The sequence below is a fragment of the Semicossyphus pulcher genome, unplaced genomic scaffold (genome assembly GCF_022749685.1).
Source record: "Semicossyphus pulcher isolate SPU_LCO1_2020_fin unplaced genomic scaffold, fSemPul1.0.p SCAF_7, whole genome shotgun sequence".
Taxonomy (NCBI): Eukaryota; Metazoa; Chordata; class Actinopteri; order Labriformes; family Labridae; genus Semicossyphus; species Semicossyphus pulcher.
The window spans coordinates 24,463,124-25,589,054 of record NW_027211748.1 but is presented as its reverse complement, the minus strand read 5'-3'; the positions used below and the strand labels follow the sequence as shown (position 1 = coordinate 25,589,054).

General features: G+C 41.5%; 6 protein-coding genes across 10 annotated transcripts; 3 read left to right on the top strand and 3 right to left on the bottom strand.

Moving 5' to 3' along the window:
* Positions 1-213,975: 213,975 nt before the first annotated feature.
* brinp2 (bone morphogenetic protein/retinoic acid inducible neural-specific 2) lies at positions 213,976-453,936 on the bottom strand. The gene is made up of 9 exons (XM_069685311.1): positions 453,273-453,936; positions 351,876-352,328; positions 307,384-307,574; positions 301,956-302,137; positions 289,216-289,321; positions 267,289-267,525; positions 226,915-227,137; positions 217,004-217,310; positions 213,976-215,861 (listed from the first exon to the last, which is right to left on the bottom strand). The coding sequence occupies exons 2-9, from the start codon at positions 352,259-352,261 to the stop codon at positions 215,040-215,042; spliced, it is 2,454 nt and encodes an 817-aa protein (XP_069541412.1). The 5' UTR covers positions 352,262-352,328; positions 453,273-453,936; the 3' UTR covers positions 213,976-215,039.
* A 37,572-nt stretch (positions 453,937-491,508) lies between these two features.
* On the top strand, positions 491,509-931,694 carry astn1 (astrotactin 1). Of its 2 annotated transcripts, none has more exons than XM_069684331.1 (24): positions 491,509-491,862; positions 565,383-565,564; positions 581,507-581,757; positions 582,142-582,284; positions 588,595-588,744; positions 602,857-603,006; positions 604,618-604,764; positions 609,013-609,180; positions 622,998-623,082; positions 628,396-628,470; positions 632,765-632,902; positions 645,918-646,068; positions 671,058-671,224; positions 674,992-675,186; positions 690,310-690,437; positions 729,725-729,829; positions 737,694-737,882; positions 868,452-868,729; positions 870,949-871,082; positions 873,032-873,183; positions 906,472-906,607; positions 910,442-910,542; positions 912,214-912,397; positions 928,717-931,694. In XM_069684331.1, exons 1-24 carry the CDS (start codon positions 491,556-491,558, stop codon positions 928,952-928,954), a joined length of 3,954 nt encoding a protein of 1,317 aa, XP_069540432.1. In that variant the 5' UTR covers positions 491,509-491,555; the 3' UTR covers positions 928,955-931,694. The 2 variants fall into 2 exon arrangements, with proteins under 2 accessions (XP_069540432.1, XP_069540431.1); XM_069684330.1 differs by having other exon boundaries at positions 604,615-604,764.
* Positions 931,695-934,985: 3,291 nt separating this feature from the next.
* On the bottom strand, positions 934,986-1,027,013 carry pappa2 (pappalysin 2). Its single transcript, XM_069684860.1, has 27 exons — positions 1,026,038-1,027,013; positions 1,019,284-1,019,516; positions 1,017,507-1,017,734; positions 1,016,767-1,017,365; positions 1,006,877-1,007,025; positions 1,001,482-1,001,621; positions 1,001,008-1,001,161; positions 999,315-999,507; positions 998,269-998,402; positions 994,220-994,402; positions 992,154-992,457; positions 984,657-984,785; positions 984,490-984,575; positions 978,747-978,943; positions 976,089-976,202; positions 973,216-973,351; positions 972,926-973,100; positions 970,698-970,763; positions 970,514-970,610; positions 968,373-968,550; positions 964,976-965,189; positions 961,875-962,043; positions 960,753-960,885; positions 957,285-957,406; positions 951,367-951,438; positions 939,349-939,447; positions 934,986-935,138 (listed from the first exon to the last, which is right to left on the bottom strand). The coding sequence occupies exons 1-27, from the start codon at positions 1,027,011-1,027,013 to the stop codon at positions 934,986-934,988; spliced, it is 5,433 nt and encodes a 1,810-aa protein (XP_069540961.1).
* Positions 1,027,014-1,036,154: 9,141 nt separating this feature from the next.
* Positions 1,036,155-1,056,058, top strand: cop1 (COP1 E3 ubiquitin ligase). Of its 2 annotated transcripts, none has more exons than XM_069684605.1 (20): positions 1,036,155-1,036,814; positions 1,036,918-1,036,977; positions 1,038,164-1,038,261; positions 1,038,619-1,038,683; positions 1,038,804-1,038,905; positions 1,043,565-1,043,633; positions 1,043,813-1,043,872; positions 1,044,052-1,044,131; positions 1,046,326-1,046,389; positions 1,046,836-1,046,950; positions 1,048,124-1,048,259; positions 1,048,421-1,048,564; positions 1,049,987-1,050,095; positions 1,050,169-1,050,250; positions 1,050,347-1,050,463; positions 1,051,207-1,051,324; positions 1,051,663-1,051,787; positions 1,052,681-1,052,841; positions 1,053,056-1,053,100; positions 1,054,939-1,056,058. In XM_069684605.1, exons 1-20 carry the CDS (start codon positions 1,036,468-1,036,470, stop codon positions 1,054,954-1,054,956), a joined length of 2,115 nt encoding a protein of 704 aa, XP_069540706.1. In that variant the 5' UTR covers positions 1,036,155-1,036,467; the 3' UTR covers positions 1,054,957-1,056,058. The 2 variants fall into 2 exon arrangements, with proteins under 2 accessions (XP_069540706.1, XP_069540705.1); XM_069684604.1 differs by having other exon boundaries at positions 1,038,786-1,038,905.
* A 1,409-nt stretch (positions 1,056,059-1,057,467) lies between these two features.
* xrn1 (5'-3' exoribonuclease 1) lies at positions 1,057,468-1,082,124 on the top strand. Of its 3 annotated transcripts, none has more exons than XM_069685116.1 (41): positions 1,057,468-1,057,653; positions 1,059,289-1,059,521; positions 1,060,177-1,060,274; positions 1,061,618-1,061,727; positions 1,061,850-1,061,960; positions 1,062,053-1,062,138; positions 1,062,261-1,062,348; positions 1,062,521-1,062,689; positions 1,063,468-1,063,535; positions 1,063,812-1,063,949; positions 1,064,068-1,064,237; positions 1,064,863-1,064,952; positions 1,065,127-1,065,283; positions 1,065,483-1,065,602; positions 1,065,695-1,065,864; positions 1,066,289-1,066,406; positions 1,066,721-1,066,819; positions 1,067,199-1,067,302; positions 1,067,497-1,067,631; positions 1,067,898-1,068,060; positions 1,069,076-1,069,189; positions 1,069,395-1,069,493; positions 1,069,674-1,069,789; positions 1,070,499-1,070,645; positions 1,070,741-1,070,830; positions 1,070,936-1,071,071; positions 1,071,214-1,071,270; positions 1,072,206-1,072,338; positions 1,072,506-1,072,575; positions 1,072,777-1,072,972; positions 1,073,095-1,073,172; positions 1,073,282-1,073,365; positions 1,074,485-1,074,529; positions 1,074,802-1,074,882; positions 1,075,018-1,075,155; positions 1,075,252-1,075,375; positions 1,075,482-1,075,642; positions 1,075,727-1,075,840; positions 1,077,333-1,077,438; positions 1,077,643-1,077,845; positions 1,078,781-1,082,124. In XM_069685116.1, exons 1-41 carry the CDS (start codon positions 1,057,579-1,057,581, stop codon positions 1,079,138-1,079,140), a joined length of 5,154 nt encoding a protein of 1,717 aa, XP_069541217.1. In that variant the 5' UTR covers positions 1,057,468-1,057,578; the 3' UTR covers positions 1,079,141-1,082,124. The 3 variants fall into 3 exon arrangements, with proteins under 3 accessions (XP_069541217.1, XP_069541218.1, XP_069541216.1); XM_069685117.1 differs by having other exon boundaries at positions 1,075,479-1,075,642; positions 1,077,643-1,077,824; XM_069685115.1 differs by having other exon boundaries at positions 1,075,479-1,075,642.
* A 2,491-nt stretch (positions 1,082,125-1,084,615) lies between these two features.
* col15a1b (collagen, type XV, alpha 1b) lies at positions 1,084,616-1,120,753 on the bottom strand. The gene is made up of 44 exons (XM_069684774.1): positions 1,120,357-1,120,753; positions 1,113,499-1,113,686; positions 1,113,051-1,113,260; positions 1,111,950-1,112,102; positions 1,108,719-1,108,793; positions 1,107,708-1,107,806; positions 1,105,853-1,105,970; positions 1,105,362-1,105,402; positions 1,105,071-1,105,244; positions 1,104,941-1,104,967; positions 1,104,797-1,104,859; positions 1,104,622-1,104,699; positions 1,104,419-1,104,481; positions 1,104,181-1,104,333; positions 1,102,723-1,102,884; positions 1,100,321-1,100,374; positions 1,099,927-1,099,962; positions 1,099,682-1,099,819; positions 1,099,081-1,099,140; positions 1,098,961-1,098,996; positions 1,098,792-1,098,833; positions 1,098,440-1,098,502; positions 1,098,110-1,098,145; positions 1,097,493-1,097,576; positions 1,096,788-1,096,853; positions 1,096,477-1,096,512; positions 1,096,063-1,096,125; positions 1,095,830-1,095,919; positions 1,094,770-1,094,805; positions 1,094,608-1,094,661; positions 1,094,411-1,094,467; positions 1,092,316-1,092,375; positions 1,092,004-1,092,048; positions 1,089,635-1,089,716; positions 1,089,525-1,089,550; positions 1,089,111-1,089,209; positions 1,088,818-1,088,962; positions 1,088,644-1,088,708; positions 1,088,352-1,088,483; positions 1,088,030-1,088,128; positions 1,087,752-1,087,826; positions 1,087,442-1,087,639; positions 1,087,225-1,087,340; positions 1,084,616-1,085,487 (listed from the first exon to the last, which is right to left on the bottom strand). The coding sequence occupies exons 1-44, from the start codon at positions 1,120,751-1,120,753 to the stop codon at positions 1,085,265-1,085,267; spliced, it is 4,317 nt and encodes a 1,438-aa protein (XP_069540875.1). The 3' UTR covers positions 1,084,616-1,085,264.
* Between the last annotated feature and the right edge of the window lie 5,178 nt (positions 1,120,754-1,125,931).

Here is a 1,125,931-nt window from a genome sequence, read left to right as displayed (position 1 = left end):
TACAATGAAGAAAACTGCAGAGAACTATTTGAACTTAAAGGCTATAAAGATTGCAAACATGGTTAGCCCTGACTCCTCTGTACTTTTACATAAATAATGCATATGTGTTTTGTTTTGAGGGCACCAAAAGAGACTACAGTGTGCATTTTGTTGTGCAACCTTGCATTATGAAATGATTAATAAATTAACCTTGAGTTTGGTCTGAGAGGTGTGTGATGCTTGTAGCTGCCATCGTAGCCTGCAGCAGACTTGTGACTCCACACCCCACATGTTTGTCATTTTCAAACTTGCATTCTTCAGGTGACATTGCTTGAGGTTTTTTATCAAACTGCACCCTGCATAGACACAAAAGACACAGTACTTTTTGCAGTACTGCTCCCCAAAACCAAACACTAAAATTGGAGTTCCCCTTTAATCTTGACTGCTGACTGACCGAAAGAAGTCGGAATGTGTTGCAAGCATTGATGTGTGCTTATTTCTCTCTGTGCTAATACCCTAAAATAATTTTCAAGCTCAGTTTAATGCACCGTCTGCCTTCCTGTTGTAACTATTTCTGCTACTGACATCATTTCCAACCTGGGGATTCAGTCATTCCAGGCAGGATGTGGATGTGTGCTGGTGCACTCTGCTGTGTTCTTGGCACAAGAGGACCAAACGTGACCCTGCTCTGACCCACATAGTGACGAAGCAGTGCTGTAGCTCGATTTAGAGTAGGCAGACAAGGGCCGGTCTGGACGGAGAGTCGGCTCCAATTAGCATGCCACAGATAAACCCGTCTAGCACAACCCCGTGGAGTCGTCCACACTGAGTCTGTTTCAGGTCACTGTAAGGGAAGCAGAAACCAAAAACAAATCATGACAATTATGAAGTAACATGAGAGGAGATGGGAAACCTTTTTTTTTAGGAAAGGGGGAAGAGTATTTTTGTGCTGATGATAATGTTTGTAACCATGGCAACAAGTTTCCAAACTATAAAAGGCCCCAGTCCCTGGCACATTAACTTCATGCTGCGAAATTGAACACACAGTAACGTTTTCAATTGGCCACATGGACTTTAAACAAACAAAAGGAACCTTTGCATTCAGTGCAACGGCCATTTTTGAATCATTTGAAATGAAGCATGTTTGCTAGCTTACAGTCCTTCTTGTGAGAACGTTGCTCCATGGTGTTTAAACCTGCACAGCATAATGTTACAAGTATCCCCATCCATCCAAAGTCCCTGAGGCCTACTTCATTTCAAACAGAACAAAAAGCATGGATGGACGGATGATTAAACTTCACACAGCAATCTGCAAACCCATCGGCTATCCTGTGTCCATGATGTCGCCCCTGCTGGGGACGGCCCATATTTTATGGCTTCTTGTGTAGCCAGCAGATATCTACATAACTGACATCTGATATCCAGGCCTCTAACATATACACTTCCACTAACAGCATTCTTACTTGACTTGCCTGCTTGCTTGCATGTACCCATTATCACCTGTAGTCACTAACTAGCACACAATATAAAGAAGGTTGACAGAAGCGTAGGAAAATAACTGCTTGAGGCCTGTTTTAAATTTTAAACAGTTGTTTTTGTTGCACGGTGAAGGCTGTGTTTGGAAGGACTGGAACCAGTGAACAGTGAAATGATATGTGCTCTCTATGCACTTACTCTGCTCTGCTGTTCCCCTCAAAGCACCCCAGGCTGGAGAGACACCAGACACACCTAGAAAGAGTCGCTCAGAAGAAGAGAAGCTCACTGCACACAGTATCTGGCCCTCTCTGCTTCTGTTTCGGCATCACATTTCTCTCTCCCATCTCTTTCACCTTTTAATGTACACTGAGCCGTGGATGGCTGCAGGTTATTCTTCACTGTACAATCTGCAGCTCCCTGCATCTGTCCCAGAAGGCACACCCTTATTCTCGAATATACACCAAACCATGAAAACTTTGCTCTGGGCAAAATTCCAAGCAATCTGAAATGTATTTATAATGGTTTGTGTCTCAGCTGAAGCCGGCCTCTTCTCCAGAGAGAGAGACAGAGAGAGAGAGAGAGAGATATGTCACTTGGGTTTTTACAGCATCTCTTTGGCAGCTCTAACCTAAACATAAAGCCAAAAATACAACTCACTGTTTCTGCCCCGTTGTCGACCAGCTCCTCCACTGAGCATACTTTAGAGCAGAAGGCATGCTGTTAAGAGGGTGAAGGTTGCATTTATTCATCTAGCTGATATTGTATATCTATATGTCTATTTCTATATCGTATAAGTTGAATATAACAAGTGTAAGATGCACAAAAAAAGTCACACCACAATCCAGCGACACATCCCCTCAGACATAAACGTTTGTCTTTGACGGACCAGAAGCTTCACCAAGCAACACTTTCATCATCCTGCTGAAATGTGTAGCTTCAAATGATTTCTAGTTAGCTAGCAAGGATGTTGGAGGCAAACCGCAAATGCAGGCATTCTGGGTAAAAAAGAAAGATGTGCTAAGTTGGTGCGTCAGTGATCTCATTTAAGTCCCATCCTAATGTTACTTTCATCAGTTAAAAGATTATTATTCATTATTTTACAAGCTGCTCCCGGGTTGAGAATTTTGATCTTCACCAGCAGCTTGACTTCAGGACAGGCCGTTTCAGCTGCTCGGCGCACACGTTTGGTCCTGACTGATCATAACATCTATGGGATGGTTTGCCACTAAAGTTTGCGCAGACATTCAGGAACCCCAGAGGAGGAATCATAAATAAAGTGTTGACTCTCCGAGTGTTATATGGCATCACCTCTGAGTAAATCGTCTCTTCTACATTCAAATAAAGAAATAATCTTTTAAACTGCACTCACTCACTTACTTTGTTTTGTGGCCAAGTACCTATAAACTAATTACTAAGCCAGCAGCCATTTAGTGCTCACATCAAATGTTATCATTGACACGCTAAACATTGACTCCTATCTTTCCGGGATTTTCTTTGCTCCTGTCTAACGTTGTTCCTGCACCGACCCTCCTGTTCTTGACTGCTTAACTTCCACGAGCGAGAGCACCTTGTGTGTGATTTCTTAGTCACGACATGACTCGCTTTTGGAGCCGAGCTGTTCAGAACCTGAGTAAGTAAACACAACGCCCCATTTTTTTGGTCCAGTTTCATTCTCAGCCGGGAGAGAAATGTTTTGCCGGGGCCGTGCAGAAAGACTCATCTCAACACTCTCGGCTCACAGAACAAAGATTAATCATGTCTGTTTTAAAAAGAATTGACTCTGCGTTCTATTCCACTTATTTTTCATTACAGCTGAGGATATGGGAGCCCATTCCCTATTAGTACTGCAATCATAGACCCCGGTCCCGGTAAACAAATGATAAGGATCCTAAATTAGTGAGACGCACACACACGCATACACACACCCTGGAAGTGGATGTAGTGGAGATGTTTAATCAGCTGTCTCTCTGCAGGCTTTCTGCTCTGTGGTTAGTTCGGCCTCTGAGGTTCAGTATGTAGATGAATTACAGTGTATTACACTATATCATATAATGATGAAACCTTTTGCACTGACAATTATACTGCTGTAATTAACTTAAATAGTAAAACAAGACAAATACGGTTAGATTATTATTTTCTTAACAGGATAAGTGTTCATTATTCTTCATAACTGACTGGTTTGATCTGCTCGCTTGTTAAAAGTCTGGATAAGGACATTAACCTACAGCATATTCCTTGCCTTTCGCAGAGATCCTCCAGCTGCTGTGTTTAAAGCACACGCCGTCACTCATCATACGGCTCAGGGCAAAGCCTGCGTCAGAAGAGGAGCAGAGTGAGAAGGCATCTATTACCCACAAACCTCAGCTGTAGCTCTTGGGCGGGCCTTTATTCCCATTACTAGGGATTTAAAATAAGTTCAACGTTTAAACCTAAGGCTAAATTTGTTTCAGGTTTGATTTATGATTTCTTTTATGGTCTGTAATTTGTCAGGTCTGAATCAAACAACCAATCAGGGTTAGCTTTCCACGTAACGAGCCAATCACAGTGACTCTCTACAAACTAGCGTCATCCGGCTTCCAGGATGCTCACAGAGGTTGTGTCAGTCAGGAGCTATGGCAACTTGCGGTAAATTTCCTGTACCTCCTTTGCCAACAACAGCATGAACTGCTAAGGAAGCAGAAAGAAGGAAGGAGGAAAAAGCTACAAAGAGAGCCCGAAATAAAAAGAGGCATCAGACGAGCGGGAGTGTAAGCGATGCTGGGCTGCTCGGTTCCTTCTTGACAGGTAACGGTAGCTCTCACGGTAACAGCTAACTGTAGCACTAAGCTCAAACACCTAAAAAGGTGGTCCACAACAAGAATCATAACTATAATGATAACTTTAGAAGTATTTGCAGCAATAAAGAGTACTTTTTGGAATAAACAGCATCTCTCTCCTCTCTCTCTCTCCTTGCCTCGGTGCTGCAGAAAGACGCACTGCACGAAAGCGGCTGTGCGGCACACAACAGTTGCAAAATGTGCGTGCATGTTTGGTGTAGCGGAGTGATACAGATAGGCAGAATGTTTTTTACACGGGAATGTTGCTTACTGACACTTTAAGGTGCTCACTTCACCAAAAATGTAAACCTGTAAAAAATCATGGAATTACTTGGCTGTGGAATAATAAAAAATAGACCCCTTACTCCTCCTGCCAGACATCGGTCACAACACACATTCAACAACTTTGACTGCTTTCAGACAAAGTTATTGCCTAATAACTTTTGAATGTGTCCTCTGTGGGACGGTTGTTTTTGCTTACACTGCTCCCTCTCTTCATTCTCTTCATGTTCTTCTCAAAACCAATAATACTTTTTGTTGTTCCTGTGTTCAACAGTTTTGCTCAGTGATTCCAAGCTGCCTCTTATACTCACAGACCAAACGCCAGAATGCACACACACACATACAGGTTTACACATAAGTGTATGCCATAACACTGCACTTCACTTAATTAGAACCATAACCAAAGAAGAAAGCTGCGAGGCTTTCATAATAACGAAATCACATAATGTTATCTGTAACACTAATGCTTTATAAACCGTGGGGGATCCTGCCCAGCAGTACACTTACTACTTTTACTCCTGCCAACTTAGATATTAAAGCCTTAAGCAGTGCAGACTTTATTGCCAGTATCAGCTGAGTTTATCCTCATGCTAAGTGTGTTGTTACCCTGTTTAAGTCCTTACTCCATTTGTCACTTATGTTAATGTGCTGTTTCCATCCATCCATTATCTTCTGCTTATCCGGGGCCGGGTCGCGGTGGCCTACGCCACTCAGTAAGGTGACCCAGGCGTCCCTCTCCCCAGCAACATTTTCCAGTTCCTCCTGGGAGATTCCGAGGCAGGGTCTCCTCCCAGTTGGACGTGCCCGGAAAACCTCCAAAGGGAGGCATCTAGTGTCATGTCTGCGCACTCGGTTAAGTTTTCTTTTGTTTTTTCCTCCTGTGTCTTGTCTGGTATTTCCTGTTTTATTTTGAAATCACTCACCCCTGTCTCTGTTTCAGGTCTGTGTCCTGCCCCTCCCCCGTCGTGTGCTCACCTGCTCCTGATTGTGCTCTCCCCAGCTGTGTCTCATCACCCTCATCACCTCATGTATTTAACCCCCTGTCTTCCCTTGTCTCGTTGCCAGTTCGTTTGTACCCTTGTGTCGCGTTCCAGCACTCTGTTCCTAGCTCTCGTTTTTTACTTCTGATTCGGACCCTGTTTTGTCTTCGAGTGGTTCCTTTTTGGAAACCTCTGCCTGATTCTGACTGCTCTTTTTATGACCCGAACCTAGCTAGGCATTAAAACCGTTCTGAATTCTGACCACTGGTTTGAGTTTGCTTTTGAGTCCTTCCTTTTGGTCCCCGGTTCATGACACCCAGGAGGCATCCTAACCAGATGCCTGAACCACCTCAACTGGCTCCTTTCGACGCGAAGGAGAAGCGGCTCTACTCCGAGCTCCCCCCGGATCTCCGAGCTCCTGACCCTCTCTCTAAGGCTGAGCCCGTACACCCTCCGAAGGAAACTCATTTTGGCTGCTTGTATCCGCGATACCATTCTTTCGGTCACTACCCAAAGCTTGTGACCATAGGTGAGGGTTGGAACGTAGATCGACTGGTAAACAGAAAGCTTTGCTTTCAGGCTCAGCTCCTTCTTCCCCCGATGGTCCGGTACAACGCCCGCATTACTGCTGATGCTGCACCGATTCGCACGATCCATTTTACCCTCACTCGTGAACAAGACCTCAAGATACTTAAACTCCTTTGCTTGAGTTTCCAGCAGAGAACGTGCAACCGACACGGTTGTGGGTAACTGCTGTGTTTTACATCCCAACTGAAAGCTGTTTTTTAGGTATTAAGGGATTGCATGAAATGTACAGCCGTACTAAATCATCCTCCCAGTGTGTTCTCTGCTCTATTTTAAGATTATAGTCATTGAAATTTCCAGATCTTCGCTCGTCTGGCTGTCTCCTTTATAAACATACAAAAGGCTGTCTGTCTGGCATCTGGATCATGTTTTCTTTTTCTCTGCTGCACGTGTCAGATCCAGTAGACAATAAGTGAACTTTAAATAAATGTTTCAGTACCTGTCCCTGTGCCTTCTGCTCTGAAACACATGCTGTGATGCTGCCGACTGCAGTCCTGCCACAAGAGATCTTCTTTGCAACAGTGAAGCTGGGAAGCATGTTTCTGAGCGAGTGTGCTAATGAAGCGGTAAAGTTGTTGTTCTTTAAAGCATATGTGCAGATTTAATAATGTTGTTGCTGTTTTTTATTCGTTCTGCATTCGGGGGAAATCAAACGGCCTTCATCCTGTTACTGTAAAGTTTCTGTCAAAGGCAGCGCCACGTTTCACTGTAAGCTACCTTCCAGTCATTCTTCACAGTCTGAACTGTCTGCCAGAAGGAAATGCTCTGTTTTATCGTTTCTCCCCTTACACAATTCAGTTTGATGCATCATCCAACCTTATGTCACAGAAATAAAAAGTCATAATGGTTAGGGAGCAGGGAGAGCGAGAGACAGGGAGTGATACGAGTGAATGAGGCATACAGACAGCCTTCATGCTTGAACTTATGCAGAGCTTCGGTTGGCTATAAATCATGTTGTGTGGCCGGCCTCCGAGATCTGACGGCAAGCAGACCACAACGACATGTTCGATGAATGGATGAAAAGTGTATTGAATTATAATCTTAAACACCACCTTTAAATCTAACTCCAAACACTGTGGTCTTGTGATGTGTTTGATCATCACTTAGCACACAAAATAGTTTCCCTGGTGAAGTTTAAAGTTACTGCTGTTGCCTCACAGCTAGAAGGTCACTGGTTCAAACCCTGGTTTGGGCAAAGTGGGCCTTTCTCTGTGGAGTTTGCATGTTCTCCTTGTGCACGCGTGGGTTCCCTCCGGGGTCTCTGGCTTCCTCCCACAGTCCAAAGCCATGCTTGTTAGGTTAATTGGTGGCTATAAATTGCCCATATGTGTGAGTGTGAAAGGTTGTCTGTCTCTGTGTGTCAGCCCTATGACTGACAGGCGACCAGTCCAGGGTGTACCCCGCCTTTTCGCCCAATGACAGCTGTGATAGGCTCCAGCCCCCCGCGACCCTGAACAGGATAAACGGTACAGACAATGGATGGATGGACTTTTGATAGATTCTTAGTCACTCACTATGTAGTTTGTTCACTTTTTTCTACGCTAAGTGATTCCATCACTTTAAGGTCATTACAACAGTTCGCACATTACTGTTCACACGGCCACAATGTCTCAGTCTGTCTTCATTTCGGTAGCATGCGCTCATTCTGCTGCTAGTTCAGACTGTCAGCGGTCACGCTGCTTGAACAATGAGATAAAGTGAGTTGATGAGTGACCTTTAGAGTCGCTGGTAGGCAGGTTACACTCACCAGACAGACATGTGGTGTCCGTCTGAACATCTAACTTCTTCTGCGTGAGAGAATATTTCTCAAAAAGTTTTCCATTCCCTAAAACGTAAGTTCGATTTTCTTGATGATGTGAGAGTAAAAAAAAAGGAGAGAGCCTTCTTCAGCTGTGAAAATCTTTTAGATAGCACTGAGCAACGCTTTCTGTACTCCAACACAACAAACGGCACTTCTCCCTCTTCGTCTTCGTCTTCTCTCACTCCTCTCTCCTTCTTCCTGCAACAACTACGGTCTCGTGCAAGATTTCAGCGCGAGATTTCAGCGCGAGACTTCAGCGTGAGCGAGACTTGGTTACAGACAACAACAGAGAGAATAAGGTAAAGTAGCATGGCTGCCACAGCGTTGTCAGACACTTATTATAATGATCTGAGCCTGTCAGCAGCAAAAAAAAGCGCTTTTAGTAGCTGTATATTGGCGTATGTGCGGTGCCCTGTTAAGTTACATTGTACCTCATTTGGCGGCCGCCGGCCGGTGCTCCCTCCCTGAGTACTGGATCGATTTCAATAATTGTTGTCTCCACTAGTCACTTATCCTTTAATTCTGCTTCCTTTGACTTGTTTTAAGGACAGAATGTGTTTTATTACTTTTCGTTTTATGCTCATGTCTTTATCCTGCAGCATTTTGAGATTTTCTTCAAATGTAAAGTACGCACTTTAAATTTGATTACATTATTTTTTATCAGGGATGCACCGATACCGATACCAGTATCGGGTATTGGGCGGTACTGGAGCTTAAGTACTCGTACTCGTAAAACTACGACAAGTAACGCAGCCGAATACCACTTTACAGCTTGACGTTAGCCTCCCGTAAGTTAAGCAGGAAGGCGGAGAAGAAGCACTTTTCACAAAAAAGCGTAGTCCTCACAGACAGCACTGCTATGTCTACTCCCGGCCGAAATGAAGCTGTGTAACATTAACATTAAGGCAAACTAACTTATATATTCATGGGCGCACACACGATAATAAGAGTCGGTCGGTCGTAGCTGCAGTAAACAAGTCCAGGCATGTCTCCCTCGCTGCCGTGTTTCGGGGGGATGCGCTGTGTAGTGCTGCGTTCAGGTGCGCTCAGAAATGGGAGTGTTCATCACGTGACGTTTTTTACACGATATGTGGTATGTTGTGTTATACTGAAATCCACTGCATGTGTTACAGGTTTCTCCAAAGTAAAATGTGTGGCAGTGTCATGTTTAAGTAAAACAAAGTTGAGTGTTAAAATGTCAGCAACATCATTCTGTCGATTTACTTTGTTACAGTCAGAAAGTGAGGAACGTCTGATGACAATGAAACATGCTTTTAAAGTCATTATTAGAACTGTAATGATATTATTAAATACTCATATTGGTACTCGGAACTGTCAAGTACCCAAATGTAAGTACTTGTACTTGAATCGGTGCATCCCTAATTTTTATTATTATTATTATTACTATAAAACACTGATTTCTGACAAATAAAACAAGCCCAATGACGCTCATGTGTACTTATCTATACTGATGAAGCCACAGCATGTCTTTTTTTGGAATACAGTAAATGAAATAATCAATTAAAAGTTTTTGTTTATGTCAGAACTGTCATTGGAGTTCAGATATTTTCTGTGAAGCCTTTAGCTCAGGAGAATTTTCAGAAATGTCCCAATTTGTCTCAAGTCTTCGCGCCCCTGATAGAAGAAGTTTGGCTAGTTTTTGTTGAAGCTGTCATGTCGATGTGTCTGCTCTGGCGCTGTGCCCAGCCTCTCTGAAGATCAGCCCGCATCCAGGCTAGAATTCCTCAGTCACTTCTATTGAACAGGGCTGTGATACTAATAGGGCTGTCATTGAAAGCTGCATAGGCTTTCTGTCTGGAGCAGAGGTCCCTGCAGGCCCTGCCACTGCAAATCATATCTGCTCCGCGAGTGTGTTTCTGTGCAGGGAGTGCTATCCTCAGTGTGAAATCAGCTGCAGAATGTGAGATATCTCACCATGTAGCGACTAAAAGCCGATGTATGCACACAGCCTATAATAAGTTTGATGTGAGAAACGCTCTGTTCTCACTTGTTATCACTGACTGACATTATCGCATCCACGCTGCCGAAAGCAATTCAGTGCAGGCAGGTAAAAGGCAGGTTGGATTGGCTGGCAGTTGGATACAACATGTTGTCATGTGAAAAGAAAGATTTATTTATATAAACGTATTTCACACAGATCATAGGAGTAAGTTCAGCATAAGGAAGCCATGGATGTGTGACTCTACACGGAGCATGCTCACAGTCTGTGCTCCGCTGCTGACTTTTATAATCTTTTCCACAGGGGTAAAAACATCTCCAACAACGCTTCGGATTCCATTTAATTGTATATGCAGTGAGATTTTTCATGCTTTTTTTTATCATTTAGTTCATGAACTGTGAGCATTTTAAACTCATCCTATGCTCAACTGGGAAAAGTTTTAATTTGCCTGAAAACTACAAAGCCTTGAATTTCTTTTAAACGCTGTGATGGATCCTAAGCATTTTCTGTACCACCTTACTGTTGGGGATCAAGCTGGAAGGAAAAGAGGATTTTATTGACCCAGGAGAAGAGAAAACTATTCACAAAACAAAAGACACCAACCAAACAGAACCTCTAACTCATTCATTCTCTATTGTAAGTACAAGCCAGCAGAGGGTTCTGATACTGGAGGGTATGACTTGAATTCTGCAGAGGAAGAATAAGATTTCCTCTTCAGCAACCAAAGTGAGCATCAAGTGAAACATGCTTTGTGACAGGGCAGGTCACTGTTGGGGTCACAAGAACAAACACTGATCACTAAACTTCAAATGCAGCAACACAGCAGATTTATCTGTTGAATACTTACAATCAACCAAACAGGTGTTGACTGTCACAGTGCATCTGTCTGTGCATAAAGTTCAGGGCAGAGGTGGCAAAAGTCCACACATTGTATACTTAAGTAAAAGTACAGGTGTAAAAAAAAGACTTTGGTAAAAGTAGAAGTACTGATTCAAGTCTTTTACTCAAGTAAAAGTAAGAAAGTACACGCTCTTACCAACCACTTCTGTGCAAAGCTAAATAAACCTCACAATAATAATAATAATAATAATAATAATAATTCAAAGACAATTAAACTGAAATATTCTAGCTTAAAATCAAATAAAACTATATACTGCCAATAATGAACATTAACTTTGTTCTAGAGTTGAACTTCAGCGATACACGACACCTCTTTTTTTAACTGGGCAAAACAAAAAAAGTCCTCGGCACACGAGGACAGTTTTCCTCGTTTATTATCACTGGACACTGTCTGGTTTTAAAGCCAAATTTCAGACAGAATAATAAAGACTGGACCGAACTGAGGTCCCAAATGAGCACCTGGTTCACTTTTTACAGCTTTGAAGTCAGTCTCGATGTTGGGAAGGCAGCATGCAGAGAGCAAAATAAAAATATCCCATAATTCACCTCACATGCATTAAAACTAAAGTAACGAGCCTGTTTTGAGAACGTAAGGAGTCGAAAGTGCAGATTCTTGTGTTCAGATGTAAAAAGTTGTCAGAAAAATGATACTCAAGTACAGTAAATTAAGTATTTGTACTTCGTTACTTCCACTTCTGCATAAGGGCCAACATGAACTAAATCAAGATAAAATTACCTTCAATACAAAACCCCTAAATCCCACAAAGCCTCCTATAATATACAGAAAAAAATGTTTGTAAGAGAAGGAAAATTTATTACATTTATTTAAACAGGTAAATCAGTCAGGATTTTTTTTAGACCAAACACATATTAAAGTATTTCAGACTGCTGACATGTGCCTCAGACAGACTGCCTTTATTTTCAACATTTAGTGCAAATGTACGAGTTTACCTGTGATCACAGCAGGTTTGGATTGTGATTGTGTATAAGAATCAGAACAAAACAAATCCAAACATAATTGGTGGTGTTGTTCTCAGTGTTGCCAAATGGGGGCAGCAGAGCTCCACAGTATGTCACCCCTCCTCTCTCTGTTTTGGCCCTTATCAGGGGCAGTGTGACATTAAGGGAAGCAGTTAAAGGTTAAATACTTTTCTCAAGGGTGCTCTACACAGTCCCTCACCATACGGCAAAATCCTCCCACAAGAAGCTGCAACCTGCAGCTCACAGATCGCCATTTTACAGCGCCCATTACGGCTGGACTGCTGAAATTCAGCTTTAGGGCTGTATGCTAATCACCTGGCTCAGACTCCTCTGCAATTATTTTGCCAGTGATGCTGAATGTAGGAAGATATGATGGTTTTTGGGGGGAAGGATCAAGGAAATTTAAGGCTTAGAAAGCACAGCATGACTGTCAGTTTCTCAGCATACTTCCTCCTGTGCACCATTACAGCGACGTCTTTCCATTCCACTGCTGTGTAACAAAAACTCACATCACTGTAAGTAAACACAGACATGAAATGCACAGGATCTTACAGCCTACACATCTATACGCTGTGTGAATGAGCCTGGCTGGCAAATTTGAAGACGTTCTCATCCGTAAAAACATTGATTCTCTAAGCGACTGGGAAATATCTCCAACATGTTTAATCTTAGTCAAAATCACAAGTTCTTTCCGCTGTTGTCGCTGTATTCAGACATTTCGTTAAAAGTTGCGCGCACCAGAAAAGTTCTTCCCACCACAAGGTTTACCCGGCCACAAAGACCATTTGAGGAACTTGGGAAACTTGTGTTTGAGTTTTAAATTGAGAGACCAGGGACCACGTTTAGCTCCAGTATAAAAATTCAGGCTGCTTTAAATGTCTTTAAGAGGTACATTCTGAAGGTTTAGGGACTTACGGGGCAACGTTTGCAGAGCTGACTGTCGCTGAATGATCAAACATAGATCCTGCTGCTGCCACAAATTATGCACAGTTTTATCACTAAATAGAGAATAATGGGGTAAGCGCTAGTGAATAAAGAGAGCAGGCGTCTGAGGGAGCAGAGTGCTTCAACATTGGAAGTAAAACTTTATTCATGTCTCCATTACATTCATTCTTTACATTTAACTGTAACACCAGAGTGGCACACAGCAATTCTTAGAAACGCGTTTGTTGTTTTCTTTTGCATCTCCATTTCCAACATCAAGTTTTAAAGTGATCTCATCCTAATCAGTCATCCATCTCACGCTTGTCTGAAAGGGCATTTACATTTCTGTATGAAACGAACAGCTGTCTACACAGACCATGTGACCGCATGTGTGTTAATCTCTTAAACATAACTGAGTGTAATTTCATGTATTTTCTTCCGTTTTACACACAAAATTACACTATAAAAAATACCTATTGCACTTCATTTGACCCTAAGTTTTGAGTGAAAGGTACCTAAATTTAACAACCATGACTAAAATAAATTAGGTAAATTCTACTCAACATCACAACTTGTAACGCTCACACCTGCGGGCAATTTAGAGTCACCAATCAACCTAACGAGCATGTCTTTGGACTGTGAGAGGAAGCTGGAGTACGCAGAGGGAACCCACGCATGCACGGGGAGAACATGCAAACTCAAGCCCACTTCGTCAGCTCCGGGATTCGAACTAGGAACCTTCTAGTTGTGAGGCAACAGCGCTAACCACTGCACCAACGTGCAGCCTTTTTGGAATTCAAGATCCTCAAATAATAATAAATTTACATCAACAACATTAGCCTGCTCGTGTTAATTTACTTTAATATTCAGGAAAGTCAGCCAGTGTAACCGCCAAGAGAGGGCTACACATTTAAATGTCTACTACAAACGCCGACTACACATCGTCTGGTATATCTGACTAATAAATAAATAAACACTTTCATTCATTCTATGATACACACGGTACGGTTACGACATCAACGTGTCTTTTATGATTTGGATAACTGGTCATTTTAGCAATGAAAGGGTGACGAAGGTGATGATTGTAGCTGCATTTCCCCAAATCATTTCCCAGCTGTCAACGCAAAGACATCATGTCGACGCATTTTATTTTTCAGACAAAAATCGTAAACACTGCGCTTTATCGGCTGTGTGATGTTAACAAGAAGGTTCAGAGACGGCGGAGAGAACAGAGGTACAGAGAAGGGAGCAGTGTTAAACATTCTCCACAGAAGAATAAAGATTTAGACCGAGCATGCTCAGCACTGCTCACTTATCATTTTAGCCGCGCTTTATACATATGAGATGCGACTTGAAAATTGACGTTAATATGTGTGTGAATGTTGTGACTGACGCAGTTTGATTCTGGTCAAAGCAAAAGTAGAAAAACGCTTTATATGTTCAGTCTATTTACCATTTAATGAGATTGGTGAGAGGCTGAGCTGAACCCACTGGCAGACTCACACTCGGTCGATGTGCCCGTTGTTAGCTAGCTTACAGCTATACAGTTGGTAAAGAGATGCTTTAACACAGTCAGTCTTGGCTTGTATCTACCCAACCACCCACAACCTGTGTTAAAAAAGGAAGATCAATAAAGGATCATCTTATCTTATCTTACCTCATCTTATCTTACATTGATGTACAGTAAAAATACGCACTCACTCTGGATGAGACACAATCTCATTTCAGATTTGTCTGAAGAAACCACAGACGTCTGTAAAGTACTAACTGCGAATGAACTCTGACTGACTGCATTGGGACTTTTATAATATTCCGCTGGGCGGCTGGGACACGAGTGTTAACTTTTACACGTGGCGACTGGCTGTCGGGGGTGAAGCAGCTCGTTATTCTAGGCGTGTTACAGAGGCAGCGCGAAGGCTGCCAGGCTAACTGAGCTGCCACACTTACTGATACCAGCTGTTGGGCCTACAAGCATGCACTGATGCTCTCTCTCTCTCTCTGTCTGTAGTCTCCCTCAGATGCTCTCATTAAGGAACAGAAAAAAGCCCACTGACAGCAGGAGCAGCCAACCTTTCTTCTACTTTAAACTAGGGTGTCAATTGGGTAAGGCCAGAGACATGCCTTGCCTTACATTACCCTGAACAAGTTAAATTTGAACCTGAACTTTTGATTGTTATAATGAAGAGAGCAAAGACTTTAGAAGCCATATGTCATATCAGAGGAAAACTTGGCACCGATTCTTCATTTAAAATGAAGAGGCGGCTCTAATAATTTATCATACTGACCCAATATCACATCCTGTCAGTCATCAATCATCCCTCCACTTACATCCATGGTTGTTACTGGTTGTTACTTCACATGTGCTGTCATATATACATGACAGCTTTTTCTGTCATCATAAAACTTTCCATTAAACTTTTCCAATCCTCTCTGCTCATTTTGGAGACATGAGTCCGGACCTCTTTGTTGCCCCACAAAGTCGGTGGTCGGTGATCCATTTTTGTGCTCTGCCAAGGGACGCCAGATTCAAAGAGAAGGAGTGTTATCTTCCTAAAAGGCTAGCTAGCTATGAAGTTAGACCAGTGACAAAGCTGTTAGTTGACTTAAACTCTTAAATCTGGAGTTGTCTGCTGAAATAACTCTAGCTAGTTAGCTGTTGGCTTCTTCAAGAAAACTGATTATGCTAACAGATATGCTTACATGATGGGCTGCACTGGCTGTGGCTCAGTGGTCGAGTCGGTCGTCTTTCAATCGGATGGTCGGAGGTTCGATCCCCAGCTCCCTCAGGCTACATGTGGAAGTGTCCTTGGGCAAGAAACTGAACCCCAAATTGCTCCCAGTGACATAGCCAACGGGTATGAATGTGATAACTGATTGACAGTTATGCACTTCACGTAGCAGCCTCTGCCATCAGTGAATGAATGTGTATGTGAATCGGTGAATGTGACATGTAGTTTAAAAGCAGCTTTGAGTGGTCGCTGTTACGTGCCGTAGTTTTGTGTTGTGTTTCCTGTGTGTGTCTCTCTCCTGTGTGCTCCTCAGGTGCTGCTCTCCCTTCACTGCAGGTGATTAAGCTCACCTGTTTCACGTTCAGCAATCAGGCAGGAGTATAAAGAGCAGCAGAGAGGGGACAGCCAGTGCCAGTGGGCCATTCGGCTGTGTGTGTGTGACAGACGTCTTCGTGTCCTTCAGTGGAAGGAGGGCGTTTCTTCGAGGTCTTCGTGTTTATTGTTATTTGCAGTTTTTGGTTTACAGTGTTTTGACTTATAGAGCAGCTTCTCTTTTGTTTCGAAGAAGCTCGCTTTGTTTCCTTTTTGCTTTAGTTTGTTAATAAATTCCTTCAACTTTGTCTATGCTTTGTTCATCCCTTCTTTTTCCTGGGTTTTTAATTTATCGTTACTCCGCTCATCCCCTAGCCCATTCAGGGGAACGTTACATCGCAAAGACTAGAGAAGCGCTACATAAGGACAGTCAGGCTGAATAAAATAAGTTGATTATCAGGCCAATCAATCCTGGATAATTCACCATGTGCACATTAGCCTAAGTCTCCTCCCTGAAGGCCCAATCTGGGTCTTTACGTAGACTTAAACTTTTTTGTAATCTCCTTCCACATTTTTTTAAAGATTTTTTTTTTGGGCTTTTGCCAAAAATAGGACAGCTGAAGATAGACAGGAAATGTTGGGAGTAAAGAGTGGGTGATGACATGCACCAAATGAACGGCAGACTGGGAGTCGAACCTGTGACCAGTGCGACGAGGACTACAGCCTTTGTACATGGGGCGCCCGCTCCACCAACTCAGCTAAACCAGCGTCCGCTTTTTCAGATTTTCTCACAAATGTGGCTCCTAAATTTTGCCTAAATTATTCTGAGTTGCTCCGTAATGTCTGGGTATTATGGGTACTCCACTCTTCAAGTTGTTAAGTTGGTTCTTTGTGTGGCCTCTAGACTAGATGACACTTAGAGTGAGACTGAAAAAAAATCTCACACATACAAACCTTTTCTCCCACTGTAGCTGCATTTTGTCCATTTTCCTTTGGGCAAAGTAAGTCCTGCTGTTCTTCACTTCAGCTGAAAGGGAAACACTCAAAACAGACGTGTCTGATTACAGTGAGCACAGTTCATTTGACAGAGCAGCGTTTTAAAACAAGAGAAGAGATGAAGAAAATGACAATCAGAGGTGCGAGATGAAGACGGGCGGTAATAGATCACGCACATTAGGTGAAGAAGAAAAGGTGAAAAGAGTTGCTGATTAAGAGAATAAGAAAGTAGAGGAAGAGAATAAGCAGAGACAGGAGACAGAAAAAGACTGGAAACAACCCACACATGCTGGTGGTGAATCGTGTCGGAGAAGAAGGGCGCGCTCTGCCTTCTATCTGCTCTGAGGGGGAGGCAGTATGTGTGCAGTTTTGTCTCCTTTTGCAGCATATGTGGGTACACACACACACATATATTTACTGTACGTGTGTGTGTGTGTGTGTGTGTGTGTGTGTGTGTGTGTGCGTGTGCGTGTGCTGAATACGTATTTAAATCTTGTAGTTGACTGCAGGCACAGTTCCTTCCCTGCCCCCCTGTCCTGGGTCGCAGGTTTTAGTATAAAATGCAGAGTTCCTCACAGGCCCAGCAGGAGATACATTTGTCAATAGGAAATTTTGCAAATGTGAAAAGGTGATGGAGAAAACAACGGCCCGTTTAGCCGGGGCTTAGGCAGAGGTAATCTAAGTGACTTGCAGTCTGACATGGAAGGCGTCAGTAACTCGGAGTGAACGAAATAAAAAGACATGCAAGACTAAGACCAGCTGTGAATCTCTGTGAAGCACCAGGGAGGTGTTGTGATGGACCTCAGTGTTAATGACATATTAGGCTGATATGTAAATCACCTGAACTCAACTTTGCATGCACATCAACAGTGATGAAAAATGTGATTCTCTTTGAGTTTGCACATGGCTGTGGCAAAACACCTCAATAGAGCCCCCGGCAAATTTTCAGAAATTCAGCCCCCTGTCGTTGCTCTCACTTACACACACAACATTTGGTAGGACTGGAGCCATAGTGAAATCCAACAGGAAGTAAGCCATTTTGACTTTGACTAGTGTTTTTCTTTACATTGACAGGGCTCCTACTTGAACAAACTCCTAATAGGGGCTTCATCCGATCCACTTCAAACTTTTGTTGCTGCCCTGATCGCACGCAGAATTTCCACATTTTGACACCAAGGAGGAAGTTGTTGTAACTCTCTTACACAATGTTCAATCTGGCAGAGTCCAGGTCTGAACCAATTGCGTATCGATCAATGACTGTATATATAGATAGACGACGCGTCTCCATCTGCTCTCATTGTACAAAAGTGATGCCAAAATAGCCCTCGTTTTAGCCGCTGCCATCTTGTGATGGTGATGTCATTTGGAGCCAGAGTCTGCGCAGTAGAGATCGGCGGGTGGCGCCACCGTTGCCACTTCCGCTAATCAAAACACACACTTAACTTACAGAAAAAACAGCAAGGATCCCGCACGCCGGCGTGTTTAACAGCAGAACAGCTTCTCCGTGTTGGTCTGAGGTTAACGTTCACAGGTATGGAAACTTGACTGGGTGCAGTGACTGTTTTAGCTACTTTTCCTCTCGCTCAAAATGTTTTTGCTTCACTTTTAGGGAGCTGTCACGTCGTCCATCCTTTTATACAGTCTATGGTCTGAACACTTCTACATGCCAATTTTCTGTTAAAGTAATTGCGCCCCCTGCTGGCACGGGAAACTGCTTTTGAACCTTTTCTGTTAAAGGGCCGCGGCTGACCCCAAAGTGCACGAAGGTGCAAGGGCACGTTCAGTGCCTCTTGCAGCTTTGTGTATTTGTGAATGTCATTAAGATTTGTCTTTGTCGTCAGATGTAATTTAGTCTAAATGTTTGATCAGAGTAAAACACAGCAGGAAATCAGGAGTGTGTGTGCTAGTAACAATTTACAGAGAAGCGTCACCCAAAACTACAAAGATGGCTGCACCTTCTTGAAAGCTCTCAGGTGTGCTCCATATCGCACCTTTCCAGATCAGACCTCGGTGGTCCTGTTCTGTCACCGCTCTCAGCTGTAGGTTGGCTGCTGCCTTCACCCCCAGCTGTCTTGGTGAGGAGAGACAGATACAGAGAGCGAGGTTGGAGCTTAGGAAAAGCTGCTTGTTTGTTGACGGCTGTTCCATCTACAAGACAATGTTTGTGCTCGTAATGCGTGTGCAAATACATGTTTTTTTGAGAGGATACAAAACCTTACAGCCCAAAACACACACATAATCTCTCACGTAGTATTTCCATTGTCTCATTTTAGGATAAGGACTGAGGTCTTGTGTTGTTATGTTGTTATAACAAACCAACAACTTAACTTTCCATCTTACAATCCAATAATAAATGAGGTTATAATAATGAAACACATCTTTTCAGTATGAAATTTACCTCGAGTGTTTACACTAGCTATGTGCGGTTGTAGTCGGCTACAGTTATATAGTTATACAGAGGTTAAGTGAAACGTCTTTTCCAGAAGCAAGAGAACCTCATTCAACATTTGAAATGCTATGCTAATGCTAACTAAAACTAAAGTGTTTCAAGATGGTGAAGGGAAAAGAAAAGCAGGCATAAAACCTCAATCAGGTGCTGCTGAGATTTGTGTGGTCCCGCTCACCTTGTCTCACTTCATCATCAGTGGAAATGTTCAGTTTAACGTGAGTACTAAGAGTAATAAGTGGACTTATTTTAAAAAGGCTGCAGAGTTTACTCCTGTTATTGATGCAGCTCCATCTCTAAAGTCTAAGGGACTATTTCTCTTTCTTTAAAGATTATTTTTAGGTCTCTTTATGCCATTATTTATAGAGAGGACATTGGAAAGTGCCGGAAACGGAAAGAGAGAATGGGGGATGACACGCCGCAAAGGGCCGTGGTCGGGAGTTGAGCCCAGGGCCGCCACATCGAGCACCGTAGCCTCTGTACATGGGCCGATGATGTAGCCGCTGAAAACTTTTCCGATCAATAAAAACATTAATGTTTTACAAACAACAAATGATTGTTTTCTTTATTAAAGGGGATCACTGACACCTTCAGGGTGAAACACGAGCCCTGTGCTATATTAAGACCTCCTCACTGTACATTATCGCCCATGTAACAGCCCCCTTGCAGTACACTGTCTCTTAGTTCTCAGCAAATTATATACCTGTCACTAACACACTGCCTATCTCAAACGAACACTTATTGCTACACATGGAGCCCTATAACCCAAAAATTGCTCAACAGACAAGACAGGCATAGTAATTATTTTAGATTTTTTTTCCGAACACTGTGGAAATTTGTGCATGTTTTTCTTCCTAGAAATTCCTGTCGTAGTAGCTAACACCGTACTGATCATAAAGCATCACAGCCCATTTGCTGAAAATCTCTGATCTGATCATGTCCAAGCATCATAATTATCCATATGCACACAAAACCCAACAATATGAAAGAAGCACATGGCCAAAAGCCTCTGCACAGAGCCCACACAGTTAAAGATAGAGATCTGACGAGACACTGGATTTTTATTGACTGTTATTTCCCAAAGGCCATCATTAATTGTGCACTATTCAGCTACAACAGTGCACAGTGACATACAACAAAACACATCTCTTTTCTATCAGAGCCATGATATAAATATAACATATTAATACTTAGGAAAGTCATAGGACCCTCTTTAGACAGGAGAAGGCGCACAGTCTAAAGCGCACAGTGCTAAGTGATTTAGGGCGTGTCCGACCCACTTTTGCTAGTTATACGGCGCACAACCCGAGGCGCAAGGTGCCAAGAGGTTGTCTTAAGTACCTGGATTATTCATTGCCGTGTTTTCGGCATAACATGACTCAAACCAATCAGAGTGTCAGCTCTCATTCCCATAATATGCCCCTGCCGATTAAACCATATACACTGTTTTTGAAGTCCATCAGCATCACTATCTTTGCCAAATGCATCATAAAAAACACAGAAATCTGTTCTCTCTCCTCATCACACCTCATCATGTTGCTTCGCTATATAATATTTTGTCTGCTATATTTTTATTTGTTCATAGTATTCATGTAATTTTGCATGCAATATAGGTCCACCCACCAGCAGACAAAAAATTCGAACCCGCAGCAACAAGTCAAAAGTAGCCCTATTCCGAGGGAAATCTGCGAACCTGGCAACCCTGTGCAGAATGGAGCACTTCTTTGGCAAACATACCAATCTGTGCTGGCCGCAACCAAACGTACACTTGGGACAGGTGTCACACACTTATGTTTCCCTTAACAAATGGAAATTAATTGAAAATAAATGGGAAATAACAGGAGACAGATGAGCTGAAGGGTTGTGAGGACATATTTTCTACTGTATACTGGGGGGCACAGATTGGTATTTTCCCAGTATTGGGGGGGAACCAACACCCCCTTGAGAGTGGGTGGTTTCGCCCATGTTGAGAGGCATCATTATACTTTATACTTACACTTTCCCAGCCTCCTAAACCAGTTGCTATTGGTAGCTATATTTAATAAAGCTCAAAATTAAACTCAGTGAAGCGGCTCCTTGTGTGTGGCACGGCAACCACGGAAACAACCGTCTCATGGATTTGTACGCAACACAGGCGTAAAGCAACGGCCTGTAGCGGCTGCATAGCGCCCCTTTGCGTTCCATTGCTCACTGACTCTACGGATGTATTGACAACTTACAAACTCCCATATGTTGAACTCTTCCATAACTAACTGTTTTGCTTCATGTAGTTCTTGCAAAAAGTTTATGCCAAGATGATAAATAACTGAAATATGGACCAAATCTTCCAGGGACAGTAACGTCAAAGTCTGTGAGGGCAGGAAGGTTATGTGTGTCTTTATTTAATAAATGATTTAAATTAAATATAAGGGAAGTAGATCTGTTATAGATCTGTTTATTTTTGGCTCACTCTATCTGATGTCTGCAGTCTTTAACTTATTTAACCTGATTCTCAATCGTTCAGCGACACTGCACAACAGCTGAAACTGAGTGACCAGTTGTTAAGAAAAATATAAATTAGTATTTTATAAGACTACATTTTGTTTCATGGACTTACACTGGGGCTTTCTTCTACAGAGCTTCACATGAGCTTTTTCTTTTCTTTAATTAAAATATTCATAATCAACTGTTATTTCAAAGCCTTTCATTTCCCCCTGAAAATAAATAAAAGCACACTTCACATTTATATTGTTGTGTGAATGATTTTGTCATGATGTCAGTGTTTGTGTTTGCTGTAGACACTGAGCTCTAACCGGGCTCTCACGTGAAGTCCTTTCCCTTCAGCTTCAATGTGGTCAAACTTAATTAACTTGAAAGCAAATGGAAGACAAAGTCATTAAAAGAACACGTCCAAAGCAGTTAAATCCCCTGGTCTTCTAGGCATGTTTGAAGTGGATGGAAATGTTTGGGAGGCAGTGTCTGCAGCAATAAGACTCTGGGAGCGATGCATACTCGAGAGCTGAATAAGAATTGTGTTGGCACTCCAGATATCGTTTGAAAAGCCTTGCTTCTCTTGTTTTCCACAAAATAAAGCACACTCATTTTTGACATGATGAGTCCGCTGCCTTCTGCCGTGCACCCCCTGCATCAGTCCAGACTGCAACCTTAGTTGCATATTTCAGAGGGCAATTAATTTTGGATTAACAAGAGCCTAGTGGGAATGTCTCACCCTGAGGCCAGTCCTTGGCTTACACTCTGTGTGTTTTAAAAAGGGTTATGCAAACCTGAACCACTGCTACATAATCCAGGGTGAAGCAAAGCGAGAACAATGGGGTTGATGAAATGCAGCTTTCTGGCTGCTATCAAACCAGGGTCATTGTGCTGATCTGGTATGCCGAAGCTTTTAATGAAATGCCTTAAAAGTTAGCATTTTTTATATATTCAGTTCTCTCATGCAACTTTTACTGCAGTTATGACACAACACAGTTAATTGTGTTCATGTGAAGTGATACTTTTGCTGTGCAATTATACTGTTAAAAATGAGTCAACAAATCAACAGTGTTTGTTCTGTGCTAATCTGCATTAACCAAGTTCAGTTTTCTGTGTTTATCAATTGGGTCACTTACTTACGGATGCGAGTGTGAGTGCCCGTGCGAGCACGTATAAGAAGGTTGGCTGCAGTTTCCTCAACGGCTGACCGTGTCGTTAGGGATGAGGACTTTCTGAAAGTTACATATAGCACCTTTAAAGTCGAGGTGAAATAAAAATGTCATTTTAATCCTTTTAGATCACATCCCCGGTAATATTGTGCATCTATTTGACAAAATAGGGCAAAAAAAATACTGAAAACCCATTTCTTCGTGTTCTCATATCAAAATCAGATCATTTTTTCTTCCGGTAAAACTAAATTTCACGTGTGCTTACGTAAGTTAGCACCAAACAATTTCAACCAATCGATCTGCAACATTTAGCCGCAGAGCACCAAGAACGCTCGGTCAGTTAGCTACTGCGCTGTGGAGAACGTCTGTCTACGCCCACTTCTCAACGATCAAATCAAATCCCTCTAATGATATGTCCCGCCTGCACGTCCTGTTTCACTCGGAAATACGTCACGATACGGAAGCTAGATACTCTCGAAATGCCGTCTCAGCTCAGCTTTAACTCTTATAAATACACCTGGAAAACAAAGTGCGAACAGGGCTGATGACAGCCATGAGACTGAAGCAAACAGCAGACTTGTGGGCCTTAATAACAGAACATTAGGTTAAAAGACACTATTTGAGTTGAATAGAACTTGAAGTCATCTGGATTTTCATCTCTGTGAGCATCACCTTTTAAAGGTCAGTTTCCTTTGATCTATTTAATATAAAGATATTAATAAGTGCAGCTTTGAAGACATCACCAAGACTTTATTGTCCGTCAACATTCAAGTTTTATTATTATCCAGCGGCACAATAATATTTTCATCTGGTAATGTGGAGGAATAATTGCTTCTAATAAAGTGGATAAATGGTAATTGTTGCCTCTGAATCTGCATTTGCTAAAAGGCTGCTGCACTGTGGAGCTTTGATCAATACCAATTGCTGCGCTGGCACATTGATTGATACTGTCGTAAATATTTAATCCACAATGGGACACTCAGCTTTACATCCTTTATCTCTTTTATGTCTGTTCTCCAAAAGAGGTACGCATTCTCGGGTTATGGCTCTTCTACTTCCATTCTGTCCATTTGGGATGATTGGTTAAGAAATAAAAGTCACTACATTTACCATCACCCCATTCTCAGTGTCAACGGCTGTAATGCTACGGGCCATAAATGTGGAACACTCATAGCTCTCTTCTCTTTTCACCAAACGCCTCAACCTCGTGTTTCTCTGGTCGACTCAGGAATTCAAGAATCTGGGTTCAATATAATCGCAGACATTAATGAAATCATGCAGCATGCACAAATTAAGGTGTGGTGAAAGATGGATGGCAGACAGGGAAGTGGTTGGTGAGGTCACTACTCAACTGGAGGGCCTGGATTGATGCCTGCTGGCAGGCAATGTTAACACCATCTATCAAACCAAACAAAAAACCTGCATGTCAGTTTCCAGTTAAACAAAAAGGTGAGGACCCAGAAGCAGACTTATACGGATTTAATTAAACAAAAAGGCAAAAAAGCACAAACAGAATCCAAACTCCAACAAAAGACAAAAAAAGGAAAATCAAAAGACGGAGCAAAAAACTTAAAAACTAAACCGGGAAAAAGGTAATCCAAGGGAACATGAGGAGCAACGAGGAAATCAGGGGAGGCACAAAGATAATCCAGAAAAAGGTCAGGGACATAGACTCACACACGGTGGACGACAATGAACTGGCCACGAGACAGGGGAGCACAGAGACTAAATAAACTTAGGAGGTGAGGCTAATCAGACACAGGTGAGACAATAAAGGGGCAGGTGAAAACAATCAGGGCAGGGCACATAATCAAACAAGCGGGAAACACAAAGGCAGGAAGTGGACCAACACGAGAGACAAGGTGACCAAGTAAAACAGGAAATGATCTAACCAAAAAGACACAAGTGAAATACTTAACAAGACTTAATTGTGACCCGAACATGGAATACACTAAACACAAAACTAAACAATGAGAACTCATGACGGGGAGACAAAGTGACAAGGTAAAACAAGAAATAATAACTGAACACCGAAATACAAGACAAAAACATAACTAAACTAGAATGACTCATGACACTGCAGGCAAATAAAAAAGGTACAAAATGGCAAACACATGCTCCTTACATTGTGTTAGAGCTACTCTTTATTTACATCTACAACTACTATGCATGTTGATTCTTTGAGGAAAGTCAAAGGAAAAACAGCTTTTAGATGGAGTCACCATTTAGTAAGCCTCATTAAAAAGGTGTCATTGTTGTAAAAGTGCTACAGTGTCCAAAGTTGCACTAACAACTGTGTGAGGCTGTAGGAGCAGTTATTGTAATGATAACGTCGGCATGCCCACAGTAACATGTGTAACGTGTTACAGTAACATGTTGATATTTGGCCAGTATGTTTACCACCTGTCATGAGTCATTCTAGTTTAGTTATGTTGTTGTTTTGTATTTTGGTGTTTTGATATTTCCTGTTTTCCTCGGTCACTTTGTCTCTTGTTGTCATGTTGGTCTGGTTTAGTTGTGCTTTTCATTTAGAGAATTTCCTGTTTTACTTTGTAGTCCTGTCAGTCCTGCGTTTGGTTCTTAGTGTTTCCTGTTTTATTTTGTAGTTCTCGCCCCTTGTACGTCATGTCCAGTTTTACTTCCCTCCTTTGTTCTGTTTCCCGCCTTTCAGATTGTGTGCCCTGCCCTCATTGTGTTCACCTGTGTTAATTAGTCTCACCTGTCCTTGATTACCCTGTGTGTATTTAGTCTCTGTGTTCCTACCCTTCTGTGCCAGTTCATTTGAGTCTTTGTCCGTGACCAGCCAGTGTCCTTGTTCCTCATGTTTCCTGTGTGGATTTCCATCTTGGCTTTTTGTGTTTCTCCCTCGTTTTTGATTCCTGGATTCTTACCAAGTAAGCCTTTTGTTTTTGCCTTGTTTTCTTGTTTTATTTAAATATTTATCAAAGTCTGCATCTGGGTCCTCAACCTTATTGTTTCTACTGAAACCTTGACACCACCAGGCTTTGGGAGCAACTGAATACAAGTAACACCGTTACGTAATTAAGATACAAAAAAAGGCAACTGTATTCTGTTAATGTTAGAGACAAAAAAGAGATAATTAGATTACAGATACATTTATTAAAAACGGGATTACTAGAAGGATTGCGATTTTAAAACACACTTAAAAATAAAGACAATCTAATATCAAAGACGCTCAACATCTGGCATCTCATTTATAAACCATCCGTCTGACCGTCTCTGATGACACCACGCACCTGTGCGCACAAGTTACGACACTTTACGACACACAAATCTAACAACACAACTCCTCAAAGTTGCCATCAGTCTCTGGTTGCCGTGGCCTGTGGTGAAAAAAATGCTTTCACTGGGTGGAAAATTTGCCATTGTTTTGTCTTCAAAGGATAAAATGAGAGCAATATCGCAGCACAGTGCAAGTTATGCCTTCCGGCTAAGAAAATGCTGTCATTATCCAAGGACTCGACATCTGATTTTTAAGAAACCTTTACAGGTGAGACCAACCGCAAATAGTTTAGCTCTGGTGATGGCCACGGCTGGGATGGTGAGGGTAAAAACACAAGCCCCAGACTGGAATACATTTATGGAAGTTTACTTTAAGACCTACCCTGTTTGCAGAGGATAGCTGGTACTTCTAATGTTGCAGCAGGGATGAATGGAAAAGGATGTTGCCACTGGTCTAGAAGATGTGTGTGTATTTCAGTAGTAGGTGAAAACTCGATAATAGTTGGGGAATAACATGAGTTGTTAGAATTAATTAAATGGAGAACAAGAATGTCTACACTAAGTTTAACGCCAACCCATCAAAAAGGTGCTGATTTATTTCAGTAGGGACCAAAATATTGGCCGACTGACCGCCAGTCACTGTTTCTCTAACAGCCCAGCAGCTAGTGTGGCTAAACAGTCATTGCATAGGTATCGTTATAGAGAGCCATACACATCGTTGCAACAGTTTTGGCCCTGAGCTACACTGCAGCACTGCTTCAGAGGGATATAAGTTTTTTGAGAAACTTGAGGAACTCTCTTGCAGAGCTTATAATATTAGCTAAAGGCAATATTTCATGTGTTATTTGTTACAAACGGGGATGGATTGATTGTTGATAAAGAGGCAGGGGGATTCAGGCGCACCTGTTCTCAACTAACAGCTCGCCTTATTATCAGTGTCTCGCAACTCCTGTTAGAGGAGCTGCTGGACTGAGGCCATGTGCCAGAGCTGCTACACATGCCTGAAAGACTGTTCACTGGTGGATTCCTAAAAGGGGGGCAATAGCTCCACTGCCTGCGGCGTCACTTAAATTGTAAGTTATTTTTTTTCTGTATTAGTGCTAAAAAAACACAACTAGAATACGTATTCTTTGAGTTTGACATAGAGCAGGGACTCCCAACCCCTGGTCTGCGGACCGGTACCGGGCCTTAGGTTGTTTAGTACCGGGCCGCAAAACCCATTAGGTGTCTGTGACTCCAATCATCCGGAGTCAGAACCGTCGCGTGGGCTGTGTTAAGTGTGCAACCACACAGGGCCTCGTGCCTCTAAAGACACTTCAAAAGTCGCCCAATTCAGCTGGAAAAAGCGCAGACCTGGCAACCCTGGCTTCTCATCCCATGAAACTTTGATCATGAAGCCTGGTGCCCCTCTAAAGCTCCGTGTTTATCAGTGAAATATATGAACTACACAGCATATGGGCATATGGCAGCCTTTGCAGACGAAGTTCATACTTTAACTGTGCGCAGAAATACGGACGGATCGCGACGTTATTGATTCAGGTATGAGCATCAAAACACACAGGTCTGCGTCATATCTGCTCCTCTCCTGACGTCTGTCTCCTCCCCGCGCGGCATGATAACTGAAACTATGCGTGCACCTCCGGCTCATCTCAGTCACAGCGTGTGAAGACGTATTTTATGCTTTATAAAGAGTTATCACAGAAATACGTGACTGATTGCAACGCTATTAAGTCAGGGGCAGGGCCTGAGAAACACACAGATCAGTGTCCTCACTGCGCTGCATGATTATAAACTGCTCACTGCTGGATCACATTATAAATTCAGATAAACTGCTAGGATCACACTTTGGATCATCTGTCTCTGACCCGCGCCGTCCCTCTCGTGGACTCGTCCCCTAGATGCAGTCTCCTCGCTGAATAATCACAGACACAATCTGTCTTTGTTTGCGTGCGTGTGCGTTATGCACATGCATGTCGAACCCCCCCGGTCCTTTAAATATATTACTGCTGCTGTCTGGTCCGTGTAGTCAAAAAGGTTGGGGATCCCTTACATAGAGGACCGATGTTTTTGAAACACTTACTTTAAAATTGCATTGTCATTTCATCACATCTTACACTGCATAACTGATAAGAGTTTAAATTGTATTAAGCCTGCTCTATACTTATCTCTAGGTCCACTGGGTTTCCAGCGTTGGGCTCATAACTCAATAACATACTCCCTGTAGAGTGTGTCTGATGCTACTTTTGGATAATTCGGTCATTAAATTTTACAAAGCAACAAAAAGATTTGAAATCAAACAAGTTGTTTTTGTAATCCAAACAGGCAGCGCACACTTTTTCACCTCTTGTGTCTGAAAACATCTCTCTTCTGTAACAGAGTCCTCCGTCAGCCTCCGTCAGCCTCCGTCAGCCTCCTGGAAATAAATCAAAAGAGAGTGAGATCCGACTTTTTCCTCAGTTTTAAAATTGACTTAGATTCTGCAAACACCATTTGTTCTTGTTAAGGCGCTCGAGTACAACATGACCACAGGTGGACTTGCCTCGTGTTGCTTTGAAGACTTTGGGCAGGTCAACGTGTGGGCTGGAGATGAGTCCACGAACGCACTCACAGATAGGTTTTCTTTTTCGCAGCGTTCCAGTCGACTTGTTCTATTGATCGATTCTGTTGTGTTTGTGGAGAGGTCACAAAGTTCACCTCTCCTTAGATAGGCTACAAGGAAGATGAGGTGTTTTTGTTGTTCATAAACCGCAATGTTCAGTAAGTCTATCTTTAACTTCAGCTTCAGTTTATTTAAAATATACATCACACAAAGACTGCAGTATTTACAGGTTACATTATCACATCAGACACACAACTATAAAACTGGATATTGTACGGACTCCTTGCTGCCATGTGCAGACCTGACAGAGGTGTTGCAGTAGTTGGATGCTATAGAAGGATTCCAGCAACTGAGATTTGATGCAATAAATGTTATGTTACATAAATGATAGAGGGCAGTTTGCGATGTTTTTGATACTCACCCAAAAGAAAAAGAGATGGATCGAAATATTTTTCCAAACTGTGACGGTACTACTCTGAGAGATTGCCCAGAATTTATGATCCATTGAAAAGTTCACAACCACTGATCCGTCCGGCCGGACCAACATGCAACATTTGAGTTTGCAGGCAATTAAATTATTCCGTCATTATGTGCGATACGTTTCCCTCCTGCCCTGACTTTTCCTAAATACCTGTCCTGCACATGCCTGCTTTGGCACAATGATAGGAAAACTGTTTTGCGTTTCGTTGTTGTTTTTCACCCTCAACAACCCCCTATAGTCGCTGAGTGACGTTGTTGAGTGTCGGTACTTTCATCCGCAGGAGGAGAACAGACGCATTTGCGTAGTGGCCTGATAAGGGCACCGAGACAACGGCTCGGACATCGAAACTAATTATGCAAACAAGCACTTATAATCGCTCACGTGGATTTAGCACAATAGAAGTAAATAATTGTAGGCGGTCTTATTATTTAAGAAAGGCTTTATCTTTAACTCCGGTGACATGGAGATTATTCTGTGAGAAAATGACAAGCCGACACTGCAGACAAAGTGACGTGACGCGTCTGATTCTGTGCCAGAACTGGAGCTAGAACCGGAGCCTGAGTGTGACCCGGTCCCGTCTGCTGAGACACCCCGAGCTCCAAACACCAAGACGCGCAGATCCTCTTCTTTTGAAGAGAACGGGTTACGGGAGGGCGCGAGATGACACCGTGCCAACAGAGCAAACTGTTGGCGGTGCACACAGTGCAGGTAGGCTGCCTGCGCAGGCTTCTCACTGAGATGCACTCAAAACAGCGTAATTATTACAAAGTAATTATTGTCATCGGTTTGGATATTGCTTGAAGTCTTGAGCTGTCTGCAGCTCCACCATGACATTGATGTTGACTAGATTTATGTTAGCTGCAGGGAAAGAGGCCCGAATGTTTATGTAGTGGCATTCAAATCCAACTCTGCAAAAAACGCAAGCCATTGTTGGCATGACATGTCTTTTATCAAAAGAAAGCATCCAAACTGAAAAACTTTACAAATTGGCAAAGCTTATGCACAGGACAGGAGTGATTAACTGTACAGAACGTCATTCAAATTGATATCGCTGCAGGTGCCCGCACGGAGCACGAGGGATATTAATAGAACGTTCCCTCTCCAGCCACAGCCTGCTCGCCCTGCCCTGCACTTGTCTTACCCCCTAACTACAGAACAGAGGGCTGTGAGATTCTTCAATCATTACTTCATCAGCATAAATGGACTACAGCATTTTGTTCTACAACCCTATCTCGCAGAATGACAAAATAATTAACCTTAAAGTACCAAGAAGTTGGGTTTCAGCTGTGATGGATGTGAGACAGTTTGGGTACATTTAGAACACATTTCTCTAAATTCAGCGTACCTGTGGGACTGTTTAAAAACTTCAACTGCTTGGGTCTCTTTCTTATAGCTCATTATCTGTAGTTTAATCAGTACTGACAACAATTATGGCCACTGTTCTTGATTGTATTTTGAGTAATTTGAGCAAATTAACAGTATTTTGTCTCTACACATTTCCTGTGTAAAATCCACAGTCTGCGCCTTCTGTGAGCTACAGCGTGTTGTTTCTGTTCTTGATGTTTTCTAATACAAATAAAAACCTTCTCTGCTGATTCTGCTTTCAACCCGCTACGTCTTGTTTGGCAAAAAACGGCCTTGAGCACTTTTGAGCTACAGAGACAAACTTGTGGGAGTGACTGGAGTTCGAGAGAAAAACTTTATATAGAGATTTTTTTTTTATACTTTCCAAACTTGTAAATGTCAGAAAGAAATAGAAAGTAAGAATGAAACTTGTTTTGTGCAGAAGATTGTATTGCTGATGCGTTCAGTATGCAGTCGAGGTAAAGAAGCAGAGCAAAAGTCAGAGATGTGTGAAGAGGAAAAGCCCCCCTTAATTCTTAGACTATATACTGGGCCGTCACGGAAGGGTTCTTTGTATGGATGGGAGTCCGTCAGGGCACCTCTCTTAGGGAGACACAGATATCCGTATTTTGCAACCACTCGCTGTGCTCTTTGGCTTGAGACAGCAGCCTGCCTGCTTTGGGTAAATTCACTGTTTGTTTCGACAGTCATGAACAATAAAAAGAGGATACAAGAGGAGTCCCTGAGGGGAAACTATGTGCATACATACCTGTACACTCAAACACTCTACAATCTGCCATCACACAGCTTTCTCGACTGCATCAATCATATTATTTATCAAAGAAGATGCAAGCTGAGGCCAAAGGTCTGACCTGAGAATGTGACTCACAGCACTCACTCACAATCCAGCCCAAGGTGATCCTTTAGTAACAGTTCTCAAAATGTAAGATGTAGCTCATTATGTAGTGGCATGCGGGGTCGGGAGGGTTACCCCTCGATTCCACAGGATCCGTCTCCGGCACGTTCCGTGTGCGCCGCGACCTCCGGAGTCGATCGCGCCCATTCAAGTCAACGATCGTGATTCCACAGCACGAGCCGCGGTCCGTCTCCGGCTAAAGATACGTGCCGGGTCCATTTTCGCCTTCATCTGAGCGTTGAATTTGTTTCTTTTTCTTTGGATTTTCACTTCTTTTTGAAGTTGTATCTGTAGTCATCCATCTTTTCTTTGTTTGTTCAGCCATAGTAGATTACTGTTTACTCGCAACATGTGCAGAGACCGGAAAAGCAGCCGCTTAGCTCCGCCTATCCTCTCTGGCAGACCAACCACTGCTGGGTGATGGAAAACACGTCACTTTGGACACCCAGTCCATTATAATACTATATACTGCAAATGCAAAGGCTTTCATCAGTGGGCCATAGGCTCAATCACCATTGTGTTGCCTCATTCGGTGATAGATTTTCATTTATTTACAAAAATAAAAATAACGTGTTCTCAGCAGCGCGAAAGAAGAAACATTTGGCAGAGAGGCGTCCCTGTCTGTTTGTTAAATAGTCAAAATCTGACACAAGCATTTGTAGGGTTTTACTCTGGATGGTATTTTGAGGCAGGGTGGAAAAATGATGCTGCATTTTACTCTTAAAAAAAAAAGTTTGGCGTGCTGCCTTAACTGGGCATTTGTGGAAATATGGGCCACCTGGAAAGGACAAGATAAGTGGAGCTGCTTACATGTCAGCATGTCTGTCTCATCATTTTTGCCGCTTGTGCCACAGCTATTTTGATGACAGGCAACCCAAATACCATCCACACAAAGCATGGCTAAACCTAGTCATTACTGTATATAGTACATCTTACAATGTAAGATTATATTTGTTGACCTTCAGTGGGGGATTCATATTATCTTAGAGTAAATACTACGATGGTACAGGAATACATTAATCATAGAGGAGGTCAAAACTCCAGCACCTGTAGTTTATGGAAAAACTTTATTGAAAAAGTTTCGCCCTCCGGCTCGTGACCTCCACCAGGGTCATCATTAAACACAGTTTGAAGCTTTATAATGAAGCATAAACTCAAGCAGGAAGACTGTGTTCATGCTTATCCATTCATTCATTGCCTTTGTCTCTCTTCCTGCTCCTCTGATCAGCTGATCAAAAGCGTTTGCTCTTTCAGTATTAACAAACTGGATTGTGCCACAACCTTAATCAGTACATCTCATACAGTGTCTGGGCTGAGCTCTTCAGAAGTCGACTCCTCATCACATCCTGCATCCTTTCTTTACCACCATCGCCAGTGTCTCGACTCCACAGGGGGGGATCCTATCGGCCGAACTACCCCTTTAATAACAGACGCCTTGATCGCCACAGACTTTGTACATTTCTAACCTTTGCACTTATACAAATAAATAATTGTTCACTCACAATGAAGTGATTCAAGTTTATTCCCCTGCTCAACACTGTCTCATATTAGACTTACCGGCAGTGAACACTGACAAATATTTTCAACTGGGCCGGACTTTTGTTTTCTGTGACTATTGACTGCTGGTGTAAACATGGGTAATGAGTCCTCAATCAATCAATCAAATTGTATTTGTATAGTGCCAAAAAGTTATCTCAAGACACTTCACAAAAAGAGCAGGTCTACACCATATTCTTTGTTATTTTATTAAGAGAGAGACCCAACACTAATCACCACGAGCAGTACTTTTGTACATTTGGCCCAGTGGCAGAAAAATGTCCTTTTAACAGGCAGAAACGTCGAGCTGAACCAGGCTCATGTTGAACGGCCGTACAGACTTATGGTTACGATGTCAATGATATCATTTTTTTCCCACTTCATGATTGGATTGATTGTGGCTCGTGAAGCTGCTTTTAGTTTCCGTCTGTTCTGTTACTAGATAAAGCATGGTGTTTTTTTTTTTTTTTAAAGGGATTTCCTGCAACTGTTTTTCTCTTCCTTCTTTCGCAGAAAGCTGTGATTCTTTTGGATTAGTGTCTAATCTACGGTAATTGCAGGCTTTCAAGGTCTTAAATTGACGATTGTACAAACTGATTTTCAAACACAATTAGAACTCTTCAAATCTCAGTATATAGATCCCTGTGCAAACAAAATCTTCTTTCATTCAGGGGCTTGGTTCATCTATAGAACAGAAAGCTGGTTGGGATCCTGCTGTGAAGAGGACTGAGGAAGGAGCTTTTTGAGGAGGGGAAGGAAATCAAGAGTCCGGCTTGTTTAAAGTCTGATTAGACGGGATTGTGCTCAGGTGTGAGCCCTTTAACCACCACTGCAGAAGAGCCCTGGGCTCCATGGGCAACAACTGTTTGTCTGCATAGAAATCTGGGTTTCTGGTTTTGACCATGAAGGCAATATGTACTTTAGTCTGCAGTGTGTCTGTGCAGTGTGACGTCAGCTCTGTCAACTTTGAATCAGGTACCAAAGCTCTGACTTCAGGGAGCAATAATGCTCATTTTTCCACTCACAAACTGATATTTTTCCGAACCCACTTGAATAGAATAAACATTAATAATTATGTGTTGGATGAAAGACAGAGCCCTCAATGCACCCACTTTGTGTAAGTTTGTTTTGTATTTGAGTGTTCAGTTATTATTTCTTGTTTTACCTTGTCACTTTGTCTCTTGTAGTCTTGGGTTCTTATTGTTTAGTTTGTATATTGTGTTCCTGTCTTGGTTTAGTCTGGTTTAGTTGTGCATTTCATTAGGAGAATTTCCTGTTTTACTTTGTAGTCCTGTCAGTCCTGAGTTTGGTTCCTAGTGTTTCCTGTTTTATTTTGTAGTTCTTGCCCCTTGTATGTCATGTCTAGTTTTACTTCCTTCCTTTGTTCTGTTTCCCGCCTTTCAGATTGTGTGCCCTGCCCTCATTGTGTTCACCTGTGTAAATTAGTCTCACCTGTCCCTGATTACCCTGTGTGTATTTAGTCTCTGTGTTCCTACCCTTCTGTGCCAGTTCATGTCCGTGATCTGTCGTCCTTCCTCCTGTGAATTTGTTCCTTGTGTTTCTACCCTGGATTATCTTCGTGCCTCCCCTGACTCTCTGGATTTGTTTGTACGTTTTTTTGTTCCCCCTTTTGATTTTCCTTTTTTGTCTTTTGTTGGATTTTAGATTTTGTTTTTTCATTTTAGCTTTGTTAATTAAATCATAATATCATCAAGTCTGCACCTGGGTCCTCCACCTTTTTGTGAACCATCAAACCGTGACAGTTTTGGCCTTGAAATGAGGGGTGCTCAGTAACATTGTTGGCACGTTGCTATCTTGAAGCTGCAAAATACAAATGTATATCCAGCTTTTTGAAAGGCACATTATCCAGTTAGTAAGATGCATCTAAATAATCAATAATATTAAGGCCAAGAAAGAGAAGCCTGACCATATAGGCATCAGAGGGTCATACACTGGAGACGTCCCTTCTGACCTGCAGCAGTGAAAGTGAGAGCAGTGAACACACATAATAATTCTCGATCACACACACTTGCGCTCAGTCAGAGTTCCAATCGGTGGCTGCTGGCTACCTGTGGATTACTTAATCCTTAAAGTCCCTTTGAATCAAATCACTCAATGTTCCTGCTGGCAGATTAGTCACACACACACACACACACACACACACACACACTGATAGAACAATCATTGATTAGAGCGTTGGAACCACATACAAAACAGGTGCAGTTTGAAATCCAAGCAGCGGGCTTCATCAGCTGTGAAGGTCAGCTTCAGGTCTTTTCTATCTCTCTCTCCTGCACACTGATTGGCTGTCTGCTACCTAAAGTTACTAACATGAAGTCACTTTGAAAGACTGGTTGACGGACAGATTTGACATTTTCATATTTTACTTTCACGACAGATCAGTGTATCTTTTTGTTTTCATGTAGAAAGTGATTTGATTCTCTGAAAGCTACACTCCATGCTACATGGTAATCACGCTGACACAGCAAGAAGGCTCGGAGCCTGCTGTTCTTCCTGAGAGGGGAGCCCTGTTGTCTGTCTGCAGTATCAGGCTGCAGATGTTCACGCTCGGCAGTGGCCAATGTTAACCCTCTGAGGCTCTTAGGACATTATTGTCCATTTTTTGCAAGTTTTTTTTGTCGTCTGGCCACCATTTTGCCTGTGTTAATGCACATGGCACAATTTTTTGTAACAACATTTTGGAAGTATGGAATTTTGGAATTCAAATATACATTTTTCTATAGACCAATAGAACACTGTGATATAAATTTACTACCCTATTTGGACGTTATGGACAAAAATGTCCACTTACAAGAACTGCTATGAAAATAGTACAGATTAATATTTTTTTTCCGCTTTTTGGGTTAAATCTTTTGATCAACTTCAGTCCTGATCAAAACTATCAAATATTGAATAATTATCAGGATTTTAACCCTTTAATTGCCAGTTTGAAAACATGAAAATCATATTTCTTGTGAAATAACACACAAAAAATGAGCTATTTTCCATATAACAAATGTTGGGTGGCTGGGGCATTTTTTTTTTATCAGTCTTGGATATGTCAAGGATTAACCAAAATATTGACTTTGATGCATTATTAGTTTTTGTGTAGCATCAGATTTAAAATTTACTACCCTATTTAGACATTATGGACAAAAATGTCCACTTACAAGAACTGCTATAAAAATAGTACAGATTAATATTTTTTTTCTGCTTTTTGGGTTAAATCTTTTGATCAACTTCAGTCCTGATCAAAACTATCAAATATTGAATAATTATCAGGATTTTAACCCTTTAAATGCCAGTTTGAAAAATGAAAATCATATTTCTTGTGAAATAACACACAAAAAATGGGCTATTTTCCATATAACAAATGTTGGGTGGCTGGGGCATTTTTGTTTAATCGGTCTTGGATATGTCAAGGATTAACCAAAATATTGACGTTGATGCATTATTAGTTTTTGTGTAGCATCAGATTTAAAATTTACTACCCTATTTAAAAGTTAAGGACAAAAATGTCCCATTAACTCCCATTCAAACCACATTTTTTTTTATCTCAAAGCCATTGCTGATTATAATCATGCATTCTGTAATGTTAGGGTTTCATTTTTGAGAAAAATAGTAAAATCTGTCATTTTTACTGTTCACCTCTAAAATCAGCCATTTACTCATTATAGGCCTATGCACACAATTCTTGTTATTTCTTGGTGATAAAACCTATGTAAAATACTGCAGTAATACTATTTCCGCTTTTTTTCCACGTTTCCACATTTTTTTATCTCAAAGCCATTGCTTTTTAAAAAAAGCAATGGCTTTGAGATAAAAAAATGTGGTTTGAATGGGAGTTAATGGGACATTTTTATGTCCTTAACTTTTAAATAGGGTAGTAAATTTTAAATCTGATGCTACACAAAAACTAATAATGCATCAAAGTCAATATTTTGGTTAATCCTTGACATATCCAAGACTGATTAAACAAAAATGCCCCAGCCACCCAACATTTGTTATATGGAAAATAGCCCATTTTTTGTGTGTTATTTCACAAGAAATATGATTTTCATTTTTCAAACTGGCATTTAAAGGGTTAAAATCCTGATAATTATTCAATATTTGATAGTTTTGATCAGGACTGAAGTTGATCAAAAGATTTAACCCAAAAAGCAGAAAAAAAATATTAATCTGTACTATTTTTATAGCAGTTCTTGTAAGTGGACATTTTTGTCCATAATGTCTAAATAGGGTAGTAAATTTTAAATCTGATGCTACACAAAAACTAATAATGCATCAAAGTCAATATTTTGGTTAATCCTTGACATATCCAAGACTGATAAAAAAAAAATGCCCCAGCCACCCAACATTTGTTATATGGAAAATAGCTAATTTTTTTGCTTTTTTTCATAAATAATAACAGTGATATCGAGTAATCAAACAGGCATTTAAAGGGTTAAAAACTTCTCAAAATTATTGAATGTTTAGTTTTGAGAAGGACTGAAGTTGTTTGAGAGATTTATGCAGAAAAAAGTAGAAAAAATATATTAATCTGTATTTTTTATGTAGTTTTATGGGAGGTGGACATTTTTGTCCTTAACAACCAATTAGGATGGGAATTAAGACGAAGTCGGAGGGTTAATGTGTAAGTCATGGTGGGTGGACGGCAGCCAATAGCAACAGAATCCACAGCCACAAACCATGGAGTATCATCAATAGCTTGCACCCCTTTGTGCTTTATTTGCGTGAACAAATGAACAAGTTCCACAACAAACTGCACACTTTTGTTACCTAGCTCAGACATCCACTGGTGTCATCATCAGCCGTGTCTTTCTATTAAAGCCACTGAAAACAAAAGCCTTCTATAAACAAAGGCTCTAATGTCATAATTGTAAGCATCTAAAAAGTCTAAAAATCTTTATCAAGAAGGAAATGTTTCTGTGATCTTTCCCGATATTGGACTTGATTTTGTTGTTCAGATCATTTTCACATAATCAATTCGGGGATCAAATCGCACGGCAGCTATTTACACCTAGCATTACCGTCGTAGGCACGCCAAGCACTGATGGCTGCAGGTGTTATAGTGTCAAATGTCTTTTTCACCTATGGAAGTAAAGTGTTGATGCTCTATTTTTGCCAGTGGGTGCTGTCAATCAAAACATGATCTGCCGTATCCACACACTCTTAAGAAATAGTTGAAAAGGCAAAATTAGCTGTTTTTTTATCTGTTATGAACTTTGATTTTTACTCAGATTCGAGTGGATGCTTAATGAGACCCAACTTTGACACCAAACGTGGTTTTAAAGCCACATTTCTGGAGGTTTAAGTGTAATGTTACATAGAAACTATCACACTGAAATCATCGTGGGAATATGATATGGAACATAAGAAATACTGTCCGGCTCCACATTAACTTGTCATTCTTTACGGAGCAGCAGGAATCATGAGATTGAGACTGAATATGTTTAAGTCCGTTTTTTTTATAGCACATTGCGGTCACACGGTTCTGTCGGTAGCAGGCCTACTACCGAGCCAGGATAACAGCTGTTGCCGCTGTTTCTGTCGGCCTACTGGCTCACAGGGAGGTTCGGAAAAGCGAATATGAGCATGTTTTTAGAAAAAAAAAGTAACACGGCTGCAGCTGCAAAAGAGAGAGAAGCGGCGTGGGAAGAAAGTGCTGCTCGAGTAAATGCGCAAGTTTAAACCGGTCTATTTATTTAATACTTAATCACGACCGGAAGCTAAAATGTATATTAATTTAGAAGCAATCCAGTGGGAGAAAAACATACATGGAAGCAGTTAAAAATAAAATACCTCACTTCAATCATATTTTTAATATATTCAGTGGCTGTTTTAATGTGCATTAGCTTTATCCCTAACATGATGCTGACTTCACATACATTATAATTTATGTAGATTAAACTGAATGTGTTAGTTTAAAAAAAAAAAAAAAAATCCAATAACTTACGGCGTACAGATTTGTCTTTTGATTTTTTTTAATCATAATTATAAAAGACTTTTGCAAAGGGGTCATTTCAGGGTTAACAAACCTGGGGTTTTCACTAAACCCGCTTTCTGAAACGGACCCCTGGTTTGCACACGCATAAAAAATCCAGCCAGAAGCGCCATAACAAGTACGACACATTGACACACGTTCAGACAAATCTGTGTTGAATCAGACGCGTGGTGTTTTCTGATTGGGTTAGGTAATAAAGAGGGCAGGACATGATAAACACCCATGTAAGTGCTGAAAACAAGTATATTATTATTATTTTAATTGTGGTGAAAAACGGGACATTTTAGTGTTTTACAAATATTTGCAAGGACTCAAAACTGGGACAATCCCTGACAAACGGGTGACGTCGAGGGTGCTGCTAAAATTTGTTTCCTATAATATTTAGCAATATTTTTTTCATGATGTTTGGAGATGTATCATTAAGATATTTGTAATATATGGATTATAAAACGACTCAGTATTCGGTTTCAATCCTGGTAAAAAGTCTTATGCAATTACAGTGTGGATGATAATATGATGTTTGCATGGAACATAAGTGACCTTTGTGATTCTTACACAGCAGTCTGAGTAAATGAACCACAGGGGTCACATAATAAGCGGCAGCCAGCAGTTTCAGTTAATGGTGTAACAGTGAGCTGTAGAGAGTCCTCCTACAGCCTCTGAATGTGGTCTCGTCTTATCATCAGCAGTGTGAGCAGCAGGTTTATTTAACAATGAAATACGAGAATGAATATCTGTGAGAGAGAAAAAAAACCACTCACAATCTTTCCTTCTCTGCTCCTCGTGTTTTAATCACATCTCCTTCTGCAGCGTGATGCATCCCCGAGAACTATTTTTTCACGTCATTAAATATTCATGGCTTAAAATAAACATCTTCAGGTATTATTTATAACAAGTTTAAAACTCAGGACTATCTGGGCGTGCTTTGATCACATCTGAATGACAGAAACAAAACAACCCATCACCAGATTCTGATGCTGAAAATCCTGATTCGTGTTTGAAAGCATCACGTTCCTCTAACATACATTTAAACATTTACATACATTTATTTTATGTTTCATCCTCCTGGTCACCAGTGGTGGTGCATAGCAACGACTATGATCCAACTCATGCATGCGCAAGTCAAGTATCTCAAATCAACAAACTCGCGTGATCTGGGATAACAAGGGGTGTATGTATACTTAGTCAAGTCAAGTCACCTTTATTGTCATTCATCGACATACAAGGTATCCAGCTGAATTAAATGTTGTTTCTCACAGACTAGAGGCTAAAAATAGAGCGAATAACAAGACAATGGACCGGTGCGTTGTATACGACTGTGAATATAAATTATAGTAATGGATATAGTAGTAACAGTAGTATAAATTAGCATTGGTGACAAAATAGGTAAAAACATAGTGTTAGTGCAGGGCGGTCAGTTGAAGTGTTTGTTGGAAGGCACAGCAGTGATAATGGTCCAGTGTAACAGTGCGGACAGACTGTAGGTGACTAATTCGTCTACACTAGCGTCCGCCCAGCCTCGCTGGTCACTTATTGAGGTGAATTGAATCAGAAGGTTTATTTACTAAATAATTTAATCTATTTCTTACTAAATAACTATCGCTTTCTTTAAAGCATAATAATTAATTAACATAATTAGGTAAAAATGAGGTAAAAAAGCTGTTAGAAATTGGCGCCGCTTACCTGTTGTGCGTCGCGCAGCGTGCTTTAAGCAGCAAATCATCCGCTTGCAAAACTAATTTTCACTCAGTTCGTGTTCAGTGCGTACGCACCGTTAAGTGTTGAGTGTGTGTCCACAGTACATTATGTGTGTGTGTGTGTGTGTGTGTGTGTGTCTTCCTTAATGCCTGGAATTGCTGGCACAGCCCCCACCTTCAGGGTGGGGAGTCAAGCCCTTTGCACTTTCCAGGAAGTTTAGCCGGCGCGTTGTACGCAGCGGGGTCGGGGCTGTGAGCCACACTTTCCAGGGAGTGCAAACTTTAGCTCCAAAGTTGGTTTACGTTCATTGATTTAGAGGACACGTTTCCACTTCCCTATATCTCTACATCACAGGCAGTACCTGCACTTCCTGCTCAAAGGCACTCAAAAGGCCTCAGTTTAAAGTTCTCCTGTACATTCTTTTACTATCCCCAGTATGCAACAGTTTGCAATTACTCCTGTACTTAGATGATTGGCTGATTGCTGATTGGCTGGGGCATTCTAAGTCACGTGACAAGCCTTGGCCTTGCTGTGAATTAAGCCACTCACAGTGAGTGGAGGCAAATCTCCAGCTTCTCCCCCTTTAGAATGAGCCTTTTTCTCCAGTTTCCAGCCTCAGGACCATACACCTACTGGGGCCACAGATTTTATCTCCCACTAGAAACCACCCTCAGGAGAGTGGAGACTCCATGCAGAAGCAGTAGAAGAAATATGGCGCAAATACAGCACAGCAGAGGTGTACCTGTTTGCCTGAAGAGCCCTCGGCACACTGTCCTCTTTGGTTCCCCTTGATGGAGGCAGCTGAGGGACCTTATCTGGCATCCGATATGGTGCCTCAGGGGCCAGTTCCACTCCTAAGCTCATGCGATCAGTCAGTTATCCAAACAATTCTCATCATGGATTGCTGCTGCACATGGGGCTCACAGAGTGGTGGGTGAGAATTCCTGTGTGCAGACTGGTTTGTTTTAATTGGACAAGAACTGCACTGGTTAACTATAATGATTAAATTAATCCCCGCCTCCAGTAGTCAACATGTACTTGGGCAAGACGCTGAACTCCACAAAGGCATCGCCATCAGTGTGTGAATGTGATTGGTTGGATCCTGGGCAGAAGTTGGCACAACCTTTGGGGGGACGTAGTGTAAAAAAGTTGTTTGAGTGGTCATAAGACTAGAAAGAAGCCATGTAAGTGCAGCCCATTCACCATGTTTTAATGAAGATGGATTGTACAGTTTTAGTGTAGCAGTCTATGAGAACATGACCCTACTTTATCGTAGATTTATCACCTCAGTAAACTCTTCCTAATGAGTGTATTGTCTCACTTGCTAGTTTCCAGTCTTCTTCAATACATCATGATCATTTTATGATTATTAAAGAATAGAGTGAAATTATCAAGAAGAGGCTTTAAGGCCCTTCTGTAATTGTAACTAATGTTATGGTACTGCAATTTGCATTTTATGCTGCAGCTCAAATCAATTCATAAAAACATGATCATGAGGAAGAACATAATAATCAATATCAATAGAATCAAAGGGTCATCTTTGCAGTTTGCAAAAAAGGAAGTTTTCTGCAACTTTGCACATTTGAGATTCCATTAAATGTTAACCAAAGGTCAGGCTGGGGACCCATCGGCTACAGTCTGACGACGATTTAGCCTCTGCGGGCAATGGTGAACGTGTCTTTAGCGTTAAAACGACTTCCAGACAAACCTCACTTTCTGCACGCAGCATTTTACAGTCCAGTTAGCAACTTGAGAAGCGAGCGTGTGTTCAGATGATCAAAAATGAAGCGAATTGGTCAATATTACTTGGGCTACACACAGCCTACAGATTCTCCATTTCTATGTAGAGTCTGTAAATAGAAATTAAGCAAAGGCTAATAGAGGAGCTGGTTTAGCTACAGTTACTCTAAGGTTCCATTAAACAAGAAAGAATATTACATGTTGGAGTTATTACGTATTTATGTGACAGTCCACCCTTCCAGCTGCCATGTGATGGATGTCCTGACTGTGTTGGAGCTTCACAGAAAGGATATCCATTTGGTTTCGCTCATTTCCATGATATGTCCATCTGCTCAGCACATCACGTTTCTGTCTTCAGTGTTATTCCTCAACTTTCTTTCCAGCATTCTTTCAAACAACTTTTCGTGACCCGATTGCTCCCTTCCTGCTGTGGTGCTATGCTCTGTTGCCCGCTGAAACAACTATCTGCGCATTGGCTTGACGTAAAGGCAAAGTGGGGAATAATGGAAGAGTGTCGGGGGGAAAAGGAGAGCATGGACACCTGTGGTACTGGAGCAGGGAGACATGCTGAAATGTTGGCTGTAGAGCATTTGGCCTTTTTGTTGTTTACTTTGTTTGATTGTCAACTGCTGTAATTAACCATACGCTAATTGTGATGCATGAATTAGAGACCAGAAGCCAAGTCATCATTAATTCATGGGGTAACTGGCAAAAAGTCCTGGATCCTAACTCATCCGAGTATCGAGATGAGTTATTCTCATTTAATCAAAGAAAATAGGATTTTAGGTTGTTAAGTTGTTGCAGTATGTCGTGTTAAATGCACAGTTTGTAGCATGTAATTACAACTGCAATGTTTTATGTAGTCTTCCGCTTGAACAGCTGTCAGATTTTGCATTTTTGGCAACATTGCAAAACTCATGCTCGTGCTAAGGAGGGTTGTTTCAAGTGTTAAAAAGATTCCTCGTTTCAGATAACTGATGTAGCAGGTCAGTCGGGTCAATTTGCTTTAGCAGGAACTGAGTCAAGACCTTTTATTATTATTATTATTTTTCTGATTTCAAGTTCAAGACTTTTACTTAAAGGAGAAGTTTGCTATTTTTAAATCTGGGCCCTACTTTTTACAAATTTGTATGTTGAAATGACTCATAGGAACAAAAACTTTTGGAGTCAGTCCAGTAGATGTCCCCCGCTGTAGCAGCGATACGGCCGCAATGGCTGCAACATAATCCAGGGCGACTGCACCCGATCAAAGTACGTCCACTGAAAGTGCTTGTTCTTGCCGCTGACAGGCTCAGATTGTTACACCAGGTGTCCAACAACATTAAGGGAATGATCCCTACAAAGATCGTCCTTTTTTTTAAAGTCTAAGATCCTTTTAGTGTAACCAAAAAACAGAAGTCTTGCTCAAGGAGAAGTCTCGCTGTAAAATCTCGCAGGTGGTGAGATGTTACCTGAACAGGACAGAAAGAGCGTGAGTCAGAGTTGGAGAGAGGATTTGTTTAGGTAGAGGACTGCAGGAATGTATTTCAAAAGCCATGGCTGGATATTTACCTGATTTCTACAATGAAGATGAGGCCTTTGGATACGATGGTCAGGGATGATACCTCGGAAACTACACAAGTCTGTTTCATGAGGATCTTTCATGTGCCCAAAATAAACTGGAGGAGACGGGCAAGACCACAGGGACCAAACGGGCAACTATCTATCGAGTTAGTAGACCTAACATATTTACATGCATCTTATTTCTTTACCTTGAAATGTCACTATTTCTGGTTACACAAAAAGATTTTGCTCTTTAAAAAAAGGACGATCTTTGTTGGGATCATTCCCGTGATGTTGTCGGACACCTGGAGTAACAATCTGAGCCTGTCAGGGGCAAAAACAAGCACTGCTAGTGGACGTACTTTGATCGGGCGCAGTTGCCCTGGATTATGTTGCAGCCATTGCTTGCGGCGGAGGCTATCTACTGGACCGTTTTTGTTCCTATGAGTCATTTCGACACCCAAATTTGTACAATTAAGGCCCAAGTTTAAAAATACCGACCTTGGCTTAAACTGCCACTGCTCATACCGCCGCCCCTGACTCCCACCTGTGACCGTTTTTTCTTTATTTGATCATTTATTTTCTCAATCTTTTTTCAATCTGATCCAAACGCACACAAGAGTACATTTGACCACACTCGACTACATCATTAATTTCAATCACAGCAGCAATTACCCCATGCTGCTCTGTACCATAGCTTACAAGCTAAAATAATCTCTGCATCATAAATAAATGTCCACATGATGTCGAGAAATTACACACTCACTTGAATTTGTACAAATACGTGTGTTCTTGCCTGTAGATGTTATTTTCACTCGATGCGTTTGGGTGCAATTAGGCTCTGGATGAGATTTCCTCATTGGCCCGGGGAGCGTGCACGGTCGAAAGGCTGGCAGGGTAACATTCACACAGCTCCTGCACTTCACTTTAGAGGAGCAACTGGCTCTTAACTGACATAGTCATTTTCCCTATGAGCTGTCTCAGCCACTGCAAACAGGGAAAGGTTGGTCATGGCAGTGTTTCACAGCACTGATCAATCTGGCAAAGATGGAATATAACTTACTGGCGAGCATTATTCCATTCTGCTGAACAGTTTGATACTCTGATTGAGATTTGGTCAGACTTCATTTCAAAGTTTGCTGCTGAGAACTTCGATATGGAGACTTTTACAACAAGCTTTCAGAGGGTTAGGAAGTTATTTGGCTATGTGGAACTAAAGTTCATCCCAGAGGCCTGTTGTATCTGGATACAGATGGACGGACATGAGGCACACTGTGGATTAATATTCTCCTTTCGAAAACAGACAGAAAAGTATTTTCCTTTTATCTAACTTGAACCAAATTATCCCACAAATTTAAATTTCTATTATTGAGCAGCATGATGAAAAAAACAAGCGACTCTGGGGAGAACTGAGGGGTAACTGGCAAAAAGTCCTGGATACAAACTCATCCGAGTATCGAAATTAGTTATTCTCATTTAATTAATAAAAATAGGATTTTAGGTTGTGAAGCTGTTGCAGTATGTCGTGTTAAATGCACAGTTTGTAGCATATAATTACAACTGCAATGTTTTATGTAGTCTTCCGCTTGAGCAGCTGTCAAATTAAGCATTTTTGGCAACATTGCAAAACTCATGCTCGTGTTAAGGAGGGTTGTTTCAAGCGTTAAAAAGATTCCTCGTTTCAGATTTAGCAATTGATGTAGCAGATCAGGTCAGTCAGGTCAATTTGCTTTAGCAGGAACTGAGTTGAGACCAATGACTGTATATATAGATGGACAACGCGCCTCCATCTGCTCCAATTGTATGAAATTGATGCCAAAATAGCCCCTGCGATAGGCGCTGCCATCTTGCGATGGTGACGTCATACGGAGCCAGAGTCTGCGCAGTAGAGATCGGCGAGTGAAGCAGCCGTAGCCACTTGCGCTAACTAAAACACACACTTAACTTACCGAAAAAAACGCAAGGATCCCGCACGCCGGCATGTTTAACAGCAGAATAGCTTCTCTGTGTTGGTCCTTTCCACTCGCGGATCGTCCTCCACTCTGCTCACCCAGAACTGATTGGCTGCAGGAGCCATATTTGTCAACAGAGCTGTCAATCATCATTTTGACAGCATCAAATAACTAATTAAAAATAAACGTGTCAGAAAAATGAACACTTGGACGTAAATCAGCATGATAAGAACTAACTATAATGACAGAAACCATGTTTGAGAAAAATTTATTGGGCGTGTATTTTGATTTTATAGTTTGACTCATGTCCAATCTGTTAACATGGAGGAGGCGGGCTTTATGACCTATACTGCAGCCAGTCAGCAGGGGGCGATAGAGAGGTTTTGGCTTCACTTTTAGGGAGCTGTCATGGCGTCCATCTTTTTATACAGTCTATGGTCAAGACCTTTTAATATTTCTGACTTTCAAGTACAAGACTTTTACTGAAAGGAGAAGTTTGCTATTTTTAAACCTGGGCCCTATATATATTTTTTTTTTTTTTATAAATTTGGGTGTCGAAATGACTCATAGGAACAAAAACGTATCTTCATTTATCATCCTGAGAGAAGAGTAGTGACGGGGAGAAAGCAAACAACGTGATCATATTTTATTGGAAAATAATGCAATTACACAGCACTGTGAGTCCAATCAGAAGAACATCACACTTCTTATCTTTTCAGGAGATTGTTGCACAAATTAACATCAACATTGCATTTTATTTCATTGTTAATTTAAAGCTCTTAAGCATGATGCAACATGATGTGGGACATGAGATAAAAATAATTGAAAAGATGTTCAAGACAACCTTTATGCTGCTTCAGTTATTCACTGTTAGTCACTATTTATCATGCTATACCGCAGTAATGATAATTAGGCGTTTGCTGCACCATGCCTAAAGCAATTATGAATGAATCAGCCCCACTAGAACATGAATAATGTTACATTTTTATTTCTGTGGCACTTCCTCCTCCTGACCTGTTGTGAAAATATGCTAGATAAAGATATGAAGTGAAATCGGCTGTGGCAGCAGAGCTTCAGGGTGTCTGTTAGTGACTCAGACAGCTGGCACTGCAGTCATCCAGAAATGTTGTTAACCACAGCTTTGTTACAATGCTGTGTGTTCACCGTGTGCGTACAACCGTAGCATGTTAGAGGAGGTACAGCGGTATAAGGAGAAGACCGCAATGAATTCTAATCAGGGCAAATTAAAGTCTGTCCACACGAACACCTCCAACCTGGATGAGAAATGAGCCGAATTTCTGTCCTTCCTACAAGGGAGGGCAAACTGCTGCTTCATTGTTTACTTGGGTTTAATCCTTACATACTTTTAGTATCAATTTGTGACTAACAAGACGTACGCAACATTTAAATCCTTTATTATGAAGTGAATGTACGAAACTTATGCAACTACTCTTCCTCCTCTCGCAACAAGGGAAAATGTAATTCCCTTGTTCCTGAAGAAGAAAATTGATGGAGAAAAAGAGACTGATAGTAACACCGATGGATATTCTATTTGTTGCCTGTCATTGTCATAATATTCACACTTGGTCTCTGCTTTTTGATTCTTATGTTGCACTTTCATTTGTAGTGTAAAAATTCCTTTTCCACATCACCTCTGGTCACATATCGAGATCGATGCCAGAGCTGAGCCAAGTGTATCTTTACATGTACATATCAGCGAAAGTGTAAATAGGTTTGGCACCAGTTCCAGTCTGAATTCTCCTCCCTGTGTTCAGACTTTAATTCTCTCTTCATCATTAGCTAAAACTGTGTACATGACATTCAGGAAACGGCTTCTTATTTTTACCCGTCACTATGACAAATGTATCAGGCGGTCATATCAGCTATCAAGGTTCATTCTGTGGTACCAGGCGGAGATGATGTTGGCTGGTTAAAGAGCTCTCTACAGCCAAAGATAATTTATGAGGGATGACACCTCATCGGGTAGCAGCACTGAGTGTTATTTTTGTTCTGTCACAGTTCTGCTCCACTGCTCTCTAGTTTTCCACTCACCCCACTCCGCCTGTTGGCAACTCCCACCTCATCAGCCAGCTCTGCTCTTCTGTGCACGCAGCTGCTTTCCATCTCCAATCAAGCTCGTAAGACTCTCCTGCTCCATCACTAATTTAAAGGGGCCATATCTTTTAATTGGATATTCTCGTATTTTGCTTGGGTTTCACTTTTGGGTGTTTATTGTTCACAGTGAAAAAGTGAAGACTGCATAATTCTGTTTTTCCAGAAATACATTTTTAAAAAGGGTCGTTCAGAACAGCTGCAGGTTTTTTACGTAGAACTTTGCTTTCGGTGAAATCGACCAATCGTCATTCACCGTCATTCACCTCAGGCTGCCTTCTTGCTCTAGCTTGCAGTCAAGTCGTTGTCAAGATTTCAACCTCATGGCGATTATGGCTCGTCCATATAAGGCCGAATAACCGATCCTAGAGCAGCCATGTTTTCTACAACTTTGGAGTGACAGTGCAGTGTGGCCCCTCCCCCTTCTGGGATGGCACATGTGGGGGAGGGTCTATGCGGTCGCTCCAAATACTTACAGCCGATCCCGGCTAAGGTCTGACCTTTGAATGGCAAAACGGCTTGTTCGTTTAAGGAGGAAGGAGAGGCTCTGAAAAATTATTAAATTAAAATATGAATACAATTTTTTAAAACAAAACAAACCAATGTGATTCAAAAGCACATTAGAATGATAGTAAATTGACTGCATAGCCAAAATATGTCCCCTTTAATCAAAACCATTACTGTGACTGTCTGACAGAGCATGGCATCAAAATCATACAGTCTACGGTCCATTGTAAACCATGAATAATAATATATGCAGACGACATCTCACTTTATCTACTGAACCCAAAAGTGTCCTGACAAAAATCCATTAATCTTTTTGATCATCAACTGATCAATAATGTCAGCAGCCCCATTGCTTTTCTGTCTTGCCCAAGGCACCATGGGTGTTAATATTTCCCCCAAGCTGTTAAAGCTCTCACCATAAGACTTAAAGAGGGGGTATTATGATGTTTACATTTTAAGACATACAATGTTACAATGTTGGATGTCTAGACTAAACGTGGGTGAAGTTTCAAATCTGTAGGTAAAAGTATGTTGGAGTAATCCCCAGGCTTCTCAGCTCAGTCTGCAGGCTGCTGTGAACGCCAGGTGTCACACAGTTTTTTCTACACACTGCACTTTGTGACATCACAAAGTGCAGCCTCTGCAGACTTCGGAGCGCTGACCAGTCAGAAGAAAGCGGGCTCGTAGGGGCGGGGTTTCTTAAAGGGACAGAGCTGGCTGAGTTGTTTCATGCAGAGGCTGTATGAGGGCCTGCACAGAGCACCAGTGTGAGAAAAAGGATGAGTTTTTTTTTTAACTCTAACTATTTCCATGCTGGTGTCATAAACATGCCTTTTTTGTAGATCCAAAATGCAGAACACAGAGACTGTGAAACAGTTGTAAAGGGTTAAATGCAGCAACGGTTAGACTGGTTATGTGAGTAGAAGGCTGAGTGAGGGAGAGGTTGATTTGATCCTGGAGCACAGCAGAAATCAGGTTAGCAGCAGGGTACACGGGAGGAAACAATAACAAGAGCACAAGAACTAGCTGGCCTTAATATTTGTACCACAGGTAGACTGAGTGATCAGGCGATGAATGCATACGAACTGCAAGCTGATCGCATGATGACAGGCAGGTGAGCAGGCTGATGCAGTCAGCATGTGGTGATTAGTGGAACCTGTGAGGAGCACGGAGGATTGCCATGCCCAGAAACAAACATTAGATAAACCAGAGAAAGAGAAAACACGAAATACGAGGTAAGGGAACACAGGGGGAGGAGCAAAAACGTTGTAGTCAAGGCCGTGGCCATGACAACTAGCCAATAACATGTTTACATTGTGCAACATTGTGCAATACTCACAAGCTACCAGTAGCTCACAGCCTGGATTTTAGTAGCTCGCCAAGATGTTCACAGACTCTGTACAAAATGCACCTTGAAAGTCTCTTCCCACTTCAATTCAATCAAATGCACAGATGTCCCACCCCCTCCAATACAAAGTAACAGGCTAGGCCAATCAGCTGTCAATAAAAAACGGCAATGCTCCTTGAAAGTTTGTCAACATCTGAACAGAACCAATCACAGCAATGTTGCAGCAACCTCCATCGACAGGTTCGGGTCACTTATGCTGTACGCTAGTTGAGCTAAAGTGAGGAGTTCGGTGCTGTTAGCCTGTTTAGCCACATTTATGATGGAGGTGGCCATGCCAAGAAAAAGCAGAAAACATACTATCTCCACGGGCGAGTGGGAAAGCTTTTATTCACAGATGTGAAGGACATGCGTGTGTGCCTCGTCTGTGGTACCAACGTTTCAGTCGACAACAGAATCAGCAACTACAGCGGTTTAATGTGATCGGACATAAACACTGGGAACATTTTGCGTCCCTTACATTCACAAACACTGTAGGACCATGCACAAACACCTTATTTATTATACAGTTTGACTGCCTGAGGTTATCTCTCACTTTGACGTTGGCGATTCAGGCACTGCACATCTACGTTGTTTATTTTGACTCTCTTATTGCTTTCCATGTTTTACAGCTGCCCATAAATTCCATCCTTCAGCGCACTTAAGTAAGGGCTAATGTATAGTGAGCAGGTTGTTAAAGTGTAATGGCACCCTGACAGGTTGAGGACCCTGACGTGAAGCAGAGGGGTCTTGTCGCACCCTTAAAGGGGCTTCATTTCACTATAAACACCTGATACATTATTTCACTTATAACATGGCTGCTTACTAAAAAAAATCAGTGAACTCAAACTAATTTTTGACTTGGAAATGATTTAAAATAATAATTTTTCAACGGCTGAAACTGCTTCTGGTAACTGTAAACTCTGCGCACACGGAACACGCCAGAGACTGATCCTGTGAAATTTGAGGGTTACACATGGGTCTGTATGTGACTGACTGAGTGAGTGAGTGAGTTGCGACATCACAAAGGCGGATCATGGAGCATATTAGACCTCCACTGACATGACTCTCTGTCTATACGGCTCTGGATACTTTGTTCGGGGAGTAGGAGGGGCTGCTCCTCGGCTGCTCGTCCGCCGTCCTCACCTACGTCCGGAGCGCGCACCTGCTTTCAAACACGTTGTCATCGGCCTCATAAGGACAGTCCTTGTAACACATTGACCTGATGTGGTCAGCCATGTACTAGGTTTTGACCTAGTCTTGTTTTCTCACAGATGGACCAACGTTAACTCTGCTTTCTGCAGATTAATGTGATCAGAGTTTGTCCTCCAGAGTCTATGATGGTAAGTAGTCTTCTGACCCCCCAAAGTAATTTTACAATACCTGTCACATTCACCCTTTCACACTCACATTCAAACACTGATGACAAAGGCTGAAGTGCCAATGTCCAGTCAGGATCTATGGACACTCATAATTTGGGGTTCAGTTCCTTGCCCAAGGAAAAATGCTGTTAAAATGTTGTGTAATAAAATGATGTTACTAAGGCAACAAAATTGCCTCAAGTAGTCTAAGTTGGTTTAACTAGTCTAATGACTTTACTGTAAGACAATAGAGTGGTTAAGTAAGAAGCCATGAGCCCATCACCATGAAAAGCAAACAATTGCAGATCTGCTCCTGAACAACTCTCTCTCACTCCAGTGAAGCTGTTGCTGTGGTAACACAACTCTGGCTTCCTCATTAAAGCTCACTGTTCAGTCTGATAATGGATCTTGCCTTCCTCGCACCTCAATTAACAAGCTTCTGCACAGCACGAATAATTGGCCCCAATATAAGGTTCAATTACTTCCTCAAATTACTTGCTTTAATTACTTAGTTGAAATTCAATCACTTTTTAGATTAAACTCATTTTGAGCAGCAGTATCAACACCATTAATATTATTAAGCAACACTGGGGGATTGTGTGTGGCTCTCTAGCCTGCAAATAACCAAATAATTAGCAGGTAATGTGTGAGTGCTGAATACCATTTCCCCCATCCAGTTGGGTTTTAGGAAGATTTCTTAATGCCATCGGGCAGACATAAAAAATGATTGCAGAGCGTGTTGAACATTTCTGATAACTGGTCTAAAATTGTAGTTAAATGCCCTCAGAGGACAAAGTCCTCAAGGAAAACTGTCCCGGATAAAGAATTCAAAGTTTAATCTAAAAGGCAACTGGACTGGAAGTTTTTGAGGTGTATTTTGGATTAAAGCCATGAGCTCAATGACTAAGAACTAAGAAACAGTGGGATCCATCCTTTCCCCAGACTCATGCTCACCAGGTAGATTTGGTACCTGAACCTAAACAAAACGTGACTGTTTCACTACGTTATCCACGTGTCCACGAAATATTACAAGACAAATCCCTTGAATTGTTTCATCTCTTTAACGACAGCCACTCACATGGTCTGTGACATCTTCAGTGGATGTCTCAAATCAAAGGGCGCATTCACACCTAAAGTCTGTTTGTATGACCCGAATCAAAGACCAAATTGTTATGATGTCGCTTTTTGCCTCGAGTTTGGTTTATGTTCACACGGCAGCTTTTACAGCGGACCAAAAGTTGTGATGTGCGAGGAAACTGCTCTCTGATTGGTCAAAATGTCCCTCCCTGAAGTAAGCACACTGATCAATCACACTTAACATGATCACGGACTTTAATGTTTTGTTGTCGGAGTTTTTTACTTTTAACCGACATTGTTCCACAGATCGATCAGTTCCACTCTCCTTTAGTTTCTCACTGAACAATTTGAACACCTCCGTGTTCTCATTTCAACAAGCATTTGTGAAATTGTTTAGTCAGCCCATATTTCTATTTCCTCGTTGTTCCCTCACGTCTGTCCTCTTCTCATCTCACTGTCTGTCTCTGCAAATGTCAGCACCCGTGAACTGCAATGCACAGTTTCATGGTTTGTTTCCTGTATTTGGTCCAACTTTAAGTCCATTTACCTTCTCATCAGAATCAAACCAGACTGTCGTTCGTTTGGAAACGGACCGAGACCCGTCTTTTCTAGCGGACCATGGTCCGGTTGTTTGGTCCGTACCAGAGTTTCATTCTGGCGTTCACACCACATAAACGATCCGCACCGAGGGGACAAACGCTCCAGGGTTCGCTTCAATGGGACTAAACAAGGCTGGTGTGAACCCGCCCAAAGTTGCTGTCAAACGTTTCATGTAAAGTAGTGGTTAAAACCCCATACAAAAAGAGGCTGTTTCTCAGCCTATCTTAGCAAACATACCAGAAGAAAGGATTCACCTGTAACATTTTGTATTTGGTGTTCTGGTTGTATTGTGCCTGTTCAGACAGCTTTACTAAAACCTGTGTGCACCCAGTGTCACTCTCGCCTCATACAATAACCAGAGTCGCTACAGAAGAGTGCTGTGCAGAAGCATCAACTTTTGTTGGTCAACAAATTGGACAGTAACTCAGAACAGTTGTTTCCCCTGCCTCTGATGGTTATACTAAACTAAGCCGACTTCATTCTGACTCCATCACACATGGGAATGATATCACTGTTCTCCTCTTCTTCCCTGAAAAAAAAAAAAATGCTAATTTCTCTGAACTACTCATTAAAACTTTGATTAAAATCACCATGTGTATGTATTTTAATGTTAATTTCAGGGCCTCAGTAATTGTTAGCCAAGTTCACCGTCTTGTTTTGGCACGTTAGCATGCTAACATCAAAAACCGATCACAGAACTTAGGCTGATAGCAGTGTCCTCAGTTCTGTCAGAATTGGGCATATTTAAGTGGATAATGGCAGTGAGGAAATTTAACAGCAGTTCACACAATATGAGGCTTAATGGCCACACGGAGAACATACTTTGTGAAATGTAAAACATGAGTAAAACGACACAAACAAGTCAAACCTTCCTTTATTTTTCTGTGTGTACATCAGTCTGTTCCTTGAATGAGCTGGAAAGAAGTTTCTCTTGGTGTTACCTTGATATAATTTATGTCACCTTCACAGACATCCTTGTATATGAAGAAACTCCTTGAGCACAGTCAGTCCTCTGAAGTACATTGAAGTCATTCCAAAGCAGATGATTAAAACATGCTCCTCCTGTCTGCAGACTGCTGCTGCATGCAGGAGGTCGCCTTCCAAGCACTATCATGTGAGCAATTTCCATTTTATGTCCTGCTGTGACACAAACGGGAATTACTGTGACCTCCCACATTGATTGGCTGGGACATAATTTCCCGGCGTCCCATAATTAGAATTGGAGTTAATCCCTCTCTGTCTCGTCCCGGCTGCGGTCTTTCCTTGCGAGAGCTGACCTCTGTCAAAGATAAGAAGCACACCTTCCTTGTCTTGCTCTCGTCTCTCTCTTCACACGGACACGTCTGAGCTTGGCTGATAAACCTTGCTTTTGAGGAGCCTTTTTTAGAACCTCGCCATCCAATTCCTACTGACGGGTTGTCTCTCAGTCAATCAGCAGCCAATTAAGAAGAGCTCCAGCTGGTTTTCTCTGCTCCCCTGCCGTCCTCATCGTCTATCTCCCTCTGTGAATATCTTGTCTGAACTTTCTTGTTCACTTGTGGCTGTTGACGACGCTGAACGAAAGGTCTTGAAACACTGAATTTGTAAAAGGATGAAAAAACTTGGTACAAGATGAAAAAAATGTGCAGGCTGGAGCTTTTGTTTTTCTTTTAAAGTATCGTGTGCCTGAAGAACTGAGCCTTCACTGGTGTGATCCACAGAATGTGTCAGGCTGTGAGTCCGTGCTATGCCCAAGTACACAGCAATTTGTACCATTAACTAGTCTCATTAATCTTTGTAGAAAATCAACTGTTAGCCAACAAGCAAACACAAATAAAAGTAATAATCTCGAAGATTTTCACGTATATAAATGTCTGTTCAGTCACTATCGCTCTATGAGGTAACACAGTGGTGAGTGAGCCTACAGCCCACTGATAAACTGTATAAAGAAACGGGAGTTTCACACATTCAACACATTTCATGCATAAGATATTTTGATCAAAATCAAACCAGGATATTTGAGTGAAAACAGAAGTATAGATGTCGGGCCGTGTCACGACTCGACTTGATCAGAAAAGGTCACACATGTAAACGCTGGCTGTTTGAGATGGTGCTCAGTGAATGAGCAAAAGCTGCTGCAGAAGGGATGAACTCCAGATTGTTTTGAAATGTGTCGAGTGTTTTGGTAATTTAAAAAATCTGGCATTAAGTTTCAAGTTTAAATCCATCTTTCTGCTTGAGCTGCAGCACTTTGTCTTTAATCATACTGAAATGTGAGCTTTTCCACCAGCTTAAATAGACTTCATCCCGTTATTATTCCTTGTTAAGTCAGTTTAAATGATGGATGATATCATGCAACATTGATATTAAAAAACAAACTTCAGACAAAAGAGCAGCAGATACGCGTCTGCTTTTTGTTGCTCATAGTTTTGAAACGGCAACACGTCCTCCCTGGCTTCAGACGTCTGTTTATTCCTGATTATTCTCTATTGTCTCTCCAGTCTGGTTCATCATTACTAAGACACAACACTATACTTAATAAACTATGTGATGTAACAGCACTAAGTAGAACATGATCCAAGATTAAGAGTCCTTTACAAGGAAGGACCTGTCTCATTAGTTGTGTACCAGTAACTACCACCATGAGCAGCACTTATGAACATTTAGCAACAGTGGCAAGTGTTCTGGTTTCCATTTGTCCGCCATTGTGATGTCGCAATTCTCTCTCTCTACAGCTCTGAAAGTACCATCACTCACTCACTCACTCACTCACCCAGTCAGTAACTCAGTCAGTCACATATAGGCCCGTGTGTAGGGCTGAGCCCGGCGGTCAACCAAAAAAGGAATTACGTTAGCAGGAAGAAGAAGAAGAATATATTTTTGAGTTTTGTTTGTCAAAGTCTTTTCTCTCATGACCATTGTTGTTACATTTGTATTGTTCAAACCACAGTTTGTCAAAACTAAATATTGTCTAAAAAGGAGAAATGCTGAACAGAATAATAAAATCCTCCTGCCGACAAGCAGCCAAGCCGAATGCTTTTTATTGTTGTCTCCTCTCCTAAGTACCTGTCTCTTGATGGAGCTGTCAAACTGGGGACCACGTGTGATTTGGACACACAAAGCTCAGCTGCGGCTGTCTCTGGCTCAGTTTACCTCGTGCTGGATGTTTGGATTTAAATGAAAAACCACCTCTTGGCTGCAACAACTAAACTGTTGCTTCAGCTGCAGGAGAGACCAACTTGTCAGCATGGCATCGCTGAATGGGGAAGGACGCTGACAGTTTGAAGCAGACATCTGCTTCCAGCAGTGTTTGCTAAGTTCTGTTTGTGTATTAAAGTGTGAAACCACATTAAAAGCTTCTAATACTCCAGTTAACCTGATCATCTTGGACATGGCAATGAGGTGGAGGATTTTAGTTTTCAACATGAGACACAGTCGACTTTGTGATTTTTACCTACATTTGTGCAGGATAATGTGTTTGTTTGGATGTGCGCTTGAGTACGCAGACCTATGTCTGTTAATGTGTTACAACAGAGCCATTAAGAGGATGGTGCAGCATACTGTGGAGGTGAGATTAAGATGATGTAGAAACACTAAATATAGAGCGGATCCCTGTGGCACATATAGGCACTATGTAATCATCATTCTCAAGCTAGGTTTAGCATCGCAGTGGAGCTCGTTCTGGGGTCTGGTCTGAGGATCAGGTGACTGAAACGATGGGAACTCACTGAGGGCAACGAGGAGTGACAGGATGGGGAATGGCAGGTGATTCAGTGACTGGCAGGTTAAATGGACAGGAGACAATGAGAAAATTAGGACCAGCTGTGCTCCCTTTGGCCCTGCTGCAGTGCTGCTTTTTATGGAGCAGTAAGGGAGGTGAGACATGTTTAAATAGGGTGCAGCAGAATAGGTGGCAGTTATGATGCTGACTCTCTTGTCTGAATATCAAACGGCAGGTAGAGGAGAAACTGTGATGAACTTTCATCTTTTTTTATCTTTAAAGTGGGTCCAGAGACAGCCAAGAACATTTTCCATTTGTGGTCTTCCACAAAAGGTTTTGGCTCCAGATACGTCTGTCTGTAAGTTAGTTCATCTGCTTTCATAACCACTGCTAGATTGATTCCCTTGAATTTTTGTGCAGATATTCTTTGCCCATAGAGGATGAATCCACAGTGACTCAGGGATCCTCTTATCATATCTACAGTGCCACCATGATGTTCACTTATATGGGTCAAGGTGAAATCTCTACATAATGGTCCAATTGACTTTGTCAACAGATATCCAAACTCCCGAGAGGTTTAATCACACATTATGACTATAGCGATTTCCTTTTCCTCTGTTGTTAGGTCGCTCCGAACATAGAAATGTAGAATCTGTAGGCAGGGACGTGGATTTAAGGGACTGCAAGTGTTCTGGTTTCCGTTCGTACTACTCTTGTAGCCCGAGTAATATTGACCAATCACGTTTCAGCAGGCTGCAGCGTATGCAGGAAAAAAGGTCCGTGTGGAGAGCAAAAGCAGGCGGAACATAATGATTTATCTTCTTATTAATCTCTATAAACAGACATCTGCATGCTAACAGCCAACAATCCGTTCTAGATCTAAAATTCAACTAGAGATAAATTCCCCTCACACTGTGTCACGAAATCCGGTTTGCGTTCAGATTTCCCGACTTCCACGAATGCACCTCCGTTCAACGAACGTGCATTTTAAAAGTAGTTTTCTTTCTTCTCCTCTTGAAGACAGACCTGACAAAGCTTCATTTTAACGTTTTACAAATCTGCATCATGATGTTGAAATTTCGGCAAAAGTAAGACCTGTTTATTAAAGTCAATCACTAGAAAAACAGGTTATTTTTCTGTAAACAATGCAGCACGCGGAACACGCCCTGCATGTTCACCATTGTCCCCAGAGGCTACATCATCGTCAGACTATCACCGATGGGATCTGTGATAGCGTTGTTCCTAACCGCAACAATTATCGGATGAATTGCTGAGAAATTTACAATTCAAAGATTTCTGCTACAGCTTCCCCTCCAAGGTGCATGAAGTTCAGAAGAGGTCAAAACCTCGGCAACACGAGACAGCTTTAGTGTCAGACCAACTTGTTTTGTTGCCTTCATACTCGATGACACTTCACAGTCTTACCTGTAATTGCATGTGGGTCGTTGGGTCGCTGTGGGTTGTTGCTCTTTAAAACAAAAAAAAAGAGGCTTTTAGTTGCTCTCTGTTATTTCACAAATCATTGTGAACAGGGCCAGCATGATGTCCGTTTAAAGCATGTGTCTGTGTGTGTGTGTGTGTGTGCGTGTGTGTGCGCGCTGTGCAGCCGCATTAACCAGCGTGTCAGATGTTGCTCCCAGCTGAGTGAGGATTTAGAGGCAGCTTAATGAACATTGTAATTTCGCTCCCTGCCCTGTCAGCGCTGCACTTCTTTTTACTGTCAGAGTGACGGTGCGGCTTCACGGTTCTTTCTAAACTTTTAATCTCAGTTTTTATGAGCGCAGACATCCCTCTTATCCCTGACCTAATATGCTAAACCATTGATTTTCCTCTATTCATCCCCTGAATAATGGATAGTCCACCCTCTATTAAAGGTACATACTGTACCCAGACAGACTCCTTATTTCTTAACAAGAATAAAGGCTCTTCAAGTAAGTCTTGTCAAGTAATAAAGGCATAATCTGGCAACAATATAACATACACGCTTAATTAAATATGTCCTGATTAACGATTTGAGGCTTATTGTTGAGGTTTAATGTGTGGGTTGTTTCATAGATTTGTAAACCCCTCACGGGAAAGAAGATAAAAAGAGAAAATCCAATAGAACGACTTGTTCTTTCAACAAAAACAGGCTCCGTTTGGCTGCAGAACGTCCTGACATCAACAATGACAAACCTCAGTGGGTACGTCTAATGCCTCTACCTCATCTCCTCGGATAATACTGATGACACACGTTCCACTTTACAGCAATAGTGAATCTGATGCAGCTGGGACTGCGGCTTCATAACCCTGAGATGACGTTTTCCCCCCTCATGAAACTTACTGAGAGAACTGAGGATTTAGGCGTGCTGTACTTTCAGCTCTGAATTATACTCAGCCGGGATGACGTGCACAAGGTTTCACAGAGCAAACACCCAATTACTGCTTCTTGTTAAACAATCAATTCTATTATTTAAACTAAAAGATATTTAAGACTTATATAAGGCGAATGATACCACTGGCATACTCGAAGGACATGTTCCAAACGTTTTGTTTTTGTTACTCTGCCGATGTTCGCGGGTCTGGTGGACCAACCACATTAAATCAATACAGCCATACCTGTAGAAATACTGAACCGGTGTTTACTTTACTTTGGGCGGCTGTGGCTCAGTGGTAGAGTCGGTCGTCTTTCTATCGGAAGGTCAGAGGTTCGATCCCAAGCTCCCTCATGTCGAATTGTCCTAGGGCAAGACACTGAACCCCAAATTGCTCCCGGTGGCATAGCCAACGGTGTGTGAATGTGATTGACAGTTGGCCTCTGCCATCAGTGTGTGAATGAGTGTGTGAATGTGACATGTAGTGTAAAAAGCAACTTTGAGTGGTCTCAAAGACTAGAAAAGTGCTATATAAGTACAGTCCATTTACCATTTATCTTAATAAAATGTAAAGTAATTGTCATGAGTTTCTAGTTTAGTTCTGGTTTTGTCTTGTATTTTGGTGTTTAGTTATTATTTCTTGTTTTACCTTGTCACTTTGTCCCTTGTCATGAGTTTTCATCGTTTAGTTTTGTAGTTAGTTTATTCTGTGTTCTTGTCAGTATTTGGTCTTGTTAAGTATTTCACTTGTGTCTTTTTGATTAGGTCATTTCCTATTTTACTTTGTCACCTTGTCTCTCGTGTTGGTCTACTTCCTGCCTTTGTGTTTCCCGCTTGTTTGATTCTGTGCCCTGCCCTGATTGTTTTCACCTGCCCCTTGATTGTCTCACCTGTGACTAATTAGCCTCACCTCCTAAGTTTATTTAGTCTTTGTGCTCCCCTGTCTTGTGGCCTGTTCATTGTCGTCCCTCTCTGGAGTTTTGTCTTTGTCCATGATGGATATTCTTCGTGCTCCACTGACCCCTTGTGTCCCTTGGATTACCTGTTCCTGGTTTTGTTGTAAGGTTTTTGCTCCGCCTTTTGATTTTCCTTTTTGTCTTTTGTTGGAGTTAGATTGTGTTTGTGCATTTTTGCCTTTTATTTAATTAAAACCGTTATCGAGGCCTGCTTCTGGGTACTCACCTTTTTGTTTAAACCAAAACCCTGGCAGTAATATAGACATCATATATGGTTCTAATTTGCCTTTTACCTCCTTAGATCCTATTTAGCAATACATCTTATTTACTGACAACATGACAACATATAATAGTAATAATTCTAATGTAGATATGGAAGGAAAAAAAAAGTTTGAAAATATATAAATTAAACGTTCTTCATCACAATAGATTTTAACTTAATTTGAAGTTGAACACATTCTTCAGTCAGTCAGTCTACACAATCAGATCCATGCCAATCTACTCTGTGGATTTTCTTTGGATCTAAAAACTAAGTATGCACATAAAATGGGGTTTTTAAGAAAAACACGACTTCCCTCAAAACTAGTGAAATCCAGAATGATTTTTTTGGATGGCATTCAGGATGAAACTTTTAAAAGAAGGGCCGTGTTGGCCCTGGTTGAATCCTTGGGGGGTGGCTGATTCCTTGGGCTAGAAGACCATTCAATTTCACTCTTTTTTGACATCCATATTTCTCCCCTTGCTGGCTGCTGATGGTCCAGTCCCAAGGCTGGTTCTTTGGCTGGCTTCTGAGGAGCTTTTTTCTCAGGGCTGGTCCCGTGGTTGGTTAGTTGCTTACAAGCTGGTACAGTAGCGGGTCCTGTGGCTTGCTGTTGACGGGTGGGTCCTAGGGCTGGATGATGGTCAATCCCTTCTTCTTCAAACTCACTGCCAGACTCTGAATCGATAGAAATGTGATCCTCATATATGGGAAACTCTTCCTCTTCATCAGCATCCAAAGCTTTCCTGTCTTCTAACATTATTATAAGGCCTATTTGTAGCTGAGATGACGAGGAGTCGCAGAAGATACTGACGGAGCATAGCATGGTACCAGAAAGGGGGCGGAGATTAGCGTGTCGACCTGGGTTTTGTGTTGTAGCCGAGGCAATAATTACCCGGGTCTACTGCAGAGCCATTTGACCCGGGTCTGAATGCCGATTGTAACCTTTCCCACTAAGCAAAAAAGCCGGGTGTAAGTGGGTTTTTTGCCCAGCGGCTTATGAAACATTACTTTGGGAGTGTCACATGTCTCCAGTAAACAACAACGATAGCATGATTAAGCCACTGGTTGTCTGAACCTTTACAGTGTTAGCTAGCATTAATTCTCCTTTTACATTTCCTGCTTTGCTTCTAGTCATGGGCTCATAAGGTAACAACGCACACTGTGCAGCTGTGGCTCAGAGCTTGAATGAGTTACCCTTCAAACGGAAGATTGGTGGTTGCCGAACCCCAAAGGCATCTATTACAGTGTATGAATGAGTGTATGATAAGCTGATTAGTGTGCATATCGTATCATGTATGAATGAGTATGTTACAGTAGTTACACAGTTACAATACTGTCTGTTATAAAGGTTATTGAGTAAGCTTGGCTGCTAATCTTCCATCATGAGAGCAATGTTTGTTAGCAAGTGAACAAAAGCTTCTTTCCTCTAATTCGTCGTCTCGTATCGTTATATTGGCTCCCTAAAACATGAGCGACATCATCACCACCACAGTTCCTTATTTTCACCTCCACAAGAAAACAGGACGCTCCTGTCTTCACTTCAAACAGTCAACTGACATAATGTAAATCTGTGCTTTTCAGGTGTGAATGACGTGCGTGTAGTCCTGATTGGATCCTTCATCCGTGTTATCACAGTATATATCTCTGTTTTTAGACTGGCAGAATAACCATCCTGCTCTAAAGATGAAAATACTTGATGGCTTAACAACATTCAGTTGCTCATTGTGCGAGCTCTTTTCCTGTTTTTTGGACATTTTATAACTCTGTGTTTTTATTGATTATAGAGTGTAGTGCCTGCGGCCCGTATCTGTTGTTCCTCTGCTTAATAAATTTGGACCGATGGAAAGCACTTAAAAAAGACGGAACAAAATAGGCAGAAATAAAACAAAGTAGTTGGCTGGCAGTGTTCAATTTTTTCCTTTGGCAGACTCGACCATGTTTTACTTTTGTGAGGCCGTTGCTGTTCTTTCCCCCGCATCCATGTTATTGTTCCTGTTCTTGCACAACAGACACCGAATCGATTCTCCATCCACTTATACAATTTACACTGAAATTAAATTCTCCAGCAGTTCGGCTGGATTATTACTCCCCTGCTGTCTGTCTCCCACTCATGAACATTTATCTCCAGCCTTTCTCTCTTCCGGTCTTTCATCTCTGTCTTCCCTGCCCTCCTTTCCTTGTATTTCCATCAGATAGAGGATATGAACTGTTTAATTTGACTAATAAATCAGTCAACAAAAAGACACTCAAACTGAGAAGTCACATCTTAGAGCAGTGTGCTTTAGGCTGAGTCATAAACGCTGCAGCAGGTGGCAGTGTCATCTTCCTTTTTTCAACACAATATCTAAAGGTGAACTTTGAAAGGCCAGGTAAGAGATAAACCTTAAACAGTATTTAATGGAGTGTTATTATCTGTATCATCATCTGGATACACATGTAGCAGGTCAATGACCAGATTTTTAACCCTAAACTTGTGTTCAAAGCATGGCCTACTATAACCTTCATGTCAACATAGCAGATGGGGGTAAGCTAAAGGGAAAGGGACTGATGGGTGACTGTGAGGGAGTGTCAGTGATTGTGGGGTTAGAGCGGGAGGGCAGGTTCCCTGAGAAATGTCTCAGATTAAATGCATCTCTTTAATACATGTTCAAGCAAAAACAGGATGCAAGGTGTCAGAAGCCACCCGGGCCTGAAGTTTAAAATGATTTTAACCAGAGATCTTTTAATCAGGTCCTGCCGCTGTCTCTGTGCGGCGTTACTGTGAATCTACACCGACGCTGCAGCGTCAGACGAACGTGTGCGACACGTAAGCGTCACGGCAGCATCTACTTTGCAATCTACACCCACTGCAGCAAAGATGAGTCTCAAATTTAGCCAGTGGTAGTGCGATTCCTGGCCACAAATAGGGTCAGCAGTGACGGCGATGTGTGCAGTCTGCCGGAAACAGTAGAAGACAACTTTGCAACCGACTTGAGGACTTATTTCTTAATTGTGTATAAATTCTGTGTTTATGTAGGATGTTGAATCAAATGAGAATGAATTAGTAGGATTGGTTTACCCAGATGTTGAGGAAATGTACATAATCATTGCTCTAATTAATCTCGCCTGCTCATCTAGCCGATCAATAACTTCAGAAGGAAACTGAAATCGAAGTTAGCCATAAGAGATCACATGGATTCCTTGGTTGTGGGCGTATATTTACATAGCAGTCAATGGCTTTTTACACTCCACTGACGTGCAGCAGCGCGGGGAAATATACCTGACGCGTAAAATGCAGAAAATTACTCACGTGTTACGCCCACCTCCTGCGCAGCGTACGCGGCTGCTGGAGATTGCAGCATTGAATAACATTGGAGCGGTTCTGTCCCAGCACACGCGTGTCAAAAATACACTTCAAATATGTTGCCTGTGTTGATTCCCCTTTACTGTCTTTTGTGAACACTCATGTATGTAAGTGTGCCTGTATGAGTTCTGCATGAGGTGCTATAAGTCTGTTCTTGGTAAACTAATTTTGATCCACCTTTCACCTGAAGACAGAGAAGAAGAAGAAGAAAGAAGAAAAGGAAGAGAAAGAAGAAAGACTAGTGGTAGAGCTCTGATATGTATTCTCTGAGCAGATGGTGCATTGCCTCTTCTGCTTGTGTGTCTCCCTTACATCACAGAGATGTGTGTGCATGTGTAAATTGTCCCGAGTTGAACGAAAGTTCATGGTGGATCCCTTTATTAACCCAAAGTTGGTTACAGATGTTGGTGCGGCTTGTATGCCCTCTTTGTGAGGCCTCTCGGCTCCGTGGCCTTGATAGGTGCCGAGACAATCAGTTTACTGTCTCACAGATGCAGGTATCTTCCCTTGTTCCTCTCACAAAAGTGTCACAGAGTTTATCTATCAGGAGGCGGTGATGTATTCTGATGCTCATGTCAATAGAAAGTTCCCAGACTTCCAACACAAGTTACTCTTTAAAGGTGCCACAAGCAACACTATCTTAGTATGTCTAATTACCTGTAATGACGTCTGATTACTTACTGACAGAAGAGTGATAATCATGTTGAGAGCAATCCTTGTGTTTTAATTTGAAGTGTAAATTGTATCTTTTTAAATGCAAGAGAAAATGTCACCTGCAGTACAAGCAGGTAAAGTGTGAACACATATGTGATAAGGATTTCTTCATTTACGCTGCAGCTTAGAGATTTCTCCATGTGCAGGTGTCTCAGTACGCCTGTGTTTCATGCGCATACGGTTGGAAAATGTCCTTCAGTCATCATTAGTTGTAACTGTAACACCTCTGTCAACCACTCTGTCCCTATACGAACCCTGTAGATTGATACAATGTGTAGTTACGACGAGACCCAGGCGACCTTTACTCATCCCTTTGATGAATGCATCTGCTTCCTCTCGTGGTGACCTCGACAGTAACACAGGTGCTACTTGCGACACATCATTAGACTATTTGGTCTCCTTGAGCAAAGGAAGGAGCTGACTAAAGAACCAATTACAGCAAGTGGAGAGTTGTGATGGGTTTTTTTGTCACAGTGAATGTGTACTGAGGGAGACAGAAGGGAATATAATTTGGTGAGAAAACTACAGAGGTACAGAAGACATGTGAAGAGTGATGATTCATCCAGCTACGGTGTCCAATTAAAACCAAGGTGCTTGCTGTCCGTGGCATTTTGTGTTCACCGTGTACTGACAACGTTTCTGGTATTTTTCATCAAAAACAGGTCACATCAGTGAAAACTGGCTGCAGAAAAGAAAAAGCTGCAGAACCCCGTTTTAAAGTTTCAGCAGCGCTCTCATCAGCACCTCTTGGTGTTGCTGAAAGATGGCCGTGCTTTCATCACTCACAACTGTCTCCCAGACGATTTTCAAAGCATGAAAGGTACAGTTTTAAATCTTACATTAACAGTAGTTCAATATTTTATGTCCACCTTCCTCTTTATTAGCTCTGCGGTCTTTGCTGTTATGTTTTTATCTGTTAACTGAACGACATGAAGTTACATTACTGTTTTTCATCCTCACTTAAAGCTTGTGTTGTGAATGATCACATGATTACAGATTGTTTGTGTGCTCTCTCTTGCAACAGCAGATACTTTTGGTAAGAAACCAAACACAGACCAGAATCTAAATTTGTACACAGTGTATTATTATTAAAACCTTTTAAATCTAAGTTATTGTCAAGTCAAGCTTGTGGTAATCTCTATTTACAGATTCTACATTTCTATGTGAATCTGTAGGCAGGGGCGTTGATGTCCGGGAAGACAAGTGTTCTGTTTGAACTACGCTTGTAGTCCAAGTAATATTGACCAATCACGTATCAGCAGGCTGCGGCGTATGCAGGAAAAACAGTCCAAGGAGAGCAAAAGTAGGCAGAACGTAATCCGCCATAATGCCATCCCGGCTCCCATCAGCGTCATCTGACGGTGATTTAGCTTCTCATTAATCTCTATAAACAGACATTTATTTTATTTTTATTTATTGTATTTTATTTAAAAGGGGCCATGTACAGTTTAAAACATAAATGTCACCATTTTATGCACCGTACCAGATTATAGCTTTAAGCTAATTCGCATCTGTAGTCCCTTGGCAGGTCAACACAAAAGGAAAAACCGGACAAAAACAAACAGTACAGAGTAAAGTATACAACAAAGTTACATGAGAAAGAACACACCAAAAATGCAAAGCTACACACAGAGTAGCACATCCTAAATGCATGCTTGTGCATGGGTTATTAGTACAGACGAGCAATTATTCAATAATGTTGTTACCCTCAGTATTAGGATTACACCATCGCTGAAGTGTGTGTGGTTGACTTTAATCACATCCTTCCAAATTGAACTTTGAGGAAGTTTCAGTAATATGAACTAAGACCAAAGTAACACAACAAGAGAAACTGTCATTGGCTGTGCAAAAGGATGTGTACTTTCAGAACGTAAGCATACATTCAATGCACATTTTTATAAGTAAACAAGGGAATAGAAATCATGGTTTAGGTGGAACCAATTGCATTTTTTGTTCTCTCCATTCTTGATCTTTCTGGTGCTTTTTTTTAATATGTGTTGTCATAAGCAAAGCAGAACACAATGTAACCGTGTCCTACAGGCTATGAGAACAAACGTTGACATTCTGCTGGTGCTGTAAAATAAGATACATCATACTGGGCCAATGATTACATATAAAGCGTATACACCTCCTGTTTGAAATGCTTATATAACAGCACCTTCTGTTGCATTTGTCACATTATTAATTCCTCTTGTTGGCATTGTGTTTCCTTTTCCTTCCTGTTGCTTTGGATAAACATTAAATTGGCTCTAGACATCCTGTAGGCTGCATTTTTCACAACGGGCCAACATTATGAGAATGGCAACTTGCTCCTCACAGACACGTCAACCATTAAGCTTCAAGAACAGAGACAAAACATATATTGATCATTAAAATCACAGCACAATGTGATCAGCAAAAATAAGCAAAGATCCCTCAGTCTACATGTCGAAGTTTCCTACGGCAAGACACTGAACCCCAAATTGCTCCTGGAGGCATAGCCATCGGTGTGTGAATGTGATTGACAGTTGGGCACTTTGGGTAGCAGCTTCTGCTATCGGTGTATGAATGTGTGTGTGAAAGGGTGAATGTGACATGTAAAAGCACTTGTGTCGTAAGACTAGAAAAGCTCTATATAATTACGGTCCATGTATGCAGACGTCTCTGGGAAGAGCAGAGTGTGAGAAGGCAAAGTCTAGCTCAGTTGAACGGGGCATTAAACAGACTTTACCATAACAGGCCCTCAACGCAAACTGTCTGTTAGCTGATGTGTGAACAGACTGGTTGATGACGTTGTATAGCATGTAGCCACTTGTACCCTTTTTGCTTGCATGCATTCTGTTTTCCACTCTGTTGATATTGAAGCTATCATGACAACGGCCATTGTCCAAAGTAAAGTTGGGGTAACTACAACTGTGCGTACCCGCTGGAGCACTGCTGCGAACTGCAAAGTAGCAAGCAGCTGGCATGAGCAGCATCAGTATCAGCCGTTTCAACTGTTCATTGAAGGCTGGATTATTAACCAAATGTATGAAGTACAGTGCAAGTAAGTCAGCATTGGTAGTCAGTTGTTCACAATAAACAGCACTAAAGCACAATATCAACTCAGGCAGCCTGTGGCCCTGTCTCGTTACCGTGGATCCAGGTCTAGTTTTTTTATTTTACATTGTGTCCACGTGGTGCAAATACCTAAATGCACACAACCAACATAGACGGATTATCGCATGGGCAAATAGGGCACATGCCCAGGGCCCTGAGCCAATGGGGGGCCCAGGGCTTTAATTAACCCTTCCTTCTAAGCTTAATTCTTTAAGGACTCAAACAGAAGACCTGTGGTCAGAGTAACAATTTAAAGTACTGAAGGATATGTGTCACATTGAAATGGAAAGAAAGCTACTAGCAGCCCGTTGCAACACAGCCCAAATAGTTGATTTTAACACAAGTCCCGCCTCTGACAAGGCAAATAGCTAATCCTAGTTTAGGATTTTGGGGTGGCACTTGGGATAGCCAATCAGATTTCAGGGGGGCCCAGGCCACCCCTCTGGATCTGCCCCTGGGGACCTGGATGCTAATGCAGCGCTGGTAGCCCATGCTATTGTGCGACCAAATGTTTGTACTTGGTGAGGGTACATGCAGTGCGCGTGTACTACGCCTATTTGCGTTTGAATGGGGCCCAGGGTGAGTTTGTGCCCAGGGCCCGTCATCGTGATAATCCGTCCATGTACACAAAGAATTTTGGGCAGAAACGTTACTGAGGAAAAATCCCTGTATCTCTTATCCGTCTCATCTTACCTGTTTGCACAGGCAAAAATCAGCCTGTACTGTATATCATTTAGTACCGGCATTATGGTGCTTCAAAAAGTAACACTTGGTTATCAGAGTTCATACTGTAATCCCTTACAGTACACAACTAACCAGAAGTGCTCACTTATGCATTGCCATCCCTTAGATTGCTGATTTATGTTCTCTACAGCATGAAACAGGAGAGCATCTTTGTTAGGTGTAGATTTCTGTTGGCACAGTCAGAACAGCGATGACCTTAACTTTCATGATACAAAAGAAGTGCAGAATAGAATAGAAAAGAAAATAGAAAAACTGTATAACACTATGTACATAAATTAGTTCCCTTTCTGCTGGAAGTGCGTATGAATAGCTAATAGCTGCTGACCTTACATCCATTGTACACTGATCCAACATCTGCTCCTTCCTTCACCAGCTCCACACGTCTACACCTGAAGGTCTTATGATGAATAATTGAATCACATCAGTGCATCCACTTCTTAATGGCCGCTGATACAGAACAGCCTTTCTTTGTAAGCACGGACCTGATTGGAAGTAGAATTGATGTCATTGTGCGTGTAACAAAGGGTACTCATTGTGCACCTGCTCACAGAATATGACCTCAGAGCATGAAGGAAAATATGCATGTTTTTCTGTTTTCAGTGGAAATGTTTTACCATATATAATCTGGAACAATGACACACAGTTCATCCAACCCGAAGGTCGAGACAAGTCATCAGCTATTGTAAGCTCGTCAGACATTTCTCCCACGGACGCAGCAGAAAGTGATGTTGGAGAAGTGAAGCTGTTCTATCTGTGAGAGGTAAAGGAGGAGTTTCCTTGGCTGCATCTTCACCACCCACAAAAAGAAGAAAATGTTCTCCTCCGCTGCCAGGAAAGCGTTGGAAGAATTTTTGGAATCCGGCTCAGGTTATTAAAGTACACACGTAGGTGAACAGTGTGTTGTGCAGAGCTGCTTAAAATATCAGGTACAGGGTTTAATGCTCCGTGCAGGCTGGAGCTGCAGCTATATTTAGGGAGGCAAGTACTGCACTTTAATGTTCACTCAATTTTTATTAAATATAATGCAAGTTTACATATTGTTTGTTGCACCAGCTAATCATGCTGCTCACACTGTTTATTCATCAAGGTTGTGTAAAGCAATTACAAGGAGACAGTCAGTGCAACAGTTACACCTGCATGCTTGTGAGAACATCCACAGGAAAGAAATAACGCAAACAATATGGAGAAGAGTGTAACAATTGTCTAAATGTGAAACAGTAATTAGGACTATTTGGAATCAGTGCATTTACTTTTGTGTCATTACAGCATCTTTCTTTGTTAGAGAGGCCAGTATAGTGCTCAGTGGTTCTCTCAGTGTAAGGTACACAATGAAAAGGCCTGATTCCTCTCACACACACTAAGCTCGGTCACTGTGAGCATGTTAGCATGCTGATATGAGCTTCCCTGTGAGCTGCAGAGTAAAACTACATACTACACTGCTGTGCAGTGAAAACCAGGATTCATCCGTGAAGAGAACACCTCTCCAAAGTGCTAGACGCCATCGAATGTGAGCATTTGCCCACTCAAGTCGGTTACGACGACAAACTGCAGTCAGGTCGAGACCCCGATGACGACGACGAGCATGCAGATGAGCATCCCAGAGACGGTGTCTGACAGTTTGTGCGGAAATTCTTTGGTTATGCAAACCGATTGTTGCAGCAGCTGTCTGGGTGGCCGGTCTCAGACGATCTTGGAGGTGAAGATGCTGGATGTGGTGGTCCTGGGCTGGTGTGGTTACATGTGGTCTGCGGTTGTGAGGCCGTTTGGATGTACTGCCAAATTCTCTGAAATGCCTTTGGAGACGGCTTATGGTAGAGAAATGAACATTTAATTCACGGGCAATGGCTCTGGTGGACATTCCTGCAGTCAGCATGCCAATTGCACACTCCCTCAAAGCTTGCAACATCTGTGGCATTGTGCTGTGAGATAAAACTGCACATTTAAGAGTGGCCTTCTATTGTGGCCAGCCTAAGGCACACCCGTGCAATAATCATGCTTTCTAATCAGCATCTTGATATGCCACACCTGTGAGGTGGATGGATTATCTCGGCAAAGGAGAAGTGCTCACTAACACAGATTTAGAGAAATTTGTGAACAATATTTGAGAGAAATCGGCCTTTTGTGTACATAGAAAAAGTCTCAGATCTTTGAGTTCAGCTCATGAAAAATGGGAGCAAAAACAAAAGTGTTGCGTTTATATTTTTGTTCAGTGTAGATTCTAAAATTATGCTAAATGTGCAGCATGCAATTCCATCAGCATTAAAATGCCAATTCAACTTTGCCATAAACTTTTCAGAGAAGTTGCTGGAGCGTTTTCACCACCATTTATTATCACTTGTAATGTATTCAAGCTGTGAGCGCATGTTCCATTTCTTTTGTGCTTTCCATTGTGGGAGTACAGTGTAGATTAAAAAAAAAATCAATTGTTTTTCTTGTATATACACTGACTGTTGAGTGTACTCGTCACTATTCCACTGTAGATTCACCAGAAACATATTCAAGCCCTGCTGATAAGTGTTGGGAATTACGGCTCTTTGAAGGGAGCTGGAGGAACGGAGCCACAAGATCCGAGGTGAGAGTGGGTCGGACTTGCGAACATGCCTGCAGTTGTCCCGTGTCAACGCGCATATTTAAAATTCTGCGCTTTTAAAATTTAAAAGGAAACAGCAGAATAATGTCATGTAATGATAAATCAACGTCATTGATTTGCCAGTAATTTATTATGCAACTCCATATGATTACAGATATGTCAACAAAAACAACAACAAACTTGGCGGAAGGTTATAATGTCGCTCACCATCTGCACTATGTTGTGGTGACATGATTCTGCAGCATGTGACCTACTACAGCGGAGTTGCACTTGGGAAAAGCTGTCTGTGGTAATTCAACATAAAGGGGAGTGGATGAGGGAAATTTGGGCACTTAAAAAAAGAACGACTCGGTTCCTGTCGTTCGCACCAAAGAATCGGATCGTTTGCGAACATCACAGCACTACTGCTTATATTCTGAGTGTGGTATTTAGACACAGATATAGTCCCCCTCCCAACCAGCCACTTCCTCTAATGCAATAATGGTTCCATCCCTTCTTTTGAATCTTTTTGGTTACTCTAAGGGAACAACACAGCAAACAGTCCAGTGCCACATATCGTCTACCTTCAGGGACGAGTCCAACAGTCCGTTTGTAACCTTTTTTTTCATGCTGCCTTTTTCAACTCATTTCAGTGTTTGTTGCTCAGTCCAGAGAGTCACCTGCCAGCTTCCACTCTCCTACTGATGACACGAATCCTGTCCTCCCTGGACATTATCAGTGTCACCATGAGAGCTCTAATGATTTGTAATAATTATGCCAGAGCTCCGCAAATGATATGTTGTCCAGAACAAAGATGGACAGCAGTGTTTTATCTCCAGCATGACATCCCTGTATAATCCACCTGTTGTTTTGAGTTAGTCCGGACATCACAGAGTAATCGCACTTCATATTTTATTTAAAACTATCTTTTAACCCTGCTGAAACTATTATTATGAATGCAGAGTGTCATAATATTATTAGACTGTTAGGCAGATCCGTCTGGTCCCGCCTCCATTCAGACAGAATACCATCTGCCCTGGCTCACAGCTGTTTATCTAACATGTTGCAGACAGGGGGCCAATTCTATGTACAAGTAAAAGTGTTGACTACAAAGTCATGCAACGCCAAATGTCCGTGTGTTCTGTTAAGTTAGAAGCCATTTGAATTAAATGTTTGATGTAGCAAAGCTTGTTAGGGCTTTGTCATAGGATTCGTTTCTCCGATCTGTTAAAGCAGTGGTTCTCAAAGTGGGGTCCTAGGACCCCTGGGGCTCTGCAAAACGTAGCCTGGGGGTCCACGAAATAATTATAATACATTTACAATAAATTATAAACTGTGCTGTATCATTAAAAACTGCATGTCTACAGATGAGGATCATTTGCGCCAATGAAGCAAGCATATTGTGTCCATTACTCCCACCCACGTTAGCTTTGGACCAGTTGAAAGTAGGGATGCACGATATTATTGGCACGTTATCGGTATCGGCTGATATTGGCTTAAAAATTAACTATCGGATATCGGCCAACAAGCTGATATCCGCCGATATAATTAACTGATAAAATAATGGGCTGTTGCATACTTGATTAAATGCCCGACCTCGGCACAATGTCCCCTGCACGAAGGAGACCTGCTCGGGGCAGCGTGATGACGTCACGTGCGTCTACCTGCAGCATGAGAGAGTTAGAAGCCAAAATGTCCGTGGTGTGGAAGTTTTTCAAAGTGTCCGAAATAGACAGCAAAACTGTTGTTTGCAATGACTGCTCAGCTTCGGTGATGTGAGGAGGAGCCAAGGCAAAGTCTTTCAACACTACAAACTTGATTAACCATCTCAAGACCCGTCACCCCGACTGTTGTAACACATGTGATAAGAGTATCACCATTATACTGTACGCTAATTCCAATACAGAAGAGAGTTGATGATCTCTGCAATTAGGTGTGCCGGAAAAATATATCGGTATCGGTATCGGTAATCGTCTAAATGAGTTGTAAAATATCTGCATATCGGATATCGGCAAAAAATCCAATATCATGCATCCCTAATTGAAAGTGATCTGATTGTGACACATGAATCACTCAACTCACTCAGGTCGCAGCGAAGCGTTTCTGCGGCTGTCTGCTGCTGTTCATCTTCAGAACTTCTAAAGATCAATAACTTGAAAAGTATAAATGCTGTCAAGTTGACTCCACAAGCAGTTTGAATAAAATGAGCCTCTGTTTTAAAGCATATAAGTGGTATTAACATGATTCAAATGGAAATGTTTTTCTGTTTATCACTATGAAACAGGTCTGAAGTATTTAGGATAGATTATGAGGGGGTCCTTGGACAATGTCCTCCCCTGTAAGGGGTCCCTGGCCTGAAAAAGTTTGAGAACTGTGTTAAAGTATCCAGAGGAGTTTTGGTCTGTGCTTTGGTGACACCTGGAAAGTGACCTGAGCGGTTCCTGACTTACTGATCTTTTAGAGTTGGTCTGGTGATGTCAGGCTTGGTTCATGATGAATTACACGGGGGAATACATATTGCAGGTTAGGGACTGTCTGAAAATTACTAGTTAGGGCTGGCTCAGCCTTGGACCAGCCCACAGTAATGCTGCTATAGGTTTAGACTGCCGGGGGGATCTGACACACAATGCTCCTGTATCTCTACTATATCTGTATATTTATGTTATCTGTATGCATGTATGTCCCATTAATTCATGTCAGTAACTTTATATCTTCGCGGGAGTTTTTGAGCTCCATTGTCTCGTAGGTCCTGTGGATCATAGCGGCAGACCACCTACTGCCATGGACCTACTTGATTCCAACTGCTACAACTATTAGTCTACTATCAGTCATTCTTATATTATCATTTTTACACTTATTAAAGATATTTCTATTTTTATTTGTTGCTGTGTGTACAGCCCCGTCTGTCTGTCTGTAAATGGACTGTATACACTGTTATACAGTACAGCGATTTTCTAGTCTTCTGCTTTTACACTACATCACATTCACCCTTTCACACATGGCTAAGACTTAAGACTCCAATCAGATATCATATTAATCATACCCGATGGCTATGCCCCCGGGAGCAATTTGGCGTCAGTGTCTTGCCCAAGGACACTTGTGACTGTAGCAGTCAGGGATTGAACCCCCAACCTTCCAATTGAGAGATGACCGACTGTACCACTGAGCCGCAGCCGCCCCCTCTGCCTGTCTGTCTGTCTCCATCTCTTTCGTTCTGTCTCTCCCTCTATCCCACTTTCTAGGCCCCCATCCAGTCACGGCAGATGACACGTTCAGCATGAGTCTGGTTCTGCTCAAGGTTTCTGCCTGCTAAAAGGAGTTTTTTCCTCGTCACTGATGCGAGTTACTGCGCACGGTGGATTCATGCTGGGTCATGTTGTGTAGTCCTGCTCATTTTGTAAAGCATACTGTGATAACTTTGGTTATGATTTGGCGCTATAAAAACTGTTGCTGAATGAGACATATTATGTAGATGTATGTATGTAGTGAGAAAAACAGAGCCCTCTTTAAAAAGCAAGACGCTTCATACAACACATTTATTTAAATTAATTTAAATATTACAAGGGCATGCTTAATCGAATATAAATAATATAATCAATAATAACACACAGTATGTCCAACATTGTGTGTTTTTTTCCTCTTGATGTTCTGCTCATAGTGCATGATTAATATAACGTAGCACACCTTCAGCCTGAGCTGAGAAAATGAGAGTAAAAAATTAATTGGAGACTCGAGATGTTTGGTAGGCATCGATGTGAGTCTGTATCCATGTGTCCATTCTGTAAAACACTGGCAACATGTCCAGATGCAGCCTGCTCCTGGCACAGTGTCGGGCTAATGTTTGGGGTCGATGTTGAGTTATAAAAAAACGTGATAAAACACGATGAACAGCAGGATTATCACGGCAGCTGCCAACAGGTAGTTCAGACTCCGCCTGCATACAAGGAGACAAACAATGTGTATTAATGTCACTGAACATTTCTGATGCTTCCAGGTTTCATGGGTATGATGGAGCCTTCCCAGCCTCTAAATCCTGCCGCAGCGGAAACATATCATGTATTTGTGTGTGTGCCTTATGATGAACAACGATGAAAGATGTTGGAGTGATGTGTTAGGCAGCATTCTCCAGGAGTAAAAATAAGACTAAAAATGAGGGAATATAGCAGTGGCGGCTGGCCAATAGTAGAGTAGGCGGCTGTGGCTCAGTGGTAGTGGTCGGTCGTCCTTCAATCGGAAGGTCGGAGGTTCGATCCCCAGCTCCGTCAGGCTACATGTCGAAGTGTCCTTGGGCAAGACACTGAACCCCAAATTGCTCCCGGTGGCATAGCCAACGGGTATGAATGTGATATCTGATTGACAGTTGGGCACTTTACATAGCAGCCTCTGCCATCAGTGTGTGAATGGGTGAATGTGATATGTAGTGTAAAAGCAGCTTTGAGTGGTCGCAAAGACTAGAAAAGCGCTATATAAGTACAGTCCATTTACCAATAGAGGGCGCTAGGGCGCTGCCCTCACTAGTGGAGAGTGTGTTTTTCTATTTTTATTTATTTTAAAAAAAAAAACTAATATTAACAAAATTATTTATTTAAATATGTAATATATATATATGTATGTATACAAAAAATATATACATTAATTAATGTTCATTGGAAATGTGGGAAACAAGCGTTAGGCTACTCGTCTCTGCTTTAGGGGTGCTGGAAAAAGCACCCCTAAAGCAGAGACGCCAATCAGGGACTGTTGCTGGGTCAAGATATGCGCACATCAACGTGAATTTGGCCCATCAGCGTCGTAGAAAATAATGGTCGTGGTTGAAGTCTGATCAGTCTGTGAGTGATGGAAATGACAATGATAGACGCTGACAACGCAAACAACTCTCTTCTTCAAAATCGTTTGAGAGGAGAAGTTTAAGTGAAAAATTACGGATTAAAGAAACTGGACCGGATCAGCCAGATATTAAAATCAACCAACAAGCGAGTGAAAAAGGTAAAACCTATACCAGAGGTCCGTTTTTTTTTTTTTTGGAATTAATATTAACACTTTTTCACAAAGCACTGGTATCCTGTAGTTTGTGTCAAATCGTAGTGGGATGGTTGTTAAAAACTGAGTATGGCACAGCACAGCCCCACCTCGAATATTTTTCACCAGCCGCCACTGGAATATAGAGTTGCACAGACTTGGAGAATCTATGCAGAGTCGCCCTGGTGCAGTTCTCCGGGCTTAACGTAGTACAACACCTCCCTGAGACATAATGACTGCATGTTGGCTTCTCCTTGATTTGCCACCCAACCTCTACAGAACAAGAGAGTTTGAGAGCTCAGAGCACACTTCAGTTCCACCGTAAGGCACCCGACCGATTCCTTTTGTGAGATACTAATTCTGGAGGTCACCTCCAGCCTTCAACAGGTGAGTAACAATCTCCTGATATGTTTGGATTACATATGTAATGTACCGTACTCTGGATACAGCGAGGGAAAGGACTCTCCTCTGTTTCATCTACCCATTTTTCTTCTCCACATTCTGTTCTTTTTATGATGCTATTTACCTAATGAAATCCTGCTACCTCAGTTTTCTTAAGATGATTAAGTGAATACTTTAATACATTTAATATAAAAACTCATATTATACAGTATTTAAAATCATACGTGGGGTAAATTTTGACCTGAAAACAAACTGTGGAGGTGTCCAATTCCTCCTCCAATTTCTGATCTGATTTATGTCTGTCTTGGCTACTCCTAAAAGTCCTAAAAAAGGACTAAAAGAAAAAAAGCTTTAGAGACAAAGTAAAAAAGTTCAGACTTCAGCACTTTTTTATCACAGTGATTTAAAAGGCAGCTGAACTCATTAATGTCTCTAGTGATTGTCTGCTCTTCCGCTCCACCTAAAGTCTCAATCAAAAAGATGGATAGAAATATTATCAGATTGTAGATGATGAAGACGGAGTTATCAGTGAGTAATAGGCTACACACTCATCCTCACATCTATCCCCTGTGGTCGCTTCTGGTTTAACAAATGAACAACCCCAAAATATTGTCATCCTATGAATATTAATGTCACAAAAAAAAACACCTCCCAATTATACGTTTTCAGGGTGTAGATTATTAAATGGAGTCAGCAGCAGGTGAGAGTTACTCAGAGACAGTTAATTAACAACCTCCCAGAAGCTCAGCCAGCACACGCCAGCGACTGTTCGGACAGTCAGCTGAATGAAGAATCTATGAAGTGTGTTCATGCTCTGTCTGCTGCTTGATTTATAATACATAAATTCACAACAAGAACAGATACCAATGTTATTGTACGACTGTGTTTATTCTACTGTGGCATCAACAGCAGTCATGTGAGCCTACTTGTTACTTACATATACAAAACACAAATAATTGATCAAATATTCTTCTAATTAAATCAAATGTATATTCTGTGTTAATTGTTTGTGAAGGTTCCTTTAACTTAGTCCAGATGCCTTTTTGGATTAACTGTTGTAGAAAGTGATTTCAACATTAGCAGAGGATGATCAGACGTGACACCGTCTGTAATAACCTGATGGATATCTTTATAACCTTCACTCTGCTTTTCTTCTGCAACAATTTAATTTACTGTATAATTTGGCTGTGAAAATCAGTGAAGAGTTTTACAAAACATAAAAGTTAGAGCAGCATTAAAAAACACAACAATAAAATTAAGAGTAGTTTATCACAATTCTGAAGGATAAGGACATTTACACACAAAAAAAAGAACAAAGTATGAGCCTAGTACCAGGTCTGGGGTCCTCTCTGTCTGGTGTCGCTATGGCAGAGGGGACAATGACTCAGCGCGTTGCGTCTCCCGCTGGATGTCCAGTATCTACAGAGCAGCAACACTAAGTTCTCCATCTGGTGATGTATCTCTTCTGGCAACAAAAAATCAGATTTTAGTAAAAAACAAAATAACTCAAAAGGAGAACGAATTTTGTAGATCATTATGCTTCAATAAAGATTGTTTGTCCCCATTTACCCAGACTCTGTCGCTGCTCCAGCTCTCCACCCACATCATTTGAGTTATCTGCAGAGGGGGCATAATCTCGAAGCTGGCGGTTCACATACGGGGGCAGCGGCGCCACAGGGGGCTGGAAGATAAACCAGAAGGGTCATTAGATGATTTACAGTATAAAAGAGCAAAGACAAACATTGTGAACTTGTGAATTGCTAATAATTTTACTATAAGACCTGAAAACATCCATCCATCCATTATCTATACCGCTTATCCTGTTCAGGGTCGCGGGGGGGCTGGAGCCTATCCTAGCTGTCATTGGGCGAAGGGCGGGGTACACCCTGGACTGGTCGCCGGTCAATCACAGGGCTGACACACAGAGACAGACAACCTTTCACGCCCACACCTATGGGCAATTTAGAGTCACCAATTAATCTTACAAGCATGTCTTTGGACTGTGGGAGGAAGCCGGAGACCCCGGAGGGAACCCACACATGCACGAGGAGAACATGCAAACTCCACACAGAAAGGCCCACCTTGCCTAACCGTGGTTTGAACCGGTGACCTTCTAGCCGTGAGGCAACAGCGCTACCTGAAAACATAAACTATAATAATAAAATACTTTTCGATTGAGCGGGTCACTTACATGTGTCAATGCGTAGGTCCGATCACCATACACCACAACTCCATTCAAACCAAGCGGGTTTGTCTCGCACTGCACCTGGGAAGGAGTTCATAATAATCAGAGGGCAGCATACATTACTTTCACTCTAATAACTTTTATTCCATTAACTTACATTTAATGGTTAAATATTAAATCTGCCATTTTAGAGCTCTATGTGTGTGCGTGTGAAGTGAAAGTTAATTTAGCATGCTAACATGAAAACATGCTAAGCCAAAACATGAAGGCCAAAAGGGAGCGGGAGATATACTCACTGGAGTAGACAACTCCTCCGCTTGTATCGGTCGAACCTGGTTGTGAAACAGCATCTCAGTGTTACTTTATATTTCAGAAGTTTGTTCTCTGACATTTACATTAAACATTTACCCCCTTAAAATCTACCTGTCTCAGTAACAGGCCTATAAACTGTAACTTCACAATAACATGAGTGAGAGAGAGAGAGAGAGAGACCCAAAATCCTAACAGAAAACCAAACCAGTAAGAGGTTTGTGCATGTTGGTACAAAACTACTCTATGACTGCTGACATGAAAACTAGGCTTTCAAGTAATACAGCCAGATTAGCTTAGCATTGCTCACGTCGGCCAGGTAAGAATCCATAACGTCCGTTCGACAAGAGAACAACTTTATGACAGTCTCTAATCCACTTCCCCATTACAAACACACTCGTAAGCAGTAGCCAGGCGGGAAAAACCAGCTGCTCAGGACTTATAAAAATAGATTCATAAAACAGATGAATACAGCTATAGCCGCTTAGGCTAACATTATGCACGTGCTAACAGGCTAGCTGGTGGACATTACAAAGAATCACAACTTTGGAGCTGGTAAGTAGGCTATAGGTATAAACACTTAGATAACACCATAATCTTACCATGTCAGTGGCTGTAGAAACTATGTAGTTATTATCTAGCCACAGGCTTTTCGGCCTTTTAGCTTCAAGAAAGCTATCCGAACTTTAATAACTTGCCGGACACGGTTGCTGCCTTCTCACCTGACGTAATGATTATTTTTCATTCTCATGATACACTGTGTGACTTAGAGCATCCTTGCGTCATCACGCTTGCCGACATTTTGTCTTGCTTCCTTTGTTTGTTCCCTGTTTGCTCTGAATCTAACTTTAGATGTTTTACATCTTGTTTTTCAGTGTAAATAAATGATCTTTGTGTTGAATCAGGTAAGGAATTAATAATAACATCACTGATTGGCATTGATTTTATTGGCAGCATCAAGTGTTACAGTCAGCATTAATGTGCTGTCGGTTCTTCCTAAGCTGTAAGACCATGTTTGCAGCTACCTCTATGTGTAAGGGGGGGTATTTCTAACAACAGTAACGTTGTTGCTTGTTCTTTGAGAGCTCCTCTAGACAGCCAAGCTGTTCCTATCAAATCTAATAGTGTAGTTATTCTTTAAGTGTTAAAGTTTTATTTCAAGCACACCTCATGACATTTTTAAACCCCTCGTGTGTCTGTCAATGAACTCTACAATCTGCCAATTATTCTTACTGAACTTGGTCTTACTGCACTGAAAGTAATTGCCTTGTAATTGTGGAGTATTATATCCTGTTTCATATTTTATCTACTCAGTATATTTCAATCTGTTTAATCATGTTGTTTTTATCTCCTCTTGGATGCTTGTATTTGCGTTGAGCACATTGAGCTGACTTTGTGTATGAAATGTGCTATATAAATAAAGTTGCCCTGCCTTACAGTAGTGAAGACTTTCAGCTTACCTTGGCTGTTGAGCAACATTCAGCATGTCCTCTTGTTTTAAAGTGATTGGACGCAGAGCAGCGTAGAAAATATGTCCAACAATCCACATGTGGTTGAATTTGGTCCGTGGACATAAAAGTGACAAGGACGTCCACCGTTTCTTCATCTTTCTGAGTTGTCTTGGGCTAAGAAATGTTACTCTTAATGTCTTTTAGCACTCTTTGTGATCAGGTCTTGTGGTCTCCCTTAGCAAAGCTAGTATTCACTACAGTCCATTATACTCTCCTGTTTGTTCAATAGAGTCAGCTTTTCAACTTTGAGTCCTTGTTGCCTCATCTTATGTCAGTATCTGCTCAGACAGTCCTTTGGCATCCAGTCCAGGTTCATGATGATAGAAGAAGATTGAGTCAAATACAGCTCCGTCGACTCTCAAAAAAACTACAATATCCACATTTTTAGTCCATTCCCTTTGGTCCAAACTCTGTAAGAAATGAAGACAATTTGAATTAGAAGTGAGTGAGAGTAAAAAATTATGTTGTAACTCAAGCTGAACTTAGAGAAGTGACTGTCTGTTTTTGACGCCCTGACCAGGTCGTTAAGCCATGCAAATCCAGACTTGTCACACACACACCCAACTTCCTCCTGAGCGCCACAAAAAATAGATGCCACTAGTCACATTTCAGTCTGCTGGATGTGAACCTGGCTTCAATCATCCACATTTTCTGTACAGAATCTCCAGTGACATGGCCTCTTAGTATAACTATGTGTTAGTGTAGGTCAGATGTGTAAGAATTACATCACTTTGAGTCACACAGAATTATTCTACAATATAATGTAGCATCAAGACAAATAAATACTGCTTTATCAATGACAGATATTTATTTACTTTATTTATTTTGACAGATTTATATACTTAGAATGTAAAATAAATGTAAATCATTTACCTCAGATAAATTCCATTGATTGTCAGTGTCTGCTGCCTTGCCCTTCAACGTAGTTTTCGAAATCAATGATCACACCCGAGCTTATGCTCGGTGAGGTGCATTAAACTAGTTAAACCAGTCAAGCCCGCCTTTGCTATGTCTGTCAAACCACTTTGTAAACATTCTGTTTTTACAGGTGCTATATAAATAAAGTTTTTATTATTATTATTATTATTTGTTTTCAGCATTCAGAGGGACTTTGTGGAATACGTGTTATAATTTGATCCAAACTTCCAAGTCATCATTGAACCCTTTAGTAAAGCTGATCACATGCTAAGCAATCAGCTATGTTGTAAGCAACCAACTGTACAATAATTTATTAGTTTAGGGGACAGGAACCAACTTGTGTGTTTTAGTGGTCGAGTCATCTGTCAACATCCTCCTCCCTCTTTTCAATAACTCTGCAGTATGACGGTGTGACAGTGAGTTTATTGTCTGCTTGACATTTTGGAGTTGTAATACATATTTTCTCTGCTATCTTCCCTCATATCACCCTCTTTTGTCTACAATGACAGAACTTACATTCCTCCCATTGCACGACACCCAAGTCAAGCATAGCATGTTGTTTAATCTGATCTTTGGTGTCATGCTACATCAACATCCTCTGTGGAAGAGAGCCGCAGACCGTCCCAGTTGTTGGTATGGGAATGTGAAAAGTAGTTCCAGTGGGAGGTTCAAAAAAGGCAGCTCAGCCAGTTATAAGTAAGTCAAGTCTTCATAAGTCATTGAAATAAATAGGACTCAATTTTGTGTCCATGTGATGAATGTAAGTCTGATGTTTAATCACAGTCGGCCCCTTTAGCTGCTAAATGCTACGTCATGTTCACCAGCTGCTAACTTTGGTTTACTCGACATGTTACCCATAAAAATAAAACCTATTGACTTGACCCTGTTTTTAATAAGTAAGATTTTTCCTTGCATTTTGTCAACAACTGGGCCCCTCCTCCTGGGCTCTTGGTCACCAGAAGCTCACTGTCACTCTCTCGTGCGAGAACAGGCCCACCCCGCCTAGCTAACGCCGATCATCAGCGCTACCATGCTAACAGCTGGTTACCTTTGCTCTAGCATGCGGACCGCCGGTTAGCTTTGCGCTAGCATGCTAACTGCCAGTTAGCTTGCTCTACCCGGTTTGAGGCACCTACCTGTCCAACAGAAAGAAGACCAACTCTGCATCACTCTGGGGCCCAGCTGCTAATTTGAACCACTCCCACACTCACCTGTACGCTGTGATTGGCTCAGGGAACAACAACAGCGCCCCTCCTGAAAACGTCCCGTGCAAAGCAAAACAACAGAATAGATGCAGAGGGAAGGGTCTGCACACACACTCACCAACACACATGTATAGAGGCCCATAAGTGATGATTTAGATTATATTTGTAAAAGGGTCTGCTGTTCTGCTCTCTCAATAAAAAAAGTGGTGAAAGTCACACTTTCACAAGAATAAATCTCTGCTACATTTTTATTTTAGTGGTGAAACACATTTCGAAGTAACTCATTTGTGAGACTCTCCTTTGGTTCTGATTTAGTTTTGTAATTCATTTGTGTTTCATTGTTCAGATAATTTCCTGTTTTATGTTGTCGCATTGTCTCCTGTGAACTTCCACTTCCTGCCTTTGTGTGTATCCCACTTGTTTGATTATGTGCCCTGCCCTTATTGTCTCACCTGTGTCTGATTAGCCTCACCTCCTAGTCAGGCGTCATCTTTTGTCCTGACTCTTTGTCGTTTGTCTTCTGTGTAGCTCTGATACCCTTCGTCAAGCTTTTCTCCTGTGGATTTGATTCCCCTCTCCTCGTGGCTCTTTGTGTTCTCTCCCTTTCGTTGGATTCATTATCTGAACTCTCATGTTTTTGGTTGGATTTTCCGTTGGAGCTTGAGTTGGATTTTGTTTCCCTGGACTTTTTGAAGCTTTTGTTTGTTGCCCTTTTCTGTTGAAATAAATATTTCAAGGTCTGCACCTGGGTCCTCTTCCCTTTTTGTTTTATCTTGAACCTTGTGACACCCACGTCAGAATTACTCAACCCAGTCCCACAGTGTGCCATCACTTTACACAGACTCAGTGTTTCCGTATTATTAGTGGAAATCAAATTGCATTTGTATAACGCCAAATCATAACCAAAGTTATCTCAAGACACTTTACAGAAAGAGCAGGTCTAGACCGTCGACTGGAAATATTGATGATAGAAATCTTCAGTAATATGTATTACTCATTATTGTAAGTTTGGTAAAGCTCATGAAGTATGTAATATGGTGGTCAAGGTTATTGTGAAACATTGTGCTTAATGGGGGATGTTTCCAAATTATTTTTTACTTAATAATTAACGCTGCAGGTGCTTCCGTGCAAGAGGTCAGAGGTGAAGTCAGAATCCAGTCAGTGTCCTATGTTCTTATCAACCCTTTTACTTAGACAGGTCATGTTATTGAGACATTGGCTCACTCTCTCAGGAGAGACCTGAGAGGTGAACTATGAAGTGAGAGTGATGGGTGAGTGAGTTTTCAGTGCCATGCAGCTGCTCTCTTTACCTTTGCTACACCAAACCTGCACTGGAGGAGGGTTTGTTTACAGTTTCAAATGTATGTGGCCTGTCCCTTTTTACACAATGACCACTGACAGGTCGGGTGAAAAACTTTGATTTTCTCATTACAATGGCCCCTCAGTGGTCGGGTGAAGTGAACAATTTGAGCTAGTGATAGAAACAGCACAATCTGTATGCATGCATCTTTGAAAACCTCCATGCATTAGGTAATGTAAAAAACGACAGAGTCAAATCCCACTTTTATGGGAGCATGCAAAGAGCCTGAGGAAGAAAGTCTGGGCCCTGAGAAAGTTGAACAAGACCAGGGCAAAACCTAGCATGTGGCTGACTGATCAGGTGACTCTTATTGATCTTTGACAGCAATATTAACATCTCTTCCTGTAGTAAAAGTCACAGGCATGCAGACTAAAATAGGTCAACACTTCTTGTATGCTTTTTCAAAGTAAAAGCCCGATCTGGAATTCTGACTTCCCTCCTTTGTACACAATGCTTTTATTTTAAAGTGTTATTTTTTAAACTTTATTTGGCTCTGAAAGTACTGTGAGTCAGTCACATACACACCCATGTGTAGGGCTGACCCAGGCATTCAGCCAAAAATACTTCATGAGACCAATTATCTGACAAACTGGCTTTAGCCTCCTGAGAACCGAGCTTTTGTTTGGTATGCATTTTTAATTTTCTGTAGAGACCGACTGTAACACATTTCGGTCAGGGTCACGGCCATCTTGAATGTACACCGATCAGTGTAATTTGCTTTTGTGACCACAGGGTGGTGGACAAAGTGTCCATGAATGAGACCACAGAATTAAATATTATGGTGCTGTGAAGCCAAATGTAATGTCCCCGTATGAGGACACAGGGTCTCAGGAAGTTAAAGTATAGACATTCCATTCAAACATTGCTGATTGTTAATGTGGACAAGAAGAATTAAGAGTTATTCTACCTAAAGTGAAGCTTCTCTGATTGAAAGACTGCTTGAAATGACAGACAACATTTGTCTTTTAAAAAAGGAGCTCTTTGCTTGTATTGCAACCACATCACATTAATTATTAACAGTCCGGCTGCTCTGTGGTGGAGATTGCAGGCCAGTAGAATATCATGTTGCCTGATGAGGTGTGGAGCTGTGACACATGCTCCTCTTAGCCTGACAAGAGACTAATTTGAATCTCCAAAGGGAAGTAAGCACATGGAAATAAACCACTTGGTTTGCATGTAGGAGAATACAATGCTTTCCTGTTTCCAGAGCACCTGTTCAAACAAGTGTGTTAGATTACTTTAAAGGGGGCTGCCAGTAATTTAGTATCACACTTACAAAGCAGAGAACAACAATATGTGGTCAAACTCAAAAAAGCTTAATCCTGCACCCATAATGCAACTCAATGGCTCTACTGAAAAGAGAGCGTAGAATCCAGACTAAAACTGTCCGTACGGAACAAACCCGGAAATGTTGTGCGCCAAAAATAATTCAGATTTATAAAACTGTGCGCACGCACGTCCTGCACCTGTTTCATTTTATAAATCACAATCCACCTGGAAAATGTGCATGAGTGAATGAGCCTCCTATTCCGCCCTCTCCACGCCCACACTAGACCATAAATGGTCAATGCAAAAATACAAATGAGCCGGCTGATCTGTTTACGGCGAATCACGGAAACAACCGAGAGGAAGACGAACTTGAACTGCAGCTTTGAACGGCATCAAAAATCATTAAAAACAAAAGTGTGTGGACATTTGGCTAAATTGAAATGCACTACAGGGTGTGTAGAAACATCAAGAATGTATATGAACTGTCGATACAGGTAGGATAGGAGTGACAGAGAAATCACATCATTTAAGTTATTGATTGGATATTTTTTGTCAACAATCTTAGTGAGGATCATTGTCTCATGTTCCCCTTGTTTCCCCTTTCTCTCTCTCTCTCTCTCTGTGTTCATCAGGAGCTGGCCGTGGATCCACACACCTTGCTGCCAATCAAGCCTGCACACCTGCCACTCATCTGCAATCAAGCCACCAACGCACTCTGCGAGATAAAAGCCTTCAGTCTTCCTCTCCTTACCAGATCATCCGTGTACCTTGTGTGGTGCACAGCTCAGGCTCCTCTTCAAAGACTTGTTTAAATTGAATTGCATGTTATTTACGCTGCCTCTCCTTGTGTCAAGATCTCTATACCTGCAGCGCCCAGCTCCAGGACCTCCACCTCTGCGACCCCGGGCAGCCCCTGACTCTGGATGTTCTTGAATCTCTCACCCAACAACTGTGCCCTTGCATCCACGGACCTCCTCATTCACACCAGCAAAAATCACCTTTCAAGAAAAGACCCTGTAAGAATAAACTGTTCAACCTTCACTCTGAGACTTGTGTCTGTCAGTCAATCTGCATTCGTTATACCAATCTATGGATTGTGAGCACATAAAAAAGCTAGTTTGCGGTGCACTTTGGGTAATAACTGAGGAGAGCCAAATTAATTTGTCACATCCGGTTGGTGTCTCTTTTTTATGTTCAGAAAATGACCTCCTTTGTTCTATTATGGTCATGATTTCAGACACAAATCAGTTTCTCTGATGATTGATTGATAGAAAAGTCTGTCGATCTTTGAAACTGCCGAAAGCATTTCAGCAATAAGGTCATTTGATTTCATGGAAAGTTAATGAACTGGAAATGATCTCACACTGCGGCCGTGTGGAAACTCTGGCAAGACTTCAGAGCATCTTTTTGTCCTCCTGTAACTCCTAAAATTTATGGTCATTCACACAGACTGCTCAGTACAAAAATAAGTGCTGAGGAGGAAGGAGACAAGAATTAACTCGGAGCAATTTGTCTTATCAATTCACGACGGTAATTATGAGAGTGGAATCATTTATGAAACAGTGTTAGACCTCAAGAAAATACAGACAATAAGGTCACGAACAGACCAGGACAGGGGTAGGGAACCTGCTGGGGAGGCTCTTTTGCCCCTCTCCAGTGGCACCCTGTGGCTTTGTCATTTATCATTGTTGTAGCAAAATGTTTTTACATTCTCTGACTGTAAAAAGGTTACAAATGTGTTGTGCACAGTTATAGACTGACCTTCGCATCCGCTCACCTCTGCTTTCCAAGACCCTCCGTCCTTTAAATGTGGACATTACATGTTGGGTTTGCTCCGTCTTATCTTTCATTCTGCCTTACTAAAACCTGCTGTTCTCATTCATTGGCATTTTTTGTGACATCTAGCAAAAGCACTATACACTAATCCATGCAGAAGTTTGGCAGGGTACAAAAGTAATCATTAAATACGTGTTACAACAAGACTAGGTCAAAACCTAGTATGTGGCTGACCGCATTAGGTCAATGAAGTTTAAGATATCATCTCATCACTCCTCAGATTTCTGCATGTAACACAAGTGATGAGGTCGGAGCCTCGACGGCAAACACAAGCTGTGTTCTGCTGCTGCAATAAACATTAAAACAAGTTGTCTGACTGATCTGGTGATGATGCATCACGATCGCACCTCAACAGTACATCATATACAACCTCAAGTAAAATACAAATCCCTGCATGATCATAGGCGGCCTGTGAAATATGTAGGAAACGGCTGGCCTCAAGCGGGATGAATATGAGTGACTGTCGAAGAGTTCAAACCGTTTTTCTCTCACAATAACCTGAAGATATTTACATCCCTCCGTCAAACACACACACACAGTTAGAAATGTTCTTGTTCTTCGTCTCACTGTAGTTTTCTCTGTGTTTGGAATAAAAACAAAATGAATGCTGCTCAGATATTAATCAGATGACGTCCAACGATCAACCACAGAAACATCCTTCTGAAGCACATGGACAGGGCCGACTTTCGAGACGCTCATATTCCAACATTAACAGCAATTATATTTAACTATACTGACTCTCTCTCTCTGCCAACATTTTAAATGCATCTTACATCAGCTATAAACCCTTTTACTCCAGAGAGGTAATTAATTTCATATATATTTTTTACGAGGGACGGGAACATAATCAGAATATGCACATCTTTTTTGGATGCCCCTCGCTGTATAATTTGCTGCTCCAGGGAGCTGAATCCACCTGCTGGATACTCCTCACGCACTGATGTGATTTGTCAAGCTGAGATTTGTGAGCTGTTACACGTACATGAATAATAAATGAATAAATAAATGTTTTCTTTCGGCTTGACATCATTCGAGAACAGCTGAAAAATAAGGGCAGTATAGTACCTGCTGAATCAATGCTCAGGTTAGAGTGGACAAAGCCCTTATACCTCCACTCTGTATGTGTGTGTATGTCTGTGTAAGATGTTAAACTCCACAACAACTTGGTTTCTGATCTTATGTATTCTTATTATTTATTATTATAACAATAAAGAGAATAAAAAAATGACTTAGATGATCTTAGAACTAAAAGTTTAAGGTTGCTCCAGTAAATCGCTTTAGCCAGTGGTTGCAGGACGGGCTGTAACTGCATCTTTTAGACCAAACGCACCCGATCAAAGTACGTCCACTGACAGGCTCGGATTATTACAATTGTCTGACAACATGACAGAAAGTTACGTTACAGAAAATGTTTCAACCAGAAACAGATGTTAGCTACATCACCAGACGGCTTGACGAAACCTGTAGTTTTACCTCACCGAACACTGCTTGCTGCTCTGCTGCTGCCTTTACCAGATCATTTGTTTATGTTACTGAGTTGTATCCAAGCTAACTCTTTAAAACAGCAAAGGTCCACAACAATAAAAGCAAATGAACCAATAGGGGTTGTTTGCGGCCTGAAGACCATTAAAGTTACGCCCCCCGCTACAAGTTTCTGTTACAAGAAAAGCCCGCTTCTTTCTTAAAGGTGTATGACCCTCCGAGGGCATTGTGTAAAACACAGAATTTACATAAAGAAATAAGAGTTTAATTAGTTATTGATGATCAAAACAACCTGTGATTTAAAATTTTTTAATTAGTATACTTGCCGTATACTTACATTGACATTCGCCAGGATCCTTGCATTAATGATTTCACCCAGCTCTTCCCTCAATGCCCGAGCCAACCGGATCGGGCAAAAGGAGCTGACACCAGCCTAACCCTCCTTCGGTTTGAAAACAACTTTAAACTCCCCTGGCTGGTCCCCGTCCATCCTCATCATCTTTGAATTTCCCAGCTGCTTCCTCCCTTCACCTCACGCCTGGGACAAATTGCTTTCTTTTCCTTTTTTCCCCCCCCTACTGCTTTGCCAATTCCCTCCACCTTCATTATCATTCTCCATGGTAGATGCAACAAAACGTGTGTGTTTTATTCGTTAATAGTCAGAAACGGCCGAACTTGAAGCAAACTCAGCGTTCTCTCAATCGTCCCTCCACACTGCCAGCCTGCTGCTCCGCCTTCCCGCTTTGAAATCTCGCGCGGTTTTGTGTTTTGATCAACTTCAAAGAAGGGTGCGTTTCTTGTAACAGGGGGCAAATCGACATGTGGACTGTAGCAGGCAGGGATCGAACCACCAACATTTCATTTGAGAGACGACCGACTCTACCACTGAGCCACAGTCGCCCCTACTGCTGCAGCAGTTTTGGTATCTATAACTTGTTCAGACCCAAAAACTAAAAAGAATTAGGGTCCAGGTATAAAAATACCAGAATTCCCAACTGATCCACTGTGACGTTACATTTTTATCCTAACAGAATTAAAGAAATGATTACTGATAATGTGAAATAAGAGGTGAATAGACAAAATGAAAATGTTGTCTAACACAACTTTGACATTTTGGCGTATTGGCAACATGTGCTCCAATTCATCTTCCCCTGGTGATAAAAAAAAATCAATTAAAAGAGCTTTAAGCAACCAAAGACACAGCAGGAAGAATATTATCTTCCTGTGGAGATTCTGTCAAGAGAATTAATGCTCACCGCAATCTTAATGAGTCGCAGGCTGTTACAGAAACAACCAAAGGGCAACGAGATTATCTGCACAGCTGCATCAACCCTTTGTGATGTTGAGGAACAGTTGGAGACCAACTCCTGATAACCTCCGCTTTTAACTGATGCTGTATGTAGGAGTTGTGTTTGTGTCCTATACTGACTGATAAAAGAAAGTGACCCTCAGCTGCCTGGCTCTGATAACTTGTTCTGGGTTTTCATGGTTCCATCCAGTCCTTCTTCCCTTCATCGTTTTCCCTTTCATCATCTTTTCATCATACCACTTTTTTCCCTCTCTTTCCTTTTTTGCTTTTCCTCGCTCTGGACTCTGCAGGCGCTCAGTAAGAGCCAGTGCACACAAACTGTGGGAGTTATCCCTTTTACTCCCATCTCGACAGACAGAAGTAAGGACAGGCACCATTTGGCAAGTTGGTTACCATTTTTTCTTCAAAGAGCAGCGCTAAGGGGAAAAGGGATTCTTCCTCCAATAAGGAGTTAAAACTCAGAGGCAAGATGGAGCGTTATTGTATCAGTCAAGTCCCCTGGTTATGTTAGTCTTTGCTTCTTCCTTTCAGTTCCTTGCCTGCTTTATTCTTTTGTATTAAAGCAGCTGAGTGCACATTCAACTATCTCCCTCTTAATGATATGGGGGTTTATTTTGTATCTAATAGCTGAGTTTGAAGCGTAAACTATGAGCATTTATCTATCAAACAATGAGGTTTCTTTCCATCAGGGGATCTTCTCAGCCCGTGAGAACAGTTGTGTGATGTGTGCCGTGACTCAGGAGGAGCTTTGGAGATCATTTCATCAGGGTTAGCTCATCCTGGGCTCAGAGACTCGAGCGAGAGGTAAAAATAAGAGTGTGAGTTACAAGAATTTGGAGTTTAGGCTTCTAGCAGGTAGAGACTGTCCACATCGACCTGGGCAACAGGTTATTACGACCAATATGTGTGTTTAAAGTGAGACAGTGGTTCCTTGTCCTCCAAAGCCAGGTGCTGCTTCACTCAGCAGCCTCTGATAGGTTCTTTGTGGCTCGTTGGAGGGCTCGTCCTTGAACGTCCATACTCTTCTGGAGCCTGAAGAAGATAATTAGACTGCAGCGACATTATATATGTTAGGAAAAAGTACAATGTAAGTTTATTTCTGGTTATTTAGTCGAATGCTCAAACTCCACACAAAACACCCACAATGCCATTCGGTAGCCGCCGGTAGCCTCAGTTTTAAGATATACTTTATACATTAAGATAGATCCGGTCAAATGAAGATGAAAATAACGGTAAAATAAGGTTTGTGCCGCCAACTGTGAGACGATGTTACACGAGGGAATCCGTGTGTGCAACACGAAAATCTGCCACGCTCTGCCATTACTGACCGCATCATGGTCAAAGGGGGTCAAATTCTGTCATCGGGATTCAAGCACTCTTCTGCCCCCGAGCGTCTACAGTTATCAAGTGCATCCCCCCCTTTACTGCCGCCGCATTACTGTGGTAATGCAGCAGCAATCCTGACAAATGAAGGTAAACACATCTGTATGGAAATGGCTACAAAACCTCTGAACCCAACCTCTGCTGGGAGTACCTGGGTACGCCAGCCACGTTGTTCTGTCCTGCGTGCCTCAGGCTTTTGGGTTCGTATCCTTTACCAACGGCAGCCTCCCAAGGTACCGTCAGCTCCATGAGGAACAAGGACTTCAACGAGAGTTTTTTCTAATCTAATATCCAGAAAAATAAAGTCAAATTGGGGGTATAGGAAAAAACAACCTACTGCTAATTATAGCTGTATTTATCACTGGCTGACACTAAGTGTGTGATCAGATGTGAGTGCTTCTCTTTCACAGAGTTTTCCTGAATGGATAACCACCGTTTTATATTAGATTTGTGAACAAACTCTTGACCCAAACAAGCAAAGAATGTGAAGACAAAGGAGGGGAAGTGCTGCAGGCTCTTTATAGTAATCACATACAACCACTCTTTGGATATTTTGGGTTCTCTGGGCTTAATTCATCTGTGAAGGGGTCATTGCATGGGTGAAAAAATGTAGTCATTCCAAAATGAAAAAAATAACCATCCAAGGCACGCTGTAGGATTTATGTAGGATCAAAAAGCCTTTATTTGTACATGGCAAAATATACTTTAAACCAGCTTAGGTCTTCATCAGGGCTGAAGTTGCATTTCTACAGTTTTGATTGAGTTCATTTTTTCACCCATGCAGTGACCCCCTCACAGACAAATCAAGCAATGAATGTGTTTTGCTAATATGTTTTCTCTGTTCAGCCTCATGTCACCTCTCTGGGGATATGTTAACACGGCTGTTGTAAAAATGTTGATATTTGTAGCCGAGAATCGACTAAATCTATAAATGTAAATGAACACAGCTGCAGTTTGTCAGACTCACATACAGATCTGAGGAGGGGTTAGGTTAAAGCATGAATATTTGATCGCCTAATGTTGTTATCTCCACAGAATCACCGCTGATTGAATCAGTTTTGGTAAAATCTTTAAACTTTTTCGATTAGACCATTTTTAATTTAAACCGATGAAGAATAATGAAACGCCCCCGGCTGCATCAGTAAGAGCGAACTGGTCTGAAGCTGCTGTGAGCCGTTTAAAGTCAGGAGCAAACACGGAGAGGGAAACTGAAAGGAAGTTATGTTAAAATATGTTAAGCTGCAAATCTATAGTAAGTATAACTCTGGTCCAGGACCCTGTTTTATGCTCAACTAATTGAGGCTGTCAGGCTGTTTTAAGGCATAAACTCTCCTTGGACAGTTGAAACCATGATATCATTCATATGACTGGCTAAGTGATTGTAAAAATATGAGGCAGGTATGTTGGACCCCCCCCACCCCCGTCAATGGTCTTAGAGTACTTGTTGGAGCGCTGTGGCTCAGGGGTAGAGTCGGTCGTCTCTCAATCAGAAGGTTGGTGGTTCGATCCCTGACTGCTACAGTCACATGTCGAAGTGTCCTTGGGCAAGACACTGAACCCCAAATGGCTCCTGGTGGCATAACCATCTGGTATGAATGTGCATAGATCTGATTGGAAATTGCCACTTACCAGACTCCACTCAAATTCCACAGGATCCGTCTCCGGCTCGTTCCTTCGGAGTCGATCGTGCCCATTCAAGTCAATGCTCGTGATTCCACAGCACGCGCCGCGGTCCGTCTTTTGACGGAGGCCCCTTCAAGCACCCGTCAAGCTGAACAGACCAGATCGCTCCAAACACGAAAAGACACACAAAAACATCTGGTCATTTCAAAATAAAACACCATGTACAGACCGGTACAGACTCCTGTTTTTTTCCGTTTTCATAACAACAAGACACTGAAATCTTGAAAAACACTTTTAATTAGGTAGTGTACTCCATGATGGTAGAAGCACAAAAATCATGGAATGATCTCCAAATGAGCAGATAATCAACCTCGGACATTGATGTTATCGCGTGATCTCGCGAATCCAGCTGTCAGGGTCAGCGCTCCACTGCACTGCGGATCAGACACGTTTCCTGTGGGCGAGGGCTCGCGCCGTCTGATCGACCAGAACGGTGCAGACGGAACGCGTCGGACACAGATCATGTGGGATCCAGGCGTTAGGCCTTTGCCATCAGTGTGTGAATGTGTGTGTGAATAGATGAATGTGGCGTGTAGTGCAGCTTTGAGTGGTCGCAAGACAAGAAAAGCGCTATATAAGTACAGTCCAATTACCATTTATAATGGATGCCTGATTTCCCCACTGGAAGTGAAACAGACTTTAAAATGATAATCGCGAGCCTGCTGTGAAAATTAAACCCCGACTAGCACTCCATAACAAGGAGCTTCCATCAACAATGAACATTTGTTGTCTATTTACAGTTTACCCAAATTTAATGCAGCATTTAGTCACATATGTTCCGGCTCAATTGTTCTGATCAGTCAGATTCTTTCTGTTAGTGCAAGTCTGCTCATCAGGATCTCATTTAATCACTTTCATACACATGCACATGTCGATGGCTGTGCTTTCTGGAGCCATGTCGGTTTCAGTGCCTTGCCCAAGGACCTGTTAGGTTATACTTTGCATAAGTTGGTGAGTCTTTTGGTCAAAGGGATGCAGGGGATGAGTCCTGGGTCCGGGGAGTGGAGCAGAGCGAGGGCAGGGGGAAAAGCCAGGTGAATCCAGAGGTCCAAGTGGTCCAGGTGAAATCCAGTGAGTTCAGGATCGGAGGCAGGAGTTAGGCCGAGCACCGCTGCAGGCAAAGGAGAACAGGTTTGAGTGAAGCTTTCCAAAAACATGGGCAAGTGAAGTTGAAGCCCAGTATTTGAGTTGATGTTGTTGATGGTTTGCAGTCGCCCAACCCCTGCACACCTGATCCCACTCCTGCAATCAAACACACACAGACAGAGAGAGAGAGCCTACTTGCTTGTAAGAGGTAGAGGGCATGACACTCTGAGCCACAGTCATCATTTAATCCCGACTCATGTCGAACAGGGTGGTTGTGATCTGGATAATATAGATGCCAGAATACAAAGAGCAGGCCCTGTTCAATTCTTGGAGGTCATGACAAGTTTAACAACTATGAAGTGAGACAGCAAAAGAACTCCAGCAGGCTTTTGTCCCTCGCTGCTGCCACCTACCTGTTTGTCACCGCACCTGCAGGTGTTACACTGGTAACAGAGTTATTGAAGTTATACTAGTGTTGGGCACGACAGTTCTTTTCAGTGTACCGAATCAACGTTTGGTTCAGCCTGCTATTGAACTTCCTCCAGCCAACTCACAAGCAGTCAGGACACGGTGACAGCTTTCTAGAAACTTAAGGGGGGTTAATTTATTTGTAAGCAGCGCAGATTATTTTCACTGCAATAATAATCCACGTAGATTAAAAAAGTAAAACTAAACTGCCCAATTTGGAAATATTATTTAAGTTTGTTCACCTTAAAGATTGGTTCAATGGAGCTAAACATTCGCAAATGACACAACACTGAGCAAAACTGTTGCATTTGATGAATCCCTCCTGCTACCTACAGAACAAGGCTGGTGTATAGAAATAACTACACCTGCATTACGTCTTTTGTTAGACAAACATGGCAATGCACTACCTTTTTTACACGGCTTTATTCCCTGGATTGAAAGGGGTACTACAGTGTGTTTACCAGACAGCATCTACCCTTATGTTATTTCTTACATGGCATTTGTATCTGATGATAAGAAGATTAGAGTCCAGCCTTATCTTCACGTCTGTCCATCTTCCTCTTTTCCTCTGACTTTATCTGCCTTCCTCCCTCTCAATCTGTGGTTCCCACAAATGTGGATGGAAGAGGAGGATCCAGATCTGAAAGGCCAGATGGGAAGGAGAAAACGCGGAATTCTCACGGGGAATTCGAATGAGCATCAGGGATTTGCTCCTTTGTACAAACTCAAATATTTTCACACTGACACAGATGGAAGAGGCTCTGTAAACACACACTTAATCTGGGTAAGACACACACCCACACGTACACAGAAGCTTATTTTGGATAGTTCACAAGCCCTTTGCATTGTTGCTTTTACGCCAACATGAGAGGCAGCTATCTGTGAAAGCTGCTAGCTAGCCCTGTAGTGCTGTGGAGGCTGTTTGATGGTGCGAAGAGAGAGAGTGCTGAAATTAAAAGGGCAAAGACAGACTGAGGAGAGGGCCTTGTTTGGGTAATAAGTCACAATGTCTTATCCACTAGAGTAGGGTGACCATATTTTCAACCCTCCAAATAGGGACACTTTGATTTTACTGCAAACCCACATGTATGAGCTCATGGTACAATCGGATATTTCATCAGTGCACCTTTCAACACCATTTAAAGTGCCTCAGCAAATGAAAAAGTCTCCCAAGATCAATTGAAACTTTAGGCCTATTTGAAAAGTGTAACACCAGTAAACACAAAACAAACTGTAGGAAGGGATGTGGATTTAAGGGCTGGCAAGTGTTCTGGTTTACGTTTGTAGTGCGCTTGTAGTCCGAGTAATATTGACCAATCACGTATCAGCAGGCTGCAACATATGCAGGAAAAACAGTCTGTGTGGAGAGCAAAAGCAGGAGGAGAGACGAAATGAGGAAATAAGAGACATGAGAAGTCCTTTCCTCTGAAGCGCAGCGTGAAGCGACGTCCATTTGTGATGACGCCGTCAGCTGACCACCACTGGATCAGCTGTCAGTCAGCTTCAACAGCTGTTTGTGTTTGTTAACATGTTCTCTGTATTCATTCTAATGAAACACGGTAACTGTTTTCTCTCTAGATCCTGTTACATGTTTAACAGACACCTGCGTTGCTTAGAACCACGCACCTTTTTCATTTGCACAGGTAATGATTTTGTTTAGGCTATTCATTTTGTGTATTTGTAATTGCTGATAATCTGATTGCAAAATCATCATTTTGTAAACATTAATACTTTTATGGAGTCATATAGACTACGGAAGTTATTGATCCATCTAATCTTTCAGGTACAATCACGTTACACTGATCGAACCCGACGCTCGTTTATCATCAGCCTCACATGTGACTGAAAGGAAACAAAGTGTTTCTTGCTGACAGAAACTCTCCTGCTCTCTCTGACTTTAATTAATTCATAATAAAGTTAACAGGTAAACTCTTTTTTAAATGAAATTTAATAGAAATTAATTTATTTTTTGCCTCTTTGATGTTCAGACCAGCAATTAACAGATTTTAAGTTAGATAGTGACTCAAAAAACAGATCAAATATACTTTCTGTTTTGTTTAAGTTGTGCTCAATATTTCGTTCTGAGCGATCACAGGTAGTCAAATACCGACTCTTTATACCGACGTTGTGTAAAGCCGGTTTCAAGGCGCGGTTTTAAGTTCCGCTTCTTCCTTTCTCCGGTATGAATCTCCCGTGATGTTGTGAAGTTTCACATCAGTCCGATCTGCAGCAGCGATCAATCAATAACTGATATCTATAATAACGGAGGCGTGTCGGCCAGTAAAAGACTTCCGTGGCGGCGGCCCTCGTTTATCCTCACTTATCGCTCCTCAGAATTCCCTCCTCGCTCCTCCGAGCTTGAGATGGTCCTCAATATGGCGGGTCCGGAACTACTTCCTGTTCGAGCGAGGAGCGAGGAAATAATAATAGTAATAGACTTGAGAAAGGCAGCCTCTATCTTCCAAACACAGTCACAAAACAAGATGGCAATGCCGAAAATGCCAGACTCAAGGCTCTGAAGGGGGGTTCACAGAGCAATAGGTGATGCCACAGTCGTGCTTCTTCTTTTATACTTTGTTGTTGGATAAAGTTGGTTCCCAGTTCTTGCCGTGCAACTGTTCTTAGAATTATGAAAAAGTTCCTTTGCTTCAGAGAATGCAGATGAAACGCTTCCTATTTATCCTGCAATTCATTACAGCTCCACTGCATCTAGACACACGCGCACACACACGCACGCAACACCTGAGTGCCAAGGACTCTTTATCCTACCCACTCTGTTGAGTCAAAAGGCAGAAAGCAGGCTTTCATTGTGCTGAACGTAAACAAGTACAAGGCCTTTTCTCCAGTGTATGTGAGTTCAAACATTGGCTAAAGGCAATTACCCCTCTGAGTTCAGCAGCAGACAGTGTTTCTCACACTCTCTGAAGGTTCGGCCGATTGAATTATAAAGGCCTCTAAGGGAGTGCCACATGCCACTGCTTATCTTTTAGCCACACACACGCACACACACACAAACACACCACACAGTGAGGAGTCCTTTATCACTCAAATAAGTTGGAGCCCTAAAATGGTTTCTGTCTTCCAGAGGCCTCATTGTTGATGTTGCTGTGACTCAGACCACATTAATGTCGTGCTCTCCGTTGATGTCAGCACTGGTGAGAGGGAAACATGGCAGACTTTTAGTGAAAGAGGGCTGCTGTACTAGATGCAGTTCTGGAGCCCAGGAATATTGATGTCAATGGCTGCACTGACATGAATGGCTCTGTCTTCCCTGCACTCCCCTAACATCCAGGCCAGTGTTTTATTTTCCACCATATCACTTCTGCTCCGCCACCTGACTCCGTAATTCCTACTTGTTGGGCCTATTTCTGTGGGATAGGATTGTGTCTCTGAAGTGTGACATTCACTAGTCAGTGCAGAGTCTTACAATGTGTTCTTAATGATTCATTTAATTTGCTAGCGACTAACAACTGACTTACTAAAGACGTACACACATTGCAATGATAAGGAACACCATGACGAACACATCAGTCATATATAAACTGCAATTATGTATTCGACATGCTTGACAAACAAATATTGGAACTGACCACTAAAGAACAGAATGCTGCAACATGCTCGGCTTCTGCAATGCTGTCGGTGGACTGTGAAGGAGCTGGACAGAGCCTTGGTGCCACAAAGTAAGGAAGAAAATCTTTCGGAAAAACCACATTTGTCATGTAAGGGATCATGCTGGATGAGGTGTTTATCAGGAATTTGTGCACAATGTAGATGAAAGAACCCTCGGATGTGCACCTTAAAGGGCATTATCCCATTATCCCATTGTTCCCCTAAGGAACACCAATTAAAAACAAAAAAGACCAACAATTTCCCTGCTAACCATTATCATCCCACCATCCCATTACCATGAGTTACCTCGTTGTTATTAGATGTTTGCTTGTTAACGACTTGCATGAATTGTAACACCAGGGTGTTGACTGCATCCCTGTTGCTATTGTTACTCATTTTAAATACAGGCTGATATTTAATGAGAGCATACATTCACAACGACGAGCAGACACCACTGCTGCTGCTGCACCAGCCACAGCATTTAGTCTTGGCTCCACCAACACTGGTACATTTGGTGGCTTTGGCACGACTACAACAACTGCTACTGCAACCTTTAGCTTTCACAGGAAGTAAAAATTACATATACATTCCTAAGGAATTTATCGGCAACCTGCAACAAATCAGAATTGCATATTCATCCAGGGAATGACATAAGCAATATCTTTTTTTTTAACCAATAATTACTAATAAAGCTAATGAAACGCTTTGGTTATATTCTCTTTCCACCGGGTATTGCGATTCAACTTTCCACACATGACATGTTTATATGCTGCAGGTTGGTAAAAAGAAAGAGTGACTATTTGTTGCACACCAAATGGTCCAAATCCACCTTTTACTTGACACTGTCAGACACTGGGTTAGGGTTATGATTTGAGCAGACAGCTATGTGTCAGTGCCAAGACTTACCCACGCACATGATGTGTGGGAAAAATCCTGGCGAACGCATGGTTAGAATAGAATAATGTTTTTATGTGTTTGTAAAAAGGGTTGCTCAGGGGTTCTGTGCAGATCTGCGAAGGTGTTTCCGTGTTACCCCGGCTGTAATGCTGCCAATGGATAAGACCTTCACAAAACGTTGTCTGACTACCAATGTGTGCAGCTTTGGTGAGGCAAAGTGCACTGCCATCAACTTTAAAACAAATGGCTTATTGTGGTAGGCCATAAAACATTTAAAGAATTCAGAAGTCATTCAACATAAATCTTGTATTCCTGCCTTTCTCCTCAATTCTTTCTCTCTTTTCATCAACTGTAAATCACTCTTTATCTTTTTAAACTTAGAGTACCCCCACATCGACCCCCCCATACCCACAATCATGTTGATTTCACTCCACTTTATTTATATATAAAATTCATATCAATATAATTCAGATAATTTCTCCTATACCTAGTCCTTATTACTTTGCCCTGGCTAAACCAAACATAGCCTTGTTATGTGCGGCGCTCAAAGCTTTCATCGTCAATAAACTCCTCCATCATTGTGCCCATCTTTGGCGTCCGATTGACGGCAGCCGTTCCAGACACCTCACCATCTCTCTGACCCAGTCCAGGCGCGAGCAGCCGAATGACAGACGCTGAGATCGGAATCATCAAGGCAAGATCCATCCGACCGTCCCACCTTCAGTCATATCTGAGTGGACAGTTGCTCGACTGAGGCACTGAGGCACGCTCTCAGCCAGCGAAACATCCGGTTCCACTGTTCCGACAATAAAGCAAAACTTTTTCTACTATACAGAGCAGCAAAACACCACTCTCCCAGCAAAACACCACTCTCCCTCCTCGCAGAGCACTTCCAGGATCTCAGCAGCGGGGCTGCAGCAGCGCTGATGACATCACGACGCATCCCATTACGGAACGTCGTGGAAGTGGTTACCATAGGTTGCACATAATGCATAGCGTCACCCCGTCCATTAACGGGATTGGTTCCTTAGGGTTGTGACGTCTCAAACCTGCCCATCTGAAAACGTGTTGTTCAGCCTGTCCTTGGTACACTGCAGTTTAAAAGCAGACAGGCCCAGCCATGGAGATGATCCTGATGATGTCCCTGATATGTCTTGTAGCACATGAAGAACACCACATGGAGATGTTTACAAGCTTAAACACTTGATTTTCACTGGAGGGACTCTTTAAATACAGATACATCAGAGAGCAAACCCTGCTGTCAGGTAGACATGATTGACCCATAGACCTTGTGGCCCGGATCCTGATGATGAAGTAAAGAAGTCTGTCTAAAATAAAAGCAGTCATATTGAGCACAGATTACCTATAGCGCAACCCGACAATACTCTCCTGGTTTGGTCTGCTGAGAATTTGTTTCTGCAATGATTTCATTATCTACCTCCCTCTTTTCTCCGTTGATGGCAGTCTGCCCTTTTCCCTGTGAAATTCAAACTGCCTACACATGCACAAGGGATTCACAGGGACTTACAGTGTTTTGTTATGATGGAGCCAAATGAGATGCTATGCATTTGTTGTTGATCGCTAAAAAGGCACCTGAGGACACGACAAGTTAGACTCTTTGCACTTTTCTGCATTGGATCAATGGAAATGGAATTCTTTCAATGGGGTGGTAGAAAAAATAAGGACCAGCCGTAATCAACTGCGATTACGAAGTTTAACGAGGAGGTCACATGACAGAATGTCAGGGTCCTAGTCTGTCTTTCCTGTGTTTCCCTATGTTTCCCCCCCCCTTGTGTGCCTGTATGTTCTCTCTTTGTGTGTCAGTAGGAGCTGGGCGTGGCCTTGCTGACATCATTCTGAGAACAAGCCTGCACACCTGCCGCTCATCAGCTAATCAAGCCACCTACACTCTGCTCTGCATAAAAGCCCGGTTGAGACAGTCATTCCTCGCCAGTTCGTCCGTTCACCACATGTGGTATTCGACCAGGCTGCTCTTTGAAAGCTTTTTGACCGTTTATTTGTCATATTGACTCTGTGTTTTTTGTGCTTTGATCCACCTTCTCCTGCCGTCTCCGCACCCAGCTCCTGTCGTCAAGCCACTCTGGTCTGCCTTGCCCTACTCAACTTCAGCCTTTCAGTTTGGAATAAATTACCTTTTGTCAACCTGCATTTGCAGTGTGTTTTGCCATTTGTACGTGGGTCCAACCTTTTGGTTACATTACAACACAGAAAGCCAATAACGTCGGTATGCAGCTCAAGACTACAAGTTTGAAAGAGACAAAAAGGTTGTGTGAATAACGTGAAATAACAAAATGTTTGCAGATATAAAAAGAAATTCATGACCAAAACCTGCAGCAACCAAGGCTTCAGCAGAAGAACATGTAAAACAAAACAAAACAGATAGTAATGCTGATAACATGGAAGATGTTTTATAAAGACGGTGGCACTTAGATCAAAACCAAACTTATAGAAAGTTCTAAAACTTTAGAAGTCTTATTTGGCCTGTCTCTTCCTTTCATCTGCCTCTACTGTCATCATTTAATCAGGAGTCATCGTGTCTTGTTTTAGAAGACGTGTGAAGATCTGACCTCAACAAAGTGCTTTGGTAGCTCGCCTGTACCAAGTACTAATGCTGGACTTTACTGCAGCTGCTGAGCTTGGATTCCATCTTAGGCTCTTTGCTTTATGTCTTCTGAAAAAGAGACCTCATTACATGTTTTGATAGAGCTACCCCCAGCTGTTCCTTTGCTATAACCCCTTTGATCAACATATAAAGTGAAGCCTTAAGCAGCAGCACTCAAAGCTTTAGTCAGGCTACATTTAGTCTCTAACTTTACTTCCTTATATTGGGGAAGTTGGAGGCGTGTAAGGAGATATTAGAATATTCAAGAATAGCCTGGGGGCGACACCACCTGAGAACACACTAAAATTGGCATATTTGATTTTCAGCAGCCCTTCTTTTCAGAGGAGATCTGCCGAGAGGGAGGAAATTCACTTAGAAATAATAAAATGTCAAGAGTTTGAATTTAAATAACAGTCCTTTTCATTATCTGTAAAAGTTTTAATTTCTCTTGGAGGACTTTGCTTAAAGGCGAGGAAGAAAGCTAATATATATTATACTCACAACGAATGCAAAATGAACATTACTCTTCTTTCTCTGGCGCTCAAGTTACTTATTTAATCATCTTCAGGGCAGTGTGATTAGAAGGTATAGGTTACTGAGAATTTATGGGTATGAAACATAGAACAATGATCTTTCCCTCTTTTTAATTAGAGATATGTTTGCACCAACCTGCTAGAAGAGTCTGCGAACAATACATGTGATAGGATGTTGAGTAAAGGTGAACTACATACGTGTTTTGTTTCCACACAAAAATGACATAATGGTTAACGACATTCAAGAAGCTAAAGAATGTGTTAAAGCAGCACGTATCAATATTGTTGTATAAACAGTGGATAAAATAAACTTGTGCTGAAGTTGAGCAACCCGACCCGACACATGGAGGGTTCAGACACCTGGTCGGGCTGTGGGCTTTGGTTGGCTAGTGTTATGAGCCTTCTCTACACTACCTGCCCAACACCAGATGTGGTGTCTTGACTGTGATTGAAGCTGCTGTGACAGTGTATTTACCCGTTCCATCCATCCATCCATCCATCCATCCATCCATCATCCAGCCATCCATCCATTCCATCCATCCATCCATCATCCATCCATTCCATCCATCCATTCATCATCCATCCATCCATCATTCCATCCATCCATCCATCATTCATCATCCATCCATCCATCATTCCATCCATCCATCCATCATTCATCATCCATCCATCCAGCCAGCCAGCCAGCCAGCCAGCCATCCATCCATCCATCCATCCATCTATTCCATCCATCCCATCCATCGATTGATCCATCCATCCATCCAGCCAGCCAGCCAGCCATCCAACCATCCATCTATTCCATCGATTCATCATCCAGCCATCCATCTGTCCAGCCAACCATCCACCCATTCATCATCCATCCATCCATCCAGCCAAGCACATCCACAAGTAACAATAGACACGGTCGGACATTGTAGGAAATAAAAATATACACAAAGAATACCATAAATAATACAATAGATGAGGCAATAGCTTCAACTAAACAATGGACACTCACCTCTCCCACAAGGGAATTTTACAAAAGGGGAGAGGGGAGGGGGGCAAAAAGAATTTGAAACAAAAACCAAAGAAGAAGAAGGATATACCACAGTACCAAATGGAGGGCTGTGGTACTCTCTTTCACACACTCAACACCAGGTATATTTTGTGTAATTATAACAGCAACTGTGAAGATACAGGATATTCACGCCCCTGTTACATAAAGACTACTACTCACCAAAATAAGAGCGGGCCCAGCTCCTCTCCTGTCTATGCTGTTTGTTTGCAAACTTTCTGTTGGATAAATATTCCACTAGGAAATGCAGTTTTCTATATTGACAGGATTTCTTTTGCCTGTGCGCCAGTAATCTCTAAGGGCCACTGGTGGCCTTTTGTTTTAAGCTTGTTTAATTCTAGTTATGGACCAAGAGTCACAACAAACAATTCTTTCATTTACACATTTATTTTCCAGGCTGAACCGGAGCCCGACAGGCCGATCCAACTGGAGAGAGGCCAGGAGCTCAACAGTGAAGAACAACTCTGCCGACATAAGGTGTAAACTTCTAATTGGATGAGGCATCATGCACTGAATGTGCTCATTTCTGCTCACCACCTAATATTTTAGCTCCACTCTCTTAAGGGCCAGAAATAAGGTGTGTTCTGTGTTATTTTTTATGACAATAACAATCACTTGATCACACTTTGATTTAAATTGGTAAATGTTTTTACAATCTTTTCTATACTTTAATAAAAGACAGAAACTTTGGATGAATTAAATTGATTACTACCACACTGTGAGTGCTGGTCATATTATAGAGTAATTATATAACATGAAGAGGGTGTTGCATCATGCGTTGTGTATAGCCTTAATGTTGGACATCAATGTTTTCATTCTGTCCGATGCTGTGGTTAAGTTATGGTCTAGTTGTTCACCGTGAGTCCTTATGAAAATGGGCCCATCAAGATTAGTTGTGTGTGTGTGTGCGTGATTTTTGCATTTACATACTGGGATCAAAAACGAGCTGTGACAATATTTGTCATACGGGAAAAAAAAGCGTTAAACTTTTGTCGCCACTCAGTGTGTTTTTATGTGTGTAATTATTTGATTAAAATAGATTTGTTAAAATCAAACAGAATATTCACAATGTTTTCTTTGTTGTGTTTGCAAACAGACCTAATAAACTCTTTGGGCCTTCTGTCTGTGTGAAGGGAGTTTTCTTCATCAAAGCCCCTTCAGTAAAACTCCACACCGAGTTTGTGTGAACTTGCATGGGCATCATCCATCCATCCGTTTATACATCATACTGCTCCTTCATCACTATGAATACACACTGCAGGTTATTTGGACTTCTCACAAACACCAACCTGCTGCACCAAACGTGGATAAATCCGCCTCTGAATCCACAGAAAGAGTAGAGACATGAAATGTTGTGATGGAGTAGTACATTGGTGTGAAACGCTGCCGTTTATTGGAATCGGCCCTGGGAAAGTTGTACAATGTGCCAGCTAATGAAGTGTGATACTGCTGATGTTATTGCATTAAAATGCAGACATGGTGCAAAACATCCCAAATCCTTTGCCCTGGCTTTCTCTTGACTTTATTGGTATTGACAGCTGCAAGGAGCTGAAGAGCCGATAACATTTTCAACAGAAGTGTTGCAGGACATTACTAAACAAGAAATGACCAGTTGAAGCGCCAAAAGAGCTGCTGCATATTATCTGAATGCTTGTTTTTATAGCATGCATCCTCAGCAAACCTCAAGAACAAAGCTGCAGGTCGAAGTCTGTTTTTGATGGCACACATTTGACCGAAGTCTCTCTGCATCATTTAAGTGTGAGATACACTGGCATGACCCGGCTCAGAAGTCACAACAAAGAAGTGAGACCACATCATGCCAAAGAGTTTAACAAATCTTTATTAATTCAAATCAAACCAAATTGGACCAAATTAAATATCCAACATAAAAGATTTATTTTATTTAACAGATTAAATCAAATTAGGCCAAATTAGATATTTACAATATGAGGGGTGGAAGTCAGCAGTCAGTAGTGTATGATGTGCATGAGTGGAGAATGTGGACAAGTGTTGTATAATGCAAACAAAACAAAAGGTATACTTAAACCAACAGGTGGGCTGAGTTACTCTGATTAGTTACCTGCAAAGGCACACCTCCAGGATGACACAGAAAGCACATGACGACACAGGGGCATCAAACCATGCAGCTCAACTCTGCTGCCTTGGCCTAAAGTGAAGAGCCACAGTAGAGCTTGGGTGAGATTTGTCCATCAGTTTCTCCTTGAATACATCAGTGAGTTTAAGACTCTTCTGCAGACCATAATGAGGAGGTTAGTGTGCCGCTAAGTATGTAAGTCACTAAGTATGGATTCTGTAAAAAGTGAGGTCAAGATATTGTTTGTGGAATGAAGAACTTCTGCCTTGTAGCGTTGTACACTCTTTGCTATTCCAGCTCCTTCAACTGATCCATGACTCTGGACACAGCAGGCTCTGTGAGAAGCCAGCGTGTGGCACAGACCTGTGATCGTCAAGCCTTCTGTTCACAGTTTGTTTCAGCAGAACACACACTGTCATTCAGGGCTGTCATCAAAACAGAGAACCAATTATACGTTTTTCTGACAAGGTACGGCAGAAAAACGGATGTGTGATTGGAGGCAGAGCTTACGGCTCACAGCAGCTCAGTTTAGCCACTTCCTCCAACCTCTGTAAAATAGTATTGAGGTACTTTTGTGGGGATGGAGGCTGTATTTGCTATCAACAACATCTGCGCCACTCCTCCTTTACTATAATGTGTTGCTATAGTACACCATGAATTATTTGCCTTAAGATAAATCTCAGAAAACCTTTTTTCTGCACTAGAATCCGAGAGCAGACAGAACGTGTCAATGGTGTATGATATGGTTTGCATACTTAAAGGTCCATCTTGCAGTAAGTCTGCCCTGGTTTTATTCTCTGCACAGGGCTTCTTAAAATCAGAGACTAAACTTTGTTGACTCCTGCTAGCTTTAGTATTTAAAGCTTTAATTATTTATCAAGTTGCTATAATTCATCTGAACCTCAGTGTTGATGGTAACGTGTTACAAAGTAATCCATTAGAGTACTCAGATTACTTTTTATTGTAAGTCAAGTCATCCGTTATGTCATCCGTTATTTTCATCAAAAGTAATCCGTCATTCCCCTTACCCGTTTGTCGCCACAAAAACAGAAAAAACAGAAAAGGTAGCTGCGTACCAACACAAGGTAAACACAGCTGTGTCAGTGCGCATGCGTTGCTAGCTAACTCAGCGAGCGAGGCGGCAGAGAGGACAGCGTTTACTCAGTGGAAATATTCCCATTATTTTTGGGTGAAAGGGACAAGCACTACATCGCAGTGAAATGTAAGTTGTGTCTGTGCTCGTCAGCTGTGAAGAACTCTACTTCTGAAGTAGCATCTGCAGCTACTGTGTGCAGCTCTGCAACAGGAGCCCGTGTTGTGTTGTTATCATGGAAACAGCTGTGCCTAATACTGTATGCCTCTGTCCAGTTCACTGTCAGAGTTTTGGCATAATAAAGAGCTGTAAAGGTTATACTGCGTCTGTCATTCCTGTTATTACAGATCATGGGCCGTAAACTCGGCTGCAATGATGGTAGTGTCGATACATCCAAAGGTAGACGTACAGCAGGCTACACGCCGTCCCGATAATATAAAACACGTGTGGATCGCAAAGGGGTCATTTTTAGATATTGCGCAAAATGCGTTAGGAGGTAACACAGTAATGTGATAAGTTATTTTTCAATGCCAGTAATCTTGTAATGTAACAAGTTACTTTTAAAAGTAATGTTACCCAACACTACGAAACCTACAGTCACGGTTTTTGTAGGCTGTTGACTATCCAGTTGAATTAAGGTGCAATAAAAATCAAAGGTTCAGAAACTGAAATAAACTCTCTTTCAAACTTAAAAAATAAAATAAAATAATTGAAGTAATTAAAACATTAAAGGCCAAACTAACAAGGAGTTTGAAGGACAAACAATGGAGATCCGACCCTTGTCTGGCTGCACAAAGGTCAGCTGAACTGGCTGCTGATGTCCCCTAATCACTGAACACAGTCAAGCCACAGCCACATGAGAGCACATTCACTGAGAAATAATCTTAACTCTCTTCAAGAAAAAAGGTATGCCAAAAAAGTAACTAGATTTGTTAAAAGATGCTTTTCTGCAAACAAAAAAAAAAGATAAAAGAGGTCTTAAAAAACACCGTATTTAATGAGAAAGTGGTGGTGCAGTACAGTGAACGCTGCTCTGTCACAGTCACATGGTTACCCTTGAAGGGAGGGTAAAGATATCACCAAAAAGTCACTGGATTTGTTGCTAGACGTGTGAGAAAAAATGGCGCTGAATGGCGTTTTAAAACTTGCTAAATCTAACGAGACGGTCACTAAGTTGGTAAATGTTTCCAGGCCTTGTGTTTTTTTTGGCAGCCTGGTCTCCATCGGATCTGTACGTCCTGTCCTGTCTGCTATTTGTCCTCAGTCTCACTTGTTTCCTGTCTGAACATTTGTAATAGAAAGCTGGAGTCATGAAGTCATACAGTACATCTTATCACATCCAAAGTGTTTTATTCTTTGTCTCAAAGAGTCTGAGTAATGACTCGTGTTTATGTGTGAAACAACTCCCAGTCTCTCACAGGCCTCCATATGAACCCTGCGGTTGGCTTTCTCCGCTTGGGTTTTGTTTGCCATCACGCCTCCTACTGGTCTTTGCATCTCTGCAGCAGCCTGCAGAGTGTAAATTATAATTATCACCTCACAGTCCACACATACCAACACAAACCCAGAGGTGCAGTGCATCTGAGGTTTTCTCAGACAAGTGTGTGAACACACTCCTGAAACAAAGGTTTAAAAATACTTCTGTGTTTCACAGTTTTTTTGCCCTTGACATGCACGATATATATATTTGAGGACAGAATGCAGCAATGCAAAATGTCTTTAGCTCTAACTTTTCCATACTTTATTAAACTAGAGCACAACTTCCAGTGTAAAGTTTTATTACTTACTGAACTCTTAAAGCTCCAGAGGCAGCAGCGTGTCCTGACCTTGTGTTCTTCACTACCATGAAGCTATATACTGTACATTTTTGGGGGATGTTTTATGTAAAGATGTACTTTAAGGCTGGATATAGTGTGGAGTTATTCAGGCTGAGCATAACGTTGTTGCTACCTCGCTATATCTAGGTGTGGTGCCCTAAATATGTACAAACGAATGCTTTTTTTAAATTTTGTCTGCTGGAGGAAGACAATACAGGAACATGACCTCCACCTACAATTAACTCTTTACATGGTACCTGAGGTAAGAAAACTGTGTTCAAGCATTTACCAAGCTGATGAGTCCACCAGAATTATAACAACAACAATGAGCAAATAAAAATTCATCTGAATTTAAAAGGCATAAAGTTCATCATGGCAGATGATAAATAATACCCTCCAAAGCTGCCGACAGGACACAGGTGGAGAGGGCAGCATGTGCTGAACACCACTGTTTAAAGACCTTTATCATGTCAGTGTGAATGATTGATAGTGTTCACATGAAAACAAAGTACGTTTAAATTTTGCACGTGTCTTTTTTGCACTCTTAGACACAAACAGGATCTTCCAGGTGTTCATGGGTTTTAAAATAAACTTTACTCAACATCTAAAAATACAGAAACAGAAGCACATCAGCTCAGCGTGGCTGCAGATTGCCGGACAACTCGGTCTACTGAATAACACATGTGCTCCACTCTTACTCACTCTACCAAAAAAAAGTCTGCTTACACTGTTATTCACACAGTTAATATAATAGCAGGCCACAGGGGGGTTACAGTACTGACTTCCCATCTAGCAAAACGCGGCAAGTGCGGCACTTCAAAGAGTATCAGTCAAGTTGCAAAACTTCAACATAACTTTTTTATTTGCATTATTAGTGGTCCGTTTTTCTCACACACTCATTATACATCTGTGTCGCTATGTTTAAACATCACTTTTTTTCTCAGCAGGAAATACAGAAACACATCACATCGGCTGTGACCACCCCACCTTGTGGTTGCTGGTTTGCTGTCTGTGTTTCAGATGCCAGTGGGTGTGGTCGCGTCATCACGATTGGGAACACCCGGACCCGGTGTCCCCCATTAGGCCACGCTCCGTAATCTTGTGTTGTTTCATATTTCCACACAACACCCCACACCGCATAACCTCACTCAAGCACACACACTAGCACCACTGACTTCTCACACTTCATAATGTTGGTTAATTTTATCATTTTGTGTTTAGTTACAATAAAGTAATTATTGTTTTGAAGTAACCCCTTGTTTCCTCCCGTCCTTGTCATCGGTTCGGAGCCGGCCATGACATGGACATCTCGGCCTGCTGAATGATGCATGCATCCCAAAGACCCCTAATCGGCCCAAAGTGCCACTACCTTTAAGAACAAATAAACCTTTCTTTGTACATAATTGTCAATCATTATCTACAAGTCCCTCCCTGACTTCCTGTTTATAAAGGAAACACTTCAATATGTAGAACCCTGCTAGCATTTTCATTTGAAGTTTAAGAGTGTGCAGCGGGATCAGTTGTAATTATTCACCACAATATGCTGCATCAGTTAATTTAGTAAGGAAGGCAGGTTGGGGAGCAGGGAGTAGCGGAGAGTCCAATTGTTCTAGCTGGGCCCCTTGTCAATCTTCCCTGCCACGGATATCCCTTCCATAGTGCAGACACACATGCACAGAGAAAAGAAATTACATTAAGCATTCAATATTCACTCCCTGTTCACCTTCCACCTCCCGCTCTCTCCTCGTGCCTGTTTCATCCTCTCGCTCTGTCTCGTCTCTGTCTCACCTCCTCCGCAGCAGTGGGATGAGGTGTTGTGCCCCTACAAGCCATTTTGATGGAGCATGAAGTAACTGCGAGTCGGGCTCAGCAGCAATTGGTTACAAATTGAAGGGGAAGCGATGGGCGGCTCAAGGTCGCCTGGGAGGATCATTTCAGAATGTCGTTTCATTGTTGATCCGGTAATGAGAGAAGGGACCTGGATTACAGCGCTGAATGAATGCTCCCCACCCGGCCACCGTTCACAGCTCAATCATCGCTCTGACTTCACGCTCTAACCGCTGCACCTCTGCTGCTCCAGCGCTCATCACTCATTTCTAGCACTTCTGTGCTCACACTTTTTAGTGTCAGGAAGCAAAACGAAAATGACTGCTCCGAAAACATTTAGAACTAGTTATGAATATATAAGCTGTCAAACATGTCTTTTATTAAAACAGTCGGTTTACATTTTATTATTGAGGTACATTTACAAAAGAAGCACATTTTAACATATTATTAGTTTATGGGTATTTATTTACTCTTAATGTACAGACACACAAAGTGACATACTACACACACATTTTTTCTTGTGGCTCTGTTTTTCTCTCCTCTTCCCCGTCCTCTCTGTGTTACCTTTTTCCTCAGTGTGTGTGGCAGTTGCGTGGCTTATTCACTCTGCTCTTGAGCTGCAGCAGAGGCACACCTGTTCTCAAGCTTCCAGACTGGTCAAGACTCCACCACTCTGGCGGATAACTCCGTCTCGTTCGGTAGTGCTGACGCATGTACTTTTTGCCTCTAGAGTTCTTTAGTGTTTTTGCCAGTCTGTGTTTTCTTCCTGCTACCTTTAGCTTTAGCTTTAGCTTTAGCTTTTCGCCTAGCAATTGCTGTATCTAACAGCTTTTTTCTTTCGTGTTTTTTCAGTGTGTGTACCCTGCTGCCACGTCAGAATCTGAATCACCTGCCCTCTTGCCTCACCGCCTTCAGTGGTCAGCCCGCCTCCAGCCACCACCACCTGGCTCATTTTGGTTTTGCCCTTTTTTGGACTTTTTGTTGGATCATTTTTTGCCTGCACTAATAATTAAACACCTTTTAAACTGCTTTCCCTTGTCGGTCTCCAGCTCCTGTGGTCCTAGCACTAGACCAACATTAACAATATATATACATTATTTAATAAACACAACAACACTTATAGACAGGAGACAACAGACGACAGTGCTGAAGACTAAACAAAAAGACAAAAGCACAAAAAGTACTCGAGAGCGCAGTACCTGATGTCTTATTAATGACTGATCAATATCTGCCTGTTGTCGATTGCTTTCACGTCTATTATGATAAAAAGAGAGATGAACAACATCAGCACCGTCACAGTGAACAGACTCAAAGATCAAAGTCTCAGAACTTTGAGCAACTTACAGACGTGTCCACTCGAGTGGACATCATGCAACCCTGTCACACATGAATAATGACCACCTCAATGAGCACTTTTTTGTTTTTTAGATTTTAATGCATAAACTAAAGTTTTCAATCGATGAAGTACGAAAGCAGTGAAAAACAACGTTGAACCTTGTTGAACATTAAACACCTCAGCCTTTCCCCTATTGAATCAGATGGTATCTGCACTGTCCTGTAGGCCTGTCTATCATGCTACGCTCATTTTATGTTAAGCATGTGAAGTAAAATGGATTGTTTGTTTGGATTATCGTGATCGCGGTGCTAATTTCCGTTAGCGACTAAAACACCAGATCTTTTTTTCACCAGGAAATACTTGATGACATGTTCTGATGTCAGCTAGCCGGTAGCACAGGTTTGAGTTTCAGCCACCAGGCTCCCAGAGCTGTCACATTCGCAATCGAGTCCTGCAAGCGATATAAGATTGCAGCCTTGAGGCACTTTCTAAGCAACTGACAGATGACAGAAAAGTATGACACTTGAATATTACAATCTTTTAATTTCAATATATTGCAATGTTGCAACAGAGTTGTAATAATTCTGCCTTGTACTGGCAGTGTAAAAGGAGCTTGAGACACGTCACCATGAACCCTGCATCAGCTAAAAAAGGAGGAATAAAACTGGGGTTAAATGCGTCAGCTCGAGGCCTACCGGTGATCATATGAGAGCAAGTGCTGTCCTGTATTGTCAATAAAAACACCTGGAAAATTATTTCTCAAAAAGAGTGTATTCTTCCCCTGTCCCCTTTTAGTCTTTTGCATGTAAATCCAAGAAACGTTTCCTCAGCTGCATCCCAACTGTTCTGTGCACAGAATTAAACAATTCACGCAGAAAGCTTTCCTCTCCTGTGTATGCGTAAATTGATAGAAAGATAAACCAAGTGGCAACTTTACAGCTGCTACTTGGCTTTTCTGAGGGTTCTAGTAAATTAGGCTTAGTGCTGCAGTCCAGTACAAAGTGCCTAGTTAATGTGTTGTATGGCACTGGAGAAACATATTGGCAGAAATCTTTGTTCATCATTTTGGACATAAATTGTACAGACACAAAGATACGGCTGTGCTGAATTAGGGACTCTGGCTTTTTCACAGTCACACAAGAAAAGAAACTCATGCTTGTACCAATGAAATATTAAGGAAATAGGATAACGTGAGAAGTTACCTAAAGTTCAAATTCTTGCATGCATCCTTAGACAAGATTTTACAGGAAAACTACATCCGAAATGTGTCGCAGTGTTTCATGAACTAGCCTTGGTGGACATCATGTGACTTCTGGGAGAGGTGAGGAGGAAAAAAAGGGCTGTCGGAAAGGTTCCAAATGCCAAGGATGGGGGAACATCGATGACATGTGTCGGACTAAAAGCTGAACGAAAAACCTTTTTGCCTCTGAAGAGGATTCCACTCACAAAGTGTTTTAGCCCTCTGTCACTGTGCTGCTGACAGGGCAGCAGGTACTTCAATGTAAAAAAAAAAACCCAACTTGACTCAGTCTAGTTATCTTGTTGCTTTGACTTAGTTACGTTATGTCAACGTAAAGTCTATTACACTTAAATAAAGTAGTTGGTACAACATGCAGTTTGTTGATTCAACTTCCCGTGTCAAATAATTTGGTGTTGTTTATACATGAACAAGTTTTTATGCCCTTTTCTCGTAACAGTATGCAAGAAAGAAGTGGAAAACTTAGTCAGTACAGTAATACATGCAATAATTTAAAGACACATAAACTGTGATGCATGAAGAGAAGAGGCCCCCTGATGCACTTCGAGCACTCTACTTCTGATTTGTGTTGCACCTGAGAAGTATGCATCAGCTTCAGGCGCATGAGGAAATGGATCACCTGAGTACAGATGGTCGTCTTTGACAGCTGTGATTCTGAATCTCCTGACTGCACAGCTAATTTACCCGTGAGTACTAACAAGGAAGCCTTGATTCCCATGAGAACAATTTGAATTTAGGTCCCTCTGATTAGAAATTGCATAATTTCGTCACACAATTGATCATCTAACCGATGCTGATCGATCCAAAAAGCCCTTATTGGTCTTCATAATGATCCTGTGGATTGGACAAAATGGTACAGCACATGCATAACAGCAACGATTAGTGGTTCATTTTGTCAACTACAAGAAATATTTTTTTTCCATCACAAAAAAAAAATAGACTCAACAGTGACACACTCTTCACTGAACTGGTCAAGGACATAGCATGAACTGAGGTTGAGTACATACACTACAGGTTCCCCTTTGTTGCATGTCATCCCCTCTCCATCTCCACCCATTTCCTGTCTACTTTAAGACACCTACACATTCCCATAAAAATGTTGATCTACCATGTCCGCTGCTGCTGGAATTACATGGTTGAAAACATTCGACACATTGTTCTGTATAATATAATCTGCCTAGGGACCACCAAGCTGGCTACTTATTTAAAAGGATGGTATTTGAACAAAAGCCATGTTGCTAGCATTAACAGCTAACGCTACTTTAAACTGGCCTTAACTCCTTCCAGCTAAAGGCAATTAACTGTTAAAGCTTCATAATTTTTCTGTCTAACTATGGACGAGTAACAGGTGGAAACAGAGGGAGACATTCTCATCTCTTACAGTTAAAAGTATATTCTAGCATCTCTGCACAACTCATATGCACTTGTTGATGTTGCTGCTGTAACAGATGGATGTTGGAGCGGCCGCATTAGCATTCCTGCTAACAACCTGCGCAGTCATCCACGGATTTTAGGGGACACAGCTCCACAGAGCATTTGTGTGAAACCAAGGAGAAGAAGGACAAGAAGCCTGATAGGAACTGCCTGCTGAGCAGCACTTAATGCAGTTCCACTAGCTGGAGCTTCCTGCTGTGCACACACACACACACACACACACACACACACACACACACACACACACACACACACACACAAAAGCCATACATCTTTGAATGCACACTGTAGCTGGTGAGCTTAACCCAACTCTGACAGGTGTGTGTTTCAAGGTGCGTGTTTGTTTGCAAGTGTGTGTCAAAAAGGGATTACACTGTCTGGACAGAACGGTCTTTGTATGCAATGAAAGAGTTGTTAGGAATGAAAAAAGTACTTCATGCTTCAGTTTGTCATTGTGCTCGACAGAGGAAGCGAGAAGTGCTACAAAAAATAAAAAATATAGGTTTTTCTCTCACTGGAACTTAGACTGAAGAGCGAACTGATCAGTCAGCATCTTTATTGACCAGCTGGACCTACACTGCAGGTTCAGGCATCGCATGCAGGGAAAGGTTCTAGAGTAGTAGTTTCACATTGTTGTATTTCCTGTCCATATAGCCGTGAGCACAACATTCATTTCATCACAGGGCTGTGAGAAAGCTGTCTTTCCTTTAGGCCAGCTGCTAAAAAATGCATCTAGATTATTGGGTCAGCGGGGGTTCAGTGTGTTTGGCAGAGCGTAACAGCCTGGTTTGGTCAGATGTAAGTGCTGCAATTACTCTGGTAATGATTTGTCATTCTCATTTACTTCTTAACTACCGTCACAAGCTGAAATTATATTTGAATTTCAAAGAAAATCTTAAGCTGAAGGAGCTGAAATTTGGTTGTAACTTATCCCTTGCATGTCTCCTTAATTCCCTGCCGACTGCAGGAATTATGGGATGGCAGGTACACAGCAGCGAGCCGGCTACCCCTTAAAGTTTCCCGACAGGCACTTCTTAGGCTGGCTCATCCAGAGGTGTGTGTGCTGGCTTATCGATCTTTCCCAGGCTTTGAGGAAGAAAGAGGGAAGGAGAAGAAGCGGAAGATTCAAGCTGTGCTGCCACAACAGCAGAGAGAGCCGCCATGAAAGAGGAAGAGGAAGACCAAAAGCTGAAGACACAGAGGCAGAGGCAGAGTGGAAAGAGACAAACACACCTGAACTCACCTTTCCTTTCATCGCTCTCTCCTGGGTTGTGCCTTCCGGCTAGCTAACGTGTTTCACAGAGAAACCTTAACTTGACCAAAAATCCTCTTTAAACAGATCTCTTGTGTTTAATTACCGTGTTAGTTACGATAAACTTGATTGTAATAATGATTAAATAAAGTATGTTTTGAAACACTGTTCACATTGTTATACCAAAATATACACACTAACACTTTGCCTGGTAACACCTACAGGCCTAATCCTACCATTCGTGTTAACCAACCTGGTGTGAACCTAAAGCATACACTCCACTCCAGTCCGGAGGGCAAACATACAATCTTTATGAGTTGAGACGCCGCTGAGACTGTCAAAGCCCGCGCAAGCTAACAGGCAAGTACACCCCCCAAAAAACCACCTCGATACATAGAGTGACTTTCGGCCAGTTCCCGGAGCTGGATCCCAGTAGAGCGCCTTTTGATATGAGGTGGAACCGGAATCTTCAAAGTGTAATTTTCCATTGAAAAAAATGTGCAAGAACTGCTAAAGTCAGCATGTTCCAAGGCCTTCTTGAAAACTTTTCAACCCCATGCTGAATTTTAGAAATCCCACAGAAAAGAGGAAGCTCACAGTGCAGCCGCAAAGTTCTGCTGATGAAAAAAAGATGGTCAGAAACTTGAACATCCGTTCAACACTACTGAAAAAGTTGTGTGATGAGAGTGAACTTTGCAATCACTCTTTAAGAACCTGTTGTTGGCGTACATTTTACATTAGTTAATAAGGAATAAATGGAAGGTATTCTATTGAACATTAAAGCACACCATCCCTCACATCATCTGCAGCTCTCTGTTAGACCCTTTGAAGTTACATCTGCTAACAAACACCGAACGCGTATGGGAGCTGATCGGCTTCTTTTTTCCCACGTGTAGAAGGAAAGAAACATCTGGATGCACCCGGACACACAGCGAGACACACAGGTGCATGTGCACAATTAACAGATGGCTAATTACAGACGGACGGACAATCAAGTCGACTCACACGCACACACACACCTGTTCTGGGGCTACACATTTTTACAAACATTATTTAAAGGATTATATAGCACTCTAAACTGTGTTTCTATTGGATTAATAAAACACTGTGCAGACAATCATTTATAAGATATTTAAAGTTTTATGTCGTGCTTACAGCGTGCCAAACTGTGTGCTGTCCGTGTTATGAATTCACCAGCTGAGACAGAGAAGGGACACTTTCCCACCATTGCACATGTGTGGGTTCAAAAGAGCAGCTGGCCGCAGCGTATGTCAGGTGGGGAGCACGTGTGTGTCCACACACTCCTCCGGCCAAAAACAAGAGACACAGACTGTAGTGCAACACAAGTGACCAATCTCTAGTGAGCAAAAATGGGAAATGAAAAAAATAGATGTAGTGCTTTTAGTCAAATGCTAACGCTAGCATGCTAACATTTATGGGATTATTAATAGATTCATTTGGTCATAAACAGAAGTGTAGGAAGTTTGACTATCTTACAACAATTCACCTTGACATACATGTGTGCACCATGACAATCCATCTGATGGATGTCGAGACATTTTAGTCAAAATCAATAATGCAAACCTGATGGTGGCGTTCAGGGATCATCAGTTGTATACACCTTGTATTTATATATGTACCCCTCGTATTTTTATTATTTTTTAAAGATTATTTTTCTGGCTTTTTGCCTTTTATTAAACAGGACAGATGAAGTGAGACAGGAAATGTAGGGAGTAGAGAGTGGGGGATGACATGCATCACATGGATCGGCAGATCGGGAGTCGAGCCTGCGATCAGTGCAACGAAGACTGTAGCCTCTGTATATGGAGCACCTGCTCTACCAACTGATCTGAACCAGCCTCATATTTTTATTTATCTATAGATTATTATTTTTATTTTTTTATACTGTATTCACTACTTGCTATTTTGTCTTCATACTGCTGTAACACCTGAATTTCCCCGCTGAAGACCAATAAAGGATTATCATATCTTATCTCATTAGCAAAGTCATTGTGAATCTCTGTTTCATAATTTCTGCCAATTAATCCCCTTACCACTCCTGTTATTTTCGCCTAAAACGCCTCGAAATAGCATTAAGAAAGTAAATAAAGGTCTGTTTTTGAACCATTTGGAGTGTATGCATGGTGTAGGGCTTATTTAAAAGGTAAGACTGAATTTCTTCCTCAAGCAGCCAGTAACACTGTCAGTGCTACTGGCATTGAGTTATTTAATTTGGAACTCCACAGAAATTTGATATTTTTATTTTCGCCTGAATTTTTCCGTGCAAAAAAAGCCTGCAGAGGATTACACTGTGAGGTATGATCTGGAAAACACAATGGGGCTCTAGCAAAAGTTATAAACTTGTCTCAGCCCAAAGTAAATAAGAATAACACAAAATAAACTTTTTACTTAACTTGGTAACATGTCATTATAATAGCCCCTCACTAGCCCCCCTCCTCTGCATGCAAATTCACAGGCGTCAGAGCGAGCACAAAGCACGACGGCACGTCACAGGACGAGCACTTTACCGGTGTCTTTGCATGACACTGCCTGCACTTTAGCAGACAATACGCATTCGTCACTCAAACTAAGGCTTATTTATGTATAAATATATAGTAATATAAGTATGTGTAACTTATACAATATAATCATTACTTTGAGGGGTCTGCAGTCCAAAACAATGGGTATAAGACGGGTGTCCTGCATGACCACTTTACCCTTTACGCTCCCCCCTCCTTGGCTTGCATCCACAGTTACCCAGACACATCATATATTGCCGTGTTCTGAATTTCATTGGATTTCAGCTGACGGCAATCAAACTTTGTTCGGTTGCTATAGGCCGGCTCTGCCTTCAGTCAAAGAGGGACAGGCACCTTCCTTCAACGCCGGCACTCGTTGGCTATTGTAGGCTGAGAATCAGTAATGGAAGCTCCTATTGATTCAAATGAGACCTCTAAAGAACGCTAAGAAGCTCGCCTCCACATTGATACCGGAACGGAGCGGTAATTCAAAGGGAATATGAAGTTATTACAGTAAATACACGGGGAAATGCGGCATTTCTGACGGCAGATGTGGAACGACGAACAGTGATCCGTGGATACTGATTGATGGAATAATGCTTTTGGACTAAATACTTTACTGGATTATATCATCTGGACCTTTGGCAATGTACCAGGAGTGAATTTATGAAAATAATATGCATCAGTGGAATACAGTGAGCCATCATCGGTGAGTTACGTCAATTTTATAAAAGTTTGTTTATGTATTGTTGGCGTTGATTGCACCCGCTGTGGTGATTGTATCTTCTAATGGTTTCTCTCAATAGAATCTTGAGAATCGTAGCTTTCCAACGAGGTGACACATGAGTGACAACATAAAGTTATCGTCGTAGCTTCTGGGCAAATGTTGCAGTGATCGCCATGACGGCCCGCCGGTGGGCCGTATGGGTTTATGAAAGTCAGTAAACTTGGTCCAATGTGGACCATGACACATTCTGTTAATTGCAGTCTATTCTGTTTTCAGTCTTGACCACCGTGGTGAACCAACCGACTCTTATGCTTAAATAAATCTCTTTGAAGACTCTGTCTTTGTAAATTCAGCAAACTGTAGATGCATAGACTATTTACTCACTGTTTGGTTACATACTGTTGTTCACTTTACATTTGCAACTAGATATAATCAACTTTCTTATCAATATAACTGTGTACTAAAGACCCATATGTCATACTGTTACACTGGGTGGCATATTGCTTCAGTACTGTGAGCAGAACCAGTGTTGTGTCTTTTAAAGCCTTTGTGACTGAAACTTTCGATATCTGAACGACGTTTATGTGTTCAAACTGCTTGGCTAGTTTGGCAGCTCAAAGATAGAAACTACACTGCTCATTGTAATGAAGGAATGTGTCATCCAGTGCATAACTGTGGCTTTTCTATGTTTGATACGATTTTAGATGATGAAAGAATCCTGACAGAGAGGCATGTGCTATTTGTCAGGAAAGAAAATAGCTTTAGCTTGTGGACTCCTCGTGCGTAATGAGTGAACTGGCAGAGCTCTCACAGGTCGGTTGGTGGACAGATAGTTAAGCCATACAGGCCTGCTTTAGGGGTGTTGAATTGCAGGAGCGTCCTGTTAGCTCAGAGTGTGCACCCCACTGACTAAAGCTGAGCCCTTATCGCAGCAGCTCCGGCTGGATGCATAGACTGTATAAATAATGGACGTAGCCACCGTGACATCCCCCGTTGGTTTCTTGACTGTGTAAATATGGCCGCCGCCATGTTGACCAAGTGGACACTTGAGGTACTGCAGGGTTTTGCATTTCCGCATCGGCTTTATTTTTCAACACCGGAGGTTGCCGCTTGGTTGGATGTCATCCCCTCTTTCTTCCCTAATAAAGGCCCAAATGTTAATATTATATTATTACAAATCCTTTTTTTCCTGAGTTCTACAATCTGTTCTTCACGGGGCTGGTGCTCTGGCAGATAGATGATGGGTCAGCCAGTTGTTGGTTTGGCCCATAGGCATCTATTAACACGATAACAACAAGACATTTTAGAATCCATATGCATATTCAGCCTTTTCTTAAATGCCATGACCCGGTGTAATGAAATTAAAGTGCGTATCATACATTTTAAAGTTATGAGTGTGTTCACTTCACGGTGCTCAATGGGTTTATTAAATGGTCACATAGTAGCCATGATGTATTGAACTGTTGGAGCCCTGAAGCTGCAGCTCTCCTTCTTTCACTGCGACTTTACCAAAGAAGTTGAAAGAAAAGTTTGCAGCAATTATTTGTCCGTGTCGTAGCGGCAGCTCTCATCTCCGCCTCCAGTTATAGGCAGAGCCGAGTGAAGCTCCGGCTGCTGCCCGCTGCTGAAACTTCTGATTTAGATGTTGAGACCGAGAGGAGACGCGGGGTGAGGATGGGAACGAGAGAGACAAAAACGCACCAAACTCGGTCAAAGAGACAAAAAAAGATGCCCTGAGAGTTTTGCTCTTCCCTCTAACTGGTGTGAAAAAGATAATGGAAATGAAAAAGTAGCCTGCTGAATGATGATAGAAGCTTAAAACCGGTTTGCAGCATATCTGGTCGGCACTGATGGCACTGTTTCTGCTTTGCTTGTGAAATTAGGGAGGAGCTCTTATAATCTGGCTATTCAATACCTTCGTGTTTTAATAAGCTTAGAGTTGCCTTTATTCTCATCCTTCTTAAACCCCCTCACTGACAGCTCCACGCTCGCATCATACGCAGGGAGGACGAGAGCAAACGTGGTTTTTCTTTCTTGCCTTTCATTTCCTGATGCATTTCTATTTCAATCTATTAGAACACACATTTCTGCCTGCTGTTGTGACAGATACTGGCACAGTTATTAATTTACATTTCATTGTAATACAATTTTCTGCTCTGATTGGTGAAAAGTAGAGACGGGATTGTTAGGAATCAGGGGGTGGATTTTGTGACAGTCTGTTGGGAAGACAACAACCTGTCCAATGAACGGACGCAAAACCCGAAACTCTTATGAACCAGTGCAGTATATAAACACAGAAGTTATTTTGTGACCTGTGTGGAGTTTTTACTTGCAGAAAGCAAGAATAAGTGTTAACAGATGAATGTAATGTTGTGTGTTATTGTGACCTTACAATGTGTTTCTGAGGGAAGTATAACCAGCTAAGTATGTTCGGCGCGTTCCATCTGCGCCGCGGTTGTGGTCCGGCAGACGGCGCGAGCCCTCGCCCACGCGAAGCGTGTCTGATCTGCAGCGCAGCGGAGCGCTGGCCCAAGCAGCTGGATTAGCGAGATCACAAGATCGCGCGAGAATTGCGAAATCACGCGATAACATCAATGTTAAACAGAGCAACACACGAACAACAGTTCAGTTTGCAGTTTTGTGCTTCTACCATGGCTTTTTCAAGATTTCAATGTGTTGTTGTTATGAAAAAATGGTGGTCCATGGTGTCTTATTTTAAAATGACCGGATGCTGTATGCTGTTTTCGTGTGTGACTTCCTGTTTGGAACGATCTGCTCTGTTCAGCTTGACGAGTGGTTGAAGCGGCCTCTGTCAAAAATAGACCCGGCGCGTATCTTTAGCGGAGCAGAGCGGAGAGACGCTTTTTGGGACGGAGACGGACCGCGGCGCGTGCTGTGGAAACACGAGCATTGACTTGAATGGTCGCAATCGACTCCGGAGGTTGCGGCGCACACAGAAGGCGCCGGAGACGGATCCTGTGGAATTTGATGGTAACAGTTGCCTGACTTGCTAGTTGAGCAGAGAAACCCTGTCTAAAACAGTCAGTGGGGGTGGTTTGACACATAGTTCAAATTCAGAATAAAGTCCATTTCCACAGAACTCCATCAGTTTGCTACCTAGTCGTTAGTCATGTGTAGCTCTGCATCTCTTATTATAGGTACATTCTCCTGATCAATATTTCCCTGACGCTCACTTAAAGTAAAAGTTGTTCCAGATCTGCCAAATTGGTGCCATTTCAAAGCTCTTATTTCGTCTCCAAGGGGAGAAATAGTCCACATGTCAAAGTGTCCTTGGGCAAGACGCTGAACCCCAAATTGCTATGAATGTAGAAAGATCCTGATTGGAGATCAGCATAGTAGCCTTTGCCATCAGTGTGTGAATGTGTGTGTGTGAAAGGGTGAATGTGACATGTAGTTTAAAAGCGCTTTGAGTGTTCAGAAGACTGTAAGAGCCATATAAGTACAGTCCATTTACCATTCATGGGAAGACATGCCCCCCCACTGTGCCCTACAGGCCTGTAAAACAAAAGGAGCACAAACATCTTTATTTTCTTAAAAGATTATCTTCCATTGATCTGTTATTTCCCCCAGTAACTTCTTATGGATCTATTTAGAGTCAGAGAGATTAAGAGTCTGTCAGGAAGAAACACTTTTTTAATCACAATAAGTCACACGTGAGGCCGATGATCCCTGAGGGTCGCTTTGACCGTTTCTTACATCACTTTTATTTTCTCTGAAATATTGTGACTTCCACATAATCTCGAGGATCAAAAGAAATCATAACCGTACTGTGGGTGATTAAATGACGATCACGATAAACACTACAGCTTTGACACTTTTAGTCAGCTAATCCAGCTGGGATCATCTGCTGCCGTCATCAGAAACAGCTTCGAATCAAGTGATGCTTCACAATAAAAGCACCTCTCGTGTCTGTAAAATCACATTTTCTCTGAGAGGACACAGACGTCCTTTACCTTTTGGAAAATCACATCAAGTGATTTCTGGTTCTGCGGGTCGGAGGGACCCATGAGAGGGAGACTTGTATACAGTTTAAGAGAATTGGACACCGTGTCTCTAACTGTCCTGTTGTTACAGATCCACTCCCTCATGCTCTTTAATTACCCTGCTCCTGCCAATCATCTCGCCCAAACTATCCTGCCTATCTGCTCATCTGCCTTCAATCCCTCTTGTAGACACTCCAATGCATTGCCACCCACTCCCTGACAGATTGTCATGTGTGTTCACCTAGCTTTCCAGCGACCTGTGACTCAGATTTGTTTGCCTGACATGCCTTTGTTTCAACTGAACAGTTTCCTAAAGTGGTTTTCTTTCATGCTGCCAGTCTGTCTGCTGGTTCTAGTCTGTCATTATCAACAGCCACGTCCTGCTCTCCAGGCTGCTGCTGTGAGAATCAAGTTGGTGCACCGCTGTGAAACTTCCCACAGTAAAACTAAACTTTTTTCACACTGAAAAGCTACAGCTGGAAAGCTATAGGCTGTAAGGCAATAGGGCCACTGAGTACATTTTTTGCAGATGGAAAGACTTCGAGCATCGTTTCTGCATTTGTGACAAAGAATGGCGTCATGTTTGGCACAAACTTTAAACCACAGGATTATGTTCGCAGCGATGTGATGGAGATAAGAGGGACTTCAAACTCTGCTCAGACTGCTTGCCCACCAGCTAACGAGGCCTAATGGCTAGTTATCAGTAGCTGTAATAAATTGGTGTCTTTGTTTGCACAGCTGATACATTCAGAAATTCTTTCCGTGTGTTGTAATGTTGGTATCAAGTTTTGGGAGATGCTACAAGTGAGGAAGGGAGTGATACATACGTACAGAGCTAGTGGACCTATAACCAGAGGTTTTCTCTCCTCTAGCTTCTGAGCCACCATCTCTGCTCCACAGTGCAGCCTCAAACCTCCACGTTATCCAACAGCTAGTGTTACTTTACTCTTAAATCCAGCATTCGCTGTACTTCTATAGCAAACTTTTTATCCAGGCTGTCAAGCTACAGTCCAAGACGGTCTGTGAGCTGAGATGTTTGAGAAATGGAGACTAAATACGCGGCCTTGTCCTGCACACAGCGGTGATGAATCATCATGTTTCCATGGAGCGACCTGCTGGTCATTTAGCCCAGTGGGAGAAATGAGTGAGTCATCAGACAAGGAACTGACAAGGAAAGAGCCACTGAATGGATGTCACCTTGGCCTCCAATAAGACTTCTTTACCTTTTAAAATACACGTTTCACCAAACTGCGTCATGACAGTCTGGTCTGCCTGTTGTGCGGACCCCTAAGGAGACACTAAGTGGGAGAAGGGCACTTAGATTAAAACTAAGAAAGTAAGAGGATATTTGTGAATTCTACTGATAGAAAATTGCATTGCAATTGAAATAAATTATATTAGTTTTTATGTTTTGTTTTTATGTTTTATTAATGAATTCTCTGTAACCTGTTAAATTTCCTTACAGCTCCCAGAAGAATTGCATTTGGGTTTCTTTCCACACAATCCTCCTCAGTACATTTATTCCAAGTGTTATTTATTTCCTTGGCAAGTTTCACATTAACAAAGAAAATTGGTTTAGTTTGTGCTTTTCTAATAATATTATTTAACATATTGTTTTTATATTATTTTTGTTTTTCTCTAATGATTTATTATAATGATCATTCTTACGTACCCTCACAATATTAGTTAATTTGTTTTTATAGTTCTTATACTTTAACTCTGCTTCTTTACTTTTGTATTTTATAACTTGCCTCTATAGTGTATTCTTTTTTTTTACGGGCATTTTGTAATCCCTTGGTCGACCTGTGGTTATCTGAATATTTGTTTGGGTTAATACATTGTTTCAGTGGGCAGTTGTTGTCATATAAAGTTATGAATATATCTAAAAATAAATCATGAGCTTTATTGACATCAGCTTCTTCTCTAACTTCCTTCCAAGTATAATTCATTAAATCATTTCTACATGCAGATATGGATTCTTCATTTCTCACTCTTTGCATTTCCTGTTCCTTCTGTAATTACATTTATGAATCACAAAGACTGACAGGTGGTTGCTCATATCATTAATTCATATTTCCATGTTGTTTGTGAAAAACATTATCGATCAATGTGGCACAGTTATTCTTGTTGGTTTGGTGATGGTTGGAAAAAGTCTCAAACTAAACATTGCTTCAATAAAGTCGTCTGTCATTTTATGTTTGTGGGTTTAAACACATCTACTATCAGTGTATATATATAAATACCATTATATCATCAATAATTACTGACATGCTTTCCACAACCTTACAAGTGAGACCTTTATCAACAAAGAGAGCTACACCCCCTCCACATCTGCTCTCTCTGTTAACACATTTAAGTTCGTATCCCTGTAAATCAAAATCAGTGTTTCTGATACAGCTATGATATTAAATCGTGTGTTAAACTGGCCGAGATAATCTTTTATACTCTGAAAATGTGTGTATAGACTTCTGCAGTTGAAGTAAATGATAGATATATACCGTATTCATCTCTGATATTATTAAATTGATGTTCTGTGTAGAAGCAACAATTGGTGTTTAGTCATTATTGTAATGGTTACATATCGGATCTACGCCCTGTTCAAATTATAGCATATTTTAGTCAAAGCATCCAGTGTTGTGATAGTGACATGATAATGGCAAAAACAAATGCAATAAAAATGTTATAATGACATTAAAAATAATACAGTGATGGTTTTTAATCTTTGGGCCATTGTGCCAAATATGGAGTCTCTGAAAACTGCTCAGAATATTGCTGGTGAGGTGTGTCACGGGGTTGATGGCTGGTTAGTCAACTATTTTAAGAACAAGTCTTCACATTGTCAGCAGCCCCAGTCAGTCCCTAAATATTGTTTAAATGAGTAAAAGAAAAAGTCTTTCCTTCCTTCCCCCAGCATGTGCCCTGTTGTAGTTTCTGACAGAGTGCTTCTTCCAGGTCACACAAGCTCTAATGTAGAGCAGTACTATATTGTCCTCCCCTGCACCTGCCTCCTTTCCGCATCCTGCCAGGAGGATGAGGCAGCTGGGCTGTTTCAAAACGTACAGGACAATAATCCGACATTCTCCTGGATCCATACTCTTCACTTATGTTTTACCATCTAATAAATCTGGGTTGGTTTTTTTTACAGTGGTTTTGTTCTTTGTTGGTTTTGATGTAGTACACAACATCTGCCCATTCAGGGAGAGAGACCCTTTCTCTTTTGCTTTGTTTATATTTGTGTTGCAGAATGTGCCCTATTGTTTAAACTACATGAAATGCGTTCATATTCTGTATTTATATAGGACATTGCAGTCTTGCTGCTGCTGCCTGCAGGCATAGCCATTAATTCAGTGTCTGTTTGATTTATGGCTGATCTCAGCTTCATAAAAAGTTTCCATACAGTTAGACACTTTGTGATTGTTATTGATTAACTTACATTGATTGTGAAGCAAATTGGGCTTTTCAAAGCCTTTAGAATATCCTGCTTCTTCTGCGCTCTTTCCGCTGATGACTGACACAGTGAGAGCTGTTTCCAGAAGTTCCTCCACTGCAGCCGGAAATGTGGGAGCAGGTTTTGAAGAGTAGCCCGGCCTTTTCACCAATCTGATGCTGTTATTTATTAGCCTAAAAAAACAAACTTGTTTCCCGGGGAATCAATCCTTTTCTGCCACGAGGGGCTGCTGTGTTAGTTTGGCATGTATCATGGATTGTTAGCTGTTAGCCTGCAGATGTAAGAAGCTAAATCATCGTCAGATAGCCGCTGACGGGAGCCGGGACGTCATTATGGCAGATTACATTCCGCCTGCTTTTGCTCTCCACACAGACTGTTTTTCCTGCATACGCTGCAGCCTGCTGATACGTGATTGGTCAATATTACTCGGACTACAAGCGGACTACAGACAGACTTGCCATCCCGGAACTCCATGTCCCCGCCTACAGATTCTACATTTCTATGTAAACAGGGCAGGCCCGTTCACCTAGCAGCCTGCAGGCTGGGAACAACAATATTTAATTTTTCTCTGGTCCGCTAGAGGCTTCCTGCTAATCACCTGGTGGGTCTGCAATACGATAAATATTACTAAGGTAGTAAACATCCAGTGTTTGTCACACATAGACTTTCAATGGTTTGCCTATTAAGATATATTAATGGCCGACCAAGTATATTTGTTGACCCATTTTAGCATTTGATACAAACATTTTTTACCCGGGAAGAAGCCAGCCGTGATCAATTAATTATTCCACGCTCTTTGCTCGCTCTGCCCCTCAGCCTCCTGTTCATTATGACAGACACACACACACACACACACACACACACACGCACACGCACGCTCTGGTCTCATAACGGCGGGGACACACCAGACGAGGAAGCGCTGCGCAACGAAAATGGCTCGCGAGCCGGAGCACTTCCGTTCACACCAGACGCGCATTTCTCCGCGCCGGTCGACAAGCGCCTCTGCTCCTCAGCTGTCGTTTACTCACATTTGAGGCTGTTTTTTCATCATGCTCTCTCTCTCTGTTTGCGTGTGTGTTTTGACACCCCACCCCCTATAGCCAGCGGAGGTGTGCGCCGCGGCGCGTCTGGTGTGAACAACACAATCGGTTAATATGGGCGCCGAATGGAAACTGGCTCCGCTTCTCGGCGCTGCCGAGTCCGGTGTGTCCCCGGCGTAACGGCTCTCCTGTATGTGTAAGGACCTCTCGCTGTTGTTGCAGCTTGTTGCATCTGATGTAGTTTGGTAATGTTGGTTTCGCTTGATTTCATTACGCCACGTAATTATCAACGAATCTCCACATGCAGTTGCACCTCTGCTACACCTGTTTCCAAACTGCAGGGACATAAAGTTTGCATGCATGACCATTTAAAGCAAATCAAGTGCAAAGCACCAGAGAGCTGGGACGGTCATGTTTAACGAAAATGTGATACAATCGCACAGAAATGATCTCTTAAAAATAGTTTTCCAACAAACGTCTGCGTCTCTCTGCAGCTGAGGTAAATCATGGCCCCTGTCAGCTTCCTAAAATTTCAGCAATTGCAAAACATTGGCTTCACTTCCTTACTCTCTGATTGGCTCGTATTGTCCCCAGCATTTTATTCAAATATAAAATTGAATCCTTCCTCAGAGGACTCATCACTGTCTCCCTCAGGTTATGTGCGGGAAACATATCTTACAACCTTTACTTTAATTTTGCAATAATGAAAAGGCCAACTAATGCATGGTTTTGCATAGATAACATTGTCAGCCGGTTAGGCAGCGAGAAAATTGACTTTAGTCTGGACGTTCCTGGTGCTTAAATGCCCGGTGGTGCTGGAAATCGCTCTTAACGGTGATGTATTTTTAGAACACAAAAGGTTCACGTCCTGTAAAATGTTTTAATCAAAGCAAATGTAACGCAGAGTGCAGTGCTAGAAGACTACAGACCAAGAAAGAGGGCCTTAATATGCAACAGAATCACCTCAAATCTTTAAGAGAAGCAAAAGTGAAAATGATGAACGAGTAAGGGCCACGTTTTTTACATGTACAAGCTTCTTAACGCATTTTATAGTAAGGAGTAATGTGGCATTCCAGTTCAGGAGGTGTGTCTTACAAGCTTTATAAAATACTTCTATACTCTTCGTATAGTATTTTCTGTGGAGGCTTCTTCCCAGGTTTTTTAGAGGGTATGATTTTCTCTTGTGTCACAGAGGTTGTCTGGTTAAGTACAAAGCAGTGAGCTAACTCACACCTCTGTAAAAAGAGCCTGACTACAAGGCTTTACTGGATAGTTTCAACACTGACAGGATTTTGCACCAGATACATATTAAAGATAAATATACATATAAATATAAATGTTAACAGGGTGCACAATTTCACCACTGTTACCAGCCTAAGGAGTCTGATTGGTTGATGGTCAAGAAGAGGACACCAATCAGTGATGAGGCTGAGCACCATTGTTATGCCCAGCTCGCTGAAGAGCATAACAAAGAAGGGAGGTCCACACAGTAACAGCGCTTAAATAAACAAATGGTTTATTAATGTTAAATCAACAAATGAAAACTAACGGTTAAGACAGCTACTAGCTAACCTTCAATAAATGTAGGAAGGAACCAAAGCTAACAAACACAATCAAAACCAAGCAAAAAACTAAGGTGGGTGCCTCAAAGGCACCCGCCTTCCAGGAGGGCCATCTTGGATTCCCCAAGCTTTTATGGGCCACAGCAGGTGAGATCAATCCCTCGTCGAGGTGGGAGGAGCCAGACAATCAGGGAGACTGCAAGGAGAAAGCAGTGGCAGAAAAACAGACACAGACTGACCCAAAGCCTGTGGCCGTCACACCATCTCACCCTTAAAGAGCTCGGCCAGCTCATCATTTAGCGCGCAGCATCCGACGGAGATCAGCTCCCCTCTGTGCCTCTCTGAAGATTTTGCTGTAGTTGGCTTATTGAATCTTTGTTCACCTTCTGAGGCTGTCACTGGACTCGGCAGGTATTAGTTTAGTTTTAGGATTGCACACAATCACTTTAGGATTGTCAGAGACACTCGCTTTGGTTTGGTTTGGTTAGTTCTGCTATGCTCGATTGTTTTTTTACTGTAGTGTAGAGTCCTCTCTTTATTGGTTTCAGCAGCAGCCACAGGCCCTTTTCAGTTCTATTTTGCCTCACTTTTTGTTAAAAAATCAGACTTCATTTTAATGAATAACTTTGTTTAACCAAAAACACTTAGATTAAAAACACAGCAATTAGCAATGAATGTTTGGTTACAGTCTGACTGCTCATGTTGTAGCACAGAAACATTGTCTGAATAACAAGAATGAATACGCTGCAGTGGTAAGAGAAACTAAACAGTATTTGAAACTAGAGCTAATTTACACCATAAGAACAGGGAAAACAATCAGAGCCACTCTGTGCACAAGTTACTTTTCAAGCTGGTGCACAGTCGCGAGTGTTTGTCTGACATAATGGAAATTCTGTCCAGAATATTAAATTCACTCAGTGGAAGGAAAACTGTGATTACGAGGGAACAGCTTCTCTTCATTGTCACCTGAATTTACTTTACATTCAAGGTGATTGAAGTGTTTCACAACAGAGGCACACTGCTTTGTTACATTAGAGGAAAAAATGTGCTCAGGGGTGGGAAGTAATGAAGTACACATACTGCACTGTAGATTTTTCAGGTATCTGTACTTTACTGGAGTATTTATTTTTCTGACAACTTTTTACATTTTTGCTCCCGACATTTGAACACAAGAATCTGTACTTTCGACTCCTTACGTTCTCAAAACAGGCTCGTTACTTTAGTTTTAATGCATGTGAGGGGAATTTTGGGTTATTTTTATTTTGCTCTCTGCACGCTGCCTTCCCTACTGATTTCTAAGCTGTAAAAAATGATCCAGGTGCTCATTTGGGACCTCAGTTCGGTTCAGTCTTTATTATTCTGTCTGAAATTTGGCTAGCAGCAAAACCAGAAAGTGTCCAGTGATAATGAACGAAGAAAACCATCCTAGTGTGCTAAAATATGTCAGTCTTTATGGCATCCTGAAATAAGATCAAAAAGACTAATTTAAAGCAATGTAGTTCAGTATCCATGCAGAGGACACATATTATTACTTAAAACTGTGGTACTTCTTTTAAATCAGTTATGAAACCTGACAATCATCTCTGAAAATGTCCTTGTTTTCTTTATTAACAAAGACATCCAGGAAAATTCACAATGACACGGTTGAGTTCTAAAATCTGTTTTGGAACAGCCACCTTTAAATATTTTGTTCCTGTTGCATGTCAACAAGGCATAAAGCATGAAATAATAGTTTTCCCACACGGACTGTTTTCCACCAGACTGTTCCGCTCTTTCAAGTCACCGAGCAGGTAAAGTTGTTTGCATCCTCACAGAACTAACAAATTTAAAATTAAAATAAGGCAACGAACCACAAAATAAATGCAAAGAATCTACAATTATAAGTGGAGAAATCTCAGTGTTTAAAACTCTGCACTGTTTGATGAGTTGTCTGGGTTTCAGTTTGTAGAACGTCTTCCACCTTCTGTATTTTACAGAGAAGAGAACAAACCTGTGATATCTGCTCGTGTTGCCCCATGACGCACTCATCTCAGAGAGTGCAGAGAGGAGGTTTAACCAGCTGAGACTCAGCAGAGTAACCGGGCCGTGTGTGTCCCGCTGCTGACTGCATGTTAGCTGGGATCAACATTTGTGTTGTTCGCCTTCATGAGGAGAAGCAGAAGAAAAGATTCAGTCGTTTTCCGATAGTTTCAGTGTGGATGGAGACCTTTACAAAATAACCTGAAAACTCACTTTTTTTTAGCCAGACTTTGTCAAGGCAGCGGCACCAACCCCGCATACTGTAATTCCTTTCATACAAGCTGGAGCACATTCAACCAGTATTAGACCCATCCATCAGCAGTGTTGGGGTTAACACGTTACCAAGTATATGGGCATATGACAGCCTGTGGAGACGTTTATACTTTAACTGTGTGCAGAAATACGGACGGATCGCAACATTATTGATTCAGGTATGAGCATCAAAACACACACAGGTATGCGTCATATCTGCTCATGATAACTGATAAACTACGCGCAGTGAAGACACTGATCTGTGTGTTTCTCAGGCTCTGCCCCTGACTCAATAGGGCCGTGATCGGCCCCGTATTTCCGTGAAAACTCTTTATAAAGCATAAAATACGTCTTCACACGCTGTGACTGAGATGAGGAGGTGATCCATGCATGCCCTGCAGACAGACGTCAGGAGAGGAGCAGATATGACGCAGACCTGTGTGTGTTTTTCTGCTCATACCTGAATCAATAGTGTCGCGATCCGACCGTATTTTTGCGCACAGTTGAAGTATAAACTTCGTCTCCACAGGCTGTCATATGCCCGTATGCTGTGTGGTTCATATATTTCACTGATAAACGCAGAGCTTTAGAGGGGCATCAGGCCTCATGATCAAAGTTTCATGGGATGCGAAGCCAGGGTTGCCAGGTCTGCGCTTTTTCCAGCTGAATTGGGCGACTTTTGAAGTGTCTTTAGAGGCGCGAGGCCCTGTGTGGTTGCACACTTCACACAGCCCACGCGACAGTTCTGACGCCACATATGTTTGGAATGTCACAGACACCTTTCGCAGCCCGGTACTAAACGACGTACGGTCCCGGTACCGGTCTGCGGACCGGGGTTTGGGTACCCGCGTCCTAGATAGCATTACTTTGCAGTTCATAAAGAAGTCTACAGCTGGGCTTCCTTTGCTTTTACTGCTCATTTCTACCTTCCACCAGCATCCTGTCTGTTGGCATGCTGCCCCTGTCTATTTGTCTATTGAAGCTTCTAACCATAAAGCCAAGAGAGAAGCAAAAACAAAGCAAAACATGACTTTCCATATACACAGAACTGAAAAACATCTCTCATACTCGGGGCATTGTTTGTTACGAGTGTGACTATAAACCCCGTTTACTGATATTGTATTTTAAAACATGGCCTAATAAATCCGAATGTATAAATCTCTTTGACTCCGTGTGAACAGACTCTTTAAACGGAAGGCAGCACAGCTACAGATTTAAACAATGTGCTTTCAGGAGAACTTGATTATTTCGAGGGGACTACATTCTGCTGCAGCCTTCAATCTTCCTCTCCTCTAACCTTTTTTCAATCTGCATCCATTTCTTTTTTCTGTTTCCATCTCTTGTAATACTCTCACCTAGTAGCCCTGCCAGCGGTGTGCATCACAATGCCACTGTTTACTTTGCTCTCAGAGCTCCAAGATTGCTTTGGCTATTTGCTCCTCTGGATGAGCTCAGTGTGTCGGCCAAGGGCTTTGATAGGCTGACGGGAAGCTGCAGCCTTTCGTTGGGGAGCTAGTTAACCTGCGGCGCCCCGGCATCTGCTCTTGTTTTGCTTCAACCCGACCTTTTGTCTGTGTCGGCCTTGTACGGCTCTCACTCAGCTCACTCAACTGTTTCTCTGAGACTGCACAAATGAGAAAATACCAATTGTCAGCAAATATCAATTTACTCTCCCCATTCTGCACATGTCTCAGAGGAAATTTACACCAGAATAATTGACTGTGGTTTATGGGTGTCTGAGCACGGAAGCAGAACAGAGCTGTGGAGAATAGATTGGCTGAAACTATGACAATAAGACCCCGGCTGCAGGGAGAGAAGATATTCTTCCTTTCTATACGGAAATCTTAATCGCGCAGCAACCTCGAGACATTAAAGGAAACAATAGTCAGTGAGAACATTAGCAGCAGGTGGAAGTGACTCATCTCTTGCTTTCTGGTAGACTCCTCTCTCCTCTCTTATTATCAGCTCCTCCCATGTCTCCTTACTGAGGTTAAAGTTCAGCTGCTGCAGTTTTCCATTCAGTCTACTCTGATAGAAGGAGGCAACACATGCTGCTCTATGAAAGGATGTGATCTCGCCAAATGTTCCCTTTTAGTTTGCCCTTGGTCGGACCTGACTGACGAGCTCACATACATCAACGCTCACACAGACACTCCACAAAGACTCCATGCAGGTCTGCTTGTAGTGCACTTGTGTTACTTTGACTTTGTTCACGGTGTATGCGAGGCATTCTTCAGTGCGAATGTCAAAGTGACCTTTTCGTTCACTCCTTGAGAAACAGACAGAATCTTTCATCTCAAAAAGATCTAGCCCTTCTTTGTAACTTTTGAAACTTGATGTATCTTTCTGTCCAGGCTAACAACTTGTTTGACCTCCAGAATACGACTGGGCAGAGAGGGCACGGATATTTAATGAAGAACTGCAGTTCTAAGAAGAAAAAAGGATGACACTCACGGCTGGCAAAGTTGAGATTGAGGGAGCGTAAAGGTTAAGGTCTCCATGTAACTTAACAGCTCAGTACGCCATGTAATCTCCCCTTCAGTACAAGCTATATCTACCTTTATGGATGAACTCAGACTGCAAGAACAAGTCATGTCCCTGTGTTAAGCAATAGTAGTAGTTATAATAATAGTAGTAGTAGTTATGGTTGAGCTAGACTTTCTCTTTTCCCACATTATAAGAGGGTTGTAAAGGATCCTTACTAATCTTGTATTACCCATCATTTTAATTTTCATTCTGTACTTTTAAATCACATCAATTGAAATAACATCAAATATAAATGAGAAGAAACTTTGATTTAGCATTTGTACGATTTTAAAGAGTAACAAAGAAAGAAAAGGTGCTACACACACATAGGCCCGAAATACAGACATGCACAAACAGGATTCAATAGACATGCACTAATGGAGAGATGTCAGAGTGAGGGGCTGCACATGGACATGCACCACCTCAACAGTGCCCAGGAAATCACACAGCACCTCTCCAGCTACCAGCCACAATTTCCATGCTTGATCTGTACCGGGACTTGAACCGGCCACCCTCTGGTTCCCAAGCCAAGTCCCTACGGACTGAGCTACTGTCTACCCCAAGAGGGATTACTACATGGGTAAAGTAGGCACATGCCCAGGGCCTTGAGCCAATGGGAGGCCCTTGGTCATAAGAAGGAATATATTTTTTTTATGTGTGAAGTATTTTTGTTTTGAAAGTTATTTTGACAATGTTGACAATGACGAAGTTTTTATTAAACTCCATACCGCCCGCGTTAGCGCCCACGGGCGTGTTGTTCTTAAAATGAGGCGTGGTCAGGCAAACGGGTGGTGCGTTGCTATCTTGAGGACGCAGAAAGTGACTGCTCCATAGACCAACAAAAACCTGGTCTAAAGTCTGTGGCACAGTCTGCCTCTGCTATTTAGAGGGCACATTATGGGCATGCGTGAGTTTCTGCTTGCTACACACACAGAGAGGCACAGCAGGGCTTATGACGATAAGGAAAAAGCAGCATATTTGCAGATATCATGAAAAAACGTTTATTTCCCTCGTCTCCTTAAATCATGATACAGCTTTTGTTTTGTTACATATCTGGTGAGAAGTGCCGTAAGACGTGGACAAGCTCACAGCTACCCCACACACACCTGGGCGCAGTGGAAAGAAAGTTCAATATACTGGTCGGGGTCCGGTTCTTAAAGGGAATGAGAGCTGACACTCTGATTGGGTTGATTCATGTTATGCTGAAAACACGCCTATGAATAATCCAGGGACTTCAGCCAACCTCTTTGCGCCCTGCGCCCGGTTCTGCCCAGATTGTGTGCCATGTAACTAGCAAAAGTGGGTTGGACACACCCTAAATCACTTAGCACCATGCGCTTTAGACTGTGTGCCGTGTAAATAGGGCCCAAAGTGTTAAAAAAGTTAAAAGTAGGTCCTCTGTGGGGAGAGAAAAAACTGCTGAAGTAGCTGCCAGAGCAGCGAAGCAGTTAAAACTGGGGGCGACCATCCCTCCATGTTGAAATGGTGAAGTAATTCTTGTGCTGAACTTTTGGCAGGTTGTCAGATCTCACCTGGATCATTTAATGTTAATAAATTATAGAACTTTCTCTTACTTTGATGTGCAGGACTTTGAGCTTCACTGTAACAAAGGAAACTCCCTTCAAGCCCCCTGTGTTGTAACCCCGCACAGAGTGACCTTGTGTGTGTGTGTAGCATTTACAATTCTAAAGGTTGTCAAATATGAAAAGGAAGTGTGACTCCGAGGAACTCAACAAAAAAATCTGGGTTAAAAAAAAAAACCCCGAGAACTTAAGGGGGAAGTGTTGACGCCTTGACAAGAGCTGAGGAACACACTTTCTGCTCCCACAGACCACAATACGTCCCACTCATGTTTATCCACGGGGAACAGGCTGATACACTCAGACAACACTTCAGAGATGGCAGTGTGTGTGTGTGTGCGTGTGTGTGTGTGCGTGTGTGTGTGCGTGTCCCATGTTGACACGTTTAAAAATATTCATGGCAAGTCAAGTTATTCCGGAGATGTGCAGTGCTTAAGGGGTTCAAGAACACATCTGCAGATGCAAAAACAGCAAAACAGACATACATACAGAAGAATATACTGTATATAATTATATATATGAAATACCTTTGGGCTCTTCCAGGAGTGCAGGCATCCACAGACTGAGGTAGACAAATGTGTAAGATGCCTGGGGCCTTCTCATGAGTACAGCATGAGGTCAGTATCATGCATGAAGGCTGTGAGTTCTTGCCCAGACCGACTCAGCCTGTCAGATTTCACGCTCTCCTCTTGTCCGTCTGTGGTCTCAGCAGGGACCTGCGCTCCAGTGGACATGGTTGTGGGGTCTGTTTGTAAAGATGTATTTTTGCATTTTGTGAAATTCATATTGGGTTTGTTTTCTGCATTATTCATTGTTTATATTTACCCATTCTTTTCTACTGAAACATATGTCCATATATACGACTAACTAGCTTTAGCCTATGGTTTGTAAAAGGCGTAATGCTAACAGCATAGTATTTTATAAATATAACAGAGGAGCATTATTAAACTGTCACGCAAAAGCAAAATAGTCATATTGAACATTTCTGCAAATTTAGTTTCCCCTTCTATTTCATTTTGTAGCAACTACAGTGTGTTGGATGTTTTTATCTTTCTGCTTAACCTCAAACTAAAAGTAAAGGTTAGAGAACGATCGTGGGCATGATTAGATTCTAGACCCTCCACACCCTCACTTGCTGCTTTGCATGAAAAAGGCCAAACTCCTTCTCGCGGTATCATCCAACACTGTAGTGAACATAAATGGAGAGGCACGCTGTGTTCCCCAAACAGCACCTTCAAAAGACTTTGTTTGAACTTCCAAGACTCGTGGCTGTTGATAGCTCCATAAATTGCGCATCATTTGCACCCTCTCTCCGTCTCAGGGTCCGATTCACAAAGCAAATTGCACTGATGATGTCCAAGCGCAAACATGTCCATAAAGCTCAGCAGATCTGTGCAGTTTGCTCTTATTTTGTGTCTGATTGTGAAGAGAAGCTGTCTGCACCTCCGCTCTCTGCTGCGTGGCGCTGCTGTCATGAGTCATTCTAGTTTAGTTATGTTGTTGTTTTGTATTTTAGTGTTTGGTATTATTTCCTGCTTTCCTCTGTCACTTTGTCTCTTGTTGTCATGAGTCCTTATTGTTTAGTTCGTATATTGTGTTCCTGTCTTGGTTTAGTCTGGTTTAGTTGTGCTTTTTATTTGGAGAATTTCCTGTTTTACTTTGTAGTCCTGTCAGTCCTGCGTTTGGTTTCTAGTGTTTCCTGTTTTATTTTGTATTTCTTGCCACTTGTATGTCATGTCTTGTTTTACTTCCCTCCTTTGTTCTGTTTCCCGCCTTTCAGATTGTGTGCCCTGCCCTCATTGTGTTCACCTGTGTTAATTAGTCTCACCTGTCCCTGATTACCCTGTGTGTAATTAGTCTCTGTGTTCCTACCCTTCTGTGCCAGTTCATTTGAGTCTTTGTCCGTGACCATCCAGTGTCCTTGTTACTCATTTTTCCTGTGTGGATTTCCATCTTGGCTTTTTGTGTTTCTCCCTCGTTTTTGTTTGCTGGATTCTTACCAAGTAAGCCTTTTGTTTTAGCCTTGTTTTGTATTTTGTTTTATTTAAATATGTCATTGTCTGCATCTGGGTCCTCTCTACTTTTTGTTTCATCATAACCGTGACACTCTAATTGCTATTGATCACTTCCATCACTTAAGTTTCCTCACTCTGTAATTCCATGGACAGCGCGAGCTCTGCCCAACATGTTTTTTTGCCCCTCCTTCTTGCCAATTGCAACATGATGACCTTCTTTTATGATGAACAACGGAGGGTTAGGCTTAGGGTTCACCTGCTACCGCTCTCTTTGAAATCTACCCCATAGTAGCCACAGCCATTCTATGGTGCCATAAATAGTCTTTGCCTTGTTTTGTATCTTGTTTTTCTAAGTCTGCTTCTGGGTCCTCAACCTTCTTGTTTCTACTGAAACTGTGAGAGCTGCGCTCTCAGGCATTAGGTGAGCGCACACTGACGGATCTCAACTCCATGCACAGATCGATGATGAATAGGGAGAGGAGGGGGCAGGTCTTTAACAGTTTATTGTGAAGTCCAGACTCGACATGTTTTTACTAGTTTAGCCATTCGAACAGAGCTTTATTTTTTAAGCGAGCAGCAGCTTAACAGCAGCTCGTCCAGATAATAATCCCTGTCCTGTGTAATGGCTCCAGAGTGTGCCGGAGTTGAGCCTCGCACAGCCCCGGGCCGATTGGTCTCCTGATTATAATAATAATAATAATGACAAAGTATTATTAACAGATTGTTTTTACAGACAAATACATTTTTTGATCACACAAAAGGTTGAACTGTCGTCATGATCACTGAAAACTCAGAGCGTGACAACCCTTATAATTCAGCGCTGCAGTTACCGCCAGCTCTCTGCAGGCTGTATATTTTCACTCTATCTGCGTGGTGCTGTTAGCACAGGCGTTTGTGAATTAGGTGCTTTTTGCCACAAAGCAAAAGCATAGAAAGTGGCCAAATTTGCCCTGAATGTCTGCATGATGACTCAAACGGCAAACGGCACCGGAGCACCGAGACGCTGTTTGCTCTGCAGCGCACTTTAGGGTGCATTCAACCCTCTGCGTGTGCTTGCAGAATGAGTCGTTTGCACAGGTTTTGCAGGCACAAAGAGCCTCACAATCCTTTAGTGAATTCCCCCCTGAGTTTTTTTGCTTCACGATAAACGGAGAGGTGCTGAGAAACTGTTTCGCTGGGTTTTAATTTTAATCTTTAACTTCAGTACGGCCGAGCAACTTAACAGCAGCTGGTTTTTGGTTCTCCAATTGAAAAACACTTTATTTTCAGGTCACATTTCATGACTTATTTCTTTGTCTACACCAGAGCTGTTTTTCTACTTTTTTTTAACAAAGTTTGGAGGTGCAGCCATTCATCCGAGTTAACCTTGGGGAAGAAAAGACAGCATGCCACAGGTGTCAGTATTCTGTAATATAGATGTTTGAAGAACAGAGCAGCAGGCCGTGACACCGCCGCAGTAGGTTTGTGTGGAGACCCAAGGGCAACAACAGCCCACCGTGCTTTGATAAAGCGTTTCAATCAATTGGTGAGGAGGCCTTTGATGTTGCCCCAGGTCTGCGTGTGCGTGCGTGTGTGTTGTGTTGGTCAGGACTCAGAGCAGTGAAGGAGTGTATAGCTGACATTTTGTGGCTGTAACAAAGGATGAACAGATATGTTTTTCTCTTTTTATAGAGGTGAACATGATCACATAGAGCACGCTCAAAGTTGAAATGTTGAAGTGTCCATAGCAGCAGTCCAAAAAGAAAATGCTTATATTTCTGGATGCTGCGAGTTAACAATTTCTGGAGGTAAAACATGAGTACTCTGTGGAAGCCGCTGTGAAATGAAGCCCCCGCACATGGTTGCCTGCCACCACCAACCGAGCCCCCAGACAATACTTTTCAGTAGGTTCAATTTATTGGTCCATTTAAGGGATTTCTCAGCAATTAGAAAAAATATTACCAAGCTAATGCTTTAATGACAGGCTTGAGGACGGAGAGAAAGACAGGTTTGTGATATCCATCAACCACATTACAGCCAAGATAAGTAAACACACTGAACCGTAAAACAAACTTTACAGAAACTTAAGGAGGATGAAACTTAGGGCGCTTTCACACCTAAAGTCCGTTCGTTTGACCCGAATCAAAGACCAAATTGTTACAGTGCTGCATTTTGCCTCGAGTTTGGTTTGTGTTCACACGGCAGCTTTAACCAGCGGACCAAAAGTTTTGATGCGCGAGGAAACTGCTTTCTGATTGGTCAGAATTTCCACGTTGGTAAACTCCCTGAAGTAAACAGAGGGAGAGCGCACTCCTCAATCACACTCAACATGATCACAGACTTTAATGTTTTGTTGTCTGAGGTTTTTTTTACTTTAACTGGTATTGTTCCACAGTTCAATCAATTCCACTCTCCTTTACTTTTTTCACTCAACAGTGTGAAGACATTAGTGTTCTTGTGCGTTTCTTCAAGCATCTGGTCAGCCCATATTTCTGTTTCCTCGTTGCTCCCTCACGTCTGTCCTCAACTCATCTTGCTGGCTGTCTCTGCAAGTGTAAGCACCTGTTAACAGCCCTCAATGCAGTTTCTTGGTTTGCTTCCTATATTAGGTGCTTTAAAGGTATAATAAGTTGAATTTTCTTAGAAAAATAAAATATAGACTTTTACAATATAATATTAATCATCACTTATGGGCCTCTATACATGTGTGTTGGTGAGTGTGTGTGCAGACCCTTCCCTCCATATCTATTCTGTTGTTTTGCTTTGCACGGGCCTTTTTTAGGACAGGCACTGTTGTGGTTCCCTGAGCCAATCACAGCGTGTAGGTGAGTGTGGGAGTGGTTCAAATTAGCAACTGGGAAAGAGTGATGCAGAGTTGGCCTTCTTTCTGTTGGACAGGTAGGTGCCTCAAACCGGGTAGGACAAGCCAGCGGTTAGCATGCTAGTGCAATGGTAACCATGATGCTGTGAGTGTTAGCTCGGCGGGGTGGGCGTGTTCTCACATGAGAGAGTGAGAGTGAGCTTCTGGTGATGAAGAGCCCAGGAGGAGGAGGGGCCAAGTTTGAATGTGTTGTTGACAAACTGTAAGGAAAAATCCTCCTTATTATACCTTTTTAAGTCCGTTTACGTTCTTACTACGTACTTTTTGCTACATTATCCATCCTGACATTGTGTTCATGTAAGCTATGTGTTTGTTATTTTCTGGTTGATTAAAGAAACATTTAAATTCAAAGATTAGTTGCTGTAAGTGAATTTACAACACGTCAATGAATTTGCTGTCTGTTGCTTCCGACACATTTTTTCTGTCTGCCATTTTTCTTGCCGTGGCATTAGAGAATGTTAGATCTTTTTTACAAAGCTATTTCAAAGCTTCAATTGGAACTGTTGTTTTTTCAACCTCGGTTAACATCTGTCATCGAGCACAGCACCAGACCTTATGAATCAGTGAACACATGGGCAGTGATTCAGAAGTCTTTTACCATGCTAACTTGGAGCATAGGGCCGATACGATACAAGTCTCAGCCAACAGAACAGGGTGGTTAGAGCTGAGGCAAAGATCTGCCTTGTTTTTAAGGTCAGTGGTCAGTACACATACTTTATTATTTCTTTTCTGTTCCATTGATTTGCACTGTGGGAAGTAGATTGTGGAACAGAGCGGGGGTGACCTGAGAATGAAAGCTGTGGTGTGATTTGATCTTAAGCCAGTGGGGAGACTCAAGCATCCAGAGCCAGTCAGCTATTTCAGTGCACTCAAGCTGACATGTTAAATATTGTCTCCAACGGGGAGCGGGGGATTGTGTTTGGGAATCAGCCTTCTCATTGTAATTGCTAACAACCACATGGACAAAATCAACTGGAGCGATTGCACCGATTGCACTTTGAACCTCTGTTCATGTCGGTGCAATTACCGGAAGCCGCAACCAAATCATCCGTCTTCCCCAGAGGAATCAAAGCATAATGTAGCATGGCACATTATGTAATGCCAGGTCAAATACTCGGAAATAATTACTGCCCAACTTATATTTTGCTAATGAACACAGCAGCATTTCGGGGTTTCTGCAGTTTGTGGTATAATGGCGCTCCGACAGGGGAGCAGATAATTAACAAGTCTGTAAATGAGCAAAGTTTTAACTTTGTAATGACTTTGATTTTATTCTGCTCCATTAAACAATAACGCCAACAGAGTTTTTCCAAAAACAACTAATGCTGTCTTCATGATTTAAGACATATCTTATTGACATGCATGTATTTATTTTTCTCTCAACATGAATCCTGAGAACAAGAACAATGTGCAGCGCTAATACATTAGATTACCATGAGCCAAGCAGTGAGACTTGAAAGCCTGGACCGCACCAAAGATTGTTTTGTATCGGAAAGAAAACATTTCTGGCTCTGCAAACATGCATTTATTCCGCAAGAGGAAGGTTGTATGGGAGGAAATATCCGTTTAACAGCCAAATGAGCTATCACTGGCAGCTACAATCATGTTGCACCAGCCTGGGCCTGCTGTGAGCCATCAGGGAAAACATATATTCAACCTGGAAGCCACAGAAGGAAAAAGAATGATAAAATCAGTGGAAAAATACAGGTTGGTGCTTCACTTGTTGGCCTATGTTGTGCTGAGGGGTTTGCTTCTCCAAAATAACTTTAGATCTTTTAATGAGTATTTCTCACTTTCTTTCTCTCTCACTGTTAGCATATTGTGTCTCGCGTTGTCAAAAAGGTGCAGCACATTTACATGGTTTCCTTTGCAGCATATATTTTCCACAAGTTGACCCTCTAGTTTCTATAAGGGCCTTCAAATGTGAAAAAGAAAATCCCTTTTTAATTGCTGGTTTAGGCAGCGGAGGTGCTCGCTGAACCAAAGCCACTAAAAGAGCTTTAATAGTCTGCATTTACGTCCCCATAACATCTGGTATGAGGACAAGAAGAAACAGATCTTGATACAAAGTGTAAATGCAACACAGTTTGTGCCCTTATAATGGTAACGTATAACTGCGACTATGACTCATGACTAACTAAAAGATGGATGACTACAGATACAACTTCAAAAATAAGTGAAAATCCAAAGAAAAAGAAACAAACTCGACGCTCAGATGAAGGCAAACAGTCTAAAAAGGAAAGCGACCGTCAGCCAGGAAAATCAAGAGTTACAACCGGAGCCAACCGTGGACGTCACACATGCAACACTGTCTGGATATCTGGAAGTGTGCTCCCGCAATTGACGCTTATCGCCATAAGTGCCGCCAAACAGAACAAAACTGAGATCTTCAAGATTAACACTTTAAGACCCCTTAATTGAAGTCAATCACGAGAAAATCTTTTTCTTTTTTCAGGTTCATACCGCTGAAGTAGCTTCTGTGCAGCTTCTGTGTAACGATTTACAGTGAAACTGAGACTCACCAGAAACGGGTGAACGGCGCTCCCCCGAGGGTTGGAATGAACCAAGAAATGACAGCGTTTATTTCACAGATAAATCTGGAGAGGAGAATTTTGCTTAACTTGGGTTTTGAAGACGCGTTTGCTAACTGGACTGTTAACAAAGCAGCGCACAGAAAAGGAAGTCATTCATTGCCAAGACTGAAATACCAGGAAGTAAGCCATCCTTCCCAGAGGCATTGTTGTCAGGCAACAGCCGATAGGTTCCTAAATTGCTAGAAGACTAAAGTGCAACATATCTAAGGACATTTAAGTCACAAACTATACGATTTTGCAAAGACTTGGTTTCTTCCAGGTGTGGTTTGCAGTGCTTTGCATTATCTGCAGTGGTCTCACCAGGATGAAGTCATCCTAGAAACACCACCTGCGGAATAGTTAGGTTTCATCATAGGACTTCTTCTTGTGTAAACCACACATGCACTGGCCAACTTTGCCATAGATCAGATGTCACTTTACTCACTGTTCCTTTTCAAACACTAGCCAGATGAGGTGTCTTTGTGACTGATTCTTCTGCTGTTCTTTGCTTACTCAAAATGATTGACAGCCTGTGTCGGAGTGACAGAGATTGATGAGATAAGAGAGTGAAACTAGAAAGAACCACAAACACAAACTGCTAGTGAAGCCACCATGACACCCGCTGTCTGCTCTGATCATTATTCAAACACTGTCGCAGCTCAGGTTTGCTCCGGCTTAGAAAAAGTACAGGTAACTGAAAACCCTTTTTAGGACTCAAATAAAAGCTCGGCCTTTTGTGCATGAACAAATGTGTTTGTAATGTTGAAAAAGGGCTTTGAAACTCATTTCCTCTCCGACACCGCCTCCACTTCTCCTGCTGACAAGTGGCACTAAAAGTGGATTACATTTCCAGACCGCGGACCGTAATCAGAGAGGACACTGCCAATAGAGCCAAGGCTGGCCAATTGACCAACAGGCAGTGGCCTTTTTCATCATCCATTTAAAGATCAATATGAAGGACCTCAAGCTCATCAGCTCAACTTTACTGAGGACAGGATGAAATAGAACTGAATAGCTGTGGCCACAGGAGAATGAAACAGTAGCAAGGGTTAGAAGAAAACCTGAGAATAATAAAAGTTTTTTCTCTCTTGGGTCAGGTACAAGGAGGGAATAGATTGGAGTGCTTCCAGAGAGCGGCTAAGATTTTATTATGAATCTCAGGGGAGCCAAAGGAAGAATAAAGTCCACTCCTAAGGGAAGGAAACAAAGACAGTTAAATTTGAAAGAAAAATAGAGGAAGGTACCGATTTACGGAGCGGAGGAAAAATCTGATCACTTGGAAAAAGAAAAATTTGCAGAAGCCAAAAGTTTTTCGTGGCTGGATACAACCAGATGTTATTTTAAGCCAACCTTTTAAACATACTTCTCTGTTGGCCACGGATGTTTTCACTTTAAGGAAGCTTTTTCTTTCTTTTTCAGGACACGCAGACCGAACATGTCATGCTTTGTAGAGAGGCTATTAAAACTGCGGGGACCGGCTGAACACCAAAACATTAAAAAGCGAGTGACCCTTTCATGGATGATAGAAAACGGTTCAAAGTGGAGCGATTTAGAAAAGTGTTTGTGCTCTTTCCTTTACTCCACACGGTGATATATTTTAACTCTCCTGAACTCATTTCATCTTATTATCATGTTGTTGCAGACATTTTTTTCTGCCACTTTGTCAGGATTAAAATATTTTCACATGAAAGACAGACATGACTGAAAATACACCTTCAGACTTAGATGATGAACATCACAGAGGCTCCGCAGGGGTGTTTGAGTTCGTATGTTGAGGTGATGCTGAGAAAGGATCTGAGCTGTTCTCGGGCTCTGTTCCTGACACGTCCCTCCCCCTTCTGCTCCCCCGATGAAACCCTTCATCTCTCGGCATGACTGCAGGAAGCGCTGCTCTCTTCAAACAGCCACAGATATGTAGGTGATGCGAAAATCTGTTTTTAGTTTTTCTCTGTGAGAAAAGTTGTATTTTTTTAATTAAAAAATGACCACATTTGTATGCTTACCTGAACATTGTGAATCTCCAGTGAATTCAGTTGTTTTCAGCCCATTAAATGGCTCGTATCAGTTGTCATGTGGAGCATAGGTATGAGGTACAGTTGTAAGGTCACTCTCTGCCTCCTAGCAGCTCAGTGGGCCTCGTCTTATTGGTTACTTGGAGCATATTTACAGAGAAAATCTGCATCAGGAAGTTGTGGTGGATCAATGGCTCGAATGTTATCTGAGCTCAAATGTCAAAGTTGTTATATTTAACTTCTTTCTATTGTAGTTTCTGGGAACCACCATATTTTATATGTATTTATTAGTACCATGTGCGATATCATATTTTCTTAATAACTCATGTGCAATGGAAGCTCTTACTTTGCAATCACTGTCAATACTTGTTACGTTTCCCTTTTAGCAGAAACAATAACGCTGACAACCAACAAAGAAAGAACTCAGGGTGGACGTGAGTCAGTCAAAGAAAAAAGGTTTATTCACAATATTTAAATGAAGGTAAACAACAAACGTAGGTTTGAAAAATGTGGGAGAAGGAGGAACTGTGGGGGTTGTGCCAAACGGAATAAACAAAGTACAACAAAATAGGGCCTAGCTCAACTCTATCTGTGAGGAAAGAAAAACGAAAACAAAAGGCCTGACTACCTTATCTACAAAGTGTCTGAATATAATAAAAGTACAACAGTGGCAACAACCCATAACCTGGTGTAGTAACAATTTCCTGCTAAGTGTGTGAATGTAAAGGGTACCCCAGCCTTACCTCAGCTCTACCTCCCCACCACAAACCATCTTAGACAGCCAAGCAACATAGGGGAGAACGAAGCAAAAGAGAGGCTTTTAAAATGGTGCCCTCCGTCTCTGATTGGCTAATTGGCTGGAGTGTGAGCCAATCCACAGCTCTTCTGGAGCTCACAGGTGGCAGCCAATCTTCCACTTCTCACCTGCAGGACAAAGGGAGAAGAGAGCAAGAGAGAGAGAGAGAGAGAGACACCTGCACACACAACTCTATACATGTAACAATACTGCTGTCAATTTACCACCACTATTACTTCCTGCCTATGACTATTGTAATATAGTTTTTTCTGTTAAGCACCATCTCTTTTGCATTAACCCATACATGTTATATTTTCACTTATATTTGAGTTAGAATTTTGAATTATTTGTATTGGGCTGTATTTTATGGAGCTATCTGGCACATCAGCAGAATTCTTGCAGTAGTAATAACAACAATAAAAGGCTGTTTAATTGTCTCAGCAGGCCTGTGTCCACATAGCATATTGTTTATCTGGCAGCGTAAGAATGAAGTGAGTAAAAACTACGACCGCCTTTTTGTTCTTTTATACATTAGTTTAATGAGTCCTCACTGTCCCCACTCAATCTGAAAGCTGTAGAGCACAGAGTGGGTGTGTGCACGACATGATCTATTGGAGACAACAGTACAGTCATCATCACCTGATCCAAGAGCTGTTGTTAGATGGAGCTTTGTCTCGCCAGAACAAGCGTCTCCTCCACTTTCTTGGTTACCTGGCTAACGAGTCCCGCTGCATTTGGTGGGTTGCCTCGGTGAGAAACGGTGAGAAACTTCAGTTTCTTTCTGAAAAGTTCATCGATTTCCAACTAGAAGCACTTTTGAGTGGGCGCACAAAAACACACAAAAAGGCAGAGGACTGTGCAGGGCGCTGCAGGTGGTCGCGTGCTGCCACATTCACATTCACCTTTCACACACAACTGAAAACAGACGCATGTGCTGAGTAAAAAAACAAAACCTTAACTTCAACTAGTGGCTGAAAACTAAAGCTTTTCCCCTCATGCCCCCTTCTCTGATGTCGCTGTGGCACAGATTAAACTGACTGAACTCTAAGTAGACATACGTATATGCATGTGCTCTACCTCAGATAATGGCATCAGGTAGAGTAACATCATGTCCTGTCCACTCATCCTAACAAAGGGAACTAATGTTCCTGAGGGCTCTGCAGGTACATGTATGTCTGAGCCACTAAAACACTGTAAAATACAGAACTCTCAGTCATAACCAGCACTTGAATAAGACGCCATGTCTGAATGAGTCACCCTCAGATTGCTCAAATAAAGGTCAATCACAGGAAATAAATACCATTTCCTCTACCTGCACTAGAATGGTCCTCATAAATTCGGCACAGCACCAGTGTAGTTGGTTCCCTTATAAACAGCATGGTCCGGACATGCTCTGATTTGTTCAGAATTTCCCCCTGGGGATCAATAAAGGATTATCTTATCTTGTCAATTGACCCTTCACTAAGCCCCTCCCTTGAAGGGCCAATCCTACGTTAGCAACCGTAACTAGGCATGGGAGGCCTGTCAAGCTTTCAGATGTCATACAGTGTGCATATGGATTCTGCAAGTCCGACAGCAGATTTCCTCAAAGTCTAGAGGGGGGTGTCATGTTTTTAGCTTTTCCTGAGCCAGAAACCTCGAGAGAGGAGGACATGGATTATATATTGTGGAAGACTACACTCGCAGTTTAATCCATTGGATATGAACAAAAACGTCTTTAGTTGCTCCAAGGTAAGATGCTTACTGACTTGGCTAGGTTAGCAAACAAAGATGGTTAATTATAAGTTAATCCAGATCCAGTGTATGGATCAAGCCTACGATATGTGAGCAATATCCTGACACGCTTTAAACAAAATTAAAAAGTGGGATCATTTAGTTTTGCTAGCAGTGAGCTAAAACATTTAGATAATGAAAGTTATGGTGAGTCATTACTAAACATTAGCTTAAAATAAAACTCTCCAACCTTTTTTCATCTGAGAGCTACTTTGATAAAATTATCAATCACATCGCTGTTATTATTGGTGGCGCCCCGTGTTGATTCTGTTGTCGACTGAAACGTTGGTACCACAGATGAAGCACACACGCTTGTCCTTCACTTTCATGAATCAAATCTTCAAAACTTGCTTTCCCACTCGCCCGTGCAAATAGTATGTTTTCTGCTTTTTCTTGGCGTGGCCACCTTCAGTGTCCGTCATAACTCTTGCTGAACAGGCTAACGGCACCGAACTCCTCACTTTAGCTCAACTAGCGTATAAGTGACCCGACCTGTCGATGGAGGTTGCTGCAACATTGCTGTGATTGGTTAGGTTCAGACGTTGACAGACTTGCCAGGAGCATTGCCGTTTATTATTGTCAGCTGATTGGCCTATCCTATTATTTTGTATTGGAGGGGGCGGGACATTTGATTGAATTGAAGTGGGAAGAGGCTTTCAAGGTGCATTTACTGTCGTCTGTTTTTTTGTACAGAGTCTGTGAACATCTTGGCGAGCTACCAAAATCCAGGCCGTGGGCTACCGTTAGCTCGCGTGTTACCTGTTGGAGACCCCTGATATTGACTTACCCCGCTGTGCAAGAACAGTGTTGTTCCTGTACATGATTGTCCTTGACATGTATTGTAAAGACGTGGGGTGCCTAACACTGATATCTAACGCTGTGCTCACATCACAACACTGTTTTTTTGCAGCTTTACTGAAAACGTCCACCTTTTCCTCTAAAGTTGTGCCCTCATGTCTGTAAATAATAGGAAATCAAGGATGAACCTTTTCCACAGCTGTTTTCAGACATGATTGCGTATTAATGTAGTAAAAAATGTAACCTGTAAGTTGCTCTTTAAAAGGAAAGGAAGGGATACGACTTCCTCAACTGGAGACCTTTAACTTAAAATATGGAGGAAGTGTTGATTAGAAAAAAGCTTCAAAATCTGGGAATGAAATCAGGATCAGAACTGGACAGCATATAATCTGCAATTTGCACATTTGTCTCGGATCATTCAGACACTGATTTAGGAGTTTGTGCACATGGCCAATTGTAATCCTCCAGAGAAGAGGTGGAGCATGTCAGTGGGTGTTTATGTGCGTGTGTTTTGGGTGTGTGACTGAGTGACTAAACGAACCTGCCTAAGTGATTGAGGTGTTTGTATCTGACGTGTGTCACGGTGCAAGATGTTCCTCCTGCAGACAGAGGAATATTGAAAGCCGATGTCGGATCAATGGGCAGGATGACCCTCGACGCGCTCCGTCTGCACAAACAGCAGCCAAGGTTAAAATGCTGCTGGAGATTTTCCGTTACTTCTGTGCGTTTGAACCTTTAAACACGGTCACGGCTGATTTTCCTTATTTACCATTTTCTGTCAATATATTGTGGGACAGACCATTCATCCATAACTGAACCTGTCACTGTTCAAAATATGGTATCAGAAGCGAGGTCATCGCGTGGCGCAGTGAGCAGGAGCCGGGTAACAACCCCGCAGGGACGTTCCACACTGGTGTGGTGTCTTTGAGCAACACCATGAAGCATTTATCATATTTTAGCATGAAGCATCTGAGGCCACATTTTTTCTGTACTGCTCCTTACTGCCTGTGCAATAATTGAAGTAGCAACCATACATGATGCTAGTAACGTACATGGCTGGTTTAGATCCAGATTATATATCAGGTTACAGCATTTGTCAGGATCAACAGCTCATTGACGTCTAGCTGATTAGCTTATTCGCTTTCAAACCTGTATCAATACATGATGCTCAGACGGAGGATTGGTGCATGATGTAACATAAGTACTTAATCTCCTCTTAATCAATTCCACTTACTTCTGCTTGCGCCGCTCACTGTAGGAAGAATCCATGAATTAAAGATGATGTTTTGAGATATTTGAAGGTTGTGTATAAATTACAGCTCTGTTTAGGTTTCTACTCATTGTAAAGAATTTTTCATATCTGACAGTAGAAAGAAAACAGAGTGAAGGTTGAATTATTTATTGGTCAGATGGTCTGTAACAGGACTCCAAGTTTGCTGTGTGTCTGCAGATGTGTCAACAGGCGTCTGTCTACGAACACATAAGCTACTACAATAACTTTACAAGGTGTGCTATTGTATTTCTCTGTTTGTAGCTTGCTGCGCTGCCTTCTACTGGTGAAAATTAAAGATACAATTTCAAACATTAAAATGATGTGATCTCGAGCGCCTCCCACTGGCGATAATCGGTAATTTCAGAAGCACTCTTCCCAATTTGACGTCTTCGGCTGGCTCCCTTTGTTACGGTTCCAACGCTTAAGTTTCCTCGCTGACTGTTTGCCTTCATCTGAGCGTCCAATTTGTTTCTTTTTCTTCGGATTTTCACTTATTTTGAAGTTGTATCTGTAGTCATCGATCTTTTCTATGTTTGTTCAGCCATAGTAGATTACTGTTTACTCGCAATGCTTACAGAAACTGGAATTGCAGCCGCTTAGCTCCGCCTACCCTCTCTGGCAGACCAACCACTGCTGGCTGATGGAAAACGCGTCACTTACTGGGCAATTGTCTAATTTCCATACCCAATTTTACGCTCTTGATATAGCCTGCCTATCATTTGTTTTTTTAAGCTAAATAAATGCAGACAATATTTGACCGTCATTTCACCCATTTGTCCGGAGCATTGAAAGCTTCCAGGACACGTGGACTGGCACAGAGTTATTTCTTACGGAAACCCTGCTGATTAGGCCTAAGTATTTTATTTTTTTGGTCCCCACAGTGTCAGCTTGCCCTCGGACAGATCTAGTTGAGTACCCCTGAATGAGAGGAATGTGATTGTTGATTTTGTTGCTGAAGAAAAAGTGCAAGCATAACAAACATGCAATCATTGTGTTTAATATTTCATAACAACATTTCATTTAAGCAGAATAAAACTTCAATAAAGAGCTGGCAGAAAAGATACGCAATTATTGCACGAGAAGCAACAGTGTGAAATTATTTTTCCTTCTTTTCTTTTTTTACGTCTAAGAAGACAAAAAGGAGTGAGAGGGTGAAGCTGTAGAAGTAGAAAGAATCAACCCAGAAATACTTTATTTTAGGTTTTAGACTGAAGTTTCTTTTCAGAAGCCAACTTCTGCCTCAAACTTTTCTGTGGAAAATACAGAATTAAACCTCAATTTTATATTTTTAAATCTAATTCTCAACCAGTAATCCAGGGCAGGTAAAAAAGAAAAAGCCTTTTCCTGACAGGAACTGCTTCCAAACTACTCAGAGCAAACAGATGGGCAACAAAAGACTCATTTTTCATTTCAATTCAAAGTGACAATGCGATTGACAGAACAGACACAACCTGTATTTTAACACGTACATGAAGGAAAGAAGTGGAATTAACTGCAAATCTTGAAATTGTCAGATAGGTGAGCGTGCTGGCAGCAGTTTCATCCATTCAGCCGTGCTATCTGGCTATCTGTTAGCGCCAGGTTTAACTCCCATCTCAGAGGCTTATACATTTGTCAGCTGCAAACCTGCCGCCAGCTCTTTGCTCTTCAATCAATCAGCATTTGGCACTCAATAGAGCGGAGCACTTTGCTCTTTTTCTCTCCAGCTATAAACCTGGGTTACGCTCTGGAGATGAAGAAACGGGCAGAAAAGAATGAGAGAGGCAGAGAGAGGAGCAGAGGAGAAGAAACAGAAGGAGGGAGGGGAGGAAAGAGGGGTGGAGGAGACAAATCGGAGGAGAAGATGGAAGCACAAAAGGAGGATTTTCATGGATTTGGATTTGATCACAAAGAGAGGTAGAGAGCAAGCGATGTCGAGAATATGAATACAGTTTTCCAAAATAAACAGACGATGCGCCCTGATCAAATCTGAATTTCAGTGATATTTTTCTCTATATATTTTCCTCATTAATCTGTTACCTTATTAATCAGTTTGTAACACAACACCTTGATCATGACGCACCTCTTCTCCTTGTACAAAAGTGAAGCCAAAATGCCCCCATCAGCAGGCGCCGCCATCTTGCACAGAGTCTGCGCAGTAGAGATCGGCTGTCGGTGCCGCGGTATTTACATCAAGCCCCTTCAGCTCCCCGAAACGAACATTTAACCTGCTGAACAAACGGCAAGAATCCCTCACATCGTCACAGTCTACAGCAGAGCAGCTTCTTGTGTTGGTCTGAAGATATTTACAGTTACAGAAAGTTCCATGACTGTAGAGTTAGTGTTAGTTATGTCCATTGACTACCACCATTCAACGCCGCAAGAGCCGGATTTGTCAACAGAGCTGTCAATCATGGCGCAACACCACAGTATCAAATACCTAATTAAAACTTCTCAGAGAAAAACAGGAGAAACACTTGGACATAAATCAGTATAAGAACTAACTATGACAGAAACCATATTTAAGAAGGAATTATTTGATGTCCCATCTGTTGACATGGAGGAGGCGGGCTTTATGACCTATACTGCAGCCAGTCAGCAGGGGGCGATACAGATAATTTGGCTTTCTTTTTAGGGAGCTGCCATGTCGTCCGTCTTATATACAGTCTATGGTCCACACACAGGCATTACACACATACCCTCTAGGTTAAGCAGCTGAAACCTAAATATATATATATATATATGTATATATATATATATATTCCAGGCCCAAGCGACCCAGCCGGGGTTGATGAGGCCCAGACTTACGTCCATGTCGCAACCACCCACGGATCTGCCCTCTTTATCCAGTTCCATCTGCTACCTCTTTCTGCGGCTTCGCTCACGGAATGAATAGCCCTCTTTTTTTCTGCAGCTGAGATGCCCACTTGGTTGAGGACTTTGCTGAATGAGCGTCCTGCAAAGCCTCTACAGCCCACCTCTATGGGCTCATAGTGTGCCTTCCAGCCCCCATTCTGACACTCTTCCACCAGTTCCTGGTGTTTTGCCCGCTTCTCCTCGTGGGCCTCTTCCATGCGCTCTTCCCATGGCACTGTGAGCTCCAGCATGATCATCGCCTCATCGGTGATGATCATGTCTGGACGAGGTGATGTTGTTGTGATGTGCTGTGGGAACTTTAGCTGCTTTCCCAAGTCAACGTTCAGCTGCCAGTCAGAGGCCGTGTAGAGGATGCCTGTCCTTGTTTTTGGTTGTGGACGGGTGGTTCTCCGGCTTTGATGAAGGCGATGGTTTTCTTCCCGGAAACAGCCTTAAGCACTTAGTCATTGGGCTAGCGATGGCATCCTTCCCCAAAGGCTTTTGGGCAGCTGCTGAGAAGATGCTCCAGGGATCCTCTTCCAGAGCAGAGCGGGCAGGAAGATGTGTTGCTCTTCCCCCAGGTGTGAAGGTTGGCTGGGTTGGACTCGATGGAAGTGTGCCTGCATGATGTTTGACCAGGTAATCCTGCGCTGCTCGACCCTCTCCCATCTCATCCTCTTAGCCCCACTGTTCTGACATTATATGGACACTGCAAAAAGTCCATTTGCTTGTGAAGGTTCAACATGAATAAAAATGTGCTTCACTGCCATGATTGTATTTGGTTTCATGATTTAACGGGGTTAGGGTGGGGTGGGGGGTACACAGTTCTTCAATCTGCATGAATCAAGCCATGCCTATTTACCATGGTGGCCAACAGGGAGTCACAGTGTGTGATGAATTGTCTGAGGATGCGGTATGAAGTGGCTGTTCTGGGATTTGACCTCTTCGGATAGATAAGTCTATGTAGGCAAGAAGATGAGCGCATGTGTGATGGTGGAAATGAAACATTTATGCAAATGAGTCATCTTCCCCAGCGGGATGAGCGTGGCCACTTCAGCCCCAAGTGAATAATAGCGTCATAACTCCGTTCTGCGTTCCCACATTTCCATATTTATTTATTTTAATCAGACTTCATCTGTATTCAGGACAATTTAGATCCTGCTAACCAGGACTTATGTGACTTACCTTTAACTCTCTAAAAACTCTGTTATGTGCTGTTTGCAAATATCTCCCTAATCAACTTTTGTCACGGGAATAAATGTAGAAAAAAAACCAGTACAAGTGAAAGTGATGCATTTGTCCCCAGGGGGGCGGGAGCCGAGTTGTCATTGGGTCAGAGGCGGGGTACACCCTGGACTGATACATTTCTTTGTATCTCTGTGCAGATGCCATTTGCCAGATCTGTTTGTCTATTGGATACAGAAATTGTATACTGACGACATCATGATAAGCATCTGTGATGAGTCAGATCTTCCTGCATCCTCTCTGTAAACCTTAGACATGTGACAGATCAGTAATCTTGTTGGATGTATCAATAAGCTGTTTAGGGAGCACCAGTATAATAAATTAACCTTATCTCTAAAAGAAACATACCACACCACCGACCCTAACTCCAGTGAGGGAGATAAACATGGACTGAAGCATGATGGGATCTGCCCTCTCTGCTCATTGTTCTTCACTGTAACCGCGCTCGCAGCATCCTATTATAAATGTACACAACTCAGGTCGTTTACCTCTATCATTTTCCCTGCTTGAGTGTCCTTCAGGAATATACTGCATCGCACCAGCAGCCACATGTCTCTGTAATGTACTGACCCTGGCTGGCTGACAGGGAACGCAAAATGAAAACATATTTTCATGGATAAACATCACAGGAGCGGATAAATACATTCAGCTGAGGTTACTGTTTTTCTGGCACTCAGAAAACTCGCTACATATATCTAGTTTTTTTTTTATATAAACAGAGTCATAGCCAAGTATCTCCTCGCTACGCTCCTTTAATTATGGCAACATGAATAAATAAGAGTAAGTTAGAGCCATATACCTGTTGCTGTTCCACTGTTGAAACTGATTGTATAATAACCTTGTTTGCACCTGAAAGCTTCTGTCATGATTCATCACTGTTAAGTATTTGATTTATTGAAGTTATCTTTTCCTGTTTTATTTTGTCGTTTACCCCTCATGTATGTTGTTGTACTTCCTGCCCCACTTTAATCATTTTCAGCCGTTCCTGATTACCCTCACCTTTTAAATCTTTGTCTTCTCCTTTGTCTTTTGTCAAACCTTCAGCCCTTGTTCCTTTGGCTGTTGTTTAAATATACTTAAAGTCGAGGTGAAATAAAAAATGTCATTTTAATCCTTTTAGATCACATCCCCGGTAATATTGTGCATCTATTTGACAATATAGGCAAAAAAATACAGAAAATCCATTTCTTCGTCTTCTTCCGGTAAAACTAAATTTCACGCGTGCTTACGTAAGTTAGCACCAAACAATTTCAACCAATCAATCTGCAACATTTAGTCGCAGAGCACCAAGAACGCTCGGTCAGTTAGCTAGCTACTGCGCTGTGGAGAACGTCTGTCTACGCCCACTTCTCAGCGATCAAATCAAATCCCTCTAATGATATGTCCCGCCTGCACGTCCTGTTTCACTCGGAAATACGTCACGATACGGAAGCTAGATACTCTCGAAATGCCGTTTCAGCTCGACTTTAAGTCTGCTATTGGGACCTCTCCCTTTGTATTAAAACCGTAAACTTTATCTTCTGTCTTTGGTTAAATCCCGGGTGCACAACACTTGATTTTAAAGTACCTTCACATATTTTACTTCCTATTTCATATTTTCCATTCTCTGCATTACACTAACACACTGATTACTAAAGGTGGTAGCACTGCCTTACTTAAAGATGGGGTATTATGCTGTTTCATATTTTAAGACACATACAATGTTGCAATGTTGGATGTTCAGACTAAACGTGGGCAAAGTTTCAGATCTGTAGGTAAAAGTATGTTGGAGTAATCCCCTGTTAAAAAAGTCTGCAGGCCGCTGTGAACGCTTGCTTTCAGACAGACTTCTACAGACGCTTCACTTTGTGATGTCACAACGTGGAGGAACTCTATATTTGGGCTTCTGCCTGAGACACAGCAGAACTTTGGTTGTGATGGAAAGACATCAGTCTTTACTTTTCCTTTTTTTAACTGTAAATTATGCTACGGTGTTCCACAGGTATCACAGAGTGAAATATGAAGCTTGAAATTAGCCCCCTTTAAATCATTGTTTCTCATAAATTGCAAATAAAATCACAAATCCTACTGAGCCCAGCATGTCCACATAAGTTTGTGAATATGGTACAGGTTTTAATCAGTAAAATGTCCACATTTCAATTAATGCAGATATTCACTGCTATGGATTAACCAACTCAAGCAAGTAGCCAGCTAACTGATTCCCAAACCTTATGGAAAGGTTCTAAAACAGCATGATTTAAAAAAAATTTGGTGTAAGGTATGTATAAACTATGTATAAAGATGTGAATGTTATTATAGATTTTTATTTTATAGGACAGCTGAAGAGAGACAGGAAGTGTGGGGAGTAGACAGTGACAATGACACGCGCCAAATGATCGGCAGACCGGGAGTCGAACCTGCGATCAGTGTATTGAGCTAAACCAGCGCCCTGTGACTGTCATTAGCTTGATGGCACTGTCAGCGTTGCGTTATAGTATTTAAAAGAGAAACGGGGCCCTCCTTGCGTTAAGACTTGTTAAACAGCCCAGCAGATTTGACTTTAAATTCGACCTGGTGACACACTCATCTGAAATGCAATGTTGAGGCCAGCGGAGTCTGCCAACCTTCCTGGCAATATCCTCTCTTGTTTATGGTAATTTTAATTTTGCCTCAAAATGAATTTAGTAATAAATAATTGTTTTTAAAATGCTGCACCATTTACATGACAAATTATCATAAAATAGCTGCAGAGGGCAGGACATTCTTTGACCTTTTGTGTATTTATTTCAGCCAAAGTCTGCCAAACTGTCCAACCAGACTAAACTCTGTGCACCATGGGGAGCAGACTGTAAGCAGGTACTGTCATGGGCTAGAAAATCGTGTTGATTACCCAAGAAAACTGTTATGATTCCAGTTTTTACTCAGAAAGTACCTCCGTGTAGATCCTGCTGCCTGCACACTGTGCAGCAGTCGAGGTCGTCACCTCTGTCAGTGCACAAGTAAATATTCTCTCCTCCAAGAAACCAAACGAAAAGGAAAAGTTTTCAAAGAGTGCAAGTACATCTGTTTTGTGCACGGCCTTGATTTTTGTCAGCCTGAACTTTTTCATAAAATAAGATATGATATGGAAACTGCTGTTGTGTGTGTGTGTGGTGCACAATGCCAGAAAGTCGCTCTTCTATTTTCTTCTTCTTTCCTTTCTTCTTTTCCTTCATGCAGTTTCACACAGAATATTAAGTTGTTCTGAGACTGGGTGGCTTGGTTCAGTGTGCGCAACAAACTATAAAAGGCAAGTTCAAAATAGCGAATTAATAAGAAACACAAACAGACTGCTTCAGATGTGAAGCAGAAGGAGAATTAGAAGAGGAGGCCATTTTTGTCAGTTGTGTTAAGTATTAAAATATATAACCTTTCATTTAGACAAGTTCCTTTCTTTGACCCTCTTTAAATTTGTCCTTCCCTGTTTGTGTGTACGGGCGAAGGAACTTGATGTTGAGATACTGTATGTAATGGAGTCATTTATATTCATTCATATCACATAGTTCCAGTTGTATAACAGTAGTAGTTGCCACTTACAATTAGGCTTCAGGGTGTTCAGATGTTTGAAGATTATTTATCCTGCATAGATATCATGCAAAAAATGGCAATGTTAGGAAATACATGTTGATTAGTGTGTACACAAAACTACTTGTACTTTTGCAATGCGTAAGAAAAGCAGAGCAACCTTTACTCTGTTCCTGTTGTTTGAAAATGTCTATACTGCCAGGTACAATAGCATCAAAGCCTTTATTAAAACATATTAATCGTTTAAAATGAAGGTTAAAAAAGGTAAAAACATTGTAACTAACACTGTTCCATCACCTGTGCGATGAATAAATTACAACAGGAAATCTTATTTCAGAGAGCAGGTGTAACATCCTCTGGCCACACACGTGTTCAGATCTCAACTGTGGATTTCTCGTCTCCATACTTAGAGGCTGTGTGCAGACTGTGTGCAGACTGTGTGTTATGTCCCTGTGCTCCCTCACACACAAATCATAGATTAAACCTTCCCTGAACTCTCATGTACACACTGGTGTGATGTGACTTGTGTCTGCGTACAGCTTTGATTTTCTATCCGACCAGTAAGAATAAATTCCAAGAAATATCAGTTTGGCTATTGAATTTTTTAAATTCAAAAGCCTTGCATCAAAATCCATCCATCCGCTGCCTCCTGCTTTTCCAGGACCAGGTCATGTTACAGCAGGCTAAGCAAGTTAATCCAGACATCGCTCATCACAACCACATTTACCAGATCCTTCTTGGGAATCCCAAGGCGTTTATGGGCCAGATGATGGCCTCCGGACTCTGGGTCAACGCTGGGCTGTCCTATCAGGAGGATGTTCCCCGAAAAACCTTAATAGAAAGGCACCAGGGAGGTATCCTAATCCATCACCTGAACCACCTCAGCAGACTACATTCGATGCAGAGGAAGCGGTTGTACTCTGGGCTTCCACTGGATGTCCAAGCTCCTTATCCTGTCTCTAAGACTGCGACATCCACCCCATGTAGGGGAATCACTTGGCTGCTGTGATCTCATACTTTTGGCCATTTTCCAAAGCTCATGACACGAGGTGAGGATGGAAACGTAGGTCATAAATCGAAAGGTTTACCTACTGGCTCAGCTTCGTCGTTACTATGAGGGTCTGGTACAAGCGCATTACGCTGCACCAATCCACATGTCGCAATCCCTGGATTCATTTTAACCCTCACTGGCGAACATGATACCAAGATAGTTAATCTCCTTCCTTTGAGGCAGAAAGTCACTAACCACATGGATTGAGTGATCCACAGTTTTACATTATAGAACCAGGACTTGGAGAGATTTAAGTCCTGGCAAGTTCACTTTTTCAGTTTGTGCGTTGTTTGCTTCGCCCTTGCCATCACCGAGAGGAGTTGTACGGTCTTATGGCCAGAGGGACAAAAGAGTTGCTGAGTCTGTCTGTGGAGCAGGACTGGGACAGCAGTCTGCCGCTGAACGCGCTCCTCTGCCTGGTGAATGTGCTGTGCAGAGGGTGGTGGACGTTGTCCAGGATGGATAACATGTTAGGCTTCACTTGTGAAGTGCGGAGCCCCAGAGTGGCCATGGAATAAAATAAATAAATAAAACATTTTTGTACTTTGAAATGCTATTTTGAGCGCACGAGGTAGTAAATCGTGGCCTCGTTTTAACACTTCATTCCCTCCTTTTGATTAATTGTCTTAGATTCTGGAAACTGCAGCTTCGCTCTCATCCTGACGGAGCTCAGCTCAGTCACACAGGCAACAGATGATGAGCTGGATGGGGAGGGGGCTCATCTCACCAGTTTATTGTGAAGTCATTAAGACGTTACTTTTACTGTTAATACCAGGGGTTAAATCAGTTCGGGGCTGTCCAAGGCTTAACCCCGGCACATACTGGCACACTTTCACCACGAGACGGTCTGGACCGTTACGCACGACGCAGAAGAGTGTCTGTATGAGGAGCTGTTTTTGCTAACTCACTCCGAGGAGGAAGCTTTGTTATAAACTAGGGCTGTCAAAGATACGGCTGAGGAGTTTGTGACACTCCAATGTGTCCACAATATTACGCACGGGCTGCCCACACACTGAGGTCTGCTGGTGGAGCCGAGGAGCGGTGCTCAAACGCTTCTTTCAATTATGCACGCAGTGTGTCCAGTTCATGGCTCAGAAAGGAAAGCCAGTGGCAGAGTTGGATGAGCCAGACAGAGTTACAGGTCTTGCTTTATTAGTGAACATTTGAATGTGTTGAATGCTTACATCTCAGAGCACTACGACAGCGTTCGTGCTTTCCAAATTTAATTGGTTCTGTGGGAGACGCAGCTGTCCCAGCACGACAACCTGTCCACTTCCCCTGTGTAATATCTTTACCTGTGGATTACCAAAGTATGGACACGTACAAGAGCACGCTGTCAGGGCTCAGACGTAACTTTAAAACACGATTTACTGTCTTCACTCAGCTGGAGAGGGATTACACGAGCGTGCCAGAAGAACTCCGGATGGAGCTGATCAAACTGCGGTGTAGCCACGTTAAAGGAAGAATCTACGTCTGATCGCTTGACATGATCTTATGTGCTCTTTTTTTTTTTTGTTTCATGGCCACTCCGGGCCCCCGTAGCAAAGCAGTTTGCTAATACAGCTCAAACCAGTGCAATGCATATTTTTCATTCGTTTGTGGGAAATATTCTGTTTAACAACTTTAACTGAAATGTTTGCTTATGGGAGTTTTTTCTCATGTTTGGAAGAGGTACATCCAAAATGGCTTCCTATTTATCCATCAATAGTTTCATAGTTAGAATATTCCCACATTTAATTTCCTAATAAGAACAAGGTTCACGTTTCTACACTGAAGCGACCTGTTCATACAACTCGATCAGTCGTCAGTATAAACACTCCTTCTTCTTGTGACAGATAAAGTCCAACAAATGTAACTTAACCGCAGATAATTTATTCTGCAGCCACATGTAGCTAAGTGGCCGCCTCGGGCTCAGCGCTCGCAGCTGCTGACCGATAAAGCGTTTCCAAATTAAGTCAAATATCTTCACTCGTGGAACCAGTTTCATCTTCACACACACTCGAGCGGCCGAGAAAGAAGACTCGTCATTTGCGAGATAAGAAAAAATCGAGTGCTTCTCATGTTTTTATTCATCAAGTATTGGGGCTTTAACTGGTCTGTTGCCCACGTTCAGCTTTTCTTTTAACTGGCTTCATCCAGTAGCTTCTGATAGCAATATCTGTACAGTGATTTGAAGCCCCACTTTAATCTTCCCGCAGCCCACCTTTGGGTCCTGACCCGTGCTTTGAAAAACAGTAGTACACATGCATAATAGCGTGCCTGAGGCTCGGCTGTGACCCACATACCCCCTACCAAGGTAAGCCAAGCAGGTAATTAAAGTATTTGAGCGCTATTCAGGCTCTGCGTCTGCCCGCTCGGGGAGGGATGTCACTGTAATTGAGGTTTTACAAATTGTTTCGTTTGGAATGAATCCCCTGGTCAAAACAGCTAATTTAGAAATTGTTTAAATAAAGACCTACTCGATGAAATGGGCGGCATGGGAGCGGGAGGATGTGCTCGTGTATTTGCTTGTTTTGCACCAATAAATGACAACTCACTTTGTTTGACTTTGTCAGCCCTGACGCACGGAAATGGACGACACAAAGAGGGAGAAGGAGGCTACAGGGGAGCGAAACTAGTTACGTCCTGCTTCAAAAAGTACTGAAAAGAATTCTTCCCCCCAGGATTTTCATTTAATCCATTAAATGACATGAAAGAATATGATTAAAAAGGGCTTTAATGGGAAGTGGCACATTATTCGGTCCGATCAAATTCCTGTGAGAGGTTGGAGTGAAATGACAAAAAAAAGCTCAGGGCCCTTATGGACCGCTTTACGATTCACAACCACACCCCGTGTTTTCCCAGGCTGATGAGCGATGTGTCGGGTTATTATACAATTTAAAGGATATTGTGAATTCATTGTATTAAAAGGCATCCTCAATCTAGCCTGAACAACTCTACCGAGTGGCTCGTGTATTTGATGCTTCTCGAAGCGTTGCCCACATTTCTAAAAGCTGCTTTGTATCAGCGTCAGTCGTCCCTGCAGGGAGCGAGCAACAGAAGGAGAACGCAATTACCCAAATGTGTATACTCGCGCTGGCTAACCAGAGCAGCATATATTACACTAACATGTGGCGGAGCAGGATCACCCTGAACTGAGGGTGTGAGCCGCATGCATCATGTATGCCTCCTGAGATGTAACAGTTTACTATTGTTATTCAGTCCTATTTGCTGTGAGCCCAACGTGAGTCACACCTCTCCCATGCGTGTGAGTGTAGATCCGGGGGGTATTGCTCAAGTAATCTTTCTCCCATTGTGCCTCCATAACGACTCGGCGGCTGCCTATTCCCAAAGATTACGTCCATCATGCTTCATTCACAACCCTATCGCTGTGCACACACATGGTAGTAGGGTACATGTACATTCAGGTTCTCCTGAAACAGAGGAAGTGCACAACACAATCTCGAGCAAAGGAGCAAGATGAGTGAAGCTTGCAGTTTTTAAAGCTACAGCTGGATCAGGAAGACGATCAATCAGTGGCGGCTGGCCAATAGAGGGCGCTAGGGAAAGCGTGTTTTTAATTTAATTTATTTTATTTAAAAAAACTAATATTAACAAAATTACTTATTCAAATATGTTAAATATATATACATACAAAAATATATATACATGAATTAATGTTCATTGGAAATGTGGGAAACTAGCGTTAGGCTACTCGTCTCTGCTTTAGGGGCGCTGGAACGAGTAGCCAATCAGGGACTGTTGCTAGGGCAAGATACGCGCATATCAACGTGAATTCAGCCAATCAGCGTCGCAGAAAGTGATTACTGCCCTTCGGGGTCATTCCGGTTAGTCTCGGTGGTTGAACTCTGATCAGTCTGTGAGTGATGGAAATGACAATGATGGACGCTGACACCGCAAACAACTCTGTACGCTCTCTTCTTCAAAATCCGTTCGAGATGAGACGTTTAAGTGAAAAATTATGGATTAAAGAAACTGGACCGGATCAGCCAGATATTAAAATCAACCAACAAGCGAGTGAAAAGGGTAAAACCTGCACCAGAGGATTTTCTCAGAACTGGAACACCAGAAAGGCTTGGCTAGCTGGATGTAGCCGTATAAATGCACTATTTTGCTTCCTGTGTTTACTTCTTAAAACTGCTGGCACGGATACAGCATGGACTTGTTAAAAACTGAGTATGGCACAGCACAGCCCCACCTAGAATATTTTTCACCAGCCGCCACAGCTATCAATGTAGCTAAACCAAATATATGTTCTTTCTTATTCCATGTATCCATCTTCTTTGTTGAAACCTGGCATTTGCTTTACCAAGTAACGGCACTGCACTCACTTAGCTGCACATACTCAGGTGTATTATGCAGTCACTGTGGCCTCTAGCCTCAAGCAGAGATGGGAAGCGGGCTACAGAGGTCTGGTAATCACAGTTCTTTCAAACTCCAAACACTTAGATTACTTTCATTTCAGACTTGTAGTCCTGAGCCCCGACAGAAGCTTCCCGCACTGATGTGGAGTCAAGTCATCAGACTTCACACGGCTCCCTGTGGAACAACAAAAGGCTTTGAAGAACTTTATTCAAATATGCTGTTGTACTCGTCAGAGCTGAAAACAGACTTTATGTAAAATATGTGTCATTGGAGGATTAACTTTAATCTAACAAACCCAATCAAATGTTTAAAGTATTCTAACAATGACATTCTCTGCGCATACTGACAAGCCGACAGAGGCTGATAATTTAATTTCTTTTCTGCTACGTATAAGGCATTTTCACTACAGTAAAACAAGAACCTTTAGAGGACCTCTTCACCGAAGAAACCAGTGACTTACAGAGCAGCCCCAGTCATGTTTTAAGACATATAAAATGCTCTGCTTGAAATAATAAATTGTGTCTGATTTAATTACCTTGTTAAAATCCTCCCAGGGCATCTCCTCCTTCTCCCTCATCAAAAAACAAAACACGTCTCTGCCATCGTTTAGCGGCAACTTGTTGAAACTCAGCTAGCTTGAAATGTAGTAATTAGTAGTAGTAACGTCAGTGATGAGTTTGCAAAAATGACGATGACGGTTACAGCTGGCTCGCGTGATGGCACAGCTTGATGGCATGACACAGATTAGAAGTGAGCTGAACTAGTTAGTAAAGTTGCATGAAACTAAAATCGTACTTTTTAATCAATATCAATCTAATAAAAAAAAAGATCAATCCCTGAGGCATACAGACGTCAGGCCTGTAGGGTGCCAAAGGTTAAAATAAAAATGACCTTAAACCGCAGCACACAAACTGAGACACACAAATACCCAACTTTCACATCGATCAGCTGCTTTATGCTGAAGGTGGGCAGGAGCAGGGACGCTGGAAGCAGGCAAAAGGTACATAATAGAGTAGCTGTCGAGTGTGAGATGTGTGTGACTGCGTGTGCATACAGTTGATCAGGAAGCGAAAGTGTAAACAGTTTAGGCTATTTGTCAGATGCTTTCAATTGTTTACAATAGCACAAAGTTCATCATACATTCATTTTGCTCTCAGATTGCACCAGGTTCATGCATTTTACACAGCACCCCCTCCCAGAAAATAGCTCCAACGCCCCTGGATAGGAGGAGAGCTGACGCAAACATGGAGCTACTATTTTTATGGAAGAAGAAAGAGGGACGGGGGAATTGTTTGATCAAAACAAAGTGACAACAGGAGGGAGAAAGAGAGAATTGAGAGCTTGTGAGCAAGAAATATTAAGGTACAGAGTGACTGCGGGAACGTGACACTGTGTAGTTACAAAAGAAAGCGAGGACACAAGAAAGTAAAGGTTCATAATGACATCTTAAAAGATTTTTTGTTGCTGCCAACAGCTAAAAGGGCTATTGGCAGCAAGGTGGAGGAAGTAGGCTTGTGGCAAGAGCTGGAAAAGGTAGCAAGATACTGAGTGAAATATAGGACAATAGGACAATATTTCATAACAGGAATGTGATGTAGCAAAGAACACACAAATAAAGGAGCGAAGACTGGATAAGAGAGGGGACGTTTGAGAGAGAAGCACAGACAGAAGCAGAGAGAAAGAAGAGTTCACACTTACATCTAAAGCTCATTTTTACAAGCATCAGTATCATTAAGGTCAGAGGTATTCATAAAGAGCTGGGTCTTTAGCTTCTTCTTAAAGGTGAAAGGGACTCTGCGGACCGCACGGAGTTTGGTAGCTCGTTCCACCACCTGGGGGACGACTGAGGAGAAGAGTCTAGTTAGAGACTTAGGGCCCTGTTGTGGTGGGAGTACCAGGCGCCTTTCATTGACAGGAGGGAGTGTAGACCTGGATGAGCGCGTTCAGGTAGGTAGGAGCCGTTTTTGTTGCTGTTTTGTAAGCGAGCAACAGGGTTTTGAATTTGATGCAAGCGGCGACTTGGAGCCAGAGGAGGGATATGAGCAGTGGAGTGACGTGTGCCCTTTTGGGTTGATTGAAGACCAGTTGCTCTGCAGAGGTTTGAATGTGCATGCAGGAAGGCCTGCCAGTCAGGAGCTGCAGTAATCAATGCGTGATATCACGAGAGCCTGTAGCAGCAGTTGTGTTGCATGCTCTGACAGGTAGGCAGAATATGCAGCCACCCCTCCCCACCTCTAAATACTGAATACATACTATATGGAAGCACGGTTTATAGATACATCCAAACAATTTAAAGGCATTAAGGATTTTTTTTCATGGATTAAAAAATTGTGAATTTTAATTTAGATCAACAAGGATGACATTTCGGCTTGAATAACTGCGAGGATAAGAACTGTAAGACTGCACTGCATGTAACTTTCAACAAATGTCAAGCTTGGTAACAGTGATCATGACATTTCCTGACTCCAGCCAGTGGTTGTAAATGTATTTATGGACTCCTCCGTAGTTCACTCTTACAAACAGCAGGACGGATGTAAAGACACTGCTCTGTGTGCAGCAGATGATGTGTTATCATTCCTAGTGTGAACACTAGGTGGAAAGCTTTCTATGTGGTTTCCATGTGGCATCATGTGAAACGCTGCATGAATGAAGCAGTGGGAAACCGGAGGAGAGGAGGTTTACTGTGTCAGGCGAGGGGATGAGAGCGCAAGGTAATGATTATTTGATATTCCTTCTTGGCTCACACACTTACACAAACTGTCTCCCCTTCTCCATCTTTTCAGCTTCTATCATTCCTCCCCATGGGGATCTCGTTGTCAATTCCTCCCCACACTCATAATTGCTTTGCTGGCCTCTCCATGTAATGGCCCCATACTGAGTAATCCTGAGCACCGGGCCTGTGCTCTGCCTATGACTAAAGATTACCTTATTGATTCCTCCCTCTCTCATCTTCCTTCTCTCTGACTCTCGGTCTCATTTCTCCACTTTTTCATGCCCAGCAGTAATTTCCTCACTGTTTCCTACCACTGGGTTCACATGACCCCATGCAGTGCAAAGCAGGGCCCCTGTGGGCAATTCGCTCCCGCCTGGTGGTCGATGCTTCGCTTCTCCTTCAGCATGGCTTACTCAATCTTCTAAAGATTTCTGCCTCTGTGAAGAGGTAGAGCCGGGGCATTAATGCAGAATCTAAGAACCTATGCAGACTGCACGATTCAACGTAGGAGGCGAAACAGACAAGAAAAGGTTGGGATAATGAGATGACACATTTGTTTAGATATAGAAGGCCATTACAGCACTTAAGAGCGAGGAATAATAAAGCTACAAGAGCGAGGTGTTGCACACTTGGTATGAGATTGACAGCTAGACTGTGGCAGAGCTGAGGACCCTTGACTCTGAGGTCGTGGTGAGGATCGTAGGTGGCTTTAAGATGCGCTGCCTACTCCTGCTCCCCTCGCAGAATCCGCCGGACGCTGCCTCGTTCAGAAACCCATTTCACAGTCAGTTTAACAACCCACTCCGACAGGAAATATTCATACACTCATTCCTTTACACCACAATCTCTGCCTGGGAAATTGAAGCTCAGATTCTGGGGAATGGAGTTCATATTTCTTTTGTTTATTGTGGAGAGAGTCGGAGAGAAAAGTCATAAAAATGACAATATCATGTTCTCGGTGTGAGCGCGTGTGGAACAATATCTGTTTTCTGTTCTGGGCCAGCGGTAATCCAACAGGCGATTCTTTCATTTTCCATTTTACTGTGCGGCCGTAAAAGGCTCAGTATATTACATGCAATGCTGAGCAAAGGGCCGCAAATAACACAAGTTATGAATCTGAAAATGTGAAATCCAAAAAGGGTCCTCACAGGGACAATAATATTCAGAGACAGCTCATGCACTCGGAGCTGGAATGAACCGGGACAGTTAACCATAATAAAAGGGAAATTGATCAAAATGAAAAAGGGTTACGGCGGCTGATAAAAGAAAGTGTTTCATTCATTTGGACTGGGGGCCATTTGTGCAGCGACTTACACAGCCATAACTTAAGATTCATCTACTGAACGTGATCATTTAGTGCAGGTTTTTCTTCCTCTTTTTTTCTATGAATAAAATAAAGCTGCGTGTGAAATAAAAATCTCCCATCCTGGTTTTATCGTATTGTGTGGGCTGCCTTATAACTTACACTCTTTTCATTATTTTCCCTATAAAAGCGAGACTTTATAGCAGAGATGCTTTATGTTTCTATTGACGGGTTAGATCGCCTCTACATTTGCTTTGAGTTTTTCACCATTAAAACAGACAAGCAAAAGTTATGTCTAATTTACCTTTTAATGCCGTTGTAAAAACGCCCTGAAATCCAGAATAGTTTCACCCTTTTGCATTTACAATAAAACGGTGTACGCAGAGAGCGATGCGGCACCCTTCTGCAGAAGAAGTGGCCGTCGATGATGGATGAATGTAATAAAACACAATGAATGGTGGCGTTGACATTTTTGTGGTGTCTTGATGAGAAAGTGGCAACCAGTTAAACACAAAAGAAAAGATAAGTGGAATTCCCCAAAAGAAAGACTTATGATTTATGCTGCAAAGGGACTAAAGGCACAAAGGGAAGCCTGTGACAACGAGCAGTCAGTCGCTACACCGCACGATACATCCAACAGACCCTTTTTAACACCAAGCCTTCTGCTCCACTCATTCTTTTTCTGCCATGGTTCCCGCCAAACCCTTCACCTGACACCTACGGTGGCCCTGAGAGCTCAACACACAAACACATTAATAAAACATCTTCATAGATTTGACAACACATGCCGAGCATTTAGAAAACGTGCTGAAAATGCAGACAAACAAACATATAGAACAGCACAGCCAAATCGAACAAGACAACCAAAAGTTTATTTTAAAGTAATAATCTGGAAGATTTTCATGTAAATAAATGTCTGTTAAGTCTCTATCTATCAAAGAATGAGGTAACACAATGGTGACTGAGCCTATGGCCCACTGATGAAAGCCTTTGCATTTGCAGTATATATAGTAGAATTATGGATTGGGTGTCGGTGGCGTCATTCACGGAAAAAATCACAAGCACTTAGTGACGCATTTTCTATCACCCAGCAGAGGGTAGGTGGAGCTAAGCATCTGCTTTTCTGGGGCCGATACTACGAAGCGAGTTCAACATACACAGCGTCTCTTTTCCTGATCTGGCTTCACTTAACCTGACAAAGGAGCATGCGCTAAACGGTCACACGACGCTGGTTATCAACTAGCTGAGTTAACCCGGGGTTTCTATGAGCATGTTACACATAAAAGCGTCGTCATTTGGAGCAAATGACCGATCTAAACACAGGTCTGCCGTCAGCTGATCGGCATATAGTAGCCTACAAACTAAGAGCAGAGATTTTAGAAAGATATGAAGAAATTACACATAAACCAGACTAAAATATTTGTAAAGTTAAAGACTTTATAGTTTTAACCAGTCTGTTATAGATAGATCAGTAAAGCACGATGAATATCTTTCATGAACATATTTTTAAAAAATCATATGGTAAGCGGAAGTGTTTACCGCTCTCTCTCTCTCTCTCTCCCTCCTCCCTTTCATCTTCTTATAGAGCTCCTAAATCGAGACACCTGATTGGTCAGCGGGGGGGGTGTAGTTCAGGTTGATCTCTTACCTCAGACATAACCTGCTCCAGAGCAGGTGTTGCGAGTAAACAGTAATCTGCTATGGCTGAACAAACAAAGAAAAGATGGCTGACTACAGATACAACTTCAAAATTAAGTGTGCTCCTGCAATTACCGTTTATCACCATAGGTGCTGCCAAAGAGAACAAAACTGAAATCTTTGAGCTTATAACTTTAACTGTAAACATTTGATAGTTTTTGAATATTCTCATTTTTTGAAGATTTTCTGGGGTTTTTTTGGCCTATATCGTCAAATAGATGCACAATATTACCGGGGATGTGATCTAAAAGGATTAAAATTCAAACAGGAGTATCCTATCAACAATCTCTAGCAGCCAGTTTGCAGCTGCTCATGCATTGTTCCCACATTTTATAGCGGACATGGTGCAACATAATGACATCATCACAAACACACATGATCATGCAAAAAAGAGAAGCCTACGCTTTTTGTTGCATTACAAACTAATCTATGAGCCGCCGGGGTTGGAGCTTCAAGAAATCATTATTGACTCTTCATCCATGCATTCACACCGACCTCCTACCTACGTTTCTGCGGTGCAATAAGAGCTTCACACTATGTTTGCCTTTGCCTCTAAATGAGAAGGTGCATGGCCCCAAGATGTCCTTGTCTCATTAATGTCCACAGAGGCTAAATTGTAAGCTGCTGGTGTGGCAGTCAAGCTCAACAAGTAAGGGTCGGAGCTCCTGTGTGTGTGTACAGACAGTATGTCTACTGTCTCCACTGGATGTGATCATATTCTCTCACAAACACTTCTCATACCCACTTCACCCTCTCCTGCAGTGTTTGCATTGTGATAGCAACGTGGGTGGGGGTTATCTGTCAAGTCGTGCTGTTATACCCGCTTTCCTATACTTTTGAAAAATGGCAAAAATAAGTCGAGACAGCTTGCAAATTGCAGATAACAGAGGAGAGGGCAGCTGCTTTCATCGCAGCTGGAGCCGCTTCTCAGATAACTGCAGGGATACTTTCAAAAAAAGTGGGGTGAGATACTTCTGGCTGTGCAATTACTGTGTGCAACATGAAAACTGTATTGCACTTGAATGGGTCTTCAGTGTGGTCCCTGTGTCTATGATGATCACTGGTAATATTTTATTGGCCTTTTATTTGTATTATGGTATGGTGCTTTGCATCTTGATCACCTGAATGAAACCCCCCTCTTCATGGTCTTGCAGTGTAATATCATCACATATGATTCTGAAGTATCTGTAGGTTTATTTTCATGACAGTGGAGTTAAAGTGCTACAGATTTCATTCAGCTCCACTACATCAAACAAGGACATACTTTACTTTTTATCGCACTGTATTTGACAGGTTAATACCCTAAAGCACATTTATCCTGATTTTGTTTTACATTTACTTCAGTTGGATTTAGAAACTGTATAACATAAAACAATTGGTACTTGTACAATAAGGAGAGGAACTGAGTTCTTCTCCCACCACTCCTCTAGCTGAAGCTAATGCACTTTAATTCAACAACGATGAAGCTGTGGTGTGAGCAGCCCTGGTGTGTCAAAATTATCCTCAACCCTCCATGACTCTGAACGGTTACTCACCTCCTTCCCATCTCTATCTGCAACTGGTTTGAGGAAAGGGCCTTTCCCAGCTGTCATAGGGGCGAGAGGCTGCGTATACACCGGTCATCGGACAATCACAGGGCTGAGACATAGAGACGGACAACCTGTCACATTAACACCTGTGGACAATTTAGAGTTCCAATTAACCTAACAAGCTATGCTGTGTCCGAAACCGCATACTAATGTACTGCCTACTACATACTCAAACAGTATGTACTGCATACTGCCTACTAACCTGACTATTAGGTTAATCGTTTACCTATGTCCGGTCTGATCTCCGGTCCATCTCCGCCATAGTAGAAGCGTAATAGCCGCAATGCATTTTGGGGCGGTTGAGTACAACCAGTGAGCTCCCGTCTCGTACTCAAACATCCGGGCCGATCTAGTATACATCCGGGCATTTCTCGCACACACAAAATTGCCTACTATGAGATGGGAACGCATGACATACTCAATTTTACGTCACGGTTAGTATGATTAGTATGATAGTATGCGGTTTCAGACACACCGCATGTCTTTGGATTGTGGGAGGAAGCCGGAGTACCTGGAGGTAACCCACGCATGCACAGGGAGAACATACAAACTCCACAGAGAAACCACTAACCGGGATTCCAATCGGAATAGCTGTGAGGCGTCAGCGCTAACCACTGCACCACTGTGCAGCAGCTCTATCCCATCTTACCTTACCTATATGTTTATCACATTCAATAGTTATTAAATACTCATAAACTCAATTATAAGAAGGCATTTATCTATTAATGCTTGTTCTCATTTGTTAGTAAGGATTGTCCTCAAGAGGATGGTGCCAAAACATTCACTTTATCTAATGTGGTTCATCTGCAGCATAATACATCCCATTTAAATAAAGAATATATTAAAATCACTGAGAGGCTTATTTCTGTGAAATAACTCCTCCAATGAAGAATAAGATGTGTCCGCTACATATTTACAAAGAGCAATGAACAGTGATGCTCAGATAAGGACACCATGCAATATATAGGGACAGAAATGTGGGTAGCTGTGAAACAATCTAGCAAAGAAGCAGTGTATTGACATCAAAGCAGTGCATCCACTCCATCCGCAAAAAATAAGCAACCTTGAAAAATGTTCCCAGCCCACCACATTTCAGAGTTTGAAATACAGACACAAACAGACTTTCAAGGTTGACTAATAGAGGCAGCTGTGTCAGTCTGATGATATAAAAAATACAAGAGGCGGCAAAAGATGTTTTTCTTCTATTTATTTATTGTTCTGTGTGTCCCCTATGTAACGTTATAAAACATTTGTCTTCAACTCGTATTTAGAACAAAACAGGACGGATCAATGAAACCTTGAAACTGGCAAACTGCATCTCAGAGGTTTCATGGTACATTTTTATTCTAGTCCCAATTTTCAGCCAGCTTCCATCCTGTGCTGACAAACAACAATATGTAGGGTAGCACTCAAAGCTAACAGCGATGTCAGATAGAGAGCAGCAGAGTCGACCCGCAACAACAAAAAGTACCACAGACTTTGAGCAAACACAGACGAGGAGGCAGACAACCAAAGCCAGCCGATGCACGAGACCCCGACAAACAGCCACGCATAAAGAGTGGTCTTGGTACCATGACGGTAACATATGTCTAAAACTACAGCATCATTTTAAATAGTTCAAGAAGAGTGAGGAAAAATTTCTCAGAAACTGTAGCACTCAAAGTATCCCTATATCATCACGGCACACCAAACAACAGAGGCAGCAGGCTCCAACCAATGACTGTATATAGATGGACAACGCGTCTCCATCTGCTCCCATTGTACGAAATTGATGCCAAAATAGCCCCTGTGATAGGCGCTGCCATCTTGCGATGGTGACGTCATACGGAGCCAGAGTCTACGCAGTAGAGATCGGCGAGTGAAGCGGCCGTAGCTACTTCCGCTAACCCAAACACACACTTAACTTACCGAAAAAACAGCAAGGATCCCGCACGCCGGCTTGTTTAACAGCAGAACAGCTCCTCTGTGTTGGTCTGAGGTTAACGTTCACAGATATGTAAACTTCAATAACTGTAGTGATTGTTTTAGTTACGTTTCCTCTTGCCGTTCGTCCTCCGCTCTGCTCACCCGGAACAGATCGGCTGCAGGAGCCGAATTTGTCAACAGAGCTGTCAATCATCATTTTGACAATAAAAGCCAGCATCTCAAACTGAGTTAAAAGCCAAAGAGAAAAAATGTGTTTTAAGAGAGGATTTAAAAACAGGAAGCAAGTCGACCTGCCTAATGTGCAAGGGCAACTCATTCCAGAGTTTTGGGTCAGCAACTGAAAAAGGCTCGGTCCCCTCTCGACGTCCTCTTCGTCTTTGGGACGACTAACAATAACTGATCTGCTGACCTGAGGGAGCGTGAGGGAGCATACGGCCGAAGCAGGTCAGACAGATACTGAGGGGCAAGACCATGAAAACATTTAAAAACAAAGAGAAGAATTTTAATATCAATCCGAAAACGAACCGGGAGCCAATGAATAGATGCTAAAACCGGAGTGATCTGCTCTCGTTTTTTGGTACCAGTTAAAAGTCGAGCAGCAGCATTTTGAACCAGCTGTAGTCGAGTGAGTGACTTCTGGCTAAGACCAACATAAAGTGCATTGCAGTAATCTAAACAAGCTGTGATAAAAGCATGGATTAAAATCTCGAAGCGATGAGGCTTTAGGTACATTTGCCTCTGTTATTGCACTGATCCAAAAAAGAGACACTCATTAATCTGAGGTCCACTTTAATAATTGATTCATATATTTGTGTGGTGGAGTTATGTCTGTTTGCTGAAAAATTCCAAACCTTGAGACGTCCAGATGATTTTTATCAAATGTTTTTTCTACTTGTAAAATCCCAAGAAAGGTTTAAAGCTTGTATCCACAGCGTGTGTGGTTTCTGTACGAACAGTGAAATTGACAGAGGTTGGACGTGTATCTGCTCACAGAAACACTGCGTGGAACTTTTATTGACAACTTTTAATCTTTTCGAGCTAGATAGCTACATCATATTACTTTGTAGCTCAACAGGAGGGGCTGAATCTATTGTGGCCACTTTTTCACACTGCACACGTACGCTGAAGGAATAATATGTATGCATTATAGCATGAAGCAGAAGTCCTTTCTGCTTATGTATGTGTATATAAATGCAGATTGGAAAATCACACACATGTAAGTACCTCATCTCAATTTACTTTATGAATATCCATTGAGATGATGTGAGTGGAAAAGTTGTCAAGTTCCTGGGAGCTCAAATATTGTCGGACCACATGGGGCAATCCTAGAAGATAACGGAGTCCATCATCTCCCCGCGGTAATGAATAATATATACGTTTTCCTCTTGTGTGCCTTTGCACCTTCTTTTTTATGTAGACATCAATAGTCGTTTCACATGTTTCAACTCACAGAGGGAGAATGAGCCAGAGGAAACCTTCCCATCGTATTTCTGTCTTTTGAAATGTCCGGTAAACCCAGTCAAGAAAAAAATAAAGCAGAATTTATAGTTAGATGGTGCTTATAGCATACATGTGGGATGACTGTTACTTTGAAGGCTCATTATAATTGCCTCCTTTTAAGCCACCCTGCTAACCTTCCGCTCACAGCCATCATTGCGCCCTATTACGATGAATAAAAGAACACAAACATGACGATAGCATGGCCCTACAATGGTTTCCTTTTCAGTAATGAGACAAGTGAATGTAGTATAGCAAAGAATGTCAACATGGTAACATCGGCTTACAGTCAGTGTGTATGCAGTGTGTGTGTGTGAGTGGAGACAAGCGCACGATCCGGTGACAAACACACGATACAAAACAATGCAAGATGCAAGTCCGTCTGCAGGCTGGGTGAGAGAGTGAGAAGATCTGCTTTGTAGCCTCCTGAGCCCAGCCTGCTCAGGTGTGTGCTGCATCCCTGAGAAGGTCTCAGCTCCTAACACAATCACCCGAAACAAAGGAAAACACAGCAAGCAAAGAGGAGGGACACAACAGGTGGAAAGGCCAACTCTGAGGCCGTCACAATGGATGCAAGTTTAAAAGAGTGAAACTTACTCTTGAAACTGACGACAGAAGAGAATCACTTTTGGAGTTTGCAGAAAAGGCAGTCGGGGGTTGTGTGGTGACATCACAGAGTAAAGCTTCTTGTCTCACAAATTATCCAGGACAAACACGGGCTGCAGAGTGCATTTCAGATCCAATCACTCAGGCCACATATGGAGGTGGTCTGGGACGCTATTGTCCACATTCGTCTGGCAGTGTGTACGCACGTGTCCTGGGCCACACTGAAGGACCCTCCCCTTAACTGACGTCATGTTACAACCAAAAATTTTGACAACCAGACAGCAACTGAAGATAACGAAACATTATGGATTCTCGCTGACTGAGTGCAAAGGAGACTCGCTGCCTCTTTTCTTGTTTGGGCTGAAGAGTCAGTGCAGCGAAAACTGGACAACTGGTACCACAACCGCGCTGTTTATGAGGGGATTTCATGGGAATATGGCGAACAATGGCTAAGAGCGTTCATGGCAACAGTGCCAATGCAAATTAAGCATTTAAAAACCGCGTACAGAAAGACGAAAGACTCAACAGGTCCGGTTTAAAAAGGTTAACTTATCCCTTTCATGACAAATTGGACTGCATTTTTGGAGGCCAACCCGCTTTCTGTGTCGCTGGGATGGAAGTCCTGGACTCTGAGCTCGATGGCAATGAAGATGAGCCTCTTCAGAACACACGGTAGATGCCACTGCAGAGCCAGCAGCCAGGGAGAGGGTCCAAATGCCAGCTGAAACACAGAGCGACGACGGCGAGAGTGACCGTATGTACCTCGTAACTTAAGGGTAGAATGGCCCATTGCAGAATATAAATCTGCATTATAAGTGGGGCAAAGTTCTTTAACCTCTAAATACAGTCTTATAGAAGTAGTAAGTCGCATAAAGTTGCAATAGACAGGAAAGATACATGTTATTAGGAGGTTACGAAACTGTATTGTAATTTTCAACCTGCTGAAGCTGCATGTAATATCTTCTTCTTCTTCTTGTGTTTGTAGATTTTACAGCACCAGATATTCCTTCAGCTTCTTCATCATCCTCCCAAGCTTCTTCGTCTGCATCATCCTCTTCTGTGCTGCCACGAGCAACACTGATGAGGAGGTACTGCAGATGCAATCCATCGCATCTCTTGCACCCTGCATGACTTCTCCCCCCCAGCATGCACATTACCCCCTGGTATCAGCCTATGCCACCACCACAGTTGGTCCACCCAGTCCTTCCTCAACACACACAATTCAACACACCACCCTACTCCCACCTCTAGTGAAACACCTTGAAAAGTTTGTGCTTATACAGACATTTTCTCTCTTTCTTTTAAGACATTAAAATACCGTGTGCACAACATTTTGTCCCTTCACCATTTTAAAGTGTTTTTTAAGTAAAAGATTGTTTACTTGTGGATGTGCACTACGCCATCGATTTTTAAAATGTGTTTCTTTGTTACCTGTTCTTATAATTTCACAACCTTTAATTCTTTAATTATACCTGCACTACCTCGTGTGTCAAATCTGACTGTTACATAACAGTTAATTTGCTTGTAAAAGAACTAGTCTCAAATTGTGTGCTTTTAATAAAATATCTTAAACCTTTAAACCCCTGAATGCACATTTTTGCGAGGGTTATACTTGAGAGAACCACTTACATGATAGTAAGGACTCAATAGATTCACATGTTCTTCAATTTAACTTAAAGCGCACAGCTTTTTGTAAAAGAAAATCTCTTCCCAACACATGATGGTGTCAGGAGGTTACTATTAGTGGGCCCATTAGCAAAAAGGTATTACTTCAGTGAAGCTAAAATCTACCTTTTAGCTTTCCCGTGCGTGGTTATCAAAGAATTATGTACTTCCTGCAATGCGCACACTCGTGATGGCAAAGACAATCTAGCAACCGAGGAGGGCAAACAAAGTATTAAATGAACTGGGCTAATGAGATAATCAGGGTCTGGTGTGTAATGAGGACAGGTGCTGGTAATCAAGAGACCAGGAGACGCATTAAGGCAGGAACGCAGTGACTTTGTATTCCTCCTTTTTTTAAATCCTTTTCCTTTTCTCAGAACCGGACTCGTGTTTACGAAATCTGTCACGCTCTCTTGCGGCCGACATCGTTTCCCCTTCTCCTTCGTCCCTGCAGTGAGCAGCGAGATGGAGCATGCACTACGTAACAACGCTATATCGGGAATGAGAAAAAAAAGTGTGTAATGGAATTGATGAACAGGAATTTCATTTCAGAATCATTGTCTTGATTCAGTCTTACAAATATTCTATAAATAAAAAAAATGCAGGATGCAAAGCCGGGGTTGCCAGACCCGCGGTTTTCCCCTGGAATTGGGCTACGTGTTTCTGGGACCCTGCGCGAGGCCCTGTGCGGCTGTACACTTGGCACAGCCCATGCGAGACTTCTGCTATTTTTACAACTGAATCTAATTCTCTTGAAAAACACAATGTTTCTGATTAAAGTGAAGCTTTTTGCTCATTTATAACACTTAAATAAAAGCTAATATGTGTTTAAGTGTTACCTTTATATTTTGACCCAAACAAAGATTGCAAACAGAAGTTTTCAGTAGGTATCATTTCTGTTTCTACTTTACCTGTTTTTGTTTTTTAAATGCTATTTTTCCAATCTCTGTAGCATCATGTGGTTTCTGTTCTTCTATGAATATATTGTATTTTATTAAAGAACGATCTGAATGTTAGAAAACAACGGAACCAGAACGGAAAGTTACCAAACAGACACTCTCCACATCATCTCGCAACTTTCTTCTTCGAAGCAACATCAAGCTTGGAGATTGATTCCACACATTCTTCATCCCAACAGCCCCCAATGTTCCCTGCAGCAAAATGCAGTCAGCAGGCAGCACACTGAGAAGACTGATCATCAGACAAAACCTCACTGAAGGCAACGTGCTCCAGCTGACAGCACTCTCCCCTCAGGAGGCTGCACCCTGAGAACAGCCTGCTCCACTCAATCACAGTTACTTCTGTCCCTCGCAGAATCTCAGTCGTCTGCTTTAGTCAGTAACATGTTACTTCAATTTACTGAACCTGGTAACTTTGACATTATAGAAATCAGTTCACTTCATACAAACAGAGACTGTTCTGTAGTTGTAAATCATATTACTCCGAGCAAGGAAATCCCTGTTCTGTTATTCACCAAGTATGTTTAACTTGTGTATTATTCCCATATGAGCACTGTGGCATAGTGCGTATTTAGACTGCTAATGTAGAGAAGCACTGAGTGGGCCGTGCATGGCGCCTAGCCAAGCAGAACTGTTGCTGGACCAAGTAGGAGGCTAATTAACTTAAGAAGTGTACACTTCTGCAGACTGCAGTCTGAGTGCAGACATGAAAATAAACTAGTACAAAAGAATCATTTGAACTACTTTAGTAGTGGCTTGCTAAAAGTGTTGACACTGAAGAACACGCTAGTATAATGGTGTATACAAGAACTAGTTAGTACTCTGAACATGACATTTGGCTCCAAACTGGCTGCTGGTTTTCATTGACAGTTATTGTCACCCCTGATTAGAAAACGGCAGAAAAGCGCTCTTATAATCATCAAAGTCGTGTCGTTATTATTCATGAGTCATGATCAATCAAACGTGCTTGTTCTGTGCACGTTTGTAGCCCGGTAAGTTCTGTTCTCTGTAGGTAACTTCTCTCTTCATTTAAATTTGACTCTGACTTAAAGTTGCGCATAATCAGAGGCGTTGGTGTCACCTCAGCTAACGTAGACACTGAACTTTTTTCAGGCAAATATTGGACAAACAATGTGACTTGCTGGTTCAGCCATGTTTGGTTTTGTGTTAGCTTGTGTTCCTGTCATGGTGTAGTTAGTTATGTATTTCTTTGTTTAGGTCTTTGGTTTGGTTTTAATGTTTCCTGTTTTCCTGTATTTTTTATTTTTCGCCCCATGTATGTCTTGTAATGTGTGTTTTCCCGCTTGTTTGATTGTGTGCCCTGCCCTTATTGTTTTCACCTGCTCCCTTGATTGTCTCACCTGTGCCCGATAAGTCTCACCTCCTCAGTGTATTTTGTCATTGGGTGTGTCCAAAACCGCATACTAACGTACGGCCTACTACATACTCAAACAGTATGTACTGCATACTGCCTATTGACCTGACGATTAGTATGCCACGACAAGCGGCCGCCTCCATCGCCGCCATAGTAGAATCTGAATAACCGCAATGCATTTTGGGGAGGTTGAGTACAACCAGTGAGCTCCCATCTCATACTCAAACATCTGCACCGATCTAGTATACATCCGGGCTTTTCTCGCATACACAAAATGGCATACTATGATATCGGACTACATACTCAATTTTACATCACGGTTAGTATGATTAGTATGATTAGTAGGATTAGTATGCGGTTTCGGACACTGCCTTTGTCTTCCCATGTCTCTGTGCTAGTTCGTCTTTGGTCCTGATACTTTAGTTCCTGGTGTTTGCAGTTTGGTTTTTCCTAGTGGCTGTTTCATGTCAGACTTTTGTTTCGCTGGACTCAGAACAGTAAGATTTTGTTTTTGCCTTGTTTTGAATACATAAATTCATTGTCTGCATCTGGGTCCTCTACCTTTTAGTTTTAAGCTCATCCTGACAGGTTTGTTGTTACTGACTGTCCAAGAAGTCCAGCTTTTTTTCCGTGAGAGACATTCTGATTTTGTTTTATTTATGGCAGGATTGTTGTCGGCTTTTTACCTGCTAAGAAGACATTGGGCAATAATGATGAAGGTTGGGTCTTTTAAGCTACCCGGTTGGTGCTGTTCACCTGCCACACGCTCTCTGAAGATGTGGGTGAGAAGGCAGCGAGTTGGCTACGTTCCACTCGCTCTTGAGCTTCTTTAGCCAAATGAAAAATATCTCCAGTCAGCTATACCATGAAATAATAGTGTTTAACTAGCTGATTCGCCAGCTAACGAATTGGCCACTGGCACAGACATAGTAGCTTTGATAACCCCTCACAGCTTTCCAGCACCACCCTGATCCTTTATGAAAGTTGTTTACAAGGTAGATCCTATATGAGTTGCCTTTTGGCCATATACAAAGTTGGTAAAACTTGTACCATGCAGTTGTGCAACAAAGAGATGTTATGATTGGATCCTGTACGTCTTTAACATGTCCACCTGCAGAGTGAGGGAGCGTGTTTTCACAAGGACTCGTAGTAACTGTGTAGTGTTGAATCAGAGAACGTTGCTGCAAAATACAGAGGCTTTGTTTGCTGAGAATTTGATCCTTCTTCTTCTCTCGCATGACTTAAACCTGCTGAATTCTAAATTCTCAAACAGTACATTCATATAGCTCTCCTGATTTTAGACAGTTTAATAAATAATTGTGAACACACAAGTCTCTCCCAAAGACAGAAACGAGAGAGCCAAAAATCTGTAGCCGCACCAGTAAACAAACCCTGCAGCTGCTTCACTGGCAATTAATGGGGAACAGACTTTGTGGATAAAGTGGAGCCTTGTGTGTCCTCTGTTTTTTTTAAGTTCTATCTTGAAGAAGAAAGTTGTTCACAGGCATAGAGATTGATCAAGCCAGAATGACGTTGCGCTTCATGTATAATGCATCATGTGATCAACGCAGGAGAAGTGTCTGTTGACTTAGACGTGGGCTGTTTATTTTCTGTTTGCTTCTCTGAGAGCTCTAAATTGACCAGCTAATGACTGTAGACAAAGATGTGATAACACAGTGAGCACAACCCTCCTCCCTCCTCTCGGTTCAGTTAAATCATATTAAAGGAATGAACCTTTGCCTCACGCTGAGCTCTCACCTTGAAATTGATTGCAGAGACGGCTTTAAGAATATCAATTGAAAGTATCCCCAGGAGAATGAATCCGTCCAACCTGCTGTGATTTCTTTTACTGGTCACTTTAAGTATTGGCCATTAAACGGCACAATAAGGGCTATTACTGAAGAATTTTCCCTTTCACGTCAGGCTGTTAATGGCTGATCAAAGACTGTACATGCATGGCTAGGTCCCCAGGCGCACACACACGAGTGTGTATTATTTATTTGTACTTATGAAGGCCTCAAAAGGCAGAGCTTAGCGAAAGCTCACTGAATAGGACGTGCTTATGTTTTCGCTGTAGTCCTTTTACCACCGTAAAATTTTTTCCCGGCTAAAAAACGCCAGGTGCTCTTCTGAGAACCCCCACCTGCGGAGGCCCAGTGTTTTCAGTCGCGACACGTTGCCTTCATCTGGTTGCTATGATATGGAAAACCTACTGACATTAAGATGCTGTCACAAAGTAGAGAAGCTCTAGATGAAAGGGTACGGGGGAAGCGTGAAGGGGGAGTGGGAGGAGACAGATCTGGTGCAGGCAGGAGAGAAGGACCCAAGCGCAGACGATCTTCGGCAGGAGGGTGCAGTTTATAGTGCAATAGTTGATGTAGGTTGGCTGGCAGGTCCAGAACTCAAATGACAGAGCGGGGAAGGTCAGGACAATGATGGGCTGCTTAGAGAACAGAGAACTGTGTGTAGATGGGGTAAAGTAGGCTGTAGACTGAGACTGCCGAGGAGCAGCACAGAACGCTACTGGAGGTCTTTTTTACCTGTGGCCATCAGACTGTAACTCCTCCCTGTTCAGCAGGAGGAACAATGGAGCATTAAGGGTATTTATATTTCATCACGTGCAATTGGTCTCTTTTGCATTTAAGCCATTTTCACTTTGTATTTTACATTTCAGGGAAAATGTTTTTAAAACCCCCTGCTCCTGGACAAATGCCAGGAAAAAGGGCAAATACGCCAGGAATAAAAGGGAAGTGCGCTTGACTCTGAGAAGAAAAGAAAAGAAAAGGATCATTCTTACTAGACTTTGAAGAAAGAAAAAAGTGTACTGTCAGCTATGCAGGTCCATGCCCGCCTATGCTAACAAGTGAGTCAAATAAAGTAGCTGATCAGATGGAGGACGATGTTACAGCAAGTAGCCTTCCTTACAGAATGCCATTTAATTGTGAGCCCAAAATAACGTTATCCAGTCACCGACAGAAACTCAGTTCACATCGACAGTAAAAACTAAAAACTTGTCTTGTCCAGAGAACCATCCAGCAGGGCTTTGGGGCTGAATTTGTCATTTAAAAGACCCTTGTCTTTAGCTCCTTCTGCTCATGGAGGTTTGTTTCTGCATGCTATCCACAACATTGCGGCTGCATCGCTTCCTGATTTCTCAATCTAAGGAGCGGGCGGAGGGTCATAATAATAGAACACACGTGCGTTAATCGAGCGTTAAAATAATTAGTGGCATTAAAGGGAATGTGCGTTAACGCATTATTAATGTGTTAACTTTGACAGCCCTAATAATAATATAATTTATTACAAGCTAAAACAGACAAGGTTGAAACCAATTTAAAAAGACTAAGAGAAACTTAAAAGGTCCTTAAATGAATAAAATGTCCCAGCTTTTAAAGAGTCTTGTCTCCGTTCCGTCTTTGGCTCTTGTGCGCCGTTTCCAATTCCCTGCAGTCTCGTGACGTCTCCAACTGGCGGAGAGGGTAAAAGCAATCAGTCTCAGATCTCAATGTCTTTCAGCAACAAGCATTAATTATCCCACAAACAGAAAGAGTCGAGCCAAACCTGGAAATGAACAAAACACACTGCAAATAAACTCAACCTTTAACAAGAAACAAATGAAAACAAACATGCAAAGTCAGGCTCTTTCCTACGATTGTGCAATATTGCTGCTTGTGTGTAAACGTTAGATTGATATCTGCCTCCACCCGTTAAAATGTTTAAATCCAATATGAAGCGGGACTTAACTGGAGGAGGGGGGATGCCCACATTCACCCCTCCGCTTTTCCAACAACGAGTGTCCCTCTTTCCTCTCAGACCGTTGGTCGTCCTTCGTGCTCGGTCCAGTCTCTGTCTCGGCCTGGTCGTAGGCTGGCGTCTTCCCTGTAGTTCAGGCAGCCTCTCGATGCCAACACTGCCGTCGTGGCATCTGTGAGCTCTGCCTCTCTGCTGGACTGCACCCGCGCACACCTGCCCTGCACCCTGATAATCAGCTATGGGAGAGAGGGCGGACAGCCCTGCAGAGCTTCGGTGTACTTCCAGGTTACAGAGGCAGTCCAGACTTGAGCAGACAGGTTCATGTTGAGGCCAAAGCAGGATTTTGTTGAATGGCAGCGAGGTGCAGTGAATGTTGGTCTTTTGAATGTAGCGTCAAACCAGGATGATCTTCACTAAAACTGATGGCAACTCTGTCTCGTCAGTTAAACAAAATCGACAACAATAATTAGCACTAAATGATTCAACAAAACCAAAAAGGCCGTGTAAAGCTAAGTTGTCACCAGTCACCCGAAAACAGACCACTTCGCGGGTGTGGCTGAGAAGGGCACCTGCATTCCTTCAGTTTCCAAAATCTTTAAATCATCAACAAGTGGCTTTAAAATAGGACCACATATGTCTTTAAGCCCTTGAATGAAAGAGGGCAACAAGATGAATGTTCATTAATACAGAATTAAGTTTTGGTGGAATATTTCTAAAAATAAAATTTAAAAAGTTTGTGTACTCCCTTTTTTGAGTCTATGGCCCAAGCTTGCTAGGACGAGTCTGGCTAGAAGAGATACACCTAAGATTAAAGTAATTTAAAAACAGACACAAACAACAGGTACGGAGATAAAAAGAGGTGCCGCCCACAAAGACTGAGTGTAACATGTACAAACAGGGAAAACAACATTACAACAGATAAACATGAGAAGGTGTTTGAAAAGGAGCGGGCACCCTAAAAGGTACTCAAGCAACAGTCCACGTTAAAGCCAATGCTGTCCCACGATTCTTCCGTCCACAGTCTGTCCCCAAAGGTGGATAATCACACCTGTAAAATACAAGAATGGGCAGCTATAGGTATACTACAAAGCAGGATTTGCAGTTATCGTGGTAACTTCAGGGTTAACTCTGAGTTTTTAGTACTACGAAGGTGGTTCACTTCTTACCAGGGTAGAACACCATGGTAACTTATGCTGAACACCTAATTTGACGGGCAACCCTCAGTAGGAGTGTCGTCCTGTGAAGGAGGGCCCCCTCTTGTCTAACAGATATCATTTTTCTTTCTGTTGGCTGCTGGCAAAGCCTTCATTGTACATCATAGTTTATACCTATATTATCCATCAACAGAGACTGACATCAGCACTGAAGCCTTATTCAGCTTGTACCTGTGAGAGTTAAGTGTACCTTCCGCCTTGAATGATGTTTTTATATTTGTTCTTTTGACACCACCGGAGTTGCATCTAAAATGAGGCTCAAAATGTCACACGCTATGAGAATACATGTGCGCACATGTAATACGTTTCACTGAAGTGAATATGTTAGTGTGATTTCAATCAGATCTATTGTGCACTAATGATAGAGCACAGTTAAACCTTAACTTAACATTCACACAGTCGGCGATTTTTTGCTAGCACTCCTTCCTGCAATTTGCAGCTGCAACTGTGTTGCTTTGAGCCTGAATTGTGGATTTAACAATACAATAGAAATTGAACTGTAGGTGGTCTTGTTATGTAGGAAAGGCTAAAAAATGCAACTGATGCATCTTGCTTCTGAGCCAGAGCTGGAGCTAGAGCTCCTCACCGCAAAAAGGGGTCGACTTACCGAGTTATAACCAGCGTCCTGTGATTGCCTTTGTTAGGTGAAGTGGATGTGTGCTGGACTTAGCAACAAAAGCAAGAAGAAACCTTCCACATATCCAAGGTGTTGCTGAACTCTGCAGAAGTTTTGTGTCCATATTCTGCGGACCGGGAATTAATCCTGTCAAGGGATGCTTTATCTCCAACACTGTAAGTTCAGGAGCAATAAATCATCTTTCCTTATTCAAAGAGAATTTAGGTAGTATTCCTATGAGTTTTTACTTTATCACACAAAACTTGACACAGAAAACAAGTAGCCTAACAAGTAAGAACAGACGGTCAGCAGACGGATTTCACTGGTCAGTCCGTGCTCCAACCCTCAACTACACTAACAAGCTTTGGTGATTGGCTAAACGAAAGAGATGACAGAGCACAACCAGAACATGCTGAAGGGGTACACTGGTTATAGAACATGGGTAGAAAGAAAAACACATTGGTTAATTAACATAGTATAGTCATTAGGCATTTTGAAGGCCGGTAAGGGGTGATGTCATCCACCTTGCTAGCAGAATTACGATAAGTTACTTATTGAGGTCTGACCAGCTACTATATTTATACATGTATATATATATCTTTAAGACCACTTGGATGTGCTTCAAAACAATGTGAGCATGATAATAGAGACATGTGCCTATCTTTCTCTTTCGTCAGTCCCACCCCCACATGTTCTATATGAGTGCGTGCGCTCAGCTGAGAGGTGTGTCCTGCCAAGCAGATAAAGACAAACTTCAGTGTTTGACAAATATATGTGAAATTATAAATGACAAAACATATGAACAATTGCACTGATTGCATAGACAGAGGAGATCTTCATTGGACAGACTACTCTACCCTCATAAACATAGGCTTAATAAATGAACCATAATAGACTATTGTTAGGTTGTAGAAATTATAGCATGCTTGCCTTCACTGCATTTGTACATACACCTATGGCTCTAGAATGAGGTAACCTGTAGAATAGGTGTGATGGTTTGAATTATTAGTCCCATGTTACGATGGATTAATACATAAGAGAGTTTAAGCCAGGTTACTCAGATGGATCATACTAAAGAGCACAAATATTCATAAAGGTTCTTAGGCCTCCGTTTAGAGTGTGAGAAACTGCTGACTGAGAATCACCTAGATAAGTTCAAGGCTGCGAAGTGAAAAACAAACTCCATATAAGGAGTTCCAGTATCTCCCAGAAAGTAACAGTTAGGCCGCATCCCGCAGCATCCCATTCCCCTGATTGGATAGATGGAGTGGCAGGGGGCATGGAATTGTCCCTCCACCAACGACAAGGGAGCGGAAGTCTAAACCGTCGCTTCCCTCCATCAGTTTTAACCAATGATTGAAGCTTAGTTGCTAAGGCTAATTTGAATCACATGCAGTATATAACTTACAAACGTATTAGGAAAGGTTATCCTTTTTTGGGGCGGCTGAGTGCAGATAACTGCGTGCAGACTGCAGTGAGCCAAACAGAAAAAGGTCCTTGTACAAGCATCAATTTTCTCAGCAATTTCAATAAATAGATGTGTTTATTGTACTGAATCGTGGTAGTCCTTTCCTCAAATTTTGAACACGTGACACTATCTCTAATAACATATAACAATTTTACAGCAGAGCCATGTCCAGGTATTTCAAACACAACAAAACAGGCAATTTTTTCAAAGTAACATGACGGCAGCAAATAATGAGAGAGACAGAAGTTTGTGTTTTGTGTATTAATGTCATGCAGGGATTGTGCCCACTTTACAGATTGCAGGGATGTTCGTGCCACACAGTCATAGTACAGTAGCAACAAATAATACTCTAACAGGGTATGGAACTTGAACTATGCAACGTATCCAGTTGTATTTCATGTTTGTTGGCTCCAAGCAAAGTATGGAGCAGCCCCAAGGAAAACCTTGCCTTGGACGCCCTGTGGTGTGAAGCCTGGTCTGTGTAAAACAGCTTTGGTACATTTTGCCCGGAAACCTTCAAAGACGAAAAAACAGTTTATTGGAGAAAACTCAACTCGAGCGTGTGTGTGTGTGTGTGTGTGTGTGTGCGGCCCAGAGCAAATGTTTGCATTTCATTACTTGTAACTCAATCAGCTTAAAGTTAACTTAAACGGTTTGTATTTATTTATTATTGCACTTTAATTTAATTCTAGTTTCTATTGGTGGTGTTGATGTCTTCATTTATTCACAGAAGTGTTTCAAACAGTAAATAACAAAGCTCCTTCCACTGACGCAGCAGAACTAGAACCGACTACTTGATATGCGTCCTACTCCCTATGGTGTATGTAATTTCAGCTTTTGTGGAGTGCCCCACCTGTCTGTCTTCATCCATCTATTCGCTCCCTACTTCTCTCCAACTTAAATGTCCCCCATCTGTTCTGCTGTGCACCAGCTCTGTGACCCCTTGTTGTATTGCCTTGTAATATTGTTTCTTCTTTGTCTTTTTCATTTGAGATTCAGGAGTTTCTTTTGTAAACACCAAGGCAACATGGTTGAAGTTTCAAGTAGTGTTTCAAAGACACAAAAGGTTGCGATGTCAGGTTTTCTGTTACCGTGAATGTAGCACTGATGTTTATTATAAAAACCTCTCCTAAAAGAAATGACAACTAATTAACTGCTTATATTAAAGCAGGAACAATAGTCACAGGTCCTTTGTTGTGTAGCATCCTCTACAGTCCAACATCGAGGTTACAACTGGCCTTGTCTTTTTTTCAACCCTAATCATTTTGGGTCTGTGCGAGGCGCAACCATAACCATAGCATAGCCATCAGTGTGTAGATGTGTGTGTGAAAGGGTAAATGTGTGAAAGCCCTTTAAGTGAAAGGAAGAATAGAAAGGCTGTCATAAACCACAGGAGTTGAGGGAAACTGGACCCAAATGCAGGCACAGAGAGCAGGCAAGCAGGTGGATGCCAAAATAAAACAGATATTTCAAGACAACAAATATAGAAACGTACAGAGTCCAGGTGTGAGAGGGACAGGAAATCAAAGTTCCAGGAACAAAAACAGAACAAACCGGCTGTAATCCAACAGCAGGGAAAACACACATAATGACCTGGTAAAGAACAAAGAAGAATAGCTGGCTATGTGCTGCTGAGCTGATCAAGGAAATGTGCAACAGGAGTGAGGGAAGGAGAGTCCGAGCTGGTGAAAAGGTAAGACTTATGAGGGCAATCAAACTGGAGGGAAACAAAAAAATACTGGAATACCGTTTAAAACAACAGACAAGAGAATCAACCTCATTGTAAATAATGAAATTACAAGCTATGGTGGTGTTTCACAAAAATCTATCTCTTTGTCGAGACCAGGGTATTTTGTTGCTTTTAGTTGTACAATCAAAAGTCTTGTGTTGAAGGGGCTGTATGTAACATTCATAAAATCCTTATTCCAAGTAACGGTTGGCCGTTGAGTCAGCTGCAGTTAACCTTCTTTTACACGCTCGCACGCATGAACGAGAGGTTTTGCCGAAGACACACGAAACTGAGCGTGCTCAATCTTGGAACTCACCGGCTCGGTTTACTTTTCACTGACAATTTGTGTTTATTGACCGACATCATGTCGTCCAAAATCAACACTGTCTGTCATAATACCTAAGTTAGTATCACGTTAGCTAGTAAAGTTATTTGTCAAGCTAGTATTTTGGTTGTCATAATGTTAGCGAGAATGCTAATGTTAGCCAACTAGCTCTAATATGGCTACACTGAATGGATCTGGCATTGTGCTTCGTAACCAAACGGCAAATTACTCAATTACCAGCCAGATCAGCCCCGGGAGCCTGCGTGAGTTAGCTGATGTTATCCACACGACGGTATTTTGCTATATTGCCTAACTATCAAATCGTCTGCGATAGCAAACAAGCTAACGTTTGCTTTTTTGCTAACGGTAGCTGTTTGCCAGCTTACAGCCAGCTGGCTAACCTTAGCCTAGGCAGATAATGCAACGATATTGGCTAATAGAAAACAAAAGGTAGTTGTACACATTTGCTTTGTTCTGCTACACTTACTGTTGGCCAAAATAAACACCGTTTGTCATGTTAGCTGGCAAAGTTATTTGTCAAGTCAGATAACTGACATACACACTCAGATAGTGTTTTGGTAGTCGTAGCGTTAGCGAGCATGCTAAGGTTAGCCAACTAGCTCTAACATTACACTGCATGACTCTGGCAATGTGTTTCGTAACCAAACGGCAAATTACGCCGGGGAACCAGCAAATCATCACAAGCATTAGCGAACATTAGCCAGGCAGGGCAGGTCGGCTGGAGAGAGCTGGGATGAAGCACTTGTCCTGTGAGAGAAAAATTGCTGCACCCAGTGAGAGAACGCTGCACGCAGGTTTTGTTTCTATTACAACACTAAGTTTTACTTACTACAGAGCTAACAACAAGCTTACAACGTGTAGCGAGAAAGTCAGTTGTGGATCTGTTTCGATCCCCAAAAGCAATCCAAGGTCTCTCCGTGATTCGAATGCCCTGCCGATGTTGACTCTAGTTTTCCCCCTGTCTTCGGTCACATTCCTCTACCCCAACCACATATTCAAGATCTTATTGACACACTCTGTGGATACAGCTGTTTCTCAATTTTGGATCAGAGAAAAACCTATCTTTCAGACTTCTTTGCAGAGGGTCCCAACACATGATGGCGTTTATCAGTCCTTGGGGATTCGATGAGTGGGTGCACATCCCTTTCGGACTTTCCAATGCCCCAGCTGCAATTCAGAAGAGCATGGAAGAAATGTTTAACTCCTTCCCATACTTAGATGCTGTTCATTGCTATTTTAAGACCAATGACTGTATATATAGATGGACGAAATTAATGCTGCCATCTTGCAGTAGTGACGTCTTTTGGAGCCAGAGTTGCAAGGATCCCGCACACAGGTGTATTTTACAGGAGAACAGCTTCTTTGTGTTGGTGTGAAGCAAACATTTACATATATGGGAACTTCAATGACTGTAGTGATTGTTTTAGGTACGTTTCCTCTCGCCCGCTCCTCCACTCTGCTAATCCAGAACAGATCGGCTGCAGGAGCCGTATTTTTCAACAGAGCTGTCAGTCATCATTTAACATCAAATAACTAATTAAAAATAAACTTGTCAGAAAAATTTGAACTTGGACATAAATCTGCATGATAATAACTAACTATAATGACAGAAACCATGTTTGAGAAAAATGTATTTGACGTGTATTTTGATTTTATAGTTTGACTCATGTCCCATCTGTTAACATGGAGGAGGCGGGCTTTATGACCTATACTGCAGCCAGTCAGCAGGGGGCGCTTGATATGTTTTGGCTTCACTTTTGGGGAGCTGTCATGTCGTCCATCTTTTTATACAGTCTATGTTAAAGACATTTGAAAATCATGCTGAGGTATTGAGACTCGTCCTGAGGGCCCTACAAAACCACAGTGTAAAGCTCAGGCCAGCCAAGAGCGAGCTCTTTCGGAAAGAGGTCCGGTATGTGGGAAGGCTGGTCTCTGCTGATGGAGTCTGAATTGACGTATCATACAAGACTTCTCTAGGTAAGTAAAGTAAGGGAGAATAAGAAAGGAGCATGGTGTGTCTGTCACCTTCTGTGTGCACATATGTCATATGACGTATAGAATGATATTAGTTTATTTCTCATTGATATGAATTAAAAGCGATAATGCATAAGTGATACATTAATAGAGAGGCATCATTTATTTGACAGATGGTTGCCTGCCTAAAAATAGGTATGATAGTACCGTACAATGCATCAGTCACCAGGAATAGCACTGGGTACATGCATCCTTCTCCTTCTGTCTGTGACACCTCCAGGAAACAGTGATCCTGTGTGTGATTGTGAGCCAAGAGAAAACCCACTGAATCACACTCTGCTGAAAAAACTGACGGAATAACTGCACTATAGTTTTATGTCTCTGTTTCTCCCTTCTCTTTCTTTGACCTTCAAAAAATATTATTTGGGAAATGCTGATAGAGGAATAGGTGCTGTAGGTATTTGGGTAAACAAGCTTTGAATGACTTCGGAGAGGCAATGAATTTTGAAGCAGGCTTCAAAGAGTGAAGTCTGGGATTTTTTTAAGGCAGCCGTCAGACTTTTTTGAGGATGCCCAAAGATTTTATTTGGTGTTTCTGCGTCTGCAGAATATTGACAGCAGTCTCTGCCAGCAGTTGTTTTCAGTGCCAGTTTAAATCTATACACGACCAAAGAAAGCCTTTCAGAAATACATGAAAGCCATTTCAGTTATTTCCATATGCAGCAGCAAGGGACAGAATTACATGTTTAAGGAACTTTTGGGAATTATTTTTGACAGTTTAAACTTGTTTAAAAAGAGAGACCACACTGTAATTATGAATGTGGCTATTTTTACCTGGAATTGTTTAACACTGTAGACCCTAGTAAAATTTAAGAAAGCTGCAGTTCCCCTCACTTCAATAAGTAATTTCAGCTCAATCCAAATCAATCAAATTCAATCAATCAAATTTTTTTTGTATAGCGCCAAATCATAAACAAAGTTATCTCAAGACACTTTACAAAAAGAGCAGGTCTAGACCGACTCTTTGTTATGTTATTTAAAGAGAGGCCCAACATGAATCACCATGAGTAGCACTAGACTCATGTTGAACAGCCGTCTGCCTCGACTGGATGGGCCGAAAATGGGATAGAAGGAGATGCAGGATAGAGACAGGCAACAACAACAACAGGTAATACATACTTATGGTTACAATGCCAATAATAGTGGTACACTAGTGTGAAAATCAGCAAAAAATAAATTACCGAGAGAAGCAGAGTAATGATGAAGGCTGAGGTAATCGTAATTGTAACAGTTGAAGTCAACAGGTCTACTATTAGCATTAGCAGCAACAATAATGATACAATGGGGGAGACTGATGTTAGTAGTTGTTGCAGTCGAGCAGGTCCACAGCAGCAGGTGGTCTGCAGCAACGATCCCCAGGAACCTACAAGACAAGGGAGCACAAGAACTCCCGGGAAGATATATGGTTAGTAATGTTAATGGGACCAGAAGATACCGAGTTAATGAGCTGCATTAATATGACAGAGAGAGAGAGAGAGTGGGATAGAGAGAGAGAGAGAGAGAGAGAGAGAGAGAGAGTAAGAATAAAATGCAAGTCTAACAACGATCCTTCACTGGATAATGGTAGGCCTTCAAAATAAGAGACAAATGTCCCAAACCTGCCCACACAGCAAACTTTTAAAACAAACAACAATAATGCAGTGATAGTGTCTTTTGCAATGTGGGGGGGAGTATATTTAAAGAAGGACTTGGAGATAGAAATTCACTGCACGTACAGTGAAGTCACTTCAAATAAACAATATCAGACTAATCGTTAACTATCATTACTTCCTACACACACACACACACACACACACTCACAGGGTGCACAGGATTATGCTGCTAGAAGTAGAATTTACGAATCACTGGCTGAAAAATGTATTTTCACTAGCTGTAGTTTTGTTCACTTTTCTCCTAAGCTTAGTCAGAACATTGCTCATATGCACTCCAGTGGGCTCCAAAAAACAACAGTAAGCATGACTGAATCACAAGCTACTGACGAAGTCAATGATGAAGAGGATTTAGTGCAGTCAGTCATCTTTAAAAATGAAGGGTTAGGGTTTTATAAAAGCAATAGAGAATAAAAAGTACAGAGATGAAGTCATCAAAGCTGAACTCCTGTAACAACTCCGTAACTTTTACTGAGGGTATGTTCAGGTGTCTGTGTTGTCAAGCAGTTTCTTAAAAGCAGTAGTGAAGTAGTTAATGGCGTTACAAAATGAGTATGAACAATAAAATATGTTTTGTTGCTTTACATCTTGTGTTTAGTAATTCACACATCAGCTAACCTTATCGTCAACGGCTTAGGCACCTGGATGTATTTGTCTCAGTTGGATTGTGGGTAATGTAGGAGACAGGTTTGTCTTTGTCTTGCCAATTGGCTATTGTGTGATGTATTTAGGCCACACCTGCCAGGACTTTGTTCATGAGGCGTTGAAAAGTGGCAGGTGCGTTTCGAAGGCCGAAGGGCATAACGGTGTACTGTAAGTAATGATTAAAAGTAATGAAAGTGGAAATCTCAGACGCACGAGGAGTTAGAGAGACTTGCCAATAACCCTTTAACAAGTCAAGCTTTGTTACAAACTTTGCCGAACCAACCCCGTCGACACAGTCCTCCATTGAGGCAGAGGATACGAGTCGGCTTCTGTTACGCAATTTACTTTTCTAAAGTTTTATCTGCTTTGGGCATGAGCAGGCACGAAGTCCACACACTGGAACTGGGAATAGCTAACCCGTTATCCAGCAGATATGTGACCTCCTGCTGCAGGAGAGGCCAACAAAATAAACAAAAGAAACTATTTTCTTTTACAGCACTTGCTAACCCTAAATAAAACAAATGAAACCAAAATACAGTCTCTAAAACTACCTCCCTACCTTAAACAAAAACAGGAGAACAAGATGATTCAAAAGAAAATGGCAGTTCACTCTTACTGCTCCACTCTAGCTTGAGGAATCTGGGTGTAATGAAAAACATAATAGCACAATTAATTATCTAACAAGTTGGGGAACACCGAGATGAGACGTTCTGCTGCTGTCTGGGAGGGCAACGGCCTTTTTGAAAGTCGAGTAGGATGCAGTCAACCAATCCCGCTGCTCTCGACACTCTCCAAACCTCAGCCATTCAGAACGCTCCACCGGCTACAAACACAGATGCACAAAACAACAGAGCACACACTCGCACACAAATTCAGTCTCCACAACAAAAGAATTTCGGCGATAGATATTTACTTAACAGACATTTATTTACATTAAAATCTTCGCGATTAGGTAGACGTATGAGGTAGCATGAAATTTAAGAAGAGTGAAGCGTAAACTGTGCAATATTTACTGATCAATTTATAAAATGTGACAATAAAACAGTATCTGACTGATATTTAAATAGAGGAGAGACGAGTAGTTGGTGAGCCGGCATAATACTGAATAGTTTGACGGGCTGTGGTGTGACAGGCAGCAGGGAGATGGGAGACCTTGAAGTCTGTAAAAAAAAAAAGAGCATTGAACCGTGTCAGACACACTGAGGGGGGTCAGAGGCTGAAACAGACACAGAAAGGTCGTGCCAAGGATCACTTTTCCCACCTCAGATCTCTGAGTTGTCAGCACATCAAAAAAAAGGAGTTCATATTGCTTTCAGCTTGCTTTTATTTTCTTCCTCTCAGAACTTTTTACCATCTGACCCTGACTTTTAAACATTAACTGAAAGATCCACTACAAGGGGAACAGTTATTCTTTCTCTCTGCTGTTTTGTCTCTTGAGTTTCACTTAATAAGAACAGAAAAGACCGAAGGTGATGAAGATAGGGTGGTGTGATTTTATTAATTGTTTGGCTTGCTTCTTTTGCTGGATTGCTGGGCTATTCCTCACATAGTATTGATTGATTGATTGATTGCTGTATTAGGTCCCCCCAGCAGTCTAAGCTTATAGCAGCACAGCTATGGGTTGGTCCAAGCCTGAGCAGCCCTAACCATACGCTTAAAAAAGGAAACTTATAAGTCTACTCTTAAAAGTAGAGAGGGCGTCTGCCTCCTGGACTCTGACTGGAAGATGATTCCAAAGGAGAGGGCCTGATAATTGAAGCCTCTACCTCCCATACTACTCTTATACCCCTTTCCCACCAAAATCAGCGCATTGACGCAGGCTTTTCAGACCCGGGAAGACCCGCTTATAAATGTCGATTGTCTCTTTTCCCATTGCCAGTGAAGTATACTCCTTTTGGTTTCGCACTGGAAACAGGGTTAGTAAACAGTGAAGATGTTACTGTGGTTAGTTCTTTATTGTATCTATTACTCATTCAGTCTGTTTATCAAACTCGGCGCCGACAAATTTGGGACAATGTTGCTGACAACAAGCGCTGCTTGGACGGTGACGGGTGGAATTTGTAGCTGAGATGACAAGGAGTCGCAGAAGTTACCGACCAGAAAGGGGAGGGAGATTAGCGTGTCGTCATTGGTTTTGTGTTCCCATCAATGCCGATTGTGACCTTTCCCACTGTGCAAAAAAGCCAGGTGTTAGTGGGTGTTAGTGGGTTTTTTGACCAGTGGGAAAGCGGCTTCAGAGACTTTAGGTACCACAAGCAGGCCTGCATTCTTCAAGCAGTGTTTTAGAGAAGTAAAAGGACACTAGAAACTAATAATTATGACAGTATCTGACCATGAAGAGCTTAGGAGAGAGGAGATTGTATTGTGTATTTCAATTCTGCCTTCTTTTTAAAGTATGACGTTCCCCAAAAAACACCCTTGCTACACAGTAACGTGCTATAGCTGGGTAAAACATTTTCATATCCAAAAACACACACACACATTGAGACACACAGCATGCCCGTGCTCGTCAGAAGGCAAGTGGCAGTACAAAGAGCCCTATGAAACAAAGCAGTGACTTCCACGCTCGCTCTGGGGCTACATTTGTGACCTTGGATGAGCTCTCAGATGCATTTCTTTGCTTTAAGAAAAGCACTCGCACACTGGGCTCTTTTCTTCTCCCCTCTGCTGTCTCCTCACTCTTTGAATCACAAAGCACTGCCCTGATTGTTGAATATGCTTTCACACATCACTGATTTCGCCTTAGTCTAAGCTCTGTCACAGTCCTCTCTTCGCCTCTCTTTCCCCCTCCTTTGCTTCTTTCTCTAACTCACCAGTCGCACTTTGTGTGTCTCGAGCCATGAACACAGGTCAGTTTTTAAGACGGGTAGAAACTGAGGTTTATCTTACATAATTTGAAAATTAACTCTCAAAACAGAAGTAAAAATGTGCTTACATTTAAAACAAGGCAGCCCATTTCATTAGGTTTTGACAACTTTCTTTGTCTTGACTGAATGAGATCCTTTAGATTTAAGTACATTTATAATACTGGGGCTCCATTTGAATAGCTTTTTGTACCACCCGATGGAATGAACAGGGTGAGCTGCTTAATTTTTAGCACATTTGATAAATATCCCCTCCATGTCACGAGATCACTCACTTTAAAGCACTCTAGTTTCTCTGCTAGTTCATCATGAGAGAGCAGGGAAAAAGGAAAAAAAAGTCACTCTTAAATGCTTTTCAAAGATGAGGTCACCCATTCAGGGAGGAAGTGTAACATAAATCCACCTAAACTGCTCTTTACGGATCTTTTGAAGCTGTCACACAAACCTTTGTGGGATAAATTCATGCTATTTTCATGACTCACAGGTGTCTAAAGACTGCTTTTATACATAATCTTATTGTTTTCTCAAAGGCGCAGTGCTACACCAGTTTATCACAATGCAATGTGGACTGCACTTGCCGCTGTACATCACAATATTGTGTCCCTGCAAGTAAAGCTAATAAAGTATGCTTATGTTTCATACTTTATGGCAGTCATGATATCTCTGTGTATAGGACTTCAATCATTCCTGTCATCTGGGATTCTCTTCATATCGAGAAAGTCTGGCAAAGAAAGGATCCAGTTTCCTTGAGTCAAAAGTCTTGCTTTTATGTTCTCGATGCGCTCTATATGAAGGACAGTCATTCTTCTACTTCAATGGATGTTAGCAGTAAAAATATGGCCTGAACTTTTTACATTTAATATTTAAAAGAATGACGCAATGTCAAAAAGCCTTTTTAATATTGCATAACATTTTAACCTTTAACGTCAGTATTTGTTTACATTTCTCTTGTTACATGTTGCTTCTTGCTGACACATTCTGCTTCTCTTTATAAAAACATGCCAAGTGATAATCTCGAAGATTTCAGTTTCGTTCTCTTTGGCGGCACCTATGGCGATAAACGGTAATTGCAGGAGCACAATTTCCCAGATATCCAGACAGTGCTGCATGTGTGACATCCACGGTTGGCTCCGGTTGTAACTCTTGATTTTCCTCGCTTACGGTTGCTTTCCTTTTCAGACTGTTTGCTTCATCTGAGCGTCCAATTTGTTTCTTTTTCTTTGGATTTTCACTTATTTTTGAAGTTGTATCTGTAGCCATCCATCTTTTCTTTGTTTGTTCAGCCATAGTAGATTACTGTTTAACTGCAACACTTGCAGAGACCGTAAAAGCAGCCGCTTAGCTCCGCCTACCCTCTCTGGCAGTACAACCACTGCTGGGTGATCACTAAGTGGGCGCCGCTTTGGATGTTTTCCACGAAAGCTGCCACAGACACCCAGTCTGTAATACTGCAAATGCAAAGGCTTTCATCAGGGGGCCATAGGCTCAATCACCATTGTGTTACCTCATTTGGTGATAGATAGTGTCTTAACAGGCATTTATTTACATGAAAATTTTCAACATTATTACTTTAATTATATTATATTATATTCATTAATGTATTCATTTAGCTTCTTCTTTTAATACAATATATCAAAATGTAGTTCCAAAGAAGTACAAAAGTACATTATGAATGTGACTTTATTTATTCTCTGACTTTTTTTCCTGCATTTTCAGTTTCCACTTCGACCCTGACCTCAAAAAATGAATACATTGCTTGAATATGAGGACAGCTTGATGAAGCTATTTCAACTTTCAGTGTATGCATGAGGAGTTTTCCCATCAACAGCAGGACTCTGGCCACACTGCTGATTGCTGACCAGAAATATCTGTGGTGGACCAGCCAACCATGGGCCAGCCAATTCCCTGCTGGTGACCTTCAGCATGCAGCTGATGCGCTCCTCACTAGGTTGTCTTTTTTGAGGTCTCCAAGGTTGTTTGTGTTGCTGATAAATCCTTTCATATCAAAAGTTTGATGTATGTATCATTTTCTTAATAATGAACAATCAGCACAGAGACACCATATTGTGCTCAGTGACAAACCCACAAAGTTAAGGACAATGTAAATTGAGCAGGTCATTATAATGACAGTGGGCGGCTTTAAATAGCAGATTATTACATGGCTGTGGTAAGTACTATATTCTGATTGGTTAATTACGACATTCTGAGGTCTGTTTCTCGATAACAGACCGTTGCTATGAAGAACAAACCGTTGCTACGGCTACAGCTCTAATCATACAATCCAGAGCACTTACTCTAATCATATCAATCCGCCGTAAGAAGTCCCGTAAATCTGACGTTGATCTGTTTAGAGGGAAAAAAGAAAAGAGACAAAAACAGCAAAGAGAAAGCAATAAAGGTTAAAATATGAAAGAAATTAAATGTCAACAGACTGACAGTGACGAGACAGAAAACCTCAATTAGGTACTGCGCAGATTCCCGTTGACCATCAATTGAAATGTTCAGTTTAATGTGAGTAATAACAGCTACCTTAGCTCATTTTAAGAAGGCTACAGAGGTTACCATTGCACTGGATGCAGCTCTCACTGTGAGTGTAACAGACTTGTCTTGACTCTGAGTTCCATTCTGCTTTCACAAACCACTCACTCTACATTATCCCTTACATAAAACCCAGACAGGATGAGCAGGACCCCGCCAATGCCCCACTTATACACAGCTAATTACTAAAGAAAATAATAGTTTGACAGAAAAAAATTGACTTGAAGATGATTTTTTTGATTTAAAAAGTATTATAGTTTTACCACAAAAAAAAAAGATTCTACAATTGGTACTGCTTCCATGGCAACAGTAAACTCTGGAACCTTCTTCAATCACACTATTTCAGACACAGGGCGTTTTGCAGGCTGTAAATTGCGAGGCGCACTGCACTGCCTTTTTTGACGAAGCCTAAGGTTAACAAAAGACCACCTCGTTTGTTGAACGGAGGTCAGATCGATCATTTCTGATGCATTCGAGGAAGTCAGGAAATCTGAACGCTGAACGGCTTTCGTAATACAGCGTCAAGGGAATTTATCTCAAGTAGAATTTTTGCTGCAGACGTCTGTTTGAAGAGATTAATAAGACGGTAAATCATTGTCAGAAGACGCTGAGGGGAGCCGGGATGTCATTATGGCACATTGCGTTCCGCCTGCGTTTGCTCTCCACACAGACTGTTTTTCCTGTATACACTGCAGCCTGATATGTGATTGGTCAGTATTACTCGGACTACAAGTGTAGTACCAGCACACATGCCGTCCCGGAAATCCACGTCCCTGCCTGTAAATAGAGATTAGGTGCTATATAAATAACAATTGGTTGATTGATTGATTGCCTCATCACTGTCAGTCGTTTTTTTTAGCACAGTATGATGTATTGGTTTTTCTGAGCTGTTTCTTTTTTCTTTGTTGCCACGGGGACAACTGCCTCTTAGAGACATTTTAATTAACAGGCTGACCTTGAATAACACTTCTTTCTGTGGAATTAAATAATTCGACTAAGTCCTCTAGAGTCTGTGATAAGAACTGCCTCCATAGAATGTGGTAATTGACCAATCAGAATTGAGTATTCCACAAAGCTATGTAACAAAGATTAATCATCTGGACATGTAGTGACAATGTTAATGAACAATATGTCGTACCAAAAGATACCCATGTCCTTTATGGATACGTTCCAAATGATTAAAGAGATGAACAAACATATGTCTAGGAGTTTCTATAATGGTTAAGCATGTTAATGTAGATTTTAAATAAAAATGGTGAGCAGTACCTCCTTACTTACTCAGCTCAATATTCCCAACGTTTGCGACATTACAACAATCCTCCCTGACATTTCCTCTGTTTGACCTCCATGGACTGGATGCCCACAGGGAACACGTACAAGCACTGAGTTCAGAAGGAGCTGACCCAGAAAGAGATTCCATCTGGTTCACATCAGGGCCTCTGTGACTCCCTGGCTTAGAAATCAAGCTCCTACACCTCATATGAACCCTGTGTGGTGAGGGTGCTGAGGGAAATGTTGCTACCCATGCTAGCTCAATGAGCAAATGGAAGATCCTTTCCCCTAATTAGCTTCCTAAGGGTTAGCTTTGTTCGTATATAAACGTGTATTAACACTTGTGTATCAAAGTGTACAGTGGTCTGGGAAAATAATCATCTGGTTAAGGTATAGTTTAATCATTTGGATCTCATCTGTTGCTCACCAACATGACACTAGAAAGATTACATTCATGTTATTCTAAAGTAGTCCATGAAATCCTAAATCTACAACACCAAAAAATCCCATGTCCAAGTCTAAATCTTTGTGTTTTGTCCTTATGGTGACAGCGTTATCACTCATCAATCTTTATTTATATAGCAAGACGGAGATTCAGCTTTATTTGTTCACTAAAATGGGAACTACAGCACCCATCGTGATAAACTTAGGTTCTATGTTGCTCTCCGTCATCAGCCGTTTCTGAATATACCATCCTTTTAATCGTGTGCCGTTACGTTCAAAAGTTATTGATGTGAAAAGTCTGAATATTACGGCTACGCCTGTCAAGCTTTCGTACCCGCATGTACATACTATGGCATTTTCAAATATAACAATGAGAGAGGTTACAAGGGAAATAATAGCAAATTTGTGGTCCCAAATATCAGAGAGAAGTCACAGAAAGGACGACAATACATCCAGAATATTTGTCAGTGGAGTGTTGAGAACGAAGAGGTCATAAAAATCAAGGCAAAACTCGTCGGTCCCAATGCAAGCGTCAGGCACTCCACGTCTTGACAATTCATGTTAAGGACAATCATAAACAGGAATGTGTTAGTTTTATTTTAAATTGTTTTATTTTTAGCTCATGTTTAGTCATGACTACATATAACCTTCGTTAGTTTTAGCCCATTGCTAGCAAAACAAAATTATCCCACTATTTCATTTTGTTTGAAGCGCGTCGGGATATTCTCGCATATCATGGGCTTGATCCGTACACTGGATCTGGATTAACTTATAATTAATATTCAGCCGTCTTTGTTAGCTAACCTTTCCAAGTTAGTTAGCGTCTTGCCTTGGAGCAAACAAAGGAGTTTTTGTTGATCTTCGATGGATTAAGCTGTGAGTGAAGTCTTCCAGCAACGGAATCTGCTGTCTGATTTGCAGATTCAATATGCATCTGAAAGCTTTACAGGCCTCCCGCGCCTAGTTACGGTTGCTAACGTAGGATTGGACAGCGGCCGTTAAAGGGAGGGGCTTAGCAAAGGGTCAATTGAAGACAAATGTAAAAGTCAACTTGCTAGTCGTTTTGAATTTGTCCGCCAAATAATAATATCATGACTTAAGTCTGTCAAAGTCATCTCTGTTTTCAGGCCTGACATGCTTTAATATACTAAAATAATCAGGTTGTTTATCGACTTGTTATTAAGAGTGATCATGTTTCATAAATAATGTGCGAACCAAATGTACTTTGTGATGACTGCATGTGGTTTGTAAAGAAATGTGTCACAATCCCTGTGGTCTTCATGTGATATCTCTGTGGCCTACATATCTGTGACATACAGTTTATGTTCAAGGAAACACAAGTGAGCTCTGGTGTAGCTACTGAGCGCATGTGGGCGAGTTTCTGCTGCTGAGCTGTGATTCTTAATACAAGTATACATCCAGCTTTACGCATTAGGCAGCCATGTTGCTGCATCTCCAGGTGATGGCCAGTTCAGGTTAATAATACTTAATTCATTGATGCTCCGTTAAAAAGCTTTCAACATTCAGCACTCAATTCAAAAAAATTCTGTGATCACCATCTTTTCTTCACGTGTACAGTATGTCGGTGGATTGCAATGAATTCTGTCAATGTTCGTGCGCCACGGCGATACATCCTGTTACTTTGATACAGGCCTTCTATCACCAGCGCTTGCACCATCAAACACTGGGCAAACATCCTGTAATGGCGCAAACTTACATCTTGTACATGCTTAAATTTCCTCAGAGACACCTCAAAGATTCGCGGGCCTTTTGTTCCGAGCTTCAAAATAAACCATACCCATTAACAGCCGTCTTGTTTCTGGTCCTCTCCGCTCCATGTAGAATAGCCTGAAGCAGATTGCAGAGATCAAGTCGGGTCGCCACGCACTCCTCTGCTTTATATTTCATTATTTTCAAGACAGCTAGAGCAGGCCTCCTCTCCTCTCCGTGTCCTCGGGGTACGATGATGGTGAGTGAATTCCCTGTGCACACCCTTCTGCTTGCTCCCTTGTTTCTGAGTGCTCAGTATTGCTATTCAGCGTCTCGGTATTGTCCGCATCTTTTCTCCCTTTTAGTCAGAATTGTGTTCCTCCTTCACTCTTCCTCCCTCGCATATTTCAATCTCACATCTTTGTCTTCTATTACTTCTTTTCTGTCGAACCAATTTCTTGTCTGATGTTTTTTTTCTATAACCATGCCTCTCAAATCTTTTATCTCATCTAAGTTTTCTTTCCTCTTGCAGCTGTCTCATCTGTACAGAAAGGCATTAGCGACGGGCCTTTCAGATTTTGTTGATAAGTTTCGTGAGTTTTGCTGCTTGGGAAATTAACATACTGTACTCTACTCCACGCAAAGAAAAGTTTTATCAATACTTTGCAACCAGTTCTGTTAAATGCAGCGCTCATCGGACAGAATTCAGTCAAAAGGCTGATTGACTGTCATGCTTTATATGTGTACAGAACCTGCACTGGACTTTTGTCTGTATTGAATGTTGTGACGGGAAACTGAATCTGTAAACAGAACGATAAAACACGAGTGAACTCATTTTCCAACCTTACTGGGCACAGTCTAAAGCACATGGCGCTAAGAGATTTAGGGCGTGTCTAAACACTGTAAAAGAGAATTTTATTAACATATGATTGGCATTTGTGAGGGGCAATGGTCAGTAAAAATGCAGGAGAAAGTATAAACTTAATATAAAATGTGCTGAATTCAGGAAAGAGGTAATATAAGCTTCATGTAAGCATATAATATCCCCAAAATATGCAATGGATATGTCACGAGTTATTCTAGTTTAGTTATGTTTTTGATTTGTATTTTGGTGTTCAGATATTGTTTGCTGTTGTCTCTTGTCATGACTTCTCATCGTTTAGTTTTGTAGTTAGTTTATTCTGTGTTCTTGTCAGTATTTAGTCTTGCTAAGTATTTCACTTGTGTCCTTTTGGTTAGATCATTTCCTGTTTTACTTTGTCACCTTGTCTCTCGTGTTGATCCACTTCCTGCCTTTGTGTTTCCCGCTTGTTTGATTGTGTGCCCTGCCCTGATTGTTTTCACCTGCCCTTGATTGTCTCACCTGTGTCTGATTAGCCTCACCTCCTAAGTTTATTTAGTCTCTGTGCTCCCCTGTCTCTGTGCTGGTTCACTGTCTTTGTCGTGTTTCCTGTGGACTTTTGTCGCTCTTTCTCGTGATGGATTTACCTGTTTCCTTGTTGCTCCCGTGTGTTTTGCTCATGTTGAACATTTGTTATGATCAAGCCTTCCAGAACAGTTTAAGAAGTTTGTTATCCAATGAACATGTTGTATCTTAAGGTTGCAATAGTACTGAATGTTCCTTTGTTGCCAATTTCTTGCTGATTATTCTGTTACAGCGATATGCAAACAAGCTCACATATATCCATGTACCTTATAACACAGAAAACTCAGGGAAATGAAGCTTTCAACTGGGCAATAAAAATAAAATATATTAATAATATCAAATAGTTTTCAACACCTTAGAAACTGGAGGTTGTGAAGTGTGTTTCTGCAGGCTTCGACCGTTTTAGGTATCTGAATGCACATTTGTCAGTGAAGGCTCGCTCCTGCAGCACGACGTGCGTGTGTGCGCGTGTGCTGACAGCCGTGACGCTGATGAGTAGAGGTGCTGAAGAAATGACTGGGGTGAATGTTCGCCCCCACATGCTGATCTCGTCCACTTGATGAACAATTATCATTCATTACTGCTAGCTGTCAGCCTCTATAACTCTCTCTCCCCTGCCTTTGCTAACACTCTGTTTCCTCACCTTCTGTCTCTCTCCTACTCTCACGCTTTTCCTCGATGTCCTTCAGCGATCGGCATGGAGCTGTCATTCTGTCAGCCCTCCATCAGACTATCGATTCACCGATCTCTGCCCGACCACGGACTAATGCTTGCATGCCAATTTCTCTCTGTTTTCTCCCACACTTTCCTTCCCCACAGTTCCCCCCTCTCTCTCTCTCTGGCTTGTTCTTTAGCTCTAAGTAGTTTTGGCAGTTGGGTAAATAATCCATTCTAAACTTTATTTCACCGTGACAAGAAATATTGCTCTTTTAGACTGAGGCAAAACGTGGGGTGCCAGCGGTGTTTAGGAAGATAAAGGTGGGCAGTGTGGGGATGCAGATACTCAGAAGTGATCTCCTCGGGGCTCAGGGAAAACAGTGGCTGATATTCAGACTGAAAGGCCATTTAGTTCCCACTCATTATTCACTCTGACACTGACTTTATGCTTGCCATTTTCAGTAGGGTAGCTTGTTGGCACTGATCCGTTAATATGCAAACACTCTGACATTGTTTTCCTTCAACACTGAGGCTGCTAGCTAACGTACAGTTAGCATAACTTGAGCAAGTTTCACAGAGAGAGGCAGTCGATATTCTAATAACCTGTGCATACTTGTAAACAAGAGGATTGAGTACAACAGTCAGCTTACGTAAGAAGCCTATAATTGTACCTTAAGAGCTGAACTGTTACCTAGTGATGAGGATCTGGTTAAATGGGGATATGAGGGACTTGTCTTGCCTTTAAAGCCCTTCAGACAATAATAAAGGAACATGCTAATTGGAAACCTGTAGCTTCACACAAGTTAAGCCAACAATCGATACTTTTGTATAGTAGTAGTATAGTATACTTTTACTATGATACTATTTTTTCACATAGTAAATAATTTAAACTTCACCTGAATGTCAACAATGTTGATGCAAGTAAAAGGGTCGATATCGTCCTGCAGGAATGTTCAAAAGTTATATTTACATTCTCTGAAACATATTATCGAGAACCAAAACGCATGAAATAAAAGCTGGACAAAAAAATCTTTAAAACCAAAAAAAACTATCATACTCACCAGACATAGAATAAGTAGATGGCAGTCCTGCCTTTAGTTGATTTCTAGTCCTCTGCTCAATTGTTGCCGTCTTCAAATCTGTCTGTATTCCTTCTTACTGAAAGTTAATGAGGTACGACCACATAAACATCTAAAGGGATTTTGCATCCAGAACTTTCAGAGACAGCTAGAACTTGTTCCTCTCCATCCCAAACAGCTGGCCACGCTCCCTTACACCTTTGATCTGAGGCGACAGATAACCTGACCAGAGTTAGCAGGGGATCACCACTTATAAGATTCATCCTCTGGGGATTATGACTGACTGCACAGAATTCAGTGGCAACCATATCCATAGTATATCTTCGTTATTCACTCAACCTTCAAGCTGCTATACGGTGCTTTAATTTTTTTTGTCAATTCTGGAGGTCCCTGTAGACACATTTTGATCTGTGCAACTGTTTTGGAAACGAGTGGAAAAATACGTTAATCGACTTTCTTTTCTACGCAGCTGTTTGCAAAGCGATATTTTTTTGTGGCTACGTACGATTGGTTATTATGACGGCAAAACACTCACTCACTCACTCACTCACTCTTGTAGCTGATGGTTTTGTTTGGTTTTGTAGGCCATATAGAGGCATCGGTATTAAATTGAGTCTGTTGCATCGGTGGTTAAAATCTGTTCACATTAGCATACGCATGCTGATGTGAAGCAGAAAAAGCAACAGATTGGATATCTTATGTGAAATAAAAAACATGATGCGGAGTTGTTGTGCAGTAAACTGCACCGTCTGCAGGATTGTTGAAGATGTGTAAGATCAAGACAGAAACATCCCTTCCAGCTCGACATATATAATTAGATATATGCATGTAGTGTTGTGCTCAGAGCCATGGATTTTAATAACATGCTGGATGCTTTTTCAAAGACACTGGGGAGGATAAAATATCTTATATATATAGAACTGAGCTGCTGTGTATTTTTGGCTGGTTTTCTTGAAGGAGCTTGAAAGGCTTTGTGATCAATCTTTCCTGATCAATAGAAGCGTTTCAGTGTGACTTAGTGGCCGCCGCTAATTCAAGGTTAACAGAAATGATGGACTGGTGTCCTTGGATGGCTCGGGTCGGCCGTCTCCCCTGTTTTCCTCTAAACTCTAAAATACGGCACGTTTAAAATCAATTCTAACGTAGACAAAATTGGACATGTTGTTTGTCTTTGTGAAAAAATGATGAGGTGCTTAAAATAGGCGAGCTCAATGGTCATTTTGAGGATGCAATTATTTTGTTTTTGTTGCATTGTGTGGTGTTTCTGTTTATCCAGTCAAACACTGTTTAGCAGACACGCTCCAATTTTCTCTTTCCTCAAGATTTAGTGTTTCGTTTTATTACAACAAAGTAAAGCAGCCGATCACTTCATATCAGCTCTCATCATTTGACATAAGAACATTTACAACCTCTTTCAGACACTGAGCACTTCAAATGGTGGTGTATTAGAGAGCTGATTGACATATCAGATGGTTAATTCACTGAACTTGAACATGAAGCAGGTCCAAATAGGAGCAGTGCTCTTTTCTGCTCTGTGAACTGATTTGCCTTTTCAGTTAGCTTACATTGTTATCAGCCCTCTTGACAGATTTGTGTGAGTTGAATGCCTGTGAGTCGACCATTTGTCAGATTTAGAACTCCCCACTTACACGTTATAGGTCAGGGGTTCTTAAGCATTTCAGCAAAACACAAAATGTATCATCTTGCCCTTATCCAGACTCAAACAGTCACATGGGGTCTCGTCTCATGGGGGTCCAGCAGAAACTGAACCCTTCCCATAGATTAAAAAATAATGCTCTTTTTTTTTTCAGCAACTGGTTGCTTTTAAGAATGCTCGCACAGAAATGTATTTGGATTGTACACTCTGCACTATTGCACAAAAGAATATGAATGAAAGCACTGTAGAGACCATAAAAAAAAAAATCAAAGACGATATACTGTTTAATGTAGCATATGTTTATGTGTTGTTAAAGTTGTAATCTCAAAGATCTCAGTTTGTTCTCTTTGGTGTCCACGGTTGGCTCCGACGGTCGCTTTCCTTTTTAGACTGTTTGCTTCATCTGAGCGTCGAGTTTGTTTCTTTTTCTTTGGATTTTCACTTATTTTTGAAGTTGTATCTGTAGTCATCCATCTTTTCTTTGTTTGTTCAGCCATAGTAGATTACTGTTTACCTGCAACGCTTGCAGGGACCCGAAGAGCAGCCGCTTAGCTCCGACTACCCTCTCTGGCAGACCAACCACTGCTGATGGTGATGGAAGACGCGTCGCTACACTGCGGTTCCGCCTCAGCGCTGTAACGAAGCTCCGCCGTCATCCAGCCTTTGCCATTTTACATTGGACCAAGCGATGCCAGCTGAAGCTGTTCCTGTGTGTGTTTTTACATAGCGTTATGGTGTTGCAGAAGCAAAACGTGTGCAATGTGTAAACAAGCAGCGCATGCTTCAAATACACACACGCCGTTGTTCCGCCCTGCCAGCTCCGCTGTTTAAACAGACACTGTTTCGCCTCTGTTACTACCTCCGGTGGCTCAGAGGCAGAACAATTTTGCCCCACCATTCTGCCTCTGTGCGTTCTACATAGAAGACGGAACGTAACAGATGCGTAATAATCTTGCCTTGAACTGGCAGTATATGAGGGGCTAATAACTTTTTGCCACAAAGTCACCCCAGACACCCAGTCTGTAATTCTGCAAAGGCTTTCATCAGTGGGCCACAGGCTCAGTCACCAGTGTTACCTCATTCGAGGATAGATAGAGACTTAACAGACATTAAAATGAAAATCTTTGAGATTATTACTTTAAGGTTTTCCCCACCATATCAAACAATGCTATCCTTCATATTTATATGTTGGATTGTAGAACTATAGCTGTGGGTCCATCTGTTTATTTACATGGGCTATAACTGCTTTTCAACATTGCACAGATTGTTGATATGCTACGTGTTCAGAGTTATGTCTGGCCCCTACAATTCTAGGAGACATAACTGTAAATTATTTTCAATTTGACAATGTTCAAGTTCACATCTGAAGGGGAAAAAATGAATTAAGCACGCTTCCATCCAGCACTGTTATGCTAATAATAAAACTTGTGGTTATCAAGATGAACAGCTGATGGAGCAAATTCTCCATTTGGGAGCCATTGCATCACTGAAGAGGAGGACTCATATTATTAATACTCTTATATTATTAGTTATATTATTACAGGAGCACCAGTAACACCTGGAACAATTGAAAACATGCAGAGGCTGTTTAACACTTTGAAACACCCAGAACAGCATGATCTGTACCAGCTGAATCCTTAAAGGAAATGATGGGCTGATACTTAAAGTACGGTACATGAAATGTAAGAAATAGTGGAAAATGAAAATTCAGAATTTCTCAAAATGCAATTAAGAGGAAATCTTGGAATTGCTTGTTTCTCCGGCCAATATTCAAAAGCCTTAAGATTTAAATTATCAACGCCATGAGGGGGAAGAACTGAACCCATACATTTTTAAAGCTATAAGCACTGATTGGTACACTAAGCATATTTCCCCCCCAGCAATAACTGGTATGAAAGGAGCTACGAGCTAAGGGATGCTGTTGTAGATCCTCCATCACTGTCTGGGTCTGTTTGCCTGTGAATGGTGGCAGCGTTCCCTCCGCTCTGCCTAACAGGATAAACTGTCCTGTTCTGGTGTATGCCGTCCTTTTCTGTTCAGGCTCTCGCTCAAATGACAGGATTGCTATCACAGGGGACAGCTACTTCCGCTGGGGAATATTTGCATGTCAGCCAGCCTGTCTGCTTCTTTCTCTGTCTCAATTTGTCATCCTTTCATTGTCTTATTTTCCTGTTTTCAGCTTCCCTCTTATATTCTACCTAACACACTATTTCTGTCACTCATACTCCGCATGGTGGATGAAAACATTGGATCATCTGCGAGGAACAAAAAGGGCCACCTGCATAAAAAATGGGTAGTCTCAAAGGAAAGCAGAGAGACCAAATGTTGTCTACTATACATAGACATACTTAATCTTTCCCCTCGGCTGAGGCAGCAGTTCATCACATTCACACGGCAGCAAATTTCTACTGACGTCATGCTCAGAGTTGCTCAAAATCTGTTGTAATGTTTAACTTATTAGTTTAGTTTGATAACAGCTAACTTTGCTGTTAGCCAGTGAATACCTTCAGCTAAGAATGGATGCCTTTCCTGTCACAATTTGTAACACAATTAGGGCCTGATCAGACAGGACGCGTTTTAGCAGCTGGGGCCTCTTTTATCATTGCTTTCAATGAGAGGGACGCTTTTTGCGCCCTGCTTTTGTGTTGCCGAGCGCCTCGCGTTTTTGAGGAAACACTCTGAGCGCCTCCAGTTGACAAAACTTCAACTCAAAGCAGAAAAGCGCCTGACGTCATTGGCGTTTTTTTCTGACTGTCCAATCGGATGAAAGGAGAGAGGCGGGCATTCTTTCAGTGTACAATATAACGGTTAAGTTAATGACAGCTAATGATTCAGTGGTGGCCTTAACAACAGTAGAAAAATAATGCGCAGCTTCAACAAAAAAGGCAGTGCAGTGTGCCTCGCGTTTTACAGCCTGCTAAATGAGCTGTCTGATCGGGCCTTTAAACAGTAGTGTTAGCTAGAAAGTGCTTGAATGCTAACATTAGCTGTTTGGCCAAAGGTCCATATCCATCAATTGAGAAATGTAAAAACTTGTCAGATTTACTTTGGTAATATTTTCTCCAAACGTTAACAACATTAAAAAAGCATTTGAGCTTCACACACTGTGATGTCAGAGGAAAACGGCCACAATGGAAATATTCCAAAGTGAATTCCAAAGAATCTTTGTAGACCGGGGATATTCAACTACAACAGTGTTACAACCCGGCTCAGTAGGGAAGGGAGGAACATAAAAACCAAGATGTAAGAAGGTTAACAGGTGTTTTAATTTGTAAGAGGATATTAACAAACCAAAATACACCAAAGGGAGGATTCTATATAAAAACAAGAGCCAAAGAGATACTTAAAACAAGACTACTACAACAAAGGCAAAACTGCGGTACAATATCTTAACCACAAATCACTCCTGAACTTAATAATCGAAACATAAGACTTTAACAAAAGGTACGCCAGAGGCTGAATAAGACTAAGCAAAGTTGTCACTTAAAATCTATTTGTATCACAACATGAACAAAGCAGCTGAGCACAGACAGAGTGGCGGTCTGGTCACATCAAATCCCAGCACGCCAACTGGGGAACTAGCTGTCCTCTTAAAGATGTCCGCTGAAATTGAGGCCTCTGATTGGCTGGTCCAGCCGCCAATCGCTCCAACCAGGAAGCTCCAACCTGGCAGTCAAAGAGGAGGGGAGCAAGAGCACACACAACAAAACACAATAATGGCAGCAGCCGTAACAAACAGTAAGTTGGCCACATACGATAATCACAGGGGTTCACAGGCCACACAGAATATTTCTCAATAAATGGCTTCTAATAGCTCCTGCATTTACAGTATAATGTTTATAGATTTCAATAATAAAGGAATAAACTAGTCATGCAATTTCCCTTTTTGACTGAATTATAAATAAAGAATAAATATCTGGGTTTATTACTTGAAAAGAAAGATCAGTAGTTTTCTTAAATCAAGGTAGCTTATTGAGGGCCAGAGAAAATTTTAAAAGGGCCGTATCTGGCCCGCGGGCCGCCAGTTGAATAGGCCCGGTGTAGATTAACAGATTTCAAGTGCTGTTTGCTTCTTTCAGGTTATCTTACACAGGATACCTGCATCTTCTGGAGCTTTGAGCACGACATTATGTTACCAGAAGTTCCAATACAGGCCACAGCACCAACGTTTAATAGCCCAGTGCCAATACAGGGAGAAAAATAATTGCAATCTGTTTTTGCCATTTGCCATTTATTTTTAAACCACAACTATGTATCAGAACATGTATTCTACAGAGTCTGAGTATGTGGGGAGTTTAACCAAGGAGTTTGGTAGTAAATCGCTGTCGTAAAACCAAACTTATTCTTTTTTCCATTTGTGTACTTTATTTAGAGTGTAATTTAGTCATGGCTTGCATAAGTACCAAGCTATGAATAGAAAGAACAAGTTTGTAAAAGAGAAACAGCCACATGTGTACATGCCATCATGGAGACACATCCCCCACGCTCCCCCATCGCTGGTGAGAAAGGTCAGTCTGTTGACGCCAGGAGCCTGGCCAGAAGCTAGCAGCTGAGATACTGTGCTGACCTCCTGCAAGACGGCCCAAACCAGCTGCTCAGAGACCAGCTGAGACCGGTCCTGACGCAGCTGTGCAACACAGTCCATGTCAACATTGTACTTACAATCCCCAGTGATGTCTGCGAGAAGGAGCATGCCTGCTCATTACTGCTCGGTCTGTGGCCTGTCACACCTCTGGGGATGGAGAAAGGTCTCCTCAAGGAAAAAAAAGCATGCTCGTCTTCAGAAGTCACACTTCAATGTCCGCCCTTTAACCTGCTACTGTAAAAGCCAACACCTGTGTTAAGTCTCCTGACAGACACTGGTAGGCTGTGGGTGCATGAACTACAGCATTTCTGTGTAAAAACTACATTCCTTAAACAGGCTCTTCCTCTACTCTTCTCCCTGTGCTCAGGTCAAACTTCAAATCAGTTATTGCTAAAACTGTAGTTTTATAATCTCAAGGATAGACAAAAGTGTCAGGTAGCAAAGTGACGATCTTTAAAACTAACAGGATGTAGATACAGACAGCTTACTACTTGAGAGCTGTAAATAATAAGATATAGATCCTTCTCTCTGCTGTCCTCACTTGGCCCTTTTTCTTTGCATTAACCATGCATTGATTTCATCAAACTCAGTCTGCGATTGATCCAAACAAGTTGGTGAATCTATCGACACTTCCAGACACCTTCTGTAACACTTTGATTTTGCTTGATATGCAGTAAAGGATCCCTCAGTCTCCTAAAGAACTGTAAGCACCCTGATCCTTGGATTACAAGTCCCAGGGCACTGACAGACCAAAAATACAACGCTAAATCACAGTGTTTCTGCTGCACAAAGAACCCTGACCCTCACGTAAGCTGTTTGAATTTGTTCTACAGCTTTTGTTTTAGCAGTGACACAGTGTTTAAAGTGTAAATATTTCTAATTAAAAGCTCATACTATCACTTTAATTGCATAGTCATAACATAATTTAAAAAACCAGCTGGAGTAAAGACTAACTAAAGAGGCTGTCAGGACAAATAAGTTCAGACAAAACATTTTAAGGTTGAGGTAGCGTTTGTACCCTTTGTAAGTTATTGCCTGTCAAATGCACAATATGTATCAGCCTCTAAGTCACCACTTCAAAGATAGTGTTACAACAAAAGCTTGCTTATATTAATGACCATGTTTTAGGTCGAATGCTGCCATGGCAGGAAAACACTTTTCTTAAGAGGACGACGTCGCCCTGCTGGAGAAGTTATGGATTAAAAACCAAGAGGAGGCTGAAGAGGAAGATTCTGTGGTTTTATGAGCCTTTGCTGCGTGTCATCCCCATTCTCTCTTCCTCCATTTCCAGAACTATCCACTGTCCTCTCTCTAAATAAAGGCATAAAAACATATTTATTACTTTTCCGAAGCCAAAAACTCGAGAGGAGAGATGTTGGACATGGATTCAATATTGTGGAAGAAAGTCAACTGGTCAGTCAATCTTGTCTGGCCTTCGCTACCACCACCGATGATATCGGCACAGCCTTTATTTTACCACTTCTAGGTTTGTGCCTTTGTTGTGTGGCAAACTTTTATTGGGCTTTCCTGTTGGCCCTTTAGGAGATCCAGTTTGTGGATCAAGGCCACGACATGCGAGCAATATCCTGACGCGCTGTAAACAAAATGAAAAAGTGGGATAAAACTTATTAGATAATGAAAGTTATAGGGAGTCATAACTAAACATTAGCTTAAAACAAAACAATATATTGACTTACCCTGCTGTGCAAGAACAGTGTTGTCCCTGTATATGATTGTCCTGAACATGAATTGTCAGGACGTGGGGTGCATGATGCCTGCATTGGGACCGTTGAGCTTTTGCCTCCATTTTTATGTCCTCTTCATTCTCAACACTCTGCTGTGTAGCGTGTAGTCCTTTCTGTCGAAGAACCTTAGAACATCTCTCACTGTTATAGTTGAAAACGACATAACATTTAGCTTGACAGGTGTAGCAACAGTAACCAAGGGGGGCGGTACTTAGCGAAGGGTCAATTGGTTTAGAGTTTTACGTTATATTCAGTACAGCTGCACTTGTTCCAACTGGAAGAAACTTTACAAGACGTAGCTGTTGTTAACAGCATGTTAGTGCGGTAGCTGCCCTTCCTTTTGGTTAGTCGAGCTGAATTTTTGTTGCCTCTTCACATCAAAACTGTCAAAACAGCAAAACTAATGATGCATTTGGTTCGTTGTTTTTCCTTCCAGTGAACAGTGAAGTGAGCTAACATTAGCTGACTGGTCAAGCAGCTAAATCAAGATATAATTGTGGGGAGCAGAGGTGAAACACTGCAAGGCTGCAATCCATTTTTCAAATCATTTCTAAATTGCTTTTGTATTAATTAATACAAATTGTAATACATTTTATTAGACAAGTGTTTTAATTTTTAGTTAATCTTATTTTCACCATGGAGAAAAGGTTGTCCAACTTTTCTCCTCAGAGTTGATAGATGAACACTGGTGGTGTTGGAACATTTTCAGAGTTGTAGGTTAAAAACTACAGAGGAGAGCCCCCCCAAAAAAAGGCATGTTGATATGATTTATTGCACCGTGGTTTGTTTAATAGAAAGCAGGATGTTAGGACACGTACACTGTCAGAGCAAACGAGCAATTTTTCACTGCGGTTTCCTTCAAAATGCTGACAACTTAAAAAAATCTGCAGCAGCACGAGTGAATTTGTAATGTGACCTTGTCTACTCTCGGTTGGAGGTAATGAACAAGTTTGCAAAGAGAGTCTTGTAAAGCAATAAAAGGAAATTTTTTTTTTTTGAACTCAGATTCGTCAGCCATAATACCACTGTTGATGCAGTTATAATCATCCACCTTATGACAGCATCCGTTTGCATTTCTCAGTCAAGGTCAAACAAGCTTTAACTTTTTCCTTTCCACTGACTGTCTCCCCCTCACAGGCTGCAATCATGAATCATTTCTCTGGACACATTCGTAATAATGTAATTTGAAAGTAATTTCAACCCCCCAAATATACCCTGTTATTGATGATTATGTCAAGTGACCTACAGGTACACACACACACACACACACCCCTGCCAGTTGATTTCACCAATTCTACCTCATTAATTCAAACAGTCTGACTTTCTAAACATCATAAATCACTGCAAGACCAGCAGCCCAACCCCTCTCACCTTCTCTCTCCCACCCACTTTCTCTCACCCTTATCCCTCTCCATCTCTCCCCTCATGTCATCCATTCCCTCTTCAGTCACTCTCTCATTTTCTCTCTCTTTGCCTTGCATCTTTGTGAGGCCCAAAAGTTTGTAGCATGCAGTCTAAATAGTGCTCTGATGGATTGGCTGTCTTCCACAGGCCTGAAGATTAGCCCAAGGGCAAACCAACTCCTGTTTCCTGGGTGCCACGCTGAAGATGAATAACTGTTTATTAACCCGATGCAGAGTGACTCCTTCCCCACCTCATTATGTGGTAGGGGGAAAAAAAGAGCTTGGCCATGTGACACTGCGTCTCCCTGCTTCCCTGTCTCAGCCACTCTTCCTGTCTCTCTCTCCAATTCTCTGGCAGACAAACCAGCGGCCTGATGTAATGTGACAGTGTGTGTTTGGTTCTTGTTTGCCCCCTGACAACGCAGGAAATTGGCTTTTCATCTTGCAAAAAACACAGCAGACCGTATGTTAGAGGACATTCATCTTATTACGAGGGGTCGAGGGTAATTGGAAGTTTATGCATCCGTTTAATGGCAGTGTACTATGGAGGGCTGAATTTACCAACGCTCTGTGGCATGTTTTAGTCAGAGATGCGACGCCTTCCAACAGAAACATTTGCTGTACGAACAACTGATCATTTTAGTTTGAAGTCATTTGAGCAAGTGTTAACTTTCTCTCTGTTGCTATTGTATTAAAGGATGACTAATATTGTATTTAAGGGGTTTTATTATGTATTCTGATGGATTTATTAAGTTTAGTTTTGGAAATTTCTCTGTCCAAAAAGGTAGCAGTAAAGAAAGGGGTATGAGTTAGCCGTCTTATATATCTTAGCGTATAATGTACACCGCGCTAACAAAACAGTCCTGCAAAAATACTTCTTTCATGAAACTGTTTAAGAAATGAGAGTATTTGTTTAAGCAAGGCAGACCTAAAAAAAATCAAAAGTTTGAAATGATGGGGAAGCTTTTAAGTTACCTAAATGCATTTGCTTGCATTTTCTTTTGCATGAGAAAAAATTTGCAGTGAATTTATTGGCAAACGTGACTTTTCACGTCTTCCCACACATCTGTGCCTGAACCAACCCAAATGGGGAGGCTTGTTTGCGATATCACTTATTATAAACACAGTCTTCACCCTCGCATGTTATTGTGTATCTCTGCATGAACACGACAGTGATGGTTAGTTTGCCCTTTAAATACTGGTGACTGAAGGGGGCTTTAGTGATGGTTAAACATACTTTTCCTGTTGTTACTTGATGCATTGATGTACTTTACCATGTTTCAGAGTTTATGTGTTTCACATTTTTACCAGGTTACATGACACACATCCCCTCAGGGTGAGACCTGTGGCCAATTTAGGATTTTTTTTCATCCATGTGAATTTGACACTCAGTAAACTAAACTGCATGCTAGACATGCCACTGATTTGATTGGATTTAACAATGAGTATTTAACTGCATTAACTCAATATTCTAATGAAAAGTTGTCTATATCAATACCTCCTCCACCTGCGCTGTATTGTCTTTGCACTTCTGGAGCCGTGTCTGGCTTTAGTTCTCACATGGTGGGGAGAAAGAAAGTCTGTTTTCTTATATCAATCAATATGTTGTCACACAGCACACGTGTCATAAAAGTGAGGTTTGAAAGCAACTGAAACAAAGAAAAAGGATCCAAAATAGATAAACCACTTTGTTTTTACTTAAGCAAGCTGAGCACAGAACAACTGCTGAAAATGATATACAAGGTTTACTGACTTTCAGTGACAGATTAGTGAAGTAAATGAAGAATCATATCAAGTTGCAGCACTAAGAGTACCACCACTGCCCGGGAGAAACCTAGAAACTCCGGTTGCCATGGTAAATGGCAGTTGACATTGGACCCACATGTAAAAAATAACAAAAATTCTGCGTCATTGACCTGAGACTAAACCAAACCATTAAAACCATTGAAAACCCTTTAAGTACTGGTGTGCACTGTGAATAGTGACTCAAATTTCACAACACCAAATCAAAAAAGGAACTGCAGAATGTGACTGGCATTTACATGGAAAAGCTACATTACCATGTAATTTCTTGAGAATGTGTCCGTTGTTCTGTCTTGGTAGAAATATTGAAATCGCCAGGAAATCAAACACAGAAACTAAATGTGCTTCTTATCTTAACATTGACTCTCCATATAAGGCATGAGTTTGTTTTGTTATAAACATTTTTTTGGTCTTTGCACTCGGTTATCTAAAAAGCAATGTGCACTTGTCCACACCTGGGGTTAGATGGAGCGTTATTTACAGCGCTTTATCTGCAGACTTTTTGTCACCACATCTGAAGATTTCTTTCAGATTTTCAGTTCAAAAAAATAACTCAACATTTAAGATATTTTGCCATTCAGTTTGTCGATGTGTTCACCGTCTTTTGGTATAGACACACCACCAAGGACAGAACATCACTAACCGGATTCTCACTCTGGTGTTAAGCATAGATACAAGTTTTCAAATGCCAGATAAAATGGAAGGCAGGGATTAAAAAGAAATATTCAAAGACAGTAATAGGGTTCAGGATTATCAAATTTTAAACTGTTAAGCATAACATAACAACTCATTCACCACATATATAATATTTTCCCATTTCCCTTCCCATGAGATTGTTCTGTAGCCAAAGAGGATAGGGTTAGAAAAGGCGAAATCCTCCTCCGTTATCTCACTTTTGAAGACCCCTTTCGAGTTCCTCTCTAAATATCAAAATTGCCGTTATTTGTTTGCAAGACGAAGGTCTCAGGTACACCTCATCACGTGGACTCTGTTAGGTCCTAAATCACAAATCCTGTCGGTGTAAGAGTCACTCAGCTTCATCCAGTTGTACAGTTCGGCAAAGCAGGGCAGTAATAGCAAAAGTAAGCCTCCGGGCTATTACACCAGAGCCTCTGAAAGAATCCAAGTATCGGCTGTTCTCCAAAAAGTTCAAAACAGGACTCCATGGTTTGTCAAAGGGCTCTGGTAGCAATTTATAATAAAAATGTGACACCAGAAAACTAGCGAAGACTGACTGTTAAAAAGCCCAGCAGTCAGCCTTTAGAATTGGTGTCTATTATTCCTAACGATCTCCCTGCTAAGTCTCGGGCTGTCCCTGAAGCTGTGACTTTACTTCCTATGTATAGCTTCACTCCAGCACCTGACTTGTGTGTGAAGTTAGCTAGCTGCACAGCTGGGCAAGCTCAGGTTCAGGAGAGGCATTGGGAAGCTTGGAGTTGAAGATCTGCAGCGAGTCCTTGATGCGTGCCACCTCTCCGGCTGACAGCTTGAGCCGATGGCGGAGCAGACAAGAGAACAGGTCAAGTGGCTGCGGTGCTGGAGGAGACAACCGGTTAATCCGGTCCCTCATCTCCAGCAACATCAGAAAGGCAGCGTCCTGCGTACCCTGTGTATACGGGTAGTCAAGCTGGAGAATCAGATCCTTGATGCCCTCGGGGTCAAAGTGCATGCTGTATCCAAACACTTTCAGGGTGTTGATCTTCATGTATCCCATGTTGGATGTCTGGTCATCAAGGTCCAATGGTTCATAGAAGAGAGTTTCATTCACTGTTGGATCATCTGTGACAATGCGGCTTCTCAGGTAGATGTGCACTGTTTCAAAGAAGGACTTCCACTGGTTACCCAGAGACAGCGTCCAGTTGTAACACTGCGCCGTTACGACAGCGTCCAGTCGAGTTCTCTCCCAGTCAGGGAAGTCAGGCTGGTTCACTGGCATGAACCAGCTCTCAGAGTGACTTCCTCCAAAAGGATTCACATATATCGCAGGCACAGGCTCCAGTGTTGAATTCTTAGTCAAGCATATCTGGAAAGAAATGCCCATCAGCATGTGGATCAGATTCGACTTATTTTTGTTACTTTTGAGTGTCAGTAACATCCTCTTCCTCCAGGCAGGGTTAAACCAACTTCCCAGGCGGACATCGTTGCTGATGTAGATGGCATGGACCTCTATTCTGCTGTCCAGTCGCTGAAGCAGGTACTTTACCTGTAGAGAGATTGATAAACTATTAGATCACCTTCAGCCTTACAGATTGTAATATATAGAATATAATTATAGAATTGTAAAAATGGGCGACAAAAACTAAACAAAAAGAAGGTGGCTTCAGCTGCCTCCCAGCTGTGGGAACGTTCCCTGGGGACTACAGACTTTTGATGGAACCCAGGGGGGGATTCATAAAGAATAGTTGAGTGACAGCTGGTGGCAGCATCACTTGCCAATGCTTCTGCGCCATATCAAGGCACAATTCCCAAAGGACATTGTGCTACTGACATTTCAGGGCAAACATACCCATAAAGTTTTGCAACTTTGTGGAAATTGGCCCTTCTTATGTGTGTGACTATGGAGAAGAGCTGACCGCAGCTCTGCTCTCTGGTCAAGAGTCTATCTATCCCCAGTTAGATGGTAAGGGGAAGGAAGGGGCAGTTCTTTTTCAGTTTATTGTTAAGCCTAGAATCAACCGATATGATGCCGGATTCCCCGTCTTTAACACAGTTTTCTTCCTTGCTGCTGTGACACTGTACTTCCCCGTTGTGGGACAAATAAAGGATTATCTTATCTTATCAATAAATGGTCATCAAGATAAAATTACAATGTCATCCAATCTGTGAACAGACTGAACTCCACACATCTTGAAAAGGTGTTCCAGCTGCAGTCAAGCTGCTAATATACATGTGGCTACTGTTGGCAACAAATGTAACTATACATAAAAACTCCTGCAGTAACAAAGCAATGAGACACTATTGGACCTGCAGTGCAGTCAGGGTGAAGTTCATCCTTTGTGGTGGCTTTAAGAGCAGGATGGGTCTTTTTTTGGTTTGTTTTTTATCTGCACAGGTTCAGCGGTTTTCTCTTAAATTTGTCAATTAGTTTCTTTCACCACAGAAAAAGTCACTGTTCAGGTGGTGGTGCATTCAGCCTTGTAGGACTGAACTTGCTGCATTTGGGAGAGCGGCTGAGCTGTAAGAGGTTTGACTATATGTTACTATGTTGCTGGGTCAAAGGCCATCCTTCTGTGGTGTCGAGGTGAACAACGCCACGGTTAAAGACAACACACAGAAACACATTCGAAGAGAGACAAAACCTAATGAACAGAATCAATGGAAAACACATAACAAGCTCTGAAAAACCTCAGCATCGGGCATGTCCAAGTCTAAGTTCAGATAGTGGTCAAGGGACGCGGCGATGCTCGGCCGGCAGGAACCCAAATGAAGAAGGTTGCCGTGGTGACAGGCTCCGCAGCGGGTTGCATTGTCAGTGGCACAGGAGAAACAGGAGGTGGAGGAGGTACCCACGATGCAGGGAATAGCTCCCTGACAAGTGGGCTGCTCCACAGGGCAGATACAGCTCTTCACCTCTTCAGAGAAGGAGCCCAGAACTCCATGGTCATTACAGTAGAGCAGAGACTGAGCCCTGCTCAACCAGAACCCAACGGGCCTGCAGGAGGGAGAAAAAAAACACACAAGAATGGAGTCATGTATACAGTACTGTACAATGTACTCAGGGTCTCCTGTACAATGTACTCAGGGTCTCTACTTAAGTTACTAAAATCTGTAGGTAAAGGATAGGTTTACTTCCCTTACATCCTTATATCTGTCAGTCTGTCTTAAAATAATTGACGTGTTTTTCTTGCTAAAATGAGTCTCCCTGCTCCTACCTGCCATGAAGAAACCCCCATCTATTAACTACTCCAATGTAATGGAGACAAAATCCTCAATATGTGCTTAAATGTGTTCTTAACTTAATCTCTAGTTAAATTGAGACTTAACAACTTTGGGCTAATCAAAACAATCTTCCAGTCATTAGTAGTTTTCCTCCACCCTTTAAATAAAAACCATTTAACTTTTAGAGGTTTTCAAGTAATGTGCTCCGTTTTATTTGTGCTGGTATTAAGATTAAGTAGACCAATTTAATCTTCATTGAAGACCACAAAATGGTTGAATACAATGAATCAATATGCCACCAAGAATTATGTTGAGAAATTATTTTTTTTAACATCTTGACATTTCGTCAACAGTTCACGATAAATTCATGGAACAACTCATAGAAAACAACAAAACTACAGGACTACAAAGCTTCATATCTTGGGTTGATATAGATCTGATTTACCCTAAAACATGTATAAAAGTCAAGTGGTCTAAAATCAGACAAATCGCAAGGAATTATTACAACTTTGAACTCATCAACTGTTTCAACAGCATAACATAGAAGTGGTCATCAAAAAAGTTCACATCCGCAACATGCTAGAGCAGTGCCTTTGTATACCTGCGGGAGGAGATGAACTATTTCTCCAAGACAGGTTCATCAGTGTCTGTTGATATTACAATAGCTGTCCCTGTTCTGTACATCTGTCCATACAAAGTCGCTGTGTGAGAAACACACAACATTTCTGTCAGGTTAGCCTGTCATCATGGAGTGGAATGGCAACCTTGTCACTTCTGGCAACAATGACAAACTGCCGTGCTTGGGACGACCGATGACCGATGCACACCAACGGCGGCTGATGGGTCTGCTGATGGGACCTCAAGGATCCGTCATCAGTGCAGGATGCAACACATCATGTGCAGAGACCGACGCAAATTGTGTTATTTTGCGATTTACACAATTATTGCGTCAGAAAACAACACATCTTTATTTAGAGTTTAGATATTATTATTACTGAATATTTACTATTACTGACATTTATATATGATTTTAGTGCATAAAAAAAGAATATATATATATTTATATGTATAACTGTCTGGTTGCAGTGCAGGTCATAAAGTCTGCCTAAAAGCGCACTAAAGGGATTTTTAATATTTTGAAAAAGGTGACCAGAAGTACCTCAAATACACAAGAGTAGGCCTACAGAACAGGAGAAAATATTATTTATTTTCCATCACTGAGTTTAGAAATGCCATGAAGTTACCCCATGCTAGCTAGTCACACGGGTGGCTCTGCTGTATCTCTTGCAATAACCAAGGTTGTGACTGTCTCTAATTTTTGTTTTGTAGGTATCAAATCTTCAAAGGACTCACTCACTCATTCCTGGTTTTACTCATTGTTTTTAAACCATACTATTACCAATGTGTATTTTTTGAGTGGTGATGCCCTCACCTATTTTACATCCCCTGTGCTCCTCCTACTCCCTTATGATCCCTTTAACAAAAAGAGATGAGATATCTATTCATTTCCTCCATGTACACATCTAGATAGGCAGAATGAACAGCTGGTGACAACACGAACTTATTAACTTCAAATATACTGTACATCACTATCATCTCATTCCAGGTAAGCACCAACACCACTACCTGCTAATTACTGCTTACATATCAGTGAAATAATTCTAGATTTTCACAGACTTCTTTGACGGCCTGTGAGAACAATAAACTACACAGCAAGCTGTATAATTTGTAGGATATATAAATGAAAAAAACACAAAACAACACAAACAAGGCTGAGAGGTCCAGGGAGTGAGTCAACTAGGGTGACACCAAGCATACAGCTAGCAGCACCTACCTGTCACTCAAGCGACCAAGCCCTTACATAATTTATAATATAATATATGTAATTTAAATATTAATTCCCCTACAGTACAGAAATAAGCTTTACAGACCAAAACAGATTTTGTACCAGAATGTAAACATAAGTAACTCTGCCGAAGAGTTGGGCATGGATGCAGCCTAAAGTGACAACTCAAGGACTTGTAGTTCTTGGCAAGTCCACCTTGGCTTTGTCAGTACTGGAGGTTGCCGCTTGGCATTCATTTGACACCTTTTCAGTGAAAAAGGACAGGTGTTTGGTATGACAGTGGAGATGAAAGCGCAGACATTCATAAATTACCATCCGCTCTGGTGCTGAAGCAGTAGCAACAAGTTCAGACCGAAAATTGGCTCTGCGGAGATTCTATCCCCAGGCTAAGTTCAGGAAATCACACACAACATTGCCCAAATGCTCCAGCAGTTCCTCCCCCTCAGGCATATTTAAATAGACAAAAATGAATGATGATAAAACAAATGGATTTGTGCGGAAAAAATAGGGAGCTTTTGCAGCTGAGCAGCCACTAACGACTTGTTGTTGCTGTTACAAAGTGGGTTAAGACTCTAAGAGTGAAAGGTGTAAGACAGAGAGAGAGCAAGGCTACACTAAGGTGAGTGAGGGAGAGAAATACAGACAGAAAGCATGTGGGGGGGTGGGGGGTGGGGGGTGAAGTCAGGGGTAGGGGGAAAGGACTGTCAGGGAAATTAAAGTCCTCTGTAAACAAGTGCCGAGCTGTCAGGCAGGGAGAGGACTTGATTACAGCATGCTACAAGACCACGTACCTTCGACCACAAAGGCCCCAACCACTGGTAAGTAGACCCTTCATCCCTCTCACACTTTCTCTTTTTTTCTCTCTTTGTCTCCCTCCTGTCATCACATCTCTTCTGTCTCCTACAACTTCTCCTGTCTGTCAAATGCTCCGCGGCTGTCCACATCTCTCTCACTCAGCTTCCCTCCCTCTCTTAAAATGTCGTTTTTCTCTTTGGCACAGCAACAAATCTGCCACATTATGACAGCTGAGTGAAGCTCGGGGGGTATTTTCCTCAGAAGTTAACCACAGGTGTAGAATTCGCTCTGCCAAAGGGAGTCCAGTAAGCCTGTCAAATTATTACTAGATGGTTTTACCCACAGTGCTTTGTTGATACTGCAGCAGCAGTATGTGTTAATCAGTAGATGTGTTTCCAAACACCTGCACATTTGTGCAATAAAAGCCCAGTATTCCTCTTCCACAATTCAGTGCCAACGAAGGTAGCAGTGTTCTACAAACAAGTGCTCCAAACTTAAGTCCATGCCCTCTAGGATGACGTGATCGTTACAGTTTTAACTCTATTAAGAGCCTAAATCCACTGGCCAGTCAGGCAAACAGATTATTTTAATGTCACGATGCCGATCGTTGATCGGAAAAGTCATAATATATCTAAGTTCTAGGTGAACACGAGTGTCCTCTCCAGTCTCCCTTCATCATAAATGATGAACGTCCCCATCTTGTGACTGGAGTTTCATAAAATGACATCACGTACACTACTGTGTGTATTTAAACTGTGTTACTTGAGTTAGATCGTCACTGTTAATAAGTATTTATTTGTTGTAATACTTAGTGTAGTAATGTAGGCTGTAATGTCGTAGTTAACTTAGCCTTACTTAGGGGATAAAAATGATAATATTATCGAGTATTTCCTTACATAAGCTCAGTGTAACCAGTTGTTTTAGATCCAAACATTTTCTTTACATTTACTTTTCGTGAGAAGCTTTTGTTTAGTGCTCACTTGTGCAATGATTTTTACCGCATTTTAAAGGAGATGCAACATGAAAATCGCGATTGCTGGTTTAGGTACACCAGTTGGTTCGAAAACCCAGACGAAAGACAACACATGGTTCCATAGTATACCACTTTCAGGCAGTCTGAAGCCACAGAGCTCTTCTTTTACCCTCCTTTGTTCATGAAAGTATATAAGTCACCTGCTTTAATCATATTCAGCCTTATAGGGGCGGGTCTCTTGAGTGACAGGTGGATACTGCTGGCTGTCTGCTGGACATCAACACGGACACGCAGTCACTGAACTTTACTCCGCCGGTTTTTGTTGTTGCTGCCTCTTTCGGGACTCATCATGTAAATATCAGACATGATCTGTCCCTCTGTGTGATTTATGAAACTCTCTGGCTGTCCAAGAAGTCTTTGCTCCAGCTTTTCTACTTCTCCTTAGTTCTCCTAAGTTCTCTATAGCTTAGCTTAGGGGCGGCTGTGGCTCAATGGTAGAGTCGGTCGTCTTTCAATCAGAAGGTTGGAGGTTCGTTCCCCACCCCCTGTCATGTCGAAGTGTCCTTGGGCAAGACACTGAACCCCAAATGGCTCCCGGTGGCCTAGCCATAAATGTGATAACTGATTGAGAGTTGGGCACTTTAGGTAGCAGCCTCTGCCATCAGTGTGTGAGAGTAAATGTGACATGTAGCAGCTTTGAGTGGTCGCAAAGACTAGAAAAGCGCTATATAAGTACAGTCCATTTACCATTTAGCATCTCTGATTCTGTCTGTCTGCCTGCCTGTCTGTGTGTGTTTGCACGTGGCTGCTTTTCTCTTTTGAGATTAGCAAGAAGCAAAAAGCATGAAGTGTTTTATCGGATGAGTGTATACATGTGTTATTCCAGAGCTGAAATGGACTAACAAATCTTTTGGGGGTTTTTTTTCAGTTTTTGGGAGGACAGTCTGTACTTATTTTGTCAATGACAAATTGAAAAGCTGGATGTCACGGAGAGGGGGGGGAGATGCCCGATTATATCTGGTTAAGGGTTTGAACAGCTTCTTCTGGAGGGAATACATAGTGTCATACTCTGGTTGTAAACACAAAATGTACCTGAATTGAGTGTGTATTAAATTAAATAATTGTGCTGGAGAAATCAAGACACATTTCACTTAAGGCTACGGAGTTTAACTGACTTTGATTTAAGAAACCACAGCTGGCATCCTGTCACAGACCTGCAATTAACATTCACTTGTTATTCCTTTATTTGAAGAGAGGACAGTGGATAGACCCGGAAACTGGGGAAGAGAGAGTGGGGATGACACACAGCAAAAGGCCGAGGGCGGGAATTGTACCCGGGGCCGTTGCATTGAGGATTATAGCCTCTGTATATGGTCGGCGATTTAACCACTAGGCCAAACCGGCACCCTAACATTCACCTTTTTATTAACAATAACTAGTCTTTTCTTCCTGAAACCATAGCTCGGTTATCAGGCATGTAGACTGAAGAAACGTGGATTATGGCTCTTAAAAAAGTTAAAGTTTTACCAAAATGAACTATAAGTTCTTTGACATGGTGATTGATTTCCGCAGGAAGACACCCCAGACTGCACCGGTGAACATCCAGGGATTGGACATTGAGAGGGTGGAGACCTACAAATATCTGGGTCTTCACCTCAATAACAAATTGGACTGGTCACACAACACGGTAGTCCTGTACAAGAAAGGCCAAAGTCGTCTGCACCTGCTGAGGCGACTAAGGTCCTTTGGGTTGTACAGGACTCTGTAACGGACAAGCTACGGCACTGTGGTGGCGTCTGCAGTCTTCTATGCAGTGGTCTGCTGGGGAGGAGGGAGCACAGAGAGGGACAGGAAGAGACTGAACAAACTGGTGAGGAGGGCCTGTTCTGACCTGGACTGTCCTCTAGACTCCATAGAGGAGGTGGGTGAGAGGAGGATGTTATCAAAACCATCTATCATCTATCATGGACAACCCCTCTCTCCCCCCTGCATGAGACTGTGGGGGCTATAGGGCCATCAGACAGGACGCTTTTAGCAGCTGGGGGGGCTTTTTTGTCATTGTTTTCAATGAGAGGGATGCTTTTTGCGCGTTTTTGAGGAAACCCTCCGAGCGCCTTGAGTTGAAAAAACTTCAACTCAAAGCAGAAAATCACCCAACGTCATGGGTGTTTTGTCTCCAATCCAATTGGATGAAAGGAGAGGCGAGCCTTCTGTCAGTTTACAATGTAACAGTTAGCTAATGACAGCTAATGATTAAGCGGTTGCCTTAACAACAGTAGGGGGAAAAAAAGCCGCCCCCAGCTGCTAAAACGCGCTCTGTCTGATCGGGTGTTTACTTTCACAAAAAGGCAGTGCGGTGCGCCTCGCGTTTTACAGCCTGCAAAGCGCATTCTGTCTGATCCGGCCCTTAAGCAGCTCCTTTAGCAGCAGAATGAGACACCCACCTTGCAAGAAGGAGCGCTACCGCAGGTCCTTCATACCCACTGCTGTCAGACTTTAAAACACCTCATTATAGTGCAATAGCTGTACTGTAACTATCATAAACATTTACACTGATTATACATATATTCCTTTCCATACATAGTTCATCATGCTGTGCAATAATTTTGTGCAATTTAAAAAAATGAAAGTTTCTGTGCAGAAAAATAACTCCTGAATATCTTTCGAGAAGGAAAAATGTGCACATAGTCTGAGTTGTGTTTTAATTATTTTGTTACCGTTATTTATACTGCCATATTTTTTAATCTTTTTATTACCACCTACTTTTATATTACTTGAGTACTATATTTAATTTGCCTGATTTGTGAGCTGCTGTAACGAGTTAATTTTTTTTTCCTTTTTGGAATCAATAAAGCTTATCTTACACTAACAGGTTTGAAAAAACTTTCCATAAATTCATAAAAAAAGTTTTTAAGCTTTGCTGAGGTCAAAAAGTGAAAAAGAGGGGCGGTGGAAGTGAGGATGCAATAAAAGCTGACGGACGAGATTTTCCTGATACACCTTGACTTTGTCTATTTCTGCTTCCTCTGCTGCAGACAAAGCATCATATCATGCTGCGGATCACTTTCACACGGCTCCACTTCACCAGAGAGACCAAGAAACAAAGAATTAAAGGGCCGGGTTGTTGTCGGGGTGTGTGTGAGGCCAATATCTGTGGCTCAAGTCTAGATGGAAGCCATTGTTAGATGCCAACCTTCTCTCTACCATCAGAGCAGCTGATAAAAACCCCACAGGGGTTTTTATCAGCTGCTCATAAAACATCCACACACAAGCACAAAATAAATGGCATGATGTGGCAGAGATACTGATGCCCGAATGATTATGTGATCTTGTCTTGAATAAAGACTGTTCATTTTGCAGAATAAAAAAACAACAACCCAAACTGCTGTAACCAGTGAAATTGGTATCATTGTCTCAAAATGATACTGGGATCTCTGATGCAGCAAAATGACCAAAACCAGGTCAGACGGCACAACGAATACCAGCAGTCACATAGGCAAAATTAAGTTTATCGCTTTATTTTAAGGTAAAACTGATCATGAGCAAACCAGTATTGTTGTTAATTATCCTGCATTACCTGAAAGCACACAAGTTGAGTACGAGAATCTGAGTTTAAAGTTAATCAGAAGGTGGATCTGTGATTTGTGAACAGTTTAGTTTGCCAAATCTGGGCTTTTGTTTAAAACTTAACATAACTTTGTTCAGTGAAAAAATACAATCCTGCTGGTACCGGACTTTTCCTAAAAGTGTCAGTTTTTTCATTTAAAATTATTTTTATATAAATTACATAAAAGACAAAGACAATATGATCATTTTTTTTACCTATTTCAGCCATAAACGTTTATATTGACCGCACAGAACTTCCGCGCTATTCTATTGTTTATCTCTCTTGCGGTAAAAGTTGCATCTTGGTTGCTTAGCAACTATCACTCTCACAGTTAAATTGACGTCATCGGTCCCTGGCTGGGACTCCTCTTCAAGGAGTGCATCAGCAGCAACACAGGCTGAGGAAGTTAGGATGTTAAAATAATATGTTTTATAATCAAATATTATACTTTTTAATTGTCATTTTTGTTGTTATGAGTTTTGATGAATGAATGATTTACAAATACAGGTCTTAATATATGTAATAATTAATGTTTGTAATAATTATGATATGAATGTTGAGAAATATATAATTAACCTTGTTAAATGTACATTTTGGTTTTATTTTATTTATTTTTTTAATCCTAACACAGTAAATCTATGAATCTCTTGTTGTGTATTTATCATGAGAGAGTTTGAAATCTAGTGGTCAGAATGACCGCTTACGGCAGTTCTAGTTGTGAAGAAATTCTAGCACTTTCTTGTTAAAGCCTGTTCAGTCTTCTGCTTGTGTTTCTTGTAAGGATGTCAAAAGTATCCATACAGTGTTCACTTTTTTACATATTTAAGTGTGGAAAAGAACAAAGGCTTTAAAAATACACGTCTACAATCAGATTTTCAAGCCAAACTTGCCCTCAGCAAAAGAGAGGGAGCAGTGGTGGTGGAGCGACTCAGGAAAGGAGCGAGAGAATCGTTTTCCAGAACAACATTCAAATTGCTAAAAAAAAAAATAGATGTTTCTGTGTTGGAACAGAGCAGACTGCCTGTGCCTGTCTGAATAATGTATGTAGATCTGTTTTAATCCCTAAGAGAGGGATCAATAGTAGACACTAGATCTGTTAGGCTGCAACCATAGTACAGCTTTCAGTCAAGGCTGGAGTCCTTTACAGTATCTAAACAGAATTTGCTTATGTTAAAGGGGCTTTTAAATGGATATTGGGTTTCACATTTTTGGGTGTTTATTGTTCACAGTGAAAAAGTGAAAACTGCATAATTCCGTGTTCCGTTCAGAACAGCTGTAGGTTTCTATGTAGAACCTTGCTATCGCTGAAATCGACCAATCGTCATTCACCATCATTCACCTCAGGCTGCCTTCTTGCTCTGGCTTGTAGTCAAGTCGTCAAGATTTTAACTTACCATTCCGATGCCTCCTGGTGATTCTGGCTTGTACATATAAGGCCAAATAACCGATCCTAGAGCAGCCATGTTTTCTACAACTTTGGAGTGATTCCAAATACTGTCAACTGCCAATCGTGGCTAAGGTCTGACCTTTGAATGGCAAAACGGCTTGTAGGTTTCAGGAGGAAGAAGAGGCTCCGAAAAATAATTAAATTATAATATGTATACAATTTTTAAAATGAAGCAAACTTTACCAACGTGCTTCAAAAACACATTAGAATGATAGAAGATTGATTGCATAGCTAAAATATGTCCCCTTTAAATGTTTACTATTATTTATTCTGCATGCAGTTGTTGTCGCACATTATCAACACTCTGAGTCTGACTCATTCAGGTATGCATGCAGGGTATCGCAGTAGTTTTGCTCCTTCTCTGCCATAATGACCAACAGTTTTACACAGCATGACATATTTTAACTGCTGAATCTGTTGATAGCAGAGAGATCCCAGAGCAGCAACATTTTAAGTCATAATTCTACAAGTACGTGTTTTGGATGGGATCTGCTTAAAGGTAGCAGTATTGCACGCCTATGGCATGTTTCAAAAAGCTGAGTTCTTTCCAGGCAAATAGCTCTGGGTTTTCTGACTGTGCCCGTCTTGAGGCGGACTGTTAAAGAGCCAACACCTGTAAGGAATCAGCGTGATTCAGCAGCCAAAACTCTTAGTCATGACAAAGTAGGCTTTCTTTCTTTATTTTGTTTAGTGCGTCTCAGTGGCTTACCTCTCTCGGGGCAGACTGATGCGAGGTTGTTTTGGGCAGCGTTTGCTCAGGGTGAATAGTTTCCTGATGATCTTCTGGGCTTTGCTCTGGACCAGGGCGGTGCTGGACTCCAGCTGGGCGTAGCGCTTCTGGAGGGACATATCAGCCGACCAGAACTTGGCAACCATGGACACATTCAAGAACCGGTCGGTGGGCAAGCGCTTCAGGAAGGCTTTGAATTCATCTGTAGGGAGTTCAACAGAGAAGAGAGACATTGGAACAAAATTAGACCCTCTCAGGTAATTTTTATGTCAACGAAACCCCTTTGGAGCACCGGAAACCTTTGCATCACAATCTGTTTTATCCCTCGTGGCAATAATGACCGAGGAGCTGTGGGAGTTTCATGTGTCATTAGAAAACAAAAAAAGCTGTTATGTTCTAATGAATTACTATTACAGAGTAAACACCTGTGCTTCAGTCTGCAGTTATACTCATTCACCTCACCATTAGACACTCATTTTATTCACAGCAGCATCATTTGCAACGTTGTTATTTAGAAACACTAGTTATCTGACGATTGACAGCACGATGGCACAAACAGATGGGCATTTTCATTTGTGTTGTAATTTCTTTCTTTAAGGCTGAACAAGAGCAAGAGAAAAATCCATAATCACAGGCTGAATGGACCAATAAAAGCATGTGGTCTAATGGTGAGAGCCTCTCTGCCAACTCTGTAATGCTACCCTCTAAAATGCAAATGCCTAAAAACAGTTATGGATGCAATTCCAAGCAAATTCAACAGCTGTCACATTACGTTTGTGTCAAAGCAAAGCATGCAAGAAGCAACATAACTGTCTGATTTCAGCAGTTAGAGGACCATCATTTCACACAAACAGAACACGACCTCTGGCAGCTCCAGCAGCATGTCAGTCAAAACCACTAAAGCCTCTCAATCTGCTTTATTGGTAATGGCAGTAAGCACAAACAAGAATGTAAGAGTCAAAGTATTAGTGCAACACAAATAATTGGTCACTGTTATGTGAAATTAACACTCTAGACAAGTGGTTCCCAACCTTTTTTTCCTCGGAGCCCCCCTGCTTGTGTCTAAGAAAGGCTGAGCCTCCCTAGCCCACACACACTTGTTCGCAGAGGTGTGGCCTACAAAGTAGCTACTAAATTTGAATGAGGACCAAAAAATGTTTTAACAGCTGAACAGACTTTTGATTATCAAGTAAGTGCTTTTTTAATGATTTTATTTAACGTGCAAATCTAATCTTGACAATCTCAGTGCAGACAAAGCCTCGTGCTGCACCGGGTGTGCAAGCGGCGAGCCGACACGTAACAGGAAACGGAAAATAACCGATCTTCTCATCACTACAGTCCATTGTTCTACTTTAGTCGTCAGTAGTGAGTTTGCAAAAATTACGATGACGGCTACAGCTGGCTCGCACATCACCTTAGTGGTTGCCATAGGTTGCACATAATGATATGCAGAGCATCACCGTGTTCATTAACAGGATTGGCTCCTTAGGTTCGTGACGTCTCAAACCTGCCAATCTGAAAACGTGTTGTTCAGCCTGTCCTTGGTACACTGCAGTTTAAAAGCAGACAGGCCCAGCCATGGAGATGACTGCTCATGTTGCCCCTGATATGTCTTGTAGCACATGAAGAACACCACATGGAGATGTTTACAAGGTTAAACACTTGATTTTCACTGGAGGGGGGTCTTTAACAGACATATAAACGTTAGACAAAATTATCAGTGTTGAAATATAGGACCTTTAAAGTCACTCTACTGAGAGCACTGAGAGCATCTTGTAAATGCTGTTTCGCGTATCCTGCACTTTAAACAAGAAAGGCACCTTTAAGAGTTACCACAGCTTTAGCTTAGGGGCAAAACTCCTTTGGTTTTAAAAGTAACAATGTGACAGTAGTGACCTACGAAGAAGAGTACCTCTTCTTATTGAGACTCGGACATCTCCAATCAAATGATACTATGTGTGTGTGTGTGTGTGTGTGTGTCTGTAATTTCCAAAACATTACTGTTGGAGTAAATTACACTGAGAATAATGTCGGCACAGAGGACAAGGCATGTTGACTGTGTTGGGTTTGCTAAGAACTGGCGAACCTGTGCTGAGATCTTTGCAGTTCCATTATGAACCAGTGGGCAAATATTATGCCACCATGATGCCTGTGGGAAAACTGAACGTATGATTACTTTTTCTCCCAAATCCAGCTAAGTGAGACCTCCTAGGATTGTTCTAAATCTGCCGGAGAATCATATTCCCATGTGCTGTTGTTGGCAGGGAGACAACGAGAAAATCTGCAGCCAAGCCGACCTGAGCTGAGCGCAACTGATGAGACTCGAGCCTATTACAGTGCTCAGTGATCCCCGATGACACAACGGTCTGTCTCTCTATCTCTACGTCCCTCTCTCTGCGTATGTCTGCCTCTTTCCATTGGTGTGATCTTTCTCTGGACTATCAAGTCGAGATTGTCTCAGTCTCTCTCTTGAGGTTTCTGTCTCTGCTTGCTCCTGTCGCTTTCGCATTTCTTGTTATTCCCAGCTCCCTCTTCGCTGCCTGTAGCCTCTCCTTTTCTTCCTCTCTGTACATGAGGCTAGATTATAAGGGCAAAATTGACAGTTTACACCATGGTCTGGATTAAGACTCAATTTCTAATGGCTGCATCAATTAATTCATTTGACAACAATAAGGGACATTTCTTTAAATCTATTTGGGGAATGTGACTTTTCTGACGGGTAAGCAGCTGAAGAAAGAGAACCTGAGAAGTGAAGTATCTCACTTAAAATCATAAAGTACAAAAGGGCAAGAATGCAAGAGAGGAGCTGTAATAGTTTGTGCTGTTTCTAATGCTGAATGATAGTAATTATTTCTGGAGAAACACCAGTGTGATCTACAAAATTTGTCACAACCATTAGTTGTTTTAATGCCTTGTGAATTTAGATTGAAAATAATTTTTCCTTCCGGACAGTGAAGTAGACATGTACAAAAAGATAGACAGCTGTCAGCGGCAGACTGACCACACACACACCTAACAGCTGAATGTTTGACACACTGTTATTATAATTACAGTTTTATTTTTATTGATTTGCTTTTTGTTCTATGAAACTTTAAATTCAGATTTTTCTGCTCCGTTAGATTGAAAATATTACCGTCTGCAGAGAACTGGTGATAACTGAGAGACTGCTTGGCTCTAATTGGTCGTTGTGTTTCAGGAGCGTTGTATTCTTGCTAATGCCATTAGGAGCAGTAGGAGGAGCCAGAGGAACATGATTTTCTTTACAGATTATCTCTCTCATGTACTACTGCATGTTTAAAGTGACAGTTTGAGCAAATATGACAAAAAGTTAGTTTCAATAATGTTACCTACTACAGCTTATGTATTCAAAGTAAAAGTACAAGTAAATGATGTTAATGAAAAAGAAAGTGGTCAGAATTTCAAGAGTTATTAAATTATTTCTTTACTGTAAACCTTCAAAACTGGATTCACTTGAAGAAAAACAACTTAAGATCCCATTTTTGGGATAATTTTTGGATGCTATTTATGCACTCTGGGCCCCTTACTTACATTCAGAACACGTCTTCATCATGTACAATTATTTCAGGTCTGTACCTAACATTTGATGCACAGCTGCTATTATGAAACATTTAATGATTAGAGTTTGAGAAAAAGTTAAATGAATTTCTGTTTACATACGTTTATTGTAATATTACAAAGGGTTTTCATAAAATCACACATTTTCAGATACATTAATGAGATGTGGTGTCTGCTGTTTACCTCTCATCATCTGCTGCTGCTGCTGGTCTCTCTCTCTACGTCTGTCTGTCTGACTGTCTGACTCACAGACTTGCATAAAAGCACGATGTGTGATCACACAATTATGGCGCGCTAATTAAACAATAGCACCGTCTATCATGATGAAGAGTTTAGAATCTTATTAGTCAACCTTTTTGGAGAAGTTACTTCAGGGTCTTCTTATTCTAAGGTAAAGTCAAAATGCCCAAAATAGAATAAATAAATAAATACTTGTGTTGGGGGGCGGGGACGTAGCGAGTGGTTAAGCGAGAGAGAGCGATCGGGAAAGTGCAGGCGAAGTGATGCTGCACTTGGCGGAGCGGAGGAAAAGGAGCAGGGAAGTTAGCAATCCTTTTCTTCTTCTTCGAGGTTTTTACACCAGTCAGCGTCCATGATGTTGCAATACTGCCACCATCAGTGTTTAAGCTCTCAGTTTCTGTTCATTTAAAGCCACATTTTCAGTTAAAAATCTGCACTCATTAGACCAACAAATGTCTCCTGATTGACGAAGTAACGAGTAACGGAGATTGTTCGGGGAAATGTATCGTAGTAAAAGAAGTTGTGAGAAAGTTAAAAACTCAAGTAAAGTACAGATACTCCGAGAAAATACTTCAGTACTGTAACAAAGTACTATTACTTCTTTAAATTATACCACTTTTCCCTCGGACCTTCAGGGATGAAACCTCGGACACTACACAGGCTGTGTAAGGATGTCCCCAGTTGTCATAGACCGTACTGCAGCTACGGTGGAAGCTACCTACTGGACCGATTCCAAAACTTTTTGTTCCTATGAGTCATTTCGACACACATTTGTACAAATAGGGCCCAGGTTTAAAAATACCGAACTTCTCCTTTAAGCCATCTAACTCATTTATTAATAGACTTAGCCCATTAGAATATAACATGTGATGTCTGTTTCAAAGCTGCAGTACGTTTTTTGCCTCAGCACAGAGACAGGAAGTGAGTGTCACTATGACCATTAGCAAGGGAGATCAATGCCTCCACAACCCTCAGCTCACTCTCCTTCACTCTGTCCTGCATCTTTCTTCATCTCTTTTCCTCTTTCTCTCCATCGGTGATTAACTCACACATAGAGAGGCATACACATTAACTTCAACACTCCCTTAGCATTCTCCAGTGCGAGCCTCTCCCTCTCTCTCTCATCACACACTCTCAGTAAGAATCATTAGCACTGCCATCACGCTGGAGAAATTTGTCTGTCTGTTTTCCTCCTTTTTCTTGACATTTATGACTCCATGTCCAAAATTTATGGACAATTTGGCTCACTCAAAATCTATCAGATAAAGAGGCCGGGGGGGTTGTTTTCCATAATGGGTGACCGCGCGGCCCCGAAATCTCCGTCTCTGCGCTGAGTTAGTGATTCACGACATCATCAAGCAGAGACGACAGCTAAGTGACTGGCTGGCTGAGGCCTGTTCATTTAACTCCCTACAAGGACATGGGATATTAAAAAGTCAGAGGCAGGATTTGCAGGAGTCAAACTGCCATATGCAATGCAATGTAGTGGAGAGTGAAGTCCATCAAACTCAAAGGCTTCACAGCTTTTGATTTTGGACCAGTTAGAAGGATGGCTCCAGGGACGACTGAGCCGCGTTAAGGAGGTCAAACTCCTTATAAAATAAAATCCTACTTTTGGATCGATTGTCAGGAGAATTAATCTTAAAGACTTTTGTGATCCTGTAACTTTACAAAATGACATGATTATGCAGAAAAGACCAAGCCTTCTTCGACTTCCGTCGGACCAAGAAAGAAGCAATTCTTCGCCTTATGTTAGTCGCGTGTGTTTGACCGTAAGATTATCTGTGTTTATTCGCCAAAATATTTGCCCAGACGCCATTGTAACTGAGTTCATAAAATCATCCAGAGGTGCACATAGCTCTATAATTTCCCCGCCTTGCTTAGAGATTATGTCTGTTGAACACTTCCTGTTTTTAATGAGGTTTTCGACAGCTCAGGCTCAGCTCCACTGGATGCAAGGACCAGACTGAAACCACCTGTGTTCTGTGCCAGCTTCTGAAGACCATCCATCTGTCTCTGGTGAGTGGTGGTTTCATTGCAATGGATGGAAATGATGAGTAACATCATCATGACACAGATTTGTCCTCAAGATTAGACATGAAAATAACTTCTTGTTTCAAACAATCGTTTCTAATGCAACCCCAGGACATCAGGAGAAAAATTTGGTTCAAAGTTAACTGGCTCAGGAGGCATCGCTTTTTTGTCTTTCCTTTCAACTTTGTAAGTAATAAGGCCGCAAAAATATGGATTTGCTTTTGGTCTAAAGAGGGCTTAAAGTACTACAGCACGGAGCTGGATTTCCGGCGTATGACTATTTTATTTTTTAAAAAGTCCACATGGGATTTGTTTTTGACGTGGTTTAACCAATCATCTTCAGCAAAGCAATGGGGTAGCTCCACCTACCAATGGTACGAGGTCAGCCAACAAGCGCTAGCCAATCAGAGGCAGATTGTCAAGAAATGTGTGGTGTGGTAGCCCAGCAACCCGGCTCTTAAAAAAACATGGAAGCAAAGTTTAAAACCTGGCACAGGTACAGCTCTTGGTGCCACAAACTACTTACTTTACAACAGCAGCTGGAGTGCTGATGCCAGTCACAAAGCTTCAGTCCGTGCACTCTGTCATACAAGTACGTTACCTGGAACGACAGCTGCCAAAGCGCCTTCAATGACTGACCGTGTTTCAGCCAAAAAACTGGCGCACGTTCATAGCAGAACATGATTTGTCATTCACAAAGGCGCAGCCACTGGCCGATCTGTGTAAAAATCTATCTGAAGATAAAACAAATTCAAACATTCAAATCAGCATGTCATGGCCTTGCATGGCGTTAATGCCTTGAAAAGGAGTGGCTTGGAACAGCTGCAGGACTTTGTTTACAACCCAAAAAGAATGAGACAATAAGGGAGAGTGGCCATCATTAAGTTATCAGTTCTTTAAAGACATAAATGCTACTGTTTTTACTTTTAATCATAATTTATTTTCCTTTTTTTTATTCAGTTTTAGAAGGAAGCACTTGGCTGCCACCATTCACATGCATAATGCAATTTGACCCCCTGCAGTGGGTGCTGTCATCTTTCGCACTTGGAGCCAGTGCTGCAGTATTTAAGTACTCCCCCTTCTGCTACCCAAAACACACAATCAACCTACGGATAAAATGTCAAAGATCGCTCAGGTGGGCTCAGGCTGCAGCAGAACAGCTTCTTGTGTTGGTCTGAAGCAGATATTCATGAATATGTAAAGTTCAATGACTGTAGCGTGTAGTTATGTTTCCTCTTGCCGTTCCTTCCTTGCTCTGCTAATCCGGATCAGATCAGCTGCCGGAGTCGTATTGGTCGACAGAGCTGTCACACATGAAGTTACATCCCATTTTTATAGGATCAAATAACTAATTAAAACTAAACCTATCAGAAAAATGAACACTTGGATGTAAATCAGCATGATAAGAACTAACTATAATGACAGAAACCATGTTTGAGAAAAATGTATTTGACGTGTATTTTGATTTTATAGTTTGACTCATGTCCCATCTGTTAACATGGAGGAGGCGGGCTCTATGACATATACTGCGGCCAGTCAGCAGGGGGCGATAGAGAGGGTTTGCTTCACTTTAAGGGAGCTGTCATGTCGTCCAACGTTTTATACAGACTTGGTCTGAACACCCCTTTAGGAACAATGAAGGAACTGAAGGAGCAATTCAGGTGAAGTAAATGTATTGATTGTTTACCATTTCCAACCAAAGTGTTTTTTTAAAGCATTGTTCTGCCCTGATTGTTAGATTGCTAACCTCTCCAGACTGTACCCCACCTCTTGCCCAACGCGTCAGCTGCGATTGGCTGCAGACCCCGCGCGACTGTCTAAAGAAAGCATGATTAGAGCCGATGGATAGATGCATTGTCTAAACCCTATAACCACATATTTAGTATAGTTATAATGACAATGAAGGTTCTGTTTTCAGGACGTAAGAAACAGTCATTTAAATTACTGCAACCTTTTTAGCAGGAGGTTAAAGACTGATCAAAGACCTCAGTAAAGCTTTGACCCCTCTGGTTTAACTATGGGCAAATATAAAAAGGTATGGGAGGTGATAAAGATTAAATAAAGGACTCTATAAATTCAAGAAAACATGCTGCTTTCATTCTGCCGCCTGCTCAGTTTTGTCCTCTGGTATTCTGACACCGCTTTTGCTTCTTGTAATTAAGTTCACCTTCCTTTGTGGGGATAATGTAAATCTTGTTTCAAGTGTACATATGTTGTGCTTCGCCTGATGTTTATACTTCGGCGAACTGAATTTTATCACAGAGTTCATTTCATTGATTCTCAAGGTTTAGTAGCTGTACATGTTTTCTCTCAGCCTGACAATCCTGTTACAAAAACCTTTGAATCAAACCTCATTTCCTTTTGCAGTTTCACATCTATGTTAGTGTTTTTATGTTGTGTATAATTAAAATGTTCTGTCAAAAACACGCACATGAATCAGTCCTAACCCTTGCATATACTTCCCATCAGAGTGTCTCTGTCACAGCGTGAATTAGAATTGATGGGTTTACATCTGCCTGTCACATGTAGCCGTGAACACCAGTGTCTCTTCCCTCTAAAGACGATTCCTTTCCGTGCAGTGCCCCTGTCTGTCAGTTACATCTTCGGGAGGATCCTCTCATTAAATCCCACATGATTCCTCGCAACAACAACTTCAATAATCCTCCTTCTTCCTCTGTGCCTCTAATTCCGTTGCAAACATGACAGACAATAAGGTTGGAGTTGGGATGTCTTCAGGCGAACGCAGCACCGCTCCAACTCTTTTTCGGCGCCGACGCCGGCTGGGAGAGACGGAGCGGAAAACAGAGGGTCCAGAGCTGTCGAGTAAGCTGCTATCTTCATCACTTCAAAGTGTCTGTAGCACATTAAAGGCGCCATCCATCACACAGCGCCGACACTGCGCACACAATAGTTAGCAGGGAGGATTATATGCGGCAGTCCCTGTAGATCGTCTGTATTAAAAAGTACTTTTTGAAGTAAGATGATTGATTGACCTCTTTGAGCACTGTCTCAAAACTTTCACGTACCTGTGACATAAATCCTTTAAGTTAATGCGATATATATGGTAATGAAAATATAGCACCGAAACACTCGGGGGTCCACGGAAATGATCACAGTTAAAAGAGGGAACAGGTGTTACTGCAGGGCACTTAAATCTGATTACTCATGAACCCTGTGGACGTGAACAGCCTGTGTAGACGAGTGTTAATGTTATGTAGAGTGATCTACGAAGCGGTGCATTGTTCCATATTTGCATCTGTAAATCGTGCCAAGAAGGATCTGGTAGAAAAAGGGGGAAAAACAGACAACTCATCTTTTTTCATTCATTCATTAGAGTGAGTGATTCATAACGATACCCTTTAATTACATTTGCCTCTTAATAAAGTAAGCTTTTTGTTTTCAGATTAGCCTTTAATCCTCTAAAGACTCGCAGCTTTTCCTGACACATCTTCCGTAATTAGTCGAAATCCTTCAAGAGGACAGGAGGGCTGTCTGTACTTGACATGAGCTGAACTCCGAAATTCATCAGCAACTATACAAGAAACTATTTCTTTCTTACAGATTAATTAAAGCCTCATTTATCTCTGCAGATAAAACTGAAGGCCCGTAGCTGGGTTGACTTTTATTTGTCAGACTGACGCACCTAGCGATAAGATGTATAATAATACACACATGTAGTTGCTCATATAATACAGGGAGTGACGTCTGTTGTAATATATTAAAATTAGATTTTTTGTTTTGACACACAAAACTCACATTTAGATTTTCATTGCATTTCAAATCCCAGCTGTTACAGTGTACAAACTTTTTAGCCTCTCCATCGCAGCAGCGCTGCCTCCAAAAACTGACCTGACTGACTTTTTTTCAGTCAGAGATCAAGTGCTGACCTGAATCTGAGCGTCGTATTTTTAGAACACGATGCTCCAAATGGAAAATATGGTCCGCGCATTAATGGGAGTTGATCGAGCAGTGGGAGGAAAAGTTCAGGCTCTCCACAGCGCGGCATATGAAGGAAAGATGTCTAACTTGCCTGCAGTCATATTGAGGCTTACATCACATAGCATATCCGCTATATTTGGTCTTTTATTTCACGAACAGAATTGTGTTTGCATAACATTGTGGAAAAAAACATGGTAAACTATTCAAGTAGTCACTGGGAAACATTAAGCCCCTTTCCTCCTGATATTTTATAGACAAATTCAGATCATTCAGGTCCTGAAAATGTGCAGGATTCCCTGTCACACACGCACCACACAGCGGGGGATTGTCAGTGTCAGACACGCCCCCTCACAGCTCCAAATACTTGGTTTGGTTGAGGAGAGGAGGGTGCCAGGGTGGAGGCTGTAGGAGGAGAAACCTTCTGTATTGTTGTCTGTGTCTGGGTTAATATCATTATGTATAAAGATGTATCCTCAATACAAACGCAGAAGTAAAAACATAATATGGGCAGGTGAGGCGAGCAGTGAAGTATAAAGCAGCAGAAAGTCCACTCAACGTGAACACCGTCTTCGACACGCCCACTGTGTTTACACTTTTACACTTTTTACATGCATGTTTACACATGCATCCCTCTGGACAATGTGGGGAAGTTATCAGGCGTGCCGTGCACATGTGAAAGAAGCTTTAGAGGACTATGATGCTACAAAAGGTTGCAAAATAATGTTTGTGCTCCAGTCTATTCCGTTTAAGTTTAGCTGCTCTTAGAAGCTTTTCATTCAGCTGATCAGTGCTGGCGGACGCTTTTTCTGACATTTATAGGTCAAGCACAGAAATAACATCTCCTGTCTTAAAACCTGTATTTATAACTTAGAAATAAGCTTTAACACATAATAATACATATTGCTTTTTGCATGTTGTCCTTTTCTCCCTGTGCACAAAATCTTTCACTCAATCTCGACATAAAAATGTAATCTACAAGTCCAAATGCCCAAAGTTCAAGTGCCGTGAGTTACTGGCGTTTAAAGTAAAACTCAAGTTGATTTTTTTATTTTGTGCCCTAAGCCTTCTGTGACTCCACAGTGCTGCACAAAATCTGATAAATGGCCTTGACAAAGTCACAAGAGTCATCGTTGGTTGAGGCCGAAGGCTGCAAGTTTGAATTTGGTGAAAAACCCGGGGGTGCAAGTTAAAAGAAGCAATCTTACCAGACCTCTGCTGCCCATTTCTCATCTCTGTTTGAGGCTAGTGGCTTGAGGCTAGGTTAACAGCTACCGGCATTCAATACCTGAATCAAAGCTAACAAAGATGGTGAATTACAAGCTACACCATGGTTATGGATAAGTATATACTTCCTGTCTTCTCAGCAGCTCTTTTTTCCTCTCCAAAAATATAATAATGAAGATTATATGAACCTGAAACCACTCGATTGTTCGGTTGCTAATAGCAGAAAGTTGCATTGGCTGGAACACTCACCAACACCAGATGCCGCCTGTCAGGCCGTAAAGGAACACATTTCTGCTTCTTTCTGAGTAATAAAGACATCTTCTCTTGGTTGCCGTCCTGCTGCGTCAGTCCCCCTCACAAGCCAGCAGGACAACATGTACTAACAGCTCTCATTCAGATTCTTCACTAAGCTCCAGCTTTCACTGGAATACAAATAGACCAGATGACAGCCCAATTCCCTCCATGTCAGCCATCGCTCCGGGGGAGGTCTGGCTTTCTAAACTGAGGAATTTTACCTTTGTTCTACTGAAACCCACAGAATTCAACACGCTTTGCACTGGCATCAACTGAATGACACTGCTGCGTGCCTCAGTAAGGCCTTACATGCTATCACACACACAAATCTGAACATATGTGACAGATTTACACGAACACTTCCCCATCGCCTAAGTGAGAAATGGCGATCATTTCTGTTGGGGAAACCAATATGTGCGTGTCAGCGAAGTAATACTATCAGGGTGTGTGCTTATTGGACTCTAGTGGGTGATTGGAACATGCAAAATGAAAAAAAAAAAGCTGCCGTGCCTTCAGCCTCCACCAAGTCATAAAGAAGATCAATCTCACCTAGAAGCACCATTTTGCTTCTCGTTCAAGGTTGGCGAGGAGACATTAAAGCCTCGTTCTGGCGTATATGGCGGAGAGGCTGAGAAGTATTTCACAGAGAGGATGACACCAGCCAGCAGGACGTCTTTGTGAGCTTAGAATTCACCAGCAGGCCGGCTATTGCACATCACCATTCACACACAGTAAATCACACACAGCTATTCTTCCAAAGAACTCAGAGGTGTTATTATTCTGGTCCCTGTGAAGTGTCAGTAGGTTGATGCTGCTAACACATTGAACATGACGCTCAACACAAGCATCCAAGACAATTCAGAATAGAATAAAAACCGAGCCTGGCAGCCTGTGTGTCTACACTGACTGCGAGGCCTATTTCACAATCTTAACTTGATTACGTAAATCTGTGTAGTGTCCAAGATCATTAGAGTCAGTGCCAGTAAGTGTGGGAATCTGTGTGGGTTTGCCATTCTACTGAGTACATCAGTGTATGTATGCTGGAGTCAAGAACAATTAAGATTTAACACCTATTCCAATTGTTTCCACTTGTTGAGTGATAGAGAAAAATGTGACTTTTGTTCTTTATACTGTATTGCATCACCAATTGCAAATGTGCAGCATGCAGCCTCTCTGTGCTGTGAAAAGGGGACTATGATTAATTGGGTTTATCAGGATCAGAAGACCAAGTTAGAGCACAGCATCGCTGGGACTTTTTACCGTGTGTATCACTCCGCCTCAGCCAGGTGTTCTGAATACTGTTAATTACATTACAGCAGACTGGGTATGTCTACATTAATACCTACAGATAAATGCACATGATAAAAAAACAGCTGATCTGTGGTAACCTGAAGACACATGCTGTGTCCCAATCCTCCTGTTTGCGTCACCGCTCCTGTCGCCTAGCAACAGGTAGCTAGCGGGCTAACTAACGTCGAGTATTATTTTAAAGATAATTGTTTCAAGGGCCCTTTCGTTTTTTTATCAACCTTTGTAACAGTAGCTATTTGATTGAGTGAAACCAAAAACGTTTATATTTAACTTCTATTCCTTGGCCGCGTAAAAGTCCGCCATTTCATTTGAAATGGTGCGCAATGCATCTCAGGATACGTCCGGGAAATGTATGACGCATTTGACGGCTGCATCCGAAGGAGCCTTCGAATTGGGACAGCCTTCGATGCGCTTCTGTGACGCAATCGGCCTTCGAATACGGCCTCCAAAGGCTGCAGCCCCCGGATTGGGACACAGCTATAGTGTGCAGGAGACTGTTTGGGTTGCTTGGCAACGAATGTCCAGTTTCAGTTAAGTTGTGGAACTAGTTAAGTTGGTGGAGCAAGAAGTAATCTGTTGTTGATTGTTAGTTGTTACTACTATTTGCCGCTTGCATAACTGTTGTATAATAGCAATATCACACTCGAGGTTGTGATGTTGTACTGAATATCCGAATACAGCCGTGATGATATTCAGTGTAACATCACAACCCCGGGTGTGATATTGCTTAATTAAAAGTATAGGGTGTAAGGAAAGATCTTGTAAAATCTGTTAACTATTAGAAAACCTTGTTAAAAAAAACACACAGCGCATTTGGCTGTTTAAAGCATTTCTTAAGACTGTGGAAGTGCAGCAGATCACATTTTGATTGACATCTCAGTGGCTTGATTGACATCTCCCTGAGCAGCATGATATTTTTGAGCTGCCTGATTCAGCATCAAATGGAATGGTAAATGGACCGTACTTATATAGCGCTTTTCTCAGTGCTTTTACACCACATGTCACATTCACCCATTCCTGGCAAAGGCCAATCTCCCATCGGATCTATACCCATTCATACCCGATGGCTTTGCCTCCGGGAGCATTTTGGGGTGCGGTGTCTTGCCCAAGGACACTTCGACATGTGACTGTAGCAGTCAGGGATCGAACCACCAACCTCCCAATTGGGAGACTCTACCATTGAGCCACAGCCGCCCCAGAATCAGAGAACCATCGAGTTCTGCCATCTGAAAAAATCTCAACTCGTCACAGTCTATGTGGATCCTCTTTGTTGTCCATCACTTTGGTCATCATGAGTTCAACTCGACTGAATGGATTGCATAGTTAGCAGTTAGCATATGCATGCAACGTTAGCTGAGATGTCCATATTTGTTCTTAAATGATGGCTCTGTAGTGTTTGCATTGTTACAGAGCTCAACTCAGTCCTCTGACATCAACAACCGCCAACAACAATAGATCATCAACCGCCTGCAGCACAAAATAACGTCTACACGCAGCACCTACAGAGGTCAATAATCGCACAGCACTCCGGTGAGGTTTAAAGAGCTGTAAAGCTGGAGTCATGGACTAATGTTATAATTGCTTTGAAGAATAATTTTCTTTATTCTGCAATAACCACACCCATTTAAATTTGGATTGAAACTAATTTCAGATTTTTGTTAGCTCATTATTATGTAAATAAAACCCTTGATTCCATAGTTAGACATTATTGTGGATTTGGGTTTCCAGTGGCTTTAAAGGACAATACTGAACAAAGTAAAAAATGCAAATGGCTGTATTATAATTCATCTCTATATTAAAAGTTAATATTCCCCGGGTTCAACAGTGCTCAAACTGAATATGAATAGATTTAATTTAAAGTTTGTTGGTTTAGTGAGACTCAGTCCTTCCATGGGCGCAGAGACCAGGTTTAAGGATGAGGGGAGATGAATTATGAATTCAGATTCACTTTAGTCTAGAATAATGGCTTAATGTTAAAGTGCAGGAATCACTCTGGCCTTGCACAGTTGTCCCTCTGACCATAGTGACAGGAAGAGGGTTCCAGATGTTCCCAAACTCAGCAACCTGAACTAAAGCTAAACTTCAATATTTGGAACATGAAGTCATTTACATGTAAACGAGTCTTCTTCATAACCCATATAGCTTTCAGTGAACCTAAGGACGGCCATAGCCTACTTCTCCCTCCCCTACATGGTCTTGTTTTATCCAGGTCGTATTTGGCGCAGACTAGCCGAAACAAACACCTTAGGGTTGCGCTGTGCCTGAAGCATAGGTGTCCGAAGATGAACTACCTCCCTGGCTCCAGCTGAGAGGTCAGAGATGGATAATGGATTGAGGTGAACACAGAGGGTGGGTTGGGGGGGGTCGTTTATATCCAACCAGTTATTTTCAATCTGCTTCATCCTAAGGGGAAAAACCTTTCAGTAATTTTTCTTGTATTCCCTGTTTATCTGTGGAGGCCTGATAGATCACATATGCTCTTTTCAGCAGTGTTCTGTCTGGGTTACTCACATTTGGGAGCTGTCCGGGAAACCTGGGCCTCCCGTGGTCATCTGCTGCCCAGTAAAACCACAGCTTCCCCTCTGCTGGGCACTGAGCCGCTCCAGTGGAGCAGCTGGAGGTTGTTCAAGGACATTTGAACTGCAGCTGCTTAAAAACAGGTTACTGGTTCACTTCCCCTGCTATCCACCGTGATGGAGATATTGTCTGATGATGTGACACTGCAGCGCATTATTGCCCGCAGACTGTAGGGTGTCACTGTGGGGAAATAATTGGAGGGAATTTGGGTGAAGGATATGGGGAATCACTTTCAGGCGGCACTGATGTGTTTTCATTCGTCTACTGAGCTACATAAATGTCACTGCTTTACTGCAGAAGACACATTTATGAAAGAGACTTCTTGTAAGTATGGGAGGTTGACACCTTTGATGCAAACTGTATAAGTAGCTGAGAAAGGAAAGAATCGGCATGCTCAGGAAAAACTGAGTAATTATAATTGCTAAACTGTTCTTTTCACAGGTGAACTACAAGCTGCGATGTGCTTTAAGCAGACGAGGTGTATTCAGCAATCAGCTGTTTGACTTCTCCACCTGTGTAAGCCTTCTACCTTCTACTTTACAACACAGAGACAGAGAAAGACCAGTGTTCTTTTTATTTGTTACTTAATTCATCTTCTGTTTAACTTTTTGTCTGCTTCTGAAGGGTTTGTATGTTTTCTTCGGTCTTTTAATCTTCCATCCTAATAACCTAACACACACTCTTCAGACAGGGATACAACCATCGTCGCTAATTAACAGTTTTTACTGAATTCATTGTGCATCAGTGAATCACAATTATGTTGTTGCTTTGTTCACCCAGGGGAGTATTTGTCTTTACCTTCTTTTCAGCTGTAAGCAGGTTCCAGTCATCAGCATGTGAGAAAGCCTGCAGCAGCCTCCCCATTATTAATAAAGGATAAACGGAGGACAGATGCATAATGGCAAACCTCTACTTAACCGGTGCAAGGCGTCGTTCCTTAGCATGCACACCTCATACATTAATGGGGGACCATTCCGGGGTCTGATGGCTGAGCCTAATAAGGGGGCATTAACCTTGAGTACTCCCAAGGTCTCAGATGGCAAAAGGAACCCAGATGGGCCAGCGGTGCGTTTGTGTGCAGGCAGATGGGTTTTAACGGTGCACCCGCTCAGGCTGCAAACAACCCCAAGTTATAGCAATGTACTGTTTATGTTTTTACACCTTTGCTATTATCAACGGGTCGCTTTGTGTGTGAAGGTTATGAAGACACATGCAGAAAACAGAAGAAAGAGAGCTTCGAGCGCGGCTGTGGAGTCACTTGCCGATGACGTCAACCCTAAGGCAACAACCTCGTCAGAACTAAACCTTAAAATATGTGATGGTGAAGTTTAGTTAAGTAAAAATATCACATCGTGTTTCAACTGCTGTTTTCACAGTGTAGCTTTATGTGCAGTTAGTCATGTCATGCCTTTTTCCCTCGTTTGTGTTTCAAGTGTTCTCTGAAGCAGCGTCTCAGATTTTGTTTTTCAATCCTTGGCAGCGTTCACCTTGTGCTTCTTACAAGCTGTGCTTTTAAATCTCTGCTCCTTTGAACACAGGCGGTGAAATCCGGCTCTAGCATCTCACATAAGATGCCTTTTTTTATGAACTTTTATCTGTTGCTTGATAATAAGAACTCTACTAAATGTAGTGCTCCTGACTCCACAGGCATCCAGAGTACCCCCCACAGTTAAGAGTTTGAAGTAACAAACGCACTTTTGCACACAGTTTGCCTCCATGGATACTAACACAACACATGCATGCACTAAAATCAGCCTCCAGGTGTCATCAATCATCCTCTCTACCCTTGATGGTCAATGATATGACGATTGAATTGTTGATATCCCGGATGTGCAAATGCAATCCGGTCCATGCTCTGCTGAGATGCCACATTTAGCCCCTATTTATTGATCAAAGTACCTTTTATTTTCTGCAGCGCCAGCCTTGAGGCTGCCTAGCAGACAGTGTCTTATGGCAAGCGTGTCAGCAATTACAGGTGAAAACGTCTGTGCACAATGAAAAGCTTGTAGTGAGCTATAAATCTTTGTTCTCTTAGTACAGAAGCAGAAAAGAAGTGTTTCAGCTTCTCCAGCGCGACGTATGAGATGTTTAGGGCCCAGGGCAAAGTAAAGGTGGGAGGTGTTTGTGAGCGGCTCAGACCGCACTGAGCTCTCTGCACCGGAGAGATGGGAATGACTTTGTTCCCTGTGGGGGCTGCAGGGTCGGGGGGAGGAGAGACAGATTAAAAGAGATTGGCTCTGAGGAGGAGAGGGAAAGAGAGCGCTGTAAGGGATTTGGCAAACGTAAGCACTGGTCACTTAGAAGCTAAACTCACGCTGAAGAACTGAAATAGACTTTTCCTCCCTCCTCCAACGCTTAACCTTTAACACAGAGGGAAATAATTAAAAATCCCACTGAATAGCCCATTGTGAATTTATGAATAGCAAATTTGGTCCCAATTATCTCCCACCAATAAGATGTCAGTGCTGAGGTGAGTAATGAGGGGTTATAAATATCTGATGTCATGCAGTGTGAAATAAAAGGTGATCATCTCTTCATAATGACTTGTGTCTCCTAACTAACCTGACTGGCTGATGTAAACAGATATAAACTGTTATATGATGATCAGCGGCTTCATTACTGAAATCACAGCTTCCTAAACGACTGAGGCGCTAATTGTTCCAGCTGACTTTATAATGGGGTTGGCTCATGATGGAAAATACAAGAGATGTAAATGTCTTGTTGGAGAGTCAGCCTCCTTTGTTAAAGTTTACAGACTGTGTTGCTGACTGGAGCAGCTGCCCCTCCAAAATCTGTGCAATCCGACATGAACTGCGTATTAGATGCTCTCTGGTGTGAGACGATAAGATGAACAAAGCAAGTCAACACGAACAGCAGACGCTCACATGAAGTTATCGCAGTTTAACGGTAGATTTCATTTGCAAAAGATTCACATATTTCACGGCTCCTTCATATTTGATCGACTTAGTTGCACACATGAAGGAACATGTAATAGACCAAACCAGTTCAACAACGGTGGCACACAGCTTCCGTCACTTCCAAGCACTATTAAACTTAATGGGAAACCTTTATGCTCCCAAATGAAAGCTCTAAATCACAGTGGAGCCTCCATTCAGCAAACCTAGCCTTGTGAGCTATATCCAGGGGCTAAGCACAGTATAGCTAACAGACTGCCCACTTTTTAGCCCACTGTCAAAGCAATAGATATTAGACTGTATCAGGCTAAATTAACTATTAAATATATCAACCCGAGAGCAGTTATTGTCACTCTTGCTGGTACACAAACTCCACATGGTATTACTGAAAGATATAATATTGAAGATTTTGATTTAAATAAATGTCTGTTAAGTCGCTATCTATCGCCGAATGAGGTAACACAATGGTGATTGAGCCTACGGTCCACTGATGAAAGCCTTTGCATTTGTAGTATTACAGTCTGGGTGTCTGTGGCAACATTTGTGGAAAAAAGATCTCAAGCAGCGCCCAGTTAGTGACGCGTTTTCCATCAGCCAGCAGTGGTTGGTCTGCCAGAGAGGGTAGGCGGAGCTAAGCGGCTGCTTTTCCGCTCTCTGCAAGTGTTGCAAGTAAACAGTAATCTACTATGGCTGAACAAACAAAGAAAAGATGGATGACTACAGATACAACTTCAACAAGAAGTGAAAATCCAAAGAAAAAGAAACAAATTGGACGCTCAGATGAAGCAAACAGTCTGAAAAGGAAAGCGACTGTCAGCCAGGAAAAAGAAGAGTTACAACCGGAGCCAACCGTACATGTCTGGTTATGTGGGAAGTGTGCTGCCGCAATTGCCTTTTGCCGCCATAAGGTGCCATCAAATAGAATGAAACTGAGATCTTCGAGATGATCAATTTAGGAGCCTTGTTGAGGGGCTCAGCATGTTGTTGCACCCAAAATAGCATAAACTAGTTACCTTAATGTAAGCGAGATGCAGACAGATTCTGACACCTCTTGACGTTAACTCAAGCAAAATAAGTATAATGCAGTTGTATGCGCTGCCCCTGACAGTGCAGCTTACAGTTTGACCGTACAGGATATTCTGTGTAGACATATCACTTCTCTACCTGAGTGTCACATTTAGAAAAAGAGATATTCATGTGATGGATGAAACTTGTCACAGCCTCAGAGTTGAACAGAAAAGAAGCACTTCAGGAGATGAATGAACTCGCCCAAAGTTGATTTGAGACATTAATAGCTGTCAGGTTTCACTCCTCAGATCAAATGTGACAACAGATCTGGAAAGCTGCACACATTTTGACTGCTTGATTTTAAAATTGAATATGAGTGGGTCGTCCTTTAATTGGAAGATCAGCGGTTTGATCCCGAGCTACTGTGGTTTTCGTGCCAAAGTATCCTTGGGCAAGATACTGAACCCCAAAGTGTTCAGTGCCTTGAGTGGTCAGAAGTGCAGTCCATTTACCATCTGAACGTTTTTGAGTTCATGGATGAAATCTGATTGTTCTCTTTTATAGTTAAATAGATGATGTCGCAGGGTATGCTGGGAAATAGCTACCTTGTAATTGACAAGTCAGCACCCTGGTGGTCTCTCAGTTAGGACAGAGATATAACAATATGTACTGTTGTCCAAATATGGTCACTTCTGGTACCAAAAAACAAGAACTCAAGGCTGCAAAAGAGGGTTTACAAAGCACTCGGTGACATCACGGTGGCTATTTCCAATTCTTTTAGACAATTGCACTGCCGTGTTTCTACAGAAGCCCAGAACGGACCTTTTTTAAGAGTTTGCAGCAACTTTAAGATTTCCTACCTGCTTTGTCAGGTTGGGGGAGCAGTTCTACGACCTCACCGCTAGATAGCGCTAAATCCTACACTGTTACTTTAAGAGCTCTTTGCTTGTCAAACACCCAGCGGCTCAAGGTCACCATTTGTCTGTGTGTTTGATTTGTAAAAATGAAGTACTTTTCAAACTAAGTTTTACTCATGTACAGCCACAGCCATGTCTACACAAACTGCAACTTAAAAGTAGTTTGTTAAGGAGACAACTTCAACAATGAGTCATTACATTTCCCACTCAGGTCAGACATAGGGCTTCTAGTATGTATTATTAGCTCGATCTGAGCCGGTGTCTGTGCATAAAGGACAACTACTTTAAAAATGACCATAGGTGCATGTCCTGCTGTCTGACTCTCAAACTCTCCCCCTCATAAAAGTTCATTCCAGAGAGGATGAACTTTACGAGCCCTGAGAGGAGAGAGAAAAAGCTGTCTTTAGCTGTAGAGGCTCGTTAATGAGCAGCTCATTAACTGGAAGGCCTGTCCGCCTGCTCGCATGCAGCTGTGACTCACACTAACACACACATGCACACAGATGCGTTGGTACTTAGGCACACACACTCACACGCACGCACATGCTGTGATGACATTTGATAGGTGTGTGTCTGTGTTCTAATTGAGTCTCCAGAGAGTCGTGTTGGCACCGAAAGCTTTGGTCCAGCCAGCCCGGCCAGCAGATGGAAACACATGACAGCAACAAAGAGAGGTACAACTCACTCTTTACACCGTGTTGGCCAAAATATTCAATGACTCAGCCAATCACGCATTCAACTGGTAACTATTCTGTGTTTATCTTGACAATTGTTCAAACTAATTTGAATTTAAGCTTTTTTAAATGTTACACCGTGTCCTAACAGCATGCAAGCGTCAGACATCACGTTGCAACGGACACTCGCTGTCCACACTGCATCTGTCAGATGTACACTTCCATTAAGTCATGTAAACAACCCTCATCGCGATCAGATGATTTTTTTTTTTTGTTTCATTTCACATTTCATTTTTAATTTTTAATTTACTTTAACAGATGAACAGAAACTGTGGCTTGCACTGTGGGATAAGTGAAAGGATAAAACTTCTTTAATGTAAAAATGAAAAGCAAAAAAATTATTATTCGTTGTTAATGAAAATCTTATTTAATTATTACCTAAGAATTTAACCACTAATTCACTTAAAGCTGCTTTGTTTTTGGTCACATGACTCACACACTCTTGTTACATTCTGCTGTAAGAAGGCTGATTCTCTCATAGCAATATCACATGAGAGGGAGTGATGTTGGACTGAATATGATCGCGGCTGTGATTCGGTCGTAGGCACGAGGCCGCGGATAACAGCCATACAAGCTGCAAATAGTTGTAAACATTAAAAATCCACAACCGATTACTTTTTGCTCCACCAACTCAACTAGTTCTGGACGTTTGTTGCCAAGTAACCCAAACTCTCTCCTGCACTCTGTAGCTGTGTCCCAATCCACGGGCTGCAGTCTTTGAAGGAGGTGGTCCACTGGGGATGCTCCATTCATAGCCTGCGTAGACCGTTAAAGCTGAAGTGAAGTGAGACGGTCTAGTCTACCCTTGTGTCACCAAATGCCGCTCCTGTCGCCTAGCAACAGGTAGCTAGCTGGGTTAACTAGCTAGCATAACTAACGTTGTGTAAGCTAACCTATTATCTTAAAGATAATTTGTTTTAAGGGCCCTTTCGTTTTCTTGAACATGTGCAACACTAGCTATTGGAAACTTTTACATTTTAAAGTGTATTCCTCGGCCATTTAAAAGTCCGCCATCTCGTTTGAATTTCCGCGCAATGCATCTCAGGATACGGTGGGCCGCGAAGGATGCACCTGATGGATCCTTCGCGGCCGGGGTAACGGAGGACGCATTTATCGGCCTTCAAGTACAGCCTTCGAAGGCTGCAGCCCCTGGATTGGGACACAGCTTGTGTCTGCAGGTTACCACAGATCAGCTCTTTTTTTTATCGTGCATTTATCTGTAGGTTAGAATTTATCATCAGCCAATGAAATAAGACTCTGCTGTGTGATTCAGAGGTACCAGCTTGATCAATGTAGACATACACGGTCTGCTGTAATGTTAATTAACAGTATTCAGAACACCTGGCTGAGGTGGAGTGATACACAGAGTGAAAAGTCCCAGTGATGTTTTTCTCTATATCTTCACTCATGGAATGCCTCTTGTCCAATCAGATTACTTGGTCGGAAATAACTGCAATAATGCAATATATATTAATAACATATAAACTCTATAATTTCTGATGATGTTGGTGCCAAAAAATAACAGTAAAGCTCCATCACCTGTGTATGCACTCCCTCATATATCTGCTTTACTACATCCTTAATTTGCCCTCTCAGTGTCCCAAGGCAACAGAACTCAGGTACACAAAATAACCTCTGGTGGGCTTTAATCTCTGGCTCTCTGCCTGGTTGAGGTATTCATGCTCTGGTGTTGCAGATTTCATCAAATTCACATCATCGCAAGTCACCAGACCCAGACGTTACCTGGTGGATGATGTGTCCCCCATAGCACCTCTATACCATCCTCTTAGTTACACTTCATGGAGGTCGTCTCCAGGAAGTGCAGCGTGTAGCGATAAGAGAGTGTTCATTACACCGACCGACCCCCCGGGGAAGCATGGCACCTCCTCCTTCTTCACTTATCTCTATCTTCAGGTAAAGAGGGAGTTTGTCCCTCAAGACTCAGGGAGGAGTAGAGGTTAGGGATCAAGCGTAAAAATGTAGAGGCAGTGTGTGTGTGTGTGTATTTCAATGTTTGTGAGAGTGTGAGAATCCTACAGCAAAGACTCTCCTCTGATCCCCTGCTGTGACAAACTCCCTCCGGCTGCTTTAAAAGAGCCGGAGCTTGATTTAAGACAACTTGTGAAGGTACAGCTCCCTTACAAAATCTTTAACAAGGAAAAATCTGAGCTACTAAAAAATTAGGGGAGTAACGGTGTATTTGTCCTGAACCGTCATGGTACAGACGTCACGGTTCTGTGCATGCAGTCTTACAAAGAACACGTCTGAGTGGGGGAAAAATGCAGTCACACATGGCAGTATAGACGCTCCAATCCAGGTGGCAGTCTAGTCCAAATGTTTGCCAACGGCCATTAAAATACAGAAGAAGAAGAAGGAGACACAACAAAACACAAGAAGAAGAAGAAGAAGAACATCAACTAAGGCAAGTTCAGTTGACAGACAGGAGCTAGCTGTGTGGGGAAATTTCGGGTTCCCAGTGGACTACAACAGCGATGGAGTGCGAGTGGTTGAGAGGACGGTGGGTTGACACGGCGGAAACACGTCGAACATGCTATCAAATATTAGACGCCATCACCCAGATGTGCCAATCACCGGAGCTGAGCAAAAGAAAACAGGTAAAAACTTCTCCCTGCTGCTTTTGAAAAGCTTCAGATGTGAAAACATACAGGGCCAAAGACATTACCAAAGCTATTGGCATTGTGCCTTTAAAGTGGTAATATTGAAGTTCTCAGTTTGGTTCTATTTGGCATCTGAGATAACCAGACGTTTACGGTTGACTCCATTTGTCACGGTTGTAACTCTTGATTTTCCTCGCTGACGGTCGTTTTCCTTTTCAGACTGTTTGCTTCATCTGAGCGTCGAGTTTGTTTCTTTTTCTTTGGATTTTCACTTCTTGTTGAAGTTGTATCTGTAGTCATCCATCTTTTCTTTGTTTGTTCAGCCATAGTAGATTACTGTTTACTCGCAACACTTGCAGAGAGCGGAAAAGCAGCCGCTTAGCTCCGCCTACCCTCTCTGGCAGACCAACCACTGCTGGCTGATGGAAAACGCGTCACTAACTGGGCGCTGCTTGTGATTTCTTCTTCTGAAAGTCGGCACAGACACCCAGTCTGTAATACTGCAAATGTAAAGGCTTTCATCAGTGGGCCATAGGGTCAATCACCATTGTGTTACCTCATTCAGCGATAGATAGTGACTTTTACAGACATTTATTTAAATAAAAGTCTTCGAGATTATTACTTTAATAGATACCAAATGTTCTCACAGACTCACAAGTTATTCACAAATGTGATAGTTTGCTCCTGAAGAACAGATTTTATTTTGTCTTATATTTTACATTGTATTTATTTTATATTTCGCATCAGGAGATGTTTTTCACTCCTGTAAGGCGTTTTATTTTGCATCAGCCCGAGGCTGAAGAATTCAAACACTCCCTTGTTGTTATTTATTTAGTGATATTTTCAAGAGATGCTTTTCAGTTTGACTGATTTAACTTTTTAGTTTGACATCAGCCAATATAAAAATATGCAACAAACTGTCACTCGCACTACTGCCTGTTCAAAATAAATGAAAAGAAACCAAGAATTATGTATGTGGGACTTTTTGTGGCTTTTTTCCTGTTGTACCGAACTCGTACCAAACCATGGCTTCTGTGCACCTTACAACCCTATGAGAAATAAATAAATCATCTCCTTTGTTTGATTATTTTTCCTGTTTCTAGCCATTTCCTTGTCTTACTTTTTTATTCCTCACTAGCATTTAATCATGATCAAATGATAATAACTTTCTTTGTATAACACCTTTCATGCAGCCCAAAGTGCTTGACAAAACAAGATCAGATAAAACTCTCAAAAACAATTAAAACAGTAATAAAATACCGGAAATCCCCTTATAGTGGGCGGGGCCTTTTTTTTTACCTCAGGCGCACAGGGTATATGAAGCAGGCTTATGTTAAAGACAGGCCGTGATTTCTAATTCCCTCTGTACATGTGGTCATATGTGATTATGAAGCCTCATTGTTCTGTGAGCCGCTCTGTTTGCGCTGTTTTTTCCAGCACCTGATTCTTTTCGCATCAATGTTAAAGCTCTAAGCTAGATCTAAAATTCAAGTTGAGATAAATTCCCTGACGCTGTGTCACGAAAGCCATTCAGCGTTTAGATTTCCAGACTTCCTCGAATGCATCAGATCGATCCGTCCTCCGTTCAACAAACGAGCATTTTAAAAGTTTTCTTCTCCTCGTGAGGACAGACCTGACAAAGCTTCATTTTGACTTTTTACTAATCTGAATCATGATGTTGAGATTTCAGCAAAGGTGAGACCCGTTAATTAAAGTCAGTTAAAGACAAAAGTTTTTTTTTTCTGTAAACAACGCAGCACGCAGAGCAGAAAGTCTTTATCGCTAACTGCTCCGGTTAGATTGCACCCGCAGTGACCAACACAGTACACGAACACTTAGATGAGTAATCCACAACAAAGTGTTGATTTGTTAAAAGTAACATGACTGTATGATTATTGGCTCATATTTGTAAAAAAAAATGGATCAAATTCATCACTCATAAATAATTTAAAAACACATTTATAAATGTTTTGATTTTTTTTTCCCATCTGTGTTTGGGGCCGGCCTTTATTTGTTCTTGCCGACCACGCCCCCTGCTATTTATACAGAGCCTTTTATTCGACTTCCGGCTGTTCTTTGAGACTTTACGGTTATACTATTAAATGAGAAAAAAAAAATAGCAATAGAAAACAACCTTACACCACAGAAACAGTTTGATAAAAACAAAGATATTATGAATAATACAGCAGGGTTAACCGTGAATAAAAGCCAGATTAAAATGATGGGTTTTAAATTGTAACTTTGCTGTCCTTAGATCCAGGGGGAGGGCGTTCCACAATTTAAGGCCTTAAATGAGAGCCGGGGGCGCTGGTTTCGCTCATCTTGGATCCATTTGGTGCATGCCTTCCCCCACCTCTCTACTCCCCACATTTCCAGTGTCTCTTCAGCTGTCCTTTACTGTGTAATAAAGACAAAAAGCCAAAAGAATAATCTAAAAAAAAAACCTGAGAGCTTATTGCTTCAGGCTCCTCAAACAGGAGTTTCTCCTCTCTCTTCTCAACGCCTCTCCTTTGCTGATTTACCCTCCTCCCCTCCCTCTCCTGTCCTCCCCTCTGCCCTCACCTCATCTGTTCTCCCCTCCTCTCCCATAATCTCTTCTCTTTCACTCGCTTGCTTTCATGTCCTCCCTTCCTCACCTTCCTCTCCTCTCTCTCTACTTTGATTTACCCTTCTTCCCTCCTCCACCTCATTTTTTCTCTCCCCTACACATGTTGAGGGATTAATAGGTACCAGGTTATGCCTTGCAGAGCCACGGCGTCACCGCCTCTCACCCGAAACGACGTCCCAAGATGAACTGCCGCCAACAGCCTATTTGTCAGCTTGTGGCTCGTGCCCTTGGGCTATTTATAGGCTGTTTGTGGTAGAAGTAAGGAAGGGAATATTGAGTGCCACTGATGAGGAGCACAATTTCTTTAAGGCTTTTTTTTTTGCTTCTGTCCCATTCACTCCGCCGCAGGCCTTTTTGTTTCTATCAAAAGTCAAACTGTACCTTTCTATGTCTGGATGTGTCCTGCAGTATCTCTTACTCTCTGTCTTAATGTTAAATCCTTTAAAAAGCCACCCTCTGCCCTCCCTCCCACCAAAAACCTCCTCCACAGACATCTGTGCTGGTTTGCCAGCGCCAGCGGTCAAGTCTTCTGAGACACAGAGACGACGAAAGTGGCTGCCCACTCCTTCTGTCTCCTCTCCTTCTCCTTTTCCTAAGCCTCCTCAGAGTCTCTAGAGTCCTCATTCGTATTTTATTTAATAAAGAGTTTTAATCAGCTGGGAGTCAAGAAATCTGTAGTGGCATCGTGGACAGGTGAGAGATTTAATACAGGTAGATACAATCTCTGACCTCATAAGTCTGAAAGAGACAAATATGAAATAAGGTCTTTGGAGATTAAACTTAGTATGAGTTCACTCTGATTAGATATCTGCCCAGTCTTTACCAAAGAAGCTTCGAGCGAATATAATCTATTTTTGTACCTTTTCCATCAGATTTGAACGTTAACAATGTCCATTTCAAATATGTAGTAAAATTAGGCCAACTCCCTCATGGCCTCTTTTTCTTTTTTTTTGTTGGTCAAAGGATAAATGCGGTGTTCATTAAAGCACAAATGTACATTAGAGAAATAAATAACTTGAAAATTACACAGAACACCTAGCCATGGGAAAAAATAAATAAATCAATGAATAGCAAACATTTAGCTCAGCCGACCTAAACATACAACTACATCTTTTACATTTTAATTTGGCAGATTAGCACAGAAAATGAGTATTTACTGAAAAGGAACAAGTATTATGCTGATCTGGAGAAAATGGTGCACAAAATTTAGTTTTTAGTTTTATCAAAATAGTTTTCAACAAAGTTTTCCAACATCCACTGTAGCTTTTTACCACCTCATACCATTGTCTAACATTGCATCGTATTTACTTTCTGCTGGGTAAATGTTCAGATCAATTCTTAAATCCACGTCATTCTTGAAGATTTCTGGTTCATTCTCTTGGGTGCCCCCTAATGGCGATATACAGCAATTGCGGGAGGACACTTCCCAATTTAATCAGACGTCTACGGTTGACTCCATTTGTTCCAGTTGTAACTCTTGATTTTCCTTGCTTACGGTCGCTTTCCTTTTCAGACTGTTTGCCTTCATCTGAGCGTCAAATTTGTTTCTTTTTCTTTGGATTTTCAATTATTTTTGAAGTTGTATCTGTAGTCATCCATCTTTTCTTTGTTTGTTCAGCCATAGTAGATTACTGTTTACTTGCAACACTTGCAGAGAGCGGAAAAGCAGCCGCTTAGCTCCACCTACCCTCTCTGGCAGACCAACCACTGCTGGCTGATGGAAAACGCGTCACTAACTGGCGCCGCTTGTGATTTTTTCCGTTAAAGTCGCCACAGACACCCAGTCTGTAATACTGCAAATGTAAAGGCTTTCATCAGTGGGCCATAGGCTCAATCACCATTGTGTTGCCTCATTTGGCGATAGATAGAGACTTAACAGACATTTATTTAAATGAAAATCTTCGAGATTATTACTTTAAAGCAAACATGTAAATAAACATATTTGTTTTAGAGATGTTATTGTTATTGAAAAAAGATACAACTTTATGAATGTCTTGTATTTAACTTTCTGAGTAGCATAATGGTTAAATTGTAAATGAACGGCACTGACAGCGTTTCGAGTCTTCCAGCCACTCGCGCTTTTATACTTCATGTCACATTCACACACTGATGGCAAAGGCCTCAGTGCCAATTCCAGATCAGGATCTATGGGCATCCATACACCCAGAGCTGGGCCTTCGGGAGCAATCAGGAAGCAGTCAGAAATCGTACCCCCAACCCAACGATTGAGAGATGACCGACTCTACCACTGAGCCACAGACATATCTCTATGCTATTCTGCTGTCTGGTAACCTCTGTGTGTGTGTGTGTGTGTGTGTGTCTCACTCCACATACTTAATTGTTATTATTACATGGACCAGGCCCTTAATTTAATGCTTTTACCACTCGACTCTCCAACAGTGTCCAGCAGCTGAGTATAATTTGCAGGATTTGCTGTGAAGCAAAAGTAGAGACAAAGGAACCAAAAAGCTTCTGAACGAGCTTTGGACCGATGTCAAACTCATGCAGTGTGATTATTGTGGAACTGAAGTTAAGTTTGTTGCACAATACACAAAACGGACGTCAGCATCAGCAGAAAAAACACAGTTTAAAAGATCTGATGAGGTGTGTGTGCGTTACAACAATGAGCAGTACAAAATAACAGGACAAACATTCTGCAATTACGTTCTCCTCAAATATGCTGGTTTTATACTTGCCTAATTAGCTGTGGCCTAATTAGCTGTGGCAGATAAACAGTGGAGCATCTGGATTTTAGACACTTAAAGAGACGTGTAAGCAACCGCACGTGTAAAACTGGCTGTTTGAAGCAAGAAAAGCAAAGGGTTCATCCTATAGAGAGGATCAGTCTGCACACGACGTGATGTGGCAATGTCCTATAGTTTTAAGACTTTGACATCTGTAGGGTAAGCAACAACAAAAGAAGTCCTGCTCTGAAGGACGAGAATGCACAGAATGAGATACTAATTATAATTATGTCTAGCATCATCAAAAGTTCTCACAAAAAGTACTAAAAAGTTGCGATACAAGTTGAGATGTTCTGAGTCGGTTTTCTGTGTAACACATTACACATCCACTTTGACCGGGACAAACGCTCTAATAAAGCCATCTATTGGCTGAGTTTGTCTTCTGACATCACTTGCAGTCGATTTCTGTGTCAAGAAGATTATTATTACTGGTGGCACAGTGGCGTTGTATCCTTTTTACTGTGTTGGATTAAAGCGAGTGTAGGCTGTGTGCCGGAGTATTTGTATTAACATATCTGCTTATAACCATTGGCAGCAACTTTTAAAAGAAAATGACTTCTTGTGCCGTTAAAGTGTTCCTCTTACAGTCTGACTGCTTTACAAATACAATTTATTATATATCTATGTAAAACCATAGACTGTATAAAAAAGATGGCCGACATGACAGCTCCCTAGAAGTGAAGCTTAAACATCTCTATCGGCCCCTGCTGACTGGCTGCAGTATAGGTCATGAAGCCCGCCTCCTCCATGTTAACAGATGGGACATGAGTCAAACTATAAAATCAAAATACACGTCAAATACATTTTTTTCAAACATGGTTTCTATCATTATAGTTAGTTATTATCATGCTGATTAACGTCCAAGAGTTAATTTTTCTGACAAGCTTATTTTTAATTAGTTATTTGATGCTGTCAAAATTATGATTGACAGCTCTGTTGACAAATACGGCTCCTGCAGCCGATCTGTTCTGGATTAGCAGAGTGGAGGAGGAACGGCGAGAGGAGACGTAACTAAAACAATCACTACAGTCATTGAAGTTTCCATATCTGTGAACATTAACCTCAGACCAACACAGGAAGCTGTTCTGCTGTTAAACACGCTGACGTGAGGGATCTGTGTTTTGGTTAGTAATAGTGGCTACAGTGGCCCCACCCGCCAATCTCTACTGTGCAACTCTGGCACCAAATGACGTCACCATCGCAAGAAGCTATTTTGGCTTCAATTTCGTACAATGACAGCAGATGGAGACGCGTCATCCATCTCTATACACAGTCATTGTGTAAAACACACAAAACTGAAACTTAAATGGAAGCAAATACAGACATTTCACAACATTCAATTGTGTTTCATTCCAGTCGTATATGATTCATACTACACATTCTTATTACATTCTGTATAATACATTAATTGTGAGTAGAAGGATCAATAGGTCAACAATGTCAACTAATTTGGTCGCAAAATGGGGTATCAGCCCACAGTCAACGACAGCTAAACGTGGGACAAGAGAAAACTCTAAGTTTAAAACTATGATGTGCAGCAAACAGTAGCTGGTTATACAAACTTTTTTGGTTACATTTCCCCTTAACAAATGACTACACTTTGATGATGAGGCCTGCTCTAATAATGCCAAGACCCTGAAAGTTAAATTATGTTACCATTCAATACGCCTCCTGACTTTTACTGTAAAAAGCTTTTCACTCCGGTGTTTTGACCCTTTCAGTCAGTAAGAAACAGAATTCCTTTGTGATCTCTGACGTGCTCCTCTGCTCGCAGAAACCTGGCAACAGAAGACGCCTAAATCTTTAACCACTCAGGATACTCTGGACGACATCGTGATGGGATGAGGGCGACCTCACTGAGGCTTCATGAAATCCATTAGAGGGGAATTAATGTTGGACATGTGTGTGGGAGTGTTTCTCTGTGTTTGCTGATGCACGTATGGGACCTGAGGCTTTATTAGCTAATACAAGTATCATGGCAGAGTTGTGGTTCTAAGGCTAATAATGTTAATCGTAATTATCAGACCTGAAAACCCTGATTAAAACTATGTTTGGAGAGAAAAGGTAAACATGTGAGCTACATGTGCGGCCGAAGGAGCCATTGATAAGACACAGAACTTCCATTTGACCTCTGATAACAACTGATGGAAGGAGCTTTCATCGACAGGCTGGATCTTTGCAACATGCCTCTGTCCTTTCTCATCCGAGATGATTTTGAATGATCTTATATTTATCACAAAGAGAAGCCCCTTAGACGCCTTGTTACAGAACTCTTCCTAACCTAATCAGCGGTTATCAGGCACTTTATCCTACACAAAGCAAAAGTCTTTGTCCAGGACAAAACCCAGACAACAATGTCTTAACTGGAAAAATATGTAAAACGCCAAGTTACAGCGGCAGTGATTTCTCCCATGTTCTATGATTTCTACAATACCTGTGCACTGAAAATTTGTTGTGCTATATTTTTGTATTTAAATGGCTTAGCTGGACCATTCTGCATTTGTTTAGCTTGAGCTGTCTCAAGCTGTGTCCCAATCCAGGGGCTGCAGCCTTCGAAGGCCGTGCTTGAAGGTTGATTGCGTCACAGAAGCGCGTCGTGACACAAGGGTAGACCAGACCGTCTCATTTCAGTTCGTCTTTAACGGTCTACGCAGGCTGTGAATGGAGCATCCTCCGTGGACTGCCTCCTTCGTAGGCTGCAGCCCGTGGATTGGGACACAGCTTCAGTGTTGCGAATGTGTTGATGTTTACATTCACCGGAGCCGGCCACAGTTATTTAACACCATTATCACTCAACAAAACTCGTTGTGGTCTACAAGGTAACCAGGACACTCTTTGTTTGAACAGGAAAAAACAAGCAAGCACCAACGCTGATTTCTTCAGTAAAGTTTGAGCAGGAGATTATGGTTGACATGTTGGGACGGCACCTTCTGCTTCTCACTGCGCTCCTGCTCACCCTATCAGGCTTTGTTTCTGCTGGCTGTACAGTCCTCCTTACATAACAGCTCCTTTATACACTTCAGGATGCTCTCGTAACTTTGAATTAGTACATCGTCCAAATAAAATGACATCCCTGCCCATTCTTACTGCCAGCTTTAATTATGAGAAAAGCACATAATTAACATAGCTTGGCTCTTTGTTCAAAGCCAGCATCTGAAGGCTTTTAAATACAGAAACAGAACCAGCTTCCCACTGAGTTACTGGAGGAAGATATCATTAACAGACTTTAACAGGCCCTGATATTCATTGTACTATTCCACTCTTGAGTTTCCTTTTTGTCCTTTAGATTAGCTGTGATTCATCGATGCAGATCTCCTTGTCTGTCTGCACTCAAAGAGCCGTCTGCTTTCCAAGATCCTCACTTTATGTTTTTAAGTCAAATGAATGAATAACAAATAATGAGCTCAATATTTGTTTTATTTCAAGCATGAATTGACAGATGTCGTCTCTGTAATCTAAATAGTATATCCAGATAAATAAACCTCTCAGGGAAAGATCATTCTGAACCATGAATTCAAAACAATGGCATGTTGTTGAGGCTCCCTGGACTGCAGTTAAACCCTTAAACCAGAATGTATGAGCCCATTCTCATGTTTCCTTCACTCATAACGAGAAACGATGCTGACAACAACTGTAACACATGTCAGAAGAAAGATTAAGGTTGGGGCGCCTACTGTAAAACAAGAAAGAAGTACGGACAGACAAATGGAGGGCAAGAGAGAGAAAAGACAAATGAAAGAAATAAAGAAGAAGCAAAGAAAAGACAGAATTTTTAACTGGGACTAAAATAATCCCTCCTTTTGTTGTTCTGACAAATCCAGGAAGTGCTACATCTACACCAGCAGACAGGGTGCTTTTTGACGGACAGAAAGGCGGCAATGGGCAGATATTCAAAGCAGCAGGGTCCTGATAGCGTTAAGAGGAATCCACGCCAGGACTATTTGTAGGTTGCACGCAGTATCAAACAGATTGTTGGTGGCTTGCAGGGATGCTTTTAAATTAACATAATGGAGGAAGAGAGACAATTAGACAACTGCAGAACAAAGCAGAACAGACAAGGTGAAGAAACCATGAGAGGATGTGTACGGAGAGAGAGAGAGAGAGAGAGAGAGAGAGGGAGAGAGAGAGAGAGAGAGAGAGAGAGAGAGAGAGTACACATTTATGATCAGGATTTCTGGCATTCTGATAGTTATAGTGATACAGGAGTTACAATTCAATATATCGCGATTTATTGAGATATCATAGGCACAGTGATATATCACATCCACTATGACTTTTTGTTTCATAGGCCAGAGTTTATAGTGTTCACTCAAGCAATAAATGCTCACTGGTTCCTTGGATTCCAACAATGTTATGTAACAGTTGGAGGTTAAATAAACACAAAATAAATCACTGCCACAAATCTTTGTATAGAGATTTTCATTTAAATAAATGTCTGTTAAAGGAGAAGTTTGGTATTTTACACAAAATGATCTTTGTAGGGATAATTTCCGTTATGTTGTCGGACACCTGGATTAACAATCTGAGCCTGTCAGTGGTAAAAACAAGCACTTTTAGTGGATGTACTTTGATCGGGTGCAATTGCCCTATAGTGGATGTTGCAGCCTACGGCGGAGGCTATCTACTGGACCGATTCCAAACGTTTTTGTTCCTATGAGTCATTTCAACACCCAAATTTGTCAAACTAGGGCCCAGGTTTAAAAATACCAAACGTCAACTTTAAGTCACTATCTATTGCCGAATGAGGTAACACAACGGTGATTGAGCCCACTGATGAAAGCCGTTGCATGTTTACAGTATTACGGACTGGCTGTCTGGTGCGGTAAAATGGTAATCGACTATGGCTGAACAAACAAAGAAAAGGTCGATGACTACATAGCGATCCATAGCTTTAAGAACAAATAGGAGGCCTCTCGGCTAATGTGTCAATCAAAACGTGTTCTGCCAAGCCTCCACGGTCTTTAAACTTTGATCTCATAAATGCATTTTTACTATTTCTAGAAATATTTCCAGGCTGTAGTGGTATATCGGCCCCCCATTTGACCAACACGAACCGTTCACAGCAGAAGATGAAAGTCTCCCTTTAAAAAAAATGACTCTTCCTCCTTCCTGGCTCTGTCGCTCTCTCAGCGGGGGGTTAACACTGCCTCCTACCCACCCTCAGAGCGGGGAATTGAATCTCAATTACCACAGAAGCTCCGCCTTATGTTTCATGTATGAGTCACCTCATTAGTGAGGTCAGTTCCAACCTCACTCCTCACTCTCTGCTACATGTGTGGTGGCTGAGAACTCACATTGCTCACGTCAGCTCCCTCACATCAGCTGAGGTCATATCCCAGAGATACAGTTTAATGGTTTGGTTGTTGGGTGAAACATGCTATTGGTATGCTAATTCTAACCCTTAATTAGCATCCCTTAGCACAGGCCACTGGACTGTTGCTGATCCATTGTGATGCCTCAATGGGCACTTCTTTACTGCTGCGAGTGTAAAGTGAGAAATATTTAGGGCAGTGATTCTTGCTGCTAGAGCTCAATACTGTTGTTTTTATTATTTTCTGTCACAAGTATTAGCGCAGCAACAAAAAAAAAACACTTGGCAGGTGGGTTGCAAATTCCATTCACTAGTCAGGCACATTAAATCAGTCCCTCCAGGCATTTTCTCTGATTGTTGCGGCCAAAATTGCCAGATTTCGTGGCAGCTTTTTAAAAAAAGTTGCACAAAAATTTGCGATGCTTTGAGCTTTTTTTTTTTGTCCGACAAATTAAACCTCCACTGTGAGCGACTGTGATGAATGCTCTAATAAGGCCATCTATTGGCTGAGCGAGCTGTTTGCAAGTGTTTCAAAAAAGGCTCGACTTTTATTCAAACTGCTTCCATCGTTTTTAATCTCTCTGTTCATCTGCACCTGGTCTTCTTTACTGATCTCACGTTGGTAAAGAAACCTCAATATGTTTGTTTCGCTTATATAAGCCAGTCCATGTCTTCACTGAAGGTCAGAGATCAGCATGGTGAGCATCAGCATGGTGACCACAATGTTGCTTTGTGTGAGTTAAAAAAGGAACCTCATCCACTGATACTTGCAGCTCCTCTAGTTGTGATTTTATTGCTTTATTAGGGTGAACATCTGTATTTTATTTGTAGTCAGTCCTACAAATTGACTACAGCACAAATTATACTGCAGATAAAATAAAGTTTGCCTCAGTAGAAGTGAGCGGGCTCAGAGACACTGAAAGAAAGAATAACACGTTGTAGGTTTTGGTCTTCTTGTGTTAAAGTGATAACCTCGAAGATTTATTTTTATGTAAATAAATGTTTGTTAAGTCACTATCTATCTCTGAATGAGGTAACACAATGGTGACTGAGCCTATGGCCCACTAATGAAAGCCTTTGCATTTGCAGTATTACAGACTGGGTGGAAAAAAATCACAAGCGGCGCCCAGTTAGTGGCGCGTTTTCCATCAGCCAGCAGTGGTTGGTCTGCCAAAGAGGGTAGGCAGAGCTAAGTGGCTCCTTTTCCTGTCTCTGCAGGTGTTGCGAGTAAAGAGTAATCTAATATGGCTGAACAAACAAAGAAAAGATGGATGACTACAGATACAACTTCAACAATAAGTGGAAATCCAAAGAAAAAGAAACAAACTCGACGCTCAGATGAAGGCAAACAGTCTAAAGAGTAAAGCGACCGTCAGTGAGAAAATCAAGAGTTACAACCATAACATAGGAAGCCAACCGTAGATGTCGATGTTGCCGTTTATCGCCATAAGGTGCCGCCAAATAGAATGAAACTGAGATCTTCTAGACGATGAATTTCAGAGCCTTGCTGAGGGGCTCAGCATGTTGTTACATCCGACATAGCATGAACTATTTACCTTAATGTGAGCGAGATGCAGTCAGATTCAGACTCTCCTGTCGTTAACTGAGGCAAAATAAGTATCTTTAGAAATGCCAACAAGGCCTGAACATACAAAGAAAAGGTCGATGACTACAGATACAACTTCAACAATAAGTGAAAATCCAAAGAAAAAGAAACAAGTTGGATCCTCAGATGAAGGCAAACAGTCTAAAGAGGAAAGCGACCGTCAGCCAGGAAAATCAGGAGTTACAACCGGAGCCAACCGTGGACGTCACACATGCAGCACTGTCTGGATATCTTGGAAGTGTGCCCCCGCAATCTATTTATTAACTATTACACCTAAAGTTTGTTGAAGTACATTTTTGAGTGACTTTCCAAGAAGCTGAGTTAAAATGTAAACCTCACACGGCATACAGGATCATATCCAGACCAATGATAAAAAGTGTGCTCCCTTTACTTGAAGTCTGTGACAACAGAAATAAAAACAACAGCACTGTGTTTGGAATGTTATTTCCTCCTCACTGGATAGACCCAGGTATTAGGAAGTCTGCTGCTCAGCCCTGAAGCTGGCTGTGTTTTCCAATTTCACGAACCCAAAGGTGTGATGTTCCAGACACAACTTATTCACACCTTCGCAGGACATCTTGCCTCCCCAACCGCACCGGAGATCTCTCACACAGCTAAAGCAAAGAAAAACCTCCCAGCAGAGAGCTCCTGTCATTTGTATGTATGTGTGTGTGCAGCTAGCTATCAAGCTAGCTTTGGATCTTCAGCTGAGGAAATGGTGAGTGGCTGAGGTTTGAGGGCATTCTTCTCCTCTTTCCTCTCACACACAATAATTTAGCCTGTTCCTTGTCCTCCTTCTGTCTCTCTCTGTCACACACACACACACACACACAAAACAATCTCTCTCCCACACACTCACACACAATCCTCGCAGTTGTTTTCCCCTCGCCACAATAAATTTATCAGGCCATCCCAGCAGACGAGATTCAGCCCAAGTTTCTGGGCACCCCCAGAAGCTAGACACCACTGTGACCGAGTGTGCGTGTGTGTGTGTGTGTGTGTGTGTGTGTGTGTGTGTGTGTGAAAAGAGAGGAAGAGATAGTAAGACCGAGGGAGGGGACACTCTGAAAGTCAAACAATATTTGCGATTATCTTCCTCTCATATGCATTCATTTTTCATCTCAGCTCGCCTTGTGTGAGTCTGGGTAAGTGTGTGACTGTGTAAGTGGATTGTGTGCGCTCCTTAAAATTAGATAAAAATTGGATAATCCCCTAAAAACACGCCCGCGGGTGTACAGTATCTGTCTGTCCTCAACCATGATATTTTTAGCTCATTGAAACGCATGAACCTCTGAAAGTACTGAAGGCCTCGTTTTTTATGACAAACAGCTCAAAGTTAAGCTCCTGACAAAAACCATAACGTCAGCGGAACAAGAAAGGCCTGGAAATAACACGTCCCCGTCTCTTCTCTCAATACACCGTCAGTGCGTCTTTTTAAAGATTTAACATGCAGCAAAAAGGCAACTTTGCAAAGTCAGGTGCTGTCAAAGAGGGGCTAAGTGAATGCACAGCGATGCTGTTTACCTCTGTTATGTCACTCACTAAGCATTTCTCCTAATACATGGCGGCGCACACACCTGAACTCAGCAGGGAAACACCCACAAAGGTAAAGCGAAAGCTGCCAGAAACCTGCCTCCAATTAAATCCCGCCTACGCCTTCCAAGTCATTAAGGAGTGAGCTGGTGATGTGTGGAGATGTAGCAAAAGACGCCCGAACTGTTCTGCATCACTGCTGCCATTACATCACACACCTGTGTCTCACTCTCTGTGATGAATGGTGTCGATAAAGCTGTCTGGCTCGGTGGAAATCGATTTATCAAAAGTGAGACTGACTTTACACCTGATGGGGCCTCAGTGTGATGAAATACAACTTTTACACTACCGGCTCTAAACTTTGTCCCACATCGAGTCCAATAATTCTGCTCTTTCAAAAAGTGAGCCGAAGAATGATTACAGGCTGAGTTTCACTTGTTAATAATGTCGTCAAAAGTTGTGTGTTTTTAGAGAATGAGGAAGTTGAGACAATATTAAAATTAACTTTAGTTTAACATCCACTTTCAGAAACTGCTGTGAAGTTATATTTCACATGAGGAGAAAAAGCCTCCGCACAGTTTCAACATAATCCAAATAATGTATCCTGACATCATTACTCTCAGCCTGAAAAAAGTATCTGTCTATATCCCACCGCTGCTTAAATCACTACAGCGCCTCTTCCTTTATTATATTATTATTATAAATGTACTACAGTAAAGCAAGCATTGTTGCTACAACTGCAGAAGATGGCCAGTCACTGTCCCAACCTCTATGTTCATGTTCTTTCTTTAATCACTTGTTTCCTTTGACTTAGCTTTGGTGTGCTGATGGTTCAGTTGCTAATGAGAAGCTCAGGCCTGTGCTAGCCAAGAGCAACCAAAGTTGCAGGCTGTAAAAACAGAATTATTTGTATAAAAAGAAGATACCACTTCTTCCATGATTATGTGTAAAACAAGAAATCACATGATTTCCCTCTTGAAATGTTGAATTAATTAAAATGAGGGTTTCACGGCTTCACCTTTCTTGGTCTCATATGACAAGTAGTTTGTGATGGCTAATGTTAGCAAGCTAAACTTATACCCCTTTCCTTCCAAAATTAGCGCGTTTACGCAGGTTTTTCAGACCCGGGAAGACCCGCCTATAGATGCCGATTGTCTCTTTTCCCATCGCCAATGAAGTATACTCCTGTCGGCCTCTTTTCTGCTGAATCACCGTCTGACGTCACAAACGCGCCCGAGACAGGGTTAGTAAACAGTGAAGATGTTACTGTGGTTAGGTCTCTATTGTATCTATTACTCATTCAGTCTGTTTATCAAACTCGGCGCTGACAAATTTGGAACGATGTTCGAGTGCTGCTCGGACGGAGACGGGCTGCATATGTAGCTGAGATGACGAGGAGTCGCAGAAGTTACCGACGGAGCATAGCAGTGCGGCAGAAAGGGGGCGGGGATTAGTGTGTCGACACAGGTTTTGTTTCCATAAACGCCTATCGGAGCCGAGGCGATAATTACCCGGGTCTGAATGCCGATTGTAACCTTCCCTACTAAGCAAAAAAGCCGGATGTTAGCAGGTTTTTTGACCGGTGGGAAAGAAGGTTAAATGTGTCTTTATAGACAGCAGCCTACTGAGTTCACCAAGTCTATGACTCCACTTGTGTTTAAGCGTTTACCATTCATTGTCCCATCATTGTAACCTGAGGCCACAGTTCAGCAAAGCGACATGGCCTTGATTAGAAAGTTGCAGGTGTTGTGAGCCGAGAGATACCGTATTCAGTTCCTTTCTCATTCTGATCTTGTGTGACACAAACACGCCTAAACTCTGATCCAGACACAGTCAGTTAAAAGTGTGGCACTGCTCTGAACAACAGCCCTGCAAGAGTTTTCTCCCATAAAACACACAACAGTCTCAGTCACTATAAAACATGAAAAATATAGCATACTAAAGTTTTTAGATGCTCATATATCAGGCTTTTATATAATGTGTCTTTATGCAGAAGCTCAGAAACAAATGATCTGTAATCCTGTTGTGTTACAGCCCATCATCACTGACTGCTCTCTATTTGTCAGTTAATATCACAAGTGATTGCGAACACAGCTAGAGCAGCACTTCACAGGTACACGCTGTAAAAGCAGAGTGTTATTGAGAATGAACTGCATCCAGCTCGGAGCTATAAATCATCACCATCCCACCTGCTGCATCTGTAGCTGAACAATCTTATACAACATGGTCCCTGTCCAGCTGTCCACTGCTCTGCTCTCGTATCTAACGGTAACACAGTCGGGATAATAACCCTAGCCATTTAATCCGCTATTTTATTGTCTGAACCTCAAGTAAAAACAACTAATGAAAAACTCCTGCGTTTCAAATTTCAGTAAATTACTGATAAAAAGGTCGAGTTGACCCTTTAAGTTTTTCAAGGCATTAAAAAACAATCTACTAACATGTTATAGTTAAAGTAGGGCTGCATGGTGGTGGAGTGGTTAGAGCTGTCGCCTCACAGCAAGAAGGTTCCTAGTTCAAATCCTGATTCAGTCATAGGGGGCCTTTCTGTGTGGACCTTGTATGTTCTCCCTGCGCATTCAGGGGGGAATTCACTAAGAATGAATTGCGACTGCTGATAGCTCCATAAATCTGCTCCGTGTCAGGGTCCGATTCACAAAGCAAATTGCACTGATGATATTCAAGCGCAAACATGCCCATAAAGTTCTGCAGAAGCTGTCTGCACCTCCGCTCTCTGCTGTGCGCTGCTGCGCTCTCAGGCATTAGTTTTGCACAGATCGACGGTGAGCAGGGAGAGGAGGGGGCAGCTCTTTTAACAGTTTATTGTGAAGTCCAGACTCGACAGGTGTTTACAAGCTGTCTGTAACGTAGCTTCATGTTTTTAAACGGGCACGCAACAGCAGCTCGTCCTTATAATATATCCCCGTCCTAACGTCTCCAAACATGTGGACGGAGTGTGCCCGTGTGCCGGGGTCGAGGCTGGGTCTTTTTATGTCATATGTACAGGATTAGCAGGCGCAAAAGCCGTGCGACCCTTTAGTGATTCCCCCCTTAGTGTTCCCTCCAGGTACTCTGCACAGTCCAAAGACATGCTCGATGGGTTAATTAAAGACTGTAAAACTCGCCAACCCAGCGAGTTTCACATCAGCCATTTAAGCCCGTACCTGACTCCACGAACTCCTGGTTGAAGCTGCTCCAAGCCTCTTTGCTCTTCTCCAGGTTCTCCTCCATGACCTTGATGTCAGCGAAGGGACAGTTGCATTCCGGGAAGCGGGGCGAGCACCTGCACCAGCAGTCATTGCTGCGGCAGAGCAGCTCGCCCTCCGAGTTGCACGCCACATAGCTCAGGGCTGCCTCCACGAAACGCCCACGCAGGAACTCTGGCAGGACATCTTGCAAGCCTGGGAGGAAAAGAAACACATGAGAGGTATTTCTTCATTTTTAGAATAAAGTGTTTTTATAAGCTGCTTCAAAGCACTTCTGTGTGTTAACTTGGCTGAGAATAGAAATGTTAAGAGTGTGGAGCTGGAGGTTAAGCCTTTTGTACATAAAGTGAGGAGCTTTTTAAAACATTGAAGAATGTTGCAAAAGGAAATTCTGAGCAGAGCTTTTCTTACAGGGTTAGAAAGACTGTTTTCAACGCCCGGATGTGTTGAACAAGAGTTGTAAAAAAGCAACGAGTGTCACAGCTATAGCAGCTTGGAATTGCAGCTGTGTGTGGATATAGTTTTAATAATAATAATAATAATAATACAAATAATACCTTTATTTATATAGCACCTTTAAAAACAGAATGTTTACAAAGTGCTTTGCTTTACAAAACTCAAGAAGAACTCGAGTCAAACACCAAAGGTCAACAAGGATAAATGCAAGTAAAAGAATAAAAGTGACAAAACAGGAACAAAGGCAGTCGAGCAAAAAGCAATGCAAAGTAAGAGATAAATGAAGAAATAAAAGCAATGAAAGACCATAAAAGGTTATATAAAACACATTAAAAATAAAAATACAAATAAAAAGAAGACATCACATCAGAGGAATGGAGATAAAAAAAAAGGTTGGGATCAATGAAATGAATAAGAGACAAATAAGTAAGTTAAAAAGTAGATAAATAAATAAAATAAAAGCCATACATGATGGTAGGAATAGGAACAGATGAATGCATAAAAAGCATTTTCAAGTGAAAGTGTAAAAGTGAGTTTTAAGAAGTGATTTAAAAGAAGTCACTGAATCTGCACGCCTTATCTCCTCAGGCAGGACGTTCCAAACCAACGACCAGAAGGCCCCCACCTGAGGATGTAAGGGCGCGAGATGGCTCCTAACGAGCTTTTTAAGTGATCAGTAAAATCTTCTAAAACGGACAGGGAGCCGGGTGAAGGGAGGCAGGGATAGGAGTGATGTGATGCCGTGTGTTAAAACCAGTAAGAAGCCTGGCTGCTGCATTCTGGACCAGTTGGAGGCGAGAGGGAGATTCATGACTGACACCGGAAAGGAGTGAGTTGCAGTAGTCGAGTCGAGAGAAGATCAGTGCGTGAGGGACTTTTTCCAGGTCGGCGTGTGACAGAATAGATTTGAGTTTGGAAATAGATCTTAACTGAATGAAACAGGACTGTACGACTTTCTTAATGTGTTGTTGGAATGTGGAGTCTGAAGTTTCTCGCAGTGGGTGGATATTTGATATTTTTTTAGAAGGGATCTTTGACAATATGCATCTGAATGATCCTTTTTAACATTTTTAAACTTTAATATGAAATACATTCAGTCTTTGCAACTGCATACATCAGAAGCCGATCTATCAAAATACTCATGTACAGTACAAACTGTGTGCTGATAAAACTGACACTAATAACACGCCTCATCATGGCTGAGACCAACAGCTTATCGCCGCGCTCCCTCCACTGTGAAGGCTGATCTCTGGCTGCTTGGTAAAGAGACCTCAGCCTTGTATGTGTGTGTGGATTTGATCACGGGGGCAAGAATAGGCTGTTTTCTCCAGACAGCTCGGCTCGTATCGTTGTCAGTGGCAGCTGTAGGTGCAAATACAACAAGTTTCGAAGCCTGCCCCGGGGGCATATTTGAGTAGTTTTGGGAGATACCCTTAGAACTGTCAACTAGTCTGCAGCCGCGATAAACAACCTGCTGTTCCAACCTGCCATGTGCAGGTTGTTCCCCATCTGCAGCTTTCACTATTTGTTCTTCACGCTGTGTTGATGCTCAAATCATCAGGTTTTTTTGCGTTAAACAATGTGTACAGATTCTATTAAACTGAAGCCACCTTTTTGTTTAGAAGCATAATGTAACCTTAAAGTGACAGAGAAATGTTGGGGCCTGATTGTCATGATCATGCATGTTTAGTGGGCAAAGAGAAATGCAAAGAAACATTGTTTCTCTGCTTTGCACCTCAGTAAAGTTCTTCCCAGTGAAAATGTTTTCGCCTGTGCACCTTTCATTTAAAGTCACGCAGAGTTTCAGGTGAATGAAGGTGTGTTCAGACAGATTGCTATTCTATACTACTTGAGTAGGTTTACTTTTCAGATATGTTTATATTTATCTACACTACCAGTCAAAAGTTTGGACACACTTTCCCATTCACTTGTATGAGAAAATGTGTCCAAACTTTTGACTGGTAGTGTTTATGTTTATATTTTAGATTAATAGAGTTGAGGTTATTATTTATTATTGCTGTTAGAATTAATGGATGTATATGTTCCTTCTTCTGTTCCTTATTTTTTTAGTGTGTTTATTTTCTCCTGTGCTGTTTTCGCTTGATAACTGTTGGTAAAATTCTCAGAGCCTGTGTAACCATCTTTAAGGTGAAAGTGAATTATCAGAATGAAGAACTTATAATCTGTGCGAAAACACACATCAAGTCGAATGTTTGAAATCAATGTGCTTTATGCTAAAAAATGATTTGTTTTACTGATTTTTTAAAATTCACTCTGACGTCTGGTCAGAAATAACCGTGTCACGAGTCAGACGTTTTCCAGACAATAGCAGGGTTTTTTTTTACACAAGCAGAAACCAGACAAGACTGAAACTTGACATTTAATGGCTGAAAGGTCAGTTTTCGATGACACGGTTAAAAATAATCAGAGAATAGACGTAATATAAAAAAATGGGAGTTTCTGTGCATCTGTGAGCCCGCATCATCATCATCATTATCAGGTTTTTGTATCCAGATTTTAGACGCGCATAGAATTTAAATTGTCAGTGTTTAGAAAGGCCCAGGCCTCGTCTGGCCCTTGGTCTGAGACCTTTTCTGACATGACATAACCTGCTACTGTAACGCCACAATTTCCCCCAAAACTGTTTGGGATCAGTAAAGTACATCTATCTATCTATGGATACATGGAGCTCTTTTTTAGACACTTGTACCTGGTTTGAAAGCTGACTAGAGTTGATTACTCTAAAAAAAGCTGAGAGACCTGTGAGATGGGAGGTGCGACTCTTTTACTAACTTGAGTTAGTGTGAGTCACTCAGTCAGCTACCCAGAGCTTGAATCCCCCAGCGGCCCAGGCGCTCATAGAGCATGTGCTCTAGAGACTTCCATCAACTTCCGGTTTAGCACTCTGCTAACATTAATGGAGATTAAATTGAAGTGTGCAGCTCCTCTAAACCTTTCTGATAGTAAAGCGAGTAATTTCAGGGGGTTTGTGACGCTCGTTTTCCCATGATTGTGTGCGGAAAAAGCCGTGTTTGGGAGAGCGAGTACTAGGTGAGTGAGTGGTTCAGTGAGTGATTCGCGTGACTCGAGTCAGATCTTCAGCTCAGGGCAGGGAGCGAGCTGCGGGGGAGCCGGACTGTGGGAGTGAGTACCGAGTTGAAACAAAGTGGTCGTTTTTCTCACAGGGCTCGGCTTATACGGTGGTCTCGCCTCACATTTGTAGTTGCAAGTAGGAGGAGTGAGTCAGCGAACGAGTCAGTGGAGAGGAGGACTCATGACTCAGCACAAAGAGTCGTTCATTTTGAACGATTGACTCGTGACTCGCACATCACTGCTGTGAAAAGCCAACAACAATCGTGACCTCCATGAACAGGACGAGCCGGTGGCACCGAGCAAACAACAGAGCAGCTGATTTCCATTTAGCTGCTTTGGTTTCAAGCCTGGCTCCCTGTCATGGCACACTTGAATAGAACAGAGCCATTATTACAATTATAGGTAACACCTGCATTATTTTTTCCTCTGCCAGCTCAAAATTGTCTGCTGTGAAAAAGGCAAACTGGCAAGTTTTCATAATTACAGGTGGCACTGACCTGAAAAATGGCGCCCTTGAATCAGTATAACTCCACAGGTTTTTGGCAAATGGAATCAAACAATGTACAAACTCTCTCTGCAGTCAGAGCGGTAACATGTTAAAGCATGCAGTTTAATCTGAGAGCTGGTTTCACATACTTGAAAGTTATATATAATCTTAAGAGTTTTAACGTACGTATTTAGGATCCAATCACAGGCAACAAGCCCAAGCTGTGGGAGCTATCCGTCTTCATCGCCTTTCACAGCGGGGTAGCATCGCTGTTTCAATTTGCTTTCATTATTGAAATGATATTAAAAATACAGCGACATGCTAATTATGCCAAAGTTTCCTGACTGCTCGGTCTATTAAAGAGAATCAAAAGCTGATGTAAGATGTTAAAAGTGCACCGTCATCTGTGAGAAGCCAGCAGGCAGCTTTCAGAAGGCCCGCTGTGTGCTGTTCACGCTGCTTCTCTGTATCTGTCTGTCTCCCTGCTGCCCGTCTGTCTGTCTAATAATCAGCAATTTGTTATGTCAGAAGCTTCCTCTATCCCCACTTCACAATCTCACTCTGGATGATTTTCAACAGTCAAGTCAATCCCGCTGTGCCCCGGTATGAATATGCATGTCTCTTCTTTGGTATTTACTCTTTCAATGGCTTGGAAAGAGATGTAATTAGTCACAATTCTCCTCTCCAATGCTCTGGCAGGTGTTTCTTTCGCGCGTGTGTGTGCGTGTTTACTGGTTGCAAACCTGGCAGGGGTTTCTTCAGTTTGGGAGACAGCTAAATAACACTCTTCCCATCACAGGCACTATCCCAATTGCTCTGTCTCTTTCACCGCTCCAGTCTTTCTACCTTTTTCTGTCTCTCCGTTAAAATCTTTCTGTCACATTCAGTAGACGTGATAATTTCCCCGTGGACTCCTCTGAGCTTCTAAGGACTCCTTTTTTGCTGCACAGTGGTGGCAGCAGCGGTGGTAGTAGCCTTGGTATTAAAAGTCAGCTCATTCTGTTTTGACATTTCATGCACTTAACATTTACAATCTCAGCGTGATCACATTCAGCGGCTCAGTCTGTTATTTTTCTCCTACTGAGCGCCGCCTAAAATATTTCCTTTTTGAATAAAACCTTTCCAAAGATGACATAACGCGCTTTATTTATATCAAAAACTTTAACCAGTGGAATAGTTTATCTTCTGATAGTTTAAATGTTTTGCATGTACTCTCTTATTGTTGCCAGACACGGTTAACCTAATAACAATGTTTAAGCTCGACAACTAACTGTGCAGCAGTAATGCAATGAATGGGGCGACACCTAGCTAGTTCACGGCAGACAACTCGAGCCGCACTGATTTAATAATTGATATGCGTCACTTCCACAGTCGCCTGACAAACATGTCCTCCCAGTTGGCGGTCTATTTGAGCTGCAAGATTTCCGCTCTCTCCCTCTGCTCTGTCGTCGCCACCGCTGCCCTGCACCAGCACTGGGCTCTTAGTTTTAGCCCCACCACCACCCCAGCATCCACCTGCAGGCTCTGAATAGGGGGTTTAAGATATTACGTCATCACTCCTCAATTTCTGCATGTGAAATAAATCTGCGAGGAGCAATGTTTTACCAGTATAGTGTCATTTCTTATGTGGTTACCAGCTCAGCCTCCCAGTGCGACTTTAGTTTTTAACCATTACTAATCAGTAAGTTCTGTTTTTGCATACAGGCTTTCACCAACTACCGTTAAACTTCAGATAAACACTGCTGAGTCTCTTCTATCACCGAGTGTGGCTGCTCATTTGACAAATGAACACGGGTTTCATTTAGAACCCCTTGTACATTGATCGTTTTTTACGCCATACGTAACGTTTACTGGTCGCCGTGGTGGCACGGAGAAAACAGTAGGACAGTAGACCTGAATGCTCTAAGGGGTCAAGTTTGCAGAACAGACGCGAGGATGCGAGCACAGGAGCTCAGAGTCTCTGTCAGACGATCAGGATGAAGAATAAGGACGTTTACATCACAGTGAGTGACAGGAGGGTCGGGAAGGACTTTATATTTGCTAATAAGGTTTGAAATAATGATGATACCTAACGTGTTTTCCCCATCTCTCTGCATTGTATGCATTAAACATCAAACAAAACATATACTAGACAGCTTCACAGACCTTCACAAGTCAGCGGTCTCTCTCTCTCTCTCTCTCTCAGTGCAGCAGGTAGAGTGTGAAGCGCTGTCACGCAGAGCACGATCAAATTAGTGATTTGCAATTGATATGTTCTTACCAAAATCTTAAAGTTTTCCCTGTACAGTGCACTGCGTTCCTGTCAATGGTGGTGCTCCTGTAGTGAAAACTACTGTATGCAATGAGCCTATTTCTTTTTGTATGCATCTGTATGTGCAATTTGTCCTATCTGTGGTCCTCCTACCACTTGCATTATCGTCCATCGACCACAAGGCATCACGACTCTAAATCGGGTTTATTTTTCACCTTTGAACCTGCAGCGACTCCCGCAGCACACACACAGCTTGTTGAGCTAGTTTTAGTGTATTCATGGAAAAGGTCACATGATCCACGGAATGCAGAAGTGTTGAAAACAGGCTGCGTGAACCGGTCAGGACCGAGATGTTTGACTGGTTTTAGCCAGCAATAGCAACCTGAAGCTGTGTGGAGAAGGATGAAGGAGAGAAATGGGCAGGCTGCCACAGTAAGGTCAGTGTAGTCAGCCTTTAGATCACATGATGCGGTACGAGGCCTTCAGAGGAGAAACAACAGACCTAACTTTTAAGTCAGTACATGTGAACTTGCTCTGTAGTCCTAGCTCTCTTATACTCTGACAGAAATATCTAAGCACAGGGCCAACTGTTCAAATGTTTCCCAAAGGCTTTCTCCCACAGCCTGTGGCTTCCATCAGCAGATGACACAATTCAGGAAGTCGACTTTGTTCTATAAATGTTCATCATACTTTTCTATACTATCTCAGCACTGTTTGCTACCTAGCCACAAGTATCTGCTGCAGCCACAGGATGCTAGAACACCTGACAGCATTAATGTCAGATACTATAGTCTATTCTATCTGTTCTGTTTGTCCAAAACAAGCTGATAGATTTTTATTCAGAACATTAAAAGCGGGAAAATGAGGACAGTTTATTCAACGAGGCCGTCAGACAGAGAGCGACATTTGTTGGTCACCGCTCCTCTTCTCACCTTGCCGCGTTTCACCTTTGACACACATTTCTATCGCGGCAGCGCATTAGCATTCAGCAAAACGCTCGCCTTGTTCATCATGCGACTCGCATCTGCTGCTCCGAAACCAATAAAAACACACCCTTCAAATGTCACACCGTGCGTCTGTGGTGAATATGAACCCTTATTCAGCATTTCATATAATTTGAAGCTACACAAGCCCCAAAGATGCCATTAAGCCTGTATGAATGTATCTGAGGTGGGAATGATAAGGCAGCTTACTAAGGTTAAAAGAGGCCTGCAGCGTGTCTCTTTCTGAATCGTCAGATAAACATAAACTGTGAAAGAGGGATTAGCTGAAAAGGAGTCACATCCTTGAACATTTGCATGGAAGCTAAAAGGAAAGTATTTTCACCCAGCAAGCAATTAAGTGAGCACATCACTGGTGAAAGTTATCTGCAGTATATATATGAGCTTTACAAGATCTTATAGAATCCTGTAAACAGTCGTTTCATCTATATTCATATTTTATATGAATTTAAAATATTTAACAAATTGGATAGAGGTGGGTTTAACTTGACAGCAGTTTCACTTTTCTTCTTGTTTGTTAAAAGCTTTTTCCAGATTAAGGGTACAACATGGAGTTTTGTTTTTTACCAATAGATAGCGGCCAACACTCACACACCGAACGCGAATAGACGCAAATCTGTGGTGAAATTCCATGCAAAGGCAATGCAATGACGCGAGTAGATGCGGCACAAATTAGTAGAAAAAACTTCCTCTGCAAATTTGGGATCGATGACTACAGATACAACTTGGAAAATAAGTGAAAATCCAAAGAAAAAGAAACAAACTCGACGCTCAGATGAAGGCAAACAGTCTAAAAAGGAAAGCGACCGTCAGCGAGGAAAATCAAGAGTTACAACCGGAGCCAACCGTGGACTTCACACACGCAGCACTGTCTGGATATCTGGGAAGTGTGCTCCTGCAATTATTGTTTATCGCCATAGGTGCAGCCAAAGAGAACGAACTGAGATCTTTGAGATCACCACTTTAAGCGGATGCTTATAAATCTCCATTCTGACTCTAACAAAAAATGCTATACATAGACAGGCGAGCAGATGAAGGTGAAGAAAACATTTGCTTTAAGTCACTTATTTTTATGCTCCCAGGTTAGTACCTTGTTTTGTATTCAGCTTGATTTTGAATTTAATTATAATTCATTTCAAACAAGTGTAATTTTATTAATTACATACTGGTCTGTGGAGTGACTGTTGAGACAATCATTTTATTACTTAATGAATGAATCAATTATAAATCCTCCATGCTTTAACACTTCTGATCGCAGAAGCGGTACAAAGTCAGTAATTAACTTGGTGATCGTTGAAAGCAGAAATTATTGGTAATCAGTCAGAGTGGACAAACTTATGCAAGCAAAGGACAATGGACAGGTAGGCAAGAAAGTGCTTGTATTTCTAATATACACTGCTCCTAGACGGTTCAGGTTTCAAACAAGACTTCGACCGGATGATGCTTTAAGGTAAAAACTGTGAGTGTTTCATCAAATGTCGTGGCCTCGGCATCTTGGCAAATTTCCCAGAAAGTCGCAGCCTAATGACGCGACTGGTGGTACTGATGACTACAGCGGGAACACACTGAGGAAAACTACAGGTATCTGGGAAAAAATGGAAAAAATAGCAAAAATGTGCAAAATAACTATCATGAGACACACTGTGAATGTTACAAAGTTTAATTAAATACAGATATAAAGCCAAGTAAGGAAGAGGTGTCAGACTTTGGACCAAGAAAGTTCAATTAGTCTGCTGATGATAAAAAAGATATAAGAGATAATGGATGAAAAGCTTGGGAATAAATTAGCTTCATCTGTCTTATTTTAACTCATTTTTGTATCACTGTCGTCAGCCAAAAACATAAATTATAAGTGCTTTTTAATTTCCAAGCGTCTGTTTCCTTCCAGTCTCCACCATGAATTCCTGGGAAAAACAAACCTTTGGTTGACTCCATCTAATAGGGGCTTTTTAGGGTCATTACCCACAAGGCTTTGCTTCCGTCCAGCCCCGGATTTAGATCACCCCAGTAGACCAGAAATAACAGACCCATGGTTCCCTCGCTTTTCTATCTCCCAATCTCCTGCAGAGAGCACACTTTCCATTTTGGGCAATTTAAAGCTCTTAAGCCTCCCTCCACGATCGCCACCCCTCTGTTATCAGTGTGTGTCCGAGAGGGCGTGTGTTCTCTCCAAGCCTTTTTTTTCTGGCGAGTGCTTGTTCACTACACTGAAATGCACTCTTGGCTGTAGAGGGAATGGTGTTGGTTACCTTGGACTGTGCTTCAGGCTTTGGCAGCGACCCAGCTCTGGTACACAGTACAGTGCAAGGGATGGCCCAGATGTTGCTGTGTGACAGACTCTTCCTTTATTTTTGTGTATCTTTCTGCAAGCCTGTCTTTTTTTTCATACTTTTTTGTCTGTCTGACGGCAGCTTGAATTTTCCCTTGCGATAGTTTGGTGTTTTTAGGTGTGAAATGCAGGGCAGTAAGGCTGGAAATAGATAAGGCCTGCTTGGAGCTGAGTGAATGAGATACTGTAGGCATTTAAGTTAAAAGGGCAAAATGCCTACAAGTACTTTTTCAAAGGATGCAGTTTCATGTGGCGCTCTCGCTTTACCTCTCTATATCTCTCCTCCTCTTTTTACCACCTTTACATTTGAGGCTGCCATTTATAGCCGTGATGTCAGAGAGGACACCGATAAGGATTTGGCAAACGATTTATGTGAGCTGTTATACAGTGACAGGTGGTGCGCTGAGAATTTGTTTCAGTGGCTGCCCAGAGTCAGACCTGAGCAGAGGGAGGCACCCTGACAGACCTCTCAGCCCGCAGGAGTTTACAAGGTTCTGTCCCTCGGCCCCGCTCCCGCAATTGATGGAATTCCAGCAGAGCTCAAAAGGTGGGGTTGGGGTGCTGCGGGTGAGGATCTGTTAGAGGTTTTCCTGGAGTCACTCTGAAAGGCCGCTGAGCAGCTGTCAGGAGGCAATGGTTTCATTTCTGACTTCAAAGCAGGACTGCAGACTCATTCTTGTGCTCGCATTATGAGATCCTTGCAGCAAATACTCTAAGAACCGGCCTTACCTGAGTGATATGTTGGAAGTTAGATTATTTATTGTGTCCCAGAGACATCGAAGGTTTGCTGGTTGTTAAAGAAGAACTATGAGCAAACATACTGTCTTTTTTTTCCAGGTTGGAGAGGGTTCATTTTCCTTGTGTTATGGTCAAGGTCATCAGTTCTCAGGGCGACTGCAGAGGTTTTCCATGGAATCATTACGCCCCACACAGAGGCTTAGTATTCAAGCAACAATATGAGTTGTCAAAGTGAACATACACTGAGGACATTATGATTAAAATAAGTAGATCATAAATTACGTACAAGGACTATGTGAAGCCTTGAGCAAGTCCATATGAAGAGGCCTTTTCACTAAGGAGACGTGAGAGGGTGCTTATGAGTCAGTGGACAAATTCAAGGATGCTTGTATAGTTGGAGCTTTCCAGGTGATTGCAGAAATAAAATAAAGAGGAAGGGGGGGGGCAAGGTTATGTCTAACTTATCAAGTGGTAGTGGTCCTTGCTAAGGTTCTTTGAAGGTAAAATCCTGGATACAAATAAACTCACTGCCTTCCCCTTTCTGGCATCGGTTCTGTGTTGCTGGAGACCCTGACAGTACTCTTAACGGTCCCAGAGGAGGACTAAAGTGTCAGTTTTTAACCTGCCAGAACAGGAGGGGGGCCAAGATCTTGTAAAGTGGGTTTTGTTCTTTCAAAGCTGTTTGGCTTAGCTTGATATCTGTGGCAGGTCTTTTTATCCATGGAGTGTCCCTGGGAATTGATCCATCTGGGACAGTCCTGTATGTAAATATTTTTAAGTCTAGTAGTCTAGTGCCGATGCAGGAAGTATTGTGCCCTTTATATAGATAAATGGATAGCAAGGGGGGGCGGAGGTTCCTAGAAATGGGAATGTAGCCAATCCGACAGAGTCTAGACAGAGCTCTGGAACATTCACCTTTCTTTTCACCATTTTCAAGATGTTTCCCTTACAAAGTTTATAGTCACCTGGCCCTAACCAAACATGTCTACCCAGTCTACCAATAACTGTTCGCCTACTGTGGCCTAAGTGGCAATCTCCAATCAGATCTATACCCATATCCAAAGGCTATGCCACCGGGAGCAATTTTGGGCTCAGTGTCTGACTGCAGCAGTCAGGGATCGAACCACCAACCTTCCCATTGAGAGACGACCAACTCTACCGCTGAGCCACAGCCTCCTCCCACAATCCAAAGACATGCTCTTTAGGTTCAGTGGTGAGTCGTTGTTGTGTCTGTGTCAGCACTGTGATTGACCTGTGCCTCTCGTGCCTCTCGCCGTATTACCTACCACCACCCGTGATCCCTAACGAGGTATAGGCGATATAGATAATGGATGAATGGATGGATGTGCTTGTGTGGGATTTTTACTGTTCTATTGTCCTATTCAAAATGAAAACATTTAGAGGATAAATACTGCGTGCCTTATCTTCAGCTAAAAGCCTACAGGACCTGTTCAACATAACTGGCCATAACAAATCCAAGGCTCAGAACAAAAAGCAGATTCTACAGTTCCAGTTGTCTGACAGAAAACAGGCTCGATGATAAAATAGCACACAGCTCCGGGTAGTGAGACTGAGGCTGTATGTTATCTGTACATCCAGAGGCACATTTATGCAGAATTTACACTTCAGTTTTTATGCTGACTGGTGTTTTTTAATTTAGTGTTTTACTTATTTTGTTGAAACTGAATCCCAGTGTCCTCTTGTACACACAACAGCAACTGACCCACTGTCAACCTGTGGGGGTATGGGGATAAAAACAAATGCCCTGTGCAGAGAAGGCTGTTCTTTAGAATCAGTAGCTTAAACTAAACTTTTATAACAGTTGAATAAAGCACAATAAATTAATGAGCGAACGGTCCATGCCTGTAAGGCTAGTATGATTTATTTTGTTTAGATTTAACTACAAAAAATGTGATGCTTCATCTGTCTGTTTATTATATATCCTGGGCAGCCCCCAGCTGAAAATGGGCTACATCTGAGAGTTAATACAACACAAGCAACGATCAAGACAGGAGGGAACGAAGTCACGAAGAGCCAACAAACAGTTTCAAGTGCGATCGCACACTGGTGCCAACAGGCAGTGTACAGGCAGTTTTATTTTTATTTTTTTAAATAATAATAATGATCATCATCAGCAACATCAACAAGATCAGTATAGTCATCATCATGAAAATCCTAGTCAGCATGAACAACATCCTCGATGTCATCATCATCAGTAGCATCATCATCATTAGGGTCAGAGGTGTTCATAAAGAGCTGGGTCTTTAGCTTCTTCTTAAAGGTGAAAGGGACTCTGTGGACCGAATGGAGTTTGGTAGCTCGTTCCACCACCGGGGGACGACTGAGGAGAAGAGTCTAGTTAGAGACTTAGGGCCCTGTTGTGATGGGAGTACCAGGCGCCTTTCATTGGCAGAGCGTAGTGAGTGGGACGGAGTGTAGACCTGGATGAGGGCGTTCAGGTAGGCAGGAGCCGTTTGTGTTGCTGTTTTGTGAGCGAGCAACAGGGTTTGAATTTGATGCGAGTGGCGACTGGGAGCCAGTGGAGGGATATGAGCAGTGGAGTGACATGTGCCGTTTTGGGTTGATTGAAGGCCATAAACGCTGCTGCGTTCTGGATCATCTGCAGAGGTTTGAATGTGCATGCAGGAAGGCCTGCCAGTCGGGAGCTGCAGTAATCAATGCGTGATATCACGAGAGCCTGTAGCAGCAGTTGTGTTGCATGCTCTGACAGGTAGGGTCTGATCTTCCTGATGTTGTACAGGGCATCGACATGACCGAGCGATCGAGGCCACATGAACCTTAAAGGTTAGCTGGTCGTCAATTGTGACACCCAAGTTCTGTGCAGACGTAGTGGGTATGAGTTCAGTTTGTCCAAGCTGGTTATTGATCTGTGGTTGCATAGAGGGACTGGCTGGGATGACAAGGATAAGTTGAGCCAGAGGTGGCGTTCCTTCATTCATTTAGAGATATCGGCAAGGCATGACGAGATATGTGCAGTTCAGGGTCTAATGTTCATAATACTGAGCATCCAAAAGAACAAGAAATTAGTTTCAATCCAAATTTGAAATAATGTCTTTTAAGATTCGGTACATTTTCCTGATATCGAGTTTTAATTGAATATTTATTACGAAAATTAAGCACTTCATTCTGCAAACCAATCATAGCAACAGTCACGCAGCATCTGTCGTGCGATTTGATGGCAGTTCTGACTGCTGACCGTGGGTTTTTCTGCCGTCAGCTGCTGGCGTTCAGGGCAGAGCACTGATGACTTATTTTCTGCAGGCTGCTTATTGTCACATGTGCTGTTGCTGCGTGCAGAGCCAGAGAGATGTCAATCAAAATGAGCGAGATATCAATCAAAACCAGGGAGGTGTCAATCAAAATGTGATGTGTCATGCCTACAGTCTTGGTCTAAACCGTTCACTGAGCAGTGTATCTAGGTTTTCTAATAGTTGAATGCCTAAAGACACGTTCAACTTTCATCATATACCCATTTTACTATTTCAAGCTAAATTTCTACAGGCTTTGAGCTTCTCTGTTTAATGACTTACTTCGTAAATGTCGACAATATTACAATCATTTAGAAAAGACAGATGTTGGTCAACCTTTGCGTAGTGTTCTATGCTGGGCCTCGACTTTAACGGATGATTCAGGGGCCTGAGGGAGCTGCTTATTCCTAACATGAATGACACCAGGTCCAAGTAAGCCTTCTGTCTGAGTAATAAATATGTTCGTGCTAGAATCGGGGATGACTCATATGTAGGGCACAGATACAGCGTTCCCTGAATGTGTATATCTGAGCAACAGTCCCACGCTCGCCTTAAGGTGGAGTTTGTTACCTACAACTCTTCCACCTTTTTAAAGAAGTCCTCTTGGTTTTCCGAGGGGGCATTGTGGTGGGAGTGGGGCTGCTTTCACTGGTTTGCGAGTGAAGATTATGTAAACTTAAAGCTGATGCACTGGTTTCTGTATTTTATGTCCCTGTCTCTCCCCACGCGGTCCCGTGTGCCTGTTCTGGACTTGTTGTTCCTGGACTCTCGATGTGTTGTTGATGCACTCAGATGTAACCATGCCACCCACACTCGAGCACGCACTCACGCATACTTATACACTGTAGAGCTGCACAACTTAGAAATGAAGAGGTTTGATTTTGAAGGCAAAAAGAAGAAAAAGAAAACATTCAGTAAATAATAAAGATTTTTGAAAGCATTGCCGTGAGTAAAGGCTCGAGTCAGGCTGATTTTTTGCATTAGTGTTGAGAGGGGGGTAGCCACTGTTGGCACCTATGCAGTGGTCTTCATTTTACAGAGGCACATATGCACACATAAATACGCACGCACGCACACACACGCAATCAGAGCCAGGGATCAGACAGAGAGAGGAGTGCAGCGTGGAGGCATTTGGGAAATAGGAAACACAAAGAGATTTCTTTCTGCTTGCAGAGAGGATGTACAGCAGCTCAGAGTGATGTAACACTTTTCTGTCCTTTCACTCTGATACGTTTTTTTCCTCATGTTTTTCGGCAGTGCAGAGGCTCAAACAAAAATAGGGTGTGTTAGTCTCCTTTGGTACAGGGAGGTTTTTTTCTGTTTGACCATAACAGAGATGTGGACTTGAGACTTGGTGACTTGGACTCAAGCAAGTCTCGAGTCACTGTTTTGATGACTTACAATTGACTTGACAAAATATAAATGACTTGAGACTTGACTTGACTTGAGGCATGATGACTCACATGTTAAATATAAAATGATAAAATTGAGTGTTGTCAAGTTTCTGTCTAATTATCAAGTATGTACGCAGCGCAAACTGGGAATCATGATTGGACGACGCAAAAAGCTCCCCGGTATGTGATTGTCATGATTGGATGACTGGCTGTCAGTCAAACTACTCGCTATGGCTACACGCAACATCAAAGCCCCCAAAGAGAAGCCTCATCAGTCGTACTCGTTACTATGGTTACTACTCAATACGGTCTCAGAGCAGACCATCATCATGGCTGCGTCTGTGCCAAGATAATACAGATACAATTCATTGTCATACTTTTTGAACAGGTTATATAAATTGGCCAATAATATCATTATTAGACGGGCTGCTAATACCTTGTCTTTTCTCCTTATAAAGACCGGATACTACAGGTAAGAGTGCTGGATCTTGGCTAAACAAAAAGTGACTTGACTCCGGACTTGACTTGCCTTAACTAAGGACTCGACATGTCTTGACTTGACATAACCTGTGACTCGACTTGACTTGACTTGCCCAAGAAAACATGACTCGAGACTTGCTTGAGACTTGAGCAAAGATGACTTGGTCACAACACTGGACCATAAACACAGGATTTGAGATTCCTAAATTACTATACTATTAGCACTACTTCTCGTCAACAATATCTGGTTATACAATCACTTTTATTGGCACACGGGGGGAAAACCATAGAGTATAAAAAGATGGACGACATGACAGCTCCCTAAAAGTGAAGCCAAGCCCTCTCTATCGCCCCCTGCTGACTGGCTGCAGTATAGGTCATAAAGTCTGCCTCCTCCATGTTAACAGATGGGACATGAGTCAAACTATAAAATCAAAATACACGTCAAATACATTTTTCTCAAACATGGTTTCTGTCATTATAGTTAGTTCTTATCATGCTGATTTATGTACAAGTGTTTATTTTTCTGACAAGTTTAGTTCAAATTAGTTAATTGATACTGTAAAAAGGATGATTGACAGCTCTGTTGACCAATACGGCTCCTGCAGAACATTAACCTCAGACCAACACAAAGAAGCTGTTCTGCTGTTAAACGCGCCGACGTGTGGCATCTTTGCTGGTTTTCTTTCGGTAATTTAACTGTGTTTTGGTTAGGAACACACACTGAAATTAAACGAAACTGTCTCTGGCTCCAAACGACGTCACCATTGCAAGATGGCAGCGCCTATCACAGGGGCTATTTTGTCATCAATTCCGTACAATGAGAGCAGATAGAGACTCGTTGTCCATCTTTATACAGTCATTGTGGAAAACTCACAAATGTTTTGGCCCTCAGCTTCATCTTCTCAACATAATTTGGCCCGAGGGGAAAACTAATGGGAACCGTGGTTTACATTCTTGATTGAAATGTATCAGCACTACAGCTGAACACACACAGAGAAGTAAAGAAAGAGAAAACATGGAATCAAGAAATATGTTCATATGGGATTCACCTCAACAAGCTGCAACCCTTCTCAGGCTTTGTGTGTTTTTTTGAGGAAAGAAATTAGCCAGCAGCTGCATGAAGCCAGAACACTTAATGGAGTGGTTTTCAGCTGCAAGGATGTTGTCTGTAAAGTGATTCATATTATATGGCGCTGTTAAGACACACGGCCCCTAAAAACCGACTGTGTTTCGTACTGCAGAAGCTATGAACCACTTGTATGACTTAATGTATGATTTGGCTGGCAGAATAAGAGTTTTGGAACCCGAGTTAAAACCCCATCAGGCTAATTGGTTTGATTATGTTAAGAATAACCCAGTAGATATAAATATCCATATCCATGGTTTACCCTGGCACATTGCTGTAGATGCACTTTCTTTAATTCCATTACAAACTCAACATACAACAAACAGAATATACATTACACCATTAGTAAATAGAAGGACAATGCAAGTCTGCAGTGAAGGCCCTTTGATTCCTTGCCCCGTGCACTATCTGGTAAGACATGGAAAGAGGACGAGCTCCATTATTAACACACAATTATCTGAGCAGACAATAAATGTGAGTGCATTTAAGTAATTAAATTTCAGGAAAAACACACTTACAACCTACAACCGCAACATGATGCACCCACATATAAAACTTCTCTAGGGCTGGACGTGACGAATGACGTGTCTGGACTCTTTCTTGTATTAAAAACACAGATAATGATGATTTCTAACCCACTGTGAAACTTTGAAGACCATTGAAATCAATTTCCTTAACCAGCGTCTTCCTCTCAGTGGGGCCTACAATAACACACTATTATTATCAGCCAATTTGAACCACACTGGTTATTCGACATGAGAGACGTCTGTATCTGTGCACTTTCTGTGCTCCTTCATTGGGTGGGGCGTTTCTGAACTTCAGAATGTGATGAGAGTTGTTTTGTGTTTGTTTTTGTCTTTGTAAATTATAGCAATGCTCTGATGACACGTGATTGACAGCTGTGGTATTAATATTGCCTTATTGTTTTGGGTCCTCTTTAACAACTTCTGACAATTTCTTCTCTTTACTCTGTGGTAAAAGTTTTTGTCAATAAAATCTGTCCAAAACCAAAGCAGCCTGGATCTTGTCTTTTATGGTAATCTTAACGGTCTCCATTGTGCTAAAATAAAGTCGCATGCAAGCTGCTATCTCTCCCAACCTGTCGTTGTGGCAGCTTGGAGCCCAAAGCTTCGATATGTGATGCCTGAGGTAGCCCTCTAGCTGTCCTCTACCTGATTATTTTGATGTGCTTTTGAAGGTGGCGGTGTGTGGTGACGGATGGGTCTGACTCTTGTTTTAAATATTTTGTCAATGAAGACTTCTTTTAAGAAGTTCACTCCTTTTTCTCAGACCTCAGTTTCGTTCTCTTTGGCGGTACCTATGGCGATAAACAGTAATTGCAGGAGAACACGTTTCCTGGCTGATGGTCACAGTCTTTTTAGACTGTTTGTCTTCATCTGAGCGTCCAATTTGTTTCTTTTTCTTTGGATTTTCACTTATTGTTGAAGTTGTATCTGCAGTCATCGATCTTTTCTTTGTTTGTTCAGCCATAGTAGATTACTGTTTACTCGCAACACTTGCAGATACTGGAAAAGCAGCCGCTTAGCTCCGCCTACCCTCTCTGGCAGACCAACCACTGCTGGCTGATGGAAAACGCGTCACTAACTGGGCGCCGCTTGTGATTTCGCCACAGACACCCAGTCTGTAATACTGCAAATGAAAAGGCTTTCATCAGTGGGCTCAATCACCATTGTGTTACCTCATTCGGCGAGAGATAGTGACTTAACAGACATTTATTTGAATGAAAATCATCTTTATTTTTAAGAATACTTTAGTTACGTAAAGTACACAAATCAGTGCTTTTTTAAACACAAGCCATGTTCCCTTTTTTTTGTGCGTAAATATTACTAAACTGTCTCACAGCATTAACCAGGTGTTGGTTATTGTTGCAGGTCTGAAAACTGAGCAAGCTCTACTTCGAAAGTCTTACCTGATGTCGCAAACTGCAACACTGCAGGTGAACCTCAGTCTTTATATTTAACAGACAAAGCTGCTGTTCTTGATGACATGCATGGGCACCTCCTTTATGAATAGATAGTATTCATTAGGCTGAAAGTAACGACTTTGTAAGTGGCCAATCCGACTTGGAAATCTAGTAGGAGCAATCGTTCAAGAAAAACTGTGATTTTAGAAAAGTACACAACACGAGGTCCATTATCTGTCGTTTGGTGGGCATGTAGTGTAAAGTAGGTTTTTAGAGCTTTTATTACTAAAAACATCTGCCCTCTGCTGTGATGATGGGAGATGTTACACTAAACCAAACAGTAAAACCAAAGTCAAACGAAAAGCGTCAACCACAAACGCTCCATAGAGCTGAGGGGACCTGCAGAGTCGGCTGATGATTCTCTGTGGGTTTGTCTCTATGAGTGACACCTGCCGTTATGCAGGGACATTTTTGAGGCATTGCTTTTATGAATGTTTATTCGTCACTTTATTAGTGAAAGATACCAGAGATAGATCTCAGGTCAGTGAGTATGTTCTGTGTGTATTCATACCTGAAGATATGTGTCGAGTAACCGACAGCCAATCTTTTTTGTACTTTGTTGAGGCCACACTGCAGCCAGATCGCATGCTGATAATACTCATCATTTCAGAAACACAGGACACACTGTCTGCCTTCCAACAAAGACTATTGCCCATGGCCTTACAGGAAAGAGAAAAGAAAATTACACTTCGGCTTCGGAGACGTCTGAAGTGCCCACTCTGAAGCAATGGCTCATCGAAATGTGTGATGCCTTACACTTGGGATTAGGTGCAGTCTCAAGAAGGCACTCAAATACCAAGAAAGTTTAGACCTTCTTTGTCTCCTTTTTGGACGAGGTTACAGATCAGTGCCGCTGACTATTTCTGACATGATAGCTCCTAGAAGAAAGGCCGAGGCCTGGTGGTGGAGGAGGATAATGGTGTTTTTATAGTCTGCTCTTTTCTTTATGCTCTTTTAATCTTGTTGTCCATTAGACGTCTGCCTGCGAGCCTGCGTCGCTACAGTTTATATGCTAAAAAATGTTCAAGAAAGTTGTGATCATCCTTTCAGTACAGTAGAAGCAGAGGGAGAATCTGCTACTGAATTATTAACACTGAAATGAGACAATGCACAGAAGTAATCTGTTTTTCTTGTTGCTCTCAGAGAGAAATGGGAATGAGGTTGTTAGCGTGAACCGAAAACTAAAAGCAAAGAATCTCCAAGAAAAATACCCCGTGAGCTGTCGACTGTTTGACTGTCAAGTGACCTGATGTCAAAGTATATTTAGAGAACAATGTAAAATCAGAGCTGGACCACAATTACGTTGGTGTATGCCGGTGGAAACATGAGAATATATCTGATGCTAACAAGTAGAAAAAGGAGGGGAAATAACGAGCCGGCTGGGTTTCTGCCTGCTCCAGTGTGGCAGCTACTTCGGTCGTTAGACTCATTACTGAACTTCACAAAAACAAGTTCACCAGAGGTCATCTGAGGAGAGACACTTGTTTGTGACTCCGACTCTGACGAATTCCATCTCCTAGGTGTCTGCATCTCTGTGTGCATGCAAAATAACGATTACCCTCAACTGGGGGTTCGTCATTGATCATCTTTCCCATGAAAGCAGCAGGGCAGGTGCTATATTATTCAGCAGAAGTTCATTAAACATTTAAGCTGGTGGAAAACTCCGTCAAACAAGCACAAGTTCAGTTATATAACATCATTTAAGCATCTTATGTGGGGAACAGGATTTCCCACAGCACAAAGGGGTTTCACATGATGTAACCAACACACATAATTCTTCCCGGTGAAGCTCAGACGTCTATTTACTGCAGAGGGACTCGATGGGTTCTTGTCAGAGAGCATCATTGCAGCGAGGAAGCCAACGCTGTGTCGATCTGTTACAGGTTACAGCTCAGTCTTTGAGAATCACTGACAACAGCTGTGTTAGCACGGAAGTAGTGTTCCCTGGGACCTCTATAACTTGTCTTAATAGCGGGTAGAAGCTGCGATCTTAATCCTGCATGAGACATGCATGGCAGCAAGTGGTGAGGTAAGTTGTCATTACCTTTAAACAAGTTAGAAAGTTATCGCTTACTAAGAGCAACATAAGTGGTGAATGTTTTGCTGAGCACCAATCTCAGATCCCATCGGCTATCGTCCGAGACGATACAGCTTCAGGGGACAAAGGTGAACATGTCGGGCGTGTCCGGTTTAGGCAGCGATAAATGCCTTCTAGCAAAGACTTCCTTTACCATGTGCTGCATTGTTTACAGTCCAGTTAGCAGCTTGAGAAGTGACCGTGTGTTCAGATCAAAAGTGAAGAAAAGAAATGACTGCACAATAAATGCAGCCACTTCTTGGTTCATTGAATCCCCCGGAGGAGTGCCCGTTCATCTGTTTCTGGTGAGTCTTAGTTTCACTGTAAATAGTAAGTAACACAGAGGCTTCACTCCGCAGCATGAACCTGAAAAAGAGTTCCAGTTCCGGTTCCAGTTTGTAGAAGCAGAGCGCTCTTTCATACTTCATACTCAGAAATAAATAAGTCTTCATTTGTGAAATAAAGAAATAAACTGGCAGATGGGCGCTGATAATGTTAATGCTTCTAACTACAGTGTGATACTGTGGCACTGGCTTATGTGCCACAGACTAAATACAGAAGGTAGAGTACAGCAGTACAGTCAGGACTGCTGCGGAGATTTTACACTGCACAGTAAACTAGAGTGGGTTGCAGCAGTTCTTTGCTTTTTTTTGCAGCATGATTAAATGTAAAAGTGAAGTTTTATATCCCCCAGCATCTCCCACTTAAATCATTTGCTGATAATTGGTGGAAGTATGTGCGTCTATGGGATTGCCACTTTACTTGACTTGTGTACCGAGTGTTCCAGGTGTAGCTGGGGGGTGGGGTGGGGGGGTTGGGGTCAGCGTGGCCAGACACAGCCCATCTACAGCCGGGTAAGAAAACAGATTCCCCATGAGACCGAGAGCCAGTCAGGCAGAACAGACGTATAAACTACTGCAGCGTAAAGTAAAGGGTCATCCCGGCCAACTACTACACACAGGAGGTGAGAGGCTTGGCAGGGTGGTGGATGGAGGTGGTGGCAGTATGTGTGTTCAAGTGTGTGTGTGTGTGAGTAAAATACCAACCCCTTCAGAGGAGCTTTTCTCGGGGCTGTGACTCTGTGTGTGTGCGCATGAATTTAAGATGAACACACACGAGAGAATCTATATGTTTTTCTGTGTGTGTGTGTGTGTGTGCGTGTGTGTGCGTGTGTGTGTGTGTGTTATCCAGCCTTACCCTTCAGGTGGATCTTATTTTCCGGGCTGTGCACCAACACCGAGCTAACTGAATCCAAACTGTCGTAGTTGCTGCAGCCGAGAGGTCCCGTCCTTGTTTCTGTTACCTAGGAAACAGAGGAAAAGGACAGATATATATATAAAATATATGGTTTTTTTATGATGCCACATTAGCAGTGAATGACACAGATGTTTGTTCCCTTTTCTAGCAGTCAGGTACGCAGCTTATGGCAGGCGCGGCATATGGAGGAAGCCGGGGGAGTGGAGGTGGCTGAGCCCTTTGACAGCGGAGACAACTATCGCCATCTTTTGCTTCACTCCCACACCTGCAGCCACAGCTGGCTGCAATGTGCCGGCTGTTGGGTGGAGAACAGTGCAAGGGAGGTAGTGAGATAGGAGACGTGGAAGTGAAAGTAAGTGCAGGTGTTTGTGAAAGAGGGTTTAAACTTTGGAACAGCGGGAACAGAGAAGGTTGCATGACGGCTCATTCAGACTGGAAGCGTGGCGGCTGCGTGGCGTGACGGCTCCGGCTCGTGCCACCAAGGTCTTTACACAGGCTGCATGTTGGCTGTGTGTCGGCTGCGGCTTCAGCTGGGCTGATTATTTATTTTTTACCAACATAAAGTAATGTGGCCTGCGGGAGACATATGACTGCGTTTTTATTTCAAAGAAAATTAAGCAGGAGCCGCGATAAGGAGCCTGTGAGTGACTTTATCGAATAACTTCCTGGAAAAGTTACAAATAAGGTTTAAGTACTTTACTCTCCATGCCTGTGACTTTTACCACAGGAAGAGATGTCAATATTGCTGTCAGAGATCAATAGGACTCATCACACTTCATTTTCACCGTGTATTTTGGGCGAGAACCGCACGCGGCTTGCGATAAAAGGAGGTGAGCCTGAGCAGCGCAAGAGTGACACACGCGACTCACGCCGGCAGTGTTAACACTCTAACTTGTTTTCATGCATTTAAAATGAAAATGAAGACGTCCCGCTGCGTGCTCTAATAGAGCTCTCACTTGTTACATGTGCACGTTTGAGAGCAACTTGACATGCAGGAGCATCAGATATTAAAGATGTGTTTATGATTTTCATTGTAGCAACATTTTAATCGAAGCAGTCTTTCTATCAGTCCTTAATAATGGTATATAATGTACAGACATGCTGCTGCTTCCACTCTCAAAACAGAACACTCTGTCACTCTGCTCTTTGATTCATAACCAGAGATCCCTTTTTATCTGTAAAGCCCTAGGCCTTAGCCCTTAGTAATTATGATACCAAAAAAGGCAACTGTATTCTGTTACAGTGACTGGAAAAAAAGAGGTAATTAGATTAAAGATACATAGCAGGATTACAATTTTAAAATGAAGACGATATAATACCAAAGATGCTCTCTAACATCCGGCGTCTCATTTCTAAACCGTCTGTCTCCGATAATACCATGCACCTGCACGCGCACGTTACGACACACAAGTCTGACAACACCTCAGAGTTGCCAGGAGCAACATGGCAGCACAGTGCAAGTTATGGCTTCATTATGGCGTCATTGTCCAAGGACTCGTAATTTAAAGAAACATTTACAGGTAAGACCAACCGCTAACGTTAGTTACACAGAATTCCAGTTAAAGATGTTAGCTAACCTGTGGTCTTCTACTGCTACTGAAAAAAAGTTTGTGACTTAACTTTTTGCGTCCTTGCAAATAAGAGAAACGTCAACGATTTTCGAGGTTTTAATAAAAGTTTGAATAAATATTTTGCTGAGTAACTATGATCAGTAATAGAGAGAACAGCAAGCACTGCACACTATGCTTTATCTCTTCTTTAAAACAATAACAATGTAAAGTGGCTGCGGCCCTGCTTCCTCCCTCTTGCTTTACATTGTGTGTCATGCATCCTGTGGGGACTTGGACTGAAGTCAGGGACATTGTGTTTGGCTCAGAGTGAAACAAACCAACAAATAAAACTATTCCAGAAGACATTCCTGCCCCGGGGTTGATGTCATGTAGTTTGTGGTGTTTAAATAATTCATCTTGGACTGTGCGCCACGTGAACTGAGCATCTACTGAAATATTAAACATTTGAAAATCAAGGCGGCCTATAAGATGGAGTCTCATGATAAATGAAAAATACCAGATCAACATTATGATTTCAGCCGATATTGAGGTACATAATAATATATATTCAATTCATTATTAATGAGCACACAGTGAACCTGGGGCCGCTATTGCTCAGGGCACCAGGGCCTCAAGATACAAGCATCATCTGACGCCTCTATCAGCAGCATGACATCATCGGTCTCTGCCTTCCAGACCTTTCCAAATGACTGCTGAAAAATAAACTGCATCTCTCTAACAGCTGGATGTGCGACTGACTGTTTAAACATACATCTTATATATGATTCAGCATTCTAAATATCATGAACTGCAATTTCACTTAAACATAAGACTGGATCACTGAGGAATGAAGTCAAATTTCTATGGAGACGCAGAATAACAACAAACAGACAATAACAATCTCTCTTTGACTCTCTTTGCTGCGTCATATCTTTAAAAATGTAACATTTCTGTATTTTGTAAACAATGTTGTGTTTTTGTAACATAATCACCCACTCCCTCTCATACGCCCAAGCTCTGCCATTCTGTTTTAACTTGCAGTCATATTTGTGTCTCAGGAGGAACAAACTGATCTGTTTTCTCTTACAAGAACAAATAAATCCAAGTTTCTCTCTGAGCCGAAGTGATGTCCCTGAAGTTTCTGCCATCAAGGTCAATGAAATATTTATCGTAGCACAAACATCTGACCTGGATATTAGTGGATCTAAGATGCACGTCATAGAAAATATGACACATAAACAATATTCTGCTCGGCATGCTGTGTGCGATGCTCTGAGGAGATAAGAGTGTCTAATTGGGGGAAAGAAGAAGAACAGAAGAGAAGAAAACAGGGAGATTAGAGTCAAAAAGATAAATGGCAAAGAAAGAAAGACAGAAAGCATTAAGAAAGAATGAGCAAGGACACAACAAATAAGTAATTTCCACAGCGAGTGTTCGAGATAGGTCAATTAGAAGAGAAGATGGATTTGAAGCCATCACCAGCTTAATCGTGCAATTTGGTAAATTACGCAGCCTGTGTGAGTTTTCTGTCTCTTGTTCCTCACATCTTTACACTCTTTTATCAAAATAAAAGGAGCCTTCAAGGCTACAAAAGATGCGCGTCTCAAACATCTCTGAAGTATCTTGTAGAAGATAGATGTCGCTGAGATGTAGCTAAAGATCAGAAGGAGAAACAGGCCAGAAGCAGCGCCGTTTGGGTTGTTGTCAGCCCCCCGTTCATATTAGATTCATCCTCTAAGAGTGTGTTCAGACTGAGCCAAAAATGTTTTTAACAGGCAGCATGTTGTCTTTAAAGTAGGTGCAGGTGGTTGCTAGCAGGTGCTTGTTCACTTTGCAGATTAAAGCAAAGACACATCAGCATGAGCTCAACTGTTTCAAATGTAACTGTGAGGATTTTTAACTGGTTGAGAGTCTTCATTAAAACCGATGTCTCTTTGTGACCTGCAAAAGCAAAGCAGACGCTCAGCTAGAAGATTGATTATTTCTTTTGTAGTTATTTTAATGTCTCTAACCAAGAGCCAATTCAATGAAGAGACGCAAACTGAGTTTCACTGTGAGTTCTTCATCAGCCAGTTAAAAAGGATTTTTCTTGAGAGAATACTACACACTCATGTACAGGGCGGGATCAGCAAACAGATAAGAAGTACAGATTTTGTCCACAGGGGGCGCCAAAACCCACCCCAAATTAAACAAACAAAGAAAAGATGGATGAATAAAGACATAACTTCAAAAATAAGTGAAAATCCAAAGAAAGAGAAACAAACTCGGCGCTCAGATGAAGCAAACAGTCTAAAAAGGAAAGCGACCGTCAGCCAGGAAAATGAAGAGTTACAACCGGAGCCAACTGTGGACGTCACACATGCAGCACTGTCTGGATATCTGCAATTGTCTTTTATCACCATAGGGTGGCGCCAAATACAACAAAACTGAAAACTTCAAGATTATTACTTTAATTTTTTTTTAAAAAGCTCATCTTGAAGTTGTATTATTCCACCTCATAAACATACAGAGACAAGAAGATAAGTTTGAGTCACAGTTGAGTCACAGCTCTCTGATCCATATCAATGTGGTTTGCTTAATAATTGTCCCGAATAATGCTTTGCATTAAAACCTATTGATGAAAAAATGTTGTGACATATTTCTCCATGTAAAAACATGGATCCATTCATGCATTATCTACACCGTTTATCCTGTTCAGGGTCGCGGGGGGCTGGAGCCTATCCCAGCTGTCATTGGGCGAAGGGCGGGGGTACACCCTGGACTGGTTGCCAGTCAATGACAGGGCTGACACACAGAGACCGACAACCTTTCGCACTCATACCCACACCTATAGGCAATTTTAGAGTCACCAATTAACCTTACCAGCATGCATTCATTTAGTCACCCCCCACTCTCTACTCCCCACATTTCCTGTCTCTCTTCAGCTGTTCTATCAAATTAAGGCAGAAAGTCCAAAATATCTTAAAAAAAAAAAAAAAGTATCACAAAGGTAAGGGGAGTCACTACTGATCACTTTAGTTAATGACACCATACCTCAATGATTGTGAAATAATGGCATTGTTTTCCAACTGTATGAGGTCACAGTTACAGTTAGTAAGAAGGGTAGATTATTCTGCAGAAATACAGTAGTTTTAGGGGCTTTGATAGTGTGAAAACTTTTATTTAAGCGGACCGACATTGTTAATCTCCACGAAAGATAAGAATATAAAAACTTTCCCCCACAGTTTGTAACTCAAAGGAAACTGTGGATGTGTTCGAAAGACAAAAATCCATGTATTGTAAGCGTATTTTTCAGTTGTTACAAACATCATAATTTATATCACAGCAGCACTTTATTTTATCTGTTTGTTGGCAGAAAGCATGAAAGCTTTACTGCTGTGTTACACTTAGAACACACTGTGCTTGTTTGTAACTCAAGTGAAGAACTTCAATGATAATCCACCTGAGAGCTGCCACCCCCGCCGCTACCTTTTGTTAAAACTCCCAAGAGCCCTCGACTGAGTGGATCATTCAACCTGGACCACTTTGTCTTTAATGTTTATTCAACAACGTGCATTATGCAAACACAGCAGAGCATGCGAGCGTTTTCTTATAAGCCTAAAAGCTTTTTTGACATTCTCATATCAAGTTATGTAATCATCACATGTCCAACAGCGATTTGTGCAGAGGGGTTCTTTAAAAGGTTGGTCCACATGTGATTTCTTTGCATAATAAAAAAAGACATGAGTAACCAGTGTAAAAAGCTACCCTCTCGTTTAATGTGTCGGCCCCACTTTGTTGGGTACACCTGTGCTCTAATGAAACACATGACAAGTGTTCAGCCATAAGGTCTTCTGCTATGATGCCTGTCACTTACCGGGGTTGTTGACAGAGGTGCTCATTCAAAATCGATCAATCATTTATTATTTACACAGCTGGTCTAGACTGTACTCTTTAGAATATTATTCAAAGAGACAATACATTGATCCAGCAATGAGCAAGCACTTAGAATTACTGACGAGGAAAAGTTATTTTAAACAGGGAAAAACTGATTGGTGGAAAACCATAGACTGTATGAAAAAACGGACGACACATCTCCACCACCACTCTTGGTACTTAATTAAAGCCAAAATACCCAATAGGTGGGCGCTGCCATCTTGCGCTGGTGATGTTATTTGGAGCCAGAGACTGCGCAGTAGAGCTCGGCGGGTGGAGCCACGGTAACGATGTCCCGCTCCTTCCACTAACCCAAACACACATTAACTTACCATAAAAAAAAACGCACGTCAGCATATTTAACAGCAGAACAGCTTCTCTGTGTCAGTCTGAAGCAGATGTTCACAGATATGGAAAGTTCAATGACTGCAGCGTAAGTATTAGTTACATCTCCTCTCGCCATTCCTCCACTACTTCGCTAATCTGGAACAGATCGGCTGCAGGAGCCGGATTTGTCAACAGAGCTGTCAATCATGGGGTCACGCCCCCTTATTATAGCATCACTAAAATGAGCACTTGGACATAAATCAGAATGATAAGAACTGTGTGTTTTGATTTTATAGTTTGACTCATGTCCCATCTGTTAACATGGAGGAGGCGGGCTTTATGACCTGTACTGCAGCCAGTCAGCAGGGGGCGATAGAGAGGGTTTGGCTTCTCTTTTAGAGAGCTGTCATGTCGTCCAGCTTTTTTACACTTTATGTGGAAAACCATCTGCTATGATCAGCAGTGCAATTAAATCATATGCATTACATAACAGGAACCACCTTCTGGATGCTGCAGAAAACCACCTTTAACTGTGACCTCAGTAATAAACACATTTCTGACCATGTGAACAAAACCTGATCACATAACTGAGATGTATTAAATTGCAACAAAGGCTTCAGGTGTGCAGTGGACTGAAACAACTGAAAAGCAACGTGTGAATTCAAAGCCTGCATATTAATTTGTTAGAGCTCAAAACTCAAAAATATGCTCCTTCTTTCTCTCTCACACACACACACACACACACACACACACACACACACACACACACACACACACACACACACACACACACACACACACACACACACACACACACACACACACACACACACACACACACACACAGTAGTTTATTTTGACTCAGTTCCAAATACACCATGTTGCTGCTGTAAATACTGACTAGCACAAATGAGTATTGATCTGCAGCTGAAAATAGTCCCCAATACATGTTTGCTCCTGTTTGACTAACATGCTCATTGCCACAGTGGCACATGTTTTAAGTCATTTCCTGTGCCTCCCTTTTATCTTTAGTCAGAAAACATGGGTGGAAGGGAAAGTGTAAAGTATTGATTGACAGACTAGCACAAAGAGCAAAGATGACTTGGTCACAACACTGCTGTGTGGACACGGGGCCTAAGTGAGCAGGCTGCATGTGGACATACACCCCAAGCAGTTTCTCGAAGATACCTCGACAGTGCCTGGGAAAGGAATTAGCACCTCTTCAGCTACCAGCTTGATCTGTACCTGGACTTGAACCACCCTCTGGTCCTTACAGACTGAGCTACCATCTACCGCCCTACATGAGCAAGTATAGGAGATTAAAGTAACAGCAAAGGTGTGAATGTTGGTACAAATAAAGCTTTTTACCTGATCTTTCTATGACTTTATATTGTTTACTTGTCAATAAAACATATTCACTGTACAAAATGTTTTTACTACAACATGTTGTGGTTTTATAGAAGAGTAAATGTGTGAATTTTGTCTCTCAACAAAAGCAGCACTGTGGTACAATATACTCTGCCTCTCTCCTTCCCAAACAGCAGCTTTCACACAGCTGTTACAGGGGCTCTTTATACTGTGTGAAAAGTAAAAACTGTTTTCTAAACTGGATGCGTGATTGAGGTTCCTCCACTTCGTCGCTGGAGATAAAGATAATGTATTTCCCTCCCACCTCTTCTGGCTGCCGCAGCGACACGCAGCCCAGAGGCGTTCATGGACACAGGTCAAGTACGTCCCACTCAGCGTCGCTTCCTCTCCCGTGATGAGCTGATCTGGCAGAACACGGCGTGGCAGGTGGCTTGCCTACCAGAGATCCTCATTTAGCAGAAAGATGTAAAGGACGCTCTTGTCTGAGTAGAAGTAGATGTGTGTTTGTGTGTGTGGGCGGATGTGCAAAATCACTGGCTGTTTGCTAAAGGACAGAACTATTTACCTGTCAGTCAGTCATCAAAGAGAGAAGCCGCTTTAATCCGGTCCAAATGTGCAGTTGAAGTTGTTTTTAATTAGTTTTGTCTGAATAAGGTATAAAACTTTTTTTAATGAAAAGAATTGAAATAAAAATAAAGGTGTACATGAATGATTGTAAAACACATACGTCTAAATCTATATGCACAGACCACAAAGCAGCTTCTTTTAAAGCATGAAGGAGAACAAAATCTGTTCTGTTGCATTCCATCATTAATATGCAAATTCATGCAGCTCCATGTCCCACTATCTAATTAGATCATTTAGTCATTAGAGGAAACTGTGGTGTGAAAAGTCTGAAGCTCAGATTCCTCCTGAGTTATTGAGATAAATGACGTCAATTCACTCAGACACAGAAGTTAGGATTGAATGAGTTCAAACCCCTAAAAGGACGTAATTTTCACACTTATTTGACATTTTAAATATATTTAGTTGTAATAATTATAAGCATGCTGAGGTTTTGTGGGCATCTTCGACTGGTTGGACACGCGGAGGTGACCCAGAATATTCTGGGGGGATTATTCTGTGTATCCCTCCCCAACTAAAGATACAGAGTCAAACTTTTAAGTATTTTCTTCAGCTTTAAGTATTTATGTTTGATTAGCATCAATCAAAGCTACAGTTTGTAAGTAAAATGTATAAGGCCCCATGTCCATATAGCGCCCTTTTCTGGCAGAAAAGCGCTGGCAGGGCGCTGGGCCCAAATAGGCTTTTTGGTTTCTATTGTGATATTGTTTGTTTGTCATATCGTACAGCTCCGGGGAGACAGAAACGGCCTGAACAAGTCGCTCCTCCATGTTTGGTGGTAACTAGGGTGTCGAGTGGCGCCCCATCTGATTGGTTGCCTGAAAAAAAATGGCGGTGACGACACCAGCGCCTTTCTGAAAAGTTACGAGATTTTCAACTCGATACCCTCGGCGCGGCCGCTGAGCGCTCTGAAAAAGCTTTTTCTCTAGGTGGCCGCATACGCTCTGTCCTCATTGGGAACATCTGAAAAAAGATGCTGGCGCTCAGAAAAGGGCGCTAGTGCATGTCATCCCCCACTCTCTACTCCCCACATTTCCTGTCAATCTTCAGCTGTCCTATAAATAAAGGCAAAAGCCAAAAAAAAAATCTTTAGAAAAGGGCGCTATGTGGACACGGGGCCTAATATGTCTGCATTTTTACTACCGTTTCAGCTGGATGTTTATCAGCCTCACACCATTTTTAATCAAATGTTTTCCTCCTTAACAGAAATGCTAATCCAATGATTTATCTCCTATCTGTCCACATATCTGCAGAAGAGCCCTCAACTCAAAGAGAGGATGTCTCTGCAGATACAGTTTCAATCATCAGGATGATTTTACAGAAATATGAGGACCTTTTCTGATTCATAACTGAATCCAAATTTGTATTAAATAAAGATTATTTTGAAGTAAAAATTCAATAAACATCTTAAAAGGTTTGTTTTCCTGCCTTTGGGCCTTTAGATAAAGATTCTGTAGTGACTCTTCAGGGTTACTCATATCATTTTGGTTGGTTGGTTTAAATTATAGAGGAAGCTCTGCAGACAACAAAACTACTTAAACATGCTGAATTCCTGATGCTCGCTAAACTGAAAATGTGTTCCGGATTGCAGACGTGTTTTGGCTGAAATGTTTCCACCTGACAGCAGCAGCATCTGATTTGTAATTTGGGTCGGTTTCCTCTCAGAGTCTCTGGAGCTCTCTCTGTGATAACTCTGTTTCTTTCTTCGCTGGCATGCCATCCCTCTGGGGCAGCTTCACTTCCCCGCCTTATGTTATGCTGTTGCATCTGGCTCTTTCCGATTTAAAGTTACTTTTACTAAAGCTTTCCCCCGTCAACAAAGTGCTCGAAATGTATGAGGTGGGCGGACGGGACGACTTCCTGCGCTTTAAAGGAGTTTGGGAGAGTCATTGGTGCGTCCTTGCTGCTGACAGCTGCTGTTACTCAGACTGAGAGCGGCCATTGTGGAAAGCTCCCATCATGCATTCTAAAACTACTCCTGCTTTTTTCTCCACTTTCTGAGAGAAACAAGCAGAAATGGTGACTTTGCAGAGTAGCATCTGGAGGTTTATTTTCTTCTATTTTTCACAAAAAAATATAAACAAACCAAATCAGGAGCAGCAGTGCTTGATTTTCAAACAGCATTTTCATTTGGAGAGAGCACTTTCAGCTGCCTGCAGGAGCCTTTTTCTTTTTCTTATTTTTATTATATGTCTTATTTGTATAGGGACATAAATATAGCACGGACCAATATAAAAAACACAGCATTTAGATTGCTATTCCTGTCCCTAAATGAGTTAGAATAAACAAGAGTAAACAAAAACTGCAAAACACACAATATATGATACAGCAGAGTTCCCAAGAAACGTAATGAAAAGATTTAGATCTACTGATCCCTAAAACCAATTCAACTTGAGTTTAAAATGATCTTTGTCATGACCCACTTTAAGCCTGTGTGTAAGTTGAACTGAGCCTGTATGTAAGTTGAACTTAGGACTGATTGTTGAAGATGCTGTTTGTGACCAAGAGGTTGCAAATTAATATGAACAGATCATTGATCGCTTCAAACTAAATTTAGCTCCCCAAAGTCTGTTTGCAATTTTGCTCGCCATTTTCAAACGTCCCTCTGACTTTAAGACTGCAGAGGTTTGCCTGGTGGTTTGTAATGGCTTATCTCTAAGTAAACTAGGACATGAACGCCCTCATCCAGGTCTACACTCCGTCGCGCCCACTACGCTCTGCCAATGAAAGGCGCCTGGTACTCCCATCACAACAGGGCCCTAAGTCGCTAACTAGACTCTTCTCCTCAGTCGTCCCCTGGTGGTGGAACGAGCTACCAAACTCCCTTCGGTCCGCAGAGTCCCTTTGACCTTTAAGAAGAAGCTAAAGACCCAGCTCTTTATGAACACCTCTGACCTTAATGATATTGATGCTATTGATGATGACGACATCGAGGATGTAGTTTATGCTGACTAGGATTTTCATGATAATGACTATACTGATCTTGTTGATGTTGCTGATGATGAGAAAAAATACACGCCCTACACACTGCCTGTTGGCACCAGTGTCCGATCGCTTGAAGCTGTTTGTTGGCACTTACTGACTTCGTCCCATCGTTGCTTGTGTTGTATTAACTCTCAGATGGACGTCGCTTTGGACAAAAGCGTCTGCTAAATGAAATTGTAACATTGTATATACAGTCATTACACAGAAGCGTATCAAACAGACTTCAGCTCAGAATGTATTCATATGTAGGAGATAATGTGTTTCTGCGTCCTTACGTCGTGGCTCTAATGAGATGCAACATTAGCCTGCTTCAGTGCGCATGACAACTCAACAAAAAGAAAAACCTTTGTAGGGTTGTGAAGATTTCATGACATTTGTACAGAGAAGCTGTGAAAAATGATGGAAAATCTGTGTGGTGAAACGTTGGCGTGGACTATAGGGATATATTCATGTTAGACTGAACTCTTAGCAACCTGTTCATAAATATGTTGATAAGCTGTGAGTGTGCAGAGGTTATCTGTGTTGCCTTTTCTTTCTTCACTGCAGCAAACTTTGTCTCCATGCTCAGATTCCCTGCAGCTTAAATCTTAGGAAAATGTTGTGCAACAAACTTTAGTTTGAGTCATTAAAATTCAATTTCTTGTTCTCACACTAATCAAACTTTTCAGTCTAGGTAAAAGCAATTTGCGCTGAGTCCAGGAGGGCTTTGTGTTCTCTGTTTCTCATATATACGACTATTCAAGGCTTTGTGGGGGGAGAAAAACATTTCCAAGCAATCAAGTGCTCCACGGTCGCTTTCAAAGTGTCTCTTGGCAACAGGAACGGTCAGTCTTACCTCTGAATGCCGTGCGTGTGCCTCGTGCATCATGCCGTGCGCCAATGAACCGCCGTATGTAAGGTGCACACAAAGTTGACACTTAGCAATTACTCATTTTAGTTACATTTGCTGTTTAAGTTGAAGCTTGAAAGCACAGTCCGCCCACCCACACACCTGCTGTCATCGCATGAAAGCCAACAGATCTGTTCCCATTTTATAAATGCATCGCTTGGTTATGCTTTGCTTTCACTTGTCAAGGGGGAGAAATAAAAGGATTTAAACAAGGTAAAGCCAGGCGGAGGAGGTAATAGGATTTATTTTTCAGCGTTCTTTGAGTACATTTCCCAACTCCTCTTTGCAATCAACCACGAAAAAAGCTGCTAAAAACCTGATGGAGGGTTTTTGAGACAAGTGACAATCAACCAACTGAAGGTGAGTCAAGTGTGCAGGTAAATAAAAAGTAGTAAAGAACAAGCTTCTGCGCGGTAAAAAGCCACTTTAACTACAGTCAGAGCTACTTAAACTAAATCAAACAGCTTTTTAGTGAAGTGATGGTAATTGCTGTGTGTTTAAAGTAGTACACAAACACATGGGAAAGCAAACACCAGTGTGTAACCCAGTCCAGATGGCTTACAGTAGAGTACAGTATGCATAAATAGACTTCTCCCTCTGGGACTTTAGAGGAACTTGACATTTGCCATGCTTTAGTGCCTCTGTGGGCCACAGTACATACACTGTGCTTCTAATGCAGCCTGCCATTTTTAAAATACGACCTTGCAAGCTCTCTCGTCTTTTGGCGAGCCTTTGAGGAATGATGCACCTTGAAAATAATCTTTTAAAAAGATTGTTTGTGCGCATACCTTTAGAGCAAGCGGGACTATTTGTTATAGGTGCAGGACGGAGTAATACATCCCAAAGGTACAGCTTTATAGGAGCGTTAATGTGTGCGTGTCTGCCCTGATGGGTGGTTGTTTGTGGCTCTGGAGAACTGCAAACACAGGTCTACATAAAGCAAAGAAACATGTGCATTTGCATGGCTGCTATGTTGAATAGAGATCAGGAAACGTGCTTCACTAGCTGCATGTGTAAAGTACCTTGATAGCAGAAGTGGCGATCTGGAGGTGGTGCAGTCGCCTTAGGGTGCTTTCTCGATCTGTGAAGTAGGAAGCGGCCAGCTGATGGAGCAGCTCCAGAGACACCACCGAGCTGTTGCTGTTACCCTCCGACTTCTTATTCAGCCTCTGCTTGTCCAGGAAAATAGTCAAAGACTCCTCGCCTGTGGATGAAGAAAAGAAGTCAGTATTATTTCAGTCCTGTTCTACATGACTGATTTACAGGGAACTGAAAAAAGGACTACAATTCTTTTTGAATCTGATTGCATAAAGTATTGAATCTTCTCCTTTATGTAGACACAAAGGCAGCGTTACACAGGGGTCACTTCTATTATGAAATTCCATCATGTCAGAGCAACACGGTGATGTTATCGGAGGAATTCTGCTTCTGTGATGACATTTGTTTGGCAGGTCTTCACTGTCTCGCTGTGGTTGTCTGGTGCTCTGATGCAGACAGAAAGTATTTCCTTTTGCTTCCTGTCATCAAACAATTATGTCATAAAAACGATGAACACTGAAGTCCCATCAAAAAAACAACCAGCTGTATGTTGCCGTGTCATCTGATGGTAGGCTATTTTATATCACACTTGTCACTTTGTTCTTATGCTGGTGTATTTAAATAATATGGATCTATAAGAGCAAAGAGTCTTTCTTTCAGTCTGTCTTCTGTTCTCCAACCTCCCACCAACTAAATTATCCAATATACGGTGTTGAATTGGTAAGTGTCAAAGCAGCATTTGGAAGTGGAGAGCTACACATTAAATTACTAATCTGGAATAATGTATTCATGTAAATAAATGTCTGTTAAGTCTCTGTCTATCACCGAATGAGGCAACACAATGGTGATTGAGCCTATGGCCCACTGATCAAAGCCTTTGCATTTGCAGTATTACAGACTGGGTGTCTGTGGCGACTTTCACAGCCCAGTTAGTGACGCGTTCTCCATCATCCAGCAATGGTTGGTCTGCCAGAGAGGGTAGGTGGAGCTAAGCGGCTGCTCTCTGCAAGTGTTGCGAGTAAGCAGTAATCTACTATGGCTGAACAAACAAAGAAAAGATGGATGACTACATAAGTGAAAATCCAAAGAAAAAGAAACAAACTCGACGAGCCAACCGTGGACGTCACACATGCGACACTTTCTGGATATCTGGGAAGTGTGCTCCTGCAGTTACTGTTTATCGCCATAGGTGCCGAGTTAGTATTTCAAGCTAATTGTTGAAGAGATAGCACTTTATAATTTGACTAATATAAGCCACATATAGATGCAAGCTAATGCTAATGAAGTATTGCGAATGTCAGCTCCCCATAGAGCAACTTTCACATTAACATTTTTAAGACATCAAAAAAAAATGTCAGTGTAAACAGGAACTCAATATTCATAGAAACTTTTAAATGTCAGGCATGCTAACGTTAGCTTTAAGTCCTAGCTACCGCATCAGCAAGATGTAGAATGTTGCACTATTCTGTATCAGTTAGCCAACACGTAGTTAGCTTAAAGTTTGAGAGTCAAATCCTAAAACACAGTCATGGAGGAGGTAGGCTTTTGTTGAGGAGTATTTTTTGATTGACCCACACTATATGTTGAGGAAATCTGCCTCTCTCACAACGTGTTTTGCTAAGCATATATTTAGCCTAAATCAGACAGAACTTCAGGTCTCAAACAAAGAACTCCATGATTACAGGATATTATTATCAAAGTATGAGCCAAGAAACTTAAGATGTTGAGTCATAAAGAAAACTTATATTATAATATAATATAACTAATATATACTAATATTTCAAATAAGGCGGTTTACAAACAAAGTTTAGCCTTCTTCTACAGCATTAGTTACAAGTTGTGACATTTTTGTAGACTTAAGACTTCCAACAGCAGACATATAATGTTGTGTCGGGGTAACAATATTAAATCAGTATAGTCAGGAAATGTACTTCAGTCAAGATGACTTCACCGACAGCACTGAGTATTTACTCATGACAGAAGCAGACTTTTAAAGTGCTGCTCTTTGTTGAAAACTGCACTTTAACTTTATTTTTTTCATGATGAAGCGGCTGCCTGAATCTGGTCCAAACCTTCAGCCACAACAGATCAATACAGACAAATTACTGTAGGACACTAGACTATTAGACATATTAAGGGGGGACCTTTTGGAAGGCTTGCGCTGCTCATAATAATTAAAAGAGCACATTTCACAGATGAGAGGAACAGGGGCCACCTGAGGATGGAGGGTTGTTGTAGCGACTTTGGTGCTCCTACTTCCAGCAGCTGTCTCGGTACAGAATCTCCTCCTAGATTCATCAATCAATAGTGGGCTGTCAAAACTTTCCTGACTGAAAATTACTTTTCAAACATTTGCAGTGGATGAGGTTATTGTTAACGAGACTATTTTTATCTTTTTATTACAGGAAAATGAAGGGGTAACACTAATGCCCCGCTTTGCCACAGGCCTGTGTCTGTGGCATGCACACCACTTTTCATGAACAATCCCACATTGAATTTTACAAAGGCAAAATCTGTCACTATATATAAATATATACAGTACTGTGCAAAAGTGTTGAAAAAATGCTGGAAACTAAAATGCCAAATATTGATTTGATTTAGATTTCTCTTCTGGTCATTCACTGAATTTTGTTAATTGATGAAAATAAACTATTAATACTTCCATTTTTGAAAGCATTCTTAGTTTACAGCATGTTTTCACACCTGCCTAAAACTTTTGCACACTACTGCATATATATAAACTATATATAAATATATTTAAACTATCCAGAAAAACTCTGTAAATCATATCCCTCCACTGGCTCCCAGTCGCCGCTCACATCAAATTCAAACCCTGCTGCTCGCTTACAAAACAGCAACAAAAACGGCTCCTGCCTTCCTGAACGCCCTCATCCAGGTCTACACTCCCTCCCGCCCACTGCACTCTGCCAATGAAAGGCGCCTGGTACTCCCATCACAACAGGGCCCAGAGTCTCTAACTAGACTCTTCTCCTCAGGAGTCCCCCGGTGGTGGAACGAGCTACCAAACTCCATTCGTCCCTTTCCACACACCCAGCTCTTTCATGAACACCTCCACACATAATGATGCTATTGATGATGATGATATTGACGGCATTGTTTTTGATGTTGTTAAATTTAAAAAGAAGAAAAGAAAAATAAATCTACTTCTATCCACCCTGTGCATTGCCTGTCGGAAGTGTTGGCAGACTGGGCTTCTTTTGATTACCTTGGGCTGTGGAAAACAGCGTTGGGCTGGTCGATGAATTTTGGGCTGCTTTGGGTTTTTGAACACCAAACAAGCTGTGATTTTACGGTCAGATTTCGTGGTTTCCACTCACTCATTGTTGTCCCATTTGATTGACATGAGTTGTATTCAATCCTATGAATAAAGGAGGACCTATTTCCTTTGACATCATTATCATGGACAATGTTAAATTTGAAATCAGAAATATCAATTTAAGTCACATTTTATCATGAATCAATGCCTAAATAAGGCCTTATGATGCATTTAATGTCATATTCATTGATGTATATTTTTTATTTATTATGTTTTTATGGGCAGTTTCATTCCTCCATAATCCTACAGTTTTTAAATAGGTTGGATTTTAATGTCACATTTCATGGCGGTATATCACTTTATTGTGGTTTCGCCACGCCACCAGACGCCACCAAGACGCCAGTTTGGGTATTTGGTTGTCTGACTGCACTCTTTGTGGGTTGCGAAAGCATATTTATCTAACATTTTATCTTTGGTTATTTGATGCAGATGAAGCTTTGTATGCTTATGATCTGCTTTTACGTATGCAATGGTTTTACGGTTTTACACAGGTTTCTAGCGAGGTTTATGAGTTGGGCTGGTTTTGGGTTGTAATTGGGCTGGAAACTGTCAGTCTGATCTGGCAACACTGCCTGTCGGTGCCTTTGTCTGATCGCACTTAAAGCTGTTTGTTGGCACTTACTGACTTCCCCTCCTGTCTTGATCCTTGCTTGTGCCGCATTAACTCTCAGATTTACGCCACTTTCGACAAAAGCATCTGCTACTTGAAATTGTAACATTGTAAACTCCTGATCATCTGTTATAAAAGGCCTAATGTATGGGCTAACAAACGAGTGACCTCGAATAACCAATGAAAAAAGCAAACCCTGTAAGTATAACCTATTAATACAAAGTATGACCGGCCATTAAGACATTTAATTTCCTTCAACACAGCTAACATTTGTACAAAAACATACTTCAGAGCACAATTTAAAGCTGTCTGGGGAGACAGCTATTAAAGGAAAGACAAAGAGATGAAAACAGTAGAACAAAAGAGAAACAGAGTGTGGATGTGCGCACTCGCTCAGCCTCGCTCTAATCAGCATGCAGAAGGGCTCAGCCTATTTAGTTGAGGATGTTAATTACATATAGACTCTAACTATCAGTCTGCCGCCGAATTCATCTCTGCTCTGTCTCCCACGCTAATGCTCCAGTGTATACATCCAGTGATAAGTGGAGCCGAAAGTAACACGCAGACACAGTGGAAGCAAACATCACTTAAATATCAGAGGGGCTGTTGTGAGACAGGAAACAGACTCTGTCTTCTGAACAGTGCTTGAATGGGAGGTAGCTGTGTCCTGTTTGGAAGATTTATGGGCAGCGTCAGTTTCAAATGATAGTGTTTTGTCATAATTTAAAGTCCATTATATCTCTTAGAAGTCAGAAAATATCCCTTATTCGCTGTGTACTGCAGGGTGTGCAGATCTGAGATCCTCAGCCTTCTAAATCTCCCTGACTCTGATGAACAGTTGCTTCGATGCTGAGGTTTTTTATACTCACTATCAATTTTCTAACGCTCCCTTTTTTAAAAAAAAACTTCTTATATATCTGTGCTGTTATGATATGACCAGGATCAGCAGTGTATCAATATCATGAGGTCATCGCACCAAACATAACGCCGGCCCCGGTCTCGTTTTGCGAGGCGCACGCGATCGATACTGCTGGCGATTCTGTTTTGTGAGTTACTTCTCCCCCCGGAGATTGAGGTTAAAAAGAAATCCAATAAGAAGACATATATATGCTGAGAAATGGGTCAATTTAATCCCCTTTCTGCTTTGTAAGGCTCTTGCTGCTGCATGTAAAGTTCATCAGAGGGAAGATGAGTGGAAAATTACTGAGGAAAACAACCTCAGCTGAAGGCAGCAGGTGCAAGGTGTGGTATCGCTGCTATCGCTGCCTTTCACTTACACAGAAAGAACCAGCAGCTTCACAGAGCCTACACTTCTGCAGTGCTTCTAACATAAGCTTTAACCCAGTGTATTTCATTATGAAATCCTCTGAGACCTAAAACGAGCAGCTAATCTATTTTTAGCGAGCCCCGACACTTCCTAACCCGAGAATAAAAGGCGAGTGTGTCACCTGCAGTCCTCTCTTACCTCCCAGGGTAGCAGAAACCAGGAAGTGGGTCCCGTACTTCTTGATGAGGTTTTCGTTGATTTGCTGCAGGGTCGGCCGTCGCCCCAGTAACCGCAGGTTGCGTAGGAACTCTGGCGCTAAGGGCAGCGGAGCTTTGAGGAAATCTCTCTTCTCTGTTGCCAAGCTGTTCACCTTCCAGTGGCTGAACTCCCTGAAAATCATGAATACATTAAAAAGGTGAATACACACTTCAGCTCTGGTTTATGGGAGAGGAGAGCACAAGATTCCATGTAACATTCACACATGAAAGTGGCTGCTGAGAGGCTTCAGTGAGCAGGGTTAAAAAGGAGGTTATAGCTGCTACATGTACATCAAGTAATAAATAAAATCAGCGGGTCAAATAAAGACACTTAAATACACTTTGTGCTACACATCACATGTCTGATCGTAATCTCTACACACACAGATATCTGCCTGGGGCTGACAGACAGTGGTGCAGTGGTTAGCCATGTGTCGTCTCAAAGCTAAAAGGTTCCTGGTTTGAATCCTGGTTCGGACAAAGTGGACCTTTCTGTGTGGAGTATGCATGTTCTCCCCGTGCATGCGTGGGTTCCCTCCCACAGTCCAAACACATGCTCGTTAGGTTCATTGCTGACTCTAAACTGCCCGTAGTTGAGAGCGTGAAAGGTCGTCTGTCTCTGTGTGTCAGCCCTGTGATTGACTGCCGATCAGTCCAGGGTGTACCCCGCCTCTCGCCCAACGACAGCTGTTGAGATAATGATACATGAGTGATGAGAATCTGGTTTCCTTAAGCTTTCTGGTTTACGCCTTACTGTTATCCAATCACAATCTCAGTCTCAGTGGGCATTGGTTGTGTGCAGGAAAAATCCAGTCTAGCTTTTTATTCTTTTTTACAAACGGTTATCTGTTTGCAGATAACAATTCTGTCATTGATGTAGTTACCAAGTCCATTGTTGCATCTTGACTGGACAGAATAACAGTGTCTGTCAATAGCAGACGGACTTTGACGAGATTTTTCATTTGGCCTTTCACTCCTTCAGCCGTCAAAGAAAAGTCTCAAAGCCTTGGCTCTGTTTGAGCCATGAATCCCTTTTTCTCGTGTTAGAAAGCAATTTAAAAGTATTTTTCAAATCAAATCAAACCAAGTCACATATGGATGCAAGTCCAGGAAAGGCTACCTGTAACCAGTCTTGTTTATCACATTTATTTCAATGATTAGCAAAAACTACTGTGGTGCTGATTTATTGAAGTTAAACTATTGACGTTACAGAGCACTGTACGCCAAAACAACACAGAAACAGTTTCTTTCCCCAGGCTGTCACTCTGATGAACAGCTAACTCCAGCCACAGTGTCAGGGACAATAAATGTGTAATAACCTAATCAAGTGTACATGTGAGTTATACAACATCAACTGTGCATGAGAAATACCATGTCATTGATTAATTCACCCTCTTATCATGTGTATTATCAGTACATCAAAGGACAATCTACATTCTCTGTAAATACTGTAAATACTACAACAAAATGTATGAATAATTTGTCAAATACATTTGTACCCATAGGTCTGTATAAAGTTGTTTAAGATATAGTTTTTTGTGTCTGTGTTGTCTATCCTGTCCTTGTTTTTAAGTTTAGTATGTCTGTTTAGTAAGCGTGTCTGTACCAGCAATATGGTCATTTGGAGCTAGAGTCTGCGCAGTAGAGATCGGCGGGTGGCGCCGGCACCGTAGCCACTTCCGCTAACCAAAACACACATTTAACTTACAGAAAACACAGCAAGGATCCCGCACGCCGGCGTGTTTAACAGCAGAACAGCTTCTCTGTGTTGGTCTGAGGTTAACGTTCACAGGTATGGAAACTTCAATGACTGTAGTGATTGTTTTAGTTACGTCTCCTCTCGCCGTTCGTCCTCCACTCTGCTAATCCGGAACTGATTGGCTGCAGGAGCCATATTTGTCAACAGAGCTGTCAATCATCCTTTGACAGCATCAAATAACACTTGAAAAATTTACGATTGGACATAAATCAGCACGATTGATGAAAAATGTATTTGGCGTGTATTTAGATTTTATAGTTTGACTCATGTCCCATCTGTTAACATGGAGGAGGCGGGCTCTATGACCTATACTGCAGCCAGTCAGCAGGGGGCGCTCGCAATGTTTAAGCTTCACTGTTAGGGAGCTGTCATGTCGTCCATCTATATATACAGCCTTTGGTCTGTGCTGTGGTATGTGCCCACATACTTGGCCAATCAAGCTGATTCTGATCATGAGCCGTTGTCTATCGGAGTTGAATATGACACTCAAATTAGAATTGAGTGCTGGCGGATGCTTGTGATATAATTATCAATATTTATATTTATATCTGTCACTGTCATGAAACATGATCATCAAACTGCTGCAATAGACTCATGTTTAAGCTTTTTAAAGTTGCACTGAACAATATTACATATGAAGAAAGGACACTTGAACATTCTGCAGGTCGGCCACAAGAGGTCATTTATAATAAATAAATACATTTTATCAACAGATTGTTTCATGTATGTGGATGGATTATATGTAAGGATATTAGGGTCCACCTGCACATTTTTATGTTTATGAAACCACAATATATTTAGAGAAACTTGGTTTATGTCTGTGTTGATCAGATTTGTCTGTTATATTTTTACTTTTCTAATTGGGTCACGTCATTCTAAAGTTTGGGAATGGCTGAAAAAGTGTTTGGGACTATTTTAGTCGCAGGTTGAGTTCGCTTCCATATAGTTTTGGCAGCAACATAGTTTATGTTTTTGACAACATCTTCAGAGCCCACATTCATGCTAAGAGAGGAACTTGTCACCCAGTGCAACAGACTGTGCAACATTGATATGTTTTTAATATTTGTTGACAAGAATGGAAAAATAAGATACATCAGGCTTCGGATACACACACCACTTGTTTGTATCCGCCAGCCCTGTCCCGCCTTTTCCTCTGAGGAGCGTCTGTGACCTGACTGTTCCCGGTCACTGTGGAGCTGAGTGACATTTAAATTACTGGACTTGTAGTGCGCCCTGTTCCCCCAGCTGTCCGGACAAATGCCGGGGAGTCGCAAAGACTTTATTTCAGTGCCTCTCCTCAACCGAACACAGTGACAGGGAGAAAAGGCACGTCTGGAAAATTCATCCATTTCAAGTAGCTGATAATCATTTCATTTCTTCCGTCCTGCCGCAGCGGAACCCCGAGGTATGTGAAGATTATGCAAATGGCAGAAGAAAAGTACAGATCCACCTCATCTGCATACATTTACTGGCAAAACAAGAGGCGCTGAATATTAGCACATTATGTATGCATTCTCTCTCTCAACAAAATACTAGCTGTGACACACAATTTCCCATTAGGACTCTCCCTCATACACACACACCCTCTGAGGAACATACACAGAGGGAGGTACATATACTGTATCACTGTCTGAGAGGCCCACTGCCGGCTCTTACACTGCCCTTCTGCGGTCAATAGTTTACTATTACCGACTACATGATACTGTAATTATGCTGTTGACAGCATTGTGAATACAGTCGATACATACAATCGGCCAATTATAATACACAACAAATATGCACAGGGTCATTCAGATGGTACCACAGTGAAGACAGCAATAGGCTGTAATTAGTTTGTAGTTGCTGCGTTGCATATTAGTCTTCAAAGGGAGCTCAGTTTGTAACCGTTTAGAATAAACCATGACAAAGCTCTCCTCTGAAGGAATGGCCCCCTGGAGCATACGGTCAAACTCGTGCTTCATTAGGAGGTTCATTCCAACATAATGCACCAATTAATGTCTGTAGCCTGGCCACAGTCGCAGAGCAATTTGTACAAGCTATCATTAACTCAGGCCACAATGAATGCAGGGCAACTGAGAGAAACAGAGTGTCAGGGCACAGCGTGGAGCGGCGAGTAGGATGTGTGGAAAAAATACAAAAAGCAACCTTTGCTTCCTCTCTCTGTCCGCGTCTCTGTTTGTAGCCACTAGCTCATTCGTATCATCTCGCACACCGTCTATTCAAATGGAAAAGTGTTGAACACAACCAGTTCCAGAAGGAGTACACACATATAGTTTTCCTTTACACGTTAAAATAAACATCCTGCTTTAAAAATGTTAATTAAATAAAAGTACAGAAATATTACCGGTTAAAGTATATTGTGTTAAATTATAGTGCGGCGGCACATTTGTCAGGGCAATAACTATTTACCCAAGGCACTAAGCAAAACTGGAATTTTAACCTAGATTAAAATACTTAGGGAAAGCACACTTTTGTAGTACATATAATTTGGAATGGATATATGCTACTGAAATATTTTGCATTTCATTTCAAAAAACTAAAATTTGAAACAAAAAGGCTGACACCATGCAGAGCAGACCTGTCCGTCCATCTAAATGGCCATTTTTTCAATGTATTAACAGATTATATAGTGACAGTGTTACGGCTGTATGTGCTTCCTCTTCTGTTCGTCCCTTCTCCCCTTCTGTTCTCAACTCTGCAGGTGAACCTAATTGCAACGTGGTGCACCTGGCCTTGGATCAGCAGCACTGACACCAAGAGAGGCTTCTGGAGTGGGGACTGCTGTCAGACTGGGATTCTGTGTTGTGTTGTGTTCTAGTTGCTTTTTACTTCAGCTAATGATTCGGTTGTTAGTATTGTCTTAAATAAATCCCTTGGTTTTGACTTTTTTCAGGTGTTTCCTGTGAGTTTATTGGGTCAATTGCGGATAGTTGTTAACCCACAGGGCCGCCTTAGGGTGGGGCGTAACAGACAGAATAAATTAATATAAAGCCCTTAAGTTGAGCTGAAACGGCATTTCGAGAGTATCTAGCTTCCGTATCTTGACATATTTCCGAGTGAAACAGGACGTGCAGGCAGGACACATCATTAGAGGGATTTGATTTGATCGTTGAGAAGTGGGCGTAGACAGACGTTCTCCACAGCGCAGTAGCTAGCTAACTGACCGAGCGTTCTTGGTGCTCTGCGGCTAAATGTTGCAGATTGATTGGTTGAAATTGTTTGGTGCAAACTTACGTAAGCATGCATGTATTTTTTTTTGGCCTATATTGTCAAATAGATGCACAATATTATCTGGGATGTGATCTAAAAGGATTAAAATTACATTTTTCATTTCACCTCGACTTTAACTCCCGCTAACACCAAGCTTTTTTGCTTAGTGGGAAAGGCTACAAACACTACATTCAGCATTCAGACCCGGGTCAAATCATAAAACCCACGTCGACACGCTAATCTCCTGCCCCTTTCTCTGTCGGTAACTTCTGCGACTCCTCGTCATCCCAGCTACAAATTCAGCCCGTCTCTGTCCGAGCAGCGCTCGAACATCGTTCCAAATTTGTCGCCACTGAGTTTGATAAATAGACTGAATAATAATTTGATAAATAGACTGAATAATAGATACGATAAAGACCTAACCACCGTAACACCTTCACTGTTTACTAACCCTAACGCAGCAGAAGAGAGGCCGATAGGAGTATACTTCACTGGCAATGGGAAAAGAGACAATTGGCAACTATAAGCGGGTCATCCCGGGTCTGAAAAACCATGTAACATAACGTATTTAACACTGGAAAAGTTGGCCCTGCGAGCCTGAACAGGATAAGCGGTATAGATAATGGGATGGATGGACTGAAAAAGTCGACATATATGGCCTTTAAAACGAACATATACTTCGTGATCCAACCCTGATGCTCCTTTTTTAGTCACCTTTCAGTGTCTCATCATTAAGTGCTTCAACATAATGTAGTCATCTTGAAGGTGGCGCTGAGGACAAAGATCAGTATGATATGAATAACTTCTGAACACCCACTCCTTACATTATTTCTGTGATGTTTTTCAGAGACACCTTCTGTAGCTACACTTTAATGCTCTTTCCTCCTGCCTGCATGTACAATATAGCCTTTTATTACTCTCACTCCAAGATGCTCTTTCTATGTCGGAAGATTAGTCGGTTCATCATTTCTTACTTTTCACTGGATGAGCACCGTGCTCTGTGTTCTCACTACTTTATCCTTCAGCCCTGATTCATGCTGACTGCTGCGAGTATACTGTATACCTGCTTGCTTTTCAAACAGCAGGAACGTTCTTACAATTCAATGCAAGGGCTTTGCAACAAATACCTCCTTTGTGAAGCTTATGTGGTGCATTTGTCAAAGGGAAGGGAAGGGAAGTTGTGCAACACATTTAGGCCTATACAAGTTAATCCAGGGATTATTGCACTTTTATCGTATTGAGATTAATTTCAAAAAAGGGGTCGTGAATCTCCACATATGAGAGGAAGAAGTAGTCTGACTTTTGGTCCCTTGTATAGTCTAAATAATAATAATAATACATTTTATTTATATAGCGCTTTGAAAGGTACTCAAAGGCACTTTACATAAAAGAAAGAACCGAAGCAACAACAGCAAATACATTAAATACATTAAGAACATATTTAAACAGGTGGGTTTTGAGTGCCGTTTAAAAGGAAGGAAGAGAGGGAGAGGTTCTGAGGTGTTGGGGGAGAGAGTTCCAGAGGGAGGGGGCAGCAGTGGAAAAGGCTCTGTCCCCCCAGGTCCGGTATCTGGTTTCGGGTGAGAGGGGTGAGGAGGTTGGCATCAGTCGATCTCAGGTTGCGGGTGGGGGTGTATTGGAGAAGGAGGTCGGTGAGGTAGGAGGGGGCAAGATTGTGAAGGGCCTTGTAGGTGATTAGTAGGATTTTGAATTGTATACGAAATTTGATGGGAAGCCAGTGGAGGTGTTGTAGGACAGGGGTGATGTGGTCTGTGGTGCGACAGTGGGTGAGCAGACGGGCGGCAGAGTTTTGGATGTCCTGGAGTTTATTAAGGCTTGTGGAGGAATTGTCTAAAAACACCTCCCGTTATGCAGCTCGATAATATCTCTTGCAAAAACCCTAAATGCTAAATTCAAAACCCAAACACTGATTGATATCCTCAAACCTCAGAAACCCACCACTTCCTCTCGTCAGACAGAGACTACTTACATCCCCAGTGGTGTTAGCAGGAACACCATTTATAGCAACATGAAGCTAAGAATGGAAATCTTTAAGATAAACATGGGACATTTCCTTTAAAGCTATAAACCCTTTTTATCCTGACAGCACAACCTTCAGGAGCAGGATGACATCTGTGGAGACGACAGTTAATGTAAATGCCATCCAGAAGAAGACTTCTGTTACTGCGTAGTGAGTAACAAACGGTGCATAGATGCATCTCCTGCAACACTTGATGTGCTCTTTTAAATGTTTTAGACGTACTGTTGGCTTGCGTTGTCGTCAATGGACGATTTCTCCTTTTAAAAAGCGTCTTACTTCAGCACATTGAGTTATGAAATGGCACATTATTCTCACTAACTGCCCTACTTCTCGTCTAGAAATTAGTGGCCAAAAGTCAAAGTCACCCAGTGACAGGTCTAATTTGGTTTCTACAAAAACACCAATCGAGCAGCATGAGAAATCAGACCAAAAAAAAGCACATGAAAGCATCCTGAGAGGACATTTATTGGCTTTAACAACTTTAAATGAAACAAAATGGCCAAAGTCATTTCAACTACGGTGCTTAGACCAAATTTAGCTATTCCAATTCCTGCAGCACTAACATGACGAATATCCCAAAGCAAAGGTCAATCTCATTTGAATGCAGCAAACTATAACAATTAGTCTGCAGCTATCACATGCATCAGCAGGCATTAGTTTTAGCTTAGTATTTAGTCCAGCGAGTCACAGGATGGCGGCCAGCAGTTGCACGCTGATTAACTGAAGCTGATTTAGACTGATGTGTTTTCTGAGCCGCTCCACAGTGACTGAGCACGGCGAAGGAGGGCTGACGGCGACGGGCCGAAAAAGCAAAGAAGAGCAGGGCATCATTTACTTTCCTCCTCGCTTCGCTCTCTAAGAGTTAACGGAGAGACTGGTGGCTGACTATTTGGCTAATGATGATAGATGGTGTTAATTAAAAGGTTTTAGCACAGCACTGATTGCACCTGCAGCTCGGGCACTTGGTTTCGCTGAAGCAGAGGGTATTTTTTCCTCTAAAAAGAGATAAAAAAAAGAAAGTAAAAGTCTGCCTATGCAGAATTTTCCCTTGGATGTTTCTTTTGGCAGCATGTAATAAGATAACACCTGGATGTTATTAGCTGTCAGAAAAAGAGAGAGCAAAGGAAGGCTCTCGGGGTGGATGTATTTGCCAAACACTTCACATCATCTCAGCAGGAGGGAGAGAGAATCCTCTTATCTCGCTATGGAGGAGTGAATGAAAATGTTTTACTGGATGTTTTGATCTCAACTTGTGCCAAAAAATGTTTGTTTCATCAAAGTTTTCTCATGTTCAAAACGAAGAACTTAATTTAATTCATCACTCATACTCGTAGACTCGTATGAACACACGCTTAAGGCGAATTCTGCGTCATCAAACGCAAAAGAAACACGAGTGAAGTTGGGAAAGTTCCTGGCATAATAATACTGTTTTTGTTTGATCTGTTAATCACACTCATGCTGTATTGTTCTCATTATGTGGCAACACAATTTAACAACAAGCCAACTCCAATAGTTGGTTAGGTGTGCCTTTAAATAAGATGCCTTTGATGATGCATTTATGAATCAAGAGTGAAATTGTAGAAAAACAAAATTATCAACAGTTCAATTGTGAAATGAAAAGGTCGCAATGGCTTACTGCATCATACTACATACATTTTAAACAACCAAAAATGTCTTTATTTGGACTATACATTTCTATTCAATAATAATAATGCACTTGCACTTTACATAAACCTAGTTCTCACAACAGCGTATATTCTGTTCTATACAACAGTTAGTTCTGACCAAGTAATCTGATTGGACAAGAGGCATTCCACGAATGGCGACACAGAGAACATCAGTGGGACTTTTCACTCTGTGTATCCCTCCGCCTCAGCCAGATGTTCTGAATACTGTTAATTAGCATTACAGCAGACCGTGTATGTTTACATTGATCAGGCTGGTACCTCTGAATCACACAGCAGACTCTTATTGCACTGGCTGCTTTATAAATGAAAACAAACAAGATAAAAAAGAGCTGATCTGTGGTGACCTGTAGAGAATGTTTGGGTTGCTTGGCAACAACAGTCCCGTTTCAGTTCAGTTGTGGAACTAGTTCAGTTGGTGGAGCAAAAGCCTGTTGTTGATTGACACTGTTTACTGCTATTTGCCGCTTGTTTAACTGTTGTATAAATTGTGATTATCTGCGGCCTTGTGCCTACAACCTCATCACAGCCATGATGATATTCAGTACATCACTCCCTCTCATGTGATATTGCTTAATTAGCTAGTGTAGCCTCACACACATTACATCTCAGCAACAACAACATTTGTGCAACAAAGTTCACAAAGCTCACAAATATCAACACATATTATTAGACTATGTGTGCAACACGACATAGAATCTTACCGATGATGCTTTAACAAGCTTAAATGAAAGGATGGCAACAGATGATAGCCTGCTCCTCGGTCTGCATTAGGAGAAAATGGCTGCCTTCGTGTAAACTACTTCCTGTTTAGAGTAACTTCTTGCTCTAACAAAACCACCACTAGGAGGTGTTCAAGCACTTCTTAACAGACTAAAAAGCTTGAGGCAGGACACATGCTTCATAAACTATTTTCATACAACAGTCCACATGTCCTGTCCTGATTTTAGGAACACTAAAGGGCAAACTGAACACACAAGTGAGATTTCCCCTTTTTCTTATGTAACTTACAGATGTCTGACTATTAACACACAAAGCAACATGAGCATTCATTTACAGTCCTGTTTCTGTCCACCTGTAAAGTTAAAGGCCTGCAGCTACTCTTTTTGACCTGTTTTTGGTCTCTACCATTTCATGAGTGAGTTATCGGTCTTTTTGTCTCTTCCGCTAAACGCTACACTGCTTTAGCTCTTTAAGGGCTTCAAATGATAATCCTCTGTGGTTCATAATCAAACCACATTGTTTTAAAGGGCCAGTAAGCCTATGTACAACCTCAGTTATATCATGCTATTATGGGGAGCTAATGCCATTGTGGTAGGAAATAAATGCAATTTTGCTCTGTGCCTTTGGAGGACGCTATTTGCTTCCCCAATGGGCCCTGGAAAACCTCCGCCAGACTACATAAAACACGGCATCTGGCGGAGGCCAGGGAGCTCGCTAAACTACACTTCCTCAATCTAGGACGCCGCCTCTGATGTCGTTCGTTTCTCGCTGGGCCGTTCCTTTCTGGGAGGGGCGCAATGCATGCTGGGCATTTTAGGAATGTAGAATGGGCGAAACCACGAGCTGTTTGTACAACTTACTCCACAGCTATGGCGCCAATTTCAAATATTATTGCTGCTATCGATTACAGAGAACACCAGCTTTGACTGACGGTGGCTTTTTCCAGGGGAGAATTGCCCCCTTTTAAAAATTGAATGAATAAAATCCTTATCCTGTGTGGCTGTTGATACTTTTATTTACAGCCCCCCTCTGTTCCTTTTGCATCAAAGATTAAATAGATTTTTCAGACTCATCCTGAAGTCAGAGTTTCATACATAAATTGATCAACTGGGGTTTGGGACGCCTAGGTAGCCCTGCCTAGGTGTTTTTCCTGGGTAGCTAAGTGGTGAGTGTTTGGATGGTATTGTTTGGCTCTAATTTATTTATTGGTCCCTCATCCGCCACCTCCTGATGTAACAACAGGGTTGAACGAGTTTTGAATGGAGGCTTTCGGTTCTGCCCTCGATACCGTGAACCCTTTTTTAGATTAAGTAATCATGTTGGCCTATCTGGAACACTTTGTGTGTCTACAGTCTACACTCCTCCAAACCCTATGAGGGAACCTGTGAGGTACCCCAAGGATCAATTTTAGGACCATTGGTTTTTTCTTTGTACATGCAATCCGTGGGCCTCTCTTTCCACAGACACTCAGCTGTACTCTAATGTCTCTTGACTCAATTTCTAACTGTATTTTACATAAAACAGACTGGATGTCACATTTTTTTATAATTAAACCAAGATAAAACAGAAGAATTGATCACTTGGTCTGTGGCCCAGAGGCCTCGAACTAAATAAACCAGGACTAAACTCAAACCAATCTAGGATGCATTTTTGATTCCCATTTTAATTTCAAGGCTCACGCAAGAAAAAAATATAATTTTATCACATGAAGAAAATCTCCAAAGTGAAGCCGTTTCACTTTCCGAGCAACAAAGAGATGCATGCCTGTCTCTCTAGCAGGCGAGACTTTTGTAACTTCTTCCTTTGTAGTCTACAGAAAAAGATAATATATAAAATGTATTCAAAATTCTGAATAAGACCAAAAGTAGAGCACACATTGGGCACTTTTTAAAGTCTTTGCACTAGTTTCCTGTTATTTTTTGTATTCTTTTGAGACGTTTTCTTACTTTGTTTCTGAGTTAAAATCATCGATTGAGCAGTCCTCTACAGCTGCATATTATGGTGTGTTCACTTGGCCAACTTTGCCCCGCATATTTTCATTTCACTTTGTAAATTACGCATTCTGAATGATAATCATTTCACTGTGACACACAACAGATGGTTTTGCTTTATTACGCATCCATACAACCATGGAAAGAGCATTCATACAAGTCAGGATCAAGGTGGCAACAGAGAAGCCATTAAACTATCTTCCAGCAACTTCCTTCTCATCTCAAAACTCCCCCAGGCTACCGAAGACTTCTCGGTTTTTAAATTGCAGTTATTTTGATCATTGTTTAGTTTAGGAGACCTAACTTATCTGAGATCAGTAGAAAAGTTGTTAAGACAGAGAGATCTGTAACAAAATTGGGAGACAAAGACAGAGAGAGAAAGAAGTTGAAAGACAAGAGAGAACAGCAGGTTCACTTCAGCGTGTGCACTTCTGAACTCTACCTCTGAGTTCATCACAAACCTTTTTTTTCCCGAGCTGTGAGTCATGATGAGAGGTTTGTGGTGTTCAAAGTGAACAGAGCTGAAACTTTATAATGAGCCGTTTCACCTGCATCAGGTACAGTCTCGCCAATTAATAAGAGGTGACCCACATACTATTTTGGACTGTTTTTAAAGTCGCAGGTTGGTGGAGTGCACCACCCCCCATTTTCTCCATGAAATCAGAGCTTCACCGCGCAAAAAGCAATCCTCCATGGAAATGAGCCTCCCATGAGAGGGAGGGTGGATTTGTTCTTACCAATAAAGTCAAAGTGTTTTATTATGCTCAGGGGAGCCGGTTCCTGCAGCTGACAGGATACACTAAATAAAATAATTATGAAGTTAATAGGACACAAGTGCAGGTAATTAAAGCTGAGTAACAAACTGATACAAAAGCCTGCTAGGTTTTATTCTCTCATTTTATCTGAGCGTTTTTTCCCCAACTGAAACCCACAACCTGTGTTGTTCGCTCCTGGTTTCATTTCCAAAAGTATTCACTACTTTGTCTTACCATTTAATTTCAGTGTAGCTGCTCGCTGATTAAGACTTTGCAGCTGTAGGTACTTGATGTTCACTGTGCTGGATTACACAACTGACATGAGTTTCAAGTGTATGCTAATTGATTTACATGCCGTACTAAAAAACAATGAAAAGCATTCGCTGCCTGGAAGGGTAGAGGAAATAATTAAAAAACTGCATAGCATATCCAAAAACACTCAGCAAAGTTTAATTTGTCATTAAAGAGCTAAAACCTATAAACACAACCAGTAAAGAGCTTTAACTGAGAGACACTGCGGAGGCTCTGCTGCCATGGAAAGTGTTCTTTATTGGTTAACGGGGGACCGGTTTGTCCTGGTGGGGGACCTACGTTCTTAAACCCTCGCCTCTTCTTACAGCTACGTTTTAGCAGGTTATAATCATTTTGTTTCCCAAAGCAACAGCTAAATTCACAAGCAAATTGATCTCAATAAAAAGCCAGATGGATGGCATTTGGTGATCCTGTTATAATTTATTTGTGCATGAATGTTGGATGTGATGAGTCACAGTGTACAGGGACACACGGCCATGAAGAGTCACCCTGCTGGGACATGGAGAAGGTCTGCCATTTGCTGCTCAAATGCAGTTTATAGGAAACACAACCATTCGTGTGTTGATGGTTTCACAACTTTCTCTGTTGGTGTTAAACTAAGCACTTCTTTGGTGGTAGAGTGCATGGCCTATTTGGCTATACTTCACATCTATCACATCCGATTACACATGAACACTGCTTGGTACCTTACTGGTCATGTTCTGAAGCACAGGGCCATTGACCAAGCTGTCCTATATGATGAGTTTCGGTGTGAGCACGAGCTCTTTTTAAAATTTGATGTTGCTAAATCTTTCAAAGAATCTGATAACACCGCAGAGCAGAAGCCCCTTATGGCTGGGATTTTCGATAAACAGTAATTGCAGGAGCACACTTCCCAGATATCCAGACAGTGTTGCATGTGTGACGTCCACGGTTGGCTCCGGTTGTAACTCTTGATTTTCCTCGCTGACGGTCGCTTTCCTTTTCAGACTGTTTGACTTCATCTGAGCGTCAAATTTGTTTCTCTTTCTTTGGATTTTCACTTATTTTTGAAGTTGTATCTGTTGTCATCCATCTTTTCTTTGTTTGTTCAGCCATAGTAGATTACTGTTTACTCACAACACTTGCAGAGACCGGAAAAGCAGCCGCTTAGCTCCGCCTACCCTCTCTGGCAGACCAACCACTGCTGGGTGATGGAAAACGCGTCACTAACTGGGCACCGCTTGTGATTTTTTCCGCAAAAGTCGCCACAGACACCCAGTCTGTAATACTGCAAATGCAAAGGCTTTCATCAGTGGGCCACAGGCTCAGTCACCATTGTGTTGCCTCATTCGGCGAGAGATAGTGACTTTTACAGACATGTATTTACATGAAAATCTTCAAGATTATATAATTATAGATTATATATAAGTTGTAGGAGTTGGTTTAAGTGCCGAAATGTGAAATGAAATGTGAATTTGGTGATGAAAACATTTGGAATCTTACCATTAGAACAGACGTACCCATTACTTTGAGGAGGGTTTCATCCATCAGTCAGTCTGGAGCTCACATATTTGTGAAAATGGTCCCTGAACCTCTTTGTTGCCACATCACATTTGTCAAACTGTCTTGTCAAACATTCAACCAAAGCTTATTATTCCCAAATGGTCTAAATAAATGACGCTCTGCTGCTCTGTCTCACGTCTCAGCTCAAGAGCTGAATGAGAAAGTCCTTTCTCTTGTCCTGGGATCTGAGTTCATTAAAACTCCCTTCTGTCTTGTGGGAGCCCACTAGAAATAGACCCTCCACCCAGCCTGCAGGGTGGAAGCCAGTGCATGATTTTTAATGATGTCTGAGTTCCTCCCACCAGAGTCATTATACATCTCCTGAAAGGAATTAAACTGGGAGCTGACTGCAAGGGACCCAAAGAGGTGGTCACATCCAGGCAGCTAATGGGAGCCGGGACACACGGGGAAAGCTCAGGATTATTTGTAGGCAAAGTTATACATCACTGCAACAGATTTATGACCTACTGAATAATATTTTAACGTAAAGTTTGTTGTCTAACTTTTAAGTATGCAGCAGTCCTGGTTTGGAGTTTACAGTATGGAGGGGAAGTCAAACCAATTTAATATGTGGAAATGCTAAATGTGCACGCTGTGTCCTAAATCTGTAGCAGACATCACCTGCCTACTTACGAGGCTGGCGTATCTAGGTTGAGTGTCTCTGTCAGCTATTTTTAAAATTCGTCATGCTTCAGCTGAATCTCGTTGGCTTATAAGACACCACACTTTATTTAATATAGCCAACGACACTGCTGAGATGTGACATGATTGCAGCATATTGGAGAAGCCAAATTTAGTTCTTTAGGTGCAATATATATGGTGCCTGAACATTTAATGATAAGGTTATATCTGTGCATTTAAGAAGAACATTTTTTTCAACTATAAATATCTGACAGATACAGTTATTTATTTGGTTAGCATTTAAACTGTGTGCAATGTTACAATGGAAAATAAACCATCCAACAACAACGAAGTTCAAATCAGCTCCACAAGGACCTGCTGCAACATTCAAAGCTGTATTATAGACACTTGTATTATTCTTTTTGGAGGTCTGTGATTGTAATTGAAGATAATTTGGCACTGATTAAGGATTATTAGTGACGATTCAATTATTAGACTTGCAATTACTTGATTCCAATAACTGCTAAAATTGCACAACTTAGAGATTTTCCAACGTGCAACAATGACTTTACAGGCAAACATTCAACTCAGAACAAATTATGTTCCTCGCTCTCATAGCGGCTGTAAATGATATGTTGCATGTAAAACGATGTGACGCTGTGAATCCACCAATAAATAATATCTATATCAGCAGCCGGCGTTCCCTTTATGAAGTTTTATACTGAGTTTGAATGCATCGTTTAGCTGTCCACACTTTTACTGTTTTGTTTCACACTTTCTTCTCCCTAAGCAACATTTTAGGAAGCAGCTGTTTCTCAGTGAAAAGCTCTGATAAACCCACTGTGCCCTCCCTGCTCAGCACGAAACACACACTGTTAGAGACTAACTGGTGAATATAGTGGCACATTTAGCAGCTAAAATGCAGCACCTTTTGCTCAGTAGTTGGTAGAGATCAATGACTGTGAGCTCTCAATCAATCTGTTTACAGCATCAAATAAACCATGTTTATTTGGCGTGCATTTTTTAGTTGATTTTATAGTTTGATTCATGTCCCATCTGTTAACATGGAGGAGGCGGGCTTTATGACCTATACTGCAGCTAGTCAGCAGGGGGCGATAGAAGTGTTTGGCTTCACTTTTAGGGAGCTGTCATGTCGGCCATCTTTTTATACAGTCTGTATGGTAGAGACAAAAAAAACAAAGCTAAAACAGAGTCAATAATGAACTTACATACACCCGGTTCAAAGAAAGTAATGTTGCTCTGTTGCTGCTGCCCAGCTTTAGTCAGATTAATCTGTTCTGCTAAAAGGTCCACAGAGTTCATTTGTTGTTCTTCAATTCATTTTTAACAATTTATTTCCCTAAGTCCCTCAGTGAAACATTTTAAGAGCCGTCCAAGGACTGCACCACAGAGAAGTATTTCTTGGAATATATTTTTAATAAAGTTTTCATCCTTTGAAAGTATATGAAAGACCTTTTGAGAATAGAATACAATGCACTTCTATTGTGTTTCCAGCACACAATGGAGATAAAACACAATATAGATTATAAAATACATATCATTCTCAGAATCAATATATGACCCAAGGCAAATGGATATCCAGAACGTTCATATATTCTTTCTCCTTGAAAAGTTTCATTTAAAGATAAGTACGGCAACAATAGTGGAAGACTCTTATAACAGCTGAGAAGCTTTCATTCCTGACACACCGTGCATGCTAAACATGGTATTGACTCAATAGCATCAAGCCTATGCCAGTGTTCCTTTCTGAGCACTTTGCAGAGGAGGACTTAAAAAACACAAAGTTAACCCCGAGGATTCGTGACGTGCTCTGGATCTTTTCGCCAACCTACCTGCCTTCCTGTGTTAGACTCATTCTGCAGGAATCACAGCGCCGAACGCCTCACTTTCCCTGTTCACTTTCTCTCAGCTATTTTAAAGGCCGTGTTGTAGCCAGTCTCCGTGTTTGTGTGTTTGAGTGTTTGAGTCCTATTTCCGAAAAAGTAGGTTTTGGATTTTTTAATATTTGTATCTACTCCTCTCGTCCCCAAAGGGAGATGAGATGCATCACTTCAGCTTCAGATAACCCTCTCTGCATTAAAATGAACTCACTTCATATGAGAATACTTCATTTTGATTGTTTCTCAGGCCGCGTAATTGTTCTGAAAGAAAGTAAGATTAAATATCGTGGGTGTCTTTGACATAAAAAAGTGCCCTGCTGATGTTAATGTGTTGAGATACGCTCCGTCTGTCTTTGTAAGATACTTCTGCGACTTTCCAGTATTACTTTTCTGAAAAGGCAGAGCTATACGGGCAGCTGCATTATTCATAACTCCTACTGCAAGAAGGAAATTACTTATTGATGTGCACAGGTATCCCCAAATCACACGGTGAGAAAGTTTCTAAAGTTCTTAAAGGTGTGCTGATAGAATTTATGCTATACAGTGTGGTTATATAGAACTCAGACACATGTATGTCCACATGCGCATCTTTACTTAAAAGTATTTAAAGTTTCCTTTCCCATGTGTGCCAATCGTACAACAACAGCATTAAGAATGCACCGCTTAAATACTCACCGTTACATATTTGACAAGCAGCACTCAGCTTTGTCTTTCCCCCCTCATTGTTGTCTCAAACTGCTTTATACTGAAGTGTCTGCAGAAAGGCTGCAAAGCAAACCTTCTGTGTCTGTATCGGTTTATTTCAAAAGATTATTTATATTCAGACTTACATGTGTGTGGAAAGGACTCACTCATCCATACTGCTTTATTGTCTGTGTTCAGGTGTCTTCTGCCACCTATTCTCATCAGGCATGCTGCATGCGCGTAGGTTAAACTGCTCTCAATACATAACACCTAACACTCTAATTTTTAGCTCCAGCTCTAGGCCTTAGACTTTTTGTTTTTAGAATCACAAAGGTTTCAACTTCTCATGTTGTCTTTTGTAGCGGAAGCTATTTTGTTTTAAAATAAGCCAAAGGAAGACGCTTAATTTGTTTCAGAAACACGGATGAAAGACCCTCTGAATGAGAGATTGTATTGAGTGGCACAAACTGGTGGAACAGAGGCGAGAGAGGAAGAATGAATGTTTAAAAACAACTTGGCAGGGCTGGCCCATGGCATAGGCAGTATAGGAAAATGCTAAAGGCACATCCATCCATAGGATCCATCCCCCTCCCCCCGCTCGTTAGAGAAGGGGCGACTTATCTGATCTACGCCACTTGACCAGCCATGACCCGAGCTTATAGCTATCTACTCATTTCATCAACATGTCAAGAAGACCTAAACTCTCTGGTGCCCAGGAAAGATAAGAAGAAAAGAGGAGGAGGAGGAGGAGGAAAAATGGGCCACAGACAGTAATATAGTTTTTGTGTGCAATTATACTTAATAGATTATAATTATGTTATGTCCTACCTTATTTATATTGTACTTATAAATCACTTTATGTCACTTGTTTGGCACCAAGTTGGTCAGGGCCTGCTCTGCAAATTGGCTACTGTACATGCAACAGCAGGAGGTCTAGCTGCATGAAGTTTACAAAAACCTACTAAACTATCTGCTCCTCTGTTTTTGTTTGGTACATCTGAATCACTTGGAATCCTGCAGCTTGTACTTTGGTGCACAGAGCAAAAAGCAATCACTTGGATTACTTGGATACTGAAGTATCTGAATATTTCTATTTCAAGGGGATTAACCAGGATCTAACCAGGAGAGGATTTCTATCAGATAAACAGGCGTACATCCCCAGTGGATATCTTGAGTGTTACTACTTCAAGTCTGTTCAGCTGCAAGTGTGATTGATGCTCTATTCTTATCTCAGAAGGAAAATGTGATGTTGGATTTCTTGTAAACTGTAACAATTGGGTGTCTTTGTGGATGGGGTGACTGTTACTACTCATGTCTTTTCAGAGTGCATTAATCTTTAATATCTAGATATACTTAATAATGTATCATTAACAACACTACTATTTTCACTGTATGTGCCTCTCCTCCTCTGGTCCATCATCTATAGGTCACTTGATGTACTCTTTATTCCCTTTTAAACACACAGAAAATCAAAATGATTCCGTCTGCAGACAAAAGCCAAACAGAGACATGTCTCTATTTCTTGTATTATAATGGGGACAATTCAAACCAAGTGAGACCAGGTATTGCTAGAGGCACCAGAGGATCGTCCTGACCTCCACCACCACCAATTCCCAACCTGCACTCAGTGAATAGAGACAGAACCTCAGAATTATAATTCAAATTGACTCTAGCTAAATGAATAGACAGAGCCCACAAGCATACAAATGCATGTTATTCCACTTCCTATACTGTATTGCCCTGGAGACATTTCCCTGAGACTCTGCAGAAACAAAAATAATTCATTTGTTTGTTTGTTTTTGTTTTTCCAGCTGGGATGAAGTAATTGAGTCAGTACGTGTTAAAACACAGATCCAGTGGCAGTTATTATCACAGCGAGCTGTCGACTTTGTCCTGGTGTGATGCTAGCACTTTCATGTAACACATACAGACATGTGCACACATGTGGGCATGCGGGCCAATTACAATCCAATTCTGGCGCACTATTTAGTGGCGTAGATTGACTGTTTCCCCTGGTACACAGTTTTCTGAGGAATATTGCAGCTTTTAAAACCTAATGATGGCACTACTGACAATAACAGCTCCCTTGTCATCAGAGGCAATCACTCTTATATCAGGATTTTTCCACTTTAAAAGTGAATTAAGGCTCCACTACTCATTATTTTATGTCAACAAAGTGCTGCTTGCAATGAGGAGCCAAGGGAACATGACCAATAAGCAACTCTGCAGCTGTAAACAGCTTGTTAGTCTCTCTTTGCTAATGGTTTGGGTCAAAGATCACAACTACTGTCTTGGCAGAATGAACTATCAACCAGACAGTTGGACGATGTGAAGACAGCTGGACGAGAGTATATAGCTGCGTCCAAACCCAGGGGCTGCAGCCTTCAAAGGTCGTATTTGAAGGCTGATTGCGTCACAGAAGCGCATCAAAGTCTGTCCCAATTCAAAGGCTCCTTCAGATGCGGCTGACAAATGCCTCCCCCTTTTCCACGGCTGCGAAGGATGCACCCGATGGATCCGATGGTCCCACCGTATCCTGAGATGCATTGTGCGGGAATTCAAACGAAATGGTGGACTTTTAAACGGTCGAGGTATACACTTTGAAATGCAAAAGTTTTTGTTGTAAGCTGTTGTTATGTTAGCTAGTTAGCCCGCTAGCTACCTGTTGCTAGGCGACAGGAGCGGCGTTTGGTGACCCTACGGTCTACGCAGGCTATGAATGGAGCATCCTCCGTGGGCCGCCTCCTTCGAAGGCTGCAGCCCGATAAGTGGGACATAGCTTATATTAGACTTCCATTAGCCAGGTGACCTGAATGCATTTTTGTTGCTAGCAAAAGTGAAAGTTAGCTAACTGTGATTAGTCATTTGATTTTTGGACTTACAGTTATTGCTGTCATACAACAGTGTAGATGGAAACATGTAAAGAAGGCTCGTCTTTTTGAGGCAGCAATTATGATATAACAAGTTACCTCATCTTTCATCAAGGACACTCAGATCTACAGCGCTGTCTGGCTGTCCCAAGGTCAAGGTTGAAGCTCAGGGGTGACCGAGCCTTTTCAGTTGCAGCTCCAAAGCTCTGGAACGCTCTGCCTCCACATGCCCGGCTGTCCCCCACTCTGCCTGTTTTTAAATCAAAGCTCAAAACGCACTTTTATCCTTGGCTTCTGGCTCTGCATGAGGGTTACCTTTTTATTATTTTTCCTTTCCTACTGATCTTACTGCTTTTTACTGTTTTATTGTCCGGTTGTCTTTAAATTGGTCTTAGTGTTTATTGTGTTGTTTTTATGGCTTTTATGTTTGATTAAACAGCACTTTGGTCAACGTGTGCTTTATGGATTTGGAGACGAAAAAAAGAGCAAAAGCAGAGTTCTACTGTTTCCTCCCCTCTGATTTTTACTCTGCTTGTTGTTCTGTTTTTGTCTCCACCAACTCCTGAGGAAAACTTTGAGCCGATTAGAGGCTACAAGCAAATTCTCTCGGATTACCTCAGATTATTTGATCCACTATAAAAAAATGACACTTTAATAGCACTGTACAATAAGACTACACTTACAAAGGATTAGCACATGGACCTAATCTCATCTTTTCACACATTTGTGGCCCTACATTTCGTTCACTTGTTGGTGAGAGTTCTTGGTGTTGTATTCAGCCTGATAGGAAGTTTTGCAAGCACTATGACAAAAAGTATGTCCACGCCTCTGCAATTTCTATGATATAAACAGCATCAGTTGTTCTGTTCGATCTGTGATAGTTGATAATCTCCTGAAAAATGCAGCAAACAATTCTTCCCTTTTCACGTGAAACCAAACTGAAAAGGCTCCATGATAACAAGCTACATTTATTCTGCATAAACAGTCACACACAGCACATTTACATGGCACACATTACCAACATGCACAGGGGAAACTTAACTACCAACTGTAGTGTGTTTCCACAATGACCACTATAGTAGTTATTTCTAATTAGGTGGTGAAATGGGCAACACAAATATGCCCAGAACCCAAAATACAATAATTGTATGTAACTTACATATCTTGTTAAACAAATTGATCGTACTGGATTACCTCACATCAACCCTGATCACATGTCAAAAGCATCCGTATTTGTTTTGTCCTTATGTAGCATTTTATGGGATTACATTATCATCCTCTTTGCATGCAGCCATCGCTCTGCAGCTCTAGTGGACCAAACTGTGCCAGAAAATGCACCTTGCAGTGTCCTAGAAGCCTTAAAAAGTCTGTGCCGTGGCAGTTTGCTCGTTTCCATTATTCGCCAGTTCCCAGCGTGCTAAACATTAGGCTTCCTGCCAAACAACACAATGTGGTAGAACTAACTGGTTCTTCGCACAACCTGGCCACCGTCTGCTCTTATCCATATGGTCAATTTGTCTTCCGCTCTCACACTGAAGGAAAAAAACAAACAGGCGCACACTCTCAAATAGACACACTTAGCTCGTCCTCTTCCATTTTGCAGACACAATTCCCTTCCTCCCTGTCTTTTCTCTCCCTCAGTCCTTTGCTTCCCCCACTTAGCTCCCCATCTCTCTCGCCCAGGTAACATTTGAACACACGCTTAGCCTCTCAGTTGCCTCTATGTTGCGCTGTTTGCAAACCCTTTTGTCTGCTGTTTCAAAATCAGTTGCTAAGTAAGCCTTTTGGCTTCTGCAATCTCCACCGGAGAGTTTATTCCACCCAGAGATTTGTGAGTGGATCATAGGAGTGAAAGATAAGCCTGAGCAGAGCAAACCTCATGCAGCAAAACCATGATTTCAGCAGTAAGTTGAGGCCATATATGAAAGGGAAACGGGATATTTTCTAAACAGTTTAAGCGTAGTGTGGTTGTTTCCAGAGGGGAAAGGACAATTTCACATTTACAGACTCGTTGTGTAGCTGCATCCCTGTCTAATCGTATTAAATTTCTCATCATAATTTGTTCTCCTTGGCATACTTGCCAAATATTGCAGTGAAATTTAATGGATGATGTAAAAACGTTTGTACCCGGAATCAAGTCTTTATATATTTTGCTCTTTGCCAGATCGTGAGTCATCCTGCCGCAAGAAACATCAGGGAGCAAAAAGATGTCAACCTGCTTATGTAAGGCTGCTAAAATAAATCAGATGCCAACAAAGATGGCAACAATGTGAAATACCCAACAGGGGTATGTCTTTGAGTTTCACACAGTATGGTTTGGTTACATCAATCACACTGTCACAATCCTGAACTGAAGACTGCAATATTTGACGTCCTTTTTTGGAAAGGAAGCAGCAAGAAAAGGGCTGCTTAACCAAACTGTGTATTTGTTGGCCATGGCAGACTCATTACCAGATACATGTACTGTCGGGTTTTCTAAATGTGTGTAAGCGAGGGGAATTTGGAAAATGCTGCTGGATTGGAGACAGAAATGAAGACGGATGAAAGGCAGCCAAATTGAAACTGGCAACTGCCCATGTAAAAAGATAACTTTAGTGGTAATGATGTGCATAGACTCGACACGTACTGATCTCCACCTCCAACCAAGAAGCAGCACACAGAACAGATCAGTCTGCTTGGACTGTTCCTGGAACCAGATCAACACATGCCTACTCATATGGACAGCTCTGAAAGCTTCTTACTGTGGTTTCATACTGCAGAGATGAGGAGCTAGTTCTGCTCCAAAAGTTAGCCTCATTTTAATGTGCTGTGTTTATAATTGGTCCGTTTTTTGGCATTCAGTAAACTTCTAAAGCAACCCGGTCAATGGAAACAACACAGCAGGAGACAACTTAATTTACTCTAATAAATTACTCAAGACAAAACAAATCACGTCTTCAGCTCGAGTGTGCAGTGACACTGGCTCTGGATGGTGGGGCCGAATGCCGTCTTCACTCTGCCTTCCCAAAAATGTTTTTACCCATGTTTTTTTACCAAGCTGACATTCTAAGTTGTGAAGACATGCTGTTGTTTTAACGCAATAGAAGCAGAGGAGTTGTGAATATCGCCTTCTGACGCCTGGATCCATTCCGTCTGCGCCGCGGTTCTGGTCCATCAGACGGCCCTCGCCCTCGCCCACAGGAAGCGTGTCTGATCCGCGCTGGCCCAAACAGCTGGATTCGTGAGATAACTAAATGTTGCGAAATCACGCAATAACATCAAAGTTAAAAACAGCACCACACAAACAACAGTTCAGTTTGCACCTCCGAGGTTGATTATCTGCTCATTTGGAGATCATTCCATGATATTTGTGCTTCTACCATGGCTGAGTACACTACTTAAGTAAAATTGTTCTTTTTTCAAGATTTCAGTGTGTTGTTGTTATGAAAACAGAAAAAAAACGGGAGTCTGTACCAGTCTGTACATGGTGTTTTATTTTGCTGTTTTCGTGAGTGACTTCCTGTTTGGAACGATCTGCTCTGTTCAGCTTGACGCGTGCTTGGAGCGGCCTCCGTCAAAAATCGACCCGGCGAGCTACATGTTAGCTTTGCAGTAGAACTGTATGCACACAATGTAGCCACAGTATGCTAGGCCAAAACTTAGCAAACATTAGATTCCTCACTTGCTGTAATCATGTGCTCTAGCATTATATCAATGTATTTAAAAGTGTTTACAGCTGTTGTGTACGGCTCTTCTGACTCTATTCTTGTTTTTCTTCTTCAGTGAAGGTGGCTGATTGATCGCTCGGCGCATCGAGAGCCTTATTGCACAAATAATACACACACTCCAGTGGTGTGTATTACAGGACACAGCTAGTATAATCATTTACCAAAGCCACATTCCGTCTCTGAACTGATTGCATAAACCAGGCGTCATATTAGTCCCATAAATAATGTAGCAGTCCTCTCTGATACCAAAATACTGTATGTCCAGCGGCAAAGGTTTGAAATGTATAAATCAGATAAATGGATCGTAGCATAAGTTAAATTGGTAAGACTCATTACTCCACCTCAGCTCTGCCTCTCGGCCTCCGTCCATCTACATATTTCCTCATTTCTCACAATTTAAAATTCATAAGGGATTCAGAAGCCGCCCTCTGGCTCCAACTACCTTCCCAAGCCCTGACGCCCACCGCCCGGTGCCAGTCACTAATCAGCAGGCTCCTTATTCAGCCAGTTAGCTGCAGTGATCCTCTGCCGCCTGCTGCTACTGTCCTGCCAACATTTCACCATCACAAAGTTCTCGAAGTGTTTTTAGACCTGTAAGAGTTGAAGAGTTTTTGACCTGAGGCTGTTACACCAAGGGGTACGCCTCGAAGGGATGTCTGATCAAGTGTGATCACACAAAAATGCCCTCAGGTTCAACTCGAAACACGGGTTGCTTATAATTGCATATAGCGAGATCTAGAGTTCACAGCAGATGTGATGAAGGTTGAATGACGATGATTGTTCAGTATTGGACCGATCATTTATGCTTCCACAGTACAGTGTAGTCTTCTTAAACGACAAATGCACACTGTTGCAAGGTGCTGCTGCATTCTAACATGCATTAAAAAGTGATGCTCATGGATGGATAAATACAGCACATTCTCAAACAACAGCCGGTAGTCAAAAAAAAGCCGGCTCTCTATAAATAGCAGGGGAAAAAAGTTTTTAAGAAGTCACTGCGGGTGCCACCTTACCGGAGCGGTTAGCGATAAACGACTTCCAGTCAAGACTTTCTGTTCCGCATGCTGCGTTGTTTTCAGATAATAAACAGTTTTTTCGTCCTACCTTTGCCGAAATTTTAACATCATGATGCAGATTAGAAAAAAGTCAGTTTGCTCGTTTGTTGAACGGCGGTCGGATCGATCTGATGCATTCGAGGATGTCAGGAAATCTGAACTTTGGAGGGAATTTATCTCAAGTTGAATTTTAGATCTGGCTTGGAGCTTTAACGAGGAGCCGAAAAGAATCATATGACCACATGTGCAGAGGGAATTAGAAATAACGGCCTGTCTCTAACATAACCCTGCTTCGTATAAAAGCCTGGTACCCTCTGCAGCCGAGGTAAATAAAGGCCCCGCCCACTATTAGAGACTATTTACTGTAGAATACATTCCATATCTGTAGTCTCCCTTCATGGACATAAATCCATATGAGAAAATGTCTTGAAATAACATATAGTTTGCTGAATTACACTATAGATTACAGTATGTATACATGGTTTAAATAATTGATATGTATGATCACTCGTGTAAAGCTGCAGATAATGTGTGTTTTAAATCCATAGAGCTCAGTCCAGCATAGCAGCTTAATAAACCCCATCATAAACAATTTATATTAACAACAACAACAGCAGTTGTATTAAGAGGGAGTTATTATCGTAAACAATGCTTCAAATATAAACTCAATCATAAAATTAATGTAGCCTATTGAGTAATTTAAAATACTGTATAATGAGTACCATCCAACATTGTTTGACATTATGTGAAATAGCCTAAATAAAAAACTCCATGAAAGTAGTAATTAAGTTGAGATATCCTTCATTACACAGTTGTTGATACGATAATAAATCCACCTTCACTTTCCATGCGTTGTGCATGATCACAATTAAAGCCTGGAGAAATAATCACTGTTGCATAACATTGGGAGGACATGCGTTTCTGCAGAGATTGCACGTGTGTGTGTGTGTGTGTGTGTGTGTGTGTCTCTCAAAATATCTCCAACTGAGCGTCATCTTCTGGCAGCCGCTCACAGGTGAGGACGCCTCCGGAGCTCTCCTTGGTATCAGCAGAGGTAGGAGTCATTTCAAAGTTAGGAAAGTCGATTAAATGCTTTTAGTCCTACAAGAAGCACCAAAAATGTGTCACCTGGGCCGTTAGGAGTAATTTCCTTGTCTGAGTTTCTTGATGAATCTATGTCATAAGAGAAGATCGTTATAGGGAACAGCGTCTCCTTGGAGCAGGAAGAACAACAATCCTTTGGGCATATGAGCAACAGATTTGCCAAAATCTGTTAGAAAAGAAGAACTCCTGTTATAGACTCTACAACAGAAAGCCTGATTGGACATAAATGTGAGCCACTCTCTGAAAGACTTCCTCTGATTGGTTGAGTCTTTGAACTCAGCAGCTCTCCCGCTCTATGTGTCGGTTAGGCTGAGAAGCAGGGAGAGGCCATGGGGAGGAAAGTTGATGGTGTGCCGCTGTTTGTAAGGGACGATCGGGGCGGAGACGTGTTTTATTCAGAGAACTAATCTATTGATGATGAAAAAACAGACAAATATGGCCCGGAATTCCATCCCATCAGTGCGGTATCTTTAACGGAAAGCTCTTTTTGATGCCTTATTGTCTGTGTGTAGCTCCTAGTTCTTTTCCTCCACGTCTCTTTCTCTCCCTCACACACACACACACACACACACACACACACACACAGACACAGTATGGGACTGAGGGTTTAAATCATAGACTGTATAAAAAGATGGACGACATGGCAGCTCCCTAAAAGTGAAGTTAAACCCTCTCTATCGCCCCCTGCTGACTGGCTGCAGTATAGGTCATAAAGCCCGCCTCCTCCATGTTAACAGATGGGACATGAGTCAAACTATAAAATCAAAATACACATCAAATACATTTTTCTTAAACATGGTTTCTGTCATTATAGTTAGTTCTTATCATGCTGATTTACATCCAAGTGTTCATTTTTCTGACAAGTTTATTTTTAATTAGTTATTTGATGCTGTCAAAATGATGATTGACAGCTCTGTTGACAAATATGGCTCCTGCAGCCAATCTGTTCCGGGATATAACAAAAAAAAATCACTGCAGTCATTGAAGTACCTATCACGGGGGCTATTTTAGCATCAATTTTGCACAGTGGGAGCAGATGGAGACGCGTCGTCTATCTACATATAGCCATTGGTTCAAATGTGTGTAGAAATGTGTGTGTGATTGTTCTCGAAGGGACAGGAAGGAACATTTCACACTGTGTCCTACTGGAACTCTTTACATCAGAACTCGGAAATGTAGTTTCAGCCTCTCTCTTTCTCTCGCTCTCACTCACTCATTCAATTTGTGCAGCTTCTTGTTCGTCAGCATGAAGTCTAATGCGGGCGCATGGTGTGTTTGCAAAGTAGGGTTGTTTGTTTCTTTCTAATTTTCAAAGTTCGGTTTTTGCTCCCAAAACTCGAAACAGAAATAAATCAGTTACAATGAAACAAAGTGGGAAGTGAAGCGAGATTTTTCACATTTAAATGCAGTTGCTGTTTTGTAGGGGAAGCATTCACTTATATATGTTAATTTAACTGCACACTCAGCCTGAGAGAGACTCCACTCAAGTGCTCTGGACTTGTCATCCAGATCTAATTTATAAACACTGCTTTGTTTCTAGCAATTATCAGCTAGTGAATTTTGCCCCGTGTCATCCTGCAACCTGTACAATCTAACGCAATCCAACACAACAGCCAAGCACACACACCTTTTGTTAATATCGTCAGATATAAGTTCAATACCATGTTTCTTTTCTTACGTCAGTTTAAAGTCATATAGCAAAAAACGGAAAGATGCAGTTGAATTACAAACACCTTGAAGTTATTCTTAGGTGCAGCACTCCATAGTTAACCATGGATTGAATTTGTATATGTTTGGCACCAGAAGTGATCATATTTGGATAAAACACTCGGTTACAAATTGCGTCACAAACACAGGAGTAAAAAAAACGACAATCATAACATTAAACCAGAAGCTTCTAAAGGCAGTCAAAAGATTCAGCAGATCGGATTGATCGTGGAAGATGATTCCAGAGGATGGGGGCTAAAACAGTGCATGCAGTAGAACATTGTTAATTGTTGGAAGCACATGTCCTTAAACGCCACTTCAAAGCGTTATCTGGAAAAGTGTGCTTCAGTGTAATGTGTGATAAGACTGCAAGTGTGAGTATTGGGACATATTCTATGTAGAAGGCCCTGTTAGGCTTAGATGGTGCATGAGGACATGAAGTTTGCTTCTAAGAAGAGGAGGCTGCTTCTTTAAGTGTACAGATGGAGAAGGTCTTCAGGAAGGAGGGGGCCGGGTTGTGGAGTGTTTTGGGAGGGATGACAGGTGGGCTCGGAAATGAATTGATGGAGGACAAGGAGCGAGTGGGCAGGAAAGCAGCAAAGTTCCAGATACACTGAGGCTCATGAAGGATGTTTTAAATATTCAATAGAATTCTTTGAAAACTTAAACTCAAGGAATTTCAGTGAGGACTTCAACCATCAGTGTTTTCTTGATTTTAATTGGATGGAAACCAAATAGAAAGGGACACAGATTCACATGTACAGACATCCGCCCACGCTCTGCTCTCTGTGTCTCTCAGCCTCTCTTTCAAAAACATTTTCTTTTGACAGATTCAGCTTTGCATTGCATATTTAATGACCAAGCCTCATTTTTCATGGCTCGATAGCTCACATTAAAGCTTCATATTGAATCTCGCTTGTAGAGAGCCTTGTATCAATTTGTAGGTATTCACTTTGTAAGGACGCGGCCTCTTTTATGTTCACCAGCGGCCATAACAGACTCTTTATTTCACACGGCCACTGCCCTGTTCACTTTAAAACAGGTAATAATACATCATTCATTACGTCTCTCTCCCTGAGCGTCACAGGTTAATTAATTTCACTCGTCCCTGATGTAGCTCTAATTTTTAGTTGAATTCAAAAGCTGATGGACATGAAGCGTTATTTCCTGTGGACGATCAGGGAGGTCAGTTGATGATGTTCTTGTCATTTACATCAGTATAAAATCAAAGCAGTAGGCACAGGAAGTCCACATCTGTGCTTTTTTTGCTCAAAGAATCATTTAGTGCGAGGGTCTCCATCTTTTTTTCTTTTCATCTGAGAGCTACTTTGAAAAAATGAGCTACTTGCATCACATCGCTGTAATTGCTGGTGGCGCCCCGTGTTGATTCTTCTGTCGACTGAAACGTTGGTACCACAGATGAGGCACACACACTTGTCCTTCACATTCATGAATAAAAACTAGCTTTCCCACTTGCCCGTGCAAATAGTATGTTTTCTGCTTTTTCTTGCCGTGGCCACCTTCAGTGTCCGTCATAAATCTGGATAAACGGGCTAACAGCACCAAACTCCTCACTTTAGCTCAACTACTAACTACTACTTCTAACTGACCCGACCTGTCGATGGAGGTTGCTGCAACATTGCTGCGATCGGTTCGGTTCAGACGTTTGCAAACTTGCCAGGAGCATTGCCGTTTTTTATTGACAGCTGATTGGCCTATCCTTTTATTTTGTATTGGAGGGGGTGGGACATCTGTGCATTTGATTGAATTTAAGTGGGAAGAGGCTTTCAAGGTGCATTTATTGTCGTCTGTGAACCTCTTGGCGAGCTACTAAAATGCAGCTCACGAGCTACCTGTTGGAGACCAGTCCAAGGTGTAACCCCGCCACTCGCCCAATGACAGCTGGGATAGGCTCCAGCCGCCCTGCGACCCTGAACAGGATAAGCGGTGTAGATAATGGATGGATGGATGAAACACATCATTTATCCTCAGAGCTGGATTTGCAGAGAGGCAGTTAGGGTGGAATATATAATACAGTATACAATATTAATACGTTTGTAACTTGCCAGATACATTAATGAACAATATGTCTTCATAATGTTACTAGAAAACATTAATTCTTACTGCATTACAGTAACAAAGCTCTGCTAACCTGCAGTTTACGGAATATATCATAACTTGTAATCAATGGTGTTTAGCTAAACCATGTTTATAGTCTCCTGCTGCAGGATAATAAAGGATCAGCCGAGTGATACACGTTCCCTGAAAAGACCAGTCGTTGCGTCTTTGTTGTCTAAAAGCTTTTAAAAACACATCAGTGAGGCAATGGGTGACATGTTCTTCTTAACCATGAACTCTCCACTGCTGAAAGTAGTGCCAAACACATCCTCTTTGTGCCTTTTTAAAAACATAACCGCATTAGAAAGATAATACGAGAACGATCCTGAGTGTCACAGACGGCAAGGTCAGGAAGTATGAAGAGACGGACTCACACAGTTCTGGTTTTGGTCGCTCCAAAATGTTTGTTATCCTTAAAAAGCAGGAAAGAATTCCCAAAATGTCACACAGTTTCTTTAACTTTAACAACGCACAGGGAGCCAACTCTTCTTCTTGGAAAAATGGAAAGAAGATGATATGAGCTACTTGTTTGATGCCAGGTGACAGGTAACATACAGCATGTAGAAACACATATGCAGAACACAATCATAATGAATGTTTAATATACAAGCACAGTATCAAAGATACAGTCGGCCCTGTTCTGTTAGATTCATGTATGCATGTTTGTCTCTCAGTGTGACACTGTGTGACACTCTCTTCCTCCACGTCTCTGTGTGTGTTTGAGCCCAGAGTGTGTTGAAGACCAGTGGTCGTGTGCACAGCAGTGTGCTCTTCTTATGTTTCATCCCTTTATAAAATATAGAAGTTAACATATCAAACAGACTGCAAAGGCCCTCTGTGATTGTGTATGTGTGTGTGGCAGGGCAGTGTGTGACCCACATTTGTCTTTGGTCCATTCGTACACACACACACACACACACACACACCTATACAAACACACAGCTTGCCCAACAAGCAACTGTTGCCTCCTGCCTGCTTCCATCACAGAGCCACAGGCCTGTTTCTGCCCCGCTGGTCTGTCCACGCTAAGCTGTCTGTGTCTCTGATGTTGTGGACCACAGAGGAAGTCCGCAGTCCAAGCCCCCCTCCCCCCCATTCATCCTCCACCCACATCCTGTGTCTCATCAGCAGCCAATCTTTGTCTGGTCCTCCATGAGGCAGGAGATAAAATTAGGCAGGGCCCCTGTCTCTATACGAAGTGCTCCACACGTCTTCTTTGTCCTTTCGGACGGATGTAAATAGAAAAGAGTACGATTATTCCCTGCAGTGTTGTGTTCTTTCACATTCTAATCCAGCCGAATGAGGCTCTGCACTTTTATCCTGGAGTTTGAGGCGATGTAATATGTGAGGGGATAAACTGCTGGGAGAGATTGGCTGAGGTATTTTTTAGACTGACGAAGATTGGATGGAGTGTCAAACATGAAATTAATTAGACTCTTTCTGTAAAGTGATAATCTTCATGTAAATAAATGTCTGTTAAGTCTCTATCTATCGCTGAATGAGGTTACACAATGGTGATTGAGCCTATGGCCCACTGATCAAAGTCTGTACATTTGCAGTAGAAAAAAATTACAAGCAGCGCCGAGTTAGTGACGCGTTCTCCATCAGCCAGCAGTGGTTGGTCTGCCAGAGAGGGTAGGCGGAGCTAAGCGGCTGCTTTTCCGCTCTCTGCAAGTGTTGCGAGTAAACAGTAATCTACTATGGCTGAACAAACAAAGAAAAGATGGATGACTACAGATACAACTTCAAAAATATGTGAAAATCCAAAGAAAAAGAAACAAACTCGACGCTCAGATGAAGCAAACAGTCTGGAAAGGGAAGCGACCGTCAGCCAGGAAAATCAAGAGTTACAACCGGAGTCAACCGTGGACGTCACACATGCGACACTCTGTCTGGATATCTTGGAAGTGTGCTCCCACAAAGATGCCGCCGAAGAGAACGAAACTGAGATCTAGGAGATTACAACTTTAAGGCTCTTAAATTAAATACACTTAATGCTTTGAAATGAACATTCTCTGTTCCAGCCTTATGATACACACCAATTCAACACCAGCTTCCTCCATATCCCACCTCCGTCGAACACAAGCCATTGGCCCTTAAACCAATAAAACACTGTAGTGATGTGCTGAGAAGCCAATCAAGGCAAGTGACAATGCTTATCTATAGAGAAGCAGAGATTTTTAGCCACTGTATTCTGTACTGGAATAAAACATTAAATGAGCTCTTCTGTAACAGTCACAGCTGCAGTGCGCTTTTTAAGTATTAAGCAGAAAAGCAGATTATGAAAACCAAGTCACAACAATATTTTTATTGTGTGAGGGAACAACGGCTGTAAATATACATCCGGCCTTAGTGTGGAATTTAAAGGATACGGTTTTAATAAACATGTTTTTATAGAATCCCTCTGCTTTGGGATAAAAGAAGCAGTGAGATTAAATAGCAAAGCGGAGCTGTTGGATGGAAAGCGCGTGCTTCTCTCACAACACTGTCTCTGGTTATAATCAAAGCTCAGAGCAACAAGCTAGACAACAGTATTGTTAATGTGTAAGAAGAAGCCTCAGTGCCTTCAGCCTCATCCTTATATATAACCAGCATCCAGCGATCACTGAAGGTGAGTTTCAAGTCTTTTCTCTTAACTGTGAGGAACTTTCATTCTGTGTCGACCATGGCACCGCTGTGCACAAAGCAGTACGTCTTATCTCTGTGCTGATTTTGTCCTGAAGACGTAAGACGAGTATTCTGTAGTAAAAAATCGCCCATAAACCGTATCACTCACTACACTACACCCGTGTACACTGCCAGTTCAAGGCGGGATTATTACGTCTTTGTTACCTTCCGGCGGAATGGTGGGATGAAGTCGTTTCGCCTCTGAGCCGGCATCGGAGGTAGTAACACAGGCGAAACAGAGGTGAAACAACGTCTGTGTAAACAGCAGAGCCAACAGGGCGGAACAGCGCCGTGTGTTTGAGTATTTTTTCTAGCACGCGCTGTTTGTTTGCACCTAACGCACATTTTGCTTCCACTTGCTTGGTCCAACGTAAAATGGCAAAAGGGTTACTGCGAATCTAGGCTGTGATAAATCTAAACAAAGGCTGTTTCTGCAGCGTTCCGACAGTGACCTGGTGGCAGCCAGAAGAAATTACAATATGGGGGTCTGTCGGTTTAGCTCAGTCAGGAGAGCAGGCGACCCCGAAGTCCTCGAAGCATCGTCCGTGGGTTTGACTCCGACTCGTTGCCCTTTGATGCATGTCATTCCCACTCTCCCTTCCCTATACTTCCTGTCACTCTTCACTTTCCTATTGAATAAAGGCAAAAAAAACAATCTAGGAAATATAAATTCCTTTTGCTGATAGTGTGGTTTTCTTCTGTTGGTCATGTCGACGCATGAGCATTAAATTCAGTCTGTTTTATAACCAGCTAAAAACTCCTCGAAGGAGCTTTAAGCTAACAGAGTCAAGTCTTAAAATGACATCACTACCTGTCCATTTACAGATTTCAGCGTGTTTGAGGCTGTAGCTGCTGATGTAACCTGTTCGATGATGAGATTAAAGGATTTAATGGATTAGGGTTAGAGCAGGAAAATGTGGCTAACATGTATCCTCATCCACATTACCCCTTGTTAAAAGCTAATGAGAGCAGCCGATTCTGCTGTTGCTCCAGAGAAAAGCCCGGCGGCACTTATTTTCTTTAATGATAATCAGATAATCAGCATCAGTGAGGTCACAGGAGCACAATTAGAAACACGAGAGGAGGCATTTTTCCATGCGGCGGAGTCGCAGTTTCCTCCTGTGTGTGACTTCATCGTGTCCCGCTCTAATCTAACTGCGGTGCTGCCTTTTTTTCCTGTGAGAAGCTGGAAAAAAAGATCAAGCACGTAGAATTGTAATTATGATCTAATTACAACATTATGAGTTTGATCTGGACTGTCAGACCCCTAATTCATCCAGCCATTGTTGTATCATGTACACTATCTCCATTATCACTAATCGCATTTTGGGAAATGTTCACAAAATGATGTTTCTCATTACTCCACTTAGAATTACACTGATTAGCATTTCAATTACTGTGCAGATGATGTTCAATATTTCATACTGTAAGTCGCAGGCAAGGTTATTTTTAAAGGGTAATTTGAGGATGATGAATATGCTGAAATTTGAAGGAAAACTAAGTTTAAATGTGTCCTTAAAAACGAATATGGCATCCAGAGCCGGAGCTGTACAAAGTGTTGTCTCCAGTTTTCATCCGGTGGAAAAGTAGTCATTTCATTCAGCTTGGCAGCGTTTCCTTGAAGCCCATGTTGTCAGGCCCCCGCTGGCCTTGTTTCTCTGCCACTGTCATTGTTTTCATACAAATTGGGGGGGAAGTGTGCCAGTGATCTTGAGGAATACTTTGAGTAGGAAGCGTCGGCTGAAATGTACAAGTGCTTTATTCTTGTGTGTAGCAGGGGGATGCAGCAATCAAATCAAGGCAAAAAAAATAAAACAAGCCCGGGAATACAGGAACGCATTTACAAAGTACACACAGAGACACCGGCGGATCTCTGCGAGCGAGGCGGAGAGATGAGAGGACACAACGGGACACTGTTACATATGACTGGGTCCTGACTTTTTCATATCTGAAATGAAGGCTCCTGCAGAACTCATTAAGTGATGAGTGAATTCATTCAGCCTCCCGACTGACAGAGCAATATTTGAACTCGTTCCTTGGTAACAGGGAAAAACATCCTATGTAAGGGCCTCTCAACGAAGATTTATACGAGCGTTGACCTGAAAGCTCCGGAGTCAAGTTTTAGCAGCTAAAGAAATACTTGTTTCAATCTTGAGTAACAGAAAGAATCCCTGATGGGATGCAAAGAGTGGTCTCCAGTGTCAAACATCTTCCCTTACATGTGTGAAAGGGTTGTAACCAAGTCATACCCTCCCGTTCCCGTCCTCTCTGTGCTACCTCAAGTCTCTGGGAGGGGGCCTCTCCTGTGGAAGCATCTTGTATTTTGGGTCTGGGAGTCTGACGCCCTCTATTCTTTTAAGAGTAGGCTTACAACATTCCTCTTGATAAAGCTTATACAGTAGTTAGGGCTGACTCAGGCTTGGACTAGCCCCCAGTGCTGCTGCTATAGACTTAGGCCCAGATCAGACAGAGCGTGTTTTAGCAGCTGGGCGGCTGCTTTTGCGTTGCTGAGCGCCTCGGTTTTTTCCGCTCTGTGCATCTCACGTTTTTGGGGAAACGCTCTGAGCGCCTCGAGGAAAAAATGCCAACTCAAAGCAGAAAAGCGCCCGACGTCATTTCCGTTTTTTCTCATTGTCCAATCGGATGAATGGAGAGGCGGGCCCTCTGTCAGTTAACGGTTAGGTTGATGGCTAACGATGCGGTGGTTGCCTTTACAACAGAAAGAAAAAGGCGCAGCGAGCTCTCTTCTCCTGCGACGACCTGCTGATGTAGTGAACATGCTTGACTAACACGACTACAATTGTTATTAATATTAGCAATTCTTGTATTATAGCTTCTGTAATAGTGTATCAGTCATAATTCTATTGCTACTATTATTGCCATTGCTATTATAAGTGTCTATTGTCACCATAGCTGTCTGTCTGTCTCTCTTTCGGTCACTCTATCTTCTCACAGCCGGTCGTGGCAGATGGCTGTTAGAAATACTGAGGTCATGAGCTGTGCGTGGGGCAAGTGTTACTATCTGCTAAGAAACAGGCATGCCCCTGTAGTCAGTCACTGTTAGGAGGTGTCAGGGCACACAACGATGACATCACTTGGCCATTATTGATTCACATTTAATAAAAAGCATGTTATCAACACCAGGCAAAGGAAAATTAGCAGTCTTGTCTTATACTGTTGAAGTTTCTGTAAGTCAAGCTGCATTACATGAATTAAAGACGTTGGACTGCAGATGGATGCCACATTCTGGAAGGTACAGGAGAGCTCACACAGAATGACGGGAAGGAAAAATCACCTGCATCTAAATGTCTAGCTGTGTTTTCTGCTTGTGTGAAGCAGCTCTATAACAGTCTGATATCTAGTCCATCTACCACCTGCCTGAATAAATGTGAATGCAGCATATAATGGGACGTCTGCAATCTTTCAAAATATTGCATGTAATCTGTAACACCGGTGTTGTCACAAGTCTATTAGCCAGGGGGAACATTTCCTCTCTGTGGCATCCCTGGTAGGAATTTGCTTATTTTATGTAAATGTCTTTAAGCTGTTTTCAACAGAAATTGCCCCTCAGCAGCTTAGACATTACGCCTCTGAGTGTTGCATTCAATGACACTGGTAATGTCTGGTTATTTAGTGGCTTCATCAACGACAGCGAGTGGCAACAAATTCAGTAAACAGGATGCAGCATTCCATTATCTTGCTATAATTTTGTCAATTGCTCGTTCCACTTCTTTGTGCTTCTGTGCAATTTGCTATTTATGTGGAAATAGTTGTTTTGGAGACAAAATTATTCCCCACATTCTTGCTTCTGCCACAAGACCAGCAAAGGGGACATGAGGGGCCTTATTTACACGATCTAAGGCGCGCGGGCTAAAGTGCATTGCGCTAAGTGATTTAGCCTCGTGGGGGCCTCGAGCAAGAATGTCCCTGAGGTGAAGCGGGTGCGTGTGGAGGCGGCGGTGAGCTTGTCAGTGTCACTTCTGGCATCACTAGATCGGCACCATACCAAAAGCAGCATCATGATGTAAGGAGACGAGGGAAACAAGAGCTCGCCGCCTCACAGCCCTCTGTCCCTTCATCTCACCGTGTCTGCAAATGCACTGATACTTTCATGTGAGGAGGAGCGTGGCTGTGTGTCCCCGTGTAAGTAACAAGCAGAGGAATGCGTGTTGTGAACTCGCCCATGTAAGCCCATCGTATTAATGTGCCCTTTAAATAGCAGGGACAGACTGCGCCATAGACTTTAGACTTTAGACCTGGTTTTTGGTGGTCTAAACTATTTATTGATTTTAATTTTTTTTTCTAAGCATTATTTAAAATATGATGATCCGTGTCATTATATCTTCTTGTAGTCTTGGAGTAGTTTAGTTGACAGTGTCACGGTTTCGGTTTAAACAAAAAAGGTGAGGACCCAGATGCAGACTGAAATAATGGATTTAATAAACAAAAGGCAAAAATGCAAAAACAAAATCTAAACTCCAACAAAAGACAAAAAGGAAAATCAAAAGGCAAAAGACATAACCTATGTCATGAGCCAATCTAGTTTAGTTATGTTTTTGTCTTGTATTTCAGTATTCAGTTATCATTTCTTGTTTTACCTTGTCTCTTTGTCTCCCTGTCATGAGTTCTTATTGTTTAATTTTGTATTTAATATACTGTGTTCTTGTCTTGATTTAGTCTTGTTTAGTTATGTAATTCATTTGTCTTTTATTGTCTAGAGATTTTCTGCATGAGTTCTATCACAGTCCTGAGTTTGGTTTTTAGTGTTTCCTGTTTTATTTTGTAGTTCTTGCCCTATGTATGTTTTGTCTTGTTTTACTTCCTGCCTTTGTGTGTTTTCCCGCCTGTTGGATTCTGTGCCCTGCCCTGATTGTTTTCACCTGCTCCCTTGATTGTCTCACCTGTGTCTGATCAGCCTCACCTCCTAAGTTTATTTAGTCTTTGTGCTCCCCTGTCTCGTGGCCTGTTCATTGTCATCCATCGTGCGTGAGTCTATGTCTTCCATCGTGTGTTAGTCTTTGTCCATGACCTTACTCTAGATTGTCTTCGTGCCGTGATTTCCTCGTGTCTCTTGGATTACCTGTTCCTGGTTTTGTTTGAGTTTATTGCTGTGCCTTTTGATTTTCCTTTTTGTCTTTTGTTGGAGTTAGATTTTGTTTGATTTTTGCCTTTTGTTTATTAAATCCATTATTTCAGTCTGCATCTGGGTCCTCACCTTTTTGTTTAACTCGTAACCGTGACAGACAGAGAGTGAGGACTCTCCCTGCCTTATGAAGGAATTATGAATTCACAAACAAATTATTATTGTTTCATCACTGCCTGAAAAGAAGAAATTACTTTAATATACGAACTGCAATCTCTGTGTCTTTATCTCCACCTCAGTAACTTGTATTTGTAGCAGTGAAGTTATTTTATCCAGTAATTATAATGGATGAATGTAACTTTTGATACCGCACGCTTTGATGGGTTGTTTTCATTTCAAATGTCCCACTGTAACCAAAGATATTTGGGCAGCAATATTAATATGTATAATACTTAAACGAGCTGCACTCCCCCGGGGAGAGAGAGAGAGAGAGAGAGAGAGTGCATGCATGGACAGTGCGGCTGCAGCACAAAAAGTGGTCACTTGAGCGTGAGACATGTTATTACAAGTTATGAACTGCGGACTGGAGTCCTTGTTTACAGTGACAGTGAGTCTCATATGCACGACTCCTCCGCAGGTTGAAAGTGCAACAGTTACGCGTATCCTATATTCATTTTTGGACAAAATTATTGTTTGGGCCAATTCAGTCATTTCTGGTAGGGACGTGTCCCTATCATCCCTACACAATTCTACACCCTCGCTCTATGGAGGAGTCAATTTATGCGTCCTCAAGTTAGCAATGCGCCTGACCACACCTCATTTTAAGACCATGGGCGCTAACGTGGGCGGGCGCAAGATCACTTGCTTTTTACACATCGTGGGCGCTGGGTGTGAAAATAACAACTGCGTCGGATGGAAAACAGCAATGGCACTTTAAAGGGTGCCGTGACCCATTACACTTGGTGTACAACAGGGCCCAAGGTTCATCCCAACATGATAAGTCGCGTTTGGCCTGTGGAGGGAGAAAATATCATAACGCTACAACAGGAGAAATTCAGCCAAAGCTCTGTGACAGAAGTAAAATGGTCCATGTTGATGCTTCCTTGTATATAAACCGACATAAGCGCTAGGAGCACCACTGGGTCATTTGGGATCTTAACCTTCTGTGAACCTGCCATGTCCATGATATTTTTTTTACCCTTTGTTGGTTGGTTGGTTGGTTGGTGTCTTTTCTGTCTTCTTGTTTGGTCGAGAACATTGGACGCTGGGCTGGCTGTTTTTAAATTAAAGTTTCTACAGAATTTTGGGTGGTTTGCTTCCCACATGGACACCGATTTGCAAAGTCTCAGACTGTTTAGCTGGATGACATTGACTCTGCAGTAAGAATTTGTTAGCCTGTTATTGGTAACATTCGGAAGTGACAGTTACTAAGAGCGCTGATATCATAACAGGGGGATAAAGTCAGTCAATTCAAGGACAATCAAGGCTTTGTCTATCCCGTATAAAAGCACACACATACATCAGACATTAGAGGTCAGTTTCTACATCAGATGGGGTCTCCAAAAAACTAGTCTTGAGCAATAAGCTCTTGTGAGTGAACTGCATGTCGTCTTCTGTACTGGGCCGAAGAATAAACTTAGAAAGTGTTTGTCAGAAACTAAAAAAAAGAAAAGGTTATGAGAAGACAGAAACCCATCAGGAGAAGTTTTTCATGTTTTCTACTCGCTGATAACCAAAAAATGTCCCGAAGCTAAGAGCAGAGTCTTATGACAATCTGTCCCACTTCTGTCACAAAACCCTCTCCTGTCATTTCACACTATACTTCCCCTTCATCTGTAAGTGATGCTGTCATTTCCATTTCATTCAAGTTAAGGCAGAGTGAGACAGAAAGGAAGAGAAGACAGCAGAGTTTGTGAAGGAAAACGTCTTCAAGTTTGGGAGCGAATAGACACGACACATAGACGGAACGGGTCAGCTACAAGACCTCAAAGTGCTTTTAGATGTGACATTTCTAACCTCCTGCCGTCCAAGTGACCAGAGCAGCAGCAGAGACAGAGTCAGGCACCAGCTGGGAGAGAAAAAATGACTGTATAACTGCGAACCAGGCCATCACAGATCTTCACATGCTCCGCTGACGTTCCTGAATAAAAGCGGCTGAACAAAAGACAGACAGTGAGAGGAAGTGAAGCGAGCGCGTGTGTGATTCACTTCAAAATGCTTATTGTACATCTTTTGAAACACAGACTCAGTCAAGTTCTGCAACGGTCAAAGAACAGAAAAACGCCAAAGATAATTACAACATATAATTTCCAAGCAAGTCTACGTTCCTGACAGTACAAACGGCCGCGCGACTTTCAAGGCTACGAGCTGAGAGAGACTATTTTTAAAGAGCTGACAAAGGGAGGAAATGAAAGTAAAGAATCATACAGAGATATTCCAAGTCCAGGAAATGGAAATCCAAATTGCAGCCTCAGCGGAGGCAGTTTATATCCATCACATTTGGTATTAAATTTGGAGTAACGATAATGGTGACAGAGACGGCCATGAACTCCGGACCTGGCACGGGACAGCACTGCATTATTTATAGAGCACAAAGATTCTGGACACTGAAACCTCCGGCTTTGGCACTCGCTCCTCTCCAGCAGGGAAAATATTTGGGCCAGAAGGGAGCTTCTTGTTTCCAACACAAGACAACATCCAACTAAAGTGTACAATTAGTTAACTGCTTTACATGTCTCTGCTGGACACCAGAAATGATGTCAGTGATTGAAACAGATGCTGAATATTTAAGCAATATCACACGAGATGGACTGCTGTTGCAACATCTCACATCTGTCCAACAGCACAGCAACACACCCTCATTGTTAACCTCGTAAGCTTTTCTATTCCTCCAGTTCATTCGTGCCGTCCTTATGCGCGACCCTCCACCTCCCCATCACCTCATCAGCCAATGCCTCCACCACCAGTGCCCACCGGGGAATGTATCGTGCCTCTGCTCAGGGCAGACGCCCTTTGATCACCGTATCTCCCTGTAGAGTCCAAGAGCCAAAGACTTCATCATTATTGTATGACAAATATTTATCCTTCCATCTTTTACTCGTCTCTCCTGATTGAACTAAATATCAGCACTGCTGTGATTAAGTCACAAGGCTTCCTCCCACAGTGCAAAGACATGCTCGTTAGGTTTCAGAGGTGACTCGAAGTTGCCCGTAGGTGCGAGTGTGAGCGTGACATGTTGTCCGTCTCTGTGTGTCAGCCCTGTGATTGTCTCCCAACCTGTCCAGGGTGTAACCTCGCCTCTCGCCTAATGACAGCTGGGTTCGGCTCCAGCCCCCTGCGACCCATAACAGGTTAAGCGATAATAATAATAATAATAATAATAATAATGGAATCACAGTCTATTTAAATTATAATCATGCGGCCTCTGTTGCTAAAATAACAGGTTAGTCAGTTTCAGTCTGATTTATTCGTCTTTCCTGATTTCAAAGATTGCACGTTGCAGCTGTGATTCCACCCTTTGATTACAATTCTTCCAAAGCTGACTTTGTATTAAAAATTGAAATATGAAAATATTTTTTTGTCTGTTTTATGAGTTTGGAGTTATGAGCAGTCGGACAGACAGAGCCGTATAACATCTTTAGATGAAGTCGCTTGAGTAAAGTGAAGCTGAATGTAAGGACAGTCATGTTTTTATGACTATCATAAATATCTGCTTTTATACAACAAGTTGTAACACTTGATCATAAACCATCAGCCTGCACTACATCCTCCCTGTAAGTCAGAACAGAAAGAATCAGCAAAAAGTCCCAGGACAGAATCACCAACCTCTACCAGCTTCACCCTTTATTCTGAGCCTCAATATTAACAACAGCTCCTCTGTTATCTATTCACACATTATACTGGATATATTTTAAGTCCTGACTTTAATCATCCAGACAAAATTATTTTTCAATTCCCTCTGATTCCGTTTTAGTCCACCGCTGAACACATTCTGTTCAGATTGACAAGGACGTCTCAAATCACAGCAGCAGCACGCGTTACTGTTGCACCTGAAATAAAGACATGAAATCAGTCCAAACTGCTGATTTCCAATAAATGAATGAAATATCCGAAGCGTTCAGCAGGCAGTTAGGAGGAAAGAACAGTTTGAAAGTTGGTTGAAAGCGTTTAAAATGAGAAGAAGGAAGCTGCTGTTGTCTCACAGCTCTCTAATCCAGCTTTACACAAATCATAAGACTGCGGCTTCAATTGGATTTCTTCCCATCCGGTGAATTTTAATACAGCAGAGCTGTGTTTTGACAATAATGCGTGTTTGGAATAAAAGTGATACAGAATATCTTTTCATTACATGCTCTCACACACAGACAGGAGGGGCTTGATTGAATTCTAGTGTCAGTGCTGCATGATGAGAGAATATGATTTATACAGAGGCAAAAAGAAAAGATACATATCATCATATTGACTTCTACTGTTTGTTTCCCTGCATTTATATCATTATTATTCCATTTCATTTGAGCACAGGACATGGTGATATTTATCCCTCTGAGATATTTTCTTTAAAACTTTGAACTTTTCTGTTCAACCTAGAAAAGTCAAACTGAAACATTTTTGCCTTTAGGTTTGCCTGGAACTTCCTTCTTTATATTTTTCATCGATTCATATATATATATAGATATAACACTAATCAGGCAAATACAGACACTACAGCATGGAGATGAGACAACAATATACAGTTACTGCAGGCCAAAAACATCTTTAAAGAAAAGACTAATTTTGACACTTTAGAGCTGTGTTGGCTTTGCAATTTTGCAGTGTCTGTTAGAGCCGGGAAGACATCACCAATCATCACACAAAGCAAAGGTGTTTTATTAAGAAAAGATTTACTGGAAAAAAACAAGTCTTAATCGATTGTGCAGCTTAACAAATACTGTCTTCAATTTACAGTCAAATGACGAACCCAAAAAGTGGCTGACACCATTGGAAATACTCAAGCAGCAACTTGCAAAAAACTGCAGTTCCTCGAGTGGCCACTTGAGGCTCCAGAAAAGAAGATATAACATTACAGCAGGTGGGAAAATGCCCATTTTTACAGCAGAAATAAACACGTTTACAGCCTGGGACAAAAAACGGGTTTGTTATAAATAGCTAATTTACTGTTCAAGATAACTGTACGGGGGGGGAATTTTTTTTAGAACACACCTGTTTTGATTATATTAAGCCTTAAATTAAAGGGGCCGGCTCACTTGATTGACAGGTGGATCCTGCTGGCTGTCTACTAGACGTTAACACAGACACACAGACACTGAACTGAACTTCACCTGTTTGTGTTGTTGGAGTATTCTGTATTTTTTTCATTTAAAGTTTGGACACATAATCTGTCTCTCTCTCTCTGTGGGATTTATGGAACTTTATGGCCGTGCAAGAAGTCTGAGCTCCAGCTTTTCAGTGAGTTAAATGCCAGTGTTATTGTATTGATATATTTTTAGCACTAAGTAGCAGGTATACTTTGCTCACTATAGCTGGCTTGTTAGCCTGATCAGTGTTTAATCGGCGGACAGTATATAGGAGTCAGGAGTTGTTGGCTTTTCCCCGGAGAGATTACGGCAGACTGTAGTGATGAGAAGGTTATTTTACGCTATCTCACTGGGCGAGCAAGAAACAAGGCTGCTGCTTCTTCAGTCTTATTCACAAGCTAATGAATCAGACACAGACACAGACTGTTTAGCTTTGTTAACTTGCCAACCCCTCACTCCTCTCCAGCTCCACCCTCTCAACAAAATATGCTCACTTCAGGCTACAGGAAACCAACATGGCAGAGGCCATATTTACGCAGTCGAGACACCAATGGGTGATGTCATGGTGGCTCCGTCTATTATTTATACAGTCAATAGAATCCGACTAATGGATTAGCACAGAATTTAGTGCATACATTCATGGTTTTCAGATCAGGTGTATTCATAACTTTAGTGATCTCCTGACCTTTACTTTAGTGTCACCACGAGGTTCACGGTAACACTGAGAGTGCAGTATGGCTGTAACTCTTCTTTTTCTTTCTGAATGTCTGTAACAGTGTGTTATAGTTTTTTAACTTCATAGTTGCAGTGTGTAGGTACAAGGTTAGCTTCTAGAGCTACTAGTGTGTACGAATACTCATCAATATCCCTCTAAGGAGCTCAGAGGGTGTTGAGTTCATCATTCACACAGAACTTCTTTAGTGCCATCTAAGGACCACAGATTACATTAAAAAAATACTGTAACATGATTAACTACGGTACCCAAGATACTTCCATCCATCCATCAATCCATTATCTATACCGCTTATCCTGTGCAGGGTCGCGGGGATCTGGAGCCTATCCCAGCTGTCATTGGGCGAGAGGCGGGGTTACACCCTGGCCCGATCGCCAGTCAATCACACGGCTGACACGTAGAGACAGACAACGTTTCCCGCTCACATTCACACCAAACAGACAATTTAGAGTCACCAATGAACCTAACGAGTATGTCTTAGGACTGTGGGAGAAGCCGGAGTACCCGGGGGGAAGCCACGCATGCACGGGGGAGGACATGCAAACTCCACACAGAAGCTGTGAGGCGACTAACCACTGCACCACCATGCAGCCCCAAAAGAAACTCGATTCAACTAGCACCAGTATGTGGTAAATCCTCATGCACAGATACAAGCTAAGTTTACAACATGACATGCTTTGGTTCCCTTCTATATTTTCAAAGTGCAGGAGCCCCTCTGAGGTCATGAGCTGAAAAGGTCGGGAAGCTCTACTTAAGCAGGAAGGCAGGTAGTCTGAGATATAAGAGAGAACTCAGCCACCATCCTTCAACCTGTTGAACTATTGAATCCTGCCACACACTGTTTCTTTCTCTCTGACACACATACAAACGCAGAGTCGCCTCCTCTCACCTGTAAATCTTGTATCTGGTAGAAAATCCCTGCTGGAACCTCTCTCTGAACTCGGTGTACTCCGGACATCTGTGGAACGGGCCCTTCTCCGACAGCAGCCAGTCCAGCTGCCCTCCGCTCTGCCTCGTGTTGAAGCCCCACGCCGAGGAGCTGGACGGGGACGAGGAGGAGGACGACGAGGACGTTAATGAGGGGGACGACAGGGAACCGTGGAGCGCCTTCCCACCGTGTCCCCCACCGCCCACTTGTTCAGCTCGGGCGGGCCATGGCAGCCATAGCAACACCCACGGTAAACATAAGAGCATGAAGGAGGACGCCGACCATCTAGCAACGCCGGAGGAGCCATGGGAGCAGCTCTCTTTTCTCATTGGCCAAGGAGTCGCCATGGTCCTGGTGGTGATGTACTAGGGCACCTAGCACCGGCATTTCTTCTGACAGTCACCTCCCGCTGGCCTGAACAAGAGACACAGAAACATTCAGCTTTAATTTCATGATTGGAGGTTTGAAACACATTTTTATCATATGAAAGAATTCCTCATTTTGCTGTCGCTGACATCTCTGCCCACATGTTGTAATTACAGTCCAAAAAATGACTGAGCAGCATAATGTCCCCCAAAACCATCAGTCATTGCAGTGTGACTGTTTCCATCTTGTCTGCTGTGAATGTGCACATGAAAGGAATTCTCTGCATGTCAGAGACGCACATAATTATTGTTATTAAACCATGAAAATTTAATAAATCAGAGGGGCCTTGCCTTCATCCCCCCAAAGACATTTTGTTCTATTAAAAACCATATTTCACTGATGAGGGCACTGCTCCTCCATTCCTGCTTGTCACTTCTGATGCTTGACTAAACCCAGTTTGACTTTCATGCATTTTCTCGTACATAAAACTAAATATAAACATGTCTCCGTGTTAGCCAGTGTTAGCATCTATCGTCCCCAGCTACATGCACATCGGGTTCAGCACTACTGCAGTCCAGCGTGTGGTCAGAACGCACCATGTCGCTCCCTGACTCATACAGGTCAATACTGTCTCAGCCGAACAGCTACAACAGATGCTGCACCTTCTGTGTGATCACATTGAATCTGCTCAGGCTTCCTGTAATACAATCTGTGTTGTTATATTCAGTGGATTTGGGTGTTGTAATCTACCTTTGTGCTGCATTCACTGTCTCTTACACTGCACAGTTAGTGTTATAGATTTCCCACAATCCCTTTACACAACCTTCAGACAATGAACACGGGCTAAATCCATGTGATGTAGCCGCAGCTGAGATACATGACAGCAAACCTCAGTATTCAATTTTCCATTTACAGTAACATCAACAAGTGAAAGCACATGCATGATTGATTCCTTGCTGCTACTGGCCAGACGGTCACTCATTAATCTGTGCAGGTGGACGGTCAGTGGTGACACAAACATACCCTTGCATACAAATAAGTTCTCACTGGGGCTTTTTAAATGTGCTTGTTTTTATGCAAATGAAGGTGAAATAAATTGCAACCGACCCTGCAGTATACTGACACAGAATGACTTCATAATCGACTGTAAACTGTACGTGCTAAATGATTTCTTGTCTGCCAGGAAGGGACAGGACGGCTGATTTGAAGCTGCTGTATTCACAATGTTTTTTAACATCAGAGGTGGAAAGGGACTCTGCAAAAGGGAATATATTTAGATGCAAATTCAAGTCACGTTCAAGTTCAAGAGTATTTTTTTTGTTTGAAGAAAAAGGAAGAAAAAAAAAAAGATTGAGTGCATGCCTGAAACTTCACAAAACATAGTAGTTGAAAGCAGAGAACGAGCAATAACACCAATTAGACATTTTCAATCAAGAGAAATATTTTGATGGATAACATGATAATAATATCAAGAAGAACTCCCAAGGCACCTCCTTCATCTCCCTCATTAAAAATTCCAGAATCTACATAGGCCCCGCCCACTACGCAAATTTCCATCCGCACCCTCCGTCCCAAAACAAAACACGTCTCTGCCATCGTTTAGTGGCAACTTGTTGAAACATAGCTAGCTTGAAATGTAGTAATTAGTAGTGGTAACGTTAACGTTAGTAGTCAGTAGTGAGTTTGCAGCAATTACGATGAAGTGGTTGCCATAGGTTACACATAATGACATGCGTAGCGTCACCCCGTCCATTAATGGGATTGGCTCCTTAGGTTTGTGACGTCTCAAACCTGCCAATCTGAAAACGTGTTGTTCAGCCTGTCCTTGGTGCACTGCAGTTTAAAAGCAGACAGGCCCAGCCATGGAGATGACTGCTGATGTTGTCCCTGATATGTCTTGTAGCACATGAAGAACACCACATGGAGATGTTTACAAGGTTAAACACTGCTGGAGGGGGTTCTTTAAGCCTGTTTATACGTTTGTTTTCTGCTTTTGAAACTTTGGGGCAACGAGTTATGATCATCTGACATTACGGTTTGCAGTGTTGTTATCTCGAGATAATGTGATGAATAAGTCTCAAGAAAACGACCTGAAATGACTCGTTATCGCAGGAGAGACTTCACATAAAGTTAAGTTAAAATGAAAAAGTTAAAAGGTACAATTTGTGTAGATAATAGGTAAAAAGTAATTAAATATTTATGTAAAATGAGGTTTCAGATTTTTAAATTATCCAAAAGGTAAAAGATGATTTAAGAATTATATTGAACAAATATTAGAAATGACCCAGCACTGTAAGAACTTCTGTTGAAGAGGTGCTGAAGTGATAATAGCTCAGTCAAAATGTAATTATATTCGTTTAAGCTTTCAGGATGATTGAAAGGTACTTGGAGGAGCACTTGTAATACATGATGTGTTGAATGTGTGAAGTGGCAGCAGCACAGCGACATGTCTGACTGCTGTCAGGGTTTTTTTTATGCTTGTGTGTTTGGACAAGTATGTCATCACCCACCTCCAGATCAGGGTGTTAGAGGAAAACACACCCAACACATCAGCCCACTGCAGCTCATGTGTGAATTCATATCGTCTCACACCGAACTCATGCTTCAACCTGCCCGCATGCAGTCCGTACACACGAACACACGCTTCATTAACACTTTATTTTAGGTGACTCTTTATGGTGCCCTTTGGAGAAGTAGAAGCGCGCTCTTCATTTCACTATTAATGACTTGCAGGGCTGCTGGGTGGAGCCTTCGGGGAGAATCAGCATCACAGAGCGGATATGTAAAGTAGCGGAGAAGATGCTTTAAGTGGATTGGGATCTTAAGTATTCCCAGTTTGTCTTACAAACAAATTAGAGAATTAATTTCAGGTGGATAAATGCAGGCTCAGACATGAAAACCACAATACTCAGGGTGCTGCATTTTTAATTTTCGCTCCCCGCACCGAGAGATTACCGCAGTTTGAAAAGGCAATTAGCAAAGTCATGTGTCAAACGAATGTATTTATGCAACCAAGAGAGGGAAGAGAGTTTGATGAATGGAGTGTTTTGCTGATGCTGTTTCTTATTCTGTGTGGCCCAAAGGTAGAGCTGGTGCAAATTAAAAATGTGCCGCGTGGTGGGTGCCTAATTTCTCTTTTTCTTATGTCATGTACTGAGGAATAAGACAGCAGTACATTAAGTGTTTTTCGATATGCTGATTATAACAGGTTTCCTGTGATACTGAAAAAGAGCGTTTACAGGTTAAAAAATTTAAACCAGAGATGGTTTTAAAAGAAGCACAGAGAGATATCTCCTGTAGCCATGTCACATTGGTTTAGTCACTGCCCCGCTCCTTTTAGGGGTCCAAATAAGTCCAAATAACTGTACAGGGAGGACTGACTGTTAGGAGCAATTCTTTTGACCAGCAGTCATCATAGTAAAGACTGGAACAGTTTTTCAGACGCCACCTATCTTTCGATCATCCTGACACTAAAATAACATGTTTCAGTCAGGAGATAATAAGACGTCCTTCTGTCTCAGTAACAAACTCTCCCATCATCTGGCCATACAGGTTTCTCCTCTGTCGTGAGATATGGGGCCACTTTCACAAAGTTAGACTCCGACTACGGGCTGGAACAAAGTAATAGTCAGCCTTCAGAAAGGCACCAAAATGTATTTATTGCACTTAACTGTTTTTTTCCCCCAGTTTTTGACTGATCTTTGGAATCTTAAAAAAATATGGTGTCTGTGCCAAACGCTGAGCTCCCTTCACTCCAGCAGAAAACTTGTAGTAACAAGGAAATTTAACAAAATCAAAGCTTGTAGAACAAAAGGGTGGCTGATTTTCACAATGGAAACTTAATTGTAAATTAGAGTGTAGAATAGACTAGAGAGAATAGATTTTTAGGCTTGGAATAAATCGATTTAAACCATCCTAAAAGTTCAGAGCAGTCAATAACATCTTTGTGAAACTACTCCCTTTTTCTGTTGATGTTTAGTTCTTACTGCTGCCAGAAATCTAACTGAAACCATGAATCAAAAGTAAAAGAGAAACTTTATTTACTTAAAGATGTAATCTTTAACTTCTCAGTTTTGTTCTCTCTGGCGGCACCTCATGGCCATAAACGGTAATTGCGGGAGCACACGTCCCAGATATCCAGACAGTGTTGCATGTGTGACGTTCACGGTTGGCTCCGGTTGTAACTCTTGATTTTCCTTGCTGACGGTCACTTTCCTTGTCAGACTGTTTGCTTCATCTGAGCGTCCAATTTGTTTCTTCATCTTAGGATTTTCACTTATTGTTGAAGTTGTATCTGTAGTCATCCATCTTTTCTTTGTTTGTTCAGCCATAGTAGATTACTGTTTACTCGCAACACTTGCAGAGTGCAGAAAAGCAGCCGCTTAGCTCCGCCTACCCTCTCTGGCAGACCAACCACTGCTGGCTGATGGAAAACGCGTCACTAACTGGGTGCCGCTTGTGATTTTTTCCATGAAAGTCGCCACAGACACCCAGTCTGTAATACTGCAAATACAAAGGCTTTCATCAGTGGGCCACAGGCTCAGTCACCATTGTGTTACCTCATTTGGCGATACTTAGTGACTTAACAGACCTTTATTTAAATGAAAATACAAGGATACTTTGAAATGTAGACTGGAGGAGCTGGGGATCGAACTGTAGACCTTCCGATTGAAGGGTGACCCACTGTACCTCTGAGAGTACTTATGGAATAGATAGAATTATTGAAACCCTTTTGCCATGTGTGAGAAAAGCTCATTATCAATTAGTCCACATGCGTTTCCACATTCACTAATGAATCGTAATGTTTTCTGATCTGCCTCAACTTCAGGCATCGGAGGCCTAAAGTAGAAAAGTAGGGAGACAGCAGTGATGTCATTTGTTTTCAGGCATTTATATAAGAACTGAAATGAGACTAGATGTCCTGTACCTCCGAGAATGACTCAAACAATACATGAAGATTCTGCCAAGAGCAAGGGCTCCTTACAGGAAGAAGAAGAAAGGAAAGAGAGGAACAATGGAAAAGACGGAACAATGCAGCCAGAGAGGACGACGAGAGAAGTCTGAAGGAAAGTGACGTGCAAAGAGGAGGAAGTGGGAGAGGAAGGGAATGACAGGATGTAAAATGAGAGAGAAAAAGGATCTATAGGAGAAATGAAAAGAGGAATCTTCTTTTTCTTCTCTTCTGCACCCTGACTCCCTTCTTTCTCTATCTAACTCACTAGCATCCAAACAGTGTCTGTCTCAGCTCACACATGTTAGAAGTGATGTTGATTTAGAGAAAAAACAATCCTGCGATGGTTCCCGCTCGGTGGAGCTGTGAGATTTGCCTTTCAAATTAAGTTCTGCAACTTCTTAAAAAGCCACCTCTCGCCGAAGTAAGCGATCTCTATAACTGCCAGCCCTCCTTCTCCTCCGCTGCCCTCCTCGGAGACTCTCCCGCTAATTATAAAATGCATAAAACATGCCGCGAATGCCAGCGAGACAATAGAGGGAAATGTGAATTTTTAGCCCTGACATTTAATGTTCGCCCTGCATTATTCACACACCCTATGCCTATTTACCCTGCTCTCTCCCAACTTGGGGGAGCAGGAGGTAAAGTGAAAAAAGGCACGAACATCTCGGATCCATATTGGAGAGAAGTGGAAGGAGGAGGAGGGCCGGGGGGGGGATGAGGGCATGCAGGTGGAATGGAAAAATCGACCACGTGTCGCTCTTAAATAACATCTCGGAGACGACGGCGGAGTCAAGGGTGAGCCGCAGCGTATGTTTATTGGATTTTTTCCGTCGCCTTAGCGAGCAACGAGTGACTTGTCGTACCGTGTTTGCACAAAAAGGGGAAGGCACGAGGGGAAAGGAGGGAAGTGTGAGAGGTGGGGAAAGCTGGGAGCGGAGACGGAAAGACAAGGAGGGAGTAAACGAAGACAGACAGACTATCTGTCGAGCTGTGGAGTAGCACGCATGAAATAATGTACGATGGACAAAAGGGACTAGTTTCTAGAGAGATCCAATGGTATACATGCCCATTCATCCTTTCCAGTATTAGATTTATCTCACAGAAAAAGCTGGAAAATGCAGTTTCAAAGATGCTAACATATATTTGTTGTTGCCAAATCTGTTGCTCATGTATAGGCTCCTACTGGATGTAACAGGCCTGTAAACCTTCCCCCAAACGTCGTCATAGATGCACATCAAAGATGCACTTAATATGTGAAACATTTGTGGATTTAATTGTAAGATATTAAAAGTATATTTTATGGTTGGGTATCCAGATTTGCACATTTTGAGATATCTTACAATAGAATTAAAGATCTTGTTATTTTGCAGATATTGTCCGCGTCTTTGCCGAATAAAAACTCACCACATTAAAATGCACCTTTTTTTTGTGCATGTATTCCAGCACCAGCCGAGTCGCTCCTGCAAGAACTCGTTCCTTAAACCTCCCACCCAGCCGCAGAGTGACCGAGCTAAAGGCTAATGTGTGAGCGGTTTGACCTCTTGACTCGTTTAAGCAATCCGTGCTCTAGTTTGGACGACGAGGAATTATGTGGAGAGGCCGGTGTCCGAGCTTTTCTCTTCTCTTACAGCCCCCCATTTTTCTCTGCAGCAGAGAGCGTGAACCCGGAGCAGAATGCATCAGCTCACTGTCTGTGTACTGCAGTTAGCGCAGCTGGGAATCCTTATTAAATCTGACACACATATGCATTCCGTGTCCATTTGTAGGCGCAGATATGTGTGTGTGCGTTTTTGTGTGCGCGTGCTGCCGAGCACCTGGCCGGGCTCTTGGCAAACATTAGAGCCGGGGGAGGTCCATCAGCATTAGAGGCCAGCTGTATTCCTCAACCCCAGCAGCTCACTACTCACCTCTCAGCATTTATGCGAGTCAGCAGCAATCGCCGGCCAGCTGCACACCTGCTCTAACCCCCCTGTAATTCAGGCTCCCCGCACACTGAGGCTCGGGTGGATGTAGGAAGGAGGAGGGAGGGGCTGCATGTGACAGAGAGAAGGAGCGAGAGCTGGAGGACAGCTGGAGTAGAAGGATTGATGCTGACAGAACGGGATGACAGCCAAAGAGAGACAAACAGGGAGGTTAAGAGAGAGAGGCAGAAGGATAGACAGAAGAATCCAGAGGAAGAGACAAAGGAGAGGAGAGGAGAATGGCAGAGACAGAGAGGAGATCAGATCTACATTTAGATGTGAGCTCCGCTTGGGCAAAGAACAAACACTGGCTTGAGGGAACAAAGCGGGTGCCAGATTTCTCTGCTTGGATCTTTGGTTAAAAGGTCCATTTTCTGAAGTGGATGACGGACTGTACAAGAGAGCTTTCAGTGTGTTTGTTCGACTTCAGGTGTCTTATATATTTCATTTGGAGTTTTTTTACATACAACATACTGTACATGTGAATCAATTGACTTACATAATCATAACAGAAGCAGCTGGAAAACATGACTTTCCCAACATTAAGTCAACATTAAGTCTGCACAGTGGTGCATGTTCTCCCTCCCACAGTCCAAAGACATGCTCGTCAGGTTAATTGGTGACTCTAAATTGCCCGTAGGTGTGAGTCTGAGTATGAAAGGTTGTCTGTCTCTATATGTCAGCTCTGTGATTGACTGGCGACCAGTCCAGGGTGTAAACCCGCCTTTCGCCCAATGACAGCTGGGATAGGCTCCAGCCCCCCTGCGACCCTGAGCAGGATAAGCGGTATAGATAATGGATTGCAAGAATTCAGACAGCTTAGCGAGGCAATACATTCAGTAGTATGAATAGATACCGTTTACTGATTAAAGGTATCCTGTGGATTTTGCTCTTTATTATGTTTCATTTCCATCTGCTTAAAAATCTCTCTTCAGGCAGTTGCAGAAAAGGAAACCTGCTTAATGAACCTGCATGTTCTGCATGCAATTGTGTCCTTCCAGTGGAATATTGCATAATACCTGGTTATGACCGGCGGCTGACCCGTCTGCAAGACAGTTTCACACCGCTAAACTACAGAATTATACAAAATGACATCACATGACATAAAACTTCCTGAAAAGGCCAAATGTAGCGATCTCACGTTGCATTATTACGATCTGAATTTATTGGGCCTTCTTCCTTGAGCTTTGAGCACTAAACTTCAGATTGGAGCTCCAAACATGAGTCAATAAAGCATTCAGCCGATGAAGCCGAGACGATATTATTGGACAACAGTTATAAAATAAACTAATACAAACGCTGTCTGTTTGTTTCTGTCGGGCGAATTGAGATAATTAAACGCATCACTGTGAGCTCTTTTAACATTCGCTAGATTAAATGATTAACCATGACCCAGAGCACTTATTGATTAAAAATAGGTGTGGTTACAGTCCTACTAACGATTGATCTCTTAAATGTTATTGTGCCGCCTGAACATGTTAAACTACAAAATAAAGAACGACAAAATAAACAGACTTTCAGGGGACCATTACATTTAAAAATCACTTTATGCGCACCACAAAGGTGAGCCACAATCAACATATATAGATTAGGCAAACCTGTGTGTATGTGTGTGTGCACCCTTTCAGGAAGGGCTATAGATATATAGGGCTTATTGTCTGCCTGCTGTGCCTCCTATTCGCTCACAGCTGCAGAGAGCAGTACCATCAGCTATCATATTAAGCAATCTAATCAACTCTGCACTGAGTGATGTTTGCTAACTGATTCTGCAAAGCTTGTTTAATAATTTTCTTTTGTGAAATGCCAATATGACTCTGAAGGATCCGCTGAATTAATAGAATAATATCTTGTGCTCTGGAATATTTGTTCAAACAAGCCTGATGACTAAAATGATTGAAAGCAGTAACACGATCTGTCAGAGTGAGGAGATATTTTCACTATAAATATTCAGAAATAAAAACTGACAAGTTATGATGGAGCTCCAAATCCATCCACGTCTTCCTACACACTGCAGGCAAACACAGACGCACTTGGCCTGATGAAATGGCACTCAGAGTCTCTTTAGAGAACTCTGCAATCTGGCTTCAAATTAAGCCACTTCAACTCATCTTCAGCGTGTTCCTTTCTGTGGCTGATGATGACTTTCCAAAGCTGCTTATTGACACACACAAAAAAAGGAAAACTTTCTGATTAAATCGGGATCCTCATACTCGTGAGCTAACTCCTACATGTAATGGTAAATATTTCACGAGGCCTTGTTTACAACCTGCGGAGGCGATTAAGAAGCGTCAGCTCTACCTCGAGCTGCGCACAAAAACACACAAGACTTGTTAACCACCCAGGGAAAGAAGAATGATTAAGGATAAAGAAAGTGTACGCCAATTAAATTGTGTGACTGGATTAATCAGCCGAGGACAGGAGACCGAGGCATGAAAGGGCATCTGATTAAAATGGAAAAAGAGAAACATGTAATTGGCTTTTTCTCAGACTCACAGCGCCTACAGGCTGAATCTGTTCTTGAACAGGCAGGAAACCAACCCCCTCACTAAAACACACGCACATTCACCCACACACATACGAACAGACACACAAATGGCTGGATTACAAGGCAGCAGAGCCAGCAATAATGTCAGCATAATGCCGATAATGTCGGGAGACACACTCTGATGGGCTGTGGTTGGAAACTGGAACCTCCAACAAATTATATGCTGTGCTGGCTGTGTGTGTGTGTGTGTGTGTGTATGTGCGTTGCCACGCAGCACATATTACATCCTTGTGTGTTACCGTGTGTGTTGTGCGAGTCTTATCAGTGGGTTCTCTGGCCATCTCCAACTAGACAAACAGCCATATGGTCAATTAAGGCCCATCAATACCTCTGTTAACATCTTTACCAGCTGATAATTAAGAGAACAACAGGCTGTCAGCAGCAGCAGCACGCTCTGCTGAAAGTCATATCTCCGCACAGGCCCCTCACAGGCCCCGCCCCGCTGCCTGCTGCTCAGTGTGCAAAAGGAATAAAAAGGCTGTTTTGGTAAGACCTTGCTCAAATAAAGTGTTACAACACATTACAGGTCATTGTCTGTTCACTATTAGCATGCTACAGCTATTGAAATATGCCCTCTAAATGTATGAACAATATGTTGGATAATTTATTTCTAAGAAAACTTTATTTTTTGTTTACAATGTCAGCAAAATAATGAAAGTTTAAAATAGTATCATCATCCTTTAGAATGAAACATATTAGAATAAGAGTGGAGTGTTTTAGTACTTGCAAAAGTTTAAGAGGACTTAGGTAAGGCCCGCGAGCCGATCTCGCCAGGCGTTAGGGTGGCTGTGGCTCTGTGGGAGAGTCTCTCAAGGTTGGTGGTTCGATAGAAGTCACATGTTAAAGTCTCCTTGGGCAAGACACTGAACCCCGAATTGCTCCCGGTGGCATAGCCATCGGGTATGAATGGGCATAGATCTGATTGGAGATTGGCACTGAGGCCTTTGCCATCAGTGTGAATGAGTGTGTGAACAGTTAGTGTAAGAGCAGCTTTTAGTGGTCAGAAGAATAGAAAAGTAAAGTCCATTCCATTCACCATTCACCATTTATTAGTGCAACTAGATCTGCTAATAAAAGGATAAGACACTGACACATGGACTGTGACTTTGACACTGTGGAATTCTTTAACATCTTCTCTTGGCTCTTTTTTGTCTTTAACAAGAACCGGAAGAAACCGACATAGATGAGCTTATAATCCTTTTCCTATCATTAGCAGCAATGCTGTTTCCACGATGTACAGTATATCACACATTATAAAGCAAGGCACTGGTCACAGTCTTTTCTAAGAATGTCCTAATATTTTCTAGACTGTATTTAAAGATTTATGTCCATATGTTTCTCGAGTATGTTAAAACCGCTTTTTTTACAAAGCACTTGTAATGTTTTCTAATTTTAGACGAACCACGATGTGATTCAGCGGACACCCGCTGAAAGCAGCCATATGTCAGAACAGCTTGAGTGCCACATCACTAGAGGTAGGAACACTGAACAGTATGAGCATGTCAGTAACTTACATATAACAGCCTTATTCGTTAATCCTCTGGAACTTTGTGGACAGGTGCTGAAGTAAAGCTTCAGTAATACAAACAGTGATGAGAAACTGGCTGCGAGCTTAAACATTCAAACATCTGATTCTGATCAGTTATGTGACAAATCATTGGCCTCTAAGGTGCGTTTAGGTTTTGTGTAAAGTACGTGCTTTTTTAAGATTTCAGTGTGATGTAATGAAAATGGAAAAACGGGAGTCTGTACCAGTCTCTACATTGTGTTTTATTTTTGAAATGACCGGATGCTGTATGCTGTTTTCATGTGTGACTTCCTGTTTGGAACGATCTGCTCTGTTCAGCTCGACGCGTGCTTGAAGCGGCCTCCGTCATGAATAGACCCGGCGCGTATCTTTAGCGGAGCACAGCGAAGAGTAGCTTCTGAGAGCGCGGCGCAAGCTGTGGAATCACGAGCATTGACTTGAAGTGGGCGCAATCGACTCCGGTGGGTGCGGCGCACAAGGAACGCGCCGGAGACGGATCCTGTGGAATTTGAGGGTCAGATTTCCATCTTATTGACGTTTCTATATTTGTTACATGGATACATAACAATGAAAGAAACAGCTTTTCTCCTGACTGTAGTTTATCAAATGGAGCATTTCATGACAGGCAATTATGAATCTTATTGACAGAGGCGGCTTCAACCACAGGTGCTTTCCCCGTGAATGTTTAACGTATACAGGCAGATGATTTCTGTTACCGTCATCAAAGCCGTTTCATTTTGTCTTTTGAAATCTTCCTTTGAAATGTTATATTCTGCACGAATGAATGCATTTCATTGATATGCATGAAACCTGTCAATGGTTTAATTGTTGGTTAGAGTTACAGCAGATGGTGCTTGCAGTTTAATTGCGGATGCAAATGTATCCTTTTGGAATAAGCTACGTTATAACTTTCTACAAAATATTATAATTCTCTATATTTAGGCTCAAACATTTACAAAAAGTTTAAGATAAGGATTCAGTAATTAGGTAGGGTAATTAGAGAAGATTCTTCTCCATGAAGCCCAACATGTATAACAATCCATCCCTATCTCTCAATCAGCACTAACTCCCTCCTCCTGCATCAAAACATCTCTTCTCCCCCCTCCCTCCTTCAACTCTCTCCATCTATGGGTCTGATAATAACACAAGCTGCTCAATACTGAGTCAAGCAGCCCCATAAAGTCCCAATATGCATACTGCAACATCTCCTTTATTAGTTGCTTGCTAGTTTAATCCCTTCCAAATAGGTCCTCACAGAATCAGCTTGGCTACGGCTGATTTTCTGCCAACTGCAGCAAAAAAGCAAATTCTGGTAATTGAAAGGACTGTGGGGGATGGGGAACTCAATTACATAGCACCCTACAGACATATAGGCACATATGAAGCTATGTTTGGAATATACATGGCATTCACTTATGCTAATATACCTGTTTGCATGAACAATCTGCTCTAAAGTGAAGGTAATGATGCCAAGTGGTCACTCAGGAAGCATTCTAGAAACCATTTAAGGAGGGATCCCAGGGGAAATTTCCAGGAGATTGAGATCGAAAAACTTATAAAGTAGCACAATGGTTGGCTGGCAAGTCCTGAAAACATAAGCAAGAAATACAATAATCCTTGAATCTGATTATAAAGTTATCTGATAGCTTGTTAGCCTAGCGTAACACAGCTAAAGGGACCAAATCTGAAGAGTCGGTGGAAACCAAAACCAAAGGAAAGTGCGCATTTGTTATCTTACCAGACACTGGTCTTGACATGCTATGTTGCTAAAATAAAAGCATGTTTTTAGCTTCATTCACTGCCCCTATGAATGACCAAGAATCTACGAATATTGCTTTAAAAGGTACCTTTTTGGGCATTATTTTAAGTAATAATATCTTGCCAGCCCTTCTTGCATTATGTAAACACTTCATCATGCCAAATGTAAGCTAGCAAAGTTGGTCCGCTACTTCTAAGTTAGCTGAAAAAGGCAGCATCCAAATCTTAGCTGCCTGCAAAGGGTCCTTTTCTTAACCTTGATCCCAGTGCACGAGCTTACAGAGGACGACTTATCAAGAAAAGATCAAATGTCATGACACAGCTGCTAATTACTGAACAACCAAATGCTAATGCTAAATATAATCAGTGTTGTCTGCATCCACTTAACAGACAGTGAGCTCAGACACTATGTTAACAAGCTCTTAGTGGAGCGGTCTACAGCTGAGTAAAATCTTTACATACACAAACAGTTGGCTGATAATTGAACCATCTTCAGGCCCCTTGTGGCCCATAAGATGTTTACCAGTCCAGCCACGTAGGCTAATGGGGCAGCCATGCAATTAGCAGTGGCCCAAATGTAGCTCTAATGATTACGGCTTTGACCGAAAAAAACACTAACTAGCCACAATGTCATTGTGATAATGACGAGATGGCGTACGATGTGCCAGAAAGCTGATTCCTCACATTTTCAGTGCCGTTAGTAAAAGCCACATTGTTAACCAAACACATCCATTAATGAGCTTATGCTCGCTTTTGTGGACACAGATGTTTGAGCGACTGAATACACAGATTCTAGATGTACAGTGGTGCTCCTTTAATAAATGAATCACAGTACGACATAGGGATGACAGTGGAATTTTTTATATAGATGTATTTGCTGAGTGATTTCTGCGATTGCTTTTGTTATGCGGCGCTGATAGATAATGGTTTATTTAATGTCAGTTTGAAGGTTGATTTGAGTTTGATTGATTTTGGATGGGCTTCAAAATACTATTAATATTGATTCCCTTGCATCTTGATGGTCTCACTCTAATAATGTTTGAACTGCCTCTGATACCGTCAGTCATTGCAAGCCGCAGTGGCCACAGCGTTGACTGGCAGTGTCCATTAACCTGCCACTATATATATAGTCACTTCTGCCAGCTGCCAATACTGTTAAGTTGACGGTTACGACCATTAATGACTAGAATTAGCCATAGCCCTGGGCCCATCTCTTTTTAAAGGAAATCCATCAACACACAAACAGCTAGTCGTTTACTGCTGGACAGGGTCACTTACAGCTCAGAAGCTTCCGGACAGTCGGACGCACGCGAAGCTTGTGATTTAAGGCCTTCTATTTCAATCACTGTGCTTGCTTTATTTGTTGGGCCTCCCACAGCACTGTTCATTAACACATCCATACAGCTATTCATAAATCAGTACCAATGTTGTAATGGGACTATTAGCCCAGTTAGCACCACTGACTGGGTATCCTGGTTCATGTCAAAGGAATAATCTAAAGGAACAGTTGGCTCTTAATTGAGCTGGCTTAAGCACTAATGGCCTATCAGATCATTGCCAGGCAGGCCATATGTGGGCTAATGGGCCAACCATGGTTTTAAAAACGAGTCCAGTGATAGAGGTGTTTAACGCTCCCACTTGCCAGATTTCTCTGATGCATATAGATAAACGTGGAAACACAGGTGGACCGATTGTGATTCAAAACACGTTCTCAGTGCTGCATCACCTTATCTAAATTTTTATAGAGAGCAATCATTTTGGGCTGCTGTGACCAGACGCTGGACGCATGCTCGGAGTGATGTGAATGAGAATGAGGGGCTAAAAATGAAGGGGGATTTGCAGGGTTCAAGGGAACGTGACTCTCAACCGGAAAGTTTGGCTTATCGCGGTCATATCCAGTCATGGAATGTGTATGTAGGTCAAGTACCGTACCTAAGAACAAGTTTAAGGTACTTGTGATTGCATATTTTCATTTTCTGCTCATTTTTTTAACAGACTCAATCTCGCGGACTTTGATGAAACCCGTGCCTATACACTAGCTCAGGGGTCTCTAACCTTCTTTCATCTGAGAGCTACTTTGACAAAAGTGGTCAAAAGCTTCTTGCATTACATCGCTGTAATTGCTGGTGGCACCCCGTGTTGATTCTGTTGTTGACTGAAACGTTGGTACCACAGATGAGGCACACACACTGAATAAAAACTTGCTTTCCCACTCGCCCGTGCATTGGCGTGGCCTTCAGTGTCCATCATAAATCTGGCTAAACAGGCTAACAGCACCGAACCTCACGCAACTGAAGTATAACTGACCCAACCTTTTCGAGGTTGCTGCAACATAGCTGTGATTGGTTCAGACGTTGACAAACTTGCCAGGAGCATCACTGTTTTTTATTGACAGCTGATCGGCCTATCCTATTATTTTGTATTGGAGGGGGTGGGACATCTGTGCATTTGATTGATTTGAAGTGGGAAGAGGCTTTCAAGGTGCATTTTGTACAGAGTCTGTGAACATCTTGGCGAGCTCCTTAAATCCAGGCCAGCTCATGAGCTACCTCTAGCTCTACCAGAAGGTTGACATGGTTGGCTTTAAGTGGTTTGCCATGACAAAAGACAACCTGTTTTAGCATTTTGCACAAATAATTCCGTTGCGTCTGACCAAAATGGAAACTTTTATACCATTAAAAAGTCATTTTTGCTTTGCTACACTTTACATTTCAGCTGCATTTAGACGCTTTTTATTTTCACTTCAGAAATTTACTTGTTGCTTTTATTTGCTGCTGGAACACGAGCCGACATCTTCTTACATATAATAGATCTGTTTTTAAATGAGCCTGACTTAATGGTGTTTGGTCACATTTGCGCTGACAAAGGCTATGCCATCCCTTTTAAGGCCATTTCACAAGGTAAGTAATGGTCGCCCGAAAGTCATTCATCTTCAATAAGTGGTGAGCAGGCAGGTGGAGAGCCACAGGCCGTCTGGCAGCCACAGAGGCGAGCGAGTTCGTTCTGAAACTGTCATGTTTATGCTCATTCAGCGCTCGCCCACACAGCTGCTCAGCCAGAGTTTAATCATTCAGAAGTTTCTTTGCTTGACCTATGGAATGATGCGCAATAACGGAGAAAGTTAATAACATATAATGTCACCGTTTAGCCGCGCTGTCTCTTTTCATAATTACATAAGCCTAATTGTATAAGTATCTTGGTTATGGCAGGAGTTAAAGAGCACTGCAAAGCAAGCATGGAAGACACAGTGAGTCACATCAAAATTAGATAACCTTATAAGTAATTAAAAGCATGCTTGAGTTAATTCCTCTGGTCATTTATTTAAAGGTACACGTTTTATGTAAAGGTAAAACAACCAGTGTACTGAAAGTGTAGACAATTGATAATGATCCTCTCACTTAAGCAAAAAAAAAAAAGGCTAATTACCCGTTTTTGAAAAGGAGTTACATCAGACTAGAGGAAGAACACAGAACAAGGTATAAATTTCATACAAAGTGGGCAGTGTGCTTCTTCTCAGAGTACCACTCACAGTGCAGAGTGTCGGCATTCACAGTATCTGGCTGCTCACTACCTGATAAGGATGCATGAACAATGCCCACCTCATTAAATGCTGGTTAGGATTTTCTGAGGAGTGCAAAAATACAAGTGGATTATGGTGTGAATAGACAAAAGGAGGTGTCCCGAGGCTGACATCAACATCAAAGTGCTGGAAAGCCAAATGAATGCCGCTGCGACACTCAATCACAGAACTAGTGCGCTATTCTGAAAAGAACTCTGATTTATGCACCTTCATCTCAGAAGCCTGCATTAATACGACACCGGCCTCACAATACCTGCATTAAAGGGATAGGTTGGGTTTTTTGAGGTACTTATAAATACTAAGTGTACTATACACACAGGCATGTGCACAGATAGGACCCATAGACTGTATAAAAAGATGGATGATATGACAGCTCCCTAAAAGTGAAGCCAAACCCTCTCTATCGCCCCCTGCTGACTGGCTGCAGTATGGATCATAAAGCCCGCCTCCTCCATGTTAACAGATGGGACATGAGTCAAACTATAAAATGAAAATACACGCCAGATGATTTTTTCTCAAACATGGTTTCTGTCATTATAGTTAGTTCTTATCATCCTGATTTACGTCCAAGTGTTAATTTTTCTGACAAGTTTACTTTTAATTAGTTATTTGATGCTGTCAAAAAGATGATTGACAGCTCTGTTGACGGCTCCTGCAGCCGATCAGTTCTGGATTAGCAGAGTGGAGGACGAACGGTGAGAGGAAACGTAACTAAAACAATCACTACTGTCATTAAAGTTTCCATACCTCTGAACGTTAGATTAAGTTAGTTAAGTCTGTGTAAGTGGCTACGGCAGCGTCACCCGCAGTCTCTGGCTCTAAATGACAAATCCAAAAACCCAAGGGGGGCTTGAGCCCCTGCCCTTCAGCCTCAAGAGTCGAAAAGTGCTCTTAATTAAAAACATATAAAAAATATTTAAAAAATCAATCAATTAATTCAACGTGTCTTGACTTGATGAAAAGCACACATCACTCCAGCCCCACCCCAGTTCGGCTACAGTGAAACACTTACTTTTTATGTTAACCATTAAAAAAACGATGAAGTAGGTCAGTAGGACTTGGCTGCAATTTCCTCATTATTAGCCCTGTAGTCCGACTCGCTAGCAATCAAGCTAATCTAGTTTTCATTAAAATGACGTTTTCTCCGTCATGCAGGGCAACTTACATATATGCAATTACTTTCTAAAGCAGGTAGTTACATTCTGCACGGTCTTAATAATTCTTTCTGTTTCTGTTGTAGACAAGGTGAAACAATCTGTAGAGCAGGAACCATTCCACGTTTAGGAAGTGTACATACTGGAAAGGTGTGATCTGTTTGAATGCCATTAAAGTGCATCCTTCCTAACTGTCTTTCTCAAAGAGACCACTGATCTAATGAGACTGAATGTGTCTTAACAACTGAACATTTATGAAAACATGTGAAATCTGTGGTTTCCTCGTGGAATAATGTGGTTCAGTAGAAGTGAAGTGCCCTTTTTTTGCTTGTGCCCCATCACGTGCACGGCCCTGTATACACTCTAGATAACAGTCAGCACGGCCCCTGTTAGGAGAACCGGGCCAGAGTTCCTACACAGAAGCTAGCACAGAAACGTGTTCTGCAAAGAAACAATAGCTGTAAGAAAATTAACATTTAACATATTATATACAGTAGTAAAAACATATCAATGCAAGTACTTAAAACATGTACTTTAAACAGTCATGACTGCTTCATAAAACAAAAGGTGCTAAAAAGAGATAAGAAACAGTAACTGAAAGGAAACAACAGAAGTGCCGTAGCTCATGGTAAGTTCTGAGATCAGCCAGATGCTAAGTTGCCGCACAAGCACACATATGGACACAGAAAGTTAGTGCCCGTGTTGCTGAGAAGCTGCCGCGAACATCTGTGCAAAAGCAGGAGGCAAACATTTGTTTAGCAATCTGTTGGAAAACTTTGGTGTTAGGAGCTGTTCTGGGATCCAATCGTGCACGTCGACCTAAGTTAGGAGACCTGGCAGTTTCCAACCTGCGGCAAGTGTCAGCTGCTTTGCCAAATGAACACTAGTTTCACACCAATTTTACCAGCAGTCTGCATGGCTCTACAGCTGGGATACTGCTTAGCATCTTCATCCCTCCTTGCCTCACAGTAAAACACAAGGAAGAATCCTGTCTCTGACTGCAGTCAGTGTCTTCTTTCTCAAACAGTTTCTGTGCCCAGACAGAATCCGATGTACTCTTACTAAGCGCGTGGGGCCGGACCAGTCACCATCGGTAAACATCACATTCTGCTTTCATTACTTTGGTATTTTGTGAAGACATTTCTTATTTGTTTTTCGTCTAGTTTCATGAGGCCAGACAAATGGATGTTCTTTTCATTTTACTCCTATGGGGCCGCACATAGCATCCTTTCCCCTTCTTCTATTTCTTTTATCATTAAAAAAAAACAGGTTTGAAGTTGGATCTTGATACATCTCTTTGTTCCGAACACTCCATCCTCTCAAATAACCTCTATATCTGAGGGCTTTTGATAAACAGTGAAGCACCTGCTGCATAATTCAGAGGATCTAAAACTTCTTCTGTTCTGGACCAAAATGAAAAATATAATCCCCTCCCATGGGTCCCAAGCAGGCTCATTATTCATCGCCACTTGTGTCATGCTGAAACCCCAGCAGAGGTAGCTGTGAAATATTGTAGGTCCCGGCACATAGTTTAAGAAAGAAAGGGGTGCTGTCGAGTGTGTGTGCGGGCTGCGTGTTCTGCTTCTTTTAATTCGGTGTGGGCTGTGCCAGTCACCAAGGGATGCATTGTGCCATTGCTTCATTATCATGTGGAATGAGTGTGACAGGGCAGGAGTGCTATGACCTGTCATCATAGAAAAATGCACATCATTTTATCTGTATTGCTTCTGCTGGCGATTTGTAATCAAGGCTAATTTCAAGGCCATCGTCTCTTCTCGGCAGCAGGCCGCACATGTTGACACGTGTGTCACTCACGCTTTACCCCGCGCACCTCGGCCTTAATGCAATCAGCTGGTGTTTGCGTGATGGGGCCCCGAGATAAAAAATTACAACCTTGGACCGTTATCAGAGAAAATAATCTAAAAGAATTTCTCGGGGGAGCTCGTGTTTCTATTTGAACCTTATTAAAACCGTGCAAATTGAATCTAGTCAGCCACAAGCAGTGGAATTTGAATTTCTGAGATTAGCATTTTGGTGAATCAATAGAAGAAGCAACTCAGGGCCTTTTACAGGCTGGATTAATCTGTATAAGATTCATCAGAGTTGCCCCCAGGGACAGAAGCAGCACCAGCCTCCCTCCTTCCTGTCTGTGTTTTCTATAAGTGAGAGAGACAGTCTTGGCCCACAGTGAAAGAGAAGGAATGATTGAAGGCTTATTTCCCCTTTCAACATCATCCACAGTTACCTGCCTCCATTACAGGAGCGTATTAGCAGTTTATAGTCAGTTCATTGAAATGTGTTTAAGAAGTCCCTTCATCTGTAACAGATGTACTGCAGCCTCCTGGGTCTCAGTGGGTATGTACACACACACACACACGCACACACACACAGGGAGTTTATCCCACAGATAGATTAAAAGCTTTTTCTTAATGATCTCTTCCCCTGGGATTCCTATAGAAAACCATTTAGTTAGCAGCACTGCTCCTCGATAAAGTCAGAAGAGGTCTTGTAATTGCTTCACCAGGCCACAGTGGCAACGCTTCAATTTGCCGAACAGAAACTGCAGCAGCAGCAGCAGCGTCGTAAAGACAGCACATCATGCACCTGTGCTGTATTTAACCTCCACTAGAACAGCGGCGCTCGCTTTAACCTCCCTGCTCAGAAATCTCATGAATCTAATCAGGTCGTTCAAACGCACAACTGTCAGTCAAGAGTTTCCCTGGTGTCAGTAAGCACAGAAATAAGGTGACTACACGTGTTAGGTCATTGTTAACAATGTCAGCCATGACAGGCATGTGTAATAACCCAGCTTCGGCCTCGTGATCCTCCCCAGGCTTGATTAGCCACACAGGTCTTTATCAGTACTTGCAGACAATCATTTTTATCCTCGTGTGATCTTCACCTGGAGGGAAATCTACAGTAAACCATTTAGCAGCATTGTTCTGTTCTTCAAGCATGGTAAGATAAACACTGCGGTCTTTAAGGGCCTTGCTGTGGAGTCTCAGCTACAGCAAACCCCCCAGGAGCCCCCAATTATCAGGGGATGAGCGTTACACAGTGCTAAGAAAGAGTTAAAGAGCAGCTCCAGTCATGTTATAAGACGTATAAAATGCTCTGCTTGAAATAATTAATTGTGTCTGATATATATTAAATACATTTAATTACCTTGTATAAATCCTCCCAAGGCACCTCCTCCTTCTCCCTCATTAAAAATACCAGAATCTACATAGGCTCCGCCCATCATGCAAATTTCCAGCCGGACCCTCCGTCGCGAAAACAAAACACGTCTCTGCCATCGTTTAGTGGCAACTTGTTGAAACATAGCTAGCTTGAAATGTAGTAATTAGCAGTAGTAACGTTAACGTTGGTAGTCAGTAGTGAGTCAGTAGCAAAAATTACGATGATGGCTACAGCTGGCTCGCGCATCGCCGAAGTGGTTGCCATAGGTTACACATAATGATATGCATAGCGTCGCCCCGTGCATTAACGGGATTGGCTCCTTCGGTTTGTGTCATCTCAAACCTGCCAATCTGAAAACGTGTTGTTCAGCCTGTCCTTGGTACACTGCAGTTTAAAAGCAGACAGACCCAGCCATGGAGATGACTGCTGATGTTGTCCCTGATATGTCTTGTAGCACATGAAGAACACCACGTGGAGATGTTTACATGGTAAATGGACACACCCATTCACACACTGATGGCAAATGCCAATCTCCAGTCGGATCTATCTCCATGGCTACGCCTTTGGGAGCAATTCGGGGTTCAGTGTCTTGCCCACTTCCACATGTGACTGTAGCAGTCAGGGATCGAACCCCCATCCTTCCGATTGAGAGACGACCGACTCTACCACTGAGCCACAGCCACCCCAAGGTTAAACACTTGATTTTCACTGGAGGGGGGCTTTAATGTATGGAGCAAATGCACGATTGAAAGCAGGATAAACTCCTGTCAAACAGCAATGGCCTCTGGTCATTATCACACATCTTAACTGAACAGGCAGCTAGCAAACATGTCCTAGAGCTGGTGCAGTGAAGAAGACCCTATAAGCCCGGGGTCTTCTTTGTTGGCACTGTATTATTTGACACGGTAATGCCGGGCAACAAGGACACATTGTCCGGCTAAACTGATTTATTCTTATTAAAGGAAATATTGCAGCAAACAGTCCTTATTCTAAAAGTCAGTCTCAAGTGGGCAGTCTTCGCTGCAGGTCTAACTCTCCTATCTCAGTAACAGTGTGTTGCTTTAAACATAAATGCTGCTTAAAGGTCGAGTCGTTACAAAAAACCTCTCTATAAAAACGAGGCCTCCTGAGCATTAAACTGTGAGCCCATAATGCTATAAATACAGTATATTATTATCATCTATACACTATTCTCTCATGAATTTGCTGTGTTTTATTGTTGCTGTACAATATGTGCATTACTAAAGTGCTGATGCCCAGGAGGATGCTCTGGTCTTTACTGTTTGCTGTGATTAGGGCGTAAGACAGATGCAGCACCAAAGCGTTCATAATAACAAGCACAGAACATCCTTAAGGGTATAACTCGTACATGTATGTAGGCTGCCAAGAACGATGCCTGCTTTTACAGAGTGAACATATACAAGAGTAATAAACAGATTACATCACTTAATAGCCCCCTGCTTTCTGTTAGAATAGAATAGAAAAGGACTAAGTAAAGCATGGAGTGATGCTTTGTGGGAATTATCAGCATGTGAAAACCACGCTTGGTTCAGACGACATGCTGTTTAAAGTCGCTGACTGCCTTCTGATTGGATTATAATGTTCTTTACGCGCTCAGTAACAAGCTTATCTGCTCATGATACCTTATAAGCAAACGGCTACAGACGTGACCCTGCCAAAGTATAACTGGTGTAAAGAGGATAAATGTTCGTGGAAACTCTCAGAACTGTGTGGAGCCGAACAGAAGTTCCCGATATTATCCAAATATTTCTTGAATGAGAGGTCAATCCCTTCCCCTCTCTCAAACAGGCCTCACATGTTCATGAGAGATGGATCACTGTTTTTACAGTTCACTGTAAACGTATGACTTTCAGAGCAGTTTATCCTTTGTATTTATAATAAAGTCACACGTCTACCTTCACTGTAGCCTGCGGTTGCTCTGACAGAACTGCATTATTCTGACTAGAGCCGGTTAAAGACACATTTCAGCATTCTCTTCTGAGATCTGCACCAAAGTTCAAGGGACAGCTTTCATAGCAGCCTAAATGAACCAAGCTAACTTGTTGAGCATGAAAGCACCCTGGTATATGGAAACCATAAAAACTGGTTATAAACACCGTTTCCAGTTAAGTGATTTCTTCCGTGTCCTTCACTTGTGACACATTAAGACCCACTGAACCATTTCTCTAACGAGCAAGCAAGCGTAAAACTCAGTGAAGTCTTAAAACAAGCGCAGCATGAAGGTTAAACCGTATATTCCATACCACTGTGTGGATAAAAACGCCTCATTTCTAAACAACCTTGCACGTCTGTGTGGCTTCTGTCCCCTAATTTCACCACTCATGTGCACGCAATGTCGTTGCTTCGGATTGTCTCTGGGAACTTTTAATGTGATGGCACCCCGGAGACATAATGACACCCAGGGTGTTCTTTACTGTGATTACACGGTGTGATGACGGCGACAAGGTTACACACAAGAAGACTGAACCAAAGTGTCATCAAGAGCAAGAGGTTCAATCATTTTACCCCAGCCTGGGGGCAGTCTGATTTAGGATAACACAGTTTCAGGCAGCTACAAGTTGTTTTAGAGACGTAGTTTGCAATAAACTCAACAACTTTAAACACTCGGAACTAATTTCCACATACCCACAATGCATGAGTGCACTCTTTCATCCTCTCGTATGTATGAGATTTAGTTTCAGAGCAAGCGGAATGATGCGTGGGTGACGGCTAAAGGTTAACAGATGGGATCAATAACATTACATCTGCTGACTTATCTCCAAACAGCTCCAAGCGCTATTTTAAAAATCACTCACAACACGCTAAAAGGCCGACACTCATTGACTTTCTACTTGTATGTAGGTGAGTGTACATGCATGTGTGTGTGTATGCATTTTTAATTGGTGTGGCCTGTCCTTTGAGAGTTCCCCACCACTTCTCAAACAATTAGTTTAATGGAGCATTACTCCGGTATCTGGGTTAGCGAAGTCAATACATCGACATCCTGCAGACATAAAGTGTCAGTGCAGCCACTCATGTGTCGTGGGAAGTCTGACACACAATTTAAATTACAAAGTGCCCACACAAAGTGCACTCTGGTTAAGCAAAATCCACTATTAGAGATAGTGTGATTCCCCGGGAGCTGGGATGTTTGCTCCAGCGATTTATGCGGCATGTAGACAAATTGAAAAAGCAATATTGTAATGTTGCAACACATGCAGGTGACCTAAATACACAAAACTACATGTTATAATGCACAGCCGATTTTGGCCCAGATTCCCCCCTTCCGACAACCGTGAGCATAGTCCCGATTTTTGGAAGATGATCTCTCCAGATGTTCCTGTGCTGTGAGGGATGTTAAGAGTGATTTTACTTCCCCCGATCTGCTCGGAAGAACATCGTGGCCGCACCGATTTCAAATCGTAAATATTAAACATGTTCAATATTTACGATCCGTTATCCTGTTGTGTGGGGGGAACCCTGATGACAGCCGAGCACGCAGTCTGTCACATGGAACGAAACAATAGCCAATTGGGAAGCAAGCTGACTGAAGAAGGAAGCACGACAACCGCAGCCATGGCGACAAAAGCAAACGGGGAGCATAAAGTAACATGTACAGCCCGTGTTCACGCCGTCTCCACCACTTCATCCACAGTTTGTGCTTTTTTCTTCCTGAATTTTCAGTAAAATCTCCAAAAGCAATCACTGTCAATTCTTACGCCCGTCGTCCGCCATGTTTGTTTACTCCAAAGTCTCCTTTTACCGCAAGAGTTTTGTGAGATTTCCAGCTGTGAGAGTCGAACTCTGGTTGTTGGTGAATGGAATCTGCTAGTGTGTGGTGTGCTGTATAATCGTTGCTCTCCAGACACAACAGGAACAAAACTGTTAAATTTATTATATATCGTCATGTGTCATTTGAAAATCTTTTAGTGTGGGCCACATATACATTTAAAAACATATACAAGCTTTAAATTACTTTTTATTTGCTCAACTTAGGCTGTTTTACAAATGTAGCCGAGCATCTAATCAGTGGAATGATGGCAGCTCTTTCTCTGCTTCATTCAAGAAAAATCCAATCTTTACATTGACACCATTAAATTGCAATTTTAGCTCTCCATTATTCAACATGAATGGATTTCGTTGCTGAAAGGATACAAATTACACAAACATATCTCTCTCATCTCTGTGACGAAGCTCTTCTTTACTACCTAACAGTTTAATTTATTCAGCTTCTTTTTCTGCTTCATTTGTTGTTCTTTTTGTGTATTTCAGGTATCAAAGTGTTTTTGCATTCTGAACGCATCCAAACCCAACTAATTAACCCCTTGTGTACTTTGTATCAGAGATTACAATCAAACACGGCACCGAATGGCAGAATTTCACACACATCAGTGGCACATGGAAGTGTTGTTTGTCAAGTCCTCCTCCAACCACCTTCTTACTTCCTGTGTACAGATATAGACATTTTAACATGCTTTTTAGCAAGCTTTAGAATTCTTGGTGGTAAGAATTATTATTCACTTTGGTCGAAGCATGGCTTGCTCTTGCCCGTTGCTTCCACTCTTTATGCTAAGCTAGGCTTAATATGTCCTACTGCATGACTCACATCATTGACTCACAGCCATGTGAGTGGTGTATTTAAAGGAAGCCAATGAGAGTGTTGCACCTAAATGGTGAAGTATTTATTTTAAAAACTAGGAACTCTTATTTAATTCAAACCAACCTAAGTGCTCTGGTTGGAGGGTAACTGAGACACATGATAAGTGAAGAAAAAAACTCCTGCATCTGGCATAAAAATCTTGGAAGCCAGGTCCATATGAAAGCAACTGTTAGGGAGACAGGAAAACAAAAAATCCTGGATAATTTAACTTACAAGAAAAAAAAACTAACTGTTGCAAAATTTAATATTATCATAAATAAAGTTAAATTATAAGCTCATTAAGTAACTTAAGTTATAAAAGCAGAGCTCTCTCATCCAGGGTCCACAGTAACTACAATAAATCTACATAAAACTATCCACATCTACTTTTCAGACTTCCTTTTCTAATCACTGAAAATGAACTACGTCATTTTCTCAAATGTGTGCATTGCAAATATTTCTCAGTCTGAATGCTCTTCACGTTTCCAGTTGTCAGAGACTGTAGCCAAAGGCAATCTGAGATACTGTCAACACAAGACATCTGTGAAAAGCACCTCATCTAACCTTTTTCTATTGACACCAGAAATGAGAGCTCACTGCTCCACAGTATTCACGTCATGTCTCAGCAGAATCACAGGCAGAGTTTGGAGGTTCACGGTTTTCTCCTGAACTCAAAGCTAACACTAAAAAGAGAGGAGAAAAAAGGGCATTTAGATTCCCTTTAATCTCGCCTCTCGCATTTTTGATCTTGTTCCTAAAAGCACTTTAGAAACTGACATGTAAGCAAGTTTTGCTTCGCCCATTTAGCCTGGCTGCCTCGCCTCTTTGATGCACATAGCTGAGGTGCGCACTCACATGAAGCTATTGTATTCCTCTATGGGATCAATGTACAGCCACCAATGTTGCTGCTGCTGCAGATGGTAATGTCTCTCTCTCTCCCTCTAAATCACTGTATATAATGTAAAGACTAATTGGTGCTTATAAGTAAGTAAAGTGGATTGAAAGATTTAGAACCCACATGATTTGAAAGATGCATTGTATCCCACACCTAAAGGCTGATTTAATCCTTATTGTCAGAATAGTTGTAAATCTAAACATGTATCCAATTTGGAACAAACAAATGACCAGTATGAAGCTAACTTCCACCCAAATTTAAAGTTTACAAAAACAAATGTTGCACTTTGTTTACAGGATGTGTAAATTAGCAACTGTTTTGTACTATGTTCACTACAGCAATTTGTGTCACAAAGCTGGCTCTCTTTTAACCTGGCTAGGTCACCATGGAAACTTACTCTGCCCTTCTAATCTTCTAACCTGGTCGGGACCAGGTTATGTTTAGAGTTTCAGCTTTAATTCGGCTTTAAAGTGCCTTCCTTTTACCAATTCTTTTCTGGGCGCCATTCCACGGTGGCAATATATATATTCGGAGGGAGGGAGAACGTCGCTAAAGCACAGTTCAGATCAATGAATCGCAACGCAACAAAGCAGTTTCAGAATGTTGCAGAGAAAGTTGCAGCGTTGTGAACTGGTTAGTTGCAGAGCGTCTGAAGCCGTTGCGTGGAGTTGCAAAAGATTTGACTTGGCAAATGAAGTTTAAGAACTGAATGACGTAGCTATTTCACTTCAGCCAATCAGGAAACTGATTATAAATTGGCGTAGGCACCCTGTCTCTGGCGCTGCAGTAGCCAAAGACGACTCCAGATCTTCTCTTTCCAAACTCTCTGTCTTCACCTTTTATTAATCAATGTTACAGTTGTGTTACAATTAACGTTATAGTAATAACGCAGAAGTAGTGGGGTATGTCAGTGCGTCGTTGCTATGGAGACAGTCAGCTGCGCTGCATTGCTTTGATGTGAACAGCCCAGTTTTGGAACATTTACGATCAGATGTCAAGCGAATCGTTCACCTGAACTGGCCTTAAAAAGTTGTGGAGCCGTAACATCTCGTTACAAATGCCACAGAACTCATCAGTACAGCTGCAGCAGAGCAAACTGTATCACGCCTCTGGGTGTTTTTAAAAGCAGGCTAAAGACATATCTTTTTGATCAGGCTTTTAACTTGACTTTAACAATAGTCTTATGTCTGGTATCTTTTAATAATCTTTTATTATTTTATGATATTCTCATTTCCTGTTTTATCATCTACTGCTGTCAATTTCAGTGTTTATCTACTGTCTGTTTGCTCTTTTGTGAAGCACTGTGGGCTGCATGTTTTATGTATGAAAGCTGCTATATAAATAAAGAAGCTGGGAATCTGTGGTAGGCGATTGTTTTGGGGGTTTTTTTGTGCAGAAGAAGAAGAAGAGTCACTTTGATGTGAGGGCTCGTAGAGCCTGAAGCATAAAGCCTGGGTTAACCACCTTTGTGATACATGTATCTCTAACCGGGGTGTCAGGCTTTGCTGAGGCAGCTTAAGCAAAGTGAACTTGGTTTATGGTACAGCCCTCAGGTGGCCAATAAATAAAGACATGCAGGTTTAAAATGGCATTTGGTATTTGGCAACACATTTTAATAATTACAAAAAGAGTTTTCCTCAAAATTACTCGTGTCTACCACTTTAGGGAGCAAACATCTTTAGTGGCGACTGTGTCTACTGTCTACTGTGCCCCAAATTAACATATGGAGAGCAACGGGTTTGTTAGTTTATGGAACAGCTAAGAGAATTTATCATGCCATGTTTTTTTTTAATTAAAAGAAGAATGTTGTCTTGGCATTCTAATGTTGCATTGTAAAAGAAATCCATGCAGACTTTGCAAGTCCGGTGCATGTGAGGAAAATTACCCATGAGTCCCTTGTATTTCTCTGGGCCCTGTGTTCGGTAAAGTAGCTCAAACAGCATGGATGTAAAATACTTTTTATAGGAGCAAAACAAAATGCAAATACATGACATGGCAGTTGCCAAATACATGCCTGCCTTAAACAGAAGCACCAATAGGAAGTCTGACTGGGGGTGGTGCGTTCAAAGTCTGGTGGGATCGTGTTTTCACAAGCTACGTTATTGACAAATCAAACTGTTACACCTACAATAGAAATGTTATATCTTCTTGTTCTTTCATTTACCGCTCTATAACCTTTAAAAATCTTGTAGGATTTGGTGCCATTTGATATATCTGCTGACATTATGTGTTGTAATCTTGTAAGACCTCCTGAGATTCCAATCACAACAACAATGGGTGTCAGACAGGCTCTCTGTGCTGCGAGTGCTGGGTGATAACTGCAGTCTGTGTAATCCTCCACACACCACAGGACAGTTCAGGACCCTGTGGATGGCTGTAAACATCAAACATGTTTGATATTCTCGGTGTGCTCCAGGAATTGATTGTTGTGTTTAAGATTGAATCTGGACTGTAAACGTCTCAGAAATGTCGGGGCTTTAGCGGCTATCATCTGCTTGTTGACTGAGGTGTGGCTGCTCCTCTCAGTCTCAGTCTGCTGCCTGCAGAAAAGTGCAGGATATGTGTCTTTATGTTGTGAAAAAGGCTGAACTTTAAAGGCACTTTGCATTGCCACTTTCTCAGTAGACCTATATTGTTGTTTTTTCTCAGATTTTGGATATTCATTACGTAATTATAGAGCAGTTTGCTTACTTTCTGGAAATCATAATTCCCTAGGCCTTGATTACATTTAATATTTCCCTCTGCAGCATCAAAGGTGGTAAAATGATGCTATAATGTTCTCTGTCTCTGCTTTTGTACCCTTTGTCCATCACATTTCTTTATTCATATTTCGTTTTTTAACCTTTGAGAGCAGCAGCACAACAAGGTCAGGCCACTTTTGCACCAAGCGCATTATTACCAAACGACCTTTGTATCTCTTGATCATGGGTTCGCCTCAATGATGAAGCCCATTTGTCAAACACATTTCTGCTCTGTGCCTGATTTGATTCTTGCCGGGAACAACAGGAAAAAGTCTGACCTGAAAGTGCTGAAAAATCTTTTATGGGTCACAAAAGATGGAATTGGTGTAATTTAACCTCGATAGATTTATAGCTTAGAGGAAGAAAGTTTCCTCTGTTCGTAGGAGGAAAATAAGGTTTTGATATTAGAGGTACCAAAGTGTGTTGTAGTGTACGCACACAGGGTCTCAGTAAACTGAACATGAGTTACAGTTTGTTTAGTTCTGTCCTAATCATTGAAGGGGCCATAACTTTTAATTGGATATTCTTATATTTTCACGGGTTTTGGGTGTTTCTTGTTCACAGTGAAAAAGTGCAAACTGCACTGCCTTGTTTTTTCAAAGTTACATTTTGAAATTGTCCGTTCAGAACAGCGGCAGTTTTCTACGTAGAACCTTGTTTACGCTAAAATCAACCAATAATCATCATTCACCTCAGGCTGCCTTCTTGCACTAGCTTGTCAATTTCAAGTTACCATTCTGATACCTCCTGGCGATTCTGGCTCGAACATATAAGGCCAAACAACCGATCCTAGAGCGGCCATGTTTTCTACAAATTTGGAGCGACCTTTAGAGTGGGATCGCACACATGTGGGAGGAGCTATGCGGTCACTCCAAATACTGTCAGCCAATCGAGGTTAAGGTCTAACCTTTGAATGGCAAAACGGCTTGTTTGTTTCAGGAGGAAGGAGAGGCTCCGAAAAACTAATTAAAATATGTCTACAATTTCTAAAATGAAACAAACTCTACCAACGTGATTCAAAAACATGTTAGAATAATAGAAAATTTATTGCAGAGCTAAAATGTGTCCCCTTTAAAAAAATGTCCAATGTCAGTGATGAAGTTTGATGCTCGATGGTAGAATCGGTTGTGGTCTGCAACTGATGATTCTACAGCTGTATTTGCAGCTTTGTGAGGCACTACTTTGGTACAGTGCTTGAACTAAATACTAATTAGCATGCTAGGGTGATTGCAACGACAATGCTTAAAAGCTTTTTAAGAATGGATGCCAATAATATTCATTGCCGTAAATAACATTGCTAGTTATCATTATACGAAAGTATAGCTCAAACAAAAGTCACTGGTTTCTGAACAGATATATTTAAAACTAAAGTTTTGGACTCAATGAACTTATGACCTGATGATGGCACACGTTCAAAAGTGAGGAGAGAAGTGGAAGTTATTAGGATTCAACACCTCAAATCCATCAATGAGTTTACAATATTGATTGCATTCCATCCATGGCTAAAACGTTTGCTAGGCTGCTTGTGGCCATGCTAATGTTGACTTTTTTTAATGTCTAAATCTGTGAATAAGCTGTCAAATTTCTGAGACAGACGCCTTGAAGAGTTAACTCGGCTACAAGCCTAATGATGTTCACAAACTTCTCAAACACTCAGTTTAATTAGCAGAAAGGTGCTATGTTATTATGCTAATTTTATCTCTTAGCATTTCGTGAACCAGCAGCAAATTTAATGAACTCATAGATGCTCCTCTGATCACCTACATGGAGATGTGGATTGTGCGAATAGATTGAAATGATGAAGAGTTCAAAGGATCCAATTTTAAATGCAACACACTTAGTCCAAGGTCTTATTGAGTTAACACTAATAAGCTCATTTTCTTTCAGTCGTATCCTGTCAAACTCTGACAGCAAAGTGTTGAATTACACCGCATGCATGGCTAATGTAAGGAAAGATGAGCGAAAGATGAAAAACGCAGCAGATATTGGAATATTTCTTAAGACCTATAGAGAAAGATGTAAAGCCTGAAAAGATCTACTCATAAATAATGAGAGGAAAATGGCTCGGTCTGATGCGCGTCTGAAAACCACCCACCCTGCCATCATCACCTTCACGCTAGTTTTATCCACTTGCATTTAGGAACGTGGAGGCTCACTAATAGAGTAGTCTCTTTAGCATGAGCAGTCCATACCAGGCTTACATCGTCCCGCCTCTATTTTATCTATCAATAACACGTGTCGGCTTTTCTTCTGGGGATCCACTATGTGGATAGATATAACAATACTCTCTGTACGTGGTGCTTTGAATTAATTGCACACAGACTAGCATGCATGGCTCGCCTGATTCCGACAGTGAACATCTGAAGCTGGAAATGTTTCTTTAGGGAAGTCATTTATTTCTTTGGTCTGTGAGTTCCTCGATACTTCCTGTCAGGGCTGCAGGAGTCTTTGCTGGGTTTGGGTGTGTGCGGCAGAGAGTTTTGAAAAACCTCTTTTCTTCTCAGTATCATTGAAAAGGAAAGTATTGCGTGGCTGCTCGTGGGGACTTATCAGAAATCAGTGAGAGGCTGTTTTTCTGCATCGCAGACAAGAGGAAGGGAGACATTGATCACTTTAACTATTCCCAGGCCTCAGATTTAAGCAGCTTTAAGAGGTGCTGTTTTTGTCATAGCTGCTTGTTTCCCACCATGCAAACATCCAAACTTCTCCCCAGGCTCTTTAGAATTGCCAAAGCCATTTGACGAATCATTTTCTCCAAGCGATATGGTTGTAAAGTGGCTGTGTGCATGGGCTTTCATTCCACTCTAATAACAACCAAGCGGAGCTGATCTGAGCTGAGATGAGACGAGGAAATAGATCGGGCCACGCGGAGCCCGGTGATGGCCTCACAGAAAATGTCTGCGGTAGTGAAGAGGGGAACACGACTGAGTCAAATCAGGTCAGTTATGTGTAATGAACAAAAATCACGAGAACGTGCCAGCTCAGTTGTGGAGCTTGTAACTGTATCTACTGCTCACACGGTCAATGTGTCTTACTCGATAGCACATAGTGGACAACAAAGAGACATTTTCCCATGTTTTGGGGGATTTCAAATTAACACGCAGAAGCGTTTGCCCTCATTAAAAGAGGTTCATATTTTTATTCTTAACTTGTCCTTTTTTGTCTGTAAGGTTTGCTAGCTTCCAAAGTTTACTGCTAGAACATGGATTCTTTGTATGTTTACATTTATAAGATGTAAATATAATAGACAAGGCGACCAGACCTGCTCCCATTTTAGAGAATAAACAAATTATGTTGAGAAAAGCTCTTTAAAGTTACCAGGGCTGATTATATAGACCTCAAAAATATTTCCAATATCGGACCTACATTTTACATTAAAAAAAAATGTAGACACTGCAAACTGCCTTTAGATTATTTTCACTGAATAAAATCAACAAATTTAATATGTACTAACTAGAGGTCTTCACAGGTCCACCACAACCCAAGGACCCGGGACCTGTACGGGTTTGGGTCCACGTTTTATGGGGGCAGATGGTTCCAGGTCGGGACTTGCTCCATAAACCTGGATTCTGGGTCTGTTCAACATTATGTGTAATACCTGAGTGGATCTGGGATTACCTGGCCGTGATTAGAAAGCGTTGGTCATGATGAAAGAGGAAGTGCAAGCAGCTTTGGCCACAAGGTGGCACCAATGACCCGGCCGAGCGAGTGCTCCAGCTGCTTTTCCTCAGGAGGTGAAGGGTCAGATCACAGGTCAGACTCGGACAACACGGATGATAGCAAACTAGAATTGCTAACGTAAGCAGCCGTGGCAAAGCTTTCAAATAATACAAAGATCCCGTTCAGTTCTGGGTTGTACATTTCCGGGTCTCTTTGGGTTCGAGCACAACATTTTGGACCATTTTTTTTCAGCTTTCTGCATTCTACACTGCATTCGTTTTATTTGCAGTTCAGATAGAAATTTCACGAGTCTCTGGTTTGACTCGGTGTCTGTCTATGTGCTGTCTATGGCATACCAGTACTCTGTAGTTACCTTTATCAGGACTTTCAAAGGGTTTTAATTTCCAACATAGCAGGAGTTACCTTATTTAAAGGTAAAGGAGAGGACGTAAAGTAAGCTACAGCTAGCTACAGCTATCATACAAGCTAGCCTCTACTTGCTTTAGCAAAAACACACTGCTCTGTAGTGACCACCAGTCAGTTCTGCTTCATAGTTTTCATGGATTTGGTTGATTTATGTCTAAGAGAATTTTCTCAAAGAAAATGTGAATGTGAGAAGTTTAATCTTTAATCTTTTGTAGAGGTTGAATCTCTTTATCTGGTTCCTGGATGAGGCACATTGTTTTTGCCCTTTACTTTAAACTTTAAACCAAGCTAATAGCCTATACACGAGTGCTGCCTGAAAACAAACATCAAAACACCATTTAATCTTGTGTTTCTCTGAAAAGAAGTTTTTCCCATGATGCCGGAGCAACAATAAAGTTCAGCCTTTCAATTCACTGAACAAACGGACCCTAAAAAAGTGAGATGAGAGACTGCTAGTGCAACTCGTCCATCAGTGTTTGACTTTGGCGACCTTCTCCTGTCAGAGCCTTTTGTGAATGTATAAGCTGTGTTTGTGTATCTTTTTTTTTTGCCAGTAAATTGTGTTCTGCCTCAAGGAACCAGGACAAGTACAAAGAAATCCTTTTTCAGAAGCAAAAGCTCGAACAGCGTCTCTACATAAGCACTCAAAATGCCTTGAACTGCTCTGGAACGTTTGATAAATTTGTGCTAATGCATCGGAGGAGTGTGCTGCAGCACAAGAGTAACGATTTCTCTCACCCTCTCAGCTTTCTTTCCTTCAACTTAAGTGGAAGTCTCTCCCAAACTTTACCCTGGTCCACTTCTTCTGCCCTTTGCTCTGCTATCTCTTTCTCCCCTGATTCTCTCCCATTCGCTCTTTTTGACATCCATGCTAACCACACAATAGTCAGCTGGATACAGGGAAGACACTGCCTTCTGCCTTCCCTCACTTCAATTCCAACACCTGGGGATGAACCTCTTAGGGTGGACAGATCGATAGAGAGCTTTCTTGGCATTTTGCCTCGAAAGGTAGAGAAAGCACAGGTGTGTTAGAAGAAGGTTAGAAGGTTAGCGGTTTGGAGACAAAAGCTGCTTTTTGAAAATGTTTTATCTCAAACTCTAGAGGGACTGAAAGGAAAAGTTGCCTTTGGATTTCATGGAACATAGAAATTCATTTTGTTCAGAACATACAGCACTTGACCTGGTAAGAGGTGAGTGCAAAGTAAATGGAAATGCGAACAGAGAAGATTTGGTAGAAGGAATCAAGAGCAGCAGCAATTTTCTGTCTTTATTTCAAAGCACAGATGTTGTCTTTCAAGGTTATCCATCAATGTTGTTGAACTGGGAAAGCATTAAAAGACGGAAAAGGGAGCACTTCACCTCGTTTTCTGCTCTGCATACGGGTTCTAAGCTCCTCAAGTCTTACAAACTGAAAGCATTTTTCAGTCGAGGAGCATTTAATCTACAAAGCAAGGTGGGTCCTATTTATATATGTAGTGGTGCTGAGAGCCTGTGAATTCCCTTAACCGGCTTCTTAATTGTGCCCATTTTATTCTAATGTCTCTCCAGTATCTCCCTCGCTTGTTTGTCTTCCACGTTTGTTAAAGATCGCAAAACACCGGGGGACTTTGCTCATTGGTGGTTAAGCAAATGGTAACTGAAAATAGCACATGTAGAACCGTGAATGTAGCGCAGAACCTATATCTGGATATTTGGAGCAACGTGCAGCAAAATCATCTCAAGCTAAAGGTCAAGGTTTATAACACTCAGGTCAAACGGTGACACATGAGCCAGTTCCAGGAAAGGAAAAAGAAACAATATTGGCACCTGGCAATTATTAGATAACTGATAGATGCACCTTCCCAATGCTTACAGTGTCTACTGTGTGTTCGCTTGTATTCTCAAAGTACTTCTTCCACCTGGAATAAGATTTAAGGGGCAAGCTGTTCTGAAAGGCCTTTAAAGAATGACACAGTTATGTTTGTATTTCTGCTTTTTACACATGTATGATCAGTATGATCAGTCACAAATCTCAACGAACCCCTACCCTTTCTTCTGCCTGTTTGTGGATGAAGAAACACAAGGGGAGTGGGCAGGACAGGGTGTCGTCATGTAGTATACAAGCTCAGTCAGTCCGCCTGAGGCCCTCTTTTGGCATGAATGCCGTCTGGCTCACACCGGCACACTCAGCATACACCTGTGGTGCACCAAGTCTGAAGCGGAGACTGCACACCGCTGGCAGTAGAGATCCTCTTCGTGGTGGTAGCTGGTATTATATCCTGCAGATACAGCTCGAAACTTCAGCTGTGAGACTTTAGTTCACCACGAAAACATTATCCACACAAACACAAACGATTCAAAGAAGATTGGTAAGAAATAGAGCTGCAGACGGCCTTCAGACTTGCATAAGATCAGAATGGAAGCAGTTCTGTGCCTTCTGGCATTCATGCAGCAACTTGAAAAGCTACCACGGCTCTTTCCATGTGGCCCGAAACAGCTGGTTGTTCCGTCAGCTGACGATTACATGGTTGCTGCTGCTGCTGTCTGACAGATTACACTCACCAGCTTCACCGCCTTTAACAATACTTGTTGAAAAGTGCACTGAAATAGAGTAAACCAGTAACAACACAGCACAGAAAAGATCAGAGTTTAAACTACTGAAATTCTCACACGTTGTGGGAAATGACACATGATTTTGCCTCTGAGGCCTGTAGATGACACAAGTTAGTGGTTCCAGGGTACTCAGGGAGTTGGTAACACACTTTTGAGGTGAGCTGGATTGTCAGAAAAGCTCTATTTCCTACATGGTTGTACTGTTTTCCAGTTTTCATCCGCAGTCAGTGGGCAGCTAGTTCATTTTATGTGTACAACACAAAGAGGAAAATTCAATAGCAGTCTAAAAGTCTCAAAACGCCACTGGTTTGAAAATTATTTCTGCCCATTTTGTCCAGGACAGTTATCTTATAGCAGTTTATGTAACTCATACTCATACTCATAATTTAGTGTTCAAGGTAGAACCGCAGGAAATGCTGCTTTTTTGTGGAGGTTTCTCTTGAGAAAGAATCAATTCTACCTGAGACTCTGTGAGACTTTTACCTGGTTAGATAAAGAAAAGAAAAGTAGTTCCCGCTGTTTATCAATGTTACATGAGGCATGGTACATTCACAACTTATTTTGGATTCATACAGCACAAATGCCTTTTAGATGTTTCAGGGCTTTGGCATGCACTATTTCCAGCTTTGTCAAAATGTGGTGTGAAATAATTATGAGCCGGCGGGTTTGGTGCTGAACTTCGAGGGGGTGTGGGTGCAGAGCAGCACTGTCATGCCAACCACCGGCCCTGAGGGGAACAGAGACAAAGGAGGCCATACAGGGGAACACACCGGCTAAGCGAGAGAGCGGGTTTAAAAACATTCAGCCCTAATGAACTTTGCAGTGAAAGCATCTTCTATGATGTTTACACAACATAAACCAAACTAGCATGTCTTACAGACTTGACAAGAGGTAATTATTTAAATTAGCGCCAGGGGACTTTAAGGTGAAAACATTGAGCTTTTTTTGGCCACAGTCACTTCTTTCAGTGTAGGCCCGGCTCTGTGAAGCTGGAGGCAAAGTGCCCCTGGCAACGCTGCCATGCCAACTCCAATCATGGGTCCTGCTTCGCTACAAAACAGCTGAATCCCCCGGGAGGATGAAGCCGACAGCTAACGAGAAACAAACACCTCTCTGTTCTTGATGCTCAATGAGAGTCGGCCTCGGATAGAGACAGGGTCACAGTGAAAGAGAGCGAGATGACTGAGATAACACCGTGGGGAAGAAGAGCGAGCAAACAAATACAGAGCTTAATCTGCTAGCTGCTGCCTCTAAAAAAGCAGTGGAGCATGGATATGGCTAGCCAACTGTAGCTGTAGTTGTTTGCTGCATCGTATTTTATTTTGGCAAAAGACAAAGGTGTCTGCTGTAGTGTGTATGTGAGATGATTGTGTGTGAAATAGGCTGTAAACAAGGTGTTTTTCCACATGGTCTCTTTCAAAGTCAGACAGGAGCTTTAGGAACCTGTGGACAGGCAGTGATGAAAAAAGTAATTAAACTGATCATTTTGTTTAAAGCTGCACTATTCATTATTCTTATATAGACAAAGGATGAAGTTAATTAATGTCATTTGAAATGTGCAAGAGACAAATCACAGCAAATTAACCCTCAAGCAGCAGCAGGGGAGTGTTTTAGTGGATCAAAACTATGCAACAGTTCACTTCCTGTCCAGCAACAAGTGCATGGTGGAGATTAAAAAGAAGATTGAATATTGCACTTTAATGCATCAACTCAATAAATCTTCACTGTGATATGAAAATGCCCATTAAAAACGCAGCAAAAGACGGCATGAGACGCGACGGACAAGAGACCTGGTTAACTGGCCAACTATAAGGTAGGTAGTCGTGTAAGACAATTGGTAAAAAGGCAACTCAATGCTTCACTCTCTGACTGTGGTGAAATGCAGCCCTGCCCCTTTACTATGGATATATTTAGCAGATGCATATGGTAATGCAAATCAATGGTACAATATATTTTTGCAAGTACACACTTGCAGCAAAAAATCCCCTGCAGCCCAAAATGTTTTTCCCCATGTAGGTCATTGTTATAAAAGACACACGTTAAACTATCACCGTAAATTTCAATCAAGACCAATAATTTCACTTTTTGTTATTAATTTTTAATCCATTGAGGTTTTATAGGTTTATCACCCCAATGTAAACCCTTTGGAAGTAGCAGGGCACCAAAGTACAGAAGCCCTTAGTGGACACGCATCCGTACTTTTAATTTACCAGTTATTTCTGGTTGTTTTCTCGAGATCTCTGCTTATGTATCTCATTATCTTGAGAAAACAAAGCTGGTTTTCAATGATAATGGATTCATTCGGCCCATTATCTCGTGATAACGGGATCATTTTCCGGCGATTTAGAAAACTAAACAACTGGTCGCGGCGATATTACAGACCAGGACATGCCATGCTGCAATCGCCCAAACTAATGAGGTAAGTTAAGCCTGTTTCTATGTTCATTTGGTGCTTTTACAACTCTGGGGTTATGATCATCTGACGTTATGGTGATAACGCGATAAATAAAGTCTTGATCTCAAGAAAACGACCAGAAATAACTCGGGTAAAACGGAGTAAATAAAAAGTATGGACGCATGTCCGCTCAGGGCTTCCGTACCAAAAGATCAATTGGCGTGTGCAATCTTTGAGTCTATTTGTTAGATCCCTTTTTTTTTTTTACAGTAATTATATCTGAGTGACATCACACCAATTTAAAGTGAGTGCAATGCAGATCAGGTCTGGTGGAAAGACACAATGCTCATGTGATAAATGGGCACCATCTTGGACTCAGTTCTTTAAATACATCATGCGTGGCCTACATAAGTGCCCTGCAGAAACACAACAGCAATTAGTGCTTAGCTTTGGACTTCAAAGACAAATCTCCAAGATAATCAAATCAATCCAAAAATAGTGAGCCGTAATCAGAGGTGATTAGGAAAAGCTTTACTCTACAAAAAGCTTTATTTTTACCTCAGCACCCTCGTCCTCTAACTTGATGACTTCTCAGTTTGCTACGTATCTAACAAACCAGCCGCCTTAAAAGGCAGAAAACTGTTCTCCACAAATGAAAAGGTTAACTAACTGAACAATAATGGCTGCAGTGATTACTGAACTGGCCTTTAATGAAAGGTTTTACTCCCCGGCGCTGCTCCGCAGTACAGAGAGTGTGATTGCTTTCCTCCACAGTTAGACATGGATGTTAGGGAAGAAGAATCGTCTCGCTCCCTCTTCTGTGGCTCAGGCCCCGTTTAATGTGGCCCCACGGGGTAGAAGTTTGAAATTAATTTCCTAAATTTGAGAAATGTGTAAGAAATGTGTCAGACGATAATGGAGGCGGCGGCTGTGTCCCGTCTCTGCCGTATCTGTCAGTTGCCGCGCTCTCGCTTCCTCTCTTTGTATTCCTCTTTTCCCTTCTCATCTCTCGTTCCTGTCTGAGTCTGGCCATCTTTCTCATTCCCTCTCCCTCACGGTACTCGCTTCCCCCCTCGCCTTCTGAATCTATATCCACAGGCATTTGCAGAAACTTCTTTCAGCTTTATAGCAATGGAGGAGCAACATCATTTTCAGGATCCTTTTCAGCCTTCATCTTTCTGCCTATCTACCGCCATGAAAAAAAATGTGAGCGGAAGGGAGAGAGCTCTGCTGAGGACATTTAATATGCCGCCTACATGCTTAAATGGGCTGAACACGAGTCCATGACTCGGATCTTTATGCAGCTTAATGTAATAACTATGTCTTAACCTTCCAACCTCGCTATTTCAGCTGCAGTGAGCTAACTTGTGTGATGGGTTATAGTACAGCCTGAAGGCTGTGTGTGAACCTGTGAGGGGTTAAAAGGGTTATCCATTTTAGTATCGCTAAAAGGCAAAGACTGATTCTTCTATCCTGGTAGTCAGGATCTGACAGTTATGCTTTTTGACAGATAAGTGAGCTAAACTGAGCACATATCATAGCCAGAGTTGTAGTAGTATTTGTAAGTGCATGAAGGTTTTTAGTTCAACATTTGGGTGGTTGAATCTCCACAAAACGGGGCCGAGAAACAAGAGATCGCAGTTCGGGAGGCATCTTTCACCATCAGTCAACTCTGGTTTCTCTGAACCACGACGCCCACAGTTATTTCAGATTGCTTTAAGCAAACATTTTCGTTGAACATTCTTTGGCGCCTTTGCCTGTCTGGTTCATTTGTGATAGTCAGTCATACTTATAGGACCAAACAACCGCAGGTGGGCAACCTGAAAAGGAGGTTTCAGCCCCAAACATGCTCTGATATGGTTCCTCTGTTCCAACCACAGCAGGAGTGGTAATCTACATCAGCTGTTCAGACAAGTTAGTAAGCACTCTTTGTAAAGGAAGTTCATTTGGTAACGACGCCCATGTAAGCATGTGAGTGTGGGGATTTTCCCTGATCCCCAACAGCCAGTTAAAAAGAGTTCAAACGCTGTGTGTTGAGCTTCTATTATATGATAAACAAATGTATTTTCACACTGTTTTTACCCGCCGTCATGACTCATAAAATGAGGCTGAGTTACAGTTTCCAGTAATAATCTTCACAATCAGTTATTTGTGTGGCTCTTTGTGTCACCCGAGTACAGAGAAAGGTTCAGTAAAGAGCTGCATGACCTGCTGTCAGTCACTTTCTCCCCCACGTGGGTGCTGATGATGTGATGAAGATGCTGGATGACAGTCGCCACAACTGTCCAACCAATGAGTTACCTCCCAGTCTGCATGGCTTCATCGTTACTCTGCTTGATCAGATTGTAAAGAGCCCGGGCGAACACAAGGACAAAAAGACAACAATGTTCTGTTGGAATCTTTCCATAAACTTTAAGCAGCACCAAAGAGGATAAAATACAGATAGTGTGCCCATTTTAAAGGTTCATTGGGTTATTTTTGGAGAGCACTTTGTACTTCCTGTTTCCTATTCAAAGACTGTTTGGAACCGCAGAAGAAAAAGAGAAATGTTCCATTCACAGCCGTTTATAAAGTACTTTGAATTTTCACATATCAATGTCTAAAACAGACCACGTCATTTTTACTGTTGGAGTAAAAATATCAATATCAATCATTTTCTTTCCTTTTTCTTCAGAGAAAGATCAGAGAGTAAAAATGAAGTCAAGACAAACATGTTGTCACCTTCTGCATCAGTATCTCCATTTCATATCTATATTGACACATACAAAAGAAGCTTGCTTATTATTTTTCTTTTGTAATTCCAATCAGATTTTGTAACAGAATAATAATTACACAACTTTATTTGCTCGAGTTGGAGTTAAAGCACTAAAATATAACCTTAAGATTCCCTCCAGTGAAAATCCAGTGTTTAACCTTGTACATGTCTACATGTGGTGTTCTTCATGTGCTACAAGACATATCAGGGACAACATGAACAGCCATCTCCATGGCTGGGCCTGTCTGCTTTTAAACTGCAGTGTACCAAGGACAGGCTGAACAACACATTTTCAGATTGCCAGGTTTGAGACGACACAAACCTAAGGAGCCAATCTCGTTAATGGACGGGGTGACGCTGTGCATATCATGTGTAACCTATGGCAACCACTTTGGCGATGCGGGAGCCAGCTGTAACCGCCATTGTAATTCTTGCAAACCCACCACTGACTACTAACGTTAACATTACTACTACTGATAACTAGATTTCAAGCTAGCTAAGTTTCAACAAGTTGCCACTAAACGATGGCAGAGACGTGTTTTGTTTTCGGCTGTAATTTTAAGACTTTGAGAGCCTATAACTAGATGCTAACATAATGTTATAATTTCTGCCAGCGGATTCTGTTGTCTAATTTTGACAAATTATATATACAGAAGTTGTGACAAACACCACATCTGAGAGGCCAACAGCAAAATCCTTCCATCTGACTGCTCCCACTGCAGGTGTGAAGACAAGCCTCAGTGCACGATACTTTAAAATGCCCCAATCTGTTGAGGACCACAGATTTTGAAATAACTTATTTTATTAGCTATTATTTGTTTGTGTAAATAGAAAGTAAAATAGAACAAAGCATTTGTTTTGGGGTTTTTACCAGAACACCATTTTACAGTCTCAGAATGGGTCTCTTGTTTTGTAACAGGTGTGCTCTCAAACACAATGGAACAACAGGAACGGCACAGAGCTTTGGATTAGGACCAGCTAATTTTTGGATCGCTGCTGCGGCTCGTATGAATTGTTCTCACACACACCAGGTAAGAACATGCAGCGGTGTTGTTGTTCTGAGTTGCAGCCTTGAAGTCGTTCTTTAATTGTAATGCATTTTAAAGTTGCTGAGCAATGATGCGTATTGTCTTTCAAGCTTCTGGAATACAATGTGTGTTTACTGAGTAATCCTAAAGTCATTTTAGAATAACATGAATGAAACAAAAAGCAATGCTTGCCCACACATGTTCTAAATATTGATGTGTTATTATCAGTTATTTGCTCAAACAGCTCTATGGAGATATTCTTGTAATAATCATTGAAAAACTGCTGTCCACATCCCAAAGCTAAAGAAAATGTATTAGCTATTTATATGTATACATTTTATGTATTTATGTGGGAAAGCAAACAAGAGCCATACAGTAGAAACATATTAATTATGTCAAATTTATATGCTGGTTCAGGCAGGAAAAGACTACAGTGCACATATGCCCTGCAAGCAAAAACGCAGGGTCTAAACTTTCACAGCTAATGGTCCATCTTGGAACACACTCACACTGTATCCAGCTCCCATAATGCACCAATGCCCAGGCCCTGTCGGGGACCAGCTGTCCAATTCAGAGTGCTGTATCTGTATACAATCCCATTATATTTCCATGCTACTTAAGCTGATATGAAAATGTGTTTTGAAAAAGGCAGTGAATAATTTAGGTGGCCCTTAGCAGAGCAGCAGAATTATTAAATTGGATAGTTATTTTCAGTGAAGATGGGCATCAGCAGTATAACCCGGCTCATCAGGGAGCGTTTTCAGCGCGGGAGTGCTGACAAAGCTTCCGCCCAAAATAGCTCATGACTTGCAAGTTAGGCCGGACGTGAGCGGAGATGATTTTAGGATAACATGATGTGACTCTCTGTCTGTCTCTGGTTTCAGACAGATGTGGGCCTGTGCGGCCTGATGAGATATTATATGTCACATTGGACTTTAGAAAGACATTTGACTTGAATTTTGATGCTATCAGTTTTAAGTTTGTTGTTGTTTTTTTAAGATGATTTTTTTGGCTTTTGCCTTTATTAGATAGGATAGCTGAAGATAGACAGGAAATGTTGGGAGGAGAGAGTGGAGGATGACATCCCCCAAATGAGGGGCAGACCAGGAGTCGAATTTGCGATCAATGCGACGAGGACTATAGCCTGTACATGGGGTGCCCCAGTTTGTTATCTTTGGTGTGGTTCTTACATGTCTTTTTGGAGGTTGACGTAGTCACCCTGATGCCAGCCATTGGGTTGTTAACAACCACATTTGGTTGAAAGGGTGGATACACATTAGCTGTGTCCCAATCCACGGGCTGCAGCCTTCAAAAGGAGGCGGTCCACGGAGGACGCTCCATTCATAGCCTGCATAGACCATTAAAGCCGAACTGAAATGAGACGGTCTGGTCTACCCTTGTGTCACCAAACGCCGCTCCTGTCGCCTAGCAACAGGTAGCTAGCAGGCTAACTAGCTAGCATAACAAACATCACGTAAGTTAACCTATTATTTTAAAGATAATTTGTTTCAAGGGCCCTTTCGTTTTCTTAAACATGTGTGACACTAGCTATTCGATTGAGTTACATTGACATTTTAAAGTTTATTCCTCGGCCGTTTGAAAGTCTGCCATCTCGTTTGAATTGCCGCGCAATGCATGTTGGGATACGGTGGGCCGCGTAGGATGCACTGATGATCCTTTGCAGCCAGGGTAACGGAGGATGCATTTGTTGGCCGCATCTGAAGGAGCATTTGAATTGGGACGGCCTTCGACGCAAACAAAGACACTACGTTCACTTCTTCTACATTCTGGTTTGTTACTGCTTTGATGTGGACGGCCATTGAGGAAATAGACTAAATTACTTACAGTCTTACAGTAAAACCACATCTGATCTTCTTCTTAAAAATGTGTAAAAGACTACATTTAACCCTATTACACCACCAACACTTCCACCAGCCTTAGCGGCCATGCGTCAACCATTCACAGCCATATTACACATCAAATCTGCTGCTCATAGAGACTTAGATGTACTTTTTCCTGCATCTGGATCTTTTTGTGTTGGGGAAGATTATGACATTGGCTTGTAATTCAGGGAAATTGTGTACAGGCCAATATCACAGATTTCTCAGAGGACAGAGTTACTGAAATACAATGGAAAAAGATGAAAAACAGTTAGCAGTACAGGCTGTGACTAGAATTAATGAAGTGACTTGTGGTTTATTTAAAGGTATAATAAGTAGGATTTTCCTAGAAAATAAAATATAGACTTTTACAAATATAATATAATATAAATCATCACTTACGGGCCCTCTATACATGTGTGTTGGTGAGTGTGTGTGCAGACCCTTCCCTCTGCATCTATTCTATAGGTGAGTGTGGGAGTGATTCAAATTAGCAACTGGGCCCCATTCAGACCGGCAAACATGGCGAAAGAGTGGTGCAGAGTTGGCCTTCTTTCTGTTGGACAGGTAGGTGCCTCAAACCAGGTAGGACAAGCTAACCGGCAGCTAGCATGCTGGCGCAAAGGTAACCGGCGGTTAGCATGCTAGTGCAAAAGGTAACAGTTATGCTGTCGGTGTTAGCTCGGCGGGGTGGATGTGTTTTCGCACGAGAGAGTGAGCTTCTGGTGACGAAGACACCAGGAGGAGGAGGGGCCCAGTTTGAATGTGTTGTTGACAAAATGCAAGGAAAGATCCTACTTATTACACCTTTAAAGTTAATTTTATGTTATTCTTTACTTGTTAAAGCAACAGACAATTGCTTCAGCTTATGGTTTCCTATTGAATAACAGTTTGTGTCAGGATCCCTGTTTGTCATGGTGTTAAGTGTTCAGCCAAACATTTCTGCCCCATCATATCTTATTAATAGTGTGTTAAAGTGTTTGGAGACAGGAGTTAAAATGTTTGGTACTCTTTATTACTTTGTGTCCTCTCTGGACCTTGTGATGTGTTCCCACCCACATTATTTTGTTTTAAGATGTGGACGCTGCACGTACTTTGTTTTTCTTAAGGAGAGAATTTATTGTCCTACAAAATAGGAATCAACCGGGAGAGGTTTCATGTCACAATACCAGCTTTGATCCTGCCTCACACGCCCATTTAGCGGTATACAGGCTCCAGCAGGAGGCTGCAGCAGAATTGGATGTCAGGGGGAAATAAACAAACTAAGCCCGTCATATGTACTCAGGGTGGTGCTCAAACTGTAGGGTTGATAGGTCCCCTGTTATCCATCCGTCCTGCATTATACAGCAGCAGCTGCAGCTGCAGCCTTTCTTCCCCAACAGCCTCTGTGACAGTTTACTCGCAGGTATTTGGATTCCTTTCGCTTCAGGCAGCACATTAGCTCTGACACTGAACTTACTTGTTTGGAGTTGAGAGGTGTCAGACTGGAAAACTTCATGGCGCATTATAAATTTATGCTTCAGTTAATAATGAATTCATTTTGTGTTTTAAACCAAAACATCCCCATCTGTTGAGGCACATGCAGACTATGGTTCATAGACGAGATGTCCTCTTCCTTTTCTATATTTACATATCTTTATTACATATTTTTCTAACACAGGAGCCCCCTCTCTTTGTAAATAACTGTTGTAAATGTCAGAGGCCCGCTCTATCAGCTAACTTTTCCAAACACTTCTTAAGCCTTTCTTGGCTTAAAGGGCAACCACATCAAATCAAACTGGAAACGGGGGTAAAGTTTGCTTTATTGCTTTGTGCCTTGTAGGCAAGAAAAAACTCAATGAAAAACAGCCCAATGGGGAAAAACTGCATAAGAAACATAAGACCAACATTTCCTCAAGACGTTAACTCTCATGACGCCAATTTAATGCATTGATTGTCTTTGTGCTGCTCTATTATCATGGAAAGTGCAGGGGAAGCATGAAGGCTGTAGCTATGTAACATTAGACGTATTGATCATGGTGGAAAAAAGGCTTGAGTTTATGTATCATCTCCTGTTTGCTTGCTGTGCACTGCAGGGCAGTATGTACGGTTATTTAGCCTTCGACAGAACCGACAGAAAGAAGGAGGAAGCAGAAGAAATGTCAGAGAGTTCAAGTCTCAATACAAACAATGCCTTTTTGCTTTTGCTACAAGTCAATATACTGTAGTTTGGTGTCTTTGTGGTAGTCATTGAACAATTATGCTGAGTAACTTCTCCTACTTAACAAGCTTTTACCCTACAGCTTTGCTAAAGGAAACAAGGATGACAAGGATGTCTGAGGTTCTGACTGGAGTTTGCGACCTGCATCCCACATGTTCTATGACACAGAGTCTTGGTTGGGTTATGGACCACCGAACATATGAGAGTCAGGAAATGGACCCCAATTATTAGTGTAAAAAGTCTTGCACAGACAACTCCCACCAGGAACAACCCACATGTGCTCAGCTAATAACTGTTTTTTCTCTCAGTGTTAAGCGCTTCGTCACGGACATGTACTTTCATGATCGCCATTGCAGCCGCCAACCTCAAAACAATAAGCATTACCGTAGGCTGCCAGCTACCGCTTCCTGCCCACCTCCTCCATGTTAACAGATGGGACATGAGTCAAACTATAAAAGCCAAATACACACCAAATACATTTTTCTCAAACATGGTTTCTGTCATTATAGTTAGTTCTTATCATGCTGATTTACGTCCAAGTGTTCATCTTTCTGACAAGTTTATTTTTAATTAGTTATTTGATGCTGTCAAAATGATGATTGACAGCTCTGTTGACAAATACGGCTCCTGCAGCAAATCAGTTCCGGGTGAGCAGAGTGGAGGACGATCCGCGAGTGGAAACGTAACTAAGACAATCACTACAGTCATTGAAGTTTCCATATCTGTGAACGTTAACCTCAGACCGACACAAAGAAGCTGTTAAAAAACACCGGTGAGTTGTTTTTTTGCTAAGTTAAGTGTGTGTTTTGGTTAGCGGAAGTGGTTACAGTAGAGGCCGCCGATCTACACTGCGCAGACTCTGGCTTCACCATCGCAAGATGGCTGCTCCTATCACAGGGGCTTGTTTGGCATCACTTTCATACAATGGGAGCAGATGGAGACGTGTCGTCCATCTATATATACAGTCATTGGTGCATATACAGTGTGGACATTTTTTACATGTCAAACTGCTACTATTGCTTCAGCATACAATAGATCAAGTGATTTTCAGCTTCTCTACAGCTGGGTGGTTATTTCATTTTAATGATGACACTTTATCTCTTAAAAGGCTCAAATGGCAGCAGATAGATCCAGCTTTACATTATTAAAAGGTTCACCTTCATACTTAGCTGGCCTATTGTAAGGAGTCAGTTTATTACCGCTGTTGTCGTTATATATCGTGTGAGGTGACAAGTGTGCACGAATAAATCAAAGCAGTCCTGTGTCCATAACTCTTTATGCAGCATCCCAGTGTTTCCTCGCACTTTTTCTTCTCTTGATTTTGCCAAGAACGATAAATTGGCCCGAACACAGCCAGTCAGTGTTGTTTTAATAAGAGATGATGTATTAGAAGCGTGTTTGGGCCTAAAAGAAACACGCTGCGACTACAGAATGTGTTTGAGAAGATATCAAACCATCTTTTCTCTCGTCTTGGCTCGCGCGCTTCCAGGCAGTATTTCTCTGCCACGAATAATGCACTGATGTGCAGAATACACACCGCTGCACACTGAAAGCAGCGTGGGAGTGTGTAGGTGCATTATAAAGCTGTCTCATCTCCGTCCTTATCTTAAACGCTGTTCTGAAAGGTGCTTTTTACATTTAGCCTCCAGGTGTTATCTCACATTTCTCGGCCTCATCTTAAAGGCAGATGCGCACACTGATGTATTCACTCACACACACACACACACACACAGACACATCTCAAGTTAAAACACAGCATATAGACACATCTTATATCTGACAGGCAGACCGTGCATAAGCCACAGCATCTCTGCATACTTGGGCTCTCAGGGTGCATCATGGGAAATATGATAGATGGCAGCGGTCACAATCCATGACGGGAAATATGATAGATGACGGCAATGACGGCGGCCACGCCTTTTTGGTTTTTGCCCGGGAACGGCACAAAAAAGTACGATGATGAATGATTTGACTTCATGAAGGTTGATGAGGCCCTACAGTCAAAATGATACACAGGACAAATAGCTCACAGGTGTAAATATACTTTACTTTTGCATCGTTAAAAATGTATAAAATTAAAGGTATAAATATTTTAAAAAATAAGGATTTTGGTCTAGTTTACTTCAGTGGTTTCTAAGATACAAACCTGGCTGTAATTTATTATTATCTATGTGTATGTACGTATATACTTGAAGATTGATACATTTGCAAGGATCCCTGTTAATAACAAAAACTATTCAGATTCTTTTTTTGGCTTTTGCCTTTATTTATAGGACAGCTTATGAGACACAGGTGAAACAGAATCTCCTCATGGCAAAGTCAAACTAGCTCATTCATGATTTATACAGTCTATGGCTAATAACCGCTAGCTACACTGAGGAGATAAGCCTAGCTTCATAGCTGTAGCTGGCTGTTTCATGTGCCCCGCCCATAGTCCACAGCCATAGGCTTCACCTTGTTCACGCTCCGCCTTTTTGCAGGCCTCTGGATTAGCCGGCTCTGGCATTTCCAATATGGCGACCCCCAGCGCTGGCGCAATTCGGGCTCCAAAACGCTTCTTCAGAAACCAGTGGGTGAAGTCACTGGAACTGCGTCCATTATTTATACAGTCTATGTTGCTTACGTACTAACCTGGCTGTAATGTTGCAGTAGCTATACAGCAGTAACTATGTATATTCTTGCATAAAAATACATTTGCATGATCACAGAAAAGGTCATTGTCACTTTAAATGGCGAAAATGATTGAAAAGCAAAGTAAAAGGGGAAAAGTGACAACAGAAAATGACATCAAAAGCTGTAGAGGCACAGAAGGTTTCTGCACGGTGAAATAGCACTGAGTATTTCAAGCACAAAGAGGTTAGTCATTGCCGCCTGTCCTCCCCTAAAGAAGCAGATTCTCATCCATTCTGCCCACCTTCTGTAAACAGGCCATCTTGTACTAAAAACACATGGCAAAGTTTGCTCCCGGCCACAACTGACCGATACTAAACAAAAAAACACTCTGCGAAACAACGAGCATGTTCTTCCATGTTTGATACTTTCTGTTCACACTCGATCTGTTCGGCCTGCACACACTCCCTCCCACACATAGCCTCATGTGTATACCATCAACCCTCAAAACAAACCATAAAGTAAATGTCACACACAGTCAGAAACATGCTTACACATCTCCTCCCCCCCTCCCACTTCCCCCCACCCTCTGATTTATTCATGGGGGCTGATTAGGCTGCAGGGCCAATAAGCCGGTTGCATCATTGTGCGGGTAAATTGCTGTTAGTCGGAGCTGCTTGCTAGATTTACAGCTCCTTAATGGGGCGAAATTGGAGGAGCGATGGTTGGTTTAATTAAAGAAGCTGAAAGAGCTGAGCAGCAGCTTCCAGAGCAGTGATGTGTGCATGCAGGGCGGGGTGACTGATGAAGGTTTGGTAGGTGTATGTTTACATGTGTTTACCATTATTTATTCAAGGAACCTGTGCTGAGCTCTTGGCTTCTGTTTTCCAGCGTCCCTTTATCAGAGTCAGACAGAGCCACATACCCCCACCTGCCAGGACAACATGGTGCACCACTGAGCCTTAGCTAGAGACATGAAACGGGCAAAAACACCATGTTCAAACTGCAAATCCTAAACATGTTTTCAATTCTATCTCTTGGTCATCATTCTATCAATGTTCCAATCGGTAATGACCACTTTGTATCCACAGAGTAAATTTACGGGCTCGTACTGATTTTTTTTTGGCCACTTGGGGGCAGCAGAGACCACTTGTGGATGCACCTTTTACATATGATTACTTCTACAGTTAATATGGTGAACAAGTTAGCAAAAATTGCTTGTTTACTCATTAAACTGTTACAGAGCAACATTTATTTTGATCATCACTATTGCATATCATATTATCTGTAAACCTGGTGAATTCAAGTCTAATATCTGCTCTCTTTTCGCTCTGGTTTTGGTTCATCCACTATTTCTGTCTAAAGCACGGTGCTCAGCAGGTAGTGTAGTGTTGCTTCCAAGCTTTGTCCTGTACATGCTAAAAGCTGCAGTAGGTAAGCTAGAGAAGAGAGCGGACTTTGCTTCAAAATTTTAAAAATTACAACCTCCAGGTCCCTGCCCCTCTCTCTCTGCGGCGCTCAGTCCTGCCTCCAATGCCCTCCCCGCAGAGGAGACTATCATGCGCGCGCAGGCTAGTAAACTAAGCAAATGAAGGAGCCAGATACAATATGTAAAAACGTAAAATGACAACCCCAGTAGTTGTATTACACCAACACCAATCTGCAAAATCAAACCATCTGCAAAACCACCAGCACTTAGTTTGCGAACAGAGACTGAAAAAAACAGCGCCAACTAAGCAGTAACAAACTGATGTTGAGAACATTTAGCCCTGAGAGCACAGGGACACAGAACTATCAGGAGAAAGTACGAAACAGTAACACTGTCTGGGCAAAGATATTTTCAGCCACACCGCCATGAAACAACGCTGAACAGTAGCCGCATTGAGAACAAGCTAACGTTAGCCCAACAGCAACACCAACGTAACACAACGTCACAGTAACCGCAGACATCTTAGCAATGTGAAACAAACACAGAAGAAATTAAGCTGGGGTAATTACCTGTCGAGCAGAACTGTCTAAGTCAGCATCGCTTTTTAATCCTTTTAGGTCCCGTAGCTCTCTCCCCCTCGGAAATGCTGCTCCAATTTTTACTCGTTTCATTTCTGTCTCGGTCCAACTCTTTCTTTTTAGCTTACTTTTCCTCACTTCTCTTCTTCGGTGTAACGGTCTTTGTAGTGTAAGCTATAGTTGACAATGGAGGGATGGGCAGTTTTATCATTTCTGGTGGTTGTTTTTAAGCCTTTGTGGACACAAACCAGTTGAAGCTGCGCACACTGAAGAAATTGAGCTTGACCATGTGAGCATGCGCGGAGGACTGGTGCTGCGCAGCGTGTGATTGACAGCAGCCTGAGAGACTGCTCGGCTCTGATTGGTTGTTGTGTTTCGGGAGTGTTGGATTCTTACAAATGCCATTAGGAGCAGTAGGAGAAGCCAGAGGAACATGATTTTTTGCAGATTATCTCTCTCATGTACTAATGCATGTTTAAAGTGACAGTCTAAGCAAATATGACAAAAGGTTAGTTTTAATAATGTTACCTACTACAGCTTAAAGTGGTGGCTTTTAACAAAAAATCTCATCCTACTTTCTTTCACAGTCATATATATCACTCACTTTAAATCTTTGCCCTGGAAAATGTAAACAAAGGCAGCATGCAGTTTATCACTGACACCTACCGCCCCCGCCAGCGGTTTCAGGCATTAAAAATAAATATATATAAATATTCAATCTTGTCGCTGATGGTCTGGTTTGCTTTTTTAGGTCATACAGAGTCATCATAATAAATTTCAGTCAGTTTCATAACCATGACATTATGAGACATTATGGAGCAGCCAGAAAGCTCAACAATGAACTGAAACCCATTATAAAGTTCAGTAAAGCTGAGGGGAGCTGCAGATTCAGGTGATTCTCTTGAGTGAGCCCTCCCACAATGTCATATTTAAATTAATATTGTTATTTTACTTTTCAGCGTTTATTGTTTTATCATTAATGTTAGGGTCTCTGTGTTCATGATAAGCACTATATCGTTGCAGTTTATTCATGAATTGTGCAAATAAGTTTAGCATTTTATCTTTGTTGTTTTCACTTTGCCTTTTGATACATTTTAGTAATGAAAATATAGATTATTATAAATTCTAATTACCACTCAAAGGGCTCAAGTACTTCATGTCTGTGTAACTTTTGTGTAGAACTGTATCTAGAAATAACACCTGCACAATTAGCTACTGTAAATAATAAAATAACTTTAAAGAGGACTGGAGGCAACCAAAACATGACAAAATGGAGGTAAAAGCTCGACACAGGTGCCGGGTTAGATCAGAAATTGTTTGATATTCAACTTGGATTTTTCTGACCTGATATAATAAGACAAAAGCATGTCAAGCATGTGTTTAGATTTGGCATTTCCCTGCCCTCTAGCCATACAATATCTGAAGCTGTAACATACATTTTCTGAAGTGCAGCTTTGAAGAAGGGGATCTAGACCAAAACACTGACTCACTGATCGAGACTGAATACGTCCCTGATTGCTCGTGATCGATTGTTAAACAAACCCAACCCAGCTCATCAAGAGGCATTATTTGTGCGCATGTGTCTTAAGAGTCAAGTATCCCTCTACTCATGCAGCATTCACTCAAATCAAAGTTGAATTGTGTATCTCACGTGTGTCTCTAATTAAACCCAGCTATTATATAAGTCCCCAGAGACAAACTATTCTGCTTTTATTTTCCAGGAAGTTTCTGGAGCCCTCCTGCCGTGCGTCTCCCGAGGAAAGCAGAGGGCGAGGGCACCCTGAGGAGCGGCTCAGCTGCTCGCTGCTGCCTTTTAAAGACAATGAGCTGGGGCAATGGCAGCACAAGAAGCTAAGTCGTATACCAGGCACATGTGAGTTTAATATAATTGATATTTCTTACATTTGAACAGATATTACAGCAGTGAAGAAACCACACAAACAGTCCGATCACTCTTCTGAGTCCTGCTCATATATGGAAAAATATTACTTTTGCCCTTTAGAGGCAGCTCACCTAAATAAACATTTTTTTCTGTACTAAATGGTTCATGCAAATGAGTTGTATTTGAATGTAGGGCTTCCAGCTGTGAGTCAGAAGTTGCCCCACATCCCAGTCAAACCAGCACGGTCGCTGTCACTGTCTCTGAGGAGTTGTGGCATTATTCATCACAGGCTGTGTCTCTGCTGAACAGATTAAAAAGGAAACTGGTTCAAATTTTCATATCACACCTCAGCTTGTGATGCTGCTGGTGAAGGTTTATTTACATGAGGAATAAAGGGAGGGAATTGGCACATTTTCAGCATTCATAATAGATACTTAAATATTTAGTTAAAACCTATAAATGTGAATAAACCTCATATCCATGTGGTCAAACCATTGAGGCTTGGAGAGGTATTTATAATTTGTAACATTTGCTACAAACACTAATGGAACTTGCAGCCACTTTCTACTGCAAATTGCACTACAAGCAGGTTTGCACCGTAGAGAAGAGGCCGTTCTTTTGATCCCATAACAGCAGCTAAAAGTTGTGTCCTCTGTGAAAACTATTCTTCCCTTTTCCCAAAAAGCTTCTGAAAGCCGGAGTCTGAATCGGATTCCGCTTTAACAGCTGCCACGGGTCCATTTTCCAGCAGCATCACAGCCCGTCCTCTCTGTTACAGGTTTTTAGATGGATATCACTGCAGAGGAGGTGAAACAATGGGATCCCTTTGCCGGTTATGTTGGTCATATCTAATGGACTTTAAAGAACAGACTGATCAGTCCGGACAGGGGATAGAGAATTCAACCTCTGTGCAAATACAGTTTCAATGGGCCCCCTTCCACTATAATGTAATTTTCATGCATGTATCTGTAACTCAATGTTATCTACAAATGTGTTGGATCCATTATTATGTATTTATCCATCCATTATCTATACCGCTTATCCTGTTCAGGGTCACAGGGGGGCTGGAGCCTATCCCAGATGTCTCTGGGCAAGAGTCGTGGTACACCCTGGACAGATCGCCTGTCAATCACAGGGCTGACACACAGAGACAGACAAACTTTCACGCTCACATTCACACCTGCTGCCAATTTAGAGTCACCAGTTAACCTAACAAGCATGTGTTTGGACTGTGGGAGGAGGCCGGGGTACCTGAAAGGAACCCACACATGCACAGGGAGAACATGACAAGACTCGTTAGGTTCATTGGTGACTCTAAATTGACCATAGTGTGTAAGGTTGTCTGTCTCTGTGTGTCAGCCCTGTGATTGACTGGCGACCAGTCCAGGGTGTACCCCGCCTTTCGCCCAATGACAGCTAGGGTAGGCTCCAGCCCCCCCGCGACCCTAAACAGGATAAGCGGTATAGATAATAGATGGATGGATAGTTTCTATATTTGCTTGCATGCATTTTTCTTCTTTCAGCCATACATTAAACTTAATTCCTGGCTTTTCAAAGGCCCTCTCCATGTGTTTACATATTACCTGGTCAGTTTGCCTGTCCCCTTCCCTTATACACACAAATAAATATTTTTTTTGTTTCCTTTTTTTATATAAACATTTTTTTTTGTATAAATCCCATTGAGCAAAGACAGATTAATAACTTTTGAAAGCATACAGTCCCTTTTTGCTCCCTGTTAGTTTTTCCTCAGTAACGTCATTGATTATTAATGCCATGAAACTAATACTTCTCTCTGATACTGCTGGGAAGCAAACAGAAAAGAGAAATCCTGTCACAAAAATAATTCTTTGGCCACCTCTTCTACTTTTTCAATCAGAACATTTTCTATTCAGTAGATAAAATAACCACGGGCACAGGAGACGAAGAGAACACAATACCCTAAAAGTTTCATCCCTTTTAAAGCATCTGCTGCATTATCATTAAAAGAGAAGTGAAAAACCAGCCGGTCTAATCTGGTAGTGTTTCTGTCGCAGGTGGATGAAAGCCAGTCCCCTTACATTTTCAGTCTTGATTTCCAAATGGATCTGCATTTATTTTGTGTTTCTTTGTGAGGTTACCAAAGAGATGATTTATTAGTCTGACACGCAGCCTGTCTGGTTTCGGACTAAACACAGCTTCCTGAACACACCTCCTTTATCTTTCCCTGCTTAGAGCCCTGAAATTGCAATCGGAGAGACACAGGCACAGACACACCCACAGCGGTAAAAGCTAAGGCGCAGAGCATTGTACAATAATTCATATTTCATCTCTTATTCATTAACTTACTCAACCTCAGACTCAGAACCTCATCGCCCCGGTTTGCCACGCTTCGTGTGTGGCTGTTTTTCTTCTGGCCCAGTGCATCTGTGAGTAAATGTGTGTGTGTGTGTGTGTGTGTGTGAGTGCGTCTGCTTCATAGGAAACAAAAAGGCCAGCTCGTGTGCATTATCCTCCCTTGATAGAAAGGGAAAACATGAACCCATTAAGGCTTGGGGGCTTATCTATTAGCCGGGAACAATCTCTGTGACCTTTCTGTCTTTGCTAATTTCACACAATGGCCTGACCTTTAAGCAAGTCTGTCGCAGACATGTGGCTAGTTAAGAATCTTTGCCGCAACAATGCCGCTTTATCCTGCCCGCCGACGACAAAGAGGCTGTAATTACCTCCTCTATTATTACTGAGTCTCTTGCCTTTCCTTTTCTTTGCTTGTTGGAATTTGCTATTAAAATGATTCATCTTCCACTTATTGTGATTCAAAATCCATGCCCATTTGTAAATAATCTATATTGAGCTCTACGCTGATGAATAATCATGCTTCAAACTCAATTTCAGCTCAATAGAAGCGTTGCATTTTTGATCAGCATCAAAGGACTATGCTGAAAGGCAAGGGGGTTGCGGAGAGTTGGCTCTTCAGCAATCAAACGTAAAAGTGTTTGTTCTTCTTCAGTGGAAAAAGTGCTAAGATCTTCTGCTTAAGTAAATGATCAAAACAAGTCACAGAACAGATGTTTTATCGGCTAAATGTAGGCTGCTTAAAGTATCACAAGTCAATCTCAATCTGTAGAAAAAATACTGAGATGAGATGTTATTATTTATTACATTGATAGACTGATAAATGAATAGTGCAGCATTAGAAATATTACATAAACACTTTGTTTCCTAGAGTAGGATGAGACACCAGACGTCAGTCTGAATATTTTAAGAAGCTGGTTAGCTTAGCTTAGCCACCAGCAAACCTACCAGCACAATTCACGCTCAAAAATTAACACATTTTATGTTGTTTATTTAATATGAGCAAGAACCTAAGTGTAAAAACAACAACTTTTAGTTCTACCAGATACAACAAGTATCGAAGAACGAGCTTTAGACCTGCTGGAAGGACAACGTTGTTGCCACTGGACGGAACTAAGCTAGCTTCTTCTCCATTTTCCAGTCTAAGCTAAGCTAACATGCTGCATGAATGAGGCTTCACATTTACAGTACATACACGATATTGGTATCAATCTTCTCATCTAACTCTTGGCAAGAAAGCAAATAAGGCAACTTGCTGCTGTGATTAACTGCATGTAGTGGCATTTTATGGTTGTAGCTTTTCCAGATGAAGCCAAAAGGTGTTGCTATTCTAACTAACTAACACACTACATACTTTATAAACAGTTCTTAAGTTTAATCCACTGGTTCCAAACTGTATAAAAAGATGGACGACATGACAGTTCCCTAAAAGTGAAGCCAAACCCTCTGTATCGCCCCCTGCTGACTGGCTGCTGTATAGGTCATAAAGCCCGCCTCCTCCATGTTAACAGATGGGACATGAGTCAAACTATAAAAGCCAAACACACGTCAAATACATTTTTCTCAAACATAGTTTCTGTCATTATAGTTAGTTCTTATCATGCTGATTTATGTCCAAGTGTTCATTTTCTGACAAGTTTATTTTAATGAGTTATTTGATGCTGTAAAAAGGATGATTGACAGCTCTGTTGACAAATACGGCTCCTGCAGCCAATCAGAAGAGTAGAAGAGGAACGACAAAAGGAAACGTAACTAAAACAATCACTACATTCATTGGTTCCAAACGTAGGCATAGAGCCTGGAAAGACAAATCTTTGGGGAGTTTGAAATGATAACTAAAATATTAACCTGTAAAATGACTATTATAAGTTGTAGCAGCAGCAGAGCCATTGTTCCACCACTGCTGTTTTTCTGTCTTCAGTATTCGAGGTGTTTGTGAAATGTTAAGCTTAATGCTTAAAGTTTTTTTCTTCCAATTTGTGGCCTTACAGAGAGTTTGTTCAAGCATGTCTGCACGCTGCATTTGTCCCCTTCACTTTTCCCCACAATCATGGTCATTTGATTTCCCTCAGCGCCTTCTTTAGAGCAACAGAATAGAGGCTTAAGGATGAGCATAAACTGAGCCCCTTTTCCTTCATGGCTTCATTTAATTGACTAATCTGCTGTGCCCTGCCCATGAGCGCAGTAAGCCAGTTGTCGACTCAAAGAGGCCCCTCACTTCAGATAAATGAAGGAAAAAACATCCAAGACTAGAGCCGGATTTTGCCCTAACCAGAGAGAGAGAGAGAGAGACGAGACTCGTGAATTCTATTAAGATGTATGAGGAGACAGTTGCCAAAGCCATTTAATCGCGCTTCCGTTCTGCTTAATCCCAGCCTGGCAGATGTGCCTTTAGGTGAGGCAGGACAGGGAGATGATGAGTCATGTAGCCAGCCAGAGGAGAACGCTGGGAAAACAAAACAAACAGAAAAACACACATATGCTCCCCTTGTATATGAAAAACCATAACTTAGGTACCAGGAGTATGAGAGCACGTCAAAGGATTCTCTCTTTCTGCTGGTGTGAAATGTGCGCGCGTCACAAAGGTTGCATAAGGGGCTTTTGGATATGGCAGATCCTAAATTTAGCTGCTGAACCTTTCTGTCACCTCTCCGTCTTTCTCTACCTCACTTTGACTCCCTTTTTTTATCGGCCTGTTTGTCTTCTCTGCCTCACTTATCATAACGCGGGGTGGATAAACTGTGCCGTGGATTGTCAGGAGAGGGAATGGATGTAGCCAAGAATTAGCATGGCAGGCAAAATCGGTGAGCACAGAAGAGGCCGCACACCTGTGGTCACCCGTGTTTAACACGTGTTTAACATTTTGTTACAGTGCAAATGGGAAATGTTTTAAACAGCACACAGCTTTTTTTCTGTGTCACACCTTATGTTGTCCATATTGATACCGACAGGAACTAAAGCTGCAGGGCTGAAATATCCGTGCAAACATATTCTCTGCTGTCACCTCCTCTGAGCCTTCCTAACATTACACCACATTCACCCCTGTGTCAAAGCTGCTGAAAACACTCATGTAAGATGTAATAACACTTGTCAGACTGTGTGGCATTTCTGCTTTTTTTGTCATATAGATGTCAGGTCATGCAGGCTGCAGATTTATCACTTATGTATGTGGCTGCCTTCACCAGGGTGCAGGATTTAATTAACTGAAGGCTTCCATACAGTGTTAAGCATGTTCGCATGACAGATACTGAATGTCACTGACACGTTTTTAAATTATAGATATATTTATAATCTTGCAGTAGAATATTCTGTTGATCAACTCATGGATTAATTCATGAATTTTCCCAGCGTTACACCTTTTGCACGCCTCGCTGTCTGTGTAAAAGTCTCAGAGGCAGAATGGTGAGGGGAAGTCGTTCTGCAGCTGAGCATCAGAGGGACTAACAGAGGTGTATCAGTGATGAAATGGCGTCTGGGTAAACAGCGGAGGCAAGGGGATGTGTATGTGAAGCTTGTTTGTATACGCGCCTCTTTTGCTTCTGCAGCACCGAGGCGCTGTTTAAAATCACACACTGGGACAGCAATGTTACGCTGTTGTGTGGTTCAGTGTTAAAGTGGTAATCGCTAAGATCTCAGTTTCGTTCTCTTTGGCGGCACCTGTGGTGATAAACGGTAATTGCGGGAGCACACTTCCCAGATATCCAGACAGTGTTGCATGTTTCCCTTTTAGACTGTTTGCTTCATCTGAGCGTCGAGTTTGTTTCTTTTTCTTTGGATTTTCATCTGTCGTCATCCATCTTTTCTTTGTTTGTTCAGCCGGAGTAGATTACTGTTACTCGGAACACTTGCAGAGACCAGAAAAGCAGCCGCTTAGCTCCGCCTACCCTCTCTGGCAGATCAACCACTGCTGGCTGATGGAAAACGCGTCACTAACTGGGCGCCGCTTGTGATTTTTTCCCGCGAAAGTCGCCCACCCTGTAATTCTGCAAATGCAAAAGCGTGTGTTACCTCATTCGGCGATAGATAGAGACTTAACAGACATTTATTTGCATGAAAATCATCAAGGCACAGCACTGTTGCTGAATCTCTGTGTAAAAAGGAATAAAAACAACGTCTCTACCTGTACACTAAAACAAGGAAATGAAACAAAACAATACATTTAGTTGTATGAACAAAAAATAATTCACCTGGCATACATCAGACTAAAGGAGCATTATAACGCAGCTTTACTCTATAAACATAAGCTATTCATAGTGTCCTTAGTTACTTGAACATGATCCTTCCTGACATCAGACGACTGCAAACAGGCTCAGTGAGTGCCGCCTACATGGACTAAAAGTGATCGCTGTAACTACGGCTCAGTTGCGCTCAGCCAGTCTTCTGTTAAACACAGAGAATCAGACGGAGCAGCGTGGGTGTGTCATTGTCACTGTCAATAAGCTCTTGTTATTAATACATAACAGCCAGCCGTCGCCTTTGTGAATTAGTAAGGACGTGGGCGGTTTAAAAGCGAGTTAGCAAGTTTTTTTTTTCTTTCCCCTCCACACTGCATCCTTACGCCTCGGGGACGGTGACAGTGATATATTTGAGAAAAACTATAGGTTAAAAGTAAACAAGCTACGTGCAATTACAAAGTAGTTTCCAAAGAGTTATTTAGAGCTCAATGCAAAACCAATTCTGGACAGTAAAAATGATAAACACCGCTATGACATATGTTGCAACAAAGCTCCCAGTTTGTGTGTAAGCCTTCACACTGAGGAGGCTCTTCATTACTTATTGGTGACAACGGCATCACAAGATACGCCACTATCATATCTACTACTGTCAACACACGCCGGCATTTCCAGAAAAGCAGTAATTTAATCACATTTACATGTACGTTTACATTATCTTCTGTTGTCACATATTCCGTCTTGAGGTGTGTCTGCTGAATGCTGCAGGTAAATGATATGACAGCACAAGACACAGCTGGTGTGTTGAGCTTAAAGTTTCACTAATATGTCCACAATTATAATGGGGAAAATAGGAATTATCGGACGACACAGGAAATAACTTTCGAGCTGATAAAGCTAATAAGTCTACATAGCGATTATGAATCAAATAAATATTGAAGTGTCTTTATATTGAAACTTCTCCGTAAAGCTGCACGTCACATGACCAATGGATTAAATAGCTGTGTGTAATGTGAGACTTTGAGTTCTCAACAGAACATTTTAGCATCTTTTATCTCATTGTTTTGGTTTTAAGGGTGGAACATTTTTTATTTAACTTCGTGTGCACCAATTTTGGTTCCAACAACAGCAGCCGGCTGTTTTAAGCATGAAGCTTATCGTCTGTACTCTACCTTCTCAGCACCAAACGCCACACTGACAGTTAACAACTAGCTGGCGAACGTAGTAAGCTAGCAGCAAAAGAGCCAGACATTTTTCTGGTGGAAACACAACTACAAACAAATGCTAAACTCTTCAGTTTGTGCTAAAGGTGTAAAGACCCCCTCCAGTGAAAATCAAGCATTTAACCTTGTAAACATCTCCATGTGGTGTTCTTCATGTGCTACAAGACATATCAGGGACAACATCAGCAGTCATCTCCATGGCTGGGCCTGTCTGCTTTTAAACTGCAGTGTACCAAGGACAGGCTGAACAACACGTTTTCAGATTGGCAGGTTTGAGACGTCACAAACCTAAGGAGCCAATCCCGTTAATGGACAGGGTGATGCTCTGCATATCATTATGTGCAACCTATGGCAACCACTTCAGCGATGCGCGAGCCAGCTGTAACCGTCATCATGATTTTTGCAAAGTCACTACTGACGTTACTACTACTAATTACTACATTTAAAGCTAGCTGAGCTTCAATAAGTCGCCACTAAATGATGGCAGAGGTGTGTTTTGTTGTCGCGACAGAGGGGGCGGTTGGAAATGTGCATAGTGGGCTATCTATGTAGATTCATTAATTTTTAATGAGGGAGAAGGAGGAGATGCGTTTAAGTAATTAAACGTATTATGCAGAAAAAACATATCAGACACAATGTATTAATTCAAGCAGAGCATTTTATATGTCTTAAAACATGCCTGGAGCTGCTCTTTAGCACATTAGCCATATTACCCATTTGTGTGTGAGGGCCCTCTGCATTCAATATTAAGTATTAGTCCAGTATTTGTTGTAAAATGGTAGTCTGGCATATCAATGAATGTCTATTCATTTGATGGCTGATACAGAAAAACACCCCGAGGATTGTCTAAAAAATGATTCCCTGCAAACACATTTTTAGTTGAAACAGACTCCAATTCAACAATTGGGAGCCTTTATTAAAAATGTGATGGATCATCGTGTTGGAAACTGTTTGACCTGCTAGGATTACGACAAGTCTTTAAAACAAATGTGTAAACCTTCTGAGAGACGGATAATAAAAAAAACGAGGAGTCAGGGAGAATCACAGAGAAATATTAATTCTCCCAACGTGTCGGTCCAGACTTCTCTTCTCCTTTGATGTTTGTGTTTTATCTGATCACTCTGTCTTTCTTATTGGTCTTTAATGCGCCAAACATCATTTATGAAAGGTTAAAAGGTGTATTGATTTTCCCTATGTTAGTTATAGCATGAAAATCGCTTTGACAGTTGCTGGTGTGCAAATTCACTTGTAAACAAGGTTTACTTTGATATTTTGTCTCTTCTGCAAGTTCATCTTCAAAGATACACAGAGATATATTTTAGACCTTCAAGCTTTTAGAAATAATTTAGCACGAATAAAACATATAAAACACATTCCTTCAAGGCATGAGGCCGGAATCAGCAAGGTGTCGATAAGGTCAGAAAGGTCAAATCGATTTTGTATCAAAAGTTAGACTCCAGCCTGACGCCTGCAAGGTGCCAGTTGAATCACTGCAGGGTAGTTAACTGGTCTTTCACCATTAGCTTTGAAATGCTATCAAGGCAATAGAGGTCACTAATAAAACACAGCTACACATCCAGGGGTCAATGCAACACTCTAGTCTAAAGGTCAATTCATATTTGACCCGTGGCTTTTGAATATTAGCATTTTGTAACATGTCCGAGTTTTCTCTGGCAAAAGATGAGTTCACAAATTATCCTGCAGCCTAAGGGCCCGATCAGACAGAGCGTGTTTTAGCAGCTGGGGGCGGCTCTTTAGTCATTGTTTTCAGTGAGATGGATGCTTTTTGCACGCTGCTTTTGCTTTGCAGAGCGCCTCGCGTTTTTCCGCTCTGTGCGCCTTGCGTTTTTGAGGAAGCGCTCTGAGCGCCTCAAGTTGAAAAAACTTGAACTCAAAGCAGAAAAGCACCCGATGTCATTTGCTCATTGTCCAATCGGATAAAAGGAGAGACGGGCCTTTTGTCAGTTTACAATACAACGGCTAAGTTAATGACAGCTATGATTCGATGGTTGACTTAACAACAGTAGAAAAAAAGGGGCAGCAAGCTGCTCTTTTTTTTTACCATAGGCTTCAACAAAAAAGGCAGTGCGGTGCACCTCGAGTTTTACAGCCTGCAAAACGCGTTCTGTCTGATCGGGCCCTTATGGATGTATGTTTTGAAATACAGAGTTGCAGCCGATGCACCAAGTGTATTTAGCCGTAAGCTAGCAAGGTAGCGTTCCCCTGTGTTTTGTGTGATTCAGCTCGTGATAGAACTCAGCATCATGTCCAAGTATTTCTATTTCCCTTAAGTCTCTCTTTGTCTCTGTGGTTGGAGTAAATGTATGAACAACATCTATTCACAAATCATCATCACAGACACTTTGTTTTTAGAGTGTTAAAAAAAATGGGGTTAGCTTTCCCTGTAACTAGCCAATCACAGCAACTCTGTACAAACTAGCTTCATCCAGCTTCCACGTGACTTGCGTCAGCAGCGCGCGCGCAGAGGTTGTGTCAGTCAGGAGCTATGACAACTTGCGGTACATTTCCTGTACCTCCTGTGCCGACAACGGCATGAACTGCTAAAGAAGCAAAAAGAAGGAAGAGCTTGGAGGAGAAAAAAGCTACAAAAAAAAGCCCTAAATAAAAAAAGGGATGAGACGAGTATAAGGGAGAGGCTGCTCTGTTCCTTCTTGACAGGTAACGGTAGCTCTTTCGGGAACAGCTAACGGGGGCATTAAGCTCCAACACCTCGAGGTAAAAAGGTGGTCCACACCAAAACTCATAACTGTAATGATTTTAGTTGTATTTGAACATTTTGCAGCAATAACGAGTACTTTTTAGAATAAACAGCATCTCTCTCTCTCTCCTTGCCTCGGTGCTGCAGAGAGACGCGCCGCACAACGGTTGCGTTCATGTTTGGTGTAGCAGAGTGATGCAGAGAGGCAGAATGTTTTTAACATGGGAATGTTCATGTTGCTTACTGCCACTTTAAAGTAACATCCAGTGGCATAAATAATGTTTAAATCGTCAGTCAACATTTTGAAACTCAAACTTTCTCTAAAAATATCAGGACAAAGGTCCAGACAATTAACTTTAAAGCCTTTAAACCTTTGGACAAGTTTAATTATTGAGCATTTTTGTCTGATTCTAGATGCTACAAGCTTTCACAGAGTGTATTTGCTATCTGTCTCTGCTCATTGTCTTTTGTATATTCTTCGGTTTAAATCGGTCCTGTTTAAGCGGGGAGAGTAATGATTGGATTGTGTCTGCTAAAATACAAACAAATTATCCAATTTATCAGTCTGTGATATTGTTTTGTTAGACGATAAATAGCATTACTTTTTCAGTGTGTGTTCATGATGTTGCAATTTTATTTGTTATTGCCTCAGTGTCATCATGATTAGAGCCTTCAGACAGCCGTAATCTTTGTTGTATTATTAGTATATACAATTCAACAGAACAACAACACTCTGATATAACAGATGCTACTTTACTTTTTTAGACACATCAGCAAAAAAAAAAGCCAGAGAAAGAAAAACAGACAAAGTTCTCTGCACCTTCCCAGGACTTGGGATTTAGAGTGTATCAGAGTATCTATAAGGTGCCTGGCAGCAGTCAGTGCACATCTCCCTCAGACCGAGGAAGGGCATCTAATCGGTGGAGGATTTCCATACCTGCCTGCCGCCTCCGGTAATCTGAAGTACATCACACGTCTGGCCCAGCTTTATTTCAAGAGTCTAGAAAATAGATAAGCAAGTGACAGAGATGGAGATAACACTAATCCCAGAGCGGAGCCGGGTTGAAAGGAGTGGCCACTGCACACACCAAGGTAATGAAGGGCCCGGGGGCCACAGCAAAGCCTGACTGAAATAGTAGGAGAGAGAGAGAGAGAGAGAGGGTTGGGGGGATTTGGCGGGGAGGGAGATAAAAAAAAAAGAAAGGGGGATGAAAGAGAAAGTAAAAGGATGACAGATGAAGAAGCAGCATTAGAGAGAAAAGGGAAGGCAAATAGAAAGGGAGTGTAAGAGGGCTGAAGGAGAGGAAGGAAGAGCAGATAATGAATGTGTCCAAGAGAAGCGTAAGCCTGTCTACTCAAGACGTGTGTGTGGACGGAGCCCAGGAAAGGAGCTGGCACTTCTCCAGCAACCAGCCCAATTCCATGCTTGGTCCATTCCCGGGACTTGAACCGGCCACCCTCCGGTTCCCAAGCCAAGTCTCTACAGACTGAGCTACCATCTACAATGCCATCTAATAAATGCGTGTTTTGGTTAGCGGAAGTGGCTACGGTTGCTCCATCCACCGATCTCTACTGCGCAGCCCTGGCTCCAAATGACGTCACCATCGCAAGATGGCAGCGCCTATCAGGGGGGCTATTTTGGCATAATTTTTGTACAATGGGAGCAGATTGAGTCGTCCATCTTTATTTACAGTCATTGGTTAAAAAGCATCGCCGAACTGAGAGGAAGTCCAGTTTTATAGAGATTGGCCATCATGTGACACATTAAACATTGCACTGGCTATGTTGGTTGGAGCAGCTTTAATGCGTCAGAGAGATTGTGCTCCTGGTTAAAGGAAAACAAGGTTGAATGAAAAAATGAATAAGTGAAGGCATTAAATGAATACAATGAGATTCACACTTTGCCTAAAGATAATTTATACAATAATAGGGGTTGAACACCAAGAAAACAAAGCCTGAGTTAATTGCTCAAAGCACAGACAAAGCAGTGAGCATATTTTTCTATTACATTTTAATATCCCTGCAACGTATGTCATGATAATAAAATCCACTTAGACCCAAACACAATTTCATACTAGGTGAGAACATTTCACTTTCCAATTACCAGATCAGTGTAGATAAGCAGGGATTATAATGAGCTTGTTTTTCAGAGGGGGCTTCGAAATGATATAGAAAACACAATTCAGTGGTTGACTGTATTATTGCAGCGGCACTACAGTCTCCTCCACACACCATACTGTGCAGCGCAGCCCCAGTCACAGCAGTCTGGCTGAGATGACAAGGACAAGGAATGACAAATGTGTTGAGAGCGACATCTCTGTGACAGACCTGAATAAAATGTTTGACTAAAGTGTCAAATATTTGCTCTCCTTGAACCGCCTGACGTGCTCTTGATCTATCGCACCAGACAGACAGTGAACACGACACCCCAGAAGAAAGATAATAGAAATCAAGCTCTGGTGTTCTTTTATTTTTTTTTACCATCCGTCTCCCTGTGACCTGGGAACAGCAGTGAATTCTTTGAGTCATACCACAATGAAGGAAATGTTACTTGTTCTCCCTCTGATAATCTCCATCTGTGATAATTGAAGTCAGTTTTCTTTCATGGCAAGTCTGCAACAGAAAGAAAGCCCATTATTGGACTTTCCCGAACTTTCACACCCTCTCCACCACGATGAATCAATTTAAAGAAATCCCCACTTTCAATCATGCATCTGTATGCACACGTAGCCACCAAGACTGTTGTTTGACACAAACCAGCTGTCATGCATTCACCTCCTCATCCACACTCAACATCTGCTGCAGGGAGAGCTCATCTCTCCGTTCTGTCTCCAGGGAACAAAAACTTTTTTTTTTTTTTTTTTGGTTGCTGCAAAACAGAACCAGGGTCGTATCTATATCACCTCCCTCCTGCATTATTACACCACCAAAGTTATCTTGTGTCTGCTTCCTGTTTCACTCTTCATTTATTTCGGGCATTTTAACTCATTAAACTCAACCATCTGCTGCAGAAAGCAAACTTACTATATAGAACATTTGCAGGTAGGATACAACAACGATTGAAAACACTCCAAACAGAGCCTGACGCATGCTGGATTTTTCTTCACTGCACTCGATATTAAAGTGATAATCTCTTAGCTATCTATTGATGAATGAGGTAACACAATGGCGATTGAGCCTATGGTCCACTGATGAAAGCCTTTGCATTTGCAGTATTACAGACTGGGTGTCTGTGGCAACTACTGCGGAAAACATGACAAGCGGCGCCCAGTTATTGACGTGTCTCCATCAGCCAGCAGTGGTTGGTCTGCCAGAGAGGGTAGGCGGAGCTAAACTGCTGCTTTTCTGGTATCTGCAAGTGTTGTAAGTAAACAGTAATCTACTATGGCTGAACAAACAAAGAAAAGATGGATGACTACAGATACAACTTCAAAAATAAGTGAAAATCCAAAGAAAAAGAAACAAACTCGACGCTCAGATGAAGGCAAACAGTCTGAAAAGGAAAGCGGAAAAAGCGGAAGAGAGTTACTGCAGGAAACTGCAGTTTATCTGATTACCATGTGACCTTTCCTTACAGCGCCCCCACCAGGCCAATAACAGGGTAATTTCAACATATAAATTGTGCCAGGATTTATCACCGCCCTCAGAAAGATGCATACTATCATGTGGGGGATGATGTCATTGAAATTAATAAAATAACAAAAACGTAACAACGCACAACGACTCACAGAAACACAGATTACTGAACGTGATTGTCTCTGTGTAACTGTGCAACCACATCCAGCACTCAGCACCGTCCGCAGCATCACTAATACGATGAATCCATCAGTTGTCACACATTATTTATGATGCCCTAACAATATCGCATAACCACATACATCACAACTCATTTATTAATTAGAGCTGAATGGCTGATGTCACAGTGATGGAGAACAGGGTGGGACGGGAACAATTAATGTGTGGTGGTGTCCGTGGAGCTGTCAGCCATCACACATCGATGCAGCTTCACAGCTCCATCAGTGCAGTGGCTCCAATCAAAAGGTAAGAAGCATCACAGTCAGACTATCTCTCTCTATTGACTCTCAACAAAAAGGTAAAATGATTTCTTTTATGCGTTTTATAAGCTGAGGTGTTCGGTGCAGCAGTAACATTGTATTTTATTAAAGCAGTGAAACTGGAACTAATGCAATTGCTACATCTGTCGGAGTAAAGACGACACCTGCTCATAGTAAGTGAACGCAGAAATTCTCCACAGCTGTCCTGATCCTGCTCATGCCCGGTGTAATTTTCCGTTTCCGTATTTTTTCCACTTCGACTCTACCTGACAGCTGACACGGCCCTGCAGGTATCACTTCATGACCCTGGGACAAAGCCAAACCCCTGAATATGTATTAAAAAAGCTGTCAAAAATGCCACCGAATCTTTTTGTGCATAGCTGAAAAGTTGACTTTTTTGGAGCTACAAGGACTCGGCTGGATATTCATGTAATATTTATGGGTGAAGGCAGAATAGAGGGAGAGATTCACAGAGGTGTCAGCAGCTAAGCGGCCTGTTGCATGAGCCTGTATGTACACACATGAAAGCACAAGTTGATAGCTCAATTATCAAGCCAAGCTCACTTCCAACTGTCTTGCCGTCAGCGTCATCAGAGCGCGAAAATGCACAAAAAGATGGGAGAAAAAGGGCATTTTTAATGAAACATGTCGGGAGAATAAAGCCTCACCTTTTTAACCTTTTTATACGCCGCAGGAAAAAATAAGAGTTAATTAAAATAAGTTTGAGTGTGAAGATGTTCAGGGTTCCCCGTCTGCCTGGAAAGTGTGTCATGTCTGCTGCATCAGCCCAAATCCAAAGGGAGCTTTTTTTTCCCATTTCTCTTCTACTCTCTCAATCCTCCAATTTTCCAAGAACATCAGAACGTTAATCTCATTACCTTGTGGGTTTGTATGCGTGTGTGAAAATTCGTTCGGGCTTGTGCATGTTCCTGCTTAAGACTGCATTTGTTTGTGTGCGTGTGTGCACGTGCAAGCACAGACGGATGAGCATGACGGCGCCTGTGTTTGTGCGTGTGCCAAAGTCAGCGTGCTTTAATACAATATTCAAACGCTCCCTTGGTGCTTTTACATCAGGGAAACATTAAAAGCTCCTCTCTAACTGCTTCTCCCTGCTACACCAACTGTTCCGGCTTACACAGGCTGAGAACTGGGCTTAATGATCAGGCGGGAAGAGATTTCCTTCAGATTCCCTTCAGAACTGCCAAGTGAACTCAGAATCCCAGCATCGTATTCTGAGACTCTTCCCTCCCACAGGGCTTGATATTTAATGCATAGGTGCAGGGCCGGGCAGTGCGTGATGGACGGGAGGGAGAGCGGAAAGTGATGTGCGGCTGGCAGAATGCAAAGCCGTCAAAACAGACACAAGTCTGCGAGACACATCCCATGCTGAGAGAGATGGAGGGAGAAAGTTTTGAGGGCGAAGAAAGAGCGGCGAGGAGTGCAAAGGCGACTCAAAATGGGAGACGGGGAGAGAAAGAGTAAAGAGAAAGGAATTATTGAACCAGCTTCTCCCCAGGTTGTTCCTGTTAAAGATGACAGGTAAGACATGACGTCAAAACCTTTTGTTCTTGATGGTGTCGGTCAAATACACTCTGATACAGAAGGTGGCAGTACACACCTTTAAAAATGTGTAAACTAAAGTTTTTGTGTACATTTTGAAAATCAACATATTTTATGTCTGCATCTGTGGGCCATCATGACAATAGTAAGCATAATAATAAGTTAATTCCACGTAGAGGCTTAATTATCTCTGCAAGGGGGTGAAAAAAGCTGCATACGTTGGTATCTGCAATCAGGCAACATGAGCTGGAAATTATCTGCATATCAGATATCTGAAAAATATAGATATACAGATACCTTCTGTGAGATGGAAACTTGATGCAGGGCCAACTTGATGCAGGTTTATTATGATATGAACTATAAAGTTACCTCCATTTATCATGGAGACATTTGGATTATCAGATGACTCATTGTAAACAAGAATTTTTAGAATTCATTTTATCCAAATCCTTAAAATCAGACTCAAACATAAAACAGATCAAATCATCAACAGTTTCCTGTTAGTTCATCATGACATGGATTTGACTATAAACGTCAGGGCTTCCTGGTTAGTGTTTTATCACAGTAAACTCAATGTGTATAGGTTTTGGGTTGTTAGTTAGACAATAGAAGTGATCCTAGAAATGACAAAATATTAGTCTAGAAAATAGAAAATTATAGGCAGACTATTTCCTGTGGTTTCTGTGATAAGGTAATATCTAGTTCTTACATCTGATCCAAATCTGGCTTGAAAAAGTCTTTAATGAAAAAGTTCATCATGGGATGGATTTGTCCTAAAGGATTAGTCACACCAGAAAGTGGCACAATGAAGTCCTGTGTCTGTTTGCAGAACAAGAAGTACCAGCTGTAGTTAGTGAACTTATCTAGTTAGCAAGCTAACCGCTATTTGGTTAGCCAGATAGAAAAATGCAGGTTACAACTGCTCTCTGGGCTAGCTGGCTTGCTAACTTGTCGCTAACAAGGATTTAGTTTTAGAATTAATTTTTGTTCGGAATACCTGAAAAAAAACAGCTACTTAGAAAAAGTGGACTGTGCCACATGCTAATAAGCCTTACCATAGCTTCTCTATTTTTGACTTTGAAATCTCTTTACTCTCAATCATAGACTGTATAAAAAGATGGATGACATGACAGCTCCCTAAAAGTGAAGCCAAACCCTCTCTATCGCCCCCTGCTGACTGGCTGCAGTATAGGTCATAAAGCCCGCCTCCTCCATGTTAACAGATGGGACATGAGTCAAACTATAAAATCAAAATACATGCCAAATATATTTATTGCAAACATGGTTTCTGTCATTATAGTTAGTTCTTATCATGCTGATTTATGTCAAAGTGTTCATCTTTCTGAGAAGTTTATTTTTAATTGGGCATGTGATGCAGTCAAAAGAATGATTGACAGCTCTGTTGACAAATCCGGCTCCTGCAGCCGATCTGTTCCGGATTAGCAGAGTGGAGGAGGAACGTCAGGAGGAGACGTAACAAAAACAATCACTACAGGCAGTGAAGTTTTCATATCTGTGATCGTTTGCTTCAGACCAACACAAGAAGATGGTTAAATACGCCGGCGTGCGGGATCTTTGCTTTTTTTTTTTAAGTTTGTGTTTTGGTTATGGGTGTATTTTGGCTTCAATTTTGTACAATGAGAGCAGATGGAGACGCGTCGTCCATCAATATATGAAGCCATTGACACAAATATTGTTTTGTACCTTAGCGCATATAAATAGAATGCCACAAAAGTACAGCTTCACTACAGCTTCTACCAAGCAGACAAACTTGGCATGCTAACACACCCATTCTTGATGTGTGCAGCCCATTTAGATGATGTGGGTGGTAGATGAATATTTAGCAGTCTTAGCACTGACATAAATCTAATCCATGTGTCGAGGCCTTTTCACTGGAGGATGCACTCAGTGGCCTATTCATCATTACCGACATCATGCTGTGGAAAGTATAATGTATACTATCCTGAGCGATGGTATATTTACCCAATGAAACGTATTGTTTTCTCAATGACAACACTGGCCATATGTCATGGCTGACAGCCTCGTGCTGGATTCTGTTAGTACACATTGTGATATTTATTCTGCAACACATGCGCTGATGTCGCCACATAGCTGCATCATGTCATAATTCACCCGAACGATGCTGCTGCGGGGATCCTAATGTAACGTTTCCATCATGCAGCAGGTGTTTCAAAGCCTCATTCTGCAGTTTGCAACATTTCTCTCTGCCTCTGGGAATAAGGATACTGAGACATGGTGCAATCCAGCCTTGAAAGCCTCCTTTGTCTTTTTTCTGTCTCCTTTTTTTAACAATATGAAATTCTGGGTGCATTTTTGAGCTTGCTGATAATCTAAAAGAGGAAATTCATCACAGAGGAAGAGAAAAAATCCTTTAAAACTTTGCATCTGGAATTTATGGGGTTTATTTTCATCAAATGTGTTAACCTAATCCTTCAACACAGATTCATACGGCCGTTTTATGTATTTCCATCTGATCCGCTCTTCTGAATTCATGTATGAACGTGGAGTGCATCTCTCGCAATTTATCTGAGAATGAACCGTGCATTTTGTCCAATCTTGCTACATTAGGTAAACTGCAGGTTTGTGGAGGAGTCAGGGGCTAAAAGCGAGGATGATAACAGTTATTGTGTGTTTCTCAAGCATCAGATCAAAGCTCTCAGTAAAGGAGAAGCATGCACTGGATAGAGGCATTTTGTCATGCCGCTGTTTGAAGATGGCAATGTGAAGCAACAGCCCGTTGTTGATCATTAATCTTCTGCAGGTAGCAGTAACACGGCGCTGACAGGCGAGAGAAAACACACAAGAGGAATGATGGAAGTCAGGTCAGAGGTAACAAATTCTGGACGATCGACACCAAACCTGACAAGGACAAGTAAGTTGTCAAACTTTAGAAATGATTAAATGTTCTCCACTTTGGATAGTTAGGGCTACACTGGTGCAGGGTGAGGAACAGTTCATTTTTATTCGACTTTGCATGAAATTGTTCAGGAAGTCGGGTAAGATTACCTCCTCAGCTGCTTTTAAATAGTACAATTTTAAAGCAAATCGACTTCTTAAACTGATTGCATTTGAAGTCAGTTTAGCTCAGCGAGCCTTCAGCGGGAACAACAGTGGGATGTATGAAATTGGCTTCATATGCTGCCAGATTCGAGCATTGCAAAAATCAATTAGACTGTGACCACATGGATGAAGAGCAGACTGAGAGAGGCAGAATTCAGCAGATGAGCAGCTCCACTGTAACATTATTAGTACCTCACACAACCTGTTTTTTAGGTTTTACACTGGCAAGTGACGAGATAACTGTGGGATTTAATAAAATACTCCTGCTCTTTTCCAGACATTCATTGTCGTGTTGGGAATTACAGCTCTCTGAAGGGATCTTATTCAAAAGAACGGCTCGAGTCCGTGAACGTCGAGGTAGAGAGTGGTCCGACTTGTGAACATGCCTGCACTATATTCTCCCGTGTCGACACACGCATGTTTAAAATTCTGCACTTTTAAAATTGAAAAGAAATATGTAGTAACAATTAATCCACATGATTGATTTAGCGAATCATTTATAATACAACTCTGTATGACTTCAGAGATGATAACAAACTTGGCGGAGGGTGATCATGTTGCTCACCATCGGCTCTATGACATGATGACATGATTCCGCTGCACGTGACCGAGTGTAGCAGACTTGCGGCCTGTGGTAATTCAGCATAAAGGGGAGTGGATCTCAGGCAGGCAGTGAGATTTGGGCACAACTATAAAAGGAACGGAACGGCTCCCAACTACGACTCGGTTCCCGTTGTTCGCAACAAAGAGACGTTCAAAAGAATCAGATCGTTTGCGAACGTCACAACACTAATTCATTATATTTTAGGCTTAAATCTAAAGAAAACAAACCCCTCATTGTGCCTTTATGAACCTCTTTTCCAATGTGCCGTGCAGCACTACTGTAGCATCTAGAACAGCTTTCGATTCAGCATTTTCAGTGAGTTTCAACTGTTCGGATCTGCAGTTTATTAAACCTGAAAAAGTAAACCTTTTATTACTTCTATTAAATATTATGCGAGAGAAACGTCAGATTGGTGAAGTTTGTAAATTAACTCGTCCTGCTTTTGTGACTCGTGCCACTAGCTAGAACCTTTCCCCAGTCATACACCTACAGGGGCAGCTGTGGCTCAGTGGTAGAGTCGGTCGTCTTTCAGTAGAGATCGGAGGTTCAATCCCCAGCTCCCTCAGTCAAAATGTCAAAGCGTCCTTCGGCAAGACACTGAACCCCAAATTGCTCCTCGTGGCGTAGCTAACGGGTATGAAAGTGATAACTGATTGACAGTTGAATGGGTGAATGTGACATGGAGTGTAAAAGCAGCTTTGAGTGGCTGCAAAAACTAGAAAAGCGCTCTATAAGTACAGTCCATTTACCATTTAGAAGCTGTGGGTCGTGTGAGACTGTCTCGGGGACGTTGTGTGGCTCAATATTTCCGTTTTAGGCCTTTAAAAAACCAATTTGAGGAGAGGTGCTGCAAGTCATAAGGAAACAAACACTGTAAACTGCTTATAGATTAAAGCCATAAAGCCAACAAATAAACCAAAGAAGAGAGTGATGAATCATGGTTATGGTGACATTAAGTGCACTTTTGCACCACCTCAATTCATTACGTTGCACCGGCATCTTTCAAAAAGTTACCCAATGTAACAGACTTATGTGACTTTCAATAATGCACTTGTGTATGTTATTATACAAGAAATGCAGTAAGAGGGCTTTAGGTGCTTCTTTGAGTTGCTCTGCAAAAATATAACTACACCTCTGATTTGCAGCAGATGTACATTTACTCCATTAAGACAGCACCAAGTGTGATTGGTGAGTTTGCATTTGTTATGTTGTTATTTTTCACCACGTTTTTAATGGCTCCGTTAACCCCTTACTGATATCATGACACACTCGGCGAAGCCAATTACACTGCAGATCTTCTGCTCAGTGCAGTCTCAGCTCTCTATCACAGTGATGACAGAACATTAACACGGTGACTGCAGAGCAATCATTTTCTCCTTTTCAGATGAGACGAGCTGAAGATGAAGTTACCAGGATGTAGCTCTAAATAAATATATGTAGCCCATCTCCACCCGACTGTTCACAGTTACTGTTGGTCAGACGCAGCCTGATCAGACACACATTTATCTGATGTTGTGGCGCTGCTATCAATGAGTGATTATAGGTTTCATTTAAACACCTGCATGTTAGCTTATAAGGAACTACCGTAAAATTTAGTGTATAAGACGCACTTTTAATACCTTTTTTGTCATCTTAAAAGTGGCTGTGTCCTTTATAATGGTGTGACCAACATAGAAGTATAAAATGCAGAGAGAGGTATGTTATTGTGTCACGGTATTTTACCCAGACGATGGCGCTGTCTGGTTGTTAAGTGGTGACGTCACATCTCAGCATTGAACTGTTTCCGGGTCCAAGCCGCTACATCGTCTCCTATTTACAATATGTTGCAGGGCTGTTTTCCTAACTTGATTGTTGCTAACGCTTCGTCACGGACACGCACCGTCACTTCAGACATGACTGATTACTCTCATATTCTCACATCAAATTAGTTATTTGATGTTTGTTAATTTAAGTTAAATAAAATATGTATCTGACTGCTTTATCTGTGTGTCGCCTCCCTTTCGGTTACCAGCCCTGAGCCAGGTGCTAACACTGACTGTTGCCTTTATTCTGTTGATAAAAATCGACTGTTTTTAGTGGCTTTCTTTCTTTCCACGCAACCAATTATTTTTAAGCTCACTCTTCTCTGGTGGCGCCTCCAACATTGAGTGCATCACCTCCTGAACCACACATTGTTAACAGAATTTTGCACAAGCAAAAGAATGAATAACTATTGTGTTATATCATGAAGCAATAAAGAGAAACACGGAGGAGGATTCCTCACTTACTGCCATATTGTGAATTGTAATGGCTAATACATGAGTCCATATTTCATCGCATTGTTGACGAGGGAAGATTTGTACAGTATGCGCGGTGCACTTTCAGCACTGCTGCTTAACGGCCTGACAAACAGCACACCGAGCTCATCATTCATCATTCACCATATTGAGTTCTGTGAACGATCCAGCTGGAGAGCAACCTATGATTGACCCCGAGAGATAAAATTACAGCTCAATATAAAGAAAAGAGTAACGGCCCGACGCAGTGCATGAATCAGAGGAGAGACGTGCGTTTCCCATCAATCAAAGTTCCCTGCCCTCATTAGAAAGATTCCTGTTTTTGTTTGTGTGAGAGAGAGTGTGTGGGTGTGTGTATTTGTGTCCTCGGGGTCCCATTGTTCAGTCCATTGGTCATATTGCTCACTTTAAATCACCTCATCAACTTTAATGCCTTCTGTGAGTTGATACACCCATCACCCTGGTCAAGGAGACACACACACACATTTGATATGCTCATTACTTCGGTCAAGGAGATGCACGCTCCTTCACCACAAGCATGCGCGGTTCTCCACCCGATCGCTCGCGCGCCCTCACTTAGCTGGCAATAGTCTTCACGTCTCTGGAGGACACACACTTACTAGAAACGCACACACACACACACCTACACATTTTCAGCGAGCTCCTTATGTTGGAGCGTTTGATCGATAGGTAATCCCTGGCGGCGATGGCCCTAAAAAAGGTCACCGGACCCGAGCCGTATGCCAGGGGAGGGCAGATAATGACAAACATCCATCTTGAAGTGCAGGGGGCAAATGAGAGGACACGTAAGCGCCCCGGCTCGATGATACGTTGTGATGTGGTGTGTGATATAAGCTGCTGCTCCAATTCTTATTACCTCCTCAGACCAGCTGTGGTCAGAGTATTTTCTTTCTGCTCACAGCGTTCCTTGGAAATTCTCATTGTAGGAGTTCAAGTGTGATGTATTGTGATTTAATGGGTCAGTGCGTCACATGTCAGATAGACTGTAACGGCACCTCGGTGTCATTACCAATAAAAGCTATATGACAAATAAGTGAAGCGTGGCTGAGTTTACTGGAATCTTTGGTCAATACTGTGACAGCAACTCCAACACTCGTTAACCCTTTGCTCTGCCGCTGCAAGAAACTTCCTGAACTAACTCTCACCAAGTCTAATTAGGTCTGCGCAGGGTCCCGTTCTACTGCCGAGGCTCTCAGCTTCGTGTGACAATATGTCTCACAGTGGATCTGAGTGGCCTCTATTTCAGCTCATGTAGTGTCAGAGTCAATGCAGGAAGAAAAATGTGTTTGTTTAGGCGAGAAGGAGAGTGTGAAAAGTGAAGCGCAGGAGAAATGACAAGAGTGTCCCTGGCTTTGTGTCGATGGCTAAGCATGTGGCTGCCAGCGCTGGTGTTATCTCTTGAGTTAGCGGCTCTTTGCACGTGGTTCTTGTCATCCTGCAGTCTGTTCTGTGTGTGAGATTTAGGAGGATGTATAAACAGAAATGGAAGATGCTTTTCATAAATACGTGTCATTAGTGTTTAAAGTTGTAATGACGAAGATCTCAGTTTCGTTCTCTTTGGCGGCACCTATGGCGATAAACGTTAATTGCGGGAGCACACTTCCCAGATCAGACGCATGTGTGACGTCCACGGTTGGCTCCGGTTGTAAGTCTTGATTTTCCTCGCTGACGGTCGCTTTCCTTCTTAGACTGTTTGCCTTCATCTGAGCGTCAGATTTGTTTCTTTTTCTTTGGATTTTCATTTATTTTTGAAGTTGTATCTGTAGTCATCCATCTTTTCTTTGTTCAGCCATAGTAGATTATTGTTAACTCTTGCAGAGACCGGAAAAGCAGCCGCTTAGCTCCGCCTACCCAATCTGGCAGAGCAGCCACTGCTGGCTGATGGAAAACGCGTCACTAACTGGGCACCACCCAGTCTGTAATACTGCAAATGCAAAGGCTTTCATCAGTGGGCCATAGGCTCAATCACCATTGTGTTACCTCATTCGGCGATAGAAACATTAATCATTGTGTTTTTTTGTCACCTTAGACTGATGGGCTTTCTTACAACCAGCGTGCTTTGTTGCGCTGCCATTATTTTCTGTGAAGGTTCTCAGTCATCCAAGTTCTTCGAAGCTTAATCCAAAAGGCAGCTGAACTTGGCAGAAGTTCTAGAAGACGTTTTTCACCTCTCATCTGAAAGGCTAAAGAACTTAAAACTGAAGAAGCTTTTTGGATGAGAGGAGAAACGTCTGCAAGAACTTCACCCAAGTCCAGTTGCCTTTTGGATTAAGCTTCAAACTCTGTAAAGTTACGTACCAATCAATCCAGCAGTTAAGAAACAATCAGATTGAGGCTAAAGTTTAGGGTTCAACAACCTTTTTGTGCTGCCAAAAAATCCAGTAGCTTTCTTGTTTTGAAATTCCATGATGCAGTTTAACAGGTCTTCGTTCTGCTGAGTTGTAAAGAAGGTCTAAAATGTTATCTTCTTTTTTTTAGTGGCAAACGGTAGAAATTAGTTCAAAATCTCTTGGCACACTTCGCTTGTGCTGTAATGGAATAAAATGGACTGCACTTATAGAGCGCTTTTCTGGACTTCGGACCACACAAAGCACTTTCACACTACATGTCACACTCACCCTTTCACACACACATTTAAACACTGATGGCAGAGGCTGCTATGCAAAGTGCCTATCTCCAATCGCACACTAATGGCTATGCCTTCAGAAGCACTTTGGGGTTCAGCGTCTTGACCAAGGACACTCTGACATGTAGACTACAGCAGCTTGGAATCGAAACCCCAACCATTTGATTGCAAGATGACTCCGCCCACAGCTGCCGTAATATATCAGACACCTGTTTTTAGTTTAGACATGGTAGCAACAAGCCTTCAACAAAAGACTTCTTAACGTCTTGATAAAAAGCAGGATAGCATCAATATTAAGAGTCTGCACGATGTTCCTCTGAAGTCGTTTCCCATAACAGTTAACTCAGACGCGACTATCTCACAGTGACACTTGATCCATCAACTGTCATCAATTATTAATGTGAATCAGACAACCTGCGCAGGGCAGAGCCTCACAGATAGACCTGTGATTATGTTCCACCTCTAATATGGGAAGTCGTTATTGGATTTACAAAGAGACAGGAAATCTGAATTTCCACTTGAAGAGGGCTCTATTAATAGATTTTTCTTTTCTTTGAACGTAGTTTCAATCTGGAGGACAAAGATTGATGGTGCTTAAAATAATGTCCTTGACACTCGCAGGCGAACAGCTGCGCTTCCAATTTGACTGCAAGAATAGCTGCAATTACCACATTCAAAGTTTAACAGGTAAGTAATACAACAGTTAAGGAGTTCTTACTTCTGAATTTGGAGTTTATTTTTGGACTGAGCTGAGAGTCGTGCAGAGAACGAGCGCAGCAGCTGACAACTTCTGTACGGCTCCCACTTTCCAATTACATGTAGGAACCTCTATAACACATAGAGGAGATCACAAGATGGTCACACCCTGCTTCCCTGTGCTATGAAACCGTGGCAGCAGTGGGAAAATTTAATCTAAAAGGAACATTTCAATTTTCCCACCATTAGTTTCCAGAGATTTTAATTAAGCATAAGCCATTAATCTCCATTTCTGCCTATTTCTCTGCTGTCCCTTTTTACAGGCTGTGAGCTCGGCGAGTGCGCTGCATGAAAACCAGCGTGCACAGGAAATGCAAACACAATCCTTTGCTGCATTAGTTTCAGTACACACATGATGTAGTGTTTATAATACGGGTGGTGTAGTTCCTCTGCAGTAAATACCCTGCACTATTCTGAGCTGCGATTGCCTGAACAACAGGGGGTTTCATTATTTGTCACCGTGAAACAAGGCAACAGGACAGGTTGATAATGATGCAAAACTGAACTAGTTAATTATTAATGATTTTTAGGGTTATTTTAGCATTTACAAAAACATGTCAGAGTCATGAGCTCGTTCGGATGCTTTCATGTGTGTAAAGCCCACAGTATTGGCTCTTTTTTGAGGTCTGTTGTTTGGCTCACTTCATACGTTTGGATAAGAATTGTGCTTTTTTTAATCTCATCATTTATTCACCGCTTCCGATTCGACTGGCCTTCAACAAGCACGTGTTTCACAGACGCTCTCGGCCGTCTAAACATCAGTCCAAGGCTGAGTAGAGGGGCCAGGAGGCATGAGGCTGAGCACTGCAAACATTTTGAGACAGCTGAGATCGCACCTCGAAAGTCGAAAGATTATTCTTAGAAGAATGCTTTGGTAATTTTGTCGGGAGCTCTATTTCTCTTCTTTTGTTACCATGCAACACTGAAGTTTACATCTGTTCTGTAGTGAATGCTAATTTTCCTCACGACAGAAACATGCAGCATTTTTTATGTGAACACAGATGAACAGTCCGACTGCAATTATTTACAGGCACTAGTGGAACACAAGTGTCAACACAGCCAAGCCTAGACGGGTTGATGAAGGGCTCTTGATAGCACCCCAGGGTATGTATGGGAAGAATGATGCACACTCAGGACCCATCCAGTATCTATGTTGCTCTCTATAGCCCTGTTTGCACGGGACCTGTAGTAATTTGTAATAAATGTGGAGGTTGTCTGTGCTCTTTATTCCGTGCGAATCGGACATGTTCGTAATTTGTAAAGTAAAAATTCCAGCGAAAATTACCGGCCATATTTACCGGCAAACACAGAAGTCATCTGATAATATTAGTCCCGTGTGAATCGGCATCTCCGTAATTTGAGGTTGAATATTTTTTTTGCAATGTTTCCGCACCTTTTTCCTCTTTCCTGGTTGAGAATTATGAAGGCTGCGGCGGAAATTATAAAGGAAAGTTTTGACTGCATTTTAGGGGCAATTTCAGGAGAATGAGCAAACTCAAAACCAACACGAGCGGAACCTCTAAAGACGATGAGATGGACGATATGCATGGCAACACGCGGTAAGGAACGTTTTTCTATCTTTCATCCGGCTTTAAGGAGATGTTACGCTAGGCCTTAACATTTTCAATCATATCCGGGGGAAAAATGTCTGTAAATTGTAAAATACAGACTTTGCTTATCCCGTGGGAATGCGCCGCACGATGTGAGGGGGTCATATCTAAGTCACATGATGTCCCCTGGTATGCTAGTCCTGTGCGAATAGGGCTTATGTCTATGTGGTACGCCCGTTTCAAGTACGTGTATATTCTTCTGGGCTGCCCACACTAACCCAATTAAAAGCCCACTGTGAGCACATGCTCAGTTAAAGCCCACATGTTTCTAGTCCTGTCTAAATAGTTGAATGCATCCACTTTACTCTGCAGATGATTTTCAAACATGCATATTTGTCAGTGACAAATGAGATATGCGAAAGGCTCGTTTGCTCCAAAAATCTGAAACATCCACCGACATGTCTCACCACGTTCGCCCTCCATCTGCTCTCACAGGAGTCCCACACCATATGTGCATCAACATGCAGATTTATTAACGTGTCTGTAAACTCATAAAAAGTGTGGATGTGCTGTTTGAACCTTTTATCATCCCATATTCCTGGCACGGAGGGGAGAAGTTTTAAAATGTTTAGCCTGTGAAAACTCCATAAACTCATCTTCGAGAGGACTTTTAAAAATGATTGCCTGTATTTGAAGTTGGTTGAATAAACGTGCATTACGCCTTTATTGAATTTTCATTTGGCGTTATGATGATCATTTAGTCAAAGGTCACCTTTCACTTTTACAGCCTCGTTCCTCTTTGTAACAACACCTGGACAAGGTCTCATGAATAATGCGCATTCCTCCGCCGACCGAGCGTTCGCATGCTGATGTTTTTCCAATTACCTCACACGCTGTAATTCTCCGCTGCTGCACTTCAGGCTGGAAGTTATTAAAGAAACACGAGAGGGAGGGTTGATTCACAGGCTTTATTTTCTCATTCTGGGCCAGCAACAGGGTTTAATATGATATTGCTCTCAATCTTGGGAGCAAATCTTCTCTCTCATAAAAAATCAATACCTCTCCTCTTTTTTCCACGCTTTTAATTCTCTCGCCTTGTCTTCCTCTGCCGCGACCTCTGCTTCTCCCCTCCTTCATCCCATGGCCATCTTTCCAATCCAGAAGACAGAACAGCGATGTAACGTCCACGTGCTCGGAGGGGAACTCTCTCTCGGCAGTACAATCAGTGTTCGTGTGACCCTCCGCCCAGGCTGACCCTTCCTATCTCCTCCCTGAGTAATGGGCTCCGGACAGAGCTCTCCAGTGACCTGCAGGGTCCTCCAACCATCCCTCTCCTCTCTGACTCCCAACACCTTGCTCGCTCTCTCTCTGTGGCCAATTAAAAAGCAGCGACAGTCGTGACAGGGGCCCCGCTGGTGCGAGTGATTGGACGGAGCCCCAGTCTGCTCCCGTCCCCGCGGTGTGAGTCGGAGGCTCGTCCGTCTCCTTTGATCTCAGCTGACTTCCGCGTGTCCAATAAATCATTTTCTCAGTGAGCGGAGCCTCTCTGACAGAGGCAATCAAGAAATTCCACTTTATCTGCCGCTGATATCAAAGCCAGCTTTGCCGTTAAACATTAAATGGTGATTTTGAGATGACCCCGGGATAGGCCGGGGCCGCTCGCTGTGATTTATTGTGCACAATGTGTGAGAGAAGGGCCCACAGCACAGTGCAATCACACAGAGGAAAATACATTCAGCCACACCTGTGCCACCAAGATTAGATGTCATTTTACAGCACTTTCAGGGAATTCTAGATTATAGCCTCAATATTTCAGGCAATCCAACTGTAAGTATCCGGTACAGTAAAGAGTCAGCAGATCCGACAGAGGGAGCAGCTGGCCCGGGCTGCATCAGAGGCCTCGGTCACGTCACTCTGCTACGAGAGGAGATCAAACCGTCAGGGTGGAAGTATGGACGAAAAACTATCATGGATGACACATCAGAGAATTAACAGATTCATATTTTTGCCTGTTAATTTTCTGTGGATAAACTAATCAATTCATCATCTAGTCCTGTCAGCTCTGAGTGTTTCTACGGTGCCAAACCACAGAAAATGTGGCTTTTATTCGTCCTGATTGTTAAATAATCAGACATTTTCATTGGTAATACTTTCCACTGAATAAATAATCCTTTTAATTACAGCTGACGGTGCTTGTTGTAAATTGTTCCGAGAAGCCGGGACTTTATTTCTGGGAACACGCGTTACTTTAAATCCTTTTTATGAAGTCATTTGTAGTTCATGAGACAAACTTCTGACTCGCTTTTCATCACACTCACACAGCACGGCCAAGTATGCGTTTATTTACACATCAGCCTGCGACGTGAATACACGCTAAGAATAAAATGCAGCAACATGAGATTGAGACAGAAAAAGGACAGAAATCTGATCTCTTGATGTTGAGCAGGGCGGGTGTTTTCATCTCCAGATATCACACCGCTTCATTAAAATGTTTTGTTTTGCCTAAGCCCCGGGGCATTCGGGGCTTTTTTTAATGACAGTATTGTATAGGAAAATACAAAAGTGAAGAACAACTTATTATCATTTAAATTAATGCCATATAACTTTATTTAATGTAGAAAGTGAATTAGGATAGAAGAGAAGATTGTGACATTCACTGAAGACCCAAAATGATATGGATCGGGCGCATCGCGGTGTTCGATGTCTCAAACCACTACCCAGTGAGCACCAACCGGGATTTCTTCTTCTTTGTTTCTTAAAGATAATTTCTTTGGCCTTTCATGCTTTATTGAGAGAGGGCAGTGGATAGTGTCAGAAACAGGGGAAGAGAGTGGGGATGAGGGTGGGAGCCAAACCTGGGGCCGCCACATCGAGGACTACAGCCTAGGTATATGGCCGCCAATTTAACTGCTGAGCTAAACCAGAGCCCCAACCTGGATTTTTTTTTATTTCTTTAAGAATATTTTTTTTTGGCATTTTGCCTTTATTATACAGGACAGCTGAAGAGAGACAGGAAATGTGGGGAGTAGAGAGTGGGGGAAGACATGTACTAAATGGATCGGCAGACCGGGAGTCGAACCTGCGATCAGTGCGTCGAGGACTGTAGCTAAACCAACGCCGATTTTAACGTTGAAATTTGGTTGAAAACAAGGTGAAATCAGGTCAGAACGTCTAAGACCTTTTTCAACCGGCTAAAATACGGTTACGACGTCGTGCAACACATTTTGTTCATTGTAGCATTAAAAGGATGACGAAGGTGATGATTGTAGCGGCATTTCTCAAAAATAATTTTGCAGTGGTCGTTGAAATCTGGTCTACGTAAAGACGTAGTTTCAACGCATTTTATTTTTCATACAAAAATCATAAACACTGCGCTTTATGGGCTGTGTGACGTTAACAAGAAGGTTCAGAGACATCGTAAAGGGAGCAGTGTTAAACATTCTCCACAGAAAAATACAAAAGAACATATGCCCAGGTACTTCAGCTGTGCTGCTCTGACTGTGAAGGCTGAACGACCCCTGGATGCGGACGTAGTTCATTAACACCTGACTGAAACATATTAAACGAGAGAATTCTGTCGGGGAAAGGGGCAAGTTAACATTCTTTAGAGTCCTCTTTTCATGGCATGTAGGACAGAGAGTTGTGTGTTTTTTCCAGCCGGTTCACTTGATTCACGTACAGTATGTCCCCGCTGTAAATGGGTCTGAAAGTTCTGGGATGAAAGTGACCTAAGGCCACCTAACCTTTGGTGATCAGTGACAGGCTGAAACCGCTCAGGGTTTCTGGTGCAAAAGGACAACTCACAGAATTGTGGCTGGGATCAAGTCGAGTTGACACCATTTGAAAAGAGGAAATTGATCTATTTTTATTGTCTTGATGTTGAGTGTTTCTTCTTTGTCTTCTCCCGTTACCATGCATGTATTTGTATGCAGGCCCATGCAGGGACAGCTTCTGCACACTAGCTTAGGATATAAATGCTGTATTATGTGGCAGTGACCGACGCTGGGTACCTGAACTTTAAAAAGTAATAAAAAGAAATATGATTACACAAACTCCCAGTATGAATCACTAAGCACACACTGAAAGTTTTTCCATTTGTTTTCAAAAGTATCATCCAAAGGAATGCCTTTGTGTCCCAGGATGACACTTCAATTTAGAGAGATCAAATAAACTGAAAAAGAATCCGACACGATGCCCACAGCGAGAAATATCTTCTGCTAAAAAGACACTTAAATTAAAAGCACGTCGAGAAGCGAGCCACAAGCTTAGATCGCTCTCTGCTTACAACACCTCATCTGTGACCTCGCTATCCATCACATGGAATTCACACACGCATCAAAGTTTATTAAGCGGCCACCAGGTACAGCTGAGTGCACATGTACGCACTCACACAGGCATTTATGAGCTGCATGTGCTGCCGCTGGTGCTGACAGATGTAAACGCGTGTACGGATACGAGTGTATTTACAGAATAACACACACGTTCACGCGATTAAACACACCCAAACATGTAAGCCACATCCCGTACATCACCAGCGTCTCCATCTCCCTTCATGCTTGGATCTCTCCCAGTCAATAGCAGCAAATCCCCTCACAGCTTTTAATCAGATGGGCGACTATTGGAGCTTAGCTAATGAATGCACTGGGATAATATAATCTCAATAATCTCTATGAAGCCTCTAATTGAACCATATGCTAAATGTGATGTATGACTTCATTAAGAACTGATGTCTTCTTTTATGTGATGCTGTTAGTGACCTTGACTGGCTTAGTGCGTCACTGTGGAGGCAGAAGTCCAATCCTGTTAACGCTATTCAGCGGAGCTGGCACATCGCGGCTGACTGCAGGATCAGCGGAGACGCCAAGCTGAAAGCAACGCTTCAAACTTGGATCTACTTCTGAGACCAGGAGGAAGGAAAGTACAGAACAGAGGTTTCCTCTGCCGTCTGAACATAACGAGATTTACCTTCATGTGCTTGATGGCTTTCTGACCTCTTGACCTTGTTATCATATAATTGAATGAGATTAAATCATCTCTGTAAAGCACTGAAGGAAAATGTGTGAACTTCTAGGGTTCAGTTCCCAGTTTACATGCTTTGATCAATTAATTACAACTCATAGTTTGAAATGTTTATCGCAGCAGCAGAACAGAGCTTGTGTTTGGCGTCTCGGCGCCGACCTCATCGCTCCTCACAGATTTATTTTACATGCAAAGTGATGAGATGATATCTTAAACTCCCCTAGCTGGAGATCTGCAGGTGGATGTTGGGGTGGTGGTGGGGCTGAAAGAATTAGCGCAGTACTGGTGCAGGGCAGCGGTGGCTATTGACAGAGCAGAGGGAGAAACCGGAACAGCTAAAACAGACTGCCAGATTGGGAGGACGTGTTTGTCAGGTGATTGGTGAATGCATGTTAGTGTTGGGAATTACGGCTCCGTTATGACTCCGTTTCCAGAGCCGGCTCATCGTTCTTTTTCTTGTTTTTTATTTGGTTCTCACTTAAGCCCGCTCTCCAGGTAGAGAGCGGTCAGACTCGTGCATGTGCCTGCACTATATTCCCCTGTGTCAACACACACGCATATTTAAAAGTCTGCGCTTTTAAAATTGAAAAGGAAACAGCAGAAAAATGTAGGAACAGTTAATCAATTCTGTATGACTACAAAAAAACAACAAACTTGGAGGAGAGTTTTAATGTTGCTCACTGTTGGCATGGCGACACTAGGTCACGTGCAGCCGAGTTGCAGGTAAAAAGCTGCCTGTGGTAATTCAGCATAAAGGAGAGTGGATCTCGGGCGAGCAGTGAAAGTTGGGCACAACTATAAAAAGAACGGCTCTCACGTACGACTCGGTTCCCGTCGTTCGCACCAAAGAGCTGTTCAAAAGACTCGGATCGTTTGCGAACGTCACAACACGACTGCATCATCGTCAATGTGAAATCAGTGCAGCTCGAGTTGTCTGCCTGAACCGGCTCGCAGGCGTCGCTCCTGAAGGGAGGAAAGATTTCCTCACATTGGAGAAGCAATTTATCAAAAAACATTCAAGGGCATTTGTTCAGCCACAAAAAGAATGATAAATGTGCCTTTTATTTCAGAATTATCAATTAACTAACCCTGAAAATTATTCAATTTTCATGAATAGTTTACTAACATAGGGATAGCCTTGCATTCATGTCCAAAAAAATGAAAATAATAATAATAATTTTGTGTCTAATTTATGTCAATAAAATTTTGTTCTATAAGATAAGATGTGTAGTTGTGTTTCTTGTAATAACAGCAGTATAACAAAATAGCAATGGCTATGTAAACCTATTAACCTCTGTATTAATACAGTAGCTTAATCTTAGTTGATAACAATTGAGAATAAATAAAAATGTGTTTGCTACTTTATAACAAAGAGCACAGTGCTGTACCAATATATTTTAAAATGATAGAAACTCTTGTATCCTTTTAGGAAAAAAAATTAACTGTAAACCTTTTTTATTGCCCAAAAAATACGTTTTCTGAGTCTTGAGTGCTGCCTGCAGGTCCTCCTTTAAGACTGCACACAGCCCCAACAACCAGAGAGAGGCTGCTGCTCTTTAAACCTCATTCTTAAGACGAGCTGTAATGACTGAAGGTGACTCTGAGAAGTCAGTGTTAACCATAGACTGTGTATAAGAAGTGGACATGACTTCTGGATTCAAATGTGAAGCCAATGGGGAGGTGGCTTAAACCTGCATTCTTTCTAATGGCCAGCAGGGGGAGACTCCACAGGCTGCATGCAGAAGTATGACTGAGAGAAACAAGATAAGAAAATGACCTAACTTCACAGCTGATTTATTACCTCCATTAACACGTCTTCATTGAGGTTTCTGGTCTCAATCAGTAGTTTGAAGTCTTCTTCAATACAGCATGATTTTTATTTAAAATAAAATAATTAATACAGTCTCATTTAGAGTTAATCAAAGATAAAGCATTAGGTTCTATTTACCTGTCAATGACAATGTCATGACAAAAGCTGCCCGTCAACCACGATAGAGACGATGCATATGGTCACTTTGGTTCAGAAAAAAACACAATAAGGCAAATCCAATATACCGAACTCAAGGCTTCAAATGGGGGCTTCACAGATCCTCTAAGGTAGGTTGGCAGGGACGTGGATTTTAGAGATGGCAAGTGTTTTGGTTTCAGTTTGTACTACGCTTGTAGTCCAAGTAATATTGACCAATCACGTTTCAGCAGGCTGCGGCGTATACAGGAAAAACAGTCCGTGTGGAGATCAAAAGCAGGCGGAGCATAACACGTATTCTTCAGCGTCATCTGATGATGATTTACCGTCTTATTAATCTCTATAAACACACATCTGCATGCGAACAGCTAACAATCCTAAAACATAGTTTGAAATGTAAAAGAAACTTTCCCCCGTTGAAATTGTGGCCAGAACCCAGGGAAAAGGTGTCCCTGCTCGCCTTCATATAACTGTGGTGCACAGTAAGGGTGAGTGAATCGCAAAGAGTTGTAGATTATTGGCGAACACTCAGCTGACTGCTTAATTTAAGTGCTTTACTTTATGACAGTGTGATATGAAGCTAATCTAAACTGCAGGTCAATAACTCTTTCATATAGCTCTCTACTGTACATTTAAAGCGCTGTAGTCGGTCATGTATCTAAATTACACTTCTGCGCACTGAGACACAAGACTCGTTTCCTGAGCATTCACCATTGAGCCTTTAAGCGTGCTCTCCTCTGTCTGCAGCTGCTCTGCGCCGCTCTCCTACTGTAAAGGTCCCAAGTGTCAGCCTGTTTTTCTTGCCTCGTCTGCTTTATTATTTATACATATTGATTGAGATCAAAAGCCTCTCACTTATTTCACCCTTAAAGATAGCATGTGCGCACGCACACACACACACACACACACACACATCTTCTTTCCAAGCATTTACGTTCACAATATTCACTCCCTGGAATGAAAATCCATTTGTTCGACTTCAGCGTTGTCAAATGTGAAGTCATGTTCGCATGAGTGCTTTTCCAAAACCGCACGCATGAGTTAGTTCAAAGGCTCACGTTGGGCCAGTCAGCCAAAACGCGAAGAGTGGTTTATTAGGCTGCGTTTTGGAATGTCTCCTCATGAATAAAAAATCTTATCATGAATGCAAACGGAGCTGGAAAAGTTTTTACTTTGATAGTAAGCCAATAAATGTATCTTCAACGCATATATTAGCATGATTAGAGGCATGCTAACTTGGAACTAATCTCCTTCTATCAGTTAGTTAAGCATCACGTTTCCCTGTTTCAGCCACAGGAAGATGAACTATTGCATGTATGATATTTTGACCGGTCATTGTAATAAACAAAAATCTGTACATTTTAATACTTAATACTGTAATACATAAACATACTCTGCTGCATAGTGATGTTCTTCTAAAGCTGCACAAGGCTTGTATAAAATAACTACACTCTGCCAATCAAATGTATCAGGAAGTGTAGCTGCAGGACGAGCTTACATTTGCTTCACTATGGTGACTCTCCTCCTCCTCCTCCACTGCTACAAGACACAAGAAGAGCTGTTGTCACCTGACGTTATCTCTGCTTCCTGAACTTTTTCAAAACAATTTGTTGTCGTCAAAGATTTTTTTTGCTACTAGAGGCAGAACAAGTCCATCACAAGCTGACAGACACAGGCCTGACAAAGTGTCACTACAGTGTCATCAATTTCTTATTTATAAGTCGTGCTAACACAGCAAACGTAGCCGTCATTGTGATGGCCACTTGGGGACAGTAGGGTTTAATATTTTTCTGCTATTACACCATAATGTAGATTAATGTAATCCTCAGGCATCTCTTTCAGATAAACAGATGAAAGAGACATGATTGCTATGGAAGCCCTGAACGGACATGCATCCATAAATTTTCTTAAAGTAATTTCTGGTTGTTTACTTGAGATGTTTACCTATTTATTTATTTACTTATTTACTAGCACCACGGTAACGACAGATGATCATAACTGGTATCCCCAGAGCTGCAAAAGCACAGAAAAAACATGGGTTGACTTACCTCATTAGAGTGGGCAATGGCAGTATGGCATGTCCTGGTCTCTAATATCACAGTTATAATGAAAAAAATAGCTTCGTTATCCCGAGATAACGAGATAAATCTTGACAGTAAATAAAATGTGTGGATGCGTGTTTGCTTAGGGCTTCCGTAGTTTCTGGACTTTAGCTCTCTTCAAGTTTTTATAGTTTGCATATTAGCAGAAGATACACCCAAAGATTACACCTCCAGTCTTTTTGGCTGCTTCCTCGTCTTAAGCTATGACAACCAGCTAGCTGCCAACTTCGTCTGTAAGCTGTTCGGCGTGGAACTAGTGCTGTGGGTTTATCAGAGCCTCTTTTTTTTGCAGAAAACTGCAGCTCTGTGAATGACCTCTTTGGCTTCATGTCTTCGCACTTGACAAGCTTTATCCTTTCTGTACTTCTTGACCTTCTGAGGCCTCCTGTCAGCTTCTGTTCACTTTGAAAAACCAATGAAAGTAGGAGTTATCTTCTTTTTCTAAGTGTCATCTATATTTTTCTCTCACACATCTCGACTCTGCCCCCTTTCACCTGTGTCACCACGACGGCCTGCTCTTCCTGTCGAGGCTGCAGTGACGATGGCTATTATCACGTCTTCCGAGATGTTCTCGGCAGTCTGTTGGGCTGATGTCGTGTCCTGATGGGCGTTAATAAGTGCATCCAACCCTTCCACTTCATTCCACTTTGAAGCAACCCACTCGGTCTGAAGGGAATAAGGCCGATGTTTGTCTGTACAATGTATTCCAGGGGCCAACGAGCATCTAACTGATGTGGGAGACAAGGTGCAGCAGCGCTGTTTCACTTGATGTTTTCCTTTTTGCACGGTTGGCAAATTCTCTGCCCTTCATGCACGATGTGAAACAGCATGGATATAAAGTTTTGTGTATGTTGCCATCCTCTCACTTCCTCCATCTTCACACTCTCCTTCCTCCTCCTATCAAACTCCCTCCAAAGAGCAGCGAATGAATGCTTGCGCAAGCACCGAGCACATGAATGCCGATAAAAGTGGGTCAGGAAAGTACAATTGGTACATTTCTGCAGCATAACCTGTTTGGCTTAAAGCAGCTTGTGTGTAAGTGTGTGTGTGTGAGAGAGAGAGGGGTTTGTGTTGGTGGTTAAATCTCCTTCAACAGCAACAGAAAAAATCAATGGCGAGAGTTTGGATGTCAGAGCCAATGAATGGGGATGATAGAGCTCAATATTCAGATCAATGCTGCGACTTATAATCATTGTATTTCTCGCTACTAAATGTCTCTCCTAATCATTATCAGGAAGTGGAGGAGAGGCAGGAGAGGAGGAGGAGAAGGTGAGGGAAAGAGAATAACATTCAGTCATCAGAAGCTGTAGTGCAGGATAAGCTATGAATAATGCACCGCCTTAGCACGGAGAGAGTTTGGTGCTCCTTAATGTGCTTTCTTCCAGCGCCTGACAGGGTCCTGCATGACAAGTTTTAGACTCAACATCACTTAAACATGAATTTAGAGCAACAATGCACTACATTTTTATGCAAATGCAGGTCCATTTGGGGATTTTCTTTTACTGACAGATACAGGAAAACACTAATGGAATCCTTGAGGGCTTTTGCTTTAGTAAACACGGCTGTATGGTAATGTATGTGTGATGTGCTTGCTGCTTGACGTCAACAGAGCTTTGCACGTCGGGGATGAAGAGGAGGATAGGTTGGTGTGTAAAAAGCGGCACCTTCAGAAAGTTTTATTAAAAGATAGAGTAAGTAAAAACAGTGTACCTCTGTGCACAGTTATCCCTGTTTGAACACTTGCCTCTGGCCCTTCAGTAACAGCAGACTTTTGCTCCCCCTTTAGACAGGAATCTGACGGACAGATCAGAAAGGAAGCACTGTAGAAGTGCTGTGCATGACAGATACCCCATTTCATCTTAGGCGGATCAGATAGCTTGCTGATACCAACAAAAAGCCAAGTGCAAATGCAAACAAGAACCGCAGGGACAGATGGCCAGGTACGTAATTTCCAGTAGGTTTAATGTGCAGTGATTATGTGTGAAAGAGCAGCTTTTAGACAGCTTTTTTCCTCAAGTTCTGCATGTGTTGGAAGTCTACAAACAGCTTCAGGTGCGTTACCAGCTGCCTCTGGACTGGAGTAAATGTCTCTGTATGCTTCAAACAAAGTCGGACCTCATTGGCAAAGGTGTGTATACTTTTACCCTCTATACCAGGACCACTGCTTGGCTGCATCCCACTGCCTCCCAATGTCTTCCATCCATCCGTCCATTATCGATATCGCTTATCCTGTTCAGGGTCACGGGGTGCAGGAGCCAATCCCAGCTGTCACTGGGCGAGAGGCGGTGTACACCCTGGACTGATCGCCAGTCAATCACAGGGCTGACACAGAGACAGACAACCTTTTCACGCTCACACCCACACCTACGAGCATTTCAGAGTCAACCTAACAAGCATGTCTTTGGACTGTGGGAGGAAGCCGGCTTACTCGGAGGGAGCCCACGCATGCACGGGGGAGAACATGCCAACTCCACACAGAAAGGCCCGCTTCATCCGAAACCACGACTCGAGCTAGCAACCTTCTAGCTGTGAGGCGATGTGCTAACCACCTTGCAGCCCCCTCGCATGTCTTGGAAAAATAATTTGCATCTTTTGTAAGCCCGATCAGGCTCAACGCCATGAATTGTACAAAGAGACAACAGTGCATGGTTTCTGAAAAGGCAATCTTTAAAGGCTCTTGGTTGCACCGACTAAAATTGACATGACAGTTGGTGAGAAGAACGAAAGCTTCCACACCAATCACTGCATAAAGTCGGCATAACCTGGCTCAAACTATTCAGGCCTTTAGACCTGGAGGCCCAGATAAAACAACAGTTGCTATTGTGAGATGATTACATCTGTAGTCAGATATGATTTAACTCCCTTTTTCTATATGACTATGATTGTATGGAAATGTTTTCAATAAAAACTTGAATATTAAATGTACTTGCACATTGACAAATGTAAATCTGTAAATCCAATACAGCAGTTCAGCTCATTCAATTGCAATATAGCAAACGGAGACATTAAAGCTTATCCTGGTATATACATATTAGAACCAGCTCAGACGGCTGACATACTTGTATAATCTCATGGTAAACACTGTCATATCTCCAACATATGGCTGCATTGTGCTGTAAAAAATGTATATATTTTTTAATCCAGATTGGTATGCATTTATTTTCCAATGTAAAAACTTGTCATCAAACCTGTGCTGATCTCATGATGGCACAAAACCAACTTTCCTCGAGGCATTTCAGTGCAACACCATTCTTTGACAGGCTTAGAGTCTTTACTATTACTTCAGTGATATAACTGTGAGAATGAAGTCTTCATTTTGCAAACATTTTGCACTTGACCTTCCTGAAATAAGTGTCGGCAAAACAATTTCCTCAGTCCTTACGGGAAAGACGGACCAATCCCTCAACTGATTTTGCAAAGAAAACCTCATTAATGAGACATTTTTCTGCTCAACTCAACAGCTTAGTCCGTAAGAATATTTGGAAGCAGCTTAAAAAAAAATCCACTGTGGATTAAATAAAAAAAGAAAGCTGCAGCGTTTCCTGTGCTAGTAAAAAAGGGTATTAAAAATTACCCACCCACACACACAACAGGCAGACAAATGCCCCATCATGCTCATCCACCCCCTGTGTAGATTGAAATGTCAGCAGGGTTTTGGACGGATACACTCCTTGTAGGAGCCCAGCTCAGGATTAATGTACATATGGAAAACAATGAAGCGTTCAGACCGCTCGCTCAGGCCAATTCTCCTCCTACTACAGCTGCAGTGGGATGCATGTGGCTTCTCCTTAAGAAGAGACGAGAGCTTTGATGTACAAAGAGAAGGGGAGATGGGGGCCGAGAGGACGGAGAAACAGAGAGTTTAACTGCCTTTCATGTCCCTCCCTCCCTACACTCCAACGCTCCCCTGTTTTGTCTTAAACAAGCCACAGAAGCCGGGAAAATCTCCAAGGTTTGCAGCGATAGGCGTGTCAGCGCTGCAGTGGTGGTGGTGGTGGTTAGGGCTATTGTTTCATCTTTTTTTTTTTTGTTTCCCCCAGAGGTACAGTTTCTAATGACTGGCACAAAAACAAGGGAGATAAAGAAAATCGCAATCTCTTATAGAAAGAAGCAAAGGGAGCTCAGTGTGAGAGCTGCTGGCAGCCATAATTTATAGGTCGACTAAAAAAAGGCTTGTTCATTTACAATACAGCTGCACACAATCAGAGTTTTATCTAACTTTCTATCAAAGAACAGGGATGATTAGATTAACAAATAGATTGATCGCTGTAAAGATAACAGACATCTATTTGTGATAGTGGATGAACGTAACTGTGATTTCAAATTAAACACGTTTAAGGGCCGAATATTTGTGTGTAGTCAAATCATGTTACAGCCAATTTGGGTTCTGGGAAACAGGAATAACCCCTGGCTATGTCTAGCCAAACACAATACCCATCACAGCTTCCTAAATCACTAAAGGGTTTTATTTTGTTTTTTTTACCAACACTACAAATACCGCACGCATCCTTAAATGGCAAATGTGAGTCATCAGTGTGAGATCTCACTCCTGCTCTTATACTAATCAGAATTAAACACTTTATTTATATAACGCTTCTAAAAACAAGAGTGACAAAAGTGTTTGACGAAGCAAAAACGTGAAACCTCGTGCGTCTAAAGGGAGCATTTCCTGTTAGCCAGGTTCCAAAATCTGAGGGGAAAGCCAGAAACCAGAAAGTTGGAGGCAGTGGGGGTAGGAAAGTAAGCGCCCACCAAGCGCCATCTTTAATTTCCTTGGACCCTCACCTCAACATCGAAAAACATGCAACAAATTTGGAACATTTAGAGAAAACATAACGGCGGTAAAAACAAACCTCTCTTTAATTATGAATTAAAGTAACAGTTGTGAAGTCATCAGATACACTCACTATTTCTCGGCCCTCAGTGTGAGGTGATGTTTGACGAACCACGAAAAGGCTCCATCTCTGTGGATGCTGATGGACTTGATCACCACAATATAGAATAACAATATAATCAAGATGAATGTCAGTTAAATCAGATTATATTGAAAGCGGTATGAGATCACATGATGCCTGAGTTGCATTGGAGAAAATGTTATCATCTTATGAGGCGGTGTTTTTGTGTAAGTGGAAAAGCTGCAGTGCTGATCAGTATGACAGACAGGCAGTCAGACATCTGCTGAACCATGGGGGTGGCAGGATCAGCACCTTGGACAGCGAAGCAATAAAAAGGAAGATAATCTTCCGCTGCATTTTATAGAAACATTTTCTTTTAAGGGAAGACATGTTAATTATTTATGGAGTCATGTTTGTTTTTATATAAGCGGTTAGGACTGAAACCTTGAATCTGACAGACTCCTACAGTCGGTGTGGGAACAGTGTGTTTGTGAACCTGCAGCAGGTTCAGTCACGACGCAGCAAAGAGAAGATACAGCTTACTGCTCCAGTTTATATCCCACAGGAGGCGCGTGTGCTCGCATCAGCTTCAGCAAACCATATTATTATAGATACTGTACATCCATCAATCAATAATCAATTACTTCAGTAGCATGAACATTTGAAAAGTTCCTGAGCAATGTGCCGCTGGAAATATTACTTAAAAGATTTTTCACCACATACATACTGAACATAAAATGTCGGTCGATCAATACTTGTGGGTTGGCAGGTGAAGCTTCCTACATGGTTCACAAGATGATGAGAAGCTTATAAATACATTTTAGTCATAGAGAAGAGCAGATATGCACAAACACCTCTGTGAAAGTGTTTGAACTAAAACTGAACATAAGAAACTTCATGATGATAGAGTTATCACCGGGTTTGTGCTTGCACCTTGTGCCCGCAAGCATTCAGAAAATGAAGATTTGTACATTAATTAAAGACATTAAAAAACTCGTTATTATGGGCATTTTGTTTGCGGTCACTTTTCTTTAATTATAGAGATTTTATCATTTATTTTTAAAGTCTGTTTTTATTCTTTACATAACAAAATTTGAATGTAAAAGTCCAACTTAATTTAAAGACAGTCGCTTAACAAAGCCTCATTACCTTCCAGCCAATCACATGACAGTTAGGGCTTTATATCACTGTAGCGTCCAATAGGTGGTAAAAAAAACTAAAACTGTTGCTTGAAACCTTTCAGAAAGCTGCCGATTATCTTTTTCAATAGTCTTTGAGGATAATCAAAAGAGCCAATCACACCATCCAGCAAACAAAGACCTCATCTTCATAGTGCTTTTGTTGCCAAATTAGATTGCCAAAAACACAAACCAGAGACATGAAATCACTGCATAAAGAGATCAAAGTAGCTCATCCTCTGTTTGAGCTTTAAATTATGAAGGTTTGGCATTTTACAGAGTCTTTAATTTAATAGGTTTATTTGCCTTCTTGCCAAGTGTGAAATACAGAAATCGATAACACTGTCATGTTGGTTCAATTAGCTTAGCACAAAGACGGAAAACAGTGGGGAAGAGCTGTCGTGGCTTTGTCTATCTGCACGTTTCCTGCATTTTATGACAACAACCGATCAGCCATAACATTATGACCGCTGACAGGTGAAGAGAATAACATTGATTATCTTGTTACAATGACACCTGTCAGTTGGTGGGATATGTCAGGCAGCAAGTGAACATTTCATCCTCGGAGGTGATGTGTTGGAAGCAGGAAAAATGGGCAAGTGTCAGGATGTGAGCGACTTTTGACAAGGGCCAAATTGTGATGGCTAGAGGACTGAGTCAGAGCATCTCCAAAACTACAGCTTTTGTGTGGTGTTCCCGGTCTGCAGTGGTCAGGACCAAAAGTGGTCCAAAGAAGGAAAACCGGTGAACCGGGTGGTTGGCGGCCAAGGCTCATTGATGCGTGTTGAAAGCGAAGGCTGACCCGTGTGGTCCGATCCAACAGAAGAGCTACTGTAGGTCAAATTGCTTGAAAAGTTAATGCTGGTTCGGATGGAAAGGTGTCCGAACACACAGTGCATCACAGTTTGTGGCGTATGGGGCTGCTTAGTAGCAGACTGGTCAGGGTGCCCATGCTGACCCCACCCACTGCTGAACTGAACTGGATCATGGAGCAATGTAAGAAGGTGGCCTATTCTGATGAGTCACGTGGTTTGCCGGGTGCATGTGCGTCTCTTACCTGGGGAAGACATGGCACCAGGATGCACTATGGGAAGAAGGCAAACCAGCAGAAGCAGTGTGCTGCTGGGAAACCTCGGGTCCTGCCAGTCATGTGGATGACCTACCTAAACATTGTTGCAGACCAAGTACACCCCTTCATGGAAACGGTACTCCCTAATGGCAGTGGCCTCTTTCAGCAGGATAATGTGCACTACCAGACTGCAAAAAGTGTTCAGGGATGGTTTGAGGAACACGACGAGTTCAAGGTGTTGACTTGGCCTCCGAATTCCCCAGATTTCAGTCCCATCGAGCATCTGTAGGATGTGCTGGAAGTCCGATCCATGGAGGCCCCACCTCACACCTTACAGGACTTAGAGTATCTGCTGCAAACGTCTTGGTGCCTGATACCTCAGAACACCTAGTTCTGGAGTCCATGCTTTGACAGGTCAGGGCTTTTTCGGCGGCAAAAGGGGGACCCACACTATATTAGGCAGGCGGTCATAACGTCATGGCTGATCGGTATATATCAGCTACTGTCAGCCTGTCCTCATCATTTTTTTTTGAGATACAAATTCCCTTAACTTACTATGAGCAATACAACCTACTGCTAAACATAGCTGGGTAAAAGATGGATGGATTGTATAGACCAACCTGTTCCAATAGAAACACATTGAAGCACCATGACCTCTTAACACTGCATTTCTGATGGTGTCATGTTTACGTGTTTGCTGAAACAGAAACAAAGCCAATGGAAAGCACACTTGGGAGCGGGAGAGAGCCTTTCTAACAGGTGGTACATGTAAGAAAATACACCAGGAGAGTTGTGTTGACGTTTGTGTGAAAGTTCTTTGTGTGTTTCATCCATTGCCCCCGACCCTGAGCTTGTTGCTCTGGTGCAACATCACCAGACTTTCTAGGGCCTTTGTGTGTCGTGAAGTAAAATATTATCCTCATTTACTTCTACTGACTTTGTCTTTTTAGTGGCAACACTTACTTTAAATGTTTTATTTTCCACCATCAAGACATCTCACATATTTCTGAGACCACACTGACCCGCACTCACCACAGTGAGAGCTGCCTTTGTGTATTTGTGTTGCAGTTATACAGCCTGACTTGAACTTTAAAAACCTGTATACCACATATTGAAAGGACAAGCTCACAATACTGAGAGATGAGACCCTTATGCGAACGTGAAAGCCCGCTATTGTGCATCAATCGTTGAATCGGCTGCATTTTCAACATCTCCCCATGTCCTTGCAGTTTGAAGGGCACAGCCGTATCGTATGCACGGGTAAATATCTGAAGAGCATACACGCCGACTACATGCATTTACATTTATATACATGCATTTAGCTGATGCACTTCCCTGCACACTGACTCACAATGAGAGCAACAGTGGGCCCAGCTCCGATTGTTAGATCGCTTATACAGCAGAGCAAGAGGTCAGAGACAGAGGATCCTGAAAATATGCGACCTTGGGTGATGGTGAAAGAGAGACTGGGAGGGAAAATAAGTGGGAGAAATAAGAGCTAATAAGAGAGGTCAAATGGATTTTTCTCTTACAGAGGAACTCTGAAGCAGGGACATACATTTTCTGTCACTGAATATGCTCTCACAGGAGCTTTGCAATCGTACACCATTTCACTTTATTTTTGGGACGGGAAATTGTCACGCGCTGTCTCCAGGAGATGTGGCTGAATTCTGCACCTTTTTGGTTTAAAGGGAAAAAATAAAAACCTTGTACTTGAAAGACAAAGGTATCTACCAAACACAGATACCACCTCGCTATGAAAACATTTCCAGTGAGAAAGCCAGAAATACCCACAGAATTATACCGTACTGCCTCGGTGGGGATAAACAAACTGACATCTTTAAGAGGTCTTATCTGGAGTTGTTAGCTGAAATGTGTCTGTTGAGGATCGTCTATTTCAGCTGAGGGACGATATGAGCATGAAAACCAATCCATACAGAAGACTGTACTTTTATGCATCGATTTAAATGGTTACAAAAGTACAGAGTGGGGACCACTCGGGCCCTCAGATGGATTCCAAAGGGTCCAAAAAACTAAGAAGCGATTTAATATTGTTGTTACTCCATTGCTTTGTTGAGAGGTTGCATACAGGTGATCGAATCATAGGCTTTATTGCACCTGCTGTGTTTTTCAATCCAAGATAAATGCGAGCCAAGACAAAGTGCAACAAAAGCCACATCAGAAATTCCCTCATAGTGTTCCCTATTCAGTGTTGCCTCATGCCGTCTGATGTCACATGAAAGGACGCTCAGTGATTAAATAAACATGCAAGACACAATGCAAATGAACATTCTGAGAGGCTGGGGGAAATATGAATGGAAAAAAAGTCTCCAAATGCAGATCACCCTGCAATCACAATAGTTACTTTTTCTCCATTTTGAAGGTATATAAAGTTGCCATTACTTTGTAGTGTGTTTGCTCCTTTTGACTTTTACCCAAACTGTAACTGTAGCCCCCCTTTTTAAAAGATATCTTCAGATAAAGTGAAATATAGACAATTATTATTATCAACAAATCCTATAAAAAAAACATCATTAGGTCCTGTGTCCACACAGCGCCTTTTTCTGGCAGAAAACCGCTTGCAGGGCGCTGGGTTTTGTTTCTATGACAACAAGTTTAAGCTAACAACAAGCTTACAACGCGTAAAAGTACAACTCTTACCAGCAACAATTAGTGTCCGGCCGATCTGCTCCCGCTAATGGGCTGTCTCTACTGTGACACTGTTTGTTTGTCATATACAGCTCCGCATAGACAGAAACGGGCCAAAACAAGTCGCTCCTCCGTGTTTGGTGGTAACCAGGGTGATGAGTGGCGCCCCGTCTGATTGGTTGCCTGAAAAAAACGTTAACGGCACCAGCGCCTTTCTGAAAAGTTCAGAGATTCTCAGCTCGGAGCGCTCGCTGCACAAACAAGGCAGAGCGCTCTGAAGCTTCTCCAGGCGGCTGCGTACGCTCTGTCCTCATTGGGAACAACTAAAAAAGACGCTGGCGCTCAGAAAAGAACGACACGGGGCCTTACGTTACAAAAAGGCTCAGTTACTTTTCAAACCACTGGACACTGTTCTTTAAGCAAAACTCCAACAAGAGGAAAGAGTGCATTTTGTGTGGACTATTTTAAGCTGTGGATTAATCCACATTTGGTGGCTATTTGGGGCAGCAGGAGGGTGTAGATGGGACGGAGTCAAAATAAACTAGTGTCTGCATTCATGCTGAAGAAGGAACATGTCACCCAGTGCAACAGCTCGCCTCATTGATGTGTTCTTCAGAAACAGTTGAGCTCTGTGGCTCAGGGGAATAACATATATAACGCTCTGATACGACCGACACAACTCTAGTGAGTAGATACATTCTAGTTGCGTCTTTTCATTTGAGAACTTCGCAGGTCGTGAGCTTAAACCTCTTCTATGAGTCATGAGTATATAATTGAAAGAGCATGCTCCTTGCTGTCAAGGCAAGGTGAAGTCAAAGCTTTGCCTATTCAGTCTAATCAGGTTTAGAAGCTATTATCCAGTGTAGGAACACGCTGTTTTTCTTCCAGTAATTCAGTAATATAATGATCAGTGAAATGGCAGTTTTTGTTCTGCGTGTGTGAACAGTTTTGTTGAATGAATTCATCGCATCGAACAGTTTGATTATTCTAAACGTGTAACTTAAGCCTTTAGCTTCCACGTTCACTGTCATACAAAATACTCATGTTAAAAGGTGCATGTCTGCATGTCGCCTCACGGCTGATTTTAGTCAAGCATGAGAAAATAAATCCATTACCATCATCTCCTTTTAGTTTTGCAGAATCCTTATATTTCACAGAGCGACTGTAGTTTTCAGACAGACTGACAGAAAGGGTCAAACAAAAGGCTTCTACTTGTTGCAATGGGGAAATGCAGCATCCAGCACTTCTTGGATTTTGACACAAACAAGTGAAAATGTTTACCTCTGCTGCATCGATTTCTGCATCGTTCTCTCTCTCTCTCTCGCAAGTCCCCCAACTGTGGAAGTGTTTCACTAAACTGCTTGAGGACCCGTTTAATATCATGATATTGATTTCAGCCGCATCATCCAGCCTTAGTCGCACATATCTAAATCACAGGGGAGGCTCGATGTGGAGAAGTTTTGGAGCTCTTGCTTTGACCAGATACATAAACATTTTAATAAGTGGCTGCAGTTCTGTCTGTTTGTGTGTTTGTATTGTCAAACTCCCACCTTTAATGGACACATTCTAAACAGCAAGCACTAAACGCTGCATTGATTGTTCAACGTTTCCTTTCACTGCCATTTCGATGTCTGCACGGATATACGCTCACACTGCTATTATATCACATGTCATTAATGCTCTGTGTGCCGTGCGCTCAGCCTTTTATTTACACATGCTCCACTGTGTGACAGAAATGTCCACATTGTCAGCATGTTTCCCTTCCATTTACAAGTAGATGCTGGATGCAGAGTGTGGGCGTATTGGAATGATTTGAGTTGGGTTTTGACTTATTTTTTTCTCTCTTTCTCCCTCCTCCACGATCTGTTTGACAAGCCCTCTCTCCCGCTCCGGGTCTCTGGCAGTGGCAGTGGGTGTTAAGTCTAAATGTGAGGCAGCAGCTCCGCTTCCTCTCTTCTCCGGGGGATTTCTTATGGCCACATACAGGAGCCTCGACAAAGTAGCTGACAGGTAAATGTTGTGCTTACATGGTTCAGAGAATTTGTGAGAAATTGTGCGGTGCGGAGCAGGCATTCAGGGTGACTGATGGAGCAACAATATCTCACACACACACACACACACAGGCTGAGAGAGACACATAAAGATGCAGGCAGGAAGGTATTCATACACACACACACAAACACACACATTGATGAAGCAAAGCAGAGGTTGAATGACAAGTCAGACTAAGCTCCAGTTTTTATGTAAAATGATATGGCAGGAGTAGATACACACACACACACACACACACACATTTCCACAGCATGGTCAGAGTGTAGTGCTGCATGTTCAGGTATTTAATCAGACACACAATGTGCACTGAAACTGTATGAAACGGCAGCTCGGGACCCCAAACCCACGTGTGACCCCTGATGTTTATTTTCATGTGCACCCTTTTTACACTACATCCGTTCTTTTGCTCAATCGTTGACGCCAAACAACATTTCTACGGACGTCCGTGCAGGTGATTAAACAACCCAATGAGCCCACAATCCAGTTCATCTAAATGCAGCTCTCCTTCCTCACCCTCTGCTTATCGATCATGCGTCACGATTTGAGCGCTGTCACACTGCAACTGAACATCCCAACCCGCGTTTACTGTGCTGTGCGTTATCAGCAGGGAGAGTGCGCTGCGCGTAAAAAAAAACGCACAGCGCCGATACCCGCACATCCCCCGTTATCTTTTTTAAATTCTCTGAGCGTGAACACGCACAAACACGCGCAAACTCACCCAGGGTGTGAACGCAGGTTCTCCCCGTGCGTCTCTTGATGTGCGTCCGTGTATCCAGTAAAAAGAGGTGGGAAAGCCCGAGCAGCAAAGGCGCTAAAGAACTAGTTGACGGCAGCCAAACGCCACCGACTTCCCTCCTTTCTCTTCTTCTTTTTCTCCGCTGTACTCTCCTTCTCTCTCTGCTCACTCACTCTTCCCCTCTTCCCTGGGGCAGGGTGAGCAGCGGCTGTAATAATCCAGACATTGTCCTCTTCATAAATAAGCGAATTCAAAACACAGCGACGTGATGGAAAGCCTCCGTTTCCCTTCACAAGACACAAGTTTGAGTTCAGATGAATTCACTGATTGGAGAAGCTGTCCAGTGTAATCCGCGTTTAGAAACAGTTTCAGGGATCAGTCCGCGAATTTAAAAAGCTCCGAGTCGATTTTGAGTTAATCTGATGTTGAAATGTGACTGCAGACGTAGTAAGAGCAGAGAAAGTTTGCTTTCAGAGTGACTGAAAACCAGGTAAAACCTGGCGAGAAAAGGAGGAATAATCCAAGGCTGAGATCTTCTCTTACTTCCCTCTCCGGACCAATAAAAGTCTCCCTTCAGAGGGATTGTAGCGCACCTGCGGCCGGAGCGGAGACGCGCAGGTATCCACAACCCGAGCACCCTCCTCCCCTCTTTACTGTGTGTTTTATTCCACGTTTTATTCCCGGTCTGCTGAGTCTCTCTGCGCCACGGTCATCACTCAGTGTCAAGCCTGGCGTTGTTTCTCCAAGTAGCTCAGGAAAGCGTCTCTTTTCACCAGCGCTCTCTCCCCCTCTCTCTCCTCTACGAGCTCCGTCCATCCTACTGTTGTGAAACCACGCCTCCCTCGGCTGCGATTGGCTGAAAACCGCAGACAAGGAGGAAAAGGGAAGGAGGTGAGCGCGCTGCGATGATGCGCACTGAGGAGTGGAGAGGAGAGGAGAGAAAGAGAGCGAGGGAAGAGGAGAAGATGGAGAAAGTAGGCAGAGGAGGATAAAACCAGATGAGAGAGAGGAGAGGATGGAGAGGAGGATGAGGGGAGCGGGATGAAAGAGAAGTAAAAGAGGAGGGGGAGAGTGCCAAGGAATGAGGATAAAGGAGGCAGAGAGACAGTGTGTGTGTGTGTGTGTGTGTGTGTGTGTGTGTGTGTGTGCAGTTTATGCACTGAGCTCTATGTGTTGAAGCCCAAAGGGACAGGCCGGCTAATGAAAGTGAAAATTCTTCCCTTCTTTTTTCCCCCCTCTCATTCACTCGCAGAGCTTTAGCCAAAAACCGTCCGCTGCAGATCTGCTTTGACTGCAGGCAAATCTGAATTCATCCTGACAGTGTCCCCCATTACTGAGCACAGTCATACACTTCTGTCTGTCTGTCTCCTTCTCTTTATAAGAATGTGGTGTCTGTCAGCTCAGCAGCTTCCTTGGCGAGTCTGTGATGAATAAGTAAGTGGTTGAAGGAAGGCTGGAGAGTGGAGTGCATGTTGAATATACTGCCCAGGGGCGTCAGAAGGGAAATAAGTAACAGTCTGTGCCGCCTCTGTAATGGGAGCAAATGAGGTGGGCCGGATATTGCGACTGTTGTGGCGCAACCGCACATGCGAGCGGGGAGCATGAAGACAAAAATCGCTCGACAGCTGCCGGGAGAGGCTTTGATTGATGGCAGCGCTCCGGGGAGTGTTTCAATATGAACTTGGTTAACTCGGAGCCACATGAAGCATTCATCACTAGCTGCCATGCAGGAGTGAGATGCTCACCGCAAGCTAGGCAGCCTTTTATTTAGAGAGGCACCTGGGGAGCATCTTCACAGACACAGCAACTACCTATTTGCAGCTATTTTAAGACTCACATCAACAAATCTCCAACACTCCCTCAAATCAAAGCGCCAACGACCCGACTGCAGCTGCTTCAAGTCGCTCATCAAGTTTCAAGAGACTAATGATACACAGTGTTTGTGTATGTTTAACACACGGCTGCATGACGCACACTTGTATATTGCAATATATCAACCAAAACAGTCTTGAATTATTATTTTCACAGCATTGTTTTATTAACATCATGTTAGTCACTCCCATGGCCTGCACAAGATCAATGGGTTAAGATATTGAATGTTATTGGCTAACAGATGTTAGCTTCGTAATGCATGACCACACTGATTAGTCTGAAACCTTTCAGTTCATCTGAGATTTCCATGAGCGTGTTGTCAACAGGTGTAAAATGCCTCTCAAAGCAACAGCCAATCAGAGCAACGAGACGTACACAAACGTTCGTATTGGACATCTTGGTTGTTTAGGGCGCTCCTCTGTTAGTCCTCGTATCAAACCAGACCCAAACGGATTGTGATTGGCCTGACTTGAATCATCAGCCAGAACAAATAAAAAATGAGCTTACAGATTTGTCTGGTTCCTTGGCTGAACAGATGCTAGCTAAGTTGTGAAAACAGCCTGTGCTGTAACTCATCCAGGGGGCCAGTGAGTACTTGGGGGTGTACTACAAGATCACCAAAGCCATCGACAAGAAGGGGCTGAGACTTCCTGAGGAGGCCGAGGTCCTTTAACATCTGCAGGACGATGCTGAGGATGTTCTACGAGTCTGTGGTGGCTCGTGCTGTCCTGTTTGCTGTCGTGTGCTGGGGCCAGCAGGCCGACGCCAACAGACTGAACAAACTGATCCGCAAGGCCGGCGACGTTGTGGGGGTGAAGCTGGACTCTCTGGCGACGGTGTCAGACAGGAGGATGCTGTCCAAGTGACGGGTTATCTTGGACGCCGTCTCCCACCCACTCCATGATGTGCTGGTTAAGCCCAGGGGCACATTCAGTGAATGACTCATTCCCCCAAGATGCACCACAGGAAGTCACATATTTACTTATGTATATATAATTCACAGTTTTTACATATTCTGTAGATATAACTTACAGATTTTCTCCCATTTTTGTTTTTCTCCCTTTATGTTTTCTATATTTCTTCATACTTCTAGTTTGTATTGAGCAACTGCAACTCACACATTTCCCCCCGGGGATAAATAAAGTATTTCTGATTCACATCTTGAGTCAGCATGCGCTGTGTCAGGACGCTAGAACTGGGCCAACCAAATGGAATGACGGTGTTAATGTTGTCGTTTACACCTTTTTAGACCTCTTCCTTGATTCAGTAACGTCTTCTCTAACAGCTGCATCGATGATATATAAAACTATATCAGTTATATAGCGTAGTCTTCTGACGTACTCCTTTCACTGTGGAACAGACGTGCTGTCTTCGCTGGGGATCTGTGGTCTCAGGAATGAGGTTTTCAATAAATGTGTGGATTCAACATAGAGCTGAGTTGCACAGAATTTGAAGATGGATGCAGGTAGTTCCTCGGTCGTTCCTCACCTCCCCCTCTCAGGTATTTGGGAAAGTTCTGTTTGCGTAAATTATTTATTCAGCTTCGATCAAGAAGAGTGGAGTCAGTGGTGAAAGAGCTAAACACAAACGGAGCTCAAATTTTAAATTCTCAAATAGATTAAAGACATTTTTTGGAAGAGACAGACCTTCATTTATGAGGCCTGTCCGTTTCATTTGGATTGTATGTCAGGAGGTTACCTTTGCCGGTGCTTTATTTTCTATTAAGCCATTATTGCAGTGAACTACGTCCTGCACAGATGTCTCACATCAAACCGCTCGCAGCAGTTCGAAGGGCACGGTGCCTCCATTTTCTTTTAACGATTCACCTCCGCAGTAAGTGCGTTTTATTGACAGTTACTTAACAGCAAAAACAAATAGGTAGATAAAAGATACGATGAATAATAAATCAAATAGATTCAGAAACAAAAAGCATATATCTGTTAGAACATGAAACTGCAGGTAAGAGATGCCATTAAAGATAATAAAGATGCCCCTCCTTAATGTGTTTTGCCCAGCATTTGTTAGCAACTAGACATTTACAGTCCAACATTCCCTCACCATAAATCCCCTAATTCTGAGCATGTAAGAATCTGCTATTCCTACAGCAAGTGACTGACAGACAGGGCGTTAGTTAAACATGGACTGACATCAGAGGAGCAGCTCAGGCCTGTTTGGCAGAGCAATAATTAAAAGGACGCCTGCAGCATGCACCCCAAAGGTTTGCCGCCTCAGAGGGACGAGGACGTCGGCGGGATTTCCGACGGAGTCTCGGGGAAAGCAATGTAAATTAAAATGTTGTTTCTGTCAAAACATTCCTGCCTCACAAGCAGGAGAAGCTCTCAGCTGTCTGTCTGCATGTACTCAGGTTCACGTAAACAAGCTGGAGGCCATTCCTGCAAAAACATGTTTGTGCATGTTTTGTTTTGCCTCTTATTATTTCTCTGAGTTGTTCCTCCTGGTGCGTCGGTGATGAATCTGTTCATTAAAGGCACTTTAAATATAGATTTGAGTGTACAAACAGGACCGCTGGAGTACATCCCTCACCTCAGTTTATGTCGATGCACCGGAGCCAAGCCCTCATCACCCACAGCTACAGGAGAACATTTTATTGGCAGGATGAACCCATTACATTTTGTATCGCTGCGAAAGCCAAGTGTGCTTTTATGTCTCCTCATCAGGATATTCAGAGTGGGATTGTTCACTCCTGCTCTTGTCATTCCTCCGCCCATCATCCCCCCCCACCTTACCCCCGCTTGATACAAATGAGGGATTAAAGCAAAGACGTCTAGAACAGAAGAGTGTGATGGGAGAGGAGCAAGAGGATGACAGCAGCTCAGTGAAATCCACAGGATATGTATTTCTTTTGTCTCGGGGCTTAGAAAGTACAACACCCACTCATGAGCTCAGCTTGATCTCTCTTTTTTATTATTTGCCATTATTTCTGCTGTGGGCTGTGATGTTAAATACTGGACAGCAGGGAGATGTTTTGTCTTCATGCATAGAATAATAATAACAGCTGAAGGATGCTCATGTATATTTCCTTCATGCAGTGACAGAGGGTCATTCAGGAACCTCTGACAGCTGTTACTCTACTTTCATCAAATGCCGCAATCTGAATTAAAATGTAGATCAAAGTGTGATACATGCTCAGATACGTGCCACGCTTGGAAAGTCGCCAACGTTTGGAAAGATTGGCAGATGCGTCGCTGTTAAAAGATGAAGTCGAATCCAGAATTAATCTTAACAATATCCTACTCGTACAGTCTAGCTCAGACACACGTGTCAACGTAGCCTCTTGGTTTCAGAAGTGAAGCCGCAGTCAGAGAGGTCTTCACGGGTCCACCGGAGTTGGACAACACGGATGATAGCAATGCTGATGTTAGCAGCCGTGGCAAAGAGTATCATCATCGTTTTCACTGCTCAAAATGAACAAATAGTCAAAGTTATCTTTATGTTAGATGCAACAAAACGGCAGTGCTGCTTCTAAACGAGCCGCACAGTTGTCATCCGTCTGCATGACAGCAAGTGGACTTTAAATTTGAAATAACTAGTGGATTAGCATCGCTGTTATTAATCTGGATGTGTTTTATGAACTTTCTTTGCGGAGGATGGATTATATGCAAGGCTCAGGTGAGAAGGCTGCGTCACATTAGGTAGGACAAAAGGTTTCGTTTGGACAGCTGACTAACGGTAACTTGTTAATCGCAATCAGCTGTGAAGTCGGTGCTGGTCGGGTCTGTTTGGCCCGGCCGGCGTCAGGTCCAACATTTCCCCACTCTGCATGGGTCCGGGTCCCAGCTTTCAAATAAACATCCCGTTAGGTTCTGGGTCGTACATTTCCGTGTCTCTTTGGGTTGGAGCACGTCATTTTAGAGGTAGGTATTAAACTGCGTTCTTTCTCAATTCCAGGAGGGGGCGACTCCACTGGTAGAAAAAAAAGTAATCGAATGTATGTTGGTCTACCGCAACATGACTCCACTTCTTAAACACCTTAAACATGCTCCTCATTAGTTTATGGGCTCAATCGCTAGTTTAAACATTTCTTCAACACAGTTTATTTAGTAACTTGTGGTCCAATTCAAATAAAACAGCCAATAACGCAGGTTTTACTTGAGCGTGTAGCTACCTGTGATTGACAACTCACTATTAAGGCCCTTACATAGAGGTGTAGACATACATATCTACCCTTGTGTCCAAATACGGTCACATGGTTCCAAAAAAACAAAATGGCGACACTCAAAATGCAACACACAAGGATTCAATACAGAAATATTACGTTGTCGACTCAATGGCCAAAAATAAAATATGTGGACGTTGTGACGATATGAGCAGGCTTGGGGAGTAACGGAATACAAGTAGCGGATATACATATTTATATATACACATAATTAGGATACAAAAAAGACAACTGTATTCTGTTACAGTAACAGAAAAAAAGAGGTAATTACATTACAGATACATTTAATAAAAATGTGGATTACTTGCAGGATTACAATTTTAAATGCATTTTAAAATGAAGACGATATAATACCAAAGATGCTCTATAACATCTGGCATCTCATTTCTAAACCGTCTGTCTGACCGGCTCTGATGATACCATGCACCTGCGCACACACGTTAAACACTTCACCACACACAAGTCTCACGACACCGCTCCTCAAAGTTGCCATCATCAGTCTCTGGTTGCCACGGCCTGTGGTTAAAAAAAATGCTTTCACTGGGTGGAAATTTCGCCATCATTTTGTTTTCAAAGGAAAAAATTGGAGCAGCATCACAGGACAGTGCAAGTTATGCCTTCCGGCAGTGAAAACGCTGTCATTATCCAAGGACTAGTTATTTAAAGATGAAGTGAGACCAACTGCTAACGTTAGCTGCACAGGATCAAAATGTTAGCTAACCTGTCGTCTTCTTCTTCTACTACTGAAAAATTGTTTATAACTCTGGTGAAGCTGCAGCCGGGATGGTGTGGGTAAAAACACAAGCCCCACACTGGAATAAGTTTGTGGCAGTTTACTTGAAGTTTAAAGCGTGAAGTAGTGTGAACAGCAAACTTAAAGTACTTTTAAATGCGCATAATTACCGCTTTTAATTTAAACAGGCATTCACGCATTACAAGAGTACTGAAATGTCTTTTCTCTCGTCTTTATTTGCAGATTAAGTGTTGAAGTCATCCAAAAGTAACTGAAAATAATCTGTTAAGTAAAATTGTGATACTTGGATTAGGTTACTGATTACATTTTCTTCAGTATACATTTTTAAAGTAACCTTGTGTGCTCATAGGATCAGCTCATATTACTGTTACTTAATTGCATTCAAACCTGTATTTAAATGTGTTGATGTAGTCCATCAGTCGCCTGCAGGTTTGGATGATTGAGCTATTTCTTGCAGTGACAATAACTACTTTGTTTGGATCTCCTTCATACTCACAGGGACCTACAAGCCCAGCGTGGCCCCTTTAGTTATGCTGCTATAGGTTTAGACTGCCGGGGGGATCTGACACACCAAGCTCCTCTCTCTTTCTGTCTCTGTGTGTGTTTCTCTCTCTCCCTCTCTCTCTCTCTCTCTCTCTGTCATATTAATGCAGCTCATTAACTCTGTATCTTCTGGTCCCATTAACATTACTAACCATATATCTTCCCGGGAGTTCTCGTGCTCCCTTGTCCTGTAGGTTCCTGGAGATTGTTGCTGCAGACCACCTGCTGCTGTGGACCTGCTCGACTGCAACAACTACTAACATCAGTCTCCCCCATAGTATCATTATTGTTGCTGCTAATGCTAATAGTAGACCTGTTGACTTCAACTGTTACAATTACGATTACCTCAGCCTTTATCATTACTCTGCTTCTCTCCCTAATTTATTTATTGCTAATTTTCACACTAATGTACCACTATTATTGGCATTGTAACCATAAGTATGTATTACCTGTTGTTGTTGATGTAACAAGAACATATGTTGTTGTTGCTCTCTTTGCCTGTCTCTCTCCTGCTTCTCCTTCTATCCCATTTTCGGCCCATCCAGTGGAGGCAGATGGCTGTTCCACATGAGTCTGGTTCTGCTCGAGGTTTCTGCCTGTTAAAAGGAAGTTTTTCTGCCAATGTGCCGAATGTTGCTAAGTGCTACTCATGGTGATTCATGTTGGGCCTCTCTTTAAATAACATGACAAAGAGTCGGTCTAGACCTGCTCTTTTTGTGAAGTGTCTCGAGATAACTTTGGTCATGATTTGGCGCTATACCAATAAAATTTGATTGATTTGGATTGATTGATTTACAATAAAATTGGTCCAAGAAGTGTGAAACCAGAGGACCCCATCTCAAGAAGTACGCCACAAACTGAAACTCACTGATCAAGTGGATGAGATCCACTGTGGTATTTAAACATACTAACAAAAACAGAGTGATTATGTTCATTGCCAGACTCAGGTGTGTGACTTAGAGGTTATGAATGCAGCTGAAGAACTGTCTGATGCTAATTTATTTTCTGCTTTAGAACTTTTCAGCCACGAAACACTCAGGAAATAAAGTTTGATTTGTCTGCCTCACTGCTTTGATCACTTTTCACTGCTCGCTCTCTCATTAACTATCTAGCTCGTTCGGCCACAAGCGCTTCCTGTCTGTCACTCACTCTAACTACTATTGTCAGATCGTTCGCTCTCTATCCCTCTCTCTTCACAGGGACTTTTTTGTCCTCTGGAACTTTCCTACAGGCACTAAATTTAGTAGTTCTTTAGTATCTCGAAAGGTTCTTAGTCCCCAGGGAAAGTTCCTGCTGTGGAAACACCCCGTTACCTTGTTGTAAGTCACGACAAAGTTTGTCATCAGTCCCCCTCTTTCAGAGATGGTGTGCCATCTTGAGTCTTTGGGTATTCATCCATTTGGTGACTTGATTTTTGTTTGACTGATGAACGCTAATATTTATCCTTAAGTTGTTTGTAGAGGCATGTTTTTGTATGCCAGAACAAAAGACGGGGAGAGTTTCAGTCCTCGGCTGGCACGTATGCAAAAAAAAAATGTATTCATTCTTGGCTCAAGGCAACTTTTGCAAACACAAAACCTCCATGGAAGAAATGCATGAAAATTTTACACACATCTCTTTTTAAATACTGCTCCATGGCAAAAGTGTTGCTGCAAATCACAAGTGGCCACTGGGCAAAATTGGAATTAAGGCTGAGCAGCAGAACCGTATCCAGGGCTTCTGTATGCACGTGTTGGATGATCTGCCTTGTCCACTGGTGTATTCTTATTTACAAGTCTATCTTAGGTATGCTTCCCTCGTACCTTCTAACCTGCATCAGTCAGAAGAGTGCAGGAGCTTACAATCTTCGGTATCTTGGAAAAGAGATTTTTAATCTTCTTTTTTTCCTGGTTAAATAAGTAAAATAAAATAATGCATCCTTAATTCCGTACCTTTCCAGATGTATGCTGCTTGCAGGCACAAGTGTCATTTCTTGCAAATGTATAATGCTGAAGTCCACTAACGACACAATGAGACATTGTCCTCAACTAGGGGTAGTTTAAAGAACCAATACAAAGTGCTCTTTGCTTTTATTCTAAGTCTTAGTCAGACCACAATACACACACAAGAAACTTCAAACTTAGAAAATGACAATTCAACAGAGAAAGAACTGAACAAAGAGAAGAAGCTAAAATTAAAACGAAGCGTTGAATTTGCACACGGTAAAAAAAATGTCAGCTTTTATAACACTTAAAAAGTTGTTATGAGTCTTTGAATCTTTGAGCCTCAGGCTAAACCCATGAATAACCTTTGCAGTCTGGGCCTGCGGGCTCTGAAGTAATTTCTTAAAATCTTGATCGTGAAAACTTTATCGGCATTGAAACAGACACAAATACAAAGAAAATAAATGTGATGAACAATGGCGGGCTTTGGGTGCGTGGGTCCTCCTCTGGCTTCCTCCCACAGTCCTAAGACATGCTTGTAAGGTTAATTGGTGACTCTAAATTGCCCATAGGTGTGTGAAAGGTTGTCTTCTCTACGTGTCAGCCCTGTGATTGACTGGCGAACAGTCCAGGGTGTACCCCGCCTTCCTCCCAATGACAGCTGGGATAGGATCCAGCCCCCCACGACCCTGAACAGGATAAGCAGTAAAGATAATGGATGGATGGATGAACAATGGCCTGTCTCTGAAGCACAGTCCAAACAAAACAAGGACCAACTCATTCTGCACATTCTAATGCACAGCTAAAGGTAACAGGGAACACGTTTCAGTGTTGACTGTCTGCACTTTCCTTCCTGTTCGTCAGTGTGTGTTTGACAGCATACAGCAGTAGAAGAGTGAGTAGCTCTCGGCATCATTGGGGCAAATCTGCAGGATCACAAACACGTCAAAGATTGAGTTCAATCAAAGTTTACAAAGATAAACTCAAAGCTTGAAGTGCAAACACTCAGGGTTGCAAATTTAGAAAGCAGGAAGTTAAAATTCGGCTAAAGTTTAGTCTTTCACTTTACTTCAGTTGTTAATTAGCAGTTATTAATTATCCATAATATTATCTTAAATGTCAATTTCTGCTGCTCGCAATTCACCACCTAATGCAACATGCCATGAATTATTAATTCAAACATGAATTAAAAATCAAAAGATTGAAACTTGACAGGTCGAAAAGAGGCTACAACACCAGCAGCACATAAACTGGCTCCGGGCCAGATAACCAGCAGAAGTTACATCTATTTCATCACTCCTGATCATAAATAGCTGTTGTAAAAATCGCAAATTGCATCCCCTCGTGAAACAGGTGGAGTGTAAACACAATCACCTGCATGGAGAAATGAACGTGTTAAACTGCTGCGCGGCTTTAATGCTACGATTTCACTGCCACCTCTCTGGGCCCCTTTCTAGGTGTCAACACAATAAAAGTGTGATTCTACCGCAGTGAATACTCTGGAAAGGCACTGAAGCTATTTCCTCTCTAATTACACCAGAAATAGAACGTGATGGCACACCTGCTTTTCTCTCTTTATTCCCTCGCCTCTGAAGGCAGCAGTCCATAAAAAGGGCACACAGAATGAGAGATGAATAAAGAATCGAGAAAGATAATCTTTGATATCTATGATAATTTCAGAGAATTCCAACTATATCTATTTTTGCTGTCAACAACCTCTCCACAGTGGATTTGTTGTTTGTATTTCCTTATCATTGACAGGCAGTATATGGAGATATAGCAGCAGCACGGCTTTTAGCCTCCAAACCAAAGAGTGGGTGTATGTTTGATTGATAGCATGGCCAATAGTTGCACTAAATTTAGTCAAGTACAGAATTTTCTATTAGTAGTACATGGACTGCAGCATTATCTTCTAACTAATGATATGGATATTTTGCTTCTTAAGCTATTCATTGCTGCGGCTGATTAGCTTATTAGCTACTTAGCTGTAGAGGATGTTAGTGTGACAGCACTAGAACAAACCAAGATGTAGATGTTCATTCTTCTAGCTACATGAAAATAAATTAGCTAAAAATAAGTTATTGTTTCTGCATTACCCAAGTACATTTAGTTTGATATTATTCACTCGTCTCATTGCAATTGCTTTTATTGAAGTAAGCATCATTTTGAGCTACTCCAGCATCGACAACTGAATAGCATGCTAGGTTAGCAGACCCATTATGTTTTTAATATTGTACAGCTACAAAAGACTGATAGACGACATCAACATACATGAAACTATATATTTTTTTTATTTAGACTTTATTTAGACAGGTCATTCTCGAGAGAGACCTGCTCAGACAGCAGCAACTACTAACAGTCTGACACCAAAGACATGCACATTAAGGCATGGTAGCGTAGCAACATCTCTCAACTTTCCAGGAGGGCTTTAGCATCTTTCCATTGAGAACAGTTAGTAAGAGCTTCTCATTAAAGTAGCTCAACACATCCAGAAACAAACCGTTTATATTTAAAAAAATATATATATTTATTTCTGCTTGTATGTTCTTCAAGGCATCTTGCATACCTTACCACTTATATGGTACGTACCAATGACTGTATATATAGATGGACGATGCGTCTCCATCTGCTCCCATTGTACGAAAGTGATGCCAAAACAGCCCCCGTGATAGGCGCTGCCATCTTGCATGGTGACGTCATTTGGAGCCAAAGTCTATAGCTATTGAAAACTATGTAAAGTGTATATGAACTAGAAACTTCACCTCATGTGTAAACTGTTAACAGTAGATGTAAAAGCACACAATGTATGTTGAGTGCCGGCTGGCAGGGTGAATAGAAACATAGTTATTATGTAGATGTAGGTTTAGCAGGATAAATGAATGTATTCTGAGTGAACTAACATGCGGCTGAACTTCTATTTTCTAAGTATATATACTGCATGTGTATAAAAGACCGGAATAGGGATTAATGTAAGAAATATCAAATTGCTGTCTACTTTGAGATGTTACCTTCTCCAAATAAATAATAAATTATATATTTTTTAAAAAGAACTAGAAACTTCAATAACAGTGTAGCTCTAACACTCACTGTCAAATGTCAAAAACATCTTGTTATCATGTTCCATCACAAGGCAGATCATTCGGTGTTTATACAGCTGATCTATACTGTAGTGTTAAAGTTATATTAATTTGCAGGGATCCAAAACATGTATGCTGCAGATTTTTGGGGAAAATATCTTCTCTTATTGTTTCCATCTTTTCTCATCTTCTGTAGTTTGTTCAGTAATACATTTGTTCATTCAAATCCACCTTTGAGCTAAATTTGATTTGACTGTGTGTAACACTGTCTTCCACTGTGTCCTCTTTTTTTCCTCCTCTCGCACTAAACCCCGGCTGCCTCAATGTCACGGCATCAAGGCAAAGACAATTAAGGTGTATAAATATGTAAATATGGTCACGGCAGCTCAGCGGGAGGAACGGCGTAATGACATTTTCTGCCCTCGTTTGGCTAATCCCCAAGACACCTCCAAATTAGAAACCTTAATGACAACCAATAACGCACAGATGGTCAAACTCTGGGGGCACACCGGCCCTTCTGATGCTGTCCAGGCTCCTTGCGGCATTGCTCTTCATGCCAAAGATTCTCACACACACACACACGGATAAACACATGCAAACAGGCAAGCCAGAGCTAGCATGCAGGGAAGCAGGGACACAAGCATGCATGATGCAGAACACACACAGGGCACACACACATATGCACATCACCTAGCCAGATGCCACCCGTGCCCATGGGGGTGATCATGGTCGTAACGAGAAGGTCAGGTCTTGGCAGGCCGTTTAGGGCCAGGCACGGCTCTGCTTCAGTGTGCCTTTTCCCAATACGTGTGTGTATGTGTGTGTGTGTGTGCACGTGTGTGTGGAGGTTATTCTTTGGTGTTTCAGGTAATATGTCCAGAGAGGCTCGGTGGCAGATGTCGACCATCCGTCTTGCAAAGCTGACATATAGAAACGCTCCCTGCGGTCAGATCTCAGGAGAAAGAGTGCGAGAGTGAAACGCAAGCAACGAGTGTTTGTGTGGAGTTTGTGTGTGTGAAGCGCACATAGCGAGAGCAAGAGTGGAGACAGAGAGGGAGATGTTTTGGCTGGTTTCCTACAGTAATTAGTTCAACCCAGCTATTTGTTCTTTCTACCTCTATTAGATGGGAAAATGTTTCTTCTGGGAGTAAGCAAGTTTTCACAGAGGGCAAAACAGTGCAAAGCAAGTAGAAGATCATTGAGAGAGCTGCCAGAGTCGGTCAAAGACGTACAAAGTAAGGGTGTCAGTCAACTCACAGAAAATGTTTAAGCCAATTATTGCTTGAAAAATATTCTGTGTGATTTTTCACACCATACATGGGTGGCTGACTTCATTTCGTGAAGTGCAGTCTTGTTGGTTGAGGGTTGTCACATAGGTCAAGTATCAGAGAGGCTGAGCTTCTCAGTTCAGCAACTCCAGTATATTTTCTTATTGTGTTGCTACAATTGTCTGATAAAGAAGTATCATGAAAGCATTTGCAGGTCATTTATGATCAGTGTGGTAACAGACACTTGTGTTTGTACTGTGCTAGTAGTAACTAATGTACTAAGTATGTTGCATTGTGTCTGTATTTCCTAAGTTAAACAGCGTTTTGTAGCTCTTCCTGCTGGTGAATAAGCAACATAACAAACAATAATACAATAAAACAAACAACAGTTAGGATGTAAATGGTTTTACATATACCAACACAATGACTGTATATATAGATGGACGACTCTTTGTTGTTACGTTTCCTCTAGCCATTCGTCCTCCACTCTGCTAATCCGGAACAGATCGGCTGCGGGAGCCATATTTGTCAACAGAGCTGTCAATCATCCTTTTTACACTTGGACATGAATCAGCATGATAATAACTAGCTATAATGACATAAACCATGTTTGAGAGAAATGTATAATTTATTTAGATTTTATAGTTTGACTCATGTCCCATCTGTTAACATGGAGGAGGCGGGCTTTATGACCTATACTACATTCAGTCAGCAGGGGGCAATAGAGAGGGTTTGGCTTCACTTTTAGGGAGCTGTCATGTCATCTTTTTATACAGTCTACGTACCAACATAATAATAGTATTGGCGGTTGTTTCAAAAATTAAGAAGCTATCTATTTATAGAATCTAAAATGAGCAATTTATTACCAGGCCACATTTCGCCGTTAGCTGTGGTCGGCTGTGTAATGTACACAAACACAACTTTGACTTTGTGGCTTCACAGTGTTTTAAAACACTCAGGAGGGTGTCCCGAGTACGCTGCTACATCAGTTGAGTTAAGGCTGGGCCATATGGCCAAAGAATAACATTTCAATTTCTGTAGAGCTTGGGGAAAATTATTTTTTTTCCCGTTGTTGTTATTGCTGGAAAAAGCACGAGTACAAAAACATTAATCATGTGTCACAAATAATATTTCTGAGGAATTACTTTGCATGGTAGTTTAGCCAGATGAATAACAGATCTGCACCATCTGCAAGGATCTCATTACTATCTTTATTTAACAAACCTATATGTTATCCCACACAGCTATGGACTGCGGAAACTATACAGAGCACGGACATCCATCTTCAGTTTCAGCAAAGATAGAGCAGAAGAGTCTGTACACTGAGTCGTCTGTTCTGGCTATGTGTGTGTGTTTTAATCTGGACAGGACATCAGTCTGATTCTGCAGACGGCTGCCTGGTTACCTTTAGCTACCTGGCAGGTAAACAAACACTCAAAAGCAGTTCAGTCGACCGTGATGGTTTCACCTAGTCAAGAAACACAAAGCGGGAGTGCAATCCAGCGTGCAGTCCATTTAACTTGAAAGTGTGGCCTTTGAATTAACTGTGAGAAAGTCAGACAGATCCTTTTAGTCAAAGCAGAGCTGTTGGATAACTGTGATGGGACCTATGTGACTCAAGGCTGATTATATAGACAGCTATTTATTTATTATTTAGTGTACTAATTTTCATTGAAAGGCAGCAAAAACATTTTAGTTGCTTTAACTGCTCTTTAAGTAACTATGTGTTTTGATGAAGTTTACCTTCATTAGTATCAAAGTTCACCACGCACTTATTTCCAACTCGTCAAACACTGAAGCTTTATCTGTGGCCCAAGTTTCCAAATATGATGATAGGTTTCACTTTAGCATCACTTTGGCAGGTGCAGGACTCAGAGGTCAAGAATAAAGCAGCCAGTAAATGATGAAGAATAATCAACATCTGGTTGACTTTTGGGCAACAATCATTCAAACATATTAAATGTTGTGAAACACTGCAGTTCTGTTTAGGCACCAAAACCTGGTTGGGTTTAGAATAATGATCATGATTTCATTTAAGTGCCTGTGAAGGAAGTGAGAGCCTTAAAGTAATAATCTGGAAGATTTTCATCTAAATAAATGTCTGTTAAGTCACTATTACAGTGAAGGCAGTATTACTGACTGGGTGTCTGTGGCGACTTTCGCGGAAGAAATCACAAGCGGCGTCCAGTTGGTGACGCGTTTTCCATCAGCCAGCAGTGGTTGGTCTGCCAGAGAGGGTAGGCGGAGCTAAGCGGCTGCTTTTCTGCTCTCTGCAAGTGTTGCGAGTAAACAGTAATCTACTATGGCTGAACAAACAAAGAAAAGATCGATGATTACATTTACAACTTTTAAGATGCACTTTAATAATAATTTTTTAATCAAAAAAGTATATATACCTGTGTACCAATATACCAGTACAAAATGTAGAGAGAGGTATTTTATTGTGTTAAGGTTAAGACGGTGGCGCTATAATCTAGCTAACGCTCCGTCACGGACATGCGCAGTCATGATCGCGCCGCGACCCTCACAACAATCAACATGACCGTAGGCTGAGCTCAACTACAGCATTGTTAGCTAGCAGGAATATTGCAAACTCGACATGACGAAAACAGATGGTAGGCTGTAATTTGTGTATTTTGAATGAGTTTCAAATGATAAATCAATTTGTGTTAAAATAACTTTTAACACATTTTTATTCATGAATAGCTACAGAAAACGTTTTTTGGCTGACACCCCAAAACAGACTGTGTCTTATATTCTGGTCTGACTTATACTTCGCATTTATGGTAAGTGAAAATCTAAAGAAAAAGAAACAAACTCGACGCTCAGATGAAGGGAAACAGTCTAAATAACTTAGACAACTTTTACTAATTGTTACACACAAAAATCAGTCCCAGGTCTCCTGAATAAAAGTCTTAGGAAAGAGGACAGTGTCCAGAAATGAGTCTAAAAGTACCTAAAACAAGTTAACCATTGACTAAGCTGCTGTGTTTGACGAACTGGGAGTGAGAAAGTACACACTATGGTGACGAAAGACATCACCATCACTACCGGCTGAAATAGTGTTAATGTGGTTCTTGCAAGAGTCAAATTCTAAACCTGTAAACACAATCATAGTCCTGAGAGTCAGGTTAGTCAAGAGGCTAATTACAATCACTCCTCCCGAGCAATCACCGTCAAACACACAGGAGGAAGAGCCTCCAGGTGCCTCATTTCCTGTCTTTATGCTTCATTTTGCATTTCCAAGTTGTCCCACAAAAACGACTGGAGGCCTAGAGCATCTCAAACCTTGGAGCATGTTTGCTTGTTATTGGGGACTGAAGGGGAGGGAGAGAGTGTGCTTCTATCACTCAGCCCTCAGGTACTCCTTCACAGACCTCTCCTCCCCCACAAACACACCTCATACACCATTATGATATAATATTATTCCAGGGCGAGGAAGCCTCATTATGCACATGTCGATAAATTATTAATGGCCTTACCAAATTATCAATCACCAGAACTGGTTTAAAAATTTATGGAGCACCTTGCTCACACTATGATTTGGACCATTTCTGCTCATTAAATCGGCAGCGGTAGCATCGAAGCGCAAGGTGCGAGTCCAATATGAAGCGACTCCTCGCAAAGACGTACTTGATGACGGATGAACGGTGGCGTATGAGCTGCACCTACTGTACTGTGCACTGTAGACATTTAGAAGGGAAACAAAACACATTTAATTGGGCTGTCAGATCAAAGCTCTGCAAATCAAATAGTGCTTACAAGAGAGCAGGATTACCAAGTGTAGATCTGCACAACAGTCGTTGGTTTTGGGGTTGAAAATCAAATTAGGCTGGTATAGAGAGCAAGCTGTGTCCAACAAGCACTCCTTTTCATCCGTCTCTTTTATTCATCCCGATGAAAGTGTTTCTCTTTCAATATCTAAATCCCCTTTAATAAGTGGAACAGTGGGAGTCATACATTATAAATATATTTTTTTAAAGAAAGCTTACAAAGCACGAAGGCTCGTTGGTGTTCTCGTCATACAGCCGCACAAGGACTCGAGTGATTCATTAAAAGGCAGCAGAAAGCAATAAATGTATTCATATATGTGGGATACATCAGTCTGTCTTATGTTTCCTGGTGTGAAACGTCAGGGAGTTAATCATTATTTTATTTCAACATACACATGTCAGTCTTCAATGTGTAAAGCACAAAGATGAGTTCAACATAATCTGGCGTAGAATGTGTGAGCTCCACTACAGCAGAGTTCAATTTACCGCTTGCCCTCTCACTTTGCACTCACCCGACCCTACGCGCACTGCGCTGGAGTAGGTAGGGTTGGTTGTTTCTCTTGAGGATCAATGGGAAGTGATAGATAAGCCCTCCTAACAGCCCTCCAAAGGGGGAGCTTTCCGAGACAGACTCCAAACAGAGTGGAAGAAGGAAAATTCACTGCATGTTCTGCAAATTGAGGCAGCATATAAATTAGGGATAATGTAGGACACTTTATGCGGATTAATATGATTACAGTTAGTCCTCCACACTCTGTGATTAGACCAGGTTTGGAGAGTTACAGAATACAAGGAACAGTGTTACGTAATTAGGAAGGCAACTTCCATTACAGTAACAGAAAAAAAGGTAATTTAGGTACATTTATTAAAAATGGGGATTACTGGAAGGATTACAATTTTATAATTACATTTTAAATTGAAGACGATGTAATACCAAAGATGCTCTATAACATCTGGCTTCTCATTTCTAAACTATCCGTCTGATAATACCATGCACCTGCGCGCACACTTTTACAACACTTTACGACACAAGTCTCACAACACAGCTCCTCAAAGTTGCCATCAACAAACAAAGTACATTTAAATGCGCATAATTACCGCTATTACTTTGGCCTGAACTTGCCCAATGAAAAGCAAAGAACATTGTTCTGTTACAGAATACACAGTGAAAGTCACTGTATTGAAATTACTTTTTTCTTGTCTGTATTTGCAGATTTAGTTTGGAAGCAATCCAAAAGTAACTGAAAGTAATCAGTTATGTTACTTTAAAATTGTGATACATGGATTAGGTTAGTGATTACATTTTATAACAGGTAATAAGTAACCTTATCGGAATACACTTTTAAAGTAACCCCCCCAACCCTGGATTCGCCCATTACCACTCCACGGCCCACCGGCGGGCCGTCATGGCGATCACTGCAACATTTGCCCAGCAGCTATGATGATAACTTTATGTTGTCACTCATGTGTCACCTCGTTGGAAAGCTACGATTCTCAAGATTCTATTAATATAAACCATTTAAAAATACAATCACCACAGCGGGTGCAATCAACGCCAACAATACATAAACAAACATTTACAAAATTGACGTAACTCACCGATGATGGCTCACTGTATTCCACTGATGCATATTATTTTCATAGATTCACACCTGGTACATCGCTAAAGGTCCAGATGATATAATCCAGTAAAGTATTTAGTCCAAAAGCATTATTCCATCAATAAGTATCCATGGATCGCCGTTTGTCGTTACTAATCGGCCGTCAGAAATGCCGCATTTCCCCGTGTATTTACTGTAATAACTTCATATTCCCTTTGAATTACCGCTCCGTTCCAGTATCAATGTGGAGGCGAGCTTCTTAGCTTTTTATAGAGGTCTCATTTGAACCAATAGGAGCTTCCATTACTGATTCTCAGCCTACAATAGTCAATAAGAGCCGGCGTTGAAGGAATGTGCCTGCCCCTCTTTGACTGAAGGCAGAGCCGGCCAATAGCAACCAAACAAAGTGTGATTGACATCAGTTGAAAGCCAATGAAATGCTGAACACGGCAATATATGATGTGTCTCGGTAACTCTGGATGCAAGCCAAGGAGGGGGGAGCGTAAAAGGAAAAGTGGTCAGGCTGAGCTGGCTGCGTCCGTGCGCATTAGTTGCGTAAAGAGAGAGAGACCCGTCTTAGAGCCGTTGTTTTGGACTGCAGACCCCTCAAAGTAATGATTATATTGTATAAGTTACACAAACTTATATATATATTTATATTACTATATATATATACATAAATCAGCCTTAGTTAAGAGTTATGAATGCGCATTTGTCGATCGCTGTCCCGCGTGTTTTCTCTGTGCGTCTGCTGACCTGCAGGTGTTTGTGTGTGTGATATAACATATATTACTGTATATTGTGACATAAATAAGCCTTAGTTTGAGTTATGAATGCGTATTGTCGGCTAAAGTGCAGGCAGTGTCATGCAAAGACACCGGTAAAGTGCTCGTCCTGTGACGTGCCGTTGTGCTTTGTACTCACTCTGACTCTTCTAATGGCTGCCATGTTGCCAACAGGCTGTGAATTTGCATGCAGAGGAGGGGGGCTAGTGAGGGGCATTCATAATGACATGTTACCAAGGACCTGTAAAAAGTGTATTTTGTAAATAGATGTATACATGTGTGTGTATGCACAATAGAGCCCCATTGTGTTTTCCAGGTCATACCTCACAGTGTAATCCTCTGCAGACTTTTTTTTTTTTTTCACAGCAGAAATAAACATGTTTACAGCCTTGTACAAAAAACGATTTTCTTTTATAACACACCCGTTTTAATTATATTAAGCCTTAAATCATAGGGGCCGGCTCACTTGATTGACAGGTCGATCCTGCTGGCTGTCTGCTAGACGTCAACACAGACACAGTCACTGAACTTAACTTCACCTGTTTGTGTTGTTGGAGCCTTTTGGGGATTTTTTAATTCAAGTCTGGACAAATAATATGTCTCTCTCTCTCTCTCTCTGGGATTTATGGAACTTTATGGCTGTGCAAGAAGTCTGAGCTCCAGCTTTTCGGTGAGGTAAATGTTCATGTTATTGTATTGAAATATTGTTAGCTGCTCTCTCACCGGGCGAGCGAGCAGCGAGTCCGCTACTTCTTAACTCTGATAACTAAACACCTGCAGTCAGTCACCGTCACAAACAGAATCTCCTCCTGGCAAAGTCAACCTAGCTCATTCATTATTTATACAGTCTATGGCTAATAACCGCTGGCTACACTGAGGAGCATATAGCCTAGCTTCATAGCTGCAGCTGGCCTGCCCATAGAGTTCAGCCATAGGCTTCAGCTCGTTCGCGCTCTGCCTCTTTGCCCGTCTCTGGATTAGCTGGCTTTGGCATTTCCAATATGGCTACCCCCAGAGGCGGCGCAATTCGGGTTTCAAAAAGCTTCTGCAGAAACCAATGGGAGACTACGTCCATTATTTATACAGTCTATGCTTCTTCATAGCATCGGTCTGCCACAGAGAAATCTCAAAAAGTTGAAGAAATAATCATGCAAAAATGAAAATCTCCATTCAAATGTCTGGGTTTTATGTAGATGCATTATGTAGTTGGATAGTCATAACAAATGTTTCAGTAAAATCACTACTTAAACTGTCAGTAGAACTTTGTGTAAACTATCATTTGTGACCCTCTAGTTCCATCCTGGGCCACTAACCAGTCAAGGGCACTCAAAAACTCAAGGTAGGGCCATGAGGTTTAAAAAAGATTATTACTGAGTTTCTGTAAAATTAAGCTTCTTATTGTGGCTATGTGGAGGTGACTCAGTTTCTAGTTGCCACAGCAACAAGAGTCAGCAGAGATATTTAAATCAAATATAATTAAAGTGAAAGTGAAAGCATGCTAAAGGTCAAACAAGCTGTCTAAATAGAACATCACTCCAGTACGTCTACCCAAACTGGAGAAGCACAGCTGAAGACAGTGAAGGATCCCAGATATCGATTTCTCCTTCTATAATTGAAGCAGAAGCTTGAGTCAGGAAACGCTGTGTTCATTTAATACACAAGACAGTGCTACAGTTAGACTGGACCATGCCTCTGGTGATTTCTGCAGCTTAAAACAGATCCAAGTCGTGGTGGCTGAGCCATTAAGGTTAAACGAAAAGGCCTAAATGTCCCGCTCCCTAGCCACTCCCTGAAGGGGATGCAGTGAGTTAAAAAGGCTTTTTAACAGAACACAGCTGCCTGCTTCAGCTGAAGACAACACTTTGAGATCTATGACAGCAAACCACAGTGAGGTTAGGAGCGGGACACCTGAACAAAAAGCTGAACTCTACAAAAGCTCTGGAAAGTCCAGGGGAGCTGCAGATTAAGTGGATCATTCTATGTAGGTTCATTACTAAGAATGACCCCTTTCACATTATCACATTGGTTGGCCTGGTCAAGCCAGCACACATTTCCAAAGTAAATATTTCACATTTTGTTACAAATCTGTGAACTTCAACACATGAAGTCCTGCCATTTAGCTGTAGCAAGCTACCTTGAAGGTGCTGACCTTTGACTGAACAGGAGAAGAGAGTCTTGTTGCATCATCAATTTATATTTCATCTCTTCCCTCGGCAGGGAGGGAGGTCGGCAGACAGTTATGAGACAGGAATTGATGGTACATCTTTCACATAAACTCTGTGTACTTATTGTTCTGTTAGCTAATGAGCTCCCCAACTAACAGTTAGCAAGCTAGCTAGCTAGGAGAGCTTTCTTTCCCCCTTCTCAATAACTCTTTACTGAATACAATAAAAAACAATGCAAGAGGGAGCTATAGAAAGTGAAACAGGAGGTCATTGAAAATCCTATCGACATTTGTGGTTAGGCTAATAACTAAAAATACAGCATTGCAGAGCCATTCTCTTCACTTTTTTTTTGAAAGATGATGTTGTTTACTCAGTATTTATGTTTTAGAGCAGTGGTTCCCAACCTGGGGTCCGGGCCCCCCTTAGGTGGGCGCCAAAGACTGCTGGGAGTGTGTGAGGCTTTGTCTGCACTGAGATGGTCAAGATTAGATTTGCTCATGTTAAATAAAATAATTTAAAAAGCAGTAACTTGATCATCAAAGGTCTGTTCAACTATTAAAACATATATTCATCCATACATGCACACATGTATGCACACAGATATATTTTTGACATACATACACGCATGCAGAAATGCCTCCATCATGTTCAATATAATAACTAAAGATAACTTTGATAAACTAAAACAACAAAGAACTTATAGGCTGATTGGTGTTAAGGTTTGCCATAAAGATTTGGAATTAATCACTTTATTGTTTATGTCTACATGTGTGGGCAAGGGAAGCTCAGCCTTTCTGAGATACAAGCAGGGGGGCTCCAGGGAAAAAGGTTGGGAACCACTGTGGGTCATGCCCGCCGTACCTTAGACTATGGTAAGACTTTTAACAGACTAGAGTCTGACACCCTGAAGGTATCTTGCAGGGTGGCTACAACAACATTTCTGATCCGTTATTTTCCCTTCCTGCTCATAGGCTACTGAAAATGTATAAGAAGTGAAACGAACAATGAAGCAGAAAGAGAAGCACCTTCTGGACGCGGTTAACATTGTATGTGCAGTGGTTTGCAATGTCTATGCTGATTGCCTGAAAGGTAGCTGGCTAAGCGTTATAAGCTAGCAGGCTGCTAGCAAGGCATTCCCTTCCTCTTTTTTGTCAGCATTACCTGATGCTGTGTTCGAAATGCCATACTATACTAGCAGTAGGTACTGATTTGGCCAAAATGTAGTATGTAGTATGCAAACAAAAGCAACGTGCAGTATGCCAAAAATTATTCAGAAAAAATCTCCAGTACGCATCGGACCAGTCTACCTCGCCGACTGTATCCCACAATGCAAAGCGCTGGAACGTCACAGTGGCAATTGAAATGACGGACAGCAGCAGCATTCCAGCAGAAGGGGGCGCTATAGCTAAAGAAGCGGCGGTTCTTGTTTACTTCCGCTGGGCGTAGTATACTGCTTATGTTGGGAGAGACGGTCACATGACCTGAGAGCACCCTCTCCATGCAATCACAGCTGCACCAATCAGGGCAGCTCACAGGTGCCTTGATAAGGCCGGTCTGAGCTCTAGTTCTTCCTTTGTCTGCCCTGCCGTGAGAAAGTGCACTGTGCATGTTCTGAGTGCTGTGAGTGAGTAATTCTGTTGTATGTCTTATATGAACATGTTTACCTGACATTGTGAGAATGAATATAATCTATTTAATTTTAAATTGTGTTAATTTACTTAAATGTGTTCAGTTAAAACTGCTGCTGCCTACTTCATCTGTGTTTAAGGGTTAGGGTTCACAGAACAGCTTACACTGTATCCTAACAGTCAGCAGCCTTTCAACTATTGTGTATGTTTCTAATTGGTACATGGTGACAGAAGATAAGACAGTTTAGACTTTTATAAACATGTTACACCAAACTCTGGAGTTAACAGAAGAATGCCAGAGCTCTTTGTTGCCCCACAGGAAAATGATCTGTCGCATTGAAACTGCCTGAAGAGCTGTTTGGTGTGGGACGAGCAATAACCCAGGGGCTGCTGGAGTTCAGACATGTTTGTGTAAACACGAGAGAGGACAGAGAAAAGTAAACACTGTTAATGATTTAAACAAGAGTGCTTTAACCAGATTGGAGTGATAACCATTACTGCCATTCAACCTCATAGATTGTATATATTTGATGACACTCCAGGAGGGTATTTTGTGTCTGTGCCTTCAAAAAGTGATTTTTTTAATATGTTCTGCAGGTACAGCATGCTATTAAAAAATAAAATAGCCCCTGCTTCCTGCCCATGTCATAATCAAAGTCTGGTTCCGCTGTGATGAGCACCAGCGCCGGAGCTGGAAGCACCACTGCAGCTGCCCCCAACATGGACGCATGAGTTAGGATGACGGAAAGTCCCTGGAGGTGATCCACATTGCTTGACATTGGAGCTGAAGATCTAATTTTAGCCGTTAGATTGGACCTGAACACCAGACAAGTTTACAGGCCTGGCAGATGTCTTGACTGGTTTGTAGCCTGCTTGTCCTTCATATTGTTTCTGTGGTTCTGTATCCTGTAAGATGGGCCAGACCATGAAATTACTTCTTTGTTCTCTGCTGTATTGTGAAGCCTCTGACACACACTCCCTCTTTTCAGTATTCACTATGCTCTGGGTCTTTTCCCATTTTAGTCTTGAGCTCATATCCTTTTCATTAATCTTTTGAACAGCTTTGTTTGCCACGCTTCGGGCATTTCTCACAGTTGTGTCTCCTTAATGATAAAATCTTTGCATGTAAGACATCCTCCTTTCAAGTGTAGAATTAGCTTCTTCCCTGTGACCTTTTCTCGCCTCAGCCAGATGTTTTCTGCAAAGAGCAAATGGCATTTTCTGCTGCTAAATCTCTGGTGGATACATTTTTCTTGCTCTTTTGTGCTGTAAGTCAGATCATTATCAATTATATTGAACCATGGCGCATACACTGACATCTGGAGGCCTTATCATTTCACTGGTGCAGTGCTTGGTGGCAGAGTGAGGGTTAGAGTTTCAGTTGAACTTTTTGAAAGTGGCAGACAGAATAAACAGATTTAAAGGACCAATATGTAACATTGACAGCTAGCTTCTTAAAAGGGTTCTGCAGTCCAAATTCAAAATATTGGAGAACGTTGTCTCCCCTCGCCCCAGATTCGAATGTTAGCCTTTCCTGCTTCAGCGTTCTGGCCGTAGTCGGAAAGCACAGGGGAGACTTATTGGTCTGCCCCAGGGCCGAAGCTGCTGCTAGGAGTGCGTGGCTTTATTACACATGCAGCCTTACTGTACAGTCGTTCTGTTATTTTCAGTTACCGATAACTCTCTCCGCTGATCCGCTCCGATCCCTGTTTACTCTCGTTACTCACTTCCTGTCTCTCTCACTCACTTACGGCTTACACGCAGCTATTCCCAAACAGAGCTACGCTTCTTGTACAACACAAAGCTCACGCGGGTTGCCAGGTTGAGGACACTGAACCTACTTGAGCGCAAGACAATGACAAGCAACAAGTCCCTTGCGCCAATTTGTTTCATATCTGGCATGATTGGGTGATGAAATGGGCAGTGGGTCGGATCACACAGGCCAAAGCACACACAGACGCTCTGCACCGGAATGGAAATTTCAGGAGGAGAACATACTGGCCGGAGCGTTGTTATCGGAGAAGCCAGTATTTCAACTTAGCATGTTTCCTTAATCTCTGATGACATATCATGGTCGGTTAATGATAAATTAGAGTAAATATATTACGTATTGTTCCTTTAAGAAAAAAATCCCAATATTTTTAAGATGAAAAAAAAAAGTAAAAATAAACAAAAAAAATCTGCCACTGGAAAACACATTTGATTAAAATAACAAGAAATACAAGGCGTTACCAAACCCTATTTAAACTTATAACAAGTTAAAAATATATACACTACCAGTCAAAAGTTTGGACACACTTTCCCATTCACTTGTATGAGAAAATGTGTCCAAACTTTTGAGTGGTAGTGTAGACTCAATACAAAGACTGAAACTTAACAAGATAAAGATTGCTGAAAATGTCTCATAATTAAGCTCAGGTTAGTTATTAAAAGTCAAGCCCATTAAGGCTGCTATGGATTTTTTTAAGCACAGTGAACTATCAGCCTGCATGAGTCATGTTTTACCTGTAAGACTGACGTGCGTTTCTTTGTCATCTGTGATGTGACATCAGATTTCAAGTGTGCGTTGTGCGCATATCATCTTTCCTAGAGAAGTGCAGGCATGAATCCCAGTCAATTTCCCCTTTAAATTTAGATGATCCTGTTAACTTGTATATACCTTCCACAGAGCCGTGCTATAAAGATGCATGAGTAGAGGAGCCAGGTGTATTTTTGACAATCCAACTTGAATCTCAGAATTCCTATAAATATTTTTATATTTAATGATGTTTTATTCTGGGACTTGACAGTTGGCACAAGTGGTGACAGGAAGAAGGGGAGAGAGATAGAGAGGAGGAGGTTATTGCGATGCAGTTAAGCTTCCCCGCCTGAAACAAACTGGAGATGATTCTATTACTGCTAATGTCCACAATACTCAAGGACAGTTGATATGACATGTTTCTGCAATGATGCTTTTAATTTATTGCTGGATTCGCCCTTACATAACTAAAGCACATTATTTTCCTTCATAATAGTTTATTAAAGAGCAGCTCCAGTCATGTTCTAAGACATAAAATGCTCTGCTTGAAATAAGTGTGTCTGATATGTTTTTTTTCTGCAAAATATGTTTAATTACCTTGTAAAAATCCTCCCAAGGCATCTCCTCCTTCTTCCCCATGAAAAATCCCTGAATCTGCATCGTCCCCGCCCACTATGCACATTTCCATATGCCCCTATATGTTGCGAAAACCAAACACGTCTCTGCCATCGTTTAGTGGCAACTTGTTGGAACTTAGCTAGCTTGAAATGTAGTAAATAGTAGTGGTAACATTAACGTTAGTAGTCAGTAGTGAGTAAGTTACGATGATGGTTACAGCTGGCTTGCACATGGTTGCCCTAGGTTACACATAATGATATGCATAGCGTCGCCCCGTCCATTAACGTGATTGGCTCATTAGGTTTGTGACGTCTCAAACCTGCCAATCTGAAAACGTGTTGTTCAGCCTGTCCTTGGTACACTGCAGTTTAAAAGCAGACAGGCCCAGCCATGGAGATGACTGCTGATGTTGTCCCTGATATGTCTTTTAGCACATGAAGAACACCACATGGAGATGTGTACAAGGTTAAACACTTGATTTTCACTGGAGGAAGTCTTTGATACAAGCAATAGACCTGCATGACACAAAAACACAATTTACCAACATTATCAGCCTTAAAAAATAAAACAGAGCGGTTAAAACAATGGCTCTTTGAAGCAGTATTTAACTTAATATGCCCACCATGAAATATCCTTTTACTGCTAAGTCATTCCCTTTGTTGTGCACCTACAATAGTGAAGAATCTAAGATCTAACTTAATCTATTGATCCTCTTTTTCTTTTGTTTCAAAGAGACGGAGAGTAACAACAGCCATAGAGCAAGTTAGTGTCTGAGAGTCTGTTCTTAATCTTGGCTGCAAACATTGATTTAAGATTTTTGGGATAAAAAGTTCTGCATCTTTGCTTTTAGTCAGTTGTGCAAAATTTGACAAAGGTAATTAAAATGTGTTCAGTGTTGTCTTTGTGTTAAAAGTTTGTTTTGATTCATAAAAATGCAACTGATATAGTTTTCTCTCGCATGTCTGGAATATAAGTGCTGAACTGCGTCTTTCTCAGCTCTGGCAGACAAATCAATTGAATATCTTATGTTGAAAATTAAGAACAGGAACCTTAAAAACCCTTTCAGTCTCACTTTCATGCTGTCAGAAAGAATCAATCATGATGGAAGGAGCCCGAAGATGAAACCGTAACGGGATCGACAGCAGCATGAATACTTCAAGTGTCTCACGGAGAAGAAAAGCTGTCCAAATATTTCCTGAGCCAGGGGTTTACACAGTATCTGTTTCTTATGCTAATTTCTCTCGTCAACCGGTCCCTGGTTACCATGGCAATTGCTCACTCTGCAGGCATCGGTTGGTTGGAGAAGTTGAGCTAAAAGTGATCAGCTGGCACTGCGTATGACTGACACTGCATGTATACAAAATGTGTTAAATAAACAGCACAAAAAATCCATCATTTAATTAGTAAAAGCCTTTGTTTTTACACTCACTAACAGCCTTACTTCAATTAACATTAAATTAAATGTTCTCTTTGGTGTTTAAGATGCACACAATGGCTGCCTGTCCTTGTTAGGACTCTTGATCAGAGACGTCCATTTAGTCAAAGACAAACAGCCTTCCTATTTAGCAGATCCAGGCCTGCTTTTCATGTGAAACCAGCTTCACTGATTCAGTGCTTTCACAAAAACTGCACACAGCAGCAATAACACACTCATCTACAGTGTCACATTCAAACCTAATTTTGAAAGATCTGCTGACTAAAGGCTAATTCCTACATCACAAAGCTCTGCTTCACTGTCAGGAAGAAAAAGCTGGCCCTGTTATTTCGCCTGCTTTTTTTCTTGATGTACTATTATTTTATTTATTTGCTTTATAAATATACAGCCGTATTGCCTTGAAATGCCTCCCTTTTCAAGGTAACCTGCAAGAGAAATGGCTAACTCTGCATTTAAGGAGAAGGAAAAAAGGCTAAAGTGCCTTTGCAGAGCGTGTGCCGCTGGTTTGGACATCAATAATGCTACTCCGAGCTTCTTTCTCCTTCCTCCCATGTGAGTTAGCGTGCGCTGTTCTGGGGTTAACTTCTCATCATTTAAAGTGATGTGCTCCAAAGGTCATACTATTTACAGTGTCCTCGAGAATGCTTTGGATTATTTACATGTCTGAGCGATGAGGATGATCGAATGCCTTACTTACGTTTGGCATGCTTCCAGAATCATTCTAGGACTCCCCCAGTGTTTGAGAATATTTGGTTGTTAATGAGGTTAGTGAATGTGTCCAAGAGCATTTTTGTGGAGACTGTGTTTGTGTGCGAGTGTGTGCTCTGCCGTCGTGTGCATCTGTGCTTGTTCGTAGCAGGTGGAGCGTCTTGAGCGGCTGAAGCTAGCGGTGCGTCGAGGGGGAGAGAGCCTGCGGTATCGGTCGATTATCATCCTCCTCCACTTTCAGCTGGAGCACCTACTGACTGCAGCAGAACTTCTTCTTCCTCGGTCTCCAACTTGATAGTTAGAATAACTTTGTATTGATTGTTCTTTGTTTTTTTGTTACACTCATAGTTTTTGTTTTGGAAGTCCTCGAGCTCGAGTGGAGCAGTCGGGATGCCATTTTCTTTTGAATATCTTGTTCTCCTGTTTTTGTTAAAGGTAGGGAGTTAGATTTAGAAAATGTATTTTGGTTTCATTTGTTTTATTTAGGGTTAGCAAGTGTTTTAACACTAAAACCGCCAGGGCTCACAGTATACCTAAAACCACCAACGGGTAAAATTGACCCACCATTAGAATGTATTGATTTTCAAGGTACAAGGTTCATTTATTTATCATTTTACAACACAAAGTTGTATAATGCATATAGTGCATATAATGTATATAGTCCAGAGACCTCCCCACCATCAGACTCACCTTCACTCAAGGCATTGAGTAAATCTAATGCCTGATTTACATTCATGCATCTCTTCCTCTTATCCAAGTTGTGTTGAAGTTTATGACTTTGTGAGCAACTTGATGACGCACAGTGAAAAAGGCGTTGCCATAGTAACATACAATGTATCAAGTTAGACGCTCATAGTGAGTAGTGCGAAAATGACGGCGTTCTATATCTGGGTAAATTTGACCCGCTGGTGGTTATAGGTGTAAATGGCCATTTTAAATGTTGACATTTTTTAACAATAGGGGGCGGTACCGAACACACTTTTAGGAAAAGTCAAAGACTGGGGGGTTTGAATATCTCCTGGAAAAAAAGTTACAAACAATCAAAAGACAGCTGCGGGTAAGTTTTACCCGTTTGGCGGTTCTAGTGTCAAAAAATTCTAATAAATTGTATCGATAATTTGGATATTTAGTTTCCGCCTGTTGCTTTGGGGATCGGGGCACATTTTTTGTGTATCTTTATGCTGCGCACCTGTCCCCCTAGATGGGTACATAACAGTTCATTACAAAAATACCAAATTAAGAGTACACAAAGGTGATGGGTGCGTGAATGATGTGCGCACAGTGTTGTATGCATTGAAACAAAACTACAAAGATGGCCGAAGCCAACCAAACAATAACATGGTGCCCAGAGCATGAAGAGCAGGAGGGAGAGAGAGAGAGCCACTTGCTGGAAAGCCAGGTCTTAAATGCACCTGGGGAGACTGGCCAGGTACTCACAGGTGCATGGAAGTCCCGCCTACCAGGGACCTGCAACACAGAAAAGAGAGACACAGCATTCACATAATCTGTCCCTAACCTTATGCATTCCATGTTTGCTTTATGTGTCATACTGGAGAAGTATGCAGTGGTGTTAGACATGTGAGACATTACAACATTTCATTTCACAGCATCAAAAGTGATGGATGTCGTGTGATGTTTTTACCATGCTTGCTTCCATGAGAAACGCAAAAATGACAACAAAGGATAAACTCACGTCCAAGGGGAATTTTATCCAACAAAAAAACACCCTCAGCAATATTTTCAAACTTGACATTGAAGGTTCTTAAATAGTTTGTCCTTCTCTTGATGAACAAAGCATCCCTTTTCAGACTTCCATTCATGCACCCGTGTATGATTATTCCTTTTAAATGTGTTGCATAATCCTGATTCAGTTTTATGAGAATAGTTCAATTAATCCAAATAAGAGCAAACACATTTTCACCACAAAGATACAACAATACCAGACACTAAAACAAGGTTGTTTCGCATTTTGAAGACCTGAAAAGATTGCAAGTAATGTCTGTGATAGTCCAACAATTTTCCATCTTAACAGCCAACATTATCTGTAACAATACCCTGCATGCGGTACACACATGATAAAGATAACCGAGGCCTTTCTGATGTTGAGCTGTAAGCGTCCGTGATTGTAGAGGATTATGGAGAAATTGGAGTCAGCTCGGAGTAAACTGCATCCTCCACTCTCTGAGCTCACAACACACAAACGTGGGTATACTGATACACATCCAAGCTCACAATGATGCAACCAACAATTCCCGACCATTACGACCCTCCAGCGGTGGGTTAAAAGGCTCTGAATAATCGGACCCGGTTTGCCTGGAGTGAGGCGTTTGTATCACGCTCTTTGCATTTGGAGAGGCTGTGAGTGTAACTGCTGCAGGATGATCTGAACCAGTTGTTGGAGCTCCAGTAACAAAGACGACCACGGCCTTTTGTAGACGATAATCAACTTTGCAGCCCATGCGGCGTCTGAGGGCCGAGCGAGCTGAAAAGATGAATCTGTTTGCTCCTGATCACAGAACAAGCCATGCTACGGGCCAAAGCCTCGCTCGTCTGGCAACGGGAAGAGTCTCAAGATTAAACAATGAGATCTTTCTCTTGATCGGGCCCTCGGTCTGCCCTCCCCGCCATTTCTGCACCTGCTAGTCACAGCCACTGATGTATGTGCTCCCTTCTTCCCCTCCCTCCCTCTGTCTCTCTCAACTTTCACTGACTGTCTTTCTTCTGCTCCCCCCTCCACCCTCAGCCCCCTTTCACCGCTTTTGATTATCGGCGGCGACCCAGAACTCATGCGAGCGAATCTATCGGAATTTCATCTCTGCCCTCGCTTGCAATCACTTTCACATGTGCACACTGTCTCACAATCTCTGCACACACACATTCGCAGAAACCTATTTTGTCATTCTCTCTGCAAGTCTTCCCTTTAATCATAAACACTAGAACGCTGCATAATCCAGACTAGACTCAAGCAGCTCACTCATTTTCTCTGTTTATGACAGCAGAAAACATGGAGGAGTCACTTTTCCTATTCCAGCGAGAGATGATGTTGCAGTCATCCTCAGTGAATTAATGGCGTTTCAGGTTAGTTGTTAAATGCAGTCTTGAGGCTAAATGAGCGTAAATGCCTGGAAAGTAATTGACGAGACAGAGAGAGATATTTTAGGGATCCCTGCGGGGGGAATACTCTGCCGAATGCACTCTAACAGAGATCAGAGGTCCCTGAGAGGTGCAGAACAGTGAAGGGAAAGATTCAAGGACACTGCAGAGAGGTGGGTGCTTGGTGACACCAGGGCTTCGACCTGAACCCTGTGCTTGAAGGACAAAGCAAAGCACCTTACTGCCTGGTATAAATACATAAATTAAAGGATAGCACTGGCATTACTCTGTATTTTCCTGACAGTCAACAAATCCCATGGAAAAACAAAAAAACAAACAATGAGTAATCCTCATTCTCAATGCTTTCCGACTTTTCAAGCCATTGTAGGACCCTCGGTCCCAAGCCCATTCTTTACCTCTGAGGACGGAACATTTCACATTCTCTCTGTCTACGATATATGTGCCAATGCATTGCAACCACAGTGCAGTCAGTGTGATGAACACAGGAGACTGTTTGACAAAGATAATTTCAACTGTTCTATAGTTTACGGCCTGTCTTGATTTTGCCGTAAGATTTAAGCTACACAAAACTAAAGACTTATTTTATGACGGAGTCAGGCTCCCTCCAGGCCAATGGTTACAACCATTGACACCTGCTGACTGGTGACACAAAAGGGAAAACACAGCTCATAAATTGTGGTTTGCTGCGCATAATGAGAAGGTGAAGAGACCTGTTGGAATTTTACAGCATTGAGGCGGTTTTCACTTGTTTTTTATTTATTTATTTATTTATTTATTGCTTAAAGTTATGGTCTCGAAGATCTCTTCGTTCTCTTTGGCGGCACCTATGGCGATAAACGGTAATTTCGGGAGCACACGTCCCAGATATTCAGACAGTGTTGCATGTGTGACGTCCACGGTCGGCTCCGGTTGTAACTCTTGATTTTCCTCGCTGACGGCCAGGGCAGTGAGGACAACCGCTTGAAGAGAGGGCCCGTGCTTTTAGTAGGATCAAATTACTGTTCATTTCGGTCATTTCTCAGGGTTTGTTGACATAAAGAACGGTATGGATGAAGTGCCAGCCTTTAACTCTACAGAGAAATAACACTTCATTAGATGCTGACACAGCTTCTGAAAATATTCCAAAAGATCATTTAAAAGTTTCTCCGGGGCTTTAGGAAAAGTTTCACTCTGCATTTATCTTTGCCGTCACTTTCTTCTTCTGGACTGTCCATCAGCGGAGAAGTGTGGAAGTAAAAAGGGCGAACACATCCAGTAGCGAAACTTTGTAAAGACACTTGGCCTTGTTTGAATACTGATGAGTTTCACCAGGGTCTTAAGAACCCACAAGTCCACCATCAATAATGAATGCGTGATAGCCTGGGCTCTGTTTATTCCCCTTATTCTTTTTTAATCACTTTGAACATTTTATATTGCACAGAGGACGGCCTAGACCAAAAACCACTCCCCGCTCTCTTTCTAACTTCGATCCCAAACATTGCCCTATTTTGGACTTTAAAGCGGTCTCTGTCGAGGACGGAAAGAGAGAGAAAAGCAGCAGTTAATCGGAGACCACAGAGCTGCTTAAATATTAAATGGATGGTCAGTGGTGACACAGAAAAAAACACAATCTTCTTTTCATATGGCTTCGCATCCAAATCCAAATGGCAATTGTCAACAAAAGAGCCAAGGGATTTGGAGTCTGAAAGCCCTGTGCACATCTTAGCCTCACTAGAGTTACAATGGATTTATGCTGTTTTTGTTCATTGTAGGTTTTCTTGTTGTAGAATTCCTGCCAACATTAAAATACACTGTAAGATATACAGTATCAGTCTCACAGTAAAGCTTTAGAATCTCTAAGCTATTACTGAGGTTGGTTTTTATGTGAAGGATGTGTTTTCTGCATGTTTTGCTGCCCAACAGAAGGCAGACTAGGTCGGTCAGTTGGCACCAATTTGTCCAAATAAATGGGACTGAATTCAATTTTTTGGTTTTTTGGTTTTTTTTGGCTTTTTTGCCTTTATTCATAGGACAGCTGAAGAGAGACAGGAAATGTGGGGAGCAGAGAGTGGGTGATGACATGCACCAAATGGATCGGCAGACCAGGAGTCGAACCAGCGATCAGTGCGACGAGGACTGTAGCCTCTATACATGGGGCGCCTGCTCTACCAACCAAGCCAAACCAGCGCCCCGACTGAATTGAATTTTACAGATATTCATGGTCCCATTAGGATAACGCCTACTGAATTTGGAGATGCCATGGCTTTTCCTTTTAGTGTCAAGATGATGTTGACATTTTTGTTTTTAATCAAAATGGTGCGACAGCCATCGGATGGATCACCATGAAATGTTAATCTTACACTGAACTGCAGTCGTAGTAGAGAGGAGGAGGGGAAAGACAGGAGAGAGGTAGAGAGTGGAAAAACAAATACAAAACTCTGCCCACATCCAGCTGTCCTCAGGGCCAGGTCAGAGGTCATTTTCTCTTCTTATTAACCTTTTTTTTCTAGTCTTTCTAGTTCTCTTTTTTAAATTCATAGGTAAATACCGTCCTCCCCCTTACGCCCCCCATGTTTCAGCTTCCCCACTTGTCTTGTGCTATATATGTCTATTTATATCTTTGCATGTTGTATTTGTATTGCCCCTTGTGTTAGTAATTGGTGTTGCTTTGTTTGTTGTCTCTGGCTTTGCACTAATAAAAATAAAATAAAGAATGAACTGTAATCACTTTTGGGGATCTCTTTAATTTGCATAAAGCATCATCAGGTCAGATTTCCACAATGATCAATACTTTCTGGTTTGCTGTGTATGATCACACCATCATGGAACCATTTTTTGTTTTCGTTTGATGCTGATTTGAACTGAGTGAGTGATGGCCAACATCTCAGGGCTTCTGCTGTAGCCAGGGATGATGGGGAGTGATGAAGTGATGGGTTGTGGAAATGCATTTTAACCGCTGGGTTTCATCCCTTTTACTGTCATCCACTGTTCTCCTAGATACAACCAAGGCCTGCTCAGATATTATCGGTAAATACTACTCGGACTACATTGAAAAACCAAAACGCTGCCAACAACAAAAGAACTTTCCCTCGGCTACATCTTCTGCATTCACGTGCAGATATTTGTTTATGGACATTAATGACTACATTTCTGCAAAACTAATGACTTCATCACCAGCCTCACCTGTAGGCTAACTGTGTTATTCTAACGTGTTAAGCTAAGTTAGAATACTGCTTACAGCTTTCACTTTAAATACTTAAAATTAAAATGTGAGAACAAAAATGTGCAAAAAGTGAAAATTCTCTTATAATATAATATAATCTTATAAACATGTTGCAGAAAATGTCTTTCTACTGGTTTTAGATTTCACATTTAGACAACAGGACTCCCAATCTATTTCAATGTTTTACAATCGGGTGCGTTGCCATTCCTGCAAACTATTCAACACCATTTTTCCATTGGTTACATCACTTTGGGGAAATAGATGCATGATCAGGACTTCAAGGTCACTATCGCCATGAAAGGCTGACAGGAATAGTAAATTAAAGATCTTACCATCTTTCCATATATGACATCACATGAACATTGCATGATTGCAGCTGTGGGTGTTACTGATGGATATTTAAATGCTCAAACCACTCAGAACATGAGTCATGGCAGGGACACAGGCAGCCTCTAAGATGGGCAGTAAACAGTTACAAAGCTCAGCTTTATATGCAGCAATATTTGCAAAGGGCCAGATTTCATCCAGAGCAATCTCATTCGGCTCTGTTTAATACAGTGTAGATGATTGCATGTTCAGTTCAGGCACCATCAATCCAGACTACACAGACACACATTCAGACAGTGTTGGTGCATGGTACCTCACCTACAGGAATTTAAACACCATGATGCAGGGCCAAGATGCCCTGTTTCGCTCATTCGCTCTGTGAAAGTTCAGTGTGTTTTAGTACAATGAAATATAGTAGTTATAGTTTATCTTCTGTCACTGTTCCTTTTCACTATTTATTTTTGTAAATAAGGCAACAAAACATCAGAAGAGTCAAGCCTGCCATGTTGTTCTCACATTCATATTGGATCAGCTGCTCCAACTGTTTAAATCAATGTCAATCAATGTCTTCTATCTTTTTCTGTCAGCGAACTAATTTGGATTGCATGGCTAAGTTTTCATCTTTAACCAAACATTTGTGCAATGAATAAAAGTAAGGCTAAAACAGTTGCACTCAGCTATTGTGACTGTGACCCTAATCACTCACTACTAACTATGTAGTCCACTTAATATCGAGTTCGCTGTAGTGCTGTCTGCATGCTTAGTGAGAGTAATCATACCCTAGTGTGGACTCAAAGTATCCTACAATTCATTATGAAAGTTAGCATACAGCATATGGTCACTAAACCAATATTTATAATCATATATTATGCTAAAGAAAAAGAGCAATGGTGTAATAAAATGTGTATAGAAAGAAGTCAGTATAAACTATGGGGGTTACTCTATGAACAAATTCATCCAAACTAAATATCCATGTCACTTATACACACACACACATGCACACACACACACATTCACACACACTCACACAGACACATGCAGGAGATTTTGCGTGTGTGTGTGTGTAAATGTGTTTACTAGTGGTTAAGGCACCTCAAAGGGCTTAGGCTAATCAGACTACATTCATTCCTATGGGCCCATTAGCCATTAGCATGCATCCTTGAAATATATTGAAGTGAATGGAAGCCCTGTTGGAAACGCCTGGTTTTGAAGCTCTCTTCATTTCTTCCCAAAGGTTGATTGGAAAATATTTTTTAGGATTAATTGTCACTTGAGTCTTTCTGGTCTTTAAGTGCATGAGGGTTTTTGAAAGTGTGATCACAGGAACTTGTGTTTCCCGTAGTTTTTTGGTATACACTCAAAAAACCTGACTACCCTTGTGTCTATCAACTAAAAATGGTATGTTACAGAAATGCCTTTATCTCAAACAGGAGTTAAATAAAATGCTTGGTATCATTGGATTCAGAACAACTTATATGTGTGTGTGTGTGTGTGTGTGTGTGTGTGTGTTTGTTTGCTGGGACTTTGAACCATTTATGTTTCTTATATAGTTTAAAACCCAATTTTCTATTAAATTTGATCGTTTGTCATGTTAAAGTTGTAATCTTGAAGATCTCAGTTCCCAGATATCCAGACAGTGCTGCATGTCTGACGTCCACAGTTGGCTCCAGGTATAACTCTTGATTTTCCTCGCTTCCTTTTCAGACTGTTTGCCTTCATCTGAGCGTCGAATTTGTTTCTTTTTCTTTGGATTTCCACTTATTTTTGACGTTGTATCTGTCATCGATCTTTTCTTTGTTTGTATGTGTATCCATAGTAGATTACTGTTTAATCGCAACACTTGCAGAGAGCGGAAAAACAGCTGCTTAGTTCCACCCACCCTCTCTGGCAGACCAACCACTGCTGGCTGATGGAAAACGCGTCACTAACTGGGCGCTGCTTGTGATTTTTTCCAAGAAAATTTGATAATTGGTGACTTAACAGAAATTTATTTATTTATTTATTTTTTATTGTAAGTAGTAACAAAGTTTATTCTATCATGTAGTTTATTCTCTATAAGCATTGTGTCTAACTCAGCTTGTGCTCACCCAGTATGATTATGGTCTTAATAAACATCACTTTCTTTTTTACATGGAGTCTTGCCTTTAGTTCTTCCTTCAACATATTCTGTAAAATTTTCGATTGCAAATTCAACCTCCTCTGCCCTTTATATCTGGGGTGTTGGCAGAGCAGACACTGCTTCTGAGTTTCAACAGGCAGCTGGTGCATCTACACCATCTATTAGGCAATTATGCATGCACCCAGTCAAGTGTCCACCCAATCACAGAGGTCAGGATACTACTAAAATGCTTAGTAGTGGTGCTTGGAGATGTATGCAAATTTGTGTTAGGGGGCACATGTTCAATTAAATTATAAAGCATAATGCTATTGGTGTTGGGACCCACAGGGCACTCTGTGTGTATGTTCTATTGTTAATGTAGGCTATGCTTAGCCATTACAGATCCATTTCGACAGTTTATTGATCATTTACAGTAAAGGGGTCAAATGCATTAAAACACACAGAAGCCACACATTCAATGTATAGCGTTGCATGTACAAAAACATGTGATTGATCATATGTGAGAAACAAGAGGCGTTTGATTTACACACTGCGAGAGACCGCCGGTGGATCACACACTCCCCCCTCACTCGCTCAGCCCGGCGGATGAGAGCGCAGCTGAGAGACCGAGGCAGCCTGCGTGAAACAGCGAGGAGGGGAGAGGAAACGGAGCGACGGAGATGGCGAGCATCAACATGGGGCCGAAACCGCTGCTGCTGCTGAGGCTCGCGTGGCTGCTTCTGGCCATCCTTACACCTAATGTCCGCGGTCTAAACGGCGACGAGGACCAGAGAGAGGACACCGAGTGCAAGATGAAGAGCGTCACCGTGTCTGCGCTGCCGTTTTTGAGGGAAAACGACCTGAGCATAATGCACAGTCCATCGGCCTCCGAGCCCAAGCTGCTGTTCTCCGTGAGAAACGATTTTCCCGGAGACGTCGTGGTGGTGGACGACCTGGAAAACACCGAGCTCCCCTTTTTCGTCCTAGGTGAGTTTTTGTGACACGCGCTTCATTAGCCGCTAATTGAGCAGATTAACCCCCCTCACTCTTTATTATTACACCGGAGCATCTGTCCATTAGCCTAGGCCTGGCTACATACCATGTTTTCACTGTTTTGTATAAAACCATAGGCTATATGACAACCATAATGAATTATTAACGCATTAGGCTTCGTATATAATGCAAATCCAGTCCGTCAATGAATTGTTAGCAGATTAGCGCCTTATTGATAACACTGTGGCGGGCTAAATCAACACTTAGCTCTTCTTATTGCAATAATAGGCCGCATAGCATCCTAATGCTAACAAAACTGTATTATTTCCCCCCAAAATGTAACATTCAGCATTAACACAGTTGTAAGAGCAGCGCCACGTTCATGCATTGTATGTCCATTCATGAGTATACTTTCCCTAACGCATGCTTACACACGTGGTTCTGTTAGCTGCATGTGTGGGAAACTAACTTCTGTTTTTGTTAAACCAACTTCACCCGCGTTTAAACCACACCGAGTCCAGACAACTGCACATTGTGCTGTGGTGTAAAAACAGGGAGTTTGGCAGAAGACGGTTAAGTTTGCATTAAGGGAAGTTAGCTGGCCGCTGTCCATGGTGCTGAATCTCCTCAGCGGTGCTTCATGACAAGTTGCCGCTGCTACTGAGAGCATAACGACACATCATTGTGGATGTGTGAGGTTTACAATGTCATATGTATGCACCCAGTAAGGATTAAGTGAAGCTTATGCATTGTTTCAGATGGCTCTGGGACTGATTGTACAATCATTTGTTGTTCTGTTGTTCTGAGTCAGCAATCAACAGGAAAGCAGTATAAAAGAAAAAGTATGTCAGGTATATGGATGCGTTTGTTGGCTCCTGAGCTGTTTGATCTCTACATGTCTCTTTGTCATAACTTTTTGAAGCATCTGCTTGTTTGAATTGCAATTGTTGGATTTTTGTTTTTGTCTGAAGTACCCTTGTGATGTGTCAAATGTGCACTGCGAAGCTGAAAAGATACCTGCAGTTTGTCACGAACGATATTTAAGAGAAATACAGCATACCCAACAATATATACGCTTTGGAAAACCTTAAGACTTCACAAACCAGGTTATTGTTTCATTTCCATTTATCTCAAGGCTCTCTAATGCTTTGATACAGTGGCATCAAGAATGTCAAAGATAGTCTGCAGACTTTCTTATAACATATTTCTAGTGTTGTTTAATTTATAGAATAGATTTATTTAGTATGTTTGTGGCCATATTACACGTGTCAGATAGAACAGATGATGACAGGGGACAGGAAAGGAGAATGGGGGATAACAAAATTTGATTACATGTTGTCCAGCATCTTAAACCTCTGAACCGTCCGGACTACATGGAAAGCTGACCTTTCAGCAGTTACAGAATTACAAATGTAATACTGTAATCCACACAGCTTAAAATCACTCACATTCAGGGTTTTATTCAACCTCAGCAGCTATAAGAACAACACATGACGAAATGATGCAAGCTGCAATAGTTCCTCTAAATATAGTACTCTATTATCATTGTTTCTTCATACAGTATACTCGGGTTTTGTTACTCTTGAGAAATACAAGTTGGGCTGAGTACAGCTTTAAAGTTGTTAGTATCCGAGTTTGTTCAAATACGGAAGCATGTCCTTTTTTGGGAAATACAAACAATGCATGTATGCATCTACTTTGTCGTGTAATAAAATATGCAAAAAAACATCAGTATTACGACCATTTTGCCTAAGTATAGTCCAGAGTTAGAAAAGTTAGCTTATTTAGCTCAAGTAGTATCTGATTTAGTGAACAAAGGACCTGACAAAGCATTCACTGTTAAGCTGCTGATTATTAAAGTCTTCCCAATCAATTCTTTTCCCCTTCAAAAAGTATCTGCCTTCTGACACTCAGTTCAGGCTGACTGTGCAGTGGTCTTACAGAGTGGAGTTTCTCGCCTCACGAATGATCTTTGAGGTCACACACCGGCTACAGAGAGCAGTTTAACCCGACAACGGCCAAGTTTCATTCTGGCCAGCTATTAAGTTACTTTTGGAATAAATGTTGATTATTGACAGCTGATACAATGTCTACATTTGCCTCTTTAAATGTTAACATGTAATGATTAGTGCAATGAGAAGCTGCTATCTGAATGGTTTCCTTACTGTCGTTGCTGATGAGAGAAATCACACAATGTTTGCTAACGTCAGTGTTTGAACAGAATCACTCACCTGCATGCTAAAATAATTTGTCACATAAAACACACATAACACACTTGAACATAGACTCATGCAGTGTGGGCTGTTGTAAAGCAGAGCAGCTGCACAACAGAAGCAGGACAAAACTCTACTACAGAAAGGAACATAATTATATCAGCTGTAGCCAGAGCCGAAGATGACATCTGCAGATTGCATATTTTATGACCAAGAAGTTCAAAACTAACATTTATCCAGTTACCAATGATTTAAACGAGAGAAAAGCAGTGCATCTTTACATTTTAGATGCTATAAGCAGCAAACGTATTTAAAAGTTCTTTATTCAGATGTAGACAGGATAAACTGTCAGACTTCAAAGCAGACCACACACAAAGTATATCCAGATATCCAGACGTAGACATGGGAGAAGTATCACTTCTAACATGTCTTGCAAACAGTAATAACTTCTGCGACTGTTGTAATTAAAGCCAATGGATGTTGGGAAATGTCTTATGATGTTTAAAGTATCACCACGAGGCAGCACTGCCTCTTTAACTCGTTCGATTAGATCATTTTAAAGACTTGAATTAGACACCAGTTAATTCATCATGAGGTGGAGGGACATACGCTGAGGCAAATGCACAGCACAACAGATCTCTGATGACTGCTGTTGCATACTGATGAGTGAGAATATGTGTGACATTTCCTAATGTAGCATTGGACTGGAGTTTTAATGAAAACTCACTGTGGGGAGCCAATCACAATTCCACGTTCAGGTTTGGAGTAGCATCCCTGCCTCCCCGTCACAAACACTAGAGCAGGTGCAACTTTTCATTTATTTATTTGTTTACTTTTCTTTTGTTAGTTGCTTGATTTCCTTTGCTGTTTCACTAAACCTCTTTAGTAAAGTAAGGGGCGCCAGCTTTGAATAGCAAACCAGAACTCTCTCTTGTTGTATTCATGCCTTCTCTGGAAAAAAAAAAAAATCAATTGACGTTAACATTGTGTGGCTGCATTGATAACAAGCAGTAATTGCATTTAAGTCAGTGTTTCAGCAGCACTGAGATAAGATGCCTGCTGAATGCTGTGTGTGTAAGCACCGAACTCTTCGTAGCTGTTTTAAAGTGTCCGTTTGTCATCATCTCACACCGGCCCTTTAAGCAGCTGTTTAAGTTTAGCATAGCCTTGTTATGATTAATGTTGCACATGGTTCCTCTCAGCTCATTTTGATGTCCCTTCACCAGTAAACAGTGTGCGTGTGGGACATTATGCCAGGTGCTTGAAGTACTTTACTGCACCTGCTTGTAGGTCTATGAGCTAAACTAACAAGACATTTCTTAGTTATTAAAGAGAATATGGTTCTCTATGTGAAGTGTCATGAGATAACTTTAGTAGTGATTTGGCACTTTGTAAAGCACCTTTTATAAGCTTTATAAACAGTGACAATCAATGCATTTACAGTAGGAACATACAGAGATATGCAGTAGGATTGTTTACATTGCGTAACAGAACTGCATATGATTGTGTGTGGACAGAGAGCGTCCGATGTCGGACCCTCTTTTGCCGTTAGAAGTAAACTGGTCCCGCTGTTGTTAATTTGGTTGCCACGACTTCCCGTGTGATTGATGTCCTGCGACTCCTGTCACTGTTTCAGGGTGAACAAATGTTCATTTGGAGTGGAAATCTCTGCGGAGTCGTTTAATTGCAACTTCGGGACACATTATAGAAATCTGAAGCAGCCCCTGCAAGATGTATGTAGCGTAAACACTGTCTGCACTGGCCTAGTTGGTGCTATATACCAAAGTTTCAGGAGCAGGGCCACACCTCAACCACGCCTCTTCCAGCACTCCCATACATTCAAACCTGAACAGGTGCTACAGCGGATCCCCAGTAAAGCTACCCCAAAACACTAACAGCAAGAACTCCGACCTCTCCATGTCCGATCATCATGATCATCAATCTCATGAATCAATAAATTGTTTCATCACTTCCTGTTGATGGTGTGGTCCTTGCTAGTGAAATATACTATGCATATACTTTTGTCTGCTTTCCATTAAAGTAGTAGTAGTCAGCCATCTTTTGGCTAAAGAATAACGGTGTTTGTAATGTACAGTTAAGGGAATATATATGGAAGTTGGTGGAAGTAGATTGTATCGTAGTTTAAGAGTGGTTTCAGAAGTTTCCGTGGAAGCTTGAAGACTTTATTCTGCATAAAATGCGTCTCCACAGGAGCAAACTGTAACTGAAAGAAAGTCAGCCTCATTTCAACCCTACATGCGTGGAGTGTCTGATAGTGAAAAGATTGAGCATCATTTTAAATAAAAGACACATGGGGATTTTGACTTAAGACCCCGACCACTTCAATCAGTTTAATTTATAGTTCTGTAGCTTATCACACAGCAGCCCTCTAACCAGCAGCAGTGAGTCCTGCTGGGGACTGGGGCCCATCCATCCTCGTGCAGGTCTCATCAGGGTTTCTTATCTTCAGCTAACCCCCAGTAATTAGTTAAGTTTTTGAAGACCTCTGAGGGACAGAGATCAGAAGTTTTTAACGGATGCTCTCAATGTTCGAGTTAAAACTTAAAGCTGTGTGGCTCACTTTTGGACGAGAAAGAAAGGTTGTTATGAGCACGCTGAGGTTCTTTTGTATTCCTCAGTCCATCAAGCTCTTTGAGGAAACATCATTTGAAAAGTGTATCTGGTTTTAAATGCTTGCTTCTGTGTGTGTGTGTGTGTGTTAAGTGGGTTTTGTTGGGTGCAATTTAAATTCCACATTCTTTCCACCTTTTACAGTGGCTCACATTTTTCTCACCAAATTGCTTCTCTGTGAAGCTTCTAAGAAGCAATTTGAAAAGAGGGCATTCTGTGACTGACAGTAAATTCGAGCTGCAGGACTGCAGCCACTCGTTAGTGTCAGAGAGACCCGGCAACGTTATTAGAAATTTACCCTTTTGGTGTTGTGCCATAAATTGTGCAGGAGGTGCGGTAATAAAGTCGCCCCCTGGGAGAGACTGGAGCCGTGTTTGCTCTGGCTGTGATTTGCACATCTGGGCCGGATGCTTGGAGAGAAGTCAGCCCTTAACTGCCTTCCATTCAGATCAGCTCTCTGAACAATAATTTGGCTGCTACAAGTCAGATCCATGCCACAGACAACTTCATGTGTTTGCCAGTTTGAATGGAATTAAACTCCACGGGTGCTTACACTGTACCTTTGGGTGCTGAGTGCAGCGAGCGAGCCTGCAGCAATGCTTGAAAAGTGGCAAATGATAAGTTGCTTATTTATAAAGCGTTTTGCATTTTGAAACCAGAAATGAATTCTGCAACTCTTTTCTGTTTGACAGAATACTGACCAGCTGCTCCCTGCTGGTAAAAGCCATCAAAGAAAGAACTGGTGGAGCCAAATGTTGCCTGGACCTCCATTTAAGTGTTGCTTTTTTATTCATGCCCAGCTTGGTGTATCATTTGGAATGACCCACGGTGAAATCAAGCTTTTCTTACATTTAACACCAATTCAGTAGCTGTAATCCAAGCCAGGCGTATTTGTCACACTCACTTAACATTTACTCTCCCTCTCTCCTGCTCCATGCAAACAGCAGTAGGATGTTTAACACAGACTTTATTCTGCACCACTGCTGTTACAGGAGGAATTGGTTGTGTAATCAGTATCAATAATAAGTAGAAGGAGTTCCAAATAAAAGCACTTGCTACTATACAGAACAAATTGTGAGCCGTGGATGAGACCCTGGTGTGAAACAACGGGCTCGAGCAGTGTCCCCCTGAGCAATTAAAACTTCCCTCATTTACCCCGTCATAATGAATATGTTACAGAGACATCTAATTACTGTACATGGAGGGTGTCACAGACACTTTGCTGAGCTTAGCGAGCACACGACTATTTTATTAATTGGATTTTCACGCTGGCTGGAGTGCCTTTTTCTCTGCGTAGGTGAGTAACATAATCTTAGCCAAACTACGGACAGCTATAGAGGCCGAGTGGTCAGCTCTACTTGAGGAACGTTTTGGGTTAATAATGAGGGCATGTTTTTGGCAGATATTCCTGGTGGTTGTAATGTTTTATTCAGCAAGTTCAGTAAGTAGAAAGATGCTGCAACTAGGGCTGTGTATTGGCAAGAAACTATGATATGATACATATCTATGAACAAATACAATACAAATACAAATAATGTGATTAGGGCTGCAACAACTAATCAATTTGATTGAAATAGTTGGCAATGAATTTCATCATCATTATTTGGGTCTTTGTTATGATGCACAGCATGCGCTGTGGAAACGTCAGTGGGGGCAGCCAGCCAAAGGCGGGGCTTGTGTAGCTCATGTGATGAATGACAGGAAGTGTGTCCTTTTGTGTCCGTTTGTTGTGCAGTGCAGATGATGTGTCCGCCTACTGTGTCTGTATTTTCTCTCCTCTCCTCTTTGTGACGGGCCCACAGCCGGGCCGCTGATAAAGCAGCGGAGGACAGTATACCGTGGTAATAAAGCTAATAAGCTAATGCCACTAGTAAAGCTAATTTAACGCTAACTCTTGAAGCTAATGCCCGGCTTCAGTAAACCATCATGAAATGGAGAGAAAACTGAGGCATTTTTGTCCGTCACGTCGTGTTTAAATTAACTTGTGATCGTATGTTTGTTCGTCAGAACGGACACTAATCTATCGCTAATTAACTGAAAGTCGGACAGACTCTGGAGTGTAACATAACATTGTGGAGTTTTTTAATATTTCATGCCATTAGTCAGAGACAGACTAAAGTGAATCTTTTATTTATTCACGACAGAAACTTGAGCAGTGTTGTGTGATTAAATATATTTTGGTTAGTTACATTCCCCTTTCTAGTTTAGTTATGTTGTTGATCTGTATTTTGGTGTTTAGATATTATTTCCTGTTTTCCTCGGTCACTTTGTCTCTTGTTGTCATGAGTTGTTATAGTTTAGTTTGTATATTGTGTTCCTGTCTTGGTTTAGTCTGGTTTAGTTGTGCTTTTCATTTAGAGAATTTCCTGTTTTACTTTGTAGTCCTGTCAGTCCTGCGTTTGGTTCCTAGTGTTTCCTGTTTTATTTTGTAGTTCTTGCCCCTTGTATGTCATGTCTTGTTTTACTTCCTTCCTTTGTTCTGTTTCCCGCCTTTTAGATTGTGTGCCCTGCCCTCATTGTGTTCACCTGTGTTAATTAGTCTCACCTGTCCCTGATTACCCTGTGTGTATTTAGTCTCTGTGTTCCTACCCTTCTGTGCCAGTTCATTTGAGTCTTTGACCTTCCTGCTGTGAATTTGTTCCTCGTCTGTCTACATTGGATTATCTTCGTGCCTCCCCTGAGTAAGTGTTTAGGAGTTTGCCTTTTTGTCTTTTTGTTTGTACTTTCATTTGCTCTGCCATTTTGGATTTTGCCTTTTGTTTTATTTAATAAATCCTTTATTCTGCACCTGGGTTTCCACCTTTTTGGTTTAACCTCAAACCCTGACAATACTCAGTTCATGGCTGCATCCCCTTCAGCTTGTAATGATGGTGGCCAAAACAACACCTTTAAAGACAACACCTTTGGCTCTGGAAATTTGTAACTGAGATTTGTCGAAGTGTAATTTATGGAAGGTAGGAGGGACTCCTGAGGGAAGACTTGGTTTTTATCATGAAGATTATGTGATGCAGATAAGTACAGTTTGAAAATCTTGTATCAGTTTAACCTACAGACCAAGGATCTGTGTCGCTTTCCAGAATTTTAAACTAAATGAAGTCGGTACAGAAAAACGACCGGAAAGTTGGAAATGCATGCAAGAGGCTGCTAGCCAGTACCGAGGATGAAGTGGCTTTTACCTTTCCTTGGCATTATCCCTAAATGTAAACAGTAAGATCTGTGTTACTAGCTCGATGGCCAGCTGTGTTTGCTGGGTAACATTAGCTTTTGATAATTGGAAGTGTCAAGTGATGAATTTAAGTCATAAGGGATTAAAAAAACTGATCTCGGACCTGCTGTCGTCCTGTAGTGTGTTTGCCGACATTTTAAAAAATAAGGCCAACGCTTGGGGATATTGGGAGGTGAACTGAGGGGTGGCTCTGGAATAAGTGGATGTTTTCCCTCCTCTGGCTTCTAAATATAAAATAAATAATATCCTTTTACTCTCAAATGTCAACTTGTTGACTGAGCGGCTTTCTCATCTGGCTGACTTTACTGGATCTATTTGTAAAAGTAGCCATGTCCCACTTCAGAAATGTGCACCTATACTACGCTATAAGACATGGTGACTGTGTAAAGTTGGTATGAAAATGTAAATTGTAAATGTGCGATGCTGGTGCACTCAAACTGAGGCTTCACAATGATCCAGTCAGTTAAAAGCATTGAAGGCTTCATTTGTTGCTTTTCTCACAACAATCCTCCTTGTAGTTTCACCTTTTTCAATCTCTCAGTCGATCTTCATTTCTGTTGTCCGTTGTTGCGCTGTTGGACAACAGTGTTAATCAACACCTCAGCCAAAGAAAATCATCATCAGATATATATATTTGGCGTTTTTAGTATGTGATGAGCCTACACATTGAATTGTCCTGCACATCAGAGAGTGTACTCTTGCAAAATAAGACAGGTAGACCCATTTTAACAGAAAGTTTCACAGCTATTTCACATAGTTTGCACAAAAGATCTTCTCCACATCCTGACTTTCTTTTCACTCTTTGCATAGAGAAACGTCCCCAGGACAGCCTGTTCTCAATTCTGGTGTGATTATGAAACTTTCCAGGTACATTCATATCAGGACTGCACGATTACGGCCAACATGATCATCACGACTATTTGGAAAATGTTGAGATCAGGGTTATTTGTGAATTTTACTTACTACTACCTTCCTACTTTCACATTGAAATACACAGCAATGCTTCCAGTTCCATTGTGTGCTGCATTCTGGCTCATGTACAAATTTTGCATCAAACTAAGACTTTAAAAGATGGACCAAATTCAGGTAAAGAACCTCATTTTGAGGCAAAATTAATTGAGGAATACCTGCGTGACAGAATGGCATATTTAGTTCAATGTGTTCACTCATTTCCTGACGCTGTCATTACCCACAGTATTTATAGGACACATATGTTTGGCCGGATGAAATGCGATTGCATTGGTAATTGCAGTGTGTCTTTGGGAGTTGGGTGCTCGGGGTGTCACGCTGTGCAGCGTCGCTGTTATGACAAGGAGTGACGTTCTTCCGCTCGGTCTTCATACACTCATGCTGCAGTTTTTTCAGCTGGCTGACCAAGTTAGTCGTGCTGCTTTGCGCCGCAGACACTGGTTTCATGCTCTCTTTGCATATTATTTGTTCTGTTTTAACATCACTCACTCTAAACCTGAAATACATCAAAACAAGTGGTTTCAGGGGACCAGCTCTTCGTCTTCTGTTCCAGACATTTGACTTTTGTCTTGTCTAACTCTCTTGTTCGCTCTTCCTCTCTCACCTGCCGCTGCAAGGTGGGCGCACATGACATGACATGCCAGCTCTACCAAGAGTGGAGCCAAAACTTCTCGATCGCCCCCTGGGGGAGTGGCTGTTAGTTTAGGGGCCGCGTTTGATATGCAGAAGAGTTTTCTACAGGCGGATCAAGCATTTGAGACCTCGATATTGCTGTCAATCATATTTGTTTAATCGCCAAAATCGTGATTTTAATATGAGATTAATTGTGCAGCCCCTCTTTTGATGAGTTTTTTGCTGGTTATGAAACAGACTGAAATTAATTCTGATTACTCTATGAGCTACAAAAGCAAACAGAACATTATCCACAAGATTGATTATTTCTATATAGTTGTTTTTAATGCCTGAAAGCGCTGGTGGGGGGGTAGGTGTCAGACGAAGCAGTTAACTGCTCGCTGCCTTTGTTTACATTTTCCAGGTTAAAAATGAAAGTGAGATATACATGTGACTGTTAAAGGAAGCAGGTTAGGAGATTATTTTTTTTAGCTTTGTCCACAAGGGGCGCCAAAATCAACACACACCGAAAGTTTGAAATCTGTATGTTTATGTATGAAAGTTAGATTTACTTGATCCCTTGCTGTGTTGTTGAATGCAGTCTGGTCTGAGGCCGGGGACTGTGTGCATTCAGGTAAATCTGAATGATTAAAAGAGGGGAATTTGTCTGTACATGATGTACAAGGCCAGTCAAGTAATTAAACTTGCATTGAAGCTTTTTTTTGTGACTCATTTCTGTTGATAATAAAGTTAATGAAAACTACAGGAAGTGTGTGGCTGCAGAAAAAAAACGTTCTCAAACTCCCTAAAGAAGACATAAAAAGAACTCCCAGCAGTTCATCATGTCCAAAACATACCAAATAAATAAACAAGTCCATAAAAAATCCTTCCTTTCATTGCCCCCGTGCTGCCTTGTCGAGGATAAATGTGTGATTAACATCCAGCCGAGATCAAGGACTGTTTTGGTGTTTGTGTTAGGCTGGGAATGCGGAGGAGAGCACAACAGGAGGAAATAGACAGAGGGAGAGCAAGACGATGCAGACAGAAAGACAGAGACTGTAAGGCATGTAGCTAGGAGTGAATGGTTTCCATGGCAACATGATCGGGTGCTTAGACAGTAGTTCTAAAGAAAGGCTTTTATCACCAGCAGGTGAAGACAGGGAGGGAGGGAGGTAGGGAAGAGAGACGTATTAGGTGGCATCTCTAACTCCACATACTGCTACAGTCTGATAAGTGATGATCGTAAAAGAACAATAAGGTATCAAATATTAAATGATCAAATATTGATCAGCTCCGGGACAGCTTGGTCTCACTCTCAACTTTTCACCTTCATTACTGTTCTGTTGTTTCGCTCTGTAATGCCAGAATAAGGAGGACAGCGGCTCACAGGTGGAGAGACAGGAACCAGAGCCAGAACGCGCTGCTTTGTGAAACGCTACATAACTAGAACAGAGATATCCAGAGTACAGCACTTTTTTTTTTGTTTATTTGCTGCTTGTAGAACTGTTGTATAAAAGCAATACCATTATCAATAAATTGAAGGTGTTCTGGCTGAGGCAGACTGATACACAAAGAGTCCCAGTCCCATGTTGTACTCTATATTAGCACCTATTGAAGGCCTCTTGTCTAATCTGATTGCTTGGTCGGACTGTTGTATAAAGAACATTGTCGAGCGCAATCTCTGTTGCCCTTCTGGTAATTATGATTGTTCCATGATGGACTGTTTAACCTAAATACTTCTTACACAGCAAAATGTGTCTGTAGCATTATCATGAACCTCAAACTGCCGATGAATTATTTGCAAGGTTACTTATGTAATCACCTTTAGTACATCATTTGATCCAAATGTTTTTTTTTTAATCAAGTCGGGAAAAAAAATTGGTCTCAAAATAAAGTGTCAGAATAAGAATAACTTTGGTAATGACACGGATAGTGTTTCATCATCAGATTCTCTCACGCAACACGATTGCGTTTGAGTCCCTTGTTGAATAAGGGTGCGCTTTACACATTTGCATGCACCCTGGTTTATAAATTAAAGATCTGTGCTCAGCTTTCGGTGGCTGAGAGGGCAGGAGCAGCTTGAGTGGCAGCCTAATTAATGTTCACAACTCGTACCCATAACCTGAAAATCATATAAACAGCAGAAGATATGAAATGTCAGACACATTGAAATCAGAGGTGTTGCTTTGGTAATTATACACCTTATTATTCACAAGCTACTCGCTCTGAATATTGAAGGTACAAATACACAATCATTCGGGTGAGACAGAAAACTTTAACGGGCAAATCAATGTGGTAAAGGTTTTTGTAATTTCTCTAGAGAACACTCAGCACTCTGTCAATCTCCAACTATAAAAACACACAGTCCACTGAAAAGTGGCGCCTCTTACCTAAATAATGGCCTTTGCTGACTACAGATCCTGTCTGGCAAAGAGTATATTAAAGGGGAAATTTCGATGATGTCTGTGTCATTCTCTTTGGCGGCACCTATAGCGATAAAAGGTAACTGCGGGAGCACGCTTCAAAGATATCCAAACAGTGTCGCATGACGTCCACGGCGGCTCCGGTTGGAACTCTTGATTTTCACTGCAGTCATTGAACTTTTCACATCCATGTTTGCCTCCATCTGAGCGTCAAGTTTGTTTCTTTTTCTTTGGATTTTCACTAATTTTTGAAGTTGTATCTGTAGTCATCCATCTTTTCTTTGTTTGTTTAGTAGATTACTGTTTACTCGCAACACTTGCAGAGAGCGGAAAAGCAGCCGCTGACCTCTGCCTGCCCTCTCTGGCAGACCAACCACTACTGAGTGATGGAAAACATTAATCTTGGCTAGTGAAGAAAAACAAGACTAGGTCAAAACCTAGTATGTGGCTGACGATTCCTTACGAGGCCGATGACAACGTGTTTGAAAGGAGGTGCGCACTGCGGACATAGGTGAGGACAGCGGAGGAGCAGCCGCGCCTACTCCCGGAACAAAGTATCCAGAGACGTATAGACAAAGAGTCACGTCAGTGGAGGTCCAATATTCTCCATGATCTGCCATTGCGATGTCGCAACGCTCTCTCTACTTTCAGCTGAGAAAGTACGGTCGGTCGGTCGGTGAACCATGCGGTCAGACAAAAAATGGAATCCAACCTCAGGTTGCAAGTATGAAGTCAGGCATTGTATCAGCACAAGTATAACAAAAATCCAACAATTAATAACCATTATTCTGGATATTATACAAAAGGTTGCTCATACAACACCTAATATCAAATCAGTACTTTTTACCGGACTATTACCTTACTAAACAGCGTCTGAAATGTATTGTTAAATGTATTTTCTTAACACGAGCAGCCATATAAGAACTTAAAATGAGTCTAACATTGACAAAAGTGGGAGGTAGATTTCAGTGCCTTCAAAAAGCCAGTAAGGCTGGAGACTGGAATCTCATACCCAGGTAATTTAGCACAAGCTCTATAAATACAATGACTAAATACAACATAAAAATTAACCCACGGGAAGGCTTATTTTTTTTATTATATTTGAATTACAGCTCAGCGATATTGCAAAAAAAATATGGGACGCAGGGCGTCCAGGTGGGAGGCTGCGAGCCGAGCCTGTCTAACTGGCTGTTGTTGCTTTTTCAGCTGTCTTTTATCCATGATTCACTTTGAAGACACTTTTGTCAGCCAGCACTCTGCTTCGGACATCAAAGTCGATACCGAAAAACCAGCCTTAGCAACACATGAGCACTACAGATTCTTAACACGACTGCAGTGATAAAAAAGGCAGAAATATCACAGATTCATCTCTTTCACAACAAACTCTGTTTCACAAAAACACGAGCAAACAAATAAATCAGCAAATGCCACCAACAGAAAGCCGCACTCAAATTCGTATCTATTGTGCGGGCTCCCTTGCAGTTTGTTGATAGAGTTCTCAAAAAGCGGCGCTGCTGCACACGTGTTTTATTACGCTGTCAGGCCGGGGGAGATCAACGGAGAAAGAAACTGTAATCTGTATGCGGGCTCACAGAGGCCACTGGGAGAGGGTTAGGAGCTGGACAAACAGTCAGACGCGGGCTTGAAATATTTCATCCTTGTTTTAAGATTAGGGTGGAGTAATATATGGCGCACCATGAGCAAGCGGCCTTGGAGACTTCTTAAAGCAAATAAAATGAAAGATTGAGAATTCTTTCCCTTCTGTGCACACACAAGTCAGAGGAAACTCAGCCACATAAAAACATCTCAAACAAATTCCCAGGAGGTTCTCAGATTAGCTTCCGTTAAAGGAAGCATACGGGAAGTTCTTGTGGAGAGAGCAGCAGACTATTTCTCGATTTCCCCCTCTGATGTCCTGATTTCATCACCCCGGTAAAAGCAATACATCTTAATTTGCTACTGTCATCACAGGCTGGCCTCGATCTGTCAGTTCTCAACCTCGGGGAGAGGTGTTACACACAAGAAGGACATCGGTTCAAAGGCAGTCCGACTAACAGTCATTTTCTTAGAGCACGGTGAGGTTTACGTTTGATTGAAGTCTGTGCAGCCGGTTCTGATTCTCCTGATGTGTAGGATGTTCTTTTTTTTTTTTAAGAGTAAAACTCGTAAGTGTTTGACCCAACTGAACTTTGATGTCCGTAAAGCCTCGATAACCAAGCTGACTTTGATCATCAGTCCAGTCAAATACATTTTAAAAAGGAAAAATTAATCGCATAAAATGCAACATGCAATCCATCTTTCTGCATAAGAGTCATAAATACTGAGCTACTGTCCAAAACTAGCTACAGTGTTAATGTCAGTGCTTTCCTTGAAAGGTGTTACATCACTTTGTTGAAAATCTATATCTCACTACATCATTGAATATTGTTTTAGTGTAATAAGTACAATAGGGAATTGGAGTGTAAAAACAAATGAAGTTTCCTGACACCTCAAGTTGGTAATGATTTTTTTCTTCCCCATCAATCAAAAAAACAACTGTTAGCATCATGCCAGGTAGGGCTGGGCAATATGAAAATGTGTATCGTATGTGTTTTTCTACCTCATCTCTATCGTGACGTCACGAAACCAGCAGCTGAACTGCTTTCAATTTTTACGTCATTTTGACAACGCTTTACGTTCTAATCCTCGCACGTGGGAGTGAACCTGCAGCGAACCACAGAGGGAGGCACTGTTTGTTAACATGGACATTAACATGGTTACTTCATATATTCTAATTATTTGTTAAATTACCAGAAAACATGATATATCGTGATATATGTCATCATCGAGATATGAGAAATCCTATATTGTGATATAGGATTTTTTCCATATCGCCCAGCACTAATGCTGAGTATAATACCAAAAGGAACAAAGGATTTCTTAATTGGGATGAAAACATCGCCAATTTGAGTTTATTCTCAAAATAAATAAAATTCAAATTTCCAGTTATGTTTGATTTTTTTATATATATTTTGTTCCTTTGGAGTTTATTTCTGACATGTGTAAGACCTTGACATTTTGACTTCTCAAGTTCAAAGAAAATTGATTTTATTCTCAAATGTACGGTTCTCATTTTTTTTTCCTGATGCACGACCCATCTACTCTTCCTCAGTTCAACACACAAATAGCTATTCAGCTAATTTATTCATGATTTTTCTCATTTCATTTGTGTTTATTTTTTATGCTTTGATTTTTTAATCCTTTGCACATCCCACTGTAGCAAAAGACAGCTGGGTACGGCGCTGCCAGTCAGCCCTGCAGTCATGTTTTTCAGCTAAAGAGCAGAGACCACCAAAATAAAAGACTGTTGACAGAAAGCTACCAACTGCAAACAATATCACAATGACATATATATATTATATTAATCCTTTTATTTTCTCATACTTCCCCAACTCTACAGCCTGCGTACACTGCTGGTGTTCAGTGTACCACTGCTGATCATCTCAGTAGACTCTGTTATATGTTACAGTCTCAGCAAGTTGTCTGACATTTCCGACTTCTTTTTTTGCGTGTAGTTTACAGCTTGATATTTGTTGCTACCTACTGGCACATCTCAGTCTCCCTTTGGCATCTCCTGACCTTGTTATGTCAGTCTCTCAGACTGAAGCGAGGGGAAATATGGTTGCTTAAGATCAATCAGTCAGACTCAAAATAGGGCACAGGCTTGTTCTCCTGCTGGCTCTGAAAAAAACGGTTAAAAAAAACTAAAAAATATGTTCACTGGCTCCTGGGTCAGGGGTGAAAGACAATAATTTGCATGTGTTGTGTTTCAGTCTGGCCTTGATCTGTCAAACCTGGCATGTTCTTTGAGTGAAAGCGCTTAAAAGGCACATTTGATACATGCAGCTGTAGGTTTGAGAGAATGTAAGTTGGCTTTCCTGATGCTGTTACAGCGGCTGCACTCTGTTGAATAAAACTTTCCTCTGCCAATGAGAACTTACACCTTATTGGCAGCATATCATAAGAATAAATTATATTAGATATTTGACCTATTTCCGTTTTCATTGAGCCTTGCTGCAGGCTTTCTCTTCCCTTTGCCACTGCCGACAACTCGTTTAACAAAACGGCGTACCTGGGGACTATTACACTTTACATGATCATCCCTCATAGTAGCATTGATTAAGGCTGCCGCCTCATTGTCAACTAAATGACACCGATTATGACCAGCATCACATTATCATAAACATTCAGCTTTAATAAATTACCACATTATCAGCCAGGCATGGGAATGAGAGCTGTTTCAGTTCTGCACCCAGATAATATGATTAAGACTTGCTCTGAATCAAAGGCAGTAGCTGATTGGTCAAGTAATAAAATAATCGTTCTCTTTGGCGTTCTCTATGGCGATAAATGGTAATTGCGGGAGCACACGTCCCAGATATCCAGGCAGTGCTGCATGTGTGACGTCCACCGTTGGCTCCAGTTGTAACTCTTGATTTTCCTCGCTGACGGTCGCTTTCCTTTTTAGACTGTTTGCTTCATCTGAGCGTCGAGTGTGTTTGTTTTTCTTTGGACATTCACTTATTTTTGAAATTGTATCTGTAGTCATCGATCTTTTCGTTGTTTGTTCGGCCATAGTAGATTACTGTTTACTCGCAACACTTGCAGAGAAAAGCAGCCGCTTAGCTCCGCCTACCCTCTCTGGCAGACCAACCACTGCTGGCTGATGGAAAACGCGTCACTAACTGGGCGCTGCTTGTGATTTTTTTTCCTGCAAAAGTAGCACCAGACATCCAGTCTGTAATACTGCAAATGCTTTCATCAGTGGGCCATAGGCTCAATCACCATTGTGTTACCTCATTCAGAGATAGATAGTGACTTAACAGAGATTAAAATAAAAATCTTAGAGATTATCACTTCAACATGCGGCTTAATTCATTGAAATTGGCTTTTAGTTAGGAAGTAATTGTCTTAAATAATTGTTTAACATCATAAAAGTTGATGTAAAAGTCGGCAACCGGAAAAGGAAGAAGTTTTAAATATTCCCGCAGGGCTCAGCTTTATATCCAAAGAGCTGATTCTATTTCTCCCTCCATCCTTTCTCCCAACTGTGATACTGCACCAGGCGTCAGACAGAGCTCTATACTTTTACAGGAAGCTTCTTTCTCCACATTTCGATCCATTTAAGCCACTGCAAGGCACAAACAAAAGAACTCTGCAGTCGGGGGAAAGTCTCACATTTCTTTGCTCACTTTCGTTCATTCATTTTGTCGAGCAGAGCGCCGTGTCTCATAAAGTCACCTGGTCGACCGTGTCAGGCGGATGGAGCATTTAGAAGTTTAAACCGAGTGAATTAATGGGGAATTTATTTTTTAATACAATGTCAGGACTTGCCTGAGGCTGGTAGTAAGGCAGTGCCAGAAGGCTGCGGATGTGGCTTGCATGCCAGCCGTGCCGTCTTAGTGAAATATTTACATGGTCATGAATTTTCAATTTATCAGGGATTGCTCTCTTAGAGAGCTTATCACCTATAAACCATGCAGGTGGTAAAAATAGAGCTTATTTATTACATAATGGACTATGACACGGGGGCTGGGGATAAAAAAGGGCAAAAGTTTAACAAGGCCTTGTTGAAGAGCAGGTTATGCACTGCCATAAGCTACATTTTTAAACACCTCTGTTATATTTCATTTGCATACATATAAATGCATTACTGTTGAAAAAGTGAGGCTGAGCCTAAAAAGGATTTTCTGAAGCTGGTTCACACAGATTTGTGCCACAAGCTCTTATCCAACATCAAACTGTTTTCATGCACAGATATTCGCAGAGAACAGGGCTAATAATGTATTGTAATGCAAATGAGAACGTCTCTGTGGAGCTGTTTCTCTGATAGGTGTTTCTCATTAGCTTTACCAAAGCTCAACGTTTTTCCTTCCTCAAAAAACATTTGTACAACCAGTGTTTGGAACATTGTGAACTCCTGCCTCATGGTCTCATTCATGTTCTAGCGCTCTTCTTCTTCACCACCTTTGTTGTTGCATTTGTGCATCACTTCAGACGAACTGAGTCTCTTACTATTAAATAGAAAGTATTAGCAGTGAAGAATAATGAATGTGTGATCTACATTTGACCTTTATCAAGAAATTGTAGCTTTGCTCATTTAGATATTGCACTCAGCCATATTGCTTTTCTTTAGTATATTGAATAATTTTTCATCACTTCAAGAGAGCTGCAGTCTGGTGTGTCTTTATTTGATTGACAGGTGTCTCAGTCAGCCGCTTGATGGTTCCCTCTCAGCTCTACACGGTCTTCCCTGACTTTGGCCAAATTCGTCTTCGGTCTGCAGTAACTGTTCGAATTTGTTTCTTTTTCTTTGGATTTTCACTTATTTTTGAAGTTGTATCTGTAGTCATCGGTCTTTTCTTTGTTTGTTCAGCCATAGTAGATTACTGTTTACTCGCAACACTTGCAGAGACTGGAGAAGCAGCCGCTTAGCTCCGCCTACCCTCTCTGGCAGACCAACCACTGCTGGCTGATGGAAAACGCGCCACTTACTGGGCGCCGCTTGTGATTTTTCCCGTAAAAGTTGCACCAGACAGCCAGTCTGTAATACTGCAAATGCAAAGGCTTTCATCAGTGGGCCATAGGCTCAATCATTGTGTTGCCTCATTCAGCGATGGATAGTGACTTAACAGACATTTATTTACATCAAATTCTTCGAGATTATTACTTAAAATATAACATTAGATCATTTGTCCTTTGTACCTTTTAAGGCAGCAATACCTCCAAGAAATGATTCTATGAATACACCTGTTACTTTCGTCCTCCTGGGAGTTACCTTGTTATCACATTCCCTCTGCCCGCCGGTCCTTGTGCTTATCACCTGCAGAGCTTCCTGCCTCTGTTGTTTCAAAATCCAAGTTAAGCATCGCCTTCACATCTGTCTGCCAACTCATTTCCATGCAAGTGATAATAACAACCCGAATGGCTTTGTGCTCAAAGATGTATTTATCCCATACTATGCCAAGGATGCAAGCTAACATATGTAGACGACTCAGCAGGGGGCCTCTGTCTTGTCGAGTATACCTTTCAAGTTTCCTGGTGCTTACAAAAAGTGTAAGATCCCCAACCAGCAGGGAGGTAGTGCTGCTGCTGTGTGTGTGTGTGTGTGTGTGTGTGTGTGTGTATGTCTGTGTATGTCTGTGTATGTCTGTGTATGTGTGTGTGTGTGTGTGTGTGCGCATTTTCAGGCATTCCTCAAACAGGTTGTGACATTAAGCTGATGATTAAACCCCTCAAGGGTGACAGGTGATGGGAGCAAGAGACAACTGAGAGAGGGAGCAAGTGACAGCTGACAGGAGAGAAAGGAGAGAAGGTGACAGAGAAGGAGACTGAGGACGAGAAGAAATAGAGAAAGAGAGACAAAGTCAAAGCAGGAGAGGCCAGCGAGTTAGGGAAGGAGGGGAGATTTGCATTGGACGGAGATTGAACGACAAACAGAGCCAGTGGATCTAATAGATAAGTGGCAGTAATTGTCAGTCAGTCAGGGCTCAGGAGCCGCTGCTGATGAAGCTTGGCTTTGTTTGCACTGCGCTAATGTAATTAAGATACAGTCATTCTCGATATCCAAATGCCAAACATTTCTTATTTACTGCCGCCTTGTCCATGAGCAGGAACACCAAAGCAAAGCATTAAGCAGCTGTCGAGAGGTGAAATGTGTGCGTCGAGGCCTCTCGCCATCTGAGTGAAGCATTCCACCGACGTCTTCCCTGGTATATTGCACCGCACACTATTTTGTACAATGAGATTGTGCTGACCTTGAAAAAACAAAGTGAATTACTGTTGCCTTAAAATACACAATTCAAGCACCACATTTAATCATGCCGTATTAGAGGGGCCGAGAAGCCATTCGGCTCGCATACTCGGAGCATTGTTGGTAAAAAAGCGAAAGGTTCATTTCTTTAGCTGTCAGGGACTGGAAGGCGTCAGAAGTGCACATTTCTGTTTCTTACCAGAGCAGCCCGGTCTGCACACCTACAGAGCGTCTTTGTTCTCTCCATGCTTTAGCTGGCTGACCAAGAGAAGGTATCTTTCCCTTCACAATGGGAAATGTGCACCAGCCACAAGCCAGGTGCTGGTACATTCTGGCATTGGCATAGTGTTTTTTTTGTTTTTACTCAATCACACTTCATGATTTTTTTACCCACCTCCACTGGCCACAGCAGCCAGTGTGAAAACATCATTTGAATATGAATCATCTCCCTCCTGGCTTCAGCTGAAGAGATGATGCTGCAAAGGTAGACAAGGTAGACAAACGTGTGCAGAACATAAAATAATGCATTCACTGACAAAGTGGAACTCCAAACATGAATTGCATAATTTTGTATGTTTTATTTGTCACCTTTTGTAAATTCTCTAGAAACCTTTTCTTTGCACTGGATCATATTAATGTTTTACTTCTTTAAGTATTTCCAGTATAAACATGGCGACTTCTGTCTTATATCTAAACTTTCTCCATGGCTAGATTAAAAAAAGTTATGTATTTGATCTAACTTGATCTGTACGTAAAATTCAGTGTATAAGACGCACTTTTAATACTTTTTTTTTCATCTAAAAAGTGGGCTGCATCCTAAATACCTTTTCCCCTTTGGGATAGGGGAGACCGGGGATGATGGTAACACTATTTGTTTGAGCATCTGTAACTCAGTGGTTGTTTGTGCTGGATCTCTCAAACTTGAATATCCCGACCCATATTTGCCTACTACAAATATAAGTCACTTGAACTTCAACTACAAAATCACAGATTATGTGAGTTAATGTTAAATACAAAGAGATCCATTGTTACAGCCTACCCCACTACTGGAGTGAGTTGTAACACTAGCTGGGGAAAGTTGAAGGGAAATTTGTTAAAATAAGATCCAGACCATCCAATTTATGCAAGAACTTTTATTGAAGAATAAAGAATAAACCATTTTGAATAAACTTTAACAATTTAAAGTTGCAGAAAACGCTTTAATTTTAAATAAATCCTAAAAAAAATTGCTGTGTGTGTGTTGGTGAGTGTGCGTATAATAAAGAGAACAATTGACTAATTTTAAGTGACAAAAACTTTCGAAAAACTTTATTTGTAATAGACTGTTACAGCTATCCCCACCCTAAGCAGCCATTACAGAGCTAACTGTTTTAGCATGTGGGTTTGAAGTTAGCATAAATGCTATGCATAAAATTAAACTGGATAAACTGGTTCTACAATACAATGAATGCTAGGCAAAAAATAATCTTAAAAAATTTACTTTCTTACCTGAAAATCAGTTTTTTTTAAAACCCACAATGTTGCTCACAGAGACATGCCACTTCTCCGATTAGCTCAACAGGGAGAAATGGGAGTGTACGGCATTGATGACTTTACCGCAGCTCTTTTCTGATTAGTCAAACTGACAATGTTACAAAACAGACTGCGTCTATATTCTGGATTTTACGGTAGTTGATCCGAGCCTTGAACCAAACATAAATCGTGTGTTTTGGCCCGTGCTGAGGAACAGGATACTCGGATGTGCATGTCTTTTTTTTTTTTTTTTAGTTCTACCATCTACATTTCAGCAGCAGTGAACTCGATGGACTTAATGCAGTGTGTGTGTGTCACCTTCACACACTTGCCTTACGACTGATTGAGCACTGTAACTTATTTCAGCTCAAGGTCCTCTCTGTGAAATTGCAGTGTATGGTATCCAAATTAGCTGACACTGCTGTTTTTTTGCCATAAATCTTATTTAACACATATTTGCACATGGAGGCCACACTTGAGGTTACAAACCTAATGAAAGGAACATGATGGGATTTACATAAGGTACATGTGCACTAGCTAGGTGTGTGTGCTGGACAGACCTAGAAAGGAGTCTTCCCCATTTCTAAAATCCAGCCACTCTTCTTCTAATTCTGTGGCACAGTAAACAGTACAAGGTCATGTTGAACATTTTTGCATTCTACCGTCTAAAGATAAAGAAACTGATGGGTGTAGCTATAACTTCTCTAGAGTCATATGGCTGTATATGTAATGTAAAACAAGAATGAATAGCTTTCCACTGCCAAAAGCAGGAACGGCCTACACTTGCATGTCTACAACGAAGAGGTAATTCATTTAATGGATTTTTAAGAGCCTTGTATATAAAGGGATATTTTCTTTTCATCCGCCTGGAAGTCGACATCGTAAAGTGGTTGACTGTGAATTGGTTTTGAGAAGCAGACCAGCAATGCAGCAGACCTTCGACCAGGAAGTGAGACTATTACAGCAGAGAATTGACCTTAGCTTCAATAATAGCAGTAAAGTGAACAGGTCAAACTTCAAATACATTGTGTGTACACCTTCGATACCCATGTCTAACTTAGCGTAAAAATGTTTCTGCTGCATGATGCACAAAAAAACACTACAGTTAAGAGATAACAATGCAACAACTTTATTTTGCCCAAGGTACGCTGCCTTTAGCTCCCTTCCTTTCACAAATGCACACTCACACCGTCTATTGTCAGGGTGTGGGATTAATTAGTGGTAAAAACCTGATCTTCCTGCAATACAGACTGACCCTAAAGGATAATACTGCTGTGATTTAGTGTCCTTTCACAATCAATGTTCATTGAATTCTGGAGCCACCAACACCGTATTTTAAACTTGAACTGTCTGCTCTGCCAGATTTTATGAACAGCGGCCTCCTGCCATCCTTGGTCTTAAAACCTTCCAAGTTTTTATTCCAGATGCACAATACCCTGGAGCTTAGGGATGCATAATCTTTTTTAGGGATTCACAATGGTCAGAATTCTAGAGATTTTTTAAAACTGACCTGTTTACAGTAGAAGACGTGAAATATTTCTTAAAAGACAAAACAAAAAAACATTAATGCAGTTGAGAAGACTTGGGGTGCACAATGTATTCTAATGAGGTCAGACAAAGAATATACTACTATTTTAAAAACTAACCAATTTAATGGGATGCATTTCCTAAAATAATATTTTAAAACCATAGCTGTGTCCTAATCCAGGGGCTGCAGCCTTCGAAGGAGGCGGTCTAAAGAGGTTGCGCCAATCATAGCCTGCGTAGACCGTTAAAGCTGAACTGAAATGAGACGGTCTGGTCTACGGAGCATTTCCTGTTTGCATCACCAGCTGTTCCCGCCGTTTCTCTTGCATCATTAAATGCCGCTCCTGTCGCCTAGAAACAGGTAGCTAGTGGGCTAACTAGCTAGCATAACTTACGTCACATAACTTGCATATTTGATTGAGTTGAAAACCAAAAACTATTACATTTAAAGTATTCCTCTGCCATCTCGTTTGAATTGGTGTGCAATGGATCTCGGCATATGTTGGTTTGTTACCAGGGAAAAGGAGGAGGCATGTGTCGGCCGCATCTGAAGGAGCCTTCGAAATGGGACAGCCTTCGACGCAACGCTGTGACACAAGCCGTCCAAATGCGGCTGAAGCTCCTGGAATGGGACACAGCTCATAACAAAGTAGTTGTCATGAGTTATCATGTTTAGTTTTGAATTTTTTTTATTCTGTGTTTCTGTCATGATTTAGTTCTAGTTTAGTTACGGTTTTTATTTGTATTTCCTGTCTTACTTTGCCACCTTGTCTCTCGTGTTGATCCATTTCCTGCCTTTGTGTGTTTCCCGCTTGTTTGATTATGTGCCCTGCCCTTATTGTTTTCATCTGCTCCCTTGATTGTCTCACCTCCCAAGTTTATTGTATTCCCCTGTTTCTTTGTTGGTTCGTCCTATGTCTTCCGTTTGCCTGTGGATTGCTTTAGATTTTTGGATACCTTATTCCTTTGGATTTTCTTTTACCTCTGAAAAGTAAGCGTTTGTTTTGCCTCAATTGTTAAAAAAAATATCTCCAAGTCTGCACCTGCTCCCTTTTTGTTTGAACTTATAACCGTGACCGCAGTTGGAGGGTGGAACTGGAAATTGTAACAGTCTCAGGGGTAGACCATGATCTGGCGATGCACTTATTTATGCAAAGTCTCGACGACTGTCAAATGATCTACCTGGATGCGCAATAGGTATGGGGCCCCCAGTGGCTACTATGATAGACGGTTCGACTATTATTCTTTTTAGGAAATATAGTTGGGTAAAACGACAAAAGAAAAAATATTTTTTAAAGGTAAAAAAAAATATTAAAACTGCCGTATTGCAGCTTCAAACTTGCAATTATCTCAGCTGATTTGGACTTTTGTTGGTGCACAGTGGGAACAACGTAAAATTGTCTTTTGGGGGGACAAAAGCGCCGTCTGTCAGTGCCTGTGCTCTGTTTTGTTTGTGAATCTGGTTTAGATATCTGAAGCACAATACTTCTTCCCTTCCATTAAACACGTAAAACTCAGTGGTGGGTTTAAGCCGCGTCCCTGAACATGAGGTAGTTGGCTGTGATGGACTTTGCAGTGAATCGCTGGCTCATTGGTAGAAGGTTAAGTGAGCATCTGCTGGTCTCAAAGCATATGGCCATTAGGCTGTGTGAATGCCAGTGGAGAAGAGGGTGGAGGCCATTGCTATTTATCTAACAGGACCTCATAACGGATCCTTTGCACTGAATTAATAAAAAAAAAAAAGGGTTAGAGGGCGCACTCGTGATTGAATTAACTTTTAGACAGACAAGACATTTCTATTTCCACATAGATTAGCTTGAGCGTTCCTGTTTTTCCTCCTGATTCTAATCTTGCTTTAAATTTTAGATACAGTTCCTCACGTGAATGTCACATCAGACAGGAGGGAAATGCATGTTTTATTCAGCTGGACTTATCTCAAATCTAACAGGCAGCTTTTAGAGAAGAGTACACACATGCTGTATGTTCTGAAGAAGCAGGGCAGCAGTCAGGTAGCTGTGATTGTATTCAGGAAGACGCATGTTCACACACAAGCACATGCACTGTGACATTACACAAGATGTATAAGCCTGGTTCTAATCAGCATATGATTTCTGTCCTCCATTCACCATCCTTGTTGTCATTGTTTCTGTTAGATTTACAAACCTACTTTTCCTGATGTGCCATATGTGCTAACAGATGTTATCGTCTTGGCCCAGAAGAGGAAGACAGACGACCTGTCTTCACAACTGAAGCTGAGAAATTGTGTTGTGTATTTTTTTTTTTGTTGCTGGTGGAACAGCTCTTACATTTGCATTCCGCACCACACTTTCCACTCCAGCTGCCTGCACCATAACAATAGCTTACTCTGCCTCACTGTCAGGAGGCTTGTTTTTAAGGGAGGGAAGAAACATCTCAAGTTCTCTTTTTTTTTTTTTTTTTTTTTTTTTTAGGTAAGCCGACTGAAGGTCTTTACTGAAAGGAAACGCCTTCATTTCTGAAGAATACTGAAAGCATCGCTCGCCACACATTGTCAACTCGAAAATTGCTCCAGGCAGCGATGACAGAATTACTTTTATGGATCAAATTATCAACAAACATAAGAAAGCACTCATAAGTCCCCGCGGAGCTCTATTAATACGACACAATCTCCCAGCATTCTTTCTGGACACTATGCCAACATTGCAATTAAACCGCAGCTTGATTTATTTACAAGACCATCGCGTTTAATTAATGCGCCTACAATTCAGCAGCCCGAGGACCCCTCAAGAAAAGAAGTGCCGCTTTGCTTAATTACTGCAGAAATGAAATTTTAATAAAGCTAACAGAAGAACTCGACACGCAATCAGGAAGCCATTAAGTAGATGAAGGTAATCCAACAGGACTGGAGTAAAATTAGAAATCAGCTGTGATACACAAAGCGAAGGAGCAACAAGGCCAAGCGCGCTGAAATTGACATTTGATTAAAGCTTGGCAGGATGCACTGAACAGACACTGCAAAGTATTTTTTCATCAATTAGGCTGCTTTGCCAGGGAGAACTTCAAACAGGAAGTATGTTATTTCTTATCTGTGTTTATCTTTAGATCTAACGACTGCATCTTCGGCTTTACTTTGTGTAATTTATTCTCCAACAATATGACTATGATTAATGTTCTCTGTAGCTCTCAGAGAGCATGAACACTTTCTTTCCCTTAATTGCTTTTGAAAATGTGACATCTCAGAATAAGCAAAGAAGCCTCATGTGCTGTGATTCATATCATGTGGCTTGTTCAAGGTGGCTGCTGCTGCTGCTGTTTGTGTCGATGAAGACCGAAAACTGGCCGGGCCTTAGACGAATGAGAATTTTTATGTGCAATATGACAAATAGCAGACATAATTTAGACGGATGGGAAGTTAGTTTGGCTTGGGCTGTCACGGTGAAACAAGCACTCTCGCACAGGAGAAAGCAAACGTGTAGCATTATAATCACCATTTTGGATGTGACTCGTGTTTTGGCCCCGGGATAGCGTCTCTACAAACACTGAGCGAGAGAGAGGACGAATTATTCGGGTGAAAATAAGCAAACAAAACATGTTTTTAGTTCCTTTATGAGGGAAATCATAACCTGGTCACTGTGATGCAAACAAAAGCGGAAAAATGCATGTACACATTTTTCTTGTTATAAACGGTGCACGCTGCTTGTTCGAATCACACAAACAATTGAAAGGGGGCTGATTGCTGCAGGCACGGTGCCACTGTTGTCTGTCAGCTCTGCCAAACAGTCATTGTGAGTCATTACATGTGAATGTATGGCTCCGTAATGAGGGCATTTTCAGGATTGCCAGCAAAGTCTTTGCTCAGACCAGTAACTTGTTCTGAATGGAGACGTTTTCTGCTTAACCGTGATGTCACAATGCAGCATCTCAGTTAAGGGACTTCACTGCATGCAGGGATTAATTTCATGTCGTATTAATGTGATTACCACAGTTAAACCAATACACACTAAGTATGACCATGTTTTGAGCATGCCCAATTATTTCTCTTAGGGATTTTATTTCTAAGGATAAAACACACAGTTATCCTTTGACTAATACATCTCATTAAAGATGTATTAAAAGTTTCTAATTAAAAGTTTGTTATTTTGATAAAAGCTAAAATATCCACTGGGGATGAGGTTAAGCCTGCTATGAGGAGTTTTTGGCTGGTTACCAAACAGTCTCAATTTAATACTGAAGCCTCTACATTACCCACAATAGCAAACCAGACCGTCACTTAGATAGTATTTCCATATAGATATTGTCAATGCCTAACGCCTGGATCCCACAGGATCCGTGTCCGCGTTCTGTCTGTGCTGCGGTTCTGGTCCGTCAGACGGCCCTCGCCCACAGGAAGCGTGAAATCACGCAATAACATCAATATTAAACAGAGCAACACACAAACAGTTCAGTTTGCACCTCCGAGGTTGATAATCTGCTCATTTGGAGATCATGCTGTGATTTTTGTGCTTCTACCATGGCTGAGTACACTACTTAATTAAGTGTTCTTTTTCCAAGATTTCCGTTTGTTGTTGTGAAAAAAACGGGAGTCTCTACCGGTCTGTACATGGTGTTTTATTTTGAAATGACCGGATGCTGTATGCTGCTTTCGTGTGTGACTTCCTGTTTGGAACGATCTGCTCTGTTCAGCTTGAAGCGGCCTCCGTCAAAAATAGACCCGGCGCGTATCTTTAGCGGAGCAGAGCAGAGAGACGCTTCTGGGATGGAGACGGACCGCGGCGCGTGCTGTGGCATCACAAGCATTGACTTGAATGGGCACGATCGACTCCGGAGGTCGCGCCGGAGACGGATCCTGTGGAATTTGAGGGTTATGCCGTCGGGTCAGATTCTAATGAAGCATGTACTGCATACATACAGGAAACATTTTCCATGACACACTTTCACAGTGAGTGCTGTATTTTAAGTTGAAAGGATATTATGCAGCCATATAAGGTACAAGAGAGGCTTGTTCTGGGGAGCGCTGGCTTGAGCCTTTGAATGATCCCTGGTGCTCGAAACAGGGACACTGTTATGATGCCAAATATAAATACATGAGGATGTTTTTTTTTTTTCTAATTAAAGTATCCTTCTTAAAATAAATCGGCTGATCTTGTTCGTCGGTGTAATTCCTCTCTAATGAGCAAAGAGGACGCCAGCAGCCTGTCTCAAGTCAAATCATTAACAAACCTATTCGTCGTCCTGATCCTGTTTTGAACAGCTTTAATAATATATACTCCATATATTATATAGCTGGACCTCACTATGAAAAGCTTCCTTGATGCGGCAGGTCAAAAATGTAGGTCAGTGAGCAGCGCTGTTTGGACAAGAAGGCAAAGTTTGAGTGGAAATCGATGCAAACACATCCAGAACCAGGAGGAGGAGTGACAGGGCAGTATTGAGGTTCTGCCTCAACCAAGAGCGAATCAGACCCAATCCAATGTCAAATGATTTTCTTTACCGTCATCTACAGCGGGGGAAGAAGTATTTAGATCGTTTCCTTAAGTAAAAGACTAATCCTCAGGTAAAGTTCTGCCCCTCAGACTTGTATTGTAAGTACGTACTTGAGCAAATGTCAGGGCTAAAGTGTAAATGAAAATCAGCCTCTGACATTTCAGCCCCTTAAAAAAACGAGCTGACGATACACCATCACCATTACAGCCCGCCAGACATCGGAGGATAAAGTTAAGAAGAAAGATGGGATTTATTAAATAAAGAATTTGTTTGAAAAGTACATTAAACAGAAAGAACATGTTATATAATAACACTTTATTTATATAGAGGGCTGTCAGGATTTAATTAATATCAAGTCAGATTTTATGGTGATTTGTTTCACTATTTGTGAAATTGTAAGTAGAACAATATAAAGCTCTCTCTGTTCCACCAGGTTTACCAGCATTTTTTCCTAATATCATCCAATGCTAATGCAGTGTGTTGGCCAGACTGTCAACGTGACACACATGCAGATGGCTGACATTTAAAACGATAAAAAGAGACATTTTTTCTACTTCAATTTATAATGATCAAACCCGGCCAGAGGCAGAAGCTGTTGTTAACACAGCGGTCTGAACCCAACTCTGAACCTGCTTCTGTCTCTGTCAGTTTCAGTCGGATGGCAGAATTCTCACATAATGTTGTTGTCAAGTTAGAACCACTTTCATAATGTTCGGCAGTGCAGGTCAGTTCAGTGGGGTTAAACTGGATGCTTGAACACATCGTGAACTGAATGGGGGGTGAATAGTTAAACTTTTGTTTCACTACACTACCGTGCACTAGAATTATGCTTTGCAATAGTTCAATACGGAATCAATGATTATAAGGATGAGCTTTAATGAGTGTATACAATTCATTGTCATATAATGCAGAAGGTACCTTGTTGTCAGAATTTAATTTAAACATGAAATAAAAGTGGAGGAAATCAAACCATGTGGGAGGTCTAAGACCATCTATGTCAGGGGTAGCCAACCCTGCTCCTGGAGGGCTACCTTCCTGCATGTTTGAGGTTTATCCGCACTCTAACACACCTGATTTGAATGATCTGCTCGTTATCAACCAACTGAAGCGTCTGAGGAGATTGGTAACGAGCAAAACATTCGAATCAGGTGTGTTAGAGTGCGGAGAAACCTAAAACATGCAGGAAGGTAGCTCTCCAGGAGTAGGGTTGGCCACCCCTGATCCATGTTGTACATATACCAATACAGCAGGGTCAATAGGGCCCCTACACATGGAAGCATCCCAAAGATGCGCCACAGCTCTGTTGAAGATGTCCAACAAATGAGCAATTGACGTTCATAATGCAAACACGTTTACGGTTATCGGCGTTGTTTTTGTCGATTTAAAGATAAGCATGTCTTAAACAACTTATTGTTTTAAACAACTAAAACACAATCACGTGACTCAGAACGAGGAGGTGGAAAAAGCAGCAGTTTGGACTTCAATTGTTATCCTACTTTTGGGTGATTTTATTTTGTTTAGAAATAACATCAAAGTTGAAGAATACCTTTGAAAAAGGGCTCAGAGTTATTATTTTACCTCTTTGCGGTGAGATCTCTGTGTATTAGAGTATGTATGGATAAAGTCCCTTGAAAAATGGTGCTGTCAGTTTTCTACGTGTTCTGAGCAACTTATTAAAACGAGATTTAGATGAAGTGTATCATAATTCTCTCATGCATGTAATGAAAGTCACTCGATAGGTTTAGTCACAGGTGACAATTAATGACCGCTGGTGTTTGGATTTAGTGCAGTTATCTACTGCTGTAAAGTTTGCTGTTGAGAAACTTTGCAGCTTGTGACTTCAAGCAATTAAGTGGAAACAGCAGTTTGCTGAGAGTAAAAGTTTTTCCTGAAGGTGAGTTTGTCAATATGCTTTTCCTCTCTGGTGCACATAAGGCTCTTATATTGTTCTCTAACATGGTGATTTCTTTTGTTGACATTGTGTTGCCGTCTCAGCGCTTGGCTGCATGCTGTGGCAACCTTTTTTACTCTTTCTCTAGAAGTCCAGTCCAGCCCTACTGTGCTGTGATTGGCGAGGAAAGCCAGAAGTTCAAAATCAGGACCTTCACCCGTGTTGTGGGTTAACTAAAAGAAAAAAAACCTGCTATAACACATTACAGTTAAGTACAACCAATCAATCCAATAAAGCTTGTTTTTTAAGTTACATCCGGCTACAACACTCACTGTAAAGTCCTGCCACACTTGTCTGTGTTTGTCCTTTTCTCACACACACACACGGCCTGACAGGTGTCAGTAGTTATCCCTCTCTCCTCCAATGGGCCACAGCCATCCTCTGCTGTGAGGGAGCAGTGTGCTATATTTGGCTTGATGCTACACTCTGTCTTTTTAAGGTACTAACTTTTTATCTCCTAGGTGGTAAAATCCATTTATTTACATTTCTTCTCTGGGTTTTAGTCTTTTATTTAGGAGTGGGTCCATGTCAGCTTATCACAGATGTTCATAACTAATATTAAAGAGCTTTGCAACTTTTTTTTTTGCTTTTGCTGCTTTCGCTCGTTCATTGTATTAATTTTTAACCACAACACCGCTGCTATTGACTTTCCGCTTCTAGTCTGTCATTGTTTTTCACCGTCAATGAGCCTCGGAGTCTGCTGTGAGCTCAGGTTGTCAGATGTGAAAACCAAGGTTGCATAAACTCTGCTGCAAAAATGACATTTTTACTGGGAAGTAAAGGCTGAGCGGTGTTACGATTGCAACATCAAATACAACAGAGACTAGACAGACAATGCAGAATAGAGATACAAAACAGTATGCGCAAGAGAATGGTGAATTTTTAGGATTTTATTTTGGATACACAAGTTTTAGTACTTTAAATTTGTAATGAATACTTTTTTAAACTTTTAAAGCTACTCTTGAATATTTTTTCTAATCTTGTGTCTTTCGATTTTGGCTAAACTGTCTTACTGACTCAAAGCTTTAACATCACCTCTCTCTCCTCAGTGCACTTTTAGCACCCTGGTACTAATTGTTCTCTAATAGTCTTTTTTTTTTTTTTTCTCTCCCTGCACTTGCACATCATGTCAGAGCGGAAGCAGCGAGAAGACAGGCATAAGCTAGCACCTCCCGAGAGTCACAGCCAGTAAATATTAGGTTAATTGCTCAAGCACATTAGCACTTGTTCCTCATGGTCGTCATTGACTTCCATTAGCATCACTTAAGATTAGCTTTTCTTTAATTCAACGAGACGAGGGGAGACTGGGCGATGTTGCTGAGAGGAATCGAGCTCCGCCGCCTGTCACTCAGCAGAGGCAAGGAGATGTAGACTGGGGAGGCGGCAGGAAATAAAACTCAAGGGCACACAGTGTGGAGTCATGAACACAACACAGTCCCAACACGGTTTGGTTATATGATTTCCCGAAACGCTAATTGCAGTATTGTATATCTTCATGCCTTCTAATAGCCCCTAATAATAGTAAACGGAGGGAGATACTTTATGGAACCACGAGGGGCTGTGCAAAAATACATTCGACATGTTGGCGTGTTCTGACATTGAAATGACCCCCCCACACCTTTCTCTTTATTACTTTGGAGTCCAGTGTGAGTCACGTGGTACAAATGTAAATGCAGTGAGATCGGAGCTCCATGCTGCGAGGGGATGAGATGATTGGCGCGAGTGGATCTTTGATGTCTTGATGAAAATAGAAGTACAGGTCTGTACTGTTCTAGCATTGAAACAATCAATGACCTTGAACTAAATGTTTGATGTAAATGAGCAACAACTAAAACTGGTTTACATTTAAAATCTATAAGATTATAATCGTATCATACTCTATATACTAATGGGATAAATGTTTATATTTATGTAGCATTTTTATTCAAAGCACAGTTTTAATTCTCATTCATACATTCATGCTCACACCGAGACGGTGCGCTGCCACAGACATTAAAGTGTCAATGTGTAGGAAAAGGATTTAGTAATTATATTTTCAACAAAATATATGAATTAACACACTAATTAACATGAATAAATATGGATCTACATGCCAGTGTTGTCATTGACGATGAAGAAATTGTTCACTCATATGCATACAACCGACCACAGGCTTATAATTATGAGCCTGTGAGGCGTCAAAGAGACCAGGAACAGACCAGGATGAGGAGAAATGACGGCTAACCCCAGTGAGCGGCGTTAGCTAGAGATATCTAACGCTGTGCTCACATCACAACACTGTGAAGTTTATCACATACCAAAGGCTATAACATATCATGAGTAGTAGCAAGTGGGAGCATTAATACTTACCCATTACAGTTACTAATGGGCGAGTGTTGCCTTCTATAACGGTAAATCCATAACGGTGCCATAGTGGTGTGTGTGTGAGAGAGAGAGCGATTTCCTGACAGTTTCCTGATACTTTGTTGGATAGGTGCTTGTGTGTCCTGTCCCGAAGTCCCGCCTCTGCACCTGCGCAAAACGCACCCAGGCCACGAAAGCTAGCTCCGTACCTCTTCCTGTCAGGAGAACGTTGTGTTCGATGTTCTGTGAAGCTAGAATTTGTGCGACCGGCACAAACGCAAAAATGAACCATCACAAGAGCTGGTTAAATGCAACGTTAGAGTACCGAAATAATATCAACACAAGACGATGCGACCGCTCAGACTCACTACCACCTACTTCTGCAAGTTGAGGCAGAGTGGACACTGTGAGTCCCTCTTGTTACATAATACAACAATATGTTGGAAAAAAAGCCGTTTTTAGCAGCTTTACTGAAAACGTCCACTTTTTCCTTTTCTAAATTTGTGCCCTTATGTTTGTAAATAATATAAAATCAAGGAGGAACCTTTTCCACAGCTGTTTTCAGATATGATTGAGAATTAATGTAGTAAAAATAAAAACCTGCAAGTTGCTCTTTAAATGTATTCACACTCATTAGTTATGATGCAGTGTCAGAGGACAAATTTGCTGTTTCAAACGGCATTATATGCACAAAGGCTACAAAAGGAAATCTATCCATTCATTATCTGTGCTGCTTATCCTTTGAGGGTGGGGGGTCGGGTGCTGGAGCTTATCTAGGGCGGCTGTGGCTCAGTGGTGGAGTCGGTCATCTCCCAGTTGGAAGGTTGGCGGTTCGATCCCTGACTGAGTGTACATATTGAAGTGTCCTTAGGCAAGACACACCCCAAAATAGTGGGGAGAGTGGCGCTTAGGCCTTTGCCATTAGTGTGTGAAAGAGTGAATGTGACATGTAGTGTAAAAGCGCTTTGAGTGGACTGGAAGTCCATTTACCATTTATCCCAGCTGTCATTGAGCAAGAGGCGGGGTACACATAGGACAGGTTGCCAGTCAATCACAGGACTGACACACAGAGAACCAATCACAATGAAGAGCCACAAGTTCAGCTAACCTGCATGTCTTTGGACCGTCTTGCTGTGAAAGTGAAAAGTTGTGTAATAACCTTTTTTAAACGTCCTTTTAGCAGAGCTCCGGATATTTATTTTTGCATTTACATGTATTTAATTGAGCAGCATTTTCCTACAGTCGCATAAAACGCATAGACTTGTTTAAAAGGCTGATTCTGATATTTTTAAGGTGAAGATACTTAAGTTTGATCTTTGCTGATCCAGTAAAGTAAAAAAGTTATTCCTCAAACAGATTTATATTACCGTCAAATCAGAAGCACTTTGAAACCGCATCCGTACGTTGTATTTGCTTGTATTCAGGCTGGAGCCATTAAGGACACATTGCAGATATGTAAATCGGCAGATTGCCAGAGTGACTGAAAAATTATACAATGCCATTTTCAGACTTGACACTGGCTCATTAAATCGCCAATACATTTATACAGTTCATGTCTGTCAGGCTCCTTATTATCCACCTCCATCTGCAGAACGTTATTAATCAGGAACCGACCAATCAGCCTGATATCAGCTCCATCCTTCTTAAACGTGTCATTTAGAAATGCCAAAACAAGGGCAGAGGACTGGTGACATTAAACGCAACACATTGTTCTACAGAAGGCCAATTTATTGTGCTCTAACAAATTAAGTCTATTAATAAGGATCTGATAAAAAAAAATCAATGACTGAGGAAAAGGATGTAAAATAAAATGCTCCTGCACACATTGCCTGTAGGATTGAGAGATGGTTAATTTCATTAAAGTAGATGACTCATGGCTCCTTTGTCATGAGCATAATTGGCTTTGACATTTCATCACCCTGAGGGCTATTATTTTCTCTTTTTTCTCAGTTGAAACCAGAGAAGTAAATTCGGCTCTGGATTCTGACATCAGGAGAATCAGTCTGTGTGTATTTTCAGATGAGGAAAGGTGATATCTGATCTCTGTCCAGGGTGAGAAGGAAGGAAGTACGCGGTCAGTGCGACGAGGACTGTAGCCTCTATACATGGAGCACTTGCTCTACCAACTGAGCTAAACCAGGGCCCCAATTGATAACAATTGAATGACTATACGGTGCCATTTTTTAAAAATGTGACTGCACTTTTTCCGGAAGCTCAACTGGTTTGTTGTGAAATAAATTCTCTTGACAGCTCCACGCTGGAGTCAGTCATCACCTTTGCTTGACACGATTTGGTAAGATCATTGATGTTAAAGCCTGCTCTGTCTCACATCTTTTGTTAGAGAGCAACTTCTGAGGTTTGGAGGTGTTAAGTGTCGTCTTCATCCTCTTAATGGAGCATTTGAGCTCCTGCCATCTGGACGGAGGTTTAGCCTACAGAAGGCCAGGCCAAACAGGCTGAACAAGTATTATCATCTGCCAGGCCATCAAACTCTTACATTCTCCTGATGATCCAGCTGATGACCTCTCTCCCTTTTAACTAACCTTTTCCAGCACAGTTGAACACACTAAAGACACTTTTTTGTAGCTGAATCCATATATAAGATACATTCCCCTTCAAGGACGGTAAAGAAGACGTATAGAGGTGGATGTTTCATTACCATGAACAGTCTTTCGCCTTGGCTTCTAGTCTTAATTCCTCTTTAAATCGTTTAGTCCAACTGCAATTTCCTTTGCATTCTTGTCTGCTAAACAACACAAAAATCCTTCTTTGTTTCTACATCAGCCATTCACTGACTGTTATCTGTTACTTCTGGCTTATTTCCAGAATAAACAAAAAGACAAACTCAAAATGCACAAAGATAGCTTACTAACTCAACTTTATTCTTCTTGTTAACATCCCCTCACACTGGTGACTCTGAACTGCCCGTAGGTGTGAATATGAGTGTGAAAGGTTGTCTGTCTCTGTGTCGGCCCTGTGATCAGTCCAGGGTGGAACCCAGCATTTTGCCCAATGACAGCTGGGAAAGGCTCCAGCCCCCCTGCGAAGAGCATAAGCGGTATAGATAATGGATGGATGGATGGACGGACATTGTAATGAACTGCTAGCAACTGTGAGTCTGAAGCCAAAAAGTGTTCAGAACCATGGTTCCCTGCAGTATTTGTTGAGACATTATTGTTGTGTGGTAATGCAGTGGAGAATAAGGACCCATGTGCTTTTCTTCAAATATCACCACCCACTTAACCTAGCAATAATAATGTCTCATTGTATGCAAATGCAAAATCATATTCAGTGTAGAAAACTCAAATTCTGGGGCAGCACAACTACCAATTTCTTTAAAAGAAGACTATTGTGATGGTTAAAAAGTACCCGTATCACCCTGATTTAATACACTTATAGATGCCGCATTTAAAAGCCTTTTTCTTTCAGTTACAAAGACCACATTTCTCGTATCATAATGGCTTTGCAGATTAGCACTGTTAGCGCTTACACTGCTGTCATGATTAAACATGTGCTCACGCTGCAAAACGCTAACTTTACAGGCATGAAATTAGCTGGAGAGATACCTTCAGCTTCAAACAGTCAGAGCACGACAAACATTTGTTTGAGAATGGCAGAATGAAAGCATCATTTAATAGCAGATAAGCTCTATTTCCTTTGTAATTACCACTCACTCACACTACACACGAGAGCTAAATGAGAACTGACCCTTAGAGGGATCATGCAATTTGTAGCTTTCAAAATTCAGAGCTTATTTACTGTCACATTTTAAATTGCAGGAAAAGGCGATGAAGAGAATCCATTAACCATTTACGATAGATGGTTTGAAATAGAATTCTTTAATTATTTGTATCTATTAAGCGATCCAGTGAAGTGCTTCAGACAATCAATCAGTTCCTGTCGAAAAAGCAATAAAGCAGTGAATCGCGTCTATTTGAGGTAGGAAAGATCTCTGAATTGATTAGAAGTTTGAGAATCATTAAAAAGTCACGTGTCACAGAAAGGGTTCAATACCTGTGGACTGTAGATTACACTGCTATAAAACTCTGTTCAGACCATCAAAATCCCCTCTTGGACAGAGAAAACATTTACTTTTTAGCTCTACAGATTGAAAATCTTATAAACGGGAGAAAACGGTGTTGCTTAGAAGGATTCAGTTAAGAAAGCGCAGAGCTAATCACCAATCACAATTTAGAGTCACAAACTCAGCTTACCTTCGTGAATGTGGTAGGAAGCCGGAGTAACCGCAGAGAACCGTCACATGCACTGGGAAACACTTGCACACTCCACACTCAAAGTGCCCCTTTGGTCGAAACCGGGATTTGAACCAAGAACTGACAGCGTTAACCCCTGCACCATCGTGCAGCCTATCAAACAAAATGGAAATATATAAAAGATAATCACCATATTATAGGGATGTGCACTTTAATCGGTTAACCGTTAACAGACAGTTAAGAATTTAAACCGGTTAATACTACCAGTTAAACCAGTTGCACATCTCTGCTCCTGGGACATCACGGTACCGTCTGAGCGGGTATTCTCTGCGCCGGGTCTCACAGTCAACAGACTGCGCACCAGACTAACCCCACAGCATGTCGACACGTTGCTATTTCTTCACCAAAACCAGCAGACAAACTGTCTCCAACATTATAAGGACTGGTGTAGGCCTGGCCTTATAATGATTATGTTTCCACAGCCTGTCGTTAACGTACTGAAATGAAACTTAACATTTACGCACAGGCACAGCAGGAAACTCATTAATTATTTAAATCTCTTGACATGCCGTCAGGCCCGGACAGGATCTTATGTTTATTAAAGTTACCATCAAAAAAAGGACGGCTGTAAATGTTTATTTAATGTTGCTGCTGGATCACATGGGTGTATGCTCTCGTGCGTGCATATAATGGACACTGGACAGTGTATTAATGTCTGTGGGCACGATTGCCACAGGTAGTGTTTGAGGATAATAATAAATTAACCTCTTAGTTGTGTGTGTGAGTGTGTGTGTTTCTGCGAGTGTTAGGGAGAGCGTGCTTCAGAATGAGCACACACGACGGAGAGCTTGTTGTCGGTCTCCGGCAGTTCTTTCTAAAGAAGACTTTTATCTAATCCAAAAAGTACATTTTAATCTTGTCGGTTTACCAGTCAAAAGAAGAAAGAAGAACAAAGACCATATTAACATTATTATGTTGTATGGGGCCAAATACATGGCGTTTGACAAGTCGGTATTCCATTGGTTAGTGCATTAGACCAATGACGATGCTTTGGAAACATCTAAAATCACTGTAGATAAAGTTTATACATCAGTCACCAATGTTGGGATGGAAACAAAGTGAACGCATTATTGTTAAGAGGTTTCAGATAAATGTATCAGCCTCATAAGTTTTATGTTTTAATATGACAATCCATCAGTCCATTTATGCTCCTGTTAATTAATGAATACTTTATTTTTATTTCACTTGCATCTGCTGCTGTAGACGAGCAGGTTAATCCGTTAAACATGATGACATCCATGGCAACAGGGATCCTTCTCTTTTCTCTTGGCTCAGCAGTTCTCTCAGTTTCTTTAGTAAAAGTTGCTCTCATGGGATTTTTTAAAGAAACTTTTAGCCAGAAACTTTCTGCGTCATTTAAAAGGACTCCTGCTGGTTACTTATGATACTTAAAGAACATGGCCTCAGGTTTACATGTAGAGCTCAGAGCTGTCATATCTCTCAGAAGACTTCGTGTGTTGTTTCATGAAATCGTTCCTGGAAGAATTTAATTCATATCAAATCAGTGTTGGATTAAAAGCCGGTATGCACTGATTTGGACAGAATACTTGCAATCATTGGACACGTTTCTCAAACACAGTTAGACGGCGTAAGTGTTCTGAGTGCATACATTTCAGTTTGGACGGCCCCAGTGGGAGTTGAACCTCTCTAAGTATAGCAGTGCTGTTGCAGCAAGTGTTTCTCTTTCATTACTCGCTCCTGTTTGACGACTCCCCTACAGCAGAGTGTCAGCATGCTGGTGGGAGAACAGGTTTAAGAGCTGGAAGGATTTACCGTCATGATGCAGAGGACAAGTTGCATGGATCTGCTCCCTCAACTGCCTTTTCACTACAGCAGAATACTTCAAGCCCGGCCTACCACCTCAGGATCCAAGTTTTAGGGAGTCCCAAAATATCTATGGGCAGAGATATTGTTACTTTTTGCTGCTCAGAGCAAAACTTGTCCTCTTTTTTATTTCCTGATATGTAGCCTGTACTAAAATACAATGTTAAAGTATTATAGTGCAATTTGGCTCTCTGAGCTAAATGCTTAAACTTGGTTAGCAGCATGAATTGTTTACAATCTACAGAAGCCCTTGATGTAATTAGACATTGTATGCTGTTGGTCATTCCAAGGCACTCTTTACTCACTTGCTAGCCTTGCTTTGGTAGTGGGTGTCACACAGTGTTGGGACATACGCACATTGTACTGCCCACTGTACCCTCAGTCCTTTTTAATTGATTCCCTGTTATCAAGGCTAAATTTGATGATGGCTGCCGCTCTAACAAACTGAACGTGTCTGCTCTGTAAATCACCAGCAGCAAATGTGCAGGAGGCAGAGTAGCATGAGTCAGATATCACTTCTCACAAATATATCACAAACTTAAGGAAAGTTGACTGGCAAGATGACAGTGACAGATCATTAAAGAGCAGAGCAGATGGACAGCATCAGCAAAACAAACAGTCCAACGGATTGACAGGACAGCAAGTGATTAGCGCCTCGTTATCCACACCACCTGTGCTTTCTCCTTGTGTGAGGAAGCTCTGTAATAGCGGTAGGAATCGTAGGGTAACTCGTGATACGTGGCCCACGATAACGATAATATCACGATACAGCAATTCTGCAGTAATTTATATATTGCGAGACAATCATATAATGATACAACAAGATATCTGATTAACTGAAGAATATAAATGCCCCAAAAAAGGTAAAGTGCAGGATTAATGTGGCCTATTGATTGAAGGATGCGAGATGTGTGGTGACGTAACAAACTATTATCGACAATTAAATTTGTTGGCAACTCATTTTGTCATCGATTTTGTCTTCTTCTTCTACCCTTCTGTCAACTTCTTCTTCGGCTAATTCATTTCCATTAACGTTACCCTCCTTTATGTCATGAGCACCACCGTGAGGAGTCATGAAGTAGCAACGCGGTGAGTCAAAATTGCAGGAAATCTGTTTAGATATGTAAATTAAAGTATTGATATTTGGCACCAGCCTATCAATAATTGTGTTGCACGAGTGAGGATGACGATATATTGTCCCTTCCCCGTTCTATAACAGCTGAATATATACAGTTGTAGATGAAATATTGAAGCAAAAAAAAATGTTACTTCTGGCAGCATTGCCGCGTAATGTTAATGGCTCTGGTATTTTCTTACGGTCTCATCTGATTGTACCGTCCTGGTCTACTAAAATGATGTCTCATCTTCAGACAGCTGCCTGCCTGAGTCCAGGAAAATGCAGCACAAGGGCTCTACTAATATTCAGCTTATTGTTGCATCCCTTTTACTTGTATATAAAACACTTGTCATGCTACCTTGTTCAACTTTTTTGTTCTTGTTTTGAGCTGAACATGGATTTCTTTCTGTCCTGGAAATTGTTCTTGGAACTGTCTGCGTTTACTAAGAGCAACTTTAACAAGACTCCAAGTCCTTGTATGTGTATACATACTTGGCCGGTAATGCTGATTGAGATTCCTAGGCTCACATTGACGATGCTGTTATATGTTATCAAAGTTAATTATTAATTTACAGACTTAATAAATGACGTCATACATTTAGCAGGTCTGGCTCTACTCCTCCTCTAGAAGTTTTCACAGGATGGTTCATAGATCCGTTTGTGCTTCTGCAGCGTCAACTCACTTTTCCTTAATTAATACAACCTTTGAACTTGAAAGTCAATTTTCCACCATAATAATTAACATTCACCTTGGCCCTCCGCGGGGGTCGGGCCCCACATGGATGAACCTGACATTTAGTTCAAAGGAATATTAATGTCAGCGATGTTTAAAGCACAGGGTCAGTCAGGCAAATAGATGTCAGCATGCATGTAGCTGATCAGGAAGCTGACTGAGGATGAAAGGGTGACAAATTAGATTCTTCCTGAGGGATCGTAGATGAAACATTTTTCTTTAAGCTGAAATAATTGCCAACGTCCCTCCTGTGCCTAATATTTGGGGAAAGAGTCGAATAGTACACCAACAATCCTAAAGGAACAGCCTGAGGCATTTCAAAGATGACCAGGGTGATATACCAGAATATCTGAAGAAAGAAACAAACCCAAAACTTTATTAAATCACCATGCAATTTGTTAGGTAAAGGTAAAATGTGTGTCAAAAAACCATTGAGGAGAGCGCAGTACCGAGGCTGCAATCTGCAGTGCCATCTTGAAACATCTTATGTAGTGTATTTATGCTGCTGATTACTTACGGGAGGACAATACATATTAGCTTGATTTTGTGAGGCTGATTGGGATATCTTTTGGACCCAACATATTAAAAGTTTGGATGTTTCAAAATAAAATAATTAGATCACAAATTTACATTTCATAGATTAGAATTAAGTGTTTCCAGTAAGAAAGATATATAAAAAACAGTATTTAATCACAATCATTACTATGTTTGACAATATTTCTAATCATATTTAAATTGGTCTCCTTATTGGAATCATAGCAAACTCTGTTATCTGTGTATGAACACATTGGCTACATACTTCAGCACATAGTTAATCCCATTACGTTCTCTCAGGACACTCTGTGTGACCGACCACACGTCCTGCATAAATCCTGAGTCTGCTTTGGTGCAGAGGGGCCCCAACTCATTGTTGATGGCCCTCCAGCATCCCGGCCCCAACAGCTCATCGAATGCATCACACAGTTTGTTTCATCCACCTTGGTCCGTCTCTGACATCTGAGGATGGATCTAACGTTGTGGTGACGGGGCCATTTTCCACAGAGATTTATTTGTGCAGAAACAGATGTAATATTTGCATAATTCATCAGCAGCTTGCATTGTGGATGGATTAAGGTAATGATTGCTTACAAGTAAATCTGTCTACCTGTGCACAGTAAAGGGAGGGCATTTGCATAATAACACCAACTTTGTCAAACAATGTTTACGTCTCTGTACACAGAGTGCAGATCTGTATCTGCAGAATATTAACTAAATGTATGCACTAAAGAAAATAAGTTATTGCTCCATTGACTTGGAATAAAGTTGAGGGACTGATGATGTAAAGAATGGCGAAAGTCAAAGCGTCACAGGCTGAACTATTGACTTGTTTGCTTGTAGGGCAAAATTCTGAGCTAGATCTGGATATCTGAGCAAGATAATGAAAAAGGCAAGTGATTGCTATAGGATAAGCCTGGCAGCCTGTTACAAATACAGTCCGTGCAATGTGACCACATTCTGAAGAACAATATCTACCCAGCAAATCGGGCTGCAAGAACGATACAAAAAGAGCATTTTCATCATTATCTTTAAGTCTTTCTCTTTCAAAAAGCGACAGACAGGCAGCAATTTCTGTGTAAAGATGAAAAAGTATATACAGCTAGGAGCTACTAGTGCAAGCAAACTGCACCACTGGCAGTGATAACCTTCTTTCATAATAAGTCACGTTAGCCTAGTTGCAAGGCTAACAAAAAGTAGTCTTGCAACTCTGCCCTAGGCTGTCTCTGTCAAAGTGTGACTCAAAAAAATGCTTCGACCTTTATGAGCAGGGTCATGTGGCTGGCTGTGAAGCTGAGTAAGCACTACGCCAAAGAGCTATTCTGCTGCTAGCAGAGTAGCTGTGTATTTAACATTGTTGTTTCATTCATGTCCATTCAAATTGAAAATTGAAACTTTCTTTTATTTGTATTTATTAATTTTTTTTAATGAAGCTTGATCTCGATTATCTTAAACAACATTGTGTTTTAGCTGCCTTTTTTCCCCCCACATATATATCTGATATGTTTTTTTCTGCAAAATGCGTTTAGTTGCCTTGTAAAAATCCTCCTAAGGCATCTAGTCCTTCTCCCTCATTAAAAATTCCCCAATCTGCATAGTCCCCGCCCACTACGCACATTTCCAACCACCTCTTCGTCATGAAAACGAAACACGTCTCTGCCATCGTTTAGTGGCAACTTGTTGAAACTTGGCTAGCTTGAAATGTAGTAATTAGTAGTAGTAACGTTAACCTCAGTAGTGAGTTTGCAAAAATTATGATGACGGTTACAGCTGGCTCGCGCATCAAGTGGTTGCCATAGGTTGCACATGATGATATGCATAACGTCACCCCGTCCATTAACGGGATTGGCTCCTTAAATTTGTGATGTCTCAAACCTGCCAATCTGAAAACGTGTTGTTCAGCCTGTCCTTGGTACACTGCAGTTTAAAAGCAGACAGGCCCAGCCATGGAGATGATGCTGATGTTGTCCCTGATATGTCTTGTAGCACATGAAGAACACCACCTGGAGAGGTTTACAAGGTTAAACACTTGATTTTCTTTAAAGTAAATCTTGTTGAAGAGACCTTTACTGCAATATTCACACCACTCAGAATGTTTATAAAGCACCTGTTATCTGGCCCTCACATTGCGTGTTGGAGCAGTTCCTTAACTGTATCCCATTTTAAGTAACACCCTTCGACCTGAGATGCATGTTTGTCTTCCAGTTTTACTTACTTTTTTTACCCTGAGATGTTTTCACCCTGCAGGAAGATGACCCTATGACTTTTTAATGATCTTTCAGAGCCACAAAAGCAGAGATGTGGACTTGAGACTTGGTGATTTGGACTCGAGTCGACTCGAGTCACTGTTTTGATGACTTGCGACTTGACAAAAAAGAAAAGACTTAAGACTTGACTTGGACTTGCACATTAATGACTTGAGACTTGACTTGAGGCATGATGACTCGGATGACTTGCGTGTGTTCATAAGTTTGAATGTTGGCTGTTAAATATAAAATGATAAAATTCATTGTTGTCAAGTTTCTGTCTAATTATCAAGTATGTACGCACCGCAAACTGGAAATCAGGATTGGATGACTCAAAAAGGTCCCCCGTATGTGATTGTCATGATTGGATGACTGGCTGTCAGTCAAACTCGCCATGGCAACACGCAACATCAAAGCCCCCAAAGAGAAGCCTCATCAGTCGTTACTACTCAATACTATCTCAGAGCAGACCATCATCATGGCTGCGTCTGTGCCAAGATAATACAAATACAATTCATTGTCATACTTTTTGAACATGTTATATAAATTGGCCAATGATATCGTTATTAGACGGGCTGCTAACACCTTGTCTTTTCTCTTTATAAAGACCGGATACTACAGGTAAGAGTGCTGGATCTTGGGTGGAAAAAAAGTGACTTGACTCGGGACTTGACTTGTCTTAACTAAGGACTGGACTGGAGTTGACATAACCTGTGACTTGACTTGACTTGCCTTAACTAAGGACTGGACTGGACTTGACTTGGCACCTGTGACTTGACTTGACTTGCCCAAGAAAAAATGACTCGAGACTTGCTTTGGACTTGGACAAAATGACTTGAGACTTACTTTGGACTTGAGCAAAGATGACTTGGTCACAACACTGCACCAAAGGCATGGAACTATTCAGAAGCTGAGTCTTATACCTTCACAATTGTAAGCAGAATTGTATCCGTAAAGTCAGTGGTAGATTTCACATGTACAAAGTATGATCAAAAATTACCACGGCACGATCTTAAATAAGCCATATCTTGTTATTTTCATGAAATGTATTAACATATGATTATAATCCAATTCATTCTGTTTATTAAGTAGTGTTTCACAGGTCTCCTGAGGAAATCAAATGCTGTTTCTCAGCAGTCTAATCACAGTTAAGCACATTGCGTGTCTAAGTGCGTGACTCTGACACAGTGGGTGGTATCTGTTTGTTAGGTATTACTGTAGCGCTCTCCCACCATGCAGCCTTTGTTTCCACCGTGCTTCTGGCCAACGACAGTTGAGAAAAACAGACGGCAAACACCGAATGCAAGCTTGTTGGCAATTTGTTGTGGGCTGGAGCTTTGCGTGTGATGTAGTTGTTTGCTTAATATCTTTAGACATGGTGGGTTCACGCTCGAAATGAGTCACGAAGCGGATTATTATGCGACCGATGATTAGTTCTGACACAATTAGTCATATGTTTTATTTAGATTAGGCACAGGGGAGGCTTAAGAGGTAGCAGCACACAGAGTAGGAGAGTTGGATGATGATGATGATGTCGGAGCTCTTCCCAAAACACATGATCAAGCCAAGACTGTTTCCCAGCAAAGATTGTTCGGCTCTGGTGTCATTTTGGAGATTTATGGGTACTTTTCTTCCGCACCTGCCATAAAGCAGTTTTCTCCTTGTGAGTCGCTCTGCAGGGGATCGTGAAACACTATTTTCCAGAGTAAAATACAGTTCTGAGTATCCCAAAGGCTTCATTCACACTGCCAGCTCATGCCATTAGTTTTCTTTTTGGTCACTTTCTAACTTGTTCAAAAACATGACATAAAACCGAACACTAGAGGTAAAGACAGGGATGATGGGAACTTGTATACGCCACAGAATAGATGTGTTTAAACTGAGTCGTTGCAAAGTAATGACTTTTCAGATATATTCATTATATGTTAGTGAAACAGCATGAGGTGTTCAGTGAATGCACAGCTACTTTAAATGTGTGGCTAAATATTGCCATGAGACTTCTTGTAGTTGTTAGCAGTTAAATATTTGGGCTCTTGGTATGTTCTTATAGTATATAGGCCTATTTAAATAATCGTTATATAGGTTTGCTTAAAGAATAAACCAAATTTTCCTGTTTGAACTTGTGTTTTAATTCTGTATTTAATTGCTCAGCCAACACCGACAGACTTTAAAGCTCCTATGAGGAACTAGGCTTGTGTTGATTTTGGCGACCCCTGTGAACAAAGTGGTACCTCTTATGACTTTGCTGATTTTGTCCTGTCGTGTTTTTTTAACAAAAAAATCTCCTCCTGCTTTCTTTTGACATTCCAACATGTCACTCGCTGTGAATCTTTGCTGTGGAATTATGTAAAAACGACTGACTTGGCAGCATTAAGTTAATCGGCTCGTCTGCCACCCACCCCCCGGCAGTGGTTACAGGCATAAAAAATTATGGATAAATAATAACGGTATAATCAGTTGGCTGATTTAGAAATGTTAACCTTTGACCCTGCGTAGTATAGTTTTTGCTTCATGCCTCCTCGGGGTGTAAATAAATGTTTTCTTTCTTTTTTCTAAAGCTGAATAATTGTCATGAACTCTGTAACTGAAATTCATTGAGAATGTCAGTAATTGTAGATGAACGCCAGGCGATATCCGCATGTTGAATGCTGTAACTGTTACTTCTTACCAAGTGCGGCTCTTCAAAACATTGATGATCTACATAATCACCTGATTGTGTTGATGCCGCATGTGGTGGTCGGTAGTAAAAAAAATCAACTCACCGTAAAATTCGGTGTATAAGACGCACGTTTAATCTTTTTTTTTTTTTCATCTAAAAAGTTGGCTACGCTGTTGTTGCTAACACTTCGTCACGGACATCATGATCACCACTGCAGACGCCACCCTCACAACCAGGGTTTCCTTCTGGAAATTGCCGGTTAAATCTGTTGAAGTCTGATATATTAAAATCCCCCGGTCATAATGTCCGGTGAAAATAATATATGTTCATATGTCAGTCCCCTCAGCCCTTCAGGAGCCAAACCAGCCATCCGAACCATTATTGGTCATTTTGGAAAATAAATTGCTGGCGAGGACGAGTCAGCAGCACCAGCCCCTCTCATCGATGCCACAAGCGTACGAGACGCAGCTATGGAGGCTTGAATTTCTCCACGGCCTGCAAAGTTCTCATGGATTTCAGTGAAATATATCCCGATTAATTTTAGTTTCGTGAAGTGTATGAACTGAACTGTAGACGGGAGTCCTTGTTTACAGTGACAGAGTGATGGTCTCATATGCATGACTCCTCTGAAAGTGCAACATTGTAGGGACAAGTCAGTAATTTCCCTACCCTATTCTTCGCCCTTGATATAGCCTGTCTATCAGTTGTTTTAAGGCTAAATAAATGCAGATAATATTTGACTGTAATTTCACCCATTTGTCCGTAACATTGAAAGCTTCTAGGACATGATTGCTCTCAACAATCAGTGTTACAGTAGCTACAATTTCCTAGTTTCACAATTTCACAGTTTGGGATCAGTAATGTCTGTCCGTCCGTTCGTCCCAAAAGGGGAGTAAAGGAAGTTGCCAAGCTGAACAGTTAGACAGGCTCATCAGTCGACAATGTGACATCCTCTCAGCGATGTTATTCTGTGATTGAGAACATTGATTTTATTTGAATGAAATCTTTATGAAATTAACAATTGTCACAATTGTAATGTAATTGTTATCACGAGTGATTTTGTCTCATCTAGGACTAACAGGCAGTGGTATTTTTAAGTCAGTATAATAAATATCTGTATTTTTTAGCATTGCAAGGTGCTAAAGACTTTTATCTTGACATGGTTTATATTCAGTCTGACTTAAAATACAATCAGCTATCATGCTATCATTAGTCTTACATCACGCATGCACCACCGTATCCATCAGGTTCAGGCTGGTTAAAATGTTCTTCAAGCAGACAACGAAAACCGCGCTATGATCCGCTTGAAACACAGAGAACATCAGATCGCCTCTCTCTCATTACAGCCTGTCAGATGCGGAGAATGACTCTGATCTGCCTATTGCAGCTCGTCAGCGCAGTTATTGAAAATCACCTTCAATTTCGCTGCAGATATCGAGATTGCGAGGGGCAAGTCACCGTGTTCCGTCTGATGTGATGATCACTCCGGTCCTTTTCTCTACAGGTCGCAGAGAGAGAGGCAAGACGGGGGGAAAAAATCAGCTGAATAAGTCAGGAGGAAAGCACAGAGGCCCGAGATCAGACAGCTATCTTTGAAAACAGAACATAACTGGGGGTGCATGTGTGCCCGGTACATGCCATGCATCGGCCTTGAACCGCTCACATTGCTTAATTGATTGCTAAGCACAGACAGAGAGGAAAGAGACGAAACTGGGTCCCAAAATCACATCACATCAGCTTTAAAATGCACCCGATGTTTCTCATATACAGCCTGAATGAGTTCTCTGTACTATCTGCAGCGGCCGTGAAATATCTAATATCAGTCACAGTAACTGTGTCAGAGCGTAATGCATCTGCCTGGGTGTTAAGGTAACCCTCCCGTTTTGTTATTCTGCTCGTAAAAATCACATTGCATGCTATAGAAATTGCCTGTATGGGATGGTGCTTCTTCATTTTCACTCTGACACCTCATCTTTGTTGTTGCTTTCAAAGCTTCACAGCCAGTAAATAGACTGAGAATCATCTTTGTTTGTAGTAGAGTTTTGTCCCAAAAAGAGATTTTTTTTTCTCTTGACCCTGAATGGAACCCTCCTACTGAAACTTTTATGTATTCTTGTGGCACTGTAACCGATTCTCCCATAAAGAAAAAGAAAGGCGGAATAGAAAAGCCCTGCTGCGGGCTTCTGCAGAGCTTCAATCAAAATCCTGGAAGCTAGTTGACATGCAGGGTGTGGAGGTCCCTGCAAAGTTATTGAACTTCTTTCTCTTCATTTTTTCACCTACAGCTTTTTATATTACCTGGCAAAACTTCTTTCTTTTTCTCTCGCCTCGTCTTTGTCCACAGATGGAGCCTGCGGTTTGAAAGGCCCACCGTCCCTAGATTAGGTTCTGCTGGTGTGTATGATCAATGAACCGGAGCCGGCTCGCGGTCAGAGCAGCGCGGCGGGGTTGCAGCTACATCCCGCCAAGTGGCTGGATGGTGATAAGTTCATTGTTGTGCCTCCTGCGTGCTCCAGATAAGCCCCAGCACGTCGGGAGTTCGCCGCCGCAGCCACAACAGCGGCAGCGGCAGCCCTGGTGTAAGCCGGTTACGGCTGGTCGGACGGCAGCGCTCTGACAGATTGTCATTCCCACCTCTCAGGGTGTTTAATGCTCATTTACCAGCCTGATTACACAAGCAAACAAGTCTGCTGCATTTAACACAAACCGTGTGAATTCTCAAATTCTGTTTATGGTACATTGTATTTACACACCATGCGACTTCATATAAAAGTCACACAACTTGTGTTTATTCACCCTCAAAACAACTTTATATATCCTGTAAAAACTGGCGGTTAGAATCCCAGAGTGGGTTTAAATCAGAGGAGGGATAACGCTGCGCTCTAAAACGACTCATGCTGAACCTCTGAGGGGCTTCTTAAAGTCAGAGAAAATAACCCTGATTATGAGATCTGGGATATTTCCCCCTATAAATGGAGAAAGCAAATTTATAACAGAAGCCAGTATGACAAACGGAGGCGATGTTACTGGACATGAGTAAGACGTGCATTTACAAGAAATGGAGGCTCAGGAAAGATTCTATTGAGTTGCGTTAAAATGTTGTATCCAGCATTTTGGAGCTTAAAGTTAAAGTCCATTTACACATGCTATTAAATGTACCTTTGGACTAGTATTCATTTTGGTACTGAAAGATTTGACCTTTTTTTTTTGCAGAGTAGTCCAAGAAGCCATTCAACACAGGGCAGTATTGTTGAAGAAATATTTGAATTTATAGTTTGTTTTATTGATTTATTTCGAACATGACACAAGATATTCAGGCAAACATAGGAAATAGCAATAACGGCATACATTCTATAAAGACTCCATTTATAATTAGTCTCTGTTCAAAAAGGGTGTAGGATGAAGTAAAACGTATCTAATCCTACTAGCTATACTAATTAGGTGGAGGCATTCAAAATAACAACAGGACTAAAATGTAGATCTGTTTGTTGACAAAAAAAAGAGGAGGCAAAATCTTCTAGAGCACAGAAAGTGAACAGTCTGGGGTATGATGAACTTAGATTGACTGTTTAGCAGAAAGCAAGTTGAAGCTCATAATGACCTGAGCAGGGCTAAGTACCTATGTTTGTTACAATGGGGCTAAAAAATGCACTGCTTTTTCTTCTTGCCCCTCAAACAGGTGTGCTTTAAAGTCATGTTGTAGAACTCCTTTTCACCAAACAAGCTCACCTACTGTACGGAGGAAGCCGGTATCATGGATGTAATGCCTAGCGCAGCAGCTCTGGTGCACTTCTTTCATTCTAGATCGCATGTCTTTGTTGTGTGTCACGTTGTAAGAGACACAAAAGGCTGATGTGAGTGTCCAGAGCATCCAGAATGAGATAAGAGAGATGACATGTTAAACCACCTCCAAGCGTGACATGGATCTGATTTGCAGAAATAAAATTTCATCCGTTCTTTTTCTGTCCAGACTATTGATGCACACAAGGAACTAGGTGATGCAACATTATTCCTACATAACTACAAATAACAAATGTAATCATTATAAATGAATCGAGTAATGGATTGGTGTCGAACAATGTCTGAAAAAGATTGCCTTTTCTGACCAATATCCTACAGAAACCTTTAAACAGAAATGTGCCAGCAATAACTACATACATGAACTCTACATTGCATGCCAGACCACCTCCAGAGGTGATGTAGCATTTATAAAACAATGTGGTTTGTGTGCCTTCACACCTGAATTTTCTTTACCTATATCTACACAAGTTATCCACATGTGTATTGCGTGTCATTGACTTGCAAATGGAACTTAGAAGTCAGGAGATCTCGGCCTCAGCTGTAATGATTCGGCCTTTCTTACTTTAGTTGCATCTCTTACAAATCCTCTCACTCTGTGAAAGTGTACGACTAACTCTCCAGAGGACTTTAATAACCAGTTTTCTCAGAGGAGACGATGAGTGCATGTTCAACAGTATATCACAGGAGATAATCACAGAGCAATTTTACTAGAATGAATGGTGTAAAAATAGGTTTGCACCTTCTGCAAAAGAGGTGCAAGCTTTGGCTGTGAATGCAATATACTACAGCCCTCTTTTATATAATGCAATCAATATGTGTTCGAGCCTGCAGTGCTTTTATATTGGTATTAGGAATGTTGAGCCTTTATTTTTGATCGTGTATCCCAGCGCACTCACCAGCTTACATTGCTATTCAATCCATACGGCATTGATGTTTTGTCTAAAGCCAGCCTTCCAGTGGATGGCCATGCCTAACTGCAGTGGGGGGAATCAACTGACGCCAGAGTCATGGATTATACAAATCAAAATGCTTTTCTCTTATCTGGGATGGGATAACACAGAGTGGAGAGGCTGTGTAGCTCGATGGATAGAGCGTCAGCACAAGGGTTAGAGATGCTGTTCTCTTTATGGGCAGAGTGTGGGGGTCAGGTGCTCGTCCCCCACGATATACATTTCATATATCTATATTGTGTTTCATATGCTAAAGATTGGTGCTTTTTGGGGAAACATTGAAGTCTAATATAAGGTACAAGAAATCTTTAATTTAGTAGTCAGTGACATTTCTTGAATCTCAGTTAAATCACCACGTTATGACAGATAAATGCATTATTGAGAGTTTCAATAGAGCCACACATAGAGCGATTAATGAAACCAATACTGATACCAATAAAGTGATTTTTATTCCCCACATTAAATAATATAAAGTGGATTTTACATAAGTATGACCATGTAAAGATCAAAATCCTTCTTCCCTAAACAATCTGCTTTGTTTGCTTTTGGTTTGTGTTGATTTTGGCGCCCCCTGTGGACAAAGCCGTACCACTCAACCCCCTGATTTAGTCCTGTACATGCTTAGGTGGTGGTTTTTAATTAAAAAATGGTACGTTGCATCTGACCCCCGCCCCCAGCAGTTTCAGGCATTCAAAATAACTGTATAGAAATAATCAATCTTGTTGCTGATGGTCTGGTTTGCTTTTGTAGGTCATATAGAGTAATCAGAATTAATTTCAGTCTGTTTCATAACCAGCAAAGAACTCCTCACAGGAGCTTTAATATTATGTAACGTATTATACATCGTCCACTGCGATGCTCTGCTGCAGACCCTTTTGAGAGTCTGCTGGAATAACTACATAATGACACCAACTTAAAATCACAACGAGCATTGTTTTGCTTTTAATGCTCTGTAAAGAAAGGGTTTAATGTTGTTGCGTATAAAAAAACATACAAATGATACCTAAACAACTGCAATAAGCTCCATCCCCTGATTGAATCATATATCAATCAGGCTTAGTTTCTACTTACTGAGTGTTAATTAACCTCATTGACATTTGGACTGATGTCACAGTGGAGGTCAGTTCATTGTATTGATAATAAGTTTGGCTATGACGCTGTGATTTTGAGTTAAGTATTTAATTATAAATTTTCTGATGACGCCATTTAACAAACTGTTCAGGAGGACCGTGTTGGATCTTTTAGCTTCGGCATGGGAGTCAGTTATTACCGGGGAGTCCCCTCTGCTCTGCTGGAAGCCAGACAAATAGTGCCCCTTTGCTCTATTGCTCTATCTGCTGTCATTAGCTTGGACTGCTGTGCTTTCACGGTTGCCCATGCATGTCTCTCTCACCCGCCTGACTTTGGTCCGATATTCATCATCTTTATAGTTTAGGGTGACACTTGCTTTATTGTTCAGACTGCGGATTGTTACATGGATAAGCGGTTTATATGAATCAGCAACAGACTGTCATAAGTAGGCACACCAACGAGAGGACAAAGGGATAACCAGGCAATGTAGAGTTTTTGTTTAAATGACATTCTATGTTTTTATCAAGTGTAACCTTCTCATTGCATTCAGAGAATGGCTTTAGTCCCTAATGAAAATGAATAACTCAAAGCTTCAGAGCAGATTGAGGCATTTGCCAAATGATTACATAACGGACATTTTGTTGTTTCTGTATTTTTTAACTTGCTAAAATAAAAGTGTGAGACATTTTTTTCTACAGTGAGCACATCTGGAAAACAGGACCTGGATCACACTTGTTTATTGTACCTTATCCAGTATTATACTGGTAAAACTGCCAGTGTCATTGAAGCCTGCGCTTGGTGCTCATACTGTATCTACTCTGCAACACAATGAGGAACAACTAGTCTTTCAGGCAGGGCTGAGGTACTTGTGCTACTTGGCAGGCATGCTAAATTGCCTTTTGGGAGTGCCAAGCAATCCCAATGGAAGAACATGCTTAAGTATTCAAGGTGACTTGAGCCGCAGGGTCACTCTAACTGTTTTCTCTCAGCCATTAAACTTTTCTCTTCTCAAGTGGGAGTACAGGGTACTTGTAGAAAAATGGACAGAAAGTGGCCGAGTAGGCTGGTGGAAAATATTCTACCTCCTTTAACAAGTGCAATGCTCTGGAATACAGGGAACACAATGCATGAGGTATGAACACCACATGGAAGCTGATGGAGCGAGGATGTGAGTGAAATGGGGATTAAGATTGTTTCCACCATCAACACACATTTCTTCATCTCCTACACATGGAGATTAAACTGTTTTCCATATCCGTGGCTCTGCAGAAGAACAAATGGGTTAACCAATGAGACGTAACAGAAATCGTAATTGCTATTCGTCTCACGGTGGCAAATGGCTTTGGTGTTTGTTTGGTTCATTGCACCGCGTGTTCCTTCTTTGTGAGGGCTGACGTGCATGTTGAATTAAGTCAACATGGAGATGAGAGGACTGCATTACAGGGGAGCTGCAGTCCTGTTTGAATGGCTGCTTCGTTAATCTCATTCTACATGGAGGCGATGTTTGAATTCATGCTACAGGTTGACGCAGTGGTTCTTTGTTCATACTGGAAGAGGACATATTTGTCCTGGAGACTGTGTACATGAGAAATTGTGAGTCACATGGGTGGTTCATCCAAATAATATATATCTATGCCTCAACCCCAATACAACATAGGTAAATAGAATCCTGTTAGTGGTTTCACAGTATTAAACAAATGCATTACATATAACATCCACATATGTCACTGTCAACAGTATAAACAGATGTCCAATGAAAAGATGTTCAGGGGATACCAACATGCCATTTTCTTATTTCATGCATTAGTAATTTCATTGTTATCGTATTATGCTTTTTTGGATGCATGTACTTTGATTATCTTTAAGAAAATCCCCAAAACAATAAAGCAAATCTGCCTGTCTGTCTGTCATATTAGATGAAGGGTCTATCTCGGATCCCCTCAGCTATAGTCTGACGACGATATAGCCTCTGTGGACAACGGTGAACATGTCGGGCGTGTAGCCGGCGGTTAGCGATAAACGACTTCCAGTCAAGACTTCCTTTTCCACGTGCTGCATTGTTTACAGAAAGAGAAACGGTTATTATTGTGATTTACTTTAATTAACGTGTCTCACCTTTGCCGAAATTTCAACATCATGATGCAGATTAGTAAAAAGTCAAAATGAAGCTTTGTCAGGTCTGTCCTCAAGAGGAGAAGAAAACTACTTTTAAAATGCTCGTTTGTTGAACGGAGGTCGGCTCGATCAGTTCGGATGCATTCAAGGAAGTCGGGAAATCTGAACGCTGAACGGCTTTCTTGACACAGCGTCGAGGGATTTTATCTCAAGTTGAATTTTAGATCTAGAACAGATAGATGGCTGTTAGCATGCAGATGTTAGCAGTCTGTTTATAGAGATTAATAAGAAGGTAAATCGTCGTCAGATGAACGCTGATGGGAGCCGGGATGTCATTACGACACATTATGATATGAAAAAAAAAGAGTTCAGAACACATTCAATCTGGATTCCATTTTTTAATCTAGTCACAGCTGACAAAAATCAAACCTCCATTGTTCTATAGGCAACCTAAGCCATTCAAGAGACACACTGTTTCTAAAACACTTACATACAGTATGTATGACTTTCTGGTAATGTCATTAATTTATGGGGCGCAATGCTTGGACCCAGTACTAAATTGAATATTAGATAATCCCGATAACAATGTGAAAATAAAACATGAACTTCAACCCAAGCTGAACAGGGAACATATTTTACTGTTCGACAGTTTGTGTGGACGTCTGAAGACATTTTTTACTTCTTATTTGAAAAACAAGGTTTTGGAAAATCTCCTTATTTGTATTCTGTTTGACCTTCCCCTTTCAGGTAGAATGAGAAGGATGAATATCTAAAAAGCATTAGCATTGTTAATGTTACGAGGAACACCTGTGATGGCTCTGCTGTGAGAAGGCCCCATGGCAACTTGCAACAAAACAAGAGGAAGATCGTGCTGAACAGTCTGATCTTATCAAAGCAGTTCTCCCTAAAAGCAGAATTTGCTATAGCTTGATTATCTAAGCTTGTCTCCTCGAAGCAATCATCTGTAGATCTATCCTTTCACATCAGTGTAAGCTGGACCCTTGCCTTGGTAAGTAGCTGCTTATTCCACTCTGTATTTTCAGCATATAGGAGTCAAACAAAGCCGTATCTGCAGAGTTTGCAGTCTCGGGTTTACTTTGTTTGCCACCACATACTGTGATGCATTATGCCTCAGCACCCTTCATTTAAACAGCTTAGCAACCTGTCCAAACCATTTCTGAATCTTCCAGTCTTGGCAACAATACGATCCATCTGCTCCGCCTCACTTTTAATAGGATTCATCTGTGTGATCACATCCACAGGAAACTGCCGCGTGTGTGACTTTACACTATCGGAATTTCTAATCACAGACGAGTGGGGTCAGTCTCGTTGAATCTCATCAAGCGGAGCGCTCCGTGTATTTTACAGGAGCTGCTGGAAGAACCTCCTGTGATCTCGGCTCACCTTGAAGTGGACCATTCCCTCCGTCCTCTACGCTCCGTGTCACATACATAATCATCCAACATGAACAATTTAAAAAGAGAACGTCTCAAGCTTCCACAAATTACCATTTGCCGGCTGTCTTGGTTAATATGTGGAGTCGCGTGTCGGGCAGCTTGTTAGGAAACGGGCCGACTTTGATTGATTGCGCTGTTTCCTACTCTCATTCATGTAGAAAATTGGCAAGGCCGAACAACGTGCACCTTTAAAACAAGCCCAGAAATGTTCCTGTGGGACATAGCGGCGAGTCTGTCTCCGTGTGAGCGACTTCTATGGCTTTTGTTCTACCTTTACATTTTGTTTTTAACTTTTCCATTCCTCAGAAGCACCGACGATTATCATAAGAAGTACCTTTTTACTCTTTTCACATCTTTTTCTGGCTTTTTTTGTTTCTCTCACTGAAGTGTTTTTTTATTTTTTTATGAAGCTCAGGATCATTTTAGCAGCGACATCAAGGTTTCTCTTTAATCATGCTGTTTACTCGCAGCTTTCTGGGAAATATCCTCAGAGCCTTCAAGTTAAAGAAATTGCAGAAGTTTGTTCCGTATCGGCACGGTGGCTTTGCTGACTGTGTTGTGGGTGTTGATGGCGTTTGGGAGGTCTTTGTTAGGGATTCTAGACATGTTTTTGCTGCTCATGCATGCCTTACAGTTTGGGAGCTTGTGTGTGTGTGTGTGTTGTAGCAGCAGCGGAGTGTTTGTACCCTGAAGTTTGAATTTAGATTAGACCTCTGATCAAAAACCCAACAACCCAAATCTGTATCTTTCTCATGTTATTCTGCCTCCTCATCACATCCACCCCCTCTATTCCACCGCTCTTCTCATCCCATTACACGAGCTTCAATTTTAATACCTCCTCTTCCCCTCTGCCTCAACCCTCTTTACTATCTCCTCTTCTCTCCTCGCTCTCACCAGAAGCCATAACTGTGAGGTGAGGCAAGAAGGGGGCAGCTTCCCCTGACACCGCATGAGGATGTGAGCGGAATAGCTGTAGCCTTCACCCCTTCTTACCACCGCACACATTAACTCACACACACACACACACACACACCTCTCTCTGCTGCTGTTAAATCCCAGTACAAGCGCACAGCTTCACGGCCATATGGTCTCCTCCCCCCTCCTCCCTCTCCCACTGGGCAAACAGGCCTCAGAAAACAGCGTTTCTCGTACACCGTTGTTGGGCTGCTGATCCCCTTTAAACAGTTGGCTTGTCTCATTACTTCTGAATGCGTCTGTCAATATCTGCACATTAAACTCTCAGCAGTTTGCTCACATTTAAAACAGATGTGCACCCTGCAGTTGTTGCCTCTTGTGCTTGCTGTCACCCCGTGTTGTATACTGCTCTAATAAGACACAATTCCCGCATGCCTAAAAGAGGAATCAAGATTTAATGTAAAAATACCCCTGTCTTATCGAACTGAATCACATTGTTGGCCCGCACCAGAGAAGAGCATCCCATTAGCTCTAACTCAGACACTTTATAGATTCACTTTAAAGGCCTGAATTAAATTTTGGTCGGGTATTAGCACTTATCCCCTAACAGGAAGTTACAAATTGAAATGTAGGAGTGAAAACAGCAGCGAGCGAGCACTCCTGACGAGGCCAAACCCGACATTAATCAAGCCTTTAGCCTCTCTTATTGTTCTGAATCAAATTTTCACACCAGTTGGCAAACACAAGTGTTTGTTTTACTGACGTCACGATTCACGGTTTTCACCTGGTTCATCATTATTCTTTTTTGTAAGACCAAATTTAAACCAACAATGAATGTATCCTGCCAACAATTGTTTTATTACGGTGTGCCAGAGCTCCATTGTTGCCTAAAATCTATTATCAACGCATGAATGAGCCACACAGACGCATGGTGACATGTTCCTTTCATTACGAACATGAACTCTATTTTAAGTCGATCCCACGTACACATCATCCTGCTGACGTAAACACTGAATGTTTATATCCTGACCCTGCTGTTTTAGGAAATTACTGAGACCTTTTTTAAATTAAACTTTATGTATTACCTACTTTTGAATATTTACATCCTATGGACTCAAATTGCCTTTGGAGTTGAACCAATGACTGTATATATAGATGGACGACATGTCTCCATCTGCTCCCATTGTACGAAAGTGATGCCAAAATAGCTAATGTTTAACAGCAGAACAGCTTCTTTGTGTTGGTCTGAGGTTCACAGGCATGGAAACTTCAATGACTGTAGTGATTGTTTTAGTTATGTTTCCTCTCGCCGTTCGTCCTCCACTCTGCTAATCCGGAACACATCGGCTGCAGGAGCCGTATTTGTCAACAGAGCTGTCCTTTGACAGCATCAAATAACTAATTAAGAATAAACTTAAATAAATCTGCATGATAATAACTAACTATAATGACAGAAACCATTTTGAGAAAAAAATATTTGGCTTGTATTTAAAGTTTGACTCATGTCCCATCTGTTAACATGGAGGAGGCGGGCTTTATGACCTATACTGCAGCCAGTCAGCAGGGGGCGATAGAGAGGGTTTGGCTTCACTTTTAGGGAGCTTTCATGTCGTCCGTCTTTTTATACAGTCTATGAGTTGAACATACAATAAGGGAGGCTGGAAAATGACAGACTGATAAATGTCTCATAAGAATAGTAGACATAAAAAACAGAGTAATGACAAAGTTATCTTTTAGGTTTCTATTATAATCTATAAAAGAAAAATGAGCCAGCGCTGGAGCTGTATGTAGTCATCTTCTAAATGCAACATAACGTTACCTTTATACATTTATAACAAAACATTTTCGTGTCTCCTTCTCTCTGTGACGTAGCTTCATAGTTGAGATTAATACACAGAAACATAGAAAGAACAGACCCTTTCCAGTTTAGAGAACAAGCTTGGCAATAATATCTGGCTCCAGCCCACTTCATGGCTGTATTAACATTCTGCTATACAATATACAATATACAAATACATCTTTTAAGTCCAAGCACTACATGTTCAAAGCAGCACTATCATCATACAGCAAACAGATACTGTGTTTGATATGTTGATTAGATTACACACATTTCTAAATAAAAAAGGAAGTGCTGATGTTACATCATCTTACATCACTTTCAAAGACGCTACAGTTATTTATAATTCCAAAACATCAGCAGAGTTGCTCGCCTTATGAAATGAACTGGACTCAGCTGGAAGATGAAAGTAGTGTGTGTGTGCATGGACTGTTCATGTGTACATACAGGAGAGTACAAATACATATTTTTACCAATATGTTGTCAAGATATAATCTCGAAGATTATCATGTTAACAAATGTCTGTTAAGTCTCTTTCTATCACCTGAGGTAACACAATGGCGATTGAGCTTATGGCCCACTGATGAAAGCCTTTGCATTTGCAGTATTACAGACTGGGTTTCTGGTGCGACTTTCGGGGAAAAAATCACAAGCTGCGCCCAGTTAGTGACGCGTTTTCAATCAGCCAGCAGTGGTTGGTCTGCCAGAGAGGGTAGGCGGAGCTAAGCGGCTGCTCTCTGCAAGTGTTGCGAGTAAACAGTAATCTAATATGGCTGAACAAACAAAGAAAGCTTCATAAATAAGTGAAAATCCAAAGAAAGAGAAACAAATTGGACGCTCAGATGAAGGCAAACAGTCTAAAGGGAAAGCGACAGGAGTTACTACCGGAGCCAATGGTTAAGTACTAACTCAACATGTTTTCTCTTAAAAGCTCCTTAAAAGTCTTTTTTTGGAGCTCACTTGCTCATATCCATTCATCTCTCTGAATAACAGACTGCATGTTTATTACAGATGGAGCCACATTAAAATTCACTGCACGGTGCATCATCACCACAACCAGCATGTTGTTCGACTCTGGGAAACTGGTTTCGGTGCTGGGTTGAGTCATGACTCAGCATAAAAGAAACACCCCGATACATATAAATCACCATCTGCCCTCTGTTCTGAAAATAAGACCATGTTTATGTTATACGGTTCTATCAAACTGGTATTAAGTCACTTCTAAATCCAGTTACAGTCAGAGGTTAAAAAACAAACCACTCATATTTCCCATGTCATGTGCCCTGCTCATACTACATAGTTAAACATTTTGGGAAATGCTTGTGTGGGAAGTGCTTATACACTTCGTTCCTGTTTAGCATAGCTCAGTATAATCAGAGACACACATAGGAAAAACTGTTTTTCATGTTGGATGTTTTTTGAGTCTGTAACATTTGTGGTAAGGAGCTAAACCTTTGTGCAACTTGATGTCACAACATCTGGAAACTATTTTGACTGTTGCAAGAAATGCTGCACATACGTGCTGAGCAGAATGAAACAAAACATATTTGCAACTCCATAAAATTACAAGTTGTTTTTTGTATTTTGTATGTGTCCCGACCATAGACTTAAACACCTCTATCGTCCCCTGCTGACTGGCTGCAGTATAGGTCATAAAGCCCGCCTCCTCCATGGTAACAGATGGGACATCAGTCAAACTATAAAATCAAAATACACGCCAGATAAATTTTTGTCAAACATGGTTTCTTTCATTATAGTTAGTTCTTATCATCCTGATTTATGTCCAAGTGTTAATTTCTCTGACGAGTTTAGTTTTAATTTGTCATGTGATGCTGTAAAAAGGATGATTTACGGCTCCTGCAGCCGATCTGTTCCTGATAAGCAGAGTGGAGGACGGCGAGAGGAGACGTAACTAAAACAATCACTATAGTCATTGAAGTTTCCATATCTGTGAACGTCTGCTTCAGACCAACACAAAGAAGCTGTTCTGCTGTAAAATACGCCGACGTGCAGGATCTTTGCTTTTTCCCCCCCGGTAAGTTAATTGTGCGTTTTGGCTAGTGGAAGTGGCTACGGCGACTCCACCCGCTGATCTCTATTGTGCAGCTCTGGCTCCAAAAGATGTCACCATCGCAAGATGGCAGCGCCTATCACAAGGGCTATTTTGGCATCAATTCCGTGTTGGAAGGTCTATTTCTTCACTTTGAACAGGGCCAGGCGAGCGTGTTTCCCTGTTTCCAGTCTTTATACTAAGCTAGGCTAACCACTCCTTGATTACTGCTCTGTACTTGGCACATCAATGTAAGAGCGACATCAATCATATCTTTCTCTGAAAGAGAGCACTTAAGCAAATTTCTGAAAAGGTTGAAATAAAGGTCCACAGAAATTTTTTGGAGACCTTGAATGGTGCAGATTGTAGAGGGGGTACAATTCAACACCTCCTGATATGGGGGCTAAAGACTGGAATGAAAATAGACCTTTTAATGGTTGGATGACTCGATTTTGGCAACAGTATAACTTTGCAAACCCAGCTAGTTATAGTTTTCTGCATTATATGTTCTGTTAAAATAAAGTTTTCATATCCACTCATATTGGAAAACAAATACACAGATATGATATATCTGTGATGGACCTCATTTAGAGCTCTTGTTCAAATATACCTAAACCTAAAAAGGCATACTTAAACAAAATCATTTTTATGTCTTCTTTTTAGATTGTCCCACAATACAAAGCACCAGTATGCTACACAAGGCTGTGAATTATAAAAGTAAATTGTAAATAGATAAGTAGAAGATTTTAAATTAGAGTGTATAAGTGTTCAGAGCGATGCGATTTAGATCAGCTGTCCTGCTCAACGGTGGAATCAGTGATTTAATTTTACAGTTCTTTTTTTTTTGACTACAATGTAGAAAAGTATATACAGTACGTAACACCATGTTATCATAACATAAATTATCTGAGAGTGAATGTTCAATATTCTGGATTATCAGTGATTCTTTAACTTCCTCCTACATTAGCTGATTTAACATTTGGACCTGTTTTTGTCTGATCTGTTATCAGCGACCAGAAGCCAAGAGAAGAAGGTGGATAATAATGAAACATATTCATCCCATAGACTGTAGAGTATATACTATGTGGGAGCTAAAGGGAAACATCTTCAGTTTATTTTCTCCCAAGTGTTCAATATGTATAAATTTTCACTTTATACGGCAGCACCTTATCATATTATAAATAGTCTCATATCCCGCTCAGAAGAATCTCAAATATTAAAGGTGAGATGTTCTGATATTACAATACTTGCTGCATTATGGCCTATCTTTGTGAGTGATGGGTTCTATGATCCATTTAAATTCAGTTCCCATGGTGATATTGAGATTATCCTGTCCACGCCACTCATTCAAACAGACATGGGCAGGACAGGGATGTCAAATTCAACAGTGTACAAAAAATAAGACCGTGGCAACATTAGAGACATACACATTTTCCAAAGGTCACAAAGCAGATTCAGATCATCGTTTATCCACTGAAGATATAAAACTTTAAGCTTTCACAGTGTGAAAGTCGTCCGCTAACCTTCAGTCAGGGCTAAAGCACTGTGTTTACCGTGTTAAGTGGGTACTTCACAGCCCCCTCAGAAATCAGCTTCACTTTGGTGTAGTTGGAGGACAGGCTTGAAGGGCGACCTCCATGTGTTCACATTGGAATAATGATCTGGAAATTAGTACCCTGCCTCTCCGTCATACTCTTCCTCGGCCAGCCGCCGGGCTCTCAGCTCAACAATGTCGTGTTCTCTCTAATAGTCGCTTATTACGGATAAGTTTGGGAAATCAGAATCAACAGCTCCAAAGTAATTTCAGCTTATCGCCGTGCCCTCTGGTGACCGCGCAATGTGACGATTGTTATCGTTGTCTCGGGGGAACAGAGTTTACAGAGACAGAATACACTGGTGGCATTACAACCTCGGGGGGGAGGGAACTCAGACACAAGCTGCATTTCCATTCTGTGATGAGATTAGGGATTTACAGGGCGTTTTAAAAAGTAATATTGTGAGTGTTTTTGTCATTTAGACATAAAATTATACATACAAGTGGATCTATCAGTTAATTTTACATAAGTTGTGAGGACGAAAAAATACAATAGACAGCCACAGTGACAGTGAGTCTTCATATATACGTAGGCATGTATGTAAGAGTGGATGAAGTATATTTCTCCTGTGTTTTTTTATTCTAAAATTGCATTTTATTTCATTGCTGTTATTTTTACATATACAAAACCAATACGGTTAAAAACATAGCCCCAATGGAAAGTGCTGTCTGACGTTAAGTCAAAGGGGTAATGATATCAAAAAATGCAGCGTACATCCATCCGTCCATTATCTATACCGCGTATCCTTGTCAGGGTCGCGGGGGAGCTGGAGCCTATCCCAGCTGTCATTGGGCAGGAGGTCGGGTACACCGTGGACTGATCGCCAGTCAATCACAGGGCTTATAGCGAGCATTTAAACTGATTTTTTTTAATATGAAGGACGTTTTAAGGTGGCAAAAGACAGCGGTACATAGCTTAGCTTCCATGTCAGTATTGCGGTCAGCTTTTTCAGACAGGGACTGTTCTGCCTGTCATCTACTGCACGTCTTCACTATTGTAAAGTACCTCATACAAAACCTACTTAAAAAAAAAGACAAACTATAGTGGTAATTTGGGGTTACAAACCTAGTATCAACATTGTCTGTTTGTTGTTTTATTAATATTGTGACTAACAACACAGACACAGTCCCACCCCTTTCAACACCCCAAACCAATCCACCAATGTCATCCCCACCACAATATACTTACTCACAGACAAGATGCAAGAGTGGAATGGTAGAAACAGGAATAAATATATTAATATGTAAGAAGTAACATTGAATTATTATTAGCATTTGCTAGATCAAGACAGCAAATAATACAAAATTCCTTATCACACTGACATTTGTATAAACTCAAATCACTAAAAATATAACCCTTCAACATTGTTTTTGCTCAGCAATATGTTGTACTATTCACATCTTGGACTAGATAAGTGGTTTTTTTTTTCATTTTGTTTTTCATTTAATATATATTTTTAAATGTTGTCAAGAGGACTTTAGGAAAAAAATGGCATTAGAAAGAAAACCTGAATGGAGAATAGACACATTGACAGTGAAACATTGGATTGTGATGGGCCTCTGTTCTTGTTGTTATAGTGAACTGCCTGGTGCGTTCAAAAAGGACTAAAACAGCCTCCTATCTCAGCTATCATTTTCACAGTATTTTCCTCAAATTATAGAGCCTGGGCAGGGGCAAAAAAAATCCTGCATGTCTATTTATTGTCAGAGCAAAAATCATTGAATGATCTAATGTCATTAATATGCATGCAAACTAAGCAGAACGAACTTTTCCATGTATTTCAGCAATACAATTCCATCGTATTATTGTCCTTTTTCAGTCACTGTGCACATTTCAATATTGCAGCCGATCCCTGCTCGCCCAAAGGTGAAATCGTGACTTATTCAGTCCAACTCTATTGTGCGGGTGTCTCAGCTGAAAACTGAAAAAATCTCTCATAACCTGGACAAACACACAGCCAAGCAGCTGCTTGGTCAGATACCACTACGAGTAAAATATGAATTGTAACTTGTAATATTGTTGTCCTGGCAGCAGGCACAAAAAGTCACGGTGTTAACAATGAGTTGTAACCCGAAAGGTCCCAGAAGGCCTGTATGAATGTGCTGCAGCCCCAGTTAAACACTGAGCCCCTCATCTCACTCAGAGGCACTGCCCCAATAAGATGAATGATTGCGTGCCTTCACTGACTCTTCACTGTGGCGTTATTGCCTGGAACAGAACAAAACGTCCCCGCTGGGTGCTAAAATCTGACAGCGTTATATTGCTGAATTCTCCGAAAAATGTGCCCACGCCACGTCCCTTAAACTGCACCAGACAAGCTGCTTCATTCTAATTAGTTTATTTCTATCAGGATGCATTAATCTTGTCACAATAAGTATCAGATTCAGTTTTTAATTCTAAAATCCCCTGCGAGGATTTTCTAATTACATCAGTTGTGCTTGGATAAGCGGAGGTCTCTGGGACTTGGGACTGAGAAGGAAAACATGATTTTACTGAGTTTGTTACTTTAATGCAATCTTCTAATAATGATATAAATGTAAGCAAACTTCTGACAGCTGGGAAACATAGTCTGAATACTTAGTGCATTCTAGCAGTGCAAGTGCTCCGTCAATCAATTAGGGAATGGAAAAAGCCTTTGTGGCGGGATGATCTGAGGTGGTCCCGCCCATTTGTTATTGCTTGGATTAAAGATTAGGCTTTCCAAATGCTTCAGAGAGAAGCTGTGTCATTTTAATTCTGAAGGAATTGAAACTCGTTTAAACTAAATGCTTCAGCAAATCTGCATTCACAGGAGGTACTCTAATAATGCGGCGTAATCAGATTACTTTGATCCATTTTAATGCTGGTAGGTGGCCGCTTTCCCTTTTCTAGCTCTCCCTCTTCAACCCGCTCTTCATCCCCTCTGCACTTTTCTCTGTCTTCCTCTCCATCTTCTTTTTTTTTCCTCTGTCTTTTTATTTTCTCTCTTCCTTCCACTTACATCTGCTGGGTGGTACTCTACATGGTCCCGTGCAGTAAGGCAGCGGTCTCATTAATCCCGCTCTCATGGCAAACTAGTCCCCTGGGGGAGAGAGTACACTTTTTAAAAGTGCCCTGTCACACTCTGGCACATCATTTGCATTTAGGTTAAAACCAGCAGAGACTCTTAAATCTTATCTATGGGCAGAGGGAACTCCCTCTTCACTGCGGCAAGAGGCCATCAGTTATTGTCAGGCCAAACCTTGTTATACTCTCACAATTACACACACAGACACACACACTCCCAGGCGTGTCACAGTAAAAGCATTTAGTGTTTGGGTTTGTAAACAGGTTATCATACAAATAAGGGTTATGGCTATTATCCAGCATGCAAGTGTTTCCTGTGCCAGTAATCAGTGTAATGGGCTGTCTGACAAAGAATGTTGTGTTCACTCACACAGCGGGAAGCAAAGGGCTAGTCGGGACCGCATTGTAATCTTATGTACCTACAATGCATGCACAAAATATTAGTGATGCCTGCTCTTACTGTGAATAGTTAGTGCGTCTAAAGATTAGATATAAGTAAGCTCGCTACTTTAAGAAATCAAGGGCGATAAAAAAGATCTTTTCACGATAACAAGACTAAGGGGGCTTTCACTTTAGGGACCCGGGCCCAGATCCGAGTACACTAGACCCCAACGTCCAGTTAGTTTGATTAGTGTGATTAGTGTGAACACTGTGTACCGTACTCAGGCAGGGATCAACGAACCGCCCACTTCAAAAGGTGGTCTCGAGTACGGTTCATGTGTACTTGCGTATGGTACGCATCAGGTGTGAGAGCCACTGTACCAAACCACAGAAGTGGACCGCTTTTTATAACGTCTCCTCCAAAATCCGTGTATGCGCGCAGCACCGCAGATCTCATCCTCTGAACTGCACGGCCATGGCTGATACCGTAGGAATGCAGGTGAGAGGGTCGTCGAGATTTTCTCCAAAATATGAATAATAGTAGGCATAGTGAGAAGGTCGGCTCCATTGTATGGGCTTTGGATCGTGCGATTCAGACGCTTTTCGACACTGGAATGACAACATAATCAATGTTGCGTAGTTCTTCTTCTTCTCCTTGTTTTTGAGGTGCATTACCGCCACCTTCTGCTTTAGAGTCCTACTGCAAGTGTACGTAACGAAATGATTGTGAAAGCTGGCCGGCAGGGGGAGAGGAGAGGGGGGGCAACCGTACTTGGGTACGGTATGAAGCAATCGTACCTCATGTTAAAACGCCCTAAGGCTACGGCCACATTCCTGTTTTTTTACTTTTATCTGTATTTTGTGTAAAAATGTACACTTGGCATGTGTTAGCAGTTGTAAACAGACACATAAATAACAGGCACCCTTCCTCACCCAGTACAGCTGTATTCTGCACAGGGCTGAAACACAGCTTGACGCAGGAAATGCTCTATTATTAACTTGCCCCCTGTGCATGTCAGCAGTAGTTACATTAAAAATGTATAACATAAACGCACAACAGCAGCTTGCATAAACATAAAGGTGAACTGCACCTGTCATAAGTTAATCATGTTGAATTAGCTGCTGCTAGTTGGAAAGGGAAAGTACCCAAAAGAGTTACTTGATAGGTGTGTAGCGAATAAAGGAAGGACATGTCATGATTGATGGGACCCAATCAGTACTGGAAGGTGTGTGTTTGCATCATCATCACAAAGTTTTCAAACTGAAACAGCATTAAGATTTTCTCATATTTACAAATATTTATTTTGTGATGGAAAAAAAAAACATGAAGGCTTAAGTCTCCTACTGCCTGTCGACACACACAACCTCACGCCATGGTGCTGCAAGTGCAGCCACTACAAGGAAACACTCTGCGGCACATGTCGCTGGTGTCGCTGATAACGGGAATACGTTCACTGAAAAGCTGCCTTGCGAAGCTGAAAATCCAGAAAGCGTAACCTAGCCGACATTGCGTGTGACAGCAGCAGCAGCATCGCATGCTAAAAGTTTACATGCAGGTAACAATACAGGATGCACGAGGTCTGGATTACCCTCTTTCTAGATGGTTATTTCTTACTTCCACACTTTAATTGTACTTGCTCCTTCACCTTATAAAGTTTTAATTCACAATCTTTTTTAATCTGATCACTTTGCTTTGCTTCAGTCCCCCAACACACCTGCACCTCTGCTCTCTGCACAGCTGCTGGCCCCGCCCCCCTCTTTCTGTCTGTCTCTCTCTCTGCTTTGTTGACTGTCTTCATCAGCAGTCTGTTTAATTAAAGCTGTAGTACCTTTTTGTCATATTTGCTCAAACTGTCACTTTAAACATGCAGTAGTAGATGAGAGAGATAATCTGTAAAGAAAATCATGTTCCTCTGGCTCCTCCTACTGCTCCTAATGGCATTTGTAAGAATCCAACACTCCCGAAACACAACAACCAATCAGAGCCGAGCAGTCTCGCAGGCGGCTGTCAATCACACGCTGCGCAGCACCAGTCCTCAGCGCATGCTCACAAGGTCAAGGCCAACTACGGCTTACACTACAAAGACCGTTAAACCGAAGAAGAGAAATGAGGAAAAGTAAGCTAAAAAGAAAGAGTTGGACCGAGACAGAAATGAAACGAGTAAAAATCAGAGCCGCATTTCCGAGGTGGAGAGAGCTACGGGACCTGAGAGGATTAAAAAGCGATGCTGACTTAGACAGTTCTGCTTGACAGGTAATTACCCCAGCTTCATTTCTGCTGCGTTTGTTTCACATTGCTAAGATGTTGTTGCGGTTAATGTGACGTGTTATGTTGGTGTTGCTGTCGGGCTAACGTTAGCTTGTTCCCGCTGCTGCTGCTGTTCATCTTTGTTTCATGGCGGTGTGGCAGAAAATATCTTTGTGAAGTGCCCAGGCAGTGTTACCGTTTCAGACGTTCTCCTGATAGTTCTGTGTGCCTTTGCTCTCACAGCTGAATGTTCACAACATCAGTGTGTTACTGCTTAATTGGCGCTGTTTTTTACACAGTCTCTGTTAGCAAACTAAGTGCTGGTGGTTTTGCTAAATAGAATTAGCTGTAGATTACTGTTCACAGCAAAAACACTGATTTCCGCTGGTTTGATGCGTATCTCGATAGTGTTGGTGTAATACAAAGGCTGCGGTTGTTGTCACTTCACGTTATTACATATCTGGCTCCTCCAGTTGCTGTGTTTACTAGCCCGTGCGCCGCATGATAGCCTCCTCTGCGTGGAGGGATTTGGAGGCAGGACTGAGCGCCGCGGAGAGAGAGGGGCAGGGACCTGGAGGTTGTATTCCTTCAAATTTTGGAGCAAAGTCCGCTCTCTTCTCTATCTTACCTAGTGCAGCTTTAATTGCAACTCTGGGACACGTTATAGAAATCTGAAGCAGCGGTGGCACTTATTTTGCCACAGCATTATTAGTACTGCCGTTAATAGGCCAACAGTACCATCCTGAGAACCACTTCACTTTACTTTAGCGTGGCTAAATCTTGACACTACTTTGCAACACTCTTATTATTAGGCAAACATTTAAAATCTGATCCTGGTTTGTGTATTTTGTTAATTGTATTTTAAATGGTGTTTAACCGTTTTTGATGTGAAATTTGGGAGCTAATGATCGACTCTAGACTCTTTACTCTGACTCTGTTCACACGTCAAGTTGTTAATCAGGCTTAAAACAATTAACAGCAGATGGAAGAGGAGGTCTTGGCCCTGTTATCCAGAGTTTGGCTAGCCACTCTGAAAGCTCCAAAATTTTGGCCAAAGAGGTTAAATTGTTGTCGGGTTACTTTTTTTTTTAGCCTGAACTGCTCTAGAGCAGCAGGGGGAATCATACAGCTATTATTGCTGGCTGAGTCGCGCTCACAATGTTTACTGGCATTGATGTGTTAAATTGTGTCCTCCCCCTCATGTATTTGAATAACAAAGCGCAGGGATTTGACTCTGATCTTTAATCACTTGTAGCTTAAGACGCGAGTTACAGTGACAGGAAACCAAACAGATGAAAATAGTTGAAAGCCGTGGATCATTAGAGACCCACACCGTGCAGGTGCAAAGGTTGTAGAACTGCAAACAAGTTCCTGAAGTTTGCACACTGTGTAAAAGCCTGCGATCAGCAGGAAAATCTTGCTTGCAACTACATCTCAGGCAGTAATCAGTGTAATGGTCTTGTGTGGGGTTAGCCTGTGTTTATATATAGATCTCACCAGGCCCTTACAGTGATAAGTGGGGTTCTGGCTGAGAGCTGGATGTCTCGAGCGCTTCATACTTTGTCTCTTCTGTCGCCTTCCCCTGGCTCTCCAGTCCTTGTTGTTCGCGTCCTAATTCTCATCTCCCACATTAACACGAGTGCCTTAACTTGCTGCTCGAGTCACTCAGTTCTGGGCTTTTCCCTTTGATCAGCCCTAAACCTCATTATTATTTACAGACTGTGATTTCTCCCCGCAACCAGTGCTGCACCGCTGCACGAATAAACCATCGCATACGGTGGACTTTGATCAATTATGGACTATTCGCTAATGGACTGTGTCCCTTCAGTGCACCCCCACCAACCCTTTCTGCTCTGCATTGTGATTGCACTGCTTCTCTGTGTCGTTCATTGTGACATCTGTGTGCAAAATGAGCTTTTAAATTATCTTATAGCTTGTTTACCAGTCGAAGAGGCACAATATGTCTGGACAATAGATTTGTGTACAGCACCGGGTCATGCTGGCAATTAGTGTAATAGTCTATTTTTAAGGCAGAGAGTCCGAAGCAATCCATAACGAGTGTAAGGATGTTCACTGTGTACCATCCTGCAAACGGTGACAATAAACAAGAATTGGGAATAATGGCCTCAGCTGCAACAATAACATCTTTAAACTAGGAATAACATGATGCAAACACAGAATAGCTTTTGATGAAAAAATAAGCAATAAGAAAATTGTTTGTTATTTTCATGAGGAGAGAAATCCAGATAAGCACTTAAAGGGGCCATATCTTTTAAATGAATATTCTCATATTTTCATGGGTTTCACATTTTTGGGTGTTTATTGTTCACAGTGAAAAAGTGAAAACTGCATAATTCCGTGTTTTTCAAGAATGACATTTTTAAAAAGGTCGCCTCTGAAACGGGTCGTTCAGAACAGCTGCAGGTTTCAACGTAGAACCTCCCTTCGGCTGAAATCGACCAATTGTCATTCACCGTCATTCACCTCAGACTGCCTTCTTACACTAGCTTGTAGTCAAGTCGTTGTCAAGATTTCAGCTTACCATTCCAATACCTCCTGGCGATTCTGGCTCGCACATATACGGTCGAATAACCGATCCTAGAGCAGCCATGTTTTCTAGAACTCTGGAGTGACGGTGCAGCGCGGCCGCTCCCCCACGCAGGATCGCACCACACGTGTGGGGGAGGGGCTACGCGGTCACTCCAAATACTGTCAGCCAATCGTGGCTAAGGTCTGACCTTTGTCTTATCTGGTTTCAGGAGGAAGGAGAGGCTCTGAAAAATAATTCCATTAAAATATGTATACAATTTTTAAAACGAAAGAAACTTTACCAACGTGATTCAAAAACACGTTAGAATAATAGAAGATTGATTGCATAGCTAAAATATGTCCCCTTTAAATGTGTTGTTAGTTCCTAATTTTGTCTGTGTCCATGTAAGTCGTTGATAAATACATGCAGAAGGTAAATGTTTACATTTCTGATAATACATTTTTTAAACAGTGTTTAACTAATGTGTTCAATTTTAAATATTCTTTCCCAAAAAGTAGCACAAGGTGAAAAAAAAATCATATCACCTCAATGGGTTTCGTTTGATAGTTACGATTAGAAAAATGTGTATGTATTTAGTTGTTAAGAAATAATTTCCTGTTTTATTTTGTTATTTACTGCCCTTGTGAAGCTCTTCTTCCTGCCTCTGTGTGTTCCCCCGCTTGTTTGATTATGTGCCCTGTCCTCATTGTCTTCACCTGTTGTTTGATTGTCTCACCTGTGCCTGATTAGCCTTCACCTCCCCTGTGTATTTAGTCTGTCTCAGAGCCAGTTCGTCTTTTGTAAACTCTTTTGTCAAACCTTTGCAAGTCGCACGTTTTCTCCAGTGGGGTTAAGATGTATACCTCGACTCTTGTAGATCTTCTTCTTCCCTTTCGTTGGACTTTTGCTTGCCCGTTTTTTTGATACTTGGACTCTATAAAGGAAGCCTTTTGTTTTTGCCTTGTGTTCCAATAAATCATCCCTCTGCATCTGGATCCTCTATCTTTTTAACTGAAGCATGACTACTGTTGGTAGAGAGCCAGTAGAGCTTTTCTGTAGTTTATTCATTAAAGTCTTTAAAAATGTCCCTTTCTCTAAATGTGATGATAAATCTGAGCCAACACGTTGGATCAAGGAGGAAGATGCAAAGCTGTCCACACCATTTAAAATAGGTATCATTCTGATTCCATGTGCAGTTTTATATTGTGGTAAGGGGAAAAAGTAGTGCTAAATGAAGGTATGTGTTTGGGACCAAGAGTACATTTTCAGAGCTTAAAGCCGAGGGGAATGGGAGAGCCAATTTATTCACAGCAAGATGATCTTTCTTAAAACATGACAGTTCTGATTAAAGTTGCCGCGTTTACTTTAATCGGGAAGTGTATAAACAGAAAGCCAAAGTGAGTGCCAAGCGAGAAATTGTAAAAGAAAGGAACTTTTGTCAGTTGAAAAAGCAGAATTAATTAGGAGACTTTCTGCATCCATGAGGTGCTTGGCAAAAAGACGAGGTTAAACTCTTATAAACTGAACGTGGCCTTGGATGAAACACTTTTGATGCTGGCTTTTTTCATTTTAAGTTAAATGAATTTAATCGAAAGCGAAGTGTCTTTTATTCAAAAGGTATGAATTATTAATCCAGGTGATGTACAGACACATTCAGTGAGTATAGAGTAAGAGCTGCTTTATTGATAGTACAGATATAAGTGAGTTTGGTACCTAGTAACCAAGATTTGCCATCTGTAATTCTATATATCATCTCCAGTATTAGTGACCCTTGTTTTGAACATTGATTCCGACTTGCTGCGCATTGATAAGTGTTGAAAAAACAGGTAATTTGTTAGTCTGAAAGCAGACTTAAAGATTAACCAAATTCAGGACCATTTTAATCCATATGTCTAGACATCTTTTGACCTGCAAATGTGCAGAGAAACCACGCACTCTGATGAAGAACATCATTCAGCTTCAGCTGCAGTGGGTTTGGAGTTGGTGTTTGGATTGAGTGTGGAGTCTTGTTTGCACTTTCTGTGATCTATATTTCGATTTATGTCTCCCACTCGGCACTCTTACTTCTCGGGACTTATGAGCCTGATGCATCTTTGCTACTCTTCGCACTTGCATAACAGAAAATCAGCCGTAAAGCTCCGTGATGCATTCATAATGTTTTCCATTTCTGCACTGTGTGCTTTGGCAAACAGAACTAATACCTGAAACAGCGAGGAGTGGAAAGGATTGTCTGAGGAGCTGAGGTAACACAAAGCACAATGGTTCTTATGCTCCGCTGCTTTCATGAAACCATCACTGTTTATTCATCTGTATCTTTGGAGAGCGTTTTTTATTCCTCCTAAAACTGATAAAAACGCTGGCAGCTTTTCAGGTGTAGACAGGGTTGATGACTGGCACTGTCTACTCGTAAAGTGCAGTAACAGCCCTGAAATGACTTTTAAAAAACCAATCCAACAGAGAAAGACAGGTGTTAATGTCCATTTAAAAATGTCTTCTAAATTATCTGTGCTCTCTTGCCATTTTAATAACAGTAGAAACTCGGGGTGGGACAAATTATCTATTGCAATATATCGCTGTCCCGACTGGTGTGATCTATGAGCTAATGCTAACATCAGCAAACTGACATGCTAAAAATGGCAACGTTAACATGCTTGCAATTTGCAGGTATCATATTTAGCATTTGACTTCATGAGCTTAGTTGGTTGGCATGTGAACATTTGTTAATCAACACTAAACACAAAGTACAGCTGACTTTATTGCGTGAACGATTGAAGATGCTAGACGAAGAGTCGGACCACATCCAAAGTTGTGTCCATGAACCATAAATGTCTGCCAATTCATCCCGTTCGTGTTAGGATATTTTAATGGATACACGGAAACTTCTCATAGGCCAACAAGCTTCTACTTTTGGTAGCCAAAGTACATTTTTGGTGGCCCAAATTTAAACTTTCCTGAAAAAAACAAATACAGAAAATGCGTTGCAACATAACGCAGCCTACCTTAACTCTGACACTTTTATAAATGAAAAGATATACACACACATTTCAATTAAAAAACTGAAGTTCTTTGAAAACATATGATTAATATGTTCTCTCTCGTTTTCTGCGGTCACAGTCTACCTTTTTCTCTCTTCCCCATCCCTCCTTTCTACAGCTAGTGTGACTCAAATAAAAATAGCATCTGTCCTGGTAAACAGTTAGGATACAATCTAATTAAAACAGCCTACAAGCTGGAATAAAGTCTTAAAATGAACAACATGAACTCGGCTGTATCACATTCATTAACCAGTGTGCCTTTCAAAAGGTAAATCCTAATGATTAAAAACTTAAACCATGATATGTCTGTTCTTTCTGGTGACCTGTTTAAATTCCTGAGTGTTTCCCTGTTGTCACTGGTTGTTCGGATTTATGGGCTGCAAAGGCAAACAGCTTTTCATGTAGTCCCCTCTGTTTATCTGTTGTCTCTGGCAGAGATCTCTGGGAACTCGGAGGACATCCCTCTGGTGCGCTGGAGGCAGCAGTGGTTGGAGAACGGCACTCTGCTCTTCCATATCCACCACCAAGATGGCAGCCTGAACCTCCCCGAACCCACCGAAGACCCGGCCAACAATTCTGCGAAGGAGGAGCTGCGCATCCTGCACATCTCTGTCATGGTAAAAGCCTCTCTTCTGGGACTGAATGTTCACCAAGCAGCTAAAAATGGAAATTGCTTTTAAGTCTAATATTACAATATCTTTTTTCCTGACATGCAGTCAAAATAACTTTTTTTTTTTAATTGGGCAAACTCTTTCATTTGCAAAATTAAAACGATGAAAGGCAGAAATAGCTTTTCTCTTTGACTTCATCATGAGGATGGATGTGGATTTAAATATATAAAGTTGTTTTAGTGCAGTTGAGTTATTTTCCCTGCAGCCGAAACATCATTTGAGATATCATCTCTGAGATAAGATAACATGACCCTCCCTCTTGTTTTGTTTCCCTGTGTATTCCAAATGAAGCAGCTGACTGCACACTTTTTCAGAGGAAAGCTTTTAGGGAGCAGATTAATCCTGCGGATGTCTGTCATGGAACAATGGCTGTTTGAGAGGCAAAAATGTTTCATTAGAAAACTCCGTCTTACAGTTCACTCTCTGGTTTAATAAACTCTTCTTTGTTCCAAAAGTACATGAAGTCTCAGCCAAAAAAAGCTCTGCCACTGACAGATTTGTTTTATTGGACACATACTGGGTGTCTAGCCTGCTTTTCTGCAGCCTGCCACAGGGCACAGCCATGTTCAACATGGAGTATGAGTGTGTTACAACTGTAGAGACCAGGAGGGAGTCGGGGAGGACGTCTGTATTGAAGCACTGCATCTTAGAGATTCAAACATAAAAATAGATTCATGCTTTTACCCTTTTTTATGTTAGAGACATTGTACAGCCTATAGGCAGCAAAAATGTGTATTTATGTGAGGAACATATATTTATGAAGTTCCACATTTCAGTTCGAGAATGTAGATTTTTTTGTATGCCTGCACTGTATCAAACCTTATCTGCGATGTCGGCAGAGAAGGAAATGAATGCTCAGATCTCGCTGCTTCCTCCTCTTGCCTGAGGAAATGTATATTTATTAGATCTTAGATATGCCACACCTACTCCCAGTGCCCTTTTCCAGCCCAAAGACATTACAATCGCACTTTGATGGATGATGTGTATTTTCAGACATTGAAAGCATATTATAGCTGCATACACAAATGATTAGTCAGCTTGAGGAGACTTTTGCCAGCAGCTACAGCTGCTGAATGGAGGCAGGGAGCCACACTTCCTCACCCCCTGAAAGTCACCCATCTTGAGACCTTGAAATAAATACCTAACCTTGACTATCCATTGCATGTTTTGCATGTATTAGCAAACATGAAACTGCTGTAATGCATCCACAGGCTTGAGCGGTGACAACATTTTAAGTGGAAATGAGAAAGCCAGTGCAGAGGTTCTGCTTCTTACCTCTTTGATTTTTCCTCTAATCTCACAGTTTTAGTCCCTGCTCTTTCTGCATTTCACATCCCATCAACCTCAGGTCTGTGTCTTTGTGCTACCTGCTCTACTAATTCCTCCTCCTGAAAGAGCTGCGGTGGCAGCGCTGCCACAACAGTGTTTTCACGAAGGTGTGGGTAGAGAAGGATTAGCATGCAGATATGAGCAGACCGTGACAACAGATGGAAGCGGTGTTGCCGCTGCGCTGCCCAGGCCCCGCTGCAGCTTGCCACCCGGCTGGAGGCCCCGACCTATAAATCCAAAGCCGTGTCACTCGTCGGGCTCCTTGTGGATATAAAAAGGGTCCCGCGAAGGCTGCTTTACGGGCTTTTTAGCTCAAGCTCACACCTGTCACTGGACCTCTCTCCATTGTATGTCTTTGGAGACTGCAGGTCAGCACAGGTAGTGGTGTGGGAGAGATGACAAAGGCAGTGTGAGACAGCTTTGGATGTCTTAGTTGCTCTAAGTCTCAGCAACATAAGAGACCTTTCTGGTTATGCTACGAGAAGTCAGGAGGAAACCCGATCAAACAAAGGATAACTCAGAAACGTTAACATTGTACTGTGACTTGAATTATTGTAACATCAACAACAAGTCAAGTTAATAAGCTTGTGAGTAAAAATAACTTGCTTGCAGGGCAGTCTTTATCATTTTGGCAGGTTGTGGATGACTGCTCATTGAACAGTAGCAGCATGTCATCAGTTTGAGGCACAAGCCTTATTCAACACAGAGATCCTGAAATACACTGAACAACACAATGCTGGACATATTGCTGCTCCAGTGTGAGACTTCACACAGCATGCTGTCTGAGGGGGTGAAATGTAACACAGGAGCGGAGGCCTCTAGTGTGACTTATAACATGTGTGTCAGCAACATTGCTTTCTTAACAAGACTCCTTTTTGTTAACTTAGCTGCTTACTACGGATTCAAAAAGTCACCCACCTGTCCCATCCTACCCCACTTAAACACACCTCTGCTGTCGTAAATAAGAAGGAACAATATTGCCCTCTAATTCCATGTTGGTAACTTTTATACAGAACACTGAGGCGTAATAAAGATGCATTATTCGGGCCTTGAACAGGCTTTGTGATAGGGCTTTGTTTTGCCTCCTAAACTAAATATAAATAACACTAAAGTGTTGCCCCTACCAGTGTATCCTTCATGTCGTCTGTTGATTTAATAGTTTGTAAAAACTCCAAATTTGCTGTGGGTAACGTGTCGCACATTTTTCTCTGCTCTGCTAAAGATACGTGGCGGGTCTTTTTTTAACGGAGGCCGCTTCAAGCACGCGTCAAGCTGAACAGAGCAGATCGTTCCAAACAGGAAGTCACACACGAAAGCAGCATACAGCATCCGGTCATTTCAAAATAAAACACCATGTTCAGACAGTTTTTTCTTTTTTCATAACAACAACACACTGAAATCTTAAAAATGAACACTTTTAATTAAGTAGTGTACTCAGCCATGGTAGAAGCACAAAAATCACAGAATGATCTCTAAATGAGCAGATAATCAACCTCGGAGATGCAAACTGAACTGTTCGTGTGTTGCTCTGTTTAACATTGATGTTATCGCGTGATTTAGCAATTCTCGCGCAATCTTGTGATCTCACGAGAATTGAGAAATAACTCAATTCAATCCAGCTGCTTGGGACAGCGCTTCGCTTCACTGCTGATCAGACACACGCTTCCTGACACCTTCTGACGGACCAGAACCGTGGCGCAGACGGAACGCGCCGGACACGGATCCTGCAGGATCCAGGCGCTACTTCCTTACGATTGTCAACCTTTGTATCAAATAGCCCAAAATTTGCACAGTGTAAAGGTACCTAGATTGGGATCTGACCAGGTTTTAAACAAGGCAACACTTAAGCCAAATAATCTGAGCACTTTATTCGAAGATAAAACCAACAGAAACTCTATTATTTAAACAGTTTGCTTTTTCAAATGTATACTTTTGTCTGACCAAATATACCCAAGTTCTCAATAGTATAATCCAGGGGAAACAGTGGAAACATCAAACGGCATGTTTGCTTGAAAATTTCACAATAGTTTCTTTTTAAATGTTCAAATGAAATCCTGCCTCCCCGTTAATATTTTATCTCAAGGTTTCTGTCTTATGGGGCCGCTGCCATGTTTTCATCAAACACATGAAATGAGCCTGAAGTAGTCCCAGGTCTGCACATCCTGTCCAGGCCGGTTCAGCCGGGTCGGTTCAGCCAGGAAGCAGAACGTCTAATCTGCCACAGTTCATTGCCTGGCCACCACGTCCACCTCGAGACTGTTTACGGCTAATGGATGAGTTGGGACTGCAACATTTTTAGGCTTGAAGACAAGCCAGGCTGATTATGGGTCTGATCCTAAAGGGGAATCGGGTTCAATGAACTGCACCAAAGTTACGGTCTGAAGCCAGAAAACGATTTTTGTTTCTCCAGCCAGCCGGAAAATACATTTTTTTTTCAGTCAGTTGTAGACTTTTTTTCTCTCATGTGCAGAATGAGTCATTTCCAGTCGTACTCCTGTTTTAAAGTTAGACTCTTTCTCATGCAGGGTTCAAAGCTTCTCCCCGTGCGTTCACATCCAACAAGGTGGCCACAGTGTCCTTCACTGACTGCGCTGGATCATCCATAATAGATGACTAACCTTGTGTGTGTCTGTAGCAACACCCGGCGAGGCACTGGCAGTTCAAAACGCACGTCCCCAACTTCAGCTTGAACCCTGCAGGCAGAGACAGCTACAAAGTAAACCCCAACTCTCCAGCCAAATAAAGACAAATGAAAAGACTTCATGTATAAAACAGCATCAGATATTCAATGTAGCATGATTGTTTTTCCCATAGAGACTCTTAAGCTTCAGCCTATCATTGCTATACACCACTCTCCCTTTTTAATTTGCAAATATTAATCAGCTGCTGTATTGCCACGGGGCCGCAATGTTTCAATCCAATCATCACATACAGTACGCAGGTATCCAAACAAACCAAGTCAATTACATTATATGAAAGGCTAACATGGTTTTCCAAACTTGGGGGTTCGATTATTTTTTTCCCTTTTATTGTTTTCCCCTCAGAGAGCCATAAAGCGACTTTCTAATTTCTGCAGGCATTGTAGTGCAACTCAAACACAAAGTATACATGCAATGTCAAAAAGTTCACAGACGAGAGATGAACTAACATGACATCATCAAACGTGGAGACACTCCCCTCTGTAGTCGTCACAAACACTGCAGCGCTGGCCCACATAGCTACTGACATTGTCCGTTCTATGGATGGTGCAGATTTTAGGCTGTATGGCTGGATCTGTTTTACCTCGCCTGTGTTGAAGCCCTAGAGGTACAAGTTTGCTGTGGATCAGTAGTGTGAAATAAATGCCCCTCACTGTGCCCACTCAACCCAAAAGGTGAGGAGCAGTGGAGTCTGTCAGAGCCGTATGGTGGCTGCTGTTAACGGCAGCAAAGTCTGCCAGGCGTCTCCTTTTGTTTCAGTCGGCTTCGTGCTTCCTGAGAAAGGAACGTAAACGGACATATTGCAGGTTCAGAGACCAACCTAACAATAAATCCACGCTTGTGAGGTAGTGAGTTATCTGTACAGTCACTTCATTACTTCTATTGATCCTGGTTGATTCAAACAGAAGTTTCTCCTTTCTAGAGAAAACCCAATAATTCTGTCTGTCTGTGCCACTGTCTGCAGAGAGTATGACTGACTGAATGTGTGCAACAAAGATAAGTGTATACTACCTCCACTTCTTGTCAGTCAGAAGTTTACTGTGTTGATAAGTGTCAACATTTTTGTAGAGCAGAGAATGTTTATTATTTTCGTCATCAATTAATCTGCAGATTATTATTCTTTGATTATTTTACTAATCGATTAGTCTGAAAATGTCAGACTGTGTAAAACATGCTGACAATTTTCTTCCAGCCAAGAGTGACGTCTTCAGATAGCCTTTAAAAAAAAACAAAAAACAGTTCAAATCCTCAGACTTTCATTTACAAACATCAAAAAGCAGCAAGTGCTTATATTTAAAAGGCTAAAACCAGCAAGTGTTTGACATTTTGGCTCGTAAAAATCACCAAATTAGTTTGTCCATTATCAAAATATTTCTGAATGTTTGTTTCCTACCATTCATTACTTGCGTTCCCTGTGGTCTCTCTTTTTGTCTCTGCTTCCTCAACTGCATTATATACCTTGACATTAAAGTATGTTAAGATGGATGCAACTTACAACCGGAGCCAACCGTGGACGTCACACATGCAACACTGTCTGGACATCTGGGAAGTGTGCTCCCGCAATTACCATTTATCGCCATAGGTGCCGCCAAAGAGAACGAAACTGAAATCTTCAAGGTTACCACTTTAAGTTGCTCTTGAAAAAATTAGCACCATAATAACTTTTAGACGTGCACATATGTGCAACCTGTCTCCTATAATACATCCATAACAAAAAATGTTACCCTTGGGTTTTGGAGCATTTAGATGTTTACAGAACATAAAAAAATACGATCAGCCTTATAATAGAAATAAAAAATAATGTATTTTTGTTTTAGAGAGAGGCAACTTTTTGAGGGTTGCTTGCTTCTACCATCTTAACACTTTATTGTAAAGTTTTCTATTGCAGACATATGCAACATTAGGGCTGCATGATACTGGAAAAAACATTGACATTGTGATAACTTTTTGTTCCGCGATTTTTTTGTTTTCTTCGAACACAACACCACCTCTCCTACTTTTATCACACATGGTTCAGCGACTCCGACACCCGCACGAAAATGAAGAGAGAGTACAAGAGGAGCGACACATTTCTTAACATAAATACAAATAGACTTGTGGGTTGCAGTTGCGTTACTTTTACAGTAAACCATCTAACATTTCTAATGATGTTCAAATGTATGTTTAACCAGCGTGACCAGCCTGTGTCTCTTTTGGAAACGAAAGCTTCCTGTCAGCACACACAACCTCTTGTCGAGTGTGCGCTGCAGGTGTAGCCGCTAAAAGTTAACCTGCCACTTGTGGCCACAGCGTTAACAAGCACCGGGACGAGGTGCCACTGATAGCCGGAGTACACATACTTAAAAGCTGACTCACCTAACGGTACGTCTGCCTTGATCCTCCCGCCGATAGGATCTGTGACGGCAGCAGCACCTGTTCATCGCCAGGTGAAACAGACTCTGCAGCACAGCGGTCAGTTCACTATGTGCTCTGATGAAGAGCTGCATTATGTGATACGCTTTTTCTGTTGACTAGTCATGAAAAGGAGAAACGGGCGAGTTTTCAATGGCATATGGAGGAAGACATGAAATTTAGGGACAAAGAAACATCCCCAACATGACATGAACCAACAGGGTTTGTGTTCTGACATTCTTCCTCTGGGGCTTTCAAGGCCTGTGAACGTGTTTCAAAAACCTTACATCGAAACCCTTTTATTTTATTATATCATAGCTGCCAGAGTGATAAATATACCTCTGAGCTCTGTTTTTTACGCTTCCCATCCTTTGGAAACCTGGTTATTTGTTTTTTTCAAGAACATTTTTAAGGATCTCTTAGCTCCAAAGGTGTGAGTCTGCAGTACTTGGTAATCTTTTCTTTTTTTTAACCACTGTTCAATTCATAATTTCTTACTCAATAATTTTACAGGGATCTTTAAAACAGGGTGATTCTACTTATCAACATGTCATCAAATATCTGTGAGAGTGTCCACACAAGCTGATATCATCATTCACCTAATGGGAGGAGATGGTCATTGTGACACAGCTCAGCCGGTGTGATATTGACATTCATGCGGTGACCCTCCTAAAACCCGCGTTGATAGCATTGATCGTATAAACCTTAAATCGATGCGGCCCTGACCACTTGTAAAGCAGGAGCCTCGGCTGAATCCTGGCCTCCAGAGCCGCTCTCTCTGAGCATCACAGCTTGGCGTGTTTTTGAAAAGCCTGCCGAGCGAGACAAACCAATCCATAGCTTCCCTGTGGGCTGTGAGAGAGGCACACAGCCCGAGTGCCCGGCCTGTTTGTTGTGCTGCTCAGTCTCTGATGCAGACAACAGAGCAACATTGGTCCGTTTTCAAACACAACAGCGAAATGAGAATCCCTGATTTAGCTGGGAAAGGGCAGACTTTCTGTCGTTAAATCTGCACTGAGGAATGTTTCTGCTAAAAATGAATCAAAGGACTTAATTGTATCTAAAAGGTGCTTTGGGCCAGCATTAGCAGTAAAGATAAATTAACATGTTTATTAAGAGTATTTTTTTTCTGGTTGGCTTTTAAATACTGCTGCAACTAACAAGTTTTTCCCTATCAATTAATTTGCTATTTATTTTCAAAGGTAATCAAATGATTGTTTAGTCTATTAATTGTAAATTTTGCCAAAGAGACATTACAATAAGTGTATACAATTGTTAGAACATACATACAACCTTGAACAGGCCAGGGGAGTCCAGAGTTCAGTTGATTTTAGTCCTTTTTAGAGTTTAAATAAAATATAGTGTCTTTAAAATATCGAAAGTCTTTGTAGCTTTTTGTTTCTTCACATTTTCAATTAAGGTGCCATGCTGTTTGAGTTCAACCAAAAAACGATGAAAACAGGGTTTGGAGCCAAACCATTTAGATTTTTGGTTATGAAATTTACCAAGAATAATTGGAAGTTGAATTATATAGGAAATATTGCTTTTCATCCCATAGAACACAAAATATAACATGACCCCACTATGGGCTACGTTTCTCCTTTCGTATAATCGCATCCGAAAACAAAACACGTCTCTGCCATCGTTTTGTGGCAACTTGTTGAAACTTAGCAAGCTTGAAATGTAGTAATTAGTAGTAACGTTAACCTTAGTAGTCAATAGTAAGTTTGCAAAACTTACGATGACAGTTACAGCTGGCTCGCGTATCGCCAAAGTGGTTGCCATAGGTTACACATGATGATATGCATAGCGTCACCCCGTCCATTAACGGGATTGGCTCCTTAGGTTTGTGACGTCTCAAACCTGCCAATCTGAAAACGTGTTGTTCAGCCTGTCCTTGGTACACTGCAGTTTAAAAGCAGACAGGCCCAGCCATGGAGATGAGTGCTTATGTTGTCCCTAATATGTCTTGTAGCACATGAAGAACACCACATGGAGATGTTTACAAGGTTAAACACTGGATTTAAACTGGAGGGGGACTTTAGTAGTCGCAGCTCTACTTGTAATAACCTATTTAACTGCGTTAATCTAATTCACATTTGTTGCCATTGTTGTGGTCTTTTCTCTGTCACTATTTTTAACATTTTTAACAAGGAATATAACGTACCCATTCTTAAGTCCACCTACAAAGATCGGATTGACTGGCTGTTTCTTTAACTGGTTAAAATACCTTCTGAGTGGAACCTATTTGAATCTCCAAACAAATAGTAGAGAACTGGGATCAAGCTAGTAGTTCTGTCTTCATTTATATATTCTACAATAATTGAGCTGAATTTACACAAACATTTTCTACTGGAGAATAAAGTTTCAGTGTCAGCTCAGAGGACCAAACTACCAAACCGTGACATATGTTACACTGTATTTTTTCTATTAATCTTTTTCACTCGGCTCTCGTGTCTGTGTCGCGCCTCCAGCTGTGTCTCAGTGAGCACACAGGAAAAGTCAGTGTGACTTGATTTGGCGTCAGCATCAAATAATTTCCGCTCTGTGTTGGGATTTCAGCGAGAGCCAGCGTCTTACAAAGCACACAGCATGTTTTTAATAAACCACACTTGCACAGGAGCTGAAATGTTACATGCTGCTCGGCTGGTTTATTGTCCCTTTTGCAAATGTATGGAACGCCACACTGGCTCTGTACTGAAAGAAAAATGAACAATGAACTTTTAGCCTCAATTTAATTTCCTACGCAGGCGGCCATGACTGAAAGGAAGGACATGAAAAAAACTGAAAATGCAGATGCTGCTTTAGCCATGTCAGAACTCTTGTTGCCTTTGTTTTTTTTCCATTTTCAATCTGCTGTCATACCTGCTGGTAATATTTTGTTTCACGGCCACCAGCACCACTGAAGAAGAAAGGGACGTCTCTCTACAGACACCTTCATCTAATCCATAAATGCTAATCAGGAATGAGACATGCCACAGCGCTTTCTTTACAAAGAAGTAGTCCCCTACATCCTTTACAAAAGAAGTTAAAACAAACCTGTTTTTCCAGAAGGAAGATTTGAGTAATGGATAAGAAAGGTAAGGGATGTTATAAAAGGGGAAGAGATGATGGTCCAAAGGTGCGTGACAAAGGTTTCTTTCAAGTGTGTCTGAAGTTATTGAAAGTGTTTCGTGACATTCATCTCCTCGAGGCAAGATCTTCAGTCTCATCTGAACCCAAATACTCATAATGATCAGTATTCCCAACACTAGCAGTAATTGAATATCATAAGGTTCCATGCAGAACACTCATCTATTATATGCCTCGCAGTCAACAGAATATTTTTAATTTAGGAGTATTTGTAGAAACATGGTGAATTGCTGCCTGTCATTGACTTGCCCCAGATGAATTAGTCTCACCTGAACTGGTGCAATAATGAGTTTCAGATCTGCGCAGAGGAAACTTTGGGAGTGATAGTCGTTCTAACCTGTCACACATTTGTGCCAACTGAGATTGAGCACATGAATATATACAGATACAAATAATGGAAGCAGCTAAATATGGAACAAAGCAGAGATTAAAATTAGATTTAAATTAAGAAGGGACAATCACAAACATTGTGATTGGTATTTTGGGACTACAATCGGAAAATGCATGTAATGTGGATGCTATAGACTCAGGATGAACTCATTTAACGTTAACATATTTGGTTGTCGGAGGTTAACTCATGCATCAAGGTGGCATAGCCTATTTTTTTCCCCCAGATAGTGCTACATTCTAATGATTTATCAGTGTTGAAATCACAGCCGTTAACAAAAGAAACTGTAAAAAAATACCAGTAATATTCCACATACTGGTCCCCATACAAGCTTGCTGCAACAAGACAAATCCTGCCTGCATAGATTTCATGTCACAATCAAAGCTACAGACATGGTATTTGAATGTCATGGCCACTGGATAATATATTCTCAAGTCTTTACATAAGGGCATAGGCCAGAAAAAAAGGAATATGTTAAAATATATAAATAAAATTAAATATATAATGGCTCTTACAGGAGCGATTCTCCCCTGGAAAAAGCCACTGTCAGTCAAAGCTGGTGTTCTCTGTAATCGATAGAAGCAATAATATTTGAAATTGGTGCCATAGCTGTGGAGAAAGTTGTACAAACAGCTCATGGTTTCACCCATTCTACATTCCTACAACACCCAGAGTGCATTGCGCCCCTCTCTCTGAAAGGAACGGCCCAGAGAGAAACACTGGAGTGAAACATTACTGTTTTTCACTTGAGGGCATTGATGGCTGCAGGCGATGGCTCAGAGCGGTACAGAATCTCAAATATGACGACCACATACCGGTGGATTAAAAAAAATCTGCAGTCTACATTTCAAACCTGTCGATTTTGAACGAGACATGACATCGGAGGCGGGCGTCCTAGATTGAGGAAGTGTAGTTTAGCAAGCGGTGCCAGACTATGTAATTGCATTTTTTACCATAATGGCATTACCTCCCCATAATAGCATGATAGGACTGAGGTTAAAAATCGGCGAACTGGCCCTTTAAGGTAGCACAACACAAGATGGGACTCTACATTAATACAAACTTTTAATCATTTTCCTTGAGCTCTTTAAAGATCTGATTACTATAACACTGATTTATCTTAAGAGGAAATATGTTTACATGAATGTGCTTTGTATCCCACATTAGTGGCCTCTCACCACACAGACTCGAACACTATCATGGCGTCATGCTATATTAGCTTTATGAAATACTTCAAATTGAATCAAATGGTTCAAACCATATCTGTCATTAATACTCATTTCCAGTGGAGAAAGCCTCCATGACGTGTGTGAAATGGGGTTGTGACTTTCGCATTTGTTCAATGTCGAAATCAACGCTGGAACACAAAGCCTACTGCATCAAACTTCACTTTCATCCCTTTTTATGTTTTATTATAATTTATATTTAGCTTATTTTGCTCTGACAGTTTTAACCGTCGCTTCAGGAGTTGGCGTAACAAATGCATGAGAGGTTTCAGAACATCGAAACTGTCATGTTCCATTTCTTATACTGTAACTTGATATCAAATCCAGTCAGCTGCCCTTTGGCTATCGTAAAGTTTATTATATTAAAAGCAAGAAACTTCCTTTTGCTATCTTGTAGCTGTCAGATGATTTCCATCTTCCAACCTTCCTGCTCCTTGATGTCGTGCATTCAGAGACTAAGTGACAGATTGATTGCTCAGCTCTAATACCACGCCTGCTCTGTCAGGCTGAGGAAGGCCATGGCTTCTCTCCTCCATTCAGGACTTACATGACAGGGGTGTAAGTCATAAGGAGCACTGGTGCCATTATAACATCATCCTCGTCCGTTAGTAAGTGGATTATGGGGCTGGAGCGCTGGCATGCTGTGATGTGTGGTTTGGTTTTATTGGCTCTATAAGAGGACACCGTCCACTTAGTCCTCACTTTGATTCTAAGTAACGTCTGACATTGAACAGTTTTCCATATCGTCTATATTAGCCTGCTCCACGCATGGGTGCTAATGCAGGTTGATGGGTTTGAATTACATTTGTCACTGTGGTAGATTTGATTGAGGACCATTTGGAGTACTTCACATCTGACATCTTGTTCCAGTTTGCTCAGAGATGAATGAAGTAATGGCCGTACTTAACATCAAATCTGCCATCCGGTACTTATATATTTATACGCTCAGCTATCAAATATGAAAATTCCTCAACTCTACTCATTATTTTATCATATTACTAAGAACAAGAACTAAATTACACCTCTTTTTCTCTACAATAAGAAGAAGTTAAGGACTTAACAGGACTTGTGGCGAAATAAGAAAAAGCAAATGGTAGAGTAAAATGAATGTGTTACTGCAAACCAAACCAAAGTTACTTTAATCAATTGGTATTAATAGTTTTTTTGCCCATTTACCTGTAGAACTTGGCACATTTTGAGGTACCGTGGCCTTGTAAAGTTGAATTTGCTAACATGTAAGGAAATTATGGAATCAAGCAACATTAGCATTTATTTATATCACGTCTCTGGCAACCTTACAAATATAAGTCCAATATTCACTCATCTTCTAGCTGCCAAATGCAGAGGGAAAAATCTGGCTTTTAAGCTCCTCTTGGTTTACTAAATCTAAACTCCCCATCTTACTTTGTCTGTCTGCCTATTGGCGCTAGAGAGGTGGTATAAAGTGTAAAGAACCTCATTGCTGATTAATGACTTATCAGGCTGAACCTTAACAGTGAAGCTGCAGGTCAAAAAACACTCTCTGCTTTGTCTCCATTTTACCTGCAAGTAGCCCCTTTTATACTGCGAGTTTTTAACCAAATAAGAGGTGCAGCTTTAAGCAATGTGTTTGCATTCATGAAACCTGAACACATACTCAATTAGTCTAAGTTTCATATTTATTTTAACTCCTTTAGGAAATTATGAAGACCATTTACATTTAAACTCCCTAAATTCGTAATCGTATTTAGTGCACAGTTACTGTTTTAGTTGAGTCTGAAGAGGAGACTCTATCAGTGACTTTCACCGTGCTGAAAATGTAATCATTAGAAACCAAATGACTGTGGTCTCCTTTCTGACCACTGTGCATGCAGATTTCCTGCATAAGTGGCCCGTATCATGGTGTCATTTGTTAATGTCCTTGACTATGCAGATTAAGCAAACAACTTATGCAAATAGACCTCTACTTTTGCCAGTTTAAATTAATATGAGCAACAGAAACCCTCATTTTCATGCAGCCTCAGAATTCCTAATATGTTTGAATATGGATATTTTATGTAAATGGCTGATTAAAATCTATATTTCATTTCATCGTTTCTGCTTATCTCCTCGCTGCTTTGCTTGTTTGACTGAGCTGACACAGTGTTTAATTTTTAATTGTCTTTTTTTACTTTCTGTTCTGTTTTCACACGACGACTATTGCTTTTCAATTGGTTTCTTTTTCATATTAATGTATACACCGGCCTCTGTGTTGTATGTTACCTCTTTTATTCTATTTAACAGACTTTCACACATCTTGCTGAAGGCAGAACTTACCCAGTTTTTGTACTTCTTCTAAGTGGGTCTGTAATTTTCCAACTGAGCGACACTTTTTTTCTTTTTTACACTCGTCTCCAGTGGCAAATTGCCTCTGTCTTTCCGTCTTTGTGCTGTCACCTTGACATTTCCATAACTCTTTCTGCCATTTTCCAAATTGTACTATGTATCAAATGTTCAGTTCCTGGCTGGGTAGCATCAAGATAAGGGCCAACGATTTTGTAAATTGCACATACTGTACATGTCAAATTATGGCGCGTTACAATCTTGACCGCGCGTTATCTCTTCCTTCCTGTCACTTCTCTAAATTAGCTCTTTCAGTGACCTTAAAAAAATAATAGAAATAAGTTTGAACCCAGAAATCTGCTCTTCTATTCAGGGAGGAGATATGGCCTGATATTCAAACCGACAATCGCTGTCTGTCTCCCGTGTTTCCACAGGCTGTGCTTTTGACTTGCCATGACTTTGATCCGTATCCTGCTTCTTGGCAGGATTCTCTGACTCTTTTCTCGCCTTTCTGCTCTCTCTTTGACTCTCTCCCTTTCACCGTCTCTCTTTCTCTCTGCTTTCTGTCTGATTGTGTCTCCGTCCCGCCTGCTAACCTGTCCTCAGGGCAGGCTCAGCGTCCTTCATCTGTCCATCTCGTGCCTGCGCCCAATCCTTTATCCCTCAGGTGCTGGTGTGGATGCTGCCACATCCCTCAACCCCACAAAGTGGCTCACAATTTATTAATATCAGGGAGGAAAAGAGTAAAATGGAAGCGATCGTGTGGCCTGACCCAGTCATCTGATATCAGTTCTTTTTGGGATATATATGAGCTGATATTCAAAGTCACATTCAGCTTCTATCTTCCTTAGTTTTGCTTGCTGTGAGCAAACTTTTTTCCTCTAACTTCTCCCAGAGAGACGAGCAGTCAGACTGTCACACAGGTTTCGAACACAATGTGAGGTTGGCCAAACCCATTTGGAATAAAACAAAGCCAAACAACTGTTCATCAAAGTAACCAGCTGGTATTATCCTTAAATACAGTGGTTTCCAAAGCATCAGAAACAAAACAGGGGGCCTCTACATTTACATAATACATCTACATTTATATATTTCTGTTGACAGACATGAGGCTGAGGTAAAATACAAAGCACAATCCTTGCATTTAATGTCTTTGCACAGAGCAAAACTGCAAACACTGAAAGCAGTGCACTAGCTTTTAGCAGACAAATATAGTCCTATTTATTACAGAGGAGTACATTAGAGGTGAGGAGGTGGTCTTTAAGAAATCGAGTTAGTACGAGTAGCTTGTATTTGTTAGCAAGTACAATACTCAAGTACTTCTGAGGTTCTCAACGAAGTAAGAATAACAGTGGCCACTTGAGAAGGTCACAGCACTTAACCAGCCATTGATCAGCAAGACATCTTTTAAAAGGAACAAACCAACGAGTTACAACATTTTCATCAGAAAGAAAGATTCCTCTTTAAAGATCACAGCTAGCTCTTTTCATTGTGTTTCTAATCTGTGAGCTAAGCTAAGCTAACCGACCGTAATTATCATATAATCACAAGTTTGGTATTTATGTGCTCATACTTTTTTATCTCTAGTCTTATAGTAGAAGCGTTGCTCTGTTTGGGGAAGAGCTAAGTGCGTGACAGAGGGGTGGTAAAACGAGTGAGAGAGAAACAGAAGTGTCGCGGCCGGAGCAGCAAGTGATAGGTAGCTGTATAAACAACAGAGCTAATGTACAGTTTAGGCTGTGTGTGTGCATAGTAAAGCTTACGAAGCGCTCCCGTGTCTTGCTTGCTGCGGGCGGATTAAAGTGACGGGAGTTAGCCCGGAAGCTAGCTACAGCTTCAGCCCTGGAGCAGAACAACAATAAGTCTCCCCTGTGCTTACTGACTATGGTCGGGACGCCGAAGCAGGACAAGTTAGCAATGGCTTGGCTCGTTAGTTTCCTCCACTGGTTTGTAGCGGGCGGTGTATTATAGCTTTTGTATTATTGTGATAGCGTTCAGGGACTCTGGAAAGCAATTTGAATTTTGTTTTAAAAGTGACAGCCCTGGTAAGGACATCGACCTCGGTGCTTTCAGTGTAGAGACGGTTATTAGCTGCTGACTCCTGCTTACATCCTACATGACTTTAAATGACCAGATATCAGCCAGCAGCCATACCCTGAACATCCCTGTACTCTGTCTCAAGGTGAAATGAACACAGTAGCATGAGCGCTGCTGTCATTTAAAAACACTGCAAGTGTTATTCACTAAATTGCATCTGCAGCCTTTTTCAAATTGTGCTGTTGGCATCACAGCTTTGACTTTGATCTGTATTCCACTTGGCAAGAATTTCTCAATATGTTCTCCCCTTTGACTCTCTCTGCTTCTTTCTCCTCTCTCTCTTTTTTTTCTGTCTCCCCTCCAAATGCCATCCTCCTCCCCTCAGGGCGGGATGATCGCCCTTCTGCTGTCCATCCTGTGCCTGGTCCTGATCCTCTACACCCGCAGGCGATGGTGCAAACGCCGCCGCATCCCTCAGCCCCAGAAGAGCGCCAGTGCCGAGGCAGCTAATGAGATCCACTACATCCCCTCCGTGCTGATGGGAGGTCAGGCCAGAGAGAGCTTGAGGAACTCCCGGGGTCAGGGGCCGAACTCCAGCGGTACCCTCAGCATCCGGGAAACACCGATTCTGGATGGGTACAAGCAGGGTTTGAGTGGATGAGGGATGGATGTTATCTGAAAAAGTTAAACTGTATAATGCAGTAGCTGAATGTTTATCTATGTAACAATCTTTTAACAATGTGAATATGGGTTTTTATTCCACATTTCCGGCTGACAACAAGGTTAAAATTCACCACCTGGAAAGCATCTAATTTAATAAAACTCGGGCACAGCACAGTTTTATTTCTAAGTTTATAAGTTTAGAAATCTGCAGTAAGTTTTGCAGATTAAAAAACTCCTTATCTATCAGCACATACAGTCACAGTTCAAAATCTTGCATCATCAAGCGTGTTAGCCGATTTATTCTCATCTAGATAAGTCAAATAGTGTAACACTAATTGATTTCTTCCTCATCCCTAGCTACGAGTACGACATTACCGACCTGCGTCACCATCTGCAGCGCGAGTGTATGAATGGTGGCGAGGAGTTTGCCAGCCAAGTCACCCGTACACTGGACTCCCTCCAGGGCTGTAATGACAAGAATAATATGGACCTCGCACCTGGTGAGTTGATTGATGCACAAACAGTCCAGTCAGAAAAGACAGTGTGGATTGACTTTCCTTTACTGTATTTCTTTATTTCATATCAGCACAAAACACAACACATACAATAAAAGACAAAGACAACAACAGAGGGATAAAGACAGGAATAAACACACTTGCAGTTAAAGCGAACTGCTTGAAAGTGTGAAAGCCTTGTGTGACAGAAATGGTGATCCGTTCTCTGTTTATAACCAAAGAATCCAATCCAATCCACTTTATTTATATAGCACATTTTAAAAACAACAAGGTTACCAAAGTGCTGCACAACAGATAAAAAGATAAAATAAGTAAAGTCCAAATGTTAAAATAAATATATAAAAAGTAAAAAATTAAAAGACACAGTAAAATAAAAGCAGATAAAAGCACTAAGAAATACATAAAACACAAAACAACAACCAATGATTTAGAAACAATAAAAGACAAACAGAGACCACACAACTCTCATGCTGGATTAAAAGCCAAGGAATAAAAATGCATTTTAAGACGAGATTTAAAAGTATCTAGAGTGGGGGCCATTTTGACGTGGGTGGGTAGCTCATTCCACAATTGAGGAGCTACCACTGAAAAAGCACGGTCACCCCTGTGCTTATGTCTACTTTTTGGGATGACAAGACGCAGCTGATCAGCGGACCTCAATGCTCTTGAGGGGATGTAGGTGTGTGTGAGGTCTGTGATGTACTGAGGCGCCAGACCATTTAATGACTTAAAAACAAACAATAGAATCTAAAAATTAATTCTAAAATGGACAAGGAGCCAGTGGAGGGAGGCGAGAACGGGGGTAATGTGTTCATGCTTGCGCATTCCTGTTAAAAGATGAGCAGCCGCGTTTTCATCAGTTGTGGAAAAAAGATGCAGCACAATCTTTTGTACTTCTATTACTTTTTTTCATCCGTAAAAGAGGTGATTTTTATTATTATTATTACTATTATTGTTATGAGTGTTATTATTATTTGAAGTTTCTAGGTATTGGTGAACTGCAGCCTCTTTTGGTCTGAATTGTGGTTTAAAAAAACCCAATATAGATTAAATATAAATTAAACCTAGCATTTTATACTGTTGTATTGGAAGCAGGCCACTTTTTAGATGAAAAAAAAAAATTACAAGTGCGTCCTATTCACCAAATTTTACTGTAAATGTACTACAACCCCAGCCGCAGTAAAAGGAAGGTGTATATTGCACTCGTATTTGTAGGATGCCTGGACCCCAAATTACTCTTATTGCCCAGGATGACTCAAAAACTTGGCAACAAGAGGAGCATTTTTTATTCCCACAGTAGGTGGTGGAGGCCAAAACAAGAGGAAAACACATTTTTACAACAGAGTTTTTGACATAACATGGAGGAAAAAGCACAGGTGACACAAACGTTTCATCCTGATGGCTCAGCTCAATAAAGTGTCTACTTAAACATGGCGGTGAGTCAGCATGCACAGTACCAGGACCCTGAAACAGGCTCACCTGATGGCTGTGCTCTTGTTTTTAATGTCAACAATCCCAGTGCTTTACATCACTTGGCAGGCTATAAATACATTTGTGTTTGTTTCCTTTTGTTTTTGCTTTTGCTCCCTCTGTGTGTATGCTGTAATGCACTTTGGATCAACCATGTAGTGTGTAAAGTCATGGACGGATTATCACGACGACAGGCGGTGGGCACAAACTCATCATGGGCCCTATCCAAACGCAAATAGGTCTAGTACATGCGCACTACCCTAAACAAATCACAATCACGTTCCACTTGCTTTTTGTTGAAAACTGTCGAAATCCTGGATATTTGATGTAGCAAAGCAGCATCTTTAGCATCTCTTTCTTTCCTTTGTTTGACTTTTGTCAACCTGCTGAGCAGACGTTTCTCCAGTTTCAAAATGTTGTTTGGACCACGAAATAGAAAGTTATTATGTCCATGGGATTGAAATTGAATTAAAAACCAATCCAACAATTTGATTCAAACAAAATTGTCAAAAAAACATTAATTTCCAAACTAAAATACTTTACACATAAAAAAAAGATATTAATTCTTAAGGACAAGGGCCCCCCCATTGCCCCAGGGCCCTGGGCTTGTGCCCACTTTGCCCATGCAGTAATCCATCTATGTGTAAAGTGCTATATAAATAAAGTTGATTTGATTGATAATGTCTCTGACAAAGCTCGTTTTGACATACATTTGTCACAGGGCCAGAGAAACTCCACCCAAGCTAAATGAATGCTAATATTGATCTTTGTCTGCTCAATGCCTATGTATGCAGTGTGATGACTAAATCCAGGTTGAGGTCTAAAGCTACAGATTACTTCTGTTATTTTCAGAACAATACAGACTTTGTCTTTTGTCTAAAGTGCTTGTTTCCTTAAAGCTCCTTTGAGGAGTCTTTCACTGGTTATGAAACAGACTGAAATTCATTCTGATGACTCTATATGACCTACAAAAGCAAACCAGACCATCAGCGACAAGATTGATTATTTCTATATAGTTATTTTTAATGCCTGAAACGGCTGGCGGAGGTAGGTGTCAGACGAAGCATTTAACTGCGCGCTGCCTTTGTTTACATTTCCTGGGGCAAAGATTTGAAGTGAGTGATACATGTGACTGTTAAAGAAAGCAGGATGATATTTTTTGTTATAATTCACCACTTAAACATGTACAGGACACAAATGAGCAAAGAGATAAGAGGTACAGCTTTGTCCACAGGGGGCGCCAAAATCAACACAAACCAAACGTTTGTCACAGGAGCTTAAAGAAAGTAGGTGACTTGATTAAAAGTTAAACATCTAGCTGTATTTTTCTCTACATTTATTTAATGTTTAACCAACTTAATATTTCAGTGATGCATTAAACTAGGTCGGCTAAAAATAATCACGTATTACTGCTTTAACTTTTCAAGGTATCGACATTCATAATTGAACCATTAATACATTATTAGCCGAAAGTTTCTTTAATTATTGTTCTATGTTGGGATACCAAGGGGGTTAATTGCCTTTTCTTTTGTGCCTAAATGAACATTTTTAATCGTTTTGGAATCTATTTAAAATCTAACTTGGGTCTGTTGCTGAAGCTTTCAGAGGTTTGTTTTCTTCACCCCCTTCGCTGTCATATATTTTATAATAAAAAATCAAGTAATAAGATAGTATGTCAAAAAGGTTGCATTTAATGGTATTGGGAAGGATGTAAGCGCACAACAGTAATTGTTTTCTAAGCAGGGGAGAAGATAATTACGTTAACACAGCTGCAATAATTGAAATAATCAGTGTGAAACCACAGAAAACTAATTGGAATTTTAATTAAATACCTTTAACGTGTGTTATTTTCTCACAGAGGTGCAAAGTAATCATCAAAATGAATAAAAATAGAATAGAGGACAAATATTGTGGAGTTTCACAAACATGAAACACTTTGTATGAGTGAAATACTTTTATGATCAAACACAAATAAGCCCGTACTTCTGCAGTTTGATAATCACTATAAGGACATTAGTTATGCGAGTGTTGAGACAGTAAACCAAATAGAAAATTAAACTGCAGGTTTTCCTTCAGAGAGTTTGTTCCTCACACTTGAAATAACCAAAAGGCTTGTGTTCCTGCCAAGAATTTGTTTGAGAAACATTTGTTTTCCATAATCAGCGGACGTTGCAGTTGAGCTCCATTCCCATGAGAGTGACTCTATGCAGTGGAGAAGTTTTAATGCAGGTACACCCTCTGAATTTCAATCAGCAGCAGATTTATCAAGAGATCAGTTATGGTGACGGAGCTCTCCCACAGTGTTCTTATAAAATCCTAACAGGCCAACCTCAGAGGGGATGGGAGCGGAATAATCCCGTGCATTATGCATTTAGGATGGTTATAGTGATGGACTGGACGAATAGAAAATGAAGGCAGCAGGTCATGCATAGAATACCGAACAATAAAAACAACTAGAGGTCACGAGTGTAGGAAATTTGGGCTAAAATAACAACGATTTCAGTGAATATATATATTGTCTGCGCTGACCTTTCTTCTCAGAATAGAGTAATAGTAATGAATACATAAAGAAGTGCATTAAAATAGTATGTCACTTTAACTTATGCCGGTTTCCACTTGTAAAATCAATATTGCATCTTTTTACTGTCATAATGCAGTATACCTCATAGCATAGCTGCTTGCTTGCATTAAACACCCCATTTAAATGATACAATACAGCTTTTATTTACTTTTCAACTATTAAAACACAAACTCTACATGTAAAATTGGATTTATGTGTTTAAACGTATTTGGGCACTTAAAGTTACGATGCAAAGACCTGACATACATTGATCGGATGATTTGTGAGGTCTTTCTGATTGTTTTTAGTGGAAACAGTCTCTGCCCAAGACTTAAAGTATTCTCTTTTTGGTATTCTTTTAGGTGTAAAAAAATATTATGCTAATACTGACAAAAAACGTATGATTTTTTCCCCTATACAGCCACATGAAACAAATTAATTTAATGTAATCTATCATCTAAATAAGGTTTTATTAAGGTTTGAATATGGTAAATTATGTTTGCCTTCACCTTTACAGTTACAAAATATACATTGAAAACATATTTAAGTATTTTTGAGCTCTTTCCACACAAAAAAAAGGTAATTGTGAGGTTACTTCATTAAAGTCGAGATGAAACGGCTGAGAAGGTTGAGAAGTGGGCGTAGACAGACGTTCTCCACAGCACAGTAGCTAGCTAACTGACCGAGCGTTCTTGGTGCTCTGCGGCTAAATGTTGCAGATTGATTGACAGGTGGAGGTCATGATATTATTGGTTGGTACTAGCTTACGTAAGCACATGTGATATTTTGTTTTACAGGAAGAAAAAATGATCGGATTTTGATATAAGAATACGAAGAAATGGATTTTCTGTATTTTTTTTGGCCTATATTGTCAAATAGATGCACAATATTACTGGGGATGTGATCTAAAAGGATTAAAATTTTTCATTTCAACTCGACTTTAACAAACTTAAAATCATCATATACATGATTTCCTTTAACAGTACATGGGCTGACCTGTTTTGTAATATATTTGCATTAAATGGCATGCTACTCTTTTCCACACCTTTTTCGTCATGTTTTAAGACATAAAATGCTCTGCTTGTAGTAATAAATTCTGTCTGATATGTTTTTTTTTGCAAAATACATTTAATTACCGTGTAAAAATCCTACCAAGGCATCTCCGCATCAACCGCCCCCTCCGTCGCTAAAACAAAGCACGTCTCTGCCATTGTTTAGCGGCAACTTGTTGAAACTTAGCTAGCTTGAAATGTAGTAATTAGAAGTAGTAACGTTAACGTTAGCAGTCAGTAGTGAGATTGCAAAATTATGACGTGGGTTACAACTGGCTCGCGCATCGCCATAGGTTACACATAATGATATGCATAGCGTCACCCCGTCCATTAACGGGATTGGCTCCTTAGGTTTGTAACGTCTCAAACCTGCCAATCTGAAAACGTGTTGTTCAGCCTGTCCTTGGTACACTGCAGTTTAAAAGCAGACAGGCCCAGCCATGGAGATGATCTCTTATGTTGTCCCTGATATGTCACATGAAAAACACCACATGTTTACAAGGTTACCTCATACATTGTGTGTATTACTATGAACATTTTACTCTCACATTTAGTTTAGTTACTGTTTGCCCCTTATACTTTTGTGGCAGAATTGAAAGTGTCACATTCCCTGTATGGGGAACCTACTCTCTTTCCATTGGCTGATAAATTAATGAAACATTAGGATTCTAGCTGAACCGTGAATGAACTATCAGCAGGATCCATCAAGTAGTTGAACAGATGTCCCTAAAGTAGTGCAGGTAGCAGGGCTAAAACTGTGTGTGACTCATTTAACAAAAACAATCGTATTTTTTCGATGAATTATTCCTCCGAGAATATTGCTACATAAATTATACTTCTATTATAATATGTTTTCTTGCTTCTCAGGAACTTCATCTCTTAATATTCCCCAATTAGATAATGCCATCCTCTGAGACTTGAATGCTTTCTCTATATTCCCTTAATGAGTTTTAATTTCATGCCAGCTTTTCTCTCTTTAAATTGGCTGTTTGTCTTTTCCCACAGTAAACAACATGCCAGATGTGTCTGTTAGCATTGCTATACTTTGTGTTTGCTACATTGTGGTTTTAAAGCCTCTTAGATCCAGCTAAGAACAACACATTTTTCCAAGTGGCTGCTTTCTCATTTCAGAGAGCGATCTTTCAGTCTGGCCTTTTTCTACTCCTACCTTTTTATTTTCCAGCGTTTATAATCCTATTCCACTTCTCCACAGTGAGTGACAACACCAAGCTGGCTCTAATGAACAAGTACAAGGACAACATCATCGCCACGAGCCCCATCGACAGCAACCACCAGCAGAACACTCTGCTTCCACACAACACCTCCACCAGCCAACGCAAACGGCTCTCCAGCAACACCCGTGGTGAGTCACCGTCTCCCATAGATTAGAGAGAATAGGAGACGACAGGTCACCACCGCAACGTGAGTCTACCCACAACCAGCTGCAATGAGCAGAAACACTTTGTAGCTTTACTGTTTTAATTTTACATGTCGACACTGTGGCTGGCAGGGGAAAGCCTTGTGGATTTAATGCATCTGATATTTGTTTAATTTAGAAATAGTTAAGTTAGTGCTGCTTTTTGAAATATCTCATTAAAAAAAATGCTGAAAAATACATCAAGGGAGTTTAGATTTAAAAAAACAAGTCTGTCCAGTTAATAACAGACTTTCAAGTCAAACTGAAATTTAAATTATTCTTTCATTTTGTACAAGGGAATAAAAAATTCAATTAATTTCTTTTCTCTAAAGGAAAAAGCAGGTCCTGGCAGGAGGTGTTGCGTGAGCACTGTATTAGCCGAGCAGCAGCAGCTTCAGTGATCCGGCTGTGTCCTCATAGTATCAGTTCAGGCTCGCACTGATTCTAGATTAGTTACTTTTGGCTACGCTCCGAGCACAACTCACTATCTCTGCAGGTAAAGGCGTAAAATGGAATAAAATAGACCTACGAATTTGAGTGCCCCCTGCCCTGGGCCTGACAACTCCGAACTCCCATTGGTCTGAGCTGCTGTGCTAGTCTGAGAAGTGACCACTAACAGACCCTGCGCTCAGAGCCTCGACACCGGGCAGAGTTAGCCTGCTCCAGGAACTACTCTGTGCCAGATCCCCCTGGCCTATTCGATGGCCACGTCTGGCCCATGTATTTGCAACACAAGGCTAACTTAGCTCTTGCTCTCAGCTGTTAGAATGAGCGAACGCTAGAATCAGTTGCGCCCTGATTGGACAGTTTAGCTTCCTCTGATTGGATTGTCAGTGGACAACGTGGAGGCGCGCTGATTGGCTGGTTAGCTGAGGCGTACTTGCACATAGGAAACTTCTGTCTCTGCAACTCGGACTTTCTAAAATCTTTAAATATTGTGGCACAAATTCTCAGCACACAAACACAAATAGTTTCTACAGCTACAAAAACTTTTTACACATTTTTGCAAATCTTATCTGTGAGCACAAAATATTTCTACACTTCACAAACTTGAATGCGTGAGGACAATTTTTTTACGCATTCCACTGCAGAGTGTGAAATTATTTGTGAACATTATTTTACTAGCTAAGAAATCTTTTTGACTCCATACAAAGCAAAGTTTTAATCAGCTGTTTTCACACGCCGTTATGCAGCCGGTGTTCACAGCTGTATTTACTGAATAGAAGTGTGTCTGTGTAGACACGTTGTAAGAGTCTTAAGAGCATTGTTTAACAGAATGTGAGAGCCTGGGTTGTTAGGAAACCAGCAGTCAGCTGCTGCAGTGGTGAGTGCACAACCTTGAACTTTGCAGCCTGCGAATGTTATGCCATCTTTTTCAATAATTTAATTCGATTCATTCAATATTCAAAATATAAGAGGACCTTTCGTGGCCTATCATATTCCACTCAGAAAGCTGCATCACTCTATCCAGCTTGCACAGATTTCCTCCACGTCTTTGTGTGAGTTATTTTATAATAATATTTTATTAATATCTGCTCAAGTCGTCCGCAGGTAGTGTTAACATCGTTGCTTTCATGGGTCCGGATTTTTAAGTTGCTTTTACTTTTGATCTGTTGTGAATATCCACACGGATAATTCTCCAATCAAATAACAGATATTTGCACTCAGAACCAAAAACCCTCACCTTTTGGAGAACACAGAGGAGATGTACACTGATTTAAATTTCAGTTTGACTTTTAGGTGCACAGGCTGCCGGCTTATGGAAAATCTTGAGTCTAATTCAGATTGTTATGTTTCTTTGCCCAGAAAATCTACTCAAAGGCCATGGCACACTCAAAAATAAGTTGAAAATATTTCAGAATGAGACCTGAATTTCAGGCATTAAGTGTTAAACTTGCAGCAGCATTGAGATCAGTGGCAAAGTGCACATACTGTTACTTTTACCAAGCTGGTCATTGTGAGTCAATGAATGCCACCACACAGGTTTAATAATTGACTAACTCATGAATGCCATTTGGACCAAATGTAAACTCATGAGACAAAAGTAATCAATAATACTTCAAGGAAACAAGGCTTTGATGGAGAAGTTAAATGAGGACACATAAGGTCTTTGCAGGACACTGAGGATAAACCCTGTGTTTCTCTGAGATGGATACCCTTTGAACAATGAATCAATAAAACTGTTTCGTGTGAATGTGGTGTGAATGTGAACATATGCATCTCTATGTTTCATGTGGTCTTTTTGCAGTCATAAATCAGACCATTTTTCCTTCCATATTCCCATTGATATCTTCACTTCTTTTTGTGCGTGACTCATTTGCACTCAGCGCTGTCATCATCCTGAGGTCTCATCTCTCCTCCGTTCACCTCTGCCTGCACAAGCTGTGAGAGCGTAGGTGTTTGTACTGTATGACAGGAGATTGAGGAACACAGGAAACGAAGAGACAGCTACATTTACAGAAAGTTAAAAAGTTACAGCTGAAGAAATGGAGAGACATTATGCCATTATGATAAACAAGAGAAAAAGAAGGCAGTGACATTTTCAAAATGTCATTTTGGAAATTTTCAGTTGACCTCAGACCATAATTCACTTCCCTCCACACTTGGCTGCACAGATGCTTTATTCTCAGCCCAATTAAAAACAATTTTGTGGAGTTAGTCGCTGTGGAGAGACTCACAGACACACAGTTTTTTTTGCAACAGAAGAGAACACAGAACAAAGTAATTCAGATCTCCTCTCCTGAGTGTTAGGAAGAAATGTAATTATAAAGCTGCAACACAGCAACGCAAGCAAAGTATCCATTTATGCATTTGATCACAGCCACCTCACATGTGTTTGTTCTAGCACATATCCATTGTAATTATGTTTCATTCATGACTGGTGAAACCCAACATGACTCTTGGGGTATTTTGTTTGGGGTATCTTTTCTTTCTTCCCTGTCTGACCTTGACTGTTTCAGTGCACACCTGCAGCCGCCACGGCATCGCTGAGAGCTCAAATCAGAGAAACAGGATGCAGGAAAACAACATTCAAGGAAAGCCTTTTATCAGTAATAGAGAGTGAGAACAAAGAAAGCCCAATCCATCTGACAGAGCGGCACTAGGCACCGTCGGCAGCTCCAAATGGCAATGTTAGAATATTAAAAAGTTCTGTGCCCAGAAATCCTGCAGCAAGGCTTCATTGAACTGCAAACAAAACACTGATGTTTACTTTTCAGACAGTCTGCGAGACTTTATACCAAAGTGATCAAGAGTTAAAAGGTCTTATGGCGTGTTTGGACACACATTAGTGCTGGGCCAAAAACAAACACCGTCCCCATTCATTTGAATGAGATCAGTGTGTTGCAGCAGCCGGGTTCTGACACCGAGAGAAAGTAGAGTCGTCTGGCAATGTCATGTGACTTTGTGCTGTTTTGGTCAAACAAGTATTTTCAAGCAAACTTTTCTTAGTGTTTACTTTGGAGTATGATGGTGGTAATTCTGCTGTTCATCCTACGATGATAACTTTGAGTCCTGTAAACTTTTGTCTGATGGACATTAAAGGAGACTCTTCACACCGAGAACAATTGATTTGTTTGACCACAAGTTTTCAAACACAAATACATGCGCCAGCTGTTTCCCTGACAAGGACCTGTTGGCCTTGTTCTGTTACATCATTTATGTCTGCCTTTAATTAACGCAGTTTATCATAATACATAAGTTAGTTGTCTTTGTTGCCAAATAGGTTCACAGGCCAATGTGATGATGACACTAACATGTCCACTCAAAAAGTACAACAGAGAACAAGCAAGTCACGGTTAGCTGGCTAGCCTTAACTTAGCTGCGCTCCATGGATCTGGTATTGGTTGCTTCGTAATGTTAGCTGATGAAGTAATTTGCAAAAGGAAAGCTATCCATTCACACATTAGTAATACAAATCTATTAAGGGCAGTATCTCAGTAATAAATTGTTGTAGCAGTTTTAGTCTTTATCTGTCATTTCTTGAAATTCATGGATGTTTTATTCGTTCTGGTCTTCTTGGGTTGTAATTCCACCTCCTCGTCTGCAGCAAAAATCACCCACTCTAACAGAAACCCTTTTTCATTCAGCAGGACCGTTTGTGGCAGATCACCTCTGGAATTTTACTCAGGCAAATCAGTATCCCCTGGCCTGATCACGCAATTATTTATAATGGCAAAATGTTTCTCCCATCTGGTCGTCACCAGCAACATCTGGTGGTCTTGTTCCTGTTTGGAAGCCGTCCAACAGATGGTACCAAATGGCCAACAATGGCGAGTTGTTCGGTTCAGACCAGTTTGGCCAGACTGGGCAGCACAGCCTGTAGGGATCACTGAGGCTCTGCATTCAGTTTATGTCAAATTTTGTTCATAGTGCTGTTATAATTATAAGAGAAGGACTGTAAGATGCAACACACTGTATGCCCAAACACAGAGGCATGCTTCATGAGAAACATTACAGTCCCTAAAAACACATCTGTGTTTACAGAGTGATCAAGAGGCTCTGTTGTCCACCTAAAGTTGTCCCTCTCTTGTGTTGGTGTCTTGATCTGTCTCATTCTCTCACTGCATCTGTTCGTACAAAGCCTTCATCTGCTTTGTGCCTCCTAATTAATGCAGTTAAATTAACTTTATTGTGACAGCAGGTATGTAAAATATGTAGCAAAGAGTATCAACAAAGAAGAAATCCTGCACACTCATTACCACCGTAGTATCACTTTTATCAGCGCGGTAAAGGGAAATAGAAGGATTTGCTTCCTAATGCATTTAACTAACACACACACACACACACACACACACACACTAACACACACACACACTGCTTTTGAAATATCAGTGCTTTGTGGCGCAGGTTAGTATTCCAGCTGCATAGGAATGAGGCTGTCTAAGCAGGCAATTAGATCTGGTCTATGCAGTTTGGAGTCTCTGTTGTTGGTGTTTCCAGTCAACTATTTTCATCGTTGTCATAAAATATGCACAGAAAGAGCTGTTGTCGCTCTCGGAGGACAACTTCTGTCCATGTGTGAGGAGGAGGAGGAGGCAGGTGAGGTAATGGCTCTTTCCCTCTTCGCCGCTGAAGATGCCCACATGCCTCTCTTCTCTCCATATGTCAGCACATTTAATGGACTCCAGAGTTACTTCTAAAGCAACTCGAGTACCAAAGTTGCCAAATGGGAAAATGCGATGTCAGACACAGTGAGTAGAGTGGCCCTCAGGCCTGCAGGCTCCTATCAGTTCATGATTATTATTGCTGTGCAGGTGCATAATTTATTCCAATTTAGTTACGGACTGTACAACATAATGAAGTTAATGATTATTTGACAAGGTTAATGTGACGGTGGAGTTATTGTACTTCTGCATATATAACAAAAGTTGCTGTCACCACTTGGTAAATAATAAATATGCATGGAACTATAGGCATTAACTGAATACTGTTTTTCTGAGGGGTTCCTGTCATGGGGTAAAAATGAATCAAACCAACCTCCTGAGACTTCATTCGGATTTATTTTATTACAGAGGTTGGTTAGTTCTGACTTTTCCTGCACTGGTCTGTGATTTTAATCCTGTCTGAAATTTTGCACTCCAGTTATAATAACACCTGCAATTACCTCCTTTTGTCTGTGGACTTGCTGACCTTCCTGTTATTTAAACGGTCGTTCAGAGTGACGTCGTAAAGTTTTTTTCTTTCCTGTGTGAAGAGCTTCCATTTTAGTTTTCTCGTCACACTGTGAAATTCGAGTTTTGCCTGATAATGGAGTCAAAAATGTCGGCCTAGCTTATGAAATGGACTGTTGTAATATTCAGGTACAAGCTGTTAAGCCCATATTTGTTTGCATGAAAACTTTTAACACCATTAAAAGTATGCTGCATTAGCCATCTCGCTTGCACTGTGACTATGGATGCATCACTTTGATACTGAAAAACACTTTAAACCTGATGATTCTCAGGCGAGTTCTAGAGAAACCTGTTTTATGTCTCCCGCTCTGATTTATGGACATTATTTTGCAATGAAATTTGTAGTTTATGATTTCCTCTGGAAGTGGAAGTCACACTGCATGATTCAGTATCAGTGTATTTCATTTATTCTGAAATCCACCTCACAGTTTCTTGGCCTCATGTCTCGCCCACCTCTGGGTGAGCTTTTAGTTTCTTCATTTTTCTTTGTCCTGTTCAAAGTGTGAATGTTTAATTTCAGATTATGCTTCAGACTGTTGTCTTTATTTGGATACCGGCAGCGAGACGTCAAACTATATGACTCATTTGATCAGGACTTTTCTGTTCATTACTCACCGTAGAAGTCTCCTCTTAGCTTGAACCAAATAACAGCTCACCAAACTCATCATTACAGCTCTAATTTGATCTCATTGTTTTAACAACCTTAATTTCCTTTTTTCTACACTATCAATGCACCGTATCGTTACTATGGTTTGCATCCAGAGGACTTACAATCCAGCTGGAAATTAGTTCGACTTGATCAGTTACACCTTTTAAAGAAATAAAGACAGTTGAAACCAAACAGGCTTTTAATTTTGATCATTTATCACTTCTTAAATTCCTGTAACCTTATTTATCAATATTCTGCTGGCAGCGGTAGAATACCTCATGATTGGTTGTTTTTATATGCTCTTCCTAATATTAGAGCCATATTTTCTGTTGCTTTGACGTCTTTATACTCACAAGTTGTTTCCACTTCTTCCCATCCAGATAGATTGCCATCCTGTTGCCACCAACCTCCTGCTCTCTCAGCCCTTGCACCATTTCATATTTTCGAGTTGTGGAGCTCTGGACAAAATAACTTTATTTTGTTGTTTTATAAGAGGTACTTTTGCCTGCTATGCATGCTGAGTTGTGGGTGAACGTCCTGCGGTGAGGAGGCTGTCTTGTTTTCAAAAGAGCGTTGAGAGCAGCACAACTTGGTTCCTGTTTAATAGCGAAGGCTGATGAATACCTGCTGTGTGAGATTTAGACTTAATTCCCCAGGAGACTCTTTATTCTCCTCAGTAAGCCAGGCAGAGACCCACCATTATATTTCAAGTGAAAGAGTAGACATCCGTGCCCCTGTGATAAAACTACATGGAAGCACCGTGCTGAACCTGTGATACCATGGACGTTTTTTGGACAGCATTTACAAGAAACAGCCCTGTAATTGGGACTTTGTTGTAAACTTTCATTTTGGATGTGCTACCACTCCATTTGATACATTTTGGGTTTTTTTCATGTACACTTTTATCTTGTGCCACAAATGTTATCTCAGTCATTTCCAGCTGCAGAACTCTGGTATAGGTCAACATGCACTCACCTTATAAGCTTTAAAGTACATTTTCTCTTAAGTGCATCCCATAATACTTTCCGCCTTGTACATCACAGACAGAACATGCTGTTTGCACTTTGACCCATTTTAAGTTATCGGAGTGTAGTACTTTACATTGTAGCCAGCACTTCTTTTATGTGCTCTCCTCTGTGAAGCTTGTGCAGCCTCAAAGCCGTCCTTGACAGCACTTCTCTGTTCAGGTACTTAGAGAGCCACTTAAAAGCTTCTCTTCCTGTGGCTTTGAGCTTAAACATTCGTAGGAAATACCTTGAAAACAACAGGTGGTTTAGTTGGGTTGACCATTACACTTAATTACACTACTATATCTGTAAGCCACTGTATGTTGAATCCAGAGAAAAATCACAAAACTCTATACGTACCAAATTTGATATATGTGGTGTCAGTGTTTTGGTATACTAGGTCCCCTAATGTTAGCTTTTCAGTAGTGCTGACATGATGTATTGACAGAAAAAGTATCAGCTGTAATGCTGTAATTCCTTTCACCTCTGCAGAGCTGGCTTAGTCAGGTTGTGGAGATGGTGTACTGTGGGTTTGTTGGTTTAGAAAAATTACAAACGTTTGGACACAGCTGCCCCACCTCTCATTTAGAAAAGCTATGGTGGAAAGGAGGGGTGTGAAGTTTTTTTTAAAATGATAAGCAGATCTGAAGATGCATGGCAAGAGCATACAGCCATGCTAGGGACTTTGAGGTTACTGCACGTCTCAGCACAACATCGTAATTCCATTGACAAAGCTAATATTTAGCAAGTATAATGTTTGCTAGTCATTCAACTTAGTTAAATCTGTTTGTATGCTTAAATCAGAGATTTAGCACTGTATACAAAGTCAAGTTTTGAAAATATTTCTTCAGACATCAAAATAGTGTTGGGTCTTAAATTTATTGGATGAAGCCCCCATGATTCCTCCTCTCGGGACCATGATTGTTTGTACCAATTTGGATTGTAGCCCAATGCAGAAGTAGTTGAGACATTTAACAAAACACAAGTATCAGCCTTGTGATGGCGCCAGGTCACAAACTTTGGAGACCATAAATGTCTGAACAGAATTTCAAGTTGTAGTCGTCAAAATATTAAATAATTGACCAAAGTGATGACAGACAGACAGACAGACAGACCAACACTGCCATCCATAGAGACATGCTGCTCGCATGGTTTAGAAATAAGCAGCATTGCAGGGGTTGTATCATTTTCTTTACCATGTCCTTTTTGTGCAAAAAAAGTAAATTGTCATTGGAGGATGTCAAAACATTTTCCCACTATGTTAATTAAATAAATCATAAATCAAATAATATTGCTAAAATGATCCATCCACAAAATTATGAGCTCAAAAACTGCAGACCAGAAAAACAATTGTTTAAAGCACAGGTAAAAGGCTACCTGCAGGGCATCGCTGCCTGTCACACCTCCGACGGTGCCATTAGGACAGCTGCAGGGTCATCAGCCAGAGGCCATCCTTCATCGATGTTTCGCTCCATTAACTGCGGAACATCTCATGGTGGCGGAGCAATGGTAGGGACATCTCCCCACCGCCCCCTGCAGCTGTCCCTAGGTCCCTTACCTTCCCCACGCCTGATCCTTCGTCCTTAGCCAGAGCCAGAAGCTGCCCTGGTCTGCCTCCTCAGCCAGATCTTTGAGAGCCTTCTTGAGTTTAGGACCACTGTCACACTCCTCAAGAAGCGCTGGGTGGATGTTCCCACGTAGCCTTGAAAGCGGACCACCCTGATACTCTGCATTTAGCTGTCAGCTTCATGTATTTGTCCTACTTTTGCTCAAATGCTGCCTCCATCCCTCCCTCCCATTGGACAGTGAGCTCTGCCATGATCACTGTCCAGGCTGTTGTGGACCAAAGGACGATGTCTTGACGTAGAGAGGTTGTGGTGACTTCACTTGTTGATTGAGGTCCACTCTTATGTTGCACTCACACCCAGGCGTTTAGGCGGATCTCTGTTTCTGGGAGATGTTCTGTACTGTGCCTCCCTGTCCAACAAAGTGGATTAGCTTCTGTGGTGTTAAGGGGTGGTCTCTGGTCGCTTCCAGCCTGTGTGTCTCCGGGACTTCAGACAGCTTCTGCAGGACTCGTGGTGCCACCTGTACCAACCTTGAGCCAGTGCTGTTTTACAGCTGGACAGGATGTGCTGCAGGCTTGAGTTCGAGGCATCGCAGAGATGGCAGTTTTCCTTTGAGCCATACCAAAGATGCAAGATTACTGGGGCTTGGTAGACTGTCATAGGTGGACCTGATGAGGAAACTAAGCCTAGCTTGGGGCATTCTCCACATGTCAGTCCAACTTACTGTCATGTTGACCACCACCATGTTGTCCAGTCTCCTTGTTGCCGCAGACTGATGGCTCTTATTTTGTATTGCTCCTCCTCCATCCTGGTCACCTCTGATAACACCAGATCCTTCCTCTCCTTCCTTGAGGCTTTGTGCCACATCAGGGGAGCTGTTCCCCACCCCAATACATTTTCACGCTTGGCTGTTTGAATCTGCTCCCAGATCACGGCTGAGTGTTCCGCACAGCCAGGGAACCCTGGAACCCTGTTGATATGTGTTTTCAAGGAGGTAGCTGGTAAATCGTTTTGCCAACACAAGAGGATTTTCCCTTTTACGTTCAGTAGGGCGATGGGACGGGATGGCTGGGGTCTTACAGGCAGCTCTCATCTGTTTCCCGAGTAGCTTCAGCACTGTGGGGAAGTTCTGATATACCCTGTAGGGCAGGGGTTCCCAACTTTTTTGACTACACGGACCAGACAGTAGCAATAATATGCATGCATGAATTATTTTTTATGTAACAGCACAGTGTCACGTCACTTTGTCTGCGGTGTCGGCTTGCCATTTTCTCACAGAATAATCTCCATGTCACCTGAGTTGAAATCTATAAAGCATTTTTAGCCTTTCCTGAATAATAAGACCGCTTACGATTATTTACTTCTATTGTGCTAAATCCAAGTGAGTGATTATAAGTGCTTGTGTGCATAATCAGTTTCGATGTCCGAGCTGTTGTCTCGGTGCTATTACGCAAATGCGTCTGTTCTCCTCCCGAGGATGAAAGTACCAACGGTCAACAACGTCACTGGGCGGCCAGGGGGGGTCGTTGAGGGTGAAAAACAACAACAAAACGCATCTGTCAGTTTTTCTGAATGTAATTACATCATTGTGACATGTGCAGGATAGGTATTTAGGAAAAGTCAGGGCAGGAGGGAAACGTATCGCACATAATGACGGAATAATTAATTTTTTTCTACCACAACGCCAAATGACGTCGTCTCTGGCGTTTCTAGTGTTAATGTTTTTAGTATTACCAGTAACAGGAGCAGTCAAACATATTAAAACCATAATATTTGAAGAAATACATTGTGTGTTTGGTAATGTAGAGTTTTTGTGTCACATGCGTTCAGAATGTTCCTGCATGATGGTTATTTAACTAAAGTTTATGCATTTAATTTGAGGTTATTGGAACGTGATGCACGTTTGTAGAAGAAGCTCACTTCCCCCCATTACTGCACGGGGATCTCATTTGTCCTTATTTCAGGGCAGAGTTTTTCTAGCACACTGACTGCTGTTGCAGAGGATTTTGTTCCCTGCCAGTACACATTTCTGGAGGGAAATTGTGCAGTGAATATTGCTTTATTATTAAATCAGTCGTGTGAAATGCGGAAACAATGGTGTCATCAAAAAAAAAGCCGTCCCACTTGTGAAGTAAAGCAACACCAACGTCTGTGCTGTCAGATAGTCATGGCTGCCAATAATGTTTACACAACACATTCATATCTTCGCTGCATATTGTTCTAGAAGCAACAATATGAAAAGCTGATGAAGCTGCTGTCATGAAAAAGAAGTCCTTCTCAGTTTGTCACATTGACATTGCTGCCAACTGTGTTTTCATTCCCCCGCTTTTTGCTGAGGGATCCTCTCCAGTTTAATCAAACACTGCGTCTTGGTTGGGGATTTTTAAAGCTCTTGTCACTGAGCAACGTTAGCACGATTTTGATTTCGGTTCACATACATCCCGCCGAGGCAGCAAATCTTTGCTGCTTTGATGGATTTTCCCCCTCACTTTGTGATTCGCAATCCGCTAACACTTGTAAGACAAGCTTCAATACATGCCCTCTAAATATAGCTAATGCCTCTGCTAAAACACACTCGGCTGAAATGCATTGTAGACATATTGTGTTTAAGAGCAGTTTGCTTATGAAACTCTTTTTTTTAACCTGGTGTTTACATCCACCCTCATGCTTAAGATCATATTGTAGCTTGAAATGACCGACAAGGCGCCATTCACTGCAGATTTCTTACACTGAGGCAAAAGAGGGATCTCTAATATCGCACCAAAATGCAAAATGTAAAGTATTCCTCAACGTTCCCTCCATTTTTAAAAACTTATTCTGCACACTTTCTTTCTTGTTCTATAAAAAGGCATTTTTGCTGACGGTAGCATGAAAAAGTTAAAAACAAATATATATATAAAGAAAACAAGAGTCATGTTTGTGTTGTTCAGCAAAAGACCACTGACCCATTCTGTGTTCATGATAAGATGAGTTTTTAATCTTCATGTTTTCCATCTCATACACTGTTTGAATGCCATCCCGCGTTTCTCATTAATACCTTTTCATTTAAATGTGTTAACCTTTTAGACGCCGATGTGTCATTTTGTCATAAATATCCCTTTTAATAACTGATTTAATAACTGTTGTGGTTCAGTGCTGTCAGTAAACATAAGGTGCCTTCAGCCGCTCAAATGCAGCTTCTCATCGTGCTAATTACAATTCTCACGTCTGAGAGTTGATCGAACAAAACAAGGAATTTGAAGGCGTCACCTTGGAGTTAATAATAAGAAGACAAACACTTGAATATTGCAATTATAATAATGCAATGATTCAAATTGGAACTCACTGTTCATGCAATAGGAAAACATAAATTAATCTAAATGGAGTTCTGATCTTTGCACTTCCAAGGACTAATTTTATTACTGATAAAACCCACAGTAATATACAGCACCTAATGAAGGCTTTATTCTTATCCAGCACTCAAATATCCACTTTTATTTTCAACATTATTACATCATTTCGCCTCCACTGTGAACACTTACAATATCCACTGTGAAAGGTTCAATCTACGAGGCAAACCATGAAGGTTTTAATAAACGCCTCGAGGTCACGTACGACTCACTAAAAGTGTTTTAACCCCAAGGGCTTTTAGCGAAAAAATGGCAGATCAAACTCATGGAGCTGAATTGTGTACACGTCTGCAGCCACTTCCGCAGGGAAGTTTCTTCTGGCCTAATTTTCAACATCAGGTTCTTATTTTCAGTCCAGTCAAGGACACACATTAAAGCTGGGGTAGGCAATGTTAAGACACTAGCATGAGTAAACTACATGTGAAAAATGTGAAAGCCACTGCAGAGGAGTGCATGCATCACTAACTGTATCAAACTAACTATTAATGCCATTAACGTGTGACTCTTTTGCAAGGTTTAGCTTTAGGAAGACTCGCTTTTGCACAGTGAGTGCATATGCCGTCCAATCATGATGATACTAGATTTTTTAATTAAAGCATTTGATTTCTCGATCGCTGTCTTGATGTAAAGGTTATTTCAATGAATCAAACAAAAAGTGCTTTAAAGGAGAAGTTCGCTATTTTTAAACCTGGGCCCTATTTTTTTACAAATTTGTATGTCGAAATGACGCATAGGAACAAAAACTTTTGGAATCGGTCCAGTAGATGTCCTCCGCCGTAGCCGCAATACGGCCGCAATAGCTGCACCATAATCCCCTGGGGCAAATGCGCCTGATCAAAGTACGTCCACTAAAAGTGCTTGTTTCTGCCACTGACTGAGGCTTAGATTGTTACTCCAGGTGTCCGACAACATTACGGGAATGATCCCTACGAAGATCTTCCTTTTTTTTAAAGTCTAAGATCCTTTTTGTGTAACCAGAAACAGAAGTCTCGCTCAAGGAGAAGTCTCGCTCTGAAATCTCGTGGGTGATGAGGTGTTGCCTGAACAGGACGGTGGAAACCTGAGTTTTATTTGGAGAGAGGATTTGTTTAGAGGACTGCCAGCAGGAATATATTTCAAAAGCCATGGCTGGATATTTCCCTGATTTCGACGCTAAAGAGTATACGGACGAAGAGCTCATAGAAATTGAAGCGAGAACGAGGAGAGAGAGAGAGGGGGGCAACACGCAGACGAGGATAAAACAAATACACTAACCTACGCTTTCTGTACGCTTTTTATGTATCTCCCAAAATCCTCTCTCCAACTCTAACTCACGCTTCCAGGGGATTATGATGCTGCCGTATTGCAGCTACGACGGAGACTGTCTACTGGACCAATTCCAAAAGTTTGAAAGGGTAATTTCGACACACAAATTTGTAAAAAATATATGTAAAAATACCAAACTTCTCCTTTAAGAAATACCTGCCTACCCTTTCTTCAAAACAGCCTTGACGGATTGGTACCTGAAATGGCTAATTCAGAAGTAGTAGCCTCTCTTTAATGTATGTTACGGTTAACATTGTGCCTGGCTTCCATAACCATTAGCCTACATGTCAATGATTTATCGAAGGAAACTTTTTGCCCCAATCATTCCGCACTGATCTGCCATTCTGGATGCCCTTTCCCTGCCACCTCTGTGAGGCCACCTGGAGGACGAATTTTCCCTAGATTGGTGCGGAATCTTTTTTTCCCCCTCATTGTCGGTGTATTTTTATTTCTGTGTGAATTCAACAGCGGGTTCAACTTTCTTGAACCCAGACGGGGACTCTGGGACGGAGGCAGACAGCGAGCCTCAGCTGGCCTTTTACACCGACCCAAACCGCAGTCGCCGCCGGAGTCGAGGTATGAGAAATGGTAACGCCAACAGCGCGTGGGGCTCAGGGGGTAAGGAGGACTCACACACCTACAGACAGTTTTCTCCCGCCGTCTGATGGTATTACCATCGCCACGACGCATGACAAGTAACCTTTGCAGTGCATACGGCAGATGGATTGCTCCAGTGTTCTGTGTGATGGTGGTTTTGACTCCTAAAGGAAATATTGTACATAGAAGTTGTGTATACAGTATGCTGTGTATACATATATGTGTGTATAATGTTTAAGCAGTGGTTGTGAGCATGTAAGACTGATCTCAGTGCATCTGCATACAGTCTTGTTGAGTGAAATCAAACAAGACGATGAGATCAGAGGATGTCAGAGCAGGATATTTTGATATTGACTGTGTCTTATGAGATGAAAAAGTCTGTATTTTGAAATAATATTACACACAAATATTATTTCTAAGCAGGATCCTGTGCAAATGCTGTCAAAGTGAAGTGGTGCAGCATGCTTTATCTGTCAGCATGCCATGTCCCTGCAGCTTTGATGTACAGTAATGGAGCGTGGAAGAGAGACATAGGGAGAGGAAAAGAAAAAAATAAAGACACAATGCCCTCAAAATAATAGCTGCTGTCAGAAGGCGTTACAAGCCTTTACAACACCTCCAAGCCAATTACTCCCCCGTCATGTGCACAGGTGTCACAAACACGGCGAAGCCTCCAGAAGTGTAGCCAACACCTTTAATTAGAGCTTAAGAATAGAATAAAGTGGATGCAAGCTGCCCCACTGATGTTGTTTAGATTCAGAGGAGAGGATGATTCATGAAGCATGACAGGAGTGTTTTCTTCGAGTCAGTGGAAAGAGGACAGTTTTTAAATATTCCAGTTTTTATTCTGCAGCCAAAAGTGTAAAAATATAACTTTAAAAAACGATGTCAAAAAGGTGAAAATTATGCCCCACATCCAGTCTCTGGGTAAGTCAGGTGATTAAATAAACCAGCTTTACACATAATGCGATAGGTCAGCTTTCTACGTTGGCTTTTGTTTAAAGGATCGCCTCGGGCAGCTTCTGAATGAAAAAGTTCTGCCAGAGCAATTTAAAAGTGACAATGTAATCTGGAGTTATCCTGCCGGTGACAAAACAAAGTTTGAGTGGCTTTATCCAAGGTCACAGTGGCTCTGTGTGTGTGTGCGTGTCTGTGTGCGCATATATGAGGTCACATTTAACACTTTCTGTATTGCACTCTGGAGTAACAGAGATAAGGGAAGCGCTCCGGCTCAGGCAGACGGAGAGCAGAGGAAAAAAACAACCTCTGAACCATTTTTATTTAGACCCATGTCTCTTTTTCCCCCCACATCCCAGCGTGGATGTTAAAACCTTTCAAAGGTAAACCTTTTTCTGTGCCACTGAGCTATGCCTCGCCTAAACCTCCCAAAGGCTTGGGCTTTTTGATCCAAAGGTCCTTTTCATGGGCGTTAAGCCCATTTTTTTGGCTTGTTTGTAAAATGACTCCCTGTGTAGGCAGTGCGTGTTTACGTTTGTGTGGCTGTGTGCATGTATGTTTATGGTATATGTGGGTTGTGAGGGAACATAAAGCGGTCACTGCTTCACATGTCTCCATCGTTTGTTGTTCCCACCCCTCCCCTCTCCCTCCCTGTGTGTTTGTTTCCAGCAGCAGGTTCCCCGCGGAGCCCCATCAATAAGACCACCCTGACTCTGATCAGTGTCATCAGCTGCGTCATCGGCCTGGTTTATTCTTCTCACCTCTCATGCAGCATCTCAGTCCGCGTAATCCTACATGTGCCGGAGCACCTCATCGCCGATGGTAAGACTTTACGCCAGCCACACACACACACACACGCACACCTCTGTGGGCGCTCAAAGCCCTGGGGGGCTGAGCTGGCATTTTTCTCTCTCTCTCACCAGGGAGTTCAGTTGTTCTATCTCTCAAACAGAGTCCCTGCGCTTTGCAGTCGAGCTGCCGATTTTGCTTTGCTCTCTCGCAAAGACAAAGGTAAATGCCAGGTCGACCACCCCCTCCCCACGTTTCTCGTGTGAGACCACATAGCAAATGTGCCCTCAAAGCATCAGAGCACATTGAGGCCAGGTCGCAGTGACCACCCGCAGCAAACCCTCAATCACTCTTCCCCTTGTACTTTCTGAAATGTTGAACCACCTTGCTAATGAATTTCAATGTAGCACCTGCAGGAAAAAAAAGCACCGCGGGGGCCGGGCGCTGGCTCCTGCTGGCTCGCTGGCATTTTTCAACTGTCACAGGAGTGAGCTGGCAGTCCAGATATATTATAGACTGTGACTAGGCTCACTCATCTATCATCTGGAGGTCTGATTTGATTCGGAGCGCTGCTGCTTTCCGGGGGTATATGCGGGCCTGCCAGGGAGATATTAAAATTCCAGGGAGGCGTCCAGGGAGGGAACTTTGAAAGGGGAGATGAAAGATGGCGAATTCGCCTGTTGAATTACAAACCTGGGATCGATTTTAGAATGTTTCCATAAATGTCTCCACAATCTTATCAGACTTGATTTGATGTCATGGCGAATCAGATGAAAATCTGGATTCGACCACTGGGGAAAGAAGCTATTAATGCCAGCATCTGTGCATGTGTATGCCTTCAAATACTGTGAAGAAAAGCACGCACATGTAGAGTAACACCGTCCTCCTCGCCTTTTACATCAGGGAAAGTAATCATCTGCAGATGTTCGCCTGTTTACGCAGGATAGCAATATCTCCTGCTCTCCACCTCACATAACAAAGCACAGAGCAAACTGTTGCTCTGGTCTAAAATAACAATGTGGCTGAGGTTTGTCACCCTATATTGTATTTTGTGGAAATCATTTTTTTTGATTGCCTTCTGTTTCTTGTCTTTAGATGGGTCAAAATAACATCTGGTCATCTATTGGGGGGGTCCCTGTGGCCCAGTGGTTCAAGGCGCATAAAGTGCGCATACCAGTAGTGGCTGGGGACCTTTGTCGCTTCTGATCCCATAATCCTAAACTAGGACAGTAATACTAGTTTCAGTCAATTTGTGGCTCATTTAAATAAGAAGGATAATGAAAATCCAAATGTAGGCCTGAGCTGTGTTTAGACCAAGAGCCAAGATGATTTCCACCTTGTTAGACTCCCACTAGCTCCACCTGGAGATCATTTGTGTTCACTGGAATTGGTTCAACACAACCCCACAAACATTCACCTGAAAAACCCAACGCTGAAGTGTATTGGCTCATAACATCACTTGGGCAGATGGGACTGTGTCTGGATTGACTTTACTGCCTCTTCCAGCTACTTGATGTTTACCAGGTTGCTCAGCTTGATGACCTGTTGGCTAAGTAAGGCTTCTGTTTTGTCTTATTCCCCCCATAGTTATAGTGCTTAAGTTGCTTAAAGTAGCAGGGTTTTAAATTACTATATAGTCTAATTTCATGTTGCTAAATATCCATGTAAAAGCAATTCTAGGATCCTGACTGCAGAGCAGCAGTGTAGCTTAAATTGGCTATCTAAGCTCCAACCCTGGTGCCTGTTTCCCTTCTTCTGGCTTAGAGATTCAAACCCGAAGTAATGACGAATATCTAACTCAAGTTGGCGGTTTCATATTCTGAATTAACAACTTCTTTTTACCAGAAGCAAGTAAATGCATGTTTGATTTTCATGATGCAAAAACACTGTTCTTCCACACCCATGGAAGCCAAAGGCATCATCAAATTGGACATAAAATGTGCCATAAATATAGAAGCGTTGCTGATTGGTGTGTTAAGTTTGAAACTGCTTCTTAGCCATTTTTATCACCCTCCACAATTAAGCAAACAAGATGTGTCCGGTCGTTTGCAGTGTGTGCTCTAGTTTTAGAGGCATCATCAAAGGGGATGGCACTAACTAGGGCACACAGAGCCTGCCAACAAGTCATTAAATATGCTTGGGTTAGCAAATGCCCAGTGCATCCCATGTTTGCAAATGGACGGGGCCTTTGGTCATTGAGTGCTGCAGCTCATTTACACAGATAACACAGCGGATAACTCTGAGCAACCTCAGTTACACCTGCTGTGTTGCTGAGGTGTCCAGGGGCCTCCGTCTCCCCTTGACTGACTAATGACTGTATTTTTTTTATTTTCTGTTTTTCTAGTCATGAAGTGTTTTGCAGAGAGAACTGACTACAGGAACGATTCACGGGTTAAAGTGATGATCTCGAAGATTTTCATGTAAATAAATGTCTGTTAAGTCACTATTTATCTCTGAATGAGGTAACACAATGGTGATTGAGCCTATGGTCCACTGATGAAAGCCTTTGCATTTGCAGAATTACAGACTGGGTGTCTGCTGCAACTTTTACGTGAAAAATCACAAGCGGCGCCCAGTTAGTGACGCGTTCTCCATCAGCCAGCAGTGTCAGCCAGAGAGGGTAGGCAGAGCTAAGCGGCTGCTTTTCCGCTCTCTCCAAGTGTTGCGAGTAAACAGTAATCTACTATGGCTGAACAAACAAAGAAAAGATGGATGACTACAGATACAACTTCAAAAATAAGTGAAAATCCAAAGAAAAAGAAACAAATTGGACGCTCAGATGAAGGCAAACAGTCTAAAAAGGAAAGCGACCGTCAGCCAGGAAAATCAAGAGTTACAACCGGAGCCAACTGTCTGAATATCCCAAAGAGAAAGAAAATGAGCACTTTAAAGTCTTAGATATGTTTTTTAAATTCTGCTGATATTAGGTTTGATTGAATGTGTGATTTTTATTCTCTGTAGAACTTCATGAGAACATCCAGAACTAATTTTCCTACTGGGATATTAAACTGGCCGTGGTTTCTCTCATATTTATTACCTAATAATATTCCTTCGTCACATTAAAGCTCTCAGGCTGTGTTCATGCAGTGTTAGCACCGTCCATGGGCAAAGGGAAGACGGCCACAGGCTTCGACTGTCGACAGCGGCTGCACATGTAATGGCCCTTGATCAGAAAAAGGTCCCCCACCCCTGCTTTAGGAGCTCTCTGCACATACAGAGGATGTGTTAATCTGACATTTGAATATCAAACTTGTGAAGCCGGGTGGAGGAGAGCAATTTGTGGAGAGATTCCCAGGGAGCTGAGGAGCAAACTGCTCTGAATATGAGACTGTTAATTAATTGTTGTTGATTCCATTGTTATTACTTGTGACATTTTTGACATGTTTATCGGTGAAACTGAGTTCCCTGAACAGATTGAAAAGTTTCTTTCAGACCTTCAACTTTAACCAACTTAGCTTCCTGTTACAGTCACCAGGGCATGTAGCCAATTTAATCATCCTAAACATAAGTGAATTAAATGCACACTGTATGTAAAGTCACTGGCTCAGCAAGAAATACATGCAAGGGAGAGAAGCCCATAACGTAATTTACCAGTGCACCATTGGAAAGGACACAGAAGACGTGGTTTATCAGTGAAGGCGCACCAAAATCCTTCAGTGCATACATTAACAACAGTCCACACTAAGCTGACATGTGCTTTGTTAATTTATGACATTGTCTGAGCCTCCCTCATTTTAATCCCAGCAAATATTTATCCAAACCCAGGGGAAATGGAACTAAATTCTAGCCTCTTTTTTTTCATCTCAGTTGCCTTTGTCCTCCTGGTACATGTGTTTGGCTGCAGGGCAACAAAATAAAAGCCCCAGCTGGCTGCCTGTGGTTTCTGATAATAACCGACACACACGTGTTAGTCTGTTTATTAGAGCTGTTGTTTCATTAAAATGTTTTTCACTGCTTAAATAGATTTTATCCTTTAGTTCAGTAGCTGTCAAAGGTTGATGTCTTTAAAGCTGCTCTTCATTTAATGATACTTAATAATAATCATTGTTTTTTTAATGTCACAATTGTAGGTGAGAAGGTTGTTTGAGGTTTTTATGTAGTGCTAAAGAGTCAGCCACATTTTAAAGCTTGTTTTTTGTATCTCTTCTCACTCTTTCCTGCTTTTTCTCCATCCCTTCACCTGCCATCTCTGTATTCACCCTCCATGTCGCACTCCCTCCTTTGCCAAACCCCCTTCTGATCTCTTCCGTACCTCGTCCCTCGTCCCTCCGTCACCCTCAGGATCGAGGTTCATCTTGCTGCAGGGGAGCCAGCTGGACGCCTCGGACTGGCTGAACCCGGCACAGATCCTTCTGTACTACCAGCAGAACGCCAGCGGGCCCTGGGTCAACGAGCTGTGTGGACGACGCCTCCTGGACCCCTGTGAGCACCAGTGTGACCAAGAGACAGGTGAGCAGAGATCATACCGTTAGCAGCTATCAGTTCAGTACTGAACCAGGATTGGTGCAGTAAAAACCTTATGAATTATTAGTTGATATGAACAAGCTGTCAGAACCCTGACTTGACTTGGTCATCACTTCCTGAGAGAATACATTAACAGTAGCTAAAATGTTAGCCACAGTAGCCTTTAGGATCTTAAACTTTATTACGTAGTTCTAAAGCTGTATTTAAAAGTTTACCTGCCACATCAGTAAACAAAACTCCTACCCCATCCTACAATAAACAAAGAAGTCTAGACGAGGCTCTTGAGGTTCGAAGAGTTATTTAATTTTCAGCCACGAGACAAACAGCGATGTGTGATCATATGAATGTTTAAAGAAGCCTCTTTAACCCTCCTGTCGTGTTCGTTTCTCAACCCTTACTTTGGTGTTTTAAATGCTCTTACATTAACACAAAAACCATTCATCATCACCAAATTTTATTAAATATCTTTTTAAGCTGTAAACAATGTCTCAAACTGGTGGTTGACATGATTAACTGCAATTAATACAAAGAATAGACACTGAATATGTTTTCCAAAATCCATCAATGTTGTTTTCCACTTCTGAGACTCTATGGTTCAACTTCAATCTCCTCTTCATCTGGTTCAAAAATTGTTCAGTCTGAAATGTGTGGTTCATGTGGGGGAATGTGTGGATGTGTTTGGGGATGTTTTCCATCTGATGGAAGAACATAATCTAAAGTTACCCATTCATTTCCTATCCATTCATTTTTGGCCAGGAACACCACAGGTGTTACAAAGTTGACTAGACCACTCAAAAGTCAATGAAAGTGGAGATCAGCAATTTTATGTGTTGAAATGCCGAGTGTGGAGGATATCAAAAGGCCTTCAAATGGCAATCAAATGTAAAACACAATATTTATGATTGATGAAAGTTGTTAATCGGTCAGATTTGACCCGAACACGACAGGAGGGTTAAATGTTTTCAGGTATGACCATGACTGTGGTTCACGGTTGTTTTCTCAGGCGAGATGTCTGCGGAGATGATCAATTAGTCTGCATGTCTCCACTGTCAACTTAGTGTGTACTCTAAGAAACCACAGGTCTGTTAACAACACCTACTTTAAACTGCGAGACATTTTGTGAAGTAAGTTTGAAGAGAAACTTTACTGCAGACATAAAACATTATATTATTTTATTTCATTTTATGTAATGGATTAAGTATTTTAATCAACAGACTGCATTATGGGCATTTTAACTCATGTCTAAGTCTGTCTAATGGCTGTAAAAGCAGGGACACATTTTGTAACGTAAAGGGACTGTGAGGAGCTTTTGTTTTCCAGTGCAAACTTTTAACAATTCAGACAGAAAAAAGAGATGCTTCTTTTTAACTGTCAAACGTTCTACTCACTGTGAATCATGTCTGTAGAAATTGTAAACAACAGCACTTTCAGTCTGCATGCTATAAATGGCTTTGTCTGGCGCAGAGCCAATAGCAGCGGGGGCATGTATTTAAAGTCAGTACATAAAAATAAAGTCAAGTTTGAGTTTATTGGGAAAAAAAGGGCCTCTCCCCAGATGCAGACTGCAGATTTATTTAAACAAAAAAGTCAAATTCAAAAAGTAAGAACAAAAGTCTAACTTTGAAATCCATGCAACAAACGATCCAAATGAAAAGTACAACAGCAAAAAAGGTCAAAAAGCACGAGGAAACTAGGAACAGGGTTGATAAAAAGTTTCACAAAGATAGACAAAGACGAACTGGCACAGAAGGGAAGGAACAGAGGAACTAATACACACGGGGCAATCTCGGATCCCATCGGCAACAGTCTGAGATGATATAGCCTCTGGGGACGCCGATGAATGTGCCGGGCGGTAAGCGATAAACGACTTCCCGGCAGAATTCATCTCAAGTTACATTTTAGATCTAGAACAGATTGTTAGCTGTACTTACATGCAGATGTCTGTTTATAGAGGTTAATAAAAAGAGGCTGATGGGGAGCTAGGATGGCATTACGGCGCATTACGTTGCGTCTGCTTTTGCTCTTCTCATGGACTGTTTTTCAGCCTGCTGATACGTGATTGGTCAATATGACTCGGACTTTAATCGTAGCTCAAACGTCTCTGCCAACAGATTCTACTATGTAGACTATTCTACTATGTAGAATCTGTACATAGACACAGGTGAGACTAAAAAACAGTAAGGACGGGGCACACAATTACAAAGGCAGGAAGCAAAGCATTACACACAACATGTAAGGGTGACTGACGATATAAACCAGGGCATGACAAGTGGACAATCAAATGTTACTGGAATACGTAACTAAACAAATATCAGACATGAACAATCAGTCTTATTCGTGATGGTCTCCTTTTATTTTGGACCTCATAAAGAGTTGTCAGTATTGTGTTCAGTCTGTGTCTTAACAAGTTAAAACTAAAATAGGAGTTTTAAAGAGAATCTAAATTACAAGTCGGGAAAAATAACCAGTTTAATCAAAGGCCAGAGATTTGAAACAAGTTCTATTTTCAGATGTCTCATTATTATTCGGTGCAGACTCAAATGGTAATATATCTCAAATAGTTAAATAATGTTAATAACATTAACATCAAACATATTAACTGACGTTTTTCTCTTCATTTCAGAAAACAACAGTTTTAGTTTCTTTTGTTATTTTTCATTTTGTTCAGTAAGAGAGCGTCTCATGAAGCACTGCTCCTCTCTGGATGGTTGAACGATATGTTGGAAGGAGGGATAGATGTTCTGTAAGCTTGACGACGTGTCTGAAATGATAAATGATAAATATGAAGCATAATGAGGAAAAACGGCATGTCAGTAACTTTTGATTGTCGCGAGATTATGCAAACACTTTTCTTTGTGAATTGAATGCTGGAAAAGTGCAGATTGAAACGTAAAAGCTTGCTTAGCACGTTATTGTTGTGCATTTAATCTTTCCCTGGCTCTCTGTGAACTCGCCACTCACAACCGCTTACAATTTATATCTTTGCACTTGTTATGAAATTGCTTGCAGAGGCTGTAAACTGAATACCTAAACGAGACACATTGATGTAAAATGCAGCTGGTGGTTTGAAAGCAATCACTCAGCTTTAATGGCTTGACTGACAGATTTAAAGCATGATGCATCCTGGGTAAAAAAAAGAAATCAAACATGATGCTTTAAAATCAATTGGACCTATTTGTTTAAAAAAAACTGTTTTTTGATATTAGAAACTAAAGCCAGCAAGCATGAAAACAAAAATCAAAGTACATGTTTAGCTACTTTTGATATGAAATAAAACACTTACACAAACTTAGAAATAATGCAGTGTGCAGCTACTGTACATAATGTTTTATTCAAGCCTCAGACCACATTCAAATTCCACATGATGAGAAGAGTATGCTGATAAAACAGAATAGTAGAACATTTTGTTGTTTAACAAGCTCTTTATAACTCTCTCTGCCAGTGAATACATTTTGATCTTCCTCGCCGCCAAAGAAAGCGGGAGTCTGTAAAACAGAATAATATAATACAGCTTTCTGTTTTAACAAGGAAAGCACAATTTAGCCTGAAAAGTCCTCATAGCTGCAGCTACATCTCACTCCAAACATGTCGTGCATACATGTAAGCATGCAGGATATGTTTAAAGCCCCTGTGGTGTAATTATTTTCAAACTCTTCTTATAATTGTTCAAGAAATGAGCTTCAGAGTTCTAACGTTTTATGACACAATATGATCATTTAAATGATTTCCTGTCTGTTCTGAACATTTTTTCACCATTTTGATCAGAAAGGATTTTCAAAGTAAGACGCTCAATATGACTCATGCTCTGTCCCTGTGGAGGTGTCAACAGTAGACTTCTGCCTCGCCTACAATAAACGCCCTCTGCAACAAAAATAGTGCTAATTTAGAAAATATAAAGCTGTCGACAACATAACAAAGGCTAAGAGACAACAAAACTTTAAATTAGTTCTTTTCTGACAGAATGCTTCAACTTTCTTGTACTGACTGATAAAGAATCAGCGGTATGGAGACGAGAGGGGCCAACGTAGCTGCTATCTGTGAATGTTCCTACCGTAAAGAATATATTTCTACCTGGAGAGACTTCATAATGAGTGAACAATTATTTAGTATGGAAAGATGATAAATTTGCAAAGTCTTTGGACTCCATTGTGATGTCTTCATGTACTCGAAGGGTTAGTGAGGCCGAGAGCAGGATAGAATAGGAGTGTAGACACTGGTGGTGAGAGGATGCAGGACGAGCTGAGGACACTGATGAGGGGGATTGGAGGTGAATGGGGTGGAGGAGGGTCGCACTGATCAACTGGAACGACAGACTGACAGCGAAGAGAGGAGAACAGATTTAAATTCTGACAGCAGCAGGATGATTGGTCGACAGAAGTCAGGGCTAAATCTGGTTGGTTTAGTACTTAAACAGTAAACGCCCATGATCAGCTGATCACCAGACAGAGAGGGGGAGAGAGAGAGAGACGTGACATGAATGAATGAGTCTGAAACAGTCTTCCTCCTTGAATTTACACTGAGCTACATTTCTGTATTTGGATTTGTACAGGAAGTGACTGAGGCTTAAAAGTATTTTTACAGCATTTTTTGTGTGTCAACCTGGTTTCTGCTGCTATTAAAATCCACACATGTAAAGGAATGAGTTAAAATATTCATCAAATATACAAAAATAAAATACAAACTGGATTATTTCAAACATGGATTAAATATCATGTCGTAAAACATGATTGCTATCTGAACCCCAACCTCCAAAAAAACAACACAAAGTTTACATTGAGTCATACTTCCAATCCTTTTCAATCTACTTTATTTTTTAAATCAGCAAAGTTGACCAAATTGCTGCGAAGTGAATTAAAAAAAGCTCAAATAAAAACACAGTGAAATTAATAAAACATAAAAAGGGTTAGGGTTAGGGTTAGGGTATTACTTTAAAAGTTGATACGTTACTTCATTACCTACTGAGAAAAGTAATGTGTTAGATTACTTTTGCCTTACCAAAAATTAAAACCCCTTTATGGCTCAGAACGGCATGTAGCCTACTGTACGTCCACCTTGGAATGAATTGACTCTACCGTCATTGCATAGCCTCGTTTACAGCCCGTAATCTGTAACTCTGCAGCCTAATAACAGGAATGACAGACACAATATAACGTTTACAGCTCTTTATTGTGCTAACAATGTGACAGTGAACCGGGCAGAGGCATACAGTATTAGGCACAGCTGTTTCCATGACATACAACACAGGCTCTTAGTCCCACCAGTGTTGTGGAGCTGTGTTTAGTTGCAGATGCTTCTTCAGATTTTAAGTCGAGCTCTTCCCAGCTGACGAGCACTTATCCTCCAGACACAGCTTGTATTTCACCGTCATGTTGTTCTTGTCGCTTTCGCCCAATAATTCAAAATAATGTGAATATTTCCACAATGTAAAAGCTGTCCTCTCTGCTGTTCTGCTAGCTGAATTAGCAAGAAAACGCATGCGCACTGACACATCTGTGTTTACCTTCCTCCGGGTGCCAAGAAGTAGGAGACAAAACAGAAACAGGGCTTCGGGAATAATACTTTAAACCTTTAGATTCTGTTCAGATTGCATTACCTGTTCATATCAGACTAATGTATCCATATTTGATTACATGTCCCCAATGTATAAAAACAAAAAGTAGAGTCCGAAATGAATCATTTCAATTTTCTCTCGCTTCTTGGAAAGTCTGCCAGCGTGTCACTCAAATTATAAAAGCGGTTAGAAATCTCACATTTAAAGAGAGGGAAGTGTCTTCCTTGTTTTGCATCCATTATTCAGCAGCCTCACTCTCCCCTGGGCGATACAGAGTGAGCTCTGAGACCTTTAAATGAATCAAAAAGCCAGACCAGTGTGGCTCATGCCTGCCTGTCTTGGAATGATATCTGAGACTCACCCACACGTCCAAATCTGCACGATCCTCGCTCCTGAAAAGATATATGGACCGGCAGGACTGGAAGAAAGGCTTCTGTTATTGCATTATATTTTTCATATAATGCATTGGTAATGAAAGCGATGCATATGTGTGCTAATGTATGTGTGTTTGTCAGTGTGAGGGTGTGTGCACATGGCAGTGAGTGGAAGTGTGTGTGGGCTGCAGGGAGATTGCAGAGGTGCTATGGATAGCTTAAATCCAATCCTCATTTCTGCTAGAGGAGATACTGATGAAAGCTGGAATGGTCTGCGACAATATCTGCTTGTGCAAGACATTCAAAGAGACGGCGGAGGTTTCAATGCGTGGCTCTTCTCCTCTTGCAGAGCCACTCACTCGGGTGCGTTGGGTGTGGTTTTCTGTGGGCCTTTTTCAACACCTTGAGTAGACGAAACTTTATTAACTCTTTAAAGAGTCTCAAAGAAATGACATCACAGTAAAAAACGACAATGCAGCCACTGTAACTCTAATGTAGATTAAACTATCAAAATGCCTTTCCACTCATCAAAATGGGAATATCACAAAAGCTAAAAAAAAAAGTGTTAAAAATATTTTGTTCATGTTTCTTCATTTACAATTGTTTTGGATGAATATGTGTTTCTGAGCAAAAACTGATAAATACAATTTAGATTGTCAGTTTTTTTTATTAGAACACAATGTCAATGCTTTTGTTATCTATTATGGTTTATGAATGTCCATAAGCTTTTAGCTTAGCTTGTACAGATTCTAAAGATAAGAAGCGTTTGAAGATATTCCAACAAAATGACATTACAATAAGCAAAAGCAACAATGCACACAGTGCATTTTAATAGCAGATGAAAGTATCACTGTGCCTTTTTCACTCTGCTCCATAGTATATTTCTACATTAAGAACTATTTTGGATCAATAATTTGTGTCTGTTTATTATCAAAATCTAATCAAAATATGAATCAGACTAATGTAGTTTTTATTGTAAAACAATTACAATACATAAACTTTCAGCTTGGGTTGTACAGATTCTAAGGTTATGAGGCGTTTAAAGTAATCTTGAAGATTTTCATTGAAATAAATGTCTGTTAAGTCACTATCTATCGCCGAATGAGGTAACATGATGGTGATTGAGGCTATAGCCCACTGATGAAAGTCTTTGCATTTGCAGTATTACAGACTGGGTGTCTGTGGGGACTTTCGTGGAAAAAATCTCAAGCGGCGCCCAGTTAGTGACGCGTTTTCAGCCAGCAGTGGTTGGTCTGCCAGAGAGGGTAGGCGGAGCTAAGCGGCTGCTTTTCCGCTCTCTGCAAGTGTTGCGAGTAAACAGTAATCTACTATGGCTGAACAAACAAAGAAAAGATGGATGACTACAGATACAACTTGAAAATTAAGTGAAAATCCAAAGAAAAAGAAACAAATTCAACGCTCGGATGAAGGCAAACAGTCTGAAAAGGAAAGCGACCGTCAGCGAGGAAAATCAAGAGTTACAACCAGAGCCAACCGTGGACGTCACACATGCAACACTGTCTGGATATCTGGGAAGTGTGCTCTCGCAATTACCGTTTATATAGGTATTTATAGTTGTCGCCAAAGAGAACGAAAGTGAAATCTTCAAGGTTTAAAGACGTCTTTAAAGATGCTCAACAAAAAAATTAAATCGCTATACGTAAACACTTTATTTCAATTGCAGATGACTCTCATCTCAAACATAAAAGATAATCTGAGTTCAAATAACTTCTGAAGTGTTAAGAAATATTTTGGCAAGAAATATTAATTTTTCTAGGATTTTCATTTAGAATTATTTTGTGTTTATTTAGCAAATCTAATGAAAATAAAAGTCAGATAAACAACACAATTTCAGTTCTTTGACGGCTACGGTTTATTGATTCACATAACCTCTTGGCTTAGGTTTTCCAGACACATTTGAAGGTACTAAAATAAATGAGATCATGATAAGCAAAAACACCGACATACAGTATGTCCTGGCATGCTCATTTCTGTTGCAGAGTTCAAAGGGTTAAACACAAAGAGACATGTTTTGCCTGTGGAGACACATGTTTCCACATTGCAACTTATCCGCTTTATTAATACGCAGATATCTGCCTGATGGAGCGTATGATTCTGCGCACAAGTGTCACAACAGTGCATGAAGAAAAGAACATACTTCTAGTGCCGACGTTGCTGCGTCCCGAGTTTCAGGCTATTTAAGGGCCGTCTGTACGTTTGGCTCAGCCTGATGGCCATAAACACAATTCATATCTATGTGTTGAAGACGGTGACAAGTAGCTGCGTGGAATGTGATGAAAATAAAGTGTGAAGATTAGAAACTGGCTCAGCGCCTGTTATATTAAGTAATTATGGAATGTAACACCTTGTAAGTGTAAAACAAGTTGGAGCTGCGTGCTGTGACCTTAGAGTGTGATGAAATAGCAATTAAAACAAGATGAGGCGGTTAGCATTGTTCAGCAGCCATGCAACTAATCTAAATGAAAAGCTACACCTCCTGTCATTTCATTGCTGCTCCCGCATTACTCTTTTATTTATTATTATTTATTTTTTTGTCATTCAACAGGTAAAACTGCCAAACATTTCAGTTCTTTCACTGCACATTTAACAAGGCAGCAAAGTAGCAATTATGTTCAGCGCTACATTACCTGCATGCTGGGAGTTCTGCTAAAGGTGTGTGTTTGAATGAGGGCCGGGTGACGGTGAACAGTAGGGTAGGGCAGAGCATATGCTGAATAAAGTCGCTTAACAAGTCATGCTATTGTTTCAACTTCAACTAACAGTAATCACTGGGCACTGAGTAATATATAATTACAGAAGGTTTATTTAAGAAAAGATAAAAAATGATCTAAGCCAATATACTGTATTGTTAATATTATTTATTTTAGCAAACAAGCATTTCTCAAAATGATCCCTAGAATGATGATTTGAAATATACTAACTACTGCTCTCAGATGGAGAAACTATTTTATGGTACAGTTTAAAAATAGCCTGTACCAAAATCTTTTGTTACATGTAGTTTTAAAATATACTGCTACCGACATGTCTCTGTGGTATCAACACTCACCGGCCACTTCATTAGGCACACCTATACAATCTAATGCAGTTCAATACAACAGCACTGCCATGGATTCTGCTTTTATGAAGTTTAGTTTTTGTTGACATTTGTTTTGTTGAGAGTCGAAAGTGTGTTAATTCAATCATGTTTATTACTGAGGCCATAGTTAAAGGTGGTGTTGTACTGAACTAAATTATATTGAGATGTGTCTCAATTTTTTTGTCCTCCGTATTCATACGTACATGAGGGGGCCAGAGTATTAGAAATACCTCTGAATATAATGCAGCTCAGTACAGCCCCACCACCAATTATGAGCTTGATGCTGAAATATCATTGAACTAACACCTCTATGACTGCTTAGAAAAAAGCCTTTACATTACAGGCAACATTTAAGGAAATCTTACGGCTGAGCTGGTGTGTTGGATTACATTAGATTTTTCAGGTTGTACCTAATGAAGTGGCCAGTGAGTGTATGTGTAGCTGTTGGGTTCCATTTATGTGTATGGTGGCTCTCTACATTGGGAGTTTACTGCTATGCTGCTATAAATCCGGCAGATGTGCCTGCTTAAAGCTGTTGAAGGGAAGTAATAGTGTCAAAACAATTTAGCATATTTTCTTAGATTATGCCACCAATTATATCGGGAACTGCTAAGATCTGGTAGTGCAACTCTAAATATAAAAAGAATGCTTTTGAACAAATCCCAGAGAAAACAGTCCGTCCACAACCTGAGATTGGTCTAAATATCTTTCAAGTTTTACAAACCAAATTCAGGATGACACAGTGGAGACTTCTACCAACCTGTCAGGGTGCATGCTTTTGATATCAAGTTTCCTTTCCTTCTAAAGAATTGTCAAAGCTGTTGGCTCCTGGGACCAGCAAGCTAAGTAACAGTCTCACAGGGTAATACTGTGACTGGCCTTATTCTTAAACAAGACAAGGCAAATGATTTCAGACCAAGATTCAGTCTACTGGTTAAACATCCAAGTTAAAAATATCCAACTCAAACCTGCAGGCCAACACTGCATGGACCAGTAACAGGTAGTGGCCCAGTCTTTTATTTCAATTTACTGGTGCAGATCATCTGGTAAAAATGTTAGCTTGACAAAAACCCAGTCATAAGGATTCACTCTGTGATTGACCAGTTACTTTAGTGAGTATAATATCATCATTATGGTTAGACATGATGGCAAAAAGTAAGCAGAGAAAACATAATAAACTGGGGTTGACCTCTAATGCAGATCCCTTGAGCTGTGCGGTTTTTCACTTGCACTTACTTGTTCTGGTCTGATCTGGTCTCAACAGGCAAAGCTGAACTTTACTACAAAAAGCTAGACTTCAAACAGTCTCTCATCTGTACATGAGCCTTGTAGCTATTTTATCTGTGAAATTTAAGCCGCTACAAGATGTTTCAACTGCTGAGTTGACTGTAACAAAAAGCATTTTCTTCTACCTCATCCTCCTTCACTTACTTTTTGGCTAAACACCTCAAACAACTGAAGCACACAAATGTCTGCATTGTTCAGTCATGTGGATGTTGAATGTTTGTAGAGCGTTTACAGTTGGATGTACGGATCGCTGAACAGCAGTATTAATTGGAAAAAGTCCACACTTCTTCTGTGCGTCTTTCTCTTCTGTGAATTTAGGATTCAGCTCTTCAGTCTCTCATTAAAACCCATTTAGATCTTGAGCTTGAGCTTAAAGGGATAGTTCGGATTTTTTGACCCCAGTTGTATGAAATACTTGCCAGTAGCGTAGCGGATGCAAAGCTATTAGCTTACTCACCGAGTCCCGTGGTCGGATTTCTATCCGGTGCCGAACATAGAATAAGTAGTTCCGGTGAGATGCCAGGGTCATGAAACCAAAAAGTTTTACGCTACAAAAACAACACAGAGGAAAAGGTGATCCATTTCCAACACAAAATCACCGTCTGCCGATTTCATATACTGCGCCGTAATTTTTGGCACTATTTTCTCTCTCGGACAATCCAGTATCACTACGCCTGCGGCAGGCCGGTCTCTCAGGTAAGCCGACCTAGTAGCTGTTTCAGGGTGACTCAAAAAATCCAAACTATCCCTTTAACTGTTCCTCATCTCAGAGCTGACATGGACTCCAGAGATACCAAATGTGTCCTTTCATAAAAGTGTGCCATCAAATCTAGCAAACCTCAAATCACAGATTACCTTTCCTTTCTATTCCACTAACACGAGCAGGGAAATGAGTGAATGTGATTTCCTTTAAGCCTGGCAGGTACTGACAGTTGACCTTTTCCATTAACAGCGGTGTATAAAGCCCAGAGCCTGTGCCCTTCGCTTACCTCCTATAGAGCATGAGCAGAGCATGTTGTACATGTTACTCCTGAGTAACTCTGGAAACCAAAGGTGAGGCCCCATCAATCATAGTGGGCAAAGTCAAGGCCAACGTGTCTCCTGGGAGCTGACGGCAGAACAAAAAGCCGATGCTTCGCTGTGCTTTGCTAAAAGGCTTCACTTATCATGAGGATGCCAGCGCAGAGCATGCACTGAATCCATATTCATCCACCGCACAATGGTGCTATTCCCATTGGTGAGGACATTTCAGATATATTTTTTTAATTTATCAGACACATAATTAGTCACTTAGTCATCGAAATATTCAGCGACCCTGTCTCATCTGAAATGGTCCCACTCGGGGTCCTAAACCCAGGCTTTACAAACACTTTTAGATCACAGTGGCTCCATTTGTAGGCAGTACAGTTGAGCAGTGTTGCATGTGATCCTCTTAACAATCTCCCCAAAACGTTGCCTTAGGCCTGAGTGATAAGTGGATTTTGTGAATTCGCAGTCCCAGACAAGCTCTGCTTTGGTAAATAATGATAGTGCCAAGTGTCTATTCATTAGACTAATCACTGATCTAATCACTTCCTATTTAGGTAGAGGATGTTATTCAGCCAATGGGACCAGTCAGATAACTGTGAAAAACACTTAAACAAACTCAGTCTATTACATTTAGACATTTGGAGTAATGATTCAGAGTTAACTCCAGTATTTACTTTAACATTGTCTGGCAGTCTTTTTGCAATTCTGCTCCAGGAAGTGAAAAGGCCAACAACAAAGTAGTAGTTTCCACTGCTATCAGAAAATGGTAAAGTTTAAGCAAATAAAATGGACATCAAATTGAAAAGTAACAAAGTGGTTTGATGAGTAATTTTTTAGGAATGATACAAAAACACAGATTCATTAACAGTTGTGTGTTTACGAGTGGAAGACTATGTCACAATAGAAAAACATGATGATCGCATCGTGGAGCTGAAAAGTTGAACTTTATATAATCTAGATTTAGCAGTAAGATAGGAAATTGAGTAATTTTTCTTATAAGGTCTGAGCATCTGTTCCTTGTTCCTGATTTTGGTCTTGATGAGAACATTTGAATGTGTTTTAATTTTACAATATGTTTAATTTTACTGAGATAAACATCTGCTTGTGAAACAGAATTGGTTAGATAATTTAGATCAAAGATGGTAAGAAAAGAAAGAAGCTGAAATGCTATAGTCTGATTTTTTTTCCACCATTGGATTGGGGACTCGACTTGTCCTAAAACTAGCTAGCACCTTATTAATAATTTTTGGCTTGGAAACTAACCGAACTGACAGGTTAACTGCTTACTTGTTAGCTAATCCAAAAAGATTCGAGCACTAATCAGCAAGACATTAGCTGGCGTGCTAACTGACTTTTATCAAGTGAACTTGCTCATTTGTTAGCCACGTTAGCAATCCTTACTACTGGTTTGACCAGACACTAATGCTGTGTTCGAAATGCCATACTATGCTAGCAGTACGTACTGATTTGGCCAAAACGCAGTATGTAGTTTGCAAACAAGGCAAAATGTGCAGTATGCCAAAAATGCCCGGATGTCGTACTGATTCAGAGAAAATCGGACCAGTCTACCTCGCCTACTGTATCCCACAATGCAAAGCGGTGGAACGTCACAGCGGCAGATGAAGTGACGGACAGCAGCAGCATTCCAGCAGAAGGGGGCGCTATAGCTAAAGAAGCAGCAGTTTGCTTTTGTCCAAAACCAGAAACTGGCGCCTGGCAGCATACTGCAAAATGAATTTAAAAAGCTCCTCCTTACTACATACTACTGCTGAACGCAATATGTAGTATGTTATATAGTATACGATTTCTTACAGACATACAATTGTTTTTTTCCATTTTACTAAGTAGGACCAAAAAAGGACTTTTCAAAATATATGAAGAGATTTAAGATAGATTGTGCTTGAGGTTAGAAAAAAAACAAACAAAAAGTAAACATCCTGCAGCGTGAGGCCATTAATTTAAGATTATACAGGAAGCTTTCCATGTGATAATATAATAATGATTTCCCCTCTGGGATAAATAAAGTACTTTGTCGTCGTCGTCATCACAGTGTGGCAGTGAGCCAGTGTTTCATTCATTGTGCCCTTCTCAAACATGTTAGGAAACCATCCACTGGCACGATGCACAGAGGGAAGCATAAATTGCCATTGGCCATGAGTTGCCATTTTAGGAGCAGCTGCATTGTTTGAAAGCGATTATGTAAAAGGATCCTGCTGGAAAACTTTGTAAGCTTTTGCTGAGAAATAAAACCAAAATAAAGCTTATATAGCAGTAACAAAAAAAAAACTGACTACATCATTAAAAATGCTGATGAAGAGTTCTCTTACTGCCTGAAGAGGATCATCTTTTTAAAAGCTCTCATGGAGTAAAATAAAAGGAGAGGAGCAAAGGCAACTCTCCAATGAATTAGAGAAGGCTTGACGATAATGAACACATGATTGAATCCCCGCCTGTCTGTTTGCAGGAGAGTGCCTGTGCCTTGATGGCTACATGAAGGATCCGGTCCACAAGCACCTCTGCATCCGCAGTGAGTGGGGGCCCAATCAGGGGTGAGTTATGATAATCAACTCGTGATGGTTTATGATTGCTGATTAATGAAGTCATTAATGACAAGGGAATTCTCCTACACTTCAAACAAGGTCATGTGTTCGGTTGTGGAGATACATCATAAAGAACGCTGATGTTTACACTAACAATTAATATTCTGAATGAGAATAAACAGCAGGAACATTAAAACTACACTGATTTATTTGTAACTGATTGGTATACATAAAGAGATAGTGCTCAGCAAATTGTTTTTTGCTCCTAATAAAATGTGTATTTAAGATAGAAGTATAAATTCATACAGATTCTGATGTGTTTACGTCATAATGGTTATAAATAAAGTCTCTTTAAAGCTGTCTTGAGGATGAAGAATGCTGGATAACCAACAATTGAGCCTTTAAATGGCCACAACTATGTGAGAAATATAGGCGTCAGATTTGACTCTGATATAAAATTTGACAAACAGATAAATGATGTCACTAATAGCTCCCTTTTCCTGGATTTTGACTGTGAAATCAAAACTCTGAGGGATCTGGAGACCTGTGGGAGTCTTCAAAAAGCAACCTGCACCTGGTTTTAAATGGAGCACAGAGACTCTTTTACTGGTTCGCTTTGGAAAATAAATTGTTTAAAGTTTCTGCTGTGCGCTTTAAAAGCTCTGCGTTGACTGGCAGCTGTGTATATCTGATCCTATTCCCTCTTGTATGCTCAACACCCCCAGACCCTCTGATCAGATGCTCCTCAGCATGTCATGCTCCCAGTCAAAGTTGACAGGTGACTGAGCTTTTCCATTGCTGCTTCCACACTTTGGAACCGTCTGCCTTTAATGTTAAATCTTATCCATCAACCACCAACTTAGAAACCCCTTTTTTAATCTGTTTTATGATGAAAATTTGGCTTTTATATTTTACCAAAATGTATACATTTATTTATATAATTTACTAACCAATATTATAACACGTAGTCCCAAGAAACGAACACAGTACATAACATGCCAAAATAACAAGGTGTGGCCTGAACAAGCTGACCTACCAAAAGGGAGACACATGGGAACATATACAGCAAATTGCAAACAAACCAAATAATACACAAAGGGTAAAAACAAAGACCAACTACAACTACCGTAAAATCCGGACTTTAGCTGTAAATGGTAAATGGACTGTACTTATATAGCGCTTTTCTAGTCTTTGCGACCACTCAAAGCTGCTTTTACACTACATATCACATTCACCCATTCACACACTGATGGCAGAGGCTGCTACGTAAAGTGCCCAACTGTCAATCAGATATCACATTCATACCCGTTGGCTATGCCACCGGGAGCAATTTGGGGTTCAGTGTCTTGCCCAAGGACACTTCGACATGTAGCCTGACGGAGCTGGGGATTGAACCTCCGACCTTCCGATTGAAAGACGACCGACTCTACCACTGGGCCACAGCCGCCCGTGTGCTGTGTCCCAATCCAGGGGCTGTAGCCTCCGAAGGCCGTATTTGAAGGCCGATCGCGTCACAGAACCGCGTCGAAGGCTGTCCCAATTCGAAGATTCCTTCAGATGCGGCCGACAAATGCTTCCTCCGTTTCCCCGGCCGCGAAGGATCCATTGAGTGCATCCTTTGCGGCCCACCGTATCCCTAGATGCAATGAAATGAATTGTTTTTAAAATAGGTTAACTAACGTGACGTTAGTATTGCTAGCTAGTTAGCCCGCTAGCTACCTGTTGCTAGGCGACAGGAGCGGCGTTTGGTGACGCAAGGGTAGACCAGACCGTCTCGTTTCAGTTCGGCTTCAGCGGCCTACGCGGGCTATGAATGGCGCATCCTCCGTGGAGCGCCTCCTTCGAAGGCTGCAGCCCGTGGATTGGGACACAGCTAACAAGTCACACCGGAATATAGGAAGCAGTCTGTTCTTGGGGGTATCCCTGAGGGGGAAAAGTGCCCTGTAATAATATAGTAATAAAAGCCTTTTCGCCATGTCGAGTTTGCAATCCTGTTAGCTACCGGTGCTGTTGTTGAGCTTCGGTAACGTTGATTGTTGTGAGGATGGCGTCTGCAATCTAATCCCCCCGTGACACTGGAGCATTTATTTTTTTCCCCAATGAGCTGGCTCCTGCATAAAAGTGTCCTCAGCTTTCAGCCACACCTTCTGACTGACCAGGAAGTGACAACAACAGGAACTCAAACAAAGTAACACATGATTAATAACAGAAATGTGTCTAACTCTACAGTATTAAAATGTAGAACGGCATGAGGTTAAATAAAAAAATTAAGTAATTCTAAATCAAATTCGAATGATAATTAACGTGTCAGTAAGACTACTAAAGAGATGAGAGCGTGTAGGTGGAGTTTGTGAGGCTGTGGCCTTCACAGTCTTCAAGTTGTTTACCTTTTAATTATGCTGTGATTATTAAATTTTAATTAAACTCTCTTTAAGCACTTTGAACACTTTTTTTATATGTGCTCAAATACATTAGACCTACTTTGAATTGACTTAATGGCGTAAAGCCCTAAAAGTAATTACCAAACCAGACCGCACTGCCTGGCTGACTGTAGTGCATTGCTGTGCTTTGCTTTCTGTTTGTGAATAATTAAAGAGGGCAATCCGGCAATTAAATATTACCCCTCAATGAAGTGGTGGAATCACAAAAGAGATTATAAAAAAATAAATATAAAACAGAGAAGCATCACTGGCTGAGAAACTCTAACTCACGGTTCTCAAACTTTTTCCAAGGACCCCCTCATAATTGTAACAACGATTAAGCATTTGCTTACAACCATTTGCACTCTTAGAAGCCATTGGAACTAATTGTATTGTAAAACTTATCAACCTAAATACTTCAGACCTGTTTCATAGTGATAAACAGAAAAACATTTCCAATTGAATCATGTTCATACCACTTATACTTTAAAACAGGGGCTCATTTTATTCAAACTGCTTGTGGACTCAACTTGACAGCATTTATACTTTTCAAGTAATTGATCGTAAAAGCTTTCAAAATATTAACAGCAGCAAGACAGCCGGAGGAACGCTTTGCTGCGACCTGAGTGAGTTGATTCATGACAGATTGACGTGATGTATCACAATCAGATCAGTTTCTGTTGGTCCAAAGATAACGTGGGTGGCAGTAATGGACACAACATGCTTGTTTCATTGGCACAAATGGTCCTCATCTGTAGACATGCAGTTTCTAATGATAAAGCATATAATTTATTATAAATGTATAATCATTATTTCACGTAACCCCAGGCTATGGTTTGCGGACCCCCAGTTTGAGAGCCACTGCTCTAACTATGAGTATGGGTCACACTCAATGACGATTGGTGATGCAGATATTCAAGGTTATGGAAAGTTCAATGACTGTAGTTATTGCTTAACGTCTCCTCTCGCCGTTCCTCCTCTGTTCTGCTTTTCGGCAACAGAACGCTGCAGGAGCCAGATTTGTCAACAGAGCTGTCAATCATGACATCACACCCCCACCCCCTTTTTTTTAGCATCAATTAAATAATTATACACTTCTAAAAAAAACCTTTGGCATGAATCAGCATGATAATAACTTACTGTAATGACAGAAATAACGTTTTTGAGAAAAAAATATTCATGTGTGTATTTGGATTTTATAGTTTGACTCACGTCCCATCTGTTAACATGGAGGAGGCGGGCTTTATGACCTGTACTGCAGCCAGTCGGCAGGGGGCGTTGTGGAGGTTTTGACTGCACTTTTGGGGAGCTGTCATGTTGTCCATCTTTTGATACAGTCACACTCCAAAAAGCTTAATCCAACAATTCCCTTAACGCAACCGCAGCTTTGTCAAACACCATTTGACAAAGCTCCTTAAGAGCCACGACTTTCATCGCTTGTACTCCCCACGATGACTAACTTGATCTTTGACTGAAATTTATTGAGCACATCTAAATCAAAGATAAGTTCAGTCGTCAGCCTAAAAAGACGGTTTGATGGAATTGAACTATAAAAATAATAAATCACTTTCAGGCCAATGATGAGTCAGTAAAGTTTCGGGTGCTTTATCATTCCCTTTGGTTTGCTCATCTCTTTGGGTGCAAGGTCACTTATATATTAAACTAATGATTCCAAGTGATGACTTGATATCTCTTGGCATTGAAAAATGCTGCTTCAGACCCCGTCCAAGGAAGTTATATAAGTGCTTAATTGGGTTCACATCCGCTTGTTAAAAAGTCCTTGACATTTGGCTAACATTACAGCCTCAGTGCCAACCACTGGGTGACCACTTAGGGTGTGTATGAAGGGGTGCAACTGTTCCAGAAAGCTCTGCTCACTTTAGAAGAGATCCATCAAGTGTGGTGCTGCATGTGCGTGATGCAACCTGAAGTTTACATCCTAAAACGCGTGTACCTGACCCCTAACGTGCAGACGGGGCAGGGAGGGTTGTCACAGATGGGTAAATTTGATAGGAGAACATAATTCCTGTGTGCAGATGAAGCGTGCCATTTTAGTTTGACTGCCAGCCTGTTCAAAATGTGCTTTTTTATTTTTTATGTTCCACATTTGGTCTACATCAGAACTTCTCCCCTCAGTCCATCCAACTGTGCACCTCTGTGTCTCATTTCCCTTGTGGCCTCCTTTTGTCCCTGTCGCCGTGTGACACAGCGGGCACCCCGGGGTGACTTAAATGTTTAATGACCTCAGCCCGTGGCATGGAAGCCGCTCCCCTCTTCCTCGATGTTCTTTTTGGCTTACAGTAGTGTGGGAGTTTGCTCAGAATGACATCGGGCCCCTGTCACTTCTCCTCCTTACACTCTCACTTTGCAGACTGTTTAGTCCCCGAGCTGCCACTCCCCATTAATCTCCATCATTCTCCCTCTCTCACTTCTGCCTCTTGGCATCTGTCTCGTCCCCTCGATGTTCCCCTCTCTCTCTCCCCCTCTCTCTCTCTTTGTATCTCTTTTTTCATCGTCTGCTCTCTCCGTCACCCTCTGTCTCGCCCTCCTACTCTGTGTCTCTTTCTCCCATTCTGTCTCCTCCTGTCATCCTCTGTTATCCCCTCCCCTGGTAAATAGATATGAGCCAAAGTCACATTGCATGTCAGCTGCTGGGGAACACATTTTTCAATCAGCATGTTTACACCCAGCACACATCGTAATGCTGCTTGTGATTCGAGAGGCTCTGGAAGGGACTGAGTTGAAGTCAGACATCGACATGGCTTGTGATTTTGGGGGGTTTAGATTAGGCTGGTGGGTTCACTGAAAATGTTACCGCTTCTTTTGCTTTGATTTTAACACAGTTTTATTCTCCCCCCTCTCTTTTGTCTCTCCCTCTGATCTGCTCCCCTTTTCATGCCAGTCCCTGGCCTTACACCATCTTCCAGCGTGGTTTTGATCTTGTGATGGGGGAACAACCCTCTGATCGCATTTTCAGGTAAGGGGAACTTCACAAAACTTTGTTTTATCCGATTACATTTTCCTTAGTGCAGCACAATGCATGCTGCACCAAACACTGTACAGTCAGATATCTTATTATTCTGCTGCTCTGGCTCTTTAGTGAGCGCCGGCTGCAGAATGCCTCCTGGAGCCTGTCAGTTATAAAGGTGTTATGTAATGAATTGAGATGAGATTTTTGAATTGGAAAAGCAGAGCCTCTTCATTTCTGTTCTGATGTTGAGAGGTAAGTTATTATCTTAGAGCATCATGTTTGTGAAACTGATTTGAACAGAAAATTCATTTAGCTTTGGAAGGCAGAAATTAATGATAGGTCACTTTTTTTAAACTGTTGTCATATGAACAGTCTTATTGGCCATTTTCATCATTATAGACGTTATATAAAACTTCGTATATTCCTTTTTAGACAACTTAAACACAATGTAAAAAAACATGTAAACTCACGTTATCACCAAACAAAGTTGTTATGGCGATTGTGTTAGCAAATCTATGCCTCTATCAATCATCACACACATAGCAACATAAGTTTTAAAGGGCCAGTTCGCCGATGTTCAACCTCAGTCCTATCTTGCTATTTTGAAAAGCTAATGCCATTATGGTAGGAAAAAAATGCAATTTTGCTCTGTGCTTTTGGAAGACGCTATTCCTTTCACAGGGAGGGGCGCAGTGCACACTGGGCATTGTAGGAATGTAGAATGGGCGAAACTACAAGCTGTTTGTACAACTTTCTCCACAGCTATGGCACCAATTTCAAATATTATTGCTGCTATCGACTCTTTAAGAGTCCTATGGAGAGCCTTAGCTGGTTATGAAACAGACTGAAATGAATACTGATCGCTCTATATGACCTACAAAAGCAAACAAGACCATCTGCATGAAGATTGACTGTTCCTATATAGTTGGTTTTAATACCTGGCTGCCACCGGGTCGGTGTCAGAAGAGGCGACTAACAACACGCTGCAGAAACAACAGAGCAGAAACAGAAAACTACTTATGCATGAAGAGGACAAGATCAGCAAAGAGATGAGAGGTACTGCTTTGTCCACAGGGGTCCTCACAGTAACTTAAAGCTGCTATGCTTCCCTATGTTCCCCCGTTAGCTGCCTACTTTGACTATCTGCTGTTTATTGCTGGGCAGGTGTTGTACAGTAATGCAGGAAACAAGTGTAAAATGTGTGGCCTTTAAAAGCCAAACAATTAGTTGAAAAATGTTGAAGTGCTTAATAAGTACCATAATCACTGAATTAAAGGCAATTATAAACCACTCATTAGGGACCCTCACTAGCCAAAATGCATCAAAGTCAAATGTTATTGAAAAGTCATCTCAGAATATGTTTGAATGTCTGACATGCTCTGCAACCTTTAGCCGACTGTTTCATGATGGCAAATATGCCTAAAACAGAACATAGCTAACAGGATGCCTCTGTTTTAGACAGCAGAGCTTTTTGTTGCAGAGGTACCTAACAATGTTTACAACGGCATTCCACACCAACATGAATCATTCCCTTACATGAGAGCAGATCACGAGGTGTGGCTTCATTATCGGTCTCTAACTCCTTCCATGACGGTACGGGGCAAAAACAACACGAGTCTTTGGCACTGAGCTAATATTTCCTGTAATTGCTTTGATACGTTCCCCTCCCTGCTAGCATGTTTTCTGCGAGAAGGCTGCCTCCTCTCACTCTCTCCAGCTGCGTTGTTTAAAATCTCTCAGCTCCCACTCAGCCATCCATCCTAATTTAAATGTTTCAGCCTTTTGAACTTCTCCAAACAAGCCTGTCAGCCAGACCTCAGAAAAAGACCTTGAAGATCAGCGAGAGCTTGGAGAGCCATGCAGCCATCCTCTTGTTTGCCAAAGCAGATATTAGCATTAAACACAGAAGCAAATAAGGCAATTAGAATCACAGTGGTGGAGGGAATAAAACACAACAAAGCAAACTCGTGGATGCATGCAAAATTCTCCTGTGTCCTGGGAGATAAATGCTGAGAGTCAGCATTCAAACACACAGCATTTGCCACTGGCACAGTATTAACCGCCGGGAGATCCTCTGAGGACTGCAAACATGTTTTCCACTCAACAACTGTTTCCTCACGGGGACTCTTAGTGCTTTCCACCTCCACTCTCTCTCAGGGTGCGCCAAATAAGTCGTATGGCAGCACACGAGTCCCTAGTTGTCCATTACAGAGCAGTGCTCATTAAGTGGCCGCTAATTTGTCCTGTGGTCACCCTTATACGTCACACTGCATCACAGGGATTTTCTCCTGCTTTCACAGTCCCATATGAGATGGTGAAATGACTTATGAGAGAAGTGGCAACAGCTCCCTCAGAAACGATACCGAAATATTACCATTTTAATAGACTTAGCACTCTATAATAACTTTCTGCAACCCGGTGTTTTGCAGTAAATTGGAGAACGGCAGCACTTTGGTTCAGAGACTTGACTTTCAAACAAAGGGAGTGATTGGTTGAATGTAATTAAGTGCACCCTTTCTACAATAGTGTAATCATTCTGCTCTTAAAGTGACTCCTAATGGATGCAGTGCCCACAATCGACTGCCCTTTCCTTATGCTAAGTAAGCATTATATGAAATGCAAATTGAACAATTGTGGATGAGGAAATATGTTTAGTTAGCATAAAAATGGTTGTTAACCATTTAATCAACAAGTTCCGCTCTTTTGTGCTACAAGTACTCATGCATAATTCATCAGTGTTAATAATGCATTTGATGTTAATCAGCATGCTCTGTTTAACTTTAAGTTGAAAGTATTACATTTCATCTGCAGAGTGTTTAAAGATTGATGATATTCATTGACTCACAAATAAAGAATAGTTTTAAAGCCCTTGTTCCAGACATCTGTTGTTTACAGATTTATAGCCCTCTTCTGTCTCAGGGGGAAACTCTTATTGGCCCTTCTTTGTCACCGTTTCTCATTTGGTATTCATTGCGTCCATTAGCACACAGTGTCCTTCTGCTCAAGAAAGAGTTATGCAAAAAGAATAACTTTACTTTAAGGTGAAATAAATAACGTCTGATCAACTTGATTCCATTATTCGGAAACACTGATGCAGCAGAAACATTCATCTATGAAGAGAGGCTGTTTTGACAGCGAGTCCTGGTCGTTTTTGTACAACAGAGAGAAGGCCTTGATTGAGTGGCACTGCACGATGTCACACATAAAGATCTTTCTTGTTTGTATTTTGTCAATGATTTTTGCTTGAAAAAAGTAAAGTTTTAGTCAGTGTTTTAGAGCCAAGGGATAGGAAAGTAGGTCTAACAGTCAGTTGATTGGTCATCCACCACTTTTGTCAAAACACGAAATCAAAATCATCTCAGCAGCATGAATGGCCATGAGAGTTGTGCAAACATAAATGATACCTAGAAGATGAAGCTGACTGACTGTGGTTTTCCCCTGAATTTCCATCCATCAGTGGGATAACTAGCTAGCATAACTAATGTTAACCTATTATTTTAAAGATAATTAGTTTCAAGGGCCCTTTTATTTACTTAAACATGTGTAGCACTAGCTATTCAATTGAGTTGAAACCAAAAACTTTTACATTTTAAAGTGTATTCCTCTGCCGTTTAAAAGTCTGCCATCTCGTTTGAATTGCCGCGCAATGCATCCCGGGATACATCGGGCAAATGCGTCCTCCGTTTTCCCCGGCCGCGAAGGATCCATCGGGTGCATCCTTTGCAGCCGGGGAAACAGAGGACACATTAGTCGGCCGTATCTGAAGGAGCCTTCGAATTGTCACAGTTTCTTTTTCTTTGGATTTTCCGTTTTCTTTAAGTTGTATCTGTAGTCATCGATCTTTTCTTTGTTTGTTCAGCCATAGTAGATTACTGTTTACTCGCAACACTTGCAGAGACCGGAAAAGCAGCCGCTTAGCTCCGCCTACCCTCTCTGATGGACCAACCACTGCTGGCTGATGGAGAACGCGTCACTAACTGGGCGTCGCTTGTGATTTTTTTTCAGCGAAAGTTGCACCAGACACCCAGTCCATAATGCTGCAAATCGAAAGACTTTCATCAGTGGGCCATAGGCTCAATCATCATTGTGTTACTTCATTTGGCGATAGATAGTGACTTAAGAGACATTTATTTAAATGAAAATCTTCCAGATTATCACTTTAACTAAAGGCATTCCCATGTGATTTAGCTACTTTGTGATTAGGACAAGGTTTTCCCTCCTTTCCACCGGCTTGACCTTGTTCCTCAGCTATTCTTTTACACTACTATACTTGTCTCATCTTCTTTCTTTGCCTCTGCAGATTCACATACACGTTAGGAGAAGGGATGTGGCTGCCGTTGAGTAAAAGCTTTGTCATCCCTCCTGCCGAGCTCGCCATCAACCCCTCAGCGAAGTGCAAGACGGACATGACAGTCATGGAGGATGCGGTGGACGTACGGTGAGAGATGACATGTGCTGTTAGCACTTTCAGCTCGCATTACTTTCCTGTGGTGAGGCTTCAGAGACGTGAAGACAGAAACTCTAACTTAAGAAAAAGTTTCATAAGGCTGTGAGGAAGGTAGGATTCTTTGGGCTGCTGCACCAAAGTGTAAATACAAGTTTATTTTGATTGCTCCACTGAAGCATTACCAGAAGTTTTTGTTAGTTTTATTGTGTCTGATGAAGCTTCTCAGCACACAAAGTACACATTGACTTTAGTCTTCAGACCTTCTTTTTCATCAGTCATCCCCAAAATGTAGCCGTTGACTCCCTGGCTGTCTCGGTGTTTGTATTCTCACTTAATCAGTGTTAGTTTTTATTTACTGCTGTTGCAGAGAGTCTACAGCAGCCCTGTGCGGTTGATTCAGAGGTCTTAGCGGTCGTGATTCAGAGGGTTATAAAACTCTAAGATCTAAAACAAAATCAATAATTAGGATGGAGAAAAACAAGAGTTTAAAGAATAAGAAGAAAGAATTACTCGGCGATTCGGAACCATAAACAGCATTCCGATTGTTAAATGGTTCATAACTCCTCCAAAAAGAATCTGCTCTGTGTGCAATGACTGAGTTTGTGTCTGAGCTGCAGATTGAGCCAATAGTGATCCAAAACAATGCTGCAGTATTAGACTGGGCTCAGCTGACAGCAGCGGCACAACAGAATTATTTAGCTATTTTGGTTTGCTAGCAGCCAGGCAGGAGTCTGAGGACGGTGACGGTGCTCAGTCCAGAACTTTGGTCCAAAAACATGTTCATAATAAGACAGCCATTTTAAATCATGGCCACATTCACCACACATCCTCCTGAGGATGGAAATGTGAAATGCTATATTTTGGGATGCACCGATACTACTTTTTTTCAGACCAAGTACAAGTACTTACATTTTGGTACTTGCCGATACCGAGTACCCATATGAGTACTTTATAGTATCATTACAGTCCTCATAATGACTTCAAAAGCATGTTTCATTTTCATCAGACGTTCCTCACTTTCTGACTGTGACAAAGTAAAACGACAGAATGATGCAACTGTTGCTGACATTTTAACACTCAACTTTGTGTTACTTAAACATGACACTGCCACACATTTTACTTTTGTGTAACCTGTAACACATTCAGTGGATTTCAGTATAACACAACAAAACACATATAGTGTAAAAAACGTCACGTGATGAGCACTCCCATTTCTAAGTGCACCTGAACGCAGCACTACACAGCGCATCCCCCCGAAACAGGGCAGTGAGGGAGACATGCCCGGACTTGTTTACTGCACTTACTACGGAGACATCAGTGATCGCGGACTGACTCTTTTTATTGTGTGTGCGTCCATGAATGTGTAAGTTCGTTTGCCTTAATGTTCATGTTACACTCTGTTAGCTTCAGGTTGGTCGTGAGTGTACGTGCTGTCTGTGAGGACTAAGCCTTTTTCTGAAAAGTGACATTGCTCCTTCTCCGCCTACTTGATAACTATCGGGAAGCTAACGTCAAGCCGTAAAGTGTTATTCGGCTGCGGTATCATCACATTATCTTTTCTTTGACCCTTTTTCCACTTTCTTAATCAAAAATGTAGCTCTATAAAGAAGTCATGTACAGAAGAGTTTAAAACGTTTGAAGATTAGTTGCTAGCGGCTAATTTTAGTGGTTTATGGTCTTCTGTCTTCCTGTGTTTGCACGCTCATGAAGTTTAACTGACACTTATTATAACATACAGTTGTCCCTCTATTGGTGGCTGAATTTACTCATGGTATATGATATATGTGAGCTGTCAGTCACTGGAAAAACCAATCAAAGAAAACCAAAATAGCAGATTTTTATGAGCAAGAAAACAGCCCCCTAACCCAACCCTAACCCTTTATTCTGGGTTCGTTTTGTAATAAACAACTCATCTCTTTTCAATGTGCTGAGAGTGCTTGGATGAAGCACCTGTGCATAAAGCAGTGCATTGGTTCTGTTTCTTTAACACATCGTCACTCTAACGCCTGTTTTTTAATAGAGCATCGTCATCTCTTGCTTTTCATTAATTATTTGTTGCCCTCAGTATTTGGAGTTATGACACGCATCAGCAACATTCAGTTCATTCAATTGGGCTCTTCTTTCTCTGTTGTGACGGACACAGCCAAAACAAGCTGCCTCCGTCTTGGTTACCAGTGTAGAGGCGCTCGGAGCGACAATACATAAAGCAGACTTTCTCCAGTCAGCCTCATGCTGCATCACTTTTAATTAACAACATCTGATGCCTGTTTGGCATGCATGTGTCTATTATCCTTTGTTAGCTGTTATGAATGTAGTTCATCCCGTCACACATAATCAAGGGACTGTTGGCTTGGCATGTTTTATCTTAACCATGTTATAATACATTTTCATAAAGGGGTTAATTTATCCACTGCCATGTTTTTATACTGGATATACCATGTCTTTATTTAACAAAAGGGTGCGCAACACTATTCAGTTTTAGGAAAAATCTGAATCTTTGGGTCTGCAATATTTTATTAAAACATGTAAATCCACACAGGTAAAATTTACACTGTAGATAAAGTGTTGAATAAGTTTTCAATGCTAATTGAATTGACTTATTCCAAACACATGGCCTCAGCAGAATAAAAGTGCACATTTAGAGATACTGTATTCCCACACCTGAAATTACAACTGAATTACTTAAACAATTTCTTTACAGCCAACATCAAGGCAAAAAAAAGCAGAAAGAGCTTCACTTATGCTGCCAACTGCACTTGTTCCCTTGATATAACGTCCATGAGACACTCTGACGGCAGAACAGTATGAATCCAGTGCAAAATAAAATGTACTTGAGACAGAAAAAGCATCATGCATGTATCAAGTCATAACTGTGTGCACACTGTGCATAACAACACATCGTAATGGTACATCTTCCCACTTCACAAACACCTGCAAAACACAGAATTTTGGAAACTTTGCATCAAAGAGAGTTTAAAGAGTGAACAAATTACCTCGTAACGTAAGAAGAGGTAAGCCATTTACAAATCCACTTCTGACTGGTTTCATTTACCGTTTAGGAGAGCATCACTAATGTCGGTGCCTTTGTGCGATCCTTAGAAATGATGCTACACAGTGAAAATGTAGGTAGTGATACAGAGGGGTACACACACCAATGGTGTCACCAATGATGGTATTGACTTCTGCTGTATTTTCTGCAAACATTATACAAGAGGCCTTCTTTATATTTTAGATGACATTAACAAAGCTAGCTAGGTAGGTGAGCATTGGCTAAGGCCAAGCTAAGACAAACCTACACATTTACTGTGTTGTTGAACGTGCTATACACAGCGGTCAGCTGCATTGTGGAGCAAAAATGTGGTGAGCATGACTACAATTGTTCAACAGTAAAATGTTGTAGCATGAAGTGTGTTTGAACAGGATTAGTTTTGGAGAAGAGGTAGGTTAATGTCATTAGTCTTGGTAATCGTCTTGAAGTGTATGCTGGAACATTCACTGTCAACAAGTGAACATATCAGATACTGCCCTTAGGTGGCGATGGTTGTTTGCCCTGTGATAATGATGTCAGGTAAAATTAGTCCTGCTCAAATGAATATCCCCAATCATTTTTTCCTCATTAGCATTTTAAAGAACTCAAGGACCCTTTTCAAGCCCTATGTTTGTTTTAAGTGGGGTGAAAAAAAAGTTTTAAGTGGGGTGAGAAAAAAAAAAAGTTTTAAGTGGAGTGTATGAAGTTTCTCAGAACAAACTTTTTTAATGGTCAGTGTAAAAGTTTAAGACTTTTTAAGGCTTTATATCTATATTTTTTTATTTGAATATTGAGCTGGCACACATTCAGTGTGGTAAGTGCTGATGGTTTGTAGTCTTGCCACTTATTTAATATTACACTGGATTTTCTTGTGAACTAAACATTAAAAAAAGAACATTACAGTTTTAATTTTGTATTGCTCAGAGATGTGGACTTGAGACTTGGTGACTTGGACTCGAGTCAACTTGAGTGACTGTTTTGATGACCTGACAAAAAATAAATGACTTGAGACTCGACTTAGACTTGCAAGTTAATGACTTGAGACTTGACTTGACTTGAGGCATGATGACTCGGATGACTTGAGTGTGTTCATAAGTTTATATGTTGTCAAGTTTCTGTCTAACTATCAAGTATGTATGCAGCGCAAACTGGGAATCATGATTGGACGACTCAAAAAGCTCCCTGTATGTGATTGTCATGATTGGAAGACTGGCTGTCAGTCAAACTCCTCGCTATGGCAACACGCAACATCAAAGACCCCAGCTACCTGATGCTTTTTCCCCAAAGAGAAGCCTCATCAGTCGTACTCGTTACTACTCGATACTGTCTCAGAGCAGACCATCATCATGGCTGCGTCTGTGCCAAGATAATACAGATACAATTCATTGTCATACTTTTTGAACAGGTTATATAAATTGGCCAATAATATCGTTATTAGACGAGCTGCTAATACCTTGTCTTTTCTCTTTATAAAGACCAGATACTACAGGTAAGAGTGCTGGATCTTGGGTGGAAAAATGTGACTTGGGACTCTACTTGACTTTACTTGACATAACCTGTGACTTGACTTGACTTGAGACTTGGACCAAATGACTTGAGACTTACTTGGGACTTGAGTCACAACACTGGTATTGCTGGCCTTTTATATAGTCACTTTAACTTGACACAGTGTTCTTACCTCTCTTAATTGCTTTATATTTCAGCGAGTCCAAATCTGAAATTCTTAAAGTGCTGAAAATTGCAATTAATTTATGAATATTTTGTGACTGTCCTAATTGTAATATTAAATGTGTTCAGCTCTGTACACTGGCCTGACAATGTGTGCCTGACCATATCATCTTTTAATAATGTGTAAAATATAATTGTGTTTTTATGTATAATGGCTGTGGGCTGCATTCATATTGTTTTGCTTTAACAAAGCAGCCACTGGGTTTTAATGAGATTGTGATGATAATAAATCTATGGTAGCGAGGTGCAGACGGATGCACTTGGGAAACGAGTTTACATTAAATTAATGATCTTAGATTGATGAAACGTTAATGGAGGTGGCTGCCCACCTGACGGTCATAATGAAGTATCTGCCCTGTACGAATGACCATCCGATAGTTGTAGGCGCACTTTACAAAGAGACACACAACATAATCAAACCCATAGTGGTGCAAGAGGAAACTTTAGGAGATCACAGACGTCAATCGGATTATTCCTCTTGGAAAAATACACACAAATGTATGTAAAAAAAAAAAAATCCATGGCAGTCTAACAGATGGTTGTTGCTGTAATTCACCTCCGACCAAAGAGGTAGGCAGACCGATCAATAGAAAAAATGACAGTCAGAAATGGCCATCCCGAGAGCAGTGCTGCTAGCATGATCTATCTCTGTTTATCAGTCATGGGTACATTGTTGTTTCTGCATGTTTAAATGAATGAGGGCGTAGCATTACTGTGACTCTTGTCTTTATGCCCTCAGCAATAGATGCCACATGTAGTTATGCATATATGAAACGTCTCCATGAGTAATTTATGAGTAATTTGTTTTAAAGCTTCTTTCCAAACTCTTTCCTTTGTTAGATAACACTTATTCATCTCACACAATAATCAGCTGTACTGATCACTAACATTTATCTCATAATACATTATTTATGGGCTGTTTGGGCTGATCATTATAGCCCTATTAACAACAGCAAAAACAGCACGATATGTACAGTATAACATACATGCATCTTGTTAAACAAATGTTGTTTGGATTGTTTTGTAGCAATAAATCAGCGTACTGACGTACTGAATTACATGGATGATGATTTTCTTCTATCTGAGGCAATGAACACCATGTGTGTGCTATTCCATTGTAGGACATCTGGGATTAAAAGCAGGTTTGAGCTCAAAGGTCTCTGCCCAACTGCACAACAGTTTGGAAAATGTACAGTCTCAGTAAATGTCACATAATGTTTTCTTCATTTTGCATTAATCTGTTAAATGGAGGTTATTTGAAAGGATGACCATGAAATGAAAGTGAAAGAACATAAACCAAAGATCTGCGTAAAGGATGGGACTGTGCCTGAAAAGCTTGACTACCATCAGAGAAAGATGATTTTTGTCCTGATGCAATTGATTAATTTTATGAGGAAGTTTCCATTAGACCTTTTTTTAAGTCCGATCTTGGTCTGAGTAAAATATTTTACCTCACAAGTTACATCCAGTGCTAACATGTCATTGCTGGAATTATCAGATTTGTTTAGGTATCGTGATGAAACATTGGGACAGGGAGGTTAAGCTGATTGATGTGTTGTGTAGTGAATCTGACTTACTGCAGGCCATTACCATTACTTCTAAACGTAGCCACAGTCTGATCCTACATACTGACGCCCAACACTTTTAGCTGGGTGAGGGGCATGATGAATCGATCGACTGGAAAGGATTACTAGCTGCATGGCTAACTCAGCTAACTAGTTAATGTCAGCTACAGTTAGCAGCAGTGGTTATTCAAGCAGAGCAGCTAACAGAGGGAAAACCAGAATCCCAGGGATGCCAGGCGCCAAACCTGGCATGAAAACCACCTTACTACTGTGTTTCCTGCCATCAAACTGACCTCAGTTAGTCTCTGGGACTGTGCTGGTCCCAGCCCGGGCACGTATCCACCCGTGGTCTTGAAACCTCCTAACCTGTCAGTTTTGAATTTGCACCAGTTTGTCTATTTGTTGTTTACACATCTTTTTCAGCTTTTTGCTGCATTTAAAAATTTTTTTTTATTTAATTTGCAGCGTTTTTCCGTCACTGCATTTGTTTAAGTCTTTTGAACGTGCTTTTGTATTTGCATCATTGTTGAATTTGCAGGCCGGTTCTCCCGATAGAAATCTTTTGGACCGTTGCAGCGCCTTCGTTCTAGTGGCACACAGTAGTTATGGCTTTTTGGATGGATGTGTATTTAGCTGCTTCCAATGAAATTAAGTTTATATTGTACTAATTGTTTTTTTCCAATTAAGTTGTGCTAACAAATGTTAGCGCTACCTAGATTATGTTGGGAAGTAATGATTTTTTTGGGCGAGTCCCATCTGTGGTTTGGTTTAGGCAGCAAAGCACTTTGGTTGAGGTTTGGGAAAGAATGGGGTTTCTGTTGAAATTGCCTTTCACTGATGAAAATATATTTAGTGGTACCAGGGACTCATTGGCAAAGCCAAATGGAATGGAACCATTGTTATTGTTACACGCACCTGCTGCTTTTCTGCTTTGATAAATTAAACAGTCTGGTGTGAAAAAGGTCCATAAAGGTTTTTCCTAAAAAAGTTGACTTACATTTATTTCCTATCAAAACCTGCTCTACAAAAAGATGCATCGTTTTTTGAAATGTTGGAACCCATCAGATTTCTTTTTTGTCACCAGGACTAGAGTTCTCGTTGTTACATAATGCAGCACTTCAACACATTATTACTATGAGAGCGTTGTAATTTTCAATCCCCCTAACTGTGCTCAAATGAAACTCCAATCTCCCTTTCTTTTAACATTTAATTTTCGATTGGCAGTCTCCTTCAAGGCTGTGTAAATGATTCATTTCCCATCCACAATCTCTTCAGCTCCCCTCAGGGGCCTCACAGAAACACTGCTGACACCATCTTGAAGCTGCAGGATTATTTAGCCTTTATGCTGCATTCCTCCATGTTTGATGATCATTTGCTACTCTGTGTTACATCTCGGTAGATCGATCCATAGAAATGAGGCCTTATCTTCCTGGCAGTAATGACTGGAGGAGGAATCAGCCTTGTTTTCTCAGTGTTTTTGTAGCAATGCCTAGAGGTTGTAAACAGAAGATGATCTTTGGAGTTATACAATTGTTTATCATACGTGCTTTCCATATTTTTCAGGTTTTTACAGCTAAAAAACGAGTGTTGAGACAAAAATAATTATTCAATTTGGTCTCTGCTTCTGTGTTGTATTACTGCTAAGTGAGTGGATATTGTTGAAACTCTTTTACATAACCAATACATCTCAAACAAATCAGTAATCTGTAGAAATACTTCTGAATTAAAAAATGTATTGCTGTTTTTTATTGAGGGTAATTTAACTTCTGCCATCATTGAATAAATTACTAAAGCAAGGAATTAAAAACTTGGCCTTTAAACCTCTCGGTTACTTGTCATCGGTAAAAGGGCTCCATGAACGGTTCCTCATATTGCTTGTTTTGACGTCCATGTACTTCCAGCCCTCATTATTTAGCGATCCATGGTCATTGTGCCCATAATTGAGGCTCACATTCATGACCTCTTTCAGCTGCAGACAGCTGTCTCATACAAATGTAAAAATGTGTTATAGGTAGTTTAATTTGCCAATCATTTTAAGCTTACCCTCCATTTAAGTTGTCAAAAATGATGCTTTAATTTGAAGTATTTTTAAAACATTATAAAAACATTTTCTCTTGCTGGATCTACTTTTAAAGTACATAGATATGTAACATGTTAGATAGCTTTTCCTCTGGAGTGTTTTACTTTTGAGAAAGGTTCAATGAGGTAGCTCATTCCTCTGGTTTCATAAGGTGATTGTGTACGTAGACTGATTGTAGCATCAGATGAGTGAGATAAGCTTTACAATAGTTTGCTACTTCACTAGGATGGTTTAGTGTTTGCCATGTTGCAATTATTGGTTAATAATGGACGCGTCCTTTATAAAAACCCCTGAGCTTCAAATCTTAGCAATTTCTCCATAGAAATACAGATGCATGACAAATATACACCAGTAAAGTTTAAACATAAATGTATCCATCCATCCATTATCTATACCGCTTATCCTGTTCAGCGTCGCAGGGTGAGGGTGGGGGTGGGGGTGGGGTGCTGCCTATCCCAGGTGTCACTGGGCGAGAGTACACCCTGGACTGGTAGCCAGTCAATCACACACAGGGCTGACACACAGAGACAGACACCCTTCACACTCACATTCACACCTAGGGGCAATTCAGAGTCACCAATCAACCTGACGAGCATGTCTTCGGACTGTGGGAGGAAGGGAGGGAGAGAGAGAACCGACGCATGCACGGGGAGAACATGCAAACTCCATACAGAAAGGCCCCCTCTGTCTAAACCAAGGTTACAATCGGCAACAGCACTTACTACTGCTCCATCGTGCAGCCCCAATAAATGTATCACGTGTTCTGAAAAACTCTGAAAAACAGATCTTCTTCATCAAGACTGAGTTGGTTTGATGAGATTGGATTGACAGTTGCAAAACAAACCCACCAACTGTGTCAAAGATTTTGATTGAAATGTTACTAAATCCTATTTGCTGCACAGTTGACATCAGCTTTCCTAAATGAGACACGAAAAATCTACACCTAGTCTCCTAATTATATAGTAATATAATAACAGAACCCAGATAATAGTGTGTTCATGAAGGACCAACAGTGCCATGAAATTGCGCAAATGAATTAACTTTAGGAGGCGGTTCTTGATGAATATCATCGCTCTCACCCTCAGTGCGTGGACAAATTCCAAATATGGATGATTCGCCAATTATTGCAGCCAGTCTCTCATCCTGCGCTGTCAGATCAGGTGGTCCTTGTCTTCCACCTGTTTCCTTCCTTTTTTTCTGCTCAGCGATTCTTTTTTTAGCGTCCACCTTGATGTCAAACCACTTTTTTTTTTTTTTCCTGAGCCACGGTACGAACCTCGGGAGACACAGCATCTACAGCCTCGTTATTGAAGCTCAAGCTTCACCTTTTTTTTTTTTTCAACATCGTGACTCCTGAGGACACGCTTCGAAAAAGAGTGATTTTCTTTCTTCCACCTCCAACACAATTACCTCAATTTCCGCTGTGCTGAAATTCTTTTGGTTTTTTTCCCCCTTTGGGGCCATCTCTTGCAACTCTTTCTCTTTTAAATTGTCTTCAGCTCACCGCTCTCTTCATGATGCGCCAAGCGGACGTCCTTGTATAGAGAAATGGGGGCGTGGTAGTATGCAGATTGCAGATTGCAGGTATGCGCTTGTCAATTTAGAATGATTCTGATTCACTAACATGCGCACGGTGGTGAGAACAAAATTGGCCAGTGCGCACGTGTCATGAATCCAACCGTGATTTTGCATATGCACTTATGCGCAGAGTAAGAACATTTCTACGCATATGTTAGTGAATGAAGCCCATTGTTCATACACCTCCATACTGGTTATACGATGACTGTTCTAGCTTCAACTAGTCACCAAACATGACTGTTAACCTCTTTTGCTTTAGATATTTAAAGGGAAAATGTGTTGCACACAATGGTTGGATGTGTTTTGACTGTAATTGCAGTTCCCAAATAATTTAGCATTCACACTTGCTGTGAGTTTCATCATCTTTCTATGCTCTGTTCAATAGCTCTTCCCTGAATAAATGACAACAAAGCAATGGGCAATTATAATAGAAAAATTGGTTTGTGAGATAACATCAAGTTGACTGTAGAGGGATGGAAAGCTAATGTCTCTTCTCTAAGGGAAGGGAAAGAGTGTGAGGATAAGGAGAACTATTCTGTTGAGTGCCAGAGAGGTCGTAATTTTCCTTACCAGGCCAAGGGTCATGGTACTGCTGTTACACAAGTTCCTGCTCATCATCATCAGCACTGTTCCTCAGCAGAAAAAGCTTTGTGTTTTTGATTCTGTGCAAGAAACATAGAAGTAATTTTTTTGTCATTTCCACCCATCGCAAATGATGTCGTACCTCTGTTGGACGAAGTGTTTACTTGACCTTGTAAAAGGTTTCCAGGGCACAAACAAAATCCCAGACACACACAAAGTGACTGCTCAGAGCAAGGTTAGAGCACTGGTTTCATGTTGTGTTTTATCTCAGTAGTCTACTACTTTGCATAACAATTGTGCTGTGAAAAGTCATGGCTTTCCTCAAGATGATTACACAGAATGAATTAAACATGCAGGTGTTTGTGATTCATGAAAGAATGATTGTCTTTGTTCGACTAAATAGAGAGCATGTGTCAGAAAATGTCTTGTAGAGCAGAACGTTAAGGTTCCTCACCTCCACAAAGATACTGAGATGTGAGCTAAAGAAATGTGACACCTTAATCAATCTGAATAAAAACTAATTTTGCTGAATTTTGCTGAATTTTATTCAGCGTCCTTAACTAGTTTAAAGGTGTTTAATCATCATAAAACAATACTGACATTGAGCGTTAATGTCATCCATGTTCTTATTTGGAGAGCATTGCTATTTACACACACACGCACTATGTGCGGTGTAATATTGTGTTCAAGATAATCAAATGTTCTTAGTTGAACAACTTTAATCCATTCCAACCACTGCCTTTTGCTAATATCTCAATCTTATTAAAGCAGTGTAAATGAACCTGACATTATTAACATCTCTAATGTGTTGCTCAGATAATTAGCTTGTTAAAGGGGCCATATCTTTTAAATGGATTTTCTGAATCAGGGGCGGCTGTGGCTCAGTGGTCGGTCGTCTCTCAATCGGAAGGTTGGGGGTTTGATCCCTGACTGCTACAGTCACATGTCGAAGTGTCCTTGACAAGACACCGAACCCCTTTGTTCCCGGTGGCATAGCCATTGGGTATGAATGGGCATAGATCTGAGTGGAGATTGGCACTTAGGCCTTTGCCATCAGTGTGTGAATGAGTGTGTGAATGTGACATGTAGCGTAAAATCAGCTTTGATATTTCATATTTCTTTCACATTTTCATGGGTTTCACATTTTTGGGTGTTTATTGTTCACAGTGAAAAAGTGAAAACTGCATATTTCCGTGTTTTTCCAGAATGACATTTTTAAAAAGGTCGCCTCTGAAACGGGCCGTTCAGAACAGCTGCAGGTTTCTACATAGAACCTTGCTTTCGCTGAAATCGACCAATCGTCATTCACCTAGTCAAGTCGTTATCAAGATTTCAACTTACCATTCCCATACCTCCTGGCGATTCTGGCTAGTATGTATAAGGCAGAATAACCGATCCTAGAGCAGCCATGTTTTCTACAACTTAGGAGTGACAGTGCCGTGTAGCCACTCCAAATACTGTCCGCCAATCGTGGCTAAGGTCTGACCTTTGAATGGCAAAACGGCTTGTTGGTTTCAGGAGGAAGGAGAGGCTCCGAAAAATAATTACATTAAAATATGTATAAAATTTTTAGAACTAAACAAACTTTACCAACGTGATTGGAAAAACACGTCAGAATAATAGAAAATTGATTACATAGCTAAAATATGTCCCCTTTAAATGTTTTTTATGCATATATCTATTTGTGTTGTATATTTTAGCGCTAGATAAAATCCTCAAAGGATGAACACTGGAGTTACAAACTCAAAATTAGCGAGTCAGAACAAAAAATATCAGTGAAATTGTGCTGGAAGTAAGCTTGGCTACAAGGTGGCTGCTTGCAGCGGTACTTAGCAAACTACTGTGGGAGCAATTAGTGAACATACCCTAGTGCTAAGCTTGTGCTACCAAACAAAATAGCTAGCTGACCTAGCTAATGTGATTGGTTATTGAAACATTTAACATTTATAGATGTAACGCACTGTTTCATGGTCATAAAGCATGTTTCTTCTCTGTTTCGGAGCACTTTAAACCCCAGCAGAGCAGGGTTATGTTAATGTGGCTAGTAGAGCACTGCTTATATGAAAGCCAAGATCCCTTTGTTCTCTCAAAGGTCAGCACTGCCAAGACAGCTTGCGCTTGACAAACGATGCAGATGTGTACGTCTAAGTTCATCAAAAAATCATCATGAAATATCTGCAAAGACTGTTTAAACTTGCAAGTGAATCTATTAATAATTAGGTCCATTGACATGAATTGATACTGCTGAGAGTTGGTGAGAGGAAATCAGTAGAATCCCATGCAGTGATTAAGAAACAACTTTGTCTCTCATCTACCCAGCAAACCCCAATAAATGTTTTGTAGTAAGATGAAAATGAAGTCAGTCCTCAGCAGGAATAACTCACAAACATAGGCGCACACATCTAAACAAGGATCCTCTTTTTTTCACCCGTTTCTGCTTCACAGAGAGGAGTTGATGATCAGTTCATCATTCGACTCTTTGGAGGTTCTCCTCGACTCCTTTGGGCCCGTCCGAGACTGCACCAAGGACAACGGAGGCTGCAGCCGCAACTTCCGCTGCATATCTGACCGAAAGCTGGACTCCACCGGATGTGTGGTGAGTTGTTCTTTTATAAAACTCTGGCTGGAAGCTGCCATACATTAGCTAGAAAAGCCGACCGTGACCTTTCACTTAGACTTCTATATAAATCATTTTCAAAGTGCTTTACTTCCAACACTCTCCAGATCTGAGCCTCTGGGATTTTTGATCTGATGCCCACTCGTACGGCCTCGTCTCTATTGTTTCATATTCTAATGTGGTATGTATATCATGTTGTGGCCATCAATTTTTAAGTCCATCTACCTATATAAATATTCATAAGCATTTCTGCAGGCCAGGATGACCCACATCAAGGACGAGCTGCAGACCTGCTCTCCGTAATGTGTCTGAGTAGACAGTTTGACTTCGCCTCTTGTCTCGTATGCCTCTTAGGCTGACAACACACTCATTACCTCCAGGTGGTGCTTAGCAACAAGAAATGTAGCAGACAGGTTTGTTTTCATGTCCATCTGTTGACGACTCCAGCAATAGCCTTCTTGTTATTTGCAGAATCTTAGCGCCGTCTGCTAGCGTTCTGCTTCTGCTAAATCCCCTTCCTTCTATTGATAAGCTGTCAGGCACCACCTCCTAAAAATTTAATTTCTTTTCAAGCACTGAGATGCACTTGAGTTAAGCTTTTCAGGTGGGCTGGGAAGATGCAATTCATGCAATTCAGAATGCTTCAACTTATCTCTTGTAATGCACCTCAAGGAGAGCCTGTGAGATGTTTTTAATGGGAAAATGTTTCACTCATAGATTAGAGTGGATGCATGTATTTCCAAGCAGCTATGTATGCAGATGGTTTGGTAAACATTAGCACAAGAGTTAAATTGCTGTGTGCAGTCAACAGGCATGTAAAAGACAGGCATGTATGGATTACTTCCTAGTTCTGTCATCTCCCTGTAAAGGGTTTATTCATATTTTTCTTTATGGGTGTTGAATGAGGTCCTTATCTATAGACACTGGCATTGGGAACGCCTCCATTGAAAGGTGCTGGCAGGGGTACAGGAACAGAGGTGAAGCAAGGAACTGCTTTGGATGGGGGCAGCAGCAAAATGCATTTTCATGTGTATGTATCCATCTAAAAAAGCCACAATCAATATTAGAGGTGTGTACATTATGTTTCAGAATATTTTTATTGGTTTACCACGCCCTGAGACAGACCTTTCCTTTGGCATTCTCAACTGCATATATCAATATTTCCCTCTATATTAGCCTCAGATCAGGGGTCAGGTTGGGGTCAGGAACTTCCTGTCCTCTCTCTTTTGGCCCAGTGAGTTCTCCCCTGCAGAAGTCATTTTTCTGTATACTCTGGGAGCAGCAGCTATTTTCTCAATTTCTTTATTTTAGATTTCAGAATAATCAACAAAGAGTTCACCGTCATGGTTTAATATGAAAGTAACATTGTATTATTTCCACTAAACAAAAACATAACATCTTAGGAAATCTCATAAGTTTTGCAGGTGTTTTTCTATTTACAAAAGTATTGGATTTCGATCAAATTGTACTTGATAATGGTACTCCATGGAAATGTAGGTGATCGCCAAAGTCATGACCATGGGTGTCTCTACCAAATCTGTCTAATGGTTACTGAGATACTGTATTTCAGTCTGGACCATATTGGCTTTCACAGACTCTGCCATTCCCTTTGCCACCCCACTAGTGTGTCCTTCCTAATAATTCTTGGCTCCGATCGGTGTTGATGGGAACCCAAAACCCGGGTCGACGCGCTAATCTCCACCCCTTCCCTATGCTCCATCAGTAACTTCTGCGACTCCTTGTCATCTCAGCTACAAATTCCGCCCGTCTCTGTCCAAGCAGCGCTCGAGCATCGTTCGCAGACTGAATGAGTAATAGATACAATAAAGACGTAACCACCGTAACATCTTCACTGTTTACTAACCCTGTCTCCGGCGTGTTTGTGACGGCAGAAGGTGAAGCAGCAGAAAACAGACTGAAAGGAGTATCGAGGTCTTTCCGGTTCTGAAAAACCTGCGTCAACACGCTAATTTTGGTGTGAAAGGGGTATTACATTGGCCTTTTCTCACTCAGCTGTTATCTAAAGTAAATCTTGAACAGCTGTGGTACAAATAAACCTGTTGAATATCAGCCATAGTTTTTTGTATCCTGCTTCTTTTGACTGTTTGGTTGTGCCATTCAAAACAAATGCTAAATATCTGACCTTGTTTATGTCCTGTTGCTTGTAAATGCCAAAAGCCTGTCCCCAAGGAAGATATCAATGCATGTACAAGCAATCCCATTCCATCATAATAGGTGCTGCTTATACACAGCGGCTATTCACTAGCTGTGGTCACATGACAGTGTTATACAGTCCACCATAGCTCAGTTAAGGAAGTCTAACACAAATATGTCAAGTTTTAGAACAACTTGTCAGTTTATATGCGTTGGAGCTTGTGAATAACAATGTCCACAATCATAAATTGCTTCATATACAATCCACTGAGTTGCAACAACATTGCATGTGAATGTTGAGACTAAAATATCCTTCCCATTCTCGAGTCTCGAAGGCATTCGATTGTGTTTAACTTGGTTAACACATTTTCTCGGTACTCTTCCCTCGTGTGGGAAAGCACAAGAGGAGTCAGATATTTTGTCATAATTTTCTTCCTCTTCAGATAATTACTGGATGCTTTTAAAACAACAGCTTGTGTTCACCAACATCTAGAGGGCAGCTTCTTCATGTTGCATAGTGTTGCAAATCTTTGCCAAAAGCGCCATGAAAAAGAAATCGAGTTTCTTCTCCCTGAAATTAGTCTCACTTGGATCCAAATATTTCTTGCCAATGCTCTGAGGTGTCATGAGACTCGTCTGTTGTATTCTATTAATTATTTATTGTCCTGTTATATTCCCAGCCCCGTGAGCATTTGAAAAAACACAGATATTTTTCTAAGAAAAAAGAACAAAGTACTTATCTCTTAATGTTTCTGTTTTCTCGTCACTTTTGAATGTGCACAGCAACAACAAAGGCAACTGTCATCCCGAGCAAAAATATATGATTTCACACTTCAGTAGAGACTTATCAAGAAGAAGGCTATATGCCAGACAGGAGGAAAAATGTGATTTTGGAGTAATAAAGTAGGAAATAACTCCACGATGGAATAAGAGCATATTGTATAGAACAAGGAAGCTGAAAAAAGTGATTTCACTGTCAATTATTTTGTCAAGTTTTATCATCCATCCACCCATTATCTATACCGCTTATCCTGTTCAGGGTCAAGGGGGCCCTGTCACTGGGCGAGAGGCGGGGTACACCCTGGAGAGATCGCCAGCCAATCACAGGGCTGACACATACACACGGACAACCTTTCACACTCACACCTACAGGCAATTTAGAGTCACCAATGAACCTAATGATCATGTCTTTGGACTGCGGGAGGAAGCCGGAGCACCTGGAGAGTGAACAGGTAGAACATGCAAACTCTACACAGAAAGGCCCACTTCGTCTGAACCGGGTTTCGAACCAGGAAACTTCTAGCAGCAACAGCACTAACCACTGCACCACCGTGTAGCCCAAGTTTTATCATATGCAAACCAAAGAAATTACATTCTGCCAAAATTGAAGTGTAATCATGATGTGGTAGTATAACAGGACAAGCGTCATCACTAGCAGCTGATCAGAACCAGGGTGTACACAAAATACAGTGTTTGTAATCGTGTGCATGTTTATGACATATTATACCTGAATGTTTGTTGAATTAGACTGTTGTTTGAACTACTCTTTACAGGTAACAGTAATGTACTTCTCACAATAAAAGCGTGTATAGAAGAAGGAGGGAGGGTGTGGTATGAGGATGATGAAAATACTGACGTGATTCATCAAGCAACTCCAGCCATAAAAGGGCTGTTGCACACAAGCAGGATACTTGTGGGCGACACAAACCCAAACAAAAACAGAAAAACAAAAGCTCCATTAATAGAAAGTGAACAAAAGAATTCACAGGATGATTCAGTCTGGTGTTTTATATTGTTGCTTTAAGGATCAGTTTGGGTGGGAAGTCTTTGCTTTTTTTGTTGTTTTGTTCTTCACTCATCATCTGTCGTGTCATTGTTTTTCATCTTCTGTTTCTGCCTCCCACTGGAGACAGCCATGTAGGAGGCATTATGTTTTTTGGATTGTCCGTGCTGCTGTCCGTCCGTCTGTTCTAGATATGTGAAAGAGATATCTTAGAAGGCCTGAAGGATGTATCGTTAAATTATGCACAAACATCAACTTGGACTCAAGGATCAACTGATTTGATTTGGGTGGTCAAAGGTCGCTATGACCTCTCAGAGAACGCTTTCCTCAACAACTCATGAATTAATTTGCTAACAATAAGCAACTTTATTTTTTAAAGATTATTAAAGGGCGGGAGAGGAACCTGCAGCCACTGCGACTGAGCTAAACCAGCGCTGCAACAACAACCTGCTTTACACAAATGTGTGATAGTATAAAATGAAAAACTCATCTGGCAATTTGTCCTGTGGGACTGGAATGCCTGGAAAGAATATCTTTAAATTTGGCACAAAGTTCACTTGGAGTCTATGATGAAGTTTTTGGTGGTCGAGCTCCAGATCAAAGTGACCCCACATCTGTCCAATTCACCTGAACTTGACATCCCAGCGACGCCGTTAGGGAACTTACTATATCTAATATTTATGTTGTTCTATATCCGAGAAAACAACGTCATCTATGATGATTAGTGTACAGTCTCTCCTCGCTCCATCCCTGTTTTACCTGTTCACCGCTGTTTTTTTTGTAAGGTAATGAATTATTTCATATATACTTCAATATTTTGAAGATACAAATAAATCCCTTGTCCCAGCCGTAGTGATAAAGTCTTTCTGAAGAAAACACTGCTGTATGTAAACTGAAACTTTTGAAATGTATTTTCATTTAAAACACACGCACACACATTACAGCCTACCATCTTTCATTTTCACCACGTCGAGTGTGCAATCCTGCTAGCTACCGTTGCTGTAGCTAGCAGTAGCTGGCAGCCTACGGTAAGGTTGATTGTTGTGAGGGTGGCGGCTGCAAGGGCGGTGCATGTCCGCGACGGAGCATTCGCAACAATCAATTCCTCATTCCTCGCTTCAAACAGCGAGGAAAACAGAAAACAGCCCTGCAGCATGTTGTAAATAGGAGACGTTGTAGCAGCTCGGACCCAAAAACGGTTTAATGCAGAGATGTGACGTCACCACGTAACAACCGGATAGCGCCATCGACCGGGTAAAATACTGTAACACAATAACATACCTCTCTGCATTTCATACTGGTATATTGATCTCACCGGTATATAGGACGCAGCCCACTTTTTAGATGACAAAAAATGTATTAAAAGTGCGTCTTATACACCAAATTTTTACGATAATACTCTTTTTTCTTTATTTCTGCTTTTCTAGTTATTGACTCCTTATTAACCACTAATTTAAATTGGCCTACAAGCTCAGACTGTATGGCATTCTACTGAGAAGAAGACAGGTGGTGTTGTATTGTTGTTGTATTACTTCCTGAGCCAGTATCTATCTGTAGCATCTTTCCATTTCTTTCCAACACTGGGCGATCTCATCCCAGCCCTTTGCTGCATTCTTCTGGGCTCTGGTTCATTTGCTGAATCTGCCTAGAAGTCGGTCCCAGACGCTGCTGCTGCCTTAGTAAATCTGACAGTAATTACACACAGACTGCAGGCACAGATTGAATGAAAGAGGCAGTACAAATGTGCCCTGCACTTTTATTTATGTAAATCTGGCCCTGGACGTACACAATCATCAATCACAAAGACGATGTAGATTGGAAGAGGCAAGTGACTTAAGGAATGGATTTCTGAGGCTTTTGGGATAACAGGGATGAAGATGGGGCTCCAGGCGTATTTGGAGTTGAAGTTGCTGATTTAATTGTTTTTAATTTCAGACGCATCAAGACTAGCTTATCATCGTTACTGAATTTATTGTTTGTTTTTGTCTGAATGATACATGTGTGCTGTGTATATCTAACACCTCTAAACATCATTGCAAGCGAGCTAAGTCATTGATCTTCACGCACACATACACACATCTCTGTCCTGTCCATCACCACATAGCCCTATTCCCAGCTGCCGGTGCATATATTACTGTGTGTTTTAGTAATTATCTTGTGACTGTCGAGCTTATAAATGAGCCTCTCATCCGTCTAATCAGGGTGGTAAACTGGCTGGGCCCCAGCGCTCTCATTCCACCCTAATCAATTAACACCTTGTCTGCATATGCACTGCCAGTAGCTGTCCTGTCTGCGTTTAATATCTTTCCTTGTGTGAGATTCACTGATGCTGGCGGTCTGCACTGACCGACCTGCTCCGTCTGGCTGATGTATTGCACTCCTGGGGAGAGGCGGCGCACGACGCCTCTGGAAGTGAGAGCGTAATAATCACAGGATGATTGTGAGATTAATTAGCTTCGTCTTGTCACTTGTCTCTCCTGCAAAAAATGGTGGAAAACAAGGATGTTGTTGACACCAGCAGTTTGCAATAAAGATGGAATGAGGAGCTAAACTGGGCGCCTTCCAAACAGCACATACACTTTTGTTTGTGGGGCTTAATGTTAGTAACATAAAGATGTTTATCATCAGTACAACTCATTATTTTTCATGTCTGCTTTATAGAACCATACTTTGGATGGGATATGTGTACAGTACGATGTATAGACATTGATGAAGTCTGGGTTGACGGTGACAGTTCAGAGTGCCGTCTTGGTAGTTGGATTCCTAACCTTGTATTTAAACCTTGTGATAGATTTGTAAGTTCAAAGTTATGATAAATAACATCTTGTTTTGTCCCTGATGAATTGGATAGGACATGTCACTCTACTTGTTATACAAATAGAGTGTAAGGTAATCTTAATTATTGAGCTTCAGTGCTTCTAGGCAGAATAGGCACCCTCTGCACACCGTCATCAGCAACCAGAGGAGCCTGTTCAGTGAGAGACTGCTCCTTCCAAAGTGCAGGACTAACCGACTGAAGAACTCCTTTGTCCCTCATGCCATCAGGCTGTACAACTCCTCACTTAGGGGGAGGAGGTAACAGGGACAGACTCTCTCACAAGCGGTAGCCACTAATTCAGCTCACAAAGTTAATAGTAGTTAACTTCTTCTATTCAATAGTAATATTTATTTATATCTCAAAGGGTCATATGTGCAATAAAAATCTGTCAATGTGCAATAATCTCTCACCACAGTGCAATAACCTAATACCACAGTGCAATAACCTAATTTAGTTTAATTGAACTATTACCCACTGTTTACTTGTACATTTTCTAAGAGTGTATATTTTATATATTTTGTTATCTAATTTTGTACTTTTTTTATATATATATATATATATCGATAGATATATATATTTTGATCTTTATTTTTTACCCTCTGTGTGCTGATTCTTTCCTATTGTATTGTACTGTATAAGCTGCTGGAGACTGAATTTCCCAGAGGGAGTCATCCCAAAGGGATCAATAAAGTTGAGTCTAAGTCTAAGTCTAATATGGTACCTTTGGGAATAGGCAGGCTGGCATTTATTCCCTTTTTCTAGTCTTTGTGCTAAGCTAAATACCTGCTGGGAATATCTTATGTAGTTAAAGTTGACATTAGCTGAAAGAAAGAAAGAAAATGAGCCTGCTTCAAATAGACTACACCGATCAGCCATAGCATTGTAACCACTGACAGGTTGGGTGAATAACTTTGACATCGCTTCACAATGACACTCTCAGTTGGTGGGATATGTCAGGCAGCAAGTGAACATTTTTGTCCTCGGAGTTGATGTGTTGGAAGCAGGAAAAGTAGGCAAGCGTAAGGATGTGAGCAACTTTGATAAGGACCAAATTGTGATGGCTAGAAGGCTGGGTCAGAGCATCTCCAAAACTACAGCTCTTGTGTGGTGTTCCCCGCAGTGATCAGTACCTACCAAAAGTGGTCCAAAGAAGGAAAACCAGTGTACCAGCGACAGGGTCCTTGGTGCCCATGGGGAGCGAAGGCTGGCCCGGTCCGATCCAACAGAAGAGCTACTTTAGCTCAAATTGCTGAAAAAGTTAATGCGGGTTCGGCTGGAAAGGTGTCAGAACACACAGTGCATTGCAGTTTGTTGCAGATGGGGCTGCTTAGCCGCAGGCTGGTCAGGGTGCCCATGCTGACCCCGTCCACTGCTGAAAGCACCTACAATGGGCAGGTGAGCATCAGAACTGGACCACGGAGCAATGGAAGAAGGTGGCCTCATCTGATGAATCACATTTGCTGTGACATCATGTGGATGACCAGGTGCGTGTACGTTGCTTACCTGGGGAAGACATGGCACCAGGATGCACTATGGGAAGAAGGCAAGCCTGTGGAGGCAGTGTGATGCTTTGGGCAATGTTCTGCTGGGAAACCTTGGGTCCTGCCATTCATGTGGATGTTACTTTGCCACGTACCACCAACCATTGTTACAGACCAAGTACACCCCTTCATTGAAGCGGTATTTCCTAATGGCAGTGGCCTCTCTCAGCAGGATAATGGGCCCTGCCACACTGAAAACATGGTTTGAGGAACATGATGAGTTCAAGGTGTTGACTTGGCCTCCAAATTCCCTCATCCAACTGATCTGCTGCTAACGTCTGGGTGCCTCATACTAAAGCACGCCCTTCAGAGGTCTAGTGGAGTCCATGCCTCAACGGGGTCAGGGCTGTTTTGGTGGAAAATGGGAGATATGCAATATGGGGCTGGTGTTCATAATGTTATGGCTGATCGAAGGGAAGATTCAGGTTTAAACCATGGGTCATATGAACCTTGAACTCTGTACCTCCGTTGCAGAACAATGCATGTTAGGGCAATGACTCTGAGCCTCCTTAAATTTTAACTGAAGCTTTGTAGACGCTTGTTCTTTGAATCTGATAGAAATAAAACACCAGCCCTCTGGCATGACTATTGTACCTAACAGTATTGGTAACCTGGGTAAGAGGCAACTAATAGCATGGAAGTAACACATATACGTGATCCTTTGGATTAAATTATGGCGGTTAATGCACCTGTGAACATCCAGGGATTGGATATTGAGAGGGTGGAGACCTACACGTACCTGGGTGTCAACCTCAGTAACAAACTAGACTGGTCATACAACACAGTCGTCTTGTACAAGAAGGGCCAAAGTCGTCTGCACCTGCTGAGGAGACTGAAGTCCTTTAGAGTGTGCAGGACTCTGTTACGGACATGTTTGCACTGTTTTTCAATTTATGCATATCTACTGTAACATAGTTTAGTATAATATCATACTTTGGTACATATACTTAAAATCCATACCGTGCAATTATGTCTGTGCAATTACTTCTCATGTGCAAGTGTCATTTATTCTGCAATACTGTATGTCACTTTAATTATCATCAACCACATCAGCATGATACACTGTGTGTGTTGTTGACAATTTGGTACAAAAACTTAACCATCCACAGTAAGTGAAAGGTGTACATAGTGAATATATTTATTATTAATATTATTACAGCATTTTATTGTCTTTTTGTCTTGCCTTTTTTTATCCATCCCTTCTTGTACCCTGTTGTTTACTTTGAGCTGTTGTAACAACTGAATTTCCCCAATGGGGGATCATTATCTTATCGTATCTAAATACTGAAGTATGGCTTCAGTATTATAACGTTCTGCACAGGATTTACGCTGTGCTTTGACTAATTCATCATCAAAAGATGAAACACCAGTACATTAAAGACAGAACTGGGGCGGCTATCTTTGTGTAAGTATAATATTGCAATCTATTAAAATTCTACCAACAGACGATAACGCACAACATGTCCCAAAAGGGCTCTTGTCACTAAGAAGAGGTACTTGTTGGTGCGCTTCTGTAAAAACAAATCAGTAGAAACTAAGAACTAAATGCTTTCCTCATTAACTGAAGTATAAGTGTTTGTTTTTACCACTTAGTACGCTCAACAATGCTATTTTAAATTGGATCATATCATCTTTGATGAGATCCCACTTAGCCTAACAGCATGATACTAATCTAAGATGCGCTCAAAAATACAGTCTTTGCAGGATATTCAGTACAAGGCTTACTTTATAGCATAGAATTACCAGCTACTGCTAGAGCTAAAACCTCTCTGAACAGCCAGGTGCTTTTTTAATAATAACCCTGGACTGCACCATACTGTATGCTGCGGGCTAATGCACTTCTTCTCACCACTTTGTATTGGCCTCGTTCCCCTTAGGCAGCAAAAACCAATCTTGACTGGGATCGCATTTTGGGACACTAAGCAGTGTTGAGTGGAGTCAATACCTGGCAGAGATATAGCTAGACCTCGGCCCTAAAGAGGAATAGGAGCACATTAGATTGTCACTACTGATGTTTTCTCTCCTCGGGCCATTGGACTCATGTGAGGGTGTGTGTTCAGACCGAGAGGTTTGATGGAAGCATCTGCTGAAGTTCAGTTACTGTAGGGTTCATACTTCCTGGAAAAACTGGAGTCGATTTTATTTAATAAACAGGTTAGTATCTTTCAAAAGAAGAGGAACACAAGAAGTATAAAGAGACCATTAAGATAAGGTTGTTATAGGCTAACTGTGAAGGTAAAATTACATAAACATTGCTTTTTATGTAAATATTGTTTAGCCCGCTGATTTTGTCCACTTACCAACACAGTCAGAAGTAACAGCAGTGTATAAAACACATTTCTAATGAAAGCAATTAGGGCAGTTAAACTAGCAAAATACAGAGAGCATCACAGTCTGAAACAACAGGAGTCAAACTCAACATGTGAAACTGAAATATGAACTGTACCTCGAGCTGTGTTTGGTTGGATTGGCTCCGGTGAACCAGCGTCTGTAGAATCAGTGTGTGATTTTCAATAATATTGTGCAATGTGAATTTAGAAGACAGAAAGCAAGAGAGAGGAGGCTTCATATATTTGTATCTGGTCTGACTTTGACAACCATAATTATAAATAACCCAAGGGGAAAAAAAATCAATAATCAGAATCAGAAATACTTTATTTATCCCCGGGGGGGAATTCGAGCGTCACAGTTGCTGACACAGAGAGAAGCATGGAGAAATATGGAAATAAGGAAAATGTGTCTTAAATTAAACATGTTATCATTAATACATTTGTCATTTGAAAGGATCCCACACTTCTCCATACTGAGCCGAACATTGTCTTTGTATCAATAGTTATTTAACTGTAAAACTGTGCAGTTGACAGAGCACATGATAGTGATTCATGTCAAACATCAGCATTATCATAAAACCATATGCAGAGTTGTTGGCTGAGTGAGGTTCCTTTGCTCGTTCGACAGTGCACACCATCGCTGATATGAGTCTCATTTATGGAATCCCTGAGCCGTGTTTGACTTTGAGACCTCAGATAATCCTGTTGAAAAGTCTGCGTCTTCGTAGACCAAAGAGTGTCTGCAAAGCAGGAGAGCTGCACCATCTCATTAGGTCACACAACTTCAAACTTAGATTCAGACTTCAGCTGTCATTGCCACAGCGTATAAATAATGCTTGGCTTTTTAAAGGTAGTATGTAGATTCATTTTGTTAGAATACTGCGCATAGGAACAAGATTATTTATAAGTTAGCAAATAAAGTTTCTACCTCTAATTCACCAAGAGAAGACCTTCTGTGAAAGTTATAAAATCTCATATTCTTAAAGCCACTGGAAACCCAAATCCACAATCACTTTTTGACTATGTAATTCAGGCTCTTACTTAGTGAGGATATAAAAGTATCAAAAATAATTACTTTCGATCCAAATCCAACTTACTGAAAGCCTTTCTGATATTGGGTTTGAATTGGGAGTTTTATACAGGTAAAAAATTATGACAAAAATTCTAGGGATGCATGATATTGTCGGCACATTATCGGTATCTGCAGATGATGGCTAGAAATTTTTTCTACCGATATTTTCTTCCGATAAAACAGCGCTTTAATTATGCCGTAATGATTGATGATTCCCTGAAAAAGCTTGATGTAATGTTATGCCATGAACTCGGCACGAGTGTGCGTGCGCACGGCCTGCACCACGCCTCTTCTGTCAATCGTGAAGACGGGTGCAAGATGTCTGCGGTATGGTGGTTTTTCATAGTTTCAATAGGTAAAATTTGCCCTTGTTGTGACTCTTGTCAGGATTGTCTCAGGGAGAGCATCATCCAAGCCTGTCGTAGTTGTATTACAGTTTTATTTGAAAGAAAATGTTACAAACAAATAAATATGGCATTTTGTACATAACCTAAGTTTAAGTAGTTTTCTTATATTGCCCAGTGAATGTGCACATTTTAAAAAGCACGCCATTATGTTACTTCTGCATCTGCCAGTGGGCCTCTACAATAAGAGTAGGCATGATATCAATTCCACTACAGGGGAGACTTGATGTTCTCTGCAATTAGATGGAAAAATCATGTGCCTAATATATCGGTATCGAAATCGGCAATTGGCAAAAAGGGTTGGAAAATATCGGCAACAAATCCAATATCAAGCATCCCTAAAAAATTCAAATTGCAACAAAGATGGAACAAGAAGAATAGCTGGACACCTTCCAAACAGCTCATACAGTCTGTTTGTGCGGTGCAGCTTTAGAAATGATTGTGTCTGATATAGAACTATACTATGGAGGAGGAAAGGGTTGTTTGTACAGACAATGTACAGACTGCGATCAAGTCCGTGTTGATGGCGATTGTACAGAGTGCATACTTGGTGGCTGGATCCTTAGTCTTGATCGTTGTGATTGTTCAAGTTAAGATAATTTACATCTTGTTTTGTGCTTGATGAATTGAACAGGACGCGGTAAATTCCTGGAAACAACAATAGTGACACAGCAGCTATGTCGCTGTATGAACCAGGCGACACTGTTGTCCTTGAGTGATTATTCAAGCCATGGCTGATTGTTGATTGCTGTGTGTCTTGAGTGTTGACCGCAACAGTCTATTTTCAGCTGAAGATGTTGAGCATGGATGGAGCCACTGTAGTTCCATAATAACACAGCACAAGCTAACGCTACACCGCCATCATTCAGCATTGGATTCGTAGCTTTGAGGAAAAAAAAGGGGCATCTCAGCTAATGTTGCATGTGTATGCTTTCTGCGACTTTGTAACTCACCATTCAGAGACCTATTTAAACGAATAATCTTCAGGTGGCTGGGCTTCTGCTTCCTCCTCTGACTCTGACTCACACAACTCAAACTCTTCATGGCTGCACTCCACTGATTGTCCCAAAAGCTGTTGTGATCCGCCCACCTCCACAGCCTCCTCCATCATCCAAACTGAAAATCTGCTGTTTTTTTTCCAATAGGTTTTTTAATCGTTTGGATGTTTCTTTTCTCTCCGATTTTTGAGGATGCATAACGAGACTCTCAAATGTAATATCTACATTTTTACTATTTCAAGCCAAATTTCCAGAAGCTTTAAAGTTCATTAGGTTTAGTAAGTACTAGGGATAGACCGATTATCGGCCGGCCCGATTATTGGCGCCAATATTCTGCATTTTGACGCATATCGGCATTGGCCTTTTTTTTTTTAAAATTCCGACGGCCGATAAGAGATCAATTTAAAACTGGGTTATTTTGGCTCTGATGCAGCCGCGCCTCTCTGTCTGCAGTCACTACTTGTTGTCCAGCATTGTCCCACCCACAGCACTGATTGGTTACACACAGAGCCATGGCACGGGTAACAGCCAATCAGCAGTGAAAGCTGTGCATGCAGAGTGCACACACACACGGCGTAGAGGAGAAAAAGTAAATTTCTTTGCAAATTTTATTCAACTTTGTTTTATTTACTTTATAAACTTCAGGAAGTAATTTATTTATTTATTTAAATTTTCACTTTATAAGAGATGCTGCTTGATGATGTTTGTTTGTTTAATAAACATATGCTTAAAGGCATTTAAACAAAGTTAAGTTTTGGAGTTTGTATTATTCAAAATTTTGACGCCAATATTTTCATGAATATCGGCTCCAAATATCGGTTATCGGCCTCCTTGACTACTAATAATCGGTATCGGCCCTGAAAAAACCATATCGGTCTATCTCTAGTAAGTACTGTTTTTTTTTACTTGTCAGTTAACATCAGTCTAAAACAGATCAAAGTGTCATATTTAGTGTTCCTAACGGTACATGATCAACCCAGCAGTTAGTAAATGAAAAGAGCTTGGATCAGACAGTATGATCTTTCTCTTCCGTTGCAGTGTGTCCGTTTGACCTCAAGCGCCCTCCCTGTTGTGCTTGTTGCACTTGGCTGTGAAGGAGGTGAGAGGGGTTACTAAATGTCTACGTTTTTCTGCACTGAACTTACTCACCATATCATCCGCGGGAGACCGGGCTGAGAAGCAGAGCACTCTGGGATAAGCTGACCTTTGACACGCACTTCTTATCTCATCACACTGGCCTTTGAAAAAAAAAAACCTCTCAAGACAACTTTTCTCTATTAGGAAACATGAAAGGAAAGTTGAAATGTTGGAAATAATGTTTTAGGCAACGGAATGTGATTTCTCTAATAGACCTCCTTAGAATGGATATTTCTCTCTGTGAACTTGACATAAACGCTCCTCTGGGCTTCTCCCTCTGCAGTGCGGAAAAACCTTTTAAAGTTTCTGGCGAATATTTCATCTGAGTTCTTCTATTTGATGTATCAGTCAATATGCTTTTTAATGCTTTGCATAGCCCTGTAACAGGATTTTTCATTATAGCTTGAAGTTATGCATGGCCTTAATATACTGCACATAGTTATACAAGTGTTCCCCTGGAGAAATACTGTACTCGGTCATAGAGCGAAATACAGCTTTCTGAAAACACAACAATCATCATTTAAAGAGTAGGTGAATGAGATTCCTCTGCCCCTCTCTGCCACGGCTGACACCTCTAAATGTGGCAGTTTTGTAAAGGCTTTAAACAGCATTCTTCCAACTTGGTCAAATTGGGGCATCAAATGTGGGCATACCACCAACTTGAGAGGTATAAAGGCTTTTGTATTCTCTCTTTACACAGTGACTAATGCCTATGTGAGTAGGCTGAATTCCTACGTCTTTTTGTTCCTCACACACATCCCAACAACACTTGTTTTTAGAACAGGATGCTACACCATTAATGCTAATCAAAGTTATACAGTCTGAACGTTAGCGTTTCTATCCCTATTTGAACACTGCATGTTGAAATCATTGAAAAGACACGTATTTTATGTGTGGAGATGAGGCATGTAGAAGGAGGGGTGGCTCTTCACTTGTTCACATTCAGAACATGTAGAAGAACTTTTGCCTGAAACAAAGCTGACTAGTTTGACTGAAGCGAACACGGGCTTTAACAAATCCACACTGCTTTCCCTTTGCCTCTGAGAGACAATAGTCATTATTCACACAGCCACAAGAGGTCCTTGTTAGGTCAACTCAACACATGTTGCTTCAGGCATTCGAACAAATAACAGATGCTGTAATTGTGTGGCGAGGCCACTCTCTATATCAAATAAAACAACAACATAAACAGATTAATTCTCGAAGGCACAGACATGGAAAAATAATACGGCACCGCTGCAGCTGAAACCCCAAAGCTGCTTTTGATGACCTTTGCACTGCACATATACAACACACAGCCGAGAGATGTAAACATAAAGCATTTGAAATTGTTTTAAATTTAGATGCATGTAAAAATGTTAGAATAAAATCTCATTTTGATGAGAAATTATGTAATATGGAAAATGAATATGCAGACTATCCATCAGAATCTTTCGTACCCCTAAAGCCTAAATTGAGTTGATTGCATCCATTCGAGTCAATGGTTGTGATTCTGTCTCCAACGCGTCCCAGAGGCATCTCTCTGCTCCGCCGAGTCGATTTTTGATGGAGGCCGCTTCAAGCAGTCGTCAAGCTGAACAGAGCAGATCGTTCCAAACAGGAAGTCAGACAGGAAAGCAGCATAGAGCATCCGGTCATTTCAAAATAAAACACCATGTACAGACCGGTACAGACTCCCGTTTTTGTAACATCAACACACTGAAATCTTGGAAAAAGAAAACTTTTAATTAAGTAGAGTACTCAGCCATGGTAGAAGCACAAAAATCACGGAATTATATCCCAGTGAGCGAGTATTCAACCTCTGTCGTTCGTGTGTTGCTCTGTTTTAACATTGATGTTATCGTGTGATTTCGCAATTCTCGTGCGATAATGTTTGGGCCAGCGCGCCGCTGCGCTGTGGACCAGAAACGCTTCCTGTGGGCTAGTGCGCACGCCCATTCAAAGACAGATAATTACAGAACATTTGTAATTCCATGACTGGGACCATTTAAGCAATGATGAATACACTCACTGGCCACTTTATTAGGTAGACCTTTCTAGTACCGGGTTTAACTCCCTTTTGCCATCAGAACTGCTTTAATTCGTCGTGGCATAGATTCAGCAAGATGCTGGAAACATTCCTCAGAGATGATGGTCCATACTGACATGATGGCATCGCGCAGTTGCTGCAGATTTGTCAGCTGCGAATATCCTGTTCCACCACATCTAAAAGGTGCTCTATTGGATTGAGATCTGGTGACTGTGGAGGCCATTTGAGTACAGAGAACTTATTGTCATGGTCACCAACAATACTCATGTAGGCTGTGGGGTTTAAACGATGCTCAATTGGTATTAAGGGGCCCAAAGTGTGCCAAGAAAGTATCCCCCGCACCATTACACCACCACCAGCCTTGATACAAGGCAGGATGGATCCATGCTTTCATGTTGTTTACTCCAAATTCTGACCCTACCATCCGAGTGTCGCAGCAGAAATCAAGACTCATCAGACCAAGCAAACCTCGGTCGTAACGATTGGTTATTTGAGTTACTGTTGCCTTTCTATCAGCTCGAACCAGTCCGGCCATTCTCCTCTGACCTCTGCCATCGACAAGGCATTTTCGCCCAGAGAACTGCCGCTCACATGATATTTTCTCTTTCTCGGACCATTCTGTGTAAACTCTAGAGATGGTTGTGTGTGAAAATCCCAGTAGTTCAGCAGTTTCTGAATACTAATCACCTTTCTTCTCCGTTCTGATGCTTGCTTTTAACTTCAGCAGATTGTCTTGACCATGTCTGCATGCCTAATTGCATTCAGTTGCTGCCATGTGATTGGCTGACTGGCTGCATTAACGAGCAGTTGAACAGGTGAACCTAATAAAGTGGCTGGTGAGTGCATGCTCATGGGGAATGTATTGCCTTATTTTAAGTCCTCAATCATTCTCGCTCTGCAGCGATCTGCGGATCTGAAAAATGTGAAAAGTTCATGGCTTATACAACCGCTCTTGTAGGGATTTGTCGCTGTTTGGCCATGGCACAGTACTGATTCCTTTAAGCCTCAAAAGCACTGCAGGAATTTATCTCCATTAAGAAACAGGATTAAAAGGCATGGTGGTTCAAGGGTTTTCCCAGGCAGGCTTTGTAGTGCTAGCTCCTTCTACAGCAGGGCGGACAGTTCTTTCACTCACTGTCCAGTTATTAAATGGTCTAAGATAAATGGCGAGGCCTTTGCCTTCCAACATCCTTTTGTTAGTATGAGTGGAAAACCATTATTTAGTGACCTGTTGGTTCGGTGATGGAATGTGTCCCTTCCATTTAGCTGCAGATATGTACTGAAAATGATGGCTTTCGTTTGAATGACCTAACAATGTAATTTATACATGTTTTTTTTCTTTTTATCTCGTAAGAAAAGGGCTGTGAATGTCTGACCCTGTATTGAAAGGTTTACAGCTCACGGTGGAGGCGAGTGTACTCGTCTGAACCTCTCTACAGAAATCTCTCAAAGCCTTTTGAATTTTGCTACATAGCACTTTGACCTGTGCCACAATTGAACTCCCAGCGCCAGTCACTTAAGTTATATAGCTTTATTTTTCGAGCTCCACAGAGGTTTTGAACCCTTGCATAATGTTGATTGGTTTATAAAAGAGGCAGGATATGAAATATGGCTATTTTTTCACCTGGGTGAATTGCAGGGTCCATATCAGGGGTCTAAACTTTTGTTAAATACTGTTCCAAGTTTGAGCCAACTATTCATTCAATTATATCATTTTAGATTGTACTGCAAGACATAGAATAAGTTCAATGTGAACCTAAAGTAGGTACCTGCACTCGTTCCCTCACCTCAGCCTTTCAAGACTCGTGTTAAAACTTTTAATCTGGATTATTTCCTCACCATGCCATTCATACTGAGTCAAAGTGTTCCACCTGTCACGAACACAGGCTCAATCCAAACAAAACAACCAGGAGAAGTTTTTAATCAGATAAAATTGTGAAGGCTTTGGGGGCTGTTCACTTGGGTAGTGGTTTTATGCAGAGGATTATCAATGATTTACCCAGGATTATAGACCAGATTTGCAGAAATCTCAAGTGATAACAATCCACAGACAAAGACTCTGGTCGGCGCATATTCTTAATGATTATTATCCTGCGGACAGCTGGAAAATGGCCCGGAGTTATCGCTACTCCGGCATGTCGGAAGCCTATTATGGCAGTCAATAACTAGAGCTATCTGAGGCTGGCAAGCTCCAGTGCAGCGACCTGTCAATACAAATTCCTCTCAGCCTGCGCCACAGATCCACACGTCCATCGATCACACTGGGTTCCACTGATTTGAAGACTCTGTGCCACAGATGTGTTACAAGATTCAATGTCTGTTGCTCTTTGCATTACAGGTTATAAATCATTTGTCACAACGGCCCCTCACAGCATGACGAAATCAATATCAGTTATCAAGGGAGCAAGACCAGGGAGCACTTATTCAGCATCTCCTCCATCTCCCTCATTAAAAAATCCTGAATCTGCATAGTGCCCGCCCACTATGTACTACGTTTCTCCTTTCATAAAATTACAGCTGAAAACAAAACACGTCTCTGCCAACGTTTAGTGGCAACTTGTTAAAACTTAGCTAGCTTGAAATTTAGTAATTAGTAGTAGTAACGTTAACGTTTGTAGTCAGTAGTGAGTTTGCAAAGATTACCATGACGGTTACAGCTGGCTCGCGCATCGTCGAAGTGGTTGCCATTGGTTACACATAATGATATGCATAGCGTCAGCCTGTCCATTAACGGGATTGGCTCCTTAGGTTTGTGACGTCTCAAACCTGCCAGTCTGAAAACGTGTTGTTCAGCCCTACCTTGGTACACTGCAGTTTAAAAGCAGACAGGCCCAGCCATGGAGATGACTGCTCATGTTGTCCCTGATATGTCTTGTAGCACATGAAGAACACCACATGGAGGGGGCGCTGGTTTAGCTCAGTTGGTAGAGCAGGTGCCCCATATACAGAAGCTAAAGTCCTTGTCGCACTGATCACAGGTTCGACTCCCAGTCTGGTGATCATTTGGTGCATGCCATCCCCCACTCTTTACTTCCCACATTCCCTGTCTATCTTCAGCTGTCCTATCGATGAAAGGCCCCAAAAAATAATCCTATCTTCAGATATTCAGACTCAATCCATTAGTTTGGTTGTAATGCATTTGAGTAGTTTCACAAGCTGTTACCAAATAAAAATTTACAGCTTAATGTACAGTGACAGTGATGGTTCAGTGAAAGTCTCCAAATACTGTATCAGTAAAGTGGCAATTTATCATGCGCCTACTGTTTGGCACTACCAGATAGGCTAGAAGATGCCAACGCTTTCAAAAATCAATAGGAAAAGACATATTTTATATTTAAGTCTCATTAAGCCAATTTATGTAAGTTTGACTTAGTTGCAGGTTGTCAGAATCAATATATCAACAGCAACATCCACCAAGTATCAAAGTTTGTCGGGCTGCCCGCCCTGTCTCCCTTGTGTTCCCTTTCAACTTTACAACCTCAGACTGACCCCGACTCTGTCATTCCTCACCTCTCACCAGATGCAGAAGTGTGTCCTGCCTTTCCCGGTCACCTGAATGGCACGGCAATCTACACACTTACTAGGGCTTTCCCAAAAATCAAGTTGGTACGAATTCGACGTGATATAGAATTTGTTTTAATGATATGGAACACTAACGTCAAACCCCTAATTTGTTGATGGACAAGCGTTTTCTGCTGTGCTTCAATTTTGAATCCTATCACATTATTACAGTTTGAACTATTAATATTTCACCAGGTTATATATTGAATTTCTATTGAAAAATGAAAGCCCTAACACCTACTCCTCATTCCCTAACCTGCTCTCTAGCCCACCTTGCCATAGTCACTCTCCTGCTTCCTTTCCGCAGCCTTCAGACTCTCTGGTCAAGACCTGCCTGTCAGTATCCTGTTCCTGTCACTGTCACCCCACATAACCTGCTACCTTGTGCCTGCCTTCAACCTGCCTGCAACCTGCCTTCTGCCCTTGTCATGTCAATTACTTTGCCTGGTGGGAATGCCTTCTTGTGGCAGATTATGAGCCTGTTGTCCATGGTTACCAGTAATGTCTGTTAAATTACAACAGTTGTTCCACGTTCCCTGTTGTTCCTTCTTTTCCCTTCTTTTCCCTTCAATGGGCAAAAACATGCGGCACACTGCGGTGGCTTAAGTAGCTCAACTGCTAATTTTTCACCTTCGTCCTTTTTAACATCAATATACTGCAGCACTCCAAATATTTAACATACATTTTTACTTCCTCCAGAGTTCCCTTTTCCCATGGAGAAAAATAAGTAACTTTCAATAATTGTTTTTGAGTTTTCTAACTACTGAAGTAAAATATTTTCATTTTAAAGTGATAATCTCGACGCTTTTAATTTAATTAAATGTCTGTCAAGTCACTATCTATCGCCGAATGAGGTTACACAATGGTGATTGCTATGGCCCACTGATTGAAAGCCTGTGCATTTGCAGTGTTACAGACTGGGTGTCTGTGGCGCGCAGTTAGTGACTCGTTTTCCATCACTCAGCAGTGGTTGGTCTGCCAGAGAGGGTAGGCGGAGCTAAGCGGCTGCTTTTCTGCACTCTGCAAGTGTTGCGAGTAAACAGTAATCTACTATGGCTGAACAAACAAAGAAAAGATCGATGATTACAGATAAAACTTCAAAAATAAGTGAAAATCCAAAGAAAAAGAAACAAATTCAACGCTCAGATGAAGGCAGGAAAATCATGAGTTACAACTGTGGACGTCACACATGCAGCACTGTCTGGATATCTGGGAAGTGTGCTCCCGTAATTACTGTTTATCGCCATAAGATTATAACTTTAAATCATGCTAATTTTAAAATTTGCCAAACAGTATTTTTTATTTTATTTTAAAAAATGTAAAAAGAAATCTCAATGATTACATTCATGTACATCTTAGTTCTGACATCTCCCCTCCTGGATAAGAGTTCCAGTTGAGCAAACCTTTGATCGTGCCACGTCTCAAGGAGAAATAACAAACTAATCCCGATGCAGTCAAACAGATACAAAGCATGGCTTCTCATACATATGGATCACTCCGAGACATGGGCAGAAAGGAAATGACCGTTTATTGCAGGCTCTCATGACCGCGTCGGCAGAGTAAAGGTGCTCCATTACAATTTGGTCTTACGGAATTGCCCTCAGCTCAGAGACAGGACGTGATGTCAAATTTCTAAAGTGGGTTATGAATAAATATCGACCAGAGTAATGAAAAATATAACAGTGTATTAGAGTGGTACTACGGTGTGTCGTTTGGTAGTGTGACCAGATTATAGTGTCCGAGCAAGCTCAAATAGTGACTAATCAATTTCCAATCACAGTGTTACAGTGTTTTTATTTGGCCGAATTAGCGGAGTGATACTACTAAATACATCTGACATAGCCATATTAGCTGGTGTAACATTTGATGTATTAGACTGTGATTATGAAGATAAATGAAAGGGCTACTCCTAGGTTGTGCCTAAACTTACCTAAAGTTTTATACAGTATATGAATAATCCAGGATTAATACAGGGCTCTAACAGGCTCAAGAAACTAGGCAATACAAGATCTAGCTAGATGTACATGCATAAAATATGAGTGAAAGACAAAGAAGACGAACAGCAAAGACTTTTTTTCTGTCTGCCTCTTTTCAAATTTACAAAGGTTGTCTATACTTCTGGAGGCCACTTTGTTATGCAATCCACAACAAGCATGTGAGCTTTATTAGCATAATTAGCCACCTGGACCCTCTGGTGATTACGGTATATACCTAAATAGTGAAATAAGAAGTTGATGGTCCCTCAGTGCTTGAAGGAAAGCAGCTGCCTGGTTGCTGTTCTGAAGGCAGTGGTGCCTTGTTAAAATGCACTCCATCAAAGTTTCCTTTGAAGTAATGGCTGACAGAAAACATAATGTGAATTTGACTTGACAGGTCTCTGAGACATTTGCTTGGAAAATACTGAAGAAGTCTGCAGAAAGAGGGAACCGAGGGGAAGTCGGGTCTCGCAGTACTTTTCGAAGTTCACCCCAGCACAGAGTGCATTTCAATTAAGAAGTTGTCGGTGGCTGAGCAAAAACTTTATGTTTTAAGTGTTTTTATCAAATTCTCAAAGTCAATCCATTCACTTGTCAAACATCCTGAAACTAGGATTTAATTTCACGCATCAATATGAACACAGTGTTCATATTCACCTGTTCACCTGTCTGGATTGTATGGAAATTAAGTCAAACCTGCAGTATTTCCTCTTTCCCCTCACAAGAGCAAGAAAAGAACAGCTTCATTAAAGATGACACAAGTCCTCTGCTATTTCAATACTGTTTTTGTCTTTTCCTCCGTCACTATTAATTACAAGGTGCTGCTATGCAAATGCTCTTTTGTCTCTAACACATACAAGATAAAACTTTGTAAACCCTGTTGCAACAACTCAAGTTTTGAATGTGCAGTCAAGAGTTCACCTACTGTGGTTGAATGTTTAATGAGTAAAGCGGGGGCAGGAGCCATGTACCGTTCCTGCATTTAAAACAATACCACTACACTTTTTCAAAGCATCCACATCCACAAAAGATTAATCCTACCAACTTTTGGCAATCTCCTAACAATATATTAAGGCCACCTTAAGGTTTAATTTTCTTTTTACTTAGCAAATGAAGTAGTTCAACAACTACATGACGACAGAGAAATCACACGCATGATTTGCAAGGGGCTGGTTGGGGTGAAGGCGGGCATAAAAAGTGCAGGGCTGTCGTACGATCAAAGCACTTTGGTTAAGGTGATTATTGTTTAGGTTAGATGTCAATTAAATCCAGTATCTTGAGTCATTGTTTGTTGGCTTTTTCTTTATAAAAGATAAACATTAAAACGGTAAATAATGCTGGAAAGTGGATGATGTATTGCAAGATTGCCTATTTTGGGAGAAAACAAAAGTTATTCAACAAATATGTCATCAATAAACACTTTAAGGATCAGTTCAATATCAACATTTCTGTGACTCGCCAGGTCCAGCAACAACATTTTCTTATTACCTTTATGGCAATCCCGGAGCCCATTGGCTATAGTCTGATGACAATAAAGCCTCTAGGGACGTTGAACATGCTTCGTGTGTAGCCAGCGGTTAGCTTGACTTCCAGTCAAGACTTCCTTTTCCGCGTGCTGCATTGTTCACAGAAAAAATAAACCGTTTTTCTTTACTTTAATTAACAGGTCTTACCTTTGCAGACATTTCAACATCATGATGCAGATTTGTAAAAAGTCAAAATAAAGCTTTGTCAGGTCTGTCCTCAAGAGGAGAAGAAGACTTTTAAAATGCTCGTTTGCTGAACAGAGGTCGGATCGATCAGATTTCCCGACTTCCTTAAATGCATCAGAAATTAACGCTGAACGGCTTTTGAGACACAGCGTCACAGGAATTTATCTTAAGTAGAATTTTAGAGCTACAACAGATTGTTAGCTGTTCACATGCAGATGTCTGTTTATAGAGATTAATAAGAAGCTAAATCACTGTCAGATGACGCTGATGGGAGCTGGGATGTCATTACGGCGCATTACGTTCTGCCTGCTTTTGATCTCCACTCAGACTGTTTTTCCTGCAAACACTGCAGCCTGCTGACTACATTTCTATATAGAAACTGTAAATAGAGATTAGCTTAATAGAAAACATTCAACATTATGTTTAGGTATATGTTGAAAATTAGTTGTATATGAACACAATTTCAAGGAGATCAGGCTGTAACAAAATATACTTTTATGGCACACTGCCTTCATTTCCTTATGTGAGTCAGAATTTATCCTGTTAGACTGTACACTGCAGTACAGATGGGCACATACTTACCATTTATATGTTGCATATAGAACTTATGTTTTTATATGATCTACAGTCAGAAAAAAATAAATCAATAAGTTGAATACTTAAAGTCGAGGTGAAATGAAAAATGTCATTTTAATCCTTTTCGATCACATCCCCGGTAATATTGTGCATCTATTTGACAATATAGGCAAAAAAAACAAAACAGAAAATCTATTTCTTCGTATTCTTATATCAAAATCCGATCATTTTTTCTAACGGTAAAACTAAATTTCACGCCTGCTTACGTAAGTTAGCACCAAACAATTTCAACCAATCAATCTGCAACATTTAGCCGCAGAGCACCAAGAACGCTCGGTCAGTTACCTAGCTACTGCGCTGTGATATGTCCCGCCTGCACGTCCTGTTTCACTCAGAAATACGTCACGATTGGGAAGCTAGATACTCTCAAAATGCCGTTTCAGCTCGCCTTTAATGGATCTTTACATTCCTAATTTTAATAATAATTGAGTGTTTTGGGTGTCAGTAAGTCTGTGTTTCACTTCTTGTGCCTCTTGGTTCACCAGTGCTAACAGTCTGTGCCAGCTCTCCTTCTGCTGCAGCCTGCTGCTGTTGTTTGGCTGATAATATGAGACTTTTATATGAAACATCTTGCAGTGTGCAGTTTTACAGAAAAGCTCAGTGCTCACACAGGCTGCACTAATGGGAACAGAAATGTGACTGTTTTACATTCTGTGGCACAGATGTTATCGGGTCTGTTTACCTGTCCCAGCTGGGAGTAGTGTTAACGTGGCAGCTTCCACACAGTCGAGGCAGCTCCATGAATGTCTCCCTAAATTAAATAAAAATGTGTAATTGCTTACATTCGTCATTATAAAAACACTTCTTCCTCCCACAGTGCCCTCCAGGGCTGAGTCCTATGAAGGATGGGACCGGGTGCTACGACCACCACATCGGCATCGACTGCTCCGACGGTTTCAATGGAGGATGTGAGCAGCTGTGTCTGCAGCAGCTGGCTCCTCTGGAGGATGACCCGACACTCTACAACATCCAGATGTTCTGTGGGTAAGAAAGAACACGTTCACCAGTTTCTATTTTTAAAAACCATAATTATTTTATTTCATAATCCTGTTATGCTCACATGGCATCCTGTTGTAGCTACACACAGTAGGAGCTGTCCACGGCACACAATGGCCATGTAAACACTGTATTTATCAGCAGGCTTCGTTAAACTGCAACCTGCAAGGATTTTATCAAATTTCACAATGCATGCTTAATATCTAAGATTCTCAATGATTTAGCACCTCCTCCATTTACCACATTCATCTCCAAAAAAAACTGTTGGTGAGAGATTAACCCGATCAAGAGTAATAGAGACTTTTTATAAGAAAAAAGTTATGAAAATGTCCTTTAAGACTGGTAATAGTCAGAACATGTAGACCTGCCTCGTGTTATCTAAAAGCAGCACACAGCCTGATGAAGCCTCACAGGTGTTTTCACTTCTGACACTGATTAGACCTCTGCTCAGGACACTGTGTGGACACGTCTGGACTGATTGATTGACACCCTGCTGGTGTTATGTCTCACCTGTTATCATTGAAGTCTCCTAATGCAACATAAACTCTATCATTGCGCCATGTAACTTCTATCTTAGCAGACGTCGGAACAGCCTGAATAACTGGAAATATCTGGAGCTTTAATCCAAGATGATTCAAAGGCCGGAGTTGTTCATATTTTCTGCTGCTAACGAGCATCACAACAGTGTTATGACCAGCGTGTATAACTCTGCACTGTACAAGAGTGTAAATCTACCCACTCTGTTCTGAATAAAAGTGGTTTTATTTTTGATTCTCTCCGCCGTGACAACATCAGCAGACTCCGTAAACAGCGGTTTTGTAATTGAGCACAACAAGCTGCTGTTCCTCGCTGTCATCTTTACATCAAACATCATGTTTCATTTAATTCACAGCAACAGCTTTTCTTTGTTGTCACTTCGCACAGTGCAGTTGCGGCTAATCCTCTACTCGTTCCACTGGAGACTGGCATTAGCTTTGCGACATTTGGCATCCAGGAGAGAGCGTCTCTGTGTAAATCCCTGACAGATTACTGCTCTCTCTTTAACCTCCTATCCCCATTTTTTCCCCTTTCGACTTCGCCTGCTTTTGATTCGTTGCACACGCTATATTATACACGGAGATGTCAAAACATCATCAATACGAAAGAGTCTTGAGAGGACTGTCTGTGTGTGGATTTGAACTCCTTTTTTTAGATGAAGGATTTCGTGCCGGTTGAGTAGAATAGATTCATCTGATTCTACACTGCTGACATGGGAAGTCTGAGTTTCATATTTTGAACCAAATGAAAATGTGTTAGACGATATCTCAAATAAGGATTCAACCTTATATTTCAAATGATGGCAGTCTGCCTGTAAATAAGAATAAACAGTGGTGTTAAAGTATCCCATTCACTGTGGGAAAGGCAGACAATTTTACCATTGCATGATGTGTTACAATATAATGTCAATATCCATGTTTATCAAATAAGAAATGATAATTAATGCTCAGTCTAAAGACTTTTTTCTCACCACTATGGACATTGTGATTTTATTGAAATTATCTTGTCTAAATCAAACTGCGTCGAAACAGTATTAAAGATTATTTTTGGGACTTTAAAGAGGGGGATTATGCTTGTTTCACATTTTAAGACATATATATATATATATAATGTTACAATGTTGGATGTCCATACTTAATGTGGGTGACGTTTCAAATCTGTAGGTAAAAGTATGTTGGAGTAATCCCCAGGCTTCTCAGCTCAGTCTGCAGGCTGCTGTGAACGCCAAGTTTCACACAGTTTTTTCTACACGCTGCACTTTGTGACCTCACAAAGAGCAGCGTTTGAGAAACATGATGAGTTTTTTTTTAACTGTAAATTATGCTAAGCTACTCCACAGGTATCACAGAGTGAAATATGAAGCTTGAAATGAGCACAATACCCCCCCTTTAAGCATTATCATAAATCTAGTTTGAACATGCAGAAAAGGATCAAACAGAATAGTTCAGCTGTTGTTGACGTCCTGCAGGGTTCTTTATTTAACTTGCATAAACATAACCATATATAAATGTGTGTATATATATGGTTATATAGTTTTGATAACAGATTCCTAACTTTTCTATTGTGGTAGTGAAATAAAATATATCAAACTCATGACCCTAATCATCCTTTTTTTTAAAATTAGTTTCTGCACTTTTGCTGCTCTGCGGAACATCAAAGCTTCTGGAAATTTGGCCTTGAATAGAAAAACTGCATATTTGATATCAAAGTCGTTTCTTATTAAGCATCCACAAAATTCTGAGTGAAAATTAACTTTCAAAACTATAAACACAACAGGCAAATGCTGTTACAAGATTGTGTGGGTGTGGTGGACCATGTGTTGACATCTCCCTGACTCGTCTGCACAGGAACAGAGCATGTGACAGTCAGCATAGTGCAGCCCTGTACAATGTGTTTGAGATGTCTAGTGTATTTTTGTCTAGTTGTTCTAAAAGCTATGAACATAAGACTTAATGATGTCTTTATCGTTAGCTAGTTCTCTATTATTACAGATCTAACCCTGGCATTTACCAGCTAACAACTGACTACAAGTAAGCAACCTGCAAAAAAACATAGATCATGCCCTACGTTCTCTTTAGAAGACACTGGCCAGCAGAGGTAGCTTTTTAATTATCATTTAAATGCAGTAAAATTTGTCGCACAGCCCTCTACCTTTCTAGCATCAGTATTTAATGTACTTTTTTGTGTTAAAACTCTCATGCTGTAATCTTTATCAATCCAAAGAATAAGTTAAGACTCTATTTGTGTCATTAAACAAATAACAGAGATGAACTATGCGCTCAGAATTGGGATTCAAAAGAGGTATCAAACTTCTTTAGCACTGGAAAATGTGGTCAAAAAAACATGCAGGCCTAACTAACGATGGCTCTCATTGATTTCTCCTGTTCTTCCTTTTGTTGTGTGTTGCTTTCATTCTGTTGTTCAATTATTTCATGCGCTTTGTCTTATTTCAAACACTTCCTTTGTGCCCTTTGTGTTTCCTGCCTGTGTGATTACATGCTCTGTCTTGATTGGTCTCACCTGTGCTTGATTAGCTTCACCTTCCCAGTTTATGTGCTCTGTGTCTTCCGGCATCTGTTTGTCTTTATGAGCTGTACGTGTTTTAGCGTTCCCTAGTGCGTTTTAACGCTAGTTTTTCTGGTTCTTGTCTGTGTTTGGGAAGTTTGATTTTTGCTCATCTCTCCATTGGACTTCCTCATCACTGTAAGCCTTTCGGTTTATAAAACCATTTTAATTTATTTAGACTGCATTATCTCTGCCTTTATAGTCTGCTCTGGGTGCTCTCTACACCAAAACTTTCCAAAATCATATGAATTGCAAAGTTTAATATCAGCTCAGTGTCTGAGCACTCTCATTGCAGGCGACCGACCGAAGCAAGAGGCAATTCAGATCAGAGACAGCATCTTATTGATCCTTTTATCTGCTATGTGATCCTCGTTAATCATTTTAAACTCGCCAAGAGAGCAGCTTCCTGTGATATGGCTGACTACTAAATAAAGGCTTAACAGTTTCACAATTGGCAGTCTAATCAGCACCTGTATAAAAAACATATTCAGCTTTAACCTGAAAATACTTTTGTTTAGTTTACTGCACACTTTTTGTTTTCTCACACTAAAGAACTGCAGTAAAAGGAATTAATTGTAAGGGGTTACAGTTAGTTATGTTAAGGTATATTAATAAGGAAGTCAATTTAATAACCTACATTGCCGTCACTTCAGGTGCATCGAGGACTACAAACGTGGTCCAGATGGGAGGTCGTGCCTGCCGCTGTCCGAGGTCTGCACCGAGGGAATAGACTGCGGGGAATCAGCTGACATCCCAGCCAACCAGACTGTGTTCGGAGACCTTTTCTACGGTTACAACAATCACAGCAAAGAGAGCACCAATGGACAGATCCTCAAGGCCACCTTTAGGTAAACACACAAGCTGTTTGTGAAGTGGAGCATGTGGAACATTGTTCTGCCATTTGTTTCTCAGCAGGGGAACAGTCTGGCGGGGTTTGGGCATTGCGCTCACACCGGGGTGATATCCATGTTTCCGTCATCATAGTTGGAAGAGCTTTGGGTGAAATAGTCTGAAGTTCCAGATGTGTCATTTGCAGTTAATGTGAGTTGGACATAAATTAAGACTTGCATTTGCGAGTAAATACATGCACCTGGTATAAATATGTCACCTGTATCTGAATCTCTGATTTTACAAAGGAAAGAAGCATTCAAATTTAAGACACGCGCACAAGCAGAACACTTGAGGGTATGTGGTCTGGCTGTACTGTAATTGGACCTCAGCCAGATGTAAAAGCAAGTTTGGACACTTATTTTTGGGAGACAGTCCAGCTTCACCTCCTCCTGCTATCTCTCGCAAGCCTAGCAAAAAGTACAGAAGGCCTCCCTCTTATCAAAGGAAAACAAGTAGCAGCTGAGTCAGAATAACAAGGAGGCTAATCATCACCAGCATGTGAGGTAAAAGTATTAAAGCCTTGAATTTAATTCCCCCGAAAAAGGCCTTAGAAAGTATCAAAGCCTTTACAACAGCCTTTAAGCCTCTGGAAATTTGCCATGAAATAGTAAAAATGCTGATTTGAAAGTCTCATTATGATTCCACAAAACTACGAGTATAAAAACAAAATTTCAGAACTGTTAGAAAACTTCATTAAACAGCTCGTTTTGCAGGTCGTCTGAGTTGGAATCAGAGGACGAAGCAGAAAAACACTGAAAATGCTCATTTCAATTTCTCGCTGAACTCGCCAACCATCGCAGTTGGAACACGCCTCCGTGTCTTCTCAGAGCTATGGGAAGAGAGAGTGGGAATGACATGCTGTAAAGAGCTGAGGGTGGGAGTTGAACCCGGGGCCACTGCATCAAGGGCTGCGCCTCTGTACATGTGACACGTTTTAACCTCTGAGTGAAATTTATGACTATGACGTTCCTACCCGTTATCCAATATTCTTTCATACTTTGGACGGTATGATAAAAAACATTTTAAAATTGCATTCTATGTGGTATCAAAGAGTCTTAAATCTATCCTAATGAACTTAACAGAAACCCTGGCCAGGTTTAAAGGCCCATAAACAGAGGCCTTTATCCAGTTAACATACAACAAGACAGAGCAGCAGCTATAGACAGAGAGTTGCGTCAGTGGAGGTCCAATATGCTCCATGATCCGCCATTGAGATGTCGCAACTCTTTCTCTCTACGGCTGTAAAAATACCGTCACTCAGTCAGTCAGTTACTCTGTCAGCCAGTTACCTACAGACACATGTGTACCCCGGCGGTCAGCCTAAAATGGAGATGGTATATTAAGTTACAATGTGTAAATGGTATAAATACCGCCTCTCTTTCCTAGAAAAATGCCCCCCTGGCTGCAAAACGTAATCAGGTTTAATCAGACACGCAGTGCAGAGGTGAATTCAACACTTATGATCATCGAGCTCGTGAGATCCCCGTAACTAAACATCCAACAACAACGCTCCTGTGCCTCCAACCACAAAACAACGCTCTGAAATGGCGTGACAAATTTTATTGTGCTGCCACTGCACACAGTGATAACCTCAGGTGAGCAATAAAAAGATGGTTTTAAGGTGTAATTAAACCATACAGTGATGTTAAATGGTAGGAGGATACGCTGTAAAACAGAGCATCAAACAATGCTGCAGAGTAAGCAGTTGTTTTTTTACTTTAAACGGGAACTGTTGTGCTATTTAAAATTACAACCACATAATCTAACAGCCGTAAAAGAAAAACAAAACAGATTGATCTTTAATTATCTGCAGCTCTGCGTTTAAAATCAAACTTAATTCCCCTCTCTTTGCTGTGAAACAAATCACAAGTGTGTTGGAAACAGGAGGCACTTTCAGGAAGGCCTTCTGTCTCACATAAGGTTTGACCCCATTCAGACGATTACGGTGCATTGAATCACATTCAAACACCCCCTCATACAACACAACTGTTATTGGTGATAATGGTGTGAGTTCTTGAGTGCTCTCTCTGGTTGGTATATGGTTTAAATGGTTGTAAAATGGTAACAGTTGTAGGGCAGAAATAATCAGAAGGTAGATGTGTCTCCACAGGTTTTAAAAGCATATCAAATTGAATCAATATATTTAAAGGTTATTTCTTTATAGGGCAAGGAGCCTCAGGTACTTTTATTCCGATTCCCTCCCAGTAAAGTGTGATATGCATGATAGTAAAACCTGCCACTGTAGGGGATCCTCCTCTATAAAACACAAGACATTTCCCATAAGCGCAGGCAAATACTGTGAGGAGGTGAAATACTCAAAAAAAAGCCTTCCATCATCTCTTTGGAAGTCCTGATGGATGTTACACCACGCAGGTCCAAAGAGATGCCGTGTTTCTTTCATGATCAGCTAAGGGTTTGATGTGGATATTAAAGTACTTTGAAGGTATTTAATTATCAATGTCTGCATGCTGCAATCATTTCCACTGAACTCAGGAAGCCAGAAGGTCAGCAAAGTCATCGGCTGCCCAGGAATTTAATTTGAGCATGGATTCCTCAGCCTGGAGGCAACTCGCCCACTTAGGGATCCACCACAGGAGTCGTAGAGAGGGAGGGGCAGATGAAGCAGGAAAGTTAATATCAAGAATCTAAACCTCAAATGCTCTGATCTCATTTCAAAGTACTTGTGAATAGAGACTGCAGTCTTAGGCAGACTTTGAAGAGCACATAATGCTTCCTGTGCAGATGAGGTGGAAGAGGAAGTGAGACTCTTGTGGGAGGCATGGTTAATGCAGGACGTAATTATTAGAGATGGAAGGAAATGAATTAAAACTGACCAGGAGCCAGTGCGCTGGAATTTAACCTAATTGGACCAGATGAACATTTGAAAGTAAAATGAACAAAAGTTACGGGAAGAGAGTATCGGAACTGAACTCAGGAGATCCCCCAAGGGTGTGAAGTCAGCGGAGCATTGAGTAGGAGTTATTTATTAAACTAAAAACAGGAATATTATGTAGAAGCGCTTCGTTACATGTGGAAGGCTGCCTCAGGCAATACATGTCTGCTATAGGCTGTAAATCTGTCCCCAAGGAAACTAAATGTCAGGTTTAATGTTGAACTGCAGGAATGACTGTGCTGCCCCTCAGTAGCAAATGGCTTGTTGTAAAAGCAACCTTGCTTTTACAATGATGTATTTCAAAGATGTATCCGATAAGGCTCTCCAAAATGTTGCATAATGTAGGAAAATGTCCTTTGCTCAAGTGTAGTAACTATTACGGAGACTGTGGCTTTGCACAGGGATCATAGGGAGCACTATTTAAGCACTATTTCACCTCTAAATACACTTTAAAATATTTTGTGGTTGATAAAAATTCAAGATGTACCACTTAAAGGTGTGTAACTTTCAAAAATCCTCGTTGTTAGTGACACCGTTGGTCGTTGTGTGAACTGCAGTCAACCTTCTTGATGTTATCCACTCGACGGTATTTTGCTACGTTGGCTAACTGGCAAATCGTATGCGTTTGCAAACAAGCTAACGTTTGCTTGTTTGCTAACGGTAGCTTGTTGCCAGCTTACAGCTGGCTGGCTAACCTTAGCCTAAGCAGGTAATGCAACGATATTGGCTAATAGAAAACAATCGGTAGTTATACACATTTATAACTAATTACTTGGAGGAGAGCGTGCAGGATAAAGAGAGGAGTCCTCTGTAATGGTGACTTTTTCCGGGTTAGTATCACTACAACGTGTTTACGGACGTGTCCGCAATACAAAAGCAACAGTAGAAAACATAATTCAGGCAGAAATGAGGCACGCGAACACGAACGCTGCCATCAACCCGTTTAATGGTTTGCAGTGACGGTTGATGGCTGCTTAATTTTAAACCATATTTCTTCCATAAAAATAGTTGGAAGGCCTCATCTTAAACTTTAAAGTTGATATGTTGAATATTCGATATAATTAATGTTATGGATGGTAGATGGTTTTAGTTAAGATAACTCCTCAAGATATATTTATTTCATTTAATTGTATTTGTTTATTCAACCAGGACAACAAACCCTCACTGACTGTCTCAGAGTTATCTACATTTATTCACAGTCCCTGTGCAGGTAACAACACAGAACAATTATTGCATCAAATGCTATAATTCTGTTACAGAGAACAAACATTACATCATCCAAGACTGAACCACTCTGCACTAAAAACCTTACATCATTAAAAGAAATGAAATGCTCTGTTTAGTGACTTGACCTAAATCCTGTCGCTGCTAGCTGAGCGTAAGTAATCCACAATCCCTCGGTCCTCGGCCGCCCTCTTCGGCTCCTTCCAAGAGTACTTCAGTTGTCTCCGTCTATTGACTCCTCCAGCTGTTCCTGGGTCTCCCTTGTTTTCTCTTCTCTTGTGGTTTCAATGCCTGCTTACATGGTTTAAGTCTCACATGGAATGTGTCCAATCCAAACCATCCTTTGTCCTCATCTGGGTGTCGGCTTTAGGAACCACAACCAGCTATAAGAACTGAGATATAATTAAGTCGGATGTATGTAGGATCAATTTTCTGGAGCTTAACTCACACTAGGGACTAAAAGTGTGGACTATTGGATCTATTCTTTTACTACATCGCCTTTGACAATTTTTTAATCTGTCTCTTGCAAGACCCATCAAATAAATTGCTGCTGTACTCTTCAAATATTAAAAAAACAGCAGGGGGGGAAGAGCGTCGCCGTACACAAGATTTATTGGCTAAAATGTAATTCCTCTTTGGAGAAATCTCTGAGGCTTTGCAAAGGCTGTCCAAAACACTGGACTCAAAGGCTGAATCTCTTCATCACTCCCACCACTCCCTCTGGACATGAACACTGAGGACCAGAGACTGTGCCTTAACAGACACTGTGTTAAACAACATCTAGTCAGAGAAGCTTTCAAACTTTGTGATATTTCTCAACACACAGAAATAAAAAAAAAGGGGGCGTGCAGCCTTCAGCAGTCACTGACAGTGGAAAGTTAAATGTGCAAGTGAAACAGCACTGCGGCCTGTGTCCGACCACATCCTTATTAGACGTGCTCTTTGCCCTTGAGAGAAAGCAGGCGCAGAGACGGAGGGACTAATGGAAAGGGAATCTTTGTGTGATGTTCACTGGCACTTTTACAAAAACCTTCCCCCACCGCCCCGGAGTGGCACAAAGCATCTGTCTCCGTCATTCAGTGATTATGAAAAGTCACATTTGAATATTGTGTAATCATCATTTGAGAGTAGTTGTTTTTTAACCCCCCACCCAGGCTGAAAGCATCTTCGCAATCTTCGGCTTTTGAATTGTGATCCCTGCAGCTGCCGTAGCCAGCTCGTCCTCACTGCCAGCTCCTCAAATACGACAGCTTGGACAGTGGCCAAACGCTTCAAAATATGAAGCTTTAGGGACCCCTCTAGTGTTATATCTGGACGCTGTCCTGCAGCTTCTTGTCTTAATGTGTCCTTGAAGTAGTGTGACGTCATGTGAAGAGTGTGAAAGTCTGCTTGGGGTGGACGTCTGGGTGAATAAAGTAATACTTGACTTTGATCTAGTCGACCAGAGTTTGACTCCTATGTAAAAGCAATAGTGGAGTTTACTTCTATAAATAATTTGAAACCAAGATCTTTTTCCTAATGCTAACCAGGTAGTAAAAAAAAAAGACATTTCACATTTGCTGCGTCTCAATTCGGGGGCTGCATCCTTCGGAGGACGTGATCTACAGAGGATGAGTCATTCGTAGACCGCTAAGGCTTAACTGAAATTTGACAGGAGTATTTCTTGTTTGCATCACCAGCTGTTCCCACCTTTGAACTTGCGTCAACAAATGCGGCTCATGTCACCTAGCAACAGGTAGCAAGCAGCCTAACTACCTATTATAACTAATGTCACATAACCTATTATTAATTTGTTTCAAGGGCCCTTTTATTATCTTTAATAATTGAATCACAGCTATTCAGTTGAGTTGAAACCAAAAACTTTTCCATTTAAAAGTGTATTCCTCCAAGGCCATGTCTACACGTACACAGGTATTTTTCAAAACGTATGCGCTTTGGCCTTTCGTCCAATCACAAACGTTGTTTAGGTCAGTTTTTGTTTGAAACTCCGGCCAGGGTGAAGACTTTTATAAACTCCATTTCCACGGAGACGTGTAGACGGGTGTTTTTGGCTCGTGACGTCAGGCTGTACGCCGTTATCCCCTTTGTGAGGCGTCACAAATGAGGCGACATTCCTCGCCAAATGACGGACGTGACAAGTGGTGCTTTTAACCTTTCTGACAGCGTTTCTGTTGTGTTTTTGAGTTTCTGTTTGGACAGGGATTTTTTTATAACCCTCAAATTCCACAGGATCTGTCTCCAGCGTGTTCTGAGTGCGCCACGACCTCCGGAGTCGATCGCGGCCATTCAAGTCAAGCTCGTGATGCCACAGCACGCAGCGCCCAGAAGCATCTCTCCGCTCTGCTCCGCTAAAGATCCGCACAGGGTCTATTTTTGACGGAGGCCGCTTCAAGCACACGTCAAGCTGAACAGAGCAGATCGTTCCAAACAGGAAGTCACACACGAAAACAGCATACAGCATCCGGTCATTTCAAAATAAAACACCAGCTACAGACTGGTACAGACTCACGTTTTTTCCTTTTTCATAACAACAACACTCAACAACAATCTTGAAAAAAGAACACCTTTAATTAAGGAGTGTACTCAGCCATGGTTGAAGCACAAAAATCACGGAATGATCTCCAGATGAGCAGATAATCAACCTCGGAGGTGCAAACTGAACTGTTGTTTGTGTGTTCCTCTGTTTAACAATAATGTTATTGTGTGACTTCGATTCTCGCACAATCTTGTGATCGCGCAAATCCAGCTGCTTGGGCCAGCTTTCTGCTGCGCTACAGATCAAACACGCTTGTTGTGGGCGAGGGCTCGCGCCTTCTGACGGACCAGAACCCTGGCGCAGACGGAATGTGCCTGAGACGGATCCTGTTTACTAGTGTTATTACTGTTGCACATCCAAAACTTATAATATTCAAACTCAGCCAGTTTTACTTTGACAGTTGTACCAGAAGCACCTTTTTATTTCCACCTACTTGCTGTATTTTTAGAGTCTAACCAGATGTAGCATATTTATTTTTGCTAACTTGACCGTGGAGCCCAGCACATTTTAAAGTGACGCTGCAGGGGTTCATAGATCATTAACTTTTAGAGTTTAGGGCCACAGATCTAGCTGCCACATTTAGTGCTTTGGGAGTGCAACATGTTTCCTTTCCCCTTTTATAAAACATCCACTTCTTCCTACCTTGTCCTTTATTCTCTTCAGCCCGCTACCTCACTTTTTCCAGAAAAACTATTGCCTCCAAGTAAAAGTTTGACTGCTTATGTTTTATTTATTTGGGGAAAAAGCGCTGCATCACACAGGAAGGCTCTCCTCCCTGGTCTCTGCGAGGCATTTCTGTTTAGATCTTCTGGAGCAACAACACAAAGAGGGAGAATAAAAGAGAAGCAGCAAGCGATGTGTGCTGGTACCCGACGGCAAAACACACATAATTGCACACACGCATAGAAACACAGCCAGGTATGCAGCCAAACACATGCTCACAGACACACATGGCTGCAGTAGATGTGCAGACGTCTAACCGGGCACCCAAGCCCTTTCAGCTACGTCTCGTGAGAGCATAATCAGGCGCACACACATAGACCTGGTTTGATTCTCTCCACCCGGCATGGATCCATCACGGTTCATCTGTCAGGCTCAGCGGTCCCCAAATGCGTCTCATGTTTTTCGGAAGAGGAAGTGAACCCTGCCCTCCCTGCGCAGGAAGCCTCTCCTCCTGCTTCAGAGGCAGACTTGTTGTTCTTTCAAAAAGGCTAGGCTAATCCGTTTCCTTGTTGCTAAAATCATTGTCATGTCATTGGCGGCGGGCCAACGAGGCGCTGGGTGATTTTGGTTTCAAAGGAACGCGAGATATGATTGCAGCGTCCAGGAAGGAGGTCTTATCTTTGTCGCATCTCCAGAGCACACGATCTGATCCGGGTTTATATTACAGAGCTAAGTGACACGGCCTCTATCTTCCTGTCTCTGCGGGAGCCAGTGGACTCCAGTAATGAGATGTTAAAAAGCTAACCTCCTCTCATTACTCCTAACACTGCCCCCCCCCCCTTCTCCTCCCCCTCTCTATCCCTCTCACACTCGACAAGCTCAGAGCAGGTTTTAATGAATATTTTAGTGCTCTTTGTTCTCTTCTGGTGGCTGCTTGGGATCAATGATTAAGACCACGCTCCCACCTGACACCCTCAGCACACTCAAAATACTCTACACAGGCATCTCTCCTTTAATCTTCCTCTTCCTTTTTCAGCTCACCTCAGCTTACTGTACCACAGCCCTAAAACCCCGTCTCGAGAGAGGGACCTTCATTGACTCGGTTAATTAAAATATGAAATGCGTCTGAGGGGATGGAGTGGGAGCGGCTTATTGCGGGCTCTGATTGGCTGTTTTTGAAAGCTGAGTCAATTGAGTCACATTAAGAGGACCATCGAGAGGAAAAAAAGGAAAAAGAAGAGTTGTTGTCCCTTTTTTAATCATATTTCAATAGTTTATTAAACAGGTGGCTGTTTCCCCACAGTTTGTTCTACAAGGAAAAATGTCTTTGGTAAGTTTTGGCAGTTAAGCACATGAATTATGACTTCCTTACTGTGGCAGATGGTTGTTGATTCATCAATGACAATATCCAATATCATCATTCAGCAAAAATTACAATGAATTGTCAGACATGAAGGCAGCGATCGGAGCCCATACTTCACATCCATCTAAAAGTAAACTAATCATCTTCAGCAGAACAACAGAGACTGACTCTGTAAATCAGCTTAAAACATGCAGAAGCTTTCAGCAGAAAATGACATCAGTTTACTCCCATCCAATCTTGTCTTATAATCGTTTTCCGGCACAACTAAAAGGTAGATAAACTGTTTCTGTACAAGGAGATACATAAGTAGCCAATCCGAATTGCAACACAAATAATTGCAAATAATTGTTTTTCAGTTGGCAGTATGTTTTGTGCCTTCAACAGGAGAGCCTATCAGAAGGCAGGTGACATTATTTATAGGGCCAAAGAGTGCACTGCGCTGGGAGCAAACAAACACAGAGGAGCCATGGACCAATGAGACTGGAGTTTGAGTCGGGTAGAAGACCTGACGTATGTTATTTACTGTATGACACATCACTTTACCTTTCTTGAGGTACTATATTTTGATTGCAACCAGTGTTTTCTGTGTTAGTTAAACTACGCTAGTACTTAAACTACTCATAGTTTCTGAAGCGAACAGTGACAGAAACCAGTTTAGACTTAGACTTAGACTCAACTTTATTGATCCCTTTGGGATGACTCCCTCTGGGAAATTTCAGTTTCTGTTTTGTTATGTTTTGGCACCAAAAGTCCTCGGTTAGCTTCAGGAAAAAAAACATGGTTTGGGCTACACATCAATAAACATTGATTTTTGGTTTCACACCAGACATGAGCAACAGTAGGTAACAAAGATTTAATAAAGACGAGGGTGCTGTGCATGTTTTTGTTGCCACTACCTTGTAATGGGGTTATGATAATCTCTATTTACATAAAAATGTAGAATCTGTAGGCGCAGGATTTAAGTATGGTAATTTTTCCGTTCGTAGTACATTTGTAGTCCCAGTAGTATTGACCAATGACGTATCAGCAGGCTTTGGTGTATGCAGGAAAAACGGTGTGGGAGGAGAGCAAAAGCAGTTCCCGGCTCCCATCGGCGATCATCTGATGAAGATTTAGCTTCTTGTTAATAAAACTATAAACACGTATCTGCATGTAAGGTCAGCTAACGATCTGTTCTAGATAAAACATTTCAACTTGAGCGATAAGTCGCTTCACATTGTCGGGAAAGCTGATCAGCGTTTAGATTTCCTGACTTCCTTGATAGCATCAGAAATGATGGATTCGACATCCGTTCAATAAACGAGCATTTTAAAGTTTTCTTCTCCTCTTGAGGACGGACCTGACAAAGCTTCACTTTTACTTTTTACTAATCTGCATCATGATGTTGTTTCGGCAAACTTAAGACCCATTAATAACAAGTAAATCAAGTAGTGTTCACACTGCTGATGGAAGCATGTCTGCAGAGTGTAACTTTGGTGTTGAAGGCACGAAATATACTTCCAATTGAAATACATTCGATTTAAAATCATGCTGGAAAAAAAAGTTTGAAAAAACAGCTCCTTTACACACAATTCTATATTTGTATGACTATTTCATTAACTGCAGCGACACTAAAGACCCCGCAGTGACATTGTATTTTCCTCATTTTTTGCCAATATTGAACTCTGGAGGCTCATCTCAGGGTCATCTCAATCCAATACCACACACCCACTTTAACAGATACACTTTGTTTCACATCACCAGCAGCTAACATGCATTGTTTTTATGAGCCTGATTTCCTTCTAATTACCCTAACACCCCTGGCCACACTGTGACCATGGAAATTAAATGTCATTTGAACGTTGGTATTTGACGCTGTTTTTACCTCAGCCTGTGGCTTCTGCCCTTCTGAAGCTGTGACTTTCCCACAGGCAACAGTTTGCTATTTGTAAATGTTTGTGTATCCTATTTTATATTCGCAGCTCAGGCCCAGAACATGCATAAATCACAGGGATAATTATGCATGGTTTATATTAACTGGAAAACGTTGAACCACGAGGACCTCCAATGCTTGTTTAATGGCTGCTATGTATGCTTTACAGGCTCAAGGCTTTTCTCACTTTTTAAACAGAAATGCATCTTTAAAGGTGCAGCAACTGAGAAGAAGTCATGTAGGTAAATTGAGATGAACTGTGTCTCATTGGCTTAATTTAATAACTGTTGTCAGCTTTTGTTATTTGTGGGAACTATGTGAGAAGGGGTGATTTCTGAGTAAAATAACCAGCATCAAATAAGTTATTCATTCAGTGATGTTTAGACGGGCAGCAAGGATAGTAGTTTATCAATAAATGTGTCTTGTCTTAATAGTTTTGGCCCTCACTCCATCAGTAGCAAGAACTAAAAATATGCTGAGATCTGCCAATGTGGCATCATTGTGGCTGTAAATCAAGCGGCAACCTCTGGAATGGAATAAGGCTCATGCATAAATGCCTAAAACTGCAGTTCCTCAGCTGGCCACTTGAGGCCGGCTCAAAAAGAGAGCCAATCCCTATAGAGCCCTATGTGAAAATGCCAACATGTATAGCAGGATTATACGTTTGTCTTTTGTGGTATTTTTCATAAATAATCAGACACATTTTATGGATTTCTTTGTTGTTTGTCTTTGGTTGTTTTAAGTAACCCTGTTTGTTTAGTTCTTCTGCCTCTTGAGGGCTCCCGCCACAAATACTGCCATTTAAGTAGCTTATAAGACAGCTAAAGAGACTGTATAACTTGGACAACGTATCTTTTACCAGCCCCTCGCTCCTCCCCAGCTCCTCCTCAGCTCCACCTCAGCTCCACCCTCTAGTTCCAATATAGTCTCTTCTTCCTTCAATAAACTGTGCAATAAGCGTTATTATAAACATTTTGGGTGCACTGACTTTTTGTTTTTACCTCTAGAATGGTTTAGAGAATCTGACCAAGGTTGTGTACAACCTGCATGATCGATGTTTTTGTCCTTGGTTTTGTTCTGAGCTGAGTTTTACCAGAACTGTAGAATTGATCACCAAAACTTCTGACCTACTTTCGGCTCATTATGTTTTACAGTCCTGCAACCTTGACTTATGTTTACTCTAAACGATTTTATCAGTGTGTCTTCCTGGTGATAGAGGCAGCTGTTTTCAAAGATAAAAAAAGAATAAGTGCACTGAATGCCATCGTCTGCGCAGCAAAGGGCAAAGTTCACGACCAAAGGGCAAACATAGATAAGCCTTTGGCTCCTAATGAGCAGGAAATCACTCATCAGAAGCCATAACAGGCAATTGATTGCTAATTAGATTTTACTTAATACTTTTTAAGTCTGTTTCAAGTCAAATGTTTGTGATTTTTAGGTTAGAAGGTTAAAAGAGTGCATGTTTAGTGATGGTATAAATGAAACCCATGCTGCTCATGTGCAGTGAAGCTAAAAGCATTAAAACCTGATGAGTTAAAAATTAAAAGACTATAAATCCGTCCAAGAATAAACTGAAGGCATATTCTCATGAGCTTCGGTATGGAGACACCTGAATGACTTTACTTTGTGATTTATTGGAGTCGATCTGTGAGGAACCTTGTTGTGGACCTAAATGGCATTGAGACAAAGAATGATGGAGTGGACAAATGAGTGAGTTCAACCGAGAGTCACTCGCAGCTACAGACAAATGAGGACATCAGCTCGGTGACTGAAGATGAGTCACGTTGCTGCAGAACAATCAGTATAATGAAAAATGACGTGCGTGATGTGAGACTTTGTCTCTTTAACACACTGCTCAGTCCTGCATAATTGTCACTATTTATTGATTTTGCCTTAATGATGTGCCAGAAAGTGTTGCTTTACACTACTCTACTTGTTTGATGCCCACTTATTATCCATCGTTGATATTCTCTGTCCGTCCGGCCTTCATTCATTCTGATTTCCGTCTGACTCTTTCACCCTCGTCCATCACCAAAGCACGTCATAAAAATTGTCATTCCAAAACAATTATGATGTTTTTGAAAAACTACTTAATGTGGAGTCAAAAAAACAAACGCTGCATCTTCATCTACAAGTATACATTATTTAAATGATACGATGTTTGACTTTTAAATCAGAGTGATTTAATCAGTAAGAGCCAAGTTCCCGATGCCATGGGATTTTCAAGGCAAATACAGACTTGCATGAATTCAGTTTGATTTATGTATGGTATTTCATGTTCTTAGAAGGTTTTCCAAATAAGTCCCAAAGCAGGAATTTGCTACTGTACAATTTATATCGTTTCCAACTTCTTTTGCTTGTAGTGGTGGGGCTGGATGCATGAATAAATATGACAAGCTCTCTTTGCCCGTCTCTTTCCTGTATCTCCTTCTTTTCGGCCCATCCAGTCAAGGCAGATGTTCAGCATGACTCTGGTTCTGCTCGTGGTTTCTGCCAAGTTTTTCCTGCCACTGCTGCCAAATGTTACTAAATACTGGTCATGGTCGATTCATGTTGGGACTCTCTGAATAATATAAAAAGGTCTAGACCTGCTCTCTTCGTCAAGTGTCTTGAGATGACTTTGGTTGTGGTTTGGCGCTATACAAATTAAATTTGATTGATTGATGAACCAATGATGTTTCTTCGGGACTAAATCATTGAGTACACACAGATAGACGATGCATATTATCTTTGTGTCAGATGTATAGCCGTGAAAAGGACGATGCAACACTTGCTGCAAATGTACCGCTCTGATTTCGAGTTGCCCTTGGATGTAACCACACTCTCAGTCAGCTGCCTTCTCCAACAGACGTTAGACCTGCCAACAACAAAAGCAACATCAGCAGAAACGCACAGTGTCTCTCTGTTTGTCCTCGGTACACATTTCTGTTTTCTTACCTTTCTTTTCAACTCGATACCTATTCACCAGAGACTTTACCTCCTTTCCCGATCTCCACACATTTCCACAACTTGTACCACACAGTTAACTGTCCACTGTGAAGACTTCATGTTCCCCCAACACTTTCCATGCCGGACCTCCTCACCTGAACCTCATCATCAGCAACTGACTATATGTCTACCACTACATACCTGTCAAGATGCTTTTTTCCTGTCAAGAGGCAGTCACCTGTACCTGACATAATGACATAATTAATCTATTGTCATAGTCAGGTTCTGATGGTGAGGTTCCTGAACACCCAAGCACTCACAAAACTACCTTTCAAGGCATTTATAGTGTCAATTCATCCGACATGTAAACGATCATAGTTAAAGGTATAATCTTGAAGATCTCAGTTTCGTTCTCTTTGGCGGCACTTTCTGGCGATAAAGGGTAATTGCGGGAGCACACTTCCCAGATACCCAGACATGTGTGACATCCACGGTTGGCTCCGGTTGTAACTCTTGATTCTCCTCGCTGACGGTCGCTTTCCTTTGTACACTGTTCGCCTTCATCTGAGCGTCCAATTTGTTTCTTTTTCTTTGGATTTTCACTTATTTTTGAAGTTGTATCTCTAGTCATCCATCTTTTCTTTGTTTGTTCAGCCGTAGTAGATTACTGTTTACTCACAACACTTGCAGAGACTGTAAAAGCAGCCGCTTAGCTCCGCCTACCCTCTCTGGCAGACCAACCACTGCTGGGTGATGGAAACGCGTCACTAACTGGGCGCCGCTTGAGATTTTTTCAACTAAAGTCGCTGCAGACACCCAGTCTGTAATACTGCAAATTCAAAGGCTCAATCACCATTGTGTTGCATCATTCAGTGATAGATGACTTAACAGACATTTATTTACATGAAAATCATCGAGATTATATCTTTAAGATCTTTATCATCATTGTCAAACCTCAGAAAAGTAATGAGTGATGAGGAGTCCAAGGGCTCTATTGAAACAAAGTTAAGAGTATGTTAAATGGTCGAAATGAACGTGGCGCCTCAGAGTAGCAAACAATGTGCACAAAACGTGTGTTTTGGACTGTTGTACATAATATGCCATAGGCCACACATGAAATGAGCTGATAAACTCAGATGATATTTTGTTCGTTGGATGTTGTCCCTGCATTCTGCCTGAGGTGCACTCGATGTATGCATGTTTTTGTACCTCTGGCCTGAGGATGCAACAAACAGAGGGATCACATTTTAAGTCATGCAGCTGCCCTGAGTTGGGTTTGGAAAAGCATTGATTATTACATTATAGCTACTGTGTGACTCGTGGTGCATTATGTGTACATTAGTTTAAAATGTGTGGGAGAACATTGTTTTGTCATGGCTTTATTTAGCTCAATTTAGAAATATGATCAATTTCATCCCTTTCATCATGTTAGCTCTTTGTTTCCTTTCATCCATCCTTCATCCCTCTTTGCTCTAAAACTTTCTCCTCTGCCAGTGTTGGGTGACTGAGTGCTTCTGTCTCTAAGCGGGACCTCCCTTTTTCTCGTCTCTCTTAACACCAGGCAGAAGAACTTTGCCCGAGGCATCGAGCAGCAGCTCCCAGATGGCATGGTGGTGGCATCGGTGCCAACAGAGGTTCAGTGCCATGAGGAGCTGTCGGACCCCGTGCCCGACCCAGAATACCTCACAGGTATGAAGCCATATTTCATAGTTCACTCTGCAAGCTCACAGCTGTGTGATAGTACTTTATCACCGGCCTGTCAGAGATCTTCATTTCTCAAAAAGAAAGTGAACTTCTCGGGGTTTGATGACTGATGAATGCTGGGAGAGAAACCTGATGTGTTTGCCTACATTCTGACATTGTAGCTGTCATTTATAATGTTTGGGCAGTCCGCCATTATTAAAGTGAGTTTGAAAGTAACGTGGTGCCAAAACTTAGTTTGTATTGGCCCCAGTGTACCGTGTGACTTTGGTTACAAATTACTGAGACTGAGACCAAGTAATACCCAAGTGGACCCACTATAAAGTTAAATCACTTAGTGTTATTCAAAAATCACAGCAGAGAAATTAATTCTTGGTAGCATACTTTCTTGTTAATTGGCAGGCCAACAGTGTTTTAGTTCTCACTTAGGTACCCACTAAACTGAAGCTGCCCTGGTCATGTGTTTTTTTAGCAACCTAGATTGGAAGTGTTGTGAAGTAACACATCTGACTCACGTCACATGTTTTCTCTGACCACATATGCTAACAGTGTCATTTCATTACTGTAATATCAGCTCTTGCCAAGCAATGTCTGCTTGTAGTATCTGTTTAGATACTCACAGCACTTGTCTAAGGGCCATGGTGTCTGTTTAAGGGCCCGTGTCCACTAACAGCTTTTTTTTGTGCTGGCAGCGCCTCGTTTCTATACAAAACCGATGCAGTTTGGCGTCCTCAGCTCAAAAACACACTCGGTGTCAGTTTGTCTCTAAGCTCACAGCACTCTCAGTTGAAAACAGTTCAACTTTTGAAAACTGCTTATAAATGTCACCTTACTGCCCAATCAAAATCAAGAAGGGGCTTCATTTATCAACTTTGTAAACAACAATGGCGGTGGAGAAGCTAATCCTTTTGAGGGTACAATTTCCAGGTCTAGTGCGGCTGCTAAGACATGATTCCTTCAGGATTCCTTTCTTTGTAAAATGTCATTGAATTAAAGCAAATATGAAGCATACAGAGCGATTTAAAACACACTTAATGGTCACTACCGAGGGAAGCGGAAGTGCCGCCAGACAACTTTCGTAACCTAGCAACAGTAAGCGCCGGCGAAAAGCACTTTGAGGTTGTGAAATTGAGGTTGTGCAGTGTTAGGGGACACAGGCTCTTATTCTGAAAGCAGTGACTTTAAGGCCAAGACACAATGTGTCTACTTATCATCATTCAACCGACTCTACAGTCTTTCCCTCACCTTTCTCACAGTGCGTGTGTTGCCTAAATCTGGCAGTTTGGTCACCGACAGGAAAACCAAGTCGGAGATTACAAAGTTCTGTGTTTCGTATAACCCTTTTCCCACGCTAACACACGCTTTTTTTGCTGAGACAGGTTACAATCGGCATTCAGACCCGGGTCAAATGACTCTGCAGTAGAGCCGGGTAATTATTGCCTCGATGCACGATAGCATAGCACGATGCTATGACACGCACAGCTACAAAGTCCTCCCGTCAAGCAGCACTCGTACATCGTTCCAAATTGGTCGGTGCCGAGTTTAATAAATAGACTGAATAAGGAATAGATACAATAAAGACCTAACCACTGTAACATCTTCACCGGCCTCCATGCTGCTTACTGAAGATTATGTCAGTTCTTCATGCTTACTATTGTTTACTAACCCGGTGTGTTTGTGACGTCAGACATTGACGCAGCAGAAAAGAGACCGACAGGAGTATACTCCACTGGCAGTGGGAAAAGAGACATTTATTAGTGGGTCTTCCCGGGTCTGACAAACCCGCGTCAATGTGCTAATTTTGGTGGACAAAGGGGTACAAAACTGTAATTCACCCTGATTACCCCTCACTAACAGAAAAAAATCATTGACCAGATGAATCCAAGACGCAGCTCATGTGAATATTTTAGGGCAGGGGTGGGCAACCCTGCTCCTGGAGGGCTACCTTCCTGCATGTTTTAGGTTTCTCCGCACTCAAACACACCTGATTTGAATGATCTGCTCGTTATCAACCAACTGAAGTGTCTCAGGGGATTGGTAACAGGCAAAACATTCGAATCAGGTGTGCGGAGAAACCTAAAACATGCAGGAAGATAGCCCTCCAGGAGCAGGGTTGCCCATCCCCTGTTTTAGGATATCAATACTACATTTGTCTGTTTTTTCTTGGAAGGTTTCGTAAGATGTTTGGGTCGGCTTTGAGCCTATGTTGGTCAATGTTTTAAGACCACTGAAGAGCTCTTCCATAGTGACATAATGCCCCCCTGTTATCTCCATTTTCTGAAACGTTTTCACACATGTCATAGAAAGCACAGACTAAATACTTAGTTTCGTTGGCTTACATAGATGTATCACTTAACGTCTGTTACTCTGTGGCAGTTTAGTTGGTTGTCCGTCACACCATCTTGTCAGGCACATCAGTAGTGAACAATAATGAAACAGAAAAGAGCAGAGTAAATATCAGTCTGATGATTTGGATTGCATTTAGATCTTTCACTGGCATCCTTGGACGACTGACCCACATCGCAGAGCGCTTGCTTCATTGAACAGTGTGAGCTCATATTGTCAGAAATCAAGCTAACCATTGGCCTTCAAGCATCTCAATGAATGCATAATTGCCTTCAAGAGCAATTTGCATGTCCCCGATGTGTGCTCTCTTTCATACAATGACTGTAGCCTCATAAAAGCGAGACAAAAACATAGCCATGTTGAAATTTTCATAATGCTCCAAAGAATTTTCTGGCTGCTGTCTCAGAGTGCAAATAACAAGAAGCGCACACTCCTCTACTCACCATCCAACTCAATAATAAATGTGAATGGAGAATAGTCGCAACATTAGCATTTTTTTTTTCTTATCTTGGAAGTGTGTGGGGGAGATGGGGGGGGTAAGGGTGGGTGTGTTATACCACCATCGTTGGTTATCATTAGTCAGAATTAGTGCTGTTCTCTTTATACAGCACATGGCAGCAGTGTTTAAGCAGTCTGAGGGAAACAGCTGCCGTTACCACAGACGCACAAAGCTAAAAGGGAAGCGATTCCAGAAGGCCAAAGATTCGTATCCATCCATCTGGCCGCCTCATTATCTATCGAGTTTGACCTCACTTAGTTTTGCTTGGTGGTAAACTTTCATGCTTTTAATGTTTGAAATCATGCAGAGCAATCATAGGCGGAAGTGTTTGATCTACTTGTTGGATGGGGAGTAAAGCATCTTGACGGCATCAGTCCATTTTGTCAGAAGCAGATGAAAATGTTTCTATTTTTCTCCTTTCTGGCACTTGAGTTTCTAGGACATGCAGGAAGAGCAGACATCTGTAATGGAGAGGCATCGCCCCCCCTCCCCGCTCTGCCTGCATAAGTAATACGCTTTTACTCCATGTTTGGAGTGCGTCTGAGAGTACTACAATAGCGGGTGTAAAATTAATAATTAGATCTCAGCATATTTCCTGGAAATGCTTCATGCAGGCAGCCTGCTGGCTAAGCTTATTCCAGGCACCTGCATAACTGCCTGTGAATTGCCGTACAGTGTAGAAAGCAGCAGATTGCAGGATGGCTTTATCGCTTGTTGTTGATATACCAGCGGAGATCCGAGGCCAGTCAGGGCAGCGATTCAAAACCACATCAAGCGAGGTTACGTCCGAGGTGATGGACAATCAAACGACCACGTCGCAGCAGCAGCTCCAACTGTTGTTTATTGGAAACTTTGGAGGATATTAAAACTGTCTAATCTAAATGGATCTTCTGCTGTCATGTCTCTGAGCCTCTGCCCCCCCCTCTCTTTGTGCACAGCTCAAACCTTTTTATCCCGACATCGCCCCTGGGCTCACAGTGCACACGGCCCAGAACAGAGACGGCCGCCGCAGCAGCACTCCTCCTCTCGTGCGTCTGCGTTGGGCCTCTGCTGCAGCAGCTGCAGGCTTTTATTGAAGAGTAATATCATGAATTGAGATATCATTTCAAAGCATCCAGCAGGGTGCCATCGAAGCACACAGTGTTCTCTGGGGCACAGTGGTGCAGTTTTTACTGTTCCAATCCAATTCTAGTTGTGCTGCCTGATGCTACAAAATGCATTAAAATTATATCTTGGATATTTTCCAGATCTCTATGTCTAATATGGCAAATGGAGAGCTGAAGTACTGACATCACATCTGGACTAGCCTCTGTCTCACCAGCTTGAAACATGTACTAAGTGGTTTCTTTGTATTCAATGGCAAATAAGTATTACAGCTCCTGCAATTAGAGGTTTAAACCGCTGTGATTTAAAAGGATTGAGTTAAACAGCAATAATTTTTCCAAGTATTAAAAAAAACATGTCATACTTATCCACGCCTTTTCAGCATCTGCTACAAAATAACAGCGCTCAACTCTCCAGCTGACCTCAGACTGTCAGTCTGGTGACTTTTAACAGGAAGGGTCTCATCAACATGGAAAATAATGATTTAAGGAATACTTTAATATTCTCAAAATATGCTATTTTGCTTCCCTCTGAGAGTTGGATGAAAAGATCATTAGCCTTTTTACACTTCATATGCTAAATATGAAGCTAGAGTCAACAATTGATTAGGTTAGCAGAAGGGAGGAGGGATAGCCTGGCTCCATGCCAAGACAACTGGAGGGAACTGCATGATAACTTTAAAAAGAAAGGACAGAATGCAGCCTTGCATAAAGTATGGATGTCACCGCTCCATATCTTGCTTCAACAACAGAACTTATTTCTTCCAGATTATTTTGATCTCTCTAAATGTTTTGTAAAACAAATGAAAGAACAACATCAAATACACAATACACATACTTTGTAAAGTTTACACAATCTCACTTTAGTTCCACCGTTAACGCAGAACTGAAACACACCCCTGGAAAAAGCAGCAGTCAGTCAAAGCTGTAATCGATAGAAGCAATAATATTTGAAATTGGTGCCATAGCTGTGGAGAAAGTCGTACAAACAGCTTGTGGTTTCGCCCATTCTACTTTCCTACATCACCCAGCGTGCATTGCGCCCCTCCCTCTGAAAGGAACGGCCTAGTGAGAGACGCTGGAGTGAAATACTACCGTTTTCCAGTCAAGGACATTGATCGCTGCAAGCGATGGCTCAGAGCGGTACAGAATCGTCTAAAAACTCTACAGGTCTGCACTCTACATTTCAAACTTGATGATTTTGAACGAGATATGACATCGGAGGTGGCGTCATAGATTGAGGAAGTGTAGTTTAACAGGCTCTCTGGCCTCCGCCAGATGACACGTTTTATGTAGTCTGGTGGAGGTTTTCCAGGGCCCATTGGATAGGTGGATAACGTCCTCCAAAAGCACTGCACTTTGATAGTGCATTTTTTCCCTACCATAATGGCATTAGCTCCCCATAATAGCATGATAGGACTGAGGTTGAAAATCGGTGAACTGGCCCTTTAAGGTAGGATATTCCTTATGAAGATGAACATTTGAAGGAGCATCTGCATACTTCTATTAATATAATAACATTTAACTCATCCATTAAGTCTTCTAGCTGTAGAATGTTTATTTCTTTATTATTTCAGTGATGTTGGTGACCATAAAAATGGTCCGCAAAATGTTGCTTGACAAAACCGTCTTCGGTAAAGGCTCCCTTTACTCTCTTTTCCCCAGGCTTAAGACCACATCACACGGTCAGTCTCAGCTGATGAAATGTACTGATTATTCACGTAGATAGCTCAGTCGAATTCCCATTTGTATGAATTTAGATAATAATTAAGATTTTGTGTGGACGACCTTTTTTAGTTAAGTAATAGATTTAATTTGTGATATTAGCTTCCTATTGCATTGTTATAGCTGCAGTGTTGGATGGCATAAGGAAAGACGACGCCGCCCCGAAGCTCTTTTTTATATTTCTTTCTCAGTGAACATACAGCGCTCCATCGCCTTGTCAGAAGTGATGCAAGTATCATAAAAACACAGCATGAAAGCTGACAGGCATTCGCTCAGTGCACCCCGGGGTCCTTTAGGGAAACCACGTGTTACACAGTAGTTTACTATACAGGGATGTAAACAGAAACTGTTAATGCAATCCAGTTAAAGATACCTTCATGTTGTGGTAAGCCTCCTTCAGTCTGTGTTGCTGAGTCGTTTAATCGCTGGTAATCTTTACTGATGCTTTATTTCTGTGTTTGGCACATTGTCACTGGTTTTTAAAAACCTTTCCTTTTGCTGCATCACACAACTTTTCAGAGAGCGACTGATGCAACCACCGAGACTGGATCAATCTGTCCTTTCTGTTTCTGAAAGCTGCTTAATGCTGTCTTAAAAACTTGTTCAGAAATGATGAATGTCAGAGCTACGTTTTAGCTGACTCATGCTTATAATTAGTATTCATCACAGTATGACTCACGAGTACCTGCCTGTTAAGATTTGCAGGTTTAAAGATGTTGAGTTTAAAGACACTAAATCACACGAGGAATCTGAGGAAAAGGTCAAATAAGTAGATGACGTTATTTTAGTTTAAAAGTTTCTAAAATGGCGTTGGTATTTTTCATCCCGAGGTTTGGAAACCTGCGTGATGAAAAATGATGAAAAGTTTGGCCTTTCAGTTTGTTGTGAGGCATTTTTTAATTAAAGCAACACCTGCCTGACGGTCTTAAAAAGCTTAAAAAGTTTTCTTACCCAGTATTTTGACCACAGTTTGCTTCCCCAGAGGATTATGTATGGTTGCTCGTGTCAGATCTGTGATTTAAAGGGCCAGTTCACCGATTATCAACCTCAGAGCTAATGCCATTAGGGTAGGGAAAAAAGGCAATTTTGCTCTGTGCCTTTGGAGGACGCCATAAATGCGTCATCTGTCGGAGGCCAGGGAGCTCGCTAAACTACACTTCCTCAATCTAGGACGCCTGCCTCCGATGTCATGTCTTGTTCAAAATCGTCAGGTTTGAAATGTTGACTGCAGACGCGAAGATTTTTTAGATGATTAGATGATTATTTCTGGGGTTTTTTGCCTTTAATTGATAGGACAGCTGAAGATAGACAGGAAATGTTGGGAGGAGAGAGTCGGGGAAGACATGCACCAAATGATCAGCAGACCGGGAGTTGAACCTGTGATCAGTGAGACGAGGACTGTAGCCTCTGTACATGGGGTGCCCGCTCTACCAAATGAGCTAAACCAGCACCCCCCACCAGTATATTCTCGTCGTATTACGGATTCTGAACCGCTCTGAGGCGTTGCCTGCAGTGACAACAGTAGTATTTCTGGCTAGATGTAAAACGCCAACGTCATTTGGCGGAGGTTTTCCAGGGCCCATTGAAGAAGCGGATAGCGTCCTCCAAAGGCACAGTGCAGAATTGCATTTTTTTCCACACCATCATGGTATTAACTCCCCATAATAGCGTGACAGGATTGAGGTTGAAACTCGGCGAACTGGCCCTTTAAGTTATGTTTGAGTGCAGTCTCTTACAAGTAAAGAGGAGGAATCATGACAGCTGGGTAATTAGAGCCGAATGATGAGTAAATATCATCCACAGTGAGTAAGAGTTGCTTGAATCTATGGAGACGCTGCTTAAGAAGAGAGAACAGTTTCCTTACATATCTGAATGGATTTAGTGGGGAGATGATCTGACTTGGTTTAAATTCACTTTTTACTCTTCCCAAATAACATGGGAGGGAACAAGTTTATTTCGTTTGGTTTTTGCATAAGAGTTCAGCCCAGAAAGTTTTGGAAAGCCAGCTGGCAACATGATAATGGAGTCATTGGTAGTGATACAACAATCCTTTCACCCCCTCCGTGGATATATTACAGTCATTATGTTCTGTGGGGCAGTCACAGTCTTACTTATTGGCTCTTTAAAACAGATGGCCTGTCATACGCTCATTGAATTTGTTCTTATAAACACTTGCTACCTCTCAGCTGTATGACAGCGAGTTCTTTGAAGACAGAGGAAAAAACTGTTTCGGCTCAGAAATCTTGGCCGGCAGAGAGGTGGCACCATCCACATGAAGTCACCTGGGGCATCTTCTCACCTTACCGCACCTGTTCTCTTGGCCTCCACATTTCCACTGAGTGCACAAACACAAGCGTCCGACGCGCTGCTCTCCAGCCCCTGCTGGCTGGCTCGGCTCCACTTCACCTCATCTCCTGGCAGGACGTCAGAATTATCGCTGCGCCTGCAGTTAATTGTGAGGTTCAGGTAATTGTCCGTGGGGTAGACAGACGTGCAGGGGCATCGTCGGCAAGAGGAACGTCTGTCGGGCCCCGACGTGCGCACGCCATCCCTCTGTCCCTCGCTGATTCGACCAGGTTTGGTTGCTATGGTCAGTGTATTTGTCACAATGTCAGCACTCCTTGTTCCAGCCCTCTCTGGCCCTCGCAGGGGTGAAATCATTCATCTTGCTATTCATCTCCGGGCTTGGAAGCCATTCATCACGAGGCCAGAGACCTCCATCAATTATTCCGCTGGGAGAAAGAGTGAGGAAAGGGAGGCTTTTGAAAGGCAAATACATCTTGATTTAATTGGAAAGCAAGTATGCTCAGGGCTGCTAAGGAGATTTCCCCTAAGATGGAGCTTGGGAGATAATGGAGCAAAAAGAGAGAAGACAGACTAAGAAAAATGAAGGAGTAAAAGAAACAGAAGAGTAAGAAAGATGGAAGAAGAGACAATGAAAATGTACAGTATGGAGGAGCGACAGCAAAGACTGAAACACTTGAAAAAGACCCAACAGGTGAATGAATGAGTTTTTCTCTGCAGTCTCCAGGCAGGAGGGCGAGTGGAGCGAGGATATGGGAATCCATTCGTGAGGGTTAAAAGGGCAGGAGGGGGTCTTGACCCGTTTTCATCCTCTGCTAGCAGCCGTATAATGACACTGCCTCTGCTATCTCCAGCACACATCACATCTGTCTGTGCGTCCACGTGGCTGTATGTTCAGACGGATATAACACAGCAGCGATCGCCAAAGGTGAAATGGTCGCCTCTGCCAGTCAACACGGCTCTGCAGCCGATCCGCTGTCGTTTGTCATCAAAGCCGAGGATTTATGCTTATAGGTCTGGAGAAACGGCTGACGCGAGAGTTTAAGTGCTCAGAGGAGAAGTTTCAAAAGAGAGGGACAGATCTGAAGAGCGCTGCCAAGAATATTTTGTGAAAGTTTGTGTATTTCAGAAGACGTTTTTTGTATGCTAAGTACGAAAGGTTAAGGTGTCTATTGCTAAAAGTGACACCAAACAGAAGGATAATTACTTTTAGGGACTTTGCTACTTGGTTCTTTCCCAATTAGTAACGACAACACTAAATTGCAACAAGATCTTGCATGTTTACGGCACTGAGATGGCTTCTGCATTTTTGCTCATCTTGCTGTCTTATACAGCAGTCTTTTTTTAACAGATGTTGAAAGCATAAACTTAAAACAGTTGGCGGTCATCAAACAACAACAAAGAAATATTTGCATTGCTTTTACATTTCTACATTCTGCAGTAGTCCATGTTCTGTCGCATATCCGATATCTCCTGCATTCATCGTCCTTTGTCTGCAGTGTCAGCTTGCCGTTTCCTCAGAATAAACTCCATGTTACCTGAGTTGAATTTATAAAGCATTTTTTAACCTTTCCTAAATAAGACAATTATTTGCTTTTATTGTGCTAAATCCACATGAGTGATTATAAGTGCTTCTGTGCATAATTAGTTTTGATGTCCGAGCCATCGTCTCGGCGCGATTATCAGGCCATTAGGCATGCGTCTATCCATCTCCGGATGAAAGTAGTCCCTCAGGGCGACCAGGGTGAAAAACAACAAAACACATCCATCTGTTTTTCTAAATGTAATTATATAATTGTGACAATGCAGGCGTGTCGAGGATAGGTATTTAGGAAGTCAGGGCAGGAGGGAAACGTATCCCACATAATGACGGAATAATTCAAATCTTGCTACCACAACGCCAAATGAGGTCGTCTGTGGCGGTTCTCGTGTTAAAGCACCAAGATGCGGTCTTATACAGCGGCCCCTTTTCAAAACGAATACCTCTAATTATTCAGTTGGTATTTTGCTTGTGTGGTGCATATTCCAAACCTGAACTTTGTATTTTAGTTTCCTAACAGTAACAATAGATTTAAAGTGATACACTTACCCCTTGACCTCAGTGTAGGCGCTGTGTACAGATATCCGTAAAACAATTAGCACTGGACATGGAGCAAAGAAAAAAATACATTTTGCATTGCTTTTAAATTGCTACAATTTTTAAAGCCCCCCTCCAGTGAAAATCCAGTGTTTAACCTTGTAAACATCTCCATGTGGTGTTCTTCATGTGCTACAAGACATATCAGGGACAACATCAGCAGTCATCTCCATGGCTGGGCCTGTCTGCTTTTAAACTGCAGTGTACCAAGGACAGGCTGAACAACACGTTTTCAGATTGGCAGGTTTGAGACGTCACAAACCTAAGGAGCCAATCCCGTTAATGGACGGGGTGACGCTATGCATATCATCATGTGTAACCTATGGCAACCACTTCGGCGATACGCGAGCCAGCTGTAACCGTCATCGTAATTTTTGCAAACTCACTACTGAGTACTAACGTTAACGTTACTACTACTAATTAGTACATTTCAAGCTAGCTAAGCTTCAACAAGTTACCACTAAACGATGGCAGAGACGTGTTTGGTTTTCGCGATGGAGGGGGCGGTTGTAAATTTGCATAGTGGGCGGGGACGATGCAGATTCTGGTATGTTTAATGAGGGAGAAGGAGGAGATGCCTTGGGACGATTCATACAAGATAATTAAACATATTTTGCAGGAAAAACATCAGAAACAATTTATTATTTCACTCGGAACATATTATATGTCTTAAAACACGACTGGAGCTGCTCTTTAAGTACACCAGCTGGTCCCCCTTTTGGTGTAATAAATCCTGTATCTATTCAACATCATCTTGTTATCAGTAGTTCCACAATCTTTTCATAATCTAATTTTGTGCATTATGAGATTTGATAGTGGGGCTTATTGTACACATGACATTCCCCCAAAAAGCACCTCAAACAGCGCACACGATGACACGTCGATAACAGCACCTCACATTTGATTAAAACCACCAGGCAAGATTCACTTCCTTGAAGTACGGCACTTTTGGTATTGACAAGATTTGTCTTCTTGCACTGCTGCTGATTACATCACAGGAGCATATTGCCACTGGCATATCTGTTTTTCCTGTGGTTCACAGTGCTCGGTGTGTGTGTGTGTGTGTGTGTGTGTGTGTGTGTGTGTGTGTGTGTGTGTGTGTGTGTGTGTGTGTGTGTGTGGGAAAGCGAAGGCGAGGCTTGCAAAGCTTTCATGCCTTTCTATCATGCATCCCCACGAAATGTGAAATCTTTCCAACAAAGTTTGTAAATCTCATCTCTGATCGCCTTTCACGCTGCGTTTCAGGGATTGAATAAATCTGGGCCCCGAAACACTCTTGAGCTAAAATGTATGAAATCGCTGTCGGATGAACTTCAAACTTTTTTCTATTAGAATTGGACTTGACATTTATGCTGAAAGGTTAAGACACAAAGTTAAATGCCAATTGTTCCAAACTCAGCTCCTACCCATTAATAAAACATGGTTATTGGTTTGGATTGCAGTTTACGGTAATGAATATCATTGCAATCAGTGCATTTTAATATTTAGCGCCTTGATTAGATTTGAATTGATCACAGTCCTCAGGAAGTGAGCACCTTTATTTATTTATTTTCTTAGGCAGAGCCGGCCCGGGTTTTTCCTCATCAAGGTCATCCTTTGTGTTACTTGTCTTGTCATACTCAACCTGGCCTCCCCCAGGGGTCTGCCCACGGCCTCTCCGCACACTCCCCATGCCACGAGCCTTTAGATATGTCAGCACCGAGATGGCACATAATCTATATTTTATAAGGCCTTGATATAATTGGTGGCAGTGAGGGAAGGTCATGCCTTCAGGGGCCCTCGTCTTTCCCCCAGTGGTCTTCAAGACAAAATCCTCAAACAACAGTCCTCTGGTCGAGAAGTGGACTGGACACGAAGACGCGGACATGGCAGCGAGCACGCCGACACTGTTTTCAGGGCAGTGGAGCTTCAGAGTGTGCTGGAGCGCAGCAATTATTCAGCATGTATTTACTTTGAAAAACATGCAGGGGCTATAATTTATTCAGCACGGAGACACATTCTGGAGTGAATTCTTAAGCACAACAGCAGTCATGGCTCGCAGGGCTGATTTGGTGTCGGAATCAGAGGAATAACTGGTGTATTTGTGGGGATTTGGTGGAATTAAAGTTATTAAATGTGAAAAGTTTTATGTTAGTTAAAATGATGGCAAGTTTTTAAGATCGGGAGATTTAATTGCTGAGTTGCAGAGAAATATCTTTTTGTTGTTTGTGTTGTGAATTCCTGAAAGATGACAAACTCGCTGCAACAGTTCCATCAGCCTTCACAGACTTTTTATTCATTAAGTTACTCTTTTAAATTAGACTTAAACTCCGCTGCTTCATCCGACTCTTCGCTTTCTTAACACTAAAGCAGCTTTAATTAGATTTATTGACATGGATCTCGAGAAACAATGTTACCAAAGCCGGAGAATTTATCTTATTTTAACATTCAAAACAAAAATAAATATATAATTTATAATAATAATATAATAATAAGTAATTTACTTTAGATGTTTAAATAGTTTCCTTCTTTCTCCCTCCTTTTATCTTGAGACCAGTTTAAACTTAACTAATCTTTCAGACCATTGTCTCTGCTAATTATAGTTTTCTTGTCATAGTATCAAATCACTGCTCTTCAATCAGCCGTTTAAATGCAGCAATTTTTAATTTGTAGCTTTAACTCATTAACTGTGTACTGTTGCATATTCATTAAACAGGAACAATGACATTTCCTGATGTTACATTAATTACAGAGAGATTTGAAAAATCATGATGATGATAATAATATTTAAATGTTTTATTAGCTGACGTCAAGTCCCATCGGCTTTAGCGATAGATAAAGCCAGCACCAATGTGTCAGAAGAGAAACTTACAACATCAAACTGTCCACATCTGCTTTTTTTGTGAAGCAACACAGTTTGATCATGCCGCCAGTTTTTCCTAAATTCCCAACTTCACGGCATGCGACTAAAAATAAACCTCGGTATATCAGATCTATGAAGGAAATCATGACAAAACAGAATATTGTTCTAAGTGGTGCAGCATCCTTGCTGGGAGTAGAGAAACACAGCCTCGGCCCAGTTCAAAACAGTTTCGTGACAGGATAGTACATTTGGCTAAGATTGCTTTAATGCTATTCCCCCTCGAGTGTCCTCAGAAATAGTACTAATGTGATTTTAAAGTGTACGCATGTATCTCTGAACATGTGCTGAAAATAAAAGCCACAAAATTCAGCTTATTTGAGTTATTGGGGAAAGGAAAGAAAACAGTAAGAATATAACAACAAAGTTTTTTTCCCCCCCATCACATTTATAGTTGGCAAAATAAATACATGCTGATCGTATGATTAAAGCTCCTGTGAGGCACTTTGGGTTTGTGTTGATTGTGGCGCCCCCTGTGGACAAAGTTGTACCTCTTATCTCTTTGCTGACTTTGTCCTGTACATGTGTAAGTCGTGTTTTTTGACAAAAAAAATCTCCTGCTTTCTTTTAATTAGGGCTGTCGATCAATTAAAAATGAACTAATTAACCACACAATTTGCTGTGATTAATTTTTTTCTTCTTAAGACTGAAGCTTGTGATAATGGATATTTAAATATAAAATCAGGAAATGAATGTAGAATCAACACAAAAGAATTATATTTAAGTTAAATACAATTGGTTAATAGCATCTTTTTAATTTAAACACAGATTCTCTCCTGTGAACAGATTTCCAATAAAGCCCCAAATGCCATCACAATGTCTGTCAGCTTGAAAGGCAGATTTCTTATGTACTAAAAGAAACAATAACAAAACCCAGGCCTATAAGTGGCAGTTGAATTTCAAAACCATCATTGTCCTTATCCGTCTTCAGCCAGGATGGTTCGGTGTGACGGTCGTCACAGCACTGCTGCGGCGAGCGAGCTGCCCGATTGGCCGCTGTCCTCTTCCTGCCCGCTGCCCCAGGCCAGCCCCGCCCGCTCCTGACTGCCTGTGCAGAGCTGCGGCGCACGGGACAAGAGGAGAGAGGAGAGATGGCAACTCGGAGCTGTTGGCAGAGGAGCCTTGAACTGCTATTACTCTGAGCAGCATACATGGGAATGAATTATACATTTATAATACATTTCACTGATCTGAAAAAGACGCTAAATTGGTCATGAGTCGCTTTTTAGAAAAAAGTCGCCTAGAGGGAGAGAGAGAGTCGCTAAATTGGCAACACACACAGGAATTGCCACAGGAAGTAAACGCAGCTGCGTTTATTGCGTTATACAGTACTGTGCAAAAGTTTTAGGCAGGTGTGAAAAAATGCTGTCGTTGTCCTGCTGCAGAATAAATTTGGGGCCAATCATGCGCCTCCCTGATGGTTTTACATGATGGATAAGTATCTGCCTGTATTTCTCAGCATTGAGGACACCATTAATCCTTACCAAATCTCCAACTCCATTTGCAGAAACGCAGCCCCAAACTTCCAAGGAATCTCCACCATGCTTCACTGTTGCCTGCAGACACTCATTATTGTACCGCTCTCCAGCCCTTCGGCGAACAAACGGCCTTCTGCTACAGCCAAATATTTCAAATGTTGACTCATCAGTCCAGAGCACCTGCTGCCATTTTTCTGCACCCCAGTTCCTATGTTTTCCTGCATAGCTGAGTCGCTTGGCCTTGTTTCCATGGCCTTGTCGGAGGTATGCAACTCTTCCATGAAGATCACTGCTGGCCAGACTTCTCCAGACAGTAGATGGTCGTACCTGGGTACCACTGGTTTCTGCCATGGAAAACATAGAAAAAAGGCTGATTTGCCCCCCAGCCGGCAGTGGTTACAGGAATTAAAAACTATAAAGATATAATCAGTCTTGTTTATTTATGTAGCTCATATAAAGGCAGCATTAATTTGAGTCCGTTTCATAGCCAGCTAAATACTCCTTACAGGAGCTTTAAGCAATAAAATGTGTCTATATTTTTTTAAAAGACTGAGATTATGACTGAAATTGAATTTATAAAAAAGAAAAGCGAGGATTCATTCACAGCAGCACCTGCAGCACTGATTCACAGCAGATGGAGGATAAACCATGATTTACCTTTATGATCCGGTGCAGAACAAGTCTCTTTATCAAAGCTCATGGTCTGAGTTGTTCCTCTTCAGAGGTTGGTGAAGGGCATCTCCAGCCCATCATTTCACCCTCCGCTCCCCCTCCCTCCTCTCCTCTCCTCCCCCCCTCCCCTCCCCTGTGAAACAAACAAAACAATGTTTAATGCTGACATAGTGCCTCATGTACTCATATTCTTTCCCCTGTGTGATCTATCAACCTCACCTACATACAGTATAGTCAGGCATGAACACACACGCACTTCATTTCACACTCATTTCACACACAAGCAAACATGCAAAATCACTACAAAGCACCGTGGCGGTCACAACATTGTGCTGTGCTTTGACCCGTTGATGCTTCTGCACTTTAGCCACACTTCCCCTGTCGAGGGGGCTGCAACAGAACAACACTTCCTGTCACTTCACTCTTTGTGCTGGACTACTTTTAAGCTCCGTCAGTCTCCGTGGGTCTGTTCTCCTAAGTGCTTCTGTCGTCCACTCCTCTTTCTCTCAGTCATGACTTGTTACTCACAAAACGCATGTAGGGCAAAGAAGTGAAACTTCCATGTAGTTGTAGAACAAGAGAATATATAACAAAGAAACATGCAGTTGCACGTTCCCTGTGGATAGACTTGCTCATCATGTATATTTTTTTAATGCTCATTATATTTTCATTTGCGACATAGTTGCATTATATTATTCCATGATCTATTGTGTGTTCTGTGCATTTGACAAATAATGATGGGGATGTTTAAATGATGAAGCAGTTTTCAAGTCAGTTTTTCTGATCACACTTCATGCATGGTCAATTAATTATTCACATAGTTGCTCAGGAACGCCAAGCCTCTTCTCTAATGCAATTGTACCAGGAACTCATGGGCCGCAGGAACTAAACCAATGAACTAAAAGTTATTTTTGCCAGTCTTGCTCCCTGCAAATGACATTTGTCTAAGATAAGATGGAACTTTATTAATGCCAAAGGAAATTGTAGTGCCAGATAGCTCCAAAAATACAGTACGACTTAGAGAAATGCAAAAAACAACTCAAATATAAGTGAAAATATAAAATATAAAATGTATTGCAAAGGACACCGTGCCCGAGAGAAAAACAGCATTACAATAGTTATTTACAGAAGTAGGCAGGAAGTAATGGTGGCAGTTAAAATGACAGTAGTATTGACAGTAAGTAGTAAAATCTTCTCTTGCACAAGTTTATGAATTTAAAGAAAGTGCATGATATAGAATTTAATTATACACAGTAACTAAGAAAAGATTATATTGCTCCTGATACTGCACATGGTACTGATAAATATGAATATCTATGAATATCAACATGAATACAAATATAAATGTGGCACTAAATTGCCGAGTACATTTTGGGTTCGCTTGTTTTCCATCCTAAAAGTTTGAAGTTCAGGCGACTGTGTAGACACGTTCGTCTCTCAGACGGTTGGTTTGATCCCTGACTGCTACAGTCACATGTCGAAGTGTCCGTGGGCAAGAACATGAACCTCAAATTGCTCCTGAAGGCGTAGCCACTGTATGAATATGCATAGATACTGAATGGGGATTAGGCCATTGCCATCAGTGAGTAAGTGTGAATGTGACATGCAGTGTAAAAGCGCTTTGAGTGGTCTGCAGACCATGTGATATTACAGAATCCTGGGTGATTCCTCTAGCTACGTTATGTTTGTTTACCTTGTTTCTTGATTTTAGTTTGAGACCAAAAAATAAAGACTAGAAAAGCGCTATATAAGTACAGTCCATTTGCAATTTTCAAGATTTATCTTAAATGTCAGCCAAGCGTTTTGGCTGCCTCAATAGAACTTGGAAAACGTAATGCTTTTGCGATATTGCAGGAGAAACAAATACTGCATTATCAATGAGTGTTTTGATGATAGGCTCAAATTTTACATTTTATTCATGAGAAACATTTCCTCATTGTGTCAATAAAAACACAACAAAAAAGACATTCGGTTTCACTTGAAGTCTAATCCATTCTCAAATCTGAGAGTTAAGCTGTCGTCTCTGGGAGACAAAGTTGCATCTGTAGAATTGAGAATATGATGTAAACTACACTGATGCTTGAATGGATGTATGAACAGATGCAGAGGTGGACACCAAAGCTAAGATTCACTAAGTGTTTTTGGCAGTTTGTTTCTGCTTTAAGCTTGAAAACAAATTTGAAAACAAAAGCTTTTGTTCACTCCTGAGCTCTACCAATCATCCCCCTCTCTCTTTTCTTCTATAAGCTCAGTTTCGCTGGTTGTCTCTCAGTGGCTGGTTTCAAACCCTTTTGGAAGACAAATATTCTGTTGTTGATACCAAATTAAGATTGAAAGGAATGCAAGTACCCTTTTCCAATACTGATAATGACAGCATTAAGTGCCTTAATACTGTGAACAAGACTAGGTCAAAACCTAGCGTGTGGCTGACCGCATCAGGTCAATGTGCGCTTTTGTGGGCAACACTGGAAGCGTGTGCGCGTCAGCTGTGGGACGTGTTCATCTTCATTTGAAACGCATGAAAACAGATGAGTCTTCACACTGCGGGCGTGATGCGCGTATTCCGCGCTGAAAATGCCCATTTTTACAGCGGTTCTTGGTCAAAATACACGGTGAAAATGAATTTTGATGACTCCTATTGATCTCTGACAGCAATGTTAATATGTCTTCCTGTAGTAAAAGTCACATGCATGGAGAGTAAAGTAGGTCAACACTTCCGGTATGCTTTTTCAAAGTAAAAGCCCGATTCTGACTTCCCTCCTTTGTACACAATGCTTTTATTTTAAAGTGTTTCCCGGGCCGTTGCTATTTTTTTTTTAACTTTATTTGGCTCTGAAAGGTCAATCAGTGACTCAGTCAGTCAGTTAGATAGATACAGACCTCCATCTTACTAGCTCCACCTTACTATCTCAGGGCAAAACATGGGACTTTTCTGTGTTCCCCTGCATCTGGAAAGGTTCCTGAATCAGCTCTTTGATGAGGCCTAATTTAACTCAAAAAGTATAACTTCAGGGCTTTGGATTTTTAAAGTCATTGCAACTTTTTGTTCCATTAACGTTTCAGCAGTTTCAAGTGTATTATTTTGTAATTCCAACATTTCTCAGTGGTACCGTACGTTAATTTGACATGCACACAATTCCCTTTATGACTTAATTGCATTTCCTATTAGTTATTTCAACAGGTCTGACTTTGGGGCTGTAATCTGCTGTCGGGAGGCTTTTTTATTTATATATTTAATAGCTTGCAGTGTAAATATATAATCTCTTCCTACAGCCATTTCTGTTTTCAACCGTACACTAAATATATCATCTAAAGCACAATTAAAATTCAATTTTCAACGCAGACCCTCAATGGTAATCACGTTTGGGAAGGGTTTTAATTTATTCCTCGACGCTGATTAATTGCATGGAATTGCTCCAGCCATTTCCTGTGTTAAACGTCAGTTAATTAGCTGACAACATTGGATGGGATAATTAATACTGCTGGGGGTCACAGCATGTTACCAGAGGGAGGGAGCTCAGGCTCAGGGTCCCAGTGACACAGGCCTGCCTGCCTTGTAGCCGAGTGTGAGCAGGAGGCTTGTTGACGACCGAATAAGACAAAAGGGTTTGAGTCAGAATGCTCCGTTTTAGACCTTGTTTTTTAAGATTTGGAAAAGATTTACGCTGCATGGGCCTCCTGTACCACAGTAGGACATTGCTGGGGGGATAAATAATGACCCCTGTGATTCACTGTGGAGCAGGCCTCTCCATCAAAGGCCACGGAGTATGAGTTGTTTGTCTTAAAAGGTAGGTGAAGGGCATCTGGAGCCCATCACTTATACCAGTTTTGTCTTTATCCCCCCTTGCACCACACAACAGTGCCCTCGTGAATTATTGGCACCCTCAGTGAATATGTGTGAAAAAAACTTTGCTGTCCTCTTGGAGTTTCACTCATAAATATTCAATATATTTCAGTCAGTCATTCTTCACTGTGGGAAAGGTCGAGAACACGATGACAATGTATGATGAAAAGTTGTTGAGCTGCTCAAACCAAACATCTCAAAATCTCTGAAGCGGTTGAACATACCTCTTTCTACTATCAGGGCAATCATTGTTAAGAATCAGACTGAAGTGTATATATTCATTAACTTCAAGCCCCGTGAGGAGAATGGTTTGACAGGCAAAACATTCTTCACATCTGGAGAATTGCAAAGGTCATCTAGGTCTTTGGTAATCTCGGAACCCTTCGGAAAGTGTTGCCGTCTATCCCAAAGGCTATAGCTGGAGATATGACCTTTGGGAAAACCAAATTTTCAGGCCTTCTGGTGTAGCCAACGATTATTTAGCTAACAGATAAAGGAAATTTAGGCCAAGATGACCTCTTCTTCCAGGGGCGGCTGTGGCTCAGTTGGTAGAGTCACTCTTCTTTCAATTGGAAGATTAGGCGGTTCGATCCCTGACTGCTACAGTCCACATGTCGAAGTGTCCTTGGGCAAGACACTGAACCCCAAATTGCTCCAGAAGGTGTAGCCATCCGGTATGAATGTGCATAGCTCCTGATTGGAGATGGGCCATCAGTGTGTGTAAGTGAGTGTGAATGGGTGAATGTAGAGTAAAAGCGCTTTGAGTGTTTGGAAGACGAGAAGAGCGCTATGTAAGTGCAGTCCATTTACTGTCTTCTGTCTGCTGGTCATTGTTGTCAGTCTGACTGTCAACTTGAGAAATGGAGTTAAAGTTGAGACATCTATTAGCTGCACTCCCATGCACTTGTCTGTTTAATAAAGAGCTAAATTGCCATCCGATTATAGCCAATTGGTTCTTGGAATGCATTATGGATGACGCGTTCTGCCTCCTTTGCTCTGCACATATACTTTTTTTTCCTTAATACAGCCAGTGCCCGTTGAAATGCGAGTGGACAATGCTTCTCAAACTATTGACAGAAGCAAGAGTGAGTCATTCACCACAAAGCTAGTCCCTTTCCTACAAATCCTGTATTGATGTGCAGAGTCTGTTATTAGAGATGAGGTCCTGGGGTAAGATATTCTCCAAAACTACCATGAAATACCAGTTACATTACCAGAGGTTGTTTTGGAGGGTTGCCAAAGGGTTATCGATCAACAACATTCTAGAGGGCAAGCAGCTGGTCAGATGTTTTAGGTCGTTTAATGGGACCGGGTTACGATGGTCAGCTGAGACCAAAATAGAGCTTTCTGGAAACAAACAGCAAAGGTAGGTTGGGCAATGGCAGGCAGAAAGTGTGACAGAAAAACATCTCATACCCAAGTAATGTGGTGGATCTCAGAAGGTGTGGGGCGCTTTTTCTTTTAAAGGCCTGAACATCTTGTAATAACCAGTAATAATGATCAAGGATTTGGCTATGGTCACTTTCCTCAAACTTTCACCCTGAAGAAAATCTATGGGATGAGCTAAAGAGGACAAGTCCACAGGTGTCAACCTCTGAAGCGAGATGAGAAGAGGACAGAGGTAGGGGAGCAATGAGGAAATAGAAATATGGGCTGACCAAACAATTTCACAAATGCTGGTGGAAACGCCCGAGAATACAGAGGTGTTCAAACTGTTCAGTGAGAAACTAAAGGAGAGTGGAACTGATCGAGCTTTGGAACAATGTCGGATAAAAGTTAAAAAAAAAACCCTGACAACAAAACATTAAAGTCCGCGATCATGTTGAGTGTGATTGATCAGTGTGCTCTCTTGCTTTGTTTACTTTAGGGAGTTTTCCCACATGGAAATTCTGACCAATCAGAGAACAGTTTCTCCGCGCATCAAAACTTTTGGTCCGCTGGTAAAAGCTGCCGTGTGAACACAAACCAAACACGAGGCAAAATGCAGCTTTGTAACAAATTGGTCTTTGATTCAGACCAAACAAACGGACGTTAGGTGTGAATGTGCCCTAAGATATGGAAGGTGTCTTATAGGAATGTCCACAAGTCCTGTTCTTTGTGTTCACCAACCCCATCACACATTGTAAGAGAAGACTCAAAGCTATCTTGGCAAAGGGAGGCTGCAGAAGATATTAATGTAGAGGAGTCTGTACAGCACTGGAGCTTTAATTCTCAGCCTGAAGCGTATCAAGAGATGCCCAAGAGATTTCCTTGTACATGCATACATCGTATATATGTTTATGTCTCATGGTTTCATGGCCAGTTCTAGTGTAGTTTTCTTTTCTCTATGTATGAATCCGTTAAACAGTAAGCACATTCTTTTGTTATTACGTATATCCTTGGAGAGTCGGCTGCTTCTGTGGATATTGTATCAATCTTTGTCCTTTAAGATTATCGTTAGCATTTAACGTATATTATATATATTAGTATATTTTTTTGTGCATCCCCCGAAAGGTCGCCTGCGGAACCCTGTAAAAGTTGCACCTAGGAAGATAAAGATGGATCATCAACATTAGTTTTAATACAAATTCTCAACATTGTCATTACTTTTTCTCCAACCTTTCTGGTTTTGGGTTTGAATTGGGCACGGTTATGCTCTGATATTGGTAAGAATAGTCACATGGCTGCTATGAGGCTTTTTCCACCCAAAGGCCAAGTATTGATGGCCGCGGCTGTTGTGTGACACTGCAGTTCAGAGTCTCAGGAGGGAGTTTATTTGGTTTATTCAATAAAGACATTTTTTTTTACCCGGCGAGTATTACATTGTTTAACGTGGTTACATCTTATAATTCTTTACTTTTGTTAATTTGCTTGAAAGATTAACTTCTCCCCTGAGACGCATGATGCCTGGTTCCAGAGCTCTGGGTCTCATAAGTGTGGGTGGTATCATCTTTTCACACAGGTTTAAAAATATATATATGTACTCAAACATTTGGAGTTCAACTTAAAGTTAAAGATTATTACACTGTATATGTTTAATTGGTCTCCCTAGAATAAGAGATCATAATTATAAAAAAGACTCCCGATGGGTTTGGACTTATGAAATGCTTCAGTGGTTCTGGCTCAGGTTGGGTTTGCTGGGTTCAGTACAGCTTTGTAGGCACACTCAGCATTCATTTCTTTTCATTTACTCATACCGGTGTATTTTCAGATTTTAATAAGGTATGAAGAAAGTGTAAATGAAAGCAAATTGTCATGTCAGCTGTCTATTTAACACATGCATCAGGACTGGGTTTATTTGTAGGAGGGGGTACCTGCGAGGGCAGTGTTTAAATCCAGCAGAACAGGGCTTTTGAGGCAGGCAGAATGGCAGTGATTCATAGTTCAGCCCAGAGTCCCTCTTTCCCTAAGTCCCTCATAATTAAAGTCTAAGCATATGGCCTTGTGACCATGCAAGCACAGAGGTATCTGCTGAACTTTTTTGGCATCTTATTTTGAAATTCCGTCAACAAAGGTCCCTTCAGTCTTCTTTCAGCGCAGCGGAATTGAAAAGCGTGTCACCTTGAGTTGTCAGAGCCGCATCTGCCAGGCTAATTACCACATGTTAGGGCTCTTTGATAATTAATTGCCAGTTGAGTTTGTATGATGTTGGCTATATTTGGCAGAAAAGATAGCTTCATGGAAACAGCCACAGTCGCTTCCAGTTGCTTTTGCCTACATGTCTACATTTTGTTAGCATTAATTGTGATTTCAAAGAGTCCACTAAAACAACAAGAACAGACAATGCTATGATTATAATATGATATATGACCAGTTGAGATTTCTTAAAAAGCTCTACAATGTACAAATCATCAGTAATCTTCAGTAATTCTATCAGTGATTTGCCCACGTACGTATCACTTAACACAATGTCCAGCTGACAGCTGCAGCATGAGAATGTATTTAGCTTTGCCATAATTTTTGGTCATAAACCCAAAGGACTAAGTCCAGGATACACAGATTTATTACAATTTACTGTTTTGGAAACATAAATATTTGAACCAAATTATTGCAATGCAAGTTTTATTTTTCCATGATGCAAAAGTGCGCACCACCTGGTGGCTCTTGATAAAAAGGAGACATTATCCAGGAGCCATGAACATCTGTGCCTGGAGCGAGACAAACATCTCTTACAGTAGTGTCACCATCTCGTGGGGATCACGATTAAAACAAAAAGGTAGAGGACCCAGGGGCAGATAATGGATGATTTAATAAATGAAAGTCAACTTCAAAAGGCAAAATGGGGAATCTTAATTCCAACAGAGAGACCAAAAGGAAAATCAGAAGGCTGACTGTGAGGGATCCAGGTAACACAAATGTTTTAAATGTTTATTTAGGGACAAGTATGAAGCAAGTAAACCGATGCCACACACTACAGCATTTATAGCCTTGGCTAATTTGCGATGCCCATCCCTAGATGGGCCTTTAAAATACAAGAAATCAATAAATAATAAAATAAAATAATCCAAAGGAAAAGGTCCAGCTAATAATCCAACAAATAGAGGGAAACCACCAGGAGAGTCCACAAAATAAATCTTAACCAAAACTCACGGGGGAAAACACAGGAAACTTCAAGAAGGTATCACAAAGGTTACACGACGAAAGATGATAACGAACCAGCAAAGAAACAGAGACAAAGACTATATACACACAGGGGGTGAACAGGGACAGGTGAAACCAATCAACAAAGGCATGCGCATGCGCATGTGCAGAATTGAAACTGTTTTACGACACTCGACAAATTGGTGTGTTACATTACATTAGAGAGTCGTGTCATTGTGTTGGCTGTCAAATTAGCTAGCTTTACCAAATTAGCTAAACAGGTGAAGGCAGGAGGTAGCCTGAACAGCAGTGTGTGACAAACAAAAAAAACAGATCCTTTCAGCGACCTTGAGTCATTCTTTATGACCTGAATTGATCACCACGTGATTTTAGTAAAACATCTTTTAACAATCAATGTTAATAAAACAAGCAGTTGTGCAACCTTTCCGTGCTTTTATGTTGGCTAATAACGGCCACGTACTGTTATTTGTATCGCAGTGTAGTGTATTTGTCTAATATAGTCAAACGTTCACACGTGTGGTACAAATCGGGCAGGAATAAGTATGAGCATGCGCAGAACTGATCGGGCAGCCGGGACGGATGAGGTACTGACAGAGGGCGTGGCACACAATCTCAAAGGCGGGAAAAAAGAAACAAAGACAGGAAGTGGAGCAAAACAAGAGACAAAATACAAAGTAAAACAGGAAATGAATATCAGAACATGAATAAAAAAAACCTAAACGACAATAACTCATGACAGAGAGCATGGTCCGTAAGACAAAGGTTGGTTTGTAGCATGCACACTGAGAGAAGCAGTTCTCTCTCTGTATACCTTGGCTCAGTCCCACCCCTCTGTTTAAGCTTAACACTAGGTAGAAGTGGCACTTGCAATCACACTGAATAAGACCGGTTACACTCAAGTGTTTTCTCGATTTGTTGTGTGAAGACAAATCAGGGGGAAAGCAGATGAGATTCCTGGGCAGGTTGAGTATCAATGAGATTCCTCACAGGGATGGGCTTGACAAGAACAAGTGTTTCACCAATCCATTAGTCAATGAAAAATAGTTAGTCTCAGCCCAGAGTTACATACTGAAAAGCAGACACTCAAATCAAAAGGAAAATATTAAGCAAAAAGTCCAGGATTCAGTTATAAACCTGTATTTCTGGTGGCACTAGTCAAAGCATGAAGTGATCAGTAACTATAAAGTTTCCATTCTTTGAGGACCAGGAATGTCTACGCAAAAAATGTCTACTCCAATTTCTGTCAACATAAGTCAGTCCTGACTCAAAGTGATGGACTGATGCACAGCTTTGCCCTTCCTTAGGCCATGTTGCTAGCATGCATATATATCCTCAGGGTACATCTGATAATATCACAGCCAGGTAGCAGACTTCCTTCATCATATAAACACTATTTGAGAGGACTGGACCAAAGAAAAGAAGCCGGTGAGAGGCACAGGGTCCACTCTGCCTCAGGGGAATGAGAGGATTTGATGGACAGAGCTAAAACCTTGTCTTTTTTGCACTCACAGTAGTTCCCAGCGACACTTCGGACATGGTCTAAATGTTACTTCAGAGGCCACCAAAGACATTTTGTGGTTGAGCACGGTGCGTAGAGACAGTAATGTTGGGATTAGTGTAAGCATTTTGTAGAGAGTACCTGCCTGACAGGAGATGAGCACACGTAGTGAAGGCTTGTATTATGATAATTCTTCACAGTAATCTTTCTCTGCCTTGAATTATGGAAAGCATTTGGCCTCGGCTGTAACCTAACCATGCCCATGGTGTCTGCTCATCGTTTCTGAGGGCCAACATTTTGTTCCAGCATTTCTTTTTTTTCCTTATCAGAATGTCTGGGGAAGAAATCAGGGCTGTGCTGTATTACATTTAGTTTCCCATTAGATTAGAGAATAGGCCTGCTGGATACGTCCTACTGTTCCCCCTCACTTTCTTCACTTCTCCCTCACTCCCTCTTCCCCCCTCTCCTTTCCTACTAAATCATTCATTCCCGGACTTATCCGAGAGTGAAATGGAGCACAGGCCAGGCTAGTTAATGGGGTTCTATGAGCCATAAGATTACTTTCCTACCTGAGCTCATTCCTATGAATCTTCCTTAGAGAAGCGACTAAAATAACAACCCGCTTGCAGCCGTAAGGCGAAGTAACAGAAGGACTGTCGGGTGTTTAGACAGGCTGCAGGTTTCCATCAGCTCTCTGCTTTCAGTGTTGAGCATGAGCAAGCTCTGTATTTGACGGTTATTTTCTGCCCTGCTTCCCAATGGGACACAGTCACAAATGTTAACAAGAGAACTCAATTTACATTCCCCGAGCAGTCTTACTGGTGCTGGAACAAAGAGAGCGTTTTACTCCTTTTTCTCAATGGAAATCACGAGGAGTATAGACTTTTTTTCCCTCATTATTGGGTCAAATCAGGCATCTCAACTAGTCAAATTGTGCCGTGTGTTTCTCTTCACCTGTGCTTCTCACATTCTCGCCCATTTAGCAGAAAATTGAGTTTTCAGCTTAGTCAAAATTTTATCAGTGCTCAGAATGTTTCCATGACCATGTTATTGGCTGGGAGCAGACTGGCCACAGACACCTGAACTCATCCTTCTGTCACACTCTGCCAAATGAATAGTGTAATAGCAACAGACCAGGAGGGCATGGAGGGGGGGGGGTCTTTACCTGAATTACAGGTTTAATGATAGAGGGTATCACATGCTGTCTTCTTTAGTTAATCTTTTGGTAATTCCTTAGGAAAGCAATAAATTATACCGAGTTACTAAGTTGCCCCCCATTCCTTCATGGTACCTCCTCTCTACATCTCTATCTCTCTCTTTCTACCTATCTCTCCATACATATATCTATATATATCTATCTCTATTGCATATCTTGCAACAATCAATTCAGTAAACACTCAGCCAAGTGCATTTTCGGGAGGAACCAAAAGATAAATATTAGAAATAAAAGGAAATATCAATAATACTATAATAATAAGGTAACAGCAATTAGATGCTCCAGATTAACACAAAAACGTCCCCTGAATGCCTTAAAGTCACTAATACTGACCCCATCATTACCTAGTGTTAACACTAGAACCACCAGGGGTCACAGTATGCCTAAAACCGCCATCGGGTAAAATTTACCCACTGTTAGAATGTATTGATTTTCAAGGTACCAGGTTAATTTATTTATCATTTTAAACACAAAGTTGAATAATGAAATGCCAGATGTGGTGTCTGTATGCAGCTCACAAAATGACAACGTGACAATGAAATATTTAGGCTATGTATAACATAAAACACTTTCTGAACAAGGTGCTTCGCAGAAAACAAACCAAACAGCACATGTAGTCCAGAGACCTCCTCACCGTCAGACTCACCTTCACTCAAGGCATTGAGTAAATCTAATGTCTGATTTACATTCACGCATCTCTTCCCTCTTATCCATGTTGAATTGACATTTATGACTTGATGAGCAAGTTGATGACACAGAGTTGTAGAAAAAAAGGCGTTGCCATAGCAACATACAATGTATCAATCTAGATGTGTGAAATGAACAGTGCGAAAATGACAGCGTTCTACAGTATATCTGGGTAAATTTGACCAGCTGGAGGTTATAGGTATAAATGGCCATTTTTAAAATCTGGCTTTATGTTGACATTTTTTAACAATAGGGTTTGGATATTTCCTGGGAAAAAAGTTACATACAATCAAGACAGCAGCGGGGACATTTTACCCGTTGGTGGTTCTAGTGTTAATCAATATATAAATTGTAAAGGGCCCAATAGCTGGAGGTTGCATCTGATTTTGACTTTGACAACCCTCCAGCTACCATTTATCCAGATTCCTGTAGCGTTTGGCCAAAGCTTTGAGCGGACAACCCTACTCATACCTACTGCTCAAGTTGCCCTCCAATGTTTCTCTCAAACCGGCCCTGGTTGTCCTTCATGGTAAAACTGCTGTTGTTGCTATAAAATCACGTAACTATGTAGACAATTTAAACTATGACAAGTTCCTAAATATTCGATTAATAGAATAATCAAATGGTAGATGTTAGACATATATTGTATAATTCTGCTTTCACTTTCTGCACAACATCGAGCCTTAAGATTTATCACCAAACTTTTATGGCCTTGTGACCCTTCTTCAAACTTAAATCAAATCTGAGAAGGCATGTTGACCATTGTTAATAATCCACATAGAGATCCTTCTTTGTTCTGGTTTGTTTTATGAGTTCCTAGTGTCAAACAGCCTGTGCTGTAGCGAACATTAGGTGTTTGTTTATTTCTGTAGCAAATGATACTTGTACCAAATTGTTTAATATTTGATGTGCTAAAAGCACACTGGTTACTTAAGCCTCTGTTTCTGTTTCTGCACAGCATCAAAGTTCTTCTTTTCATTAAAGTAAAATAACAAGTCTGCTGTGTGTTATGTCACATGAATGCAGCTGTCATTTCCCTGTGGTCCAAAAATACCAAGTGGAGGCGTCATGCATCCATGATCAGGAAATAAGCACCATGTACAGTAATGGTGCAGCTTTTGCCAGTCTTTGCATCACCTTAAAGCGGGACCCTTGGAAAGGAAGGAGGAAGAGAGCTCATGTCAGGATTGACTTTTGCTTTTATTTGAAAAAAAGTTTAAGTTCAAGCTCTTAGAGTTTTCTTAGATTTTGTGGAGACGACTTGTACCTTTGGACCCAGAATGTAATTGCACCACAAAGTCATTTTGTGTGACAAGGTGCTGGAAAATTAGAAAACTCGGGTGCATGAAAAGAATGAAAGAAGACAAAGCCTTACCTTCATGCAGCATAACTTCTGGGCTTCTTTTTTTATCTTCACATTTGGACAATGAAAAAGCAGACAGGCTAACAAAGATGGATCACAGAGCCAAAAACTCCAATAGTTGGGAGTTGAACTCTGGCCCTCATTGGGGGATTCATAGGAGGACTGGAGAGTTTACATCCCAGCAGACTACTTCCCACGGTCTCTCACAGAGCGCGACTATTGATTCAATTTTACTTTGATTCATGAAACTGCTATGCACCCCGGTCCCGCCTTTATCAGTTTAAAGAAATAAAGCTTGCAGACAGCTCTGAATTCATTCTGACAAGTCGCTCATTGGAGGACATAAAACTCTTTAAAATGTATATCCTCTTATGTATAACACACAGTTGTGCATCCATTTTGCGCTTCACATTTTACATTTCCATAAAATGGTCACAGAGGTTGTCAAATGAGATTAATTAGATGTCCCCCACAGTGCGTTTAATCAGCGTTAGCAAAGCTGTGACCTTGTGTAGCACATTCTTCATCATATTCCACAGCTGCAAAAAAACCTTCTGCACAAATACCTTTTCACACACACGTGAAAAGCATCGTCTGTCATTATTAGCCAACGTGCAGAAAATTGTGAACATTGATTTTCAAAGGAGTTACTGTATTTGTTATCCTTGTAGAGACCAGCTCATCTCACACAAATGTAACGTAAGCACCATAAAGACTTTTCAGTAGTAAAATTAGAATTCAAATGATTTTAAAAATTACTACACAGAAATAAAGGTACATAAACCGAGTGAAAAAAGTTTGTAGCGTTATAAATCTAACCTCTATACTCACTTAGATGTTGTGCAAACAGGTATTGAATCAACTCCACAATCATGTCTCCCATATTTTAACTCCCTTGTATACACAGTCTCATGTAAATATAAGTAACCAAATACTAAACATTTGGACATTTAAATTACTTTACAGTATAAGAAAGTTTTATACAAGACCTCGCACAATTGTTCAGACATAAGTAAACACACAAAAACTAAAGCGGCCGTCCAAGCAGAGGATCATCATTAAGGAGCTGTTTGTTACTTGGCTGTTGTATTGCATTGCATCACGTTGCATCACACAGGTGTTAAGAGTGTTTTTGTTTTGCAGTTTGACAAAGTAAAAAGTGTAACTTAAAACATCTCCAGCAGTTTCGTAACCAGTAAAAACTTCTCAGTGTATTATTGATGCCTCTGTGTGACCTACAAAAGAAACCAGACCATCGGCTGGAACATTAGCTTTTTCTTCTTATTTAGTCTAACAGCCGTCATCGGGCCAGAATGCAACCAAGTAATCTATAACACCAGACCATAGAGCCTTCACAGTGAGAAGCATGTTAGCATGTGAGGAGATTTTTCTTTATAAAATCCTATACACACGTGTACAGGGCAGGGTAAAAGAGCTTAAATGGAAACTAAGAAATGTGCAAAGACACAAACCAGCCCTCTTCTGAAACCTTTGTGAATTTGCCCTCATATTTATTTATAGTCATATTCATGAAATTTGTGGGATGTTGCTGCTTACACTCGATGGCGGTCACAATGGGCATTAAGTGAATAAAATGGCCGATAACGTAATATTCATGTTGACCTTTGCTACAACCATAGAAAAGTAACTAACACACTGAGCCGTACCTTTCTGCTGGCTACTTATTATGAGGACATAATGGACATGGAATGGACATGGAAATAACGGAGCTTTAACCAAATTACTATTGCAGAGCAACCAAAGATTGACTTTCTTAACATGACATTTATTAATGTTGCATAGCAACAAATATATATTTTACCTCATCACTCTGCTGCCTGCAAACAGCTGTGTTTAAAAAAGAAAACCGTATTAAAAAGACATTTTTTTTCTTTCACTTGCTTACAAAACAAATGCTCGTGCTGGCCTGTAGAATATCTTTACAACACCTGGTGCTGCTTAAGCCGACACAGTAAATGTTCCCAGTAGCTGCTTTAACATTGAGCCCTCATTTTTAGTAATTAAATTATTTGTACCTTTTATTTTATTACAGTATTTGTTGATCACTGAAGGTTTCTTTTTTCCTTTTTGCTGAGAAAAAACAAAGTAATCAGGCAAGGAAATGTTGTTTTTATCGCACAAACCACAAACCTCCACAATGGGCAGAAATATGTGTCAGTAGAAACTGGATTTTAATAATTCATATTTGAATTTGAATAATTGAATAAACTATTTGAATCACACAATTTGAAATTGAATTTATTATTTTCAAACTGAATTCCAACAAACCTGTAACTGAATGTAAAATTCTGAAATCGAATCCAGATGATCTGAAAATTCAAATTCGACATTCAGTTCTTCAAATTAAATTTCAGTTTCCTGAGACACACATCCGGTTGATGAGGAAGAGCAGTCGAGTGCAGATTCACAGCAATCCTTTTTGGCGCCTGTGGTTTTGACCATTTCCTTCACTACACGGAGCTTCTGGAAGCTTACCAGAGCTAATAATAGCTAGTTATATATATTTATATCATTAGTAATAGTTCTATTATTACTTTTGGTGGCTACCGTGACACTGCCAGAGCTGCCACGGTCTATCATGAGTTCTTTTATTAGTTGATAGTTATATTATTAGTAATATTTACGTTATTAGTTTGAACTATGGCAGCTGCTGCGGGGAGCTAAAACTGACGGACAGCATTGTGGTGGTGCGTGACCAACTTGCTTCTGTTTAGGGGGGCTGTCAGTGATTCCCTGCTGTTTGTGGGACGTGCTACTGCTGCAGAACATGGGGAGGCTCCGGGTTCGTGCCCACTCGCGAACGGACAGTGTGGACCCAGCGCACGCGACCAATTCACCCACACTTGCATCCGCCCGGCCTCGCTGGTTACTTATTGGTCTTTTCAATCAAACCCCACAAGGTCTATTTTCTTAAAGTATATCACCGTTTTCTTTTAATGCATTATGACATAATCATTTTTTGTACTGTATTTTTGGAGCAATCTGGCACTATAATTTCCTTTGGGATTAATAAGGTTCCGTCTTATCTTATAATGAGGGAGAAAAGCTGTTAAAAAGTGGTGCCGCTTGCCTGGTGCAGGGTTAGTTTCAAACAGCTTTTCTCCCTCATTATGTCACAGTCATCCATTAATGAAAGAATGCCTTCAGTTTTTGAGCTCATTCTATATCTACAGTTTGAGAACCTTAAAGTATAATTAATCACAGTATGTGAACACACATATTTAGTTTACCTTCCCCTCAGATCGCCAATCAGCCCTCAGCTTAAGTAGCTGTTGTGACCACGGTACAGAGATACACTGAGGGCCAGCTGTGTTATACGATAACATTATATATTTTCTTTTTTAAACATATATTTATTACATGATCTGGTTTTGTAATGGAAAACCAGATTGGTATTTTAACAAAGGAAATCTGCTACATAGCGACCGAGCTGCTTTATCTAAAAGGCTCTGGCAGCGACTGCACGGAGAGGGACTGTGAACTTGGGATGTTTGCAAAGTGAAGTTCAGTCAAATTAATCATTCTGTCAGACAATGAGAGCAGAGCACCCCAGGGCTAAAAGGGAGACAAGGCCTTTCAGCAAGAAGAAGAATACGCTGCGCTACTGTATATGTTTTGGGCTTGTTATTCATTTTCACTAAGGGAGGCGGGTGGGGGGGGAGCCGGGGCTCGGGCTGGGGATGGGGGAGGTTATGTAGCCGTGTGCTCTCGCTCTCTCGGTGCTGGGGAATATATCTATCGTACCGGGGAGCCATTTCCCATAAGAGGGGATAAATGGATGTAGCTGAAGGTGAGGACAATGCAGGAACATCACATTTAGAGGCTTATTCATCAAGTTCATAGGTGGTGTCAGGGTGCTGCCAAATATTGCATTTTCACAGCACGCTTGTGGAGGAACTGTTACTGGCCTTGTACACGGGCTCACACTCATCATACTTCATGTCTAATTTGTGTCTCTGTGTTTATGCTAAATAGAAGATACAAGGCCCCATTTATTTTCTCAGTTTGAATATCTTTTGATAGAATTATTCCAGCTTCGATTAAGGACCTGGACCAGCTCTGGCTTAAATTTAGCTCTTTCCAAGGTGCAGAGGGGTCAACTCAGGGGTCACCGTGGCTTTGAAGACTTCAATAGCTTCACGCTAATTGCGATCTTGTGAATTTAAGGCGATGCATATTGTATGCCATGTCTTAATCCCCCTGTACCTTGATACATGTTAGCCTCAGGTCTCGATCAATCACTTTGACCCCCTCCAGTCACAGACGTCATAAAGATGGATGTTACTTACATTCCTGTAACATCAAGCAGCAACATGTTCAATAAAGATACATATTAAACATCTTATTACACTGCTTATTGGATCACTCTCTTTCTTATATACTAGAAAAAAAAAAAAAATCACTTTAGTAAGTAAGTTTAGTCTGTGAAATCTTTCGATAGATATTTCGTCCCCTTGGGGTAATGTTGGTTCAAGGAAAACCTCAATAATCACAAAAACTAATAATAATCTGCTCACTTTATGTATATTAAAAAGAATCACTCAAATACAACATATTGGCAAATACAAATTAGTCACAACATAATGAGCTTGGCTGCTGTTGGACTTCAGGCGTCAAACTCTAATATGATTCACATAAATCATAACTTTAATCAGGGTTGCTTTGACTAATGTGAAGCAGGCACCTGCATCCTTTACTCCTGAACCGGATATCATCCCGTTCTTACTCACCGCTGTTCTTCAGCTGTGATACGACTGCAGTGAGATGGACCAGGGGCTTGTGCTATGTCTCGCATACAACATCCCAAATAGTGACTTTGAATTAGAAATGGTCCCGTCATGTTGTAATAAAGCCAAAAAGGAACACTAATTACAAACCACAGCGCCAGAGAGGAACAGCGATAACAGACAGATGAAATCAGACCCCATGTCTGAAAAAGATCAGATAGTAAGTGATTTATTTTTTTGGCACGAAATCCAATAATTAAATAAATGCATGTTGACCTTATGGCAATAAAAGGCATTTGGTTGTAACTCTTGATTTTCCTGGCTGACGGTCGCTTTCCTTTTTAGTTTGCCTTCATCTGAGCGTCAAATTTGTTTATTTTTCTTTGGATTTTTTACTTATTTTTGAAGTTGTATCTGTAGTCATCCATCTTTTCTTTGTTTGTTCAGCCATAGTAGATTACTGTTTACTCGCAACACTTGCAGAGACCGGAGAAGCAGCCGCTTAACTCCGCCTACCCTCTCTGGCAGACCAACCACTGCTGGCTGATAGAAAACGCGTCGCTAACTGGGCGCCGCTTGTGAATTTTTCCGTGAATGTCGCCACAGACACTGTGATACTGCAAATGCAAAGGCTTTCATCAGTGGGCCATAGGCTCAATCACCATTGTGTTACCTCATTCAGAGATAGATAGTGACTTAACAGAGACCTGCTACACTGAAGTATTTCTATTTCTATTTCTTTCATGCAAGAAACAGCCGTAAGAGTGAAATATTTGTCTGTAGACTCAAGATTTGTATTTGTCACCAGCTCATACAGATGGATAGTGTAAAGTCTCTACAGCAAGGCCATACAATAAAAAACACTTGGGCATAAACTCTTACACATAAATATAGTAATAATATAAAAACAGAAATAAAACATGAACAGGTCAAAGTGCAATGTGCAGTGTGTGCGCGTGTGCATTGTGTTTCCGTTCCACAGTGCATTGTTTATGAGGTGCTACGGTTTGACACAGTAAGGGCAGAGTTCACAGTCCTGACAGCATGAGGAAAGAAGCTCTTCCTGAGTCTCTCTGTGTTTGCCTTGATGTGCCGAAAGCTTCGTCCAGAGTGTAGCCGCTCAAACAGTCCATCGCTGAGGAGGTGGGGATCATTCATGATCCTGTTTGCCCTGGCCATGCTCCTCCTTGTGAAGATGTCTCGGAGGGTGGGAAGTGTTCCACCCATGGTACACTCTGCTGACTTCAACACGCTCATCCAGTGCTGCTCCCGTACCACTGGGCGATGTTCCCAGTCAGTACACTCTCCCTCTCCGCCACTCCAGGATAAAAAGTCTGCATGATCTTCAGAGAGACTCTGAACTTCCTCAGCTGTCGGAGGTGATAGAGGCACTGCCTCGCCTTCTTAACCTGACTGTCACTGTGTGTGGTCCGTGAAAGGTGTTCAGAGATGTTCCCGCCCAGATACTTAAAGCACAGCACACCCTCTCTACCAGCATCCCATCTATCCCCAGTGGAGTGTAATCCCTCTGCTGTCTCCTCCTTAAGTCCACGATCAGCTCCTTGGTTTGCTGACCGGGAGCAGGTTGGTGGCCTGGCAACACTGAGACGCGTTTTCAACCATCCGCTCACCGTTGTTTCTGATGTGACCGACCTCGACTGTGTCATCCTCAAATTTCACGATGATGTTGGAGCTGTTTGTGGCCACACGGTCATGCGTGTACAGGGTAAAGAGCAGATGGCACTGACTGAGGACACACTGAATATGTAACAGTTGTACTAGCAGTGTTATTTTACTCGTATTTCCTACTGCTGCAAAAGCAGAACACGTGTAAGAGTTACTTAAACATGTTCTGCATTTTTAAAGTGTGTGACACGTTTTCTAGATATTTCTTTTGGGGGAGTTTTTTTCTAAAATGTGATAGAACGTGGCCGGACTCTTCTTCCTTACCGTGCACACAAACCTCCGGCCGTCACTTGAGATGATGATGGAGAAGCTCTTCTCCATCCTGCTTCTATCATTTACCTCCTCCCTCTTCATACAGTACATCCACTTCTGCTGCCCTTCCCCCTTTTTACTGCCTTCCTTTCACATCTCAATTTATCTTTCTCATAAAGGCCCTTCTCTGTTACGCACACACTTCCTCTCGTCCCCTCCCTCCACCCGTCCCCCCTCTTCCGTGTCTGTGGTTGCAGGAAACGTGTCTCAGTCACGAGCATTATCCAGATACCTTCTGGATGTGCCTGTGAACACGGCGGGGGCAGTCATAGTGATGTATGGCTGTAATCCCACCGCTGCAGCATGACACGGCTGTCACTTGCCATAGGAGACAAGATGATTTATATTCTGCAGCTCTGCTTATGGCCCGATATAAGTGATGTTAATGTTAAAGGCCTGAGCCGCCATTCTTATGCAATATGAAGGTGTTCTTCCACTTGTTAGAACAAATGAAGACAGACAATTTCACAATCATGGGTTTTATAATTTCCTGTTTAAGAACAATATGTGTTCAATCACTTTACTCTGTCTCTAACTGATTCATTAAATAACAGGCTGATTGGTCCTTTAAGGCCAACCGTCCTTACAACAGCAAGGTGTCTTAGCCTGTGCATGATGGATGTTCCCCCGTATGTGTCTTTGTGTTCCATTTACACGTCTGCATGTTGTGCTTTATCTGCCACTGACGATTTGTTGCCGTGAATAAGACGACAGGTCATTGGTCAGAGCTGCAAAATGCACGAATATTATTTGATGTACCGTGCAGTGCATCAAAGTGATAGAAAAAAAAAGTTCATGGGTGACTTCTCCCGCCGGAGGAGATAGGTGTTATTGATTTCAGCAGGGGGTAGGATTGGTAAATGAAACAAAATCAATATAGATAATATACTGGGCTTTAAAAGAACGCTGTATTAAAGCAACATAATATATTGCTTACCTTCAGCTTCACCAAAGTGCTTTAAATGGTGTGTTAAATCTTACAGATTACTTGGATTTAGCCTTTTTGCCCAGGTTCTCAATCACTGCAGATCCAAGTCAAGTTGGAGATTGATGGCGTTTCATCAAATCCGATTCAGTTTTTTTTAGCAGCTCAAGTTTAGTGTTTACTACTCAAAGATGTATGTGAAATCTACACTTCTACTTACACAGTGGCAACCCTTTCGTTTGCAACCAGTTCATTCATGAGATGACCAGCTTTATTGTGTATCTGAAACATAACACTGCTTAGTTTCCACACCCTGTTTTGTAACCTGCATATTAGACATTTGTGCACCAACCAAAGCGAAGGTTAATTTTGGTCTTTTGAAAAATGACTGAGACCATAAATGTTAATTAGCCACAGCAGATATGATCTGCTGCTGGCGATGGAGACAGTGTTGGCTTAAAATGGGTCTGCTGGTATAATTTATTGCACAAGTTTAAATAAAGAGGGAGTAGCAATAAGAGATTTTAAAGACATTGGTTGCTTGGATGTCAGCGAATCCAGCTATAGTAACAATCGGACATCAGATGTAGTTAATTACCCAAGAAAAATGGGCAAAAAAGTGGCCAAATGCATTAAAAAACTCTAAATAGACCAACACAGGCCATATATTTTTTACTGCTCATATAATGTTGAATTATTCCCCACCTGTTTTTTTTATTTTTTTATAACTTCTTTAGAAAAAAAAATGCTAGAAAAACTTTTTTTTTTTCACGTTAATACTAGTAACATAGAAAATTATCTATTTTTATTTTACACCTGGCGAACTTTTTCCCAACCTGTTTCTCAAACAAACAAACATAAAAAAAGCAGTTAACAAATATTCTGCTGGAAAAACCCTTTTCCCCACCTGTTCTTAGGTCACACATTCAGGCCAATAAACAGTTTGGATCAGACTTAGAAAGTGGGTCACCACATTTGTTTCTCACTTTCCTCTCAGGGTGTCTGTACCTTTTTATATAACTTTTTATTTAATATATATGGACTGTTTGGCTGCCAATTTAAATGTATACTCAGATGAATAGGATCGTGGGTGTGCACTTGAATGAAAATGACGATTGATTATATCTATAATAGAGGTCTAGGGCCTCTACAGTTGCGCTGAATAGAGCTGGTAAACACTATGGGGGTGTGACTCCGGTCAGCTTCAGTTTGCAATGTTTTATCAGAGAAGAGTGTGGTATCCACAAGGAGATAAAGATACAAAATAATACCACACATGAACAATCATAAGCTCTACATACACACTAATACACACATAGTATAACACCACTGTCTAGGGCTACAATAGTCCCCAAAGTATAGCACAGACAGCAGTCACAATAGCTAATGGCAATAGCCTTGGCAATTATTAGCATTACAAGTTAAACACATTAAATCAAATTACATCAGATTGCTATGCATGAAAGTAAATGCTAAATGCTAAATGGACTGTACTTAAATTGCGCTTTTCTAGTCTTTGCAACCACTCAAAGCTGCTTTTAAACTACTAAAGTAGGCTAAACACTACAAGCACAGTGATACAGACATGAGAGCATTTACGCTAGCTATCATGACTCAGCGAAACAACCTTTCAGAATTCACTACAACAGAAACAAATTTACTAAGAGTTATCAATGTAAGCTTATAAAATAAGGCCCAAAGGTGAACAGAAATGATGCTGCTTATATCTGGAAAAGACGCACAACTTCCTAAAGTAAAGAACTCAACCTGCAGCTCAACAGCCATCAGACAGATAGAGATCGACTAGAGTCCTTCGGAAACTCACGTTTCTCTTAAAGGGCCAGCGACACACCAACCAACTTTGGCAAATGCACAACAACAGCAATCCTAGCCTGGAACATGTTACAATAACAAACAATAATATTGCCAGTAACATTAAAGAAAAATATTCTACCAAAGATAAGAAATAATATTAATCTGGGAGACAATTAACAAACTTAACTCGTCCTACAACAAAGGGTCTTTCATACAATATCAATGATTAAATGATCCTAATCAACATTTGTGGTGCGACTTTCTTTCTCTAATTAGAAATTGTGTTTGATTGAGTCCAGGTTTTGACACCAATTAAAAAATCCCTTGTTATTCAATATTCATGCCTCTCTTGTTGCCAAGGTGGGACATGGATAATAAGAAAATGGCTATTTAGACATTTTTATGGGATTTTTTTTGCATCTAAGGCTAAATTATTATGCTTTTTTACAGCCAGAGTTGTCCTCTTTTACTACTAAATGATCTCCTTGATTCATGTAACTGTGTTACATGTTAATACAAATGCTCTATTTCCATTGGTAATATGATTTTCTACTTGTTTTCCTGCATAACTTGAATGTGGACATTTTCAGTGTCAGGCAGGAACTGTGCTATAAATAGTGATGAATCATGATTTCTGAATATTCGAATAGTCTAAAAATAATAATGTGTAATGTATAAAAAAACTAAAAGTTCATGCTACTATAATCTAAATCTAAATATAATTTTTCCATTGTTTTTAGCAGCACCTGGTTGTGATGTGGTACTGCCGCCAGACGGCGGTTTGCTAACCGCCATGAAATAACAAAAGAAAGCATTAGGTACAGGTGTTGTGAACGGTGAGATTTGCAACCAGAGAAAAATGGCCGCCTTTAAGTAATGGTTTAATAGTTGAGAATATCGAATGATATTTTTAGCTTGAAATGCCCATGCCTTAAGTTATGACACAAAAAGGGAGAACTTTAAAGTATCTGGAGTGTGCCATTGATTTAAAAACCCTTCATATAAATGTTATGTATGTTAAAGTGTGATGTTGGCCTCCACGAGCATCATACATGGACTTTCAGCCTGCCTTCTCCTATATCACTGTTTCTGATTTTATGTTAATGTTCCTATTTTGTCTGTTTATTTCTGTGACAGGTGAGCTGTAGATCGGGCTCCACTTTGATCCCACGCCTGAGATTTAGCTTGCTTCTCTCTCCTGTCATCATGTAACGTTAATATGTATAAAATGTGCTTCCTGATTCTGCAGATGAAGTAAATAAGAACGAGATGTAGGGCCACCCTTTGATCTAAAACTGAAGACTGCAATCTCCTCCATTATAGGAGTAAATGACACATTGATGTTACAGTTTTTCTGTGTGCTCTTAAAGGTGTGGTGCTGAGCTGACTTTAAATCTGCATCCATATAAATAAAAGTGTTTTTGTGTGTTGTTCCAGGCATGGTGAACTACAGCGAGGTGTCTGGCTACCCGCTGGTCCAACACTGGAGCCTCCGCTCGGTGCTGTACCACGTCAAACTCAATCAGTGGGTCCTCTCTCAAGGTAATTAATAATATATATAATTTGTTATTAGTGATTGTTTATTTATGCCGGAGGAGACCATGCCCGGGGTCTCTGTGTCGTAAAACCTCACGCTCTCAGTGGAGAAAAACAACACCGGCAGCGATCAATAATTTATCACATTGTAATTAATATGACACATCAAGGTTAGCAGCTCATCACAACAGCTTGGGTACTTTGTTTAAATTTCATGATTAACAGGCAGACTGTCATCTTCTGATTAGGCCCGCTTATCTCGAGCTTAAAGATGCCGTGGTGAATTTTAAATGCTCAACTTATTTCAGATATGTTGAGACAATATGCACGAGCTGAGGAAAAATAAAGAGTAATAGCAGAATGTGCATACAGAAAACCAAACGTTTCTAATGTGCTCCTGTCCGTAACAGAGGCAGGGTAAGGTAAAACAGCTCTTGAACATATAAATACCATCACCACAGGGGGCATTTCTGTAGTAATTTGATGTAATGGACGCAACTTGAACCTTTTAGCACAAAATTAAACCCCTGTTGAAACAGTCAATTAAGGAGTGATTGTGGTGGTGCTGTTCAGCTGCCGTGCTTGAAGGGAACCCGGGGAGGCAATAAATGGGTGCAGGTCAAGTCCCCTTAATCACAAATTAGTGAAATGTCACTTCAAAAGGGCAAAAACTAAAAAGCTTTTCAACAAGCACAACCAAACAAGAGGAGCGCAGAGCTGTAAGGCACGACATTAAACAGCCCAGTGAAATTACAACCTCAACTTTTGTTCACTACATAATAACTAAAAATGACATAAAATCCGAAAGTGTTGGAGATAATTCTCCTGAACAGGCTGGAACTAATTATCTTTACCACTGCAAACCAGTTTGGTCCTAATGTAAACATGGTGAGAGGAGGATTTTAGACATCTATAAAATCTAGAATAAAAGTCGCACTGGGATATAAGATGCAGTCTGTTTGGGGGGTATCCCAGAGGTAAAAAATGTTTGCTATAGCTATTTATTAAGTTAATTCAACACTATTTCAATTTATTTCCATTTAAAACACACACAAATTACAGCCTACCATCTGTTTTCGCCATGTCGCGTTTGGAATCCTGCTAGCTCCCGGTGCTGTAGCTAGCAGTAGCTGGCAGCCTACGGTAACGTTGATTGTTATCAGGGTGGCGGCTGCAATGGTGATCATGATGGTGCATGTCTGTGACGAAGTGTTAGCAACAATCAAGTTAGTTTTCCTCGCTTAAGGAGAACAGCACTGCAGAGATGTGATGTCACCACTTAACAACCGACAACTAATAATCCATCCTCCGCCAAGAAAGTTCAAAAAACACATCCAGGTTTTCTGTTATCCATGTTGTGTTGATAAACACAGTGACTCTAATCCACCAGTTATTTCAGATTAAAAGTCCACTTGCTGTCACGCAGGCGGATGACAAATGTGCGGCTCATTTAGAAGCAGCATTGCCGTTTGTTGTATCAAGCATAATAAAGATAACTTTGACTATTTGTCCTTTTGAACAATGATAACTACTCTTTGCCACGGCTGCTAACGTTAGCATTTGTAGTTTGCTATCATCCGTGTTATCCGAGTCTGACCTGTGATCTGACCCTTCACCTCCTGAGCAAAAGCAGCTGGAGCACTCGTTCGGCCGGGTCATTGGTGCCACCTTGTGGCCAAAGTTGCACTTTGCTTGCACTTCCTCTTTAATCATGACGGAGCTTTCTAATCACGGCTGGTTGATCCCAGATCCACTCAGGTATTACACATAATGTTGAAAAGAGCCGGAACCCAGGGGGTAGAGTAGCAACCCAGAACCGGTTGCCCATAAAACCTTTGGTCCTGGGTGCTTGGATTCCGGTGGACCTGTGAAGACCTCTTGAACATTTAGGGTTAAATATACAGCTCCACAGTTTGTGTTTTAATAAAATTAACTTTAGTTTTATTGTAAACAACATTTCTTCTACCTCCAAATCAACTATTCTCATTTAGCTCTTCTATTTGCATGAAATGACGACTGGTTAAGATAACAAAAATATGTTTTTCAGACCTCGAATAATGCAGATAAAACAAGTTCATGTTAAAACAACAGAATACTAACTCAGGAAGAGTTCAGATTCAATATCTGGTGGAATAACCTGGTTTTTAATGACAGCCTTCATGCATCTCTGCATGCTCTCCACCAGTCACTGTGGAGTCTCTGGGCTTTTTACATTTTAATTATGTGTTTTATTTAGTGCATGTTGGACGTTTCTTTCGAGTCCTCAATGAAATCATTATCATCATTTCTATATCAATGTTTAATAGATCCAGAGGCACACGTGGTCTTAGGGTTCTTTTGAAATATGATTCTCTCTCAACAGCAGCAGCGGGATAGAAAAAGGTTTTCTGCAGTGCACATAAAAACGAGTCCTTTCCAGGGAGCAGCCGAACCCGGAGCCTCATAACGGGATGCTAAAGTTAGTTTACTGCCATACAGAGCAAATGTTGTTACACTCAGTGCCTGGAGGAATGGCTGTTTCCTGGCCTTGTTATAAAATAGAAAAAGCCTTAAACATATTTAAAGGTTGGCTGTAAAGAACGATGTGGGAGTGTCAGAGTGAATGTTGAGGACTGAGGGGGCATGACATCACCTGTGTTAAATTAAATTCATGTAGACTTTGCTGTATATTTCTTTAACCAATACAGATGTCATTTTTTATATTAGATTTTAATGTAATGCTTATACAGTTGTAATAGAATACCACAAAAATAACATGCCAGCTTCTTATTTCCAGCAATAAACACACACAAAGGTGCAAGTAGGATGAGTAATGCATGTGTGTACAGACTTTCCCCTCTTTATACACTGGGCTTTTGCAGCCATTAAATACACAGTTTTAACGCAGCATGATTCCTGCGGTACAGTGTACTGGTTTCTTAGATTTATAGTGTAAGCTCCACACCAAGCAGACTTCCGGAGAATGCTTATTTTTTTCAAACCATCCAGACATTTTGTTTCTCAGGATGCCAGCTTTGTCTTTCAGCATGAACTAACTGCGAATCTACACCGACACTGTAGCGTCGGACGAATGTGCGAGACACGTAAGAAAATGAGAATGAATTAATAGGATTGGTATACGCAGATGTTAAGGAAATGTTCATATTCATTGCCAAAATGAAGAGATCACGTCGTTTAACATGGATTCCTTTGGTTGTGGGCTTGTATTTACATAGCAGTTAACGGCTTTCTACGCTTCACTGACGCGCAGGAGCGGGGAAAAATAGACTTGACACGTAGAACGAACGGAGCTGCAGAAAAGGACTCGCGTATTACGCCCACCTCCCACGCAGCATACGCGGCTGGTGCAGATTGCAGCATTTGAATAAGAGTGGTTCAGTCCCGGCACACGCTTCAAATACGTTACCTGTGTAGATTCCCCTTAACACCTCCAGTCACCTCTGACATAGCCAAATACTCACTGCAGTTGTTATTATACACCTGGATGTTTAGTTTGTCAGATGACATATTACATCCGTTATAGCAGCTCAGGGACTACATTACTATTAAATACTACTTCAGCTGGCCATGGACAGAAACAGAACACAAATATAAATAGTATAATGTTCAACCAGCCAAGTCACAGTCGACCCTCGCTGTTATGTCAAAAGACTACTTTGTTCTTAGTTTGTATCTTTTCTGTAATTAAGCATCAGTGTCAGCACAGCTGTAGTCATGAGACTGTATTTATTAGAATGTTGTCAGACAAAATTGCAATCAGAAAATAATGATGTGGTCTGTTCAGCTGTTGTCACTCCTTCTGAGACCTCAGCCTGTAAGAGTTTGTTGTTATGCGACTGAAAAGAGAGAAGATGAAGTCATTTTAAAATGCTAACTTGTTCTGAGCATTTTGATAAAAACCTGCGCCTGAACAGCAACGAGTGTGGACTACATAAAGAAGAAAAAAAGATTCAGATTATTTTCTGTTAGAGACAGTGTAGGGGTGCAACGATTAATTGACATTGTCTGCAAAGGTAGTTGCTGACAGATTTCATGGTCTATAGTTGGTAGTGTTTGACATACTGTGCAAGGACATAACATTGTTTTCCGGAGCTGAGTTTGCTGAGGGGTGAGCCATCTTGAATTCCTACTCCGCTGAGAGTTTGCGCATGCAAAACAGCGACAGGTAAACAAAACATGACGTGAACTTCTAAAGTCTGGGAGCTTTTCACCTTCAACGCTGCAAAATAAAGGATCGCCTGCAAGATTTATAAAGCTCGCTCATCACGTTGGTGATGCGCTAGCATTTGAAGAGAAGTCATGTTGGACTTGTGACTCGATTTGATTTACTTTTTCTGTCAGCACTTTGTCTCTACTTTAAATGGGCAAAAGCTTGATATTATCAGTGGGAGCCAAATCAGCAGCAAAGTTTATTAAAAGACATATTTCTGAATGAAGAACTCAAATGTATTTTCTTTATTGTTAGTTAACACAGGTTTAAAAGAACCTCCAACTACATTTAAAGCTGATCGAGTCATTGTGCAATTCGTTATCCGATTAGTTGATCAATGGTTTCAAAAATCAATGATTACTCGACTATTAAAATAATTGTAGCTGCAGCCCCAATACAAAGACGACTCACATTAAGTGCTAACATATTTCAGCAATGTCTGTGCTTTTACAAAAATCAAAGCAAACACATTCTTTCTCTGTAATTATTTCAGCCTGAAATATTTTTCTGTTATACTTTATAATATATTTTTTGGGTTGGTCGTGATCTAACAAACAGTTACGCTTATCACACAGGAAAAAAGACGGCATCACAAAGAACCTCTCCGCTGACTGTCTCATTTTCATATGCGCTTTTATTTTTGTCTTTATTAGAGTTTTTTTTAGACTGTTCTTGTCTTCAGGTTTGATATTAAATAACCATTTTTAAAGGTACAGAGTGGATCTAACATGCAAATACGATGACGGATACTGAGGCACATTTAAGTGGATAGTTTGATGGATAGATAGAAAAGAGGTCAGCAAGCAGGGATATGTATTTCATTTTATTTCCCTTGTCTTTTCCTCTGTCTCTCTGATAGCCTGTCACATATCACAAAGCTTTGTATCCATAGCGAGACCAAGGCGTTCTGACAGGGCCTGCCATGGAAACTTCACAGAATAAGATAACTGTGGATAGGTATTTAGTCAAGCAATACCTCTTCTGAAGGCTGCTCCTGGCTGCTGACACGTCGGGGATTATACTGAATACATCCTGACGGGTTTCTCAGGACTAAATGTTTTATTCTCTGAGAATATATCTGCCTTTTTTTTTTATTTCCCTCACTACTTAAGTTGCTTTGTTGGACGGGTTTCAGGGTGACGTGAAATCAGTTAAAATATTGCGCTCCATCGTTCTGCCTGGCTGGAGGGAGAGTGTCACTTGATGATTTGGATTTTTGTCATCTTTTAAGTGCATGCATTATTCATAAATCTTTCATAAATCGTTTGCATTGTGATAAGTGCAGCCAGCCTACTGTAAATACAGCCGTGTCACCTCTAATGCATTTCCAATGGCGCTGCTGTGGTTTGAGAGAGGCTGCCACATCAGCTCAGGATACGGCTTCTATTTCGCCTTCGCTCAGAATGCGACTCAGCAGCCCCCGTCTTTTTTTTCACTCCCATTTCCCACTTTAGCTCATCATATTTCAACAGCCACCGGAGGGGCGAGGCTACCGGTTCTTACATGTGATAGCAGAGCCCCCCCATCGCTCTTCCTCTCTGCGCTCTCTGTCTCTCACTTCAACGGCCTCCTAATTTAATTTCAGATGAGAAGTAAGAGCGAGCGGAGCGTGAGTGCTGAGATATTAATACTGCTTCTCCTGGAAATGATAATGATAGATTACTATTGCACTTTGGCTTTCCAATATTTGCTGAGAGAGAAATCCCGGTGAGCACATGATGGTTTGGTTAGTGCAGTCATTGTATCATATCAAACATGCTTTCTCATGGGCTTTATTTTCTCGTTATGCAGCTTCGTCAGTGAATTCACCTAAACAAGCAGGGACGTGTTCTTCGCTTGTTTCCAATTAAATCACCGTTACTCACACTATGAAAGCACAGTCTTCCTGACAGAGCTATAAACACTGCTTTGTAGAAGTCCTTTTATCCCACCAATGTGGGTAAAAACCTGTCATTTCAGTTTAGGTCTCTCCGAGGACAAAAAGTCCCAGAGGGAGATTTGCTGTCTAAATGAGCTATAAAAAGAACCCGTGACCCCGGGGTTTTTACTGCCACTTATACTGGTCTAAATAAAGAGGGAAACACTACTATTTGACCTTTGAGTCGATCTGACGTCTTCCTGCAACACAGAAAAAGATGGTGCTCTCCTATCCATTCAGAAGACTACATATCTCAGCAGATATGTATATGCCTCTATACATGGGGCGCACACTTTAGCTGCTGAGCTTTACCGGCATCTCAACAAACTCTTACTTTACAAATAAGTTAAATATAAAGATCAGCATAACATACAATGCAGAACGACCCCCTCAATCAGGGAGCAACCAATCAATCTTGGTGATGTCAGCAAGAGAATAAAAGCAGGAAGTGTTTGGTCGCACACCCCTTCGTAAATCCTAAGAACAGTGAGAGCAAAGAAAGCCGATACAAAATATACAGATAAAGCAAACAATTAAACAAGAAGAAAACGTTGTTTAACCAGAGAAATATGAAGTGATGTGAGAATGTAAAGGGAAAACATTCTTAGGAGTAGGCCATCTTGTAAAAGTGAGTTTTTTAAGGAGGCACTTAAAAGCTGCAGGGGAGTCTGATGATCTCACACTGAGGGGAAGGCTGTTCCAAAGCCGAGAACGAACGGTCACCCTTGGTTTTCAGTCTGGTCTGTGGAACAACTAAAAGGTTTTGATCAGCTGATCTCAGGGGCCTGGCCGGGCTGTAGAGGGTTAAAAGTTATTTTATGTAGTTAACAAAGTGAGACAAACCTGGAAGGCTAACAAAACCCCCAAATCAAAATAAAAGCGGATTAAACACAACAGGCAGGACACGCATGCTGTCATAAAATTGACCTTTGTGTAATGACAGATAATCGCAGGATTTTGAGGTGTATTTTTAATTAATAAAAACAGAAAAAAAATATATATTAAAACTTTTCTCATGATTCTGAGATAATTATATCGCTAATTCGGAAAAACAGGGCTGAATTTTTTTTTTTCTCAAGTGAATGCAATACGCTACTGCATGTTGCAACGTTATTTGTGTATGAGAAAGAATTTCTCTCGGTCTGAGGGTTAAAAAAAAGCAACATTTAGAACTAAAGAAAAAAAAAATATATAATATAATAATAAATTAAATAGTTGTGCAGGGATGCGCAGTGTACAGAAAATGTCGTTAATGAGTACTGAGTCTGACTGGGAGATTGCTCCTATGCTATTCCTGAAAATACAGCAGCATGGGAACGATTGCACAAGTACAGCTTTGGCACACAGTATATACTGTACATGTACAGCATGTATATAGAGGGAGATTTGTACAGAGGGAATTTACAGTAAGTCATCCATGGGTTGAATTCTTATTCTGAGGTGTGGAGCAGGTGTCGTACCATGGAAGTATCTGTATGTGTCCGTAATCCCTGTAAAGCCTGTGAGACTTTCCAGCTTTGTGTGCACTCCGGGTAAAACAAAGAAACAAACCTACCTAAAGAAAAGATGCATTGTGTGAACCAGAAGATGTGGAGTGGAAGAGCAAACAAAATACATTTCTATATTTTCTCTCTTACCCCAAACTCCCCTTTCTGTCTTCTCTCTCATTATGTTTTTTTTTTTTGTTGTAACTGAAAGCATTCACCTTTTCGTCCGTCTTGTTGTGTCCTCCCTGTACCCAGCCTTCAGCTCAGCCATCCATTCTCTGGACGGGGCGACGCAGCGGAGCGACTTTGTCTCCATCCTCAGAGAGTTCGGAAACCACTACGTGCAGGAGGCGGTGTACGGCTTCCAGGAGTCCTGCACCATCTGGTACCCCAACAAACAGGTCCAGAGACAGCTGTGGCTCGAGTACCAGGACATCAGCAAAGGTAGGAGGCAAAAACACTCTCACAGAGTGTCATGCTTATTTTTTACTAATTTATTTATATTTGTGAATAACAAATATAAAAGCATCAAAGATAAGGTGATGGTGTGTCTGTGACTGTGTGGGATGTAGGAGGAGAACAGGTTAGTTTCTGCAGGTATAAATATTCATTGATTGTACAGATTCACAATCTGTAACCCACACAGAATGCTTTGATGCTGGTAATCCTGTGAGTGTGAGAGTGTGTGTGTGTGTTTGGGTGGACTTGGGTATGTTACAAATATAGAATTGGCAGGAGTCTTGATCATACTTCAGCTGCAGAGTAAACGCTTGCCAGGAGAAATACCTAAACCTCTCTTGAGACCTATTTAAACAAAGCTTTTCTCTTGTTTCCCTCTTTCCTCTTTCTTTTTTGGTCGTATCCTGTTGCACAAAGATGTAATGGCTCCCATGGTGGCAGTCTGTCAGAAAGGCTCTTGAGATTCTTGTTTCGAACACCATAATTTAGAATTATTCTCTGCACCCTTTTCACAGATCCCCTTGTACATTGTTTGGGTAGGTCTTTTATGTGGTTTAGATGTGATGCTGTGGGCATCATAAACAACGCACACAAACATTGTGCACTTTTTAGTATTAACTGAAATAAATCTAAAAATTACTGTAAGATGTCCTTTAATCAAAACTCTAGACGATGTTTTGTTTCATTGATCAGACTGTTGCAGTTTTAAACTGTAGATACGCTGTAGATTTATAACTAAGTGTTAGCGGTTCCATAACTTTTCAAACCACAGCACCCCTTCATCGGGATTTTCTTTTTATAACATACGATAACACTTTATTGATCCCCAGAGGGGAAATTCGGGTCTTTGTTTTTGGCCTTTTATTGAGAGATAGGACAGTGGATAGTGTGGAAACAGGGGAAGAGAGAGTGGGGGATGATACCAGCAAGGGGCAGAGGGTGGGAGTCGAAACCAGGGCCGCTGCATTGAGGACTGAGCCGGATTTTTCTTTTTATCCACACAAAAAACATCTGTGCATTATGAAATCAACACACCGTGATTGTTTATTAGAATACATTTTAATAAAATTATAAAACTAATCAAACAGACTTGTATGATCCGGCATCAGTATTAAGTGTAAAAAAAAGAACTATTCTCTGTCCCTCACAAAACCAGGTAACCCTTTTTTACTTTAAACATGGCTCTCTTGTTGAGCAGGTAAATATTTTACTTAGAATAAAGGGGGAAATGTATGTTATTGGTCAAAGACCATAATATTTCATTTTAAATGGCATCGATTTTTTATGTGGTGAAACTGTAAACACTAACATTAATAAATGTTGTTGCAGTCAGAACCCTTTCAAAAGCACCCCAAGGTGACACGCCATCCCTTTTCGGTGAAGCTGATACAGTCAAAGGTTATTTAAAGCTGCGTCTGTTTAGAAAGCCTCTACCTTTCTTTTTCTGCAGAAATCTGTTTGTATTTATAGAAGAATTGTTTTGCAGAAAGGGTTAGACTTATTTACGTGTATAAGCACTTTTTATTTTCATCTAAAAAGTGCGTCCTATATATCGGTGCGACCAATTTACCAGTATAAAATGCAGAGAGAGGTTTGTTATTGTGTTACAGTATTTTACACGGACGATGGCGCTATAATCTAGCTCCACATCTCCGCTTTAAACTGTTTCTGGGTCCAAGCCGCTACAACGTCTCCTACTTACAATATGCCACAGTGCTGTTTTCCTCGGAAAACTAACTTGACTGGCATTTTGTCACGGACATGCAGTCATGATCGCCATTGCAGCCATCACCCCCAACAATCAAGGTTAGCGTAGGCTGCCAGCTACTGCTAGGTACAGCACCGGTAGCTAGCAGGATTGCAAACTCGACATGGTGAAAATGTGTGTTTTGAATGTGTTTTAAATGAAAATGAATTGAAATAGTGTTGAAATAACTTTTAAATAACACCCCCAAAAACAGACTGCATCTTATATTTCGGTGCGACTTATATTCCGGATTCTACGGTACTTTGTTTCTGACACGAATAATAATTTCTCACCAGCAGATCACTTAAACTATGAAAGAGGAAACACTGACACATTAGACTTCATCGCAGATGCTTTCTGTTGTGAATACAGCTGCACTGATCGCTCTTAATTAACATAGTTTGAATAATCAGACAGATGAAACATCTTCAGTGACCTGTTTGAAAGGTAACTTCATGTAAAGCATTTGTTTAAGATCTACTTCACATAAACCCATCCATGTAAATGACAGCTTCATGCTTTCGTTAGTTATTTAAAGATCAAATCACGTTGGCATGTTGCATCTGTTTGATACATTATATATGTGTGTGTGTGGGAGACACATTACAAACAATGTAATGCTGCAATGCCTCTGCCTTTTGTTTAAGCCTCACACCGGCTTTGCCCTGTAATCAACATTGTTCTATCTCAGGCAATTACAGTAAGCTGCACAAGCGCTCGAAGCACTGGTACTTAAAAGAACAATCAAAGAAGAAATGTCTGTGCTTTTTGTTTCATAACTCCAAATGCCAGCATATGTCAGCCATCCATCATCTTGTCACCTGTGCTTGTTTTCTCAGTAAGTCGCAGCAGAGATAAGTAATAGCCCGTCTCCCCCCGACGTTTCACCTCAATGGCTTCAAACTGTCCGCAGCCGTTTCCTTTGTGTGTGTCTCGACCACTTTTCTTCACTCCTCTTACTTTGTCCAAGGACACCCCTGCTGCGCCGCACGGCGCACTCCCGGTTAGCTCGTCGCTGACAGATGGCAGCAGATGACTGAGTTTTCCCACCCTTGTGAAAAGTGCATTATTCTTCATTTTCTGCTTCCTGTGACACACAACGGCTACAGACGCTGCTCAACAATTCAACACAATCAAAAACTGCCGTGAACCTTACATTCAGATTCTTCTAAACTGTGACTTTAAGTAGCAATTCACGCTTGATCGAGGCAAGTGTAGTATTTTGTTCAGATTGTCAGTGAGCCTGCACTTTCCAGAAACTTCTCTGCAGTTCTCAAGATTATATTAAAGTATAAATGAGTTAATACAAGTGTGTATATACAAGGTTTTTGTGGTTCTCACACATTAACAGATTGTATTATCTTTCTGTGGGACGCTGATTAACTAATGCCCTTCTATTTGTTCTGAAATAATACAGAATAAATTGAAGTTACGATTTTATGACTTTACAGATGATCATTTTAGATAAAGCCTTGGTTCATCACATGCTCGAGCTATGGAAAAATAATACCCTCAAAGTAAAGGTTAGTATTTTGACATATTAAGATGACGTGTTCTGTACTCCAGTATGATTTCCTGGAAAGTAACTGATCTGGTATGTAATATTTGGAAGGCCGCAGAAAAGGCATTTGTATTTTTCTTAATATTAGATAAAATAAAGACTAAATAAAGATGGTGCAATCAGATAATTTAAATTAATAAAGAAAAATTTTAGTCAGTGTGTAATAGGTCAACTAAACATGCAAACATGGAAATATTGTGCATTAGGAAGCAAATAAATATTTTTTTTTACTATCAAATTTCCATTAAAAATAAAAATGAGTTTTACACGGCTAATGCTCAATGCTCACAAACTTATATACCTCAAATATATGCTCAAACTCTATTTTCCTTCCTCTGTCATACTACAAACTTATCTAGTTCTTTGAAGACAGAATTCTGTTTATAAAACTATGAACCTTTTATGATAAGAAATTCAATGTAAGAAGTCTGTGTACTCGTGGTGCCACCACTACAATCCGATCAGCCGATCTGTTCCGGATTAGCAGAGTAGAGGAGGAACGGCGAGAGGAGCTGTGACTAAAACAATCACTACAGTCATTGAAGCTTCCAGTGTCTGCTTCAGACCAACACAAGAAGCTGTTCTGCTGTTAAACACACCAGCGTACAGGATCCTTGCTGGTTTCTTTGGTAAGTTAAGTGAGCGTTTTGGTCAGTGGAAGTGGCTATACATACAATAAGCAGAGATCTATATATACAGTCATTGGGAGAGATAAGTAAATGAAGAAAGATTATTTATTACAACAAATGACATAATATTTGGCGCTTGGACTCTATGGAGAGATATAGTGATTATAGGATGTTTGATCTGAGCGACAGCACGATAAACCCCCCGTGGAGTCCTGACACTGGTGGAGGCGGCTGATGACTTTGTGAAGGCCGGATGGCTGATGATTCTGCAAAGATGGGACGGTGATGGGGAGGTGGAGGGACGCACATATCTTAAGCATGAAACAACTAGAGGCTGAGGAAAATCATATTTAAAAGGAGAGCAGAAAGACGCCGAGCTACTGGATAGATGAGACCAGCCGATGAGACAGCTGATTTCCTAATGACAGCCCCAAACAATGAAAGCAGGAAATGTGAGCGAGCATGCGCGATAGGTACTGATGAGAAATAGATAATGACCGTGCCTAAACTTACGCCAGAGCTTCATTAATACTTATATAGCAACGCATCTGCTGCATCATTATTTTTCACTTTACCAGTCATCAGGCCCTGGATGTGACGGTAACAGGAAGCCATCTTTTCCTCTGCCTACATTCCTCTTGTTATCACTGCTCGTGTTGAAGCAACAATAAAAACATCGGATAAGGTCCACGTGGGACTGAAAATCAGATTGTCTGAACTGGTGCACAATCTTTCCAGAATCAATTTTGCTGTCAGAGGGAGGGAGCGGTGATTACACTGGGCTGTGAAGATCTGAAGTGATTCAATCTAAGTGGGTAACCGGTCCAAGCCGGCCCAGGACCATCCGTTTGTGTGAGAAGGAAATAGATTCCATTGGCACAAACTTGAAATCAGAGTCATCTTTCTTAATCTCTTCCCGGCTTCTCGGAAACGTCCTGGCCTTTTGGAGGGAGTAATGAGCTCACAGGAGAGTTTGATGATCCATGTCCTCGCCCTTTGCTCCAAATACAAGGTGTGCCCAAGCGAGGAGCCGGGCTGATCTTTTTCTGCATGTTAGCTGCCCGGGCACAGATGCCTTCCAGCTGTTTCAAGGCTTATTTATGTATGCAATGATTCATAATTATATAGATCAAATTGAACCAGATTTAGGGGAGATGCTGGATGTTTTTCTGGTACTTAATATGGATGCATTCACAGTGAAAACATGGTCTCCTGTTGAAGTTCGTTGCATTCCCCTAATGTGTGAATGTTGCAGCTCAATGTTCTTCATCTGCATGAATCGCAAATGTCTGGTTTGCATGAAATAAACGTTGGAGGAAAATCTCATCCACATAATCAAACACTCCTGGTTGCTTTAAAAAACAACAGGGAAAAGCTTTTCTGTGATTCTCATAAACACAAAATTACAACCACAAAAACATCCACATCTCCAGAGTGGATTTGTATTTTAATACTAAATCAATACAGAGCGCTTCAGGAGCTGTGATATTTTGTGTGCAGCGACTGTGAATTATAACTCGGCAGACCGGAGCTCAGTAGGTAAGAGAGAAGCACACTGTACCCCACGGTCTGTAAAGTTAATTGAAGACTTCCACCAGTTGTTTCCTAATGACCCAGAAAGTCTAAAACAACAGACACACACACAGAAAGATGCACTCACACAGAACGCCTCACCATCATTGATGCATCAGTCATGTTTGGAGACACACGGCCATAGCTCATTAACCGTGGTCAGTCATCGCGTGCGTGCATGTGAGGGTGTTTGGCAATGACGCCTTGTCTGTGTGATTAATAGCGCTTTCATCGCTGCGCTAGGTTGCGATATGAGTTTCCCATTGTCAGACACATGACCTCAATTACCACGCTAGAGATCAGACACGCGCAGCCAGAGAGACACTGCTGCTCGGTTCATATTGCAGCTGTTTCTTACATGAAGGAAAGGCATATATTGGAGCAGCCTGAGTCACCGTGTAGAAATATAGTTAATACAATATTTCCCATAGAACTTAAACTTTGTATCCACAGCCGACTTGTAAAATTCACTGATGTGGCGCTGTTTCCTCCAGCCACACAGTGTGAAAGGGCCTTAAAATATTTAAAGCTGCACCAGTTAATCTTTTTACTCCGTCTATATGTCATGCAAGGAGTGAATTTTGAAGACGGCGGCTTTCCTGATTTGGTTTAAAATCACTGTTCTCATCTGCGTCGTTTCCAGCCGCTGGCAACAGTTGAGGCCAAAAAGCCTCGATAAAGTCATGGCAGGGTGCCTGCCCAGCATCAAACCACAGACAGTTCGTGACTTTCTACTTATAGTGGAATATTCAGCAGCTGAAGAACCCGCTGAGAGTGTGTGTAGACTAAAGGTGACTGCACACGGCCCAGGCATTAGCTGACAGAACAGACTTTTGTTGCCTACTTTTTCTTATTTAAGTTTGCTTTACCGTACATGGACGAAGTGGAGGGCTTGTTAACTTTAACTTTAAAGCGGTTACAGGAGAGACAGCAGTCAAGACGAGCCAGGAGAAAACTGTCGAGTAAACCTTGGATAATGCAACGCGAAAAACAAGGTGTATCCGAATTTATGTAAAGAGTCTCTGAAGACAGCAGGTTACTCACCAGAGGGCTCTAGTTTCTCCGTGATGTATTTCACTGCGTTATCTTGCTATCGAGGTTGGAAAAGGCCTCTGTCCTTATGTCATAAAGTTGGTGTTTCTCTTCCCACAGCTCAATCTGGGCGTTCTTCACATTCGTGGGTCCAGAAACCAGACATTTTAAAGTTAAATATAAAACCTAAACAAAAGTGAGGGCTTAACGGACAGATAGATTAGAAAAAGAAAGTCGTGAGTATAGGCTAGTTGTCAAGGGAACGCAGTCTCAGAATGTTTTTGGGAACCACGACTTCACGAGTGGACATGTCAAACTCCAGCCGACAGACTGACCTGACAGTTGGTGTTGATCGGAGTTGGCCGGCCTTTGTCTGCAGCCACCTTTAAACGTAGAGACTGTCTGCTCCAAGATTACAATTCAATTGTGTGTATTGCCTAATTTAAACAAACGTATTTTGTCTAACACTGAGGTGTGAGTTGTGGTGGTTTCGGACGCGTGCTCCAGCCAAAGTAACTCAGTGAATGTCCACATGCCTCTTTACGTTTCGGATATTACATCCACTTATGAAACACGTTTTCATAAATCACAATGTCCAATAATCCGTCTAATATTCCAATATAAACAATAAATGCACACAAGCGGACATGGTAAAGCGGTCACATGATGCAGCACGGTCAAAATCTGTTTGCTTCCATACACACCTGCTGCAATTACCTGGAGCCTTGGCTATATGCAGACCAAGGCTCCACCTAGTGATGAGTCTAATACAAAACAATCTAAGTAACAAAATGTCTCATGCAGGAGAAATGAAAGACAAAATAAAAACCACATTTTGGCTCCAACATTGTGTTTTATTGGAAAAAAGCAATTTAACATGGTTCCATTACAGATCATAAAACTGAGTGTTAAGCGACAGTTTATAGCTCTTTACAGGGCCTTTACATGTACAGTCATTAAAATGCAAGGCTTCGACTCACCACAGTATACAGAGATACACCCTGTATTTTAGTAATTAAAATTGCAACAGAAGAGGAGGATAGGATATACATTTAGGGTGAAAGTAATCAACAGGAGCACTGGAGCTGTTCTGGCAGCTCTGGGAAATGACTTAGCCACTTTATGTAAGTACTTTCTTACTTTTCTCTATTTTTCTAATTGCATAATACTTTAGGTTGTTTGTTTTACAAAATTTACTTCAAGAAGTACCTCTGAACTTCTTTAAAAAGTTTTTAAATGAATGCACTACCAAACCAATCTCTCAAGACTTCTTTAAGTATGTCATTAAATACTGTGTGGGCTGTTAGAGATGTTTAAGGAGCTGCCTCTCGACGTCTTTAAAACACTCCTTACATAGAGAGAGTACCAGAAGCGTCTTAAAATGCCTTCAGAACACACTCAGAGTGGATGTGAATATGATTAGCCTTTTTTAGCTTCCCTCGTCTCTCGTTCACTCAGTGAACTGTAGCGTGCAAAATGTGTTGGGACCAGTTTGCTGGAAAACAGCTTCAAAATAATTAGATGCTTTGGATTTCTATCAAAACACTCCAGCAGCAATTAAAATTTGAATGTGCTTCAAAAACAGCTAAAGGTGACATTATGGAGCTTGTTAAACTGTTAAATGTCACATCGGATTGAAAATGCAGCACAGACGGAAAATTCAGACACAAGCAAAGGTGTGTCTGCAATAAATATCAGATCTTATTTCTGTATCTACCGCTCTGTTTTCCTTCCCTAACGTGGACTCTCAAACTCTCCTTTGTACTTCTCTCTCAATTAAATCACCTTGACCTCCTTCCTCAACCTCAGCGCCCTCCCCCGCCGAGGCAGGTGTCATCTCGCTCCAAACCTCCAGCGTGGCGTTGCGTGCTGGCCTGTGTGTAAGTGTGATCACCCCGCCAGCAGCCAGGTAAAAATAGGAGCCTTATTTATTCTATTAGAGCCTGTCATTGTAACAAAGAAGCGGCAGAGGAAGTCTCACCGCAGGGCGAGAGAGGAGCAGAGGAGGAGGAGGAGAGTGGAGAAGACACGGTAGAAATTATTCGCAACCGGCCCCGACCTCCGTGACCCCTCTACACCCGCACACAACACGCACGCCTCGGATTAGCACCACCTGCCCTGCCTGGTTACCAGCTGGGAATTATGCAACACTCGCTCACCACTCAAACACCAGGCTTCTCTCTGACTACATCTTTGCATTTTAGTTTTGTTGCAGCAGTATCTTGTGGTGATTTCGGGGCATGCTTGCTGACATGTAGAGTTGAATAATGCAGCAGGAATGTATTGCATGTGTCCAGATAACAACAAAGAGCATGTGTTTAGTTTTTCATACATTAATGCATTTTAATACATTTTCTTTATTGTGCTGTCTTAATTTCAGATTGTTCTGGATACTTAAAATCATGACCATTGAAAGTTCATCATAAGTAAACCAAATGTTAAATATATACAGCGAAATAAATATATAAGGGACAAAGTACAACAAGGGGATTTTTTGTAAGTCTTGACATGGTAAATGTGCATACCAAATGTCCTACATGTAGGTGAAAATAACCTCTATGGGGAGCCCTTTTTTGAAAATTTCTAGGGGGCGCTATGGAGCCATTTTGCCGAACTTATGCCTGGCATATAGATTATAAAATTTTTCGCAAGACCTGAAATGTGTGTGAAAATTCATGAGATATGGGGCATGTTTCAGCCTCCAAAAATGATATTCTTTTGGACAAAGAAAGAAAGAATAATAATTATTTGAATTACAATAGGGTCCTTGCACCCTCGGGCTTGGGCCCTAAATATATATAAATGAAATATACTGTACATACAGACAAATATAGAAATTAGTGATACAAATTAAGGGGGAGGTATAAATGCAAAAAAAGCTATTGAATTAACTGTTTAAAAGGATTAAGACGCTGCATGTTGAAGGACTAAAAATAAGAGCATAAAAAATCCGACCTGTAAGACCACAGGTTTGTTTTTACCTTCTACGAGCAGGTAAGCAACAGTGGTTATGTTGGATTACTTATGAGTGTTGCCTTATGTGTGTGGGTTATTTAAGTGATGTCACTGATGTGATGGTCAATAGAAGATTTGGTTTCATCTAGGACTTGAATCTTGGTCTCCTGGTCAAAAGTCTCTCCTTCATTAGCCTTTAATGCACTTTTTTCTAAGTCACCTGACTTCCACCTTTTGTGCAGTTAAACATACTTAAGCAAAAGTAGTTTTTTTGATCTAAAAAGATTAATATGTGTTGTAATAAGATGTTGCAAATATTACTCATGCGGATATGACATTGATGTGGACAGTCAGTCTGTAGTGACTTGTATCAGTAGCCTTGACATCATTTTCACTTCATAAGGAATCCGTCATTGTGGTTGCATGATTAATTTTATTTTAAATAAATATGTAGGTTCCGTTTATTTAGCTGGTGAATTATAAGAAGACACGTTAACAAGGGATCTACCATACTGACAATGGTGCTCCAGCTGTGTGGAGCGTCATGTGGTCCCCTGTTTAACAGATATATCACCACATGTGTATATGTCCGCCAGTTATTAAGTGTAATGCCTCATTTGTTTAAGTGCTCTTCTAGCTTCACGTTCTAGCACTGTTCCTAAGTCAGGACGCAAACACCCAGAAAATGTGTAAGGTTTCTGGGCACATGTCATATTGTAAATATTCAGCCTGAGGCTATTCAGTCTTCAATAAATATTTAGTGTTTTTGTTCAGGGTCTCCAAAGGCTGGTCAGTCTTTTTTGCCAAAGCTATACTGCTCTAATATGTTAAATACAGAAGAGCTCCAGAAATCATCATAGACAAACTTTTAACGCCATGTTTGTTTATCTTCCCCTGGCGTGTTTATCTGTAAGTTTGATTCTCTCCAAACAGTCGTAGAGCAGGTCTAAAAAGCAGACGTTACTGCTCCGTTGAGACTTGTTTAAATATTGTGTATTAAAATTATTGCAGTATCTCCAACATGGAGGAATAATAGATATTCTAAAGGCTTCGGCCTGTATACAGCTCAGGCACAGAGGACTGTATCATCTGAAATGAGTCATTTGTGTAGGCTTCAGAGAGCTGATAGCTTTTCTACCTTTTGTTTCTATCACTGTATCTGTTAGGCTGCCTCAGTACGAAGCCTCACCAGATATACACTAGGGACTTGGGAACTGGAATATTACTTACAGTAACAAAAGGGTTTGTTATCACAGAAAGAGGATACTGCTATAATAAGTTTGTAATCAGTGATTACAGTAACAAGATACCTCATCTGCAGGAGCAGTATGTCCTGTGTTGTGATAGAATCCTTATTAGATCATTACTGATGAAATACAGAATAATAACATGCCGATGTTTTACTCTCTGTAGCAACGTTTCTTTACAGATGATGGTTTTGTGTACACAAATTACTTTTAACAACATTATAGTGTAATATAGAAACCTCAGAGTCTAAATAAGATGAAAGTCAGTGTATGAATATGTAAGGGATGAACATATGTTTAACTTTCTTAAATATTATTGGATGATTTCATGTCTCTTCAGAGTGAACCGGCGATCAGTTTCAAAGGTTGATACCAATGACTGTATATATCGATGGACGTCGCGCCTTCATCTCCTTACACTGTTAGCCTTCCTCTAACCAAAACACATTTAAATGGAAAAAAAGGCCCTAATGTGGGCTCAAGCTGCAGCTGAACAGCTTCTTGTGTTGATCTGAAGCAGATATTCACAGATAAATATAGTTATTGTGTATTTTACGTTTCTTCCTGACATTTCTCCTCCACTCTGCTACTCGCGGACAGAACGCTGCAGGAGCGGTATTTGTCAACAGAGCTGTCAATCATTTTTATAGCATCAAATAACTACTTGTCAGAAAAATGAACACTTGGACAAATCAGCATGCTCAGAACTAACTATAATAACAGAAACCATGTTTGAGAAAAATGTATTTGACGTGTATTTTGATTTTATAGTTTGACTCATGTCCCATCTGTTAACATGGAGGAGGCGGGCTTTATGACCTATACTGCAGCGAGTCAGCAGGGGGCGATAGAGAGGGTTTGGCTTCACTTTTTGGGAGCTGTCATGTCTTTTTTTTTTTACAGGCTGTGGTTTCTAATCTTGGCCTAATGGATGCTCACTGTTGTGTTGCTGCTGCTGATTTTTATCTTGTTTGGTGATGCTTGCGGCAGACTGTGTTTTAATACCCTGCTCGATCATTGAATCAATCAATGTAAGTGTAGCTCTTTGTCTTCCTAAACTGATAGTTGTGATGAAATTATTAAGACATTACAATACAATAATACAACACTTTCATTTGGCATTTAGCTTCCTTTAGTGAGTGAAAGAGTGACTTTACAATAAATGTAGCTGTTTTGTGCATCTGCAGTACTTACTCTCTGGACTCTGAAACATGTTATTATACGTTTAAGGAAAGAAAAAATATGATTTAATATGATAAACATCACTGATCAATACAGTTAAATTCCTTTAAAATTGCAACTAGTTTGGAAACAAGTTTTAGTGGCATCTACTACAAAGGTCTGCAGGAACCTGCAGATTAACAGCTCGTTGGAAAAGTGCAGAGATGCAGTGGGTATATAAGCTGTAGGTGAGCATTTGCTAAATCACAAACACTTGCTGCATCAGGATTTCTAAGATCTTGGGGCTTTCTTTATTTTTTTTTTCTCCCAGCCTCCGTCAGCTTAATGTAACCAGAAAAAGGTCTGCCTACATGAGATTAGACGGGGGGAAAAAGCTGAAGAAGTGCGTACTTAAGCAATGAGCAATCCTGGACAGGATAGTCATCATGACTTTGTAGAAAAATAGAAAAATATTGCAGAATAAATAACATTGTTCGTTTGTTTTTTCTTGTGGGAGTGATTCATACATTCTTCATCTGTCTGATTGAAAAACCTCTTCTTTTTTCCCCCTCCCCTGCCAAACCTGATGTAGTCGTAAGAGACAGGTGAGGTCAAGGAGTCACTGTAAAGAACGAGTCCAGTCCAGCCTTCAGGGAAAGAAAAGAAAAAAACAATAGAGTGGGGAGGACAGAGAAGGAGGTGAAGAAGGCGGAAAACAATTGAATTCATTGGACAAAAGATGAACAGATGTGCTGGAAGAACAAAGTGCCGACTTCAAAATAACAGTGTGGTGGGAGTTCGGTGAGACAGTCGGAAGGGGAAGGGAAAAATAAGAAGATGTGACTGCAGAGGAGGTAAGAGGAGCAGGATGTAAAGAGTCAATAAAGGCTATGACAAGGAGGAGGAGGAACAGTGGAGATGTGGAGGTAGGCAGGGGAGCAGCTGTGATACGGAGGCAGCTGAGAGGATCTGAGGGGGTGTGGGTGGAGGTGTTGGAGAAGATGTCATCTGCCTCTCTGAGGAGGAGGCAGGGTGATAAATGTCTCCTGCTTCCTCAGTTACCAGACAATTACAGACAGACGTGGAGCAGATGTCTGCTAACTCGAAAACGTCTTTTCTGCGAGTGTGTGACTGCGTGCATCCAAAATATCTCTGATTCCTTGTTTGAATCAGTTTGTGCCTGCGTCTGTGTGTGCGCAAGTGTGCGTTTGTGCTTGTGTGAGCATTCATAAGTGTGTGATTGTGTGAATCTGCAGCAGAAGGATAGAGAGGAGTCTCATCCAACTCGTCAAGTCTAACGAAGTGGAACTGCTCCAGCAGCCAAAAGTTGAAGTCGGAGATGAGAAACAGATTGTCCGGCTGCTCTGCCACAAAAAGCGGCTGATATCGAGCCTCGTCAGCACTTTCACACAAAACTGGCCTCGACAGGACACACGGAGCCAAGAGTGTATCAGTTTACACGCCACAGGATTACACAAATCACATTACCACCGGATTATCTGAAAATATAGACAGAGAGAGAAACAAGCTGCTGGTGCTGAGATTTTGCTAATCAAATTGCAGATACCTAAAGAGAATATATAAACTGTTGATTCTCTAACTGTAGGCACGAGAGAATGTGCTCAGTGTCTTAAAGATATAAACTCGACGATTTATATGTAAATAAATGTCTATTAAATCATCGCCGAATGAGGTAACACAATGGTGATTGAGCCTATGGCCCACTGATGAAAGCCTTTGCATTTGCAGTATTACAGTCTGGGTGTCTGGTGCGACTTTTACGGGAAAAATCACAAACGGCGCCCAGTTAGTGACGCGTTTTCCATCACTCAGCAGTGGTTGGTTTGCCAGAGAGGGTAGGCAGAGCTAAGCAGCTGTTTTTCCACTCTCTGCAAGTGTTGCGAGTAAACAGTAATCTACTATGGCTGAACAAACACAGAAAAGATCGATGACTACAGATACAACGCTCAGATGGAGGCAAACATGAATGTGAAAAGTTCAGTGACTGTAGTGAAAATCAAGAGTTACAACTGGAGCCGACCGTGGATGTCACACCTGCAACACTGCCACAGGTGTCGCCAAAGAGAACGAAACTGAGATCTTCGAGATTTCCATTTTAAGTAAGTTCTACTTGTAAAGCTGAAATCTGATATAAAATGCTTTCTAGTATTAACAAGTGAGCTGATACTATAGACACAACATGAGGACACTTAAAAACTATGAGATATCTCGTCTCGTTGGACTGGACCACCCCCTAAAGTTTTCCACATTTAGTCATGTAGCAACCACAAATTAAAATGGATTTCATTAGGGTTGTATGTCAAAAAACCATCAAAATAAAAGTGTGGGGAAAATTGTTTTATTGTTAATACTCATGCAATGCCCGATATCTCAATTACAACAAGATGACATTAGTGCATTAGTCTCAAATTTTGTATTCCTTTCTGTTACATGTTATGCCAACCCATTTATACATACATATTTTTTTAAAAGCAAGAAAAAGGTACTGCTATTAATTTAATGTAAATTTACAGGCAATCTAAGTGTATTTATGTAGCATTTCAGCAACAAGACAATTCAAAGTGCTTAAAGAAGTAGAGTTGAAAAGTTTGTATTTCAGCTACTTGATTATTAATGATTTACCCTCAACTCATCAATTTTCTGTTTATTTAGGACTTAAATTATGTAAGTTGCATTTGCACCCGTGTTGATGTTTCTTTGAGTTACCAAAGCAATGCCTTGAAACACGCAGCACCGCTGCCTGCATGCGTGTCCTTGCTTGACTGTCAATGCTTAATGTACACTTGTAAAACACACTCCGTCAGTAATTTAATTTACAGTTTATGCTGATGCTAACTTTGCAGGCTGAGACGTGGTTTTTCTGAATTATACATAAATATGCCTCAAAGTGAACTCATAAACATGGAGACGCAGAGCATTAGGAGCATGAGTATACATAATGCCACTGAGGCATACAGAGTGCAAAATAAATGAGAGAAAGAAATAATTAGGCGAGTTTGTGTTTTTGTAATTGAGTCCCACGCCTCAGGTCTGAGTGCCCACTTCAGATGTGAAGCAGCACAAAACTTGTTTATTTCATTATGTGTTTATTTTCTAAGCAGTGGGTTCTCATTATGACAGAAAGTGTTACTTACTGTGAAAACAGGAATATAAGTCGCACCGGAATATAAGACGCCGTCTGTTTTGGGGGTATCCCTGAGGGCAAAATGTTTTTGGTGGCTATTTATTAATCTCAACATGTAGCTTTTTCAACACTATTTCAATTTATTTTCATTTAAACTGTTTTCAAAACACACAAATTACAGCCTACCATCTGTTGTCATCATGTCGAGTTTGCAATCCTGCTAGCTACCGGCCGCTGTAGCTAGCGGTAGCTGGCAGCCTACGTTATGTTGCTTGTTCTGAGGATGGTGGCTGCAAAGGTGATCATGACGGTGCATGTCTGTGACGAAGCGTCAGCAACAAACAAGTTAGTCGCACCGATATATAGGACGCAGCCCACTTTTTAGATGAAAAAAAGTATTTATAATAGCATATATAATTTATAATATACAAATTGAAGAAGGATGGTTTGACACACATTACACACTGTCTGTGCAAGTCAACCAGAAGGGCAGGGAAAAAAAGGTAATGATGGCACATTTACTCCATGTAACACTTGCACATTATCGAAAATCAAAATGTTATAGTTAAAAAAAAAAGGTATAGATTAGATGCAGGCGTCACCTTTTTTAACATGCTGGATACATCACAGAATCTTTATAGCACCGTTGTATTATGTAATTCAGTTCATTACAGTGCAACAGGCTTTATTGGGGCAGCTGTGGCTCAGTGGTAGAGTCGATTGGAAGGTTGGAGGTTCGATCCCTGACTGCAGTAGTCACATGTCTAGGACCCCAAATTGCTCCCGAGGCATAGCCTTTGGTGTATGAATCCCTATATCTCCTGATTGGAGATTGGCACTTAGGTCATTGCCATCCGTGTGTGAAAGGGTGAATGTGACATGTAGTGTAAAAGAGCATTACGTAGTTGGAAGACTAGAAAAGCGCTTTATAAGTGCAGTCCATTTACCAGTCCATTTATTGGCACAGAGTTCCCGGAACAACAAAAGCATCAATGAACAAAAAGATCAGAAAGATTGGACAACATCCAAAAACAGAAGTAAGAGCAATATCACAGCATCAAAAATTTTAAATATAAAACTACACAAATTAAACATTGATACATTTGTATTCATGTAAAACACAACGGTCTATTTTGTATATTTACAGTTAGCTGGAGTTTGTAAAATGTACTTTTAAACAGACCAAACATCAAATTAACATCTTCATCTGGATTCCAGCGACGACATCAGTCGGATCCCCATGAGGTTGTGAAATCCACTTAAGGCAGATGTGGTTGTCACAGGCACGTACGGCTCCGTAAACAAGTGTGGATATTTATCCTATACGCCTGTGTGCTCACACAGACACCGACGCGTACTGTCACGCATCCAGAGAGACAAAGAGAAAGAAGGACAGGCAGCCTTAAATCTAGCAGGCTGCCCTGAGTCATTCTGCTTGCTCAGCAAAACAGACGGGTTTATTTCATCAAAGGTGGAAGCCTAAAAGATATCATAGGGAATGAAGAGTCAGTCTGAGTCAGCTTACTGTTTGATAACTTAGGGCATTTATAGTTTTGAGGGAAGGGAGGCGGGGGAAGGTGGTCTCCTGCTGATACTGTACTAATGCAATACACACTGTCAGATGTAATGTTTTTTTCAGCTCTGTAAACGGGGATAAAGTCTTGCAAAATATCTGTCCTATAAATTAAAAGCTGCAATGTAAGTAGGTCAGATATAGTAACATAGTGAATGCAATATCATACTGTAGTTTGTGCACAGCATATCTACTTACAGATAAGTTAAAGAGCAGTAATGGTGCATCAGTGAGTACCGTAACATCCGGAAAACAAGTCCCACTGGAATATAAGATGCAGTCTGTTTTTGGGGGTATCCCAGAGGGCGAAAAAGTTATTTCAACACTATTTCAATTTACTTTCATTTAAAACACATTCAGAACACTCACAAATTACAGCCTACCATCTGTTGTCAAGTTTGCAATCAGAGTAGCTGGCAGCCTACGGTAACGTTGATTGTGCTGTGGCTGCAATGGCGATCATGACGGTGCATGTCCATGACGAAGCGTTAGCAGCAATCGAGGAAAAAAGCACTGAGACGTATTGTAAATATGAGATGATGTAGCGGCTTGGACCCGGAAACAGTTAAATGTGGAGATGTGACGTCACCACAACACATCGTCTGGGTAAAATACAGCAACACAATAGAATACCTCTCTGCATTTTGTACTGGTATGTTGGATCCACCGGTATGTAGGACGCAGCCGAAATGTGTAGTAAGTGTTCTGCAAGATACTTGCAGCTCTATTTTAATTAAGTTCTTTTGTGGTTCTTTTATTTACTGTCTCAGTTGGTCCTATATTAAACTTCAGGTGATATTAAAATGTTCTTCTTAAGTCTTAAACCAGCGTTTTACTCTCATTCCCACTGTTTCATATACAATTTAATACTCCATAAAACGCTGTGCATCAGCGTTGTATACAACAAGAACACACACACTTTGCTTTACTTAAAATCGAGCAGATTACCCAGTGAGACAAGGCCCGACATCCCTTCACCTTCACCTCTTATCTGTAACACACTCCTCAGTGAAGTGCAGGCGGCAGGCCGGTTGTGATTCATTATGTATTGTAAGCGCTCCCCGTGTTATTCAGTATTTTCTAATCATGTCCTGCACAATCTGTCTCAGTCGAGCCTCTCCAACATCCACTCTCCTGCACAGGAATTTAATTCCACTCTCTCAGCCAGTCAAGGTCGTCCCGCAGATGAAATTTAAACATTTTATTCTCCTTGGCGGGAACACGTGGAGGAGGAGACGGAGGAGTGGAGAGGCAGCCGGCCTGACATCACCATCACTCTCCCTCCTTTCAGCACTTTCTCTCTCTTTTCGCTTTTGCCAGACGAGGAGCAAAGAACTGAGCACTTTATTTCATTTCTTTTTCCTAATCTTTCTTCTTTCCTTCTTAACATCCTACCTGTAAGGAATTCTTTTTTAAATTATCACATTTATTTTCTCTTCCTCCCTCTCTTTCTGTTGGTCAGGACAGATCGGACAGCAGACGTGCAGGGGGACCTGTTTGTGTTGAAACCTGGGCTGCGTTGGGGTTTGAGCTCTGAACTCTGAAAAAATCAATACTATTTAGATCCTTTATAATGTGTGAGTGGGGAATGACATGCAGCAAAGGGTCGAGTCTGCGGCTGCTGCGCCAAGGACTCTGTATATGGGGCGCTTGATCTAAATCAGCTATCATTTCTAATTTATGAAATTGAATCATGGCTGGACTATATAAGTGGAATATGAATAGGGATCTAAGATGATATATTTTCCAGTTATTTCAGGTTATAAGTCGTGTAGTTGTTCGTCTACAGTCTGTACACACACCCACCCACAGAGTGCTATGAAGAGGTTTAACACCATAATTGATGTGTAGGGTCCTTGAATGTAATGTATCTTTACAAGTGGCTCAGTGAATTTAAGTTATGAAAGGCCGACTGCATGAACTTCGTCTGAGCAGTGCTTCACTTCTTTGTACGACATGTCTCCAGATTCAGTGCAGCGGTTCACCTGCCTCTGACCCCCGGCTTTGATTTCTTCTCGTATTTGAAAGAGCAACACGTCTTTAATGTCCGTCAATAACCTGCACGTCAATGTGAGTCACCTATAAGTAAACAAACAAGTAGCTAGCGTCAGTCCTCAGAGTTTCTTTTTCTTTGAAGAACTTTAAACCGTGATGCCGGCACGAAAAACATCATCATATACCCATAGAACTTTCAGCTTTGGTTACACAATGATCATTATTAAATAAACTAGTAAGTAAGTATATGCTGGTGCGACCAATATACCAGTATAAAATGCAGAGAGGTATGTTATTGTGTTACGGTGTTTTACCCAGACTATGGCACTTACGGTTGTTAAGTGGTGACGTCACATCTCCGCATTAAACTGTTTCCGGGTCCAAGCCCCTACGTCTCCTATTTACAACATGCTGTAGTCCTGTTTTCCTTGCTGTTTTAAGTGAGTAAAACTAACTTGAATACTGCTAACGCTTCGTCACGGACATGTACCGCCATGATCGCCATTGCAGCCGCCACCCTCACAACAATCATCGTTACCGTAGGCTGCAAGCTACCGCTAGCTACAGCGTCGGTTGCTAGTAGGATTGCAAACTCTACATGGTGAAAACGGATGGTAGGCTGAAATTTGTGCATGTTTTAAATGAAAATAAATTGAAATAGTGTTGAAATAACAAATGTACATTCTTATTAATAAATAGCTATAGAAAACAGACTGTGTCTTATATTCCAGTGCGATTTATATTCCTGATTTCATGGTAGTTACTTATCAAACTTACTAGCCATATCAGGCTAGTACTTCATAAATTGTATCAACCAGAAGCACCTACAACATACTCCACAGTGCTAACATTTTGTTAGCATGTAGCCTATTTTGACATCCAGCAGGCATTATTTAATGCTACTGTCACATCATTTTAAGTCATATTTCTGGCAGCGTGATGAATGAATGCCAAATTTCACTCTCTTTTAAGCTCTGATTTGGTCTTCACCAGCTCCGGGGAAAACTACCAGCTTTAGCTTCCAAGTGTTTGACTTTGATCAACAGCTAATCCCTCAATCCCTTATTTATTAGCCATCTGGCGCAAGGCAGGTAGCTTGCAGGCACTTCATCTAAGATTGATTTTGGTTAAATAATAAAATAAAAAATGGCCGTCTAATATGGCTGGATTGAAAATACGACTAAAACCAAAACAGTTAGCTTAAAGAGGCTGAGTGCTAAAGTTGTTGGACTGCTCAATATGAGCAACCGCTTTAGCATTGAAGTCATGGTGGACTTTAGGGGCAATGACTAAAATAGTTGGTCCAAAATTCAACTTCCATCATTGTCTAAAACTTAGAAAGCAAAAATTCCCTGACAGACTGACGCTTTGAACCCGGGTCATCAAAGACTAAATGCTTTCAAACAGTGAAAGTGTGGCTGTAACCTTGACCAAGAGTTCTTCATTGATGTAGTGGCTTGTGTCACAGCTCTTTCAAGCTGTGCTGACACAAACTAAATGAAAAGGAAGGTTTGAAATAACTTCAGCTTTAATGTCCCTGAGGGGGAATTCTTCAATAAAGCATCTCGCTGACTGAAGTAATGAAATGTCAATAATAGTGCAGGAAGTTTATGATTCACTTTATAGTATGTACATATAAACACAAACTCAAAGTAAAATAATCACATATTGCAACTAATAGATTTAGTTATATAAAACAGAATCCACAGTGTCTTCTCACTCCTGCATATTAAATGTAGAATCTCTGCAGTGTGGACTTAAGTCTTTGCTCCGCTCCATAACGTGCAGCTCCACAGGCCCAGACCCCACCCCATCAGTCAACCCAATTTTCTTGACCACCAGCTTCCTCCAGGACAATCCAGTGTGTGACACTGAAGAGCGAACAGGCCATTTGTCCTGTACAACATGGCCCCTCTGCTGCTCTGAGCTCCACACTGCAGTATTTATGACTTCTCTTCCCATAAACCCCTCTTTCTTTTTCCCCTCTCTCTTTTTTCTTGGCATGATGTTGTGTATATTGACAGGTAGAAAATCTTTAAAGGTATAACAAGCAGGATTTTCATAGAAAAATAAAATATAGACTTTAACAATATAACATAAATCATCGCTTATGGGCCTCTATACATGTGTGTTGGTGAGTGTGTGTGCAGACCCTTTCCTCTGCGTCTACTCTGTTGTTTTGCTTTGCACGGGACGTTTTCAGGAGGGGTGCTGTTGTGGTTCCCTGAGCCAATCACAGCATAAAGATGAGCAGCTAGGCAACTGGGCCCCATTCAGAGCGGCGAACATGGCGAAAGAGCGATGCAGAGTTGGCCTTCTTTAAGTTGGACAGGTAGGTGTCTCAAACCGGGTAGGACAAGCTAACCAACGGTTAGCATGCTAGCGCAAAGGTTACTGAGATGCTATCGGCGTTAGCTCGGCGGGGAGGGCGTGTTCTCGCACAAGATTGAGAGTGAGCTTCTGGTGACAAAGAGCCCGGGAGGAGGAGGGGCCCAGTTTGAATGTGTTGTTGACAAAGTGCAAGGAAAGATCCTACTTATTATACATTTAATGTGCAGCAGAAAAATAACCTCTGGGCTTTCTGTTTGTCCCGTCACAGCTGGTAACAGATTTTTTTAAGTTCCTCTCTTGAATTTGAAAACCAAATTCTTTCATTATGCCCTGTTTTTTTTTTTGTCCTCATAATTTTGAGAAGTAATTACATTTCATGGATTTGAATGAGAAACACCAATTTTATTGTAAAATTGCAATTTATTTTTATAAATAGCACATTGTCATTCTGTGGTTTGGTACAGGATGGAAAAGGAGTGTGTTGGACGCATCCTCCTCTTGCTTTCATTAACTAGGGATTAGGCTAACCCCGTGTGTGTACTGTGCCTGGTAGTGCGCTTATTCATTTATGACGGTGTGTGTTTCAGCTTTGAAGACATTTCCTCAACTCAGAGTCGAGTTGGTCTATGATTTAATGAGGCCCTTCGACAGAAATAAATTCTCCCCCATAGAGAGACGGAAAGAAAGAAAGAGAGAGAGATATCAAGGACAGTCAGAGGAATAACTGTACAGTCAGCTGGGACGTCTTAGCGGTAAATCCATCAGCGTCCCCAGTGTCTTCACAAATGTCTAAAAGCAGCAGCTCTGCCAGCTTTGTAATCTGCCGCCTGACTTGAGTCCATTTTAATTTGCAATCAAGGCACATTACAGAGCGTGTGTGTGTGTGTGTGTGTGTTGATGTTGCAAATGCTGCCTTCTGTAAGAGATATCCGCACACAAGCAAGCCTTGTTAATATCTCTGCCTCTTGTAGTTCTCATTGTAATGATAATCACACATCAAAAGCAAACCCCACAACTAATTCACACGCACATATTGTTCGCCTTTCAGTACAGAAGGATTATTAAAGCAAGTCTGTAACTTTTAAAAGAAGGAATAAGACTTCCTTGTTAAAGGAGCAATAAAAAACATGCAAGCACAAAGCGATTCATTTATTGATTCTGCCGTTGTAGCCTTATTTGGATGGCTTACATTTGTATATTTACATTATAGGGGCTAACATAAATGTATTGTTTGGATGTTACTGTACTGGAATACAAACTGAATGACAAACATTGACTGTATACGAGAGATGGATGCAGCTTCTGGTTCAAATGCCTTAAATCTGCATTATTTTAATGGCCAGCAGGGGGCACATCCACTGCTAGCAGTCGAATTATTCAATTATATGAAAGCAGGTTTCTACCCCCTAAACTAGAAACTACTAGAGCTCCTTCTCAGCTTAATTATTTTCTAAATTAACATTTTCCAAATGATTTTGAGGCCTTCATCGCTAGTTTTAAGTCTTATTCAACACAGCATGATGGTCATTTTGTACAGAATGGTCCCGTTTAAAGTGAAATGAACAAGAAAGCATGTTGTAGTGTGTGCCTGTCCGAATCTTCCCCCAGGGATGAATGATAAAAAGTCAGTACCACAGCAGCCGGTCAACCAGGATAGCGACATAATGATTATTGTTAAAGTCGAGGTGAAATGAAAAATGTCATTTTAATCCTTTTAGATCACATCCCCGGTAATATTGTGCATCTATTTGACAATATAGGCCAAAAAAAAATACAGAAAATCAATTTCTTCGTATTCTTATATCAAAATCCGATAATTTTTTCTTCCAGTAAAACTAAATTTCACGCGTGCTTACGTAAGTTAGCACCAAACAATTTCAACCAATCAATCCGCAACATTTAGCCGCAGAGCACCAAGAACGCTCGGTCAGTTAGCTAGCTACTGCGCTGTGGAGAACGTTTGTCTACGCCCACTTCTCAGCGATCAAATCAAATCCCTCTAATGATATGTCCCGCCTGCATGTCCTGTTTCACTCGGAAATATGTCACGATACGGAAGCTAGATACTCTCAAAATGCCGTTTCAGCTCGACTTTAAAAAAACAACATGATAATGACCAAAATGCCAAACTCAAGGCCTGAAAAGGTCACGATGGCGAGACAAAACGAGACATTACCAGTGGTTCACAACTTCAACTTCATTACTCGAGTCATAGTATAGATACTCCTGCTCAAATATTACTCCAATACAAGTGAGAGTTTCTCAGTCAAATTATTACTTGAGTTAAAGTACTGGGGTACTCGCTTTTTAAAAAAGTACTTTCTTAATTTTCACAAAGCATGAGTTCAGTCAAGAACACATGGGTGTACATTCTGCTACGTTATGTTTATTTAGAAAACATTATTTACATTTTTAAACTCACATGCTGCAGATTTCCAGATTTGCAGCTCCAAAATAATTGGAACAATAATAGGCACCACAAAAAGTACCGTAAAAAATCAAATACAGACAGGCACATCCCCCAGTGGGTGCTGGATCCACAACAATCAAGTGTATCACAAAAATATATAAAGATCCGCACAAAGTGACGTTTTCGAGCCAACATGCTCTTCCTCTCAGGAAACTGATGTCAGCCGTAGCCATCATTACCACCACTAAATGAACCACTAAATGAACTGATCTGAGTGAGGTTTGCTCTGGTACAGGTACACGTACGGCAACACCGCTTAGACAAACCACACGCGGAACTACACAAACACAGTTTATTGTCTTTAGGATTTTAGAAAAGAAAAGATTCATCAGCTGACTTCAGAGCAAAATAAGTGATTCATAGAAATGTAGTGGAGTGAAAGTTATAAGTTTCCCCAAAAAATAAAACTCAAGTAAAGTACAGATACTAAGTGAATTGACTTTGTTACTGTCCACCCCTGGATATCACTGGGAGGTATTGTTCACAAAACAAGCAGGCAGATATCTGCTGAACACAGTGTGAATCCCGTTGAGTTTCATTTTCACTTCTAACTAAAAAAAGTGTCTCACAAGCAGCTCTAAAGCTTGTAAAATTGGACTGGAGGCAAAGGGCAAACAGCGATGCTTTCTTGTACAGCACACCTTCAACACGCCTCCGGTTCCTCAACAAAAGGGGAATAACATGATTCTAAAAGTTTGAAGTGCTTTCTATCTCCTCTCAGGTGATGCTTTCTTCTCAAAATACAGCAAACCTTAAAATAAGTCCTTACCTTGAGCAATACAACAAGCGTAACAAATACCTCTGCTACTGCTGCACGTATAAAAATAAAGCACATGGAGCATGTCAAATCCCTTTGCATGATATTATACACAGTGTCAACAGATGGAGGCACATCAGAGAACGAGAAGGCTTCCCAAACACTTTGATAGAAAGATCACCCAAGCAGCATAGAAACACATGTGAATATTTATTATTGACTATGAACTATTGAATATGACTCGGAAGAGAACATCTCAAGTGTTTACACTGTGAAAAGTGACATGTCTCATCATTACAACATACAACGTACAGTATGATTTATTAATTTCAAATTGTCAGAATATAAAGGAAAAACACATTTCAGCTTTTGGAATTGACATGTAGCATAAAGCTGAGGGTAATTATCTTCAGTAGTCTTTGTTCTTTGCATTCCCTAATGAGGGACTTCACCTGCTGTTCAACACGTTCCTCACTCTACGCTCTGAACCCAGCGATGATTACACACAGGACCTCACATACACGCGGACAAATTGCCCACTGGAATTAATTGGGGCTGTGTTCTGCATTCTGCAGTTTGGATAAGTGACTGGGCAGAAGTGTTTCCAGGACACATGACTGTCAAAATGTGTTTGAACAAGGTGGATAACCACAGAGCTGTTTAGTAGTTAACAAGAAAAGACTATAGTGGCCGGTGTGGTGCGGCCTGACCGAAGTGGTTGAAAATGTAGGAGGCAGACTTTACAGATTGATGTCAAGGGGATTTATTTACATGTGCCACCATGATACACGTGTAACCAAAAAGGTCATTTTATGATACAATTTCATTTAGCAGACGCTTTTGTCCAAAGCGACGTACATCTGAGAGTTAATACAACACAAGCAACGACGGGACGAAGCCAGTAAGTGCCAACGAACAGCTTCAAGCGATGGGACACTGGTGCTAACAGGCAGTGTATAGGGCGTGTTTAAAAAAAAACAAAACATCAACAAGATCAGTTTAGTCATCATCATGAAAATCCTAGTCAGCATATAAAATACATCCTCGATGTCGTCATTATCAATAACATCCATCATTAAGGTCAGAGGTGTTCATAAAGAGCTGGGTCTTTAGCTTCTTGTTAAAGTCGAATGGGACTCTGCGGACCGAGTGGAGTTTGGTAGCTGGTTCCACCACCTGGGGACGACTGAGGAGAAGAGGCTAGTTAGAGACTTAGGGCCCTGTTTTGATGGGAGTACCAGGCGCCTTTCATTGGCAGAGCGTAGTGGGCGGGACGGAGTGTAGACCTGGATGAGGGCGTTCAGGTAGGCAGGAGCCGTTTTTGTTGCCGTTTTGTAAGCGAGCAACAAGGTTTGAATTTGATGCGAGCGGCGACTGGGAGCCAGTGGAGGGATATGAGCAGTGGAGTGACGTGCCGTTTTGGGTTGATTGAAGACGAGTCGCGCTGCTGCGTTCTGGATCATCTGCAGAGGTTTGAATGTCCAAGTGTAATTCATAGTTCAAGGAGACAAGTGGTGTGCTTCCACCCACTTTGTCACAATTCATTGAAAATTCAGTAAAGTTTCTATCAATAAAACAGAGAAGGAAATGGTTCAGAAATGTTGCTGCAGATAAACTGAGCTGAGGGCAGTTGTCTTTGTTTTGGGGGATGAAGAGTGGACAGGAAAGCTGTGGGGTCAACAAGAGGGCGACTGCCAGGTTGTTACCATTGTTACATGGATTTGAAGCCTGAGTTAGCTCTCGGTGTGGTGTCTAGTTTTTTTTTGCTCATTATTTTTTTAACAGTCTAAGTTGCATAAACAGACATTCTTTAGGCTGACTCATCAACAGCCACACTTAAAATGCATTACAACATAATTTCTCAGGCTTTTCGACCCATTTTGCATAATATAATTACATTTTTGCACTCTTTTCATAATCAGCATACTTTGTGTGTGTGTCATAGTATAAAATACTGCAAAGTCAGGGCTCTGTGCCCCCTTTCTGCCATGCAGCACATGTTGACGGGCAGTGGGCTTAAGCTCCAATCTGTCATTTTATTTCAGTTTTTCAAGTTATTTAGTTTCAGCCTTTAAGTGTCAGAGCTTCACCCTGCAGCTCCTTATACTGCATTCTACCTTTTAAAGTCTGCATCAGAGGAAGTGCTGGTTGGATGAAAGCACTGGTCAAGTGTTCGTCAGTTTGAATATGTGTAAGGATACTGATTAAAGATCAAGACAGCTCTTGAAGCACAATTCAGCGTTTTCTGTGCCTGAAACTATGTGTTACGGTGATTCTGTTGGTTTGACGGTTATTTGTGTGTAAGAAATCCTCCACCTCGACAGACACGTGCGGATAGGTGTAGTTTAAGTAAAGGACAGCTGTGGTTGGGAAGAAAAAAATTAAATTTGCCTGTTCTCAATAAGAAACGTAATGTGCACAGGGGAGGTGAGTGAAACGAGTCCTGCGTATGTGTTTATTAAACCTGAACATGAAGATGTTTGCTGAGGTCCTAATGAGCAACCTTTTCATTTACATATGTCTGTTTCAGTTTTATATGAAGTCGAATCACTGCTATAGTCAGTACATATTTTAAAAGGTATTTTACTTCATGAGTACTTAAATTCATCATGTTACAGGTATGGCTTTAAGGAAGTCTCTCTCTCTCTCTCTGTCTGTTGCACATATAGACCAATGACTGTATATATAGATATAGATAGGATAACGCGTCTCCATCTGCTCCCATTGTACTTAACTGATGCCAAAATAGCCCCTGCGATAGGCGCGGCCATCTTGCGATGGTGACGTCATACAGAGCCAGAGTCTGCGCAGTAGAGATCGGCGAGTGAAGCGGCCGTAGCCACTTCCGCTAACCCAAACACACACTTAACTTACCGAAAAAACAGCAAGGATCCCGCACGCCGGCGTGTTTAACAGCAGAACAGCTTCTCTGTGTTGGTCTGAGGTTAACATTCACAGGTATGGAAACGGTATGACTGTAGTGATTGTTTTTCTTACGTTTCCTCTCACCGATCCTCCTCTACTCTGCTCACCCGGAACTGATTGGCTGCAGGAGCTAAAAATAAACTTGTCAGAAAAATGAACACTTGGACGTAAATCAGCATAATAATAACTAGCTTATTTTTATACAGTCTATGATATAGACTGTATAAAAACATGGACGACATGACAGCTCCCTAAAAGTGAAGCCAAACCCTCTCTATCGCCCCCTGCTGACTGGCTGCAGTATAGGTCATAAAGCCCGCCTCCTCAATGGGACATGAGTCAAACTATAAAATCTAAATACATGTCAAATACATTTTTCTTATCATGCTGACATGTCCAAGTATTCATTTTTCAAGTTTATTTTTAATTAGTTATTTGATGCTGTCAAAATGATGATTGACAGCTCTGTTGACAAATGCGGCTCCTGCAGCCGATCTGTTCCTAATTAGCAGAGTGGAGGAGGAAACGTATCTAAAACAATCACTACAGCCATTGAAGTTTCCACATCTGTGAACGTCTGCGTCAGACCAACACAAGAAGCTGTTCTGCTGTTAAACATGGCGACGTGCGGGATCCTTGTCGTTAAGTGTGTGTCTTGGTTAGGGGAAGTGGCTACAGTGGGTCCATCCACCGATCTGTGCAACTCTGGTTCCAAATGACATCACCATCGCAAGATGGCAGCGCCTACAGGGGCTATTTTGGCATCAATTTTGTACAATGAGAGCATAACAAGACGTGCCGCTCATACAGACATTGGTCCACTTTAAGTCCAGAGTTTTGATATTTTGAAAGCAATTGGATGGAGTTTCATGAAATGTAAAGAGTGAATACTAATAACTTATCACCTGCATGTCCATGTCGCTCAGACCGCAGGTCAACATTTTTATTTATCTGACTCTTTGCTTTATAAAAAAAAAGTGATGTGAAGTGTGAGCATGTTAGCATGACAACCAGTACTGTATACAATGTATACAGTATAACAAAGTGATTTTGCCCAGAGGGACATGTTCCTGGATCACCATCCCACACTGCGATCTTTGCTGATTTTGTCCTGTGCATGCTTCAGTGGTGGATTTTAACAGAAAAATCTCCTCCTGCTTTCTTTATATTTCTATCACTCACTTTGAATTTTTGCCCTGGGAAATTTAAACAAAGGCAGCGTGCAGTTAATCACTTTTTCTAACACCTACCCCCCGCCAGCGGTTTCAGGCATTATTAGATGCTCTGGTTTGCTGCTGTAGGTCAGACAGAGTAATCAGAATTCATTTCAGTCTGTTTCATGACCAGCAAAAAGCTTCTCACAGGAGCTTTACGGTTCCTAAATTGAGGTAAGTAAAATTAAACTAAATACTCTATATTTTACTGCACCTTTAGCTCAATATTATTTAACCTTTATCCGCTTGAACCAACCTAGAGCTGTAGTTTTATGAGCAACTACAGGTTGAGTGAGTTAGCTTGCTAACAGGGTATTCTGTGCTAACAACAATAAACTATAATATTGTTCCATAACATTAAAGATTTAGCAGGCTGAACAGCAGCACTGTAGTTTTTTCAAAAACTAATAAATGTGGTGCATATGCAGTATAATCATGTGCCGGTTTTCCTCGACCTTGAATCATCCTTCAGGTTTTCTTTGCACGGACTATCACAGCCTCAGAGCTGCTAGCATGGTGGAAACCTGTTTTAGTGACAAGTGCTTTCACTGAACTGTGCAGTGACAGCATGCACCTGTCACACCTCCCAGTCACAGATTGTGCAATAACATGTTGCTGTAGTTAACCAGATGTTGATTGGAGGTGCACAGAATAAATACAATGCTAAGGTCTCCCATGAGAGAAACACATCTAGACCAGTTAAAGTCTAACTCTGTGTACTCTGCAGAATCCCCACAGCCTTTGCTACCTGTTCATGACAGATACAGGACATCAGTACAGTACTGAGACTACTGACGATTACTCTTCAGCTTCCAACCACATCATCATATCCTGCAGCGCCTGCTATTTATTTCTGCAATGAAACACACTTTTCTGTGACTCACTAAGAAACGTTATCCTCGTTCTGCTACCGGTCAACTTTCCTTCATTTTGACATATCTCAGCAGCAGACGAACAGCTTCGAAACTTGTGCTAAACTGTCAAAACTTCACTCCGGGAGGCCTGCTAATTAAACTGAGAGTGAAACCTTTTAGCCCACGCGTTAAGTCAGTTCAGGAGTGCAGATTGGCTCCTTAAGTATTTTAATTACAGCTCATATGGTGAAGGCGTCACGCTCCAGCGGCGGCATTGTTGCTGAAGATTGAGATGGTCATGCATGAAAAATTGCTGAAGTTCCAGAACGTGAAGTAATGGATGAGACACGTGGAAATACGATGAGATAGTAGATTACAGTGATGTGTGTGTGTCTGCAGCTGTGTGTGTGTGTGTGTGTGTGCAGAGTGGTACATTAGGCTGGTTTTGATGAGCCACAGAGCAAATGAAGAGTGATGATAATGCTGCTCAGGAGGTTCGTGTGTGTATGTAGTTGCTACAGGCCTTTCCAACCTCCCTCGTGGCTTCATAGGTCTCGTCTCTTTTTCTGTATTCAAAGTAGGGATGGGCATATTCAGTGATTTCAATATTCGAGTAATCTCATTACCTTATGAACGAGTAATCAAGTACTCGCAAATTATATATTTTTATTACCGTTAAAAACACATATGTCGGACATGGACCTCCCTGCCTGGAAATAGAAGGCTATACACCTGTAAGACAACATTAACTATTTAACACGTTTGCATTAATGTTATAAAATTGCCAACAATAGAAAGTAAGTGCAATTTCAAAAGCACTGAACAGCCTTAACAGACTCTTCAATTAAACTTGTTGTAACATTCCGTCACAGCAGTCACGGTCTGTGTTGCTTCACACGTCACTCGCATGTTTTCCACTCTCGCAGCTGTTGTCCGGCGTGACGGTGGCTTGTACTCCGGCTCAACAAACGTCATCAGCTCATGGAAGCCTTCTCCTTCCACAAAACTCACTGGGAGCATATCTCCAGTCACCATGTTCGGACTAATCTTCATCGCAACGTGTGCTAACAGGGCTAGCAAATGATGTGATGCGAGACTGCCTGTTGTGTCTCCGCTGGCTTCTCCTTGTGCGCATGTGGTTAAGCATCGAACGAGTATTTCTATAGTTTAACACAACATATCTTGCACAGCGCGTTATCGTCATCCTTTTTGTGAAAGCACTTCCAGACATCACTTTTCCTGGTCACGGCTGACATGGTGCATGTAACTGAGTCAAACTACTTTAGCCGAAAACGACACAATTCAAAGTACAAAAAGTTGCTGTATCCCTTTATTTAAAAAAAACAACTTTATTTCAACTCGGCTTGTTGTTCAGTCACTTTTTTCAGCTGCTGCAAGTTGATACTTTCCTATTTCCACAAAATTGGGGACAAAATCTCTCCACTTCTCCTGCATTATTTAATAAAATGGAAGAATTAGCTTTCTGCCCTGGGGAGTGGGTGTGTGTGCGTGAGTGTGTTTGTGTGTGTGTGTGTCACAGTAAAAAAGCCTAAGACTAGAAGCCTCAAAGTGACAAGCTCACCATAGCTGAAGTAAATGCGTGTGTTTTCGCGTGACTGTGACAGTTTGGAGACTTCACATATACACTGCACACACACACACACGCTCAAATACACCCAGTTTTATCCCACCCCATGCTGCGTTGTAAGATAAGCAGAGGATGAGAGTGTCAGGTGTTTTCTTACACACCAGCTGGAACCGAGGAGGCAACGTTTCATGTTGAACACACACCTTCTACAAATGTATTCAAATATATTCACAATGTAAAGCCATGTTTCACTGCAATATTTGTGTGTGTGCGTGTGTGTAGGGATGTTTATCCAAGAGTAAAGTATATAAAGATGCCGAACATATGGCTGCTTGTGTCAACAGAGAATCTGCTTTGGTGTTTCCTGCGTCGTCCCCGTGGCGGATGACGGTGCAGGATTTGGAAAGTTAGTCATCATAAACTAACAATAGATCCGAAGCTGCTCAGGAAGCACAGAACACCTGAGATGACTCATTATTGTGACAGTCAACTCAGATCTGCACAGATCTTTAGAGGCATCAGTGCAATACAAATATAACTGTTATTTAGCAGTTTTTTTCCTCCTCCGGCAACAACACTTCCGATGTGTGAGGTAGTGACAGCTGCCAGTTAGTCGCAGTTCAGGTTAAGTAGAGGAGACAGATTGAAGATTTACAAAAGACATATTTCTGATTATTCAGAGACAAATGATAACAGATGTTAGTAAGTCGCATGATTTAACAAATGTGCACATCTTTTCCTCTTCCCTTCTGGCTAATGAATACTTAACTCTGTATTTTAGTCATTTATTGACAGAGATTTATAAAAAAACACACATGTCCTTTAAATTACCAGTAAGGAAGCGTTTCTGGCCTCTTTGCTCCTTTGTCATGCTCATTGTAGTCTGGCACAGAAGATACCATCCACGCCGGTATAGATCCTTTTCATGGCAGACAGGTGCAATAACTAGCCTCAATGATGGCTGCCGCAGTTAAAGGTCTCTGGTGTTGTGCATGCTCAATCACGAACATGGTTTACGAGGACACTTGATGGATAAAAGTAAATGTTTACTACACTTGGGCTTTTTTTTTCTATAACAAGTCATAATGTCAAAACGGTCTGTTGGTCTTGCGGGAGCACACTTCCCAGATATCCAGACAGTGTTGCATGTGTGACGTCCACGGTTGGCTCCGGTTGTAACTCTTGATTTTCCTCGCTGATGGTCGCTCTCCTTTTTAGAGTGTTTGCCTTCATCTGAGCGTCAAATTTGTTTCTTTTTCTTTGGATTTTCACTTATTTTTGAAGTTGTATCTGTAGTCATCCATCTTTTCTTTGTTTGTTCAGCCATAGTAGATTACTGTTTACTCGCAACACTTGCAGAGACCAGAAAAGCAGCCGCTTAGCTCCGCCTACCCTCTCTGGCAGACCAACCACTGCTGGCTGATGGAAAACGCGTCACTAACTGGGCGCCGCTTGTGATTTTTTCTAAGAAAGTTGCCACAGACACCCAGTCTGTAATACTGCAAATGCAAAGGCTTTCATCAGTGGGCCATAGGCTCAATCACCATTGTGTTACCTCATTCAGCGACAGATAGTGACTTAACAGACATTTATTTACATGAAAATCTTCAAGATTATTATTTTAAGTAATCAACAGTTACTCAAGTGTCCTTCAGTTAAAGCTGGTGAATGGAATTCAGCCATGTTTGATTTTTGCTGTCCAAATACCTGCTGTAGAAAATCATGTTCATTGAATGTATAATGTTTGCGAGGCTAAAAGGCTCAGATCTTTTTTTGGCTCTTACCTCGCTTGTTTGGTTGTTTGTATAAAGGAACAGGACTTCATCTCGTTTAATGTTTCCTACGATAGTTAGTTGCACTCTAGTTGGTTTGGCTCTGCAGCAAAAAACAAATGGAAAAGCAATGTGTGCATTTGATGGCAACACAACAGAAAGCAGCAACATTTTAATGAAATGAGTGAAAGATGAATTTACCGGCAGTGATTGAGTGTCTCTGGAGACGGTGTAAAGTGTGATACTTCTGCAATGTGTTTCACTATGAATATGGGTCAAAACACTTGCTTCTGTCTGATGCTCTCGTAAACTGCATTCTAAGAAAATCACAGGCAGCTAACATCATCGCAAGTATTTCTGAGGGATTGTCTGCCACAGGAAAGAAAACCACGCAAGTCCCTGCTGTGCTGCTGAGGCCTTTATCTCCACTTGTCTTAGCACCTTTTGAGAACTAATCTCCCGCCTTACCAACACACCTGAAAACACGTATCACTTGACAAGTCACATCAGAGGGCGTGTGCATAAACAGACTGATTCTCACAGAAAACAGAAGAGCTACATGAAGAGCCGACAACACCGCTGGACACAGGAATCCTTCGAATAAAAGCTGGGCTTTTGCATGTAGGCATTATTTCTACATACACTGCACAACAGCAGCTAGCATAGATGACAAGGTCAGGAGCACCTGTCATTAGTTAGTCATGTTGAGTTAAGTGGTGCTAGTCAAGGCGGCGGTTTTCTTCTGGAAAATGACAAGTGACAGGCTGACGAAAATGGGAAAGGTAAGTATCTGGGACGGCTGTGGCTCAGAGTGGGTCATCCTCAAATCGGAGGGTTGGTGGTTCGAACCCCAGCTCAACAATTATCGGACATATGCTTTAAATATGCCTAATTAATTAATTAATGAGACATCATCCTAAATGTGTCTTTGCATTTCATTAACGTCGAATAAAATAACTTTACAGTAAGTTACATGAAGAAGCAAATATAGGTCAAATATTATATAATAATATATAATTATATAATAATATAATATTTGTCAAATTGCCGTTTAGGTCAGTTTGCGGCTTCATTGAACAGAACTGCTCCGCTGCTTTTGCAGAGTTGAAGCCATCCAAACCATCGGGACAACTTGCAAGTCTTTCACCATTTTCCTCATTGAGGTGACTCCTCAGCTCTGTTTTTATCCAGCTCTGGCTCTGCAGCCACACGCGACACGAGAATCGTGCTGGCAATCTTTGCCAGCTTTGCCCAGTTGGAGCAGATTTCCCTGAAACCCTCGGATGATAGTTTCACAGGCCGAGTGGAATTTCAACCCGCCATGGCCACGCAGCGCTGTCATCATCGGCACTGCATGTCGCCGAGTACCGAGAATGCAAATGATGGGTCACACTGTGCTGTTGTCCGTCTCCGCCTGTCCATCTCTCCATGTTTTAACAGTGGAGGCAAAGGCTGTGTAGGTTTATATTTAAGTTCTCCTGGCAACACGCATTTTAATTAACACAAGAGCCTATTTAATACGGCATGATAATTTTTTTAATTGTTTATTTATTTGGCATATTTTCCCACCGGACATTTTGGCCGTCGATATCTTTATCTGCCGGACAACTACAGGTGATACCGGCTAACGTTAACCCTGGTCCCGACTGAATCAGTGAATGTGAATGTTGATGACTTCATTTTCCCTGTTTCTGCATGCTAATACTTGAAAGCAACGCTGGAGTTTTTAAACTCAAAGGGGTCAACGGCGTTTTCAAAAGTTTCCATTTCCGACCCTCTGAAATTGTGTTTATTTATATCAGAGTAGTGTTTGTGCTAAGTGTAAACTGAGCAAATGTCATGCATTTAAAAAAATGACTTAGTGGTGGAGACGTACCCTGAATGTAAACACGTTTTGAAATACACTAACACATAAACAACATGACACAGGCGGTGTCAGGAAAATGCAGTCGTTTTTAATCTGTTTAAACAAACTACCATGTTGCTTAACAACCTTCTTCATGAATATCATCAGTTGTTAAAGCATTTATACACTTATGCCTAGTTGGGCGTTGAATGATCAAGATATATAATGAAACAATTAAAGCTTATAGAAAAGCACGCACACTTCTCTCCGTTTGTTGTTGTGACAAATCGCTCGTCACTTGTCAGTTGATATAAACTGTGACAGTAGAAGAATGTTGGTTTGAAATTGAGTCTGGTTTATAGTGCTTTACATAAACTACATGTACTAGATGCCGGCAAACAGTGAAGATAAGAGAAGGAGAAAACTGTGCTTGCACCTGTACAAAATAATTTCCCTCCACTCTCACTTATCAGCACTCTGCGCAGGGGAAGCTAATTTATCCAGCACGCGGAAGCAAAACATCTTGATTAACATATCTTAGTAAACTCAAGGTCCCGTGCTGAGGGCTTGTTTTCTAGGTAAAGTGTATACATAATTCTCTTAGTTCATCTTCACCACACATCCACATTTAAGGGAAAAGCCCAAAGCTCCCCGGTGGGATACAGCAGGCGTGATGATAAAATCTGTTTGACTACAGTCAGATTTCATTATTGCGTCTTTGTTCCTGCAGCTGCGCCACGATGCCATTGAGACACCGCGCTCCCTTACTGTAACTCCCACCCATATTTCTTTTTCATCAAAGCCGACGCATCACTCACTGAGACCTGAATCCTTTTTCACAGAGGTGTGTGCGATTGGGATGCAGAGCACTTTTTTTTTTTACACGGGCCCTTCAATTAGAATGCTAAATAAACCCTCCACCACTTATCCTCACTATGTGGCGGCTTTGAAAAGAAGACACACACAGGAGTAAATTAACTTTCACTTCCGTGTGTAAAATGAGGGAGCGATTAATTTGTTGATGAAAAACCATTCATCTTGAATTATTTCTTGTTTGGATGTGTCAACCTCCCACTGCCAGTGCTGTTCGGTTTATAGATTTTGCAGGAACTTAAGAGTTGAACACAGAAGCTCCCTCCATCACTCACACACACAAAGTAAACCTGTTCAGCACAAGTAGTGTAACGCTACTAAATTGCCCCCTACAGGCCCAAACTGCAACAGCACTTTTAGTAGAATAAGGAGAGTGACAGACTTTACTGTACGAGAGCCTGGGGGGCATCAGCAGAATCCGTTTGGGTGGAATTATGAATATAAAATACTGTAGCAGCCCGAAACCTCCCTGCACCCCTCCCTCCCTCCTTCCTTTTGTTTTCTAACTGAGCTGTATCAGTCCTCCTTGTTTATTTGTGCGTCTAATTATCCCCACAGAAAGCAATAAGAGTGGGAGCTCTCGTTCTGTTCTTTTGTTTAATTACGACTGAAGATGAGGGAGGAGAGGGGAGGGCGAGCACACTCGCCTAAAGAGGAGACATTTGACTTCCAAGGGCCTTCCAATTTGCATGCAGCACACCCTCTCAGTCTGAAACAAGCTCAGGCTGGTCCTTTTTTCTGTATCCATTTTATTAGATAATGAATAATGTCTGTGTCCCGCAGTAACCTCACATAGCCAGAATTGTACTTGTGGTTTTTAAGGACATGAGCTGAATGGTGACGGTCTCCCTTCACAGGAAAGTAAACCCACTCAGGGTAAATTGACACACCTTTTTATTTGTGAAGAAGAGGTATTTCATCATGTTGGACTGGCATAAATGTTTCTGACAGTCATTCACAGGATATTTATATCAACCTGAGATAGTCGCATCTTTTTTCTCATGCATATTTTCCCCTTATTGAAATGGGACATACGAGGTCTGACACTCAGTGAGAGAGAAAGGATCTCCAGCTGCAGTAACATGGTCAACTTACTTCCTGAGGCCACCTGGACGCCTAGAAATGTAGGTCTTTCTGTTGGTAAAATAATTGTCTTCATTGGCGACGATCAACATGTTGATTTTGTTATCCGATATTTCTTGTGCTATGACACTGTGCTCAAACCGAGTGAGCGGCATTTACTTCAAATGACACATGAAGTTCCGTCATTGAACGGGATATGAGTCTCTCCAATGATCATCCTGATTGAGAGAGTGGTTGGATGGCCTCTTATTCAGGAAGCGTCTCTTGTTTTACAGCTGCACAGAAAAATAATACAAGTTTCAGTGAGTGTACTGTGAGGAAATTGACAGAGGTTAATGAAGACTAAATGCTGTATAACTTTAGTAAATGCTGTTTTTTTGTGACCAATTTTTTATTTGTTTTTGTGTTTTTTTATTTTTCCGGTTTACATTTCATTACATTCGTCAATGACATTGCATGGTTGATGAACCCCAAAACGACTAATAACTGTTGACCTGCATAATTGTTTCCCCATGGGTCTCTTTCTGAATTACACAACCAACAGAGTATGTCTTAAAGATTAATTTCAAAGTACGTCAGGAAAAGGAAATAAATACATAAATAAAAGCAGAAGTAAATAATAGATTAGACATCCAAATAAAATATTTAAAAATAAATAAATGAATAAAATGTATAAATAACTATGATATATAAACATATGCACACACTCACACACACACACATACATACATACATACATACATACATACATACATATTTACTATATAGTTCTGGCAGTGTTCAGAGCCTCCAATCTGTTCTCAAGGGTAGCTTGCCTCTCCCAGTTCATCCTTACCACAGAGAGTTCCATAGATAACATAAAGAATCAATCCACTGATTAATAGAGCGTGTGTTGGTTTCCACCTAATTGGCAACATCTTTTTAGCTGCGATGCATGCTGAAAACCACAGCAGACTTCGTGTGTGATTAGTTCTGCCCAGAGTTGTCATTCAACAGCATCATCTGTGGAGAGCAGTTGATCGTCAAGCCACACGTTTCTGCAATTTGCACCCAGAAACTTCTAACAGGTGGACACTCCCACATTATGTGTAGAAATGTCCCTACTTGGTTTAAATCACACAGTGAACAGTTTGGAGAAGTCGCAAAATTCACCTTAAAGCGTCGTATATGGTGTCCGATTTGATGGATGAAACACAGATTTGTTCATTTATGATTGGTGTTTTGCGATGAGTGAAATGTATTCCACAATGGAGTCTCTGTTTGTTCTAGCAAAGTGTTAGAGTAACATGCCCTGTAGGTGTTTGTGTGAGTTTCTTAATTGACTGCATTATTGGATGAGGAACAAGCCTGTAATGAGCCTGTCAACTGGAATGTTAGCAGCATGTACAGCAGAACGTCTTTGTAAAAACAGAAAAAAAGGAAATCCCTCAAATCCTGGAACCTTCTCTGCGTTACTACTTCAGGAACTGTTGCTGTTGGCCCATAAGCCATGCTAGCAAAAAACCCGCTAACACCTGGCTTTTTTTGCTTAATGGGAAAGGTTACAACCGCCATTTAGATCCGGGTCAAATGACTCTGCAATAGACCCGAGTTTGATACACAGACTGAATGAGTTATAGATACAATAAAGACCTAACCACCGTAACATCTTCACTGTTTACTAACCCTGTTTCGGACGCGTTCGTAAGGTCAGACGGTGACGCAGCAGAAAAGATACCGACAGGAGTATACTCCACTGGCAATGGGAAAAGAGACAATCGGCATTTATTAGCGTGTCTGAAAAACACATTAATTTCAGTGGGAAAGGGGTATATGTAATGTAGCTGTCGGTGGGGCACACGATTACTTTCTGAGGGTTAAATAACACAGCACCAAAACCACTTTGCCCTCCCTGGTGTGTTTGACAGCTAACCAAAGGAAGTAACTTCCTCTGTTTCCTTTTGGTTGTCAGTAACCCCAAAACATCTCGGGAGATGAAATTCACCACTTTATGAGTCAGCAGCAGACACACTCAGAGCGGATCGCCACCTCATGCTGTGTCGCTAAAAGCAGCCGCTTGAAAACAGGAGCTGACGCAATGGTTTTCTGTCTGACAAAATACAAAGTGATGGTTATGAAACACACACTGGAACATAGATGATGATTTACCAAAATCCTTAGAGACCGAATGTTTGTGTCAGAGTGAGTCAGTGACATGACATACTTTTTATGTACTTAATTTTCTTGTGATTAAAAGATAATTTTAAATACAAATATGTCTAAATTTCAACCATCATTTTAGTGTCAAAAGCTGTTGCTTATGTTACAAGGTTCCCGCAGCTCCTTAAAAAGTCTTAAAAGGTCTTGAATTAAAATCAGGGAAATTTAGGTCTTAAATTGTCTTAAATTTGCTGTAGGTCATTTGCAGATGGAGCATTTAAGGCTCTGGAAATTGACACACAGTGACCGTAACAAAGAGTATAGAAGCAATCAAAGCTGTTTGACTAATGTCTTAATGGTGTTTATGTTATGTTGGCTAGCTACAAACGGTGACGTCTGGCTGCATGACGTTGTTTCGTTGCTGTCAGTTGTGATTTGTGTCTAGATACAGTTGAGCTAAGATGGCAGAAAACGGTTGGAAGGAGAGAGGTTTTGGAGGTGGTTGGCACTAGCCAGAAATGACGATGCAAAGTGCAATTTATGCCAGAAGACGTTCTCATCAGGGACCATGGGGGTGAAAGCTGTTGAATCCCACTTAATCTTTAAAATAAATGTAAAAAGGCTTATTAATATGCTTGAACTGTTGTCTGATCGGTTAATGGTTTGAAAAAGATTGAATTGGCACTATTCTCAGCACGGCCGCAAACGGGGGGCAAATGGGTATGTTGTCCCGGGCCCTGGGCCAGGCAGGGCCCAAAAACGTTTGGAATATTTGATCAAAAATACATTTATACAACGGCTTGTTCCAACCAAGTAATGATGATTGGACAAGAGGCATTCTATGAGTGGCGATATAGAGAACAGCGTGCAGGAGAATGTTTGGGTTGCTTAGCAACAAAAGTTCAGTTTCAGATAACAAAGAAATTGTTTCGATGTTTTTGGGTTCTTAAATTGAATTTGTTGAGGTTTTAAAAAGCATTGAATTTGATTTTAAAGATGGTGCAAGGCCTACTCACTTTTACTCAAGTGTAACAAAAGTGCATCAGCATCTTGGGGCTGTTTGGGTCACATAATCCAGTGAACTGAAGTGATTACCATAAAGTCATAACCACTGATGTGTTATGTATACAAAAATACAGTCTATGTACATTTGACACATGTAGTCTTTTGAATAAGTCTTAACAGGTATTTCATCACAGACAGTATTCCCAGGGTCCCTCACCCAGAAGAGGTTGTGTTTACACCATTATGGCAGGTAAACATTAAACGACCTGGTTCCCATGTTATTTGGCGCCTGGTGTGCGTCTGGCCCCCTGACTTATGACAATCTATAATATTTTATACCTTAGCCAAGGTGTCTATCAGCATGCTTTCAATCTCTTTTAGATAAGACTCTCTCTCCTGAATCCCAACAAGCCGCCTGGCCTTGGACAGAATACTGAAACTCGAGCACAGAGATGGCAGCCGAGATGTATTTGAGTGTGTAGCGGTGTGGGCGGGTGGGGGTGAGTGAGTGCGAGATGTGTTTTGATTAAGTTTGAAGTTTGTCATTGACTCAAACTTGCGGGGTGGCACTTCCACTTCCACTGTATGACAGTGATCGGCATAATCAAAAGACAAGAGTGAAAGCCTCGGCTTGCTGCAGTTTGAACAGAGATGGATTTGGTCGCGACCGAACTCTCACACATTCTATCTCGTTTTCGGGAAAGAGAATGAGAGGATAATTGGAGGGAACAAGCCAGACACAGTAATAAGAAAGTAGATTTCGCTCTGAGTTGAGCATTGTGCATCATGTTTTGTCCAGACACCAAACTTTAGTGTGACAAACTTCTGCCAACTATGACAAATTGGTCTGTGGGTTTACCGCGATTAAAGAAGCACCTGCATTGAAAAAAAATCAGATTCTTGTCTGTGCTTGTCCTTGTAGGAAAATGAACATTCATCAAAGGCTTTCACACATCGATTTTTGTATTCCTCTGAAACTCCTTTTATCTAAACTCCTAAAGGTTTTTTTTATTGTTACTAAATGAAAAAAAGTCGTAGTTCTTTCCTTTGTTAAATGTCAGGTAGCTGTTAGAACACCGAGTGAGGAGGAACAGGTGGGATTGGAAAAGTTTCGTCAGCTTTCGTCAGCAACTTTTAATTAATAAATAGTTTAATGAATGTTATACAAATCCAGCAACAATAATGTCAGTCCTTCCATTGTGAAACATAGAGATGTACTGTACTGTCCAAAGCTCTTCTACAGCCTGTACCAGCATAAAAGTCATCAGTACAAAAGATGAATAACTGTCAGAAAATATTCTTTGATTCTCAAGATTCTTTGTGAAAAAGTCAAAGGTACAAACCTTTGTACTCAAAAGCTTAAAGGTTTACAATAACTAGGAATCCTTCAGAGTATTTTTTGGCAAAGTCAATGACAAAAATAAATAAATAAAAAAGAGAGAATTAATTTACTTACAAATTCAGACTTCCTCTTCCATGGAACTGAAGGCCACGGCTCACAGGGTTCAAAATGATCAAAACAGGTGATCATAATATGAAGCTTTGCGATTGTTTCATTATCCTCAAGAGATCAATATTTCTATCTTGAAATGTGAAACACAATATTGGAAATGTTGCCTAAAGAATCTTCCTCTCTGTTTACATCCTTATGACAATACATGTTATGAGCAAAATGTTAATGCAACAGAGAAAATCCATAGACTGTATAAAAAGATGGACGACATGACAGCTCCCTAAAAGTGAAGCCAAACCCTCTCTATCGCCCCCTGCTGACTGACTGCAGTATAGGTCATACAGCCCGCCTCCTCCATGTTAACAGATGGGACATGAGTCAAACTATAAAATCAAAACACACAAGCCAAATATGTTTTTCTCAAACATGGCTTCTGTCATTATAGTTAGTTATTATCAGAACTAAGAATTGAATTGCACAGATTAACTTATTTTTTTGCATTTGACAATAAAACATTTGAATCCTTTGAATCATTATCATGCTGATTTATGTCCACATGTCACACTGACCTGATGCGGTCAGCCACATACGAGGTCTTGTTAATTAGTTATTTGAAAAAAGGATGATTGAGAGCTCTGTTGACAAATACGGCTCCTGCTGCGATCTGTTCCCGAGTAGCAGAGTAGAGGAGGAACAGCGAGAGGAGACGTAACACTACAGTCATGAACTTTCCATAACCGTGAATATCTGCTTCAGACCAACACAAGAAGCTGCTCCGCTGCAGACTGAGCCCACCTGAGAGGTCCTTGCCAGGACGTCAGTACCGCGGCTCCACCAGCTGATCCTTACTGCGCAGAGTCTGGCTCAGAATGACGTCATCAGCGCAAGATAGCAGCAATATCTGAGCTTAACTTCTGCACAACGAGAGGAGGAAGAGATGTGTCTTCCATCTTTATATGCAGTCAATGCCATAAACACAAAACAACACTGATTACAAAACCCCGTAAGTGACAAACAAGCTCTGATTTTATTCTGTGAGATAGAGGGGTAAGCAGACAGGATTTAGCATTGCATGCTGCAATTACACACACAATTAATAACAACTTACCATTTGCCGTGTTTTTGTGTGCAGGACTTTAAAGCCGCTTTAGAGTACTAAATATTTTCTACCTACTTGAGTTTATTTAAAATCCTGTTCTAATCAAAATATTTTCCAGTGACATTGAAAAAGCTCCTTCAACGTTTTGTGCCAATTGTAAGCAGGCAAATTCACTTCATTCATTCAAGTTTGTCCCTCAAAGGTGCTCAAAGGTCTGCATTCTTTCAGTACTAGTTTAACTAATTGCTGTCAATCACAAATGAAAGACAATGCCGCAGTGAGAGCCGCATTACTTCCCTATTTTAATGTTTTTATTTCTTTAAAACTTGTTTGACACTGTTTTAATAAGCAAGATGATTAAATGTAAGTAAGATGTATTCAAAAAGACGAGGCTTAGCAATGTGTGGGATATTTTAGAGCTGATGGTGAGACCATCGACATAACCGATGCCTATTGTGTTAAGTTCCAATTAATGATGTAGCGTTTTGTCTACCTTTTAAGAATAAATTTAAGTTTACAATTAAAGCACCAGAAACATAAGGAGTGAAGAATTTAGGGGTGAGAAATGAAAGCAGTAAATAATTGTAGAAGACGCCCTGTGTACAGAAATGTGTTATAGTTTGGATCAGCTTCAGCATGCGACCTGTGCCCTTGTACTCGACTGAACCTAAAGACCCCCCTCCAGTGAAAATCAAGTGTTTAACCTTGTAAACATCTCCATGTGGTGTTCTTCATGTGCTACAAGACATATCAGGGACAACATTAGTCATCACCATGGCTGGGCCTGTCTGCTTTTAAACTGCAGTGTACCAAGGACAGGCTGAACAACACGTTTTGAGATTGGCAGCAGGGTACACACTACAAGATAATTCCCCCCTTCAGGCAATCGTAAGAAAAGCAAAGATTTTTTGGTGTTTTTAAAGATGATCTCTCCAGATGTTCCTGTGGTGTGAGGGATGTTAAGAGTGATTCTACTTCCCCCGATCAGCTCGGAAGGCCGTCATGGTAGCACAGATTTCAAATGGTAAATATTAAACATGTTCAATATTTACAATCCGTTATCCTGTGGTGTGGGGGGAACCCCGATGACAGCTTAGCACGCAGTCTGTAGATTGTAAAGTGGAACAAAACAATAGCCAATGGGGAAGCAAGCTGACTGAAGAGGGGAGCACAACAACCGCAGCCATGGCGACAAAAGCAAACAGGGAGCATAAAGTAACATGTACAGCCCATGTTCACGCCGTCTCCACCACTTCATCTACAGTTTGTTCTTTTTTCTTCCTGAATTTTTTTAGTAAAAAGTCAGCAATTCTTCCGCCTGTCGTCCACCATGTTTGTTTCCTCTTGACCGTGAGAGTTTTGCGAGATTTCCAGTTTTGAGAGTCGGGACTCTGATTGTTGGTGAAATCTGTTTGTGTGTGGTGTGCTGTTCTGGCATAATCCTTGCTCTCCACACACTATAGGAGCAAAACTGTTAAATCTATGGTCTATGGGTCTCTCATATTTTCAACATCTGTTAAGATATGAAAAATCTTTTAGTGTGGGCCAGGCCTAAGGAGCCAATCCCGTTAATAGATGGGGTGACGCTATGCATATCGTTATGTGTAACCTATGGCAACCACTTCAGCGATGCGCGAGCCAGCTGTGCATCACTGTAATTTTGCAAACTCACTACTGACTACTAACGTTAACGTTACTACTACTAATTACTACATTTCAAGCTAGCTAAGTTTCAACAAGTTGCCGCTAAACGATGGCAGAGACGTGTTTATTTTAAGAAATGTACATAGTGGGCGGGGCCTTTGCAGATTGGAGGAGATGTCTTGGGATTTTTACAAGGTAATTAAACGTATTTTGCAGATAAAACATATCAGACACAATTTATTATTTCAAGCAGAGCATTTTATATGTCTTAAAACGTGACTGGAGCTGCTCTTTAACATTCTCGAGATGAACATATGCAGCCGTGTGTGCTCCTGCCTCCAGAGGCATGGCTCCATATCACCACACTGATTTGTCTGACAGTAAGACTCTGCCTGTTTGATATTTCTCAGCTTTTCTGTGCAACACCAACAACTGAGGCATACATATTTCATGCTTTTCTCTCTCGCCACCTGAATTGTGATGAGCGCTGGAAGTCCACAGGGTTCAGTTACACCATAAAGATCAAACCTCTCCGTGTCTTCGCAGTGGGAGAAACTCTTACACATGTGGAGTGAAGGGGTCATGAGAAGCAACGTGAGCCGGCCCCTCCTGCTCTCTGTTCACTCAAAGTAGCAAATGCCAGCTTTGTGACACATGCTGGATGTGTCTGGGTGATAACCTGTTTGCTGAAGTGTGTCGGCGTGATGGGAACATAACACCAGCGATGTGACACGACTGGACTTGATGTTCACAGGCTTTTCTTTTCATGTCAGATGATGGTTAGTTTGTTTTTCTCCTTGCTTCATACGTCCAGGTTTTCAAATAATGATGTGATAACAGCGCTGCAGAATAGACTACAATGTTCAGAGTAAATTAACGGGACAGGCCCAAAAATAATAGAGGTGTATGACAGACATAAACCCACATATCACTTTAAGAAACACCACTCTACTATCTTCCAGCACTAACACAAAAACTCCCAAGAACAGCAGCAATTTTAGCACATTTGGCACATTTTCGTTGATGTACCTCGCGGAGTTTTCAAGGACTCACACTACAAACCCGTCCTTAGACAAAATTGAGACCTTGTTTAAGGGATAATATGCTGGAAATCTTTGAATAAGCTCCCATGATGCATTGAGAAATGTAAATGGGGAGTATGATGTTGCCATGGATGCAGTGAGTTGCACTGTGGAATACAACTTACCTCCTCTTATATTTAGCCTTCATTTGATTACACTTTGGTAAAAGGACAGCGGTTAAATGGTGCCAATTTAGCCATTAGCAGTTCCAGGTGGCAGAACACAGATAGATAAACAGGAAACTGTCAATATTATTTTAAAACTGAAGAAAGCTTTAAACGTGGTGTTTTCAGGGAAGCTCTGGAGGTATAAGAATTGTCCTTTCGTTTATGATTTCTAATTAGATTTGCATTCTCTGTTCAGAGATATGTATGGCTTATACAAGATGGATATCTATATAAGTTAATATCTAAATGTTTGAAAAGTCAGGACTTAAAGTAGTAATCTCGAATATCTTAGTTTCGTTCTCTTTTGCGGCACCTGTGGCGATAAACGGTAGTTGCAGGAGCGCACTTCCCAGATATCCAGACAATGTTGCATGTGTGACGTCCACAGTTGGCTCCGGTTGTAACTCTTGATTTTCCTCGCTGACGGTCGCTTTCCTTTTTAGACCGTTTGCCTTCATCTGAGCGTCGAACAGTTTCTTTTGCATTTTCTTTCATTTTTGAAGTTGTATCTATCGTCATCCATCTTTTCTTTGTTTGTTCAGCCATAGTAGATTACTGTTTACTCGCAACTCTTACAGAGATCGGAAAAGCAGCCGCTTAGCTCCGCCTACCCTCTCTGGCAGACCAACCACTGCTGGCTGATGGAAAACGCTTCACTAACTGGGCGGCGCTTGGGATTTTTTCAAATCAAATCAAATCAAACTTTATTGTCATTCGGCTGTACATACAACAGCCTTTCTCTAGGACTCAATAACAGTGACAGTTATAAAATGTCCATAGCAGCAGCCTGTGATTAAAGTGCCAAAAACAAAAGTTAAAATGACTAAAAGAATAAATCATTTAAAACCAGAACTATGACTCTGACTGACACTAAGGTCAGCATCCTAACAGTTTGTGGGAGGAAGCTGTTGATCATTTTTTCCTCCACAGACACCCAGTCTGTAATTCTACTATATTCTGCAAATGCAAAGGCTTTCATCAGTAACTTTTTTATTCAGGACCTCTGAATAGTTGCCCACATGCAAACGTATTTCTCTGTTTCACATGGCTCTGATGACTTGCTCAATAATGGCTGTCTTCCGAGTTGGAAACACAGCCAAGCTAAACATAGCTCTGTAGGTGGTATTAAGAATGCCAATGCCAGTGCTGTAAAAATAGTGACAGAATAATTGCCACAAAATGACGCAAATGTAGAAGAGGTAAAGTCAACTTATAAATCAAACTAATGTTTCTTCCTTGAATGTCAATGATCTGCTTGTAGCTTCCATGTTAACTAATGATGACATTGATGTGAATGTTCAGTAGCTACCGATGTGTTAATAAAGAGGTAACACATTTAAAATGTAAGTAAAATTGAGGCTACAATGAACTATGAAGAATAGTTGGGAAAGTGAAAGAGATGGGAAAGTCTATTATTACTATTACTATTGATCACGCTTTCCTCATGGGGCACTAAAGAGCCCACCCCAGCTTGGTGCACTTGGATGAGTGACTCAAAAGATACAATTTATGCTAAGTTAACTAGTCTTTCAAAAGAGAACATCTCAGCTGTCGTGACAAAATACGAAACTGAAAAAGTCAAACTGTTTGGTCTGGCAAACATCGGGCTAACTTTCCATCCATCCATCCATCCATTACCTATACTGCTTATCCTGTTCAGGGTCGCGGGAGGCTGGAGCCTGGAGCCTATCCCAGCTGTCATTGGGCGGAAGGCAGGGTACACCCTGGACTGGTTGCCAGTCAATCACAGGGCTGACACACGGAGACCGACAACCTTTCATACTCACACCCACACCTATGGGCAATTTTTTAGAGTCACCAATTAACCTAACGAGCATGTCTTTGGACTGTGGGAGGAAGCCGGAGACCCCGGAGAGAACCCACGCATGCACGGAACATGCAAACTCCACAGAAAGGTCATCTTTGCCCAAACTGGGGTGTTAACTTTCCCTCTAAGATAAATAGCAGTGCAGTGTTTTAGCCACCACTACTGGAACTACTAGTAGTTCCACTGGCAGTGTCTCGGTAGCCACTAACAGTAATAATATAACTATTACTAATTATATAACTATATATAACTAGCTCTGGTAGCTACCAGAAGCTCCATGTAGTGAAAGAAATAATGCTGCTGATTGGCCAAAGAGGAGTGCTGTGAATCTGCACTCGATTGCTCCTCCTCGTCAACCCGGATGTGTGTCTCGAATTTTTAATTAAACTAATATAAATAATACAAATTCAGTTTCTACTGACACATATTTCTGCCCATACGTTTACTTTGTGCCCGTTCCGACTGTTAATAATCAGAGACACTTTATTATAAGGTATTGATTTGATGTATATATTGTACGATGTCAGGTGGTTAAAGACATACCTGCTCTCTATGTTTTATTCATAGGCCTATTTATGTATTTATTTTGCACGGTCGAGTTTTATGGTGCATCCTTGACTCTGCCATCTGCTCTTCTTGCAGGATATATGTATGTATGCGGGACATATTGTCTAGTGGGCAGTTCACTGTGTGCCTGCTGGTAGCGCATATGATATGAGCAGTTAAGAGGACATTATTGCATTCTACTGGACACAGGGTAATCTCTATTTACAGATTCTATGCATATGCAGGAAAAATTGTCCGTGTGGAGAGCAAAAGCAGGCGGAACGTAATGCACCGTAATGACATCCAGGCTCCCATTAGCGGCTATCTGATGATGATTTAGCTTCTTATTAATCTCTATAAACAGATATCTGCATGCTAACACCTAACAATCGAAAGCCGTTTAGATTTCCTGACTTCCTCGAATGCATCAGAAATGATCGATTCGACCTCCGTTCAACAAACAAGTATTTTAAAAGTACTTTTTTTCTCCTCTTGAGAACAGACCTGACAAAGCTTAATTTTTACTTGTCACTAATCTGCATCATGATGTTGAAATTTCAGCAAAGCTTAAGTAAATCACAAGAAAAACAGTTTCTTTTTCTGTAAACAACGCAGCACACGGAAAAGGAAGTTGGAAGTTGTTTATCGCTAACCGCTGGCTACACACCCGACATCTTCACCGCTGTCCCCAGAGGCTATATCTTCAGAAGCCGATGGGGTCCGAGATTGGGCACAGGGTAGCGGGCACATCCATAGATGTTTACTTTTTAAACCTCTGTTGAAGACTCTTGAACCTCTCCAATGCATGGGGTCATCTTAATTTATACATATCTGATTTATCATACATGAGGAGTGGCTGGAAGGAAAGGTTAGAGTGTAACTTTTTCTTACTGTATAGTACAAAAGGTGGAGGTCAAGCCCATCCAGAAGGCTGAAAGTTTGCTCTGTTCAATAGATGTGGCCAAATGTTATAAAAAAAAAAAAAGTATAATCTTGAAAGTCAGATCAACCGGTGTTCACATATTGTAATGTAATAATATTCAGCCATTTCCTTAGCTTACCTTAAAGGACTCAGTTTCATTAAAGGAGGTTGTGTTTGACAAAACCGTCATGATTCCCGCGTAGGCGTGTGCAGGACTTTGAAGCCGCTGTCAGCCCCTTCACCCCCCATCCAGCACCTGGCTCCTTTTTATAGGGAAACTGTCTGACAAACTTAGCAGCGTGCTCGTTGCTTTGGCTAAGTTGTCACCGTCCATTACTGCGAAAATAAACTTTCCAGAGAACACCTGCTCCTCGGCAAACAGAGCTGGGCGGAATTTTAAATCTATGTCTTGATGAAACCATTGGTGAGCATCCCCCCCCCCCCCCCCCTTTAATATAACTAGTAAGCTAAGAGCAAACTCATCATCTCTGAGAATGTGAGTAGGAGTTAATGAAAAATACCTCACGTGGGACTGGATGTTCCTTTGAGAACAAAGTCAGCTTCAAAGATGCAAATCTCTTCCAGCACAAGGTAGTACATCAACCTCTTGAATTATCAGTCTGTCGGTATAACATAGAAACCTACGCCTTGTGTCCATCCCCCACATCTCGCCTATTAACGAGTGTGATTAATTGCCTTCCTCGCAGCTTCAGAATCAGTTCACAGCTACGGGGCCGCAGATTGGACAAACGCTGCTAGAGGATAGATGGGAATGTTAATGAGCAGAGCGCCAGCCAGCCTTACTGCCCACCTACTGTCCTGATGAGGGGAATGAGACTGAGATGGAAAAGGTAAAAATGCAGATAACATTCAAGCAGCTATAGCAAGTTCAGCTGTGGTTTTTAACATATTTGCCCAAGCCTTGTTAAGGTGCTCTCACACATAAAGTCTGTTTGTTTGACCCAATCAAAGACATTGTTACAAAGTTGCACTTTGCCTCGAGTTTGGTTCGTGTTCACACGGCAGCTTTTACCAGCGGACAAAAAGTTTTGATGCGTGAGGAAACTGCTTTCTGATTGGTCAGAATTTCTACGTGGGAAGACTCCCTGAAGTAAACAAAGAGGGAGAGCACACTCAACACGATCGCAGACTTTAATGTTTTGTTGTCTGAGTTTTTTTTACTTTTAACCAACATTGTTCCACAGCTCGATCAGTTGAACACCTCCGTGTTCTTGTCTGTTTCCACTAGCATTTGTGAAATTGCTTGCTCAGCCTGTATATCCTCGTCGTTCCCCCACTTTTTGTCCTCTGCTCATCTTGCCACCTGGCAGCTCTGCAAGTGTCAGCACCCGTTAACAACCGGCAATGCACAGTGTTTTGGTTTGCTTCCTATATTAGGTCCTACTTTAAGTCTGATTATGTTCTCACCTGAATCGAGCCGGACCGTGGTTTCCCGTCTTCTCTGACGGACAGCGCTCTGGTGGTTTGGTCCGCACCCGAGTACGTGTGCATGTTAACACCTCGTCTAAACGAACTGGCCTTTCCAAGTATAGTCTGAAAGTCCGCACCAAAGCTGTCAGGTGTCAACGCACCCTTTGTTAGCGCTTCACCCTTTAAACTCTGCGCTGGGCACATTGGTATTTTTGCGTATCCTGAAATTCCTGAAATGCTTCATATCAGTACAATCAAAGCTAAACGGTTATGTCGGTCAATAAACCATAATAACTCATAAAAGTATTAAAAGTATGTCAGACTTGTGTTCATCAGATTTAGCCTTATAAACTTTACCATTCTCTTTTCTTCTGTCCGGATTTGATATTGCTTCTAAAGATCCACAAATCCTATTTTTCTCTTTGTACATGTTTAACCACACAACACACGGCTGGGATGATGCTTAAAGATTCAAGCCCAGACTCCTTTTATCAACCTTAATTTCTGTCTTTGTTCTCGCCTGGTACAGTGTGATATTACACTATGTGCATTGTGATACAATTTGCATGAATAAACAGAGTGCAGAGCGGGTGTGTAACGACCTTTTGAAAAGGCTGTAGGCAACACAGTCTGCGTCGAGATACGCAGGAAGTCAGGGGGCATCTGTGCTGAATAATTAAGCTGCATTATCAGGTATTTAAATGTGCAGGGATTAATATTTAATGCATCTTCCTATTATGCACCAAATACAGTAATGAAGGTACCTATGGGTGTGTAAGGTTCTTGGCAAGGTCAGTACTTACAAACAGCCCTCTGATCCACGGTGTGCAGTTGAATATTGAATAGAAAATGCCGTAGGTACGTTTGTACGTGGCAATAAATACCATATAAACCAATACTATGAAATGAGCCGTGTTGTGCAGCTCTCTGTTGATGAAGCCTTTGTGAAGCAAACATTTTGAATACAACAAAGCAGGCTGGTATACCTTATTAGAACATTTACTCACATTTAAATAATACTGTGTTTCTGGTGAATTAATAGAAATAATAATGATATTAAACTAGAACTGCCAGGGGTCACAGTATATCTAAAACTGCCAACTGGAATAATTTACCCGCTATTAGAATGTATTGATTTTCAAGGTACAGGGTTCATTTATTTATCATTTTACAACACAACGTTGTATGATGAAATGTCTTTATGCAGCTTACAAAACATGACAATTAAATAAATAACAATAAACTTTATTTGCAAAGCACTTTCTGAACAGACAAGACGGCATGTAGTGACCTCCCCACCATCAGGCACTGAGTAAATCTAAGGCCTGATTTACATTCATGCATCTCTTCCTCTTATCCATGTTGAATTGGAGTTTATGACTTGACGAGCAACTTGATGACACACAGTAGTAGAAAAAAAGGCGTTGCCATAGCAACATACAATGTATCAATCTAGACGTGCGAAATGAATAGCGTGAAAATGACGGCGTTATATATCTGGGTTTATTTGACCCGTTGGCAGTTATAGGTATAAATGGCAATTTTTAAGATCTGGCTTGATGTTGACAGTTTTTTAACAATAGGGGGCGCTACTGAACACACTATTTCCTGGTTAAAAAAAGTCACATACAATCAAAAGACAGCTGCAGGTAAGTTTTACCCATTGGCGGTTCTAACTGATCCCAACACGGGCCCTTTGCTGCCCATCAAACCACTCTTTCCCCTCCTTCCATGTTTATCATGACTTTTCCTATCCAACACAATCTTACTTAACATTCCTAAAAGAATCATAGTTTTTTATTAAAAGTTAAACTCTCAACAACTTTGCTTGTGTAGTTTATTTGGACGGTGTGAGTGTGGATTTATCCAACTGAATTGACAGAGGTCTGGCAACACAAGCAAACCACCCAACATATGTCATCCAGTTTTTGTTTTGTTTTTCAAATGTTGCTTGATCCTGAAACACTCATACAGACATTTCTTAAAGACGGGCTCCAGTCATGTTTTAAGACATATAAAATGCTCTGCTTGAAATAATAAATTGTCTGATATGTTTTTTTCAGCAAAAAACGTTTAATAGCCTTCTAAAAATCCTCCCAAGGCATCTCCTCCTCCCTCATTAACAATTTCTGAATCTGCATAGGCCCCGCCCACTATGCAAATGTCCAACCGCCAAAGAAAACACGTCTCTGCCGTCGTTTAGTGGCAACTTGTTGAAACTTAGCTTGCTTGAAATGAAATTAGTAGTAGTAACGTCAACATTAGTTTGCAAAAATCACGATGTCGGTTACAGCTGGCTCGCGCATCGCCAAAGTGGCCATAGGTTGCACATAATGATATGCATAGCGACACCCTGTCCATAAACAGGATTGGCTCCTTAGGTTCGTGACGTCTGAAACCTGCCAATCTGAAAACGTGTTGTTCAGCCTGTTCTTGGTACACTGCAGTTTAAAAGCAGACAGGCCCAGCCATGGATATTCTATTTCTTCCACGCTCTTCCTCTTCCTTTCGCTCTGGAACTCCACTCCTCTTTGAAAGAACTCCTTTTTTTGGTAGCAGCGCCGCTTCATCACAGCCAGACAGCTTCCAACTTGTGACCAGCCTTGGCCAGGAGGAGGGTCATGAAGGAGGGTCGGCAGACACGTGTTAACTCGGTGAACATGGGTTTGACAGTTGTCACTGTGTCAGTCTGAATTAAGCACTAGTCTCTCTCAAAGGCTACACAAACAACAACTTCTTTTTAAAGTAACAAGAGCTGTCGCCTCACAGCAGGAAGTTTCTAAGTTGGAATCCACCAACAGAGTTTACACGTTCTCCCCGTTATCTCCAGGTGTCCGAGCCTTCTTCCAAATAAAGACTTTAAAGTTAGCTTAGGTTGAGTAGGTGTCTCTGCAGGCTATCCTAAAACCTCTATAAACCTACACCTACAGAAAGTAACACACTGTAATTCATATAACCAACATGATTGTGAGCTGTGTTTGATCATCTGCCACAATATTGGACAATATGAGCAAATTCTCCCACTGTCCAGCACGTAGAAAGTGAGGGGATGAAGCAGCATTCAAGGGATATGAGTGGGTAAAACTAGGTGGGGCCTTAACCCAGGAGACCGGGATTCAAGTTAATCGAAACAAAAGTCCATTGTTAGTTTGAGGTGTAAAAAATACTCGTTTAGGAAACACATCATGATGTGGTTTAAACTCAACAAAGAACCTGTCCAACTCGTTTTGTACCAAGGCCTTACCAAGCAGACTGTTCGAGGTTAACTTAGTTTTTGAAAGGAGGGAAACCGACCCTGAAAACAGAGGCTGAAGGCCTTCGGACAAACGCCACACAGACACTACATCGTGCCTCTGAATGGGACTGAAACAAGAAATTGTGTCATGAGAATGCCTGTGTCAGCAGATGTTGCCTTGAGTTAAGTCGGAGATATACTTGTTTTTAACTATGCGTATGCATGATGGCTGCCCTGCGTCTGTTTGGCGTGTCGGCTGTGCACGTCCTCAAAAATATGCGAGATGCAGTATGCACATGACCAGTAGGGGCAGTGAGGGGATGTGAAGGGGTCAACACAGCAGCAGGCGGAACGTTTTGAAGAAGAGCTGCCTGTCGAAATAGCTGGAGACAGATAAGGTCATTTTAGAAGTGTAAATGGAAACCTGCAAATCTAAATGGAAACAAGCCCGGGACCGTTACTTCCGTGCACGGAGGACAATGTTGGAGAAACGGAGTGTGGGAGGTGCCGACGCTGAGCTCTGTCCACCAAACACAAAACCTGTCAGTTATTCTGCCGTGATCTCAGAATGAACATAATAGCAATCTCGGATCCCATCGGCTTTAGTCTGAGACGATATAGCCTCCGGGGACACCGGTGAATGTGCCGGGCGGTAAGCGATAAACGACTTCCTTTTCCACGTGCTGCACTGAAAGATAAACCGTTTTCTTGTGATTGACTTAAATGAACGGGTCTTACCTTTGCTGAAATTTCAACATCATGATGCAGATTTGTAAGAAGTAGAAATTCAAGCTTTGTCAGGTCTGTACTCAAGAGGAGAAGAAAACTTTTAAAATGCTTGTTTGTTGAACGGAGGTCGGATCGATCTGATGCATTCGAGGAAGTAGGGAAATCTGAACACTGAACGGCTTTCGTGACAGAGCGTCAAGGGAATTCATTTCAAGTTGAGTTTTAGATCTAGAACAGAAAGTTAGCTGTTAGCATGCTCTGGTCTGCCCTCTAGAGGTATCCTCCAGTAACACATGACTCAGCCAGCTGTGTCGGCCAAGCAGCAAGTATATGTCCGGCTTTAGACAAGGTCCAGAATGTACCCCAGTTTTTGCAAAGAGCGAGTTTAGATAGGCTCCAACAGGATAGTTACTGCCGGGAAACAGCAGAAAAATCATTGAATTACCTTTAGAAGACTTTCCTATTTGTCTTTAGCTTTATGTAGTATAAACCCATCACCCTTGATGACCTCTACGACATGACAGTCCTCTCTTCCAAATGTATCCTGATCCTAAACCCAAACATGTTAATAGAAATAGTTTTGCATTTGGACAGTTGTCCCCCAAACAACCCTGTCCAGTGAAATCCCCGACAGTAATGCTACAGTTATGGTATAATGATGCTAAGAAGCCTTAAGCCTTAATAACTTTCTTTTTACCACTATGATCCAATTTCTGTACCATCATTTCCGACTTAACTTATATCCACCTCTGTCCCCATTGTACATTCATTTCACATTACGTTAAGCCTTTAGCCTTTCCCAGATCAGCTTAGCATAAGTGAGCAGGTCTAAATTGTGTCCTGCCCAAGGGCCCACCCGGGCGAACGGATGCCATGTCAGTGCATCCAAATTTCCAAAGGCATAAGTTGACATTCTGAATTTTACATGTAACTTTCCAAAAAATGTATTTTGTCACATAAAAAAATAATCCCACACTATCCCTGCAGTCAGCTGAAAAAACAGAAACCCCTTGGCGCTGGCTCGTTGCAAGCTTATTAGAACGCCTGCGCGAGTCAGGCCATTGAATTCCCTCGCTAATCCAAAGCTGCTCGTTTCCTTAAAATTCCCTTCCCTCCATTTTTTCCCCCCTCGTCTCATCCCTCCTTCCCTCCAACCTTTTTTACCCATCTCCATACATTTGCATATTCTTCACCCTCATTGACCTTATATAGAGCAGTCCCACTGTGGAGCTCCCACAGAGCTTTTTTTTTTAACGTGTTTCACATATCGCGGTGCTGATGATTCCCTCTGAGGTTTTAATCTCCTTCTTTTCTCCAACCTGCATCTTTCCTTCTCGCATTCACCCCCATCCTCCCCTCCCTCCTGTCCACATTTGCATATCCCAGGTGTGATAGCTTATCCCATCTCTGTGCTCATATTGTACCGTATGTCCATTTTTTCCCTCCATGCTTTACTGTTTTAAGAAAGCCCTCATCCTGCTGCAGCCTCTCCTTCCTTCCTTCTTTCCCCTGGAGTTTTTTTAACCTTCCTCTCACTCTCCCTCTACTGTCTTTGTCGCGTCATTGCTGAATTCCTCTCCCTCCTGTTGTTTCCTGCCATTTCCCAAGCGACCATATCTCAAGGCCTTTGCAGCCAGGAGGAGGTGATGAGGTGCTCAGTAGGGTACACTCACAGTGGGATATATAGGGAACTATCCCACAGCACTGGTTCACACCAAAGGCATTCCTCCTATATCTCCTCACCTTCCTTCCTTCCTTTCTTCATTCCACCTAAGCTTCCAAGGAAGCTTTCAGAGCAGCTCTAACCTCTCTGCACGCTCGCAGTACTCCCTCCTGCTCCTGTCCGCCGGGTGATTACATCTGTATGCCACAGGCATGAGAGAGAGTGTGAGAAAGGTAGAGGATTATGTCTTCACTCACCTGTGAGTGCACGCAGGTTCATACTGGTTCACCAAAGAATGTGAGAAGAGGGGAGAGGCAGGAGAGGAGTGAGGATTGGTGTGTAGAGGAGTGGAGTTGGGATAAGAGGAAGGGGAAGGCAGAAAAATGGAGAAAAGAACATGAAGAAATGAAGACAACAAATAAGAAGAGGGTGAGGGAAGGAAGAATAAAGAGCCGAAGAACACAAAGGAGAATACAAACAATGACAAGGATGGGAAGAAGAGGAGGATGGGACTTGAGAAATAAAAGGGAGAGGATAGGGCAGAGTGTGAGAGGAGATGAAATAGAAGAAGAGGAAAGCAGGACAGATGAAAAGAGAGGGGAAAAAAAGAAAGGAGATGAAAGAAAATAAATAGAAGGAGGAGGGAAGAGGTGGAAAAGGAAAGAAAATGAAGGAAAAAAGTGAAAGTAAACGAAAGGGAATTTAAGAGAAGGAAAGAAGAGGGCGATGAAGAAAAGGAAAAGGATTAAAAGAAAAGGAGGTCAAAAGAAAAGAAAATAGTAAGGAAAGGAAATGAGAGAAAAGGGAAGGAACGACATATCAGAGGAGGCAAGTAGAGGAGTTCGGAGGAGGGAGCTGTGGCTCTGAAAACATAAGTAGGCCAGTGGAAATTTCAGACCAAATTGATTAGCATTCAAACAGACACAGTAGGCTGCGAGGGGGTGGGGGCTGTGGTGGGGGGGTGGATGAATATTTATCAGAAAATGTCTCCCAATGGCTTGCTTATGGACACACCCAAAGGCGGTGGATAGAAAAAGAGAGGGAGAGACAGAGACAGAGACAGAACAGCCGGACGGAGGTCCAGAAGCACACAGAGCCGGAGACTCGGAGAGGAAGAGACAAGTGTTCGAGACAGACGGAGGACGGCAGAGAGAGAGTGACACTTAGTGAAGGGTAGAGCTGAGGGCTGCTTCCTGTTAACACATCCACAGGCTGTGCCCTGCTGCCATCACACTGCTAGGTGAATAGATAAAGGCCCCAACTTGACTGAACACAATGTCTCACAGCGCTCTTTATGCATGTGTGTGTGTGTGTGTGTGTGTTTATTACTTTCACCTTGCCCAGGGATGTTTTGTTGTAGTCCTCCTCAGTGGTATCCCTAGGGTGTGTCCTTGCATTAATTAGCAGGATTCAGCTGCACATGGCTGGATGGCTGAAACCAGAGCAGCACACAAACTACGTCCCCTATCTCCTGCTCTGACACTCTCTGTTGTGTTTATATTTCCATATGCCGTATATTCAGACAATAATAACTTATTGTATTTGCGTTACAATGTGTGTATTTCCTCGGCCAGATAAACAAAAGAGTCACTGCAGCCAGCGAGCAGACGGAGCCATTTATCTTACCTTAGCCTGCTATTTGTGTTAGCGGTGACAGTCAGGAGCCAGGGGTGTTTGCCTTTCTTGTTCAGCCACAGTAAAATGCAGCATTTTCTCCTTATTATGCAATAAAATTGGTGTATTTTGGCTTTTGATCCCTTACAGTCTTGTCATGCAGCCCGACTCCCAAACACCCACACAGTTCCACGCACCTCAGCTCCATCAGTGGAGGAAAAGTTGCTGTTCATTTTCTGCAAACTCTTTGAAAAGTATTTTTTAACAGATCAACCTGCACAGCACATCTAATCTGCGCTACATTTTATGAAGACTGAGGAACTGCAGGAAGGATCAAGTTAGGCTTAGAAAAATAAAATATCTAACAATGAGGATGCATGTGATTTTAAGAAATCAATATTTTTTTTCCTTTTGCAGGCCTGATCCATTCATTGTAGTGTTTGTTATGTTACGCACACAATGTAAACGCCAGGGTGTATAATGAAAAGGACAAATATGGTAATAAAAGTAAATTATTGTGTTCTTACATACGGACAACAAGAAAGATACCATTTAATAATGACAAGTGCAAAAAACTGCAGTTCCTCGTGTGGCCACTTGAGGCTCCAAAAAACAAGAAATAACATTAGTCCAGATGGGAAAATGCCAATTTTTACAGCAGAAATAAACATGTTTACAGCCTGGTACAAAGAACGGTTTTGTTATAAATAGCAAATTTTATTGTTCAAGGCAACTGTACCGGGGGTGAATTTTTTTATAACACACCTTTTTAAAATATTTTAAGCCCTAAATCATAGCCTGTTTGTGTTGTTGGAGCCTTTTGGGGATTTTTTAATTCCAAGTTTTGACAAATAATCTGCCTCTCTGTGGGATTCACGGAACTTTCTGGCCATGTAAGAAGTCTGAGCTCCAGCTTTTCGGTGAAAATGATTATATTGATATGTTTTTAGCACTAAGTAGCAGGTATACTGTGCTAAAAGGGCGAGTTTCAGCAACAAAGATTCATACGACCCGCCCATAGGCCTCAGCTGGTTCGTGCTCTGCCTCTTTGCCTGGCTCTGGATTGGCCAGCTCTGGCAGTTCCAGTATGGCGACCTCCAGCGCCGGCGCAATTCAGGCTTCAAAACGCTTCTTCAGAAACCAGTGGGTGACGTCACTGAGACTACGTCCATTATTTATACAGTCTATGCATGCTACACACTCTTTTCTGAGTCACTGCCAAAATGATCGTGTTTTGCTTTAACCTCTTAATCGATTTGTATTCGTAACACTCTCTCATCTCATTACACTTTACCAACAGAGCAGACCTAGACAGTACTCTATGTTGTATTATTTAGAGAGAGCCAACATTAATCCACCATGAGCAATATTGTGTTAGTTGTGGGAAAAGTCTGAGGCTTTTGATGATGAGCTGTAGAAGAAGTTGAGGTTTAGTGCAGAGTCCTGTACTGTAAAGTGAACATGACAGAGACTTGCAGAAATAGTAAAAGACATCACATTCTCTACTTGTGACATATGAATCACTGAGGGTGCTTTCACACCTGACAGCTGGTCTGAACTTTCGGACTTTACTTTGAAAGTCTGGTTCGTTTGGGCAGATGAGAGCATGCATTTGAACTCTGGTGCGGACCAAACCACCGGATCATGGTCCGCCAGAAAAGACTGGACGGGTCCGTTTCCATAAGAACCAAGGTCCGGTTCGATTCAGGTGAGAAAATAATCAGACTTAAAGTAGGACCTAATATAGGAAGCAAAACAAGAAAAACTGCATTGTGGGTTGTTTATAATGGATGGTGAAACTTGCAGAGACAGGCAGCAAGATGATAGTGCATTCCATTTGTACTCGGAAGTCGGAATCTCCGAGTTCCCAGTCGGAAATTTCAACTGGAACACCCCCTGAGGTCGGATTACCGACTCGGAAGTCGGAGGAACCTCACCAACCCCGACCTCATAATCTCTGTGCATCAACAGTAAATGAAAGCTGTAGTAGTAACTGTTTATTAGCCCTTCTGTCTTATTTGTGTCTCATTGACTCAGCCGTACACACTCTGTCCAATTTCTATCTGTGAACATGTTGTGGATGTTTGTTCTGTAGTTGTCTGTATTCCAAGAGAGCAAGCACAATAACTGTTTTACTGGAGGCGTCCAACTTGGTTTTCTGACTTGTTGTACTGGAACGCGGTCAACTCAGGTGTGACGTCATTCCCAGTTCCCAATTCCAACTTCCGAGGTAAATGGAACGCACCATGAGTAGAGGACAGACGTGGGAGAGCGACGAGGAAATAGAAATATGGGCTGACCAAACAATTTCACAGAACACGGAGGTATTCAAAATGTTCAGTAAAAAACTAAAGGAGAGTGGAACTGATCGGTCTGTGGAACAATGTCGGTTAAAAGTAAAAATAAACAAAACAAACAAAACTTTAAAGTCCACGATCGTGTTGAGTGTGATTGAGGAGTGCGCTCTCCCTCTTTGTTTACTTCAGGGAGTTTTCCCACATGGAAATTCTGACCAATCAGAAAGCAGTTTCCTCTCGCAGGTACAAGCTGCCGTGTGAACACATCCAAACTCGAAGCAAAATGCAACATTGTAACAACTTGGTCTTTGATTCGGATCATACGAACAGACATCAGGTGTGAAGGCTCCCTTAAACAACATATTATAGACATTTGATTTTCAAATTCTTCAGTCCTATCTTTGTCCCCGACTAAAGTTTTAAACATAGTCCATTGTGGTGCCATGTTTTAAGGAGCCAGGGCAGCCATCTGCTGGAAGTTTATTTCAGCATATTTAGTTTCTGCCTGGCAGTGAATGTGTGTGTTATCCAATCCGTCCAATCTCTAGCTGCACCATGTTTCTCCATGATTCACTGTCTCGTATGCCTTCATGTTCCAAAAACCAATGTCCATGACTCAAGTTCATTTAACTTGTCCTACTGCTGTCCTGGTGAAGCATGTGTGTTTAACAATGGATGATTTAGCAAGTCCAATCTGATCAAATCAGACGGAGGAAGTAGTTTCACCTCACTGCAGGGAGCCTTGAGATAAGGGTGTAGAGGTCAGGGTGGTGGATGGGAATGCAGTATGGATGACTTTGAAACAGAAGACCTGTGCCCTGTCTTGCATTCTAACTAAGAACAATATTACTGACTTATTCTTGTATCAGAAACTTTCCTAACCTGAACCATAATTTAAATTGTTATGTTAAAACATTCCTGAGTCTACTGTCATGTTGTCATCTTTGTGAGGCTGCACATCGGCCCAGTTGTGCTCAGAGCTACTGCTCACGTCTGCATGTTCACATTTTCAGTGTTGGCATGTTTATAGCAGGTATTTTGTCCCTTGTTTACTATCTTAGTTTAAAGTGCTAGCATGCTAACATTTTTTAGTACTAAACAAAAAAAGTGTATCTGATGGGAGTGTCTGACACATTCTCTCTCTCCACTCCAAACTCTTAGGCTGGGTTGCACCAACAATGATTAACTTAGTCTAACATTAGTTCTAATCAGAGTTTAGCAAAGCTAGGTTTAAAATGAGTAAATCCAGATTTTAAAAAAAATTAAGCGGGGCTCTGTTTCACAATTAAAACTAATTAACAAAAATTAAATACAGTTGATCAATTTGGAGATGCTTGAAATTAAAATAAATAGATAAATAAAAAGGTTAATAAATAAATGAATACAAATAAATGCATCTGTGTGCTGTCGTGACCTGGTAGGCCTAAGTATAAAAGAGGGAAAAACTTTCAGCTGCTCTGTATTTTTTAACATTGTAACAACTAAATGCTACATTGTTTGCTAGCTAATGCTAACATTAGCTAAAAAGCTAATTCATGATGGCTCAGCAGAGAAGCTCTTATTTCTCCTCCTTTGAGAAAATCTTGTTGGCTGAATCAATGGAGCAAATAAACCGGTATCTTGATTGAAATCCTGCAGCATCGTAAATCTCAATTGGGTTGAGTCTGTCTCTCAATTTCCTTTGAGGAACTTCATTATTTTCCTCAATCCACCTCAAAAAAGCAGCCATTTTAAAAGTTAAGTTTAAAGGAGTTTAGAGATTCGGTGCAACAGAATTAAATTGAATCTAGGTTTAGAGTAAAAACTAAACTGAGGTTTAAATTTAGTAAGTTTGGTGCAACATAATTCAAAGTTAAACCATGATTTGATCTGGTTAAAACATTAATCCTTGTTGGTGCCATCCAGCCTTAATGTTTTCTAACTGAATGTAACTTCTGAAAAGAAGCTGACATTGACTATTTGTGTAACATGTTAATCAAACCACAGTTTTCTGAAGGTCCCCACTTTGTTTGACCCATCAGTTACTCCTGTCTGTGGCCCAAGTGATCTTCTTTAAACTACGTCACCTAACGTTGAAGCCACATCAAAACAATAAGCCAGAGGACAGCGTCCACAAATAGCACTAGAACGACGCCTACAGCCTCGTATATCGACGAGTTTGGCCCCTGACCGAGCTGCTGTTTTTCATGACTTAGGTGTAGAGAAGTAGCTGGAATTTCATTGATTCCATTGGACAAACTAAATAATATTGTGATGTTATAAAAAAGGCAGATAAGTTATAAAAATGTCATCCAGAATCGAATGTCGATAATGTCAGTTAAAAGTCACGGGACCATCTAAGTAGTCAAAATTCATCCCCTGGGCATCAGGAATATTTTTATTTAACAACCCAAACAGAAGTTTTTTCTCAGGGCAGAAGTGGTGGACCAAGTAACCAAAATGCTGGCTGTCCAACCACCATTGCTGTCTGTAGAGTCACACCACCAGCATGGCTGAAATAAACTGTAGTAATTTAACATCAGCAGAAGGATCCATCCGGTGTCCTGTCAGGCAACACTGGCTCTACATACAGGAGCAGCTTACCAATCAGGATTATAAACGCAGGTTGGAAGCTCTTCTTACATTCTTCTTTGAGGAAATGGTGTGCAAGGTATCATACACCTTATGACTTCAGTAATAAACTACAGTCAATCATTTCTCCTCCACAGGTTTCAGGGTTCATTCTTCCAATCAAACTCCTGCTTCTGTAATCCCAGCGGCTGCGGCTGCCTTACTTAGCTTGTCAATCCTGAAAGCTTCTCAGAAGCTGAACTAAATGATCATGTCCGGGCTTTTACTGCTCGGGTACTCTCTACTATAGCAGTCTTAATAGTCCGTCATAACATGAAGTGACAATATCATATATTCTATACATTAAAATGGGCTTTTTATGTCCGGCATTATCACACTAGATGGCTTTGTCCTTTCAAATCATTATCATTGAGAGGAGGAAACATTGGTTCCCTCATCATATGGAATTGGCTCTCTGATTAAATGAGCTTTCATCATCTCCTCCGCACACACCCCCTCCCCCTCGACTGTGTGTGTGCGTGTGTCTGCAGTCGGATCATCTTCCTTATGAAGTCATCGGGTAATGAGGCGAATCACATTAGATGAATGGATAGGCTGACTAATCGCATAAAGCCTGTTAATTGGATGCATATTGTCATGGCAAACGGTTATAGCATCATAAAGTCACGGAGCTGCCGAGGGTGGCGCTGCTCCGAGGTCACACGAGCAGCACTAACACGGGAGCAAACAGGCATGACAAATAAGAGAGGGAGGAACCTACAGGCCTTATGTCATGCTCTCTCTCCCTCCTCCTCTCTGTCACCTCTCTCTCAGTGTCTCTTCTCACTCATCAGCACCCAATCATCATTTTTAATTTCAGACGAGCGCTTCCTGCCTGCCGCTTCTCCCTCTCAGCCCACCTGGGAGAATTTTCAACAGCCTTTTCGTGCTTAATTACCTCAAAGACGCTGTCAATCTCGCCTAATTATAACTCAATTCTCGACATCCTGTCTCAGAAGGGCGGGCTCTGAATTGAACCGTTAAAATCCAGTTTACTTCCATGACCTCTGGAGCTCCCCCGCATAATAAGAACAGATGTTACAGTCGTCCTCGAAGGGAAAGCCTTCCCTAAACGTGCTCTCGTTGTTTCCCTCAGCGCCTCATTTATTTTCTATTAACGTGGATATATAGGCCAGGCTTAAGGGACCGTAACAATTCTAAAACTGACAAGTATTTAACGCGCAATAGTACAAATCATCACACAGTTAAAAATAAATGTAATTGCATTTATGTTCTGTACTTTATTAAACAAATCTAATGTTAAGAAGATTTGGAGCAGCTGTGTTTGCTAGTAAAGATTACAAAGTTAGTCTCAGGTTCATAAAAGAATTAGGTTCTTGCGTACGTTGTGCTACAATGTAAAAAAAACAATGTCCTCCTGCAGATTATAAAACTTAAGTTTTTTGGGGGGGTCATGGAAACTTTAGAGTTTAAAGTTTAGATGACTGGTTAAAAATGGTTTGCCAATATAAAGTATTTAACAGCTAGGCACTGTAGTTTTGAGAAAATGTTCCTCAAACAGCAGGATATGGTGCATTTGCTTGCCTTGTTCCAGCAGCAGATTTATACACACTTTGTTTAAAGCAGCGGGAGCGTGTGTGTCGCATCGATTCAAAATAAACTACAGCGAGGCTCAGTGCTGGGTTTTTAATAGTTTTTGCACAACAATGGATCTCCTTGGCAGAGAGGAATACAAAATATCAGGCAGCAGTTGTTAGAAGGAAACAGCCATTGTTGGTTTTGTTACAAAGAGGGAGAATATTATTCTTTTCACACAACAAGTCAAACTCTGATGCATACCCTTCAACGTGACAGACTAATGCTTCAGATTGACTTAAGCAGAAACAACATGGAACTCTTCATCACTTCATGTTTGTAGAAGTTTAAATTTGAAAGACTCATAAATTGATCAACAGTCTAACAGTGGAGACCAGAAACTGGCCATGTCGGCCTGCAGTACGGAGGCCATTCAACCACAGGCTGAAGAAGAACTCTGAAAGTCCAAGTACAGCTTTTGACATTTTTTAGAATAAAATTAAAAAACCTCTGAGACCTCTTCTGTTGACTTCGGCTCTGGAAACAACTCTGCCCTGATGACCCAGTATTTCCGCCCGATCTCATGTTAAATTCATGGTTTAGTTTATGCTCCCAATTGTATTATAATATATAGATGGAGAGAGGTGGACTGACTTGGATGGATAAGTTATGGGTCAGTATGGACGAGTATAGATGTGCCTTAAGCTAATTCATGAGAAGTCTGCTATCAGTATGATGTTTTAATTTACAGCTTATTTTTGTGTAATACAGCTACTGTAGAGAAACACAAAGTATACTGTATAATCCCCAGTTTAATTTGCCAAACATTCTTTTAAATCCTGTTATTATTTAAAGATACATTTTAGAGTTCGGACAAATATTTAAGATTTGATACTTGAAATCTCTTAAGATTCTTCTGATAGTAGCAGATAATGAAGTGGTTAAAATGTGTCACTTAGCTGCCAAATAATGCAGCAACTGTTAAAATGATACAGCTCTCCACTCAATTATCCTATGAAGCTTTTCTTTGCAGTATTTGTTGGAGATTATGGTTCAGTGTCGTTTTTAAAGGGCCAGTGCGCCGATTTTGAACCTCAGTCCTATCATGCTATTATGAGGAGCTAATGCCATGATGGTTGGAAAAAATGTAAATTCGCTCTGTGCCTTTGAAGGACGCTATCCGCTTCTCCAATGGGCCCTGGAAAACCTCCGCCAGACGACGAGGCCAGGGAGCTTGCTAAACTACACTTCCTCAATCTAGAACGCCGCCTCAGATGTCTCGTTCATGACGATCCTCATTTCTTAGTTTTTTTAGACGATCCACCTCTACATTCTCGTCGTAGTTCGGATTCTCTACCTCTCTGAGCGACTGCCTGCAGAAAAACGGTAGTATTTCTCTCCAGCGTCTCTCACTGGGCTGTTCCTTTCAGAGGGAGGGGCGCAATGCATGCTGGGTGTTGTAGGAACGTAGAATGGCCGAAACCACGAGCTGTTTGTACGACTTTCTCCACAGCTGTGGCGCTGAATTTCAAATATTATTGCTTCTATCAATTACAGAGAACACCAGCTTTGACTGACAGTGGCTTTTTCCAGGGGAAAATTGCTCCTTAAACTCTGGAGACGTTGCTCATTCCCAAAAAAAATAAAAGAACATTTCCAAGGAGTATCACTGATGAGCTCTGGATGGGGAAGATGTTTTGTTTTATCTTACTTTAATTTTAAACCCTTATTACTCAATGTCAGTTATTTGTACAGCACACATGGATGCGTGTGCGCGCTTGTGCAGAAGGGGAAATAATTAACTCTAACTCTCCAGCCTGCTCTGACAGTGACTTACACACACACACACACACACACACACACACATTACATCATATTCTGGAGGCACATCTGGACTCTTAAAAATATAAAAGATCAAATCATTCTCAACGCTGCCATAATGCATCTGCAGAAACGGATAACTAATATGGTCTGTAAAAGTTAATATCACAGATTGTATCTGCGGGAAAGCACTTAGGAAGTGAACTGACATGTTATCATACAAGGCCCAGTCGCTCTAATAACCACTGCTGTTGCCACGACAGGCACCAGCACCCCCGAGTTCCGAAAACAAATTAGATCAGATGGTTTTAAATGGCCTGATATTTATTAGAAACTGTATGAGGCGATTTGTCTTACTATCAGTTGTATTAAATTAAACCAATTTCATGATATCTGAGCATCATAACCAGGATGTTTTAAACCAGTGGACGGATGCTCAGAAGGGACCGAATTTCCTGCAGGAAATGAAGTGAATGGTGTTGAAAGTGATAACGTAAATCTGTCTTATTTTATGGCATATACAGAAGTGTGCAAAAGTTTTAGGCAGGTGTGAAAACATGCTGTAAACTAAGAATCCTTTCAAAAATGAAAGTGATAATAGTTTAATACACACACACGGCGCTGTTCGCCCTGCCTGCTCCGCCGCTCACCCGCACGCCTTGCTTATATTTATGACTATCTGTGATGTCTAAATCACATTAGATGTCCAATCAAATACACAGATCGTGTATTGTATGTATGTTTGAAAGGACAACAGATGCCTCGCTGTGCACAGAGAATAGCTGATTAGCATCAGTTCCTCTGTTTTCACTCGGCGCCACAGAGTCACAGAAAACAACGTGTGAGTGAGAGGAAGTTTGAATCAAACGGCACTAATGAAGAGAGCTCTGTATGTATGGCTGTAAATGAGTAATTATCATCAGAATCCCGGCATATTTTCACATTATAAAAGAGCGTGGAGAAATCACACAGAGCAGCACCTTGCAGAACATCGACCATTTGGTCTATTTACACGCACACAACCCGTTGGGGGCATTAATTTGTTAGAACCAGCAGGATTCTCGGAGGGAGACACAAACAAACACAAACAGACCTGATTAGCACATCATGATTAATGATTTTGACGGGCAATTTTGAAGCTCACATAGAAACTGTCAGTCTGCATGTGTGCGTGTCGATGTACGTGTGCGCATGCATACATTGATCAAAAGTTCTCACAAGACTCACAGCTGTACGTTTACATTTCTGAGTGTTCAGCTTAATCAAACACTGTCATGGGAGATGCAGAAGACATGAATCACGTCTGTGTGCCCATATGTTAATGTATACTGTGCAGAGTAAGCTCAACGGAGAAATGCATTGTGGTTAATGCACTGTAACGAGACGATTACGAACGTTAGACCAACTTATCTGCTTGAAATTGATTTAGCAACATAAGAAGCATTAAAGATACTAATGGGAGTGATAATGGAAGCACCAACAAAAGCAATGGTAACAACAATCATAGAACTATAAGCAAACAAGTAACCGAACTCCAGTGTATTGTCCAGATTGCCACTTTCTGTCTCAGAGTAAATGGAGAGCTGCCATGCAGAGCACAAAAGGTAATCCCTTTCAAAAAGAGCTGTGGCCGGTGATTTGTGGCCAAGCAGAGCACTTTCAAAAGTTTAGAGAATGCTTTAACTTTTCGGAAAAGTTCAGAGTGACAAGCACAACTTTTTTCTCTGCTGACTGCTCATGATGGAAGAGACCATGCGTTACATGCTCCCCAATAGGGTGACCGGTCAGAATACCAACAGCACAGATAAAGGAATAGCCAGAGAGGAAATTTGTCCTTGTTATAATTGAGCTACATTTGCTCACCATGGCAGCAACAGCAAGAGCCAGCAGTGCCAACAACTCAAGCAGACCTGCACATGGTTGTTACTAAATCCTTTGTGTCATTTGGAGACTGGAGGTGCAAACAACAAGCCTCAGATACTGCCAAAATGGGCAAACTTGCAAAAAAACTATACAGTCATACTGATTACAGCATATGTCATGCCCTAAGACAGCATAAAATAGATTACCCAGCCAGTTTGTGGAGTGCTGCTTTAAGGCCTCGACTTTGACATAGTTATCGTCACCATCTTAATTATTTGGCTCCAGAAGCGGCCATATTTGAACAACAAGGTGGAACTGGAGAGTAGCGAGGGATGTGGGCACTAAATTAACCAAGCTATACGGTATATTTCCAACGCTTATTCATTAGCTGGCTAATTACAGATAGTTAACTACACTGTCTGCTTTTTGTAGTCTAACCAACTCCAGCCAGGTATACCGAAGAGAATTTGTTTAATGTAGCGAATTTGGCGCTCGCTTGCACTCATCTCTGGTAGGCAGTGAGCTGTGGGTGAACAAAACAAACTTTAAAGTAACTTAAAAGAGCCGCTCTTCTCTTATCTGCAGGGAAAAGCCAAAAGCAATCCTGACTCCCATGCATTAGCCTCAACTAATAAAACTATGAACAAGCTAACAAGCCAGGGGAGCTCTGACACCGATACGTAACCATTAGTGCTAACCTATAAAATAATTAATACAAGATTCTATTCGCCAAGAAAGCCAGACGGAGGACATGCTTATTGAAACAACAGTTTGAAAAAAACTGGATTGGATCTGGATTTGGAAAGCTACTTTTTTTTTCTATCCAGGATCAGGTAATACATCTTACTTTTATCCCCGTCCAAAAAAAAAAAAAAATAGAAAGGATCAACCTGATCCAGATACAGACTTTTAAGGATTACCAAATCTGGATTACCAGTGCTCTAAATGGGAGTTCATACTACATATGTTGTCCACATGGGGGCGACAAAATCCCCACAAAATAAAAGATCCTGACAGTTGGTTTATTTAAATATTTAATTTTGATATCGCCACCTATTTGGTGAAATATATGTCATGGTAGCGATTCAGCAATTCAAGAGCTAAATATTAAAAACATTTCTGACGTACAAACATTTTTGTACAAATGTGTTTTGTTTGACCTACTTAAAAGTTGTGTTACATTTTGTTTAAATAATTCAGCCTGAATCCTCCCCTCTGCTTGGAGCAGCGTAATCCTGTTTTATTTTTTGGATCAAAGTCCCAATCCTACTCAAAAGTTTTGAACACCGGATAAAAGCTGGGATTGGATTACCTGATCTTATCTGATTACGTAATCCTTTTTTTTCTTTTGAACAACCCGTTTTCAAGCTTTGATCCTATTGGATAGCTTTAATCCGATCAGATTACCTTTGAAAAAACGGGCCCTGGAGATTTCCGATCGGTAATGCTGTAAAATTCAGAGCGGTCATTTTACTGAACTATTAGTGCCTTTTATTTAGACTATTGGACTTCACTTATTAGCGCTTGTCTAGTCTTTAGACCACTCAAAGTGTTTTACACTACATGTCATATTCACTTTTTCACACACTGATGGCAGAGGCTGCTGTGCAAAGTGCCTAAGCAATCACGCTCAGTCACACACCGATGGCTCTGCCTTCTGGAGCAATTTGGGGTTCAGTGTTTTGCACCGAAGACACTTCAACACGTGACTGTAGCAGCCGGAATCGAACCGCCAACCTTTAAATTAAAAGACAGCCGACTACCACTGAGCCACAGCCAGCCCTAGTGATACTTTTAGATATACAATTTCCATAGCTGGAGTTACTTTTTTACATGAGTGTTTCTAGTTTACTGTGACTGATTAACACTTGGACCGCCTGCGAAGAAGCAGTTTGGAGCTGTGGGTGGGATGTAACATTTAGAGGATAGATTTGCAACAATGAGCGTGTAATGAGCCGAATATCAGCTCTTCACAACGAGCCGCCGTGGGAGCTAGAATGGTCACATCCAATACTCTCCAGGTGTTTGCCTAAATAACAGCCAATCTGAATGCCAAATTATTTTGAAGGATGATATTACCGCAGATGAACTGTATCATGCTGGAACTATGTCACTTAAAAAGTAGAAATAAACAGTTCTTAATTGCGATGGAGTAGAAGAGCAAACACGGGAGGGATAATGACACCTTATACACTGTTGTGTGAAAGAATAAACCACCTACCAGCGTGCTGTCGCCCGTGTGTCAGGAGTGGTGTCATAGTTTAAAAATACAATGTGGAGCGTGGGTAGCTCAGGAGGATTGTCGTCATAGTGCAGTGGTGACACCACAGACACGAACACGCTCATAATTAATATTGCATGCATCTTTATTTTTTGTGTGCCACTTGTGTACGAACTTATGCAAGCTGAAAAAACAGAATGAAAATTTGAGCCTTATTGAAATAAATAAATAAGAATCTGCAGTGAACAGATCCTCATGCTGTCTTAAACCCTGCAGAGAAACGTTACAGGCTTCCTCACCAGCTGTGCAGGGCTCTCTGTATGTATTAAATATTGATAATGGCGATGTGTGCATGAATACAGTATGCTTATAACCAAGAGGGATGCTGGGAGATTTTAGAAGTGGGAGGTATGAATCTGGGCTAATGAACAGCAGGATTTTTTTTATTAATTTATTTACCTTCAAAGCAGACCCTCTACAGAAACATCCCAGCAGCTGCAGCCCTACACTTATGAAAATGCTCCTCATATAATGGTGAATGCTGACTTTATTCCAGCAGTGCTTTAATGGTACAATCACCTCTCTTTACCTCCGCTGAGGTTTTCTGAAAGAATCATTTAATGTATCGCAGGGTGAAGGCTTAAATCTTCCCTTTCCCACTTCAGTCTGGATGGAGAGGCGCGGACGAGCAGGACGGTAGAAGGTTAATTAAGACATATATATGTTCAGCCATGACGGGTCGAGATGTGCTGTGCAAAATGAAAAGGAACTCAATGTCAAAGCTTTCCTAACATATCCTGAAGAGGCTCAGTGCAGAATTTGTAGCATAACAGCATTTTAATTGACAGGTTTATAATTCCCTTAGTTATAAATACGATCAACTAAAAGTTTATTAGGTTCACCTGGTTTAAACTAATGCAGTCAAATACAACAGTCCTTTAATAAAGAGAGGTGTTGTTTAAGTTTATAGTCGTATTAGAGGCTGCAGTTTGTGGTGCTGTTGAACTTTATTGTGTTAAACTGCGTCTGTTGTTATTTAGTCCACACCAATTATATTTGAATTAATTTGAATAACTTTAAACTATTAAAAAGATGGCCGATAAGACAGCTCCCTTAAAGTGAAGCCAAAACCTCTCTATCGCCCCCTGGTGACTGGTTGCAGTATAGGTCATACAGCTCGCCTCCCCCATGTTAACAGATGGGACATGAGTCAAACTATAAAATCAAAATATACGTCAAATACATTTTTCTCAAACATGGTTTCTGTCATTATAGTTAGTTCTCATCATGTTGATTTACGTCATTTTTTCAGTAAGTTAAATGTGTGTTGTGGTTAGAGGAAGGGGTCAATACCGCAGCTCCACCAGCCGATCACTACTGCGCAGACTCTGGCTCCAAATGTGCGCGATGGCAGCGCTCGCTTCCGGGGCTTTGGCTTCTATCGTTGCAGTCTTCTGGAAAAGGGTGTTTGACCCTTTTCCACCTTTAATAGAAAATGAGCAGTGACTCCGTTGTCCTGACTACACTGGGAGTTAGTTTAACTACTGTACTACTACTTTTCTGCCATTGAGGATGTTTTGACATATTTCACATATAGGTTTTGCATATTTTAACAGCATGGCTTTCCCAGAGAAGAAACCAGACTTTATGGTGTTTTACTTCCCATTTTACTTTAGAGAAACAACCGTTAAAAGAGCCAAAATACAGAAAAAAGGCTGTATGTGCTGTGCAGGAGATTATTGTCCTGTGTGACCACCAGCCGATTAGAGCCGTTGGGCACACAGACCAGGGACCAATCATCACCAAGGAACGAGTCACTGCCTTGATGTTTTAAAGCCCAACTGACTTTGAAATGCATTTTTTGCCTGTTCTAACATTCACATCTGTCCTGTAAATCCTTTGAGAAAAAAAACAGAAACCACAAGAGGGAAAATTATACTTTAAATTGTTTGTTTTAATGGCGGGGCCACATTGAGACCCCATTGAAAACAAGACGGTACATCTCAAGGGGTTTATCTTAATAAAAAACAGAATTGTGCAGTTACTTCAATGGAAAACAGTTAAGTCTGTGTATATGGAGACCTTATTTCTATACAGCCGATTACACTTCACCCAATCTCGGATCCCAACGGCTATAATCTGAGACGACTTAGCCTCTGGGAACACCAGTGAACGTGCCGGGCGGTAAGCGATAAACAACTTCCTGTCAAGACTTCCTTTTCCGCGTGCGGCATTGTTACAGAAAGAGAAAACGTTTCCTTGTGATTTACTTTAATTAACGGGTCTTACCTTTGCTGAAATTTCAACATCATGATGCAGATTTGTAAAAAGAAAAGCTTTGTCAGGTCTGTCCTCAAGAGGAGAAGAAAACTTAAATTGCTTGTTTGTTGAACGGAGGTCGAATCGATCTGATGCATTCGAGGAAGTCGGGAAATCTGAATTTGTGACACAGCGTCAAGGGAATTTATCTCAAGTTAAATTTTAGATCTAGAACAGATTGTTAGCTGTTAGCATGCAGATGTCTGTTTATAGAGATTAATAAGAAGCTAAATTGTCGTCAGATGACGCTGATGGTAGCCGGGATGTCATTACGGCGGATTACGTTCCGCCTGCTCTCCACACTTTTTTTCCTGCATACGTCGCAGCCTGCTGATGCGTGATTGGTCAATATTACTCGGACTACAAACGTAGTTCAGGCAGAACACTTGCCTTCCCGGAAATCCACATCCCTGCCTACAGATTCTACATTTCAATGTGGAATCTGTAAATAGAGATTACACTTCACCTAAAGCAGTGATTTCAGTGTTCTGCCAGGGGAAGGAAAGAAGTCACAATTAGTCAGACTGACAAAACATTTAACATTTGAAATTAAATTTCGAAAACCTTAACTGATGTCTGTTTGTGATTTCAGCTGGAGTAATGTGAACAATGGCAGTACAAGAACCTGTGCAAATTCATGCAGGAACTCGTTTTCAGCACATCCATATTAATTTCATGAGGACACTGTTTGTGCAGAGCAGTGCTCGCTTTGTATAAAATATAATCCACGTGAAATTATCAAACCAGGAAGTATAAATACAAGGAATAGCTTAACTCCATCTGAAAGCACCCCACTGCTGTGTCCAGGCTTATACAGCAGCTGTGCCGTTACCGTACCTGTCCTTTCACTGCCTTTGATTTTACAGCCAGTGACCACTTTGTAGCAGACATTTTAAATCTCTTCTTTGTAAGAACTTCAAACAGACAGAAATGCAAACCATGCAGCACTGTCATGTATTTTGATTTTGGGGGCATTGTATGCTAAGTAAGTACGCTCAGGTTGAGTCAGGGATGATGGGATTCAGCAACTCAGTAGGATACTGGGAGTGTGTGTCTTTGTGTGTGCGCGCCTGTCATTCTCCTTTCTTTTATGTTTCTTTGATGTGTGAATAAAAATGGGTTCCAGCCTTGAGCGTCCTGGTCCCAGTGCTGCATTCATGTGCACTTTTTCAGTATGATGACATTCATGCTTGCAACTTTTTTGGCCTTGTTTGTTATTGTGCTGTTGCGTTCGTGTGAAAGCTGGAAGATAAGCAACATATGGGCCGTTTGGGAGATGTCGGGGTTTTAATCCTGTGGGGCTGACCTGAATGCTTCTAAGCTTCAATCGTTGCCATGGTAATCGATGGCAAAAATCAGTACTGGAATATTATATATATTTTTTCTTTATAATAATAACCCAGCATAAATCCTTGTAGTGACTTTTAAACAATCCAATATATCTAAATAAATGAAGGTTTGGAAGGGTGAACGAGTTTCAGATGTGTGTTCTGGGATGAAAATAAATCAGTGTCCATGCACTGTTCATCTTTCGATTCTGTGATCCATTTATTCACCTTCCTTTGTCGACATTCAAACAAGTTCACCAAGGCAGATTGCAACGTCCATTATAGTGCAGCGATGTTTCCATTCATCAAACATAAAGCAAGCTGAACCGACCGGGCACGACACACAGGCGGTAACAAAAGCCTCCACATACACACACACACCTGCTCCTTATCATCGGGGGATGCACTCTACACATGATGCTTCACCTGGTGTTCGGTATCGGAACAGCATGATATTACACAGTCACTGTGTTAAGCAAAGTCAACACACACAAAAAATAAGACGGGGCCAAAAACGGATTCCGGTGTTCTTGAGTGGTGGAGACGAAATGCGGACCGTTATCCGCAGCTGGCAACTGTAGTCAGGCACTTGCTTTGCATCCCTGAAACGTCAACCCCTTGGGAGTGCATTTTTTCGAAAGCTGGATTTGGTGTAAGTCAATTGAGAATCCCCCCCCCCCCACACACACACACACAGCCCATCCCCCTGCCGAAGCTTCGACACCCAAAAAAAGGTATTCGGGGCAGCTCTAGTCTTTGGGGACTGTCCTCTTCTTTTTACACTCCAGCTCAAGCAACCCTTTTAAACACACTCTTTTATTTCATATTTAATGTAGATGCAACATTAACTCTTGACAAGTGGAATTATTGTTGTTTCACTTTTTTAATCCAACTGTGAATAAGTGTTTCTCTCTCTCCCCTCTCCATAGAGACCACTGTATCGGCCTCTAGCAGCTTATTTAAACCGTGTTGTTAGTTGGGTCTCATGTTGGTTGTTTGGTGGTTTCACTGTCTCTCTCTTCTTTTAATTTCTCAGAGTGAGCTTAGGCACCTCACAGCTTTTGTGTAAGCTTTTGTTTTCTCTAACCCAGAATATAATCCCGGACAGAAACTCATTCTGGTGAAAGAACATTTGGGAGCTTTGATGTGACGTTCTGTGGCCGCTGTGCAGTAAAAAAGAACTGAGGATGCCCCAGAATTGGAATTGGACATATTTTGAAGACATCCACCACCGTTACTCTCCACCTGGCTACATATGATGAGCATTAAAGGTAAATCTTAAGGTGTAGAATTGTCCAATATGAACATAATTCCAGGCATACTGAGCTGTAAAGTATTGAGTTAAGGGAATGCACATAGACACTAAATCTGATATTATTTGCCATTTTAATGACTATAAACCCCCCTAGCATCATCCAACAAGCACTGCTCCTCCCATTTTACCACCACCAAGAAAACACCAGATGTCCTGTATCTGTCAGCAGGTAGCTTGCAGGCACATCACACTCGCTCGCACACCTTCACACACAAACATGTAAATTGAGTCGGACCGATAAGCAAGGGAGTGAAGATGGCTTATAGGCAGGTTTTGATTCTGCTCAGTTTTATCCCGAGGAAACACACCAGAGCGTGCATTAACACACGGAAAGAGACACACACTGAGTGGGGGGGCCACCCCGGGATGGCAACCTGCTGAGAACACACAACGGTTATTAACAGGAATCTAATCAGTGCCTCAAATAAGCTCCGATGGAACTCATTAAGATCGCCAACGGAGATCAGCACAGACGACAAGACAGCATGAGGGCAGGGGGGAAGAGTACAGGATGGATGGATGGATTGGTTGATGGATGGATTGATAGAGAGATGGATGAATAGTTGGAGAGATAGTAGGATGGATGCATAGTTGGGCAGACAAAAAGATGGATGGAACGTTGGATAGAGAGAGAGAGATAGATGGAGAGATGGTTGGATGGAGACAAAGATGATAGATGATCAATGGCAAGATAGACGGATGGATAGAGAAAGAGATGGATAAAACGATGGATGGACGAGTGGATAAAGAGTGAGATGGATGGATTGAAAGAGATGGTTGGATGCATGGATTGATAGATGGATGGATAGATCAATAGATGATAGATGGGTAGCTGAAAGTGAGAGAGATGGATGGATAGAGACATGGCTAGAAAGAAGACTGGATGGATAAAATGATTAAAGGATGAATGGATCGATAGTGAGATATAGATGGATGAAGATTGACTGATTGGTGAGTTAATAAATGGATGGATAGCAAGATGGATGAATGAGACAGATGGATTGATGAATAAATCGATGGATGGAAGGATTGAAAGAGAGGATTGGATGCATGGATTAATAGATGGATAAACAGTCAGACATATAGATGTGAAAACCAGCCTTGTGTTTTCCCTTCCTGGCTTGTTGTCGTTGTTTGGAGCATCACACAGCGCTGTGTACAAGTTAGAGATATGAAACACTCTCATTTTACCGCCTTTCTTCTTCCCACTCATGTTTTTTCATGTTTTCACAGAGGCATGTCAGACAGCGCACAGAATGAGTCCCATTGTGTTTTGCTCTGTTGAAGTCCTGGCGCCGTCTCCGCTCGGTAATCCAACATGAGAACTGTCAGGAAATGGCTGCCTTTGTGTCTAAACTTCCCCGGCTTTCTTCTTTTTAAGTCGAATCAGAGGAAGTGTGTTGAGTGATCCTAGAGCACAATTTGCTTTGAATTTCTTTTAAGTGGTTTTTCAACAGCAGGTAATGGGCCATGTGTGACCCAGAGAATTGGCAGGAAGTCTTTACAAAAGTTTCCCTTTTCAGTCTTTTATGCCATGAAAAAAAAAATCTATTTCCACTGCAGTGACTCTTGAGTGTTAAAGCATGAATGCATGTGTGTGTTTATAATTATCAGCCAGCAGGAGACTGACCAACATGTTTTCTCACAGAGCAGCACAACCTGAGCTCGCACAGCTGGTTTGTGACGGAGCGGCTGACTGTGAAGCCCTCCTGGTGGGGTTATTTTCCAAGTCATCTAAGGATAAAATGATTTTTAAAAAACATTCATTGCAGCTACTGTAAGCAATAAAGTTGTTTCCTTGCAACCACCTACACCTTAAGGCAGCTGCGCCTAATTATGCCCAGCCGGCTCCAGCAGGGAGTCCACCTCATCTAGCAGTACACCGACCCCCTTTCCCTCCCTCCTCTCCGCCTCCACTTCCAGCAACAGCACTGTAAATTGAGGGACGCTGTAATCAGCGGTGTGACTTGGTCGGTAAGTGACGGCATCGATCGTCTGGGATTGAAGAGTCAGTCTTAATACCGGCTGGTTTCAGGAGTGGAGTGGTGTTGAGGCGTGGGGCGCCGAAGAGGCAAGAGGGGTTTTTATAACGAGGATGGATGGACAAGGCGGACGAAGGGAAAACTGGTCTCCGTTCTCATTTGGAAACGACCACTTCAATCAAAAGACGCTATGGTTTAGAGACTTGTGATTTAACTGTTCAATCCCTTGCCGAGACTAGAATTAAGGTTTGAAAAGTGTTGTACATTTACAATGGAATTGCGTTCAAAGGTTCCCAGAGTGTTGTGCCCTTGAGGGAGCAGAATAGTTTCCCAATCCTGGGGTTTCAAAATAAAAAAAAACCTTGTTTTAGAGACAAAGTAAGATTAAGTATTAGGCTTCTGAGAAAGTAACGCAATTTCTAAAATGTTCATAAAGACAAAGACTTGCATAATTGTTACATTACTGATTCCACGTGAAGGCTAAAGTTGTGCATATATAAGCAGTTGTTCTTCAATCATTCTAAAAACATTTTTGGCTGACCGCCGGGGTCAGCCCTACACATGGGTCTGTATGTGAGTGACTGACTGAGTGAGTGACGGTATTGTCACAGCCGTAGAGAGAGAGAGAGTTGCAACATCGCAATGGCATATCATGGAGCATATTGGACCTCCACTGACGCGACTATACGTGTCTCTACGGCTCTGGTTACTTTGTTCAGGGCTGCTCCTCCGCTGCTCATCCGCTGTCCTGCTTTTAAACACATTGTCCAGCGCTTAGAATACTTCCAACTATTAAGTCACTTTAAAATAGCTTTTTATGCTTTATATTTGCTTTCATTCAAGGAAATTTTACAAAGAACGGTGGTTGGTGAGGGGGGAGTGACATTGACGAGCACGGCGGAGTTCCAAAAGTTGAACTATTTTCAAATGAGAGCGCTGTTAGCACAGCAACAAAAAACAGCCGAGGATGTTTTGGCGCTCATGACGCTGAGCGCCGAAAAATGCTGAACTGCATTGGTTTTGTATAGAAAATAGGTACTGCCAGTGCATAAAACGCTGTCAGTGGACACAGGCCCTTCGTGTGGTCTAACACTGATCTAGATAGATAAGGTAGAGATCATGGCTCTCTGCAGGCCAATAAAGTTGTCCCACACGAAACTAGAACTTACTCTCTGGAAAAGGAGCCTGTGCCGTGTTAAAGAGGGTCTTTCCCCATTCTGTTGCCACAAAATTGGACACAGTGTAGCATTAACATGAACCTCATAACCTGCCCCAGACTAAAGGTACACAAATATTGACCCCCAACATCCAGTTTCCTCGGCCCACTGAGCTCAAGCCAACAAAACGTCATATACAACAGTCCTACAATAAATCTTCATGGAGGTGTAATGTTCAGTTTTGGTGTTAAGTGTTTAAGAAAGGTCGTTTAAACTTATGGTAAATGGAGCAAGAAACCTCTCAGGCAGGATTTATTGTAGGACTGTTGTAGAGAACTTTACACAAAAAGTGTCCACATACTTTTGGCCCAATTAACAGCTCCATACTATTTATGCAAACTGGCAAGAGAATGTTTCAGTGTTTTTGTGTGCATGTGTGTCTCCATATTTATGTGTCACCGCAACTGTGTCTGCCAGACTGCATTCAGCCATTTCACACTCCAGAAGTCTCCGGGGGGGGGGGGGGGGGCCCGGAGGGGGGAAACAGTCCCTCCCACACACACACAAACACTGCATACACACAAACAGAAACCTGAGATTGTATCATAAATGCCGTGACAATCTGGGATTTTGTTGTGTGAAAGATGTGTCAGTCACACTACAAGATTAGATGGATCATGGTGTTCCTTTGTCTTGTTTTGTATTCACAGGGAAAAAACAGATGCCCTCCCACCCGTCAATACGCACAAATAAAAGTCACTCGCTGATGACTTACAAAGAACGAATCAAGCTTCTTTACAGCAGCGCTTTTTCTGTTCCCATTGGCTGCTCCTTTGAAACAAGTATTGTGGATTGAGAATAATTGGGTTCCCTTAAATGTGTGCTGATGCAAACTTTATCACTTCACCACACAGAGCTGTATTTTGAGCTGTAACCGGCTTAGAAATCAGAAAAAGTTAATTTTCATTCCTTGAAATCAAACTTCTTCAGAGGATTATGTGAGCACACCCACAGCTCCAAAAGTCAAATAAAATGTGCACGACTTCTTTGAGCGATGCCATCTTCAACCTGAAAATAGCTACCTGTCGTGCACAGCAGGCACACTTTAATATAAGTTGGCTAATTTGTTTGTTTGCTCGAGCAAGGTGGAAAAGAGTTCAGGCGCCGCCGCAAAGTCTTTCATGCCTGAACGCCTAAATTAGAAGAGATGTGTTTTATTTATAGCGCTTCGTTTAGTGTAAATGTTAGATGTGCTTTGGTTTGATTGGGTTTAATTAGAATGCAGGCGTTTGTTTTAGAGCAGTGAGGGTGGAAAGGGCTGCTGGGATGAGCGCTGCTTCCTCAGGTTGTACAGTGAAGTCGTAATCGAAGGTGGCAGCTGTGAGGTATTTGTGTCACTGTGTTGTGCGCCGTTGTATTTCCTCTCCTCAGCTCTGTTTGTGAGCCACATTCAGTTTTGGTAGCAGGAAGGGAGTCTTTCACTTCTGCGTCTGTGTGAGACCTTACCAAGGTGTGGTAAAAGTCAATTTCCAGATTGTATATAAAATCATTCTCTGACAGCAGACAGTGCCAGAGGCCACAGATAAATCCAAGAGGAGAAGAAAGCGTTGCCGCTCTCAGCTGAGCACAGGCGTCCTTATTAAAGCAGCAGAGGCCTACAGAGTCAATTCATCCAAATCAATTCAGCTCTCTGCTGAGCTGTAGGTAGCTGATAAGGACTTCTGTTTGTTGGGAAATTCACTGCAGTCAGTTATTGTACCATTTGAGCTGGGATTTTATTCTCCCATGTTTTTCATGTGGAAATAAGCATCAATATTCTTGACTTTGCTTCATTATTTTGTGCCTTTGTAAGCACCTGAGTTCTCTATTCTATATCTCTATATTTTAAACCAATCAAATAAAGTAATTGTGTTTTGAACAAACGTGCGAACAAAATTGAAAAAATGCTTTTTCTTAAAATATTTAGGGTATATTGTGCATCTTCGTGATTGTAACCCCTCGATCCCACAGGATCCGTCTGGGCGTGCGTTCCGTCTTCCGATTTCTGTGTGTTGATCTCAAAATAAACGGGAAAAAATGGGAGTCTGTACCGTTCTGAACATGGTGTTTTATTTTGAAATGACCGGATGCTGTATGCTGCTTTCGTGCGTGACTTCCTGTTTGGAACAATCTGCTCTGTTGAGCTTGACACGTGTTTGAAGCGACCATCGTCAAAAATAGACCCGGCGCATATCTTTAGCGGAGCAAAGCGGAGACACGCTTCTGGCGCGTGCTGTGGAATCACGATCATTGACTTGAATGGGCGCGATCGACTCCGGAGGTCGCAGGGCGCACCGAACGCGCCAGAGACGGATCCTGTGGAATCGAGGGGTAATAGTTGAAGAAGTGCTGAAGAAATCATGGTATTGCTGCACAGCATGGCCCAGACATTCATGGTTGTATAAGCAATAACGCAGTGATGGTGTGTTAAAGATGGGAGGCAAATCTCCTCCTGTAATCTACAGACATACACTGACTCACGATAGCACAACACACAGTTTGTTACAACATAAAGAGCTAAAATCTATATGGATCAAGTCACAAAGTTTAGACAGAATAATGACGCCAGAAATAATAATCGTAGGAATGTCTCAGTTGTTAAATTGACTAAGTGCTCACTTTAAGTCAATATTCGTTTACGGCATTCTAAACATTTTCCATCTGCAACTTACCTGACAGAGAAAATCAATAACCAGTTGCAAATTTAACGGAATTATTCTTTAAAGAGAGAAATCTAAGTGGGAGAATGAACCGCATTAATGGTAAATGGACTGCACTTAAGCTTTTGTAGTTTTCAGACCACTCAAAGCACTTTTACACAACATGCCACATTCACCCTTTTACACACGTTCATACATTGCTATGGAAAGTGCTAACCTCCAATCAGGAACTACTGTAAAATTTGGAATATAAGTTGCAGTCTGATTTGGGGGTATGCCAGAGGGGAAAAGGTTTTCCAGAGGTATTTATTAATAAAAACGTGTACACAAGTTATTTCAACACTGTTTTAATTTATTTTCATTTAAAACACATTAAAAACACACAAATTACAGCCTACCATCTGTTTGCAATCCTGCCAGCTACTGGTGCTGTAGCTAGCGGTAGCTGGCAGCCTACGGTAACGCTTGTTTTTTTTGATTGTTGTGAGGGTGGCGGCTGCAATGGAGATCATGGCGGTGCATATACGTGACGAAGCGTTAGCAACAATCAAGTTAGTTTTCCTCGCTTAAGGAAAACAGCACTGCAGCATATTGTAAATATACGAGACGATGTAGCGGCTTGGACCCAGAAACAGTTTAGCTCAGAGACCGGATAGCGCCATCGTCTGGGTAAAATACCGTAACACAATAACATACCTCTCTTCATTTTTCACTGGTATATTGGCCGCACCGGTATATCGGATGCAGCCCACTTTTTAGATGAGAAAAAAAAGTTTTGAAAGTTTGTCTTATACACTGAATTTTAGGGCCTTCTGAAACACTTTCGGGTTCAGTGTCTTGCCCAAGCACTTCAAACCGCCAACTTTTCGATTAAAAGACGATCAACTCCCACTGAGCCACACGCCGCGGCCTCATAAGAAACCTGTTGGCTGTGAGGGTTGGTGTACAGTTCTGTTAAACTGTGATGAGACTGATTAACAGTACCCAAAATGGAAGGTAGAAGTCCAACCCGTGTTCCTAATTATGTCTAAATAGCCCCACCACTTCAGTCCTTCCCCCAGGCTTTGCACAGTCGCTGTTATATATACTGCTGTGCCACGCTACAAAGAAAGCAATGGCTTATATATATAATCTTTGATGCATGTAATCTTACTGTATGCTTGTGTTGTCACCATAAATGCGCCACAGGACTCTACATGATGTGCAGATAGTCTGTTGTTTCCCATTTTAGTTTTTATCTTTGTTTCTGCCAATTTCTCATTTCACACTGCCTCTCTCTCTCTCTCTCTCTCTCTCTCTCTCTCTCTCTCTCTCTCTCTCTCTCGTTCTGTACTGTAATGGAAAAAGTGATTAGCACAGTTAAACGGCATGAGAGACACCCAGAGCCTTTGGGTGAATTGTTCTGCCATAATTTCTTTGTTAATTGCTTCTCTGGGGAGGCATGAGAGTAAAAGAAGCCCCGGGGTAACTAAGTCTGCCACGCTTACACACTGGCCTGCTTATGGGAGACACTCGCTATGTCCCCCTTCCTCCCTCCTTTTCCTCCTCGTACTATTCATATCACCCTCCTCCTCCTCCTCCCTGTGCCTATTAACTTGTGGCTTCCTCCTCATTCTTTTGTTCCGGTTTAAAAACCTGCTTGAGAAACCTGTGAATCCCCTTTAACCCTTTTCCTCTCCTCTCCTATTTTCACCTTCCCTCTCACCCATGTGTCACTTCTGCTTCACACTTTTCATTCTAACCTCCCTCCCCTTCGTTCAAAAGCTCCCCTCTGTCATTCCTGCTAGTTGGTGATTTTTCACTCTCTCCCCTTCCCCTCTTTCTCCCTTTTTCGCGCTCCCTTCCTACTTTGTTATTCCAGCGGTCTTTCCCGCTGTAGTTCATCTCACCTTGACAGCAAAATGTACATTAAAGCACAGCCACATCCTCACATCGCTGATTTATGGCGCTTGACAGATAAAGTATCTTTAGGCACGCAAGACAGCCATCACGAAGGGAATGCAACGCCGTGAGGTGGCAGGCTTCATCTCTGTCTTTGCCCCGCGGTGAATTATGCACGTTATTGCCCAGACGGAGAGAAGATGGAAGTTTGAAACATGGAGAGCACATTTGCTTTATCTGATCCACTGTGATGTGTCTGCTCGAACACTGTGAGGCTCTCTTTTAGTGCAATTGATTTTCATGATAGAACATTGCTCCTAAGTTCTGACAATGTATAATACTCTTTGTACCAAACCTCACCAGTCAGCTTGTCTCTTAATATTTACTCTAAACTTTAATAATGATTGGGATTTTGAGGTCTGAAAGACTCAGTCAAACACGAGGGCAGAAGCTGCTGTCTCTTTCTCTATTGACATTGTTCTGCAGTCACAGGCGTATCGAAGGACAGCTTAAGCCCTAAACTTTGACCTGGTTCATTTTGTTTCCAGAACATGAAGTGATATTTAACAGTAACCTTATTATATACCCATTATAGGTCTCCCTGGTTAGGTAGCTAACTGAGTTAAATGTAGGGCTGCACGGTGGTGCAGTGGTTAGCACTGTCGCCTCACAGCTGGAAGGTTCCTGGTTCAGACGTAGGCGGCCTTTCTGTGTGCAGTTTGCATGTTCTTCTCATGCAGCCTTCCGGGTACTCCAGCTTCCTCCCACTGTCCAAAGACATGCTTGTTAGGTTAATTGGTGATTTTAAATTGCCTGTAGTAGAGAATGTGTGCCTCCGTCTTTATTGCTGCGTTCCAGACAGCTGGGAACTCGAGAACTTCCCACTAGAAATTCCAACTTCCGATGGTGAAGTCGGGGTAGATAAATCTGCTCCGAGTTCACAAGTAGGAACTCCGACTTTGAATGGTGTTCCATAGCAATTTATCTAGTCAGAGGTCGGAAAAACGCTGCGTTCCAGACTTTACAGTTCGGAAGTCAGAAATTTCTACTTGGAAGTTGTTGGAACGCAGCATAAGTGTCAGCCCTATGATTGACTGGCAACCAGTCCACGGTTTATCCCGCTTTTTGCCAAGTGATAGCTGAACAGGATAAGCGGTATAGATAATGGATGGATTAAAGTTGGACTCAGCTTGAATCAGAACAATCCTGGACAAACAGGAACATCTTGTTCTCTCATCCTGGAGAGATGGATACGATTACACCTATTCAACATTTGGCTTTTTTTGGTGTCTGATAGCAATCACATTGAATGGTGTCTAAGGGAGAGGTGTAAGGTGGATGGATGGGACAAATATGTTTGAGACTATGAAAGGGGAAATCACCACTTAATTCCCCCGGCCATTTAAATAGTCATGAGCCAGGGGATGAAATGATGTGATAGTTTTACTAAACTCAAGACTCATCTTCCCAAACTCTTACTAAGTAGACGGAGACTACCAATGGAAAACAATAACTATTTTGGGTTAGTTAGGGACGGGACATACAGAGTTTGTTGCTGCAAAATAGAAGTGTCCATTGAGTCAAGAAATGGAACTGATCCCAAGTCAAATCAGTCACATCTTGCCGGACACTGACAGAGCTGAATGTATAAGCTGTCCTCCTGAAAAGTCCCCATTTTCGTCCACTGATAGTTACAAAGGTGAGAGAATAGAGTGTAAAATTGGAAGTCATAGCGCAGCTGAAAACGGCCCTCCCTTTAGAAATGCTGGTGCACCTCTGAGTGAGGCAATTACCCTCAGTTGGCTTTGTCCAATGGCAGAAGGCGGGGGCTGTAATCGTGAGCTCCCACCTGTGTATAAGTGTGAATAGCATGGTTGTTGAAACACAGCGAGGCTGTTCATTCAGACTTCCCCGGGATGATAAAAGGTTAAATCTGAACATTTGTGTCCCGTCCTCTAAATCTCTGTTCGGCGTTTAGTACATGAGTGGGCGGCATGGGGATTCTTTTTGACACTGATAGGCGTTAGTCAATTTTCACACTTCAAAAGGTCTGGAACAAAAGTGTGAACCGTGGGGTTGCAGGAGACCAGTTCGCTCCCACTGTTGGAAATTCCCCGCAATAACTTGTCAGAACAGCTAGCTCTGGCATTTACAAAGAGGCATGTATGCTGAATGACAGGGTTGCCGTGGTGATAACCTTCCATGGTCTCCTCGTTTCTGAAGTAAATTCTAATACGTTCAAATCAGGGACCTTTTAATTATGCAGTTATGTACACAGCAAATAGGTGACCTTTGGTGAGCGTAACTGTTGTTTAGTGAAGTGGCAGTGACCTTTAATGGCTACAGAAGGAGAGAAAAAGCATTCACACATGTTGAATGTGTAACACTGAGGTTTTATTTAATGGAAACAAAATGCTGAAAAAGAGCAGGGATATAAAGCCTGCGCATACACACAATGCAAAAACCATTAGCATATATTGAGTCAGATTATACGTGTGATTTAATACATGCATTAACACAATGTAACATTTAAAGTGTACTCTACTGTGAATACAGCATGAGGTCAACAGTACAACACTTCACAATTGCTCAGTGTAATGTATTAGCGTACAATATGTTTCCTCTCATGCAAGACTATAATACATAATAGTATAGTGTAGCATACTTATAGTAGCTCTGACTATCGTTCTTTTCAGTAAATACTATATATCATTGTATTGAGCTAGATCTGGGAACAAAGCTACAGCTAAGGGAAATCCAATGGGGCTTAGAATAAAGACAATTAAAGAGCAGCTCCAGTCACGATTTAAGACATATAAAATGCTCTGCTTGAAATGATAAATTATGTACGATATGTTTACTGCAAAATATGTTTAATTACAGACTGCAGTGGTTGGCGCTGTTGCCTCACAGCTAGAAGGTCACTGGTTCAAACCCCGGTTTGGGCAAGGTGGGCCTTTCTGTGCGGAGGTTGCATGTTCTCCTCGTGCATGCGTGGGTTCCCTCCGGGGTCTCCGGCTTCCTCCCACAGTCCAAAGACACGCTTGTAAGGTTAATTGGTGACTCTAAATTGCCCGTAGGTGCTCCTTCTCCCTCATTAAAAATCGCTGAATCTGCATAGGCCCCGCCCATTATGCAAAATTTCCAACCGCCCCTTCCATCACAAAACCAAACACGTCTCTGCCGTCGTTTAGTGGCAACTTGAAACTTAGCTAGCTTGAAATGTAGCAATTAGTAGTAGTAACGTTAACGTTAGTAGTCAGGAGTGAGTTTGCAAAAATTACAATGGCGGTTACAGTTGGCTCGCATCGCCGAAGTAGTTGCCGTAGGTTGCACATAATGATATGCATAGCGTCACATGAAGATGTTTTGTTATATTTCCAATGGAGGTCTTTAAAACAGTAACATGGAAACAGGTAAGCCAAAGTTATTTGATTAAAACAAACAAATGCCACTGAAAAATTTGAAACACCAATCACAGCTTACGGCCAACATCCTGGTTTGACTGTAAACTTCTGTGGAGACACTTGCAGTTATATTCCTAATCCATTTATCCACCATTTTTTTCTGTGCTTAATGCACAGTATGTTATATAGATAGATTGTCTGTCAATCAAAACAACAACAAAATCATAGCATGTAATAATGGGAGTTGTTGCCTTCTAACAAACATTGATGATTAAATTCTATCTGATGTCACTCAAACATGAATCATGTTATTGAATGAAGTATCAAGTTTATTCACAGTATGTCTGTTTAGTTTTCACCACAAGTAAAGTTAGCTACCGTTAACATTTGTCAGTTTCATTCTTCTATCTGTAGTAGGCCTATCATCTGTTTCCCCGGCAACTGTAAACAACTTAAACAGTTATTTTGATAAAAAATTATTGGATTATCTGTGTTGTAATTGTTAATAAACATATTGAGTTTACCATCAAAGACTGAGATAACCAAATATCTATTTTAATTTGAGTAACTAGCTCAAATAATCTAACTTATTTATTGATAGAAATAATTCCTAATCAAATTTCTAAAGACTGAAAAACATTTCAGGAAAAGATCATTTTTTAGTTACAACATATTTCCAATTAATTGCAATAAGCACATTTCAAACTACAACATCGACATACTCTACCAGCAAGAGGATGAAACACCACTGGCCTCTCCCTCCTGTCTGGACACACCCTGGAAGAGCTTGTTCCGTCCTTTAACCCACTGCGGCTCTCTGTCTGACTGCACTTTGGTGCTTGTTGCCCTCCCTGCATGACCCAAATAACAAAGCTTTTATCACCCTCCTGGTTAACCTTTGAGGTGATCTCTCATTCGACCAGAGGCTTATCTCTGAGCCCAGGAGGTGCTGTTGGTTCCAGACTACCACAGAGATGGCATTACTGTGAGCGAAAACTACAACACACATGCCTGGATAAATCACAAAAGGGCTACAGTTTGTGACAGGCTTGAATAGACACCTTGCTTATATGTAGTTCTGATCTTTTCATTGGCCTGACAAATATGACAAGTTACAGTTAGCTTGGAACAAATGCTTTGTGATTAAGGTACCTGTAAAGGTACACAATAGGTGAACAGTTTAAGTGTATATTTAAAACCCATCAGCTTGACAGTATCTGAAAACTGAAACAACTGACGTACACTCAGTTACGTCCCTCCAGTTGCCGTCATGCCAGTAAATTAACATTGCTGTAGGTCTTTCAAATGATGCATTCCAATTACATAAAGGACAATTGCTGTCACTTTAACAGCTGGCCCTATAGGCTGAAGTTATTACGTCTCGCCCTCCAGTTGTACCTCTCTAATTAAAATCCTAGGAGTCCACAGCCTAGTTATGATAATTTCCAAGCTACAGTAGCTGTCCTATTTTGCGGTTTCGACTGGAACCATGAACTATAAAAGAAGTGGACATAGCATAGAGATTTTACACATTGTTTTTTTGACTGCTGTTTTGAAGCTTAGTGTTTGGCATCGTGGGTGCTGCCATCTTTGTTTTTTGGAGCCAAAAGTAACCGTTTATTATTATTATTAATATTTTTATTTGATGCACCGTACAAGATAATAGCTTTAAAGACACAAGGGTGGAGATGAAGAGGAGACATGTTAGTAAACGCCCAATCTTGGATTCCATCAGCTATGGTCTGACGACGATATAGCCTCTGGGGACAACGGTGAGCATGCCGGGCATGTAGCTAGCAGTTAGCGATAAACGACTTCCAGAAAACGTTTTTCTTGTGATTTACTTTAATTACCTTGCCGAAATTTCAACATCATGATGCAGATTAGTAAACAGTCAAAATGAAGCTTTGGCAGGTCTGTCCTCAAGAGGAGAAGAAAACTACTTTTAAAATGCTCGTTTGTTGAACGGAGGTCGGATCGATCATTTCTGATGCATTAGAGGAAGTCGGGAAATCTAAACACTGAGCGGCTTTCGTGACAACGTCAAGGGGATTTACCTTCAGTTGAATTTTAGCTCTAGAACAGATTGTTAGCTGTTAGCATGCAGATGTCTGTTTATAGAGATTAGTAAGAAGCTTAATCATTGTCAGATAGCCGCTGATGGGAGCCGGGATGTCATTACAGCGCATTTCGTTCCGCCTGCTTTTGCTCTCCACACAGACTGTTTTTCCTGCATATGTCGCAGCCTGCTGATATGTGATTGGTCAGTATTGATCGGACTACAAGTGTAGTCCAAACGGAAACCAGAACACTTACCATCCCTGAAATCAACGTCCCTGCCTACAGATTCTACGTTTCTATGTAGAATTTGTAAATATAGATCAGTAAACGCCAGGTTATCAGTCTTACACAGTCTATGCCCAAGGCTAATTCATTAGCTGGCTAATTAGCCAGCAAACAACAGTGTTGGCTTCACAATGAGACTCTATTCTTGGTATTGGCTGACTGGAGTTTGTTTATTTGCCAAAAAGATTACAGAGCTTGTGGAACATAACAAACTCCCACACATCTTGAGCAAGAAGCAGAAACAAGTTACTTGAAAGAATTGGTCTTCTTATCGTGACAAGCAGCTGTCTTCGCTCTGTTAAAAAGCCCCGGCCAATCCTGAATCCCCATTCATAGTCAACACAAATGCATCACTGAATAATAGACGAGAATGAATGAGAAACAGTAAAGGAGCTAACAAGCCAGCAAGCCTCAAGTGGCCGTTAGAGGAACTGCATTTGTGGCTCGTCTGCGTTGTCTTCATTTCTTCAGCCGAGGAGGTTCCCGTTGATGTGAGCTTAGTCATCCATGCTTTTTGGAAGTGGGTGTGGTTTCATCTAAAGTTGCCTGCAGAATTTTTTGCTGTATTTCAGTTACCCAGAGATGATTTCAACACTACTTGGCTGAAAGTGAGAGACATGACGCCATGCCAGCACATGGTCATTCACAGCTCTGGCTGTGTATGATGTTCACCTCATGTGAAGTCCTTGAAAGGCACACAGACGCACACACAGATGTAAAATGAAAAAAATCATCAGCCTGTAGTGATGATTGGTGAAAACACACATACAGAAGGATGTTGGCAAAGCAGATGCACACACACACTAACATCTTTGCACCCACAGGATTTTCTTCTCTCCTCTTTCTTACTCACCCACACACGCAGAAAGAAATCCATTTCTCATCCTCAAATATACTCATAGGCACACACATATGCTCGGTCCCGCAGGGACTGTGGAGTAAATCAGTGAGTGGAGTTTGGGTGAGTGATGGTGACAGGATAGACAGGACAGATAGATGAACGGAAGGAGAAGAAGATGAAAACTGAAAATGGATTTTAGAAGTCCAAGCATGTACGCTACCTTCTGCCTTCTGTATTGTGTGTGTGTGTGTGTGTGTGTGAGAGAGAGAGAGAGAGAGGGAGATTCAGATCCACTCTGGCAATAGAAGGAGTCCTGGCATGATAACAAAGTACAGGGAATAAACATTGTATTGTTTCAGCCAACATACACACACATGCATATAAAGTGCAAGTGTAAAAATGAAGAACACACATGCATGCTCTCACTCTTCTCTCTGTCTCACACACACACACACACACACACATTCGTGCACACGCACACACGCAGGTTGCAGGTAGCCGAGCCGTCTCCAGCAGGGCTCTGAAGAGCATCTGTCAAGCAACAGAGCTCTTCTCCTTCTATTCTGAACTAGAATGACAGCCGCATCATTACTATGATGGGAGGTCTGTGTGTGTGTGCGTGTGTGCGTGTGTAGTCAATATTATGCCAGCATCCATCTGCTCCACCTTGACAAAGTGGAAAGTTTCTGACCAACTCCTCCAGATGTGTAATAGATCTTTGTCTTCGAGGCTTTCATGTCTGCACAAATGTGTGTGTATGTGTGTGTGTGTGTTAGAGAGAGAGAGAGAGAGAGAGATTTTGGAGGAAGAGAAATGGAAGAGGAAGACAAAAGAGAGGTCAAGCAATGATGTGGAGATGGAAAAGAAAGATTGGAGAGAGGAGGAATGAAAAAGAGTCAAACTAATGATGAGCAAGAAAAGGTTCAAGGTAACTTTATTATCCCCAAGGGGCAATTTACTGTACAGCCAGCAGTGACCACACAACAATCAGCACAGCAACACCACACAAAACAACAATAAATAATAAGTAGTATAAACATACCACAAGGACCACCGTAAGTACAAATCTATGTTGTTTAACCATTTAAAAAGCCAATGGTAGCAGGGACAAACCCTGTGCCTTCTGACCGTGTGCAAAACATCTTCATAAAAGTGCTGTCAACCTTAAAACTTCAAAGTTTCCTATAAAAATACATACGCTGATGTGCTTTCTTACACACAGCATCAACATGGAAATCATTGGACAGCTTGTCATCAATGTTGGTACCGAGGTATTTATGATTATGCACCAACTCATCTGCCGGGTTCGCGATAATAACAGGAGAGGCGGCTGAAGGATTCTTCCTAAAATCAATCAGCACCTCTTTTGTTTTGGACACATTAATGTCCAAAAAGGACGACCTGCAGCAGTCAGTGAATTCCCCCACGACAGGAGAACGATCAGGGTCCACACTGCTGAGCAAGGACACAATAACAGAATCATCCGCAAATTGAATAATACAACGCCCCGCATGATGGCTTCGGCACTCATTTGTGTACAGGACAAATAAAAGCGGTGAGAGGACGCAGCCCTGAGGTGATCCAGCGGAGGAGACTAGAGTGTCTGACAAAACACGGTTAACCCTCACACGTTGTGGCCTTTCCATTAAAAAGTCAATCAGCCAGGCTATCAGGCCAGGATCAATGTTGCGCACGACATGTATTTTTTCTGCTTAAAATGTGTGTACAGAAACACATGTTGTAACACAATGTCAGAAGAACGGGGTTGGCTGAAGTTAAATACACATTGAACAATACAATCCTTCAATGATTCTCTTGAAAATGGCATAAATGGACGATTACAGGATGGGATCAGACCGCTCTGTGCGGTGATGCTACAATTCACTAGAACACATGAACATCTTACGCTGCAGCTGTCACCAGAGAGGATGACATTTAGGTCGGAGGAGAGCCGAGTGGCTGAATCATCCGTATCATCAAGTCACAGACTCAAAAAAGGCGTTACAACATGTAGACAATACAGTGTTCACCATTCTGTGAACCAGAATTTGTATAAATGAAGGAGGAGCAGGAGAGAATAGTGATCCTTCTTCCAAATCAGACAATGCAATAAATGTATATTCAGGCAGATAGAGGTAGAAATAGTTGAAGTACAATTACAATGATAACAAGACTAGGTCAAAACCTAGTATGTGGCTGACCACATCAGGTCAATGTGCGCTTTTGTTGGCAAGTGTTACGAGGACTGTCCTTATGAGGCCGATGAGAACGTGTTTGAAAGAAGGACAGCAGACGAGCAGCGGAGGAGCAGCCCCGCCTACTCCCCGAACAAAGTATACAGAGCCGTATAGACAGAGTCGCGTCAGTGGAGGTCCAATATGCTCCATGATCCACCATTGTGATGTCGCAACTCTCTCTCTCTCTCTCTCTCTCTCTCTACGGCTGTGAAAGTACCGTCAGTCACATACAGACCCGTGTGTAGGGCTATTGTTGTGCTGCCTCATGTTTTTTTCATAACTAGTACAAATGTCATGTTGAAAGGAGCACAAACACAAGCTAAAGTATAAAAGTACAAATATTACAAAAAGTTACAATAACAAAACTTTCTAACTGAATCAGTCTCAGCTTCATCACGGTGTCCTCTCCTGTCTCTCACCTTGTCCCCACCAACCATGTCAGTCTGTTGGCTAGAGCTAGAAGTCCATTAATATGTAATGAACCACATGTGTTTCCATCTGTAGCTCTAGTGCACTGGGGTAGACAGCTGTAGTGACTTGGCTTGGGAACCGGAGGGTGGCCGGTTCAAGTCCTGATATGGACCAAGCGTGGAATTGGGCACTGTCGAGGTGTCCTTGAGCAAGGCACCAAGACACTAACGCTGGAGCCTATCCCGGCTGTCACTGGGCAAGAGGCGGGGTTACACCCTGGACTGATCCGCAGCCAATCACAGGGCTGACACTCAGAGACAGACGGTCACACATTCGGGCAATTTTAGACTCACCGATGAACCTAACCAGCATGTCTTTGGATTGTGGGAGGAAGCCGGAGCACTCGGGGGAACCCACGTATGTACAGGGAGAGCATGCAAACTCACAGAAAGGCCCACCACGTCTGAAATGGGAGTCGAAACCTTCTAGGCCACAGCGTTAACCACTGCCCTTACTTCAACATACTGAAACAAACCTAGTAAAGAAGTAAAGAGAAATGGTCGTGTCTGATCTAACTGGCCCCCTTTCCCGAGTCCTAAACTGTTGGTTTACTGAACACAAGATGAAATGACTTGTTAGGGTGGATGCTCTGACACAAAGTTTCATAGATTCTCAAGGATCATCAGGTCAGTGGACAATTTCCTGACGTGGAGCAGCTTTGTACACACGGGGCATCATCTCTGTGGTCCTCTTTATCTGCACCTCCGTCTCCCACATCAGTCTTTCTCCTTTCATTTGCCCCGGCTCCCTCCATCTCTCCTCCCTCTCCTTCACAGTTTCTCGCCCTCCGCCTCCGTTCAATCCATCTCTCTTTGGTAATGCATCTAAACTGGCTCTCCCTCTCTCTCTTCCTGCCTCCCCCTCACCTATCCATCTGTCCAGACTAGTGTGTCTAAAAGGCTCGGGGTGTTGTGCTGTGCCAAGCCGAGTGCACAGATTTGGATAACCGCTGTCTGGAGATATGTCTGAGATAACAGCTACAGTCACTCACTCCTGGCCCGGCTTCCAGCCGCGTGTGTGTGTGTGTAAATGCGTGTGTGCGCGCTGCAGATAACCCCGGAGCCTCTTGCTCTCGCCCCGACCGAAAGTGTTTCACAGCTGATAGCGACAGCAAGGAAATTTCACGCATTACAAAAAGTTGACACCTTGAAAAATAGATAGACTGCAGAAGGGAAAACATATGGAATTTGATAAAAGTTTGACAGCCAGGCTGGGAAATACAGAAAATAAATACAGATGACAGCATGTGATGAAATATGAAGGCATGTTGACTCCAAACAGACTCCAGTTTATTGAGTTTCATTCAGTTTTGCAAGCAAGGGATCCTTCAGAAGTAAAGTTAGCAGTGTTAGGGAGTATTGAACTACATGTAATACATGCAGTAGTTTAATTACATTCAGCAGTAGATCGATTGTAGTTTATTTGCTTCTCATGGTGATTCAAGAAGTCAAATGACTTTTACTTCGTACAACTACTAAAACTACAAACAATTTTAGAATTTTTAGAATTGTTTAAAAATGTCTTTACAACAATAATTTAACGTTTATTTTTTCCCTTCGAATGGACAGCTGAAGAGGTTAGGTTCATTCATCTCCAGGGTTGAACGTAGAGCAAATGCAGAGCAAACGTCACTCAGATCAGGCGGTTCATTTAGTGGTGGGAACGACGGCTACGGCAGAGAAGGATGACGATTCTCCCCCTGAGCACCCACGGCCAAATCTTTAGCTGTGTTTGAGGTTTTTGTAATGAAGAATGACTTCCACCGTTTTGAATGTTAGTGCTGTTTACTGCTTACAAACATCACAGCCTACAAAAAATTGCCTTCCTATTTATTGTTCCTATTAGCAAATGTGGATCTAAACTTTGACTCAAGTAAAGAAGTTGTGTACTTTGTCCACCACTGGTTATTGCTATTCATTCAGACGTGTGCAGTTCAATTAGCTTGGTGCAATACCCCAACATGGACTCTGCAGAAGTCTGACATGCAAACAAATTTGACATTCTCTACTCTTTGCCATGTTGGTGGGATGTTTTATATTTGACCTCTGAACAAGTTGGCAGTTTTGTTTTTGCTATCATATTTTGTTGTGATTTAGTATCACTTATCAATGAATGAATCAACCGTTTTTCTGTCTTACAAGAGTTTGAACTATTTTTTCTAAAAAGTTTTACTTAAACAAATTAGATTCCTCCCTTAGGTATCTTTACTGTTGTTAAACTTCTTCCACTGTGAAGTAAATTATAGTTTTGTAGAGCTTCCAAAGGAGCTCTGACCGGCTGTTTTCTGATGTTTATTCAGCTGCTCTCTGATTCTACAGCCATCCCAGCTTTCAGTGCACCTCTACTCCGAGTACCTTATTTCTATCTAATCTCCCAGACTCTCGGCTGGATTCACATCACGTGACTGGAGAGGCCCCTAGATATGAGCTGATGTGATTGTCATGTTCATGGAACCATTCACGGGCATCCCCCAGCCATGTGCAAGGGAGCGCTGGAAACTTTCAAGAGGCAATTCAACTGAGTCACCGCCATGTTTGCTCTACTTGTCTCAAGAGGCCCTAATTTGTGGCATGAAAACCCTGCATGCACTTCCACCATTCAGCGATGTTTACTAGTGGCATGATGGATGCAGGTTCTCCTCAAGTACACTGGCGAAATATTAAGTCAGGCGAGGCAGAGCGTGCATGCTCAATAAACCTCTCCCAGATGCCAAGGTCCTCATCAAATTCACACTTGGCAGCCACTGATGGAACTGAGCAGCTCCTCTGGGGGCAGTTGGGATTAAAGATCACGCTGAAGGGCAGCAAACCTAGAGCCAGGTAATTTTCAGCCGTAGACAAACTTAGCACATTGTTAAGAAAATACAGAATGAATGGATTAAAAGCTATGCTCATAATTCCCCAAGTGTCCAGAAACCAAAGCCAGGAGTCTAGCCTGAAACTAGCCTTTAACAGATCCCTTCTCTAAATCCACATTCTGTACAAAAATAAACAACAAAGTTTATGTGAAGCCAATGTCAGGCTTCAGCAGTCTGAGACAAATGAAGTGAGTATCAACCAGCGCTGATGTGTTCTATTTCTGTAATGCAGCAGATAGCTGGAGGCGGTGCTCATCAGAGGAGTCGGAGGCATGACTGGTCTGTGTGTGTGTGTGTGTACTCACACGGATGTGTCTGACGGCAAACACATCAATTATTAAAACACGGGAGAGAACAGTAAATGACTTCTGCCAGGAGAGATGTGCATGCCCGAAATTGTAAATATTGAGAATGCAATAGAAAAAGGAAGCATCCAGGTTTGTTAAACATTAATTACCAGCAGGGACAGCCAGAGGAAGATATCACACTTCATCACATTTTATCCCTCACCAACACGCCTGTTTTTTTCATTTTGGTGGTAACCTCAGCTATTGTTTTGTAGCTGTACAGCCATGGCCCTCAACATACAAATTAGCCTAATATCTGATACGTACACATAGTTACCTGTTGTCTATAATAGTGCTACATTAACCAAGTGGATTGATTTGACCTCGATTCAAACAGACCAAAATAAAATGTCCTTTGTTAGAGCTGCATGAAATAAGACTTCTTGTGGCAGAAAAAACATCCGATCTTTCAAACGGATACAAACTGTCATGTGCATCCTTTATAAAACAGCCTGTATTGTGTGACTTCGCCTTTGCCACCATTATTTCTATGTTTCTGTTAGTTTGCTTGTGTCACCCATGTGGACACGCTTCTGAAACTGTGACTGGTCTGTCCAATTTGTGTCGGACTCAGTCCGACTGGATCCGTGTCCTGCTGGAAAGGAATTCTGCACGGCTCGTCTGGCTCGCAGGGCTATTTAAAAACTTTATTCTGGAAACTGTACAATTCAGAGAATCCAAACAGCTGAAAGCTGAGCTTTGCATAATTCAAATTATTTGACTAAAGACAGTCAATTATGTTGTTCAAACTCTGAAGCTGAGACAGTGAGCTAAGTTAATAACTGGGCTGTACACACACTGAGGTGCTGTGTTGGTAATGTGACAGAGCTAACAGAGTAACAGGACGGATCAAAACATTTGAGGACTTTTGATTAAATTACGATTTAGATAACGATTGTCCTGCTCTCTGCACCGGTTACCATCAAATCAAACTAAAATAACAAGTAGGAAGAAATGAACAGGAAATATTGTACCATGTACTCTAATGCACACTGTTGTGGCTATTTGGTTTTAGCCATGGTTTTCCTTGACTGGAGTTGTAACACACTAGTTTACCAAAGCTACCAAGAACCACGGGACTTCTGTTTATAGTCTCTTGCTACTGCCTGACTTTCTCAGCATAAGATATGGCCTTGGGATGGAGAGGATGTAGCTCAAAGCAGGGAGAAAAGTTTGCTAAAGGTAGAAACTTTTTTACTTTCCCCAGTACGTATCAGAGTAGTATGGATGCTTTTTTAGTTATTTCTTTTTTTAGTTGTCTTAATAGTCAAATTGAATATACATATTCCTTTATCTGGTTTACTTCCTGCTACTTTTAACTTGGAATTATAAAAGCAGTAAAAATAAAAAATATGATATTGAATTTGAGAGGGAAGCAAGTGAGGGATCATGGTTAGTACAGATATGAACTGTGAAATTAACTGGCAGTAACATGAACGTCATGTACATTAAACCAAGCAGAATGTAAAATAAAAAAATCACATTATTCTTGAATCCTACAGTTTCAACACCATTTTCTTCATACCAAATTATTCTAACATTAACATTAAACATTAAAAGATCTCATTTCTCTTTGGCGGCACCTATGGCGATAAACAGTAATTGCGGGAGCACACTTCCCAGATATCCAGACAGTGTTGCATGTGTGACGTCCACGGTTGGCTCCGGTTGTAACTCTTGATTTTCCTGGCTGACAGTCTCTTTCCTCTTCAGACTGTTTGCCTTCATCTGAGCGTTGAGTTTGTTTCTTTTTCTTTGGATTTTCACTTATTTTTGAAGTTGTATCTGTAGTCATCCATCTTTTCTTTGTTTGTTCAGCCATAGTAGATGTTTACTGTTTACTCGCAACACTTGCAGAGAGCGGAAAAGCAGGCGCTTAGCTCCGCCTACCCTCTCTGGCAGACCAACCACTGCTGGGTGATGGAAAACGCGTCACTAACTGGGCGCTGCTTGTGACACCCAGTCTTTAATACTGCAAATGCAAAGGCTTTCATCAGTGGGCCATAGGCTCAATCGCCATTGTGTTACCTCATTCGGCGATAGATAGTGACTTAAATGAAAATTATCACTTTAAATATTAATATTATCACCTTTAACCTGTTAACAAGGTCACTAAAGTGGTATGAGGAACAACTAAACTTGAGATGTGTTGATTACATCAGAAACATATTTGGACTGCAGTTGAGATGTAAGAGGAAAATGTAAATTTGGAGGGCAAACATCACTTTTTGGATCTTTCTGATCTCATGAAATCAGATGTGTCGACTCTGGGCGAAAGGTTTCTGTTGATTAAGTTTGACAGGATCATTTTTTACGTGTCTAGTAACTGAAGGAAAGACTTATTTTGTCTGCCAATTATCGAGTCAGAATGATTCATTTCAGCCTTTGGATAATTATTCTGAAGTAACACATTTTAACATTTGCATTTAATTACACAGTAAATGAGAGGAGAATATTCTGGCTCTGCAAATGAAGGTATTTATATTTTGAGTGTGAGGCTTATTGCACATTAATTTTGGATGAAAATGTGTGATAGGGGTTTTTTGTTATTTTTTAAAAGCAGTGATTTGACACCTTAATGGTTTGCACCCTCTTTGTGTAATAGCTGCTAATGACGTGTCTGCAGAGCTGGAGGCTGAATGCATTCACAAGTGAGCTGGACTCTGTGAAACAGAGCTGCAGAGGGATGAGAAATAAGCCCACATTTAGACTAAGTGTGACTTTTATTGTAAGTATATGATAGTCCAGCAGTTTATAAGCGTAGCATCTATTCTCACAATAGTTCACGAAGCAGCATTAAAACACTCTCTCCAAGCAGATACAGACTTAGATAGATAGATAGATAGATAGATAGACGTGTCAGAAGTTCTCCAAAAGGTTTTAGTTTTTTATGTTCCCGTTCACTTTAAAGCCAGAGACACTGTATACTTGCTTTTAACTACGTGTTTGTATACGCGTGATGGCTGCTGGGCTTTCCCTGCATCTGTTTGGCGCTTCGGCTATGCACGTCCTCAAAAATGAATGCTACGCTTACGCGAAATGCAGTATGCACATGACCCGCAGGGGCAGTGTAGCGGTAGAGGGGATATGACAGGGTCAACACAGCAGCAGGGTCAACAACAGCAGAATGTTTTGAAGAAGAGCTGAAAAACCAAGTCCGCAATTATCCAGATCAGTACGAAGTGTAATTGCCTGTCAGAATAGCTGGAGACAGATTTTTAGACGTCGTCATGGTCACCTGCAAAACAAGTCTGGGGCCGACGGTGTGTTCTGTCCACCGAACACACAAAAGCTGTCACTTTTTCTGCCATGATCTCAGAATGAGCATGACGGTAACCTCGAGTGTCGCCATGTCTGTTCCCGCACATACGGTAGTTGCATACGGCCTGTGTTCTGTGGTGTGCCCTCTAGAGGTATCCTCCTGTAACACGCGTAGCGCATAGACAAGTATGTGAACATTTAAGCTCACGATGCAGCCCGTTGTGTACGCAAACTCAAGGTTAAAAGCAAGTGTATCTCTGGCTTAAGTGTAACTTAACAGATATTTAATAAAATATTGTGTAATGAATCAATTAAATATAACCTCCTGTCTTTCCCTCACCTTGCACTTTCCAAAAGGATTTAGATCACCCTGTGAAGCACATTGCTTTTGCCGCACATTCCCAAACTCAAACCGACTCCGATGACTTTGGGGAAGTTTTGAGAAATATTGAGAAATCTTAAAGTATGCCAGTAGTCCACAGTGTGAGGTGAGCCGAGGCCGCCCTCGACTGAGAACCAGTCGGCTGGAGCTGTTTGAAAGTTTGTAGAAGACAGAAAATCAAGGGTTATTAACTGTGGACCTCATTAAAACCAAAGCCAGCCATGATTGCTGTTGATAGAGCAGTGAGCGTTGGGATTATTATGGTGCTTTTTGCACATGTCAGTGAGAGCGTTTTGAGACGTTCATGTTGAATTTATAATTTCACAGACTGAAAGGGGCAGATCAGTGAGGACATGTCCCCGCTGTACGTTCATTATTCTGTGACTTTGTTGTTTTAACAACCGGCAGAGTTAATTTTTCTAACAACACTTGGCGCTGATGTTACGGGTTGATCACAAATTTAGCTTGATTTGACATACTGTTGAAATTTACGCACTTTTTAGACCAAATAATGAATAAATTCAGACTTGTGGTGTGAAGACGGCTTTGATACATTTTTTCAAACTCCAAACTTGGAAATTAAACTTACAAAAAGCAGAACTGAACAGTTGCTGAATGACAAAATGCAAAATCCCAGTAATTAAACAAAAGAGACATTTCTGGTCAGAATGGGTGGTAATGCATTTGAAGGCTATGACCCTGGGTTTTCAGTAGTATGAACGTAGCTCACTTCTTATAAGGGTAAATCGCCATGGCAACTTATGCTGAACACCTGACCTGCTTCGGAGCAGGTCGTGTTCAAGATAAGAGATCAACCTGCACTAAACACCACCTGCTGACCAATCAGGTCCAAGAGCTCTGTGAGCAGATCGTGAGAGAAAGGAGGGAGAGAGAGCAAAAAACCATTCCACTTTACTGTATGATTTTTGATATGAAATATATTCATGAAAGATAATCAAGTACTTTTGTACAATAAGATATGAAAGTGAGCCTTCTTACCGCTTTAAATTATATAGAGGTCCATTTGATACAGCTGAGGCTTAAAGAGAAAGTTTTAGTCTGTGTCTGCCATCACCACTTTTTGGCGCCCACGACCACAATTTCAGAGCACCTCTCACTGGCGATTACTGTCGCTAGGTTACGAAAGTTGTCTGGCGGCACTTCCACTTTCCTTGATAGTGATCGTTAAGTCTGTTTCAAATCACTCTGTATTCTTCATATTTTTTACAAAGAAAACATAAAAATGACGGAAAGGAATCGTGTCCTGGCATTAGCAGCAGCTCTGCACTTGGAAATTGTACCTTCGAAAAAACGAAACGATAAGCTTCTCCTCTTTCTTTGATGTTGACAAATTTGACATCTGAAGTCCCGCCCCTTCCTGATTTTGATTGGTCGGTGAGGAAGAAGTGACATTGACGAGCGCTGCAGAGTTCCTGAGAGTGCTGTGAGCTCAGTGACAAAAACCCGCTGGCGCCGAGGGCGTTTTTGGGCTGAGGACACCGAGCCCTGAAAACGCTGAACTGCATTGGTTTTGTACAGGAAATACGTGCTGCCAGCGCTGACGGCAGACTTGTCCCTATGTGTGATTGGTCATACACTGCAGACTCCGCCCCTTTTATGTGAACATGCTTAAAGAAACTCTGGGTTGACTTCTCAAGCTGATAATCAGGATTGTGTGACCTCTTAGCGCTACATAACCAAAAGATACCCAGAGTATGTTCAACTCACTTCGTAATACATGCCTCAGCCAAAGAGCATTGAATATTCATAAGTTATTACGCCACAATCATGCAACATTTTATTGAAGACATCTTTACTTTATTGTTGATACATTTACCAGGGATACAGTGGTTTGGTAACAATTACAGTGGCCTGACAAGGTAAGCAAACAGCCCTTACAACAGTCATTGTGTAATTCAACCACTGTTAGACTGTGATTGGTGCACAGGAACAAGAGCACAAAGGAAAAAGAGTAAGAGAAATCTTTCATGAGAAACTGTACAAAGTTGGTGACAATGTTGTGTTCAGGTAGGACAACATTTTTCATGATAAGAAGCTGTGTGAGAAAATTGGTTTTCAGGGTCTTTGAAAAACTTCCAACCACACCAAATATAGCAGCCGGAAAAATGATTCAAAAACAGTCTTTATAAATGTTCACACAAGCCATATTTAACCACCGACACGTCTACATTCTGCATAACACTATGCAGCTACACAATCACAGTGTCACTGATGGTTACCCAGTGACACATTACAAACTGCTGTGCTCGTGTTGGTCCGTGTTTATTGATCTTCTCTGGCTGCTTTAACCTGCCCGCCAAGGCCTCTGCCCTCTGCATATTAACTACCCGTACATTATCACACACAAATGAGTTCTATAAGAGAGAGCGAGCAAAGAGACGGGCTCAATGTAAAAGTGCCTTCACGTGTGTTTTGTTAGTGCATTTGTATGCGGAGTGCTGCAGCAGTGTTTACTCGCACAATATTTGAGAGGTGTCATGAGCTTTGGAGACACTGTTTGCTTCTTGTTGCAGTGGCTGTACGCACTGTTTGACAAAATGTGGGAACAGAGAGGAAACAGCAGACTGTTCACAGTGACCAAGAGGAAAAGCTGGAGTAAAATCTGCTGTCCTGAAAATGGAATTCAAGTTTTAGCCCGTCCTGTAGCATATATTAACTATTTCACCCAAAGGGGGACACTAAGTTCAGTCTTGACCAGTGTTGGGGGTACAAAGTAATACATTAGAGTACTAAGATTACTTTTTTTTGGTAACGAGTAACGTAACGTGTTACATTTGGAATTCAAGTCATCCGTTACTCGGTTACTTTTTCATCAGTCATCAGTTCATTCATCTGTTACTGAGATAAAAAGGAGCCGTATTTCCCTTTTCAGTTTGTCGCCACAAAAACAGAAAATTCCCAGAAGCACTGTTTCTTTTCTCTCCTACTTCTTGGCAGGTAGCTGCGTACCAGCTGAAGGTCAACACAGCTGTGTCAGTGCGCATGCGTTGCTAGCTAACTCAACGAGCGAGATGGCAGAAAGGACAGCGTTTACTTTGTGGAAATATTCCCATTATTTTGCTGTGTCTGGAGGATAAGTGCTCGTCAGTTGTGAAGGGCTCTACTAGCATCTGCAGCTACTATCTGCAGCTCCGCAACATGGTGGGACTAAGAGCCTGTGTTGTATTGCTGTCTTTAAAACAGCTGTGCCTAATACTGTATGCCTCTGCCCAGTTCACTGTCAGATGTTAGCATAATAAAGAGCTGTAAAGGTTATATTGCAGCCGTCATTCCTGTAATTAGGCTGCAGAGTTACAGATTATGGGCCATAAACGAGGCTGCACTGATGATAGAGTCAGTACATTCAAATTTAGACGTACATTAGGCTACACGATGTCCTGACAATATAACCAACATGTGTAATGAAAATTTTTTTATTATTGGTAACGCAAAAGTAATCTAACACGTCACTTTTCTCAGTAGGTAAGAGGAAAGAGTTACTTTTAAAAGTAACATTACCCAACACCAGTCTTGACTCATGAATAAATGCCAGCTGTAATGGTAGGAGAGTTTGGCAGTCGATCATTTTGAACATTAAGCTTCAGTCAATACTTCAGGTGCCTGAAGACCTTTTTAAGGCCATTGGATTTCATGGATGACTGTGTCTTTTTCACAGTTTTAAAAATGATAACTTTCCAGCATACTGTGGACTTAGACATAAGTATGGAGGTCCAATCACTGCTGGGAACATTGTGTGCCTTCCACTGCAATCACTGAGAGAGAAGCGAGTTTCTGAGACACTGGAAGACATGCTCCTAAAAGTCCTGCTGTGAGCTGTACATCACGAGCTGAATTTTACACAGAAATATTCAGTTTGCTTTAAAAAAGAAGAACTCATAAGTTAATCCAAACTAAAGCTGTATCCCTGTGAAATCATATTAACTTTGCAAATGATACCCTCTGCATTCAGCTGCATACAGTGGTCATACATGCACAGGCTAATAACTATTTTAAAGTGTCTTGCAGACATAGAAATGTGAAGCTCATCCTCACTGTGTGGCTTTGTTTGAGAGAATTAGCACAGTAAAAGAGAAAGAGGAGCACAATCAAAGCAGGGCGTGCCCTGTATTTGCATACCGCTTGACAGAACAAAATGCAAAACAAAATGTCATCACCTCAATTTTTTTTTTTTATTCCAACATCTAACTGACGATAATTTGTGCACTCTGTAATTGCTTTTGTTTGAAACACTTTTAAAGACTTAATCGATGCTTAAAAATGGCGGCCATTGAGACGTCGCCGTGCCTCTATTACTCACTACTGGCTTTGTCTCCACAGGGATTTTTCTCTAGTGGAATACACACTGTCCTCTGCTTGTGAATCGACTGTCTGAGCTCCATAGTAGCACTGACAGAAACTGTCATTATGTGACAGATACACTCGGGATGTGCAGGCTTCCTCAGCCTGTTAGAAGCGTTCATATGGTTTGTCAACACTGGAGTAAAAATACTTTTGAGTTTCATGGCTGAAGAAAGTTGTGAACAAATGCTGATTTTCTCCAACTTTAACTCCTCCAGAACATTTCCTATAAGCGTAATGAAAGCCGTCCTGCATAAATGACACATTTTTATCATTGCTATCAGCACAGTCCTGCAAAGAAAGGCCACTGCAGACTCAGTGTGTTTGATCGGGTTATTTGAGGGCGACTTTTTTAAATGAAGCAGTGAAGCTGGATTAATTGTAAACCACAGTAACTCAACATACTGTACTGTAATTAACACCACAAAGGAACAACTAGGACTAGTTCTGCATCACAAACTAATTAAAGAGGATTTATCTGCAGTAAAGTCCTGCACAAAAACTCTTAACTTTATTATTAGTGTTATATTGTGCTTTTGTTGTTAGTCTAGTTATGACTAAATTACCTGAAACTTCAAGAAAACTTGGGGCCAGATAGTATTTCAGAATTGTTTCTTTTTATTTCTATGGACTTACAGTGAGGTTCCTATGTGTGCGCTGGCCTTGACAGTGACAGGGTACACACACAGTGCACAAATATCGGGGGGCCGGAGGGGCCTAAAAGGTTCATCTGTCTGTGCATCTAAAAGCATCATAACTCCAGTTTTGTTAACTTTGATTCCAATGTCAAGAAATGTTGGCTTTCTTGGTTCCTGAAAAAGCTTTTATTTTGGTAGGGTTTATGTTATTATTAATATTCCAGTTTGTATAATCTATATTTACAGATTCTACATAGAAATGTAGAATCTGTACATTGAAATGTAGAATCTGTAGGCAGGGACGTGAATTTTAGGGATGACAAGTGTTCTGGTAATATTGACCAATCGCGTATCAGCAGGCTGCGGCGTATGCAGGAAAAACAGTCCGTGTGGAGAGCAAAAGCAGGCGGAACGTAACTGACGACGATTTAGCTTCTTATTGATCTCTACAAACAAACATCTGCATGCTAACAGCTAAAAATCTGTTCTAGATCTAAACTTCAACTTGAGATAAATTCCCTTGACGCTGTGTCACGAAAGCTGTTCAGCGTTCAGATTTCCCAACTTTCTCGAATGCATCAGAAATGATCGATCCGACCTCCGTTCAACAAGCTTCTCATTTTTACAGTAGTTTTCTTCTTCTCTTGAGGACAGACCTTTTCACTTTTTACTCATCTGCCTCATGATGTTGAAATTTAAGCAGGGGTAAGACCCGTCAATTAAACTAAATCACAAGAAAAAGGTTTCTTCATCTTCTCTATCGTCATCAGACTATAGACGTTGGGATCAGAGATTGGGAGGGGCCTTAAGGGTTAATCTGTCCGTGCTTTTGGCGTCTAAGAGCAACTCAAAAGAAAAGTTTCCTGCTCCCTGAAAAAGCTTTTATTTTGGAAGGGTTTATATTATTAATCTTCTTTTAGGTTGTATAATACTTCTGTCAGGTTAATCCCATGTGTCTCCATATTTGGTCATTTTCAGGTTTTCAGATAAACAGAAACTTCTCATGATTAAAGCACGTCTGCTTTCTGTCCTTTATGAAGAGCCGACATGTTTTAGATAAATGCTCAACACTCACAGGACAAAGACATGGAAGAGAGCTCTACAGTTATCAGCACATGAATGAAGCCTGACATTTTCCGTGGCTGTAATTGTATCCTCTCACAAGAGCAGTCATTTTCCTCCGAAGATTGTGTTTATTATATTTCTGTATGAAATTCCATTTGATGACGGAGCAGGTGAGAGTCAGATAATCAGACGATGGGGGGACGGTGTGCAACAAAGGTCACCGGCATTGTGCATATTAATCAACTTTATTGCTGTTGCTAGCGCTCGCTCCTGTTCTAATGAAGCTACCGTCTCCGCTAACAAGCCTAACGAATGTCTCCGATATCAGGCAGTAATTGCAGGGAGGCTCTTCTCTCTGCCTAATTACTGAGATTTCCTGCTGCAGCAATTGGACCTGCAGCACACAGGGGGGGGTGGGGGGGTTATTATATTCAATTTGCTGGGACAGCTCCTGCAGCAAGGCTCCACTCTGAAATGTCTTCTATAGGTTATTTATACTCACCAGGAAGTGGAGGAGAGAGGCTGAGATCGGGCTGGAGAGAGAGGAAAAAAACAGGAGAGGATGAAAGAATAGAGCTACAGTAGAGTACAGTTTAAGCAGGTGTGTGTGTGTGTGTGTGTGTGTGTGGTTTTAGGGAATTGAGGTGTGGAAACGTAGCTTTCAATGCCCCTTTGAACCTCTTATGTATTCATACATCCATCTCATTCTATGTCCTCTTCCTTATGATCCGTCTGATTCCCATTTCATGTCGTTTCACCACGCAGTCATTCATATGTTTCTTAATGTACTTCCTGCAGGGTGGAGTTATTTTGTCTCGTTTTGCTCTAATCAGTCAGTAGTGAGTGACGTATCTGTCTCCGGAATATCATTTTCCGTCGACGCGGAAGCTGTGCTATTGCTCACTGGGAGCAGTTAACATTTTTCATGATGAGAGAAGAAATATGTCAGTGTAACCTGTACGGCTGCATCAATCTCATTCAGGCTTCGGGTTATTTTCCTGCCTTTGGTTCAGGACGCTGCTGTCCCCATTCTTCATCCTGCCAAGCTCTGATTGGTCAGCTGTTTTCAAAGAATCAGTAACAAAACCTAAATAATTCACAAAAAAGTTCATATGTGAGCAATCTCGGATGCCATCGGCTATAGGCTGACGACGATATAGCCTCTGGGGACAACGGCGAATGTGCCGGGTGTGTAGCCAGTGGTTAGCGCTAAACGACTTCCTTTTCCCCGTGCTGCATTGTTTACAGAAAAATAAACTGTTTTTCTTGTGATTGACTTTAATTAACGGGTCTTACCTTTGCTGAAATTGATGCTGTTAGCATGCAGATGTCTGTTTATAGAGATGAATAAGAAGCTAAATCATCATCAGATAGCCGCTGATGGGAGCCGGGATGCCATTACGGTGCATTACGTTCCACCTGCTTTTGCTCTCCGCTGCTGATACGTGATTGGTCAATATTACTCGGACGACAAGTGTCTACATTTCTATGTAGAATCTGTAAATAGAGATTAACGTGAGCAACTATTTAGACGTCTGCAATCCTCCATCTTCTCTCTTCTTTCTTTCCACCATGCCTTCCCCCTCCCTCCCTTACTTCTTCTCTTGTTTTGTTTTAATGAAGTACATTTTAAAAACCTACATATTTGTAAGTAAGTATGGTGTAATATTATTTAAAGTCATAAGAAAAACTTTGAGTGGTGGAAATGTGCTTCCGTCAGTTTCTTTTGCCGTCTTTTCCATCATCGTACCATTCCTCGCTTGCATCTGTTTTATACATCCTCCTTTGATGACTTAATCTATACCCCATTTCCTCCTTTCCTCGCTTTTATTTCATCATTTGTAGCCTCCTTCCTTCCTTTCATCTTCTCTTTTGTCTTTCTCGCTCTTTCATGTCAACCCGGAAACGTTCAGAAAATACAGATGGGTGAAAAGTGAAAGGAACGTACAGTGAATTAGTAAGCTGTGTGAAACTCTGCCGGAGGGATGAAAACTACTCCTGCAAAATAAATTATCTCGCTCGGTGTTTTGATGATTGTTGGAGTGTTGGAGAGTGATGTCTGCTGCAAAATCTCTGCAGAGAACTCTTGTTCAGTTGGGTCGGGATCTGCTGTGAAGGGATGAAGACCAGAGCATTAATTGGTGTAAAGTTGTTACTTGACTGAAATTGTACTCAAGTAAAAGTAGCTCACATAAAAGTACTTAAAATAAAAGTTACTTTCCTGCCCTGCAGATTTTTACAATAAACAAATGTTGCCATGGTTACCTTACACATGCATCCTATGCAAATGAAATTAAACTTTGTTATTTTCAGACCTGGGACCTATGTTTACATGTTTTGGTGTCAAAATGATGAGAGATGGACCTTTAGTCAAAGAGTAAGATCCTTTGTTTGACCATAAACAGCAGTTATATATACAAATGTAGCGAATTACTTAACTTCATTTAAAACATACTTCAAGACTTAATCTCAAAGTTCTCAGTTTCGTTCTATTTGGCAGCATCCAATGGCGATGAAAAGGAACAAAAAAACAGACATCCACGGTCGGCTCCCTTTGTCACGCTTGTAACTCTTGACTGTTTTCCTTCTGAGCGTCAAATTTGTTTACTTTTCTCTAGATTTTCACTTATTTTTGAAGTTGTATCTGTAGTCATCGATCTTTTCTTTGTTTGTTCAGCCATAGTAGATTACTGTTTACTCGCAACACAAAAAGCAGCCGCTTAACTCTGCCTACCCTCTCTGGCAGACCTCTCTCTGTTGCCACAGACACCCAGTCCATAATACTGCAAATGCAAAGGCTTTCATCAGTGGGCCATAGGCTCAATCACCATTGTGTTACCTCATTCACCGATAGATAGTGACTTAACAGACATTTATTTTACTTTAAGCAAAAGTACACGAAAAAGCTACTCAACTGCAAGTAACGTGAGTACTTGTAATTCCTTACTTCCACCTCTGACTCATTTCATCCTCTCCTGTATTTCTTATGTGCTCTGTTCTTCAGTGCAAAATGTATTTGATTGATAGACCAATCAAGAGTGCGAGATAATTCACACTGTGCTAACACGTCAAATCATTAGCTAAACCAGTATAAAAAACCATTATGAATTAGCCACCCAATCTTCATATGGAGTCTAAGAAGCGTACCAGCATAAACAAGGCGTCATCATCACTACATACAGTCCATTCAAACTACAAAGTGAGATCAAGTTGCATAAATTATAGGTGCAAACAGTCCATAAATAACGTCTTACGTTAAACTATAACCATTGATTTGACTTGCTGTACACCAGCTTTGCACAAATTAACAGTGACAGACAGTGAATCCATTATTCCAAATTTATACAATGCGCGAGGTGTCGTGAGCTGCTGGAGGATAATTGCTGGAGAAGTGGGCTCCCCGGGGAGGTGTGTTTTTGCATTGCTTTGATTCTACCTACACGGCGAGAGATTTTATGTTCAACCCTATAGCTTGTCAACAGCCTTCAGCAAGCCTCTGCTTCTGAGCCTCAGTAATGAAAAGTGATTGAAACACAGCCCGGATAAAAGTGATTCTCCTCTCTCGCTGCTGTGAACTTTACACAGGTTTTCTCCGTGTAAGCCAGGAGACGACGCACTCAGTAATTCAATATTTTCAACCTCTGCCAACTCCGCTAATGCCACCTATTTCTAGCTGCACTGCGAAAGTGCCCTATCAAGTTTAAGTGGAAGCATTTTAGATACAGAATGAGCATTATGTAGCTTCTAATAAGTCAGCATGTGATGCTACCAGAAGTCAAGATTTGGAATTATCTTAAATCAACACTCAGTGTTTTAATTACGTTCAGATATGTGTTAAAGGTTCCCTGTGGAGTTTTAGACCTCTGGTAGTGCTTAGAGCTCGTATTCTATCACTTCCTGTTTGGTCTGTGCGCTCAGACAAGGGTGTATGTGCATATGCATGTAGGTGATGATGAGACACCAAGTGCTAGCAATGGTGTGACGCTATTCCGCTGTTTAACAGATGGCAGTAACACATAAGGATATGCAGCAAAGACAGGAAAGAAGAAGGCTGCAAGCTACTTGACTTGAATGCTAACCACGCTGGATCTAAAGTGAATAAGGTGAAGCAAGGAAATATGATGTTTTGTCTTCCAACATTACAGAGCTGGACCTGGATCTGTAGGAGACGTGACCCTTCTATTACCGTATTGGTCTGAATATAAGATGCTAAGTTTCATCCAGCATGAGTATCATTTACTTTTGCTTATACAGCCGCGGTGGACTGTATTGGCGGCCGGTGTTGAGCGTCAGCAGGGAGAGTAATAACATTAGGCTAGTTAACTGTACAGAGCCATCATATGGCTTTGCATTACCTGCTTTAAGCACAAATGGGGGCATCTAAGCTAAAGTTGCATGTGTATGCTGGCTGCTAACTATTATACTGATAGCAAAGCATTTCATAAAACACCAGTCAGTCACCAGAATAAATGTCAGATGGCAGCGTCCCTCCTTTGTTCTGTCTGACTCAGACAGCTCAAACAAACAGGGCTGCACATGTTGATGTCAGTCAAAATCTGAATATAAGATTTTACCACTTACTTCAAAACGTACTTTTTATAACGGACCGCTGATTGACATTTGTGCTGGCTGGGTTTCTCGAGATTAACAGATGTTGATCAGGGGATGGCGCGATGGTGCCGAAGTTTCAGATGCCTTTCACACGACTTTTATCCTCCGTTTTCAATCTCTCCCTCAGCTTGTTTGGGTGAGGCGTGAGTTTGGTGGTTGGAGCAGTGTTAGACCTCACTGTGAAGGTCAGAGCCGTGTCCGATAAAAGTAGTGCGAAGAGAACTTTGCCTCCCTCGCCCTCTCTGTAATCTCTGTGTGAAGAAAATGCCAGCTGCCAGTCTCATTTGGAGAGATAAGGTCCTAGCCTCAAATGCACCTGTGTGGCCACCCAGCAGAATAACAGCCAGAGAATAAATATGTAGATGATAAAGACGGAGGAAAAGTTTCAAATAAAAATACCCCGACAGCTGCAGATCCCGGAGAAACTAGAACGGGATGTAAACAACTGTATTGTATCTGTTTCTGTGTGTGTGTGTGTGTGTGTGTGTGCTTGCTGTCTTGTCTTCACTGTAATTCCCAGCTGGCAGGGTAAAATGGATGGCCCCTGCTATAGATTTTTGGCAGACAAGTCCCCCTACAACCATCTTATATCTTATTACCAGCAGCCTCAGACGCACAAATTGATCTTTATCGGCGCGAAAAAAAGAAATCCCCCATGGCATCGTCGACCTTTATGGTCCTCACCTTTCATTGGTGATCTTCTACTGCGAGTGCTGTCTGTACATGTGTGTGTGTGTGTGTGTGTGTGTGTGTGTGTGTGTTTGTGTCCCGTACAAGTGGCACACCGACGCTCCTGATGGAGAGCAATGTCTGTCACAGTCGCTGCAGTAAGCACGTGGTAGCCCTGAAGTTTGAAGGCACCTTCTGCTGAGTGACACCGGACCAACCCCCCTAAAACATTAAAATAATTAACATGTTGTCACTTCCATGAGTTTCCCTCACTTTGAAGAAGAAATTGATCATGTGTTGACAGTCAAATTATTTTTGTGGATTGCTGTTGGGAAGTAGAGACATTTCTTCCCTCAGTCACTCGGTGTTGACAGGTCACCTCTGCTGCCTCGCTCTACTTCTCCTGAGTGACAGATGATGATGCTCTGAATGCTTGTAAACATTTTTTTATGTCTACGACTAAAGTTTTCATGAAATAGGCTCATGAGGAAAAAAAGAATATTTATATTACAGCTCTATAAGGGGATTTTGTTTTTTAGGTAAACACTGTAGTGTCACTTTATTTGCCTAAATGATTGGGAATGCAGTAGAACTGCAAAACACGTTTATGGAAATGTGAAAACAAAACTAAATTAAAATGCTTGGTGTAAAGCAAGGCAAGGAGAGTTTATTCATAAAGCAACATTCATGCAAAGAGCAATTTGAAGCTTTAGTTAAAAACAGAGCATTATGACAGGCATAGAATAAAGAATACAAAACATAGAAAAATATTAAAACAGATCCGCAACAGTGCAACAGTATATGCTTCTACTGAATTATAACTTGTCAGTTATAATGTTCTCATGGGTCCAAGACTCCTTTATTTCTCAACTTATAATGTACTCGTACAACGGTGTTAGAAATTTCCGAGTAAGTTCCCTGAACTTTCCTCTTCTTTACTTATGTAAGACAGACACGGCAGACTGCAGATTTGCTCTCCATTAATGCAGTTCATACGTGTTCATTCTCACATGTCCTGTTGTGAAACACTGCAATAACATAACAAGACATTAATGCTGACTTCTCAACCATCGCTGAGAAAAGGCTTTATTTGTGATCCTTTGGCTTTTCTGTAACCATGGCGATGGTGCCACCTTTTCTGTTTCTTGTTTCTCTTTTGTTCTATCTCCTTTCCTGCACTGCAGCTTAAATCATATCTGTATATATGTGTGGTACAACAGCAGTAGTTGTTTTTCATTCATCTGAATGTTGCCACAGTTACATAGAAGCTAATTCAGTTTTGCCTTGTGGCCTTTTACACCACCTCTAACACTGTCGGAGCAGCACTTTCCATGACCTTTCATGTATTTGTTATAATAAGTGGAAGGTAATGGAAATGTATGCAATTATGTGTTAAATGGACTGTACTTATAAAGCACTTTTCTAGTCTTGCAACCACTCAGACTTACACTACATGTTGCATTCACCCATTCAAACACTAATACACACACTGACGGCAAAGGAAAAATCTCCAGTCAGATCTATGCCCACTGATGCCACCGGGAGCAATTTGGGGTTCAGTGTGTTGCCCAAGGACACTTCAACATGTAGACTGTAGCAGTCAGGGATTGAACCGCCAACCTTCCGATTGAGAGACGACTAGCAAGGCTCTTTTGCCCTGTACAACATCAGGAAGATCAGACCCTACCTTTCAGAGCATGCAACACAGCTGCTGGTACAGGCTCTCGTGGTATAACACAATGATTCCTGCAACTCCCTACTGGCAGGCCTTCCTGCATGCACATTCAAACCTCTGCAGATGATCCAGAACGCAGCAGCGCGACTGGTCTTTAATCAACCCAAACGGCACGTCACTCCACTGCTCATGTCCCTTCACTGGCTCCCAGACACTGTTGGCACCAGTGTCCAAGCTTGTGTTGTATTAACTCTCAGATGTGCGTCGCTTTGGACAAAAGGCTTTGAATACAACCTTTCTTTTTCATTGTATTGATGTGTTTAACCTTATAAAATTTGTTATTTAATATAGTGAAGTTATTGAGACCAATAAAGTACTATTATGTATTTTCTCTTTAATAAATGTTACATAAGGGCTCCTTTGCCTATATGCCAAATATGTACACAGCCATTTAATGTGTTAAAATACATTTTTGGTATTATGGAAAATGTACTTGTCATACCATCAATGGAAACTGTCTAGAAAGTAAATATTGTGGAAGTTGAAATTGGATGGGCAGCTCCAATAATTTCAAGTTAAAAGCCTCAAATAAAAGAAAAAAACTCACACAGAGAGCTAAGATGTCATGTTCTCTCTATATAGGATGTGAAATGTACATTGCTGCAGTGAAACATGATGTAAAATGAAAGTTCTTGAATTAAACACCAGACATAAAATCTGAAGTTCATAATCCTGTGTGCAAGCAGGCGGAAAAGGTCATCAGTCAAAGAGAAGTTCTTTTGTAGTCAGTGACAGATATTCAGCCTTGTAAGGTCTCAGGCAGAGCGATTTCACTGATGCAAACCCCGGCCTTTTCTAGACATGATTCATGTTATTTCTCAACCACCAGTTTCTAACTTCATTACACCTCATCCAGTAGTCTGTCGCCTGGATCCCAGGTTCATTAAAGCCTCCCCGCGCTCCTCCTGTACACGGATGCAACAGAAACATGCCGCACACCACCACCATCAGCTTAGAAACATCTTGCTACACTACATTACTCTGGTCTTTAGTAGCAGGCGAGCTCGCACCGCTCGGCGTTTTATCCGTCGAAAAATTCACAGATCTGAGAGAGAAAAGAGCCTGTGGTGTAATGTTTGACTGTGAAGCAAGCAGGAGGAAAGAAATGATAAATGGCTTGGTGAAGATCACTTAACAACCGCACTGGGTTTAAGTTGGACAGCAGATGAGGCAGACAGGAAGAGAGGAGCTAGGCTCAAAGTTACAAGTGGTAGAACTCAGACAACACATTGCCCAAGCAGACGAATGCTTCCTTGAACGTACTTGCTGCCATAAATTAATAGGATATTCAAGATGTTTCTAGTGGACAGAGTTGCTCTTGACATGTTAAAACTTGTCATTCTTCATTTATTTGACGTTTCTGTGACAAATTGTGAAACATTTTTCATCAAATATATTTGAGTGGTTGAAAAAAATCTTTATTTAAACATAAACGTGTCTTTTAAAAATGTTATGCTGGGATGAGAATGTCTCTCTCTCCGGCCGGGCTGGGATTTGAATTCGCCGGCATCATGACCGCACGCCACACGGGTTGTTGTATTAGCTCGTTTCAGCTACACTAAAGTTAATTATTAAAGTATAAAGTGACATTGTGTGCATTCAATAATGCTCCTTAACCAAGAGAGTGTGCGTTAGGACATATGAGGACACGCAAGAGCTTGCGAGGCAGCAGCGGTAGTGCTGATGTATTTCACAGTGGATATTAATTTTAATAACCGAATATTCCTTTTTTATTACAAATCGGTTATATATATATATATACATATATGACCAGACCTGTTTTTATATTTTACTATATTTTATAGTCATAATGCTCTTTTAACTGTGTAACATTTTGAATCGCTCTATGTATGAATGGTGCTTTATAAATAAACTTGCTTTGGACGTAAACTTGGACGTAAATCAGCATGATAAGAACTAACTATAATGACAGAAGCCATGTTTGAGAAAAATGTATTTTTGCGTGTGTTTTGATTTTATAGTTTGACTCATGTCCCATCTGTTAACATGGAGGAGGCAGGCTTTATGACCTATACTGCAGCCAGTCAGCAGGGAGCGATAGAAATGTTTTGGCTTCACTTTTTGGGAGCGGTCATGTCGTCCATCTTTTTATACAATCTATTCCCTGAACCCTAAATTGCAAAGCCTTGTGTGTGAACGTGCATAATTCTGGAGATTGGCATAGTAGCCTTTGCCATCCAGGTTAATGAGAGTAAAAGCGCTCTGAGTGGACTGAAGACAAGAAAAGCACTATATAAGTGCAGTCCATTTATCATTTAAGAGCAGTCCATCATAAAACCTAGTTCAAACTGCTCATTTTGCTCTTTAGACGATTCCTCAAGACTGTGGAGGAGTGGTAGATCATGTTTTGATTAAGATCTCTACCCACGCAGTAATGATGCATGTGACAGTCACTGCAGTGCAGTCAACAGTACGTCTGAGTCAGAATCAGAGAGGGAAACAAAAACTCTGCCCAGTGAAAACAATGAAATTGGTCACTGAGTGCTACAGAGAGTAGTTAGCATTTGTTAACTATTTGTTTCCAAAGCTTTCAATGTAATGCTTAATGACGACTCTGTAGTGTTAGCTACAACTATATTGTTATGGGGCTAAAACTCCCCCTGCTGTCGCTCCACACCAGCCGCCAATGACTCACGCTTAACATTCACAGGCAAAAATAGACACCCTTGACACTTCACTTCCACATCATTCAATAATAACGTCCATCCATCCATTCCATCCATTATCTCCTGCTTATCCGGGGCCGGGTCGCGGTGGCAGCAGGCTAAGCAAGGTGACCCAGGCGTCCCTCTCCCCAGCAACGCTTTCCAGCTCCTCCTGGGAGATTCCCAGGCCAGACGGGATATATAACTCAAAAATAACCTGAGGTGATCAAAAGTGACTTACTGACCACTTGGCAAAATTAGTTGAGGGGTTTTTGTAATAAATGTCAGAGTTTAACTGTGGCCAATTCTAACCCCATATCAGAAAAGACACTTCATGACAATATTTTAAATTTGGATTAAAACAAACTTCTACTACTTTTTAGTTGCTTACGACTATGCAATAAGACGCCGAATTACTTAGTTCAAAGGCCCGTGTAGATTTAGGCGCCAGTGGCTTTAAAGATGTAATCTCGAAGTTCTCAGTTTCGTTCTCTTTGGCGGCACCTGTGCCGATAAAAGGTATTTGCGGGAGCACACTTCCCAGATATCCAGACAGAGTTGCATGTGTGACGTCCACGGTTGGCTCCGGTTGTAACTCTTGATTTTCCTGGCTGACGGTCGCTTTCCTTTTCAGACTGTTTGCTTCATCTGAGCGTCGAGTTTGTTTCTTTTTCTTTGGATTTTCACTTCTTGTTGAAGTTGTATCTGTAGTCATCGATCTTTTCTTTGTTTGTTCAGCCATAGTAGATTACTGTTTATTCGCAACACTTGCAGAGAGCGGAAAAGCAGGCGCTTAGCTCCGCCTACCCTCTCTGGCAGACCAACCACTGCTGACACGGAAAACGCGTCACTAACTGCGTCACTAACTGGGCTCCGCTTGTGATTTTTTCCAGTAATGTTTGTTTAATGGATATCAGAACATCACATGTACTTTATTTCAGTTTCCTTAGACCAGGTTGCACTCGGTCAGAGAAGTATCTCTGTACATTAGCCGAACAATAGTGGCTGTGATGTTAAAGGGTCGATTCGTGTACAGTAGACCTCGCTATCGGAAAGTTGTGAAAACCTTGTGGACAGTCATGCATACTGAAGGCTGAGGAGACAGAGGAAGTGAAAGGTTATGGAAGTGAAGCTGATGAACATGTACAGAGAACATGCAGAGACACAGGCTGACAGACAGACAGCATTACAGGGCCCTTCAGAGTCCATGAAGAAGATGTCACTAATGGTCCTGTCAGGCGGTCAACAGCTCTAATCAGCACTTAGACAAACAGCGTCTGCTCACAGCCCGCCATGCACCACATACTGCTTTAAACATAAAGCTTCCATCAAGGCTTAGCGAGCCCTGTCTGCTGATGCAGCTGCAGATAACTGTGTGTGTTTGCATGTGTAGTTATGTAGGTGGGATGGATGAAGCGGGATAAGACGGATCGAAGGGGCCTTGCTCGGCTAGGCTCGTCTGTGAGAGGTACAAAGGGGTAGAAGGGCAGGCTAATGCTGCAGATGTATCATTGCATTAAAGCCATGTTGAAGGAGAACTTTAGGTTTTGTGGTTTCCTGGCTGTGATGTAAGATCAGATATTTTCCATCTTTCTTATCCATTGATCCATGCCCGAGTACGGGGAATAGATTTTCTCCTGCGAGCCAAAATGGCTCTCAAAATCTTCCTGGAACACATTCATTTGAAAAATCATTTCCATCAGGCTTTATCGCAACTTCTTTATGTGGACTTATTCCTTTTTATCTTTTCCACCTAAGCCTGTTTTTTTTTTTCTTGACCTTTTGGCATTTCTGTTCAGTTTTTCATACATAGTATTGAAAGTCATAAAAGCAGGTGGGTGGAAACATATCACAGCCTGAAAGCGATACAATCTAATCATCTACCAAAAGTCAACATCAGAGAAAATAGGTCGCCACTTTTCCTATAATCACCCCGTATTTTAGCTCCTGTGCCCTGCAGTGTAAGATTGAATTGCTACAATGAGAGAGTTTTTTTTGAATGCATGCCTTTCTGAAAAGCAAAATGCATTTCATGGTTTGTTCTGTGCTTAGACCATGGCTCAAAAAAATACAACTCTCACCTGTGATAATGAAATAAAGTTTGTTCAAGGTGAACTTTTAGGCGATTGTCAGAAATAGTATCGCAGACCAGTTAAAAACACAAATATATCTTTAAGTCTTCCAGTCTTTGAAAAATCTTAAGTCTTAAACAGGCTGCACAGTGGTGCGGTGGTTAGCGCTGTCGCCTCACAGCTAGAAGGCTTCTGGTTAGAATCCTGGTTCGGACGTAGGGGTTGGATTATGTGTGTTCTCCCCCATGCATGCATGGGCTCTCTCCGGGTACTCCGGCTTCCTCCCACAGTCCAAAGACATGCTCGTTAGGTTCAGTGGTGACTCTAGGCGTCCAGCCTGAGCGTGAAAGGTTGTCTGTCTCTGTGTGTCAGCCCTGAGATTGATCTGTCCAGGTGTAACCCCACCTCTCGCCCAATGACAGCTGCGATCAGCTTCAGCACCCCCTGTGACCCTGAACACTTTTAATACCTCCCCCCCCCCCTGTATACCGGTGCGACCAATATACCAGTATAAAATGTAGAGAGGTATTTTATTGTGTTACAGTATTTTACCCAGACGATGGCGCTAACCGGTTAAGTGATGACGTCACATATCCGCATTAAACTGTTTTCAGGTCCGACTTGCTACAACGTCTCCTATTTACAATATGCCGCAGTGCTGTTTGGTGTTTTCCGCTCTGTTTTAAACTTGATTGTTGCTAACGCCTCGTCACAGACATGCACCGTCATGATCGACATTGCAGCCGCCACTCTCACAACAATCAACGTTACCGTAGGCTTCAAGCTACCGCTAGCTACAGCACCGGTAGCTAGCAGGATTGCAAACTCGACATGGCGAAAACACATGGTAGGCTGTAATTTGTGTGTTTTGAATGTGTTTTAAATGAAAATAAATTGAAATAGTGTTTAAATAACTTGTGCACACGTTTTTATTAATAAATAGCTATAGAAAACCTTTTTCCCTCTGGGATACCCCCAAAACAGACTGCGTCTTATATTCCGTATTTCATGGTTCATCGGGTCAGATTACGCCAAAGCGACGACATTATGCAGACCAAAAGAGCCTATGTTTTTATTTTCCCTTACAAACATTCACAATGAGTAAAACTTTGTCCAGTTTAAAGGAAGCAGGAGGAGTTTTTCTTTAGAGAATAGTCTGAATTCATGTACAGGACAAGATCAGCAAAGAGATGAGACACACCTCTTTGTCCACAGGGCCAAAATCATGCAACATGAAAAGATCCTCACAGTTGCTTCTCTGTAAGATTAAATATCCATCCATCCATTATTTATACTGTTTATCCTGTTAAGAGTTGTGGTGGGCTGGAGCTGATCCGAGCTGTCATTGGGCAGGTACACCCTGGACAGGTCATGATATGAAAAAATAATACAAGTTTTCGTTCAGAAAAACAAGACTCAGCTGACGTCCTTCATCAGGACTGTGTGGGTGTGGTTTCATCAGTTATGCTTAGAATAGAATAAAATAGAAAATACTTTATTGTCTCCTTTGTTCATGCAAGAAGCAGGAAACTAAGATCCACTGCTGAAACATATTTGGGACATTACAGCTCAAAGCCATGCTTCTAACCAGGACGCCACACAGCGTGATCACTGCATTCCTACAGAGCAACATCCGCCTCAAATCAGCGCCAAGTGCTGAGGCACAAACTCAAATACAGATCATTTGGCAGAAAAGTATGTTCATGAAGGATGCACGTTGTTGGGAGCTGATTGAGAAAATCAGTGTTTATGTGCTTTTTAAAACTCAATCAGGTTTTATGAGTGATTTTATTTGTGTGTGCAACATAAACCAGTGCCAACTACATCGCTTCTTATTACGAGTGTTGCATTATGAGTTCAGGTGGCGCTGCACCGAGCGCAGGAGATCGTTTAGCGTATGTGGCCTGCAGCAAACACACCGGACCACCTGATGGTGTGAGACGCATCAGTTAGAACCAGGCACACAGAGAGACTCAGGTGCAGAGCTTGCATGCTTTTTTTATTTACTGAATAAATCAGAAACACATCCATTTACAGCAAAATAATTTTAATAACAGGCTCTATATGTCCTCTGACAGTATAATAAAGCTGCATTATTGTTGCTGTTGAGTTTTCATAATTGCCATTTGATTCAGAGTATCCAATGTTCACCGGTAAACAGATTAGTAATTACAAGCAAATGACTATCATCTGTTTCCTCAGCTTCATTCTTCCCCCATTACCGAGTCCTTAACGCGAGGTTACTGATAAATTCCAGGTTAATGAGCTGGTACAACAGTAAATTAGCGATGTATAAATTGATACAACAGGGAAATGTGTTTTGTCCTGCGGGTCGGCCAGTTAGCAGGAAGGTTTAATGTCATGGTAAAGGAGGCTTCGAAAGTCACGGGATCAAACTCAGGCTCTTCTGGTTAATGGTGACCTTTCTAAGTCACAGCTAACGTCTCTCTCAGAGGTGAATTCAAAGGGTAAACTCTATAAGGTCGCATATATAGATATCTATAATATCTGCAGCTACCTGTGAGATTGCGAGTCGGTTCTGATCGTGTTGCTGAAGTGGCTGATTGTGCCGCTGACGTGGATTCAGGAGAGAGTCCAAGTGTTATCACGCTGCCGAGCGTACACATGCTAAGCTGTATCCTCCCACACTACACACACGCATTTCCCTCTGTCAGTCAGCTCAACTTATCAGTTTCTCACTTGCACAAAACACACAAACTCACGCTGCTTCTGCCCCTCCATCCCTCTCTCTCTCTCTCTCTCTCTCACACACACACACACATGCACGACAAACAAATGTCTCCCCTGCCTCGCCTTCTTTCGCTCATATCCTCCACGCGGAAGCGCAGAATCTCAGCATGGATTACAGTCGAGGGAGGGACGCACACTTTATATTTAAAATTCGCTTTAGCTTGGTTCGGGTGGAGCGACGCCCTGCCGCCGTATATTATCTGGTACAAGCTTCATGTGGCTGCATGGGAAGGTGTTGCATTAAAAAACAGAAACAGAGAAACTGCACAAACACATCTGAGAAGATTTGCCTGTCACATGGATTTGTTTAAGCACTCTGATGTATTCCATTCGCAGGTTTGCGACTTCCAAATGTAACGCACAGACAGACGCGCAGCTTGCCCAGAGTATTGTTTATCTGCGTCTCATTCAGTCTCCTCTTTGCTGCCTCTAATTCTGTTTATCATTTCTCTCCTCGGCGTACAAATGCCGTGATCGCTCCCAAACTCCCTCGTTTTAATGCAGTTTTCCATCTCACTGCTTTCCCATTTACAAGGCTTTGATTTCCGACGTTCTCAGATCAGCAGGAGCTCGTGATTGCATTCCATAACCATATAATGTTCATCTCAGCCGAGCACATTTAAAAGGTTAGGTATGATTTGCCCTGCTTTTGTCTGCTGAACGCTGAAGCATGTGCATTTATACCTCCTGTTTCCAGAGCTTGCTGCTGCCATGTGAGTGATCCACTAGCATCATCTAGTGGCCGGAAGCAGGTACTTCTTAATTACTGGAATCAGTGGAGCTGCAGTAAATGGTTTTATTCCCCACAGGATGGAGGAGAGATGAGTTCACGCTGGGAGACGTGGGGGACGTGGTGTCAAGTCAGGCGTTTAGTTTAAAAGCCCCCGTTAAAAAATGAGGCTGATGGTGTCAGGGGCTAAAATCACAGCTCTTTGATCACAAAGATGAATGATGATTTAATGAGTCGCCGTTTCACAAAGAGGTCGGATGAAAGGCGACATAATGGAGTGGATCCGCGGACTTGCGAGAGACAGGAAATGAAGGCTTTCATTCCAAAATCACTGTAATGTATTAACACAAACAACATCTGAAGATTACATGCTGAAGGAGATCTCTCCCTCCCTCTGTCTCGCTTTCTTCTCGACTCTCACGGCCGTAAACATTCATCGACTTGAAAGTATATTTTTGTAAACAGTGCGACAGACTTGAGTCAGTCGGTGGAGGATGAAGAGGAGTTTTCTCTCACTCGCGAGTGTGGGAGGACGAGCTGGGTGGATGGAGAGGTATTATATGAATCTGAATAGCTCTGAGCTCCATCTGTTGTGTACTATAGAGATGATGAGTCATTCCGCTCGGTACAGCACGGGTCAAAGCTGCCCCAAATCCCCAGCTTCATACCAACACACACACAAACACATGGATAAACACACATACTAACACATGCTCGTGCTGTGGCTTTCCCATCATGCATTAGTTCTGTGTTTACAGATTAGCGAAGCCTATTAGGTCTCAGCTGGTGATAAAGATTGCTTTTCAAGCCATGTCCACGCCTTCTGCTGCAATATCAGTCGTAATATGTTTACCCTCACCATGACGACAGTGGTTGCTACTGTACAGGGTTAGAAGAGAACTGCACTGACTTATCATTCAAATCAACATCAACAAACTCACTCAGAACCAGAGCTATCGTATCTTCTTACTTAAACCTTCTTGTGCTTGTCAGAAGCTAACGCCTGCCTCACCCACAACCCAGCTCATCCACAGTTCTGTCGAAGATCTGGGTGTGTTGTGCTACCAGCAGCTCTCATTGCCTGCAGCTGCAAGCATCAAACAGAGATGAGCAGCGTGTTCATAGAAGACTAGACAAATAAACAGGGGAGCTGCATTTTTTCTGGAAATATAACACTATAACTTTTATTTCTTAACCAATTTCAATAAGTCGTTAGTTTTTATTCAATCAAAAAGTCATTTAGTCCTCCAGCGTGTTCCAGCTGGCTCCAACACCGAGCGTTATAATGGACACAACACCAAGAGAGCAGGTTATTGCATTTTAGTTTATTTAGGATTTCTAACTGAAAACCTGATATCAGATGCCACAAAGGTGCTGCTGCAGCCGGATGGAGACAGAGAGGACTGAACAAAGGCCGTGCCTAAATAGACTCAGCCAAGCACAGCTGCCTGCAATCAGGTGATTCACCTGAGCTCAACAGGAGACACAAAATAAAACAGGATGTAACAGTTTCGTTCCTGTAAGCACAATATCGCTGCATACTTTGGAACGTATGGCAGCTATTATAGCCAAACTATCAGGATTCAATAACCTAAAAAAGAAAAGAAGAAAAAGAAAGTAAAGAAAAGGACATTTTTGTCCAACATGATGCTCGAGTCGATGTACCATCCAAGGAACTACAATTTATAGGTTTGTGTTTGAGTAAAGTGATTTTTTTGTTTTATTGTAAACATTTCTCCCTACTTTCAAATAAAATATTCTCATTTAGGTCTTTTATTTGCAGAAAATTACGACTGGTTAAGAAAGATGAAGAAAACAAGTTCATGTTAAAACAACCGAAAATAAAAATTCAAGCATGTCGACTGTGTTCGATGGCTTGTGTCCATCCATCTTCCTCTTGATCACATTCAGGAGGTTTTCAATGGTTCAGACCTGGACTGGGCTGGCCGTGACATGTAGAGAGAGATGCTGATTTAAGGAACATTTGGAGGGGTCACTTATGTTTTTTACAGAGCTGTACACGGCTACAGCTTGTCTGTTGAGCCCATTCTAACAATTTAATTTAATTTAATTTATTTGATTTTATTTAAAAGGGACCATGTACAATTTAAAACATAAATGTCACCATTTGATGCACCGTACCAGCTTTAAGCTCATTCCCACCTGTAGTCCCTTGGCAGGTCAACACAAGACAAAAATGGGACAATAACAAACAGTACAGTGTAAAGCAAACGACAAAGTTACTAAGATTACTAAGATGCTCATGGAGCTGCAGCTCCGCACAGCATCAGGCAGGGAGTTCCACTGATTTGTGGCTTTTACAGAAAAAAGCTGATTGTCCAAAAGCAGTGCGGCGAAATGGTATAGTACAATCATTTGTAGAGGATATTCTTGAGGATATAGCGAGTATACACAAAGTCGCGTAGGGGGAGGGCATTTAGAATTATATAAACCAGACACAAATTTAAAAATAAACTAAAATTCTCAAAGTCCTTAAATTGTATTTCTCCAGTACCCTATAGTGATGAGAGTGCAATGGCTTTTTGTCCGGAGCTTTGAAACACCTGCAGATTTCTTTGGTTTCCAAACTTCTTCAGCTTCACCTGGAACCGACCCAAGTGGCAACACTGGAGTCAGCTTGTCATACTGACGCAGGTCCTTCTGGGTCCATAAAGATTTATCCTTGAACAGCCTTCGACTAACACTTTCTACATTGCATGTATAATTACTGGAGCTTACAGTAACCTACATGTTAATCTTAAGGAAGCTTCAATGCTACACCGTTAGCAACAAGAACTATGGACTAAAGCTGAAATATGTTCACACACATATATAAAAGTATCACACTCCCAGTCACATCAGCACACAAAGGTAGTCTGTGCTGAAGCCCTTGTGGTCTGAAACAAATCAAATCATGCCGAGTCTGGTAAAGTTAGATCCAAAATGGAATGTTTGGAACGGATAAAGAGGATGTGGTGTTTATTTTAGTGTGTTTTTTCTTGTCATCACTTTCCCCTGCGAGACCACTGACTCTGTTGAACACAAATTACACATAATGAGCGTCATGGTTGTGCTTTCATATACAGTATGTGTGTGATTTATTCTCTTCACAGCAGTATACTGCTAGTCATTAGGCTGCTCTAGAAGCAGGTGTGTTTGTGTGCGTGGGTTGAAGCTGACAGCAGTTTACGTGCTTAGATAAGTTTGCAAAGGCACCTTTTAGACTGTAAGAGAGCTAAAGACTGTCTGAAGAGAAAAGGGGGAAATGAGAAAGTCAGCAAACGAGTTATGGCGAGAATGAAAGAGCAGAGGAAGTGTCAGAAAATGTGAGAGAGGAGAAAATTGGTTTTCTTGTTTTAGCAGGGAGATGCAGAGAAGGAATATTATATTACAGCGTTCCTGCCTCACACCTTCCCCACATGTATTTGCATTGCCAACGAAGGTGCCATTGTGCTTTTTTCAGGCTAAGAGAGAGAATGAAAGAGGAATCACAGCGAGGAGATGCTGTAAAAGGAGACAAAGAGGGATGACAAAAGCAGGAAGACGTTAAGCAAGTTCAAAGACGTGCATGGTGCTCGCTTGTTTCTTTTGTGAGACAGAAAAATGCAGCAGGAGTATTTGATAGAATAACATTCTTATCTCGCAGCAACAAGGCATGCTTCACCTTGGGAAGACGAGCAGTTGGAATTGAGACATCTACACCCTCATATGCACCAAGACTTGTGCTCCAACTTTTCCTCAATATGAGCATTTTAAGGCCAGGTATTTATTTAAATAAAAGGGCACTAATCAGGTGATTGACAGGTGCTGTGCGCCACCTCAGACTACCTCTATCACCTCCACTGACAAACATAACGCAGTAATGAAACCTGTGAGGAAAGAAAGTAAACACATTAAGCAGTTACAAACCCCAGAAGTCTCTTTCTCCACCACAGAGCTCGTTGGGTGAGTCTCAAGGGACTCTTCATGTGTCTGTGTGACTCTCTAAGTGGTCAAGAGAGCCTTTTTACACGACGTTCTGCGGGGCCATTTTCGCAGAGAGCGGATGACACAACAGTTTTCAGGTGCAAAACAACAGCAGTTGTATTCATTTATGAGACACAAAAGTGGTAACGTGTGTCTTATTGGTGCATACTGTAATCAGTTCACAGTAGATCATTTCCTGTTTTTGATCCTGTTTCTGCTTCCTAAAATAAAGAAAGTGTCAGTGTTCTTTTGAAGTTACAAATGGTGGTCATGTTTGGGTTGGTAAAAGGCAAATCCCTTCCTCAAACTAGGATAGAAATAATCTAAGGCAAGAAATATTTCTCTCTGTCTGAGTTCATCGGTTTGTAATCTGAACAAATAAACACACTTAAAGCAGAGGCTGTACATGAGGAGGGGATGTAAAGCAAATGGCCAGCAGGGGGCGACTACACTCACAGCAAACATTAATCAGACAGCATAGAACTTAATTGGAAAATAAGCCTACTTTAAAACGTATTCATTACCTCAGTAAACATTTCCATAATGACCTTATGGTCTTATGCTAGATTCAAGCCTGGTTCAAAATAGCATGATGATAATTTTGGAAAAACAATGGTCCCCTTTGTGAATAAAATCCAGGATACAGCTGGGTGTACTTAAAGACCATGTTTTAAGACATATAAAATGCTCTGCCTGAATTAATGAATTGTCTATGTTTTTGTCAAAAAAAAAAAAAGTTTAATTACCTCATAAAAATCCTCCCAAGGCATCTCCTCCTTCTCCCTCATTAAAAATACACGAACCTACATAGGCCCCGCCCACTATGCACTTTTCCAACCTCCCCCTCCATCATGAAAACAAAACATGTCTCTGCCATCGTTTAGTGGCAACTTGTTGAAACTTAGCTAGCTTGAAATGTAGTCATTAGTAGTAGTAACGTTAACGTCAGTAGTCAGTAGTGAGATTGCAAAAATGATGATGACGGTTACAGCTGGCTCGCACATCGCAGAAGTGGTTGCCATAGGTTACACATAATGATAAGCATAGCGTCACCCCGTGCATTAACGAGATTGGCTCCTTAGGTTTGTGACGTCTCAAACCTGCCAATGTGAAAACGTGTTGTTCAGCCTGTCCTTGGTACACTGCAGTTTAAAAGCAGACAGGCCCAGCCATGGAGATGACTGCTGATGTTGTCCCTGATATGTCTTGTAGCACATGAAGAACACCACATGGAGATGTTTACAAGGTTACACACTTGACACATGTTAAAAGGCATAAAGCAGACTGGCTCATAATTGTCATTGTAACATCGAAAAAGGTTTTCACTGAGAAGAAAGGTTGCACTCTATTGCATATGATTTAACATTTGTAAGTGTGTTCATGAGCCATTTGAGTGCAAACATAATATATCTAATAGTCCTATAAACTTTTAAGTTAACCGCAGAGAGGTTGGTGTGATAAACTGCGTGTTTGGCTATCAGGTGTCTTCAGGCTGTGCTGCTTGTCCATTATAATATCCCCAGCCGTCCCAGCTGACACTGAGCGCTGCCGAACTAAACCAGGACTAAACTGAACTAATCATTGCCAATCTTCTGTGCCCTAAAAGGCGCCCAGCTGTCCTAATATAACTGCCACATTTAATTTCCATCTGCCAGGAGGTGGCAAGCGAAGATAGAAAGATGGGAGCTGATTAGGGGGAGGTGAGCCAGTTTGACAAGGAGAGATTAAAGTTTGCTTGGTCAGGAGTGCAAGGACGCTGACGTCCCCTGAATACGTCTGTGAATGCCAATATTTTCTGCAAAGGCATCACATCATTAGGTTGATTGTTGATTTCCTTCTTCCCACTTACACTCACTTCAAACTAAATCCTAATCCTCTTCTTTATGGCTTTTGATTCATGTGTCATGGCGTCTGCGCACACACACACCAATGTCGCTCAGGGGTCAAGATGTGTGAGCGCCGACAGTCTGATTCGCTCTCCCCTGCTGTGACTCGGCCCTGCGTCAGACCTCATTTACCTGCACACTCCTCTGATTGGTAACGGCTTATCTGTCGATTGGTCTCAGCGACCCAATCAGAGGGCCTCGGCGCTGCGTGCTAACACTGTCAAGGACGTGAACAAGATGTGTGCACATGCAGAGAGACACAAAACTAACAAGGGGATATAAATGAACAACATTATTAGAGCTGGAATGTTCACACCTGTACACACACACACACAAACAAGTGCAGATCTGATGGCAGCTGTGTAACTGTGCGTACCCACTTGAATGCAGCTAAAGATTCACCCCTCTTGTGTATTGCAAGCAGCTGATTTAATGCTCAGTGCATGCTGGGATACCTAGTGACGCACCAGGCTGGCGGCATCACTTTATAACAGCTTTTCTCCCTCATTATGTCATAATCATACATTTTAAGAAAACTGTGTTATACTGTTAGGTAAATAACCTTGTGGGGAGCGGTTATGATTGCTGTTAACAAACAAGGCTTTCATTAAGTTCACTTGACTGTTAAATTTCCCAGGTTGGGTATAATTTTTCCTCATTATTATATACAGTAGTTGTTGTTTGTTCTTATGTGCTCCCAAGGTTCCTTTCTTGCATTTATTTAAACTTTGTTGTCCTTTCATTTAACTTTTACTTCGTCTGTTCTGGTTGCCAGTTTATACAAAGGGCCCAGGTGCACCATGGTCTCTCTGTGGCATTGGTCGGCAGGTTGTCTGGCTTGCTGAGCGTGCCAGTGCACCAATGTGTGAATGGCTCAGGGTCTCCCTTGTGTGTGAGACAGGATTTACTGATCTGAGCCACAGGCTTTAAAGTGAAACGGCTTAAAGATTACATTTTAAAATGTCCAGCACAAGCTTGTACCATTGCAACACATTTAAAGTTATAATATTGAAGTGATAATCTCGAAGATTTTCATTTAAATAAATCTCCGTTAAGTCACTATCACCGAATTAGGTAACACAATGGTGATTGAGCCTATGGCCCACTGATGAAAGACTTTGTATTTGCAGTATTACAGACTGGGTGTCTGTGGCGACTTTTGTGGAAAAAATCACAAGCAGCGTCCAGTTAGTGACGCGATTTCCATCAGCCAGCAGTGGTTGGTCTGCCAGAGAGGGTAGGCGGAGCTAAGCGGCTGCTTTTCCGCTCTCTGCGGAAGTGTTGCGAGTAAACAGTAATCTAATATGGCTGAACAAACAAAGAAAAGATGGATGACTACAGATACAACTTCAAAAATAAGTGAAAATCCAAAGAAAAAGAAACAAACTCAACGCTCAGATGAAGCAAACAGTCTAAAAAGGAAAGCGACCGTCAGCGAGGAAAATCAAGAGTTACGACCGGAGCCAACCGTGGACGTCACACATGTGACACTGTCTGGATATCTGGGAAGTGTGCTCCCGCAATTACAATTTATTAGGAAAAGAGTTACAACTGTTACAAAGGGAGCCAATTGTGGACATCTGGTTACATTGGGAACTGACTCCCGCAATTACCGTTTATCGCCATTAGAGGCGCCAAAGAGAACGAAAATGAAATCTTCGAGACTGAATCTTTAAAGTAATTTTACTATGAAATTTGTATGTAGATGGTTTAGATTAATATACACAAGGAAAGACATAATGTGTTTTCTGACTACCGTCTGACTAAATGTCTCACTGACCTTCATCTTAAATGTGGGGTATTATGCTGATTTCAAGCTTCATCTTTCACTCTGTGATACCTGCAGAGTAGCAATTTACAGTTAAAAAACTCCTCATTTTTCTCACACTGGTGCTCCGTGCAGGCCCTCATACAGCCTCTGCCTGAAATGACTCAGTCAGCTCTGTCCCTTTAAGAAACCCCACCCCTACAAGCCCGCTTTCTTCTTATTGGCCAGCTCTCTGAAGCCTGCTGATGTGATGTCACAAAGTGCAGCGTGTAGAAAAAAAAACCTGCCGTTCACAGCAGCCTGCAGACTGAGCTGAGAAGCCAGGGGATTACTCCAACATACGTTTACCTACAGATTTGAAACTTTACCCACGTTTAGTCTGGACATCCAACATTGTAACATTATATGTATATCTTATAATGTGAAACAGCATAATACCCCCTCTTTAAGGTCATATGTTTCAACTATTTGAGCCCAAAAACTAAACTAAACTAAACTCCTTTCTCTGTGAATACAAAAAGCTTCTACAAATTACAATCAATTTCTGCTTAATGAAATTGTAATTGTAGCTTGATCGCCCTTCATTCAGCTGAATTGAACTGAACCTAAATGTGTTGTTCTTGACATTACTCATAAAAACCTGTAAACTTAATGACCCAGTCGCTGTCAGACAGAATGAAGTATGTGTTTATTTCAGAGTCGAGTGGGAGACGAGGTATAATCAATATGGTGTTAATTACCAACACACCAACGCAAACGCTAAATATTGTTAATGTAGCACTTTGATTCGTAATCTCTTTTTAATGACAACACATCGCTACAAACACACACACACACACACACACACACAGGTACAAACGTACACCAGCACAAATTGGTGTGCATGTAACCATCCTGATATAATCATGCTGTGACAATCCATGGAGACACTGAAGCTCTCGCTGTAGTCTGTATTTGACTGGTTAGTTACACAAGTTGTTTGTCCTTGAATTGTTACATGCAATAAATTATGTGCAAAAGTATTGAGTCTCACAGAGGCGGTGTGTCGTGACAGTGGGTGTATGACAAATGGAGTTGTTTCAAAAGTATGAGGTGGGAGGATTTGTGCAACTATCCCAACTTCACTAACTAAGATAAGCTTTATTTAGAAACTATCCATTCAGCTTTAAACATATTGATACTTTAAGAAATGCATACTTAGACAGTCTTCTGTTGCGCTGAAAATTAAAGTGCAAATAAATCACTTTAAAAATGTTGTGGGGAAAAAAGTTACGCTAATGCAAAGCAATAATTCACATGATACCCTTTTGTTGAGTGCACACGTGTGTTGGTCCCCGAGCCTGCCTGAACACCGTTTCCCATCATCCCATGGCTCATAAACCTGAGTTGTATTCCATCAAAGGCCGCCCGCACAACAAGCCCATTCCCTAATTGGTGCTTGAGCTTTTAAATTGCTTGTGTTTGCCCACAGCCCAGCACTCTCCCTAAATAGTGATCTGAAAAAGTCGCCCTTTTAAAAAGAAAAATGGTGTCAAAGTTCTGCATTAAGCATATTTCCCTCTCTCGCTGCTCTCTTAGCTTCCTCTGCAAGTGGACAGCCCACTCTCTCTCTGAGACAATATCACGATTTATGGGGAACATTTGGGTTTTACATAATGCAGAAGTTTGACTCTTCAAACTTTCTCCAAAATTCAACTTTTCAGGAATCTGCAGCAACAAAACTCGACGCAAGCACAAAATGCCACAAGTGAAATGTGTTCTTTTCTTCGGATCAAACAATTCAGCAGTGTAACTCAAACTGCCTTCGGGAGGCTTCAGGGAGCGTGTTTGCTACGTGATAAAAGCACAAGTAAAGTTTTTTAATCGGCACTTCCTCCTCCGTCTCGTTGATTTGTGAGTCTGTGCTGTGTTTTGAAAAATGAGTTAAAATGTATTTATTTTATTTATTATTTGTGAGTACTGTTGCAGTCGATTTCCTGCATTCAGATACAAGTTATCAGTAGATTATAAAGTTTGTTTTTTGCTGTAGGAGTCTAACCTTTAATATAAATGTACTGTAGATGTCTCTGTCCTGAGTTCAGAGGGCGCCCTGCTGGTTCACATTAAAGAGAAATAACACCTATAGTTTCAGCCCTATTTGTCCGTCAGATCTGCATCCTTTATTGTGCTCAAAAAGAGACAGTATGGAACTACAGTGCTAGAGATAAAATACACAAAAACTGTTGAATGAGTTTCGACATGCAAGCAGTGTTTTTAAGATGCAAGCATAAAGGTGAGAGTATAAGGAGGTTAATTTATTGTAGTTTATTCAATCTCGGATCCCATCGGCTGTAGTCTGGCGACAATCTGGGGACAACGGTCAACGGAGATCGGATCGATCATTTCTGATGCATTCGAGGGGAATCTGGACGCTGAACGGCTTTCGTGACACCACGTCAGGGAATTTATCTCAAGATGAATTTTAGCTCTCGAACAGATTGTTAGCTGTTAGCATGCAGATGTCTGTTGATAGAGATTAATAAGAAGCTAAATTATCATCAGATAGCCGTTGATGGAAGCCGGTAGCCCGCTGATACGTGATTGGTCAATATTACTTGGACTACAAGCGTACTACAAACGGAAACCAGAACAGCTATTTATCTTGATATGGCCAATGTCAGTTATTACAAAGCAGAAGTTGATGTCAACACATTTATTCATATTTTCTTTGTAAAATCAGTTAATAATTGCATTTAATCTGGCATCAGTTGCTTGACAGTAGTCCTTAACCAAAACATTGTGTTTGGTCAGAGAAGATGGTGTTTCTTCTACATGATTTTATTTTGCCACCTTGTATTAGATAAGACTTTGTTTAAACCAAAATAAATACCTATCAGAGCTACATGCCTGTGTATGTGTTGTGAAGTTAAAAAGTAGTTCTTTATTCTATATAAAGTAATAGATGTGCAGCATGTTGTTCTTCTAAGAAGAAAGAAGGAGAAGACACCGGTTTCATCTTACCGCTTTATACTGTATCTTTCTCTCTCTGTGTTATCGATGTTTTCACAGAGTTAGATCAATGTCTACGACTTGAGCAGGGAAAGAAAAATCATTCATGTCAATAACAGCCTGTAACAGCATCGGGCACATTGAAACAATGTAAACATTTCAGTGTTCAGCGCAGGTCTCCGAACTCACCTCCTCTGCTGGAGGGAACGCTGCGCTCTTTGTAGCTGCAGCTCTGGCCCAAATATTTATCCCCCTGCTCATGTATTCTGCCTGTGAAGCAGAAAAAGCTCAGAAGTCTCCAGAAGGAAGATATGGGGAAAGCGGGAACGCATTAATGCTTTGTAGTTTTGCCATGTTGCTACAAAGGAAATAGAAAATTCTCTCTTTGCTTTTTTTCTGTCCCTTATTCCCTTACCTCATCACTAAGAACATGTGACCTCAGCATCAACGTACTTTATACAAATGAGTACCAATAATATTTGTTTCCTATGCATTCTCATCATTTACTTTCACAATGTTCGCCTGTAGCACATTTTATCAAACTCAGGTTCTAACAAGCCAATTTCCTTCTGTGTGCCCTGTCAGGTAACTCGCCTTCAGAGGAGTCAGAGGAGCGGGACAAGGAGCCCAGGACGCTGACCTACCCAGCGTACATCGCCAGTCTGCTGGACACGGGTGCAAAGCGCATGGCAGCCGGCGTCCGTATGGACTGCACCAGCCAGGGACAGTGTCCGCGCTCCTGCCACCTCTGCCACATGAGCCCCCGGGCGGCACAAGGGCGGCAGCAGTCGGAGCCCGTCCTGCTGCAGATCACCAAGGCGGCACCCATCTACGAGCTGGTGTCCAACAATGAGACCTACCAGGTTTGTGCAGGGGTCGTCCTTCACTATCTGAGCCTGTGTAATGTCTGAAAACACCTACTTATGACAGATAACATGATATCATTTCAAGTTACACGCTCAAAATCGGCGGCTGCATCTTCTCTCATCCCCCTGAACTGGATTTTCTCACTTTAATCGTACTTTGATGAAAACTTTGGTGGAACTTTTCCACCATTTTTCTCACTGAAGCTTTCTTAAAATATAAAAGAACAGCTAATAATGTAAAAATCCAGGCATTAGATTAAGTGTGTGATCATTAAACCTCTGTCAGTGTATTAACTGGCGTCCTGCGACGACACACAGCATGTGTTTGCGGCTGATTCATCTGAGCTGACAACCTCACGGCCTCATTATGAACCAGGTTACAGAAACTTTACAGGGAAGTCTTTTTTTTCCTTTTAGAGTATCATGCCTGATTCTGCTGGCAGCATGCTGTGCAATTATCTGCCGTACTGCGCTGTGACTTATTGGACTCAGTCGATACTGTACGTCGATACCGCTCCTACTCCTCCAACAGGACGGAAGGTCGATACAGTGCTGTCTAACCCTCCTGGGGTGCCAGGCAGACGGATACAGCTGCTGTTATTGACTACAGGCTGTTTGGAGGTTGCTGGTGCTTGACTATGCGTCAGCTCATATGGACAAGATGCACAAGAAATATGTTGCTTTTTGGCTTGAACTTACAAGTATCACATCATTTCTTGGGGAGTGTCCATCCGTCCATATCTCATAGATGTGCATTTATCTCTGTACATTTCTTCTTTGACACTTTTCTCTCAAGATATTATAACCTGTGATTTAATGCAGGCTTTGTGAAACTGCAGTTTGTTATTGATTTAGCTCAGCTTTTTTTTTGTACTTGTTAAAGAATTTATTTATTTTGGGTCCCTACAAGTAAATAAACTAAACGAAACATTTTCAAGGAAAAAAGGAGCTCGCACAGGAAAGATGCTCCCAAAAAGTTAATTTATTATGTGCATTTATGAACCGGGGCACCCGGAGTAATGATGTAATGATGAGTTCTGCACTGCTAACAAAGCTTGGCCAGTTTCGTGAAAGGAGTGCCAGGTAACCATAAGGCTGACGATGAATCTATACCAAACACACAACTACTAAAACAAAGACACTGAAATATAAAGAGTCACATGTCTCCCTCTGCTTCACCGTCCCACACTGGCCGTGCGTGTGACAGCAGCAGCAGCAGCGTCGGGTGCTTGTTTACAGTTTACAGGCAGGTGACACAGACTGCTGCACAATAGTCTCTGTGTTCTGTGTTCTGCACATGCGCACATCAGAATTGCGATGGCGGTTTCAGCCCTATAATCAACTGTCGAGCCAAACAGAGTGGCTTTGCTAAAGTTGCATCTGTGCCATCAAATACTGAACTCACCTCTTATAAAGTAGCTCACAGAACTGCTTCATGTAAAAAGCTGCACACTACAGCTGAGGAATTAATGCTCCCCTCAGCTATTGTTCACCTACGATTGATGAAGCAACAGTCTGCAAACTTAAGGCTGTCCCTCTGTCAACAATACCATTGTGAGGTGCATTTATGACACGCAAAAGATGTGGAGGAGCAGCACGTGTCTGATAGAAAATATTATTATCTACCAAAGGGGGGCCTGCAGAAAAGGTTTGGGAACCACTGTATTAAAGGATGTCTGCATCGAGTAAAATATGATACATAAAGTCCCAGATTGAGCCAATCATTTGTGTCAATATGGATTCTAAACATCAACTTATTTACAGTATTTAACACTCGAATTAGATATGTCAACTTCATATACGTAGATCCCTTTCAATCCATTGGGATTGGGTGAGTTTTGTTTCACAATTTCCACTGCTAACAGGAGTAGCAGCTGTTTCAATGCATATGTGTCAAATTGAACTAATGTGTTAGCAACATAGGCTGCTCCAAGGCTGACGAGTAAACACACCTCCGGTCTTTAAAGTCCCCGTGGAGTTCATAGCGATATGGATCTGTTGGCACACTTAGCTCTCTTACGCACCTCACTCCCTTATTTCTCCGCCTTATCCTGAATAGTAAAGGCAAAACATCAAGAACTAATAGCCTCATAATTAACATTAATGGATGAAGAGTTTCTTAAATCCTCATTCAAATTTCACATTTATTTCTCTCTCTCTCCCTCTCTCTCTCTCTCTCTCCCTCTCTCTCTCTCTCTCTCTCTCTCTCTCTCTAGGCTCTTCAGGAGGCGATGATGAGCATGCTGTGGTGCTCCGGGAAAGGTGATGTTATCGATGATTGGTGTCGGTGCGATTCCAGTGCTTTTGGCACAGATGGGCTGCCCACCTGCGCCCCACTTCCCCAACCAATGTAAGCAACTTAGAATAATTTTACCTCCCCCCAGTCACCGCTCTGAAATGGGCTGCAGTAGATACCATCCATCATTTTACTGGCAAATGTCTGTGTCCTGTTTCAGTTGTTACAAGCCATCAGCATGCAGGTGTAGGCAGAATATTCTTTCAACCAATAATTACAGCCACAGATTAGTGACTGTAAGGGAGGTAAAACATCTACAAAGCGATGAGAGATGATCACAGCATACGATGACTATATTATTATAACAGTAACACGGTACTCATTGTGACGAGACTAAAGTTAAGTATTACTGTATACAGTGACGTGGTGTGCTTTCAAAGACGCTCTGTAAACAAGAACGTGCACGCATACGAGAACACGTTTGAACCAATGACTGTATATATAGATGGGCGACGCGTTTCCATCTGCTCCCATTGTACGAAAGTGATGCCAAAATAGCCCCCGTGATAGGTGCAGCCATCTTGCGATGGTGACGTCATTTAGAGCCAGAGTCTGCGCAGTAGAGATCGGCGGGTGGTGCCGCCATAGCCACTTCCGCTAACCAAGACACACACTTAACTTACGGAAAAAACAGCAAGGATCCCGCTCGCCGGCGTGTTTAACAGCAGAACAGCTTCTTGTGTTGGTCTGAGGTTCACAGGTTCACAGGTATGGACACTTCAATGACTGTAGTGATTGTTTTTGTTACGTCTCCTCTCGCTGTTCGTCCTCTACTCTGCTAATCCGGAACAGATCGGCTGCAGGAGCCGTATTTGTCAACAGAGCTGTCAATCATCATTTTGACAGCATCAAATAACTAATTAAAAATAAACTTGTCAGAAAAATACACACTTGGACATAAATCAGCATGATAAGAACTAGCTATAATGACAGAAACCAAATTTGAGAAAAATGTATTTGACGTGTATTTTGATTTTATAGTTTGACTCATGTCCCATCTGTTAACATGGAGGAGGCGGGCTTTATGACCTATACTGCAGCCAGTCAGAAGTAGAGAGGGTTTGGCTTGAGTTCAAGGGAGCTGTCATGTCATCTTTTTATACAGTCTATGATTAGAACACACAAGAGGGATTTTATAATCGAATTTTACGTTTTTTAATACAATCTGGTTTTATATTCGAATTTAGAATATTTGTTGACAGCCCTACTGCAGAGTGGTGCAGTGGTTCGTGCTGTTGCCTCACAGCTAAAAGGTTCCTAGTTTGAATCCCGAATGAGGCCTTTCTGTGTGGAGTTTGCATGTTCTCCCCGTGCATGCGTGGGTTCCCTCGAGGTCCTCCGGCTTCCTCCCACAGGCTAAAGACGCTCGTTAGGTTCATTGATGACTCCAAATTGCCCGTAAGTTTGAGCATGAAAAGCTCTCTGTCTCTGTGTCAATAGTTATTATTACTCATTTTTATGAAGTCATTAGTTGTGTAATCTAATGAGAAATGTTTACCTAATTTATCTTAGTGTATCATAGTTGTTACATTTCTGCACTCTTCACTCAAAACAGATTAAATTTCCTCAATCAAATGAAGTGCAAATGGTTACCTCAGTTTTATTCAGTAGATTCTATAGGTTGCTTTTATGGTGCACAGTAATTTGTCGATGATTACAACCACAATTGATTTATTCGTCCTCCTCGGTTGGGATGTGCTAATCAGTTAAATTAGCTGCTGTATTGATTGGTTGGCCTGAAAGCCTCTGCACACATGAGTCTTAATGTCATATGTCTGCAGAAGACCACGCTAGACTTAGTGAAGTCAGACATCAGGGGATAAATTGCTACTTTTTCTGTTGACAGAAATGTTTGTCACATTGCAGAACATTTTTCATTGGTTACGTTTCTGCAGAACATCAGGGATAATGTTTTTTTGTCAATTACAGTAATGAGCCCCATTTGCTTCCAACATCCTTCACTCAGCGTTGTGGTCTTTCATCCCTGTCGTTCTTGTTGCCAGGCTGAAGCTGTCTTTCACCTACGAGCCCAGCAGCTCATTGGTCATCATGGAGTGGAACCACACCGAGCCACCAATCGGCGTGCGGATTGTCGACTACCTCATCAGCCAGGAGAAGGTGACGGAGAGGACCGACCACTCCAAAGTTGAGACAGGTACGTCAGTCAGGAAGTGCCCACATCAAGAGGCTTTGAAGGAGGCTGATGTCGCAAGCAAACAGGGATGCCAGTTTTAATAGAAAAACAGATTATTATGTTTTATACACACAAAACTTCACCATCTACTACGTCGTGCCTGCAGTGACTTAACCAAAAGGATGTTGTTGTCTTAGATTGGTGTCATTCAGTCTTTTCCTGGACTCACTCCCCATCTTTCCAATGTTTTCTAAACCAGCAGGAGAGCCTGTTGATGTTTTGGAAGTGTACCACTTTGGGATGCGTAATGAGTAAGTCTGCTGGCTTTGGTTTGTATGGCCAGCTGTTGGCCAGCGTTCATTATTTATGCTGGCTTAAACCTTAAACCCCCAATTTGTCAGCACCATGTGGCCACATAAGCCTAATGTGTTTTATCTAGTCTACCACCTGGAAGAAATCCTGGTCCAAAGGTGCATAAGGAGGGATATTTTTCATACTGTTGGAAAGTAGTTTACAATTAGAAGGTAGTGCTTTGTACCTTGACGTTTTCTGTTGCTTTTGGCAAAGAAAAAGCTCAAACCTTTGTGAGTTTCATGTCGTATCATGAGAGTGTGCCTGGTTGTTTGGAGAGCTATAAAAAAGTAAGCAATAAACAAAGTCAATAAAAGTAGTGATCAATCTAAAGCAGGTGTAATTATGTAGTTTTACATGCATTAATGATTTTAGACTAGCGTAAAGTACACAACTTCTTTACTTGAGTCAAAGTATAGATACTCCTGGTCAAATATTACTCCAATACAAGTGAAAGGTGCTCAGTTAAATCATTACTTGAGTTAAAGTACTGGAGTTCTTGCTTTTAAAAAATAAGGTATATTCAGGTTAATTAAGTTAACCTCAAAACGTTGTATTTTCACAACGCATGGGTGCAGTCAAGAACACATGGGTGTACATTCTGCTACGTTATGTTTATTTAGAAAACATGATTTACATTTTTAAACTCACATGCTGCAGATTTTCAAAATAGCTGATGACAGCACTGCAAACAGAGCGAACATTCAAAACGATACGAGTCCTTCTTCATTTCAAAAACCTCAAACATGGGCTGAAGATTTGGCCGTGAGTGCTCAGGCGGAGAATCGTCGTACTTCTCTGCCATAGCCATCGTTACCACCACTGCCGAATGTTGCTAAGTGCTACTCATGGTGATTCATGCTGGGTCTCTCTCTAACGAAGAGTACGGTCTAGACCTGCTCTTTTTGTAAAGTGTCTTGAGATAACTTTGGTTATGATTTGGCGCTATACAAATTAAATTGAATTGATTGATTGATGGCGCTGTTGCCTCACAGCTAGAAGGTCACTGGTTCAAACCCCAATTTGGACAAAGGGGGCCTTTCTGTGTGGAGTTTGCACGTTCTCCCCGTGCATGTGTGGGTTCTCTCCGGGGTCTCCGGCTTCCTCCCACAAGACATGCTCGTTAGGTTAATTGGTGACTCTAAATTGCCAATAGGTGTGGGGGTGAGTGCAAAAGGTTGTCTGTCTGTGTGTGTCAGCCCTGTGATTGACTGGCAACCAGTCCAGGGTGTACCCAGCCTCTCGCCCAATGACAGCTGGGATAGGCTCCAGCCCCCTGCGACCTTCAACAGGAGAAGCAGTGTAGATAATGGATGGATGGATGGATGATTTATTGAATGAACTGCCTTATCTGAGTTACATTTGCTCTGCATTTAAACATGGAGACATGTGAGGCAGATGTACATGTACTGCAACAGCACAAACGGCACGCAGAACTACACGAACACAGTTTCAAAAGTTTCAAAAGTAACGAGAACATTCATAGAAATGTAGTGGAGTCAAAAGTACGATATTTGTCTTTCAAATGTATTTAAGTAAAAGTCATAAGTTTCCCCAAAAAATAAAACTCTACAGATACTCCAAAAATGTACTTAAGTAAAGTCCTCAAGTAAATGTACTTTGTTACTGACCACCCCTGGAAATGATATAGTTTAAATGCACTGATGATTTTATTGTAGCGATGCAGAATCCTTCTAAACATTCAACAGGTTTTCAGTATGCATCACTACGTTTGTTATGAGCATATTCAAGTTGTAGTTTTTGAGGCCTCCACAAGATGGTGTGCACCAGTAATGATTATATTGGAGAGCTGAAGTATCTTTTGACAGTATTTAGGTCTCTGACTTCACTGACTGTGCCTACACACTGTTTATTATTAAAAAAATGAGCTTTTTACTGTATTTTTATACACATTGCGACCAAACGTACAGCCATTATTGCTATCAGTGTTGCAAAAAAGGAGCGTTGCAATTGGTCATACTGAAAAATGTACTGTATGAAAGTCTAATATTCACTTTATGTTTCATGTATTTGCTTATTAAGGTGTGTTTTCACTAAAGCAGGAAGTCATATAAGCAGCCACAGCAGCAGTAGCAGTGTGTGCAGCTCTGTCATCCATAACAGAGAGCGCAGCTTATTTAGCCGGACCTATAGAAGAGGAAGCTGGCAAACGGGGGCCGTTTATTTTAGCAGTAATGACCCAATCCATAATGGAGACTGTTTCAGTTCCCTGTGAGCACCAAAGTTTGTTGTGGCCTAATGAGAGAATAAACTGTATTAGTCACAGCAGTGAGGATCGTTAATCAATGCAGCAGCTTCAGACGGGAGAGGAAAACAGGTGAGCGTTTTCTGTATGAGTGCTATAATAGTAAATATGAGCTATAGGTTCATATGTAATGTTCATTCTAGCTGCAGACACAAACATTTACCATTTAGACTACAATATCCACGCTTACTTTGCTGTGTGAAACCCTATTTAGATAAACATACCTCTCCTCCCCTCTTAAACGCCTGAATGCAGCGCACCGTGCTGCACCGTGCTGCATTCATGGTGTTAAAACCAGAGTCAGTCAGACTCCAACCAGATGTGACAGCCAATCCAAAGCTCTGTAGGTCACAACCACAGTGAAATACTGCCAAGTTGTGTGTAAGCTGAGCGCCCCCTACAGATAACACATTAAAGGAGGTGACAAGTGAAGTGCAACAGCAGCAAAGGTGTGGTTAGGATTTCTTTTGTGCCACTGCCATGTGGCCAAAAGTATGTGGAGCCTCTTCTCTGCAGACGTTTCTAAAGTACTGTGGAAATAATAGTAATAGTCATAGTGGTAATATAGACTGTATAAAAAGATGGATGACGTGACAGCTCCCTAAAAGTGGAGCTAAACCCTCTCTATCGCCCCCTGCTGACTGTCTGCAGTATAGGTCATAAAGCCCACCTCCTCCATGTTAACAGATGGGACATGAGTCAAACTATAAAATCAAAATAGACGTCAAATACATTTTTCTCAAACATGGTTTCTGTCATTATAGTTGAGCTGTCAATCATTATTTTTACAGCATCAAATAACTAATTAAAAATGAACACTTGGACATAAATCAGCATGATAAGAACTAACTATAATGTATTTTGCACGTATTTTGATTTTATAGTTTGACTCATGTCCCATCTGTTAACATGGAGGAGGCGGGCTTTATGACCTATACTGCAGCAAGTCAGCAGGGGGCGCTCGCAATGTTTTGGTTTCACTTTTAAGGAGCTGTCATGTCGGCCATCTTTTTTACACAATCTATGCTTTTCACCATGTCACTGCGTGGCTGAGTTAGCCTTGGTTAGCATAGCCCTGCTTACTCCCTGTACCTCTCCTTCACCACACAGTGTGTGCAGTACTCTGTCACATAGCTTGGTGCATGTTAGCAATGTGGTTAATTGATTAAACACAAATTAATGAACCACAGCATCAGCTTATTGAAAGGATTTAACACAGAGACTCTCTTTAGGGCTGAGCTTCACAATCAGGTTTTAAAGAAAGACCAACATACAGGGCCTTACTATGTAAGCTCACACTGGGCTCCAGTAGTACAAATTCATGTATTTCCAAATTAAATTACCATCACCACACATCGTTCAGTTCCCGAGGTGGTAAACCAGCTTTACTGTTGTTAAACTCATGTTTCTGAATCTGTTTTAGGTTAGAAAATTGGAAAGCGTCCTGTACGTGGAACCTCTGTGCTAATGCTAGCTAACTACAGGAGGAGAACTGCAACATAAATGCAAAGCAGAATTTTGAAGAGCAAATATGACCTTTAAGTTTCTGTTTGAGTTTTTGAGAGTGCCTTCTTCCTGTGCCTTTTGATCAAATCGCCTGTGTCAGCTCACCATTACCGCTGTGCTCAGTAACCCAACAAAACAAATGTTTGTCCCGTCTCCTAATCTGTGCCGTCAGAGCGATAAATGCAGAAGAAGAAAACGGTGGATGCTCAAGTATTCAGCATGACGTTCTGTGGTCGACAAAACATCTTGAGGCTGCAGTGCGTTGATACAATGTTTACTTAGACTCAGAGTTCAAACAGACGTCTTATCTGGCCACAAAGTCCATCTATCAGGCATCAGAATAAGTCGTTCTTTGGTGCAACATCAAAGTTTACAGTTTTTGGAGGGAGTTAATCATGATCAGACGGATTGAAAAAAGCATAATAAAGAGAAAAAGCTGCAGTCTTAAATACAGATTATGGCATTGCTGATAAAAAAACCTGCTGTTGTCTCGGTTGTTATCTGTTAGTGGTTGTACAGAGATGCTGCAGAGATAGGGAGGAATATTCCAATCAGATGGGCTAAAGAGATGCCGTAACTACCGGGGAAGTCACGCCAGTGTTTGTACGGAAATTAGCATATGTGGTGGGAAACAAACCCTGGAATATCCTACTCCAGATTAGATTGTTACTGTCATGCTGAGCTCTTCCAGTCTACAGAGTCAAAATAAAACAATACTTGTCTCCATGGTGTCATGCACTTTACCCCTCCTCATTATACTAATGGAGGTTACTTTCCTACACAAGAAAAGGTATTAACTGTCTTTTCAGCTCCTCTAGCTCATCATAAGAAGAGTTTCCCAACCATTCACCAGCTCGGTCTAGGTTTTAAAAGGCTTTGTTATCTCTTCTATAATTGCTTCAAAACAAAACGCACAAAAGCACCACTTGCCTGGGAGGTACAGTATAATCCATCACTGCAAAATAAAAGCGGGGATGCATTTATCAGACCACAGGTTGTTGCCTGAAGCCCCATTTTGTTTATTCTCCATCACCGGAGATGCATCACATTTCACTGTTTAAAAAGCCAATCCAGTTGTGCTATTTGAGCACTTTTTGAGAGTAAAGATTCTTTTAATGTGTAATATGCTCTTTTATCTCTTTCTTAGGCTATTTAATACAATTTTAAGCCCAATAAGTTCTTATTTCTTTATATAAAATCATAGAGTTTCTAAAATGAAATCATTTTACTGTGCTCTTAATAATCTGTCGTACAGTCATGAATGAAATTAATAAGATTTTGCACCATGTCACTGTGCGGCTGAGTTAGCCTTGGTTAGCTTGCCCCTGCTTACTCCCTGCACCTCTCCTTCAGCATGCAGTGTGTACATCACTCTGTAATATAGCAGACGTGCGTGGTAAATGTGTGGTTAATTGATTAAATACAAATTAATGCACGCCATTGTCATCTCAAAAGGGTTTCACGCAGGCACTTATGATGTCAGCTCATACTGCGCTCTAGTAGTACACATTCCCGGATTTCCAAACTGAATTACAGTAACAAAAACAAAGGATCAGTTCTCAGGGGTGGTAAACTAAATCTACTGTCAGTAAACTCGTGTTTCTGCCTCTGTTTTAGTTTATGAAATTGGATCATCTTTTCAGTGGAACCTCAGTGCAAATGTTAACAAACCGCAGGAGGACAAATATCTTACACTGATCAAAAATATAAACACAACACTTTTGTTTTTGCTCCCATTTTTCATGAGCTGAACTCAAAGATCTAAGACTTTTTCTATGTACACAAAAGGCCTATTTCTCTCAAATATTGTTCACAAATTCCTCTAAATCTGTGTTAGTGAGCACTTCTCCTTTGTCGAGACAAGCTTGGAGGTGAAGATGCTGGATGTGGAGGTCCTGGGCTGGTGTGGTTACACGTGGTCTGCGGTTGTGAGGCCGGTTGGATGTACTGCCAAATTCTTCACCTGTGAGGTGGATGGATTATCTCGGCAAAGGAGAAGTGCTCACTAGCACAGATTTAGAGAAATTTGTGAACAATATTTGAGAGAAATAGGCCTTTTGTGTACATAGACAAAGTCTTAGATCTTTGAGTTCAGCTCATGAAAAATGGGGGCAAAAACAAAAGTCTTGCGTTTATATTTTTGTTCAGTGTATTTGCAAAAATCAAAAAGGTGTATCTTTGCCCGTGCTGTTGGTGGTGGTGTAGAGAGTATCTGGGTTTACCTGCATCCAAGTTTGGTTATTGGAGTATTTGGGAACCCCCTCCCACCCCTCTCGGTGATGGCAGGGGGAAACAAGCAACAAACAAACTGAGAATGACTCCAGGGCTAAAAGCACCCATTGTACATATGCATCAAAGAGACAGCTCTTGATTACATTACAGCTCTTTCTGGACACTCTAACATTAGCTTATGTTAACTTATTATAAATATGCACATTTGCACCATACTCTTTGCCCTTACTCTGCTAATGAGGGTTAAAATTGTGCTGTTCCTTTAATAGCATCTCTTTTCATTTGAATTTTTTCACCTTTTTTTCCAGGTATAACAAATTGTTGTTGTTTTATGTGACATATGTGCCATTTCATGTGTCTTGTAAACTACTCCATCCATCCATCCATCGAGCGAGTGAGCCATCCATCCATCCATCCGGGCCACAGGCCATTACAGAAGCCTTACATACTGCAGTGGTTCTAGAACAAACAGCAAAGATCAGAAATCAGAAGACTGACGACGGGAAAAGCAACTCTCACGGTTTTATTACACTTGCAAGAGGACACGTTAACCCAGCAACAACAAATGTTTCTGGCTGAATGAGCACAGTCACTTTCTTGAGTCTGCCTTTAAGGTATTCAATTACACATACTCTATGTGTTGTGGTTTTACTGGTTCAATTTTCTATTGTAAACTATATCACCAAAATGCTGCCGTTTTGATATTTGTGGCTAACATTACATTGACTGCCAGCCCTGCACTGTTGCTGGCAGAATGTGATCTTCCTTACTGCTCTAAAACAGTAGTTGCCAGCGGCAGCCAAAATACATTGATGGTGGCAACACTTGCACTGTAAGCTGCTGTTTGAAGGTTAAGAATGATTTACTAAATTACTAGTATTGGATTGGTTTATAGACCAATCTGACATACGTATCTAAGGTGGTATTTTACGATAATGTAATCGATATTGGATTAACTTTTATGCAAACTATGTATCAAACTCAAAACTCACAATAGAATTGATTCATTCGGTTTTGGGCAGTTCAAACATCCATCCATTATTTATACCTCTTATCCTGTTCAGGGTCCCTGGGGGGCTGGAGCCTATCCCGGCTGTCATAGGGCGAGAGGCTGGGTACACCTTGGACTGATCGCCAGTCAATCACAGGGCTGACACGTAGAGACAGACAACCTTTCACACACACATTCACACCTACGAGCAATAAGTACAGTACCCAGAGGGAACCGATGCATGCACGGCGAAAGCAAGCAAACTGCACACAGAAAGGCCCCCATGGTTGAGCTCGGATTCGAACCAGGAACCCTCTGTGAGGCCACAGCGACTGCACCACCGTGCAAGCTCAAATGTACATGATAAATATATTTTGGCCTTAAAGTACAACCCTTACAGCTAAGAGTTCCCTGATATGGGCAGAGGATGCTGGAGAGATAGATTTGACCCTCTCAAGTTTTTTATGGCTTTCCAAACATTTCCCCACCACTGGAAAAACATCTTAAATCTTGAGAGCTTAACTTTCTATGAGAGAGGAACGATCGAGTGCCTCATCCAGAAAAAGCTGAACCCCTCAACCTTATTTACGTCCACCAGACGCCAGCGAGATAACATATATGTCAGAGGATTACATTCCATAACTCCTGGGTGTTGAAGGTGTCAAAACAAAACTTTTGCACAACTGCAAAGCTTTAATTTCACTGAGTGAAAGTTCTCCAGCTCTGCTTGGATCAAAGAAAGGCTGAAAAACAAACTCATAATGAAAGAAAGTTTGATCTGAGCTTCCCACCTATGAATCCTGTCTTTATCACATGATTGATTACTATGAAGAACCACCCTGATGTGAACATACAGGCCAGGGCAGCCGGGCATGGACGTTGTGTTGAGTTATGAGAGAGGATTGGGGAGAGGAGGGAAGGGGAGTTAAAGACCACCATGAAGAGAAGAGAAGTGAGGGAAACAGAAAGAAGGAAATAGAAAGACAGGAGCGAGGTAGAAAAAGATGGAAAGATCTGGAAAGCTGAACATGCGGTGTGGTTTTGATTTCAGCCGTCAGTCTTCTGTCATTTCAGAGAATCAGTCTCACATGAGCTGGTGAACAATCCTCCACAGATCTCCCCTTGGCTCTCTCTCCCCCCCACTCGCTTTGCTTTCCCTCCAACGCTGCCTCATCTTTCCTCTCGTCTCCTGTTCCTCCTCTCCATCACTTCCCCCCTCAAATTCTCATCTCCCCTCTTTTCATCTTTTTCGGACCTCCTCCTCTTTTCTCATTTCCTTTACTTTACCCCTCTCTGGCCTCCTCTCTCTCTCCTCTTGCCATGTTTCTTCTTTCATTTACTTCTTGTTTTCTTTTTCTCTTTTCTCTCCTTAATTCTGCTTACATTCTTTTCATGCCTTCATAGACATTTTGTTTTGGTGTTGTCCGTTGTCCTTTTGTACATATGTGTTTTCCCAAAACGTCGACTTCATTGTAATAGCTCGAAAAACACTTTCGGCGGTATTTCAAACTTTTATGGTCTAAATTTGACCCCAAAGGTCAACTTCAAATTCATAATATCATAATGTCCATTCTTCCTATCCCATTCTTGTGAATGTGCTGTCTTAGGAATATTTTCAAATTGACTAAAAAGATGAGCTGATTAGAATTTGGTCGTGATCTGTCAACATCCCTGTGACCCCACGTCCATCAAATACTCAGCAATTGAATATCTTCTATGTATTTATTTTACATCCAAGAGACCCGACGCCACCACTGGTGAATGATAAGTGGACAGTCTCTCCACACTCTACCCCACTGGAGCCTGTTTGTACGACTGTCAGTGTAAGATCTACTGACAATCTGTGATCCGTTAATGATCCACAGTCCACAGTCCCCCATCCCGGCCCTCGTTACACTCTCATTCCATGACAGGTCGTGGTAAACTGCAAACGGTTAGTGGACGCGTTCAACCAGCAAGTAATTATTGTACTTTTCTAGACTTCAGTACTTCACTGCTTCATTATGACAAAGATTTTGTGTTGGTGAAACACAATGCTGTCTTAAAGTGATAATCTCGAAGATTTTCATTTAAATAAATGTCTGTTAAGTCTCTATCTATCGCTGAATGATGTAACACAATGATTGAGCCTGTGGCCCACTAATGAAAGCCTTTGCATTTGCAGAATTACGGACTGATTGTCGGTGGCGTATTTCACGTAAAAAATAGTAAGCGGCGCCCAGTTAGTGATGCGTTTTCCATCAGCCAGCAGTGGTTGGTCTGCCAGAGAGGGTAGGCGGAGCTAAGCGGCTGCTTTTCCGCTCTCTGCAAGAGTAAACAGTAATCTACTATGGCTGAACAAACAAAGAAAAGATCGATGACTACAGATACAACTTCAAAAATAAGTGAGAATCCAAAGAAAAAGAAACAGATTGGACGCTCAGATGAAGCAAACAGTCTAAAAAGGAAAGCGACCGTCAGCGAGGAAAATCAAGAGTTACAACCGGAGCCAACCGTGGACGTCACACATGCAACACTGTCTGGATATCTGGGAAGTGTGCTCCCACAATTACCGTTTATCACCACAGGTGAAGAGAAGGAAGACCTTTGAGATTTAAATTAAAAGACTTTAAATGCAGGCTGTGTTCACAACTCTGTTGCACAGGATTATTTTGGATGTATTGCTGTATCTTTGCACTATTTTAAATGATACTTATGGGCATAGCTGCAACTCTGTCATGTAAGAATATAGATCAGATTGAATCCCTGTCTCGATAAGGGTGAATTGATATCCAACAACAAGGATTCATGGACTTCTTGTCCACAATTGCAGACATAAATCAGTTTAAGAGATGGTGAGAAACGAATGACACGCAGCGTGCTCTGGTTCTTGCGATTAAAATGTGCCCAGGGATTTTAATACTGTAAATGAATGCGATCAACTTTCATAAACTTTAAGACGAAGAAATGTTCTAATGTCCAGGTGCATTTATTGTTTTACAGTATCCTCCCTCTCTCTTCCTCCTTTACAGTTAAAGAGCATGATGTAATAAAATCAGGTCCAAATGTGGGGTTGTGAAAATCCGATAGATGAGGAGATGGATGATGTTACATTTTTATTATTGTCTATTTGTATCCCCTCCTCCGCCTCACACAGAAGAGGAGCAGAGATTTATCTATACAAGGGCAGAGGTAAATGTAGAACTCTTTCATGATGAATTAACCATTTGTTAACACTACGATTCTGCATGTTCACCCGTTATAAATCTTCTGCGTTCACACTTTTGAAACTGTTTGATGCTACTTCAATATGTAAAATTTCTTCCCAGAATTTTTAATCCCCCAAATGACTTACATGATAAATTCCAGCAGGACGGTCGAACCAGAACATCCATTTACGGGAAAAGATCGGAACAGACACTACCCATCATCTGTGCAAGAAACAAAAATAAGACCTGCTTTTTACTTTCTGCTATCATCAGAAACAGATGTCAGAATATCTCATTTTCGGCAAAACATCTTTACAGCCGTGTTGTTTATACACAGACCATATACTTGTTGACAGCTGCACAGTTGCATTTGTTTTGTTTTCAGTTCCTGTCTGTGGTTATGTAATGTTAGATAAGTCTACATACATTCAGCTGGTGATTATAGTATCCAGGACTTGTCTAGATGTGGAGCTGACAACAGCTTGTTTGTGCAGTAATCTCTCCCTTAACAAGCTTCAGGCACACAAGGTGAGATCATAGTGAGCGCACACATACACACACACACACACACACACACACACACAGGAATATGCGCGGTCCCCAGCACATGTTCATGAATAGGAAGTCTGCTTTAAGTCAAGGCACCACTCGGCTGGATCAGGCTCGCTGTGAAAACAAACATCCCCTGGGCTGTGAGCAATCTCATGATGTAACAGCTTTGATTGCCCACTGAGGGCAAGGTTTGCTTAAGGGTCAGTGGTACAAGGATTGCAATCAATAAACACATTACTCACCTATCTACATCACACACACAGACGAAGACACCGGGGTTGACCGGAACATGTGCGTCTGATCCATAACCAAAACCAGGCTTAGCTTCCTCTTAGCACCAGTCACTTCCTCTGAACTGCCACTGCTTGACCTTCCCACCTGCTTCCACTTGAGTGCAGTGAGCAATGTCTTCCTGAGCAATAAAAACCTGCTTCCTTCCTGAGCTGGCTGGAAATATAGCACTATCATCACAAACAAGTATCCGCACGGAGATTAAATTTTTTCCCAACTACCCATCTGACCAATTTGCACTGCTCTCCTTGGTCCAGATTGTGGAGACGTCAACGGAACAGATGTCCGTTTACCAAGCCACATTGTAGCTCAATGCGGGGAATCCTTTGGCGTCAGGAAATACGTCATCCCTCTAGCATGTCCTGGGCATACCTTCAGGTCTACCTCTAGTTGCAACTGGAATACCAGCACGTTCTCATTCGCAAGGCTTGGAAACCAACGCCAGGTTTTGAACAGGCTTTGAACTTACTGTAATGTAAACCCTTCTCCTTCAATATAAGTAGCTTAGAGAAACAGATCTTGTGTTCAAAGAACAAGAAAGTCCACTTTGGATGAGGGTCGGACCAATGGATGGGCAAAACAACACAACTCCTTTGCCCAGTCCTTCGTGGAACCAAACATAAACTTTGTGTAACGGTTTAAAACATACCCTATGATGTTTTCTCTAACCTTAAACGTGTATTTTTTTTTTCTATCCGGTAAACGGTGCATATATTGATGGCAGAGGCTGCTACGTAAAGTCAATCAGTCAGACGTTCACACATGGTTGACTATGCCACCGGGAGCAATTTGGGGTTCAGTGGCTTGCCCAGGGACACTTCGACATGTAGACTGAGGGAGCTGGGGATCGAACCACCAACCTTCCGATTGAAAGACGACCACTGATCCACAGCCGCCCCTATATGTGATTGTATGACAAGCAACAGACACTACAATTGGGATTGGGGATACCTTGTGTGCCTGAAAGAGACACCAAAGCAGTTTGTCAAGGAGTCGGTGTTTGGTGGCCTGGGATGTGAACTTGTTGAAAATACTTCTTCAGGGCGATGTACCTGATGCATCCTGATCAGAAGCGGTTTGTTGTCCCTAAAGGTGCTCTCAAGGGAATGACATAATGCTCTGAAGCAGTGGTTTTCAACTGGTCTCGCCTCAGGACCCACCACTCCCTCCTTAATGACAAATCACGACCCAGATTTTTCCAGCCACGCCAATATACTCAATGAAAGATGATTCAGTTTGCACCTGAGACAGAACGAAACATCACTATATGTCAGCATCACAAAAGACAACAGTATAATAGTCAACCAAAATGGTGGCAGTGCATAATGGGAAAATATCCCCTTTACTTATATAAACTGCAACGTAAATGCAACTACTACTAGCTGGAATTACCCAGTCAGTGGGAATCAACTACACTACTACTGCACACACATCAAAGGAAACCTATGTCCTTCAAAATAAAAGCGCAGCGCGACCCACTGAAAACAGTTCCCCGACCCACTTTTGGGTCCCAACCCACCAGTTGAGAACCACAGCTCTAAAGGTTAACTTTAGAGTTGCAGGACTCTTGACCTTTTTTCTTGTACATATTCCCCCTCTCTCATGATCAGGACTACAAAATTGGAAAAAAAAAATCTCCTGTGGCGGCAACTCACTTTTCAACCCAGAGATGGCAGTCCACCACTTCACAAAGTACCATGGCTTCAGACGTGACCCTTTCCAACATCTGCATGGCCTGAACCTCCCCAACAAAGCAGGAACAGTTTGTAGCAAAGTAGAACCTGAGGATCCTCTGAGCAGGAGCCCAGTTCACGCCCACTGAATATTGAGCTTGATTAAGTCTAGCAGCTTCCCCAATCATCTGATCCAACTTACCATAGGTGGTCATCAGTTGACAGCTCTGCATTTCTCTTTACTCAAGTATCCCAGACACAGACTTCAGATCTGATGTTATGACTGCAAAGTTCATCATCAATCTTTGGCCTGCCACTTTTCTGCCACGTACACTTGTGAAGTACATCATTGTTAAAGCAGTAAACGGTGCTGGTTTGTCCATGAACTGCACAGTTTTATAACAAAATACTGATTTATTTTCAGATTCCTGTCACTCCGTATTTCTTAATCTTTGCCAGCATGAGCCTTGACGTCTCCCCGTGAAGTTTACAGTTGGAGCCCTCTTCAGGACCCCATCCAGGTCTTCCAAGAAGGCTGGCCTCTCTGAACTCTTTTCCAATACACAGACAGATGGATGTCTATCTCTTGTCATCTATCCAGCGTATACTTAGTGTCCTCACGTCACTTGGTGCTCCTTTCCTTGAACAAACCGCTAAATGGAGGGATTCCAGGCCCTATGAAGTAGTCTGGGTCCAGAACCAGTGCTGTGCATGCAGGGGTCATAGCTATTTTGCAGTATGATATATGAAGGCACTTTCTCACCACTATTTCCCTTCTTGTTATTCTACATATATAATAATACATTGATATAAATAAATGTAAATTTGTTAGCAGGTGTCTATTCAATTAAATATCTACACAGCGTTCTCTGTGCTTGCATTTACGCAAAGTCAGATTGTAGCATTTTGAGTAACCGGAGAGAAACAGTGGACTATGTTTAATACAATGTGTTTCCAAGGCTGAGTTGATTTGAGAAAGAAGAAGGAAGATATCAGGTTTAAGGAAAGCAAAAACTGATGAAACAAATGAGTAGCAAGTAACTTTATTACTACAACAGGTGTAGAGAAAGCATGGCTAGCTATCTTTGGCAGGCAGCCCAACAATATGAAGTCAGAGCTGCACCAAAGAGAGAAGACATTCCGTTGTAGCCATTGTCCAATCCTCAAAACCTTGTATAAGGATCCATTACCATGCACTAACTTGCTCTGAATGACTCTACCAGAGGCTCCCTGCTAGCACAGTGTTGCAGGGAGCGTCTTATTACTTCGAATGACATTCAACGATTAGACATGTTACTGCATGGTACTCTCTTTTTACTCTTTATCTACCTAAGCCTACAATGTGTAGATTATGGCTGACTCAAATACTGAAAGCTAATGGTTTAGACCTGTGGTTCTCAACTGGTGGGTCGGGACCCAAAAGTGGGTCGCAGAACTGTGGAAAAAAAAGTTGTTGCAAAAAGTCGATGCTGCGCTTTTATTTTGAAGGACATGGGTTTCCTATCATGTGCATGCAGTACTAGTGTAGTTTAGACACACTCCATGTGATCCCAGCTACAGTTACATTCTTGAAACTGAATGAGCCTGACAGTAGTTGCATTTATGTTGCAGTTTTTTAGCGTATTTCTGTAGAGGGAATATTTTGCACTGCCACCATTTTGTTTGAGTGCTCTTTTCTTTTGTTCTTTTGACATGCTGTGATGTTTTGTTCAGCCTCAGGTTCAAACTGCATCATCTTTCGTTAAATAAATTTGATTGGTTGAAAAAATCTGACATTTGGGTCGCGTGGTGGGTCCCGAGGCGAGACCAGGTGAGGACCACTGGTTAAGACCGTTAAGAGCTCTGTAACACATTGGGTTAACTAAAGAACCATCATTTCTTTATTCTTCTTGACAAAACTTGAAGAAGTCATTGCTACAAACACTGCACCAAGACTGTTTGAACGCCTCTTTAATTTTCATCTTGCCGTCCTGATTCCATCCTCAGAAAGGATTAAAACTCTTGGCTGGAACATAAAAGTCAACAACTTTGTTTTGATAGTAAATGCAATATAACTATATAACATGATGCTGTATGAGGTAATGCCACTTTTTAATACCTGCTATTAAATATTTGCAAATTTAATCAATTACCCATAACTGTATTCTTTTAAGTGATGTGTTTCCATAGACGATGTAGGAGCTTAACGTCTCCCTGAGGTGAGAGAAACACCTCATCTTCGAGGAATGCTTTCCCCTCACTGTCTCGTTTCGTCTGCCGGGCATCCGGATGAAGTCATGACCTAATACATACAAAGACAGAGTCGCACATGCTCTCCTATTAGTTTCTATTTGTTTTGCTGATCATTCACAATGTCACATTAATCAGGTTCATAGGAGTCCTATGAACTCAAGTACAGACAGCTGATGATACTTCTTCTAATCAGGACAGAGCTGTACGGCAACAATATTTAATTCAGTTGTTGCTCACTGAGGTCACAGTGTCAGTAGCAAGTGTCTTCTCTAATAATCTATTCATTTTCTTAATGCCATGTTATGTCATCCATACATCGCCTGTGCTATTCCTGACAGGAGCTTTGAACTGCCAATTACAAAGGGGCACTTTGGCTGACACTTGTGTTGATGGGCCTCTTTGGGCATCATCATGAAGAAGATAGATGTACTGCATGTCAGAGGTTAACTTGCACTGGTAAATCAGTCCCTTTTGGCATATGGTCATGGTTTTGATGAAAAACATTCCAGTAATAACATGACTTAATAAATTCACTTCCACACCTGCTAATATCATTTGTAGGGATGTAGCGACACCTCGCAGTGCAAATCTGCATTTGGCTTCTCTTCGAGAATTTGAATCGAGGAGTAAATAATGCAGCCCTATAATATAATAATGTGCAGCCCTTCATCAGTGTGTCTGTAGCTGTGTCCCAGTCCAGGGGCTGCATCCTGTTTAGTCTCCTGCATGTTAACTTTTAGCACGCGATGCTACTGCTGCTTTCACACGCAATGTCGGCTAGGTTACGCTTTTCAGTTACGCGAGGCAGCTTTTCAGTGAACGTATTCCCGTTATCAGCGACACCTCGCACTGATGTTGGTTAACGCTGCGGTCACATAAACGGACCGTCCACGGAGCGGACGTGCCCGCAGCACTCACGGCGTGAGGTCTGTGTGGGTCGGCAGGATGTAGGAGACTTGAGCCTTCGTTTCTAAAAGTTACCGTCAGGCTCCTCACGCTGATTGAACAAACTGTACATTTGAACGCCGTTAGAACGAAATGCCGCATGAATAACACGACTGCAGCCCACAGGTCTGTTTGTATTTATAATGAAACGTGTGGCTCCACCTGAGCTCTCTGCACTGTTATGTCTGAGTTGGTGGCCAAAGAGTGGTAAATGTAGGGAGGGGGGATTTATTATGTTTGAAGATAACAGACTGAAAAGTCCCAAATAGAACGTATTTTAATTGTAAATTAAATTAAATTAAATTAAATTGTTAATTGTATATATGAGCATTATGGAACACTGCATTTATCATACAGGCTATAATTTCCTGTTATACAATAAATACATTATACAACCTCAGAATTAAAATGATTTTTATTTCTTTATAAATATGAGAAACTTGTATCGTGAGTAAATCGTATCATGCACCCAGCATCGGGATTTGTATCGAGTCGTGAGTTGGGTGCATCGTTCCATCCCTGATCATTTCCTCAGCACTGTTTACTAGAAATTGTTTTGTACCACTCCTTTGCAAAAGCAATTACGTTTGAGCCGACCGTACGTGATGCTGATCACGTAAAGTTTTCGATTAACATAATGAGGAAATGTTATTAAATGTACCTGAATACTAACTAAACTGTTCTTACTGAATATGTCAGTAAAATGCTCACTGACATGTCTGTCATTTGTTTTCCATCAAAATAGCAATTTTGCAATACATCATCCAATCCACTTGCTGAGCTGAAATCACTATTTCAACAGAGCAGAGTGTCTGTGAACATAAACCAGGCACCGATTACGTTGTCCCCACAACACAATAAGGACAACAGTCGATCTCAGAGACGGGGCTGAATTCTCCGTGTGGGTTTGTTCTCTTCTTGTACCAAAAACTGGCCAAAGTAGGCCAATTTAAGAAACTGAACCCAAACTGTTGCAAAGTTTGTGTCATAAGCTCCCAACCAGTTCGCCCTGAACCAACCGAAGTTGATGCCGACAGATTAGATCACTGCAGCCTGTTCTGCAGTACAAACCACCTGTGGTAGTTATGTGTAAGATTTAAGTGAGGCCTTTCAGTGCTGGATTTTAGTTTGTAAAGAGTTAAACACATACATACATTTATAGTCATGTAAATTTGTGAATCTTTTCTACATAAATACACTGATAGGGACTTGGCGTGGGAACCAGAGGGGGGCCGGTTCAAGTCTCAGTACGGACCAAGCATGCAGGGCTGGTAGCTCTGCCAGTTCCTGTCCATGTGCAGTTCCCTCACTCTGACATCTCTCCATTAGTGCATGTCCATAGGATCCTGTTTGTGCATGTCTGTATTTCAGGCCTTTGTGTATGTAGGATGTTTATAAAAACAGATATACTATACACTGCCAATAATGAACATTAACTTTGTTCTAGAGTTGTAACAACACCAGAATTTTGAACTTCAGCAATACACGATACCTCTTTTGATAACTGGGCAAAAGGAAAAAAGTCCTCGGCACACTAGGACAGTTTTCTTCGTGTATTATCACTGGACACTGTCTGGTTTTGCTGTAAGCCAAATTTCAGACAAAATAACAAAGACTGAACCAAACTGAGATCCCAAATGAGCACCTGGATACTTTTTTACAGCTTTGAAATACTCACGTAAAGTGCAGATACCTGAAAAATCTAAAGTATTTGAACTTTGGTACCACCTCTGTTCTTGAGGCTGACTGTGAACGATGCACAGGAAAGAAAAGAAAACCCATAAAAAAGTAGCTACAAAATACAAGAAGAACAGAGAAGCATCTTCCATTGCACACTATAAACTAATCAATCCAAGGAAGATATTTATATTCCATCAATCTCGGATCCCATCGGCTACAGAGACTATAGTGACGATATCGTCAGATAGCCTCTGGAGACAACGGTGAACATGCCGGGCAAGTAGCCAGCGATAAACGACTTCCAGTGTAGACGTGCTGCATCGTTTAGAAAGCGTTTTTCTTGGTATTTACTTCTATTAACAGGTCTTGCTTTTACTGAAATTTCAACATCATGATGCAGATTAGTAAAAAGTAAAATGAAACTTTGTCAGGTCTGTCCTCAAGAGGAGAAGAAAACTACTGAACTTTCTGTCCTTTAATCAGCACTGCTTCTTTAGTGCTGAAAGGACAGCAGCTGGCATCCTCAGTGTCTGACATGAGCAGTACCACATGAGTAGGAAAACTTCACACAAACAGAAAAGGCATTGTTTTTAAGTCTGCGTGAAGCTGCAAAGTTCACAGTGTAGCTTTGAACCATGATGGATCGTCTTAGATCTGGTTCACGAGTTCATAGAAAGTGTTAACACTGCGTGATTTGACTCCCAGTGGGGATCCTGCTTCAATAAGTATTCAAAGAAATTTGGATCACGTCAGTGTGAACTGAGAAATAGAGGTGTAACGGTTGCGTGAGACGAACAACTGATGGACAGCCCGAATACTCCAGAAGCACTTAAACGTACACAGTGTGAATTACCCACGAGAGAGGGAAACTTAATTGACATAAAGTGTTGGGAAAAGACGGAAGGAGAGGTGTTGAGAGAAACCAAAATGTTGACCTTTCCCACATAAACCACATTTAAAACACTGATAAGTGGACATGCAGGTTTGTTCTCTTGTTTTGTAACTCTACAGTTGTTCACAAGTTATGACAGACATGCACTGCTGGTGTGTTAGTAACTGCTGTTTCCCCCTTTGGTCCAAGGTGTTTCATTTTTTTACTGACATAATTGCCGAGATTTACGATTGGCGTGCAAAGAGCTCTCACGGCAACTGCTATCAATGTGTTCAGACGCACGTCTATCAAATTATAAAACAATTTATCGCCCCTCTGAAGATGTATTGTTCAGTGAATTACTCTGCCGTGACGCAAATGGCAGCTGGACAGCGCACTTATCAAACAACAAATTGGGAGAAAGAACAGATTAGACGGCTGTTCCTGTTTCTCTTTCACGCTACGATGTTTTTTTAAATGACACCTTGAGGCCATCCCACCCTCGTCATCCTCATCTTTCCTATCTTTCCCCTTTCTGTTCCTCCCGTTCAAAATGACGGAATCATTTTTGAATGGGATGTTGTTCTGAAGAAATTAGAACTAATCCTTTCTGTGTGGCCCATCATCATGGTCTGGTTGTGGTTGTGACCGGCGCTGAAGTGCCAACAAACAAAAGTGAAGGGTTTGTCGATGATCTGTTGTTGTTGTGTTGCTGCTCTCTTTGCCTTTTATCCAGTGGAAAGGTAGACAGGCAAGTCCAGATGGTATTTGTTAAGGCTTTCTCTGCCAATTGTGTCTACGTGTGTGTGTGCGCGCGTGTGTGTGTAGCTGCCAATTACAGCTAGTTAAAAGGAAGCTGTCTGCTTTAAAAGAAGTGGATGAATTCCCAGGCAGCCTGTAGTGAAACCTGTTAAAGGATGGAGAAAGGAGAACATTTAAGCTCAAGTGTTTACCTTTACTGGCAGCGACTGTGTGTGTGTGTGTGTGTGTGCGCGCACGCGCGCACTGGTGCTGCACTGTAAACTTCCCATTAGCCCCCCCCCCTCTTCTCTTTGCCCCCTCCTCTCGGTTCATGGGGTTCATGATGTGTGCCTCTAAACCTGACTTCTGTTTTAGTGCCTGACTGCCTTCACTTTGAATCACGGTGCTATCACAGCAGCAGGAGGAAAGAAAGCAACAGATAACCAAGCTGAGGTTGCATCACTTTTGGGGTACGCTTGGCTTTATTACACAGTGAAATACGACCAAGTTGCCATTTATGTGTGAGAATTTATTGCAGGACTTTGGGTTTCGTGAATTTAATTTCGAGAGCAGTTTGAATGTGGTTTGGGGTGATTGCTTCTGCACCTAAACGTGCAGTATTATTCACACAGCCAATTTTGAGTTATTGATGAATTGCATCAGAGGGTGAATTCTGACAACTTTGCTGTTTGTTTAAGCTGAAGTGACACAACTATATTATAGGAAGGGAAATGAAGAAGCTATTACATGATGTCTTTGAAGGGATCATATGAAAAATGTATTTGCACTCTGTCATAAAGTAAGGCAAGATTGAAAATAATGTCGTGTGTATAGTAAAGTGATAATCTCGAAGATTTTCATGTAAATAAATGTCTGTTAAGTCACTATCACAGAATGAGGTAACACAATGGTGATTGAGGCTATGGCCCACTGATGAAAGCCTTTGCATTTGTGTCTGGTGCGACTTTCACGGAAAAAATCTCAAGCAGCGCCCAGTTAGTAACGCGTGGTTGGTTTGCCAGAGAGGGTAGGCGGAGCTAAGCGGCTGCTTTTCCGCTCTCTGCAAGTGTTGCGAATAAACAGTAATCTACTATGGCTGAACAAACAAAGAAAAGATCGATGACTACAGATACAACTTCAACAATAAGTGAAAATCAAAAGAAAAAGAAACAAAGTCGACGCTCAGATGAAGTCAAACAGTCTGAAAGGGAAATCGACTGTCAGCGAGGAAAATCAAGAGTTACAACCGGAGCCAACCATGGACGTCACACATGCAGCACCGTCTGGATATCCGGGAAGTGTGCTCTCGCAATTACCGTTTATGAGAATGAAAGATCAGAGTGCAGAGATTGTCACGGTTAAATCAAAAACGCAAAACCCACATACGTGATCGTGTTTGATTTCGTGTATTATATCCTCTTCCCCTCAGTCTTTACTCCAAGCTAAATGAAACCTGTTTGACTCCAGCGTGTATGTCACACAGTGACCTGAAAACTTTATCCATCTTCTTATCTGACTCTCAGAAAGAAGTGTTTTTCTCTTTTATTTCCATGTAGAAAGTTCGATGTCTGATAGACATTAAGATTCCACAGTAAACACATTATCATCTTTAAAACACCTGTCCTTTCCATTAAGAAGCAGAGAAAAACAGCAGAGGATAGGCTGGAAGGGTCCGCGCACACACACACACACACACACACACACACACACACACACACACACACACACACACACACTAAGGGTCTGGGCCTGCACAACTGAACTGATGACAGCAGGCAGGACTTCAAAAGGTGAGACATCCCATAACTCACATCAGTGTCCTGGCAATCCTTGATTTTTCCAACCAATCATACTTTAAGAATGCTCAGGGTAAACAACTCCAGCTGATCTGCGTGTGGTGTGTGTCCTCTGACTGCTCCGCATGGAACATGGTGTTCCACCGAGACGGGACTCTTTTTTTAAATTAACCCTGATAAAAATCAATTAACTTGCTGTTACCTTTGCTCATGTTTGGTGTTTTATATTGTCGGGAAGTGCTTCTTTTTCTGCCTGATTTATACGTGTTTTAAATTTGCACATTAAAACAAGTGTGGCAACAGCGAAAAATCAAAGCTGTTTAACACCTGGCTGCGGTATCGCTCTGTGGGATGTTACGCAGAACATGTGAAATCATGGAGGGTGCTACATAGTAGATAAACTGTTGGAAATAAACTAGTATGATGCATCTATAGTGAATAGGGAGTGATTAGGCAACCACCACATCGCAGACTGAGCACTCAGATTTGTCATAAAAGCTTGAAACTACAATTAAAAACATAAAACTGGCTGAAAAGGTTCAATCAGCGGTGAACTGATTAAAATGTCATTTTGACTTTATAATGGTCCAAGCTCGAAGCTTCATCCAAAAGGAAACTGGACTTGGTTGAAGTTCTTGAAAACCAAGTCCAGTTGACTTTTTGGATTAGGCAAAAGATTTCCCATTCATTAAGCCAAATTAATTGGCTCAGATGATGAGTACCTTCACAGACAATGGTTCAAGCTGATTCATTTGTATACTAGACGCCTAAGATTGTTTAAAATATGCACTGGTTTGCTACTTACATGAATAGGGCTGGGTATCGATAAGGATTTCTCAATTCGATTCGATTCCGATTCACAAAGTCCCGATTCGATTCGATATTGATCTGTTCCAGTTAGAATATCAATGCATCTCTAACCTGGTGCTTTTTTATGGTGCAACATTTTTAATGTTTACAATAAGAATTGACCCCAAAGAAGTTACATCATGTGCTTTTTATTTAACGTGACAAACACACAGCAGTCAACACAATATTAACAATTTTATTAATTAGACAGCTGATGAACTTTTTTTCCAGTTTAGATTTTTAGTCTGAACATCTGGCTCATGGTTTTGATTAAACGAACTGGGGTTCAACTTGCGCAAGATTTGAGAACAAAACCACACGAGACTAAGAGTTATGGGGAAAGGCATACTGTATAACAACATGCCGAAAATACACTCGCGGCCAAAGCCGACGCTGACAGAGAGTAACATCAACATCAGTGCAAAACTAACTTACATTACATTCATGGACAAGCACACACGATAAGAAGAGTCCGTCTGCGATCATTGATGTCTTGTAGTAGGGGCAGTAAACACGTCCGGGCACGTCTCCCTCACTGCCGTGCTTCGAGGAGATGCGCTGAGTCGTGCTGCGTTCAGTAGCGCTCAGAGACGTGAGTGATCAGACACGTTTTTACACATATTATTGAAGAAGTGGTGTTTGAGAATTAGCCTGCTGTGCCAAGCTGCAGTTACCATAACCCAGTTTAAGGGCCGGGCTTAGCAAGTTGTCCATTACAGTTCATCGTGATTTATCTCATATATCTCATCCACAGCTAATCAGAGCCACATCCATCCATAGCAGTCACCTGCTGCTCCAGGAGGAAAAGCCACTTCGAAATCAACATTAAACCCCAAAATCTGACATTCAAGTCTCATTGCTGTATATTAGTGGAAATTCAAGGATGTTTTTGTTATTTCCAGTAGCTTGAGGAGTTTAAAATTGTATGAAAAACAGCAGATCTTTGCCTATAGCTGTGCATTTTGAATAATCAACATTTTATTTCAATATTGTACTTTAGTTTCACATTCACAGGATGCCCCAAAAGTGCCTACCTGATATCTTTGATGCCCGCCCAGGAACCATCCGGCTTGAATTTGCTGCAGGCAGATTTACTGATTTCGCTAAGTAGACAGATTTACAACGCCTCCCAACTGAACCTTTAACAGTCTACGAATGTCATCTCAGGATAAGCAGGCTGGCTCAGGCTGTAGAAATCAAATGCAGGATCATGTTCCTCAGATGGTGGGAAGTACAACCTGTTACAACAACTGAGAGAAAATACATTTCAATATGTTTTGAAAAATCTTAAGCTCTTCAAAATGTGCTCATTTTCTCTTGCCAATAGTGCAGTTGTCACTTCCAAGATGGGATGAATCACCTTCATGTTCCTTTTGAGATTCAAAGTGTCATTCACCTGCTGTGCTTTGCTACAATCCTCAATCTGTTCACTATATAAAAGACATTTTTCTCTTTCACCACCTTTTTATCTCGGCAAGCGTCGAGCGCTGGAGACTCAAAGGATTTGATAGATAACTGCGTTGGAACCCATGCTGAGATGAAAAACTGCTTTATTTATACACTTTTTCGCACTAAATCAAGGGTATCCTTTCTCTGCTAAGCTGTGGTATTCCTTAGGAGTTATGTGCATCTATGCACAGGATGTCCAATCATAATAAGCCTGCAGGGAACCAGTCTGCAACCTTGGCATAGATTCAAGATGATGAAACAACTATCAGGTTGTGCAAGACCGTTTGAGTACTCATGTTTGCCGTCAGGAGTATTTTAATGTGCAGTGTAGCCACATTTACATGTATGAAAAATAGGTCAAATAGGGCTCTGTTATTTATTTATAACAAACATCTTTGACGGGACGCAGGGATGTAACTTCTATCTATGAATATCTTATCCATATCAAAATGATAAATCTATGCAGATAACGTGTTAAGTCAGACATCACTCAGTCTCCCATGACAGACTGGCCTTCAGCAGGCTTAAGAGAGATGTTTGGAAGTGTTCTGGTAAACGAAATGAAACTGCGTGACGTTAAAATTGGGATATCACAAAAGATTTCCCATTCATTAAGCACAACAAGCTAACAGGGCAGATAGATTACAGGCAGTCTTTTATCACTTGATTTGTTAGCAGTGTTAGCAAGTAACATTGTTAGGCCACCAGGGCAGAGAAGATAAGAGTATGAAAAAGACCGGAGATATGTTCCTGCTAAGCTTCATGGAAGGATGAGGCTTCCCCGAGCACATGCAGTTTGTTGGGATGGAGCACAAGCTACCAGTGTTGTGACCAAGTCATTTTTGCAGCAAGTCCCAAGTAAGTCTCAATTCATTTGGTCCAAGTCTCAAGCAAGTCTCGAGTCATTTTTTTCTTGCGCAAGTCAAGTCAAGTCCCTAGTTAAGTCCCAAGTCAAGATCCAGCACTCTTACCTGTAGTATCCGGTTTTTATAAAGAGAAAAGACAAGGTGTTAGCAGCCCGTCTAATAATGATATTATTGGCCAATTTATATAACCTGTTCAAAAAGTATGACAATGAATTGTATCTGTATTATCTTGGCACAGACGCAGCCATGATGATGGTCTGGTCTGAGACAGTATTGAGTAGTAACGAGTACGACTGATGAGGCTTCTCTTTGGGGGCTTTGACGTTGCGTGTTGCCATAGCGAGGAGTTTGACTGACAGCCAGTCATCCAATCATGACAATCACATACCGGGGAGCTTTTTGAGTCTTCCAATCATGATTCCCAGTTTGCGCTGCGTACATACTTGATAGTTAGACAGAAACTTGACAACATTCAAACTTATGAACACACTGAAGTCATCATACCTCAAGTCAAGTCTCAAGTCATTAACTTGCAAGTCCAAGTCGAGTCTCAAGTCATTTATTTTTATCAAGTCACCAAGTCCACATCTCTGCAAGCTACCATCGGCAGGAACAGCTACAAGAGATGAAGCGATCAGCACCGAAATTGCATGCTGATCTGCAGTGTTTCACAGCGCTCATCCAGAGTCATATGTTACCGTAACTTTCCAGGCTGATCTCCAACACGCTGAAAAGAGCATAGTGTCCCACTTTAGAGCAAGAGGAGTTTGTCTTGTTGGAGCGAGTCAGCGCTTGTGTTCATGATAATGACTGTCAGAGTAAACCAGCACCGTCTTTTTGCAAGAGCTCTAAAATAATTAACACATGTAAAATGACAATGCTGATAACAAGTGCAAAAGGACAGAATTTATCACAAGGTTTTCTTGGGAAACATTTGAGTTCATAGTTTGCGTATCCAAGGGTGATGTATTGCACTTAATCTCTTCCAGAATCATTTTAATTCTTTAAGCTGTCTGTCAACAATCAACGCACTGGATAAACATCGTGTTTCTGTGTATGTTTGTAAGCCTCTGGCGTTGACTCATGTCTACAAATGCCATGGCAGCACAGCGTGTTCACAGAGTTACACATCTCCTGACTTCCATATTTGTTTTAGTCGATTAGGTGCACTTTCTGTTCCCCTGGCCAGCAGGCCACCCACATAAATTCTCCCTCTCTCCATGACAGTTCACAGTGGGTTCTACAAACTGTTTTTAATGTCCTGTACCGCTGTTCTGCTGCTTCAGGTGTTTTACTGAGGAGACTGGCAGGAAAGATGGGTTTAACAGGAGAGATTGGACAGATTAAAAGTTGAAGGCAGCGTTTGAACCCCCAGTTTAACAATGTTATGTGTCTCAGTAAAACGACCGCCTGGCGATCCAAAGACTCCGAGGTATTTTCATATTTTCAGACACCCATATCCGCACCAAAGCTTTGATTTTAATGACTTTGTGTTTTAGCAAAGGCTTGTTAAAGGGTTCATGAACAATCGGTTTTTGAGCCAGTGTTCTCCTCCTTCAGCACAACTTTACAACATGTGAGAGAGGCAGTCAGGGGGAGTCCAGACAGAGATATGAGTATGTGAGAATGGATCACCCATCTGTACTTGGCTAACAATTTTCTAATCACAGTCCATTTGACACTGCCAAAGGCAAAATACGTGCCTTGACATCAGTGATTGAGGCGCGGCCAAACATGCAATATGGTTCAAGAGAGCAATATAACCGATCATCTGGATGGTTTTTCAAAAGGTGAATTCCTGTCTATCATTACTTGTCTTGTGCTTTGGTTTTGGCCATAATTTTTGTTAACTTTGTACTCAGAACATCTGAGATCTGGGTGTACTCTGTTCAGTGGAACACACTTTTATCTCTCTGTTGATCAGACAGATTGTAAACAAGCCAGCTGGTTAGTCAGAATATCTGAACCACTTCATTTTGAGGTAAAAATGACAGCGAGCGCATCTGAATTGTCTGTAAAAGTTTTATTTTCTTAGGTAGGTATCATTGACCAAAGTTAAACCAGGAGGTGAGCTGTGATGGATATGTACAGACAGTTCGGCTTGTAATTTTACTCGTCTTTGTTCCCTTTAAATAAGTCTCTCTGACCTTTGTCTTTATTCAAACACTGTCCAAATGTGCTCTGCTTTGGTTATCTTGTCAGACCTCACTTAGCTGGAAAACATTTTGAGGGTTACATCAATGCTCTTCTATAAGACTGTCCTGATGAAGCCCATAAACCAAGGCAAAAATAGCACAACATTGTTAAAGCGCCACAAAATCTCTCTTGGCTGGGTTTGCCAGGGCAAGAGCAAAGGTTTGAATGTAACCCCCATCTGACCGTCCAAACTACATCAACAGAACAGAGGTGGGCATTAGAGGTGGGAATCTTTCAGTATCTCACAACTGGATTTAATTTTGATTCTTAAAGTCACGATTGGATTCCCGATTTACAATCAATTTACAAAGATGTGCTTATTTCAGGATTTACTCCACTCTGCTGTGTGCTAAGAAAACCGCAGTGTTAAATTATTACATGACATTAAAGCACAGTAAAATGTGTTTAAGATTATGCAGCTTTTATTTTTGATACAATAATGTAAATACACAGAGGCAAATTTATCTTTGATTAACTTGCTAAAATAAAACATTGTTCAGTGCTTGTGAATTTTTAAGAAAAACAAGTTATACAAAATTAAAATTAAAATTAAATAAAATTGGTAGGCTTGGGCCAGCTTCGTCTGTATTTATCAGAAACTTTCCATTTTAAGTTATATTTTTAGACAAATAACACTGTTAAATGCGTATTTTGTACATTTTTTAAAACAATCACACAATAATGCTCGCCAGCACTTTGAGACATCGATTTACATCTTGTCTGTGAGCAACTGCGGATTCACGTTCACAGCTGTGTGGCTTTCATGCATCACTCGAGTTTGTAATATACGAGGCCCGAGCTGCCAGGCATCCGTGATGTGGTGAGCGGCGAATGTCACGAATGACTGGGTGGCTCGAGAGGTCCACGCAGTCGCAAGTAAGAGCTCTTCTGTGGCTGTTGGTCAAGGCTTACCCTGTACATTATTAGCTAACTTTAGCAGCGGGACTGACTAGCCAGGACCGGAACACTCCTTGCTGGAACTGTGTACAATGGAAGCCGAAAAGGGCTCACAGCAAACGATGCATGCAGCGGGTTTGTCGTGCACAAAGTGGCTGATGTTGAACATTTACTTAGGGCTAAAGAAATATGTTTATAAAAATAGATTTTTTTGAAGTTTCAAATCGATTCTGAATTGTAGAAATTAAGAATTGCGATTCTGACATGAATCGATTTTTTTCAGCACCCCTAGTGGACTGGACTAAAAACGCAGAGTATTTCCTCAGGATACTCAACGTCTGCAGAACCATGCTGCAGATGTTCTATCACTCTGTGGTGACCAGCATCATCTTCTACGCTGTGGTATGCTGGACAGCAGGCTAAAGACACAGGATGCTAACAGAACCAGTAAGCTCATCAGGAAGGCTGGCCTCTGTCCGAGTGGAAGTGTCTGAAAGGAGGATGCTGAGGAAACTCCTCCAACCAGAGCACCTTCAGCGGTACAGCCATAATACATTTTATATTGTATATTTGAGTTTTTTTGTATTACTAGTTTTTGTACTCTAACTTTGGAGCAATCTAAAGCAAAGAAAAGTTATATCTTCTCTTATCAACGCAATGCAGACCACACCATTGCCATTATTGATAAACTAAACCGAATCTTAAAGCATGGATTAAATTAATTCATCATATTGCAATACTCACATGCATTGTATACGCTAAAAGACTTATTGGTTGTTTTTAAACCTGACAGTGTGTCCTCACTGAGCTACAACGGAGCGATTCATACTGTTAGTTGAATTGCCGGGACAATACTTGGACTGTTAAAGCCTCTGATTAGCTTTGGCTGAACTCACGGTGGCTGTTTTAGATTAAGACTTCTTAGTGCTAGCGTCTTAGTCAATCCTGTTCACACAAACTCAAACAGTAGAAGCACAAAAAGGCTGTAAATTGAAACTTGTCCCACCACAGACACCCAGGGCCGAAGAGTAGCCAAGAAGACCACTCAAAGTAAATACCAAAAAACAGCTTTGTAATCTAGAAGAAGGCACAGTATAGTCATCAAAAAAAGCTTGTTCATTCAATCTCATACAACCCACAGGAGCACTTCCTAATTTAGCTTTCCTGCCCACTGGAAGGCAATACTTCCTCATCCCAAATTGGTTAGGTTTAAACCAATGACTGTATATATAGATGGTTGACGTGGTTTTTTTTTGAGCCACAGACTGCGCAGTAGAGATTGGCGGGTGAAGCGGCCGTAGCCACTTACGCTAACCATAACACACTTAACTTATCGAAAAAACGATCTCGCTCGCTGGCGTGTTTAACAGCAGCACAGCTTCTTTGTGTTGGTCTGAGGTTAACGTTCACAGGTATGGAAACTTCAATGACTGTAGTGATTGTTTTAGTTACATCTCCTCTCGCCATCCCTCCTCTACTCTGCTAATGTACGTGTATTTAGATTTTATAGTTTGACTCATGTCCCACCTGTTAACATGGAGGAGGCGGGCTTTATGACCTATACTGCAGCCAGTCAGCAGGGGGCGCTCAAAATGTTTTGACTTTACTTTTAGGGAACTGTCATGTCGTCCATCTTGCTATACAGTCTATGGTTTAAACCCTTAAACTAAATGGTAAATGGACTGTACTTATACAAAGCGCTTTTACACATGTCCCATTCACACACTCATGGCAAAGGCCTAACAATCTTCTATCAGTATCGAGAGCAATTTAGGGTTCACTGTCTTGCCCAAGGACACTCTGACATGTGGACTGTAGCAGTCGAACCCCCAACCTTCCAACTGAGAGACAACCAACTCTACCACCGAGCCACAGCCACCCCTGAACCAGTTGCTTAAGATGAAGGCGTGGGTTTTGAAACCCCCTCTCAAACCCATCTCTTAGGTGAAAGTGTTTCTTTGACCCATCAAGCGCACCAGACCACCACCCAAAAGGGAGAATATCACTCTATACAACGCCACCTGTCTTTAGCCTTATCTCCCTTACTCAATACTGCAGCCACTAGAGGTCGCCCCACAGCTTTAAACTTTAATAGGGCACCTGTTTGGCTGTTGCAACGACCTAGACGGCTTAAATTTTGGAGACACACTGTCTCCTCAAGCGCATGTTTTTCAAAAATACAATTTTCTGCTGCAGAGTGTTTATGATGTGCTTTAGTAGAAACAGGCAGCCAATCTATGAATGTGTCCAGCCCCTGGTATGAGGGCTCTTACAGTAGTGAGATGTGAATTGTTCGACCCCTTCCTGTTCTCCATTCCTCACTCCCTGCTGTAGCTGAAATAAAAGCTTCCCCTCCAGCTTTCGTCGAGCCACAAAAAACGAGTTTTTACCAATTTGTTAACATGAGAGTATGTCTGGTCCCACATCTCCACAGCTTTTATCTCCTGTAGACAGTTATGTAGTGTGCTGTAGTTAGCCTCATGACGGCCTGCAGTGTGAGGTAGTTGTGGTAAAAAGTGCTAGTTCAAGTGCATAATGCAGTAGTTGCTATATTTACAAATTCAGCCTAATCAGCTCATGTTGCAATGCTGTGTATGAAGAGTGATGCTAGTTGCAATTTCCCATCTAGAAGTGAAACAGAAACACAATTACTTAACATATTTCCAGACTTGGTTCTCCAGTGTGGTCTCTAACACTTTCCTTTTCAAACGCCTCTTTACATCCGAGACAGATATTCCAACCAGCAATTAATATGCTAAGTGGTGCAAAGGCCCACAATGTCACTTTTCATTTCCATCTCCAGCATGTTTATATCTTTCACCCATGTGTCAGTCCGTGCGCCGGGTAAACACTTCTCTCTGACAGCTGCCGCACGCCGTTTTTCATCCTCCGCTCACTCTCACTGCCTCCATGGCACTCGGCCTTCTGTTTACCAGCTGGTGGCCCAGGCAGGGTCGACAGGGGAAGACGTAGGTGACCACCTCAGAGCACCCATCACTCACACGTAGAGCACGCATATTTACACACACATGCAGGCGCACACAGAGGGAAAGCTCATGAGGAGGGAGGCACAGGTGACCACCTCAGGGCGGCCATCACTTCACACAAGCATATTGTATAAATACACACAGGCACTGCTTGTGTAGAGAGGGTCACAGATGACCACCTCAGAGCACCCATCACTTCACACACCTTTCCACACACACACACACACACACACAAACTTGGCTTTTTCAAGCAGAGGGTTTTTCCCCTTACAGGGAAACACACACCTCGGTGGCCAAATGCCCCTTTGACGTACGCGGTGCCAGCTGGGAAAACATAGCTAGCTGCACGTGTCACCAGCAGCAGGAAAGAAGCCCTGAGGAGGAGGTGATGGAGAAGGGGGGGGGGGGTTGCTCATGTGAGACGCTCAGGTGAATAAAAGGGTTGGTGTGTGGTGCGTCAAAGGGTGGGTGTACCCTTTATACCCTTAAGGCGGGTCCGATCATCATCCCAGAGTCATCGTTTGCACCTGGCCTGGGGGAGGCCTTACACTTAGTTCACCTAGCTGTCCTTTGAGATACTGAATGGACCTGCCTTAAACGTGATGGAACAAAGTCACTGATGCACAGTTGATTTCATAGATAACATAAAACAAGCGAGCTAGTTCAGGCAGACAACCAGAGCTGCACTGATTTCACTCTGACATGCGTCATTCTTCACGCTCACCTGACAAACACGTCCCTCCAATGTGGCGGCTCATTAAAGTGCAAGATTTCCGGTTTCTCCCTTTGCTCTGTCACTGCCACCGCTGCCCTGCACCAGAACTACGCTCATACTTTTCAGCCCCAGCATCCACCTGCAGGCTCCGGCTAGGGGGGATTTAAGATGTTAATTCATCCCTCCTCAGATTTCTGCTTGTAAAATAAATCTACGAGGAGGGATGAGGTCGGAGTCGAGACGCCAAACACAAGCTATGCTCTGACTGGAGTTGTCTGAGTGAACTATAAATAAATGCCAAAACTAGACTTCTTACTGAATTTTATTTATTTTACAAGATTTCGCTGGAAGTTTGATCGTTTGTCCAAAATTTCAGTTTTATTCATGTTGCGACTAAAAATAGTGAATCGTAAATTTGTCTCACGCATGAGTTTCACATCACCCATATTTTATTGGGGTTTTTTAAGGTTCCCACACGTACTCAGTGTGTGTGATGTGTGTTTGTTGCTTTCAAAGCCGTGTAGTTGACGTAGAGACTTTATTTAGTCCTCAAAAAAGTTTTATATAAACATGTATATTATACATGGATAATGCAAAAGGTTGTGGAGGTAGACCTCAATGTGAAAGAAACATTTTTTTTCCTGAAGCTAAAGGCCGGTGTTTTAAATCTGCGGGGGGAAAGTGGGTGGACAGTGAATGAGTCACACTCCTTTGTCTTTGTATCTACTTGCAACGTGCCCTTGAACATTCATCTGCAACAGGGAAAGTTGACTGAATGGACTGCATGTGCTCGAATACATCAGTCTAACACAGAACATGCTGTTTTTTTGGCTGTCAGATCATTTTTTTCAATAAAATCTCATCGTCCAATGTTTTGATATCTTTTTTAAATGGAGACATTTTCACTAATCCTAATCCACTGAGCCCTCTACCACGGTAACATAGGCACCAGAACACTATATAAAGTCACCTGACCTTTCAGTCAGGACAGATCCTACCTGCAGGGAACTTTTGCACTTATGTCGTGTGTGTTGGTGGAGCAAAACAGTGCTCATCTGTTTTACATTTTGTTAACATGTCTGTTATCAGTGCAGCAGAGAGGTATGTCTAATGTCAAGTCCCATTAATCTGCCCTTTTAAGAGCAGACATAACAGGCCTGTCCTTATAAAGCATATATTGTATTTAGCCCAGCGGGGGTTTGACAGATCTGTCCTCATCTTACCTCAGAGTTGTTCTCTCTGTTGGTCATGTACCGTGTTTACATTTGCTCAACCTTCTGATTTCATTTAAAGAGGCCATATCTTTTAAATGGATATTCTCATATTTTCATGGGTTTTTATAGTTCACAGTGAAAAAGTGAAAACTGCATAATTCCATGTTTTTCCAGAATGACATTTTTTAAAAAGGTCGCCTCTGAAACAGGCCGTTTAGAACAGCTGCAGGTTTCTACGTAGAACCTTGCTTTGGCTGAAATCGACCAATCGTCATTCACTGTCGTTCACCTCAGGCTGCCTCCTTGCACTAGCTTGTAGTCAAGTCGTTGTCAAGATTTCAACTTACCTTTCCGATACCTCCTGGTGATTCTGGCTCGTACATATAAGGCCGAATAACCGATCCTAGAGCAGCCATGTTTTCTACAACTTTGGAGTAACATGGGGGAGGGGCTATGCGGTCAGCCAATCGTGGCTAAGGTCTAACGTTTGAATGGAAAAACGGCTTGTTTGTTTCAGGAGGAAGGAGAGGCTCCAAAAAACAATTACATTAAAATATGTGTACAATCTTTAAAACAAAACAAACTTTACCAACGTGATTCAAAAACACGTTAGAATCTTAGAAAATTGATTGCATAGCTAAAATATGTCCCCTTTAAGCTGCAATAAACTCAATAATAATCCAGCTAATCCAGCGTAAATTTGGATTTTCAGGTTTTCATCAAAGTGAGCAGGCAAAGTTAATCTGAATGGAAAAGTTATTGAGAAACTATGTGAATGACTTTGGACTAACAACTCAAACATCTCTTTCACTCTGCTTCAGAAACCCTTTTGAGCTTTGTGGATGACATCTTGTCCGGGGCCAGGTCTCCATGTGTGATGCTGGGGGACATCCCCAACCTCCTGTCCTCCTCGATCAGCATGATCATCCGCTGCCTGGAGCCTGACACCACGTACATGTGAGTAGCTCTCTTTTCTTCATGTATATGATATAGAGTACACTGATCCTCTAAGAAGCTGACCTGCACTGTCAGATGTGTTTAGCGTAAAGGTAAGGCACTGCTTTTCTTTACCTGTGCACATTTTACTGCTGGGCTTTTTGTGTATTTTAAAAATGATTTTCATTTCGAGGAGAATTGTTAAGGTTTGTGTCCACATTAAATACTTTCTAAATGAAATATACTAAGATTATGTATGCATACTAAAACACTAGATCTTTGATTTTGCTGCTCTTTGACTTTTTTCCCACAATGCACTGCAATGCATAAGGAAACAGAGGAGCTACTCACAGCTGGAAAAGATTAGAGTAATTGTGGCTGTGTTGAGACAGCTCCAGAAAGACCATAGAGAACAAACAAAAATCATCTTTGGGAAAACATTTGCTTTTCTCTTTTGTAACTTTAATTGGCAGTGACATTTCAAAGTCCACTTTGATTGATGTCTTATGCTGCACAAATTGCATCATTTCCTGTCAGAATAAAACGGTAAAGTATACTAATTTCTTGTGAACTAACTGCAAAAACAGTATACCATAAAGATTAGTACTAAAGCTTGTAGTATATACAGTTATGTAGAAGTATTGAATTTGTATACAGCAGCATGTACTAACAGACATTAGCTGTAGCTAGCGGCATTGTTTATTTTTAATGTGTTTAGCTGAGCTAAAAGCAGCTAGCTTATCAAAGGTGCCTTCAAACATCTGTTGTGCCACATTTACAAGTTGGTGTATTTCAGGCATGTAGAAAAGAAACAGACTTGTTTAACCTTTAATTAGCTTACTCATTTTGAGATATATCCTGACCAAAATAGTGGTAATCAGGTTAAGACTGAAAAAGGTCGTTTTGTTATTTGCTTGTTTGGAGGTTTTTCTTGCTAGCCATCATAAAACCGACACTCAGATTTAAGCTAGGCTACACACAAGCTGTGTCCCAATCCAGGGGCCGCAGCCTTTGAAGGCCGTATTTGAAGGTCAAGTCACAGTGGTGCATCAGAGGTTGTCCCAATTCGAAGGTTCCTTCAGATGCGTCCTTCTTTTCCCAGGCCACAGAGGATCCATCGAGTGCATCCTTCGCGGCCCAACGTATCCTGAGATTATTTGCGTGTCAATTCAAAGGAGATGGCGGACTCTTACGTTATCGAAGAATACACTTTAAATGTAAAAGTTTTTGGTTTTACTCAATTGAATAGCTAGAGTTACACATAAAAAAACAAAACAAAAGGACCCTTGAAACAAATTATCTTTAGAATAATAGGTAATCTGATGTTAGTTGTGCTAGCAAGTTAGCCCGCTGGCTACCTGTTGCTAGGGGACAGGAGTGGCAAGGGTAAGTGCGGAAACAGCTGGTGACGCAAACAGGAAATCATTCGTAGACCAGACCGTCTCATTTCAGTTCGGCTTTAACGGTCTCCACAGGCTATGAATGGAGCATCCTCCGTAGACCGCCTCCTTCGAAGACTGCAGCCCCTAGATTGGGACACAGAGCGACTTAGCTAGCTTATGTTAAAGATATAGTCTTGTAGATTTTCATATAAATAAGTGTCTGTTAAGTCACTATCTATCGCCGAATGAGGTAACACAATGGTGATTGAGCCTATGGCCCACTGATGAAAGCCTTTGCATTTGCAGTATTACAGACCGGGTGCCTGTGGCGACATTCGCGGAAATAATCAATAGCGGCGCCCAGTTAGTGACACGTTTTCTATCAGCCAGCAGTGGTTGGTCTGCCAGAGAGGGTAGGCGGAGCTAAGCGGCTGCTTTTCCGCTCTCTGCAAGTGTTGCGAGTAAACAGTAATCTACTACGGCTGAACAAACAAAGAAAAGATGGATGACTACAGATACAACTTCAACAATAAGTGAAAATCCAAAGAAAAAGAAGCAAATTGGACGCTCAGATGAAGGCAAACAGTCTAAAAAGAAAAGTGACCACCAGCGAGGAAAATCAAGAGTCAACCGTGGATGTCGCACATGCAACACTGTTTGGATATCTGGGAAGTGTGCGTCTGCAATTGCCTTTTATTGCCATAGGCACTGCCAAATAGAACAAGACTTTAACAAATTTCCTGAAATGCAGCTCTTCTTTAAGCTTCACAAACACCAGTATAGAGAAATATCAAGTACACTATAGTACACAAAGTAAGGATTTTTACTTTTATTACACCATCTTTATCAGCGCAGGTTGCATTCTATTTGCATAACTACTATACTACATTACCCTTGATATACCTAAGTATACAATACTCAAAGCTTGTTTGGGTCTACCTAAACTCTTGAGGCTTGTTTTTCCTACAATTTCCTTAGCGATTCTAAGTAATTGAGTGTTATTTGAAAAGAAGCAGGCCAGTAGGTCAAATAGAGGCTAACTTGGATCTTCATGACCAGAAGATCTTCCCACATGTATTTATAGTCCTCTGGGAAAGAGTTAATTAATTTCCAAGTAATTTCCTCACATATTGAAATAACATCTGACAGAATGTGTTGGGTCTGACTCGTAGTCCAACTAAAGTAATTCAGGGTTATTTCAGAACAGTTACGCTCAAGTTAGGTATTTTGTTGAGCAATAAATGTAATTTCTGGGTGTTGTGGATTAAGGTCAGAGCAGGAAATCAAGATATTTTTTGGTCCCTACAAAGATATTAAACAAAATCTTTATTCTCTTACACTCAGATGGCTCTGTATTCTGTGTCTGTGTGTGTGAGTGAAGAACTGTAACAATGTGAGTGTTAACCAAGACGTAGGCTAGCTCTGTAACTCTGTAAGTGCAACACTATACATACAGCCAACTGTCAGAGGCTCCCTCACACATGCTGACACTTATCTCACAGAAAGGCCTGCCAGAAGGGAAGCCACACACACTTCTTGGAGAGGAAAAGAGGCAGAGTAAGGTTGAGAGACAAAATGGATAAGCAGAGACAAAGTTTAGGAAAGAGGGAGGAAAAGATCAAGAGCGAGGTACAGGGGAAACGAGAGTGAGCAAAACAAAAAATTGGAAAAAAAGGGCAGGAGGCCCGAGGACGGAGTCTCCTCATGTATGTGGCTGAGTGAGGGCCTACACATGCCCTTTTAATCCCAGCATCAGCGGGGCTCCCGCGCTCTCTATCCTGTCTGGCAGCTCATTGATCTCTCCGAGCCGAGGCCTCGACTCTGCCTTCAGGGCGCCGAACACTCCCTATATCTTCCTTACAGACATACCATTACAAAGCTGCGGATCGGTGCTTTGCAGGGGGAAATGTATAGTGTGTTCCTTCTGTTATGTAAGCATGACACAGAAAACATTCTCTGCAGCTGCAGCATAAGTCTTTGAAGACATTTTGGGAAAAGTTTGTAATGCAGTGTGTCTCTAGAAATCTATAGGACGGTGATTGAAATTATATTAAAACATTCTTTACTCTGGCGGTCCACCCTCTGCGACCGTGTGGCTTTCTCAGTCCTTGGTGCTGCAGGTGGCTGCAGTTTGTGCTTTGCTCACTAGGTGGAGATATTCATTCAGTGAAATGACAGATTATTAGCTCTGTTAAGTGCATGTTATGTCAGAATAAGAGCAGTAAAAGGTTGATAACAAGGGGAGTCTTTTAATTGAAGGAACAGCTCCATGTAATGCAGCCGCTGCCAGATGTTTGTTGCTGCTGATCATGTGATGGAGCTACAGAATATTTCCAACAGTTCAGGTTCTGGAAATTGAATAACCGATTTAGGTTTTATTGTATATTTTTTGACTGACAAAGTTACTTATTAATCGCAATCAGCAGCAGATCCTATTACCAATCCTATGTGTGTGCGTGTGTTTCTGTGTCAGGTTCCGGCTGTGGGCGGTGGACAACACCGGGCGTCGTTCCAGTCCGAGTGAGGTCACCATCAAAACTCCGTGTCCAACTGTGGATGACGTCAAAGCACAAGGTGAGGAGAGAGGCACACTCTCAGGAAGGTGAATCATCACTGCTGATCACAGGTGGCTCATGCAGATGACTTTTGCCGTGTCCTGAACCAGCAAGAGGTTTCATACAAAGATTTAAATCTGCCATTGTAAGAATGCTCCAGTCAATGAACTGTTTTACTACTGGCATACAATCTTCATTTTAATGCCTAGACGTACATGAATGATGTGAAATACAATACTTCCACTCTGTGTCTCTGTTTTACATATCTTATTGCCGTTGTGAACCGGGACAGGTGGATAAGTTCCTAAACTGAAGAGTCATTAAAAACCGATTCCTCTTTTGAAGAAAATCTGAAACTATGTTGGCTTTCGAGGGAGATGTTAGTGATTTATTCTTTTTAAAATGTTACTGATTTGAAAATAAGGCTGTGAAATTACATCTGTTTTATCACTCTAATGTAAAGTATGGCTGCAGTAGAAGAAGAAAAAGAAGAGAGTACTACATTGTAGATGAGTTATTTTGGGAGGAAGTTCTCCCCCCACATAGATAGGAGCATAACAACTATTGAGCTTAGCTTTTTACTGCTTAATGCAATAATTAAATTAACACTCACTTGGGGTTGCACAAATCTATTGGGAGTAAGCTGTTTCTAATAGAGGCTAATAGAATAGCCACTAGGGGATCAGCAAACTGCAACAGTAAGGTGGCACAGCGGTACTTTCGGTCAATCATCTTTTTCATAAAAGGAACACATTACTGGAATGCCATAGCTTTAGAAATAAAAACACAAACTGATCTGAAGACATTTCATTAAAAGGTGAAACACTGGCTGAAACTAAATCAAACCTGCGATCACTGAAGTCGGATCATGCACACAGACACTTTATACATACATCCTGTATTTGACACTTTTAAAATGTTTGTGAGGTGTATTTTTTATATAATAATGTATGAGAATGCAACTTAAGTATGTGCTGTATTTAATGATGACTTGTACTGACCTTTTTAGTAGAAAAGCCTAACCAGGGACAGGGGTTGCAAATTAGCCTTGGCTAGAAACCCGATATGCAATACATATGTCTCATGTTACTGTAACCTGTCACAATGTCTTTGCATTGTCCCTGACAAATAAATAAATAAATAAATAAATAAATAGAAATAATAGGTGGTTTCTCTTATAAGGGCCCGATCAGACAGAGCGCGTTTTAGCAGCTGGGGCGGCTTTTTTTGTCATTGTTTTCAATGAGAGGGACGCTTTTAGCGCGCTGCTTTTGCATTGCGGAGCGCCTCGCGTTTTTGAGGAAACGCTCTGAGCGCCTCGAGTTGCAAAAATTTCAACTCAAAGCAGAAAAGCGCGCGACGTCATTGCCGTTTTTTCTGATTGTCCAATCGGATAAAAGGAGATGCACCTTCTGTCAGTTTACAATATAAGTAACAACAGTAGAAAAAAAAGCTGCCCCCAGCTGCTAAAACGCACTCTGTCTGATCGGGTGTTTATTCCCACAAAAAAGGCAGTGCGGTGCGCCTTGCATTGTACAGCCTGCAAAATGCGTTCTGTCTGATCAGGCCCTAACTTGGTAGTGAAGGCATTTTCCATAAATTCTGTCTTTTTGTGCTGACATACTACTTAATGTTAGGTTTACATGTTCTGCTGAGAGGTGCTAACCTCTGATTGTGTTTGCCGTTCCAGAAATAGCCGATAAGATCTACAACCTGTTCAATGGATACACCAGTGGAAAGGAGCAGCAGACGGCCTACAACACTCTGATGGACCTGGGTGCCCCCACGCTCCACCGCGTGCTCTACCACTACAACCAGCGCTACGAGAGCTTCGGAGAGTTCACCTGGAGGTGTGAGGATGAGCTAGGACCCAGGTACAGTCATTGTTTCTTCCCTTCTTTTTATTTTCAACTTCTTTTTTTACTTTATTTTTTAATGGCAGAGACCATTGTTACGCCCCATCCTAACGGCTAATTCACACATTAAGCGTGGCGTGTGCGTTACGGCTGCGTGGCGTGTTTAATTTGAAATGCCTATTTTTACCACGAGTCGCACTCGGCCAAAATACACGGTGAAAATGAATTGAGAGTCCTATTGATCTTTGACAGCTATATTGACATCTCTTCCTGTAGTAAACATTCAAATACATGCATTTATTAAAGGACAATTAAACTACCAAATCATTAAGACTAACAGAATCAAAAAAACACAACAACACAAAATCCCCGCTGAGAGGCAGAACCACAGCAGTCCCCACTCCAGAAACTTCTCCTCTGATCTCATGACTGGGGCTTTTAAGCATCTGAACCTCGTTGAGCAATTACCTGGGAAGAGCTGGGAAGACACAACAGAAGGGAAAAGGGACAAATAGAGCAGGGAAACATACAGCCGTAACACCATCAAGTCCCCCATTTAGTTTAAATAATATATTGTTATGCTGTTATGATGGCCCACAGGTAAATACAGACAAACTACTATGGTTTTTACACTGTATATGAGTTTAGCAAAATCAGAAAAGTACGTCTACTGATTTATATATACTGATTATTATATTATTATTATTATTATACTGATTTTTATGTGATATATTTAAATCTTAATACCACCTGTCACGTTACCTGGTTGTGTATTAAATGCTCCTTTGCTGGTGTTGCATGACTATAATATAAGTGTCATCTTGGCTTCCCGCAGAGATGTTTATTTGGGGGCACTGCAGATATTTAATTGTAAAGCCATACATATGGGGGCATGGATGCTGTGCTGATATTATGCAGGCATTCTTGGTCTTTTTTAAAAGATGGAATGGGGGACACCTGTTGCTTGTATACTACATGGAGTAAAATGACAGAAACTAAGTAAGACTGTGAAATGTGTGGAATTGAGTCTGATGTGTAACCTCAAAAGAAAAATATCAATCAATCAATCTAACAACTTTATTCCCCATGAGGATCAATTAGTTTGGAACACCTTGTACATAAGTAATCATAAAACACAGCCACACACTGCATGAATTACAGCAAAAATCATCTTTCGCTGATTCATCAGAAGGATTATACAATTTTCAGCTCTTAGTCAAACGTTTCTATAATGGGGCAGCTGTGGCTCAGTGGTAGAGTCTGTCGTTTTTCAATCAGAAGGCTGGTGGTTCAAACCCCAGCTCCCTCAGTCAACATGTTGAAGTGTCCTTGGACAAGACACTGAATCCCAAATAGCCACCGTGATGACTGATTGACAGTTGCAATTGACTGAGCCATTTCAATGTTGTGTTGACTGTGTTCATAGTAATCAGCAGAGATGTGGACTTGAGACTTGGTGACTTGGACTTGAGTCAACTCGAGTCACTGATTTGACTTGACTTGGAGTTGCAAGTTAATGACTTGAGACTTGACTTGAGGCATGATGACTCGGATGACTTGTGTGTGTTCATAAGTTTTAATGTTAGCTGTTAAATATAAAATGATAATTCAAAGTTTCTGTCTAACTATCAAGTATGTACGCAGCGCAAACTGGGAATCATGATTGGACGACTCAAAAAGCTCCCCGGTATGTGATTGTCATGATTGGATGACTGGCTGTCAGTCAAACTCCTCGCTATGGCAACACGCAACATCAAAGCCCCCAAAGAGAAGCCTCATCAGTCGTACTCGTTACTACTCAATACTGTCTCAGAGCAGACCATCATCATGGCTGCGTCTGTGCCAAGATAATACAGATACAATTAATTATCATACTTTTTGAACAGGTTATATAAATTGGCCAATAATATCAGTATTAGACGAGCTGCTAACACCTTGTCTTTTCTCTTTATAAAGACCAGATACTACAGGTAAGAGTGCTGGATCTTGGGTGGAAAAAAAGGGACTTGACTTGGGACTCGACTTGACTTCCTTGGGACTTAAACAAAGATGAATTGATCACAAAACTAGTAATCAGTCAACCATCTGAGCAGAAGATTCTTACATAGCTATTTAAAATATGTCAAAAAAAAGCCCAAGAATGATTAAGCTGCACACATGGCAGATCTTGATGGGACTAAACATTACAGATATGCTCCATTAGTGATCACTTTACCCCTCAGTGCTTAAGTGAAACTCGGCCAATGCTAACAGTGAGTCATGAACCTCACTCACAGTCCCTACTACTTGTAAGAGACTTCACATCATCATGTGTGCTGATTAAACCACAACCCCAGTTATGAAAGCTGCCCGACAAGTTCAAAGAATAAGACTTCTTTCATCAACAAATTCCTGTGAAAACACCAAGAAAGAATGCATGCGGCCTGTATCCACATCATGCTAATTTCAAAGTGGCTGCAGTATGTGGCTACGCTCAAGATCATTCTATCCTGCTACCCTTGTCTCTCTTCCCCAATATAAAGTAAGGCCTTTGTAAGGGGGCAGCCTTTTTTTTTAAACCAAGATACTCCAAACAAAACCAAAACAAAGGTAATCCTATCCAGCCGAAGCATTTCCCTCACACAACTTTCAAAGCAAAATGTAATTTGTTCCAAATCACCTCCTTTTTTTTTCCCAGCACAATTACAAACACATCCTACAGTGGCTCAAACAGCCAAATCTCCATGGTATCGGCCCGTCCAAAGCACGGCAGAGTCCGGCTCTTGTTTTTGGTTCTCAAAGGTGGGCAGATGTTTCGCTCCCAGCCTCCAAAGTGCCGTCTTTGATTCTCGGCGGTTGTTTGTGTGAATTACTTACAGGAGGACGTCATTCAAAATTGAAAAGTCGGGAAAGCGATTGAGATTAACCTGTGTGACATCACTGATCCATTTAGTAATGCACAACCAGGAAGGCCCTGATTTCCCCCCAAACTACGGATCACAAAATTGTAGCTTAATGTTTAATAAACAGAGCCATGTGTCCGACATAAAATATACATATAAATGGCAGGCTTTGGTACGTGCTTTCACTTCGGCAGGTGAAACTGATTAGCTGAGGCTCCCCAAATTCTCTCCGTTTCTCTCTCTGTCTGTGGGCTCCCCGGCCCCTTAATGAAAGGTTGTTTTTAATAGGGACCATGCTGGAAAGAGTTGATGTAATTGAGGGAGTTGCTTCTGAAGTGTTCCATTAAAATACACTTACATTAACAGCCCCCCAATTTAGTTAAAGGGAGGGGTGATTAATGTTAATAAAGGCACCTCAGAGCTGGAAAAGCAGAAGAGAAGTGCATTCAAGGTGAGGCCTGGCAACAGGGGAAAGGAAGTATAAACATGTTTTGTTTGGCCAAGTCATCAAATGAACATTAGACTTTCCTCTGTATCTGGTTTTGGTGTGAGAAAAGTCTCCGTACTGAACTTGAAGCAGCTCTGTATGCTGTCTATTGTTAGCAAGCGAGCGTGCAGGCAGAGAGGTTAATGGCCTCACAGCTCCACTGCTGTGTGACTAAGTGTGCTGACAACTTCCCCACGGCGTCAAACACTTTGTTTCTCTGACGTTATTCCACCGCTGGGAAAAACAAATGCAGCAGATAAACTGTTGCACAGACGCCAGGACCGAAATACTACTGATATCATTTTTAGAAAACCAAAATAAGAGTCGTGCTGACTTTCTAAGCATCCGGTGTTGACGTTGGCGTGTTTCTGCAAAGTAACCTCAGATCATTTTGATCATTGTCATTCAGTTGACTCTAACGCTGGGGTCTGATCTACATTTACTCTTTGTGTTTTTATGTCTGAGAATGAATAAACCTTCTGGACATATTATGATAGAGATTGTATCCTCAAACATTTTTCTAAGCCAGAGGTTTGTTGGTATAAAGTATCACAGCGTGGTCAGGCTGGTAAACATCGGGGATGCGCAGAGATGCTAATGTTTATTCAACCTAACAAATCATCAGGGTCCAAGCGGTACTGAAGCCTTGTTCACGTTGCTGCTGTGTGACATCTCTATCTTGGTCTTCTTTGTCTTTACTTTCTCTCCTTCTTAGAACCTAAAGGACAGCGTCAGGATCTCAAAAACAATCACACATCAAAAACGACCAACTATGCATCTACTCCGGCCACTATTATCCAAGTACAGGTTATTTGTATAAATAAGAATGTTTAATTGGGTCCTGCTTCCTCCAACAGTCCAAACACATACTCGTTAGGTTCATTGGTGACTGTAAATTGCCCGTAGGTGTGAGCGTGAAAGGGTGTCTTTCTCTGTGTGTCAGCCCTGTGATTGACTGGTGATCAGTCCAGGGTGTAACCTCGCCTCTCACCCAGTGACAGCTGGGATGGGCTCTAGCCCCCCGCGACCCTGAACAGGATAAGCGGTATAGATAATGGATGGAAGGACGGCTGTTTAATTGGGAAAGTGACACAAATATATTTTACATTTAGGCCTTTTATCAGCGCCTGTTCAGATTATACTAAAAGGTTTACTTATTACCCCCTGTCATTAGAGTTTAGAGTTAAGGATCCCTGAAACTAGAGCTCAGTCGATTTGAGCAATTACCTGTAATTTAGGAATTAGGATGAAATGCTTGTTCAATCCAGACACAGGTACCATGTCCTCATGGCTTAATGCGCCAGCCCGAAAAGAAGTGAGGTCTCTGCAAGTGTTGCGAGGAAACAGTAATCTATTATGGCTGAACAACCAAAGAAAAGATGGATGACTACAGATACAACTTCAAAAATAAGTGAAAATCCAAAGAAAAAGAAACAAATTCAACGCTCAGATGAAGCAAACAGTCTAAAAAGGAAAGCGACCGTCAGCGAGGAGCAACCGTGGACATCACACATGCGTCTGGATATCTGGGAAGTGTGCTCCCACAATAACCATTTATCGCCATAAGTGCCGCCAAAGAGAACTTCGAGTTTATAACCTTAAGCATGATGGCATCGCAGCAGCGCGGGAGAAGTGTGTGGCACTGTGACTTGTTCAAGGCCCCAGCAGCAGCACAAAAAAAGATAAACTGCTAAAAAGTGATAAACATTAGCTACTTTGATTTAAATCTTGAATTGGGTGGGTTTTTAGAGATTTGTTTTGAGGCCGCATCGCCCAGCCAAACACTCGTAATAAAAAGAAAACAAATGCACATGGCTTTCCATGTATTTTCAACCTTCTGTCAATTTTTTATCCAACGTTTGGGATTTTAAGAAAAATCAATAGCACATCCAGCAGTGTTAAAACGCGATTAGGACAAAGGCTGAGAAAAGTTAGATACTAAATATCATCAGTAATATTATTTTTCCTTGAAATCCTTCGCACCTGCACTTCAGAAGTACTGACAGGCGTGTGACTTTATCAGCCTAATGGCAATTGACCAATCAGCTGACACACCTGGTATTAACTAGCTATTGTGACCACAGACTGTATATATCAAGTGGACATGGTCCTTTGGTTTTCAGTAATGAAGCCAATGTGGAAGTGCCTTAAACCTGCATTCTTTGTAATGGTCAACAGCTGGTAACTGGTTAAAAAAGAATTCCTGTTGTATAAAAACAGATGAGAAAATGACCCGTCCTGATTTATTACCTCAGTAATCTCTACAAACAGATGTCTGCCTATTAATGCAGACTCTGTGGGCAAGTTACACCATTATTGGTGTCGGAAATGTTCTGGTTTCTGTTTGTAGTTTGAGTACTATTCACCACGAGTGTTTCAGCGGGCTTTGATTACATGCAGAACAACAGTTCGTGTGGAGAGCAGAAGAGGTGCAACACGAAGGCGGTTAGTTAGTCGTGAAAGCTTTCGGCCGCAATCTGACAACGATTTAGGTTTTTATTGATCTCTATAAACAGCCATCTTCAAGCAAGTGCAGCTAACATTCTGCTCTTAGATGCTTTCTCTCGACTACAATTCTGTTCTCGCTTCTCAAGTTGCTAGTTAGAGTGTAAACAATGCAGTGCACAGCAAAGGAAGTCTTGGCCCCATGTCCTTTTAGTGCTAGCTGCTGGCTACACCACCAGAAAAGGTGGCGATGGAGTCGGAGATTGTTACCTCAGTAAACATCTTCCTGTTGACGTTATGGTCTTAATTCTTCAATACAGCAGGATGTTCAGTTTGAAAAATAATTGAGCCATTGTTAAGTGCCGCCCCCCTTGGTTACTGTTGCTACGCCTGTCGACCTTTCGCACCAGCATGTAAATATTATGGCGTTTTCAACTATAACTATAATAAGAAATGTTCCATGGGTAATTATAGCAAATTTCTGGACAAATAGTTCCCAAATGTCAGCGAGCAGTAGACAGAAAGGAAGAGAAGACACATTTGAAAGCCACATCCAGGATATAATCTGTCAGCAGAGTGTTGAGAGTGAAGAGGACATGATATCATCGGTGGTGGTAGCGAAGGCCAGACAGGATCACAGGCAGAGACCAGTTGACTGTCTTCTACAATTTTTAATCCATGTCCAACATCTCTCCTCTCGAGTTTTTGGCTTCAGAAAAGCAAAAAAATATGACACCCCCCTCTAAACTTTGAGGATATCTGCTGTCCAACTTGCAGATTCCATATGCACACCGTTTCGGCATTTCTCCATGTTCTGAAAGCTTGATGGGCCTTCCCCTCCTAGTTACGTTTGCTAACGTAGGATTGGACAGCGGTCACTCAAGGGAGGGGTTTAGCAATGGGTCAGTTGGTCCCTGACAATAAAGCAGGGTGTTTTAGAGAAGAAAAACAATGGCTAAAGTCACGGCGACTAAGTCTGCTTCTTTTATGCAGTCTACTATCCTGACATGTCCCTTTGTGTGGCATCTTTACTGTTATTCATTCAGACTGTGTCTTTTTTGGCATATTGAAATATAACTTGGCATATTGCCAACAGGGAATAATCTGGAACTAATGGTCGGACTGTGTTTGTGTACACGGGATAAACAAAACAGGGATCCACACTTAGAAACACTCCCTGGGGCTATTAGAGGGTTAAAACTCCCTGACAGCAAAATGTGCACAGAAAATTAGACAGTCCTTGTTCTTCATAACAGCCCCTCTTTATGTCCATCTTTATGTGGTCTGTTCTTAAATGACCATTGTCTTAGGCCACTTGAGAGGGAATATACCTCTCCCACCCAAACAACACATCTGTGGTACCGCCGACAGTAAACAAGAGAGCAGACAGGCTCCCTCTCCAACACACACACACACACACACACACACACACACACACACACACACACACCACATACTGTACATGTGCAGACCACAGACACACACGGTTTCATCTTCCCAAATCAGCTCAATGTTTTTATTCAGAGAATTCCCCGGTTCCCCTGTCACAAACAATGAGGACTGAATAAACTGGATTTTCATTAGCTAGTCAAAATACTGATAACAAGAGCCGCGCTCAGGCTCTGACTCAATGTAAACTCGTATCAGCCAAGTAAGCAATATCTGGAAACAAATGAATGAACAAACGTGGCTTTATCTTTCTTGTGGCAGCAGATATTCAGATCTGCTGTTTTTAGAAACGTATCGAGTCTCACTGACGAGACCATTTGGCATCGCGAGGAGGACATTTTTGTTTCCTTTTTCATGCAACATCGCGTGACGTTTTAACTCAAACCATAAACTCACGAAGAGGCCTTCTCTCCAACGCTCGACACTTCTTCTCCCGTGGGCCAGACCCTGTCGTCACCGAGGGAGCACCCATCACATCAGGCACGCTGCGTGGCTGTTGACTTAAAAACGCTGGACGTTTTGGCTGAGCGGACAGAAAATCCTCCGCCCTGGCCCGCTTACAGTCCTGACGATGTCCTTGGTTGGACTCTGTACCCTTTGACGAACTGTAAAATAGTTGATTCTTTCCTACATTCTTTGTTTTTATATAACAGTATCTCTAATCAGAGGAGTGCTTGTGATAATAAGTATTGTTATGGTTGGAATATCTGTAAGAAAATCCCGATGGTAATCACAGCAGACTGTTTACTCTGCTCTATGAGGACAAAAATACACACAGTTGGAGTAGATGTGCCTTTCAGCTGCTCGTCCAGCAGTGATTTATTGGTTTCTGTGATGCAGAATAGTGAAAAGAAACATAGTATAAATATTTTCACGTCTGATGTAAATTTTAAATAAAACTATCTCACCAATATCAGTATACATTCTTGCGAGTTGTTGTTCATCTGCTGTTGCTAGGAGAGATATGAACGCTTGCTTCGCCTTGTTCCATTTAAAGGTTATCTGTACTGAAATTGTAAGTCTTTTTTAATAGAGGTCAAAACACTTGCTATGCAGTATATTAAAGAAGGTTTTTTTAATTTGTCTTTTTAAAAACATACGTGAAGAACTGAAAGTATGTTGGCTTGTTTTACATCTGTGGCAAAGTAGGAAAGTCCAGCCCTCCTACATGATTCACCTTTATTACTGTTTAAATGATTCATGCCTGGGAATGTGCGATATGTTTTGCATATGATTTAAGCATATTTGCCCCTATAGGTCTGCTTCTTTTTTAAAAGGCATGATGTGTTTCTATATTTATGCAGAGGTGGCAATAGGACACAGATCTCAGTTTCGTTCTCTTTCGCGGCACCTATGGCGATAAGCGGTAATTGCAGAAGCACACTTCCCAGATATCCAGACAGTGTCGCATGTGTGACGTCCACGGTTGACTCCGGTTGTAACTCTTGATTTTTCTCGCTAACGGTCGCTTTCCTTTTTAGACTGTTTGCTTCATCTGAGTGTCGAGTTTGTTTCTTTTTCTTTGGATTTTCACATTTTTGAAGTTGTATCTGTAGTCATCCATCTTTTTTTTGTTTGTTCAGCCATAGTAGATTACTGTTTACTCGCAACACTTGCAGAGAGCGGAAAAGCAGCTGCTTAGCTCCGCCTACCCTCTCTGGCAGACCAACCACTGCTGGCTGATGGAAAACGCGTCACTAACTGGGCGCAGACACCCAGTCTGTTATACTGCAAATGCAAAGGCTTTCATTAGTGGGCCATAGACTTAACTGACATTTATTTAAATAAGATACAATAGACTTTATTGATCCCCCATTGGGGAAATGTACTTGTGACAACAGCTCAAAGTACAAAGTCCACCTTCAGAAGAACTGAAGAAGCCTTTCGGATGAGAGGTGAAACGTCTTCCAGCTGCCCTTTGGATTAAGCTTAGAACTACCATGACCTGGATGACTGAGAACCTTCACATTACTTGTGCAAAGAGGTGTTTTGCCCTGCTTTGTCCACAGGGGCCACCAGAATCCACACAGAATAAAAGTTTTTCACAGTTTCTTTAATCAGATCTTCATTTCTTAAGATCATTTATGCACATCAGGTTTGGGGGTGTTTGCCACAGGCCTGTTTCAGATCAGGGCTAAACGTTTGGATCCAGGAACAACTCTGGTGTGTGTTCATTGTTTAATGTAATTATCTGCAGCACTTTGATTGATTAATCGTAAATGTGTTTTGTCTACTCTTCCGTTTGTTTGCTGTTCTTACAGCTGTCGTCTTAACAGCCAGAGTGTTTCTGCCTCACTTAATATGAACCAGACACACTCAATCCACTCAGAGGGAGAGAAATTAAGTGTTTTTCAAGTAAATATAAGTGTTTTTGTACCTTTTTATTAATATTTGAGTTTGCACAAGTTGAAGAACTTAAATGAATGTGCATATGCAAATGTACACCTTTAAGTGAGAGTATGTTATATCAATATATTGATATACAAGTCCATCAAATACAACCATGCACATGCATCTACACGCCTGCTTGCATGTGCACAGTTGAAACCCCACAGAGTCTTTTTAAGAGGCATGGTGTTGTATCTCTGAGACCATTTTCCACTCCTCTAAATGCCCCAGGATTTATGATGACAACCGTTGCTCTTTGGAACCTGCATACGTTCCTCTACTTTCCTAAAAAATGAAGCATAACAAACCACATTTAAAGCAAATAAATATCCCCATCTCCTCAAACCACTGAATTCTGCGGCATAATATTGGGAACATTAAGAGGTTTCAGAAAAATGATATGAATGGCAGCACCACTACCAACACAAGCGCTCCTGTCTGCAAACACGCTGACATCATTAAAATGAGTTTCTTTCTTTCTTTACACTTTCCAGAGCAGGAAACACAACCGAGGCTGCACAAGTCACCGTAATGGATCCGTCGACATGCATTTGCAACAGGGATGTTGTCCTGCTGAGCATCCATATGCACGTATACCATTCATAATAGACTCCTATTCCAAAAACAATTCAGTAACATATGCAAAGTACTTATAGGCTATATGAAAAGCAGCCGCAAAGAGGATGTTGCTTCTCATGTATCTGTGTGTAAAGCGTTATGCAAATTAAAGAGTGATGCCAAAAATAACCCAGAAATATGTCTAATTTTAAAGGAATTGTGGCGTACAGAATACATTCACTTTCCAAATATAACATTAAATATATCAGGAAATATGGTGATGTGCTATATGTTTACAGAGCAGAAGTTGATTTGGTATAAAACAGGAGATGTAGAAGCCACAGGCCACACAGTGTCTGTGTTATTACAGCGTCTTACAGCGTAGAGCACAAAGCACCAAAGAACTGCAGCTTATCTACTACAGCTGAAGTAAAAATAATAACAGACACATGACTTTAGCAGGCGTTTGACAAGAGGATATTAGTTCGCCACGGAGACTGGAACACACAAGTCAAAAGTATTAAAACACTTTTTTACTCATTTCAAGTGGTTGGTTTTATCCAGGAGGAGCGAGTTCAGGCTCCAGAGTGATCCGTAAATCAACCCAGATCAACCTCGTGCCTCTTACTGCATGGTGTATACATAGATTTTTCAGCATTGCTTGTGTAGTTAATTGTGTCAACATGATCCCGCTCCCATCCCGTTAAATATGGCATCTCTGCCTGTGGCCCTTATATTCAAAATATAATGATATACAGTAGGTTCCACTCTAGTGTCACTTTGGCTAAGTGATTGGCTCTCTTGCATTGGCCTTCTCGATCCAGTCTTCCCAGGGACAGTGGTGTTAACTCCATGTGTGGGCTGAGATGAGCAGTTGCAGAGTTCTCTGGGTGTTCTCTTGAGCTGTCTCCCTAGGTTGACCTGAAGCTGCCAGTCCCATGCAGTGGCAAGAAGCCCTCAAGCGGAGCTAGGCTGATGTTGCGCCTGAATCCCTGTCCTGATTGTGTCAGCCAAAGGGCTTAGGACTTGGTCATTGGGCCAGTGGTATTGCTCTTCCCCCAATACCTTTGGGCAGCAACTTAGGATGCTCCAAGGGGCCCCTCTTCTGGCACAGTTGGCATGGGCTTGGGAGAGCATGACAGACTGACTGGATGAGAAACTTTACGCGCAATGGTTTGACTCTCTAGAGCTCTGTCCAGGTGATCTTGCAAGGTTCTGCATGCTCCCGTCTGGTCAAGGCCCCTTGTTTGTACATTTCGGCCATCTTGCTGCGGCATTCTTCTCCACCTCTGCTCGCATCTCATCCTGAATCAGCTGAAACCTCTCCTTCCCGCGGGCTGGTCATAGAGTAGTTTAGGATAAGCGCCCAGTCCTGCCCGCCCCACCGCCACAGTGCCCACCGAGATGTTGTAGTGCAGACGTGCCTTTGCTCTATCAACAGCATCCTGAGCCTGCCACTTCCTTGCGGTCTTAAAAATGATTCCTTTTGAGGTGATTTTGATGTCTGAGGAGTCCTGGTACATCATAACTTCCCTGGCTCGAGTGACTTTGAATTCCTCCAATAGGCTGCTGAATGGGAGCTGCAGCTTGGTGGAATGCCTATTCAGGGAAATGCTGTTCAAGGAACGAGGCAGCCAGAACCACCTGTGGAGAAACTGGCTAAAGGTCTTCTTAAGTACCTATAAAATGTAATAAGTAACAACAGACTTTATGTAATCAATCACTTTGCTCAACCAAAACAACTAGTCCCTTGCTCCTTTGTGTATGTCTACATGTTACCAGTACCAGTCTGTTTACAGCTGCTTTTGTGGCCTGTGTAATTCAGTGGCACAAGCTTGATCAATCTTGACACTGAATGTTTTAAGGATGTTTATCATTTCAAATAAAGTTCTTAATGTTAAGATATTTTCAGGATGTTATTGAGGCCTGGTATGCCAGAACGCATTTTATAAAACATTTGCTCAATGTTACATAAAAACAGAACATGCTTACTGCAACATTCTGAGGATCTTTCAGGATGTTAGTGCAGCCTGAACTATCAGAACTGAGTTATAAAACGTTCCTGAAATGTGATTTGAACATTCTCACTACGACTTTCTGAAAATGTTTTCAGAGAACGTTCTCCTACTATTGAAAGGAACATTCTGGGAACCACATAAAAACGTACAGTTCAAAACATTACCAGAACATTCTCCTACTATTGAAAGGAACATTCTGGGAACCACTTAAAAACGTACAGTTCAAAACATTACCAGAACATTCTCCTACTATTGAAAGGAACATTCTGGGAACCACATAAAAACCTACCGTTCAAAACATTACCAGAACATAGCAGGTAACATTCTCAGAACATTCTTAGAACAAAAAATTTCCAGCTGGGTATGTCAAGTCAAGTCAAGTTGAGTCATTAGTTAAAGCTCCTGTGAGGAGTTTTTCCCTGGTTATAAAACAGACTGAAAATAATTCTGATTACTCTGTTTGAGCTACAAATGCAAACCAGACCATCAGACACAAGATTGAGTATCTATAGTTATTTTTAATGCCTGAAACCGCTGGCGGGGGGGTAGGTGTCAGACGAAGCGATTAACTGCACGCTGCCTTTGTTTACATTTTCCAGGACAGAAATTTAAAGTGAGTGATACATATGATTGTTAAAGAAAGCAGGATGAGATTTTCTGTTAAAAACCACCACTTAAGCATGAACAGGACAAAATCAGCAAAGAGATTAGAGGTACGGCTTTGTCCACAGGGGGCGCCAAAATCAACACAAACCAAAAGTTCCTCACAGGAGCTTTAAGGCAAGTCAAGTCTCTTTCTTTTCACCCAAGATCCAGCACTCTTACCTGTAGTATCCGGTCTTTATAAAGAGAAAAGACAAGGAATTAATAGCCCGTCTAATAATGATATTATTAGCCAATTTATATAACCTGTTCAAAAAGTATGATAATGAATTGTATTTGTTTTATAATTATTGATATTCAGTGAAAAAACAAATAGCTTATTTATTTAATATTCTCACCATCACTTTTAAACAGCGAAATACTGACAGCTAGATGACAACCTCAAACAGATACACACTTGATAGTTAGACAGAAACAGCTAACATTCAAACTTATGGACACACTCAAGTCATTCGAGTCATCGTGCCTCAAGTCAAGTCAAGTCTCAAGTCATTTATTTTTGTCAGGTCAAGTCGCAAGTCATCAACACAGTGACTCGAGTCGACTGGAGTCCAAGTCACCATGACTCATGTCCACATCTGCTATATTTAGAACACCTGCAGCAGAGCGATACATATGGTTTTGAGTCGCAGTGGTTTTGTACTCTATATCAGCTCTGAAAGAATGTCTCAAATTACTTGTTGGGCACTTACTGTCGTTCGGGTCTTTTCCCAGTGAAGGACTTGACATACGCCTCGACATTCTCACCTTCATTATCTGCATTTTAACCATCATCAGTCATCATTTTCTTTGAATTCGTCTTCGATTACTTTCCCTCCCTTCATCAACCCTTTGAGCGTCTTCTTCGTTGCCATCATCTTCATCTCTCCATCATCATTTGCATGAAAGAAATCATTATCACATCCGCATCACATGTCGACCAGGTGAGTGTCTATGATTATCAGTGGAATATAATATATTTCTGAATTCACCTGCGCCTGTGAAGTAAACTTCTAACATGCCCTCTGTTCCTTCAACCGGTGTGGTCATTAATGTCCTTTAAGGGTGCTTGGTGAATGTGTAGCCTGGGTGCTCTGATGTGTCATCAGTTCATCAGTATAATGAGCTGTGACTGTGGTGCGTCCAGCAGACTTGTGGCTTGGCAGAATGGCGACACTGTGCTGCAGAAGTGCTGCTTTGGCTGAAGAATGAGAAGAACGTTTGTGTGGAATGAATGAAATCTTCTTCTGCTGTTTTCTGACTTTAGTCTAACACTTGACAGGGTTTCACTACAGGGGCCAAACTGACTGCATCAGGCTTAATGGATATTTATTACACACAGCGAGATGTATTTATGTGAACTCATGTGCATCATGTTACTAACAGAGATGATTTTTCAGCTGGCCTGGTTTGGCCAAAGGATAATTTCAAGCGTTTCATCGTCTTTCTGCTGCCTCTGTGCGCTATAAGATCCATCTATTAGTCTGTTCTGCTCCACAGGACCGTCTTTTTACTTGCCACAGCCATTCATTTCTTCGTTCATTCACTTTTCCACTATTTTACTTTGATCATTCCTACCAAAGACCTTCAGCAGCCACTGTGTGCTTTGGGTCAGAGTTGGAATGTGTCAGTAACAGTGCACCTTACTCAGTGAGCACAGACAGACAGGAAGCAGTGCTGGATGGGTAGGTTTCAGGTTCTGTCGTGCAGTGATGTCATTTTAAAACTACAACAGAGCCATAGTGTGATTTATGAACTTTAGACAGTAAAGTGTATCTGAAGTCTTATACTCAGAATCCATCTCCGCTCGGATGCTTGGCAAAAAGTGTTTCCTAAAGTTCACTACATTTCCTGGTGGCGGACTGACTGCTTGACTTTTGTGATTTCAGCTGCATTCAACAGCACCGTTTGTAGAGGATGAGTTTTAGTTTTAATTGACATTAGTGACACGCGCAACACAATACAAGTGCAACAGAAGTGAATGTAAGACGTTTTGTTGATGTTTTTTCCTGCTTAGCTTTGCTATTTGGATGACTTAAGATGTGCACAAGACCGAGGGTGGTGCAGTGAGCAGTCCATTGATGCACTTTGTTGACAAGGAAGACTACAGTTTACACCATCCACTTGTTGTCTGGACAGACCAGGGCCTAGACTAAATGTGTGTACAGTGCTGGAGGCAGCAGGAGGCAGGCTGGGGTGGATGGCGGGTGTACAAAATGCTGGACTGCTTTACCAGTAGGGGTGGGACAAAATATCAATATGGCAATATATCTTCGTCCTGACTCATGCAATACAATTATCATTGGGCTGGCACCACATATCAATATTTTAATTTACAAATATCTGGCGCTCTAGACATACACTCACCGGCCACTTCATTAGGTACTCCTGAAAATCTAATGCAGTTCAATACAACAGCACTGTCATGGATTCTGCTTTTATGAAGTTTAGTTTTTGTTGACTTTTGTTTACTTGAGAGTCAAAAGTGTGTGAATTCAATGTTTATTACTGAGGCCATAGTTAAAGGTGGTGTTGTACTGAACTGAATTATATTGAGATGTGTCTCTACTTTTTTGTCCTCTGTATTCATACATACATGAGGGGGCCAGAGTATTAGAAACACCTCTGAATATAATGCAGCTCAGTACAGCCCCACCACCAATTATGAGCTTGATGCTGAAATATCATTGACGTAACACCTCTATTACAGCTTAGAAAAAAGCCTTTGCATTACAGGCAACCTAAAAGCAAACCTTATGGCTGAGCTGGTGTATTGGATTATATTATATTTTTCAGGTGTACCTAATGAAGTGGCCGGTGGGTTTATTTCCCTGCAATTTTTACTCATCGCGTCATTACTTCATGACTCCTCGTGGTGACGCTTATGATATGAATTAGAGTAACGTGAATGGAAATTAATTGGCCGAAGAAGTTAATCAGATATTGTAATGTATCATTATATGATTGTCTTACAATATATCAATTATCGCAGAATTGCTATATCGTGATATTATCGTGGGCCACCTATCACATATTGTATCATGAGTTACCCTGAGATTTCCTCCCCTACATACCAGTGTCCCAAGTTCATCCAACTCCAGTGTTCATCCAATGTTCGGGAAGGATCTTGATTACATTTAGGCAATAAAGGCATTTTGCTTAAAGTTATGGAAAGATTGTGTATTTGGGTTGTAATAAAGATCGAATGCCTTAAGCCACTGCTGACTTTTTCAGTGTTAAATGTAACCATATAAAATCGTGTAATACTTTAAGTCGACTTCATGATATTAACATGTCAACCATTACTGTACAAACAGCCATCGCAAAGATGAAGTTACAGTCGACTGTAGTACTGGTCAAGTTTTTTTGTAGTATGAATATCACCCTTTTCTGTCCCACGTATGGCGGGTTTGTGGAAGTTCTGAAAGCAAACAAACTTTAAATTCCTTCTTCACTTTGTTCCAACAGGAAGGCCGGCCTCATCCTCTCCCAGCTAGATGAACTCTCCCCGTGGTGTAAAGGTCTTCTTCAGGAGCAGAAGATCGGCCTCCGCAGGATGTCCCTCAAGTTCCTGTCCTGCCGTTACACCGACACCAAGGCCTTCGGGCTGAACTGGTCAGACATGGGCCAGGACGTGCACAAAGCCTGTGATGAGCAGACGCTCACTGTCATGTATAACGACTACGGGGAGCCCAAGGAGCTGTAAAGTTATCCCGAGCTTTCGTGTAGGATTTGTACGGGAATATGAGCGGTTTGTCAAAATGCATCTAGCTTCTTTTTTCCTAAACTAAACATTATTATAAACGTCTTTTGCTCTATTCAGCTTTCCCAAACTATTGGTAACTCTATTTAAAAGTCTAATCAGAGCTTTCAGGTGGGAGATTATCTTTAATGCATGATAATCATCTAATAAACTGGGGCTGTAATGATCTTCTGCTGTGCATTACAGCACACTGACTGCTTTAGTCACTCCATTGATTGTCTATTATAAAAACACAAACGAGACGTTCTGCAGTTCTTAACAAGTTTTTGGTTTCATGCCCTTTGATCAGTTGTTATTGGTACTTTTTTGTTGCTCTGTGTGTCCATAGAAATTCCTTTATTAAACATGGTCTAAAGCACCATTTGAAGTCTTAGGAGAGGTGTCAAGTTAAGGTTTACAAAAGCAAGGTAGCACTGACATGGTTTGTGGTTCAATCCCTTGTTCCTGCAGCAGTACCGTTGGGCCAAGACACTGAACCACATATTGCTGTCGGAGCTCAGGCCACATGGTGACCGTGTGCCATCTGTGTGTGTTTGTCAAATAAAGGACAAAGGCTTTGAGTTAAAGCATTATATCAGTGCAGCCATTTACCATTGACTGTAAAGCAGCTGCATGTTCAAGATCAAGACCAATCGAAGGCTACCTTTTGCGCCTCGGTTGTGTCCTAATTTACAGGTTTTCAGTGTGAAATCTTGCAAGGCAGGAGTGAACAAACTTAAATGCAGAGAAAACACAAATTTTCAAAGGCAAAAAAACTAAAGCTTATTGTATTTGGCATTCTGTTTAATATTCAATTATTACATAAACATGACAAACAGAAGACCATGCATTTTATTAAGCTGTATTTCTTTGTTGGACTCAACAATCCTGAAACTTTGATTAATAAGAAGAGCACTTTGTTTTCAATTTGTTGTAAAACTCTGACATCATAAAAGTATAATCTGAGAGTGATTTCGATTGGCTTCCTCGTATTCAGTCAGATCCAGGACACATCTACTTTGCCTTTGAAATCTGAACCTAGTCTAATCTTTAGCTTAGTTTTGGTCATGAATTTCATCAGGCAACTCTTGATGTCAAACAGTTGGCCGTTTTGGCTTCTGAAGGCTGAGCACATCCTTCCTACAGCCTGGATGCAGATAGTTTTGTCTTTGACTGACAGTTAACGCTTTGTTTTGTAAAGTTTACATGAAAAATGGACACAGGAAATGTCGGGGATTTTGTAAAGATTTAACAGTTTTAAGATTTATTGTAGCTTCAGTTTAACTGTTACATTCCTGTCATTGGTTAATATTTGACAGCTTTGGCGCTTGTTGTATGCATTTATTAAGAATTACTGCGACACACCCAGCAGGTGAACACTTCACGGGCTCAAGCATAGTGTGTCTCCTCAGCGGTGATGTGGTTTTGGCTGCTATATTGTGTGGAGTTGCTTATACATCAAGCTTTATCCAGATTTGCCGTTTCTAACCAAATAACTCATTTCTCTTTAGTTCTCATGTACCTGGTTTTGTCATTCAGACGTGTTTTAAAGTAATATTTGAGGAAATGTCATGTAGCGAGTCGAGGAAAAAGCCAGTATTTTGCAGAGTTATCCATGTTCTTGTGAGAAAGGTGCGGTGAGGTAGCATGTTAGCAGAGAGGAACAAGAAAGATGGTCTGCTGGGAGTTATTTTAATAGTATAGACTTTCAAAACAAACGTTGTACATAACATTATAACAAAGTTTTAGCGATATAACCTGCTGAATGTAGTATCAATAGTTTGCATTATAACAGAGGCTGTTATAGAGGAGTTTTAATAGATAACATGCATCACAGAGAAGGTACACAGATCCTTTCATTTTCTCTACGTGTTCAATAAAACCTGCCAAACCAGACAGTATCTTCCTTTATCGTTTTACACTCTTACATAATTCACAGTGTAACGCTGTAACGGCATCATTCTGTAGTGAAACTGCACATCAACATGTCTGTACCCGCTTCTCCTGTGTTTGAACCTCATGCAATAACCTAAGTCTTTTTCCACATTTCCATTAATACTGTGTGTTAATGTGCGCACATTTTGACCTTTCTTTGACCTCTGTTTATGTCGTTATTTTATCACTGTGCAGTGGCCATGCTGGAGATTGATGTCAAAGAAATGCAAAATGTATATTAGTTGTTGATTTTTAACAAATCTCATATGTGAATACTAAACTGAACACTTGTAGATTTTTGTATAGGCAGCAAAGTATTTCATAAAAGCATCACATTCTAGCACAGTACAGTGTTTCTCTTCTGTATATAAATGTACAACAGTTGATATTTTACAACATGTGTGTGTGTGTGTGTGCTTTCGTAGGTGCAGTTGTACTGTAATATCTGCTGTGTAGCTTAGTCTAGCCATCGGATGAGTCCATTGATCGCAGTTCTGATGTAAACAGGGTTTGACTTTCTTTGATCTGATGTTATCCACGACCCGAAACGGGGTTGGACCTTTGCCATGAACCGTAAGAGAGAGGTTCATTTAACAGACGATGATGATATTTGTTGTCCAAAAATAATGAAGTTGAATTGAACCTAAAATGAATAAGGTCAACTATCTGCATGATATTATTCTGTCTATACTGTATGTGGCTATCCTAAACTTTTACATTCTGATCTTTGCTACTTCAAAGAACAATAAAGATTATATTGTGAAAAGTGTTTGATTAGCTTTTCTTCAACTTTCACAATCTTTTCTGATTGGTTTGCACCATGTAGTTTCACGTTTTAAATTACCTTACATGTGTAAAATGTGTAAGTTGGCCTGTTCAGCACTTTAAATCGAGAGGAAGCAGTATGAATGGTTTGCTTTAGGGTTTGCAGCGTTCGTACTGAAACCACCAGCTCAGCCGTACTGCACTGTTACCAAATGATCTCAGAGTGATTTAATTAAATTTGTGCCTGTTATCCAATCTGTAACGTATATTTAAAAATATAACCAAAATGTAATATACACCACACTTCCTGTCTGTAAACCATAGATGTATAAATTATGGACATAGTCTCCGTGTTGTCACCCATTGGTTTTTTGACTGCATAAATGAAGCCTTGACCAAATCCCATTCTCCACACTCACGGACTTTGAGGCGCGTTCCCGTTAAGTGTGTGAGTACTTAGTGCTGTCCCACTGTCAAATCACCAAGTGCAGACTTTTCGACGCCAAATTGCGGACCTTCTGTGAGTCCGCATATCTGCAGACTTTCCTTTGGTAGTTACCCAAAGTTCATAGCCAACTTGGTGACATATACCCATGTGATTGCCCAGGCCCCCCACTAAATGTAAACAAATGTTCGTTCATTGAAGTAGTATTTAATAAAGTTTAAACAAAAAAAAATAGACTAAATGTAAACAAAGCACGGAGGTGACAGGAACTGCAAATACGTTTATCTGTAAGTGACAACATGTAGTTAATCACTTTTGTTTTTAGACGTTTGTTTTCAATTATATATTTGCAAAGGATTAAAAATAACCCCTTTCTGACTTTTAAAAGTTTGCTAAAATATGTACACACTGTAATGCAAGACACAATTACATGCTGCAGGTCGGCTATTATTCATAATTATTTAATGAAGCATCTTGCTTCCAGGCAACATGTAATGTCATGATAGTGTGTCCCATTCGTCATTTTTATGCAGTTCTCAATCCCCCACAGATTCACGCACTGCACACCTGACGTCATTAAAGTCAGTGAAGTGCTTTGGCTTTAGGATGGAGATTGGGATTGGGCCCTTGAGTTTAAGATTTGCCCGTCGCCATGTTGGTTTTCTGAAGCCAGAAGTGACCATATTTGGTTGAGAGGGTGGTGCTGGAGAGGAGCAAGGGGTTGGCAAACACAAAGTTATCAAAGCTAATCAGTCTGTGCCTGTGGCTGATACATTAGCTGGTGAATAAGCTGGTTTAACTGTGTTTCCCATGATCTGTAGGGAGCCATGAGCTAACTGTTTTTTGTACCAGACTGTAAACATATTGAATACGGGCACTAATAGGGTTTTATTTTTTAGCTTCTGGAGCCAGTCTCAAGTGGACCCTAAAGGAACTGCAGTTTTCTGCATTGGCTTCAGTTATTCAACACCAGAGGTTGCCACTTGGTTTAAAGAAGTCCTCCAGCCCATAGGCCCACATAGTTGGTTGGTTCCTAACCTCCAGTATGACCCACAGAAGTGTTTCCTAAATTAGCATCTATACTAATACCTCATACCTGTATTTTGCTGCAAGACAAGTGGTTAACGCTGTGAAAATATATATTATTATTGTTATAGGTTTGTAACTGTTTCGGCCCCAAAACTACTTGAAGTTACAAAAAAGATTTGTACGCTAATTATGTTGGTAAAATATTGTACATAGGCTATCTCACGAGGTGCCCTGAAGGATGTCAGTTTGTATGTTCAAATGGTTTCACACTCTACTTCTCCAGAAGGAAAGTACTGCTTTCAAAAATGCCCAAAACCCACCTAAGCAGAAAAGCATCAGGCCATCAACATTTAAAGCCATTATTTGTACACGAATCGAAACCTACAAAAGACACGTCCTCTTCTGTTGATTTTAAATCAAACCACGGAAGACATTATAAGGGTCGATATAAAGTTGCTATTTATTTCATACAGAGTATAAAGTATGTAAAATATCACAGGAGAACATGAATACACTTTTATAGATACAACATTTGGAGGGGGTACTTCATCATTTCTGGCTAATGATGCCAGAACTGTTCAGACGTGAAAACATGCAAGCAGGAGAAGTTTGAAGTGTGCCGAGTAAAACATGGCCAAGGCTTCCCAAAATAGTTCCCCTGTAATTTAACTGTTTATTTACCCACTGCTTTGCCAAATCCACTATCAGTGCATGTTTGTTTGTTTCAGTGGGAATCTATGATGTGATAGAGCAACACCTCTGACATCACTGTAACCCAATGATGTTAGTGACTCTCCTATTTAACTAGTAAACTCACATATTTGACATAATTTTTAACACTCTGTGTAAATAATAGTAAAAAGACTTTTGGAAAGCCTTGTGCACATGCTGTGATACAGATAAATGTTCCTATTACTGGATTTTTAATATAAATAGTGTGTTGACTTGTGTGACTAATACGTTATCTAGTAGATATGTTAGGTGATCCAAATATATTAGTCTATACATGTTAGTCTTTACAGATATGTATCCTTTCACTTTCCTAACGAGCTACATGTCAGACAGAAGTTTGCAGAAAGACGAAGGTTTGAACTCTTTGGGATGATTGTTTTTGTTGTGCCATGAGGACAGAAGGGAAGTACATTTTCTGTTCCTGTGCCGACTCAGATTCGACTGCTCCTTGTTTTGTTTTAATAACCATCAGACTGTAAATGCTGAACTGCCAGTCATTTCCGTGGTTTCGGTACGATAAATATGTTCTATGGATGTTTGTCCTCAAACAGTAAACACAGTCAGACGCAGTAGCCCTGACTTTAAGCTCTGACTTCAGTTTTCAGGCACAGCCAGTTCTTTTGCTTTCCTTATCCCAGGTATAATCAAGTCCAGAAGAGTACTTGAATCTGTTTACAATAGTGACCTGATCCAATTATGATGACTTGTTTTGTACAGGAGTGGATAAACCTCAGTGTTTTCTTAGTTCGGCTCCAATTCTCAAAATATGACATATCTGCTCTTACACAAGTCCAGCAGCGACGATAACATTTAAGTCCTTAACAGGGAACGAAAACAATATACAAGTTTCACAAGTGGATGTTTGGCTGGATTTATGCAGGAAGGACTTTTAAACAAACATGACTCATGTGAAGCTTTTAAACAGAGAGATCACTCGTGATAAAATAAAAGTGGTCTTTTATTCTGTCGAGTCTGTCTTCAATCGCATTCTTTGCATTACGAATGTTAAAAATTGAATATTTTTGTGTTTGTTTGTTGTGGTGTACAGTCTGTGGTTTGACTCAGTTCAGCCTCTTTCATCCCTCCATCTTACTGCATTCCTCCTCCTGCTCCTCCTCCTCCGCCTCCTCCTCCTCCTCCTCCTCCTCTGTCCAGGGGCTTGGCTTTGCTCTTATTCTCCTCAGCGTCTGGATCACGGCAAGTGCACTCATCCTGGTCGCAGTCGGCCCCAAACTGAATGACCTGTCGGTAAACAAGCACAACATTCAGCTCTGGGCTTCCCAAAGCCGCTATAGATCTTTCAATCTGCGGCGGGAGTCGAACGAAAACACACGATGTGACTTTCAGGGAATGTCTGGTGCGGATGTCAGCTTTAATGGATGACTAAACTGAGAAAACACACAGTCCATGTTGTTGGTTTCCCTGTTTAAGGTTTTCTGTGATGGTCTTTGATGAAATCTGATAAAACCCTGTTCATATACAGCATAAGGCCTCTTCCAGTGTAAGCCTGGGAAAGAGGGATGAGAGGCAGCAGAGCAAGAGGAAATATTACATCAGGATTTCAGTAAGAGTTGTCTCTAAACAATGCAAAAACAGACAATAATAAAATTAGCTAATAAACAGTTCTGCCTCCATTCCTACTTTGCGTTTGTGCTGAAAGGTAAGTAGCGTTTAGTAACCCGAGCGTGGTCTTAGTAGACTTGTTATATTTCCTCACAGTTTCAAAGAGGACTCCAACGGCCCCCCGGAGGCCGATAAAGCGCATGATGTCAAATGGTTCAACGTGGCCTTTGAATGCCGAAGAAGCCCTGAGGGTCTTCGGGGGGGAAGGAGGGAGGAACGCACCGCCGTGGAGGTGAACGGATGAACACATGTTAAGAATCAACAACAAGAGGCTGCCAGCTCTTGTCTAGGAAGCGAGCCATCACCACAGGTTGCAAAATAAACTCTGGTGCCCCGCGAAGCAGTCTGTTGCAAGAAATGTAAACATTCGCTCCTGGAGAGAAGGCGAGAGAGGAAGATTGAAAGAAAGAGAGGGAGCGAGGAGAGTGGGAGGCCGAGAAAGAAAATAAGGATGACGGCAAGCGAGGCGAGAGGGAGAGTGGGAGGTAGCAGCTTGTCGGCCTTCACTGCTGATTGCACTCAGTTTTGGAGGCAGACGGGGTTGATGTCGGGGTAATAGTTTCGCTGCAGAAGGCCCAGCTTCCTTCAAAATGCCAGCAGTCCCATTTAGGACGAATTGGCGCGGCCATTAAATGTTTCCTTACCAGCTTCATCTTGATTCACTGATGTAGGTGAAGAACAAGCCAAGCAATCCTCCACCTTTGATTCATTCTAACAACCTCTGGAAGGAAAGAAGGGCCTTGTTTTCAGCTTTTTTTGGCTGTTTCTGAGTGTTTGGATTAGTAGCCTCCCCCTGCTGTTTACGGCAACACATTTATGAACAGAATTAATGTGACAGGAAAAAGTCTCCTCGTGATGAATTCAACCTTGAGTCAAATTAAAACCAAATGTAAAGCCCTTGTTGTTGTTCTCCTTATGATCGCTCTTTGCTGCTTTAACTACTTTGGCCTCTAGTTAACAAATCAAAGAAACATTGTGCATTTCCATAGATTATTTTGCACCTCAGATCTTTTCTTCTGGAGCCTTTTCTAGCTGGCCAGTGACTGAATCATCTCTTATGTATCCCTCCTCTCTTGACGTCGCTGCAGCTATCCCGTAAAAAAGACCAATGCTGCATGAGCTCCAAAAAAAAGAAATGGCAGCTGGTCGTGTTAGACCGATCCAGACACAGATACATATGAATATTTATTCAAATATTTTAGTAGAGAAGATGTCTTGGAAGTTCAGGCGCATTGGACTTCGGCCAGACATTGCAACAATCTGTGAAGTGGCCCATAACGTGCAGAATAGGGTAAAACTCACCACCATCGGTGTGTGTATGATTGGTGAGAATTGAAACTGCAGCAAATTGGCCGAAAATATAAAATTTTTCTTGTGTGGAAGCCGAGAAAATATGTGATGTGGGTCACGCTGCGTTAAAAACCTGTAATTTCCTACACCTGCAAAAGTGGAGCCACATAGAAACAGAGAGTTCTGTAAACAAACTCATCGGCCGCGGCTCTCCAACCCCCCCCTCCCCTTCCCTCTGCTCCATCACTCTGCTGGAGCCACGGTGGCAGTCGGGATGCTGACTCTCACGGCGGTTTAGTTCACTTCCTCAGAACGACCCCCGCTCGCTGAGCTGCTGTTTTACAGTGGCCGAGCAAACCGCAGACCGTCAGACACCTCGCTGCTCTCACCCTCGTAGCCTCCACCCCCCCTTCTCCTGTAAAAAGAGCAGTTAGTGGCAGTCTGGCAGCTCATTTATTATGATGGCAGCTACACACTCGCTGAACTCCTTCTCCAGTTAAGCAGGAGCTGCCGGTGAGTCATGGCGTGCTGCGGACATGAAGGAGACAGCCGGGGCTCGGCCAACTGTAGGCCATAGGAATTAATAGGCAGGGCCCCCTGAATGAGCGTCATTAATGTGCGGCTCTACAGTAGCCAAATAGGGTATAGTTGGGGGGAGGAAGGTTCTCATGAAAGCACAGAAAAATAGGAAAAAAAGACGTGTTTATGTAGAAGCAGTTAGGGAATGAGTGGCCTGGTTTCCACCACTGGCCTGACCTGGGCCTGCTCATTATTATTCATACCATTCCTCCTAACCACCTAATATAGACAGCACTCATTTACAGCAATTATGTGTAATGTGATGCATTTGTAGCAAGCACGAACAAGCTATAACCAGAATAAGGATTTTTTTTGTTACTACAAGAACACGGTCCTAAATATTAACTTCATGCACAGTGCAAAGTCTTTCTTTTCTCAGAGATCTGAACTTTCTATTTAAATCTCTCAACACGAAAATAAGTAAGAAGCTGCTGGAACATTACAGAACATTACTCCCTGCAACCTCTGACTGATTATGTTTGGATTTCAGTGTAGCAATGCTTAACTTGTTTTCCTTTCCATGTCCTTTATGTAATTGTCCTGTGATAATTCTCACCAACACGACTCATGTTTGTTGTATCAGTCTGACCCTGCATGTTTGTATAATATCTTCTGTCAAAAAACTTTCACCAGAGGAGTATGTAGGGATGGTTAGAAACAAATATGCCTCACATGTTCTTTTTATTTAAAAAAAATCAATTACCGTAAAATCTGGTGTATAAGACACATTTTTAATACTTTTTTTTTTCATCTAAAAAGTGGGCTGTGTCTTATATACCGGTGTGACCACTATACCCATATAAAATGCAGAGAGGCATGTTGTAAACTGTTTCCAGGTCCAAGCCGCTACAACATCTCCTATTTACAATATGCCACAGTGCTGTTTTGTGTTTTCCTCGCTGTTTTAAGCGAGGGAAGCTAACTTGACTGTTGCTAACGCTTCGTCGTCACGGTCAGGATCGCCATTACAGCGGGCCACCCCTCACAACAATCAAGGTTAGCGTAGGCTGCCAGCTACTGCTAGCGACAGCACCGGTTGCTAGCAGGATTACAAACACGACATGGTGAAAACAGACGGTAGGCTGTAAACTTGAACTTGTTTTAAATGAAAATGAAATTGAAATAACACATTTTTATTAATATATAGCCATAGATAACCTCTCTCTGGGATACCCCCAAAAACAGACTGCGTCTTATATTCTGGATTTTACGGTAGATTATGGGCCGACATTACACTGCAACAAAAACAGTTTGACATCTCCATTAAAGATGCTTAAAGTGTTTTTAGGCACCACCACTATATTACAGTGTGGTTTTCTTTCTCATTAGCTAAAACTTTAGTAGTGTTACAGAAGCAAATCTAAAACGTGTTTAATGTGAGCAGCTACGTTTTCCCTGACGTCCTGAACTCTGACTAGTTCCTTCTGCAATGGAGCAACGGCTTAAAATGAGAGGTGGGAAAGTGTAAAGCAGCATGGGGTGGTGAAAACCTGCTTATTTACCATTTGAGTGGAAAAGCCAGAGGGCACAAGTCTCCTCTGTTGTTTTAAGCACAGATGAGTGAGACTAAATAGGTGCAGTCGTTAACGGTAGAGAGGGGAAAGTAGCAGGGATCTGTGTTTGTTTGCTTAGCAGAAGTCTCCTGCGTAGCGGTGCAGCGCTCGGGCCAAGAGAGACGGATTTCTACTACTGTAAACAGGAAGACTCTGGCTTTGAATCCAGCTTCAGCTTCTAAGCTCCATCTTGATTGCGAGATGTGAGCCTGGAGTGAGCCAAACAACACTTTGCCACCTTTTAAACAAGGTGGACAGAAACTGTAAGTTATGCTAAAAGAATACCCCTAAAATATTTTTATTATTGAAACATAAACAGATGGTTTGAAAGTGAAGAAAACACGTCTCTCTCTTCCTATGTAAATATGGCAGACTGCTCGGGGAGCACAGGAAATTTGTTTGTGTACCTTTCTGGTGGAGAGTGTGGATGGGCAGCAGTCTCCTCCGTCATACTGGCAGTACGCCCGGTTGTTGATGGTGTCACACCAGCCGTCCCCTCCAAAAGGCTAGACACAAGTTATAAACAAGAAACATAATGTTAATGTCCCTGCCAAAAATATAATTTTACCTCACAAGTATGGAAGCCTGAGAAGGCCAAAATTTAAAAAATGACTCAGCATCTTCCCAGAAAACAGATTTTCAGTAAGTGGCATAAACTGATGTTGTTTGTGAGGAATGTGCATGAAACAATGCAAAGTAAACACTTGTGTGTGATCTTAGTGTGTGATACTAGAGAGGCAGATGCATGCTCATTACTCTGACAAAGCTTACGCAACACGGTGGCCAATGACAAAGGGTGACTTCTGACGATTAAACAAGATAAAAGCAAGTCTTCAATTCAATGCAGATGCAGGCTTTTGAGAAGTATTACAGAGTTCACAGGTTCAGGTATTGTGTGTGGGCTAAAACGTCCCTACGTAGGCCACTTTGATTGTTGAAGCAAACCATATAGAAAAGATCTGTCAGCTGATCAAGGCCAGTTCCTTAAACTTGTTGGTCCAACACACCTGCTGACATAACAATTACTGTCAAGAGACGTACAACTATACCTATGTTTTTTCATACCATGTGCTTTTTGCACTTTATTTATATATCAACTCAGCCTTTGAGGCTGTTTAAAAGCCTAAGCATCATGGGTTAAACACGTTCAGCCAATATAAGGACGCAGTGCTTGTGTTGGTTTTGTTTAGTAATGCCATGATGACATTATGAGTGGTTGTAAATGTGGAGGAAGCAAACTACCTGATACTATTACGGCCTTGGCCGCAACCTCAGTCTTCCCTGTGTTTCCCCATCCCCCTCATGTCTGTCTCATCCTCCCTGTCTGTCTGTGTGGCAGCCGTGGCTCATCACTCTCCAGTCCTGCCTCCTTGTTACCTGGTCAAGCCTCTCCACCACCTCCTCATCGCCGCACACCTGCTTCCCATCTACAATCAAGCCTGCAGTGTTTCAAAACCCTGGCCTTTCTTCGACTCTTCGCCAGATTGTTTGCTCATCATGTGATTTTGCCCCCACCTCTTCAGCCGGATTATCCACCTTTCACTGCCTTCTTTGGGACAGTAAAACCCCTTAAAACCAGCTCCTACGTTGGGTGTGTTGCACTTCTTGATATATCATCCTGATATATTCCTATATTTGGTTACCAGTAGGTTTCCAAGTATGCCTTAAATGGTTAAATACTTAGATTGGATAATTCTCTGGATAAATCAGTCTCTTATCCATGAAAGTAGCTTTGTGAAACATTACTATGATTTAAATCTGCAATATCTGCAATATGTTGGACACGGCGGGGTGAACAGATCATGTACTCTACGACCCTGGGTTTTTATATCACGGTAAGAATGGCCCAAAGTGATAAACCCAGTTATTTACAGTTTCTACATAGAAATGTAGAACCTGTAGGCAGGGACGTGGATTTCAGGGACAGCAAGTGTTTGCGTTTGTAGTACACTTGTAGTCTGAGAAATATTAACCAATCACGTATCCGCAGGCTGCGGCGTATGCAGGAAAAACATTAATTAGAGTAAATCACAAGAAAAACAGGTTCTTTTTCGATATACAATGCAGCACACGGAAAAGTGATTGTCGCAAACTGCCGGCGACATGTCCCGCCATGTTCACCGTTGCCCAGAGGCTCTATTGTCTTCAGACTATGGACGAGATCCGAGATTGTGTTTCCTGACATTCACCTTAACTCTAGAGAAGGTAAAGGGTGAATGTGGTGCCCTATATGACTTTGTTGCCTGATGTTTGGCATGGTAGTCCTTTGTAGTCTGCCCTGCATTATTGCAGAGGTGATTGAAACATGTTGAATGCAACACGACAAAGATTTGCTGCACAGTACAAATGGTTTGCAGTCTTTGCAAAGACACGGAGTGAAAACAGCTTTCATAACCAAGTGACAAACTGATATAAAGATTACTTTAACGTCTACTGCAGCTGATATGTATCATTAGACTAACCAGGAGAGATAGAGGGCATAGCCTCTCACAATGTCAGAAAGTTCAGATATGGTTCACCTTATCGTAAAAACATATTAATGATAGTTCCGAAAATTGTTTTTTGCAACCTTCTGACTACTGTGGGACTTCCTGAAACTATAACGATTCTCCGTATCCTAATTCCACAAATGTGCGTGCTGCTCCAAACACGTCATGTTGAAAGCCTTTTTAATGTTTTCAACCTGACCTCTGAGGGCACCCTGGAAGTGCCAACAATATGAAAGCTGAATGCCAAAGATACTTTTGGCGTGCTCAGCTGTCTGATGGAGTCATTTCAAATAGTTAGATTTCTAGCTAACCTGCGCAGGGGGAGAGAGCAGCTGCAGAGAAGATTTCTGCAGTTTCCTCTGCACTTCAAAGAGCTCCCTACTTGACGAATCCCCTTGCCTTTCCCAACTTAACTGCCGTAGCATAAATAAATCTATTTAATCGCTCTGTTTCTGAGTAAATACTTTACCAGGGATCCCACCAGATGCCTCACCCAAATCACTACAAGTATATAACTCTGGGAATTACCTTTATAGTCCGGGGCAGTGATGCATTAGAGATATGCTAAGCCTGCTGTCAGTATAAGTTGAATCCTACAGACTTTAATAAGCTGGCTTTAATGTGGGTTTGATCTCAATTTTACATACATGTCTTGCCTTGCTAACGACTTTCAAACCCAGCAGACCCCACACTTTGCCCACATGAGGTTAATTTTGAGGTCAGGGCTCATGTTGAGGTTAATCATTATTTACATCCCCTCCAGGCAGGATATACCTTCCTCCAAACCATGCAGAGTATAAAAACAGCTAGAGTTGGCTGCTCACATTAGTCCCCCGTGGGCAATGAAAAGGTAAACAGGTTTGTGTACTACCGTTATACAGTAACGTCCTTTAAAGCAGTGTAAAAGAGACATACAGAGCAGCAGTCAACCCCACACCTCGCTAACATAAATATTGCACCTCTTACTGTAGCTTTCGCTACGTCTCTGTTGTCATCAGCAGCAGCCAAGCTCTTCATCTGAACATTATAAAACAGATATGAATTCTACCAAAGTCTTCTGTCAAGCCGTAATATATCGATTTTTTACTTCCTACCAAGTATCTGTATCATTCTTTTAATAGCAGACGTTTTATCATCTCCCCTCCACCCGATTCACCCCAGCTTGACAGTTACTCTGAAAACAGTTGGAGTGTGAGGTTCCACTTCTTTCTCTTCTCCATGTGACTCAAATTGTTTTTCCTTTTGATAGGAAAGGACAGTTCAGGGAGTTCAGGGTATGCATGTATATTGTTGGTTGAAGAATTATGGGATATAGTACAGTAAGCCATAACACTTGGTGAATCACTGGTTATTTTTCACATGCTCAGTAGGGAAAGTATTTTAAGAGCTATAGGTTAAAGCAAAAGGGTACATGTAAGCATGTATAAATACAGTTTAGAAACCCCAGTTTACATGCTGTTTTATCTCATCTGTTCACCATTAGTTGAACAACTGGCATATTTCAATTTCAATATTGCAATATGGTTATGTTTCATAGTCTTATTATTATAATATCTATATTATTTCTATATTATCTTATTAAAAGCATGTTAAGTCTTCTCACTATAGTTAAACCTTAACATTTTGTATTTATGTTTGGAGTATAGGTGAAGACAGTTAGCACAGTTTTTGCTGTGTTTGATTACTACGAATAGCCTGCTGTTTGTGGAAACCAGCTCACTGAATGCTAGAATTTTCCAGAACTTTGGATCAGTTTTGGTCCGCCTTTTAATGAATTCTGTGAATGCAAAGCAACAAGTAGTAACCTTGACTTTCATCCCACTCTACAATGACAACTGTGCGTCCCCTCATCTTTAAAGAGGAAACCACCTTTCTTTTTACAGGTTTTAAAAATCAGGTTACTGCCAAAAGCTGTGAATAAACAGAGGCTTAAGTGCAAGTTAGCACATGATTGAAGGTCAGTGCTGACTGCCAAATTTTGCTGCTTGTATTTCCATATTAAAACATGATATGTCAATAGGTCACATGTAAAATCCCTTTTCACTATAATAAAAACGCATGCTTTTCAGCAATTTTCAGACTGCATGCCCCTGTGTCTTTCTCTCTTTAGAGCCTGTAGGTCTTACACAGGGTTTTTTGTGTTCTACCTTTCTATTTGTCAACCATTGAAAGGGTTTTATTGTGAAACAATGACACTGAGGACAAAGAATGTCCTTGCAGCCATGCTACACAATCTCTGAACCCATTGACCACGGTTGGATGAAGATTAATGGAATGGACTGTACTTAAATAGCTCTATTCCAATCTTCCAAACACTCAAAGTGCTTTTACTCTACATGTCATAATCACCCTTTCACTCTCACATTCACACACTGATGGCAAAGGCCTAAGTGCCAATCTCCATCTATCTATGTACATTCATACCCGATGGCTATGCCTTCAGGAGCAACTTGGGGTTCAGTGTCTTGCCCAGGAACAATATAGCGACATGTGACTGTAGCAGTCAGGGATCTAATCCCCAACCTTCTGATTGAGAGACCACCGACTCGACCACTGAGCCACAGCCGCCTTTGGGGGGGCATATTGACATTATTACAGGGCTTTTGGGGTATGCGGCAAATACCCGGACAAGTGGTGTTGAATTGCTGGGCCAAGACCTACTTATATATCCACAGGTCATTGTTTACAGTGCCTCTAGCAGCCTGTGACTAAAAATTGGAATTTGTCTACAACTGGATTGTTATCTGCACTCATACGAAGATATCTGTTTATAAAGATTAATTGTTTTCTGATGAGCCAGTGGGTTCTGGGACGGTTCGTACAACCACAGCCCACTCAAACAAGAATGGTCAGCACTACTCGGGCTACAAATTGTACACAGAATGCTCATGCCAATAATCATGCCATTCTGTTCTATGGAAATACCCGCCTGCAGGAGCAGCAACATAACTGATGGTTCGGTACTTTCAGCAGTCCTGCAAACAGCTTGGATTTCAGAAGAACCAAGAGTAGATTTGGTAGATAGTTCCCACGGTTAGAAACTCCAGGGATTACCCAGAAGATGCTGGAGAGATTTGATTAACTGAAAACCCTGTGAACGCAGCAGGATTCCCCCAGAACCACTGGAAGATGTGGCTCGGGCAAACACGTTTTGCCTACTCTGTTTAGTGTGTTGCCACCATGAGTTTGACCCAGATAAGTGAATGAGAATGAATGGACGTTTAGCTAAAGTGAAACTTACATGACTCTTTTTTAAAACAAAATGTGTCCTGACAGGAAACAGCATGAGGAAACAACCTTCACACATAGGAACTTAGTTAACAAGGCAAGCTACAGCGGAGTAAAGTCAGCATAATGTCCATTGGTGAGAAGCATAATCTGAAGATGTTTGTAGTAGAGATAGACCGATATGGTTTTTTCAGGGCCGATACCGATACCGATTATTAGTATTCAAGGAGGCCGATAACCGATATTTGGAGCCGATATTCATTTGCAGTAAAAGTGAAAATATTGGCGTCAAAATTTTGAATAATACAAACTCCAACACTTAACTTTGTTTAAATGCCTTTAAGCATATGTTTATTAAACAAACAAACAAAAAGCGCAGGGAGTTCCCAGGGTCAGCAGCATCTCTTATAAAGTTAACTGAAAATTTAAATAAATAAATAAATAACTTCCTGAAGTTTTATAAAGTAAATAAAACAAAGTTAAATAAAATTTGCAAAGAAATGAACTTTTTCTCCTCTCCGCCGTGTGTGTGAGCACTCTGCATGCACAGCTTTCACTGCTGATTGGCTGTTACCTGTGCCATGGCTCTGCGTGTAACCAATCAGTGCTGTGGGTGGGACAATGCTCGAGACAGAGTAGTGACTGCAGACAGAGAGGCGCGGCTGCATCAGAGCCAAAATAACCCCGTTTTAAATTGATCTCTTATCGGCCGTCGGATTTAAAAAAAAGGCAGATGCCGATATGTGTCAAAATGCCGAATATCACCGCCGATAATCAGCCCGGCCGATAATCGGCCTATCCCTAGTTTGTAGACTTGAAATCACACATTTCCAAGACTCATTGACTTCTTCTTGGACAGAAAGCTTTGTATGCGGAATGCTAAAAAAGCCCTTTCACAAATGATTTGCTCTGATAAGACTTTTTCTCTTGGACTTTACTTTATTACACTTATGAATTATGAATTTGGATTCTGCCGTCTAACAATTTGGGCTGTCTGTCTCCTGAACCAACAACCTCTACTCCTCTGGCTGCCAAAAGACTATAGAGACTCGTTTGTTTAATTCCCTTTTGGTATTACAAGAAATATCAAGTAAAATCTTTGGCTATACCCTTGAAGTTTTGCAAGTGCAATTATGGTAGACGTTGATAGCTTGTTGGGTTTACGTTTGGTCTTCAAATAATTCCAGTCCTGATCTCCAATCTAAAGCAAACACTTGACCTGCAAGAGCCACTGGAGAACTTCAGGTTTCGGATGTGTGGCAGAGGTTGGAATCAGAAATGTTCTGCTTGTGTACGTCTGGCCTCATGCAGAACTATTGTAACATAAACACAAGTATCTCTAATCCTCAAAGGGAAATTCATCTTTGTTTCAGACTGGAAGGCTACTATACAGTGCTTCATGATGTGATCAAGGGGATTAACACAGCATCCACCAACCAAACGCCTTAAATAAATGGATTCTGTCCTCTTTGCTGCCTAAATGCCTCATATGAAGTGAAGCATGAGTCAATGAGTTTAATAGGCTTGCTGTTACACACTCTTATCACATTCTTTCTTCTTATTGGTCTGGCAAACATTTCATTCGTGCTGTGATAATTCTGAGAAAGTGTGAGGACAAGTTTTCTGAATGGTATACAGACCCTATAGACGGTCTGATGTGACACCTGAGCTGACTTTGACGTTCATTTTCGACCGGGTTTTAAGAAAGAATGGAGGCAGAGTGAGAGAAAGAGAGGCAGCAATGGCATCTGGATGAGATCTGGCACAGAGCATATGCAGCACATGTGGTCCGGTATAATTTACAGTGTTGTCAGGGAGGAGTGGGTTATAAGCAACTGTTTTGCCTAGCAACATTCACGGGAAGGTGGAAGGGGAAAATGTAGCGCTGGCAGGTAGGCAGAATATTTTAATACCGTGAGACATCAACAGTTTATGTGTTCCATCGGTAGTTCCAGCCCTTTTCTGAACCCACCACATGAACGCCAAATAAAATCTATCTGGGTTTATGATTTTATATGATTTACTATCACAAAAATAAAATACTACTGAGTGAAAATAGACATCAAATTACAGATTAAACTAACTTTCATTAATGATACAAGCAAACGATAAGATGAAACCCAACAAAACCAAAAGTCTTAAGCTGTGATTCCTACCAGAGGTGTCGATTGGAACAAACAACTTAATGAGCACTTTGCTTTTCCTATCTGGAGTGCTGATCAGAGGGGGTTCTCATGAAGGGAGGAAAGAGGGAAGTTTACTGGTCGACTTTACAATAGAACTCAAGATTTTGACAAAATAGTCTAAACTCAAGGTGCACTTTCTGGGGTTTTTTTCATTGTCTGATTGTCTTCATCAGTGGCTGGATTATGTTCAGCTGTAATGGAGATTGTTCACTTGTCACCTCTCAAGCAGGGTATGCACTACAAGATAGTCAGGCAGATTTTGGGCCTGATTCCCCCCTTCCAACAATCGTAAGCAAAGTCCCGATTTTTGGATGGTTCTAAAGAGGATCTTGCCAGATGTTCCTGTGGTGTGAGGGATGTTAAGAGTGATTTTACTTCCCCCGATCTGCTCAGAAAAGAACGTCATGGCCGCACCGATTTCAAATCATAAATATTAAACATGTTCAATATTTACGATCCGTTATCCTGTTGTGTGGGGGGGAAACCCGAGGACAGCCGACCACAACAACCGCAGCCATGGCGACAAAGGCAAACGGGGAGCATAAAGTAACATGTACAGCCCATGTTCACGCCGTCTCCACGACATCATCCAGAGTTCGTTCTTTATTCTTGCAGAATTTTTAGTAAAATCTCCAAAAACTATCCTCGCCAAGTCTTCCTGCCTGTCGTCCACCATGTTTGTTTACTCTAGAGTCGCGTTTGACAGCGAGAGATTTGCGAGATTTTCAGTTTTGAGAGTCGGGACTCTGGTTGTTGGTGAATGAATCTGTTGCCGTATTCGTTGCTCTTCACACACTACAGGAGCAAAACTGTTAAATCTATGATCTATGGGTCTCTGACATTTTCAACATCTTTTTGTGTGGGCCAGGCATTATATGAACACCTGATATCACATGGCCTGTTCCATTCTTAAGGATGTTTAACAGATGTAAAAAAACGACAAATCCTGATAGATTGAACAGTTTTGTTCCCGTAGTGTGTGGAGAGAAACAATATGACCAAAACAGCACACCACACCTCACACTAACTAAATCTTGCAAAATCTCTTGCGGTCAAACACGATTTTAGAAACAAACATGGCCGACAGTGGGCAGGAAGAATTGGCGATGATAGTTTTTGGACTTTTTACTGAAGTTTCACAAAGAAAAAAGACAAAACTCTGGATGATGCCGTGGAGAGGGCGTGAACATGGGCTGTACACGTTACTTCATACTTTGTGTTTGCTTTTACCGCCATGTGGTTGTGGTTGTTGTGCTTCCTGCTTCAGTCAGCTTGCTGCCCAATTGGCTGTTGTTTCATTCCACATGATGTCAATCGTAAATATTGAACATGTTTAATATTTACGATTTGAAATCGAGGAGGCCAGGACATTCTTCCGATTTCTTAACATGCCTCACACCACAGGAAAACCTGGCAAGATAATCTTTAGAACCATCAAAAAATCGGTTACGGTTTTTAAAGCAAACTTGTTGTACTATGTTACTTCAATAGTTTTGTCGTCTTGGAGCATCGGTGAAGGATTGAGTAATTCCTGTTTGTTTGTGCTCTGCTCAGCGGTTTAACATCAAACAAGGAAAAAATCATGTTTTTCTTCAAGCTTGTACCAACAGTACGCTTCTTTTGTCTTACATGGACTTGCTACCACCTCCACATATGACCTGTCTGAGTCGAACATTGATAATAATTTATTTTTCCTTGCAAACACATGCACCTTCACCGGGAACCTCACTAAGTTACCTTGTCAATAAACAGAAAACTTAATCCAGCTCCCTTTGTACAACAGCAAGAGTTCCAGCACACACTGTTTTAGGCAGAAAGATTTACAAGCCTCATGTCAGCCTTAATAATGAATATAAAACAAAAATAATCCAGTGATTAATTTATTTTCCTTTATCAGATAATCCATTAGGCTTGGCAGGCGTAACAGAATTTGGTAATGCCAGGATCCAGAACAAAAAACTCCTCTGGACGGCTTTGAAAAGAATTCTTGTAGAGTTTTAAGTGTTAGAATATCAGTTTCTGCCTGCGATTTGTCATCAGGAAATGTGAAGCCCATTGCACACCGCCTCTGGTATCTTTATTAGCGATGACAACAATGATAGAGCATGTTTTGCTTCTCGTTGGATATTACTGGAAAGTTCTGGCTAAGGCGGCCGATTTGATGTGGTTATGCCCAGAAATGGTGTAATTGTTTTGAGGATTAAGTACTCCTTATCTCAATGTTAATAAAATATCTTTGATAATAAAGGCAAGAAAGCCAAACTGAAATCCTCCCTACCTTGACGATATGAACATAGGCACGGACTTAACATGTTATGTAAGACCAGTATTACACGATCACATAATGTTTGTGAAAATGGGGCATCAGCTGGTGAAGCTAGAGGTAGCAAACACTGTGTTCACAAAGCTAAGACTAAAGGAGACGTATGTGCTGTCAGCTTAAATGGGCACAAAAGGTCAACTGTGTATCATTTGACAAGAATGCCAAGAATCTATGTTTTATTATATAAACTATCAAGGTAATATAGTGAAAAACAAAAGCTGTGTTTGTCTTATAGTCTGTTGAGTGTCTCTTTGTTGAGGTCAGCAGGATTGCTACGAAGTTAGTTGGAATAGAGACGGAGGCGTCATTATTTAATCACAATTTAACAGTAATGTGCTTTCAAATTCCCTTGTTTGACGAGGGCGTGGAAAAACCTTTTGTACAATTTGCATTGGTTAGAATACCTATAGTAGTGTAGCATTCATTTAGGTTGGACAACGTACATTTTTAAAGATTATTTTCATGGCTTTTTGAAAAGAGACAGGAAACGTGGACATGCACCAAATGATCAGCAGACCGGGAGTCAAACCTGCGATCAGTGCGTTGACGACTGTAGTCTCTGTACATGGCGCGCCTGCTCTACCAACTGAGTTCAGTTTGTCAGGTGCATGCAGCGTTAGTCAGTCGATGTGTTTGACAATGTCATATTGATGCAATATTAATTTCTAAAGTGAGATAAACAGACTGAAAATGTCCTCTTTTATGATAGAAGTGATTTTAACATAAGCCCCTTTTACACTGCCAGTTCAAAGCGGGATCATAACGTCTCTGATACGTTCAGTCTTCTATGTGGAACGCAAGCAGGCGGAATGGTGGGCCGAAGTCGTTCCACCTCTGAGCCGGCATCAGAGGTAGTAATAGATGCATAAATCTGGAGATATATTTGCTGTTTAACGTTGTGTTCGCATACACAACCGGCAGCGCCTTGAACATAATTGTTCAAATACTTGTCTAGGAACTACGCGTGTTACTGGAGGATACCTCTAGAGGGCAGACCAGAGAGCTCAGGCCGTATACAACAACTGTATGTGCGGGATGTAAACAACAGACATCGAGTCACTTGAGGACGTTACTATGATGTTAATTCTGAGATCACGGCAGAATAAGTGACAGCTTTTATGTGTTCGGTGGACAGAACTCACCATCGGGATCGCCCCCACGCCATTTCTCCAAAATTTTCCTCCATGCACGGACGTAACGTCCCGGGCTTGTTTCCATTTAGTTTTGCAGGTCGCCTACTTCTAAAATATCTAATGTCTGTCAGATGTGGATGATCGCGGACTTGATCTGTCAGCTCTTCTTCAAAACTCTCTGACTTTTCCGGCTGCTGTGTTGACCCTGTCACATCCTCTCTGCCGCTACACTGCCCCTGCGGGTCATGTGCATACTGCATCTCGCATACACATAGCGTTAATTTTGGAGGACGTGCACAGCCGACGCGTCAAACAGATGCAGGGAAGGCGCGGCAGCCATTATGCGTAGTTAAAAGCAACTATATCTCCGGCGTAACAGAGGCGAAACAGCGTCTGCCTAAATAGTGGAGCTGGCAGGGCAGAACAGCGCTGTGTGTGTGTATGTGAGGCACGCTCTGTTTGTTTACACCTGGGGCGGCTTTACACCAGCATTGCTTGGTCCAATGTAAAATGGCAGAGGCAGCATGACGGCGGAGCTTTGTTACGCCGCCTAGGCGGAACCGCAGTGTAAAAAGGGTTAACGTTTTCTTTTAGAGACATACTGTTATTTGCAGTTAAAGATCCATCCATCCATTATCTACTCCGCTTATCCTGTTCAGGGTCGCAGGGGGGCTACAGCCTATCCCAGCTGCAGTTGAAGATAGATAATAAAAACCAATATATAGCAGGATGTGCTTTTGCAATACGCAATATGTTGCAAAATGTTTAACATCTACATCATATTGTGTTATGACAAAAGCATGATGGCCTGGCCTCAGGTGACTCCAAACACGAAGCCAGAACTACTTTAAACATATTTTTTTTTCTCTTTTCACGGCACCGAAAACATCACGTCTGAGATACAGAGAAGGGGAAAAAAAATCTATCTTCAGGCATGATCAGTCATGACTGAAGCAGACAGTTCCTCGTTTAACACTTTCAGAAACCTGGGACTGATATCTGGGTGAAAATATTTGCACGTACTCCTGTATTGGATTCAGGAGAGCTTAGCTGTTTGGGCTCTTACCTCACATGACTGAATACAATGGATGTGTTGAGGGTCAGGGTACCACTTCATCATCCCTGTGCAGACTATGCGCTGGAAAACAAAGCACAGAATAACAGTTGAGCAATGCAGGAAATGGACACTGTGTTTGCCATGAAAAAAAAACACTCAGTCACAGATTTATTTTAAATATATAATAATCATTGATTTCACTTGAACAATAAGAAGCTGTAAGATAATGCCGACTTCCTCACTGGCCAGACCAGTGACTGCGGTGCCCATCCATACATATTGCAGTCTCATCAGAAGGTGTTCTTCTATAAGTGTTGATTAACAGAAGATAAAAGACATGTTTTCTCTCTTATTCTGAAACTCGATATAGACAGCCAAACATAATTGTAATGCTTTTTAAAGGTGGGGCTCAAAAAGCAAAAACATACACCCTTTCCTTTAGTGCTCATTTAGAAACTATGCTTGGATGTACATTGCAAGAAAATAATTTTCCAGTCTTAAAATTTAAGACGATAAAAGCTACTGAACAATTACTAGTGCACCTTGTCATAAGATTATTCAAAGACCAGCTCCAGTCATGTTTGAAGACGTATAAAATGCTCTGCTTGAAATGATAAATTGTGTCTGCAAAATACGTTTAATTACCTTGTAAAAATCGTCCCAAGGCATCTCCTCCTTCTCCCCCATTAAAAATTCCTGAATCTGCATAGGCCCCGCCTACTATGCAAATTTACAACCTTCCCCTCTGTCGCGAAAACAAAACACGTCTCTACCGTCGTTTAGTGGCAACTTGTTGAAACTTCGCGAGCTTGAAATGTAGTAATAAGTAGTAGTAAGCAGTGAGTTTGCAAAAATTACGATGACAGTTACAGCTTGCTCGCACATCGCCGAAGTGGTTGCCATAGGTTACACATAATGATATGCATAGTGTCACCCCGTCCATTAACGGGATTGGCTCCTTAGGTTTGTGACGTCTCAAACCTGCCAATCTGAAAACGTGTTGTTCAGCCTGTCCTTGGTACACTGCAGTTTAAAAGCAGACAGGCCCAGCCATGGAGATGACTGCTGATGTTGTCCCTGATGTGTCTTGTAGCACATGAGAAACACCACATGGAGATGTTTACAAAGTTAAACACTTGATTTTCACTGGAGGGGGTCTTTAACCATAGCTTCAACAAAAAAGGCAGTTGGGTGCGCCTCGCCTTTTACAGCCTGGTGTTCATCCTCTGGGGAGAATGAAAGTGAATGTTTCATGGGATTCAGGGTATAATTTCTGTGAGAATATACACTGGATACACCAGATGAACGATAACGGAGAGTAGAGAGAGGTTGATGGAAATCTGATCATTATTATTTATTAGTATCCCGCTAACATGAAATTAAACTTATAAACGTCAAACATTTACAAAAGGATTAGTGTAGACTAAATCTCCCTCCCTCTTTTCCAATGATCCACTTGCACTTGGCCTGCACTACCATGAACGGGAATATGAAAATGAGAAGAACTAGAAGTCTCATCCTAAAGATATGTTATGGTTTTCATGGACCTATGAGGTGCATTATGACAATTTCAAGCTTTCTGTCGTGTTTGTTATGCATAAAAACATTTTGATTGAAGAATAATAATTGTTTTGTACAAGTCGATGCAAAGCTCAAAATTCTGTTGTGAAGTTTATGCGAGGCTGTGGTCTTTCCTCATTTATTTGACCCCAGGAATTGACAAGGTGGTCGGCAGATAGCTGATTGACTAACAAATATGGACAGGGAAAGTAGATTCTCCCCTGTGATTTCCTGTGTATGCCTGACCCAGCCAGGGAGACCTGATTCTGAAGTATCTGAGATAAGACAATGCTTCAAAATCACAAGGCAGTGTCAGAGATATGGCGCAAGTAACCAGACCTCCGTCCAACTATTTGACCTTGGCAAGGTAAGATTAACCTGCTGGCTGGCTGGCTGGCTGACTGACTGACCACCCAAAAGTAAGGTGAAAGTGGAGCAGTGTTTGCGACAGTATTAACGTAGAAGTGATTCTTGAGTTATGATATTGGGTAACCTGACCCACCTTTAGAAAAAAAACCCAGCAGCTCTCTAACGTCAACCTAATATTTGGCATTCCTACAAGTGTGTTCACGCAGGCTTGTATACACTGTGTGTTAGAGATGTGTGTATTTTCTGAAGCCTTGACGTCAACTGGAACCTTTACTCTTACTATCTGCCTCTGATTTCCAGTAAAACAAAAACAGTTGAATGATAACGGACGCAGACTGACATACAACCGAGGCTGATTCTGCTGTGTGATTAGATGGTGCAGCTGGGAATTAAAAATCTTTTACTAGAAATGTTTAAAGATAATGCCTTGCCAACAATCTTGTCAAACAAATGATATGAAACACATTAACACACATTCGGAAATCTCCTCTGCAATTTGACAGAGGGATTACATTTTAGGTTTTCTCTGTTGTTAGAGAATCTTAAGCTCATCTGAGAAAATATAATTCTGCATTTTTCTTTTTTTTAGCATTCACCGCAAATAGTGTCCATTTAAAAAGGAGCAGTTCGCCCCTGGAAAAAGCCACTGTCAGTCAAAGCTCTCTGCTGCTCTGTAATCGATAGAAGCAATAATATTTGAAATTGGCGCCATAGCTGTGGAGAAAGTTGTACAAACAGCTCGTAGTTTTGCCCATTCTACATTCCTACAACACCCAGCATTCAGTGCGCTCCTCACTCTGAAAGGAACGGCCCAGCGAGAGACGCTGGAGTGAAATATTACCGTTTCACTGCAGGCGATGGCTCAAAGTGGTACAGAATCCGAAATATGATGAGAATATAAAAGTGGATCGTCCAAAAAAATCATCAGGTCGGCAGTCTACATTTCAAACCTGACGATTTATAACGAGACATGACATCGGAGGCAGCCGTCCTAGATTGCGGAATGTAGTTTAGCAAGCTCCCTGGCTCCGCTTCTCCAATGGGCCCTGGAAAACCTCCGCCAGACTATGTAAAACGCGTCATCTGGCGGAGGTTTTTCAGGGCCCATTGGAGAAGCGGACATCGTCCTCCAAAGGCACAGAGCAAAATTGCATTTTCTTTCTACCATAATGGCATTAGCTCCCCGTAATAGCATGATAGGACTGAGGTTAAAATCGTTGAACTGGCCCTTTAAAATGGTAAATAAATTCTAAAGCTACTATAAACTAATCAAAGGCGAGAAGTAATGACGTACAAATACTTTGTTCTGTCAGATTAGAACTAAAGAAACCTTTCGGATAAGAGGTGAAACGTCTTCAAGAACCAAGTCCAGTTGCCTTTTGGATTAAAGTTGTAATCTCTTCCCAGATATCCAGACAGTGCTGCATGTGTGACGTCCACGGTTGGTTCCGGTTGTAACTCTTGATTTTCCTCGCTGACGGTCGCTTTCCTTTTTAGACTGTTTGCTTTCATCTGAGCGTCGAGTTTGTTTCTTTTTCTTTGGATTTTCACTTATTTTTGAAGTTGTATCTGTAGTCATCCATCTTTTCTTGTTTGTTCAGCCATAGTAGATTACTGTTTACTCGCAACACTTGCAGAGAGCGGAAAAGCAGTCGCTTAGCTCCGCCTACCCTCTCTGGCAGACCAACCACTGCTGGCTGATGGAAAACGCGTCACTAACTGGGCGCTGCTTGTGATTTGTTCCGCAAAAGTCGCCACAGACACCCAGTCTGTAATTCTGCAAATGCAAAGGCTTTCACCAGTGGGCCATCGGCTCAATCACCATCGTGTTACGTCATTCTGTGATAGATAGAGACCTAACAGACATTTATTTACATGAAAATCTTCTTTAAGCTTTGAATTTTTTTCCATACTTGGAGATTTCAGGTATCAATACTTTACTTCATTCTTTACTTTTTACCTTCACCTCTTACATTTAAACACAAATATCTGTACTTTGTGCTCCTTACATTTTCAAAACAGGCTTGTTGCTTTAGCTTGAATGCATTTGAGGGGAATTGTTGATTTATGTTTTGCAGCATTGCATACCACTTTTTCATCATTAACACCGATTTTAACCTAAATAGATGGGACCGTGATGCATAGAAATGATTCATTGCCGTATACATCAGTGCATATGAAACGTGACGGACATAACATGAGGAAAATGAAGGTTAAGATATAACATGATGAAACAGACAAGAGAGGGAAACCTGACCGCTGAATAGAGGCGTCTAGTGAAAGCCATGTACGTGAAAGAAGTTGCAGCCAGATGGATGAAAGTTACCCAGCCTAACATTGCTGGCAACATCAGAGCAGAGTCAGAGCAGGGATACTTTTTTCTGAGTACACTTTACAGGCTGCACTTTTTCGCTTTGACTTGAGTTGAATCATTCTACTTTAGCCAGTCTTTTTTTATACAACTAACCCTTCTTCTTCTTGAGCAAAGGCTGTGTGTACTTTTGCCACCTTTGTAAGTCAGAAGATGTGAATCATGTTGCAAATATGTTCAGCAGAAGCGGCTCTTTGTTGTTTTGCATGTTGACTGTCCCACAAATGAACTTGGCTGTGTGCTTATCAGTGCAGGTGAATCAGTCTGGAGCAGTAGCTCAGTGTGCTCCACGCTGTTGTTAAGACCACCAGATGTTTGGATGCATTATTCATTCTGATGGGTGTTTTTGTAAAAACCTCTGTGCTGTTTGCGAGCGGATCGGCTTTCACGGCGCGCTGGACCGGTCGCATGGCAGCGAGCGAGCAAAACAACAACTGTGTTACAAAACCTGCCAAGAGTTTCCAAATGGTAGCAAACTACAATCACTTGCTCGGCTGCGGTTATTTAAACCAATCAAGCTATCTCATTTGAAACCACATCATGCCTCATCATTCAACATGAAACAAGTCAACAACAAGCTTTGCGAGACGATCAGACAGCACCAACCCTTTAAGCTCTGGATTTAATGGACATTGACCTGAAGCCTGTAATCATAATCACATATTTAATACCGGTTTGTGAAGAAAACTATTGTTTTACAAATTTGAGTTTTAGAAAACTGGCTCTATTGAACTAGATTGCAAAACTGCACGCTGCCAATAGTAGAATATTAGTGTGAACTTTGATACCGTATATCAGCACAATGTTCATGTCAAACAAAAATTACAAGGATCTGATGTTTCCCAACAAAAGAACACTTGGAAAATCCTCTGAAGCCATTTTTCGAACATGATGGGAAGAAGACATTTACAATAAGAGCCATGCAGTGTTCTGCAGGTTCAAATAAAACAGGCACTCCGCTGATTTATGGGAAAGATCTGCTTTTGGAGCTTGAGACTGGGGGTTGAAGGTGCTTTAAATTATACAACTACCTGTTAACAAATCTCTATGAAGTCTCCCAACTTAATGGCAGTGCAATAGCAAATGTCTACTTTCAGCACTTAATACTAAGAAGAAACTCTGGTTGTCTTGTGAGGCAGTGGAGAACTCTAAAGCTTTACAGCAGGGTGGGGCAGGTTTCTTAGGTTTTACAGACTGACAGCGTTGAAGTTGCTCTTGTAAAAGTCCCAGACTTTCTCGGTATATCAGCAAACATCCAGTTAGCATAAAAAACACCTGTGCGGAAGATTTGTTGCTACAGTATGTGTCTGCCGTCCATGGCAGTATTATAAAATGGTAATAAAAAAACATTCTTTTATAACTTTAAATATGTAGAATTAGCAAGTGTTTGTTAGTGGTGTTTATTTTTGCCTAAATTCTGCGTGTTATTCTGCGTTACCCAAACAGTAGAAGAGAATCGCGTAATATAAGCCAAAGTTATTTAAATTTTGCATAGGTACAAAAAAATGCCCCTTGTGGTTTTTGAGTTATTGACTTTTTGATAATCGATTGTACAGAACAGAAAGAGCCTTTTGGTGAACAAAAAGTGTATGTCGATGTAACTTAACGCCCTCCTCGGGTGTCTCACCTCGACTTTGGTGGGTAACATCCAGTGTTTCAAAGAGTCTGTTGTCGTGCCATTGGGCAGGACTACGGGGTCACGTAGATCCATGTCCAGAGCTACAATGCATGTTGGGAAGCAAACAGCACCTGCAATGAAAAGGAGAAGAAAAAAAAAATCAAGTTAAGGCTGCAACCAGCAATGAACAGGACTTCACACCTTTGAGAACATTTGGCAGCTGCAAATATGCAGGTCCAATTTTTTTTAGCGACCATGGGACTCTTTGGGAACGAGTTAGAATTTATTTCCCAAAATCCTTTTAATCTTTCAGTTACTTCACCACAAGTTTGTCACATTCATGTACAATACAGCGAATGAGACCTGAACATCCATCCATCCATCCATTATCTATACCGCTTGTACTGTTCAGGGTTGCAGGGGGTCTGGAGCCTATCGCAGCTGTCAGACCAGCTGACAGAACATTACATTTGTAAATTATCATTGAACAATGCAATACAGTTTTGGAAGGATGTCTTCCATTGGAGCATAGTTTAAAATGTATTGACCAATGGCAGATCAGCATGAAGAAATCAGGGACTATAAATTGACATATAATTGACAAGCAGGTAGTTCTGGAGGGGAGCTACACTGAACACAGCCTCAGACCAACAGAGGCCAGATTGAAGGCAGAGAATAATTTTACAGTACTGAAGCAATTTAGAACGACTTTGAACCTGAACTTTGACCCCTCCAGGACAACAATATGGTGGGCTCAGGCAGGGACAGGAAGGCTGGGGAGTAGCAAGAGAGTGAGGTTGGGCATTGGCCCCCCAATCAGCTATCAGGACCCCTATCTGTATGGCACACTTAGCTAACTAGCTAGTAGCTGCTAACTATAGCTTATAGCAGTAGTTACTCGGTACTTAAGTAAAGCTAGCTGTCCATCAGGAAATACATTTTCATCCAAATGCATGAATAAGGTTTGATATAAGTATTTTGTATTCTTTATAGTTACAGTTAAGCCAATCCCTAACAAACACTCTGCTACAGCAGTTTCTTTTTGTCTCACTTGTGGTCCATTAAACATTTCTTTCATTACATTCAGTACCCATCCTGCTCTGCCCCCCACCACCACCTCACATAGACCCCTCTTCACTGATCTGCAAGTGTTGTTGTTGAATGATTTTAGTCAGAATTTCAATAATAGTCATTTTTTAAATATGACATAATTAGGTAATTTTAATTTGAACCATTTTACTCTTTATTTTGTTGATCCTGCCTATCAGAATCGAATAAAAAAGAGCCATCCCCTCTGCCTGTAAGGACCAGCCTCCTCTGGTACACGTGGGCGAAAGCTGCTCGGTAAGGGCCAATTTTCCACACCCATGCCCAGGACCCATAAAACATATAAATCTTTGCTGCTTCTGATGCGTGTGCAAAGTTTAGAGAGTTTTTGAGCTTTAGCCCCTCAAATATACAATTCATTTGGACCAAACGTAATAATTATAACAATAATTCCTTGCATTACATCACATTTCTGTAAAATGCCCCCTTACACGCTGACTCTCATTAGCATCTGTTACATTAAGTCATGTTCAAACACAGGAAAAAAACTTACTCTTGCCAACCACCACTATAGGAGGGCTTCTACTGTTTATGTACGTCTGTATGCCACTGTGTGTGTGTGTGTGTGTGTGTGTGTCAACGATCTTTTTTGACAAAGACGAGACGTTCACGAGCTAAAAATAGATAGTTCATAATAAAAACTCTGACGACACGTTTGTTTGTTTTTTGCTAACAAGACAAGACTAAAATGTTAGTGGTTAGCTGTCGGACATTCACAATCCTGATTGAATTGGTTGATGGGCAGATCCCCCTGAATCCGACCCAGACCTACAGGTGATGATGTCCCAAAGCGGCAACAATGCACGCAAAACGAACAGGTATCATGAAGGTGGTTATAAACTTTCTCTGTTAACTCAGGCTTTAAGCTTCAGGCTCTGTGCACGCTCACAGAAAAAGTGGCCGATGGCATGCCGCGTGCCTAACCTTGTTAGCTGAGATAAGCTTTGCTACGAGCTCACTGGTTACATCGCCAAGGACATGGCTATGAAATTACTTTTCTGTCATTATGGAGGATCAACCATACTTTCAATACACATGAAAGACGGACGAGAGAAACGTATACAATCCTTTATTTACATGTTGCACTTGAGCTGTCAATCAAGAAAAAAATGTATATATTTTCGACAGTAAATGTCGTAAAGAGCATCGTACATTTTCATATGCACTTCCACTTGCCTTTGGAAGACAAGTGGCATATTACAGAGGGGATCGGCATGCCAGTCTAACAATTGGCACATGCCGCTGGCCCCATAGTGGCATGCCATCGGCAACGGCACATGCCGCTAAACTACCGGCACACACAGTGGCACATGCCGTGGCATGCCATCGGCCACTTTTTGATCTCAGCACTGCTGGAAAAAGGGCCGCAGTCACGCGTCACTTGACGCTTCTTCTGCACAAAAAGGAGCGACCATCGGCTGCCTGCTTCAGTCAGACTGTTTAAATGAGAAGCAATATAACATTTATTAATGTCAGAAAGTCGGAAGGTGTCAGACGAAGTGGGGGGGTAGGTGTCAGACGAAGCGATTAACTGCACGCTGCCTTTGTTTACATTTTCCAGGGCAAAGATTTCGTACAATAACAAGAGTAAATATATATTCTACTCATGTATATTTGAATTTGGTTTGTTACAGTAAAAGCCCTCAAGTTCTTATCTCTATATTTATACAGCACCAAGCACTGAGAGCCCGTGTATCTATCCAAAAGCAGCATAGCCTCCACATCTGTTGTTTTAACAACAGGAAAAGTTTGATGTTTTATTTGCATTTATTCAGCCTCAAAATATACTCAACAGGTGATGAATGGAGAAGTGTTCCAGATAAAACTGTGCAGTGGTGTAAACAGCCAATCACACTTGTTTACCACCAGCACTGTGTGTCCTCTCTTCCCCAACGTACCGGACCATACTTGTCCGATACTCTTTATTTTGTCAGTTGGGAGAAGAAGCTTTGTTGTTGCCATGGCTGAGTAAATAAGACATGACTATTTGGCACTTTAACCCCAACAGGCCATAAATCAAGCCTGATTTTTAAGAGCAGACTGTGTCCGTGCTGGTTTCAGATTTCAGATACAAATGATGGTTTAATGTGTTCTCTCCCAGTCTAAGAGGACAATCACTCTTTACAGACTTTTGTGTTTGTTTTTTTATCCACTACCTCGCTTAAATTTGGACCTCATTTAAGTATTTAATAATGTGTTGACAAAAAGATGCTCTATCACCGTACGTGCTCGTCTGTTAAGCTGAGTAGTGTAACTGGGAACAGGCAAAGGATCCGACATTAACTTTAGTTCGATTAACAGAAAGAGAATACGATCAGGACTGTTTATTCCATGGATTAGTCGTTCATCGCAGAGAGGTGTTACACTCACCGACATCCATCCCCTGGTCACAGCTGTACTCCACAGAGTTGAGCTCAGAAGGAGGAGAGCACGATCCCTGGAGCCTGGAGCACATGGTGAACTCTGCAGTCCATTTACCGTCTTTGGTGCAGCGTATTTCACTCTGAAAAACAAACACAGATACTTACATTTATTTATTGTGGCCATCATTAAACTATGTATGTTTAACAAATTTACCAAATCTCAAATGAAACCGAAACCTATTTGCTCAGTTTAGTTCCAACCATAATTTATGAGTCTATTATTGTCGTACATTGTTGAGCAGTTACACGGATAACCTGAGGCTCCCTACAAACAAATCACCTAGTAACTTTGTATCATTTAACTTGACCATGCTGCTGTCCACATATGGGAAACTTGGTGAAAGTGTACATTTGAATTTTGCATATTAGTTGTTTCCTTTGCACCTCACGACTAGTGCTGAATTATTCCAAAAGTGATTCCTCTTTAAGTCTGAAGCAAAAGAAAAAAAAAAGTGAAACCACAGCTACTGTGAACACAGCTTTTGTGGTGTCTGTTTGAGACATTACCAAGAAAAAGATGACGCACTTTTCTCACCCCGTCTAACTTTTCAATTGCCTTAAAGTGGTAATCTTGAAGATCTCATTTTGGTTCTCTTTGGCGGCACCTACGGCGATAAACGGTAATTGCAGGAGCACACTTCCCAGATATCCAGACAGTGTTGCATGTGTGACGTCCACGGTCGGCTCCGATTGTAACTCTTGATTTTCCTGGATGACGGTCGCTTTCCTTTTCAGACTGTTTGCTTCATCTGAGCGTCAAATTTGTCTCTTTTTCTTTGGATTTTCACTTATTTTTGAACTTGTATCTGTAGTCATCCATCTTTTCTTTGTTTGTTCAGCTAAAGTAGGTTACTGTTGACTGGCAACACTTGCAGAGAGCGGAAAAGCAGCCGCTTAGCTCCGCCTACCCTCTCTGGCAGACCAACCACTGCTGGGTGATGGAAAACGCGTCACTAACTGGGTGCCGCTTAAGACATTATCACGCTCATGGTCACACTGTTGATAATGATGGGATCAAAAATACTTTAAACTAAGCTGAGGAATTAATGGTCAGTTGTTGAAACCTTACAGTATCTGTCGTATCCGGGCACTGCAGGGTGCAGATGGTGTCATAGTACAGGCCATTGGTGCAGTTATACATGCCCTGGAACACATCGGGTAGGGCTGGGCAGGATATCGGCTCACAGTTGGTCACCTCCCATTGGCCATTCTCCTGGCAGTCCAACTTGAAGTACTTCCTAGAGACGGCAGCAAATGAATACATCTCTTCATTCCAGACAATACAAGGTTCTTCAGAGTTTCATTTTCAATTGAGTAGTCCAAAAAAGTTTGAATGATTAGCACAATAGGAAAAATCTGGTGTTACGTGGCCAGTTTATAGCCAGTACTCTGACACTGTTTTCCTCTCTTTAGGTGCCAGTTGGATCATGATTAGTGTTTGGTTGTCTTTTATTCAATAATACAGCGTTTCATAAAGAGGGTGTTTCACAGACAGGTGGTCTGAATCACTATTGTGTTGAATCTTTAGTATTACACAGAACGAAAATTGACTTTTATTTATTTACAAAACATTAAATATATTGAGGTTCACATGCACTCTATAGCCTTTCTCACCTTCTCTATTGTCCCATTTAACTTTTACTATTTCACTAACAAAAAAGCCCACTGAGCACGGAGGACGGCCCACTCTACAGTAAAACGGGCCTCCGATGTGGTGCATGTAGTGTGTAAACGCAACAGTATGTGTTACCATATAAATGTATGTGGGTACATGTGTCAAAGGTAAGAGTAAAGAGCCTGTTTAAAGCTCTTTAATAGCTTCTGCTGTTCACTTTCACATGTTGGACTAATAAAGCATCGGGGGTTATAAAAATGTTTACCCAAAAGTTTGAGAAAGCGTAGCTCATAAAGATACCCAGCTGCAAATGGATCTTTGCATAAAAGAGTTTTCACCGTATCGGATGGAAAATTAATGTAAAACAGAGTTATAATGTGTATTTTTACTGGCTTTGTATGATGATAAAAGTCAGCTTGTTAGATATTTCATACACTGCAATTTAGTAACAATACCAGACAATACAAGAAGGAAAATGTAGCATTACCATTACACACATTCACATACTGCATACATTTATACTCTGCATATGTTGGGAAATATGGTGCATAAACTCAACAGCTATACAGACTGAAACATGTGAGGAGAGATGGCCAACTCCATGTAAAGCTGAATATAAACTTACATTAGACGCTGTGTCTCCTGTTACAAAGCCCTCATCTCAATGTGAACTGTGTTCAGTAATGAGCACTTACCAAATAAATGCAACTGGCAATGTAACAACAGGCTCAGCAAGCAGCAGCACACATTTTATTGGACCCTAATGTGAGCTTGTTACCAAACAAGAGTTCTGTTTTAGAGATGAAAAAGTCTCCTTTAACCGTACCCATTGATTCTTAAAAGTGTGCCCTTGAGATTTGGGTGTTCATGGGATGCTTTGTTAAACTGTTGCATAAATTATTGAAATGAAAAATCGTTATTTCCTTCAGCAGTGGGTAATCTCTATTTGTAGGCAGGGCATGGATTTTTAGTACGGCAAGTGTTCTGGTTTCCGTATGTACTAAGCTTGTAGTACGAGTAATATTGACCAGCAGGCTGCAGCGTATGCAGGAAAAACAGTCCGTGTGGAGAGCAAAAGCAGGCGGAACGTAATCCGCGTAATGACATCCCAGCTCCCATCAGTGTCATCTGACAACTTCTTAATTATCTTTATAAACAGACATCTGCAGCGAGTTCAGCTTACAAGCTGTTCGAGATCAAAAATTTAACTTCAAATTCCCTTCACGCAATGAGCAAAAGCCGTTCGGCAATTAGATTTCCCCAACTCTGTGTAACTTAGTATTTACAGAGGATTTAATGAACCAAGAAATGATCCTGTTTATTTTGCTGACATATCTGGAGGGGCGAAATTTGCTTCACTTTTGATCTGAACACACGGTTGCTTCACAAGTTGCAAACTGGACTGTAAACAATGCAGCACACGGAAAAGGAAGTCTTGGCTGGAAGTCCTTATCGCTAAAGCTGACAAAGCAAACATGTTCACTGTTGTCCCCAGAGGATATATCGTCTCAGACGATAACTGATGGGTTCCGAGATTGAGCTGTGGGTAATGGGAATCTTGTAAACTAAAGGCAAATAAGGAAGTCCCTTGTCCTTTTTTTGAAGTAGACAGCAGACCAAACTGACAATATATTATTTAATGCAATTGTTCTTGCAATTCTTTATGTCCTTGTATGAAAACAAGTAAATACTATGCCTGAAATCATTCATGTGATTGATGATTTAAGGTGTCGGTCAGAACCAATGACTGTATATATAGATGGACGACGCGTCTCCATCTGCTCCCTTTGTAAGAAATTGATGCCACAATAGCCCCCGTGATAAGCGCTGCCATCTTGCGATGATGATGTCATTTGAAGCCAGAGTCTGCGCAGTAGAGATCGGCAGGTGGCGCCGCCGTAGCCACTTCCCTAACCAAAACGCACACTTAAGTTACTGAAAAAACAGTAAGGATCTCGCTCGCCGGTGTGTTTAACAGCAGAACAGCTTCTTGTGTTGGTCTGAGGTTAACGTTCACAGATATGTAAACCTCAATGACTGTAGTGATTGTTTTTGTTACGTTTCCTCTCACCGTTCGTCCTCCACTCTGCTCACCCGGAACTGATTAGCTGAAGGAGCCGTATTTGTCAACAGAGCTGTCAATCATTATTTTGACAGCATCAAATAACGAATTAAAAAAACTTGTCAGAAAAATGAACCCTTGGATGAACATCAGCATGATAATAACTAACTATAATGACAGAAACCATGTTTGAGAAAAATGTATTTGGTGTGTTTTTTGATTTGATAGTTTGACTCATGTCCCATCTGTTAACATGGAGGACGCAGGCTTTATGAGATATACTGCAGCCAGTCAGCAGGGGGCGCTCTAAATGTTTTGGCTACACTTTTAAGGAGCTGTTATGTCGTCCATCTATATATAAAGTCTTTGGTCAGAACACAGATTCCAGGAGGGGATTATGCATTATTTGCCAGATGTTGCATGGTGCCATTTACTGCAAGTAATACATAGATTTTTCAGTCTACAGAGCTACCAACTGGCTGGAAACACTCACCTCAGTGTCTTCTTTTTAAGGCTCCCTGTCACATAGAAGCCTGGGTTGCATTTGTAACGGCAGACAGAGCCCACATCGTGCCCTGAAGCCAGACAGTCTGCTGATAGCAGCTTGGCATGGGGTACGGTTGGAGCCTCTGGACACTCTATCTTGCAGTAGGCCTCTGGGAAAGACCACAGACCGTCCTCCAAACACACCAACCGGTCGCTGTCACCTGAGGAGGGGAGACAGAGGGAAGAGGGGTTTTTTTTATATCAACAGTAGAGCTGAGAAGGGACAATGTGCCTGACATGACTTTGAAAAGCAGAAAAATATACACAAGAAATGTGTCATTCTTCTATTACTATCTCTGTTGGTACTTAGCAATTTTATGTTATGTGCAAAGGTTTAGCCTGTTGATGAAGCCATTGTTTTTCACCAACGGCTGACGGTCGTCATCCACTGAGCCCTCAACCATTGTGGTATTTGCCCCTATCCACTTCCTTAGTTTTCAGTTGTGTGGTTATTTTGGACTTGGTTTGCATAGTTTCCAGCGTTTCATGTTGCTCCTGCTGCTCGGTGTACAACGGCAAAGCCGAAAAGAAAACAAAAGCGGCCACATCCTCATACAAACAACGATGTCATCCATTACGATGACATCGCCCATCCTGGTTATCTATGCTCAATTGATTGGTATGCATGCATAACGTCCATACTCTGCCTCTCACCTGAGTTGAAAGATGAGGTCATTATTAGGTTGAGTTTTCACTTCTGGACATACTTCCACCTTTACAGGGCCTCAAAGAAGCTGCAGATTGTATTGGACCCTTCTTCTCTCTTCTTTTTCTTACATGTGGTAATTACAAGTTAATGTCAAATTGAGTTACTGTTTACCAACTGAGATCAAGTGGCAATGGGACTACAAGCACAAAACAACAAATATTTTCTTTACGTGTGTTTAAGTAACAATCTCAAACTTTTTCATTTAAATCACTATTTATCGCCGAATGAGGTAACACAATGGTGATTGAGCCTATGGCCCACTGATGAAAGCCTTTGCATTTGCAGTCTATCGTATTTCTATGGACTGGGTGTCTGTGGCGACATTCGCGGAGAAAATCAGATATTGGCCATTTTCCATCACCCAGCAGTGGTTGGTCTGTCAGAGAGGGTAGGCGGAGCTAAGCGGTTGCCTTTCCGGTCTCTGCAAGTGTTGCGAGTAAACAGTAATCTACTATGGCTGAACAAACAGGGAAAAGATCGATGACTACAAATACAACTTCAGAAATAAGTGAAAATCCAAAGAAAAAGAAACAAATTGGACGCTCAGATGAAGGCAAACAGTCTAAAAAGAAAAGCGAAAGAAAAGGTGTCGCCAAAGAGAACAACACTGAGATCTTCGAGACTACCACTTTTACTTCCTATTTTTCTTTAAATAGCAACAGAAATGTTTTTTTGCAAACATTGGCCACTAAAAAATTGTTCATATCAGACCAAGTGATGTTGAAGCAGCAGAGTATTTTGAGTTGAGCAAGGGTTTATTTAATTACTGAAAAATTCAAACTTTTAATTTAAAACATCAATATTGTGTGATTTCTTCTTTCTTAGAGTTATATAGACTTGCTTTAAAAAATACATTTACCGAGTTACGTTCAGCTCTACATACACAGTATGTTCTGCACTAGAAGCTCAAGTAGGTCAACATCATGGATTCATTTCTGTCCCTGCAAACATTCTGGTTTCGTTTCATGGCTCTTTCTTGTACAGTTATGAGGGGAAGGAGACTATGGCTTCATGTTGCCCAAAGCTAATATTTGCTATGCCTGTATGCCCCCACATGAAGCGTGAGTTGGAATGTGTGGAGAATCATAACACCCTAAAACTTTCACAAGTTTTATTTGGTCTATAAAATGTAATGAATCTTTAACATGGCATCACGTTTTTTATAAGCTATTTAAACATTGTGCCGGTTTTCTGATTCTTAAAATCCATCACAGCTGTACTGTTGAACTGCACACAGGGCTTTACTGCTGGGTGATGATGCATGCTGGCCTCTAAACATGTTTCACTAAACCAAAAGCCACAAATAGAATTACTTGTGCACAATCTGTATTTAGATCAACAATACATGGATCTTACTGCTGACTATACTACGACATTTGATTCACTGTGGCTTTCCAACCACAAACACAAAGTGTGTTGACATCACCCTTGTTCAGTCTAATCACTTCAAGACACTTCAACACTGTGTGACTTGCGGGGCAAAAGATGGGTAAAGCTTTTTGAAGTGTGAATTTGTAATTCTCTATTCTTTAATATAGGTGCCATGATTTGCTGTGGCTGGTGAAAGTGGTGATTTTAAATACATCTGATGGGACGGAAATTGTGATTTTGCAAATGGCCTTTGCAGTAATTTTTATTGCAATAATTTGATTAATCTCTCTAAACTGGTTGCAAACTGAATTTCTTTAAATGAAGACAATAACTTTAATAAGGTCCACCCTCCAAAAAGGCCTCCAGACCTTCTGTTATCCATGACAAATGAAAGATTAATGTCCATTAATGTCCATTTTATGGACTGTAGCTAATGGAAGCATCTGTCTGTCTGTTCACTGGACACTTTGATCCAGAAGCGTTTACATCACAGCTCTCCTCGGGCAAGCATACAGTAAATATCAGCTCACACACAGTACTGAGAGCACCAATGGCAGCTCAACCATCTCTGAGTTAAAACCATATACATGTGTGGAGGGAAGCGCAACTAGCAGCAGCACAGACGCCATACACCTGGTTGAATAGGCTTGCAGATTCTCAGTGAGCAGCATATTTTATAGTTTCTAGGTGAGTTATAGTTTCCCAAATCAAGTGTGACTTTGCTGGTATGTCCGAGCGTCCACCTGTGAGAAGGCGCCCAAGACACATGCTTTTATAAAAGCAGGATAAAACCTCCCATTCATTGTTTCGAACAACACTGTGTCTTGTTTAGTTCTCACCAACATTGCACAGCTCGCAGGATCCAGAGTCTGCAGCAATGCTTTTGCCTGCTTAAGTCCCAAAAAGATGATGATGAGGGGATGGGGGTCCCTCCCTGAAATGCTGCTTGGAAATGGCAGAACTTGATCTTTGTAACTTTGCAACCAGCAGTGTTCCCCTTAGAGGGGTTGCTGTAGCTAGCTAAAAAGCATGACGGCCAGCAGGGGTAACAGACACATGCCTCACCCTGCTAGCTTCTTCTGTAAAGCAGTTAGGAACAGTTGATAATCCAAAAAAATGCAGCAACACCCAACTGAACCGACAGTAAAAAAAACCAAGCAAAAAAACAATGAAAGGAAATACAAAGTCTGACACGAATAACCAAACAAGGCTAGACAAGCACTTACAGACAGAATAGAACAGAAAAGATAGATCAATGACTTACCCTGTAGTATAGCTGGCGATCCACAGGTGAAGGAGCACTGTTTGCCAAAGGTGGTTCCCCAGGGGCAGCTGAAAATGGCGTGGTAAACATGAGACTGATCGGGCAGGCCGCAGTCTACAGGCTGACAGCTAACCACACGATCCCATGAACCATGGAAGCACTCCAGGCGTGCTTCTCTCTTAAAGGAGAAAGAGAGTAAGAGTGAGAAAGGAAGAAGAAAGGAATTCACCAACAATCTACAAAAGCATCATATTATAACAAATCCTGTGCCAATAGACTGTATATAATACCCCTTTCCCACCAAAATTAGCGCTAATAAATGCTGATTGTCTCTTTTCCCATTGCCAGTGGAGTATACACCTGTCGTTCTCTTTTCTGCTGCGTCACCGACTGACGTCACAAACGCGCTGACAACAGGATTAGTAAACAATAGTACACACAAAGTACTTACAGTGGTTAGGTCTTTATTGTATCTATTACTCATTCAGTGTATCAAACTCGACGGCAACAAATTTGGAACGATGTTCAAGCGCTGCTTGGATAGAGACGGGTGGAATTTGTAGCTGTGTGCGTCATAGCATCGCGCCGGAAAGGGAGCGGAGATTAGCGTGTCGACCTGGGTTTTGTGTTCCCATCAATGCCGATCGGAGCCGAGGCGATAATTAATTACCCGGGTCTACTGCAGAGCCATTTGACCCAGGTCTGAATGCCGATTGTAACCTTTCCCACTAAGCAGGGAAAAAGGCTTGAGATAGTGACATAGCATCTTAGAATAGAAGTGCTTTAAATGTGCGTGCATTCTAATGGCCACTAGGGGGCGAGTCCAATAATTGCAAAAAAAAGTGAGATTGTGTGAAAGCAAATAGGAAAAAATGACCCTACATTCAAGCTGATTTATTACTATTATTATGTGTTTTTGAATCATGTTGGTAGTGTTCGTTTCATTTTAAAAATTGTTTAAATATTTGAATGTATTTTTTTTTAGGAGCCTCTCCTTCCTCCTGAAATGAACAAGCCATTCAAACGTTTTGCCATTCAAAGGTTAGACCTTAGCGACGATTGGCTGAGTATTCAAAGTGACCGTGTAGCCCCTCCCCCATGTGTGTGATCCTCCGTGGGGGAGCGGCCGCACTGCACTGTCACTCCAAAGTTGTAGAAAACATGGCTGCTCTAGGATCGGTTATTAGGCCTTATACGTACAAGCCAGAATCGCCAGGAGGCATCGGAATTGACGACTTGATTACAAGCTAGAGCAAGAAGGCAGCCTGAGGTGAATGACGGTGAATGACGATTGGTCGAGTTCAGCCATAGCAAGGTTCTACTTAGAAACTTGCAGCTGTTCTGAACGGCCCATTTCAGAGGCGACCTTTTTAAAAAATGTCCTTCTGGAAAAACATGGAATTATGCAGTTTTCAGTTTTTCACTGTGAACAATAAACACTCAAAAATGTGAAACCCATGAAAATATGAGAATATCCATTTAAAAGATATGGCCCCCTTTAATGAGTTAATGTTCACAATCACTACTTTCAAGTCTTCTGAAATACAGCAGCATGTTCATTTTGTAAACAATGGTCCCATTTAGAATAAAAAGCAGGGTATGCTAGGAGACTTTCCTACTTATGATTGACAGTACTCGACCATGGCAGCTTGATAACCAGGATAGAGACATCACAATGCAAATCCACCCTGTCATCCAAATACGTTCACTTCTCGCTCCAAAAGAAAGACAGTGAAAAGGCCAGAATGCAGAACTTGGCGTAGTTTGACACAGTACGTCTCAATAATGTGAACAGTTTCTATTACTTCTCCTTTGACACAATGTCATCTGTGAAACTAAACACATTGGACATTAAATCTGTTTTGTTCCCTCATCATTCATGGCAGATGTAATTGAGTTACACCAGTTTTTAGTGGGAATGCAGGATGCAACCACAAATGCTCAGCGAGTAAAAGGAAACCAAATATTACAAATGGTGGAACAAATGACTGGAGCAAGACTGGATCTCTTACATCTTAGTGCAATCTCAACGCCCATCCAATAAATATAGAATGTCTCAGATTGTATCTGAATGATACATCAATGGATAACTGGAGAAAAGGGAAACATTGACAGGACGACACATAAACATTATTTAGTACCTGGTGTGGTGGGGTCGCCCTGCCGTTGAGGACAGTGATACTGAAACCACGGTGACACTGAACGGAGCACTCAGAGGCCTCCCCTCCTCCTGTACACCTACAGAGACACACTGATATATAGATAGTGCTTTGGTTTGTTGTTTCAGCTCTGTGGTTGGTCAGTATTTCATTCCAAAGGGCCTACCTGACGGAGGCGTGGTCTAACTGGGGATTGTTGCAGCTGTCCATCTGACACGGCTGCCGCAAACAGCTATTGCAGGGATGGAGAAAGGAAAGGAGAGGGAGAAAAAGAGGGATGAGAGGCAGGGAGACAAAGACAACACAGCTAGGAGGCTTAGACTGGTGGATATTTCTGGGTTAGAAAATTAAGTCCGACTAAAGGAATACTACGAGGTTTTGGTAGGCTGTTAGAACTACATTTAAAGAGACTGCAAAATTTCCTTTTCCAATCGAGATTATGCTTCTCTCCTTCTGAAGTGTTGACTATGTTAAATGGGAAAACAAAACTCTTTTGTGGCTTAAGATAGGGTGGCGAACAGTCTTAATGGTCTATAGGGGACTTAATACCAGAGAACGCCTCTCTCTCTCTACAACAGTTCATGTGATTTTTAGTACAGAGGGTTCTTGCAACATGAGGGCAAAACGCAGTTAGGGGTGAAGCAAGAGGAGATTTTGTTCACCCAAACAGATGAAATAAAAATAATAAATCAGATCTACTAGAATTTATTCCAAGATGTCACCTTAATGAGAAATGGGACAGATGTGAGGTCACAGTGACCTTGACCTTTGACCCTTAATTGTTATGCCAGTTTTGTAGATATTACCTCCAGGCATTCCTGAGGTATCACGTTCAGAAGAATGGGATGGGAATAATGGTCAAAAAAGCGTTTTTCCAGGACATTATGATGTTACGGTAAAGTTGACCTTTGACCTTTTGGTTACAAAATTGCAAAAACTTGAACATTTTATCCTATAGCTGGTGCTGAGGCATGAAAAATGCATGGAATTAAGGAAGAAATGCTTCTGATGTATCAATTTTGACCATTTTATGAACTCTCCATTGTGGGCCGAAATAATGGAGAGAAAATTTGAGTAATTTTAAAAGTTTTTTTTATGATGTTCTGAAATCAATATTCTTAAAAACACAGGAGCAATTCTGTTTTTATGTTTTCAAACCAGTGTGTTTAAAACTCCCAAACATTTGTAATATTCCCAATTCTTTATGTAATAAAAAATGTTTTCTATGCTTAAATGACTTCAGTCAATGTCTGTATTCAGTATGATCAGATGTGAACATATAACCTCTTTTTGATAGTATGAAACAGTTACTGACATGTTGTTTGACAGTGTGTGTGCAGGGTTTTTCCTGGCTCAGAATGGGCCTTCGGTGGGTTGCGACACACGACAGCATAATCGATCCCTGTGCATTGTTCTGTTATTTCTGATCATTTGGTTAAAATATCTATTACGCTTGAGTAACTGAAAACCCAATTTAAAAAACTGATTTTTTTTTAAAATTAATTACTTTATTTTTTATGTAATTAATTTATTAAAAATTAAAAACATATAACATTTGAAGAGGGGGAGGAAAGTGAGTTAAAGGGAGAGGGGTGTGGAGGTTGGAGAAAGGAGGCATTCAGTGGTGGAAAACTATATTAACTTAAGCATTATACATTTTATCTAACTTCCTGCTTCTACTCATTTCAGAAGGAAATATATCACTTTTTACTGCATTGGGAAAATTAGACATTTATTAAGATTTTTACATAGAAAGTGAAGCTGAAACAACTAGTCAAGTGATTGGCAGAAAATGTATTAACAACTATATTGATATTTAGCTTTCAGATATGCGCTGATGCTGTTGCTTACGTTTCATGCGGCAGCAGTTTGAGTGGTGACCTGTTGTCAAAATATTATTGTCAAAGAAAGAAACTAATCAAAAAGAAAAATGCGGGGGTGAAGCGCTCCTCAGCGACCTGTCGCAGGTTTTCTGCCGGAGAAAAACCTCACAGTTGATCTGGCTATCTTCCAAAAAGCTTACAATGTCCTGAGAATCAGGTCAGGACAATTTCCGGAGTTGCCCTTTCACAATTATAGCACACAGGTTCAGTGAAAACAATGCAGCGTCAGCCGCCTGTGTAAAATATAGCGGCTGTGGATGAGCCACACAGTTGTTTGATAAATTGCAGAAACGTACGCAGAGACGCCTTTTCTCATTTTCTTTCGCCATTTCATTCTCAATTCTTAGGATTTTGGTGCTGGTGATCTTCCTTTGGCGCTGGCTTACACTTCTTTGGGAGGTGCCAAAAATTCCTCAATGCAGGAAAAACCCTGTGTGTATGTGTGTAAAAGCATGTGTGTGTGTGTGTGTTAAGTAGGTAGTTGTGGGAGAGCCCACCCTCTGATGCGCACCCGGTCAGGGCGAAGGTGCTGAAGTGGCAGGAGGTCCTGAGGGCCACGCCTCCCACTGCCACAGAGGGGGAGGAGAAGAGAAGGACAACAGAGGCCGTGACGTAGAAGGGTTTAGAGAGGTCATGTGTCACGTTCACCACCAATGGGTTCCGAATGCATGAGACGTCATGTGTGCCTGGGTCGACGAAAGGATTGTGAAGTAGTACTTTAGATTTGTTGTGCATATTTTTGTCTTTATAATGTAGCATTTTATTACTGTGATTTTAAAACAATCAAATCCATACAAGTACCTAGTGAGTGGTTCTTGCCAGTTGTATCACACAGGAAGATGGTGGCTGTCCTCCGACACTGCTCCCCAGACCACGACCCGTCTGAAGCCAGATACACGATCACAGAGGCTGCCACTCCAGGATGGACAAATCCCACCTGGATCAGTTATAAAGTGACAATTATTTCAATGAAGGAATGAAACAAAGGAACACAGATCTTAAAAATAGACATTTTGAGTTGGCAAGAGAAGTACTGAAGTAGTACGATTTTTGTCCTGTGTTGTGCTTTCCAATGAACCATATGGTTATCCATTTAGAAGCCAACAAAGAGATCTTGTTGCTCGTCCAGGAGCTGATATCGATAGCAAGAGTCAGTCTGATGTGTACAACAGAGCATAGCAGGAATTAGGAAAAGAGAGCTTTCCACACTAATTTTGAAAGAACAAACAAGCCAGATGTAGGTCTGTCAGGCTGTCCAGGGTGGTTGGCTCATACTATAGAACAAGCTATAACAGGTGCATGCTGTAACATATTCCCAGTTGACCCTGGCCTCAGTTCAACGTGACGCAATTTCAACTTTTCACATCCGCCTGACACGCCTGCAGACCATGAATGTTTCAAATTAAAAGCACAAGTTTTAAAAGGAAATTTTAAAGGCCTTCAGGAAAATGAAAGACGTCCTTCTCATTTAACAGTTCTTCATTTGGAGGCACTCGCTCAGAGAGCTGGCAGAGATGGATATCACAGGATGGCTGAGGAACGCTTTTCAGAGCAAGAGGAGATATTTAAGGTGAGGGAGGCCTTTCAGAGACAGAAAGCACACTTCAAGGTAAAAGACTGGTTTCAGGGAGAGCTGGCAGATATGGGTGTTATCATGAAGGCTTGTCAGGCGGTGAAATAGTCTTCAAGGAAACAGGCGCCATCCAGGGAGGTTGCAGTGATAAAGAGGGCATGCATAAAGGAAGCAGGGGATGGAAGATGAGTCATTCAACAAAGAAGTGGAAATGATGAGAGAGAAAAACTGAATGAGTGTGTGCAGGAAGGAAAGAGGCAGACTTGTGACTGCAAAGGACTTCATAATTCAGTGCATGACAAGGTTGTTCAGGTATCAGGGCATCAGTGAAATACGGCATCAGCTAGCTTGTGCTTAGCGTGGACCTGCAAATGTTGATTGTGGGAACTGTGGCTGTGGAAAGAGTAAACTAGAAGAAGTAGACACAGGTCTGTAATGGTAAGCAGGTTCCAAATAGATGCGTCCGCTAAACCTGTGCAAATGACACAAAAGGCCTCATCCTCCAAGCACATGCAGAGGGTTGAATGCACCTCAAAGTGCACTGCAGAGCAAACGGCGTCTCTGTGCTCCGGTGCTGTTTGTGCATATTTAAATGAGTCATTATGCAAACATTCGGCGCAAATTTGGCCCCTTTCTATGCAAATGAGCCTCGTGGGAAAAAGGACCTAATTCACAAACAGCAGCACTCACAGCACCAGCAGTTGGTGGGAGCTGCATTGCAGTATTATAAGGGCTGTCAGGCTCCGGTGATCATGATGACAATTTCACCTTTTGTGTGATCAAAAAATGTATTTGTCTGTAAATACAGGCAAATAATATTCGTCATTATTATTATAATTGGGAAACCAATCAGTCCGGGGCTGTGCGGGGCTCAATCCCCAAATGTGTGGAGACGGTCTGGAGCTGTTATTATTATTATAAGGACGAGCTGCTGTCATGCGCTCGTTTAAAAATGAAGCTGTGTTACAGTCTGGACTTTACCGTAAACTGTTTAAAGAGCTGCCCCCTTCCTCTCCCTGCTCATCATCGATCTTTGCATGGAGTTGAGATCCATCAGTGTGCGCTCAACTGATGCCTGAGAGCGCAGCACCGCGCAGCAGAGAGTGGAGGTGCAGACAGCTTCTCTCCACAATCAGACACAAAACAAGAGCAAACTGCACGGATCTGCGAAACGTTATGGGCGTGTTTGCGCTTCAAAATCAGTGCAATTTGCTTTGTGAACTGGACCTTCAGACGGCGCACATAGCGGGTGCAAATGATGCGCAATTTATGGCGCTATCAGCGGCCGCAATTCATTCTTAGTGAATTCCCCCCTCAGTGTAGTGCACAAACAAGGACATCTATGTGAAGCTCTGTTGGCTGGAGATTATTGGAGCTGCAAAGATAAGCCAGCAAATTAGCCATTAGGGCTATTTTAACAACAGCAGCTGTCAGCGCTGACAACAAATACACGTCCTCCATCCAAACGTTATTTTTAAACACAGAAACTATTAGTTTATTGGATGTCTGAGAATTGTTTTAATAATTAATTATTAAGAATGTGGTAGGTAATTACATGTAGTGATAATTAATGTTTTCATGATGACTAAGAGATCTATTTATGATTACAAAATTATTATTCCTTCAGATGCCAGTATTTTAATAACTTATGAACTTTAAAGTCTTTAAGTATGAATGATGAGTCAATTATATAACACTTGATCTGTGTCTATTAATAAACTGCTAATAGCCATTGAATGATTTTAAAGTGTTTATTACCCACTGGGTATAAATAACCCAAGAGGTAAATAACGGATAAGTAGACAGTTAGTCATAATTTGGTAATCAACTACAGATCATTAGGAGCTATAATTCACTTGACCCAGAAAATTAGTAATTATGGTAACCAGTGCATTGTTTGAAAGTTGGGAATGTGTGTGTGTTTGAGCCAACAGTCTGTGTGAGAAGCCCTGAAACTCCATTTTCAAATTATTGGAAAGTACTGGAAGTTGTTGAAGCCAGAGGAGCCACCCACAGTCAATCAGGGGAGGGGGAAGCAAATACAGAAAAGTAAGCACACACACACACACACACACACACATACACACGCACACACACGCACCTTTAGCCAGATTGAATGTTCCAAGTTATTGCTTGTGTCCGACTGGGCTGTGCAGGGGAACCAGGCGTCGTTGGGCTTCTTGTCGCTCACGTCAAGGTGCTGATACCTGCAGAGCTTCACACAGAATGAGGGAAAACACACAATGCTTTGAGACAAAAAGTAATTATAAGTATTCTTGTTTTTGATATGTGTTTAAAGACCCCCCTCCAGTGAAAGTCAAGTGTTTAACCTTGTAAACATCTCCATGTGGTGTTTTTCAAGACATATCAGGGACAACATAAGCAGTCATCTCCATGGCTGGGCCTGTCTGCTTTTAAACTGCAGTGCACCAAGGACAGGCTGAACAACACGTTTTCAGATTGGCAGGTTTGAGACATCACAAACCTAAGGAGCCAATCCCGTTAATGGACGGGGTGATGCTCTGCATATCATTTTGTGTAACCTATGGCAACCACTTCGGCGATGCGCGAGCCAGCTGTAACCATCATCGTAATTTTTGCAAACTCACGACTGACTACTATCATTAACATTACTACTTCTAATTACTACATTAAACGATGGCAGGGACGTGTTTTCTTTGGCGGTTTGCATAGTGGGCGGGGCCTATGCAGATTCTGGATTCTTGCAGAAGAAACATATCAGACAATCTATTATTTCAAGCAGAGCATTTTATATGTCTTAAAACATGACTGGAGCTGCTCTTTAATAATCCAAAAGGAATCTAGACCCTAACTGACCTTGTATTGTATCCAATACCTATTTCTCCCACTGGATTTATTGGCATATCTAATTTGTGGCGTTGTCACATTTTCCACTTGATGGAAAAAAAGAAAGGTCCGTTTAATCTGAATTTTGTACAAATTTCATAATTTCTATTGTGCTCTTGAGAAGAGTCCGGATTGTCTGGCACTGAAGTCGTTGAAAGGCCGTGGTGACGTTATTCATGACACTTTGATTTCTGTTATTTATTGCACCTTCCCTCGTACAGACGCTGCAGCGTGAAGAATCCCAGGAGGTTTGCCACTTCTATGATACTGAAATGAGCGTTTCTGACACCAGCAATCCTTGCACAATAAAAGTGGCTAAGATCATGTTGTGTGAAATCTTCTTTTTTTTTTGCTTATGCTTCATGCTGATGTCAGCACATTTCTAAAATTGTGACATAATTTACAAGCAATATTGGACCTGAGAGACCTCGTGTAAAGGCTGACATTTTATGGGAGATGTCAGAGCTTAAAGAGGAATGATGTACGACTTAAGTTGTAAAAGAAAGATGTCATATAGAAAGTCCTGCCAAGATATCTCCAAAGTCATGTGCAAAGCCCTTTTTCTCCAGGCTTGACCTTACCAGTTAGTGTTCGTCTGTGTTACTTTGAGAGTGTTGTTACCTCTTTTTAACCCCCTTTGACATGTTTTGGACTCCCAAATACTCTGATCCATATTTCTGAATGTTAAATAAAGTGGCCAGTTAGCACAAGATAGCAAAGCGTGGTGAGAGGGAAGGAGAACTGTCCTGAGTACTGACTGTGAACCGGGGAATAATGCTTGTTTATTCTTTGGGGAATGCTGCTTAAGTGGAACCATGGGGTCTTATGTGAACCTGTTGTTTGTGTAACCACGGGCTGAGAGAAATATTCATTTAAATGACTGTTGTAACATAGCTTCCAGTCACCAGTGTTAGCCCTGGAAAGAAATGCGGTTAAACTCAGGAGTGAGGAAGAAATTATGCTCCATGTTGAATTTTGTAACTTGAATAGAAGTTGTGTTCTTACCAAATACACACTTTCTGCATGCTCATGAAGTGATGCTGGATTAATTATTTTGGTTCTTAAAGTAACAAAAAGATTTTCATTAAATAAATGTCTGTTAAGTCACTATCTATTGCTGAATAAGGTATTGAACACAATGGTGATTGAGCCTATGGCCCACTGATGAAAGCCTTTGCATTTGCAGTATTACAGACTGGGTGTCTTTGGCGACTTCAGCAGAAAAAAAAACAAGAGGAGCCCAGTTAGTGACGCATTTTCCATCAGCCAGCAGTGGTTGGTCTGCCAGAGAGGGTAGGCGGAGCTAAGCGGCTGCTTTTCCGCTCTCTGCAAGTGTTGCGAGTAAACAGTAATCTACTATGGCTGAACAAACAAAGAAAAGATGGATGACTACAGATACAACGCTCAGATGGAGGCAAACAGTCTAAAAAGGAAAGCGACCGTTAGCGAGGAAAATCAAGAGTTACAACCGGAGCCAACCGTGGACGTCACACATGTGACACTGTCTGGATATCTGGGAAGTGTGCTATCACAATTACCGTTTATCTTCAAGATTACAACTTTAATAAAATATATTTATATGTCCAGGCCTTTTACGTGACGTAAAGTTCCAGATATTGAAAGTGGGTGACACTGCAGCAGAAGGCTCTGTCATCCATCGATGCATGTGGGGGGAATTGAGGATGGGTAAGCTAGAAGAGACGAGTGGACAGGAGAACGAGGTTGCAGAGATCAATGTGCCACATCATGAACAGCTTTGCAGTCTAACGTGAGGGTTTCATACAGGAGGCCAGTTTAAGTGAAGTTACACTAGAATTACAATGTGTGTTTATGTGGGAATAAGAGCAGCACATTTGAACATATTCAAGTGTACTAGATTCATATTAAATACCTTGGTGAGTGATGGCTCCCCGGTGGCAGCCTGGGCGGGACAGCGGTTGGGGTCCTGGTGAGAAGCAGTGGCAGTGGAAGCCCACTGGTCTGTGTAGCCCAGAGGTGTGAAGTAACCGCAGTCCTGCACACTGGAGCTCCGCTCAAACTCCTCACACACACCGTCGCCGTCAAACACATAACACTGACTGGGTTCACCTTGGGGGATGGAGAGGAGAGTGAAAGAACAGAATTTATGAAAGAATATTAAACCTGGATTCTTATTCTGGCAGCACATACACTCATCCCCCACTGTTAGACCCCCATCCAAATGTATTTGTCAGTGAACCAAATCTGAGCAAATGTATTTTTTTATTTTCTTTGGCCACTTTTAATGTGAGTCACGTCAAATACAACCTTATCTTACTCTCTGTGCTGTCAGCAGGCTGTAAATTATGGCATGAAATGAACTTTGACTTCAATTAATTATTGTAGATCATAATAATTCTACGATGCTAATAGGCAGTAAGAGAGCATAATATGTAACTTGGACAGTTAGTTTATTCCCCAAAAATCCATCAATGGGCCCCAGGTATCTATAAGTCACCATGTGACAACAGCAGCGTTATGTGTTACAAGGAAGTAGGGCTGCATGATATATCGTTTAACGATCGCAATTGTGATGTGCGCATGTGCAATAGTCTCCTCGCAGGACATGTGATAGTGAAGCATATTAAGTGAAACACGTCAAGCTGCTACTTTATTGCTGCTCGTTCCAAAAGAAAACTCGCCAGTTTCAGGTTTTCCATGACTAATCTACAGGAAAACTCTGATATCACATTAGTGCAGCTCTTCACCAGAGCACACAGAGAACTGACCACTGTGCTGCAAAGTCTTTAGCCTTTTTTACACTGCGGTTCCGCCTCAGTGCCGTAACGAAGCTCCGTCCTCCTGCCAGCTTAATCATTTTACCAAGCAACGCCAGCGTAAAGCCGCCCCAGTATGTGTTTTTAAATAACGTTCTGGTGTAGCAGAAGCAAAATGTTCGCGAGGTGTAAACACACATACGGTGCTGTTCCGCCCTGCCGGCTCTGCCGTTTACACCAACGCCGTTTCGCCTCTGTTACTACCTCCGATGCCGGCTCAGAGGCGGAACAACTTCGCCCCACCGTTCCGCCTCTGTGCGTTCTACATAGAAGAAGAAACGTAACAGAGGCGTAATAATCCTGCCTTGAACTGGCAGTGTAAAAAAAAAAAGTGTCACCTGCCTAAAAACTGTAAACAAGCACGAACGCTGCTGTCATCACAGATCATGTCGTTAATGCTGTGGCTACGTTAATGGATCGTTCACAGAGCGGACGTGCCGCAGAGTGTTCACTTTGAGCGGCTACACCTGCAGCGCACACACGGCGTGAGGTTGTGTTTGCAGACAGGAAGTGGGAGACGCTGAGCTTTTGTTTCCTGTCACTGAGGCATGAAAACAAACTGCATTTATCTGGTATAATTTCCTGTATTTTTCAAAAATCGCAATAAATCTCGCAGAACAAAAAGTTATTGCAAAGTCAGTTTTCTTCAATATCTTGCAGCCCTACAAAGAACTGTCAAAAGTCATTCCAAGGCCACTTGAAAGCATAACAACACAGTAGTGAATGTTGAATGAGTTTTCATAGACTCATTTGGATTGATTAGTCATTTAGTGTACGTTTTCTGGCAGCAAGCTTCTGAGTCTGACTCTTTTCCAAAGTGCCTTTTAAAACAAAAGCTCAAATGATTACGGTAAAATCTGATCAAGGTTAATGGAATGTGCACCTTGGCTAATAGGTGCTGCAGTATGACTGAGCCAAAATGTAATTTTTTGACTGAACTAAGGATGTAATTAATGTTATTTGAGTCTTTGACTTCCCGTAACACAGTTACCTCTGAGCTACGAGAAATGAATGTAGACATCATGTGCTACAGCAGAAGAAGAGTGGGAAGTATCAGCGGAACAACAGCCTGTAATGCGGCAGCTATTCATAAAAAAAGGCGGCAAACATCAGGCACTTCAGAAGTTTGGCTTCATTAACATGTGGACAGCTGCAGAAGGCAGACAGACAGAGCCGTGTCAGAGAGTCAGCGCTGCACAATTGGCTTCAATTAGTCGACGGAAACATGTTTCTGATAAAAGGCAAATTAGTCAGAGACAATTCAACAGCATCTTGTCATCCCGAGTTCATTTGGCAGCACTACAGTGAGTGAACTCACCAAACACCCCGCTCTTTATTTGACAACACCTGTGAAAATGATCAAGTCTTTTCAAATCCAAGCTTGTGTATTTATCAAACCTCACAAAGGAGAACTACTTGACAATCCTTGACTTAACTATTAAGACCATCTGTTCCTTATTTACAGTCTGCATGCTGTAATCATATTGTGCAATTTAACCTTTATTTAATCAGGCAGTTCAAAAATTAAATTAAAAATCGGAGGAATCTATAAAAACAAAGCAGCACTTCTTTAACAGATGCAGCTTGACCGTGCCGTGTCTGCGATGTGATGACTATAAAAGCACTACGTGTGGTCACTGCAGAACTATGGCTAACAGTGAAAAGAACAGAGCAGGAGCAAGACAATTCAGCATAGTCGGAGTTAAATGGGTCAAGCAACTGTGGCAAGAAAACCAAAACAAATATTCTGTCTATGACTAAGAAGTAAAACTGAATAATTGGTTTTAAGTGTTGCAATTTGTAGAAACCTGTTTTTGCCAAATTGTTTTCCTTCCTAGTCATGATGTCTTTTATTGTAAAATAAGAGATGTAATAGCTTCAGTCACGGCATGGCGAGTGCTGGTGGTGGTGGTGGGGGTTAGTCTCTGCTGGTTTCCCCCTGACAGATAAATTCACTGGAAGATGGAGTTGTATCCCAACAAACCTTAACACCACACATGACTAACTACCACCCAGCTGCTCGTGGAAACAATGCATGGCCTAAAAAGGAAACATCGAACATACTGTCTCGTCTCTACTGACCTCTTGTTGGCAAATTAGTAGAATATTTGTGAAATAAATAAGCCGTACTTATTCAACTTAGCCGGTGTTGATTGCAAAATAGATGCTGCCGTGACGCTTATGTGTCGCACACGTTCGTCTGACGCTACGGTGTCGTTGTAGATTAGCATTAGGCTTGTGTTCTCAGTGCGCTCATATTTTGAATGTGTTTGCCTAATATCAAGCAGAGAAAACACATGTTATTCAGCCTTCTGCTTTCAATGGAGTGTTTTGGGTAAACCCCTCTCCATGTTGTGTTTTCGTGCTTCTGTTGTGGCCTGTCTGCATGCTTCAGACAGGGCGAGGGTGCAGACACAAAGTATTGTCGTCCTGTGGTGGAATCACAAACCGTGAGGCCGCTCTCTGTGGCTTCTTTGTTTGTCTTTTGCCCTGTTATGCTGCATGTTTTTGGTACTTTTTGCTGCTTATTTAACCACCTGACCCAGGGTTAACGGAGAAACATTCGCCCTGGTCTCACGGGTAAACACTGCAGGGGATGCTATTCAAAAGGATTCCAATACTTTTTATATATTCGGTTATTTAGCATTAATATCACTGCAAATGGCACTGTATGTTCATTTGGACATAGGTTGGATTAAAACATCCATCCATCCATTATCTCTACCGCTTATCCTGTTCAGGGTTGCGGGGGCTGGAGCCTAATCCAGCTGTCGTTGTGCGAGGGCTGAGGTACGCCCTGGATTGGTCACTAGTCAATCATAGTGCTGACACATAAAGACATACAGATCTTTTACGCTCACACTCACACCTACGGGCAATTTAGAGTCACCAGTGAACCTAACGAGCATGTCTTTGGACTGTGGGAGGAAGTACCCGGAGAGAGACTCCACACAGAAAGGCCCACTTCGTCCGAACCAGGAACCTTCTAGCTGTGAGGAAACAGCGCTAACCACTGCACCAACAAGCAGCCCCGAATAAAAACATAAACAAGGATAAAATACAAACTGGGGTCAAACTGGGCTTAAAATTTCTAAATTCAAAACAGGTGAATTTCTTTTCGGTGACTAAATCTTGAAAGTCCCACCAAGATGTTTTCTGGCAGCCACATGAGTCACTGAGCCACACAAATGTTTCTTAATGTTTCTCATCTTACCATAAATCTTTGCTTGTTGATTCTAAGAGCAAATTCTGCATTTTTGCCAAAACCTCACCAAATGTTAACCTGGCCAAAACCCTAACCACAGCTGATCTTTTATTATTCTAAGCTTCTTATTGGGTAAAAAAGAAACAAAGTTGCCAAGAAATGACAAGATTTGATTGTGGCATTTAGAGCTACAAGGTGGCCCGCAGTCACATTGCTGAGCCATTGGGTCATTGTACAACAGCTGTCAGAAGCAAAGGCTTTCATAGCTGGTTATCATCTCTCTCACTGAGGAGCGCTGGCTGACTCTCATAGATGCTGTTTGATGATAAATAAAATCAAAAATGGCAGAAACATCTAAAACACAACTGTTAGTGTGAGCTGATTATTGTGAGTCTGATCCAAAACCACAACATGATCTTTGATTAAAATCAAGAAACTTCATTTATTCTAAAGCCCAGGCCTGCATCGATCAAATCAAACACATGCCTGACATATTCCTAAGACTGAACAGTGGACTTGAAGTGTTCCTAATGTCAAGAGGCTTTAGATATCCAAACAGGATTTTGGACTAAGTAAACCAAGGACTTAAGTTTGCCCGTCAGGTCATCTGTTTCCTCTTATGTTGCGGTGATGCTACAGTAATGGTTTGTGGAATCTGTTCAAGCCAGAAGCTTTTATGTCTTGTAAATTAAACTTGATTGACTTGATGTTTTTTTCTTCACACTGCTGCGTGCACAAATGAGAGAGATCAGGCTATTAAGTGACTGCTCTAACACACTAAAACTTTATATGGTGTTGCCATTGTTTTGAAAGAAACCCCACTGCTCAACATCCTGTCAGCTTAATACTGTGTGTGTGTGTGTGTGTGTGTGTGTTTGGACCAATGACTGTATATATAGATGGACGACGCGTCTCCATCTGCTCCCATTGTACGAAAGTGATGCCAAAATAGCCCCTGTGATAGGCGCTGCCATCTTGCAATGGTGACGTCATTTGGAGCCAGAGTCTGTGCAGTAGAGATCGGCGAGTGGCGCTGCCATAGCCACTTCTGCTAACCAAAACACACACTTAACTTACCGATAAAGCAGCAAGGATCTTGCTCACCGGCGTGTTTAACAGCAGAACAGCTTCTTTGTGTCCGTCTGAGGTTAACGTTCACAGGTATGAAAACTTCAATGACTGTAGTGATTGTTTTTGTTTCGTTTCCTCTCGCCGTTCGTCCTCCGCTCTGCTAATCAGGAACTGAACGGCTGCAGGAGCCGTATTTGTCAACTGAGCTGTCAATCATCATTTTTACAGCATCAAATAACTAATTTAAAATAAACTTGTCCGAAAAATTAACACTTGGACGTAAGTCAGCATGATAAGAACTAACTATAATGACAGAAACCATGTTTGAGAAAAATGTATTTGACGTGTATTTTGATTTTATAGTTTGACTCATGTCCCATCAGTTAACATGGAGGAGGCAGGCTTTATGACCTATACTGCAGCCAGTCAGCAGGGGGCAATAGAGAGGGTTTGGCTTCACTTTTAGGGAGCTGTCATGTCGTCCATCTTTTTATACAGTCTATGGTTTGGGCACAATATAAACTAGAGACATTTCTTTCTGAACTGGAGTGAATGAGACTCACCAATACAGTTGAAACCCGTCTCCTTGATGCATTTCTTAGAGCAGCCGTCACCATCCAACAGATTTCTGTCGTCACACTCCTCTAACCTACAGAAAACCAATCATCATCATCATCACCCACATTAAAATATTAATGATCAACGTGTTACCATCAGGCATGACACAAACCCCTGTATGAGGCCGTCTCCACAGTAGGGCTGCCCATGTGTGTAGACCAGAGGTGGGGAGGGATCACTGAGGAGACCGTCTGCCTCCACCTGGATCATGTACTGGTACTTGACTCCCTTCTTTACCGAGCTGGAGAGGAGAGGAGGAGATCAGAGGGAAAATGGTTTCATGATTGCTTAAAACTGTATTTTGTTGGCAAAATAAAATGGTTTAATAAAAGTCCACAGTTTGTCATGTTCTTCCAAGTAGCAGTAAACAAGGTTTTACTGCTCTGTGGTTCGAACTGACCTTCGCAGGCTTGTTGATCGGTACAAATGATGACTCATTCAAAACAAAATAAGGACAAACTATTGTGGTTATTGGTGCCAGCGTAGTGCAATTTCCTTCAAATACCATTCTTTACTTTGTGCTATGAAGAGAGGAAGTACTGTATTTGCAGTATGTCCCCCAGCAAATCAATTCAGCATGAACCTGATGGATTCTTCCAACGATGGGTAATGAGACTGCAGCAATAAAGTGGAAGTTGCAATTGCGGTGGCTTCTATCTTATAACCTTGCAGTATCCAGTGACCTTTAAGCCCCACAGCAGGAAGTGGTGTAAAGATACCTTGGCTCCAGTGTCGGAACTATTGATCTGTTTTGGTGGGCTCTGTCTATAAAAAGAGCCCCCTCCCTGTTTGCCCAGCACAGACCTACTGCTTCTGTATGCAGCAGCACAAGCACAAATCACTCAGGTCTGTCAGGTTTCTCCAGACTGTACACATTTCCTTTATTAATTATGGATCAGAGGAGGAAATGAAGAATTGAAAAACTCCACCCTCGCCTATTCATCTGTACTGTATCTATATCTGGACGAATCCTCCGAGCTTCTGTCACAGCTCTCTTCCCCTCTGCTCTCAGAGCTTTCTCATTACCTCATGATAATTATGGTGAGGTTTAGGTCATCTTCTTTCCATTTGCAGTGCTCCACTCCCTACCTGAGGAGCTTCTAGCTGGTTATGAAACAGACTGAAATTACTGATGATTCTATGTGACCTACAGAAGAAAACAAGACCATCAGTGACCAGATTTCTACATTTTTAATGGCTGTTACCTTTGCTAGTTGGGTCTGAGTCAGACCAGGCGCTTAACAGCACGCAAACAGGAGACGTCTTTATTTACATTTTCCAGAAAAAGGATTCAGTGTGAGTGATAGGTTTGACTGTCTACAGAGTGCAGGGGGAGTTATGTATGGGACAAGATAAGCAAAGAGATAAGAGGTGCCATTTTGTCCACAGGGGTCGCCAAGATCGACACTAAACAAAAGTTCCTCACAGAAGCTTTAAACAACAAACAATAACAAAAATCATTAAGCAATGTTTGTTTTTTGAAGTTATAATGTTGAACTTTCGTTCTCTTTGGCGGCACCTATGGTGATAAACGGTAATTGCGGGAGCACACTTCCCAGAAATCCAGACAGTGTTGCATGTGTGACGTCCACGGTTGGCTCCGGTTGTAACTCTTGATTTTCCTCGCTGACGGTCATCGATCTTTACTTTGTTTGTTCAGCTATAGTAGATTACTGTTTACTCGCAACACTTGCAGAGAGCGGAAAAGCAGCCGCTTAGCTCCGCCTACCCTCTCTGGCAGACCAACCACTGCTGGCTGATGGAAAACGCGTCAGTTACTGGGCGCCGCTTGTGAATTTTTCTGCTAAAGTCGCCACAGACACCCAGTCTGTAATACTGCAAATGCAAAGGCTTTCATCAGCGGGCCATAGGCTCAGTCACGATTGTGTTACCTCATTCGGCGATAGATAGTGACTTAACAGACATTTATTTAAATGAAAATCTTCAAGATTATTACTTTAAGGATGAGCTGACTGCATACTTACATGGTAGAAAATTCCCTTTAAATCTACCAGAAATGTGACTACAGATTAGACTCATTGCCAGGAGGGTAACAAATGTTGATATTTAACAGTTAAGAAAGAAAATAAAAATGGAAATGTAATCCAAACAAAACAGGATGCTTATGCAACAAGGCAACACAAAAATATTTAAATGCTTGGATATTCTTGAAAAGAGTTTTATGCAACCATGTCTGAGGACAAATGTGTTTTTTTTCAATCTTTCCAAACAGTCTCCGAAGGTTAATCTGCAGTCAAAGAGTCAGTTGGGAATAAATCTACAAAATGGAAATAATGGCACAAACTTTGGGAAAGTCTTTCTTCAACAGCATCTATGGTGTCATAGACAAAAAAGTGAACTAGTTGTTAAAGAATATAAAAAAAGAGCAACTGAGAAGCTCAAATACTGCAGGCGTATACTCCTCCTCTCACCTTGTTTATGCAGCATGAGGTTTGCATGATGGTTTCCAAAAGTCATAAAAATTGTCAGACCCAGACCACCCTTCCATGTGGGGCGAGGGGGTTCAAGATGCTGTTTAACCATTTGTCAAGTACTTGGATGGTTACGTCGGTCAATCAATAGCTTTCAAAACGCCCTGCCAGCTCACCTTTCCAAGGAGGCCGCGTCCGACCGTTTATGTAACTTTTTGAAAGCAACAATCTGACATTCTCACCCACTTCACACAGCGATTGGCCGGCTGTGAGGCAGTGAGAAAAGAGCCAAGGTTTAAGCTTTTGTTTCAATCTTTCCTTCTTCATTTGTTACACAACCGTTTGAGGCGTGATGAACTACTGAGTGCAACACTGTGTCTGCCTTCCAGGAGGATGTCTGGAAAGGTGAGCCATTATACACATATTTAAACAATATTGCTTCCCCCTCTTCTCTGTGATGGCTGGTGTTGTGTTAAAGTCTGTTTCCCCATCAGATGGTGTTTCCCTCCTGTAATAATGTTATTTCCCTTACTGCAGTACTAAACACTGGGGTTAGGGCTTAGGTTGAGATCAGGTTAAGCATGCAAAAGATGACCGGTTTGGGTTGGGTTCAAGTTAAAGCCTCTGGATGTGTGGCTATAAATAGTAAATATGCTTAAATGATATCAAATGTCTTATTAAGCAGCCAATGAGATCTGAGTGAAAATAAACCTTTATAACTATCAGAAAATCAATCAAAAAACTGCCAGCAGACACCAACACTCTGAGTTTTCCATAAGAACCCGGCAACTACCTTCTCATTTTTTTTTAAGTTAAAGTTGTAATCTCAAATATCTCATTTTCGTTCTCTTTGACGGCACCTGTGGTGATAAACGGTAATTGTTGGAGCACACTTCCCAGATATCCAGACAGTGTTGCATGTGTGACGTCCACGGTTGGCTCCGGTTGTAACTCTTGATTTTCCTGGCTGACGGTCGCTTTTCATTTTAGACTGTTTGCTTCATCTGAGCGTCGAGTTTGTTTCTTTTTCTTTGGATTTTCAGTTATTTTTCAAGTTGTATCTGTAGTCATCCATCTTTTCTTTGTTTGTTCAGCCATAGTAGATTACTGTTTACTCCGGAAAAGCAGCCGCTTAGCTCCGGCTACCCTCTCTGGCAGACAAACCACCGCTGGCTGATGGAAAACGCGTCACTAACTGGGCGCCGCTTGTGATTTTTTCCGTGAAAGTCTCGCCAGACACCCAGTCTGTGATACTGCAAAGGCTTTCATCAGTGGGCCATAGGCTCAATTACCATTGTGTTACCTCATTCGGCGATAGATAGTGACTAAACAGACATTTATTTACATGAAAATCTTCGAGATTATTACTTTAACCCTGTCATTGTCGAATATATACCATTTAACTGAATGAAGGAATTTTGTCGGCTAGTGAGCTTTAGTAAACTGCAGCTTGGCTCGAGGCCACAAAGCCCAGCAGAGGATCGTCAAAGAGACACTGATTTTAACGTGAAACTTTTGTAGTCAGTGTTTTATTTAGTTTTGTTTTATGCAAACAGATGTAAAAAACTTGTGAACACAACACTTAAGGAAACCTAAACAAAAAGAGCACCCACAAATAGGCTAGCAGCAGCTCAGCACTCTCCCAATCCTGACGTCCTGTGTCGGCCAAAGACGAGCGTCGAAGAGACAAAGGTCATTAATGTGAAACTGCTTTATGTAGCGTTTTTCCAGGTTTTGTGTAACAGGTCTGTTTGTTTTGAACAGGGTAAGACCTCTTCCAGTGTTTGGCTCTCGGTTAAAACCTTGTGAACGAGGAACACAGAAGGGTCATTTAAAAAAAACTTGGTTTGGAAAGTAAACAGACGACTGCTCAACTGAAGGTACAAGTTGTGGACTTTAAGGGGGCAGCTTTAGTTCACTCACTGGTCTGAAAATGATTTCCTTCAATGTACAACCACAGAATACCTTGTTAATAAAGATGTCTGAAGCACTTTTTTCCCCACAAATTGTAATCTCATTGAACAGTAACATTTCAATGTGAAGGGTTCTGATTAACAAAGCAGTCTCTCTGGTCCCCTTCACTCATGCCTCCCTCTCTGTGTTCCTCTCGGTGCTAACTGTGGTGCAAATTCAGCAGGAGGAAACGGCTGAGGACCAGATCCAAGCAGTCACTGGTGTTTATGGCCTCTGCTGCTCACATTTGGTTCATATTCAAAAAATGAAAAAAAAAAAGTGCCTCTGCTTTCTTTGCTTACCTCTGCAGAGCTGTTGTCTCCCTCTGTCCTCTCAGCCTTCCTCGTCCCTTTCCTCGCCCTCAGTATCTTCTGCTAACTTTCATTTCTTCTTCCTCCCTCTTCTCTCTTTAGGTTTATCTTCATCTTTTCCAATTCTCTTTGTCTCCTTGCTCCCTCCTCTTCTCATCCTTCTCTCTTCTTTTCCAAACTCATTGCTCTCAAACACCGTTTTCCCCTCGCATCAACCCCTCTCTGCCCTCCTCAGTCCCACATAGCTCAATTCCCACTGGTTCTTACATCTTTTTGCACTTAGACACAGCTTGTGTAACATAGTAGACGTGTTCCCTGAAAAATAAACTGTTTTTGAAGCGGTGTCCACCTTACATCTGCCCTGTTCTGTACAACAGCAACAACTCCTAAGATATTCAAAGTGCCAGAGCTTTAAAATCAGCCCCAAGTGCATGACAACTGTCAAATCCTGGCAGGTACTTATCGGCTTTTTGTGCAAGAGTTGGTCAACAAATCATGAGAGCGAGGAGATTTAGGGTTTGTGGCTTTACATTTGGATTCCAGTGATTATTTGGACGGGCCGCAATACAAGACAGGACACTGTACAACCGATTCAACTTAGCTCTGAAAACTTGAGCATGCTTTTGATTGAATATACGCTTGTTGAAAGAGATTTGGATCAGTAGCCGCAGCGTAGCATCGCCATGTTGGAAGCATTTGTGTTTTGTGCTGTTCAAACAGAAACAGACCCAAACACTTTGGAGAGAGACAGATAACTGTGGATTAGCAGATCTGAAGACGCACACATAGACATGGAGGTATGCTGGGGAACTTGTACTTAGTGTTGACCCTAAATAACCTTATTTTTCATCCTCGGTCTTATTTTCCTCTGAGCTGCTGATGTCTGGCATGGCAGTGTGTGTATATGTGTGTGTGTGTACCCAGCATGAGTAGTTGGCCCAGCCTTAATGTTATAAATATTCATCTACACCTGAGAGAAAGCCAGACTGGCCTCAGATGGAGTCCTGGGTATTTTACGGTGGTTTGGACAGAAAAACAACACACCTGTCAGTTCCCATTACGCCCTGTGTTTACCTCCTGCACAGCGTGGTTTATGAAACAGAATGCCTCTATAAACACATTCTGGGTAACTCTAATGCCACTTGCAAAATAGTTGTCCGTTGACCATAGCCTGTATAAAAGAAGTGGATGTAGCTGCTGTGATGTCACCTATTTGTTTTGTGGACCAGCATTTGAAGCCTGGAGTTTGGCACAGCCTGAAGAAGGCTGTTCTTGCCGCTATGCGTGGGTTTTATGCTTGTTTATATTTTAATTATTGTCCATGATTTTAAACTTTTGCACTACGAAAAAGGCAACTCAACAGAGGCTTTTACTTTTTCCAGAAGTGTCATGTTAGTTTTCACTTTTTCAATTTCTGACTTCCCACAAAATAGCAACTTTATCACACTTTTGTTTGAACTTCTGCTCATTCAAGGCCCTTTTTTTCTAGAGTTTGGCATTTTGTCTGTGGCTTTTGGAGCCAGAAGTAACCAGCAACTTGTCAATCACTAAGGCTGCATTCATACTGAAGCTGAAAGTGTCCAAATTCAGATTTTTTCCCCCTGTGTGACTCAGATCAGATTATTTCAAATCAGTGTGAACAGCAAAAAGTTGCATGATGTTGCAGTTTTTAAATTTGGAACTTGGCTACTTGAATATGTGGTACTAAATCAGAATCCAAAACGTGTGACCCGCATGCAACACGCAAATTGGAATTGGTCTACGTTGCCTTGGAAATATGCACATTTCCAGGAGTGATTCTAAAGAAGAACAACAAGAAGAAGAAGACTGCTGTTTGGGGAGATGACGCTATCCAATCAAAACTAGAAGGCCGAAGTGTGTTAGAAAATCGAATCCTCTTGTCTGTTTTGCCATCTCTGATGGAGATGTCGCTTACTTGCACAAAAGTTTGTGCACATCCAAAGTCCCAATGCCAGAGAGACATCCATGTTATAGGGAAAACGAATGTCAGTGGATGTGACGTCTTTTGTTATTGTTGTTTGCGCACTTGTGTCTTTTTTTAACTCATTTTCTGTTCACATTTATATCTTACCTTATTCTAAAATAGATATGAACAGTGACCCCACAAAACTGATATGAGCCCAAAGTCAGAATTGAGCATGCATACCTGCAGAATGAATGCAGCCTATATGGCCACACCCTAAATCATATCCTGCCTTATTGTTGCTTTACCTTGAAACTTGAACGTGATTGACAAAATGAAAATCATTCTGTATTGAGGCTTTCTTTGAATTAGCAATTTGAAGCATGAATTCATTAGCAAGATGTTTACTGAGGTAGTAAATCAGGTGAGAAGTTGGGCCATTTTCTTGTAAATTTGAGACCTTAAGACCACTCAAAATGTTCCTTATAGTTGTAATCTTGAAGATCTGAGTTTCATTCTCTTAGGCGGCACCTATGGTGATAAAAAGGAATTGCGGGAGCGGCGCTTGTGATTTTTTCAGCGAAAGTCGCCAGACACCCAGTCTGTAATACTGCAAATGCAAAGGCTTTCATCAGTGGGCCATAGTTTCAATCACCATTGTGTTACCTCATTCGGCGAAAGATAGAGACTTAACAGACAAATCTTCATTTTTTTCCAGAGCTGTATAATCAGACTTCTTTTTGCCCCCTGATGGCCATTAGAATTAAAGCAGGTTTTATGAACTTTCATATTGGCCTCACTTTTAAAACCAAAGAGTCTGCGTCCTCTTCTTTTATACAGTCTATGCTGTTGACCCATTTCATATGTCTATTCACAAACTGGAGTCACTATTATAATGTATAGGATAACCTTACAGGACTAATTGATTAAAAATGCTTTGATTGCAAAAAACACACATTAACAAACACCTGAAAACATTCATCATCTACCTGTCGGTGAATGTCTGCAGGGTCTGAGCTGTCGTGGCTTTGCTGGCGAAGGGTGGCAGCCGTTGAATCCTGTAAAGCAGAGGTTTGCAGCTGGAGCACAGCGGGCTGCCGGGTCCTGAGGACAACATGGCAGCATCGATCTCCATCTTCTCATCAAAAGTGCAGAGCTTTATCGCGGCGATGGCAGCGGTGTGAGTGTCGAGGCGCAGTGTGAGGGGCATGTCACAGAAGACATGCTGGGGTCCCAGGTTAATGCTTTTCCCTGTGTCTGTTATCAGCTCTATGTTGGCTATAGCTGGGTTTTCTGTCAGAGGGAAAAACAAAGAGCTGTTATTTATTTTTTTAACTTCAATGTCCAACCGTGTTTTTTACGTTTAACATAGTAGCAAGGGTAAGCGGCAACCTGCAGTTCCTTTCTCCTCCGTTTTGTTATTAGAAGCTAATTTACTGTTCAAGATAACTGTACGGGGGGTGATTTTTTTTTTTATAACACACCTGTTTTAATTATATTAAGCCTTAAATCATAGGGGCCGGATCACTTGATCGACAGGTGGATCCTGCTGGCTGTCTGCTAGACGTCAACACAGACACACAGACACTGAGCTTAACTTCACCTGTTTGTGTTGTTGGAGACTTTTGGGGATTTTTTCATTCAAAGTTTGGACACATAATCTCTCTCTGTGGGATTTATGGAACGTGCCGTGCAAGAAGTCTGAGCTCCAGCTTTTCGCTGAGTTAAATTATAGTGTCATTGTACTGATATATTTTTGGCATTAAGTAGCAGGTATACTGTGCTCGCTATATCTCGCTTGTTAGCTTGTTCAGTGTTTATCAAACATTTATTTAATCGTAGGCCAGTAAATAGGAGTCAGAAGTTGTTGGCTTTTCCCCGGAGAGTTTACGGTGGACCGTAGTGATGAGAAAATCGGTACTTGTCGTTCACTCGCCTCTATCTCACCGGGCGAGCGAGCGGAGAGTCCGCTACTTCTTTAGTCTGATAAAATAAACACCTGCAGTCAGTCACTGTCACAAACAGAATCTCCTCTGTGGGAAACACGAAGTTAAACTAGCTCATTCACGAGTTAAAGGATCAACCACAGACACAGACTGTTTAGCTCTGATACTGTAACCAGTCTTTTCTGCAGCACCACCCTCTCATCCAAATTTGGTCACTTCAGGCTCCAGTAGACCAACATGGCAGCGGCCATTTTTCGGCTTCATTTACGCAGTCGAGGACCCATTGGGTGACGTCACGGTGGCTACGTCCATTATTCATACAGTCTATGAGCAAGGGTTATGTCTGGTGGTCATTCATGTATTTATAGACAAAGGTATGTGTTGACTGGTTTGACCGAGCATTCTCCTTGTGTTTGAATATCCGTACAATGAGCTATTTCTTCCAAGTCATTGTGGTTAGCTGTAAAAAGGTCAATTTGCTGAATAAAGTTGTAATCTACTAATTTTTGCAAGCTCATGTTTTGAGGCTATGGCTGCACAAGCGAATCCCAAACCAACTGACGCCTATTAAGTTCGGTCTACCACTGAAAGTTTTTAAATTTCAGGACTTTGGGGCATCGGTTACATCAAATTCTGCAAGTATTTTCAACGAAAGCGAAGCTTGAGGATACAGGGAATTTTCATCATTTGCTGTCTATGCTTTGCTAAGTAACCCTAACTGCACAAGCATTCTAACATATGACCCATGTTGGAACATATTCTATTCTTTTCTAACATGCAAACAACTGTATCACTTCTACTTCAGTGAATATAAAAATTAGTACCACATTTTTTAATCAGACATTTATTTTATGCACACAGAATTGCAACTGGCCACACACTTGTGAAGTGAAGTGAGCTTAGTCGAACCCATAGCGGACTGATGTTTCTGCTCAGATTCTCTCTAGTGGTTGCTCCATCTTTTCAGATATGTTTCCTGCCAGCTCTGCGTATAACTCTGCTACTCTTTCTAGAACCGACAGTATTTCCAGTTGTACTTTCTAATCAGCTTTCGTCTATATCCGACAAACCAAACTGATGCAATAAAGCTGCTGTGCAGTGAAACCTACTCGAAGAGATGTACGTGACCCAGAGGGTGAGCGTGTGTGGTACAATCGGGTGGAGGAACCTCAGTGTGAGGGTGCAGCCCTCCGTGTCGGGACATGGTGACGTCACATTGGTGTCATAAAGGCTGAGCTCGGGACTCCAGGCCTGCAGGCTGGGTTCACAGGGCTGCTCCACGTCAGGCGGACCTGGGGTTCAATCACATCACACAGACACACTCGCTTATATTCACGTAGGCTCAAAGCAAACTGTTCCTACAATACAGCTTAAAGTCTATGTTGGTGTTGTCCTACCTTTTCCTCAACGTCTTTGCCCACTTCACTTTAGAAGTGACGGATTTAACAAATTTCCCAGTATTACTTTTAACAACTTCCAGCAAACACTCTTATTATTAACAACAGAGAGCAGCATTTTCCAGTAGAGGAAGTTACGAGTCATCCCCTCCTTACATAAAACATGGCCCACATTCAAAAACACAGTAGTAACTCCATTACACCAGACAAAATGAGTTGTTAATTGTTACAGTGTAAGTGATTAGCACAATGGAATACCATTACGGTAGTGTTATTATCAGCTGTGTCCCAGGTAAAAGTAGGAAAAATCAGGATGTTAATGAGGTGTTACATATTTCACACCCGCTAGGATGACGTCCAGATCGGCCTAAGTGGGCAAATAAATGAAGCAGAACTGTGAACTGTGATTTCCGAAGGCTGTTTCTATTTCTTAGCTTCCTCATTTTAACGACTACTGAAGCACCAGACGTATGAATACAGATCTCAGATCTTGGTCTCAATGTTTTTAAACTTCACTTATAACGAGCTGGAGGAATATCAAATATGAAGTACGTCTGATGCTGACTTCCTTTGTGGAGCAGGTGGGAGGTATTTGGGAGATGCTTATAGAAGCAGCTTATGGGACATACGGTAAGATCAGAGGCAGGATGTGGCACCACAAAACACAAGCAGTAAAGGAAACAAAGGATAAAGGATTTAGAAACGTCACTTTGTTGGGGCAGTTAAAACAAATGTCCATGAAAAACACACATTCAGGTAAATTCACCCGATTCTGCAGCTCAGTGCAGCTCCACAGACGGCCTTAGACTGTTTTAGTTTTTCCTGCCCACAACTCACATGTGTCAGGTCACACATTGCAACATGATACAGTGATAATATGTTAATATTAAAATTTTAGTTCCAGTACCTCTAAGTGGGAAAAAGAGGGATTAGTGCAGCCAAAGGGTAAAGTCAAACGTGTTATTGCAGGGATGTGACCAGGGGATTTTTGTATCTTGGCAGATGTGAAATCAGTTTGCTGGTTTGAAGTCCATTAGTCTCCGTTCACACTGCAAGCCTTAGTGCTCAGATCCTCAGATTTTTTTTCCTTCGGCTGTTAAAATGTGTCCAGTGGTCACTGTCCTGAACTGACCTGCATGCACAACAGATCGCTACGCGCAGCACGCTGTCGTATGTACTAAACATGGGTGCCGTGGAAGTCAGCGTTTATGGTTTTATGTATAAACTGATGTGCCGTCACCACAAAAAAAAACTGATTTTGGCCACATTTGCCCGCTGTCTGAACGTAGCCTTAGCAGCTCAAGCTCAAAAAGTTATTTGCAACTGAATGAGGCTGAGACTGCAAGTGACAATGTTTGCCACCAGGAGCAGATATTGTATTTGCTTGTTTGCACAGTATTAATATGAACAGAAGGCAAATATTTATCAATTTAAATCAACACTTGTGTAAACATGTTAAGCTTTTCAATTGGTACAATATATGAATCATTGTTTTGCCAGAGTTTTGATACTTTAAGATGAGCTGCATTTCAATACTTTCATGCCACACAAGAGAATAATCCTAAAGATGTATCTAACCACTGTGTTACCAGCATGACGCTGTTTATATCAACTGTGCTAGACATCTTTTTACATTATTGTACATCTTATCTACAAAAATATGTGGAGAAGCAAATTTCTCAATATAGAAATAAGTTAAAACTTCTGTTAACAATTTTTTTTAGGGAAACAATAATGAACAAACAGCATACACAAACATCTTGTGTAGCTACGTGTAGACGTAAAGCAAATATGAACTTCTGCATTGTCATTAGTGTTGTGAAGTCTACAAACGATCCGATTCTTTTGAACGGCTCTTTGGTGCCAACGACAGGAACCGAGCCGTAGGTGACAACCGTCCAAATTTCGCTGCCTGCCCTCGATCCACTCCCCTTTATGCCAAATTACCACAGGCAGCTTTTTTCAACTGCAACTCCGCTATACGAGGTCACGTGCAGCGGAATCATGTCACCACAACGTAGTGCCGACGGTGAACAACATTATAACTGTCCGCCACGTTTGTTGTTTTTTTGTTGGCATCTCTGTGGTCATGTTTCATAAATTATTGGCATAAATTGACAAAAAAAAAAAGAAGAACAATGAGACGGCTCTCGGGAAGAAACCTAGCCATAAGATCCGGCTCCCATCAAAGAGCTGTAAGTCCCAACACTTGTTATATAAGTTTTATGTCATTATGTCCGGATGTTTTCTCAGTCAGTGTGTTTTCATGCTCCTACAAATATCTGTTTATCTCATATCTTTACATATTTGAAGTTAAGTTTAAACGTCGGTTTTCTGCAAACTAACTTCTTTCCATTCTCATTTTTAGCTTTTATGTTTGACATGTTTGATGGTTTTGCTTCCTCTTTACTACCAGTCCCTCATTTTGAATTACAAACCACCTGATGCTTCATGCAGCACCGAACTCAACAGGAGCGCAGGATCCTGCTTTCTCTACTCAAGCTCAATCCAGTCAGGTCTGTGGCACGGGGCAACATTTAGGGGAAATGTAAAATGTAAAAGACAGTTTTGCAAACCACTCCGGCCAAGTGTGTTGTGCCGTTAAACTCTTGTTTTGTGTTGTCAGGCATGACATCCGCATTGAATTTGTCCAATTTCCCCTCTTCCTTTCCCCCCGCTGAAGGCGATATTGCCCATCTCCGCTGGCTGACAAAGCGCCCCCTCGCATCATCGTCTTTAGAAGTGGGAACGAGTGAAAAGGGAGCCAGGGGAGCCAGCAGACTGGCTGTCTCCTAAGCTGTATGCATACCACTGTTTAGAGTAAGACTGTAATTGACTCTTTATCATCATAATGATCCCGCAGCGAAAGAGAGGGAGCTGTAATCCCCCCTGTTCCTCCTCGCCGCTTGTTTTCGAAGCATAAATTCCAGCAGAGGATTTCCACATATTTGGGTAGAGTTTCCACGGAAGAGAAGGAAAGTGTTACTGTGTTCCTTTGGTGTTGGGTTCACAGTGTCTCTTTATCTTTTTCTGACTATAATTCTTCCGTCTTTCTTTCTCTTAGCTTTAATGTTTGCTTCCTTGAGTTGCTTTTTTCTTTCTTGTTTGTTTCCCCAGACATGTCAGAGGAAACCGGGCTTCTCCAGAAATTATGATTGGAATAACAAGGTCCATGTGCTTACATGAAGTGTAATGTTTCAAAGAACAGTTCTACAGGATTACAAGATACAATTCTTTTGGCTGTTTTGTTTATGACGGAGTTTCAATGTTTGAACAGCACCCAAACATTACCCAGAGCAGACGTTTTGCCTAATAATCCTACCTCTCGCTTTGGCTACACCGAGACAGAGAGTGGTCTGTAGCTGAAGGCAATTATCATTTAATGATTTTCTACTTTTTCCTCTTCCAGGAGCCATTAGCCTTGCACGCACCTGAAATTTACAGGGAAGAGACGAGTGTGTGTGTGTGTGTGTGTGTGTGTGTGTGTGTTTGGTGGGAAGGAGGGTGATTTTCTCTGTGGTAACAGGAGACAGAAGTAGAACTCAAGGACACAAACTAAAAACCTGGAAACGGCAACATTCCCCACTGTCAGTAATTAGTGTATCAGGAGAAAAATAAATCATAATGACAATATTAAAAAAAACACCTATTTAAATCAGTAAAAACTGTAATGCTGAAAATCAAACTCAAATTTAGTTGCAGCCTTACATGCAGTAGGTAAAAGGCTATACTAAACATTCATCTATTTTCTGTTGACTGACCGACTGCCTCCTCAGGTGTCCAGTAGCCTGACGTGTCACAGATGCGCGGTGAGGTGGCCTCATGGGCGTACTGGTGGAAAACACCGTCTTTCTCACAGTCTCCACAGTCGATACCAGATACATGGACGGAGGAGCTGGGACTGAAAAAGGAAAGGGAAGAGCTGATCATGAAACATCACCTCTCTCTTTAAAGACCAGATCAACAGTAATAATGACAATAATAACTTGCTTTGTTTTTTACTTTACATGGACAAAGCGAGAAGCTATGGTGAACAAGAACAGCGCAGAAAGAGGATGTGGAGGTAAAAAAAAATGTTTTGGATAAATCTGTGTAGGATTATTGTTCAGGTCATTTTCTCTTAGTGAGGAGATATGACGTGACCACATTATTTATTGAAAAAAGTTTGTGACATTGGTCATCATGCACAAGACGTTAACAACACCGATGGAAAGGTTACTGGAGGATAGAACCAGGCTTTCACTCTGTTGATGGTTCATGTTAGCAGCCTGATTATATGTTCAGTAACCAGACATTACATTATTGTCTATCGTGGTTTTTTTAATGCATCACGATTCATATAGCAAAGTTCTTTAATAAGAAAAATGTATTAACAAAACAGGGGACAGCTCTCTGTTAAGAAATCTCAAACTTTTCAGATCAACGAGGAGCCACTGAACGCACCATTGGCTCATCAGGCTAGGGCCAATCCTGGCTTGTGTCATTGAGAAAATCAGTACATACGTTGGGACTTGGACTTTCACTATACTGAAGAGGCAATACATGCAACATGTTGCTGGCACTGTTGTCACTCACAGCAAGTGCAATTGTGTGCTCATCATGCAGTGCATGAGTTTAAAACAAATCCCCCATCTCGCTCATCAGAAAAAAAGTCCCTCTTTCACTGAAGCAATCATAGGACTTAGTGAACATAACACTAGTATACATTTTCAGTCCATAGTTGGGGGCAACAACACACAACACTAAATTTGGTGTATTCCTTGAAGAGGTAATAAATAAATTAGAGTATGATCCAATGCGATCGTACCTCTGATGAAGTGGTCCCCGTATAGGTGGCAGCCAATAGACAGAGACAGAATCTGGACTCTGGTCTGTGACTATGGGGGCCAGAGGGATGGGGGCAGGTCTCTGGTCCATCAGCCACTTCTGGTAGACCAAGTCAAGATAACAGTGCATCCGGGCCACTTGGTTGGGAGTGAAATGGTTGGTACAGTTGTCGTCTGATGTAGTGCAATAGAAAGGAAAAGCATTAATCAGATTCAAACAATTTAAGAAGTAATAATAAAGGCAACAGATGAGAGGAGGTGAGAAAACACCCTGTGAATGTAACAGCAATATCCTTGAGGAACCTTTCAGATTGTGTGGAACCTTATCTGAATATACCAGGCAACAATCAGCTATAATAGTTTCAGAGATATTTTACACACGACTTAAACAAACGTATCATTCTGCTCTAACGATATAGTGACGCATGAAAAGGATTAAAGTGCTGGGTGCAAAAACTATCATATGTGTAAATAGGGTTTAAATAATCATCTTAACCTAGTTTGACAATCAGTATTTTTTTTATATCCTCATACATACTTATAGACTATAATTGGGATTATGTCATTACTATATTTTGTTCATGGGATGCACACAGCAACAAAAAGCTGAAATTAACAAATTAAGGGGGGAATTCACCAAGAATGAATTGTGGCCGCTTATAGCACCTGTTATCTGCCACGTCTCAAGGTCTGATTCACAAAGCAAATTGCACTGATGATTTTCAAGTGCAAACACGCCCAGAAAGTTTCGCAGATCCGTGCAGTTTGCTCTTGTTTTGCGTCTGATTGTGGAGAGAAGCTGTCTGCACCTCCACTCTCTGCTGCGCGGTGCTGCGCTCTCAGGCATCAGTTGAGCTCCACACTGATGGATCTCAACTCCATGCACAGATCGATGATGAGCAGGGAGAGGAGGGGGCGGCTCTTTAACGGTCCAGACTCGACAGACTAGACTGTAAGGCAGCTTCACTTTTGTTAGCGAGCGCACAACAGCAGTTACCACCAGCGCTCTGCAGACGGTAATATTTTCACTCTAACTGCGCAGTGCTGTTAGCGCTGGTGCTTGTGAATTAGGTCCTTTTTGCCTCCAGGCTCATTTGCATAGACAGGGGCCATATTTTCCCCGAATGTTTGCATAATGACTCAAACTCATAAACGGCACCGGAGCACGGAGACGCTGTTTGCTCTGCAGCGCACTTTGAGGTGCATTCAACCCTCTGCGTGTGCTTGGAGAATGAGGCGGAGTCTTTTTGTGTCAGTTGCACAGGTTTAGTGGACGCAAAAGCCGCACAATCCTTTAGTGAATTCCCCCTTAAGTAAGTAATGTAAGCTATTTGTATAAATTATATGAATGAAATGTTGTGTTTCCAAGTATTACAAATGACAGGAAAAAGCCTCACATCTGTCCCTTTTTAGAATGAACAAATGATGTGGATTAAAGACTAATAACAGGCTGTAACCAAGAGGCATGTGCTTGTATTCCCACTCCATTGTGTCTTAACTGAAACAGGCCTGTGTCTAATAAAGTGGTAGGATGTTACAGGGTCCTCTACCATCACTATGCTAATTTCGTACACCACAATGCCATGAAATTAACTTCTGTTCTGTGTGCCATTAGTTCTTTTCAGGATCCTGTTTACTACAAGCCAGGAAAGTAAAGAAGGTGTGCTCCTGTACCTGTGTAACTCATGTAATTGCTGTAAGGTGTGTCCTGGTACGTTATGACTCCACAGGTATCGTTGACGGCCCCGGGGTCGTGGCAGGCTTTGGATTTGGGTGTGGGTGCAGTGTCGGCACACAGATCTCCTGTCTCCATAGATGGGGTGGTCTCCTGCAAGAGCACGTGACAGAAATTCTAAGAAATTATCACAGAGGAGTGAAAAACTCAAAGCAGGTAGGCAGTTCCACATTTTATAGATAGCAGAGGAAGAAGTACAAAGACAGCACCTTTAATTTTTTTGCCATTTTTTGTACATACATTATTCCAAGTTTCCAAAATATGCAAGCCCTGATATAATGACTGACACTTCATTTCATAAAGTTATCTTTTGGTTAAGGTGCTATTTATGTTACAGAACAAAAAAACATTCAGAAGAGTGAATACAGAACAGTCTTCCAACCTTGTGGAACAAAAATCACGTTAAGTCCTACCTGACATGGATCATCACAGGAGTCCCGCTCGCTCACCCCCTTGAACACATGGTACAGTCCCAAGATGTGGCCCATCTCATGGATCATGGTGTTGTGGTGACCCATGGTCCCGAAATAGGACGGGTTCAGCACCATCCCACCTGAAGACAAAACATCAAGTTCACATTGTAAATTTATTTAAAATTAGAAAAAAAAGGTTTGGGAGTAAAATAAAAGGCAGTGACGCCAAAAAGTGTGCAGTCTGCCGGAAACAGTAGAAGAAGAAAACTTTGCGACTAACTTGTAGACTTATTTCTTAATTGTACATAAATTCTGAATTTATGTAGGATGTACAGGTCAAATGAGAATGAATTAATAGGGTTGGTATACCAAGGAATTGTACATATTCATTGCTCTTTCAAAGTAATCTTGCCTGCTCATCTAGCCGATCAATAACTTCAATAGGGAACTGAAATCGAAGCCAAAACGCTGAGATCACATCGTTTAACATGGATTCCTTGGTTGTGAGCATGTATTTACATAGCAGTTAAAGGCTTTCTTCTCTTCACTGACCCGCAGCAGCGGGGAAAAATAGACTTGATGCTTAAAAAACGAACGGAGCAGCAGAAAATGACTTGCCAATTACGCCCGCCTCCCGCGCAGCACACACGGCTGGTGGAGATTGCAGCATTGAATAACATTGCAGCGGTTCTGTCCCTGCATGTCAAAATTACACTTCAAATACACTGTGTAGATTCCCCTTAAGGCTGGACGAAGGAGGAAAGATAACCCAATACATACTGTAGATCTTTATTTAACATGACTGAGAGAAAACACAACATGAAGAAAAAACAGCTAAAGCAAACAGGGTGGAAGCAAGTGGAGAGAGGAAGGTTAACTGATTGCCACCAGCTTATATGGCCAGCAGCAAGACCCGACTCAACGCACCAGGCTCCTGGATGGGGAGGCCTGCTCCCAGAGGGTCATCTCAATAACCCATGTAAGATTTTTATAACCAAAAACGGATCAAAAAACTGTGGTACCACTGTAAACGTCCAGATTCTAAACTACATGCTTTGTATCTTCAGCTGCAGTTTCAGCCTCCACCACAGCAAGCTGGCTTTTTGCAAAAGAGAAACAGACCACTGCAGTAAAACAACAAGGAAATGTGACATTAAAACCAATTAGGAATGAAGTAAAACTTAAGTACTTGAAACCAAACACAGAAAAAGGATACGGTGATGTGGCTTCGGGTGGATTTGGGCCAATTTTGCCTCCTTTGAATATAAAAGAATGCTCAGCAGAAACCCTGTGTTTTTCCTCATGTCCCGAACAATTTACACCACTGCTGTTGTGGTGGAAGAAGAAGTAGTTTCAAGGCCTCGTAGGGCAATCATGTCACTGAAAACGCCCTAAAAGAAACGCAATCCTAATAGATAACTACAATACTGTCTAATGTGTTAAGGTCAGAGGTCATTCATTCATAAAAAGCCTCGTCATGACTTTGTGGTGGTGATAACGTCCTTGCTGTGAGGACCATGTTTAATCACATGCCTAAGGCCCAATCCCAATCTCCACACTCACAGACTCACGGACTTTGAGTCGCGTTCCCGGTAAGTGCATGAGTGCCTAGTGCTGTCCCACTGTCAGATCACAGAGTGTGTGAGGGCTCTGATGCGGACTTTTCAACGCCAAATTACAGACTGTGGGATTTACCCAGTTCACCCGGTTCATAGCAAACTTGGTGACGTATACAAACGTGATTGTCCAGCCCCCCACTAAATGTAAACAAATGTATATATATTGAAGTAGTTCAATAAAGTTTGACCAAAAAATAATAATAAATGTAAATAATTCCAGCATGGACAGTGACAGGAACCGCAAATACCGCAAATACGTTTATCTGTAAGTGACAACAATTAAATATTCGCAAATGATTAACATCGATGCCTTTCTGACTTTTGATAGTTTGTTAAATAAAGCTTAGCTGATCTTAAAATAAACACTGTAAGACACAAATACATGCTGCAGGTCTGCTTTTTTACTTATTAAATTTAATGGCCCATCTGGTTTCGAGGCAACGTGTGATGCCATGATAGTGCGTCCCATTCGTCATTTTTATGCAGTTCTCAGACCCTCACAGACTCACGCACTGGACGCCTGACGCCATTAAAGTCTGTGAGTGTTCAGTGCTTAGGCTTTCGGGTGGAGATTGGGATTGGGCCAAAGTCTGCCCCGCGCTGACGAGGTTACAGGTTGTTTTGTTCCTTTTAGCTCTGTTGTAAATTAATAAGCAGGATTTCCCAACAGATCTTAATGAAATTTGGTAGAAAGTTAGTACATGCACCGTGAACATCGAGGGACTTGTTTTTTGGCGTGGATCTGAACACAGTGTTCCATTTTAATTATTTCTTAATAAGGAAAGATGAGGCTTTTTTGTACATCTTTGCTGATGTACTTACTTCAGTCAAAGAAGAATGCTGTTAGTATTTCAATGCAGATTCAGATGTTGATTAAAAAGTACTAGATTTGTTGTACTATGAAAAAAATAAAATAAAATTACTAATCTTTAACAAAGTATTCCAAAAATTGTGATTTTTTTTCTCTCCAAGTAGCCTTGAGTAGAGATGCATGTCTTCTGCAGCATGCTTATAGTCAAAGAATCAGTAACAGACATGATAGTTATTGGTTTTCTAATTAGAAACAGAGTGTTTAGTGGTGAAGACACTGAACAATGAAGACATTAAATACAAACACACTAAACAACAAGGCCTCCGGAGACGACTTGTCATCCACTAACTTGTTTTTAAATGGACGCAGATGCTGAGCAACTGAAACAAATGTCACGAGGGAGACATTCAGTGGAGAACTAAAGTCAACACTGTAATTTACAAACATATCATCTACTCAGACGATATAACTGGTAGCATCAAAGTTCAGTTCCCCGTTTGGGTAAGTAAATAGCTATCTAAAGCTCGTAAAACAAAACGATAATATATTATATCATATAGTTATCACTTATTTTTGTCACTGAAGAATCAACCAGCAGAGATGTTATGACTTAAAGCTGGAGTACATCCCTCTGCTGGGCAAAATACAAAACGTGGAAATAGTGAAAAGGGGAAGTCTGACTTCAACATCTGACACAGGGAGCTGTTGGGTTTGCACAGCCCTCACTCCTCCTCTGGTGGTCATCATCTTTAGCTCAGGAGCTCAGGAGCTCAGGAACCGGCTCAGGAACCAGAGGATGGATGGCTCTAGTCCCAGTACTGACCAACCATGGAATTGGGGCTGGTAGCTGGAGAGGTGCCAGCTCCTTTCCTGTGCACTGTCGAGGTGTGTGTTAAAAGTAGGGAAAGTTGGAAGATATAACATTAAGATGCATCTTAGCATCAATTTGTCAAGCCGCTGACTTATTTGTATTCATCTGCTAAATGCTCTTGCAAACATCCATCCATCTATTCTCTCCATTTATCCAGGGCCGGGTCACAGTGTTTTCAACGTTTTCCAGCTCCTCCTGAGGGATTCTGAAGCGTTCCCCGGCCAGACGAGACGTATAATCTTCCAGCGAGCTCTGAGTCTTCCCCAGAGTCTCCTTCAAGTTGGACATGCCCGGAAAACTTCCAAAGAGAGTCACCTGGGAGGCATCCTGAACCACCTCAACTGGCTCGATGCGAAGGAGTAGCGGCTCTACTCCGAGCTCCCTCCGGATGTCCAAGCTCCTTACCCTATCTCTAAGGCTGGCACCCTTCAGAGGAAACTCACATCGGCCACTGCAATGTCATTCTTTCGGTCAGTACCCAAAGCTCATGGACATAGGTGAGGGTTGGAACGTAGATCTACTGGTAAATCAAAGGTCTTGCAAACATTAACTTTCTTTGCTCTGTTTATGCTGTGGGAGAATTTCAGCACGTTTCCATGTTAATATTTTGAACATAAAGTCTTTGGGAGCGAGTCGAGAAACTGTGCCTGTGTTTTACCTGTAAGGATACAGCTAACAATGAATTTAAATTGCTCAAATATGAATTTATTATGTTAGACTTAAAAAATACCAGGCAGAAGTTACCAGAGCTCCAAAGCTTGAGTAACCAGCAGTATACTGTAGTATTATTACTCATATATTACAAATTTAATACTACTTTTTTAGTATTGACTTCATAATTAAATGAATTAAATAGAGCAGAAATGGAAAAATGACTTACTTTATAAATAATATAATCATTAGTTTGAATTATTAGGAAAACAAAACAAGAAAAAAAAACATTCATTATTTATTGACCTTTTCTTCAACTTCAGCATGATCACAGAAGTAGGTTTGAATAAAAACCTTTATGCCACTGAAAAAACTGACTTTAGATCCAAGGTGCTGGGGATGTTATTAGTTTTTTTTTTAATTAGAGTTATGTAATAATGTTTTTTATATCAACAAATGGTTGTAGGACAGATCACAGAAGTAGCACCATTTCATTGAAAACATCTTGCTCTGATTAACGGCAGTTTGTGACTTCCCATCATCACATTGTGCAACAGAAAACGAGATTATTGAAACCAATAAACAGTTTTGCTCTCCTCAGTTTGAGTAATAACATGCCCCTATCCCTGTCTGCTTGTACCTCACTTAGAAGAGCAGAATCAAGCATGTAGAGAGCTATACCATGTTAACATCAGTGTGAGGAGTTAAACAGCCAAATACTTTTTTTACTTTTTTTACTTTCTACTTCAATAAGAGGAGATATTCAGATCCAGTAGCTTTTCTTCTTCCAGTGATCAACCCACCGGTCTTGTACGGCACTATGCACTTGTTTGCTTCTGCTGTATGTGCATTAATATGTGATCTTCCTATTTGCTAGAAGCTCAAGTCATTAAAAGAAATAAACAATCATTGTAACACTCATTGAGTGTTTTAAGCTATTATACAGTAACTGGCCGTATAGTGATGCACACTTTCAGTGCCCTTGGCAGAGAAAAAGAGACGTACTTCTCACCCACACTTAATAAGGATGTCCCACTAACTCCAGCTGACCTCAATGGAAATGCAAAAAAAGAAAGTGTCCAAGAAGTAGCCGCATTTCACACATTTTGAGGAAAATGAGAATTCTTCCAGTAAGAAGTTTAAAAGGTAAATGCTTCCACAGGAGCTGTTACCAGCTGGTAATAGGGCAAGAGTTGCAACAATGGTCCAGAGCCCACACTCAGGTTTGTTTGTTTGGTTGTTGTTGGGTTGATTAGCCTTAGTCCTTTCCAGTGGAAAGGGCACTAATTATTAGAAGAGGAAAGAGGCAATGTGCCGGGAAAATCTCTAGCAGCTCCAAATGCTCTCCATCTCTTTTTGGATACAGCCAAAAAAAGAGGGCAAGGGAAGAGATGAAGGTGCAAACAGATTACATATAGAGTAGATTGATGTAATGTAACCTACCTTGGTGGGTAAGAGCCTCCTTTGCCCATGGCCACGTTGCAGCTCCTGCCAGCTCTTCACGCACTGAGTTGCTGGCAAAGAAAACATTGAGTGTGTCGGTGCCACTCAGCTGTAGCTCCTCCTTTAGCTCTTTCACACTCATGTAGGCTCTAAAGAACGGAGAGAGAAAAAACATGAACATATAGAACAAAAATATTGGCCTAGAAGGCTTTACAGATAATACTGAATAGGATGGTAATATGCAAAACGTATGCCATCAGCATTTATATAGAATTAAAATGTATTTGTGTCCTAGGTAAATCTGTAGTTAAACCTTGTAGCAGGTCTTAACTTTGAGTAAAATCCCCATGTACTTAACCTTCTCTTTTGTTCTAAACAGGACTTTATGCCTAGAAAACTAAAGAATTAAACATAAGCTAATGTAATGCTAACAAGTTTTATTGTCTAAATTCGAAACAGCTAAACAACTGACAATTTTCATTAAATCAATTTAGCCTAGCTTTGCACTGGTAGCAAAGCAAACTGCCAGCATAATTTTCTTCTCCAAAAGTTGATGGAGATGAAGAAAAATACACTTTTTAACAACTAAAAAACATTTTTAAGACACGTCTTGCTAACTAGCAAGCTAATCACAACTCAGGAAACATGAGGTGCTGCGTGCAGGTGCTACCTCTCCAGTCTTTGAAGGTAATTTACCCTAAAACAACCATATTTTTATATACCATATTTCACAAGAGTAACAGCCCTACACAGCCATGGTCCTCATCACAGGTGTTTTCACTTATGTTGCCTGATTAGACCTCTGCTAAGGACGCTGTAGTTGTGTTCGGCTTTAATTGATTGACATCTTCTACTCCTTTTTAAACCTTAGATGGTTTAATGTATACAATGTTTAATGTAAACCACTCATTTAATTCACCATGAGTTTAAGGTAAATAACCTAAAGGTCAATGGACAACGGTGAACATGCCGGGCGTGTAGCCAGCGGTTAGCGATAAACGACTTCCAGTCAGGACTTTCTTTTCCGCGTGCTGCATTGTTTCTTATGATTTACTTTAATTAACGGGTCTCACCTTTGCCGAAATTTCAACATCATGATGCAGATTAGTACAAAGTCAAAATGAAGTTTTGTCAGGTCTGTGCTCAAGAGGAGAAGAAAACTACTTTAAAAATGCTCGTTTGTTGAAAGGAGGTCAGATGATCATTTCTGATGCATTCGAGGGAGTCGGGAAATTTGAACGCTGAACAGCTTTCGTGACACTGTCAAGGGAATGTCTCTCAAGTTGAATTTTAGATCTAGAGCGGATTGTTAGCTGAACTTGCTGCAGATGTCTGTTTATAGAGATTAATCAGAAGCTAAGTCATCTTCAGATGAACGCTGATGGGAGCCGTCAGTATGGCACATTACATTCCGCCTGATTTTGATCTCCACACGGACTGTTTTTCCTGCATACACCGCAGCCTGCTGATAGTTGATTGGTCAATATTACTCGGACTACAAGCGCAGAACAAATGGAAACCAGAACACTTGCCATCCCTAAAATTCACGTCCCTGCCTACAGATTCGACATTTATATGCAGAATCTGTAAATAGAGATTACCTAAAGGTAAACTTAGATCACAGGTTTAAACCACCCTTACTATAGTATAAAGGCTGAAATGTGTCTGACTAACTAGCAGGGGAAAACATGCTTTTAGCTGTACTAGTACGATAAGCTAAAAACGTCTTGACCCTTTCTACACAATATGCAGAGATTAAATCGTCTCATTTACCCCTCATAATGAAGACAAACAAGTGAAATCCTTTAAGCATGGAGACCAGTGACATAATTTCTGCTCAAGGTGATGCAACTTGGTTACGTGAGAATTAATTTAGGAACTTGCAATCTTGGTGCAGGATATTAGGAGACCGGTTGCTTCAGTCCATCAACATCTGTCTCTGCCTGTATGTAGTTTCCAAATCCTAATTGTTTGAATTGGTCAGGGTGCTTAAACCACTGTCCCCCGCACGCCACCACCCACACCTTTCTCTCCCACTGTGATTAATTACCCAGGAGGCACTTTGATGTGTGGAGCCGACTTTGTTTTTCCTTGCAGTGATGTCACATGTCATTTTTCTGCTTTGCTTTCTTAGCTGGAAAGCAGTTGCACCTATTACGGTAAGGCCTTGCTGGGAAGAAGAGACTTGAAGTGGGGTCTCACTGACTGTGGAAATAGCTTGAAGGCTTTTAGCTGCACCTCCTGTGTTCCGGGAGAATTACAAATGCTTGGTGGAAAAAAAAGAAACCTGTCTGTCAGTGTATGGGACTATATGTGTGTGTGAGTGTGTGGCGCATGCACTTCTTTGCATCTGCTTTATGTGCAGGATAATATCGAGTCTGTTTCCACTGGTGCATACATGGTTGGGTCAAATCAGGAAATGTAAAATGTATGAATCAGAGTTTCTTCCAGTTATGTTTCTTCATCTTATTGACGTAAAGCTTTGGATTTAAGTGAGCTTAATGTTTATAATGTAATGTATTATTGCTTCATGTTGTATATCTTAAGCAGGGAGTTTAAGTTTTATGTTGCTGATCAAGTTCAGCTGCTGGCTAACTGCACTAAAATTCCAAAGCCATGCTATAACCTTTACCTCAGTTGCCTGAAGTTACTCCAAGTATTTGGATGATTTTTTTTTTTGATTAGTCTCATCTGTATGACTACATTTATTATTACTTCATACATATATTAATCCTAAAATATATAAAAATGATCTAATAATATAAACATAAGTTATACATTTGTTCATTAAAACTACTTTTCAGCTCTGGCTCAGTGCTTTCTTTTTGTTCCAACAGCCTGAAGGATACACAGGTGAGCTTACGGCCAGCTTTCATCTGGGAAAAATTTAGATGGATGAAATATGCAACCTCTAATCCCCATCCTCCCATACACTGCTGTCAATGCACCATTAAGGGAGGCATTCAGCTCTAAATTGGTCCAAAGGTGTTACTCAGCAGCCAAGAGCCCTGCATGTGTATAATCCTCCCTCCCTGAGCGCATGTGTTGTACTGTAAATAAGAATGTGTTTTCTCAGGCACTTTGCCGGGCTAAATGAGGTTTAAGATTTAAGATGCTTCAGGGAAACCCTGCACTCCCTACATTACTGACGCTGAGTTCAGCTGAGGCTGCATGCAGTATCCATCACCGCGGGCTGTGCAATTACAAGTGACAGAAAGTTGACCACTAAAGAGTTGACTCTTCAACTTCTTAGACTCAGAGGATGCCTCAATGGAAGTCAATGGCCAAGCTGGCGAAAAATAAACGGTTCTACATGATTGAAGTGAAAACTCTGGTTATGATTTAACAAAATAGCCATTTGCGGGCAAATCGAATACTGTGTGAATCAACAGCAGTGTCAGCACTAGCACTGTCATCGTGTAAAACTGTTGATGTGTGTCCATTTCAAATATTATTGTTGACAAGGATGTTACTTTAAATCCTCAAGAATCAGACAGACTCAAAATTTCACACCAGCAGCAGTCACACATTTAAACATGTTTTGGACTTAACTGCACTTTCTTTGTATGTGACATGCTGAAATCCAAGGACCTGCTCCTAGTGCTGAAGAAGACACCAAAAAGTCACCTTTATTGCATTGGTGCAGAGTATTTTGGTGCAGCAGCAAACTAGCAAATACCTGGTAATCAAAATAGACCTCTAGTAGATATTTTATATGCAGCAACTTTTCAGTCATAAAGGCATCTGAGACAGGTCGCAGCTAGTTTCAGGCCAAACTCCTCCTTTGAGAAGCCATTGTCTAAAGTTGGCTTAGCACTAACTCGGCCCGACAAGCCGGACAAGCTTTGGATGTAAATTGTTTGGAGATGGTCATTCATTTCAGCTTTTCCAAAACCACAAATGCAGAGCAAAAATGTAAGGAATGGTGTTTGTCTGCTATAACATGATAAGCTATTATTAGCCTATCCAGCTAACAATAACCCTAACATACTTTTGTTTCCAAACCCAAGCATACAAAGCTCGTATTAAATTTCTTTGTGGAGTTATGGATAATCTCTTGAAAAAGCCTTGTTCATAAAAGCTCGCACATTGCAATATTTCCTACTATGAGGAAGCCGGTCCAGGATGCTATCAGAAATAAGGCTAACGTTAGCAGCTCTGTACTGCTCTTTATTAGATTTCCTACTATTGCGGAAGTTTACACCTTATCAAATTATGTATAAAGCCATCAAACAAATATTTACAACCCTGTAATAGGCTTGCCGCGGTATTCGGTGTTACACTGTGGTCAGGCGCTCACCGATTGCATAACTCCCTCACCGCCCACACCGTCGTTTTGCCTTTTTTGGGTGTATAGAAATAAAACCCATAGATTGAGAATCGGTGTTCTTTTTAAATGAGGCAGCTGGAAACATTAAAAAGTCAGCTTAAGAGGGTATTCTTACGTTAGCTTAGTCAGTTAGCCTGCTAAATTGGAAAAAATATGCTGGTGTCATTGTCATTCTAAAAAGGAAAATCACTGGAATTGAGAAGCTGCTTTGGTCTCTTTTTTTTAAAATCAGAACCCATCTTTTAAACAATCATTTTGTTTTTTATGGTATACGTCTATGAACCAATATTATCCGTGTAAACGTACCAACAAAAAATGCTAGCAGATCCCGTATCTCTGCATTAATAGACACGATGTCCCCATCATTCCCTCTCCACCTGTCTTTCCCCTTCACGCTCGCCTTTCTTTATTGTAAAGCCAGAATCTGCAGTGTACCTGGCCATCGCTTTAGAACTGGCTCTCGACAACAAATTTGTGTCATGACAGCGGCTGGCTTAAAAAAAAAACCTCTGGCCCCGCACTGGACAGCAGCAGCTGCACACATATAGCGTCTCACAGTCTTTATAGCTGGCCAAGCGCTCAGAGAGAAGCGTGAGGGGGAGATATCAAAAACCCAGATCCCAAACATAAAAATGGTTCAGTGCTCCACAAATGCCAGAGAAATGTCATCCTCACATTAATTCTCTTTCTGCCTGAGAAAGTTGCAAGTTGGGACACACACACGCACACATGCATGCCGAAGCACTCACACACATACGCATTTTCAACAAGCTGGGGTCAGGACCTTTCCAGAAGACCTACACTACTGTGAGCCCGCTGGCCCAGTTTTTACGACACCCTGGTCTCCTGTGTATTGGCTGTTCATGTTGTTTTTATCTGAAGGTCAGACGCGTATAGACAGGACTTCTGGCAAGATTCACCACAGGAATTACCTCACAGTCTAGAAGAACACACATACTGTGACTTTGAGTTTTCAAAATCTGAACAGCAGAAGTCTTATTTATGTCTCTCATGCAAAACAAAAAATAGCACAAAACCAGATCCCATCCAGAGCAATGATTTATAAAAGCATGCTCTGGTCAGCTTCAACATTAATCTCACCAATACCATGTCGTACATCAAACTAGAACAGATTATAATTTTTACTGAAAGGTAAGAGGAGCGGATCTGTTTTCATTTGTTCTTTCGAATGCTCTAAGCAATAACCATGAAATTAAATCAAGATTGAATCACCCAGCACTGTAGGTAATTGACGCTGAAGGACCAGAGCCCTGTTAGTGCAAAACAGCCGAGCAGAGTGCTGTCTGCTGTCCAACTTTTTCCATTAGTGTCCATCTCCTCTCTGCAGGGTAGCGAGCTCAGGCTGAGAAGTGGGAACATCTGACCATAACTACTACCAAACTATTTTTTTCCCTGTCTGTCTCACAGTGTCACGACAGGACAACATAAATTTATATTTATTTATGACACACTTGAAAAACTGCAGATTGCCAGGAAATGAGACTGCACACAAACCAGCCAACTCTTCTTTTTTTAACTTGTTCCTACCTTTGACTTGTCCCCCAACGAGAGTATTACCACCATGTTGTTTTTTGCAGGAACAGCCTGTTTCACATTCGCACACCTGGGAGGTGTACACAGTACACACACTCCTGTTGTTTCCCACTGACTCAGTTGGAGGTTAAGTGCCTTGCTCAAGGGCACCTCTTGTTTAGGGAGAGGGAAGTGAAGAAGCAATAAACTGGTAGTTACTTCTTTGTTTTCTATACCAAGGTTTGGCAGCCAGTTTAAGTATTTAAGCTGTTGATCATCTGGTGAAAACAGGCTTTGCTAACCTTGTAGCTACTGCTACTAATACCCCTTTCCAGTCTAAAATAACCGTGTTGACGAGGGTTTTTTAGACCTGGGAAGACCTGTTAATAGATGCCGATTGTCTCTGTTCCCATCGCCAGTGGAGTATACTCCTTTCGGTCTCTTTTCTGCTGCATCACCGACTGGCGTCACAAACGCGCCCGAAACAGCGTTAGTAAACAGTGAAGATGTTACGGTGGTTAGGTCTCTACTGTATCTATTACTCATTCAGTTTGTTTATCAAACTCGGCGCTGACAAATTTGGAAAGATGTTTGAGCACTGCTTGGACGGAGACGGAGGGAATTTGTAGCCGAGATGACAAGGAGTCGCAGAAGTTACTGATGGAGCATAGCATCACACCGGAAAGGGAGCGGAGATTAGCATGTCAACACAGGTTTTGTGTTCCCGTCAATGCCAATCGGAGAAGAGGCGATAATTAGCCGGGTCTACTCCAGAGTCATTTGACCCGGTCTGAATGCCGATCGTAACTTTTCCCATTCAGCAAAAAAGCTGGGTGTTAGCCGGTTTTTGGACCAGTGGGAAAGCGGCTTAACTCAGCAAAGAGATTAAAAAGTTGAGGTTAACCTTTGATTAAAGTGCTGGCCTTTTCTCTTATAACCCACAGAATGTAGCATTTAGTTGGGCAACCAAAGTACCACGCAACACCGTTAAGTTATTATCTCAAAGATTTTCATTTAAATAAATGTCTGTTAAGTCTCTATCTATCGCCGAATGAGGTAACACAATGGTCCACTGATGAAAGCCTGTGCATTTGCAGTAAATACTTACAGACTGGGTGCGACTTTCAGCGCCCAGTTAGTGACGCGTTTTCCATCACCCAGCAGTGGTTGGTCTGCCAGAGAGGGTAGGCGGAGCTAAGCTGCTGCTTTTCTGCTCTCTGCAAGTGTTGCGAGTAAACAGTAATCTACTATGGCTGAACAAACAAAGAAAAGATCGATGACTACAGATACAACTTCAAAAATAAGTGAAAATCCAAAGAAAAAGAAACAAACTCGACGCTCAGATGAAGGCAAACAGTCAAAAAATCAAGAATTACAACCGGAGCCAACCGTGGACGTCACACATGCAACACTGTCTGGATATCTGGGAAGTGTGCGCCTGCAATTACCGTTTATCGACATAGATGCCACCAAAAAGAACGAGATCTTCGAGATAACCACTCTAACTACGTGGTCTACCTGTGGCTGCATTACTCAGCAACCAAGATATAAAGATTTTGATTCAGGACTTTAACAAAGGGATGGGTAAGAAGAGCAAGTCTTTAATTGGTACCAGTTTCTGATTGGTCAGAACAAAAAGATAAAGCTTCTCTTTATATTTGATTAAATATTCATTTAACAGTAAGCATGTTCCTCCTTTTTTCTGTTCTTTATTCATTGTACAGCAAGTATAAGCCATCGTGATGAGTCATTAAAAAATAATATGATTGTGTGAACAAGACTTTAACAGGGCAGTTTGTCCAGTCTGTCGCTTGTACTTTATTTTGTTGGCTAATAATCATCATCATTTGAAACTAATTGAATCAGGAGTTTTACATTAAATGCCAAAACTTTAATTTGTGAATTTTTTTTTCTATTATTATTATTTTGGCCTTTATTGATGGAGAGAAGATGGTGGATAGTGTTGGAAGCAGGGAAAGAGTGGGGATCACACGCAGCAAGGGGCCGACGGTGGGAGTCGAACCCGGGGCCGCTGCGTCAAGGACTGTAGCCTCTTTATAAGGGACGTGTGATGTAAGCGCTGAGCTAAACCAGCGTCCCAAATTGTGATTTTTAATCAAACATTGTTTTTGAGACTTAAACTGTGAATAACAGGATCTAATTACAAGGTTTGGATTTGGATGATGACACAGGGAATTGTAACAACAAAACCTGACAATTGCTGAAGAGATCCATTTGATCAAAGCATGAACAGAAATAATGTATTCTCCTGGTTTAAAAACTTTATTACATCCTTGTGTTGAGCCGTCACACTCTGTCAACACCAGACATCAAGCACTAAACCTCTCGTTCTGAAAAATAGCTCCAGTTCCCCTGTTCAGTTTTGCTGTGTCCCTGTGTAAAGCTTGTGGTCACAATTTGGATAAAGGACTGGGCCTTTCAGAACATGGGCCGACGACTTCATGGCGAGACTTCATGCGAGCTATTTGGAACTCTGCATGAGCCTGTCTGTCAGACCAAATGGAAGGCAGCGGGCTACCGCTCGACTTGTTTAGTAAAAATAAGTGTGTACTTTGGCCTCTTAACCCACCATCCATGCTTCACAGAGCTCCCTGTAAAACCACTGGGGGAAAGTGAGAGTACTAGTTTGAACATGTGCATGTTCAGCAGGTCATTGCACATCCCTGCTGAAGCACTGCAGCGTTGATGGGCCGATACTCAGCTCATGGGGAGAATCAGTCTTATTAGTGGTCACTTTCGCCCAGAGAGTTCATGCCTCTGAAGAACATGTTGTCCTCTCTAGCTGAAGTATATATTTAACCTTCTCGACTGTGTGTCTGCAACTATATAGCCTTCTTCTCCTGATATATTAAGGGACTATAAATCAATTCAATAAAATGGCTAACAACAACCTTTGCCTAATACATATTAAATGCTCTACATAGAAATGTAGAATCTGTAGGCAGGGACGTGGATTTCCGGGACGGCAAGTGTTCTAGTTTCTGTTTGTAATATGCTTGTAGTCCAAGTAATATTGACCAATCACCTATCAGCAGGCTGTGGCGTATACAGGAAAAACAGTCCATGTGGAGAGTAAAAGCAGGCGTAAAGTAATGCGCCGTAATGACATCCCAGCTCCCATCAGCAGCTCACTGACGATGATTTAGCTAGATCTAAAATTCAACTTGAGATACATTCCCTTGACGCTGTGTCACGAAAGCTGTTCAGCGTTCAGATTTCCTGACTCCCTCGAATGCATCAGAAACCGTTCAACAAACTAGCATTTTAAAAGTAGTTTTCTTCTCCTCTTGATGACAGACCTGACAAAGCTTCATTTTGACTTTTTACTAATCTGCATCATGATGTTGAAATTTCGGCAAAGGTGAGACCTGTTAATTAAAGTAAATCAATGTAAAAGTAAATCTTTTTATGTACACAATGCAGCACGCGGAAAAGAAGTCTACGGCTACACACCCGGCATGTTCACTGGTGTTTCCAGAGGCTATATCATCGTCAGACTATAGCTGATGGGTCCGAGATTGGGTCTTTGCCAGCCATAATCTTTTTTTCTTCCTGAGCCATCATCGTGCTAGCTAACCTTAATTGACACCAATTAATGTAAGGGTAGTTCACAGCCAGCTGTGGCTTCATGTGGTTGATAACTATTGTTAGCCCTTGTATCCAGGGCCCCATATGATTTTGGTCTGAGAACCTTCACAGACACCTTTGATACTTCTTCTCAGAATAATAACTATTTGATAATCAGGAATTCTCCGGCCCTTTGCTTAATGCAAACATAACTTTTAGTACCTGTTTTGCTTCTTTGGGGATCTCAGTTAAGCAACAGTACTGTTACTAAAACTCAACACTCACACATGTGAAAAATCTCCAGGAAGTGTAAAGTCCATTCACAGTGGCTTAACCATATTCCTTAAAAAACTACACTTAAGGAAATGATTGGAAATTATTACTGACTTGAAGCAGTGTTTTTGTGAAAAATGAGTCACTGTAAAGTGGTGAGCCTCACCTGTCAGGGGACTCAGGATCAAAGCAGGTCTTGTGGACGTCGGTGACCTCGGAGTCGCAGCAGTCTCCATCATCATAGTCGTAGTGTATACTGTTGCACTCCATGTTACAAACTCCATCCTGTCTCTTCCAGTTGTAGCAGGGCCCCAGTCTGAGACAGTCCCCTCCATCATGCCCCGTCCTTGGGTGGTCGCACTCAGGGTCACATTGGCGGTTCCCAATTTTTCCAATCCGACAGTTGCTGAGGATGAACCGCTGTCGGAGGCTGGAGTTCTTCACGGTGTGGATGCTCAGATCCAGGGTGATGTTGTAAGGGTGAAAGGCCTCAGTTAGAGCCCGGTGCTGGAGCTGGATCTGGGCTGGCGACACTGTGGGGCTTCCACCATCGTCATTGGAAAGGTTGACGATCCGGTAGCGAAGCCGCTTGGGTGCTCGGAGCTGCCAGTTGTTGTTGTAGCCGTAGATTATGTCGGTGTTGTCGCAGGGTGTCAGGCCGCAGGGTGGTGGCAGGAACGGGGAGACAACTTCTGATTCAGGGACAGGAGTGGTGATGATGGCTGGGTGGAGGCCAACTTTGTATGGAGTCCAGAGTTCTTCCACCTCAAAGGTAGAAAAATAATTTTCATTTCACTTGGGACTATTTCCAATCCAAATTAAATATGAAATGATTAAACAAGCAACTGCTAAACAATAAATTCTGCAAAGACTGAACAATGAAAGAAATTAAACATGGTTAGTTACGTTAGTGAAGTCAGCCCACGTCGCCAGGAGCGGCTGGCTTTTGTCAGTTTGAAGTGGCCGCTTGAGCAGCTCCTCATGAGAGCGGGCATAGCCCCACAAGACCACACCTCCTATGTGGCCCCTGAAGCTTTGACCTTGATCTGACTGGTTACTGCCGAGGAAGAGCGTTCTGCACGTCTTCATGAAGGGACTGTAGAGATTCCCCGACTGGAGAATGCTCTCTCCTACCTGGGAGGTAAAGCAAGGGGAGGAACAACAAATAAGAGGAAAAACTAATGTCTCCATTTAAAACAATTGATGGTATAATCTAATGACAGTTTCATATTAGGTCATCAAGTCACCCATGTTTTACAGCGGCCACCGTTGTTGCAATGCTACTTTCAAAGCTTTACATCTTGTTGTTAAAACATACAGGCTTTTACTCTTTTTCTCTAAATGCCCTAATTGGCTGACACTCCAATACCCTTCACGTTAATCAGGCGTCCTGTCTTCTGACAAAGTAATCCATCTGGTTGCATATCAAAATCATAGACTGGATAAAAACATTGACAACATGACAGCTCCTTAAAAGGGAAGCCAAAACATTTCGAGCGCCCCCTGCTGACTGGCTGCAGTATAGGTCATAAAGCCCGCCTCCTCCATGTTAACAGATGGGACATGAGTCGAACTATAAAATCAAAATACACGCCAAATAAATTTTTCTCAAACATGGTTTCTGTCATTATAGTTAGTTATTATCATGCTGATTTATGTCCAAGTGTTTATTTTTCTGACAAGTTTATTTTTAATTAGTTATTTGATGCTGTCAAAAAGATGATTGACAGCTCTGTTGACAAATACTGCAGCCGATGTGTTCCCGATTAGCAGAGTGAAGGAGGATCCATGAGAGGAAACATAACTGAAACAATCTTTACAGTCATTGAAGTTTAAATATCTGTGAACGTTAACCTCAGACCAACACAAAGGAGCTGTTCTGCTGTTAAACACGCCGACGTGCGGGATACTTGCTGTTTTTTCGGTAAGTTAAGTGTGTGTTTTGGTTAGCGGAAGTGGCTACGGTTGCTCCACCCGCCAATCTCTACTGCGCAACTCTGGCTCCAAATGATGTCACCATCGCAAGATGGCAGCGCCTATCATGGGGGCTGTTTTGGCATCACTTTGAGAGTAGAAGGAGACGCGTCGTCCATCTACATATACAATCGTTGGTCAAACTTATGAATAATTGGTGGTGGATTGTTCATGAGTGCTTAAATGTAAACACCAGATCTTTCAACCAAAAACTAAACTATTAATTGTCCAAGGATGGACCAATAAGGGACCGGTTTAGCCTCTCACTTTGCCCTACAACTTTGCCAGAAACTGGCAGCAATAAAAAGAGATCATAAAGAAGATGTTGGCATAAAGGTCATTTTTGACCTTGGCAAAACAATCCCAACCCAAGGTCCTCTCATCAGTTTTTCATAAGCTTTAAGCCACATCACACAGTCGTCATCAGATGGACTTTGCCCAGTTGTGATGTCAATGGCTCTAATGACAGGTGAGCTCAGTAGCTGTCAACTAAAAGGCTAAGCATTTAACACTATTGTTGACCTTGGAAAGAGTGGAAGATCTGGCTAAAAGAGTGCGGAAAACGGTGTAGACCTTAGGTTGGGATTGCTTTGTCAAAGTACTTTTGATTGTAGTTCAGCGATGAAGACGTTATTGAAAGTGGAGAGGCAAATGATCAAACTCAACCAAATTGTGATCTGAAGCTCAACCCTGCAGCAAAACCACACACCTTAGCTCCATCAACATACAGGGTCATGCTGCGGCCGCTGTATGTGGCCATCAGGTGAGTCCAGGCGTTGGCTCGGTACCTCTGGTGGCTGTAGACTGTGGTGGATTTTGTGGCTCGGTCCGTGCGAAGTGTGAAGTAGAACCGTGCGTCTTTGGCGCCGGCAGGTTCCACAGTGCGGATGCCTACCGACCAGCCCTTCTCACTCAATGAATGGGAACAGTTGTCAAATACACCTACGGCAAAGAGGAAAAGTTAAATATGTTATGTTGAAAGAATACTGGTGGAAAAACAAGCTAATATCCTTTTGCAGAGTCAAGGGACAGACGTTTCACAAAAGGCCATTGGAAAATATGTAAATAAACACACAAACAAATGATTGCATTCTCACAGACAAAGGAAAACTAAGGGGGAAAGATGCACAGATGCACAGCTAGAGCCAGTAAGACACAGGCAGAGAGAATAGACAGAGCCAGAGACAGCAGAAGAGAGCAGAGAGGCGAAGGAGGACGGAGGTATTTCACTCAGCCAAGGCAAGGCCCTGATGTTTCCATCTGCTTTTGCAACAGACACACACAGATCCACATCTGCTCCCCAGATGTCTAACACTGGGACATCGCAGGGTCAGGGAACCCCTTCACCCTCCTCAGTGCTATATCTGTGTGTGCATGTGCATATACTTACATGCATATGTGTGCGCAAGTGTGTAAAGTGGCCAATTGTAGCAAAAATATCCCCAAGGAGCTGAGCCAGTTTCATGGTTTAGCATTTAATTCAGTTAAAGAAAGCAGCCGTTACGACGCTGTAGCTCTGCCAAGAGAGCATTTTGATTACACTCTGTCGCCTTCTGCAAGACCAAACAGAATCATGTAAACATAATCATGCATATACATAAGTGTCAAACTATGCATGCGTACAGAAACACTTGAAGTTACTAAATACTGCTGAGAATCACGCAAACGCATGCATTTAGAGAAGAAAATGCCGCCTTTACATTCTGTACAAATCTTTATCACAAGGTCACTTCCTGCTAAATCTGCAGAACTGCTTACCCGTGCACAGTCTCCTGTAGGTACGTTATTTAATGGCACAGGACAGGTGGAGGGCGTTTTTTGAATCAAACTTGAATGGAGCTAAAGTTTCCAGTGTTTCGTGCAATAGCAGATGGTCGTGATGAAAAATAACTGCCAAAAAAGTGACAACATTTAGTCTGCAACAGGAAACAGGAAGGTTTATGGGAAATATGGACTTTATATTGTGAAACATTCTCACTACCACACACAGTGGTCTGACCTGTTATATCAAATTCTATAAGATCCTGATGTTTTAAAGCTTTATTTTTTGGGCCCAGACAAGCTATCCAAAAACACATAGCCTTCTGAAGTTATTATAGTATACATTTAAGAGGTGACAGGAAGAAACAATCGCAGTTACTTGGCATTATGTTTCTAGCCGTGTACGTCCAATTTTCACTCTCCTTTTAACTCTGTTTTGGTCTCTTCCAAGGTAAAGATATCTAACTACTTAATGCTTTGTGCTCATAGAGCTGCTATGTTCACTAGCACTAGCTAGTCTTTGTCTACTGTTTCATGCAAGGCAGGTAGCGTTCAGTTTCAGAGCTCCTTTTCTGAAAAGTATCACTACTGTGGCCAGAAAAGAGGTTTATGAGAGCCATGAGAGTGAAGCAAAATAGTTGTAGGCCAGAAAACTGAAACGTGAGCTGAAAGATGCTGAAATACTCTTTAGACCTGAGGGGGAACTGAAGCTTTAAAGTGTTACGTTTAGATAAGGCTATTTAATCTCTATTTACAGATTCTACATAGAAATGTAGAATCTGTAGTCAGTGACGTTGATTTTAGGGAGTGTTTGTCATGAGTTTCTAGTTTAGTTCCGGTTTTCTTGTATTTTGGTGTTCAGTTATTATTTCTTGTTTTACCATGTCACTTTGTCTCCCTGTCATGAGTTCTCATTGTTTAATATTGTATTTAATATATTGTGTTCTTGTCTTGATTTAGTCTTGTTTAGTTATGTAATTCATTTGTGTTTCATTGTCTAGAGATTTTCTGCTTGAGTTCTGCTATCACAGTCCTGAGTTTGGTTTTTAGTGTTTCCTGTTTTATTTTGTAATTCTTGCCCTATGTATGTTTTGTCTTGTTTTACTTCCTGCCTTTGTGTGTTTTCCCGCCTGTTTGATTATGTGCCCTGCCCTGATTGTTTTCACCTGCCCCTTGATTGTCTCACCTGTGTCTGATTAGCCTCTCCTCCTAAGTTTATTTAGTCTTTGTGCTCTCCTGTCTCGTTGCTAGTTCGTTGTCATCCTTACTCTGGAGTTTTGTCGTCTGTCCATGTCCATACATCCTTATATTCTCTGTGATCTCAGTGTTCCTTGGATTTTTCACCTTCTGTTTTATTTGGATTACTTCTGTTGGACCTTTTACCATTGGATTTTGTTTGCCTGCCCCCCCTTGGATTCCTCATATGAGTAAGCCTTTTGTTTTGCCTTCTGTCTTTTTTTTGTTTAAATAAATAAGTATCTAAGTCTGCATCTGGGTCCTCACCAACCGAAACTTTGACAGTGTTCTAGTTTCTGTTTGTAGTACACTTGTAGTCTGAGTAATATTGACCAATCAGCAGGCTGTGGCATATGCAGTAAAAACAGTCTGTGAGGAGAGCAAAAGCAGGCGGAATGTAATGTGCCATACTGACATCCCGGCTCCCATCAGCGGCTGTCTGGCGCCTATTTAGCCTCTTATTCATCTCTATAAACAGATATCTGCAACAACTTCAGCTAACAATCTGTTCTAGATCTAAAATACAACCTGAGACAATTTCCCTTAACCCTGTTATACGAAAGCTATTCAGTTTTCAGATTTCCCAACTCCCTTGAATTACTTCAGAAATGATCGATCCAACCTCGGATCAGCAAACAAGCATTTTAAAAGTAGTTAATTTGTCAAACTTAAGACCCGTTAATTAAAGTAAATCACAAGAAAAAAAGTTTATTTTTCTGTAAACAATGCAGCATGTGGAAGTCTGGAAGTCGTTTATCGCTAACCACCGGCTACACGCCCGACATGTACACTGTTGTGCCCAGAGGCTATATCATTGTCAGACTATAGCCGATGGGATCTAAGATTCAAAGGTGGTCTTCCGCTAAAAAGGATACCAAACTTTTCAAATATCAACGCCTAAAAAATTGTCGCCATATTAACTCTGTAGAGTATTGCAAGCTTGTTATATTTTCTAAAAAACATACCTATATATTGGCCAGAGTTGGTCGTTGTTATCAGCCAATATCAGTCAAGTATTGCCAATTGTAAAGGGTCAAAATGCAGATAAATAACAACAATACATAATGAATCCCATATTAATGCAGCAACTGCATCTTTACCTTGTTTACAATCAGCAGACTCATACACAGCAAACATAACAATAAAGGATGAATTGTGAAAAACAGATTTATACAATCATTTGTGACCATTAGAAGTCAAACCGAGGTCAGTGTCATGTCTAGCAGAAACAATAGGAGTTTGTTTTTCCCTGTTTTTGTAAGATTCCTTCAGGACACTACAAAGAGAAGGGCCCATGCCACAAAATGCCGCCTTCACATAAGGAAGCAATGAGGGGAAAAAAAAGTTGAGTAATGGAGTCGGATCTTTGATCAGAGTAAATGTGAGTGGACGTAACAGTTTGTGGTCTCCCTCACTATCTGGACAGCTGTGGTGCTGCACCATAGCGCTTTTATCCTCTTCAATTTGTTTGATGTACGTGTTGTTCTGTCAAATGTGCAGTGTTTCAAATGTAACATTCTTGGTGCTGCCGTGCTGGAAAAACAGCAATGTTAATTTTTTATATGAACAGCCTGGTTAAATGAAGGGTTCATTACATCAATGTGTCTGCAGTCACTGCTCAGAATCAATGGAAACAGTATGAGGAGAGAGACTCAATGAAATGTTATATCACCTATGGAGCCTGTGTCGAGAATTAATTCTTGGTGTAGTGGTCATTTAATGCACTTTACAATAAGGCACTGGGTGTGTTTTGTATGCGATGAAATAAAGTGCAGGTGTCATCAATAATAGTGCAATAATATTCATAAGACTGTCTTCATCATAATCATATAGTAAATATTATTGTGATTTACTATCATCTCGACCAGGCCTCAGTATGTTCACCCTTATCATTATAGGCCTTATCAGCACATTGTGCTCATCAGTAACATCATACCATCACACTGGCAGTGTTTTAGGCTGCTGGGGTCGTGCAAGAGCTTCATGGTGTTATTGGGTCTTATCATTGTTCTGTATTATATGGAACATGTGGAATAGAAGTAATGTGCAATATATGTCATTTGTGGTTGTCAGTGGTATGTGTGTACTGTTTTTTTATTCATTAATACTACTCTGGAGGCATGTACCGTAAAAAGTGGGCTGCGTTCTATATACCAGTGCGACCAATATACCAGTATAAAATGCAGAGAGAGGTAGGCCTATGTTATTTTGTTACGGTATTTTACCCAGACGATGGCGCTATCCGGTTGTCACATCTTTGCATTAGACTGTCTCCTATTTACAATATGCTGCAGTGCTGTTTTGTGTTTTCCTGTATCGTATTATATCGTATTGCATCGTATCGTATCATATCGTATTGCATGGTATTGTATTGTATTGTATTGTATTGTATCGTATTGTATCGTATTGTATCGTATTTCATCATATCGTATTGCATCGTATTTCATTATATCGTATTGCATCGTATCGTATTGTAAGGTATTATATCGTATTGCATCGTATTGTATCGTATTGCATTGTATCATATTGCATCGTATCGTATTGTATCGTATCATATCCTATTGTATCGTATTTTATTGCATTGTATTGTATTGTATCGTATTGTATCGTATTTTATTGCATTGTATTGTATTGTATCGTATTGTATCATATTGCATCGTATCGTATCGCATCGTATCGTATCGTATCGCATTGAATTGCATCGTATTGTATTGTATCGCATCGTATCGTATAGTATCGTATGGTATCGTATCGCATTGAATTGCATCGTATTGTATTGTATCGCATCGTATCGTATCGCATCGCATTGAATTGCATCGTATTGTATTGTATCGCATCGTATCGTATAGTATCGTATGGTATCGTATCGCATGGTATCTTATTGTATTGTATCGCATCATATCGTATCGCATTGTATCGTATCGCATCGTATAGTATCGCATGGTATCGTATTGCATCGTGTCATATCGCATGGTATCGTATCGCATGGTATTGCATCATATCGTATCGCATCATATCGTATTGCATCGTATCTTATTGCATCATATCGTATTGTATCGTAACCATATTTTATCGTATTGCATTGTATCGTATTGTATACACAAATTATAATTTCATCATTATTGTCAAAATGATTGTTCCTTCATGTCATCATAATTATTAGTGCTGTCAGCAGGGGTGTAACCACCATAGTCAAGAGGTTAAACTGGGATACGATGTGAGGTATGGTGATGGGGGGGTTCAAGCCAGGACAATGAGGACATGCCGTTTTTGTTGTGTCTGTTATTATGTTACTGTCTTTAAATCTGTCATTTGATTGCACATGTATCAATCAATCAATCATTATTTGTATAGCACCAAATCCTAACCAAAGTTATCTCAAGACACTTGACTAAACAGCAGGTCTAGACCATACTCTTTTTTTTTTTTTTAACATGCATGTGTATGTAAATAACAAAAATATCATTAGGCTTAAATTTGAGAATAACATTACCAGCAATCACTGCCGTTAACGAATGGTAATTGGAATTGTGTAAGTACAAATTATACCACCAGGACTTCTGACCTGGGAAACAAATACACACAAAAATCTTAATTCTGAATCCTCTTGTACTATTTTAAGTTGACTTATATCAGCAATCAAATTTAAGTTACATTTCTCTCCAGTGGACAACCTCTGTCAAGGCAATGCTCTGTCTAAGTCACCTCAACCTATGTTGGCATTTCTGTAATACAATATTTTATTGCTTATCGGCAAAAACATGAATCAAAATTAGAGTTAATATTGTTTGATATATCGGCCTGGCTATAGCTCTACTCTGAAGCAAATCTGTCTTGCATTTGATAAACCAACATGACCTCTATGTACTCAAAGGCAGCTGATGATTGTCTTATTATAAATTGTTTAAGTTACGACACCTTCAGAGTATATGTCCATTACAATTTCCCACAACATGACACATCTTCATATTTCCTGTTTTGTCCACCATGTGGTCCAAAACCCAAACAACATGTACAGCCTTATAAATCATATAAAAGTGAACAAATTCTTACAGGTGAGAATGTTATTAAAGTTTATTTGATGAATTGCTTAGATTAATCATTTTTAACAATGTAACAATACCTGACCACTGTCTTTTTGTCACCACTATCTCTGTATCTGCAGCAGACCCCAAACTGACTGAACCTGATGAACTCTGTTTGACCTCTGTCATGACACCAGCCTCCTGCGACTTGAAAACCATTTAATGAGACAATTTCACACATCACAAGATCCAGATGCTGTTATAGTTACTACATATAGTAAAGCTGTCACAAACTATTTGCAGCAACATACTGCACCATAAACACTGCAGACTAAACAGAGTGGGAGAGAATAAGCAACAGCAGGAAGCAGAGTGAGCGAGACAGCAAAGCGGTCTGAGACTGACGGACCAGTCTCATCATTATGATCAGTTTTCACCCACCTGCTATGACCGCAGGGTTGCTCTGCCCTCCTTCAGGCTTCACCCACAGCTCCAGACTGAACTTGGCCCGCGGCAGCTCAACCCCTGCAGCCGGCTTCACCTTCAGCTGCTCCCGACGCCCGCTGAAGTACAGGGCGGTCATCCAAGAAGGGGGCACATGGGGCACGGGGCTTCCCCACGGAGAGGAGCTGCCGACGGGCAGGCTCGCGGGCGGATATGCCTCCTCCACCTCCCCGGAGTAGTCCTCGGTGCTGTCCACCGGGCTCCCAGTCGAGGACTGTGGGTCTCCATCTTCCTGCTGCAGCTTGAAGAGGACCTGAAGCCCCCTGGAATCTGTTGAGCTGTCCGGGAAAACTTTCTTCCAGCTGGAGTTCCCCTCTTCCTCGTAAGGAAACGTCGAGTCGACGCTGCGGGTTAACCTGGAGCCGGAACCGCGCGAGGGCGGCGCGTGACCCGAGGAGGAGACGGTCTGTCCGGCGTCTTTACGCGCAAACACCCCGGGCTGTTGTGTGACAAAATCTGGGTCTCTCTTATCATTTGTGGATCCTTTTTCATAAACCTGTCCGTGCGCCGTATCGTATCCGTTTCCCGCCCCCGCCGCAACATCCTCAGTGTCTCCCCAGCCTCCCTTATCCTGCCTCGGCGGAGCGACCCGGTGCACCCCGGTGTCAAACCTGCACCCTCCTTCACAAACCGCAGGCGCGCTCTTTACAGTGAGCTCTCTCCGGGTCGTGTGCGTCCTCGGACGAGCCGCTGGAGGGCGGTGTTGTGACGGGGAGAGGGAGCGGGGTCGCCGCCGGGACCTCCAGACTCCGGAGACGGTGCAGGGTTCACCTGTTAGCCTGGAGAGCTCCCGGTCTGCCCGCCGGGCCATGGCGCGTTTGTACCGGCTGAGTGCATCGGAGCGAACCGGGCTGAGCAGCCAGGTGTTAGTGATGAGGACGAGGAAGATAGCCAGTAGTCTGATCAACAACATTTTCTCAGGTTAAGGAAGATATTTGGCAATGTTTTTGTAGATAAGTGGGGGAAATATTTTAGAGCTTTACAAATCTGGATTCCAGGTGTACAGCAAGAAGTTTACACGACAGTATTACATTTATTTGCGCACAATTAACCTAGCAATAAAAACGGCTGTTAAGCTTGCCTGATTTGGGATTTCAAACTCAGTTTTTTGGTAAACAGATTATTCAAATAATCTAAAAACTATCAGTGCATCCGAAGTGAATCAAGCTAATAAAGAGGATCACATTCAATGTTTCTTACTTGAGGTTCTTGGTATATATTTGGTAGTGATTTATTATAAAATAGACGTTTAACACTCCTGAAGAATTATGTCTTCAGCTAAAATATTCAGATCCAAACTCCAGCTCTTTGCGCGGACCTTTAGAGGCGACGCTTTGCCTCCTTCCCTTTCATGCAGCCTGCGTTGTATTCAAAAATATCTGCAGCCTCTGTCACTAAGTTTACAGGTAAATAAAACCTCCAACTCTGCCTGTCTACGTTACAGTAAGCCAATGAAGTAAAGAAAAATATTTTAAACGTAACCGGGCTGATGACGAATTTGAAATAACCAGAAACAGATTTTATAACTGAGAAAAATGTGGATTCAGTTTTACTTTGTTTTTGGAAAAAATGTCAGATTTTATTTGCATTCGTAAATCAGGTGAGATCCGATTATTTCACTCCATACTGACTTTGCACAAAGCCTCTACTTTCCTTTTACCTGACCATTGTGGCATCATTTAGTGCGTCCTGTTGCAAAAAAATATGGCTGCAAGGTGAATCAGAGTAATAAAAGAAAAAGTCACTCCAGAGGCAGTGCAAAGTACAAATATCTATCCTACTTGTTGAGCAGAAGCTTTCCTATAAATTCAAAGAGTGGACAAAAACAGGAGGCTAGTCCGTCTGCGCGTCAGCTCCTCTTGCTTTTTGTTGTGCGTCTGTGTGCGCTTCAGAGAGTGACTTGCTGCTCCTCTGCACCGGTCCATGCAGTAGTAGTAATATCCTCCTCCATTCACTCCTCCATCTCTCTCTCTCTCCCTACCTCTCTCTCCCTCTCTCATTCTCTGGAGTCCAAAGGTTTTCTTTCTTTCTTTTTTTTTTTTTTATCAGGGAGCCCCTGCCCGCCCTGACATCACCGGTAGGGGAAGTGTGGTGGTGGAGGTGGTGGTGGGAGGAGGGAGGGCGTCCTTTCCTTTCCTCACACTTGTGTTTTACAAGGGAAATCCTCTTCTCTCCTCATTCCCCTGCGCAGTGCTGCGCTGTGCATCTCTCTGATGCAGAGGGAGGCCAGGAGAGGGGCTGCAAAGTTTATTTATGTTTTAATAATTCCATCTCCAGTGGTGGAAGAATCATTCAGACTCTTTACTTAAGGAAAAGTTGCAATGCAAGGGTGCAAAACATTGTGTTTCAATTATCAGTCCTGCATGAAAAATGCTTGTTTCTGCATTTATTCTAACATTTGTTCATTTACACATTTAGTATTTGATGCCCTTACTTGAGTTTTTCCATTCAGTTTTACTTTTAGAGGTAAATATGGAACTTTTTACTCCTTGAACAGCTTTGGGTGCTTTGTATATTAAGAGTGTGCATGCAAAACATGTTGCAACTTATACAATATAGCCTAGATTTAACCCAGGAGACAGACTTTATGCACATTTGTTAAAATGACCTTCACCATGCACTGGCAAATGTTTCTTTCACTTTTAATACTTTAAGCACATTTTCAGTTCGATCATACTTTTACTGACATTTTCAGTACAGGACTTTTAACTGTAATGGAGTACCTTTTTACTGCATCCACCCCCGGCAAGAAAGTTGTCATACATGCACATATGAATTGTACATAGAGAGGTGCCGTAGGAGGAGGGCGACTTGCAAGGAGCTCAGCTTGTTAGGGTTAGTTTAAGTTATTTTTGGTTAGTTTTAGGCTGTTAAGATTTTATGTTATCAAAAGGCTTAGTGTAAAGCGACGTTAGATAAACGTTTTTTTGTTTTGTTGCGAGTGGTAAGCTTAATGCAACAATGATATTTAGCAAAATGTACATATTTCTCCTGATTACTGTATATCCTTAAATATCCAGATTTTTGTGTAAATATTGCATGCTTTTTTTGTTCATATATTTTATTTTATTATATTTTATATGTCCCTTATATCTAATATTAACCCTTTTATTTGGAGCCTCCCAGCAACTTCAGTTGTACTTGTAAAGCTGGACAATAAACGTCTTGAATCTATTATAAGCTATGCAAGTGTTACAATTAAAAGGGCTTTCTCTAAATGTCCCCTTAAATGATCTTATAATTCATGGATGATGTAATCATGTGTAAGCTACATGTTACTGTTGCAGCTGGTCAGATTGGAGCTGATTTGCTGCACTTTACAAACTCTTTTGTACTTGAAGAACACATCATGGTTATCATTGGTTTTCTGTGTTAACTCTGTATGTGCACAGAATCATGCTGTGACACAAATATGGTGGAGTAAAAATACAACATTGGCCTCAAACATGTCGTAAAGTGAAATGGAAATAAGCAAAAAGTGGAGGAAATAAAGAAACTTCCCACCGCTGTCCCTGTCTTCTTATTACGAGGCTCTTCTGTCGACCTGGTGGTGGATGAATGACGGTGGAGGTGGCTGCTCGGGGGTGGAGGGCTGCTCGCTCCTGCCACAGTTACAGAAGTGTGTTTGATCTCTCCCTTGCTGCCCCTCTCTCTCTCTCTTTCTTCCTCTCTCTCACACACACTCTTTAAAGTGAAGGAGGTGAGGTTTCAGTAACCCTCCTTCCCTCTCTCCTCTTCCACCTCTGTTTCTCTTTTTCTCTTCCTCCCTCCCTCCCCCTTCTCTTGATCTTACCTATCTCCCTCACTCATGCTCTGGCTCTCCTCAGTGGTACAACACGGACAGGCACAACATCTGTCTCGCACATGAAAGGGGGGGGTTGGGAGCTTTTTTATCATCCAAATATGCTACCTGCTTTGTGCCGAACTGTTGGACCGAGCCAGGGCTGAGAAAAAAGGAGGGAGAGGAAACATTAGGTGAGAGGGGGGAGGAATAACAGCAGATGTGAGCTGTAGGGAGAAACATATAGAGGGAAATTATGCAATAACATAAAACTGAAAATACTATAAATTAGATATTTAATCATAATGTTTTATTGATTTAGCTGCATAAACAAACACACAAAAAAGGCAGATTTAAAACCCAATAATGTCTGTGCGGCTGTATGCATCCAAAAAAAATCAGGGCCCTCTTGCTGTCTCTGGAACTTTCTGGTTAAAGCTCCCACGAAAGCAGATAAGTGGACCTTGAGGTACGTTTTTCCTGTCAAACTAACTTTTCCATCATCTGAATATTATCCTGTTTTATTTTTTCTATTAATCTCACAATCACTAACAGTTTTTATGGTCACCTGCGGCCACATATAACAGTTTTTATTGAACAGGGGAGAAATAAAATAGATTTTTTCCTTTCATTCCTGCTTAGCCAGCAGATGAGGGGACTCCACAGAGCGCAATGTAAGTGAATCTACCTTCAGCGATACCTCACACTGAGCTTTTGCACAATTTCCAGTATCATCCTTTGGTTAAAAAACATGTATCTTAAGTGCTGCAGAACCCTTTTTTTATGCACGATCAACAGTGTGTTATAGCAGATATTTGAGTAAACATTTTCACTCATCACAAATAGCTTGCAAATGAAAAAAAAGAAGCTTTTGGCTTCTTGTTAAGGCCGTCCTAACTCAAAAGACAGGTGTGCTTCTGGAGATGTTTCCAGACACCGCAAACAAAATCTATATTGAAAATGAAAATGCCATCAAAACCTTCAGGATTCTAAAGCCACCATGCTTTTGCAGCATTATATTTATGCTTATGACATGCAAAGAAGTGCGTTCATTTATTACGATGCAGTCTCTCATTATACTCTAAGTGATTATTTAAAATTGTGTCCATAAAGGCAGCTGTCGCTGTTCCACACCTTCAGAAATGTTGCCCCTTTCTTCTCCCCAGACCCCGCTATTTTTTGTCATACTCAATTTGCAAAGAGGGCCCTGGCTGGAGGCTGGAGATGGAGATGGAGGAGGAGGCCGCTGGCAGTTATGGCAGGGGCCCCCGAAGGGGCAAAAACGGTTCCTAAAGAGTGGGAGGCAGGAATTCCACAATCCCAGCCTGCCTGACTGAGGGATCTGCCTGCTAAACATTCAGCTTTTTCTGCTGGCCAAGTGCCCTTTGAAATCCAGCTGCAACTGTGTTAAAGAAAAAAAGAAACAAGAGAAAAGGGAGGGGTGGGTTTTAGAGAAAGCAACTAAAAAAGGGAGGGAAAAGGAGGATGAAGGAGAGGAGACAGAAGAGAGAAAGAGGAAGAGAGCGGCAGAGGGGTGTGTGGTAGAGTGTGTGTGTGTGTGTGTGTGTAAGAGAGAGAGAGAGATTCTGAATGGGCGTGCTCCACCGGGGCCTCACCCCCCGCTGTAAGGGACCTCCACAGATTATCCTTCATCTGAGCTTGTCGGTCTTGACCCCAACGACCCCGAGGCCCGCTCTCTGCCTTCCTCTCTCTCTCTTTTACACACACACACTTTTTCTCACTCACTCATTTCTCCACACACCCTCATTATTTTCTCCGCGTAACTCACTCTTTGTCTCTTACCTCTCTGTCGCTGACTAACCTCACACTGCACCACCGCTGCTGACCCTACAGCACCACACACATTCCCCAAACACACACACACACACACACACACACACAGAACCTAGTTCCTCATGCAAAAGAGGGGGGACCCAATAGGAGAAAATCCAGGCTGATGTGCAGGACAAATGAGGAGGGGAAGAAAGAAGAAAGGGGAGAAAGAAAGAAGGCGATCTTTTCACCACCACTGGTATAAAATAGAAAGGGGGGAGGGTGCGGGGTTGACGGGGACAAATGCAACACGGTGTATATACAGTACTGGAGGTGTTTGGCTCAAAGGAACTTACTCAGAGTCAGTTGTTGAATGTGCAAATATTTAAGGAGTTCAAATTATGAGCTGAAAGTAATATTTGTCTGAAGTTGCACACGTTTCATTATCTTTCTTTTATTTCCTGATTATGTTAGACCAATCAGACAACTTGCATGTAACAAATTCTGATACTGACTTTCTACACCGTCTTTTGAGTCATTTATTATATTAAAACATGCTTATCTGACCTATATGCAGCGTACATGTACACGGTGGTCCTTTTAAGAAAAATTAGATGTATCCAGTAATTTTCCTCTTACTGAAAACCTTATTAAACATCCTAACTGAGCTCCATAATGATACATATAAACTTCTTCCGCAAACAAAAACATGGGAAAATCCATGTAGTGCGTGCCTCCACGGAGGACCCCTTATTTGCCCTCGTGGAGGTAAAAATGGAAAAGCCAGTAGCTGGCTGGATAAACTGTGAGCGTGAATACGTTAGTGCGCCTCAGGTTTTATTTGCAGAGCTGCAGGTGGATGCTTGAATGACACGACGCTGTTTGTCTTGGCTCGGCCCCTGGCGGCACTTTGTGGATGTGACCTACCTGCTTGTTTTTGATGTAATAGCAATGTGATGTGGAAGTAATAACAAACATGAGGAGACACTGTGTTTGTCCGGTGGACTGAAACCATTATAAGAACACAGCGAAAGTAATCTGTGTGTCTGCTGTGCTTATATGCACTCAGAATATTTTATATTAATGTATAATTATACATGTATCATTTAGAAAGAGACTTATAGATCATCTAGTACTGAGCACATTGTGGCATTTTTAAATGACCCTTCTAAAGGAAGGTATTACATTAATAACATATTGTAATGGAGCTGTGGATGTTGCTCTCAGTCCAACAATTTGTAGTTTTATTGATTTTTTATTTATTTATTGGTGAATTAGCGTGACAAACAAGATAAGTGACAAAAAATAAAAAACATTAGGATAGAAAGGTTACGACAGTGCTAATATCAAAACAGTACAGGAGTAGAAATAAGGTTGGCTCAGGTATGGTGTGAGGTGTGCATGTGTGTGTGTGTGTGTGTGTGTGTGTGTGTGTGTGTGTGTGAGTTCATGTTGAGGATCCTGGACAGGTGGGGGTGTGGCATGTGTGGCAGAAAAATCACTCAATAAATTAATTAATTAAATAAAATAACTAGGTATAATGTTACTGAATCAATAGAATAGTATAATAATTGTCATTAACATTATAATATAATGACATAGTATAACATAATAACATATAAGCAACAAAATTATAATATAACATAATATAGAACAATATAATGTAATATGATAATATGAAAACAATAAAATATCATATATTATGATAATTAATAATTTTATATAGCAGTGAGGGGTAGTTTTATTGATTTTGATTGATTTTTTTATTATTGTTTAAAAGCGCTTTCATAGTCTTTGCGACCACTCAAAGCTGCTTTTACACTACATATCACACCCACCCATTCACCCACACATTCATACACTGATGGCAGGGCTACGTAAAGTGCTCCATCGGTCATCACATTCATACCCATTGGGTAAGCAGTGTCTTGCCCAAGGACACTTCAACATGTAGCTGGGGATCGACCGACTCTACCACTGAGCCACAGCCGCCCTATGACACATGACATCGATTACAACATACGTAATAAGAATTCATTAACTGGCTTTCACTTAAGGTGAAAATGTGTTATTTTTGTTGTTTGCTATCCAGAGCTTACTCTGACGTGTTGTATGTTGTGTCATTATTTTGTGTGTCTCTGCCTATATATATGGTGTTTGCAGACTTCCCTATTTTAGTCCATTACAGTTAATGTTAGAGGCGACTCTAATAGATAGTACAATATGACAGCTATGCAGCTTGAATCCCTCTTCGGGAGTACTAACTTTTCTTGTTTTTGTGTGGGTACACATGACATGCACATGTCTTTTTGTGGGGTTGCATGGTATGTGTACAAACAGAACTACAATTAGATCGTCATGTAAATAGTAATAAATAGTCTTATCATGAGGATGTCTGTATGTATTTAAGATGGCGACTCACAAATGCCTTGATAAGTCTGAGGAAGAGCATGTCGGCTCGAAACGTCACTTTGTGCTGAGTAAAACCCTCTACGAGAGCTTCCTGGTGTGTGGATCTTTTTTTGCTTTCCAGAGCTTGACATTTCAGTGTGATGAGAGGAATTATTTAGCATACACATGGCCAAAGAAAAAGAAACCTAATATATATACAGTATATATGATTTTGCTTGAAATTATAATAGGCTACTTGTCACTTGTACACTGAGTGACCCAAAAATACAATCCACAAACTGTTTTTTACTTGAAATTATTTAGACATTTTTAAATGTTTGCTGTTTGTGACCAATGCACAAACAGGAACCAGTGGACATGCATTAATGGAGGGACGTCAGAGTCAGGGGGCTGCACATGGACATGCACCCCGAGTAGTTGGGGATTCGATGCCTTCCTCAACGAGGAACTGGCACCTCTCCAGCTACCAACCCAACTCCATGCTTGATCCGTAGCGGGACATGAACCAGCCACCCTCCGACTTCCCAGCCAAGTCCCTACAAACTGAGCTACCATCTATCCCATTTATTTATCTGTGGAAAAATAATCTTATTAGGAGGGCAATTTATTTGCTTCTCTGAGCAGTTAAGTCAGATGCAGATGAAAGCTAAGAAAAAAGCTTGTGGGTGGGTGTCTGAGCCGAGATAATTTTGTCACACATTCTGTTTCAAAGGTCAAGAATGACCTTTCCTGCTCACAATGTAATCATCTAGTGCAGTCTCATAAATGGAGAAGAAACAAACCTAGACTGAAAAAAAACAAAAACAACCAGTATGAATATAATGAATCCTACACAAGAGCACAAGAAGTTACAGCCTTCATAATTACTATAGTGAGTTTAAAACTCACTGTAAATACAAAGTTAGAATATATTAAAATGCAATAATAATGTTATTAATAATAAATATATACACTATGTACACCTTTCACTTACTGTGGATGGTTAAGTTTTTGTACAAAAAAATTGCACCAAGTCAACAACACACAGTGTGTATCATCATCAACTGTGCAAAGTAGCTGCCATGTAGTGACTGGTGGATGAATGACCAGCGGAAGCGCTCCTTCTTGCAAGATGGGTGTCTCAGTCTGCTGCTAAAGGAGCTGCTTAAAGCCTCCACAGTTTCATACAGGGGGTGAAAGGGGTTGTCCATGATAGATGTAAGCTTGGCTAACATCCTCCTCTCACCCACCTCCTCTATGAAGTCCAGAGGACAATCCAGGACAGAACCGGCCCTCCTGACCCGTTTGTTCAGTCTCTTCCTGTCCCTCTCTGTGCTCCCTCCTCCTCAGCGGACCACTGCATAGAAGACTGCAGACGCCACCACAGTGCCGTATCATGTCCGTAACAGAGTCCTGCACACTCCAGAGGACTTCAGTCTCCTCAGCAGGTGCAGACGACTTTGGCCCTTCTTGTACAGAATGCAGCAGCGTGGCTTCTTACTGGTGGTAACAGACAACATCGCATCACTTCAGTCTTGAACCAAGTCAAGGCTTAAAACTAAAGGAAATCATGCTTTTGCTATCAGGGCCCCTCGACTATGGAAAGACTTGCCTGAGGAGATAAGGCTTGCAGAATCAGTGATGTCTTTTAAATCACTTCTTAATACTCACTTTTATAGACTTGCTTTAATGTGATGTCATGTATGATGTGATGTTTATGAGTTTGTTTGGTTTTCATTTATTTTCTTTTACTGATTTTAATTCCTTTTACCCTTTATGCTCTGTTTCCTCTCTGCCGTGTTTTTATGTTTACATCTTTCGTCCTTTTGCTTTACCTTCAGATGGACTAACTTTGTATTGTCTTGCTGTATCAGCCATGTGTTATTTTGTTACCCACTGTGTTCATGATTGGGTTGTGTGCAAGTCATTACAAAACAGTGAATTTCCCGAAAAACAATGCAATATAGTCAAAGATTCACAGTATTCAAGAGTATTTCCATCAGCGCAGTTAAACTCCTACTCACTAGGGGGCGGTGCTTGAAAACCGGAAGCACACTGGGTACCTGGGTAATCGAGGAAACTCAAGAGATTCCTCTCCGTAGTAGCTAACAGTAGCTAGCCGGCTAATCTCCTGGACAACGCAGTTGTGGTTGTTTTAGTTTCCGTTTCAATGTCCATGTCTGTGTGTCGTTTGTATTAAAGTGAGTTCCTCATACGCCGTCAGTGACACAAGTGAGTCAGACACCAACGGACAAGTTTAAACACGCTGGATGTTTCACCACTGCTGCTTTCTCCCGGGATGCTAGCACATAAGCAACCAGCTAGCTAGCTAACCTGCTCAAGTAGCCGAATAGCAGCACTGTCCGGATGCTTTGAACAACAACGCAGCGGATTTTGTGGAGTTTCTAGTCGGCCTTGCAACATGTCAAGCAGCCGGCCGCAGCAGAACGCCGGCGGGGCGAGTTCAGTGCCCGGCACGAGCAGCAGCACGGGAGGCACCGGGAGCTCAAACGGTGGCGGTGGGAGCAACGCCGTCCCGAGTAGTGGTAACAATGCTGGAAATGTTGTGCCCTCAAGGACCCTGGCAGCAGCCGGAGAGGGCAGCTTGTCGGTGCCAACTTTGGCCGCCGTACCGTCGTCCCGGGGCGGTTTTGCCTCCCTGAGCAGACCCTCTTCGTCCTCAGGCAGCAGAAAGAAATCCCTCCATCAAGCACCACTTTACAACGGCCTCCTGAACTCATACGAAGATAAGAGCAACGACTTTGTCTGGTTGGTTTTCTCTGCATAACATTTAAAGCTTACAGCCAGTGTTTCAAAGTTTTACACTAAAATGTTGACATGCATGTAACACCAGTCTCTGTCTACTTTTCAGTCCCATTTGCTTTGAAATGATAGAGGAGGCACACATGACAAAGTGTGGGCACAGTTTTTGGTAAGTTGCAGCTGATGCACTGGAAAGTGAAGTAAAGTTTGTTTTACAACGACAGATGCCGAGAAGATGTTGTATCACCCATCAAATGAAGTGGGCTTTAATATATGAAATGTCAGAAATAGCCATTTGTGGTGATTGTCAAAAGTTCTGTACACAAAATTAACTGCAAATGTTTTGTATTAATGATTATTACAGGTCTTCTCCTCCACCTGTCCAAAAGTTTACCCAACTCATGCACTAGTTATGAAAAGTGAACATTTTAGCTTATAATTTCCCTCTGAAACAACCAAAACCAGACCTTGCATTATTAATTAAAGACACAGTTTTATTCTACATAGTAGGGATGCACGATATTATTGGCAGTCACTGTTACTGCAGATTATTGCTTGAAAATGACATATCGGCATCGACAGATGTCATGTTTCTGCCGATATTTTCAGCTGATAAAACAATGCTTTACTTTTGCCTAAATGCTCAAGAATTCCCTAAAAAAGCTTGACGTAATGCTGCAACATTAACTCAGCGCCAGTGTGCGCCCAGCACCACGCCTCTTCCGTCAAACGTGAAGAAGGGTGCAAGATGTTCGCGGTATTGCAGTTTTTCCAAAGTGTCCGAAACGGACAGCAAGGTTGCTATTTGCAATGGTTGCTCAGCATCGTCAAGGATGGGCCAAATCTCATCATCCAAGCCTGTCTAAGTTGTATGAATATTACAGTTTGATTCCAAAGAAAATGTTACATACAAATAAATATGACATTTTGTACATAACATAAGTTTAAGTAGTTTTCTTATGCTGCCCAGTGAATGTGTACATTTTAAAAAGCACCGTATTATATTATTTCTGCATCTGCCAGGGCCAGTACAATAAGAGTAGGCATGATATCAATTCCACTACAGTGGATACTTGATGTTCTCTGCAATTAGGTGGGGAAAAAAATTTCCCTAGTATATCGGTATAGAAATCAGCATATCTGATATCGGCCTAAAAACCCAATATCGTGCATCCCTCCTACATAGTATGTGTTAGATATTGTGACTGGAAATTGTGCCTGAATGATCAGAATGTGTAACAGCAAAGTTTATTTCACACCTCCAAAAATAATTAAAACAAAAGAACAAAAGATAGAAAACTTAAGAAAATGACCAAAAGCTTCAGGCCTCTTTTGCTTGTTTATCCCTCCTGCAGTTTCAAGTGTATCCGACAAAGTCTGGAGGACAGCAACAGATGTCCCAAGTGCAACTATATTGTCGATAATGTGGATCAGCTTTACCCAAACTTTCTTGGTAGGTGTTCTGAGTCAGGAGGTTGAGGTTTGCTGATGTCTAATGTGTTACTTTGTATTAGTTATAGCATGTACTGATTGTCACACGGAAAGTGTTTGCTGTGAACTTAGTGCACATATTTGCGTATCAGAATATAGCTACCTCATACTTACTGTACTGTATAACAATGATGTGAGAACTTAATCATACTATTTATAACTTTTGACATTTATAAAAATACTTTAAAAGGAAAACATGTGCATGTTAGTATCATAATTTCTTTACGGTTTAAGTTGTTCTCTGGTTTGTTTCTGTCTTATACTAATGTTGAATTTTCCATCTTTCTCAATCACCCCTCCCCCACCCCCCATGTTCCAGTAAACGAGCTGATCCTTAAACAGAAGCAAAGGTCAGAGGAGAAGAGACTAAAATTGGATCATCCCGTAAGTATAAGACAAACATATTCATATGAATCTCGTTAAAAATCAGTCTCACGCTCACAAAAAAAAAGTTTTTTGTGACTGATCAGTATGTTTAACCTGCAGAATGGGTCTCGGTGGCAGGTGTTCCAGGACGTGTTGAGTCCTGACCAGGAGAACTTGGACCTGGCAAATGTCAACCTGATGCTGGAGCTCCTGGTCCAGAAGAAGAAGCAACTGGAGGCGGTGAGTGAGGATCTAAGGGGGATCAGACATGAGCTTCTTTTTCTTTTCCAACCAATTTTCATAGCTTTTTTTGTATCTGCATTTCGACTACTCTGCTTCACATAGTGCTAGACGAGTATTTCCTGGTAAAAGGTATAATGATGATTCACTTGAGCCACAGATGACTCATAACCTGTTTTTCATTTTTAAAAGAGGAAGGAACGCAGTTGGTTACAAAATGCAATCTTTACACGAAATGATGGGGTTACGGTGCATTGGAGTGTAGTGTGACCACAAACACTACTTGATAAAGAGACATCCTGATTGTGACAGATTAATGCTGTTAGTGTTTACAGAAAATGGGCGACACAGTAAATTCAGGGCTTTTAAAGGTCCTAAAAGGCTAAAATCTTAAAGCAATGAGCCAGTTCTCTCGCATAAGAAGGTTTTCAAAGTCCTCAGTTTTGTTTGTCACAGATCAGTATATTGCATGCATGCAGTTAGTACTTGGGCACTGTTTGTGCTTCAGGAGGCTGTTCAATCTCTCTTTTTTGCACAGTCTCAGTCAGTGTCATAACTGAAGCAAAAACTGTTGAAAATCATACAAAGTATTTTGTATTTGTTTGGTTTATCCATCAAACAATCAAACTAGGAAGTACGGACAAATGTGATATAAAAGTCAATATTTTGATGTGTCAGCTTTTGTGAGCCCCATTTGTCATTCTTCTGTGGTTTGGCAGTGAAAACGGTCAGAATGCATGTTATCTGGTATTGAGTCTTAAAGACCCCCTCCAGTGAAATCACGTGTTTTAAAGCAGGTGTGTGCTGCGAACATAGGTGAGGACAGCAGACGAGCAGCCTTGCCTACTCCCCGAACAAGAGAGAGAGAGTTGCGTCAGTGGAGGTCCAATATGCCCCATGATCTGCCATTGCGATGTCGCAACTCTCTCTCTCTCTATGGCTCTGAAAGTACACTCACTCACTCACTCAGTCAGTTACTCACTTGCTCAGTCAGTCAGTCACATACAGACCCGTGTGCAGGGCTAAACAGACTTAAAATGTGTGATGGGAAATAAATTATTGCTGACAGTTTGCTGTTCTTTGTGGTTGAAAAACTGTAGGTGTTAAACCGCAGTATGTATACTTGCTATGTGGGCTGCTGTTTTGGAGAAGAAGTCTATTATTATAGGGCCTAACAAATTATGGCATTGGATTAGTGCATTGACTGGCGTACCTGCCGTTACACAATGCCGCATTTTAGACGGTATCAGGGGCATTTCTGATACTGGTATTGGTATCTGAAAATCTGCACATCAATCATCCCCTCTGTTCCTTCTGTTGATCTGTTGAATTCAGAGAGCACGTCAATTCGAGCAGTGACCTGCACCCATGCACCTGTAAAGTGCTAACATGAACATTAGCCACCTGTGATCTGAACCTGCACTGATGTGCGCTTCCATTAAACAAAAGAATATATTTGGCAGCTGCCGGTATACTGGCTGCATCGTCAGCTATGATATTGTGTGTAGAAACAAAAAAAGGATTTGATTAGGTATCAAACTTCTTCAGCTTTGTCTTTGGAGACCACACAGGCTTGAAACAGGATTAATAGATGTACTCTACAGTATGCAAATGACTTAAACGGTCTTATTCTCAGCCTCTGTGGTGCTGTCCCCGTCAGCTCCACTTCCCCAGCAGCTTATTAGAGCATGTTGTTGGAATAGGGACTCAGAAAATAACTGATTTTGAATGAGAATGCAAGGCTGTGTGAAAAATATACCAGTAATAGTCCTCATGGAAACATGTTTAGCTACTGCAATATGCCACTGTGTATGTGTAGGCTTTCAATGATAGTTGGCTACCACAGTTAGACCCTGGCTGTCAAGCTCTGTGACCTTTTAAGAGCAGTAAAAACCAAACCACTTCCACATCCATTCATAGATTTTAGTACCAGGTGTGCTGTAGTAACAATCCTAGCCGAAAATGTCACCAGATTTGTCAAGAAGCGACAGGGAAGCTTCATGCTAATGCTGGTGAGATTGTCTGTGTTAGTGTCCCATGGATGTTGTCCCTCTGTGTGAGGTTTTGCCTCTCTTGCCTGTTAAGTGAAACAGTCAGGAGATCATTTAACTAATAAAAATGTTGAAGCTTCTGACAAGGCGTTGGTTTGTTTTTCACATTTTGTGGTGGCTTCATCTGCTTAAATAACTCGCCTATAACAGGAGGACACTCCTGAGTCAAATATCAGATACAATTTCACATAACAGACTCACAGGAAGGCTCGAACATTAATGTTATCTTTAAAGCATCACAAAAACTTCTACGTGTATTTATATTTCAATCAGCACAATCTCATGGCCAGATGTTTAACTCTGACATCCGAGCTCACCTGAGAGTCCGTCTGTGTGTCTCTGTGTCGGTCAGGTTTCTGCTTACAGGATTTATCTGACAAAATGATGCATGCGTTCACTAACAGATCAATCATTTGGACACACTGTGGTTAATTCATTTCGTCAATAGTGTCCGTGTTATAATCCATTTAATAAAAACTTGTGAAAAAGAAGTGTTGAGGTCGTTCACTTAATCCTCCTCGTGGAGTTCTTCATCGAGCCAGTTGGCTTCGGTGTCTGCTTTTATTTCAATCACGGGACATATTCGTGATACATTTCTGTTTGTGTGTCTTCTCATTTGAGCCAAATTATTTGCCTCTGGGCAAGTTTTATCTGATTGGACTTGTATTTCGTGAACATTTGTTTAACTTAATCAATTGTGAATCAGAAATTTTAGATCTCCACGTAGAGATCGCTTTGGTGGTGGTATAAACATCACAATATCTGAGGGAATGTAGGTGTGTTTCCAGATGTGTTTTGACCGTAAATTGCATGTGTAGTGTAGACCTGTGGTTCCCATCCTTTTTTTGGCAGACATACCCCCACAGTCCTGCTGGATGAACTCAAGTAACCCTTTATTGAGCCTGCATGTCATGCTCAAAATGTTTTATTTGAATGCAACTGGACTATAAAATGTTTACGTCAGTTTGGTTACCTTTGCATTAGCACTATTACCAGGACATTACATTTTAGCCATTATTCCAGTACTGCTTACTATTGCTACAAGTTGTTTAGCTAACTTTGAAATCCATAAAGCTAACTATTTTGTTTATCCATTACTTTTAACTATAGCTAACTATTGAACATGTTAACGTTCATTTGAGCTTTTTACTTAAATTGTTTATCGATTATTTGATGTTGTTTGAATCTTTTATCAATGACCTTTAGCTAACTATTTCAACAATGTATTTTTTACTTGTTGCTAACTTTTGCTACCGTTTATCTTTTATTTTGACCAACTGTTAATCTATTACTTTCAGCTACATGTTTCAATGTTTTAGCCATGACTTTTAACTGGCAGTTTTTTTAAAAACCTTTTATTAATACAAAAAGGACAAATACATATAATCAATCACAGGCACAATAGATCAATAAATATCAATTAAAACAGTTACAATTTGACACACTTGCTGGAAATCAAAGTCCTAAAACCTTTAATCTTTAGAGTGTGTGTGCTTTCCATGAGCTTGGGGCATCAACGGAAAATGGAGATTTGCCAAGTTCAGTGTGAGCTCGAGGGACTTTAGGAACTAGCCAATCAGTAGTCATGTAGGTTCCCAACCCAGGAGTCCAAGGGCTCTCTATAATCCATAACTGAAAGGAACACTGCTTCAACAACTCTCATTAATTAATTTTAGCATCCATTACATGAATCTAACTATTACCAAAGGAATCTGTTAGCTTGCTAATTATTTTCATATCGTCCTCATACACCTTAATCGCATCATAATCCACGTGTTAAAGACTCAATAGTTAGATATTTCTTTTAAAATCAAACTTTGTTACGTCAAATCTGTTGCTTCTTACAACAATCTTTCAACTTACCACCTGGTAACTGCAGAAGTGCCCCCTTGCGTTGTTCCCCTGGTCAGGAATCAGTTTTGCAAATAATCTAAAACATGGGCCTTTTGACAAACGGTTATTGTCCTGTGTTTGGACGTTTTTGGGAGGCCGTTTGAGGGATTTTGCCATTAAACAAACCTTGATGGAAACGTCTGCAGTGGATGCTTACCTTCTCTGTTGTGTTTTTTTCTTAGTCTAGGCCACACAAAGAAATTACCAAATAAGAGCATCGGTCCAAAATATCACTGGACTTCCTGCTCTGGGTTCCTTCTGTTATGCCAGACATTCAAAGTATGAGAGGCCTCTAGCCACAGTTGTCAGAAATCATCTTCTAACACCCATAAACCCGTGGGTTTGGGATTATTTCCTGTTGTTGAATTGAATAACATACTTGCCTTTAAAAAATGTTGAATCAGAGATGGTTAGAGGACTACAATACTTCATTCCATTGAAAGTACTGTAACTACTTACTAACTAATTACTTAATGTTTTGTACTTGAATTGGTCAGTTAAATCTACTCTGAGTAAACACATTTTTAGCACTACAAACATGGTGGGATTAAATACCCTGCCACTTAAACAGCAGAAAAAGACCAATACAGCTACAATATAGTTCTAAATCACAACAACAAAACTCTGATCTTATTATCCTATCAAGATAAGCAAAGACATTCTGCAGCTTCACTTACAGCTGTGTGAGATAATGTGATTTCTGTCTCTGCTCCAGGAATCCCAAGCAGCTCAGAGACAAATCCTCATGGAGTTCCTTAAAGAAGCCAGAAGAAACAAGAGAGAGGTACTGTTGTTTTTCATACACAATACTATTGTAATAGTACTGCTGGACAATGGCTTGTATCTTCAGAAAACATTGTAGTTTCTCAGGATAAGTGATGAGTTTGAATAATGAAACTTTTGCATATAGAAAACAAATCATAAAAACATCCACATTTATGTATCATTCTGGTTTATCAACAGCAACTGGAGCAACTACAGAAAGAGCTCAACTTTCTTGAAGATGACATAAAGCGTGTTGAGGTAAAAGGCCATCTGTTATGTGTTAGCAAACCCTCATTCACAGTTTGTCTAAATGGAATGATGGAGGTGCAGTGAAAATGATTCTGAAAACATATTATACTGGGAAACTGTGAAAACTAGGGCCTCTCATCATCACTGCTGGAGATAAACAAACATGTTGTTTTTGTGTGATTTTCCAGGAAATGAGTGGGATGTACTCTCCGATGATGGAGGCCGAGTGTACGGTGCCTAATGTCGAGGCTCCCTCACCAGCACCCAGGTACTGCTCAAGCAAATGAGCCCATCCGAGCAAAGACACTCTTTCCTAATGTTTTGTTTTTTGACTTTATGAAGGAGCTACTTAGCAACATTTTATGGCCTGCTGTATAACTATATAGTTTGCCTTAAACAGGGCTCGATACAAGTACTGGCTCGGTGGCCGGACGGTATGTTTGTAACCCTCCGGGCCAGTAGATCAAGCATTTAACTGGCCTCGTGTGCCAGTAAGATCCATAAGCCCACAATGTACACAATATAGTAGCCCTCCTGAGATTGACAGTCCCGATGGACAGGACTGATTACTTTCTACGCAGAATCCCGCAGTAATCTTCATCCGATGTCAGCATCACTGCAGGCACTTTACACGCTACTTGCTGCACTCGCGACTGTCATTCTAGAACACGTTAATTGACGTTAGCAAGCTACCGCGCACTAGTGAAATGTTTTTAAAAACCCCTACTCCTTTTTACTGTCACATGACAGGAAAAAGGGCAACAGTTGGAAAAAAAGCAGAGTGCACTGAACTATGAAAAAAAAAGGAAAAGATAGGGGTGGGTGGTATACGGGTTTCAATAATGTCACCGGTGTCACGTTCTGCCACAACATGATATGCAATACAGTCATTACCGGGATAAACACAAAGTTTTATGCACACGCAGGAGATTTACTTCCCCCAACACTGATGACCCACGTAACACCCATAGCAGTATTTCCCACACATAGAAAAACAGGAATAGTCGTCTGATATCATCAAGTGCAGCTTTTTGTGAGACCACAGAGTGAACTGACCGCTGTGCATGCTGAGTCTGTGTGTCACCTGCCTGTGAGCTGTGAACATGCGCACGGCACTGCTGCCGTCACAGATGTGCCTGCGGGATGATCGAGGCAGACGCGCAGTTACACGAGGTGGCTATAAGTGTGTGTATTCCCGTTATCAGCGGCACCTCGTCCCGGTGCACGTTAATGTTGTGGCTACATAAACGGACGGTTCACGGAGCGGACGTGCCGCGGACTGTTTACTTTAGCGGCTACACCTGCAGCGCACACACAGTGTGAGGTTGATTGTGTGCGGACAGGAAGTAGAAAACCATAAGCTTTCTTAAAAAAATTACTGCTATTAATAAACCTCTTCATTTATACCCATATGATTATTTTGGTCTATTTATGAGTTTATGATAGTTCCACAATTGAACACATATTCAGTAATAAGAACCCTTACATAAGGAGAAACAAAAATTGACGTTAAAATAATACAGAAACGACAAATTATTTCAGTGCCAGTGGTTTTATTGGCCAGTGAATTTGGATAGTTACTGGCCCAGAGTGGCAGTGGAAAATTGTGCTCATTGTCACCCTCTGCCTGAAATTAAGCAACATGAATATTCCAACGTAAAAAAAACGTCCACCTCTCTGTATCACTCCGCTACACCAAACATGCATGTGCATTTTGCAGCTGGTGTGTGCCATGCAGCCATTGTGCGGTGCGTCTCTCTGCAGCACCGAGGACAGAGAGAGAGAGTAGAGATGCTGTGTGTTCCAAAAAGCACACCTTATTGCTGGCAAAATGTTCAAATACTAGTAAAGTTATTACAGTTATGAGTCTTGGTGTGCACCACCTTTTTACCTCGAGGTGTTGGAGCTTAGTGCTACCGTTAGCTGTTACAGAAAGAGCTACCGTTACCTGTCAAGAAGGGACAGAGCAACCTCTGCATCGCTTCGCTCTTCAGCCCCTTACACTCCTCTGATGCCTCTTTTTATTTCGGGCTCTCTTTGTAGCTTTTGTCTCCTCCAAGCTCTTCCTTCTTTCTGCTTCTTTAGCAGTATATGCCGTTGTCGGCAAAGGAGGTACAGGAAAATTTACCGCAATTTGCCATAGCTCCTGACTGACGCAAGCTCTACGTGCGTGCTGCTGACATTAGTTACGTGAAAGCCGGGTGACACTAGTTTGTACAGAGTTACTGTGATTGGCTAGTTATGTGGAAAGCTAACCCTGATTGTTTAAAAATGTGTCCAGTCTGAATCAAACAACCAAACTATATACAAAGGGGCGTGCGCTTACGGTCACAGATCAGCAGTCAACATCACTTAATTTAATGTTGATAGGGAAATGCAATGATCAAAATGTGTTTAACCAAATCCTTATGAAATAATGTTGCCTACTGTTGCTTTAAGTTTTTATTGTTTTTTTTGTGCAGCTGCAGCAGTATTATTGAGCCACCTGATTACAGCCAGCCTCCAGGGTTTGGTGGAACAACCCAGGTAAGTCAGAGAAACACACATGCCGATGCTTTGAAACAGTTTCTAACCGCTTTAAAGGTAACATCTGTTAATGTCATCATCTTGTTGGATTTTACTGGGCTTGTAATCTGTTAAACTATTTATTCAATATCTTTTTAAAAGTTTTATAATATGTATGGGACTCATTGGTTTTGCCTTCTAAGGAATATAAGAGAAAGTTCCCTGAATGTTTCAAAAAAACATCTTTGAACAGGGGTCACCACAAGTATTTGACAGATATTGCGGTACTCGCAGAGGCTGTTTAACCAAGGGCCTGTCAAGAATACGCATATTTTATATTTGCATGTTAACAACAAAAACACACACATTCTTAGTAAATCTTTAAAAGAGCTGTTACAGAATAAATGTCAGTTTGAATCAAGCACTGTCATGACTGTACTTTTAAACACTTGGAATTGTTTTTCCAGGGCAAAAGACAGACCTGGTACAACAGCACGCTGGCGTCCAGGAGGAAGAGGCTGACGGCTCATTTTGAAGATCTGGAGCAGTGCTACTTCTCCAACAAAATGTCACGCATCACAGGTACTAACCCTGCTGCCTCACCATAGCTGAGGACAGCAACATCAACAATAGTATTGTTGTGATTCTGCAGAGCAACAAAGAAATTGGAGCGCGATTGCATGTAAGAAGGAGATGAGGCATCAGTTCTTGGAACACTTCAGGCCGATTGCTCTGCCTACTCGGTGTTATTGCTAAAGTTGTTTTTTCTTAACATAAAGACCACACTTACCACAAACTCTGCTTGCTGTCACGGAGTGGCTGTTTCTGATGAAGCCTCGGCTTAACATTGAAAGAATGTCACCAGTTTTCTGGGGTTTTTTTGCTGCAAGGCTTCAAGAGTAACCCAACATGTTGGGATTCAGTAAAAGAAGTTCTTTGCTTACAAATATTAAACTAATGTTATAAGAATTAAGGCGCTTTCACACCTGAAGTCCGTTTGTTTGATCCGAATCAAAGACCACATTGTTACAATGTTTCATTTTGCCTCGAGTTTGGTTTGTATTCACACTTTTACCAGCGGACCAAAAGTTTCTGATGTGTGAGAAAACTGCTCTCTGATTGGTCAGAATTTCCACGTGATAAAGTCCCTAAAGTAAACAAAGAGGGAGAGCGCACTCCTCAATCACTCTGAACACGATTGCAGACTTTAATGTTTTGTTGTCGGAGTCTTTTTACTTTTAACCGACTTTGTTCCACAGTTCGATCAGTTCCACTCTCCTTTAGTTTTTCACTGAACAGTTTGAATACCGTTTGGTCAGCCCATATTTCTATTTCCTCGTCGCTCCCCCATGTCTGTCCTCTACTCACCTTGCTGCCTGGCTGCGTGTCTGTCTCTGCAAGTGTCAACATCCGTTAACAACCCCCAATGCACAGTGTTTTGGTTTGCTTCCTGTATTGGGTTCTACTTTAAGTCCGTTTATGTTCTCACCTGAATAGAAACCATGGTCTGATAGTTCGGTCCGTACCAAAGTTCGAATGCGTGTTCTCACCTGTCCAAACGAACCAGACTTTCCGAGTGAAGTACGAAACTCCGGACTCAAAGCACCCTTAATTGCTGTTAAATGTGACAAGAAGCTTCTTCTGCATTTAGTATAATAACATTTTTTGCTCTTTTTCCCCTAACACACAGTGAACAGTGTATTTCCTCACTGCATCTTATGAACAGTATTTTAATAGTGTGTCTGTTGTGTTCAGATGAAGGCAGGAACCTGAACCAGCTGGATGATTTTATGGAGTGTCTGTCGAAGTTTACTCGCTACAACTCTGTGCGGCCGCTTGCCACCCTCTCCTACGCCAGTGACCTGTACAACGGCTCCAGTATTGTTTCCAGGTACACAGAGAAAACATTAAACTTGTAAATTACTGTTACACAATTTTATGTGTTGATCTTTGAATGCCAAGTGTGTCATTAAGAAGGTTTTGTACAGAGTTGGCTGGCTTTATGATGATTTTTGCGCGTTGATACGAAACATTTCTCACCTTTTGTTTCAGTATTGAGTTTGACCGTGACTGTGACTACTTTGCCATCGCTGGTGTGACCAAGAAGATCAAAGTGTTTGAGTATGGCACAGTTATCCAGGATGCAGTGGACATCCACTACCCCCTTATTGAGATGACCTGCAATTCCAAAATCAGGTGAGCTAAATATTTTCTTCTCGGAGGGGCAGTTGATGTGCTGACGGTTCTCATATGCTACAGAAAACACCTGCAACATAGATGAGTCTGCTGGCCTCTGCTCCACGGGTTTCATCCTTTACAAAGATTTACTTTATTGGTACATAGTGTGACAGAAATCATCAGACATGACACTATTTTATGGCTAATAATGGCAGGAAAAACATTATACCCATATTTTTGTTTTACCTAGACATGAGCTGGGTTTCGGAAAATGCTCTTTCAGTGGGCATACATTTGTACAATTATACTTAATAAACTGAATTCCAAAAAACAAGGACTGAGGCAAAAGAAATGGCGAATGAAGTACTAAGCGATCCCAAATAGCTCTGCCCCTAACTTAAGATTTTCCTAGTCGACTAGTAGTTGTTAGTTTAAACCTAAATGTTTTATATAATATGTAAATGTTACAAATTTTGCACACATGAAGCAAGCGGCTTGTTAATAACAACAAGGCTATCAGCAAAAATGGTAACGATTCTGAATGTGTTCAGCAAAACTGAACATTAAGTAATTTATTCCAACACAGTATAGCATCCTCATACCCCTGTCTCTGTCAACTTAACCCTGGATGATACCTCAGATAGGCTAGCATGATAAATGACACCTTCACTGATACTTGGCCGAGACTAGATACTGTTACCTTTCAAGCTTTGTTCCTCAGAACTGTAGTTGACGATTCGCTGGTTTATTTAGGCCATTAGAAAAGGTCTCTGCCGGTCCACGTGTCCTGGAAGCTTTCAGTGTTCCGGACAAATGGGTGAAATTAGGGTCAAATATTATTTGCATTTATTTAGCTAAAAAACTATTGATAGGCAGGCTATATCAAGCGCGTAGAATTGGGTAGTGAAATTACTGAATTGTCCCCACTAATAATTTTGTCCAAAAAATGTATATATGATACGCGTAATGTTGCACTTTCAACCTGCAGAAGAGTCGTGCATATGAGACCATAACTCTGTCACTGTAAACAAGGACTCCCGTCTACAGTTCAGTTCATACACTTCACTAAACTTACATTTATACAGCGGAACATGTCTCATGCTCAAATGACGACTTTCTGCACCGCGTCCGTGCTGTCCATATGCATGGACATGCAGGGGCTTGTGCTGCTGACTCGTCCTTGCCGGTAATTCTTGCCAAATATGACCAATAATGGTTCGGATGGCTGGTTTAGCTCCTGAAGCGCTGAAGGGCCACCATCATTGAAAAGGGAAAGGTTTACCAGTAACACTATGGACAGGTCCAACAGACAACCAGTTTGGTTTTTTTGTTCTCTGCAGATAACCTACCTATGAAAACTTTGTTAAAGCCGACTCTTCTTATCCAACAGTTTGGTCTACAGTTTGGAGGCAGCACTAATCTGAACCTTGTTTGTTGCAGCTGTATCAGCTGGAGCAGCTATCACAAGAACCTCCTGGCCAGCAGTGACTACGAGGGTACTGTCATCCTGTGGGACGGATTCACAGGCCAGAGGTCCAAAGTCTACCAGGTAGGAAACTCGGTCTTAGATTGGAACTATCAATATGATGAATTCCACATTTGACGTTTTGGTTTCTTTTCAGGAACATGAAAAAAGATGTTGGAGTGTCGACTTCAATCTGATGGACCCCAAGCTGTTAGCCTCCGGTTCTGATGATGCTAAAGGTAACTGATTTATGATCATCTTCTACCTCTCGAGCTTCTTTTACAACTTGCTTCTACTCGCAGTGAATTTTTCTTGTGTCTGTTTTTGTCTTTCAGTGAAGTTATGGTCAACCAATCTTGACAACTCAGTGGCCAGCATCGAGGCCAAGGCCAACGTCTGCTGTGTTAAATTCAGTCCGACCTCCAGGTATCATCTGGCGTTTGGCTGTGCAGGTAAGATCAGGAGAGTTATAGCTCGTCTTTGTCCTCTAAAATCACTGATGGTAAAGGACAAAATTAATGATGCAACATGTTATTATTTTATGAACTTCCAGTTGTTAAAGCTGGTTTACAGGTAACCGGGACTGGGAGAAAATGTTTTTTCTCTCACTGTGAAATATTATAACACAGGTTGCACACACCTCACACCACTGCAGTTATTCCTGGTATATTGTATTTCCTTTGTGGTCACACAGACTCTGGTGGTCCAGACAAGCTTCTGAAAACTTCATTTATTACTCTCTCAGAGGAGAAGTAACTTAACTGAGAACTATTCTCTTGTACACAGAAACAATCCTTCAAGGAACCAACAGAGCAGCACAGAAACTCTTTGTTATCCCGCAGGGAATTGCTCTGGCTTATTTACCCCATTCCCTGAGTCTCCAAGGTCCAAGTCCACTAAGCCTGGAAAAAGAAACCCTCCTTGACCTTGGAGTTGTTGGTTTAAAGTGGAGCTAGGACATCGGAGTACAGGCCAGCAGGCATAGCGTACTAAACATTCAGACAGAAGTGATGGAGAACACATAGCTTTTAAGAAACACACATTTTATAAAATGTCAACAAAGCTCTTGCACCATCTTTCACCGTGGCTGCGTGCCTCGCTGGTTACTGACACTGAGACAACAGCCCCTCCCCCCTGTTCTTCAGCTCCCATCTGAATCCATAACAAGTTTTCTGTTGTTTGTTTTTGCTCGCAGACCACTGTGTCCACTACTACGATCTACGCAACACTAAGCAGCCAATCATGGTGTTTAAAGGCCACAGGAAGGCAGTGTCCTACGCCAAGTTTGTCAACGGAGAGGAAATAGTTTCTGCGTAAGTCACATTTTTTTTATCCATAATATACTGGAATAACATGTTTGTGTGTGCAAAACAGTTCTTCTAACAGTGTCATGAATAACAGCTCTTTATTTCCGAAGTATAATCCTTCAGCATAGAGATTTTTATAGCATTTATTATAGACTGTATGCTTGCAATATCAACCCCGTACCAACTGCTTTGTATTACGTGTTCATGAAAATGAATATCTTGACACATTTGTGGCTCATTCGTTGTTTTCTTCTTCTCTACTGATTTCATACAACAAACTCTCACCAAACCCCCTACCGTTTTTTTTTTTCATTCTCTGTGTTGTACCCACCTGTCATTCGCAGTTCAACAGACAGTCAGCTGAAGCTGTGGAACGTCAACAAGCCTCACTGCCTGCGCTCCTTCAAGGGTCACATCAATGAGAAGAACTTTGTGGGCCTGGCTTCCAACGGGGACTATGTTGCCTGTGGTAAGCATTGATTTTAAACAATTCGTCTATACTGACCATGTTGCAAATGAAACTGTAGCTGCAGCTTTTTCTAGAATTTGCAAGAAAATCCCACCACAAAATCAGTCTATGGGTGCTTTCACACCTGAGCTGTTTGGTCCTAGAAACCAAAACCTGGTGCGTTTAGCCGGATAGTCCGGTCGGTTCAGGGTGGTGTGAAATTAATATCAAACTTTGGTGCGGACCAAACAAATGAACTCTGGTCCGCCTGAGAACGGGGGTCTTGGTTCCCTTCCAAGTGGTACAGCAATACAATCCAAATATAGGAAGTGAGCCAAAAAACTGCATTGTGGGTTGTTAACGGGTGCTGACACTTGCAGAGACAAATGAGTAGAGGACAGACGTGGGGGAGCGGCAAGGAAATAGATATATGGGCTGACCAAACAGTTTTACAAATGCTTGGAAATGCACAAGAACACGGAGGTATTCAAACTGTTCAGTGAAAAACTAAAGGAGAGTGGAACTGATCGAACGTCGGTTAAAAGTAAACAACAAAAACAGTAAAACATTAAAGTCTGTGATCGTGTTGAGTGTGATTGAGGAGTGTGCTCTCTTTGTTTACTTCAGAGAGTTTTCCCTCATAGAAATTCTGACCAATCAAAACGCATCAAAACTTTTGGTCAGCTGGTAAAAGCTGCCGTGTGAACACAAACCAAACTCGAGGCAAAATGCAACTTTGTAACAATTTGGTCTTTGACTCGGATCAAACAAACAGACTTAAGGTGTGAAATCACCTTATCTTACATCCTCATTGTTAGTAATGAAAGCACAAAGCTCCCAGCAACTAATTAAATCCCACTAAAAATAATATCATTTTAATGAATCCTCACCTTTTGTGTTTGTGTGTTTAACAGGCAGTGAAAACAACTCCCTGTACCTGTACTACAAAGGACTTTCCAAGACACTGTTAACGTTCAAGTTCGACACAGTGAAGAGCGTCCTGGACAAGGACAAGAAGGAAGACGACACCAATGAGTTTGTCAGTGCGGTCTGTTGGAGAGCCATGCCGGACGGAGTGAGTAAACCTTGTTATCAATATGCTGCACTACAAGGAAGTTTAGTCCAACTGACGCTCCATTATAAACTTGTCAATATGTTGACCGTCAAATTCACCTGTCTGTATTCCACAAAGGGACCTATATCTGTGTCTATATGTACATTTCTTGATTCAAAAGACAGTCAGCAACTTGCACTACGTTGTGTTTTATTCATGATGTTTTGTTTTTCAGGAGTCAAATGTACTGATCGCTGCAAACAGTCAAGGAACAATCAAGGTTTGTGTTCTAAAATTTAAACATAAAACATGATAATAACCCCTAATATAAGCTAGACTAATTGTCAAAGCATCAAGCACCTAGAAAACTAGCAACGACTCTAATGTGAGAATGTTCAATATGTTAGCTTGAAACACGACTGCAATAACTTTTGATAGCTTCCAATTTATTTTTCTGCCAAGAGTTTTATTTTCAGGTCTAATTCAGAAGCAGGTTTTCGCAGGGTAACTCCTACCATGTTTTAAATGCACACCTGTAATTCATATGACTTTGGATATTTGTCAGTGGTTCAAGAAAGTATAGATAAATGAACAATGTCAGCGGAAGTTTCAGTGGCATTTCAGGAACATACACCACTTCATTGAATCCAAATTACTTGCTTGGTTGGATATCACGAAATCATTGGGAAAGAAAATACTTTTTAATCAGAGTAAACCTTCTCAATTTTTTTGGGGGGAATTATCTTTATTATCAAGTAAGGCAAAATTTTCGATCCTTTCAACCACGTGTTTAAAATTTTGTTTTTTTATGTTCGATAGTTCCGAAAGTTACCGAAGCTTTGAAGAAAACAAAAAACAATCAATCAATCTGAAGTCCTTTTGGTGTGTCATAAAGATGCACAAGTTACACTAGTGTCTGTTACAGACCAATCTCGGATCCCATTGTTTATAGTCTGACGACAATATAGCCTCTGGGGACACCTGTGAACATGCCGGGGCATGTAGCCAGCTGTTAGCCATGAAACACTTCCTTTTCCGCGTGCTGCATTGTTTACAGAAAAAGTGATGTACTTTAATTAGTGGGTCTTACCTTTGCTGAAATTTCAACATCATGATGCAGATTAGTAAAAAGTCAAAATGAAACTTTGTCAGGTCTGTCATCAAGAGGAGAAGAAAACTACTTTTAAAATGCTCGTTTGTTAAACGGAGGTTGGATCGATCATTTCTGATGCATTCAAGGAAGTCGGGAAAACTGAATGCTGAACGGCTCTCGTGACACTGCGTCAGGGAATTTATCTCAAGTTAAATTTTAGATCTAAAACGGAGTGTTAGCTGTTAGCATGCTGATGTCTGTTTATAGAGATTAATAAGAAGCTAAATCATCATCAGATAACGCTGATGGGAGATGGGATGTCATTACTGCACATTCGTTCCACGTGCTTTTGCTCTCCACACGGACTGTTTTTCCTGCATACGCGCAGCCTGCTGATCCGTGATTGGTCAATATTACTTGGACTACAAGTGTAGTACAAATGGAAACCAGAACACTTGCCAAACCAAAAATCCACGTCCCTAAATAGAGGGAATATAATTAGTTACAGACAGACCTGATCTGCGGCCTGTTCGGCCTGTGAGCTGAGCACCACTGCGCAAAGATTGACACCCAGAAATATACCAAACACAGCAGAATTAGAAGAAAATGAGAAAATACAGAGACATACCTCTGCAGATACAGAGACAACTATCTATTTGTTCTGTTTATGATTGATAATTGAGAGAATTATATGGGTCTAAACAATATCAAATAATAAAAAATTATCATCATTATTGTAAGAAGTCCGTCAAATAAGTTGGTTTTGTATTTTGTAACTTTTTCTGTACCAGCCCTGTGTGCAGGAAAAAAATTAAAACAAGAAGTTTACCTAATTTCTAGGACTTGTATTTTTTGTTGCCGTGGTATTGAAACAGGTATCGAGTGTAATTTTTTTCACTAGTATCGTATCGAAGTTTAAAATTCTGGTATTGTGAAAACCCTATTATCTAACTATATGTATAATACAGTAACTTATCTTATCAGCAAGGTTCAGGTAACATAACCTGCTTTTTCTCTCCCCACAGGTGCTTGAACTCGTCTGACGGCCCACTATATCTTCGGCGTGTGACAGAAGCACCATCACCTTCTCTGTTTGGTAGAGGATCAGTGTGAATCAGGGAGAGCCCAGGCTGCCTGCTTAACTGTGATACCTGACAACAAGGGGAGAGCTGAATGAAACCGAACTCGACTTATTTTAATGAGCTACATTTCTTTTGGAAGCTGTACAGACTTTGGAGCAGCACATCTTTATAGGAGGAGAAGCTGTGCTGTCATTTTACAGCTAAATACCTGAGGACTGAGCTTGGGCACAAATGGAACAAGAGACTTTTCAGGAAGCTTTTTGTTTCTTTTCAGTAAAGTTATATCGGCTTCAATAGAACACCTCTTTATGATTTTAGGTCAAATCAAAACGTGTACCTTTTTAATCTAAGCTTACGAGGGTACATCCAGCCAAACGCTACTAGTGTGATGCATTTTCCCTTTTAAAGGCCAAAGCACAAAACAGAATGACATTCAAAACGGATGTCACTTTAAGCTTTTAACCCCCCTCATTGTTCGTCAGCCATCTGTTTTTTCCCCTTTATGTGTAGTTTTTGTGTTTTCCATGTTGGGAAAAACCAGTTTAATAAATATAACTTGAATTTCATTCTTATCGTCAGTTCATTTTCTGGTGAAAGAGCGTAGATGTGACCTAGTGTGTGGGATTCAAGGAAGACCAATAGGTTCTGGAAACTCCTGATATTTCTGTTACTGTCTGAACAAAATGAGATCTGACATGTTTATCTGTGATCACAGCCATTCTCGCGTAATTTAAGGCATTGATCTGCAATGCTGTATCAAACTGGATTATTTTTCCACGTATGTGAGCCATTTGTTGCTTGTTGAAAAATGAGAACCTCAATGAATCTGATTTATTTCTTCTTAAGTAGCAATTACTTTTCACATACTGTAGGTTAAAACATCTGATCTGAGCTGAGCTGCATTGTAACTTCCGGTAAACTGCTGTCAGTTTCTGTGGAGTAGTGATTCATGTTGACATCGACATCCAGAGGACTTGGTAAACACCGCCAAGACAAACCTATTTTATGATAACTGAGTGAGAGAGAGGTGTTTTGTATTTGTATAACTCAATAAATTATTTCGAAACAACTTTGCTGTGTTGGGTCGTCTCTTTTAGAATTTTTTGGCCTTTTAAGCATATTTTTTAAATGAATTTGAACGACTTAGTTGTGTGTTAACTGTTACGGTAACTAGGGATACACGATATTATCGGCACGTTATCGGTATCGGCAGATTATGGCTTGAAAATGACATATCAGCATTGGCAGATATGTCATTTTTCTGTCGATAAAACAACGTTTTAATTATGCCTAAATGCTCGATGATTCCCTAAAAAAGCTTGACGTAATGCTACGACATTAACTCAGCGCGAGTGTGCGTGCGCCTCTTCCGTCAGGTGTGAAGAAGGGTGCAAGATGTCTGCGGTACGGCAGTTTTTCCAAAGTTTCCGAAACGGACAGCAAGGTTGATTTCCTTATATGTATTCGTTCTGTGCAATAGGAAAAATTTGACCTAGTTGTGGCTATTGTAAGGATAGTCTCAGGAAGAGCATTATCCAAGCCTGTCTAAGCTGTATGAATATTACAGTTTTATTTGAAAGAAAATGTTACATACAAATAAATATGGCATTTTGTGTACATTTTAAAAAGCACTTAATTTTTATTTCTGCATCTGCCAGTGGGCCACTACAATAAGAGTAGGCATGATATCAACTACAGGGGAGACTTGATGTTCTCTGCAATTAGGTGGAAAAAAACGTGCCTAATATCGGTGTCGAAATCGGCAAAAAAATCCAATATTGTGCATCCCTTACGGTAACGGTTCACTTTTGTGTCTTTTAGCCGTAATTTGTAATCTGTTAAATCTTCTGACTCCCTAAACACGTCTTGATAAGCTTTATAAAATCTGAAACTGAAAACTTTACTGCAAGACACTTTTATTTTGGCTCTGTTGCTGAGGGAATTCACACATTGTTCTGTAATTTCATGATAATGCATACAAATGGATTAATGGTCTAAAAAGAATGACAGGGGACCTTAATTTTATTAACATGAACAGAAATTGCTAATGAAGTTAATTTCATTAAAGTTAATGAAATTATTTTTTCACTGCTAGTTTTAGTTTTAGTCCTAGTTTTCGATAATAAGGCCATTTATGATGGCTACCATTACCTTTATGGTGCACATCACAATAAAAACTATTATTAAGGAAATACTTCGGATGTTAATTTTTTACTTGTTAATTCAAATTAATATTACATAAATTAAGTGAAGTTTAGTGTCCCGTGATTTTCTAGCTCAAAAGTTAATACTTGGTTTTGTATTTATATTTTCACCCTCCCTTTTTATTTTCTGGAGGGAATGGGTTTCCATAGAGACCACTGAAGGGAAGGGGAAGAGAAAAATGGAACGATTGTTTTTTCGAATAGCGGCGGAGTGTTTTACCAGACGGACAACGGACAACTAGCTTGTTGGCGGCCGTTGGAAACAAAACCGGGGCTCAAGTTCTGATGACCTAGTCGTAGTTACCCACATAGCTAAACATCTCCCTTTAGTGTGACTGTTGACTAATTTGATCTAGAGGTTAAGACTTTCGCGGTGAAGATGGGAGTACCGAAATTTTACCGATGGATTTCAGAGCGTTACCCTTGTCTCAGCGAAGTTGTCAAGGAGCACCAGGTAGGAAACCGGTGAAGAGTGTCGTTAGCTTCCCAATCTACAGATAGCGTTAGCTTAGCTTGTTGTTGGCTATCAGCTAGCTAAGTAAAGCGGACCGTGGAACTTTTATTCCACGTAGTTAACCAATGTTTTACCCGGGGACTGGACAGCTCTCTTGTTAGCAAACACGTATGACTCAATTATGTAATAAATCACAACAGAAACACGACGTTATTATAGTCTTTATTTTGGTCTTGTATGTTAGCATATTCTAACGGTAAACAGATCAAAGTTAACTTGGTAAACAGGTTAGAGCCGGGCAGTTTAGGTCTTTGTTAGTGAAGAACATTCTGAACAACAATAAACCCTCACAGGCAGATAGATAACTTAACATTAACAAGAGATACAGGCTGCAGCTAGTTATTGTTGCCAGCTAGCTTACAGCCACAGAGCCTAACAATGTTTGTGAAGTTGTTTAAAATGCAATCATTTTCTAAACAGCAAGTAGTTGATTCTAAGAAGAACATTTTTGTTATTCTAGTTTCATTACTTTGGGCTTCTTCAGTGGGACTGGGGCGGACTTCAGTGACCTAGTTCAATGTGTAGTGTCAAGATAGTATTTCACTGCTTGAGCAGCAGTTTCATCAGCTGGATGTTGGTCAGTGTCACTCTCATTGCATAAGACAGCTCTGATATGTGTGTTTCAAAAAATCCATTGCAATACAATGTAAGCAGCTTTATATTTGACAACAATTGATATGGAAAATAAGAGCCTTTCCTTTTTGGATTCTTAAATTCAGTTCACATATAGTAAAGTTTATTTATAGTAAGTAGGTCTGGGCGATAAGGCCAAAATTCCTATATCACAATATAGGATTTTTCACATCTCGATAACGATATATATCACGATATATCATGTTTTCTGGTAATTTAACAAAAAATCAGTCCATATGAAATAACCATGTGGTAAAGCCTATTTTTAGATAATCCTATGTGAATTAAATAGCCTACTTGACAAATAAAAAAGTACTGAGTTTCTGTTTTCGCTTGGGCTGAGCCTGATTCCTTTTCTGCACGTTGTGTGTCCGCCCTCTCCATGTTAATAAACAGCGCCGTTCCCTATGGTTTGCTCCAGGTTCACTCCCACGTGCAAGGATTAGAGTGTAAAGTGTTGTCAAAATGATGTTAAAATTGCTTTGACGCAGTTCAGCCGCTGGTTTTGTGACATCACGATAGAGATGATATAGAAAAACGCATACAATAAATTTTCATATTGTCTTGATTCTTAAATGCCAGCCACATTTACATTTTGTCGTAATATTTTTGGTACTAAACATAAATGTCAACCTAGATGTTCATATTATGGGAGAGAGTTTGGAGGGTCTTTGTTTGTTTAAGGCTTGAAGAGCCCTCTAGAATGCTCTTTATGGCTGACAAAGATGAGTTGGCCCTTTCACATGTGACTCCCAAAATGTGTTCTGTAAAGGATACACCTATATATGTTAAACACATCAAAACATTGGTCTTCAAAGACTTATATCAAACAGTCAAGAAATAACAGATTTTACAGATGGGACACTTTACAGCAATATTGCAGAATATATTTATTAAACATAGTCATTGAATTTGTCATTGCGTTTTTCTTTTTTTCTTTAGATTCCAGAATTTGACAATCTATACCTGGACATGAATGGGATCATCCATCAGTGTTCCCACCCAAACGACGAGGATGTCCACTTCCGCATTTCAGAGGAAAAGATTTTTGCTGACATCTTCCATTACCTGGAGGTGCTCTTCAGGATCATCAAGCCTCGCAAGGTCTTCTTCATGGCGGTGGATGGCGTGGCACCGAGGGCTAAGATGAACCAGCAGAGAGGACGGAGATTCAGGTAGAGCTCAGTACAGGATGAAAGAAAAATGAGGAAATGATGTAGTCTGTTTGTTTAAAGGCCATCATAATATGACCTGGCTCAATAACCTTGTTTCAGACCTGAATTTAAAGGTGGCGTGTCTTTCTTAGTTAATAAAGGGTGAACACCAGTTCCTGTTATTACTGTAGGATTAGCAAAAGTTATTCTTATTAGCTCTCTCACTAATAAATGTTTCCTTCTGCAACCTCATACACTGAACATAAATGTTAAATTTAGGTTGTTGCAGTAGCTTTTCTTGAAGTGACCAAATAAAGAAATGTATTTTTTCTGAGCATACCTTCACCATGATGCTGAATCTCAAGTGTAAATAATGACTCATTTGCTTTTAGTTATCTGACTGAGATGACAACTCTGTTCTCAAATATATTAATTCAATGTCTGGTGTAATTCTGTGGCTCAGCAGTGACGTCTGTGGTGCCACATTCATAAACCCGGGCCCTGCATAAACTGCCTAATAAGGCAGAATGGGCCCCAAACAGACTATAACTAAAATGCAATATTTGCTTTGGTAAGACTGAAGAAACCAGACTTCAGGCAGGATAACAGCCTGAGACTGTAAGTCTGACCTTCTTTTTTTATGGCTGCCTTTGTGTGTGTATGTCTTTGTGTCTAGGTCCGCCAAGGAAGCAGAGGACAAGATAAAAAAAGCTTTGGATAAAGGAGAGGTGCTTCCCACTGAGGCTCGCTTCGACTCCAACTGTATCACTCCTGGTAGGAAAGCTCGAAAGCTTTGCATAGAACGAATGTCATGACTCATTAATATATATAAAAAAAGATTACGGTGAAACATGAAAACCACCGGTTCTTTTAGGATAAAAAAAAATCAGCTTTCTTCTAGCTTTCTTTCTTTAAATACATTAATGAAAACCTTCCTCAATCTAGAAAAGGGATCACTTTACATTTCTAAACAAATGTGGAATCACTTATATTTGAGAATTTAAAAATGTGTCTACCTCACCTTGGTAATGATTTGCAAGCCATTAGCAGGTTGCCTTAAACAAGTTAACTTGCTGGTTGCAGTTTCTATCAGATTTCTAAGATCAGTACTTTTTTTTTTCATTAACCTGTGATAATGCACATTTTGCAACTATCATAAGCGTAAAAATGGCAGTCGGTAAATCAGGCCTCTACAACCAAACATCTGATAAAACAAGTTTAGTTGCTTCAAGCCAGTTGATAGAAACATACCTAATTTGCATTTCTATTTTGCAACATGTCAAAAGTTCACTAAAACAGTTTAAACAGTGCACCAGCTGGGCGTAAAAAAAACAGGTCTTTTCTCTTGTGCTTGACTTAGCTACCAACAACTTCTTAAATTCGATATACACCAGGTGTTTCAAGCCTAACTGACACTGGTCATAGCTGCACCTGGTCCTATGATGGGCGTCCACGTGAAAACTCGCAAAGCGGTGACTGTTGCCAAGAATCACGTCTCCACTCTCTAACTTCTCCTATCAAATTCTCTTCAGATGTGGACAAAAAAAAAACAAAAGAAAAAATGTGTAATAGATTTACTTGGTTGCTTTTATAATTTGTTTAACGTGGATTTAAGTCTGACTTTGTAAACTTAATCCTGCTCCGTCCTAGGCGTAAAAGATACTCCTGGGTGCAACACAAACAGGGCTGAAGTCTAAAGTTTGTCTTAACTCTCTGCTCTAGTTGGACGTAACGTTACACCCAGGCGTACGCCCAGCTGGTGCACTCGTCTCCTGAGTTTGAGCCTAAATTAAAAACTGTTTAGGTGTGAGAGCAGTCTAACACTATGTTAATTTCATAGACATAACAGCTTTTTTTTACTGACTCTGCTGTTGCAATGTCAGGAGTGACAGGAACTTCACATTACTGTGTTCCTCTATTTGGACACAGATTGTACATTCGTGACATTTAGGGAAGTTTGGGTCAAGCCTATTTGATTAAACTTTTTTTTACTGCAAACTTTATTGTCTCTTAAAATTATTCATTTTTGCAGAGATGTATTTCATACCAATGCCAACATATCAGATATAAAAGTGTCTGTTTTTAGAAACTCTTTTAATCACACGTCCTTCCTTCAGGAACCGACTTCATGGTGAGACTCCAGGAGCAGCTCAAGTATTTTGTCCACAACAAGCTCTCCACAGACAAGCTATGGCAGAATGTCAACGTCTACCTGTCAGGTCACGAGGTAGGTAGACTGTTTTAAAGAAAAAGACCTCTGCATTTTCAGTGGCTGCATGTTGGCACTTGTATTCTGTGACAGTTTGAGTCATTATTCTTGTCCTGAGTGAGTGTTTCTTTTCCTTACAGACACCGGGAGAGGGAGAACATAAGATCATGGAGTTTATTCGCTCTGAGAATACTAAGCCAGGTCACAACCCCAACACCCGACACTGCCTGTACGGCCTGGACGCTGACCTGGTAAGGTTTCTGTCCCGTGGATTTAGACAGGGATGTACATTATAGCTCAAACCCTCTTTTATGCTCACCTCGTTTTGCCCTCTGTGTTGTAGATAATGTTGGGTTTAACCAGCCATGAGCCAAACTTCTCCCTGCTCAGAGAGGAGGTCCGTTTCGGGGGAAAGAAATCCCAAAAAAGGTTCTTTTCCATTAGACTTTTTTGAACAGTTGCCTTCATTTATTTTTGCCTTCTGTTATTTATATGACTGTTTGGTCGTTTTCTTTCTCTGTAGTGAACTCTGCTCTTTTCTTTCCTTCCAGGATAACAGCTCCAGAGGAGACAACCTTCCACCTGCTCCACTTGTCTCTGATGAGGGAGTACATTGACTATGAGTTCTCTGAGCTCAGGGTGAGACAAACACGGCAACAAAATAGGAAATGAACAGCACCATTAGTACAAACTTGTAACCACATGAAAACTAAAAACAATCCCAATGGCATCGAAAGTTTTGGTTAAAGTTTTATGCATTTTACTGTAATAAGCAACACTTAATCTGACTATTTTTATGGGTTTTTCTCAGAATCAGATCGGCAGTGATTATGACCTGGAGCGAATAATAGACGACTGGATTCTAATGGGCTTCCTAGTGGGAAATGACTTCATCCCTCACCTCCCTCATCTTCACATCAGTCATGATGCTTTGCCGCTGCTGTACAAGACCTACATCAGTGTGCTGCCCAGCGTGGGGGGTGAGATACACATGACAACAAGCACACTCTATAACATCATACTTATAATAATGAAATGTTGCATCAGAATATGAAGCATTTCCAGGATGCTGAGTTTCCCATGTTTTTATACCACCTTTCAAAGCAAGTTGTAAAGTTTAAAGGAGCAATTCTCCCCTGGAAAAAGCCACTGTCAGTCAAAGCTGGTGTTCTCTGTAATCGAAACAAGCAATAATATTTGAAATTGGCGCCATAGCTGTGGAGAAAGTTGTACACACAGCTCGTGGTTTCACCCATTCTACATTCCTACAACACCCAGCGTGCATTGCGCCCCTCCCTCTGGAAAGAAGTGAAATACTACCGTTTCGCTGCAGGCGATGGCTCAGAACAGAATCCGAAATACGACGAGAATATACCGGTGGACCGTATAAAAAATCTTCAGGTCTGCGGTCTACATTTTAAACCTGACGATTTTGAATGAGACATGACATCGGAAGCGGGCGTCCTAGATTGAGGAAGTGTAGTTTAGCAAGCTCCCTGGCCTACACCAGATGACGCATTGTCCTGTCTTCCAAAGGCACAGAGCGAAATTGCATTATTTCCCACCATAATGGCGTTAGCTCCCCATAATAGCATGAAAGGAATGAGGTTGAACATCGGCGAACTGGCCCTTTAAGTATTGTTTGTTTTGGTCCAGCTGGTCATATTATTTATACATGCCATAATATACAAATATGACCTGCTTCTTTAATATTTTACACATAACTAAAACTTGTCTGACTCCTGTTGTCTGACTCAGGTTATCTGAATGAGAACGGACATCTAAACCTCAGAAACTTTGAGAAGTACCTGGAGAAGCTTGCTGAGGTAAGACAGCATCCTGCATGTTATCAGTGATGTTTAATGGTAAAAATGTAAATCTGTTGACATAAGTCTTTTAAAATAAGGGCATGTGTATCTAACATTTTAAGAAATTGTTTGTTTGATTAGTTTAGTCTTCAAATAAGTTTGCCACAGAAGAAAGACTATTGTGAACTTTATTGAGATAAAGTGCTTCTCAATTTGTATCACACTTTGGCACTTAGTCGAGAAAACACTGTACAAAGTGGTTTAACCTTTGAAACGGTTCCTTCTTTCCTGCAGTTCGACCGGGAACATTTCAGTGAAGTGTTTGTGGACCTGAAGTGGTTTGAGAGTAAAGTTGGTAACAAGTATCTGAACGAGGCGGCTGGGTTAGCCGCGGAACAGGAAGCTGCCAGCAGAGACTCCAACAAGAATGAGGTCTGTTGTTATGTCAAAATATTTACATACATACACAAATAAAATAGATACTGCTTCAGTCACGTGTCCCAAAAATATCTCCTGTATTTGACATGTGTTTGTGTGTGTGTGTGTATAGGATTCAGACCATTGTCTGGCAGCTCTAACCCCATCAGAAAGAGTGACAGCAGAAGGAAAAGGATCAGCAGGAGACGATGAGGAAGAGGAGGACGATATGTTTGAGACTGAGTTCAGACAGTACAAGCGCACCTACTATATGACCAAGATCGGTGTGGACGTGGTGTCTGAGTGAGTGAATAGATACAGCCGCTTAGCTCCGCCTACCCTCTCTGGCAGACCAACTACTGCTGGCTGATGGAAAGCGTGTCACTAACTGGGCGCCGCTTGGGATTTTTTTTCTGCGAAAGTCACACAAGACACCCAATCTGTAATACTGCAAATGCAAAGGCTTTCATCAGTGGGCCATAGGGTCAATCACCATTGTGTTACCTCACCCGGCGTTAGAGACTTAACAGACATTTATTGAAATGAAAATCTTTGAGATTATTTCTTTAACTACGTTTTAAAAGTTTTTTTAAATGACTTAAAATTGGATGCAATGGTTCCTACTGTTGACTTATTTAAAAAAAAAAAAAAAAAAATCATTTGCAATTGTTAGCATGACACACACATTTATATATATATATATATATATATATATATAACATATGTATACATAACATTTTTGTCCTTGACAGGTAGGTTTTAATTTACTCTCCCTCAAAGGGTCAGAAAATGAGTTAATGTGCATAAAATGGACATGTGAAGTCAAACATGTATGTGAATATTCTTTGTAAACATTATGTAGTGCTTAACACTAATTCATGTAATTTGCAAGTGGCCCTGATGGATGTTTTTGTTTTCCCGATTGCAGCGATTTTCTAGCCATGCAGGCCAAGTGCTACGTTGAAGGTATCCAGTGGATCCTCCACTACTATTACCACGGGGTTCAGTCCTGGAGCTGGTATGAACTTCTGTTTCATATATCACATTGTTCCCTGATTTTTGTTTCTATTCATTTCAATGTCCTCGGAAAGGAGCTTAAATTTTATGAGCTTCAGTTTGACTGATAACAATAATAAGGAAACTGTTTTCTCTTTTCTGGTTTTCTTTGCTTATTGTGTGTATATTTCTCCAGGTACTACCCCTACCACTACGCTCCCTTCCTGTCAGACATCAGGAATATAGCAGGGTTGAGGTTGACCTTTGACCTCGGGAAACCCTTCATGCCCTTCCAGCAGTTGCTGGCTGTCCTGCCTGCTGCCAGCATGGAGCTGCTGCCTCAGTCTTACAGGGTAACACACTCATATCTATACATTATATTCAGATAATCATATGTGTGTGCACATACTTCACTAGGCACAATTGTCTTGTGATTCTATGTTTCTACGTATGAAAACTATTTAAAAATTTTAAAAAATTGCATATATGAGGTGTTGCACGATCCGAACATTAGTTAATAAAGATACTAACATAATGTGTTTCATGTTTCAGCCTCTGATGACGAGTGAAAGTTCTTCCATTATTGAGTACTACCCTGTTGACTTCAAAACAGACCTCAATGGCAAGCAGCAGGAATGGGAGGCTGTGGTTCTCATTCCCTTCATAGATGAGGTACAAACACACTTAACTCTGACATAATGCCACAACTTTCTTAAAGATGCATACTCACTAACAGTTTTTGTGTCTGTGTGTGTACTGAACAGCGGTGCTTACTAGCAGCCATGGACCCCTGTAATGAGAGGCTGACCAAAGAGGAGAAGGCCAGGAACCGTCACACAGAGTGTGCAGTCTACTCACATGATCCAGAGTTAGACTTCATGTACAACTCGACCCTGCCGCAGCTGTTCCCTGACATCGTCCACTGCCATGCCAGGTACATACACATACACACACACACACACACACACACACACACACACACACACACACACTCCACACAAATGCAGCCCTGATACTAATACAACTGAATGGCTACATGGACATGTTTTCAACCTCTCCTGAAATGATGATGCATTTTGTAAGTAGTATTTCTTCTTTCCAAATTAGCTGTATTTTACATAAAAATCCCAGCTGACAATGAAAAGGGTGAAAGCTTTGGGGGGAATAGTTTTGGCTTTTTGCTGCTTTTAATCAGTCATGGCTGTTCTCTCCCCTTTCAGAGTTGGGAAAAAATTTTATGTGTTAATACTCTAACACACAAAAACATCCAAAAGAAGCCAATTGCTGCTTTGTCTACGTAGTTCCCATGCAGCCTGATGTTCACTGCAGGATAATCGTATTACTTGTGTCTGTTACAGGAAAGCAAACATCCCTTTGGATGCCTGGCATGTACCGTTGGACCACCGCAGCAGACCTGTCGACCGCTCGGCTCTGTACTTCTGTGGTTTCCCAACTCTCCAGCACATCAGACACAAGGTGTGTGTGTCTTTGATTATAAACATGTAAAGTACACTGGTATTAACTTAAAAGGATATAAATCCCACAGCATCTGATGCATGCTGCTTAAACTATTTCATACTGAAGCCTCACCAGAAAGACTGCAAACACAACATTTTTTCCCAAATCTTTGGGAATGCTTTAAATTTGGAATTGTTCAAAAACAATAACACGTACAGAAGCTTGAATAAAGGTTGCAGTTTTTTATAATGGTCTAACTCTCTTCCGTTTCTCTCACAACTATGTCTTTGTCGGCCCTTCTCTCTTTTGTCCATGGGCTCACTCACTTATAGTTTTATAAGAAGAAGACTGGGGTGGTCGTGTTCCAGCAGAGCAGCAGAGGGGAGAACATGATGCTGGAGATCCTCCGCAACAAGGACGAAGTAGATGTGGTGAGCTTCTTTCAGCTTCACTTATATTAAAAGTAGAAAGTAAATATATCTCGAGCAAAATTAATACAAAACAAGCTTTTATTATTGGTTATTAAAACAGTTATGTAATTATGTAAGAAGTGGTCGTAGCCTCTTGGTTTCAAAAGGGAAGTCAATGCACAAGTTCCCTTAACCTGCATTATTTCTATTGACTGGCAGCGGGCAACACTGGTTTTAAAAGAAAATGACTCGGTTAACATTTTCCTAAAAGTTTATGGTATCATGTTGTACTTTAAAGTCTACTTTAATACAACATGAAGTTCATTTTGTAAATGATGGTCCCATTTTGAGTAAAATACTCTTTATCTTGTGATCCCTGTCTCCCTCTCTGCCTCTGCAGGTATGTGATGATGTTTCTGCACAAGTCCTGGGGAAGTCTGTGTTCGTCAACTGGCCGCATCTAGAGGAAGCGCGAATCATTGCAGTGTCGGACGGAGACGTCAAGTAAGACTTGATGCCTAAAAAGATGCGTTTATTTCTGCCACTAGGTGGCGCCAAATTCTACACTTAGTCGCTTTTAATTATCAGATGCTAAAATCTTACTCGCAGACATGTTTTTTTTTTATTTTGGCTACCACAGAGTTGGTGTAGAGCATTAGTCAGCTGTTACAGGTGAAATCTTTCTCCCTGTTTGGCAGGTTTTCTCTTGAGGAGCCGCCGGGTGTCCAACAAATATATGACAGACCCTCCACTCCTCCTCCCACCAAAGTCATCTGCCTGTCCGACAAGGAGCAGAAGGACTGGGTGAAGGACGTACAGGGAATCAGTGAACAGTAAGACATTTATGTTTTATGAATCAATAGATAATTACAACTCAAACATATTTTCATAGTTCTATTGTTTAGAAATAATATTGGTGCTGTTCTCATGTCTTATTTGAAAAGAGCTCTTGAAGTAATATTAACATTGCACACTAATAAGATCTTAATTTTCCAAAGAGCATCACAGTTTTCTTTTGTTGTTTTAAAAATGATCAGATCTGTTCTTTCCTAAAAATATAATGAAGATAATAATTACTGCTCATGTTTCTCACTTGCAGTTTCTTGAGGAGGAAAGGCATCACAGTGAACGAGACAGTGGTGGTTTTGTACGGCCAGCTGCTGACCGGAAGGAAATACGTCCCCAAAGCCAACGGGGTGGTGGAGCTAGAGAAACAGTGGTCCAAGCAGGTCCTTCCTTTCGCCTTCCAGACTGTGGTTAAGGTACACACTCACACAACAAAGGAATACACAGATAGAGGGCACAAACTTGAGCAGTTAGGCTCCATGAATGCCTCATGTTTGAAACAAAAACACATTAGTTACAGTTGAGGAAAACCCTACAGTTACTGTTAGACTTAGACTTTATTGTCCCCAGTGGGGAAATTCTTTTTCACAGCCAAAACTCTTAGACAAACGCCAACATGTGACATCATCAGCATCAGACAGCAACATCAAAAGTAGCACATACAACCTAACATCACACAAGTGTTGTATACAGTACCCAACAAACAGTGCCAGCTCAGTGGAGCCTCCTATTATTAAGGGCAGCTGTGGCTGCAGGTATCAGGCTTTTCCCAAAGCAGGCTCTTTTCCATCCCAAAGTCCTGTCAATCCATCAATCCATCAATCAAATTTCATTTGTATAGCGCCAAATCATAACCAAAGTTATCTCAAGACACTTTACAAAAAGAGCAGGTCTAGACCGTACTCTTTGTTATGTTATTTAGAGCGACCCAACATGAATCCACCATGAGTAGCACTTACCAACATTCAGCACAGTGGCAGAAAAACTTCCTTTTAACAGGCAGAAACCTCGAGCAGCGCTGTCACCTGGTCACTAAGTTTTCATTTAATCCCGACCCGCAGAACACCTCTGCACATTTTAAGCATTGAAATCCTGCTCATTAAGACTTTAATACTGTAAACATTATGCCAAATGAGCTGGTATCTGTTCAGTGACTATTTCTCTACCAGCACTGTGTGCAGGAAAAAATTAAAAACAAGAAGATTACTGAATTTTTGGTTCCTAAGAGTTCTTTTATTGTTGCTGTGGTGTTGAAACAGGTATCGCGTAATGTTTTTTAGTCTCGTATCGAAGTATCGTATCGAAGTTTGAAATAAACAGATTACATAAACACATTAATTCTTCTAGATCTGATCTTCACAGAATCTTCTCTCATCACCTTTTCGACTCACTCATTCAGCTGTATCCCACGTTTCTCTTTTTCCTTCTCAGGACATCAAGGCCTTTTACTCGTCTCTGACCTGCTTTAAGAGCTTAGACGAGCTCTTTCCTCCTGCGACTGCTGTCTTCATGGTGGGGAACCCGTACTACGGAGCCATGGGGGAGGTATGTCATCCCTATCCTGCTTCAGTCAGAGGATTGCAACAGCAGCTCTGGAGTTTTTAAATGTTTTATATCTCAAATAAATCTGGAATAAAATGAATAATAGTAATAATAGTTTGTAATTGTTTCCACATGTGCTGTAAAAGGCATTTATGTTGATGAAATTTCCCCTCCTGAACGACCACTTGTTTTATTACTCGCTCAACAGGTGCAAGATTCTAGTGATGTCATTAAAGACGGTCGGGTACGAGTGGTCTTTAATGTGCCACATGAACCACAGCTGGAGCCCTTAATCCAGAACCAGCATGTAAGACACACACACTCACACACACACACACACACACACACACACACACACACACACACGTACGTACGAACGTTTGTAAAGGCTTCCACTGAGGAATTTAATTTCACTCTAAGAGTTCTCTCTATGCTAACTCGTTTGTGCCTCACTTGTGTACTATGTGCCGTTGTTTGTGTTTTGTAGAAGTACTGTGTGAAGTACAGCCCCGGATATGTTCTGGCGTCTCGTCTGGGCATCACCAGCTACCTCGTCTCCCGCTTCTCAGGAAGCATCTTCATCGGCCGAGGATCTAAGAAGAAGTAAGTCTGACATCAACATGTACCGTAAAATTCGGTGTACAACATGCACTTTTAATACATTTAGTTTCATCTAAAAAGTGGGCTGTGTCCTCTATATCGATGCAACCAATATAACAGTATAAAATGCAAAGAGAGCTTTATTATTGTGTTACAGTATTTTACTCTGATGATGGCGCAATCTGGTTGTTTAGTGGTGACATCACATCTTTGCATTAAACTGTTTCCGGGTCCAAGCTGCTACAACGTCTCCTATTTACAATATGCTGCATGGCTGTTTTAAGCGAAGAAAACTTACTTGATTGTTGCTAACGCTTCGTCACGGACATGCACCGCCATGATCGCCATTGCAGCCGCCACCCTCACAACAATCAACGTTACCGTAGGCTGCCAGTTACAGCTAGCGACAGCACCAGTAGCTAGCCGGATTGCAAACTCGACATGGCTGTAATTTGTGTGTGTTTTTTAATGTGTTTTAAGTGAAACTGAATTGAAATAGTGTTGAAATTTCCAAGTTTTTATTAATAAATATCTATACAAAACCTTTTTCCCTCTGGGATACCCTCCAAAACAGACTGCGTCTTATATTCCGGTGTGACTTATATTCTTGATTTTACGGTTCCTCTTTAAATATAATGTCTGCAGGTTGATAGTAGGAGTTATATGTGATTATACGGCATTAAAATAACTTTCCTTCTCTCACTGTCTGCAGTCCCTGTGGGGAGCAGAAAGCTAACGTCGGCCTGAACCTGAAGTTCAACAAGAAGAACGAGGAAGTTCCCGGATACACCAAGAGAACTGAGAAGGAGTGGGTCTACTCTGCTGCTGTGGAGGAGCTGCTGGCGGAATACCTGGACAGGTGTGGGAGAACAAAAGCCCTGCATTCTTTCTCTTCATCCTCCATCTGATTTTTTTAATGCTAATCTTTAATTATTTAATGCTTTTTTTTTTCAGATTTTCCGAGGTTTTCAACCTCGTGTCCAGAAACAGTCATGATGATGTGTTCTATGAAGACGACATCTGGCCTGAAGTGGAGCAGAATGGGTAATTAACTTAATACTTAAGAGTTTGAAGGACATCTTTAGTCTGAATTCATTGTGTTGATGGTGTGTTTACTAATAATCCCTGATATTGATGGACTCACCACAGGGCGGAGAAAGTCGCTGAAATCATCGCATGGTTGAAAAGTCACCCTGTGAGCTCCGTCAGCAGGGCGTCATGTGACCTACAGGTGCTGGACTCTGCTATCGTGGAGAGGATCGAGGAGGCAGTGGAGAAAACTAAGGTGACACTGACACAAAGCACCTCACTTCAGGATACTTAATCCAGTTTAGCAACATCAGAACTTCTCCTATCTGTATGTATACTTACACACATCTCACTTTATCCTCTCCATGTCTGCCTCACTCTCACCACCCGTTTCTCAGGTGAAGAAGAGCACCAAGAAAGTGCGTGTGACAGTCAAGCCTCATCTCCTCTTCAGGGTGAGAACATTTTGTGTGTGTGTGTCATTACTTTAGGGTTCAGACTTATCTGTGTTGTGTTAATTTTTTTGTGGCGGACTGTGAGAATGACCATTAAGTTTCTTCATTTTGCTGACATCTTGATCACTCATATTCGTGACAATTAAACCAGATTGTGTTCACGTTGTTTTCAGTTCTTTAAACCAAGCGTCTTACAAATTTCTTGGGAAATGTAAAAAAATAAGTGAAGAAAGAATTTGGTCTTTTTAAAATTTGAAAAGTGGACAATTTGTTCTGAAAAATCCAACATATACAGTCATGCACGTCATACTTAAATCTCCTGTCATATTTCAATTTATTTTCATTCAAAACACACAAATTACAGCCTACCATCTGTTTTCACCATGTCGAGTTTGCAATCCTGCTAGCTACCGGTGCTGTAGCTAGCAATAGCTGTAGATGTGACATCACCACTTAAGAACCGGATAGCGCCATCGTCTGGGTAAAGTTACTTAACACAATAACATACCTCTCTGCCTTTCTGGTATATTGGTTGCGTCTTATACACCGAATTTTAAGGTATATAGAAATAATAAATCTTGTCGCTGATGGTCTGGTTTGCTTTTGTAGGTCATATGGAGTAATCAGAATTAATTGTCTGTTTCAGAACCAGCAAAAACTCCTCACAGGAGCTTTAAGAACAAATACCATGACAGTGTAGCGGAAAAATAATCATGTTGCTAATTACATTTGAGATCGCTTTGCTTTTTAAATTAATGTGGACACATTCATTTACTGAAAAATATTATTGTTATTCAGAAATCACATTAAAATGACACAAACATTCTCCGTTCACAGCTTTTCTTTGAGCGTTTGCCTCCACTTTTGTTGTACGTGTTTGTAAATGGACTATATTGGGAAGTACTGAACATGTATGTATACATTTTTGCGTGTAGCCCTTAGAGCAGCAGCAGGGGGTGGTTCCAGACCCGGATGCAGAGTATCGCCTGTTCGACAGAGTCGTCAACACCAGGGAGAGCTTCACCGTCCCACTGGGCCTCAGAGGAACAATCATTGGCATTAAAGGAGGTCAGGACACAATGATTTATTTCTTACTAAAGTGATTTGTTTTTACAGCCTGAGCACTTTGAAAGACCTATGTGCATGTACATGATGAAAGGAAAGAATTTGCATATAACTTAAATTTATTTGCATGAAATTTTTAGTTTATATTCTGTCTGTCTTTGTGTTTTCAGCGGACCGTGAGGCAGAAGTTCTCTACGAAGTGCTTTTCGATGAAGAATTTGCTGGAGGTCTAAACATCAGGTAATCACACAAAGTCAATCTGCAGTGGGAGTGTTGCTGCTTCAGATACTCTTGTTGACTGTAGGTGCAAAAAAAATGCTAGTAACATGTTAACAAGATAAACAGCAGCTCATTATTAAACATTTCACAGTTGAGTAAAATGCTCCCACTCCACCCCAGAGCGATTCTGACCACTCATGTTTTACTCGCCTGTGTCCTCAGGTGTACGTCACCTCGCGGTTACCGCCTCCCTCCCTGCGCTCTCATCAATTTTTCCCACGGAGCCCGAGTGGATCACACCTCCCACAAACTCACTGCCATTGTCAAACCTCAGCCTGCTGCGGCCGCAAACTTCAACTCACAGCGCCAGCTGGGCGGCTTGAACCACTCTCCACGGTCACCCTTTATTCCTACACAGGTAAGAGGGGAGACACACTGTGCTTTTTTTCTTAATCAGAAATGTTATTGTTTAGACTTGCCACACTATCAGTTCACACAAACCTCTTTCTCTGTTTCTTCCTCTTTGCTCCATATCTGTAGCATAATGTGGTGAAGGCTTCCTCCCAGGGCAACAGGAACTCTCCCTCTAAGGGTCTCATCCAGAAACAGCAGGGCAAAGTAAGTGCAGGATCACCTGTGTTTCAACACTTCAACATCTATTTGTTCTTTAGGATCTTACAATTAAACATGAAACCTTCTCTCTCTGTCTCTCTTGTTTTTCATCCAGAGTAAAGAGGAGTACAGTAATGTGTGGCAGTCTCTGCAGAGCTCTGGCCCTCCTCAAAAACCTCCAGCACACTGGCATAATAATGTAAGTGTGTGTGTGTGTGTGTGTGTGTGTGTGTGTGTGTGTGTGTGTGCGTGTGTGTGTTAATTTTGACACATTATCTTGAGCCTTACTATTTGTAAACTATAAATCACCTGAGGATGCAGACCAGATGCAATTCTAACAAGACCAGCCAGTTTTACCAATAATCCTGACACATGAGCGTACAGTAGTGAAATACTTGGTGATGACAAAACTGAACAGGGATGACTTGAAGTTATAATCTCGAAGATCTCAGTTTCGTTCTCTTTGGCGGCACCTATGGCAATAAACGGTAATTGCGGGAGCACACTTCCCAGATATCCAGACAGTGTCGCATGTGTGACGTCCACGGTTGGCTCTGGTTGTTACTCTTGATTTTCCTCGTTGACGGTCGCTTTCCTTTTCAGACTGTTTGCCTTCAGTTGAGCGTCGAGTTTGTTTCTTTTTCTTTGGATTTTCACTTATTGTTGAAGTTGTATCTGTAGTCATCGATCTTTTCTTTGTTTGTTCATCCGTAGTAGTTTACTGTTTACTCGCAACACTTGCAGAGAGCGGAAAAGCAGCCGCTTAGCTCCGCCTACCCTCTCTGGCAGACCAACCACTGCTGGCTGATGGAAAACGTGTCACTAACTGGGCACCGCTTGTGATTTCTTCCGCGAAAGTCGCCACAGACACCCAGTCTGTAATACTGCAAATGCAAAGGCTTTCATCAGTGGGCCATAGGCTCAATCAACATTGTGTTACCTCATTCGGCGTTGGATAGAGACTTAACAGACATTTATTTAGAAAATCTTCAAGATTATCCCTTTAACATCAACGGAGGAGGCTTATACTGTTTGAACATGTGTAACTGCTAGTCAGGTCAAATTATTCGGCTGTGATCAAAATACAACCGTGTTGGTTTACGTCTATACAAATCATAAAATGTGTCTGTTATGATTTCAGAATGTATGAAATCCACACAACAAAACTTTGATGCCCTCGCCGCAGTTAGAAAATACCTTGTGGCTTTGACTTTAGACAGAACAAAGTTAGCTTGAGTTAGCATGAAATTGACAGCGAGATGTTACTGTATGTTAAAGCAAAAAAAGTAAAAGAAAAAACTTTTGTTTCCAACTCCAGGAAGGACACTCCCAACAGGAAAATAATCAGCAGCCAAACAAAGCTGTAAGTACTCACACACACACACACACACACACACACACACACACACACACACCTGTATAATCTCCCAGCATTCGTCAGCTGGAGAGCAGGATGAGGTTTCACATGTCTCCAACTTTAACTTTAATTTAACTGCTTATTGGGAAGAATATACAATGTATGTGTGTACATGCTCTACAGCAACATAAAGAACACCTGTGAGCTCCAGGTTAGCATTTCATGTCATGATGTGTGCGAATGTGTGACTGTAATAATGTTGGTCTGTTTGTGTCCAGGCCCCAGTCGGTGGCATCAGACTGTTGAAGAAAAATGAAGACCTCAACGCTCTTTTCCCCTCACAGAACACAGACACTAAGGTAAACACACACACACACTCTCCTGCTTTTCCTCTGCGCTCTGAATCTTTTTTTCGACAGCTTTTGGTTGTATTGTTTGTCTGAACTAATGTCTTCCTTTTTCCCTCTGTCTCTTCTCGTTCTTCTCTCACTTAGACTTCAACGGAGTTTGAGGACCTGATAGCCAGCCTAAAGATCTCTGCTGGTAGCCAGCAGACTCCACCCCCTCCTGCTCCTCCACAAGCACCCACCAGCCAATCAGATGGCCCGTTGTCCCCGCAGTCCTTTGCCATGGTGAGTATGAGAGTCAAACATGGCTTCCTCTTGTAATTTATCGGTTGGGTACATTAAGAGTTAAAAGCTGTATGTGTTTGTTGTCTTTTGTTGTAGAAGGGAACCCTGATGCTGAAGGAGATGCTAAAGATCGACGGCACCGGAACAGGAAGTGCCCAGGAGACATCTAACACATCCGGTGGCCATCAACAGAACAGAAGACGATCATCAAAGAAACTTGGTACGTAACTGATCACTACACCACAAACCAAGGAGGAGGATAGCCTCTCGATGCAACTTCGTCCATGTTTTACTCCAATCCATCTTATTTTCTCTCCCTCCAGCAGCGAATATGAACAACCCCCATGGTGATGGACCTGTGTTAGCTCCCCCACCTGCTGCCAACCTCTCCAACACTGTGCTGACCAGTAAGGTGTCAGAGCTGGCGTGTGTCTGTGTGGGCTTAGGAATGGCACCGCCCGATTTCAGCTTCATAAGCAACAGACAGGTAACACAGCGGATCTATTCTTGAATGTTTCCTCACCGGTGTAACACACAAAGGGTTTGCTTACCTTGTCCTCTGTCTCCACAGGGTCTGGTCGTGTGTCAGGTGAAGCTCTCCAATGGGCTGATGGTTCACGGTCCACAGTGCCAATCAGAAAATGATGCCAAGGAGAAAGCTGCCTTCTTTGCCCTCCAAAGACTGGTACAACATTTGGATAATTTTCGCATTTGTTCACCAATTGTATTTATTGTTTGTTTTTTTGTCTTTGATATGAGATATGATATGATTTGATAAAATATGAGTTGTCAAGATTTCAACTTACCATTCTGATAGCTCCTGGTGATTCTGGCTCGTACATATAAGCCGAATAACCGATCCTAGAGCAGCCGTGTTTTCTATGACTTTGGACTGACTGAGTTTTGGACTGAGTGCAGTGCGGCTGCTCCCCCAGGTGGGATCGCACACGTGGGGGAGGGGCTATACAATCACTCCAAATACTGTCAGCCTATCGTGGCTAAGGTCTGACCTTTTGAATGGCAAAACGGTTGTTCGTTTCAGGAGGAAGGACAGGCTCCGAAAAATATAATATACAATTTTTAAAACGAAAGAAACTTTACCAACGTGATTCAAAAACACATTAGAATAATAGAACATTGATTGCATAGCTGAAATACGTCCCCTTTAAGTCATAAATCACAGCATTCACTTAGGACAGCTTATATGTGCATGTTATAAATACAAATCACAAATTTTATACTTTGAGTCAATGCATCCTGTAATCCACTAAAGATAGTACTTATGCCTTTCCCTAATTTAGTGCCTCCCCTTAAAGTTGGGTATTTTTAAACCTGGGCCCTATTTTTACATAATCCCCTGGGGCAACTGCGCCCGATCAAAGTACGTCCACTAAAAGTGCTTGTTCTTCCACTGACAGGCTCAGATTGTTACTCCAGGTGTCCGACAACATTACGGAAATGATCCCTACATAGATCGTCCTTTTTTTAAAGAGTAAGATCCTTTTTGTGTAACCAGAAGCAGAAGTCTCACTCAAGGAGAAGTCTCGCTCTGAAATCTTGCGGGTGGTGAGATGTTACCTGAACAGGACGGTGGAAACGTGAGTTTTAGTTGGAGAGGATTTGTTACATATAGGACTGCCAGCAGGATGTGTTTCAAAAGCCTTGGCTGAATCTTTACCTAATCGACGAAGATGAGGCATTGCCCTTTTAAGGTAACATGTCACCACCCACAAGATTTCAGAGCAAGACTTCTCCTTGAGCAAGGATCTTACTCTTAAAGCAAAGGATGGTATTTGTAGGCTTTGTGGCGAAGCCCATCTACTGGACTGATTCCAAAAGTTTTTGTCATTTCGACACCCAAAAATAGGGCCCAGGTTTAAAAATACCGAACTTCTCCTTTTAATCAAAAGCAGTCCTTCGACAGGAGTTTTAAGAGTTTTATGATTAACTTTCAATAACATTTTATTAACTATATGCCCTTCAAAGTATAAAGACAAAAATGTATACACCGTAGATGTTCCAGATATAAATAAATATAAACAGTTTTGTGATCATTCTGGATAACATTTAGCTGTCCTCCCCCTGAAGCAGCTGGTAATCACATGACTTGACTCACTGAGTGTTGATGTTCATGAGGAGGCGAGTCTCATTCTGTCTGTGTTGTCTCTCTCACCTAGAACTCAGTGGGATCAGGATTCCCCCTCCCACCTCCTTTATTCCCAGGAGTGGGTCAGATTCGACCTCCACACATGGGAGGCATGACCCCTGTCTTCAACCAACAAGGTCAGTCCTCCTTCCTCACAGTTAGTTTCTGTTTACAAATATTTTAAAATGTGTTGTCTACAATTTGTCCCATTTGTCTTCCCTCTCCACTCAATAGTTGTGTCTTCTTTTACTTTATTTACTTACTTGATTTATCAACTTGTGAGTTAAGTATGTTGAAACTTTCAGGTGCTTTCATCTCACTAGTGTGCTCTCTTTCTCCAGGTGGCTTACTGTTGCCCCCTCAGGGCTTTGGCCCCGCCCCTATGTGGGGGATGCCGCTGCCTCCTCCCCATCACCAAAACCAGTCGTTCTACGGAGCAGCTGGAACCTTCCCTGGTGCCGCCCGACCCCAGCCTGCAACCACACTGCCCATCGGCTCCCACAACCAGTTTATTCCTCTACAGGTAGACTTACATACAGAGGCAGTAAGGACTGATATGTGTTAAAATATCTTCCAGTTTCTATTCTGTTGATGGTGGATATTAGGGGTGTCATGATTCTCCAAATCCTCGATTTGATTTTCAATTTTAAGGTCAAGATTCATTTCGATTTTCTCTGATGGCTATGCCATTTTTAGTCTAGTCTAGTCTGGGATACTTGGTTTTATGCTATAAGAACTCTTATTTCAAAAGTAATATAGCAATAACTTTTTTCATCAGTTCATTTGGAAACTGTAACTGTAAACAACAGAAGAGAAGCCATAGAGGTGCCATCTAGTGACTCTTTTGTAGCTGCAGTGTGCACTCTTCACAGCAGATGTCATTCAAGTTCACAACTAAATTAAAACAGCCATGTCCATAGTCATCATTGAACAATTAAGAGTCTTAACAAACTGTATCCTAACAGATACCACACATTTAACTTTTTTTTTTATCCCCTATAGCGCTGGTTATTGCTTTAGCGCAAGTTGAATTTTGTGGAAGTTAAGCCCAAAATGACAACGGAGGAGTTGCCTGTGTTAACAGTGTTGTGTTCATAGTCAAGTCTACGTCTTTATGATGCCTGTGGAGATAACTGACGGGGAACGCAAAAATATTTCCACACCGGTGATTTTGGAGAAGCAGGAGAGGGTTCGAGTGCTGTTGATGTGTCTCCTAAATCAGCTGTTGCCATGGTGACTTTTAATTATCTGCAGCTTCAGGTTAGAGGAGGTAACGCTAATTCGTGCTACAATGGCTACAACCACAACATGCCGTGTGTGTTTTTTTGCCCCTCTTGGCACGCCTGCAGGATGGTTTGATTCCAGCTTTGATTTCGGGAAGGTCGAGATCGTGACACCCCTAGTGGGATTTATATATTTTTTTGCTGATAAGAGTATGACACAGTCATAACCTAGTTCTCTGTTTCCCAACATTTGCAGGTAACTAAAAAGCGAGTCTCGGCCAACAAGAAGAACCAGGAAACTCGTGAGTTTTACAGCGCCGCCCACACTGTGGCAAGAAACCATTCACAGCGAGCCCAGTACCAGCCCTCCGGCCAATCACAGGCTCGGACTGATCCCCAGAGCGGTATATTCGACCAGCCACACCAACACACCATCAACACTGACCCCTCCTCGTCCAGTCCCGGTCTCGTAGACGTGTCCTCGACAAGGGCAGCAGCCCCACACACACCTCCTCGACAAAACCCGCCAGCAACAGGCCACACCCCCGGCTCCGCCTCCAAGAGGAAGCACAGAAAACTGGCTGTGAACTTCGAGGCAACTAAAGTGTCTGAGTGAAGTGCTCCTGTGTGTTTGTGTGTGTGTGTGTGGGGAGAGAGAGAGGTGTTTTTTTTAGCTGCTAAAGCCTGACTCAACATCTGTGATCAAAACCTGGCCAACGTTTCTTTTCACTCGATATTAAAATGTAGAAAGCAGCCCCCTTCTCCAAACACATTCTGCCTCAAAAAGCAACCCATTAAAATATCAAGCATAAGGCTGAATGCCGTCATCCCTTCAGTGTTCTTGGTGTAACTTGTTCATTGTAGTTATAGTACGTTGCCCCTGAGATGTTGCTTCTTCAGCTGATGTGTAGCCGGTGTGAGTCGACAGGTTGCTGCACAGTTTGCTTACTTGTCAAGACAGGAGTCCAGTGTAGTGATGTGAGGGTAGAGTGCAGTAGAGTACATAATGGTGTGCAGCCTTCTCTCTCCATGTTCCCCCCTAATAGAAGTCAATATTGTGGATCTATTCCTCCTCCAGTCGAATCTAAGTCTTGTTACTTTAAAACAGAATATTAGTGCTCTGCTCGGCATACGTAAGAACAGATTTTTTTGTTTACTGTTTTTGTATTATGATGCTGCTCATAGCAGATATATTGGTGAGGTTTTTTCCTTTAGCTACATGAGCTAAGTACATTAGTTCCCCCAGAGGATTATATTAACAAATTATCCTTACTAAAACATAATGACACCCTGTCTTGGTCTGCTGTGTAGTGGAGAAGATCTATTGAAGTGAAACACTTAAAAGTGCATTGTTTTCATTAAAGATAAATTTAAGAAAATGTGAAGCTCCTTTGAGGAGTTGTAAGCTTGTTCTGGGTCAGAAGGAAATGAATGCTAATGCCTTTATTTGACCTACAAAAGCAAACAAGAACCTCAGCAGGAAGACCAATTATTTCTATGTAGTTATTTTTCATGCCTGTGACCACTGGCACCGGGTCGGTGTCAGCAGAGGCGGATAACAGCAAGCAGATAGGAAGTGCCTTTGTTTACATTCAGAGTGAATATAAGGAAGCAGGATGAGACTTTTTGTTTAAAGAATACTACTGCAGCGTACCAGGACAGGAAGTGATGAGAGGTACCGCTCTGTCCACAGGGGTTGCCAAAGATACAAATAAGAAAGTTCCTCACAGAAGCTTAAAGTGAAAAAAGAATGTTGTCACCTAAAAATGAGGTCAGAGCAAAACAAATCCATTTTACAGGAACTAATTCATCATAAGGATTAATTCAGGCTGCAGAGGTAGAAATCCATCGGGTCAGTACGTCTGTCAGTGTCGTTGTTGCCCTAGCTTTGAAAGCTCACCAGGCTTTATGTCGGTGTAGACAGAGAGCACACGTTTATGGGCAGGTATGTTGACTTTGAACGCACCTGGTCGTACATCGCAGATAGGCATTTTGGAAAATCTTCATTTCAGTTCTCAGGGACGTGCAGCCGCGGTAGTCTCCCCTTTCATACTTTAGCCTCAGATTTGCACTGCAGTGGCAGCTACTTCCTGCTCTGAACAGCTCTAGAAGATGAGATGATGCTTTGTGGCCTTGTTTGGCTGGTTTTTTTTTCTCCAAGTGTAATAATTATGCATAGACTTTTTAATTCTGGCTTTTTATGTCAACATACGTCCGCTTTGTCAGGTTTTGATCAGCGATGTTGATCAGGCTGAACTTGATGATCTGTTTTAATGTCTCTTTGTTTTCTGATCTTTGTTTCCATCAAGTTTAACAGCCTTTTATTTCTTTCAGACTTTTAACGCCTTGCTGCATTTTTCTACTTTTTTATGGTTTCTTAACAACACAGCCAAAGTAAAAAGACACACAGCAGAGTTAGTTATGACATGAGAAGTGATTGGAATACTTTCACCCACAAATACACACACACACCACACATATTGCCACTGCAGAGCTGCTTTACACCAGCACGTAACGTAAAGGGTTTTTTTGTCAATTTTATTCTATAAACTGGACCATGTGAAGAAGTCCCTTTTTAAAACCGTATCGTTTCAGTCTGCACACTCGTCTGTCAGATGAATCGAGTTGTGTTGGACCTACAGGAGCCCTCACACTGCCAGGTTTCAAAGTCGACCTCTCTGTTTTTAAACTGGTCAGGAGCTTGTGGCTGATTTTACACAGGTGCAAAAAAAAGAACCTTTTTAATTTCTAGTTTCCACGAATGTTTCTTTTAATCTAATATTACACATTTTTCTGTGGTGATCATAGGAAGTCACAGTTTAAACTGTTATGTACTTTTGACATGACCTGATGTCACATACAGTGAAGTTTTCATTGAAATATGATTTGTTTATCGGTGCATCAATTCTCATTAAAATTAAGAGGAAATAAAAGAACAGATGACATATAGTCCCATAAAGGGGGAATCGTCTATTTTTGTATCTGTGTAAATGCAGCCAAAGATCATTGAAGGACTCTAAAATAATATGTATTGCTATATTTACAATACGTTCCCACTAAATTGATTGTATGGGAACGTTTCTCCAGGTCTTAATTGGAGGTTTTCTATCGCTGTTTGGCTGTTTTAAATTCTTGGCTTTATATTACACCTCTATACACATCAGCACTCATCTACACAAACACATATATAAAATCTTTACATTTTAAAGATGTTTTTTTGTTTTTGTTTTCAAGCGATTGATTTTACGTAAACCCTTTTTACAAACAGTCTTGGGGTCTTTTCTAAGCGATCGGAATAATTATTGTTTCAGTAATGTTTGTGGCGGAGCTACAGCGATGACGAAGCAGCCGAGGTGACTTCGTCCTTATTTTTAGGGACGCAGGCGTAAAGTGTGTTTGGTGTGTTTGGAAGTCAAGTCTTTGTGGCTCTGGTGCAATAAGGGAGGTTTTAAAACATTTTGGTTAATGAAGCACACCTGTAATGTAACTTCTTTTTTTTTTCTCTGTTGACATGTAACTACAAAGATAATTGTCATTATGAAGAGATTTTGACTTGCTGTTTTGATGCAGGATTGTGCTGTACATATCCATTTAATTAAAGTGAATCTTTTGTTACAATTAGCTTGCATCATTTTGCCTGTGTACATTTTATTTTTAATTATTTATGTATTAATGAAGAACTTTTGGGGGCACTTTTTTCTTACACGCTCTAGGTTGTAAAGTAACAATAGACCGATTACAGCAGGGCAAGCTGGGTACATATACTCTGGAGTCAAGAGGGGCCCTTGGATATTTGAAATGGGTGGAAATATGAGTAAAGGGCAAAAAGAATTCGGACAAACAAAAGCGTTTGGATGCACGTCTAACAGGACATCTTCAGTTTTTAAAGAGTTTTCAATTGTTTTTTGAAGACATCTGGAAGATTTTAATTTAAATAAATGTCTCTTAAGTCACCATCGATCGCCGAATGATGTAACAGTGATGAGCCTAAGGCCCGCTGATGAAAGCCTTTGCATTTGCAGTATATAGTATTATTACGAACAGGGTGTCGGTGCGACTTTCATGGAAAAAATCACAAGCGGCGCCCAGTTAGTGATACGTGGTTGGTCTGCCAGAGAGGGTAGGCGGAGCTAAGCGGTTGCTTTTCCGGTCTCTGCAAGTGTTGCGTGTAAACAGTAATCTACTATGGCTGAACAAACAAAGAAATGATTGATAACTACAGGTACAACTTCAGAAATAAGTGAAAATCCAAAGAAAAAGAAACAAATTTGACGCTCAGATGAAGGCAAACAGTCTGAAAAGGAAAGCGACCGTCAGCGAGAGTTACAAAAAAAAGTTTGGGAGTAACATTGGATAAAACTGAAGGAGTCACCACCACTTAAAAAAAACACAAAATAAGACATTTATTCAGTGAGCACCAGTCAGTCAGTACAACGTTCTTTTTCCTCAGAAGCTCAAGTTTTGTTTGAACAGAAACATCAAAATCAAACACAGGAAATCTTACGTTTTAAATCGAAACATTTCAAACATGTTGCGCCTTTCAGTCAGGCCTACATCTTCTTTACAGGTAGAACTACATCTCAATCAAAGCGGTGTGAGAAGAGAGACTCAGTCATTTAGTGTGTGACGTACAAAATCTACCTCTACGGAGTAAAAAAAACAACATTTAGACAACAACACACATATATATATATTTATATACATGTTACAACATCAAAGTCTGAAAGTGAACTTACTAAGTATTCTCACTATGTCCTTATAAATTAATGATAATTACACGTTGATTTCAAAGCTAATGCTAAAGCACTGATGTTAATGTGTGGACTGGTTCTGTGAGCAGCAGGACTGAACACAACATCACTATATTATCCTTGAATTTGAAAGAAAATCAATCTATATAACTGGATTATGGGATGCCACTTAATAGTAATGTTTTCATAAGTCTTCATAATTATCTATAAGCCTCCTGTTAACATGCCTGGGTTCATATGTGTTTGATGATTGATTAAGCTCATGAATATTTCTTTGATATCTCTGGATTAAGAAATCAGAATTAGGTCTTGGGTTTAAAATGTTTTTTGGTAAAATCCTGACAGGTTTTTTTTTTTGGCTTTTCAGTGGCCTGAAAAAAAGGGGAACTTATGTGATGATGTGATTGGCTGACTCTTTCACAAACAGTGTTTTTACATCTGAAATATTAGAAATGGAGCACAATGTCTGACATTAGGGTAACAGTCTTTACATGTGAACAGTGCGTCATATTTTCCACATTGTGCTCATGGGGCTCCTTTCTTTTCAAAGACCAAAACCAACACTGAAGCATCCTACTAACTACTCCTGTGTGTACATCAAAGTCTGATATGTGTTCTTCCTCTCTGCCGTAGAGCTCCACTGTTTTCAAAATCAAATTCAATTTAAGGAGCCACTAAGCAACACCGACACGTGTTCCTTCATTACGTGTGAACACACACTGTAGTTTAGACTTAATCACACATACATTGTCCTTCTGCTGTAGAGACTCACAAGAACACTACATATGTGTCCATCCACCGCTCAAAGTAGTCCCTGCAAAAGCACTTTTCCCTCCTACTTCTATTTAATAGAAAACTGAAATATAGTATATACTAAAAGGAAAGCTGGACATAATTAAGAAGTAAAGAAACACAGTGTTGGTTTTTATCTTTTCACGGGGTTTGTTCACAATGGAGGAAGTATACGTAGAAAGCTGCTGAAGATGACGTTCTAAATTTATTTCCGAAAAAAACCTGAAGACAGTTTTTCAGGCTGTGTTTTTTTCTGCAGTAACACTAAACGACAACACTGCCGTGTTTAGCAAATCAGGCCTACATTTATAAATGGACCCTATTTATCCTTAAAACAAAATTCAAAACTCACAAGAATCCATATTTATATTGAAAGACACATTATGTTGTTTGCCTTCAAAGGAAATTTAAAACAGATTTATCCAAATGGTTTTGAGTCCATCAACTACGAATCATACTCGACATCAATGCAAACCATTTTGCACTCCATACTGTAACTATTGAAAATTAAATGTAACTTTAAACAGCCGAGAGTTCTTCCCTTTCTGATTTGAGGTGTTTAATCCATTACAGGGAACTCTAATGCTCTCACATTTTGTCATTTGTTTTACTCCTGATATAATGCAAGGCACAGGTAACTGCATCACCGTGCAATATTAACATAACACTAAACAAAGGAGGGAAACCAATGGCTGCATGGAATTAAAGGAATGATACACCTAAAACTTTACATTTAAAAAGATCTGCAAAAAGATAAAGGCTTTACAGTTAGCGACATCAATTCTGGCATCGCCTGTGGAGTTATCTTGAATAAAATACTGAGACATATTTCACTTCAACAACACTCTGTGCTGTAACCTGCTCATAGTGAAAATAAATAACTTTAATCTACACTGGGACGGACGGAAACACTGTGAGGTGATGGAGACAAATAGGTGCGAAAGAGGAAACTAAACTAAATGAAATGTGTGCACGGTGCATGTGTGTTCACTTTTCTGTGCTGCAGTGTATGATAACGTGTGTCATTTTTGCATGTTTGAACACAAGTGCCTTTTGTTTGTGTACTTAAACGTAACGTCTTTGCAGTGTTGTAATATGTGTATGTGCCTGCTTGTGTCTCCCAATCATTTTAAATGTGCACTGTGTCACAATTTAGCATGTGTGTTTATGTGTGTGTGTGTTTCCTCCTCCTCCTCCTCAGGTCCTCTTTTGATGTGTGTTGCCCACGTATGTGTTCTCTATACACAGCACTATGTAGTGGTTGGAGCAGGAGCGGGTGTGTTGTCCCAGCAGCCGTCCTGTCTGCAGCAGAGCAGCCTGCCCCGTCACCGCCATGTCGCCCGTCCTCCACGCCTCGCAGTAGTTAGTGGTCAGACGGATCCCCACTGCGCTGGAGCCGTGCCAGACCAGCTTCTCTGGCCTGGGGGGGGGGAGAGGGGGAGACACTAGGTGAGTCCAAAGACATGTAGGAGAGGTAACTGGAAACTCTGCTACCCTGAAGCCTGCCCTAACTGGTACTACCACATTTGAGTTCAAAACCAAAGACCGATATGTGCTTGTAAAACTTTTAGCAGCCCTTCATGACAAGGGACGAAGAACCCTGTCACCTCGCTGACATTTATAGTTTTAGTCTCATATGTGAGAAGCTTTTGTGTTAATATTTAATTTCTATACCTTTGTGTATGAATGTTAAAAGGGAATATAATACAGGGGAAAAAAATGCTTTGCCCAAAAAGCCTAAATATGAAATACTGATAAAATGTAGGTCACCTTGTTTGGTGTGGCCATGGTTGATATTTATTTGACATCATTTAGGCGCAGTGTGGTGTTATTAGAGACTGACTTTCCTTAAATTAACCGATTTCTTTATTCAAATATTGCCTGGCATTAGACTTCAATGTACTCACACTTTCCAAAGTAAGTCGCCATACTTCTCAGTTATTTTTGCACTAAAACTTTCTAAACTACTAGGTTTGTGTTTGTGTAAAATGAACTTTTGTTTTATTGCAAACAAAGTTTCTCATTACTTCCAAACTAAATATTCTCATTTAGGTCTTTTATTTGTAAACCATAGACTGTATAAAAAGATGGACGACATGACAGCTCCCTAAAAGTGAAGCCAAAACACTTCGAGCGCCCCCTGCTGACTGGCTGCAGTATAGGTCATAAAGCCCGCCTCCTCCATGTTAACAGATGGGACATGAGTCAAACTATAAAATCAAAATACATGTCAAATAAATTTTTCTCAAACATGGTTTCTGTCATTATAGTTAGTTCTTATCATGCTGATTTACGTCCAAGTGTTCATTTTTCTGACAAGTTTATTTTTAATAAGTTATTTAATGCTGTAAAAAGGATGATTGACAGCTCTGTTGACAAATACGGCTCCTGCAGCTGATAAGAGTAGAGGAGGAACGGCAAGAGGAGACATAACTTAAACAATCACTATAGTCATTTAAGTTTCCATATCTGTGAGTGTTAACCTCAGACTAACACAGAGAAGCTGTTCTGCTGTTAAACACGCCAGCATGCGGGATCTTTTCTGTTTTGTTCGGTATGTTAAGTGTGTGTTTTGGTTAGCGGAAGTGGCTACAACGGCTCCACCCGCCGATCTCTACCGCACAGACTCTGGCTCCATATGTCATCACCATCGCAAGATGGCATCAATTTGGTAAAATGAGAGCAGATGGAGACGCTTCATCCATTTTTATATTCTCCACCAGTCTGCCACAGCGCTGTTGGGTGACGTTAGGCTGCTCTTTGTTCGATGCCTTGTGACCATCCATCTTCCTCTTGATCACATTCAGGAGGTTTTCAACGGGGTTCAAATCTGGATTGGTCTGGCTATGACATGTAGAGAGCAATGCTGATTTAAGGAACATTTGGAGGGGTCTCTTAATTGTTTCGAGAGCTGTATATATTTCTTTTCATGTAACCCATTATTAGCCTGTTAGCTTGTCAGGCTAATGCAACACATTGGCTTCATTATGTCTCTTTCCTTCTTCTCGTCATTTTGGCATTATGAACCAATTTGCAACACGTTAGACACATGGAGGCAGATGACTGGTACAGTCAGACTAAATGGACCAAATTTGGATGTTGCTTTCATACAGTTGCTTTCACGTTTTTGCTGATACACGCACAAACAGTCACTCACCACGCTGAGTCAGTCATGATGTCGCGTCCGTCGAAGGAGTAGATGGGTGTGGACGGATTAAATGTGCCTCCATTCCCAGAGAAGATGGACATCCAGCTACTGAACAACACTTCACCCTGAGGAGAGAAGAGGACGGATCGTGTAATAACAGTGAAACACATCCTTACCAGCTGTTATAAAGATGAATCTGTATTATCTTAAAGTTAAATCTCCTCACCCTGAGATTAACCACGGGCATGTCAGTGCGGTCGGCCTTCCTCACGATGGTTGCCAGGTCCTGGAGGTGTGAGGACAGGAAGGCCCTGTATGTGGCTGTTAGACCCATGGAGCGAGCCTGCTGGTAGCACTGGAAGTCTGCCCCCCGGATGCCACGCATGTCCCCTTTCAGCGGGGCGTTCAGGGCCACCAGATGAAGCTGGGAAAAAGTCAAACAGAGAGATTTTAAATCACATTATTCATCACAGATCTGGCATCAGTCGTTACAAATGGTGTGGAGTTTGTCAGGAAAATGTTGTTGTTACACTCACCCCTGGTACAGCGTTGAAGGTCTGTGGTAGCACATTGTAGCTGGGCTGATATCCTCGAGTGCCGTCTTGAAGCTCCTAATCAACACAGACATGAGTCAGCATGTTTTTAAAAGTTTGTTTCAAGTTTCTGTATTTTTTTTCCAAGAGTTTTTCATGTAACAATATGTTAACAAGTCTTAGTTTTTAGTTTGCAGTAGATCTGATCTTATCGTTTGTTATGGCAGTTTCCATGTGGGTCTTTTGTCGTGTGTGTGTGTGTGTGTGTTTGTGTACCGCACCTGGCTGTGAGCCCTGTGTGGTCTGGTCCAATCTCCAGGCCGGCTGAGGGCCTGAGAGACTGCTGAGGTCTGAGGACCAGAATGGATCAACTCTCCCAGCTGAAACAGGAAATCAAATAATGAATGTGTTTAAAGCTTTAATCCCATGTTGGCTTCTCCGGTCAGATCTGCTTATAGCAGCTATAAAGACATTTAAACCAAACACAAAAACAGAACAATAGCGGTTCATTCAGAGCAAAGACATTGATATTAAATGTTTGTGCACTGTGATTAAATACATTGAAGAGAAGCATGCACATGTCCGCACACACACATTACACACCTGGATCTTTCGCCAGCCGTTGCGTGCTCTGATATAAAGCTCTCCTCCCCTCTCAGACACGAAGGCCAGCGTTCCCTCTGCAGCCCGGTGAGTCTCTCTGCTCAGAGCGTGCATCGTCTTGTAGGTGGTCACCTGAGTGTATGACAGGACAGCATCAGTGTGGTGCCTTCAGGACACGTTGAAATGATCAATATCACAGCAAATTTACGGACTGAGATTGACACTGAGAAATATTAGAATATGGTTTATATTTCTAGTCAAGTGAAAATACAGTAAGTGGCAGGTGTCTTACCGGGTTGGCATATCCTGGAGATCCTTGCGGGCCGGGAGGACCAGGAGGGCCGGGGATGCTGACAGCTGAGAAGACACATCAGAAATACATTATCCATATGCACAAGTAGCTCTAACTTTTGTTCTTTAAGTTTTATGGTCTCCCCATCTCTCTCATGTTCACACACACACATACCTGATCCATATGGAGGCACAGTTCCTGGGGGGCCAGCAGGGCCAGGGGGCCCTCTGGGACCAGGCCGTCCAACCCCAGGGGCTCCAGGCTGGCCTGGAGAACCAGCAGGTCCTGGAGGACCCGCGATGGACTCGCCCTTTGGACCCTGCGGGAACATTGAAACAGACTCCGTTATAGTGATGTGTCATTCCAGCTAAATACTTTCCGATGGGATCAACAGCCTTCATTTCAAGGAATCGTTTCAAAACCTGAATAATCACTTGGTATCCAAATGATATTTTTAGTTTACTCACCACAAGTCCTGACCTCCCGGGCAGTCCTGGAGGACCAGGCAGACTGCCGTCACCCTTTTCTCCTTTTTGACCTTTGTATCCCTGATCACCTCTCGCACCCTGAGACGTCCACAAAACCAGTCAGACTCACAGAAGGTCACGCAAACATTTAAAGATACATTCATGAGGATCATGAGGCTGAAGTCATCGTCAATATTAAGTCCTTTCTTGGAGATGAGAAAATGCTGAGATCACAACTTAACCCATGCCAGTAAGAGTAAAAGATATTCAATCAAGTGACGCAGGTGTTTCTTAACGAGAGCTCTCAGTCTCAGTCAGAGATCAGGAGAACCCCTCACCGCTTAAAAAAGGTCTTCAGGTGTTGCTGAGTGAGTCAGAGAGAAACGGGACTTTTAGCGTGTGATTAGTACTCACCACAACTCCATCGGGAAACCCAGATTCTGTGAAGAAAAAGTGAAACAACATGAATGATGAAAAATCTGTCAGCAAATCAGTTTAATTGAACCTCTGCTGTAAAATCTTACCAGTTGCTCCAGGCTCTCCAGGTATTCCCTCATCCCCTTTGTCTCCTTTAGCTCCGACTGAATCCCCCCTTGTCGCTGTTTCCTACACACACACACACACACACACACACGCACACCCATTAACATCACATGCATACCTAAATGTTTGAAACAACAGACAAGGGGACAGCACAAATATACAGACTGATGAACACAGATTTTATTTTTTAACATCTGCAAAAGACGTGTTAAAAACAAGGTTATAATATAGAGACAGGTTTTCATTCAATTAAAACATTGCTGCAAAAACACCTGTTAATGCACGATAACATGCGTAACACAGCGGCGCATACAGCCCTGTGATGGTTAAAATACATCAGGTTAGGGAACAGTGTTAAAACAGGTTTCCTTTTACTTAATATTTACACTCTGATTCTCCCGCGTTCAAAAATATCCAGCAGGGTGGCCTCCGGATGGAAATAACACAACTGGTAGGCTGTCCCTCCAGTGGAGGAATGGTGACAATGTGATATAGGCTGCTCTGCATGCTAGAAAACCTTAGGGGGGGGGATTCACTAAAGGACTGTGTGGCTTTTGCGACCGCTAAGCCTGAGCAAATTCACACCAAAGCGCACTGCAGAGCAAACAGCGTCTCTGTGCTCCGGTCCTGTTTGCACATATTTAAATGAGTCATTATGCAGACATTTGGCCCCTTTCTAGGCAAATGAGCCTGCAGAGAGCTGGTGGTAACTGCAGCGCAGTATTATGAGGGCTGTCACGCTCTGAGTTTTCAGTGATCATGACGACAATTCCACCTTTTGTGTGATCAAAAAATGTATTTGTCTGTAAAAACAATCTGTTGATCTTATATTCTCATTATAATTATGATCGGTAGATTAATCAGTTCAGGGCTGTGGGCTCCACACAGGCACACTTTGTTCACACGTGTGGAGACGGTCTGGAGCTGTTTTTACGCAGGACGGGGGATTATTATATGGACAAGTTGCTGTTGTGCCCTCGTTTAAAAAATGAAGCTGTGTTGCAGAAAGTTAAACTAGTAAACGCCTGTCAAGTCTGGCCTTTACAATAAACTGTTAAAAGAGCTGCCCCCTCCTCTCCCTGCTCATCATCGATCTGTGCATGGAGTTGAGATCTGTCAGTGTGCGCTCAACTGATGCCTGAGAGCGCAGCCGCGCGCAGCAGAGAGTGGAGGTGCAGACAGCTTCTCTCCACAATCAGACACAAAACAAGAGCAAACTGAACGGATCTGCTAAACTTTATGGGTGTGTTTGTCATCAAGTTTGCAATAGCAGATAGGGAGTGCAAATCATGCGCAATTTATGGTGCCATCAGCGGCCGTGAATGCCCCCCCTTTTGTGCGCTGGTGCCCGACTGCATGCAGCTGGTGCCCCTTTATGTCGGCCTCAGTCTGCAAACATCTCTGTAGGCCAAACAGTACATACTTAATGCACTTTACCTACTGTACATGTGTCAGATAAAAGTTAAGATTAATTTACATGTTTATGAAAAAGCCCATCACCATACTTCACCCCTAAAAAGTGATATCTGAAGAAAAGGAGCCAAATTCCAATCAGAATTTTGTGGGTTGATTTTTAATCAAATCTGTTATTTATATTAAATTCCACATTTCTTCATGGATCTGTTCTTGGCACAATTTGACCTTTAAATTGACCTCTGAACAGCTGCCGCCATTCAGATGACAATTCCTGTAAAATCCCTTCACCAGTTTACTTGATTGGAATTCAGCCAAAAGCAGAAACTGAAGCATCACCACAAATTCCCCAAACCATTTCTATCTACCAAAGAAAGACGGGGCCAGAGCCGAGATGTTTGACGGTATTTGGAATCAACTCTTTTGACACTTGTTCCTGTCCCGCCTGTCAGAGAGTCACCCAGCTTTCTTTTCCCTGTGATGAGGACTGTGAGGAAAGAAGCAAAGCAGGATACAGACTCACACCCCGTAAACACCTGGCATTAACATTCATCTTGGTGATCAGGTCGAAAATCTTGTAAGTGAAACAATGATCGGACCAGCCACATCACGACACAAACGCCTTGAATAGATCCAACCATGGACATGTGTCTGGTGGTAAGATCATGACAACTTTTAACATGTATACAAGAGGAATATTAATGCCTGAATACATTAGACTGGACCAACAGACATGAAGCCCATTTAAGTATCATCAGAACAGGAGGACAGCTGGGAGGGAGATGGAGGGAGGTGAAAGATTAGACGGGGAAGAGGGGACTGTTTGTAGCCCAGACCAGAGAGCTGCCATGCTGCTGCACCCACACACCAACAGAACCACCTGATGGTCCGATTTCAGACTGAAACAGACCAATCAGATGGTCCGACTCAGACTTACTGGTCCCTTTTTGCAGTGCGGTCTGGGTCGCACCGGAAACACTGTCTTTGAAGTCAAAGAAGAGCAGCGTGATCAGACTGAATGATGACGGTGAATCAAGTAGTAAGCTTAAATGTCTACAGGTGGTTGTCAGTGATGTCTTTGGAAACAGGTTAAATAATATGGACTTTCATTAAAAATACATGTATTTATATGGTCTATGCACATCATTTGTCTTGGAAACAAGGCTTTAAAGTATTGCAAGTGTTATAAAGTGTTAAATATTTGTCATCATCAATATTATTACCAGCTGAAAATGGAAAAAAAACTTACTCCATTCAGCCCAATAACTCTCCCTGGAATTCCAGGTGGGCCTGGAGGACCTGGAGGCCCCTGATGGAGAGAGAGAGAGAGAAAAAGAGAGAGAATTTAAGTGACAATCTGTTATACTAATTTAAGGGAAAGGGTCATCCAGCCATCATCATTCAAAATGCATTTTCATCACATACACTGCTTGTACTTTTGACAACCATGTAAAGGACATGAGGAAGACGTCATCAAGAGTTTCCCCGTGCAAGAGACCGGACGCTCTACATGGACTCACAAGCCGCAGAGAGGATCGAGAATATTATAATTATAATAATATTATTATTATTACAGTAATGTTGTCCCTCTCTGAGTGACCTGTAGCCGGCATTTTGTTGTTCATCGTCCGGTGATTAATGAAATGAACGCATATATAACGTTCCTCAACTAGCTAGTTAGCATAATCAAGTAAGAGCTGCATGTAATCATTACAGAAGCCAACGAGTTAAACCTAAAGATTAATGGACAATGTTTTGAGCAGGCTCCAGAAGTAAAATATGAAAACGGGGAGCAGAATAGCAAAAGCAAACTTACACACAGACTGTCTACCATTCCATGCTCCATCGTTTTATGCACTCTATGATTTTTTTCACATTTAAAGTCGAGCTGAAGCGGCATTTCGAGAGTATCTAGCTTCCGTATCGTGACGTATTTCCGAGTGAAACAGGACGTGCAGGTGGGACATATCATTAGAGGGATTTGATTTGATCGTTGAGAAGTGGGCGTAGACAGACGTTCTCCACAGCGCAGTAGCTAGCTAACTGACCGAGCGTTCTTGGTGCTCTGTGGCTAAATGTTGCAGAGTAATTGGTTTAAATTGTTTGATGCCAACTTACGCAAGCACGCGTGAAATTTAGTTTTACCGGAAGAAAAAATGATCGGATTTTGATATAAGAATACGAAGAAATTGATTTTCTGTATTTTTTTTGGCCTATATTGTCAAATAGATGCACAATATTACCGGGGACGTTATCTAAAAGGATTAAAATGACATTTTTCATTTCACCTCGACTCATGGTCACAAGCAGCATCTTCAACAATCAAGCCTGTGATGATGATATATAATAAAGCCATAAAGATTTTAGACAGGAAGCCGATAAGATCACGTCACTGTGATGTTCTAAAAAATGTAATATGTTAAGTTTTGATCATTTTATTAAATTTGCTTGCATCATCAGGCTCCTCAGGTGCTCAGCGACCTCGTGGTTCCACTGAGAGTATCAGGCTCTATAACTCGTGGAGCATCTAACGGAGATTGTTAGGTGTCTTTTCGTAAATTATCACTTGGACGAAGCGTCTTTTCTGTTCAGGGGATCAATATGTGGAATGCCTTACCTGCAGAGCTCAAACTCAAGAGGGCTCAGTCTTGTAGTCATGTATGATTTTGTGCTTCCTGTTTTACAGTAGGTTTTACCATAGGATATTTTGTATCCTGTACTAACTGTTTTATGGTTGAGTCTGTTTTGTATTGTCTCTTGTGTACTTGTTGTTAATTTTATGTATTTTAAAGGTCCATCTAGGGACGGGCATTGCAAATTAGCCAAGGCTCTAAATGCTATAGTGTGTGGCATCGGTTTACTTGCTTCATTACTCGTCAATATACAAATAAACATTAAATAATACATAATAAATAAATAAACATTAGCAATAATTTATGTGCTGAATGAATAGATGTAAAAAACGTATTTGCCAATGTAACTAGTCTGTGAAGATCAAATGCAGCTGTTAATTGATCAAACTAACTAGCTGGTAGAATAACGTTATATTACTCAGCACTTCATCACAAATATGTGGCGGATAGTCAAGTTGTTTCTCTATCGCCTGATGACGCTACCTTCATCAGTAACTGGAGGCAGCTGTCTAACGTCTTTACCATCTATGCTGCTGTCACAGTCAGCAGGCAGCAAGTTGCCACTGCAGTAAGTGATCGCCGGATTAGTCTATATGTTAATGATATGGTATTGATAGTTATCTTAATGTAATATATATAAAATGGGTGAAAACATTATTAATTTACACCTTAACAGAATCACTGATCTTTTCCCTCTCTCCTTTCTCTTACCTGTTGGCCGATAGAGTCTCCTCTGTCCCCTTTCCTCCCAGGCATACCAGGTCGACCCTGCACAGAGAGAGAGAGCATCAAACAAATCAGTGTTTGTGAAAGACGACAAAGCTTTGTGCACATTGTGTAACTGCAAAGACATTTTCTTTAAGTAAAGACAGGATGTTTATGTTTATTTTTAACACAGAAATACTCACTGGACGACCGGGGAAGCCATACTCTCCTTTCTGTCCAGTCGGTCCTATTGGGCCCTGAAATACGCAGAAACAATTAGATTTGTGTTGAGTTCGTCCACATGAACCAAAGTGAGTTTATAGAAGTATTTGTAGATATTAATGCCTTATCTACTATAAACTCACCATGAGTCCAGCAGCTCCAGGATACCCACGGTCACCCTATGAAATGAAAGATAATAAACAAAGAGCTTATTTCTCTGGCTGTAAATGAGTTTTACTTCTTTATTTCTTCTTCTTTCTAGAATAATTGCCATTTTCCCAAAACCCCAGATTTAGTCTTCATTCAAGCCTTCAAAAAGATTAGCTCCATTTACCAGGTTTAGAGTGTAAACAGACACGGAGGAGGCAGGAGGAGAGGTTGTAACAATACTTTATCATACAACAATTTAGCTGAAAATTAAGGCACAATTACAACAAAAGTTAGATCATGACACCAGGGGCCGATCCAGACTTTTCTGACCGGGGTGGCCCAACTGGGGCACTGACTTATGCAGGGGTGGCATGAAATTAATAGCATTTATTTACCCTTTCTATCGCCGCTAATCATATCTACCTTGACTACATTAAAGTATTTAAAAGAAGTTATTCCTGTGTATATGTTTTGACTTTAAGTAACACAACAGAGCGGCAACATATACTTCTTCTAAGCTCTTTAAAGACTCAGAAAGATGTATGTCCAGAGTAACAATTTAAAGTACTAACAAAAGGAAATGTGCTACTTTAAAATGTAAAGAAAGCTACTAGCAGCCTGTTGCAACACAGCCAAAATTGTAACATAAGTCCCGCCTCTGACAAGACAAAGAGCCAATAATAGTTTAGATTTTAGGGTGGCACCTGGGGTGGTCAATCTGATTTCAAGGGGGGGCCCAGGCCTCCCCTAGCCATCCCTCTAGATCCGCCCCTGCATGACACCATAAAGAGTAAAGACTGTACTCTTTGTCATATAATTCAGAGAGACCCAGCTTCCTTTTAACACACAGGCCCCTTACTGTTCTGCAAATGCATCAACATGCTGCTATATAGGTAAGCCTTGTTATTGTCAAAGTAAGGTGCACAGCATGGCGAGGCCTGAGCTGTACAAATAACTAACTGAAGCCGTTAAGGTTTCAGGGGTTATATATTTAGACAAGTCATCAGTTACTGGGGCATTAAAGAGTCTGATAGGAGGCCACTTGTCTGGTACCTTGATGCCTTTGGACCCCTGGGGGCCTCTAGGTGCTGATAAAAGGGATCCGTCAGCGGCGATGGTCACCCCCGGCTCTCCCTTCTCTCCCTGTTAAGGAACAGAAGTCAAACACAGTTGGGCGACCTTGTCTCAACTGTTACATGTGAGAACATTTCTAACAATTACTTTCTTTATAATAGTGACAAGATGTTATATTTCACAGCATCATCACTCTGCAGTCTAGTCCTCACCTTGAGCCCTGATGGCCCCTGGATACCTTGAGGACCCACGTCTCCTTTTGGTCCCCTTGGGCCCTGTGGAAGGATGAAACAGGGGTGAGGCAAAGTTGCAAAGCTTAGCGTCAGCGTTAGCAATTTAAAGGAAGGCCATGCAGTTTGTAACATCTGGATTGTCATTAAGCTCTATTCTATTAAGCTCCCTTCATCTGCAATAACAATTACAGCACTGGGAGTACCTACCCTGTTCAGCCCAAAGTCAGCAAAAGCAAAATCAGAAACACAATTTTACATTTCTTTTAAATTATTGTTGCAGCTTTGTTCACAAACTGTATCATACTCATGCAAACACTTGTGTATTAAATGTCCCCTAAATAAAGCAGGTGTTACAAATGCACAGCTTTAGGTGGTGTTGCAAAATTCTCTTACAGGAAATCCAGCTCTGCCAGGCAAGCCTTCAGGGCCCTGTAACATGCGGACACAACACACACATAAACACACATACATTCATAAAAACACATGCGTGTGCAGACATAAACACAGATGCAAGAAAAAGCAGAGATGTCATGCTCACACAGCGTCATCAAACCTGACTGCAGCCAAAGCACTTCAAAAATGCACTGATGGTGCAGCAGGAAAAGTGCCTTTATCACCCTCCAGCTGTTATCAGCTGTTGTCTTTTTGCACTGAAGAATTTACAGAAAGAGGCAGGCAGCATCTTAAAACGTCTTGTTACGCACCATGGGCCCCGGTGGTCCTCTGATCTCTGTGAAGTTGAAGATACCTTCGGTAACATTGAGGAGGATCTGTTGAAAGAATAAGATTAAGTTTGGGCACTGACAGCATGTTGTCAAATATTTATGCACAATGCTGGGAGGAAAAACAGTTTTAGCCAAGTGGAATGCAGAGACAATTCATCTTTGAACACTGTGAGACATAATTCTAGTTCAGTCAGATAACTCACGTTGTTATAGTTTTAAATGTTTATCGCAGCAGCAGAAGATAGCTTGTGTTTGGCGTCTAGGCTCCGACCTCATCACTCCTCGCTGATTTATTTTACATGCAAAAAACTGAGGAGCAATGAGATAATATCTTAAACCCCCTATTCGGAGCCTGCAGGTGGATGCTGTGGGGGTGCTGAAAGTAACAGCGCAGTACTGGTGCAGGGCAGCGATGGCAATGACAGAGCAGAGGGAGAGACCGGAACTCTTGCAGCTTAAATAGACCGCTAACTGCACGGAAGTGTGGTCAGGTGAATGTGGAAGTGACGCATATCAGTTATTAACCAATGCAGCTCGAGTTGTCTGCCTGAACTAGCTCGACGCCACATTTGTTCAACGTAATTAAATCATGTTAAACCCTTCATATAATGTAAGTTGGTTTGTGTTTTAGTGTGTGTGTGTGTGTGTGTGTGTGTGTGTGTGTGTGTGTGTGTGCGCACGTACATCCTGCAGATTAATGACAGATCCAGGAGGTCCAGGAGGCCCAGGTGGTCCTGGGATATTGAGTCCATCAACGCCTCGATCACCCTTCAGGAGACAAAACAGAGAGTTATCAGTCATTGATTAAAATAAAAAAGATTGGTAGAGCAACAACAGGAATATGAACTGTTTGATAATACAATATATTTATTTGGCCAAAGTTGATATGGAGAACTTGAAACTCCTGACTTATCTTATCTTGTTATCATAAACTAGTTTATTTATACATCTATAAGAAATGGAGCACATCAATAATATTGGTTTGTGTACCGACTGCTTGAGGAACAGTTACTAGCTGTGTCTAGCTGTCTTTGATGCAGTGCAGGTATTCTACGATGGGTTTTAAGTGCTTACTCACTAAAAAAATGGTTCTTTTACACCTGACAGTGACACTATCAGAGTGGTAAGATCAAACCATATCAGTAAATCGCAGCCAGGCAGCTAAACAATCAGCTAAAACTCTCTGAGACAGTAGCGGCTAAACATCCAGGATCAGTTTTCATTCTAACAGTGCAGAGTGCATCAGATCAGATCAGGTGTTACATTATATCCACACATTATGTTTTGTTCTGCAGCCCCACCTTTGATCCTTGATTGCCCTTTTCTCCTTTGGCCCCCTGTTTGTGAGTAAAGAGAAATGAGGAGGGAATTAACGTGTTGCGTACCATTATATGGAAAGCATATTATATTTCAGATTTATCTAAAAACAGATATCAAACACTAAACAATTAAACACTCAAAAAGTTGGTGTTAGTATCTACAATATTCATAAACAAAAGGATGTTGGGATTTCACTGGAGATAAATGTAACTGTATCTGACAAAGAGTTTGAGTTACTAACTATGATACTACAACCAACTGATTAGCTACCAAACTAGCTAAACTATGTTGTGTAAACATTTGCTACTTACTCTAGCACCTGGTAGTCCAGCAGGACCCTGGAGACCGTCTGGTCCTGGGTCTCCTGGCTCACCCTGCAATCACACACAGCACTGACAAAGTTAGCAAGTGATGCCACTGATAAATGTCTAATTGAAGTTAAATACTTAATATGTAGTCCATTTCTTCGTAATGTTCAAGTCTAATTACGATCAAATGGCAAATCCTTGTGTCGGGTAAACCTCACTGTTTGTATCAGTAAACTCAAACTATAAAGAGATCTCTACATATAACTCTACTGACCACCGAAGAATAGAGAGGCAAGAAGATCATATACTTTATGACAATGAAAATTAAGGCGATGACATTTAGGAACCAGCGTACCTTGACAGAGAGCCCTGGAGCACCTGGGGCTCCATCCTCACCCTGCAGAAGACATGAGAGAGTATCTTTGACTACTGAGGTTGCTCTATTTATGTTTTTTAAAATACAATACAAGCTACCTTCTACAAGCTTAATGCACACATTTAATATATTCTCATAAATAGATTACCGTAGGTCCCTGTGGGCCAGGAAGGCCAGGGGGTCCCTGGAAAAAGCAAAACATAAACACTTACTTTACATGAAAAGATACATATAGTCTATATTAAAACACACACACTCTCGCACTGACCTGTTGACCTCTGGATCCAGCTCCAATGAGCATGTCACTCTTACCAGATCCCTCCATATCCTGACAACAAAAGCACAGTCTGATGTTCAACATTACACTCAAAATCTCAAAGGTGGGGAATTATGCTCATTTCAGGCTTCATATTTCACTCTGTTAGACCTGTGGAGTAGCTTAGCATCATTTACAGTTCTGTGCAGGCCCTCATACAGCCTCTGCCTGAAACGACTCAGTCAGCGCTGCCCCTTTAAGAAACCCTGCCCTTACAAGCCAGCTTTCTCCTGATTGGCCAGCACTCCTTTCTTTGTGATATCACAAAGTGCAGCATGTAGAAAAAAATGTGTGAAACCTGGCGTTCACAGCAGCCTGCAGACTGAGCTGAGAAGCCTGGGGATTACTCCAACATACTTTTACCTACAGATGTGAAACTTCACCCACGTTTAGTCTGGACATCAAACAAGCAGCATAATTCCCCCTCTTTAAAAACTCAGGTGGTGAGGATGATGTCATCATTTGGCTTTATATGGCTTTATATAATGTTATATTTGGGTTCTTCAAGAGCAGTGATACACGTGTTTAGTTCTTTGGTGTAAAATGGGCTCACCTCTACAAAGAATTTGGTTCCTGGAGGTCCTGGGGGGCCGGGGGGACCCGGGGGACCTGAAGGGCCTCTCTGTCCCTGTGGACCGCTTGGCCCCGGTGGCCCCACAGACCCTGCTGTACCCAGAGTCCCACATTCACCCTGCAGATATAAAGACAAAAGAGAAACATATATTAGCAAAAAGCTGCCTAGTTCACATTGACTTGTCCTTGTTGTGATGTGAAATATGAGGTGAAATATGATCTCACCTTTGGTCCAGGTGACCCAGGCAAACCTTGGTCACCCTGAGGATGTAAAGAAGGAAGAAATAATTATTAATTCTGGAGAGAGCAAGTTGTGACTTTACTTTAGCAGAAGTGGAAACCATTACCAATTTGCCTGCCTGCCTACCTTTAACCCACCCAATGCACAACAGATTTTACAGTCTGTCTGTGATTGTCTGTATTTGGGACCATCCCTCCGACCTAGACTCTCAGTCTTTTTCAAGAACTGTCCATCAAATTGGCCGGTCGGAATAGCTTTACTTATTTCCAGTGAATATTAGCAAACCCCCTCAGTGATGAACCTCAAGCACAATGGGAACTTTGACACTGCCCATTGAGCTTCCAGACAAGGACGTCTAATCCATCGTTATGATCATACCTTCTCTCCAACAGCTCCTGGCAGACCTGGACCCCCATTTTGTCCTGCAAGACCCTGAACAAACAAATAGAGACAGATACAAGTAGAGGCAGACAAATAAACAGTGTTTAGTCATAGCATGTATGCTAGTTAGCAAAGCAGAGCTGTATGATGCGTAGCTGTTTGCTGTAGCCGTTCAAACAGGGACCAACAATACAAAGGTGACAGCCCGTCCCTTTAAAGGAATACTCAAACATTTTGCAGGGAAACTGGGTCTTTACATCAGTTTCCTTAAGTGATTAGATCAGCCATCAGATCACCGCAAGATTGTTAACCCCAAAGCACCATGCTAACACTTTTAAGTTACAACCTTTATTGTTGTATTATGTAATATATAATTTTGCCACATGAGAGACACAAAACTGACAGAATTGGCTACAAATTAACTTTTCTCCAGTTCAGATCGTCGTGCTCGAGATGGAGATGGTGCTGACTGTCACTCTGCTTTAATGTAGCAAGAGGCAGTGGGGTCAGCAACGCTGGAGGCGAGGATGATAATGTCAGCTGTTTTCTCATCACTTAACAGGACAGCTGGAGTGTATTCCTTTAACATAGCAGCATCAGACCAAAGTACAGCCATGTTTGTTTTGTACAATCGGACAACATCGTGTACCAGAGGACAGAGTCTTTCAGTAACAGAGCAAAAAGTAAAAGGCACACTGAATTATCGACTTTTGACTGATGCCTCAATGTGCACTTAAAGTCTATATTTATACCTATCTACCAACAGGGCCTAAAACAGCACTCAGGCGAAAAGTGATTGCGTTTTTGGATCAAGGATTTCTGATTTAATCTCATGATTTATGGAGAATCTCAATGCTTATATGCTGTCATGACACAGTGTCATCTAGATATGTTATTTAGTAATATTGAGACAACACATAAGAAAATCTGGCATGAATATGCATCCATTCGCCTCATTGCATTGACTTTATATGTAATCCTGTCACGAGAAAAATTCACTTAGCTTCTTTTCTTAGCTCATTAAAAGGATAGTGATATCGGTTGTTCTGCCATTTGATCCTTTGTCCTCGTTACTGAAAAGCAGGATACCTTGAGAACTGTGAAGGGGATATTTTATTTCTTTGACCCCACTACCTCTGCTGAGGTGCCTTTGTTGGGTCAGATGAACAGTTTAGTTAAATGAGAGACTTTGTTAAAAGGCCAGTTCACTGATGTTCAACCTCACTCCTATCATGCTATTATGGGGAGCTTTCTGCCTTTGGAGGGCGCTATCCGATCTCATGTCTCATTCAAAATCATCAGGTTTGAAATGTAAACTGCAGACCTGAAGATTTTCTAGACGATCCACCGGTATATTCTCGTTGTGCTTCTGATTCTGTAGCGCTCTGAGCCATTGCCTGCAGCGAAACGGTAGTATTTCACTCCAGCGTCTCTCGCTGGGCCGTTTCTTTCAGAGGGAGGGGCGCAATGCATGCTGGGTGTTGTAGGAATGTAGAATGGGCGAAACCACGAGCTGTACAACTTTCTCCACAGCTATGGCGCCAATTTTAAATATTATTGCTTCTATCGATTACAGAGAACACCAGCTTTTTCCAGGGGAGAATTGCTCCTTAAACTGATATTGTTTTAGTACTTGCAAGGCTCATCCAAGCCTCTACGTACAGTGAGGCCGCCTGTACTCCAGTTATTATGTCATATAATATAAACAGGCTGTTGTAGGGTTATTTGGTAAAATGGGGCTAGGTATGAATGTTAAATAAAGTTTGAGTGTACATCAGCATGCCTTGGTACTTTGCATTGACTGAGAACAGGACATATACAGCAATATATAAAGAGAGAAATCACAGATCAGTTAAAAGGCAGATTTGTTTCTTTCCCATGTTGTATGTAAGAAGCAAAAAGGCGCTTAATCTTAGTCACACGGCAAGTTTGAGCTCAGTTCATTCACTTCAGCATGAAATGTGAAACGTAATGTGATGACGACAGAAAGTCAATAAACAAAAAGTATTGACAAAATAAGTTCAACAGTCAGTCAGCAGTAAAGATGGCTGCCAGAGGGATTATCAAAGAAGCAAAAAAAGCTGTGATACACACACACACACACACACACATACACACACGCAGAGCACAGCCAGCCAGGTTAAAACAGTTGAGCCAGCAATCGGGACAACATGGTTGGAGATAATATACAGTCATAAGCCTGAGGAATGGGACCATTAGTTTATCACAAGTAATTGTTTTAACAAGATAAAAGCACAACTGATATCTATTAAAATGTTATTAAATTAACATTTAATTTAGTGAATGCTTTGAGTGTTGTTTCCTCACTACTCAGGCTTTTTACTGTAAGTCTGCCTTTTACTGTTTGCTGGTTCACCAAGCAAACCAGGGTAATATACCTCGCCTGAACCCCAAGCAGACCCAAAGTCAAGCCCAGAACCAGACGCAAAACTGGGCTCAGGACTGAACCCAGAGCTGAAACCAGAGCCGAGGTCTGAGGACAACCCTGAGCTCACACCTGAACCATCAGGCCCAGAACCACTAAACCAATCGTCAAACATCTGAAACAGAGTGGAGAGGAGTGGAGCGGGAGGTGGTAAAAGAAGAATGAGGAGGGGGGCAGCACAAGGAGGTGAGGAGGAGGAATGGAATGAGGGTAAATAATGAAACAAAAAGGTAACAAATGGGAACAGAGGTAAAGAGGGGATAAAAGACAGACTGGTCATCGGACATGACACACACAAACACTGATCTCTACATATGATTAATAAAAACAGAAACACAAACTAAACGTGAAAAAACATCAAACTAAATCTGGAAAGAAACATAATTTTATAATAGACTAAAGGGTAGAAAAGACAACGATAACAAACAGACAAATACATAAACATACGTAAGTTAAAGGAAAAGGCAAAGTATTCATACGTAAAGAAAACGTGTGTCTTCGTGAGGTCGGTTCAGTATTTATGGCTATAAAATACTGAGTTATAAACTTTACAAGTGAAACTGTAGTAATTGTAACCTGTAGCCTCACTAGTAAAGCAACACGACACAAGAGGGAGAGCTGTTGTACTCAATATCAGTACGGCTGTGATTCAGTCAAACACAATCTCTGATCCCATCAGCTATAGTCTGAGGACGATGTAGCCTCTGGGGACGAAGGTGAACATTCCGAGTGTGTAACCAGCGGTTAGCGATAAACGACTTCCAGTCAAGACTTACTTTTCAGTGTGCTGCATTATTTACAGAAAAAAAAAAATGTTTTCTTGTGATTTACTTTAATTAACGGGTCTCACCTTTGCCAAAATTTCAACATCATGATGCAGATTTGTAAGAAGTAAAAATGAAGCTTTGTCAGGTCTGTCCTCAAGAGGAGAAGAAAACTACTTTTAAAATGCTCGTTTGTTTCTGATGCATTCCAGGAAGTCGTGAAATCTGAACGCTAAACGGCTTTCGTGAGACCGCATCAAGGGAATTTATCTCAAGTTAAATTTTTGATCTTGAACAGATCATGATGCTAAATCGTCAGGTGATGCTGATGGGAGCCCGGATGTCATTACAGCGCATTACGTTCTGCCTGCTTGCTCTCCACACGGACTGTTTTTCCTGCATACGCTGCAGCCTGCTGATACGTGATTGGTCAATATTACTTGGACTACAAGCATAGTTCAAATGCGAACCAGAACACTTGCCTTCCTGGAAATCCACGTCCAGGATGAAGTCAAACATAATCACATCCGTGCTGATATTCAGGACAACAGCACGACCTTGAGCGTGATATCAGGTATGAAAATCATATTTGCAAAAAACTATATCTGAAAGTTTAACTCTGTTTGTCTTTCATCAGAATAACTCACTGGTATTCCCGTTTTTCCTGGAAGCCCGTCTCTGCCGGGGGGACCGGGTGGTCCGGCATGTCCTGGAAAGATCCCGTCAGCTGTGCCAGAGGACGAGAGGTTGGGTCCAGGGGGACCAGGAGGTCCTGGAGGACCCGGTTGACCAGGAGGACCCTGGTGGAAACATTCTCTTTTTATTTTTCCTCTGCGTGAATAAATCTGTGAGACAATGCCATCCCTCTGTGCAGACTTCTCTTACCCTGATGAGTTCGGTGTCACTGTCCAGGTCTTCAAACCCAGAACCCAGGGCATCTGCTCCATACTGTAACACAGATTAACACAGTCCAACACAGACATGTCTGTAGCCCTTGTCCTTCCTGCACACTTTAAACTCCAGTTTCATTTACTTCATCATTAAAAAAACAAAACACCATAAGTGAAACTATAAGCTGTGACACTCACAGGAACACTGCGTGATCTGGGGGGCCCAGGGGGCCCAGGGAGGCCGGGAGGGCCTGGCATGCCAACTCCTGGGTCTCCCTGTTGACCAGAAAAACAAAAGGAGAGAGGTGACAGTCCATTCGGTGCCGTACGATAAAAGTGACGCGTTTTTAAAACAAATTGTCTTCTGCCGTACCTTCTCTCCTCTAGCTCCAGCTTCTCCATCCAGTCCTGGAAATCCCTGCGTGCCTCTCTGGCCCTGCTCACAAAAACACAGCGGACATGTGATTTAAAGCAGATTAAAGAAGACAGAGGATAAGTGGAGAGATAAATAACTTACTGGATCTCCTTTATCACCCTTGCTTCCCTGTGAAGTGAGACAGGTTTAGCATTAGTACTAAATCTTATGAACTCGGGTTTATAAAGTTTTGGCAACACACACGCTCCATGTCTCTTCGGCCCACACACACCTGCTGTCCATCTCTCCCTGGCTGTCCTGGGGATCCAGGGGTTCCAGGAGGTCCTTGGGTCCCTCTCGGACCAGGCTGAGCTTGTCCAGGTCGAGGGGTGGGGCCCGGGGGACCAGGTGGGCCTCTGGGTCCAGGATCTCCACGTGCTCCTTTCAACCCAAGCCTGGTGTGACCCTGGAAATTCAAATGTAACTCTCTCATCATTTGTGTGTTTGATAATAAGCTGCTGTTGTGCAGAATGTTTAGATATTTCATAAAAAGTGAAATAAAGTAAAGGAGAGAAGAACTTACATCTCCTGATCTCTCCCCTGGCTCCTCTGCCCGGTGTGGCCCTGTACACAGGATATGACATCATCAACAGGTTTAACATCAGATTTTAAGGCAAAACTCGATATACCGTTCCTTGTCTCCTTTCCCATACATTCATAATGATTCATGATCTTTAAATATCACTTAAGATATGAGCTGAGGGGCACCTCATCGTGCCATCTTGCCCAGATCAAACTGGTCACACGCCTGCCTCTCTAAGCCTAAGAGCCTCCATTGCCCCTCAAGAAATGGCAAATAAAGCATAAGATACAAATCTGTAGTAGGAATGATTTATATTTAACTTGAAGTAAAACAGCTTCTTCAAATATCAAATGGTGTAAGTTCAGTGCAGTGTTTTTTTTTACCAAGCAGTTAAAAAAACATGACCAGATTGATTAAAAAAAAAAGGTTCAAATGATCTGCTCAAAAAAGAAAGACAAACATGAATATTGTGCATTGGGATTCATTCTGACCACTTATCAGCATCCCGTCAGTGGCCTCTGTCGGTGTCTGGCGACCGGAGTACTCATCCAGCTCCACCTCCGGAGCCTCAGTGGGCGGAGCTCGGACTGGAACGCTGTCCGCATCCTCCTATAACATGTCAGGAAAGAGAGCAGGGCCTACAAATTAAGTTTATTTTCCCCCTGGGAGGCAGGTTTTACAGATCAAATATTATATTAGGGCTCATGAACACCTGTAAATTTCAGCCAGACATCTGAGCTGGATGACAAAACAAGAAGTATAAGCATCAAAATATTTGTAATAATCTGGACGACTTCCATATAAATAAATGTCTGTTAAGTCTCTATCCATTGCCGAATGAGGTAACACAATGGTGATTGAGCCTATGGCCCACTGATGAAAGCCTTTGCATTTGCAGTATTACAGACTGGGTGTCTGGTGCGATTATCGCAGAAAAAATCACAAGCGGCGCCAAGTTAGTGACGCGTTTTCCCTCAGCCAGCAGTGGTTGGTCTGCCAGAGAGGGTAGGCGGAGCTAAGCGGCTGCTTTTCCGCTGTCTGCAAGTGTTGCGAGTAAACAGTAATCTACTATGGCTGAACAAACAAAGAAAAGATGGATGACTACAGATACAACTTCAAAAATAAGTGAAAATCCAAAGAAAAAGAAACAAATTGGACGCTCAGATGAAGCAAACAGTCTGAAAAGGAAAGCGACCGTCAGCGAGGAAAATCAAGAGTTACAACCGGAGCCAACCGTGGACGTCACACATGCAACACTGTCTGGATATCTGGGAAGTGTGCTCACGAAATTACCGTTTATTGCCATAGGTGCCGCCAAAGAGAACGAAACTGAGATCTTCGAGATTACTACTTTAATTAAAAGTACTCATTATGTGTCATCCTAGCTTTAATGCTACAGCTGATAAATATGGGGCTATTTTTTATTTATTTTCATATATTTAATATATTATTTTACACACTGCAGGGCAGCTTGCTGTGAGCCTTATTGATGTAATAATATCATCATTAATTCATTGATATATTCTGTGTTCAAATATCAAATATGCAAAGTTACCAATACACAGAACCCGTCACATTAACGTAGTCATCTCATAAGCAAAGTAAGATGTTTGCTTATAAGAAGTAGTCGACTTATTTTCTTTCATCTAAGCCTCTATAGCAAGTGTAATGGAAACTTGTGTGAGCGGAAACTCTCTGAATAACACGTTGATATATCACACAGTTAAAGAGCACATGTTGTACAAGTGAAATTGAAAATGCTGAATCAATTCACTCAAGCAGGATTTGAGAGAAAATATGAATTAATTAGACTGTCAGAGAAATGTAGACACTGGTGCTGATGAGAGTCACCGGACCAAACAAGAAAGCAACCATCATGATTTTAACATCTGGCATCAGTTATTCAGCTTCAGAGGGACAGTTCACTTTGAAGTTCAAAGTAAATGCTGATTATGGGATGTTTGGGGTCAGACTGACTTCCTGGTTGAGGGAGAAAAAGAGATGGCACCGGAACAGAGAAAAATGTTCACAAGGAGTGATGTTTTAGGGTCTTGATGACTGGAAGGGGGGTGAGCATCATTTACAGCAGAAGACAAAACAAGCAGACGCACATTTTAGCGCACTCATTTACACCCACACATTTATAATCAGAATGGTTCTCTTGTTACCTTGTCACCTCTCAAACTCTTTTCTTGCAGTTGTTGTTCAAACTTTCAGCTCATTGTTTTACAATCAAGTGGAGATCCATAACTTTCCAAACATGTTGAATATTCCGTGCATCATTTCACAGAAATGAGGTATGTTTTATTTGATTAAATATTGCAGCTAAACATCCCGCCGACCTACCCGTGCTGTGCCGTGTTGTCTCTCCTTTGTGTTTTTCATCGTTTCCTCTTCTGACTCTCTGTCATCCAGAGCATCATCTCCACTGGTGTATCCAGAGGCCTTCATTAAACACACAGTATGTGTAGGTTTTAGTAAGGTGGTCAATGAAAGGTAGTGTCACACAGTTTTCAGGGTTAAAGATGAATTGCATAACTATATAACCAAAGCCATTGAATTAAAACATCTATTTCAAATGTCCTCTCCTGAAATCCAGTAGAAATAAGTAATCATATAATGTATAAAATACGTCGTATAACACTTACAGAGGACAGGACAAAGTTTTCACATTACTGCTTAACCAGTCAGGTAGGTAAAAGGCACCACAAAATAAAATCCTCTTGGTCCTGATGGTCAGTGAGTCAGTTTGACCACTAGAGGGCGTTGTTGATTCATATGTAAGTTCTTTGTACAGAAACTAATACTGGCAGAGCACAACAGTGTTCAGGAACAGGACCATGCCTCCCTCACTAACTCACATCACCTGTGTCTCATTAGTTCTCACACCCCTTCTCACCCCACCTTACCTCGACCCCTTCTCATCTCACCTCACCTCGACCACCTCTCTTCCCACCTTACCTCAACCCCCTCTCATCCCACCTTACTTCGAACCCCTCTCTTCCCACCTTACCTCGACTCCCTCTCTTCAAACCTTACCTCGACCCCCTCTCATCCCACCTTACTTCGACCCCCTCTCTTCCCACATTACCTCGACTCCCTCTCTTCAAACCTTACCTCGACCCCCTCTCATCCCACCTTACCTCGACCCCCTCTCATCCCACCTTACCTCGACCCCTTCTCTTCCCACCTTGCCTCGACCCCCTCTCTTCCCACCTTACCTCGAGCCCCTCTCTTCCCACCTTACCTCGACCCCTTCTCATCCCACCTTACCTTGACCCTTTAGCATACTCCATATAAACTAATTTTTAGACCGTACAATGAGCTGCTCTTGTTAGTGAAGTGTGTGTTTCTCACATATGGATCGTCGTCTTCACACTGCTCCTCAGCTGCTCTGGGATCGTCTATTATCACCAGCTGCTGGATGGATCCCTGCAGAGAGAGAGAGAGAGAGAGAGAGAGAGTGAGAGAGAGAGAGAGAGAGAGAGAGAGAGAGAGAGAGAGAGAGAATTAGGCGACACTCTTTTAAAACTCACACATCTTAATCTTGATATTCTTAATGAATGAAAAATGTGTTTATATATATGAACATAGTAAAGACAACCAGTGCGGGGTGTGATGACTGATGGAATCATGTTTTTCTTTGTACATTAATAAACTATTTACCATTGCTACTATACATTCACTCCGTTAGAAACCTTCCTAACCAAAAAGCACTATTGGACCGTGAATGGTTTGCAGTTTAAAGGACTCTCTAAATGTCTTGTCAGTTAAAGTTTTCATCTTGTTTATTGTTTTATTAGGAGTTTCCTTGCAAATTAAGTCTACTTTTTCTGGATAGTAGTGTTTAGCAATCGCTTCTGTAAAGTGTGGCTGATTGTGTATCCTCTCTCTCTCTGAACAGAGGGGCAACACACACACAATGAATGAATGCTTGCTGAGACCAGATTTCCAGAGAAGTTCACAAAACACTCAAACTATTGACATAATATGAATATGTAGATCTATTTTTTTTTAAAAGAGCAGAGATGTGAATTCCTTTGGTCAACTTTCACATCGTTTACAACATTCAAACCTATGCTGATTAAAAAGGGCCCCATGCCATGACTGCTCTCCTTTGAAGCCCGATACAACAAACCAAGGACACACATATACACGCATATACACACATATACACACACAAACAAAAACACACAGAGTGACCCAGATCTTTCTGCCCAGAGCCTGCTGCTGAGCATGCACATATTCGCTCGTCATGCTTCAGATAACCCGTTCACAAAGTCAGGCTACAGTGAACAAAGCAGAATGAAGAGGGAAGAGCTGCGTCCGCTCACCGCGGCAATAACAAATCCTCACTCACTTGTTCGACCTGATTACAGCAGCACACTCCAAGGCCCGACTGAAGCCCTCGATGTAACCACAACTAAGCCTTGTTGACATCCCTAACTTCCTCATCTGGCATCAACTTACTCCCTCATCTATCCCTCCCCTCCACGTCTCACCTCCCGTCTCTTCTTCCCTTTTAACCTCCTCTACTCTTCCCTCTCGTCCTCCTTCCTCTCCGTCTCTGATCTTCTTAGTTTCATACTGTACAGTCTATAACAGAGGCAGCTCAGGAAGAACTACAAGAGGTGGTCAGGACATGTTGACCTTGTGTTCTGATGCAGGCTGTGTTAGAGAGAGATAAGACATGTATAGCCAGCGATCAAACTTCACTTTCAGTAAGCATGTGCTTCAGTTAGAGAAAAGGAAAGAAGAAGAAAAAGAAGATGTCTTACTGTTCAGCAAAGCACTTGGGTTTTAACGGAATCAGTGCCACATCAAAGTATAACTGCTACAGTTGTTATTGTTTGTTTATTGAGATAAAAAAATGAATGTCAACAACTGTTTACAATGCTATACTTTTTGACATATCTATCAGAGTGCATTTACTCTCGTTGTAGCATTTCCATGCCTACAAGCCCAAAAATTCAATATGACTTTAGGGAAAAACATTTATATGCCACTTTTTTTAATGCAAAACTACGGAAGCCCTAAGTGGACCAGTGTTCATTTTGGCAGCTATTTTATTTTAGTCTTTAGACGAAACTTCTTATTAGTTTTAGTCACATTTAAGTCAATTTTACCCTTCATAGTTTTAGTCTAGTTTTAGTCGACAGAAACTCAAAACATTTTAGTCCTGTTTCAGTCACTTTTAGTGAGAAAATATGACCCCCCCCTCAGTTTGCTTCAGATAAAATTAAGACTTTAAATTTCAGCAGATCATCCATACAGTAAAAGAACGCTGAGGACACAGCATCTAAAGATCACTTCTCATTGAAACAGTCTGACTGAAGCAGACAGCCGATGATCGCTCCTTTGTGAGCGGAAGAAGCATCAAATGATATAAAACTCTGTTAGCGCACACAGAGCCTGAAGCAGAAAGCCTGAGTTAACCTGTTCTCTCTCGGGATACCCAGTTACAGGAATTAATTGCTTGTATATTGACAGACAGATTAGACACACAGTGGGGGAAAATATGCATCTTTAATGTCCGACAGCGCACCACTAACATTTTAGTCCCGTCCCGTCTCGTTAAAGCTCCTGTGAGGAACTTTTGATTTTGGCGCCCCCTGTCGACAAAGCCGTACCTCTTTGTCCTGTTCATGCTTAAGTGGTGGTCTTCAAAACAAAAAGTCTCATACTGCTTTCTTTAATAATCATATGTATCACTCACTTTAAATTTTTGCTCTGGAAAATGTAAACAAAGACAGCGTGCAGTTTATCGCTTCGTCTAACACCTACCCCCCGCCAGCGGTTTCAGGCATTAAAAATAACTATATAGAAATAATCAATCTTGACGCTGATGGTCTGGTTTGCTTTTGTAGAGTCATCAGGATTCATTTCAGTCTGTTTCATAACAAGCGAAAAACTCCTCACATGGAGCTTTAACGAAAACAAAACATACTGTACGCGTCATCAGAGTTTTTATGATCAAAGATCTATTTTTAGCTCGTAAACGTCTCGTCTTCATCATGAAAAAAAGATCACTGACAAACATTTTTCGTCATTATTTTTGTTAACGAAATTAACACTGAAGCAGACATGCATCCATTCATTTATTTACCTCGTTTTCCCGTGATAACAAGTAAATTGTTAGTTGTTTTCTCAAGATCTTGACATTCACATGCAGCCTGTTTTGGTAGCTTACATCATTTTCCTCCTTAAAGAGCCTGAATAGAACTTGCTTGGAAACATTGTCTACAGGGTTTTTTATTGTTCTCAGAGGAAATGGTGAGAATTTTGTGCTAGCTTATTGTCAAAACTTGAATTCTTTCAGTGCACTGAATGGTGGGAAGTTTCCAGAGGAGACAGACTGAGGGCAAACTTCATTTCAGCTCTTTTACATGCTAATCAGAGGCCAGCACACACAGCCATATACCTACGCACACACACAGAGACACACACGGACAAATGTCATACTGAGACCAACCGCTCAGACAAACTGCACACTGATATTGACACAGGCAGACAGCCTTGTACTTTTTGCTCTTTCCGATGAGAACAAACTCAGGGTCACATTTCCATTCAGGGGATTTGTTCACTTACCACAAACTTGTCCAGCCCCGTGCTTCCTGCGTTCGCTACGAAAACACCAGAATTGTGTGAGAAGGTGAGTCTGTCCGGCCTCCGATGGAAAGTAGTCCTCTCGGCCTCTCCGCAGTCCATGTAGAGACGCACCTCATCCTGCTCCACCACCACCTGACAGACAAATCAAAGGCACCAGTTTAATGCAGGTTTTATCATTGAATCTTTCACCAGTGTCAATATGTTAACTTATTCGATGAAATATTATAATATAATAAAGAAAATATTAATTTCTTATTACTGCAGTTTGGAAAATTGAAACCTGTTCAAACATTTTTTATTTAACAAAATATACTAAACGTCTCAAACTGTTGAATACAAATATGTTTCAATTGTAATAATCCATCCATCATCTATTCCGCTTATCCTGTTCAGGGTCGATGGGGGCTGGAGCCTATCCCAGCTGTCATTGGGTCAGAGGTTACACCCTGGACTGATCGCCAGTCAATCACAGGGCTCACACATAGAGACAGACAACCTCACATTCACTCCTAAAGGCAATTTTAGAGTCACCAATGAACCTTTCATGTCTTTCATGTTGGGTCTCAAAATAATACAAAAAAATAATAATACAAAAAAAGAGCGCGGTCTAGACCTGCTGTTTTTGTAAAGTGTGTTGAGATAACTTTGGTTGTGATTTGGCGCTACACAAATAAAATTTGATTGATTGACTGTGGGAGGAAGCCGGAGGAACCGGAGGGAGCTGGGGAGAATTGTGTGCACGAGGAGAACATGCAAACTACGTCTGAACTGAGATTCCAGTGATCAGCAAACTTCTAGCTGTAAGGCGACAGCGCTAACCACTGCACCACCGTGCAGCCCTATTCTAATAATGTCGTAACTGAAAAACGTTTACTGATTAAGATTGATTACAGTAAAATAAATCTGATGAGCTTTCATACTTTTGCACTTTCGGTGTCAATACAAATAATAAAATTAATGCAAAATAGAATTTTTGTAACTGAGGAGGAGCTTAAAAGATTCATAAAAAATCTGTTTCAGTGCTCCACATCTCTGTAATCCTATAATTTGACATATAATATCTACAGTTCAAATGCTCACCGTGAATCGTGTCCACGTGTTGGTCATATCTGGGACACTGAAGGCAGCAGCTTTGTGGCTGTGAGACGCTTCCTCTCTGTCAGTGTAGTACAGTAAGATGCTCTGGAGGCCCCCGCGCACTGGAGTCAGGGCCAAACCCAGCTCCACCACCTTCTGACGGGCATCTGTGATGGCAAAGAGCACGCCTCCTCTCTGGGTGTCCGGACGCATCTGGAGTGAGGATGAGGCAAAACACATCTCATTAAAGCTTCTTGCTTAGATTAGGACCACAAAGACTTGGTATATCATTAACGTGGTGGTGACATAAAGTAGCCTTAGCAGACCATCTCACAGTAAAACATAGTTAATGGTTATCGCTTATTGTTCCAGTTCGATAGTGTCTATTGACCACTGTATTTAAAACCCAAATGAGAAGCATGAAGACGTTATAAAAGGCTAAAGGATTTACCGTGACGATGATGGCAAAATCCCTGTAGAATGCACCCGGCACGAAGGTCTTGGTGAGCCGGCCGATGTTGGCTTCAGGCCCAAAGTTGTAGGCAGGAAACCCCTCATAGCCAGGAGAGAAGGAGACGGAGGGAGGGAGGGGGACGCCAATTAACTCGGTCAGGTCCAGATGACCTCCTGAGCCTCGTTCTGACAGAGACAGAGAGACAATTTAAAAATTAGTGCATGGAAACAGAGATGTGGAGACAGGTTGAAAATGTTGCCCCTTCCATTTCTTTATGACGTGATGTGTTAGGTCGATGATATAGACCTTATAAAAGAAGACAGCCACCATAAGATCACCCACAGGTTTGATGACCCCTTTTGAAACTTTGGCAATGTTGTTTTTCTGGAACCAGAAATGACCACATTTGGATGATAGGTTGGATACACGTTGTTACATCTCTATCCTGCCTTACAGGTTGAGTAGGTAGCAACTTGTTGCGGGTTGCAATGTCCTAAAGCACACCCTGCCTTCTGGTCAATGTTACTCTGAATTGGACTATAATTTACCAAATGAACATCATGATGTATCGAGGAAGGCTTGAAACTAGTGATTGAGACCGTAAAGTCATTTGGCAAATGTTTGCTGAGGAAATAAATCAACTGAGAGGAAGAAGACATTTTCCCATCTGGTTTCATACAGTCAGATGTCTGTTTGAAACCTGTGGAGTCTCCCCCTGTTGGCCATTAGAAAGAACGCAGGTTTATCACATGTTCACATTGGCTTCACTTTTAAAACAGGCTTCATTCACCTGTTATTTTCAGTTGTGGTTGAACCACATGTTTTAAGTTATAAAATTGCCCGAGGCTCCTCTGCTGTGTGGAGTTCCACAGGGTTCAGTCCTTGGACCTCCATTTAAATCCTGATAAAACTGAAATACTTTAAGTTGGACCTGATGACTTCATCACAGCAGTTGGACAGTTTACTGGCCCACTTCAATCGAATATCAAACCTACCGCTAAGAATCTCAGAATTTTTTCTTTTGACCATCAGGTCACTGAGCTCGTCCAGTCCTGTTTCCTGCAGCTAAGAAATATTACAAAAATCAGATCAATACTCTCTTCTTCTGATCGCGAGCGATTAATTCTCTCTTTTATTTTCTCCCACCTAGATTATTGTAATTCCCTTTACACGTGCCTCTGCCAAGCATCCCTCAATCGTTTACAGTTAGTTCAAAATGCAGCTGCCAGATTATTAACTAGAACCAGTCGTCCGTCCCATATCTCCCCTGTTCTTACATCCCTCCATTGGCTTCCTGTAAAATTCAGAATAAACTATATCCTGTTAATTACATACTGTATAAATCACTGCATGTCCTCGCCCCAAGTTACATTTCAGATCATCTAGGCTAACCTCGGCCTTCTATCAAAGGTGATCGCGCATTTGCTGTTTTAGCCCTGATACCTCTAGAGTCATCTTCCACAATCCATCAAATCTTCTGAATCTTTTTCAGAACAGTTTCAAGAACTTGCTTAAGACTCATTTGCATAGACAAGCCTTCTTGTTGCTCTCCATCTCTGTCTTGCTTTTAAGTTTGTTTTCGTTTGGCTTATTTCTTTTTTGCCTTGTTTGATTTTGTGATTTTTGCCTTTTGTGTTTTTTTGTTTGTTATTTTTATTCCTGTGTTTGTGAAGCACTTTGTAACCTGGTGTTTTAAAAAGTGCTCTATAAATAAGAGCTATACTTACAGGAGAGGCACAGTTGATGTTTAAAAGAAAAAGACATGTAGCATACAACATGTTTTTGGAATATTTATAAGCCTAGCATCTCTCTGGGTAACCGACTGGTGTCCGTTTCATTGACCTAAAGTTCAACTCACAGAAAACACAAATTTTTCTCATTGCTTGTTATGCAATGAAACTTATCACTGATACTGCAAACTTTTTTAACTTGAGGTAACTTCACTGGTACATAAACTTGTAAATAAACCTTACTTCTGCACAGAAGCTGTTCCTGCAGATGTCTGAGGATGTGTGCTGCTGGTTCAAAGAACACATTAGAGAGAGGAAGAGATGTACCAGAATCATACTGACATGGCTTTAATTTGACCTGATGAGATCCACGCTTGGCTGCTCTGCCTCGCATGGACATAATCCTCCGAAACAGAAATGCACACACAATGGCTGATAATTAGAGTATTTAGTGTGTACGTGAAGGGATTGGCTTCACATTCCCGTGACTCGCCCAACTATGGAGCCGTCTCCCGTAGAGAAAAAGTCTCACCTCAGCATTCCTGCAGGGCTCAACCCTGCTACATATATATCTGTCATGCACATACACACATAACACAAAGATAAATATGCATTTGCATGCACTGCACACACACACACATTTCACCCGCGGGAACACACTTAAACCCAAGACCGGACCAGACAGTCCAACGTTTGGGGGTCTCTAATTCATCAGTCTGACCAACTGGAAGCCATCCTGATTAGAGGGTTTAAGTAGCACATGTGTGTGTGCGGGGCGTGCTCCTGTGCACCGCTTTACCCACCCATTTACACATTTATTGTAGCAAACACAGGTGGTGAGGTGGGCATTCAAGATGTGCAATAACCCATACAAACACAAACAAACACACCAAAGACCTCACACCTCCAGTCCAGATGTGAGGTCATTAGTGCTCTGTAATGACTGAACACAACACACAAACGCTGCTCTGAGAGAGATGATGCTACAACCAGTGGGCAGAAAACTTGACATTTCTCAACAGTTTTGGTGAGTCAGAAGAATACACACTGATGGAATTGATTCAGTTACAATCTTGTTTACATAATTATCAAATTAATTTTGAGGAGAAACAGCTCTAGCGTCATTTAGTGAAATGCCAAAAGTTAAGGCCTCTTTAGCTCTTTGTTTCTGGCAAACAACCCTGATCTCATCAAAGATGTTTTCACACTGCTAACTGCTAAAAGAGCAGTTACTGCAGAAAAGCTGAAATTGAGTAACGCTTTCATTTTATCATTTAGAGACACATAATTCTACAAAGACAAAGAGAAGACTCAGCCAAATATCTGCTGTTAGCTTACAATATAAATAATGAATATCATTTTTATGTTAGGCCAACTTAAAAGTAGTTAATCACACTCATATGTAATAAAAGTAATTTTTCAAAAATTGATATTAGAGGAATCAACTTATGGTAAAGCTGTGATAGACAATGTAGCTTTGTTAGCTTAATTGCTTAGTTAGCTGCGTCAATCCCACCTCAACAGCTAAACTAACTTTATCCGGATTTGTTGGTTAAACTGTGCAGGTTGACCGGTTTGGCTTTTAGCTGTGTTTAAATTAATTGTGTATTTAACTTGCTGTTTTGTCTCTTTTGTTAGCATACATACTGTAGTTTAAATGACTCGGAATCATGGAGATTGCTCACGTCCATATTTATTTATATCAGGACTTAACGAACAGGCTAACGCCAACAATGTCATAACGAGATCGCGTTAATTTACAAATCTCTCGAGACTCAGGCCAGTTACGGCAACACTGTAGGGTCAGAACAGTAAAACAGTGCAGCGGTCTACACAATTTGTCTACACATACTATGTTTTGAAATGTTAAAACAACACAAATGAAAAGCAGCGGCAGGAGTACAAAGGCTAATTCAACCATAAGATGAGTTTGCTAGAAAGCTAGCTAGCTTGTAAACATAGCAGAGAATTTTGGACCTCAAGAGTCACTTCAAGAGCAGACCAAAGCTTACAGGAGCGTGAACATTAGACTTACATTCATCAGGTGTCCAGAAACTCAACTCCAAGCTAATAGCCTACTACTTTTGCTCTGTGTACGATGGATGTGTCAAAAGGCTACTGCACAAGTTACCATATCAACTTTGAAAGGTGCTATTAAGTTTTGTGTTTAAAACGTATTTCTGCTGCCCCCTAGCGACAAAATAAATGTAAGAATTTTTAAAACATATTTGCCTTTGTTAGACTTTGTTAGAGTTTTTGCTTTGCTAAAAGTGGCTTAAAGGTGGTTCAGTAAACTTCATAGTGTCTTATTTTTATGTTTGTTAAATCTTATGTCTTTTTCTGAGATAGGCCTTAATGTAGTGGATTTAAACATAATATTTCCTCGTAAAATAAAGTGGACTTACACGTGTACACACATACGCACACACTTAGGACTGTACAAATAAGTATGCCAGGAAGGTCTATGGTTTAATCCCATTCTAATGACAACATGTGATACAGATTTAAGAGCAGATCTAAGACCTCATTTCATTGTAATCAAAGATGAGTTCACACAAATGTCTTATACAAACATCTTGATTAAATATTTCTGATGTTTCCATTATTTTAGAATTGATTCAAAACTCCTTCAGTCTGTAAATCCTTCATCTATCAACTTATTCTACAGACTATCAAGACAGGTTTCAAACCAGTCAGCCAATATAACAATATATCAGTCATTAAATAATTTGCTTTTGTGTCGTCAGTCAATCATTAAATCAAACAGTGTGCCATTCATTCATTCACTCAACCGTTTGCATGACATTTTTCCACCCTAGCTCCCTCCTCCTGAAGCTAATCCTCGTCATGTTGGCCACATGGATGCTTGATCAGCTTATAAAACCAAAATTAACAACCCCCTAAGCGTCGCCACGTATAAACTTTTAAACCTCGACCCTGCTCTGCCATACAAAAGCTTCCAGCTGCTTAGCTCGCTCTCTGTTGATTTCCACGGCTCGCAAAGATTTGAGGCCGAGCACATCAGGGTACGACTGTGTCACATACCAGCACGCTACAGACATAACAAGAGCTACTGTTCTGATTGTTGAGCTGCACTGGGACAGGATAACATTTGATACATCAGATGTGAATTAAAAGATAAGTTAGTGTAAGTAAGAAACTTAAAACCATGAACATTTATAAATATTTATTTTGTAACCTATTGAACCAATTGCAGGCAATCAGAAAGTAGTAGAGTTAAAGTTCTGCCTTCTCAGTTTCCCTGAAAAAACATGTTGAATTTTCCAATATATTCGATGATCCGCCATTGCGATGTTGCAACTCTCTCTCTCTACAGCTGTGAAAGTACCATCACTCGATCACTCAGTCAGTTACTCAGTCAGTTACTCAGTCACATACAGACTCATGTGTAGGCCTGACCCTGGCGGGCTGGGTGTCTTGTTTTAAAGTACACAAATCAATATCTTCATGTCAAAAAAGGTTGATTACTGTCACTGCGAAAAGAGTTGCTATGACAACACTGAGAACTACCTTCTGACTCTGCAACTCCACATTCTTTTACAGAGTATTTAGCATCTTTTAGCTCACTGGTTTTATGGCACACAACGTTATTGTTTTGGTTCACTCTCACTGCTGTTTTGAGTCTAGTTTTAGCGACAACATGCTGTATTTTTTTAAATAAAAAGCTCTCATAAACCCATCGTCAACAACCTGCCAAACACCAAACAGCAGATTCGTAAGCCGTGTGAAGGATGCGGTCTATGAAGGATAAGCCATTGGTAGCCTGCGTAGACGCTGAAGCTGAACTAAAATGAGATGGTCTCGTCTACTGAGAATTTCCTGTTTGTATCACCAGCTGTTCCTAACCTTACCCTTGCATCACCTAATGCCGCTCCTGTCGCCTAGCAACAGGTAGCTAGTGGGCTAACTAGCTATCATATCATACGTCACGTAACCCTCCTGTTGTATTTGGGTCAAATCTGACCGATTTACAACTTTCATCATAAATATTGTGTTTTACATTTGATTGCCTCAAGGCCTCCACACGAGGCAGTTGGGGATATAGAGTTCCTGATCTCCACCTTCATTGGATTTTGAGTGGTCTAGTCAACTTTGTAACACCTGTGGTGTTCCTGGTCAAAAATGATCGCCATAGGAAATTAATGGGTAACACTTGATTATGTTCATCCATCAGATGGAAAACATCCCCATACACATCCACACATCAGCGCACTCCCCCACGTGAACCACACGCTATTATTTTAAAGATAATTTGAAGTTTGAATTTGTATCACTAGCTATTCGAAGTGTGTTCCTCTGCCATTTAAGAGTCCGCCATCTTGTTTGAATTGGCCGCGCAATGAATCTCGAGATACGTAAGCCACGAAGGATGCACCCGATGGATCCTTCGTGGCCCGGGAAAAGGAGGACGCGTTTGTCTGCCGCATCTGGAGGAGCCTTCGATATGGGACAGCCTTCGATGCGCCGCTGTGGCACAATCAGCCTTCAAATACATCCAGCCCCTGAATGGGATGCAGCTAAAGTTAGCAGTTAGCATGTTAACATTACATTTATTTAATGTTAATAATGTAGCATAGTGAAGATAAAGAGCCACATATTTCCCTCAGAAGCTGGTGGAGGCCAAAAGTCTGAGAAAAAAAGTATGTTGGGATTACATTTGTCAAGTGGACACACACACAAGGCCAGATCACTGATAATGTTGTTATGTGTCTGGATGTATAAAGAGAACAATTTCGCTGTATTGACCTGATAATGGCGTTTCTACAACTTTGTTTCTGCGGCATACATACATTAATGCAAATTAACTTAATATTGGTATTGAACGGTCTTATCCAGTTGGCCATGTAGATTTTATTGTAAAACATTTAATTGTTTACATCAAAGTACTTAACTTTCTGGTTTAACTGTGACATTTTTTCACAAGCCAAAAGCTTCAGGTGTAATCGCTATGAAAATCTAATCTCTCTAATCGGTAATTCTTAATGTGAAGCAACTGCAACCCACTCTGAGCTGCAAATCTGCCCTAAAGAGAGCGTGGGAAAGAGATCTAAATATAAGTCATATTTAAAATGCCTCTTCTCTTCATCATCTCTGCAAAACTCACCATTCTTCCAGTGTTTAAGAGGTTTGTTTTGGGCCCTGGTTTTGGTGCCTCCACTGGCGTGCTCCTCTGGAGAAAACGTCCCAGGTTCTGCCGTGCTGTGGCCAAACACTAACACTGCCGGGTGGGCTGTCGGGGCCAGCAATGACCTCTCTGCCTGAGTGAAACCCTCCAGAGCTCCCTCTGTTACCCCGTCCTCATTTACCAACCACCCTGCCGTCCCTGGGGTGTCAGAAGGACCCGTTGAAGTGATGGGTGGAGAGGTGATGGATGGAGGGCTGGAGGTAGGAGAAGATCTGGAGCTAGTTTTAGGGTTGGCCCAGATGAAACTCCACCACTGGGCTCGTACGGAAGAGGAGAGGAGGAAGAGGAGAGCAAGAGAGAGGCGAAGGGCTCCCATCCTCTTACATGAATTATCTGCAGCTTTGCAATGCTACACACGTGCACACAGGCATAAAGGTAAGACACAGTGCTGAATCTCCAGCTAGGGAAGGGTGCACTCAGCACTACTTGCAGTGTGCAGAAGTAAAACTCCGTAATCCAGGAGATCCAGTGGCCCCAAAAATATTCAAGACGCGACCTTTCAACTCCTCCCTGTCCCTCTCCTTCCCTCTCGTTATCTCCTCCCTTTCTCGCTCCGTCTCTTGCTCTGTTTGTAACTCCCTGACATCTCTCTCTTTTTTCCCTTCTCCCTCCCCTCCTCTCTCCCTGTGTAATTACCGACTCCCCCTCCTCTGGCTCTCCACAACATAGCAGACTTGATTTTCTCTCCCTTTTCCTCTCAGACAGGCAGATTAGAGAGTTAGTTAGTTCACTACTCCTTCCTCCTCCTCCCTTCCTCCTCCTCCCATCTGTGTGTGTGTGTGTGTGTGTGTGCGCTCTCTGGATCATGCTTGTGGCCTCTCGGCCTACCCCTCACACCACATGTTAAAGTGTGTTAATATTACACACGCAAGATAAGGTGCATCATTCCCTCAATGCTGCAAGCGCAAAGCCCTTTTTCTCCTCGTTTTTTAAAGCATCACAACTTCTTCACAGGGACATGATTCCCTGATTCACGAGCCATGATTAATAAGCCAATATCTTTGCATTAAACCATTCATATATTACTCTTTGATGATGATAAGACTTGTAGAGAGATATCAATATAAAAGCCCAATAAATTTGTCCGGAAAACTTTGTGCAGGCATCAGCAGGGAGGTTTCTTTATAAGGACATGTACAAGGAGTGTAAAGCATTCCTCCCTTTACTCCTTTGGGATAACTTTTTTAGATGCATGAGTGTGCAAAAAAAGTAACATGACAGGAATAACCTGAACAGAGCACAAGGAGATTGTCACTGATTGTAAGTTTATCTGAACCAAAAGCTCTGTCGCCTCACAGCTAGAAGGTTCCTAGTCGAATCCCAGTCAGGGTGTACCCCGCCTCTCGCCCCATGACAGCAGGGATAGGCTCCATTATAGATAATGATGGATATTAATGGTAAGTTGGACTGCAAATATATATAGCACCATTCTAGTCTTGTACACACTCTATGCGCTTACACTATACATCAGCATTACGTCTTTCACACACGCTTCATACACTAATTAAAAGAGCAATTCTTTCCTCTTTCCTGTAGAGGTGCTTTATATCTAAAAGCCAATCTGTGCTCATTAAAATGGAAACAAATTTAACAATACTGGACTATATAAAAAAAACTACACTAAACTATACAAAGTTGAATGGAAGCATTTATTAAGTGTGAACGTTCTCTCTGCTGCAGCTCACTGATCAGGGAGAGAGAGAGAGAGAGAGAGAGAGAGGGAGAGAGGCCCCATGTTGTTGATGACAAAGAGATGCCTGTTCTGTTGTATGCTGCTTCTCTAAATGTTTGCTGAGGTCCAAGATGAGGGTGCTGCTGTCTGTCATTGGGTGGAGGTTTTAACAGAGTTTAACATGCAGGGGGGCGTGGCCAGACTATGCATGTTTTGATGTGTGCACCATCCTCTTAAAGCAGATCAAAATGCAACCTGAGCTAAACACAGCTAAATGACCCAACATCAATCAATCAATCAATCAAATTTTATTTGTATAGCGCCAAATCATAACCAGGGTTATCTCGAGACACTTTACAGAAAGAGCAGGTCTAGACCGACTCTTTGTTAAGTTATTTAAAGAGAGGCCCAACATCAATCCACCATGAGTAGCACTTAGCAATTCGGCACATTGGCAAGGAAAAACTTCCTTTTAACAGGCAGAAACCTCGAGCAGAACCAGACTCATGTTGAACAGCCATCTGCCTCGACTGGATGGGCCGAAAATGGGATAGAAGGAGATGCAGGATAGAGACAGGCAAAGAGAGCAACAACAACATATGTTCTTGTTACCACAACAACATATGTCCTTGTTACATGAACAACAACAGACACATACTTATGGTTACAATGCCAATAATAGTGGTAGACTAGGGTGAAGATTGGAGATTGAAGATTGCGCGAGTTTATGGTTGTGAGGATGCAAAGATTGTGACATCAGAACAACCCATCTCTATCGCCCCCTGCTGACTGCTGTATAGCTCATTAAGCCCACCTCCTCCATGTTATCAGATGGGACTCACTCAAACTATAATTCAGTGTCATCATTGCAAGATGGCCGCGCCTATCACAGGGGCTATTTTGACATCAATTTCATACAAAGAGAGCAGATGGAGACGAAACTGTAGCAGCTAAATGAAATTCAGCCATGATTCATTGTATCACTTACCCAAGTGCTTACTGTGACATGTCAAAATGTCTACTGTGACAGAGACACATGTGAAAGCTGATCAAGATGAACATAAAACATGTTTAAAAAGGGGAAAAAATTAGTTTCATTATGTGACATTTAGTACAGTGTCATGTTAAAGGGTTGCTCATAAAACTTAACTCACCCAGCACTTAAATTCAGATACTCAAAGTTTACAGTTTTATATACATTTATTTTGAAAACCTAAAGAAATGTAAATCAAAAATCTGAAGAGATATTGCATATCCATTTTCATGTTTCATGGTTAAAGGTCATCGTCAATTAAGGCTAAATCATGTCACCCATTAAAATGATACGTGACATCCAATCCCATGCAGCATCACAAGTTCTTGACTTGCTGTTTCGAATCCGTTGTAGCGAAACAAAACCACCACAGAGATTCAATCAGAGTATCACACACAATGAAGGTACGACACGCTATCCGCACTGCGATGGACGTGGTCACTGGGTTTGTACATTCTGAGCGTGGGCAGTGTGAGAGCAGGAAGAGCAGACATGGCCCACTTTTCAGCTGCACACACATTGCTTTGTTTGGTAGTTGCCCTATAAAGAATAATCAGGACCAAATCTAAGTCTATGATACTCAAGATAAAACAGCTAACTTCCTCTCCTGGGGCCTGCCCTGCTGGTCAGCAGTAACACAAACAGTTGTGGGAGAAAAGGGGCGGGGCGGTCTCTAATGGAGCAAATGATAGGTTTAAGATTTAAAGAGGGGAAGAGGGAGGGAACTCCCCACCCCCAGAGGCAGAAGCTTGATTAGTCATGGATTAGCCATGATGGGGGGGCTTGGAATGGGATGGGGTGAGGATGGGTCAGAGGGGGTCAAGAGGAGAAATCCTGCATGTCATACCAACACACACAAACACACAGCATCCTATGAACTGTACAATCACTGACCCTCCACTGGGCCCTCTTAAGCTGTTGTTATCTTTGGGGGGGGCTTTCGCTGTATAACGGTAAGCAATTATAGAGATTGTATCTTTGGATGAAATGTCTTTAAAGACTTATTCATGATTTTTTTTGACCACTTGGGGGCAGCAGAGCACGGTGTTAACATCACAGTAACATATTATCACCTTATAAAATAAGATAAAATAGAACTTCATTCCAGATTGAGTCAGATTGAGTTAAATAACAACTCAAATATAAGTGAAATATACAATATCAAGTGTACATGAGTTAAATGCAAAGAGACAGTGCAGGGGGCTGGAGCCTATCCCAGTTGTCATTGTCATTGCCGCCAGTCAATCACAGAGCTGACACATAGAAACCTTTCACACTCACATTCACACCTACAGACAATTTTTAGAGTCACCAATGAACCTAACGAGCGTCTTTGGACTGTGGGAGGAAGCCGGAGTACCCGGAGGGAACCCACGCATGCACGGGGAGAACATGCAAACTCCACACAGAAAGGCCCACTACGTCTGAACCAGGATTCAAACTAGTAACCTTTTTGCAATGAGACGACAGCGCTATAATATAATAACTGCACATGATATTGAAAAAAAAAATCAACTTGTAATCGCAAGTTTGTTGGCACACAGAGGTTTATACTGATCTTAAGCATCTTAGTGCTACACTATGTCGGCAACAAGCTAGTCACTAGTTTGTCTGTTTTTTCAACAGAATCATTAAAGCTTTGTTTTGATCAATGCAGCTTTGGCAAGAGCATTATCCCCGTTGGAACGAATCTATCAGAGTGTCTTGGATGTCAGGCTGCAGGGGAGGCAGAACGTCAGGGTCAGAAAAACAGACAGAGGTCACGATAATGTTACCTTCTAAAGTCAGATCACATTCGGCGGTATGAATAAACTGTAAGGACTTAAGGGATCATTAACATGGCCTCCATCAGGCAGCACGTTGTCAACAAATAACAAAAAGAAAATGGCCACTTCATGTGCAGCAGCTGTGGAAAAGCTGCCACATTCTTATGAGTATTTTCAGACCCTCTTTTTCTTATAAAGGGTGACCCCGTTTAGGGCCTCTGGATTCCAGGAAGAGTAACCCCTTCACCCCTCACCTCTCGCTCTCTTCCCGCTCTACCTAGCAACCGCCCAAACAATAAACTCTAATTGGTTTACTGTCACTGCCAATCGCACGGGCATCATGTGAATTTATTCGCAAAAATAACCTTTTTTTTAAGCGGCTCGAGGAGACAGAAAGGAAGTCACAGGACAGACGACATGTGACCATATGACATATATTCCTTTATACCTAATATTGGGACTATGTGAAACAGTTGCTTGATGTTTTAGACACTGTGACATCTGGCTTAATGGAAATAAAACGAATGTCATACTTGTGGAATAATGTCAGTATGGTATTCAGTAATATAATTTCATAGCAGCTTATCACCTTTTGTTTGTAACTTTAGAACAGGAACAACAGAGACACAAGTTAGGAGAGGACACAAATTCAGGGAGAAAAGGAGCTTTGTGCATACTGTCACTCTGGCACCACCTAGTGGTCATAAAGAATAGTTCAACCCAAACAGCCTGTGGTTTAACTTCAGTTCTTTCACATTACAGTGATAGTAACCAACAAATCAAAGTCAGTTATAAACACAGTAACAGTTTTAAGTTCCATGTAGGAAAAACATTCATTTTCCAGACTATTTGCTTTTAATTTTAATGACCCACTCCAGTGAAAATCAAGTGTTTAACTTTGTAAACATCTCCATGTGGTGTTCTTCATGTGCTACAAGACATATCAGGGACAACATCAGCAGTCATCTCCATGGCTGGGCCTGTCTGCTTTTAAACTGCAGTGTACCAAGGACAGGCTGAACA

Bases quoted from the DNA above. Each gene is read 5' to 3' on its own strand.
- brinp2 (XM_069685311.1), bottom strand. From the start codon at position 352,261: ATGGCGACTCCTTGGCCAATGAGAAAAGAGAGCTGCTCCCATGGCTCC. The intron at 307,575-351,875 runs GTGAGAGGAGGC...CATGATTTTCAG, and splicing joins ACCAGATACAAGATTTACAG to GGAGTTCAGCCACTGGAAGG. The intron at 215,862-217,003 runs GTTTTTCAGAGC...ATCTCTCTACAG, and splicing joins TGGACATGCCCGATGCTGAG to GTAAAGTACCTGCTTCAGCG.
- astn1 (XM_069684330.1), top strand. From the start codon at position 491,556: ATGGCGAGCATCAACATGGGGCCGAAACCGCTGCTGCTGCTGAGGCTC. The intron at 632,903-645,917 runs GTGAGAGATGAC...TCTGCTTCACAG, and splicing joins GAGGATGCGGTGGACGTACG to AGAGGAGTTGATGATCAGTT. The intron at 729,830-737,693 runs GTAATTAATAAT...CCCTGTACCCAG, and splicing joins TCAGTGGGTCCTCTCTCAAG to CCTTCAGCTCAGCCATCCAT.
- pappa2 (XM_069684860.1), bottom strand. From the start codon at position 1,027,013: ATGTTGTTGATCAGACTACTGGCTATCTTCCTCGTCCTCATCACTAAC. The intron at 1,017,735-1,019,283 runs GTGTGTGGTTTT...TTTACCTCCCAG, and splicing joins TGTATGTTGATGGAGCTAAG to GTAGGAGAGAGCATTCTCCA. The intron at 970,611-970,697 runs GTAGGCCCTTTG...GTGTCTCTGTAG, and splicing joins TTAGACCACGCCTCCGTCAG to GTGTACAGGAGGAGGGGAGG.
- cop1 (XM_069684604.1), top strand. From the start codon at position 1,036,468: ATGTCAAGCAGCCGGCCGCAGCAGAACGCCGGCGGGGCGAGTTCAGTG. The intron at 1,051,325-1,051,662 runs GTAAGTCACATT...TGTCATTCGCAG, and splicing joins GGAGAGGAAATAGTTTCTGC to TTCAACAGACAGTCAGCTGA. The intron at 1,051,788-1,052,680 runs GTAAGCATTGAT...TGTGTTTAACAG, and splicing joins CGGGGACTATGTTGCCTGTG to GCAGTGAAAACAACTCCCTG.
- xrn1 (XM_069685115.1), top strand. From the start codon at position 1,057,579: ATGGGAGTACCGAAATTTTACCGATGGATTTCAGAGCGTTACCCTTGT. The intron at 1,062,349-1,062,520 runs GTGAGACAAACA...GGTTTTTCTCAG, and splicing joins ATGAGTTCTCTGAGCTCAGG to AATCAGATCGGCAGTGATTA. The intron at 1,074,883-1,075,017 runs GTAAACACACAC...TCTCTCACTTAG, and splicing joins CACAGAACACAGACACTAAG to ACTTCAACGGAGTTTGAGGA.
- col15a1b (XM_069684774.1), bottom strand. From the start codon at position 1,120,753: ATGGGAGCCCTTCGCCTCTCTCTTGCTCTCCTCTTCCTCCTCTCCTCT. The intron at 1,112,103-1,113,050 runs GTGAGCATTTGA...TTTGTCTGTCAG, and splicing joins ACACGTGGACACGATTCACG to GTGGTGGTGGAGCAGGATGA. The intron at 1,089,551-1,089,634 runs GTAAGATTTTAC...TTTTCTTCACAG, and splicing joins TGGAGAGCCTGGAGCAACTG to AATCTGGGTTTCCCGATGGA.